The sequence below is a fragment of the Ambystoma mexicanum genome, chromosome 1q, assembly GCF_040938575.1.
Source record: "Ambystoma mexicanum isolate Mex_15411 chromosome 1q, UKY_AmexF1_1, whole genome shotgun sequence".
Lineage (NCBI taxonomy): Eukaryota > Metazoa > Chordata > Amphibia > Caudata > Ambystomatidae > Ambystoma > Ambystoma mexicanum.
In genome coordinates, this window is record NC_090922.1 from 253,044,987 (window position 1) to 254,061,702 (window position 1,016,716).

Genomic DNA, 1,016,716 nt, shown 5'->3' on the forward strand with positions numbered 1-1,016,716 from the left:
ACTAAATGCACTCTTGCCACTGCAATAATACACCTTGACCATTAACCTCATATAATTTCAAGGTCTTTGATAGACCCTGAAAGTATAAAAGGTGCAGTCTAGAGGTGTTCCTCAGATCTCTGTGGTGGGGACTCAACCCACAGAACAACCTTACTGGCTCAACAGATGGCTATTGTCGGCCATGGTCCATAATCGCTGTCCATGATCGGCAAGACTTGACCATGATTGGCGATGCTTGGCAATGGTTAGCTATGATTGGGGATGGTGGGCCATGGTTGGCAATGATTGACTTGGGGATAGGCAACTGTGGTTGGTTTGGATGCTGGCAAATGTCAGCAATGGCCAACTGTGTTTGGCAATGGTCGCCTGCTGTCTGATCCTAAAAAATGTTTGGTAATATGAATAATGCAAAATGCAAAACCTTTTAACTGCAGATAACCAAGACTAAAGACAGTTCAGCCAAACAAAATCCAGACTGTATCTGTCTCTGCCAACCCTTATGTCATGCTTTCGCCTACTTGGCGCTTATCTGATCAGGTTTCATTTTGGAAACGCTTTCAAATTGCGTCCCGATCCAAGATGGCTCCCAGACGCTCTTGTCACGCGGTGACATCATCGCGTTCACGTGCTCGGCAACATCCGATACCCGGAAATAAATAGAGGTTTCAGAAGGATTCTCGCATTGCAATTTGTATTGCGGAACGCTAGTTTGCCTTGCAACCTCGTGTTTTCTACTTGTTCCTGGTTCCTGTAAAGACAAATTCCCAGAATAACAATTGTATCTGGAACGTCTTCTCAGCACCTTGTTTTTTTTCCCCCTCAAGGTTTTTTCCCCCCTGGGACCTGGCTCCCGGGGTAGCCGTAGTGCTTACCTGTTATCCTGTAATCGGGTTGCATGGTGGCTACCTGAAAGGATAGGCCTTACCTCTTCCCAGCAAAGCAGTCCAGAAGCAAAGAGGTAAGGACTGAACCTGACGCCTTATCTCCTAGTAATCATTTAGGGCATTAATTTTGGCTCACATGCAGAGGGAACTAAACCACCACCTTATGGAGCCAAAACTTATAAATTCAAATGTAATCAGTACTCAAATAATTCTACTAAAATAAAACGTCAAATAAAAAATGAATCAAATAAGAGATAAAAGTAAGTTTGAGTCCCTGTAATATAGCCAGGGGTGTTAATGTCTCTGTTACAGAGATATACGTGTATCCTATGGGTCCGAATTTCCCATTCCCAGTTAGATTGCACAAAGGGTTAATATGCCTGCTCTGATTTGTCTGTTACATGCACTGCACATACCTACCATTCCAAACAATGGAAGAGCTGTAGCCCCTGCAGCCCACCCCTGAAAAACAGAAAAATATATTACATTTGCTCCTCATAAAAACAAATTTCCCTTCTTCTGGGTGCTCCAGCACGGGAGCAGGACTTTTTTCATTTCAATAGGGCACTGCTGCTACACCAGAATTGGACAGCCTTTGAAAAACTGCCCATGCTGGTGTGGCAGCGGCGCACTATTTAAGTGATAAGCTCTCCACTCGTACACATCAGCTTGGAGCTTTTCATTTAAATAGGACGTTGCTGCTACATCAGTACAGGGTAGCTTCTGAAAGGCTTCCCTGAGCTAGTGTGGCAGCAGTGCCCTATCACCCACCAGATACAGAGGGACACCCTGCGGCAGACCGGGCTTACAGCCGCCCGTCTGCCTCATGGGGTAGAGCTTGCTGAGGTGGGTCGTAGAAAGGTTCTGGACCGAACAGGGACTTGCCTGTACTTCAGATTCCTATTCTAGAATCAGAAGACGCTGCTCTAGTATTTGTGTGAGTGGGTGGGGGCTGTGCATCGGGGATGTAGCTGCTTCCCTCGTGTGCTGAGGAGGGACACATTGAAACAATCAGTGAGGGATCCTAGCATTCTCAGTGTCCCAAAAACGAGTCTGTTTGGGTTGCAGCTGAAGACTGTGATGGGAGGCAGGCCTAGTTCTCAGTTGTCAAACCCTCAGAGGAAGCCACTCCCCAGGGTTATGATCAAGCTCAGTGGGACAAATTGTCAACTAACTGCCAACTCACCCTAGTTTTGGCAGAGCCCCCATTGTTTGTGATTGCCCAGATACAATTCCCTTTCACACTTTCCCTTCAACATAAAAAACATACAGTAGTCACTCAGTGGCCGATTAAAGCTTGCACCCTATGCCTGTTTAACCGCTGTGAGAAACCTGAAGGTGTCACCCTGGCTAAATCCCAGAGATCTGTCGTCCAGGTGGCCAGGACATGGCCATCGCTATTGGATCCTGTGGGTGGACTAGTGAGGGAGGATCACCTGGATGGGGTGTCCTCGGGGAGTGGGAGTGGGACACTGACGGGTGAGACGTGGTATCCCCCTTCCTTCAACACCTTTTCCCCATCCTCTTCCGTAGGACATTCAAAAACACTGCCCCCCCCCTTTTCCGACACGAACACTTTCGCACAACATGAAAGACAATGGACTAACACCAGAGCCGTTTACCTGACTTGTCCCAATACCAGGGTCAGGCAAAAGTCAGGCAATTTATCAGAATCATACACACCTGACGGCCCTTTCCCTTCCCCAGAGGGATAAAAAGGGGAGCAAGAGAGCATAGAGAGCACAGCACGAGCGAGGCAGACCGCACAATGAGACAGCTATCAAGACCAGGCAGTTCAAGAGGAGGAGAAAGGCGACAAACATCGAGAGGCAGACAAGGAGCGACACAACCTTGCCCTTCTTGACAAAACCCAGCGAAACCTCTGCAAAAGGAATCGTAAGACCGAGGACAATAGACCAAGTGTCCTGCAGCAGATGTCAAAGGTACACCGAGCGTATTGACGCTGATAAACTGGATCGAGGGAGACTCCTGCTACCATGGTACCTGCCTTGACTCCAGTTGTGAAGAAAACCAAGCGGTTCATCACAGCCAGTGAGTCGAAGGAAAAACTGATAAGAACTGGGCTGTGAGGAATGAAAGTAAAAGAAGTTCAAAGAAAAATTGTAAAGGGGAGAACAGCTGGAGAAGGGGACCAGCACCACGTGGGTGCTGCTTCGAGAAACTCTGGTTGACTCTGATTGATCCCTGGGGGAAACTACAGATACCAGAAGGCCGTAGGAGAGCCGTCGAGATAGCTCAAAGTGGTCATACAGGAGGTCAAGCAAAATCCCTGTACAGTCGAAAGCCTTTGACCTAAGAACTATAAGAAAGCAAAGGAAGTAAGGAACAAGTTACTTACCTGTAACTGTTGTTCTCCAGCATGGGTCTGGGATGGATTCGCTGGGAATCCTTGGTAAAGAAAAAATCAGTTTCAGTTTTGTTTCTGAGCTGTCTTTCTATTAGTAACCAATGACTGGTCTCTGGGTCATACTGCCCCCAACCAATGACTGCCCTCTACCTAAGCCCCTCCTCTGGCAGCCATCTTCAGATTTGGTAGCACGTAAAGTGGCAGTATGACCAAGAGAAGAGTCGCTGAGGGTTGGAGGGAGGGTTCACATGTGAATCCATGCCAGAACCATGCTGGAGAACACCAGTTACAGGTAAGTAACGTGTTCCTTCTCCAGCATGTGGTCTGGCATGGATTCACATCACATGCTCATGAATACAAGAATACATAGCAGTACACACATGCAGAACCACGGGAGGTGGCAAGGCTCAACATTAAGCATTTCAACAACTCAACATTAAGCATCTCTTACCTCCTCACCAGGCTCACCTTCAGGCGAACAGGTTGCACAGCACTGCCTGGCCGACTCTGGACTCCTCCCTGGAATCCCGATCGACGCAGTAGAATCTTGTGAAGGTGTGCGTCAACCTCTACGTAGCAGCCCTGCAGATGTCCAGCAGGGACACACCAGACAGGAACGCCATGGTAGCAACAATCGCTCTGGTTGAATGGGCTCTCGGACAGCCAGGTAACGGACAGTTTGCCAACCGGTGACAGAGCATGATGCAGTGCATGATGCAGCCGGAGAGCCATCTGGAAATGGAAGCCTTCGAGAGAGCCTTCCCTTGGTTCATAGGTCCAAAGTTCACAAACAGCTGTGATGTCTTCCAAATACTCTTTGTGCGGTCCACGTAGAACTTCAGCACTCTAGCCACATCCAGCGAGTGCAAAGTCCTCTCAGCCGGCGACGAAGGCAACGGGAAGAAAACAGGTAACACCAAAGGAATGGAAGTCCGACGGCACCTTGGGCTTGAAGGAGGGGTGCATCCTCAGCACTACCCTCATCTTGTGGAATGTCAGGTATGGAGGTTTACAGGAGAGGGCCTGGATTTCTCCCACTCGTCGTGCAGAGGTGATGGTCACAAGAAACACTGTCTTCCACGACAGGAACTTCAACGGTGCCAAATGCAGAGGCTCGAATGGCGGCCCCATGAGCCTGGTCAGCACCACGTTGAGCTCCCACCCCGGGGCCGGGGCCTTCACCGGCAGGAACGACCGAAACAGTCCGTTCATGAACTCCTTCACCAGGCGATGAGACCACAGAGATGACCGCCCGAAGTTCTGGTGTAGCGGGAGATAGCCGCCAGATGGATCTTGATGGAGGCATGTGCCAGCCCCGACTTGGCCAGCGATAGTAGGTACGGCAGCACTTGAGGGGCTGTAATCCGCAGAGGGTTAATCTTCTGTGCACGGCACCAGACAGAGAACCTCTTCCATTTGTGTCCATAGCACTTGAGAGTCGAGGACGCCCTGGCCTTTGGAAGCAAGCACCTCCTTGCAGTCCGCCGGGTTATTGTACCCTCCGAACTCTAGTGCTGCAGGAGCCAGGCCTGCAGGTTCAGCAATCCTGGGTCATGATGGAGGATGGCGCCTCCTTCCCTGGCGAGAAAATCCGCGTCCACCGGAAGTTTGACCAGGGGGACGCTGACATGTCCAGAAAATCCGGGAACCAGATCTGCCTCGTCCACGCCGGTGCGACGAGGATCATCCTGCACCGGGACTGTCTGAGTTGACCGAGTCGCAGCAGCAACGGCAGCAACGGCAACGAAGGGAACGCATACAGGAACAGGCCGTCCCAGGGGAATGAGAAGGCATCGCCCATGCTCCCCGGCTGGGGAAACCTGCTGGCGAACCTCTGGCACTTGGCATTCGTCACCGTTGCGAATAGGTCGATCTGGGGATTGCCCCATCGTCGGAATAGGAGATCCACTTGATCCTGCCGAAGCTCCCACTAGTGGCACGAGCGCAGCTCCCTGCTGAGTGAGTCGGCAGTGGTTTTCTTTATTCCTGCCAGATGGAAAGGTACCAGGAACATCCCTTGGGCAATGGACCAGTGCTACAGATCCTGCTTCCTGATGTAGAACATTGTGGTGGTGTTGTCGGTGAAGACCCTTACCACCTTGCCCTTGAGGGACGGAAGGAACGACCTGAGGGCCCAGAACATGGCTTGGAGCTCCAGGACGTTGATTTGTAATGACCTCTCCTCCGGGAGCCAAAGGCCTCTTGCGTGGAGATCTCCGGTGTGCGCTCCCCATCCTTCCAGGGAGGCGTCCATCGTCACCGTTTCCTGATGTGCTGGGTCTGGAAGTCCACCTCTAGATGCGCGCAGGTGCCCCACCACCGGATCGCTTGGCGGAAAGTCTCGCTGAGTGAGATCCTGTCTTTGAAGCTGCCTGCCACTTGCATCCAAAAGGCGTCGAGGAACTCCTGCAGTGGTCGCATCAGCAACCTGCATAGGCGCATGCAGTAAATGCACGATGACATCATGCCGAGTAGGGACTTGATGGACCTCACCCTAGCCACGTCCATGGTCAACAGCCGTTGTACCTTGCCGAAGATGGCCTTCGTCCTTTCCTCCGACCGCAAAGCCAATCGTGCCACTGTGTTGAGTCTGGCTCCCAGGAACAGGGCGTCTTGCGACAGTAACAAGTGGGGTTTTGCGAAGTTGATTGAGAATTCCAGATCCGTGAGCAGTTGGACGGTCTTCGCTGTGTGATCGACGGCTTCAGATGAGCCAATCGTCCAGGTAGGGGTAAATGTGGATCCCCTGCAGGCGCAGCCGCGCCACCACCACCGGTGCCAGGCACTTCGTGAAGACCCTGAGTGCTGACTTCAATCCGAAGGGAAGGGCCTTGCACTGATAGTGTCGTCCTTAGACCACGAATCGTAGGAACTTTCGATGTCCTTTGAGAATGGGGATGTGGAAGTAGGCATCCTCCATGTCCAGCGACGATAGGAAGTCGCCTTCCTCCAGCTGTCCCAACACGTGCTGGAGGGTGACCATCCGGAATTTCTGGGACTTGATGCATTTGTTAAGAAGACGAAGGTCCAGGAGGGGTCGCCAACCGCTGGTCTTCTTTCGGGCGAGGATGTACCGCGAGTACACTCCGGAGCCCCTGGAGCCTCTTCGGGACAAGTTCTATCGCGCCCTTTTTCAGCATTGCTTGTACCTCCAAAGTAGCTGTGGGATGTGGTTTTCCTTCCTGGCCACAGGTGGTAGACGGGGACACTTTCTTTGGAATTCCAGAGTGTGCCCGCGGCCCAGCACGTCCAGCACCCAACGGTCGGTGGAGATGGACTCCCATACGCTGACGAATTTCACCAGCCGGCCTCCCATCGGGGTGCTTCGGTGGGGGCCCGATGCCGTGGCCGGTTCAATCCTGCTTCGCCAAGGCCTTGGCGTCTTGGCCTCCCTGGCGACGACGATGTCCTCTGGCCTTGCCACGGCCTCTGTAGGCCTCCTGTGACGATGAATGGGCCGCTTGGCACCTTGAGACTTGCCTCCGGAGGTCCGAAAGGGTGGCCGTCGTTGTTGGAGAGAACCCAAGGCCCGGGCCGTCTCGGTGTCCGCCTTGATGGCCTGCAGTAACTCGTCCACTGCCTTGCTGAACAGGTTGTTCCCGTCGAAGGCCATGTCCAGTACCCTGGTCTGCATGTTCTGACGGAAATCGGTGGCCTTAAGCCAACCGCGCAGACGAAGGCAAACGCTGTTGCCTATTTGGCGAAAGCCGGTGTCGGTGATGTTCGTGGCCACCGGGATGCCGTTGTCCGAAGCCACCTCACCTTTCTGCAGGATTTCAAGGTCTTCTGCCCTCTTGTCGTCTGGGAGGAAGTTCAGGAGGGAAGCGATCTTGAACCACAGCTCCCTGTTGTAGCGCACCGCGATCACGAGGGCGTTGGCCGCTTTGATGGTCGTTGCCGCCGACGAGATGACTCGTCGCCCCATGGCGTCCAGCTTCTTCCCCTCACCGTCCGGTGGGAAAGTGGAAGCTGATCCCGTCGCCCCTGCCGATTTCTTCTTGGCCGCTGCGCAGACCACCGAATACGGGGATGGCTGAGCTCTGAGGCACATCGGGTGCAATCTGGGACTCGGTACTTCTTCTCATAACGGTCCCTCTTCGCAGGAGCCGTGGACGGGTTCTTGAGTAGCGACAGTCCTTCGTCCCAGATGTCGTCTAGTAACGGTACTGAGAGGACGGTCTTCCTCTTGGCCTCCCGTCGCTGGAAGAGGAAGCCCTCCTTCTTCTGTTCTTCGGTACAAAGTTGGAAGAGCTCCGAAGGCCTGGCGATCATGGCGTGGAAATAGCCAATTTCGTCGGGAGGGGAGGCCCGGGCAGGAGGTGATGGGAGATCCGTCCCGTCGTCACCACCGTCGTCGTCCGTCCCCGTCGTCACTGTCTCCGTTCCAGTCTCATCCCTCGGTGGAGGGGAAGGAGGTGAAGGCTGGAAAGGAGGGGGAGGATGGATTCACCTTTGCTTGTTCAGCGGGCTTCCCGACGGTCCAGGTGCTGCTGGATCATCCGCTGGGGTTAAGGGCATTCTTGTCCTTATCTCCGTACACAGGGCCTGGATAGCCATCAAGATTGCTCCTGAATTGTCCTGTGGCATAGGCACCAGTTGCGACGGGAGCGACGGCTGGGGAGTAGGGTCCTCCATCTCCTCCACAGTCCGCGGCTCCTCGTCGGCTCCACCGTCGCTTTCTACGTCTGCCTCGTCGGGATCCCTCCCGTAGGACTGGACTTCCTCGAACCTCTTGTCCAGGATCTTTGCGATGCCAGCCAGCTCACCTTCAGAGGTGGTATCTGTGTCCGTTATGGCTACCGTGCCCCCCCCCCTCTTTCTCCACCCGGGGTTTCACGGGGTTTTATTGATAGGCTGAAAAGAGGATTCCCTCCGGGGTGGCAGGGAAACTCTAGGCCTGGATGTCATCTCTACTGGGTTAGCCTCCACAGGCTCCGCCATGGTCGCCACGACTCCTTCGATCGAGGCCTTAGCCGGGTGAATCAGGGCCTTCGTGACTTTGGAAGCGCCTGAGGCCTTCACCTTGTGGGGAGGATCACTGCCTCGCTCCCCCTCGGCTGTCGCCGTCTGGTTCGACCGGGGCTTTCCCCTCCAGCCAGTTGGCAAGTCGGGTACGACGATCCCTCATTGTCCGTTCCGACATGTTCTTACAAAACGCACAGTCCTTCTCCATGTGCGATTTGTGGTTGTGAAGGCAGTAGACGCACCGGGAGTGCTCATCTTCCTTGAAGACATTCTGTAGTCCGCATCCAGGGCAGCTTCTGAACAGCTTGGGTCCTGGAGTCGTGTTTCCCTTGTCCTGGGCCATGACCACGCGGCGTAGGCCTCAAAGGTCTTCCGGAATCCTCAGAGAAGTGAAAACTCAACGAAAATTCGCCCTTGAGGGGCGTAGAAAATTCCGAAACGGGTCCCCGTTGATCGGAAGTAAACTCTTTGAAAAATCGCAAAATGCAGTAAAAGCTCGAGAGCTATAGCACGAGGACTCTTGAACGTGCGGTAAAAATCTGAAGATGGCTGCCAGAGGAGGGGCTTAGGTAGAGGGCAGTCATTGGTTGGGGGCAGTATGACCCAGAGACCAGTGATTGGTTACTAGTAGAAAGACAGTTCAGAAACGAAACTGAAACTGATTTTTTCTTTACCGAGGATTTACAGCCTGACAACGGGGAATATTCATGAGCATGTGAATCCATGCCAGACCCCATGCTGGGGAAATCCTGCAAACATTGAAAGTAAATGTGAATGTGAAGTTGGACAGAGTGAACCCAGAAGAGTGATGCTGACTAAGAGGGGACAAAGTCTAAAGTCCCAAAAAACAATGCTTTGACAAACGTGAACCTGGTAGAGAGATGTCCACTATGAACTGTTAGAAAAGACATTAAGATTTGGGAACCAAGAGACAGCCATAGTGAACCCGGTGGAGGGAGGCTGAAAGCAAAGAGAGGTCTGCGCCCGGAAGAGCGGGACCCAGGGGTGAAGCCATCACCCGAAAAATAAGCCATAGTGAACCCAGTGGAGGGAGACGGAAAGCAACGAGGGGTCTGCGCCCGGAAGAGGGGGACCCATGGATGAAGTCATCGCCTGAGGAATACGTAGAACAGAATTTTGTGTTTGTTGGTCATTTTTGTAAACCTATCAGGCCCTCGGAAACAGGAGACTCAACCACTGAAGGCCTTGATATCGATAGGAACTGTTTTAGGATCCAAGCCCAGAAGAGGGGGTTTCCGGGGTGGAAGTCATCACCCAAGACCCACTGAAAGGGGACTGTATATATGATTTGTGGAATGCGATTGGTACCTGAAAAGGAACTTTGTGTTTGTTATTTTACTCACCCTAGAAGGCAAGAGACTTTTTGAAGATAAAAGAGACTTGGCCAACGAGGCTCCTGATAAGCTAAAACAGAACTGTCGTCTCATGCTGGGAGAGCTCGAGACTGTGCTGTGCTCCAAGACCCCACCTTAACCCGTGCTCAAAACGTGGGCAAGGAAGACCCAGGCTACCATATCCTGACATATTATTTGTGAACACTTCTTTCTTTTTTTGAAAACTATCCCACACCCTTTTTTGATTAGTTGGAAGGCTTGGCAATAGGTTTCTTGGTATAGGCCCTTTTTCATTTGACACAATGCCACTAGGACTGCCTTATTTTCGTTTGATGGTCGACGCTTGCTCCTACCTTAGATTTAGGTTTAGATTAGGCGTTTTTCCAACCTGCATACAGTCTAATAAACACCCTTGAACTGTGATCACTTGTGTCTGTCTTTACTGTTGCCACCAGGAGTTCCTTACACCGCCCTCCCCCTTTTTCTATCTGCCCCCTCATCCACAGAACTTCCTGACAAGAGTTCATATCTGCCAACTAGATATATGCCACCACACGTAGTGCTATAGGCGTTAGGAGGTACAATTAGTGGGGTCTTTCCTGGGCTTCAGGATTAGCGTAATCATGGCTTCACTATAGAAGGAGGGAGGGAGCCTTGCTGGAAAGCTTCTTGCCAGACTTTCAACAAGTGCATGGACACTTTAGGACTAAATTTGTTAAAAAAATACAGCCGTTAAACCATCCGACACCAGGACTTTTGAGGTGGGTAGCGCTGCAATGGCATTCATTATATCCTTTTCCGTGATTGGGGCATATAAGAGTATAGGGTGCTCTGATTTAACTTACGCATTGGCATATCGCATAGGTTTGCTTTGAGTTCCATAGGGAATTGTGTATGCTTCCTAGCATACAGTGTCTTGCTAGAAGTATGAACATATACACTAAGTCACTCAGATCTGACATAAGTGTCCCTTCATCGTTCAATATGGTCGCTATGTTTGTAGGCCCCCGTTCAGAATGCAAAACAAAAGAGGTGATGGCTGGACGGTTTAGAATTAATCTTAACTACTGGCATTGCTCTGGGCAACCCTCCAGGCCATTGTTCTTTGGCTGCCAAGCCATTACAAAAGGGGAACGACCATATGCAAATCAGGCTTGGTCCCACCCCAAAAGGGGCAGTCTAGCCTGAACTACTAGGTCACATCCCTTCTGCACGAGACCACAAGCATCCACAAACATGTTTTGGTCTTGTTAGGCCTCATCAGTGAGGAGTAGCTTGGGTCTCTCGGCCCAGCAGTCATGGGACCCATGTCTGGGCATACCCGTCCCACTCGGGGCGACTACAGCAAAACAATAGAGGTGATGGCTCTTTCAGAACACAACAGTAAGGCTAGTAAGCGGCAGGTCTTCCGCCCTCTCCATATTTCGGGTCTGTGTCTGGGCAGAAACTAATTTCACCTCCTGATCTGCCAGTGAGCGGAATTGGTCCAGTTGAACTTTTATGGATGGAAGCAGGATTGTATTGCTGGACCTGATCCATTTCAATCTCAAGTTGTCTGATATCTACCTTGAGTTCCGTCAAACTCTTCCTTATGGCCTTATGGATTCCATTCTCTATGCCTATGCAGCATGAAGATAAACCTTGACTGTGTCCCAGATAGTAAATATTCAGGGGGACCAAGCCGATATTAGTTTAAAAAAAGGCGTTAATGACCACGTTGATGTCACTTTTAAATGCTACATCCGACAGTGCATGCAATTTAAAATGCCAGAGACGTTGCTCAATCGCATTCTCCTCAAGAAGAAATGCCCACAATAAGCGGGGGTGTTCTGATAGAGTCCTGAGGAGCAGAATGCACTCTCAAGACCTATTTAACAGCCCTGTCCCGATTAAGATACATTCAATCCGTGACTGCATTTCATGGACTGAAGAGTAATATGAATATTCCCTATCACTTGGATGGAGTGTCCTCCACAGGTCTAAAAGCTCAAAATCATACATGCCCTTGTGAATTTCCTGTGCAGAGAATGAAAGAGCTCTAGCAACTCTGCTGGATCTACCTAGGGAGGTGCTTAAAATAGTGTTGAAATCTCCAGCCTTTATAAACTGGGTATGAAGATGATTAGCACATTTACTGCTGTTTTTGCTGCCTATGCTCACGTGAGGTGGAGGAGGAGGAGCATTTAACCCTAACACAAGTGCGGAGCGTGGCGCGGAGGTGAAGTCAAGTCAAGGAACAAGTGATTATTGGTGGGGGACTGCCAGCCTTTCCAGTCTGTTTTTGCTGCTTATGCTCATGTGAGGTGGAAGAGGAGGAGCATTTAACCCTAACACGAGTGCGGAGTGCTGCACAGAGGTGAAGTGGAGGCACAAGTGGTTGTTCGTGGTTCGTGGTGGAGCGGCATGGAGGGGGTTACTCCAGTCACTAAGGTCTGCAAGTAAGTCATTGGCCGACCTCCGTTGGTAACCCAGGTTTCCTCACCCCTCTACACTTTGGTACTTCCGCATGATAGTGGAGTGCGGAAAACCTGTAACCCGAAAGTGGGAAAGTGAAAGCTAGACTGTTGAAAAACTGTACGTGAATATATTTGTACTGCCCTCCACTTTTGCCTGCTACTCTACGTCCAGACAACTGAGTGGCTATTTACTTATTCCGGCAATTGGATAAGGAGGAGTGTGCCAAGCTAGAATCCCTCCCGTGCTACTGGTTGACTATTGATTTGCCTCTGAAATCTATCACTCTCCAATGCCTCTGACTGTTTCAAGTTTTGTGTTTATGAGAGTGGGGTTAGGGGGAGACAGACAGACTAAGGCTGCTCCTTGAGCCATCGGGCGTTCCCTGTCCCCCCTCTCTGGGTCTCTGGAGGTTTTTCCTGAGGGCTGGATGCCGGTGGCCATCTGTGACCGTGGGTGTTGTGGCTGCCTTTGGAGCCGAACAGTCCTTAGTAAGCTATCAATCCAGGGTGGCGGGTGGCTGTATTTGTCCCGCAGATGGTTGTGGTCCTCTGTGGCCAACAACCAATTACCATTTGTTTCTTATGCTCTGGCGCATGCCAGAAGGTCCCACTGCATAGTCACCATTTAGACATTGACGTTTTAGCGGTCTGTTTACTCTTTTTAACCAATTTTATAATGGCTCAATTTTACTGTTCTTAGGTGCATTTCCACCATAAGCAAGGGATGATCAGAGACCGGGGGCACTGACTGAAAGGGCAAAAAAACAAAACAAATTAAAACAGCCCAGGAGCTTGCCAAGGTTAAGCCCCATCTTTTGCAACACTCCCTTGATTCGTATTTGGGAGACATGGCCAGCAAAATAGTGAATCGCGTTACTGTTACTGGAAAAGCAACATGGGATGCCATTTCAGGTTCAGGAGGGAATCCCAAAGGTTGCACCACTGAAAAAATAGTTGTATTGAGGGGATGGGGGCCTTAGGGGGCACAGTGGTTCAGGCAATGGCTCTACAGGAGCAGTTGCTTGGGGTGTGTATGCCTCAGGACCCTCTGCACCCTGGTATGGAGGCAGATAAGAAAGTAGAAGTGGAAGGGGAGGGGGTGAGACTAGGAATGGGGCACCGGATGGTGAGTGTTAGAGGTTACAGTTTGTCATATTAGAAGTTATTATATTTAAATGTCTATGTATTGATGGGCTTGTGTGTGCAATACATCTCATCCATAACTTGGTTACTGTTGTCATAATATGTTCACTGACATCACCTCCTGGAATGTGGAGTCTCAGGATCTGGGGGACTCCACATTCCACTAGGTCAGTTGCGAAGATTTCCCCTGGCTGGGGGTCGCTGCTGTTACTAACTCAATAAAGAGTTAATTATAACTTTTGCACAGTGTGGACCCATCATTACGTGTCTTAACAGTGAGGGTGTGTAGTAACGGATCAATTGGTGAATAGCCATATGGGTGGGAGCCTGGAGAGGGAACTGAGACAGGATCTAAATTCCTCCTACAGGGGGGAGGAGGATAAGCTTTGGCTGGAATCACTTCTAGATGTAAAGCTCAAGCCCCTTTAGACCATCCTAGAGTCATTGCAGATGTTTAAGTCTGGGGTAATGAACACACTGGCTATCCTGGATGACTCAGAGTTCTAACAAAAAGAGTGGCAGAAATAAGTACGGTTGGGGTTGGGGCAAAGTCGGTAAGATACTATTGGGGGTGGGGGGGTTGAGGGGTGACCGTCCTGGCCCGGTCACTGAGGTTGGCGGGCTGGTGATGCCGGCAAAGGATAAGGCAGTAACCACACAGTTAAGCTCGGTAACTGTTAATACAAATTTTACGGGTACTGGGAGGTCCGACTTAAGCTTTAGGACTTTCATAGGGGACACTGGGGCTAACATGCATATAGAAGGGCTGTAGAAGAGCATTTTGAATTTACTGCCTGCAGCAGCCCCTCTTATGGGGATTATCATGGGTGTACCGGGGCTCCCTAAGTGTGGATTTGAATTAACTATTTCACTAATGAATAAAACAACCTATTGGATCAACACCAACCTGAATGGACCGAGCATTGACCCAAGCCTTATATTAATTGCAAGAAGGGTAGGGAGGGTAGGCCAAAAACCCAAATGTATGAAGGGGCACTGCATAGTGGTTTCCTTCTTGGATGCAACGATGGTTTGTTATTTGGTCAACTCTAATTTATCCAGAGGCCTAAAACCAAACAGCTACAGTCTCCATAGTAGGCCTGTCTCTCAGGATTTGTTTTACGATTGTACAGGGAGGGTGGCTGATTCAGGGAACCGCTTGAGCAAATTTGTTAGGAGGAGGGAAGCACAGAGTTACCCCACGCACAGGGGCCTTTGTATCCACCTCTTGGCCACAGATTAACCTTGGGTTGGAGGTCCAACCCTAATTTAGAAAGATTGACCCCACAGAAGGGAGAGGCGCATACTATTGGGGTTGAGCTAGCTAATCGGTATGAGGCCCTAACCTCCTGTGAAGATCTGGACTGACGTACGGCTGACCGGCCCAGCCCAGTCGACTGGGAGCTTTGTGAGGGGGGGCGGGTCCTGAGATTGGGGGGTACACATGTTATCTAAAGCAGCCCCTTTGGTAGCTAGCTTGTTATCCTGGAATATAGCCAGGCCAGGGGAAAATTCATAGGGGAAGTCACTGTGGAGATTTAAAAAACCCACAACTAGAAGACCCAAGAGTGGAACAGGGTACCCCGCGGGCTCCATCGTAGCCCAGAGGCCTTCCGCTGACCCTCGGAGGCGCACGTAGCCCGGTGCCTGGAGGAGAAGTAAACCACGAGAGCGAGACCCGACTACAGGAGAAAGAGTTCCCCCTGAACAGAGGCAAAGGAGGTGCCCCCCATGCTTCGTTGGTGAGAGAGGCCTTCCCGGGGTACCCCTCGGTGCCGTGGGGCAGAGAGAGGGCTTGAAACCATCTTGTTGCGGAGTGGGGAGGCAGACGACGGGAGGTGGCTGGGGGGCCTCAAAGCACACAGGGGCCTCGCAGCACACGGCCCAATGCCACCTTGCCTCGGAAGGATCCAGAAGAAGAGGTGAGGAGGTCACAGGGGAATGAGGAGGCCCAGAGGAAGCCAAATCACGAGCCAGGCTCCTCCCCCACACCTGGCATATATAAACGCTCCGAGACACGCTGGAGGGAGCGGGGGCCCGAGAACTCTCCCAGACCCTCTTTTTCGGTGTGCACGGGCCGCAACGTTGGAGGGGAGGGCAGCTCGTGGACTCCGGGGGCATGGAGGGGGATAAAATAGCGACCCTCTGAGGCTTCCACATCGAACCCCGGGGTGCCAATAAACGGGACCCCGACCCATTCCAGCACAGAGCCCGGGAACCCCTCTCGAGACTGAAGCAGGCGCAGAAAATAAGCAGGCAGCAGGTGCCTCGCCATCCCAGTCCTCGGTGGATCTCCGAGCCATGCATTCCAGCCCACCCACGCCAGGGAGAGACAGAGAACACGGAGGGAGCCTAAGGCCAGAAGCAGAAGGCTCAACACGGGAGGCCCCACCAGAAACTGGGCCCCAGACCTCATCTGAGGAATCTCTAAAGAACTCTGGGCTTGCAGTGTGGCCCCTCCAGGGCAAAACAAAACAAAGGAGTCTGGAACGAGGTCCCAGGGGTACAGACAGGGAAGCCTGGAAGTCTGCACCAAACTATTGGAACCCAGGGGACCGGAAACCTGGAGCAACCATTGATAGGCACCCCTGAGCAACAAGCACTTACCCACGCAATCCTATCCCTCCAGCGTTTCTGTAGGCCTCAACCAACACTAGGAGCTGTGCCTGGCGACACGCACTACAATATGGCCACCGGAAGTGCCCCCCCCCCCGCACCACTTACCAGGGATGATCTTAAAGACATTCTGCAGGAAATCAAGGCCATAAGGACAGATACACAGGCCTCGATAGTGGCTCTTAAAGGGAGAGTTGACACTCTTGAAGAGAAAATGGAAGGTATGGAGAATAACCACCTCCAGACTGATCTGCTGGACATGAAATATGAAGCGAGGCTGTCAAACCTGGAAATGAGAGAAGAGGACATGCTTTTGAAGATGGACGACCTTCAAAACAGGGAACTCCGATATAACCTGCGTATTCTAGGGGTGACCCAACAAAAGGGGGAAGACAGCGGCGGACGTTGGGAGGATAGTCCTAGGCTTAATAAAGCAACTCTGCACCCTGGAGTTGGGCAAGGAAGTCCAACTGGAAAGAACTCATATGGGTGGTGGAGGCAGAGGGAAAGGCCCAAGATCCATCGTGGTGCGTTTCCTCCGCTACAGAGAAAAGATGGAGGTCCTAGAAAAGGCGAAGAGACTGGGGTGCTTCTCCTTTGAGGGGGACACAATCAGGATTTATCAAGATCTCTCCGCCCTCACACTTACCTGCAGAAGGGAATGCCGTCCCCTCACACAATGGCTCACTAACAGGCTATACGATATAGATGGTCCTACCCATTTGCCCTCGAATTTGAATGGGATGGAGTGGACTATCAAGTCACGGGGGAAGGAGGCTTTACGAAGGGACCCTGACGCCCCAGGAGCATAGACGAGAACTACAGGGCCCCTGGGCCAAAAAGAAGATGAAGGGCAAGAGAAAATATTTAAAAAAACAACACCCCGACGCATGATCTAGAGGAGGATTAAAAGATTGGGGCTGCATCAGAGGTGCAGGAGTCGGGAAAAGTTAAAGGACCCCAGCCGGGGGTGGCGAGGAGATAAGGACAGCGAGGGAGGGACGGACCTCTTCCCCGAGTGGCTTGCCAACTGGCAAGCGTTGCAGACAAGGATGGGAGGGGGGTCGAGGGGAGGGAAAGGGTTGGGAATGTATGGGGTCAGGCACAACATAGATCAGACTCAAGAAGTGAGCTGAGCGGCTTCCATATGGCCGGAAGAGGTGTGAATCCAAAAATGTCAATCGATGACAGACAATGAGAAAAGGGGCCGGGTCGAAACTTTACGGCTAGGATCGCTTAATGTAAAGGGCCTTAACTCACCAACAAAGTGCTCACTCCTGGTGAGGGAAACAAAGAATGCAGGTCTGGGTGTACTCCTAGTACAAGAAACTAGAACAATGAAAGGGGAAGAAAGGCGCACTCCAGGTTCACATGTGGGCCAGATATTCTGGGCATCAGGCCCCACCAAAAAGGGAGGTGTTGGGATCCTACTCTGCAGAAACCTTAGGCTAGAGTCGTCAGTTTGGGGCAGAGCAGATGGAAGAGCGGTGGTGGTCTCGGGAAACCTGGAAAACTCCAGAATTACCATAGCAGCCATTTATGGCCCAAATATGGGTCCGATGCAATTCATCAAGGAGGTACTGAGGGAGGTATTGGATAGGGCTGAGGGGCTCATCCTCTTGGGAGGCGATTTTAACATGTGGGTGGACCGGGGATTGGATCATAGTGGGAAGCCGATCCCCACAGGTAGTGGGGGGGGGCAGCCATACAGAGGCTTCTTGGACTTAATGGGGAACCACAGGTTGGTAGATCTTTGGAGGGAGACTCACCCAATTATGAAAGGCTATACATTTTACTCCGCAGTCCATGGCTCCAGAACCAGGATTGATTATATATTTCTGGAACACCAGCATATGAGCAGAACTGATGCTTGTAACCATCACCGGGTTAGCTGGTCAGATCATGACCTGGTTTGGGCAGACATTATTATATCGGGTTTAAAACCGAGGGAATCATTGTGGAGGTGCAACAACCTCCTATTGAGGGATGCGGTTTTTAGAGAGCAGATGATGTTTTCAGCCATTAGAGAGTACTTTTAGTTAAACAACACTGGTGAGGTTCACTTGGAGACGGTATGGGAGGTGGCTAAAGCTACATGGCGGGGTAGATTGATTAGTGAAGGGGTGGCCAAGAAGAGAACTAGAACGCTCTTGGCCCACAAACTAAGATCTGAGATACGCCTATTGGAGAGAGTCGAGGGGAAGAAAGAGGAAGAGAAGGAGAGAGACCTGGGGATCACCAAAACCAAGAGACAGGAACTTAGAGAAATGGAGATGGGTAAAATTGTAGCAGGCCTCCAACACCTGAGACAGAAATATTACAAAAAAGGGGATAAGGCGGGTGCCAGGCTGGTGGCGAAGCTCCGTGCCCAGCGGCCAGATAGATGGGTGGCAAAGATCAAGAATGGGAAAGAGGGGGAAAGATTGGACCCAGAGGCGATAGCGGGAGAATTTTCCAGTTTTTATGAGATATTGTATGAGAAGGAAGGAGTTATAGGAGGGAAAACATTAGAATCCTATTTGCAGGGAGTGACCCTCCCGACCTTTAGACCTGGAGAAGTCTTCACCCTAGTGGCCCCAATAAAAGATGAGGAAGTCCTCCGGGCAATATCAGGTTTGAAGCTGGGGAAGGCCCCGGGAAAGGACGGGTTCACGGCAGGCTTCTATAAGGCATTTGCAGGCCAACTGGCGGATTCCTGGCGGATCTGTTCACGAATATTATGTCCACAGGGAGGGCCCCTCCGTCGTTTGGGAAAGCATTCATCACGGTCATCCCCAAAGAAGGAAAAGACCCTGTAGACTGCCAATGTTATAGACCAATCTCCCTCCTGAACGTGGATGCAAAGTTGTTCACCAGAATAATTGCAACAAGACTAGAGGACCTCCTTCCAGGGCTCATCCATTCTGATAAGGTGGACTTCATACAGGGGAGGCAGGGAGCAGACACCCTCAAGAAGACTCTCCATTTTATGAGGGAGGCAGCACCCAGGGGGGGCAACCCAGTCTTGGTGGCCAGAGATGCCGAAAAGGCCTTTGACTGAGTCAACTGGGAGTTTCTACATGGGGTACTAGAGAAATTTGATTTCGGTGAAGGTGCCCGACGAGCGATCAAGGCTCTGTACGCAGAACCGTTAGCCAGAGTTACGGTAAATGGGTGGCTATCATGTAGATTTAATCTTCAGTGAGGGACCCGACAGGGCTGCCCCCTCTCGCCCCTATTTTTTGCAATGACCATGGAGATTTTGGTGGAATATCTGAGGGGGTCCCCTGATGAGATGGGTATAGATGTGGGAGACAGAACCTTTAAACTCGGTTTCTATGCAGATGATATAATGCTCCACGTGAGGCAGCCAGCCCAATCTGTCCCAGCTGCCTTGCGGGTGATAGAGGAGTTTGGCCATTTTTCAGGATTGAAGGTGAATGTGGGCACATTTGGTCCCCACCAGTGAGCGACGCGATTCCTGGCCACAAACATTATCAGTCCTGGTTTGAAGCGGGGCTTTGCAGGGTGGGTCAGTTGGTGAAAGAAAATACATTCATAAGCATCCAGGAACTGGAGGAAGCATTGGGCATTGTCAGGCTGTCCCCACTCCTCTATCTAAGATTGAAGGGGTATTCATGGCAGGGAAATGGAAGCACCATATACAGAGGCCACTCACCCCAGTAGAGAAGGTCTTGCACACGCATGTAGATATGAAAGGTCTCATCTGCCTCCTGTATACGGCGCTTTTGTCCCGCCGTTAGGAGCAATCATGGGTTTAAGAATGAGATGGGAGAGGGACTTAGGCTGTGAAATTGGGGACGGTTTATGGGTGCGACTCTGTAGTAGGCCATTTAAGACCTCAATTTCGTGTCAATATAAGATGCACACCATAAAACTGCTTCACAGGTGGAAATATGACCGGGTAGTACTCTCCAAGATGTTTCCAGTGGTGAGTCCCCGTTGCTGGCATGGATGCAGGGAAAAAGCCAATTATTGGCATATGTGGTGGACATGTCACAAAGTGCGCACATATTGGACAGGAGTGTTGAGCTGGATCAAAGAGGCGGACTGAGGATCCCACCCACTAGACCCAATCTTAGTATTATTTGGACTTGAAAGAAGGGATGAGCGGTTGGACAATCTTCCACACCTGTCACATTGTTTACTTTTAGCGGCCAGAGCCTGTCGAGCTAGAACTTGCAAAAGGACCTGCCTCCCCATGAAGAAAGAATGGGTGGCAGTGGCCAGGAATATTTATCTTATGGAAAAGATCACAGAAGCTATACAGGGGTCCAGCGTTCTAATAGAGACTGAATGGCTCGGGTTCTTTAGTGCTTTTAGTAACATGGAAAGTACTGGTTGAAATTCCCAGAGAACAGTCACTCGGCCCCACCAAATAGTTAACTTGGAAAATACAGACTTTAATTCAGAGGAATCGGCCCATTTCCGACGATCTAGTGCCCGGTCGGGACTGCCGACAATGGATTGAACAGTATAAGTGAAAGCAGCGATCAGAGACTGTGCCTTGAAAGGGGGTTGGTGGAGGAGGGAGTGGAGGGTGTATACACCAGGGAATTATCTAATTTGTTTTTGTATAAGGTTTATAGGGACACAAGTCCCTTTCATGTTTGCTCCGAAGGTTCTCTGTTGTTTCATAAAACCAATAAAAATAAATAAAATTTAAAAAAACACAATGTCATTCTCCTGCAAGAGACCTGAGCCTTGGAGACCACACTGTTAGATGGCTACACATCGTAGGGGATCTCAGCAAAAAAAATGCTAGAGTAAGATGTTATGGGGGTCTGGCGATTTTGATTGAAGCCTCCCTAACCTGTAGGTTTAGGGTAGTGGAGACTAACATGGACTACCTACAGGTGCTCCGTATTTTACCCTCTCGGGGGGACACGTTAATCATTTTGAACCTCTATAACAACCCCCATAAGGCTGAGGCAGACAGGTTAGCCAAAGTCAAGGCGTTTATTGATGAGTTATTTCTAAACAGGAGGAATCCTAATGAGCAATGCATATGGGGAGGAGATTTTACCTCAAAATGGGTGTAGATCTGCCAAAGGATCTGTCAGATCCGCTGGAGGACTGGTCACTGAACATCCCCTTGCCCACAATGAAATATGGACGAGTGTGTGCAAATGGTCTCCAAATGTGTTTATGGCTCATCGAATAGGGGCTGCGCATGGTAAACGGATGCAAAGCACCCGATATACCGGGTAACCTCACCTTCAATAATCACCAAGGTTGGAGGGGGGTGTGGCCAGCAAGCGGGCAATGAGGACGTGATTCCTCACTGCTCCCAGTCCGCCAGCTAGATCCTGCCTTTATCCTGACAGTTCATGTTGTTAAACTCACAAAAATAGCTTCCAAAAGCGGAACCCTTCTGCAACGGGTCGCTGCACTATGGACCTGAACCAACGTGTGGTACCGGAGATGCGAGCTGGGGAATCCAGAAGCGGCTGACTGCGTATGCCAGACAAGATGGCCGCCGGGACTGCAAGCTAAGAGGAAGGTGCGCATTACGTTAAAGGCTCCACTGAACCAAGCGCCCCGCGACAGCAACTACCATCACACCGCTGAGGCCGAAATCAGGAAGACTAAACAGTGATCCCGACCCCAAACAACACTGTGAGTAGGCGGCGAGCGCGCCCATGAAAGCAGGCGGGCACTGGCATCCCCTGCTCCGATACGAGGTGGAGCAACCATGCTTGAGGACGACAGAAAGGACCAGCCGACGTTACGATCCTGATCACTGCAGCAACAAGGTGAGCCGCGCTATGGGTCCTCCCCCTGATGGGATCTCCAAGTGCCAGCGAGGCTCGGCTCCTACCTGCTGCCCCGGCGGTCGATGGGGCGGTCCCATCTGAGGCTGCCAGAAGCTGCTGTGGGCCCTTGGGAACGACGCGACCCGAGCTAGCAGGCAAACCGAGGAAGGCTGCCTGAAGGCGCTCCGGTTGCAGGAGAGCCAGGCCGACAGCAAAGCGAGCAGCGCCTGCGACAAGGAGTGAGCGGGGGCAACCAAATCAAACACGTCTCCTACCCAGAGACGGTGCGAAAAAGCTAAACTGCCTACCAACAACGATACGCAGCAGAATTATCCCTGGACCCCAACCGCTCACAGTGGGACCCTGAAAGCGGAACGCGACTCGTGGATTCCAACACACGTTCCACAAAGCAACCGAGAATGGAAGGTAAGCTGCCTACGCTGAGGGCATGGCTGTTATAAGGTGAATGAGAACTGCGCACTGAATCTACAATGCTCCGAGCTCCCAATAAAGTAGTGATGTGGCTGAGCGCTGAGTGTCCAAGATGAACCCAATAAGACTAATATCCTGTGAATACATCACCTAGCTGCCATAACACGCAGAAATAAACGTGGTTTACACACTTAAAATCGCTTGTGAGCCCAGGCCGTTATCAAAAGCGACCACCTGCTGGGAGGCGAGCTTGTACACAACCGGTGCGCCGACCTGAGTGGCAGCACGCACTTCAGAAGCTGAAGGGATTTGAGAGAGCAAAACAACATTCTGATATCATGGGCCCCGATCAAAGACTACTACTGAGGACAACTGAAACAAGCACGTCTCCCAGGAAAGGAGGCAACTGGAGTACTGGCCTGCTTGTCCGTGGCGTGAAGCGGCAACAGGGCCCCTAATCCTGCACTGTACGAGTCTAAGACACACGTTTGAACTGAGACTAATGGAAACACCTCCTTCCCGAAAGATAGGGTGCCGACCAAGCCAATCCTCAGGCCAACAAAACAAAGGAGGGAGAGGCCATAGGTGATTACGCAGCGGACTTCTGGGAAGAAAACCACGAAGTGGACAGTGCATATAAACCGTAAGAGAAACCAAAAGGAGGGAAGAGGTGTTAGAGATTACAACAGCACCTCCCTAGCGAGATAGAAGCCAAGGCTTGTGGCTGTGCCGTCTTCGGTGTACCGCAGCCGGGTGGTCACGGACAGCACCATTTGGTAATAAACGCTGGACAGTGCACCTGCAAAGGCGGAACAAGTGTCTCTGGTGAACCACTTGACCAGTATCCAAAAGATCCTGAACCAACAGCAACAACTGGATGGTGCCTTGCCGAATCGTTGCGCCCGAAGCGAGCACCCCACTGACCTAAACAGCTACACAAACATCGGCTGAGAGGGAAGGGAGCAACTGCAACTTAACACTGGCTTGGCCACCATGGGGAAAGACAGGGCAAAAACGCGACAACGCAGAGCAAAATGGAGCAGTACACAATCACTACCCAACTGCCCCCGCAGGAGCAGGGCACCATGGCGATGCATTGGGACCGAAGGATGACAATATGTCCCTTAAAGACATCATGAATGCTATTACCAACTCAAGGACCTCCATGGAAATAAAGATGGATGGCATAAGTACTGAGGTGTCGCTATTGCGCCATAAACTGCAAAAATTCATGGCTCGTACCGGGGAAGCAGAGGGCCGCATGTCGGAAACAGAGGACAGCCTGAGGACTGTAAATCACCAAATGACCGGAGCATTGGCACGCCTCAAGGCACTGGAAGAATGAGTGGAAGAGAGTGAGGGCAGAGCAAGACGGAACAACATCTGGATCCTTGGATTGCCTGAAAACTCTGAAGGCCCGAGCATGGAGCTATTCCTAGAGCAATGGCTTGCGGATCTATTCACTCCCAAGACCCTATCAAAATTCTTCTCAGTTGAACGTGCTCACCAACGGGCAGACAAATACCCAGAGCTCCCCCGCGTACGGTAATAGCAAATCTCCTGAACTATAGGGATCGGGACGCCATACAGCAGATGGCCAGAACTAAGGGCTCCATAACATTTAATGGCCCCAGAATCGCCTTTTTCCCAGACTTCACCAGGGAGGTTCAGAAAGCGAGGCAGTCCTTCGACCCACTCAAGAAACGCCTTCAAGCTCTTCACATAAAATACGGACTTCTGTTCCCAGCACAACTGAAAATGTACCACAACCGTACGATATTGCATTTCACGGATCCCAGAGAAGCGTGGAGCTGGGTGGAAAGAAACCTAGAGGGTGACTGGAGGCCGAATCAGAGGCAAGACATCGACAGGAGTTGCCCACAACCAGAGAGAGCACCACCTGAGCTCCCACAACAGGAGATGGAAGCACTGCCAACGGAAGGCAATGACTTCTGGAAGCAATCTCATCCTTTTTTTAAAGGGGATACCAAATATTACAGCTAATATAGTGTTGTAATATTTGGTATCCCCTTGATTTTGAGGGGTAACATTTAACAAAGCACTGCTTGAACTATCCCTTGCATTGGGGAGGGGAGTACATCATAAGCCTACACTGTGACAGCTTCTGGAAGCCATCTCATCCTTTTTATGAATGGGATACCAAATATTACAGCTAATATGGTGCTGTAATATTTGGTATCCCGTTGATGTTGAGGGGTAACATTTAACAACGCACTGCTTGAACTATCTCTTGCATTGGGGAGAGGAGTACATCAGAAGCCTACATTGTGACAGCTTTTGGAAGCCATCGCATCCTTTTTTTGAAGGGGATACCAAATATTACAGCTAATATAGTTTTGCAATATTTGGTATCCCCTTGATTTTGAGGGGTAACATTTAACAAAGCACTGCTTGAACTATCCCTTGCATTGGGGAGGGGGGTACATCATAAGCCTACACTGCGACAGCTTCTGGAAGCCATCCCATCCTTTTTTTGAAGGGGATACCAAATATAATGGCTAATATAGGGTTGTAATATTTGGTATCCCCTTGATGTTGAGGGGCAACATTTAACAAAGCACTGCTTAAACTATCCCTTGCATTGGGGAGGGCAGTACAACATAAGCCTACACTTGGACAGCTTCTGGAAGCCATCTCATCCTTTTTTTGAAGGGGATACCAAATATTACAGCTAATATAGTGTTGTAATATTTGGTATCCCCTTGAATTTGAGGGGTAACATTTAACAAAGCACTGCTTGAACTATCCCTTGCATTGGGGAGGGGAGTACATCATAAGCCTACACTGTGATAGCTTCTGGAAACCATCTCATCCTTTTTATGAAGGGGATACCAAATATTACAGCTAATATAGTGTTGTAATATTTGGTATCCCCTTGATTTTGAGGGGTAACATTTAACAACGCACTGTTTGAACTATCCCTTGCATTGGGGAGGGGAGCACATCATAAGCCTTCAATGTGACAGCTTCTGGAAGCCATCCCATCCTTTTTTTGAAGGGGATACCAAATATTACAGCTAATATAGGGTTGTAATATTTGGTATCCCCTTAATTTTGAGGGGTAACATTTAACAACGCACTGCTTGAACTATCCCTTGCATTGGGGAGGGAAGTACACCATAAGCCTACACTATGACAACTTCTGGAAGCTATCCCATCCTTTTTCTAAAGGGGATACCAAATATTACAGCTAATATAGGGTTGTAATATTTGGTATCCCCTTGATTTTGAGGGGTAACATTTAACAACTCACTGCTTGAAATATCCCTTGCATTGGGGAGGGAAGTACACCATACGCCTACACTATGACAGCTTCTGGAAGCTATCCCATCCTTTTTCTGAAGGGGATACCAAATATTACAGCTGATATAGGGTTGTAATATTTGGTATCCCCTTGATGTTGAGGGGTAACATTTAACAAAGCGCTGCTTGAACCATCCCTTGCATTTCAGGGGGGAGTACATTGTTTGTCTACACCATGCCACCTTCGGGAAGCTATCCCACCTGTTTTTTGAAGGGGATACCAAATATTACAGCTAATATAGGGTTGTAATATTTGGTATCCTCTTGATTCTGAGGGGTAACATTTAACAACGCACTGCTTGAACTATCCCTTGCATTGGGGAGGGAAGTACACCATAAGCCTACACTATGACAGCTTCTGGAAGTTACCCCATCCTTTTTCTAAAGGGGATACCAAATATTACAGCTAATATAGGGTTGTAATATTTGGTATCCCCTTGATTTTGAGGGGTAACATTTAACAATGCACTGCTTGAAATATCCCTTGCATTGGGGAGGGAAGTACACCATACGCCTACACTATGACAGCTTCTGGAAGCTATCCCATCCTTTTTCTGAAGGGGATACCAAATATTACAGCTAATATAGGGTTGTAATATTTGGTACCCCCTTGATGTTGAGGGGTAACATTTAACAAAGCACTGCTTGAACTATCCCTTGCATTGGGAGGGGAGTACATCATAAGCCTACACTGTGACAGCTTCTGGAAGCCATCCATTCTTTTTTTGAAGGGGATACCAAATATAATGGCTAATATAGGGTTGTAATATTTGGTATCCCCTTGATGTTGAGGGGCAACATATAACAAAGCACTGCTTGAACTATCCCTTGCATTGGGGAGGACAGTACATCATAAGCCTACACTTGGACAGCTTCTGGAAGCAATCTCATCCTTTTTTGAAGGGGATACCAAATATTACAGCTAATATAGTGTTGTAATATTTGGTATCCCCTTGATTTTGAGGGGTAGCATTTAACAAAGCACTGCTTGAACTATCCCTTGCATTGGGGAGGGGAGTACATCATAAGCCTACACTGTGATAGCTTCTGGAAGCCATCTCATCCTTTTTATGAAGGGGATACCAAATATTACAGCTAATATAGTGTTGTAATATTTGGTATCCCCTTGATTTTGAGGGGTAACATTTAACAACGGACTGTTTGAACTATCCCTTGCATTGGGGAGGGGAGCACATCATAAGCCTTCAATGTGACAGCTTCTGGAAGCCATCCCATCCTTTGTTTGAAAGGGATACCAAATATACTGGCTAATATAGGGTTGTAATATTTGGTATCCCCTTGATGTTGAGGGGTAACATTTAACAACGCACTGCTTGAACTATCCCTTGCATTGGGGAGGGGAGTACACCATAAGCCTACACTATGACAGCTTCTGGAAGCCATCTCATCCTTTTTTTGAAGGGGATACCAAATATTACAGCTAATATAGGGTTGTAATATTTGGTATCCCCTTGATTTTGAGGGGTAACATTTAACAACGCACTGCTTGAACTATCCCTTGCATTGGGGAGGGAAGTACATCATAAGCCTACACTATGACAGCTTCTGGAAGCTATCCCATCCTTTTTCTGAAGGGGATACCAAATATTACAGCTAATATAGGGTTGTAATATTTTGTACCCCCTTGATTTTGAGGGGTAACATTTAACAAAGCGCTGCTTGAACTATCCCTTGCATTGCAGGGGGGGAGTACATTGTTTGTCTACACTATGCCTCCTTCTGGAAGCTATCCCACCTGTTTTTTGAAGGGGATACCAAATATTACAGCTAATATAGGGTTGTAATATTTGGTATCCCCTTGATTTTGAGGGGTAATATTTAACAACGCACTGCTTGAACTATCCCTTGCATTGGGGAGGGAAGTACACCATAAGCCTACACTATGACAGCTTCTGGAAGCTATCCCATCCTTTTTCTGAAGGGGATACCAAATATTACAGCTAATATAGGGTTGCAATATTTGGTATCCCCTTGATTTTGAGGGGTAACATTTAACAACGCACTGCTTGAACTATCCCTTGCATTGGGGAGGGAAGTACATCATAAGCCTACCCTATGACAGCTTCTGGAAGCAATCTCATCCTTTTTTGAAGGGGATACCAAATATTACAGCTAATATAGTGTTGTAATATTTGGTATCCCCTTGATTTTGAGGGGTAGCATTTAACAAAGCACTGCTTGAACTATCCCTTGCATTGGGGAGGGGAGTACATCATAAGCCTACACTGTGATAGCTTCTGGAAGCCATCTCATCCTTTTTATGAAGGGGATACCAAATATTACAGCTAATATAGTGTTGTAATATTTGGTATCCCCTTGATTTTGAGGGGTAACATTTAACAACGCACTGTTTGAACTATCCCTTGCATTGGGGAGGGGAGCACATCATAAGCCTTCAATGTGACAGCTTCTGGAAGCCATCCCATCCTTTGTTTGAAAGGGATACCAAATATAATGGCTAATATAGGGTTGTAATATTTGGTATCCCCTTGATGTTGAGGGGTAACATTTAACAACGCACTGCTTGAACTATCCCTTGCATTGGGGAGGGGAGTACACCATAAGCCTACACTATGACAGCTTCTGGAAGCCATCTCATCCTTTTTTTGAAGGGGATACCAAATATTACAGCTAATATAGGGTTGTAATATTTGGTATCCCCTTGATTTTGAGGGGTAACATTTAACAACGCACTGCTTGAACTATCCCTTGCATTGGGGAGGGAAGTACATCATAAGCCTACACTATGACAGCTTCTGGAAGCTATCCCATCCTTTTTCTGAAGGGGATACCAAATATTACAGCTAATATAGGGTTGTAATATTTTGTACCCCCTTGATTTTGAGGGGTAACATTTAACAAAGCGCTGCTTGAACTATCCCTTGCATTGCAGGGGGGGGGAGTACATTGTTTGTCTACACTATGCCTCCTTCTGGAAGCTATCCCACCTGTTTTTTGAAGGGGATACCAAATATTACAGCTAATATAGGGTTGTAATATTTGGTATCCCCTTGATTTTGAGGGGTAATATTTAACAACGCACTGCTTGAACTATCCCTTGCATTGGGGAGGGAAGTACACCATAAGCCTACACTATGACAGCTTCTGGAAGTTACCCCATCCTTTTTCTGAAGGGGATACCAAATATTACAGCTAATATAGGGTTGTAATATTTGGTATCCCCTTGATTTTGAGGGGTAACATTTAACAACGCACTGCTTGAAATATCCCTTGCATTGGGGAGAGAAGTACACCGTAAGCCTACACTATGACAGCTTCTGGAAGTTACCTCATCCTTCTTCTGAAGGGGATACCAAATATTACAGCTAATATAGGGTTGTAATATTTGGTATGCCCTTGATTTTGAGGGGTAACATTTAACAACGCACTGCTTGAACTATCCCTTGCATTGGGGAGGGAAGTACACCATAAGCCTACACTATGACAGCTTCTGGAAGCTATCCCATCCTTTTTCTGAAGGGGATACCAAATATTACAGCTAATATAGGGTTGCAATATTTGGTATCCCCTTGATTTTGAGGGGTAACATTTAACAACGCACTGCTTGAACTATCCCTTGCATTGGGGAGGGAAGTACATCATAAGCCTACCCTATGACAGCTTCTGGGAGCTATCCCATCCTTTTTCTGAAGGGGATACCAAATATTACAGCTAATATAGGGTTGTAATATTTGGTATCCACTTGATTTTGAGAGGTAACATTTAACAACGCACTGCTTGAAATATCCGTTGCATTGGGGAGGGAAGTACACCATAAGCCTACACTATGACAGCTTCTGGAAGCTATCCCATCCTTTTTCTGAAGGGGATACCAAATATTACAGCTAATATAGGGTTGTAATATCTGGTATCCCCTTGATTTTGAGGGGTAACATTTAACAACGCACTGCTTGAACTATCCCTTGCATTGGGGAGGGGAGTACATCATAAGCCTTCACTGTGTCAGCTTTTGGAAGCCATCCCATCCTTTTTTTGAAGGGGATACCAAATATTACAGCTAATATAGTGTTGTAATATTTGGTATCCCCTTGGTGTTGAGGAGTAACATTTAACAAAGCGCTGCTTGAACTATCCCTTGCATTGCAGGGGGGAGTACATTGTTTGTCTACACTATGCCTCCTTCTGGAAGCTATCCCATCTGTTTTTTTGAAGGGGATACCAAATATTACAGCTAATATAGGGTTGTAATATTTGGTATCCCCTTGATGTTGAGGGGTAACATGTAACAATGCACTGCTTGAACTATCCCTTGCATTGGGGAGGGGAGTATATCATAAGCCTACACTGTGACAGCTTCTTGAAGCCATCCCATTCTTTTTCTGAAGGGGATACCAAATATAATGACTAATATAGGGTTGTAATATTTGGTATCCCCTTGATGTTGAAGGGTAACATTTAACAACGCACTGCTTGAACTATCCCTTGCATTGGGGAGGGGAGTACATCATAAACCTACACTGTGACAGCTTCTGGAAGCCATCTCATCCTTTTTTGAAAGGGATACCAAATATTACAGCTAATATAGGGTTGTAATATTTGGTATCCCCTTAATTTTGAGGGTTAACATTTAACAAAATACTGATTGAACTATCCCTTGAATTGGGTAGTGGAGTACACAAATTCTTTCTGTGCACTGTGACTCTGGGCCAGCCCAAGGAGTGCTAGGGGCACCGACACACAATTAATGTGGCAGGGATTACCCTGATCGCCGTGGTCACACGACAAGACCGCAGCTGCCGTGGGCTCCCGGACAAGCCGCTGCTCTGCGATCACACAGCGGCCCTGTGGCCTGGAGACACCCAGGTTACACATGCTTGTCTGGGGGCACCCAAACTGCACCCAGACTAGCAGGGCCGGAGGCCTGTGATCACACAGGGTAGGCTTGCAGGCCCAACACAATGAGACACAGAGACAGAGTGCCGTTACATTTAGTCTACCGCCGTGGTATTGCACGTGCGTGCGCAGGCTCCTTCTTTTCCCAGTCAGGTATGAGGCTGTCATGACACATCCTTAGAGGGACAATACATGTTCTTAAAAGGGAAACAGCACAAATACTCCCACTATGCTATGAGATGTGTAATATATATATATTGTCAGTCTGGTTTATTGTGTGATTTATCTGCATTTCATGTCAACCCTGTAAAATGAGATATTATTTGTATGTGTTTTACTTGCCTGCCATGATGACTGCACCGCTACGCCACACCCTCTACAGTGAACCCATCTATCGGGTCAATTTCCCTAAGGAGGTAGTATTCCGGAGTATTTTTTCAATTTCCAGCCATAGTTTGTGTAGTCATTTCCATCAATGTTGGCAGCTGTGATTTATTAAGCTACTAACTATATAACCCACTAAGTGTTGGCAGCTATGATTTTCTAAGCTACAAATAACCATATAACCAACTAAGTTTCATTCAACTCAAAGCAGTTCGGCTGACTCATCAAGTAACAGTGGCATACCGAGCCGCGGGAGTGGGGGGGCCAAGCTGCCACCCCACAGGCTCTTTTTAGAGCCTGACCGGGACTTTCGTCAGTGGGCCACCCGTCCCGTTCGGCACCTCAATGAGGGTACCCAATGAGAAAGATGTCCCGCTGGCAGGACAATGTGTGCTGAGTAATTCCTGCTCAGCACAGTAATTGTCCTGGCAGCAGGACACCTTACCCTTTCCGAAACCTCTGGCAGGACAATGTCCCAAGGAGCTCAGGGCAGCAGCAGAGGGGCTCTCAAGTTGCTCTGTGTCAACAGAGCATTTCAATGTGAGCCATTAGGAACTGATGGGAGGGAGGGGGGACTATTAGCAGGGACTTTTGTCCCTTTAGAAATGTACACGGCAGGAAGTGATCAGGTGTGAGAAGTTTGCATAATGCTGCATGCTTTATGAAATAATGACTGTAAAGATGTGCTCAGTTGCTTAAATTGTCCACATCCCGGTTTCACTATTTTAACCAGTGTGTGATCCTGGGCAGATCATTTAATTAGACTGTCTTATCTGCAGCTCTGTAAGTGATTCACTTCAAAGCTTATGTGTTAATATATGATATATTATTTTTTTTAAAAGCCTTACTTGCTCCATATATAACAGTGCATTTTAGGTATTTTGCCTCACAAAATTATTTGCCTCTTGGCTTACTTATGACAACTTATTCTAAAGTCACTTCCATGGTGCCTCCAAGTATCAAAGACTGATGATGCTCCTTGCAATGTGCTTTCTGTGAAGTCATTTCTGTTGATGCAATCCATATGCAAATCAGGAGATGTGCATGTATTTTGCCCCAGAGCGCCTGGATAGAGCTCTAAAAGATGAGTTCCCTGCATCTGTAATGATTCTGACGTTTTTATTGTGTTAAAATGCGATATGATGAGACAACCTGGAATTGCATGCACTCCATTTGAGAAGGGGAAAGTAGCGAGTTTCACCGTGGCTGTATAGAACTCGGGCGTTATGCCGGTGTTAGGCAACATTTGGTATCCCATACCGAGGCTCAAAACTTACCGAAGCTCGGAACTCTCCTACTTTGGTCTGCGATCTACGAAGACAGCCGAAGACAGGGGATACCGGATCGGTATGGGATACCAAATATTACAGAACACCAGGACCCCTGCTGCTAAGTCTCATTAGCAGCAGGTGTCACTATCGGACTCGGTGCCACAGCGGGTCAAATGAAGAAACAATAAGCCATGGGGAAGTTAACTCCTATTTCAATCAGGTTAGGAGTTAACTTACCTGTGGCTTATAGGCAGCGCAGAGCACGGCTCGGCGCTGCAGCATGGCCAGAGCCCCCTTCCTTTTGCACTTGCTTCAGACATACCACAGCAGACACTACTACTCCAGTTCCTACTGCTGGTACTGTCTAGGATGATTACACATATATTCCATGCTTGTCTTAAATTACTATCCATGTGTCTGGTCTTTAGATTTGTATGTTTTGCTAAGAAACTCATTCTGCAATGTCCACTCCCAATAATATCATGTAGAGGTAATGTGAGCATGTTTTTATACAAATGCATGCATATTCATGGTGTGTAAGTTCAGGTCATTTCGTTTGTGGTTTTAGTGGGGGCAAAAGTTTCATAAGTGTGCGCAAATAAACAATGCCATACAAATAACAGGAAATGCTGTATTTAAGAAATGAAATACTTTTTCCACGGAACGTGTAAATGACACATTTCTATGAAATAAAGAAACCGGAATAAAGATGATTATACTTGGTGTGTCTTGCACAGAAGTATTGATCAACTGTGGAATGATTATGGCATACCCACTATGAATCACTAGGCAGAACAGTCTTCCTTTAAAGGAAGAAAAGGAAAGGGAACTGAGGAAATTGCAGAAAAGCATGTCCATTACTACTTTTTATGACCTGGGCATCTATTAGCAGTACGTGGCAAATGCCTAAAACGTATACACAAGCCAAAAACTGTTCACTTTGCCAGTGTTTTTTTTAACAGGACTTCACTGATGGACACGCACAGTGCTTATGAATTGATTGGCTGAAGGCAGACCTGGTTAAGACATTTTTACTACACCAGTAGTGTTTACAGCTGAAATGAAGTCATGCACTCTCAGAAGAGTGCTTTGAAAAAACACTGGCATGCACTTTGAGTGCAAAGTTTGATGTTAAGGCTTGATTAAAGAGAGCTGAAAGAGCTTCCTTCTTGCTCAGTACATTGACAGGCCAACTCTAGTGTGAACCAGACGACTGAGTCCTTTCGCCAGTACTGCCATAGCACCTGGTTTTTTCACTTGGGGGAGTACAAGTGGACGCTTTGTAAACACTTTATTCTTTCCTTATTTCGCCAAAAATTATCCTCGGTAACAACCCAGATATTTTATGATTACATCAAAATCTGAGGAGTGATGAACTAGAGGATCAACTCATGAGGGAGACAACGACCAGAGGGGTGATGGGCCATATGAACCAAGGACCAGGAGTGATGCACCAGAGGGGTGATGGACCATATGAACCAATGACCAGATGCGAGCAATCAACCCGGTTGCCCAAGACCAGAAGGGCGACTGAGAAGAGAAGAGTGACTCACAAGGGAGTGAAGGACCAGAGGGGTAACAGAAAAGCGGAGCAAATCACAAGGGCCTTGCTGCCAAGTGGGGGCCTATGACCTGCATGACGCCATCAGCCAGTCCTGGATTTTCACTTTGCAGGGTGGTCCTTCTAGGCCCACAATTATAATGGGAAGAACACAAATACCAGTCCTAGCATTTAACAGAGGAAATGCCTGTTCTGGTGCAGTGTCACGAAGGACATGGGAATACCTGGCAGGTATGCAAGGGATCCAAGGACCAGAGGAGAGTGACGAATCAAGGAGCAGTTGGGCGATGGACCAGAAAGGATACAAAAAGCCATTGATGTACTTTTATAAGTCACACATACTAGAAAGTAAAATAGACACTAATTGTTAGAAAAATAAAAAGCCATTTTAATAAATGCTTTTGGTTCTGTGTTCTCTCTATGTATATTTGTGTTATTGTTATTTTTCTTACTTTTGAGACCTATCCACAGTGTTTTAGAGGTGCGCTTGTTTTATCAGCTTATTTGGTTGGGAGTCCGTTTGTTTTGGGCTTGTTTTGAAGGGGCAGTTAGCATATTTTTTCCTTGTGCCGGGCAATACTGCCCCTGGAGGGTCACTCAGTCGGGCGACGATTCCTGTCCTCTGGGAGTGTGTTCCTGGTTTTTCCTGTGTGGTTGGAGCTCAAGTTGGCCCTCTTGTTTTTCCACACGGGTTCTCTGCGGGTCGAGGGTGCTTGTGGGCAGATGTGGCTGCACTGTGCCCCAGGTCCTCTGGTTCCCAGGTGAGTGACGGCATATCTGTGCCGGGTGGTGCCCGCATGTGGTTTTGGTGCCGGTCCCCCTCCAGGGAGCGGTAGTGGTGGGCTGGGCTGGCACCAGCTGTCAATGGCCCCAGAGCCCTTGCCTCCCTGGCTGCAGTCTTCGGGCTGCCCGATGTCCAAGTATGCCACCCCTCTTGGGGAGCAGCATTCGTTGGGTGGGCCTGAGACGGCCATTGGACGCCTCGCCCTTACCTTTCTGCTGGCTCTTCCTCTGCACTTTCTGGGTGGCTGGGCCGGAGCGCTCCCATCTGCTCCGCCTTCTTGGCGGGCTGAAGTGGGCTGGTGCTTGACCTACTCTGTTGCCGGTGGGTGTGCTGCCCACTGTTCTTTGTCTTGCCTTCCTGCTGGCAGCCTGGTGGTTTTTCCGGCATGGCAGGTGGCCTGTCAGCTGTGCTGTGTGCCTTTGACTGTGTTGCATGTTCCTTTCTCTGCGGTGGAAGATCGGGACTCGCCCTTGCTTGGTTGAACCCTGCGATTGGTATGTGGGTTCTGTTTTTCTGCTTTGCTTGGCTGGTCTCCTGTTCTTCTTTGCCTTGGTGTATGCTGAGGCTTGGCTGCCTTTTTGGGGTTGTCTAACGCTTCCACGGCTCTAGCGTTGCAGTTGTGCTTTTCTGTCTTTTTGGCTGCCTCCTCATCAGGCTCTCCCTCCACGGCTACTGTGGCCGGGGGTCGTGCCTACACAGGGTGGATTTAGCTGCTGTCCCTCTTCATGCCCCTCTGGGGTGATCTGGTGTGGCTTCTCTGCACCCCTCATCCGGGGTGGCTGTTAGGCTCCTGCTGCTTCCTGGCCTGCCCCTCGGGTGGGCTGCCCCATGGGTTGTTCTGCTGCTGCCGTGGCGTGGCACCTCGGATCGCCATGCCTTGCCGGGTTGGTGTTACTTGTGGTGCCTCCCCGTCCCGGGGTCCGGAGCTGGTGGGCAGGGCTGGCTCCAGCCTGCGGCGACTTCAATGCCCATGTCATCCTGCTGCTCCTGCTCCTCTTTGCTGGCAGCCTGGTAGGGTGCGGCTGGTGTGGCCTTGCTTGGGCCATCTTTCCCGGCTGGCCGCTCGCCTGGGTTGCCTGGGGTGCTTTCTACGGTCCGGTGGTCTTTTGGGGTCTTGTGTCTCTTCTGCTTCTCCGACTGCTGTGTAGAGGAGGAGCCAAGTACATCGACTGGAAGTTCCGCCCCTATTCGGCCTATATGTTGGCAACCGGAAATTGCAACATGCGCAAAGCCAATAATGGTGCCTATATCACGAAAAGTCCTTTAAACAAGGTATCCTTTGAAAAAACCCTATATGTATCCGCAGAGAAATAAAGGTCTTCTGATGGAAATTCCGGAAGTGTGAAAACGAATGAAAGAGAAGACTGGCAACGTCACATAAAGCAGATGTGATGCACCCAGAAGAGATGTGAATGAAGAAAGAATATAGACCTTATAGAACCTGATGATGAAGTAGTGAATTGAGCAACATTTTGGGAGCAAAATGAAGATTGCGCATGCGGAGAAGCACTGAAAAAAATGCTAAACCATTTAACAAATGTACAGACGCATTAGCGCAAGTAGACAAAGTAATCATAAGGCTGGCTACGTAGTGAATATATTGCAGGCGATGCGCCAATGTATATTTATATAGGAATGTATAGAATCTGGATGCTCCACAACACATTTTAGCAAACTTGGACCGTGTGAATGAAAAGGCTGGAAGTGTTGCGCAGCAGAACAAGAATAGCTGACGGTGAAGGAAGATTCAAGAAAGGCTTGTCTAGCCCAGTGTCAAGAGTTGGGGCCGCCGAGAGCCTTGCCATGTACTCGAGAAGATACAATAACGTGAGAAGCAAGCTGAGCTCCTGTTTGAGGTGTAATGAAAACCACTGAAGGTGCCAAGATTTCTTCATTTAATAGTATTAAATACAACGAAGGAGCTCAAAAATGTGGGCTCCAGTCACATGTTCAGATGAAAATAGACTTTGGGGCGAGCTACACCGAGACCAGAAGATAAGGCCATGCCACACTCCCTTTTATTCTCAGGCACAGTGAGCCTCTGCAAGGTCGAGTTCAAAGAACGAATTGAATGGCAGACCGCAGGAATGATGATGGATTTTGGGCTATTTGGGTGGGGAGGCATGACCAGGCCAACGCCCCAGGACCTGGGCTACCAGCTTGCATGCTGCTAGCGAGTGGAATATTCCAGAAGGGTACAAGCGTGCCAACCAATTGTGAAGGGCCACGTATTAAGGAGCCCTATAGTTTGATAAGCCAATAGCATGTTGTGTATTAGTCTGACACAGAAGATGACTTGCACTTGGGGTGGGCTTAGTTGTCCACCTGATCTTAGAGACCCAATCACGTCCCTGTATCCCATAGAAAATATATGTAGATGTTCACCGCAAACCAACTACAACCCCTAGTATATTTTCTTATTTGCCACGTAATATGACGTCACTTATGGTACATGCTATAAAAGTATTTTTTTTAATTAAATGGGTTGAGATCGTGCTGCGCGACGTCCATTGTACTCCCCGTTTTAAAGTTATTAAAACTGCCTTGATTTTGCCAACTTCCTGAGTCGGTCTGATTATTGATGTATGAGTAAGATCTGCATCCCCATTCATCTCTGATACGGTTACCTCGTCTTAAAGGACCCGTTCTTCAGGTTCACTTGGTAGCAGAGAGATGAGGGTTACAGAAAGACCCATCAACCCAGTAGGCTTTTAGAAGTTTGGATTATCGGGTGTCCTCTGCCATTTAGCTGGAGGATCGCAAAGCTTCCTGTGGAGAACGGCCGATATAGAAAACTTGCAAGTAAAGAAGATACGGGTTGGACGGGCGCCTCTTTCACAAAATCCCTCTTGTTTTCCACAGGCGCTGAACAGACTGAAGACAAAGGTGGCCGCTTGGAGGAGGAGACAATCCTGAGTGTCAGGAGCCAAAAAGCGAATGTTGAGTGGATCGAGGGGAATGGCAAATAATGTGCGAACAGGGGATTGTGGTAATAGTAAAGAGTAACAGGGGGTTGGTTGAGTAAATAATATATGACAAAGAGCATCTAGATAAGCCGAGAGGAGTTCTTTCAAAACCCAAAGTGGGTACTTAAGCGGCACACAGACAAGGTCTGTGAGAGGGAATAACTCAAACTCTTAACAGAGTAGTTTAGGGGCAAGTAATAGCAGCAAAGAACGCTGAGGAGATCCATGTTTTGTCTGTTTGTGTATTTTATGTATCAAAGAAAATTGAAGTGTGGAAGAGCGACAAGGATAGGTTGTGTTGAGTAGAGATCAAAAGTTATCTATCTGTTTAGTTATCGGTGCCGGCTGAACTAGGTAGATTGGAGTAAATTGTAAAGTAGAGGCTTTGAGCGGCGACTGTTGATTTACACAAAATACGTTTCAGAAAAATAACAAATATGAGCGTGCACCAACGGTAAGTATCGACAGTGAATTAAGACTTGTCACAATGGGGGATGTTACTCCACTGATGCATCTTTGCAAGCAACTGCCAAAATGCGCACCTAAGCTCAAACAGTATAGTGCGGAATGGGATGAAGATCAACATGCTTTGTATACAGGCAAAGTGGAGGAGGCTTTCAACCAGCCTAAGGAACTCTTTTCTCTGGTTCATTCTCTCTTTTCACCTGATAAATCTGCATCTGGTGTGGTTCCCTCCCAGGCTTTATGTAATTAGCTCTCCAAGATTTGTATTCAGAAGATAGAGGATATTCTTTTGAAGATCTCTACCAGTGATGTTAATTCAATTAATTTTTCTTCTGCGGTTTTGCCTTTCACCTCCCCTCACTCTTGGTCTTCTCCTTTCCTTACCTCTAAAGACATTATAGTTCTACTGATGGGGACATTTAAAAACCTGAGGCTATGCCTGTAACCCAGATTGCAGGGCACAGACTTACAGATTTCTTTCCTGCCTCAAGTAGTAGTACTGTGATACGGCCCCTTACATCACAGCCTATACACGCTGTTCTTGACCTTACAAGTATGAACGACAAGTATGAACGACTCAAGCATGTTGGAGTTAAATGAGGGGAAAGATAACCGCTCCCCCAATCTCCAATTAGAATGGAATGGGAGGTGCAAATGAACATCTATTGCAGGATGAATCTGTAATTATCAAGCAAGGGGATTTACGCTCAATCACCCCTTCTATGCCGAATTGTTGTCTGCCAATAGCTCAAGCTCTTCCTCGGATGAGGAAGGCTGCACTCCTCTGCATCATACTCTCTTAGAAGCAGATGAGACAATAAAACTGAAAATCCCCACATGGCTCTCTACACGAAGACACCACCGACATCGATGTATCACAGGTGTGAAAATCAGTATTCTCTATGACAACCGTTCAGACCATACCCAATTGATGATTTTGGATATGATTTAGATTGATCTGGTTGACTGGAGAACCAGAAATCAACAACGTCATTACTGACATCACAACGTAGCGGTGCTTATACATGAAGTACATATCCATCTATTCATGAAGCTACACAGACCTGCAGTAGTTTATTGCATACAGACAAGAAGCACATGCTTATGACCCACTTAGGCAGAGGATGAACACACATACATGTTTTTATATTCATATCTGTTGCCAAAGCTGAAACTGCGAGACACAACACAATTCGTATATATAGCTTGCATATGCTTAAATGACTACTAACATGGTGAAGCTGTAAGGGATGCTATAGAAGTTATAGACATCAGACCAAGCAAGAAAGGAGACAAGTTCAGAAACACAGACAAGCTGACATGATTGCTGCAGCTCGAGGTGATGTCATGACCATTGTGAGGGGGCACAAGTTGTGCCACAAGCAGGCTCCCACCAGAACCCTGAGGGCCTTAAAACCACTGCAAAAGGGCTCCTGGAGCTAGTCCTGGCACCTTTGACACCAGACTCATTTGTAAAAAGGAAGGGCTGTTCAAACTAGGCCCCATTTATGTACATGGGCCTTTAAATCCAACATGGAAGCACCCACACAGTCTAGTTCTAGGAACCAAGCCATGCGGTCTAGTGTTTTGGGTGTGGCAGGACTGGAACTACTTTCCCTGGTACTACTTTACCTGGGCTATATAAACCACACCCTGACTGCAGAACACGCTTTGTGGTATTCTGCAACCAGCAGCGTGCCGCTCACCGTGTCCAGCTCCTGGTTTTCAGAATCTTCCTGTAACCCAGCAAGAACAAGATTATTCTGTCTTACCCGAGAAAACACCATCCAGCACTCAGCATCTCAACTGGGCTGCAATCTGTGGAAACTGAGAGAAGAAGAAACATCACTCCCCTGTGAGTACCAGCTTAAGGACTTCCGGCGAACCGCTACCACAGCTGCTGTTCGAACATTGCGACCTGCAATAACGAGAAAGGGAAAAACAATATTAGAACGTGCGCTTCCAAAACATAGAATTCCATCAGTCTTACCTGAATTTCATCGCGCTACGCCAAGCTTCCATCCGGAGCACCACAGCAACATCTGCAAAGGTAGAGAGACATATTCAGGTTCACTTTCAATATTAAACAACCGCACAGTGCTGTACTTACCTTAACGGATTCCGGGGGCTTGTTTTTCATCGCGCTCTCATCCACTCGCAGCACCACAGCGGCCTGTAAGGAGAAGAAGTAAACACAGGTTAGCTTTAAAAGACAATAAAGGCGATGCATTTCGTGATTTCTCTTACCTAGAAACGTGCCTCTCCATCCGGCACACCAGCATCAAGACCTTCGCACCTGAAAAGAAGGAGATAAAGACATTAACAAATTCCCACCATAAACAGATCAAAGACTTACAATTAACAAACCTACCTGCCTACCAGCAGATTCGGGGTCACAGCAGGCCTGGGCCCAAGGAAGGCGTACTGCACCAGTGAAGCAACTCAGGCAGCTCGCCAACAAACATCAAGCGCCCCTGCACAAGAAACACAGGATAGATAGCTTACCCTACAAATAACTAAGGTGAGAAAAGAACCCAGTGGGAAGGGAATCGGTGAGAGGGAGGTGGGAGATTCACCCATTAGAGACAGTTATCACAAATCCTCCCTTCTGTATTTGCAAATATATTATTCAGCACTGGGCAACTACACATCCAGGGTTACAGATCTCAGAGCCTTCCAGATGCCCCCGGGAATATCACGTGAGTGTAACAGGCAAGCAGAAAACAGGACACCCAGCCAAGGATGAAGACGGAGCAGGAAAATTCCAGCTACCGAGATATTGACCCACTGGTAGAAATTCAAGCCAAAATCCTCATGATTACAGATAAGAGAGCTTCATTTCGTGGTCTCGACACACGTGACCCAGACAGAGAAGCTCGTTCCCAGAGATCCAGAGGAAAGAAGATACAAGAACTGCCTATGTTTCGTTAACTGACTGCACTGTCACAGGCTTGGGCAATCAGAGAATAGCAACATTAAGGAACGCTTTGCACCTCCAGGTTCTTTCCCATCACCTTAAAGAGATACATTCAGTCTGAGACCTGTCTGGGCTCCCAGGGTTGGGTACACACACTCTGTCCAATCCAAATTCACCATAAGCATGGGGATATAATTTGTTGCAAGGGCCAATGGCCTTTCTGCGACCCTGCAACATTGTAGATGGATGCTTTCAGGGGTGGTCTTAGGAGGGACCACTGCACCTGGCCAGCCAGTCTCTAAACTAACCAATGTATTCTATATGTATCTTGCCCAGACCGACAAATACACATAGTCCATAGGTTTCTAGGAGGGAACCTGTGTTTTTGTGACATCACACTGGAACAAAAGCGGGTGACAAATGCTTAGAAGCTGAGAGCTCTGGACAAACTTTGTTTTTCTGGTGTAATCCCTGTTTGTTTGCTAATAAACAGTAACTTTGTCCGATGGCTGAGTCTTCCATTCTTGTGGTTGGGAGTTTCTGATGAGCTCAAGTGTGCTCTGCTTTTATCTGGGGTGACTGCTAGAGGAGCCTGGCCATGCTGCACAATATCTGCCCTGAACTCTGTCGTGAGTGCTTTTGTGGATTTGTATGACAATATTCGAGACAAAGTCAGGGCACACACAATAACTTTGAGTGAAATTAATCTGAAGCTGAAATGGATGAACACCTCAGCCAGGTGGGAAAAACCTATCCCCAACTCTAAAACATCCCATGATATGATAATTAAGGATGTCACAGCTCCACTTGTAAAAGGACAACAGCAGGGGGCCAAGGATGGCCCTAAGAAAACTGTGACCAAAGCTATTGCTCATCCCATTAGGACCATGAGCACTCATTGCGAGCCAATTTAGGACCAGCAAGCATGTGGAATGCCATCTAAAAAGAAATAAAAAAAATGGAAAAAAGCATGGTGCTAACAAGAAAAATTCACGTACGTTTCTCTGGTCTTTGCACCTCACAGAAGTTGCAGGGGAGGAAACCCTAGCAAAAAGAGCAGATTTGGGCATTCATAGTTCCCAAATGGAAGAAACTGCTGTGCAAAACAATGATTCAACTCGTGTAAGCACTACTAATGCCTTAGCACTGAATACACATGGCAGTAAGCAGAATGGCCATGATCAAATAACGCAAACCGCACCAGTGATCAGGGTAGGCAGCGGCCTCCAAGAAGATTGTACACTGGGAGTGCATTTTATTGCCACTTCTTTGTTGCTGGCTGGGCCTTCTGTTCCTTCTTGGCAGGGCATGTTAGTGGCATATGAGCATGGTACACTTGATCAATGTGGAGAAAACCTGGGCAAGTTTGCATGGAAGGGTTTGAATGCGTTGGGTAAATCTAACATGTCTACTCAATGTTCACGTGATTGTGAATCTTGGAATTCTGCATGTACATCTAATTGTCTTAAACCGGAACTACCTCCTCCTCACCAATGAGATAACTGTCTATCTTCTACTTGTGGCTGTATGAAATCGGCCTTTGAGCAGAAATTATCGCAAGTCAGCAATCGGCTGGATACTCAACCTATCTGATTGTAAAATTTGTAATATGCGTGCGGAATCAAATTTTGTTGAATCGCTCTCACATGCTAGTTCTGTTCAGTGAAATTCTCCACTTAAGACTCATATCTACTAAGTGTAAGTGATTTTAACCCAGCACTCCACCTAAGTCAATGCCCAGTGTGTGATGCACAGCTGGAACCTTTAATCATTTATTTATGTCTATAAGTTCTTTTATTTCGGAATGATATAACCTAATATCACGCCCCTCTCTTTGAATCCCCCCGGTCACGCTGAACCAGGAAGCAGGCTGTTTTGCAAAGTTAAAAGGATTCATTTTATGGTTTCACAATATATATATATATATATATATATATATATATATCACACTATTTAATATTTATACAAGGATCACCAATGGGGTGATGTCACAACTACTCTCTTTAATCACACGGAGTAATAATAGGAAAAATAATGCAGCATAGAAATAATACTTTGTGTGGGTTCAATCAAAATTGTAATGTGATACACTTTCCCCCTTGCACACTACTCAATCCCCCCCAATATGCAATATAAAGAGATGGAAGGAGAGAAAACAGGTTTCAGGAATACATACTCAACAAATACAGTATCAATCCCAATTTCCCCCCAGCAAGCATAGAGAGAAACAGGAATGATTGCAAACTTGTCAAAACGGTTATAAAATTGGCTTTGCATGAATGGTAAAAACACTGAAAAATTGATTTAATTCACTAAAATGATTTCTATACTAGTGGGAGCCGCTTTGTATGGGATCAGACAAACATTAGCAATGATTATTGAGTAACTAGCAGGTTGAAAACTGAATTCTGAGGTCGGATGCAATGTACAGCTGTTTCACATGTGATAGATTTGAGCCAAAGGAAAAATTTGCGGCAAACTAAGCGCGATTGTGGGAAAACTATGGAATGCGGTTTTAGGGTCGTTGGAGAGCTGAGGGTGTTATCTTCAATTTGACACTTAAATTTAATTTCTAGCATACACGGTAACGAAGTTATGAAGGTTTTTGTGGAGGTCGATTTCTTTCAGAAAGTCAAAATTTGTAAAACAAGGTTGCGCTTTTAAAAAAAATTACAAACAAGTTTCTTATACTAGGGAGTCTATGAAGCCACAAACTACACGACAACACAGCCACCAACCCAGCGACGCCTCTGGATGGTTTCTACCTGCCGAGACGCTTGTCTTTCTTCAGCAAATGTATTAGCGCAAAGATGATTTTAACACTACTATTATCAAAGAACTATAAGGATGAGAGAAAGATTCAGGTAAGACAAAACATTTTCTACAATGCAGTTCTGGATATAAGAGAGTGTGTTTGGATAAGATTACTTATTGATAAGATATTTGCTAGCTACAATCCTATGCTAAGGATACTCACTAGCACTGTTTGGAATGGACCCGTCAGAGATATGGTCAGGGAAATTTTCTTGACTGGAATTCTGCTAACACCCCGGACTGGACTCAAGGCACTCTCGTTCTGCAATCAGCACGGCACTCTGGACACTGCACGGCAAAATTGGACTGGATCTGACGGGTTGGTTCTGTTTCGCAGCTATCTGGTTACAGCTCTGCTCTACTGTGTTGGATCTCTGGATTTCTGGCAATAGTTTGGAGCAAGAAAGCAGCACAGCTCAGCCAGGCTGTTCTTTTTCTGTTCTCCTTGGAGGTCTGGGGTAAAATCTGGTTTCAGGATGTTAAAAGGCCAATCTGAGAAGAGTTCAGCTTTGGAAGTGGGCCTTTCTACTTTTAAAATTCTGGAGTCAGGAGGCTGGAGTCTTGGATCGGGATTTCTCTTGCAAAGTGCTCCGCCAGCAATCAGTTGATCGGTGAATCTGTCTCTCTAGGTCCTAAGCTGTCTCTATGTATGTATTTTCTAAAGGAGTGTATAGGCTGAATTATACTAGGCACACCCCTAGGGATTCTATTTGTTAGAATATTTCCTCTCTCCTGATTCGAGAAGAAAACATGGTGTCATGATGACGCTGTATTTGATGATCGAGGGAGAACCTCCCCTTTGTTTCTGCACATGAAATCTATTTTTCATACAAGACATATTTACAATTTTGCAACGTTAATACCAATAGCATATTTATATCAGATACTTGTTGGAGCAAGTATTAATCCGAGCCCCATCACAGTGAGAGCTTGCATCTAGATTTGGCAATTTTTTGCACTTTTGGTCTAGTACCCAATGTCAGATTTGTCCACATTTTTATACATATGTGCGCATGACATATGGGCATAATCATGTGCAGTTTCATGTTTCTGCCATCACCACAATCGCTACAAAACCACAAATTCTGTAGTCTTGTCCCTGAACATAGCAGAGTTTTGAGTAGTTTCAAAGCGTGACCAGGATTTTCATGTTAACAACACTATATTTTACAGATTTTTACAATTTTGCACAGTCCTCTGTCAGTCCTTTTCAAAAATATACTTTCTTGTGCCTTACAGATACAGATAACTGTCTGTCCCGCCCCCAAAGTTTTGGTGAGTCAAGATCAATCTCTGCTTCTCTTCCTCTGGCAGGAGTTTTCTGTTGACACTTGAATTCGCATATTCTTTTCAGCCAAGGAAACCCTTTGTCTCTCTCAGGGGCAGCAGAGAAAAATCCCCTCCCCTTTTCATTAGCATCTGACTGAGAGTTCCTGGGGCAGAGAGCAAAAGGAAGGTACCTTTTGTTTGGGGCATGCTGTGAAATTTGCCTTTGAAGTTCTGTGGCTGGATTGAATAGTGGCAACCTATATTGCTTTTGATGGCAAGTCACTTCTTTTCCACAATTTGATTTTAATGCACAAGTTTAACTTCTAATGCACTTAACTGACAGCTTTCATACAGGCGGCCGATGGTACTGCGCCCATATTTTACAGATTTTTGACAGACAAGCACACTTTTTAATGTGGATATTCTATGATGAATTCTGCTTCTCCTGACATTGTGTACTTATGTGGATTCTTTAAATAAAGTGACGGGTAACACCCAGCAATGATGTTGGATATTTCCTGTGTCATGACCCTGCGAAATTGCCCCTTCTGGACCTCATGGTCATTGTCACGAAGGGCTTGTACTCCTTCTTCCTCCCAACATGGCCGTACCAAGCTCTGTGTTACGCACTAGCTTTCACGTCGTGGCACGTACTATAAATTGGTCACGCCCCTGCGGGTCCGCGCGTCTCAACGCTATCTTCGGTAGTGACCCGACGTGTGCTTACTCTCTACATTGATTTCCTTGATCCTCTTGCTTCCTTCCTTGCCTTTATCCTGTTCCCGGATTTCCCCCCCTACTCACTCGTTCTACGCTAATCCTGGATATCCTGGAACCACGAACTTCCCGGAACTCTGAACGCGTCCGTCAACCTGACGAGGCTCGGGCGAGCCTATTCAAGACCCGAACCATCCACAGGAAGAGTCCTGCGGCCGAACAAGGGAGATCCCGATCACAGGTGAGACGGGGGAAGATTTACGACAGTTTGAGATGCCAAACGATCAATACGGATTCTACCATGGAGAATGCTATTCAGGACCTGATGCGCGGAATGCAAGAACTTTCCACAGAGATGCAGAATTTAAAAGCCGAGAATGCAGCGCTAAAACAGCTTGTCTTGTCACGTGACTCCGCGAACAAGGACAGCGTACTATTGGGAGGAGTGGTTGATAAATACGACGGTTCAACAAAGACCTTATGTGGATTCCTGGATTCTTGTTTGGTACATTTTACCTTCAAGCCCTACTATTTCTCAACACCTAGGGTTAAGGTGGGCTTCATAATATCGCATCTTTCCGGTAATGCCCTTACATGGGCCACTCCTTTACTCAATTCAGGGGATGCTCTCCTGGATGATTATGAAGGCTTCATCGCGGAACTCAAGACCATGTTCGAACGTCCAGAGCTGGTCCACGGTGCTCAAGAGAAGTTACTCGACTTCCAACAAGGATCCCAAGACATGTTGACCTATGTTACCAGATTCAAACAGCTAGCCAAAAAGGCGGACTGGCCCCTGGAAGCCAGTTTTATCTTATTTCGCAGAGGTCTAAATGAAGAGATTAAGGACGAATTAGCCAGAGTGGCACGTCCTAGCTCATTCCAGGCCCTCCTGGACTTGTCTATGCAAATAGACTTCAGAATCCAAGAAAGAAAGGCCGAAAAGAAAAAGAATAAAGTCTCAATTCAAAGAAACTCCCCAGAGAATACTACAAGGACCGAATCTGCCAAGAATCCGAGCACTGATTCTGAACCCATGCAACTCGGAGCCTTTCGTGAACCAATTTCCCCGCAGGAAAGGTTAAGAAGGATACACACAGGCTTATGTATGTATTGTGCCTCAGATAAACATCTAGTTAAAGAGTGTCCTCTGGCTCCTCCCCGACGCTCGGGGAAACGCCAGCTCCCGATCCTAAATGGAGCAAGGTTTCGGGAGAGCGATGTTTGCTCCACATCAATTCCATCCTTGAACTCTCCTGGACAAAACAAATTGGTGATTTTACAGGCCTTTTTATCGCCATCCAAGGACAAGGTCTACCCCATACTGGCCTTGGTGGATTGCGGAGCAATGGGAGTCTTCATTGATCAAGATTGGGTAAGAAGCCATAACATTCCATATGAAGCAAGAAGTTTTTCACAGCCAGTGGAAGCAATTGACGGAAGACCTCTTTCCTCAGGACCCATAAGTCTGCAAACAAGGGAGATCCATCTTTCCATAAATCATCATCAAGAAAGGATTGTGTTTGACATTATAAAATCAGCCCATTATCCCTTGGTTCTGGGCATGCCCTGGTTACAAAGGCACAATCCATATATTAACTGGACGGCTGGATCCTTATTCCTGGGCTCGGAGTTCTGTATGAACCATTGTTTAAACCTGGATACCTCAGTCACAGCTCCTATAAGTCTACCAAGGTGTCCAGAGACACCACTCATGGTTTCTAATATTGTACAATTTCCAGAGATCTATCAAGGGTATGCTGATGTATTCTCTACTGCCATTGTTCAAGCCTTACCTCCGCATAGACCCGAAGACTGTGCCATAGATACAGAGCCCTCAGCAGTGATTCCTTTTGGCAGGATGTTTATCCTTTCAGAACCCGAAAAGAGAGCCCTCCGGGAATACCTAGACACTAATCTTGAGAACGGCACCATAAGACCTTCAAAATCACCAGCTGGTGCTTCATTGTTCTTTGTTCCGAAAAAAGATACTAAAGAGCTCAGACCTTGCCTGGACTATCAGGGCCTAAATCAATACACCCTGAAAGACAGATACCCTCTACCCCTGATCTCGGATATCCTTGAAGCTGTGAGAGGTGCAGCGATATTCACGAAACTGGATCTCCGAGGTGCTTGCCATTTGATCCGTATCCAGGAAGGAGACGAATGGAAAACAGCCTTTAGAACACCCTTTGGTCACTTTGAATACCTAGTCATGCCCTTTGGTCTGACTAATGCTCCCGCAGTCTTCCAGCGTTTTATGGATAGGGTGTTCTCTGACATGTTATTTCTCAATGTTATCGTCTACTTGGATGACATATTGATCTTCTCCAAGGACTCCTTGAAACATGAAGAACATGTAAAAGCAGTACTTCAATGTCTCCGTGAAAATCAACTCTTAGCCAAACCAGAAAAATGTTTGTTTCATGTCACATCAGTTCACTATCTGGGATTTGTCCTCAGTCCAGAAGGAATTAGTATGGACCCTTCAAAGGTGAAGGCCATACTGGCTTGGCCCGCCCCAACATCTGTTAAGCAAATACAATCCTTCCTGGGGCTTGCCAACTTCTACCGGAAATTTATTCCCACCTTTTCCGAGATTGTTCAACACATTGTTAATCTCCTGAAGAAAGACGTTCCATTTAACTGGTCTATACCACAAGACAAGGCATTCCAACGCTTGAAAGAAGAATTGACTCAGGCCCCCATCCTGGCCCAACCTGACATAAATCGTCCTTTTCGAGTGGAAACTGATGCCTCCAATTACGCCATAGGAGCAGTTTTAAAACAAGAATCCGATGATAAGTTGGAACATCCCATTGCTTATCTCTCACGGACCCTGACCACCAGCGAGACTCACTACTCAGTTCTGGAGAAGGAGTTATTGGCTATTTGTCATGCCTTCACTGAATGGAGACATTTACTCCTGGGTGATAAATATCCAGTTCAAGTCCATACTGATCACCGAAATCTTCAGGTCCTACAATCCATGGAGTGCAGGAATAGTAGACAAGCTCGATGGGCCTACTTCTTTGCTCAATATCAATTTCAAATTTCACATGTCCCTGGATCGCAAAACTTGATTGCCGATGCCCTTTCTCGGCGTCCCGACTATGTTCCCTTGGAGGATAAGATCTATCCAAAAATGTTTCCACCCACAATCTTTGTAGCTCAAGCGATCAATCTCCTGGAAGAAATCAGAGCACAGACTCAATTATCTGAACTCTGGAAGGACATATCGAAGAAAAATCCCTGGCCTCTGACAATCAAGGAAGGATATTTATTCAAGAACAATTCAGTGGTCATTCCGACAAAGGAACTTCAACAGAAGGTAATGAATCTATGCCATGATACTCTTCACTCCGGCCATCGAGGAGTAACCAACACCTTCTGTCTTATACAAAGACAATTCTGGTGGCCAGGGATGAAATCCAGTGTAGTTCAATACATCAAGACATGTGCTATTTGTAGTCAGAACAAGTACGATAATCAGAGGCCGGCGGGTCTGCTTCTACAACCTACATTGCCAACCCGACCCTGGGAAGTTATTGCCACTGACTTTATTGTTGAATTACCACCTTCCCGAGGATATACAACCATTATGGTAACCATTGACTTGTTCACTCATCTAGCTCATTTTACACCATTGTATAAACCACCATCTTCCTCGGAACTTGCTGGAATTTTCCTGGAACATATTTTTCGTCTTCCTGGCCTTCCTTCCAAGATTATTTCGGATCGGGGACCCCAGTATATTTCACAATTCTGGAAACATCTCTGTCGTGTTCTAGGAATCCAACGTGCCATTTCTTCAGGCTATCATCCACAAACCAATAGGGCAACGGAACGAGTAAATCAAACCCTGGAACAATATCTTCGTTGTTTTGCCACCAAGGTTCAAGACGATTGGTCTCTCCTTATACCCTTAGCTGAATTCTCCTACAATAACTCAGATCATTCAGCTCTCAAGATCAGCCCTTTCTATTGCAGTCAAGGTTATCACCCGTCTGTTTTACCATCAGTTCTTCCCGAATCTACTCCGGTACCTACCCTTGACTCTTGGATTCAGACGCTGATCGACTTACAAAAAGAGGCAAAGGATCCATTAGAACAGGCCCAGACTCGAACCAAAAGATATGCGGATTCTAAGAGAAGACCATCACCTTCCTATTCAGTTGGCGATCAAGTCTGGTTAGCCTCGAAAATGTTACCTCGACATCTACGACCAAACAAATTAGCTCCTCGCTATTATGGTCCATTTTCTATAAAGGAGGTCATCAATCCTGTCTCCTTCCGACTTAAGCTTCCGGATTCCTGGAAAAAGATACATCCAGTCTTCCATACTTCCCTGTTGAAACCCTACATTAGTTCTACTCGAAAACCCTTCAAACCCACACCTGTGGTTGTGGACGACCAGTTGGAATATGAGGTGTCCAGGATATGTGATTCCAGGTATAGGAGGGGTCGACTACAATATCTGGTCGAGTGGAAAGGCTACCCCCCTAGCGAGAGAACATGGGAACCAGTTTCTAATTTAAAGACCCCTCGTTTGCTCAGAAGATTCCATCTTATTCACCCAGGCAAGCCTGGAGGAACCAGTCTTCGGAGGGGGCATGCTGTCATGACCCGGCGAAATTGCCCCTTCTGGACCTCATGGTCATTGTCACGAAGGGCTTGTACTCCTTCTTCCTCCCAACATGGCCGTACCAAGCTCTGTGTTACGCACTAGCTTTCACGTCGTGGCACGTACTATAAATCGGTCACGCCCCTGCGGGTCTGCGCGTCTCAACGCTATCTTCCGTAGTGACCCGATGTGTGCTTACTCTCTACATTGATTTCCTTGATCCTCTTGCTTCCTTCCTTGCCTTTATCCTGTTCCCGGATTTCCCCCCCCCTACTCACTCGTTCTACGCTAATCCTGGATATCCTGGAACCATGAACTTCCCGGAACTCTGAACGCGTCCTGCAACCTGACGAGGCTTGGGCGAGCCTATTCAAGACACGAACCATCCACAGGAAGAGTCCTGCGGCCGAACAAGGGAGATCCCGATCACAGGTGAGACGGGGAGAGATTTACGACATCCTGATGTTTTGAACCATGGTTTTGCAATTTCAGCAGCCAAGGGAAAATAAAAGGATTTCAGAGCACCTTTGGGTTTCCTGGCAATGAAGCACTGCCTCTCATGAAGTTTCCATATGCACTCTGTGGGCAGCCCAATGACAGGTTTTGGCAGTGTGGTCTCCTGTTCCCCACTGACACAGGCAAAGTAGATTAGCAGCCATCTTTTCTGGTTCCACTGCGCAATTCTCAGAGGTTTAGCGCGCATAGGGCTTTAGGCGGCCATTTTGTTGGTTCTGGTGCCACCAGCACACAGTGATGTCGCAGGACAGAGCCTAGTGGGTTAATACATCCCATAAGCCCCCCTCGCGATTTGGCTTTGACCGTCTGTCAAGGGAAGTCGCGAGATTGGGATGATCAGTTTCTTTTCTTTATATTCCAAATGTCAAAATTCACCAGCTTCTCCCATCGGTGGTGGATCGACAGGTTCTCCTCGCCAAATCCTGATGAGAGTATGGAGCGATACCCCGGACCCCTTGGATCTTTCCTTTCGGTCCCTGGGTGGTCCTCCTTGGTTTTAGTCTCCATGGTTTCCAATTCTAGGATGACAAGCAAAAGCATATTTGTAGACTTTTCCCCACCACTATTTATGTAGTGGGGCGGACATACATTTTGACAAATCAGGACAATTTTTTTCTATTGGCAATTTATTGATTTTATAGATGGAATCATTTTTCTAGTTAGAATTCTAGGGAGCTGGAGTGACCCCTTCTGGGGTTCCAAGAAATCCTCTAGTTGATGCAGAGTGTGACTAGGATGGCAACACTTTAGTTGGTTGATATGGACCCACTTATCTTCCCCCTCTGCCAAACTGCCTTTGGGGATACGGATTTTATAGGCGACTGGTGAGATTTTGTCTACAATTTCAAAGGGACCCCTCCAGCTAGGCAAAAATGTGCGCTGTTTGGCCTGGTTCCTTTGGAAATTGTAGAAGTAGACCCGGTCTCCTAAATGGTATTCTTTTCTAGTAGTCTTTAAGTCATAGTGGGTCTTCATGCTGTCTGCAGACCTTTCTAGATTTTGCTGAGTATAGGAAAAAACATGTTGAAGGTGTTTTCTCAGATTTTCAACATACTCATGAGTTGTGGGGGCATTGATCAATGTCTGCTCTTGGGTCCTGTAGAGCAGATGCTGGGGAAGCACCATCCTTCGTCCAGTCATCAGCTCAAACGGTGACATTTTAGTTGCAGATGAAGGGGTAGATCTGATGGCCATCAGGACAAGAGGTAATGAAATATCCCAACTTGGCCCAGAATCTGCCGTAAACCTTTTTAATATGCTCACAATTGTCTTGGTGTATCTCTCCACTGCACCACTATAGGCTTGCCGGTAGACGATGTGTAATTTCCTTTTGATCCCAAGTATCTCCTACATCTTTGTCATTACTTCGCTAGTGAAGTGGCTACCTCAGTCTGACACGATCCTTTGGGGTAGTCCAAAACGCGAGAAGATGTGGTTGGTCATCAGGGCAGCTGCTGTTTCTGCCTTGCAATTTGGGGCCGGGAGACATTCCACCCACTTAGTAAACAAGCATGTCACGGTCAACATGTACTTATTTCGCATGTCACGGTCAACATGTACTTATTTCCCCTAGAGGAGCGAATCACGGGCCCGATAAAATCGACTTGCAAATCTGACCATGGCAGTGTCATCCCTCTCTTTTGGAGAGGCGCACGGTGTGTGAGGGATTTCGGCTGAAATTGTTCACACACAAGACACCCCTTCAAGTGTTGGTCGAGGTCCTGCCCCATGTGTGGCCAGTATGCAAGCTTTCTTAAGATTTCAAGTGTTGTATGAAACCCCCTATGACCGGCTGTGGCCGCATCATGGGCGTGACTTAGCATCAGGCTTCAGAATGAGGTAGGGACCACCCACTGATCATGGCCAGCTAGGGATCTCCTTATCAATAAACCGTCTTGGATTCAGAACATTTTTTGGACATTTCATCAACACTCTGAGGTCCTCTTTCCCAATATAATCAGTATCCGTCAGGGGAAAGTTCTCAGGGTCCTCAATGTGTTGATAAAACTTACCAATTATTGGATCCCCTTTTTGAGACGTAATCAAATCAACATCTGGGGTCCCCTTACTCCATTGTGCAATTGAGAGTTTATTGTGAGCATTTGTCTGGCACCTAGTGATAGCAGTGACCTGGATTTCCCCGAACAGGGACTCGATCTCAAGTAGATCCCTTTGGATGGCTCTGGTTTTGGCCAGCTATCAGCTAGGTCATTTCCAGTTTTGTCTGGTCCCTCTACTTTAGAATGTCCCTTGATCTTTTTCCAGTAGATGGTCATCCCATTCGAGGTGACCAGATCATCAATATTCTGAATTAACTTCCCATGTTTCAATGGTTTGTTATTGGCACATAACATGCCTCTGGTTTTCCAGTTAACCAGGTGCTCCACGAACCCGTTCCGTACATAATCTGAATCTGTGATTATGACCAGTTTGTGGAGTTGATGTTGGACAGCAGTGAGGATGGCTTGATGCATAGCCATCAACTCTGCTACTTGACTACTTCGGGGACCAATCTTGTACCCAGCGGAAAGTTCTGGGGCGTCATTCACCCAGGCATTCCCTACGCCGGCCACAAGTTCTTTTTCCCCGTTATTGTCAACATGGTAAGAGCATCCATCCACATAGACAGTGGGCATTCCCTCACACTTGTCTTCTTCAAAGGCTTTGTGTGGGGAATTAAGGTATGCCTCCATGTTGTCCTTGATTTTTAGACTTTCGTCCTCGAGACAGTTTTCTCTGGCACAATCATGCAAGTCAGCCAGACCTTGCGCGAGGGGACTCTTCTTGTTTTGGCCATATCTGACCTCCACAGGAAAGCCTTGCATTGACAGAATCCAGGTAGTCATTCGGGAATTACTCACGTTTCTGGCCTGGATTCTGTCACTTTGACGAAATTGCAGAGGCTGTTGTTGAGTCTCCACTATGATGTGTTCCCCCTGGATAAACGGGTGGTAATTCTTCAATGCCCACACCGTTGCCAGGAGTGCCGTCTCACAATCGTTGAATTTTTCATCCACAGAGGATAACGTTTTACTTGCATAGGAGATTACTTTATTGACCTTGTCATGCTTTTGGTACAATACTGTAGTCAAGCATGTATTTGAGAACCCTGTCTCCAAGAAGAACTCCTTGTTTTTGACAGGGTAAGCTAAGCAAGGCGCTTGTGAGAGGCTTCTTTTGAGTTGTCTTACTGCCTCGGCTTGTTCTGGATCCCACTCCCACTTGACCCCCCCCTTCAAAAGATGGATCAGGGGTCTTGTGATCTCTGCTAGTCCTCAATGAACTTTCTGCTATAATTAGTCAGTCCAATGAGGCTCCTTAGTTCCCGCAGAGTTGTGGGATCTTTCAATTTCTGGTGTGCTTCCACTTTCTTTTCCTGGGGACAGAGACCCTGAGGAGTAATCTCATGCCCCAAGAAATGGACACAGGCTTCTGCACCACTGTGCCTTTTGAAAGGAAAGTGTTGCTCCGGTGGCCCTCATCTGTCTCAGAACATAACGGATCTCCGCTATGTGTTCCTCCACAGTTGAGCTTTTGATAAGAACATCATCTACATAGGCAAGGTTACCCCTTTCACCCAGGTCGGGCATGGCCTTTTGTAGAAAAATGTTAAATTCATTACCTTTGTCGATGTATCCGAAGGGAGTCCGGGTCCATGTGTACTGCTGCCCCTCAAAGGTAAAGGCCAGCTTGTATTGGTCCTCCCTACTAACAGGTACAGTCCAGTTCCCACTGGCCAGGTCTATTGAAGTGAATACCTGTGACCCCTGGATCTGGGCCAGCCCTTTTTCAATGTAGGGAAGTATGGACCTGTTTGTTGAGCTCCCTAAGGTCGGCGCAGAGTCTCCACTGGCCGTTTGGCTTCAAAATTCCCAGCACCAGATTATTGAAGGTTCTGTGGACTGGACGGATTATCCCACGGGACTCAAGGTTCTTAATTATTTCAGTAAGGGACTCCATTGATGTGAGAGGCAAGCGATAGTGCTTCACAAACACTGGAGTCATGCCAGGGTCCGTGGGAATGGTTGTTGTGTGGATGTCGGTGCGACCACAGTCATATGAGTCCACCGCAAAGAGATCTTGAAAATCTCACAGGCATCAGCTAGGTTGACTCTCTCTTCAACCATCTGCATGAAGCCTGGAAAGACTTCCGGTTTTGCTATCTCAGTGGCCTCCTCCAGCTGGGTGGAGAAGTCCCTGGTCAAAGTGCTGATTTGTACTGGTGGCTTCAGGTGGGGAAGGCAGTCCTCGTGGACTTGGAAAATCCCTCCTGAAGTCACAGGTCACATCTTCTTTGTCATAAGGGCAGGAAGTGTACACCAGGAAGTTCCCCCCATGCCGGGTAAAGACCATGTCAGGTGTTGTGTTGTCATCACTATCACTGTCAAAACAGTCCTTAGGGATTGGTCCTAACAGTTCATTACCTAAATCTATGGAAAAATGTCAGTCATCAACCGCCATTCCAATAACGGTGCCTGCAGCTAGAGTGATACTCTTTAAATCGCTGTTATCCACCTCCATTGGAATGGTGTCATGTTCTATGTTAACTAGTGGTGTTGGGATTTACCCCCAACCCTTGCTGTTGGAAATAAGCATTAAGATGAATATAGGCGTCAGGGTTTTTTAATTTCTGTCCTCTTTTAACTTTCACTTCCAGGGAGAATTGTCGGGTCCTTTCTGGGATGGTGACTTCCTCTCCAAACTGAATTTCAACTGCATAAGGCAGCAATTGAGCTGACCTAAATGCTTTCTATGGGTCAACAAAGCCCATGGGATTATCTGCTAATCGAGACCAAGCTTTGAAGTTTATTAGGTCCAAACTAATGGCAAAGCGATTGAGAATGTCACTGCCTAAGTAAAAGGCGGCAGTGACGTCTCGTACGACCCAACAATTATGGACTATGCTCTTGTTGCCTATGGAGATTTTGAGCATACACCTGCTTGACAGGAGATGTTTGCAATTGGGTGTTTGCAGATCCATTTCCCATTTGTCTATCAGTTTTAATGTGGGAATGGCTGGATCTTTTGGGAGTTTGCGGAACATGGCTTCGCTGATGAAGCTCTTACCGTTGTTAACACATACTCGGACGAGAACAGAGTCCTTCCCTTCATTTAACTGAATAGGGATGAACAACTGCTCTCCAATTTTCTGATTATCAGCCAGGCTTTGAGCGGATTTCTCACCTTTCTGGACTATAGGAGTGGGATTTTCTGATTGTGAATTTGTAAAGAATCTCAGAGTGTTTGCTTCCAGTGTGGAATGCCACCTTCGACTGGAAGGAAGGTTGATTTTCAGAAATAGAGAGGACCCCCCATCACCAGTTTGTTGTCCTACTGCTATTACTGTCACGTCTGGATTTGTTTGTTCTGGAAGTGAAATTCTACTTGGTCAGATTTTTGTTCAACCATGTGGCATGTGCCGTTTAAACTAACATGGTTGACACTCTGTTTTAATTTTATCGGTCGGGTAGTCTGGGTCAGAAGGACCTTGTTTACACAATCTATTAGGGGTGACAACCTTCGCAGGAGGTCAGTCCCTAGTAAACAAGGGTTGCCCTCTGGAGTTACAACAATGCCCGGGTGCTTCACATTGTGTCGCCCAATTTTAATGTCCAAATCCACAGTCCGCTCAACGGGAATTTCCTTCCCGTCAAAGTTCTGAAGTTGTCCAGGAAGAGTGGTGAGAGGAATTTGGTATTTCTCCCCCATTCACAAATTCAGTTTATCAAAGACGCTTTCTGACAGAAAGGTAGCTTGGGATCCAGTGTCCACCAGTGCCAAAATTGTACACTGCCCCTGTATCTGGACCGGGGCATAGAATCTTCCCTCCTTCTTCTCAAGGGGGCACAGATAATGTAAATTTTTGGACAACTGGTGGGTTAATTTCTTGGTTTTGGACACTGATAGAGAAGAGAGTTGGGCAGAATTCTGTTGGGAGTCTTGGGAAACAGCTAGATATGGGGGAAGTTTTGGGTTCCCCCTGGTTCTGGTTCTGGGCTACCCCCCCTTTTGGAGGCAGTCACCAGGGTGGGTTTGAACCAGGGGATTTTCCTGCTGTTGGTTCTGGGATTGGATGATGGGTGGCGCTAGCTCAGCCCCCACATCTACCCAGTCTGGATTTGGATCATTTGGGACCCATTTTTCTTTGGGAGGAGTTCCCACATCTCTGAAGGAGAAGATCCTTTTCCCAGGATCCTCTGAGGACCCCTCTCCTTCGAATTGGAAGATTTGTACCTCCTCCTCAAAATGGGTCTTTTTGGGCTCTTTATTTCTCCTACCCCCCTCTGCTCCTTGGGCGCAGGCTTTCAGGGGCAGGAGATTTTGGTTCCGGTTCCTGGGTTGCCAGGGGCTTTTTACAAATGGGCAAGGAAGCTTCCTCCAAGGCTTTACACCCCCTTCCCCTTGTGCCTCCTCCCTGGGAACAGGTGGGTTGTCGGGGTTCTTCCCCCGTCATTGCTCTGGAGCACCAGCTCCAGAGTTTGAGGCATTCTGCACCGGCATGCTCATCTGAGGGTTCTGTTGAGCCCTCAGCATGCGACCCAGATCCTGTGCCATGTTTTTGACCTGGCGCTCTAGTTGTGACACCCGCCCAGGCTGATACAGGGTTCTCATTTCCCCCCTATGCTGATCCCGGGAAGGGTAGCTATCCCTTCTCCCCAAATACCCCGGGTTAGGGAAGTTTGGCTACCCCTCCACCCTTGGCCTCCCCTCTCCCGGATTGGGTTGTCTGGGCTCAGGAAAGTGGGGAAAGAAGGATGGATTGTTTTGCGGTTGAAAGTTTTGCGGATACCTGGGGAAGAAGTTCTGTCCAGGATTTGGGGAATTACTGCCCCCCTGGGGGAAGTGAGGAGGGAGGTTCCCTGGGTTAGCTGCTGTTTGATTGGATCCCCCCCTTGGGCTGGAGGAGTCCACACATAACCCAGGATGGGTCTATTCCCCTTGTAGCGGGGGCTGATGTAGTCTGGGGAGTTAGGGGTCCCATTTGTGGGACTACCTCCCTGGCTCCCTGTTTGTGAATGGCCCGGGGGCCTTCTGGGCTTGGGATTATTCTGATTCTGTGCAGGCAGGTTTTTAGGCCCCCCCATATCCAAATCTAAAATGGGGGCAACCTTCACCTCTGCCACCTTAGCAGCAGCAGGGGTGTTGGTTGGTTTGGGGCTTTTTGGAGTATTTTTGTTTTCTATGGGCTTTTGCACCTCATACATTTGTGTGGTTTGTTCAAGGACCCAGTCTAGTGATCTTTTCTCGTGGAAATCTCTCACTAGCTGGGTCATGATGTACTTGGGGAGAGCGTGGAAAAATGTATTCACAAATTCTTTGCTGTCAGTGCGCACCCTTCTGCTGGTCTGCGCAAAGGCACGCTTTAATTCCTGAACACATTCTTGTGGGGCCTGTTCTTCCCCACATTGCAAGTTGTAGACTGCCTTGCAAGCCTCCTGAGGATTTCTGTGCACAGAAAAATGTTTCAAGATGGCTGCCCTATAGGTGGACCATCTAGAATGATTTTGGTCCTCCACCCCCGCAAAGAAGCTGGAGTATTCTGGAGAGAAGGTCTATTTCACATACTGAATACAGCTTTTGCTGTCCTTCAAATGGAAAGTTTCCATCATCTGTTCAAAGAGCTCTAGGTGCTCCCAAACAGAATATTTTGTGTTCTTATGATAGGGCGTGATGATGCTCCTTATCGCTTTGATTTGCTTTAGGGGATCCTTGAGCAAGGCCCTTCTGACCTTGTTTGCTTTTTTGGTTCGGGTAACCCTGGTCCACTCCTCCGCTGATTCAGAGGCTCTGCTCCCAGAGGTGCCTGTCTGGTCTTCTAGGCTCTCCCGGATTCTGCGAGCCTGGGAATGGCTGGCAGAATGTGGGGGCCTAGTTTGCTGTGCCCTGGGCGCTCAGAGGAGTCTTCTGAATCCTCCTTACTCCCAGGATTTGATGAGTACCCCCCCCCCCACTGTCCTAGTTGGGCAGAGGGTTTCAGGATGCCCTTAGTGGGCCTACTCTCATGAAGTTCCCCGCTAAATTTTACAGTACTTGGGAACCCATACCCAGATGCCCACCCATCGATTCCTGGGAGGTGCTGGTCTATGAGCCCCATATTCCTTATCGGATTGAAGTCTGCCATCCCCGTGGCCCTTGGCTCATGTGTGCCAGTGGACATGGGGGTGGCAGAGTCCATGGATTGGAAGAGATGAAGGCCTCTGGTAGTAGGTTTCCTGAGGTTATGCTCAGGCGTTTCCCTTTCCCAGCGAACCTCACCTCTCTCAGCCCCTGCTCCCTTTTGCCATGCAAGAACCAGAGCTTTCTGTTCCTCTATCAAGGCCCTGCCTCATTGTCTCTCTGTGCTTCCTGTGTCAATTTAGAGTACTGGGCCAGTTACCTCCCGAGACCTGTCCATACTGGCCGGGTCCTTCCTTGCTAGAGCATCTTCCACCCGCCTGGTGTGCTCTAACAATTTTCCATGGTCTTTTTGGAGGTCACCCAGTTCCTGAAGGGTCAGGTGATTTTCTTCTATCTTCTCTTTTAAATAACAGACTTCCTGAACTAAGGTGTCCCTTTCCTGAACAAGAGACTGCCTCTGTGCAGCCAGGTCGTCCCTCTGTCTTTGGAGCGTACCAGCTTTCTGGCGCTTCTCATCAAATTCTGCCTGGGTGTCCAGGTCTTTCAGAATTAGTTTACTATTCTCTTCTTTTTCTTTGTCTAGGCAGCCTTGCAGGGTGACTTCCTGCTCTGCACATGCCCTGTTAAAATGTATTTGCTGTTCCAGCTTTGTCTGGCTCTGCAGTAGAGAGTCCAAACTTTCTTGGTACTCCTTCTGCACGGCCAGCATTCTGGTATCCTGTTCTACCTTCTCCTGCTACCGGATACCCATGTCTTCCTTTATTTTGGTTAGGTACTGCCTAATTTCATTTTCTGATTCATGGCTCCTCTGTAGCCTTTGTTCTACAGAGTCCAGATCAGTTTGGGCTTTTTCTAATGCCTGCAGTTGCTTGTTTGCCAGATCTTGGCCCTCTGTATATTTGTCCTGTATTACTCCAATATGGAGGTACAAATATGCCGCTATTTTGGCAATCTTGCTTTGCACTTCCTTTACCTTAGGGGCCATATATAGTTCACACAGGCCCACATGTAATGGACCCTGATCTTGCCATATGTCTACTCCTGTTGCAGTGGTCTGTTCTGTGATTGCCTGATCCTGCTCTGTCCATTCACCCCTTACAAATAATTTATGCAGTAGGTGTCCTTTAGCCATATTAATCTCTACCAAGGCCGCCATTCTGGAAATATTGATTTCCTTTCTGACTTACAGGAGTTTATTTTATTTTTGCAAAACCGACCAATTCCTATTGAGTGGTGCTTTTCACAATGTAACACAGCGTGGTAGCCCAACAGGAAATATGTACCCCGTTAGTTAGCACACTGTATTAGACTGTCACAAGTGGTATGTCTAATTCAGAAATTCCGGCACACGAGCTCCCAATCTTGTAAGTGATTTCAACCCCGCACTCCACCTAAGTCAATGCCCAGAGTGTGATGCTCAGCTGGAACCCTTAATTATTTATTTATGTCTATAAGTTATTTTATTTCTGAATGATATACCCTTATATCACGCCCCACTCTTTGAATCCCCTGGTCACACTGAACCAGGAAGCAGACTGTTTAGCAAAGTTAAAAGGATTTACTTTATGATTTCACAATATATATATATCAGACTATTTAATATTTATAGAAGGATCACCAATGGGGTGATGTCACAACAACTCTCTTTAATCACATGGAGTAATAATAGGAATAATAATGCAGCATAGAAATAATACTTTGTGTGGGTTCAATCAAAATTGCAATGTGATACTCTTTTCCCCTTGCACACTACTCAATCCCCCCAATATGCAATATAAAGAGATGGAGGGAGAGAAAACAGGTTTCAGGAATACACACTCAACAAATACAGTATCAATCCCAATTTCCCCCAGCAAGCATAGAGAGAGAAACAGGACTAATTGCAAGCTTGTCAAAACGGTTTTAAAATTGACTTTGCATGAATAGTAAAAACACTAAAAAATGGATTTAATTCACTAAAATGATTTCAATACTAGTAGGAGCCACTTTGTATGGAATCAGACAAACATTAGCAATGATTATTGAGTAACTAGCAGGTTGACAACTGAATTCGGAGGTCGGATGCAATGTACAGCTGTTTCACACGTGATAGATTTGAGCCAAATGAAAAATTTGCGGCAAACCTTTCCGCGCACGGTAAGCGCGATTGTGGAAAAACTATGGAATGCGGTTTTAGGGTCGTTGGAGAGCTGAGGATGTTAGCTTCAATTTGACACTTAAATTTCGTTTCTAGCATACACGGTATCAAAAGTTATGAAGGTTTTTGTGGAGGTCGATTTTTTTCAGAAAGAGTCAAAATTTGTAAAACAAGGTTGCGCTTTTTTAAAGATTACAAACAAGTTTCTTATACTAGGGAGTCTATGAAGCCACAAACTACACGACAACACAGCCACCAACCCAGCGACGCCTCTGGATGGTTTCTACCTGCCGAGACGCTTGTCTTTCTTCAGCAAATATATTAGCGCAAAGATGATTTTAACACTACTATTATCAAAGGACTATAAGGATGATAGAAAGATTCAGGTAAGACAACAGATTTTCTACAATGCAGTTCTGGATATAAGAGACTGCGTTTGGATAGGATTACGTATTGATAAGCTATTTGCTAGTTACAATCCTATGCTAAGGATACTCACTACCACTGTTTGGAATGGACCCGCCAGAGATCTGGTCAGGGATATTTTCTGGACTGGAATTCTGCTAACACCCCGGATTGGACTCAAGGCGCTCTGGTTCTGCAATCAGCATGGCACTCTAGACACTGCATGGCGAAATTGGACTGGATCCGACGGGTTGGTTCTGGTTCGCAGCTATCTGGTTACAGCACTGCTCTACTGGGTTGGATCTCTGGATTTCTGGCAATAGCTTGGAGTAAGAAGGCAGCACAGCTCAGCCAGGCTGTTCTTTCTGTTCCCCTTGGAGGTCTGGGGTAAAATCTGGTTTCAGGATGTTAAAAGGCCAAGCTGAGAAGGGTTCAGCTTTGGAAGTGGGCCTTTCTGCTTTTAAAATTCTGGAGTCAGGAATCTGGAGTCTTGGATATGGATTTCTCTTGCAAAGTGCTCCGCCAGCAATCAGTTTATGGGTGAATCTGTCTCTCTACGTCCTAAGCTGTCTCTATTTATGTATTTTCTAAAGGGGTGGGTAGGCTGAATTATACTAGGCACACCCCTAGGGATTCTTTTGGTTAGAATATTTCCTCTCTCCTGATTCGAGAAGAAAACATGGTATCATGATGACGCTGTATTTGATGATCCAGGGAGAACCTCCCCTTTGTTTCTGCACATGAAATCTATTTTTCATACAAGACATATTTACAATTTTGCAACGTTAATACCAATAGCATATTTATATCAGATAGTTGTTGGAGCAAGTATTCATCCGAGCCCCATCACAGTGAGAGCTTGGATCTAGATTTGGCAATTTTTCACACTTTTGGTCTAGTACCCAATGTCAGATTTGTCCACATTTTTATACATATGTGCGCATGACATATGGGTATAATCATGTGAAGGTTCATGTTTCTGGCATCACCACAATTGCTACAAAACCACAAATTCTGTAGTCTTGTCCCTGAATATAGCACAGAGTTCTGAGTAGTTTCAAAACGTGACCAGGATTTTCATGTTAACAACTCTATATTTTACAGATTTTTACAATTTTGCACAGTCCTCTGTCAGTCCTTTTCAAAAATATACTTTCTTGTGCCTTACGGATACACATAACTGTCTGTCCTGCCCCCAAAGTTTTTGTGAGTCAAGATCAATCTCCGCCTCTCTTCCTCTGGCAGGAGTTTTCTGTTGACACTTGAATTTGCATATTCTTTTTAGCCAAGGAAACCCTTTGTCTCTATCAGGGGAAGCAGAGCAAAATCCCCTCCACTTTTCATTAGCATCTGACTGAGAGTTCCTGTGGCAGAGAGCAAAAGGAAGTTACCTTTTGTTTGGTGCACGCTGTGGAATTTGCTTTTGCAGTTCTGTGGCTGGCATCAGTTCACTTTAAAACCCAACTTGTTTAAATTTATCTTTGATAAAATAAACTTACATTTTCAAAAATAGACACACATATCTCTAATTTCAGTCTTTTTACAACATAGAGCATGAATAGTGGCAACCTATATTGCTTTTGATGGCAAGTCACTTCTTTTCGACAATTTGATTTTAATGTACAAGTTTAACTTCTAGTGCACTTAACTGAGAGCTTTCATACAGGCAGCTGACGGTACTGTGCCCATATTTTACAGATCTTTCACAGACAAGCACACTTTTTAATGTGGATATTCTATGATGAATTCTGCTTCTCCTGACATTGTGTGCTTATGTGGATTCTTTAAATAAAGTGACGGGTAACACCCAGCAATGATGTTGCATATTTTCTGATGTTTTGAACCATGATTTTGCAATTTCAGCAGCCAAGGGAAAAAAAGGATTTCAGAGCACCTTTGGGTTTCCTGGCAATGAAGCACTGCCTCTCATGAAGTTTCCAAATGCACTCTGTGGGCAGCCCAATGACAGGTTTTGGCAGTGTGGTCTCGTGTTCCCCACTGACACAGGCAAAGTAGATTGGCAGCCATCCTTTCTGGTTTCACTGCGCAATTCTCAGAGGTTCAGCGCACATAGGGCTTTTTGGCTGCCATTTTGTTGGTTCTGGTGCCACCAGCACACAGTGATGTCGCAGGGCAGAGCCTAGTGGATAAATACATCCCACATAAGGATATTGAAGCAGTTGACTTTTTTGACAATTCAAAAACTGATATTTTAAGCCATCAACATCCCATCTCGAGCAGTATATGCACTGTTCATACAAAAAGTTGAGGCACTGAGAACCTTGGACTATGATATGCAGCCTAGCTCTCTGAATCCAGGGCCCATACTCCATATAGGCAAATAAAGTTTGCCCAAGTTAAAGGGCATAATCATTTTATGAATCCTGGCACTGAGATGAAAATGTTATGTGTTAAATGGAATAGTACTAGAAGGGGTTTGCTTTTCAGATACACTGATGCCACAGGTTCAGAAGAAGGCAGACTGGTCATGGCTGCCGGCAGTTCTGTCAACAAAAAATGAATTTAAAGGTGGGAGGAAGGCAGTGCCTTTGTACTGAAATAACCTTTCTATCATGGAATATGAGAGGCTACCACAAACTGTCTTGTGACTGTAAGCTTACTTCCAAATTATGTAAGCACCCAATTATCTGTCTACAGCAGACCTGTACCCTGAAACACCTAATATGGATGGCTTCCAGATTTTTCAGCAGAAAGCCTCAATCTTCAGGGTGGTAGATCATTTGGAGGTCTTATAGCAATTAATCATAATCTCAGGATATACTAGTAACATCGTTTTGGACAGTATTAAAATTATTCTAGCAGTGGGAATGCCTATTACTGATGGGTGAAAGCTGGGTGTATGGTTGTTGGTCAATATCTGTTGGTATCCATCGTATTCCATGATAGATTAGTTCACTGATTAATTGAGGAAATTGCTGGATGTGTTTAAGGTCGACTAACCCAAGGAGGAGATTATTTTAGCAGGTGACTTGAACTCCATTTGTATTCCCGATCAGAAGTGTGTAAAGGTGGATTCAGTTAGGGGATTGGAGCACAACAGACAGCAACAAGAATTTGGGAGAAATTGGTTAGATCTATTTGGTGAATGGGACCTGTGTATTCTCAATGGTAATGTCGTTGGGAATATTTGCAGCAAGCCGGCCTGGCACAAAGAAGAATTATGCTCCTGGATCGATTATGTATGTTTCACTGATCATCTTTTTCATAGATGAATACAATTGGAAATTATGACCCACCCCGAAAGTGACCATTGCATGCTGGTAGCTACCATTAGAGGGACTACAAGGTCCTGTTACTCTAACTCCTGTAGAAACCTGGAGGTTAGCCAAAGCAAGGCTTGCATTGTCTGGAATCCTAGGAGAGTTGAGGTCTTTAACACAGAAGTTTATAGATTTTGGCATCCAACTACATCAATGCAAAAGCTAAATGTTTTCTCCCCTGAGACATTGGCCACCTTTATCTACAACAGTGTTGTAGAAATGAATAGGCAGGGCTGAGTAATAACCCAAGTATTCGTACTCACAGTTATGATGAGGCTTTCCAGTGTCAGAAAAAGTTACATAGGTAGCAGATCAAACAAATTAATAGCAGGCGTATTGACCCTGGGTGAAATGAGTCTAAAATCAGGAAATTGAAACAAAGTTACAAAAATGGATTCAAGGCAAATAAATACTTGTTTAATGCGGAAAGATGCAGAGTGGATGTTAGGGGCTATTTTTACTAACAATACAAGGAATATTTGGACATTGTAGTTGACGTGCAAACTAACCCTATTGCGGGAGAGTTATGGATGAGGTTCTTTACTCAGCTTTATAAAGGGAATTAGTCGAATCCCCTTGAGGGCTCTAGTCTTGAGTATTGGGCTCTATCCATCTCTGAAGATCTGATCTTGGAAGCCATTAAGACTATTTCCAATTCACGGGTGATGAAGGCTACCCCCAAAATGTGGGCACTAGCACTATCTATAATCTTTAAAAACATATTGAACTCTAAAACAAAACACCTGCAACATGGAAAATATCTACTATCATCCCTATTTACATAATGGGAGACAGCAGTAGTTCAGCAAAAAATCATCCCATTGCCCTCTTGTGTACGGATATTAAAATCTCCTCTGTCCTTATTTTAAGAGAGATAGAAATCTGGCTATCGAAAACAAATGGTCTTTTTCGAAGTTTCAGACTGGCTTCAGGAGAGGCATGGGCCCTCGCCCAGTGTTACTGTCCTACTAGCCTAGGAAGACTGCACCGTGAGGAGCGCTGTGGGAGCAACCCCTCTCCCTCCTCATCCAGATCCCTTCATGGAGGTAAGACCTGTGGGCTAATTTATACAACGTTGAGTACCGTTAATCTGAGCCCTGATCTGCATTCCTGTGTTAAGTGGTAACTAAGCAACATATGGAACCCACCTTCCTAAAATGGCTGCCTGATTTTGTCCTGCCCATGACAAACCTGCATCACCAACCGAGCCCCTTATTTGGATTGGCCACCTTTCTCGCCTTTAGCCAATCGGGTGGACCGGCAGGCGAAAGGCAGCACCCATACGAAGGCGCCACTCAAAAGGCACCTGTCTGAGCCTGTCTATGCCGGTCGTGCCATCGGCCTGCCCCTCTGCCCTCCGACACTCTGAGTGAACTGTAAGTACTTTTACCATCATCGTACCTGCTCCTTCTCTCGCCACCGGTCCTAAGGGTCCTGACAACCTCACTACCCTACTGCCTGAGACCGTTACAGGTGTCTTGCCCACCGGCAGCATTCCGATCACCGCACAAAAGATTGTTGTAACCCCACAGCCACCTACTCTGACTATAAGCCGACCCATCACATGGCCCATGTAAAGAGGCCCTGCATCCTACCTGCCAAGCACCTCTCCCATGCTGCCACATAGTCGCATGCATAGCAAGCTCCTGCAAAGGACCCATCCTATCTTTACTGTTCACCCAGGTGTATCCGGCCACCCGGCGAACCAGTGTGCGCACCACCTTTGTCTGCTCAGCACTGTACATTGTTATTGCAATGATTAACGTGCAACTAGCTGTGTCTCAACAATCACTCTGCTCCTCCACAACCTGCCTATACCTTCTATGCTGTGCTGTGTACCGCCCACGCATTCCCACTTGCTTCGATATCCACTCACTGCATTGTACCACATAATAATTGAACCTATGACAAAGCTATGTATCACTGCAGAAGTATCTCTATAACATTGTCCGGCTGTAATTTGCTCTGATGGCAGCCATCCATGTGCTTGTTTTAAACGCTGTTGTTGCTCTGCAAGGCTGAATGTACTGCACACTTAGCGCAATTCTCCCTCTAGCCCTGCAACCTGGCTCTTCTCTGTACTTGAACTAGATCCTCACTGCCAGTATCCCCCATTCTCACTGCCCTAGCCATTTGCTAGCCAAATGCACAGGCCAGCAGTCTCATCGAACTAGATACGACCTACTGCTCTTCCGCCCACTTTTGGTCACTGTGGCACCCAGGTGCCACACACCACACCATGCTCACCTCAACTGCACCACGCTCTCATAGCCATCACAGCTGCCCAGCCAGCCCTCCACCTCTCCCCAGGTTGGACCACATGCTTCCCCATGCAGAAAACATTCCCCCCACGCCTTTCCTGCCATCTGCCCCACACAGCCTGACACCAACTGACTGACAACCACACCCACCCACCCAGTATTATACTAGCTAAGGCGCAGGGCTGCTCAGAACCCCCCCGGCCCAGTTCACACCCGAGGCCCACCCACGTGAGAAACCAACTCATAGGAGCCCGCTCGGGTCATAGGGCAGCCACTGCTAAACCCATGCTACAAACTCCTATACCCCTGCTCACTATGCCTAGGCCCAATGCTCCACTCAATGCCAAAAATAATACCCTCTTACCATGCCTGATCAAGAGCTCAATCACACCCTCAGAGCCTCCCACCCAACTAAAATGTGCCCTTATATACATGCGCTCACTCCCAGCTCATGCCACCGAGATTCATGACCTGCTCACCGATCTGGACCTTGATGTCCTCGCCCTCACCGAAACATAGCTGCATGAAGCTTCTGGCCCTGCCATCGGTCTAGCCATCCCACTGGACTTTACCATGTTCCGTAAGGACAGAACCACAAACAAAGGAGGGGGTGTGGTCCTCATTGCCAATGACTCACTCACCATTAGACAAACCAATTCCTCAAACTCTCCCTATCACCTAACTATATTATCAGCATCCACACCATCTATCGCCCCCGGCCCGCTATTAGATTTCCAAGCTAATCTCCTCCACCAGTTAGGGGACAATCTAAAAAACAACACCAAAGCCATCCTCTTGGGCGACTTTAACCTCGGCCTCAATGATCCTAAAGACAGACAAAGCAAAGCCCTTGCTATAGAACCCCATGAATGGGCTTCATCCAAAGAGTCACTGACCCAACTCACGAGAAAGGCAGCACATTGGACTGGATAGCCGACCACAACTGCGCTGTTGATATCAGTTCTAACACTCCCTCCCATGGACCGACCACCACCTCCTACACTTCCCCATCCCCACCAGAATCGTTTCCAAACCCAATCAACCTGTACCCCCGGCTCTGGCCAGATCCTCTGAGCTCCTCACCAAAGAAAGGATCCTTCTGCTCCTCGAGGCCTTCTCAGCCCTGAAGCCCCCTTTCTCCAAAGACCCGTGGCTCTGGTAGATCTATACAACACCACCATCAGGACAGCAGTAGACGCCATTGCACCACTAGAGAGGAAAAAAGCTAAATCAAAGAAACACTCCAACTCTTGGTTTACGCAAGAGCTACTAGAACTAAGGTCCTTGAAGCGATCTGTGCTCACCAAATGGCAAACCTGCCCTACAGACTCTGCTCTAGAGGCCTACAAAACACTCGCAAAACAATATAAAAAGGAAATTACCTTAGCTAAATTCTCATCCTACAACTCTAGAATCTTCAATGCGAAATCTGAGACAAAAGAACTGTTCGCAATATTCAAGAAGCTTGCTGCAACAACCAACTAACACTCAAGAAACCGTGAAAGATGAAACTTCGTGCAACAATATCCAAACTGCCATGATACAAAAAATAAAACCCTCCAGGAAAAAATAAATTCCCACTTTAACGCCCTGCCTAAAGCCAACCTGCCCTCTGCCTCAGATCCTCACCCGGACAACAAAGATAGGAAGTCCTTCTCCTTCAGAGAAGTAACCAAGACAGAAGTTCTAGCCATTATGAAACATGTGAAGCCTTCTTCTTGCAAGGGTGATATTTGCCCTGCTGCCCTTATAAAAGACTGCGCAGATCCACTATCCCTGTTTCTCACAGCTTTTATCAATGCTTCACTCTCCTCAGGTATCGTCCCCCCCCTCCTTCAAGGAGTCATGGGTTTGCCTGTTGCTGAAAAAAAACCTCACTTGATCCAAACCTACCAAACAACTACAGACCCATAACCACAGTTCCATTTTTGCTAAAGATATTAGACAAAGCGGCCTACTTACAAATCCAACACTTTCTGAAAGATAACAACATCCTGGGTAAGAAGCAATCTGGTTTCCGAGCACGCCACGGTACCGAGACTGCCCTACCTGACCTGAACATCCAATTAGAGCAAACAATGCACAAAGGGAAGTCAGCACTGCTCCTAGACCTATCTGCAGCTTTCAATCTTGTAGATCACAAGACCTTCTGCAGACACCCTCCGGGATGCTGCCCACTTCTCCCAGCAAGCCACATCCTGGATCACCTATTTCCTCAAAGGAAGACTTATGAGAGTATTCTCCGACCAGGCTTGTGCATCCCCCACTCCTATCCACTGCAGAGTACCCCAGGGTTCCTGTACCGTGCCTACTCTGTACAGCATCTTTACCCTACCACTCTTCAATGACCTGGACAATCACAGCATAGCATATACCAACTACACTGATGATACTCAAGTTCTACTCCCCCTTTCCGGTTCCTACGAACAGGACGCTGCCACACTCAACAAAACCTATGCCCTGACCCAGGCCTGGATGGCGGCCAATGGTCTGTGTCTCAATGGAGACAAAACCAAAATCCTATTAGTAGGTCACAAAGAAATCCTCAACAAACTCTACAGCCAATACAGATCCTTCAACATTGACAATACTATAATCACCGCCTTGATGGCTGCCAAAACACTCAGTGTATACCTAGATTCCACCCTTTCTATGACATGGCAAGTCAACCCCATCTCCTCATCAGCTGCACTTACGACCAAGATCATAAATGCTGTCAAACCATACCTCTCCTCCAAAAATGGCCTGTCCCAAAAAGGGAGCACATCTCCCAGGCTAGAAGGGGCGCCCACTGGCTCCCAGTTAAAGAGTGTATTCTCTTTAAAACCCTCTCCATCACACACACATGCCTCTCACACACAGCTCCCCCTACCTATCAGAAACAATTCCCTGTGCTACATCAAACAGACCCAAGCGAGCCCATCACTGTAATCAGCATGCTGCCCCAATTTTTAAAAGATCCAAAGCAGGAGGCACTAGTTTTCCCTTCCTAGCACCCAAGAACTGGAATGCGTTACCGCCTTCTCTCAGGAAAGAGACCTCCCTCACAGTGTTCCGCAGAGCGCTCAAAACCAAGCTTGTTAACTAGCTCTGCCCTAAGCACAGTCAGCCTCCCAAGTAACTTTTGAACCTAAGACCAGGGAGATGTGTCTAGCAACTGTATTCACTTTCATTGCCATGTAACTGTTATTACTACTATACTTTACTAATGCCTAACTGTATTATATCACTGTACCATGTCTCCTAAGCAAGTCATTCTGTAACAGCGCCATGATGTCCGAGGGCCGTTTGTGGGCTATATAAATTCCAATAAATAAATAAAATGGGTATGGGGGTTACTGGCCTTTCTATTAATGAGCTTATCGAAAGTGCTTGCAAGAAGGAAACACTTGTGTACAGGTGCGTTATAAATGCCATATCATATCAAGGATGCCCCACCTTTGTATCTTGCCTGTGTAGATTTAACACAGGCTTTCAATATGGTTGACAGATCTCGATTATGGGACAAGTTGAAACAATTGGAGATCCTGGAAACCCTATTGGCTATTCTGATCCACCTCCATGCTAATCCATCTCTGGAAGTTAGGTTGGACATGAATGGCAACATCACTGGGGACATTCCAACAAGCAGGGGGCTTAGGCAGGGATGCGTACTGGCCCCCCCCTGAATGTTTAACTTGTATCTTTCAGATCTGGGGGACAGCTTGAATCCCGTTGCTTTTGTTCCACCTAAAATAGCATGGGAACACATAGCATAGTAAAGCTATGCAGATGAATTCCTTTTATTAGATTAGACCCACATAGGGCTGCAGAAGGAAATCTCTCGCTTTAACAATTACACAAGTATGAATATTTTGAAGATTAACTCCTCCAAAATGAATGTTACATGCTTCAAGGGCCCTAGGGCTACATCAGCAAATCTTTGTTGGAAGCTCAGGGATGTCAAGCTGGAGGTTGTTCAGACTTTGAGGTACTTGGGCTTTGTTTTGGTAAATGTGTCTCAACATGCTGCTGCGTATGCTAATCTATATGGGAAAGGTGTCCAATTAGGGGTCCAAATGCAACTTGTTGCTCGAAAGTATTCCCAGCTGTCTTGTATGGTTTAGAGGTCAGTTCCCTCTCTGAAGATTTTGACTTTACTAAATTGGAGAGAAAAATTTGGCAAAAGGCGCTACACCTCCGTAATTATGCTCCAGCTGTGATAAAAAAGGTTTGAGTTTGGATTACTTTCTATGTACATTATACTATGGTTATTTAGAAATAAATTAGTATGTATAGAAGCATACCTATGGTGACGGGAAACAGCCTATACTATACTCTACTCTCACAGCTGGGAAAATCTGACTTTGGCTGTCTCTCAAATATTAAAGACAAATGCCTCAAAGTTTTGCTAAGGCTAAACATCAGGAGCCAGGACCTAGTAACAAACCTGGAGGGGGTGAAACAGAAGTTATTTGAGCAAGATTGGATTAAAACTTGTGACAGCAGGGGTTCTGTTAAGTTGTATTATGACCTAGGGTTAGAAAATGAGCGACATGGGACTTCTCCTTTTTACATTAATACATGTCGAGATAGTCGTTATTTAAGATTTTTCTGAGACTCAGGTTCAATTTGTTACACACACGTGAAATATTGCACTATAGGAAACATAGTGCTGAGAACAACTGTAGGTTCTGCCACTCAAATATAGAATCTCTGAAGCACATTTGTATCCAATGCCCGATGTTGCAACTGAAAGGTAGCCCATACATACAGGGGTACCTCTTAAATATAATGGGGTACCCCTAATCATGCTCACACCAGATTAATAATTCACCCCTCTAGGGAATTAAGGCCAAGAGTCCTGTCTTGCAAGGATAATAATTTAATCTGAACAAAAATGAGGATGGTGAGGGGAAGGACTCTGCCCCCCCAACCAGCATTCTTTCCTTCTTCCATGGCCAGCTCTTCCAGACTGGTGCCTTACATACTGTTTGACTTGGTAACTGGATACTGGCATAGCTCATCCAAAACTGTCCTTCTTCCCATACAAGGATTTTGCAGGCTTCCTTCTCGCATGGCCGGGTTTCCATTTAGAGCAAACTACTTGGCATACTGCTGCCTATGGAGGAATAGGATGTAGCTCCTGTTTATCATCATTTGCTATATTATAAACATTTATATATAAACACACCTTCCGCCATACTCTCCACACTTCACTCAATATACTTATATTGTATCTGGTTCAGTAATTCCGCATAAAACCCTGTTTTCCATAATACTCTGTATGTTGTGCATTGAGTTTTTTAGTCTGCATGGGTTTTTGATGGACAGGAACAGCTGCTCAGCCACTTTATTTGTTCTGCCAGAGCTAGCCGAGCCCAGGCAATGCCTGTACTCTATTTTTAGCATGGGCTGCATTAACCGTGCATTGAGATTTTAAAACTACAAAATAACAGAATAACATTTAGAAGTGTATTGAACTAATGGTTATTTGCACCTTATATTTAAATACTAACTATCTTTATTTAGTGCCTGGCCACGCCTGTGTGTGATTATTTTTGCATGAAAAAAAGCTTTCTCAGTGCTATAGTGCTTTGAGAAGTCTTGCCTAATTGTAAAGCTATAGGGCGGTGCAGGAAGGCGCTAGCTCCTCCCCAACACAACCTATGAGGGAATTCATGTTTTCAAAATGTGTACATGATGAAGGTTGGCTTAATAAAGATAAATTTTAGCATATCATTTTTAGTGGGAACAACACGGCGCTCTTGATTGCAACAGTGAACATTTTAGCTAAGTTTAAATGAATTGATTCTTGCCATTTTGTAATTAATTTATTGTGATTTGAAGTATTATCTAATTTGGCTTTTTTTGTGTTTTGTATATTTTATAATTATGTTTTTTATGCCAAAGTTTTGTATAACGTTTTAATAAACCAATACAATAAAAAAAAATACATGCCAATGTAAATCACATCAGTTACATATCAAAGGGTTTGTATGACCTGCATCTCATGCTGCAGTTTGAATTCAAATTGTGTGTAATATGCTCACAATTTGAGTTTTTCATGTAAGGTATTAATTGTATTTGTTTATTTTTACACGCCAGGGACCCGCAAGCATCAGGCGAAATAGTAATCAGACAGCAGGAGAGTTAAAGACTACCCAAAAAGTAGGGTTTTCAAGGATGTCCGAAAGGTTTGCATATTTTCTTCATTGCATAAAGTACTTGGCAGGGAGTTCCAGTACTGTGCTGCTAGACATGGAAAAGCTCTACCCAAACATTTGGCCCTTCTGACCTTGTGAGAGTTAATCAGTCCAGTATTTGTGCAACGTAAGGTACGTTTAGTCTCATGTAAGGTAATGCAAGCCTTTGGGTAGGCAGAAGCCTTCCCATACAGGCATTTAAGCACAAGTGTAGCTGTCTTGAATTGGATCCTAGCATGGACCAGGAGCCAGTGCAGCGATTGCCTGGCAGCTGTGTGTGGTCATGTCATGGAATTCCTTTAACAATGCGGACAGCATCCTTTTGAAGGGTCTGGAGACAATGCAGGGATTTTTTTACCCTCCCTGATCAGTAAAGCATTGCAATAATTGAGACGAGAACTCATTAATGCTCATGCCCCGATCCACAATTTGCCTCAGAAATATAAGGTTTGATGTTCTTTAGGCGTTTCGGGTGATAGTGACAGTTTCTGGATATGTAGTTGGACTGGGTTTCCGCACTGACCGATGAGTCAAGGAATACGCCCAGGGTTTTCACTTTCCCAGCCACAGGAATGTCACAATTCTTAATAGTAAAAGAGGAATACTCCGTCCCTTATTTTGCTCTAGCCTGGGCACTTAACCTTGTTAAGCATATTTTTTTATTTCGGAATGCACAATTAATTATGTCCAGCAAGATTGACATAAACACCTGAAGTAACGTGAGATGGTATTGTATTAATAATTGAAGATTCATCTTTGTTTCAGATATTGAATGATTTTCAGGTATGGCTACTCCGGTCAGCCTGTCAGCGTCAGAATAGCCTTTATTTTCCAACTTCCAAGTCCCAGTTTTTCTGTGTTGCCTTGAAAAATCACTTGCTTCATAACTCTCTGACAGGACTTATGATACTACCCAATTGCATAACTAGTGCTAGGGGACAATTGATATGATAAATCATTTTATAACACGCCTGTACACAAGTGTTTCTAGGCGCGCGAAGACAAGGAAGCGAAGACAGAAGGAGAACAAAACAGCAATCTTAATAGGCCTTGTGTCATTCAGATCGTGCAAGTGCGGGGGGTGAGGGAGAGGGAGAAGTGCCAGGGAGGGGAGTGGGGATGGGAGAGTGCAAAGGAACTCTAAAGTGCTGCCAGGGAGGTGGCTCATAAGTACAGAGAGGAAGGGGACTGTAGGATTGCAGAAACAGTCCATAAGTTGTTGGGAGGCTCATAGGCAGTGCAAGGGTCGTGCAGGAGCCTGGTCGCGAAGTTCAGTGGGTGGCCAGGTAACAAGTATGCGCAGCAGACCGAGACATCAGCAAGGGAGCGAGTAAGTGGAAGTGAAAAGGAAGGGCATGAATTGCTTCTGGAACCTTAGGTGGTCCTGCTCAAGTTTGAGAGAGGCAGGGAGGCTGTTCCAGAGGGAGGCCCCAGCCGAGAAGAGAGATCTGCCCCCCATTCTATGCCTGGAGATGCGTCTGATCCTCAGAAAGTTGGAGGTGGATGAGCGGAGGGCTCGAGAAGGAAGATGCTTAGGAAGAGAACGTTGGATGTAGTGTGGTACCCAGCCCCAGAATGCCTTGTGGAGGATGCTGATGGTCTTGAACTTGATCCTTGCACCCACAGGGAGCCAGTGGAGAGATTTCAGGGCTGGAGGAATACGATCCCTGGGATTGAGGCCATGGACAAGTCTCGCAGTCCTGTTCTGGATTAGTTTTAAAGGGCAAAGAGTAAGAGGCAGGTAGATTTAGAAAGAGGCTGTTGCAGTAGTCCAGCCTCGAGAGGACCAGGGCTCTGGAGACAATCAGCTTCTGGGGGAAAGTGGGAAAAGGAAGAATACCTCTGAGGAGGTGCAGCTGAAAGTGTGACTTCTTAGAGACATCCGAGATGTGAGGAGAGAAGGAGAGGGTGGAGTCGACGATGACACCAAGGTTCCTAGCCTCACAGGAAGGTGCAGGTAGAGGACCAAAGGGGGAAGGCCAGAGAGAGAGGGAATGCAGGAGCAGGTGTCCCAATGAGGAGGATCTCAGTCTTACTGGCATTAAGGCAGAGCTAGTTGGAGGCACATCATTCCTGAATTGTAGACAGTCCTGTATGAGAGAAGGAGCAGAAGAGGCTGAGGGGAACGTGAAGGAGAGCTGGGTGTCATCCACATAACACTGACATTTCAAACAGACGGTAGAGATGCAGTGGGCCAGAGAAGCCAGGTAGTGGGTAAAGAGCCAGAGAGAGAGTCTAGACCCCTGGGGGACACTGCATGTAGAGAGAGAGAGATAAAAGAGAGGAAAGACCCAGGTTGGACCTGGAAGGGTCGATCTGAGAGAAAGGAGGTCAAACCAGGCTAGGTCCTGACCAGAGATACCCAGGATGTCACAGAGACGATTGAACAGGATGGCGTGGTTGACCGTGTCAAAAGCAGTGGATAGATCCAGGAGAATGAGGAAAGAAGGAAGGTTAGTGTCTAGATTAGAGTGAAAGTCTTCACAGGTGTTCAAGGGAGCAGTTTCTGTGCATCTGGCTGCTCTGAAGCCTGACTGGTGGTCACAGAGACAACCAACAGATTCCGTGTTTAGATCGAGCAGGGAGATTGCCAGCTTTTCCAGGAGTTTGCCCAGGAAAGGAGTGATAGAGATTGGACCATAGTTTGCAGAGGAAGGAGGATTGGCAGAGGGCTTCTTAAGGAGGGGGTGCACAAGGGAGTGCTTAAGGGGTGAGGGGAAGGTTCCAGTGGCAAAAGAGTGATTGCAGAAATTGGCCAAGGCTGGAGCAAGGGTGTCAATGCGGTCCTTAATGGTTCTGGAGGAGCAGAGGAGAACCTGCTTTGACAAGACTATATAGATCTGATGTGTCTAGAAACATCATCAGGAGTGAACAGGGTGGAGGAGGAGAAAGGAACAGGAGATACGACAGCAGAGGAGCCTGGAATGGTAGAGGGAGAGGAAGAGGAGGTAGAGGAAGCGGAGAGAGTGGGCAGGATGTCCTAATGTTTTAGTGGCAAAATGAGATGACAGAGCCATGCAAAGGGCCTGGGAGTGAACAGGAGAGGGGGAGACCGCAGCAGGATTGGCCAGCTCCTTGAAGATTTTGAACAATTCGGCCGAGATGTTAGAGGCCGCTGAGACGCAGGCTTTGATGTAGGCTCTCTCTTAGAAAGCACAGAGAGTCTGTATTGCCTTTGGAGCAGGCGGCAGGCCAGTTTGTCAGAGGATGATCCTGATGCCCTCCACTTCCTCTCAGCCACCCTACACTTTTGCTTAAGGGTGGCGAGGTCAGAATCATATCAAGAGTTGCACTTGGATGTGGGTTTCGAACGGATCCTCATGACAGGGGCAAGAACATCCAGAGAGTTAGAGATTTTGAGAGGAAGGTTGGAAAGGGCTGTGTTAGAGTGTGAGTCAGCCAAAGGTGTAGGAGGAGGAGAGAAAGTAGCAGCGAAAGCCTCCAACGACACACACTTCATGGGCCGGATGACTGAGAAGGTGGGTGGCAGTGCTGCGGTCAGCTTAACCTGAGGGGCAGAGAGCGACAGGTGAGAGGAGAGAAGAAAGGGGTCAGTCCAAGAGAGAGGAGTGGTGAGAGGGTTGGAGAGGGGGAGGTCTGATGAGATCAGAACATCCAGGATGTGCCCTGCAGAATGAGTCGGGCCATAGGGAAGAATAGAGAGAGAGAGAGTCGCAGAAATTGTGAAAGAGCCTTGAGGAGGGGCTAGAAGACTCCAAGTTGTTTGAAATGCAGCAATGCTTCTCTTCCTTCCTGCACCTTCTTACCTTGTGGATGCAGATGGAGGGTGAAATCATCTACTGCCACAATCTGCGCCGCTACTGTGAGAAAACCTAAGGTGTCTCACTTACTAATACCCGGGGATTTGTCACCCAGGTGGCCAGGACCCGGCCATCACTATTGAATCCAGTTGCTGGGGGTGGACCGGTGGGAGAGGATCACCTGGATGAGGGGTCTTTGGGGAGTGGAAGTGGGATGCCGAAGGGTGAGGCACGGTACTCCCTTCCTTATGATACCTTTTCCCTATCCTACCCCTTAGGAGATCTAGAAACTCCACCCCCTGCCCCTTTTCCATCACAAACACTTTCCTACACCATGACAAACAACGGACTTACACCATAGCCGTTTACCTGACATGTCACAACACAAGGGTCAGGCAGAGTCAGGCAATTGACGATAATTAAACACACATATCTACCCTTTCCCTTAAACCAGAGGGATAAAAGGCAGAGCACAAGAGCATACTTTGAGCAAGGCTGAACACACGAAGAGTGAGCTATTCCGGACCGGCAGTTCAAACGGAGGAGAAAGGTGGTGAGACCTGAAAGGATGACGAGGAGGAAATTTCCCTTGCCCTTTTCAACTCAGACCCGCAAAGCCTCCAAAAGGGTAACCATAAGACCGGGAAGTACAGCTGAAGTGTGGTTGACAGGTGTCAACGGTCCACGGGCCCCTCCTGTACCGATAGCCAAAGCGGGGAGAATCACTTGGTGTCATCTTTGACTCCCAAAGCAAGAAACTCCAACAGTTCAGCACAGCCAGTGAGTTGGAGAGAACTGATAGTAAACTGAACTGTGCTGGGCCCAAGGTTGCAAGTGGCAACATTGTTTGGACAAAGAACTTTAAAGAAACCCTAGTAAAGGTCCAGGTACAGAGTGGCCCGGTGCCATGCTATTTTCTGTAGCATAGCGGTAAGGATTGGCAATAGTTTTATTTTTAGTATAGACCCTTTTTGAGTTGGCTAGACTTTACTTCAACAGTGTTATTATTATTTGATGGTCGTAGCTTGCGCCCATCTTAGATTTAGGGTTAGAATAGGCAGTTATCTCACCCATTAGACAGTTAAATTAAGACCCTTTAACTATAATCACTTGTGTAAGTCTTTACTGTTGCCACCATGAGTTCCTTATATATGATGTCAGGGTGGGATGTGTTTCAACTCATAAAAATTGAAACCCATGCTAATAATTGTGGTACCACCAGAAGGGGAAAATAAAATAGTTTATCTCCTCGACTCTGATCACATATCCACACTGAAAGAGGTGTTGTTCTCTCAACTGCGGGTCTCACCTGGTCAACAGGATCTGTTCTTTAAAACTTATGTGTTACTAGACATCCTTTCTTTCTCCCATTACAACATACAACCGTGGGACCGAATAATCCTAAACCTTCGGCCTGTCTTTTCTTTTATTAGACCTAATGCTCTGAACCAGCCCCCCTCAGAGCCTTTTTTTTCATTGTACCCAGTCGTCATCTGTTGTGGGACCATCAGAGTTAAATATTAATTTACCAAAGTCTACTCCTTTGACAGAATCCGAAGACTCTGAAGATTATGAAACCTTATTAGAGGGAGCCGAGAGTTGTTTCTGTTCTGATTCGGACACCACTGAAGGAACCCTTACACCACCAGAAGAAATGGCCGACCTAGCCAATTTCATTGCCCAATTGGTGGCCCATCACATACAGGCCAAAAATAGACTCCAAGAAAATGTAACTAGATGAACTGAATTGCAAGCGAGACCCTTACTACCACAGGGCGTACTTCAACCATATCTTGAAGGCGAAGATTAAGGATTTATTTTCTTCTAAACTTCGAACGCCTGGCCGAACAACTGGGATGGGAAGAGGACCTTAAAAGATGCTATTTCGGTCCTTTGTTGAAAGGCGAACTACAAACTTCCTACGAACTACTTAACCTTGCACACAGAGCTGCCTTTCTATCCATCAAAGAAGGGTTGTGAAAAAGAGTGGGGCAGAAATGCATTATTTATCGGCAAAAATTACGAGCCATTAGGTTAAACCCGGGAGAAACTCCTTTAGAACTGCGTGAACGGGTCAAAAACACAGTGGTACTATGGAATAATATCACATCCTTAGAAGAACTGACAGAGATGATTACCCTAGAACAATTTACTAGTTCCTTACCCCTTTTTTGCAACAATCCATCCTTCAGTTAAATCAATCTACCGTATCCATGGCCATCGAGGCTGCACAAAACCACTCGGATGCCGCTAAACACTTCCAGTAGGCCCATCGATGGGAAGAAAGGAAGCATCATAAACCCGTTCATCGACCTCAACCTCAGGGCATAGATTAACAAGGGGGATTGCATAGTATCAAGGGAGCAATCAAAAGGAAGCAGACCACCTCCTCCAGTCTGTTTTTCCTGTAGAGAAACAGGACATTTTGCTAGGCACTGTCCAAAGAATATAAAGGACGAACCTATGGAAATAGGCTGTTTGAAGAGTGAAGAGTAGGAAAAACCAGAGGATGAGCTAGAGACCTTCAGCATCTGTTTATCTCAAACACCTACTGATTTCACATATGAAAAGGCTTCTGTGAATGGGAGGCAAATAAGGGTCTTGATCGGTAGTAAGCAAACCGCTATACGGGCCAATTTAGTTACAACAAAAAACCTAGACAACGCGGCCCTAGTTAGAGTGACATGTGTACATGGAGACAATGAGGTATACCCTAAAATAACTGTACAGATTGAAATACAAGGCGAATCCTGTGAAATATCATCAGCCATAATTCCCGGGCTCCCCGAAGAAGTTATTATGGGGTGGGACTTCTCCACCTTCTCTACTCTCTTACAGGAATCTCCACTTCCCTTTGGAGATTTCCTACCCCAGAGATCCTGGCAGGCAAACTACTACTCCGAAAACTCTCAAATATGGGACTGGGAAAATTCTGAGCCTATGAAACCCTAAACAGCCCTTGAAACCCAATTCATAGGTTAATATAGAAAGACCGGTAAAACCACTCCACCTCTGCCTACACCAGCCAAAACCAATCAATGGACTTTGTGAGAGTTCCTGGACATCTCTTGTCCCTGTTTTATTTTAGGTCTCTACAACGGGAAACCTGGACAAAGAAGGCGTCTCACTTACTAATCCCCAGGGATCTGTCATCCAGGCGTCCAGGACTCAGCAATCGCTATTGGATCCAGTTCCTGGGGGGGCACTAGTGGGGGAGGATCACCTGGATGAGGGGTCTTCGGGGAGTGAAAGTGAGACGCCGAAGGGTGAGATGCGGTACCCCCTTCCTTATGACACCTTTTCCCCATCCTGCCCTGTTGGATATCTAGAAATTCTGCACCCCTCCCCCTTCTCCAACACAAACACGCTCCTACACTGTGACAAACAACGGACTAACACCAGAGCTGTTTACTTGACATGTCCCAACACAAGGGTCAGGCAATTGACAATAATAACACACACCTGACTACCTTTTCCCTTCCCCACAGGGATAAAAGGCGGAGCACGAGAGCATACTTTGAGCAAGAACGAACACACGAGGAGGCAGCTATTCCAGTCCGGCAGTTCAAACGGAGGAGAAAGGCGGAGAGACCTGAAACGATGATGAGGAGGGAATTGCCCTTGCCCTTTTCAACCCAGATCCCCAAAGCCTACGTAAAGGAAATCATAAGACCGGGAAGTACAGCCGGCGTGTGGTGTGACAGGTGTCAACGGCACACAGGTCTCACCCGTGCTGATAGCCAAAGCAGAGATAAGCGCTTGACGCTTTTGTGCCGCCTTGACTCCCGAGGCAAGAAACTCCAACAGTTCAGCACAGCCGGTGAGTGGGAGAGAACTGATAGTAAACCGAACTGTGCTGGGCCCAAGGTTGCAAGTGGCAACATTGTTTGAACAAAACTTGTGTAATTGAACTTTAAAGAAACCCTAGTAAAGGTCCAGATACAGAGTGGTCCGGCGCCATCTGGGCGCTCATTTTAAGGACTCTGGCTGGAACCTTTTGTTGAAACTACGAGAAACAAAACGCCTTAGAGAAGGCCGACGTGAAGTGTCAAGGTGGTCATACGAGGGTCAAGCAAAACCCCTTGTACAGTTAAAAGTCTTTGGCACGTTGAGGAAATCAGGATAACCAATACCAACGACACACCCAATAACATTGTATTAATAGAATTGTGTGAAGCTTGGCTTGGGGATTTAAGGGAAGCCTGGCTGGGACCTTTAAGAAAAGCCTGATGGGGGCTGAGACCCGAACAAGGGAAGAACCTAAGGGGTCTTGTGAACTGTGGCAAGTATGAACCTGACGGAGGGATGCCAGGAGAAAGCTATAGGAGGGGAACCCCCACTTTCTGATGAGATTGTGAAATTGCGAACTAAGGCAAGTGTGAACCCGATGGAGGGATGCCAAGGGAAAAGCTAAAAGAAGTAAATCCTGCATTGTGATAAAGCATAATACACCCGAGAACATTGTGGTGAGAAGAGTGAACCTGACCAAGGGATGTCCACAGTGAATGATTGTTTAAAAAGACATTAAGACTCTTGAATGTTACAAGCTGCTGATCTTGTGAATGAAAGACCATAGTGAAACCAACTGAGGGAGGCCCACTTTGCAAGAAGGGTCAGAGCCCGGCTGAGTGCGATCCAAGGGGCGAAGAGCAATCACCCAACGTTAAAGATTACCAAAGGAACCTTTTGTTTGTTTATTGTTTATGGCCCATTAGGCCTTGTAAGGCAAGAGAATTTGCAGAATAGAGACTTGGCCCCAGAAGGTCCTGGTATCATTGAAAAGAACGGTAACCTCATGCTGGAGAGGCCCAGGAGTGTGCTGTGCTCAGGAGTACCGCCTTGTCCCCTGTTTAAACTTGGGGAAGGGAGACCCCAGCAATACCATCTTGACTTATCATTTCATGAACACTTCTTTCTTTTCTTGTGAACATTATCCCACACTATTCTTTGTAGCATAGTGGTAAGGATTGGCAATCGTTTTTTTAGTATAGGCCCTATTTAATTTGACTAGACTGTACTTGGATGGTGTTATTATTATTTGATGGTCGTAGCTTGCTCCCGTCTTAGATTTAGATTAGGTGTTTATCTCACCCATTATACAGTTTAATAAACACCCTTGATCACTTGTTTCTGTCTTTACTGTTGCCACCATGAGTTCCTTACACTACCCCATCGCCGCCTAACACCTGTGTCACACAACACTGCAGCCTTGTGCTGCCAGGGCTTTGCCACAGAGGGTCTGATCCTCGGTTCTTAAAGGCTCGGCAGCGTGGAATGTTGTGTAGCTTGCTAAGTGTCATCGGGCAGTGTCTCCTGCTTATTTAAATTGCACAACACAGCGGCATTGTCCTGCAAGGGCTTTGCCGCAGAATGTCCGATCCTTGGTTCTTAAAGGCTTGGGAGCGTGGAAAGTTGCGTTGCGTGCTAAGTGTCGTCAGGCAGCATCTCTTGTGTATCTGCGTTGCACAACACCGCAGCCTTGTCCTGCAAGGACTTTGCAGCAGAGGGTCTGTTCCTCGGTTCTTAAAGGCTTGGGAGCCTGGAAAGTTGCGTTGCGTGCTACATGTCGTCAGGCAGCGTCTCCTACATACCTGCATCGCACAACACTGCAGCCTGCAAGGGCTTTTGATTGATCCCATTATAGCTTCACTAAAGAGTTACTTCACTTTGACACTGAGTTAAGATGGTCATCACTTCACACACCCACTGAATTTCAAGGGATTTGTTGCAATAAATCATCTCTCCTTAACTTTCTCTTAACTACATGTTTTTCAGTAAATTTCAAGGGTTTTGTTATGCTATATTTTATTCGGGTCCAAAACACATGGCCCCTTGCCACTGTACATGCTGCACCAACAATTTTAAAAGCGGGAACGCCACTGGCCATGGTCAGTGGCCTGTGCCTACCAGCCAAGGCCAATAACCCACTAGCAATCTCAAGGTCTACTGCCCATTTACCATTTCTAGTGGCCCATTAGCCATGGTCGCCCCTGACGAACATGTTACACCAATCATTTTAAATGAGGGAACGCCACATGCCTCATAGCCCACTGGCCTTCAGCCATGCCAACTATCCATGTTGCCCCAAATATTAAAAACGTAGCCGATGGGCTTAGTGTCCATTGGCCTTGGCCTACTGTATTATTTGTTATTATTATTGTTATTTATTTCTATAGCACCTTACGCCAAAGCGCTTTACAAAAATTAATGAATTGGTACAATAAGTGAAATGGTTACAATCATACAACAAAGAGCACAAAACACAAAGAAAAAGAACAAAGAACACCAATATAGGAAGCAACATGATGTGATAGTCCAAAGGTCAGTAAAGGTGAGAGTCTGGTAACCAAATGCAGCTTGCAGAACCAAAAGAAGCCCCCCTTCCAACCAAAAACATAAACCTAGAAGGAACCAGATCTAAAAAAGTAAAATAGTCATTGCTGAGCTAGTGTGCAAAGATGTAATTGATACATGGCTGCAGACACTAGGTATCAAACTCCAAACTCAGTGATGTGGCCAAACTGCTACCAGTCACGCGCCTGCACCAAACAGCAGTCTAAGTTCACCCCCATGGGATCACAGCCACCGGAGCGTCCTCCAAAGCACATCCAATGGACGATGCCACCTCCGTCGACGGGCCACAGAGTGCAATGGGAGACATTGGCTGCTCCCGCTACCCTGCTTCCCGACAGCTCCCCACACTCAGGCTGCACAAGCACAGGCAAAAAGACTGTCAAAGGATCGCCTGCTGTTACAGCCATCAACAGCGCCAGCTGGGGCATGCCGAGCTGCCTGCAAGCCAGAAATTGGCAGAGTGACAACACCTGAATGGCAGAAGGCTCCAAGGCTCCGCCACCTGACCCATCCGCAACTGTCACGGAAACAGCGATTCCCTCAGGCTGTGAATCCACGCCAGATCCACTGAGTACACCAGGCAGTCCGCCAACAGCGCCCAGCAACAGCCCTTGTGTCTGCCATCTTGCTTTGGGAAACCAATGGTGAAACACTTGCATGGGGGCGGCCCATGTCTCGAACATCCGCTCCATGGCGGCAATGTACATTGTGCACCAATGTTTCCAAAAGACCAATTGCCCCCTGCCTGTTTTTCCACTTCCTATTTCTGTGATAATTTCCAAGGAATCAATTTCAATTATGCAGATTACCACAGTAGCATAGCGTTGTGCCAATCCCTGTGATAATGGGAAAGGTCTTCCATGTCTTCACAGCCACTCAGCAGGTGCCCCCCACCTCTTTTATTGGTCACCCCCCCAATTGTCTTTTCCTCCCTGACCCTCTCCCATTAACTCCTCTCACTCTTCAGTTCATGTGAAGCAGTTTCTTTTCCGAGCGTGTCTTTTGCCGTTACCGCAGTAAACCTGTGAGATTCCCCCGGGGTTAAGCCGAAAATGTTCCACTCATAATTAACTCCCCAGCCTGGCCCCATTTCCCCACTGCACATGCTGTCCACTTTACCCCTCTTTACCACTTTACCCCTCCCCATCTCTGCCCTGTCGTGATTGCATCCATTGTACCCCTCTAAATAGCATTTTGAGCACTTTTCAAAGTCTTTGCAAAAGAAATTGCAGGTTTTAATTTCTGACAAGCCTTTGAGCATATCTCTGCTGCAAAGCACTATGGGAAATATATAAAGCTTTATTGTGACAGTGGGCACCCCCTGTCGAATATTTTTAAAACTACTGGACAGATTTACCCTAAACCAGCAAAAGAAATATCTGTGACGCTAACAGCCTTTTAAAAAATGTCTTAATAACTTTTTCATCTTTTGACAAATGTTTCCCAAAATTAAAAATTTGGGGCGGGCCTAGGACAAACCTTTTTTGGAAGGTTTCATCCATATTGCTCCAGCAACATAAGTTATTGGCAATAGAATTTTTGGGAACGTCTATGTCATATATATATATCTAGGAGAACATGTCTAGGAGAAGGATAAGGACCTTACATGTGTAATCATAGTTTTCATTCACTGATCTGTGTCAGTCCCATGTGCTGTCCCCCTTCTGGAACAAAGGAAGGAATTGGGGGCCCAGAAGGCCCACTGGTTGAGGAAGGGCTACCTAGAGGTGGCATAAGGGTAACTCTGCCTTCTCCTTCCTTATGTTGCAGGTTGACATGCATTTTAAGATCAGGAGAACACATTTAACAAACTCTTACCTGCTGCCTTGAGTCTTGGGTCTAGGAGGAGAGGAAATAATGCACATTTGCAGTCTGCACTAGTTGATCCCATAATAGAGAAGGTACAAAAGAAACCAAGGCTACTGCACATCCAGAGTGGCTCCACAGGAAATACCCAACAGACTAAAAGAGTGTAGGGCTGTCCAACTGCAGAGCAATCTGGAAGAAGTTATGACCAGGCACATTAGTGTTTATTCCAGCGCCCTCATCTGTGTGATCAAATCTTACCAGCTACAGTGAATTACAGACTATCGGCTACGTACAGACACAGGTAATGCTCTGGCTTCTGTGGCGCATCCACACACCTGCTTCTGCCTCATACTCAAATGGCAGGATGGGTTATTAAATCCTTGATCACTGCTAGTAAGGACATAATTGAAATTACTAAGCACACACAACTGGGACAATTTAAAGGAAAAGCAAATAAACCTGTGAATGTCCAGGGAGAACCAAAGAAAACCGGAGTGTAGCCAATCAGGGGACAAGATGGGTAACAGAATAGAGATAATACACATCATGAATATCATTCGGTAAACAAAATATTCATGTACCTTATAGAAACACTCAGAGTGATGCAGGTTAATGGCACAGTTTGGGTTACTGATAAGGAGATAGGAAAGAGAGAGGAGGACCATAACGTGTGCTGGTGGCTAAATCTAAGACACTTCCTCAGAACAGGCCCAGAAAAAGAGAATGATAAGGAAGCCTACCCAGTTCTATATCTCAGACACTGGCTGATACTAGAGATAGAACAAGAGAATGAGAAGGAAGCCTACCCAGTGCTATATCTCAGACACTGGCGGATACTAGAGATAGAACAAGAGAATGAGAAGGAAGCCTCCCCAGTGCTATATCTTAGAAACTGGCTGATACTAGAGATAGAACAAGAGAATGAGAAGGAAGCCTACCCAGTTCTATATCTCAGACACTGGCTGATACTAGAGATAGAATAAGAGAATGAGAAGGAAGCCTACCCAGTGCTATATCTCAGACACTGGCTGATACTAGAGATAGAACAAGAGAATGAGAAGGAAGCCTACCCAGTTCTATATCTCAGACACTGGCTGATACTAGAGATAGAACAAGAGAATGAGAAGGAAGCCTACCCAGTGCTATATGTCAGACACTGGATAAGAAAGCCTGGAGAGGGCTATAGCAGGCACACTGGCTGAGACTAGACTCAGAGAAACAACGGGAGAACCCATGGTGAGGGCTACAGCTCAGACACTGGCCGAGACCAGACTCGAAGAAAGAAATGAGGAGAAAGCCTGGTGAGGGCCACATCTCAGGTCCTGGCGAAAGACCAGAGCCAAACGTGAGGAAAGAGCCATTAAGGATATTGGTGCAGGAGGATGACCAGTGTCTGGTAATTGAACTACGTGCATATTCAACACTCATACAGCATTTATATTGTGTTTCCTCTACAGGTTTTCTGAGCCTGATAGGAACTCAAGAAAAGTAAGATACATCTCATATTTCGCCCACTAAATAATAGGGAATTGAGAACCCAATACTGCTTAAATTAGCTGCCCCTTGTGGGTGAGTAATCCCCATAACAGCACAGGTTAACCCTGCAATTAATCGCTCCAGCTACTAGATACGCATCTAAAAGCAAATCTGGCCCTAGCTTGACGTAACCAACATGAGAACGATAGATAGGCCCTTGTTGGAGCCAAATCAGACTACTGTAACACAATATGGAGAAACATTAGCAAAACTGAAAAAACAGTTTAGCCAGATTGCCAAAAGTATTGCAATTTAATGTATTTAAAAAAAAGGTTTTAAATCTATTGTTAAAATAGTACAGAGATGTGCATGATGTTATTCAGGATTTATGAATAGCAATGAAGATCATCCCATGATGGTGAACTTGCTTTGCACATTGAGCACATTTCCAGGTCCAAAAGGATACCTAACAAGTTTCCATGAAACATTTGAGACCTTAACTTCTCTACATGAGAGAGAATAATAAATCCAATGACCAACCCATGAAATCAAATGGACAATCTAACATTACTAACTAACAATCTAAATGGTGGTAACAGTAAACATGTATTATTTTAAATATAATTTGTTTTTAATATACCATGTAGTTATCAGTTGTAAGCATATATGTTTATTGAACTGGACACATAGAAAGTACTGCATGGGTTAAATAGGAGTTATTCGTCCAATCCAACAATATCCCATGGAATCCCAACTCAAAACTAGGTGTTATTATAAAAATAGGTGGTATTTAAAATGCCACTTGTTTTTGCCATTACCACCATACTCATAATGTGGGCTGTTAGGTAGATTTTAATTTGTATGTGAAATTCCCTTCACATGCGAGGCCCCCAGCACTTTTTGCTGGACTACTGGATTTTCTGGTCAGTTGCCCTGGTTGAGTGGCACACTTTTTCCACACTCACACATTCTACTATACCTATGGGAACCTTTTATATTTCTTTTAAGACCTTTTTCTTGGAGTAATGCTACATGTTTTGTGGCATCTGTCGTTGACTTTTGCAGCAGACAGCAATCTTTGTGCAATGTTTTGCTGGGGGCCCTTTGGGCCTCCCATTTTACTTTCTGTTATTTTCCTTGTGAGAACACATGTTTCCAAGGGCAAGGGGATATCTGGTATCCTCTCTATCCTTTATTTTGTGAGATCAGCACACCTCACCGTAAGTGGAGTGCTGAGGGATTACATAGTACCCCCTTTCTCATGGCTCCTCTAACATTTTGGTTACAGTGACAAGCTAATCGGAATGGCTGATGGCATTGGTTATATCCTGCCAACCTTTGTGTCATTTTTACTCACAGGTTGTGCTCACAGCCACAGTAATACACAGAAGGATCACCATTGACCAATGGCGACAATGTTCTTTTTTTCACCAATTCAAGATGGCTTGTCCTTTCTTGGAAAATCTTCTGCCATGCAGGGTGAGGGAAACGTTTGTTTGGCTTTTGTCTTCGGCGTGTTTCCATGAGTAAGCTTGACAAGGGGAAACAGGGGACGACTCCGAAACTCTGCTGGTCTTTGTCTTCTACTGTGCCTGCCTGTAACCAGTTCCAACCCATAGGTTGAATGGTATATGTGTGCTGATTGGCTGGGTTCCTTCATAAGAGGCATGGATCCTGCGTCTTAAGGGAAGACACTGGAACTAAGAATCCTGATAAGGAAGATGGCAAGGGACATCTGCAGCAACATCTATCGACCACTGGAACCTGCTAAGTGACCGCTGCTGTCCTGACACCGTCGTCCATACGATAGAGAAGCTCCGAAGAGAGCGATTCCTTCCCGTGGACTGGTGGGACCAATCAGTCTCAAGACGACCTGCATCTATATGCTATGCAAACAGTCCTGCATTCGCAAACAGTTAGGGTGGTAGGATTATCTAATGGTGGTATTGACTACTGTCCTGCGAATCATAAGGACAACTAATTAAAACGTGTTTTTATCTTGGTGTTCCCTTATAGAGAAAAGTATAACACTTCTCATGTCATCAGTTTGGTCCATCTGTCATGCAGGCTGTCTCATACACGGGTCCCCACCACTCCAGCACCAATGTCCCTTCAGGCGCCCATCTCTCCAATCCCCCTACTGCCCACTTACCATCACGTACTCAGACAGGGCGGCAGCAGCAATATGGTATTCATGGGGGTCGCATGTGGAGGACAACGGGCACGTATGGTCACCCGTGGTCCTTGCAATCGTTTTTCCATTGGCAGCTACCTTGGTGTTTTTCCACGGCCCGCCGTAGCCTCTGGCACAGTTTTGTTCCACGTCACGTGACGAAGAAGAGTCAACCGACTGTTAACAACACGGAACACCAGATGCGGAAGCATTCAGAGGGACGTTCGTCATGTGTCACCAAGGCGTGTATCACCTGACGGCCCGGCGCAGTTATAAACAGAAAGTACACGCTTACACGGTGCTTCACAGCTGTTTCTCCTCAGTACTGTTTGGCGTTTCCTTGTCGTTGTGTTCTTGGTATCGGACTACGGACTGTTCAACGGATTCCTTGTGTCTCACCCTTGGATTACATTCTGCTTCGTGTTGCTTTGGTCCTCCGACTCCTGGCTCTGCTAACTGATTCTCTTTGGATTTTCCCTCAGATTTGGTTGTACTCTTTGGTTATCGACCTCGGAATACTCTTGGACTGCTTATGGATTGCCCACTCCAGTTATTGAACTCATACAACCACAACTTGCACAGGTGTTAACGTGTACTTCCATCCGGAGTGCCGATCCTCATTAATCCACCACTTGCTGCTGCCTGCCGCTCACTGCAGGTGTGGGAACGCATCCTGCCTCGTTCATCCAAACACAGAGTATGATTTGTCACTCCACCCCTCTTCCTCCTAGGTAAGCTTTGTAGTAATACACCTAGACCTTTTTATGTATTGCCCGCCTTTATCTTGTTGTACTTAACCCTTGCTTGCCTTACAGCAGTCGGGGGGTTTCCGGCGTTCCTGATTCCTGCTCCTCCAGCACTCAACACCTGTGGCCTCAAAAGTTGCACAGGGAGTTATTTTATTATCTCCCTGTGTGGCACTTGGGGACGGAGGTTTCTCATAGTCTTCACGACCATCAAGATATAACAGACTGTGAAGCCTGATTGGTTGTCCGGATTATGGAAGCCTCAGCCGGGGACCCCGTGGCCGCTTTGGTGCAAGCTATCACTGTCCTAAGTGCGGACATGGCTGCCGCCACAACGGCTATCCATCATCTCCTTGATACTCTACAAAGTACACGCCACCCCCTACCAGTTCACTCCGAAATTCGGGGATACAACACCCCAAGCCCCGGGTCCCTCTAGTACTTCACCTGCCCCAATACCAGTAGTGGTTCCTACCCCGTTCCCATTAGCAGCCCCCGAAAGATACCACGGTGACCCCAGGAAGTTCTGCACTTTCCTGAACCAATGTAAACTCCACTTCCTCTGCCGACCTCAGGCGTTCCCTGACTCTACCGCCAAGCCCGCCTTCCTGTTGTCCCACTTGTCTGGTGTCGTAGCTACCTGGGCGAATCCATTGCTAGAAAACGACCACCCAGCCCTTTACGACTTTGAACTGTTGGTAACTGAGATGTCCAAGGTGTTTGTCACTAGGCATAAGGCTCAGTCCCGGGATCTGGAACTATTTGACCTTGCTCAGGGCAAGCAAACACTCATTGAATATATAACTCGCTTCAATCAGCTGTCTGCAGAAACCTCTTGGCCTGAAAACAAGAAGGCTGTGGTATTCTATAGGGGATTAAGTAGTTCCTTGAAAGACGCCCTCTCAGTAGTTCCGTCACTCCCGGCATTGTACCACAATCTGGTCGATCTAACTTTGCAGGTTGATGCTCGAAGAACCGAGTGGAAAGCAGAAGCCGGTCTTTCTGGCACTCATTCCTCTCCTCTAACTGACGCACCCAGTGAACCCATGCAGGTCGGTGGGATACGTAGTCCCATAACCTTCTCGGAACGGGAACGTTGGAGGACGGACAATGCCTGTTTTTATTGTGGCCTCAACAGACACTACGTCAAAGATTGTCCCTGTCGCCCAAAAAACAAGAACCAGGGTTTTCAGAAAGCTCGCCCTTGAGATTGGGGGCCAGGGCGAGCACCTATGACTCATCCCCTGCATTTGGTTCCATAAAACCTATTATAGCCCATGCCCTATTGAGGCCAAACCCTGACACCACACACCCTGTACAGATTGTAATCGACTTCGGGCCCACAGGCTGCATTATTGATATTAAGTTAGCCAATACACTTAACTTATCAAAAAGTGCCCAGAGCCAGTGCAACCTGTCGATGGGACTTCCCTTGGTTCCGGCCCGATCAGACAGCAGACCGCCCCTCTTAAAGTACTCATTCAGGACACCCACAGGGAAACACTCACTTTCAACCTCATATCTACACCCCAGTTTGGGTTCATACTGGGCATACCTTGGTTACGGCAGCATAACCCGTATATCAACTGGGGTACTGGTCGGGTTCTCTTTGAATCTGAGGTATGTCAACATTATTGTCTTGTAGACAACTAAGGGGTGCAAACGCCGGCACAAGCTATTGCCCTCCTTGCTGTAGCCGAGAACAACGACTCACTCGTACAAGCCCCACATACTATAGACACAGTCTTGGCTGGCATCCCCACGGCTTATCAAGATTTCCAGGTGGTGTTTGACGAAGGGCCAGCAGAGGGTTTACCCCCGCACAGACCATACGACTGTCCCATAGATCTGGTCCCTGATGCCCCAATACCCAAAGGTCCGGTTTACTTCCTCTCCCCTTCCGAAGAGCTATCATTAAATGACTATATAAAAAAGGCTCTACGTTTAGTTCACATACGACCTTCAACCTCACCTGCAGTGAGCCCAATTTTTTTTTTCCGAAGAAGGAGGGTGACCTTCGTCCTTGCGTTGACTACAGGCGTCTAAACGCCATCATGGTCAAGTACCGTTACCCGATTCCCCTCATTTCTCCGCTCCTGGAAAGGTTGACTCATGCTTCCATCTATACCAAATTAGACCTCAGGGGGGCATACAACCTGATCCGTATCCGTGAGGGGGATGAGTGGAAGATGGCATTTTCCACCCGACAGGGCCTATATAAATATACAGTTATGCCCTTCAGGTTGTGCAATGCCCCGGCCACATTCCAGCGGTTTATGGACAACGTGTTCAGTGACATTTTGGACGTTTACGTCGTGATATATCTGGATGACATCCTTGTGTTTTCCCCTTCGCTGGAGGAACATGTCGTTCATGTCAGATAAGCGTTATCCAGACTTCGCAAGAATGCCCTCTTTGCGAAGCCAGAAAAATGTCAGTTCCATACCAAAGAGGTAGAATTTTTGGGATTCCATATCTCCCTATGTGGACTAACCATGAACCAGTCCAAAATCCGTGCGGTTGTGGACTGGCCAGTTCCGGTAAATCTCAAAGCCCTGCAGTCCTTTCTTGGCTTCGCCAACTTCTATCGGCGATTCATCCCAGGGTTCTCCTCCATAGTAGCACCACTGATGACCTTGACCAGCCCTCACGTTACCTTCACGTGGTCCGCTGAGCAACAGTCGGCCTTTGAGTCACTCAAGTCATCCTTCTCCACGGCCCCTATCCCCCAACACCCAGACCCAGAACTCCCCTTTTGTTGTAGAAGCAGACGCTTCATCCTTTGCATTAGGGGCCATACTTTCCCAACCATGCCCGGCATCTGGCCGTCTTCACCCGGTGGCATATCATTCACAGAAGTTTATCTCTACAGTCTCACACTACACGGTCACTGAAAAGGAGCTCATTGCCGTCAAAGACGCATTTCAAGTGTGGAGACATCACCTTCGGGGGGCTAAGCACCAGACCATTGTATAACCTGACCACAGAAATCTACAAGACCTCGCTTCTCTCAAGTGTGTCAACAGCCGTCAAGTACGATGGCACCTGTTTTTTGCGGCATATGATTTTTTGATCAAACACAGGTCGGGGGTGTCCCACGGGAAGGCAGACGCACTATCTCGTTCTCCTGGGGGGTTGTCCCTTCCGGTCTTTCCGGATACAGTACTAGAGCAGGGTCACGTAGTCTGCATCTGCACACCCTCACAGCCCATGTTGTCCGCCATATGCCTCTGGGTCTCCCAACATCCCCATCTATTATCCGAGTGGGATCCTGTTTATCACGATGGACTGCCTTTCGTACAGCGGAGACTGGTATTTCCCACTTGTGACACCCGAAACTTAGCTTTAGAGTGGTGTCACGACGCGGCCGTCAACAAGCACCCTTGCCAACAGCGTACTCTAGACCTGTTAAAGCGATGGTGTTGGTGGCCGTCAATGAGACACGACGTAGAGAACTATGTGAACACTTGCTCAGTGTGTGCCCAATGCAAGTCACGAAGAGGTTGCCCGTTGGGTATGTTACAGGCTTTGCCTGTGCCCCTGAAACCCTGGCACACCCTCACGATGGATTTCATTACCGATTTACCCTGAATCCAAGGTCATGACACAGTGTGGGTGGTGGTAGACTCTTATACTAAGATGGCCCGCTTCATCCCCTATGCAGGCATCCCTTCTGCCCCTGTTTTGGCCAACCTATTCTTCAAGTCTATTTTTTGTCTGTTCGGGCTACCCACGATCCTGGTGTCTGATAGGGGATCACAGTTCACGTCCCGATTCTGGCAGGCCCTCACCAAAATGCTTGGAATTGATGCCGGTACTCCTCCTATCACCCAGAGACTGATGGGCAGACGGGGAGGGTAAATCAGGCCTTGGAGCAATACTTGCGTTGTTTGTCTCTGCAATATCAGAAAACCTGGCTCATTATGATCCACCTTGCTGAGTTCGCGTACAACAATGCCTTGCATTCCTACACAGGCGTCTCCCAATTTTATTCACTCTATGGCCAGCATCCCAGGACCCTTCCTTTTCCTGATCTGTCATTGTCTGATACCCCTGCTGCAACTGCTTGTGCCCGTGATCTTGCCACAGTCCATGCCCACACCACTGCCCACGTGCGAGAGGTTCAGTTATCCATGAAGATGGAGGCTGACAGGAAGCGGGTTGAGGCCCCCAGATACCATGTGGGGGGCCGCGTCTGGTTGTCTACCCGTCATCTACGCATTCCTGGTTGCCGCAAACTCCTTCCACAGTTTGTTGGTCCTTACCGGGTGCCTAGGGTCTTGAATCCGGTGGCTTACCGTCTATCTGTCCCTCCTGCCTGGCGCATTCATTCGGTATTTCACACCTCATTGCTCAAGCCCTGCCCCGACCCTACCCGCATTGACACGTCTCCTGCCCCTGTGTCCGTTGCGTCCCCTGATGTGTATGAGGTTAGTGCCATATTGGGTTCTCGCTTCCTTAGAGGACGGTTGAGTATCTGGTGGATTGGTTGGGGTAGGCCCTGAAGGGTGTCCAGTCATTTGGTTGAAAGTAAAAGATCGAATGACCATTTGGTCGAATACCAATTGGTCGAAAAAAAAAAGTCAAATTTTTTTATTTATTTATTTATTTATTTTTTCCGTTTTGGTTGGTAAAAAAATAAAATAAAGCAAAAGGGGGGTTGGGAGGGAACCCCCCCCCCCCATAAAAAAATTAAAAAAAAATTCGACCATTTTTTCGACCATTTGGCATTCGACCAAATGGCATTCGATCATTTGGTTTTTGACCAAATGACTGGTAACTGCCCTGAAGACCGCTCATGGGTTCCCGCTCAGGATGTTCATGCCCCTCGCTTGGTTGCCCAGTTCCATCGGGATTTCCCTTCCAGCCCACGGGGTCGTGGGCCTTTGGGGGGGGGGTCTGTCATGCAGGCTGTCTCATTCACGGGTCCCCACCACTCCAGCACCAATGTCCCTTCAGGCGCCCATCTCTCCAACCCCGTTAATGCCCACTTACCATCACGTACCCAGACAGGGCGGCAGCAGCAATATGGTATTCATGGGGGTCGCATGCTGAGGAAAACGGGCACGAATGGTCACCCATGGTCCTTGCGATCGTTTTTCCATTGGCAGCTAACTTGGTGTTTTTCCATGGCCCGCCGTAGCCTCTGGCACAGTTTTGTTCCGCATCACGTGACAACACGGAACACGTGACGCGGAAGCATTCGGAGGGACGTTCGTCATGTGGCACTGTGGCGTGTATCACCTGACGGCCCGGCGCAGTTATAAACAGTGAGTGCAGGCTTACATGGTGCTTCACAGCTGTTTCTCCTCAGTACTGTTTGGCGTTTCCTTGTCGTCTTGTTCTTGGTATCGGACTACGGACTGTTAACGGATTCCTTTTGTCTCACCCTTGGATTATGTTCTGCTTCGTGTTGCTTTGGTCCTCCGACTCCTGGCTCTGCTAACTGATTGTCTTTAGATTTTCCCTTGGATTTGGTTGTACTCTTTGGTTATCGACCTAAGAATACTCTTGGACTGCTTACGGATTGCCCACTCCAGTTATTGAACTCATACAACCACAACTTGCACAGGTGTTAACGTGTACTTCGATCCGGAGTGCCGATCCTCATTATTCCACCACTTGCTGCTGCCTGCCGCTCACTGCAGGTGTGGGAACGCATCCTGCCTTGTTCATCCAAACACAGGGTATGGATTGTCACTCCACCACTCTTCCTCCTAGGTAAGCTCTGTAGTAATACACCTAGACCTTTTTATGTATTGCCCGCCTTTATCTTGTTGTACTTAACCCTTGCTTGCGTTACAGTGGTCGGGGGTTTCCGGCGTTCCTGGTTCCTGCTCCTTCGGCACTCAACACCTGTGGCCTCAAGAGTTGCACAGGGAGTCATTTTATCATCTCCCTGTGTGGCACCTGGGGACGGAGGTTTCTCATAGTCTTCACGACCATCAAGATATAACACCATCCTTATCAGCTCATTTGCTGCGCCGCATTTTGGACAAAGCAGAGTAGGAACCTGCAAGCTTTTAAGACTTCAGCTATTAATGGTAAGTGTTTCTTACTGTTAAGGGATTTATTGGTCCCCGAGTTCACTATAAAGTGCCCACCAGTTTTATGCAAACTAGTCCATCCCAGATGTTGAGAGTCGTAAATGAAATGTTGTCTGTAGATACCAGTTATCTGATTATATGTGTCACCCTATTGTTATGATTGTGGTGACAAATAACCACAATATGTAGAAAAGGTCATTTGTAATCCCTTCTTTCAAGATATACATAAAAATATGTAGGATGGTTTTGTACATGTCCATGAGTGTTCTGAGCCTGACACTGAGAATGTGATATGCTCTTTTTATCCTTAGAGACCGTGCTTTCTACTTATAAGTTCCATCGACCACACTCTTCAATAATTAAAGATTGGAGTGTGGTAAGCCTCACCTTACAGAATTAAACACTCAGGGTGAGAAGACAGCTCTTGTATTTTTCAGAGCCGTACAACTCATATTAGTGTTGTTCTTTTCCCCTAGGTTACTGTTATATTCTAACAGAAGGAAACGCCATGAGGTCTGAAATACCAGTTGAACCCAGTGCTGAAAAGTACATGTTAGAAAAATCTCTTTGTTGTTGAAACATGTATCGTTCACTGAAAGAAGTCCCCTGAAGAATTTCCCTGCAAATGGTTTATAGAAATTGGGAATTAAACATGTTGGGACCAAGATACTGTGGGATTGATCACACAGTGAAAACAGAGCAATAAAAGCTTTAAATGAGTAAGTGACATTAAGGAATCCTGCAAATGAATTAACAGATTCAATACTAGACATAAGAATGATACACTTGTCATAAAATGCTAGTAATGTGGATTGTGTCTTTAGAATTTTGCTATGGTGTATTTATGAACTCGTTTTTTTCTTCTCTTTTAGATTGATTTACACTTTTTTTCTTTCTTTCTCCTTCCCCTTTTTCTCACATATAAATAATCTTTTTGAAATATTTTTTTCCCTCTATCTTCTCTAGAGGTGTTTTTTATTCTGTCGTATTGATTAAGTATTGTTGTTTATCTCCCTGTTTCTTACATATAAAGGTGTTTTTTTTTTTAAATGCTGCATATCTATATTACTTGATATGTATTTTAGGGTTTTAAATGATATGTTGTAATAAAGTGATATTTTTTCTAAGGAAAAACTAAGAGTGAGGTTTTGAATATTAACGCTCACTAGATGAAACAGCAATTTGGTTGGAATTGGGTTTTCGACATGGTTTAACAGTCCTCATGGTGTCTAACTAAGATGTTTTCAATACTAAGGGAAGACGTTTAGAGGTGACAGGATCTCTTCCTAGAGTCTAGGTTTGTGTAAGTGACATGGTCCTGTCCTCTAATTGTGTTTTTATTTTTAAAACAGTCCTTTAAAGTTTTTCAGGGACCTGCATTTTGAGCCATCACATGACAAGCTGTGATTTTCTCTGGCTGCAATTCGCCAATTCTTGGGAGCTGCAACCATTGTGCAGTGCATCATCTTCTAAAGATCTAATCCTCCCAAAACTTTAGTGGACTCCTTCTGGACCTCCAGAGACAAGATTCCCCTCTGTGAGTTCCCCTCACCTGGGTGCTGGACCGATAAAACGAGGCAAATCGACTGGGCGGTAACCTTTCTTCAATGGTGCTTTGAAAAGGGTGCCAAAATGACAGATCCAAGAAGAATCCTTTGCTGGACAGCCCGCCACTCGACTGCTGATGCAAGATCCATGCTAGCGTTCTTTCTTTTGTCACCACGATCAAGAATCCGACAACCGAGTGTGCTGCTGCTTCACCAAGAGGGCATCCTGCTGCATCGTCTTCTTTACTCCTAAGTTACTGTGAGACTCTGGGTAGAACTCACCTAGAGTTGTTCTGCAGCTCCTGTGTTGTTGGAGTAGTGATTCGTGCATTTGGGTGCTCGCCTAGGCCGATGTGCATTCAGGGGACCATTCCGGAATTCTCTGAACCCATTTCCAAAAAATAGCTTTACTTACTTGTTAGGAGAAGTCTCCTTTGGAACTCCCGACTTTCTACAGCTTGTGCCTAGCTTGTTCTGCACTCCAATGTGACTCTGAGACATTTATAATCAGATAGGGATGGACTGCTAAAGCCTAAGGCCACTAAGAAAGTATACAAGTCTTGAAAAGTACTTACATGCTTATTGTTGGTTTCATTCATTCTTTCCTGAAAAAGAGATTCTGAAAGTTATTACCAAAGTGATTTACTCACTGTGAATATTGCATTGGTTCTTATATTGTTCTGATTTTATGTTACAGTACTTACCTTTCTAAAGAATCATCTTTAGCTTAGTGTATATATAAAATAGACTAATATGTTTATATAACTTTCTAGGGTGTTAGTGTTTCTTTGGACTATGTGTATGCTCTGGGGTCCTCAGGGTCAGACTGGGGCAAGAAATAGGCCTGGACACCCAAAGAAAAGTAGCCCACCCCTCGCCTCACGACCCGTGACCTCTGATGACATCACCGGAAGGGATGTCATTTGACCCCACCCAAAATGTACATCCCGGGAAGCGATGAAACATGACCTTTCACCCCTTGACAAAACAAAAAAGTGGCATCAAATAGCATTGTTCCTAAGTACACTACGAAAAATATGGTTGTGATTTCACTAATGTGATATACATTTCATACAAGAATGGATCACCTTATGCATCATTAATATCTGTGTGTATAGATCCATGGTGTCAAATTACTGTGAATGCAAGCAGACGTCCAAGGCTGAATGATAATATGTTATTCTATAGCACTTATGCTTAAGCTCTTTTTTATAGAACAAATATGCATACAATATCACCCAACCTGTGTTGGTACTCATTTGTCGACCTAAGAAGGATGAAAGGCTTTTTGAAAAAAAAAATAGAAAAAATAAAATATATTTTTTTCATTTTTTTTCCAAACTGGCCTAGGCATCACAGAAACCGACCCCCAATCCCCAGGGACGATTTCGGCCCGGGCACGGGCTAAAAGGCTGAGGGGCCAATCCGACCCTGGGGGTCCTTGTACCTTCCTGCTGCCCTTCCTCCTTCCTAAAATAAGCCTGGCTGCTCAGCCATTGCTACCAACATACTTGTGTGGTCCAGGCCTATATTAAGAGTTGGAGCCCTGTGCCCCAAGTGTGAGTCTTCTAAAGTCCTACCTTTGGTGGACTTCTGAAAAACTCCCTAACAAGTGGTGTTACAGCGGTGGGATTGGTAGAGTTGGATACCCTGACTCCTGGAGATACTCATGCTCAGAAAAATCATCCAATGAGGCTGGTTTACCAAGTCTGTGTAGACTTAAACAATCAGCTATAACATGGAAAACTATAGGCAAGAGGCTCTTGTATCTCTTAAAGTGAACATACTTAAAGAACTGTGTAAAGCAAAGAACATCAACTGTAAAGGTAATAAGAATGATTTTATTCAAACCGTTGTCCATTTTCTTCCAATGGCTGTCCAATTTTCTTCCAATGGTTGTCCTAAACGTTATGTATATACCTCTTTTTAGCAAGCTTCTATATGCCTTTTCAACCTTGATTTTCAGCATATTTACAGTTATTGGTCGGCAAGTTACTTCATCTTTTTATATTCACGATTACTTCATTGTTAGGTACATGTTTCTCTTAATGCTGCAGTTACATTGTCAGTCTTAAGTATTTTTATATCGTTTTGACATAGGTTCATACATCTTCTTTAGAAAACCCTTCTGTTGTCGTCAGACTTTACTTAGAGTTTGTCCATTGGCAGTGGACATCCTTCCTGGTAGCATCCTTCCTCTGCCTCAATGTGAGGATGTATTCTGAATGGCTGCCTGAGTGCATATAGTCTTTCAAACACTCGACGCGGTACAGGAATGTTGCATGCATTCATGCATGGGTTCCCAATTGTAGCTCTTCGTCTGCTACTCCAATAGGTTGGTGGTGAGGGAGCGTGGACCAGAGGAGAGGCATCCACCTGCTACTTTACATTCCGACAGAATGGTTGTGATGTGATTCTGGAGATGGATGCTACTGATAGGAAAAACTACAATCTGATGAGACAAGCTGTCGTAGCTAGATATGGGAAGATTCCTTCCCTAGATCTAAAAACCTTTACAGAACAAAAGAAGAAAGATGGTGTGTTGTGGACAACCGAGGTGGGGGAATGCCTGCAAATCCTAGATGGGTGGCTTGGGGGCCATGTGAGCACCTTTGATGGCATGAGGAATCTATTCATGCTAGAAAGCATGTTTTATGCCTGTATTCAGGACTTGAGACATAATCTGGCTGACTCAAAGCAACTAGGCCCCAAGAAGCTAGCACTAGCTGTTGACTTGTGGGTGGCCAACAGGGTCAAATGTACCAGAAAACATTTGGTAAATGTGTGGTTTGTGGGTCTGGAGACCATGTGAAAGGAGATTCCAAGTGTAGACATAAACCCTCAGGAATCCCCTCTGTTGTCTTAGCCTTTCCACAGAATGAGGAAGATACAAGGGCAGAGGCTTTCTTTCACTCTCTGGCCCAAGAACCCTATAGAGTTCAAGCAAGAGAAGTTTCAGTACCCTAGATTGCCAAAACCAAAACCAGGAACCTCACCACTCTATCCCAGAAAACAATAGAGTATATAAAAGAAGATGTCTCCCTTAATGGTCAGGAAAACTGTGTCATTAGAGACACTGTGGCTAGCATCCCAATGGTGAATGAGCCTCTACGCAACCCAGAGGATGTAGGTAAGGCACCTCTGAGCCCCATTACGTTGGCTGGAGGCCCTGTCCAGATGCTTCCTAAGATATGATATATGATATGATGTGGCATTTTTAATGCGCCTGCACACAAGTGTTTCTAGGTGCAACAAGATAAGGAGGCAGAAACAAGGGATGACAAAATAACGATCTTACTAGGCCTTGTGTCATTCAGATCACTCAAGTGCGGGGAAGGGGAGAAGTGCCAGGGGAAGGGGAAGTGCAGTTAACTCACAAGTGCAGCCAGCGGGTGGCACATAAGTGCAGAGAGAAGGGACTGTAAAATTGCAGATAAAGACCCTTAAGTGCTGGGGAGCCCGGAGACAGTGCAAGGGCAACTGGACATGCAGGAGCCTAGGGCCGAGTTCAGAGGATGACCAGGTGACCAGTGCGTGGAGCAGTCAGGTGCATCAGCAGGAGACAGCAAGAGAAAAATCGGAAGCAAAAAGGAAGTTCTTGAGATGCTTCCAGATGTGGTTCTGCTGAAGTTTGAGAAAGGCAGGGAGGCTGTTCCAGTGGGAGGCCCAAGCCGAGGGGATAGGTCTGCCCCCAACTCTCTGCTTGGAGAAGCGTCTGACCCTCAGAGAGTTGGAGGTGGATGAGCGGAGAGCTTAAGAAGGAAGATGTTTTGGAAGGGAAAGTTGGAGGTAGAGCGGTCCCAGGCCCCAGAAGGCCTTGTGTGCAATGCAGAAGCCACTAGGGGCCAGTGAAGAGATTTCAGAGCTGGTAAGATACAATTCATGGGCTTGAGGCCAAGAACAAGTCTCACAGTCCTGTTCTGGATATGTTGTAAAGGTTGAAGAGTAGAGTATCATGCCTGTTACCATACAATGTAAAATTATCGCTGTCAGAATACCTGTCATTGTCCAGGCAGGAGTGCCTGGTGCTGTGCTGTAAGGCAATGACCGTACAACTTTAGGTATTGTCTCCCACACAGCTGAGCCCCCTAGTCAAAGGATAAGAGCTCTTACCAAGGAACCCAGAGAGGCCACCTTAAGGGACCTCTCCCCAGGTACTAAGAGTAAACTCTGCTCCTCTGGAGGGCAGCAGGGCCTTAAGCCCACAGCTTTCACTAGGGAGCAAGCCCCATAGCTCAAAAAGCTTCAGGTCACTCCAGTGACCCTACCTGTAGCACACGCTGAGGTGATTGAATCCCCAGAAGTCCCATTGACACCAGTGGAGGCGGTTCAGAAAGATGGCAAGAAGCTGGATCTTCCTATCAAATACAAACCCAGATCCAAGAGGAAAAGGGAGCCTAAACCAAGCCTCTCCACTAGACCTCTAGTGCTAAAACCTGTAACCCAGCTTGCTCAAGCCGGGGAAGTGGATAAGAATCATGTGAGGCCTAGGGTCCCCAATTCTGGAGACCCCTCTGGATCATTAGGGCTTTCTACAGAGGGTCCTGTCAAAAAGCCTAACTTAGGTTCAGGAGAAGAAACACCTCATGAGGGTCTGTTAGTTCAGACCGCCTCTTATAAAAGGAAGCAAATTCCCAGTAATTGTTGTAGGTCTTGTAGCTTGCAGAGGCTTAGACTTAAACATGAAAGCATAGGCCAGGGTCGTCATAAAAAGAATGCAGATGGTCTCCACAGTAGGTTAGATGACTGGAACAAGAGATCCACCCAGGACTAGATTAGATCCTCCTGTCCCTTAGTTTGAGGGGAGGGGGGGGTGTTAGGTAGACTTTCATTTTTTATGTGAATTCCCCTTCACATGTGAGTTCCCCAGCACTTTTTGCTGGACTACTGGATTGTTTAACAGATCTCCTGAGTCAGTGGGAACCTTTTTCCACACTCACTCATTCTTTTACTCTACCTATGGGAAACTTTCATATTTCTTTGTAGACCTTTGTCTTGGAGTCATGCTTTCCTGCACGTTTTGTGGCATCTGTCACTGACTTTTGCAGCACACAGCACTCGCTGTGCAGTGTTGCTAGGGGCCCTTTGGCCTCCCTTTTTATTTTCTGTTATTTTCCTTGTGAGAACACATGTTCCCAAGGGCAGGAGGATATTTGGTATCCTTCCTATCTTTTCTATTGTGAGATCAACACACCCCACCTTATGTGGAGTGCTGAGGGGTTACACAGCATTGCCTTTCTCACTGCTCCTATAACTTTTTAGTTACAGTGACAAGCTAATCCGAATGGCTGGTGGCAGCGGTTATATCCTATCAACTTTTGTATCATTTTTACTCACAGGCTGTGCTCACAGCCATGCTAATACACATAAGGGTCACCATTGACCCAAAAAGGTAACAATGTTCTTTTTTCACCATTTCAAGATGGCTTGTCCTTCCATGGTCCTTCTTCTGCCATGCAGGGTGGGGGCGGCCTTTGTTTGAGTTCAGTCTTCGGCATGTTTCCATGGGAAAGCCGCCAAGGTGCCAGAGTGTCTGTGAGGACAGGAAACAGTGACTGCCTGAAACCGGTTCCAACTGGGAGGCTGGCTGTTCTGAAAGGACTGCACCCACCCATAGTTTGAATGGTGCATGTGTGCTGATTGGCTGGGTTCCTGCAAAAGAGGCATGGATCCTGAGGCTGAAGGCAAGGCGACCACTGGAAGGAAGAATCCTGATTAAAAAGATTGCCAGACGTCTGCAGCAACTTCTAGCAAACTCTAGAGCCTGCTAAGTGGCTGCTGCTCTACTGACCAGGTCTTCTATGCGATAGAGGAGCTCCCAAGAAGATGACTCATTCCCTTGGACTAGTGGACCCATCAGTCTCGAGACACCCTGCATTTGGAGCCATCTCACGACGAGATGTGACCTTGTCCGGCTGCAATTCACCAATACCCTGTGACCTGTGACCATTGTGCAGTGCATCATCTTCTGAAGATCGAGTCCTCCTGAAATTTTGTTGGACTCCTTCCAGACCTCCTGAGGCAAGGTTCCACTCCTTGATGTCCCCTCACATGGGTGATGGACCGAGAAAGCGAGGCGAATCAACCAGACCGTAACCGCTCTTCACTGGTGCTTTGAAAAGGGTGCCAAAATCACAGAGCCACAAAGAATCCTTTGCTGGACATCCCTCCGCTCGACTGCTGCTGCAAGATTCATTCCAGTGTCCCTTTTTTTCACCACAACCAAGAATCCGGTGACTGTGTCTGCTACTGCTTCACCGAGAGGGCATCCTGCTGCATCATCTTCTTTACTCCTAAGGTACTGTGAGACTCTGGGTAGAACTTGTCTAGAATTGTTCTGCTGCTCCTGTGTTCCTGGAGTAGTGATTTGTGTGTTTTGGGTGTTCGCCCAGCCGTGTTTGCCCAGGCCAAATGACTGTGTGCATTTAGGGGACCATTTCTGAATTCCCTAAACCAGTACCATATCATAAAATGTGCAGGCCCACCTGCAAGCCATGCTGAGGGCCTCCCCCCCACCTCAGCAACAAATCACGGGTTGCGCCACATTCTGTGCCGGCCTAGACTACACGCTTGCACAATACACACCACGATCATGCTGCTGCAGGGGCATGCCGCAAAATGCACTAGAAGAACGATATGAATATATGTTTTAATGCATTATACAGCACACTTTCTGAGAAAAACTGGCTAAAAACCAGAGCGTATGCAATTCTTTTGCAAAGTAACACCAATCCAAAAATCCAATACATGAAAGTCACCAACAGTGCACAGGAACATACATGCTTTAATTAATATAATGCTTTGCTATTAAAAATGCCATGCCACAAGGAAAACGTGTCCAACTGGCTGTACAATGTAGACCAGTCTAGACAAGTAATAAACATACTACAGTAAAACATGCCATGCCACATTAAGACATACGTAGGCTGGCAGCACCCAAATGCCATTCTACCCAAGTAATTACACTTAGCAGGACTGCTTTATCAGAGATGCCCAGTTAAAAAAGTCAAGCCAAAGTAAAACATGATTAGACTAGCTGCACCAAAATGCCTGTCAAGCCCCTAATAGCACATATCATCCCTGCTTAGCCTGGACATGGCTGGCCATTGTGATTTAGTGCATAGCCCCACTCCACCCCATCCCCCACACATACCCTCTCTTTCCCTCCCCCTACCACAACCTCCAAAATCAGCTCCTCGTCTCAGAATTACCTCCATGTCCCCCTTCCTCGTCCCAGTGCTTAAGCATGAGGCACGTTGCCCCATAAGTAAGTACTGGGACCAGGATGAGTGGGTCTAGGAGTAATGAAGACTACAGGTAACTAAGCCAGGCATTACTGTGGGATGTATTGACCCACTTTTGCTCTGCTATGCTGCATCACTGTGTTGTGGTGGTGCCAGAAACAGCAAAATGGACACGAAACCCTTGTGCGTGCCAAAACCCCAGAAAATCGCTCTTTTCCACGCACAAAAAGATGGCGGCCCAATCTGCCACGCATGTTGTCAGTGGTGGAACAGAGCTCTCACTACTGAAATGTGTCACTGGGCTCCACAAAAATTGAAAGTGGAGTGCAGAAGGAAAAAGCAGTGCTTTGCTAAATGAAACTCCAAATATTGCTTTAAATCACCTTTTCTTTGCTGCTGAAACTTCAGAATGCCGGTACAGAACACCTTCCAAATAGTCAAAATTCTCGCTGGGTGTTACAATTCACTTAGTTTAAGGAATCACTGTGAATTTACAAGGTCCTGAAAGGCTAAGAGCACAAAGTGATCTCCACAGCAAAAGTGTCCTGCCTGTGGATTTGTAAAAAAAACTCTGTGCAGCAGAGGGCTACCTGTGATGACAGCTCTCAGGGGCCTTCCTGATTAAACTTTAACATGTTATAAATTGAAAGTCAAATGTTTGCAATATAAGAGGCCTGTTACTGATAGTAATCCATATTGTAGTTGTTTTTGATCCCATAGATTTTAAATCTTGAATGAGAATTCTATCTGGTATTTGATACAAGTTTGTTTTGTGCTAAAAAAAAAAAAGCCAACATTATTTTACAATTAAATTAAACCTGGCTGAGCTGCAAAAACTGGAAAAGCAGGTTTTCTTCCTCCTGGAAGGAGGGCCTTCCTCTCAGCTGAAACTCACTGGGAGGTGCTAATTGCTGGTTAGCCCAGGACTAAACAATGAACATCCTCCGACCCAGAAAACTGGAAGTGAAAAGGGGGTCGTAAATGGCCTCCAGAAGGAAGAAAGGCTTTTTGAAAAAAAAGCATGCTCCTGGACTGCAGGGAGACAAAAAGAGGCGGACCCCAGCAACCATCTTTTGGTGGACATGAACAAAGAACACTTTTTAAAAGACTTATAACTTGCTAGTCAAAATGGTGAAAAATACAAAAATGACAGAGTTGTTCATTTAATTTCCGGCGGCACGGGTGAAGAGGCGCCAGAACTGTGTGACATGTTCTGGACAGCAATGGCAAGATATGTGATTTTACACAAAATGTATTACTGTTAGAATTGTGAAAATGTACATGTATATTCCTATGTTAAACCCGCACATTTGTGGAACTTTGCTTAAAAAGTGAAAAGTGCAAAATTCTGTACAATGAAGAGATCAAGATCCCACAGCTACTGGGTTTTGAGGAATAGCTGATGCGTAAAATATGCAATCTGTGTATGTGATCTTTATAGAGGTTGCACATGTGTAAATATGTATTTTGCCAAAATTAGACTTTGTGTTCCAGTAGCTAGGGGTGGATGCTCAGCATCATAAAATTACACAATAAAGATGACACTCTGTTTCTCTCCTCCTATCAAGGCAGAGAGTAGACTCTGATCCAATCACCTTTCACAGGGGCAAGCTTAGCTAAGCCAGCCCATACACCCCTTTGTGATGTCATTTTTGAGACATAAATAGAGACAGCTGACAGCACAGAGGGACAGACAGATCCACTCACTCTCCTGATGCTGGCAGAGCACCCTGCTGCTGAAATCTACATCTTCCTTGTTCCAAACTCCAGATACCTGGCAAAGCAAAGGCCTATTGCATAGCGGAACCATTCTCAGCTAGGCCTCAAATTCTAGAACAGAACCCAAAAAGCCTAAGGGAAGCATAATACAGCCGGGCTTTGCTGTTACTGCTTGCCTGCTGAATTGAAAGACCCTCAGAGCCAAGAAGGGTAGATTCTGGGCTGTGCTGTGCCCTGCTGTGACCAGAGCGCCTTGCTGACCCTGTCCAGTCCGATGTGCCCAGCTGTCAGTCCCTCATATATCCGATTCAATGGTCCAGAATCCTGACAGTCCAAAATCTTAAATCCATTTTGTTTTTTGAGTATTCACAGCAAGCTAGAAACTGTTTTATCCCGTGCATTATCTTGCCCCCCCCTAACCTTTGAACTATCCTTACTTCCATAATCAGTAACAATGTCTAAATCTGTAGTGGAATCTTATTCTGTCTATCTGTAAAAGCATCATTTTCCTAGTCATTTGTCAACTTTGATCTATTAATTTAATTCGAGGGACTAGCCTAGCGCTCCAAGGTGGACAGCGAGGAACCAGGACTGAGTCTCGAATCACTCCTGACTCTTACCTGTGCTGGCCTGGTGGCTTAGCTTGGATGGTCTAGTCCATAGTCAATATTTTTCTGAATTTAAAACTGAACCCTCTTTCCATTCTCGCGCCTATCTCGCAAAAATGACCTTTACTAAAACCACTATAACTCCCTCAGTTTTTGCGATAGAAACACAATTTCAACTCCTACTTGCATTTCAAAACAGTGTGGTTCGCCCGTTATCGTGACTATAGCGCACAGAAAGGTTTGTTACGAATTTTCATTTTGAGAAATGTTTACACGTGGGAAATAGCTTCCATTTGTTTCCGACTTGGATTTTAAGATTGCAAATGTTTTCTGCTGACTAAATCATTGCTTATGCTTGTGTGCAACTGTTCAAAGTGGCTCCCATAGGAATTTTCAACAATTTAAGCATTTTCCACACATTTAGAGTTCTTGCTCAGCCACTTTAAAAGTCATTCCAATAGTTGAAAAGCCCACTTCATTTTTCTCTTTCTGTGTAAGGAGGGAAGGGTGAGTGAGACACTGTTTTATCTGTACTAGTCCTGATTACCTGCTCTCTCCTTCCATCTCTTTGCATTGCCTATTGGAGGGGGGGTGGGGGTTGAGAGGTGTTGCAGAAGGAATTTCTAACCATTGTGTTATCTGATCTAAAACTAACACAAAAGTATTACATTCTGTGCTGCATTGCTTTGCTCATCACTTAGTCCTAGTGTATTAAAGATATAATTCTGTGTTCTGTCACCCCATTGGTTGTTTACCTATTAATATATATACTGTGATTTTGATCTTAAATAAGTAAATAAATAATACCTTTTACAAACCAGCCTGATTTCTGGTCCAGTGTGACCCGGGGTATTCTTAAAGTAAGGGGTGTGATACGAGTGGTACATCTTTCAAATAATTGAATCTATATATCAAATACGTTTTTCCATTGCGCTGTACACTAGGCCGGGAGCAGAGTCTATCGCCTGATTGAAATCCTTAAAAAATCTGGGGGCTTGAGTCCGGGGTTTGATTGATTGCCACCTGTGACAGTCTAACACAGCAGTCTAACCCGTAGAGTAATAATACTTTGTGTGGTGTGAGTACTGTGCTACACTGTAGAAGCGCCCCTAAAATAAATACTCTAGAAATCAGGCTTGTTTGCAAAAGTAAATTTACCCTGAAGTAAGCCAGAAGAAAATTAATATTTCCAGAATGGCGACCCCAGTGGAAATCAATATTGCAAGGGAACACCTACTGCACAAATTGTTTGGTAGTGAATGGGTAGAACAGGACAAACAGGTAGGGCTGTATGGAATAAAACAAGAAGTCACTGAAACCAACCTTAATACCTGGCAGGACAAGGGGCGATTACATCAAGCACTCAGTGAGCTGTACATGACCCTTAAAATAAAAGAGGAACAATGCAAAATTGCCAAAATAGCGGCCTACCTGTACCGCCACATAGGAGTTATACAGGAAAAGTATGCAGACCATGTAGACTTCACAAAGAGGCAAGGGGAAGCAATGCGGAAAATCCAGACTAATCTGGACTCTGCAGAGCAAAGGCTCCAGAGTAGCCAAGAAACTGAAACAGGCTAGGCAGTATGCCACCAAACTGCAAGAAGAACTGACGCTCTTACTGCAAAAGAATGCAGAGCAAGATGCCCAGGTACGGACACTGCAAAAAGAGTGTCAGGAAAGATTGGACTCTCTACAACAGAGCCAAGAAAAGCATGAGCAGCAACTGAATTGTAATAGAATCTGTGTAGAACAGATGGTCGTCTTACAAGACCAGATAGACAAATTAAAAGGGGAAAATAATAAATGAATCATTAAAGATCTAGAATCCCAAGCAGAGTTTGATGAGGGGCGCCAGAAATCTGATGCGTTCAAAAAACAGAGGGATGACCTGGCTGCACAGAGGGGCACTCTAACTCAGGAAAGGGACACCGTAGGCCAGGAAGTCAGCCATTTAAAAAAAGAAAATCACCTGGCCCTTCAGGGACTTGGTGAACTCAAAATGGATTATGAAAAGCCGTTAGAGCACACCAGGCGGGTGGAGGAGGCTCTGGCAAAGAATAATCAAACCAGTAAGGACCAAGTTCACGAGGGGAGTCTCCTGCAGCAAAAATTGGCCCAATACTCCCAATCTCGACAGGAAGCACAGAGAGACAGTGAGGCTCTCTGTGAAAAGAATGACAAGCTACATAGACAGATTGCCATGCAAGAACAACTAATAGAAACCAGTAAGGCCTTAATAGAGGAAAAAAAGAGTCAGATTCTGGCATGTCATTAGGGAGTAGGGGCTGAAAGAGATGAGGTAAGATGGGAGAGAGAAACCCCTGAGCATAACCTCAGGAACTTTAATCCCTTCAATTCCATGGACTCTGCCACCCCCATGTCTACTGGCTCATACGAACCAAGGGCCACGGGATGGTAGACTTCAAAATAATGGGAAACATGGGACTGATAGATCAATGCCTCCCAGAAATGGATGGACGGGCCTCTATGTACAGGTTCCCAAATATTAGGACCAGCCTCTCTGATCAGGGAGTCTCCAGTGAGGGGAGGATCAGAGAACTGGATCCTCAGAAATATCACCTACCTAGAGATCAGTCAGTGAAACTTGGTGGGGAATTCCATGAGACTAGGACAACTAAGAGCATTTTAAAAACCTCTTCCCAGCTAGGAAAGTGCGGGGTGGGGGGTTACTCAGCCAATCCTGGGTGCAAGGGAGAGTCCGAAGACTCTGAGTGCCGCAGGTCTCAAGAGACTAGGCCCCCACATTCTGCCAGCCATTCCCAAGCTCACAGAATCAGGGAGAGCCTAGAGGAGCAGACAGCCACCTCTGGTAGCAGTGCCTCTGAGTCAGAGGATGAGTGGACCAGGGAGACCAGAACTAAAAAGGCCAACAAAGTTAAGAGAGCTTTACTCAAAGATCCCCTGAAGCAAATAAAGGCTATTAGGCGCGTCATCACGCCCTACCACAAAAATGCCAAATATTCAGTTTGGGAGCACCTTGAATTGTTTGAGCAAATGATGGAGACTTTTCACCTGAAGGACAGCCAAAGCTGTATTCAGTATGTAAAGTGGACATTTTCACCTGAGTACTCCAGCTTCTTTGCAGGACTGGAGGATCAGAACCATTCAAGATGGTCCACCTATAGGCAGCCATCCTGAAGCATTTTTCTATTCATGGAAACCCTCAAGAGGCCCGCAAGGCAGCCTACAACCTACAAGGTGGGGAAGATCAGGCCCCACAAGAATTTGTCCAAGAATTTAAACGTGCCTTTGCACAGACCACCAGAAGGGTGCGCACTGACAGTAGGGAATTTGTCAACACCTTCTTTCATGCTCTCCCGAAATACATAATGACCCAGCTAGTGAGGGATTTTCATGAGAAAAGATCACTAGCCTGGGTCATTGAACAAGCAACTCGCATCTACGAAGTGCAGAAGCCACTAGAAAGAAAAAATACTAACAAAAGCCCAAAACCAACCAACACCCCTGCTGCTGCTAAGGTGGCAGAGGTGAAGGTTGCCCCCATCTTAGATCTGGAGATGGGGGGGGGGCCTAAAAACATTACCGCACAGAACCCTACCAACCCCAGACCCAGAAGGCCCTCGGGCCAATCCCAAACAGGGAGTCAGGGAGGTAGCCCCACAAATGGGACCCCCAACTCCCCTGACTACATCAGCCCCTGTTACAAGGGCAACAGACCCATCCTGGGCTATGTGTGGACTCCTCCAGCCCAAGGGGGGGCATCCAACCAGACAGCTAGCCAACCCAGGGAACATCCCTCCTGACTTTTCCCCAGGAGGGCCGTAATCCTTCAAATGCCAGGCCAAGTTTCTTTCCCCGGTACCCGCCAAACCTCAACCCCCAAAACAACCCTTCTTTCTTTTCCCACTTTCCTGAGCCCAGACAGCCCAATCCGGGAGAGGGGAGGCCAAGGGTGGAGGAGTACCAAAACAATCCTAACCAGGGGTATTATGCGAGAAGGGATAGTTACCCTTCCAGTGATCAACTAGGGGTAGACCAGAGGACACTGTACCAGCCAGAGCGGGTGTCCCAACTGGAGCGCCAGATCCAGAACATGGCACAGGATCTGGGTCGCATGCTGAGGGCATGAACCCTCAGATGAGCATGGCGACTCAAAACACCTCAAATCAAGGGTCTGGTGCTCCACAACAATGACGGGGGAAGAACCCTGACAACCCACCGGTTCCCAGGGAGGAGGCACAGGGCGAAGGGGATGTAAAGCCTTAGAGGGAGCTTCCTTCCCTACTTGTGGAAAGCCCCTGGAAACCCAGGAACCAGAACCAAAATCTCCTGCCCCCGAAAGTCTGCAACCTAAGCAACAGAGGGTGGGTAGGAGAAATAAAGAGCCTAAAAAGGCCCATTTTGTGGAGGAGGTGTGAATCTTCCAATTTGAAGGAGAGGGGTACTCAGAGGATTCTGGGAAAAGGATCTTCTCCTTCAGGGGTGGGGGAACTCCTCCCAAAGAAAAATGGATCCCAAGAGATCCTGATCAGGACTGGGTAGATGTGGGGACCGAGTTAAAACCACCCATCATCAAACCCCAGAATGACCAGCAAGAAAATCCCCTTGTGCAAAACACTTCTGTTGACTGGGGGGGGGGGGGGCAGCCCAGAAACAGAACAAGGGGAGCCCGAGACTTCCCAAATAGTGTGCCAAAATTCTGTGCCAGATTCTGCAACTCCGACACCTTCTCTTGACCCAACTATCCCGGTGTCAGAGTCAGAAATAAGCAAATTGACCATCAAGCTTGCCCAGAGCACCCATTACCTTTGCCCCTTGAAGGAGAAGGAGGGTAGATTCTACACCTCCATCCAGGTGCAAGGGCAATGTGCAATTCCAGCATTGGTGGGCACTGGATCCCAAGCCACCTTGCTCTCAAAGAGGGTCTTTGAGCAGCTAAATTCGGGAAGGGGGGAGAGATACCAAATCCCTCTCATCCCTCTTCCTGGACAGCTCCAGAACTTTGACGGGAAGGAAATTCCTGTTGAAGGGACTGCAAAGCTGGAAATTAAAATTGGGTGACACAAAATGAAGCACCCGGTCTTGGTTGTGGTGCCAGAGGGAACACCCTGTCTATTAGCGAATGACATCCTCCGCAGGCTGTCTCCCCTCATAGATTGTGTCAACAAGGTCCTCTGGACCCAAACCCACAGCCCAATTAAATTAAAGCAAAGCGTCAACCATGTGAGTCTAAATGGCACATGCCTCATGGTGGAGCAAAAACCGGACCTAGTTAGGTTCTACTTTCAGAACAATGATACCCCCCACGTCACCGTCATAGCTATGGGACCACCAAACGGTGAGGTGAACTCTTCTCCATTTCTGCAAATCAGTCTCCCTTCCAGCCTCAAGTGGCATTCCACCCTGGAGAGAGATACATTGAAATGTTATACTAATGTACAATTTGAAAATCCCAAGTCCAAAGCCAGAATTGACATCAAACCAGCACATAACTTAGATGGCATTTTGAAAAGGGGTGAACAGCTATTCCTCCCGATTCAGTTAAATGACAGGAAGGAGTCTGTCCTCGCCCGAGTCGACTTGAAGAGCGAAGAAAGCTTCATCAGTGAAGCACTATTCAAAAAACTCCCAGAAGACCAGACCCTGCCCGTCGTAGAGTCAGTGCAGGAATCGGTAAGGGATCTGGAACCACCCCGCTACAAACCTCCTCTGCTTAGCAGTTGTATGATCAAAATTTCTAGGAATAACAAAAGCATAATAGATACTTGTTGGGTTGTGCGAGGTGTTCCTTCTGTCTTTTATATGAGCCGGGACCTCCTCAACGAACTTGATATTAATTTGGACCCTAGTTAGTAATGGAATTTCAGAAATGGAGGAGAGGTGACTATCCCAGGACCCACCTACAGAATCCGCATCCCCAAGGGCAGTTTGGCAGAAGGGGAAGATATGTGGGTCCACATAAACCAGCTGAAGAGTTGCCATCCCAGGCATACTTTTCGGCAAATAGATGAACCAACCGGAAAACCCAGATGGGGAATAGTGCCAATTACAATTAGAACCAATACAAGTGTCCTTCCCACTGCTGACATCCCCAATTGAAGTGTGGACACAGTAGTGGGAAAATATCCATAACCATGCTCAATTGTATCTTCTAGCATCTGGACTAAGAATTATCCAAAGGAGTACCAAGGAGGACCACTCGGGTACCGGGAGGAACGACCCAAGGAGCCTGGAGTGCCGCTCCATACTCCCAACTAGAACCAGCAATACTCCTGACCAGAATCAGCGAGGAGAGCGGGTTGCCTCCAGCACTGACAGGAGAAGCAGCTGACTTTCTCCACATGGACAAAAGAAAAGAACATCCCAATCTCCCAACTTCCCCTTGACGGGCAGTCAAAAACAAGTCGGGTGGTGGGGCTCTGTGGAATGCACTGACCCACTTTTGCTCTGCTATGCTGCATCACTCTGTTATGGTGGTGCCAGAAGCAGCAAAATGGCCGCAAAACCCTTGTGCATGCCAAAACCCCTGAAAATCACACTTTTCCACGCACAAAAAGATGGCTGCCCAATCTGCCACGCACGTTGTCAGTGGTGGAACAGAGCTCTCAACACTGAAATGTGTCACTGGGCTCCACAACAATTGAAAGTGGAGTGCAGAAGGAAAAAGCAGTGCTTTGCTAAATGAAACTCCAAATATTGCTTTAAATCACCTTTTCTTTGCTGCTGAAACTTCAGAATGCCGGTACAGAACACCTTCCAAATATTCAAAATTCTCGCTGGGTGTTACAATTCACTTAGGTTAATGAATCACTGTGAACTTACAAGGTCCTGAAAGGCTAAGAGCACAAAGAGATCTCCACAGCAAAAGTGGCCTGCCTGTGGATTTGTAAAAAAAATCTCTGTGCAGCACAGGGCTACCTGTGATGACAGCTCTCAGGGGCCTTCCTGATTAAACTTTAACATGTTATAAACTGAAAGTCAAATGTTTGCAATATAAGAGGCCTGTTACTGATAGTAATCCATATTGTAGTCGTTTTTGATCCCATAGGTTTAAAATCTTGAATGAGAATTCTATCTGTTATTTGATACAACAAGTTTGTTTTGTGCTAAAGAAAAGCCAAAAGAATTTAACAACTAAAATAAACCTGGCTGAGCTGCAAAAACTGGAAAAGCAGTTTTTTTTCCTCCTGGAAGGAGGTCCTTCCTCTCAGCTGAAACTCACGGGGAGGTGCTAATTGCTGGTTAGCGCAGGACTAAACAATGGACATCCTCCGACCCAGGAAACTGGAAGTGAGAAGGGGGTCGTAAATGGCCTCCAGAAGGAAGAAGTCAAGAGGAGCATGCTCCTGGACTGCAGGGAGACAAAAAGAGGCGGACCCAAGCAACCATCTGGATATGAACAAAGAACACTTTTTAAAAGACTTATAACTTGCTAGTCAAAATGGTGAAAAATACAGAAATGACTGAGTTGTTCACTTAATTTCCAGCTGCACGGGTGAAGAGGCGCCAGAACTGTGTGACACGTTCTGGATAGCAATGGCAAGATATGTGATTTTACGCAAAATATATTACTGTTAGAATTGTGAAAATGTACATGCATATTCCTATGTTAAACACGCACCTTTGTGGAAATTTGCTTAAAAATTGGACATTGTGTTCATAGTGAAAAGGGCAAAATTCTGTAGAAAGCGGGGACAAGATCCCACATCTATGGGGTTTTGAGGAATAGCTGCTACGTAAAATATGCAACCTGTGTAAATATGTATTTTGCCAAAATCAGACTTTGTGTTCCAGTGGCTAAGGGTGGATGCTCAGCATCATAAAATTACACCATAAAAATGACACTCTGTTTCTCTCCTCCTATCAAGGCAGAGAATAGACTCTGACCCAATCACCTTTTACAGGGGCAAGCTTAGCTAAGCCAGCCCATACACCCCTTTGTGATGTCATTTTTAAGGCATAAATAGAGACAGCTGACAGCGCAGAGGGACAGACAGATCTACTCACTCTCCTGATGCTGGCGGAGTGCCTTGCTGCTGAAATCTACATCTTCCTTGTTCCAAACTCCAGAAACTTGGCAAAGCAAAGGCCTATTGTATAGCTGAACCATTCTCAGCTAGGCCTTAAATTCTAGAACAGAACCCAAAAAGCCTAAGGGAAGCATCATAATACAGCCGGGCTGTGCTGTTACTGCTTACCTGCTGAATTGAAAGACCCTCAGAACCAGGAAGGGCAGATCCCGTGCTGTGCCCTGCTGTGATCAGAGCGCCTTGCTGACCCTGTCCAGTCCGATGTGCCCAGCTGTCAGTCCCTGAAAGATGCGATTCAATGGTCCAGAATCCCGACGGTCCAAAATCTTAAATCCATTTTGTTTTGTGAGTATTCACAGGAAGCTAGAAACTGTTGATTCCCGTGCATTATCTTGCCCCCCCTAACCTTTGAACTATCCTTACTTCCATAATCAGTAACCATGTCTAAATCTGCAGTGGAATCTTATTCTGTCTATCTGTAAAAGCATCATTTTCCTAGTCATTTGTCAACTTTGATCTATTAATTTCATTTGAGTGACCAGCCTAGTGCTCCAAGGTGGACAGCGAGGAACCAGGACTGAGTTGCGAATCACTCCTGACTCTTGAACTGTGCCAGCCTGGTGGCTTAGCTTGGATGCTCTAGTCCATAGTCAATATTTTCAGACTTAAAAACTGAAGCCTCTTTCCATTCTCGAGCCTATCTCGCAAAAACAAACTTTACTAAAACCACTATAACTCCTCAGTTTTTGTGATAGAAATGAAATTTCAATTTCTACTTGCATTTCAAAACAGTGCGATTCTCCCGTTATCGTGAAAATAGCACACAGAAAAGTTTGTCATGAATTTTCATTTAGAAAAATGTTTACACGTGGGAAATAGCTTCCATTTGTTTCCGACTTGGATTTTAAGATTGCAAATGTTTTCTGCTGACTAAATCATTGCTTATGCTTGTGTGCAACTGTTCAAAGCGACTCCCATAGGAATTTACAACAATTTAAGCATTTTTCCACACATTTAGAGTTCTTGCTCAGCCACTGTAAAAGTCATTCCGACTGTTGAAAAGCCCACTTCGATTTTCTCTTTCTGTTTAAGAGGGTAACGGTGAATGAGACACTGTTTGATCTGTACTAGTCCTGATTACCTGCTCTCTCCTTCCATCTCTTTGCTTTGCCTATTGGGGGAGAGGAGTTGCAGGGGGGATTTCTAACCATTGTGTTATCTGATCTAAAACCAACACGAAAGTATTATTTTCTGTGCTGCATTGTTTTGCTCATCACTTAGTCCTAGTGTATTAAAGATATCCTTCTGTGTTCTGTCACCCTATTGGTGATGGTTGTTTACCAATAAATATATATACTGTGATTTTGATCTTAAATAAGTAAATAAATAATACCTTTTACAAACCAGCCTGATTTCTGGTGCAGTGTGACCCGGGTATTCTTAAAGTAAGGGGTGTGATACGAGTGGTACATCTTTCAAATAATTGAATCTATATATCAAATACGTTTTTCCATTGCGCTGTACACTAGGCCGGGAGCAGAGTCTATCGCCTGATTGAAATACTTAACATTACCTCCCTGTCCCTCTTCCTCGCCCCAGTACTTGTGTATGGGTCCTCATACACAAGTACTGGGACAAGAAAATGTAGGGATAGGAGTAATGAAGATTACCAATAATTAATCAACCTGGAAAAATAATCCAGAGAGGAGAATGCAATAAATATGCTGGCAAAGTATAAAAGAAGCCCTCCTTTTAAACCCAGCAAATTATTATGAAATATTTCAAGGAATACAGACTCCAAACAGGAAACGTGTGCTTTAAGTACACTTTTATGTGGTCTTGTGGGTAAACAGCTGCATTGAAACATGGCAACCTGGGGTGAAATCTTACTAACTGAATACTTGAGCAAGCATAGTTTTTTTTATGCAGGCCTCAAAAACACCCAACAGGGGCTGCGTCCTCCCTCTGAAAAAGGTGGGCGGACGCTGTCCACACAAATGTATCCGAGACTTGTGCCCTGAAAAGCAGCACAGGGCCAGAACCAAAGAAAATAACCCCTCCAGTCTCCAAAACTGTAACTGCTTACGCCACATCCTGGGCAAATATTCATGACTCACTTGCTCTCTCTTCCTTCCCACTTTCACCCCCCACATTTGTTGTTCAACAATATTGTTCAACAATACTCTCATTTATAAAGATAAGTTTAAAAGTACACAAACCATAGTCAAACAAATATATAAACAAAGAATATAGGTTAGTGGGACCGATATAGATTCCTCTGCGCTCTTTACCACCCTCAAAATTGGAGATAATGAAATTCTGTATCGGCAGCAAGTGACCCACTCCCCACAAATCACCCACTATGATTTGAAATAAAATCCACAAAAGAATTGAAGATCAGGGAGGGCAACTCGTGCTCTGATTATGAGTTAATTAGTGACCAACATATAGTAACACACAGTTCTATAGTATCAGAAGTGTGGTTTATTCCACGTATTAGTACAGCAGTACAGCTGTAGCATAGCCGACACGTGTTTCAACCTTCTGGTCGTTTTTAAGGCCTATTCAGTAGTATCAGTGAATTTCACCTTATTAGAGTGCTCTGTCACTAGACAGTGAATATAATGCTGTGTTACGTTGTCTTGCGGTTCGGGTTCAAATAACATTCTCACCTGAGAATAGTTTCAAACAATGTAAATCGTCAGAATCGACTCCTGGAAATAGTTTGCTGCTGTTGCTACTAAAGTATTCCTTTCCCAATCTTGGCTTGGAGTATCCCGGGTTCAATCCTGAACGCGAATCTGACGGCCGAATCTTGAACCCGGGATACTCCAAACTATTTCCAGGAGTCGACTGTGATATAAAGGTAAAGCACAAGCTCTTGGTGTGCCAAGTCTATCCTTAAATCACATAAAACCCTATAAGGAAAGTGTGCAGGAATTGATATTCCTTACCTCAGGATGTGTCCAAATATTTCTTCCCTCTAGTGTTCAATTCAGACAAACACAAGCTGGTAAGATGTGTCAGAGAGTAAAGTGCTTCAGAGATATCGGTGTAACCTTCATTTACAAATTCAACACTGGCAGGCACCTTCCTGTCTTGATACATTCAGTAACATTAAGACAGTTGAAGATAACACCTAACGGAGGAATCCAGCATGAAGCATTATATAATAAATAATATAAATGGTAGTATTGTCTCTGCTAAGAAATTCTCATCCACCGTCTCTTCCCACACTATCACCTTCTCTTCTCCAACTATAAATCAACCCTCACTTCCAATGATGCTCACGTTAATTGAAAGTCATAGTTTCCAACAAAGGCGGAGGTTGATGGAAACAGAATGGCAGCAAGCTGGTGCTGAAAACGGAGAAAGCTGTAAAGCCAAACAAAAACAACTTGTTTGACGTCAGTGGGGGCAAAGAGGGAGGTGTCAATCCTATGCTCATTCCTCCAAACCTGTGTCCAAGGTTGTTTTTGGAAAAATGCAGCATTTAGGAATTATATTTTCATGTACACATATCTTCTAAATGTTTGCCACTACAAAATCGTTGGAAAAATACAGCATGTAAGCATTATTGTTGCCTGTACAAATGTCTTCTAAATATATGTCACTGCCAAAATGGTCAGATGCTCTTGTAAGCCCAGAGCTAGAACACGGTCATTGGAGTGTCAGAAAATGGAAACCTTTCCTACATTAGATGCCGCAGAGCAGGGGTTTTCCAGGGTTAGCATGTGTTCGTAAGTGCCTTGTAAGACCTTCCCTAAAACCAAAACACTTTTCACATTGTGTGCACTGATAAGGCTTCTCCCCAGTATGTGTTCTCTGGTGCCGTATTAGGCTGCCCTTTTGGCTGAAACGCTTTCTGCACTGGGCACACTGGTAAGGTCTCTCGCCTGTGTGAGTCCTCTGGTGGCCCATGAGATGCCCCTTTTGGCTGAAGCTTTTTGCACATAAGGTACACTGATAAGGTCTTTCACCTGTGTGTATTCTCTCGTGTCTGATAAAGTGATCTTTCACTTTGAAGTTTTTTTCACATTGTGTACATTGAAATAATGTATTCCCTCTGCGTCTTCTCGGTCGAAAACCTTCCTTGAGCCCAAAACCTCTCTCCGAACAGTTGGATTTGAAGGACACATTTCCATGCTGGGTTTTTGAGTTTCTGTTGAGACTAGCATTTTGTCTGAAACCTTTCTCAAACTGAGTACTTGAAAATGTTTGGCACTTTTGCTGGATATTTGTTTTAAAATTTGAAAGCTTTGAATTCTTCAGATTACTTTCAAAGTAATATGCTGTATCGGATTTCTTCAAGTTGGTAGGTGCCAGACGTAAACTGGAATGTGATGGATTAGTAAAACCTCTGTCACAAGGAGAGGTTTGAATACTTTCTGGACACAGGTGACATCTTGATGATGTTGCTGTCTCAAAGTTCTGTATCTTTTTTGCTTTGGTTGAGCCCGGAGACTCTTTACATGGTTCTGTTTTGCCAATAAATGTTTTAGACCTTCCACTTTTCTTGTCTTCAGAAGTTGTGCCATCACCTGTTTGTGATTAAAACATGAATCAATTAATTTGTTTTAAGAACAGTTTTAAGTAAAGTGTCAATTATTTAATAGAAATTCCGAGAGCAGTTACCAGTAAAGTTATAGGAACTTGCATGTTTGCCTGTTCGACATGCGTGCCCTACAAAACCGCCTGCAGAAACAATCATGTATGGTAGTAAGAATTGGGAGCACAGCCAGTGCTGGACATTTCAAATTGTGCCACTACTTTATTATTACCATTTAGATTCACCATTGTGCTGAGTCCCTCTGCCATAAGAATTTCACAATTGCCTTAAATCTTATTGCGCTCAGAAGTTTCCCACTGTGTTGAATTTAGCTTCCCTGTGAAGTTTGCCACTGCTTTAAATCCCGCTCTGCTCTGAAGTTTACCACTGTGTTGTATCCAGCTGCCCTGTGAAGTTTACCAATCTTTTAAATCCTGCTGCCTTTAGAATTGTGCCATTATTTTAAACCCTGCTTCCGTTCAAAGCTTGCCAATGTTGAATCTAGCCGCCCTGTGACGTTTGCCACGGTTTTAAATCTCGCTGCGCTCTGAAGTTTACCACTGTATTTAACTTAGCTACCTTGTGAAGCCTGCCATTGTGTTGAAACTAGTTACCCTGTGAAAGTTTACCAATGTTTTGAATCCTGCTGTCTTTTGCGTTCTGACACCATTTAAAACTGGCTACCCTTCAAAGATTACCATTATGTTGAATCTTGATGTCCTGCTAACCACCCCTGCTCCTACCTGAATACCTCTCGTGTGAAGCCCGGCTGCAGTGGAAAGGGCGGTTGTGCTCGTACTGGCAAGCTGTTTGTCTGCTGTGGCTCTGGCAGTCTTTCTACATACCTTTTTGCACATTGGAACTTTGGGAAACTTGGAGCGTATTCCAACACGCACTCTGCGCTCCCTGAATTGAACTGTGTACTGCAAGCGCTATTTCATTAATTCATTTAATTGCTCTATTCTACTCCATTTAGTGAAGGAGTTGCCTATTCATTTAAGGCACTTGGAGTGGGGCGCCCCGCCCGGAGCAATCAGGAGGCTAAGACCCGAACACCCAGCCCTTGCAGCGTGAAGCCTGGCTGCGGTGGAAAGGGCGGTTGTGTTGGTACTGGCAAGCTGCTTGTCTGCTGTTTGGCTCTGGTGGCTCGGATCTGTTGCAGAGTTAAGGCAGAGCCCGTCAGCCCACTGTCCCGTTCACTGGCATGCTGCAGAGGTAGGCGCTGTATGTTATTTCCACCTCGCAGAAGGAAAGTACTGAAAGATACGAGGCATTTTGGGTGCAAGATCCCACTTAAAATAACAAAGAGAAAATATTCCATCTTGGTTGGCTACGCTACCTGCTGGGAGACTGCAGGGTTGTACTCTTTGATCCTAGCTATTGCTTCATTTCTACTTTTAGGGACAAGCAGGAATTTGCTGTTTTCTCTTTGACTCATTGGGACATTTATGTTCCCCCCTAACCTTCTGATAGGAGGAAACATTTTATTTAAATTTCGTGGCTTGTCACTGGGAAGGAGAGACAGGCTAAGGCTGCTCCTCAAGCTATCGGGCGTTCCCAGGACAGCTAATACATTATACGGATATATCTGATTACTTTTATATTGTATTTTGACTATTTTTTAATATGGAATTAATTTTTTTAACCTACAATTGCATTTTATCCCAACCATTTTAGTCAAATATTTACCCTAGGGGCTGCGAGGAAGTCTCTTCCCTGGTGGCTCTATTTTTAGAATTAGCCCTTTGATTGTTTTATTCTTATCCTGAAACCTTCAAGAAATCCTGCATTTCGATCCTGCCTTACATTTGCAGGTACTCCAAATGACGATTTTTAAGATATTTTAACTTTAGTCCTTTTTTTCTGTGGTGTTTCTTACAGCGGCCTACACTTTTACTAAAATACCACCCCAGGGGTTGTGAGCCATGCTCTCCCCTGGTGGGTATTATTTCAGGTGTGGGTCATTGATACTGTTAACCTACCTGGTATTGTTCTATAATCCACATATATCTATTAATTTAAACTATAGGTGCTCTAAATAAGGATTTTAAGGCACGTTAACGTTAGCTCTCTTTCTTATTGTTGAGTTCTTATGACCATTTTTGTACTCTCTAGCACCTCCTTAATTAAGTATGCCAGCGCTTAGAAGTGGCTTTGGATCGGTAAAGATTCAAGAGAACAAGATGACAGAAGTACAACAGGTGCCTATATGGAGTGTGTAGGAGGGGGGAACTAAATCCCCTATGGAAGATAATCTGACAGGTGATACGCCGGCTGAATTAATCTATGATAAGGGGGAGAATCCTACATCTATAGAGCCTACTAAGGGGAATGAGAGGCCTATCGGCAGTAATATATTAGTCCCTTTGGACCAATTAAAAGATATAGAAAAATTGAGTTTTACACCACACTTAGTTAATATGGACATGTCGGCCAGTAGGTACGAACTTCGTGCTGCAGAATGTCTACAGGAAAGTATGTTTGGCACTAAAAGGGTGTTTCGCTTTCATGCATCTACCCCACTTCAGGAGACATAGATTAGGAAAAAAATGAAAACAAAATGGTCCGATTTCAGACTCCTTTAGTGGGCGTATGATAGAAAATATTAAGGGTAAACATTTATCTGGTAAGAATCGCACCACTCATATTTCCCCGGCGGTGTTTATATTTGGGAAACCCAAACAAGATAGTGTGCAGTGTTCTAATGTGTTGACTCCTACTAACTATTTTAGTTGGGGGGATCGGTCTAAGGGGATCCCTACTCCACCCCATCAAAACCTTAATCAGGCAGGTGGGGATGAAGATATGGACGATTCCTTTATGCAAATGGCAGATGCTACGGGGGATCTCCTTAAGGAAATTATTGATTTAGAGATGCCGCCAGGGCCCTCACTTTCTAATCGTAAGGGGGTGAGGAGTTTGTCTGAGGGGGCTCCAGCTCAGGGATTTTCCAAAAACACAGGAAATAACACCATCGGGGAACAACTAAAGGGCAGGGAAAATGACCCTATAATAGCGGATCATAAGGTGGCAAAACCTTTTATTAATGTGAAAGATGGGAATACCCAAACTGAAGAAAGAGTGGGCCTGAATGACCAGTCGGGTACCGTAGATAGATCCTCTGAACCAGAACAGGAGATATTGGAAACGCGTCCCACATGTAGGGGAAGGAAAATTACTTATCCAGTGAGGGAGGTAGAGGAGACTATTTATTTCCTCTTCTATCTAACCTGCACATTAGTTTGAACTTGGCTCGGGAAACCTTGGGTGAATCTCAGGAAACGCTTGGTGGAACTCTGGGGGGTCAACAATCTGCTTTTAATCAACTAATAACGCGATTGGCTTTTTTAGAAGGTCTTGTGGAAGGTAAGACTAAGAATGACCACAATTCCAAACAGAATAGCCAATATGATAAATTGAGGGAGGAACAAATTATTAGGCTTGCTACTATGGACGCTAAAATCACCACATTTCTGGAATGTATGCTGCTAGGGGACCGCCCAGCTCCTTCCCAAAGAGGGGTAAGAGACCAAGAATCCCCATTGTCTGGGAGGGAAGACATTGCAAAATAATGAGCATCAAGATGGACAGAGGCGTCCTGATAGTCCATCCGCCCTTTTGGATGCTAGGGAGACAGTAAGGGGTGGGGGTTGACCAGGAGCTCATCATCGAACCTTCCAATGAGGGGGAGTGTCTGAATATTAGTAGTGAAGACGCTAGTATTGCTCATCAGTCTCTGCCGAAAAGTGGGGTAAAATGTAAACAAAAATCCAAGCATATGAAGAAAAAAACAATGGAACTGGAAGAGGAAACCTCAGTTTCCCCCAGACTCCTACTACCCGGAGAATTTCCTGTAAATACATCCAATTATGACATCAATGAGGTACCCAAGTCGCCATTTTGCAGGTGGAAAAAAACCAAAAAAGCAGGCTATGATGTCGAAAAAAAACAAAAAATATGCCTAATATTAAAATCAGGGGTAGGAATTCCAATCTTAAAGCAATTAGAAATATACCAGCACAAGAAGATCTACCAAGTGGTAGTAGTAGAGATAACGTTCCCAGTATGGGAGAGGGGCAGGATCGGGGGGAAGGTAATAAGGAATACTCACTGGCAGGCAGTGATAAAAATACAATTCCCGAGACCACAGAAGGTAATCAATTTAGAGCAGGACAAGACTGCCCCCAAACGAAGCAAACAAAGATGACAGCCTTTGGTAAAATAGTTAGCACCAAACATGCTAGAATTTCAACAGGCTTTCAACAAATGAACATACCGCCGAGTTCGCAAGTATTGGCGCCCCTTATACCATCGGACATCTTTTTGATTAGTGGGTTACCTATTATGTCTGATAATCAGAGCGATTTAACATCTAATAATATATGTAAAAGTCCCATAAATATATGGGCCCTAAATACTCGGGAGATACTGAAAAATCCACTAGTAAAACTACCCTTATCAAACGCTAAGAAGCAGCCTATACATTAACAGCCTGTCTTGATAATTAAAACAGGGAAGATTATTGGCTCAATTAATAATAACAAGGCAGATTCACTGGTCAATTTGAACAGAGCACATTTATTAAATATGTTTAAAAAATACCTTTACTTCGCTCTATAACAACAGACGATATAGATGCTATAGCCCTTCCTAGACCTAATAATCACCATATGGTAAGCAGTTTCCATTCGGAGATGGCGGCCGATATGGTCCGTGCCCAAGAAAAAACCTTGAGTCCTTGGGTTTTGGTCTGTTAACCCTAGCCAATGCTAAAGAGGCTGATCGTTTCCTGCAATGTAAGGAACCTAGTAATATTCAAACGGAACAAATCATACACGCAGGCTCTAATTCGCTTACAAATGCTGAACCTGTATTGACTTTGATTTCTAGCCTACGCAATAATGGTCAGGATTGGTCTTGGTTAAAGCCAGCTCTTAAGACCCTTGAGACCCTTACACAGGGATCAGGCTGTCCCTAACAATATTAATATTGATATTGTTTCATGGAATTCATGTGGGGGCATAAACTTGAATACATTCCTGAGTAAGTGTGTGATCTAAACTCGCCCCCGCATTTATCTATTTCAAGAAACCATGATGCTTAGTTAAATCCATATGGATGGTTTCTATACTTTTTCCTATTTAGCGTCTAGGGATGTAGCAGGGAGGCCTAGTGGTGGTTCGACTATTGCTGTTGATCGGAATTTGGGCCTCCAAGGTAGAGTGATTTATAATAGTGAATGGCTTTTGGGTGTTGCTTTATTATCGGGAAATGGATTAGATCCTATTCTCTTGCTGAACATATACTGGAATCCTCTGAGAGTTCCTTTCAAACTAGTAGAAGACACCCTCAGAAAGATTCTGGGAGATTGGTATGAGAAGGGTCTTGGTAACCGTATTGTGATGGGAGGAGATTTTAACTACTTCTGTGCAGAGGGATTTATGTGGAATGACACTGGGGCTATCCCCAAAGCGATCCATCCAAATCTTAGGAGAGGAAAACTATGGGATACATTTTTGGAGACCTGGGATTTGGGACTATTGGATCATTCCCCTGATTGGAATATATCCAAAGATACCTGGAAGCGGGGAACCAATAGTTCAAGGATTGATTTTTTCTATGTTATTAATGGTTGGAAGCAAGACTGTGGTAAGTTGACACACATAGATGTAGATTTGGGTGACCATATTCACCTACTCTTTACTTTGACCGTGGCGGTTCCGGACCTTCATATTAGGCCAGCGCATATGGGTCTCAATGTGGCGAATGAAGGGAGAACGATCATTTGGAATAAGAATACGATTAGGAAATGTAACTCTCTTATTCTAGAGAAGTTGACCTTAGTCCCTTACCAAAACCCAGGGGTGGGGTTTTTGTTGACCGGGGGGAATTATTGCAACAATATTATGATATCCTGTGCCTATAAAATTAGTAAGGCGGGTGGGTCGGACTTACATAGACCTGAACACATCAGCTGGGACTCTAGAATTTATAAGTCCAAGTTAAATAAATGCAGGGATTTGCGTAGTCTTAAGAAATCTTCCCTTACATTCAATGAACTACAGGTAAGGAATAAAAGATCATTCAGAAACATAAAAACATGGTAAAGTCGTTGAAAATTGACCAATATCTTAGAGCCTATCAACAGATGATGGAAAATGTATGTAAGGGTAGGGATGTTAAATTTTGGGCGACTGTTAACATCACCCTTACCCCCGTTACAGATAAACTGGAGTGTCCGATTCAAGCGGAGGCTTGGTGTACTTATTACAAGAACAAATTTGCATTGCCCTCTAAATTTGTCACAGGATCAGACATTGATCTGGGCTCTCCGGTTAAGGGAGAATGCTCTTGGGACCCTGGGGACATCACTTGGGCTATTAATAAACTTAAGCCGTCCAGAGCGCCCAACCCGGATGGCATACCGCCTTTTGTAATAAAGGCGGCTCCGGAATTATGGGCAAACTTACTTAAACCCCTATTTGACTACATCTTTGAGATCCATACTATTCCCGATTCCTGGGTCCAATGTATCATAGTCCCCATATTTAAAAAGGGTGATGTTCTCAATCCCAGTAACTATAGACCCATAGCGCTCCTAGATGCGGCTAGCAAGGTCTTTGGCATTTTGCTTTTAAGAGATCTTAATAAAGCGATAAGGGTGAACTCTTGTCTCAGTAAATTTCAGGTCGGCTTCAGAGAAGGTTTGTGAACTAATTTAAATGGTAATATCTTGGCCCACATAAGAGACGAGGTTCATCAGTCTAACATAGGAGAGGTCTTTCTGGCTTCGTTAAACCTCTCGAATGCCTTTGACAGAGTTGTTAGAACTAGATTATGGTAAAAAATGTTTGGCCATGAGGATTCCTCGTAAGATTGTTCAGCTCTTGGCCCTTCTACATATGAATACCTCTGTTAGGGTCCGATTGACCAAGGAAGGTGCTCTTTCTGAGGCCATTGCTACTTACATGGGGGTCAAGCAAGGTTGTTCGCTCGCGCCAACTCTCTTCAACCTATAGGTATGAGATGTGGAGGGCATGTGGCAGGGCCCTTCTTTTGCACCAGCTAAATTGGGGAATTTGGCTATCGAGTGGATGGCGTTTGCAGATGATTTTATTTTAATTGACCGCACCCCCCGTGGCCTACGAAGAAAGATGGACCTTTTTATCAATATGCTATTGTCAATAATCTTTCTCCTAATGCATCCAAATCTCGGACGTTGGTGTTAACAAAAAAAATAACTATTCAAGCCTACAGCTGGAGGATGTGAGATGACTCAGTGGAACAGGTACAGGCTATCACATATTTGGGCTATAATTTTACAAATAGGACCAGCCTAAAAATGTGGAAACAGAGCCTGTATGAGAAGGCGGTCAAACTTAAAGTACAAATGAAATTCCTGAAAGTCAGGGTGTGTAAATTCTCATTGTTACCCGTAAGGCGATTTTATCTTGCTAAATGTGAGCCTGTTGTCTTGTATGGCCTAGATTTCTGTACCCATGATATGAGTTTGAGTCTCAACATTATCCAGGGAAAAATGTGGAAAGAACTTCTTGGTTTATCAATGTATATCCCCAATGTAGTTATCCGTCACAAGTTATGCCTTCTATCTCTTAAAGTAAAATACCTTTGGAAACAATTATCTCTGTTTAGGAAAATAAGTGATCCACCAACTAACACTTTGTACAAAACTTTAATTTTTTTCATAAATATTTTTATTGGCGTTTGTAAATAAACTTACATCAATGAACACAGGTTATTACTTTCGTGGCATCCAATGATGCCCTTCTTCTGCCATATTACTAAATACATAAACGTTAAACAACAGTTAACTGTGTCTGTCGTCCAGTCTTGATGTTGCTCTCATTGTCTCTTGGGTAGTGAGTTGTGGTAAGGTACAGGGTCGTTGTACTAGGGGACCATTGCTAGGGGGGATATAGTCTCTGTGGCAATGATTCAATTATGTATTAAGCGGGGGACATTGGCTCAGGGGGGCCTATAGTTTGTTGAGAAAATCATGTCTCTGATTAAGGCTTTCCACGATTCGAACGTGGCGTTTGAGTCTCCCCCCCTTGGGTGTTCCCAGTTTCCCAGGCGTTGGTTTCTGCTGCTGTCCACCTCTCCATTTCCTTAATCCAGATTTCGTATCTGTATCCTCCAGGTGATTTCCATGCCATTGCGATCGTTATCTTTGCAAGTATACATGCCACGTCCATTAGCTTTACGATATGTTTGAGTTTGCTCAATCTGGGATATGTGCCCAGTAGGCACTCTTTCGGGGTCCATTCATATCTGTTCACTCCCGTTTTTCTGCAGGTTTGCTCTATTTTGGCCCAGAATCCTAGCACTCTGCGCGGCAGGTCCAGAACATATGGATCATGTTGGCGTCTTCACTGCTGTACCAGGGGCATTGCGATCGGGTTTGTTTGTTGAATTTGGCTACCCTTTGCGGGGTCAAGTAGGTTCTGTATAGAACATTCAACTGGATGAGTCTGAATCTGGTGTTCCTGGACACCTCCTTGGGGAATTGTAGAGCCCTTCCCATTCATTCTCGGTAATGGTGATTCCCAGGTTTTTCTCCCATGTTTCTTTCAGAGGCGTGCTGCGGGGATTAGGCCTGTTTATTAGCTGGGAGTACAGCGTGGTAACGGGCTCAATCCATCACTCAGATTGCACATTTCTAGTAGCAAGTGGTTTGGTTCTGGTTCCTCAGATCATGTGTTCCACTTCTTTTTTGCTGTGTTTTTTACCCTCTGGTACCATAGGAACTGGCCAGTTGCCAGTCCGTCTTGTGCTTGTAGTGAGCCAAAGTCCCTGAAGGCTCTGTCTTCGAACATGTCTCTCCAGGTGTATAGTCCTGCCCTTTCCCAGCTTCTCATCGCTGGTAAGTCAGTTGGGGTTTTGCAGACATCTGTCAGTATAGGAAGTTCGGGTGAGTATGGGTGGTATGTCCCAAGCAGCGAGATGGTCTTGTTCCAGGCCTGCCGCCCTATCTTTACTATCATGGGTGGATTCGGGGGACCGATCTGTGGGTTCCATAGTACTTCTTTGGGATGTGTGGTAGCTGTTAGCTGTTGCAGCAGGCCTGTTTCAGCTGTCGGGTCATCCGACAGCCACCTCGCTGCATGGCTAAGTTGTGCCGCTAGGTCGGGGAGCTGTATCCCTCCTTCTTTGTGTGGGAGTGAGAGTATATGTAGAGGTAGTTTGTGTAGAGACGCACCCCACAGAAATTCTCTGAGCAGGGTCTCCAGCTTTCTGAAGAAGGGTGGGCGTATGTAGTAGCTTATGTTCACGAAGTAGTATAGGAATCTCAGAAGAATAATAATTTTGGTGATAGATGCCCTGCCCATCATGGAGAGTGGTCATTTGGACCAGAACTTTATGGATTTGTGTAGTCCTCTCATTACAGCCTCTGTGTTGCATTCATGCGTGAGCTCTGGTGTGTGCTTTATGTTGACTCCCAGATACCGGAAAGCTTCTGGTTGCCACTTGATCCCGACCTCCGGTAGGTCGTCTGCTTTTACCCCTCTTAGCCCTGCCAGTGGGAATGCGCATGATTTCTGTTTGCTGAATTGTATTCCGGAGTAGTGTGCATAGTTGTCTAGCACTTCCAGTGCTATTGGAGCATTTACTTGTGGGTTCTTTAAGTACAGAAGGACGTCGTCCGTGTATAGTGAGATTATATTGTATTTCCCGCTCACTCTGATCCCTGCGTCGAAGAGCTGCTTCCTGAAGTAGATGGCTATTGGTTCCAACCCCAGGATATACAACATTGGCGACAATTGGCAACCCTGTCTGGTTCCTCTTTGTATTGCCCAGGCTTTCGACACCGTGCTCCCGGTCTTCACTCTTGCCATGGGGGCATTGTATAGTACTTTGACCCACCTCACGAAGCGCTCTCCGAATCCGAATTCCTTCAAGACCTTGGTGAGCCACTCCCAGAATATGGAATCAAACGCCTTAATGGCACCCAGCGATAGTGCTGCCATATCTTCCTTGCATTCTGTGGTTTGCCCTATTACATGTTGTAGCCTTTGTAAATTAGCAGTGTTGTTGCGGTCCGGCACAAATCCGTTTTGGTCTTCTTGTACCAGGGATCCCACCACTCTTGCCAGTCTCTTGGCCAGTATGGTAGTTAGTATTTTGCTATCGTAATTTAACATTGCCAATGGGTGGTAAGAGTCACATTCGTTCATGGGTTTTTTAGGCTTGAGCATCAGTATTATGAGCGTGTAATGCTGGAAATGCATTGAAGGGACAGGGCCTCCCTGTCCTTGTCCTGTAGTCCTTTTTCACTGTGTTCTGTATTGTTTTCTGCCCAGGAGTCCATGTGGGACTCTTGGCAGTGCAGCTCTTCCTGGTTTTGGTTTGGTGTTCAGACCCATGGGATACCCTTATGGCATCCATGGGTGGGGGTACAATCCTATGCCCCTAGTGTATGTTTTTGGGCACCTGTGTGTGGCCCACAGAGCAGGGTATGGGCTGGCGGCAGCTCCATGCTGAATTTGACAGGTGCTCTGAGTATCCTCCATTTTGGGATACCCAGACCCTGCCATTGGAATCAGTTGATTCCTGATAGGAAACAAGATGGCCCCTGTGGCCTCTTGCTTTCTATTGCCTCTTACCTTGTTTTCCCAAAGTCCTGGGAAGCCCTGACTCTGTCCCTTCCTCCTGACTGACTGACTGTTGGGTGGAAGTCCCATATATGGTGTTGTTGTGAAGTCCAAGCCAGACTGGCTGGAGCCTTCCCAGTGACTGTATATTGTGGGTACACCCTGTGGTGAATGGAGTGTGTGACCAATATGCACTCCTTGTTGTGGCTGTCTAGTTCCTGGTATGAGAGACAAAGACTGAGACAGCCCTGCCCGAAACTGGCCTGAATGCAGTGTGTAGTGTTGAATGGCTGGGTACTTGTCCCAATCCACATTCCTTGTTGTGAGTGTCTGAGAGGGAGGAGGATGGCCTGAATGCAATGTGTGCCTGATTGGCTGACTGACTGCATGAATGCCCTTCTGTATGATTGGCTGCTGAGTGTGACCCAGCAGTGTGGGAGGCAGAATAGTATATCTGGGGACCTTTCACCACTGGAAATTGTTCAGAAGCTGTGTCTACACTTGAAGAGTAACTGGAACTGCTGATCCTCGACGCCCAGCTGGAAGAAGAAGACTTGCTGTTGCATTTGCTTCGACCCGATCTGAAAGCTGCCGAATTCGTCAAAGACTGATCTGAGAGAGGACCTGGTGAGGTGCCCTCTTCCCATGCTCCGAGGGACCATCGAGCACCACTAACCTTCGCTGAAGCTCCCTGGAGGTCAGACCCTTGAAAGGCTGCCGACTGGAGGCAGGGACCTCCGAGGAGAACGAAGTGAAGCACCCGGACATCGCCGCCGTCGAAGTCCATTGCTGTCGCCCAGGGTTCTGAGTACCGCCGTAACCGCTGGAGGCCCGTCAAAGCTGTGTTGCCCCAGAAGAGGGGACCGCTTGACACCGTGCCGCTGACGACCGGAGCCGCTCGCTCCTTTGCCTAAGACTGTTGAATCGAAGGACTCCCTTGTACGCACCGTTGACCACTTTGTCCTGCCGCAGAAAGTCGAGGCTGCTGACGCGCAGAGGAGAATCCGCCGGTGGTTTTCCCGCCACCTGAAGACCACAAAGACTTTGACGATTCGACACCCTTGTCGGTCCACAGTTCTTCCGAAACTCTTTGCGGTCCAGAACTATCAAACGCTGAGGTGCCCCGCACACCTCATCCTTGCAGGACGTCGCCGATGAGCACCGCCTGGATCGACGCCATGGTCTCGGCACCCACGAACTTCTCATTGACGCCGTCGACACCAAGTTCCCCTTCTTCGACGCCTCTCGACAATCCATGGCTCCTGCTTTAAAGGGAGTCACTCAAGAAGGATCCATCAACGCTTCTTCAAAGAACTCTGCTCCACCAGGTACATTGGGAGGGTAAAAACATTATAGGGGAGAATAAGACTATTGATCAATATATGGACTCGGCTTGCGCTATATCTTTATCTTACAGGTTGCCCAGGTGGGGGGATTGCCACACAGAACTGTGTCTAGGTAACAGGGCCAGTATTTTGCCAATTGTGTCAACCATCTTGCTTTGGTTTCCTTGTTATTGATCATCTGTGTGACATTCTGACAGTATAGTTGATGCACTTTAATGAGATCTGATACTATTGGTTTCTACCACTTTAGAATTGTATATATTTACCATTGTTGATTTCTGAGTACAAAGTGAGTTATTGTGATAGTGTACATACTTTTGAATATTAATTATATAAAGACTGTGTTTTCAGTAATACAGTGTGTAGACATTCCTTTGTGGGGGGTTTGGGGACTACACTGTACTTAAGAACCAGCCTGCATCACCTCCTGAGAAGCTAGGCCTTGATTGCTCAACCATAGCTACCGAATAGAGAAGCTGTCATGATGCCCACTCCCGGGGAGCCGGTTCAAGCCCTGCGTCCCCGAAAGCGGACATCCAGTCCCCAAGGAAGGACCCAGCAACCCCATATACGGGCCCTTTGGACAGTGTCCTGGCGCCTATGGCGCCAGGCTCATAAAAGACATCAGTCCTGGCGCCATAGGCGCCAGGCTCATTATGGAAGTGCTTGGGTGCACTTACCTGATGCAGACCATGCTGCAGGATCCCGGCCTCCTTGAGGCCTGAAAGGAACTACTTTACCTGTGGGACTAATTTACCATCCGGGCGTGGTCGGGGAAGGATACATACCTGATTGGAGGAAGGATACATACCTGGAACTTCTTCCAAGGCTATTTAAACCCCACCCGAACAGCCACACGTGTTTCGCGTTGTTCTGCATCTAGCAGCTGGACGCTCACCGTGTCTGCTCCTGCATCCTGACTTCTGCCACACGTGCCAGCATCCTGGATCACCTGCAAAGGAAGAGAAGAAGAGAACAGAAGAAGGAAAAGTCCTTACCTGCTAAATCCGCATCCCGGAGACATCTCGCCGACAATCCTGAAAAGGAATACTTTTATTTAAAAGCTCATCGCGTCGATCGCTGCAGCGCCGCATTCCACTCACCTTTACAGGGCGCCTCCATGTTCAGCAGCGATCATCCGGATTCGCAGTCACGCCCCAGCGCCTGGGGAGAAAAAGACCAGAACAAAAGGTGAGAGAGAGAAGGGAACAAGGAAAGCTAAATCTCCATGTTAAGACTTACCTGTTGATTCATTCCCTCTTCATTTCGGGTCCGCGCCGCATCCTGGCATTTCCGGACCCCGGCCCCTAAGGGGAAAAAAAGACATCAGCGTTAATGAGCGAATGAAAAGACATTACCAAAAAACGCTCATTAAAGACTTACCTGATTTCTACAAGGATTTCACCTCTCATCTCGGGTCGGTGCCTGTTCCCCGGCATTCCGTACCCCGGCCCCTATGGGGAAAAAGACACTAGCATTAGTACATTAATGCATGGACACAAGGGGAACCTCTTATCAAAAAAACTTACCTGGAAGCCAAGCAAGTTTGGTTCTCACCAATCCGAAAATCCAGTGAAGTAACTGGATACCAACGCGCCCCTGCATCAGAAGCAGGATGGAGAGCTTGTCCTTCCAGACCCTAAGGTGAGACGCTACGAGGAATCACAGAAGGGTTTCGAGGAGGGTGAGAGGGGAAAGTGGGAGGCTGATTGCATTACCCCGCAGACAGTTAATCCCCTATTTTCGCCTACAGAAGGATACTTTTGCGAGCCAGACAAGCCAGATTTGGGGGCCCGGTCCAGTCCGTCTTTCGAACCCTGCGCATCACCTTAGAAGAGGTCACAGCAGCGCGAACCAGGCCAGCGCCTCAGTGGGAGTCAGGTGAGCAATACAGAACGCGAAGCCTTCCTACAAATTCCCACCCAGGCGCTATGGAAAGTTCTGAGACTGATCAGTTGGCCCAATTACTGGGGGAATTACGGGCTGAAGTACATGCCGCTCGTCAAGAGACTAATGCCCTCAGGAGGGAATTAATAATATCAAAGGAAAGAACTGATGACCTGGCCAGACAGCTTTTGCAAGGTCAAGCTGGGCAAACTCCTCTACCCGGTTCCGGAGGGAACCCTGCTCCTGTGGTTTCCAGTAACCCTGTGCAGATTAATCTACCTGGAAACATGCCGCTGGCCCCACCCGAACGCTTTGCTGGGGACCCCAAACGATTCGCCGTATTCATGAATCAGTGTCGTTTGCACTTCCTATGCAGACCTGGGGCCTTCCCTAATGATCAGACCAAGGTAGCCTTTGTATTGTCATATCTCAGCGGCTGCGCTGCCGATTGGTCAGTTCCACTGGTTACTCAAGATGACCCAATTCTCTGTGATTTTCAAAGGTTTCAAGCAAGCATTGAAAGGTTATTTGCTCAACACTCTCAGGGGCAGGCTCTGGATGACGAACTTCTATCCCTGCGACAGGGCAATCAGGACCTCCTATCCTATATTGCAACCTTTAATAGACTAATTGTGGAAACGGGATGGCCAGAGGATAAAAGAGTCACGTTGTTTTATCGAGGCCTACGCAGAGAACTTAAAGATGTCTTGGCCCAAGTTGTAAATCCGCCCCAAGAATGCACAGAGTATATAGGCTTAGTGGTCCAATTGGATCACAGACTTCAAAACAGAAAAGCAGATCGGTCCAGGTTTGAGACCCGGGTGTTGGTCAAGACCCATGCTAATCCCAAGGGAGTTGATGTCTCTGAGCCTATGCAAATTGGAGGGGTTAAAGGACCCTTAACTCAAAAGGAACGTGAAAGGAGGCGGCAGTTAAAATTATGTCTTTATTGTGGGAATTCTGGACACTTTCTACGAGATTGCCCGGCAAAACCGCCCCGAAAGGCGGTAGGAGCCGCTGATAAAAACCATGAAGACTCTGTTTCGGGAAACGACTCCGCCCGACAAGTGTAGGGGTCCGCTTGCCGAGCTTGAAAACTAACTCTCAGACCTCGCATTTCATTGTGCCAATGGTTCTCGTAGATCCAGAACAGCCTAAGCGGTTGCATGCAATAAAGGCATACATCGATAGTGGGGCTATTGGAAACTATGTGGATCGTGAATTGGTCTCTAGGATTAACCTCCCTCTCCGTCCTAAAACCAGCAAAGATGTCATCACCACAGTCGATGGAACTGAAATTGCCTCTGGACCGGTAACACCTTCCACTACTGAGGTGACTCTTATTGGTCCCGACGGCCATCGGGAGGGTGTTGTGTTTGATGTAATCAAGGCTCCACAGTTTCAGGTTATTCTTGGAATCCCTTGGTTAGAGACACAATAACCTTCCCGGATTGTACACAAACCTGCTACCCAGAAAACCTGAACATTAATCTAGCATCTGTAACCTCTGCCTCCATGCAACTACCTCCGGAATACCAAGACTTTCAGGACGTCTTCCAAAAGGAACAGGCCAACACGTTACCTCCTTACAGATCGTACGATTGGCAAATCGATCTGGTGCCTGGTGCACAACCCCCTTGTAGCAGGATTTATGCCCTTACTGAACCTGAGAATCTGCATTTGAGACAATATTTGGATCAATACCTAGCTAATGGTTTTATTCGCCCGTCAAAGTCCCCGGCATCCTCGGCTTTGTTCTTCGTGCCCAAAAAAGAAGGCGACCTTAGAACTTGTATCGATTACCGCGCATTGAACCAGATAACGGTTAAAAACCGTTATCCTCTGCCTCTGATCCCTGAACTCCTTGACCAGGTGAAGGACGCTTGCATATACACCAAGTTAGATCTCCGGGGGGCTTATCATCTGGTACGAGTTAAAGAAGGCGACGAATGGAAAACTGCCTTCCATACTAAATACGGATTATTCGAGTACCAGGTGATGCCTTTCGGATTGTGTAACGCGCCGGCTGCCTTCCAATACTTCATGAATGATGTCCTTCGGGAACTCATCGATGTTTGTGTTGTCGTATATATCGATGACATTCTGGTGTACTCCTCTTCGGAATCTGATCACAGAAAACACGTCAGGGCAGTACTTGAAAAACTGCGCCAACACAAACTATTTGCTAAATTGGAGAAATGTGTTTTCCATACCACAGAAGTCAAGTTTCTAGGTTTCATCCTGACACCCAAAGGAGTCCGAATGGACCCATCCTCAAATGGCCATCACCTAGCTCTGTAAAAGGGGTTCAAAGCATGCTCGGCTTAGCCAATTTCTATCGCAGGTTTATCCCGGAATTTTCACGCGTGGTACAACCCATTACTGCACTCTTGAGGAAAAATAAACGTTTTGAATGGTCTGAAGAAGCCGAGCAGGCCTTTTAGGATTTAAAAGCTAAGTTTACCTCCGCACCTATATTGAAACACCCGCGTCCAGATCTCCCTTATGTCGTCGAGACTGACGCATCCAGCCTAGCCATGGGAGCTGTCCTGTCCCAAAGAGATCCCGAAACCAACCAACTGCATCCCGTAGCATTTTGGTCCAGAAAATTCTCGGCACCCGAGGTTAATTATGCAATCACGGACAAAGAACTGTTAGCCATTAAGTCCGCTTTTAAAACCTGGCGGCATTATCTGCTTGGCGCTCGACATACCATCACAGTGATCACTGATCACCGGAATTTACAGTATTTGAAAACAGAATCTGTGCCTCTCCTCTACCATATTCTCAGGCTTTGCTGGTAATTTAGCTGACACTGTATTCTTAACCCCCACCTCCTCCTCATCTGTAGACAGATCCTCAGAAGAGCCTTCGGTCGTTATTTCCCTTCGCTCTCTCCAGGCTGAGTCAGGCTTCGTTCTGTAGTTTTTGGGATTAGCCCTTCTGGAGGCCACCTTGCCTAAAAGCTGTTTGCCCGGCAGCGGGGACCCCCAGTGGGCCAACCCCACGATCAGGGAAAAAGCCTTGCTGAAAAAACCCTGATTTGGATGAGGAGATCCGTGGAGTCAAAATATTGCGTGGTGTAAGCTGCGTGTGACTACGATTCCCAGAATGCAGCAGTTTGGGCTGGATCAGAGAGAATGCAGAAGCGCTGAATCCAGGTAATGCCCACTGCATACGCCGAAGTATCCAAGCAGAAACTGGAGAACCTAAGCAAGAGACCAGGAAGGAGGAAGGTAAGCGAACAAACCTTTGTTTCAAAAGTGGAGGAGCAGAAAGGAAGGAACTGGGAAACAAAACGAAGGAGAGAAGGTAAGGAAGCTCTGTGTACCAAACGGAGCGAAACGAGCAAAGGGAAGGCAAAAACACAGAGAGGAAAAGGAGTAACAGGTAACTGCAGACGTCAGAAACACTCAGCTAGCGTGTAAACCCATAGAACGCTGGGTTGCAACGCGACGAGCGTTACCTGACGGCAGGTATTTCAATACGTCAGGTTGAAGAAAAAACACTAGACCGCTGCATGCACTTCTCCTCATCGACTCAATGCTTCCTCCATTGAGTCCATAACTTGCAGGGATGATGGATCATGACACATATAGATAGCAGAAGTACAGACACCCCCCCTCCAGTCTTTACAGAGCGTTTCTCTCATACTTCCTGGCAGGGTCCCTATCTCATTCGCCTCGAGGTACACTTTGTGTATTATCGCGGTTTTGTACGAAACTTTAAGTGAGGTTGCAAAATGTGACTCTGTCGTATCTATCAGAAAGTTTTGGTTCCAAAATGAGCTCTTTATTAGGCTCACTAGGTTTATGTACAGATGATCTTATCCATTGTCCAGGGTTGGTTAAGAGGTTTTTATTTAAGGCAGACTGGGTTGATAAGGTAAACTGTGTGGACTTATAAGGAGTACGCAACCTATGCTCATGCCAGGGAATGTGTGCCCTTGGATCTGCAAAGGTTCCCATGTGATAGGGCCAGATCTTTATATATGCATTTTAGGCTCAATCAGATACCTACTTTAGAATGGACACGGCACTGGTTGCATTCAGAGGCGGACCCTATTCTGGATAATTTGGATGTCCAATGTCGCTTTTGTGGAGAACCAGGATTGCCAGTGACACTTAAACATCTAGTATTATTTTGTGCGTACTTTGAGCCTAAACGCGCGGTTTATCTTAAAGATAGATTTAATAAAGATCTAGAAATGTCTAGGCATCTGTTGTGGAGCCGCTGTATGTGGGGCCTAAACATTTCTCTAATTTTAGCATTGAATTTGTTATTGCAGGGTATTACGGAGGAACTGGAAATTATGAATTTGATAAGGAAGGATTTTTAAAGTATTTGATGGTTGGGATATAGGAAAAACATTTTTTTACGATCAATTGTTTTGGGGATTTAAGATTTATTCATAGGAATGTGGATGTTAGGTACAATCTGTTTCTTAATGTAGTGTCTTTTCTTCTATATGTATTATGTTGTGTAAGGTTTCCTTTAAACTAAAAATGCAACAATAAAAAAAAAAAAGAAAATACCTCTTGTACCACACATGTCCGTATAGGCTAGCCTTACTACACACAAGCCACACATCCACCACAAGGACAAACTGCTGCAAATAACAAACAACCTGGACATTGGAGGTTGCCCCTCCGGGCACAATAAGTCCAGTGCACACAAAGAACACTCAAAAAGCTGACACGCACAGATGCTAGTTTCTCTTGGCTCTGCAAGCACCAACAAAAGACCACAACCACTATCCTATCCCTCTTCCCTCACTAACATACCTCACCCACTTATTTAAAGAGCCGTATGAGCGCCATGAGAATGGTAGCGGTGAGTGGTATAAATCAACATAACATAACATAACTATGTAAGGCTGTAATGTATTTAGTGATGCATGTTGGATGCCTTTGAATTTAGCTGAAAACAGCCAAATCACTTTCTCCAAAGATTCAGGAATTATTGCTTGGCTTTAGGATTCATTCATTTGAAGTATGGCAGTGTGTTGGCTGTCAGAGCCCTGACACCCAAGCAGGAGAAACACAGACAAGCAGACAATCGACTTGCTAAAAGGATGGTTTTCATGTATTTTCAGAATTTCCAAGACATCCAGTAAATGCATGGTAGTGAGACAATTACATAAACCAGTCCGCAATACTGAGAATGCGTAGTTATCATCAAGGTCAGGTAGCAAATGTTGTGGCCCAAGAAGTGTTATATGGCCTTTGGGCCGAACACCAAATCCCCTTCCAAACTCATTGTTGCCTTTAACAGGAATCTCTTAGGCCTCTATGGCACTGCATTCTCTTGACTTTTCTCCTAAACTGCTCCAACCCAGTGTCCCCGTGGTCCGACAGTCCAACTAACTACTGGTGGGTGCCTCCACATTTCTATCATATACACATTACTCTGTGACATCATTTCATGGTGTGGCTTTCCACACCGCAACTTTAGGAAAAGATGCACTGAAGTATCAATCCCCTCACTTGTTGCTTTTGAGGACCTCTCCACCACCCTGCACTTTTGGACTGTGCACTGTCTAATGCTCATTCACACAAAGACTAACATCCCCCTTTTCCTCTATGCCACAGTATCGAGCAACTTTCCATATGTGCTCTCTTTCCCTTCTCCATCTACTGACCACACATGGGTCAGTTGGGTAGCAAAATGCCCATCTACACAAACATAGTCAGCTGGATCCCCACCTCCGGCCACTACCACCTGCTCAACATATGCAAAAACTGCCCTGGATGCGTTTCTATTAGTGGAACTCTGGATGGCCCAAAGGTACACATAGAAAGTGCTGAGGAAAAGGCGGTTGCATTTGAAGGGTTGCTGGGAAGGGAAAGCTTTGAGGGGAGGTTTAGAATGAGAATGAAAAGGAGGGGTGGGGGATAAGGAAGGCAGCAACATTCTGGACAAGCCTCGCCCATTTAAGTTGGACCCATGGCAGACTAAATAGCATTTACCACAGAGTAAGGGCACATGTTTAAGGTAGGACAACAATGACCAAGGCACCCCTACATGGAAAGGCTAAGATCCTGTGAATATTCACTCGATGAAAAAGGCAGACACTCGCTGTAGAACTGTTTAGACCAACTAAAGATACTGCCTGGTCCAGCAGTTATGAACGCTCTCTAACAGGCAATGAAGAAGAAGAGCAGGCCAAAGGCTAGAACATTATGTATCTAGCGCTGTGTGCCACGATGTGGTATAGAACGTAACAAAATGGAGGAGGTGGAAGAATCAGTTAAGCAGCCAGAAGAAAGTTTAGAGTGGGCAGGCTGATATAAGTTCAGGTGACACGTTGTGGTTATGAGGGGGTAGGTTCATGTCGGGAAACGTGTGAGGCGGGGTGCTGGAGGATCAATGTAATAGGCCGAGCATTGTAATAAGGGGCAGCTGGATAAGAGAGGCAGCTCGATAGGTGGTAGTGGTCAGGGTTCACATCAAGGAAGATGTTATGCGGTGTGACAACAGGGGCTTCGACACCTGATGGGCGGTGCGATAAGAGATGGTGTGAGAGGCATTGCAGTGTGGCAGGAAAGGCAGTAGTAAGGAGCACCAGTGAAAAAGGAGTGGCAGTCACAAAAGAAGAGCAGTTTGATAGGAGAGGCAAAGTGATCGGGAAACATTGTGACAGGGAGACAGTCTGATAGGGGTATGCAGTAATAAAATTGCAGCAAAAATATAGCCGCAAAAATCCCGTGGTTTGACCCGGTAAAGGTGTACCCATTATAACATTTAAGGGGAGCGGGGATTGTGGGGGTGTCCCCGCTCCCCTTAAATGGTACAATAGGTCTGGGGTTTGTGGGGGTGTCCCCTGCATCCTTTACATGGATAGCGGCGGCAAAACCACAGCCTTTTGCCATGATTTGTGTTGTAAACAGCCATTATTGCTGCGATTTTAACACATGGAAGCCTCATAGGGGGGCCGTGTGATACGAGAGGCATTGTGATAACGCACCCCCTTTTTTCTATACCCTAACTGAATTAATGTATGATCCCAGACGAGTGTAATTGGCAACAACCCTTGAGGTATCAGGATATAGGGCACTCCAAGTACTTGAGGTTTTAATACCTTACAGTATTCTTATGTGCTGTGTAAATATGATTTTCTTTGTTGTATGTATATTTAGTTGTGTGCCCCCACCTGTTTCAATTTAGGATGAGGCTGGTGGGTACCCCAGGCAATAATAGGTCTGCATGAATATTCAATCACCGACTCAAACGTACACACTGTTCAGGGACAGGAAAACTAATCAAACCAGAACACTAATTGTGGAAAAACGCTCCAGGTATGTAATTTAAAAGTGCACTGCAACTTCATACATGAATCCATAATCGCTCAGAAGGAGCGCTGATAAATTACAAAAACGTGGTAATCGTTTTTTGAAACACATACAGCTGGACTCCCGATCCATGCTGCATTAATTCCCTGAGACACAGATGAAAGGGAAACCGAGGACAACGTAATGAGCTCCATAGCAGCGAGGGACCCTTTGCTTACATATAACGGGACTACGTGACGCTGTGCCATCCCAATTCCTGGACCCATACTACCAAGACGACCAGCAAAGATATGGCACATCGGAGCAAAGATTGAAGAGCAAGGGTGGACTGGCCTATGGGGAACTCTGGAGATTTCCTGGTAGGCCGCTGTATCCTGGGCCTCATTTCTCTGGTATTTCCAAATGTTCCCATGAGAAAAGGGTCGGCCTTGCTGAAAATGTATAATATGGAGCCACTCAGAAAATGATTTCCTAGGCCCCTTTACCCTTTAAAGTCCACCCATGTTGAAGAGTCTCACACCAAAACCGTAGTGCAGGCAGTGGATTAAACACCTAAGCAAGCTTGTATTCCAGGAAGATAAAGGGTTGGAAAAACACCTACGAAGGCGCCCCCGAAACAGCCTGATGAACAAACAGGAGTTGGATATCATAATATTGTCCAAACACATCTGGGGTACTCACTTTGACAACAGAAAAACATTTCGGAACAGGAAGAGCCTGTGCTGTATGCGGTAAAAATAAACATAACAGCACTGAAAACACCACTCCTGGAGGGCACAATACTGGCCTCATAACTACACCGTCCTGAATTCCCAAGCACCCAAGGAGCTCTCACAAGGCAACCTCCCCAAGGAGAAACTGCGCGTCGGGGGGCAAGAGCCACATAGTACTGACAGCACACACACATCGGAGCAAAGATTGGATGAAACCAGGGATGAAATGTATAAAGTAACTTCAGGGTTCAACAGTGAGGCAAATCACTAGACACCAAACGCCACTGACTTCTCACGAACTAAACAATCTCAAACAGTCCTCTGCTTGTCAGTGTAGTCTGTCCAACTAACCACCAGGACCAAAACTAGCTATTCGTGGCGCACTCGCTCTCCCACTCCAAACGGCATCCAGCCAGACATCTACCTTTGTATGTGGTGGGGCTACCTCCACGTGAATGAGAGGCGTGATCCCGAGAAATGTAGTAATAAACACTCCAAGCATGGAGCCATTTTATGTGACACAAATTCTTACCAGAACAAATGCTTCCTCAGCCTCCTCTGCATAACTACCACAGAAGAAATACTGTCAGCCTCGACTCTCATTGGACACGGAAGGCGTCCATCCTTAAAGGGCCTCCAAAGTTGCAGAATCAACACTGCTTTCTCTCTGTTAAATCCTCCTCTCCAATTCTCCCTCTTCCTATCTCCTCCCCTCCTCCCCTTACATTATTCTATGCACTTACTCTATCAGAATTGTCCCTGGCCCTAGTATGATAGCAACCTCATCTGTCTCCTCCCTCTTCCCCCTCCCCTTACTTGTTTCCCGCCCCCAGCACTATCTGAAATATCGTCAGGCCTAGTACAATAGTCGCTTGCTTTGTTCCTCCCCTCCCTTTCTGCAGCCCTCTCCCTCACCTTTTGTTTTTCTCCAGCTGTACCAGAAAAGTCACCTAGTATGGTAGTCGACTGTTTCCATTTCCTTCCCACTGTACCCCTCCCTTCCTTATCTATGTCTTAGCTCTTGCACTATCTGAAATGTCGCCAGGCCGAGTACGATAGTTAATTTCACATCCTGACTGTTCATGGCCTGTAAGAATGTGGTTGTATTTTCCCTTGTTCCCTCCCTTGCCTTGAAGCGCTTTGCAACACATTGTGTATAGGCGCTACATAAATAAACTATCATATCATAGTTGAAGCTGAAAAATTGAAAAGAGGATGGGTAGGGGATACTTACTTCTCGAATTACTCATCTATCAGAAGAGGGGTTTCTATTCTTATCCGAAAGAATCTGCCTATATCAGTCATCACAAGCAAAGGAGACAAAGAAGGACGGATTATTTGTGTTCTGGTGAGGGTTCAAGGTGTGGACATTCTGCTATGCAATCTATATGCACCAAATTTGGATGATCCGATCTTTTTTCATGAAGTGGCTCAAATGCTTCAAGGTTTTAATATGGACTCGATCGTAGTTGGAGGTGATTTTAATCAGGTCTTGGACTCTGCTTTAGATCGATCAAATGGGGATTGTACTAGAACCCCGCACAGGTGTAGACGTTCCTTGGAGAATTTAATGAGGGAGTTCAACTTGGCTGACATCTGGAGGCTGGAACACCCGTCGGACAGAGATTATAGCTTTCATTCACAGTGTCATGACACATATTCTAGAATTGACTTCTTTCTGACCTCTGGTCGGGTGACTTCAAGTTGCTATAATTCATCTATTGGACTTATTGCCCTGTCGGATCACGCACCTGTTTCGTTGCAATTGTCCTTACAGTACTCTCTGATTAAATCACCGAGGTGGAGAATGAACTCTTATATACTGAAAAATGACCAGATTAGGCAAGAGGTGGCAGAGGAAATTGACAGCTTCATCCAAATTAATAGAACTGCCGATGTTCGAATATCAACAGTCTGGGAAGCACTGAAATGTTTTGTTAGGGGGGTGCTGATTTCTAAAACTGGCAAGGACAAAAAATTGAGAACTAAAGAAATTCAGAGACTCTCTTCTGAAGCGAAGTGCCTAGATGTTCTGTTTGCAGCAAGCAAAGATGAAAATACAAAAAATGAACTGCGAAAAACTAAATATGAACTAAATAAGCTCATTTCAAGCCAGGTTGAATGTGCACTGTTTAGACAAAAGATTAACTATTTTGAGAATGGTGAGAAAGCAGGGAAGTTACTGGCACATCGGCTGAAGGTGGCTGACAGCGATCGCTTCATTGCCGCAATCAGAGGTCTTGATAACTCATCGGAGACACAGCAAAAGTCTATTAACAATTAATTCCGTGGCTTCTATGAAAAACTTTACACCTCTGAACTATCCTGTGCAGATGGAGATATTGACAGCTTCCTTGATTCTCATGTTCTCTCTCGTCTGACGGCGGATGAGGCGGCAGGTTTGGAAGGGAAAGTGGAAATGGATGATGTTCAACATGCAATTTCAAGAATGTCAGTGGGTAAATCACCTGGCACTGATGGTCTCCCTAATGAATTTTATAAAGCCCTCCCTGATTCCGCACTACAGCTTCTGTGTGATGTTCTTAATGATGCCTTTGAGTCTGGTTCCCTACCAGATACAATGAGACATGCATTGATTACGGTGCTGAGAAAGAAAGACAGATCTGCTACAAGGTGCGAGAATTATCGGCCGATCAGTCTGATCAACTGTGACTGCAAAATATTGGCCAAAATCCTGGCTGTTCGCCTGAATAAGGTCATTTCGACTCTGGTGCATGAGAACCAGGTAGGTTTTGTCTCTGGTAGGGCAGTGGCGGATAACATGAGACGCCTGCTATTGACAATTGAGAAGGGCCATAGTCAACCAGTTGCCAGTGCGGTCATCTCCCTAGATGCTGAAAAGGCATTTGATTGTGTTGAATGGAACTTTTTGTTCGCATGCTTGGGGAAAATGAACTTTGGACACGACTTCCAGCGTTGGGTTACACTGTTATACAATAATACCTCTGCAAGTGAGCTGACGAATGGACTTATCTCTGATCCATTTGAGCTTCATCGTGGTACAAGGCAGGGTTGCCCTCTTTCACCTCTCTTATTTATTTTATCTATGGAACCACTTGCAGTGAGCTTGCGGGCAGACGTACGTCTTCTACCTGTTATTGGAAATGGTCGGGATAATTTGGTTTGGTTGTATGCTGACGATTTGCTGATTGCCCTGCAAGACCCAGCTGTTGGCATTTCGTATTTAATGCAAGATATTCAATCCTTTTCCTTGGTGTCAGGATATAAGATTAATTGGAGCAAATCAGATATCCTGCCTGTCAATGGGTTGTGTCAAAGACATACATGTGTTCAGTTTCAATTCAGGTGGTGTGCTGAAAAGTTGAAGTATCTTGGAATATGGATTGGAGCGGATATAGTGAAGTTGCCAGCCATTAATTTTTCTTGGATCCTTCCGATTCTTAGATCGGATTTGGTAAGGTGGAGTCTTTTGAAATTGTCGACCTGGGGCAGAATCAACTGTTTGAAAATGAACCTGGCACCTCGGATAAATTATTTGTTAAGCATGCTCCCAATTAAGATACCTGAAAACATCTTTAAAGAGATCAATAGGATTATGCAGAACTTTATTTGGAATGGGAAACCTCCGAGGCTCGCAATTTGGAAGCTTCAACTCCCATTGAAATTGGGTGGAATGAACTTGCCTAATTTCTCAGACTACCATTTGTCGTTTTCCACTCGTCATTTGTGCAGAGTTATTGACTCTGGAGATGTACAGTCTGAACATTCTGACCTCTTATCCTGGGAATGCAGTGCTGTTTCCCAATTGGACCCGAAAGCGTTGCTGACTACTCAGAAGAACAAATCAAAAAATGTCAGCTCTCTTACTTCATTCTTGCGAGACTGCTGGTGTGAGCTCTCGAATCGTGTGAGTGCTGACCCATATTTACACCCAGATGCCTCCATATGGAATAATCCAGCCTTGAAATATCAGGGTAAACCTCTGTTTTGGGTGGAATGGTTTGTGGCTGGCATCAAATATATTGGAGATTTGTTTGAGGGGGACAACTGGTTGACGTACGCTCAGCTTGGCCAGATGTATGACATGTCAGAATGCTCGTTTGCTGAATATAGGAAACTGAAGATTATTATTTCAGCTTGTGTTGAGATGCCACAATTGACTGGTCAAAGTCCTGCTTGGACAGCTCTATCTGTATGCTTGAGTGCCTCACACCCTGCTTCTACCATGTATAGAATTATAAAAGCTACTCGGAAGGGTGATCCGAGATTGCCTGCAATTTGGGCGGAGGAATTGGGGGAAGATGTTAACTTCAGATGTTGGTGGAGGTGCTGTGAAAGCACTCGTTTGGTAAGTTTGGATTGGTCCCTCAGAGCTTCTCAAACTAAGTTGTTGTTCAGGGCCTATTGGACGCCGGAGAAACTATTCAGGAGACGACTTTTAGACAACAATCTTTGCTGGAAGTGTAAATGTTTGAGAGGATCTCTGAGTCATTTGATTTGGTCCTGTCCCAAGACGATGCAATTCTGGGATAAGGTTCGGGAGAGGTTGAGTCTGGTCTTAGATGTCACAATCCCCATGAATGCTTCATTACTGATTTTGGGTGATGACTCTTCTCTGGAGGAAATTGACTTTGGTAAGAGAGTTTGGTTGCTTCGTGCATGCATGGTTGCTAAAAAATTCATATTGAGGTCATGGAAATCAAGTACTTCATTTAACATTGATGACTGGGTGGAGGAGCTACTTACTGTTTCAACATATGAAAAAGCCATTTACAAACTCACTGGTGACATTGAAAAATTTTGGGGCATTTGGAGCTGCTTTCTTGATGCATATGGATAAACCTGATCTTTGATCTGGGGTATTATGTACTTACCCTTGAACACTCATAATCTGTATAATACCTATAGTTTGTGTGATGGTTTTTGTAATGCCCTTTTGTCTGAGGTATAGTATTTTGCATTGAAATTTTTGGTTTATGTCTTCTACTCCTACGCTCTTATTCTCTTTCTTCCTTTTCTTTTTCTTTTTCTTCTTTTCCTTTCTTCCTTCTTCTATTTTTGATGTATATATGTTTGTATTGTTTATGGCGAATTGATTACTTTGCTTTCACTTGGTTGATATGTGTGAATTTCATGGACTGCTGTTCATTTATTTATGTTTGCTTACTGTGAAAATAAAAATTTAAATTTCATAAACTATCATATCATATCAGAAGGAAACACCATCCTCTGCAAAGGAAAAGCAACAATGCAGTGACCACAGCTGTCCAATAACTTATTAGAACACTAAACTAAGGTCACTACTCAGTCAGGAGAAGGGAAACTAATAATCCTCTGTCTGCCAGTAGCAGCAGCTCAAAGGGAAAACTACAGACAGAAAACAACCGCGAGTTCATGTGGGATGAACCGGCAAATAGGTTTGGCGTGGTGGAAAGGCCAGACATTAGATTTGCAGTCACCGTGCTCTGTATTACAGATAAAAAGAAGTGCCCAGGGCGAAACTGTATCTGGCAAGTGGTGAACAACCTTGGGGAAGCCCTACTACACCTTACCTGTGTCTGATCAATCGTTGTAGCGTGTTGCCACTATGCAGAGGTGTATACAGGGTGGGGCCAGAGTGGGCAAGGCCCACCCAAAATCTGTAAATGCCCACTCTGCAGCACTGTGTGGGCATTTACAGATGTTCATGTCACTGTGGTGGGCCCGACTACATTGCCTTCAGGCCCCACTTGTTTGACCATCCTGGCTACTCCTCTACCAGTATGTAACATTCTAATTGAGTCCAATGTGAAAGTCCACAAATCTAACAGCGCCATGGAACATGGCGTCGGTATTGGTAGGATGATCTCAGCTGTGTCCCAGTTACTCTTAGTGATAATACCCAGCAAGGTTATGGCTTTCAGGTATTTACAACGAACTGCATATAGACAACTTTGCTTCAAGCTGCGCACGCACCTTCGTGACCGGCGAGGCTTTCTCCTTGCTCGAATACCAGAGGGTCCATGCAGAAGGCCTCATCCTCCTCTTTAATGGCGAAGGTCACCACTGATGATGCGTCTACGGGAAACTCTATTATAAAGAGACACCTTTTAATACAAGGCGACTACTAGACCGAGGAGGCAGTATTCCTTTAACAGAGGGAGTTCCCTGAAAGCACACTGATGTGTGGAGCTCCAGGTCTTGTGAACCCCCTGCAGGGAGTCCTGTTCATTCTAGACACACACTCCTTACATTCTCTGGCAACTTTGCATTCGGATTATTGGCCTGAACATTTCAGAACAGAAAGTGCTTTTGGTTAATTAAAAAAGAGGCGGCCTGAAGATGTGACACATGACATGGGGCCATTTAGGAACTACGAAAGCAGAATGACTTGTGAACTTTATGGTCTTTTCACTGTTAATTTGGGGAACTCCCATTTTAAGACTGAAGACTAGTATTGAAAAGTTCCTGTTTGGGGGCGTAGGGGGGATAATTGTAAACATGTGTGTAGATAAACTGCATTGAGCTGAATAATCGAGTGGATGGTGACGTTGACTGCCGCCTTTAAAACATATACAAATGGGACATTTATATTCAGGGCCCTTGTCTAGAGATTCACGTTCAAAAGCACAATGCATTGAGACTGCCCCTTACATTAAACGCTGCAGGCCATTGGGCAAAACTTTTCATTGTATGGGCGGCCACGTGTGACTCCTTGCCAGAGGAAATCTGGCATATAGGTGAACTCAACTGGATAAAAATGCAGTGTTGAAATGAGCTGCACCGCACGCAACACATAACCAGCATTGACAAAACCAACAGTTTGGGCTTTTGTGTAGGCATGGGATAGACATTTGTCAGGCACTGCCATAATGGCACTACCTGGCCTTAAGACGGGAAAAGCTGGAAAATGGTCTGATTGTTTGGCATGTATTAGCAGTGCCTGGCAAAGGCCTGTCTAATATGTACCGTATATTCTGGCGTATAACACGACTTTTTAACCCAGGAAAATCTTCTCAAAAGTCAGGGGTCGACTTATACGCCGGGTGTAATTTTTTTATAGGGCGGGTATATCCCAAACTCTATATTTTAACTGGAAAAGTTGGGGGTCGTCTTATACGCCAGAATATACGAGTATACATAAACCAAAACTATTGGCTTTGTCAATGTTGGTTATTAACAGGATTTCTGTGCAAGGAACAGATCGAAATCAATTGGCTGAAGGCACACTTCGTTACGACACTTTTGTTACTCTAGTAGCACAGCTGCAATTAAGCCATTAGCTCTCAGCAGACTGCTTAAAAATAACACTTGCAGGCCAAAGTATGAGGTTATGGCTTCATAGGGCTTGTTCAAAGAGATCCCTGGAGGTGAGGCATGTGGAGGGGCAGGTAGTGGTTTAGAATGGCCACAAGGATTAGCATGAGCATGTGCAGTCAATGTGTGAATACATTGCTAAAACTAACATCCACAAGCTGTGTGTCTCTCCTCACATGTCTTCTCCGTCCTAGCTCTACTCCAATCCAATAGTTTTGGCTTGGAGGTGGCGTGAAACCACGTAATAGCCAGATAAAACCTGAATCCATAGAGATGCAGCCCCTCAACGTTTGATCCTTGGACGGCAATCTGTGGCCAGTCAATGTCACCTACTGGGAAAGCTGTCCCCTGCAATTAAAACCTACCTAAACTGGAACTTGCGCTGATGTCTTCCCCACTCTGCTGAGCCACCAAACTTGCGTTCGACTCTTCAGATGTTCTCAACAAACTGTCAGCATCAAGAAACGGAAATTCTGCTGGAGAGGGTACAATTTGTATTTAATTAAACATCAATGTGTTGCAAATGTGAAGACAAACAAAATGGTTATCTAACATTAGGCTTTCCTGAAAGGGGACATTTTAAAATTAGAGACCAGACGTTTGGTTACACCATTCTCGAGCTACATACAGTGGATGTATAAGATTTGTTCGTTTCAATTTGCCTGTGGCAGATTTGGCCTTTTTTTTTGTTACCGTTTTGAACGGAAATAAATGCGGGGCGTACCCGCCCAAATTCCCCACCCAAATCCCCCTATATTATTTACTACCCCAAACCCACCTACCCACCCCCCACATATTTTTGCGGTCAAAACGGCAGCAAAAAATTCGGACAAATCGGTCGCAGGCAAATCAGCCCAGGTCAACTTGGGTAATATTCATACAGCAACTCAAGGAGGCTTACATTTTGTCACTGAAAGGGATGGTCCTCATCGGCAATCCACTATTGTAGACCCATCTCAATGGCCCGCTGTTGTCTCACAGGCCAACTGACTCCAGCGCAGAGCACCCTTTCAACTGGTTTTTCAATTATGTTTTTTTCAATGGTTTTTTTGTGGTATAGTTTATTGCAAACATTTTTACACTTAAAAATAATCACTTAAAAGAACAAGTTACTTTCTTACCTGGTAACGTTCTTTCGATGGGATGTTCCGACGACGTATTCCACATCTATGAACGGTAATCACCACAGCTGTGCTGCTTCGGAAAACTTTCGGCCTCTGCGTCCTGCGTCGATGACGTCCATATGCTGTCCTCGAGGGCCTCCGTCAAGCCGATGTCACTGGATGTTATAAGTAGGACGCACGACGCCCGTAGCCTCAGTTGTAGTTTTTTCCCAGAACGTGTGGCACCAATTTTCTGCCAGAATGACTACAGAAAGCCTTGCGGAAACGAAAGCTGCAATCGCATAAGAAATTCTGTAGAGGGGCAGGTAGGGAGGGAGCGATGTGGAATACGTCGTTGGCACATCCCATCGAAAGAACGTCACCAGGTAAAAAAGTAACTTCTTCTTCAAAGGGATTGGTTCCTCCTACGTATTCCACATCTATGACAGACTCCCGAAGCAGTACCAACGTATGGAAGTGGGAAAAGAATTTAGCATTTTAGAATGCCCAATCAAATTGCAGAATAGAGGACTGCCTTACCAAAGGCTAAATCTTGCCCATGGACAGTATCCAGGGAGTAGTGTTTGACAAAAGTATGGACAGAGGCTCATGTGGCTGCTTCACAAATGTTACAAATGGGACACCCCTATGTAGAGCAGTGGAGGCAGCCACACCCCTAGTAGAATGTGCCCGCAAGCCTACCAGAGGGTCCTTACCCGCCAGACGGTAGCATTCCGAGATGGTCAAGATAATCCATCTGGACAAGGTCTGCTTAGTAACAGCTTGACCCAAACGCCTTCCAGCGTATCCTACAAGGAGCTGATCGTCCACTCTGACCCGGGACATGCGTGAGAGGTAGAACCTTAACGCTCTCCTAGGATCCAATCTATGGAGACTCTCCTCTTCCTTACTAGGATGCAGAGGAGGATAGAACGCCGGAAGAATGACCTTCTGGCTAAAATGAAATTCTGACACAACCTTCGGAAGAAAAGAAGGACGAACCCTAAGGACAACCCTGTCCTTATGGAACACCGTGAAGGGTGGTTTAGCAGATAGTACCTGCAACTCACTCACTCTGCGAGCAGAAGTAACCGCAACAAAAAATACAGTTTTAAAGGTCAACAGTCTCAAAGGGCAAGAATGTAAAGGCTCAAACCGAGCTCCCATGAGGAATTTTAGAACCAGGTTCAAATCCCAACCGGGCACCTGGAAAGGTGACAGTGGTTACACATTAGTGAGCCCTTTGAGAAACTGGGAAATCAAAGGAATCTTAAAATAAGAACACTCCTCCAACGAGCGCTTAAATATGGACAGCGCCGCCAGGTAACCTTTAATGGTACCTACTTGCAGGCCCTTGTGGGCTAATGAAAGCAAAAAAGATAGAACCACAGGAATGGTACATGAAAAAGGATCCACATTCTTAACCTTGCACCAGTCACAGAACTGTACAGGGACTTTGTTGCGGGCCTTCTGGCCGAAAGCAACACCTCCATCACGTCTTCAGGGAGGTCCCAATCCTTATACCTCAACCTTTCAGACGCCAAGCATGAAGGTTGAGGGACTTGACCTCTGGATGGAGAACCTGACCCCCCCCCCATGAGAGCAGATCGTCTCGGTAGGGAAGACGGCGTGGAGGGCAGATGGACATGTCGAGACGGTCCGGGTACCACGTTCTCCTGGCCCATGCCGGAGCAATGAGGATAATTCAGGACCCGAACCTCCGTAACCTCCGCAGCACTTGCGGAATGACGGGGACTGGAGGAAATGCGTACAGTGGTGGGAAGGACCACTCCACTATGAATGCGTCCCCTAAGGCTCCTCTTGGAGGAAATTCCCGCTAGCAGAACCTTTCTCACTTCCAGTTGACACTGGTGGCGAAGAGATCCACTTGTGGGGTCCCCCAAAGGGCGAAGATCTCCAGGAGAATCTCCTGAGCCAGCTCCCACTCGTGAGAGACTGTGCTTTGCCTGCTCAGAGCATCCGCCGCCACGTTTTCGTCTCCGGCCAGATGAGCGGCTGAGTTCGAAATTTCCTGCTGGATGGCCCAGAACCAGAGCTGCATCACCTCTCTGCACAGAGGGAGAGATCCTGCACCCCCTTTGTGTTGAGCTAGTGCATGGACACTGTATTGTCTGTCAGAATCAGGACATTCTTCCCCCGCACAGATGGCAGAAAAGCCTTCAGGGCTAGCCTGATGGCCCTCAGCTCCAACAGATTGATATGAGACCAACTACAATGACAGACCAACTTCTTTAGATCACCAGTCTTATATTCTGCCTCACTGTATTTACTGCAGTCCTACTTTACCATTATTGACTTATTTGCCATTCCTCTATCTCAGTGTAAATGGGGACAATTAGAGTCTTCCGCATTGTTTAACTGCATCCTCTTGTGCTACTGTATGTAATTGTAACGACCTGTAACATGTATGTAAGATGATGCGCCCTGTTGCCCAAAAGGCCTGGCTGCGCTTTACAAATATAACAAATACAAAATAAATAAAAAAACAAATACAAATGAAGTCTGAACTCCAATGGAGACCAACGACCGCTGACTGTCAACTCGTTGGCATGAGCTCCCCATCCCGTGACAATCGTTACCTCTGGCCAGTGTAGCCAAAATGGAGCCCCCCTTCATCCGATTGCCTTCGACGGCCTACCACAGAAGATCATGGCCGACCGAGGGCGGCACCTGAACGGGGTCTGACATCCTGCCGAAGGGCTGCGACCACTGCAGCTTGAGAGCCCATTGCAGAGATCTCACCCGCAACCTGGCCTCTGGCACCAGAAGAATGCAGGATGCCATAAGGCCCAGCAACCTCAAGAACTCGAACGCCAGGAGACTCTGGGCATGTTGAAACCTGTGCACCATCTGCAGAATGTGATGAGCCCTCACCTGGGGAGGCGAACACTGCCCCAGGGATGTGTCGAGCACTGATCCGATTTACTGGAGCCGCTGGGTAGGTGTCAAGTGGGACTTCTTTAAGTTGAGGGAGAAGCCCAGCCTGTGAAGGGAGTGGCAGGTGACTGACAGATGATCCAGGACTTGCTCGGGAGAGCACGCCCTGATCAACCAATCGTCCAGGTAGGGGTAGACGTCAATCCCCCCTTTCCTGAGATACGCTGCCACCACCACCGTGAGCTTGGTGAAGACCCTCAGGGGCGGAGGTCAATCCGAACGGCAGGACCCAAAACTGAAAATGCGAGTCACCAACCGCGAACCTCAGGTACTTCTTGTGCTTGGGATGAATCGGCACATGAAAGTAAGCGTCCTTGAGGTCGAGAGACACCAACCAGTTCTGAAGTTGAAGGGCCTGGAGGACTTGAGAAAGAGTAACCATCTTGAACTTGTCCTTCCTGAGGAGCTTGTTCAAACCACGCAAGTCCATGATGGGTCTCAATCCTCCGTCTTTTTTCGGGATCAAAAAATATGGGGAATACCATCCCTTGTTCCTCTACACTACAGGCACCAGCTCTATGGCGCCTTTCTCCAGCAGGGATTTGATTTCCTGCGCAAGGAGCGGACCCAGACTCTTCAAAGATAGATTCCCTGGTGGATTGTCGTGAGTCCTCTGCCGGAAAGGAAGACAGTAGCCGTGGGCTATGATCTCCAGAACCCACATATCTGAATTAATGGCACGCCATTCTACAAGATGCTGAGCCAGCCTTCCCCCAACCGGCAAACCATGGGACATGGCCTCATGACTGAGCTGAAGCGGCTGCGGCAGTGCCTGAGGGCAAAGAGTCAACTGCCCGAGCGGCCTTGGCACCTCGAGTACCTTGTTTTCCAACTCTGGTACTCCTACGGTGGTCCCTTTGACTTGCAGCTCCCCTCGATCTACCAAAGGAAGAGTAGTATCGAAAGGAACCTCCCCTCCATTGCTGTCCCCTAAGACGAAAAGGCGGAGGTTGGCGAACGGCAGCGCTCAACGATTTTGCTGCAGCTTTGGAGTTCTGCAACCTCTCAAGGCTCTCGTCAGCCTTGCTGCCAAAAGGATGTACACCATCAAAGGGCATGTTGAGAAGCCGGGCTTGTACATCAGGAGCAAAACCCGACTTCCGCAACCACGCAAATCTGCGCATCATGGTGCTCGCCGCCATGGACCGGCTGACACAGTCTGCCATGCCCAGACCCGACTGAACGGATTCACACATGGCATCCTTGCCATCCTGAACGAGGGCAAGAAAACCATCCAGTTCCTCCCCTTCAGGAATATGTTCAGCCACCAAAGACACACAATTCCACAGAGTGTGAGTGAAACGTGCTAAGGCACACACAGAGTTGGCTGCCTGTAAAGCCATAGCCCCTGAAAAAAACACTTTTTTCGCCCAGCCATCAAAACGTTTCTCGTCCCTATCTGGAGGGATGGTAGGGTACGACGCCTGCTTTGCTGGGGCCAAAGCCACCTGCACCACCAAACTCTCCGGAGTGGGGTGCGTAGTCAAGTAACAGGTGTCGCTACTGGCTGGACGTTATTTTTTTGGCAACGACTTGCTCACTGCCAGATGACTCTGCGGAGCAGTCCAAGCCGCCACCGACCTTCTCTGTAAAGCCCTATGAAATGGCAGCACCGGGTCAGTGGGTGGACCTTGGTCAAGGATATCCATCAGGTCATCCTGCAGAAAATCCACTTCTGGCGCAGACCAGCCCAAGTACTCCGTCACCCTCGACATGAGACGCCAGTATGAAGACTCTGCGTGCGTGCCAGGCTCAGGCCTACCGTACTCAACCTCCGGAGAGGTGTCCAGACCACTGGCATCATGCAAAGACTGATGCAGGTCTTCCAACTGGCTATGACCAGACAAGAGTTTGTCAGGAACCTATTCAGTAACCATACCTTCATCAGGATCTTCATCCACCTCAGAGTTGTAATCCAGAGGCTGGAATAAATCCCTGGATGAGGGCACAGAAAAAAGGTTCAAAGAGAGGCTTACTGACTTCTTCAGGGCCTTCCTCAGAGTATCCACCGATGCACGGGGTACCTCCGGTAAAGCCTCCACAAAAGGCATCGACGGAATCGGCGTCGACGTTGAGCGCGGCTCCGATGGCTTCGACAAAGGCCTCGATGGCGGTGCCCCGAGCGTGTCCTTCGACGGCCTCGGCACCCATGGTGTCGATGACTTCCTCAGAGGCAGAGCCTCGAGAGAGAGTCCCTCGACGGACATGGCGCCGATGGCGTCGACGTCTTCTTAGAAGACCTCACAGGCTCCGACGGTCTCGAGGGTGTCGAGGACCGGGACCTGGAGCGGGCATGACTACAGTGATCCACCTTGTCCGTCCGGGACCTCGAAGGTTCCCGGTGATCGCGCCGACTGCCCAAGCCCAAAGGCATGCAAACGGTGGCCCTAGCGCGTTCCTTGCCGGCTTCTCTCGAAGGCGTGGACGGAACAGAGCCCTGCGACTCGAAAATCGACATAATTTCCTTACGAAATGCATCCCATTCCGCAGGAGAGGAATGCTTGGTAGGACAAGCTACCCGCCGTCTGGTCAAGTCCTCGGTTGAGGACGGGGAAGGCGACCGGTGACGGCACTTACCCAAGTGCCTAGTAGAGGCAGAGGAATGGCGGGAACCACTCCGGGACCGAGACCCCCTGGACTTATGCCGACGATGCAGAGAGTCGCCCTTTCGAATCGTCGGTCGAAAGCCCAGAGGATTTCAACTTTCAGGGCTTGGAAACCCTACCTTCCGACAGCTTCTTCTTTCGCTCCCGTAAGGCCATTTGACGTCAAAGACTGGCATTCGTCATAGTCCTCGGTGGCGTGGTCCTCGCCGAGCCACCTGAGGCAGACGTCGTGCGGGTCAGTAAGTGACATCTTGGAACCGCAGTCCCGACACTTCTTGAATCCCGACCGCGGGGTAGAAGAATACGAAGACATGATAACTTCACAAACCAAGTTCGAAGAACCGATAGAATCAGAAGAACCGAGGCGCGCCGAGATCTCCGAAGTGAACACGTCCGTGGAAAAAAAGGAATTGAGGCTATGGGCGTTGTGCGTCCTACTTATAAGATCCGGTGACGTCGGCTCGACGGAGGCCCTCGAGGACAGCGGATCGACGTTGTTAGGGAGAATTCTCTCTTTAGGCTGAATGTCCTAACCTAGTGAGGTCCCCAGCAGCTTTGCTGGGTTTCTGGAGGTTTTTTTTTCACCTGCCAAGAGTGAGACTCTTTTCTCCCACTCTTGGACATGATTTATGGTGTTCCTTTGACTGTTAATGTGTTTTATGGGCTATGGGGTCCTTTACTCCATAGGGTCTAATGTGTTTTTACGATGTGTGTTACACAGCACCCTCCGTGCAGTAACACAGGGGTGTCATAGTGACACCCCACCATAGACTCCATACCCTGGGACTGACTACTGTCTCCAGGGCATGTAAAGTCACCATTGGCTTTACTAGTTCCAAATTATTAACAGAAACCAGTGCAAACCATCATATTGTGGACGTACTGGTCGGGGCAATTGGATTGCCCCGGGGTCTGTTAGTCGAGGGGGCACGTCTCCGTCCCCCCTGATCGAGTTTTGGCTGGTGGCAGTGGAAACTACTTTTTATATTCGACCGTGAATATTTCCCTATGGGATTTTCCCATTGTTCGAGGCTACCAACTTTAATTATTTAATTCTCATAGCCTCGAACATACCGCCGGTTTAGTTATTTAATATTAATTCGCCGGTTGGTATTTTTTGCCAGGACTCGATTCTAAAATGGCGTTTGTGTTCTCTTCTGTGACTCCAACCCAAGTCGAGCCCTTTGTTCCACTTTTTGTCGGGCTTCTCCACAGGGGGTGTTGGAGGGGGTTTAGGCACCCTGGACTGAGTTACCTTGGTAACTCAAGTCGCACTCTTGTGTGATTGGCCCAAGTGGTGAGCCGGCCGGCTCACCACTTAGCATGTTTGATTGACAGCTAGGCTGAGTGAATGGGGGTATGCTGCATAAAAGCAGGGCTTTGGGGACTGGAACTTCAGAAGTCACCACAGGACCTGAGAATCCGACGAGGGAGAAGCTGAGCCGACCTACCATGACGACACCACCGGTGGAGCCCTGCGGAACCGACTCACCACTTCCCGGCGACAGAGAAGATCTCCCGGCTGGAGAGGCTTCTTCCCCTGACTGGTGAGCACAACCAGTTTACCTTCTTTTCTTCGCACCCCAGACCGGTTTGTGGTCGAATTGCCCGTGTCAAGCACCCCAGCAACCGGATAGCCACTTAACACTGGACCGCGAATCCACGGAACGCTCCTTGTACCTGAGAAACTCCGCGGCTCGTTTCTTCCCTGGCAGTGCAACGGACTCCTGTCTTCCTCCCCGACGAGATGCTCTCTTCCCCCGGACGAAGCACTGACTTGCATCTGCTGCCAGAAACAACTGCCCCCGCTGGAGTGTTCTCACCTCTTTAAGGTACCGTGTCCGCAAGGCCTCCCTTTCTAAAGATTTCTACAAGGTAATAATAACCCCTTAACCTTCTGGACTGGGCTGGCCGCCTTGACCCCCTAACTGGTCTCTTTCTTTGGTCCAACTCTTTTTGAACCTTTTCAATACTTTTGTGCACTGCAACCGTGTGACCTTGGACACATTTCGTTTCGATCCTCTTAAAGCAGATCCAGCCCACTGACTCAAAAACTCACGGTGTTACTTTGCCTTCCTCTCTTGTTGTGTTCGTGAAAAAGTGTTGGGATCTGGTTCAATTTATTCTCTGCTTTTCTCTCCCTTTTTTAAAAAAAATTATTAGAGTGCCATCTACGTTAAGCGCTCACCGCTGTCTGAAAATAAGTGGGGGCTTTACTTAAGTTTTGTCTAATATTCTTTTAAGGGAGTGTATATCTTTTAGTGACCGTGTTTTTGGATTGCTTACTATTAGTGCCTGTGTGTTTTTCTAGATGTGGTTTTAAATAAATAATTATATCTCTTTTACACCAATCCCTGGTCAGTGTTTACTTGTTCTATTGTGGTCTCGTGACCTATTGTGAATACTCTGTATACTGCCTAACTCTTCTTGAGGGAAGTCTGACTGCTCAGCCACAGCTACCAAGTGAATCTGTGTGGTACAGACTGCTACCAAGTTGGTTTACTGCCAAACACCTGTAGTCCTAAATCTTTTGCAGTGGTCCCAGAGGGAACTGCACAGGTTTCTGCCTAACACTGGTGTACAGCGGTGGGATTTGTATTGAGTATACACTTTAGAGTGCTTGTTGAACACTTTAGGACAACTAACCACAGAGCTTAGCACTAAGAAGCTGATTTCTAACTATGTCTGCTACGGAGAGTTATACCCTAGAATCATTGTCTGCCAAAACTGCTGATTGCTTAAAAGTATTGTGTAGACATACGAATCTCTCTGAGAAGGGCAAGAAAATGGAACTTATAGAAAGATTGTTAGAAAACCAAAGTCTGGGTGGTACAGAGGAATCTACCCCCCCAGCAAATGTAGAAAAAAGTGATGGTATTGATCTGAATCAAAGTCTTGATAATGAGTCAGAAGAGGAAAGTGAACCTAATGAAGTTAGCCACTCTGAGCCTCTGTCTGCCTTACCTACTGTACCTACTGGGCCTATACCAGGTCCCACATGTAACCCTGCTTATTTTGAACTTGAAAAAATGAAGCTTGAATTAGAGTACAAACGTTTTATTTCTCAATCTGAAAGAAACCAAGAGCTAGAGTTCAGAAGAATGAATGCCCAGGCTGAGCAGAAGCAAGCTGAGTTAAGACTCAGAGAAATAGAGCTTAATCATGAACTAGAAATGAAAATGTTGTCTGTGGAAAATGCTTCTCTCTCCTCTGGTTCTTCTAGGAGTTCCAGTCCCAAAAGACCCCGGATGCCTAAGGAATTAGTGGGTATGTATGAACCTAGGTTGGATGTGTTGGATTGGTTAAACATGTTTGAGTATAATCATGGGCTCCAGGACATCACAGGGAATGAGTTACTTCCCTGGTTGTTCTCTAGGCTTCCCCCTGTTGCAACTGATGTGGTAATGGAGTTGGGGGAGGTGGATAAGAAGGATTATGAATGTGTGAAACTAGCTTTCATAGCTAGATTTGGGAAGACCCCTTCCCAGTACCTTAAGAGGTTTAGGACCCTCAAAAGGCATGATGGTACGCCTTGGGCTACCTGGGTGAGTGAAAGTTTGAAAAACGTAGAGGGATAGATTAAGGGTTACAGAGTTAACACTTATGAAGGAATGAATAATCTTGTAATGTTGGAGTCAATTTATGATGCCTGCTCTCCTGAGCTCAGACAGCACTTGGCTGATTCAAAGGAATTAGATTCCAGGAAGTTAGCTAGGGCTGCTGACTTGTGGGTTGCCAACAGGGCCACTCACAAGGATTCTGGGGCTACTCAGAAAAAGGATGAGGGAAAATAGCCAAAGAAGGACTCCAAAGAGAATTCTAATAATTCAAATTCCAAAGAGGGCCCCAAACAGAACCAAAAGGATAAGCCACCAGGGAAACCAAATCAGGCTAGTGCACCTCCTGGTGCCAAACCAGAAGAAGGTCGGAACAAGCCACCATCCCAGAAAGCATTTGGTAAATGCTTTGTTTGTGGCTCTACTGACCATGTGAAAGGAGATCCCAGATGTAAGGGTAAACCTTCAGGGCTCCAGCTTGTCTCCTTAGCCTTCGCTCCACAGGAGGAAGTACAAATGGCAAGTGTAAACTTTCTATTACTGGCTGATGAACCCATTGGAGTCTCAGCCAGTGTTTCTTTAGTATCTCTGGGTTTGTGGGAACAACAGAACTTATATGTCTATAATTCTATCCCAGATAATACTAAAGAGTATTATAAGGACAGTGTCCAGGTGAATGGTCAGGAGACTCCTACCATTAGGGACACTGGGGCCAGCATAACTGTGATGGACAAATAGTTTTTTCACGCTGAGGATGTTGCTAAGGCACCCAAACGCCTCACCAAGTTAGCTGGAGGGCCTGTGCAGATGCTTCCCAATTACCAGTTCTCCTCCAATGTAATGACATGACTGTGAAGATACCTGTCAGCATACAAAGTGAGGTGCCAGGAAGGGTTCTGCTGGGTAATGACTTGAAAACTCTTGGGGTATTGTCACATACCCCCAGACCTCCTAGTAAAAGGTTACAGGAGCTCACCAGACATGCAAGGGAGAGAACCATGAGAGGTACTCCCAAGGAGATGATGAAGTAAGAGATCACTCCTGCTCCACTGGAAATGTCAGCTGCTGTCTCTAAGAAACTAGAAGAAAAAGGGAAACCTAAAACTTCTAAGAAGAACCTCACAGCCAGCACTCCGGTGCAGCCAACAAGGACTATCCCCAGGTTGTCCAAAGGTACACCAGTAACTCCCCCTCCAGCTGAGGCTAAGAGGGAGGTACAACCCTGTGTGGTTGAACTAGACTCTGAAGAAGAGCTAGTGGAAGGCCAGGAACTCATTGGAGATCTGGATCCTGTTGACCATCCTGAGCTGCAGTCTTTACTGGCAGAATGTGGACCCAACAGGGCAGACTTCAGTAAGGGACAGAGAAAATGTCCAACTCTGGAAGGTCTTCGCCGCCAGGCAGATGCTCAGGCTGAAGGGCAAGAGCCTGGGAAATATAGGTTACACTGGGAAGATGGCCTCTTCTACAGTGAAGCAACCGAGTCTGCACCTGGGGACAACAAACGACTTGTAGTACCACAAGAGAACAGACCACAGTTCTTGCAGTTAGCCCATGAGATTCCTTTGGCTGGTCACTTGAGTTTCAAGTAGACTAAGGAAAGGCTCTCACTCTACTTCTATTGGCCAAAGATGGGGGCTGAAGTAGATAAATACTGCAGGAGCTGCCACACCTGCCAGACTTCTGGTAAGGTTGGCTCCAAGAATGTGGCACCTTTAGTGCCTCTCCCAGTTGTGGAAGTCCCATTTGAGAGAGTAGGGATTGACATTGTTGGTCCCCTTGATCCTCCAACCTCCTCAGGCAACAGGTTTTTACTTGTTGTAGTAGACCATGCTACTAGGTACCCTGAGGCAATTCCTATGAGGACTGTTACAGCTCCGGCTGTGGCTAAGACCCTCCTTGGTATTTATACCAGGGTTGGGTTTCCTAAGGAAGTAATCTCTGACAGGGGGTCAAATTTTATGTCCCACTACATGAAAGCCATGTGGAAAACCTGCGGAGTTACTTACAAGTTCTCAACCGCATACCACCCTCAGACAAATGGACTGGTTGAAAGGTTCAACAGAACCATGAAGAGCATGATAGGTGCTTTAGAGGACCCCCTTAAAAGAAAGTGGGACCTTCTACTGCCATGCCTTCTCTTTGCTTATAGAGAAGTCACCTAGGAGGGAGTAGGTTATTCTCCCTTTGAACTTCTTTATGGCCATCCGGTCAGGGGTACGTTGGCCCTGATCAAGGAGGGGTTGGAGAGTGCTCCTTCCCCCAAGCCAGTCAGAGTGACTGACTATGTGATAGGTCTCCGTAGGAGAATGTCACAAATGATGGAAGAAGCAGGTGATAACTTGAAAGCTGGACAAGCATTGGTCAAGCACTGGCATGATCAAAAGGCTCACATGGTTGAGTTTACTCAAGACCAGCTAGTTCTCGTTATGATTCCAACAAGGCAGAGGGCCTTGCAAGACAAATGGATGGCGCCCTTCAAAGTTGTGGGTAAACCTGGAGAGGTCAACTATCTGGTGGACTTGGGCAACCCCAAGGAGGCTCCCACAGTCTTCCACACCAACAGACTAAAAGCGTATGTCTCCAGACCTGATGTAGGAGCTTTGCTTCTTGCACCATCAGAGGAAGAAGAAGAGAGTGAAGCTCTTCCTGATCTCCTCAGAGGCTTACCTTTAGACAAAAAGATTGAAGGAGTAAATCTCTCTTCAAATCTGACACCTGAGCAACAGGAAGAGTGCAAATCTATGTTGAATCAGTTTGCCTCTCTGTTCTCACTTTCACCAGGCTTGACCCCTTGGGGACAGCATGACATACTCACTGGTGACTGTCTGCCAGTCAAAAGCAGAGGATATCGAATGTCAGAAAATGTAAGAACCCACATCAAAGGTGAGGTCAACAAGATGCTTGATCTTGGGGTAATAAAGCCCTCTACTAGTCCATGGTCTAGCCCTGTTGTTTTAGTACCAAAGGCAGGATCTAAAGAACTTAGATTCTGTGTGGATTACAGAGCTCTTAATGCAGTCACTAAGACTGATGCCCACCCTTTGCCAAGGACAGATGAGTTGGTGGATAGACTTGGTGCAGCCAAGTTCCTCTGCACATTTGACTTCATGTCAGGCTATTGGCAAATAGCTCTGACAGACCATGCCAAGGAGAAAACTGCATTTTCTACCCCAGTTGGCTTATACCAGTTTAAGGTTATGCCTTTTGGATTAAAAAATGCACCTGCTACGTTTCAAAGGATGGTAAACCAGGTTCTGAATGGGATGGAGGACTTCTGCATGGCATACTTGGATGACATAGCAGTGTTCAGCAATTCCTGGGAAGAACATGTGGACCACCTGAGATATGTTTTGCAGGCTCTTGGAAAGGCCAATCTGACCATAAAGGCAAGTAAATGCCAGATTGGACAGAGTAAAGTGGTCTACCTTGGACATGAGGTAGGAGGTGGAGAAATAAGGCCTTTGCCCAGTAAGATTGAAGCTGTGCAAAATTGGACAACACCTACTGCTCAGACCGAGGTGAGAGCCTTCTTAGGTCTCACTGGGTATTACAGGAATTTCATTGAGAACTATGGGTCCATAGCTTCTCCACTGAATGTCATCTCCTCTCCTAAATTCCCTAAAAAGGTTAGGTGGAATGAGGAATGCAATCAGGCCTTTGAAACCCTGAAAAAGGCTCTTTGCCAAGCCCCAGTACTCAGAGCTCCTGACTACCACCAAACTTTAATTGTGCAAACAGATGCTTCAAATGTAGGAATAGGTGCAGTCCTCAGTCAACTGGATGGGAAAGGTAGGGAGCACCCCGTTTGCCTCATCAGTAGAAAACTGAAGGATCCTGAAACAAGGTGGGCAACCATTGAACGAGAGTGTTTTGCTATTGCGTGGGCTCTGAAGAAGTTTAGGCCATACTTGTATGGTTCTACTTGTGTCATTCAGACTGACCACCAACCCTTGAGATGGTTAATGCAAACAAAAGGGGAAAACCCAAAACTATTGAGATGGTCAATCTGCCTGCAAGGGTTTGATTTCACCATTGAACACAGGCCAGGGTGTCACCACCAAAATGCTGATGGTCTCTCTAGGATGTATGTCATCGACTAGAGGTATGAGATTCATCCAGGAGTGGATTAAATCCTCCTGTCCCTTAGTCTGGGGGGGCGAGTGTTAGGGAGAATTCTCTCTTTAGGCTGAATTTCCTAACCTAGTGAGTCCCCCCTGGAGTTTGTTTTTTTTCTCCTGCCAAGAGTGAGACTCTTTTCTCCCACTCTTGGACATGATTCATGGTGTTCCTTTGACCATTAATGTGTTTTATGGGCTATGGGGTCCTTTACTCCATAGGGTCTCATGTGTTTTTACGATTTGTGTTACACAGCACCCTCCGTGCAGTAACACAGGGGTGTCATAGTGACATCCCACCATAGACTCCATACCCTGGGACTAACTACTGTCTCCCAGGGCATGTAAAGTCACCATTGGCTTTACTAGTCCCAAATTATTAACAGAAACCAGTACAAACTATATTGTGGACGTACTGGTCGGGGCAATTCGATTGCCCCGGGGTCTGTTAGTCGAGGGGGCACGTCTCCATCCCCCCTGATCGAGTTTTGGCTGGTGGCAGTGGAAACTACTTTTTATATTCGACCGCGAATATTTCCCTATGGGATTTTTCCATTTTTAGAGGCTACAAATTTTAATTATTTAATTCTCATAGCCTCAAACATACCGCCGGTTTATTTATTTAATATTAATTCGCTGGTTGGTATTTATTGCCAGGACTTGATTCTAAAATGGCGTTTGTGTTCTCTTCTGTGACTCCAACCCAAGTCGAGCCCTTTGTTCCACTTTTTGGCGGGCTTCTCCACAGAAGCCTCCAAAAGTGGTGCCACTCTGTCTGGGTACCACAGGGGGTGTGGGAGGGGGTTTAGGCACCCTGGACTGAGTTACCTTGGTAACTCAAGTCGCACTCTTGTGTGATTGGCCCAAGTGGTGAGCCGGCCGGCTCACCACTTAGCATGTTTGATTGACAGCTAGGCTGAGTGAATGGGGGTATGCTGCAAAAAAGCAGGGCTTTGGGGACTGGAACTTCAGAAGTCGCCACAGGACCTGAGAATCCGACGAGGGAGAAGCTGAGCCGACCAACTACGACGACACCACTGGTGGAGCCCTGCGGAACCGACTCACCACTTCCCGACGACAGAGAAGATCTCCCGGCTGGAGAGGCTTCTTCCCCTGATTGGTGGGCACAACCAGTTTACCTTCTTCTCTTCGCACCCCAGACCGGTTTGTGGTCGAATTGCCCATGTCAAGCACCCCGGCAACCGGATAGCCACTTACCACTGGACCGCGAATCCACGGAACGCTCCTTGTACCTGAGAAACTCCGCGGCTGGTTTCTTGCCTGGCAGTGCAACAGAATCCTGTCTTCCTCCCCGACGAGATCCTCTCTTCCCCCGGACGAAGCACCGACTTGCATCCGCTGTCAGGAACAACTGCCCCCGCTGGAGTGTTCTCACCACTTTAAGGTACTGTGTCCGCAAGGCCTCCCTTTCTAAAGATTGCTACAAGGTAATAATAACCCCTTAACCTTCTGGACTTGGCTGGCCGCCTTCACCCCCTAACTGGTCTCTTTCTTTGGTCCAACTCTTTTTGAACCTTTTCAAGACTTTTGTGCACTGCAACCGTGTGACCTTGGTGTTACTCACCAACCAGGATGAGGATAAAGAGGTGACCAGGACCGGGATTCGCAGGGTTTGATTGAAGAGCTCGGATGGGGCCTCCAACCGAGCCTCCTCTCTGTGAGGGAATAGATCTTTAAAATGATATGACCCCCTACTGATTAAAACAGTACAAGAGCCCGATCACCCAAAAGAGCGGGGAGAACACACCGCCACGGTTTACCAGCTGTAAAAATAAAGAAGAAGAAATGAGTTCTATAATTGCAGACCGGGGATGGATTATTTCTACCTCAAGATAATATCCCTGTCAAGACTATTCAAGGAACTATGACAATAGGTTGGAATAGGAAAGAAACACTCCTTACCACTAGTAGTGTTGGGATCAATCCAAGGTGAAACAAACGGCAGTGTAAAATAATAAATGGGAATGTTAGTGAGGGTTCTAACCCGAACGGCACGAGGAGCGCACTAGTTCCGGGTTGGTGCACACTCTGCGCAGCGTCCCCCTGTGCACTTGTTGAAGAAAGGTAAACACAATTCCCAATGTCCGATATCAGACTTGATAGAAATGTCAATGAATCCCAGACGGTAATCCTGTTAGAAGTGCAGTTCGGGGCTAGGAGCAAGACTTGAAAGGGTCCTGTTAACGTGCGGGCAGCAGAAGTACAAAATCGATTTGGCAAGGCAGTCCGTGAAAACAAGAAATAGGTCCTGGTACACCAACCTGGCAGTAAAGTACAAAGCAGCAGACAAGACGGTCCGTTAGGCAGGCAAAGGTCAAGAATTCCAGATATTCAAGAAAGGACGAAGACGAAACTTCAAAGGCATCAGCAACTTCAATCAGAAGCAGCGAGCTGAATGAAAAGACTGCATTTATCCGAAAGAGAAAGCAAAACGTCAGAGCATGGTGATTGGAGGCACAGGGCACATGATAGTGCAGTGGAGGATCATGGTACTCGTAGTTTGTTCAACCCCTGCCGCAATCTCCATTGTGAAAGGAATGGGGGAATGAAGCGCCGCATACCATAAGGAAGGAAAACATGTTTGTGCGTACCTTTTAAAGAACAAGCCCGTCTTCTGGAGTGATGTGCACGGCGGGGTGTAACAGTATCCACCCACAAAAACAGTGCCAACCCCCTACGGGCATGGAAACGGCGCAAAAGGGCAGGCGCATGTATATTGCACAAAGGCTCCCAAGACCGGTCCTCGGGACCATAGCCCTTCCAATCAACAAGGTAGAAGGGACGACCCCTGCGCAGACGATAATCCAGTATGCCAGCCACTTCATATTCCAGGTCACCATCCACGTGCACTGGAGAAGGACGAGCCGGCAGTCTGGTGGAGGCAATACATGGTTTCAGCAGACTCACATGAAACACGGGATGCACTTTCCACGAAGAAGGCAAAGAAAGACGCACCACTGCCGGGTTGATCACGGCCGTCACCGAATATGGACCCACAAATTTCGGAAGGAGCGCACGTTTGCCAGGTATGTTCAGATTGCGCGTGGAGAGCCATACCTTCATGCCTACCGTATAATCGGGTGCAGGGATCCGATGCTTATCGGCATAGAATTTGGCCCGTCTCTGAGCCTTCAATAGGTGTCCAAGAACTTAGTCATGCACCGTCTGCATGTTCCGGACGCAATCCAGAGCTGCCGGGTTATCAATTGGAAGAGCCGGATCCAGAGGCAAGAAACGAGGGTGTTGCCCGTATAAAGCAAAGAAGGGAGAAACACCAGAAGAGGAGTGTAAGGAATTATTGTATGCGAATTCAGCCGGTGGGAGCATCACCATCCAATCCGACTGGAACTGAAGACAGAGACACCTGAGATACTGTTCCATGGTGGCATTAACCCTCTCTGTCTGGCCATCCGTTTGTGGATGAAAGGCCGAACTGAAACTGTCCTCGATCTGGAGCGACGCCGTTAAGGCTCTCCAGAAGCGTGAAGTAAATTGGGACCCACGGTCTGAAACGATGATAGAGGGAAGGCCAAAGAACCTAAAAACGTTCTTAAGAAAGAGGGACGCCAATGCTGGGGCAGACGGGAGACCGATACAGGGAACAAATAAGGCCATTTTAGTGAAATATTCAACCACAACCCAGATGGTGTTAAAGCCGTTCACAGGAGGTAAGTCCACAACAAAGTCCATGGATACCATATACCACGGCTTATGTGGCACAGGGAGCGGTTGTAGGAGGCCCATGGGCTTGGACCGAGTAGTTTTGCATTGGGAGCAGACTGAATAGGAGGCAAAGTAGTCAATGACATCTTTAGACATCGAGGGCCACCAAGCCCAACGACGAATAGCCTCCAAAGTCTTCTGTTGACCGGGATGAGCTGCCGAAATCGAGTCGTGTGACCAGGTAAAAGCACGAAGACGTGCTTCTCCGGGAGGTAAGTATAGCCGACCCTGGATGTAAGGCAACCCCTGAACAATGTCAAGATTGAGGTCGAGGCATTCCTTTGCATGAGTGGCAACCCATTCCGTAACTATGGAACGCAAAGACGAATGTGGGGTGCATCCGCAGACCACCCTGTAGGGTAAAACCAAAGGTCGGTCAAGAATGGTACTCTGAGGATCTTGAGGCAGGCGAGACAAGGCGTCAGCACATGTATTGAGACGTGCCGGACGATAGGTGATAGTGAAGTTGAACTGTGAAAAGAAGAGATGCCAGCGGGCCTGACGAGCAGTGAGACATTTCATGGATTTGAAAGCCAACAGACTGCGATGATCTGAGAAAACCGTAACAGGATGCTGTGCACCCAGCAAATGATGTCTCCATTCTGAAAAAGCCTCCTTGATGGCCAGCAATTCCCTTTCCGTAATGGGGTAATTCTTTTCATAGGGAGTGAGTTTCCTAGAGAAATAAGCTATAGGGTGTATTTCACCAGAATCAGGACAACGCTGAGACAAGACGGCCCCAACAGCGGATCCCGAAGCATCCGCTTCCACCAAGTATGGTAACAGTGGATTAGGGTGCTGTAGTACCGGGGCAGAGGAGAAGGCCTCTTTTAGAGCATCAAAGGCCTCTTGTGCCTCAGGAGTCCAATGGAAGGGTTGCTTGGAACTAGTCAATGCTGTCAAAGGAGCTGAGATGGAGGAGAAGGAGTGTATGAAACGTCTATAGAAATTTGAGAAGCCCAAGAACGACTGAATTGTTTTGACTGAGGTGGGAATAGGCCATTCTAAGACTGCCTTAACTTTCGAACGGCTCATTCTGATACCCTGATTAGTGAGATCATAACCAAGGAATTCGACCTCAGTGGTATTGAAGACACATTTCTCGGCTTTAATGAATAAATGGTTCTCTCGCAGTCTCTGCAGAACAAAAAGCACATGTTCCGTATGTGCCTGCCTAGATGAAGAGTATATAAGGATATCATCCAGGTAGACTACTACGAACTGGTCCAAACAGTCACGCAAGATATTGTTCATAAAGGCCTGAAACGTGGCCGGAGCATTGCATAGCCCAAAGGGCATGACAAGGTACGCAAATAATCCGTACCGGGTTTTGAACGCCGTCTTCAATTCGTCCCCCTTGCGTATACGTACAAGATTGTACGCTCCCCTCAGATCCAGTTTGGTAAATATAACAGAAATACCTAATTGATCCAGAAGAACAGAGATTAACGGAAGAGGGTACTGGTTTTTTACTGTGACCGAATTTAAGGCCCTATAGTCAATGCAAGGACGAAGATCACCCCCCTTCTTAGGAACGAAGAAGAGCGGAGAGGCTGCAGGGGACCTGGACGGCCTGATGAACCCGTTGCTCAAGGCTTTCTCAATATAGTCTTTTAATATCTTATCCTCTGGTAACGTAAGGGAGTACACTCTGCCAGTTGAAATTTTGGCCCCAGGTGTTAAATCAATAGGACAATCGTATGGACGATGTGGTGGTAAGTGGTCGGCTCCACCCTTGTCAAAGACATCACGGTAGGCCTGATATTCCAATGGAATAGTTATATCGGGAGCAGTGGTAACGGCCCCGATAAGGGCTGTGGAGGTGACTAATGCCTGACAGGAAGAATCGGGTGACACATTAGTGCTTAGAAAGCATTGTTCATTGCAGAGCGGGGATGGAAACTGAACGACCCCCTTAGCCCAGTCAATGGCAGGGTTATGTTGTTGAAGCCAGGGAACCCCTAAAATGACCCGGAACTGGGGGGCCTTGATCAAGTCGAATGTTATGTTCTCAGTATGCCCTTCTTTGGTTTGCATTCGAACCAGAGAAGTGTTTTGGGTGACCAACCCAGATACCAAGGAGGTACCGTCCACTGCATGAACGGTTTCTGGACGTACCTTAGATACCATAGGCACATTATGAGAACTAGCATAGTCATAGTCCATGTAGTTTCCTGTGGCGCCGGAGTCAATAATGGCTAAAGAAGAAAAAGAGATGTCAGGAGTCGCTGTAAAGACCACAGGTAAACTAACAAGGGCAGAGGTGACCCCGTGTGAGTCCAAAGAATGTATCCCCGGCGTAGGGACTCTTACTAGCGCCGGGTTTTGGTGTTTCCCGCCTTCCCAACAGGTTTCTTTGGACAGTCCCTAAGTAGATGGTCCGCCGAACCGCAATACATACAAAGATTGTTAGATCTGCGGTGTTCCCTTTGGGCTGGAGTAAGGGGTCCCCGTATAGCCCCCACTTGCATGGGTTCAGGGGCGGACAAGGAAGAACTGGTGGATTCCAGCAGTGGAGGGGTCATACCTGCTGGTTTGCGTTCCCCTTTTCTTTCTGCTCTTCGGGCGTTGATCTGCAAAACCAAATCCAGGAGTTCACCAAAAGCCGTGGGAACTGTAGGTACGGTTGCTAATACATCTTTTAATTCCTCTGATAGCCCTTTGTAAAAGACTGCCGATTTTTTCTCTTCTGGCCAGTCCGTTTCGGCTGCCAGTTGATTAAACCTAGTAAGATAGGTAAACAGAGAGGATGTCCCTTGGCGTAAGTTCAGGAACTCAAGGTCCGTAGCCTGGGATTTGTAACGAGTGTCAAAAACCCGGTTCATAGCTGCGATGAGGGCATCGCAGTCATATAGCAGGTAGCTGTTTCACTCGAGTAGAGGGTTAGCCCAGGCTGCAGCGGTTCCACCAAAATTGGAAAGGATAAAGGCAGCTTTTGTCGTTGAATTAAGAAAGGCCGTAGGGCGACAAAGAAAGTGCAGCTTGCACTGATTAATAAAGGTCCTATAATTTTTTGGGTCTCCAAGAAATCTCTCAGGAGGAGCTAACGGGAATTGGGAAGCCACCAGTACTGGGGCCGCAGCAAACCCCGATGTTGAGGGAGTAGAGACCCCTGAAGTCGATGCAGAAGCGTTTGAGACGTCTATCCCCAAAGACTGCGGCTGCGGAAATCTTTGTAGATTATCAATCCTGTGACTCAGAGCATCATGAGCTACTGAAATCTCAGCCCGGAATTCTGCCACCAGACGTACCATGGCGGCTAAGGGGTCCTCTCCTTCCATATTAATAAGGCTTCTGATTCTGTTACTCACCAACCAGGATGAGGATAAGGAGGTGACCAGGACCGGGATTCGCAGGGTTTGATTGAAGAGCCCGGATGGGGCCTCCAACCGAGCCTCCTCTCTGTGAGGGAATAGATCTTTAAAATGATATGACCCCCTACTGATTAAAACAGTACAAGAGCCCGATCACCCAAAAGAGCGGGGAGAACACACCACCACGGTTTACCAGCTGTAAAAATAAAGAAGAAGAGATGAGTTCTATAATTGCAGACCGGGGATGGATTATTTCTACCTCAAGATAATATCCCTGTCAAGACTATTCAAGGAACTATGACAATAGGTTGGAATAGGAAAGAAACACTCCTTACCACTAGTAGTGTTGGGATCAATCCAAGGTGAAACAAACGGCAGTGTAAAATAATAAATGGGAATGTTAGTGAGGGTTCTAACCCGAACGGCTCGAGGAGCGCACTAGTTCCGGGTTGGTGCACACTCTGCGCAGCGTCCCCCTGTGCACTTGTTGAAGAAAGGTAAACACAATTCCCAATGTCCGATATCAGACTTGATAGAAATGTCAATGAATCCCAGACGGTAATCCTGTTAGAAGTGCAGTTCGGGGCTAGGAGCAAGACTTGAAAGGGTCCTGTTAACGTGCGGGCAGCAGAAGTACAAAATCGATTTGGCAAGGCAGTCCGTGAAAACAAGAAATAGGTCCTGGTACACCAACCTGGCAGTAAAGTACAAAGCAGCAGACAAGACGGTCCGTTAGGCAGGCAAAGGTCAAGAATTCCAGATATTCAAGAAAGGACGAAGACGAAACTTCAAAGGCGTCAGCAACTTCAATCAGAAGCAGCGAGCTGAATGAAAAGACTGCATTTATCCGAAAGAGAAAGCAAAACGTCAGAGCATGGTGATTGGAGGCGCAGGGCACATGATAGTGCAGTGGAGGATCATGGTACTCGTAGTTTGTTCAACCCCTGCCGCAATCTCCATTGTGAAAGGAATGGGGGAATGAAGCGCCGCATACCATAAGGAAGGAAAACATGTTTGTGCGTACCTTTTAAAGAACAAGCCCGTCTTCTGGAGTGATGTGCACGGCGGGGTGTAACACTTGGACACATTTCGTTTCGATCCTCTTAAAGCGGATCCGGCCTACTGACTCAAAAACTCACAGTGCTACTTTGCCTTCCTCTCTTGTTGTGTTCGTGAAAAAGTGTTGGGATCTGTTTCAATTTATTCTCTGCTTTTCTCTCCCTTTTTAAAAACGAATTATTAGAGTGCCATCTACGTTAAGCGCTCACACCTGTCTGAAAATAAGTGGGGGCTTTACTTAAGACTTGTCTAATATTCTTTTAAGGAAGTGTATATCTTTTAGTGACCGTGTTTTTGGATTGCTTACTATTAGTGCCTGTGTGTTTTCTAGATGTGGTTTTAAATAAATAATTATATCTCTTTTACACCAAGCCCTGGTCAGTGTTTACTTGTTCTATTGTGGTCTCTTGACCTATTGTGAATACTCTGTATACTGCCTAACTCTTCTTGAGGGAAGTCTGACTGCTCAGCCACAGCTGCCAAGTGAATCTGTGTGGTACAGACTGCTACCAAGTGGGTTTACTGCCAAACACCTGTAGTCCTAAATCTTTTGCAGTGGTCCCAGAGGGAACTGCACAGGTTTCTGCCTAACAGACGTCATCGACGCAGGAGCCAAAAATGTTCCGAAGCAGCACAGCTGTGGTGATTACCTGTCATAGATGTGGAATACGTTGGAGGAACCAATCCCTTCGAAATAATCAATTACTGTTGGTCACTCATTGTGATTACACTCTTGTCATCATCATCTTTACATTCAATCATTGATCTAAAGTGTCATCCCTACATCGTGGGGCATTTGGGTCTTTATATCACTTTGTCAGTCTCTAGTATCTTGTCAAGGACATCTATCCCCGCACAGACATAAACCGTGTTCTCACCTAACAAAAATAGGCTCCACCATTCATCCAATGACAGGGTGTTCACATCGCTGACATATGCTTTCCGATAGCGTGTCCTCTCTGATGTTACAGCCTGGAAAGGTGTTAGCAGATGTTTGATCGATTTTATAGTGTCTGGTTGTTTACAGAAGTGACATTGGTTATCTGAACACTCCTCTTGTTTCCAAACATACATTATCTCTTTGGTGGGATATAAGTTTAACCTTAGCCGCAAGAATTGATTACGGTGATACCGACTAGGAAACTTCGTTAAATATTTCAGCATGGTGTTGACTGCACGAGGTTCATTTGGCAATGTAGACAGTGATTTATATTGTGCTCTGAGCTGTTGAGTTTCAATCCAAGCCCTTTATTCCATTATTATTATTATGGCAAATATTGAGCACTGACTAAGCTTCGGGAAGCAACACAGCGTTTTACAATCATAAGGCGATGAACACAGTGAGGGAAGTAGAGAAAAAGGCAGTGGGGAGCTAACAACAGGGGAGGGCGGGCAATTGGGAGCAAGGGATCTACATGTAACCAGGGGAAGAAACAGTGAGGAGCAGATCACAGAGTCTCGGGTAGGTTGGGGAGTGGAGGGTGTGTGGTCCTGGGTGTTCTGCAGGAGCTATTCCTTAAAGAGGAAACATACTTGAGCTCTTTCCTGAACTGCAGGAGCAATGCAACAAGTCGGATGGGGAGGAGGTTCCAGAGCCTTCCATCAGTTCCTGTGCTAAAGAATCTTTGAGTTCTACCATGGGGATCCCAGAGGCTTGGCCTGTAAGTAGTTTTCCATTGTTAAAGACAGCAGGTACCATATGTAAGATTAGAGCCATCTGTGTGATGGGTGTGGCCAATTCGGAAATATCCAAGATTGCAGTATAGTTTGAGATAAAAGCGGAGCGACTTCCACCTACATGCAGGAAATCTCTGTTCTTGTACAAGACATTTGATCACATACGTCGTCTAGTAGTGGTGTAACCCACACTTGCACAGTTCACCCAGTTACGCCTGCCTTGCATAACCCCAAGACTCGTCTCTATCATTCCACCTAATTTGACATCAACCTTGCCATATGCATGATTCCAAGACTCTGGCTCCACTACTGGACTTGCTACTTATTTTATCATGGATTCGTGTCCTGCATATGAAGAAGCCACTGTTATTTTTGGCATAGTTATTGAACTTGCTGCAAGATTTGAAAGTGTTTTGTTAGGGGTAATACAATACACATTATTTGAACATATATATACGTCCATGGGGCACTGAAAGGTGACAATCACTTTACAACTAGCTGAGGAATTTAGTGTAATAAGCCTTTTTTTAAAACCTTTATTTAATCCGGTCCACATCAGACGGTAACGATAATACAATCATCAAAATGTGATTTCAAAGACCATATACATACATTCAGATTGAGATATTCCAAGTTGATATTGAAGAGTTTACAATGATACCAAAGTTTCCTGGATCTCCACATTCTCAGCTCCCCACCATTAATCATTGCATAAGCAGTTGCCATCTCATAGGTAACTAGTTACCTGTCCCCTTGACAAACAACTGAAGATCACATATCGTCTTCCTCCTCATCGATCAATTTATACCCATCTATCTGACACCTTCTCACGCCACACATCGACGCGACCCACCAGAATATCACAACCGCACTGTGTTGTCATCCCACGATTCAACCAACAATGTGCAGGCAGAGCTATTTTCCCTGTCCTCGCCGCTAAGAAATTGAATAATTTACCCATCTCCATAAGAGAGGAACCCTCCTTTACACTATTCAGTAGCAAGGTCAAAGCCTGGTTTTCTGAGCAGGACCACAACCCATCGGCAACATAAAATAACACAACTTTCCATATTAGTCAGTTGCCACTGCCTGTTTATCTGTATATAACTGTATTGAATAATTCTTGTATTGTTAATCTCCGAAGGTTAGCATACTGCATTGTTACTTCTATGTATGTGTTAGTGTTTTACTTCCTAATTTTCTGCATATCTTTGCCTGTGTAATATGTAAGTTCTAGCGCCCAGTTGCCTCAGGGCTCGGCTTGCGCTTTACAAATAAAATAAATACAAATACCCACCGCATCCTCCTCCCAGTGGCAATCTACGTCTCAGTAAGTCTCCAAATGGCTCCCATATATCAATAGGGCCAGTCAGCAGCATTAGGTTTCTGTATTACATTACACCAAGTCAAATCCGACAGCCACTTATTCACTACAGGCGGTGCTCAACTGTTGCAGGACATTAAAATGAACCTTTTAACCCACAATAAGCTAATAGAAAGGAGCTTCCTGGCGCTCTTACCCCGGCCTGGAAATCATCCAAACTTGCAGCACACTATCTCTCTAGGGATTACAGCTTGTAACATCTGTCCTGTTATGTCTAGCACTTTATTCTAAAACTCTGAGAGCCTGGGACACAACCACATCATATGTAAAAATCCTGCCTCCTGCTCTTTGCATCTGGGACATGTACCATCCACAGACTCATCAAACCTGCTCTGGCGAGACCACAATGCAATACTTTATACTGGATACATTTAAATCTAGAATTCAAGGCAACTTTGTGGGTATACCTACACATATACGCCCACATCTGATCATCCAACTCCGGACCCACTTCATCTGCCCATTTCTTTCTGCAATGAAGATCCTCCCTTGGGGTTGCCTCTTGCACTTGATGATATAAACTGGACACTATGCACCTTGCCTCAGCTGAGTTCACTACATATTTCAGAAGTGAGGTAGTAACAGGTTCCAATGGGAAATTCAGAGTCCACCACCTAAATGCAGCCCCCATACCGAAGTACTGGTGGAAGGCGAGCCTGAAGTCATTGCCCATCTTTTCTTGGACCAGTTCCCTGGTTACAAACTCTCCCTCCAGGTAAAAGCCATACATGTAATTCATACCTTTTCCAGACAAGGAGGACTTAATAGTTGCGTCGCAGGAAGGCCCACATCTTGATTATTGCAAACCCGCAACTCAGGCGTATATGGAAACTAGACCTGCAACCTTTTCATCGGCCGCCCTCAAGCCCCAACAGTACATGCTACTGGATCAAACTGGCAACTGTCATCCACCGTCATCCTCACCAATGCCCCTGGTACATGAGTGTATAAAGGAGAGCCCAGTCTCCAATACGATGCAAGCGATACCTGAGAAAAATCAAAGCTTCACACTTAATCTTGGGTTGTTTCGGATGCCAGGTGAGTTTTATCAACAAAGATCTGACCGTCTTAAAGAAGGTTCCAGGCCAAACTGGGACATTCAGAAAAAATACAGGAATTTGGGCAAAGTAACTGTCTTCATTACAGCAATCTGATCTAATAACATAAGCAGGAGGGTTACCCATTGATTAATTTTCCAGGCCAGGATGTCCAAGTATGCTTTATGGTAATTTTTCAGTAATGACAAATGATCCCTACTTACCATCACCCCCAAATATCGAACTGTCGACTGCTCCCATCTATATTCTTCCAGACCATTGGGTCTGCAGGTACTCTATATCAACAGAAATAGTACAGATTTCTTCAGATTGATTCTGAACCTGGAGACTTTTCCAAAATGTTCAATCTCTTTCATAAGGTAAGGTAAATTGATCGCCGGGTCCTTGACGTAAAAAATATCGTCAGCATACAATGAGATCAGCTCACGTGTTCCCTCCCAACGCAATACCCCTCTGTCAATATAGTAGCCTCAGTCAAGCCACCAGTGGTTCCATTGCAAGCGCAAAAGGAAGTAGTGACTAAGGGCACCCCTGCCTCATTCCCCACCCCAGGTTAAATGCTGCTGATCGGACCAACAATCCAATCCAAGCTGTGGCATCCGTATACAGTAACCATAAACACTGTAAAAAAGTATTGTGGATGGCCCACTATTTCCAATACCACATACAAATAGTCCCACGAATCAAAGGCCTTCTCTATATCTATTAGAGCCCCCACTGCCTCGCATCTATTTGTGCCAGGATTGCAAAAGATCATCATAAATTAAGCGCAGTATAACACCCTGGAATAAAGCAAGACTGGTTCAGATGAACCAGAGATGACAAAATGGTAAGAAGCCTATCCGAAAGAATTATAGAAAAAATCTTGGTATCCAAATGTATTAATGACATTGGCCTGTACGATGCACATTCCGAAGTGTCCTTGTTTAAGATTAACGTTGTCATACCTTCTCTCATAGTTGAGGGAGGCCTACTCATCGCCATTGACTCCTGCCACACTTTCAGCGAATAGTTTGCCACATTCTGGCCGAATTCCTTATAAAATGAGTCTGTAATCCCATCTGAACCAGGAACCTTAGAAGAGGGCGAGTCCTTCACAGCGGCCATATCATCAATTGTAATTTACTTGAGAAAAGCATGGAGGGTTGCATGGTCCTTCTCGCCCCTTTCCCCATATAAAGATTTGTAAAACTTGCCAAATACCCCCAGGATAAGCTCTGGGTCAAATACGAATTGCCCCTTATCATCTTTAAAGACAGCAATGTCAATCGAGTTCCGTTCACCTCTTAAATAGAGTTGCTAAATGACACCCAGACCACCCCCCCTGCCCACATCGTCGAGCCCTTCTGGGAAACACCAAGTACCACATTCCTTATCCGCCTCTACCTTAAATGAGTTCCCAACCTCCTCCTGACTCACCTGACTCACACAATCTGTACTCGCTTACAAATCTTTCAACTCCCTTTCAAGCACATCCAGCCTGTCCCTGATTGCCTTTCACATGCCATTTTCAAGGGCCATTCACCAGCCTTGTAGATAGACCTTGAAAGTATCCCAAACAGTATATACAGACGAGACAGATTCTAAATTCATCTTAAAGAACTCATTCATCATGTCCAAAACTGCCCCCTTGAACGCAACGTCATACAATGCTTGTGCCTTAAAATGCCAGAGTGGTCACTGCAAAGTCTTGCTTCACAAAGACCACTGCCATACCAGCAGGGAATGACCTGAAAGGGTCCTTGGCAACAGATAACAATCCATTGTCGTGTGTATTAACAAGGATTTGGCCAGAATATAGTCCATACGCAATCTCACATCGTGCACAGAGCCGTCAAAAGTGTAATCTAGTGTTTCTGGATGTAACGTACACCAAACGTCATGCAGGCCCAATTCAGACATACCATTCATTATTTGGCGAGCAGCCAGAGAGTGTTGGCCCCACACAATGGCCAGCTTTAGCCAACACCGGGTCCAGAATTGTGTTCAAGTCTCCAGCCAGTATCAACTAAGTATGGAAGTACTGGTGAAACGTATCAATATTGATCTGGGAGAACTCCGGATCATCCACATTTGGGCCATAAATATTAATCAAAGGTCAGACTTCTGTGCCCCAATACCCCAGAGACAATAACATAACGCCCTGTACCATCACTCTCCTGCTTCAACATCCTCAATCCAAGGGATCTATGAAAAAGAATGAACACCCCTCTAGAGAATCTGGAATAAGATGTGTGAGAAACCTGATGGTGTCTCACCCGCTGGTCCCCAGAGATCTGCTGTCCAGGTGGCCAGGACACGGCCATCACTATTGGATCCAGTTCCTGGGGGTGGGCCAGTGGGGGAGCACCACCTGGGCGAGGGTTCTTCGGGGAGTGGAAGTGGGACACTGAGGGTTGAGACGCGGTATCCCCTTTCGTGTAACACCTTTTCCCCATCCTACCCTGTAGGATATTTAGAAGCTCTACCCACCCCCGCGTTTTCCCGCACAAACACTTTCTTACACAGTAGCAAACAACGGACTAACACCAGAGCCGTTTACCTGACATGTCCCAATACATGGGTCAGGGAGAGTCAAGCAATTGACAATAACCACGCACACCTGACAGCCCTTTACCTTTCCCACAGGAATAAAAGGCAGAGCATCAAAGCACACTTAAAGCAAGGCTGAACGCAGGAGGAGACAGCTACACCAAACTGGCAGTTCAAATGGAGGAGAAAGGCGGTGGGACCTTGAAGGTCGATGAAGGGGAAATTGCCCTTGCCCTTTTCAACTCAGACCCATAAAGCCTCCGAAAGGGAAATCATAAAACCAGGAGTTATAGCTGGCATGCGGAACAGCAGATGTCAATGGTACACGGGTGCGTCTGCATTGATAATGCAGGCAGAGAGGCAAGCTGGCTACCGTGGTACTATCTTTGACTCCAAAGAACAGAGACGCCAAAGGGTTCAGCACAGCCGGTGAGTCGGAGGAAGCTGATAGCAAAAAATCCACTGTTTATCAGAAAGTTCACACCCCATATCTTAATTTTTTGATTAGCAATCCAGTTACTAATGTCTCCAAATTCTATGCTTTCCTGAGAGATCATCCTTCTGCTACCCCACTTAATCCTAATAACATAAGGCAAGGGGAAACTCATTGGGGCCTACAACCTACTCCTGAGCATTGGAACAAAATTTAGAATTCATGTCACTCAATTTCTGTTGCTGCCAATGTTACCCAAACCCGTTTTTTTATCTTTCATCGTGCTTTCCTCACTCCAACCCGCATTGACAAAGTGGTCGACAATGCAACTGATAGGTGCTGGTCTTGTTCACAACCCAATGCTGCTTTCATACATTTAATTTTTCATTGTAAATATGTACATGCCTTTTGGACTTTGATTTGGTCTCAATTACAAACTATTTCTCATTTTTCAGGACCCTTAACACTTGCCAACCTAATGATTGGAACTATTGTTAATCCTGACATCAGTTGCATTGAATGTCCCCCGCTATTTAATTTGTTCATTAGTATTGCTTTTAAGAATATTTCTTTTAACTGGAAAAATACAGCTAATTTATCGTATAATGTTTGGTGGAACTCCATTTGCATCATCCACCGGATGGAAAAATGCTATGCCTCTTCTTTTGATGTTATGCACAAGTTCAACAACAAATTGAATTTATTTCATCAATATCTTAATTTAAATTACATATTGATATTATATCGTTATTTTCTCTCCTTCCCTCATGTGTCCTGTCATGTCCTTTTTGTCTTTGATTTTCCCCTGTATTTGTGTCCCATTTACACAATTCTAATATGAATATTGACTTAGATTTAAATAATGCTTATTGACTCTCTGTTTTACTCTGTTCTGACATGTTCTTTGAATATTTGATGTACTTTTCTTAGTTCACCAATTTGTTGTTCATCATTATGTTCTTATTTAAAATTAATAAAAATTATTAAACTAAAAAAAAGAATTAATAAAAATAATATACATGAACCATGTTAAAGAAAGTCCCTAGTGAACCGACAGAGGGAGGCCCAAACTGTGAGGAAGATCTGAGCCCTACGGAGGGAGATCCTGGGGGCAAAGAATTATCACCCAAGGTGCAAGATCACTGAGAGAACTTTTGTTTGTTTGTCATTGTGAAACAGCAGGCCTTCTAAGGCAAGAGACTTTTGCAGGAACGTGACTTGGCCTCTGAAGGTTTCTGATATCATTGAATTGGAACTGTGAACCTCGTGCTGTCAAGGCCCAGGAGTGTGCTGTGCTCAGAAGACCCGCCTTGTCGCGTGCTTAAAACGTGGGGAAGGGAGACCCAGCTTTACCATCCTGACTTATTGTTGAACACTTCTTTCTATTCTGGTGAACATTATCCCACACTCTTTTTGTAATTTAGTAGTAAGGATTTGCAATATTTTTTTTAGTATAGGCCCTTTTTATCTGACAAGATGCCACTAAGACTGCCTTATTATTTGATGGTCGTAGCTTGCTCCCATTTTAGATTTAGGTTTAGATTAGGCGTTTACTTCACCCATTACAACGTTCAATAAACACCCTTGAACTATGATCACTTGTGTCTGTCTTTACTGTTGCCACCATGAGTTTTGGTATAAGCCCGCACAGCCCCCCAAGATCTTGTCAATGCTTCATTTGCTGCCCCAACAAGGTGTGTTTTCTGGAGAATAAGTACATTTGCCCTATGTCACTCACAGTATCTAACTACTCTGCACATCTTAGCAGGGTTATTTAGACCTTGTACATTCCAGCTAATAATTGTGCAAGTAGTCATCCTCTTTACTTCTTTCTTGTATCCCGCCATGTCAAAATCAGAAAGATTGTCTCCCAAACATATTCTGCACTACTCGACACACTGTTCACACACCTCACCATATGTGAACCGATTTTAACAATTAACCTCCCAACCGAACGCCCTCCAACCCACCCACCCACTGCCATCGCCAAACTCACAGTGAAATCCCCATTCAATAACCCACACCCGCCGCAAACCAACTGAGAAATATCCCAAGGATGCCAGATCCTACAGTCCACCCATCCATACTGTGCAAATGAAGGGGGCCGGGCCGCTTCTGATCAACTTAAACACAAGGATTTTACAAGGATTTTACCAATTTGTCACATACTTGTGGGCTTTGGAACCTGCGAAGACACTTATGCCTTTTCGACCAGGAATTGTCCAGAAAGGGGCGGGTCAACCAGGACCTCCTTAATAAGGGTTTTGACAAACTCCTCCATGTTTTACGGCTTGACGGATTCCAGGATCCCCAATATTTAAACATTGTTGTGATGGGATTCGGCCTCTAGATCATCATGTTCGGCCTTCACTCCAGCTACCTCTTTTTGCAAGGAACGAATGGCCTGGCACATCTCTGAGCTTCTGTCCTCCAGTGTCCCAATCCTATTTACAGCATCCGAGATCCTCTCACTCTCCTTCTCAATGCTCTGCTGCATCCGAGCCACCTTGAAGAGCAGCTTATCTAGCTTCCCAGTCACTGATTCAAACCCTGACTACATCTGTTCTAGGAGGACAGTCATGTCAACATGAGCCTGCGGAGCAGCACTACTCAGACCCGACATGACCAAACCTGCCACCTCTTCCCTATGTTCATCCTGGAGGGTGGGGGCACTCAAAGTCCTGAGTCTGGCTTTACTTGGCGCCTCCATATTTATAAAAAGAGAGCTTCACCTTTTTTTTGGCCCCCTTCACCATTGGCACTATACCACCATCCAATCGGTCCAGCCACCCAATGTCCACAACTGTCCACTTAAGCTGCTCCACAGGAGGAATGCACAACGAGTCACTGCAAGTCTGTGCCAGCTCCTACTGTCTCCAGAGCAACGCAGCTGTGACTTCACCAAATGGCAACAGTAGGTCTCCACTCACTGGAACTCTCAACTTCAGACTAGGATATCTATCAGCTGCCCTTGCCCCGTTCATTCTCGGCGCACCAAATTCAAACCTTCACACTTTCTATTTAATGCCTGTAATTGATCCGCTATATTTTGAGCATGCAGGATACTGTGCACCTCCCGTGTTTTGGACTCAGGCAGCACCAGGCTATCCTGGGCACACAGCGGTGTCCTTGCTGCCAATCACCCACAGCTCCTCTAACGATTTCCACAGGGAGCATCCCCGGTGGTCCTCGCCACCGGACTCCGGCTCTCCGTGGATGAGCTGCAAGCCACACTCGTTCACTCCCGCAGCACTCCTCGTTCCAGGCCCCGAGCCTTCGTCTCACACAGATGACCCCAGGGCACCACAACAAAGCACCCAACGCCTACTCACTGCAAATCTCTCTGCAGGATCCAGCATCCACAGCAGCAGCATCCTGCTCTGAGGCTATCTCGGCAAATTCGTGGGCCCAGAACTCAAAATTACCAGGTCACCAATCGTCGTTCACAGGCGGCAAACCACCATCAAACTTCACACAGCGATGCTGTCCACACTCTGGTTCAAAGTCTGAGATACGTGGGGAGTATAATCCAATCAGAACACCAATGGCCGACCCGGCACCACCCCATCACACAGAGCTCAAGATGGTGCATCCATCTTGGTGAAGCGCCACCTAGCGTCCCCCAGTTTAAGAAGCCTTAACACATACAATTGTTTCTATAAGTCACCCCGTCTGTTTAGATGCTCTGCAGTCTGCTAGATAATAGTGGGCGCTCTATGCTTCCTTAAACAGATGTTGAACCCACTGTTCTGTCTTTGTCTTATCTCTAAACGTCCACACCACAATGCGCTTGCTTTATGAGGAAACGGCTACTTCGCAAGACTTGACTGATTTTTCTATTAAGAACAGAAGTCTGGTCAGAACACCATTGACATCCACAAGACCATTTGGGTAGGTGCAATGTCGACCTCAAAATGTATTCATGCAGTTTGTAAGGGAAAATGTATGGTGGCATTTTGGGGTTTTCACATTTTGTGCTGCTCGATTGCTAAATCCCTAAATGGTGAGAGATGAGTTGCTGGCAGTACCGGACACTGGCTGCCAGTAGAATAATGAAATATTGGTCCAATAACCTTACAGTGCTCCAAAACCCCATGCACTTATATTTTGTCATGTCTTGTTGGAAAAAATATTTATATTCTGAAACACTAACCTTCTATGCGTGGTTGACTGTTAAAATGGTAATGCTATTGAAATCAATACCTTTCAATAAGGCCTTAAATAAGTTCCTGGAAAGTTTGTTAATTTTAGGCATTGTTATGAAATCGCATGCTTAAGGGCAAGGCATGGAACCGGGGTGACCATGGGGGCAAGGGACCATCGCCTGCACCGTGATGCAAGCCTCGGAAGAGATGAATTGTGGCTTCCCAGGCTCCCTGTCCATCCTTTACCTCATGTGTATAGCAAACCCTGTTACATAGAAGACTCTTGGGGTGGGGGAGGGGTGGTTAGGAATTCTGAGTGACAATCTTTAAAAATCTGATTCTGAAAAGCTGTGTGGAGTGGTGGAAAGGCCTTAGTTTCTACTTATTGCCATGAGGAGAGTGAGCCTAAACTTGATGTGTTTTATCGTTTGTACCTTTGTAATGCCTGAGCCAGTCAGAATACTTAAGCATACCAGGTGGGAGTACCTGGAAGAAGAGTCCAGGTGAATCGACGCCAAATCTAGACACCAGCCAAGGAAGAAGTGTGCAACACTATAAATTCCAAGGACTGAGTACATTTCCCCCCAAGGAGGAGTCAAAGCATAATCCATAGTCTGTTGGTGTGTTCACAAATTATAAAGAGGAGTGGTAAAGACATATTTGCGTTTGAGTGGTCTGTTTATTACTCAATGATGACTGCTTCCAAACTTAAGTAAGGGGGCTCAAAACATGTTTCACAAGTAAATTAATCTTCTGGACTAAAAAAAATAACAGTTGTCCTTATTTTTCACTGTAATTAGCTGTTGCGTTTCTCATCGTGGCCATCTTGTTCATTTCCTTGCATTGTCTTCTTACTTCCTACTCAGTAAGTGAAAGTGGTACTTACAACATTTAAAGACACCTTTGAAAATGCTGCATCGGTTGTTTTTGCCCTTATAAAGATAAAAACCAATTGGCAAATACCTTGAATTTCCACTTTTTTTTTTTACATCACTTGTTATATATCGTTATTTATCCCAAAACGAAACAATAGTATCTTTTTGTCAGTAATTCAATCAAATAACTGCGATTCATTCCTCTGTTTACAGCAAGTGTTCACTTGTTTTAGGCCGAATAGTATGTAATATGCCATCCAATAACCCTGACCTGTGTTGAGGCAATCGCGTTTGCTCTCTTCAGGGTCCTCGAGATAAACGTGTTCCTCTTTTTTCATCCCGAGCAGTACATCTGAATTGGCAATTGTTCCACCTGTTAAAAAAGTTAGAGATACATTTTTCTATGACGTGCATGTGTTTGTTTACCCTGCACTTGTTTTTTAGGATCTACGACTTTTCTTTGTGAGTATGCAGGACTCCATAGACAGACACAAAAGAAACACAGTGGTTCTGTTTCCCCCTGAAAGAGACCCTTTGTGCGCGAGAATGAACACTGATGTAGGAACACAGCACTTGTAGATTCTGTGAGCTGGGGCTAACAAAAACAGGGCTAAGACCACACATTGATATACTTAGGATTTTTATTATCAATTTTTCTCAAAATACAATTGACTTCATTGTACTCTTCTTCATTCTCCACTCAATTCCAACATCTAATCCAGGGCCGCACTTGAGTCTCTACTCCCCTCTTGTGCTGTTCTTCTGCTTAATACGCCCAGGTAAAGTGCTGCTGGTCTGGCAAAACCGCCTCCTTCAAAGGCTGCAAAATGAATGACCCTCCATTAGTCTCAGCCTGTTCCTTTAAATCCCACACCCAACCCTGAATGGCTGGAGGTCCAGGTAGATGCCACCCCCATTGGAGGTTAAATAGGGCTGTCTCTGAGGTTGTTTCACCCTTTTAGACCACCCGTATGGTTCTGCTACTCCTTGCCAAGGTGAGCTCTTGGATGTCCCCCATTTTACTATTAGCTGTTTGCTTTCTCTTGAGGCTGTCATTTGTTTCTTAGAGGATGTACACCCCTGTTGTTTTACTCTTGAGACATCTTTTTTGTGTTTTTCGCTCCTTAAGACCTCACTCCCTCTTTTACTGGCCTGCGAGCGATGGGACTGAGTTTCAGTACCCCGCCATTGCTCGCCCCCCCTCCCTGGCCTCTTGTATGTGGTGTAACCCCTGCTGCATACTGGGTTTGCCCTGTCCCTCCATAGGCCGTATGTGCTGGCCGTATGACTTCAGCATGTCTGCCTCCCGTCTCGCCCCTTCCCGGGGCTCTGACAGCTCTTCACTGAAGCTGCAGAGCACCTGCTGCAGTGCTTTCATATTGGGGCACAGCAGTGCGGGCTCCAGCTCTCATCCACAGCTGTCCTGGGCCCAACTTTCTCCTCTGAAGCGACGGTGGCCCGCCGCCAGGTAACGTTACCCTGGTCTCGGGCCCAGGGCTGCGGGAATGAATCTGTAGAAAGATTTGGAAATAAAAAAAGCGAACTGACAAAAATGCAGAATCCAGCATTGGAAAAAATAACTGTCACAATTAATTAGGCGGCCACTCAACTCAGGGAGTCCCACCCTACCCGCAAGCATGGTGGCGCGCACCCAAAGTGCTTATACAGATTCAGATTTAGTGAGGACTCCAACCCGACTCGCACCAGTCCAACAAATACCCTCAGTACCACTAATGAGCTAGAAACCAGGCCGGTGTACAGTAAGAATGTATATTTATTTAAATATTGGCAAAGAATCATAAGCAATCACAAAAACATCAACCACCGATGTTGTGGTATTACACACTATCACACATTCACATTTCTTGCACCAATTGACTAACATAGGTTTAAAGGACTTTCATTTGCTATAAGACACAGGTTTGCAGTCACAATTTACATCAGATTACTTGCAAATAAAACAATAGGAAAAATACAAAACACACTGTAATTGCTTAGTTTGGCACAATACTCCTTTCTCCCAGCAACCCCCGCCCTCCAGCCATCAATTAGATATGACCCCTCTGATCTGAAGGTAAGGTACAGGGAGTGGGAACACAATGGAAACACGTTTTGGGCTTTTTATTTAGGTAAAATGCAATGTGTTGGACTTCTGATTTAGGAAGCAAGGGAATATATGGGGAATCTCGTTTTGCACCTCTCCTACAATGCAAATGCAAGGCTTTGTGATTCTGGTTTGGAATGAAAGGGAAAATTCATTTTACACAATTTGTTTTCAAAGGGAATGCAAGGTGTTGGAATTTCGTTTTGGGGACACTGGCACATTCAATTGAACAGCATGGTTACCCAATTATATTACAGACTAGAGTCATTTAAAGTGAACTGGGATAATCCTTTGTCAATTTCGAATTTTGCCAAAAACATCACCCCGTGATAAATGACCCTATGGGAATTAATGACATTATATTTTTAGTTAATTGTGCTAAGGGTATACATGCATTCACCCCCTCCCACTAATGGAGAGCCCCCACCAATGCAAAGGTAAGGGTTAAACAGACAGATACCAACACGATTCAAGGTTACTGGATAGGGTGTTCTTCTATAGAGGATTCATTGAGTTAACTTTTTAGTTCAATATGGACAGGGCCTACCCAGTTTTGCCCCCCTTTCACCCACTAAGGGAAATGTATTAAGGCAGGTAGCTCCCCACACAATTGATAGCTTTGGGATATTTCTACTTATATGGGAGATCTCTGTTCTTAGGTCAGGAGGCCTGCCAGATCCTAGGACCCTCTTTCAGGCAGGCAGCTCACACCTCAAGCCTCTATCCACCAGACAGGTCTCTCCAGCCACAGGCCTCTCTCAGATAGGGCTCCCAGATTTCCAAGCAGAGTCCCTGGGTCTCCTTTTCTCCCTCCTTCTAGGTAGGCCTTGGTTTAGCTTTGCTCCCCTGGCAATGTGGTGCCCCGATGGATTAGGCACTTCTCCTGGTCTCTCTCCCTAGTTGTTTTCTTGCAAGTCCCCTCTTAGATTGGAACTTGCCAAGATATAAGGCTGAAACCTACATATTATCATAATTCCCACAATACGGATTGGCTAGATCTCTCCCTTCACCTTCCACCAAGACACCCATTGGCTGCTGATAGGACCAGAAGTTGGGAGGTATGGGTTATGGAAGCTGAGGGATGAGGAAAAATACATCATTTCAAAGTGACAGGTATTTTTACAATTTTGGGTTCTGAAAATCTAACAACAGGGCAGCTACCTTAATCTTTCAGATAACTATATGAACTATATATTTTTTAATTCTACATATTATGGCAAGTCAGAAAATACAAATTTTATTTTGGCACGCCCTTCCTGGGAGGAGCTACCCTTTTTATTGATTTACACCTGAGCCGAAATAGTCACAAATCTGCCCGTTCCTGATTCAAGCCTTACTTCCATAACCTATCATCACAAAAAGTTTATATTCTCTCGGGATTATGAGAAGGCCAGAATCATAATTGTCTTCATAACTCAAGTTATATTCATCACACACAATTTGTTTTACAGGGTCCCGACGGGCTTCTGACCCCCTTTAATATGAACCTGGGATGAGCTCAAAATGCGCGTTTTATTCAAGAATATTTATTCAATGTTAGTCAATGGCAAGGCACCGCAAGTCCCTCAGTTTCACATCAGCTCCCACCAATACTTAGGTTACATTTCTCTTCTATGACCTGAGTCCAGGTCATCTGGCTGGCCAATGTGATCATGCCCTCTCCTCCTGGGCTTCAAAGGTTTTTGTTTGAAGCTAATATACAGTTAATGGGAAGACCTGACCTTAAAGGTCATTTCTGCTGGCTGTGTTATCTGCAAATTCCACAATTCTGATCTAATTCTCTGTATATCTTAGTATTTAACTGAAAACCAGACCTTCTTCTCCTAGAGGTCCTCAGCCAAAGGTCTTGAGGTCAACATTTCAGAGGCACAGACCTTTCAGTTCAGTTGGGAAAACACCAGCTGCATCCACACTTCAGAAAATACAGCTTTAAATCAACAAGCTGTGCTTTAGCATTATATCTGGACATGTGGTTTAAAATACAATCTTTCTTGACATACAGTTTGGACAGATATAAGTTCACTTTAGATATTATTCACACATATGCCATATTACATAGAAATCCAACAAGTGTGCCTTTCCACTTGAATGTCACTGTATTTGTAAAAAAAAGTAAGTGTCTTTCTCTAAAATATGTCACTTGGCTCCAGTTTTTAAATGTAAGGCACAATTCTTCCTTGGTATTTTTCACATGACTATACTTTCAAAGTATATTTTCACATGTGTACTGCTGCAGTTTGTAATCTGTCAAAAGGTGTCTTTTCCCAGTTTACACAAAGTCTGTATCTGCATCACCACATGTTATTACCCATTCATTGGGTATATCCATCAGTTTTAAGCTCTCAGGTAGATTCCCTTTCACATGCGCACCTGTCCATTTTAGTGGAGTTGACTAGATCCAATTATTTAAATGTTACTAGGCCTTATGTCGAAAATCACTGTTTTGTACTGGCTTTTATATTTCAAGGGAACTCCACATTAGCTAGCTTTACTCTCACAATGGGGGCCTAGCATGGCCTCTCCATCTCTGTCACTCTGTCTTTTCACCCCACATAGCCTAAGACGCATAATGTCGATCCAAGGTGAGCAGAGGTAGCAGAGTTGTCCCCTGCTTCCCTTGATCGATATAATGGGACTTCAGCGGTTGCAGGGGTGTCCCCTGTTTCCATACAAAGGAAAGTGTGGGGACAAAGAACGTTTTTTTACTTTGAAGAAAAGCACCCTGCGGCAGAAGTCCCACCTCTAGATGGAGAGGCGGAACTCGTGTTGCATGGTGAGCGCTGTGGTGAAGGTGAAAAGGTAAGTTGGGCACCGGAGGTAAGTATGTAAGTATGTATGTAAGTATTAGGCTTAGGGAGCTGGAGGAGGGGGGATAGCGGTTTCGGCCAAAATTACCGAATCCAAATGACCTACCCAACCAAAAGTCTGAAAGAAGGTACCACCAAATGTTTGACCTTCGTTTGGACTTTTGGCTGGGTAGGCCAGTTGGATTCGGTTTAGGGCTGTGGGGGCTGCTGCGGGGGCTGCTGTGGGGGTGTCCCCCCAAATCCTGCTTACTATACTGTGAGCAGGGGCTGCAGGGGTGTCCCCCACAGCTGTCCCACAGCCCAAAAAACGAAAGGCTGCAGGGGTGTCCCCCGCAACATCCCACTCACTATACTATTTAGTATAGTGAGTGGGGTTTGCGGGGGATCCTTCCCGCAGCTGACACTACCAAAAAAAAAGAAAACCTCCGGGATTCTCCCCCGCAATCCCTGCTCACTATACTATACAGTTTAGTGAGCGGAGGTTGCGCGGGACACGGTTGCAGCTGACCCGAACAAAAAAAAGAATTAAAAAAAAAAAGGAAAGGACCCTGCTGCGCCGGTACCCACTCACGGAAGTGAAAGGGAACTGGCATCGCTGGGACCAGCGAGACGGATGGTAAGTAAGGGGGTGGGGGTGTGTTGGCAGAGTGAGTAGGGGTTTGGGCACATCTCAAATGTTCTGGGAAGAAACGACGGAAGAATATTTCGAAGAAATTATGTTCGATCGTTTCTCCTTCGAACATTTCCTGTGCGGTAAAACAACCCCAAATCGGGACAGTGGGTGGGGATGATGTTCATGATTATTGCCTTTTTGAAAATTTCGAATTCGTAATTTTCGGATTAAACATTTTTGGAAATAAAATAATCATGTACATCCCTGTGGGAACGCGAACCAGTGTTCCACGTGTCATCCTGGAAAGTGTTGTTGGTGCTCCGTTCGGGGTCTATGGCTAGAGGTGCTTAACAGAGCCCTACACATGATTAACATTACACAATGGCCGGATTAGCACAGCGGAGCAGAACATTCGCTGCGTCCCCTGCCATCTGTGGGTATTTCACAAAGATAACTACAGTCCGTACCAATAAAAAAACAAGCATCTCCATAAGCATGTTCATGCTTCTCCTTGGACCCTGAGCGATATTCTTTGGAGAAACTGAACCCCAATTACCCCATAAGCTCATCAAAGCCTTAAAGACTTTAAGCACAGTGAGGGAGGATGTAACACCTGTATGGGATGCACAGTGCCTCTGAGAAAAACGTTCTTTCCTCATTCGTACATCAATGAAGTCCACTAGGGAGAACAACGGGAGGCCACACCTTTTATTTGCCGGGAGAAGGTGTAGAGAAGGGATCTGCAACCTCTGACACGCTAGATATGTTGGACTGCAACTCCCATCAGTCATAGCCAGAATAGTTAATGGTAAGGGACCATGGGACTTGTAGTAGTCCAAAACACGAGAGCAGTCGTAGGTTGCAGATCCCTGGCGTAGAGGGAGAAGGATGAGACGGGACAGGCAACAAGATAAATATGGAGCTTTGCAAAAGAGGCATTTCTACTTTTTTAATTTGTCACACTATCTAATTAAATCCAACAATTAGTGGCATACAATTCATAAATGATGCTTTCTAAATAACAGATTGGACGCCATAATATCTATACATCTTTTCATACCTGCACCCATATTAATTCTGGATGGTACAAACAAACAAAACACTACAAACTATACCGGTCCCCCACGCCAAAACCTTTAAACCCGGAACCCTATATTTTGTTTGCACATTTCCAAAAATTGACCTCATATTTTCTAAAATTCTCTTTTGTTTCAGCCTCTCAATTGAAAAGAAATTAATTTTGACAGAGCAATGTTTTACATGTCGGATATATGCCCGATCTTTAATTTTAGCCCCTGAATTCCAATTTCTAAAAGTGACTTTTTGTCCGCAGACGTGCTTTTTCAGGGCCTGGCATTTCAGGCGTATGCCTCAAAGGACTGACAACAAGGGTAGCGAAGAGTACAAGGTTAACACTAAATATGTCATTTGTGCCATTTAAATCAATGCTAACTTGAATCTCAACCAACACATCTCAGACCTTTGCACTAGCCAAAATCGTGTGGCTATATAAACCATTGTCATTTTAGAATTTTAGCAGTCGCCTGACTGCTGGTGACCCAGTATGTAGATCTTTGCAGGATACCAAAGATACAGACAACAGCTTTATGCAATATATCCCTGCCTTGTAGTCAATGGCCCACCTAACAGAACTGGCTCGCACCCATGCAATCACAATACTTCCTTCCCAGCGCTTCATCTCACACCCTTTTGTCTGTGGCACGTATGCCCTCTTTCCCATCCTCCTAGCTTTTCCTTCTGTAGACTAAGATCTAGATTACCCTGGCAGGGGCACAATGTTCCAACACTAAGGCAAGCCTAGGCGATCAGAGGCTAATGCTGGTGATTTGGTGCAACATAAATAAAACGATTAACATTATACAACACCAATGTAAGCCTTGCGTATTCCAGTAGGACATCTTCACTGCAGTAGATTTTGTTTTTAGTTTCTGAATTCCACCCTGGAATGAGGCATCATATAAATCCAAATGATCAGGAAGAATAGCCCTGTATAGACTGTAAGATTTCACTTTAGCTAAACCCCCCCACCGGTGACCAGATCAAGCAGACTAGATTCTGCCTTCCCGGGACAGCTCTTTGGGCAAGATATAGGCTCGGCGACCGTACCAAACTATGATCTATGCAAGGGAACATGGGCTACCTGTTTCTTGAGCTTGGCCTTTTCATTGTTGCAAAACACATGCATCTTTCTGAAAGCTGTTGCAAAATGGCATTTATTTTGAACTGCGCCCCAGCAGGGAATAGTGAATGTAAACTTAGTGCAGAGCAAAATGCAGAAGGGCCCATTTGCAGCACACATGACCTCGAATCCAGACATAGTATTTAGGGATTTTTTGGAAACAAATAAAAAATATATATATACTTAACTTTTATAGAACATGCCCATTATTCATCTTTTCATAGTTAAAACTTCGCTCATAAACAACTCATTTGGGGCCGACATAAAATCTAGCTTTTGGAAAGTGCAGAGATCATCTTTGGCAAAGCCATTTTATTTCATTTTCAAGCCTGGGCCAATGACAATAATATTAGCGATCTTCAAGTCGGGTTCCGGACACGGAAGAGTACAGTGGAACAAAGTTTCCGACTGTTCTTGTTGGTCCAGAAATACACTGTGCTATTAAGGATAAGATTGTACACTGTGTTGGTGGACTTTAGGACAGCCTTCAATGGGGTCGCGCAAGATACTCTCTGGCAAGTTTTAAAGAAAAGAAGCTCCCCTCCTCATTTGATTTCGATTATACAGGCATTGGGCCTAATTACGACCCTGGCGCTAAGTGTTTAACGGCTCTGTAAAAGGCTCCAGCGCCGTTAAACACTTTGCACCTTACTACGAGGTCCCTTTGCGGTACCCGACCTGAACGGCTGGTCTAGGGACCCGCAAAGGGACCTTGGTGCTAAGTACGTTACCGCAATTTGCGATACAGTACTTAGTGCCTTCCCCATTCCCATAGAGCCCTATGGGGCGAAAATGGGAATGGGGAAGGGCCATGGTTCAATGGGGAATTACCACCCCGCCAACCTTGGAATGGGGTTGTAATTCCCCATTGAACCATGGCGGACTTGTTACAACACCAGCACCAACCATTGTGCTAATAGCACCATGGTTTAGCGCCGGTGTTGTAATGAGGGCCATTGTATCTTAATAATGAAGCAGTGGTGTGTTATGGCCTGGCCGGTAAAGTTATAGCTCCATTCAATATATCAAAAGGTGTAAGGTAAGGTTGCGTGTTAATCCCATTACTATTCGGTGTGTATGTAGAAAATATAATTGATTCATTAATGTGGGAGTGCATGGATTGTCCTAAAATGGGCTCTGACAAATACCCAGCACTTTTTTATGCTGACAATGCTATACTTTTGTCTACAACACCACCAGGCCTAAAAACCACCCTGCCCATATTCCTGACGAAATGTGAAGACCTTGGACTTGATCTGAACACTAAAAATAGGAAGTCCATTGTCTTCATACCTCAGTTTGTTAAACAATATGTACTTAATATCAACGTGGCTGGCGAAAATTACAACAGGTTCCACTGTATGATTATCTAGGAATTAGATGCCATAAGAGTGGTCACTGGTCTGTCCAAACAGAATATATTGGCTTGTACTAATCTGGGTAAGCAAAGTGCAGCAACTAGATCCTTCTTTAATAGAAATGGAAGAGGCGATGTTTCCCCGGTGTTAGATACCTGAAGGTGTCTCACCCGATAGTGCCCAGAGAGCTGTCATCCAGGTGGCCAGGACACAGCCATCGCTATTGGATCCAGTTCCTCTGGGTGGACCAGTGGGGGATGATCACCTGGGCATGGGGTCTTCGGGGAGTCGAAGTGGGACACCAAGGGTTGAGACGCGGTATCCCCTTCTCTGTTACGCCTTTTGCCCATCCTACCCTGTGGGATATTTAGAAGCTCTAACCCTGCCTTTTCCCACACAAACACTTTCTTACATGGCAACAGACAATGGACCGTCAGGTGTGCGTGGGTATTGTTAATTGCCTGACATGTCCCAACACACAGGTCAGGCAGAGTCGGGCAATTAACAATAACCATGCTCACCTGACGGCCCTTTATCTTCCCCAAAGGGATAAAAGACAGAGCATGAAAGCATACTTGGAGCAAGGCCGAACGCACGAGGAGACAGATACACCAAACCGGCAGTTCAAACGGGGAAGAAAGGCGGTGAGACCTGGAAGGACGACAAAGGGGGAGATGCCCTTGCACTTTTCACCTCAGACACGCAGTCTCCAAAAGGGAAATCATAAAACCGGGAGCTACAGCTGGCATGCAAAGCAGTAGATGTCAATGGTACACGGGGGACTCCCGCCTTGATAACACAGGCAAAGAGGCAAGCTGGCTACCGTGGTACTATCCTTAACTCCAGAGAACAAAGAAGCCAATGAGTTCAGCACAGCCGGTGAGTCGGAGGAAAATGATAGTAAATTGAACTGTGTTGAGCCCAAGGTTGCAAGTGGCAGCATTTTGAACTCAAGGAAACCTAAGAGAAAGAATTTGTGTATATGTTTGAACTTTAAAGAAAGCCCAGTTGAGGTCCAGGAGCAGAGGGGTCAGGCGCCAGATGGGAGCTCATTCGAAAGACTCTGGCCAGGACCTGTTAAAGAAACTACAAGAACCAGAAGGCCCTAGGAAAGGGTGGCGTGAGGCATCAGAGTGGTCCTATAGGGGTTATGTCAAATCTTTTATACAATCGAAAGTCTCTGACCCGTTGCCAAAGGAAAGCTAGGGGAAGTGAACCCTGCTTTCTGGTAAGATTGTCAACTGTGGAATATGGCAAGTGTGAACCCGACAGAGGGATGCCGAAAGAAAGCTAGGAGAAGGAAAACCCTGCTTTCTGATGGAAAATGAGCAACTCATGAACTGTGTTAAAAAAGCCATAGTGAACCTGTCGGCGGGAGGCCCAAGTTGCAAGGAGGATCCAAGCCCGGAGGAGGGAGATCCTAGGGGCGAAGAGCAATAGCTGAGGTGCAAAACCACCAAAGGAACTTTTGTTTGTTTGTCGTTGTGAATCAGCAGGCCTTCTAAGGCAGGAGACTTTTTCAAGAAGAAGACTTAGCCCCTGAAGGTTTGATATCATTGAACTTGCCTGTGAACCTTGCGCTGATGAGGCCAAGAAGTGTGCTGTGTTCGAGAGTCCCGCCTTGTCCCGTGCTTCAAATGTGGGGAAAGGACACCCAGCCATACCATCCTGACTTTTCATTTTTGAACACTTCTTTCTTTTCTGGTGAACATTATCCCACACTCTTTTTATAATTTAGCAATAAGGATTGGCAATATTTCTTTTCTTTTTGGTATAGGCCCTTTTTATTTGACAAGACACCACTAGGACTGCCTTATTATTATTTGATGGTCGTAGCTCGCTCCCATCTTAGATTTTAGGTTTAGATTAGGCGTTTATCTCACCCATTATAAAGTTCAATAAACACCCTTGAACTGTGATCACTTGTGTCTGTCTTTACTGTTGCCAGCATGAGATCCTTACACCGGCCATTGAGTTATATATCGAAAATAAGCCATACCATCATCTCTCTTTGGTGCAGAATTCTGCGGTTATGCCAATACAACAAACCTAGAGAGGGAGAAAATACAGTTTTGAAACACCTATTACAGATTCCCCAAAGCTCTCCCAATGTGTTATTGCACCTCAAGCTCGATGTGTGCCCCATTGGAGAACTGGTCTCCTTTAAACTCTAATATATCGGGTTAGAATGTGGAGCACCGAGGGATTAGAGCGATATCGAGAAGCCTTGAAGCACCTTTTGAGCCTTGAGAGGGGAAAAAGTATACCGTGGGTAGCACGCATATAAAAATCCTTGCTCGCTATGAATGAGATCGGGTTGTGGAAGAATCCATATGGTGCAGATAAAGCAGCCCTACCCAGAGTTAAAAGATCAGCAATTGTCATGGCCAGGAAATATTTGGTGGAAGCGACCAATAGGCTAAAATTGGTGCCACAATACCTCTCATGTAAACACGAGTTTTGCTGTGAAAGATGTTTTGACTATATAAATCCACCTTATCAAAGAACTCTTAATTAAAAAAAACAAAAACATGTAAAAAATGCCCTACTTTCCACCTATATTTCCTACATCCACCCCCGCCCCTTCGATCTTTTCCTTAACTCTACAACAGTTCTTTTCAGAGCCACCCTAAAGGTTTAAACAAAAATCTAAACTGGGGGCAGGTGGGTTTAACATTAAGCACCATGGCAATAGGCTAACCCTACTGGTAACCGCCCACTGCCCAAGTGAAAGGCCCTAATGAAACAAGGGTCCCTTAATGCATGTAGCTGTACCGCTACCGGCAGTCTCAGACCACCGCTGCAGATCCACACCCTAGGTCCTAAAATCTATTTTCTCCGTTGATGACCGTAACACCATCAACAGAGAAACAGACTTCGGAAAGTACGGCATGGCACAATAGTGCCACACCGCAAGGTCATATTTGTTTTTTTCTTTCAATTAAAGTCCCTTAGCACCACGCAGTTCCCAAGGGTGTTCAATTGAAAAAGTAAGACACGCTTCCTTGCGGTGCACCTCAGTGCCATGCCTTAATTCCCGAAAAACCATTTTCTCTGTTGATGGCCGTGATATCATCAACATTGAAATGGACCTATGAAGGTACGGCAAAGTGCCACACCCCAAGGTCATATATATATTTTTTTAATTAAGCACCCATAGCACCGCTGAGGTGCTAAGGCTGTTTAACTGAAGGAAAAATAAAACACAGGTAGAGACAACACAGACTCGAGAAGCGTTCTTTTAGATCACATGAAACCCTTCTCCAATCAAAACAAAACACAATGTGACCATGGCCTGGTCATGAACGCCATTCAGTGACACACTTTATATTCACAAAGTTCAACAAAACATTTCTCTATCTGAATACATAAACACGGAATGTTCAATAACCACAATAGAAGCCCCTGCACATTTTAAGTTAATTTAGAAATCTTGTTTAATATATATTTTAAAAATAGAAATAAAATTCCTATATTAACTTAAAATACTCTTCTCCTAACTAGTGACCACACAGATTGCCACATCGTAATGCATCATAGTTTTTGAGTATTTACTCTTTCCTTTTGTCATTTGCGCTGCTTCTAGATCTCGGCAAAACGCTTGGGTAAAAAAAAAAAAACGATGCCATCCCCAAACCTTCACCAATCATCCTTCCTTACCCTGCCCACATGCTCCCTGTCCTCAAAACTCCCTAATTAACACAACTTATATCATCATTTTAGAGCACTTTGCAATGTCGATTTGGAAATTGATTCTCGAATCGCATAATGGTGGAGTTTCAGAACTGAAAAAGCTTGCCAATAGCATTGCTTCATGGGAGATATGACTAACTTTTTGGCTAGAAGGGCACACCAATCTGCAACAAATAAAAAACCTGGATGGATTAGCACCAAAACAAGAAAGGATTTCCTTGGAGCGCTTTGTGCCCGAGTTGTTTCTTATTTGGCGCAAATCCGTCCAGTGGTTTGAGCTGTGTGCACGAGCTGAAACTTGACATTTTCCATATCGGAAAATGAATGGAAAAGTGAACAATCAACACCCTTTTTGACCCTTTATGCCTTTTGAACCATAACACGGATTTGCACGACGCGTTCCATTCCTGGGGGGCCAGAGCCCTAATATAGGAATGTCAAACGCTGTGCTGATCTGTCCTATGGTTCAACCATAGAATCTTCTCTTTTCCTATGGATGGTAGGTTTCACCTCCTCATTCATATACATATGTTTTAAACAACACTTAATGTTGGTAACTCACCTATGTGTAAATTTTCCTTGATTCTGCAGGTAGTGGAACAAAAGTGCAGTTTTTACCCAATAGCAAACTCTTTCTAATGGATTCCTTCTTTCCACAGAATACTCATCTTTGATATTCCATCTCCAGCGCCAGCTGCCTTCGCAAACTATTTCACCACCAGGAGGGGAGTCGGGGGGGAGGAAGGGGGAGGACAGTGCAGTTCTCTGTCGGCTCCACTCAGTGGCGTTCCGAGTCCCACCCCGGAGGTGACGTCAGACTGAGTGTATATGGAGCTGCCACGTCCTGTGATTTCAGTTCCTTTTTTCCACATACTCTGTACGCTTTGGTAACAATGCTTACAACTTGAGCTAAATTGTGACTGTGTGATGCCTACCCATAAGAAGGCTTCGGACTTCAAGCCCTGGGAGGACTGCAGGACCAAGATGTATGTCTCAAACACCACAGGATCTGCCTGTATTTGTATGTGAGCATGCCACAAAGTTTTTCATTTTTTGCCACACAATTAGCAAGAGAACCCTGTGCAGTAGCACCTGGAGCATTCTAAAGTCTGGATGGGACTATCAGAAAAATTATCACAGGCCCAAATACCCGGTTAGACTAAAAGAATATGGCAAAACACTACTTTCTTATCAGTTCCATAAAGTAGGGAAACCTGGCGAACAAACAGATTGTAGCCAGACACTCTCAATGCATTTCAATTACGCAAAAGGCTTTATATCTCGATGTACGTCAGCTATGACGTCATCCTATGAGTCAAACGGTAAAAATCTACCGGACGGAGGGATTGGTTAAGGGAACATATATACGTATAGTTCATATGAGTGTTAGTATCATCATTGGCGGACCCTTATCTGGTAGGCACGCCTTGAGCAACCTTCAACTGTGTAAAATACTGATAATAGCATAACAGCAGCAGTGGTAGGGTTCTACAACAACGTATAGTCGACCATTACATAGGCCCTCATGATTGGTTGGAACTCTCCTCCAACCTTGGACATTCAGCTCGTTAGCAGCACGTAAGCAACAAAACCCAGGTGCAGGGGAACAACGTCAGATAACTGACCTCCTTAGCTAATTAGCATACCATCACTCACCAGTTAGGCCCAAAACCAAGACCTCTTCTCTGTAGTTGACCTTGCTGACTGTTCTCTTCCTCAGAACTGTAAAGGGAGTGAAGGTACATTGCTATCTTCGTCTGAAGCTTTATTAATAGGCCTCGTTTTATGGTCTTGTACCACGTGTGAGGGGACCATGATTTTGTCCATTCTGTCTTTTTATCTAGTGCTAATTGATTCAATTATATTGGGTGCTATTACTCTCCTTAGCCTCTGGAGACTTGGTTGCTCTATCTTGCACGTGCTTTCTGCATCTTTGATTGTTCAATACTTGGCACCCACGATTATTCGCTCCTTTACTTATGTTCTGCGTATGTAGCTTATCATCCTCTTCGGCTCCTTTCGTGCCTTGCAGTTGCTTCTTGCTGCGGCATCCTTGATTCTAAGCCAAGCAAATATTCTTTGTTCTTGCTCAAATCTGTATTCCAATGCCTGTCAGCTCTGCAGCCTTGATCTTTCTCCTCGAGGCTTCTTGCTTACTATTATATGAAGCTGACGTCCATTTTCTCAACATGGCTGCTTTACTTGCGTTATCTCCCCTACTTTAGCAATCTTGTACATTGTTTTATCTATCTTGCGTTTCTGCCTATATACATCTACTGCATCTCTTGTTACTTATATTCCAAGTGTTTTTGGTTTTCTTCATATTTGCATATATGTTTACTTTGTCACTTTAGTCACATCTTTATTCTCTAGATATCCATACATCAGGTTTAGTGCGCCCACATATCTTCTCTTCTTCATGACATCACTTCACACCTGTCAGACTTTACTTTAGTTCTTCTGTGTCCAGTGGTGTTTGCAGATTCATGTCTACCGCATCAGTTCGAGGGTACATTCAGTAAGGTTGTCTCAGTGCATAACGTCTCTCCTATGTTCGATGTGATATTGGGATGATACCAGGTGTCATGTTCAGTGTTCTCTTACGGTTCTTCCAATATGACATAGGTGAGGGGGGTGGGCTCTATAGATGAGGTGTACATCTGCCTCTCTAGAACCCCTTCAAAAGTCGCAGGGCACAGAGTAGAGAAAAGAAAACTACTCTCTGGTCCAGAAGGACAAGAAGAGGAAGCACCAAAAAGAGTTCCTGCTCCCTAAGCGGCTCCTCAAAGGCATCCTTCTTCTTTGTTGAAGAAGAGGAGACAACCTTCAAGAGACTCCTCCGAGGAATCCACTCCAGAGGTACCATTCCAAGCACAATTCTCCACTCCAGAAGAATGAGGAGAATTCCAACTCAAGATGCTAGACAATTTCTCCCAGGCCCCGGCGCAGATGGTTTAGACCTTGTCGCTGATGGCACACGCAGGGCCCACTGCGCTTTGAAAAGCCATCAGGGAATACTCACAAGACGACGACTGAATGCCTATGGGCTCGGTCCCAGCTCTAACAGCATGCATCCGACCTGATGATCTTCTGATCAGTCCTTGGGCATCAAGCTCTCGGTACCAGCTTTCATCTATTGTGCCATTGACGTCACTTGGTGTTGCCGGCACTGGCATCCCTCCCAGCACTATGCCCGCTTCGTATGGCCAGATTTATGTAATTAATAATGTCTGACATTATTACCCTTCAACCGGGCGTTGGAGGCCCTAGTATTGGATCCCCGGGAGAAGTTGGCATAAATCCCTGTGACGCACTGTGACCTTTCCAAAATGCATCGCCAAGCAACCTTGAATCCGGCTTTTCTCTCTACCCATGGATTCCTTGGAAAATGTGGTGGTGCAATCTGTACCAGTTAGCCTCCCTATTTGCCTCGTCTCTGGGAGATCAATAGAATGGATGCTTGTGGACATGTGGTATTCGCTAGAGGCGCTCTTTCCCTGAGAGCAATATGCCTTAGCAAAGTTTTCATTTGGCCTCTGCTGGACTCTGGCGTCTGAAACAGCAGATGGAATGATGTAGGAGGGATTCAATGTCCTAGTTAAGGATGGGAATAGACCTGAGGAGGTATTCTTGGATAGGAGCAACAGGGTTTGTTCCAGCTCTCCTGGTGAATGTCCTGGATATGCCTTTTGATTGACATAGGGCATCATTACGAGTTTGGTGGTATTTGGGCAGTAAATCCGCCCAGATACCACCAAACTGTATTACTGTTACCTCCACTTGGTCTGGCGGTATTACCGCCGGATTACAATTGTCATGGTGGTGTAAATCCCCATTTTATTTTAGTCCATATGATTCAATGGGGCATTTTCTGCAGAATTATTGCAGCAGTATTTCCGCTGCAGTAATGCCACCGAAATTTGGCAGAGAGCTGGCGGATTTACCTCCAGCTCATTGCTGGAGGTGAATCCTCCAACTTTCCGCCAAACCTATAGATGTGCAGTAATGCGGCAGTATACAGTAATACCACCACATTTAGCCCTCACCATCCAACTTGTAATGAGGCCCTATCTTTTTGGGGCCAATGCTGAGGAATCCCTTCAAAAGTTCCAGACACCGAAAGCCACAGCAAAGTTTTTGGGCTTTGCTGTCCAACAAACCCCCCAGTCCTTCAGCAAAAGGGCAGGGTTTTTGTGGCAAGAGGCGGGCACCCACGGGCAATCGACTACTGCACCGTCCTTCCTGCCGCAGGGCACAGGCTGCAAAGAACAAAGCGGTGGTATCACTGTCCCAGTGGTCTCCACATCAGCCACAGGGGTAAATACTCTTTGAAGAGGATTTCACACATCCCACTAAAGTGGTAGGGAGAATTAACCTGTTCAGTGAGGAGTGGCATCATACCACCTCTGACGCTTGGGACTGGCAGGTCGTGACTCAGGGCTACTGTTTCCCTTTTGCTCAACTCCTTTCAGACCCATCTATTCCTCTGGCCCCTCTAAGGAAGAGATTTGTCAGCTTCTGGCAAAGGGTGCTACTGAACTCGTACCCCATTCTGAGTGAGGCATGGAATGGTAATCCGATTATTTTCTGGATCTGAGGCTCTTGAATCTGTACCTGTGCAAAGATATGTACAGGATGGTCTATATGGCCTAGATTCTCCAGGCCCTCGAGCTAAAGGATTGGTTGCTGTCCCTGGATCTTCAGGACGCCTACTTCCATGTGCCACTCCATCGCAACCAGTTACCAATTTAGGGTCCTACCATTAGGCTTTCTGCTGTACCCAGTGTCTTCACCAAACTGCTGGCAGTGGTTGTGGCTCACATTAGGAGGGAAGGCATATGTGTTTGCCTACCTGGAACTCCAGACTAGGAGTTGGCACATCTGTACCTCAAGTGCAGTCTATTGCACAACTTGGGTTTTTATGTGAGCTTCAAGAAGTCCCATGTTTCACTATCTCACTCCTTACGATTCATCAGTGCAGTCCTGGACGCTTGCCTCGGCAGGGCCTTCCCTCCTAAGGATCGAGTAGCAAACATCTTCCTGATGGTTCATGCCTTTCAGTTCCCAAAGCTGGTACTAGCCTTTGCCTTCCTTTGCCTACTGGATCTAATGTCCTCATGCAATCTAGTGGTGCTTGAGGCCGATTATGCATAGTCTCTACAGTGTCTACAATGTCAATGGTGTCAGATCTAGAGCAACATGCCAGACTTTTTGAGTCTCAGACAGTGTTTCTCAGGACACTGTATGGTGGTCCCTGTGAGACAACTAACTGAGAGGGGCGATGCTTTGGCAAACCTCACCCCAACTGATGGTGGTCGGGAGACGTCCCTGAACCCCAAGTCCCTCACCTGTTAGACCTAATAATGAGCGGACATTGGTCTCCTGCAAAAACCTGGGAATGCATCAACTTGCTAGAGCTGTAGGCGATCCGGCTCGCCCTGGTTTCCCTCCTCGCCTCTGTGAGAAGCAAAACTGTACTGATCTTAATGAACATTACAGAAGCCATGCACTACCTCAACAAATGGGGTCATTGCTTCTATGGAGAGAAGAAATGATACTGTAGTTCTGGGTGGTGGAGAACAACGTTTCTCTGATGGTGGTCCACCTCGCTGTTACAGAGAACGCCATAGCGGACAAGTGGTCCTCTTTGCTTCCAGTGTGTGCAAAAAGTATGAGTTGTTCTGCTCCATAGAGTAATCTCAACAGGGAGCTCTAGGGGATGCATTAGCGATTGATTGGAATTTCGATCTCCTCTATGCGTTCCTGACGATCCCCGTTATTCCAGTAGTGGTCAGGACACTACGACTGGGTCCAAGTTGATTGTAATCGCTATGGACTGGGCCCAGAGAATGTGGCACAAGGAGCTTCTGGACATGTCCATCTGCCCTCCTTGGCGTTTCCTGTCAAGAGTACACCTGCTCTCCCACATGAGGAAGCAGCTCTTCCATCGGAACCTGAGCAGTCTGAGCCTTCATGCTCAGCTGCTGAGAGGCTGAGATATAAGGACTGGGATTTGTCAGACGACATCCTGGATGTACTCCTTTCAGCTGGGAGGCCAGCCACTAAATCCATGTATGCCCACAGGTAGTGAAAATTCTTAACTTGTAGTCTGGAGAGGCGTCCAGACCTTTTTGTCTGCCCTACCTCCTCTGTTTTGGATTTTTTGCTTTGTTTGGCCCAGGCGGGCATGCAGAGTGGCACACTGAAGGGGTTTCTGGCACCATCTAATTCTTCAAAAGGACGAAGGATAAGGCTCTTGCTTCACAACCCGCACTGTTATGCAGTTTTTGTGGGATTTGTACAATCTGTTTCCACAAGCCAGTTTGTTGCTCATGCATGGGATTTGAATTTAGTGTTGACTTTCCTCATTGGAACTCTGTTTGAACTCCAACATTCATCTTCATTAAGCTTGCACACCCTTAAGGTTAGGGGTGGGTGAAATGACCACCGGCAGAAAAGAATTGAGGAAACTCAACAAAAATTCAGTTCCGCCAGCTAGGAGGTTTTCTATCTTTTCTTCCACATATTTTGGCAGTTTACTTTTTGCACAGATATTTTGTTTTCCCCTGAAATATAATTTTTGTTGTGGTCCGAAACACACACAAAAATGAAATGTTTACAAAAAATGTAATTTAAGGGGGCAAAACACCCAATATTTAGTTTTTCAAAAAACGAAAATTTGAAAAACTAAATTTTGGGTGGGAAAAGACCACAAACTGCCAAGTTCACCCCATTGGTGAAATTGGAAGATTGGGTGAATTTTGCCTGCAATCCGCTAATTTTCCTGCAGAACGAAATTAGGCCATTGCACCCACCCTTACTTCAATTGATTTTCCTGATGGACATCACTTCCATGAGACGTGTGAACGAGCTCTAGGCATTGGGCCTCATTTCGACCCAGGCGGTAAGTTACCGTCTGGGTCGTACCTTTACCACCATGGCGTAAACTATGTTTACGCCATGGTGGTTGGCGGACTTACCGCCCCATTCCGAGGTTGGCGGGGCGGTAAGTCCCCAATCCCCATTTACCCTTCCCCATTCCCATTTTTGCCCCATAGGGCATAATGGGAGTGGGGAAGGCGTTAATTACGCCACTGTAAATTACGGTGGCGTAATTAACAAGGTCCCTTAGCACCATGGATTTTAACACCTGCTAAAAGCAGGTGTTAAATCCTCCATGGCGCTAAGGGACCTCGGAATCAGGCGGTAAGGGTCGGCGCTGTTTACGCTGCCGTAAACCCCTTACCGCCTGGGTCGGAATGAGGCCCATTGTCTCTTAAGCCTATCTATTTGGTGTTTTCCAAGGAGAAGGTGACTTTGATAGCGAGACAGTCACTATCAGAAGGTCCATCTTCCTGTGTTTTTTCCTTTGCATCAACCTTTCAATACGGTGGAGCGATTTCATTGGTTGGACCCAATGCGGGACCGCAGCTACTACCTCTCACACAGGGAGGATGTCAGGAAAGATGCTGGTCTTAGTGGTAGCAGAGATGTGACGAAAAAGACCCTCTCCGGGTGGATCATCCTCTGCATCTTGGAATGCTATGATCTGGATGGGAAGGATGGGCCAGAGGGTTTCAGGGCTCATTCAGCCAGAGGCTTGGCTGTAACCATTGCCCTGCAGAGCGGCCACATGGGCCTCGCTGCACGTGATTGTCAAACAATACTTTTTGGATTCCATGTTGGGGCAGGATGCTCACTCTGATAGAGCAGTCCTTCAGAGGTTTCTGGTTTCAGTGGTGTCCTTGTGCTCTTCTCCCTCCTACCGATTTACATACTGCTATGGGTTTCTATTATAGATGAGGAATCTGTGGGAGGAAGGAATCCATTAGAAGAACAATTTACTTACTTCTCTGTTATGTTCTTTATGATGGATGCTCCTCCCAAAGATGCCTTATCTCCCTCCCGGCCTGCCCGTCTTGGTGTTTCACCCATACACCTCATCTGTTGGGTGGTCCCTCAGCGACTGAGTGCTACGGAAAACAGGCAGAACTGAGATCCTTAGGAGCAGTGGCTCCATATATACTGGCCTTGACGTCATGTCTGGTGTGGGGCACATTACTGTGCCGAGCGGTGCTGATATGACCAGCAATGCGCCCCCCCTGATAGTGAAAATGTTTCCAAAAGCAGCTGGCGCTGGAGATAAAGAACATTACTGAGATGTAAGACGTTTGCTCCTCTCACCCCAAAGCCTTCCTGACAGGTAAAGAAGCATAGCTTTCACCCCCATAGTAGACCAGACGAGGACCAAAGCCCCAGCCTCCCTAGCCCGGCAACTGCTCCAATGGTCACTCTCAGTCAAATTTCAGAGTAATGCCACAGCCGCTGATCAGACAATTAGAGTGTCTAATCAACATGATGCTTGAACTTCCACCTTGTCCCAGACCTCAAGAAGGGCAAGCGCTTTGAAGTTGCAGCAAGGCGATATGTAACACTCTAAAATATTGGATTCATTCAAATGAACGGTTCTAAATGACCCTCTATCCTAAACTGCACCATGCACTGCTATTCCAAAGCTGGGGCGCCCAGAGATTTCTTTACAGTGCACCCCGTTCTGACTTTCTGACTGATCGCTTGGTACTGAAACACCCACAGAGGCCTTACAATGCACTTCTACCCTAATTTGCAGCGCGCACTAGCATCTCGCTATAAAGATATTCACGGGACTCTAAGACTACTTTTTGATCAACGTGTTAGCACATATTATTTTTGTTACGACAGCACAAGGGCGAATGCACCTATTGCAAAGTAACCTGCATGTCCAACATCACGAATCCTGAATGGACTGATTCAGCGATTTCTTGTTACTGAGTCAAAAAATGGGTAGTATTAGATTGCATGATAATAGCACCACTCACAAAATGCTATAGTGTGACCATGTCAAGTTGCATACACGCCATTCACCGCTGAACACTTAACCCCATTTCTTAATAGCCAAGAAGGAATTATCACTCGCCAATGCCTAATAGATTGCGCCCATTTTCGGTTCGACAATAAGGTAATTCATTTGAAATTACGTATACAAATGATGTCCATTTCATGTTCATAATTAGTGTTTATATTAAAAACCGTATAGCAGAGAGTAAAAGCACCAGCTCTCCCTAAACTCCTTTGTGCCTTATGAAAATATAAGGGTAAAGGGTAGGTACATCCCCGTGCAAGCGCTCCAAGTAAAACAGAGTATTTAGTTGTGTATACAGTACGATGTCTAGTTTATTAAACAGCATAAACTAAGATAAGGACTACATAGACAGTGAGGGGGGTATATGAGGGTAAATTGCATTGCCCTCAACTGGAGTCAACAAACGCCTTGCTTTAATATCACTGTATATCTATCACTTACTAACACAGACCTCACTGGTTACTTTCTATGCGGTCCTTATCTTAGTTTATGCTGTTTAATAAACTGGAGATCGTACTGTATACACAACTCACAGGCTAATTCATAGAATCCAGCGCACAAGTAGCGCACGCGGCTGGCGCACAGCGTGCGCCTGCGATAGTCTGCGCCAGGCACGTGCGCTAAAACAGATTTCCGCGCACAGCGTATTCATGGATTTCAAGCTCCCAAACCAGCCGTGGCGCAGAGAATCGCAGCGAGCCTGCAGCAGCGCCAGTAACGCCCCCAAGAACGCCCTCGCGCAAGGAAAAGCCATCAAAATCGCTAAATCATCGCTAAGGGCTGCGCTAACCCTGGACCACTTCACAGGGCAGGCAAACAAGGAAAGAAAAGCGGGCAATCTTCAAATCAGGAGTACGCGGGAAGTACTACACGCGACTAGGCAGGGAACGTGAATTACAGGGGTACGCGGGAATCATCACACGCGAACAGCCAGGGTGCGTGTATTACAGGGGTAGCGGGAAGTTCAGCACGCGATTGGCCAGGGTACGTGTATTACAGGGGTACGCGTGAAGTAGAACACGCGATAGGCCAGGGAACGTGTATTACAGGGGTACGCGGGAATTATCACACGCGAACAGCCAGGGTGCGTGTATTACAGGGGTAGCGGGAAGTTCAACACGCGATTGGCCAGGGAACGTGTATTACAGGGGGACGCGTGAAGTAGAACACGCGATAGGCCAGGGAACGTGTATTACAGGGGTACGCGGGAATTATCACACGCGAACAGCCAGGGTGCGTGTATTACAGGGGTAGCGGGAAGTTCAACACGCGATTGGCCAGGGAACGTGTATTACAGGGGGACGCGTGAAGTAGAACACGCGATAGGCCAGGGAACGTGTATCACAGGGGTACACGGCAATTATCACACGCGAACAGCCAGGGTGCGTGTATTACAGGGGTAGCGGGAAGTTCAACACGCGATTGGCCAGGGTACGTGTATCACAGGGGTGCGTGGGAATTATCACATGCGAATAGGCTGGGTGGGCCCTCACAGGTGTACCCTGTACACCCTCCACGGCCCCTGCAGGCAGCCCACAAAACAGTGGACTACCCTGCACACCTGATCATGTCCCCCTGCACCCCCATCCACCAGGGGCACCTTCCACCAGGCCCCCACCCATGTCTCCCACCACCCCCACCCCCAGCAGTGCAGGGGCACCTGCCATCAGGCCCCCATCCATGTCTCCCACCACCCCCACCCCCCATCCACCAGGGGCACCCTCCACCAGGCCCCCACCCATGTCTCCCACCACCCCCACCCACCAGCACTGTGGGGCACGTGGCCAGCAGGCAGTCAGGCAGCAGCCGATGGCAGGTGGGAGCGTGCTCAGGGCTCTGGGGGACTTAAATTTGGCCTCCTGGCCAGGAGCGTGGTCTTTCGTGTTTGAACGCGTGGACAGCCTGATAGGGAGTGATTTTGCACGTGAAAACCCCACACTCAGCGAATCGCGCGAAAACCCGTCACCAGCATATGTGCGTCAATAGTTACCTGCAAGTGCAGTGTCAAAGCGTGTGATTGGTGAACATGGATCTACACGCAGGAGTGACAAAGCGTGTGATTGGTGAAAAGTGAGCTACACGCAGGAGTGTCAAAGCGTGTGATTGGTGAAAAAGGATCCACACGCAGGAGTGACAAAGCGTGTGATTGGTGAAAAGTGAGCTACACGCAGGAGTGTCAAAGCGTGTGATTGGTGAACATGGGCCAAGCACGTACACGCCGTAAGTGACGCTGTACGTGTGGGCCTGTATAAAAGGTAGTGTTGAACACCATTTCCTTGTACGTGCTTTTCGTGGAGAGCGAGTGGGTGAATTCTGTACTTCTTGTCGTTTCACACGCGATTTACTTCACGGCGTTTCCAGTTCGTACTCCCTGTTACCTCTGACAGCTTTTTCTCTTTTTCCTCTTGTACTGGTTTACCTGGGCCTGTTCCCTCAAACAGTGTCCCCTTCTACTGTTGTCCTGTCTCCTCAGACAGCGTACACATCTTCTTTTGGCGGGGGTGTTGCCAACCAAAAGCGCTCATTTTTCACGCTCTTTTACCTGGCAGACGGTGAGTCACGCACGTATCTAACATCTGTGCTTGCCCCGTGTGTAGCCTACCCCTTCAGAGGTCAATCTAGGCTGCGTGTGACACGCATACGTTCATTGTGTTACTGGATGCCACAGCGTAGTGCAGGGTTTTCCATCAGCACACGTGGTCTAGGAGGGGTATTGTGCACGTTCCTTAACTTTTTTGGGGTGCCTGTGCGTTGCGTGACCCGTCATCTTTCCCCAGGGGTGTCATATAGCCTTGCCACTGCACTAGGGTACGAATACCATCTGGTACCCAACCCCTTTGACACCCAATTGCCCAGGACAATTGTGCACACCGACTCCCATACGCACAATACCATCAGTGCCATGGTTGGGAGGCGTGCAAGCCGTAAGGGTGGCAAAGGTGGCCGAGCCACACGTGGTGGCCGTGGAGGATCCACTAGGGGACGTGGTTGTGACTTGCAGGGTGCCCCTGTCCCCCCCAGTCTGGAGGAACAGTCAGGGACACCCATGCCCCCCCCCCTCCCCAGTTGAGAGTCATGTGGCTGATACCAACCCTGATCAGCCCTTGTCGGACCAGGCCATTGTGGCACCAGACCTGTCCGAGGGTGATCCCATCGCTGACATCCAGGTCAGCAGGTCCACTGCACGTGCACCGGTGCACATTGGTGTCATCAGGGCACGCGCATCTATGCCAGATAGGTCATCTGCTGGCCCCCGTAGCCAGGGTGTGGCTCCATCCACCCCACCTCTCATACACCCTGCCAAGACTGTGTCGGTCCTAGTTCATGCACCTCAGATCAGGCCTGACCCCATCCCACTACCCCCAATGCCTGCACCTACTCCCATGCTGAGTGGGCAATCCCACACACCCAGTACTGAGTCCACCACGACTCCTGCCCCTAGTGTCCACAGCGGCGTAGGACACTCTGGATCCCCACCCCCTTCCAAGCGCAAGAGGAAGAGTGCACGTCCGGCACAGGCTGATGCCCCAGGCACGGCTGCACAGTCCGGCCCATCAAGGAAGCCAAGCTTCACAGACGCCGAACTGAATGCACTTGTTCAGTATGTGTCAGATCATGATAGGGAAATGGTCATCGTTGCAGGGTCCAAGACCACACATGCCAGACGCCAGGCACACTGGCAGACCATTGCTGACAGAATAAGTGCCCTTGGAGTAGTGAGGCGCACAGCTAGTGATTGCCAGAAGCGCTGGAATGACCTTAAGCGCAGGGCAAAGGATAAGCTGGCCTCAAGTCATGCCGCAACCTTGGTGACTGGAGGTGGGTCCCCAGCACAGGAAATAGAACTCACACCACACGAGTCCGTAGCTGGATCCTACGTCACCGAGGGACAACTCCAAGGTGTGGGAGACCTCCCTGATTACGAGGCATCATCCGGTGAGTGCACATGCATGTGTGTATTATCCATGTGCATGGTGTGTGTGTGAAGCATTCATGTTGGGTGCCTGTCAAGGGGGTGTGTGGCAGAGTTGATAGTGGCACCCATGTGCCTCATCCAGTATGTTCAGTGCAACACCATCTGGCCACAGCACTATCCCTACTGGCAACAGTGCACATATGGGCCGACACCATGGAAGTTGCCCTTGAATTGTCATTTTGTCACTACATTGTTGCTCATACTCCCCTGTCTATTCATCTGATGTCTTACATACCATTCCTATCCTTTCCCCCAGCCATTCAAGTTTCATCTTCACATGCCTGACATGCAATGATACCACATGCTAATGCGTCCTCTGTATATAAATGCCAACCAACATGCTGTCATACTGTGGATGTTGCCTTGACATCCACCTCCTACCTGTGGACTTTGGTACCGTCTGGTTTCGAGCCCCATTCCCTCACACTCCATGCTGCTCTTCATGGTCTATCTTCCATGACTTCTACAGTTCAGACCATCGTGCCCTACTCACGACACCTGCTTGCCAAAAGTCAAATGAGGGCACCCTGCCCTCCAATGCGACCCACCCTATTGCTGACCAGTGCATCTGAGCCTACTCTAAGCTAACTCTCACTGACATCTGCTCATACATGCCTTTGCCTGTCCCATAGACCCTTCACATGGTCCCTGTCCTCTCTCCTTGCTCCTCTTCCACCATCATTGGTGGGACCCGTTGGGGTGTACTCCTGGCCTCCTTCCAATCCTCAGAGGCCACTATTGATGTGCATGGTAATGGGAGCGTCTCAGTCCAAGGCCCTTAGGCCAACCTCAATCTCCTTGAGAAATGCTACCCACATCTCATCAACTTCCTTACCTCTCCTGCTGTCCCCCCTCCTCTCTCCTCATCAATCCTGCACTGCCTCCCTGCACCCTCCCATGAACCTTCTCCGCCTCCCACTCCAACTCCTACACATGCTGCACCTCTGATCTCTAGCACTCCCCGTAAGTCCTACAAGGCTGTCAACCTCCTCCACAATTACACTCCTTTCACTGCGGCTGCATCAGGCATTCCTCCGATATCTGTCACTTACATGAGGTTATGCACCTTGACATCCTTGGTCTCATGGAAACATGTCTGACGGCCAGCTCTGTCTGCATCCTTGACCCTCTCCTTGGCCCGCCACTACTGTGCAGGGGGGGTGTGCCCTTGGCTTCCCTGAGGGTATTCCTGCCACTGTCACTCCTACTTAGACCTACTCCACTCTGGAATGGCTTGTGTGAGGTCTCTCTCCACCACACCTTGACATTCTCAAACAGTGCGTACTGTGTCTGGGAAAACTGGTCAAATGTACTACTTCCTTTCTGAGTGTCCTCACCTCTCCTCCTCACTCATGTCCCCAGACACAGAAATCCTCATCCTTGGTGCTGTACGCATCCACCTGCATGCTTGTTGACGCCCCCACGTGACCTTTCTGTGACCTCAGCAACTCCCTCTCACCCTCTAGACTCCCGTCTGTCCCTACTCATTCTGCAGGGCACACTCTTGATGCTCTGATCTCATCTGACTTTCCCCTCTCCGTCCATCTCTGCACTCCTCTCTCCTGGAGTGATCACATTCTCCTCTCCTCCCAGCTCACCCTCACCACCCCACAGGCAAAGCCACCCTCACCACTGTCACACACCTTCTTGGTATTCCGACCCATGAAGTGTGTGTCAGTCGAGGCTCATGCTGCCAAAATCTCCCCCCCATCCAGCTCCCCCTTAGGCTCACTCCCATCCTGACAGGGCCCACTCCATGCTCCACTCCATGTCAGGTACACTGGATGTCTTTGCCACGGTCATGACCACCTGTCTGAAGCCCCATGCCAATGCAGAGTCCTGGCATGACTCGGATCTTGTGAACCCAAACCACAGGTGCCGGGTGGCAGAGAGGGAATGTCCTGCATCATGGCCATCCTCTGGCAAACTGGCCTGCCACATGCTCCAAAGGCAATAGCGCCTCACCCTTTTCACCAAGATGAGATCCCCAATCCAAGGGCACATATCTGCAGCATGTGACAACTCTGCAGGACACATAGAAATCTGAAAGGACCTTGCCGAGCCAGAAGCAGTGTGTACCTCCCCTGTCCCCTCCGAGCCCACAGCACTGCATGAATGTCTCTGTACCCCTATAGGCCACCCCCCCAGCACTTGTCTGCGCCTAACACCATCTGCCCTTGACGTCAAGTCCTACTTACCTTGTACAGCACTTCCAGCCGCCACTTCCCCTTGCACTTCATTGTGCCACCCACCCCTGCACTTGCGTGACATGAATGACACCAGCACCAGTAGGATTGTTGACTGGCATCCCCTTCTGCCCCACCACCCCTCAGTGCTCCGCTGTACCTTCATACATTACTTGACCGTTGCTTCACGAATGCAATATGAATCCTTTACAGGTGATGGGGAGGTGGAATCACATTGTTTACTGCATTTTGTTGATGTAGACAAGGCACTGTGCATCGTTGCCAATTTGGACTAGCAGATCCATGTACAACATGTATACTTATTGATGTGACGATGCAATGTCAGGACCAGAGTGGTTGAAATCCAAAAAAGTAGCCCTCCTCTCCCTCTTCACTTGGTGGCTATGTCACATGCCATGTGTGTGATGGCATGTGCCTTTGACATGGCAATCAACGGCCAATGTGTGATGGCAGTGCTAGGCAGCAAGGTGAGCAGGCGTTGCTCTCCAATCTGTACATTGTATGCCCTGAGCCTCCCCTACAGACCCAGTGATGGTGAATGCATAGGAGGTCTCCCAGTCATGTTGGACATGTGTCGTAGAACTACTGCCTCTGTAGTTCATCAGCCCTTGTTGCATGCCATGGTGCTAATGCCTGTTTCCATTTTTCTCTTTCATGTCTTTGCAGGGGACGAAGCACTTGTTGATGCTGGGGATGTGGTGGTGGAGCCGTCCCAGGAGGGCAACCCGGGCCGACCTACCACAAGTGAGGGACGTGGTGTGTTTGTGGGTGAAAACCCACAAGTGCTGCAGGCCGTGCTGTCGAGGGGTGTCTCTGGGGGTTCCTCCCCCGAGCAGTATTCAGGTGTAGACTCGGAGGATGACACCTATGTGCAGTCGCAGGTGAGTGTTCTTGGGAGAGAATCTCCTCTGTCCGACCCACCTGCAGCCGGGCCATTGCCCTCAATGGGGATGTCAGTGTCGGCAGATCAGCCTCCGGTGGTTACGGATGCAGGGCCACACCACCCAATCTCTGATCCTGTTCCTGGGGCTGCAGATCAGAGAGGGAATGCAGTCCTGCAGCCTGAGGCCTTGCCGGCACAGCAAGGCGCAGTCCGCCTTGCCCCAGGCAGGTGTGGTGCCCGTCAACGTGGTGGCCGTATGCCACCTGGCAATACCGTTTGGGAGCAATCCATCTACGGTATGGCCACCCAACAGGCAGCATCATCCGAGATGATTGCACAGGCCATGGATAGGGTGGCCACTTCCATTGTCCCCCCAGAAAGGCTGATGGAGCGACTGGAGCAGGCTACAGAGTCCATCTGCCAGGCACACAGGGAGGATATGTTGGCGTCCAACATGGACAGGCGGGCGGCACTGGCGACTCTGCGGGAATCACTTTCCATGGAGTCCCAGCGCCACAGGGAAGGCCTGAGGGAAGAACTCCGTCACCTCAGGTCGACCCTGTTAGAGCTTGAGGCTTCATCCCATAGAAGGACAGAGGAGCAGCTGGAGCGTCTGACACGGACGCTCTCGGCCGAGATGCAGGCAACTCGTGCGGAGGTCAGGTCATCCCGGGAGTTACTGCATGGGGACCTCCGCATGATAATAACCCAGAACCAGAACTACCAGACCCGCCTGCTTGCAGCCATGGAGGAGCAAACTCGTGCTTTGCGTGGGCTGCCTCCCATTGTCACACCATCTTCTGAGGCAGCTCCCCCACCTCCAGAGTCAGCTGCAGGGTCTGGCCAGAGCCATAGCGACTCATCTCCCACAACAGAGTAGCCGTGTGGGCCACGAGCCTATGGGGTGTTTTCCTTTCCCATGATCCACACAGGTGGATTGTGGCGTGCATCCTGTCCTCGGACTTCATAGGTGCCCCCCCCCCCCCCGCCGGCCCTTTCATGGCCATTTTTTCTCATTTTTATTTTTATTTTGCAAGAGTGTTGCCTTGTGTGGGTACCTGGGCATACACTGTATTGTGGCTGGGCACATGCAGGCTTGTCCTGAGTTTGGTTTCGATGCTTGGGTAGCAGACATCCACACCCCTCCTGCTTCCGTTTCCATGGGCTTGCAAAGGGTGTGCCCAAGTGACAGCAAATTACACGGTGACATTGGACTCCCATGAGCTGTTGGCCAGTCCATAGTCAATACTGTGTAGACATTCATAGTGTTCATTGTTGTTGCACCTAACTATGCATGATGGTTTGATATGTGCCTCTACTTACATATGTTGCTCATGTTTTGCAGGTATTTCACACAGATCTTCACAAGGGCATACTCTCTGGAGTCAGACTACATGTCGGTAGATGTGCACTGACACTTTTGCATGGCGCCATCACTGTACATCTGGACGGTGAGGACATACCAGCAGAATCAGATAATGACACTACCATTGATTACATGCAATGTGTCTTGTTTGGGTGGGCTTCAGGGTGGGTTGGTGTGTAATTTGATTGAAAATACTCTTACACAGGTGTGTAGTAGTGGCTCCAGGGCGGTTAGCTGCTCAAGTGCGGCTATGTTCCATTTGGGGCACTGCTATTTGTGACACTGGTGTCATGTTGTGATGGCCAGTTTGTTTGCTGTCACATACCATGACATGGTGTCCTCAGTGGCGGGACTGTGAAGGGAATGGGTGACATGGCAATGTTGTCATGTAGTGAATTGGCTGTGGCAATGCATATTAGATTGATGGAGTTGTGTCTTTGCGTTGTGATGCATTGCTGGTGTATGTGTAGCTAGGGGTGCACACATATTGACACTTCCATGTTAACAATCTCAGGCTGATGTGTATCTGACTGTTTATTGTCAAGTAATTTTCAGACATTGTCAGGTAGTGTCATCATTGATTGTCAGATGGTATGTGCCAGAGCAGTGTGCACTAGCCAGCACTGTGATTCCTAGGTGAAGAAGTTGGCCACCAGTTGCGTACGGGCTGCCTCCCCCCGTGCCCTTTCCCCTCCCATGCGCAGCGGGCGTGCATGTGGTTGTGGATGTGGGGGCACCACCATGTCCACGGGCAGGCCCCGGCGTGTTGCAACGTTGTGCAGGACACATGCTGCCACTATGATCCTGCACACTATTCGGGGAGCATATAACAGCTGCCCGCCAGAACGGTCAAGGGAGCGAAAGCGTGACTTGAGCACTCCGAATGTGCGCTCCACTATGCCCCGTGTTGCAATGTGGGCTGTGTTGTACCTTACCTGGGGTGGCGTGGTGGGGTTCCGGATTGGGGTCATCATGTGGGGGCTGATAGGGTAGGCACTGTCCCCTGCGGAGGTGGTGATGGGTATCATTAGTGGTGTTGTGTCATGACCCAGTATCTGACATGCATGCATGTGCAGTGGCATTCATGCTCACCAAGCAGCCATGTATCTCCATGCTGGCCAGCCTCTAGGTCCCGGCATAGGGTAGACATTCTGTAGATGAAGCTGTCGTGGGTGGACCCTGGATAGTTGGCATATACTGATGTGATTATTCCCTTGGCATTGCATACAACTTGCACGTTGATGGAATGCCAGTGCTTGCGGTTTCTATAGATGTGCTCTGTTGCCCTGGGTGGACGTAGAGCCACATGTGTGCAGTCAATTGCACCAAGCACTTTGGGGAATTGAGCCACACCATAGAATTCCTGGATGCACGTCCGCCTTTCTGCATGAGTCCTGGGGAGATATATGTGCCTGCGGACTGATGGCCGTGCAGTGATGATGTTCAAGACCTGGTGTAGGCAGCGTGACTGCGTGGCCTGTGACACACCACCCACTATGGCACTTGTCCGCTGAAAGGATCCAGTGGCCAAGAAGTGCAGTACATTCAGGACCTTCTGCAGGGGGCTGAGTGCTTGGGAGCACAGGGTGGGTGATGTGAGGTCATCCTCCCACTCACTGACCAGGTCCAGTATGATGTGTGCTGGAAACCTGTACCTCCCATACACCTGGTCATCAGGCATCCCGAATAGGCTGGTTCTGGGTGTGAATATTCTGGCCCTGACTCTCCTCCTCCTCCTCCTTTGGTAGCCCACTGCCACTGCTGCTAGGAACGGTATGTTCATCCTGCCATCTGGCTTGTTTATTGAAAAGTGCGCTAATTAATGCCTTGCGCGTGTTGTAGGCGAGCGTGTGAGCCTCGCACCCCTGGAATCGAGTTCCCACTCCAATCGCGTGTGGAAATTCCCACGCAGCAGGCATACAGGTGCGCTGACGTACTTGCTTGTGTAAGTGGCCGCGCGCCCCTGAAATACACGTACTTAGGCCAATGGCGCGTACGCGCACTTTTGGCCAATTACACGCGATGACACTCTGACGTGCAGTATTTCCACGTGTGCTCCGTCTTCACGTGCTGAGTGGGGAACGCCCGTGCGGATCACGTCAGACGCGCTTACGCGATGAGGGACTCTGGTCCAATAGAATCGCGTATGCGTGCTGACGCACTTACGCGCTAAGGGCCTTTCCTCGGATTTCACGCTGACGTGCAGGAATTTCACGTGCCAAATCACTCCGTATCAAGCTGGCCACCCGAAAACACACGGAACACCACGCTCCTGCCCCGAAGGCCGAGTTACTGCCCCCCCAGTGCCCTGAGCAGCCTCCCACGTGCTATCTGCTGCTGCATGCCTGCCTGCCTGCTGCCACCGTGCCCTGCCATTTGGTGCCTGCACATCAGCCATCTGCAGGGGTCCACTTGCTGTGTCCACCCCTGCTGGAACTGAAGACTCCCAACTGGGATTACATCGCTCCACAACCCAGCCCCAGGACCCAGTTGCCCACCCACACCTGCCTCTGGGGTTGCCATGTCGGGCACTTCTACATCTGGCACCAGTGGCAACCCCAGGCCAGAGGGGCAGAGGGGCACCAGCTTCACTGCCACCGAAGTTGGTGTCCTGGTGGAGCATGTCCTGGGGCAGTATGATGCCCTCTTTGGATCGTCCCGCGCCAGCAAGGAAGGACGGGAGAGGATCTGGGCCGACTGTGTGGTTGCCATCAACGCGGAGGGGGTGGCAACCCGCAACGTCTTGAAGATCAAGAAGCGCTGGGAGGACTTGAGGTCCAGGACCCTTGTGAAGGCCCGGCGCCTCGTGGAGGGGGGCCGGGGCCACATGAGTTCCATCCAGAAGAGGGTCCTGGAACGCGTACGCCCAGCGCTCCACGTCCAGATCCTTGAGAGGGAGACCCGTCTGGAGTTGAGCGGTAAGTGTCCAAGCATCACTGTGTGAGACAGGGCATGTTGCGGTGTGCTGGTTCTATGATACTTGCCTGTATGTGTGCCATGGGCCATGTATGCATGTATGTGTGCTGGGACATCATGGTAATGCATGTGCGACCAGTGATGTGTGACCCACATGGTTGTTGCATGTGTTGAAATGCGGCATGGGGAGCACTATGCAGATTTGGGACATGAGAGCATGCCAGTCTCTGTACCTGGACATGGATGGGGGTGAAGGATGGGTGCTGATGCCAGGTACATATATGGTAGCCATGTCTGTGTGCCTGACCTGCATGTCTGTGACTTGTGCATGCCATGGATGCATGACTCATGTGTGTGACAATGCACAGATTCAGTGACGCACCCAACTTACCCTTGTTTTGCCTGTGTTCGGTGTGATTGGGGCCAGATGGATGTGACTGAGGTGAAGTGTGTGCATGTGATATGCATGAGCCATGATGCATGTGAGTTACATATCATTGAATGTTTCAAGAGTCAATTGGACATGCATGGAAATGTGCATGGCATGCACCATGCCTGTTACTGTGTGTGTTTTGCCTGGACTGACCCATGTGTTGTGGAGGGACATGATGGAAGTGTACTTTGACAGGGGTGCTCATCTGCTATTGCTTCCTGTCTAGGGGACCATTGTACAGTAGCCTGATGCTTGTGTCCTTTGTCTCCCTCTACGCAGCGGCTAGTGAAGAAGAGGGCGGAGACGGCGCTGTGGAGCAAGGCGGCGGGGATGCCCCCACGGCTGCAGCGGAAGGGGTGGGTGAGCCCCCACAGGGGCCTGCTACGGCGGGAGACGGTGAGGAGCCATCCAGGTTGGTGGTTTGCACAGAGGAGGAGGAGGCCGACACTGGTGCACACATGGGGCCTGGTGGGAGCATCCCTGCTGGTGCAAGTGGTGCAGTCCAGGGCCAGGGGCAGGAGGCAGCACAGGTCACCGTGGAGGTGCCTGTGCATGTCGCTGTCCCTGACCCTGTGAGTGCACCACCATGCACCAGCAGGGATGCCCCGTCCCAGGCCCGTCCGCAGGTAGAGGGGATGTCCATGTCAACTGACTCCCCTCCACCTGCGGCCGTGGGAACCCCTGGCCGCGTGGAGCAGGTCCTGATTGGGGTCGCGATGCGCACGGCTGTGATTCGTGATGCCGTGCGTGCTTCCCGGGAGGAGCACGCACGTCATCACGAAGTGCACCGTGCCGACGTGGCCCAATTGGGATCGGCCATGTTCGGGGGGTTCCTGCATGTGTTGGCCAATCTGACGGCCCTCTCCTCCTCTGTGCAGGCTATCCACCGGTCGTTCTCCTTGCCGTCTTCCGGCCCAGATGCCACCATGGCCCCCTGTGGACCTGCCCCGACCAATGCAGCGAGCTCGGTGGGGATCCCATCCCTGCCGCAGTTGGGAGTCGGAGGTCCAGCAGGGGTGGACGACACAGCAAGTGGACCCCAGCAGATGGAAGATGTGCCGGCATCATCGGGCAGGGCACGTGCACGACGGCGTCGGTGGTTACCATCAGCCTGGATGCCGTCGTGCTGGCAGAGGCAGTGGCGTCGGAGGCAGCAGCGGGCTCGACGTGGGAGGCATCATGGCTCAGGGCCATCAAGATCGGAGGGGCAGGCATCGGCCGGAGGGCAGGGCAACCCTGGCATGGCAGTGTGTTCCGTGTGGGAGGAGTTTGGCCAGCGGATAGGTGCGGAGCGGCAGCGGGCGGAAGAGGAGCGGCTCGCCATGGCCAGGGCGGAGATCTCCATGCATCAGGCATTGAGGCGGGCTGAGTGCCTCGAGGAGGCTCGCAGGGAATTTGGTGAGCACATGGGGTTGTCCCTGCGAGACCTCGGGGCCAGGACTGAGTCCCGCCTCCAGGACATTGACATGGAGTTCGAGGATGCCCTGGCCAGCATCACCAAGTGAGCCGCAGGACTAGCCCGCTGCCTTTGTATATAGTTTTTTAGTTAGTTAGTGCTAGGTTTCCTTTATTTCTTTTTATTATTTTGGACCGCTTGGACAATGGCCACTTCTTTGTACATATTTTTTTAATTAGTTAGTATTAGGTTTCATTAGTGGTGTTGGGCTCATGGACCCTTGAACAATCCTGTATATATTGTTATTTTTTGGGAGGTACATTTTTTTACTTTCATATTGTTTACACCATGTCGTAATGGTTTTTCTTTCATTTCATACTACATGTGTTTACTTTGGACAAAATCTATTGATTTTTCTATCCTTTGTTTTTTGGTTTCTCATTTTTGTTCCCGGACATGGACCTTTTATTTGCTTTGCCAGATAGTTGTATTAGTTTACTTGATTTTTTTTTTAATACATTTTTATATTATCTTACACTTGTGTCATTTTTTCTTTGGTTTCTTACATGTCATGATATGGGTTTTGACATTCACTTGCACCCATTGTGTATGTGTGTGTGGCGGACATGTGTTCTTTTGCATACTTGCCTTTGGGGTTGTGTCATGTGATTGCAATCACTATGTGGGTGCATGCAATCCTTGCCTGGGTGTTTGTGCTGGGTATGCTGGCCATTACTGCCATTATTGTGTATCGTCAGGACCAGGGGCCAGGGGGACATGGGTGGGGGCCTGGTGGAGGGTGCCCCTGGTGGATGGGGGGTTGGGGGTGGTGGGAGACATGGGTTGGACATGGGTGGGGGCGTGCTGGCAGGTTCCCCACAGTGCTGGGGGTGGGGGTGGTGGGAGACATGGGTGGGGGCCTGGTGGAGGGTGTCTCTGGTGGATGGGGGGTTGGGGGTGGTGGGAGACATGGGTGGGGGCCTGGTGGAGGGTGTCCCTGGTGGATGGGGGGTGGGGGTGGTGGGAGACATGGGTTGGACATGGGTGGGGGCCTGCTGGCAGGTTCCCCACAGTGCTGGGGGTGGGGGTGGTGGGAGACATGGGGGGGGGCCTGGTGGAGGGTGTCCCTGGTGGATGGGGGGTGGGGGTGGTGGGAGACATGGGTTGGACATGGGTGGGGGCCTGCTGGCAGGTTCCCCACAGTGCTGGGGGTGGGGGTGGTGGGAGACATGGGTGGGGGCCTGGTGGAGGGTGTCCCTGGTGGATGGGGGGTGGGGGGTGGTGGGAGACATGGGTGGGGGCCTGGTGGAGGGTGTCCCTGGTGGATGGGGGTTGGGGGTGGTGGGAGACATGGGTTGGACATGGGTGGGGGCCTGCTGGCAGGTTCCCCACAGTGCTGGGGGTGGGGGTGGTGGGAGACATGGGTGGGGGCCTGGTGGAGGGTGCCCCTGGTGGATGGGGGGTTGGGGGTGGTGGGAGACATGGGTTGGACATGGGTGGGGGCCTGCTGGCAGGTTCCCCACAGTGCTGGGGGTGGGGGTGGTGGGAGACATGGGTGGGGGCCTGGTGGAGGGTGTCCCTGGTGGATGGGGGGTTGGGGGTGGTGGGAGACATGGGTGGGGGCCTGGTGGAGGGTGTCCCTGGTGGATGGGGGGTGGGGGTGGTGGGAGACATGGGTGGGGGCCTGGTGGAGGGTGTCCCTGGTGGATGGGGGGTTGGGGGTGGTGGGAGACATGGGTGGGGGCCTGGCGGAGGGTGCCCCTGGTGGATGGGGGGTTGGGGGTGGTGGGAGACATGGGTTGGACATGGGTGGGGGCCTGCTGGCAGGTTCCCCACAGTGCTGGGGGTGGGGGTGGTGGGAGACATGGGTGGGGGCCTGGTGGAGGGTGCCCCTGGTGGATGGGGGGTTGGGGGTGGTGGGAGACATGGGTTGGACATGGGTGGGGGCGTGCTGGCAGGTTCCCCACAGTGCTGGGGGTGGGGGTGGTGGGAGACATGGGTGGGGGCCTGGTGGAGGGTGTCCCTGGTGGATGGGGGTTGGGGGTGGTGGGAGACATGGGTGGGGGCCTGGTGGAGGGTGTCCCTGGTGGATGGGGGGTGGGGGTGGTGGGAGACATGGGTGGGGGCCTGGTGGAGGGTGTCCCTGGTGGATGGGGGGTTGGGGGTGGTGGGAGACATGGGTGGGGGCCTGGTGGAGGGTGTCCCTGGTGGATGGGGGGTGGGGGTGGTGGGAGACATGGGTGGGGGCCTGGTGGAGGGTGTCCCTGGTGGATGGGGGGTTGGGGGTGGTGGGAGACATGGGTGGGGGCCTGGTGGAGGGTGCCCCTGGTGGATGGGGGGTTGGGGGTGGTGGGAGACATGGGTTGGACATGGGTGGGGGCGTGCTGGCAGGTTCCCCACAGTGCTGGGGGTGGGGGTGGTGGGAGACATGGGTGGGGGCCTGGTGGAGGGTGTCCCTGGTGGATGGGGGGTTGGGGGTGGTGGGAGACATGGGTGGGGGCCTGGTGGAGGGTGTCCCTGGTGGATGGGGGGTTGGGGGTGGTGGGAGACATGGGTTGGACATGGGTGGGGGCCTGCTGGCAGGTTCCCCACAGTGCTGGGGGTGGGGGTGGTGGGAGACATGGGTGGGGGCCTGGTGGAGGGTGTCCCTGGTGGATGGGGGGTTGGGGGTGGTGGGAGACATGGGTTGGACATGGGTGGGGGCCTGCTGGCAGGTTCCCCACAGTGCTGGGGGTGGGGGTGGTGGGAGACATGGGTGGGGGCCTGGTGGAGGGTGTCCCTGGTGGATGGGGGGTGGGGGTGGTGGGAGACATGAGCAGGTGTGCAGGGTAGTTCCCTGTGGTGTGTGCTGCCTGCAGGGGCCGTGGAGGGTGTACAGGTAATGCCTGGGAGCACACAGCCAATTCGCGTGTGGAACTTCACGCGCACCCCTGGAATCCACGTAGCCGGCCATATCGCGTGTGGAACTTCCCGCGCACCCCTGGAATCCACGTACCCGGCCATATCGCGTGTGGAACTTCCCGCGCACCCCTGCAATCCACGTACCCGGCCATATCGCGTGTGGAACTTCCCGCGCACCCCTGGAATCCACGTAGCCGGCCATATCGCGTGTGGAACTTCCCGCGCACCCCTGGAATCCACGTAGCCGGCCATATCGCGTGTGCAACTTCCCGCGCACCCCTGAAATCCACGTACCCTGCCATATCGTGTGTGGAACTTCACGCGCACCCCTGCAATCCACGTAGCCGGCCATATCGCGTGTGGAACTTCCCGCGCACCCCTGATATCCACGTAGCCGGCCATTTCGCGTGTGGAACTTCCCGCGCACCCCTGAAATCCACGTAGCCGGCCTTTTCGCGTGTGCAACTTCCCGCGCACCCCTGAAATCCACGTACCCTGCCATATCGCGTGTGGAACTTCACGCGCACCCCTGGAATCCACGTAGCCGGCCATATCGCGTGTGGAACTTCCCGCGCACCCCTGCAATCCACGTACCCTGCCATATCGCGTGTGGAACTTCCCGCGCACCCCTGAAATCCACGTAGCCGGCCTTTTCGCGTGTGCAACTTCCCACGCACCCCTGAAATCCACGTACCCTGCCATATCGCGTGTGGAACTTCCCGCGCACCCCTGGAATCCACGTAGCCGGCCATATCGCGTGTGGAACTTCCCGCGCACCCCTGGAATCCACGTAGCCGGCCATATCGCGTGTGCAACTTCCCGCGCACCCCTGGAATCCACGTAGCCGGCCATTTCGCGTGTGGAACTTCCCGCGCACCCCTGAAATCCACGTACCCTGCCATATCGCGTGTGGAACTTCCCGCGCACCCCTGGAATCCACGTAGCCGGCCATATCGCGTGTGCAACTTCCCGCGCACCCCTGAAATCCACGTAGCCGGCCTTTTCGCGTGTGCAACTTCCCGCGCACCCCTGGAATCCACGTACCCTGCCATATCGCGTGTGGAACTTCCCGCGCACCCCTGCAATCCACGTAGCCGGCCATTTCGCGTGTGGAACTTCCCGCGCACCCCTGTAATCCACGTACCCTGCCATATCGCGTGTGGAACTTCCCGCGCACCCCTGAAATCCACGTACCCGGCCATATCGCGTGTGCAACTTACCGCGCACCCCGGTATGCACGCACACGTTTATTTTTTCTCTCTGCGCGTGTCTGTGTTTGTGGGTACCCCTTTGTACGTCTTTTGTCCTGGAGGGCCACAGTATTGGACATTGATCATGTCTGTATATAGGTGCTATTTGTTGGCGCACCTTTTAGCGCACATTTCTTGCAGGCGCAGAGACGCTACCGCCTGCTTTCTTGTGGCGGTCGTGTTTGTGCCTGTTTGTGCCTGCGCGCTGCTTTGAGCGTGCGCTTTTTTGCCCTATTCTATTCCATGAATACGTGTTGTATGCGAGCGTGTGGGCGTTCCGCGCACTTGCCTCCTAAACTTTCCCCGTGCCGCCCACATTCTTCCCCATTCCGAGTGTTGTGCCCCATTTTATTCCCCATTCCGAGTGTCCCGCCCTGTGTCCCGCCTACTTTAGAGCTGTGCGCTGCGCTCGGAGTGATGGCGCAGTGGCCGTGGCGCACGACGTTGGTTGACCTGTGCGCCGGCCTGCGCCGCGCGTTTTTTCCGCGCACGTCCTCTGCTTTTCTTGCGCAGGGACTTCCATGAATCGACGTGCGCTGGTTTCCCTGCGCTTTGCGCTGATTTTCGGCGCAGCGCACGTATTGGCCCCTCTGCGCCGGGATTTTCGGCGCACATTTATTCCATGAATCGGCCTGTCACTCTGTTTTACTTGGAGCGCTTGCACGGGGATGTACCTACGCTTTACCCTTACATTTGCAATGGTGGCACAAGGTTAAGTGCCACCCATCCCTGTAATCGGCAGCATCAAGTACCCGCACAAATATTATAAGTCAATAAGCAATTACCCTCTATAGGATCAGCGCGGCTATACGGTCTGTCAACCAATCGCACGTGCTCACCCAAATGCCTTATGAAAATAGCCTTAGATAAGATGATACAATAGCTCAGTCAATTTAAAATATGCAGCGGAGTAACCTGCAAGTCGCGCATTTTAATTTCAATAATCTGGTGGGTTAATGAACCTGCTGCAAAGATCAGTGTAGAACCTGCAGGTTACAGGTTCAAATGGCAGTTAGTCCGGAAGTATGTGTGCCCGCTTCAGAGCTATTTACGTAACCTGCAAATTGTACATTTCAATCCCAGTAAAGTGTCTCAGATGCAGAGCTGTGTGCGGAAATTGCAGGTCACAGGTTCCAACTACACAGATCACAATCCTATTTTAATGAGTCCTTTGGGTTATGTGCCTACTGTAAAGATCAATTTCCTTCCAGCAGGACACTGGTCCCTACCCAAGAATATTAACTACTCATGGACTTGTCTGCTACTGAGATCAATGTGTGATATGCAGATCACAGATCAAAATCCCACCAGGCTCAACCTCAACGTTCATGCTGCTACGGTGGTCAAAGTAAGTTCCTTTGAAAAGGGTAACAGTAAAACCTGTCGCAGTATTTGGAAACCCAAGAGTTTGAGCACTTTATAAAAAAAAAAAATGAATATTTGAGTTTGACCTAAAATAGTCTTTTTTTGGAGTTTCCCCAACTTGGGAGCGTAACAAAGTCCCATGCCTAACGGGGGCAGCGTTCGGAGGTCCTCTTATAGCTACTGCTAACATGCCATGTGCGGGAGGCAGGAGCTCTTCACACTGCCACCTCAGACGCTCCTGGCCCTTTTTTAGTATTCCATGGGATGACAAAATATGAGCAACAGATGCCAAGGTGAAGGTTTATCACTGCCACAGGACAGAGTGAAAGAGATGTGTAAATGGTGAGAAGGATGAATACATTAAGGCGGAGTCCTATCTAGTCCCTAGATGCTAGGTTCTGCACAAGCTATTGTTATAGCAATAACATCTCCGGGAGCAGGCGTAAAGTGCCCAAGTTATAGGCCCAGGTTAAGCAAAGGTCTTAACCCTGGACCCCAGTGACATTACCAGGTAGATCCAGCCCCCGTGGGTGTTATTGCTATTAGCACCCTGGGGCTGAGATCCGAGGTGCTAAAAGCAAGTTCATTAAATAAAAAAAAACTGCTATGCAGCATGTATGCAGATCGCAGTGGAGCCATCAAAGAAATGGAAGACGGGCTCTGCGCAGTTCTAGGACTGGCTGGAGGCAGAGCGTGATGGAGCCGGTGAGCAAATGACAGCGGTGAAGGAAAGTGCAGGGCAGGGGAAGGGTTAGGAGAGAAGATTTAGGAGGGAGTGGGTTGGCAGTAGGAGATTTCGGAGAGAGCAGGTAGTGGGGGAACCTGCAATCGCACCACGACATGGCAGAGTGGAGGGCACTTGAGTTGAAAAGTAACAGCCACAGGATAGAACGTGGGCTTGGATCATAAGATTCAGCCAACGTTCAATGTGACCTGATTGGCTGGCCCCTTCTCCCCAGGTGCTAATAAGTAATCCGTTGATCTAAGATAAGACCAAGGTTTAACATTAAAGGAAGCACATTTATGGACCCTGAAGAAAAGGGCTTCCTACACCATCTTAAGTACAGAATAACAAAGACCCGGATACATAACGCCTTGAAATGATCGCCAATGAAGAAAAAACTACAGAAGTAGTAAGAAGGCTTAAAGAGCCCCCATGCCCAGATTTTTCTTTTGAAAGATCTCCTTACATTTTCCAGATATCGGTGCCACGGATTTAACAGACATCAATTGTGTGGACAGTTTTTTAGAGGCGCCTCGCCTAGCTATCCTGGAAGTGCAAGGGTCTTGTTTAGGGCAAGTTGTGGACACAATAGATTTATCCCACCAAAGCCCATTGCGATAAAGGTGAGCAAAGGTCCATTATTATGCAACTTAGCAGGACATCAGAGGGTTATGTTAGCAAACACAGCTTTAAGACATCGTCAGTGAAGTATAGCTCTATGATCTGATCTTTTTTTGTAGTCAACTCTTTATTAACTTTGTACAGAACATCATGGTTACAATAAGAAAAGCAACAGAGGTGCTCCAATAGAAGATAATCACAATTAGAGCAGAAAATAAACACAGCAAATTAAGTTACCAGTTCGAACAGGGCTAGGCTGTGTCCTTGACCCAACAGAGATTCTCTAGGTTTCCAACATTTCTTGAATGATTTGTTACCGTGATAATTTGCTGCCACAGAAGAAGGCCGCGCTCAGTGCAACGCGCCACTAGGGTGTATCATGAAGTTGAGTTGTGGCATGCTAATAGGTACTGATGTTGTCCAAGGAATTTTGATAATATCTCGAAAACGAGTCTTTCCTTGCCCTTCTGTTTCAGTACCACCATCTTGATTATAGAGTTTGTGAGTGGGCGGTTACATGAAGAGTGATTGCAGATTATTACCTGCAAAGTTATGACAAGTTCTCACCTTAGCATAACACTAGAACTCATAACATGCAAGATTAATGGTGTAAAACACCTTTTCAGATGATCAGCAATATCATAAGCACCTTCAGAACATCTAACTCACCTTTGCTGGAGCAGATTTCAGCTTCCTTCAAGGCATATTTATCTTCACAAGGCAAATGGTCCTCTTGCTTAATTCGAAATACAAGGTCAGGATGAACAGACGGATCACAAGCTGTGCAGAAAACAGACATGGGTTACACAAATGTCTTCTGCTAAAGGTGTGCTCATACACAGAAGTAGGATTTTAATGGGCTTTAATTGATATAAATGGTGAAATGTGTATTTTTTTAATGTGTCAGTTAAACATTTTCCAAAGAGCTCCGGTAATGGTACTGGAGAGTATTTTCAGGTTATTGGTCTGGCTAATACCCTTCTAAACTATCGCTTGTTAATTGTCCAAGACACCCGATAAAGAAAATAAAATTCCTGCTCCACTACGGGCCGCGTAATAAGCCGGTAGCACTGGCACTTCGAGGTCCATATTCCCTGCGATTAAGCGGTCACATTGCTTTTGAATTAATAAAAGTTACTTCCATACATAATGAGTGACTTACTTAGTAAGCAATTATTAGAAAGACTCTGTGGGGCTCCTGCTGCTCCAGTACAGAATTTGACGGAGGGGACCTGGTATGTCTGCACTTAGATGTAGCCAGGTCTCTGCCGCCAAAATGTCATCATTGCATGGTGGAGTGCAAATGTGCAGGGCCAAAGGCGGTGTACATGCATGCGTACCTCCTTTTACCCTGCACTTTTGCCCTCTGCCCTGAAAAGTGAGTAAACGCTGACTGGCATGATTGCATGTGAAGCAGCGTTTACTTTTAATTGTGAATCCTGCTTACAATTCAAGCGTGTTGGATAGTGTTTAATTGTAAATGCTCGCACGGCAGGCAGCGTCTACAATGTATCCCTATCGGGGCGACTGCTTTCTGCTGTGCATAAAGCAAGTGGTCCCCACAGGGATCTCCAGCATTGGCCCCTGCATGACAATCCATGCTGGCGCAAATGCTAGAGCTTTTGTTCGCAAGTTGCGTTCCGCCCCACCTCTCCACCATATAAATGACTGAAAATGAGCGTGCAATGGAAGGCCTGAAAACCTTACAAAAGGCTTTTATGGCTTCCATCTACATTACGGGTCATTGGAACATGTGATCCTGTATGTTTATTGATTAGATTGCGCACTCGTTCCCCTCTAAAGAGCCATCTTGGTGCAGGAATGAAGTTGTACAAGCAATGACATATTACTCAGTAAAGGTCAATGAAAGAGACAGAAAACCGAATCAAAGTAAATGTCCAAGGCAGCAGGAAGTGGGAGCCCTGTAATCATAGCTGGAAAAATGACAAATGTGCACAAAGAAATCCATATTTATGATCTTAAAAGGATCGATGTGAAAATCTTGAATGGAAAATGTTAAATGTCAAAATGCTGAATATCTTTTACATGGAAAATACTACACTTTTGAAACATATGGAATAGTAAAGAAAATAGACATGTACATTTTTTTTTTAAAATAAAGGTAAATAATAAAACAAACTGCTATATAACTAGAGAGGGGGACGCTTTTTGATGAATCAATATGTTTCTTTCTACATTTAAGTCTGTACAAACAAAACAGTTTTTGCTTAAGACTATCCACAGGACCCCAAGACATTCAAAGAACATTTCTTCTTACATGAGGTGGTATCATTAGGGACTGGCTTTGCTGGCTCGGCTGAATCCCAGATGCAAGCATCTTCTTTTCTGGTAATCCGGAGTAAAACCTTAGTGTTGAGAATTGGATAACCTGCACAAATCAAATGGAGTTACTAATTATATACATGTATACAGTCTACATTTGGCCAGTGGGGCACTGAGACGCTATAAAAAAAGTACTCAAAAATACCTACAAACATTTAGGAGCTCATTTGTACGAGCCGTAAACAGAATGTGTAATAGCCTTGCATAAGGCTATTATGCATTTTCTTTACGTCACAGCCCATTTTCAGTAATTTGTATGGCGGAGAGGAGGGGTGAATCGTAATTTACGATTCCGCCACCACTTTCTCTCTTCCATACAAACACTACAGCATTTGCGCTGGCTTGGATTTTCATGCCAGTGCAAATGCTGTGGATTCCTATGGAGTCTGCCTGCTTTTTACACCAGCAAAAAGCCGACGGACGCCATAGGAATCCAGTGTAAACATTGCCTGCCATGTAGACAAGGCAGGCAGCGTTTCCTTCATTTTCAGGGCAGAGTGCAAAAGGGCAGTGCACAATAGTGCATGCTGCCTTTTTCCGCTCCCCTTTTGCACTCTGCAGTGAAAATTAGCAACATTTGACGGTGGGAACCTGGCTTTGCTAAAGTGCAAACATAACACGTTCCCGCTGCTAAATTACATGAAGACGTGAACATGAGCTCCTTGGAGTTTAGTAAAATGTATAACACAATGGTACAAAATATTATTTTGAAAAAATATGAGAAAACATACATATTCTATAGGAGCAGTACAAGACGCATGACTGGTCAAAAAGCCTTGCATTTGAATAGATGTAGTGCCTTATATAATAGAACATCTAAAATGGCCACTCTTTGCCTGTTGGTATATCATGGTATGCAGTTTAGTTGTTTTTTTGATTGCATGACTAACCAAACATATATTATACTTCATGTTACTGCTCGTAGTTCACTTTCTGCTACACCATATATACTTTTTGAGCGATTACCTGGGGCATGGCTCGTATACGTGTGGGGTGGGGAGGCTTTCTCCAGTGTAGTGAATCTTTGTATGATTTAATCATTGTGTAACTATTTTCACGATGCACAAAAATGAATTTAAAAGAAATGTAATGAAATAATGGAAGATCGATAAAGGCTGCTACTTTATTCTGGCAGAACGCACAATAGAACAGCACCTCTTTTTTTCTATGCACCTACAGGTCAATAATATCAATTTGGAAAATCCATTTAGCTGTATATGTCAGTAGATTGGGGCTAAGCGTAGAGAACGATTCATGACCTTACTAAAAGTTCATGACTTAGCTAGGAAAAGTTACGTTGGCCAAAAGATTTGCTATGCATAGCACACTGTCCATCTGTGATATGCAACTTTTCTTTCCTCCAAATAATGTTATATAAAGCATACCTTACTAAATAATACATTTTACAAACGTCTCACCAGAAAAGCTTTCTGAACGGTCTTTGTCTGTTCCCTTAAATCAAGAACACCATACCAATTTATGGAGTGATAGTAGGATCGGATTTCTGAATTCAAATAGTTCAATGAGTAAGTAGTAGCTGTCTGGGCAGACCCAAAACACAGGATTCTAAACCAGCACCAATTCCTGTGGAGACCAACGCATTTAAAACTGTGCTTCTTTCATTCTTGCCCTTGATCTTTTCCACAATTTTTCCGAATACAATTTGATGACTTATATGTACGCTTAAGGAAAGAGAATGTAGATAAGTGTTTACCTGTCCTCTACACACACAGGATCACAATGAAGGGGATTTTATTCTAATATTAGGACATTTTTGTCTAGTGCTCAGATTATCCGACAAGGCCAGTTGATAGAACAAAGTGGGTTTAGTAGATTAAGAATGAGATGTAGAGAAGCAGAAGGGTACGTCATTGATAGAACCTGCCCTCTCACCTCTGACATATTGGATGAAGAGCAAGAGGACACTGTGCGTGACACCAGGTATCATTCCAAGACATCATTGAGTATATGAGAGACGTTATGCACTCAGACAACCGTACCGAATGTACCCACGAACTGAAGTGGTATCAGGAAATCTGCAGACATCACTGCATATCAAAGAGCTGCAAAGGAAATCTGGGATCTATGTGATTTTAATAAATTAAAAAAGAAAGAATGACATGTTAACGAAAGAAAAACAATGCTTCCTGTTTCCCCATGTTTAAAACCTTACCGCATCCCCCTCCCTACCAAATGTAACCTCTTACCCCAACCCCACATATATACATTTTAAAGATTTGTTAAAATGTAATTCTTTATTTTTCATTCATTAAAATTACTGGATACTAAAATCTGACAGGTGCAAAGTGATGTCATAAGGAGAAGACACGATGAGGCACTGAAACGATAGATGGATACTTAAAGAATGAAGATGTAACTAAAGACACAAGAGTAAGCCTACATACACATGCGAAGAAACCCTATATACACAGAAGATAAGTAACCAGATGTGTAGTAAATGTATATATGCAGAAACGCAAAGTAGATGAGTCGCATAGAAGCTTGCTGCTGTAGAAAATATAAAACGGGTAAAGCGGCCGTGTTGAAAAGATGGACGTCGGCTCTGAATAATAGTAAGCAAAAAGCTCGAAGGAGAGAGACCAAGGCTACAGAGCTGACAGACACTCAAAGTGAATTTATGCATGAACAAAGAATAGCTGTTGGCCAGAGATCAAGGAAGCCACCACAAGAAGCAATTGCAGAGTACAAAGGGAGTCAACGAGGATAAGCAAAATGTGCAGGACATATTTCTCTTAGATTAAGTAAATGAGCGAACATTTGTGAATGCCAAGTATTGAACAATTAAAGAAGCAGAAAACATATGTGAGACGGAGCAACCAAGTCTCATGACACCTAGGATAATTGAATCACATAGCACTAAATAGAAAGGCGAGATGGACAAAATCATGGTCTGTTCACGCGTGTTATAGACCAGAAAACAAGATCTATTCAAAGAAGCTAACGATGTACCTTAACTCCCCTTAAAGTTCCAGAGAAGAGAACCAGCAAGGTCAAGTACAAAGAAGAAGACTTGGCTGATGAGAGTTGCAGTTGTCTGACACTATTCTCTGCACCGTGGGTTCGTTTTGCTTACATGCTGCTAACAAGTCGAATGTCCAAGGTTGGGAGAGAATGTCAACTAATCATGAGAGACTATGCAATGGTGAACATACAGTGTTGCAGGGGCCAATCCGCTGCTGTAATTCTGCTATACTCTGTATTATACGCAGATAGAGGGAAGTTCAAGGCATGCCTACCATAAGAGGCATCCAATGATGTTACTAACACTTATAGAAACTATAACCAGATATGTTCCCCTAACCAATCCCTACGTCTGATAGGTTTTATTATTTGCCATGTTGGGTGACGTCATAACTGATGCACATCGAGGTATAACGCCTTTGTGTAACTGAAATGCAATCAAGAGTGGGTGAACTACGATTTGTTGTTCGCCAGGTTTCCCTACTTATATTGAACTAATAACAAAGTAGTATGTTGCCATAGTCTTTGAGTTTGTCCGGTTATTTGGGTCCGAGAGCATTTATTATGGTAATCCCATTCTGCACAGAGAGGTGGTGGAGAGTGAAGGTAAAGAGGTTTCAGTGAAGGAGGATCAGAAATCAACCTACTGCATTACATATCAGTCACCACTTTAATACAGGTTCCGTAGGGAGGATGGAATTGGCACATTTTAAATAATCTGAAAAATGTCCTCCAGTCAGATTTATGTAAAAAGGGAATGAAACAGAGCTCCATGGGGAGACACCCACCAAAAAGTACTCTGGGCTGCAGATGCCCAACATTTCCTTTAGAGGCAGTACTTAGGCATCTCGTTTGTGTGCTAGTAGCATGGTAACACGTTAGTAAGGTAACCAGGTTCCAGGTCAAGCCCCGCCGAAAGGGAAAGGAGACTGAAGTGAATTAAAGCATCGGAAGCAGGCAGTACAAGTGCTTCCTAGATGCAGATGTACAGTTGCAGCATTTTAGACCAAATATGTTATGTTACATGTCTTATACTACATCCATTACCACTGTTACTTATTATTTATTTATTAATAAAAATCACAGGCAAAGCAGTTCATTTTTGGCACACAAACGCTTACAGAATTTGCCACTGATAACGGAGAGCGGAAAACATGGGTCCTTTACAATGGGGTAAGAGAATGTGACTTGAAGACCAGATGTTGCAGGGAAAAGTGGAAATATAAACCAGGGACGAGGACAGGACAGAATGACATGGGAACGGGATGGTGGAGAAAGTCCTGAATTAAGGATGGACGGGTTATGGAAAAGTGCTGTAGGGTTGCCCGTGAAAGGTAGGGAGAGAGGAAAACAAGGTGATGCAGTAGTGTAGAGTGCTAGGAAGCAGGCTCTTTAGCAAGAAGGATTGGTCTTATGGTGCCGGGGCTTGTCTGGACAATGGCATATTCTGCCTGTGCCCGGGGTAACCAAACCTTGGCCTGTGGAAGAATGGAAAAGGGAAAGGAAGGGAAAAGTGGGAGTAAGGATAGGAAAACAAGCTAACAATTGTAAAGATACAAAAGGGTGAGGGAGAGGCAATGTGATTGTTCTAGTAGGGGTACATATGTAATCATTGGCAGTGGACGAGATGGAATGCTGATCAGAAAGAAAGGAAATGGAACTTCTTGTGATACCAGTTAGCAGTTTTCAGTACTTGGAAGGTGGTACCAGAATCAGTCTAACAGTGGTTGTGTGATGGACCCGAGACGTTCTCAGGCTTGCCCCTTGAGGTATGTATGCTTGATTCCCAATTAAACTTTTTAAGTGACAACTGCCAATCCCCAGGGAATTAGTCGGGGACTGCCATGCCAACTGTCAGATGTGATAGAGACAAGAGTTAGCTTTGTAAGTGTAAATGAGGGGAGCACACCCTCAGCCTCACACAGAACATGAAAGGCCCAATGCACGAGAAAGGTAACATCCTGTTAAGAAAGGAAGAAGGCATACTATGGCAAAAGGGAAAATGCACACAGTTGCACTGTGAACAACTCTGAATCTAACAACGTGTATATAATACCCAAGTCTTGTGTATATATGTAAAACCCAGGAACGTCAATAAGGTAAAACAGTATTACCAATATAGGAAAAGGGATGTGGGGTAAACACTTAGGACCTCCTTATGACTGAAAGGAAAGTCGGCAAACTCTTTACCCACTATGCTCTTACAGATACTGACAGCGCTAAACCCACGTAGCGGGCAAGCAAGGACAGATTCTGTGAACTGACAATCTGTAGAATACTGAATAAGGAAATTATAAACAGTACTCACGAGGACCGGAAAGACCACTTGAATGTCAGTAATTTCACGAACCCTGTAGATCAAACAGGGACCCAGAAGGCTGTAAAAGCAAAGGGTTAAAGATAACAAAATACATAAACCCTAGTAAAAGGCAAGTCTGAATTGTGATAATAAATCGTGAGGAAAACTAAAAGGGGAGCACTCTGGAACTTGTAACAACAAACCCACACCTAATAATCAATGGAAAATGAATGCAGAAGTGCAATGGATAAATCGTGAGGAAAACTAAAAGGGGAACACTCTGGAACTTGTAACAACAAACCCACACCTAATAATCAATGGAAAATGAATGCAGAAGTGCAATGGAAAAATCGTGAGGAAAACTAAAAGGGGAACACTCTGGAACTTGTAACAACAAACCCACACCTAATAATCAATGGAAAATGAATGCAGAAGTGCAATGGAAAACATGGAGTGGAATCTCAATAAGTTGGATCAGGAGCAGGGAAAATGATATCACAAAAGGAAACCTTTCCCACCCAATCCAAGGAGAAAAGGCAGTAACTAATTCTACGAAAGTAAATAATAATACATCATGCTTTTCAGTAACCAGGACAGCATAAAGGGACAGAAAACACCGGCAAACTGGGCTGCATCAAATAGTAAAGTACAGAGAAAGGCTGTCTGCAGACAGAGGAAGACAGAAAGGGAAATTCAGAAAGCATAAATCAAATAAGCGCATAAATCCGAAATCCAGGACAGAGGAACAAGATACAGGAACTAGTAACTGGGCACAAAGCTAGGAACAGGAACTAGGTACAAGGCATGGAACTAGGAACAAGGAACTGGAACTAGATACTTGGCACAATATCTATGAACAAGGAACTGGAACTAGGTACAAGGCACAGAAACTAGGAACAAGGAACTGGAAATAGATACTTGGCTCAATATCTATGAACAGGGAACTGGAACTAGGTACAAGGCACAGAAACTAAGTACAGGAAACAGGGACTAGTCACAACAGGAACACTGCTACAATGACCAGCGCCGGACTGAAGCAAACTGAGGCTTTTAAAGCTGCTTAACGAGCACACCCCTCAGGCGTGCCGCCTGCTGCACCTGCAGCCACAGGTGTTGCCTATCCTCCTCCCAGCGTTGTGCTGCAAGGGAGGAGATGATGCAGTGAGCCAGGCATTCTGGGAAGCAGGAGGTGAAGCAGTGAGCCAAGGCATTCTGGGAAGCATAGTCATTTGATTTAAGTAGCATGCCGGATGCCAGGGAGGAGATGAAGCAGTGAGCCAGGCATTCTGGGAAGCAGGAGGTGAAACAGTGAGCCAAGGCATTCTGGGAAACATAGTCATTTGATTTAAATAGCATGCTGGCTGCCAAAAACCAGGAATGGATCCGGAAGGGAAGTAACTGGGAAAATAAGGTTTTAACGCTCCCAATTCATCAGAACACTGTAGCATAGGGTTCGAAGGAAATGTCCAGTAAGGAATAAACCCCAGAACATGCCCCCAAGTGGCGGGGACGGGAACGAAGGGAGCGAGAACGGGAGCGAAGAGAGCGAGCCGTGACACTATACCCCCTCCCACGGCCGACTCCAGGCGGCCGTTACTCGCACAAAACATCTTCCTTCCATGACTGGAGCGCTTTGTCTTTGGAGGTGGCACTGACGAAAACAATGATCCACGGGCAGAAGCAGAAGGACTGGAATGAATAGAATCAGGCTGCAGTCTATAAGAGTCATAGGCAGGTTTTCGGTGAGGAAAGGACTCATGGGTTGAAGAAAGGCATGAAGGACTTGCAGGACCCGAAGCAGAGTTGGAAAGTCCAGGAAGCTCAGTCTCTGGGAGCGAACACTCATACATCATTGAGGAGGGAGGCTGGCTGGTGCATGCTTTGGACAATGATAGATGCTCTGGTAGCCCCCCTGCTGAGAGCGAACACACAGGAGGTGAGAAAACAGCGGATTTCAGACAATGTTCATGTTCAGACAAAGAAGGTGGTGACTGGTTCAAGGCCTGTGGTTGAGGGTGACCAAGGTTTGATTGCATTTGTTCCACACCTTGGGGGCCTGGAAGTCCAATGGGTTGTACAAGGCTGGCATTCCTGATGTCAGTCATATGGCCACCTTGTTGCACGTGGGATACAACCGCAGGGACGTTTGGCATACCGATAGGAGTGATAGACGCAGTACTTGGTACATCAGGCACACTCGCAGCTGGAGCAATAACAGGTACATCTTGAACTGCAGCAGTCATATCCTCCCTTTGGCTACTAGCACCCGAATGGTGCAGCAGTTGGGGAACCGTGCCCGTCCCTTCCTTCAGGCTCATGTGAGATCCGGCAACAAAAGGGCTGTCAAGCGGCTTATCCAAACCGGCCCCCAAATGTGAACCGTCCGGCCCGTTATCCTGGTTGGCTGCTTGTTCGATGTCTAGGCCATGGCTGATGGTACCCGTCACCCTCTTGTAACACTCCAGGCAAGTCCAACGGCCTTGCATGTAAGGCTCTCCCAAGTCGTGAACCAGCTTGATGTTTTTGGCAGAAGTCTCAGACTCAGATGTAGCATATGCGGGAGGTGCTAATTCTACAGACAAGCAGTTGGGGGAATTAGCTTGTGTAAAAGGCAGGCCTTCTGGTGATCCTCCTGAAGCATTGGATGGGCAGATTGGATGTTCATCCGTAATAAATGGCTGGGATTTAGAAGGTAGCTCTGAAGTAGATGAATCTGCAACATGATCAAACAGAGCAGACAGGTTCACCTCCGATATTGGCAGCGAGGCTGAGCAGGATACAGGTCTTTCATGAACTGAAGCCAAACTAGCAGTAGGCTCTGGGACCGGAGACAGGCACTCAGGACGTGCTACCGGAGGCTTCATGGCTGAAGGATAAACTGCTGGATGAGTCACTGTATCTGAAAACTGGCATGCCAGAGGAAATTCAGAGGCTGAGGGCATGCAAGCTGGAGCCGTCTCGTTAGCTGAAGACAAATTTGTCAAGGTCTTTGGCTCTGACCACGTACATGGTGAAGGCTCTTGAGTGACTGGCAGACATAGCAATTGTTCATTGATTGAAGACACGTTTGACAATGATGACTGCAGAGCCGTGGACTGGGTAGTCGAAGAGTCAATAGTTGTAGAAGGACAGACTGAAGTCCCAGAAGTCGACAGACATATTTGTGGCTCAGGAATGGAAAGCACCTTTAGGGCGGTTGACTCCATGACACCATTAACCAAAGACTGAGCTGGACCCATGCCGTACCTTTCCTTAGTGGATGACACAGAGTCATTTCCAAAGTCTCTGTTAATCAGGATTTCGTCAAGTGTCCATTCCTTTGTCTTAACTTCTGAAGGTGGCAGATTATCAATCAACAGTTCAGGAATCGCTTGCCTGGTCCTTGTTTTAGTATACTGTGGAATGAGTCCATCAAAACAAGAATTATGTACTGTCTTTGATTGTTCATTGTGACAAAAATTGGCAGAAGGAGGAGTGAACACAGAGGTAGCATCGTTTTCCACATCAGCTTGAATGTTTACTTCAGTCTCAGCAGCTGGATCAAGGGCTGAACCTAAGCCTACAGTAATGACTGATTCTGTGTACGCAACCATTGTGGATTGTGTTTGGAATACAGAAGCATGTATGTGTTCAAACTCTGAATTATGACTGACTGCTACAGAGGAATTCTTAGGCAAAGGAGTGACTTGTAAATCTTCTACTAACAGCAATTCCTGACAAACGGTAGAACAATTGTCAGAATCTGTGCTCTGAATAAGTGCTGTGCAAGAAAGAGGACTTTCACTCCCAATAGGTTTTTCATATTGACAAGTATCATGACCTACTAAAACCTCCTCACTCAGAGATTGAACAGTATTCACTTCATCAACGGATAAAGTTTGAGGTGTAGTCAGAAAAAATCGTAAAGTTTTATTCTCCTCTAGTAAACTGATGTATTCTCGTCTTAATTCCTCAAATTCAACTCTTAACATGCCCAGGCTTAACTGTACATCCCTATCAGTAGTCACAAGGGAAGGCATGGTGGCATCGGGGCTGGAACCTGCCCTAGTCATCTGGACGTGTACTGATTGTACATCGTCATTTACTGCTTGCAGGTCTTGTGATCTATACTCTCGCTTACCGACTTGGTCTGTGTTACCCTTAAGTAAACTACTGACATCAGACCTCTTGACATTAGGGACTACAGTAAGTACTTGTGCAGAGGAGTAAGCAGTTGGCTGAGGGCTGAAAACAGAAGTTATGTAATGAACCCCTTCATTCTTTATGTTTGAATCATGAAACTGTTCAATCTGAGGTAAAGCACAACCGGAATCATGGGGTTCAACAACAGATGTACTCATATTTAGTAAATCTAACAGTGTTTTATTTTCCGCTGCTAAGGCTTGTGCGGACATATCTGGATCAAAATTAAAAACAGAATTAGGATCAGGCAATGTATGATGGGCCAGGCGATGGGTATAATATTTTGCACGTAAATACCCATTTGTGTCAAGGAGTTCATTTAAGTCTGGATCAGTGTTTTGATTATCACAGGCAAACGTAGTCAAAACTTTCTGTACACATTTTTTAGTAGCCTTGCTACCCTTCTTTCTTGATCTGGCCGTATACAAACGGGAAGAATGGCTGGTCATTCTGTTAAGAAAGGAAGAAGGCATACTATGGCAAAAGGGAAAATGCACACAGTTGCACTGTGAACAACTCTGAATCTAACAACGTGTATATAATACCCAAGTCTTGTGTATATATGTAAAACCAAGGAACGTCAATAAGGTAAAACAGTATTACCAATATAGGAAAAGGGATGTGGGGTAAACACTTAGGACCTCCTTATGACTGAAAGGAAAGTCGGCAAACTCTTTACCCACTATGCTCTTACAGATACTGACAGCGCTAAACCCACGTAGCGGGCAAGCAAGGACAGATTCTGTGAACTGACAATCTGTAGAATACTGAATAAGGAAATTATAAACAGTACTCACGAGGACCGGAAAGACCACTTGAATGTCAGTAATTTCACGAACCCTGTAGATCAAACAGGGACCCAGAAGGCTGTAAAAGCAAAGGGTTAAAGATAACAAAATACATAAACCCTAGTAAAAGGCAAGTCTGAATTGTGATAATAAATCGTGAGGAAAACTAAAAGGGAAACACTCTGGAACTTGTAACAACAAACCCACACCTAATAATCAATGCAAAATGAATGCAGAAGTGCAATGGAAAACATGGAGTGGAATCTCAATAAAGTAGGATCAGGAGCAGGGAAAATGATATCACAAAAGGAAACCTTTCCCACCCAATCCAAGGAGAAAAGGCAGTAACTAATTCTACGAAAGTAAATATTAATACATCATGCTTTTCAGTAACCAGGACAGCATAAAGGGACAGAAAACACCGGCAAACTGGGCTGCATCAAATAGTAAAGTACAGAGAAAGGCTGTCTGCAGACAGAGGAAGACAGAAAGGGAAATTCAGAAAGCATAAATCAAATAAGCGCATACATCCGAAATCCAGGACAGAGGAACAAGATACAGGAACTAGTAACTGGGCAGAAAGCTAGGAACAGGAACTAGGTACAAGGCATGGAACTAGGAACAAGGAACTGGAACTAGATACTTGGCACAATATCTATGAACAAGGAACTGGAACTAGGTACAAGGCACAGAAACTAGGAACAAGGAACTGGAAATAGATACTTGGCTCAATATCTATGAACAGGGAACTGGAACTAGGTACAAGGCACAGAAACTAAGTACAGGAAACAGGGACTAGTCACAACAGGAACACTGCTACAATGACCAGCGCCGGACTGAAGCAAACTGAGGCTTTTAAAGCTGCTTAACGAGCACACCCCTCAGGCGTGCCGCCTGCTGCACCTGCAGCCACAGGTGTTGCCTATCCTCCTCCCAGCGTTGTGCTGCAAGGGAGGAGATGATGCAGTGAGCCAGGCATTCTGGGAAGCAGGAGGTGAAACAGTGAGCCAAGGCATTCTGGGAAACATAGTCATTTGATTTAAATAGCATGCTGGCTGCCAAAAACCAGGAATGGATCCGGAAGGGAAGTAACTGGGAAAATAAGGTTTTAACGCTCCCAATTCATCAGAACACTGTAGCATAGGGTTCGAAGGAAATGTCCAGTAAGGAATAAACCCCAGAACATGCCCCCAAGTGGCGGGGACGGGAACGAAGGGAGCGAGAACGGGAGCGAAGAGAGCGAGCCGTGACACATCCTCAACCTAATCATCAGTGCATTGCCTTCTCTCCACTAGAGCTCTCGACTCCCACTTGACTGGTCTGGCCACCTGGCCATGCCTTTCAATATCCTGCACGCCACCCCAGTCAAGCGCTGCTAGCAGAAACCATCAGACAAACCACCAGGTCCTTCAAGAACTTTCCAGTGTAAGCCCTCATGGAAGACCTCGCCAACCTCCACCTCACATGGACCAAACACCCCTAACCAAACTGTTACCTTCTATTGGGAGCACTCAATGCCACCCTCTCAGCCGCTATCGACCGACACACGCCTCTGAAACAGCGCACCTGCAAACTGAAACCCTCAGCCACCTGGTACACGCAGGAACTCAACCTCAGCAAAAGAGTGATCAAGAAACAAGAGAAAACCTGGTGCTGCTCCAGAACCGGATCCGACCAGGCGCTCCGAAAAGGATCTCCGAGCAACCCACCAACAACGAATCAACACAGCCAAGGCCTCCTACTATCAGAATACCATAGCAGAAGCTGACAACAAAAGCAGAGCCCTCTCCAAAGCAGTGAAGCACTGCGTCAACCCGCTACCTGACCCTGCCATACCACACTCCATCGAAAAATCCACCACCATCAACAACGTCTTCATCGACAAAATCAGCAAGATTTGCCAGCACATAGACACCAGCTCTGCATCCACAGACCCACCTCACGCCCCTCATTACAAAATCTCCACACCCTTGAGAACATTTAAGACACTGTCTACAGAGGACCTGGTAGGAACCCTGGCTGCCCTCAAAGCCACATTGCATAGTGATGACATTCTCCCAGCATCCATCCTCAAGACCCTCCCCGCAGAAGCTCTCCTTCCCTATATGGAGATCATCAATAGATCCCTAACTCAAGGCACCTTCCTATCGACCCTAAAGACAGAAAAAATCCTTCCTCTACTAAAGAAACCCACTCTGGATCCTGAAAACCTAGGTCACTATTGCCCCATCAGCCACCTTCCCTTCCTATGTAAGATCATTGAGAAGTAGCCGTGCAACTGGAGCAACACATCAACGCCAGCAATCTCCTCCAACAGGGGCGTTGCTAGGGGGGGCTAAGGGGGCTATAGCCCCTGATCTTTTGGTTGTAGCCCCGGATAGAATCTCAGGAGCTACAGCCAAAAGACTAGCTAGCCCCCAGTCCCAACATTTCCGACATCAGCGTAGCCCCAGGTCTTTTCCAGAGCTAGCAACTCCCCTGTCCTCCAAACATATCAATCCACATTCAGACCCAGATGAAGCACAGACACGGCAACGTTACAGGTGGTCGACGATGCCCTCAACATCCTTGACGATGGCACCCCTGCCTCCTGGTTCTACTCGACCTCGGCCGCTTTCAACACAGTAGACCACCAGGTGCTCATGGACACCCTACATCGGCCCAGTGACCTTGTCCTACGCTGGTTCAGATCCTACCTCGCCAACTGCCAGCAGTTTGTCCAGATGCACTCCTCTAGATCACCAATGCTACCTGTCACCTGTGGAGTCCTGCAGGGTTCCACCCTCTCCCCAGTGATCTTCAATCCATACATGGAGCCACTGAGAACCCTCCTAGCCACACACAGCATCCACCAAAATGCTAACGACACACAGCTATACCTCAAGATTGACTCCATCAAGGGGATCCACAGGCTCAAAACCTGGCTCTCACTGATCCAGACTTGGATGTCAAGTGCATACTTGAAGCTCATCCCCCCCAAGAGCGAATTCCTACTCCTCTCCAACAATACAGAACACCCAAACATAGAGACCTGGCTATCAACACTTCACACCTGAGGTCACCTTCGGCACCAAGTCCCTCAGGTTCCACAGAGACAAACACCTCTCCTTCAAGACACACATAGTTTAGAAAACTCAGATAGCTTGGAATCAGCCCTCTATCCTGCAGAAAGTCAAGCCCTTCCTGCCTCCAGACAGCTTTATATCCACTGTTCAAGCACCGGTCATATCCCAGCTGGATTGCTGCAATGACTCCCATGAAAGCCTCCCGTTGTCCTCCCTTGTGCCCCTGAGAAGTTTCCTACACACAGCCACACGTGTCCATCAAGAGTGTACGCAGATACGACCACATCACCACGGCCCTCATCAACCTTCATTGACTCCCACTGCATGCAATAATCACCTTCAAGTCTTGCTGCATCATTTATAAGGAAGTTGCCCTCAAGTCACCCAGATATCTTGTGGAGAAACTCAGCATCTCTGGTGGACAGCGCACCACCAGAAGCCAGGACACATGCAGACTTGAAATCCGCCACTGCAAAAAGGAAAGGATCAGAAAACAAGCCTTCCCTGCCCAAATACTATGGAATCTCCTCCCTGTCAGCATCAGGCTCGCCCCCATGCTCCTACAATTCAGAAAATAAATCAAGAACCACCATAAATCAAGAGTCTCTCCTCCACAACAGCTAGGCCATCACGGCGCCCGCGTGCCTCCTGCCTTGCTAGATGCTGTCCTCCCCACTATCCTGTACAGCTGTACCCTTTCTTTGTGCCCCTCTGTATCCTAGTCCCTGCTGTATATCTGTTCTGTTGTTACCTCTGAAAAGCACTCCATTGTGCAACAGCACTGCTGTATACCTCTGTAAAGCGCTCTGTTGTGTATCTGTATTGTTGTATACATCTGTAAAGCACTCTGCTGCTTCTTGATGCTAGGTCCACACTCAATAAATACCATAATAATCATAACCACACAGGGAAAACGGAAGAAGGTAAGAGAGGGTGAACGGCATTTAGCCTTTAGGTAAGATGGTTGGAGGCTACAAGCACACAAAGTGGTGCGTCCTGCAGACAGTGGGAGATGTAAGGTCTTCAGTCATACCCAGTAAGCTTCAAGATACAAAGTAAAGTGGTATCTCCAAGAAAGGGAAAATAACAATTACTTGACAAAACCGTAATTCCACCAGAGTGCCCCTGCAAATCACAACATCAGTCTGACAAATCTAGAGGGCAAATCCCAACGTGGACCAAACCAAGCACGGATTCAGGATGAATGAAGCCAACAACATCAAATAGTGGAATTTTCAGATAATGCATTGTGATATAGGCCCCAATTCATGGAATTTTTTGCACGGTTCAAAGTGACTTTGCACTGCTGAAAAGTGACTTTGCACTGCCGACACAATGATTCATGGAACTGTGCAAAGTGTATTTCTGCAGTACAAAGTCAGTGTTAAGTCTTTGCACTGACTGTGCACTGCAAAAATACACTTTGTACAGTTCCATGAATCATGGTTTGTGCCGGTAGTGCAAAGTCACTTTGAACCAGTGCAAAGAATGTTATGATGAATCGGGCCCATATTGTGTGTCAGTGCAGTCGCTGCACAGCTCAGTCTATTTGTGCAAGGGGCTATATGTGTTAAATTACGGTCCTCGCACAGGTTATAGCACACTTGTTGCTTGAATGGCATTTTGGGATACAGTAAGGCTACCTCACAGCCCTGTGGGTGGGGAGGGAGTCTTTGAGGCTGCAGGACAATAGAGTACTCAAAGGTCTGCACTGGAATCCCACAAATGGCTATTATGTGGATGCCCGGTAAACACTTCCGCGTTAGAATGGCCTTTAAGATGTAGGCTACATGTTGAGAAAACACCCCAATCGCTGCTGTCCGAGTAGTCATTGGGTGCTGCAAGCACACCAGTGGCGATTCCTGGGATGTTTTGGAGACGGGGCCCCTCGTAGGCAGTTGCTGTACTCCTCTGGGAGTCATATGCAGGTATGACACCACTTTCCACCTGCTTTCCTAGTTGGATTAACAGGTGGCAATAGGTTAAACTCAGGTAATTGTGGGAAAGCAGAAGTTTACTGGAGCACCTGATCTTAGCAGACCACAGAACTTACCTTAAATAAGGGGAGAGGAAGAAGGAAGGAAAAGTACATGAGGTGGTGGAGTGGGACCGAAATCCACATGTCAAGATTACTTGGCTACCATTAGAAAACAGAATGACCCGTGGGAATGGTTTGGGTATATTCCACTGCATCACCAGGGAGGGAATGCTCTTTGTGCCGTGGGATTGCTAAGTAGACTGAGAACGGGCAAGAATCAGGGCAGTGTTTAGGCCAAAGCAGAGGAAAAAGGGGTTGAAAGACAAATGAATGTGCTCCAAAACAGATTCACCATCAAGACAAATGGTTAACTTGGGCTGTTGCTAGACCTAGAACACCTGTCAATAGACTGCAATAATGGCAATCACAAGGTCAACAAATAGAAGGATGTATTTACATGATATTAATCCTAGTGCAGGATAACTATCATGTAACTGAGGATGCTACTTTTGAAGAGACAATGCCAGCAGTTTGGCCATTGGGTGAGACCAGCTAAAAATTATCTGGGCGACATCCTCAAAGCCTTGTGAAGCAAAACGAGGTTGTTAGGACACAGGGAAGCCAATCCCATCTTAATTCGATCACATAGCCAGATAAGTTTCTAGTCTAAAGATTACTGGCTAACCCCGATCACATCCTCAGGCCCACTCAGGGCCCTCAATGGGCTTTCGGAGTATCGAGTTTGGTGGTGTTTTGTAAACCTTGGAATGCAAGCGGCCCATGGTTTAGAGTCTGTCAAGGGTCAATGCAATGAGGGTAGAAACATCCGTAAAATGTGAGAGGAAATTGAAAGAGCCAAGGGGATTGATACGTTGTGGGTTTCTGAGAAATGTGGGTATGGGCAACCTAAAAAGTCTAGCAGAGTGAGAAACAATTTAATATCCCCATTTTAAATCATGTCCCCCTATCGTCTCGCTCATACTGCAGATCCAGTCATCCAACGCACGGCTCCTCTGTTTTGTTATTATATTATTCCCATTACCCCACAGTGATGCACTCACATACTGAGAAATAGCATTAGCCTTGCACTGGGAATCATCACTTACTGGCAAATGTTTAGTCGAAAATGGGCACAGAGAGGGTTCTTGTGTGGTGGTCGTCTTCCGTCCACACATGGTGTCAATCAAAAATGCAGACCAACTCTACGAACATTCTGTCTGCGGAGCAACCGAAACCCGGGAACGAGTCACCTTAGTCACGGTTAGACCATGCCTTACTGGAAAGCAACCAATTCCATTCCCAAATGGGAAAAGACTCACACTTGTATACGTCTGATTTCTGGTGTGGAGCTGGCTCCTTATAAGTGGGTGGCGAGGATGCTTAAGGACTGAGGGAGTAAAAATTACAGAGGGGAATATGAAGAAGGTGGAGACAGTGAAGAGTGCAGAGCAACATCGAAGGAAGGAGGGTGAACAAAATAATACCCAAGTAAGGCTTAGCGTAGGGACAATTCCAAGATACATCACACATCTGGAAGATCAGATTAGGGAGGAGGAATGATCATGTGGAGAACCATATAGAAAGCGACAGGAGACGAGAGTGAGGACCAATGTGTAAGGCGCTGAAAAGAAAAACCACAGAAGGGTCCCCAAGGCGGAAGACCACTGCCAAGTAGCATGGAGGATGGGGGAGAGGAGGAATTCGGAACCACCAAAAGGTTCCCTAGATCAGGAGTAGGCAAACCTCTATCTAGCCGGCCTGAGCAGCACACAACTCGCTGGAAATTTGGGGCCGAGCTTGGTGGCTCCCAACCTCCTCCCAATCGCTGCCAATGGGTAGATGACAGTGACTGGAAAACTGCAGAAGATGATCCCTACAGCCAGTGCAAACAAGTAGACAAGAGTCGATACTGAAAACCAAGGAAAGAAGCGTGAGCGACAGTCAATCTTCACTTCTTTCTTTATGAGTGATTGAAGCTCTCAGGTATTTGCTGAGAAAGAACCTGAATTGAAATCTGTTTGATACCAAAGACTTTTTTATTTTGATAAACTTTCGGGAGGCTGGGAGGATACCTTGGGTGCAACGCGCTTGTCTTGGAAGCAAGACAACAAAGAACAAGACAGGTTTAAATCCCGGTCTGCGCATATAGACTGGTCTCCCATATTAAGCGTGCAATAAAAGATTAATTACATTTCAAGGATTCTGCTACTTGCTTTTAAGTTGTTGACTTTTTATGTTAACCCAAAAAAGGTTTGGCGTAACTGGCTCTTTTGGTGTATGCTTCTCATTGATTGCCACTTGGCTTGGATACAGCATCCTGACAGAACATGGCCGACGTATTATTAAACCCTGATGAACAAGGCATAGCTGTAAGGACTGGCATTAACCTACTGCCTTTATGCATATCTGTGAAAAGGCAGATCCCCTGCTCAGAGCTGTGGGTTTTGGCAACAGTGGTAGACTTCTCTAATTTGGGCATACTTCCTCTGCTACAACCGAAGGTGGCTGAAAACCACCTAGACAAACCCAACCCACCTCTGCTGGGAATAACACAACTGAATGCCAAGCACTGTGGTGCAAGAGAAGACAGTTTTAAAATGAGCAGCAGTGAAGGGGAATTCAGCTGCGGAAGCAGATCCATGCAACTGAAATGGCCACAGCAAGCTGAGGTTAAAAGCCGAGTAATTTCAGCATGAGGCCATTGAAAAAGCCAGGAATTCTGTCTAATGGCTGGCAGGCCTTTTAATGGCTTGGAGCAAAGCAGACCCGCAGCAGGAAGGAACAAAACGTCCATCACAGAAGGTAGCCAATGTAAAGGCCTCCTCCCAAAAGGCTACATAGGAAAACCAATCAGATAAGCCAACAGGATAAGTACTGTTGGCTGAGGCTGTGTCCGCTGTGTCCGCTGTGTCCGCTGTTCTCATTTCAACAAAGTCCGTTTTTCGTATGGAGGAAGTCTGAGGCTGCAACACCTCAACACTGCCTGACCTCGCAGGAAGAAGGCAGATTTTCCTCATTGGAAACCCCACCTTCTGTGTGGGCTACGCCTCTTCCTGACCCATAAAATCCTACCCACCAGCGCACCGCGCGCGCACCGCCAAGTACAGGATAAGTACTGTTGGCTGAGGCTGTGTCCGCTGTGCTCATTTCAACAAAGTCCGTTTTTCGTATGGAGGAAGTCTGAGGCTACAACACCTCAACACTGCCTGACCTCGCAGGAAGAAGGTGACTGTTTTGTTTAAACCTCCGTAGCGCTGTGCTACGGGCTGTGATGCAAACGTGGATTTACACGCTCACGCATGCCAGGATCTCAATGGCGTGTGCTTTAATTTTATCAGTGTGCCTATCTCTGTATCAATATGCCTAATTCCTTATCAACATAGGTCTATCTAAAATAGCGTGTGCTTTTTTTAGTGCTGTTGTTTGTTTCTATCAGCAGTTCGCCTTTACTCAGCATTCAGCTGGAAGTAAATTCACCATTTCTTTGTTTTTTGTCTAGGCAGATTTTCCTCATTGGAAACCCCACCTTCTGTGTGGGCTACGCCTCTTCTTGACCCATACAATCCTACCCACCAGCGCACCGCGCCCGCACCGCCAAGTACAGGATAAGTACTGTTGGCTGAGGCTGTGACCGCTGTGTCCACTGTGCTCATTTCAACAAAGTCCGTTTTTCGTATGGAGGAAGTCTGAGGCTGCAACACCTCAACACTGCCTGACCTCGCAAGAAGAAGGTGACTGTTTTGTTTAAACCTCTGCCGTGCTATGGGCTGTGATGCAAACGTGGACTTACACGCTCACGCATGCCAGGATCTCAATAGCGTGCGCTTTAACTTTATTATTGTGCCTATCTCCGTATCAGTGTGCCTAATTCCTTATCAACATAGGTCTATCTAAAATAGCGGGTGCTTTTTTTAGTGCTGTTGTTTGTTTCTATCAGTAGTTCGCCTTTACTCAGCATTCAGCTGGAAGTAAATTCACCATTTCTTTGTTTTTTGTCTAGGCAGATTTTCCTCATTGGAAACCCCGCCTTCTGTGTGGGCTACGCCTATTCCTGACCCATAAAATCCTACCCACCAGCGCACCACACGCGCACCGCCAAGTACAGGATAAGTACTGTTGGCTGTTCGCTGATCGCGGTGTGCGGTGTGCGGGTTGCGGGGCTTTTTGATTTTTGCTCTACTATTTACAGAGGAGTTTAAAGGTACTGTTATACTATCGATTTAAAAATGGTGGTTAGTCTGCGCAGAAGCAAAAGTCTTGCAGAAGGTAACTCACATGTAGGGATGAATGCCACAAATCCGGTGTTACTACATGACTCTGATATAGAGCCAAATCTCAATACATTAAATGTGGCGGTATGTGAAGATGGTATAAATGACACAAAAAACATCCCATATAGTTTGCAATCATTAGCAGTAGAACCGAATGATGACAAATCTAATCAGCCGTTTTCCTGTACTTCTAATGTTTCTTTGGCGGGTGGTGAACCATTTAAAACACCCACAAACAAACACATTTCTGTTGTAGCAACTTCAAAAGAGCTAGCAGGTAATTTGGCAGTTGTAAAACAAGATGTCAAAAGTTTTGTGGGATCTAATGTCATATCTGATGTCTCATTTTTGGGCCCTGCATTGATTGGTGAATGGGAGAAATGTTGTCGAATCTCACTCACCCCCAACTCACCGGTTGTATTTTTGCCCTCTGAGGTTGAACGCATTTGTTTGCATAACCTACAAGAAGGGCCCTCTATGCATGCTCTTATTGGTAAAGAATCTTACCATCCTGAACGCGCAAAGAGACCTTCTTGCAGATGTCAAATATCCAATGCTCAAGGGCCTCTTTTAATGCCTACTCAAATGGTGAATGAATATTTTGATGAAGATATGTGCTATGAGGCAGGGCCACACTCCCTTCCAGTTTAGCATCTACAATCAATCTCCAAGGGTCCGAACAATGATGATGATTTAGGTAATTTTCCTGTGATTTGATCTCTTCTAAGTTTATTGGATAAGGGCCATGACCTAACCCACATGCACATTAACTCTCTAAAAGAAATGGTAATAACTCTGACCATTAAGGTATCTAAAATTGAGGGTATGTTGAATTCTCACTCTGCTGTAAATGCAGAGAAACAGGCACTTGTAGATGCATGCCTATTGAAAGCTTTGTCAACCAATAGCCAGTCGTGCAGGCATCAATTTACTCAAACGACTGACTTTTCTGAAAATGTGACAACTGATTCATGTACCTATGCAAGAGCCGTTGTGGAGGGCCCTAAGGAGGTATGCTCACCTACTGCTTTTGTTGGGTCATCTACCTTATTGGAAGAAGTTAAGCAGAACTCTAAGAGATTGGATGAGTTAGTCTGCTTAATAACAAGACAACACTTAGAATCAAAATTTGGTGGGGGACGACTTGAGGAGATTGTTGACGCAATTGGCTCTATGCCAATTCCTCAAGAGAATTTGCCTAATAGCCCCTCTCCCCTGGTAGAAGTCATCATTGAAGCCGAAGAAGAAAAATTGAGAAGCAACTCTATCATCGCTGAAAATCAGGCGAAATTCAGCGAAAATGGAGATATAGCGAGCAATGATGTTGAGGATAATGATTCTGAAGAGACACAATTGCCTTTTATGTCACGAAAAATGAAGCGTGCTCATATCAAGGCAATTAAAAAAGAAAACAAACTGAAAAAAGCTATCAATTCTGGATGCAAAAAAATCAGGCCAGATGATTAGCAAAAAAAATAAGAAAAATAAAAAGAGGGAGTTTGTTGTTGATGATTCGGATGAATTGCAGTCCTCTAATCCACATCTAGGCTCTGCAAACAAATCAAAAATTGACCTGACACAATTGAATGATGAATCAAAGGTAGTGTTAAATGTGGTTCCTGTAGTTGATACAAACTCCCAAACAAAAAAAACCGGAACCAATAAGAAGAAAACTCTGGTTGAATTGGGATTGGGCAGCTCGGGACAGATGGCACAAGGCCGTCTTTCGACCTTTTATCCTATCATTGAAAAACAAATCACAGTGAAGGGGCGAATGAAGGTTCAGGATCCGGGTAAGATTATGGGTGCAGTCTCTAAACAAAAAAAGGGCATGACTATGACAAATAACAATAGCTCTGCCGGAAACACTAACAATTCCCAATCTGACGAAGAGTATGAAAATAACAATTCTCATCCAATGAGCCAAATTGAACTAAATAAATGTGAGGAGGCACCCAACAATGTAGAAATGGAAGTTACTGATACTAGAGAATCTGATGAGAACAAGCCACCTTTACAAGGTAGCTCTGAAAAAGAAGAAACTAAATATGTCTTTGATAGAGATGTAAGGTACTTTTTGGGCTGGTCTAGTGATCAGGCAATAAATGGCTAACAAAGGTTGAACAGATCGTTCTTGTTTAACATCTTTAAAGAGAGTCCTCAGCTGAGAACCCTCCATATGGATGACATCGAGTGGTTAAGGTTGGCAAACCACACCAATCTTAGAATGATCTGTGCCCCACACTCAGCGATGATACTTAGGCTATTATCGGACCATAGAGAGGATTTCTACTCTCGTGGGCTAATATTACATCTCTTTAGGACGATTGAAGAAGCTGATGTATTTCTAAATGAAATGCTAAAACCAGAGGTAGTCACTGGATCCACACAAGGAAATTCACTAGCTGGATCTGAACAAACTGCTGAACTAATTTCAAAAATATCTGAGCTGGTGGGAGCCTCCTCGAATATTTCATGGTTAGCTCCCTTAATGTCCTCTATTCTTGATTTCTCTACCAAGCAAAACAAACAATAGACAAATAATGTCATAGTTCAAAATGTACAGAATCTTAAATTACTATCCTGGAATTGTTGTGGGAAAAGGAATTTAGGGAACTGGTCCACCCACCATGCATCAATGGTTTCTCACTCAATTATATTCCTACAGGAAACTATGTGTATGAATGATTTGAATATTGAAGGTTTTTCCAACTTTAGTGCACCAGCCGTGAAAGGTGTAACTGGTCGTCCGCTTGGAGGCATTGGTATACTTATCAATAATGCCCTGAATCATAAATCAAAGGTTATGTATGCGAAACATGGATTGTTGGCAGTAGAGTCCATCTTTTCAGGTGTATTGTCCTGTGTATTGCTACGTGTATGTGTGTATCATAATCCTGCTAATTTATCGATTGAAGCTGCACTGGATAATATGGATGTGTTACTTGAGGAGGCTATGGTTAGAAATCCCAATTACACGATTGTTATTGGGGGTGATTTTAACGGAGTATGTCTATCTCCATCATCTAAGCTACTGCACAAATGTAAGCCCTCTTCTGGTGTCTCAGAAAGTATGGGGAAGTGTTGGGTCTCCTATTTTAAAGATTGGAATATTTAAGTGTTGGAATACCAGACTGGCGACCATAAAGGAACTTGGAAGAGGGGGATGCACTACTCATATATTGATTATTTTTTTATTTCATCGATATGTACACCTTTGGTAAACAACGTACTAATCCATAATTTAACAACGAGCGACCACTTTCCAATAAGCACAAGTATAAGATGCGATTTGCCATCTTTAAATAAAGATGGAGCATTGGGATTGGTGACCCCCCCCATCGCACACAGAATTCTGTTGGATGGTCTCCCAAAATGTGTAGAGAGCTTACCTATTTAGATCATAGAGATGTGATTTGCGTGGATAATAATGTCAATTTGCTTCTTAATGCACGAAGAAGAGAAGAATGGAATTCTCTTATAATTAAAAAACATATTGAATACCTAATCCAAAAAACTAAATCTTTTAATTCAACTAAACAAAATTGATATAATCTGGAAATAGCAGTGGCTAAGAGGGACAAAAGTCGATCTCTTCGTGCTTTAAAGCAAATCCACCTGCAATTTGCTTCTTATTATCTCACAAAAAAAGGATCACAAATGACTATAGGCAAAAAATAAAATCAATAAAGTTTCATGTGAAGCTATCAGCTAATCAGAAAATGATTAAGTACCTTATCACTCATGACACCTGGAACATTTGGTTAATACTAAACAATAAAAAAATGGGCACAGCTACATGACTTTGCCTCTCCAAATGCCTCAAGTACTTGGATTGACTTTTTTTTAAAGTAAATACAGTTTGCCCGCGCAATTTAACAAGTACAACTCTGGAATACTTGAGTATAACTGCAAGGATCATCTTTTTTTCTCCTTGAATGAAATTGTGGATGCCATTAATTCGCTCAATTATTCCAAAGCTGCTGGGCCTGATGGTCTGCCTGCATGTTTTTTAAAAGATGATTTTTGGGATGCTATTCTTTACACTAAATTTGCATCTATTCTTTCTACTAACAGTATTCCCGAAATCCTGGCTTAATGCCATAATCATTCCTTTATATAAGAAAGGTAATCCCAAACTACCTTCGAACTTTCGGCCAATTGCATTAATGGATGCCTCTGAAAAAGTCTTTTCAATTATTCTACCTAAACGTCTCCAAAACTTTATTGATACCAATAATATTTTTTCAAAGTTTCAAACGGGGTTTCGCAAGTATATGGGGACCTCACTAAATGCTCTCATAATCTCACACATCTTTGCTCAAACCAAAACATCAGATTCTGGTGCCGTCTATATGGCAGCACTTGATATGAGTTGCGCGTTCGATTCAGTAATAAAAGAGGTATTATGGTCTAAACTCCTAAAACTTGGCTTCCCCAAAAGAATGATTCAATTGGTTGCAGTGCTACATAATCACACGTCATATCAAATAAGGGTAAACAGAGATGGCTTTCTTACAGCTCCCATTTTGACAATGACAGGAGTTAAGCAGGGATGCAATATGGCCGCCACACTGTTTAACCTATATCTTTGTGATATGGACATGTTATGGAATGAATCTGGCATGTTTCCTGTAAAATTAGGGGAACTGAAAATATCTTGGTTATGTTTCGCAGACGATATCTTACTATTTGATCGCACTTCTAGTGGACTACAACTAAAACTGGACCGATTTGCTAAATATGCAGCATCCCACAATTTATCACCAAACTCTTCTAAATCTCAAATTGTGGTATTCCGAAATTTTAGAAGAATTAAATCGTATAAGTGGCAATTAAATGGAATTGTTATAGAATGTGAAAATTCAATTCGTTATCTGGGGTATCCCTAAATGTCCAAAACTCTCTTAAATTTTGGCAAACATATTTAAAGATGAAGGTCCGTCCTCTAGTCTCGATGATGAAAATCATGCTAAGAACACTCTGCAAATTCTCATTGCAACCATTGATTGAATTCTACCTGCTGAAAGTGGAACCAATCCTTTTATACGGGTTGGATATGTGTCTTCTTGATGTAGGGGTTATATTAAATCAAATCCAAGACAATGTTTGGAAAAGTGTATTGGGGCTATCAATATCTGTTCCAAATTCTATATTTAGACACGAACTGGGTCTATTTTCCCTAGCAGCCAGATGGGTTTGGAGAAAACTATCTCGTTATGCTGATATTATGGCCCCTTACAAGAATTCATTGTATGAGGATTTACATGGGCTTGCTGTATCGTCTAAATTAAAATCCATGTGTGTATTTGTTAATCAAATGAATCACACTCTGGACGATTGTGACTGCACAATTTCAGACTAAACTTTGAAGCTTCCCAAAGTCAAAAGGAATCTTTTTGATAGGGATTGGTCAACCACTCTAGATTGTAATAATTCCTATTATCTATATGTGGAATATGCAAGAAGGCCACGTAGAAGGGAACTAAGATCTTCATATCCGGTGTTATGTCCATCAAGTAAAATACGTAGAGCATATTTAAGGTTCAAGCTAAATCAATATCACACCCTCGAAAGGATTTACCAGTGGTTTTTTTTTTTTGTTTATTCTAATCAAGGATGTAGGTTTTGTGATTATGACACCATTGAAACTCTGAAACAACTTGTAGTTGATTGTATATATTTTGAACAAGACAGAAAAAATTACTTGGGGAAACTTGCTCCTAAAGATACCGATATTTCAAAAACTTCTTTATGGGACAGTTGTATGTATGGGGGGAGTATGGCACTTGTCATCTCGTTAACTCACTTGTTGGGTAAAATCGAAAAGGTGTTGGAAAGTGTAAATGTTATTCCTACAACTTCAAGCTAAATCTATGGCTCTTAAGGTAATTTCTACTGAATTTTTATGGTATCTTTGGGTCAGGCCAATTATGTCGTTGGTGATGAAAAAGTATGTTCAAAGGAACAAATTATAAGGAAATTATGAAATTTTTTCTCCCTTTTTTACTAGCATTGCAAAATTTCATTTTGTATAAGGGAATGGTTGATGAATTGAACTGAAATCAAAATTCTAATCTTCAAAATTTCTTTTTCTCTGTTAAATGGAAATTTTAAAGAACAATGTTCGAATTTGCGAAGTAAGGTTTTTTATAAATCATGTTTGTAAAAGTTTTCCTTTTTGTAAAACTATATATAAAATGATATTCTTTTAAATAAAAAAACCTTCCCAAAAAAAAACAATCAGAAATGGAGAGAAAAAGGGAGTTTTGGGTTTTAAAAAATGCACGACGAGAGCCACAGAGAGGAGGCGAAGGAGAGAGCAACGGCAGGATTAGCGAGGATGCAGGAGGTGGACACATATCAAGAGGAGAGAATTAGGCCTGGAGAAGAGCACCGGAAACCACTGTGAACGCTGTTATAGGGGAGGCTTAGCCCACATCAGCGCCCAGGCATACCAAGAAAGCACGGAGCCACCATTGAGGTCAACCTCTCTTTATTCTTCCAGAACGTAACTGCCCCTTTTCCTCCATTGTCCCCACCCCTTCCTCCCACCTCCCAGTGTGTGCCCGTTCTTAAAGGGGCTGTGTCCCTTTTCAGTCACGTACAACACCTCCCCCGTGCTTAACATGGAAGTCCAGTTACATCTGTTCGATGAGTCTCACTGGCTTCTTTATCGTTCTGAGCGGTCTCCCTGGAGATTATCTGCTTTCACCAGTCGCTTCTAGTGGAGGCTCTATTTCCTCTTCTCCACTCGAACCTTCCACTATCGTTTCCTGTGCCTCTGGTTCTTCCAGGTATAACCTCTTGAAGAATGAGGAGTTTCGGGTAATGGCCCCAGGTTCTCCCGTCGCTGTGATCATGTGTCCCTTGATGGCTGTGATGACCCGAGGCTCCGGGCTGTAGCGTGTGTCTGTCTTCTTGCGTTGAGTTTGCCGGACTAGGACGGTTTGCCCTACCTCTAGTTGATGTTCTGTCAAGGTTGTCAGCTATGTCTTGTGAATCCTCAGAACCAGAACTGTCTCTTTCCTGAACCCACTCCTCCTCACCTGATTCTTCTGTAGACAGTTCGTGTTTTAGCCCCTTTCTCCTTGATGTTTTCCTTTTTGTGAAGAGGAATGGCCTTCTGCGGTTAGAAGCCACCCTGTCCCCCTGATGGAACAGGGGTGCAAGGGGCCCCCGTCCGAAGAAGCCGCAAAGAGAGGAAAAAAGCAGGTGCTTAAAAAAACCTCTCTTTGAGTGATAGAGTCTTGTTGCAGGTTAGCAGGTTTCCAGACAAGTGTTGATACCAGGTAAGCTGTTGATTTCAGGATCGAGTGGCTCCAGGTAAGTGATGAAACACGTGACCACTGGATCACGTGGGAAGGCACTGGATACGGCGGAAAAGGGCACTGCACGATCGGGGTGCTGAAGAAAAGCAGAACCCTGAAACAAAGGAAAGGAAAAAACAAGGAAGCAAGGAGAGAAAAGGGAAATAGGAGGTAGACCCAAGGGTAGGTTGAAGAACCGGACAGGTAAACAAAGGAAGGAGGGGTGGAGCAGCCGCAGCGAGTGGAAGATTAGCAGGCAGAAACGGAGAGCAAGGTAGGAGAACTACGGTAGTAACGGAGGACGCCAGAACGTCAAGCCGTTACAGCAACGGAAAAATGAAACGAAGAAGGATAGGGAAGAATGGTACCGGGCTGCACCCGTAAGGCTACAGGGAGAGCAAAGGCAAAAAGGGCACAGAGCGGTATATGGAGTGTACATGCAAGAAGTTGTAACACGCCAAACTAACCAAGGAGCCGTGGTTAAGTACAGACACAAGGAAGAAGAAAGGGATAAAGAATAGGGCGGTGAAACAGGAAGTAGAAATGCACAATGGAACACTTCAATGGCGGTGTAGTTGCCATTGAATCCCTAGCCGCCAGGGAGATCTCGTAAACGGCATGACATGTTCCTTCCCTTTCCTCTTCTTGTCAGCCCACTGATTGGCCTTTCCTTTCTTTTCGGCATCTCGTTCTCTGATGGTTGCGTCTTCTTCTGGTGTATAATCTTCCCATCGGGGAATGCGTGTCCGGGGTTGGTAGCTCACCATGAGTTCGGCGGGTGGCTTTCCTGTCTCCACATGTTGAGTGTTTCGATAACTTCTGAGCATGCTGCTGTCATGATGCCTACCCCCGGGCATCAGGACCAAGCCCATCAGCTCCGGGAGCAGGCATCCAGATACTTATTAAAACCCCAACAGCCCCGGCTGGAGGCTGTTTGGGTTCAGTCCTGGTGCCTTAGGCGCCAGGCTCATTACGGAAATCAGTCCTGGCGCCAGGCGCCAGGCTCATAGACTTTACTTACCTGATGTAGACCATGCTGCTAGTGAGTCCAAGCCAACGTGAGGCCTGGATGGGACTATTTTTCTACAGGGACTATTTTTTACTCGGCCGTGGTTCTAGGGAACTTCTTACCTGGAACTACATTGGAGGCTATTTAAACCACTCCCAAACAACAGCACACGCTTCACGTTATTCTGCATCCAGCAGCGTAACGCTCACCGTGCCTGCAGTCTGCATCCAGTCATCTGCCACGCCCGCCTCGGATCTGGAGCTCCTAAAACCAAGAGGAAAGAAAAGGACAAGATTAGAAAACTAACTATTTCAAATTCCTCACCTGATTTCGTATCCATCCCGCCTCCGCACCTGGAAAGAATATAATTTCTGTAAGCGTTACATCTCCAGCTGCAGCGCCGCGCCATACTCACCAGTCCTCGCAGCATCTTTCGATTCAGCGCTGCCTCCATCATTTCTTCGCCGAACTCCGGCACCCGAGGGACAAAAGAAAACAACAAGGTGAGCCGAGAAAACCAACAAATAAAACACTTATCATCATAGACTTACCTGATTACCACCGGAGGCATTATTCTATAACTCTCCACATCTTCATGTGCCGCACCTGCAAAGGGAAAGAAAACAACACGTTAAACACCGGCACATTTACCGGACAGCGTCGGGTAATACAGACTGTTACCTGAGCACCACCAACTGCCACAAGGGGTATCTTCTCACGATCTAGTTGCAAGACAAGGAAGGAAGGGGGGACAAGAGTGAATCATCGGACATATTGAACTCTATGAACTTGATACTTACCGAACCTTGCCAGGAACCTCAGAGTCAATACTCTCCGGAACTCTCCCACGCCTTCAAACCAGTGAAGTAACTGGCATCAACGCGCCCCTGCAATCCACGCAGGATGGAGAGCTCATCATTTAAAAACATAAGGTGAGGTTCCTAAAAGGGGATATCGGAGGTGACAAGAAGGGAGAACGAGAACAGTGGGAGGGGGCTATCACTCATATACACGGGTGGCTAATTCCCTTTCTCCACTTGCAGGAGAATACTTCTATGGATCAAGCAGACGAGATTAGGCGGGCAAGTCCAGACAGTCATCTCAGCACTACGCATCATGTTGGTGGAGACCGCAGCTGTCTGGGTCCGATCGACCCCCCTGTGGGAACCAGGTGAGCGTAACAGCTGCAGATAGCCTGCACGTGTGGTGTTTGTTCTGCTATAGCCTTCTGACTGGTCAGCTTGATGGTGGCCATAAACCGTTCCACCATCCCGTTGGCTTGGGGCCAGAGTGGTGTGACCTTTTGGTGGTGAAACTCTAGGTGGTCCGCGAGCCTCGCAAACTCTCGTCCTTGGAACGGGGATCCGTTATCTGTCTTGACAGTGTTTGGGATGCCCCACTCACTGAATAGATTGTCTATGATGGGTGCTGTTTCCATGAATGACGTTGACGGTGTTTGCTTGAAGAATGGGAACCTGGAGTATTCGTCTATTATGACTAGCAGGTATCACCCTTCTTCCAGGGGTCCATAGAAGTCCATCGCGACTTTCTGCCAAGGCCTTGTTGGGAGCGTGGTTAGTTGGAGGGGGTTTGGGGTTGGGCCCTTCACTGCCAGTTGGCACGGTCTGCAGTGCATCAGCATGTCCTCGACTATCACGTCCATGTAGGGAAACCAGACGTAATTTCGGAGAATTCGTTTTGTGTTGTCTATTCCCCTGTGACCCTCATGGGCTAGTGTTACCAGGGTCTTCCTGAGGTCTCTTGGGGCTACTAATCTGTCTCTGTGTAGCAATATGCCTTGGTCTGTGGCAATTAGTTCTTCGTGCACTTTGGCTATCCGCTCGAGCTCCTTCTTGTCTGCTTCCTCCCCTCTGTTTCTTGCGCTTTGGCGCTCCCTCCATTTGTTAGAGTGGGTGAGTGCGACCGCGGTTTTGATCGTCAGGTCGGCCTTGCTTCTTTCTTCAAACGTTGCCATTGAGATCGTCGGTGGCATGGCATTTGAGGACAGGTAGAAGATGTAGTCGGCGGCCTCATGTGCTAGGGTGTCGTCTTTGCTCATGGTGGGGTGCCTGGACAGGTAGTCCACTGGGTTGGCTTCTCCCCCGGGTTGGTGAATGATGACATAGTCGTACTCCTGCAATCTTATTCCCCAGCGTTCTATTCGGGGTGGCATTTTGGTTTTGGGGTTGCCAAATATTGAGAGGAGTGCCTGAAGGGCCGTTACGAGGGTGGATCTTCGGCTGATGATGAAATGGTGATACTTCTCGCAGGCCCATACTGCGGCTAAACTTTCCCTCTCTGCTTGTGAGTAGGCTCTTTCTGTGTGTGATAGGGCACGGCTGGCGTATGCCACCACGGTATGCTTGGTGTTGTCTGTGGCATCGGTTTGGGCAAGGATGGCCCCAAGTCCTACTGGGCTGGCATCTACCGTAATGATGGTGTGCCATTCTGGGTGAAAGTAAGCTAGCTGGCGGTTGTTGGTGAGGCTTTCCTTTATGGTCATGAACGCCGCCTGGCAGGGTGGGTCCTAGGCAAAGAGTTGGTCCTTCTTCAGGAGAGTGCGGAGCGGGTCAGGTATTGTGGCATAGTTCGGGAGGTAGCTTGCACAATATCCCGGCATACCCAGGAAAGAGCGCAATTCTGCTGTTGTCGTGGGGGCTTGGAGGTCAGTAATGGCCTTGATCTTGTCTGGGTCAGCTGTAACTCCTCTGTCAGAGAATATGTGCCCAAAAAACTTGAGGCTGGTCTTATTGATGTCACATTTGTGTTCATTTAGTGATAGTGCTGCTTCTTGGAGGATCTTGCAGATGGTCATAATGGCACTGTCGTGTTGTTCCTGGTCCTTCCCAAAAATCAGAATATCATCACTGTAGTTTAGGGCATTCATTTCAGATGCTTTCAGGCGTGTGATTGTCTCCTGAAAAATCTCTGCAGCGGACAATATGCTGAAGATTAGTCTCTTGTATCTAAAGAGTCCTTCGTGAGTTGCGAACGTGGTAATGGATCTTGAGTCCGGATCCAGGGTGAGCTGGTGGTAGCCCTGGTTGAGATCCAATTTTGAAAAATGCCTCGCCTGATCAGCATGTCTTCCAGGCTTGGACCTGGGTGCCTTTCTCTCTGGATGGCGGTATTTGGGATGCTCATATCGACGCATATGCGTAGACGTCCGTTCTCTTTGGGCACTATCACTATTGGAGACACCCATGGCGTTGGTCCTTCTGCCTTCTCTATGATGTCGTTGAGGAGGAGGAGCTGGCTCTCCTTTGATACTTGTTCCTGAAAGTGGAAACCCACTTTCCGGGGGTGCTGTGGTACTGGCGTGACATTGTGGTTGATGTGTAATTTGATGAGTACGTTTTTGAGCATCCCCACTCCCTCAAAGAGTTTGGGGAACTGATGCTTGAGGTCCCCTTTCGTGAGGGGTCGACCTGATATTGCCATGATGGTTTCCTGCGGAGAGGGGTGTCCCTTTATAATTTCTGATCGGTCGTAGTGTAGGTCAATCAGTGCCAGGGCACTGGCGGTCTGGTAGTTGAGAAGGCAGCGCCCTATGGATGGGCTCTTGACGACGTGGATCGTGGATGTTACTGTAAGATTGCGGTGAGTGAGGTTGCATTGGAATTGCCCTTTGGATGTCATGGGTAGGGCTGCTCCCCATTGGAAGATGTGTGTTTTGGATTCTGGAAGGGGGTACAGAGTGGCGATGTCACGGTACAGATCCTCGTTCATGATGTTTACAGTCGCTCCCGTGTCGACCACAAATTTGTTCATGGTGTTCCCCATTTGGACTGTCACTTTGGGGGCTGAGGCGTCTTCAACATCAACACTGAGGAGTCGGACGTACTTCCTGTCATAGCCACCTTGTAAGTATTAGGTTTGTTCTTCTACCCCTGGCTGATGTCTCGGTGGGGAATTGGTGTATGGATCCGTGTCCTGTGCATGGGGCGGCAGGGGACCCCCCATGTATGTTGTTCCTTGTTCTAGCGTTATCATTGTTTCCCTCTGGCGCATGTCGTACAGTTTGTGGTCTCTCCTGTCTGGTTCAATCTGGAGTCCTTCCAGTGCTCTCACTGTGTTTGGGCATTGATAGAAGGTCGTGGGGTATTTCGGACTCTTTTCAATGGGGCGTTGTTGTTCTATGTGTGTCTCTGCGGTGCGGATGGCAGTTCGTTGGCGAGTTGAGCTACCTTCGGGAAGTTGTTCCTTGCATATCACTTGGAAGTGGTTTTCCATTTCGCATCTTAGGCAGCGTTGGCCGATGGCAGGGCACGGTCCTCTGTGTGGGTACTAAAATCCACAGCGGTAGCATTGACGGTCGCTCGGGGTCCGTTGAGTGGGGTATCTGGGAGTGGCCCTGTACTGTGATGCTGGGTATCGGGTGTAAGGGCTGACGGCGGCGATGATGTCTCCTTTTTTGGGGGTTCTCAATCGCTGCGGCCTGGATATCTACTCTTTCATAAACTCTTTCCAGGTCCAGTACCTCATTTAGCGACAGGGGCTTTTTTAAGAGGTGTTTCCTGAACATGGAGGAAATGCAACCTTCTATTATGTGGAGGCGGATAGCTTTGTCATCGTTAAAGTTGGTGAAATCACACTTCGTTATTTTTCTCTGAAGGCGGATGACAAATTCTCCTATGGATTAGTGAGGGAGTTGACCACATTGATTGAAAGTGTATCGCTCATAGTCACGATTGGGTGAGATGACAATTTTCTCATTGATGGCTTGCAGGAGTCTCGCGTACGTGGTGCGGTCTTGTAGGGGAATCGTGCGTATGATGTTTTTAATTTCTCTCCCTGCGACATTGGCGAAGATACGGAGGATGTTGGGGGGTTCTTGTGTGCCGATGGCACCTACGAAGTCCTCAAATTCTTCCACTCATTCTTCCCATCGCTGGCTCTGATCATGGTGGGGGTATAGTGCGAATGGGCTCGGACGTTTCATGAGGCTGGCATGGGAGGTGAGACTGGCGTTGGCAACTGGTGGTGTCCCAGCACCTGCTATGGCCTGTGCCTGGTCAGTCATGGTGATGCTCTGATGGTTTGTGCTGCGGGTTTAGGGGTTTGTGACCCTTCTGTTTGTGGTGTGGATATTAGGCGTGAGCCTGTTGTGTTTTGGAGTGGTGGTGGGGTTGGCGCAGCTGGGCGTGGGCACTACTGCATTTGCGTGTCCCTCTTGTTGCTTACCCCGTCTTGTTTTTCTTTGGTCGGTGTGGCTGGGTGTTGGCAGGGTGAGTGCACCTTTGTGCTGGCACTGGTAGTGGTGCTGCCCTTGTTATGCTAGTGCTAGGTGGGACAGTTGGCACTTTATTAGGCTTCTGTGTGTTCCAAAAGTGTCCAATGTCAATTTGGGCGCTGTGGTCGCTTGATGGGTGTGCCAGGATGTGGCTCTCCTTCTGGGCAGCTGCAGCTGGTTAGTTTGGTAGGGTGGGATACCTGCAGTGTTGGTCGTGGCCTTTATCAGTGGCGTTTTCCTGCAGTGGGTGTCACTGATGGGAGCCACGAGTTCTATTCTGGTGGGCTCATGAGTTGTTACTTGTGTAATGTCACTTTGTGGGAGACACAGGGTTTCCCTCCCTTTTTGTTTGAGTGTCACTGGGAGACGCGGGGTTAACCTCGTTCGGTTTTATTACTTTAATATGGATTGTCACGCTGGAGACACAGGGTTTCCTTACTTGGGATGTTGTGACCACGGTGGCAGGTGATTCCTCTTGTCCTCCGCGAGTAGGCGTGGTGGATCAGCTGGGCTGCCGGGTCTGCTGAGCGTTCACAGGCGTTGTAGACGCAGTCTTCTCCTGTCTTCCTGCGATGCTCCGCGGCTGTTGGGGCTTCACAGGCGTTGCAGACACGGTGCTCTCCTCTCTTCCTGCGATGCTCCGCAGCTGTTGGGGCTTCCTTCGCGGAAACACAGGCCGCCCACGGGCACACGGGTGGTCCACTTCCAGTCGCTGGTGCAGGGCACACGGGCCACTCCTGGTGTGCGGGTTGCACGGGCCTTCCGGAAGGGGCGCTCGAACCTCTGCTGAAATCCAGGGCATACGTAGGGCCACCTGGGTTGCTGGGCACACGTGCCCGCTGACACTGGGCGCGCAGGCCCACTGCAGGGCTCACAGGACCACTTTGGATTGCCGGGGACACGGGCCCACCACAAGGGCACACAGGCCCTATTGCTCAGGGCACGCAGGCCCACTGCAGGGCTCACAGGCCCACCTTGGATTGCCGGGTACACGGGCCCACCACAAGGGCATACAGGCCCTATTGCTCAGGGCGCTCGGCCCGCTGCAGGGCTCACAAGCCCACCTCGGATTGCCGGGCACACAGGCCCACCACGAGGGCACACAGGCCCTATTACTCTGGGCGCTTGGCCTGCTGCAGGGCTCACGGGTCCACCTCCGATTGTCGGGCGCGCTGGCCCACCGTTGTTCAGAGCACACGGGCTCACTGCAGGGCACACGGGCCCTCCGTTCACGCCAGGCGTGTCAGCCCTCCTTACGAGCTGGTCACGTCAGAATGGTGCGTGCGAGGCATGGGAACTCATCCTTGTATCATCGCCAGTTGTTATAGGGGAGGCTTAGCCCACATCAGCGCCCAGGCATACCAAGAAAGCACAGAGCCACCATTGAGGTCAACCTCTCTTTATTCTTCCAGAACGTAACTGCCCCTTTTCCTCCCTTGTCCCCTCCCCTTCCGCCTCCCAGTGTGTGCCTGTTCTCAAAGGGGCTGTGTCCCTTTTCAGTCACGTACAACAAATGCGAGCAGGAGAGTGGCGCCAAAAGTGCAGGCGCGAAGGGAGCAGCCTAGGCAGTAGCTGTAAACCAGAAGCTCTCAAAGAGGAACTGAGGCTGTGCACGCGGCAAGTACTGCAAGTCGTGCGTTCCCAGGATACGCTGGCCTCTTAGTTGTGACGAAACCTGAGACGGAGTCTCTGTAACTCCACCCCCTGAAGGACACCCTGTTCCATACAGTTCAGAAGGGTATGCTGTACCTTATAGCAAGGAGGGAATTATATCCCTTATGATAGAGGGAAGGGCAAAGATATCCCTGAAGGATGAATAGGCATCATAACCCTTATAAGGAAGAGAAGGGGCAAGACATCCATTATAAAGGGATGGGCACTATATCGCTTATGAACAAGCGAGTGAGGAAAGGAAACCCTCTGTGTCAGAAGATCTCCCTGTTTCTTAAAGTTAAAAGAGGGTGCCATAACCACAGACCCACAAGCAGTGAGATAGACACCATCCCCATGGTGTAGATTACAAACAGGGGGCAAGGCACTATAGCCCTGTGTACAGGATTTATGGCATAGAAGCAGCGAGGCGACGTACTCCTGGGACAGAGCTGAGGCAAGAAATGGATAAGTGCTGTAGCCCTGAGACTGTGCTGTGCTTTAAAGAATCTGGGGGAGGCCATCATCCCCACATTAGGAATAACCCTAACACGTTGCGGTTGTCTGTTGGGGTTTATGCATTGTAAGCCTTGGGTGCGGAAGGGGGTTATATTCAAGTCCATGTTCTCATTGTGCACCTTGTTAGGGAACATTGTTTCTTGCTAATTTCAGTGGCATATTGTATAGATTTGGAACGGTAATCTTTGCCTAATACACAGAAATTAAAGAAAATAACGTTCTCCGTGTAAAAAATATAATACTGTGCCTTACTTGGACAAATATTTTACAACTTAACTCTTTATGTCAGAACTTTACGAATCAATAATGAAAGCAGCAAAGAAACAGTAATTAATTGATTTAAATATCTCTAGTTTCTCCACTGACAATGACTATGTGCACAAAGCTACAATTAAAGATGTAAATGTGTATTGAACTTTATAGCCAGGGCTGTGGCTCAGTGAACTAACGCATCCACTACAGGGGCCTGTGGTTTGAACTTGTGGTCACAGGTTCGAATCCCGGAAGGTCCACTCAGCCCTTCATCCTTTCGAGCTCTATGAAATGAGTAACATCGGCTCTCTTTATCTGGCAATAGCGCCAAGATAAACCTCTGGGGGCGAACGTGTGCCCTGCAACCTGTTATGTGATGCATGTCTGTGTTTCCAACCTATTTATTTTCCCAAACTTCCTCCCACTTTTACTTCGATCTAGAATTATTGTTTTTCACTACACCTCTTTTCAAGAACTTATCTGGGAAAAGGGGTGTTAGGAATTCACGTCTAAGAAGGCTCCAGTGCAGCACACCACATCCAACTATGGGCTGGCCTTCCTCGTGAAGCAAGAGAAACCGTCAACAGGAGAAGATAAGCACACTAAGGCAGTGGAAGCTCCATTGAGGTATTGAGGTATGAGCCGATAAAATATGTTCAAACACTGGGTTTTGTCAACTGGATTTTTAGTGGGCAGATAAATTGGCACATATGCAGGAAAACACACAGAGACAAACTCTTGGTGTGTTTTTTCCACAACATAGCCATTTTGGAAAGGATTGCCTGCAAGGAGCAGGAAATTTGCTCCGTGCATTCCCCCCTCTGTGCAGAGAATCTGCTGGCAACACAATTTCGACCCAGGAGAATGAATGGGACACCAAGACTACAACGAGAAGCAAGGGCAAAGCGTATGATGCTCTGACGGCCGAGTAAAGTGCCTGATAGGAGTTGTGGGTCCATCACTCCCAATGAGTGGAAAGGAGCATAAAGACACCAAAGAAAACCAAGACTGCTGCATGTTGTGCCCTGGAAACCGAAGAGCACTGTCTGATGGGAGTTTGTTGGCCTGGATAATTATTGTACCATGCTGCTTAATGCTATCATGCCTCTGTCCTTTGCAGAAGTGACCATGGGGGCAGTAGCACGGCATGCCTGGATGGAATGGGCAGCATTGCCTCTGAGCTGTGGTCGAAGCGTACGAAAAGAAGTAGTGGAACTATGTTCCCTGCTGGCCTGCCCGGCTCCCACAAACCCCATTGCCACGCCCCCAACCCTGCAGCGCAAACCAAATCCCCAAACACACCTGGAATATTGAGTGCATTGTATTGAGATGCACGTTTCAAATTCTTCCTACACTTTTATTTTAAAACGAAACCATTCCGGAAAGGTTTCTTTTTAAAATGAAAGTATATGAACAGCATCACTTTTCTTTTAAATTAGAGGAGCTACGCTGCCAACCGCTTCCGCCCACTTCGACCATTACCTCTAAGACTACGGCAAGATTCCCAGGGTCTCCGAGAAGTACACACAGACCAAGGCCTGTACTGTTCTCTGAAAAAAGAAGGAGCTAGCTCATTCCTGTAATAACGGCTACATCTGAACAAACAAGTCTGAACGTATCGCTGACTCATCCTAAATCTCTCGCTCACAGAATGTAATTTTCTCCACAGAATATGCTTGCCCTCAGATTGGACGTAGACCTTCCCATGCTGCAAGACAAGCTCCGGTTTCCTCAATCTCTATGTCCTGGTGTCTGAGCGGTCTGGCCCTCGGACTGGAGCTTTTCAAACCCTAACCCATGGTGCATTGACAGGGAAGCCTCACGCACAAGTTAAAATGTGTTTCATGTCATTCACCACCAGTATACACACAAGGGCACATCACCGAACCCTTCAACGAGGCACGACTGCTACTACGGATGGTAGCCTCAGAGTGCCAACGTGTGCAGCATATGGTCAATGGTTTCACAGAATTGTTACCAGTCAGAACAGGGGTTGTTCAGAGCACTTAAGGCGTGGAGTCGATCCATAAAAGTCTGGGTTCTAAACTGGTAATAGTGGGCCCGGAATTAGGGACAGAACATTGGAGCCGTCTTTCCATTGACTGGGCGGGAGGAAGAGGTAAAGAAGATAATAGAGAATTAGCTCAAACAAAAGGGCAAACCGTGTGTCGATGGAAGGATATTGACAAGCCTCCCCAGGACACAGATGAGATTATTTTTACCTCCTCACCCCAGTATTCTAACAAAGAGAAAACACACCTTATGATAACAGCTATTTGTAAAGGATACCTATGGGCAAAAACTGATGCACCAAGCAAGTACCACAAGTACCTCTTTGCCTCGGGATGCCGTTTTGAATCCAGGACCAGCCGCAATCTTTGTTTCCTGCAGCGTCCTATGTGCGCTTCTCTATTGGACTGACGTGTGTGAAGCCACGCCCCCACATACGCTGCCTTCAAAAACAGACTTGCGCGTGCACCAAGCAAGTACCACAAGTACCTCTCTGCCTCGGGACGCCGTTTTGAATCCAGGACCAGCCGCAATCTTTGTTTCCTGCAGCGTCCTATGTGCGCTTCTCTATTGGACTGACGGTAAAACACCGTATTTGAGAAGGACTATAGACTTTAAAAACGTTTAATCTAATTCAGCTGCATTACAATATTGCTTATTTGTATTTGTGCAGTGTGTGAAGCCACGCCCCCACATACACCGCCATCAAAAACAGACGTGCGCGCACCAAGCAAGTACCACAAGTACCTCTTTGCCTCTTCGCTTCGTCGCTGAGGCGGGAGGCGCTTCTTGTGGACTTTGCTTCCCTAGCGTGACCCGTTGTGAACGGGCGTGGGTGGCGTGGTTCAGTAAACTGTTGATGCGCTTTCAGCATGAGAGTACTTACTTTAAAAACTGGAATGCCGCCGTCCCTCAGCACAACTACTGCCACAGAAAATCCTGCATGTCCACTGCAAGCTCCTATGCGGTATTACCCAAATTGGTCGTTTACAATTGTTCGAATGAACAATTGACCGAATTTAAAGGGTCACAATTGACCGAATATATATATATATATATATGGGTTTTTGGGGGGTTTGGCGTTGGGTGGGGGGTTTCCCCCCACATATATGGTACAATTGACCTTCACAATTCGGTCAATTGTGAAAAGGTCAATTGTCATTCGAGCAGTTGTAAAACGATCAATTCGTATACAACCTCCTATGCACTTAAATTCAATGCCCATCATAACCAAAGGTATCAAAGGGGGGGGGACGTCCAAAATGGACATACGGTTGTTTTGCAGCAGTTCGCTCTCAGCGCATAGGGCGAAATCCAGGCTGGAGAAAGATCAGCCCGCAGAGGAGAAAATGAGATGCCTAATGCTGCATCTTCTGGCCCTACGCCCAAAAAAGTATTTATATTCCCAGATGCTCTGGAAGGCATGCAACAGGAGCAGCCTTTGAAACCCCTGTCTTGCCAATCCATTTCTGATACGGCTTTACTTGAAAACATACCCGCCACTGCTCAGCCAATTGCATTTATTTATTTAACTCTGCCTGCAAAAGATGAAGCCGTAATTGATTTGGACCTTAATGATTCTGTATTCTCTAATAAGATGTTGTCTGAAAACCTGTCCAAGTCCCCCATGATGTTCTCTGAGGTTACTTATACCTCAATAGAAATGTCTCTTCTATTTCTATATCTGAGACTAGTGGCATACAGACTAACTCACAGGGAATAAACACATCATTCTGTACACAAAAAATTGAGTCACCACTAAACATCATACTACAAGCCATGAACCTGGCCATTCAGGCATTAGGGAAAATATATCAAACCATAGATAATCGATTGGTAATGCAAGAAACACTCATGCAGAAAATGCTGACACTACATGAGCTACCAAAGTGTGAAACTCAACATCACTTGGCCCATAACACCACAACCTTGTCACTGAAGGCAGCTGCTAACTCCATAGCGTGCCAGACTGACCTTGCCCCTGAGCAAGAAAATCCCAGTGTTGCCTCTATAGAGAATGGAGAAAGTGGAGGAATATCTAGTACCTTACCATACATTGCCTCAATCATATATGATCCATTAGCAAACATTCTAAATCCATCTAAAGAGACAAATGTAGCTCCATCAATGAAAGCAACTGTGATTCCTCAAGGTGCATTGTACCCCATGTTCATTCCGGTGATTCCCGGTGCATGCAAACAAAAAAGCACAAAAACAATCACTCTTAGCGACGAGATACCACACCAATTACTGAGTAAGGGAATCAAGAAAACCAAGAAACCAAACCCAAAATTTCCAAAACATGAAGCCTCTATAAAACACATGGGAGGCTCCGCAACTAAAGAATTTTTTAAAGCAATTTCGCTCCCTAAAAAGAACCATATACTTGTTTCTCAGGCCATTAAGAAAAAGTATGTCCAGCAAATGTACATCAAGAAAAAAATGGATGTACCTAACTTCCAAACTGTTCAAGCACTAAATTACCCCCCCCCCGCCCCCGAATGAGCTTTTACAGGCATTATGGTCACAAAGCACAATCTGCCCCCCTTCATCATGTGACTCAGTAGATTCTAATAGTCAAAAATCAAATGCGAGTAAGAATTGTAAAAGAAAGAATGCATTGAGTGTTGACCATGATAGAACTGAAATAAGAAAGCCGGTCGATGCTTATATGTCTGATCGCATTCATCCTCAAATAGAGATGCCCAAGAGAGCTTGTGAATGCACTCAGAATAAAACAGCCACCCAAGAACTGGTTAATTCGGATTCAATACATGAACAGGTTTCACTTTCAATGACAGACAAGATGAATACATCCTCACATCTCCTTAAAGTAGTTCATGAGAATTCCAAAATAGGAAATGGTGAACCCTGTCCGGATGAATACTCTTCAGTTGACGCACGAGTGAATGATTCATCCTCCACGAATGACCTGTCTAGTGCCATCATATGGCTAATTGAGGGTGCACTGGGGAATTTGCAATCCACCCCACATTGGTGAAAGAGGCAGTTGAAACTAAAAAATCTAGTAAAAAGGCTTTGGCAGAAAAAAACATCCCCATTAAGGTGAAACCAGCTCCCCACTCCCTAATCCTAGCTTGTAAACCCCGCCACCCCCATCTAGCCAATATGATCTAAATCGGAGGGCTGTGATGCCGATATTTTCTGATATCCAACAGCTTGAAGATATTGTATCTGCCGATTTAGCATTGGTGGAATTTGTGGAAAATAGGAACCTAAACGCAGCGACACTCTGGATACAGTCCAGGGTTGTGCAAAACCTTATTTGGCAGTCGAATGACTCTCTGGCCGCACTGGGCTTTGACCTCAGTATTGATCACTCTGCCCCTCAAGTGGCCTTATCCAAGCACAGTCAGCCTCCTCAAGTGCCCCTATCTCAGATACATCAAGCTCATTTGGTCCAGTCAAAACCTCCAATGTCCAATAAAACAAAAGGTAATGTCACTTTCAATATACCTTGTACCTGTTTGCATTACACTGAGCGAAAATAGCTAAGCCAAAAAACAAATTCACAAATGCTTACTTTGATCAGTTGGAATACCAGGGGGCATAAGCATCTTGTAAATAATGATCAAAATCACTTAAACAGCTATGATCTGGTGCTTTTACAAGAGACTTGGCTGACATCACCCCCAATCTGGGACAGCTATGAGGTGTTCTTGAACCCAGCTATCAGAACCACAATGGGTAGGCCAATGTCAGGACTTCTCACAGCCGTTAAGAAGGGCAATGATCTCACTTCACAGCTGTGGGCCATACCTAATGAATTCATGATACTGGTCAAAGTTAGCACCTCTGTTGATGTCTATGCTGTGTTAAACCTATATTGGAACCCTGCTGCAATAAGCAAGACTTGAATAGCCTGTTGGACATGGTGATTAATGATCGACAAACTAGATTCCTTATTCTCACTGGCGTTTTAAACCTAAGGTGCATGGAAAGTGTGAATAGGCAAACTAGTCAAAGAAATCTGTGTTGGAGAGCCCTAGTCCAACACAGAGGTCTATATGTCTTGGATGGAGCATTTGCATCTGACATACCACCGGCTCCGACTTGGCATAAAGGCACTGTGTCCTCAGTTATTGATTATATCTATGTAAATGCAGCACTTTGGCCAACTGTACAAAAATTCACTGTTATAACTTCTGAAGCCAGTGATCATAAAATGCTGTTCACTGAACTTGGTGTCCAAATGCAATGTGATCTTGTTGGAGGGGAACCAGCTAAGGGTTGTTTGGTAGCAAACTCAGGCAAGTGCCGTCTCTGATGGTCGGAGGATGCTCTAATACATTTCAGCGAACTCCTTAAAGAGTCAAATTTGAGCAATGGTAATATGCCGGATAATGCTGGCATTATATACAGCAATATGCTGCAAACATTTCAGCAAACAAAAACAATTACTAATACACAGCAACGACATTTGCACACATTTGACAATTCAGTACGCTTAAGAAAAACTGCCTATCGGGCGGAATTAAGGAAACTCGCTATGCATCCCCCCGCAGTTAGAATGACTCTGTCAAGGAAGCTAAGTAACAACTATAGAAACTGGGTTAAGCGTTATCGAGGACTGCTCTATCAGAAAGATGGAGCTGAAATGCTAAATACACTTGCTAGCAAGAATATTTCCAAGATGTGGGCTGTACTGAACCAAGCCCTGGGGCAACATCAGGTTTGCGTTCAGTCCTCCTCTGTTGACACACACACTTGGGTTACACATTTTAGTGAACTTTATGTAATACCAGCAAGTTGTTCTATCTCGCATATATCTGACACTCTAACTCCCTTCAACTTGGCATTCGATGAGGCCGAGATATTTCAACTTATAAAAACTGCCAGCAAGTCAAAAGCAGTTGGCCCGGATGGCTTGTCCAATTTCGCTATGCAAAGGCACCCAGAACTATGGACCTCCATTTTGTTCCACATCTTTACCACAGTCAATCATACTCAAAGACTTCCACCAACATGGACTCAAGCAATAACAGTCCCAATCTATAAAAAGGGCGATCGCCTGTCTCCAGATAGCTATCGTCCAATTTCGCTACTGGACGCCCCAGGGAACATTTTCTGTAGAATCTTACTGAAAGAACTGAATGATTGGGTTGAAAAGAAATCATTACTAGACCCTTTCCAGTCGGGCTTTGTCAGGGGATTGGGTACCATTCCCAATATTTTTGCCCTCGCTATGGTGCAAGCTCAGAGGTTAATGCAAGGACAACCATTATATCTGGGATTTATTGATTTCAGAGCCGCTTTCGACTCAATAGATCGAAAGCTGCTCTTACTCAAACTCAGAAAATACGACTGTCCTCCTACTTTGCTATCCCTAATAACACTGCTTCACACAAATACATCAATGCGAGTACGCATAACCCTTGATGGGATGCTGTCGCCAATAATAATCACTCAGAGGGGCCTAAAGCAGGGATGCGCCTTGGCTTCCTTTCTGTTCAATTTCTACATATTAGAAATGGGCAAGTTTTTGACCAATTGTGTGGGAGATCCCCCGAAAATAGGAACACAACAAGTCCCGTATTTATTATACGCAGACGTTTTAGTCCTATTATCACAGACACCGAGGGGACTACAAAACATGCTAGAACAACTTGGCATATATGCCCAGGCTTACAATTTAAATATCAATACTCACAAATCTCAAATAGTCATTTGCAATCCAAAGAGGAAACCTAAAGTATACAATCATAAATGGCAATTGCAGCAGTGTTGAATTGATAATGTAAACCAATATAGATACCTAGGTGTAGTTATACAACACAAAACGTCACTAGCACAATACAAGTGCGAAGTAAGAAATAAGCTACAATCCCTGGTGTCTCAATCTAGAGTTCTTCTCAGAAAGTTTGGGAAATTCTCAATGAAATACATCATGTTCTATAAGATGAAAGTAACACCCATCTTATTATATGGTGTCGAAGCCTGCCTTCCTAAAGATCGTACATTTTGGGATGGCGTAGACTCCTCTTATTGGAAGCAAGTAATACAACTCCCAAACGGCACACCTGCAGCGCTGATTCACTTTGAGCTGGACCTCACATCACTCCATTCACAGGTGGTGTGGAAACAGTGTGCTTTTCTCCGAAAAGCGCTAACTGGCCTAGAGAAACCATCCATTCTGAAGGTTGTCGCGCATAACTTACTTACGTCAAATAACACCTTTCCACGGAAATGGTGCGAGCATACCTTAGATGCACTCAGCGATGCAGCTATAACCATAGATTTATTCGGGCTAAAGCAAAACATTTTCAGCCTGATTGGGCGGAAAACATAGCAAAATGTTCAACGCATAAAGACTTTGATGTCCTCTTGATTGGGTTGAGGAAGCATGGGACAATAGCAACTTATCTTGTAAAACATCCATGCCCTTTTATTAGGAGGAAGTACTTGAGGTTCAGGTTAAATCTATATATTACCCGTGACATACTACACAGGAGGAAGATCATCTCAAGCGAGCAAAATTATTGTCGGTACTGCAAGAACATAAACCAAATTGAAACTGTACAACACCTGTTGGTAGCTTGGGAAGCAGTAAGTGGGGCAAGAAGCAGGTGCTTCAAAGACAAACTGATGTTTCAGAACCACCTAACCCAATTCCAAAAATGGCAAATACTTTTCTCCAACCCAAGAATCTCTATGCAAATAGCAATTATCCAATTTTTAGATATGGTGTTGCGGACTCCCTCCCAAATGAACAAGAGATATAGTTATCCCTGGTAACTATAAAATAAAAATAGTTGGGGTATTACTTACCATCATGGGCAAAGAGCCCAATCTTTGCTGTTACCTCCACATTTTAGTCAAGTTGTTGTACAAGAAAACATTTTCATTACTGTATTTTTTTTTATTGATAATCATTACCATCATCATTGTATGATCATATGCAATCACATCTTTATGTTTTGTTCTAATTTTGCTTGATGAAATGACATGTAAGATGAATTCAATGGTTTTAACTGTAAAAAAAAAATTGTTTTGTGTAAAAAATTTGAAAAGTTGATCTCACAACTGAACAAATTAATTAAAAAAAAACTGAGGTTGAGATATTGAAAAAAAGACAATAGATTTCTTATGCAGGCAACAGAGAAATAAGTACAACTGAAGTTAGCCGCACACCACACATGCATGAAAATGTCAGAAACAGGCATAAAAATAATGGGGAAAACGATGAGGTAAATGAACAGATAAGAAAGATGGAGGACGGTTTATGTCTTTTACAGAATGTGTTCTATCAGTGCAGAGCAGAATACCCCAACATTGCAACGGCACCTTTGTGTCCCCCTGTATTCGGTACAATATGATAAAGACCCCAAGTAGAACATTCCAATCATGGCCCCACTCAAAAGAGGAGTTAGTTCCTGCTTTCCCAATTCGCATATAACACACACAACTTCAGCGGAATTATTTGAAGGCGATGGCCTAACAAAGGTCCCACAGAAAGAGCAAGTTGTGATAAAAAAGGTTACGAGAGTTCTAAGAACAAATGATGTGGGTAGGTATGATATGATATGATTGGTTATTTATAACGCGCTTAATACCCAGAGGTTTCTAAGCGCGGACCGAACCAGTGTTGCTCCGTGTCGTCTTGCTTCCAAGGCGAGCACGTTGCCACTGAGCTATCCTCCCAAGACATTCATCGATGCCTCTCCATATCTGGTGGCCTCCCGCATCAATGCCTGGACCAACTCGCTCAGCTGGGGGATAGATTCCAGTGTCGAGATAGCCCCTAATAACCTGCAACTTGTCAGCCAATTGGAGAAGGGTTTGGGAACCCTAAAGTATGCAACTAGTCAGCCTACTAAAGAACGGTTTGGGAATCCTGAATCCCACAATGTCCAGAAAGCAAACAAGTGGTAACATAACACCTCTTGTACTCTACAGGAACTGGGAAGGATGTCTCCTGTGGACTGTGAAGGCTGGTGAGGCTCACTCAAGACTGGAAGATTTGATTATCCTGAAAATGTCATTAACTCCTTTTACCTTAAGTTGACCCATCCTATAAATATAACCCTTACTAAAAACGAGATAAAATGTAAGCACATTGTGTTGGCAGATTTCTTGGTCCCAAGTCCATTGTGGCACGGGCAACTCACTTTGTGAAGGCTGGGCAAGAACAGGTCAGACCGGGAGGATCTTTTTTTATAAAAAAGACCTGCTGAAAGAGGAATTACTTCAGCTTCTTTCTGAATATTAAGGAGCCTCTCTGCACCGTTAGCTCAAGACCTCAGCTATTCCAGTACTCGTGGCCCTTCAATTGTAGGTGTCTGCTTCTATACTCGTCTAGTCATAGTTTCTGATAATGTGCTCGTTTGTGTTCACGGTTGTGCATATGTTTTGGGATACACTGGATAGGCCTTTATGGGGCAGTGCTTAGGTGTGCTTCAGTACGTGACAGACACATCGTGAGTGTTGGCGCAGTGATACCTGGCAGATAGATGAAATATGCCCAAACTCTTAGTAAAAAAGTGAAATGTTACCCATAGAGATCAAGGCTTGATGAATTTCCGTCATCACGTTTTTATAAAGTTCCTTCTGCCATTCCTGTAGAAGCTTCCACTCCTCTTCAGAGAAACAAGCTGCGACATCACGAAACATGAGCCATGCCTGCAACAGCAAGTTCACAGTACAGGTAAGTACCTTCATACCAAGACTGAACGCCGTGAAGACCAGCTAACTAACCCTGTGCATGACTCCCCCCCGCCTCTTTGCTTTCTTCTTTCCCGTCATTCTTTTCTTCACTGTTCACACAAGTTCTGCCTGCCCCACAACACACTGACACACAGCAAGGTCACATTAAATCACAAAGTTACGCTGTCCATTTGTTTCTTCAAAAATATGAACCCTTCTAAAGTAGGGCTAGTAGAATTTGTCAACAAATGAAAAAGGTAACATTTTAAAAACACTGGGCGTAGTGAACTAAACAAAATGGCTTCCAGAGAAAAAAGTCGGCCGCCAAGATATTTTTCAAAAAAATGTAGACAGCGTAGAAAACAGTGCTGTCACCGTTCTTTCAAAACAGGACACACTTCAGAAAGTCAAATGTGAAAGGGCTAGGCTGTCCCCTGCCAATAGAAGTAGATAACATTGTGCAGGACTACTGCTATAGATTAGTGGGCAGGCCCGTAAGAAGTCCCCGTAGACGTGGGAGTGACATTTGGACATGTCGCTCTATTTTATCACTCAAATGTCTGTTTCATCAACACAAATTGCCCCTATTGTGTCTACAGAATGTTCCGGACATACGGACACTCTTTCTCCCTCTCTACCCCCACTTCCTCCTTTCGCTCCCTGCCCCTCCCATCCCCTTATCCTGTCCCCTTCTTCATCCTCCACTTTCCTCGCTCTTCTCCTCGGTCTCACTCTATCCACCCCACTCTCCCCAACTCCCTTTCTGGCTTCCCCACTTTTCTCCCAGCAGCAGAACGCACCTCGGAGTCCACTTCCAATCTATATGTATTTCTTCCTTCGGTGCCCTCCCCCTGCCTCAAAACTAATGTTTGTCCACAGCAAAGCAGCCGCCAATGATTCCGAACTGGATAATGCTCTAAGGGGAACAGTGCGAGCTTGTAGGAGGGATGGTTAATGACCACAAATACTCTTTGGTGCTTAAAGGCTCACCATTAAGTTTTAATCATCATCTATTATTTGGCAAAACAGGTCATAAGAATTAAACGTCCCCGATTGGAATGCATTCATGGGTGGGGCCTTTTTCAGATAGCCAATTGTCCCGCAATAGCAAATGACTTTGGAAAACACCTCTGGCAAAACGGTGTGATCCTGTCCAACAACCCACCCTTGAATATCGTTTTATGGGCAACCTTCAAATAACCGTGAGCTGTGCCCAAACAATTTCCAGCAGATTTTAGATATGGCGATCATGTTGGAAGAGTCAAGTGTGATGGGTTTCTCATCAGGGAAGAGCCTGCCTGTGGAATCTGGGTCTTCCTTTATCCAGTGCTTTGTGCACAACACCCTATTCACGTCACAGGTGAGAGCCTAGAACATATCAAAACACATGTTTACTGTACAGGACATATATAACTAGTGTATATAAACACTGCACAAAAAGTAAAGTTGCCCCCCCCACCCACCCGCTGAGGTCACATCCTCGATGATGAGAGGGGGTAGAAAGTGGGGGTGTGGTGGGTGGGTTGTAGAGAGAGTGGGGGTGGGGTGGGTGGATTGTAGAGAGAGTGGCGGTAGTGTGGGCGAGTGAGGGTAGAAAGAGTGGAGGTAGGGCAGGCGGGGGTAGAATGAGTGGGTGGGGGTAGACAGAGTTGGGGTAGGGTGGGGTTAAGGTTGTTGAGTGGGGGTAGGGTGGGTGGATGTAGAAAGAGTGGCGGTAGGGTAGGTGGGTGCTGGTAGAGAGTGGGGGCTTGGTGGATCGGGGTAGAGAGAGTGCAGATAGGATAGGTCGGTGGGAGTAGAACCAGTGCAGGTAGAGTGGGTGGGGTTAGAGAGAGTGGGGCTTGGGTGAGTGGGGGTAGAGAGTGTAGCGGTAGCATGGATGAGGTTAGAGAGAGCGTGGGGGTAGGGTGCGTGGTTTCAGGATGGAAAGACCAGCGATTGGGTGGGTGGCAGTAGAGAGACTGGGGGTCGGGGAGAGAGACTGGGGGTGGGTGTGGGTAGGGTTGGTGGGGTAGAGAATGGGTGGGGGTACAGAGAGTGTGGTTAGAGTCGGTGAGGGAAGAGGCTGTGGTAGTAGGCTGGGTGGGGGTAGAGAGATTGGGTAGGGTGGCTGGGTGAGGGAAGAGGCAGTGGTGGTAGGCTGGGTGGGGGTACAGAGATTGGGTAGGGTGGCTGGGTGGGGGTAGAGAGAGTGGCATTAGCGTGGGTGGGTTATGGTAGAGAGAGTGTGGGTAGGGTGGGGGTAGGGTTGAGGAATGGAGGTAGGGTGGGTAGGGGTAGAAGGAGTGGATGTAGGGTGGGTGGGGGTAGAGAGTGGGGATTGGGTGTGTGGGGGTAGGGAGAGTGCATGTAGGATAGGTGGGTGGGGGTAGAAAGAGTGCAGGTAGAGTGGGTGGGGTAGAGAGAGTGGGGGTTGGGTGAGTGGGGTAGAAAGTGAAGGGGGTAGCATGGGTGAGAATAGAGAGTAGGGGTAGTATGGGAGAGGATAGAGAGAGTGGGGGTAGGGTGCGTGATTTCGGGATAGAGAGAGCAGCGATTGGGTGGGGGGCAGTAGAGAGATGGGGTCAGGTGGGTGGGGGTAAAGAGTGTGGCTAGGGTCGGTGGGGTAGAGACAGTGTGGGTAGAGAGAGTGGGATTATGGTGGGTGGGGGTACGGAGGGGTGAGGTAGAGAGAGTCGGGGTCGGGTGGGTGGGGGTAGAGAATTGAGTGTAGGTAGGGTTGGTGGGGGAAGAGACAGCTATGGTAGGCTGAGTTGGAGTAGAGAGAGGGGCAGTACGGTGGGTGAGTTATAGTAGAGAGTGTGGGGCTAGGGTGGGTGACTGGTGGTAGGGTGGGTGGGGGTTAGAGAGAGTGCAGGTAGGGCGGGTGCGGGTAGAAAGAGTGTAGGTAGAGTAAGTGGGTGGGGGTAGGGTGGGTGGGGTAGAGAGTGGGGTTAGGCTTGGGGGATCAGAGGGGGTGTGGGTTGGGTGGGTGGGGGTACAGAGGGAGTGGGGGTTGGGTGTAGAGAGGGAGTGGCGGTTGGGTGTGTGGGGGTAGAGAGGGAGTGGTGGTTGGGTGGGGATAGAGAGAGAGAGAGAGAGAGAGAGAGAGAGAGGGAGTGGCTGTTGGGTGGGTGGGGGTACAGAGGGAGTGGGGGTTGGGTGTAGAGAGGGAGTGGCTGTTGGGTGGGTGGGGTAGAGAGGGAGTGGGAGTTAGGTGGGTAGATTATGGTAGAGAGACTGCAGGTAGGGTGGGTGAGTGGGGTAGGGTGGGTGAATGCAGGTGAGGTGGGTGGGGGTAGAAGGAGTGGAGGTAGGGCGGGTGGGGATAGAGACAGTGGGGATCGGGTGGATGAGGGTAGAAAGAGTGAGTGGGATAGAGAGCGTGGGGGTTAGGTGAGTGGGGCTAGAGAGTGTAGGCGGTAGCATAGGTGAGGATAGAGAGCAGGGGTAGGGTGGGTGGTTTGGGGATAGAGAGAGTGGGGATTGGGTGGGTGGGGGACGGGGTAGAGAGAGTGGTGATTGGGTGGGTGGGGGTAGAGAGAGTAAGGGTCGGTGGGTGGGGGTACAGGTAGTGTGGATAGAGAAGACCATAACAGGTATTCCGTAAACCTGTAGCCAATCTGCAAATCCAATATATGCCATCTGCTTTCGAGGCATCTTTGTGCATTTTTAAAGCAGCCAAGTATGGACGAAATCCAATAATCCGTCGTGCCCATCCATACTGACTCTATAGCTAATGCATTGAATTATTCTAGTCATTCAATCAGAACGTTTGTGCAAGTGTCTATAATATAGCACTGCAATGTGCTCTGAAAGCGAGAGCGAGACACTCCTGCATTGGCGCCAGTTTCCGTATTGTGAGAGAAAAACGCCTTCACTCGTAGCTACTTCCCTGCAGATCATATGGGATTACCACGAAACTAAAAGCAAACCAGCCCAAAAGAATGGGAAATTAAATTAAGGTAAACAACGCATTGTCAAGAAAAATGTATAACCATTCAAATAAATATATTAAAAAAACAGTCAGTCCTCCATTAAAGAGCTATTTTCTTTCAAGCAAAAGCCAGATGGTATTTGCTGCTGAGTTTACTCCGTAAGAATGTGGGGCCACTTATAAAGAGGGACCATTATTCTGCGCTCAACAACGAACACAAAAAGGCCCAAAAAAACATCACTGAAGCCTGGGACTTATCAATAAATGTGAGCCAGTTATGAATCCTGTTCAATATCTGAATCAAGAAAGAAGCTACAATCATTTTTAAACTACAAGTAGCAGACGTAACGTTGCAGCTGCAGCCTTTTTCACCCTTATTTCCAAATCAGCTCTTAACAAGGTCACCTTGCATTAAAAAACTCAACTCCCAAACAAACACCACACAATTAAATTAAAGCTGTAGTTTGAATTGCATCTCTTCTAAACACTTTAATATTTCAAGATTGTGTAATGTCTATTGTCATTTCCCTTAGTGTCGTGATATGCACAAATATAGATTTGTGCTGTACAATGCACTATTTAAGCAATAAGCCGAATTCACACTACGAGTAAAGCCCCGGGCCCATACCTTGAAGATAGCTCCAGCTATACCTGAAGTGCTAATGCCCCCCGCCCTTGCATATTGCTATTACTACCCTGGTCTGTAAAACCAGGGTACCAAAAACATTGTTTTCTGCTGTGAAACGCTCTCCAGCGTTTCACAACAGAAAAAAAGTGACACAAATGGCTGCCGGGAAAGGGAAAACAAAGTCTGTTTTCCCTCTCCATGGCGGCCATTGAAAACAATAAAAAAAGTCAACAAACAAAATGGCCACCATGGAACGGGAGAAGGGACTACATGTAGCACCTTCTCCCTTTCCATGGCACCCATTTAAGAAATTGGAAAAAAGTAAACCAAAAAAATGTCTGCCATGGAAACAAGACCTTCTTCCTTTCGCTGGCTGCCTGCCGCAGATGGGGAGCAGACACTCTGGAGACAGAATGGTTTCCAGCGCGTCCGCTTCCGAATAGGAGAAAAAAAAGCAGGTAAGTGGAGGGGAGGGAAATCTGTGAAGGGGGAGGGGCAAGAGGAGAGGAGCAAAGCACTTACCTGAATCCCCAGAGGGGGAAGATGGCGGCCTCCAGCCATGAGGAGGCTCAGAGCGGGGGGATTACCATGTGGTAATTCCCCCAATCCGAGCCTTCTCATTGGCTGGGAGGCTGCAACTGCCCCACCCTCCGCTGGTTACTAATTTAAAAAAAATCACAGGAAGGCAATCCCTGATGAACCGTCCTGAGCAGTTTCATATCTGTTCACTTCATTTGCACAACTGCTTACACTAACCACTTTAAAACTCCACCAGCCACCACTTAAGCAATAGGCCCCGAGCAGGAGGCACATTATCACTTCTGGTAATGCCCAGGGGCCCATAGTTACAGGCCCAAGGCATCTACTCTTGGTCCCAAAGGTTGGCATCTCTCTTCTGCTACTTTGTCTCGCCTCCTCATCGTGGCGCTTCAGACTCTTGTGGTCTGGTAGGGTTTCTTCCCTAGTCTTTGCTCCTGCTAAGTGATTCCATGTCTGACATCCTTCAACTTCCAAAGTCTCAGCCCATCTTGCTGGACTATCCACAGACTTTCTGCTCACTTCCTTATATGACAGCATTATTTAGTCGCCCTTGGCACTCGCTGGCCATACTGCAGATGGTGACCACTTTCTCATTGTTCAATGGCCTCATTGTTTGGTAGCTGTCCCACAGCCATGCTCCCAGACTACAGTCAGGTTAAAAAAATAAGATACTCGCCACTTCTCCTTCATTAAAGGGTCTTGGCCATTTTTTCCCTCTCCTGCCTTTGGCATATGCTGTCAATCCTCACTCCCATTGTGGTTATGGGCTTCGGCTCCTCCTCTTTGCTTGGACTGCTCTCGTGTAACTCCTCTTGTCCAGACTCGTGGCTCAGTCCCAGCATCTGGCATCTCTTTTGCTGCACGTGCACGCCTCCTGTTAGGGATAATTCTCAGAAATGTGCTAATTCCCTTCCACCTTAGAGACCCCCAGCACTTTTGCTGGACTTAAGGACTTTTAATTTTGAACCTGGAGAGAGTGAGACTCGTTTTTCCCACTCATGTTTTTTTTCTGTGATTTGAACTCTGTTTCATTTTGGTTGTGGAGTCTGACAAACTCCATAGGCATCTTCTTTACATTGTGGCACACAGCACCTTCAGTTTAGTGACACAGGGAAGTCTTCCAGATTTCCCAAAGGTTTAAATACCTTCTCTTTGTGAAACTACTGTTTCCAAGAGCCATGAAGTGAAATTGACTTTACTTACATTTTGTAACTTTCTAGACCAAGCACACACTATCTTACAATAGGGTGCTGAAGGGGTTACTTAGTATCCCTTTTGTCTAGTTTCTCATGTAACAATTTTATGTTACGCTTTCTACAGTTAATGGGTGGTGGCAATGGTTTACTTTTAACTACCATTGTGTGTTTTTACTGCAGGCATTCACAGCTGCAGTAAGGCACCCATTTTGTCTTCCGGTCTTCTTTTTTCACCATTTATTGCTGGAAAGGTCCTTCTTGAGATTTACTCTGTGCACCAAACCAGGTTTGGTCCCTTTGATCATTGTGCCTTTGGCGGGTTTCACGAGTGAAGCCCACCTCTGGCTCCAGAGTGTCTGGCAGGGGCAGGAAGTGAGGGAGGTGCCCAAAACTCCCTGTGCTTAATCCCCATGGTTACAGGATTGTACCCATAGATGATTGGCCGGCTGGCTCTCCAGCAAGGACAGCCACCCTGCTGTGTGATTGACAGCTAGGCTGGAATGAATGGGAGAAACCTGCATAAAAGGCGAGTCTTTTTGGTTTGGAAGGCAGAGTCGACCACTGGACGAAGGAATCCGAAGAAGAACTTGGAAGAGACACCTGCTGCAACTCCTGGACCGTTGGGTTGCCCGGTGAAGCCTTGCTGCTGTGCTGAAGCTCCAAATTTGTTTCGATTAGAGAAGCCCTGCAAGGACGACTTCTCCCCTTGAGTTGGTGGGACCAATCAACTCCAAAGTGAACTAGTTTGGACATCCTCTCGGAGCTGGCTGTACTTCCACTGCTGCTGCTGCTGGAACCGAAGTGCCAGGGAGAGGAACACCAAACAGAGTGCAACACTTTTACGCTGGACTAGAGCTTGTGGAAGATCCTCCAGACTACCAGGAAGCAGGACTGACCAAGCCTGAGCCACCTCAACAGACTGCTGGACCCCAGATGCAAGGAAAGTCCAGAGTGGTATCCAAGAGACCGCAGTGGTGCTATTTGCTGAGACGGGAGGAGCTGAAACTGCCAAGTGCCGCTGAAGTGAAGTTTGCCCTTTGCTGCTGCTCACCGTCCCATTGCAGTGCAGTAGTCCCCAGAAGTCCTCCCTCTTGTCCCCACGACTGAGGCACAGGAACAACAGGATCTGCAGAGCTGCACAGGAACAGAAGCCAGCTGGAACCATTTCTTCTAACCAAAGGTACTGTAAAGGTTGAGAGGACGTACCTCTTGTGGTGTAGCCTTACTTGTTCTCAGTTGAGACTTGTCTTGGTTAACCTTGCAGAGTTGCTTACAGCTTTGCCCCTCACAAGCCTCCGAGCTTGTGGCCCTACATTGATTCTACTTTTTCTACAAAGACTTCTAAAACAGTGTGCAAGACTTTTACTTACCTACAAGAAGTGCTTCAGCTCACCTAGACTTTTGCTAATTTAACATTGGCTGGCCTGGCTCCTTGAAAGACTCTTCTTACCTCTGACTTTGTGCTTTACCTTTTCTCCAGGAAAGGGTTAATTTACTTTGCATTGCAGGGTTAAAAAGTACTTACCTGCTTTCAGAATATTTGTGTAACCTTTGTCTTATTCTGAAACCCTTTTCTTTGACACCAAACTCAGTATTGCTCTAAATGTACCAATGATATATTAATGCCCACAGTGTCCTAGTTATTTAAGTCACCTGAGGGTGTAGGAATAATCTGTGTGCCATCCCAAATGGGAACTTGCTGATTTAGAGAAACTAAGAGTATGTATTTTGGAGTGTATTTGTGTGTTACTGTTATATTGCTCCCTTCTGAAGAAGGCTTATTCAACTGACTGTTAAATAAGTGAATAATTATTTAATCAAGAAACCTTGAGTGTAAGAGTTTATTTGAACACTGGTCACTGTAAACCTCTGTGTAACCACTCCACTGCTCACATTGACCCCTTTTGAGATAAGCCTGGCTGCTCAGCCACACTACCAACCTGTGTAGTACAGACTTATACCAAAGGTTGAGTTCCTATTGCCAGGAGGTCAAGGTTGCTGTAGGGCACCCAAAGGGTACTGCACACAATCTGGCTTAACACCTGCCTTACTTTTGGCTCCTGAGGTCTGGCAAAGATTTGCCTCTTGTCCTCACTGCTCCTGAGCGGCTATTTGTCTAACATTTCCAGAATCCACTGACCCCCACAATACTTGCTGATAATACTGCTTCTGATAATCTTTGTTCCATGTGCCGTGGTTCTGAGTCTTGTAACTTTCAAGGGTACTTATCATCCTCACAGATACTATCCAAATGACTTCTTGAGACTGGTCAGACCATGGCTGCATCAGTTGCTCCGAACTTTAGAAAATATTTATAGCACGATTTACTGAGCTGATATTCCCCTAGGCAACGGACCGACCCGGGCAGTAATGGCCGTGTGCCCAAGTTAAGGGCAAAAGCACGGCTAGGACCCCTTATCAGGGGTGGTAGAGCCATTTCCGCCAGTCACCGAGGGGAATATCATGAACCAGAAGCACTGGTGCTAAAGGACTGTCAGAAAAAAAAGGAAAAGCCAATTTATCTTAAATCTTGTGATGTCGCTTTGGTGACAGGGAGTCCCTTTTCAGTGTTGACCTCAGACACGTAATCAACACTGAAAAGGGTTTGCTTCTTACCAAAGCAGTGCGCCACAGGATCCAAACTAAGTTAATTTGTCGATTTCTTTTGAAAAATTGTGCAAGCCTTTAGCATTTGCACTGCAGGGTCATGGATGGTAAAGGTGGCTTGGGTGCTCTTGGGAACATGTGGGAGAAAGTGAGTCACAGGGCGCATGGCAAGCAGCACTCAGGAATCTCGGAACTTGGGTTTATTACATTTATATATGTCAGCTACTCCAGAAGTTCTGTCAAAGCCAAATTTATTTCCTCTCCGAATTGCCTAACAGTGGGCTGGTTAGCCTATGCCGATGATATCATCCTATTGTACTCCACCCCAATAGGACTTCAATGAAGTTTACATTACTTTGGCCAGTTTGCAGTTGCCAATAACTTGGAGATAAATCCAACAAAATCAAAGATGATCATGTGCTCAAACCCCTTGAAGCGTCTCATGTGCTTGATGGAATTACCAGTAATGATCTCGGACCCAAATAACCTGACAGACTCAAAGATTATGGTAAAGTACTAATTTATTATTAGCATAAAAATAAAGTAGGGCAATCTGGTAAACAACAAGCAGTAATTCAGGCACTCACACTCAAATTTGATTAGACAAAGGTTTTATACCTCGATATGCGTCATCTATGATGTCATCCTAAGTGGCAAACTGTAAAACCTGTTTAAGGGAAGGATAGGTCAAGGGGACATGTGTACCTATAGTATGAATTAGTGTTAATAATTATTGGCCGCCCCCTATCTGGTGGGCACGCCTTGAACCACATCTAAATACGTATAATACTGATTATAGTGGAGAAATGGCAGCAGGTTGGTCTTTGCAACATTCTATAGCTTGTTGCCACATACACCCTCTGATTGGTTTGCATGCTTTCCCAACCTTGGACTTTTGGCTCGTTAGCAGCACGTAAGCAAAACGAAACTCAGGTGCTGGGAGTAACGTCAGACTACTCCCCACTTTCCCAATTAGTCCATCATCTCTCATCGGTCAGGCCCCAAGCCAAAGCTTCTCCTTTGAAGTTGACCTCGAAGACAGTTCTCTGTTCTGGGACATTCAAGGAAGTGTAGGCACACCATTATCTTCATTTGGGCTTAATGAATAGCCCTTAATTTCGACTTCTGAATCACGTGTGAGGAGAGCACAAATTTGTCCATCTCAACCTTTCTATTTACTGCTATTTGATTCAATTGAGCTGGGTGTCATTACCCTTCTTAGCCTTTGGAGACTTGCTCACTCCATCTTGCATAGGTTTTCCACATCTTTGATTGTCCAATACCTGGCTCTTGCAGATGTTTTTGTCAGAGCCCAGCAGGGGCCTAGTGTGGCAGCCACCAGTGTGGGGACTATTTATCCAGTAGATGCCATCTCTGTCCCTCTTGTAGGAATATCAGATGGGGAAGAGTGGCATCTGCTGGACCAAAACGGCATCAGGAGCAAACAAAGACCCGAAGACTACAACTCCCAGCAGCCCCGGGAGCAGCACACTCAGGGACTGGCACGCGAGGCCTGCAACCCGTGCGGACAATGCCCCAGCTATCGCGCATGCGCGAGATGGGTTCGCGCATGCGCAGGCCCTGAAACTCTGTTCGCGCTCGACTTCCTCACTGGCGGACGCATCCTGCAGAGCTCGGAGAGTGCTCAACTCCTACGCAGAGCTCCGAAAGGGCACAACTCCTACGCGGGGCCATCCCTCACCCTGACTACATTGCCGCGGCCATGCGGCATCAAAGATAAGTACTTTATCAGATTTCTCGAATGGAACATAGACTTATGAGCACAGTTCCGAACCACTAACTGCATGAAGGCACGGGGGGAATTGAGGCCCGGGAGGCACCAGTTCACTGCAGGAGACTTAAATGGCATTTTTGGGCATCAGGCGCATGATGTTACTAACCGCATGTAGAATTGTGTGCGAGCCAATCTGTGGTAGAAACAAGCTACGTGAACACACGTACTAATTACTTTTCATTTGGCAGACGCAGCTCACGGTTTCCAAGGCACTGCTGGGGGGGCCCGCAGACAAAACCGGACATCAGACAAGTACCGAAGCTAAGTCTTTTACAGTTTCTTTGAGAAATACGTTTTGTATCACTAACTGCCTGGTACTGGACCAGTACAAACCCAGACTGTGCTGCACATGTGTTCCTAATGTGTAAAGGTTTCTAAGCTGTGGGTGAGCTGAGAACAAACTCATGTAATTCAGTGCGATTGACACTGAAGTAAGTGTCAACTAACAGAGTCATTGCTGGAGTAAGCAATGCTTGGCGCTAGCTTATGAATCAGTGTTAATAAGCTAAGCAACATCGCCCTACGCAGTGCAGTAAGACTGTGTATGATTGTTGAGATTCTCATGTGTGCATGCAAGAATGTATTGATCTAAGGTGTTTAGAGTGTCAAATCAAGCATCAAGAGATCAGGAGCATGTCTTTCCCCTAACCCCTACCTGACCATAACATCTCCCTTAACCTCTACCCGGTGATCCTACAACCCCACACCTATCCAACCCGTGGACCCTAACCCTCTTTCCCCGTGGTGGTTGCGGTTTCCTGTGTGCATTAAGTCCCAGGCGCCAAAACTGCTAAGGGGAGGAAGGAGTTCGTGCTACTTCTGCGCTGGATCAAGAGCCTACGACAGTTTTCTTCTTTGCTTAATCGAAGAGAAATATGTCTTATGTACATGGCATATCCTTTTGACTCCCCTTGTGCCTTGCAATTATTCCTTGAAGTAGCATCCTTGATCCCAGGTCAATATACCCCTTTTTAATCCTCAAACAAAGCTGTTTTTCCAGCATCTCCTGACTCTGCAGCACTGGTCTGTCTGTGAGGTAGGTTGATTGGTTTCAATACGAGTCCGGCGTCCATCTTCCCATCATGGCCGCTATAGTCATGTCATGTTTTCCTCTGCAGTAAGCTTCTATATATTTCATCTACCGTGCGTGTCTGCATATATACACTTATTAGTCAGCAGGGTACTTTATCTTCTTTGCATATATGATTTTTTCATATTCGATTACATGTTTCTCTTGTTACTTCAGTTACATGTTTATTCTTTGAGTATTTGCACATCGTTTCACTGAGTCTCAGTATCTTTCCTCTATGATGTCACTCTGCTCTTGTCAGATTTTGCTTATTGCTCTATGGTGTCCAAGGGTGTGTGCGGACATCCTTCCACCCTCTCAGTGCGAGGGTACATTCGATGCAGTTGTCTGAGTGCATATCGTCTCTCATACACTCAATGCAGCATTGGGATGATACCTGGTGTTCCACATAGGGCTCTTCCCCTGCTGTTCCAGTTTGATGGAGGTGATGGGCCAGGTGCTAGGGATGACGTGTCTACCTGCTCTTCTACAATCACATTTAAGAGGGGACAGAAATATAAAAAATGTCAAATGGTACATTAATAACAATAAATTGGAGGATCTCGACGAACTTGTGCACTTGGGGATTGTTATATCGAAAAGGAAATAACAGCATTTGATTACAGAGAGTCTCCTTAAAATCCAAAGTATCCTTAATGCAGATGAAAATCTGAATGGCCACACATTGTTGTTTTTCTCTTCAACCTCACATTAAGTTTAATAAAACCAAAATCTCTCTGAGCATAATTTCTGGCCTAGAATTAGTGGAAATAACTAACAGAAATTAGTTTAATATTTTTAAGGTAAACTTTGGCGATCTGTGTTTGGTCTTCCTCCTTCTCTTCCAATCTCAATGATACATATAGAATTGGGCCAAAGATCACAGTTGTAGATGATTAAATGGAATAATATCAATGTGTACATAAAACTGAGAGGGAGAGAAGGCCAGAATCGTTTATCTGCTCTTGGTGCGATAGTACTTTGGGAAAGTGATACTTTTCTGGATGAATTCATGCATAGCTCTAAGATCTACTTGAAAGAAGAAAACATAAATCCGAGAGTTGCTGCAGAGAAGTGAGCACCATTAAAAAAAACTGAAATAATGGAACACTATAGAAAATAGGGAGAGTTTACGGAAATAGAGTCATGTCAACTGCTTCCCAGTTACAAGATTACCAATCCCACTGTCATATGGTTAGGTTCTTGTTCCTAATATTCCAATTTAACATCTTACATATATCAGAAGTCACAGGTCCCAGGACAGCACCAGCATTTTTTCCAAACAGGGGAAACACTAGTTTGCCGGTAGGGGCAGTTATCTACCGGCAGGCCTGACGTGCCAGGAGTTCAGGCCCCTACCAGCAAATATATGCCGGAATCACCATCACCGGTACTACCGGTGCTGGTAATTCCGGCAACCCCATGCCATGGAGTCCCATGGAATGGGAATTTACTGGCGTCTCTGCCACCCATACTACCCCAGTAATACCGGGCGGTGGAAAGATGTAAAGCAGTTTTGCCGGTATCCCGCCAGAATTGCTGGGGGAATACCCGCAAAACTGTAATGAGGGCCAAAGTCTTGCTTGCATCAAAATGTTACCACTTAATAGTGCTTTTCCTAAATACATAGTTTTTAGTGGTTCAATCCACCATGGGCCTCATTCCAAGTTTGCCGGTATGCCAGTGGTAATACCGCACGAATATCGGCAAATGGTGAACCTTGCCGGTATTACCAGTAGATTACAAGTGCCGGTTTCAACGGTAAATCCCCATCTGATAGGACTCCATGGGGGAATTTTGCCTCTATTACCAGCAATGATATTACTGTGCTGGTAATACTGGCAGTTTTTTGCCAGAACGGGTCAGATTGACCTTGTTACTGGCACTTTTACTGTGTACCGGCCAACTTGTACTGAGCCCTAAAGTCGTTGAGGTGTCATTCATGTGGCATGTTGTTTCTGTTTCTCATTAGTGTCATTAGGATTTCCTCCCACTGTGTCAGTGTCTCTTGTCTGGCCTGGGTATATTTATCAATATCTTTTTCATAGCATAGATAGTTCTACCCTTGTACAATGTTCTAGGCCAGACATCCAAATCTCCACACCGGGACGCTTTTTAACTTCCATGCTATAGTTATCCTCCTAACAGCCAATATATTGCCCAAGTTTACAAGTTTCCGCAATCCCTTTGTTCATTGCTATTGGGTATAGGCAGAGCAGGCAGGCCCCTGGTTCGACAGGAACTTGCTCCACTCTTGCTCTCATCAATGTTTGTAGTATCATTTCCCAGTAAGATGCAATGTTTGGGTATCTCCTAAACATATGCATGAAGTCTGCATCTTGTAGTAGGCATTTATTTAATTCATTTATTTCACACTTGTAAAGCGCAAAGTTCACGCGAGGGCATCTTGGCGACACCTAAGCAAGTAGAAAGAAGAGAGCTAAAATAGATAAGTCTTCAGGGATCTCCTGAATGGCATGTAATCATCCATCCTCCGGAGGGCTAGAGGGAGAGAATTCCAAAGGATGCTAGTTGCGACCAAAAAAGACTGCCCACCAACCCTAGACAGCCTGAAGAAGGGGACCTCCACCGCGATAGCCTTATGCTGAGTGTAGGGACCGGCGAGGCACATAGAACCGAAACATAGCCTGCAGATGAACCGCCCCTATCCCATGTAGGGCGTGGAAAACTGGACAGAGTGCCCTGAACTGCACTTGTTTCGCCACCGGTAGCCAGTAAAGACTTTGTTGAACCGGGGAAATATAGCTAAAACGAGGAGTAGACGTGGCCACACAGGCGGCAGAATTTTGTAAAATGTTTAAACGTCGGATCAAATAGGCAGGCTGCACAAGAAACAACGCATTGCAGTAATCTAACAAAGACAGAACTAGGGAGGAGACCGCTGGTGACCAAAGATGAAGAGGTAAAAAAGGTAGAACCTTGCGCAGTATCTTTAATTTGAGATGCCCTGTCTGACAGATAGCGCCAACCTGGGCAGCCATCGATAGATTAGGCGATTTTTACTCCAGATCCTTTACCATTAAGACTGGATAGGACAAGGACCCAGCGACAAAGGCCAAAAGAGAGGTGACATCAGAGAGCAGACGATTCAGATTAAACCACCACCATAATCTGTTTTTTCCCTGTTCAGTTTCAGCCAGTTGGTTGACATCCACTCTCCCACGGCCTCCATGCACGCCCTGAGCCTGACAGCCATCTCTGGTAACGTCAAATCCAGATGAACCAGGATCTGTGTGTCGTCACCATAGGCATAGCAAGAGAAGCTGTGGGAAGCGATAAGGCCAGTAAGTGGCTGAACATAGACATTAAACAGAATGGGGGAAATGCCAGAGCCTTGGGGGACACCACAAGAGAGTACAGTACGAGTAGAGCAGAAAGAAGGGAGAGAGAGAGACTGAGAGCAATCAGATAAGAAAGAAGTGAACCATGCTAGCACAGCCCCCTAGATGCCGGACCCAGCGAGGCAGACCAGAAGGCCTGCATGATCAATGCTATCAAAGGCAGCTAACAGGTCAAGCAGAATTACTGCCCCTGTGTCACCTTGCTCATGCAGTCAAGCAAGATCATCTACCACTGAGACCAGAACCCCCTCAATCCCATGACCTGGCCAAAACCCAGTTTGAGATGAGTGAAAAAAAGAAGATTTCTCCAAGAACGCGGTGAGAAGAGGGCAGACCAACTATTCAAGCACCTTTATCAGAAATGGCAGTAAGGAAATAGGCCGATAGTTGGCATGCACCGAGGGATCAAGTGTGGCTTTTTTCAAAAGGGAAATCACCAAAGCGTGCTAAAGAAAGGCTGGAATAAAGCCCGGTTTTAGAGATTCATTAACTGCTAATGCAACAATAGGGGCAATCGGAAACTATCACCTCCTTTAAAACCCAAAAAGGCATTTAGAGCAATAGTGCAGTGTAATAGGGAATAATCGAGATAACTTTTCCATGGTTAAATATACTCTATGTAGGAGATTATATTAGATCAGTTGCATGATACCATCCAAGGGTGTAACGGTATAGTACACCACTGCATTTCTTCTAATGGGTTTCCTAAGTCATTCTTCCATGCATTTCTCCCTTGCATTTCAGATCTTTACGTCTGTGTGTGTAGCCTCATCCCGTATGACATCATACATTGCTGTCATTATTCGGCGACCCTCTCCTCTTTCATATGATAGGTGTAAAACAGAATGCTGTGGGTGTTCCTCGGGTAATCCGTTCCAGTGATGTTTAGCAGCTCTGTTTATGGTGAAGTAGGTTTGGAATTGTCCTGAGGTTATATTATACCTATGTCAGTTCCCCAATAGTTTGTAGGTGACCTTCCAAGACTATTTCTCCCCACGTAACAATGCCTTGTGGTTACCATATCGTATGTATATAGTGTAGGAAGGTGCGTGATGCATACAAGTTTCCAGTGGCAAATCAGGGGTGTAGAGAGTTACCATTCCCAGCTTCTTGCATACTACCTACCAAATTTGGATACCCAATCATATTTATGTGGAGGTATCTTTATCGTTTAGTTGCATCCAGAATGCTTCTTTCATCGTATAAGGTGCAACAGAGTCCCTCAATAGTCAGGCTTCGGACACCTCCCAGTCAAGCCATGTAATACTTTTCAAAGCCAGGGAGCCAGAGTCTGCCTTTAATTACAAGTCTTAGTAGAGTCTGTAAAGCCATCTTGCCATTTGACCGGAATAGTAATTGCAACTTGATGTCCAGTACTTTAAAACAAACCTTGCCAGTATTAGATCCAGTATATTAGTGAAGTGATAGAAAAAGCACGGCAGGTTTAACATTTTAGATATAGCTATCTTTCTCATTAGTGAGAGCGGGAAGTTTATTCCAAAATTGCAAAGATTTGTCTAGCATCTGTAAAGCCTTATGTGTGTTATTAATATAGATATCATGTGTGTTATGACATATATTAATACCCAGGTATCTAAAAGAATCAGGACACCACTTCAGCGGTTTTTCCAAGTTCTTCTAACTGTTGGTGGCTCATTTCATAACAGAGAGGGAATATACAGGATTTATCCCTTGCACATACCAAGATTTCCAAAATGTTAAAAAATCTCCAGCATGCAAGGGAGATTAGTGCATGGGTCCCGAAGGTAAAGCAGAAAGTCGTCTGCATATTATGATATCAGATGGCGCTCCCATCTCACTATTATACCCAGGTGGTCATCATTTTCTCTAAATCGGTATGCTAATGGCTCCATAGTGAGTGCAGATAGTTAAAGAGCGAGAGGATAGCTCTGTTTCATCCTGCGTTTAACCTATCATGCATTCGGCACAACCCCACCCATCCTCATATTTAGTATGGGACTCCTATGTAGAAGTTCAATCCATCATATGAGGCCATCAAAACCAAAACACAGCAAGCATCCAGTTCCAGTTCACTTTATCAAATGCCTTGGCTGCATCTAGGGACACCACTATTTGCTTGGCATTCATATTAGAGGTTTCACCAATAATGTGGTGAATCCTACGTAATTTATGTGTAGTTTCCCTGGCTGATATGAAACAAGCTTGGTCGAGTGTACAAGATACAGAAGCAGTAGTTTCAATCTGTTATCAAACTACCCAAAATCTTAGTGTCAGTGTTTATAATACAGAGTGGTCTATATGGACTGTGATCGCAAGAAACCCTTCGCCGTTTTAAAATTAGGACTATTAATGCACCTCTCATGGAATTGGGCAATTCCTCCTCATTGTAAACATAATGATATGGTTGCAGCAGTGGGTTCAGTACATTGTTTCCAAAAATCGTAGAATGCTCGACGGGCAAACCATCAGTGCCTGGAGTTTTACCACCATTAATGAGGCCAGTATGTCTTGTATTTCTCATATCATTATTGGTTTGTTAAGATCCTCAGCCTGTTCTATTCTAACAAATGGCAAATTTATCAAATTTAAAGTGTTATCTATCTCACCAAGTGGGGTCTTGTTTAGTTGATCATATAATAGTCTATTATAGGATTCAGAAGCACTATTTATGTCCTGTTCTGCATAGCTTGTTTGTCCCATATCTGTGTGGAGGGAATAGATAATTGTGTGAGTTTTTCCTTTATTCAATAACCATGACAGTCATTTACAGGATCTTCCCCTGTTTTTATGTTTCTTTTCTCCGTGAACCGCTCTAGCAGGTTTGCCTTGTGTTTTGCATATTTCCATGCATCTCATTCTAAGTTCCCCCAGGGCACATTCATGTCTTGAGGGGTAACTGAATAGTCTAGTTAGGTTATTGGCTGTTCCCATTGCGATAAGTGTTGCGTTAAAGTTTTAAGAACACCGACTGTATTAGAGATACATATTCCTCATTAAGTAACTTTAAATGCATCCCATAAGAGTAGGGGTCTGGTGCAGTTGGTTTGTTCTTACTTAAGAATTTCATTGTAGCCTCCTCTAACGTGGAGCATTATGCTATATCTTTCAGTTCCTTGAGGTCCACTTTCCAAGCTGAAATGAGGCATCTAAATGGTGTGTCCTAATCCTAATCTCTGGCAGGGAATGGTCAGATAATATTCTTCCTAGATAGCACACTTCTATTTAAAAAAAATGCATGTGGTCGCATCCAGCAATAAAATAATACAATACGAGTGTGGATACCATGAGGGTGAGAATAGAACTAGAGTAGAACCAGTAGGTTTCAGCCTGCGGGGGAATTGTTCTCCACATGTCATTCAAATCAATATTGGTTATCTGTTGAATTGCTTTGGTGGCAGTTGAAGGGTGTGTGCTACTTCATGCAGGTCTATCTTGTGGGAGGATTTAGAATGCAATTAAAATCCCCCCAAAATCCATAATGCCTCTCTATGTATATTAAATTTAGCCACCAATTGCATACGAAAAGTCGCAGTTTTAGCGTTCAGAGCGTAGGAGTTAATTATGCACAGTCTTCTGTTTTCAAGGTTTCCGGTCACTATAACTACTCTCCCCTCTCTATCGTGTATTATGAATGGAACATTTCTAGGTATCCATGCAGTACTCCTCTAATGATGTGGAGTAAGAAGAACTATATGTCTGACCACAACATCTGATCAATAGTTCAGTTTGTCTTCCCAAAGTTAAATACATCGCTTCTGAGCATCTCGATGAAAAACTGCTTTCTAGTAATGTATTATTTAACTCTATAACATGTTACAAAATCGTTTCGCAAGCAAACCGTGTGTCATATCCTACTTAGACATTGTGCAAGTGGCATCTTCTCTCAAATATACTAGTCTCATCCACATGTCGCGATATACTCGGTGCAAAGGACGGGTGGTATAACCATCATTTAACATTCTAACAGTGAGAACAGTGTTCAAACAATAAAGATAATAGAGTCTCAATGACGAAAGCTAGTTGCCAGCTCAACCTGCTGTGGCATACATGATCTACCAAAGGAGCAACAATCCGCTCGCCCATGGTGGGTCGCAATTTTCACATGTGGAATGAGAAAGAAAAAAATCAGAGGGGGGCCTCCTTAGAACACTGGCTTATTGAGGCAATACCAAACGAGTGTCCTGCAAGATCGGAGCAAATAGTAAGGGTTTTATAGAATTTCCAAAGCATCAGGGATTATTTAATCCAGTGACTAATCACAGAACCTTCACTATAGATTACTCTTTGGCCTTATTTCAGTTGAATCAGTGAGGCTCGTGTCAATATTCATTTGACACTACAGGTTTTCTTGTAAAGTGTCTGGTCATGTCTAAATGCGTACCCCTCAATTTCTCAAGTGCCTTGTGTCTTGTCTTCATGTTCATTTCATGGCTCCTATTATTGTAACTTCTTGCACAGTCCAAACAAACGTCCTTCTGTCCAATCTTGTCCTACCGTGGAGATGCAGATATTGGAGGCTTCCAACCATCTTTGAACTTCCTCTGTCGGCTTCAAAGAAGCGTGCTGTTCCATTTTGAATCATTACCATTTTGGCACAAAATATTAGTATGTATTTTAGTAGCAGTTGTCCGAGTTGAAGTTTGGCAAGTTCAAAAGAGCATCTCTTCTTCTGCACTTAAGATGTATAGTCAGGGTAAATGGTGTAAAGGTGGAGATGTTGCAAAACGTCCCAAAATTAGAAAGGAAAATGCTCAAAAATAGAGTAAACAAACTGCAGAAAGAACACAGCTTTAATTCCGGAACAGCTAGGAGAGAGCACACAGCATAAAACTAGACACTGGGCCTCATTACGAGTCTGGCGTTAAAAATATGGTGTTACCGTGATGGTGGTCCTACCGGGTCTGCCACCACGTGGTGCCGGAAACAAGGTAGATTACGGCTTGTCGGCCATGCGCATCCCTTATCCGCGGAACCAGTGACACAGTCATCACGGTAACACCGGTGTAGACGGATGTACCTTCACCAATGTTGGCGGTGCATCCGCCTCCGCTCCGTGTATGCCAGATATAGCAGCACCGCGAACGCGGAGCCGGAAACACCGGAACCGGAAATAACGTGATTGCCGGAAACAGAAAGAGGCCGGCGGCCATTACAAAAGTCACAATCCACTGCAATCCCCCTGTACCAGAAGCCAGCCAGCCTTAGTGAGTGGCCCAACACATACAGGGACATGACATCAAGGATTACACAAACTCGCCAGCGGAAGCCACGCTTCAGTGAGGCAGAACTCACCATGCTGATGGAGCACATAGTGGGCAATGCAGGGGAACTTTTCTCCGCAAACCAGCGGTGCAACATGCAGCTCTGGTGCAAGGCTATATGGGCAGAAGCAGCCCGGAAGGTGACATCTGTGGGTGTGACAGCACTGAGCGTAAAACACTGCCACAAGCGGAGGGAGGACCTCCGGCTAAGGGTGCAGAACTTCTGGCTGCACACCGGTGCAAATGCACATCCACAGGTGGCGGACCACCCTCACCCCTGAAGTTGCTTCCATGGGAGGACAAGTGCAGCAGTGTGCTGCATCTGGAGGGCATTGAAGGAGTCGGTGCAGCACAGGCAGGAGCTGGGACACCTGTTGAGGCTGGTGAGTACAGAAAGTGCACAAATATAAAGCTGACTCAAGCAAATCCTGCCCCCCTACCATCAATGCACATAAATGCCCATAGCACTGTCAACATCACCCGACCACATCCAGTACTACCATGCCCCCTCACTGAATACAGTGCAAAGCAAATCACATGCCCTGCCCCCAACTATGACCCATACACAACCACATGACAACGCACCACACATGACATCATGGGAACTGACACTATGGTTCATGTAAGTAGACCGCCACACATGTGACGGGTCCAGCAAACACATGAGGATGGCCTATTACAGTGGCTGCCAGTGCTACAGCGGCCAACATGCCTGTCTGTGGTGGTTGCTGTGGTCCTGTCATGCTGAGTTGCCATGTAATCACTGCCACCGTCAACAACGTTGACACTGCATATGCCTGCCTACCCACCCACATGCGAATGTGAATCAAGAACATCCTGCCACCTGACTTCCTGGTCCCTGGACTTAGATCATCCAAGTTGCACTGTTACCTGCACACTGCAGCACACACACCCATGCAGGGACACCCATATACAGCTGCATGTACAGCATGGCTATGGCATAGGCCATGCACCCAGGCCGGCCCCGCCATAACCCGCACATGCGAACACCGAAGAACAACTCTTCAGCAGGCCCAAATAACAATATCATAAAACATAACCCATGAAGGCGACAATGTGCATCCTGGTCACGAGTATTGCATGTGACTACTGGCAGCACATCACAACACTTGTACGCCCTCACCTGCACGGACACATGGGCACACACTGATTGTGGAATGCATGTTACTCATATGAACCTGGCAGCCCTACCATGAAGACACCACACACATCCTGGCCAGGCAACCAGGTCACACATTGACTCCAGGCCGCCCCCTCAACCTTTGCAACACTTCCCAAACATCTGCACACGGGCAGACACACATGGCACTACCCACAGCCCAATGTGGGTGTACATGTGAGCATAACCAGCACAGCTGTGTCCGATGTGCCATCTGTCGAGTGCCTGCAACTGAGTCAATGCAACCCATGCATGAGATAGACATATTATGCATCAATGCCTGCACCCACAATGTAATATAGCTTGATGACCATTTTGCATGTAATTGTAAAATACTCATCCAGTCAGTCCCCTAACAGCATGCCTTTCATTCACCCACAGGAACATCATCTGACACAGATGGGGGTCAAGCAGGAACATCAAGGGAGAGCAGACGTGCAAGGCCCACAGCACAGCGTCCCTCAACCTCTGCTGCAAGCACCTCGGCCATGAGGACAGTTACAACTGCAATGGTACACCACGCAGAGGCGGCTGACACCCCTGCTCCCCCATGACACCGGCAGCCCCTCTGGGTGTCCCACCTGCTCCACCGTGACAAAGGCAGCCCTCTGGTTGTCTCACCTGCTGCCTCTGTGATGCAGGCAGCCCCTCCGACTGTCCCACCTGCTGCCCCTCGTGACACAGGCAGCCCCTCTGGCTGTCCCACCTGCTGCCCCAGTGTCACAAGCAGCCCCTCTGGCTGTCCCACCTACTGCCCCCGTGACACATGCAGCCCCTCTGGCTGTCTCACCTGCTGGCCCCGTGACACACGCAGCCACATGTGCATTCCCACTGGGACGTGCAGCACCACCACCCCACCAGGCTGAGTCACATGGCATAGACAGCAGTGTTGAGGATGTGGCTGTTGAGGCAGGCGGAAACAGAGGCGAGGACACTGAGCACACCTCAGATGTACTAGGCACATTCAACCCCATGAGCCCCAGAGGTCTCAGGCGCTCGCCCAACCCATCACTCCAGGAGCTCAATGCATCTCCAATGGATGGAGGAGCGCCACGACACACTGTGCAGCAGCACTTAAAAGGAGTCACGGCTACAGAGGGAGAAAAACCAGGCTATTGGGCACTAGGTTGCCCGTACCATTGGGCGTTCGGCCTGTGCCACTGCCCTCATATCACGGAGGGTGCGTGAGGGCAATAGTGTCCAATCTAACATTGCCGAAACAATAGCACGGGCCCTACAGGCCATCATGTCACGCCTACCGCCTCAAAACACCCCAATGCCTTCCACTAGCACCATGCCAGCTAGCTCCCAGGCAGGCAGCCCCAGGAGAAGGTTAATGCGCCTGTCTGGGTCAGCTCAGAGGAACAAACATGCCGCCAAGCATGGCAGGAAGTAGTGCTGATTCATTGACACTTGTTCCACATGTTGCTATTTTGGGTTTGAGAGGTGGGAGGGTACATTTGGGAGGGGGGTCCATAGTTGGGATAGGTAGTTGAGGCCTGGGAGGGGGGAGGGAGGGTATGTTTGGGATGGGCATGGAGGTCCATAGTTGGGATGGGTAGTTGGGGCCTGGGAGATGGGAGGGTACGTTTGGGAGGGTATTGTTATTGCACCTGTTTTCTTTTGTCTTGATCATAATACACTGGGTTGTGCATCTGAATAACGAGTGGACATTCTTCTTCTGTGTGTGTATTAATTATGTAATGAAAGGGTTACAAATTACGTGTGTGAAAATGTGCTTCATGTGCTTGTGAGGATTGTTCAGAAAGAATTGTGAATAAGTGCTTCCCATGCATGTTGATCATCCATGGCATCCCGCCGGGGTCGCTCTCCCATTCCATCATCATCGTCGTCATCCCCATCCTCCTCATCTGCTGGGTCCATGTCTGGGGCCAGTGCAATGTTCCGTCGAATACACATATTGTGCAGCATGGCACATGACAGGACAATTTTGCTAAGCTTTATGGGGCTATCCATTAGTGCCCTGCAAGATCTGCTGAGGCAGCGGAGCCTGACCTTGAGCAGTCCAAAGGTCTGTTCTATGATGCCCCTTGTACAGATAATGTGCCCGGTTGTAGGCCTCCTCATGTCTGTTCCGCGGTCGTCTAATGGGTGTCATCAGCCATGGCGTGAGGGGGCATCCGGCATCACCTGCATGGGAGTGATAGAAAGGTGATTGGATATTTGTGCTGGAAATTTGTTGTCAGGGATGATAGCATGTACACATTCTCAGGATTTTGTTAGCACAAAACATAGTACATGCCACAGATGACCCAATGCATTTTGCTACATTTGATTGTCACAACTTTTCTATATTCCAAACTTTGGTCACTCATTCCTACTGAGACTGTTTGGCCTGCTCAATGTCTGCAGTCATGATATGTCCTTCAATGCTACTATATGTCTTATTCCTTTCGATGTACACAATGGTGTGTGTCTGCCTACTAGGAGCCTCATGTCTTGTATGGTGCTAACAATCTGTGTTATGCACCTGCAGCGCACAACAGTCAAGACACTGCTGTGCGCAACAGGACAAATAGACATTGCTCACATGGGAGCACCTGCTATTTTCTCAACTGTGGCAATTCTCCCATGTACATGTCACCATTGCATAGTGTGCCACTCCATGGTTAGGGCGTATTTCCATTAGCCAGTACATGGATTCCTGTAACATGGAAAACTGCCATGGACCTCATGCAGCAGTAAGTTGGGTGCACTCTGGTGAGTGCCTATTTACCCCCCCACTACACAGGGCTCAAGCATTGGTCATTCTACTCACCCAACAGCCAGGTGCAATCTGGTGAGTGCCTATTTACTCCCCCCCCTACTACACAGGGGTAAAGCTTTGGTCATTCTACTCACCCAACAGTCAGGTGCAATCTGGTGAGTGCCTATTTACCCCCCCACTACACAGGGGTCAAGCATTGGTCATTCTACTCACCTAACAGCCAAGTGCTCTCTCTCGCAAATTTGACGGGCCATGTACCCTGGCAACGTGGAGTTCCACAATACCATTGAGTCGTGTGTCTATCCAGGAAAATGTGCACAGCAATGGGTGATGAGGTGTTCAGAATCAGGGACCATCTGCACATTGAGGGAGTGGAGATGTTTGCGATTTCTACACACTGCCTCAATGACATGTCTGGCAACCAACACCACATGGGTCCAATCTAACGCACCAATGCAATTGTGCATGCCTGCAAGGGCATGGAAGGCCACTTTGGTGGCATTAACCCGGGCAGGGTTTCAGGGTATGGCAATGTGGGCTGCCACATGGCACAGCAGTGCATCCAGTACCTGGAACAAAATTCTGGAAAAACAGGGTTGTGACAGCCCGTGCAGCTCACCCACAGTGTGCTGCTATGTGCCGGATGCAAGAAAGTGCAGTACCAATGCTACCTTCAGCAAGGGTGGAATTGCAGTCCGTATGTTTATCATGCTGCTGATGTAGTCATTAATGAGGGTGACTATTGATATTATGGTCTCCATGTCAAGCCGGTACAAGGTGTGGATTTGGCGTGAGGGTCAGGTTCCAGGGTGAGGCCCTGATGCGGGGTATTGGTGGCTGCTTGCGGGGTGCTACCTGCTGCACATTGATGTTAGGCATGGTCAACTGGTTCCTCATTCGCCTCCTGTGCCTACGCCATCTCCTCTGCATCTCTGCTGCTTCATCCTCAATAACTCCTTGCAGGTTACCCAGCCCAATAGCTCCTTGCAGGTTACCCAGCCCAATTGCTGCTACAGTGACTGCCAGGATGGTTGTGTGGGGAGGTGGGTTGGGTGTGGGTGTGGTCCTTTTGTACATTCCCAGTTTTAAATGGTGTGCAGCTGGCCTAATTTACTACACCTGGGGCCTGTTGCTGCTCACCTGGTACTGTTTAATGCCTGGTCCGCAGTGCTGGTAATACAGGCACGGTGGTCACTGTGCCACCACCATTTTTATAGCAGTGTTTCCGTGTAGGCGGAACTGCGAATGTGCCCGTACTACCGCTGTGCTGGTAATTCAGGGACATCCGGTGACTTGTTCTGCTGTTTACAGTCACGGTGCTACCGGGTGCGGTAGCACCGTGGAGGTCACTTTGCAGTGACAGTGTTTCCGCACTTGTGACTCGGAATGTGTCGGTACGGAAAACGGTGCTGGTATGGTGCTACTTTTTCTGGACCGGCATGCTTGTAATGAGGCCCAGTGTCTCGCACACCCATTTAGGGCCAGGCCAAACATTTTAAAGCTGAAAACCACAATGTTTGCATATTTATTAAGTATTACAATAATTCAAAACTTAATATAATTGCCTAAGCGTCACAAATCCTCTGTAGAACTCTGTGCACCTGCTCACTTGTTGGTAGATCCACCCTTGCCTCCCAAAGAAAACTCCACCCTCAAACCATGACCTCATTTAGATGCAGACCATGTTCCTGTTGGTTGGCCCATATGAGGTATTCGTGACAAAGAAGCTCTGTACTAATTGGATTATAAAACTTTTTAGATAACTTTGAGCCTTAGCGTCTCACCGAGATCTCGGGAGGATAGCTCAGGGGCAACGTGCTCATCTTGCAAGCACGACCACACGAAGCAACACAGGTTCAGTCCGCGCTTAGAAACCTCAGGGTATTAAGCGAGTTATAAATAACCCATTAAAATTACAAGCTGGGCAACGGGAAGGTGGGAAATAATAGGGAGGACAGGTATGTTGCCAAGCCCCGAACATTATAATTGGGTGTCTTTGTTCTCCACACCCTGCAACTCCCATCTTGACACACACCACAAACCAGTACACCATGACCTTCCCGCTATCTCTTTAATGAACTGCGAAGCTGAGGTACTGCTGTTCGAATTTCAGCTATTTTCTCCAAATTATCAAGGCAGTTACTTCACAAAACAAGGATTTTCATGGCAAAGGGGGGCGCTGTGTTCACGCTCTAACTTTGTAAATTGGCACTGATGCCATGTCATGTCCTTTGTGTATTCATTTGCATTTCACCTTGGACAGCACCTGCTCGTCTGGAATTTAGTTTCAAGTTATGGGGGCTGCGTCTTTTGCAGCAATAAATCAACATCTGCTTTTCCTACCAAAACCTCATGACCTTGAGGCACTTACACTCACCACAAAATAAAATTCATTTAAAAGGGACCCTAGTTCTGGGGAGCAATTTAGCAGGATAACGTGGTGAAATTTGCGGCCTGTAATTCTGATGTTATACTCACAATGGCCAGTGGCAGCTCACACTGTCAAAACACAAACTCCATAATGGGGCATGTCTGAACTCTACGACTTAATATAACACTATGCTTTATGAAGCGAAACTATGTAAATAAAATGCATGCAAAAAGAAGCAGTTTTACTTCAAAAAGAAGAAAGCCCTGCCGTAATATGTTTAAATGCTTTTGCTACATGTGTTTTCTAATTCTTTACTGCATACCTTTCTGCATGTATATTTTTGCTGAGTACATGTTGCTGCGTGTATATTTAACTATCATATTATAATGCAGCAACTTACATGTGTCTACACAACAGCAACTTTACTATTAAAGGCCTAATATCTAGTTAGCAGTGGCTTTCTCAACTTGTATCTGCGCACGTGCTTGGAACGCTGGATCTGCATATTAACACTCCCCCTTTCATTAATTTATTAACAACCAACTGTGACCCCTCCTCTTTGGCCCTATCATAATTATTTTTGGGGACTCAAACTTTACAAACACCACATAAGCTTTCCCCACTTGCTCCATATGCATCTAGGGTGCATGACAAAAAGTTACAATCTCCATCGGCACCAAATCTACCCATGTCGCAATATGCCTGGTAGGGTCAAGAGGTGGGGGGAAAAGTGTACCTGGGGGACCAATCTGACTCTACAAGCTAACAATCCGATGTTCTATTTGTCAATTTTTCTGCCACATTGGTATGTGCACGTATTTTGAGGTAGGAGTGGCGACATCATCAGTACTTGTCAGTGTTAATGACATCATGTTGTTCCCCTTAGTCCCATCCCTTCTACACCACCCTACCACTAATTGACACTCACATACGGCAACCAACAGTACTAGGAGGATGGGAAGCAACATTTTAAAAATGTTGCTAAGCCACCTAGGCATCCAGGAAAAAAGTGCTCTGTACTGATCATCGTTGCTCACCCTGCTAGTCTCTTTCACCATGGCCACATTGAGGGTGTGCATCTCAGTAATGGCATCAGTCAAGCTGCCATTATCGGCATCATTTGCTGGGATCGTAGTGCAACAATGTATCTCTGTTTTTGTACACACTCTACCCTCCATGGCCCTTAACATGTCCAGGACATATCTATTTTGAAGGGTGGTCAAGCGCAATGCGCAAAGCTCCTCTTTGATGGCATTCAAACCTCTTTCAGTGCCATTTGCCAATCGCATCAGCTCCCACTGGGAAATGTGGAGCCATTTTGCATTGGCCACAGTCTGCACCCTTGGAGCATGTAAGGAAGTTGTGGAGAGGAGGTGGAATTCCTTTGCCATTTTCACTGAGCCTTTCTGACAATGTTTTCAAAAAATAGTTATGTCTCTTAGTCCTTCACAGATTGACACTTCTGTTTCTCCTTGAGAAGGTCACTTTTTCCGTATTGCTGTATCTTTTCAGCAACCTCCTAGTTTGTGTACGGTAGTTTGTTGATAGCTGGTTGTTCATTTAATGGGATAAGATGCAATTTTGCCACCCAATATGGTGGTGTTTGAGCATAGGCGAAGGCCCTGCCGGCCCAAATATAGTCCATCATTATGGCAGTCCCACTTCTTAAGCCTGGGAGTTCAAGCATCACCTCACAATCCGTATTCTCCCCTATGACATAGGACCCCCTCACTCTGATACTGAAACAAAGAAGGCTTGGTAAGTGCATGTATTGGTACTGGTTTCTTCTTTTCCTCATGTCATATCAATAAATTAATATTATCGTCCCATATTTCATAACATTTCTTGTTAACTCGAAGCACCTTTTGCCTTTCCTTCCCTATCATTCCCATTGCCCTACATCCGATCAACCCATCTACCCACTCATGTTGTTAATATATTGAACCACTTATTTCCATGCGTGCCTATTCACATCCCGAGGTATCACCCGACATGTGTCCTTATCTATGCAATAATTGTAGTGTGTTGGTGAAAGCCTGTTATTGTGAAAACACTATCCCTCGTGTCTCACCCCTTTTGTTCTCCTTCGGGGTGTGGCTGGCGTTTTTTTCACTCGGACGTCTGTAAGGTGTAGCCAAGTCTTTCTGCTAATCAACTTCACTGTGGATCGAGTGGGATAAATTACTGTAAAAGGGCTGACGAACCTCGGATCTCGCCATTTCCGGGTAAAGTTGCAAATATATATATCTTATCCCCTTGATACAGCTGGGGTGGCCACAGGCCCTCATTACAAGTCCGGCGCTGGACCATGGTGCTATTAGCACCATGGTCCATGCCGGAGTTCGGCATGGTGGATGGCGGAATTACCGCCCCATTCCAAGGTGAGTGGGGTGGTAATTCCCCATTCACCATTTGCCCTTCCCAATTCCCATTTTTGCCCCATAGGGCATAATGGGGATGGGGAAGGCGCTAATTACGGCACCGTAAATTACGGTGCCGTAATTAGCACCAAGGTCGCTTAGCGCCTTGGACTTTAATGCCTGCAAAAAGCAGGCGTTAAAGTGTGAATCAGGCGTTAAGGGTTAACGGCGCCGACGGGAAACTCTGATGTTCAAACCTACGTTTCCCGCTTCCAGAGACTAGCAGCCAAGGCGGACTGGCCAGATTCGGCCCAACATACCATTTTCAGACGAGGTCTTCATGATGAAATTAAGGATGAGCTTGCTAGAGTTGCCAGACCACCGTCCTTCTGAGATTTGGTAACATTATCTCTCCAGATAGAATTCCGTCTACAGGAAAGGCGACAAGAAAGAAGACGACCCAGAGGAACTCCTCAGACTATAAGTCTCCCTTCCCCTTCTCCTCAAGCAAGACTCTCAGCCTTAGCAGAAGAACCCATGCAGATAGGAGCCACTCGAGGTCCCCTGACTCCAGAAGAGCGAAGAAGACGACGGGACACAGGATTGTGTATGTACTGTGGTTCTTCCAAACACTTACTGAGAGACTGCCCGGAGGTACCCCCTCGGTGGAAGGAAAACGTCAGCCCCCGCTCTGCTGCAAGGGAAGTGTCGGGGGACTCGACAAATACCCTTGCAACAACTCAAGAACCTTAGACAACACGGAAGAAAACAGTCTGATGGTGTTCAAAGTTAAACTGTGGCTGTCTGACTCTGCTCCCACCGAGGTATTAGCCATGTAGGACTGCAGAGCAGCGGGCAATTTCATGGACCTTAGATGGGCCACGGAACACCAGGTGGCTACCAGACTCAAGTCAGCTCCTATACCAGTAGAAGGGGTTGACGGCAGGCCTTTATCATCTGGACCCATCACCTCAGGGACTTTTCCGCTGAAGATGGAGATGGGCCACCATGAAGAGATTATGGTATTTGATCAGATCAGAGCAGCTCATTTTCCTGTGGTTATAGGGATCCCGTGGTTAAGAAAACATAACCCGCACATTAACTGGACAGACAACAAGGTGAGCTTTGATGCACTATTTTGTAAGACCAACTGTATGGACCTCTCCACTACCCAAACCACCAATGCTAGATTGGAAGAAGGAAGATCAGTCCACAATTCCATGATCATTTATTCTGTCCCTCTTCAATATCAGGCATTTTCTGAAGTGTTCCTGGATACTATACCCAAGATGCTGCCTCCGCATAGGGCAGAGGACTGCGGCATTGACTTGATACCAGAAGCCGTAGTTCCCTTCGGACGCATGTATCCTTTATCGCTTCTAGAACGGAATGCCCTTCGGGAATACTTGAATGCAAATCTACAGAATGGCCTTATCCGAGAATCAAAGTCTTCCTGTGGAGCTTTGTTATTTTTTATCCCCAAAAAGGATTCAGCAGAGTTATGTCCTTGTATAGACTATCGAGGCTTGAATAAAGTTACCATCCGTGACAGATATCCCATGCCACTGATACGGGATATATTAGAAGCCGTACAAGGAGCGGTCTACTTCACGAAGCTCGACCTAAGAGGTGCCTATCACCTATTGCGTATAAGACAAGGAGACGAGTGGAAGACGGCATTCCGCACCCCATTTGGTCTATATGAATATAGAGTCATGCCATTTGGCCTTGTAAACGCTCCAGCAGTATTCCAAAGATACATGGATAAGGTGTTTTCCGATATGTTGTTCATAACGGTGGTGGTTTACATTGATGACATCTTGATATTTTCCAAGACGTTTTCAGAGCACAGAAGACTTGTCGTGCAGGTGTTGCAGCGCCTTAAGTCCCATCAGCTGCTGATCAAACCGGAAAAGTGTCAATTTGAAGCTACATCAGTATTCTACTTAGGATTCATCCTATCCAAGGAGGGTATAGAGATGGATCCGATCAAGATCAAGGCTATCAGAAGCTGGAAGGAACCTACCAATATAAGGGAGTTACAGAGTTTCCTGGGTTTAGCAAACTTTTATCGAAGATTCATACCCAATTTTTCTAATACTGTGCTTCCGCTTACTTCCCTGTTGAAGAAGGGTGTAAGGTTCGTCTTTGATGAGGAACCCAGAAGAGCCTTTATAACCCTCAAGGAATGCTTTTCTAAGGCACCCATACTGGTCCAGCCGGATCCGACTAAACCGTACATTTTGGAAACGGATGCTTCCTTTGGTGCAGTCGGGGCTATCCTACTACAGAAGTCAGAGAACGAGGTGGAACATCCTGTGGCCTATTATTCCAAGACCCTTACTACTAGTGAGCGCAACTATTCAGTACTGGAAAGGGAACTTTTGGCAATCAAGTTAGCATGTCAAGAGTGGCGTCATCTATTGCAAGGGGCCGCTCACAGCTTTGACATCAGAACAGACCATCGTAACCTTCGGGTCTTACAACAAATGGAATGCACTAATGCACGCCACGCCAGGTGGGCCTATTTCTTCCTGCAATATGACTTTAACATCACCTACATTCCGGGTACAAAAAATATGAAGGCGGATGCCTTGTCTCGCAGTCTAGGGGAAAGCTCCGGAACCTACATGGGACACGAATTGGTCTTCCCAGGGCTCAGGATTGTTGCATCCACTCTCTCCTTTCTTCAAGATTTGATACCTCAATATCAAACAGGCTTAGATCTCCCTTCCTCTATCATCCAAGGCAAGGATGGGTTATATTATCATGGAAATGCTTTGTTCATTCCCACCAAAACACTTCAGACTCTAGTCCTGTCCTGGTGCCACGACTCCCCTTTAACAGGACACCCAGGAGTCAGGAAGACTTACAACCTGCTATGCAGGGGCTTTTAGTGGCCTGCCCTTCGGAACGATGTTTGCCGGTATGTTTCTACCTGTTCGGTTTGTGCCTCCAACAAACATCGAACGGGAAGACCGCTACGACTACTACAGCAAAACTCCTTATCTGAACGCCCCTGGGAACATATTTCCACTGATTTTATCGTGGATCTTCCTCCTTCGGATGACATGACTGTGATCATGGTAACCGTCGATTCTTTCAGTAAGTTAGCTCACTTCTCCGCTTTCAAGCATGTTCCATCAGAGACAGCGGCTGTATTCCTCCGGGATATAGTCCGCTTACATGGTTTGCCTCGGACAGTGGTTTCAGATCGAGGACCTCAATTTACTTGGACATTTTGGGCTTCTCTTTGCCAGTCACTGGGGATTCACAGGGCTCTTTCTTCGGGTTACCATCCTCAGAGTAATGGACAAACCAAGAGATTGAATGCCAGTCTGGAACAGTATCTAATGTGTTTTTGTAGCCCTCAGCAGGGGAATTGGTATCGCTTCCTTCCGCAAGCAGAGTTCGCCTACAACAATGCCCTTCATACATCTATCCAGCTGAGTCTTTTTTTTGTACCTATGGGTATAATCCCCAACATTTGCCGTGGCTCAGTGCTCCTTCCACCAAGATTCCTGCTGTGGACGGAGTTCTGAAGGACTTACATGAGGTACATGAACTTGCGCAGAAAGCGCACCTGGTCAGCCAACAAGCACAAAAGAAATGGGCAGACAAGAGTAGAACCACCAACCCTACGTGGCAGGTGGGACAATTGGTCTGGTTGTCTACCCATTTCCTGCCCAGGTGGGTCCATTCTGGTAAGTTCTCCCCACGGTTCCTCGGACCTTTCCCCATTGTGCAACGGATCAATCCAGTAGCTTTTAAGCTCAGACTCCCAGACTACCTCAAGAAGGTGCATCCGGTCTTCTATGTCTCCTTACTCAAGGAATACAAGGAGGATCCTTTCCAAAGACCTGTCCACAGGGTACGTGCTCAAGTTAACCCAGTGCCTGAAGAATACGAAGTGGCCTATTTGGTTGATTCCCGGTACCGCCGGGGTAGGTTACAATACCTAGTACATTGGAAGGGTTATCCATTGGATGAGAGGTCCTGGGAACCAGTGAGCCATATTCATGCACCCCAATTGATAAAGAGATTTCACCACTTCCACCCGAGCAAACCTGGGGGACCCCCGAGGAGAAGGGGGTATACTGTCAGGACCGGCGGGTGGAAATTATGGAATTGCTGGCGGCATTAATTCTATTCAGGATAGCGCTCTAGTCCTCAACTAACATGGCAGCCTGCACTATGACTTCCGGCTCCACCCCTTCTGCCGGTGCGTTGTATCTGTTTTCCTCTTGCTACTTCGCTCGCACTCCTACGCCATTTCTTGCGCATTTTTCTTGTGATTACTCCCGTTCTCTGTATCCCGGCCTCCGGGATCCATCTCTTCCAGTATCTGTGTTTTCTGTTGTTTCTTTCTTGTACGGTATCCTGCTGTTAAACCGCTACCCAGTTTCTGTTTGCTTTCTATCGCTATCTACTCTTTCATCCTCCTCGCTTGCATTCACGGCGCCTTGCCAGATAAACCCTGCCGCTTTAATTTTACACGCGAGCGGCAGTGTTTCTTTTCTGTACGCGAGCAGCTCTCGCGACTTCCATTTCCATACTTACTTGCACCGGGCGCTTGGCCATTCCTACTTGACTTTAGCTTCCAATTCTTTCGGTGTTAGGGGTTTCTTTACCACAGGTTATTTTTTTTATTACATTTCCTGTCAGCTCCAGTGCCTTTTCCCCTGAATTTCTGTTCATACTATCCTTTCCGATTCCTTCATCGCTATTGAGCCCTTCTCATCTTGCAGTACTCTAATCATTGCTGGATATTGGTCTTTGGAAGCAACTTTTCCTTACCTCCGCAACACTCCTGAACCAGGGTTTTTTCTGCCTTCCGGCTTTTTCCCTGGGGCGAGGCTGGCCCCCCTGGAGGTCTCCCTGGGCAGTTTCTCATCTCTATCACGGTGGCCTCTGGAGGGGCCAGACCTTATTTACACGAAAGAAAAGGTCGGAAACTAAAGGACAACCAACCCAAGGAAAGGGAGAAGGACAATAAGAAGCCTGAAGCTGCACTTAAGGATCGCACCTCCGAGGATTCAGGTGAGGAGAAGGGGGAGTTTGAACCTGACCCTGACACTAAGTCTCTTCCTTTTGTGCTGTTGGCCAGTTGAGGATGTTGGCTGTATTTAATGGGGCCCTGTCTGCATAGATATAAACATGAGAGTGTTGGTAAACTCGTTAAGATAGCTTTGAAATTCACTTCCCAAATACCTCGGCCGAACTATGCGCATCCGTGTTAGCAGGCCTCCAGATAAGGTTCTTTCTATGCATGAAAATCTTGTAAATATGACAGCTTTATTATTTTCCTGTGTACATTTACGCACAAGTTTAGAGCAGAGGGCACTGCAAAGGTCAGGTTACTTGACAGAAACCAGAACGCTTCTTTTGATGTTTACCTACATGGATGTAATTGCAAGCCATGGAGAAAAGCCTCTGAAACAGAATTTATTTCTCTGAAGTTTTCAAAAAAAGAAACTGCACACTGTGATAAAAGGAATGGTTTACTTCCATTCAGCTTCTGCTGTGTTTTGTGTAGATGCTCATGGAGCAAACAGAAACACTGTCATATTTATTTTTCTAGCATGCTAGGATTGTATAATTAATAAGATGGAAAACTAAGTTGCAATTGACAATTAATCTTTTGTAACAAATTATGCTTTTTTTACATTGAAAGCAAACCAGTGTTCTACAATTATATTTTTCAGAGTTCCTGTGTTGTGTGCATAATAATGCAGAGGCAGATCATTTTTACACTTATAATTTAATTTACATTCTAATTATAAAAACACTGTTTAAAATGATGAGTATTCACGGTCTAGTTTACACCCATTCAACCTTCCAGTCAATGGGGTACATTATTATAAATGGTCGGTGGCAGCAGAGTCTTTGCTCAAGGGTGAGTGATTGTCATTACACCAATCACAGGTGTTATAGCCTCTTAAATCTTCAATACTACAATTAAAAAATCTACAACCTGACTCTCCAGAAAGTACAAGCGCTGTTCAAAAACAAACAAAAAGTTACATTTGTAATTGAAATAGAAACTCAGCAAAACCTGTCCCTGTGATAATCCAGATGGGTATTTAACTTTATGTAGCGCTTCATACATGGTTTGTCCAACATCTAGACACTGTGATTATTAAAGCTCAGTCGATACTCAGTTTACCGACCTCTGAAGGATGTTAGTCAATAAGATAGCTCAGCCGGTTGAGTGCTTGTTGTTGCGATCTGTGCGTGATATGTAGGTTGCAGGTTCAAATCCTGGCATGGCCAACTTAGCCTTTCATCCTTTCGAGGTCAATAAAGGAGTACCAACTTTGATTTTGTGCACTGTCGTATCATAACATTGGTGTACCATTAGGTAGTAATAGCTCCAGGAAATTAGGACTTTCATTAAACATCAAAAGACAATTCTGCTATCGAACCTCAAAACACATAATACATTTCAAGTTTGCTTTACTATGTAATTGACTAGGTTTTTGTCTTTTCCACATTTAAATATATACAGGAGAGATCAAATGGCCAGACCTTAGAGAAATAATGAAAACTATATTGAATCACAATGCAGAAAGCTGGTGCATGGTAATGATTGCCATACAGTTATTGTACACGAAAGCTGGATGTCACATACATTTTACTCTCTTGCAAAAGAGAAAAGTAATTATTACTCTCTTGAAATCACATTTACTCTCAAAGTTTAAAACTCCTATCTGGAGCACTGAGTGTTAGTACGAGCAGCAACAAGTGGCGTTAACATTCTTCTGCCCATCACCACCTCACGCAGGGAAAGGTGATGGTCAGAACCAGGCAGGTTTCGCAAAAAAAGAAAAAAGTGCCAATAGCAAGCAATAATGCCTGTTTTTATTAAGCATGCAACAAAGCCTTGCAATGCATTATTTAAGCAGCCCATTGAGTTGTTCCACCATACAGTTGGTTTGTAGATGATAAGCTGAGCAAAATGTATGTTTAAAGTCCAGTATGGAAGTTATTTCTTTATAGAGGTCATTGTAAAAATGTGGTCCATTGTCAGACCTCAACACCTCACAAACACCTCATCATGGGAACACCTCTCTAACAAGGAATTTTGCTGCAGATTTAGCATCAGGATGGGTACATAGGTCAGTCTCAACCCAATGGGAGAACGGACATACCACAATGATCAAATAACTCAATATTTTACACATTTCAGCCATATCCACATAATCAATATGGAAATGCCTGAGCGAACCTGAAGGGCGAGGCAAGGTCACCTTAATTTCTTTCCAAGTATGTACTGCTGTGTATTATTGGCATGTCAGATAATTTGTAATAAATGCTGCAACGTGCTTCTGCAAATTTGGAAAGAGCCAATCAGCCTGTATCTCTGCAGCAATGCTTTCTTTGGTAATGTGTGCAGGGTAATGCAGTTGTTCAAGAGCAATTGCAATTCTTTTGGCATAACAGGCTTTCCTGAAAAGTTTTGTCTCCATATTAAATCTGCGGGGGACAAGGAGCATTGTTATTTCATTTGCGGGTTGACCCACACTGCGGTGATAATCCCTCCTACCAAGTGGGGATATAATATCTATTTAATCAAAAGTAGGGACATATACATACTAATTAACACAATATGTTACCCTAAGGAATCTGAAAACTGATCCAACAGCCACTCGGCAAATGTGGGCTGTATGCAGTCTAATAATTGACATGTATCCAACATTTAAAATATCATATTTTAATTCATTTGCTAAACAGCACAAGTATCAAAAAACATTTTTCTAAAAAATGCATTTACACCACATAAAAAATATACAATGATTAAAAGTGGTGATTTCACCACACAAACTAAAGTTATACAAATACTTGAAATCACTACACAGTAGCAACTCAATTCCTCTTGCTTACTACTGTGTACAACAAATTAGCCCGACTTATATAAGTTTCTGTCCTTGATGTTACTATTAACTGAACATTCTTCAGGGGCAGAAAATTGTCTTGTGCTTCCTGTAGACTTTTCTTTATGGTCCCGGTTCCTATAACTGAGGGTACATACAACACATCAACATATTACTACATGGGCATAATTGGTTGATTTACTTAACCTAGCCAACCCTAATCACCATTAGGATGCATCAAGTATATAATGTATACAATACTAGTGCTTCAAACTTGTAGCAACTAAATGTCATTCAAGTTTATTAGACAATCACAATTTTTTGTCCTTCACTTTAACAGTGGTTTAAAGAGATAGCCACAGTATCCTACCACATTCTCTAATGTCATTATAAAATTCATCATGCTTACTTGTGTATACTATAACCATAAGTCACGCAACCCATTTTTGAATACCTGGGGAGGACAACATTCTTACAGAAACGGGCCTCACCTCGGTCCCAATAGTGGTTTCTCTCTCTCTTGGGAAAGGTTTAATGGATCTTCTCAGACCCACCCAGGGGCAATGTATTCACAATGCAGGTTGGGTATGGACTCTAGTAGAAACAAAACAATCAGAAAGAAGGAGAAAACACCAAAACAGGGGGATAGAAGAGTATAACTACTTTTAAAATCCTACCTTTGTATCCCTAGGCTGTACAATGTTTGTACTCTCTAGGATCTGTAGTCTTACAAATAGGCTCCCAAACCCTGGTTTCTGATCCACTCAATGGAAAGGAAGGTGTCTTCCCTACATTAAAAACGAAAAAACACTCTGTCCATCTATTCAAAGGAAGAATGATAGAACTGCCAAGTGTCCATCCTCTAAAGGCACCCTAGCTTACCTCTCTCACTGATTTCTCTGTGTCCCGTCCACAGTCTGCTGTTTCGTGCTACTCACCCGCTCGAAATGCGGGCTTTTAGATTCCTCTAGCACGTAGCAGTCGTGCGCCGACCGATGACATCATCGCGTATAGCGTAACGCGATGACGTCACAGAAAAATGCGTCATTGCCTCTGCAACCCGCGATGCATCACTACCACTACATTACCCTCGCCCATCTAGCGGCAGGTAAGAAAAATGAATTTTTAATTTCTTATTCATTTGACCACTCAGCATTGAAAGTCTATACCTCCCTCTCCTAGGTAAAACTCAGAGGACTTATAACTGGTTAGGGATGTATATCTCACTAGCAAAAAAAGGGGGATATAGAACCCACATCATGTCCCGCCGTTGGATAACAAATGTGAATGCTTTTTAACAGTAACTCCACATTGATAGGAAATGTCAACAGAAGATGCATGACTCGCCCAGAAACATTTGTCAAATATACAACAATAATTCATTTGATATTGTGCCATTCAATATTTTCATTCAGCCCAGTTATATGGCTATTAGTTAGAAAAATGAGTTTATGTTCTAAATTAATCAATTTTCTATTAATATCTTCCTGTGTTTTCCCTTTGACTTTTCTTCAGGATGCACCACTCAAACTCCATAAATGAATGCCCCCTTTCCTCATAATGTTTCACCAGAGGGGCTTTCTCAACATGGTTTTTAAGGCAGCTCCTGTGCTCTATCATGCGTGTCTTGCATTTTCTGTTGGTCTTTCCTATGTACAATAAAGCACACGGGCATCTAATCATGTAAATCACGTTATCCTTTTGACAGTTAGTGTGTTCTTTCATTTGCCAATCTGATTTCAAACCCAAATTCACCTAGGTCATTTTTCGTGTGAGAGGGCACATAACACAATCCCCACAAGGATGATATCCTGCAAACCTAGGTAATCCCCATAATGTACCCTGTCTCACTTCAGTGCTACGTGTCTTCTGTACATCATTTCTCATCACTAAGTTGCGGATATTAGTGCTCTTCTTAAATGCCACTAGAGGAGGCGGAATGGTCATAGTCTTCTTCCAATTCTTATAAATGATGTTCTTAACTTAATAAGATATATTACTGAAAGTATTCACAAATACCAAGGGACTCTCTACATTGTCTCTCTTTTTCTTTTCGAAAAGAGCTTCTTGATGATTATTAAAAGCTTGTTTGGCTGATTGTTTGACAATCTTGGCTGGGTATCCTCTCTCTGCAAGTTTATTAATCAAGATATTGGCCCCTTCTTTGTAATCCAACCTAGTGCTGCTATTACGTTTAAGGTGCAGAAATTGCCCAAAGGGTAAATTATCCCACACATGTTTCGCATGATGACTGCCATAGTGCAAGAGTGCATTTTTATCGGTATTTTTTACAAATGGTTTTACCCACAGTTGGTTGTCTCTATGATAGATAGTCAAATCTAAATAATTGACTTCATTGGGACTCATAGATGCTGTAAATTTAAGATACCTGTTCTGATTATTCAACCAGATCACAAAATTGTTAGCTTCTTCTAACGATCCGTGCCACACCATAAAGACATCGTCAATATATCGCAGCCACTGCGATATTTGGTGTCTGAAAGGTTTAACCCCAGAGTAAATAACAGTTTGTTCCACCATATCTACATATAGGTTTGCTAAATTAGGGGCCATCGCTGCACCCATGGCAGTGCCTTCCACCTGAATGTAAAACTGACCCATAAATTGAAAAAAGTTATTGGTAAGGGCCATTTCGGCACACCAAAATTTCCTTTTTGTCCATAGCTTTTTCTCTTCCTGGGGATCCTGCCCTTGCAGTTGTACCATCTGGGCCGCAGGTAGAGCATTGTATGAGTCAGTGAGTTGTACCTGTTGGCGTGCAATATTGGTAAATGTGGAAGCCTGTTTGGTAGCATATGGTAAATACGCTGATTCTTTGGCTGCTATCTATGCTACATCATTACCCCGAAAAACTAAATGTGTACTGTTGGTATGGGCGGCACACTTCAAAACCACTAATGTAGAAGGAAGTGGCAATTCGTCAATCAATATGGAAAGTAATTCTGCACGTTTGACCAGTGATCCATTAAACTTCTGAAAGCTTCTCCTTTTCCATTTTGCTAATCCAGAATGCACCGTCAATGTGACATATGCAGAATCTGAATAAATAGTGACACAACACCCTTTCGACATCTCTACAGCTGTTATTAATGCCAACATTTCTGCAGCCTGCGCAGAGCAATGAGGGGACAATATTTTTTTTAACATTCCTTATTGCCATTTTAAGAGACAAAACACAGGTCCACGTCCCACAGAGGAGAGTACGCCAAAATGGGCAAAGAACCCAGCGTCACTCACAAAACCAACATGCCCCCCAACTACTGATCCCCCCTACCCATGCTCATCTACCCACCCCCTCCATTCATGGTCAGTGATGTGTCCGCCATACTACCCCGCTTCTATGCCGTTGGTTAAAGGACAGTGGGCCTCATTATAAACCTGGCGGTCCGGAAATAAGAGTACCAGTAGCAGCGTACCGGCACACTTTCCGGACCACCAAACTATGAATATGCCTGCAGGAGCCGTTGCTCTCGGCAGGTCCGACCTGCTGGGGGCACCAGCTCCTGCAGGCATGGTTTTCACGGAAGCACTGGCACCGTTAGCAATGGTACCTGTGCTTCCATGTCCCCATTCCCGTAGAGTCCTATCGGACTCCACTGGAATCGGGACTTACACTTTCGGCTGCCTGATATCCCAGGCCGCCAGGACTTGTAATGTCCCAGTGGCACCAGGATGTCAGGCGGCAGTACGGTGTTACTAGGTCAGTAGCACCAGCGGGATACCGCCAAACTCGTAATGAGGCCCAGTGTCCAGTTGCGAGACCCAGGTGACCAGCAGGATTTGTAAAGTCTGATATCCTTTTGTAATGAACTCATGGTGGTGACAGTAAAGACAGACACAAGTGATCACAGTTCAAAGGTGTTTATTAAACTGTTTAAATGGGTGAGAAAAATGCCTAATCTAAACCTAAATGTAAGATGGGAGCAAGCTATGACCATCAAATAATAATAAGTCAGTCCTAGTGGCGCCTTGACAAATAAAAAGGGCCTATACTAAAAAAACTATTGCCAATCCTCATCGCTAAGTTACAAAAAAGACAGAAAGAAGTGTTCACAAAATGATAAGTCAGGATAGTATGGCTGGGATCTCCCGTCCCCACCTTTTCAGCACGGGACAAGGCGGGACTACTGAGCACAGCACACTCCTGGGCCTCACCAGCATGAGGTTCACAATTACATTCAAAGATATTGGGACATTCAGGTGCCAAGTCTCTTTTCTACAATGTCTCTTGCCTGAGAAGGCCTGCTGGACCAGAACAACAAACAAAGGTTCCTTCGGTGATCTTGCACTTTGGGCGATTGTTCTTCGCCCCTTGGATCTCCCTTTGCTGGGCTCCGATCCTTCTTGCAACATGGGCCTCACTCCGTCGGGTTCTCAGGTGTATCAGGCTTCACCCCCATCCCTCAACTGGGTTCACATTTGCCAATTTTACAGTTCACTTTGCTTCATTACGATGCAGGATTTACTTCGCTTAGAAGCGGGGTAGTATGGCATCCCTCCGTGGGGTTCAAATAGCCATCTTTAACACAGTTCATGATTTGCTCATCTCATCAGAAAGCATGGTTTCCCTTCCCCTAGCTTTCTTTCGGCAATGGGTCAGAGACATTCGATTGTACCAGGGATTTGATGAGACCCTTTGTAGGACCACTCCGACACCTGATGCCGCCCTCTCCTAGGGCCTGCTGGTTCTTGTAGTTTCAACAAAGAAAAGGGGGCCAGCCAGAGTTCTTCAAATGAGCACTCCTGCGGCACCCGACCACTCTGCAGCTGGCCCTTCTCTAGGCTTTCCCCAAATATTCAAACACACATAGATTCTATGTTCACAAGTTCCTTGGTTTCATATAATGTTGCCAATTGCAACCTTGGGCTCAACACAGTTCGGTTTGGTATCAGCTTTCCCCTGTGCTGAACACGCCGACTTGTCTTGCTTCTGGAGTCAAGCGCGGTACCACGGTAGCCAGCGTGCCACCCCACCTGGGTTATCAATAGGGGACGCCCTTGTGCACCGATGACATCTGTTACTCCACATGCCAGCTATAAATCCCGGTCTTATGTTTCCTTTTGCGTAGGCTTTGTGGGTCTGGGCCGAAAAGGGCAAGGGCACTTACATCCTTGTCATCCTTTCGGGTGTCGCCGCCTTTCTTCTCTGTTTGAACTGCCGGTCCAGAATAGCTGCTGCCTCATGCGGTTGGCCTTGCTCATACTGTGCTCTCGTGCTCTGCCTTTTATTCCTGTGGGCAAGGTAAAGGGTTGCCAGGTGTGTGTGTTTTTATTGTCAATGGCCTGACTCTGCCTGACCCTTGTGTTGGGACATGTCAGGTAAATGGCTCTGGTGTTAGTCTGTTGTCTGCCACAGTGTAAGCAAGTGTTCATGTCGGAAAAGGGGGGGTAGAGCTTCTAAACATCCTGCAGGCTAGGATGGGGACAAGGTGTTACAAGGAAGGTGGTACCGCGTCTCAACCTTCGGTGTCCCACTTCTGCTCCCCTTAGACCCCTCATCCAGGTGATCCTCCCTCAATGGTCCACCCCGAGGAACTGGATCCAATAGCGATGGTCGTGTCCTGCCCACCTGGATGACAGATCTCCAGGGACTAGCCGGTTAGACGCCTTCAGGTTGCTCACACTTGGCACTGGGGCCCATGCAGTTGTCCCCCAGGGGAGAGGAGCACATAGAATGTCCAGTGTCTATTCCCCAGAGTGCGACACTACCGCCCCTTTGTTCAAGACAGATCTTACTCTGCCTGTATGCCACCCCTGCACTGTGTAAGCATTCAGCCAAAGATCCAGCCAATGTGCATGGTTTCAGCCATAGGCCTACGGGGGAAATATGTCAGATGGGGGGTAACATCGCCAGAACCAGTGTGTCCCAAGCAGCTGCAGCCACGCTTCTCTCACTCAACCCCTAATGCGCAGCGCTATGCCAGGCAGCAGATTCAGCCAGAGCCCATCTCTCTAAATCTGCCCGCCATGCTTTAATCCTGGGTCCCTCAGGCAACCTCCAATCCATAGCTATCCTCTGCTTAGCTAATCTGCAAATAGGATCTTTCATGCGGGTGAGGTGTCTCATGCACTTCCCACCCTTTGGATAGAGACCTAACAAACAGGCCTCTGCAGGCCAGGCCTGCATCAGCATCCCCCACTAGCAACTCAATCCATCACCTCCTGCCAGAACCTACCGATAACCGGGCAGGAACAGAACATATGGAAAAAGTCAGCAACCTCATACATGCATCTAGGACAGTTCATGACTCCCACACCCTCAAACCTCGAAATCCTGTGGGGGGGTGGAGGAGGGGCAGGGTCAGACAAGCCCTATGCAGAACATACACCTGGATAAGCTTAAATCTAGAATTTATTGGCACTGTTTTGGTGTATACCAGTGTTCGCTCCCATTCCACATCCGTGAACAATCTACCCACATCCGCCTCCAACTTCCCGCGCACCCTAAGGGCCGGTGCACAATGTGCAGTCAATAGCAATTCATACAGCCTGGAGACCACGTGTCCACCCTCCGCCACATCATACAGACTCTCCAACACCTGATCGCCCTCGGTACCCCTGGAAAGTCAGCCATCTGTCTTGGATGCTTCTCACCAAGCTCTAATACATTTTAAATTGTCCCCCGTGTATGCTGGTAGGCCGCATCAATGTTTCAAAATCCACCAGTTCCCCGTCTACCTGCAGGTCTCTCAGTGTAGCTAATCCATGGCTCTCCCAATTTCTCCTGATCTATGATGCAGTTCTGCCCCCCCCCCACCCCGGCAAGTGCCACCAACGGGATATTCGGGGAGTATGGGTCTCTAGTGCCCATCAACTTCCATACCCTGTGCCACAGTGTCCTACCCAACTGCAGAAGCCAGGGCTCAGCTGATACGCTAGTATCAGCTACCCATAGGTTCTCATTCAAATAATACTGCTCTGCTGCCGGCTGCAGGAGTGTTGAGTCCAGAGTAACTTCATCTGCTAGCCAACTTGTCACAAACTGTCATTGACCAGATAAATAATACAGCTCAAAGTGAGGCAGCCGTATTTCGCCCCCACTGTAGTCCCTCTGCAGGGTGCCAAGCGCAATCCTGCACCTGCCTCTCCCCCACAAGAATGTTCTTACCTCAGAATCCAGGTTGACAAAGAACCTCTTCGGAATGCCGTAGGAGATATTGATGAAGTGATATAGCAGGCAGGGCAGCACCACTTTCTTGACTCCTACATAACGAAAGGTCTGCGTATACCATCTCAGCCCTAAGTCAGGCAAATGGTCTTGACTCAGAACAACAAGATCCGCCAGTGGGAACAGGTAGGGCTTATCCTGGTTTGTATGGATACCGGAGAGCTCCCCAAACCAATCTATTACATCCAAAATATGTGGTAAATTCTCAGCCAGCGAATGTACATAGAGCAGCATATTGTACATGTATATTGAAATCAGGTGCCGGACCCCATCCACCGTTACCCCTGCCTCAGCATACTCTTTCCTCAAGAACACCACTAGGGGTTCCAGGGCCAGAATAAAGAAAATCAGGGACAGCGGGCAGCCGTGTTTAGTACCATTGTGCAGTTCTCACTCCTCAGATATCTGTCTCCCCGTCCGCACTCTAGCCCGAGATTGTGTGTACAGCAGCTCTAGCCACCTATGGAACCCCGTCCCCACTCCGAATTGCTGCAACGTCTTGCACAGCCAATCTCATCTAACAGAATCGAAGGCTTTAATTGCATCCAGGGAGGCCACTGCGCAGTCTATCCCGAGACGCTTAGCGCCGTCTATCACATGATGGAGTCGAAGCAGGTTCCAAACGATGCTCCTATTCGACACATAAGCTATCTGATCAGCATGTATCAGCTCGCTGATCACTCCCTTTAATCTATTTGCTAATAGGGCTGCAAGGATCTTATAACCCTGGTTAATCATGGAAATAAGCCTATAGAAACCGCAATCAAATGGGGCTTTCCAGGTTTAAGTACTGGGACAATCAATGACTCCCTCAAACTCTGAGGAAGCCAGCCAGGCTCCCACGCATCCTCATACATTTCGAGGAGTTTTGGTGCGAGCATCCCTGCATATGTCTTTTAGAATTCCCGGACAGACCATTCGGCCTTGGGGTCTTCCATGTTGGCAGGGACCATATAACCGACAGAAGTTCATCTACTGTGAACAAAGCATCCAGTATGCCTCTCTTGTCTCATCTTGTTTAGACAACCCTATCGCGGTTAGAGCCTCCAGGATCTCACCCTTGTTTCCTCCATAGCCGCAGAGTATAGAGTCTCATAGTATTTAAGAAACACTTCATTTATTTTACTTTGAGTTTTCACAACGTCTCCATCCCTGTTCCATATAGCACATATACTTTCTCTTGGTTCCTCTCTGTGACACAGCGACGCCAGCAGTCTGCCAGGTGTGTCACAATCCGCATGCGCCTTCTGGGTATATTTACCATAATCAAATTTGCAGAGGCACTTCCACTCCCTGATATGCCTTTGGTGCAAGGATATTAAATGCCCCTCAGCCTCCCCCGACCCCTCCCTTTCCCGTTCCTACAATTCGATTTCCACCTCCGTGTCTGCGTGGGCCTCTAGTATCTCCTTTCTAAGCCTACCCATCTTGCCAATAGCTGCTCCCCTCATTACCATCTTAAAGGCATCCCACAGAGTGTTGGTTACAAAATATTCCTCTATTCTATCGTCGAGGTAGACCCTAAAGACGCCATCTAGTAGAGCTTCCAGGTCGGGATTGGTCGCCTGGTGGAGGACCTTTGCCAGGTGATGATCAGCAGGGCATGGTCAGAGAGGACCCTGGCTCTGTGCTCAACCTCCCGGAACTCTCTGACAGTATCCTGCCCAATACAAACAGTCTAGACAAGTATGAATCCCAGATGGTGCCACATAATGTGAGTGTGGGAAACTAGTTTTCAGCATATGCGCCTGTGTTCACAAATAACATAAAATAAATAAAGCACCAGCACAGGGGATTGTTCAAAGTTTGAGAGAGACAGGTTTATTCCACTTTATGCATGCCCAGCATGGTTTACAAGCGACCATCTGGGTCCCCTACTCTCTGTCGCACTGACAAGAAGAAAACAGCTTTAGACATTTCAGCACACAAACCTTTATATATACTGCTATAATTATGCTGTTGCTCATTATTCTCTTTCGGTTGTCCCAGTAATTGTTACAATACTGTTCCCAGCCTCAGTTCTGAAAATAAAGTTCCCCTTGTCATTCCTCGCCCATAAGAACATCATCGCCCTCTGCGGCGCAACGGACACTCCCTTATCCAATGGTCTTCTGCCTTACAAAAATGACACTCAGTGCCTATCATACCTTCTCCATTACTTGGCGGGGCTCTACCACTTTTTATTCCTCTATAAATTCTTCTTGTTCTATAAATATTACCTCTGCCTCTTCTATGCAAAAGCCTGTTGCATTAGTGCTCTGGTTTTTAATTCCTTAATTTTCCTCTCCTTCTCCCCCTTTATCATTAGCATGGCGATTGGCATAATATCTAGCCATAGTCAAAACCTGGGCAGCAGTTTGAGTCGGCCATGTAGACTCATAAGTTTGCATATCATTCTTTAGGTGAGGCAACAATCCCTCTACAAAATGTGAACAAAAGGCTTTCTGTCCCCCTGACATAGCCATGTCCATTCCATTAAACGAGGTAAACGCTTCTTCCTTGCATGCAAAATATTTGTCAACTGACTCCCCTTCTTCCTGTCTGCAAGCCTTCAATGTATCCCAATTAATTTGATTGTGGAGAACCACTTCCTAGATAAACAGTATCAGTAGTGCTGCAGAGCTATTATTTCTTTCGACAATTCCCCAGTCTTCCCCCATTCATTCTTTGCCTCTGTCAGCTCATCCCACTTTATGGCAGGATGTAAAATGTCTTGCATTCTGCATTGGCACCATATATCTGGTGGCAGAATGCATGAAAACAACTGATCTATATCTCCTAATGTAAGCGGACCTATTTTAAGTACCCGGTCTGTCTGGGTATACCACTGTTCTGTTTTCTGTCTAATATCTGGATAATCTTTAGTAAAAGACAATAATGCTATCCGATTCCACAGAACATGAACCTGGTGTGTCGTATTATCAGTGTTGAACCCAGGCACTTCTCTCATTGGAAATGCATGAGTTACAATAGACGTTCATGGGGCATTTAAGATCCACAGTAAAAATGTTGACTCTATTGCAGGACAGAAGTTTGAATCAAGCGTATACTCTTGGATTGCTTGGTCTATGCCCTTATAGTCATCTAACAGGGGTTACACTACATCGTTCTCATTCACCTTTTTATGTTACAGCCACATTTGTTTGCATAACCTTTGTACTACTATTGCAAATATAAGCGTATCTCATTGCTGGGGCATGTACACTTTAGCCTGTTATACTCCTTCTACCCCATTTTTAATCCATGCCAGCACTACCTTTTCTGCGGTTTCTGTGCTGTGAACTGTAATCCTGTGGGTATGAGGTGGTGAGGAGACCACCTTATCACCAAGTACCCGATAGGGGGGGTTGGTGAGGGCTTTTAATTAGTAAACATTCTAACAACAGATCTGTCTCATTCTCTGAGGTCACTTTTGATTTGAGTGTCGGGCTGAGGTGTAAGCCTTGCCTACATACACACCCTTAATCCTTATTGTAACTTCGCGGTCTCCCTCATCCCAATCTTTTTTCATCTCTTTCTGATCATATGCACCCACTTTCTCTTTCTCGGATTGTGACTTATGTTTTTCAATCTGTGCCTCCCTTGTAGATTTTTGTCAAGCATAATCTTCCCATTGTTTACACATTTCCCATTGCACGGGTCTAATGGCCTGATCACACTTAGCGGCTAATATTTCCCTTGACTATCGATTCTTTCTAGGTCAAAAGACCCATGCACTCGGAATTGTAAATCAGGGTTGTTGGCAATGTATTCATGCCATTTTTGCAAAAGCACCACTGACCCATGGCCTCTCCTGATCATTAATTCCCATCCTGGCATACCTTCCATGTGAACAGGTACATATTTTTCTAATTCTGGTCGACTCTTACAACATTGCAATCCCATTTCTTTCCTTCTTTTTTTTCTTTGTGATCACAAAACTGTTTTGATAATGTTCCACCCAAGTGCAGTGCACCCACAATCAATGCAATGTACATGCTTATTTCATGATTTATCCCTACCATGGTTTCAATGTGTGTACACCAAGTGTATTTCCCAATGGTTCATTAACAGTATGCTCCCTATAGAAAACACATTATATTTTCAAGTGTATTTCTCTATGGTTCATTAACAGTATGTTCCCATGGAGAATACGACATTATATTTTCATCACATCAGACAGATCAACATCATTAAATCATCACACTTTGTTCATGAAAAGGTCTCTAATCAGAAATCATACAAGCATTTATATATGTTTTAATGCAATTCTTAACAAAAGCTTCCTCATATGTTGTTTGCAGTGATTAATGGAATCAGACCCATGACGTACCATCATAGGAATTTGTAGTGACAACTAAAGAAATATGGTAAACAATCATGAATCGAATAAGTTATCAATAATGGAAATCATGTTACTTTGTACAGAATAACATTCATATCTCGGGTGCACATGACTCACATTGAACATCCTCTCAGATGGTTTTATCCTAAGTAAGGTCCCAACCAAAATAAAATTACACATAACGCGCATGTAAAATCGCCTGTTCATAATACTTTTGATCCAAAATAATACAGCTCTAAAACTCCTATGGATTCCAAATCCCATACAAGCTCCAGTACTGGGACGACGAAGAGGAGAAAGGAGTTAATGTGGATGGAAGAAACACTAAGCTAATTGTGGTGACTAGTTGTTCTAATGCCAATCAGCTGTGCGGGACATTTAAAAATGGTGTGCCTTTTTGAATTGAAGAGAGAGGAAGGAGAAGAGAGATGCAGATCGGGCAAAGCGGGAGCAGAATTGGAGGCAGACACTCGAGAGTGGGCTGTGTGGACAGAGGCAGGCACTTCATACCAGCAAGGCAAGAGAATGGGAGAAGCACAGCGGCAGCTACAGGTCAACCGCTGAAGAGCTAGCAGCAGTGGGGAGGCTGTCGGTGGCGCGGTCACCGTGAAGAGCAGCAGTTCCACCGGCGGAAGCAGGAGAAGCCGGCGGAAGTACTGCAAGAGGGTCTGCAGAATGTGAAAAACTTTCCGAAGTACAGAGTTCACCGGAGCTGTACGCCACGGGTCAGAAACGCCAGCAAACATTGGTGAGTCTACCCAGAAGCATTGGGAGTCCTGGGGCATATCAAAAGACGTACAATCAATTGGGAACTTTTTTTTAATATAAACAAAATGAAATGAAAAGACAGAATTTACACAAATCTCCATATATGAGATGTCGATATGAGGGAAGCTGGAGTAAATGTTGTCAAAAGCAAGTGAACATTAAGGCAGTAATTGAAAGGCAAGATCTGTACAATTCTTCATATATGAAACATCAATATGGGGAATAGTGGAACAAGGATTGCCACAAGCCAATGAACACTAATAATGAAGTTAACAAACAAAGCTTGAACAAGTCTCCATATATGAGATGCCTATATGAGGAAAGATGGAACAAGTAATAACTGTAGCAAATAAAGCAGAAACAGTGAATAAGTAAAACTGTATTACACTTAAAGAGAAATAGACTGAAAGATAAAGAGAACATTATAAGACCTGGTGAAAGAATTACTTCAGGCTGTGAGCCTTTGGGGGGAAGGATTCCTGGCAGAAGAGCACACCAGGGGATCTGCAAAGCCCAGGGGGGATTCCCGGCAGGGGAGTACACCAGGTTATCCGTCTACAGTATGTGAAAAGAAAAGACATTGTGAAAATGTTCCTGGCATGAGAGTATACCACAAGACCATCTTTTGTGAGTTGATGTGTAGAAGAAGCACTTTTGCCATCCTTAACACCACTTATGGGAAAATACACTTTTGCCATCCTTACCAATACCATTGCTTGGAAAAAAACTTAACATCATTCTTAAGAAAGTGTTATATGAAAGAGACATTTCCACTAATCTTAGTTTAGTTAGCTTAGTGTATTATTTGTAACGCGCACCTAACCCTGAGGTAACTGGGTGCTTGAACTTGTGACATAGTTACAGAAGCAAACATACAGAGTAGGTTGGACAGCAGTGCTAGCCAACCATTGGTTACAGGTTGGTCAGCTTGCGTATAAATACAAGTAAGAGCATATAACTGTCGCCGGTGGTTACAGATTGGTCAACAGTGTAAGAAATAAGTAGATACAGGGCCTCATTACACGGTAGGCGGTGGACCAAGGTGCTATTAGCACCTTGGTCCATGCCGGTAAAATACCGGCACCGCCTTGAAGGAAAGGGGAATTACCGCCCTATTCCAAGGTTGGCGGGGCGGTAATTCCCCCTTACCCCATTGCCCTTCCCCATTCCCATTTTTGCCCCATAGGGCATAATGGGAATGGGGAAGATGCTAATTACGGTACCGCAAATTGCGGTACCGTAATTAGCACCCTAGTCCCTTTGCAAGTTGGTAAGTACCAACCCGCAAAGGGACCTCGTAGTAAGGCGGTAGGGTTAATGGTCACTGGTACCATTACCGGTGACCGTTAACCCTTACCGCCTTCCGTGTAATGAGGCCCACAGTGTGAGATGTATTAGGGTGCATAGGTTTCAGCAGGAGAGTATTGTATGATGGCCCTAGGGCCTGTTAGTGTTTCTTATTAGAAAGCCAGTTCTTCACTTTGGCTCTGAAGGACCAGAAGAACGGTTCGGTTCTAATCGCAAGAGGGAGAGAGTTCCAGCATTTGGCGGCCAGAACTGGGAAGCTGGCGCCTCCTGCTGTTTTCAGTTTGAACCTTGGGATATTGAGGCAATGCGGCAGGGGCGCTGCTGGGGGGGGGCTAAGGGGGCTATAGCCCCTGATCTTTTGGTTGTAGCCCCGGATAGAATCTCAGGAGCTACAGCCAAAAGACTAGCTAGCCCCCAGTCCCAACAGTTCCGACATCAGCTTAGCCCCAGGTCTTTTCCAGACCTAGCAACTCCCTGCAATGCAGGTAGAAAGATCTAGTGGGTCTGGCTGGTTGGTTTCTAGAGAATTTGTCCGACAGATATTTAGGGGCGGAGTTTGACACACATTTATGGGTGATAACTAGAGTGCGGAGCGAAATTGTATCGCGCACTGGGAGCCAGTGGGCATCTCGTCTAATTCTTGATATATGGTTTTACCTGGGGATATTTAAAGCTGATTTTGTGGAGTTATTCTGTTGCACCTGTAGCCTATAAAGATTCCGTTCTGAGGAACCTAAGAAAAGAGTATTACAATAGTCCAACTTAGATAGGACTAGAGCCCTGGCTAACATGATGCAGCTGTTGGGGGATAGGTAAGATTTGCAGGCAATAATTAGTTTATTAGTATAGGCAGTGGTTGAAGCAGTGGTACTCACTTATTTCATAAGTAAGAGAATAGAGTCTCGATATACTCCTAGGGTTTTGACCTCCTTTGCCACTTTGATAGTGTTCCCGTCAATGTTGAAGGACGTGTGCCGAGGGTCAACTTTATTAAGACGTGCTTGGGATCCAATGATCAGGAGCTCTGTCTTCTCAGCATTGAGATACAGGCTGTGGGCCGCCATCCATGCCTGCATTTCAAGGTAAATTACATTAATCGATTTGGAGTAATTTTCATAGCAGCCAGTGAGCGTAATGAGAACCTGGGTGTCATCTGCGTAATTCGTATAGGTAACACCCATGTTATCAAGACGATCAAACAGGAGCTTTGTGAAGATGTTGTAAAGCGTCGGAGAGACGCATGAACCCTGTGGTACTCCGCAGTAGATAGGGACTGGAGCAGCAGAAGCTGAAGGTGCGAAGACCCTGGCAGTTCAGTTATACAGAAATGATTGGATCCACTTTGAGGCGTTTGTGGAAAAGGCAGCAGCTGTGGTTAGGTGTTCGGTAAGGATCTGGTGATCGACAAGATCAAATGCTGCAGAAAGGTCCAACAGCAGAAGGATGGCCAGATTGCCTTTGTCTTTGGCTTCATCCATTTGTATTTTTAAATCCAAGAGGGCCGTTTCTGTCCCGTGTCTCAGTCTGAAGCCAGATTGGCAGAGGCCTAGTAGATTATTATCTTCCAGGTGTTTTTGGATTTGGAGATAGGCCACTCTATCCAGTAATTTTAAAAGGAATGGGACAGTGGTGATAGGCCTATAATTGGTCGGGATGTTGGGGTCTAAATTTGTTTGTTTTCTTAGGAGGGGCATGACCCAAGCCTCCTTGAGGTTGTTGAGAACTGAACTGGCATTGAACGCGGAGTTAATTACAGCTGCAATGAATGGGGCTAAGTCTCTGGCGCCTTCCTTAATGACTGGAGCAGGAGAGATATCTCCCTGGCACCTTGATGGTTTCAGGCCTAAGATCATATTTTCCACTTCATTTGGTGTGACTGAGGAGAAGAAGAAGGGAGGGCAGGAAGGGGGTGCGGGTCCAATGGATTGTTAGTGTTAGAGCTATTGGCCAGACTGTTTTTTTGGTCTCTAATTTAATTTGGAGCATTGTGATTTTGTCAGATAAGGCCTTCTGAATTTCGGCACACCAGTCCGTATCCTTGACACATGCTTCTGTCGGTGGAGCTGGAGTTTCCAGTTCCCTCAGAATGCTGAAGAGCTCCTTGGTACCAGATTTTGCATTTAGGATTCTGTTATTATAGTCTCTTGTTTGGTGTTGCAGATGGCCGATTTATAGGAGGCGGCAGCAGCAGTGAACACTGCCTTGTTGGGAGTGGTAGGCAGTTTTCTCCATGTGGCTTCAGCTGCTCTTTTGGCGTTGCAGAGGGTTTGTAGTTCAGTTGTGAACCATTTATTAAGGTGGGCTGCTCGCTTAGCCTTTTTTAATTTGATGAGGGTGATGTTGTTTATGGTTAGTTCTAGGGGGTCATTGTGTAGGTCAACCAATTTATCTGAGTCAAGGTTGTGGTAGTTAGGTGGGTCCAGGATAGCCTGGAGCAGAGGTAGTTGGTTTTGAAGCGTTATGTTCCGGTTATTTCTGGATAGAGTTTGAGGGGCAATGGTGGAACTGGGATTAGGGGATGCATTCTCCTGGATGGAGAAGGAGATGCAATAATGGTCTGACCATGCAGTGGGTTCATTCTTGAGGATTGTGATAGAGCAACTGAGATCTTCCAGCCAGTCCAGCGTTCTGCCCTTATTATGCGTGGGCCCCTGGATACGATGCTTAAAGCCCAACTGAGATAAAGCGTTTTCCACAGAGCTGGCATTAATGTTGTTAGGGTCGTGCAGGCCTAAATTGAGGTCTCCAAACAAGATCATTCGAGAGCCTGGTTGGGTATTTTGAGTTAGAAGGTCTGTGATGTCTTCCTCAAAGGAGGAGATGGACTCCGGGGGTCGGTAGATAAGATGCAATAAGATTGTTCGGGTTGCTGAGAGAGGGAGTATAGCTGACAGGATTTCTGCTGACTGGAGGCTGACATGGGAGACGGCTCTTAGACCAAGGTGGGCTTTGGCTATGAACGCTACACCCCCTCCTTTGCCAGTGTCTCTGTCAGACCTGATGATGGTGTAACCCTCGGGGGGAGAGCTAGAGGGAGGGCAGGGCCTGCTGCCTGGTTCAGCCAGGTTTCGGTGATGGCGAAGAAGTCTAGGCAATTAGTTGAGAATAGATCAGCAATATCGAGGGCATGTGCAATCAGTGACCGAGCATTCAAGAGGGATCCTTTCATGGAAGGAACGGCTTGGTGGGGAGCTACCAAATGTTGGGAGGTAGGTGAGCATGGGCTGGAGTTTTCATTAGGCTCCGATGTCTCTGCCAGAAGGATGGTGGGCAGAGGGGAGGTGGTTTTGGTTGAGGCAGGCCGACCAGAAGGCCTGGTGAGGGACTTGCAATTTAAGAAGCGAGATCCTAGTCTCTTGTCTCTTAAAGGAACATTGTTTCAACATTCTGCCTGAGACAGTTAAAGGGAAGGGAATCAACCCCTGGCTCCAAGAATTGTTTTGTTGGATTTACATATTTGGTTTTTGCACACTTTTTGCTGAAGTTAAAGCCCAGACATTTACCTTGCACCGTTTTGATGGTATGTTTTAGTGTGAGGGTCAGCTACATTTTGGACACAAGGTCAGCTTGCATTAGTAGTTGTATTCTAGGCAGGCAAACTCTCTTTAGGAAAGGGACAGATAGGCCTTTATCTAAACCCTTTTTATTTTTTTTAGAAAATTACTAATGTTGAAACATTACACTTTGTGTCCGCCTCTCATTTCTGACCCCTCACAAAAAGATCCTCGACAGATTGTATCACTGTGTTTTGTGTTTGTAAATTTCCCAAGTCCATCTGCAACACTCTATTAACAATGCTTGGGGATTCACAATACCCATGTGGTAAACAAGTGTGTTTGAACTTCGTACCGCTATAAGTAAACGGAGTGAGTTATCGAGAGCTTGGGTGCAAAGGAATAGAAAAAAATGCATTCGGTCCGGTACCACCAGAAACTCCACCTCTACGATATTGTTCAAAGGGGGGAAATCCTGCACCATCCTCCAAGACCCCCGTTTTGCTTTTTACACAGGGTACACAACCGTATTGCATGGGGGTTCAGATGGCTGAATAACACCCTGCTGCCATAAAGCCAAAATTGTGTAATAAATTCCCTGGTCAGCTTCCCTTGACAGGGGGTGCTGCTTTACCCGGGGCAACATGGCCCCTGGTTTCAGCTTAATGTGGACCACTCCAATCCCCTTCAAAAAACCCACATAGTGGAGGTCAGTCATCCATAACTCTTTGGGCACCCCATCCAGAGCTGGCTGGCTGTAAATATCCTGGTGTTGTCTTTGAAGAAGAAACTTCTGGGGAACCTCTATGTGCTCTATGGGTACCTGACAAGGTATGTTTATCTGAAACTCAAGTTCCCCATGTCACCATTATATGCTGTTCATCTATCAAATCAGTTGAACGCAGTGTCAGGTCAATGCACACAACAGTGCGCCATTCATTGCCATCCTCCTCTACACCATGTATAATAATCTTGTCCTTTTTTGTAATAGCAGCTTCTAAGTGTATGGTGATCATGGTGTCATGGGGTACTTACTTATGAGCTGCTGGTCGAATGTGGATAGTTGAAACGTGTGATGCTTTATTCTCGGTACCCAACCGAACAGCACCTGTACCACATAGAGAAATAACTCTGGGTTGGAAGGTGTTCCTCGCAAAACACAGTGAGCGCAAACCAACTGTATAATTGCCCAAGCCCACACAGAGTACATGCCTGGGATGGAACACACTATGCCCTTGTCAGAGAATGATATGCTCATGTTTAATTTGCTTATTGTATCTCTACCCAAAATGTTTATTGGGGTCTCTTTTGAAAATAATAAGGGCACTGCCACTTTATGTGGAACTATAACAAGGGGTAGGTCTTCTGTAAAAGGAATCGTCATAACAGCCCCAGAAAAACCCTGTATGTCCATTACTTTGTCTGACAATGGAAGCCTTCCTTCCTTAATACAAGATTTGGTAGCTCTCGTGTCAACCAAAAATGAAAATATTGGACGTCGCTTAGGTTCCTTGCCACTTGTGGTTCCTCTTACGGGTCTACAGTTACTAAAGGGATTGGGCATGTCCGAGCTGTCTGTGGGCTGTTCTATTGTGAATATGTGTCAGGGCCTGGAAATGGGAAAGCACTGCCCTCTAGTTCAGTTGCCCCCGTGCAATGTGGCACTGTGCCCTGTGGTAACAAATTATCATTCCATTGCAGAGCGGGTACCTGTCCATTTGTTTCTACCTGTGTTCAGAAGGGATTTGATTGTGAAAGTGGAGGAATCTGTTGCAGTGTGGTGGTCTGCGCCATCTGAACAAATTGAGGCTGTTGGGGGAATAGAGCTGTCATTTGCGTGTGCTGCTGTGGAACACTTTGTGTGTTCTGATAATATACACGTTGAACTTGTTGGGGCTGTACCTGAGGCTGTGAATACTAGCGCAGTTTCATCTGTGGTTGTAGTTGTGGGTGTATTTGTTGTGGTGTCTGTGGTTGTGTGGGGTAAACTATCAGCTGGGGTTGTGCCTGATACACTGGGATACTGGCAGGGCCATATACTACTTGATTCCTGCTTCTGCATTCTTTTGTAAAGTGTCCTATCTTCCCACAAGCCCAACACTGTCCACCAAATCGTGGTCTCATTACCCCATATCCAAATCCAACTCCCCTCCCCTTTGGAAACCTCCTCTACCCTGCTGAAAATATACTCCCTTGTTGAAAGTATCCTCCATGCTGAACCTTTGGTGCAGCAACCCCTCCCTGTGGCATCTGTGGGATAGGACGTCTTGTGCCTGCAGGGAAAACTCTGCCTTTGGTTGTGGTGGAGCTGCCCCAACCTGTGAGCTGTTGATAATGTGTTGTCCATCAGTCACACGTGTTATCACTGCACCCTCCAAACTATATATAGCCAGCTTTTGCATTAACTTAGCCTCTGCCTTTTGGGCATCATCTATCTTATTCTTTTCCTTGTCTTGTTTTGGTCTGCAATGGTGTACTATGTCTGCCTGCATCTCTGCCCACACCTTCATATCTATTCTCACCACCTTTCCCAGCTCCTTCTGAATATCTGTGGGGAGACACCTGGACAAAATGTGATAAAAACAGGGATATTCATCATATCCTACGGCTGTCCTGTTCCCAAGCACCATATTTCCTGTATTTGTTGAATGTATTGTGCAGGGTGCTCATCTGGCCTCATGGAACGAGATAAAATAGATTGCATGTCAGATGTATCTGGGTATAGCTCCCTTAGTGCCTTCCATGCATGTGCTTGACAGTTATTGAGTGGAGCTCCATCATGAATATTTCTGTTCAGTATTACCCATCAAAATCCTGCCTTCTGCCAAAGGGCATCCATCTGTTCCCCCAATAAGGAGGCAAACAAGCTCTTCATGTCTCCTACAGCTAAAGACGTCCCTGCGGTTCTTTTCTCCAGGGGATAAATCCACTTGCCACCTCCGGCAGTGAGTGATGGCAAGCTATTCATTAAATTCTCCTTATCCATATTTGGCCTGGGGAAATACTGAGCTCCTCCTCTGCTTTTTTGTAACAATGGAAACTGCATCCCCTGCTTTTGGGGTTGCTACATTTTACTTTCTTTGTTTGTCACCACGGCTATTTTGCCAGAAACATTTCTAAGCCTCCTCCTACACAGCGTTGCACCCGTTTACAAAGAAGATCGCCCATCACTCAAAAGGGAGTTCACTTAAGAAGGATCTGTTGACCACTCATCGAAGAAATATGCTATACCAGGTACATTGGGGTGGTAGAACAATTTGTAGAAGGAAATAAGACTCTGCTAAACAATATGTGGACTGGGCTTGCAATATCCTATTTTATTTACATGTTGCCCAGGTGGGGGGATCCTCACACAGAACTGTGTCTAGGTAAACGGGAAAATGTATTCTGCAAATTGTTTAACCAACGTGTTTTCCTCCTCAGGTCTATTGTTGGCTCACTTTATTAATTGATTTGTATGCCATTTGAAAATGTCTGCAGTTGATGGATTTTAATGGAATCAAAGAAGTAATTGTGGTACCACACAGAGACTGCATTTATCATTATAGATTATAGGGTATTAAGCGCGTTATAAATAACCTATCATATCATACATAATCAAAACATTATTTATATAAAGAACTGTGTTATCACTAACTTAGTGTGTAGACATTCCTTTGCAGGGGTTTGGGGACTACATTGTACTTAAGAACCAGCCTGCATCACCTCCTGAGAGCTTAAGCCTTGATTGCTCGACCTTCGCTACCGCATAAAGAATCTTGGTTGGGGTGCTCTGTGCTTCTACTCTGCCATATAGAGGGCAGGAGTACAGAAACCCCCCTCCAGTCTTTACAAAAATGCCTGTTTCCCTATATCAGATAATACTATGTTACTGAGGGCACTTGTCGATTGCTTTCTGAGCATTGTTATCAAATTCTTGGTCGGCCCCATTTTCCATTCTGCCGTGGGTATATGTCGGGGGTTAGTATAGCCCACTGCGAGCTGCAGGGTATTTGTTCCCTAAAGGGGTGGGGCTGCTGTAAGTGAAGCAAGGGACGGCAATGGTGTTTTCTTCTCGCTCAGAGATGGAGGAACAGGTGCCTGAGCCGCTGGGACAGAAGGCTGTGCCTGTGCCTCTTTTTCCTCCCTCACTCTATCTGCTTAAATTTAGGGGCATTGGTATTTGCTTGTCCTTTCCCTTTCTTCTCATCATGGGGATCTACTTCTTCTTCAAACATCTGCCAGAGTTCCAAAATACTCGGGGCCTCATTACGGGTCTGGTGGTAACCCTGCCGGTGATACCGGCAGGTTGCTGCCAGACCCGAAAGAAATAGCCGGTGCCTTGCTTGCCGGTAACCCCAGGGTATTCCAAACCCTGGCGGCCGGGAAGTCAGGCGCCGGTTATTCTGTTAATCCCCATTAATAACGGTGCCAGTGCTTCTGCGAAACTCTGAGGGCGGGTGCTGTTCCGCCTGGCAAGTCAGGCCTGCCGGGCAGGAGGGAACCCGTCCAGCAGACTTGTACTTTCCCGGTCCGGTAACAACGGTGCCGGTAAGCTTACCAGCACCGTTGTTTCTAGACCGGCAACATTATAATGAGGTCCTCTGTCTTTTTTTGTCATTTCTAACCTTTGTATTTTGCCACTAAGTGCGTGTACATGTTTTCAAGGAAGGCCCTGTCATGCGTGCCTTCTCTTCACCAAGGTGTAAACATGTTGCCTACTCTCACGGACCCAATCAGCATGATATTTTAATATTTTTGCCGTACACTTTCGAAGTGTGTCACACATATGCTCCACTGAGGTCACCATGGTGCCCTCAATGTGTATCTAGATTGTTCCGACAATATCTTATAGTCAAACCTCTACTCTCCCCCCAAAACCAAATTTTGCACAAATTCAAAGACCACCCCAATTTACACATGTTCAATTGTCACCCCGTTTTAGACAGTTTTAAATTAATAAACGGTTCAGTTTTTCAAAACGCTTTAAAATCGCACACCACCCCATGGGGGGCGCTGTTGCACGCATTGAAAATGGCCACCTGAGTGGAGAGCTCTGGCTTGAGAGAAATCCTTTTTAAAATATATCCTTCCAGAACCAACACAGACACACCTAAACTACAAAATACTGCGGCGGAATGTTCATGGAATAAACCCTGAAGAAACGGGACACTTGGACTTCGAGACAACAAATAAATCCTTACTGGAAACTGCAGTGGCTGGAGGACTGCGGCACAGCTGCCCGAGGGCTCCACGCGTTGTCTACGTTGGCCCGGGGTGTGAGCGACTACAGCCGGGCTGAGGGGGGGAGGGGCATCACGTCCGTAGCAAGGAGCTGCGGAGCGGCAACAACACACTGCGCCGCTGCCCTCTCCCTCTGAGAAACACCTATAACGGCTGTCCCCTCACAAGAGAGGGAGGCTGCAGGGGCCGCAGCGGACGGCTGCTCTTGCTGGATCATGGAGCCTGCATCGGAGAAGGCGGCCCAGAGACGCGGGCTGGCGGCGACGCTCCGTGCCTGCTGGGGGCATGACTGGAACACAGTGGACACCCTGTGAGCCTGGCCTCCCTGGCCCCGGGCGGCCTTGCACGCAATCAGGCCCGGTGATCAGGTGCACCCCAATGGCGGGAAGGCGTCAGAGGCAACGCTGGTGAAGTAAGTGCAACACAGCCAGGCTGCACCTAACAGAGAAATCCTTGGTAATGCTAGATATGTGAAAGCGGAGGGGAGCAGCTGGGAGGCAGGCAACCAACGGACAATAGAAGCCCTTAGCCCCAGTGAAAGTGAGGATGAAATAAGTTTATACCACCGGCGCGGCCCAGATATAGACACATGAGCTGGATGCGGCTGTCTTCAACGTTGCGCTCCCATTACAATCAAGAGGAGCTGGGGGGCACCCTCCGGTACAGTGGCCCAACGGTATATCTTGCAGCCCCAACCAACGTGCCTCTAGGGGTCACGGGAGTCCCTTTGCAGTGGGGGCTGCACGCAGGAGGTGAAGTAGGGGCCAACCCCCCCATCCGAGGTACAATACATCCTGAACTGAGTGGAAGGGTAGGGGCGGCAACACCACCCCCCTCTGTGTTTACCCAACTCTCTTACCAGGCACCAGTGTACTAGATATATATACGTGGGAGAGCACAGTCCACCCTAAAGTGGTAGCTGTGACACATGGGCGCACCGAGAAAAAGGGTGCAGGAGGGAAAAAGACCGGCTCAATGGACTCCTTTGCCAGTTGCTAGCCACACACTGCGGCCAGGGGGAAGCCACAAGCACCCGACAGTCAGGAGACAGATCCTTTAGATCGCTTGGCAACAATAGTACAGAATAGATTCCTGGCTGTCAACGTCAAGCTGGATGACATAGTGGCGGCAATTGGATCCTTGAAAGCGCGAGTGGAAAAGGAGAGTACGCGCATTACGGAAGCAGGGAACAGAATAAGCACGAGCGAAGACACGATGTCGCAACATGGCCGTGACATAGCCCAACTTAAAACAGAACTACGTAAAACTCAGAGCAAGTGTGAGGATCTTGAATCTAGATGACAGAGAAATAACATTCGAATAGTCGGGGTCTCGGAAACGTTTGGCAAGGGCTCCATGGAAAGGCAGGTGGAAAATTTGCTGAAGACTGTTCTGGGGGTGGAATCCCTCTCAGACCACTTCCTCGTCGAAAGAGCCCACCGCACCCTCGCACCCCCCCCAAAGCCAGGTGCTCCACCCTGTACCATAATAGCTCAGCTCCTAAATTATAGGGACAGGGACACAATACTCTGACTGTCTAGAGAAAAAGGATTGCTGCAATACGAAGAAAATAGAATACACATATATCCGGACTTCTCAGCAAATGTACAAACACAGAGAAGGTCCTATGAGATGGTCAAGAAACAGCTACGGATGCGTAACATGCCCTATACCTTAATTTTCCCTGCAAAAATGAGGATCCAACATGGAGGAAGGGCCCACTTTTTCGAGAACCCAGCGGAAGCCATGACATATGTGGAGGCCTTCATCCCGCTTCCTCCCGGAGACAGGAGGGGAGATCAAAATGCGAGACCAAGACCAGGTGAAGAGAGAAGGGACCCGGCAGACTGATGAAGAAACCCCATTCCCGTACAGTGAGAAGGTTTGAGGAACCTTAATTCCATTAGTCTGGACCGAACTTCATTGTCTATCGAGCCGTGGAGCCTCCGACGAGGGCAGCCAGATGGCTACAGCAGTTGTCCCTATGGAAAGGTCCACCAGCTCAAAGGAAAGCCCACTGGGTGAGTTATGAGTGTTATGGGGCAGCATCGTCAAGTTTGGGGAGATATGCAGGTGGGGGGGTCAAGTCACAAGGACATGTTTAGCTATGTTGAGCTATGTGGCGAAAGGGGGAGGGGGAAAGGAGAAAAGTTTGTAAAGTTGGCCCGCGGTTGATGAAGCGAGGCAACTCAGGTTTTGGTTTTAAAGGTTATGTGGTCTTGCAGATGCGGTTGCTGTTCCCACCATACAAATACGGGAAACGGTGGACACGATGGTTGGTAACAATACACGTGTGTGTGGTGCCGCAGATGGATTGACAATACCACTGTTATCCTGGAATGTGCAAGGGCTAAACAACCTGATGAAGGCCAGAAAGGTCGGGAATTATGTTACCAGGCATTGCCCTCAGATTGTGATGTTACAAGAAACTCATGCAATGGGAGCTCTAAACATGAATATAATGTACAAACGGGGGAAGCTACGATATTATAAAAATTATTCGTCTCTGTCCAGGGGAGTTATCACTCTCATACACCCCTCGCTGGGGTTCCAGACTGCAGGGCACAAGATAGACCCACTGGGAAGATATGTTCTGGTATGGGGGAAATAGCTGGTAAACAAATAACACCGGTTAACACATATGGCCCCAACATCGATGACCCGGACTTTTACTTAAACATATATGAAACCCTCAATAAACTCAATGTGTCGACCATAATATGGGGTGGGGACTTTAACATGGCCCAATATGTTTTGACACAGCCCGGGCAAGCCGACCAAAGGACATATGGGGCCCCTTCCGCATATATTTGTGTGAAATGTTCTCCGACGATGAAGGTTCCATGAGTGTATTTAAGAGATTTATCTGATTGTTGACTTGAATATATTATGGGAATGAAGCTGCTGTAACTGTTGAGACCACTGTTGTTCAATAAAAAGTTTTTTTTTTTTTTAAACGCACACCACCCTATGTTCTTTTCATTCACACATTCTTCACAACAAAATATGCTTGCCTCACAACAACCCACGCCAACAAAACATAAAACACCCAATCTCACAACATAAGCCTCTCAACACTATATTTTACCAAATACAAAAAACACTTCTTTATTATAATTACTCCCTCACGTACCCTGCCGGGACAAACCAAAGATGCCATCCCCTACATACAAAATATAATCAAAAATAAGCAAAACACTGCCTTCCTTACTGGGACCCAATAACACTTCTTCTATTTCTAGACTGCACCATCCTTCCCCTTATAAGAGGAGATATCCCACATCAATGCACATATTATGATGTCGTCATCTCCCTCAGCGGGGGAGGGTCACCTCAATACCTTTTTAAACACATATAATACTGCTACTACGCAACGTTGCCTTTCCCTTTCCTAAAAGAGAGATCCCTTTTCTCCTCAAACTACAAAATATTCAACAAACATATACACAATACCGCTTCTTTATGCAGTGTATACTCATGTCGTTCAGGATCCTCCGAGTGCCCTTGATGCCGAGACGCCTCTCCACTGCCTGCATCAGCTTCTCGCCCCAATGGATCAGGTAGGCCTTTTATACTGCACCAATCACCACCATAGTGGTCTTACAGCATTAGGTCTTGTCCAAAGTGTGGAGTATTGTGCCCCCTCCCCCAGAGGGTGACCAAACCATGGTCAGTGAGGAATAGAAAAGGGCAAAGGGAAGTGGATGGGTGGTGTGGAAGTAGAACTGAACAAGCAAACAACTTTGGAAGACAGGAAGTGGTTGAGGAGGCGGCTTAGTTATATTACAAATACTTGTATACTGAGCCAAATCACCATTTTAGTATCACCAAAGTGATGAGACTTGTATGGAAGTTGGGATATGGTGGCCCTGCCCGGTGTATCTAGACCATAGTATGCAGAGGAAAGGAAAGAGAAGGAGAAGGGAATATGTGTGTGAGGGCAGCTTAAGAGATCCAAAAAGGTATTACCAAAAGTAGTGTGTGGCTGTGTGATGGATGCGAGATGTGCTCAATGCTAACCCTCCCCTCTAACAATCATGGATGAAGATGCACAACGTTCACACGAATGCCTGACGTGCTGCTCACGAAGCACAGCAAAGGTCTCCTAATGGGAAAACAGGGAGATTTCACAACAGGTTGGTGGTAACATTGCTTTGGTAGCAGTGGTGCAACAAAACCTAAATTTGTTTTGTGGTGGAGGGGGGCTAACTGGTGATGCGAGGGCCCACTTCCAAAACTGAGTAGGAAAACTTGGAGGCCCCTCCCCCTCTGCACAATGCCAAGGGTTGTCTGGCTTGGGGCCCAAATAATCGCAATATGACAGTGAGAATGACGAAGTGATTGTATTTAAAGGTAACATACGCATTTAGTTGCTTCGATAATTGTATATCTAAAGCCCAAGTATCCGATCAGGCATCTCCCTTTAAGCAAAAGCGACCACCAGGGGACCAGGTGGTAATACAGTGTGCCAAAAATCTAACTTCCACATGAGATACAAACAGTATGTTTCTGATCAATACACCGTTATGTGCCAGTGTAAAAACATTTTCACGTTGGCTGTGCCCATACATTTCCATTCTGGCTTCACCAAAATATTGCAATATTCCCCTATATGAACACATGTTTGCACTATGCATAATGACAGTAATTATACTATAGGAAAACCTGGCAATGCAGGCTCTGCCAATATATGGCAGTATCCCCACACAAGGACATACTTCTGGTGGCTTTGCCATTAAAAATACCATATCACAATAAGAAAACATGTCCAAAGTGGCTGCACAATATTTGCCAGTCTAGACACTTAATAACACGTGTCATGCTTACTTTATACAAGATGCCCAGTAACAAATGTCAAGCCACAGAAAGAAATGGCTAGACTGACTGCACCAAAATGGCAGTCAAGCAACGTAATCAAACATGTCATGCCTACTTTATTATAGATGCCCAGTAAAACAAAAGTCATGCCACAGTAATAAATGACTAGACCGACTGCACCAAAATGCCATTCTAGGCACATAACACGTCATGCTTACTTTATCAAGGATGCCCACTAAAATGGCATTTTTAGAGAAAGCCCCTGTTCCCCACCTTGCCCACCCATAGCCACACCACCAACTCCTGTCCTCTACCCACCAAAATCACCTTCTCTGCCCATCATTACACATAGGCATGCACTAACACACACACAAATTTACACAACATTCACTCACTCATATAAACATATCATTCACTCTCAACAAACAACTAACCCCTGACGCCTTTGACTCATGGCTCAACGCATCTTTGATCCGGCTCACACCCCCTTGCAAACCATCAACCCGCCGTGGCCTCTTCCCCAGATGGTTCACTCCTGATTTGAAGATCACTAAACAACTATATAAATACCTAGAACGCAAATGGCAGAAAGACAAAACCCAGGCGAGCAGGGCCACCTTGGCCCGACACCTTTACCAGTACAAGGCCGAAATCCGGAAAGCAAAAAAAGCCCACTACAACTCCCGAATCCTAAACTGCAAAAACCCAAGCAAAGAACTCCACAAAGTCATCTCCGAATTCACGAATCCGGTTTGCACCACGACTGCCCCGACCCCCTCACAATCGCTGCGCGACTCACTCTCCCTCCACTTTTACACCACGGCTCTCGAAAGAACAAATACTCTAACCACCAAACTGGCTCTCTTACATCCACCAGGCAATTCTCTGCCCGTACCGGCCAGCCCACCAGCTGCGACCACTACGCAACCAACGTTCAAATCCTTTAGTCCAATATCACCAGAGCAATTTCTCAAACTTCTATCTGCCCGCAAACCATCTGGCTCGCCGCTGTACCCTTGCCCAGCCACAACCCTCAAAGACATTTTCGCTTCCACCTGCGCAGGAGAACACGCAAGATCCATCATAAATGCCTCCCTCTCCTCTGGTATCTTTCCTGACGCATTCAAACCGGTTCATGTCAAACCTCTAATTAAAAAACCTTCGCTAGACCCGCTCAAACCCAAAAACTACTGCCCCATCTCAAACACCAGGTTCCTTGCCAAACTCATTGACCGAACCGCCTACTCCCAACTAAATGCCTTTGTTGAAGCCAACAATCTCCTAGACCCCGCCCAATCGGGTTTCAGAGCCCATCACGGAAGTGAAACCACCCTAACCAAAATCTGGGATGACCTTAAAATGACAGCAGACTCCGCGGGATGCGCCGCACTAATCCTTCTCGACCTATCCCCCGCCTTTAACACGATTAATCACTCAATCCTCCTAGACCGCCTCCACTCCCTAGGAATTCGTGGAACCGCTCTTAAGCTTCATTCCTCAAAGATAGGTACCAAATAACAATACTCTCCACCTATACCTCCCAAGCCCGACCAGTCGACATGGGAGTCCCACAAGGAGCATGCCTATCTGCCCTCCTGTTCAATCTCTACTTGATCACCCTCCCACCAATAATTCGTTCACACAACATCCTGTGCTACAACTATGCCGACGGCGCTCAACTAATTCTAAAACTCCTAAACTCAAAACCAAACTCCCGACCTGACCGCGCCTCCTGCCTCCTTGACATAGAACTCTGGATGACCCAAAGCCACCTCCTGTTAAACCCCTCCAAAACAGAAATCATGGTATGTGGCAACTCCGAACTTCTTCCGCACCCACTACCATGGCCATCCGCCATGGGCAACTCACCGACCCCCCCCAAACTGTTGAAAAATCTTGGATGCACCCTTGATTCTGATCTAACACTCTCGCGCCAAGTCAACAACGTCTCAAAATCCTGCCACTACCACCTTAAAACCCTTAAGCGCATCTTTCCATATCTCTCCTTTCCCAACAGACTCTCCGCGGTCCAATCAATCATTATATCAAGACTGGACTACGCAAACCCCCTATACTTCGGAGTCCATGCGTACCAACTGAATAAACTGCAAAGGGCACAAAGCGCGGCAGCCAAATTGCTACTTGCGCTTGGCCCAAGAGACCACATCTCCCCAGCCCTTAAGACGCTGCACTGGCTTCCAGTAGCTCGAAGGGTGACTTTCAAAACCTTATGCATCTCCCATCGAGCACTGCATAAAACAGGACCTCAATATCTTCAAGACAAGCTAAAACCCTATCCCCCCCATGCACCCTAAGATCAAGCCCAGCTGGCCTCCTAGTCATACCAAAGACAAACTCAGTCAGGTTAGGCGGATCATCATTCTCGGCCTTGGCCCCCACGCTATGGAACTCACTCCCACCCCACATCCGCCTAACTGATTATTTAACGTCTTTCCACAAACTGCTGAAAACCTGGCTCTTCCCCTAAAACCAACCCGTACTAAACTAACCCAAACAGACTAACAGCAACTCAATGACACCAATCCAACAAACTACCTGATGCGAGAAATTGGCAGCCCTAATATAAACTAGAAGGACAATCAGAATTAAACAAATAAAGTAGATCAAAGCAGTGAAATGGTTAATAAGAAGTAAATCATACAGAAACAGTAAAGAGAGTTAAACTGCTGAAATGTACAGAATGCATGAGGAGTGAACGAAGTGAATGACGCGGATGAAATAGAATGGATGAAGCAGGTGGAACAGACGAATGCGCTGAGTGGAAGAATGCATGAGTGGAAGAACAGATAACTATATAGCTCGAATGAGTGTGGAATTCGAATTAATAAGTAGATCGTATAGTGTATAGAATTGATGAACATGCTGAGCGGATGAGTGTGTAGAGCGGCTGGGTGTGTAGAGCGGACAAGCAAGTAGCATGGATGAGTGCGTAAATACAGAAAAGCGAGTAGAACGCAGGAGTGCATAAAACAGATGAATGTGCAGGACGGATGAGCGTAAACCGGATGAGTGTGTAGAACAGATGAGTATCTGGAGCGGATGAGTATGTAGAGCATGTGACAGCTCCAGGTCCGCAGGAGAAGCAAGTAGAGCGCATGAGTGTGGATAGCGGATGATTACCGAAGTACGGTGAGTGTGTAGATCGCTGGAGCAGATGAATGTATAGAATGGATGGGTGTATAGAACAGATGAGTGTATAGAGCCGATGAGTGTATAGAGCGGATGAGTGTGTAGAGGGGATGAGTGCGTAGAGGGGGTGAGTGCGTAGAGGGGGTGAGTGCGTAGAGGGGGTGAGTGCGTAGAGGGGGTGAGTGCGTAGAGGGGATGAGTGCATAGAGGAGGTGAATGCATAGTACTTGTGAGAGCATAAAGCGGATGAGTGCCTGGAGCGAACGAGTGCCTGGAGCGAACGGACGTGGTGTGTAGAGTGGTTGAGCGCGTAGAACGAACGAGCACAGATTGCATCCAGTACTGATGAGTGCGTAGAATAGATGAGTGCGTAGAATAGATGAGTACGTAGAAGTGCTGAATGCGTAGAGCATGGGGCAGACAGGAGTGCAGGCGTGGGGCAGACAAGAGTGCATGCGTGGGGCAGACAAGAGTGCCTGCGTGGGGCAGACAAGAGTGCATGCGTGGGGCAGACAAGAGTACATGCATGTAGCAGACAAGAATACATGCGTGGGGCAGACTGGAATATGCAGGACAGACTAGAGCGCGTGGGGCGGGCTGGAACGCATGAATGCGTGGAGCGGACCGGAGTGTATAGAGCAGACTGGGGTGCATGAAGGGGATAGGAGTGCATGGAACAGGCTGGAGCGCATAGAATTGCGTGACAGACATAATATGGTTTAGAATACAGAGAACGTTTGAAAGAGCATATAACCCATCACATCACACCACCACGCTTACTCTCTCCTTTACATCACCACTCAACTAGAACACAGAGATACTATGACACCATTCGGTATAACTGTTCTCATACCAACATCTGCCGCTCACTTAACATCATTCTAAGTAAACACTGCTGGTTACACACACCCCAGCCAGGCGTTCTCCTCAGGCCTAACGCAGCCACATCCGGTCTGGATAAATCCTGCCAGAACTAACACACACTCCTGATCTCTCAACCACCACACCTACCGCTAAGAAGCAGCTATTACACGAATACCGCACGAGCTGCACACATACCCGGTGCTCACACGCACCTTTTGACTCCCTCTACTCTCTCTACTGATCTGAACTTCGGTTCCCAAGGGCGTTCAACCTACCAACGCCTTCAGACCATACCAATGGTATATAAGGCGCTATATAAATGCAAAATAACATAACATAACTCCCGCCCCCATTCAGCGTACTCTCGCTCATTCACACGTGCACCCAGTCCCCCATTCATCATGCGCTCCTTCACACATACATTACATAAAACCTATTGACACTCTTCACACACATACATCATGAGCTAACATGCAACAATGCTTCCCTCACCTCTCTGCTTAACAAAAAGCAGGTGCGCACATCAGCACCCTTCCCTCGGATGTGAAAGAGTACATAACGTTTATATATGTTGACTCGTATTCGCGGGGAGGCGGCTGATGCGTGCATTTGCTTTTTGTTAGGCAGAGAGGTGAGGGAAGCCTTTCCCGAAACTTGCAGCTTTCAAGTTGTGCTGCGTTTCATCAAATACATTTTTCTGCACAAACCCAGTAAAACTTGAGCGCCACAAGTTTTCCCTCCCCTCTCTAATTAACAAAAATCAGGTGCGCACATCAGCCCTCTCCAGGGGGCCACCTAGGCTAACGTTTCAGGGGGTTTACCCCTCAAATGTTGGAAGAGACACTAACTTCAGAGATTGCAGGGAGGAGCAAACTTAGTTGTGTGAGGGCATATAACTTCTTTACGCGTTCCAATGAGACTAGTCTAGTGTAGTTTCAATGTTACAAGCAGTTAACGCTCTCCTTCACATCTAAAACCACAAACTGAGGACAGCTGTGATAATGAGTTGTTTCCTGTCCCCCCTACCTTTACAATCTCTCCCCTGGCATGCAAGTACTAACTATTTTATCAAAAGAAGGTACATATACATACTAATTAACACAACATGTTACCCTCAGGAGTCTGAACACTGATCCATCAGCCACTCAGCAAATGTGGGCTGTATGCAGTCTAATAATTGACATGTATCCAAAATTTAAAATACCATATTTTAATTAATTTGCTAAACAGCACAAGTATCAAAAAACATTTTTCTAAAAAATGCATTTACACCACATAAAAAATATACAATGATTAAAAGTGGTGATTTCACCACACAAACTCAAGTTATACAAATACTTGAAAACACTACACAGTAGCAACTCAATTCCTCTTGCTTACTACTGTGTACAACAAATTAGCCCGACTTATATAAGTTTCTGTCCTTGATGTTACTATTAACTGGACATTCTTCAGGGGCAGAAAATTGTCTTGTGCTTCCTGTAGACTTTTCTTTATGGTCCTGGTTCCTATAACTGAGGGTACATACATCACATCAACATATTACTACATGGGCATAATTGGTTGATTTACTTAACCGAGCCAACCCTAATCACCATTAGGATGCATCAAGTATATAATGTATACAATACTAGTGCTTCAAACTTGCAGCAACTAAATGTCATTCAAGTTTATTAGACAATCACAATGGTTTGTCCTTCACTTTAACAGTGGTTTGAAGAGGTAGCCAGTTTCTTACCACATTCTCTAATGTCATTATAAAATTCATCATGCTTACTTGTGTATACTATAACCATAAGTCACGCACCCCATTTTTGATAACCTGGGGAGGACAACATTCTTACAGAAACAGGCCTCACCTCAGTCCCAATAGTGGTTTCTCTCTCTCTTGGGAAAGGTTTAATGGATCTTCTCAGACCCACCCAGGGGCAATGTATTCACAATGCAGGTTGGGTATGGACTCTAGTAGAAACAGAACAATCTATAAGTTTCTAGTGATTCAGAAAGAAGGAGAAAACACCACAACAGGGCGATAGAAGAGTATAACTACTTTTAAAATCCTACCTTCGTGTCCCTAGGCTGTATGATGTTTGTACTCTCCAGGATCTGTAGTCTTACAAATAGGCTCCCAAACCCTGGTTTCTGATCCACTCAATGGAAAGGAAGGCGTCTTCCCTACATTAAAAACGAAAAAACACCCTGTCCATATTTTCAAAGGGAGAATGATAGAACTGCCAAGAGTCCATCCTCTAAAATGCCTGAATAAAGGTCTTAATTTTGTAGTGTCCAAATATCACAATCCTTTCGAGTTTAGATTAGAATTCAACGCTTTCATGCGGAAGGTGCATTTGAAAGAGTTTTTTGAAGACCAACCTCCTAGTATCCATACTAACTTTAGTGGGTTGAGAAATCCTTCCACTTTTTGCCCTCCACAGCATACTCATTCCCTGGAATCCTTGGTTTTTGAAAAAAAGGTGCTCTGGGATATACAGGAACTAGAAAAGAAAGGGACGTCTAAAAATTCCAACCTAAGTTAATCAGAAATCACGAAGTTGCGTTGCCTAGGTAAAAATGAGAAAATAGTTATTCGACAGGCTGACAAGGGTGGTGCTATCGTCATTCTGAATAAAAAAGATTATATAGACGAATGCAATAGATTATTAGCAGATAATAACAGCTATCGTAAAATTGAGCAAGATCCCAGTCCTGGCCTTATCAAACAGATAAGAGAAAAGGTTGATAAAGCCGTTGATCTACAGCTCATCAGTAGACAGGAAGGGGACTACCTCACCAGGGAAACAGCCAGAATCCCGATATTCTACATTTTGCCCAAAATCCATAAAAACAAGGAAAAACCTCCGGGCAGGCCCATTGTGTCGGGTGTGAACTCCATTTTGGAACCTTTGTCCAAATATGTAGATTTTTACCTACGCCCCTTTGTAAACAAAATGAAGAGCTATGTACAGGATACTAGGGATGTCATTGTAAAAATTTAAGGGCTAATTTTTGATCCACCCATAGATATTTTGATCTGTTTGGACATACAATCGTTATATACCAACATCCCCCAAAGAGCCACCTTAGAAGTAGTTGAGGAAACCCTGTTAAAACGTGAAGATAACCATCCGGTCCGTAATGCCTTCATTGTATGGTGTGCCGAAATGGCCCTTACCAATAACTTTTTTCAATTTATGGGTCAGTTTTACATTCAGGTGGAAGGCACTGCCATGGGTGCAGCGATGGCCCCTAATTTAGCAAACCTATATGTAGATATGGTGGAACAAACAGTTATTTACTCTGGGGTTAATCCTTTCAGACACCAAATATCGCAGTGGCTGCGATATATTGACAATGTCTTTATGGTTTGGCACGGATCGTCAGAAGAAGCTAACAATTTTGTGATCTGGTTGAACAATCAGAACAGGTATCTTAAATTTACAGCATCTATGAGTCCCAATGAAGTCAATTATTTAGATTTGACTATCTATCATAGAGACAACCAACTGTGGGTAAAACCATTTGTAAAAAATACCGATAAAAATGCACTCTTGCACTATGGCAGTCATCATGCGAAACATGTGCGGGATATTTTACCCTTTGGGCAATTTCTGCGCCTTAAACGTAATAGCAGCACTAGGTTGGATTACGAGGAAGGGGCCAATATCTTTATTAATAAACTTACAGAGAGAGGATACCCAGCCAAGATTGTGAAACAATCAGCCAAACGAGCTTTTTTAATAATCACCGAGAAGCTCTTTTCTAAAAGAAAAAGAGAGACAATGTAGAGAGCCCCTTGGTATTTGTGAATACTTTCAGTAATATATCTTATAAAGTTAAGAACATCATTTATAAGAATTGGAAGAAGACTATGACCATTCCGCCTCCTCTAGTGGCATTTAAGAAGAGCACTAATATCCGCAACTTAGTGATGAGAAATGATGTACAGAAGACACGCAGCACTGAAGTGAGATAAAGTACATTATGGGGATTAACTAGGGTTGCAGGACATCATCCTTGTGGGGATTGTGTCATGTGCCCTCTCACACGAAAAATGACCTCGGTGAATTTGGGTTTGAGATCAGATTGGCAAATGAAAGAACACACTAACTGTCAAACGGATAACGTGATTTGCATGATTAGATGCCCGTGTGCTTTATTGTACATAGGAAAGACCAACAGAAAATGCAAGACACGCATGATAGAGCACAGGAGCTGCCTTAAAAACCATGTTGAGAAAGCCCCTCTGGTGAAACATTATGAGGAAAGGGGTCATTCATTTATGGAGTTTGAGTGGTGCATCCTGAAGAAAGTCAAAGGGAGAACAGAGGAAGATATTAATAGAAAATTGATTAATTTAGAACAGAAACTCATTTTTCTAACTAATAGCCATATAATTGGGCTTAATGAAAATATTGAATGGCACAATATCAAATGAATTATTGTTGTATATTTGACAATGTTTCTGGGAGAGTCATGCATCTTCTGTTGACATTTCCTATCGATGTGGAGTTACTGTTAAAAAGCATTTACATTTGTTAACCAACGGCGGGACATGATGTGGGTTCCATATCCCCCTTTTTTTGCTAGTGAGAATATACATCCCCAACCAGTTATAAATCCTCTGAGTTTTACCTAGGAGAGGGAGGTATAAACTTATTAATACTGATTGGTCAAATGAATAAGAAATTAAAAATTAATTTCCTTTACCTGCCGCTAGATGGGCGAGGGTAATGTAGTGGTAGTGATGCATCGCGGGTTGCAGAGGCAACAACGCATTTTTCCGTGACGTCATCGCATTACGCTATACGTGATGACGTCATCGGTCCGCGCTCGACCGCTACACGCTAGAGGAATTTAAAGGCTTGCATTTCGAGCGGGTGAGTTGTACGAAACAGCAGACTGTAGACGGGACACAGAGAAATCAGTGAGAGAGGTAAGCTAGGGTGCTTTTAGAGGATGGACTCTTGGCAGTTCTATCATTCGCCATTTGAATATATGGACAGGGTGTTTTTTCGTTTTTAATGTAGGGAAGACGCCTTCCTTTCCATTGAGTGGATCAGAAACCAGGGTTTGGGAGCCTATTTGTAAGACTACAGATCCTGGAGAGTACAAACATCGGACAGCCTAGGGACACGAAGGTAGGATTTTAAAAGTAGTTATACTCTTCTATCGCCCTGTTGTGGTGTTTTCTCCTTCTTTCTGAATCACTAGAAACTTATAGATTGTTCTGTTTCTACTAGAGTCCATACCCAACCTGCATTGTGAATACATTGCCCACGGGTGGGTCTGAAAAGATCCATTAAACCTTTCCCAAGAGAGAGAGAAACCACTATTGGGACTGAGGTGAGGCCTGTTTCTGTAAGAATGTTGTCCTCCCCGGGTTATCAAAAATGCGGTGCGTAACTTATGGTTATAGTATACACAAGTAAGCATGATGAATTTTATAATGACATTAGAGAATGTGGTAAGAAACTGGCTATCTCTTCAAACCACTGTTAAAGTGAAAGACAAAAAATTGTGATTGTCTAATAAACTTGAATTACATTTAGTTGCTACAAGTTTGAAGCACTAGTATTGTATACATTATATACTTGATGCATCCTAATGGTGATTAGGGTTGGCTAGGTTAAGTAAATCAACCAATTATGCCCATGTAGTAATATGTTGATGTGTTGTATGTACCCTCAGTTATAGGAACCAGGACCATAAAGAAAAGTCTACAGGAAGCACAAGACAATTTTCTGCCCCTGAAGAATGTTCAGTTAATAGTAACATCAAGGACAGAAACTTATATAAATCGGGCTAATTTGTTGTACACAGTAGTAAGCAAGAGGAATTGAGTTGCTACTGTGTAGTGTTTTCAAGTATTTGTATAACCTGAGTTTGTGTGGTGAAATCACCACTTTTAATCATTGTATATTTTTTATGTGGTGTTTTTTGATACTTGTGCTGTTTAGCAAATAAATTAAAATATGGTATTTTAAATTTTGGATACATGTCAATTATTAGACTGCATACAGCCCACATTTGCTGAGTGGCTGATGGATCAGTGTTCAGACTCCTGAGGGTAACATGTTGTGTTAATTAGTATGTATATGTCCCTTCTTTTGATAAAATAGATATTATATCCCCACTTGGTAGGAGGGATTATCACGGTAGTGTGGGGCAACACGCGAATTAAATAATGCAAGTACTAACCCCACATCACAATTTCAAGTGCCTAAAAATATATGCCTATGAATGCAGGTGCGAATAATGAAATGCTTTACATCAGTAATTGCAGGGCCTTTGTTAACAGTGAAGCACAGGTGGTGTTTAATGTCTGTGTTCTGTTCTGTCTGGCCACAGCTCTGTAGACCAGCCAGGTCGAGTCAACATAACCCAAATTTCAAGGCGGGGGGGCTAGAACCCAATCTTCTCAATGGTATTGCACCACTGTTTGCCAGGTTAATGCCCGATAAGACATGGGCTCTGTCCCAAACATGCCAACCTAACATAGGAGACCACAATTAATGAAATCTCGCACTCATTAGAAATGCGTAAATACATTTTCAAACCAGTGCCCATGAAATCTTTGCAATTAAATAAATAATATTGGCAAAGCCAACAGTTGTGTTTGTGATGGCCCCAAGATAGACATTTGTCCTAAACTGCCATAAAAGTACTACCAGGCCATAACATTGCAACAGATGGAAATGGTGTGAGTCCTTGGGCTTACGGTGTCAGCATCTGGTACCTTTACGCAAACCAAAACTGTTGGCTTTACAAATTCATGTTTTTAACAAGACAGTGTGCAGATGCGAGGACACACATATTGCTAATAAAACAAGCGGCTGCAGGCACACTTAGTTAAGATATTTTTATTTCACCTGAACCACATTTACACCTGCAATGAAGCCATTAACTCTCAGAATACTGTTTATAAATAGCAACGGCAGGCCTTAGTTTGCACAAAGTTTGATGTTATTGCATGTTTGAGCTAGCCCAAAGGCATCCCAGGAGGGAGTTTTATGGGCACGAAGAAGCAGGTAGCGGGTGGGAACAGCCATACGGATAAGCCTGGTCATGGGTGTTCAGAGGGTGGATAACCTAGTGGTAGCGCTTAAGGACATTGTGGTGTATACATCCTTGTCCATCAAAACACGTAAAAGGGTGCTATTTTGAAGTCTCCTAATAAAATGGTTTGTCTTTTGTTTGGTGAAGGCTGAAACTTATCAAGGTATCTGACATAATGGTATAGGATTTACGCTCCACCTCAGGTTATTTCCCCAAGTCTGTTTCTTTGGGGGCTTATCTTTTTTACTGGGTTTGGGCAGAAACAAGTGTGAAATGGAGGGTGCCATCAGCCCCTTTCTCTGTCAAGTCACAGCTCAATGGGAAGAGGTTGTTGGCATACGAAAGTCCCTCTTTTCTTGTATATACTCCACAGTAAATACCTGCACCACCATGGACGGTGCCAGGCATGGGCTTGGGAGGGCTAAAGCCCCCCACTTTGACACAGTAGACACCACTCTGCTGTGACGCCCAGCCCTGGCTAAGAATGCAAGAACCTGTGGCATTTCTCACCTCGGAGAGTGGTGTATCTACTTAGTTTTAAGTAAGCAAATACACGCTTACTTTTAAGTAAGCAAATACACCACTCTCCGAGGTGAGAAAACAGTAATTGAAGTGAGCGGTGATGCAAAGGAAAGACAACTGAATGTTATGTGATGATAGGAGGGGGGGAAGGGTACTACAGTAGGGCTGGCCTGGCTGGGTCTTACTGTGGCATGGACATGTTGTACTCGAATTAAGGGCAAAGCCAACATGAGTATGCTTACATGGGGGAGGGCATGTTTCCTTATTTTGACTTGTTTTTACTGGCGTTAAGGTCAAAGGCAGCATGAATATTCTTACATGGGGGAATGTAACATGATGAGTGCAACAGATTTACCATTAATTGTTCAAATTCGAAAATGTCTGAGGGAGAAAAAAAATGAAAGCTATTTTACCGAAAATAACTTTTGGTTTTGTCTCCGGTGGACATTTCTTGCAACCCGCCCCCACACTCTTACTTTCCTTTGGGCGGCACACTTTGCTGTGTGCCGCCGACTCTGTCATTCCTCTGTGACGCCGGTTACCTTCACTTACGTACACGGGAACCAGCACGGCAGGGTCCTTTTTTTTCCCCCCGCAACTTTATCATTAGGTCGCGGGGGACACCCACGCAACCCCTGATGCGGTTGTAGTAAACAAAAGTGCAGGGGACCCACTCGCTCCCCTTGTTCACTATAATTGCATCAAATGGCAGATTTGATCGAAATTTCCAGCTGTTTGAAATTTTCCTTTCCGCTGAAATGCCATCAATATTAATCTACCATTCTTTTGTTTTCCAAATTTTTATACGGATTCCGTGCAACATAAGTGGTTTTATATGGAGGGGATTTGTGTAATGATAATATGCTATTTATATAACGCTTTCGCCAAAGCATTGTACAGAGAACATATATACATTAAATGTATCACCCAACTGAAGTTTGCACTCATTTATCAACCTTTGAAGTATGAAACCCTGAGTTGGCCTTTCCGGGATTTGAACCTGAGTATCACACTCAGATTGCTGAGCTATCTTACTGTCTAGCCCGTAGGAGCATGTTTTTTTACTGTGGCATTGCAGTTTATCACCGGTGTTAAGGCCAAAGGGAAGTGGGGGATTTGTGTAACCAGCAAGGATATGTTTTCTTGCTGTGGCATGTTTTCTTTACTGGCATTAAGGCAAAGCCAACAGGAGTATATTCTCACATGAGGATGCTGGCATGTAGTGGCAGAGCCAGCATAAACATGTTTTGTTCTAGCATCATTACTGGCGTTATGGATAAAGCAAACATGGGTATTTTCCTATGTGGGAATAGTAGCAAATATAGGTGCACCGGAATGGACATGTGTGGGCACAATCGATATGAAAATGTGTTTTATACTTGCAGTGTACTGGCATGTAGTGGGCAAAGGCATTATGAAAATGTGTTTGAAAATGCTCCAGTGCATTGTTGATAACTTGGCATCTAATGGACTTTTTATGTCTTACCCTACAAAACCTATTGTAAACTGGGGGGCTTTTGACCTAATTTATTACAGAAAGTGTACTGTAATATGCACTATTTTAACCCATTATTTATAATCTTTTCTCAAGCAGACAACCCCTTCACCCCCTTGATTGGTTCTCCCTCACTAGGCTCTGTCACTCCTGTGCATTTGGCTGGGGGGCAGAACAAGTGCTCTTCCTTCTGCAGGCTCTTCTTAGTGTGGCCCTACTACATTAGTTCCAGGCCCCATTTGTTACACAATCGTGGCTGTGCCTCTGGGGAGTTTGGGTGAAAGATGCATCTAATGGGCCTAAAGGGTGGCGTAATATCTACTCAGCCTCCTGGGCTTGGGCAGTGGAGTGAGGGGGATGGATCAATAGCACAATAGGTGTAATGCAACGTCTCACTAACAGTTTTTTCCAAAACTGCCATCCAGCACCCCCAAAATGTTGAGGTTGGCTGCGCCCTCTGTGCACCACATAAACCTGTTTTTGTAACTCATCAATGCTGACTGCTCTGTAGTCTGTCTTACTTGTTGAGATGGAAATGAACGTTTTATGCCAAACTTACACTGGAACTAGCACAGCATCTACTGAGTAGACAGTCCTTTTGAATATATATAGCATCAGTAATGAATGGGTCATTCGTTACCTATGGTGTCTTTTTGTGTCGTTTTACAAAATTGTCTCTACTTTTGTTTCCGAAAATCTAAACACATTACTTCCGCTGAACTCGCGATGCCACAGATCACAATGAGCGCGCGCCAGCGCTGGGACACGCACCTGACGCTGCTCCAGCTGAGACATGTCTGCTACGCACTGTCCGATACGCGTTCAAGGCTGCTCGGTGGACGATGCAAGACTTCGGAAACAAGGCCCCGGACAGACGCACATCGCTCACGCAATAACCATTCCCAGGTTACAACCACAACTAAGGCAGCCCAGGCAATAAGTGAAACACTGCGCATGCCTAAAGTGGGGGGTGGGGGTCGTAATGGATTCATACATGTATTACTTGTACAGGGGAGTGCTTGGGAGAAATAAAACTGCACAATCTTTGAATAACGATATGATCCACTGTTATGCGCCTAAACAAATGAAATGCGCACTCTCAGAACATCAACACATCCAAGTTCATCCTGCGCATGCGCAAACTGGCACCGCACCTTTTTATCCTACCGTTTAGCAATTAGCTAATAGCGAGGTAGAGGGAATGAGTGTTTGACTCATAACAGAGAAATAGTGGGGCTTTTGGGGGTAGGGGACAAACAAACGCATGGAACGAAAAAAGGCATACGATGCATTTGCCAAAGGAGAAAAAAAGATGTTGTATGTGTGAAATGCGATTGTAAATATGACATATTACGGGAATACTGGGCAACCACAATTAATAGTTTATATGAAGTGTAACAGGCGCGTCGCGCTCGTGTCCTGATCATAAGTTCAAACACTAAAAAAAAATCACTGCAAAATCAAAGTCCATATGCAAATTAAGTGAAAGATATATCATCAATATCTTTATTCAACAGGATGTCAGCCGACACGTGTTTCGACCTTCGTCGTTATCAAGACTGGCATTATCATCCAGATTCAAATACAAAATAAACCATAGCCCATTGTATCCAATACATAGCACAAAAAGGGAGACGATACATAATCAATTTAAACGATTAATCCACAAAAATATTCAGAACATTCACATGGCCAAAAGGTAAAAACAAATTATTAACATACCCCATTGATAAGCAGCTGACATATGTGCAGCGTTGGGGGCGGGGGGTGGGCGGAGGGACAGAACGAGCAGAAATGAAAACAAAAAGCGTTTGTAAATTACAATCACTCACTGGTGTATTATAACATTGTGAGCATGGTAACATCGGTGTGCAGCAGTGCAGCCCATAGGGAATATAAAGTGCCCGGTTGACCATATTTAGATATCCCGGCGGTGTGTATCGTGATGGAGAGATAAAAGGTTGTGGAGTTAAACATTATGCAAATTAATATGCCAAAGAACCAATTGGCTGCTTAAAGGTTATATGTCAATAATCGCATGCAGGATTTGAATCAAAGTTTTATGCTGGCGTTCATGCACTTGCTCAAGTTGCTAATGAGCATGAAATGTTATAAATCTCACCAGTCGTCATAAATGCAAAGCCCAATTCGGGAAATGAATCTTGCTTGCTAACTTGACTAGATGTTAACTGCAGAGAGTATGTCCAAGGTATGGAATTCCTGTAAAATGTTATACAGGTCTAAGAATTGCACGGCCCAAAACTGCAACAATAACCATCTTGTTTAGGGGATGATTCCAAGTAACTGGAGGCCAGTGGCAGCCTCGAGAAGGGGGCAAGGCCTACTATCACATAGGCCTGCAGCGATGATTAAAGTGAAGATCAACGAAACGGTCCGTGTCACGTGAGGGGCCTGCATCCCTGGTATACGGGCAGGCAGCACGTGAGGCCTAAAGGTGGCATGAGGGGGGGGGTTTGAAAGAAAGTATCACAGATTGTCAGCTGTCTTCACCCTTAGTGAAGGGGACAGCGCTACCAGACCCCGCCTAGGGACTCCATCAGCCCGGAAGGACCATCATGTAGGAAACACATCTGGGGACCATCACCCCTCGGAGTAGCTCCCCGTGTTCACCAAGGAAAGGAACCTGGATGGGTAGCGCTCCTCAAGGAGTGCTCGTGCGCCCTCAGTAACTTTCGGAGTGATCAGGCAGCTCCCCGTGTTCACCAAGGACCCTGGATGGGTAGCGGCTCAACAAGGAGTGCTCGTGTGCCCTCAGTAACTTTCGGAGTGGTCAATTAAGCCAGTGCCCCATCTCCAGTGAACATAAGCTGCTGCGCGCCCAGCAGATGACGACAAAGAAGGGGCATACAGCCAGAATGTGCAGCTGGCGCCTTTGTATCCGTTTGACGTGGTGGGGGCTCTGGCCAGTCTAGGACCCCGGTGGATGGCGTGGGTAGAAAACCTACAACTTTATTTCGAAGCTGTGGAGATCAAGGACAGAGCTAAACGCCCAACGCTTCTGTATTCAGCCGGCCCGGCCATCCAGAGACTGTTCAAAACGTTGCGGCCCAGGGATCAATCGTATGACGCAGCCATTGCAGCACGGAACGAGTACTTCATGCCCATGGTCAACCGGGGCTATGAATGGTTCAGGATGAGATGCGCGAGGCAAGAGGAAGGGGGGAGCCTCGACGTATTTCATGGCAAGATTTGCAGAATCGCGTTGTCTTGCGCCCTGGGCAACTTCGAGGATGATCAGATCAGGACTCAGATAATCTACTGCTGTAGCTCGGGGAAGTTGCCAAAGCAAGTCCTCAGGGAGCCAGGACTGGGCCTTGACCGACTCCTAGAACTGGGCCACGCCCAGGAGTTGGCTGAGGTGCGTGCCTCAGCTATGGACCTCTCCAGGCAGCAGCTCAAGCTGGAAGCCCCCATGCAACGGGTAAAGTTGGAAGAGGTGTCTGTCATCAGCACATGGTAAGGAGGTAGGCCAACGAGAAGAGGGGATTGGCCATGGAGGGAGCCAGGTGCCACAATATGCCATGAGTGTGGATGGGACCTCCTGCACGCGCAGGACTGCCAGGCCAAAGGACACATGTGTGGGCGGTGTGGAAAAGTGGATCATTTTGCATGATTGTGTCCAGCCCAAATGCTGGCCAGCATGGCTGGGCCATCAGCAGGAAGTGTGTAAAAGGAGGTCGCAAGGGGGAAACTCCCCAGGGTGGCGGCGGTCCAGGTGGCAGAGGAGCAAAGAGAGGGACTGTACGACTATGCCGAGGAGGAAGATGAGGAGAATGTATTCTTTCTGCCATGCAGCAGCGCAAGCGGGCAGTTTGATCCAGGCATTTTATGATTCCCAACGCCGCCCATGGGGGACCCGGTGGCTGTGTGAACTGGAAGGCACCATACTTTGCAGTGATTTGAACAGTTCATCTGAGTGGTGTGCGGACTGGAATGCACCACTGTTTGCAGTGAGTTGGTAGTTGACGGGTGGTGCGTGGACTGGATTACACCACAGTAGTTTAATGTGTCATGTGTTTTTTAGTTATAATAAAGGAGGGATGTGGTGTGTGGCCCATTTAAGTGTGGGCATGTTGCCCCTTCAAGGAAAAGCATCATAACGTCATGACGCTCCTCAAATAAAAGGGGCTCTGGATTGGGGCAACCTGGTGGCACAATGGTCCAAATGTGGCCCCGGTTCTCTTAACATGACATCATTCTTGTCTTTGGGGGTTCAACAACATCAAGTCGGACTTCTCAGAGCTTCCTGAGGCAACGATTCAGCATCGGTTTGGTAAGTTAGTCGACTGGGTCCAACACATGGTGTGGTCTAAGCAGCAATGGCACGTGGCATGAAGAAGAGTGGGCCAGGCAAGCGATGTCTAGGCCGGTGTAGCTCACAGGCAGAAACCCAATGCAGGTATTGGGGTACAGAGTTGTTCCTTGACTTCTGCATTGCTGGGGCTTAATACATGATCTCCAGAACAAGTCCTTCTGAGAACATTTGTTGCACATCCACTCCAGGGAGCTTGGCTGACACCCACAGGACTTTCTTCACCTTTAGTGACCAACAGGAGTCTGGTTTAAGTGCGGATATCAGATGGTGGCCTTGATTCAGCAAGTCACCCCACTGTGCCCTGCAAATGGTTAGGGGACATAACTCTCCTCTATCTTCACCTTTATGCCAGAGGCCTTTGGAATAGATTGTCTTCCCAACAGAGGTTCAAAAGTGTATCCTTCTGCTGATGGTCTAAGGATTGTTTCTAGTGGGCAGAAAATTGTGAAAACCCATAACGCACAAGCATGCCAGTGTTCACATGTTTTTATTTCATGGTTAAGGGTCTCATAACAAATAAATGCAACATCAAGTAGACTCAACTTTTCCCAATCCTCACCACCCCACCGGATGGTGCTTGGACCTGCTGACAAGGGACATAACTTCAGTCTACCAGCACGTACACTTGCACTGATGCAGACTCATTAATCAGGTTGTCTGGTAACATGAACAGACTGCAGATGCTAGGTTTGACTCCTTAACTTAGCTGTAAATAAATTCCTTCAAGGTATAACCTGTCAGGAAGATTTCATTACATCAACTGTTTTGGACTATTGGGATTTGGGACACAGACCTCTGTCTAGTGAGAATTGGAGATGGGCTGCATTGACGCTCCCTCACAATATGTAAGAACGTGTGCTGGAAAGCGATGAATCGAGCAAGGGCAGTCAGAAAGGAGTGGCTAGCAGCAGAGAGAAGGCACACAATTGAGAACTCCTAATATGTGTAGAACTGCAAGGAAGGGAGATATCTTGTCACATGTCCTGACTTGATAAAGTAATCAATCTGCTTTTCAGTTGTCCTGTGATCAGTGATAAGTAAGAGGCAAGCTAGTGGAGTGTATGGATGGAGGTTTATGCGAGGTAGGAAAGCAGGATTTAATGATCTATGTTATCTAGAGCAATGAGAGAAAATTGGAATCGCCATACTGGCATGAAACATAATCATATGGCCTAATGAGGTTGATAATATTAGATAGGTTGAGTTATTTTTGCACTACAAGTGTTAAGATAGAATTCCATATTTGGGAGTTCTGCTGGTCCATTTTTAGGGGCCCTAAACATTTTACCTTTTCCATTTGATTTCTTAGGAGCGCTGACCTTATTTTTGTGATCAGAGGAACTTGTACTGAAGAACCCATGCCACTGCAACCCTTTTCTTCCATACTGTCCTATGGTACTGCATGTTGCTGCTCGGCGAGGGGTGCTTTTGAAGCACCCCATGTTGACCTTTGGGTGATCACAGTACCCATGTGCTACAGAGTAGACTGGTGGCAGCTGTCATTTAGTTTTAGTTTTACTGCATTAGTAACCAAATGTACCTTTATGTTAGCCATTGTGCTATGTGACAAATCCAGGTAATTCGTCCCTTCTCCCCAAGGGAGCCTGCTACGCTTAGCCCCTATGGGACAAGGCAAGTGGGATGGCACTGGTGGCGACTCCCCCTTAGTGAACATAAAAGCAACAGAAAGGGATTTTATTAATCCTTTCTCAGATGAAAGCACCCCGATGTGTTTTGGCTATATGGGGAAGGAGCAGTGTAATGGTGGGACTTGTGAACCTTTAGAGATGGCTGGGGTGGTTTCTGACCCTTGTATTGAACACCTAGTGTGAGATACATAGAATCAATGGAACAACCAATCTTGTTTCAGCTTAAATTATAAAGACGATGGGGGAAGAACATCAAAGAGAGGAACTGAAGAGAAAGTCCAGTGGAGTGAGTCAAGAGAGGGGCCAGCCTCCTGGAGGGTGGAGCTTAGCAGCAGACAGATGCGGAAGGCATCTGGTGATGAGCAGCGAGGGAGCATATGGATTGCGGCTAATGGCAGATTGGTCTGGAGCCAGTCAGGCTCGACCGAGCAGACAGAGAAACACCACCCGAGTGAGAGACAGGTATCTGGCTCCCGTAGACCACAGAGCAGATGAACCCAAGACCCTTCAGCTGAAGAGGAGGCTGATACAGAGAACAGGGGAACACAGAGAGAGGCCAACCCGTGGTCCTGCATTAGCCAAAGAGACAGCCTCCTTCTAGCAATGCTGCCACTAAATAGAAGGTATATAGCTGTTCCTGGGTGCATTGAGGAGGGCGGGAAGACCTGGCAAAACCCCAATGACTGTGTATGAAACTAGAAAGTCCTTGGCAGAGTGACCACCAAGCGACCCCAAGAAGGGATGAGAGACCCAATACCCCATGGCAGGGTGAAAGATCCAATAACCCCCCCCCCCCAATCCAGTCAGGCGCAAGGCTTGTAAATCTATAGAAGGACAATTTGGTGGTAGTCATGTAGAGGAGCAGAAAAGTACACCACTGCTAAACTCCGCCCCCTCACCTCTTTCATGTTGGAACAATAGTGAAAGAGTCGTATGTATGACACCAAGCATTCTACCAATGGTGAAACACGTGTATGAGAGACGTTATGCACTCAGACAACCTTTTTGAATGTATCTTTGTACTGAGACAGTGGACAGATGTCGACATATCGCAATTAACATTGAAGAACTGTAAAGAAAATCTAACAGCTGCAGAGCGACATTTTGAAGTAAAGACACATGGATGCACTGAAACTATCTAGGAATAATATGCCAGCAGAACAAACCACTCCTCACACTCCCTCTGAATATATCAAATTACCAGAGCCCCCCCTAAACTACCAACAGGAAACAATGTCCCACACCTCAAAGGTGCCCTAATAAACGCCAGCTCCTTAGTGGCACACGCCACAGAGATAGCCGACCTCTTACAGGTAGAAAGGTTTGACTTCCTTGCCATCACAGAGTCTTGGCTTCATGTCGCAGCTGGCCCCGCCATCATGCTGGCAGTCCCAGAGGGGTACCCAATACTCTACTAGGACTACCAGGACAAGATCGCCAATAAAAAAGAAAACCTTCACATCTCAACCTCACAACCTAGCATGACCACGCTCTCACTCAAACCTTCACATCTCTTCACCTTCTCCAAGGTATCTATTCTAGAGGTTGAAAAAGTCATCCTTACGCTCAAACCATCCAACTGCCAAGGAGACCCATGCCCAGCCCAAATTATTAAAGATACTACTAGAGATCTATCACCCTTCATCTCAAAGCTTATCAACGCATCCTTTTCCACTGGTACCATCCCCAGCAACCTCAAGGAGTCTTGGGTACTCCCACTCCTCAAAAAGCAGTCCCTAGACCCCTCCATTCCCACTTACTACAGACCTATCACCACAGTTCTCTCCCTGTTCAGAATCCTAGACAGGATAGGATACCTTCAAATACAGCAGTATTTAGATCAAAACCATCTCTTAGGAGTCCGTCAGTCTGGCTTCAGCCCCCTACATGGGACCGAAACAGTGCTGATAGACCTTAAGGTCCAAATTGACGGCCTCTTCGACAATGGAAAAACATCCCTGTTACTTTTACTGGACCTTTCAGCAGCGTTCGAACTAGTAGACCATAAAGTCCTCTGCAACCACCTGGATTCGGCTGCGCACTTCTCACAAGAAGCAATAGGCTGGATACAATCCTTCCTGAATAATAGGACCATGCGTGTCTTCTCACCCTCAGCATCTGCCGACCCCATCCCTATTACCTTTGGGGTGCCACAGGGCTCATGTGTCTCCCCTACCATGTACAATATATTCACTAAGCCCCCTTTTGATGATCTCAACAATCTTGGTATCACCACCACTAACTATGCAGATGATACCCAGATCCTCATACCGTTGATGGGAGATTATGATAAGGATTTGGCCTTGGTGAACAAAGTGTACCCCATCATCCAGGCATGAATGGCCACCCATGGTCTATGGCTGAATGATGACACAACTGAGCTCATAATCCTCAGCACCACCTTCAACCTTAATAAACTCGGCCATAAATACACAAGCTTTGACATCAATGGCATCACCATCAAAGTTGTCAAAGAAGTTAAAACTTTAGGCTTCTACTTAAACTCCACCTTATCCTTCACCAAACAGGTCAACTCCATGGCCGCAGCCACCGCTTACACCTGTAAGCTAATTAGAGCTGCCAAGCCTTTCCTTTCCACACACAGTTGCATCACCTTGGCCAGAGCCCTAATTCTATCGAAACTGGACTATTGCAACACCATATATCTGGGAGCCAACAAGTATACCACCAATAAAATACAGATCCTCCAAAACAACGCCTTAGAGCAGCGTTGGGGATAGCAAAAAAAAGATCATATCTCAGAGACAAGGAGAATGAATAACTGGCTCACCACAAAGGACAAAATCCTACTAAAAACGGCTTCACTTACACACAAGTGCTTAAACAATGCCGCCGCACGTTATCTGATAGATAGATTTAAGAGACAATCTTCCAACCGTCCAACAAGAACGGCTAACTCTAACACCCTTACGGTACCCAGGTTTAAACTTTCTAAAACTGGAGGATGCAGCTTCCCAGTTAAAGCTACTCAGCTTTGGAATTCCCTACCCCCTGCCATAAGGACAGACCAAACTTACCCTCATTTTAGATGCAACATCATTAACTGGATCAAAGAAAATGATCTCTAAAACTGGGCGCCACCAGCGGCTCCACTCCACGTTTCCTTTACTGTATATTCTGGCGCATCTTCGCAACATACTGCCTGATAGTTCTTCCCTACCCCATATTCCGCCACTTGTGCTGGTCGCCCTCTGTATATGACATCTATTGCTCTCTCTGATTAATCTCCTGATTCATTAACTATATCCTATTGTATATACTTATACAGCACTGTAATCTTAGCCTCATTGTATATATTTGTACAGCATTGTAACCTAAGCTGAAAATATTCTTGTATTTCTCTGCGCCCTGCTACCCTAGGGTCTGGTGCGCATTATAAATAATAAAACAAACAAACAAACAATATTCAAAAGAATAAAACATGTAACTGAAGCAACAAGAGAAACATGTAATCAAGTCTGAAGAACTCACGATTATCAAAGAAACAAGCGACAAGAGGTGAAATAAATGTATATACATGGAATTCAAGGTAGAGGAGACTTGGGACCAGAGTAAATATAAAACAGGAATGTAAATTACCATAGGTGCGTTCAGGCCATGATATCTTGCACCCCCCACAATCATATAGTATGGTGGGGTCCAGGGAGGGGCTAGATGGTGCCCTCACATCATTTGGGACCAGAGTAAATATAAAACAGGATGACCACTTGTGTTAAAGTAAGTTACCCCCATAAAAACAGGGGAGGCAAATTACCATAGGTGTCACACCAGCTGGGGAGAGAGTATCAACACTCTCCCCCGAACCACAGAAGCCGAATGGATTCGACCCTCCCACGTGGTTGGCGCAGGTGCCTAATGTCAGAATCACAGGTAGCCACATGACAGCCAATGGTGGGAAGAGGGATTAGGGAGAGGTTGTGTATAGGGAGGGGGAAGTTAGGGAAACCGGAAAGAGGTGAAGGAATAACATAGTTCGATGGGTATGGTGAAGTATAGGGAAAGAACATGCAAATATACATATTGAACACTATAGGAACCGACCTGACTCAACCTGGAACCAGACTGTAGTCCTAACCTCCTTCAACATGCTTCCATATCAGATAATGTACTAAACACCCTTCTCCCCCTGTGCCCTTGCTTATACACATACCATTTAGCATGAAACATAAGGTTGCACTGGGGAAACAAAAAACATTAGCAAGCAGTATGGAACATACAAGGGATTTCTCCCAGATGAATATACAAACTCGTGGCCTCTTAGGCAAAGCAAAGCAGAACATAAAACATACATAAATCAACATAATAGCGCACTTGTATGTGGAGGCCCTAGAGAATCTTCTGTGGAATGGTGCATGTTTGAATCTGCACACGTACCCCACCTAAACCATGCAAAACCCACGCTTATGATAGCGAGATTCGCTGCCCCATAATTCATGTCCTAACAAGTGTTTAGAGTTTGAACCAACAGAAAACCAGTATGGTATTTCTACATATCATCAGTTTCAAGATGCAACAACACTGCCTACAAGACGCACAGAACGTTCAGTAATTGCGAGCGTGCCACTTATCTGTAGCTCCGGGAGCCCGGCGGGACTGCCCGGACATGAAGGAATAAGGTGAGGAAAGCAGAGGTTTCAAACAAACCTCTGCATCCGCCCGTACCAACTCTCAATAATCTGCACTGGGCACGGGCAGGCGGCGCCTGCTAACACAGTGGCAATTACGCGCAGCTGCACCGGTGCTGAAAGGCTCCCCAGACCTGCTGGAAAATGTAGTGTCTTCCTACTCCAGGCTGCTATTAACACCTTCTGCCCCCGAAGCGTTCCCGTCCGCCCCAACCACCTTTCCTAACAACAGGTGTGTTCAGGCCATGAAATCGTGCATCCCCACAATCAAAAGGTATGGGGATATCCCGGGAGGGGCTAGATGGTACCTCTACATTGATTGGGACCAGAGTAAATCTGAAACAGGATGACCACTTCTGTTAGTGTGAATTAACCTCAGAGAAACAGGGGATGTGGATTACTATAGGTGCGTTCAGGCCACGATACTGTGGACCCCCACAATCAAAAGGTATGGGAGTGTCCAGGGAGGAGCTAGATGGTGCCCCTATATTGGTTGGAACCCGAGTAAATATAATACAGAATGGCCACTTGTGTTAGTGTGAATTAACCCCAGACAGGAAGGGGATGAAAATTAACATAGGCGCGTTCAGGCCATGATATATTGCACCACCACAATTAAAACATACAGGGGTGTCCAGGGAGGGGCTAGATGATGCCCTTACATCAGTTAGGACCACGGTAAATATAAAACAGGATGATGAATTGTGTCAGTGTGAGTTAACCCCAGAAAAACAGGGTTTGTGAATTACCATACGTGTGTTTAGGCCATGATATATTGCACTCCCACAGCCAAAAGGTATGGGGGTGTCCAGGGAGGAGGTAGATGGTACCCATTAGGAAAGATTTGCATTAATGTGAAGTTTTCCCTCCAGTTGTGTACCCTCCAACTTTTTGCTGCTGTTTTAACACCATAGTCTGACTTTGCCAGTGAAGCACAGCCTTCAGCTGCACTCCCCTGGGCTTTTCGTTCACTTTGTTATGGGGATTCTGACATGCCCTTAAAGACAGTCAGTACTGGGAGACTTTGTTTCCCTTAGTCCTTTTCAATGTTGCAACTTTTCTGCAACATGTTACAAATTTACAATGTACCTTACAGTACAGTGTGCTTGGGTCTTCATGTCATTTTCAAAGGCCCTAGACACTCTCAAATGATTTTTATGGAGAAGTGCAGATGAACATTGGACAGGGCTGGTGGCAGCTTATCTTTTCATATATGTTTACCCTTTCTTGCCATGCAAACCACATTTACCGCATTTGGCACAGAAAGGTGGCCTGGCTCGAGAATGGCCATGCCACGAGGTTCTTTGTCCTGTCCTTTAGCCATCTTGCCCCTTCACCTTCCCCATGTCGAGCTTACCCGGGTCAGTCCTTATTTGGGCATGCATTCTCCCACAAAACGCCAAGCTTTCGCAGGCTTCTGCATGCCTTGTGTGTGTGTTTCCAGGATGTGGGTTGGACTGTCCGGTTCCAATACACATCCTGGGTGCCAGAGAGTCTGGTGTGCTATGAATGCCTGGGACCACCGTGGTCCGTGATTGGTCCACATCTGGTGTGCCTGTATGTGAGCAGATCTCCCATTGGGTCCTCTTGGTTTTGGCACAAAGGAGATTCTGGATAAGAGAAGGCTCCAAACACCCATACCAGGTCAATCTCTTGAGTTCTCACTGAACCTATGATAGGATCCAAGCATCATGAAACTAAGAAGCCGAGTTGAGGAACGGCTGGTGACCCGCTGGAAGGTTTAGCACCCTGAGCCCGCTGTTGTCCCGCTGGACCCTTCTGCATCTGATCGAACTAGAAGGTCTGCAAAGATGCTTCGACCCATTGGAATAGGGGGACTAAGTATTCTTGGCACCTACATCAATCCCTGCAAGTAAGCCTTCTCGGAAGTGTCTCTAGGCCAACCAGTGGGCTTACCAGCTTGTGCAGGACCTTTGCTCTGACAAAACCACCGTTTCGAGGAGCCCCTTGAAACTTGGTACATCGCAAGCTCTGTGTTCACGGCACTCTCATACCGAATTTCGTACACTTGCCACTCCCAGGTCTGGAGTAGAGCGAGAGAGAGCCCGAACCAGAGTACACACGGTTACCATGTCTCCCAGCCATGGTGACGAACTTCGCAGGTGCCTTGCTGCTGTGCCCCCCTGCCCTGAAGCCTGCTACAGTGAAACTGGCCCGATCCATCCACCAGGAGCGGAGAAATCACCACTGTCCCGTTTGGGAATCAACGCTGTAACTTTGCTGCTGAAAGCCGCAGAACCGCACAATTGCCGCATTTGAACCTCCCACTGAAGTGCTCTCGACTGCTGAAGTTTGGTCCGGAGTGCGCCAGGGGTCAGTGAGTACTTGCAACCCTTACCGGTGGCCACTAGCGCACTACTGTGTTTTTACGCACGAGTGTCCCCTGAGGGCCACTCTCCTTTTCATAGATAGGGCTATCAAACCATTCCCAACTCCTGGAGCCTGTTCTGCCTTCTTGGGGAAACCGTCCATGAATTGTGGGGACTTATTCTGCATCACCTCACCCACCTTCCTGTGCTGCTACAGACCCTACAAGAGACCCCATTTTTACCCTTCTGCACCATCGTGTGCACCAGCACCTGAAAGTACATTTGAGCACTAGGCTTCTCTCATCGTAGGGACTGGACTGCCTTTCAGTTAGGTACTGAACTTTGCAGAACTGCTTAAGTTAATTTGTACTGCTTGCTTCCTTCCCTTGCAGGTTGTGGACGCACTCTGTGCTTTTGACCCTTTAGGCCACTTGGAATTGTATATATGTATTGTATATATGTATTGTAGTAGGACTGTATTGGTTTAAAGGTATTACTGTTCATAATTGCTATATGTTGTAACTCAAAGGCCGTGAATAAATGTATTTGTATTTTTAATATATATACACCTGACCGGGAGTGATTTGTAAGTGTCCTATACTCTGTGTGCTCATTGAGGTCTTTCAGTGACCTTCACCCCTCCTGAGACCTACGGGGCCATCACGAGTTTGACAGTAACCCTTAAAAGCGGCGGCAACGCTATTACCGCCCCATTTAAGGGTCTGCCAAATCACAGGTTAGGCAGGATTTACCCCAGCTGTATGCTGTGGGTAAATCCGCCACGAATTTGCTCATTTCAGCGCATTTACTGCACGGTAATACCGCCGACGGTAGTCACGCTGAAAATTCCCCATTTGGCCCAATGGGGAATGGGGAATTCCCGAATGGGCCCAATGGGGAATGGGAAATTCCTTTTTCCGTCAAACCCATGATCCAGCGCAAATAGAGCTGGACCTATTGGCGGTTGCGCTATTAGCGTGGACGGTATCCTGGCAGGAATACTGCTGGGATACCGCCCAACTCGTGATGAGGCCCTTAGTCTTGACCGCCGCCAATGCTACCTTGATTGGTCTGGCTTATCCAGAAGGTTACTGTTACGCTCACCTGGTATCCACAGGGACGCCACCCAGCCGGTAAGTAAGCGCTATGCGCAGCGCTGCGATGGCTTGCCTTTGCTAACCTGTTTTGTCTTCTTTCCTTGCAGGTCGCAGTGTTCTTCAGCGCGTATGGAATTTCCGGAGTGGTGCCAGCCGAGAGGCGACCAGCCAGGTAAGCCTTTTGAGCAGTTCGTAATTTGCAATGTCTCTTCTGCTTTCTTAATGTTGCGTCTATCTTCCTCTTTTAGGTCATGCAGTCCGGGAGGAACCAAGCTATGTGGATGCCTCCATGTTGGCTGACAACACAATAAAGTAGTTCCCAAGCACATTGTTTTCATGGTGTATGAGACTGGCGCCATAGGCGCCAGGACTGGCCCCAAGAGGATTTTGGAAGAGGATACCAGGCTCTAAAGGCCCGAGTCCTGACTCCACCTGGCCAATGGGTTTTCCAGAGGGGGTTTTCCGATGGAATTTCCTGATTAGACGTGGTGCGTGGATATTCTCACTGGGCTCCCAGGATCTATCTTGTGGTCCAAATCCTTTCCAATCGACGAGATAATATAGCTTGGTCCTAGAGTACTTAGAGTCCAAGATATCTTTGACTTCGAATTCTGGTTCTCCGTCAAGAAGTATGGGCTTAGGTGGTGTCCCAATCCGTGTGCCGGGTTGCATTGGTTTCAAGAGGGACACATGAAATACCGGGTGGATTTGTCGATTAGGTGGTAAATCCAGTTTCACGGCTACTGGGTTGATAATTGCCATAATGGTATAGGGTCCTAACCTCTGTTTAAGTTCCTGAAAGGCTTCTTCTGCTTCTTCGGTCCAAGCAAACTTTGTATTGTTTTTTCGTAATAATACTGTGATTGGGTGCACAACCTGAGAGAAGTCTGGGATGAGCCGGCGGTAGAAGTTTGCAAGGCCCAGCATGCTTTGTACCCCTTTCAGAGACGTCGGTGAAGGCCATTTCACGATGGCATCTACCTTGTGCACGTCCATTCTGATGCCTCCTGGAGTAACTCTACTTCCGTGATGTGAAAAAAGCATTTTTCAAGCTTTGCAAAAAAGCGATGTTGACGGAGCTGGGTGAGGACTGAACGAACGTGCCTGACGTGATCTTGTTTCGAGGCTGAGTATACTAAGATGTCGTCTATGTACACTAAGGCGCACACATCAATTAACTCCCTTAAGACGTCATTCATGAAATATAAGAATGCCGCAGGAGCGTTGCATAACCCGAAGGGCATGACCTGATATTCAAACAAGCCGTACTTAGTACGGAAGGCGGTTTTCCATTCATCTCCTTTTCTGACTAGGACCAGGTGGTACGTTCCACGAAGGACCAATTTGGTATAAATCTGGGCATCTTTAACTTGGTCTAGCATCTCAGGGATAAGTGGCAAGGGGTAACGGTTCTTCACGGTGATCTGGTTCAATGCACGGTAGTCAATACAGGTTCTCAAGTCCCCTTCCTTTTTTGGTACGGAGAACAAAGGACTGGTTGCGGGGGACTTCGAAGGACGGATAAATCCATTTGCAAGGTACTGGTCTAAATAGGATTTCAAATGAAGGTTTTCCGGTTCTGTGAGAGCGTAGATCCTGCCGCAAGGGATTTGTGCACCAGGAACAAGGTCGATCTGACAGTCATAGGACCTGTGCGGTGGCAATGAATTGGCTTGGTCCTTTTGGAATACATCCTGGAAATCATGGTATTCACTTGGCAAGGTATTAGTTGCTCCCAGGGTTGATACTGTCACTGCGGGAGTCATGGGGATACAGACGTCAGGTTTCTCCTCTTGGTAATTGCAGGCAGCGGAGCAGTCACCGGGAAGGTTAATTTTCGTGCCCGCCAGTCTATCAAAGGGTTGTGAGCAACCAACCATGGCATCCCTAGTATTAGCCTGAACAGAGGTGCCCTCATGAGATCAAATGAAATAGACTCCCGATGTCCGTCCTGGCAGAGCAAGGTTACCCTGGCTGTGCACTGGGTTACTGGCCCGGAAGTGATTTCTGTCCCATCCACGGTGGTTACATTGTCCATAGTTGGTTTAGAACACAAAGGAAGCCCCATCTCTGCTGCCAGTTCTTGATCAATATCATTTCCAACTGCTCCGCTATCGATGTATGCTTCAACGGCATGCATTCTTGACGACTGTTGGTGGTTAATTAAGATCACTGGTATTGCAAAGTGCGAGGTCAGCAACTCTTTCTTCTCACTCGACAAACTGACCTCTGCGTTCGTCGAGCTTGGTAGTTTTCCGATTCCTTAGCTTCATCCTTCTCTGTGGCCCCGACTGTTCTTCTTGGGGGTTTTACTGGACAGTCCTTCAGGAAATGTCCTGGTTTCCCACAAAACAAACAAAGTTGTTGTTGTCTTCTTTTGTCCCGCTCTTGTTTTGTTAATGGGGGCCGTATCCCTCCAATCTGCATGGGTTCTACAGCATTTTCAGGTACACAGAGTGTGTTTTCCCTTGGTCAAACATACAAGGTCTGAGGGTCTGTCTTAGACCGGTCTGCTTTTCGGTCCTGCAACCGGTGGTCTAGCTGCACAACCAGATTTATGAATTCGGCACAGTCTCTGGGTGGATCAACCACCTGGGCTAAGACGTCCTTTAACTCGCCTCGTAAGCCTCGATGGAATAACATGGTTCTTGTGTTTTCTGGCCACCTAGCTTCGGCAACCAGTCTGTTGAAGGTAGCAATGTACGTTAACAAGTCCTGGTTCCCCTGTAGGAAGGACAAGAGTTCATTGTCTACTGCTTGTTCCTGGGTATGGCGAGCAAAACGTTTTTCCATTTCTCTCTCGAACCCCCCGAAGTCATGTAATAGAGGATCGTCATGGGTCACCAACGGCACCAACCAATCTGCTGCACTACCACTCAGGTATGATAAGGCAAAAGCTACCCGAGCTTGGTCGTTTGGAAATGCTCCAGGCCTACAAAGAAAATGAAGGCGACACTGATTGATGAATGCCGCATACTTCCGTGGGTCGCCTGAGAACCATTCCGGTGGTGCCAGGGGAACTGTTCCAGGTAACGTGATCTGTACAGGAGTGGGGGTAGTAGATGGTAAGGTGGGGTTTTGCATCAGTGGTTTGCTCCCAGGCAGAGAAGTCTGCCCTGCCTGTGATTGCAGGATCTGCCTACTGATCTCCTCCGTACGATCTTTGGTCAGTAGCAAGTCCCTCCGGAGAGCATTAGTCTCTTGTTGGGCAGAATGAACCTCAGCATGAAGCTCTCCTAGTAATTGGGCCAATTGGTCCATTTCTGATGTTTCCGTGGCGCCCATGTGGATTTGTTACGGTAGGCTTTGCGTTCTGTTACGCTCACCTGGGACGCCACCCAGCCGGGTTACTCGCTGGTATGCTTCTCAGTTTTGCCCAGATGTGGTCTGAGGGGAAGGTTCTGCCTGAAAATACAGGAGGACTGTGTTCAGGACTGGCCGACCGGGGTAAGTATCCTCCCCTCCACCCCCGTATGATTTCAGCCCCTCAGGGGCCCTCTCCTCACCTTGTGGTAGAGTTAGGCGTGCTCTCCGTCCTGCCTTCTTTGCAGGGGCGTGTTGTCTTTCGTGGGTGTGTGCGGTCCAGTTACTTCACTGACGCCGGCCCGTTTGATATCATTCAGGTAGGTCTTATTGCTGTTCTTTAGTATTGTTGCTATCCTGCATGCCTTTCTTTGTTTGATAATGTCTCTTTTTCTCCCTTAGGTATGCGGAGCTTCAGCGTGGCGAACTGGCTTGGTTGAGCCCCGCTGGTAAATGATGGCGCTTTAAGAGCGCTATGATGCAGTAAGTAAGCGCTATGCGCAGCACTGCGATGGCTTGCCTTTGCTAACCTGTTTTGTCTTCTTTCCTTGCAGGTCCCGGTGTTCTTCAGCGTGTATGGAATTTCCGGAGTGGTGCCAGCCGAGAAGCGACCAGCCAGGTAAGCCTTTTGAGCAGTTCGTAATTTGCAATGTCTCTTCTGCTTTCTTAATGTTTCCTCCATCTTCCTCTTTTAGGTCGTGCAGTCCGGGAGGCGTGCAGATCCAAGGAAAGCTGTTCTCAGGAGCTGCGAGTAACTAAAGATGAAGACTGCAGGTAAGATGCTGCTGCTAATGATATTCCTTTTGTCTCCATGCAGGTTCTGCTTCTCCAAGGTTCGGGGGTATAGCTGGACACGGTGAGCATCACGTTGCAAGCTGCAAAGTAACGCAAAGCGTGTTGTCTTGCTCGGGTGTGGTTTAAATAGCCCCAACAAAATAGTCCAGGTAAAGTAGTCCCTAGGCTACCACACCCAAAACACTACACCGCATAGCTTGGTTCGGAGGAACCAAGCTATGTGGATGCCTCCATGTTGGCTGACAACACAATAAAGTAGTTCCCAAGCACATTGTTTTCATGGTGTATGAGACTGGCGCCATAGGCATCAGGACTGGCCCCAAGAGGGTTTTGGAAGAGGATGCCAGACTCTAGAGGCCCGAGTCCTGACTCCACCTGGCCAATGGGTTTGCCAGAGGGGGTTTTGGGCGAGGGTAGTGACAGTTACCCTGTTCCAAGAAAATAGGATGGCCTTCTGAACCTCTGTCCACCAGGTCAGAAATCCATTTAAACAGTACCTCTACTATGGTTGGGACCAGATTAAACACAAAACAGGATGACCACTTGTGTCAGTACAAATTACCCCAGGGAGGTAGGGGACACAAGTATGTTCAGGCCATGATATCTTGCACTCCCACAATCAAAAGGTATGGGTGTTGCCAGGGAGGGGCTAGATGGTGCCTTTACTTTGGTTGTTACCAGATTAAACATAAAACAGGATGACCACTTGTGTTAGTGTAAATTAACCCCAAGGAGGCAGGGATGTGAATTACCATAGGGTTCCATGTGTTAAAATTTGCGGCATAAATGGCCATGGACACAAAATATCACGGCAAAAAGGCAGTGGTTTTGCCGCCGCAATCCATACAAAGGATGCGGGGGACACCCCCGCTACCCATGGACTCATTATACCATTTAAAGGGAGCGGGGACACCCACATGACCCCCGCTCCCTTTAAATGGTGTAATGGGGTAACACCTTTAACAGGTCAAACCACAGCAATTTTTTGTCCGGCAACATATTTACCGCAATTTTCTCACTACATACCACATAGGTGTGTTCGGGGCACGATATCTTGCACCCCCACAATCAGAAGGTATATAGGTATCCAGGGAGGTGCTAGATTGTGCCTCTGCTTCGGTTGGGGCCATATTAAACATAAAACAGGATGACCACTTGTGCTAGTGTGAGTTAACACCAGGGAGGTAGGGGATGCAAATTACCATAGGTGCGTTCAGGCCATGATATCTTGCACCCCCACAATCAAAATATATGGTGGTGTCCAGGGAGGGGCTAGATGGTGCCCTTACATCGGTTAGGACCAGAGTAAACATAAAGCAGGATGACCACTTGTGTCAGTGTGAGCTAACCCCAGAAAGACAGGGTATGTGAATTACCATAGGTGCATTCAGGCCATGATATCTTGCACTCCCACAATCAAAAGATGTGTGTGTGTCCAGGGAGGGGCTAGATGGTGCCTCTACATTGGTTGGGACGAGAGTAAACACAAAACAGGATGACCACTTGTGTCAGTGTAAATGCGCCCCAGGGGGGGTGGCGGATGTGAATTACCATAGGTGCGTTCAGGCCATGATATCTTACATCCCCACAATCAAAAGGTATGGGGTGTCCAGGGAGGGGCTAGATGGTGCCTCTCCTTCGGTTGGGACCAGATTAAACATAAAACAGGGGAAACGGACAGTGGCTCCTCTTTCTAGGTGCGCTACTTTTCAAAGGGTTTTTTCAGAGGAACACAAATATTGTACACCCAAATTAGGTAGATAGCAGGTGTGGGGTGTCGTCGTTAGCAAATAAGCATGAAGACAAAATCAAAATACCTGAAGATCAAAGATGAAGTCGAAATTGAAAACTGCCGATGGCCATGACGAAAATGTTCCAAAAGTGATACCATGCGAGCATCGAGATTAGGTTCTCATGTGTGAGTGGCAGGCAGTGTGGAAATGATCTGATTATTTGGAAAGATATTGGATGCTTGTTGAACAGGTCCAATGCACATGTTCAAATAACGACCTTATGGTGGAGCCTACAGAAATCAAAAAAGAAAAGTATATGTATGTGTGTCTAACAGGACCAATACACAGTTAACCTTGCATATAAACAAATATATTTCATACAAGAAGTGGAAACGGGGAAACTGAAGGAATGGTATGTCATACCTGGGTCAAGGGGTTCGTTCCCAGGATTACTGTTGCTGGTGGTGTGAGAGGACGCTGGTTTCTGGCCCTGGGCGCCGTCTGATCGGTCCGATAAAAAACGCTTCCTAGTGTCGCGCAAGGTTGACGTATTCGCGTGATACACTAAAGTCACGTGATTACGTGCATATGGAATAAGGAAGAGACCCGCGTGAAAGCAACTGATATGTTCTAGGCGTTTATTATTAGAGAGACATTGCCCAATAGACTGAGTAATTAATAACAATATATGATGGCAACAGAATTCCTTTAATGCCAAATAGATTTTAGTAGTTGAATGTGAAAAAAAGAGAAGAGGAATTCCCTCTTGGCTGGGGGATGCCAAAAAACTGAGTAGTAAGTATGGCAGCGTGTGAACTCTTGCCCAATGTGGGAGATGATCCATGGGCGCCAATATGGCTAAGGGGTATTATAAGTAGTATACAAGGGGGGACAGGGAACAGGAGGGTGGACACCAATACACAATTTGAATGATAAGTTGTAATGTCATCCGTTTATGTCGCCTAATATAAAAGCAAATAGGAGGAGACTGAATGTTGGGCAGAAAGATAAAGAACCATGAGATAAGCCAACATTGGGAACACTGTACCAGTGTTGTGCATGTTACATATGTTATAGTTACAGAAAGACATTCAGTTCTGAGTCCTTATTTAAGCCCAGTCTGGTACAACTAAGTTCCGCAATGGTCCGTGCCTTGAGTTGGCGAAGTAGTAATTGCCGGTTGCCTCCTCTCGGGTGAGCATGAGCCTGGAGTAGTCCAATAAAACGTAGGTCCTTCACAGAGTCCAGTTGGTGTTAGGTTTGCCAATGTATTGCAAGAGGTAGTTTTGGGTCTTGGCTTTAAGGTGAGCAAAGTGTTCACGGATGCGAACCCGTAATTCTCTAATCGTAGAACCAACATAGACTTTCTGGCAAATGCACTGGATTGCGTAAACTATATATTTGGACTTGCAATTGATAAAATCATGGATCTGTATTTTCAGACCGTGATGGCAAATGAAAACATTCTTACTGAGTGTAAATTGGCAAAACTACACATGCCGCATTTGAAAAACCCAATAGGTTTGGGCTTGAGCCATGTTTGTGGCTGTTTATGAGCAGGCTTAGGTTCAAGGAACGAGGGACAAAGGAGATTTCTCAAAGTTTTATTTCTAGTGAAAACTAGTTTGGGTCGTTTGGAAATGTAAGTTTGCAGATCCGGGTCTAGGCATAATAAATGCCAATGTTTATTAAGTACTTGATACATATTGTCACTATACTGAAATTTGGTGATGAACTGAACTTCAGTATGGTTTGGAATGTTTTTAGATTTATGATTGGTCAAGATGGAGTTTCTTGTGAATGTGAGAACCGCTGCCTGATCAATGCGCATTCTTGTTCATAGGCAGACTGGGAGCTACAGTTGCGACGAGCACAGTAAAATTCACCAAAGGGAATGTTATTAATAACCAAATGTCTGTGGCAGCTTGAAGCATGTAGAATGGCATTCACAGCAGTCATTTTTCTAAAGGTTTGTGCGTGTATAGCCCCATTGATGATTTGAATCTTCAAGTCTAGGAATTCCAAAGCATTACTGTTTCTCATTTATCCATGTTTTCTGTTCTTATCATGATGTTATATCCAATGGTAATATCATTTTTGTTCAATTAATGTACAGTTTTGCCTTAAAAAGGACCTGGTGTTGGGTCGAAACACGTGTCGGCAGACCTGTTTTCAAATCACTTTACCATAAACACTATCTTGTTAACACAAGTTGTTGCAGCCTTAATATCTTTTCTGTGAAATATTACATTGTGAAACTATCCCTACCTAATTTAGGTGTACAATATTTGTGTTCCTCTGAAAAAACCCTTTGAAAAGCAGCGCACCCAGAAAGAGAAGCCACTCTCTGTTTTCCTTTGTCATTTGTGAGTAGGCTAGAGGTACCTACTAGCCCCTCTAGGGCGCAGCAGCTTTCTCATAGAACCAAACTCAATGTTTTACTAAAGCATTTGTGCTCCTGTATGCTTCTTAGTCCGAGCGTGTTAGGGAGAATTCTCTGTTTAGGCTGAATTTCCTAACCTAGTGAGTCCCCCAGCAGCTTTGCTGGATTTCTGGAGTTTGTTTTTTTCCATCCTGCCAAGAGTGGGACTCTTTTCCTCCCACTCTTGGACATGAATGTGTGTAATTCCTTTGAAGGTCAATGTGTTCTATGGTGCTATGGGGTCTTTTACTCCATAGGGTCTCATATGTTTTGCTATGTGTGTTACACCGCACCCTCCGTGCCGTAGCACTGGGGCATCCTAGCGGACCTCCATCATAGACTCCATACCCGGGGACTGACTACTGTCTCCTCGGGCATGTAAAGTCACCATTGGCTTTACTAGACCTAAATTTACTAACAGAACTAGTACAAACCATCCTATTGTGGACGTACAAGTAGGGGTAATTCGATTACTCCTAGGTCTGTTATTCGAGGGGGCGCTGTCCCGTCCCCCCTCGTCGAGTTTTGGCTGGTGGCAGTGGAAATTACTTGTTATATTTGACCCCGAATGTAACCCTATGGGATTCTTCCCATTGTTGGAGATTGATACTTTTTCTCGTTAATCTCTAACGTACCACCGGTCTACTTATCTTAAATAAGTCTATCGGATGGTATTTTCTGCCAGAACTCGGCTTTTTAAAATGGCGTCTGTGTTTGTCTCTGTGACTCCTAAACCAAAGGTTGAGCCCTTTGTTCCACTTTTGGCGGGCTTCTGTACAGAGACCCTCCAAAGTGGTGCCATTCTGTCTGGGTTACCACAGGGGTGTGGGAGGGGGTTTAGGCACCCTGGACCGAGTTGCCTTGCCAACTCCGGTCACACTCTGGTGTGATTGGCCCAAGTGGTGAGCCTCCCCGCTCACCACTTAGCGTGTTTGAGTGACAGCTAGGCTGAATGAATGGGGGTTTTCTGCATAAAAGCAGGGCTTTTGGGACTGGATCTTCAGAAGTTGCCACAGGACCTAAAGAATCCGCCGAGGGTAAAGCTGAGACGACCTGCAACGACGACACCTCCGGTGGAGCCCTGCTGAACCGACTCACCACTTCCCGACGACAGAGGAGATCTCCCTGCCGGAGAGTCTCTTCCCCTGACTGATGGGAACAACCAGTCCCCTTTGCTTTTTTTCACCTCAGGATGCAGTGGTCGAATTGCCCGTGCAGAGCACCTCGGCGACCGGATAGCCACTACCCCTGTACCGCGACCAAAAGGTGGTGCCTTGTGACGGAGCACTCCGCGGCTGGTCTTTTCCCTGGTGGAGCAACGATCTTCAACTTTCCTTCGACGACGAGATCACCTCTTCTCTTAGCAAAGACCGGACGTGCATCCACCATCAGGAACAACTGCCCCCGCCGTCTATCCACAATCAAGGTACTTTGTCCGCCTGGCTTCCCTTGTTGCCGGATAGAGTGAGGTGTCTTAATCCTCGCCTCTCCATAGGGTCGCCTCCAAGCTTTCTCTAGCGTGTTGTTCTGAACTGGTCCAATCTGCCGATAAAAATTTGCTACAAAGACTCGAACGCATTTCCACTAAGATACTTTTTGGGACATATCGCCTTGCCTCTCTCCGAGTGGGCCTGGCCTCTGAACTTTGGAATCTACAGTGGTCCTTGTCTTCTTGCCTTGCATCTTTGTTCTTACACGTATTGGTATCGAGTTGATTTCTTAACCCGCCTTTTTCTATCCCATCCTAACGAATACTAGAGTGCCATCTAGGTTAAAGCATACACCCCTGTCTGCAAATAAGTGATGCCGTTGAACCTAGACTTGTCGAACTATTGTTAGAGGGATTGATCTTTTTCTTATAGTAATTGCGATTGAAGTTGTTTGCCGTAATAGTGCCAGAGTGTTTTTATATAGATGTGTCGTTAGAAATAAATACCTTTATATCTTTACACCGAAGCCTTGTTGCGTGTTTGCTTGTCTTACTGTGTAGAATTGCCCTATTTTGTATACTCCACATACTGCCTAACTCTTCTTGAGGGAAGTCTGACTGCTCAGCCACAGCTACCAAGTGAATCTGTGTGGTACAGACTGCTACCAAGTGGGTTTACTGCCAAACACCTGTGGTCCTAAATCTTTTGCAGTGGTCCCAGAGGGAACTGCACAGGTTTCCGCCTAACAGAGCACTTCATTTACCCGGCACACCTCGAAATTCCTTTGTGTTAAACATAAAACTGGATGGCCACTTGTGTTAGTGTGAGTTAACCCCAGGGAGGGAGGGGGTGCTAGTTACCATAGGTGCGTTCAGGCCATAAAATCTTGCACCCCCACAATCAAAAAGGTATAGGGATGTCCCGGGAGGGGCTAGGTGGTGCCTCTGCATCAGTTGGGACCTCAGTAAATATAAAACAGGATGACCACTTGTGTTAGTGTGAATAAACCTCAGAGAGGCAGGGGATGCAAATTACAATAAATGCGTTCAGGACATGATATCTTGCTCCCCTACTTTCAAAATGGTTTGTACTGTTCTTGGAAGTGTATAAATGCTGCACCTCTGGTACATGTGCATAGTATTCAATGCTGTGATGTGCGATATGGCCGCGATTTGCCAGGGCACCATTGTTTCGAGGTAGTGGTGCATGTAGGTCTGATAAAACCCCCTCTCTAAACATAATGGAATATTTTCTGAAGGACAGGACGAAGATGTGTGGGGGCCCATTTCAACATGAGTTTGGGGGCTCCCCTTGCTTAGAGTGGAAAGCAGTTTGAGGCACCTATGGGGTGGAGGGAATACATTATAATGGAGATAAAGATAAGGTTAATAGCCGCCAAATGTCATGAGCCAGCAGGGAGCTGAAACACTAAATGCCCACTGAATAGTTGTAAATGATCTTTCTTTATAAGAAAGTGGCTGACGTGGAGGAACCAGTGTTGAAAGTAGGTGATACTACTTCTGTTTTCCTCAATGGAAGTGACGGCAGGACGGGCTCCCGCAGCAGCTTTTACGGCGAGCACTACAAAGCGCACACTGTAAGACCCAGAAAGTAAGAAATACATAACAGCATATATTGCTGTGTTATTAAAATGCTGAGTGGCTATGCGGGGGCTATTGTGGGGAGGGGCCTGAGGCTCGAGGCAGCCTTTCATTTGAAAGAGTTGAAAGGCACTGCCGCCATCCCTGAATCGCTGCTAATGTGGTGTCCTTATTGCTTACTAGCAAAGTATACAGCAAAAATTGCTGGGAAGACCCATTGCAGCTAAGCACCAGGGCTATACAGCCGTAGAGTCCTGTTAACATAAAATGTTAAGTTCATAACTGGTTTATTAATACACATGTACAAACTGAGCTAAACACAACTCTTCCATTGTCCTGGATGTGGATGTTTGGCAGTAGATTGTGCTGTTGCAGAGCTTGCTTGGTGCCCCCATCTTTCCTCCAAGACAAGCTTGCAGAGTTATGTGAAAGGTATGACGTGAAGACGTAACGTTCTAATTTCCGCACACTGGTTTTGGAAGGGTTATTCCTGGAACCTTTGCTCCCAATGTCTGGTCCAACTCTTAGAGGCAATTCTTGATTTAAAAAGTTTCACAGTAAACAGACTCAGATCCGTGTGCAATATGCAGTTAAATGTTCACGTCGGCAGAGCAACGGGTTTGCAGTTAAGAGGTAGTGCAGCCGTCTCCATGTAGAGTGCCACCCGCTCGCCTTTAGCTCTGGGACAAGACCTGTACACATTGTGTGGTTCTGAAACATACAACTGCAATGTATAACGGCGATGCATAGAAAAAGCAGTCACCGATTCCCTCACTCTAACATGGGAAGCCGTATATTATGCCACATAGTATGATATTTGGCGTCCCATGACAGAGTGAAAGCCCTGAAGCCAAGCCCACCTGGTAGCTCCTACGGCAGTCTACTGGGTGGTTGTGAGTCCGAAGATAGCTGAACGCCTCTTCATCATTCTGCCATGGGGATGCAGAATAACATACAACACCAGTGTTTGAGACACAAAAAAGCCCCTCACCGCTCCTACACAGGGGCCATCAATGCACCAACGTCGCTATGAAGTGGGGGGGAGGGATGGTGGGAGCCAGAACTCAGCTTCAGACGGCCATCTTCACCCGCGCTACCTATCGGTCTCAGGAAAACTTTTTTAACAAGGCCCTAGACATTTGCAGGCAGGAACACACCCCGCAAGCTAGAAAATCTACCCACTGTCTCCCGGTCAAGGACAGAGTTAGGTTTAAGATCTTGTCCATCACCCACCGATGCCTATCTAACGAGGCTCCTCCTTATCTCACACAGAAAATCAAGAAGCATTCTTCAGCAAGGCCAATAAGATCAGCCTACACTCAATCGCCTCACCACACCTAGACTCCACTGGAAAAAATTGGGGGGTTCTAGCTTCCCAGTTCAGGCCATCGTCCTTTGGAACACGCTACCCTCCCACCCTCCCCCACCCCACCAGCGAGATGGACCGTCGTACAACTGTTTTAGGAAGAACCTTAACACCTACCTCTTTCACTGACATTCCTCCGTCTGTGTACTCCCCTCCCCTGTATCCTGGCTACTACTGTCCTCCCCCATTTCGGTAACCAGCGACTAAATGCCCCTGGGCTTTGCACGCTTCCTTAAAGATGTACAACTAAATAAAATAAATAAATAAGGTCAGCCTTCAGGCACTCGATTTATAAGCACTATGCGTGTCCTTCACTGAAGTCCTGTTAAAAGCAAGTATTGCTAAAGCCAACAGTTTTGGCTTGTGTAGAAGTATTAAGCATTTTCTAGGCACTGCTATTTATATGCCCAGGTACTCACACCATTTTGCATCCGTTACCGTTGATGTCCAGTTAATACCACTGTGGCAGTGCCTGGCATGTGCCTTTCCCATGCCTACACAAAAGCCAAAACTTTTGGCATTGCCAATGCTTGTTCTTACTTGTCTCAAGGGATGGGAGGGGGAGGGGGTGTAGCGGGATGCACTGCCTTCCATTTTTTACACATCTTTTCTGCCCCTTCTTTGTTTCTTGTCCTCGCTTTCGCTTTATCCCTGCTTTTTCAGCCTGATTTACTATTTCTTTCCTGCTTTTTTTCCTCCTTGTCTTCCCCTTTATTGCTTAATTCGTATCAAAACATCTTTCCTAGTGCCCCCATTCCTGGCGTTTTAACTTTCTTGTGCTTTTCTTTCACTTTGTTGGTCAACTCTGTTTTACCTATCTTTTATTTAGACATATTGGTTTGATGAAAACGATACTCATCAGAATTCAGGATAGAGGCAATTAGGCAGAGATGGCGTATAATATTAGGCAAAATGGCCGTAATAGCCTTTAATGAGTTCAAATTGAATTGTTGTGCTTCCAGTGGGGTGGGTGTTGCCATTTCCCCCCATTGGTGTCAGTCACCTGCACTTCTGTTCATTTAGCCCTCCCCTAGCGGCATTCGTGAATGTAACTTGATTGAGGATGCAGGTGGTAATTTCTGGCCTCTTTTAAATGCACGTAACTGAAGTGCAGCAGAGTTCCAGCAGCATGCCCAGGGCTGGAACAAATGCTTCCACATGCCCAGGACTGTCTGCCCCTCAGTACCTGCCCTTCTAAGATTTAACTAGGGGGGCCTGGCAGTGCATCACTTTTCCAAACTTCGGGTTTCCATTTGAAAACTCATTCGCATCAGATAATGCTTAAATCCATGTTTTTCAATTGAAGAATTGAACTTAACAAAAACTACAATTCCCAGAATGCATTAACGTGTTAAATGAAAGCAACGTGCTGGTAAACGAATGACCCGGTGACCTGTTATCATGTAGTCACTAAATTTTAGCCATTTTGACAACCATCCCTTAATGGCAAGTCACACAATTTGCAATACTTCTTGGCGACATGACAAATGAGTAGCAGTACACCTTGATGGCAAGTCACACAACAGCACTTTGTGACGGCATGTGTTATGGTCAATAGTAGAGCGACCGTACACTACCGAGGTGATTCCGTTAAACCGAGCATCTGTAAGGTAAGAAAGAGGAGAGGGGATTTATCTGAGCTGGTTGACGACCTAGGTTTTGAGATGAGGCAGAAAGATATGACTCGAAATAGAGAGCAGAGAGAGCGGGAGAATGTTCTAAGCTGAGGCAGCAAGTTATGAGAAAGAGGGCCACCTTAGTAATGCAAAAGCAGTAAACCATTCATTAAAGATAACCTGGGCATTTGTCCATAATTATACCAACATATTTGCTTATTCCATTCGCTACCCTTACCACCCTCTTTTGGAAAAAGGTGCAGAAGGAGAAGTTTTTCTTTTGTTGGCATTAAAAGGTCGCAGATTTATTTAAACAACATTGCTAACCGCTAAATGCTTCAAATCACTGCAAACCAAACTTTGTGAAAATAGTTCTCATGGTGCGGCGACCAGCCGACTGTTCCGTGTCCAAACCTTGCTTCCCCCCTTTCCAACCAAGTCCACTCTAGGCCAAAGCTCCGCCAACCATTCTTGTCTGCGCCCCACCTGCCCTTGCAGGTGTTCCTGGGCTGGAGGAGTGTCGTTTTGCCAGGGGAAGCCGAGCCCTCATCAATACCTCCAGCACCCTTGCCGCTAGGCCTCAAAGGGGAGCTCATCGCGAGAAGAGCGAAAACCCTTCCCGCTTTCCCACGGCTCGTTAGTAGTCTCTATAGTGACACTGGTCACAAAAACACTGTCCCACTGTTTTGCGACTGCTACGGCAAAGCCTTGCACTTCAAAATTCCTTATGTAGGGTGGGTGGGAGGAAAAACAGCTTGCTACTTCGCATCTTCCGGGGTCTTCTGGCTGCAAAGATAATGCTGCCAGTCTCCATGCTGTATTTATCCCCCCAGGCAAGCCCACCTCCTTATGTTATCTTTCGTGGGCTCTACGTCACGTTTGGCAGACTTTCCGCCCCTTCGAGCCTTTTCTAGGCTCATCCTCCAGCTTCCCAGGCTTTTGCCCCAAACTCCTCCCCCTTAACCAGGGGGGAGGAAGGAGGACGCTGCCCTGTTATCTGGGCGCCTCTTCGAGGGTTCCACCCCATAAACACCTCCATAACCTGGGCATTTGTCCATAATTATACCCACATAATTGCTTATTCCATTTGCTACCCTTACCACCCTCTTTTGGAAAAAGGTGCAGAAGGAGACATTTTTCTTTTGTTGGCATAAAAGGCTGCATATTTATTTTCACAACATTGCTAACTACATTCTTCAAATCACTGCAAACCAAACTTTGTGAAAATAGTTCTCAAGATGCGGCGGCCAGCCGACTGTTCTGTGTCCAAACCTTGCTTCCCCCTTTTCCAACCAAGTCCACTCTAGGCCAAAACTCGCCCAACCATTCTTGTCTGCGCCCCACTTGCCCTGAGCTGGAGGAGTTCCTTTTTGCTGGGGGAAGCCGAGCCCTCATCGATACCCCCAGCACGCTTGCCGCTAGGCCTCAAAGGGGCACTGATTGCGAGAAGAGCAAAAACCCTTTCCGCTTTCCTACGGGTCGTTAGTAGTTTCCACAGTGCCACTGGTCGCAAAAACACTGCCACTCCACGCCACCGTGGCTCCCCCCATCCTTGCTCATAACTCCAGCAGCTTTGTGCACAAGTTCTAGAAGAACAGATCCATGCCTGCTGGCGACAAATGCACACTGTCCCTCTCGTAGTAGTCGCGTGACTTTAGGTTGATCAGACCATGCCTGACCTGAGTGAAACCTCTGCCCCTGCAAAACTTGGCCATAGCCCCATTTAACTTTCTCCTTGATTTCTCCACCGCCGAATGACTTTCTGCTCCCCTCTATTTTTGCCTTGGAATAATCTCAGACCAGATGATCTCCGTATCTCCCAAACAAGAGGCCAATTCCTGTTAGATGCTCATTATTTCCCTCATTAATGACCCTCTGCCCAAGCTTGTCAGGCAATTTCTGCCTACATGAATGATCAACACGTCAGCCCTGTGATGCCTGCCTAACAATTTATCCACGTGCTCTTGTAGCTGTGCCCATCTCATCCTGGGCACCCCGTGCCACCAGATCCAATACTCGCCAGTGGTCATCCTCTCTCTTTCCATCATCCATTTAGCCTTGGCCCTTGTCACAAAAGAATGACCCACCACCCAAATGGACAGTCTCCTCCTTTGAGCTGCTGTTATTTGGGAGATGAGAACGTGGTATATTAACATTACATCTTGTCCGGCCTTATATACCTCTTGAAACAGCCAGCCTTCCAACCCCCGATTCTGATAATTGCCTCAGGTCCCATGCCCAGCTCTACCGCTGATGTGGCTGCCCCGATTCTAAATGAGTGGGTTCCAAAAACCCCCTCTGTCTCTCTCATGTCTTTCAAAGCTCTTGAATTGGAACCTGCCCAGGGCCGACCCATCCCTGTGCAAAAATAAAGGTGACCCAGCCCCGCCGGCTGTCTCTCTTGAAGGTAAGCTGTTAGCCCAGCGACCAGACAAACTGTGCTTCCTTGAATGCTATTGAGGGGGATCACTCTCCCTTTCCCCTTTTGATCCGTCTTAGACCTCCTTAGGTTAATGTGCACTCAATCCCCTGTCAACTCCACATCTTGAAGCCTCAAAAACCCCGAACCCTGGCGCTCCCCCGTCTCTGGGACCAGCTTGCTCACTCTGAAAGCTACAAAGAAGGCCAAGGTGAATTCTGCTGTGAACAGAACCCTCTCTCCATCACTCCGGCAGGTTTTAGGCAGTGTTCTTATTAAACTGTGTAGTTTTACCCGATCTATGGGACACCTAGGGTCAGGCTTCCTCTCAGTGCGTTTCATCCAACCTTTCATTACCATTGTGACGTAATGCTTTCAGTGGGGACGGGCTTCCCTCGGTTTGTGGTAGTGTGCTATAGCCGCCAAGTGATAAGCTATCCAGGATCTGTTTTCCCGGTCTGCCATCCCCATCCAACAAAGGCACGTACTGGCGATCCCCCTTGATGCTCCGTCAAGAACTGCTACTTAAAAGTCAGGAATCGCTCCCAACACATTTTGTATCTCCTTACCGTGCCTGGTGCCAATGCTGTGTCGATCAGTGAGCTCAGATTTTCCCAATCATGCCCCACCACAGGCCCTTGAATGGGGTCATCCTCTCATTTGCCTCTGGTCTGTTCCCCCGAAACCTTTCCCACTGTAAACGAGAGAGAGGGTCAGCTGTCACGTTCTTCACTCCTGGTATGTGTCGTGCTCTTACTTCGGAGTTTAACTTGAGCAGGCTTGTTGTCAGCTCCCCGAGCAACCTCAGTACCCTCAAGTTGCGGGATGTCCCCCGATTTTTTATTTGTACTACTGCAAGGTTATCTGACCAAAGAATCACCCTTTTATTAGCCAGTGACTCCTCCCATAACTTAAAAGCCACTACATAGGGAAAAATACCAGCAAAGTGATGTCTCTGGTAATGCCCGCCTGATGCCGTGCCGTAGGGCAAGCCTGCCCACACCACTCATTCCCTAGAATTGCCCCAAATCCGTGGAAGCCTGAAGAGTCTGTGAAAAGTCTCAGATTCTCGCTTCTGACCCACTGCTCCTGCCAAATTAGTACCCCATTGAAATCATCCAGGAAGCCATCCCACATCTTGAGATCCTCTTTTACTTCCGCACCCAGCTGCACATGCTGGGATGCATGTTGCAGCCCTACAGTCTTTAGCTCAATGCTCCTGGCAAACACCTTTTCTGCTGGAATTACCTTACCGGTGAAATTCAAATTCCCTGCCAATGATTGAAGCTTCCTCAATGTGGCCTTACTTTTGCCCCTCAACCTCTTGATAGTTTCCTTAAGTTTCTCCACTTTGTCCCTTGGCAGCCTTGACTTCCCTTGTACAGAATCTATCTCGATTCCCAGGAATGTCAACCTTGTGAGTGGACCCACTGTCTTTCCTTTAGCCAGATGAACCCCCATCTCCTGCATCAATGACTTCAACCTGCCCATTAGTGAGCCACATTTGTCTGTACCTTCCCTACCGATGAACAGGAAGTCATCCACGTAATACATTACTACATCATGCCCGGTCATCTGTTTTAGTGCATACTCCAAAAATGTGCTACATTTTTCAAAATATGCACATGAAATTGCGCAACCCATCTGCAAGCATTTGTCATAATGGCATGAGCCCTGGACCTTGAAACCGAGCAAATGGTAGCTTTCCTTGTTGATTGACAGAAGCCTGAAGGCTGGCTCAATATCTGCTTTCCCCATCAGTGCTCCTCTCCCAGTGGCCTTCACTAGCTCAACTGCAACATCAAATGAGGCATAATTCATCCTACAGCTCTCCTCTGCTATGCCATCATTTACCGATAAACCTTAGGGGAAGGACAGGTGTTGGATGAGGCGAAACTGCCCTGCTTCTTTCTTGGGAACCAGACCCAAGGGGGATACCAAAATGTTCTTCAAGGGGGGGTGCGAGGGGTTAGTGAAAGGACCGGCCACCCTACCCAGCTTAATCTCTTTAGCAATTTTGTGTTCTACTACCTCCGGCATTTTCAATGCTGACCTTAGATTGTCTGCTTCCCTGCTTCCCGTTGTAAGGGATTACAAACCCCCATCTGAAACCTTCCCAAAGCAGCTTTGCATCTGCGTTATTGAGGTACATATTTAGCAATGGGATAATTTTGGCAAGGAGTATGGGTGTGGGTAAAGGGGTGTCAATTATGTTTAGCATTCTCTTTCGGTTTTGCGCTACTGCTCTTCTTTCCCCATCGCAAGAAGCCGTGCTGTTACTCCCCGAACATTTGACACATGCATGCTTGAATTTGCAGATTTTGCCAAAGAGGCAATAGCCTTGCTCAAATTTCCACCATGTCGCTTGCTCCCCCTGTTGGTAACTGGGTCTACAATTGCAGGAGGAGCGCCCGCGAAAGGATCCCCTCTTCCTGTCCCCATAACACCACTTCCATTTGCTATAGTATGACTTCTCCCCTTGTGTCTTTTCCCCGTTTTCCTTTGCTGCCACCATTTTCTTGATCTAACCGGTCACATCCACTTCATCCCATGACATAGCTGACCAAATCTGTATCTTTAACCTAAAGCCCCTGTCATATTTCAGCCATGCTTTGCCGCCATAGGTCAGATAAGCATTATGGATGTATTGCTCATATGCGAATAGCGCCCTGGCATCCTGAGGGAACTTATCTATCCCAATGGATGCCAACAATCTGAAAGCCACTAACCAATTGTGAATGCTCTCTTCTTTCTTAACCCTCTCTCGATCCTTCTTCTCCCTTTCTTTTTCTGAGATCTGTCGCAAGTCAAGCCCCACTGGTTCTATATCGAGCAAGCTAAAAATATCAATGTATTCCTTCTGTCAAATCCTCTCCTTGTATGCCATAGGGATATGCCACACTAATGCGTTCACTGCCACCCGCACTGGTGCAAAGCCTGGCATCCCTCTCCCATACTGTGCACCATTACCCAAAACGGTAACTTGCCCCTGACTGCCGGCCGGCGTTGTGGTCGCCTGCTGCAGCTGGCTGACCACCCCTAGAGAAATTTCCCTAGGCAAAGCGCCAGATTGACCCTGCGTTTCGGGGCTCGTGGCCCCACCCAGACCACTCAGCACCCACCTCTGAACTTCCCCCTGCTGGTGTACTGCTTCAGCATTCCTTAACCTATTGATTAAATGCATTGACATTCCCCCCACACAACAATTGACCATCCCACCATTGCCCATGCTTGCAAGCACTGCATAACTATACCTTTGACTTGCTCCAAGGATGCAAGTCCCTCTGATGCCACTGCTGCCGTGCAAGCCGCATGCATGCTGGGTCCACTGCCACTACTCCTTGGAGCCTCTGCAGTCAAAGGTGCTGGATTGGCAACAGGCCCCTGCTTTTTCCCTCTGCCTTTGTCTCCCCCAGCTGCTTTCTGTGTTTTGGCTGCTTCAGTCTGCTGCCTATTCGCCTTTGCTTTTGCAGTCAATGTCGTTCTCCTTTTGGATACCGACTCCTCGTCCTCGATGATCCCAGTTTCCTCCTCCTCAATGGCCACTAGCTCCTGCATAGCCTCCTCTTCTGAGTACGTGGGAAACAACAAAGGGGACTGTGACCTATTGCTTGGCCCAGCCACTTCCCCATCAAGCTCTGTCGCCACCTTCTGTAGCCAATTCGCCCGTGCCTGCCAGCTGCCATCCGTGCCCTCTGTATACATTTTTGCATGTCTTTCTCCGGGCAGCTTGCTCCTGTTGTGCTCCCACCTTGTGTGGACATCCTGTACTCCTGCAGCGGCCTTTGTGGCACTCGCACTGTGTAGGTTTGATAACAGTTCTATCTTCTACTTCAAGTGCACTTCTGCGTTGTCCCGGCAGCGGCCCTTAAGGCACACGCACTGCGTATTTTTTATTACAATCCTTTCCTTTCTTTCCAATCCGCTTCTTACTCCACTGTTGCCTATAATTAGTAGCACCCGAAATATCAAAATGAACGGTAACCTGCTTGCTGACGTTCCAAATCTGAAGCTTTGTCAACATGAGCGAATCGATCACCGCCGCAGCCCTACGGCGTTAAAAAGTTACAATTACAGTCTTTCAGCAGCGCGGACCAGACTGTCCTTTGATGGGGGAAGTGAGGCTTGCACCGCCCGAGCTGCACGCCTTATCGCGTTGCAGAGGTGCTGTGCTGAATGGGATGAGCGGTTATTTGCTCTGGCTCGGCCCCCCACTCTCTCACTCACCTCCACTTCCTGTCATCTCGCTCTTGCTATCTGCTGCTGGCAGGGGCCCGAGATGGCACACGCACTGCCCCCCGGAGCTGCTGCTTCTTGTTGCCCTTTAACCGCACGCCGGTCCGCGTTGATATAGAAAAGCCAGCCGTCCTCTTCTCACTCTCGCCACCGTTGCGCTCCTGCCGAGGTGATGTAGGTCCTTGCAGCGGCTTACTGGCACACGCACTGTGTGCAAGTTGAGAAGGCAAACTGCTCCGACAAAAAAACTGCTTGCTACTTATCTTCTGGTGTCTTCTGGCTGCAACGATGATGCCGGACTTAAGGAAGAGCTCAGGATTCGGGACCTAGACGTTGTGCAGAGCAATTTTCTTTACGATCAATCGCAAATCTACTATTAGGATACCGACTACCGCGGGGGTGGGCAAATGTGCTCGTTCCACTCTGGCCTGGTGCTGCATACCTAGGAAACTCCACATCCTGATTTATGGAGCTACTTTTAGCACACAAACCCTAAAGTGACCCCTCACTAAGGGACCAACGTGAGGTGTATACTATTTTCAGACCGAACACAACTGCCAATGAGCTCAGACCCTATCAACATACTAAGCCATCGCTTCCGCGACCAGCAATTGTCGACGCTTGCCCCATCATCTTAGATCATTCTTCATGGGACCACCAAAGGTAGCTAAGGCGGTCGCTTACTTCATTGTGATACAAGTATCAACCACTGATGACACCATACCACGAGGATGACAGAACAATGGATGGGTTACCCCTTCCTCGCTGACAGAGGGGAAGCAACAGACAATATTTAAACAGGAGTCATGGTTTCAGCAGTTATGTCAGGGTGTTAGGCGGCCGCACAGGTTTTCTCGCTTCACTAGATTTAGACTGGAGAGTCCTTAGCCATGATTTTTCACGGCTATATAACATATATGTTTATCCTTGCTTCATAGATCTAATTTATTGAGATCTCTTTCCAGCACGGCCTTACTACATATTTCTGGATTTATACACAGGAGCTGGGACCAGCCTATAGGGTTGAGAATACAGTAAATAACCTTTTCTCCCTCGTAATGTCTCATGAATTATCTGAATTTAGAGAGAGGGAGAAGTGCCCCAGTTTTCACTCACAGATCACCAATGTTTTAACCTGTTATTGATTGTCTCATGTTTCTTTTCTTCTCCCTTCTTTTCTCTTTGTTGTATCTGTTTTAGGTGTGATTATTGTTTTTAACATATAAACCGGTATTGTTAGTTTTAACATTTTATGTGCAACAAAGACACAGATGAAATATCAGGAACCATGAAGTTTACGGGAATGCTACGTCCTGAAGAAGATGGGCATCATCTGTATTGAAGTAAGATGCGCTTTTACCATCGAAACTACTAAATGCCATTAGTGCCAGGCTTACTTTATTGTATGTAACCTATTTGCCTTGACACCTTAGTAGTTGACACACGGCATCACATGGTTAGCATTAGTGTGTGTTTGAGTATGGTGTGACTATTTCATTATTTGATCATTTGTTTCACCATCTAATACTGTTCAGGTGATTGACATTTTTCCCCTTTGAGTGATCCCCTTCACACATCTGAGGCATTCGACACTCACCTATGAATCAGTGAGTAGGACTAATTAGATGGTCCTTTTCTTCTTGCTTTTGATAATTAACTAATATAAAAAATAAAATATAATATATTTTCTTCATAAGAACTTTATATTATGCACTTTACTGTTTGTGTGTAGGTGTATATCTAGACAGTTTAATATGTATTTTAACATGGAAAGTTTTTAATAAATACTGTTTTTTAAATGATTATTTGTTTCATGTAAGGTTGATCTGTGGTGCTGACTTGGGGGGTTCTCGTCTTCTTTTCTCTTGTCGGATTATGTCTTTTTGATTGAATATTACTACATTCCGCTGGCATGACTCCTGTTTAAACATACCACAAGGATGACCTACTAATTATCGACTCAACCGAGTGACCAAGATACCCACCACTGGTGATGCCTCTCACTGCTGGTAGATAAGAGAAGACTGACGGGTCCTGTGCAATACTTCTTTAACAGGATATTTGGTGCCCATCTGTACTGGCACAGTGATTGTAGAGTTCATTTGAAGTTCTCTCATGTGTTAAAATGTTTCTTTTTTAAATTAGATAACAGTGCATGCCGCTGTTTTCAGACATCCTCTGAAGAATTTCCTATGACCCTGATCACATCTGAATGGAAAGAAACATGTCGGTTTGAGGAAGAAAGAATGAGTATGAGTGAGAGACGAGTAGCATGAATGGAGTGCTTGATGTGGTATATTGCTTGAATTTGCACAGCACGAGACACTTTTTTTTATAAACTATTACAGGGCTGGAAACTACAAGCCCTGAATACGATAAACTGTCTGTTACGTCTTTGCACTGTTTAAATGACCAAGTATTGAGGGATGGTCATATATTAACTTGTGCATTTTTATTGTGTTTTTAAGATTGTTTTGATATTAATAAAATTTTTATATTTCTTAACATTTGTCTCAGGAGTTTGGTTGAGGCACCCGGCTCTCTTAACCAACGTTGGTTGGTAATCACCTCTATGCAATAGAGTGGCTCGCCCCCTGGCGCTGTTTTGTTTGTTGTTAAAGGCTTCTTAGCCTACCTGAGGGATCGCTAATGTGGGCTCATTTCCCTTATACCACCCCCTTGTTTTGTTGGTGCAACGATGATGCTGCCAGTCTTCTCGATGTATTTATGCTCCCAGGCACACCCACCACCTTTTGCTATCTTTTGCGGGCTTCCCGCCCCTTCAAGCCTTTCCTGGGCTCACCCTCTGGCTTCCCGGGCTTTTCCCCCAAACACCTCCCCCTTAACCAGGGGGGAGGAAGGAGGACGCTGCCCTGTTATCTGGGCACCTCCTCAAGGGTTCCACCCCGTCGACACCTCCAAAGTAAGAACTGGGTACTTTTGGTCTGGGGGCAAACACAGCCTACTGGCCTTTGCAGATCAGTTCTAGTCCACGCTGCAGTGGCCCCAAACTACCATTAAAATTGTATATTTGGCATTAAAAAAATACTTGAAAGATAGAGCACATAGGGAACAATAATTTAGTGTTGTTCGACATAGCAATGTTTAAGGGCAGCACAAAAGAGAAGTGACAAAACCCACCAGCTCCTGCAGGCGTGTGGGACAATCATTGAATCCCATGACCCATGCCACTTGATGCATAGAAATAGCAGTCACCAGTTCCCTCACCCTAACATGGGAAGCCGTATATTACACAATATAGTGTGATATTCGGCTTCCCATAACAGAGTGAAGGCCCTGATGCCACGCCCACCTGGTAGCACCCGGGCTGGCTACTGGGTGGGCGTGACTCCGAAGATTACCGAACGCCCCTCCATCACTCTGCCACGGGGATGCAGAATATCATACAACACCGGCCTCCTCCAGCCCTGCACAAACCGCTCTGTCACCAGCATGCACCTCTGCACTCGTGGACGGTCGTTTCGGGGTTGAGGCTCAGCCACCTCCTTCCCCCATGGTCCTGTTGTCACCCGGAAGTCAGCTCACCATGGAGATCTGAACTGGCCTTCAAGACTGAAAGGCATGGGGGAGGGGGGGAGGTTCCCCCTCACATCGTTCCCGGAGCTAGGCCCTCATGCAGACATTTTCAGTCACGCATCCTGGTGGTTGCTGTTAATTCACTTTTAAGGAAAATTATACATTTTGCTTACATATAGTTTTCAAACTATTCAAAGGCCCCAACACAGACTCCAAAGTGTTCTGCTAAACGTAAAGCTTGCTCGATGCGCTTTTCCTCATGATCTGTCCCTAAGTACAGAGCGCATGGCTGCAGAAAATATGTATACCCTTATTCTGTTGGGTACAGATTTGGGGTAAACAGTCATTTTCCTTTTTGATTTGTATCCTCACATCTGCATATTCTGATCTCCAATACCATCGGGAGGCAGCACGATACCTTACACTGAAGGTCCAGTGCTACGTGTCCTATGCCACAGGGAATCACCATTTCAAAGAGTAGAGAATTCATTTTTTGCATGAACTGTATCCAGTTATCTAGCACAATCCAGGCACATTAATGCAGCAACGCTGGCTGCTAAATTTGCTATGACAGCTGCCATTGCAGATATCTATAGTGTACATGCGTGGCCTTCTCCAAAGTTAAATAGTGACATCATCATCATCAATAATATCCCAGATCAGACAGTTTGACTGCAGTGGACCCCCGTGCTCTTTGGCCCATGGGAATTAGGTTTGCACCCGTTAGGGGGGTATTTACTGTCGTGTACCCCAAGCGGCCATCATCTACTTGTTGGCAGTACTGGCTGGAAGAGATCCCACCCTGAGTCCTCCCACCATCCCACCCTGTTCTTTCTAAAATCCCCTTGGCTACTCTGCCATCCCAAAGGATCAGCTTCACAATGTCTTGGGAATCACTGTCCTTGGCACAAATTCTAAAACATCCCACCGTGCAATCTCTTGAGACAAACGTGCAGCATCTCACGGACCGCAACCAGTGCAAGCACTTGTTCATTAAATCATCACTAGGTTCCAACCTTGGCTCTAAATGTTTTGGCACCCCATGTAGATAGATTGTGGTAGGGCCGAGCCCACCCGTGACATATCGCCCAGATGTATTCCCTCTATGAAATCGGGTGTGTGGCCCAGCGACATTTGGATTTTGACCTAATACAGGTTGAGAGGCTTGCTTCGCAACAGGGGGGGGAGGGGGGGCGATGGCTTAGCGGCGGTTGCAATAATACAGTTCAGAGACTTAGATCTGGAGTCCAGAGAAGCAGGAGTGGAAGACAATCTATTGTGTGCCTTGCAATGAGGGGCAAGCTGAGCTTTAGTGGGTACTGGCTTTCTGATGACTAGAGCCTTGATACACTCCAGGAGAGGGTTAGTTGGACCCTTAACCACAGGGGGAGTTGTGACAGGGTCCTCCTGAACCCTTTTTCCTCCATTCCCCTGACTGTTTGCTAGAACCAAAAGTAATTTCCTAATGGCCGTCAGCTCAGCCAGCACCTCAACGAGCACCAAATTACACTTGCACCCCAACACCTCCCACCCACCCCCCCCCATAGAGCCGGCATCCTCAGCTGACAGATCAGGACATATTTTAGTATATGGTTTTTGTACTGCAGTGTTGTATGAACTGGTGGTATATATTGTAGTGTACTAAAGTGTTCATAATTAAAATGCAGTAATTTTTAGTCGACTACTACATGGAGTGGGTCTCCGATTTACTGCTATATATATATATATATATATATATATATATATATTCTGCAGTATATAGAAGTGTACTGCAGAATATTACACAACTACACAATGGTTTGTAGTAAATACTGTAATACATTATTCCAGAGCTGCAGTATTTGCACACATTGATCATGTGTATTACAGTGTAATACAGTATTCACATTTAAACTACAGTAATTTCTAATAGAGACTGTAGTGTCTGTATTGCATCTCTAGTATGGTGCATTATATTTTGCACTATGGGCCGTATTCCAAGTTTGGTGGTGTGGGAAAAAAAAGTGGTGGTAGCTCCTTTACATCCACTTTTTTTGGCAGTTTTGGAATGACTGCCGTTTTCCCACACTGACGAATCATCATTTTTGCCGGATTTACCGCCCACAGAATTCCTGCACAGTAAATATGCCGATTTTTTGAGAATAGGAGGCGGATTCACCTCCAGCTTGTTGCTGCAGGTAAATCCTTCACTTTACCTCTAAAATTTGGCAGATTTATTGAGCGCAATTCCACCAACATTAATTTGCCAAAAATCCCCACTGAGCCCAATGGACTCCGAAATGGGGGATTACAACGCCCTACGACAAGTGCTGGTAAATTACTGCCAAACTCGGAATGAGGCCCACTATGTTAGTGTACTGCAGAACTTTACAGAAATATCCAATAATTTTTTTAAATAAATACTCTAGTTAAGGGTTACCAAGGTGTGTCATGCGACAAGTTCACAACCTCTGCCAATAGGGCATGCCTAAAGGGCACGTGTGGCAAACGTGCCGCTTCAAAGTGTCTGGTGCCAAAGGGCCGTGTAAATTGTGCTGCTCTGGAGCACAGCACCTCTGTTTGGTCAGGGATGTAGCCTTTGGCTAATTTCTACAGCGCTCTCGACTGGCCCGCTATTCGTGATTCATGCACAAAGGTTTCCGCGCGAGGACCGCATATTTAAAATCAGAGTCCATCCCACTGCAAGATCCTCACAAGTGAGGATTACACTAAGATCCTTCCCACGCCTGGCGTAATACTAGAAATTCGTGCCAGTGGAAATAATTATCCACAGCACCTATTCCACCCCGTGCAGCACTTCGTCCTGATGAAGGCCGTACATATGCTGGGACATAATTGGTCCACCTAAACAGCCGAAACACCTTGGTGTAGACGCACCCCGAACAACAGTGCATTGTCACTGTCCACTACCAATTGTCAATTCACGAACCCCTTTTTTTTTTCTGTTGTTGCTTACTTTGTCTAATTGTGTTGTTTTATACTGAAGTATATGAATCACCATAACAAACTATGTATTTTGATTGAGTTTGCGTTACTTACACGACTGTTGTGTCAAACTATGTGACCCCATGTGTTTGTAAATATATCCTATAAGCCTGTACGGTTGGTTTCATTAAACCGTGTGATGTTATGTTGTTTGGAGAACTGTTCACTCTATGTTGATTTTTTCAACTGCATAGATAAACAAACTATTATTTTCTCCAAACAACAAAAAAAGTGAGTTTCTTTCTTTTTCTCCTTTAATGCAGAGGGTAATAAGGGATAAACAGTGTGTTTTCATTAGAGCACTCTTCTTTGTACCTATTCAATTGTAATTTTTGTCTATTATAACTGCAGTATACTTTGTCCAAAAGACTACAGTTGTTTACCTACAGTGTACTTGCAGTAATAATTTAAAATCTGCCTGAGGGAATGTCACACAACTAACCCTGGGAAGGGGTTTTCATACAGCACAAGTACAGAGACTGGGATGTAGTTCAAAGGGGCAGCAGTCCTTCATCAAAGTACACTGTCCCCTGTGTCTGAACTGCACCCAGATAGGCAGAGTACTTACGTGGAAAATGTGGTTTTGTGTCTAAACCCATAATGGTAGAAGCAGTAAACATGTGTTTGTATCCCGACTTCCCCCTTGACCAATCATGGGATTATGACTCATATCACTGATACTTATCACTTGTCTATTCTATATGGGCTTAAAAACAGTCCCAAGAAAAATGTTAAGAACAAACGTGATTTAAAAAGATCTGTGAATTAGTTATGCCGTATGTTTTGAGAGGACGCACCTTAAAGTCCCATTACTTCCACTACAGTGGCAAGAGTGTACTCCCCTTAAAGACATACCCTCAGTTGCACTCAGACCAGGACCGTCACTCCCCAACACCCCCCGGCTACCTCACATCCTGCCCCTATCCACCCCCCACCTTACTTTTTAATTGAATTTGTAACTGCAATTCCACATTTGGAAGAAGACCTGAAGTCCAATCCCAGCATCCTCACTTCACTAGCTTGTGACCTTGGTCAAAGCAATGATAGTTCTCTGCCCAATTGTCATTGTGTGTTCATTTATAATCAGGCCAAACACCCTCAATTAACTTTCATAGAGTTCCTACTTAACTATTTAAAGTGATACTAGCCCAGTGATTCTCATTTTAAGTATAATCATCTCACTGATTGAGAGACAGGTGCAAGTATTCACAAATATTGCAATTGTGTGCCCATTTGTTAATCTTCATCACATTTCCACATCAAAAAGACTAGAGCGAGTATGAGAGAAGACACATGTATCAGTGCCCCCTCCATGATAGCTACAGGATATCAATCGATTATTTCCCCAAAGGTATTCACTCTTACAACGATGGTACAATATTTTTTAGCTAGTACATAATAAAGTAAAAGTCTTCATCATTGCAGAAGTGACATATGGGCATAAAACCAACAATGTGAGCAGGTATAGTATTGGTGTATTCATAATATGATCACTAAGATTTATTTTTTGTTGTAAAAGAAAGAAACTGGATTTTTGTCAAACTTTTTTCTCCTTCTACATGATCCCATGGAGTGAACTAATTACATTGTGTGACGTGTCTAAACAGTTAGAATGTGGCCAACAAGGTTTTTTCCCCAAATTAGTAGCCTGCTGAGTCGAGTGACATCTGGAGACAAGGCCGGACCAAGCAACACAATGAGAGGAATACAGGACAGATGACAACAGCTGGTTGGAGACTGGCAACAAAGTTGTATTGAGACATTGGGCAGAAGTGCCATGAGTTGACCTCTTACCATTAGGTAAAATATGAAACTTGAGAATTACATTGTAAACCCAGAATAGAGAAAGCCTGTTTCACCATTCTGCATCAATGTTCAAATACAGACTATTTGGTTTTCCACTTTGAAAGACTCCACTAGTACATACGGCAACTGCCCCCCGGTCTTCATCGATCCCTGCGCGTTCCAGCAGTGCCATCACAGACCCTCCCTGAGGACCCCTACCCCGCCGGTTCCATTAGCTTAGCCTTCTACCCCTCTCCTCGCTCCGGCCACCTGGAGCTGCCTCTCTAAACTTCCTTCCCTGCCCACCCCTAGAGCCCCCACCTCAAAGACCCCCCGACGCTCACAGCTTCTTTCCTGGAGGGGGTCCCCATGTGCAGCTTCCTCTCACACAATTAGCACGGAATCCACTGCTCCTACAGCACGGGCACCCCCTTTGCCCCATGGGCATCCCTGCCCCCTGGGATGAGGTGCCCATCCTGCCCTTTCCAGAACTGGTGCCATAGTCACTGCTTCTAAAGGACTGTCACCCACTCCCCAAACACACACACCCAGTCACCACCTACATCCCCTCCAGGACAGCACCTGCACAGACCACTGATAAATATCCCCCCCCCACTCTGCCACCCCCCAGCCCTTGAGCTACCATGCCCATCCTGTCCTTTCCAGAACTGGTGCCATAGTCACTGTTTCTAAAGAACTGTCACCCCCCCCTCCCACCAACACACAGTCGCCACCTACATCTTCTCCAGGACACCACCTGCACAGACCACTGAACACCCCCCCCCCCCCCAGCTATTGAGCTACCATGCACATTCTGCCCTTTCCAGAACTGGTGCCATAGTCACTGCTTCTAAAGAACGTTCCCCCACCCCCCAGTCACCACCTTCATCCCCTCCAGGACAGCACCGGCACAGACCACTGACAAGTATCCCTCCCAACCCCCAACCCCTTCAGCTACCACGTCCATCCTGCCCTTCACTCCCCCTATAGCGAAGTGGCTCCTTGGTTGAAAGAAGGGAGGAGGCAGTAAACAGGCGGGCCTTGGAAGGCAGGAAGAGAAGTGGAGTGAGAAAGCGGTCAAAAGTCTGGTGAAGAAGCTGAAGAAATCCGGCCAACTGGAGGAGCTGGAGCGGGCCATCACCAGCCAAAGCCCGGGCACCAAGTGCATCACCATTCCCAGGTACTGGAGGCATGCCGGGGCATTGTCACTAGCCATATCCCAAGCCAAAGTGTGCCATGGTCCCCATGTTTCTTGAACTGCAGGTTCCATTCAAAGAATTCTTAACTTTAGCCCGCGTTGCATCTAGATAGAAACGTGAATATTAGCATGTACCACACTTAAATGAAACTGTGAATGTTACCAAGTACCACACTAAAATGGAATTCTTAACTTTAGCCTGTGTCATATTTATACATGTAGAACAATGTTAGCTTGTGCCACACTTAGATAGAATTCTTAACTTTGGCCTACGTCGCATCTAGATAAGATTGTGAATGTAAGCATGTGCCACACTGAGATGGAATCCTGAACTTTGGCCAGCGTCGCATATAGATAGAAATGGGAGTGTTAGCATGTGCCACACTTAGATGGAGCTCTTCACTTTGGCATGCATCGCATCTAGATAGAGGTGTGAATGTTAGTGTGCGCCACACTTAAAGTGCCACACTTAGATGGAAACGTGATCACTAGCCTGCCTCACATCTAGATAGGATATTGAGGATTAGCAAGTGCCACACCTAGATGGAATAGTGAATGATAGCAAGCATCACACCTAGACATAATTGCAAGGACAGCAGTGCCAATTAACCAATCCACTAACAATTTCACCCCTCTGCATACACCTCTCAAGCTCTAACCAAACACAACCAGAAGCCTAAAACACAACAAGCCGCACAAACTTCACTACATTGCAACAACAAAACAAACCACACATAGACTTGCACAACAGCACACAACAACTACCGACCGTAAAACACCCCAAGCCCGGCCAACGGACCCACCGGGCTGAGGCTGCCAACACATCACTGCTCTCTTGCACTTTTCCAGCTTATTCCCACTAGCTCACCCCCCCCTCCCTTTTTCCAGAGCCGCCAGAGCGCCAGGGGACCACTCCGGTGGTGAAAGTGCGCGGTACAAATATCCTTTAACATTAACATAGAAGATGGGGTGGACGCCACTCTCAAAAACAGTTTATGCAGGTTACACATGTGCTCTGCGATTTATAAAGCACACACCTCTCTGGGAAGCAACAGATCACTGTACACAAATGATGCACACAGAGAGGGTTTCAGTTAGGTTGCAAGAATAGCAGGGAAGGGGTGTGGATGCAGGACAGGGAGAAGTGGGGTTGAGCGCAGCGATCTGCGTTACAATCCACGGATGGGTTTCCCATATAAACACTATTAACAAAATCTTAAGCGTGCCAGAAATTCGACCAATTTTATATGCACCGGGTACTTTGCGAAGAAACCTTGCTCTTACAATCAAGCAATAGGTTGCATATAGTCCACTTATACTCGGACACAGCAAAAACAAGAATATTTACTGCTTCCCTATGTACAAACATGTGGGGGAAAGGGTGTGGATTCGACACACTTCACAAATGTGCATGAATGGGATCTGTGATTTTGGGCATACAAGAACACATAGGAACATGTCGTGCCTTGTGTACAGACAGGTTTTTAAAAGTAGAACTGGAGGAAAATAAGTAAAAGTGGCAATTTCCAATAACTTTACAAAACAAACCTACAACTAATTACACTAATACTGAACCTTCACGTTACTTGTCCTGTAACGATAGGCCTTGTATATGGTCAAATACAATTTATAATAATCGGAAAGCAAAACATACCTGTGCTCAATGCCTATCATAAAACAATATATGAAATAGGAAAGAATGAAAATATGCACATTTTAAAAAAAAAAAAAACCTATGCCATTTCTCTTAAACGTTTTATGCCGCCCTACTTCAATTAAGTGCTTGTGTCTATAGAATTAGGCAAAGTCGATGGAATTGCACCATTTATTAAGATTAATGTTCTTGCTGTATAGTTTTCTGCGAAGAGAGTACTGTGAAACATGGTGTGGTGTGTGGCATAACGTGCGATAAGTTTAAGCAAAATCAACTTTCAAATTGTGATTTTGACATTTAATGTAAACATCCAGTAGTAGTTGCTCCTTTAGGCAGATGAGAAAGCGGAACAAGGGGCTCTCTCCTAAATCCATTTGCGACAACCTCTTATAGCGTAGTAGGGCAGCATTGCTTTAGAATCAGGTGTACCATCAGAAATCATATTCCTGCATATGCAAAACTCTATGGTTTGCTAGATGTATCAAATGGCTGCATTACGATTTAGTGAAGAGTGTTTTACTGAAAGGATAGGTAAGACAATGTAACCACTGAGATACAGTGGGCTGTTTTTACTTGGGAGGGGGATCAGGGGCTCCTGGTGTAACTAGGCGTATGTGTGATTGAGACAGCAGAAGGCTCAGGAGTGTAGTCAGACCAGCTGGTTTATTGGCAGCCTTAGGTAGGCTGAGGTAGACAAAAACACTGGTACATTCTAAAAACAGCTGAGCAGGATCTTAAGTGACAAACGGAACACTCATGCTCTCACTCTCCCCACATTCGAAATTACACTACAGACCCCCATATGGCTGCAGCAAATGAAGTCTTCTATAGCACAGCATTGCCGGAACAGGATTACAAAGTCGTTTTGGTTATTTAATATGTACAGCGCTTAACCCTAGTGTTGGGTCAGTTTATAATCGCTCAGAATTGGACGAAATTGAGGCACAGAATCTAGGGGATGTGACCATGGTCCCATGCTAGTGATTTTGGTGAAGCTGTGATTCCTGATTTCAGATGTTGACACTTAACCATAAATAGCCATTAAATCCCATGGTGTTTCAACGTATATGTGCTGTGGGAGGCGGGAACACGAGGAGCATAATGTCATCAAGTGGCTCTTCCCATGTTGAAGATGACATGTCTGAGGGTTAGACACCCTTTGTGATAGCGCCATTGTTTGAGTGATGCAGAGGGTATTTCTTGGAGGCGAGTACACGGTTATCACTGTAACGGATTTCAGGGGACTGAAAAATCAACACCACTAAACACATCTATGCGGAAAAAAGGAGGGGGTCCCTCATCCGTTTTTGTGTCGTTACATCGCTATGCATTCACACCTACTGCATTTGCATTTACGAGTTTGATTTTTTCCCCTTTTTCTTTAAAGAAAAATCCCACAGGGGGCTATCTTTTTTCCCCTTATCGCGTTTCCGGCTGCTACGTTTGCTCCCTGAAAAATAAGCAACATTGATGTAGATGCAACTACATAGAGATGAACACGCTGGAGATGTAGAGAGATGTCACCCTTCTGCCCATTTGTAGTACCCCCCTGCCTGGGCTATGCCATGGGAAGTTTACTTAAAGGTGCGTTTTGGAGAGGTGTCAGGCGGTAACGCTCACTAGTTGCTTTCCTGCTCTGACTGCGAAAGTGTGGGGCCAAACAGCTGCAGTATCCACAAAGACAACACAGCGTACATTGTTTTCACCAACTGATTTTCTCGAGGGGGTGTGGGGAGGGGCAGTGGGGGGGGGGGCTAGAAAGGAAGAAGCAATAAATAAATCGCACAAAGTCAAAATCATATTAACACCTTTAAAAAGTCTTAAATGAGCTAGACGCATTAGTAGAGGAAAAAATATAACATTTTGCCATTTAAAAAAAAAAAGCACTAGACATTCCTTCCATTTATGTGTGCAGTCAATTCATACATAAATGCATATTATTCCACAAGTATTATACCCCCCTCTCCCTTCAACTGCTTTGAAGAACGAACTTTTTAAATATTCTTGTTTTTTATGGTGTATTGTTGACACTGTAGGGGCGAGTGCATGTCTTTACATTACACATTCTGCAAACCCCCACTTGTCTTGGAGAATGTATGGACCAGGCTCATCTCCCCCTTCCCCCCGCGCTACTATTGCCTAGATTCTAACTGTGGTGTCCGTTTTGCGCCAGTGAAAGGAGGTTTAGTGAGAAAGGATCGTAAATTAGGTAGAAAAAGGACGGAAGAAGACAATGCAACAATGTCAAAGCGAGAAAATAAAGTGATACAGGAAGAGAGATACTCCTGTGTTTTGTTAGCGAACGTAGTGTATGAGAAAACAATAAGTTGTAGATGTTAACCAATTATACCAATTAAAGCATTCAAATCACTTCTGGCAAATGGATTTATTTATAAATACTTCTGATACAAAAATACGTTTTGACTCCTAAACATGGCATTGGTTTAAGAACGATGGCATTTATTTGTTGTTTTCCTTTCCTAAGGCACATGACATGGAAATACTGAGGTACAAAATGTACATTACTGCATATGACATTTACCACATCCCATGCTTTGAAATGGATGTAACATTAATCCTTACAAAGGATGGTTCAGCTTTTAGCCTGCTTCTTCTTTTGCACCAATTCAACCAACATCTTGTATCGGACCATACACTCTTCCTTGCATTTTCCTGGGACACATTTAGCAATCTTTTCCCAGCGCTCCACTGTTCCTTTTGGATACTGCTGTAATGCCAATTCAAGGAGCTTTTGTTGATTTTGAGTCCATAGTTCCTCCAAAACATGTCCTTTCTCCCTTTTCCTGGTCTCATCATCACTGTCAAAATCCTCACCATCGACCTGATTGGTGCTATCAAAATCCTTTTGCCGTTTTCCTCTGCTCTTGTCCACTACATCGTCTTTAACAGCCAAAGTTGCTTCTGGGTTTCTCATTGGCTTACGCTTCCGATGCCTGGTTTCAGTTGCTTGGAACTCACTGCGGTTGCTTGGATTGTCTGTCTCTTCCAAGTCCTCTTCTTCTTCTTCCCTTTGTGTAATAATATTATCAGGCATGCTCACGTTGGTCTTTGCACTCTTTAAAATCTGAGCTGTGGACTTTAATTCAGAAAGTCGAACAGTGCCAGAACAAACAGTCACTGAATCTTTCATTTGCTTGGCTTTTGTTGTTACATCTGACACGGATCGACCCAATTCATGAGCAATCTTTTCCCAGCGACCTGGCGTCCCCCCTGGAAATTTCACCATATTTCTTGCTAGCTGACAAATGTCCTCTTCTGTCCAGCCAGGGTTCTTCTTTTTCTGCATTTTATTTTCCAACCAATTGTCAATCTGTTCTTCAATGTCTTCAATGCTGCCCCCTTGATCGTAGGAGGGGACATAAGCACTGGAGTCTGCAACGGCATACACTGGAAATTCAGATTTGGGTTTCTTAACTTTGGGTTTCTTTTCTTTCTGAAGTGTTTCTAACTGAGACTGGGCCAGGGCCTCTTCCTTTTCTTTCGCTCTCTTTTCATGGTACTCTGAATAAAACTGTCTGGCCTCTTGCAATACCTGTGGTATAGATTTCACAGCAAGGTAAATCCAAATGCTCACCTTGCAAGGAAGCAGATCATGCCACTGAGGTTTCTCGAGCAGCCTTTCATTTTTTTCTGGCTGCCCCGCTCGCGTTTCATCGATGCCTTTGCCTGCAGCTTTCTTCCTCTTCTCCTTCTTTTTGCGACTCAGCAACTCGTCAAGCTGCTTTTCGAGGTAGATAGACCAAACCACAGCATAGTGACCCACGGTAAGAATTATGAAGAGAAGCAGTCCCAGCTCTGCATTGCTCATCCTTCGCACACGCCTGTAGTAGAAGACAGGCTGACGCCAGTCGGGCAAGCCATTAACAAGGATGTCATCATATCGCTGCCGCCGCTCTTCATCTTTTAAAACCTCGTAGATGGACACCAGCTGTCGGAACTGAGTTTCTGCGTCTTCGTCCTTGTTCTTGTCTGGATGCAGCAAGAGCGATAGCCTCCGATAGGCCTTCCTAATGTCCACTGAGGAAGCATCCTGTTCGACCCCAAGAAACTCATAGAAGTTGCGCTGGATCTCTTCAACCAAGTCAAAGAGCTCTAGGTCTCCACTATCCCAGGCCAGGGAAAGTGGCATCAGCCCACACAGCAGCAGAACAGGATGAAAGGGGCTCCACATGTCTGTGGTGTGGGTGCCCAGAGTCAGGCAGCAGAGCTAACCTCTTACTAGTCTCTCCTAGGCGTCCTGAGCCATGAAAAAGGATGGAATGACCACACAAATGGACCAGACCGGAGCTGCAAAAGTACACCGTCATAAAAGAAGGACGAAACTGGGAAGTCCTGAAAAAACCGTTATATGAAACAGAAACAGGACGGCCATTTTAACAATGAGAGCTTTAGCAAGGTATGCAGCCAAAAAATATCTACCAGTAGATGAAAACATACTCTCAACCATACAAGTAGAGAAATACATGCCAGTGTACCTTCATTACGCAATCCATTTAATTAAAACGGATCGCTGGAAATTAAAATTACAATTATAGATCAAGAGAAAAATATCGATAAAAGCACACAAGGCAAGTTATGTTTACGAGTTTTCTATTAGCAAAGTATCATATATCTGAAATGAAAATTAACAGTAAACGTGGACACAGCACGTACGAGCCAGTATCATTCCCCCATGGCAGTCCCGTTTACCGAAATTCAAAGCAATATATACATAGTCTGCTCTTTCTCTCTACCGTTAGCAAATCCATAGAAAGAGAAAGCTGTCTGACCAGAAAATGTTACCGTTTATAGCACGTCACCATAACGGACATGCTGGAATGATTACACTTAAACGGCGTTGTTTGGGAAAATGACATTATTTTAAGATGTTTCAGACGTGTCAAGAGTTGGTGTTAGTTACAAAAATTCACAATACGTTTCTATTTTACTTCTGTAGCAAGAATACATTTACATTTCATTCTCGCAATGTGTTATTTACCTAACAATGATGGCAAAATATCTTGAATTGTCAACCTTGCTGCAGCGTTTTTAAAAGAGCCATATGGAATATGTTTGCCGATCTGTACCGATACACACACGGGATCACTCTAAGATGGCCGATCCGTGTTCTCAGCGCACATTGCATTCTGCATTGGGCACTTTTCGACACGTACTTGATTCGTGTTTACGTTGACAGTTTAAGATCTTTCTATTTCTTTTCGTCGCGCTACGATGTGTCAGGACTACTGATGACCAGCTTACAGCTTCATGATCTCGATATAAACTAGAGTGCGGCGATTTCCATGAACGAGTCAGCGGCTCGGCGCCATATTTGGATGTGTACTATTCTATCCAAGCAATGACCCAAATAGTTCATGAGTTGAACCCTAGGGCGGCCGAGGGGGACTTTTTATGCGCGCATGCGGCATCGTGCAGTAAGTAAAGAAGTTAATGCGCATGTGAGATAGTGTTCTTTTATCCGGATGGCGCATGTCACAATGTGAGACGCGCCAGTAGGTGTCGCTGCTGCTGCGCTTATCATTGCTTCTCTTGATTTCCTTTGGTGGTAGATGAATCGTGCAGTCGTAGTTTCGGGGATAGGATCCAGACAAAGGTGCAATTGAGGAGGAAGGCACTGACAGCTGTGGCTCGCCTGTCAGTCTTGGGAGGTCCTCCCAGGGGCAGAACCGCAGAAGGAAGTGTTGAGCACACAGGAAGCAGGTACGCTGGCAATTCAGGTGATGGCTTGTAATGCGAGTGAAGCTTGGAACTTCAAGTTGAACTATTATATCCATATCACCATCATCCATCCTCGCATAATTCACTGTGAACCCGCATAGAATCGGATACCTAGAAGTTTTACTAGAGCAATTATTTCATTCCAGTCAAAGCAAGCTACGGTAAATCGCAGTCCAAGGTGTTCTAGCTCTGGTTAGGACTGAAATGCCCTCACCTTAATAATAATACAGGACTGCCATGTACGTCTTCAGTCCTTTAATATCATATTACAACGAACTCTCCCCACAGCCCCCACGTTCCAAGTACCCCAGCATCATTATATCATTTTACGTTCCTTCAAGCTACTATTATATTACACTACAACACAAGGGCAAACATAAAAGTGCTTCATGGGTTTTCAGCAGCAACCGAATAACGATTAAATTATCAGCATCAGTCTCACTTATACCTTTTGAGGATGGTCACTTTCAGTTCTTCCCAGTGCTTTAAGTGGGATGAGAAATCGTGGGGAGGGAGCTCTAACAAGGGGGTTTGGCATGCGTGCTTGCCTTGGTCTAAAGGGGGCGTGGTCTCCTTAAAGACCTCGAGTCAGACTTCCAATCAAAACTTTAGAAATGTGTATGTATACGACACGTTTTAGGATCTATGGGAAAATATGTTTGGGTGATATGTATTATTGTTCATGTTTAGTTTACCTTAAAACATTCAATTTTGCACAAGATGCTCTGTATATAGTACCATTCCCCAGTCCTGTTTTTTTCCTTTGCATCCTCGGATTGAAGTCAGGGCAGTTTCTAGCCAACTTGGTGCCCAGGGCGAAACACCACAATGCAATCCCCCCTCCCCTAAGCCCCTGACTGGCACACGTCACTCCCAAACTACAGATTTTGTGTCGTGCAACAAAACCCCTCCTCAATATTAATAAATAATTGCTATATAAGTGAAGCTGGTTTCATTACATTGTAATGCAAGTACTTTACAGAAGAATTCTAATATGAAAACGCAGCTGTTGCTGTCCAGGTAAATGTTTTTTCTGTCACCTGGTCTTAGGGAAGGCCTTGCCTGAATGCAGTTTCAAACTGTCCGTACTGGCAAACTGCAGTGTGACCAGCCTAGACAGGTTTGAGGGCCCGCTGACCATTGGCCCCGTGTTGCAGGTTTTCTGTTCATACCAAATCACTTGTATTTCGCAAGGGGCAATACTAGACTAACCATATGAATTATTTTCTGATGGAAGGTTATCATTTCAAGATGGACAGTCTGGTACACTTATTCTACTCTTTGAAAATACTGTTGAGAGTGGGAAAGGGGACACGTGGCACCAATGAGGATTCCTGTATGCTTTGCATTAAATCACAGCATGTTTCACGACTATTACAGTGATCAGAGATCTCTATATTACATTAAAAAAAAGTCTGATAAAAGGATTGTATGTGTGAATCTCTAAATTTATAACGATGCATGGCTTGGTGCTCACATCACTGTTCACAACACTCACCCCAAGTTTAAAATGTTTGTAACCATACATACTCATTTGGACAGCTTAAGTTTTTGGATAAAATGGCTGCAACATCAGACACTCATATGTGGTACAAGGGCCCTTTTGCTTCTTGTTTCTGAAGAATTTTAGATGAGGAAGGGCTGTGTCTCGGTGTGAGCATGCCCAACTCCCAATACAGAAACATCTTTTGGGAATTACATCTATAGATAGGACAGGATACTGTAGAAGAGAGACCCAATAAACAATGCACAGAAAGGCTACACAGAAAGGATTGTACCTCTTACAAACTTTAGCCTTTCCAGAAATAAGTTGATGAAGCGTTTTAAACAAAACTGGTTTCTAATGCATGGTGAAGGGTCCACAGTTTCTCGGCCACTACCTCCTCACCATTATGCAGGGCTTATTGCTGCGAAAACTAGCAGGACCATGTTTTATCTAAAAATCAGCAACATCAGAGGCAAAACCTTACCAATGGAGAACGGCGAGCACTCAAAAATCTGGTGAATAATGACACACTGGTCATAAAATCAGCAGACAAAGGAGGAGGAATAGTAATACAAAGCACAGAGCAATACAACCACATGGTATTGACTTTGTTGGACGATGAAAATAACTACAAAAAACTGAAAAAAGATCCAACCAACAACATTAGAGCTAAGATACAAGAAATAACTAAATTTGCCCAAGAAAGGAATTGGATTTCAGAGAAAGAGGAAGCGTTCCTCAACACCACAGAGGGACGCACCCCTGCTTTCTATGCTTTACCCAAAATTCACAAAAATAGTCGCATGCCCCCAGGTAGACCTATAGTCTCCGGATGCGGCTCCATACTGGAACCCACCTGTAAATTTATAGACCACTTCCTTAAGCCACTATGCCAAAAAACAGCCTCATACCTGAAGGATACGATGATGACTATCACTACCTTTGAACATGAACCTTTTGACAACACCAGGAATCAACTTGTCACAATGGATATTAAGAGTCTCTATACGAGCATCCCGCAAGACCAAGCCATTGAAAGCATTCGACACCATCTTACCAGACATATGACACAAAGAAGAGTGCCCATCAACTTCATCGTGGAACTATTAGAACTAGCACTCACCAACAACTTTTTTTGTTTTAACGAGTCATTCTATCTACAAATCAGCGGAACCGCTATGGGTGCAGCATTTGCCCCCAGCATGGCGATTATCTTTATGGCTGAATACGAGCAAAGCTTCATTCTGAACATAAACAATCCATTTAAAGAGAACATCCATCTTTGGCGTAGGTACATTGACGACATCATTTTTATTTGGGAAGGAGAGAACACCAAGCTACAAAGTTTCTTCACATGGCTTAATGGTAGATCAGAAGATATCCAATTTACCATGGAACACAGCAACATAAAAGTCAACTTCCTGGACCTCAAAATTGAAGCAGATTTGCTCTATCTACAAAAAAGAAACAGATAGAAATACCATCCTACACTACAACAGCCACCATCCCAGAAACCTACGCGACAACTTGCCATACGGACAATTCCTCAGAATACGTAGAAATTGCACCGAAACAGGAGAGTTCAAGATACACGCGAACTCGCTTCAACAGAAATTGGCGACTAGGGGTTACCCCAAGAAATTGCTTAAAAACACAATGAAGAGGGCTCTCTATACTCCGAGAGAAACATTGCTCACTGCAAAAACTCAGGATTCTGAACCCGACACAGACAATATACTGGCATGTATCTCCACATTCGGTGCCAACACATCGAAATTTAGGCACATAATTAAAAAATACTGGCCTACGTCCAACTTAATTTACCAGATGAACCACTACCAAGGAAGGCCCTGAAGAGGAATAAGAACCTGAAGGATCTATTGACCCATGCTAGGTCCCGTAGAAAATCACCAAGGTCCTCTTTATGGAACATGCGAGAAATCAGGGGGCATTACCCATGTGGCTCATGTATGGCTTGCAGACAGACGCTAAAAATGAAATCCTTCCCCATAGGAAACAAGGAATGGGAGCTCAGACAATTCACTAATTGTAAAACAACTAATGTGATTTATCTCATTGAGTGCGCATGTAGACTCAGATACGTGGGCCAAACGTCCAGACCTGTACACAAAAGAATAAGTGAACACAAATCAAGAATAAGGTGCAGGGTACATAATGCACCTTTAGTCTCACACTTCATGGAACTACAACATGCCTATGATTCATTCAAATGGTGGGTGATTGATCGAGTCATAGGCACCACCAACATATCCAACTCTCTTAAACACAAGGAATCTTGGTGGATATTCAAGTTGCAGACCCTGACAAATGGCCTTAATGAAGCAACCCCCTTGGACTACCAGACCACTATCTGAAAAATGCCCTCTAGACAACCACAGGTGCCCTCGATGACCTAGCACTGTTCCAGGAATTAGGACCAGTTCTTCACCAACTAATGCCAACACCAGGTAGGGCTCCAAACACCACGCAGCAGGCACCCTCACTGGTGTCAGCCAACAGGGGCCTCACTGCAGTACATACACCCTTATCGGCCACACAGCCCTACATGTAGCGAGTACCCACAGATCTTCTAATGTTGGTGTGGACTCCCCCTGACACGTGTACATGTGATGCAGCAACTACTTGAATCCGGGCCGGGTGGCACAGTCCCACTGCCGTCCGAGTCGTTGATTCTGTGTTGCAGGTCAGTGGCTGCAGCGCTAGGGCACACAGGTATGCCCTGCCCCTTGCACCACAGTGCGCGTGCGCACTCCACAGACACAGCGTGGACCAGCCGTGCACATGCGCACCGGCCGGGACACTAGTCGGCAAGCGCGCGTGCGCACATTTCGGACACGGGACTGCCATGTCTCGTGCATGCGCGGCAGCGGAGACACTACACAGTCGCGCCGGCTGTATTTAGATGCATGACGAACAGCGCCCTCCTGCATTCAAAAACCACTCCTCTTCGGATTACTAACACACGGAGGAGTTGCTCGAGCCGCATTCAATACCCAAACTGATACAGGTGAGCCTAGACTGCAAATCCCACTTCAGTCTCCCTGATACTCCGGTTATAGACTGGAAGCCTCTTCTCCTTAAAGGCACCCTTTTGTCGCAGTAACCACTAGACATAGGGCTCAGCCACATATTGACACAACTCTACCTTGCCTCTTGGTCCACTTTCACCTACAGGGCCGCTTCAATGGACTCATATCCCAAGGCCAGGGGTTGAACTGCATTTCCTGCCTGTGCAGACAGTGACACCTCTGCACAGCCGACATATTACCACCTCCACAGAACCGGGGAACCACAGAAGGTTCCAGGGAGCTCCTAGGAAAGGTCAGTCACTGAACTTTAAGGGCTCTAAGCCCTTCACTTTTATTATAGCAACATTAAGATGTAGCTTTTTTATCCTTTCACTTGAATTTTATACAGAAACACTCGGTACCCTCTCCTAAGTGGACACCTTTTTCTTTGTTTACCTATAGGGAGACCTACATATATAAGGCCCCAGAAGAAGATTGTGAATATAAACAATCGAAACGTCAGTGATCCTTGTGGAAATTGATTGCAGACCACCGTGTTAGGACCACACTAAATTTCCTCTACTCTTTAATAGACGTCGGACCAGTCTCTCTAGACATCCTGATTTTCTAAATACGGTTATATGAGTAAATATAATTGTTTGAATTCTGTGCTTTTCTAAAAAATTTTTATTCTGTTTGAATGTATTCAGAAAAACAGTAATTGAATCCAATATGTTACAGCCTTGAACCCATGGAACGGTGGACTTTTATGAAGTAATACTGTGTCCACCTCCAGAGAACTGCATTTGTTTTCAAGTTTGTCCTTTTTTCTTTGCCTTTACCTTTTTTCACACATGCACAGTTGTCGATCTGTAATTGACTAAGTTGTGTCAAGCTAAAACTAAGGTGACCCCCTGTACTACCTTGTTTTATTTGAACATTTGTTCTGTTCTTGTTTTAAGAATATAATTAAAAAGACTAGCCACGAAAACAATAAAGAGGCTACCATAATAAACCAAACACTGTTTATGGTTGTTTCACCACCATGTGATTAGGATTCAACACTATTGCATGGTTCTTCTCGGAAGGTTTAAAACATACACTGCTCTAAAATATCGCAGTATGGAATTATAGAGGACAGGAACAATCATTGTATATATATCTTGCTTTTCCAGCCCATCAGTTCCTGCCCGATATCAGGGCTGTCCCTCCAGTTACATTTATCTAACAGAGCTGGCATGCTGGCCGGCAGCTAGTGAAAACCATTGTGTGGCATTGTAGAAAGGGTGTTTGGCCTAGTGGATGTACAATTTGAGGCAACTTCTTTGATTTGCTTTATATGTTTAAGCGTGAGCACAGTATGGCATGGTCGTCTGAGCCACATACACACAACGTTCCAGTATGCTAATGTATGGACTTTGGACATATCAGACAAAAAATGTGCTGTTACATAACGGAACGCCACATAAATGCCATTAACCAACAGGGTGGCGGCTTGTGCAGCGCACAAAACATTGCTGCACACAAATCACTACATTGATCTGACATGGACTACTGTCTGCATGGTGACCCACAATGAACTCTACTTTCCTAATCAAGGTGCCAAGTGGCATTGAGTTGCCACCTGGTGTGTGTGCTAGGCAGTGGCTTGCTTGTTTAGAAAATTAAAAGACCTTTGATGCTGTGCGCATGCATTTAGCCCATGTCCCAAAGCAGCCACTAGAATACTAAAGCAAGAAAATGACTGTTAACCTTCCAAGGGATGCGCCTTATATGTAACTAAAAATTAATAGACAAAAAGTGTTGGTGTTTCAAATAGAGACATGAAAATAGTTTAAATCTTTTTCTGTGTGCCATTTTAATTCTTTTTGAAGAATGCATAGGTTTGGTCAGCTAACTGATACTTGTGCTGGCCTGGTGACTAACAATGCCACACTGAAATCTTAAGCACATACTGTGTAAAACAATGGCTTGCTAAGTGAGCCATCACTTATATATTGCCCCACTTCAAAGGCTGTCAGCACAAAGAATGAGGGGCACAGGGTGTGTGACTCCAGAGCAGCTCATACGCAGAGAGCAGCCAGCCGCTCATTGCAGAGGGGTGCTCACTAGTACAGCAGGCTGCTTAATCTTTTGTGCTGCCAGATCAGAGTCAGCTTTCTGGGTGGGCCCCTTACTGCGACCCCACCCCACTCCTCCTGAGCTGTTTAGCTCTGCTCCCCAGGCCGTCACCCGCTCTGCCCAAGCCAAGGAACAGGGCTGCTTGTAGTCCTAGAGTCTCCATTTTAAATCCCAAAGGACAAATCTTAGAGAATAACCAGAGCTAGCCATCATCTGTCGAATGGAACGTTCCATGTAGGAAGTGCCAGGGCACTAGCAGCCTTTTAAGCGATCCTCTGCTTTGCATCCTTGAGACGTTTTCCACTGATCCCAGTTAATCAATCCCTGCATTCCTGAGATTCTAAAAAAAAAAAGGAAGCATTTTAATATTCTTACTGCAAACATATGAGCATAAATGTCATAAGACATGTTATTGGAAAGCTTTCCTGGCATGCACAGAGCAGACAGTTGATAAGCTCTGCTAGTAGTCACCGTTGCGTCACAAACGGACACATCAATTTGCTTTTTGCAGAAGCCATGGGCAGCGTGGCCCTAGATTGCCAAAATAACTTTTCCCCAAAACGAAACTATTCCTGTTAGGTGTGACCCTCCCATGTGTATTGCCCCTTTAAGATGGGCCATGATGCTGTGTCATTGTGAGAGCGGTGTCTCTTGTCTTTCTCTGTCATTTGCTGTAAAAAGCAGAGTGTTTCAGAGCGCTGAGCCCAGAGCGGCCAACAAGCACAACCCACAAGCATAGTGCCTAGCGGGCTAGAAAAGTGGCATGGGGCGCTGGGGCTGAGTCCTGTGGGTTAGGTTACAGCGAGTACATCTGAACCTCGTATTCTTAGTTCGTTTTTTGTGTCGGGGAATTGAGGGTACTGAGGATGACTGTACTTTACATTGAACCCAGGTTGGAGGATGAGGAGGTGTCCAAGCCTGTGAACTTTGCCTAATAGGTGAGAGTGCGTGCCACTAGGACCTTATTGCAGCTAAAAGAGGCTTCAATCTACCGTGTATTGCTGGTAAAAAGCCCACAGTCCGTGACTGCGGGCAAAAATCCTTTGAACCGACTCTGGTAAAATAAAAACCTCAAAAAAAGTTCTCTTCATTTAACATCCAAATTATACACCCATTCAACAGGAACGAAGCTGTGCTGTAAATAGTATTGGAAAATAGCAGCTTGTGGGGCTTGGCCCTACCTAGGATTACAGATTGCGTTTCTGAAACCTGGGCACCGTACGGTGACGCTATGCCGGAGGAAAATGAAAGCAAGAAATAACAACTAGAACTTCAGGAATGACGTTCCCTATCAAAAGAAGGAAAGGCCCAAATCACAAACACTGAAGGGGCTCACCTTTCCTGTCCAGTTGGGCTAACCTTTCCTGTCCAGTTACGAGCTCGCTGCGAAAACCGCAGCCTGTAAACAAACCTAGCAACATCAAGTTTTTTCCGGTGGGAACAAGGCTATGCTCATTGATAAGCAAACTGAGAGTGGCTGCACTCTGGCTACGATACCTGGCGAGTTGAATAACTCGAATGGTAAGGATTCATCCGATTCACAGCTGGAGGCTATCAACAATAACCATTCCTTGTTTGAACTGTTGCACGCTCCAAAAAACCTGAAGCGCAACAAAACCAAACACCAGATACAAGAGTATTGGAGCAGGCAGCACCTAGTAGGCCCAACTCTACGAATTCACAGAGACTCTCCGCCTCACCTTAGTCTCGGAAGGATAGCTCGGCGGCAACGTGCTCGCCTTGGAAGCAAGACGACACAGAGCACCACAGGTTCGATCCCCGGGCCCACGCTTAGAAATATGTGGGTATTAAGCGCATTATAAACAACCTATTATATCATACCTATTGTACACAAGCAGATTAGGTGCTCTAGGGACCCTGAAGAACTGAATGGTGCATATAATGAAACGCAAGTCCAACTAGCATCCATCCAATTTGCATTGAAAGTTCTCCTAAAAATGTGTGGTATAATCTTGGAGGTAATTCCCTTTAGCATAAATCGCCAGGTCATGGAAGATAACTGTGAACTAGATGCTCTGATAGCAGCAGCAGCAGCGCAAGAAGATGCGCATGCACCACTGGATCAGAAAGGAGAAATTGACGAAGAGCCGGAGGAAGTTGATCAGAACCTGCCAATGGAGGAAGTCAGTATTGTTGTACATGACGACTCTACGATAAACCTCAGTAGGAAACAAAGAAGGCTAATGAAACGCCAAGGAACCGAAACCAAAATAAGATCAACACTAAAAACAAAGTGACAAAAGCTGTGGTTATCATTGGTTCATAGGAAAGCCAAAACGGCCGACTAAGAAAAAATCTACCAAGACAACTGGGAAACTCACAAGCTGGCTGCTAAATGGGGGAAAAAAACAAACAGCACAAGAAGAATAAACTATAGCTACGTGTTACAGTTGAGTACCAAGACTTCGGTTTGGTAGCCCAGTCATTCTCTAGAGCACAGATCTCCTTGGTCTCGGATCCAGTGATAGGAATGGAAACAAAAAAAGAAAGACAACCTAATGCCCCAACGACACACAGAGCTCAATTAATGTTCACTATTAAGAAGTTCAAGCAAAACTATGCATAATAACCACATTAATGGATCTAATCTTCTTCTTGATCTATTACACTCAATATTTCATTAAGACTAGTTGACACAAAGGACTTTCAATTCATAGAACCTATCAAGAATGTGAAATATGCAATGAGTAGAGTTCATTGTAAACGTATAGAAGTGGTGGACATGATTCGTAAATGCAGTACAAATTTTATGGGCATGTGATACGAGTTGGATGCTAAGGAAGATATTGAGCTGACTAGCAATCAGCCTTTGCAAGTTCTTGCAAAAATGCCTGATGCAAACAAGGGCTTGAACACCTTACAATTAACCAACCCCGTTACCAACCCAACACATGAGAACATATTGGGTACCTTGATATGGTTGGTCTTGCTGCTCAAAATCAACCACGTAAGGATTGAAGACGGACTTAACTGCGCGTGGCATACCAGAGGGTTTAACCACCTACTAAGAGACAATCGTTTGTTAATGGCCTTACAAGAGAATTACATTTTCCTTTTACATGAAACTTGGTTGACGATGGAATTGCATGTTGATGAATATCAAGTATTCCAAACATATGCATTAAAGGGAAAGAAGGGCAGAACATTTAATGGGCTGGTGAATGGGGTGAAAAATTATGTGAAAGCAGAAACAATTAACCTTTGCCCTGAAAATCCTTAACTATTGGCAGTGAAAGTTAGTAAGTCTAATGCCGGATTTGACTGCCTGATACTTAATGTTCATGACCTGTCTGGGAATAATTACACAGTAAAAATAATGGAATCAATAGCAGCAGCCATTAGTACCTCCACATTTGGAAGGAGCTTGACTGGCTTGATTATAGGTGTTGATTTGAATGCCCATTGTAGATGTGAAAATGAATGTTAGTTCAATGAGTACCATGGTAAATCTGTTTTTAACCAAAAAGGTGTGAATTGGGTAGATTACCTAGGAGATTGGGACTCCCACATGCTGAATGGGCGGGTATGTGGGGACCAACGTGCAGGCCATACATGGAGAAATGGGTTTAAATCATCTACCCTTGATTACCTTTTCATAAATGATGAAATAATCCCAAGTGTTATGCAATTAACGATTGCTTAAAGTGTACACAGCGATCATGCCATGCTACAACTGGTGGTTAATGGCAAGTCTACTGTAGAGACCCTACCACGTCTGGGATACCTGGAAGTCAGCCCTGGTGGCAACAAAATTAGTTGGTCCTCAGCGAATATTGACAACATGCTGAAGTACATGCAAGTTCAGTACAAGGCAGAGAGCGAGTAGTTCTCAGCATTATCAACTGTTGAATTTGAGGCCTGGATCTGTACTACTATTACATGCTTTGCATCCACTCCGGCCTCTTATGCAATCAACTCTAGAGAGAACCATTGTCATGCTTATGATAGAGAAATTAGAAATGCCAAGAGGGACATGAGAAGGAAAATACAGAGGATAATTAACTTGCTCTTGCCTCTGAATAAATCACGTAAACTAGTAACCGCCATAAAAATAAATACCATAGGTGGGTAAAATGGTGCCGCAGCTCGCACAAGAATGCACAATGGCAGCGTTTAATTGCAGTTGCCACAACAAAAAACATGAGTAAGATGTAGCCACTTTTGAACGAATGCAAAACTAAGAAAGCAGAGCAAGTTATTAACCTGGTTGGTGCACACGAGTGGACACAATACATCAGTTGTGTATTTGAAACCAACCAACGGGTGGTGAAACCAGAACTTAGTTCCAAGTTATAAGATGCACTTTGAAAAGACAGATATTGAGTTTCTAATACGGAAGCTAAAAAAATCGATAACGCCAGGACCCAATTGTCTAGCAAATATTGTTCTAATAAACGACCCAGAGTATTGGACTCAATTATTATACAACCTATTTACTAAAGTATCAGAGGAAGGGAAAATTCCAATCTCATGGAAAAAATCATACTTGGTTCCAATTTATAAAAAAGGGTAAACGGTCAGACCCAGCAAATTACTGCTTGCTGGCCATGTTAGATGTCTCTGGGGAAGGTCTTTGCGTCCCTGTTGCTACAGCAGCTAACTAAGTGGGTAGACCAAAATCGCATACTAGACAATTTTCAGATGGGCTTCCGACCAGGGTCAAGTTACCACTCACTGCTTAAAAATAATGGACAGGGATTCCAAGATGGCCACCGAAGAGTGAAGGTGCACTCCAGCAAGCTCACAGCTGGACTCTAGCAAGGAGAATAATTAAGTAATAATGGATTTGTGGAACACTGATTGATAAAGTGAAGCAGTAACGGGAAGAAGTACGCTCCCAGCGAGTGCCCCAGGCATGCAGTAGAGTGTGAGAGTCCGGAATGAGGAGCCGAGAAAGAAGAGTCCCCACGGGAGGCAGGGCGCTTGCAGGGACGCCGCAATTGGCAAATGAAAGCTGCAGGCAAGAAAGGCGACTGGAGTAGCAGTTGGCAGCAAGGGCTAAGGGGAACAGGCAGACAGAGGAAACAGTTGGTCCACTGAGCGAGGAATAGAGCAGCTGCCGTACGGAGCAGCGGCTGCGGGGGAGTGTGGGAGAAGAGGAGCCCAGAGGGAGACGCAGACAAAGGGGGAAGAACCCCCCCCCACCCTTACACTGAGCGAGCATCCCACAATACGGTTGGCAAGACCAATAAGTAAAGCGTATGCTGCATGACATTATGCGTCATACTTATTAACCAAACGGGCACCCACCGGCACCATACGCGGATCGGCCATGAAGCCTGAAAAGATATACTTCAAGCGTAGGCTGACACCCGCCGGTATAACACTTGGCAGAGCCTCGGAGCAATCCAGCAATGGAACCTAGATTTGGGGGAAGCCGAGGGTGTGCAGGACACCCGTCTGCAGACCACGCAGCACGGCCGCCCAAGCAGGAAAGGACTCCACAGACGTGAGACTTTGGAGGAGTCTGGGACACCCACCAGAGCTACACGGGGCACAGCAGTATCTACAGCATAGGAAAGCTGGATACACACCTATGCAAGCCTGCAGAGATTGGCACACGGCAGCAAACAGATGGTGAAGGTAGGAAGACAGCCCATACTACCCCTTAATAATAAGCAAAAACAGAGAGCACTCGGGGGAGAAGGAGAAAATATGAAAGGCTGCAAGGGGGCAAGAATCGTAACAATTAACACTTCAGAGGTGAGCCTATTTCAGGACTTGGCAGCATATACCCTGCAAAAGAGAAGAGCAATGGGCCCAGTAACAAGGAAACTGCAAGACAAGAAGGTCCCATACAAATGGACATTCCACTTTCCCCTTCTTGGAGAGGCACAGCTCCACCTCACTGATGAGGCCCGACTAGGCCGAAACACATGTCTGGGGTTGCTCTTGGTACTCTTGTTCAGAGTAGAATTGCCTAGCATTTCGGTGCTGGACTGCCCCTGTGCAGGACAAAGACTGATTGCTGGGATATTTCTCCTCTGTGAAAGGGACAGTGAGCTAAAGACTTGGTTGAAACTCTCCCAGGGGCCATCCACCCAAGAACACGTCAATGGGCTGTGTTTGTGCTGGTAGAGAGACTCCCAGACCCCCCTTTGTCTTGCAGTCTATTAAGGGGATGCCATTCGAGGGGCAAATACATAAGACAGCCGCATACGCGGACGACATGCTAGTAAAAGTGATAGACCCAGAAAGGTCTATATCCACGCTAATTGACACCCTCCAAGAACAAGAAGGGATATCTGGTCTGAAAATAAATATGGGAAAATCGGAGATGTTAGTGGTAGGACTCTCGGAAGAAGTGGCAGAGTGGATAAGGAACATTTCCCCATTCAAAACAGCAAAGGGGCACATAGCATATCTGGGCATAAAACTGACAAGCACATTGGGAACACTCTATAAGGCAAACTTCCCGGAATTAATTAAACCAACACAATCAGACTTTGCAAAATGGTCCCTGATGCGCATCTCATGGTTAGGGCGGATAAACACAGTGAAGATGGGGACTCTCCCGAGGGTTCTCTGTAGGTTCCACACCCTCCCGATAGTAATCCCGAAATCTTTTTTCACATCACTGAATACGCTACTCTCCAAATTCATCTGGCAGAATAAGCGTCTGAGAGTTGCAATGGATATGCTTATGCTTAGGTCGCCCAGGCACAGGTCCTTTTTAATATGCATCGATACCATGAGGAGGCCCAACTCAGAGTGGTTAAGGAGTGGTTCTTGGGATGCATGGACAAAATATGGGCCCGCATGGATAGAGCAGTGGCGGGATGCCCTTGTCAAGCCTGCTTTGGTTGAGTGGGAATAAGAGACCGCCACCCGCTAGACGCAGTAGGGTTCTACGCACGACATGCAATATCTGGGATAGGAGGATTAAGAAAGGGCACTTGTCTTCTATACCCTCCCCCTTCACCCTAATGTTCAATAATCCCAACTTTACCCCGGGCCTGATAAAGGGAACATTTAAAAGGTGGAAGGAAAAGGGTTGCGTAAAGATCAGGGATATGACTTGGAAGGGGACGTAATGTCATTCGGAGAATGCAAAACACAGGTGGGAGTGTGGGAGGGGACATATTCGAATATACACAATTGAGACATTGGCTGCGTCAGAAATCTATCAAGCAGCAATCGGACCATTGACCCAATTAGTGGCGTACATCATGTCCCACATGGGAGACAAGCACCTAGTGGCCGACATATATAAACTACTCCAAGAATGCCCTGCCCCAACGCGATGGCCATACCAGGAGTCATGGGAGGGCCTAATAGGTGGAGAAATAACTCTGGAACGTTGGCTGGAGCTATGGAAGAACATAATGAAATTGACCAGGTTACTGCAACTCCGTGAAGCATGGTATAAAATGATGGTACAGTTGCACTACACTCCAGTAAACTGCACAATATGTTTAGAATCGCAACAGAAGAATGCTGGAGGGGAGGTAAGGAAACTGGGGACTGTGCACATAATCTGGTGGGCCTGTCCTAGAATAAAATGGTTTTGGGAGGAGATCATGAAAAACCTACAGGAATTCCTCCCAGAAGCTCTACCCCTTACTTTAGCGGAGATCATGGGAGGAATGCTGAGACCAGAGTTTCATTTAATTTCAAAATCCCAGAAAAGAGCATTGATTACGGCACTAGCAGCCGCTTGGATGGTTATCGCCAAAGACTGGAAACAAAGCTCCCCTCCATCCATAATCAACTGGCACTGCAAACTCTGGGACATAGTGGTGATGGAATGGATGACATATAAGATTCAAGTTTAAGCGGACAAGTTCCAGAAGGAATGGGGAGAATTGTTAAGGTCCCTAAAAAGTGACTTTGTGCAACAATGGCGCCCCGAGAACATTCGGGTGCTAGATCTGAACTGACTTCAAGATGAAAGGTGGAGAGCAAGGAGGGAGAGATGGGAGAGTCCAAAAGATGTAGAAGCTGAACAGTGGTTCCTGGAAGGGGAGGGATGGGGAAAGGGGGGGAGAATGTTTAACATTTTTAAGAAATGCAAATAAAAATATAAATAGACTAATAAATGAGACAGAAGGGAAAACTGGCCTGTACTTATATGCTGCTATGATAGACTTCAGTGCTGCATTCAATACAGTTGATCGGAATATCTTATGGACCAAGCTCGACAAGTTAGGCTGCCCAACTAACATACTAAATGGGGTATGGGAACTGTACGAAAATACCCAGGACCAGGTGCGTTTGGACAGCAGGGGCACACTATCAGAACCTGTCTACAATAGTAAGGGAGTGAGGTAAGGCTGTGTATTGCACAGCTGCTGTTCAACATCTACCTCTCAGACTTGGCAAAACTGAATAATTGTCCACCAAAATTTAAAAATGCCAAGATTAGTTGTATTATCTACGCGGACGACTTGATTATATGTGATTGCAGTTGCATGGGCATTAAGAGATCTCTGTTGGAGCTGCATAATTATGCTGATGCACTTATAAACCTTAAAAAACTTAAAATCCTGCATTTTGCGCATAAACAAGAGTGCCAAAGATAGTAATTGGAGAACCGCTCATAGGTCAGGTACAGAGTTGCAAATATCTCGGTATTACCCTGTCTACAAAAGGTGATTACGCAGAGCTTATCCATGAGTATCCAGGAGAAAAGCAGGAAGGCTATACTACTAACTGGCATGATTTCAAAGATTGTTAGTGAGAGCTCCAGATTTAGTTATCATGGGGTCCTCCTTCTGTATGAACAGTGTTTTTGTTTCACAATATTATATGGTATAGATGCTTTATACGTATGCAACCTGTCTTGGCTGAAGGTATTGGAAGGTAAATTCTAGCGAGCAATACTTTGCCTCGGCCTGAGTGTGTCAATTGAACTGTTAAGGCTCGAGCTTGGGCTAATTTCATTGCCTGCTCAGACGATTAAAAGCAGATTTTTGATCAACAGTTTAATATGACAGCACATGTGGGGAGCCTTGTTTCAGCGGCAGCTTAATACATTAAGCTTTTGGCCCACCTCAGGCCAACGCCGAGACAATTGCTAGAGCAATTATTGGATCAAAAATGGATGACTGCAGTAGTCTTTTGGTTGGGCTTAGTAAAGCTGATCCTAATAGACTACCGGTGGTTCAGAACGGCGCTGTTAGGGCTTTGTTATGTTTGCCTCGAACCCTGATGCCAAGGGTCCATGGTTTGCACATTATAAATGTCTTAAAAAGTAAAGGTGCCTACTGTACATCATATGTAAGTAAAACTTCGCCAGTATGCCCAAATTAATGGGTGAAACCCATTATATTGATGAGCATGATAATTACACAAAGTTGGTGAACCCAACCTATGGGATATTCGAATGGGTCCTGGATTGGGGAAAACATTATTATAGTTTACAAACATTGTTTGTCAACACATTGGAAAAATGGGACTGGTTCTCTAATTACACCCATTTAGGAAATGTTGTTTATTTTATTTTTTATCCAAAAGCTAACCCACGTATCGGTCCACTCAGGGCTACCTAAGGTTGTGCTCATCAGCTGAGTTGAAGATTTGTGTTGCTACTTTGAATAATAAGTTGCCTGTATTGGGTCAGAAGTAGGAATGCTTGTTAAGGACAGGACTTGTTGCATGTGTGCCAATAAACCTATACAAGAAAAGGCAAAACACGTGCTAACTGAATGTCAAGTAAACTGACCAATTTACATGAATATGCTGGGCAGATTTGTAAGTGACTATGACAGCATTAAGAGTGAAACATTTTGGGCATATTGTTGAAACATGGCTAATAAAACACTACACATTGCGCTATTAAATGTTTAGATTAGAGTTAAGTCTCGATTAAAATCGAAATGCACTGCTGAATCCACATCATAATCTTTTTGGTCTATGTTGATTAAACATTATAGTATGAACAATTTCTGTATTGATTTGATATGGTGCTAGTAAGAAACTTACTATGATATTTTAGTGTATTGTCTGTTTATTTATATAGCGCTCCAAACCGTCAGGTATCTAGTATTATATGTATATATGCTATATTCGTTTTAAATATATATTGTGTATTATATTTAAATGTTATGTGTGTTTCTTGTATGATAAGTGAAAAGTTCAACAGAACTGTAAACATTAAAATACAGAAGTTGAGCTGCTTACCACCCCCTCCTGATTTCTACGGTGTTGCAACAGACAAAGCAGGTTAATCATTGGTGATAGAGTGCCTTTAACGCACCAGCATGTAATCCCCACTACCTGATTTCCACAATGTTTGTTAACTGACAGAATTATACCCTGGTGTGTTCATGACACTGTGAAACCTGAAGGTGTCTCACCCGCTAGTCCCCGGGGATCTGTCATCCACGTGGCCAGGACACTGCCATCGCTGTTGGATCCAGTTCCTGGGGGTGGACCAGTGCGGGAGGATCACCTAGTTGAGGGGGGGGGGATTGGATCTTTGGGGAGTGGAAGTGGGACACCGGATTGTGTGATACGGTATTCCCTTCCCAATAAGACCTTTTATCCATCTTACCAGGTAGGAATTTACCCCCGCCCCCTTTCCTGAGACAAACACTTTCTCACGGATAGGTCACTGTGAACAACAATGGACTAACACCCGAGCCGTATACCTAAAATGTCCCAACACCAGGGTCAGGCAGAGTCAGGCAATTACTGATAATTACACACACCTGACTTCCATCACACTCCCCCCCCCCCCGCCCCCCCACATGGATACAAGGCTGAGCACAGAACACACTCTGAGCCTGTCAAAACACACGAGGAAACAGCAGTTCCGAGATGGCGGTTTAATATGAGGAGAAAGACGGCGAGACCAGAGCGGGTTACAAGGAGGGAATTGCCCCTGGCCTTTTCAGGGGAAAGAAACTGCTACTTTAATTGCAAGCGGCAACATTGTAGGAAGAAACTGACAGGGAACAAAATACAAGGCGTGCATGGAAAGCGACACAAGTGTAATTGAGAATCCACGGAATACTTGAAGTTTGTAAACCAAGGCAGATACCATATACAGAGTGGTCCGGTGCAATGTGGGTGCCCATTCGAAAGCCTCTGCACGTATCCAACAATGAGTACGAATTGTGAAATCTAAGTGGTCCTGCAACGGGTCAAGCCAAACCCTGTGCACATTCGAAAGTCTTCCATAACTGACGTGAACTGTAATTTGTCTGAGCCCGGCTGAGGGAGTCTAATTGTGAGAAGGGGATTTGAGCTCGACTTAGGAAGATCCGGAGTGAACCGTGAGTCATCAGCCTATGTGAATATTTGGAAAACAACTTTGTTTGTTCGACACATCAGGCCCTCTGAATCAAGAAACCTTGATTACGTAAGAGACTTGGGCATAGAAGGCCCTGATGCTTGTAACAGAACTGTGTGCTTTTGTCGAAGAAGCCCAAGAGTGTGCTATGCTTGAGTGAACCACCTTGTCCCGTCCTGAAAACGTGGTGAGGGATGCCAGCGGCCTACGCATCCTGACTTATCAACACTTCTTTCTTTTTCATTCATATTTTCCCACACTATTTGTAAATTAGCTGTAAGGATTGGCAATAGATTTATTTTAGTATAGGCCCTTTTATTTTGATGAGAGTCCACTAGGACTGCATTATTATTATTTGATGGTCGTAGCTTGCTATTATCTTAGATTCAGGTTTAGATAGGCATTTATCACACCCTTAGAAAAAGGTTCAATAAAGACCCTTGAACTGTGGTCACTGTCTGTCTTACTTTGATACCATGCCTTCCTTACAACACTCATACTCCAGTGCACCCTGATTTGTCTGTTTAATCTCTGCACACACAGAGGAAACAAAGCAGTGGGTGCTAAGCTGCTCAAATCCTGCATTATGGGCTACAAATGAATACCCCAGGAGAGGGCTAAGAAGACCAGAAGGGAGGAATTAGTCATGGGGGGGATGGGGGTGGCCGTGGAAGAGGCCCAGTTCAAACGCACATATAGGAGACTGCCTGGGCTTTGTCCCGGCCCACTTAACCCCCAGGCTCTTCCTTTTTTTTTTTTTTTTTTAATGTTAGCAAGCAGTACTATGTTTGTTTATTGAGTTTATATAGCGCTTTACAGAATAACCGATACAGTAATGAATGAAGCATAATTTACAAACATGAAACAAACCAGTGGTATTCAAGGTGTGGTGAAGAGCTATCTGAAACACATTTGGGGCCCGGGGCAAGGACAACATTGTAGGGGAGGGAGGCCCTTCACTGAACCCAAGGAATTGAGGAATCCTGGTCGCATCCTCCGACCCCCCCCCAACGCGCTGTGATCAGCCTACATGGCTTGATATGCTGCCTCGCAGGGATCAAAATAAGCATGGGTAGGTACTCTCTTTCAGTCCTTTTACCCTCTCCATTCTTGCTGCAATCAGAATGATAAGCAAGTAGCATTTTAAGGCCAACATTAGCAGTCCACGACTTGTGTTGTAGCATAGCTAAAGGACACTTCAGTAGCAACCACAAGGAAGATACACCTGCTGTAGTATAAATGTAGATAAGGAAAATACACCTGCTGTAGTATAAATGCAGATGCAGGATACAGATCGTATGTAAAAGGTACACATAATCCAGAATAGACAGAGGACTCAGATTAGCTGCCTCGCTGAATATGAAAATGCTCATGAATAGATGCAGGAGACCAATTGGAAGCAAGGAGAAAGCTACACATACCATACCATAGCATAGACATTAGACGAAGATTAGAAACTACCAGGAAGGTGTCCATATCTAGACAGTGTGAGATTAGAAGAGGGACATGGTTTTCAAGTGTTGCCATTACAAAGCAAAGAAACAAGTGGTTGTTGTGCGCAATATATCTACACCATATTATAGTGAAACCACGAGTGAGGCAAAATCAGTCTGAAGGGTGACAATTTTGAAACCTTTAGCGACTGGCAATTTTGACAAGTTAGACAATACAAGATTAAATGAGATGCCCGAGATCGGACATTAGTTGTGCAGTGAAGCTGGGATTTCTTCCAACTAAGTAATTGTTGCACTTTACCACTTTTTTCCTATTCTTACTAAAAACTTAAATAATCCAATTTTCTAGAACTAACTTGGAAAGTACACAAATCACATAACCCAACATGACACTTTCTAAAAACAAAACATTATAGGAGCATCAAAATGGGAATGATTCTAGCTTTGTTGCCTTCATCATCAAGGGAAGCATGTAAGTACCAGCATACTCATCTGGGTTTCTCTTTTGTCTTTTAAAGCTTTAAATATGCCCACAACACAGGCTTGGTAACTATTATTTACAAACATGCAGAAAAAACTTTCACTGGTACAAAATAGAAATATGGTTTTTGTGTCAAATGAGCAGATCTTGAAATATGCTTGCCAGAGGCCTGTGATATCTGGTCTGCTCTCTTCTGACTAGAACCCCTTCCACTCAAATAGCCTGCATAAAAGAAAGATCAGGTAACAGGCTAAAGTATGCCACCAGCATGTGAGAAGGCAAACCTTTCCACAGAAGATGGCATTGTAATGTCAGTGATATCATATTTGTCCTACATCACTGTACTGTCTGCTGGCAAAGCCAGGATAGAATGAAGGCTTTGGTTCCACATTCATCAATTTGACTACCCAATCACTACTCGGACAAACACTTATGCTCATTATTAGAGGTGGCTGCCTGGGTTTTACAACTCCCTATCTGAACAAACCAATTTCTAGACCTTCACCATACTGATGCTTTTTGTTTAATAATATTATTAATTTTCTTTTTAATAGCAACCGCTATTTGATGCAGGCACATTGCTGACAATAATGCCCGTTGTGTTAGAAAACAAAGTACACATACATGCAGGTTTATCAACTTCATACATGGGAAATACTCGTCGGCCTTGTCAGAAGTTGATCATAATCTTGCATATGTGAGGGCCTCTTGAAGTAACACACAGACAACAGATTGAAAGTTCAAAGCAAACAATTTTATTAACTTAAATGGCAGGATGGAAAAACGCCCATCTTGCCCTATACTATGGTGGGATTTCCCTACCAAACCAAAACTAAGGAAAGTCAACAAGTTCAACTTGGCAATCTCTCTGTGTCCAAAACCTATACTTGCCCTCACAACTAATCTTATACAATGTGTAGGGATGTCAGTAACCAACAACATAGTGTTCATTATAAGGTTTGGAGCTCGGTTCAGCTTGCAGGTTTCTTTCATTCCCTTCCCCAAGCATAAAGCAGTTCCTATAAAAATTCTTAGAATTACCTTGAGTTCCAAAGTAATCTAGGTGTGTCAAATACTCGGGGTTTCGTTCCCCAAGTTCCAAAACACAGTTCAAACACAAAATCTCCTGAGGCACTGTCCTCAGGACAAATAAGCAGTTCCAATCTCAGGGATCCCTTCCCCCAAGACACAATTTCAATGATGTATTGTTAAGAGGGCGTTTCCTTAATGTTCTGTTATACACTTGCACCCTTTGCCTACTACTGGTCTTTGTACCACAAATGGTTTTGTTTGAAAGTGTCAGTTCAGTTAAATTCAATTCACTTTCCAAGTTCCATTCACTTTGTGAAATAATGCATATCGGGTTCGCTGGTTTGGCTTAAAGTTGCGCTCACTTTATAGTACATTATTCACTGTCTTTTCTGTAATCATATTTGAAAGTTCTTTCACTTTAGAAGTTAGCACACAGTGTATTTAGTTATATGGAAAAAGATTAATTTCTCATTTTTTTCATAAGAAAGGATTTTCCTTCAGTGTCGTATTCAAAATGGTGCAGATTTATGGTTTCAGTATTATTTTTCTTTCTGCATTTCAGTAAGGTATATAGGTTGCAAGGTAAGTAACTTTGTTGTCCTTGTTCAATTTGTTACGTATTGTAATCTGTCTTTATAATTGGTCTTTATATGTGCCTAGCGTTCAGAGACCTTCGATAACGTGCCTTCATTCACACGACCACTCGATGCAAAATATCCTTACTCGTAGCATCAAACACGCGAATAGCGAGTTTTTTTGTCTAGAAACTCATTGGTTGCTTTGATGCGAGTTCCTGCAGCATAGATCTTCTGGCCTTCGGGTATTTGCTTAAGGGCTCCACCTACTGCACCTCAGGCACTCCTGGGTCGGCTTCTGGCCCCAGGAGAACAAGCACCTTGAGCAATAAAATGGGCAGCCTTCCAGCACGGCTCCCCTTTCACACTTCCGTTGGTTCCACAGAGCCCCAGCTCCCGGGCCTGTCTTCCCTAAACCATAAGCGTGATGCAAATGGACAGCGCCTCGCTGTTCTTCATGGTCTCTCTGCTGCAAATTCATTGCCACTGCACCTGTCATGATTCCCTCCTTTACACTCATTTGGTGCAGTTTTGTATACACCTGCAGCTCTTTAACAGGCTGCAGGTGTGAGTTCGCAATTAGCCCTTCATTCAGGGGACATGCCTGACTTCTACTACTTCTTTGTCCCAGTACCTAAGTGGTGACAACAACTAGTATTCACTGCTCTTAGTTGCCTCTTACTCTTCTCAGTACTTTTTGTAGTCATGTATGAAGAATTCAGGGGAGTTGGTTTCTAATACCCCATAAAAACAGATAATGGGCTGGTCATCATTGGAGAAAGGGAGGTACCAGGTCTCTCCCAAGTGTATCCTACTCCCAGTCCCCACAGACCCTGTACCCAAGTGATCCTCCCTCGATTGTCCAACCCTAGGGTCGGGATCCAAGAGCTATGGCCTTTCCCTGGCCACCTGCAAAGAGGATCCATGGGGAATAGAAGTGAGAACACCCTCAGGTTTCTCACAATATGAACACAGATCTCTGCAATGAGTGCTTAACACACTGAGTTATTTTCTGAACCATTGTAGCACTCTAATCAATATGCATTTCAACTGTGGCTATTGCACATGCAAGGTGAGACTGATACAGTAGCAAATGCGCAAAATATGTTTACCTCAGTCAACACAAAAAGCCTTACAGGACGAAATTGGTCAGAGCCGAATGTACTTGTCAACAACAGAGAGGCAATAGGATTAGTCTTTAGAGCCTCGGCAACACACCATAAAAGATTCTGATATGTGCTACTAAGTTTGTTAAACAATGGGAACTGACTTCTTTAGATCAGGCACCCTTGTTTGGCCACCCTTCAAGTAGGTGCCTGGGTCAAGTACCCCTTTTGTTCTCCCATAAAAACGTCTCTGGTGTGGTGTCCAGGCCCTCCTCATGCCAAGATGGACAAGGCAACGGGGACTGCACGTTTAGTAGAGGTAAGTATACTTCTATAACAGGCTTTGGACATGTATTACAAACTATACAATGCATGAAGCTATGTAATGAGTGACCAGAGACTGCACCATGTCTCGTCCCGCTAAATACTTCTCCTTGATGTGCCTCTAATTTACAAGCACTCTCCCTCCATCGTTCCTCGTGTGCATGCATCTCGTCACGCCACGTGGATGCATGCCCTGACACAAGTGTTCGGTTACCACATACCTCTCCTCCTCTAAACAAATGTCTCTTTCTGAAGACACACAGTTCAGTGCAAAGTCATGGTACTTCCCTGGCCATCTTCTCTCTCGTATGGACCGTCTACTTGTGACAACTTCTACAACTATGTCTTCTCCTGCAATCAAGCTGTACCTCTGGGAAACCTCATCAGAAAACGGTTACCCCTGAGGTGGCTCTGGGGAGCAGGCCAAGTGCTTCATACCCAGTGCTGCTGGGCCATGCCTCTTGCAGTGAAATCAGGGGAACGCCAATGAGACATTGTATCGCGATTGAATGTTTCATCACAGGGATTCAATTCTTGGCTGGTCTTCTTCTCCTGGGCAATTCTTCCTCTCCTGTAGAAGGCCACCTTCTACAAGTTCCTTATTGTACTGTTATCACAGAGTATGTCATATTCACCTCTCCTCACAACTCGTTAGGGTGAGCTAAACTTAGACAATGGGGCTCATTATGAGTTTGCCGGTATACGATAAAAGTGGCGGTAAATCCAGTAACTGGCACTTTTACCATTCCGGTGAATTACGAGTTGGCAGCAATAACAGTGCTGATAATATCGGCAATGGAATATTCAACAGCAGAAACAACCAGCGCTGGTATTACCGGCACACCAGTATTACCAGCCTATTACGAGTTTGGAAATGGCAGTAAAACCGACAAAATCAAGACACCCACACCTAAAAGCAGGCAGTAAATGCATACAGGTAATGGAAATGAGGCCACAGGCGCACCCAATGAACACAGGAAAAGAACAAAAGGGCTACACATTTCCCAAACCCACTTCTCTACATCACCATGCTGCCACTGGTCTCTGTCCGCATTGACATGCTGCTGCTCCAGGCCAACATAGAGTTTCTGGGGCTGGAAGACCCCCACAGAGAACCTAAGGAGGAGGAGGAGGAGGATGGCGGCAGCGATTATGGCAGTGAGGAGGAGACGCCACACAAGGCATGCACTGATACCCCTGGTAAGGGCCTCCCCATGGACCCTCACTGACAGCCATATCCTCACTGTGTACTGCCTCAACAGGGAGACTATTGCAGATCTGCTGAACCAGATCCAGGACGACATAGGGAGCAGGATCGGCATCAGGACAGCCATATCACCTCTGGTAAAGCTGGTGTCGGTCCTGCCCTTTCTTGCCACGGGCATGTTCCAGCACATTGTGAGCCAACTGAATGGCATCTCGCAGCCTGCTTTCACCAAAGTGCTGTGCCAGGTGCTGGATGCACTCCTGCAACATGTGGAAGAGCACATTTCACTTCCTACCACTTTGCCACAGGGAAATGCCAAGAAGGCAAGATTGTATTCCACGGCACACATGTGCAGGCATTGGACAGCACCGACGGGAACCAGAAGTAGTTCAATTCACTGAATATCCAGATCACCTGTGATGCAGACCTCACCATCGCCCACTGCTGTGCTCTATTCCCAGGATCAACCCATGATGACGTGGACCTGTGGAACAGCACGCTGCCGGCATACATGGAGAGGCACCGGGGCCAACGGACCTGGATATTGGGTGAGTACATGTTGCATCACACTAAACTTGCTGTACAAGGGACATGCAATGGTGAGGGGGGCACGCATAGAGATTTCATGCTGCACACCCCCCCCCCCTGTTGCGAGTTCAGTGGGAGGAACAACAAGGTGTAGGGCCCACAAACACCAAGCGAGCTCCTGGGGTGTCCGTTATGTAAAGGCCTGAAGAACAATGGACTCACATTCTGCTAAACTGCAACTGAGGGACATGGCATGTACTTGGGGCACCAAGTATAAGAATCAATCATGAAATCTGCACAGACAACCTGCATGTTTAGCCCAGACTTCCATCAGGAACCATGCATGGGAACGCACAGGACCAGACCAACCATCAAGGCATGCTGCCCTGTCACTCATCGAACATGATAGCAATGAGTGTTGGTTGTGAACCATATGCAAGATGTACCATGAGAGACTGACCCCCTCCCCAGCCCCCCTGCTGAGTAGTTGACTCCACATGCAAGGATGTGAATCTGAAATAGTGTTGTGCGACGACATATGGGACACACATGCACATATTGTCTATCCAGATGCTGCTGTTAAAGGCAACGCTTCACAGATCATCATGGTTTACACCTATGTCTTTTCCCCTTGCAGGTGACTCTGGATACCCGCAGCTTCTGTGGCTAATAACTCCTCGGAGGAATCCTCAGATGCCACAGGTGGCGGCATACAACCATGCACGTGTCCGGACTAGTGTGTGAATGCAACATTGGTCTGTGGAAGGCTTGCTTCCGATGTTTGCACCGGTCTGGGGGTGGCACAAGTATAGGTGGGACAGATTTTGCTTGCATCTGCAATGTTGCACAACATCTGCATTTGGCGGAACGCTCCCTTGCCCCCAGATTTGGACATGCCACCCCCTTCGGAGGATGACGCAGTGCCTGCGGGTACCATGCATGCACACACTGTGCTGGTAGAGGCCATGAATGGACGCCTGGCTTGCTAGGAACCGACTGACATTTCTTTGGGAAAAAGCCATCACTTTGCACTCCCCTTGCACCTTTTGTAAAGATTTTTCTCTTGCATTAAACACTTGTACACAATAAGTAATGTCCTGCCATTGCTTCAAGTGAAAATGATTTTTACGTAGCAGAGTGTAACGACCTTCACCAGAACAGCATTGTCTCCCCGCCACCCCACCCTCAAAAACACCCCAGCAGTGTCCACCTGTCCTTTTCTGTGCCTCTTGGGCATGGAGCTCTACACTGGTTCCTTACCAGTGAGGTGGCGCTGTGAGCGGCACCTTGTGGTACTAGTTACCAAGCCCTCTGTGGCTGTCACAGAGGTGGAGGCCTTTGACCCCCTGGGCCTGCATGAATTGCAGGGTAAGCTACAAGCATTGGTGCAGGGTCTTGGTGGAGGTGGAGGTAGCCTCTCTGTGCTCCCACACCCGCTGTCCTATTGCAGTAATAGCGGCAGGGTCGAATGAGCGAGCCATCCTACGACTGCAACTCTGCAAGCCCTCATGCATTGCCTGCATCTTCTTTAGCTGCGGGCCTGCCAGATCCTCAATGGAAACCTGACGCTCCTCAATCGCACGCAGGCGTGTACTCCTGGCTGACATATTGGGCACCGGCAGAGGTGTGGGTTGTGTAGAGAAACGAGGTTGAAGCATGGGGATGCACCTTCCATCAGCTGCCACGATGGGCCAGTGGCTGCACTGCCCATGATGGTGAGGAGGGTGTGCTGGAACCCCGGCGTCTTCTGGACACAGCATGGATGGCAGCACTGTCCCCCATGATGGGTGCTGGCTGTGGCATAGCAGCGGCGGTTTTAGTGACTGTCGTGTCACCTGCCTGGCCGGTGGAGGGGCCACTGAGCGCTGCCATGGGGATTGTGTCATCCTCAGGGCTTGCTGGTGTATCCATGGCGGTGGCAGATGGAGGTGTTGGCAGTGGTTGGCGGTGGTGACCCTGATCTGTGCAGGGGTGGGGGCAGATGCTGTGCCTGTAGTGTAGGGTCCGGCCTCATCACTGTCCGTGGACTGTGTTCCTGTTGGTAATGGAATGACATGCTATTAGTCATCTAGCAGACCTGTCTGCAGGCTTACATTACGCTTTGTGTGTGTCCCAAAACATTTCCCATGATTGTGAGGTGGAGGGGTGCCACGGTGCCTCCTCCTGTGCCAGCCCTCTCCCTCCTGTGTCCTGTGTCTGTGAGGCTGCGTTCTCCCAGCGCTTCTAAAAATCCATGATGCTATGGGGTACAGTTCCCACTGCCGTCATCCTTGCCTTAAGGTCAGCCCATCTGGCTGTCTTAATCTGGGAAGAGGTCTTACTTTCTGTGCCTACAGCCAAATAGGGCATTGGCATGCTCCACCACTGTATCTGCCAGTGCAGTTAGCTCAGCCTCTGTACATTTTCGCTTCCATGAGCCAAAGATCTGAGAGAAGGCCTTTTTTTTTCTGTGCCATTATTTTGCCACAACTTTGGGGACTGGATGCCAGCAGGAAATGTGTGGATTGAGCTTCCCATTCCGGTTGTGATGCTATCTGGTGGTATGGTGGGGGAAACAGTATTATCCACATTCTTTTGCCAATATTACCGGCCAATGGCCGTTGACGCTGGTAATTCCGCCAGTCTGTATTACCGTTTCTGGCAGGGGTGTGTGATGACTCTGGCTGGACACCGGTAATGGTAATGCAGCTGGACTGGTATTACTGCTGTTTTACCAGCAAACTCCTAATGAGCCCCAGTGTTCCATCCCTATATGGTTCTGCTTTATCTTATGTCATAAATGTGTTGCTTTCTGTTTGTATGTTCTTTTCTGGCTTTCTGCTTCCCTTTTATCCACCATATTATGTCCTCAACAGATACTTTTCTCTGATATCTTGAAGCCATGGAGGAATGATGGCGAAGTTGGCTTGGTGGCCTTGCATCAATTGAAATAGATACCCCAGTGATGGAGTAGCGAGTGAGTCGGTGTGCCTTGACCACTTCTATTGTGGCATAGGAATCTTTGTGTGCTGCATTAGCTAGTTGTGTCCTACCCTTTCTGAATCTGTCCGCCCTTTCAATCTGCCCATTGGCCTGAGGATAGTTTGCACTGTGATACTGTTCTTTCCCAAAAAGTCTTGTATTTCACTCTACACCAGTAGAACTCCACTGTCTTTACCATGTACTAGGGCAACCTTTCTCTGTCAAATATCTTGTTGACTGTCCCTATTACTATGCTCATAGAGATACTCAGTAAGAAGTGCACATTAATCCACTTCGTTAAATAGTCTACCAGCACAATGTCATACTGATGGTCTGGATCCACGTGATGAAGCACCTGTGAAATTGAAGCACCTGTGAAATTGAGCCCCATGTTCCCCAATGTTTTCAGGTGTCTCCATGTTATGGAGTGTCGCTTGCCTCATTTTCAGTCTCTTGTCAATGCCCAAGCAATCAGCGCATAAGTTTACTAATCTCTTGATCGCATTATCCATGTCAGGCAGCAGCATAGGCTCTTACCCCCAGTTCACACAGGATACAGGCGCTGGCTTCTTCCCAGCAATGGTTTTCGCAGACACTTAGGATGGCCTGATTGGACCGAAGACAAGCGGAACACAAGTGGCACTTGTCTTGTGGCCCGAATGAAAAGGCTACTTTTGGCGCTCTTTCTAAGAAGTATACACCTATTCAACTGGCCAAGCGGAAGTCTTTTACGCATATGCTCTCAACCGCTCTAAAGAGCTATTTGCAGTAGTTAAATCTTTTTCATCCACAGCACGGTTCATGCCAGTAGCAGCCCCTTCTCGTCGCGTTGACCCCAGGCTAATTTCTTTCACACTAAGATAGAGGTCATACGTCATTGTATCCTATTGGACCAGGCTACTACTCCGCAGGCCATAGATCACCCTGGTCAGCAGGCTGTTTCCATTAGTTCTAGTTTTCCAGTTTTTTCTAACGAGGCCGTTCTCGCGGCCATATGTCAGCTGAAATCTGTGGCTCCTTCTGACCCTGTTCTGTGTAGTGTCATGAAGGACATTCTGCTGGAAATTATTTGTTGGGTCACACAAACCGTTAATTTATTTTGCCATCAGGATGTATCCCTGAAGAGCTCAAACAAGCGATGTGGTTTCCCTTTTAGAAAAAGCTGTCACTGGATGTGTCTGATTTGGCTAACATTCATCCCATTTCTTTGCTCCCCTTTCTTTATAAAACTTCTTGAAACTTTGGTATCCCCTCTTCTTCTTTTAATGAGTCTTCTTCTTTGCTTGACCCATTTCAGTCGGGTTCCCGGCCAAGAAGAGGCACAGAGTCTTCTGGTATCAGTTGTGGCTGTTCTGGCCAGGCTGGTTGATGGAGGTGTGGGTACACTGATATTGCTAGATCTGTCAGCAACTTTTGACAACTCCATTCTCCTGTCCCACCTGGCCTCAGCTAGCCTCTCTGGAGCCGTGCTGGCGTGATTTGCCTATTTTCTGACTGGCAGCAGCCAATCACTATCTTTATCTCCCTTTCTCTCCTCTTCTTTCCTGTGGTGTTCCTCAGGGATCCGCCTTGTCCCCAATGTTATTTAACTTCTATGTTCAGCCCCTGGTTGGGCTCATCCGCTCTCACGGCGTCACGTGATACCCGTACGCAGGCGAGACGCAGATCCTGGTTCGTTTAGATCTTGACCAGATTAAAGTGTTGTCCCGTTTGAGTGAGTGCCTGGGGGCCATGAAGTGCTGGATGAGCAACAACTGGCTTAAACTAAACGGGGATAAGACTGAGGTTCTGGTGGTGGCCGCTTTTTTTCTGTCTCTGGTTCTTTGTCTCCCTCCTTTTGGCCAACTGAACTTGGTGATTTTCCTATTCTAGTGACGGTTGTGAAAAAGCTGGGGGATTATCGGTCATCTTTTCTCTTTTCATGGCCTCTCAGGTTAGGACAGTTTGCAAAACTGCCCATTTTTTATTGAAGGTGCTTCGTAGGGTTTTGCCATTTCTGCCCGCCCACCTTTATCCGGATGTGGTTGCCTCTTTTTACCAGTCGCCTAGACTACTGCAACGCCTGTTTCCAGCTCAGTCTAGTGGTCTGATCCATCGCCTTTGGCTGTTGCAGAACCTGGTGGCTCGTGTGGCCACGGCAACTCCTTCTAGTTGTCGCATCAGTCCAATCCTTAGACTTCTTCACTGGCTCCCAGTGGAAAAAAGGATAGTTTTAAAATCTTTATGCCTGGCTCATCGGGCTTATTATAAGGTAGGTGCAGATTTTCTTTTAGGATACGTTCCTGCCATACATGCCAGGTAGCCAGGCAAAAGCCGACCATCATGGAAACTTTCACGGCCGAGGGGCTACTGAGAGCTGAAGCCGTCCCTGCGAGTGCTGAGATGGCGGAACTACAGAGCCAGCGGTGTAACCAGGAAACACACAGATACTAGAGGCCATTAAAACGCTGCAGACAACCACGGGGAACAAAATAGACGCAGTGGCCATAGACTTGGGCCTATTGCGACAAGATGTCCGCAATGTTTCTGGAAGGACGGACGAGCTTGAAACCCAGGTTTGTGAAAACACCAAGGCTAAAACTCAGCTCTTGAAAGACGTAGACGAACTGGCACAGAAAGTGAAGCAACTAGAAGATGGGGCTGAAGAAGCTGAAGGAAGGGCACTCCGAAATAACATTAGGATCCTGGGCCTGCCGGAGGGCATTGAGGGAACGGATCCCACTAACTATGTGGAGAACCTACTGATACAAGACATTGGTGCGCAGAAACATTCGCAGGGTTTTACCATTGAAAGAGCTCACCGTTCCCTCACTAAACGACCGCCACCAGGAGCACCACCTAGACCAGTGATAGCCAAAGTGCTTCATTTCAAGGGCAGAGAAATAATCTTGGCTTTTCCGAGAATTGGAGGTCAGATCCAAAGAGACTCTGTGAAGATTGCCATATATCCTGATTACACCTTCCAAGTGCAAATGAAGAGGGTGCAATTTATTTACACGAAAGCTAGGTTAAAAAAGGCCGGTCTACGCTATATGCTTCTATATCGAGCGAAACTAAAAGTACTGCACAATAACAGGGCGCTACTCTTCAAGACGCCAGCTGAAGCCAGAGAATGGATGGATGGATGGACGGTGAACAGATCCAGGACCTTGAAACAAAAGGATGCGGTGTACGTTCAGGGCAGCCCAGCGAGGACACAGGCAAGTCTAGTCCAATTACCACACAAGATGGACTAAGTTTACACATGTATTAGATGGAACATATACCTACACACAGCAAGATCGATCAACCACAGGAGCAAGTCGGAGATAGTCTGCTCCCCACAAACGAGCAGACTACGGCGAATCTTCTAAACCCCGAAAGTTATTTGGGTATAGTTAACCCGCCCGTAGGGCACCAGGAGACAAGGACAAGGTCGAATGGAGCAGAAACTGGATAGTCGTAACGGGGGAAAACCCGCTGAACAATGTTTGTTACAAAGGAGTTCAAAGTTGGGGGAGGAAGGGCAAATGGGAGTTGGCAAAACCACAGATGAGACCATCCAGAGCTTCGCAGATAGTCGAGACCAGAAGGGCTGGCGCTGGATGTGCCACTCACAAGAACAAACAGACCTTCAAACACCACGGCTGACAAGATAGGATTATGACGTGGAACGTCGGAGGTATGAACAGTTTTGTCAAACGACGCCAAATCCATGCACACATTAAGCGGAATACGGTCGAATCGCCCTGCTACAGGAGACCCACCTGGCCGCAAGTAAGCAAGCCGTATTAGCCAGAAGCTGGAGAGGTGCATTGATAGGCTCCGCATATTCTTCTTATGCCAGGGGGTCCTGATATGGGTAGACCCAACCATCCCTCTTAAAACTATCACCACGAAAATTGATGACGAAGGGAGGATGGCCTTGTTACATGGCACAATAGAAGGGAAGGAGGTCTGTGTAATCAACACTTACACCCCTAATCACAACGCCACCGTTTTATTCCACTCACTATATAAATGGCTGAGTCCATTCGGAGATAGTACCTTGATATGAGGAGGAGCTCACAACTGCACAATGGACCCCCGAAAAGATAGATCAGACAACAAACATACACGCCCATCCCCACCTGCTTAAATCTTAGCGACACTAGCTCAACAATTCAGGCTAAAAGACCTATGGAGGGAACAGCAACCGGAGACCAGAGAGTACTCATTTTGTTCACCCCCGTATGCTGTCTACACTAGGTTAGACTATATATTCGTCAGTGAAGAACAACAAGCTATGTTTGGGGATACATATTACTTGGCTAGAGTGTTATCAGATCACACCCCATTCCTGACCATCTGGATGGTGTTTGCAACTTGACACCCCTGTACCAGCATGGAGGCTTAGAAGTGAGGCCTTGCTAGACCAAGCCTTTCGAGAACAGATCAAAAGATGCACACAGGAATACTGGCAGATAAATGAAAACGGTGTGCGACACGTTGGCACAGTGTGGGAAGCATATAAGGTTGTTGTAAGGGGGGGAAATGATTGCCGCAATAGGGGGAGTCCAGAGATCTATTGAAACCACTTTAGCGCGTATTGAAGGGGAATTAAGAGAATTAGAAACAAAGGCCGAATCAAACTGAGAACACCTGGAAAAGGAAGTTGATCTCAGACAAGCTTGCTTAACGTATTGGGAAAAACTGAGCAAACTTAGTTACACAAAACATTTGAAAGGAGCCATGCCCTTGGTGACAAACCAGGTAAACTATTAGCTTGGCTGTACAAGCGAGAAGCCCCTAGAACGCCCATATGCCAAGTCCGTAACTCGGATGGCAAGGTAGCGCATATACAAATCGGAATAAACTCTACTTTCTCTGCTTTTTACCAGGACCTCTATGCTAACACTCCCTCGGCCACAGATGCTGAAATAGAAGATGTCCTAGATATCATTAAACTACCCAAATTAGATGCACAAATGGCGGAAGCCCTAAATGAACCTGTAACCCCGGAGGAGGTCCTCGTCACTATCGGATATCTACCATCCTGGAAAGCCCCCTGAATTGATGGACTCCCAGGAGAATTTTACAAAGCGTACGATGAAGTATTGGCACCATTCTTAGCTGAAGTATATAATGCAGTGTATGAGGTGGGGGCATGAAAGTAAGCGTCCCCCCAATAAGGCAGAAAACCCCCCTTACTGAGAGGCAATAAAGGACACACCCCAGGAGGCAATGAGACCACGACCAAGTGCGGGTGAAGTTAAAACGTTTTTATCTAAATCAAATAGGGCATGCAAAGGACTCTGCAAACTCTGAGAGCGCTCTGTCTGACAATAGCAAAGACAGTCAGTTATATTACAAATACACGTCATGCATGAGGTAATCTATAGGTGCCATACGGTCTTGGGGATTGGATGGCGATGTCTAGCTACTATGTAGAATATAGGTTCGGTGCTCCATGATTGGCGGAGATCCACGTGGTGGCATCACGATGTGCTTGGGTCAGCTGGGCTCATCGGGGTGGAGCTCTTGGCCGCTGGCTGTCAATGGAGATTCACCACGCGTGGTTCTAGAAAGTTGCCCTTGTGGCCTTTCATACCCATTCATCACACTCATCTATACCAAGTTGTTATTTAAAACTTCTAACACGTTAATCTAATACCTGGGTAGGGACACAGGGAAACAATATGCAATACGAGGCTGTTTCCATACATCATCATAAAGTTGTCAGTAGCAAGGGGTCCAGTCTTGTGGGTCCAGGTGTCTTATCGGGGGCATGGGTCAGGCTATCTTCATCATTTTACTCTGTTTGATGCAGTAAATGATGACTGGGGGATGCTTGCACAAGGACGGATAACTGCCTTTGTGATCTGTTGGATTTGGGGCGAACTGGGATCCCATTGGGTCAGAGGGGGCGCCTAGCCGGCACCTCAAAGGCGGTGGGATATAGGACCAGGTAGCTCATAATTCATTTGGCCTGGCCATGGCGGTCTCTGCCATGGGGGAGGTAAATACCTGAAGCGGGTCAAGCAGGAATGTGGGGAGGTGAAGCTGTGCTGCTCGAACACCAGCGAGCCCCTGCGGGCCTGGGCGGGAGGAGGGGGAGATGGCCTTGTAACTGAGCAACTCTCTATTCACGGGGCTGCACAATATACCATTTGAGGGGACGAATGCTAAAGCTACACACGTGTGCCGTTTACATATGTTTACATTACTAAGTTCATGACAATGGACATTTTTCGAGATCACATGTAGTACATAACGTTAGGCGGTCTAATACTTGCAATTCATGAGAAAGGCGAACAAATAACAAACATAAGGTAGTGTCAGGTTGGGTCATATACTCAGGAGCATGAAAGCAACATGTTAATCTAACATTTCGTATATTACAAACTGATTCAATACCTTATGTAGCTTACATGCAATACGACATATTTCGTTACATCATAGACGAGCATTTTATATATTGCTTTTTCAATTATCCTTTTTACAATAGCAGCAAACATTGGTTGGCACAGAGTGGATATTAGTGTAGTTATACACTGGGCCTAGGAACATGAAGACATCTTGAGGGTGTGCGGGGTCACTTCGCTTTAATATAAGTGGTTTGTATTATACATTTAACCTTAATTACTACACATTCTTTAGCAATAGGAATAAGGCTGAGAGACTTGAGGGTTTAGTATGTATGGTCAGTGCTCCAGATAAGATTTTGAGGTGGGAGTATTTTACGCATGCTTTTTCAAATTAGAGAGTAAATGCAACATCAAGAGAGTAAAAATGAGTTTTCTCCTCTGCAAGAGAGTAAAACGTATCCAACACATACTATCGAATAGTATATTTAAAAGCGCAATATGCATAGAGGTGATAGAAGTCTTTCTTGAAAGTAACAGCTTTAAAGTTTTACTGTGTTAGTTCCAAGTACATTTTTCTGAACAAATACAGTAAAACTTTAACACTGCCAGTTTCGGGGAAAGGCTTCCCCCGCCTCTCTGCCTAACAAAATGCAAGTGCGCACATCCAGGGGTGCACCTAGGCTAAAATTTAGGCTGGGGCTAACCCTTCAAATGTTGGGAGGGGCCACAACTTCAGAGACGTGGAGGAGTGGCAAACTTACTTGTGTAGGGGCATCTAACTACATTACTCATTCTAATGAGACTATTCCAGTACAGCTTCAATGTTACAATCAGTTAACTCTCTCAATTTAAATCTGAAACACCCACTTCTTGCAGATCCTGAAGGTCCTAGAAAGTGTGAAAATGGCTGATGGAGTGCAATGAAAGATTCAATATCATATCATAGCATAACGGGACATTGCAGAGTGTGGGGCAGTCTCTGGACGGCCCAAGCAACTTCAGTGGCTGGGAGCAACAGGGGAGAAAATGTAATGTTGTTTCTACCACAGTCCGCTATACTAGAATCTCTGGTGCACTGACTGGCTGGTGAGACTGTCTGCCTGTCAAATCCAGTGTTATGAGACTGGGGGAGGGCCAGTGCAGCAACAATGCAATTCTATACGCCCCATATAGAATTGCATTATTGCTGCACTGTGATGTGCCTGTGTTTAAAAGTTAACTGCTCACACACGTTTACTGGAAGATTCTCTTCCTATAGGAAGGAGGGGCTTAGGGAGAAACTGTCACACAGTGGCTGAATCCACCTGTTTTTGATGTTCAAGCATCTGCATCACCTGGACGATTTGCAGAATCCACTTGTGAGGCTGCTAGGTCAGACTCTTTGTAATTGCCCGACCTTTGAAGAGATTTACTGCACTGCTAAAGTCAGCTGTAAATGCACAGGATTGTGTGACTAATTGTGCTGCGCAGTGTTGCAGAGCTATGAATGGGTTTTCTAGGGTCACAGTTAGCTGTCTGGTTAAAGGCCCTGTTTCTATCACTGAAGATGGATAAATCATATTCAACTGAATTTTAATGTTAAAGGCTATTTATACTTTGCACTATCGCCACTGGAGTGTTCCCCTGGTGCTCTGGTGGATCTGAATGGAAAAAGGGTAGGATGGGTTAGTAGGCTTCAGTGTGAAAAGTGCAAGAGAGCTGTGATGTGCTGTTGGGAGCTTCAGTTCGGTTAATACCGTTCGCTGTGCTATGTAGACGTCACACAGGTCCCACCACCCAGAGGCTGTATTTCCACAGTCTGCTAGAGACAGCACTAATATGTGAGGGACATGGACAATTGCGCAGGCTACATAGCCGCTGCAGAGCCCTGTCATTTATTCCATAGCTCTAAACATGCTTAGTGTTCTCCTTAAACAGAAGATGGTCCATGAAGGACACTTTTTAGAGAGTTATGTCTGCTTGAGGGATGATCCCGTTAAAGAGTACCCGAAAGATTGGGCTTTTGTCGAGGCAAAATTAACATACCACATCTAAAATAAAAACATGTTATGTCCCTTCTCCATGGATCGAACATGAGTGGTCGCAATTAACCCCGTTCAGATTCAGCCAAATAAATCAAGGGACATGCATGACATTGTTGGTACTTCCGTTTCAGGCCGGTCCCCGCCCCCAATCAAACTCACCAGACAGAGCCCTGTGCGTTTTGAAGAATTGATTTTAAAAAAGCAACCACTTGCAGCGATTCCTGTGCTAAGCACATGCCCTTTCCACCATGCCCAAAAGTGTGCGTCCTACTCCTATTACAGTAATATGGCACAGCAGTTCACACAAAGCTAGCATTTGGTAAATATGTGTTCCAGCGCCATCTACTGGAAAGAAAGAATAGGGGAATTCTCAAAAAAGTACTGTGGCCAGCCTGCGTAAATGGTACGAAAATAAAAATAAAATGTGGTGTTTTTACATTATTTTACTGCGTAAAAAGCCCCAATGCACTCCTTATCAGGAGGGCTGGATACACTACAGCCCTCCACCTCCCAGGAAGCCTAAAGGGGCCGCACCCAGGCCTATGGCAGTGGAGGCCAACGTAGTCATTCACCATCCAGGAGAGACATCTAAGCAGACCTGAACTGGCCATGGACTCGCACCCCCACTTTTGCACCCCAGTGGGAGGAGGCCTATCGAACTTTGTCAAGCAGTGGAGACACATCACCACGGACGAATGGGTGCTGAACATTCTTCAGCAAGGGCACGCTTTAGAATTTCAAGAAAGGTACCCCTGCATTCCTCCTGTCGTGCGTCAAGAACATCACATGGCACAACTGCTACAGTAGGTTCAGGCCATGTTTTGAAAAGGGACAATGGAACTTGTCCCTCAGCGGCTCCGGAGTGTACTCCAGATAGTTTCTGGTAAGGAAGAAGTCGGGAGTGTGGCGACTGATCCTAGACTTACGACGCCTAAACAAGTACCTAAAGACCCTAAATTTCAGGATTGTCACATTGCAGCACGTGCTCGACCAGCTGAAGGGGATTTTCTGTCAATTCTCAACCTGGAGTATACATACTTCCACAGTCCCGTTCATCGCAAACACGGGAAGATCCTATGTTTTGTCGACCACGGGTGGCACTACCAATTCAAGACCCTGCCCTTCGGCCTGAAATAGTCTGAGGGAATTCACAAAATGCTTGGCCCCAGTTGCAGCGCACCTATGCTGCAAGGGAAAACGGGTCTACCTTTATCTGGACAACTGGCTCATCTGGTTCCGCTCTCATGCACTGGCAACCCAGCACACAGAGGAGACCCTACACCTTCTAACTTTGCTTGGATTCTCCAACAATTTTCCGAAGTCCTGCGTGGTGCCATTACAGAATGCTCTGACACTGGTTGCCTGGCTCAACACTATCCTGTGTCTAGCGACCCCCGCCCCTTGGAGGAGAGGGTAAAAGCCATCCTAGGGAATGTTCAGTGGCAGTCGTCCCCACGCATCGCAACAGTCCGATTCATCAAATCCCTGTTGGGCATGATGTCCTCTTGCATCCATCTGGTTCCCTTTTGCAGGCTCCAGATGTGGCCCCTCCAGGAATTCATAGATGCCAGGTGGCAGCAAGTCACAGGCACATGGACAGAGAAAATCTGATGAAGTCTGATGAAATCAGAGAAATGCTGATGAAGTCACTAGTGCAGATGCTTGCCCAGAAGCCTGACACTGTAGTACAGCATGCTAGTGAGAATAGAGTTTTACAGTTATGACTGCAATCTGCAGGGTAGATTTACGAGTCACTGTAGAAGCGAGTGAAAGACAGTCGACTTTATTGCTGTGTGTTGGTGAAATTCTTAATAGCATCTCTCTAGTTGGAGCCACCCTTAGGCAAGAGTTTCTTGAGATAATCCTTCACTTGCATCAGAATGGATTAGGACAATGAGGCATTGATTACAGTTGCTCTTTCTCATACACACGCTTTTAAACAGCTATGTACTCTGATCACAGACCTGAGTCAGGAACGTTTTCACAAAGAAAGTATGACTTTACCATAGGTTGATTTAGTATTAAGGGTAATTGTTCAGTTCAGAATTTTCTAGCGCGCATTAAAATTGGGGCCTGTTCATGGAAATCGTGGTCACCTTGTGCCATCGATTATTCACACACTAATTCTTGTCTTGCAGCAGCGTCTCGGCTCATCAAAGCAACAGCTTCTTCACCTCATCTTTTGAAGGCTTGCAGGACCACTACGGTCCTGCACTAGGAGAAACCTTAAAGAGGCAGTCCAAGTCTTCTCACGCTGAGAGGCAGGCCCTGGGGGCACACTTGGAAACAATAGAACAGGTTTCATACCCTCTTGGAAGCTGCAAGAAAGGCATTGTTTTCTCTGATTTTGACAGTCCCTGCAGCACGATGGGAACTTTTCATGAAAGCTATAGTGACTGGTCCTGCGGTTGAACTGGAAAAAGTGTGTCCTTTGCCCACCCCTGGACACTGCTATGTCTGCTGTGAAAACTGATGCACAGCTTTTTTTGCTACCGGGCACTCCAGGAAGTTGTGCTTTGCCTTGGCTGTCCCCGTCAGTCTACAACCCAGGGATAGATCCCCAGTGGACAATATAGGAAAGTGAAAAATGGTGCTCACTTTCCTTTGGGGAAATTAACAAAACAGTGCTGCCATTAGCACTCTGTGTGAAGCTAGGTGCAACTGGGGGAGAGGGAGACGTTAACAGTAGTACTTGCTACAGCTTCGTACCTTTTTGAAGGCTGACTTGTGACCTATACCACTGCTGTAGTGCAAATTATGCTGCCTTCTCTGTATCCCCGACTCCCCCCAGATCACTCGGCTTAGTTGTAGTGTTGCTGTCTGCAAACAGCATTCTAACTGTTTCTTGCTAAGCTGCAGTGGCACAGGGCCACCTACTGGACAAAAGGGGTAACTTCACAAGCAACTGCTTTGTGTTGCTGCGTAAATGAAACACAAGAAAAAAATAAATGTCGCTTATGCACATGATTTAATTGTGTAAAATAGCCCAGTACGCACCTTATCTGGAGGGCTTCTGGAGGGCTGTGTATGGTTAACACTTCATCTGGGGAACAGGGCAGGGGGGGTCAGGGGCACTATATATTACTCGTGCAGAGGTTGTCGGGGTATGTTTGAGAGGGAAGGTTTTTGTTCTTTTCCAGACTCCAACTACAAGTCTGGTCACTCCTAGGGCAATGATGTACTGCGGAAGGTAAATGATACAGTGTTTGTTCTGTTACTTGTTCGTGTCTAGTTGCTCATGAGAACGGGCTTTCAGCGGATCTGCCATGGGGTGGAGGCTGGGGGAAGTGCAGGCCTCTCCATGTGCGGTCAAGTAGGGGCCAAGCTGCAGCTTTGTATGCCGGCTATTCTGCATGGTCTGGGCTCAGCACACTTAAAATGGAGTCTTGCTTATTACAAAATGTTGTCTGTTATGCCAGGCTACTAGCCGTGCAGCCTCGGGTGTCGATCCGCAGCCGCCCTGCCTCCCGGGCCCAAGTGCATGGGGGGCTGCCGACGAGTCATGAGCCTCACAGAGGTGGGCAATGCAGGGGAGGGGGGGTCATACAGACCTATCCTCCCATACAGGCAGTCATAGAATCCATGAGGGAAGCTGTCATCATCTCGCTATTAAAACCAGGAAGGGATGGGGAGGATTGCGGCTCATACCGACCCTTGCCTATGTTAAATCAAGACAACTAAAATATTGACGGCACTCCTGGCGAGGAGACTGTGTAAAAGTAATCCCTCTACTGATCCATCAAGACCAGGCGGGTTATGTGCCTGGGCAGACCATCTCCGAAAACCTGCGTAGACTACACCACATATACAGCACTAGCGGCAGGCCCGACAAATGTGCCGTGGCGTCTCTAGATGCCACTAAAGCCTTTGAATTGGTTAGATGGAACTGGCTGTATGCTACCATGACGGAAATGGGGATTGGACTTGTTTTCTTAAAATGGACTAAACTCATATACACGGGCCCTATGGCCAGGGTGCGTACGGGCAAAACCTACTCTGACGAATGGCAGCTATACAGGGGCATTCCACAGGGCTGCCCACTATTCCCAATGTTGTATATCGTAGCCACCGAACCGGTGGCTGCGTATCTAAAATGGGAATATGGAGATGGGGGGCATAGTAATAGACGGGGTAGCCCATTTGGTGTCAATGTATGCAGATGACACATTGCTATACCTGAACAAACCTGAACACATACTGCCATATATATTGGAAACACTAGATGGGTTCCATAGATATACAGGGATCCAAATTAATAAGGAAAAATCATGTCTCTTTCCCCTAGCTGCCCTGGGCGAGGTCAAAATCGAGAGTCTCCCAATCATGGCCTTTCAGTGGAAGACCACCTCCTTCAAATACGTAGGAATCGCCATCCACTGTAACCCCGAAACTGAACACGCATTCAACACGATTAAAGCCAGAGAGGGCCTGGAGAAATCAATGGTATTCTGGGGCAAATTACCACTGTCAGTGGCGGGAAGGGCTGGACTCCTCAAAATGGTGGCATTGCAAACGACTGCTACATTGCTTTAGCAATGTTCCATATAACGTTCCTCCACAGTTCTTTAGGGACCTAGACAAGCTCTGCAGGTGATTCCTCTGGCAGGGAGGTAGGCACAGAGTCGCACTACAAGTGTTGCAGAGAACCTATGAAAAAGGAGGCCTGAAAATTCCCAATTTCGAACTGTATTACTTGGCAGGACAATTGTGACATGTAGTATGTTGGATGGCAGACGAGATCACAATGGACATCCGACTCCTACAACCAGCCATCCCACAAATGCTCCTTAGGGACCTACTCTGGACCCCGCAAAAACGAACACAAAACTACCCCTATTTGGCGAAACTGAGTTCAGCTCTGGAGACGGACATGTAAGACTGTGAAGGTAACGGACCCAATCTCCCCCCAGATCCCTGTCGCAGCGACCATGGTGGGTACACCCTGGGGACAGAAGGAAGTAAGAACTAGGTGGGAACCCTGCAGAGTAGCCACATTGGAGGATCTGGTGAACGACCAGGGGATCCTGACATTCTCCAAATTGCATGAAACCATGGGGCTGCCCGCCGGTCAGTTCCTGCTTCACAGAGCAGTGATAGGGGGGCTCATGAAAAGATGGCCTGATATCAGTAATCAAGTAACAGAACACGCAACTATTGAAAGCTTATTAAATGTTGCTGAAGGGGGCACGAAATCTCGAGGCTTTATGAAACATTACTGAACAGCACAACCAACGAAGAGTTTAAAAGTAAGGTGAAATGGGACTCAGAATTTGAGGATGAGACATGGGGAACCATAATCCACTACCACAAAAAAGGTATCCAGGAATGCCAGATTGCTGCTCATACAGTTCTACATCACCAATCGAGCGTACCTACACCTGAGGTGATCTCCAAGTTCAAAGGGGTGGGAATTAAGGAATGCCCTAAATGTAATGAACCAAGTGCAGGAATGACTTCCATGTTTTGGGGAGGTCCGGTAATACAATCCTTCTGGACACAGATAGCTGTAAAGGTGGCAGTGGCGGACATTGTCCTGGACATACAAGCCCCGGTAGCATGCATCTTGGGTAGGTATAAGAAAAGCCGAAAGAACAAACCATTGAACAAACTAAAAGATTTGATGTACATACTAGCAAAGAGACGCATTGCCATGGGGGTGAAAAACACCAAGAGTCCAAGTGTGGCACAGTGGTGGGAGGACCTTCTAAAGTGGGTGGCGGCGGCGGAAACAGGGGCATGGGAGAATTCACATCGAGAACAGAATCTAGACGTAAGCGAAGACTTTCAACAGTGGGTGGCACTCACGGTGTCGTTACATACCCCGACTATTGACAATACTGCTACAGATGAAGCAGGGAGTCCACAACCGGCGTTGTATTGGCGGATCCCTCGAACAGAAGGTGGTCTGGGGTGGGGGGGAGGGAAGAGAGTTGGGGTTACACGTGATAGTGACAGATAATGTATTGATGATCATAACCAGTTTGGCTTATGTTGGTTGTAAAATCTCAAAAATCAATAAAAAAGTAAACAAAAAAATAAAACATGCCAGCTAGGGCTCTCCGTTCTAGCCACGATTGCTTGGTTGTGGTTCCTGTTAGAAAAGATTTCATCATTGTGTAATTTTCCCTCCATTTGTGGACACCCCCAAACCTTTTGCTTTTGTGTGTCTATCCTATCCTGACTTTTTGCCAGTGGAGCCCAGCCTTCAGCTGAACTCCCTCGGGCTTTTGCTCACTTGTTATGGCGAAACTCGCACGCCCTCCAGAGTTTCAGTACTGGGAAACTATGTTGCCATTTCTTAGTAACTTTTTGACAGTGCACAATGTACCTTCCAGTGCCGTTAGCTGGGGTCCTTTTTGTTTTATGGCCCTAGACGCCCTCAAAAGATTTTTTTGGTGATTATACAAGAGTGCCCTGGACAAACCGGTGGCAGCAGTTAGTGTCTGTCTTCTTTTTATGAAATCGAATCACGTTTACCACGTTTGGTTCAAGACTGCGGCCAGGTCTGAAAATGGCCGAACCACAAAGTCTTTTGTTCTGTCCTTTGGCCATTTTGTCCCTTGCCTTCATCCAGGTTGAGTAGCCTGTCTTTTTCTTATTTGGGCATGCAGCCTCCCGCGACTGGGATGTCTGCATGAGAGCAGATCTTCGATTGGAAGTCCTTGATTTTGGCGCAAAGCTAATCTTGGATAAGAGTCCTCCCAAACTACAGAAGGAGCCAAGTATCCTGCAATGAAGAAACAGACTTGTGAACCCGCCGGAGACACTTTGGGTGGTTTGGCACCCTTCTCCCTCTGTCCTGTCGGACCCTGTTTTCTTCTTCTATCAAGAAGGCCTGCCAAGACACTCTGCCCCTTTGGAATAGTGGGAACAACTATCCTTGGCGCCACCTGCTTAGCCACCAAACTAGCCTGTTCGGAAGTGTTCCTGGGCCATCCAATGAACTGTGCAGCTCTACCTCGAGGTATCCTGCAGAACTGCTGCTGTCTCGAGTTGAAACCCGAGACTTGGGACATTGCTTGCTTGTGGTCCCGTGCCCTCCCGTACCCTCTCCTGCCAAATTTCAAAGGCGTAGCTCCTCTGGGTCGTGAATTAGGAGAGTGCGGAACGCCGCCCACATCTGATTCCTGCTTCACTCCCCGTTGGTGACTGTCGCTGTAGGTGCCTTGCTGACCTGCTCTCCTGTGCCCTGAAGCCTGCTGCATCAGAATTTCTGTGGTATCTCCTTTGGGAGCTGACGACAGTTCTATCCCGCAGCTGCTGAGAGCCGGACAGCTGCGAAATTGCAGGACTCAAACCTACTAACAGCCTCGACTAAACTGGCAAAGTTGAGGACAGTGCCAATGATCGGTGAGTACTTTCATCACTTACCGGTGGCCCCCTGGCAAAACCAATCCCTTTTACGCACAAATATCCATTAAAGGTATTTGCTTTTGAGTGGGCTAGCTTGTGCTCCCCAGCTATTCCCACCTTTTGGAAACTCGAATAGTGGGAACCAATTCTTCATCACCTCAAGCCCCTTCCTGACTCGTTACAGCTCCCTAAAGAAGGCTTGCTTTTTGATCCAGCTGCGCGATTGTGCGTTTTTACACACAACTGTACTGTTGAGTACAAGGCTGCCCACTTCTTGGGGCTGGACTCAAAAGTAAGGGAACGACTGAAGAATTGTCTAATGCTCCTACTGTGTTAACCAACCCTTTCACTTACAGGTTGTGGCTGTGTTTTGTAAATATATTACTTAGTATAGGAATTTTGTGGTAACTGTTTTTATATAACTGAAGTTTACTCTTGTCAATTGGTCCGGCCGACAATACATTTATAGATATTTTTGTATATAGACTTATCTTAAGAGTAATTTGTGGTTCGTTACTGCGTGTGCTCATTGTGGGCTTCTGACCACTCTTAACCCTTCCTGATGTTTAGGACCTCATTAGAAGTTTGCCGGTCCGGTAACTATAGTACCGGTAAGCTTGCCGGTACCGTAGTTACCGGACTGGCAAACTACAAGTTCTGCTTGCGGGTGCCTATGCGCCCCCCAGGTCGGACCTTGCGGGCGTACCAGCACCCGCGAGCAGACACTGCCGGCAGCACCGGCACCATTCTGAATGGTGCCGGTGCTACCGGCCTGCCCATTCCCATTGAGCCCTATGGGGCTCAAATGGAAACGGGGAGTAAGTTTCCAGCGCCTAGCAATGGGGAAATACAGGGTCCGCCGTCACCTCAAAACTCTGCTATTTTAACTTCGGGTGGTTATTGTTTTCTTTGCTATCCTCGCACCAAGTTGCCTTTCGGTGTATGTGCGTGCTATAAATGTTCCTAGCATAACATAACTGACAAGACAAGAGGCTGCTTCCAACTCCACAAATATGTGGTTCTTGAAACTGAGTCACAAACAAGACGAAAAGTAACTGCAAACTCAGCTAATTGCGTGGTTTAGAAAATTAGAAAACAAACTGTGTTAAAAAGCTGGTACTTAAACCATGGACAGAAGTCTAGTAAGTAAAGCATGAACCTTGGAAGTAAGTAAAGCATGAACCTTGGATTGCAGAAGATGGGGAATAAGGGCTTTGCCACAAACAAGTTGAGTCTGTGAGGCAGAGGGAAGGGGTAGTGTGCGGGGAGAGATAGGTTGCATGCAGTAAAACAAGGTTTTAAGGAAATGCAGCACAAGTACTGTCAGAAACATTATTAGCTTTAACAGCAAACGGGACAGAAGCTGGAACACGGCTACAGCAGGCAGGTTTCGGTAGCCAAAAGCAAGATAGCCTGGAAAGGTTCACAACCCATAGAAAGCAGGAACTCCCAGTAATGGCACATCCTACTCCTCAAAGTGAGCCTATGAAAGCCCTTCCAGTCCTCAGTCCAACAGGTTGGAGCTGATTGCAGTCTGAGGCAGCTGTGTCCAATTGAGCCCAGACCAGACTTCAGTAGCTTGCACCAGTGGATTGTAATTCAGGCATCTCCAGCTCTTGGCAGCCTAGCCTTCAGTAGCTTGCAACTGATTAATGTAATTGGGGTCCCTCCATCTCGTAGCAGCTTGTTGCAAGGCAATGCATTTAGTATCCCTCCTCCAGCCCTCTGTCTCTTGGGCAGCATACATCTACCAGAATGCATCAGCTGGTTTAACCCCAACTCCAGAATAGAACATGAAATTAGTTTGGTCCAAAACTCCAGCAGTACAGCAGGTAAATAAATGCCATGGTAGTTCGTGGGTTTTAACATGGTAGTTATGCTATGAACAAAGTTAATTAAGGGGTCCATACAGCGGTGCTGGGTAGCAGACGGGTGGACTCCTAACAGTATCCCTCTCTCAATGGGCACCTTTGGTCTCCAAAAATAAATCCAAGTGTACGAAATGTGGGGTTGAACTATTAAAGTCATGAACAATGCCCAGGGAAAATGTAGTACTTTGAACAAGAAATGATGGGGATGATTGAGTGGACTGTAAAAATCAATCCACTCACAAGACTGGCAGGTGCAGTGGAAAACAGAACTGTAGACTGTGGTTTCTCCGTGAATACTGTCATAGATGCTGGCGCAGACAAAGCAAACGTTGGATTCAGGTTGTTCTTATGATATTGGTGTTATGAAGATGTAGAGGATAAGGTACCTGTCTCCCCCCCCTTGCCACCATCATATTGCGATGACAGATGAAGAGCATGATGGGGAACCCATGCTTGGATTCCTAGTGATCCTGTACCACGTATAGTATATGAGCAACGATATGCACTCGGGCAACCCTTCAGAGTGTACCCACAAGCTGACACAATGGAGGAAGGCTACCAAGAAGGATGTATTTTGCTTTCGAAATGCAGCCATGAACAGAATGGATGTATGTTAAAACCAAGCCCGACGACAGCTAAAGAATGTCATAAAGAAGATATGAGACCCTATGCTGAAATGATATGAAAGTACATAAGAATGACGATGTAACTAAAGCACTAAGAGAAACATGTACTTGCGAACACAAAAAAGAATGAAGTGACTCGCTGGTCAATAACTGTAAATACACTGAAACTCAAGGTAGAAAGACTACATAGAAGCTTGCTTATGAGAGGTATATATTCAACGTTTAGGACGACCATTAGAAGAAGATGGATGTCAATCGGCCCATCTACCTCAAAATACGAGCCCAGGATGTTCAAGTGGAAAAGATGAAGTTGTTTTCCCTTGCAAAATAGTGCAGTACGTTGGCTTGGAACCAAGGATGCTATTTCGAGAGATGGAGGAAGAGCACAAAGGAAGTCTTAACGCGCAAGACCATGTGCAAGGACATATTTCCCCAAGATTAGGAGGAACAAGAACATTTACGGGTGCCAAATATTGGACAATTAAAAGGGCATGAAGGTTATATGGGATAGAGTGAGCAAGTCTCTAAAGGCCAAGATAAGCCACTTCACCCAGCATAATTGAATCAAATGGTGTTAAATGCACTCCGATACAATTTCATGGTCTCTTAACACGTGACGGAGAGCTTGCAAAACAGGACTATTCAGTAAGTCTGATGCTAAGATAATGGTGTGCCTACACTCCCTCGAATGTCCCGAAACAGTGCAGACTGGTGAGGTCAGCCTTCAAACAGAAGACACTGCATGAGGTCTATCGATGAGAGAGGGTAGACTAATTGGGAAAAGAAAGCTGAGGTATCTCCAAGCACCTGGGTTTCGTTTCTATGTACATGTGGCTAGTGAGCCGAATGTCCGAAGTAGGATTTGGGTTGCCAACCAATCAGAAAAGACTGCCATGCACTTAACATACAATGTTGCAAAGTATTATTCTGTTGCCATATTCTCTGCTATAACAAGTATATTACACCACGTGTAGAAGTAGCTCACGGTGTGTCTCACAGACAAGAAACCACCAATGAGGGACTGACGCATGTTTTATCTCTATGTAGACCTGTTCCCCTAATCCAATTCCACCCCTCGATAGGTTTTACAGTTTGCCTCGTAGGATGACGTCATAGATGACGCATCTAACATTACATAAACTGAGTATAATCGAGAAGACATTGCAATTCTGCATGAATAGATTTGGTGATCTTGCATGAATCGATTTGATGAGTGTTTATTCACCCTGCTTTAATTCTTTGAGATTAATGCAGTATTTGACCATCTTCTTTGAATCTGTCCGGTTATTTGGTTTGAGAAATTTTATTGGTAATTCTATCCAGCACACAGATGCTTCAAGGTTCTAGAGCACATTTCGTAGCAGTGTGGATGGTTCAGGTGTAATCGACCTAGAGCCAGACCTAGAACCCAGACCTAGATCTCCACACGCTCTATGGCTCCCACCATAATCCAGATGAGCGCAGAGTTTCTTGCGGTGAGCGGTGTGCAAGAGTATCTCGTGATCAGCATATGGTCGCCAGGTCCCCCTTTGAAGAAATTCCTGTCCGATTCCCTGCAGGTGCCCCATAGACAAAATGCGTACTGGTCGATTGTTGGAGAGTCTATGCTGGGGCCTTGAGCTGAGTGTCAGATGTAACTAGACCCTCGCAGTTGGAAAACACATGGTGGGGGTGATTGTAATTATGTCATGTTGTAAATAAAAGAGAAATGGATTTTTGGGGATTATAAATGGAAGAGAGATGAGAATACCTCAGATTCACGGGCTCAAGACTTACAGAAAGGGTACACGCTATACTTCCATATCTGAGCATTAAGGACTCCTAAGGGCAGAGCTTATTAAAAAAAGCGTGCATATATTTCTGAGGCTTGTGGCTCTGCTTAGTCGCATGCTATGCCTAGGATGACGTCTGGTGGTAGCCGAACAGTATTCAATTTTTTTGTTTTCGAAACTCGAAAAGTAACTTCTATAGGGCTTGCCAGTAATACTATCCCTAGTGTGATGTCCACTGTACCAACGGTCCTTCATGCGTTGAGGTCCCTCAGATTGTTTTTTTCTGGCATCATAGTCGGATGAGAGTTGGGAAGTTCCCTCTTCTGGCTAACACCTTTACTTATAAAAAGTTTAAAGTTAGACTTGCTTTCGGTCCTTTTGAGCACCGTACATTGCAAGATCTCCGGTAACGGCTTTTGAGGACAAGACCATTTGACAACAAGAACTCCCGTCTCGACAAACTTTGACTGCGGCTTACTTAGGCCCCAACGGCCTCGCCCCTGTACAGTAGGGAGAGTGCGGGAAGGTCATAATACAGCTCATTCAAAAAATGCCTATTCACCTTTAATTCCCTTTATTACGCCAGGCTGCCATTTTTCCATTCTATGGAAAATGCACCATTTAAATTCTGTTCTCCTTGTAACAGGAAGTTTCCCTGGAAGGATTTATAGTGTGTGTAACCTTTGCCTCCCTAGGGATCCTTCCGAAAAACAGTGCAAGTCCTGCAGACTGTTTCGGCCAAAACCTTTAAAGGACCGGAAAACTAAATGCTGGGCCCATCATGCCATACAGGCCGAGGCTGCCATGGACGTCAAGGGAGCCTCCAGCGATGGCAGCATCAGCGTCCTAAGTGACGCCGAGGGCGATCAGGACCCAATGGATTACTGCGTGCGAGCCCCCGACTCCAGCATGCATGCTGGCAGTTCTGCTACAGAGACGATACCTGGCGGGTCATGAACTCTCCCTGCACGCCACAATAAACACACCCCTCATGGCTGACAGTCAACTGCATCGCCGATCGATGAGCCATATACGGTGTGGCTCATCGGTCCTCTGGGCCATCGCGTTTGCCACATGACCAGCCCCTGAAACAGATGCCAAAGTCAGTTTCCGACACCGTAAGCAAATCAGGAAAGTCCTCGGGTACCAGCGAACATGCGTCGAAAGATGCGTAACAGCGCCTGAAAAAGTAAAAAAGGAGTGCACTCATTAAAAAACACGTCTAAAAATGTTCCTGGTGCCTCAACCCGTTCCAGGGGAACTCCATTCTCTGGCAGACTCGCTAAGCAGAGATCTCCTACCTGAAGAGCATGAGTGGCAGCTCAGCAGTGAAATCTTGAACAATATCCTTTACCTCTGGGGCTATCCTCCTTTGGACTTGTTCATCACAAGCCTAAACACACAATGGCCAGACTTCGTATCCAGGTTTCCCCAACCCAGATCCAAGGGGAGCGCCCTGTGGATGAGCTGGTCTGGGAAATTTGATTACACTTTTCCCCCAACACCGCTCCTGAGCAGGATAGTGCACAAGATACACCAGGAACCAGTAACTCTAATCCTGGTTGCTCCTATGTAGTCGAGACAACCTTGGTTTATGTATCTGCGCAAACTGGCGATGTGCGATCCAATCAAGCTCCTGTGCCCCTTCAACACGCTCGCCCAGCACGGGGACAACATTACACCCACATCCTCAATCTATGTCCTTGGCAGCTTGGCTCCTGAAATCAGAAGAGTTTAGTTATTTAAAGCTACCTCAAAGGTGTATGGGTTCTGTGCCTCTTTGAAGATTTCCAAACACTAGACACAGTTACTTTAACAAATGGAAAAGATTTGTAATATGGTGCCAGTCAAAAAATGTAAACCCAACTGAATGTACCCCATCACACATTCCTCATTACATGCTCCTCTTACTAGACTCTGGCCTAGTATTCAACTCCATCAAATTTCACCTACTTCTCAAAACAAGGTGTCCTGGTGTAAAGTCCCTTTTAAGGAATTCATGGAGGGAGTAAAAAGGCTTTATGCCCCCCCCCACTTCAAACCAACCTCCAGGGTGAGATCTCAATGTGATACTCGCAAAGCTCATATGTCCTCCCTTTTGAACCTATGCGCAAAACCATCCTTCAACACTTATCCAAAACTGCTTTTCTGGTGGCCATCACCTCCATAAGAAGAGTTGGTGAACTAAAAGCTTAGTCAGTGCAAGACCCTTTATATGTTATCCACAAAGACAAGTTGGTACTAAGAACATATCATAGGTGTTCACCTAAATTCATATCCAAGTTCCATGTTAACCAGTCCATTGAACTACCCGCTTTCTTTCAAAACCCTTCAAACGCGGCTGAGAAAAACCTCATACACTATATGTAAGGAGGGCAGTCCTTTACTAAGTAAATAAGAAAAAAACGCTAAGAAAAACAAACCAACTGTTTGTCTCCATAGCAACTGGCAGGGAAGGAGATCACGTTTAAAAAAAAAAAAACACCATCTCCAGATGGATAGTGAAATGCATACAGCTCTTCTACTCCCTATTTAGCAAAACTCTGCCTTTCACACCAAGTGCTTACTCTACCGGGGGTACAGGAGCTACTTTTGCCTTTATTGCAAACGTCCCGCTGGATGCCATTTGTGAAGCAGATAAAGAGTTCCATACCTACTTTTACTCTGCATTACTGCATTGACACACATTATAAAGCGGATTCACAGGTGGGGCAAGCAGTGCTAAATCATCTTTTTGCTGCTGTACCTTCTCACAACCCACCACCTTCCCCAGACACTGCTTGCTAATCTATGCATAGCATGTGATCTAAGCAGACCCACAAGCTTATGAAGGGATACTTTACTCACCATAATTGTATTTCTGATGCTTGTATCTACTTAGATTCACATGCGCCCACCCTTCCTCCCCCGTGGTGTAGAGATGCATAGATGTTTTCTGGCTTTATCTACCCTCATCGGCTTTATTACATCTGTACTCACACTACACTTCATGCTACCTCATGTCAGAAACAAAATGATCTGTAGGACCTCAACGCGTGAATGACCATGGGTGCAGTGGACGTCACACTAGGGATAGTATTACTGACGCGCCCTGTCGACGTCCTTTCGAGTTTTAAAAACAAAAAATGTAATACTCTGCGGCTACCACTAGATGTCAGCCTATGCATAGCATGTAAATCTAAGCATTTGCAAGAATCAGAAATATGATTATAGTGAGTAATGTATCCCATATTGGAAGTGCACATATGTAAAGGGTATAATATGATTGTATGAAAGATGATGACGTGTTTAAATACCAAAAAGAAAGAGACAATAGCGCAAATAAATAAAACTATTTTTTCCTTACACTTTTTTGATAAAGGATAAACGTTAACCAAGAAGCTGGAATTAAACGATGTCCTCAGTGACATTTGTGATGTCATCTTTGATGTCCTGGGTGTTAGTCTTAGCAGTGCACGGTGGTGGCACGAGTTATGGTTGCTTAGCTTACCATAACTGGCGAATTTCAGGGGTTTTTCATTTTTACTTGGAACCATAATGTCTGTTTAACAAAGTTTTTTTTTCTTTGAATTTCATAGGTTTTTATTAGTCCAACTTAACCATAACGTCCCTTTTTAACAAAGTTTTTTCAATGAATATATATATTATATGGGGGTGGAGTAAGGGGTTAAAACTGGTGGGGAGGAGGTTGATGTTGGTTTATAAACAAAGGAAAACAGGGTTTGGGGTGGTGGCCCCCCACCCCCAATTATCTTTTTTTCAGTAACACAATGTTTTCATTATTTTTTAATATCACATGGAACCTATAACAATGCACCTGTTTTGACATAAAAGAGAGTGTGGAGGATCATGAAACTATAAACTCTTATTTAGATAATGCGGTACACTTAAAGAACAACCTAAGGTACCAGTACATGAAAGAAGTAGGAAGGAGAACGTCGGATGAAAACTGCTATGCATGTTCCTTGATCCCGTAGGCCACAAGTGTGACAGGGACTTTTATTGTAAGATAAATATCACCATATGATGCCAAATGCCTCATTCATCTAGCGCCATGTACAACCAGAGGACAATTTGAAGGAAAATGGGCAATGTTGCAATTGCAAACAAAAGCGGCATTCCCACATGAAGATACCTATGTGAAGACAAGACTAATGGACAATGGTTTAGGATGGATAACCAACAAACTCATGTATGAATCCCAGATAGGAAAACAAATAAGGATTGTCCAGATGGAAAAGTTGAATTTCTCAGACACCATTGAAAAACCAGGAGAGCCAAGATATGGAGAAAGACCTCAGGTGGTGGTACGTGGAAAAGTACTAACTAGTACTGGATGGGAAGAAGGGCCATTGGCCTGCCCTGCATATCTATTGAAGGAGGAATCGTCCAGTATAGTGAGGATAGTGAGTGACAAATGTCTGGGTTCACTGGCCAAGTACTACAAATTACTCGCGTGGGTCAAGGATGAACAGGACCATTTTCTAGATTACTGCTAAAAAATAACATGCTTCAGGTCTGTTCCTGTTTGGGACAAATAAGGGATGTAAACATATAATTGAGGTCCCAGGAATGAGTGGAGGAACTGCAGTGTTAATAGATTGATATTGGGCCTGTGGATCCAGAGCCTTCATGCAGTTGCGGAAGAACTGGGGAGGAATATGCTCCATGGTGATTACATATACCCCGCATCGGTAATCCCACCAATCGATCTCCATATTGATGAATTTCCAAAATTGATGATCATTTAAGAAAGAGGCGATCACCTGAATTTCGCCGATTGAGGAAAGGCGATTACTTTTCAGCTAAATCAATGGAGTCTTATGACAATTTCCCAGATGATCATACATTGTTAAGCAGGACGGCAGTGATAATTTCATGTATATTCAAACTGCAGTAAATGCTAAATGGCTCCAGATTACTAGATGGGAGCTGTTGCAGACAATCAACTCAACAATAAAAGGATTCAATGCAATTGGAGAAGAATTGAGAGCCATTCGGGTGATGACTCTCCAGAATTGGTATGTCCTGGATTTGATTACAGCAATGGAAAGAGACATGTGCACCAAGGTCGGACCTTCTTGCTGTACGTACACTCCTTCTCATGATGCCGAAAATGGAACCTTAACTGAAGCGATACCTACATTAACGGACGTGCACACGAAGATGGTGGAGAAAGTAGACGAAATAGAAGATGATTGGTTTACATATCTGTTTTCAAGGATGGCTAGCAAATGCTTTCAAGATGCTTAGAGAAATATTAATAATTCATATTGCTAGGATTCTGTCTCATAAGGGTTCTCGTGGGACAATGCAAGAAGACAGCTAAGAAAGCAATTGGAATGAAGATAATGGTTGATATTAACGCTGGAACAATTGAGCAAACTGAAAACAACACCTGAGAGCACATAAATAAAAGTACCCTTGCACCTCCATGAAGTATCATTATCCCAAGGGCTGGAAGAAGTATGTGGGACGAAGAATATTCTGTTCACCAGCAGGAGATTGCCTTTCATGACCTGTAGTGTGGATGAACATATAAGAAATGCTGGTAACCTGAGGAGGTGACGAAGATATAGGTTCTGAAGAAAAGAAAATATGATGAAATGGCAGGAGAAGACCGAGCAGGAGTGGCAGAAGAAGAAGCAAAGAGTTTGGTTGAGTACTCGACCAGAGGGTGGAATGTAACTGAGGAGGCACCTTTCTTCTCCCTGGTCCCCCTCCGTTGCCACCATCCTATTGGGATGACCGACGAACAGCCATGATGGGGAACCCATGCCCGAATCCTTGCAATGATCATGTACCATGTCCAGTATATGAGAGACGATATGCACTCGGACAACCCTTCAGAGTGTACCAGCAAGCTGACATAGTGGAGGAAAGTTACCAAGAAAGAACTTTGCCAAGCTGTCAAAATGCAGCCATGAGCAGAATCGATGTGCGTTAAAACAAAGTCGGACAACAGCAAAAGAATGTCATAAAGAAGATATGAGAACCTATGCTGATACAATATGAAAATACTTAAGAATGACAATGTAACTAAAGCACTAAGAGAAACCTGTATTCGCGAACACAAAGAAGAATGAAGTAACTCACTGGTCAATAACTGTAAATACGCTAAAACGCATGGTAGAAAGAATACATAGAAGCCTACTTATGAGAGGTATATATTCAGCGTTTAGGACAACCATTAGAAGAAGATGGACGACGGCTTATGTCAATCAACCCAGCTACCTCATAATACGAGCCCAGGATCTTCAAGTGGAAAAGATGAAGTTGTTTTCCCTTGCGAAATAGAGGAGTACATTGGCTTGGAACCAAGGATGCTATTTCGAGAGATGGAGGAAAAGCACAAATGGAGTCTAACGAGCAGACCGTGTGCGAGGACATATTTCCCTAAGATTAGGAGGAAAGAGAACATTTACAGATTCCAAATATTGGACAATTAAAAGGGCATGAAGTTTATATGGGATAGAGTGTCTCTACAGGCCAAGAGAAGCAACTGGTGTAAATTATATTGCGGATATGGCCAATTTCATGGTCTCTTGACACGTGATGGAGAGCTCGCAAACAAGGGCTATTCACGAAGTCTGAAGCTAAGATAATGGTTTGCCTTCACTCCCTCGAATGTCCTGAAACAGTGCAGACTGGCAAGATAAGTCTTCAAACGGAAGACACTGGAATAAGGCCTACCGCTGAGAGAGGGTAGACTAATTGGGAAAACAAGAGGGGAGATAACGTATCTCCAAGCTCCTGAGTTTCATTTCTATGTACGTGCTGCTAGCGAGCCGAATGTCCAAGGTTGGATTTGGATTGCCAACCAATCCGAAAAGCCTGCCATGCACTTTTACATAAAATATTGCAAAGTATTATTCTGCTGCCATATTCTCTGCTATGACGAGTATATTACACCACGTGCATAGAAGTAGCTCAGGGTGTGTCTCACAGACAAGAAACCACCAATGAGGGACTGACGCATGTTTTATCTCTATGTAGACATGTTCCCCTAATCCAAGCCCACCCTTCGATAGGTTTTACAGTTTGCCATGTAGGATGACGTCCTAGATGACGCATCTAGCATTACATAAACTGAGTATAATCGAGAAGACATTGTGATCTTGCATGAATCGATTTTGATGAGTGTTTATTAGCCTTGCTTTACTTCTTTGAGATTAAAGCAGTATTTTACCATATCCTTTATCTGTCCGGTTATTTGGTCTGAGATATTGTATTGGTAATTCCGTTTAGCACATAGACGCTTCAAGGTGCTAGATACAAAGACAACTCCAAATGCAAAGCAATAGATTTAATTTCAGATGGCTGTAGCAAACCGTTGATGTCTTCATGGATTTCAGGAAGTATATTTAATTTCGTTGCAACTAAAATATGAAGTTTGGATGCTATGACTGTAGCTGGGATGGGGATTTCAGTAGGCAGAATGTGGTGTTGCACTTCGGATACCATACTCGTGCAGGCTCACAGTCTTCATGTACCGAGACAGGTGTTACAGCAGAATGCAAGCATAGTGGAAGATCAGCAAAAGTTGTTTCACAGGCAAGGATTATTCAGATGGTAAAACAAAATAATACTAAACAGTAGAGATCATAAGGCCTTCAAACACAGAATCTGCAACAAAGCCTTCTTTCTTGTTGAAGGGTATGGTTTTTGCATTCAGGTCAATCTTCAGTCATTACTTGGGGTTTTACTTCAATCATGGGTATGGGGAATACTTCAGATCTTAAAGGGGGATCATCTGTGCCCCTCCTGATGATTTTCCCTCTCCAGGAGGAGGCTGATGCTGCACTTTTCATACTAAACTCTGAGCACAAGCTACTTTTTGAAGATGGCCGCCGCCCTGGGCTCCAAACATCATCAGGATGTGGCCTGCAACCTTCTCCCGACCGACGCCGACTATATGGCTGCTTTGAGCCACTCTGATTGGCTGGAAGCCATAGAAATGCTGTTCATGCTGGCAGGCTGAGCCGGTGACCCCCACCCCCCCCCACACCCCCCCAACAGAAGGCCCACATAAAAGGCATCTGCCTGTCTGGGCCTTTCGGGCCATGGCAGACCTGGAGGGCCTCTCGCATGCTGAGTTACAAACCTGCTTCGCTACACACTGACTGCATCTCCACTGGATACCCAAGCTACTGCCTATCCATAGGTAAGAGTATGTCCGTGACATCAGACACCCCTACCTTACTGCCGCAACCCAGGTCTCCCTTTCCTTCATCTATTGGCATACTGCTTAACCTATCACTGCCCCATCCGTCACCTTTACCAGCCCCTGACTGATTCCCCTACCACTTGTCACTGCCTGCGACTACACTAGTTCATCCTCACGTAAATGACTTTAAGGCCCACTATTGACACTCTGTCTCGCCAAAAGGACTCTAATGCTGCTATAACCTTCCCCCACCCTCCCATGGTCTGACTAAATGTATTCACATGCCAACAACTGCGCGCCTGTATACCAAAAGTATATTGTCACGAAAACTGTAAAATGTTTGCACTCGCATGAGAACCTATCTGCTGATGGCGTTCCCACAGCCCATTGTATTGCCCACATGCCCCATTACACCAGATGCTACCTGTGCAAAGCGCATGCATGCTGTTTCTATCAGTAATCACATGCCTAGTTACCCAAATGCTGTGATGTCTACCCGTACACCAACTCGCCCCCAATGCTGACCCTGGTCAGCATCCTAACTCTCACCGTATTGTATCTAACGCTTCCTCCAGTAACCACATGCCACGTGTCCCAGCACCTTCAGTATTCTCAGAGACCATATGCCCACCTGCTTACTGTAGTAAGGTTGTCACACTACCGGATGCTTGCCTCATTGCATACCTAGATCACCTGGTATACCACCACTCCTACAGTTCGGCCCATCTTAATGCCACTCCTCCCTTGGCCTACCCCATTCCTGCCACCTCTCCAACCCTTCCCACTCAGCCACCCCACCCATCAGCATTCCACTCACCCAGGAACCAAATCCTGTCTAGGGATCTCCTGCCTTGCAAGGCTTGGGAATAGATTAGCCTGTCAACCTCACAGCCTTCTCTCCTTCCGCTCTAGAATCTAGGTGCAACCTGACCCTGCTTGGGTGAACCTCAACTGTTAAGACTTAGAATCAGAACAACCCCACATCCACTCCTCTGCACCCTCAAAAGACAAACCGGGCACCCAAGCCCCTCCACACATCCCTCGCACACGCAGGATCCACAACCAGCTCTCAAACAACTATCAACTGAGCAACTAAATGATCTCAAAGGTGCCCTGCTGAATGTCTGATCTTTGGGAGCCCACCATTGACATCCACAACCTCATACTTGAACACCAACCTGACTTCTTTGCCATCACAGAATCATGACTCCATGAGGTCTCGGGCCCACTCCTCTCCTTCGCCATCCTGCCCAACTACCCCATCCTCAGGGCTGATTGCCTTGCAGCCACCGGTGATGGAGTGGCTCTCATCACTAGATCCTCACTCTAGTTTAGAGCTTGCCCCATCCCCATCACACCGGGCTATGAAATACTCCTAACCAAACTGGCTATCAATCCTAAGACCACCATCAATATATTCCTTATCTATCGTCAACCTAATAACTCCAGCCATCCAGACCTAGACATACCCTGTGAGAAGCCTAGAGGTGTTCTCCCTATGATGCCCTGGGGGTTCCAACACCCAGGTGGCCAGGGGCGGACCATTGATGTTGGATTCCAACACTGGGGGAGGACAAGTGAAGGAGGATCACCTGGGTGGAGGACCTCTGGGGACATGGCTCTACAGTTACAGAAAGCAGGGGTCAGCGACTTCCCTGTTTTATCAGCTAAACTATGGACCTCTCTACCTGTTGACCTAATGTACATAATTGTATGCCCGGCCTACAGTTAAGTTCATCCAGGAGAAGCATAGGTCCTACCAATACAAAACAGCAGGGAAAATGTAAATGTTTCTGTGTATGTTCAAACCTTTTATGTATGCTTGTATGGAATTTATAAAGCATAAACCTAGTTTGGAAGCAACAGAGCTCTCTACGTAGCAGAATCACCCAGGGTGTACAAGCAAGGGTGCTAGGGGAGGAGATAAACTCTACAGGGTATTATTTGGGTAGAGTAGAGCAAGCAACAATTTGTGAGATACTCTCTAATGAGTAGGGTACCTCGGTTCTTTCTGAAGTGTGTAGCATCAATCTTCAATCTACATTGGTAACTTGTTCCAGAGGTAGGGTGCGTGGGAGTGATAGTGCCATTTTTTATTTTTTTTTAAATGTTTTAACCCTCTTCCAGTGTTTTGTTTCCAACCTTTATCTGCTGTGGCCTCTTGTGCAGGTTATCTAGAGTAATGCATACTTGAAGTGGTAGTCAGTGCAGCTCTTTGGGATTGGGGGTAATGTGGCCACTTTTTCTCAGTCCGCTGAGGAATGCTGCATCATGGTGGACACCTTTCTAAAAGGGGCCAAGGTGGCCAAGTGGAGGATGACAAGGGCATGGACAGCTGTTTGAAAGGCGGTGCAGGTATGAAAGACTTGTCTTCTCTGAAGAACACAGTCTGGTACCTTGCTACTTGGATGTTCTTGAAGATGTGTGTTTTGAGTGAACAGTCAGTCTATGGTAAAGCCAAGATGTTTTGTATTGGCTTAGAGTTGAGGCATGAATCCGTTGAGCTTCATGGAAGTTAGCCGATTCTGGGCATGGCCAAGCTTGGTGAGATTTCCTAGGAGAATTAATTTGGCTTTTGGTGAGTTGAGGTTCAGGTAGCCACTTGGCATCCAGGATTGGCTGATATATAGATGGTGCTTCAGCCAATGGATGCAGCTGATCGTTCGGTAAAGCTGATTGTTATCTACATCTATATGTATCTTGGTGTCAGTGTTGGTGAGGAGTTCCCCCAAAGGTTCCATGAACAGTGATGCAAAGCAGTGAGGGTATGCAAATAATTTCTTATGAAATGGAAACGCATCTGATGGATATAACACTTGGTTGATCAATAACACTGGTTTATTGTTGAATTCCTTGTTGGCATTTATTAAATCAAACCGCTTTTGAAGTAGGGCTGAACACTCTACCTGGACCTTTCCAGGTATGTCTTCATTTCCTGAGTTCACCCACAATGTGGATTTATCTGTAAAATGCAAAACAAAAGAATGAGTATTCTGTATACTCTTTTGAGGAGGCAATGAAATTGCCATTGTGACCAGTTATACCTCGATTACTTACTAGTAATCTTCATTTACTGCTAGTTCTTTGTCACAGTACTTACCCATGAGGTACATACCTCTGGGTCAGGGCCATTTTCAGTTTGGTCTGACCCCCCCCTCCTTATACCTAAATTACCCCCAATCCAACAGTTAATATTTCTCTTTGGATTACATGCCCTTCATCCGTGTATAGGTGGATGAAGTGAGAAGCCAGTGCTGTGACAAGGAAGAGTTGGTCTATGACTAATGACATTTCCAGTAAGTGATCGAGGGATGACCTCCACATCCCTCTTACTTCTCCCAGTACTTTCCTATTGGGTATACCTATGCCATTTGATGGAACAAGCCTATATCCAATCTTCAGGACCCACTATCATCTTTATGTTCATCCAGCCTCACCTGCACCCTACTTTCTGCACTGAATGTCTGTCCTGGGAATGGCCGTGTCTCACCCGCTAGACCCCAGGGATCTGTTATCCAGGTGGCAAGGACACAGCCATTGCTTTTGGATCCAGTTCCTGGGTTTGGACCAGTGCTGGAGGATCACCTGGGTAAGGGGTCTTGTGGGGGTGGGACACCAGATGGCGAGACCCAGTATTCCCCCCCCCCCCCGTAACACCTTTACCGCATCCTACCAGGTAGGATACGTGGGAACTTTATCCCCCTTCCCTTAGCAAACACTTCCACACAAACACTTCCACACAGACCGCCCGCTCTGGGAGAAAACATTCACACCCGAGCAGTGTACCTGACATGTCCCGCTACTATGGTCAGGCGAAGTCCGGCAATTACTGACAATCACTTTGGAACTTTGGTGCTTATTTGTTGGGACAGACCCTCTGCAGTAAACAATTGTTATTGGAAAAGAAGCTTTGGCAAAAGTCCCTGATACCTTTTTGCTTTGAACTGTCTCCTTGAGGCAGAGAAACCAGAGTGTGTGCGTGGCTCAAACATACCGCCTTGCTTCATGCTGAAAATGCGGGGAAGGGAAGCCAACTGCCCAACTATACGGACATATTATTTCTTGAACACTTTTATTTTTGCTTACACTATTTTCTCACACCATTTTGTATTTAGAAGTAAGGATTGGCAATAGGTTTATTAGTATATGCCCTCTTATTTTGACAGACTTGACTAGGACTGGGTTATTTTTATTTGATGGTCGTAGCCTGCTCCCATCTTTAGATTTAGGTTTAGATAAGCATTCAACCAACCCATTGATGTTCATTAAACATCCTTAAACACCTGAAAGGAAGTTGGCAGCACAATCTCTTGTGCCTGAGGAAAGCTTGACAGCTTTGGGCCGGAAAGTCTGATAACACCTCGCTACCAGTGGCTCTGGCAATCCCTCCGCCTATGGGCTGAAGTGATCACAACCACAAATACTGTTTTCAGGGTCAGACTTAAATCAACCGATTTATGGGTTTGAAAGGGTGGGACTGCAGAGCCTGAGGACAAATGAATCCCAGACAGTGCATTAGGGTGAGCTAACGAGAAACCTTGAAGGAATCTAGCCATTAGGATCGTCCCTTGGGTTCTATCCTCCCATCAAGGACAAAATGTTTTTTATGGTGTACCGCTGATCCTTGGGGGTAGAAACTGCCAACCCTCCTGCGAACCCATCCTGAAGAAACTGCATAATGGAAGGAACCTCACTGGAAAGGGGGATGAATGTTCATTTACATGCCAGAGACTTTTTCCAGTTATGGCAATCTGTTGTCATGGTGTGGAAGGGCATCTTGAATTTTGTACTGACGTGGCTAACTGGGCTGAGAGCTCAAAAGACTGCAACTCCCCCTTTCAGGCTTGTTAGCGCCCATTTCCAGGACCAGGAGCTCTCTGCTGGCCTCTGATTGATTGAAGCAGGAAAAGAAAGGAGAACCCAATCCCTGTTTATTGCCATTTCTATTGGGAAAGGAAACAACGGTCTCCTCCCCCAAGAGTTGCCAGGATGACATCTGGCCACAATCCCTGATTGAGTTCAACCCTGGGAATCAAGGACTTGGGTGCAGAGCATATAGGAGGGATGCCGGCCTTTAAAGTAACATTGCATTCACCATTAGGCGGCCTTGCATTGGAGCCTCATGCAGAGCTTCTGCAGGACCGACGTTTCCTTTGGTGGAAACAGATCCATTGATGGAACCCCGAACCTTACACAGAACTTTTGAATAGCCACATCTGTATTGTGATCTTCCTGGATAATGGGATAATCTGACTTGGATGATCCGTGGCAGCATTGTCCACCCTCTTTATGTGGACTGCCCATGGGTACTGCAGGTATTCTTCTGCCCAGAAGCCAAGCTAGAAAGCAAACCTGGCCACCCGATGGGATCTGGTTCCCCCATAGCCATTGGCTGTTAATATGACAGAGTTGTGGTGTTTTCTTTCCTGACTAGTACCACTCTCTCCCCTCACCTTCTTCTTGCAACCACTCGAGGGATCAGTAAAACGCCACTCTTTCCTACTAAATTGGTGGCTGGTCCTGAATTGACCCCTTTTCTTGATGATCTTCATTCTCCAGATGGGCCCTCCAGCCCAGGCCAATGGCTTCAGTTTTAAGCATAATCTCGGAGGGCAAGCCTAGCGAAGAACCCTTCTCCAGGTTTGTGTTGGTCTAGCCACTGTTGCAATGCTTCCTATTAAAGTTGTGGGTGTCGGATGAACCATCCACCCAAATTCCTGTGAAGCAAGTTCCTAGTATACAGGTGAACTATGGGAGGTCTTGTGTGCAGTTTCACCAATGAGACAACAGTAAAGGCCACCACATGCCCCTGAATATAGAACAGATGCCTTGCTGTGGCTGAATTCAACATGAGAGTGCTGCATAATCAAGGCTGTACCATTCTTCCCCTGTCTCTGGGAAGAAGTACCCTGTCCAACCCCTAATCTATATGCAAGTGAGCTTCTATGTACTGCAAGTCCCGAGTGGGCATCAGTTGTGTTCAAGCCATTTAGATACAGCATAAGATCAAACTTCACCAAGGGAATAGGAACCAAGAATATAATCAAATCCTTCTCCTGCCATGCCATTTGGCATGTTACGTTAGACATAATGTATAGAGTGCACATTCACCAAAGGCATGCTGGTGCTAACACAACCAGAACCAAACATGGCAACTAAAATAACAGCATGTTCAAAGAGCGTCTAAACTCGTAATGATTCTCAATACATCGAAGCGCAAATGGCCGAGCATTCCACAATTTATCAGCAACAATTGAAAATGCACGACCTCCTTTCCTGGATAGCCAAAAACAAGGAACGGTAATCAAGGAAGCATTACCAGAACAGAGGCTGCACCCAGGAAGATAAGGAATGCATTTATCTGTAGATAATAAGTCCGATTTCCCCCAGGCAAAGAGACTTAAATTCAACACTCGTAGTCACATGCAGCCAGTGCAGAGATGGAAGCACAGGTGTGATCTGAGCCCAATAAGGAGTGTCGGTGGCAACCCGAGCTGCCAAATGTTGAAGTAGCTGCTGCTGGTGCAGTAGATAATGAGAAGGCGCTAGAAACAAGGCATTACAATAATCAATGCGACTAAGAACTAAAGCAACATTGACCAAAGGCTGCAGATGTCTAAATAAAGGCAGCACCTTTCAGAGAACCTTTAGGTGGTAGTAGTGGCTTTGCAAACAGAGCTAACCTGAGCAGACATTCAGAGCGGCACAGACAAATAGACACCCAAGTTCTTCACCACCGTCACCGGATTGGGAGGAACACCCAGGACAGGTGGCCAAAGAAAAGAAATCCAAAGAGTAGAAATGGATGGGGAGCCCACCACCAGAACCTGTCTTGTTCCCATTATGCTTAAGCCAATTGCTGTTCATCAACCTATTTATAGCCGCCAAGCACAGGCACAACAACACCACAGATTGGTTGAGATCAAGTCGGTCAATGAGTTTCGTCGGCATAAGAGTAGCACCAGAGGCCGTAAGAGCGGATTTGACAGACTGCATATAGAAGTTAAATAATACAGGGGACAAGGCGGAGGAGAGCGGACCTCAACATGAACGCAAGTAAGTAGAGGAATAGAATGGAGTACAGAAAGAATTTGGCCCCTCAGTCAAAAAATGATTAGAACCAGGACAATACTTGCCCAGAGAGACCCTTCAGAGCCAGGCGAGACAACAGAAGGCAGTGGTCCAAGGTGTCAAAAGCTACCAAAAGATCTAATAAGATCAAGGCTTCCACTCCCCTGTGGTCAAACAACCTGGCAAGATCATCCACCACGGAAACCAGGACACTCTCCAAAATCCAGACTGAAAGGGGTCCAGAAAATTAGAAGATTCTAGAAAAGAACAGAGAAGAGGGTAGATCAAAGGCTCCAGTAATTTCATTTAAAAATTAAGTAGAGAGAGGACGAAAATAATCCACAGTACAAGAGTCTAGCGTCGGTTTCTTAAGGGGAATGACCATGGCCTGTTTTAATTCAGCTATAATAGAGCCAGATTGGCAGGACAGATTAACTGCCTGCATAACCCAAGTGACTCTATTCGGCATAATATCGTTGAATATACCCAAAGTGATTGGATCCGAGGGGGGCTGCTTACGGCTATCTATACTGCCTCACTGGAAAACTCAGGAAAGTCGGACCACGAATGGGATGAAGTTGCTACATGTGCATCTAGCACTAAGTTATCAGCATCCCGCTTCATCGAGCAGATGTTACGTATTCGTACAATGTTTGTGACAAAAAAGTCAGACCATGAGTTGCAGAGTGTTTGAGCATGAACCACTCTCGGAGATGAATGAGCAGTAGATGAAAGCAACCTAACCACCGAGAATAGTTATTTGGGTTGGTTCAGAGCAGTTTCAACTTTATTCGTATAAGTATAGCCAAATGATATTGTTTGGTAAGCTGACGAAATGGCAGCTTCTCATTCGATCCATAAAACAGGTGCCATTTGCGTTGCATTGGTATAATTTTAAGGCGCAAGGCTTTAAGATAGTCAGTAAACCACGGCTCTGAAAGCCACCCACGAAGTCGAACTAATTGGAAAGGTGCAAAATGATCAGCTGCAAGGCTAAGTGTCTGGGATAAAAATGACAAATCCACAATAGAAGCACTGTCACATTTGTCATTAATGAAAGATGCAATAGATCCAGGCTCAACTGAGCACTAGGTACGCCTAGTTACAGCTTGTGTACACAAGAGTTAATAAATGGTACTGGGGACAGCATCCGAAAAGGCACTATCCGATGATCAGACCAAGGAACTTGCATAACAGGAGCAACAGAAACAAACGACCCAACAGAAAAAATAAGATCTAAAATATTGCCCAATTAATGGGTAGGCCCTGAACAAACTGATGTAAGCCTAGATCCAGCATAGATTAAAAAAACTGAGCTGCTGATGGAGAATTGGGCAAATTAAACCTAATATTATAAATCGCCCAAAACTAACATGTTAGCAAATTTAACTTGCAGCATCGCCACAAAATCCCCAAAAGATTTGAAAAAAACATAAACCTGAGCCTGGAGGCGATCGACAATAAGAAAATGTGTTGCGAAGGAGGCAGAAATGTCAAAACTCATTAAAAGACCCTCCATTTTAATGTCGTGGGACAAGGGAAAAACTGATAATGAGAGAAGATTGAAAAATAATTGCCTCTCTGCCTCTTGTCTAATCTGACACTCGCACCCCTTGGATGATCTGACACTCAGCGTAGATGAAGAATGTCATAGCTGTCCAAGAGGACCTGCACCAATGCAGGGCCCGAAGAATCTCTCGGGCATGTTTCAGTTGGACATAAAACGTCCGGGCTCTGTTTAGTTATGAACTCCTGGACTAACGAAGAATGTGCGACCACGGAGCGAACATTGACTAGAAATGCACAATACAATTTCATTGCACTTTTCTCATGGATTATGCTAGCAGATAAAAACCTATTGGGCAGTACTGTACATGAAGGTGCAAGGTTTAAAATATCAGATTGTGACAGGTTATGTATAGTAGATGAGGCATAACCATCCCGCCCAGACGGGCACAGATGGGCTTGCCTTTAGGGCGCCTTTGGTGTATTGCTAGCGTGGCCGCTCGCTCCTGCACTTAAGTGCAGTGAGTCGCAAGTGGGCGAGCCGAGAGAATGAATAGAGACAGAAGAAATACCGAGTCCGACGCACCAGTCAATACAAACAGTGGAGTTTAAAATCAGTAATGAAAACCCAATATTCCAACAATAAAATTCTTCTCGGAATGGCAAAGTCGATGGAGCAAGAAAACCACAGAAAAACTGAAACCACTACCATCAGAGTATTTCAATCGGGTACATTTGGTGCACACCAGAATCCATCCTTAAAACAAACCAAACAAAAAAGCCAGAGGAAAACCTTCTTTGGAACTGGATACATCCAGTTGCTGTAAATACTACTATGAATTACTAATTCCCTTCACATAAATTATATCATAGAAAATCTATACCAGAAGGTCACTGAAATGTGAGCGAATTTCTGAACCATTTAATAAAAACATATAATATTTTATTCCAATTGCGTAGAGACAAACTTGTAGTTCCAATGTAATTCACAACACATCCTTTGTCAGGGGAAGTGTCTTTAAATATACAGAATAATGTCTAATGTAGACCTAATTTACATATGTTTGATAAAGCCATTTAGACAAAGCTTACCTGTCCCAGGTAACTTGGAGAATACTTCACTCTTTATTTTGTAGGCTCATCTGTTGAAAAGAACCAATCTAAAATAAATACCAAAAACATTGATATGCCCATCATATATATTAACCAAAATGATCAAAACGTTTTATACAAATAACATCGTGTCCTACCTGTGGGAATATTAGGTCAGAAAGTCTAAAAAGACTGGGCATCACATTCACTGCACCTGATCTACTACTCAAGGATCATGCAGTTACGTCATGGCGCTAACGTGTAACATAATGCAATGACTTCACAAAGATGTACACACGTGAACAGGCCATAAAATAACTTTGTCTAATCTAGTATAATCCCAACCAGTTGCACTAGAATACACCAAAATGAAAAATAGTTACAAAAATATAACCAAGTATGATCATTAACCTAACACAAACCAGAAATATGTACATGAATCCCTATATAAAAAGTCACTCAATACAGCGAATTTCCAAAATAGTGAATCAACATATCTTCAAAGATGCTGACAAATAGAATATATGCTCACTAATTCATAATTATATATACAGCAGCAATGATTAGGACCATTCAAGTCATACACCATGCCGACAGTCAGGAATCTCTCCTCCCTAATAAAGCTACATGTTACTGAAGAAACCCATTATTTTGTCTAACAAATTACTGAACTGCAATTGCTAAAAACACCTCCTCCCAAATTATAAGGAAAAAATTGAAGTTAAAATCCTCGTTTATTCTTGTAGGGATAACGTGGTCCAACCTATCAATTGAATAGGCCGCCTTTTGATTCACAGTATGTGTTCTATGTCCGTTATGTGGTGATCTAGTCACGACTTCTAAAACTTTGAACCACACCTGCAAAACGTGATGCTTTGCTTCAATGAAGTAGCGTTCCACAGATGGTCTCAAGTGGTCTGTCAGGATGATGGAGCGATGGTCATTCCATCTCGTTTTCACTTTTCTCATCACCTAGTCTATGTAGTGCATACCACATGGGCACCCTATACTACATATATTATTAGATATATCTCAGGTAGCAAAATACTGTAACATAATCTTCTCCCCAATGTATGGATGATATGTACTATCTCCTTTGACAATGTTTTTTTATTTTTTATTATTACTTGATTTTAACCTAAAAGGTTTTTACAAGAGTGTTTCATGAGGCTATGTCATAAACAACATATTGTTACGGTTTGGGTCTGTAGGCTATGTTGTAGGTGACGTTGCGTTAGAGTTTAAAATGAGGTCCAAGATATTTGCCGTAGCAGTCACCCAGGTGGTCTTCTCTCCTCCAATCAACCGGGACCACCATAGGTCTTCTTCGTGTAAATGAGATGATGCAAAAATGTTTTCCAGGTAAGGTTTTCTGATGTGGTCCACCGCTGGGCACATGAGTAAAAGGTGCCGAATCATTTCCACCGCTTCCTGGTTGTTGCAAAATCTACATATATTAGATGTTGACTGGTTTCTGAACCTTAGGATTTCATTCTTGGGTAAAAGGTTCAGACGTGCTCTCAAAAATAAGTTTCCTGTTTGGATATTTTACCAGGAAGGCTTGTAGCTCATGAAGCTTCCTAGCCTGTGGTGGAAGATGGGCCGCAAGTTTATAGTTTGCCGCAGAGTCCAATGTGGCAATCCAGTTTTTCTCATAGTCTTTTTTGCTAAAAAAAAAAAAAGAAAAAATATATATGTTATAATGTATTATTTATGCAAAGGTTATTAGTAACATGAATTTGTATTTACCTCAAGAGACTACCAAGGAATGTTCAGAGTGCAGCTGCTGTCGCCCCAACGCACAAAGATGTCGTGAAATTCCATCCTGTGCATCATTTTGAGCAGTCATCACACCCAAACATCTGGTATCGCTCATGCCACGGCATCTGTGAAACTTCAGGTGAGCTCCAATAAGGTATTGAACAACAGGACTTTGCAGCTAACAAGACAGGAATTGGGATGGCTGTTTTGTTTGTTTGTTTGTTTATTATTTGTAATGCGCCGGAATACCCTAGGGTAACAAGGCGCAGCAGATACAGGAATTTGCGAAGCTTAGTTGCAGACAATAAAATATATACATGGCATATACACAGTAATAATGGAAGAAAAGCAGGAATATATACAGTTAACAATTGTGTGTCCGGTATGTCCAAGTGACAAGAGGGAGGAGCAGTCTTGGGACTATAACCATGCTTGTTTTTAGACTTGGAGGGTTGCTTGACCTATACTGATTCTCGTGGTCTGCAGTCTTAGATTTATAAACTGATATGGGTTTTTCTTAGCTTGTTGGCATGCTTATATTTCCGAACTTCTTTATGCACCTTTTCTTCCAGGGTATCCCCAAACAGTTTGACACTAAAGGCATTTTCATGGCAGTTGTAATCTGTGATACCTCCGTATGCCAGTCTCCAATGTGGATGTGATATCTTCCAGATCACGAGGCCCCCCATTGCCATCGCCTAAGACCTGTCATCCTTATACGCTACATCTGAGAGGAATATCACCTACTGTTGCGTATCTGCCAGGACAGGGGCACAATCAGTTCCTTGGTCTATTGCTTTGTTTAGCATTTGGAAGCCATTCGAGACCACTCGAGCCGTGTATGACACTTACGTATTTGATCCCAGTGCAAGGTGTGCCTGTTGTACATGTTTTTTTTAGCCACATCAATCTCTTTTTCCCCCATTATTTCTAATCATCTTTCTCTGTATCCATTGAAGATCTCCAACCGGACTCTGCAAAATTGCATCTCTCTCGATATTTTCTGGTAATGATGCTTCCTCATCTCACAGAGGGAACAGTTTTGCCACAAAGCGGGAATGTAAATCTTCTGAGGTGGCATGCTTTCTGAAGTGGTATGCTTTCTGAGGATTTTCTCTTTTTATGTCGGAGGTGACTGGCAGCCCATTCATTGGAGTATACTTAAAGTGCCTCATTTTGGGGTCATTGAAGCGGTGGGTTTAAGGGACCTTAGTGTTTAAAACCCATGCTTCTAGCCACTGTCTCCAGGACCTCTCAGTCCAGGAATGTCCTTCCTGGTTCGTTGTCCTGAACTGAATCGCTCCTTTGATGTAGACATTTAATGGAAAGAAGATGATGATAAATAAGCTCCATTTTTATTTTTATTTTTTTCCTTAGTCAGAACTGTTTTCACCAACTCCAGAATTGTTTCAGATACAGAGATTTGTGTCAGATGTATCAATTGCCTTTAACGTTATGTGCCTTTTTTTTTTCTCCCCTTTTTGGCCTTCCTGGAGCCTCCCACTGGCCTACACTGATTGTCCTCGAAACAATATAGATACTACATTTTCTATGTTCCTCCATACTAGGAGCCACAGGAAATTATGAACGTGCTCAAACTTCCTTCCAGCTATTCCCCAATCTCAAGCAACCTGGCCTCCTGCTCCAGTGCCTAACTGATTCATACAGCATGCCGAGTATGTGTGAGTGGTCACTCCCCATTTTTATTTTACTTATTTATTGGTCATTTGTATGGCGTCTATAGACGGGTGTTTACAGGCGCCACAACTCAAGATGCGAGGGCGGGAAGGGGTGGCATGGGAATCCAAAAAGTAGAACAACAAAAAATGGTTACATTGGCCTTGTGACAATCCTACTGTGTAAGTGCATGACAAGGTGGTAAGTGCAAGCGGGAAAGGGGTAGAGGGAGAAGTGCAGGAGTGGGGTAGAGCAAGTGCTGGGCGAGCCAAAGCGGCAAGCGCCAGGGGAAGGGGAAGGGGAGGATGAGTGCGGTGGGCAGGGAGGACCAAGTTGGGCTAGTCGAGGGAAGGGAGCCCAAGGGCTAGGGCTGGCAAAGTATGCTGGGGGACTGGTATGGGGGGGTCTGGCCCCTGTATGACTCTGAAGGGACCAGGCCCCAGTCGCAGCGACAGATGGAGAGTTAGCAAGGAAGGGGAAGAGGGAATGAAGAGGAGAAAAGGAAAGTCTTGAGACTTAAGAAAATCCGGCTCAAGTCTGAGGGGAGAGGGAGGCTGTTCTAGAGGCAGGAGCCAGCCGAGGAAAGGGATCTACCTCACACTCTCTGCTTGGAGAAGCGTTGACCTGCAGAGAGTTGGAGTCAGAAGACCGAAGGACTCTGGCCAGGAGCTATTTAGGGAGGGAAAGCTGGATCGAGGCCCCAGACCCCAGAAAGACTTTTGGATGATGCAAAAGTCTTGAATTTGATCCTTACGGTCACCGGGAGCAAGTGGATAGGTTTTAGGGCTGGAGAGATGTGGTCCCAGGGCTTGAGGCCAAGGATAAGTCTTGCAGTCTTATTCTGGATTAGTTGGAGGGGGCGAAGGGAGGCCTGAAGGCCAGGTAAATGTTGAAGAGCCATGGTAGTGGAATGGAGCCCTGAGGGATGCCACAGGTAGAGAGTGTGGTGGAGGAGAGAAAATGACCCATTTGCACTTGGGAGGGTATATTTGAAAGGAAGGAGGTAAGCCACGCCAGTTCCCTGTCTGTGATGCCTAGGGTATCACATAGACGGTTTATGAGGATGCAGTGGTTGACTGTGTCAATGGCAGAAGAGAGATCGAGGAGGATCAGAACAGAGGGGGAGTCGGAATCCAGACTGGAGAGTAGGTCTTAACAGGTGTTCAGGAGAGCAGTTTGGGTGCCTCCGGCAGCCCTAAAACCAGACTGGTGATCGTGGAGGCAGCTGACCATTTCGGTGTGGAGGGTCGGTTGGTGGATGTCAAGTTTTCTCCATGCGTTTGCCCAAGAAAGAGGTGAAGGCGATGTGGCAATAGGTAGCCGGGCAAGAAGTGTCAGCAGACAGCCCTTTTTAGGAGAGGGTGCACAAGAGTGCTTGAAGGGTTGGGGGAAGGAGCCAGTGGCAAATGAGTGGTTGCAGAGGTCAGCCAAGGCTGGAGCGAGAGAGGCTATGTTGTCCTTGATGGTTCTGGAGGTGCAAGGGAGCACCTGTTTAGAGGAGACTTTCATAGAGCGGACAACTCTAGAGCTCTCATGTGGTGCAATGGGAGAGAAAGAGGAGAGTATGGTGGAATGGGAGGCAAGGCAGGAGAGAGGTAAGGTGAGTGGGTGGAGTGGGGATGCAGAAGACAGGACAGAATGTCCAGAGGTTCGGAGAAGTGGGAGGCCAATGCAGAGCAGAGGGTCTGGGATGGTGGAGGGGAAGAGGAGACTGTGGTAGGGTTGGCAAGTTCCTTGCAGATTTTAAGAGTTCAGTTTTGTTGTTGGTGGCTCCAGATATACAGGCTTGGCCATGAGCCTTCTTCTTGGAGCAGATGGAGAGGCGATATTGCCTTTGAAGTAGGCAGCAGGCCAGTTTGTCAGAGGATGAGCTAGATGCCAGCCACTTCCACTCTGCAGCTTTGCACTTGCGTTTCAAAGCAGCCAAGTCGGAGTCATACCAAGAGTTGCATTTGGAGGCAGGTTTCATGCGGATCCTCATGACAGGGGCACAGATGTCCAGGGTGTCTGAGATAGAGAGGTGGAGTTTAGCTACAACCGAGTCGGCGGGAGAGTCAAGTGTGGGGGGCAGAGGAGGGATGAAGGATGAGGCAAATGCAGCGACTGACACACGCTTCATCATTCTAATGACGGAGGAAGAGACTGCCAGTGCTGGTTGAGTCGAGGGGAAGGTCAAGGTGAGACGAGAGGAGAGAGTGGTCAGACCAGGAGAGAGGGGTAATGAGAGGTTTAAAGAGAGGGATGTCTGTGGGGATGAGCCTAAACAACGGTTGCATATGTCACACATAACACCCCTATAAAGTGCAAAGGCATTCTCATCTTCTATATGTGACATTAGCTGGTGATGACTCTTTCAGGAGGAGGAAGATGTATGACCTGCCCCTTCACTTTTATTTAATGCCTTACGCTGTCAGTGAAAGGCTTTTTGTGTCTCTGAATTATGCAAAACGGTTTGCTGCACCAACATTTGTGTAGTGTATACTTCTGGAATGCTAAATTCAGTGTTGGTCACACAACACTATATTCGAGGAGTTACGCCAACAATCGCGTTGATAGTGAACCCTCTAATGACTTGCCTGATCTGTTGTTTTTTTTGCTTTTTCATAGGGGTATCCTAATTTTCTGAAAGCTGTTTATTTTGCACTAGATTTTCGAGTGACTATACAGAGCCTGATTTACGTGTTTTTCAATGGGATTTTCCCATTGAAATACACTTTTGTAAATCAGCCCCACAGTATTCTAATAGCCCGACCGACACCACCAAGCAGTTGTACATGGACACCAGAGGAATGTAGTCCTTCAGCACTTTTTTCTTCAAAGCACATACAATTTAGGAAGGTAAATTAGATGGGTCAGAGAAAGAATGATACATGAGCAACACCATATCTTTCACTTTACCAAGTGGTTCTACTAGCTTGACACACTTATGGGTTACTCAGAGGATACATTTGCCATAATTGCAGAGAAGTGCATATACCTTAGCATGGCCACCCAATGCACCTGTCATCTGTTTGCACAAGAGCTGCCAATGAGGGCTTGGTTGCCTATTGGCGACTGGATCAGAAAGGTATGAATAGCCCTGCTCAACATACATATAAAGAAGGAATAGAGCAGGTTGCAAAGTATTACATACTCGGGGGAGGGGGGGGGGGGTTCCTTTTTTTAAATAAACAAGACTAGAGGTAGCTGGGCATTATAATGTAGTAGAACACCATGGACACCACTGTACCCAAGATTCTGCATTCATATGTATACACACTCTTCACAGAATTGTATTAAAACATTTTTTTTAAATTACAAGTTTCAAAATGTGAGTTTTTTTCAATATTTAATTTTGTTTTGCACACAACCAAATACATTCCATCACACGTGATCACAAAAAAAGATCAGCTATAAATCCTCTATCTCCCTTTTTTTCAAGGTACGTCCCATGCCAGGTTTCTGGTCCCTGTGGCGATTCATGGGATCACTTCACTTCTCCACAAGGGATAGCCCTTCCCTGTGAGGCTAGCGAGCTGAGACCGCTTCCCGATAGTCCCCGTAGGGGTGGTAAAAAGCAGGAGGACCTTACAGGGAGAGACTTCCCCTATAGGGATAAGGACTTCCGTTCCAAGGTGGAACTCCCTAATCCTCTTTCCCTAAAAACTATGAAAGCCTAAACATCTGTTGAGGTTCTGCAGACAGTACTTGCGAAGAAGAACATTCACAGAGTCGTACAGAAAACTCCTGCGAAAGATACAGGGACGAGATGGCGCCAAGAAGGCAAGAGGAGTGCTCAATTAAGCCAAAATACAGACTATGGCATTCTGCAGGGGAGGTCACAGCCATACAAGATGAAAAAGTAAAGGACTCGCTAAAGAGAGCAACAGGTGCGAAGCTTGGTCAGTGCAGGAGATTCAAACCGGGAGAATAGACGACACGCTGCAGGAGCAACCAAGACGTTGGGAGGATGACAGATGCAGACCAGAAGAGTCCTTCTATGGCCGAGTGAGAGCAAGCTGAGATGGAAGCTGGTATCCGGGAGACGGTGGCGTGACCTCTGCGAGGTGGACTGATTGGTCCTGCAACTACACTGATATCGCCTGCTGAAAACGTCGGCAGAGACACAGCAGGACCACAGAGAGAGGAGTGAAGCCGAACAAACGTTGGCTGGAAAAGCAGAAGCATAACACTCCAGGAAGGACCCGTGACATGCTGCGACCAAAGTAAAGGTAACTGGAGACCCGCTAGGGGAGTGGGCGCATGTGAAGAAAGCCTCTGGAGTGATTTCCTTCATCTCAGTAAGCATACTGAGAGTAAGAATTGTGAAGCAGGCCTCTGGAGTAATCTCGTTGTCTCAGTAAACACATTGAAAAAAAGATTTGTAAAAACATCGGGAGTGATCTCCCTCACCCCAGTAATTGCATTAAGGATAAAAACAGTTGGGAAGAACGCCTTGGAAGGAATCGCCTTAATTTCAGGGACGGTTACAACAGTAACCAAAGTGAACCAAGCCTCAGGAGCAGAATCGCTCATCTCAGTAAGTGGGATAAGATTGTCAAAGTCGGAGCTAAAGAGTGCAGTACATTCAAAAGAGCCTTCAGAGAAGCCTGGAGGGAACTAGAAGGGCTCATAAGAACTATTGTGAAAAACCGATAGAAGAGCACTTTGAGTCACGAAAGCAGGAGAACAGTGTCATTCTCCTGGGTTGCATTTGTTGAATAAGAAGCTAAAGTCACAGGTTGTCAAGAGAAGGTTGAACTTGTGGAGACAGGAGATTGGAGTCATTCCCTTGGTATATATACAGACTTTTTAACATTGCTTTTAGGGCTCATCTCTGTAGAACCAGGAGAAGGAAGTCATTTTCTGGGTACCATTTGGGTTTCTTTCTGTTGTGTAACGGTTTATTGAAAAGCCACCCTAAACACAGGTAGTTCATTCCCTGCCCACTGAAGTGGTTATGCAACAAACTATTTAACAGATTATTTTTTAAAATCCTATTTCAGACACACATCATGAAGAAACAGGCCGGTGTATGGGAAATATATTGGTGTTTATTTAAATTAATTGTAATAGAAGTTAGCACGAAAATATCGAAAACACCACATTATCCGTGGCACAGCACAATCAACTTATCTCAGCATAAGTAAATCACAAAACTGAGTTAAAAAGAACACAGACCCAATTATTTCCTTTCTTTAAATTGCACTTCACAAAATAATTACACTGATCAATAAAGAAGGCACTTGGGTAATGTTGTCAATTTTGATTTCCCTCCAGGCTTAAAAGGGTAGCAGTAGGATTTCAAGAATGGTCAAAATACATATGGCAATTATAATTTTACCCACACTTTTGGTTTAAAATAAACACAGGGTGATGTATTGCTTCATTTTTGAGACCCCGTCCCCCTTGCTTTGGTCGAAGTTGGGAAGTCGGACAGAAAAATCTGAATTATTTGGGGAATTTTGGATTGCACACTTCCCCTTACAGAAAAGGCCTTGGTTGGGAAGCTGGATAAAAAGGTTGGCCCGATATAAGAACAAAGACACTCCTCTTCATTAAAGAAGTCGGGGTCAGCCGGACAACAAGGATTACCTAATTAAATTATAGGCTATAGTTTTCAGCGCACACTGCTCAGTGAGCTTTAATTTCGAATTTTAACAAAATTCACACCGTAGTGTTCTGCCAAATGGGAAATTAATGAAATTAATATTTTTGGTTACATAGGCTAAGGATCTGCACAGGTTTGCCCCCCCCACTATAAAGGGAAAGGATTCGAGGCAAGCAGATTTCCCCCCCCCCCCACTTTTTGGTTTTCCAGGGCTTAGTTCTACTTACATAGCAAGCCTCTGTTTATGGTTCAGGAAATCCAGGTGCTTCTCTGGACACTCTGGAAAGATAGGGCATGGGTCGGGTCACTCCTCTCTCCAAGATGGCCTCCAGCTCTCCACCACAGGATCCAGTCAGCTTTGGGGCCTTCCTAGAAATAGACAGCTTCACGCAGATGCACTCTCAGCAATCTCCTCTGGTGTCTCCTTACAGCTGTCAGATGGTAAGTTTCAAAAACCTTCCTGAGGGTCTGTCTCTTCTCTCTGTCCTCCTGTCTTTCTCCTTTTTCTGTCTCCCCATTCTTTTGTGTGCAAGTCCCCCTTATATAGCAATAATGACATCACCAATTTGAAATTATTTTGGGGAGGTACCCTGCAATAATTCCTGCCACTAGGATTGGACAGTTAACCTCTCTCTCCTCCCAACCCCAGCCTCCAAGTCAGGATTGGTTTAGGGGTCTGGAACAACATATGGCAATTGCTATTTGTAATCGCCCCTTTGTTCTCCCTTCACCTTTTTGGCAAAAACTAGTTAAGTATCACAACTTCAAAATTTTACTAGCAACTGCCATACTAAACATATTTTCTGATTTAGCTAATCATGGAGAATTAGATAAGCCGACCACCAAATCCGTACGATGTAGAATGGCCATGTGGCACAACATTGTGCCATTTTCATAGAAAAGCACAACGGTTATGAAGATGTACGTTATTAAGCATAATCCCTAATTTCATTTTTCACCCGCTCACCAACTCTCCCATTTGGAACATGTTCAGATCAGCCAGAAACCTAGTCTAACTGGCCATTACAATTCCCAGAGTCACAGGTATATGCATTTTATATCCCCAAAATTGCCTGGAAGTTGTCTAGAAAATTTTTACAAAAAATGAAATCAATCCACATTAGGGTTTCGGAGAAAAAGGCCTAAATGATGATGGTCCTTTTAAATTAGTTGTGAATGTTCATGTTGGACAAATGGCAGTTTCTTCCTTCCGGCCATTTATTTTCACTGGGTCCGCCTGTGACCAGAGGTTTTTTTGAGTCTCTCTGAAGTTGGTAGTTTGCTCTTTGAAGTTGCAGCCCCCATTCTTCACGTCTTTTAGTCATGCTCCATCCCAGGATGACTTTCCTTGAAGACCTGCTTTGAGAGCCAACAGGTCTGGAGAACACTGGGCTTTTGAGACCTTCAGCAGGAAATGTTATTTTAAGTAGACCGGAGATGGGAGATGTGACATCCAGGCTGGAAGTGGGAGATTTCCTTTGTGAAGTTTTGACCACAGCCAGAAACCGGGTCTGCCTTGGGCTGACATTTTCCATGAAGACAAAATGGCTCATCAAATGTCACTGGAGTTTTGTAGGTGAAACATAATGTACATTGCTTTTGTCAACCCACACATCATGTTTTCTTTTCCTGATATTTTTTCCACTTTTGCTTTTTGAAAGGCGTTTTTATTTGCACACACCTGTGCAGGCTGTCTTTGTTTTCAATGTTTAAAAACATGTGACCGGGATCTTTGATTCCTCCTTCATTTGTAAATTAAAATGCAGCGTGTCCATTGGTAATGACAGGTATTCCCCTTTCCACATGGCTCTTTAACTTTAGTTGAAAAACAAAAGCCAGGCCGTTTTTGTTTGTATTTAAATGCCTGCCATTCATGCTAAAGGGACTTCTGTTTGGGCCTTTAAATGCACCCTATATGCCCCCCCACCTGTTCTTCCATGACTCTTTGTTGGGGAAGAGTAGGGCAGAGTGGGGTTTCCTTAGGCGTAATTTCCTTCATTGGGAGTGGGCACTCCAGTCTTACCTTCCATCTTTGGGTTGGATGGCGTGGCACGGCACCCCCTTTCTTCCTTCCTTTCCAGGTCCCTGGGGTCCGCACCGGACTCAGCTCTCACCTGCAGGCTGGAAGTTAAGGAGGTTAGTTCTCTAATAAAAGATAGAAAAAGTACTTTTTACACACATTTTTCCCTGTGAAGATTTACATAGAATTTACAACAACATAGTTATAACATGACATTTCCATTTCACAAACACATGTTATATGTTTTCTTAATTTGTACAATAACAAATTACTCCCTGATAGATGTATCCGATTTGTCATCCTTCCTTTTCATTATTCAGATGGTTACTTTGCTCGACTTTCATTTGACTCATCAATCAGTCATAAAGTGTGTTTGGGATGACTGGTTTTCAACTGATTGATGTGGACCCATTTTTCTCCTGTCAGTTCTCCTTTTGGGATGTGGATCTTGTAAGCAACAGGTGATTATTTTATCTACAATTTCAAAGGCACACCACCAAGATGGGATGAATTTCCGCTCCTTGGCCCGATTCCTTTGAAAATTGTACAGGTAAACCTTGTCACCTATTTCGTACTCTTTCTTGGTGGTCTTTAGTTCATAGTAGGTCTTCATTCCTTCAGCCAACTTTTCTAAATTGCACTGAGCATGTTGGAGGTACTTCTTTAAATTTTCAATGTACTCATGAGTGGTGGACGCATTTATCAGTGTCTACTTCTGAGTCCTATAGAGCAGATGCTGTGGTAACACAATTTTTCATCCGGATATGAGCTCAAATGGAGACCTCTTTGTTGCAGAAGATGGTGTAGACCGAATAGCCATCAGGACAAGCGGCAATCGGATGTCCCAACTGGGTCCAGAGTCTGCCACAAACTTCTTTTAGATACTCACAATTGTTTTGTTGCATTTCTCCACTCCCTTGCTTGTGGCCAGGTGGTAGGCAATGTGGAGGTTTCTTTTCACCCCTAGAATCTCTCACATCTTTGCAATCACCTCACTGGTAAAATGGCTTCCTTGGTCCGACTCAATCGTTTGCGGGAGGCCGAAGCGAGGGAAGATGTGGTTGATCATTAGTGCAGAAGCTGTCTCTGCCTTGCAATTTGGGGCTGGTAGACATTCTACCCACTTTCTGAACAAGTATGTCACAGTCAACATATACTTGTTTCTTTTAGAGGAGTGAATCACTGGCCCGATTAAATCGACTTGCAAATCTGACCAAGGCAGTGTCATTCCCCTTTTTTGTAGGGGAGCTCAGTGTGTGAGTGAACTGGGTTCGAATTGAGCACACACAAGACACCCCTTTGGGTAAGTGTTGAGGTCCTGGCCCATGTGTGGCCAGGAGGCGACCTCCTGCAATATTTCCAATGTCGTATGAAACACCCTATGGCCGTGGCCGTGTCATGGGCATGGTTCAACATCAGGCTTTGGAATGAGATAGGTACCACCTAGGGGTGTCATGGTATTAGTTTTTTGACGGTACGATAACCTTCTTGCCAAATGACGGTATATCATGGTTATCGCGGTATAGCAGGTGGAGTTAACCAATCTTAACAAATATTTTCTAAAAATGTCATGAATTGTCAGATTTATCATCACAAACAAAACCAGGCACCCAGGGCCAGAATTGGGCTTTTCAGCATACTTTCCACTGAAATGCCACCCCTTGCTTCCACCAAACACAAGTGTGGAGAGGAGGAGGAGGGGGGCGGGGGAGCCCTGTTGCGACTGGCAAAGCAAACTGAATAGCTTTTCTTAAGTGGTCATTTAAGCTTTTAGCTCCCCCACTGGCTAATGGTGAAGATGAACATGTTGCCATCTTTATAACCTGCATGCCACAGATCAATGGAGGCTGATGGTAGTATACGCTTGTGCGCATACACACGCACGCTCTCTTTACGTTACAGCCTTTAGTTTACTTGAGGGCCAAAAGGTGTTCAGTAATCACGGACATCTTACCCTTTGGTATGGCAGCAGGGAATACCACAGATGAGTGAATTTCTCAGTGTGACTTATTATATGTAAATTCAATGATTGGACCACGGAAATCCCCCATTGTCATATGTTTAGCAAACATTATCCATTATAAATATATAAACCCCAAAGCCGCCAACCCAAAGTAACCCTTTTCCTTCTTGGCACCGTATTTATTCTTCCTATTGCTAACATACTGATTTTGTGTCAGGCACGTGTGGTTTATTGAATGGCATTAAAAACTGCTCCAATCGATACTGCTTGGCAGATGGCACATCCAACAGTGCAAGACAAAGACTGTGCAGCACTTGCTTACTGCAGCCTTTCCAAATCAGATTGGAAAGCACACTTAACGGTATAAACGGTATACCGGTATAAACAATGTGACTGTTATTATTGTTCAATTAAGTGGTTCACGGTATCTTTAACGGTATACCGTTATACCGTTACATCCCTAGTACCACCCACTGGTCACAGCCGGATAGGGCTCTCCTTACCAACAGACCATCTTGGATCCGGAACATTTTGGAAAACTTCATCAACACCCAGAGATCCTCTTTACCGGCATAATCCGACTCTTTTAGAAGAAAGCTTATGGGGTCTTCATTGTGTCGATGAAATTTCCCAATGATCGAGTCCTCTTTCTGTGCAGTGATCAAATCTTCATCTGGGGTATCTTTACTCCACTGGGCTGTTGAGAGTTTGCTGTTAGCCCAAGTTTGTGACCTTGTGACAGCTGCCATTTGGATTTCACATATGTAGGGATTCCATTCTATGAAATCCCCCTGCAGAGCTCCATTTTAGCCAGCTGGTAGCCAGGTCATTCCCAGTCTTATCTGGCCCCTCTATCTTGGAATGACCGTATCATCTTCCAATAGATGGTCATCTCCTTGGAAGTCACCAAATCATCAATTGGCTGGGTTAGTTTGGCATACTTTAGGGGTTTGTTGTTGGCACAAAGCATGCCTCGATTCTTCCAGTCTATCAGGTGCTCCACAAACCCATTCCTGACATAATCGGGAGTCAGTGATTATGACCAGTTCATTGAGTTGGTGGTGCACTGCAGTGAGGATGGCTGGATAAACAGCCATCAACTCTGCCACCTGACTACTTCGGGGTCCTATTTTATAACCAGCAGAGGGTTCCAGGGTATCATTCACCCAGGCATTCCCAATGCCAGCCACCAGTTATTTTTCCCCGTTGCTATCAACATGGTATAAATACCCATCCACATAAACTGTGGGTATCCCTTGAAACGTGTCTTCATAGACCTTGTGTGGGGAAGTTAAGTACGCCTCCATGTTGTTGTTGGTCATTAGACTTTCATCCTCGACAGTTTTCTTGAGCACAATCATGAAAGTCCGCCAAACCTTGTTCTAGGGTACGTTTCTTGTTTTGGCCATATCTGACCTCCACAGGAAAGCCTTGCATGGACAGAATCCAGGAAGTAATCCCTGATTCTGTCACTTTGTAGGTAATGCAAGGGTTGGTGGGGAGTCTGGACAATGATGTGCTCCCCCTGTATGAATGGGTGGTAATTTGTCAGTGCCCACACCGTTGCCAGGAGTGCCTTCTTGCAGTCATTGAATTTTTCCTCCACAAAGGACAAAGTCTTGCTTGCGTATGAGATTACTTTGTTGACCTTGTCATGCTTTTGGTACAATACTGCTGTTAGGCAAGTATCTGAGAACCATGTCTCCAAGAAGAACTCCTTTATGGGGTAAGTGTGATGCTGGAAATGCATTGGAGGGACTGGGCCTCCCTGTCCTTGTTCTGTAGTCCTTTGTCATGTATGTTCTGTGTTATTTTCTGCCCAGGAGCCCATGTGGGACTCCTGGCAGTGCAGCACTTCCTCGTTTTAGTTTGGTGTACAGACCCTTGGGATACCCTTATGGCACCCATGGTTGGGAGTACAACCCTGTACCCCTAGTGTATGTTTTTGGGCATCTGTGTGTGGTGGCAGCTCCATGCTCAATTTGACAGATGCTCTGAATATCCTCCATTTTTGGATACCCAGGTCCTGCCATTGGAATCAGTTGATTCCGGATAGGAGACAAGATGGCCCTGTGGCCTCTTACTTTTTATTGCCTGTTACTTTGTTTTTCCCAAAGTCCAGGGAAGCCCTGACTCTGTCCCTTCCCCCTGACTGGCTGCTGGTTGGAAGTTCCATATATGGTAGTGTGGGGAAGTCCAGGCCAGAAAGGCTGGAGCCTTCCCAATGACTATGTTATGGGTACGCCCGTGGCGTGGGACCTGGGTGAATGGAGTGTGTGACGAATACGCATTTCATGTTATGGGTGTCTAGTATCTGGTGGTTGACACAATGACTGACTGAGACAGCCCTGCCCAAAACTGGTATGAATGCAGTGTGGAGTGCTGAATGGCAGAGTGCTTGTCCGAATCCACATTCCGTGTTGCGAGTGTCTGGATGGAGAAGAATGGCCTGAATGCACTGTGAGCCTGATTAGCTGCATGACTGCATGAATGCCCTTCTGAAAGATTGGTTGCCTGAGTGTGACCCAGCAGAGTGAATGAGAGATTAACAGTATATCTGGGGGCCTCTCACTGATGGAAATCATTCAGAAGCTGAAGTTGATACTTGATGCTTAACCTTGAAGTCTGCTGGAAGAAGAAGAATTGCTGCTGCTGTCCTTGGCCAATCTGAAAGCTGCTCGACTGTCAAGGAACTGATCCAAGAGAGGACCTGGCTAGGAGACCTCTTCCCGAGCTACGAGGGACCATCGTGTACCAGCTGATCTTTGCCAAAGCTCCCTGGATGTCAGACCCTCGAAAGGCTGCCGACTGGAGACTGGGACCGTTGCGGAATCACGAAGCAAAGCTCCCGGACATTGAAGTCCCTCACCGTCGACGACAGCCGACCAGAGCCGCAGTGCTCCTTTGCTTAAGACCTTTGATCCAAGGACACCCTGGCTCATCACTGTCGACTGCTTTCATCCTGCCAGAGAAAGTCAAGGCCGCCGAGAACCATGGAGAATCCGCCGGTGGGTTTCCCGCCACCCGAAGACCAAAGAGATGGTGACGACCCAACGCCCTTGCTGGGCCAAAGTTCTTCGACTCTTTGCAGCAACGAACACTCATCGTCGAGGTGCACTGCACGCCTCAGCTTGCAGGATGTTTTTGACCGATCGTCAACTAGCACCGCAAGAACCGAAGCTGCTGCCGCAACAACATTGTTCTCCCTTTTTCTTCACCGACTCTCGACGACCCGTGGCTCCTGCCTTAAAGGGAGTGCACTCAAGAAGGGCCCGTCGATGACTCACCAAAGAACTCTACGAAACCAGGTACTTTGGGGTCATAGAAACTTTAAAAGGAATCGAGACTATATTGAGCATAATTGGACTGGGCTTGTCAATGCGCTTTTATTTACAGGTTGCCCAGGTGGGTGATCCTCACACAGAACTGTCTCTAGATAGTCAGGGACCGTTCTGCCATTGCTTGATTTAACTTGCTTTCTTTTTGTGTCTATCGTTGACTCATCTTGCAATCTGATTCGTATGCTATTTGGGGCTGTTAGCCGTGGTCGCGTTTCAAAGGAATCTATAGAAAGAGTGGTACCACATAGACCTGTATATATTTGCCTTATATAAATAAGCATCAAGTTATACACACAATCACAATAACACACTTTGTACTCTGGCAATACTATAAAGACTGTTTTCACTGGCATAGTGTGTGTACATTCCTTTGTGGGTGCTTGGGGACTACACTGTACTTAAGAACCAGCCTGCGTCACCTCCTGAGAGCTAAGCCTTGATTGCTCGTCTACTGCTACCAACAATAGAGAATCTTGGCTGGGATGCTCTGTGCCTCTCTTCTGCAATATATAGAGAGCAGGAGTACAGATACCCCCCTCCGGTGCTTTACAGTAAGCCAAACAAGGAGCCTCAGAAAGGCTTATTTTCAGTTGTTTTACTGCCTCGGATTGTTCTGGACCCCACTCCCACTTGACTCCGGCCTTAAATAAATGTGGCAAGGGTTGAGTGACCTCTGCGTAGTCTTCAATGAACTTTTGACTTCAGTTAGTAAGTCCATGAATTAATCCTCGCAGAGTGGTAGGGTCTTTTACTTTTAATAAGGCTTCCACCTTCTTTGCCTGGGGATTAAGACCCTCAGGTGTGATCTCATGCCCTAAGAAGTTCACTCTGGTCTTACACCCCTGTCCCTTCTGCAAGGACAGTTTTGCCCAGCCTTCTGCAATTGGGAAAGAACATAGTAGGTTTCTGCTATGTGTTCCTCCACAGTTGAGCTCTTGATCAAAACATCATCCACATAGACCAGGTTTCTACTTTCGCCCAAATCAGGCACGGCCTTATGTAGGAAGATGTTGAACTCGTTGCCAGAGTTTATGTATCCAAAGGGGGTCCCGGTCCACATGTAATGCTGCCCCCCCTGAAGGTAAAGGCAAGCTTGTACTGGTCTTCTACTCATGGGTACTGTCCAGTAACCGTTGGTCAGGTCATCCTTGGGTCTGGGCCAGTCGCTGATCACTGTAGGGAAGGGGCCATCTTGACATGTGGACCATTTTGTTTAACCCCCTCAGGTCTGCACATAGTCTCCATTGGCCGTTTGGTTTGAGCATCCCAATTACCGTGTTGTTGAAGGTACTGTGGACCGGCTGAATTACCCCACACGATTCTAAATTCTTAATCTCTGTGAGTGACTCAATGGATGCGAGAGGTAACCGGTAAGTTGTTTCACAAATATGGGAGCTATCTCTGGGTCCGTGGGAATGATGGCTGAATGAATGTTTGTGCATCCACAGTCGTATGAGTCCACAGAAAAAATATCTTGGAATTCCAGGAAGACCTGTTTTAGCTTTTGTCTTTGCTCCACGGTCTCACAGGCATCAGCCAGATTGATATTTTCCTCGACCATCTGCCTGAAACCTGGAACGACCTCAGGCTTGGCAATTTCGGCTGTATCCTCCAGTTGGGGGGAGAGATCTCTTTTGATGGTGTTGACCTGGACAGGGGATTCGAGGTAGTGGTCCTTGACTCTGAATACTACATCCTCCTGCCTAATATCACAGGTCACCTCTTCCACACCGTAGGGGCAGGAAGAGAACACCAGGAAATTCCCCCCCATGCCTAGTAAAAATGTTTTCTGGAGGAATACAGTTGCTGATGTCGAAACAATCGTTTGGGATTGGTCCCATGATTTCATTACCTAAATCAATAGAATAATTTTGGGCATCAACCGCCATTCCAATAAAGGTGTCTGCGCTCAAAGTGATACTTCGAGGGTCGCTGTTATCCACCAATATTCGAATGGTGTTGTGGTCTAGGTCTACTAGGTCTAGTAGAGGTATCGGATTTAAATATAAACCTTGTTGTTGGAGATGGGAATTTAGATTTATATATGTGTATTTTGAGGGGGTAGAGTACATTGTCGCACCTGTCCGGGGTAACGCAGCAATTGAGCTGACCCAAATGTTTATTCAATGTTGTCAAAGCCCATTACTCACCAGTTGGGACCAGGCTTTATTATTAATTGGGTCCAAATTGATTGCAAATCAGTTGAGAATGTCACTTCCCAGATATAAGGCGGAAGGGACATCTCTCACGACCCAACAATTATGGGCTATACTTTTGTTGCCAATGGCAATCTTTAGCATACACCTGCTAGGCAGGAGATGTTTGTAATTTGGGGTTTTCAGACCTACTTCCCATTTGTCAATTTAAATGTGGGAATGGTCTGATCTTTTGGGAGTTTCCTGAATAATTCTTTGCTGATGAAGCTCCTTCCATTATTCAGGCATACGCTGGTGAGCACTGGTTCCTCCCTCTCATTTAACTGAATGGGAAAAACAACTGTTCACCCTTTTTCTGAATGTCCGTCAGACTTTGAGCGGACTCTTCCTTGTCTTGTTTCACAGGACTCGAGGTTTCTTCTGATTTTGGAGCGTAAAATGTTAGCGTGTTCCCTTCCACTGTGGATTGCCACTTAAAACTGTGAGGATGGTTTATTTTTAAGACTGGAGAAGGGTTCCCATCACCAGTTGGTTCTCCTACAGAAATGACTGTGATGTCTGGGACTTGGTTGTTTTTAAAACGGAATGCTACATTCTCACAGCGTTGATCAATTACGTGACCGGTACCATTCAGGCTTACATAATTGGTACTCAAATTAATAGGGTGGTTAGTCTGAGTCCAGAGGACCTTTGGTTTGCGCAGTCGATCAGAGGTGATAACCTCCTCAGGAGATCGTTCCCCAGTAAACAAGGTGTGCCCTCTGGAGTCACAACGATCACTGGATGTTTCAACCGATGCCGTACAATTTTTGTGTCCAGATCCGCAGTCCCTTCGACGGAAATATTCCCGTCAAACTTTTGGAGTTGTCCGGGAAGTGGTGTGAATGGAATTTGGTGGCCCTCCCCCAGTCCTGAGTTTAATTGGTCAGAGGCCCTTTTTGACAGGAGGGTGGCTTGGGATCCTGTATCCACCAGAGCCGATAATTCACACTGACCTTGCACCTTAACCGGTGCATAAAGCAGCCTTGTTTCTCCTCCAAGGTGCAAAGAAAGTGTGAGTTATTTGACAGCCCGGTGGTCATTTTTTTAATATTGAACTCCGACACTGTGTGATCTTGGGCAGTTTTCTGTGCCAGAGTTCGGGAATCTGTAAAAATAACTTGGCAACTCGCAATGGGAGTTGTTGGGGAATCCTCCTTTCCCCCAGCTCCTTGGCTGTCCCCCGTTACCTGGCAACAGTTCTCAGAACCTATTTGGAGAAAGGACACTCCCTCCGTTTCACTTCTGTGTGGCTCACATGTTTAGGGTGGAATAGTGTCTAGTTCTGGGTCAGTCTCCATACTTGCCCTGTCCCAATCAGGGTCCTTTGGGACCCATTTTTCTTTGGGAGGTCTTCCCCCCCCCCTCCCTGTTTTTTAAAGAGAAGGTCTGCTTACCTGAATCTTCCAGTGATTCTTCTCTTTCAAAGGGGATAATTCGGATTTCCTCCACAATGTGGGTTCTTCTTTGGCCTCTCCTACTTACCCTTTGCTTTTTGGGTTATAACATTTTGGGGGTAAAAGACTCTTTCAGGCTGAGAGGTTTTTAGCGGTTCTGTTTGGGTGAGAAAGGAAGCTTCCTCAAGGACTTGACATCTCCCCTCCACCCGGACCCCCTCCTCCGGAACCTGTGGTTTGTCGGAGGTTTCCTCCTGTCATTTCCCCCCTAGGTCATCGGACCTGGGTGTTGGGGAATTGGGAAGCAGGGTTAGGTTGAGAAGTGAACTGAGCCCTCAGCATGCACCCCAGATCATTGGTCAGTTGCTCTACCTGTTGCTCCAGTTGCAAGACCTTGTCTGGGTGGTAGGGAGGTCTCAAGTCATACCTCTGTTGCTCCTGAAAGGGTAACTGTCCCTTCTCCCAGAGTAGCTTGGGTACTGGATATTCCCCCCATAACTTTCCATCCTGAATCTCCCCTCTCCCAGGTTCAAGGATCTAGTGTCCTAGAACCAGGGAGAGAGAGGTTTGTTTAGGAGGTTCTGGTTTGGGGGATATCTGGGGGAAAAAATTCAGATTGGGAGGTGGAGTAATACTTCTCTCTCGAGGGAGGTTTGGAGGGAGGTTTCCTGGGGCAGTACTTACCTGATTAGTTCCCGCCCTTGGGCCGGGGAGAGTATACATACCCAGGATTGGTTTACTACCCTTGAACCTAGGACTTATATAGGTGGCATGGTCCGAGGGATCATTGTTCTGGGGCCCCATCTGACAACCAACTCGATTGGGCTGGGTTGGAGGGGGGGTCCCTTCTGCTTTCCATTTTGCTTGTTGGCAGGAGGGTTACTTTTAGCCCCCCCCCTGTCTCCAGATCCAATGGAGGGGTCGTTTCTATCTCCGGCACCTTTGCAGCAGCAGGGGTGTTAGATGGTTTGGGGGCTTTGACAGTAATTTTACTCTCAGCAGGCTTTTGGCCCGCATTAATCCTGGTGGCCTGTTTAATTGCTCAATCCAGGGTCCTATGCTCGTGAAAGTCAAGCACCAACTGAGTCATTATGTATTTGGGTAGAGCATGGAAATATGTAGTTATGAGCTCCCTACTAGGGGTGTTCACCCGCCAGGAAGTCTGAGCAAATGTGCACTTTAGCTCCTGCATAAACTTCCTCGGCGCCTGATCTTGCCCACACTGCAAGTTATATGCAGCCTTACGGGCCTGTTGTGGTTTCCTATGTGTGGAAAAATGTTTCAATATGGGTGCCTTATAAGTGGACCATTTATGATGATCCTGGTCCTGCAGTCCTGCAAAGAAACTGGAGTACTCGGATGAGAATGTCCATTTAGCAGCTATACAATTCACATCATTCCTGATCTGGAATGATGCCATCATTTGTTCTAAAGTTACAGGTGTTCCCATACCGAATACTTGGCTACTTGGCATTCTTGTGGTATGGGGGTCAGGAAGCTCCTTATGGCCTTGATTTGTCTTATTGGGTCTTTCACAAATACCTTGCTCTGCTTTGCTGTCTTTTTCTTCCTCTGCACCTGAGTCCATTCACATTCTGACTCAGAACTGCTACCGGTACTCCCTTCCCTGTCTTCTAGGCATTCCCCATCTCTGTGACTGTAAATATCTCCCAGAACCACAGTGTCTGGACTCCTCTCACCTGGACCAAAGTGAACTCTCAGGGTCACTCTCCCTGGAGTTCCTTTCAGGCCCAGGATAGAACCCAGTTTCCTCATCCCTCCTACCAGGGAGGAATACCAACAATTCCCCCCCCTTTCCCCTCAAAATACCAAGGTTTTTAGAACCTAGGCTGATGGTCTGGCTTTTCTCCTTCAGCGAAGTGTGCAAGGTGGTCACTTTGCAGTTGCATCTTTGGCCAATCTAACTTCCTGACTTTCTCCTCAGATGAGTTTTCATGGTCTGAAGTACTTACCATATTATTTCTTACTTCCCAGGACACACTGGCCCGGCCACTTTCCCTTTTGTGTGGAAGAGATGAGTACTCATTAATATCAGACAGGGACTGGCCTTCTTGATCAGTTGGGCTAGGCCTGGGTAAGTCGAACGGCCTCATTTCACCCTGTTCATGATAGATTGCATGCATAAGGTCAGTTCCCATTTGTGCATGAGCGGATATAAATGACTGGCATGGGGCCCCTGCTCAGCAGGGTGCCTCACCTTGATCAGTGGGCCTTGTTCCGTATCCTGATTGGTCAGGGTGCCTCAGGTCCTGTTTATAATTTTCGATTTCCTTAGTGAGGCTCTCACAGCTGTCTCTATTTATTTGCTGTTGGTCGTCAGAGAGCTGACTTTTTAATTCTGACACTAAGGCCTGGTTAATCCCATTTACCCTGCTCTGAGCTACCAACCGATCCTTAGTTTGCTGCACCTCCTGTGCGGGGTACATTTAATGCCCTTGCAGAAATCCCCTTCAAACAAAAACCGCATGGAAATAATGCGGAAAAACGGCTGAACTTTTCTTTCCATGGTGCATGTTTGGCAAGCACAAAACACAAGAATGCCACCAAAAGAAGTGCTCTGCATTGTTTTGCCTCCATTTGAAATCATCTGAAAATGACCTGCATAGAGAACGGCACCATATTTGCTGTTCTGTTTTTCTGAATACTAAAGCTGCACACATGACATCCAAGACGGCTTTGTAATTTGCTCTGGAGTTCATTTTAAAACATCACAAAGTTGTGCCTTTCATGGAAACCCACCCTGGCATGCTTTAGTGCTGCCGAGTACCAAGATGTGAGACCATACATTTCCAGAACAGCTGATGTACTGGGAAATCATTTGAAAGGCAAAGAGTTTGGTTTTCTACTTAAATACGACTTGTGTTTTCTTTTCTATAAACCATTGCGCACCAGCTGCAGTAAATGAAAGAAATAATTTTGTGTTTCTTTTTCTCATATCAATTTCAAAGAAATGCCTGGCAGTACATCTGTGTCCAGAAACTGACCATATCTGTAAAAACACTCCAGAAGGTTAATTAACAAGGAACTGTGTGCTGCGGAAACTGCATTGATAAACTCATAATGAACTGAAATAAACACGTGTGAATTTGCTTGTCTGAAAATCAGGAAAATTCTGTTTAAAAGTGCAAATGGCAAATGAATGTGTTGCTCGCATAGAAACAGTATTGTATTTATGGGGGGGGTGGTTTGCAAGGACATGGCTACCTAAAATGTACATTATATTTATTCCCAAAAAGACTTGGTTTCTGTTGAAAGAAAGAAAAATATTAACGTTGAAACCAGCAGAAGAGGGTTGGCCCAAGCACTTACTTCAATGGTGCCCTGCCTTCCATGGGAAAATAATTATCTCCACAAGAGAACCAGCCCCCATGGGCATATGAAAGGGCCAAAGTGTGGGAGTTCGCAGCCTCGTCAGACTGGCCGGCATTTCTACAAAAAGGAACAAAGGGCAACTAGCATTTTCACCAGGAGGTGCTATTTCCTTTGACACCCCTCCACAGCCCAACTGCCTGGCTTCAAAGGGCGTCATGGACACCGTTTGTTCAAACTGACCCAGGGGAAGACAATTTGGCTGCGGGGGTTGGAAAGACCGCCCACACTTGTGACTAATCTAGCCCATGGATTTTAAAGAACTTTTTACATTAAGACATTTCTCTCAATGCCCTGAATCAGCAGTAATGTTATATTATGCAAGTATTTTTTGGGATTTTTAAACAAGCAAAGTAAGACCCAGTGCATGTTGCCCAGTGCATGTTGCTAGCACCTGGGGAACGGGAATGGCAGGTAAAATGCATTTCTGGGTGAAGTATAAATGGTAACGATCTAAAACTGGGTGACAATATGCTGAATAGTTGTGGGCATATGTGTAGCCATTTGCAGAATTGTAACTATTATGTTTCTCCTAAAAATTGGGAAATTGTGCCCAAAAGCGATGCTACCTCGCACAGAGTTGCCGATCGGACTGTCCGATTCCCTGTGAAATATGGAATCTGCTGTTTTTTTAAGATCGTGACTACTACAGATTTGAGGTTTTGCTCCATAAATTATTTTTGTAAAAAGTAACTGGGGAAACAAAGAAAGGTTTTAAATGCACGCACATAAAAATTATGTCATTTCCCCTGAACCAATCAGCCCGGAGGGAGGAGGGGACACCAGTAGCCTGGCCTATCCCAATAGAGGGTAAGTCCTGAGTACCCCCCCCCCACAGGTTGTAAAATTCGATGAGGTCACTCTGGCTATATAAGCGGGAGACAGTGAGACACATGGGATTCAAGACTCCAAAACCAGATCCGGAGGCAGCTGACTCCATCCAGGTAAGACCATCAGGATCCAGGCACAACCACCCATCCAGACCCAGACATACCCAATAATCTAGGGAGGAGAGGCAGCTGATCCCATTTAGGAGAGCATAGCGACCAGACCCCTTGCCCAGCTGATCCATCCTGCTGTCCACAGTGGCCAGACCTTGCCCAGCTGATCCCATTCCGGTGAGCCCAGCTTCCCCAGTGACAAGATCTCTTGACCCTGCTGCCCAGTGACAAGATCCTTGGCCCGCTGGCCAGAGACCTTGCTGGCTGCCCAAATTACCAAACGCAAGCGTACCTTGAAAGTATCACATCACCCAGTACCCAAAAACTGCATATCCCGCTCTTTTATCTTTGCATCCTATTGCAATCCTATTAAAATACCACTCATATCCCAAGTTTCCAGTATGCTCTCTTCACCCTTTGCCTAGAAGAATCTGTGTTAGCCTATATCTGTTAGCATATTTCTTTTCTAATTCTTTCAGTTATCTGTGTATGCCCCTGGTATCATTTGAAATAAATCAATTAATTCCCCTACAAATAGATTCATGGTGAGCTGGTTGCAATTGGAACTGAACCATCTCATGACCAGTGCCTTTCTTTAACAATTATAATCCTTAAAATATAGTCTCAATAGATCTAGTCATTGTGCTAACCAAACCGAATTTGCCCGTGTATTTTGCTTTTCAATAAAATCCGACTTGCATTTCCGATAGAAAAACCCATACCATCATCCTATAAAGAGTCAGCCCATCCCCTCAGTATCTTATCTGTTCTGTGCCTTTGTTTCCCATCCCAAAAACTATCTATTTCCGGTTTTGCCAGCTAAGCCCATTTTCTTAGCTGTTTGTCATTCTAAAGCCTGTGTAAAATAAGACATTGCAATTCTGCCACGTGTTTTCCTGAGCATGGTCTTCCTCCCAAAATCGATTATTTTTTTCTCACCTGTGTTCACGTTGCTTTGGTGCCCTGCTCAGTAGCCTGTAATTTTCCTTGTCTCTTAAGTTCAGCCACACGAATTTCAGTTCTAACTATCCTATCGCAACTGTAACTATGCCATTTTGCTCGTTTTGATGGTTTTCATTCTGGGGTGGTGGGCTGAATCTTAAATCTGATTTTTCCCTCTTCTTTCTGACAGCTTGCCACTGAGAATTTAGTCAGTGGGTGTTGGGGGGTGGGGGATTGTTGCAGGGGGCGTGCTTAAGCTATGTGCCATCTGTGATTGTGAAGAAAAGTGATTGTTTCTATTTCTATTAAAGGTGTATGTATCTTATGTTAGAAGTTGAATTAACTTAGTTATAAGATTTTACATTTGTATTTCCACACCGTGGTGGCTGTTGGCCCAAATTGTTTTGCTCTGATTTTTCCATTAAATTCTAAAAATAAATAATTATTTCATTCTTACACACCGGCCTGGTTCATGGTCCATTGTGACACGGGGTATTTGTCGAGGTGGGTGCGAGGCGGGTTGGGGCCTTCTCAAGCCAAGAATCCAGGAATCAAATAACATTTTTTTTAAAAAAACGTTTTTATAGTGTGCCACCTTCAGTGTCAGTAGAAGTCCCTGGTTGGAGCGTGCTGTGTTCTAAAATCTGTTACACCTGCTGAAGTGATTCATTTTCCCTCTGTGAGCCTTGTATGCTGTGTGCATATTAAAAGCGATTTTCCTTTAGGATACTAATCTTTCTCTTGTTCAACCCTACATTTTATTGCCTAGCTTACTCGCTCTAGAAGCTCATTCCTTTCTTCTTTCATTCTGGTCAGTTTCTGAGAACCTGGCTGTCCCTTCTCTACCTCCATTTCCAACTGATTTATCCTCTGTAATAGGACTCTGTTATCCAGTTTCAAGGGGTCTTTTTCCTCGATCAGCTGTGTCCTCTGTTGTTTCAGAGTGCTTACCTGCTGATATATCTGATCAAAGTCACTTTGGGAATCAACCCCTTTGATAATTGACTATTTTCACCCTGTTCCTGCTTGACATCCTCACTCAAATACATTCTTACACACTCTTTAATTTTCCACCTATACACAGTCCTAGCGGCACTTTAACAAAACAAATGTGACTTTCCCTCTACCTTAATACAATTGCATCAAAATGAATAGACATTCACAATGTACTTCTCATGGGTCAGGAATAGGAAGCTAAATCCTGGCCACAAGCCCCCACTTTGTAATGGTGTATTGAGAAGCCACACTCAACACGGGAAGTTCTTTCCCTTCCCACTAAAGTGGTTATGCAACAAACTATTTAACAGATAATTGTTTTTAGCCCTATCTCAGACACATATCATGCCCCTTGGATCCCTCTCCCCTGAGTGAACAATGAGCCAAGAACAAGGCTGGTGTACGGGAAATATATGGGTGTTTATTTAAATTAATAGTAATAGAAATTAGCACGAAAATATTGAAAACACCACTTATCCGTGGCACAGCACAATCAACTTCTCTCATCATAAATAACAAAAATGAGATAAAAAGAACACAGACCCAATTCTTTCCTTTCTGTAAATTGCACTTCACAAAATAATTACACTGGTGAATAAAAAAGGCACTTAGGTAATGTTGTGCAATTTCTATTTTTCTGCAGGCTTAAAAGGGTAGCAGTAGGATTTCAAGATTGGTCAAAATACATATGGCAATTATAATTTCGCCCACACTTTTGGTTTAAAATAAACACACAGTGATTTATCGCTTTGTTTTTCAGACCTCCCCCCCCCCCCCTTTGCTTTGGTCTAGGTTGGGAAGTTGGACATAAAAATTAGAATGCTTTGGGGAATTTTGGATTTCAGACCCTCCTTACTGAAAGGCCTGGGTTGGGGAAACTGGATAAAAAGGTTGGACCGAACAAAGACGCCCCTCTTCCGTAAAGAAGTCTGGGTCAGCCGGACAACAAGGATTACCTAATTACATTATAGACTATAGTTTTCAGCGCACACTGAGAAGTGAGCTTTGTTCATTTCGAATTTTAACAAAATTCACACGTAGTGTTCTGCAAAATTGGAAATTAATTGAATTCATATTTTTTGGTTACATAGGCTAAGGATCTACACAGTTTTAACAACCCCCCCCCACGTCACCCACTATAAAGGGAAAGGATTCAAGGTCAAGCAAACTCCTTTCTCCACCTTTTGGTTTTCTAGGACTTAGTTCTACTTACATAGCAAGCCCCTGTTTGAGGTTCAGGAAAGCCAGCTGCATCTCAGGACACTCTGGACAGATAGGGCAGGGGTCTGGTCACTCCTCTCTCCAAGATGGCCTCCCGCTCTCCAAGATGGCCTCCCGCTCTTCACCACAGGATCCAGTCAGCTTTGGGGGCCTTCCTAGAAATAGACAGCTCCAACCAGATGCACTCTCAGCAATCTCCTCTGGTGTCTCCTTATAGCTGTCAGATGGTAAGTTTCAGCAGCCTTTCTGATGGTCTGTCTCTTCTCTCTGTCCTCCTGTCTTTCTCCTTTTTCTGTCTCCCCGTTTTTTGGGTGTCCCCTGTCCTAGTGCAGTCCCCCTTATATAGCAGCAATGACATCACCAATTTTACCATCTTGGGGAGGTACCCTGCAATCATTCCTACCCCTAGGATTGGACAGTTACCCTTTCTCTCTCCTTCCAACCCCGCCTCCAAGTCAGGATTGGTTTAGGGGTTGAACAACATATGGCAATTGCTATTTGTAATCACCCCTTTGTTCTCCTTTCAACTTTTTGGCAAAACCTAGTTATCTATCACAACTTCATAATTTTACTAGCAACTGCCATACTAAACATGTTTTCGGATTTAGCTAGTCATGGAAAATTAGAGAAGCTGACCACCGAATCCGTACGATGTAGCATGGCCATAAAAAGCACAACCGTTATGAAGATGTAAGTTACTAAGCATATCTCTAATTTCATTTTCCCCCACTCCCAGACTCACATTTGGAACATGTTCAGATCAGCCAGAAACCTAGTTTAACTGTCCATTACAGTTCCCAGAGTCACAGGTAGATGCATTGTATATCCCGAAAATTGTCTGGAAATTACATACAAAAATGGTACTAAAAGGGAAATCAATCCACATTATGGTTGCTGAGAAAAAGGCCTAAATGATGATCGTCCTTTTAAATTAATTGTGAATGTTCATGTGGGCCAAATGGCAGTTTCTTCTATTCCGGCCATTTGTTTTCACTGGGTCAGCCTGTGACAGAGGTTTTTTTATGAGTCTCTCTGAAGTTGTTAGTTTGCTCTTTGAAGTTGCAGCCCCCATTCTTAACACCTTTTGGTCATGCTCCAACCAAGGATGACTTTCTTTGAAGTCCCTGCTTTCAGAGCCAGCAAGTCTGGAGAACACTGGGCTTTCGACACCTTCAGCAGGAAATGTTATTGTGAGTGGTCAATAGTTGAGTGATGTGACATCCATGTGGAAGTGGGAGATTTCCTTTGTGAAGTTTTGACCACAGTCAGAAACCGGGTCTGCCTTGGGCTGACATTTTCCATGAAGACAAAGTGGCTCTTCAAATGTCACTGCAGTTTGGTAGGTGAAACATAATATACATTGTTTTTGTGAACCCACACATCATGTTTTGTTTTCCTGACATTTTTCTGTGAGCAGTGATATTTTTTTCCACTTTTGCTTTTTGAAAGGCGTTTTTATCTGCACACACCTGTGCAGGCCGTTTTTTATTTTGAATGTTTAAAAATCAGGTTTTCCATGTGACGGGTGATCTTTGACTCCTCCTTCTTTTGTAAATTAAAATGCTGCTTGTCCATTGGTAATGACAGGTAGGCCTCTACATGGCTCTTTAACTTTACTTGAAAAACAAAAACCAGGCCATTTTTTCTTTCAGTGTTTAAATGCCTGCCATGCATGTGAAAGGGACTTCTGTTTGGGGCCTTTAAATGCACCCCACAGTTGTTCGTGGTAGGGCTAAGGTAGAGGAGATTTTTGGACAGAGGACAGATATTAATTTGGCTTCCACTGTGCTGGCAAACACTGCAGTTAAGCAGGGACTACCCCTTTAGAACTAATGAAAGGTAGGAGTTTTCTTCTTTCTTTGACTAAAATCATATTGAAATGCCACCTCTGTCTCTGCCTCCTCACTCCAGCACGTTGCATCCCCTGCACTGGTCCTGGGACTTTCACCAGGTTGGTAATACAAGTGTAACTTGCTTGAAATTGGACACAAGCTTAAGTCCTGCTGTTTTAATAAAAGAACAGACAATTGGGTCTTGTTACGAATTAAAAAAAAAAGGTTTTGGCGGGAACAGAATCACTGCCACTTCTACAGCACCGCCGAATTTTGAGTTTGGAGGTAAAGTGGAGGATTCACCTACAGGACAATGCTAGAGGGAAATCCTTTGCTTTAACTCCCAAAATCAACAGGATTATCACAAATAATGGGGATTTACATAACCTTGCCACCTCTCGTAATCCAATGAGAAGTCCACTATACAAAGAGGCTGTAACAATTTTGGAGGCAATTCCACATTTTTGCTGCCAACCGCTTAATGAGGGCAGTGTCAGCACAACAGCTCATACAGCACATGCCGGCATCTTACGTTTGTGTGTTTTTGCTATCTGATTAGCTTTGTTCCACAGGATTTTAATAAATTAATTATTTTGGGCAGATGAGGGCCAATCATTTTAAGGCATGATTACCTGCAGTGGGAACATCGTCATGTGCCATGGTTCATCATTCACCATCCTTCCTACCAGCCTACCAATCTTTAAAGTATTTTTTTTCCTTTTGCATAATTATCACTATTCATGAACGTTCCGTTTTTCCTCTCTAAGCCCCTTAGTGTTATCCAGTTGAAGACTCCTTTACATTCCAAGAACACCCACTCCTTTTATGGCCTGTTATTTTAACCACATTCCACTTGTCTCGATCATTATTAAACCGCTCTGCAAAGCACCTATATTTGGAGCCCCCTTTAGTTGCACCTGGCCATAGCGAGTGCTTACTGGCCTTCCGATTCTTCTTTAAACTAGAAGCGTATACACACACCTTGAAGGTCCTGTTCTTCTCTACGCTGGTAGTTTTTTTGTGCAGTGCTTGCAAACTCCCTCCTCTCTCACTTCAATTCTAGGCACATGACTCACTATTGTACCTTCTTTCTCTGAATCGTACGCTCCCTATCCCTAAAAGAGTCAAACAGCGTTTCAAAGAAGAAATGGACCGTGCTCACAAAGCATAGAGAGGGCACAATTTGTTAACAATTGGAAGTAAACCGTTAGGGCCTGATGCGGAGCTCCGTGAAAAACGTGCGATTTCCGCCATGGAACAGCATTTTGCTCCATATTCTGTTCCTATATTTATAAAGATAATTAATATGGAGAAAATAAGTGTCCTTCCATGACGGAACAACACTTTGCTTATTTATTGCATTTATATAGCGCACCTAACCCTTGGGCATCTAGGCGCGTGTGCTTTCGAATACGGTTACATTGCATACTTACAGCCTGATTCATGGAATTATTTGCGCGTAAAATGCACATTTGCGTGCCTTTCTGCCTGAAAATCCCTGTTTGAGGTATGGGGATTTTCGGGAAGAATGGAGCGCAAATGTGCGTTTTACGCGCAAATAATTCCATGAATCAGGGTGTTAGTCTGTTACATTAAATTCTTTTCATGTGCAGTGGATGTACAGGAAATGCATACATGGGTTTGAATGTGAATACCTTACATACAGAGTATGAGCATATTCCTAGGGTGGTATCTTATGCTCCATGATCAGCTCTGGTTCACGTCTCAATATCTTGGTTGAAGAGCTAAGTTTTTAGTCTTCTATGGAAGGACCATAGTGAAGGGTTTGTCCTTAGGCAAATAAAGGTTTGTTTACATGGAGTTTAGAATATGGCCCGTTATCTGATTCTGACGATGTGGGAAAAGCCACAACTAAACTCTAAATTCCCCCTTCAAATTAACGTAAAATGTGGGCGGAAGTGCTGCAATGTTACCACACGCAAAGCGCCTCTTCAGCAAACGGGTCACTGAGCATCCAGACCTTCAGCGACATTTGCGGTTAAGTAGAACTGTGGCCTTGTTATAGACCACTGCACCTTTAAGAATTAAGTCCGCCCACAAAGGGGCAGGGCCGGTGATGTAAGTTGGGGGGGAGTTGAAAGGGGAAGGCGCGTTTGCCGCCTGTTAGCAAATGTAGAGGAATAAAGAAGGTTGTGTTTCGATCCTCCGGCTGTGCGTCCTCGTTTATACAGACACCCGGCCCAGTCTGGGGTAACACTGGCAACGAGGTGTTTCTCCCGCACGCCGGAGTCCTACTTGCCGGCAGTCTGCCGTGCGTCCTGCTTCCTGGCAGTCCGACAGGTCCCATCCTCCTTATGTGGCCGGTGATCCCAGCGCTCCTGCTTCCTGGCAGTTCGTCAGGCCTCCAGCGCCCCTACTTCCTGGCAGTCCGCCAGGCCGCCTCCTCCCAACGCAGCCGGTGTTTCCCATCACGCACGCATTCCGCCTCCTCCTGCATCCCTCACCAGCTGAATCCAGCAGCCCAACGCGGCCCACACGGAGCTGCTGCGCCACACTGCCTGAGGGAAAGGCACCCCGCTCCCTCAAGCTTCCACAAGGCCCAAAGTCTCCATCTATGAAAAGGATCTGCCGTACGCCGCAGAACAAGTGTACATGCTACGGTGAGCAGCCCCTCCCAGAACACGCTGCGCTTCACCATCTCTCCTGAAATAAATGTGCCACAAGCAAGCCCCGGCATTTCAGCCCCCAGGGAACGCTGCCTCCCAAGGGTGATCCACAGTCTGACAGCCCCCAGATCCTGAGACATTGTACCACGCGGCATAGCCTCACAGTCCACGGGTTAACACCCACCGGATGCGCAGAGCCTGCCAAGCCAGCAACCCAAGGGTGACACTATCTTCAGTTCCTGACAGTAACAAGAGGCCTCCAAAGCCTGAACCCCTGGCAGGCACATCCTACCGCCAACATGAGCAACCCCAGCAATCCACCGTCTCCCCAACCAGTCCACGCCACAAAATCCATTCAACTGCGGATGCCGCTGCCGTTCACCATGACCCCGCAAGCCACGAAAGGCCCACGATGGACCGAGTGGATGGAGGCTTTTCACCATTTTGTAAGGGGACAAGGGTACGGCGACTCTCCCCACATAAGGGACATTTTCCTCAACCTGGCAGGAGGGAGATAAAGACAATTGTCAAAACCATCCCTGCAGCTGAACAAAATGACTTTGCAGCACTAATCAAAGCTCTTGACAAACTACTCCTAATCGAACCCAACCGCGACTATGAGAGATAGCTTTTCAACCAGTGCTCGCAAAAACCACAAGAGACTGTAGATGAGTACATCACTCGTCTAAGATTGAAAGGTGCCCACTGTCAATTTGACGGCTTCTCCTTTGACGAAGCCATACGCCTGAGAATCATCGAAGGCTGTCTCTCACCAACGCTCGAGAAGCAACTCCTGAAGAAGCCCTTCACAATACCGGAGGTCAGTGAACTCGCTCGAACTTTTGAGAGGGTAGACGCCCAAGCCGCGTCCATGACAGGCAACAACGCACCGAAACATGATACCACCAAACTCATCGCAGTTGTCCAGCCACCCCCACCTCGCCAGGGTGACAAAGGAACCTAACCATACAGGCCACAAGCCCTGCAGGTACCACTACAACAGAGACAATGCTACCGGTGCGGCATGGCTTTTCCGCACTCGGGGTCCTGCCCAGCCCTATCACAAAGGTGCACAAACTGCGGGAGGGAAGGACATTTCCAATGGGTGTGCAGAGAGGGGAAACCATTTCCCACCATGAGGTCGCGAGCACCCACCAGGACACCCTTCCGGCCGCCATTTCCCCAATATGGTCCACAAAGATACTACCAACCAAATCAATGGCGATACGTGCAAGCCGTCGACGAATACCAGTTCCAAGAATATCCACAAACACATGAATATGGGGAACAACCAGCCTACCTCACGGATGGGTATGACAACCGACCAGAAGGATAGGCACAGGAGGTGTACTACCATGACCCCACAACAAGGTCAGGTACTATGACCAAAACCCCCACGATGAGTTTGTCAATCTCGTCCTCAACAGCGAAGAAGCCAGAGAAGCCCCAAAAATACCAATCAAAATGGGCAACTGCCTATTCCATTTTATGGTGGACTTGGGCACCACCGTAAATATCATGGGCGAACAGGAGTACCTGAAAATCCCAAATCCTCCGACGCTTGTACCGGCACAATCCAGAATCTTCCAGTGGGGAGCAGCCACTCCCTTACAGACCATTGGACACTTCACTCGCCGTCTCCTCCTCAAAGGACGACAGGTAGACACCACCATCCACGTCATCCGATCCCTTACCAAGGGTCGGTGCCTTCTCAGCTACTACACCGCCTCACGCCTAGGGCTGATTGACATCCATGTGGGGGTTGGTGACATAATCTTCTCAACCACGATTCAGCAGGACCCAAAGGAACATGTTGGGTCCATCCTCCACGGGACATCCTAAAGTCTCCTCTCCAAAGCAGACATTGTGCATACATTTCCGCAGCTGTGCATGGGTCTGGGAAAACTTAAAGGTCCCCCAATCAAACTACACATAGACCCAACAGTGAGACCCGTTTCACAACACCCAAGGAGGGTTGGATTCCACCTCCAAGAAGCGGTCTCCAGAGAGCTCAAGCAACTACTCTCCGACGGCATCATCAAGCCTGCAACGGGGCCAACACCATGGGTCTCACCCCTAGTCATCGTACCAAAAGAAGGCGGCAGACTACGCTTATGTGTCGACATGCGAGTGGCCAACACCGCCATTCAATGCGAAAGACATCCTAGCCCATGCATTTAGGACATGATAGTGCAGTTAAACAACGCCCGCATGTTCTCCAAACTTGACTTGATACAGGGCTACCACCAATTGGAACTGCACCCCGACTCCAGATACCTTTTCAGATACCGGAGGTTGAACTTTGGCATCTCGTCCCCCGCCGAAATCTTCCAGGAGGATGTGAGACAGATCATCAGACCAATCTGGGGAGCTTTAAACTATAGCAATGACATCCTCATTTTTGGCTCGTCCAAAGAGACTCATGACTCCGCTATCCTCGCCATATGCGAAGAAATACAAGCTGCTGGCCTCACGCTTAACATCGACAAATGTCGGTTGAGCAAATCAAAACTAACATTTTTTTGGTCACATCATCTCGAGCGAGGGGGTGACGCCCGACCCCAAAAAAGTGGACACCATCACCAAATTGAAAGAACCACTGCAAGTAGATGCCGTCCGCTCTTTCCTCTGCATGGCCGGATATTGCGCAAGGTACATACCTCATTATGCTTCACTCACAGAACCACTTCGGAAACTCCTACAGAAAGATGCAATGTTTGACTGGTCCCCAGCATGGCAACGCGCGTTTAGCGCGATCAAACAAGCACTCATGGAAGCCCACCGCTTAGCCTACTTCAACCCGTCATGGCACACAGAAGTCATAGTAGGCGCCAGCCCAGTGGGCCCAGGAGCCATTCTAGCACAGACGAGTGGTCCTGATGTCAACCCCAGACATGTGGTACCTTACGCAAGTAGGGCATTGTCCCCCCCAGAGGCGACCTACTCACAGGCCGAGAAGGAAAGCCTGGCGGCGGTCTGGGACTGCGAACACTTTCATAACTTCCTGATTAGAAAAAAATTCACCCTAATAACCGACCATCAGGCATTGCTCTCACTGTTTGGCAACCCACACATGAAAATGCCTCCAAAGATAGAACGCTGGGGCATTCGCCTTCATGAATGACTATGGCATAGTACACCGCCCAGGAGGCAACCTGAACCCTGCTGACTATTTGTCGAGACATCCGGTGGGGCCCCCACTGACCCGAGGAAGGGATGTTGCATACATCAACTGTGGTGACGAACCTGCTGCCACCCGCACTAATGATGGAAACGGTCGCCGCAGCCTCTGCAGCGGACCCCACGACCTCACTCGCCATCAGTCCTCACCTCAGCCAACAAGTGGAGAGACTACCGACGTGCAATGTTGGTGCACCTGGGGGTGTGTAAGGAAGAAATAGAAAGGCTTGCCAGAGTGCACAACGAGATGGCTTTGAAAGACCACAACATACTTCTCAGAGGCTGCCGTATTGTCATCCCTGCCGCCCTTAAACCAGACGTTGTCCGCACTGCACACAAAGGACACTGAGGGGCTGAGAACACGAAAAAGCAACTACGATGCCACATATGGTTCCCCTTTCTGGACGCAGCAGGGGACAAATGGATAAAGAACTGCCACGCCTGCCAGTGCACGTCGCCTGCTGACCCTCCTGCCCCACTGCAACACACACAAATACCAGAACGACCCAGGGAAAGGGTAGCCGCTGATTTCTATGGGCCAATGGAATCAGGGGAATACTTCCTCCTCCTGATTGACAAGTACTCGCAGTTCCCCTTTGTCAAACTAACCACCACAACATTTTCCCAGGTAGCCGCTGTGTTAGACGAAGTACTCAGTGAATGGGGCATTCCCAGGGTAATCAAGTCTGACAATGGGACACCTTTCAATGGATGCGAGTTTGCAGCGTTAGCAAGACACCTAGGATTCAAACACATGAAAATAACACCTCGGTGGCCACAGGCGAACGGCATGGCGGAACAATTTATGGCATCAATAAAGAGCCTGCATCGAAGCAGTGAATGCACATCAAGCTCTATGCCGGCTCCTCAGAGACTATCTAAATACTCCCCACGAGGCCACAAACAAAACTCCAGCAGAGCTAATGGTCCAGTACGACGTACACGCCCGAAACTTACGAAGTTCTTTGACCCTAGACGACACCGATGCTGAAGTAGCTCACAGAGATGCAGAAGTGAAAGAGAAAGCTAAACAAGACATTGACACAAGGCGCAGGGCGATGCTAAAAGACTTTCAAATTGCCGACGAGATCCTAGTGCAACAGCCCATGATCTGAAAGACTGATTCGCGGTTCGCCCCTAGCCCCATGAGGGTTACGGCCCGTAAAGGGCATGATGGTGACAGCGCAGGACCAAGACAAAGCTGTCACGAGGAACTGCTCACAGTTCAAACACTATCTCAAAAGAGAAGAGAGCGAATCTCCCACTCTGACCTGTAGCCTGGTGCTACGGGAGCTGAGGGATGGCCTATGGATTCCACCCGGGGGAACCGCCGACGGGACAGAACCGGGTGAGGACACCGCAGCTGGCAAAATAGAGACTCGACACGAGAGGTCGCAGCGAGTGATCAAGAGACCAGTGCGACTGGTCGAGTGTGCTAAGCCCAACGTTTGAACATTTGCCCTGGGGTGGTGTTATAGACCACTGCACCTTTAAGAATTAGGTCTGCCCACAAAGGGGCGGGTCCAATGACGTAAGTTGGGGGCAGGTGAAAGGGGAAGGCGCGTTTGGTGCCAGTTAGCAAATTTAGAAGAATAAAGAAAGTTGTGAAGTCAACTGGAGAGGGTGAGGTGACATTGATGCATTGGAGCTGGTCGAACGGCCATCTTGTGACGGTTTTCGGCACTCGGCTGTGCGCAGACGCGAGAGGGCGAGAGCAGTGTTTCATCAGATGAGGAGGCGGACCCAGGCAGGGCGGAGAGGTGTCTGGGTGGAGGGTGCTGGACGAGGAGGCGGAGCGGACCCTCGAGGCGGATGCAGGGGGTGCGTGTGCTTGGAGGAGGTGGTAAGGATGGCAAAGGGGAATGGGAAGGTTGAAAAGAAGGGGGGGTGGAGGAGAGGGCGAAGAGGGGGAGGACGCTGACTGCAAAATCTACATCTGTGGAGTGGGGAAGTAGGGAAGTGAGGGGCGGCATCTCAGCAGGTCTCCACAGAGGGATGATGGAGGGAGGCTGGACGGGGGCAATTCTGGGTGGGGACCCAGGAAAAGTGCGCTTTGGAGGGGTTAGGGGCCACAGGGAGCGGTGTGCCTGGGGTGGAGCAGATGCAGTGTGACAGTGTGTGGAAGGTGGTGTTGAAGCCTGATAGTCGTGAGAAGACGTTCCTGGGGGAAAATCCGATGGAGATTGCTGGATGGGTGAAGGCGGCTGTGGGGGATGTCACTCGGGTGCTAGTGGTGGCTAGGGGCCGGTTGTTGGTGGAAGGGTCGGATGCTGGTAGTAAGGCTAAGATTCTGGAGGTGCGATGTCTGGGTAGACATGCGGTGCGAGTGTTTGATCAAAGTGGTGTGTCGTGTAAGGGGGTGCTGTATGGAGTGCCAGTGTCTGTGAATATGTCTGAGGTGGAGGAGCAGCTGGCAGATGTGGGGGTGGTGGAGGCGTGGAGGTTGGGGAGGAGAGATGCACAGGGGAATGTGGTGTCTACGACTGTGGACAGAGGTTCTGTGTGAAAGTTTATGTAGCGTTGCCTTTGAGGTGTTATAAGAGTCAGCAGTTTGGACATGTAGCGAGAGTATGCAGGAATGAGAGGCACTGTGGGAGGTGTGGTGGAGATCACGATATTAAGGAATGCAAGGTGGAGACCCGGAGAAGTGTGAATTGTGGGGGGGCACTCTACTGCGTTTAGGGGGTGTGAGAGCCACAGGGTGGCGAGAGAGGTGGTGCAGGTGAGGGCGCCGGAAGGTTTGTCTTATGCGGAGGCTGGGGCAAAGGTGAAACCGGGACGGGTAGTGAGTGAGGTGTGTGGGAGAGAGCCGGTGATGGATGAGGCTGTGGGAAGGAAGAGAGTGGTGGGTGAGGTGAAAGGCGTAGAAATGGTGGTTGTCCCTAAAACTGAGTTTGTGCTTTATAGTGAGTGTGCTGGAGCTGGTTCAAGGGAATTTGCCTGTCAGTGTGTCGGATCTTACGAAAGGAGTGGTGGAAGCGGAGAGGAGGTTTTTGAGTGTTGTGGATGTGTTGGAACAGGATGTGTTTAGGAAGGTTGCTAAAGTGCGGAAGCAGAGTGGGGTGTCGGCCTGAGAATTTTGCAGTGGAACGCGAGGAGTTTGAGGAATGGGCAGGAGTTGAAAGCAGTGTTGTGTGGGGAATTGAATGTTGATGTGGTTTGTATTCAGGAGATGTGGTTAAGGGGTGATCTGAGGTTTGTGATTCCGGGTTTTGAGTTCTTTCGTAAGGATAGGCTGGGGGGGACAGGGGGTGTGTGGCTCTGGCAGTTCGGAAAGGGTTGGTTGCAAGGGAGATTGTGGTAGATGGAGCAGTGAAGGCCATCGGAGCGGGGATTCGTGTAGGGGGATTGGAAGTATTGGTGCTGAATTATTATAATCCGTGTGAGGTTGTGGAGGTGGGTGTGCTGTCTGGAGTGATAAGGGGACATATGGGACCTTGCGTTTTGTGTGGTGATTTCAACAGTTCCAATACGCTGTGGGGTAGTGATCGGACGGATGTGAATGGGGAACTGTTGGAGGGCATGGCGGATGAATTGTGTCTGTTTTTGCTGAATGATGGTTCGGGCACGCGGTTGGATGTGAGGACTGGGAAGTTGTCGTGTTTGGATCTGACCTGGGTGTCTGCTGCAATTGCGGGTGAATGTGATTGGGAGGTGCGTGAGGATGGGGATATGGGGAGCGATCATTCTGGCATTTTGGTGACTGTGAGGGCTGAGGTGGGGGCCAGGTCCCCGATGCATGGGAGTCGGTTGAATTTTAGGAAGGCTGTTTGGGAGTTGTATAAGGGATTATGTCAGGAACTGATTGTTTCTCGGGATAGGGATGGGGGGGTGGATGAATGGAATGAGCATCTGGTGCAGGGAATGAGAGCGGCGTCACTGCCGGCAGTTCCGGAGGTTGTGAAGGGGAAGGGTGGGAAGGTGAGGTTCCTTGGTGGTCGGTGGAATGTTCACGGGCTGTGGTGGCGTGTAAGAAGGCTAGGGCCAGGGCGGTGAGATCGGGAATGTTGGAGGATTTGTTGGCATATAAGAAGGCTAAGGCGGTGGTGCAGAGAGTGATTAGGGAAATGAAGCATGGATATTGGAGGGGCTATTGTGGGTCTCTGAGGAGTAATTCTGGTGTGGGTGAGGTTTGGAAGCAGTTTAAGCAGATGTCCGGGTTGATGAGGCCACAGGGTGGTATATCTGTGCTGTTGAAAGGGGTGGAGGTGGTCAGTGAGGATGGGGAGAAGGCAAATTTGTTGGGGAAGTATTTTGCGGGAGTGCACAGTTCAGGGAACTTCCCGGAGGCAGTGAGGCTAGGTATGGGTGTGGTTGAGGAGGAGACACGGGAGTTGTTGGCGGATGTTGGGCCTTGGGAAGAGCAGTATGAGGTTCCGTTTTCTATGGTGAAGTTGGATGGGGCGATTCGGAAGGGAACGTGGTCTAGTCCAGGGGTGGATGGGATCATGTATGTATTTTTGGAAAAGTTGCCAGTGGAATGTAAGTTGGAGGTGTTGGCTCTGTTCAATGAGATCTGGAAGAGTGGAGTTTTGCCGAGGTTGTAGAAATGAGCGATTGTGGCGATTTGGAAGGGTGGCAAGGTCCCTACAGAGTGTAAGTCATATAGGCCGATCGCGCTGACTGTTGTGCTGTGTAAGGTTATGGAACGGATGGTGGTTGAGCGATTGGGGTTTTACTTGGAGTCGAATGGGTGTTTGAGTGATTTTCAGAGTGGGTTCAGGAGGAATCGGTTGGTGGCAGATCCGTTAGTGAGGATGGTGACTGCTGTGGAGGAGGCGTTGTGCGATGGGGAGCTCGTGGGGGCGTTCTTTTTGGATTTGGAGAAGGCGTATGATATGGTGTGGAGGAGTGGGTTGTTGGTGAGACTGTTGGAGATGGGTGTGAAGGGGAGGATGTGTCGGTGGATTATGGCGTTTTTGGCTGATAGGACCTTTCAGGTGAGAGTGAGGGGGGTGATTTCTGAGGTTTGGAAGATGGAGAATGGGACGCCGCAGGGGAGTGTGATTAGTGCAATGCTATTTAATGTGATGGTGGATGGGTTGATTCGGGCTTTGGCGGGTATCTGGTGTCAGGTGGATTTCTTCGCAGATGATGGTGTGGTATGGGTAAGAGGGCGGAGTTTGTTGTTGGTGCAGAGTCTGCTGCAAGCTGCGATAGTGCGTATGGAGGAGTGGTGTGGGAAATGGGGCTTTTCGGTGTCTGTGGATAAAAGTGCGAGTATGGTTTTCTCGAGGAGAAGAGTGCAGCATGAGTTGGACTTGGTTTTGAAAGGTGTGAGGGTGAAGAGCGTGGAAGAGTTTCAGTACTTGGGGGTGATTTTGGATAGGAAGTTGAACTGGAATTTGCAGGTTGATGGTATGGTGGAGAAGTGTAAACGTAGGTTGAATTTGTTGCGGGCGGTGACTGGGAAAGAGTGGGGTGCGCAGCAGAAGTGTTTACGAATGTTGCATAAGGGGTTGATTCTGAGTGTGATGGATTTTTGATGTCAGGTGGCAGTGGGTTTCACGGCGAGTCAGAAGCTGCGGTTGGATAGGGTGCAGGCGAGGGCATTGAGGGTGTGTTCGGGTGTGATGAGGTCCTCTCCAGTGAATGCAGTGCAGGTGCTTGTGGGGGAGATGCCGTTGGGGTTGAGGAGGGATGCGTTGAATATGAGGTGGTGGGTGAAGTGCAGTGCGAAGAGTGTGGCTCACCCGGTGCATGAATGTTTGCTGTATAATTGGAGGTTTGACTATTATAGGGACCGGTGGAGGAGGAAGGGGGGCACTTTGGGGTTTCACATGTGGAGAAGGGGGTGGAGAAGGGGGTGCAGTGGGGTGTGGGCGAGTTGTTGGCTGTGACGGGTACGGATTTGGTGAGCTGGCCGATGAGGATGATGGGGTCTCCAAAGGTGTGTTTGGAGTTGGCGAGTGTGGTGTCAAAGAAGTGGGGTTTGCGGGGTTAGATCAAGGCTTTTGGTCAGGCGTATGTGGCAGGGAAGGAAGGGTGTAAGGTGTTCACGGATGGTTCGAAGTATCCTGTGTCTGGGAGAGTGGGTATGGCGTATTATCTGGAAAGCACTGTGGAGTATAAAGTGGGGCGACTGACGAATGACTTATCTATTTGTATGGCTGAGTTGGTGGCGATTGCATTGGCGATTGATGGGGTGTGCGAGTTGGGGTTTGAGAAGGTGGTGGTGTTTTTGGATTCATTGAGTGGGTTGCAGGCAATTATGGCAGGGGATGGTGATAGGAAGGATGTGATTTTGGACATCAGGAGGAAGATTGATCGGTGTGCGCGTGGGGGGATGGATCTGGAGTTGGCGTGGGTTCCCAGTCACAGTGGCATTTTGGCTAATGAGTTGTTGGGTTTGGCGGTGGGTGCGGGTATGAGGAAAGGAACGGTTGATGTGAGGATACCTTTGAGTGTGGATGAGGTGAAGGCTGTGGTGGTGAAGCGGGATATGGATGAGTGGCAGGAGAGGTGGGAGAGTGGGGTGAAGGGCAGGTGGATGTTTGGTGTCCGTGAGAAAGTGTCTGTGAAGGTGGATGTAGGGAAACTGGAATGGAGGAGGAGGGAGGAGGTGATGATGAATCGGTTGAGGATCTGTTTCGAGTGGGGAAGCGTGAGTCGAGGGACTGTGTGGTGTGTGGGGTGCCTGAGACTGTGGGACATTTTCTGCTAGCATGTGAGAGGCATGTCGAGGAGAGAGAGTTGATGAAGGTTCAGATGTCTGTGCTGGGAGTGGCTGAACTGAGTGGGAAGGCTTTGCTGGGAGGAGTCGGGTGAGAGGCAGAGAAAGGAGCAGTGTGCTGTTAGATTTTGTGGGGCAGAGGGGGCGGTGGGAGGAGTTATGAGAAAGTGAGGGTTGTGTGTAAGATTGGTGGGGAGGTGCACATCATCCTTTTGGATGGGGAAGCGCCTGCGTGGGTCCGCCAACGCTGTCGATAATTAGAAGAAGAAAGAACGTTGTGTTACGAACCTCCGGCTGTGCGTCCTCCTTTATACAGAAACCCGGCCCAGTCTGGGGTAACGGGCCTGGATATCAGTTTGTATTTTACTTGCTATAAATTGTAACCCTTTGGACCGGTTTTTATCGCACAGGAAGTGCCACAAAAAGTAAAGTAATAAGCTTTTCTTTGCTTCATGGTGTCCTCGCCCTGCCCTCTTGTGGCCTGTGTATGCGTGCATTTTTCAGGGACGGTTTAGCCTCTTTAATGGGTTTTATTTTTTAACATGGAAGCTGATTATCCGCATTAACGACACCTCGAGGGGGCCATCATTTAGTCCCGTTTTTAAGGGTGCAGATTTGGTGCTGAGCGTTCAAAATCTGCTAACACTAACAGCTCTGAATTATGTTATGGTCACTGGTACCGTTGAGACGATATGGAGCAAGGTACTTAAGTGGCCGATTCCATGTCATCCTGCCTCTTTAGTGTTGCTGCAGAATATGGTGCTATTTAGAAAAGGGCGGTTCTGCATTAGGACACTTTTCTTAATGTTCACCATCTTCGGAAACGAGCTGCTGCAGCGAAAACTGGAGTGGAAACCCGACATTCTCGGGTGGGTACAAAGATTGAAGGGGCGCTCGTGTGCTTTCCAGCTCCAAAAGCTCGTCCAATCTTTCGTTGTGGAAGCAACGTGCACCAGTATATTAAAGGCTCGAGCCTTGAGTAAACTAGACGCATGATGTTGCCATCCAAGGAAAAGCCTAGCTTTTAAAGAAATGTTAATGCACCCCACAGGTGACATTTTAACTCCTTTTTCTAACGTGCAACCGAAGGGATCTGCAACAGAGGATGCTCTTGCCCTATCTGACCTGAATTAATGATGGTCACTCGGGCGGCTGTTGGGGCTTAAATCAGACACATACAAAAGCTGAGGCTTTGATGTTTGGCCGCCACATTTTTAGTTTAACAGTATATGGTGCTTTTAGGAAAAGTGTTGCTCCTCCATGGAACAGCTCTTTTCATTTATTGCATGCACCTCGGAATTGGCCCCTTATTGTCTTTTGCCCGTGTTCTATACCGTGTTTTCTCAACACCAGTAGTGGAAGCCGAAAACGCGATTTACTATTCGTATTATATGATCAACTCGGCCCTTATTTTATTGTAATGTTGGTTGCCATTTACACATTGCTCTATACTGTAGGCCGAAACATGTCTGGGGGTGCTTGTGGTCTAGTGCAGAAGGTATCTGACCTAGTAGTTTGGGGTGCACTGCCCACTTTGGGGTGGCACCAAGCCTGATTTGCATATAGGTCTTTCCCCTTCTGTAATGGCTTGGCAGGTGAAGAACGATGGGCTGGAGTCATCACCTCTTGTGTTTTGCCATGTACAGTTGTACCAATTGTGTGATAATAGTAACCATACATGGAATGCCATATTAAGGTGGTGTAATCACGTCGTCATGAGGTGTACGGACACCATTTCTCCATCAAATGGCAGACATTTCACTATTCCTATCTTACCGCCCCCTGTCTCTTCTACAGTGGCACATGCCATTTTTCGTTGTTCCCTATTCCCAGTGTTTTTCTTACAGGGCTGCGCAGTTCAAATCACCACATAGCGATATTAAACTAGCAGGATATTTTATCAATGTGGTATGTTAATTGCATTGCATGATATGTTATTCAAACATACAGGAATCCGCTTTCTTTTTGAAAGTTTTGCATTTGCATTCACAGCCCGCATTTTTAAAATGTCCTCACTCTTATATAAATATATTCAATACGGCCATACTTCGATCGTGTATTCAGATGGTTTATTCACTACAACCGTATATAGTGTTTAGACTTGGTGCCAAACACTAGTTATAGACCGTTAATGGAATATGATACCATGTATACGCAGTGAATGAGGCCAAACAGGCATGCGCGCCATCGGTGTCTGTGTAAAAGATTGTCTTTTGATAGGACATGATTAATGGTCTTAATCCCTCAGTCTTTAATGCAAGGGGTTGTTAAAAATACCAGACCGAGAAAAGTGAGGCTGGGTGGGGCACAGATCACTGAGATGCCTACCAAAGATGGCGTAGAGGGATAATGCCATCTATTGCCCATGACACTCAAAGTGATGTCAATCCATTTTGATCCTTGTTATACCACTATGTGTCCGTTGTATGTCCCATCGCCGTTTTCCTTTGTTTATAACGCAGGCATTTGTTTGTTTCAGGTTAGAGGAAGGTTTCTGAGCAGGCGGCCCTTCTCTCTTCACATGTGACGTCTGCCTAGGATGCCTCGAGGGAAAATATGGCTTCAGGAGGAAATCAAGAGCCTTCTGAATGGGGTCCAGAAGTCTGGAAACCTGGATATCCTCATGTCCTCCCGCCATGCCAAAGTCATTGTGTGGGGCCCCATCGCACAGCATTTAGTGAGAGACGGGTACCAGCGCACCTGGAAGCAGTGCCGGGCAAAGTGGAAGGTTTTACGGCGGGCTTTCCACTTGGAGCATGAATATAAACTTCTCTATGGGACGCATTCCAGCAAAAGAACGCCTCGCTACCGCATCATGCTCCGGATGTGGCAGCAGGCGGGCCGCCCCGTCTTCAGAGAGCAACACGAGAAAAGCAGTGAGTGGAGCAGGGCTTGCGCTCATATTTATTTAAAATGATTGCATTGTTTTAAAAATCGACTTTTAGATCATTTATTTTTTGTATATTTGGTAATTTAATTGCTGTCACAGCTGAAACGTTGTGCCTCAATATTTCTTATATTTTCTTTCAGTCCAAGTTCTTTTCTGCTGTAGACCCTATAGCACTTTTCGCTGCTAGGTGATTACTCTTAGCCAGCCTTCATGTTTTTTGCTATAATACATATTTTCACCTATAATAAAGTTCTCATTTTGTAGTGCTTAAAAGAATGCTTCAGTTATGCTTTTATTTTTCTTACTTTTGATTTGTATTTGTCATTACATACACCCTTTTTGTTTAGATCTTCATTTTGCTCACACTGTTAGAAAGCAGTTTCACCTTTGTTTTAATGATTTTACAATAGTTGTTTCCATTATTCGACTGAAGTGATTTCATTTTGTGCATCCATTTTCATTTCTCCTTTAAATCATTTCTAATTATTTTAGTAGGCTACTCAGAAGTCACGCAAAGGAGTAGAGCATGCCTTTAACCGCAAATAGAACTCTATTTTATAGTGGGTAATTGTTTCTTTATTTATAATCCTTAACAGGTTCTGGTCCATAGTTTCTCATTGTTTGGGGTTGTTACTGGGAGTAGTATTGTTGAGGGGGGGGGGGGGGCAACGCCATGATTGACCCCCTCCTCCATCCCAAATCGTCCCTTGCAGCTATTATTGTGAGAATTGGAGCGGAGCATGCATTGTCACTTTTTCAACAGTGCCAGTAATTGTATAATAATGTAGCCTCTTCCCCCCCACCCCCTAATTTCTCCCAATTTTCCACTTGAGAAAAGGAACTTCCATATCTATTTTCTTGGCTGAAAGGCCAGAAGTTTGTTTTTCTTGTATCTATCGACAAATCTCACTTAACTCAGTTGATTTTTCCCTAAACTGTCTGTGTGTAAGACGGGAGTGGGGTAGCTCGATGGGCAAGGGTAGCATTGACTAGCACACAATAAGCGAATGTTAACACAATATAGTTAAGTTATGAAGCTTTTATGCTGTGCAAAATCACCACTGCATGATCTCAAAGCATCAAGACTTGCCTCAGAGTCAGGGTATCGTGGCTTCCGCCAGCGGTTTCCAGACCATAGTCTACGGAAATGGGACAGAGTTGTTGGGGTAGGGCAAAAGAAGGGAACCCTAAAACATACAGGCATTGAAGCAAATGTGAGGCAGCTTAAAAGGTGAGTGAGGTTTGTGATAGTATGGGTACATGTTCATTCTGCCAAACATAGACAGAGTGCAGAAACGTTAGAGGGTAAATTCAAAGGTGTCTATAAGGAGCAGGCCATGTTAACTTGAAGACAATTTTAAGATCGACCATAAGGGCAAACTAAAACTGTGGGCCGAGTTCCCACACAGGAAAAGTCCTCCTGTTTTAGTTGGTTGTACGTTATGGAAAGTCCCTCTGTGGGCCCCTGTTTCAACTCTGCTGTATGTTCGAAGTTAAGATCGTTCACCCTTTTATTTTCGTAAGCCATTTTAAGTGCGTATGATCACTTTCAATTGTAAAGCTAGACCCTGTAAGGTAGGGTCTGAATAAAACCTTCACAACCAAACTAGTGAATATCATTCTTTGTTTAACAGTTGTCCAGTGGAGTTCACATGCCTTCACTTGATAACTGAAGAAGATGATGGGCTATTCTTGCCTGTGTTATGCACCTCTGACAGGCCTGCTCTTATTTATGCTTCCGAGGTGTCGTCTGTGCAATGAAGGGCTTTGAGTAGTCTGGTGCCTGCAGGACTGAATCAGAGGACATGGCTTTCGTAAGTCCCTGAAATGTTTTCTGGCATTAATCGGGCAACAGAACCTTTTAAAGAAACTTGTTGGACGTGATTAAAGAGAAATGTGCAATTATTGTCTCAATAGTAGATAGTGAGCAAAACAACTCTTGCTTGGGTTTGACAAGTGGGGCTCCTAGTCGAGGATATCTTTGACCGTGCTCTATAGTGGCTATATCTTCTCCCCACCTATGTTGTGTCCATGGTGTACCACTTTCAAGGGCGTTTTGGTGCAAAGTGTTCAGACACTCCACGCTGTCTCAAATAATTTAAATTAACCAGTCAGACATATGTCTCCGAGCCAGTTTGCTTATAATCAATTGGGCAGCAATAGCCCTTTCATTTATATTGCACATATAATGTAATATTCTGTCTGTCAATGTTATGCTTATACTTTTTCAAAGAAAGTATTCACCATAATTAAATTCCATAAAACATCATTTTTGTAAAAGATCAACAATTTCAATCAATCACAAATTGGTAGGTCCCGTAACAATTTACCTTAAATTATATTCAGTTAACAAACTAATTTGGTGATGTATCCTTTTACGAAACAAATATAACATTGAAACTAAAATGTCAATGTTTATAGGTAACTCTGTAATGGCCATCTGTCAATGAATAATCTCAACACATTTCTTGAATAGGGGAATCACGTGCCATCCTCTAGGAGACAATATATCAGATGCTTTTTTAATAATTGCACAAAAGTAGCTACTATGAACTGAATATTTTAATTGAAAACTCCAGAGTAAACTGAATAGGTGGAACTCAATACTAAACTTAATTTCTTTCTATTAAGGGTATCTTCTAGTGAATTAAGAATTAACCTTGCAGAGGCTGGACCAATCCTAAAAAGAATGCTAAATGTATATTAGTCACAAAAATTGTAACGTATCAGAATTCATTTCAAAATGTGTAGTCCTTACTAAGGCATACCTTGACATATCAAGTTATGAAGACTTCAAGATTTTGTAAGCTTTTGATGTTTATTGGTGATTTGTATTGTTATCTACCATCTTCTCAAAGATGTATTGTGATAATTATAACTGGTAACAATTTACGGCATGCGTCTGTCTGATCTATATACATTACACTTATTGATATAAGTTCACATCAACATTTTAGTGAAATTAATAAAGTTGTTTGCAGTAATATCACAGTATTATACGTCTCCTGTAAACCATCAGTTTAAAACAGTTTGAGTTGTTGTCCTTATACGTTGTTTCCAAATTCGGTATGTCAGCGTCTCAATGAGGAGGCTATTCACACAGATTGAACACAGTCTCTGATGCCTATATTCCTTTGGCTGCTCTATTGAAGTTTGCGGTCTCTCGAATGTGGAAACACTTTAAAAAAAAAAAAAAAAAAGGCCAATACGAAGAAAATCAACATGGTAGTGTGTCGCAGCGGAAGTGATGCAATAGAAAGTTTCCTGTAATTGGTCTCTTCCATGTTAAGATGGTGTTATTGTTTTCATTATAAGTCAACCTCATTAACACAATTCAACCAAAGGACTAAAATAATAAACAGAATGTTATTTATATAGCCAAAGACATTAGGAATTAATACAAATGTCAAGTTCTGTCGATACTAAAATGATAGAGTGCTAGCTTCTCCTTAACTATACATTCAAGCAAATCGTTCACTGTGTAATAAGTGCATGCACATTGTTAAAAAGATGTGTATTAATTCTACCATATTTCCAATATGATGTAATGTATTTTGAAAGGAGTAATATGAAGACTATCTGGCTATGCTATCATCTAGACAACATCCATTAATAGAAGTACCTATTCAAACTACATTAATTGAGTTTAAAAAGTCTGGTGTAATTGTGTAGAAAACAGAATAGGTCTAGTTCTGAATTGATCCCTCTGGGTCAGAGTGCTGACAGTCTATCAGTCCAGTAGACTTGTTTCTGAGCTATTAAGTGATTGATATAGTCACACCTAGGTGGAAGATCAACTTTTTCCAAACATACACATTTTATTTGAGAAAGAAGATGTTTTTTATGAGCAAAGTTTACTGCAAATGGAGAAGTCCCATTTTATTGTTCATACATGTAGATTTGTATTCAGTTTAACTTGTTTCAGTTTTGAAGTTGCCAATTCTACATAGAAAATGCTTGGCATTTGATTGCATAGACTATATTAATTGAATCACCAGTATTAGTCGGAGGTATTTAGATCGCTTTCCCAGTATAGGGATCCTAAATAATATTACAGAGGATCATATTATTGCATTGTTGACAATTTCTGCATGGAATTGTTCCTTTAGGTTTCCCTTGTATTGCTGTTGAAATGCCCTTTTCTGCTCTCATGATTTTGTTTCTAATACAAACGCTATTTCTCAAGTCAAACATTGGAGGCTTCGGGAAGAGGATATTAAGTAAAGTGCCATTTTTAAATTTCTCCCTCTTCTTATCGATTATTGTTGTCAATTCTTTAGTGGCGGTTGAATAAGTGGTAACAAACTAACTGCAGCTTTCTTAGTTGTTCCAATGTTAAGTCAGTTCTGGATACAGAGAATGTACACTTCAAAGCTGAATGAAATGCCTCCCCCGAGTAGGATCTTGCCTTGAATTTATTCATGAGTGCGAAGGTTTGCTGATCAAGATCATCCTTCTTCGATAGAATTCTTTTATAAGGTAACATTTGACTAGACTGTAATCCTTACATTGTGTTATGTGGGTGAAGACGTGTGGCTAATAGAAGCAGCAATGACCCGTAGGTTTAGTGTAGATAGATGTTTCTAATTTCCTATTATCAACATAAATCTTCATATGAAGAAAATTGATCAAACTGTGGTCATATTCACCTGTGAATTTTGTCCTGTTGTGGATACAATTTAAACATCAGAAAAAATGATTGCATTTGTTATAAAATTCATGTCCCTATTCCTTTGATATTGTCAGTGTATTGTGAGACACCTGAAGGTGTCTCACTCGCTAGTCCCCGGGGATCTGTCATCCAGGTGGCCAGGGCATGCCCATTGCTATTGGATCCAGTTCCTGCGGTGGACCAGTGAGGGAGGATCCCCTGGATGAGGGGTCTTCGGGAAGTGAAAGTGGGAGACCAAAGGGTGAAATGCGGTATCCCCTTTCTTATGACACCCTTTCCCCATCCTAACTCGTAGGATATTTAAAAACACTCCCCCGCACCCTTTTCCAACACAAACACTTTCTCACACCGTGAGCAACAACGGACCAATACCGGAGTTGTTTACCTGACATGCCCCAACACAAGGGTAATGTAGAGTCAGGCAGTTGCCGACAACTGCATTCACACACCAGACACCCGACTGGCCTTTTCCTTCCCCATAGGGGGAGACCACACTCTGAGCAAGGCCGAATGCCTGATCAAGCAGCTATTCCAGGACGGCATTTCAAGTGGAGGAAAAAGGTGGCGAGACCTGAAAGGACATCAAGGAGGGAATTGCCTTTGCCCTTTTCAACCCAGACCGGCAAAGCCTCCGACGAAGGAAACCAGACCGGGAATCGGAGCTGGCGAATGGTGTAACGGATGTCAGCGGTACAGGGAACCCTCCTGCACTGATAGCCAGGGCGGGGAGTTGCGGTTGCCATCATGGTACCGTCCTGGACTCCAATCTGCAAAAGAAACGCCAACGAGTTCAGCACCGCTGGTGAGTCAGAAGAACCTGATAGAGGGCAGTACTGTTAGGTTGCAGTGGCAACATTCTACATGAAGGAAGAAGATAAAGACAGAGGTATTTTTTGTGAACCGACTTGGTACCAGAGATAGTGGTCTGGTGCCACGTGGGCGATCATTGAAGGTCTCTGGCTGGTACCTCTCTTCTGAACTAAGAGAATGTATTGAACTAAGGGTTGGAACTACAAGTACCAACAGGCCCTAGGCGAGGCCGGTGTGAGGTGTTAAGGTGGTCATACAAGGGTCAAGCAAAAACCCTTGTACAATTGAGAGTCCTTGACTGGTTGGCGAAGTTTTGTCGAATGTGAAATTTTGAACCGGACTGAGGGAATTGTGAAACTGGTGTCTGCGCCAAGCTGAGGGGAATGCTGACGTGATCGTCCTTAACAAGTCTCTGTTTAAAATTGGCAAGTGCGTTGGAAGGTTCGAGTACGGATGAGGGGGATCCAATGGTGAAGGGTAATCACCCGATGTGAAGATTAGCAGAAGAAATGTTTTGTTGTTTTTGGCATATCGGGCTCTCTGAAGAAAGAGACTTTGCATTAGAAGAGAAAAGGAACTGTAACCTCATGCTGGAGAAGCCCAGGAGTTTGCTGTGCTCAAGTGCCCCGCCTTGTCACGTGCTAAAAACGTGGGGAAAGGAGACACCCGGCCATCCTGATTCATCATTTTGTAAACACTTCTTTCTTTTCTTGTGAACATTGCCCTTGATCCCGGCCCCACTTCGTCCCCTGGTAGTTGCCGCCTTGGTACTATCGCGGATAGACTATTGTAATTCTCTATATCTGGCCCAACCTAAGAAGCTGATAAAACGACTTCAGCACTTACAGAACTTGGCTGTTCGGGTTGGCACTGATGCTCCTTACGAAGTTCACATCTCGCCGGTGCTCCAGACACTGCACTGGCTCCGATTGGCCCAACAGGTGGAGTTTAAGGCCCTGTGTATTGTTCATCGTGCTCTTCATAATCGGGGAGCGGAATATCTCCAAGCAAAATTTTCTCGCTATTATCCTACTCGCAATCTTTGTTCTGCCGCTGTGGAAATGCTTCTGGTACCTAGATACAAGCGTGAGCGTGTAGGCGGGCGAGCCTTCTCGATTGCCGCAGCATCCCTGTGGAATAAACTTCCACTGGCCATCAAATTACCTCTAATTACCTTCGGTTCAGAAAGAGGATCAAAACCCACTTTTTCTAACTCTCCTAGTTGCCTGCTCTCTCCCTCCTTAAGCGCCATGATGCCTTTGGGCGACCGTGCGCTATATAAGTAGTGATAACATAACATAACTATTTTGTAGCATAACAGTAAGGACTGGCAATAGTTTTTTTTTTTTAGTATAGGCCTTTTTATTTGACTGGACTCTTTTAGGACTGTATTATTATTATTTGATGGTCGTAGCTTGCTCCCATCTTAGATTTAGGTTTAGATTAGGTGATTAGGTAACACCCTTGAACTGTGATCATGTGTCTGTCTTACTTTGATACCATGCTTTCCTTACAGTTGACAATAAATAACCTTTTTAGATATTGTTCCATTCTTGGTTTTCGTGTATACGTGTTGTTTCTAAATAATGCATAAAGGTATTAGTATAGACGGGTGCCATAAAGTTCCAGAAATGTGTAATAAATACTGATCTTAATTTCTAAATAGTTAAAAAGTGTGTCGGAGCACCTCTACTGAGAACGAACATGGATCAAATACCCTCAGGCCTTGAAACATCTTTAAAAACCTACTGTACCTGCAGTCTAGTAACTTAATTTATCTACTTGACCTTGTAGAAATGTACTCGACCAATGAGGATGACCATTTTCTTTTTCATTAGAATCATGTATGTTGCGTAAAGAAACCTCTGCGGCGATGTAATTGTGCCTTTTTAAGTTAAGAAGAAAATGTACACAGCAATCCTCTCAGGAGGATAGCTTAGGGGCAACGTGCTCGCCTTGGAAGCAAGACGACCCGTAGCAACACATGTTTGATCCCCGGGTCCGCGCTTAGAAACCTCTGGGTATTAGGCACGTTATAAATAACCTATCATATAATCCTACAAACTAAAATTAAAAGAAAGTAGTGTTATTTAATTGCGCTCTCCTGACACAACTTGGTTTTCTTGCACCTTGATGATTATGGCCCAGAATTTAGGAACAGAGTTGTCAGCATGCAGGTGTCGCTAATGTGTATGGTTGACTGTTTCCAGGGGCATTGAATTTGCAGATCTACTAATGTGCACGAATACCAGCTTGCATGGTCTGCTAATATGGACATATGCATGTCCTTGTGGAGTCCCAATGTGTCTTAATGTGGACTAATGTGGACAGTCAATTTGTAGGGCTGCCATTTTACATGTGCGAAGATAGATAGTTGCCAGTTTGCATGGTGTTCTAATGGGCTGGTACCCTGTTTTAGGGACTGCTAATGCACACATCCAGTTTATCGGAGCTGCTTATGTCCTTGGCAGCCAATTCACCAAGGTTAATATCCTCAGCTACCTGTTTGTGGGGGGGTTGGTTCTATTGTCAGGGCTACCAGTTAGGTAAGGGGCAAATGCATATGACTGTGTCTGAAGCAGCAGCAAAGCTCTAAACTCTGAGGTGCAAGTTTACAGGGGCTCTCAATGTGCAGCAATGCATATAGGGTCTGGTAGTTTGCGGCAATGTGAATTTATCAGGGCATATCTTGTTCAAGGCTACCTGCTTGCAGGGGCTGCTAATAAGCAATGCTGCCAGTCCATATCGATACGTGCATAGATATATCTTTGTGCAGAGGAACTTAAAGTAAAGCAGAGGAGAGATGAGTACAGAGAACAAGGACCGTGAATTGACAGAAAGGTGATGAGGGGAGGTAGGCACTGAAGGAGAATGAGTGAACAGAGAGGGAGAAGAGAGTGGGTGTGGACAAAGGGAAAGTGGATGGAGCGGGAAAGGAAGCATAGAGTAAGTGGAAGCAGTCCACTCTAACGCTATCCCCTCTTTCAGGATCTATCCGTGCTAGATAAGGGTGAAGGGGCATGGGATAAAAAGTACATAGAGGGGTGTAGTTGGGAAGGGAAAGTGAAGACAGTCTGATTGGTGGGAGAGGGGCGATGGAGTAACGGCTAGAGCAATAGAGAGATAAGAGATAAGAGATTGAGAATATACGTGTAGGAGAGAGAGCGAGGAGGAGAGAGCACAAGGAAAGAGCGTAACTGGGATTAGACAGAGGGGATACAGTGAGCATGGGAAGCTAGCGTCCGAGCAAGGACAGAGGGGACAGTTGTATTCTGGGAATAGACGGTAGAGCAGGAGTCAAACTGTAAACAAGAAGGGGTGGGGAAAAGAGAAATAGTATCCAACTATAGATGGTGGCAAATATTTTGGACACTTGTGAATGGGGATATGCTATCTGCTTTGAAGTGGCCTGCAGCCACATCCAGCCAATGCTGATGTTGGCATGCCATCCATCACTGTATGAAAGGGGACCTTAAAATGCAGATGCCTGCACTGTACCAACAGTATAAGATAAAGTTGCTTTGCTGACACTTGAGCAGCATGAGTGTGTATGCTCTTAAGAAGCAAAGCTTCCATTTATGAGAACTGCTAGTCTAGTTCTCTGTGAAAGAAGCTGATAAAAGGTAACATCTGAGCTTCTAGTCCACTTCACCCTCAAAACAGTTTTTGAGAGTCTGAACTTGCACAAATACTTTATTCAACTCCAAAAATATAATTACACAGGCAGTGTAGACATTCAGTAGCCCCCTAAATACCTGACCCCTCTCACTCTCTATTCCTCTCCTTCAGCTGAAAACCGTCACAAGGCAAAACGGTCAATAGTGCTCAGCTGATTTTGATCCATTGCTTCACAGGCATTTAACTCTGTCCAGGGCAAGAAGCATTCTGTGTACCAGAGTTTTTTTTAAATCCCACCCTCAAGTCACTGCTCAAATAAAGATTTGGGGTCTACCTAATATGATTTTGCATTTGTCTTTGTACTGAATTCGGAGCAGGACATTTCGGCGCGGCCGGTTCGGCGCAGGAGCCGGTTGTCCTGCTCCGGGATTGATGAAAGAAGCAGTAGCTTGACGCCTGCGCTATTCGAGCCACCAATTACTTATTCTTTCTACGTTCACTCGTCCGTCACTCATTCTCGCGCTTCTTTATGAAATCTTTCTGTTCAGTCTCTTCGAATGGATTGTGTCGTCCCACGTATTCCTCATCTTGTGATAATTTGTTTCGCCAGCTTCGCTGCATCGGAATTTTTTTTCCGGCAGAGGGCGCTGTGCTCAAGGTCGTGGCGTCGAATGTCCCTCGACGGGCTCCATACCGTGTCGACGTCACCGCTGGTATAAATGGCTCGAGCCACGCCCGTTGCCTTCAGTTCCATTTTTCCGATTGCTTCGCAACTCGTGAATGGCGCGCTTCAGTATTTTCTATGGAATAAATGTCTGCTTCGACTCCTAAGACGGGTTTTAAGAAGTGTAGTGATTGTGGATCGAAGATGTCCATCACCAATGACCATCGGATTTGTTTATGGTGTCTGGGCTCAGACCACCGAACGGGCGACTGTGGTTCTTGTCAATCGATGACTGAAAAGGCCCTCCGTGAGGAAAAGTAAGTTGGCGGTGGGGCGGGAGGCGTCGAAGGGCTCTTCGAAAGCCTTGTCAAAAAAATCCAACTCTAATGAATCGGAACGCCGTAAAAGGCATTCGAAGAGATCCCGATCGTCTTCCTCAAAAAAGCACAAGAGGAGACGTAGATCTCTGTCGTCATCATCCGATTCGTCATCTGAATTGGTTCGATACCCGACTGGATCAGATTCCCCATCTAAATGGGAGAGCTTTAGGAAGAAAATGTTGCAGGTCTTTGAAAATGCGGCCTCGACTCCCTCGAAGAAACCGCAGAAAAGTCAGACCCCGTTTCCTCTTTTAGACGACGCAGGGAAGTCGGGAACTACAACGGCCAAACCGAGTAGTACCCATAAGTCTTGAGTTGACAAATCGTCGAGAGACCCTCGAGGATCGAGTATCTCGCTGATCCCTCATAAAAAATTAAAATTATCGAAGTCGGTCACAACTTTATCAACGCCTTCGGCGCCGACGACTTCGACGTCAAAGCCTACTTCATCTTCGACGCCTTTGTCGAAGACTTCCTCGAATGTGTCGAAGATTCCTTCGACTCCTTTGATGACCACCTCGAAGAAAACTCTGATTCCAACGACAACTTATGAGGAGGAAGAGAGAAGGTTTACACCTTTACCAAGATCTTACTTTTTTTAATCCATGTCCTCCATTTTTGAGGAATCTTGTTCAGAGGAAGAGGAAATCTCTCCCCATGGAGTAAAATATGGAACTAGACAAGTTGCAGAAAAACTGGTAGATCCTCAGTCTAAAATGAGAGACCTGTCTGAAACTCTACATTCTGCCAGTGGTGTGGACACATCACCTGAATTGGAGTTTGCTGCACCTGATCCTGCAGACCATGCAGACTCGGTGTACAGGAATCTGATGAGTAGGGTGATTGAGTATATGGGTTGGGGAAGAGCTTCCCCTACATTTGAACAGGATGACATGACCGATATTATAGTCAGAGGCCCTCGGAAAGATCCAATTCTTCCTTTTCATAAGGTATTACAGAGAACAGTAGAGAGAAACTGGGAGAAACCAGATAGCATTGCTGCAATAGATGACAATCTCCCAAAATAGTACAGAACTTCGTCTTCTGATCCAGAATACCTGAGTAGACACCCTACTCCAGAAAGCTTGGTAGTTCAGACAGCTAAAACATCCAGGCAGACAGCATACCCAACCATACCTCCAGACAGGGAGGATAAAAAGGTTGATGCCTGGGCTCGTAAGGTTTTTACTTCGGGTAGCATGGCCTTAAAATCTACCAATGTAACCTGTACCCTGGCCAGGTTCACACATACCCTGTGGGAATGTATTTCGGCGGCGGCTGCTGAACATATTCCGGAAGGCAAGGAAAGGGAAGGCTTCCTGAATATAGTCAATGACGGTAAGGAGGCAATGGGGGAATGTCTCCAGTCTGAACTGGATACTGCTGATAGTATCAGTAGATCCATGGCTTCAAGCACGGTACTACGCAGGTTTGCGTGGTTGAGGAAGTCGGGTTTCGCACCGGATGTGCAGAACAGGCTCCTCAACATGCCCTTTGATGGCTCGAGGCTGTTTGGTAGTAAGGCTGATGAGAGCCTAGAAAAACTACAGACCTCGAAAGCAGCAGCAAAGTCCCTTAGTGCCTCTATGCGACAGCCCCAGAGACCCTATTTGTGCACATCTTCCTGGAGGGGGTCATCCTTTTCGATACTACTCCTCTGTTAGTAGAGGAAGAGGGCAAGCCTTTCAAAGGGGCAGAAGAAATGTCACTCGTGGTGGATGACGAAAGACGACAAAGCCATCTTCAGGAACGGCATCCATGCCCTCAGCCGCTCCTGCAGCCTCATCCAAATCTCTCTGAGGTCTTATCTTACAAAACACCAGTGGGAGGCAGGTTCTCTCAGCATCTGAAAGAATGGCGGGCACTGGAAACAGTAGCTCAGGGTTACTGCCTTCCTTTCCTAAAAAGACCTCACGATCATCCACCAGGAGCCAGTTCGACCAAGATTCCAGACCCGCTCCTTTGGCAGGAAGTTATAACCCTGCTAGAGAAAGGTGCAATAGAACATGTACCTGTAGCGGAGAGGAACAAAGGCTGGTACTCTCCCCCTCCCCCCCTACTTTCTCATCCCCAAAAAGGACGGAGGATTGAGACCCATCTTGGACTTGAGAAAATTAAACCAATTCCTCAGGAAGGACAAGTTCAAGATGGTAACCCTTTCTCAGATCCTTCAGGCTCTCCAGCTTCAAGACTGGTTGGTATCATTGGACTTTCAGGATGCTTTCTTTCATGTGCCGATCCATCCCAAGCACAGAAAATACCTGAGGTTCGCAGTTGGCGGTTCTCACTTTCAGTTTCGAGTTCTGCCATTCGGGCTGACCTCCGCTCCGAGGGTTTTCACCAAGTTGATGGCAGTGGTGGCAGCGAGTCTCAGGAGAGGGGGGATTCACGTCTACCCCTATCTGGACGATTGACTAATAAGTCCACGTTCCCCAGAACAAGCTCAGGAACACCTGTTGATCACCTGCCACTTCCTCCAAAACCTGGGCTTCTCCCTCAATTTCAAGAAGTCCCACATGATACCATCCCAAAAACCCCAGTTTATCGGAGCAGTCTTGGACACTTCCTCGGGCAAAGCCTCGCCGCCCGAAGTGAGAGCTCTCCACATCCAGCAGATGGTAAGAAAATTCTAGAAAGCCCAGCACCTGTCGGCCTTCGATTTTCTGAGGTTGCTTGGCCTCATGGCATCCTGCATTTTTCTGGTGCCAGAAGCCAGATTGAGAATGAGATCTCTCCAATGGGCCCTCAGAACTCAGTGGTCCCAGTTCTCAGGGAATATGTCAGATCTTCTGCGAGTCCCGAGCGCAGTTGCTCAGGATCTATCATGGTGGGCTTGCAAAGACAACATTCTCAAGGGAGAATCCTTTTGGCAACCATGGCCGGAGATAACAGTAGTGACGGACGCCTCACTCGCGGGGTGGGGAGCACACACCAACGATCATGACAATCAGCGGACGTTTGTCTCCATCGGAGTCCAAACTACACATCAACCTTTTGGAGCTGAGGGCAATCAGGCTAGCTCTGAAAGCCTTCCTGCCCTCCGTATAGGGAAAGAACGTCCTGATAATGACGGACAATACAGAGGCAATGTACTACCTCAACAAAAGAGGAGGCGTAGGATCACTACCTCTGTGCAGAGAGGCAATGCAGCTCTAGTTCTGGGCAATACAAGAAGGAATCACTCTATCGGCAGTTCACCTAGCCGGAGAGCAGAATGCGGCGGCGGACGCTCTGAGCAGGCAGAGTACAGTCTCCCACGAGTGTGAGTTAGCTCAGGAAGTCCTTCTGGAGATCTTCGCCCTTTGGGGAACCCCTCGGGTGGATCTGTTTGCAACCTCAGTGAACCATAAGTGCGATCAGTACTGCTCAAGGGAATTTCCTCCGAGAGGAGCTCTGGGATACGCGTTCGTAGTGGATTGGGATTTTCCTCTGCTGTACGCGTTTCCTCCAGTCCCCGTGATTCCTCAAGTAATCAGGAGGTTGAGAAAGTTCAGGAAAACCATGATCTTAATTGCCCCGGATTGGGCCAGGTGAACGTGGTACCCCGACCTTCTGGACATGTCCATCTGCCCTCCAGTACGTCTTCCACAAAGAGAGGATCTTCTCTCGCAAGAGCAAGGTCGGGTTCTCCATCCAGAGGTCAACACGCTCAACCTTCATGCATGGTTTCTGAGAGGTTGAGATATAAGGATTGGGATCTTCCGGATGACTTTATGGAGATTTTGCTTTCGACCAGAAGGCCAGCAACAAAATCCTTGTACCGGTGTTGTTGGAATAAGTTCAGTAACTGGTGCAAAGATAGAGATGTGGACCCTTTTCAATGTGGCACACCAGTGGTGCTTTCTTTCCTATTTCATCTATCCAATCTGGGGCTCCAGATGGGAACAATTAAAGGATACCTGGCTGCGCTTTCCATTTTTAAGCGTACCTCGGAAGAGGTTTCTTATTTTAAAATACAATTAATAATACAATTCCTGAAAAGACTTACAAATGTATATCCACCAATACCATTCCATGTTCCAACTTGGGATTTGAATCTAGTTCTTAAATTCTTGACATGTATACCATTTGAGCCTCTGCACTCATGCCCATTGAGGCTTCTGACATTAAAAACTGTCCTTCTGGTGGCATTAACATCAGCCCGTAGGGTTAGTGAACTACAGGCTCTCTCGTAAACCTCCATATACCACTTTTTATAAGGACAAAGTAATTCTGAAAGTTTAACCATCTTTCTTACCGAAAGTAGTTTCCGACTTCCATTTGTCGCAGAAAATTGTTTTACCAACATTTTATCCTCCTCCTCATTTGGGAAAAGAAGAGGAGAGATTACATAGGCTGGACCCCAAAAGGGCCCTCAGCTTTTACATTTCAAGACTGACAAAATTACGCCAAGACGACCAGCTTTTTGTGGGATACACAGGTCGTAAATTGGGTTTATTGGTGACCAAACAAACCATATCCCGCTGGATTATTCTTGCTATATTGGAATGCTACAGAGTAGCGGGGAAAGACTAGCGGGGAAAGACCCACCGGATGAGCTACGTGCTCACTCCAAAAGGGGAATGGACACTTCTGCGGCTTTGAAGAGGGGAGTTCCGGCAAAAGATATTTGCTCAGCTGCAATATGCAAATTAACAAGGGGGGTCCTGGGAGTCTCTCTGCCAGACATTAGTCCTGGTTACGAGAGACTTGCCCAGATCTTTATCTCACTATCTTTCACAAAGAAGAAATATCCCAAACATATCAGTCTTTGTCCTGCCCTGGGGCAGTCCAGCACCGAAATGCCAGGCAATTCTCCTCTGAACAAGAGTACCAACAGCATCTCCAGACACGTGTTTCGGTCTGGTTGGACCTCATCAGTAGGGAGGAGCGGTGCCTCTCTAAGAGTAGTGAGCAAGGGGTCCACGTCTGGATTCCCCTATGCAAGCATATTCAAGTATCTTTGGGTCTCACCCTAAGTTACTAGGGGAATCCAGACGTGGACCCCTTGCTCACTATTCTTAGAGAGGCACAGATCCACCCTACTGATGAGGTCCAACCAGACCGAAACACATGTCTGGGGTTTCTGTTGGTACTCTTGTTCAGAGGAGAATTGCCTAGCATTTCGGTGCTGGACTGCCCCAGGGCAGGACAAAGACTGATATGTTTGGGATATTTCTTCTCTGTGAAAGATAGTGCGCTAAAGACTCTGGGTAAGTCTCTCGTAACCAGGACTAATGTCTGGCAGAGGGACTCCCAGGACCCCCCTTGTTAATCAGCTGCAACATGGGCATCAATACATACTTTTACCAAACATTACTGTTTGGATACCGCATCCTCAAATGAGGGTTTATTTGCCAGGGCAGTACTTCACTCTGTACATGAAAACAAAAACTAGTACTCCCGCCTCCAGGTTGATCACTGCTATGGGAGTCTATCACAAGATGAGGAATACGTGGGAGGACACAATCCATTCGAAGAACAAGTTACTTACCAACTGTAACGTTCTTTCGACTCGATGTTTATACTTTGTTGCAATTTCCTCTCACGATGGGCCTATCAGTCACAGCATACGCCTATATGTTCCACGAGTATTCCCTCGAAAAAACAGAACTGAAGTCAACGGGCGCGGCGCGGCTCGAGCCATTTATACCAGCGGTGACGTCGACATGGTACGGAGCCCGTCGAGGGAAATTCGACGCCACGACCTCGAGCACAGCGCCCTCTGACGAAATTTTTTTCCGATGCAGCGAAGCTGGCGAAACGAATTCTCACAAGATGAGGAATGCGTGGGAGGACCATCCAGTTGAAAGAACGTTACAGTTGGTAAGTAACTTGTTCTTCTAGCTGGTTGCTACAGAGGGAAGGAAGGGCAAACACTTTGCCCCTGCGCCCCTCGCCTCTCTGCATGCCTAGCTGGGTGCTACAGCGGGGAGGAAGGGCAAACACTTTGCCCCTGCGCCCCTCGCCTCTCTGCAGGTCTACCTGGGTGCTACAGAGGGGAAGAAGGGCAAACACTTTAGATTTGTATTTCTAACTCCCACACACTCATTCACACGTTTGCATGGATGGGCAGGCATATACTGCCGCGCCAAAACATCCCAGCGCTGAACCGGCGGTGCCGAAAGGGAGTGTACCGTACTGAATGATCTTCTATGTCAATCCAGTCTGTCTTCTGCAATCAAGTGGACATTTAAAAAAGTGAAACCGCAATCGTGCTCAGAGAACGTTCGCCAACAAGGTTGAACAGACTCTAAATGCTACATGCCCCTCCTAAAAATAGGTGACTATGTGAGTGGCGAGTGGGCGAGTGAATTTAGTGAGCCCTGACCCTGTTCTATGTAATTCCTCCCACTCAGGAGGGTCTACAACCACGGTTTAATTCACTGCACCCTTACCAAAGGAGAACTATCCATTTGCTTGTCAGTCTGGTCCCACCCACAAGGGCAGTCCAGAACCGAAATGCTATTTAGTTTCGAAAAAGGTTGCTGAAAATCTTTTTCAATAATGTCAATAGAAAGGTTTTATTTTCTCCCTTATTTTCCTTCTGCGAGAGTAGCCACTCCATCACTTCTAGGCTTTGTGGTGGGTCAAAAGGAGTCGGACATGTTAGGGACTTTCTAGATTAAGAATTAAGATATTAGAATAAGGCCTGTCTTTACCTATTGCTAGAGGGAAATACCCTACCTATTGTGAAGGATCAGAAGGAGACGGACTAGATTTTTCCATTCTCAAGTTGGTTATATTTAAATAATATGACAACCACCTCACTTTCCCTAAACTATGGGTTTTTCTATATAACAAAACGAACTGGGGTGCACGTCAATGAGTTGTATAGTTCAAAAGTAATAGTCTGTCCTCCATCCAAATCTTACCTACTCTGACCCTGCTACTAATACAAAACAACTAAAGTCCAGGAGAATGACTCCCTTCTCCTGGTGCTGCTTTCTCAGCAAGTTTCCATCAATATAGAATCTTTAGATGGTTCTTGGCTATCATTTGTATCAGTTTAATTCCCTTAGCAGATTGTTCCAATTCTCTTGACCTCTCTTCTCTTGGCTTTTCAAAATCCCTTTTAAAGACATTTCTTTTCCTAGAGGTTCTTTCACTCTGACTTTATTACATAACCTTGAAAGCCTCTTTATCTGACTTCCAACTTGTATCGTGAGTACTTCAAGTAGTCTTGTTCTTCTGAGAGTTCTCAATCCTCATATCATTTGGCATTTCACTTGGACGAGTATGATGAACCTAGTGATGATTCTCTCTTTTTATTACTCTGCTTCTTAGTGGCGCGGGTATGAGGAACCCATTAATGACTCTTTTTGCATCTCACTGGGATGAGTATGATTGGCCAGTGCTGATTGCCAATCTTCTGGTTACTTGGCGTCTCGCTGGGACGAGTATGATGGACCCAGAAATGGCTCTCACTCCTGGTTACTTTACATCTTACTGACATGAGTATAGTATTCATTATACTTGCTGCCCATCCCCGGGTCTCCCTTTTTAAACTTTGTGGTGTTGGGACTCCATCGCCGGGTCAGTAGTTCGCCTCTTGGAGTCTTCTCCATGGGTCAGGATGGCAACTTCAGATGAGTTTCTCCGACGCCCTCTCCGGTGTCGATTCGTGTGTGGTTTTGTTGCATGGGAAGTGTTTCCCAGTACTCCCTCTTCGGTCGTCGGGGCTGGATGTCTCTTCCTAGAGACCTGCATACGTTTGCTCTGCTCTCCAGTGATTTTCTGTTTCCTGGTGCGATTTGGGCACCACAGTGTCCAGGTTTCCTCCCTGCATGGGAAACTGCACCTTCTCTTTGTCTCCTCTTCCTGCCACAGCAGCTTTGAACTTCCCAGGTTTCTCTCTCACTGGCGTCTCCGCCTCCAATACTTAAGACGCTATGGAGGGGCTTCCCCTGCGTTGCGCTACTATCTGTCTTTTGTGTTGGACTGGTGTTTATTATTGTTCCATTGGATTTCTTCGTCTCAGTATCAGTCTCAAGTGAAGTATCACAGTAGTAAGTGTATAGTGATTCGTCCTGTTTTCGTTCATCAGGTTTCACTAACTTTGGTTGTTGAGATATTTGGGCAGTCCTCATCTGAACGGGAGTACTTGTCCGCCCGGTGACATCCCGCTTGCCCACCCCTAGGGAAGATAGCAGACTCACCTCCATAGCCTCACAGGGAACGCCCCCCCTCACCCCCTGAGGAGAAGTGACAGAATCCTGCAATTCGTTCCACTATCTAAAGGTGTTCGTCAGATGTCAGGAAGCCCAAGTAAAAATGTCCTCCGTTCAAACTAACTGTACCTGACCGTATCACTAGATATAAATAAATTAAATAGGCCATTAGAATGTGTTTTCGTCCCCTGGTCTTCTCTTGTCTTCTGATAGTCTCTTCATATATAGGTTTCTTTTTGGTCTAGATATTTCTTAACCTAATCTCCTTTGATATTCTCTGTTATCAATTCTTGTAGTTCTTAAAAAATACTCTTGGGTTTCGTGCTTTCTGTGGTCCTATTCTTAGAATTTCTTACTTTCACATAGTTCCTCACACTCTTATCGTCACTTGTGTACTCTTCCCAGTCTGTTAATTCAGGTTTTCTTAAGTTGGGTTTATCTTGATCCCTTTTGGGGCTTTCTTTGACAAAGATTCTCTTAGGCTGTCTCCTCTTTTATCTTGTTCACGTACCAATTTTATTTCTTCTCTTTCGTTATGTGTTTCTAGGTTGGACTTTCTCCAGTCCTCAACTCTGAAGACATTGGGTGTTTTCCCTTCCTCCCAGTGTTTGTTTCCAGTCGCTGTTGGCTTCCCACCTGGGTTGGTTAAATCTCTCTTCTATATGTTTTTCTCATTTCTTGTTAACCAGTTTCTTCAGTGAGATCTCATCCTCCGTACTGGTACGAATATCTCTTTTCACATGAAACCCGTCTTTCCCCACCAGGTTATTTGTTAATTGCTTTCTCTGGTTTTTACAGTTCCAATTAGTGTCTTTATATTTACTTAGGACTCTGGGGAGTTTCTTCACACATGTAATGGTACCCCGTCCGCCTCCTGCTTTTCCTGGTTTCTCCAGTACCTCTCACTATGCAGGGGAAGGTTGCAGTACTCGACTCTGGCTCGGGTAAGCTTTCTCTCTCTTCTCGCTTGTCAGTTTCCTGTTCTCGGTTCCTTGTCAGGTTTGTGCCCTAACACAGGACTGCAGCTCTGAACCTATTCATGCTTCTCGCCATGGTAGCGACCACCACTACCACCACGTACAGTTCTTCATCCTCTTAAATCTTCGCTTGCGGCTTTACACATCGGCCCTACAGTGTCTCGCACTGGCCTTCTGCGTCTCATTGAAATTCACAGGCTCCGACCTGCTTTGGCTCCACCTCCACAAGGCGTGATGTCAGGCGGCCTCCCCTGTGCATAGCAGTCTTTCTCTTCCCTTGCTCTGACTCGACCCAGTTAAATATACGTCTCTCGTTAGAGACATCTTCCTTTCTTTTTCCATATCAGTTTCTTTTTCCATTGCCTTCAGCCAAATGTAAAGATGCCACAATACTCTTTATAGCAGACAGTCCCAGGTATGCGACTATGGTAGGTGGTTTAGGGAGTTCCTCGTAGGAACAGTAGTACTTGTCCCCAAAGGGGGAGTCTCTCCCGTTGACGTCCCACTTGCCTCAACTCCCTAGGGAGGTTCTTGCGGAGTGGGCTCCCCTCCCTAGCCTCACGGGGGAAGGCTTCCCCTTGTAGAGAAGGGACGAATACCTGTTTAGTCACTGCCCTCTCAGTGGGAAATCATTTTGTAAAAACTCGCATCAAGTGGGAAGAGGATATCTTGTATATTGTCGACGTGGCAATTTGATAATTGTAAATACATGAGTAGTACATTTTAGATGTTTAAGTGGATTGTATGAGAAGTTGTATAAGATTGTCTATGTATTCTGCAAGTGGTTCTGTGGGCAATACATTTCACCCTTACTCGCCTGTGTCCATCATAAGGAAAACACCAGCACAGAATATATTTCAACTGCCACATAGTCGGTTTATTTTTTTAAATGCTCTTCAAGCTGACAGTGAACGACAGCTGCCTGCTTCGGTCTACATCTGAAGTTCTTCTCAAAACAAGCAGCTTATATACATTGCTTCATGACAGGTTATTAAATCACGGGTTAATTGTGGACAAAAGCTAGAGTCTCGGCTTCGGTTGGTGCAGTTGTTAACTGATTATTTCTACTCCTGGAGCCTGTTCCAAGAATACACGTTTACCAGCAAACCGCAAAAGGGCTTTCCTTTTCTTGCAAGGCAAGCAGTCTTCAAATGTGTGCATAGCCAGCTAATTAGAGAATCTATGTTCATTCATTTTACAAAAGACATGCAATTATTCATAATTTCCACAATCAGTCCTTTCAACAGAGTTCTATAATCACAATATATGTCAGTAAGTAAGTCTTTTTTGGCCAGTATATATCTAATAACATTCTCTTGCATAATAAAATGTGTGTTGTGGATTTTGAAGTTGCCTGTGATCTGTGACAGGGTGGCATTGGGGGCAGTGATTACTATACTAAACAATTATAGTGCAACATAACATTCCAGTGATAACCTACCTAACACATAAACACTCAATCCTAACAGTGCTGCATATACAAACCCCTTGGCACAATGCCTCTTGTTTTGTTTTTTCTCTCAGATAGAAGCATAAATATGCATGCATCCACTTTGGGATGAAATAGCCATACACGTGGTTTGGCATAGCTTGTGTATGGAGCAAAGCAAAACAGCAAAAAGAAATTGCATTAGGACCGGTTTCATGGAGATTAATCGCTCCTTGGAATGTCGCTTTTACTACCTCACCCCCTCAAGTAGTCCATTAAAGATGGTGGGCGTGCCCACCTGGAAGCTGTCCCTTACAGAAAGGGATTCTTCTTCATAGTTTGTAGTTCAGTTAAAAATTTCCTGGATCTCAGTTGTATCGCAGTTCCTCTGTTGGTCCTGCAATGTCCTTAGGAACCCGATAATAATGGTACAAATGTCCAATGTCTCAGCAGAAGGTGTGATTTTAGTACCATACACTGCAGGCAATGGTGTGGGTCACAAAGACAATTATACTTGCTTTACGCGTGAAGCCTGCACCAAAAACTAGCAGCCACAATATTTTTGCAGCTGTCTGAGTGGTAAGCATATCTGCGATGGCCTTTTTCATCTGGGCTGCAGGCCTGATACTCGATAGGTACCCAGTCTCTTGCCTGGATACCATGTCCTAGCCCAATGGTGTTTGTAAAACAATCCAATCAGCAACCTGTTTCCAGAGAATATACAGGTGTTTTAGCTAACTCTTTACAGTAGTCGGTTAACAGTGGATATGACACATGTCTTGAAATTTGTCACACCCCATACGTTTGCTGGGCGGCCCATGACTACTTTGTAAGGAAACAATCTAACACCTGAGTGCACTAGTTTCCATTGCAGTTTTTAACAATATGCACATTCCTGTTGCTTCAAACAGTGTATGGCAGTCCAAATTGGGGTAAAGACTCCTTTTTACAAATATTTTAGCAATGCTTAATGCAGTAATGTCTTCTAAGGGGAATGCTTCTACCTATTTGCTAACCATACACACTATCATTAACATATAATTTTTCCATGACAGGGAGTCAATTGAATAAACTCTAGCTGTAATGCTTCAAAGGAAATTCAGTTGGCCAAAATGTCTTTTCAAATGAATTGTGTCCTCCAACGTATTCCACATCTTTGACGTATTCCACATCTTTGACGTGTAATGTCCACAGCTGTGCACTTTCGGCAGAGGGCGTCCTGCAACAATGGCGTTGGGTCAATCTCCCTCGAGGGCCCCCGTCGAGGGCGATGTCACAGGATTTTATATATAGGACGCACAGTGCCCGTAGCCTCAGTTCTGTTTTTTTCGCGAATGTGTTAACTTTGTGAGACTCGGCATGCCTAGTGTGTTCATCATTACGATGTCTTTCTCTGTGACCCCTCCGACTCAGCGGTCTGGCTTCAAGACCTGCCGGGACTGCAAGTCGAATGTGTCGCTCACCGACCCCCCACCGCATTTGTTTGTGGTACCTGGGCGAGTCGCACAACACCGACGACTTCTCAAAATGCCAGTCGCTGACTACCAAGACCTTGCGGGAGCAGAAGGGGAAGCTCCAGGTTAGGTAGGGGCTCTGAGCCTGTTAAGTCCCAGTCTTCCAAGTCCAAGTTGAAGGGGGTTTCCACCGACGACTCGAGGGGCGACTCTCCGTGTCGGAAGGAGTCCCGGGGATCTCGGTCTCGGAGTGCTTCCCGCCACTTGTCCTCTTCGTCCCAGCACTCTAGGAATCGCTGTCACCGGTCAGCTTCCACATCCTCCTATGAGGATGGTGCCTCGACGAAGATTACGTGACCTACGAATTCCTCGACTCCAGAGGAATAGGCGGCATTCAAACAATTCATGTTACCATTTTTTTTTTTTTTCTCCAGTCGCAGGACATTGGTCCGGCGGTCGCGCCTTCTGACAGAGCCGGCCAGTATCGGTCTCGTACCGTGGCTTGCACGCCTTCGGGCTCGAGTCCACGACGCGACTCGCATCGGGAGCCTTCGATATCGCGTACAGACAAGGATTTGAAGAGTCGAAAAAGACATGTCTCTAGGTCACGGTCCTCGTCTCCATTGAGACCGCAGCAACCTTTTGAGGGCTCGGGGACGGCGTCGACTCGTTCGTTGCCGTGTTCGTCCGATTCGGACGTCAACGGTTTGCCGTCGTATCAGCCCATGGTGCCATCGATGCCGAAGCCTTCGGCGATCTCAACGTCAAGGTTGTCGACGCTCTCGACGTCGAAGCCTTCAGCGCTATCGGCGCCTTTTGGGGATTTTTTTCTCAAAATCTGCCTTTGGAGTACCCGTATATCGTGGATCCTCCAAGGAAGTCTAAGTCTGTGAGGCCAGTTTTGGACTTCAGGCCCTCTTCTGTCACCAGACCCGGGTTTCACCTCCCTCTGGCTGATATTTATGAAGAGGAGGAAAGGTCTGAGTTTGAGGACCCTGGTGAACTTGATGAAGCGCCACATTTTTCTGGAGATAGTTAGTTGGAGGAGTTGAGGCAGACTCTCCCTGATGCCAGTGGGTTGGACACTTCCAAGAAAGTGGAATTTGGTAGACCTGAGCCTGGGGCTCATGCAGAGTCATTTTATCGGAGGCTCATGGTGCGAGCCTCGGAGTATCTGGGCTGGTCCAGTCCGCCTGAAGACTTTGTGCAGGATGATCTAACGGACATCTTTGATCAAGGTCCCTCCTCTGACCCTGTTTTGCCATTTCATCGTACCTTGCAGGAAAGGGTGGCAACTGCTTCCGGCTGTTAATAAGTCTTTGACCAAGAAATACAGCCATTCCGATAGTGACCCCAGCTGTTTATCTACACGCCCCACTCCCGAGAGTTTGGTGGTTCACGCGGCTACTTCGAGGCAGGCCGGCATACCCTACCATCCCTCCGGATAAGGACGATAAGCGCTTCGACGGTTGGGCCCGGGAAGTATTTTCTGCTGGGAGCATGGCCTTGAAATCGGCCAACTCCAAGTGTGGCTTGGCAAGGTTGTCTTACACTCTGTGGAATTGTTTCTTTGGCGGCTGAGCATATTCCCGAGGGGGAAGAAAGGGATGGGTTCCTTGCTCTCATGCAGGACGGCAAGGATGCCATTTGTCAATCCCTTCGGTTGGGTTTGGATATGGCCAACAGTGTTAGCCGGTCCATGGCTGCAAGCACCGTTATATGCAGATTTGGGTGGTTGCGGAAGTCGGGGTTTGCTCCGGATGTACAGGCCCGTCTTCTCAACATGCCCTTTGATGGCGCACAATTGTTTGGCAGCAAGGCTGACGAGAGCCTTGAGAGGTTGCAGACCTCAAAAGCTGCAGCGAAATTGCGCCACGGTGCGTCAACCTCTTCCTTTTCGTCCTAGGGGACAGCAGTGGAGGGGAGGTTCCTTTCGTTACTACTCCTCCTTTGGTAGAACGAGAGGGGCTGCCAGTCAAAGGGGCCAGCGAAAGAGTACCCGTGGTGGTCGGGGACATCGTGGTGCCAAAGCCGCTCAGGCAGCTGCCTCTTTGCCTTCAGGCACTGCCACAGCCGCTTCCAAACAGTCATGAGGCCATGTCCCATGGTTCGCCGTTTGGGGGCAGACTGTCTCAGCATCTCGAAGAATGGCGTGCTATTACTATAGATGTGTGGGTTCTGGATACCATAGTCCACAGCTACTGCCTTCCCTTCCTTCAGCAGCCTCACAACAATCCACCAGGGGTAACTCTCTTTGAAGCTTCCGGATCCGCTCCTTGCGCAGAGGATCCTGAGCCTGCTGGAGAAAGGCACTATAGAACTGGTGCCTGTAGCCGTGAGGAATAAGGGATTGTATTCCCCTTATTTTTTGATCTTTAAAGACTGGGGATTGAGACCCATCATGGACTTGCGTTGGTTGAACAAACTTCTCAAGAAGGACAAGTTCAGGATGGTCCCTCTTTCTCAAGTCCTCTAGGCCCTTCAACTTCAGGATTGGTTGGTGTCTCTGGACCTCAAGGATGCTTACTTTCATGTGCCGAAATCCCGTGCACAGGAAGTACCTGAGGTCTGCGGCTGGCGACTTGCATTTTCAGTTTCGGGTCCTGCCGTTCGGATTGACCTCCGCCTGAGGGTCTTCATCAAGTTAATGGTGGTGGTGGCAGCATACCTCGGGTGAGGGGGGATTCAGGTCTACCCCTACCTGGATGACTGGCTGATCCGGGCGCGCTCTCCCGAGCTGGTGTTGGATCATCTGTGTCACCTGGCATACCCTCCACAAGCTGGGCTTCTCCCTGAATTTCAAGAAGTTGCTTCTGACACCTTCCCAACAGCTCCAGTACATCAGGGCTGTTTTGCGTCCTTGGGGGTGCTAGCCTCCCAAGGTAAGGGCTCATCACATTGTGCAGATGGTGGACAAGTTTCACCATGCCCAGAGTCTTCCGGCATTCGAATTCTTAAGGTTGCTCGGCCTCATGGCATCCTGCATTTTTCTGGTGCCAGAGGCCCGGCTGCGGATGAGATCCCTGCAGTGGGCTTTCAAGATGCAGTGGTCGCAGTTCTCCGGCAAGATGTCGGATCCGCTCAGATTCCACTCTCGGGCCTCTCAGGATCTTCTGTGGTGGGCTAACAAGTGGAACCTGATGAGGGGGGAACAGTTTTGGCAACCGTGGCCGGAGGTGATGGTAGTAACCGATACTTCCGTCACAGGATGGGGTGCTCATGCCAATGACTTGACCGCCAGCGGTCGTTGGTCTCCGTCGGAGTCCAGACTACACATCAATTTGTTAGAGCTGAGGGCCATCAGGCTAGCCCTGAAGGCTTTTCTGACCCCTGTACGTGGGAAGAGTGTCCTGATCAGGACGGACAACACAGTAGCCATGCATTACCTCAACAAAAAAGGAGGGTGAGGGGGGTAGGGTCACTTCCGTTGTGCAGAGAGGCAATGCAGCTCTGGTTCTGGGCCATCCAGCAGGAAATTTCAATCTCGGCAGTTTATCTGGCAGGAGACGAGAATGCAGCGGCGGACGCTATGAGCAAGCAGAGCACGGTCTCCCACGAGTGGGAGTTGGCTCAGGAAGTCCCTCCGGAGATCTTCGCCCTTTGGGGAACCCTGCAAGTGGATCTCTGCCACCAGTGTCAACCGGAAGTGCAAGAGAGTCTGCTCAAAGGAATTTCCTCCAAGAGGAGACTTAAGAGACGCGTTCGTGGTGGATTGGGCCTTCCCACTGCTGTACGCGTTTCCTCCAGTCCCCGTCATTCCTCAAGTGTTGCGGGGGTTCGGTTCCCACATGATCCTCACTGCTCCGGATTGGGCCAGGAGAGCGTGGTACCCGGACCTTCTAGAAATGTCCATTTTCTCTTTCTCTCTCCTTCTTTCTCTTTCTCTCTCTCTTTCTCTCTCTCTTTCTCTCTCTTTCTCTTTCTCCATCCAGAGGTCAAGACTCTCAACCTTCACGCTTGGTATCTGAATGGTTGAGGTATAAGGATTGTGTCCTCCCGGATGACGTGATGGAGGTGTTGCTTTTGGCCAGGCGGCCTACAACAAAATCCCTGTACCGTTGGCGTAAGTTCTGCGACTGGTGCAGAGATCACAATGTTGATCCTTTTCAGTGCTCCATTCCTGTGGTTTTATCTTTCTTACTTTCTTTGGCCCACAGGGGCCTTCAGGCCCTCCTTAAGGGTTGAGAGCTCATTCCAGTAGGGGCGTGGCTACTTCCACCGCCCTCCAGCGGGGTGTTCCTATTAGGAATATTTGTGATGCTGCTACATGGGCTTCCATCCACACCTTTGTAAAACATCATTCCCTGGATACAATCCATGGTCAGGATATGGCTTTTGGGAAGGCCGTTCTTTATTCTGCAATCTAATTGGGTACTCTAAATTCCTTTCCCTCCTCCATTTACTGGTACTGCTTTGGGAGTCTGTCAAATATGTGGAATACGTTGGAGGACACAATCCATTCGAAGAACAAATTACTTACCAACCTGTAACGTTCCTTTGTGTGGCCTCAGCCTGAATGATTTGCACTGGTTCAAGGGTATTGTCAAATATGATATTATCTGGCTGCATCAGGTGTGTAATATACATAAGAGATACAGAGGACTGCACAGTGGCCTTAGCAATTTGGTCAGCAAAAGCATTCCCTTTTCCCATATCATTTATAATGGCCTTGTGTGCGCTTCTTTTAATGACAGCCAGTTTCTTTGGCAGGGTCCGTGCAAATACTAATTTCAAAATCAAGGTACCATGCTTTATTTTTGTCCCAAGTGAAGTTAAAAATTCTCTCTCAGCCCATGATCGGCCAAAGTTGTGAGCTACTCCAAATGCATATTGGCTGTCAGTAAAAATATTAACTACAAGCCCGGAGCGTAACTCACAAGCATGTGGAAGGGCAATAATTTCAGCTGCTTGTGCTGAATGCTGTGATATCCTACAAGCCTCAACAATGGTTTTCAATGTTGTAATAGCATATGCTGTCATTGTAGTACCATTTTGCAATTTAAAACACAAATCATCTACAAACAATGTACCATCAGGTTTAAAAATTGGATTTTCCGCCAAATCTACCCGTCCCTTCGTTTCATTATGTTATTAATACACAATCGTACATTACTTTTGATTCATCCAATGGTGGTGGTAGCAAGGTGGCAGGATTCAAGGTGTTGCAACTTTGTACTGCAATATTTGGAGACAATGTCCGCTCATATCTAGTTAATCTGGCATTTTTCAGGTGCTGTGTTTTAGTTTTATCCAATAAAATATCAATCGCTTGTGGCACAGACAATGTAACTTGGTGTCCCAATAGTATGGCATCGGCTTGCTTCATGCAAATGGCTGCAGCCGCTACACCCCTTAAACAATTTGGTAGTGCTTTTGCCACTGGGCCCAATGTAGAAGAAAAATATGCACATGGTCTGTTTTTACCCCCTGGCTGTTGAGTTAGTACAGATAGGGCACAGCCTTGCTTTTCATGCACAAACAACATAAATGGTTTAGTATAATCAGGCATGCCATTTAGAAGGTGAATTACATAAAACAGATTTTAAAACATAAAAACTATCTTGCTGAGGGGCAGTCCAATCCAAGGGGACTGGAGTGCAACTCCGTGTTAGTTCTAACAGTGGTTTTGTTAAATGCAAAACATTGGCAATCCAATGCCTGCAAAATGAAATCATCCCTAAAAACCCTTTGACATTTTTCTGTATGATGGGGACAGGTATTTTCATGATAGCCGCCATGCGCTGAGGATGTAATCTACGCTCTCCTTTTGCGCTGAGATCAATAATCTGTCTCCATTGTGCTGGAACATGAGGCTTACCATCAATTTGTTTTTGTACAGGAATAATTGGGCTGCAGGGACTCCCCACAAGTTCCTTTTTTAAATCCCTTGAAATAGAAAATCTTGCATTACAGGCTTAATTCCTTCCAACCTTTCCTTTGGTATTTTATACTGAGGAATTTGTGGTAATACGGCACCAGGCTTAACCCTTCTTTCCCTGGAACAACTACCATACATCCTACATTATTCGCTTCCATAGCCCATATCATAGGGTCAATTCCCTTAAGTTCAGGTGACAATTTATTAGTATTAGCGACAAAACATTTTGAAAAAAAATCAGCATTACATGTTAAGTGCACTCCATCAGGCGAACAATCTAGATTTGCATGCAAATGTTTCAGCAAATCCATTCCCAACATATTTTATGCATATTTATCAGTGACAACAAGCTGAGCCATGCAAGATCTAGGACCTATACTAAAATGTACAGGATCAGATATTGGACTATTAGAGAATCCCACTGATGTGTTTACTTTCCTGGAGAAGGGAATATGGGGCACTAGCTTGTGGGAAATTGATGTATTGGACATAACTGTGTCAAGGAGGAATGTCGCCTGTGCCTTGCACTGTAGCTTTTACAAATGGCCCCTTTGAATCTACAGGAATACTTGTGCACCCTTTTCCCCTTTCAATGGCATCCCAATGCTGTGTAGTCTATTGTGCTGCAGTCATCATCATAATAATTCCTAGCTGAATATTGCTGGTCTGGCCTAGGGTCAAAATAATGATGCTGTTGCTCATTATTCTCTTCTAGTGTCCCAGTTCCCAGGCTCGGTCCTTTTTTAAAAGTTCCTCTTGTCACTCCTCGTCTGTAGGAGTGTCCACGCCCTCTCTGGTGCAAAGGACACTCCCTTATCCAGTGCGGGTCTGCCTTACAAAAATGACACTCAGTGTCTATCATACCTGCTCCATTACATGGCGTGGACACTACCAGTTCTTCCTCTATATGTTCCTCTTTGTCCACGCATATGACCTCTGCCTCTTTCTGGAAAAGCCTGTTGCATTTTTAATTCTCTCGTCTTTTTTTTCCCTTTTCCGCTTTGTCTTTAGCATGGCGGTTTGCATAATACCTAGCCATGGTTAATATTTGTGCAGCACTTTGAGTCAGCCATGTAGACTCATAGGTCTGTATATCATTCTTTAGGCGAGGCAACAATCCCTCTACAAATGTAAACGAAACATTTTCTGTCCCCCTGGCATAGCCAAGTCCGTTCCACTAAACAAGGTAAAATCTTCTTCCTTTCATGCAAATATTTTTCAACTGGCCCCCCCCTTCTTCCTGCCTGCAAGCAGTCAATGTATCCCAATTTATTGTTTGCGTGGAACCACTTGCAGGATATGTGTTATCAATAGTGCTGGAAGAGATCTTATTTCCTCTGACTATTTCCCAGTCTTCCCCCCTTTTATTTGCTGCGTCTGTCAACTCATCCCACTTTATCACAGGATCTAAACTGTCTTGCATTCTACATTGGCGCCATATATCTGCTGGCTGAATGCATGAAAACAACTGATCTATATCTCTCCCAAAATGAGTGGACCCGTTTTAAGAACACAGTCTGTCTGGCTATACCACTGTGCTTGATTTTGTCTAATATCTGGAGAATCTTTAGTAAAAGAAAGTAACTCCATCCTATTTCAGGGGACATGGACCTGGTGTGTTGGATTAGGAGTATCAAACTCAGGCACTTCTGTCATGGGAAACGCTTGAGTTACCATAGACTTTGATGGGACACTATTGCAGGACAAAAGTTTGAATCGAGCTTACACTCTTGGATTGTTTGCTCTATGTCCTTATAATCGCTAAGGAGGGGGTACACTTTGTTGTTCTCCTTCACCTTTTTATGTAACAACCACATTTGTTGGCATAGCTTTTGTACTATAAACACATCTCGTTGCTGGGGCATGTACACTTTGGCTTGTTCTATTCCTTCTAGCCCATTTTCGATCCATGCTAACACTACTTTTTCTGCAGTTTCTGTGTCCTGGGCTGTAATCCTGTGGTCACGAGGTGGCGAGGAGAACGCCTTATTAGGTACCCGATAGAGGGGTGGCGGAGGCCTTTTAACCATTAAACATTTTAACAATGGGTCTGTCTCATCCTCTAAGGTCACTTTTGATTTGGGTACTGGGGCTGAGGGGATACGCTTTGGCTGCATACACACCCTTAATTCTCATTGTATCTTCAGTCTTCCATCTATGAGTGTCCATCTATGTTTAAATCTACCGCTTGGTATCTATCATACGTTACTGTTACAAGCCGGCTTTCACTGACCATCTTGAGGTAAGATTGCCTCCCGACAATCACATTCAATACTTTCATCCTTTTGAATTGTATGTATAGCTCTGAAGATCCATTCTGTTTCCAACAGGGACTCTGTTGTATTCTTGGTATTATACGGCTTAGTAAAGATGAGCATATGATGCTGCAAGGAAAACGTCATCCTTTGATACGCTACAACAGTTGCTTTAATCCGGCAGCCACTGGATTTTTATCCAAGCTGCTACTAGTCCTCGGGAAAGATTATCACTGTTTTTTGAGAGATTTCACTGATCTGATTTTTATGGGTACAATAAGAACTTTGCATAGACTCTACTCACCTGAGAGACCCTAGAGAAACCAATAAGCCCATAGGTCTAGCTAGTTGATTATTACCAGCTCATTTCACTGGTCCACTAACATGTCTTCTGTAGAATATCTGTATCTTAAAGTGTTGAGGACTTGCAAATACAGGTTGTGGTGAGACCACAGTTTTGAAAGTAGATTTGAAGATAGAGTTACCACGAATGGTACATTTGCTACTCTTCTAACATTAATGTTTTTGTACTCTAAACACACAGACAACCTAGGTAGCTAGGTTCCTTTAAAATGGGACATTTTACAAACAAATTGAAATGTTTAGATTTGTATATTCTATGCCATTTAGAAGTTCTACTTGAATAATGTATAAATGTGGTTTATGCTTATACTATAGTATAAAAACACTAACAGGCTCTCAACAATTATCTTTTCCTTATAGAAAGTGTCGAAACGCGTTGGGCCTTGTTACTTTTGGAATTGTGTAATAAATATTTTGTTGTTCATTGATAAACATATTTGTCACATCTTGAATGATACTGTCAAACATCAATTACACTAACAATTGAATGTATACTTTAATTACTAAGTCCTTTAGTCTGAGCCATAATCACACCAAGAGGGTTGGCATCAGTCTTTGAAAATACCCAGAGGCTTTGGCCAATGATAGTGTGCAGGGGACGTGGGTTACCTAATTAGGGAACCTTTCTCATTTGGACTACCCCTGACCACTCATTGCACGCATTATGAATTATTGAGACTGCAACCTGATTCTGCGTGCTGCAAGGGATAAGCAGGAGCTGAAGCTGGGATCGAATGTTATCTGCATCTTTCTGGATTATACAGTTGCGGTGCAACAGGAGCGCTGCACATTTCTTGGGGTGTAGACATACGCCCTATGCTATGTTATACCCTGCTCACCTCAAGATTCAGCCCAGCAACAAACATTTTTTTTTCACAGTTCCAGAAGAGGCAATTTCCTTTAGACTCATACCCCGCTCCCCTTGTCTAAGGCTGGGGGCCCCACCAAGTGATCCCGGAAGGAAATTGACATGGTCAGGGATCCTATGGTGGATGGGTATATGGTATCTTGCATTGATGTGAGTCAGCAGAAGTAGTACATTTTTGAGCCCTTACAGGCATGGTTGTTGGCCTACTCTGCGCAGAACTGTTGTCCCCTTGCAGGTGCAAATGGTTTGGTTTTGTTTGGGGAAGGGAGGGAGGGGACAGGCATGGCTGATGTTTGGGGGCTGTGAGGGTGGGAAGGGAGGCTGGGGGGATTGTTTGTTGGGTTACAGATGATATAAGGCACTTGAAAGTAGTGTGCAGTAGACGGAAGAAGGCAGAAGCTAATTTGGAGCTAGTTATGGGTACTATATATTGGGCATGGCGCAGTCCGGTGGGCTGAGTTCTAAAGTTCAATTGCTCAGCTGGACTGTTCGGGGGATGGGGAACCCAATAAAAGCATGAAACATAATTGCCTATGTGAATGGGAAAGGAACTAATATTGTTTTTTTTGCAAGAAACGCACATGGTACCCAAACAGGCCGAGTTGTTCGCACAGTGGTGGGGGAAGAACAAATACTACACATCCGATTCGACCAGGGCTGGGGGTGGGCGGGGGTATGATCCTAATACATCAAAATATGCAGTTCGTGCACATGGTTGATGAGGTTGGCCTCTATTTATTGGTACACAGTAATTAGTCTGTGTGGGTGCGAGGTATTATTGGCTAATGTATATGGCCCTAACATTGATGACCCCACATTTTTTGACAATATATTTCCGATGTGTGCACAACACCCGATGACATTGTTGATTTGGGTTGGGGGAGGGGGGGGTCCGAATACTATTTTAAACAAAACATTGGCCGGCACTTCAGAAGCACCTAGAAGCTTCACAGGAGAGGCACAGACTATTTTGGCACACATGGCTGAGAAGGACCTATTAGATGTGTGTCGCACGTTGAATGGAGCGGGTAGAAAATATATACGTATTACTCCACGTTTCATGATATGCACTCGAGAATTGATGTGTGGTTGGTGGCTAGTGCACTATTGCCAATGGTGGAAGGGTGTTCTATATTTCCCCGCACATATTCGTACCGTTCCCCCATCATGCTGTCTCTGCTTTTAAGTGAGGAGGGCCGAGCGTGCTCACCTTGGTGTTTTAAGCTGGCTGTGTTACGAGACCCAGTGTTCGTTACTAATGTGTGGGAGCACATCGCCACTTATTTTGAGCTGAATTAAGGTTCAGTGAGTTTGTGGGCCATGTTATGGCAGGCGTTTAAGGCGTACATGCAGGGTATAGTGATCTCCTCGGAGTTTGGGGTTTTGAGGGCGATAAGGAACGAGATGTGGCTCCATGAGCCTGAGCTATCAACACTACAGGCTCAATATGCCCAGAATCCCACTCCTGCCACACATGACTAGAAGGTTAGGCTGGATGCATTCCAGAATGCTGCTGACAGAGAAGTGCTCTATTTCGTTAGATCTATGTCAAGGCGCTATGGGGGGGGGCTGACAGGCCAGGCACCATGCTTTCATGGACCATTAGGGAGGAATTTGGGAATAGACACATCCCATGTATTGCACGGCCAGACTGCACCACAGCACATGCGGACCAGGATATTAATACAGTATTTTACCAATTCTACTCTGTGCTTTATGCAGCAAAATATATTGTGACCACCCCCCCCCACCGCCCCAGGAGATGGAGTTCTCTGAAAAGTCCAGGGAGACTCTTGAAGCCCTGTTCATCACTGTTGATGTTGTAGGAATTTTTTAAAGAGTTCTGCAACGATCTGGCTCGCTACCCGCGGCAGGTGTGGACTGAGGCAATGAGGGATGGTGCCCTCCCAGAGATAACCTGCAAGGCAATCATTATTCTGTTAGTCAAGCCAGATAAAAAGCGAGTGACTGTTGGTCGTACAGACTATTGTCGCTTATAAATACAGACCAAGATATTCGCAAAAGTCATAGCACAGCACTATCCCTATTAATGCCGCACATGGTGCATGTTGATCAATCCGAAATTCATACAGGGTTGGTCGATGGCCTCCAATATTGGGCGTTTTTACAATGTTTTAGCTCAGGTCCCACATGCATCCTCTGCTGTAGCAGTCTCTCTTGACATGCAGAAAGCATTTGACACAGTCTCCTGGTCCTTTCTGTTTTGAGTTCTTTCAAATTATGGGTTCGGTTTTAACTTTATTAGGGTTCGGCTGCTCTATACGCAACCATCAGTGCAGGTGTGTACGAATGGCAAGTTATCACCAGCTATTGAATTAGGAAGTGGTACAAGGCACTGATGCCCCCTCTCCTACCTAATGTTCGCTCTGGTTATCGAGCCACTGGCTGATCTGATCTGCGATAGATCCCCCCAAGGGCTGGTATTCCACTGGGCGGGAGGCCTGAAGTAATTTCACTATATGCTGATGATATTTTGTTGTATACAGGAGACCCAGAGACCCACCAGGGATCGATGATTACAGCCGTAAAAGACTTTGGCCATTACTCAGGATTGCTGTTGTATAATAACAAGTCAGAAATGTTCCTGTTATCACAGTACTCACATGGTGCAATTGCAACACTGTGTCTCAGGTTGGCTATGAGTGATTTCCGGTACCTGGGTGTCGGGGTGGCCCGCACAGCCTCTGCGACATTTGATCGAAATTATGGCAAATATTTGGAGGGGTTGAGTATTATACTATTATCTTATGGCCGGGAGACTGGCGCTGTGCAAAATTATTATTTTACCAAAGCTTGAAACTGGTCAGGCTGTGTTCTATCTTTGTGTGGTCTGGGGGACGGATTCAGATGGGATGGGACCGATTGGCTAGGCCTTATGAGGCGGGAGGTCTTTCTGGTGCAAACTTTGAGCTATACTATTTAGTGGCGCAGATACAATATGCTTTATATTGGAATGTGGATACTCCAGAGGAACCACATATGAACCTGGAGCAATTGCGGGCAGGATCCACATTGGTTTTTCAGTTACTCGCTGGGAGCGTTTGCAATGGCAGTTGTAGATTGGACCCAGTAAGGGTGACGCGGGACGCATTGATTCGATTGAATAAATGGACGGGGGCCTGACCCCTTACGACAAAAGGCTCCCTCTACAGGGTATGGGGATGGTGGAGATCTTCACTGATAAGGTATTGGAGAGAGACTGGGGAGGGGCAGGAATTCAGATGGTAGGCAACTTGTATATTGATGGGAAATGTATTGGGTGGGATGTAATTGGAGATCATGTCAGTGATACGGCTCTCCAAATGCTCCCATATTACTGTATGAGGGCTGCGGTTGGGAAGCACTGGATGTGGTACCTGTGGGAGCCTGTGTCTTATCCGTGACTGTCCTATATTTTTTCACCTTCCACACATAAGAAAACGGTCTCAGTACTCTATAAGCTGGCACATTCCTTATTGACTGACTGTAAAAGGTCCATACAGTAGGCTGAAGTGGGAGAGGGATCTGGGCACGATGATTGCGGATACGAAGTGGAAATTAATTTCTCGATTAATCAAGGAAGTGTCAATCAACTATAAATGCTGACTCATACAATTCAAGGTTGTAAATAGATTGTACTACACACCAGCAATATCATCTAGGTTGCAGGAAGCCACCACTCAAGTATGCTTGAGTTGTCGGGGCGTTGATGCCCATCTACTACACATGCAATGAGGGTGTCCCAAACTGGCAGAGTACTGGGAGGAAGTATGCCAGGTACTGGATGTTACACTAGCGACGCAATTGAAACTGACACCTGTTGATTTTATACTGAGATACACAGTGGAAATGTTAAATGTCCAGCCAAAGTTCTTAAACTTGAGTTCACTGTTAGCAAAAAGAGCTATTCTGATGAGATGGACACAGACTTAAGGTGTCAGATTGGTTGCATGATTTGATTTAGGCCAATACCAATGAAGAACTATTCGTGCAAACTATGCCGGACAAAGACCGACCCAAGGACATTTGGCTTGACTTTGGCCTGTATCTTGCTAATACCTCGGGTTGAAGTTGCAAATATTACTTTTGTTAACTTATCTGTTCACTCTATTATTGCTTTGTATCTTCAGCTCTGCCATTATGTTGGTGATTGAGATTGTATTATGCTGTACAAATGTAACCTGTAACCAAGTGCCTAATAAACAATAAACAATGTTTTTTTTTAAAAAAAATGTATTTTCGATAAAATGTAAAAAAGCTAGCACTTTAGGAAAATGTTTCTAGGAAATCTTTTAGTGTTGTGAGAAATTCATTCTTTGTCACTAGCTTCAGTTAACACGTCTGGCGTTAATTCCTTCATAGCTCAGGTCTTTTTTCGAATTGTATATAAGTAGAGTGGTGCTTCAATTGCCAACAACATTTTTTCTTGATAGTCATGTGTATTTAAAATTGCAATTGTTCCTTCTTTAACGGCAGTTTTCATAGTAATTTCAATATTATTGTACAGTTTCTCTGAAGTCAGGCTTTTGTTAAAAGTTGCATTCTTTGTCAATGCGGTCTTCCTCAGAGTCGAAAGAATCGGAAATAAAGTTCCCTTCCTCTGCGCACCTGCCGAGCTGGACTCTGGAGATGGAACCTTCTTCTTTCCTCTTGTTCGAAAGTACTTTTTTTTTAATGGAGATACGACCTGCCACGGAAGGAAGCCACTGTGGCCACAAGAGGTCAGCAGGCCAGTGACCTTGCTTCCGGAGCAGCCAAGAAGTCGGGGGTGGGGGGCCAGCTTCCAAGCACAAAAAAACCTATAGTTGTTGCAGAACAGAACCGTGGTGGTGTGGTGGTGTGGTTTGTAGCGAAGGTTGGTTCCAGCGGAAGTGTCCCTGATTGAGCCAATGGATCCAGGTCTGTAGAATGGATGAATAGTGGGACAGGTGAAATAGGAAAGCAGTCCAGGTAAGGATATGGTTCCAGTAAACGAATGTAGCAGAGAGCGGAAGGAAAGGGGTAATGGTTAACTGAGCCGAGAGGAAGAATCCCAGGAGAGGGCCTCGGCAGGATGCAAGGACCAGACTGGAAGCAGCTGAGAGGGCGCTCAGGACGGGATCTGAACATATGGGAGTCCCCAGAAGAAGAGGAGCAGAGAGACCGCAAGAGCAGGAAAGACACAGGAGCAAGAAAGAGGATCCGTGGGCGGGATAGCCACCGCGGAGAACAGAGGAAGAATGGAGGGAGAGAGAGCTCTGGCGGGAGAGAGCCACTGAAGCAAACCGGAGATAACCGAGAGAGCGAGGAAACCGCCACAGGGAAAATGAGCAAATCGGCGAGATGCAGGCAAAAAGGTCAGAGGACCTAGGATAGCAATGCGGAGCACCGCAAAGGGAAAAACACAAGCGTGGCTACTCGAAAGGGAGGAAAAATGCTACGAGTTGCAACGCATCGGCCCCCCGGGAGGAGGAGGCTTAAGAACCTCCCAGCGTCAGCCATGCGTTGCAACAACTAGACTGCGTAGGGAACGTAGACAAGAACTTAGTGGCAAAGATCAATGGAGAGGTCTCCATTGCTTCCACAAGCGCCGAGCCCCCGGGAGTGTGACATTCTTTTAGTATTTTTTTTATTGAAACTTTAGAACACATCTAATAAGTTATTTTTAAAAATCGCATTAAATTACTCTTTTGGTTTAAATTCTTTGTATTCTGAATCATGTGTATAAATTATTCCGGCTTCAGATAAGGTAGCGTAAAGTAACATTATCCTAATTTTTCTTATTAACCAAAAAACCAATGTGTTCTTTTTGAATAGTTGTATTATTAAAGGGTAGATAGGATTGCCCTTTTTGTAAAGTTTGTACCGGAAATGTCATTGGTGATCGAATAGATTCATGATTATATTTTCCACAATATTACTGGAGTCTTTCTGGGTGGTTGTTTTCTTCTCCTCTCTTCTGGCCGTCTTTGACCCTTTTCTAAAGAAGATGCTTGAGGATTTTCAGAACCAGATGGTTTTTGATTATCTTGTGTATGTGTAATATTTTTAATAGGTGCAGATTTGCTTTGTTTTTGTTGCAAGATTGTTAGAAATTGCGTGATCATTTAAACCTGTGCTTGAAATGTCAGATTAACAGGCCGATTCATGGAATAATTAGCGCGGCGCAAGTGGGCATAAACGTGCGAATCGCAGTGGAATAGCGAAAATCGCAGTGAACGTGCGAAAATCGCACGAAAAGCAGCGCACGTCGATTCATGGAAGGCCGTGCGCGAGAAAACCAGCGGATGTGCGATAAAAAGTGCGCGGCGCACGTTAGCGCACAGGCCATCTAACAGCGTGCGCCAGGTCACAGCGAAAATCGCACAGGCCACAGCGAAAATCGCACATAGCGCGGCGCACGCAATAAAAGTAGGCGGAACACGGGCGTAACACTCGGAATGGGGAACAACTTGCCAAAACGTGGGCGTCACGGGGGAAGTACAGGGCACAAGTGCGCGGAACGCCCACAGGCTCGCCTACAACACGTATTCATGGAATAGAATAGGGGAAAAAAGCGCACGCTCAAACCAGCGCACAGGCACAAACACGACCGCCACAAGAAAGGAGGCGGTAGCGTCTCTGCGGCTGTAAGAAATGTGCGCCAAAAGGTGCGCCAACAAATAGCACCTATATACTGCCATGATGAATGTCCCATACTGTGGCCCTCCAGGAAAAATGACGTGCAAAGGGGTACCCACAAACACGGACACCCGCTGACAAAAAATACGTGTGCATGTATACCGGGGTGCGCGGGAAGTGTCACACGCGATTTGCAGGGTACGTGCATCACAGGGGTTCGCGTGAAGTCATTCACGCGATCGGGCCTGGGGGAGCGGGCTACGTGTATTACAGGGGTTCGCGTGAAGTTCCACACGCGATCGGGCCTGGGGGAGCGGGCTTCGTGTATTACAGGGGTTCGCGTGAAGTTCCTCACGCGATCGGGCCTGGGGGAGCGGGCTACGTGTATAACAGGGGTTCGCGTGAAGTTCCTCACGCGATCGGGCCTGGGGGAGCGGGCTACGTGTATTACAGGGGTTCGCGTGAAGTTCCTCACGCGATCGGGCCTGGGGGAGCGGGCTTCGTGTATTACAGGGGTTCGCGTGAAGTTCCACACGCGATCGGGCCTGGGGGAGCGTGCTACGTATATTTCAGGGGTTCGCGTGAAGTTTCACACGCGAATAGCCTGGGCGCGTGAATTTGAGGGGTGCGCGGGAAGTTCCTCACGCGATCGGGCCTGGGGGAGCGGGCTACGTGTATTACAGGGGTTCGCGGGAAGTTCCACACGCGAATAGCCTGGGCGCGTGTATTTCAGGGGTGCGCGGGAAGTTCCACACGCGAACAGCCTGGGCGCGTGAATTTGAGGGGTGCGCGGGAAGTTCCACACGCGAATAGCCTGGGCGCGTGTATTTCAGGGGTGCGCGGGAAGTTCCACACGCGAATAGCCTGGGCGCGTGAATTTGAGGGGTGCGCGGGAAGTTCCACACGCGAATAGCCTGGGCGCGTGTATTTCAGGGGTTCGCGGGAAGTTCCACACGCGAATAGCCTGGGCGCGTGTATTTCAGGGGTTCGCGGGAAGTTCCACACGCGAATAGCCTGGGCGCGTGTATTTCAGGGGTGCGCGGGAAGTTCCACACGCGAATAGCCTGGGCGCGTGAATTTGAGGGGTGCGCGGGAAGTTCCACACGCGAATAGCCTGGGCGCGTGTATTTCAGGGGTTCGCGGGAAGTTCCACACGCGAATAGCCTGGGCGCGTGTATTTCAGGGGTTCGCGGGAAGTTCCACACGCGAATAGCCTGGGCGCGTGTATTTCAGGGGTGCGCGGGAAGTTCCACACGCGAATAGCCTGGGCGCGTGTATTTCAGGGGTGCGCGGGAAGTTCCACACGCGAATAGCCTGGGCGCGTGTATTTCAGGGGTGCGCGGGAAGTTCCACACGCGAATAGCCTGGGCGCGTGAATTTGAGGGGTGCGCGGGAAGTTCCACACGCGAATAGCCTGGGCGCGTGTATTTCAGGGGTGCGCGGGAAGTTCCACATGTGATTTGACAGTGTGGCTCCTCCCAGGTGTACCCTGTACACCCTCCACGGCCCCTGCAGGCAGCCCACACCACAGGGGACTACCCTGCATCCCTGGTCATGTCCCGCAGGCAGCCCACCCAACATGGGCATGCCCCCCAGCAAAGGCACATGTCTCCTTGAACTAATGAACACCAACACATGTCCCCTTGCACCCCCACCCCCCAGCACTGTGGGGCACCTGCCAGCAGGCCCCCACCCATGTCCAACTCATGTCTCCCACCACCCCCAAACCCCAGCCACCAGGGTCACCCTCCACCAGGGCCCCACTCATGTCTCCCACCACCCCCACCCCCCAGCACTGTGGGGCACCTGCCAGCAGGCCCCCACCCATGTCCAACTCATGTCTCCCACCACCCCCAAACCCCAGCCACCAGGGTCACCCTCCACCAGGGCCCCACTCATGTCTCCCACCACCCCCACCCCCCAGCACTGTGGGGCACCTGCCAGCAGGCCCCCACCCATGTCCAACTCATGTCTCCCACCACCCCCAAACCCCAGCCACCAGGGTCACCCTCCACCAGGGCCCCACTCATGTCTCCCACCACCCCCACCCCCCAGCACTGTGGGGCACCTGCCAGCAGGCCCCCACCCATGTCCAACTCATGTCTCCCACCACCCCCAAACCCCAGCCACCAGGGTCACCCTCCACCAGGGCCCCACTCATGTCTCCCACCACCCCCACCCCCCAGCACTGTGGGGCACCTGCCAGCAGGCCCCCACCCATGTCCAACTCATGTTCCCCACCCCCCCACCCCCCAGCAGTGCAGGGGCACCCTCCACCAGGCCCCCACCCATGTCTCCCACCCCACAGCAGTGCAGGGGCACCCTCCACCAGGCCCCCACCCATGTCTGCCACCCTCCCACCCCCCAGCAGTGCAGGGGCACCCTCCACCAGGCCCCACCCATGTCTCCCACCACCCCCACCCCCCAGCAGTGCAGGGGCACCTGCCAGCAGGCCCCCACCCATGTTCCCCACCGCCCCACCCCCCAGCACTGTGGGGCACCTGCTAGCAGGCCCCCACCCATGTCTCCCACCCCCCCACCCCCCAGCACTGTGGGGCACCTGCCAGCAGGCTCCCACCCATGTCCAACTCATGTTCCCCACCCCCCCAACCCCCCAGCACTGTGGGGCACCTGCCAGCAGGCCCCCACCCATGTCTCCCACCCCCCAGCAGTGCAGGGGCACCCACCACCAGGCCCCCACCCATGTCCAACTCATGTTCCCCACCCCTCCCACCCCCCAGCACTGTGGGGCACCTGCCAGCAGGCCCCCACCCATGTCTCCCACCCCCCCCCACCCCCCAGCAGTGCAGGGGCACCCACCACCAGGCCCCCACCCATGTCCAACTCATGTTCCTCACCCCCCCACCCCCCAGCACTGTGGGGCACCTGCCAGCAGGCCCCCACCCATGTCCAACTCATGTTCCCCACCCCCCACACCCCCCAGCACTGTGGGGCACCTGCCAGCAGGCCCCCACCCATGTCTCCCACCCCCCGACCCCCCAGCACTCTGGGGCACCTGCCAGCAGGCCCCCACCCATGTTTCCCACCCCCCCCACCCCCCAGCAGTGCAGGGGCACCCTCCCCCAGGCCCCCATCCATGTCTCCCACCCCCCAACCCCCCAGCAGTGCAGGGGCACCCTCCACCAGGCTCCCACCCATGTCTCCCACCCCCCCTCACCCCTCAGCACTGTGGGGCACCTGCCAGCAGGCCCCCACCCATGTCCAACTCATGTTCCCCACCCCCCCACCCCCCAGCAGTGCAGGGGCACCCTCCACCAGGCCCCCACCCATGTCTCCCACCCCACAGCAGTGCAGGGGCACCCTCCACCAGGCCCCCACCCATGTCTGCCACCCTCCCACCCCCCAGCAGTGCAGGGGCACCCTCCACCAGGCCCCACCCATGTCTCCCACCACCCCCACCCCCCAGCAGTGCAGGGGCACCTGCCAGCAGGCCCCCACCCATGTTCCCCACCCCCCCATCCCCCAGCACTGTGGGGCACCTGCTAGCAGGCCCCCACCCATGTCTCCCACCCCCCCACCCCCCAGCACTGTGGGGCACCTGCCAGCAGGCTCCCACCCATGTCCAACTCATGTTCCCCACCCCCCCAACCCCCCAGCACTGTGGGGCACCTGCCAGCAGGCCCCCACCCATGTCTCCCACCCCCCACCCCCCAGCAGTGCAGGGGCACCCACCACCAGGCCCCCACCCATGTCCAACTCATGTTCCCCACCCCTCCCACCCCCCAGCACTGTGGGGCACCTGCCAGCAGGCCCCCACCCATGTCTCCCACCCCCCCACCCCCCAGCAGTGCAGGGGCACCCACCACCAGGCCCCCACCCATGTCCAACTCATGTTCCCCACCCCTCCCACCCCCCAGCACTGTGGGGCACCTGCCAGCAGGCCCCCACCCATGTCTCCCACCCCCCCACCCCCCAGCAGTGCAGGGGCACCCACCACCAGGCCCCCACCCATGTCCAACTCATGTTCCTCACCCCCCCACCCCCCAGCACTGTGGGGCACCTGCCAGCAGGCCCCCACCCATGTCCAATCCATGCCCCCCTGCACCTGGGTCCCAACATTCCCCAATCATGTCCGTAATGCCCATCCTCCCCTGCCAAAAGGCCCAACCAACTATCACACCCACCCACATATCAAAGCCAATTACATGTTACACCCCCAATGTAAATAATGCAATTTAACACATGTCTGTCACACACAATGGCTGCAAGTGAATGACAAAACACCCAACATGACATGCCTGAAAGCAATGAGATGATACGACACATTGAAGATTAAAAAAATAATATGTATTGAACAGCAAATAAGAAAAAACACAAAGCAAATCAAACAAAACAAGATGAATGTCCAAGAAAAAATTATGAAAAATTAAAATAAGCCAATCAAGAAGATAATCCTGGGTCCATGAGCCCTACCAAATTAAACCTAACTGACTACTAACTAAAAAGGGAACTATATACAAAAAAGTGGTGCATTGTCCAATCGCAACCCAAAAAAAATTCTAAAAAACAAAGGAAACCTAACCCTAACTATACAACTATATACAAAGGCAGCGGGCTATTCGGACGGCTCACTGGTTGTCGTCATGGGCCAGGGCATCCTCGAACTCCTGGTCAATGGCTTGGAGGCGGGCATGTTCCCTGGCCCCGAGGTCCCGCAGGGATAACGCAGTGTCAAGCTCAAACTCCCTGCGAAGACCCTCGAGGCACTCAGCCCGCCTCAGCGCCCTCCGCATGGAGTCCTCCGCCCTGACCATCGTGAGCCGTTCCTCCTCTGCCCGCTGCCGCTCCGCACCTATCCGCTGGCACAACCTCTCCCACACGGAAGCCACTCCCATTCCAGGGTTCTCCTGCCCTCCGGCCGATGCCTGCACCCCTGATGTTGATGGCCCCGAGCCATGATGCCTCCCACGTTGAGCCTGCTGCTGCCTCCGACGCAACTGCCTGTGCCAGCACGACGGCATCCAGGCTGATGGAAACCACCGACGCCGTCGTGCACGTGCCCTGCCCGATGATGCCGTCACATCCTCCATCTGCTGGGGTCCAGTTGCTCTGGTGTCCACCCCTGCTGGATCTCTGACTCCCGACTGTGGCAGGGATGGGATCCCCACCGAGCTGGCTGCATTGGTCGGGGCAGGTCCACAGGGGGCCCTGGTGGCATCTGGGCTGGAAGACGGCAAGGAGAACGACTGGTGGATAGCCTGCACAGAGGAGGAGAGGGCCGCCACATTGGCCAACACATGCAGGAAACCCCCGAACATGGCCGATCCCAATTGGGCCACGTCGGCACGGTGCACTTCGTGATGACGTGCGTGCTCCTCCCGGGAAGCACGCACGGCATCACGAATCGCAGCCGTGCGCAACGCGACCCCAATCAGGACCTTCTCCGCACGGCCAGGGGTTCCCACGTCCGCAGGTGGAGGGGAGTCAGGTGACATGGACATCCCCTCTACCTGCGGACAGGCCTGGGACGGGGCATCCCTGCTGGTGCATGGTGGTGCACTCACAGGGTCAGGGACAGCGACATGCACAGGCCCCTCCACGGTGACCTGTGCTGCCTCCTGCCCCTGGCCCTGGACTGCACCACTTGCACCAGCAGGGATGCCCCCACCAGGCCCCATGTGTGCCCCAGTGGCGGCCTCCTCCTCCTCTGTGCAAACCACCAACCTGGATGGCTCCTCACCGTCTCCCACCGTAGCAGGCCCCTGTGGGGGCTCACCCACCCCTTCCGCTGCAGCCGTGGGGGCATCCCCGCCGCCTTGCTCCACAGCGCCGTCTCCGCCCTCTTCTTCACTAGCCGCTGCGTAGAGGGAGACAAAGAACACAAGCATCAGGGCACTGTACAATGGTCCCCTAGACAGGAAGCAATAGCAGATGAGCACCACTGTCAAAGTACACTTCCATCATGTCCCTCCACAACACATGGGCCAGTCCAGGCAAAACACACACAGTAACAGGCATGGTGCATGCCATGGACATTTCCATGCATGTCCAATGGACTCTTGAAACATTCAATGATATGTAACTCACATGCATCATGCCTCATGCCCATCACATGCACACACATCACCTCAGTCACATCCATCTGGCCCCAAACACACCAAACACAGCGGATACAAGGGTAATTTTGCTGCTTTACTGAATCTCTGCATTGTCACACACATGTGTCATGCATCCATGGCATGCACAAGTCACAGACACGCAGGTCAGGCACACAGACATGGCTACCATATATGTACCTGGCATCAGCACCCATCCCTCACCCCCACCCATGTTCAGGTACAGAGACTGGCATGCTCTCATGTTCATAATCTGATTAGGGCTCCCCATGCGGCATATCAACACATGCAACAACCATGTGCATCACACATCACTGGTCGCACATGCATTACCATGATGTCCCTGCACACATACATGCATACATGGGCTATGGCACACATACAGGCAAGTATCATAGAACCAGCACACCGCAACATGCCCTGTCTCACACAGTAATGCATGGACACTTACCGCTCAACTCCAGACGGGCCTCCCTCTCAAGGATCTGGGCGTGGAGCGCTGGGCGTACGCGTTCCAGGACCCTCATCTGGATGGTACTCATGCGGCCCCGGCCCCCCTCCACGAGGCGCCGGGCCTTCACAAGGGTCCTGGACCTCAAGTCCTCCCAGCGCTTCTTGATCTTCAGGACGTCGCGGGTTGCCACCCCCTCCGCGTTGATGGCAACCACACAGTCGGCCCAGATCCTCTGCCGTCCTTCCTTGCTGGCGCGGGACGATCCAAAGAGGGCATCATACTGCCCCAGGACATGCTCCACCAGGACACCAACTTCGGTGACAGTGAAGCTGGTGCCCCTCTGCCCCTCTGGCCTGGGGTTGCCACTGGTGCCAGATGTGGAAGTGCCCGACATGGCAACCCCAGAGGCAGGTGTGGGTGGGCAACTGGGTCCTGGGGCTGGGCTGTGGAGCGATGTAATACCAGTCGGGAGTCTTGAGTTCCAGCAGGGGTGGACACAGCAACTGGACCCCTGCAGATGGCTGATGTGCAGGCACCAAATGGCAGGGCACGGTGGCAGCAGGCAGGCAGGCAGCAGCAGATGGCACGTGGGAGGCTGCTCGGGGCACTGGGGGGCAGTAACTCGGCCTTCTGGGCAGGAGCGTGGGCTTCCGTGTGTTTTCGCGTGGCCAGCTTGATACGGAGTGATTTGGCACGTGAAAATCCTGCACGTCAGCGTGAAATCCGAGGAAAGGCCCTTAGCGCGTAAGCGCGTCAGCACGCATACGCGATTCTATTGGACCAGAGTCCCTCAGCGCGTAAGCGCGTCTGTGACGTGACCCGCACGGGTGTTCCCCACTCAGGACGTGATGACGGGGCACACGTGGAGATACTGCACGTCAGAGTGTCATCGCGTGTAATTGGACAAAAGTGCGCGTACACGCGATTGGCCTATGTACGTGTATTTAATGGGTGCGCGGCCACTTACACACGCAAGTACGTCAGCGAACCTGTATCCCGTGGTGCGTGTGAATTTCCACACGCTATTGGACTGGGAACAGGATTCCAGGGCTGCGCGGGTCACACGCTGTATCCCGTGGTGCGTGTGAATTTCCACACGCTATTGGACTGGGAACAGGATTCCAGGGCTGCGCGGGTCACACGCTGTATCCCGTGGTGCGTGTGAATTTCCACACGCTATTGGACTGGGAACAGGATTCCAGGGCTGCGCGGGTCACACGCTCGCCTAGAACACGCGCTAAGCATAAATTGCGGACTTTAACAATAACAAGCTCAGACGCCAGGATGAACATACCGTTCCTAGCAGCAGTGGCAGTGGGCTACCAAAGGAGGAGGAGGAGGATAGTCAGGGCCAGAATATTCACACCCAGAACCAGCCTTTTCGGGATGCCTGATGACCAGGTGTATGGGAGGTACAGGTTTCCACCACACATCATACTGGACCTGGTGACTGAGTGGGAGGATGACCTCACATCACCCACCCTGTGCTCCCAAGCACTCAGCCCCCTGGAGAAGGTCCTCAATGTACTGCACTTCTTAGCCACTGGATCATTTCAGCGGACAAGTGCCATAGTGGGTGGGGTGTCACAGGCCACCCAGTCACGCTGCCTACACCAGGTCTTGAACATCATGACTGCACGCCCATCAGTCCGCAGGCACATATACCTGCCCAGAACACCTGCAGAAAGGCATGCTGCCGCCCTGGATTTTTACGCAGTGGCACGATTCCCCAAAGTGCTAGGTGCCATCGACTGCACCCATGTGGCTCTACGTCCCCCCAGGGCATCTGAGCACATCTATAGGAACCGCAAGCACTGGCATTCCATCAACGTGCAGGTAGCATGTAATGCCAAGGGAATCATCACCTCAGTATATGCCAACTATCCCGGCTCCACCCACGACAGCTTCATTTACCGAATGTCCACCCTAAGCCGGGACCTAGAAGCTGGGCGGCATGGCGATACATGGCTGCTTGGTGAGTATGTATGCCACTGCACATGCATGCATGTTGGATACTGAGCAAGGTCACAACCTCACCAATGATACCAATCCCCACCTCCACAGGGGACAGTGCCTACCCTCTCAGCCCCCACATGATGACGCCAATTCGGAACCCCACCACGCCACCCCAGGTAAGATTTAACACAGCCCACATTACAACCAGGGGCATAGTGGAGCGCACATTCGGAGTGCTGAAGTCACGCTTTCGCTCCCTTGACCGTTCTGGCGGGCAGCTGTTATACGCTCCCCCAGTAGTGTGCAGGATCATAGTGGCAGCATGTGTCCTGCACAACGTTGCAACACGCCGGGGCCTGGCCGTGGACATGGTGGCGGCTCCACATCCCCAACCACATGCACAGCCGCTGCGCATGGGAGGGGAAAGGGCACGGGGGGAGGCAGCCCGTACACAGCTAGTGGCTAATTACTTCACATAGAAATCACACCCCTGTGGAGTGCACACTGCCCTGGCACATTCCATCTGACAATCAATGATGACTCAACCTGACACTGATCCTGAATGTGTGGAGAATGAACCGGGAATTCCATGTCAGCCTGAGATTGTTCACCTGGAAGTGTCACAATGTGTGCATCCCTACCCACACAGACACCACCAATGCAGTTTTGTGAAGTTACACATTGAAGCAGCTAAAATGAATACCCACTTGCAAAATGCAACAAGAGGACAGTGCCATGTCAGCCAACCCAACCCCAGCACTGCCACACGACACACCGTGCCATGTCATGCTAATTGCAGGTAAACAAAGTAATCCCCACAACATGACATCACTCTCACTATGTACAGTGGCACTATTAGAAACCTGCAACACCTGAAATGCTCACTGCAATGCCGGACCAACAACATACTTGAGCACGTAGTACCATTAACATGACATCAAAAATGTAACATATTAGTAGTCTCACCACCTGGAAATGCCTGCACTCCCACCACTACCAACTGTGCAGTGTTGGCGCCATGTAGAGTTGTAGGTGCACTGCTGCCAACATGGTCCCCATTGCCAGACTAGAGGTCCTTGTGTGGACTTGAGGAAGGGACCTGCAAATTGGGAGGTAGACACAGAAGAAGAGTTACACATCAATGCAACATGCAGTGTACAACACAACAGCAATATGCACTAGGAATGTATACACAGTATTGACTACAGACTGGCCACACAGCTCATGGGAGTCCAACGTCACTGTGTAATTCACTGTCACTTGGGCACACCCTTTGCAAGCCCATGGAAACGGGAAGCAGGAGGGGTGTGTGTGACTCAAACCCAAGCATCTGAACCAAATACATTACAAGCCTGCATGTGCCCAGCCACAATGCAGCGTATGCCCACAGGAACCACGGAAGCCAACAGATCGGAGCCAACAGATCGGAGCCAACAGATCGGAGCCAACAGATCGGAGCCAACAGATCGGAGCCAACAGATCGGAGCCAACAGATCGGAGCCAACAGATCCTCCCAAAAAAATTGGGAATAAAAGAAATCAAAATCAAAATAAGAATAAGAAACAATCAAAAATGGCCATTGATGGGCCCGGGGGGGTTGGGGAGGCCACCCAGGAGGTCCGAGGACAGGATGCACACCAGAACCCACCTGCGTGGATCCTGGGAAAATAAAACACCTCCATGGGCTCATGGCCCACACGGCTACCCTATTGTGGGAGTGTCACTGCTGTCGCTATTATCACCCTGTGCAGCTGCATCTGGAGGTGGTTGCACTATGGGAGGCAGCCCACGCAAGGCCCTAGTCTGCTCCTCCATGGCTGCAAGCATGCGGGTGTGGTAGGTCTGGTTCTGGAGGATGAGTGTGCGGAGGTCCCCATGCAACAACTCACGGGATGCCCGGACCTCCGCCCTCGTTGCCTGCATCTCAGCTGAGAGCGTACGGGTGAGACGCTCCAGCTGCTGTTCTGTCCTTTGGTGTGTTGAAGCCTCAAGCTCAACAAGAGTCGTCCTGAGGTGTAGGAGCTCCTGCCTCAGGGCTTCCCTGTGGCCCTGGGACTCAATGGAGATGGCCTCCTGCAGAGTCGCCAGTGCCGCCCGCCTGTCCCTGTTGGACCCCAACATGTCCTCCCTGTGTGACTGGCAGATGGAGTCAGTTGCCTGCTCTAGTCGCTCCATCAGCCTTTCTGGGGGGACAATGGAAGTGGCCACCCTATCCATGGCCTGAGCCATCATCTCGGATGATGCAGCCTGTTGGGTAGCCATACCGTAAATGGATTGCTCCCATGCGGTATTGCCAGGTGGCGTACGGCCACCACGTCGGCGGGCACCACACCTGTCTGGGGCAAGGCGAACTGCGCCTTGCTGTGCCGGCACTGCCTGAGGCTGCAGGACTGCATTCCCCCTCTGATCTGCTGGCCCAGGAACAGGATCAGATGTCGCGGAGTGTGACCCTGCATCCGTAACCACCGAAGGCGTAGCTGCCAACACTGACATCCCCATGGAGGGTACTGACCCTGGTGCAGGTGGGTGAGACAGAACAGAATCCCTCCCTGGAACACTCACCTGCGACGGCACGTAGGTCTCATCCGAATCAACACCTGAGTACAGCTCGGGGGAGGTGCAGCCAGAGACACCCCTTGAGAGCACGACCTGCAGCACTTGTGGGTTCTCCCCCACCACCACACCACGTCCCTCACTGGTGGTTGGTCGGCCCTGGGACACCTCCTGGGTCTGCACCATCTCCACAACCCCAGCAGTATCAGGTGCGTCTTCCCCTGCAAAGACATGAAAACAAAGTAATGGAAACAGGCATTAGCACCATGGCACACATTGAGGGCTGAGAAGCAAGAGAACCAGTACTTGATTGACATGTCCCACATGACTAAAACCCTCCCATGCATGCACCCACACTGCGTATGAAGTGCAGGCAAACGGCACACACTGATGACACCAAGATGGAAGATGAACACATTTTCTGCATGCTGCCTGGCAGTGGCATCACACATTGGCCTGTGATTGGCAGGTGAAACACACATGCCATCACACAGATGGCATGTACCATTGCTATTGAGTGAAGATGGAGAGGAGGGCAGCACCTATTCATTCAGTCCAGTTCCCGCATGTAATAGCTTTTCTGATTCTAACAGGTCAGATTTTTCACCTGGAGCTGCCAGTCTGTAATGGTCAAATTGCACAGGGACATGTGTGTACAAATGATATCCAGGTAACAAAGTCACTCCCCTTTACCATACCCATGTCAGACATGTGACTAGTGGACAGCGACATGCCTAGTGAAAGTGGTGGAATGCAAACAAACTGACTGAATGAACAGTGAAAAATAAGCAAATCTGTTGTGTCAAGGTGACACTTCAAGGGCAACTGGCGTGCAGTTGTGCTAGATGTCTACTGTTGGCAGAAGGGATACTGCTATGGCCAAATGCAGCTGCGCAGGAAGTATTGCATGAAGCACATGGCTGACCCATACGACTGAGGCGCACACACTCTCTCCTGCCACCCAAACAGAAGCCCTCACACACACACCATGCACATGTATGACACACACATGCATGTGCACTCACCGGACAATGCCTCGTAATCAGCCAGATCTCCCACGCCTTGGATCTGTTCCTCCGTGACGTAGGTCCCAGCGACTGACTCATGTGGAGTGAGTTCCATGTCTACTACTGGAGACCCACCTCCAGTCACTAGAGTTGCGGCATGACTTGAGGCCAGCTTACTCTTTGCCCTGCGCTTTAGGTCATTCCAGCGCTTATAGCAATCATTGGCTGTGCGCCTCACGATTCCAAGGGCACTTACGATGTCCGCAACGGTCTGCCAGTGTGCCTGGCGTTGTGCAGGTGTGGTCTTGGATCCTGCAACAATGACCATCTCGTTGTCATGTCCGGACACATACTCGACAAGTGCATTCAGTTCGTCATCCGTGAAGCTGGGCTTCCTGGACGGGCCGGACTGTGTAGCCGTGTCTGGGGCATCAGCCTGTGCCGGACGAGCACTCATCCTCTTCCGCTTGGAAGGTGGTGGTGATCCTGAGTGTCCTGCGCCGCTCTGGACACTAGGGGCAGGAGCCCTGGTGGACTCTGTATCAGGAGTGTGGGATTGCACACTCAGCATGGGAGTTGGTGCAGGCATTGGCTCTAGTGTGATGGTGTCAGGGGGAATGTCAGCAGCATGGACTAGGACCGACACTGTCCTGGCTGGGTGTGTGAGGGCTGGGGTGGATGGAGCCGCAGCTGCCCCTGCAGCCACTCCGCCCTGCCTCCTTGGTGCAGCAGATGACCTTGCTGCCCCAGATCCACGTGGCATGATGGCATCAACGTGCACCAGCGCACGTGTCGTAGCCCTGCTGACCTGGAAGTCAGCCATGGAGTCAGCCAGGTCTGGTGCCACAATGGGCTGGTCCAACAAGGGCTGAGCATGGATGGTGTCAGCCACTTCAGCCTCAACGGGAGGGGGCGAGGGGGGGGAGGGGGGGGGATGATGGGTGCCCTTGACTGGTCCTCCACACATGGGGGGACAGGCTCACCCTGCAAGTTACGACCACGTCCCCTACCGGATCCACCACGGCCACCACTTGTGGCTCTTCCACCTTTGCCACCCTTACGGAATCCTCGCCTCCCAGCCATGGCACTGATATTAATGTGCGTATGGGAGTGGCTGTAGACAATTGTCCTGGGCAATTGGGGGTCAAAGGGGTTGGGTACCAGATGGTAATTGTACCCTAGTGCTCTAGCACGGCTGATTGTAACCCCTGGGGAAAGATGACGGGTCACGCAACGCACAGGAGGCCCAAAAAAGGGAGATGACGTGCACGCAACCCCTCCTAGACCACGTGTGCAGAAAGAAAAACCTGCACTACGCTGTGGCACCCAGTAACACAAGAATGAACGTATGCGTGTCACACGCAGCCTAGAATGACCTCTGAAGGGGTAGGCAACACACGGGGCAAGCACAGAAGTTGGATACGTGCGTGACTCACCGTCTGCCAGGTAAAAGAGCGTGAAGAATGAGCGCGTTTGGCTGGCTAAACCCCCGCCAAAAGAAGATGTGTACGCTGTCTGAGAAGACAGGACAACAGTAGAAGGGGACACTGTTTGAGGGAACAGGCCCAGGTAAACCAGTAATAGAGAAAAAAGAGAAAAAGCTGTCAGAGGTAACAGGGAATACGAACTGGAAACGCCGTGAAGTAAATCGCGTGTGAAACGACAAGGAGTACAGATTTCACCCACTCGCTCTCCACGAAAAGCACGTACAAGGAAATGGTGTTCTACATGTACCTTATATACAGGCCCACACGTACAGCGTCACTTACGCGGCGTGTACGTTCACCAATCACTCGCTTTGTCACTCCTGCGTGTAGATCCATTTTCACCAATCACACGCTTTGTCACTTCTACGTGTACATCCATTTTCACCAATCACACGCTTTGACACTGGGACGTGTCACGCAACAATTTCCTGCACGTGCAGGTGACTATAGGCGCGCATATGCTGTTGACGGGTTTACGCGCTAAGGGCCTTTGCTGACGTGTGGGATTTCACTACCTATCAGGCTGTCCACGCGTTCACACACGAGAGACCACGCTCCTGGCCAGGAGGCGAAATTACTGCCCCCCCAGAGCCCTGAGCACGCTCCCACCTGCCATCTGCTGCTGCCTGACTGCCTGCTGGCCACGTGCCCCACAGTGCTGGTGGGTGGGGGTGTTGGGAGACATGGGTGGGGGCCTGGTGGAGGGTGCCCCTGCACTGGTGGGGGTGGTGGGAGACATGGGTGGGGGCTTGGTGGAGAGTGCCCCTGGTGGCGGGGGGTGGTGGGAGACATGGGTGGGGGCCTGGTGGAGGCTGCCCCTGGTGGCGGGAGGGTGGGGGTGGTGGGAGACATGAGTGGGGGCCTGGTGGAGGCTGCCCCTGCACTGCTGGGGGGGTGGGGGTGCAGGGGGACATGAGCAGGTGTGCAGGGTAGTCCCCTGTTTTGTAGGCTGCCTGCAGGGGCCGTGGAGGGTGTACAGGGAACACCTGTGAGGACCCACCCAGCCTAATCGCGTGTTAAACTTCCCGCGTACCCCTGTAATACACGTACCCTGGCTAATCGCGTGTATAACTTCCCGCGTACCCCTGTAATACACGTACCCTGGCCAATCGCGTGTTAAACTTCCCGCGTACCCCTGTAATACACGTACCCTGGCTAATCGCGTGTATAACTTCCCGCGTACCCCTGTAATACACGTACCCTGGCCAATCGCGTGTTAAACTTCCCGCGTACCCCTGTAATACACGTACCCTGGCCAATCGCGTGTTAAACTTCCCGCGTACCCCTGTAATACACGTACCCTGGCTAATTGCGTGTTGAACTTCCCGCGTACCCCTGTAATACACTTACCCTGGCTAATCGCGTGTTAAACTTCCCGCGTACCCCTGTAATACACGTACCCTGGCTAATTGCGTGTTGATCTTCCCGCGTACCCCTGTAATACACTTACCCTGGCTAATCGCGTGTTAAACTTCCCGCGTACCCCTGTAATACACGTACCCTGGCCAATCGCGTGTTAAACTTCCCGCGTACCCATGTAATACACGTACCCTGGCTAATCGCGTGTATGACTTCACATGTACCCCTGTAATACACTTACCCTGGCTAATCGCGTGTTAAACTTCCCGCGTACCCCTGTAATACACGTACCCTGGCTAATCGCGTGTTAAACTTCCCGCGTACCCCTGTAATACACGTACCCTGGCCAATCGCGTGTTAAACTTCCCGCGTACCCCTGTAATACACGTACCCTGGCCAATCGCGTGTTAAACTTCCCGCGTACCCCTGTAATACACGTACCCTGGCTAATTGCGTGTTGAACTTCCCGCGTACCCCTGTAATACACTTACCCTGGCTAATCGCGTGTTGAACTTCCCGCGTACCCCTGTAATACACGTACCCTGGCCAATCGCGTGTTAAACTTCCCGCGTACCCATGTAATACACGTACCCTGGCTAATCGCGTGTATGACTTCCCGCGTACCCCTGTAATGCACGTACCCTGGCCAATCGCGTGTTAAACTTCCCGCGTACCCCTGTAATACACGTACCCTGGCTAATCGCGTGTATGACTTCACGTGTACCCCTGATATGCACGTTACCCGCTTTGCGTTCCTTGTTTGGCTGCCCTGTAAACTGGTCCAGAGTTAGCGCAGCCCTTTGCGATGATTTAGCGATTTTGCTGGCTTTTCCTTGCGCGAGGGCGTTCTTGGGGGCGTTACTGGCGCTGCTGCAGGGTCGCTGCGATACTCTGCGCCACGGCTGGTTTGGGAGCATGAAATCCATGAATACGCTGTGCGCGGAAATCGGTTTTATCGCACGTGCCTGGCGCTGTCAATCGCACGCGGACACTCTGCGCCAGCCGCTTGCGACACTTTTCTGCAAAATTCTATGAATTACCCTGTAAGTGTGGCTGCTCTGTTCAATAGAGGACAGCTTTTAGAGATTTCTGAGGTTTTCTGATAAAACTCTCACCAAGTATATGCCGGTCATAATCAAGGGTGTTGCTACTAACATTTTCATATTTATTTTTTTGTTTCAAGTTCTTTTTTTGTACATATCTAATTGGACATTTTTTTCTAGAGTATATTGAAGTACTTGTTCGCTAATTTCTTCAAACTATTAGTTTATATACCAATTTCATGTATGTAGTTGGAGAGTTCTTTTATAATAAAAAAGATAAATCTAGAGTATATTTACTCAAAATTTGATTCCATCCTTTTAATGAAATTCAGACTATCCTTGCAAAGAGTTTGTATAAATGAAACTCTTAGGACTCCTTGGAATGCCTTCTGCTTTATGATACTGTACTAGGTGCTTTATGATACTGTACTAGTTTTGAAGCATAACCTTTTGGGTTAATTTCTCACCAGATAAAGTACTCAATGTTTAATTATATCTTCTGTTTTTTCTTTGAGACAAGTTTTGTTTCATAGGTTTAATAAGTTTCAAATATGGGTAGCTTCTTCTGTAATCCTTTGGTATCTGCTCTTTTATCAATAAGGGCATCCATTTTGGATAAAGACATTCTTAATCACTTATGCAGGGTGCAAAATGTGCACGCTTCACTAGGCATGCCTAGTGATATTTAACTATTTGCGTGTAAGAAATGGTGTGCTGTGTGCATTGAGAATGCATCATGTAGCAAGACACAGACAACAGATTCAAAGTTCCAACACAATTGCTTTATTAAATCAATTGTCGGGATGGATGAAGACTAACTTGCCCTATACTAAGGTGGTATTTCCCTACATTGAAGAAACTAAGGAAAGTCTGAGTCAAAAGGTTCAACATAAGTCTGAGTCCAAAACCTATCCTAGCCCACACAGGTTATGATATGACATGATATGATTTGGTATTTATAAAGTACCTTTACACAAGTGTTTCTAGGCCCCATAAGACAAAGGAGGGTAGACAGAGGGATGACAGCACAAACAAGCTTACTAGGCCTTGCCACATTCAGATCGTGCAAGTGCAACGAGAAGTCCAGGGGAGAAGTGCAGGGAAGGGGTAGGGGAAGTGCAGTCGGGGCAGCAGGGTTCTGAGTAAGTGTGAGGACGGCAGTGGACTACACGGGTCTATTCCCAGACCCGTATGTGCTGGGTAGGCCAGAAGGCAGTGCAGGGTGACTGGTCAAGGGGCAGGGGGCTTAGCCCCCTGTGTGAATCTGGTGGCCACCACGTCACCAGTCAGAACGAGCAGACAGATAGATTATCAGAGGAGAGAGACGGAAGAGAAGAGGAAGTCTTCAGCAGCTTCCGGAACTTCAGGTGATCCGGCTCAAGCCTGAGAGGGGCACGGCGGCTATCCCATAGGGAGGCACCTGCAGAGGAGAGAGATCTACCCCCCACTCTCTGTTTGACGTGTCGGACCAGCATAGAGTTTGAGGTAGCTCAGCGGAGGCCTCTAGAAGGAAGGTATTTAGGATACAGAGAGGACCACGGCCCCAGAAAGCCTTGTCGATGATGCAGAGCGTCTTGAACTTGATCCTCGCGGCCACCGGGAGCCAGTAGAGAGATTCCAGAGCTTGAGAGATGCGGTCCCTGGGCTTGCAGTCCTGTTCTGGATTAGTTGAAGAGGGCGAAGATTAGAGTTAGGAAGATTGAGAAAGAGGCTGTTGCAGTAGTCCAACCTGGAGAGAACCAGAGCTCTGCAGACAGTGAGCTTCTGGGGGAAGGTGAGAAAAGGTAGGATTCCTCTGAGGAGGTGCAGCTGGAAGTGGGCCTTCTTGGCAAGGTCTGTGATGTGTGAAGAGAGTGGAGTCGAAGATGACACCAAGGTTTTTTGCCTTATAGGAGGGTGAGGGAAGGGGGCCCAAGTAGGTTGGCCAGAGGAAGAGAGGAATGACAGGAGCAGGGTTCCCAATGAGAAGGATCTGTGTTACTGGCGTTTAAAGCAGAGGTTGTTGGAGGCGCACCATTCCTGAATAGCGGATAGACAGCCCAGAATGAGCGAGGAGGAAGAGAAGGCTGAGGGTAGCCTGAAAGAGCGCTGTGTGCCATCTGCATAACACTGAAAGTTAGAGGAGAAAGTAGAGATCAGGTGGGCCAGGGGGGCCAAATAGACATTTAACCGCCTGGGTGAGAGGATAGAGCCTGGGGAACACCACATGTGGAAAGAGAGGTGGTGGAGAGAAAGGATCCAAGTTAGACCTGCAAGGGTCGGTGCAGGAGGAAGGTCAGCCGCACCAGAGCCTGACCAGTGATGCCAAGGTTCACGGTTGATCAGGGTGGCGTGATGGACCGTGTCAAAGGCAGAGGAGAGGTCAAGGTGGATGAGGACAGAATGAGAGCTGGAGACAAGGTTGAAGAGCAGATCCTCACCAGAGAATTGGAGAGCAGTTTCCATGCCTCTGGCTGACCTGAAACCAGACTGATGGTCATGGAGATAACCAGTGCAGATTCAGTGTGGAGGTTTATCTGAGATAGCTAGTTTCCCCAGAAGTTAGCCCACAAAAGGAGTGATACAGATCGGGCGATAGTTAGCCGGGCAGGCAGGATCAGCAGAAGGCTTTTTCAGGAGGGGGTGCACAAGGAAGTGCTTGAGAAGAGAGGGGAAGGAGTTCTTCTGTACATGCCCCTGTGTGACTGTTCACACTCACTTGACTTCTCCACAATGTGTCACATCTCCTTTGCCAGTCTTTGGCTTTGCCACACTGTATTAATGCATATAGTTTAGTTTGGTGGTGCTGTTCCTTCACCACCTTGCTGTCATGCCGTCTCACAATCTTTCATACTTGCTTTCTTGTCTCTTACTTTGCTTTCACTTAGGCAATATCTGAATTTCACACTCATTTTTCATCAGGTCATAGCTTTACCAAAATGTTCTCGTTCAGTTCGATATTCAATATTTGCAATTGTTTACGTTGCTGCTTGCAAATTATATTATCCTTAATTTCTCCAGCATGGGGTCTGGCATGGATTCACATGCTCATGAATATTCCCCGTCGTCAGGCTGGGAATCCTCGGTAAAGAAAAAACCAGTATCAGTTTCGTTTCTGATCTGTCTTTCATAGTAATAACCAATCACTGGTCTCTGCGTCATACTGACCACAGCCAATGACTGCCCTCTACCTAAGCACCGCCTCTGGCAGCCATCTTCAGATTTTTACTGCACGTTTATGTGTTGGGATCCTCGTGCTATTGCTCTCGAGCGTTAGTGCTATTTTTTCACGTTTTTTCTCAAAAACTTCGTTTTTTTCGGTCAAAAGAGCCTCAAGCTCCACCGACTCTCCATCCGATCAACGGGGACCCGTGTCGGATTCGTCTGCGCCCCTCAAGGTCGAGCTTCTCAGGCCCGGACATGGCCCAGGAGAAGGGAAGCTCGACGCCCGGAAAGCTGTTCAGGGTCTGCCCTGGATGCTAGCTGCAGAACGTCTTTAAGGAGGACGAACACTCCTTTTGTCTCTACTGCTTACATGAGGACAAGACGCACATGGAGAAGGACTGTGCGTTTTGCGGCAATATGTCGGAGCGGACCATGAAGGACCGCCATCAACGTCTCGCCAACTGGCTGGAAGGGAAGAGCCCGTCAGGCGAGAAGAAGAGGAAGAAATCCGAGCAGTCTTCTAAGACCTTTGAGGACGCCCCGGCGACGGGGGTCCAACACAAGGCCAAGCACCGCGAGTCCGCTGGCACCGGGAGCGCCGAACGGTCGGGCTCTACGGGCGCCAGGCAGGGCGCACCCTCCCCGGCACCTTCAGCCACGAGCCAATGCTCTGGGTCGGGTAAGAGGAAGGGCGAGCACCCGGCGAAGCTCCTGGAGAGGCCCCGGTCGAGCTCGAAGGCCCCATCGGAGGGGGAGCGAGGCAGTGTCCCCCCCCTCAAGGATAAGGCGGTGAGCGCACCTAAGGTGGTGAAGGCCTTAATACATCTGGCCAAGCCCTCTATCGATACTGTCGCGGCGGCCCTGGCTCAGCCTGTGGAGGCTACACCAGTGGTGGCGACCTCGGGGCTCAGAGTCTCCCTGCCACCTCGGAGGGAGTCCTCTTTTGTGCCCATCGATAGGACCCCGTGAAATCCCCGGCGGGGAAGAAAAAGGGGGGGCAGGGCGTCGTCGTAGATTCGGCTTCAACCTCGGAGGAAGAGCTGATCAAGGTCTTAAGCCACGGCCTTGGCGTGGAAGAAGATCGGCCCGTCGGGATGGATCCCGACGCAGGTGACGACGACATCGTCGAGGGTGCCGACGGGGCCCCTGATCGCCCGTCGGATTCCCCTCTGCCAGCGCCGCAAGACAACTCGGCGGCCATTTTGTTGGCTATACAGTCCTTATGCTCAGAGATAAGGACGAGACTACCGTTGCTGACGGAGGAACCTCTCCCGTCGGGGGATCCTGAACCGGGACCTTCTGGTGTTCCCCCGCCCACGAAAAGAAGGATTCACCCTCCACCTCCTTTTCAGCCGTCGCGCCCCGTCCAGCCCTCCTCCCCGTCCACCCGAGGGGATGATACGGGGACTGACACGGCAGCGACGGGTACGGACGACGAGGATCTACCGTCGTCACCTCCCACCAGGGCTTCTCCGCCCGACGAGATTGGATCGTTCCACTCCATGATCGCCAGGGCATCCGAGCTTTTCCAACTCTGCCCTGAGGAGAAGAAAAAGGAAGGATTCCTTTATCAACGGCGCGAGGCCAAGAGGAAGACGGTCCTCGCGGTGCCTCTACTGGACGACATTTGGGATGAGGGCCTCGCCCTCCTCAAGAACCCTTCCACGACGCCAGCTAGAAGAGACCGGTACGAGAAGAAGTACTGGGTCCCGGACGCGGCCCCCCTGTGCCTCCGGGCGCAGCCTACCCCGGACTCCGTCGTCTCTGCGGCGGCCAGGAAGAAAGCGGGGGGGTGCGGCCTCCACATCGACTTCCCCACCGGAGGGCGAGGGAAAGAAATTAGACACTATGGGACGCAGGGTCATCTCGTCTGCAGCGACGACGATTAAAGCGGCCAACGCCTTGGCTATCGTGGCCCGCTACGACAGGGAGCTATGGTACAAACTGGCTCCCCTGCTGGACTTCCTACCGGACGACAAGAGGGCGGATGCCCTGGAGATCCTACAGGAAGGTGAGGTGGCGTCGGACCACGCCATCACTATTGCGACGGACATCGCCGACACTGGGTTTCGCCAGTTGGGCAACAGCGTGTGCCTTAGGCGGCGTGGATGGCTCAAGGCTACGGACTTCCGTCAAGACGTACAGACCAGAGTCCTGGACATGCCGTTCGATGGGAACAACCTGTTTGGGAAAACAGTGGACGATTCCCTTCAGGCCATTAAAGCGGACACTGAGACGGCCCGGGCCCTTGGGGTTCTGCAGCAACGACGGACGCCCTTTCGGAGCAGCGGAGGCAAGGGCGCCTCCAAAGGTTCCGGCAGCGGTTTCTCCACCTACCGTCAAGCGGCCCGCTCGTCGTCTCAGGAGGCCTACAGAGGACGAGGCAAGCCTGGCGGACCCCGCCGTCGTCGCCAAGGAGGTCAAGGCGGCAAAGCCTCGTCGAAACAGGATTGAACCGGCCGTGGGGTCGGGCCCCCACCGAAGCACCCCGGTGGGAGGCCGGCTGGCGAGCTTCGTCAGCGTGTGGGAGTCCATCTCCACCGACCGTTGGGTGCTGGACGCCTTAGCCCGGGGCCACGCGCTCGAGTTTCAAAGAAGGTGCCCGCGCGTCCCCCCCGTTGCCAGGAAAGAGCTTCACGTCCCTCAGCTTCTCCTGGAGGTAAAGGCGATGCTCAGGAAGGGCGCCATCGAACTCGTCCCAAAGAGGCTTCGGGGCTCCGGAGTTTACTCGAGATACTTCCTCGTGAAGAAGAAGACGGGAGGATGGCGCCCCATCCTGGACATGCGACGTCTGAACAAGTTCATCAAGGCGCAGAAGTTCCGGATGGTCACCCTCCAGCACGTCCTGGGTCAGCTGGAGGAAGGAGACTTCCTGTCGTCGTTGGATTTGGAGGATGCCTACTTCCATATTCCCATCCTAAAGGGGCACCGAAAATTCCTCAGGTTTGTGGTCCAAGGGCGTCACTACCAGTTCAAAGCCCTCCCCTTCGGACTACGGTCGGCACCCAGGGTATTCACCAAGTGCCTTGCACCGGTGGCGGCGCAGCTGCGCCGCGAGGGGATCCACGTCTACCCCTACCTGGACGACTGGCTCATCCGAGCCAAGACGAGGGAGCTCGCCGTGGAGCACACGGCAAGGACCGTCCAACTTCTCACGGACCTGGGATTCTCCGTGAACTACGCCAAGTCCCACCTGGTACCCGCGCAAAACGCACTGTTTCTGGGAGCGAAGCTCCACACAGTGTCCCTTCTGGCCTCCCCGTCGGAGGAAAGGACCAGGTCCATCCTGGGCAAGGTACAGCGGATGTTGGTTTCCGACGCGGCCAAGGTGAGGTCCATCAAGTCCCTCCTCGGAATGATGTCTTCTTGCATCTACCTCATTCCCATGTGCAGGCTCCGGATGCGCCCGTTGCAGGAGTTCCTGGACGCGCGCTGGATCCAAACGACGGGCGGCTTCGAGGAGAGGATCACACTCGACGAGAGTTTCCGCTGAGCGGTCCGGTGGTGGGGCACCCGCGCGCATCTGACGGCGGGCATGGACTTCCAGACCCCAGACCACCAGGAGACAGTGACCACGGATGCCTCCCTGGAAGGGTGGGGAGCGCACACTGAAAATCTGCACGCGAGAGGCCTTTGGCTCCCGATGGAGAAGTCCCTCCATATCAACGTCCTGGAGCTCCGTGCAGTGTTCTGGGCCCTCAGGTCCTTCCTTCCGTCCCTCAAGGGCAAGGTGGTGAGGATCTTCACCGACAACACCACCACCATGTTTTACATCAGGAAACAGGGCAGAACCAGGTCCCCAGCACTGTCCAAGGAGGCGCAGGACCTGTGGCATTGGGCCGTCGCCCAAAGGATGTTTCTGGTGCCGTTTCATCTGGCAGGGATAAAAAACACCATCGCCGACTCACTCAGCAGGGAGCTGCGCTCGTGCCACGAGTGGGAACTACGGCAGGATCTAGTGGATCGCCTCTTCCGACGGTGGGGCACACCCCAGATCGACCTGTTCGCGACGGCGATGAACTCCAAGTGCCGGAGGTTCGCCAGCAGGTTTCCCCAGGCGAGGAGCATGGGCGATGCTTTCTCGTTCCCCTGGGAGGGCCTGTTCCTCTACGCGTTCCCTCCTTTGCCACTGCTAATCCGGCTCGTCAACCAGCTCAAGAGGTCACGGTGCAGGATGATCCTCGTCGCACCTGCGTGGCCGAGGCAGATATGGTTCCCGGACCTTCTGGACTTGTCAGCGTCCCCGCCAATCAAGCTACCGGTGGACGCGGATCTACTCTCCAGGGAAGGAGGCGCCATCCTCCACCACGACCCGAAATCGCTGAACTTGCAGGCCTGGCTCCTGCAGCGCTAGAGTTTGGAGGATACGACATACCGGCCGACTGCAGAGAGGTTCTTGCAAAGGCCAGGGCGTCCTCGACTCTTAAATGCTACGGACACAAATGGAAGAGGTTCTCTGTCTGGTGCCACGCACAGAAGAATAACCCTCTACGGATTACGGCTCCCCAGGTACTGCCGTACCTGCTGACGCTGGCCAAAGCTGGACTGGCACACGCGTCCATCAAGATTCATCTTGCTGCGATCTCCCGATACACCAGAACCACGGGCCGGACGTCCTTGTGGTCTCATTGTCTGGTGAAAGAGTTCATGAAGGGACTGTTCAGATCGTTCCCGCCGGTGAAGGCTCCGGCCCCGGCGTGGGAGCTCAACGTGGTGCTGACCAAGCTCATGGGACCTCCGTTCGAGCCTCTGCACTCGGCCCCGTTGAAGTTTCTGTCGTGGAAAACAGCGTTTCTTGTGGCCATCACCTCCGCACGACGGGTGGGAGAGATCCAGGCCCTTTCCTGCAAGGCCCCGTACTTGACTTTTCACGACACGAGGGTAGTGCTCAGGACGCACCCCTCCTTCATGCCCAAGGTACCGTCGGACTTCCATCTAAACGAACCCTTGGTGTTGCCTGTGTTCTTCCCGTCGCCTTTGTCGCCGGCTGAGAGGACTTTGCACTCGCTGAATGTGGCTAGAGCGCTGAAGTTCTACGTGGACCGCACGAAGTGTTTTCGGAAGACGTCACAACTCTTTGTGAACTTTGGACTTGTCAATCAGGGGAAGGCTCTCTCGAAGGCTTCCATTTCCAGATGGCTCTCCGGCTGTATCATGTACTATCATGTACTGTCATCGGTTGGCAAACCGACCGCTGCCTGGCCGTCCGAGAGCCCATTCCACCAGAACGATCGCAGCTACCACGGCGTTCCTTTCTGGTGTGCCCCTGCTGGACATATGCAGGGCTGCTACGTGGAGGTCGACGCACACCTTCACGAAATTCTACTGCGTCGATCGGGATTCCAGGGAGGAGTCCAGGGTCGGCCAAGCAGTGCTGCGCAACCTGTTCGCCTGAGGTAAGCCTGGTGAGGAGGTAAGATGCTTAATGTTGAGTTTGATGTAATGCTTAATGTTGAGCCTTTGCCACCTCCCGTGGTTGTGCATGTGTGTACTGCTATGTATTCTTTATTCATGAGCATGTGAATCCATGCCAGACCCCATGCTGGAGAAGGAACAAGTTACTTACCTGTAACTGTTGTTCTCCAGCATGGGTCTGGCATGGATTCACATGCGAACCCTCCCGCCTACCCCTCTGCGGCTCTTCACTTGGTCATACTGCCACTTCACGTGCTTCCAAATCTGAAGATGGCTGCCAGAGGCGGTGCTTAGGTAGAGGGCAGTCATTGGCTGTGGTCAGTATGACGCAGAGACCAGTGATTGGTTATTACTACGAAAGACAGATCAGAAACGAAACTGATACTGGTTTTTTCTTTACCGAGGATTCCCAGCCTGACGACGGGGAATATTCATGAGCATGTGAATCCATGCCAGACCCATGCTGGAGAACAACAGTTACAGGTAAGTAACTTGTTCCTTGCTCCCAACCCATGGCTTCAGGCTTGTTTCATTGTGTGCATGCTGTTTCATTCATTCAGCATTCGCCTTGCTTCCCCAAAGCCCCCAGTAGTGCCCCGGCTCGAGTGACTTTCCCTCTTCACTCACCGGTCCCTGCCGTTCCCTCCGGCAGCTGTACTTTTCGCTTTTCAGCTGCATCGGCTGGCTTTCCTTTACCAACGAGCCCTGCTTGCACTTCAGTTTCTCTACCGTTCTCACCGGCAGCTCTGCTTCTTCTCCGCGGACACTGTGCATCACTTTGTTTCCTTTTCCTTTACTGCAGCTCTGGCTGCGTATCTCCGACCATGAAGGCTCCCACACCTGTGGTCTTCTCGTTGCCCACCTGGCCCTGAGCTCCACAGTTCCTTCGGTTCATCTGCCGGCATCCTGGCTCTAATGCAGGACCCACCACGGCTGCCTCCTCGCAATCTGGGATTTGCTGCTGGTCTCCTCCCTCCTTATACACCTGCAAACACTTGACAGGTTGCGGGTGTGAGTTCCAAATTGTAATTTCCTGGTTGCAATTAGAGGAGAATTTGGGACATGCCTGACCTTTAAAACACACTGCAGGCCTCTTCCTCGTCTCAGTACTAGAGTGGTGAAATTACTTACTAGTGTTCATTACGGTTTATAAAGCTTCGACATGCTATTTTTAACATGCAAAAGTGCATTTTTATTGAAACCAATCCGTCGACAATAGACATGTACTGGTTTCAATAGAAATGCACTTTTACATGTTAAAAGTAGCATTTCAATGCTTTTTTGTAACTTTAAAACGTTACATGGAGCTGTCCAGTGCTGATATTTCAGCACTTGCCAGCCCCTTGTTATCGTTTAAAGTTTTTGTGTATATTTGGGGGGGGTTCCCCTAAACCCTAGCCCTGACCCTAACCCCAATGTAACCCTTAAACTAACCCTAACCATAAGACATAACCCTAATATAACCCTTAAACTAACCCAAGCCCCAACCCTAACCCTATTTTAAAACCTAAACTAACCCTAAACCCAACCCTATGCCCTAACCCTAATGTAACCCCCCAATGAAAGCCTTAAACTAACCCAAGCCCCAACCCTGCACCAATACTTACCTGCATTTAGATACCATATTCGAATTTCTTTCAGAAGAATGACTAGTCGAAAAAATGACCATTAGAATAAATGTATTCTCAGAAATTGCATTCGAAAGTTTAGCTTTCGAAAAAAGTATGGGACACCGTTCATTACTCAGTCACCTCTTCCTCATCCCAGTACTATAGTAGGTTGAATGAGGGGAAATGTTTTGCAATAGCCCATGAAGGCCGGGGAAGGGTTAGGTTGTCTCTCATAAGGGAAATGGGGATACTATGTCTCGCCTATGGATACCCTCTTCCCAATCCCCAAGGGCCCTCCACCCAGGTGACCCTCCCTTGCTTCTTCACCCCCAGGGTCAGGATCCAAAAGCGATGGCCTTTCCCTGGCCACCTGAAAAGGGAATCCCGGGGGAGTAGGTGTGAGGATACCCTTGGGTTTCTCACAGTATGTATATAGCATTGGGGTGAGGAGTGACCTTTATGGCTGGCTAGTAGCTTGCACATTTACATGTTGCCACCTTACTTATAGGTGCTGTGCTGGTCTCAGTTGTGGAGGATTATAAAATCAGAGATGAAAGCGAGACCCCACTTGGAATACATTTCGAGTCTGTTAGCAGTGAGATTTGGTGCAAAGTGTTGGTAAACGCCATGCTGGTGCCTCAAAGAATTTTAATTAACCAGACACATCTGTGTTTGAGTCACTTTGCACACCATTTCTAGCTAGGACAGTAATAGCCCTTCCATGTATTTTGCAAATATCATTTAACTGATACAGACCATCAGTTGTGGAGAACGCAGTTTTCACCATGGTACAGTCAATTGGGGCTATTTGCAAACAGTCTGATATGAGGTCCAAGGTGCTTAATAACTTGGTAATGGCAATTTTGTTTAGAAGCTCGTAAGCCTGAGGCAATTTGTGGATATTTGTTGTGGTGACAGCATTCAAATCCTGGTTCAGAGTGCAAAATGTGCACTTGCTAATAGCCATTGGCTAGTGATAAATTACTCTTGGCGAGTAAAACATGATGTGCTGTCTGTTTGTATGGTATGGAGTTGGCGAGTAACTTTTTATGGATGGCTAGTAGCTTGCAATTTGAAATGTTTACCGCTGATGGTAGTAATTGCAGAACCTGAGGTCCTTGCATCTTCATTTAGGAGGTTTGATGACCAGGCTGGACCATGACTAGTGGAGGCTTCCATGAACCCTGGGTCACACATCTTGCTGACGTTGGCCATGATGTGGTCCTGTATCAGACATCCGAAAACTCCTGCTAACGGTCTATGCTGGTAAGGTAGCTCAGTGGGTTGACCACTCGCTGCTGCAATTTCTGTGTGATCTGGAGGTCACAAGTTCAAATCCCGGATAGACAAACTCAGCCTTTCATCCTTTCGAGGCCAGTAAATGGACACCAACTTTGGTTTGGTGATATTGTATGTAAATGTGTTATATGTAAAGCGCTTAGACTTAAGTGCTATACAAACAACACATCATTATCATACTGTCCAGTCTGTTCTGTTTTCACTACACTGATGGACCTGGGTTCAGGGAGAACATAGAAGTGTACTACGGCAGCAAAGCTTTTCAATGTGTTGCCTGGGAGTTCGTTGCTAAGAGAGAGCTACTCTCTCCATTGAACCGCCTGCGTCCTTGCCATGTTGAGATCTAAGAGAAGCTCACTCCCACCTTCCTGTTAGAGACTAAGATCAGTGCAGGTTACTCTCACACCTGAGGTAGGGTCTGAGCCTTTTATGATGAGGCTCCTTGGGGGTGGTACCCATGTGATTTGTGTAGGTGACCTCTAGGCTCCAGTCCACTTGTCTTCCAATGATCTGCACTTGGTATGCTCTTGCCGCTCTTGTAATCCAGTCTGATAGGACTTTTGGTCATACCAATTTTGACTTGCCCTCTGATGTTCCTTAGCCTTAAGCATCACCCATGTCATTCTCCTGATGTGCCCTTACACATAGTACCCACATTAAGGCGGGTAAGTGGCTTGCAGAACTGTTTCTTTCAGCTGGTAGTTCAATTTAGCAGACTTTTACATTCTGTCCATGTCATCGCAGGGCCTTGAATGACGCTGCAAAGCTGCAGATAACTGGATTGCAGTCGCTATAGTCTGTGCAGGCTGGGAAGGAAAAAGGATTTAAGAATGCTCGCCTGACCACGTATGTTTGCTTTCCAGATAACTTGTTGCTGGAGGGTAGATATCCAAATGCATCACGCAAACTGGGTGGGTGGGGGGCTATAACTTGCAGAGCAAAATAGTGCGGAGTGATATAACTCAATGCTCGGATTCTGTGTCAGGCTCTGGTTCTCTTCAATCTAAAGGACCACACGTGATTATGAGGGCTATACCATTGGAGGAGTGCATTGGGGAGGAAGGATAGCTCAGGTGCAACACGTTTGTCTTGGAAGCAAGACAAAGCTGTGCAACCCAGGATCGAATCCCGATCCCGCCTGGTATTAAGTGAGTCATAAAAGAATAATTAAAATTGCAAAAATACCAGTACAACTTAAGTCCTTCCTCTAAAATAACTAGCTAATCATTACAAATCGTTTGTCTCGCATTTTGCATAGTGCATCATAATATGCAAGAGTAAAATTCGTACAATTACAACATTTGATGCAATCTAGAATAAAGCAAATGAAGCTTTGGAAACATTCCCTTCTATGCAGAGAGAACCTATAAAGCGCAAAAAAGCCATTGTTACGGTGTTAAAAGTTGCATTCTGCGTTTCCAAACTATCTTAACATAACAGCGAGAGCGAAGGACATCTTTACATCTTGGAGAAATAATAACACACGCTAGTCTCCATTGCCTTAAAATACCCAGTAAAAATGGATTTAATAAATCATTATACAGAGAACAGAACAATAAAAAGTGGGCAAGGTTTTCATAGACAGCGGGAATCCTCGTGTAATAAAGCTGAAACTTCCCCCATACAAGCGGAAGAAGATGGGATGCAAACTCCCGGGCCTTAGTGAAAAGTATTTGGTGATTTATATTTGTAACCGTTCAGAGGTAAACCGGCTGCTCCCATACTTGGGAAATAATAAAAAAAAACGGCGGTTGTACTAGCTATATTATGTCTTCCTTTTTCCCTAGTATGGGAGCAGCCGGTTTACCTCACAATGGTTACAAATAAATAGCACAAAATGCTTTTGACTAAGGCCTAGCAGTTTGCAACCTGTCCTCTTCCGCGTGTATGGGTGAAATTTCAGCTTTATAACATACCTGGTTTAACTTCAAGAGTGAAATTCGATGTATTGCAGATGCCTCTAATGAATAAGCAAATATGCTGGTGATATCTTCACTAGATGGAAAGTTTGTTGGTGATATTACTCGGGTAGAAAATGAGGCCCAGAGCCCAGCTCTGGTTCATCACTGACAAACTATGATCCTTGCGGCAATATCTCAGCCCAGAGTATTGGACCGGATCTATGTGATTTCACTAACTAAAATGTTAGTGAATACTTTTTACCGAACATTTTTTACCCCAAAAATATCATTTAAATTTGTATTTCTTTTATTTATTTGGGGGGGTTCCTTCCCCCCCAACCACCTGTTTCCCTGTGCTTCTCAACCCTCCCAACCCTTTTTATACCTTTACCCCACCCCCATGTACATTTTAATCAAAAATTCGGTATTTGTTTGGTATTTTCATTTCGGTAAAAAAGTAATTCTGTTTTTTATTCGTTAACGTCACTGGATAGCTATTGTACCAAATTAATTTTATACGATACGATGTTGAACATGAATATAGGGCCAAGAAAAGAGGCAGCACTTAATTTGTGAACTGATGGAAACTTCTACCTATTGTTGAATGACATTCCTTGTTAGATTGAGGTTAAGGCACAGTTAGTCTTTGCCAGCTCTGATCATCTGTTACAATCTAGATACAACATTGCTTTAGCCTGTATAGAAAGGGTATTGGATTTTGAAAGCAGAACCAGCTGATTATGGCCGCTGAGTCTGTGCACTCTGGCTGTCACAGGGCCCGTGCACCCTCTGGCGACCAGGAGAAAGACTCCTGGATCATTTGGGGGTTGGCATGGGTCGCACTTTTGCAAAAAATTGTTTTACATTTTTTTAAATACCATAATCTATTATCCCTGAAAGTTAACTGATTATCAAGAGAGGGCCACAGGGCATGGCCAGGAGCGCCAGCGATGTGGCAGCTCCGTTGATGGCCTCTGTGCGATGCCCGCAGCAAATTGTAAATGAATGACGCTCCTGCTGTCCTTTCGAAGCGGATAAAGCAGCTGTGGCTGTTGGAAGCTCTGGGGAACCCAGTGATGATCAGATGAGCCCTCGACGCGGCCTGGAGCCCCGAAACGCAGCCTGGAGCCCCGAAACGGAGCCGGCACCCCCGTCTGCTACACCTAATCCAAGATGGCGGACAGGCCAGGAAGATGCAATCTCTGTGCCTCATCTGACGCCCACAAGTGAGGCCAACGCCAGCGACCTCCAGGAAACGGGACCTTGCGTCTCAGTCCCGTCCCACACGAAGACGCCTCAGTGCTGTCAGCCAGTCACAGGCACAATTTCAGAGTGCTTCCGCCTTTTCATCCACGGGGCCCCTGGTCCCTGGTGGGGAGTGAGCCCGGCCTTGGCGGCGCTGCAGCAAAGGAGGAGCCTGCCCACGAACATCACCGGTCCCCGCCGCCACACCGAGGTGGCCCCCAGTGCTCCAATCGTCCACACAACCCAAAGCACCTTGGGCATTCTCTGCTTCCCTGGCTGGTCCCCCGTAGGGGTGACGCAGGATCCCATTGCATCTAGCACTGGCCTTCGGGAGCGGGCGCCTGCAGTGCCAGCTGTGCTGCCACGGCTTTGTCTCTCTTGGTTCCTGTGATCATTGCATAGCCTGCAAAGAAAAAGTGGCGGAAATCCTCTGCATACCCTCTGGCACTATTCGCGGCATTGACTGCCCCCGGATGTGGCCTCCTAATTGCCGAGGATCTCTTGATCTCCCACCCCCCACTTGAGAGCTTCAGCTGCCTCGCCTCATGGGGCCCCAAGTCAGCAGAACACTCAGCAAACAGCACAACAGCCTTTAGGGGGTTCTCCACCCCCCCCTAACCTGACGGCCTTCTCCCACCAGGCTCCATCTCCTTCAGCCTGTTCTCGGCTGCACCCGCTTCGCCAGCTGCTTCCTGGGGCACCCCGGCCCCCTCCCCTATCTTCCGCCTGAAGTCACAGGCCCTGCTGCTGCCTGCTGAAGGAGGCCTCAATTCCCTCATTCCTTGATAGCTAGCAGTGGGAAGCGGCCCCTCCTGAATAGCCAGCAGCTAACTTGTGTGCCTATTGCGATTCTGAAACCAGACGCCTGACACCACAGACCCCAACAATATATAATAAAGTGCGTCAAGACCTACCTTCAACGATCCACGAGCACCAGCCTCAGATTCCTCTCACCTTCTGCCTTATCCTACGAAGACCCAGCCAAGGCCCCTACTAACCGCCCAAGCTCCAATCTCACCCACGGCTCCGCTCTCCTAATACCAACCTTTCACGTCTGTGGGGCTCGCTCCTCTACATAGTGTTGGACAGAAATAGCAGATCTCGCTCTGCCGCCTCCAACCGCAGTCTTCCTTGGGTCCATCTCATCTCCACCATTTTGTGCCCTGGTTGGCATGAGTGTCCCTGGAATTGAGACCTGGAGCAATGGCTAAACATCTGAAACCTCCTAGAAGCTCAGATATTTCTGCGATGTTGCTCTCGGCGGATAAAGGAAAGAAGTCTGACGCCCCCAAACTCAAGCATCAGACGATCCCAGAACACGGGGGGGATGCTGGCGACCAAGGAGGACATCCAGTCCTTCATGTTAGACATTAAAGCGGAATTCAGATTGTGCATGTCAGAGCTCACCACTAAGCTGGAGCGGACAGACCAGAGGGTCATGAAATCTGAACAAAGACTAGGAGAGGTCGAAGACTTGACCCAGGGACATGCTGCAACTGTTCTGGAAATGCAGCGTTCGATCCAGGTCCTGCGTGACAGGAGCGAGGTTCTTGAATTTAAGCAGGAGAAACTCGAAAATATGACCCGCCGCAACAACTTGCGGATAAATGGGGTGCCCTCTTCAATGCCAGACAAAGACTTAGCTGAATATGTGGGCGATTTCTTCCAATCGCTGCTCCCTCACGTGGATAAGGCACAACTCATTCTGGACAGCACCCACAGGCTGTGCCTGAGAAGGGGGGTTGATTCCGACTCACACACCCCCCCGCCCACAGATGTAATAACAAGGGTCCACTTCTATACCATCAAGGAAGCCATCTCGGCAATAGGGCTCTCCCGAGATGAGTTAACCTTCCAATGTGCCTGCTCCAGATCTATCAGGACCTCTCCCTCCTAACGTTGCAGAAGAGAAGAGCCCTTAGACCTCCAACGCTTTTCCTTCAAGATCACCAAGTCCGATACCGATGGCTATTCCCAACGGCTCTACAGTTTTCCTACCAGGGGACTCTACGCAAGATCAGCCATCTTGAGGATGCTGCAACGATCCCACGTCCTGATTCTCCTGGGGGCGCAAAAACCCCCGCTCCTGACCACCCTCCGGACGAGCTGAACATGTCCCCCCTCTGCCCCTCCCCCCAAACCAAGACACCCATCCTGGTCAAAGGTGCAGAGGCGCCGAAACGTGAAATGAATCTGCCACAATCCGTTCTCTGAGATGGTCGGCATTGGAGCACAGCGCAACGAGAGCAACGCTGCGGGTCTCGTGCGGCCCATGCCCTCCTCCAAGGCGTATTATGCCATAAAACTCCACTTGGAGGTGAATTTTTGTTCACTGTCCTAGCCCTGTTGGCTACCTGGACATGTTTGGCCCCGTTGGCCATGGGACCCGCCGAGCCAGAAGAATTGGCCTCCCAAACTTTTATAATCTCAGCCTCCCATTGTAGATGGTTAAAACCCCAGCCACATGACGGCCACAACTTAACTAAGCCTCCAGATGACAACTGAACTCCATCCTGCTCAATCCCCGCCCCAAGATTCGATGGAGGCTCAGGACGCGCCTCCACCGCACCGAAAACTGAAATTTCTCTTGCTGAATGTCAGGTGTCTGGACTACCCCCCGCCCCCCTGTACCCTCTTAACAGGAAATCCACGCTGCAACGCTTACAGAACAAGGAATCCTCTGTGGTTTTCCTGCAAGAGACTCATCTGATTCCAGCAGACTTCACCCGTCTTTGCAGCAGATTCTTTGCATTTCAATTCCTGGCCTCCAATGGCACTAAGAATGGGGGCACTGCTATTCATTTTGCAAAAGGCCTCAGACCTTAAATTCTGGACACCTTGTGCTGCCCTGTGGGCCGCTTTATGGTGGTCAAATTCTTGATCTATGGACAACTTTACTCCCTCATCTCGGTCTACGCTCCAAATGACAAGTGCACTCCTATAGTGACTTGGAAGAATCTCTCCTTCAGTTCATCGAGGGTCAGACTATTATTGGAGGTGACTTCAATGGGGTCCCTGACCCACTTAAGGACGAATCGCATCTCCCCGGCCCACAAAGACTCCAGGCTGGCGGCAGGCCTTCTCCATCTGTTCAAGACCCTCGATGTAGTGGACACATGGAGAGTCCTCTGCCCCAAAGAAGGAGACTATTCTTTCTATTCATACGTCCACAGAACCTACTCTCAAATCTACCTTCTGCTGGCCTCCCCTCAAGTTTTGGCCTTCGCTGATGTCATCATTGGTCCCAGGGTGCTTTCCGATCATGCCCCAGTTCCCTTGACACTCCGGGCCCATGATCTTGACTCTCCCCCCATACCCCACGGCGCTGATGAAACTTGTTACCCCGCCTTGAATGACATGTCACTAAGGGACTCCATAGCGAAGACGATCAAGAACTTCTTTAGGGAAAATTGGAACGAAGAAATGGCCCCAGCTAACACCTGGGATGCAATGAAAGCAGCGGTGCCAGGTGCACTAATTGCCCAGGGAGCAGCCTTTCACAAACGCAAGCGACAAACCCGCATGGCCCTGCAGAATGAGGTCTGCAAAGCGGAAGAAGTCTGCAACTGCAAAAACTGAACCCCGAGATCCCATCGGGCCCTACAGGCTGCACGAAAGAAGCTGGAGGCACTCTTCGCCGAAGACACAGCTCAAAACCAAACAAGGATACTATGCCAAAAGCAATAGGGCGAACAAACTTTTGGTGGACAAACTTGCCAAGGCAAAGATGCGGAACACCATCCTGGGCCTGCGTAACCCCCAAGGCAGAGTTCAATTTGCAGATCCAGACAAGCTACGACTTGCGGTCGCCCACCTCTCAGACATCATGTCTGTGTAACCAAGGACTCTCGAACAACAGGACTACCTACGGGGTGCCGCTCACCCGCGCCTTAAGGACACGGCGAGAGAGAGCCTTAAGGCTCCTATCACAGGTGAGGAGATCGACGCAGCTATTAAGAGCCTCAAACCCAGGGCCCCAGGTCCAGAAGGATTCACAACCCGGTGCTACAAAATATTTCGCCCCCTAACTTATAGGGCCTTTGACAACTCAATTCAATTCCTTCGCCACCTCGGGAACTATAACCCCTGCTGTGCAGAAATCATTCACAGCCCTCATTCTTAAGCCAGGGAAAGACCCCAGGGAAAATACTTCATATAGACCCATTTCACTACTGAACTTCGGCGCCAACATATATTCAAAAATCCTGGCAAATCGCTTGGCAGGCGTCCTTCCTGATCTCATAGACCCGGATCAAACGGGATTCATAATGCACAGATCAACGGAGGACAATATCCGCAGAGTCCTGAATCTGATAGACGTTGCGAACAAGGATTCGCAGAGGCTGGCTCTACTGGCCCTCGATGCAACCAAGGCATTTGAAAGTGTACTGGGCATTCCTGCGACTCTCCCTTGAGTCCTTCCACTTTGGACCCGCCTTCCAAAACCTTGTATTAGCTACCTACCAATCCCCAAAAACCCTCCTCGAGTCAATGGCTTCCTACCCGACCTGATTCCTCTGACCTGCGGAACCAGACAGGGGTGCCCCTTTCTCCGCTACTTTTTGCCCTAGCCCTGGAACCCCTCACCCAACAAATCCGTCTAAATGCCCAGATTAAAGTTCTCCATGTGGGCCCCTCCCAACACAAGATCGCACTTTATGCTGACGATGTGTTGCTATCTATAACGGATATTTCTGCCTCATTGGAGCCAGCGCTTGCCGAGATTCATAAGTTTGCAAGGTATCAGGCCTTACCGTTAACTTGGGAAAATTGGTGGCACTGGGGATTTGGTTGGAGCCGGGGGACAGAGACATTTAGATCCTTATGCCCAATTCGATTGAGTGAAAAGACTATTCCCTATCTAGGGGTCCAGATTCCTGCCTCCCGGGAGACGTTTATCAGGTGAACTTCCCTTCACTTTTCAAAGAGCTGGAGCGGAACCTCGACCGATGGCTTCTGCAGGAAATCTCGCTCCTTGGCCGTATCACTGCCTTCAAAATGAATCTCCTTCCAGGGTTTCTCTATGCTTGTGCATCTTTCCCCACTACAATCCCGCGGCCCCCGCTCCAACGCCTACAAAGAAAAATATTCTGCTTCATTTGAAGGGGTAAGTAATCGCGAATCCCCCGAAGAACCATGATGAGCAGTTCCAGGCTCTGAGGTTTGTGGTTCCCCGACCTCTGGAAGTATCAGGTAGCGGCACAGTTAGCCCACACTCAGGCTTGGGCTATCGCCTCGGGGTGCCCGAAATGGGTAGACCTAGAGCAGACTCGCCTGCCCCTCCCCTTACGCTTCCTTCCACACACACACACCCCCTACTCCTCTGCGCCGGTCTTAGCTAGGCATTCTGTCCTCTAAACACACCTTGAAAACATGGGATTGGGCTCTGAAACATAAAGGTATCCCGAGGGGCCTAGGCCACTCTTCCCCAGTTTTCCTAACCTGGCCTTCTCGCCAGGATCCTGCCCCTCGAACTTTAGGAACTGGGTTGCGGATGGCCTCAAATCCCTGGGTCAACTTTTTGAGGGGAACCAGCTGCGCTCCTTTGAGCAATGCAAGATAGCCTTCCAACTTGCAGAAACTGATAGGTTCACCTATCCGCAGCTTCGCCACTGGTGCTCCCATCCACTGACCCGCTCGGCAGCACGACGTACCCCTAGCCCCAGGGTCGGATTGGCCTTTCGGCCGTGGGGAGTGGGTGGCCGGTTTCTGGCCATGCCTGTGCCGGTTTGGAGAAAAGAAAATGTCATGTTTTTTGTTTTTTCAATTTTTTTTTCTTTTTTTCAAAGTCTTCTTATGTTGATAAATGAGTACCAACACAGGTTGGGTGATATTGTATGTATATTTGTTCTATAAAAAAGTGTAAGTGCCATCCACTAACATTTTATCATTTGGCCTTGGACATCTGCATGGATACACAGTAATTTAGTGTACTTGGGTACAATGCTATTTGATGACACTTCCTGTTTTGTCAAGGGGTGAAAGGTCATGTTTCATCGCTTCCCGGGATGTCACTTTGGGGTGGGGTCAAATGACATCACTTCCGGTGATGTCATCAGAGGTCAAGGGTCGTAAGGCGAGGGGTGGGCCACTTTTCTGAGGCGATGGGTGGGCCACCTTTTTTTGGGTGACCGGGCCTATTTCTTGTCCCAGTCCGACCCTGCCTAGCCCCCTTGAACGGTCCATCGAAGACCTACCAGCTCGGAGGAAATTCTCGACTCTTTACAAGTTATTGCAAGTGGACTTTCTTGCTGCTAAGGCCTTCTATATGTCACAGTGGGAAGCAGACCTGGGGCACCTTATAAACGACCAGACTTGGGTAGACATCTGGTCGAGGACACACTCTTCCTCTTTTTGTATCACCAACCGGGAGTGCGCTCATAAGCTACTCCTACGATGGTACTACCCCCCGCTCCGCCTGCACCAACCGGGTCTTAGATCCCCTATGCTGGCGTTGCTGTGGCCTTCCAGCGTCCTACTTACATATGTGATGTTCTTGCCCAGTAGTAAAGGAGTTTTGGTCCCAATGCATTACTACAATTACAGACATCACTCGGGTGGCGATCCCATTGGAGCCGGAACCTATGCTACTGGGAGTCCCAATTCCGAGCATCTACCCGAGAACCGGCAGGAGAGCTACCCGCTTAACACAACTTTTGCTCGCGCAAAGATCATGGTGGCGCGTACTTGGAAGTCCGCTGAGGGCCCGCTGATGACCCTATGGTGGCTAAAACATTGGGACATTCTGATAGAGAAAATCACTGTGGCCAACGCTGGCCTGCTTCACCGATTTGCAAACATCTGGGCCCTGTATTAGACTATGACCAGAACTTCACAGCATTAACTTACAAACGTGTCTGGTTGCAAGAGCCCTTCAACCGGTTTGCGTAGGGCTGGCACCAGCTCATGCCCCGCCGGGCCCCGACGACAGCTGGGGGGGGCGAGGAGGTAGAAGCCATGTGCATGCTCATGTATTGAACGGGAGGCAACCTGTGGCTTGATTGCTAATTTATGTGTCATATGTGTGCTTGTTTAAAATAAACATGTTTAAAAAAAAAAATAGGGCTACTTCCCTGCCCTGAAAACAGCTAACGATTTCCTGCCTGGGCAGCAGGCACACTGTGCCAGCGCCACTGTCTCTTGCTTTTGAAGGTGAGTTGCAGGGTGGAGGAAGTGTAAGTGTTTGAGCATGATAGGTGCGACTGGGCTACCCGGTGACCCTCTGCACCAGAGCCAGCCTTAGGGGGGGGCCAGCCGGCCGACCGCCCGGGGCGCCACGCCCCCCCATGGCACCTTTTGCTCCTGCCACACCAGCTCGGGGGAGTCTTTCAAGGGCTCCCCCGAGCTGGCGTTGTGGGTCAAGGCGCAGCAGGCGGCCTTTTACTGTAAAAGGTGCCCGCGGCGGTGGGTGCATTTAAATGCGCCCCTCCGCCATGGACACTTTTCACAAGAAAAGGCGCCATTAGCCCCCCCACCACGCCAGCTCTGGGGAGTCTTTCAAACGCTTCCCCGAGCTGGCGTGGTGGCAGAAGGTGTGGCAGGCGCCACGTTGTCATTGAATGAACCCGCGATGGCGGGCTTATTCAATGACAATGGGGTGCTAACAGCACCTATTTAACTTCGCTGGAGCGAGGAGGTTAAAAAAAAAAAAGTTAACCATCCTGGCCCCGCCCCCTGTTAGCCTGGGGGGTGAGGGGGGGGCGCCAGTTCGCCCAGGGCGCTGCTGGCCTTGAGGTCGGCCCTGCTCTGCACTGGAGGAGTGGCTCATGGCAGCAGGCAACCATGCCCGGGTGCCTGGTAAGCCCTCTGCTGCTAGCCTGTCTCATCACAGGTATGTCGCCTCGGCGTGCGTCTTCACCCCTTCTAGTGTGGCGCATGTTTTTGTATGAACATTCTTTTTGTGTGTTAATTATCGGTAACAGTACAACTGAGTGCTAAAGCTGTTTTTTGTCTTCAAGTGCACTGACCCAAGCTGCTGCTTAGCGCCGACACTGACACCCTCAGTGGGGCGGCACGGTGGCAGCCCATGCCGCTCCCAATAACCCCCCCTCCCCCCAGCTCTCATTCCACATTCCGACTCACTCCTGCCCAGCTACCCTCCTCCCAAAGCAACCCAACCCCCATCCACCCAAAGGATAGGCAGAGACCAGTAGGATGAGTGGGAGAAAAAATTGCCACAGCAAACTTTATTACACATAAAGTCAGGAGTTAGCTTACAGGTGTTCCGTTCACGCTCAGGATTTTCTGCTCTGAGAGCAAGCAACTTTCCCCCCCCACCCCCTCGGGTCCTTGGGGGACCCGACGCGGGCGCCCAGTCCCTTCCTCAGCAGTCCCTCTCTACCCTTTGGCCATTTCTTTATTTTGCAATTTTTCTTTTCATTTTCTTTCCCCAACGCTATTTAAGTGCAATTTTTTATTTCGTGCTTTCTTTCCATTCTCCATTTCCGCTTAGGCTCCTTCTAAAGGATGCGTCCCGGTCTCCTTTTCCCCTTCTTGTTCCCTTTCCCTGGATTCCCTCTTCGCGTTTCCCCGGGTTGGCTTATTAATCATAGTTCTTTCTCTCCCCAAACAGGTCTTCCTACAGCCTATCCTGCCAGGGAGCCCCTCTTCCCCTTTCAGCCAAGACCCGATCAGCCCTAGCTCTCCCCGCCGCCTTCGTTGTCCCATCCCCTCCGGCCCCCATCGCGCCCTCCTGTTCTAGAGAGCCCCATCCATCAAGCGCATACCTATCCCCCAGAGCCCCAGCGTCCTTCTTATCCCCCTCCTCTTCCCCTGCGTTTCGCTGAGGGGGGGGTCCACCCCAAATAACCCCCCTGCTCCTCCTGGCCCCTAGCCCCCGCACTCCAAGGCCCCCCAGGTTTCTTTTTGATCTCCTTAAGCTGCCAATCCCAAAGGGCCCCCTTCTCTTGAGCCCCCCCTATCATCCCCCAATCTCCCAGGGGCCCCCCTTCCCCTCAGTTACCAACGTACTTGCCGGAGCCCCGATTACGGTGCAAACTTTTCAATTCACCCCCCCCCCTTGCTGACTTCATTGTTGCTTTGCAATTTCCAGTTTCCAACGATGCACTTCCCATTTCCCCCACCCACTTTTGGAGTTGGACAGGTCTTCCAAGCCCCCTAACCCTCCCCATTAACGTGGGCCTCCCCTGAGTCTAATACTCCTGGGCGCCGTTCTTAATAAACTGATGGCTGTGCAGTTTCCCTTGTGGTATCCGCCAGTACTTTCTAACGGGAACACCAGGTAACATCCGCTGGGCTTGTCTGCAAGAAAAACAACACACATCAGTGCAACATTGTAAAGAGGGAGGGCGGGAGGGCAACGTAGAAGGGAAGCCGGCAAAGAGAGACCCTGCGTCTTCTGACCGGGTGTATTTAAGCGCCAAATGGGCGCGCGGGTGATGACGTCACCCGCCCCTCCACTCCCTCTCCAGGGTGGAGTGATGCCGGGCACACCCCCCCCTGTCCCCCCCCCTGACTCCTCGCGCCACCGTGCCTTGTGAGGCAGTCGTCACTAAGGGGGGCCCCTGCCGAGGGGCCCTCCTTCGTAGGGCGCGGGAGCCTGTCGTAGCGCCGACACCCTCAGTGGGGCGGCACGGTGGCAGCCCATGCTGCTCCCAATAACCCCCCCGCCCCCCAGCTCTCATTCCACATTCCGACTCTCACTCCTGCCCAGCTACCCTCCTCCCAAAGCAAACCAACCCCCATCCACCCAAAGGATAGGCAGAGACCAGTAGGATGAGTGGGAGAAAAAATTGCCACAGCAAACTTTATTACACATAAAGTCAGGAGTTAGCTTACAGGTGTTCCGTTCACGCTCAGGATTTTCTGCTCTGAGAGCAAGCAACTTCCCCCCCCCCCGCCCCCTCGGGTCCTTGGGGGACCCGACGCGGGCGCCCAGTCCCTTCCTCAGCAGTCCCTCTCTACCCTTTGGCCATTTCTTTATTTTGCAATTTTTCTTTTCATTTTCTTTCCCCAACGCTATTTAAGTGCAATTTTTATTTCGTGCTTACTTTCTTTCCATTCTCCATTTCCGCTTAGGCTCCTTCTAAAGGATGCGTCCCGGTCTCCTTTTCCCCTTCTTGCTCCCTTTCCCTGGATTCCCTCTTCCCGTTTCCCGGGTTGGCTTATTAATCATAGTTCTTTCTCTCCCCAAACAGGTCTTCCTACAGCCCATCCTGCCAGGGAGCCCCTCTCCCCCTTTCAGCCAAGACCCCGATCAGCCCTAGCTCTCCCCGCCGCCTTTGTTGTCTTACGTCCCGTCCCCTTTCCTCCATAGTGCAGGGGCGTCCCTTCCAAGTGACGGGAGACCGAACCTTTTTCACCAGAAAAAACCTTCTTCCCATTTATATTTAGAGGCGCTCGAGGGTGCGCCCGTAGGAGCATGCGCTGCCGTGACTCCGCCCTCCGGTACCACACCTCAGTCCCCTTTTCTGCATCGACGGGAACGGGCCGAATTCACCAGTGGCCCTGGGCTTGGCTTCGGCAGTGTAATTCCATGCGCAGATACTTGTTCGCTTGTCTTTTTTTTTGTCTTTTATCATTCAGGTACTCGGTCCTCGGGCAACACCCTCCTCCCTGGTGCATGTCGACTTGAACAGGGTTCAGCAGGTGTCTATCCTGCGATGGGCTCTTCCCGATTAAAGACCCCCATGCCCTTTGCCTACGGTGCCTTCTCCAAGACCACGGCTGGCAAGCTTGTTCCGCGTGCAATGTCCTTTCCGCGAGGTCTCTGAAGAACAGGCTAGCCAGGTGGAGGGAGCTCTTCCAGAGATCGCCTCCAAAGGACCTAAAGGACTTTGTCTATCATCAACCAGGCTGAAGGTAGGGCTGCTCTTTTCCAGTGCACCCCGCAAGGGAGACGCTGTCCCAAGCACTCACCCGCGCGGGAGAGACCGCTCAGGCAAGTACCGAGGCTGAATCAGCTACCGGCCGCCAGGCCGAGGGGTCAGTAGATCCTCCCAGTGACAGTGCTGAGGGACCAGAAGGTTCTTTTACCTGGTCTTCACCCGAGGGGCTACGCCCTAGTACCGGCAACATGCCCAGTGAGCCGAGCAACACGACGCAGGCACGTGGAAGGCAGCTTGACAAAATGGGCACATGCCAGAAAATCCAGACATCCGGCCGACACCGTCCAGGGAAGGCAGCAGGTGGAGGATCGTGTGTCAAGGTGGGACTGATGTCAACCAGGTATGTGACCTACAGCTGACCCTTCCTTAGCGCAAGGCAGGTTCCCACTGCATACATATGGACAGGGCACGCAACGGCTCCAGCAGCCCCTCGCTACACTGTCAATATCGCCTACCACCAATCCGGCATGTAAGGACAGGTTCTTTGAACAGTTTCTAGGGCTCATAAAATCTCCTTGGATGGGGAACATCCTCAGGGACGTGCTCCCGCCAATGGCTCCGGCGCCGCAGGCTCTGGTGCAGACGTTCCTGGTCCCTGCTCAGCCTCCTGTCCAGGCGGTTCCGCAAAAGCCTCTGCCTCAACCTCCGGTTTCCACAACGCATCCCCGGCTCCAAACTCCCCTCGTCCAGTCCCTGACCAACAGGATCCGTATGCGGACAGAGATGAGGAAGAGGACCCCGACACGCCATCTTCACCCAAGGCCTTCCACGAATGACTGGCAGGGCTGGTAGAGTACTTAGGCCTTCCTCAACCCGAGATCGAGCAACCAGCAGAGGGGGTCCTCGCCGAAGTCCTCACGCTACATCCTGTGACCAGAAGGACATAGTTGCCTTGGCCAAGAAGGGTTGGCTGAAGCCCCACTCAGTCCAGCAGGTGAACAAATGCCTGGATGCCAAGTACAGGCAGATGGCGCGGGATACTCTCTTGCTGTCAGCCCGTCCTCCGCCATACTCCTCGGTGATCGCTGCAGCATCACTATACTCCAAGCCTCAGTCGTCCTCAGCCTCCTCTTCTGCGGCGCTGCGAGGCCAGGAGGAGAAGATCTTGGACGCGTACGGGATGAAGTTGTATTCCAACACGTCCTTGCACCTTCGTCAAGCCAACGTAGATGCCATGCTGGCTGCCGTTAACCAGAGGCTCTGGTGGGAAATTGCGGATTTCCTCCCAGAGCTTCCGGCACAGAACCAATCGCGATTCAAGGCGGGATTGGCAGAGGCCAAAATGGTGGCGCAAGACATCATGGAGTCCACCGTGGTCTCAAATTGACACCTCTGGCCGTGCCATCTGCCTTGTCATGGACATAAGAACGGCCTGGCTCTGTGCTATGAAATTCAACCGGGAGGTCCAGGATCGCATCTTAGATCTTCTGTTCGAAGGGGGTGACCTCTTATACTCCACAACGGATGAGGATCTGGACAAAAAGAAAAACAGCTCACAAACAGCCATGTCTTTATCCATCTTGACAAAGACCACACCCAAAATGTACACCCAGTCACAGCAGCGCTCGGACATACATAAAGAGGGTTCCGCGGCTTCCAAGAGCGGAGGTCCAGGCAGCCTGACCGTTCACCGACTCAGCATCGGCGCAAACAACAAAAGGGGAAAGGGCGGAGTAAGGGCTTTTTCCAGTCCCCCTACTCTGCAGCAGCTTCAGAGCAAAAGAAGGCATGACACGCCCCTCCGGGTCCACGTGTCTCCAGTGAGGGGCAGGCTTGCTCTCCATGCACATTTCTGGTGCCAGAATTTCGTGGCCCCCTGGATCCTCTCTGTGGTCTCCACAGGGTACCGCCTCCCTATCCCAGCCTCTCCTCCCTCCTCCCCTCCACTCCCACAGGGTGGGACAGCAACTCTTTTGGCAGAGATCCGGTCGCTCGTACAGAGCCAGGCAGTGGAGGAAGTCCCAGCCTCCCCACGAGGCTTGGGCTTTTACTCCAGGATTTTCACCATTCAGAAGAAGAACCGGGCGGGCCTGAGAGTTGTGCTGGACCTTTCCACCCTCATCCTCTCCCTACCACTACAAAAGTTCAAGATGGTTATGTCAGCTTTGATAGCGGAGACATTGTGCAAGGGGGACTGGATGTGCTCCCTGGATCTGAAGGACGCGTACCTCCACGTCCCGATCTGGCCGCCTCATCATTCCTTTCTATGATTCAGGATCATGGGCTACCGTTTCCTATACAAGGTGCTTCCTTTCGACCTCAACTCGGCCCCCAGGGTCTTTACCAGGATGATGAACACTGTGGCGGCCCTCTTCAGGTCGCATGGCCACCACATCTACCTGTACTGGCTCGTCAGGGCGACATCTCCGGAAGCAGTGCACCATACTTCCACACTCTTATAAACACACTGCACTAGCTGGATTTTTCACTCAACCTCAAGAAGTCGCAGCTGCATCCCACGCAGAGACTGGCCTGGTGTCCAGTCAATTGGTCGACAGCAAACTGGTCGACTGCAATTTGGTCGACACCATTTGGTCGAATGCCAAATGGTCGAATTTTTTTTTTTTTATATATATATGTGTTTTGTGGGTTTTCGTGTGGGGAAAAAAAATAAAAAAGGAAAAAAAAGGGGGTTGGGGGGGGACCCCCCCAAAAAAAACCAAAAAAGGGGTAAAAAAAAAAAAAAAAAGACCATTTGGCATTCGACCAAATGGTGTCGTCCAGTTGTCCTGTCGACCAAATGTTTTCGACCAATTGACTGGGAACCGACTGGCCTTCTTGGGTCTCATTTGGGACACAGGCTCCGAGAGAGTTTTTCCCTCGGAGGACAAGATCACGGTCCTCAGCAAAGAAGTGACCTCGGCCTGGTGGTACCAACACCTACTGGATCTCATGGCAGCAGTCCTGTTGGCCGTCCCCCACACGAGACTCAGGATGAGGAGAATACAGCTGCACTTTGCAGCCTCTTGGAACCACATGCAAGGCTCTCAGTCAGAGATGATCAACGTTCCTCCATCACTTCACCCGGACCTCACATGGTGGTCCAAGGATTGCAACCTTCGGCTGGGCAAGCCCTTTCGGCAACCTACCCTGCCGGTCACCATCACCACGGACTCCTCTCTCAAGGGTTGGGGGCCACCCTGGATAACCACTGCGTCCATGGCACCTGGACCCAGCAGGAGTACCACATCAATTGGTTGGAACTGAAGGTCATCTGGCTGGTGCTTGGAGCCTTCCCTCTGGTTATCTAGGGCAAAGTCGTCCTCATTCAGACAGACAACTCGACCAGCATGTTCTATGTCAACAAGCAGGGAGGTACCAGATTTCCCCCGCCCCCCCACTGTGCAGGCTCGCAGTCAGCATGTGGAAATGGGCCCTGGAGAACATCTACCTCACGGCTGTCTACCTGCCTGGGGAATCCAACCTGAAGGCAGACAGGCTCAGCAGATTGGGGGCGGACAACTACGAGTGGCAGTTGAACGACCTAGTACTGCAGGAAAACATCTAAAAATGAGGACACCCCAGGTGGACCTCTTTGCTTCATGGGACAACAGGAAGTGCCAACTGTTGGCGTCCTGGCAGGGTCAGGGAACTGGTTCCTGGACGATGCATTCCAGATTCAGTGAGATGGAATGACAGCATACGCCTTCTCGCCCACACTACTGAAACACAGGAGGATATGCAAGATCAAAGAATCTCGCCACCTCAGCATCATTCTAATAGCACTGTGGTGGCTGGCCAGGCCATGGTTCTCGGAGCTGTTCAGTCTCTCGGAGAGGCCGGCCATTTGCCTCCCGATGGGCCCAGCACATCTTCTAGCGCAGCAGGGTGGCAGGGTCATCCACCCCGTGGCACAGAAACTAGCCCTCACAGCATGGTTCCTGAACTGGTAACGCTAGGTCACCTCAGCCTCTCCCAGGCTAACCTAGAGAGCATTCAGGGTGACGGGAGTGTCTACCAGGGCCCAGTATAAGAGCAAGTGGACCAGGTTCTGCCACTGGGCAGACTCTAAGGGTGTCAACACCCTTGCATGTACCTTGGATGACGTGCTCTCCTTCTCGGTGCACCTCGCCCATTCTGGCGTGCAGTTGGACACTTGTCGCACGCACTTGGTAGCCATTGGGGCTTACAGAAACTCTGAGGAGGAGATCTTTTCCTCTTCTAACCCGATTGTCGGGAAACATTTGACGGGACTTGCCAGGCTCTACCCGGCCATCAAGAGGCCTCACCCCGTGTGGGACCTCAACATAGTTCTGGGTGCCTTGGCGCACAAACCATTTGAACCAATGGCATCCGCGGACATCAGGCTGGTCATCATTAAGACGGCCTTGCTAGTCGGCCTCACCTCGGCTTGCAGAATCAACAAAATCCAGGCGCTGGTCGCCCCCGAGCCGTTTACTACGTTTCACAGGGATAAAGTAATCCTGCGGACACACCCAGCATTCTTGCCCAAGGTGCCTTGCGCATTTCATCTGAACGAAGAAATAGTGCTACCTATGTTTTTTGCCGAGCCCAAAGACGAGGCACAGAGAGTTCTGCACTGCCTTGATGTCAGGCGTGCCCTGAAATTCTACTTGGACAGGACCAAGGGCTTCCGCAAGTCAGATGCACTTTTTGTCACCTTCGGCGGATCAAAACCAGGGTATCAGTCCTCTAAGGCCTCCATAGCCCGTAGGATGGTCTCGGCCATCAAAAAAGCTTACGAGGGACAGCATAAGCCACTGCCGCCCAACATGCATGCCCACGCGGTCAGGGCCAAGGCAACGGTCAAAGCTTTCCAGTGGCATGTCCCCTGGCAAGTCATAAGCAGGGCGGACACATGGGCCACCCCTTCGGCTTTCTGCAAGCACTACTGTTTGGATGCCGGTTCTAGATCAGACGAGGCTTTCGGACAGGTGGTTCTTAGAAACCTCTTTGCTTAAGGAGGGTTTCCTATCCACCCTGGGGCTACACTCAGTTGTAATCGCCCATGCTGTATGGAGGAAAGGGGACGGGACGTAAGAGTAATTATAAGTTACTCACCGTAGTGACTAACATACTCTTAGTCCCAGTGCTCCAGATAAGATTTTGAGGTGGGAGTATTTTGCTCTCCATTTTTTAAACTTTTGAGAGTAAATGCGATTTTAAGAGCGTAAAAATGACTTTTCTCCTTCGCAAGAGAGTAAAATGTATAAGACATCCAGCCGACGTGTGAAAAAACTGTATGGAAATCATTACTATGCGGCAGCTTTCTGCATTGTGACCCAATACACCTTTCATTATTTCTGGCCATTTGATCTTTGCTGTATATATTTAAATGTTGAAATCACAAAAACCTAGCCACTTATATAGTAAAGCATACATGAATTTGTATTGTGTGTTTTGAGATTCGATAGCAGAATTGTCTTTTGATGTTTAATGAAAGACCTAATTTCCTGGAGCTATTACTACCTAATGGTATGCCAATGTTATGATACAACAGCGCAGAGAGGTAAGGACTCCATGCTAAATTCTATATCTAATCTAGTGGTGAAATGGTTATTTATATAGCTCTTTTGGCAAAGTGCTGTACATAGAACATATTTATCACAATTACCACCAAACCAAAGTCGGTACTCCTTTATCGACCTCGTAAGGATGAAAGGCTGAGTTGGACTTGCCAGGATTCGAACCCGCAACCCACATATCACGCAGAGATTGCAGCAACGAGTGCTCAACCGGCTGAGCGATCTTATTGGCTAACATCCTTCAGAGGTTGTTTAACTGAGTATCGACTGAGGTATAATGATCTCAGTACCTAGATGTATGGCAAACCATTTATGAAGCGCTACATAAAGTTAAATACTTCTCTGGATTATCAGAGGGACAGGTTTTGCTGAGTTTCTATTTCAATTGCCAATGTAACTTTCATTTGTGTGATTTTGAACAGCAGCGCTTGCACTTTCTTGAGAGTCAGGTTTTGGATGTTTTATTTGTAGTCTTGAAGATTTGAGAGGCTAGAACACCTGTGATCAGTGTAATGACAATTACTCACCCTTGAGCAAAGACTCTGCTGCCACTGGCCATGTATAGTAATGTACCCCATTGACTGCAAGGTTGAATGGATGTAAACTAGACTGTGCATAGTCATCATTTTACACACTGTTTTTATAATTAGACTGTAAATTAAATTAGAAGTGTAAAAATGATCTGCCTCTGAAGGATTATGCACACAGCACCAGAACTCTGAAAAATACAATTGTGCAATACTGGTTTGCTTTCACTGGAAAAAAAAGCATTACTTGTTAAAAAAAAATACTAATTCTCAATTGCAACTTAGTTTTCCATCTTATTAATTATACAATCCTAAAATTCTAGGAAAACATGCACAGTGCTTCTGAAGCTGAATGGAAAGAAACCATTCCTTTTATCAGTGTGCAGTTTATTTTTTTGAAAGGCTTCAGAGAAATACATTCTGTTTCAGAGGTGGCTTGCAACTACATCCATGTAGATACAAATCACAAGAAGCCTTCTGGTTTCTGTCAAGTAACCTGACCTTTGCACTGCCCTCTGCTCTAAACCTGTGTGTAAATGTACGCAGGAAAATAATAAAGCTGGTGTATTTACAAGATTTTCATGCGTAAAAGGGCCTGGTACTCGCCTTATCTGGAGCCTTGCTTAGTCCTTAGTCCCCTTTCCTCCATACGTCCCACCAACCTCCCCCTAATAAAACTGGTGTCATTAGGCAATGTTAATCTATTGTCGACGCGTCTATGGAGACTGAGGTGTGGCACCAGAGGGTGGAGTCGGGGCAGTGCATGCTCCCAGGGCCGCACCCCCACTTGCCTCTAGATTTAAAGGGGAAGAAGGTTTTTTTCTGGTGAAAAAGGTTCTGTCTCCCGTCCCTTGGAAGGGACGCCCCTGCAGTTTGGAGGAAAGGGGACTAACTCATACAGCTGTCTGTGCCTGCTTGGTTTTGGCAGAGTCCACCAGTTAGTCTGGTGTTCTAAGAGTGCTCCTGTGACCCTTGTGTATTTGCTTGCTCAGTTTAAATACATTTTTCGAGATAACTAAGTCAAGACCGTTGGCTTAAAGAGCTGGGTTGACCCGCTGCAGCACATTATGGTTTTAATTAACATTGGTTCTGAATTAGTGTTATTTATTTGATCTCTGTGTGACACATGGTAGCTGGGGCAGATTTGAACCTTTCTTAAAGTGTTTTCGTCCTACTTAGTGACCACCTCCGCCCTTGAACATGTCATCTGCTGCTGCACCTCTTCTCGACTGCCAAGTTGTGATCGGAAAGCCTGCTCTAAGACCTCATGTTTTGGATTCATGTGCCTCTGGTGTCATTCGTTCATCAGTACACATGCGTTTGAGTGATCCCAACCTGGGTTTGTGAACTGCTGTTATTGCGGGAACATGATGGTGCCGCACGATAAGAGTGTCGCAACCTTGCGATGCTTGCTGAGTTACAAGACATCCATTCATGACTTCTATGTAGGTCTGCCCCTTTAGGGTAAGATATTGTAAATTGTACCAAGTAATGCCCTGCCACACATTGGTAAAGTGCATCGAGTGCAGGGTGATGAACACAAAGGAAATGACATTTTGCCCATTTTATACACTATTTCTCAAAGGCACAGCTACAGAAGAAACATCAGAATTGAGGGTACAACATCCTGACCACGTGGATGCACTACTTTGTCAAAGAGAATAATGCCATTAGTGTCCACTGGGAATAATGGAAGGCGGTGACGTTGGTTTTGAGAGAACCTGTGAATTTGTGGGATATATTTCATCCAATGAAACCTAACGCACATTTCCTATTGTTTTGTTCCAATTATCTGATTTTCAGGGTCACCCTATTAGGAAATATTGCACTTGCAGGGAGAGCAGGGTAGGAATGGCACTGGAGTAGGCTCGATCTGGGGCCGGATCATCTGGCTAGTGTATGGCCACATGTGTGGAGCAGGTTTGGGTTAATTTACTGTGCAGCTGGTAGTTTTGATCAATGTTATTGACCCACACAGGGCATTAAAAAACAAGATGACGATCATTGCGGCTGTTTACAGTCTTAACAGTGGTACAAATGTGTTCCTACGAAGAGGGTGTTGAACGGCAGCCATGCTAAATAAAATGGACTCCATAATGTTTTTTTCTGAGGAAGTATATTCAAATTCTTCACAGGAAACAGAGCTGAAGAATGCACCGACATATTCTGAAGTGAACTTTAAAGTTCATTTGCGTGAAAGAAGAAAACGCATTTAAATCCATGATGCCACGCTGGTGTCCTCTGCAGAGATTTATCAATGACAGCCATATTGCTTCCCTAGTAACCTGTTGTTTGGAACTGCTCAGGACTTTGACTTAAGGGCCGATTTCATTCACAAGTCCTCTCCTTTCAGTGCTCTCAGTAATCTGGACCTTCGAACAGATGTTTGTGAGTAGTTAAGGGGGGGGGGCCCCCTTTTTCCAATGTAACATTTTTGACAGGTGGGAACGCTCCCTGGCTGTTCTTAGTCCCGCCCCCTTTTGATATGGGTTTGATTTTCTTTTTTATATGGCATTTGATGTCAATTTTCTATATCAAAATGCTTCGATATCACATTTTATATCGATTTGATATCTGTTTTATATAAACAGCTATATAAAGTGTGTTTGAGTACTTTGGTTTGATATACAGTTTATGATTTTTTTTTTTTAATATAGCTTTATAGACCTGCAGTGAGGGCCGTACCAGGCGTTATGGGACCTGAGGACCGAGTTAATACCTTTAACAAAGTATGAGGGACCATAATGCCCGGTACGGTCCTCACTTTAGGTTTATAAAGCTTATTGAACACCCTCAATATTTAATTAAAGTACAATAAATGAGACCTGTTTATTGAAGTAGAAACAATTGCCAAATGATACATAAATGTTGCAGCCACATTGACTTGGTTGTGTTATTTTTTTAATAGGGGGTGGAAGGTGATTGGGTGGGAGGAGTATGCCATTAAAGAAAAATCAGGTGTGGGTATGCCAACCCAGTGTGCCAGTCCAGTGCTTCAATTAAGGTAATTTCAGGGGTTTTTTTCCACTACTGAAACGTACGCTTCTAATTATTGCACACTTAAAATACAGTAACAAAACATTAGTAAGGTTATTCTGCATACACATTAACATTTAATTTCAGGCCCAGACTTTCCATATAAATAGTACAGTGGTCCAGGAGCATATGCAGTAATAGTGGGGTATACTATCAAGGGAAACAGTACCATCTGCATAGGCTAACATTGGAATTTGAATACACTCTGTTTGGGTATCCACCAGATAGGTACATAAAATATCATATAGATTATTGGTAAATCGTTAAAATAAAATAGGAGACAAAACAGAACCCTCTCTCACTCCACGACAACAAGTAAGAGTCGTGACACCATCAGGACGGCATTGCAACGCTGCAGAACTATTTCCATGCAATACCATTCTATATACTATTTGTGTCCACTGAATTGAAGAGTGTCGCCAAATGCATGTAGGGCACATAGTCATATTCGTGTTTAACACACATGGACTTGGCAACTAGCAAGTAGAAACTCAGACACTGACAGTGAGTACCACATTTTCGTGTTTAAAACTTTATTCTCCTGTGCCAATTCTATTATTCTTTTGATAAGCACTCACTTAAACAATTTAAATGAGCAGTTGAGCAAATAAATTAGACAATAACTAAATATAAAATGTTACCGATACCAAAATAATACCTTTTTATATAAACTTTATGTATTGTTAATATAACATTTTATTGAAAGGGCCGGCTTAAGACCGTGAAGGTGACACAGGGGAGGGTCAGAGAACCCAGATATATACCGCCTTGCGATGGACTGGAGAAAACAGCGCTTTTTGAGCTTTTTAGGAACTATTCCTGAAGCAGCTAATTGCTAATCTGGAATGGCGAGCTGGAATGGCGATGAGGTGATCATGGAGCAACCAGCCACAGGAGATGCGTGGTCTGGAGACAGTGGATATGAATCTATGGTTCTGCAGGCGGACGCGGGAATTACTCTGGTGCTGGACCACCCTTGATTGCTGCGGCAGAGAAATCGGGGAGCCAAGCACTCGTGTATCAGACTATGTGCTACCTCTGTAGGTATGTTCTACAAGGCATAAGAAGTAGCCGTAGTTAAAACTATGCATATTTGTTTTGTTAACAGTCTTTAACTGATAAAGTGGACGGCGTGAGAAGAACCAGGCTGAAGCAGAAACCATCAATATTTATAGTGTTTGCTGTTCGAGCCAAATCGAAAATGCAGAGGTTTCTGAAAATATTTTGTGTAAGACCTGTGTTTCACTAATGGAAATCGATAGTGTTAAGGGTGACATGCCCACGACAGCTGTAACATGGATCGATATTATGGCCATCGATGGTATTATGGTCATTGTTGTGTGAACGTGTATCAAACACTTTCACAGATGGTGCTCGGGGCACACAATTGATGATCCTCGACAGGATGCTCTTGAGTGTTTGGAAAAAGCTTACGTGGATAATTTGATATCTAAAACATGTCACATGCTGAGCTCTAATAGCATTGTCGAAATTCTGCGGTTGACACAGTCGTTAACAACACATCTAAGGGTCGGCATAGCGTCTGAGCAATGCGTATCTAAAACATTGTGGGCTATACAAACGAAAATGAAGCAATTTAGACAGGGTGTCCGCTGTGTGTTAAAAGCATTATCGAGAAAACAGTTTGTAGGTGGTGGGACAACATATATCAAAAACAGTATGGTAGAGCAATGTGCATGGAGCCCCGTAAACTTACCTATGAGGACTGAGCCTATAGATGTTTTTATATATATTTACGCTTGTTTATAGGAAATAAAAAATCAACAGCTGCTGAAAAGTGATCCATTTAATGTGAAACCAGCCGCTGGCTGTGTACAGCGATTTTATTGTTGGATCTTCAAGCGCGCCTGGCTACTATTTGTTCAAGGCTGCTGTGTTATCTGGAACCACCAAAGGTGATATACAGAAGGAAATGTAACAATCTTTCATGCGTCACAAACATCTGCGTCAACATTCTTCACCCACTAATGGAGAGCCTCTGGCAAAAGCATCACAAAGGTCATCAAGCTGATTTAAGATCGCCGATGGAACACACGTTGCGAGTAAATATAGCCAACCTGCAACAGAGCTTTCGATACATCAAAGGACAATGGCTGTTTGACAGGGAGTTTTATGAATTTTTATCCACCGCCTCTCTTTTATGTATGAAAGACAAGCTGTTTGAGGTAATTGATGATATATCGAAATTTGTATCAGAGAGGAACGTTGTGCAACAGTTGTGAACCCAAGTTATTTCATATTGTATTGTATTTGGTTATTTATATAGCACTTTTTCCCCATTTGTATGGCCTCAATGCGCTTTGTGGTTAGAACGCACTCAGCGACCGTAGTTAATGTGCTGGAGGTTCTAAGAGTTTTAGATTGGGAGATGCATGTGTGCCTTTTCGCCGGTCTAGAACCTAGGTGGCTGGCTACGCTCGATTAAGTATCCCAAATAGGTCGGGCATGTGGGTGGGCGCTGTTGGTGGTTTGCTGGTTTGCGATAGTGCTATTGCTGAAAAGAGTCGATGTGAAGCCAGCTATAACACATTTATTTTTGTTGGTAGCCACTGTATGCTAGTGGCAGGGGTGTTCAGGTACGTCGGGTCTTTCAGTGTAGACTGCTAAATGCACTGCTAGACCGGATGAGCATAGCCATAGCTGCATTCTACAATGCATGGACGCTTGGCCGTGCCTGCGGCCTGTGTCCACAGACGTGGTGTGATATGCTGAAATGCTGAATTAAATTGTCATTCTAAATGCGATTAAAAATCTGTTGTTTTATAAAACATGACTGTCTTTGTTGACCGGTTACTGGGGCCAATCACACCCTACGTAAAATGTGTAGAAATATACAATGAAATAAAAGGTTTCAACAGTTTGCAACAATATCTGCAAAAATAATAAAGACATTTGATAACAGAATTCTATAGTGTGAATAAAAACAGACCCTTTAAAAGTTGATGCATAATACAGTCAGGTCATTTTATGATTTGTAAAAATAATGTATTTATAAAAAAGATATACGTAATCCAGAAAGGAAAAATACAAGTGTAAAAATTATGTAAGGCAGTTATTTAAAGCGGTTATCAAAATATTTCATAGCCATAGGGATGTGTCAACCCATCTGCCGCCATGGTTCTTTTATCAAACACAACATTGTGTGTCTTTTGTGGTGATGGTGCAAATTTCCCACCGTTTTTTATCGCGCACTATATCCGGATGTGTAACCACGATGGACTGTGGGTCCTTACAGGCAGTGCCATGTATAAAAGACTGCACCAGATCTTTTAAACTGTAAACATGTATTTGGGTCGTGTTGTCAACATTTAACGTTATACCATTTACTTTCATGTTGACGGTTCCTAGAGATGTGTGATAGGTGTATGTTTTGGGCCCCGCAGATATGGACTCCACAATATATTCGTCAGGAGTTGGCTCAGAAGTTAGATCCCCTAGATAATTGCAGGTGGATGGGTTGAGATACCCTGGGCAACTGACAAAATGTTGTCTGTGTCGTGATACAGAACCCGTTATTGTAACTGCTCCATTACAGCAAACAGTTAAGCGGGCGTGAGCGGTTGTGAATGCTGCTATGGATATGTTGGTGTTGTCTGAAGTTGTGGGATAGTCTCCGGCATAGCACCAACACAGACAAGCTGTCTCATCTGTGCCCATGCAGCTGCTCACGTCGTAAGAATTATCAAATAGATAGGCATGAAGCACATCGGGGTCTGTAATGATTGTTGTGTTGGACTTTGCGCAAACTTACCCCATAGTGAATTAAGGCATAATTTTGCCAACAGCCACCGAGCAGTGTTGTCCTCAATGCACTCCATACGCAAGCATATGCCCTCGTGTTTATAATAATCATCAATGTAGGCCAGTTTAGAGGCATCGTCCACACATTTGGCAGGAAACCCAGAGGCCTCCTGTTTCTGCTGTAGGAACATGGAAACATATTCACAGAAGTGTTTGAGTGTAACTGTTTTAAAATGTTATATTTCATGTATGCGCCCTAGGTGATATCCCTGTTTTAGAGCCGCCTGTAACTCGATTGTACACCAAGTGCCGGTCAGGCGTCTCTCCGCATCCGTGTGTTCACAGTGGGGCTGTTTTGTCGTGACGCCTGTGCGGAAGAGTGGAATCATTAGTTTACCGTTGCACCTATAGGGCAACACGGGTATGTAGAGACCGCTGGGTGGATAGACCTTGCACCTGATTAGACCAAAATATTGGTCTATATTACTAAAATTGTTACAGATGATCTCTGGGTGTCCCACCAGGTGGGGTTTGTCATTATTTATAGAGGGATACAGACTGGTAAAATCCAGGTAGTGTATCTGCTCCATCTCTGAGACGCTATTGTGTAACTTTAAAGCATTTGTACGACTCCTGTATAGTGCATCTCAGGTGGTCAGGGGCTCGGCTAGATTCATTTCTTTAAGAAAACGGCACACATCGGGATTGTCTTGCTCCCTAGCGTGCCACTCGTGTTCCCAGTTGGTGACTTGGTGAAAAGTTTATTTCAGCAGTGCGTCTATACAACTGTACTTAAGTAGTACCTGTTAAAGTGTTGAAGCCACCGGCGGGGTAGCAATCAGGACAGCCGTGATAAAAGCAGCTGTTAAACTCCTAGGCTGTTTCCACCCCTTGAACCACTGCATAACCGTCTAGCCAGTATTGTCCGTAGCGTTTTTCACAACCACCAGTTAGGGCGTGTTCTATAGAGATGTTCTCTGTTCTTGAGATGTGTAAGAGCCACTGAATAGCCGGTGTGGGATAATGTTTTTGTCAACCGTGATATAAATCTAGGTTTTAGATAGTTGTCTGTAGCTCTGCATACAACTAGCCAGGGTGATGCTTTGAAAAGGGTCTATGTATGACACGTGCAGCTCTCCCTTGATAGGTCTTTCACGACGCGTCATTTGAATGATGACGTCCCTAAAAAAATTACAAGCAAGTTTTAAAATGTTGACATCTTCTTCACAGTAGGCCCGTAACTCCTAGCGAAAGTCAAACACGCTCCGTCTATTCGCCTTGTACCAGGCCATACCTTTCTTTTTTTTCAATGGGCACCATGTATTGATCCGGGGGTGGGAATGGGCTGATGTAACTGAGAAAACTAAAAGCATTTGGATGTTTGCTTAGTTTCATGGGCCAAAAGTTCAGGGAGTCAAAAAAGCTTCAAAAAAGCGTATCTGTAGAGCTACCACAAAGATGGCCAGAAGCTTGGTACCCTGGGTGATAAGTTTCACTTTAATTTTTTCCCGAATCGATTGTCTCAACACAAAGTAACCATCGTAGGATTTGGAGTTATGGGCTGGAAAGGTTTAACCCTTGAATTTACTAGTTATAAAAGTGCTCACAAAGGCAGCCACAAAGGTGTCCTCTGTAAACTCTCAATAGCTATCCCTGGTTAAATTTTGGGCATAGATATAGTTTGGTTGGTGGGTTATATTTTCCTGGCGGGCCTCCATGTCATATATTATGTAGCACTTGGTTTTATTCTACAGTCTACCAAACGTCATGTAGCACAGGTATTCAGCCGTATTGCCAATGGAAGCTTTGCACACGCTGCAACGAAAGCCATGTACAGCTGTGATTCTCTGGAAGAAATGTTTGGCACGCTGGACAATCAACGCGCGGTTCACACACGACGGCCCCTAATGCCGCCTTCTGAATGTGTGTGTATAGATAGACCTGAGACCTTGCGAATGCGCAACCCCGAGGGCATCTTGTAGGTTCTTCCTTATTTGTTTGCTATTCGTTTCTCACACACAACCGACAGTGGTATTGGCAACTGTGCCTATGTTTGCGATTGGAAATGTGGCGACAATGATGACCAAGATATTTAGCCCCCAAAAAACTTTTATATTCAATACACTGAAGAAATGGTTGTCGTGGTGTAAAACATATAAAGTGTTTTTGAGTGTTTTATATCGCCACACACCGTTTTTGAGAGTATCTTGATTGGTCTATTAAAATATTCCTCAGAGATTCAGTTGTCCAAACCCTATTGGTGTGTCTGTTGGTAGTTTTAACTATTTATGCACTTGCAAAGTTTTTTGCCATGATCACCTCAAGAATCAAGGGTTCATTATGAAGACCTGCATGGACCAGATGGTTGGCAGCATGGTGTGTCAGACATTTCTCTGTTACCAGAGTTAGAATCCACAGTGAGCCCCCATAGAGCTTAATGGTAGAGGGTTTCCCCGAAGATGGCCTCCTAGTGGGCTACGGACAGAAGTACTTGTAAGAACTAGTAACTAGCATTGGAAGACTACATAAGCCCCGCCCACGCTTTGACTCACGCTTCACGTTGGTTCAGCTGACAGCGGTGCAGCGCTTACCGGCACTCTGTTCACAGACCTGTCAAAAACAAAAGAAAAAGCATGTTATAAGTTATCGAAGTACCAAGGAAGATTCACAGACCAAAGACTCGTACCGGACTAGAGGTTTCCTCTGCAGCAGTTCTCCAAGTAAGAAGAGCCTTTTCTCCGAACTCTGTACCTCAGACTTCTACATTCTTCTTTGACCTCTGACATTCCATTATCCTGCAATAAAAGGTATTTTGGTTAAAAGACATAATATACAGAGCACGCTCAGATATTAGTTACATGCTCACTTACTGCATTCCTGATGAAGGCAGCTTCGAGTTCTCCAAGACTAAGCCCCGCAGTGAAGTTCTGCAGCAGTCCACAACGCCTAATCCTACCGCGCCTTTGCTCACTACACCCGCACCTTACCACAGGACAGCCAGACTTCGTGGCATTAGTTTTAAAACGCCCATCAATCTCCACGTGTGAATATTTTCTCTCTTCAAAACCTGCAAATAAAGAGAGACGGAATAAGATTACTGTGTCAAGAGAAATCCTCCCTCAGAGCATAGTTGTCCTCAGAGACTACTACTCAAAGCAAGATTACAGCCAAATCAGAATTGTCAAGATACTTACCAAATTACAGGTCAGATGGGAAACGGGCATCCAAGACAATTTCCAAGAGCACACAGCAGGGGTATGGGAGCCCACCTTAGAGTGTAGAGTCCATATTAAAATCATTCCTATTTCTTATCCCTCATTTATCACAGGGGGAACCTTTTGACCAGCAACAGCAGCTCAAAGAGATTTTCAGGTCATTTACACTCCTGCAGAGACAAGGTAGCGTTACACTTTTCCACGTATATCGGCATCTGTTCTGCTGCTCGGTTCGGTTAAACCTATAAGACTAGACACCAGGCAGAGATTTAGGAGCCTGTGATCAAATTGTAAAAACCACCAGGCTTTAGATTGTATGATGTTGCTGTGCAGAACCTGGCGCAAAGGCTTATAAGCACTGCTGGAGAGTGGTCTGACAACTAGCGCCACGATTTTCAGCGGGGCAAAGCACAAAATCTCAGTCTTACCCTGGAGAAGTCTCTGCAAATTCTCCAAAAACTGAAAAACGCAGAAAGTATCACAATGTGATTGCCTTGAAGGGTCCGTTTAAAACCTCGGCCTCCATTCTTATTTGAACGAAATCAGTGGGGCTGACAGTTTCCAATATTTGGTGAACTAGAATTTCCACCGCCTCCATTGTTACCGTTATTCTGTGTCCTAGGGATCATTGGTGGTTCAGGTTTATGAATCGAAATTCCTTGTAAAAACTTTTTTGATAAGCCTGCACCCTTTCCAAATACACCTGTTGATCGAGTGTCTGGGGCGGTGACAGCAACAGTGTCGTAGTTTGATCACGTTGAGCTATAACCAATCGAGCCTTTTCAAGATTTTAAATAGTCGACGTCTCTGCGCTCGAGATGTGGCCCATTTTAAGTTTTGGGTTCTGTTTTTTGGATTCTGTTGAAACAGATGGCCGCCACCACTCTGAACAACTACCCCATATGTGCCAATGCCGCTGCCATTGTCTGTGTTTTTATCGATCTCTCAGAGCAGATCTCTGTGCGGGGTTTGTGAGTATTTTATTGTTTTTTATTAAGGGGGGGCTTTGCCGGATGTTAGTTGCTAGTCATAACATTTGGGTGCGCTTGACACGTTTGATATTTGGGGTTTTTCAGGGGCAGGTGCTGGCAAAGCCGCGTATACGCTAGCTCCCACACATTTTTTACAAGCTGCATTGCTAGACCCTTCCCCGACTAATGCGGTGTGTTGAACAACCGGGCCATCATCCGGCGTAATGCTGATCTGCAGCTCGGTGACTGCCCCACACGACGGCGCTGTCGAGACCTTAATATCACCCGCCAGGTGTTTTACTAGCATCAAAACAGTCACCTCTGCATTTCAAAAGTGCTCCGAATCATAGACTGCACAACCTGCTTTTTACAGTGGGGTTTTAAACTTTTGACGATGTTCAGTCATTTTTTATAATTCTTTTTAAAGTGGATTTTTTTTTTTTGCTTGTTCTTTTGAATAGCCGATGGACGCTCACACGGTGCCGGCGAAGTATTATCAGTGTTGGCAGAGCTTGAAACTTTCATTATCCTACAACCATCCCCCACACCCTGATCAACCTAGAGTGTCTGTATCACTATCCAGAATTAGAATGGGATTGTTGCTCGATGTTTCAATAGGTGTATTGGTGTTGGTGTATGATGATGGACACTCTGGGGGTATAGCGAGCCGTGTTTGAACACACTTAACCTGAACATTTTAAATATTAACAACATCTGCAATGTAGACCCCTTCATCATTGTGTACACCATCCACTTGTTCATCATCAGAAATATTAACAATGTCCTCATCATTATTCACACATCCCTCCTGAACACAGACACAAGTTCCAGCCCCCACCCTGTGCACACTCCCCGCTTGAGCGTCAACAGGAATATTAAAAACACCCATGCCCTGAACATCATCAGCGACACTACTGGAAATATAAACATTATGCAATACCCCTCCATGAACATCAACAGAAATATTATCAGGGCCAACACTGTATTCGCTTCCATCCCAATATACACAGGCATCTTGACTATCAAGGGGGGGTGTATTCATACCCCCAATATTTTGACTCATAACCACATTGGTATGTATACAAGATTCCTCTGCATTTCTAATATTTGCGCTTCCAATTCAGATATCGTGGCATCGAAAATAGCGGCTGAAGCGCCATCCGGCATATATGCCATATTGCCCGTACTCGCCAACAGCACCATGTTTTTATGTATGAACCTTAGAAGTACTATCGGTACATCGGATGAAAGCCCCGAAACTGACATCTCGTTGGGAGCTACTACTGCATTAGATTGGGCATCTACATTTTGAATGCCATCCATGCTAGTTGTGTTATTTACCTCTAACAACATCTACATTCTGCAGTGCATATTCTGATACATTTGTCTCATCGTGGCCATCATAAGCATATCCATTGTGTCAACCCCCAGTGGTGCAGATCTGTTTACACACCCCACCCTCTTGACATTATTTCTCTTTAGTCGCCGATTACCCCCGCAGCCTGTGGTTGTCTCACCCATCCAGATCGTTCTCAACATTATGCTTTTCATTTTGCAGCTTAAAACATGCAGAATTTACACCATCAACCCCACAAATTCGTTTCGCACCGGTGCTGTCTTGTGATTGTACACTTTTAAAGGAGGCTTGTAGCCTGTGGCTGGCGTGTGATCTGTCTGAAAATGTATGAATGCCCACTGTCGCACCGCAACCAGGTGTTTGAATATTTAAATGGCCGGTAATATCCGTCAGAGCCCTCAACCCTCCCTGCGCGGAGGGATTAACTCCATAATCAGGGTTTAGAACCGGAGCATTCCCTATTGTACTTGAGGGGTGCCGCCGTGTTAAACGCCGGCTTGAGCCGGTAGACCCCTTTGGGATAGCTGCCGTGACTGGCCCCCTGGTTGTAGAATCATGTGTCTGCCCATTTTCAAGTTATTCGTTCATAAGCTCCGTGTTGAAACAGCGCAATAGTCATAAACAACTGTCAGGGCCTTAGAAACTTTACAGCTCTATAGCCCTACAGACACTCCATCGGGCGTAGCAAACGCACCAGACCCAAGAGGGCCCAATGTTGATTTTACAAAAGAACTCTATAGCGTTGGGAGCCCCAAATCCCCCAACCCTTGCTGATGCTGTAACAAAAGAGGGTACCCCATTACGGTGTCGTTGAAACATTCCAAGTTTGTTGATCCGTGCAAAACAAACCCTGTCCCAGCGCCGTCAAAAGCACCAGTAGAAGCAGGTTGCACCATTCCATTCACCTCGGGACATCCAAGATTTGTTGAACCGGCTGCCAAAAGCACCATCACCTGCTCCATCCTGCCATCTGTAATTTGCTGAATCAATCGCTCTACAATTCACTTCCAGAGATTTCAACGCCTGTGACAACCGGGTGTTGTAGGCCATTTCTATAAAAACAGAGAAATATAGAATCGGCGGCTTATAATACTAATGTTTGTACCCAGAGTCAGAATACAAGATCCTGAACTCGGCGGCTTAAAATAATGTCAACTGCTTCTGTGATCTGTGACATATTTACAAAACGGACATTCATTTATAGAATGCGCCATTCTATTTTAAAATCATGACATACAGTAAAGAAAACACAATAGCGACTATGTAACCATCAGACACAGTGCAGCCATTTGGACCGTTAGGGACAGATGCAGGATCGCTGCTGAAATTCCACAGCTGTCCCTAACGGTCCAAAGGCTGCACTGTCCCTGCTGGTCCATATGGTTGCACTGTCCCTGCTGGTCAACTGTGCTCTCCAGCAAATTTGGAAGAGCTTGCAGTGAATATATTTGGTATAAACGCTACTTCAGAATACATGTATGCATCACTATATAAAAGGTGATGCCTGTTCCCTTTGTCAATGTCTTTTTCTTGTAAGCGTGTGCATACAGGTTCAGGCCCTAAGTGCATATGTATTATTTTCATTTTGTCACTGTGGTTACTTTAATCAGAGCTCACCACACCTATTTGCTTTGTCACTGGTTCACAATTAAAAGCCACACCACACAAAGCACCTATATCGTGTGTGCAGAGCTGTTTTCCTAGAACCAAAAGTGGTGTGCACTTTCTAAATACTTATACAGGTCTAATACCCTCTCCAACCAAAACAAATATTTGTTTTAAAACAACAAATGTGTTATAAACTAAAACCGTGGCTGCTTTAAGCAATTTTCCCTGTCTCTATATAAATGCCCTGTCTGTTGGGTTTGTCAATGGCTTTTTTTTCTTCTAAAAATGTGCTCATTTGCACCTTTTGTGTAAAGCAGCATTGTTATTTTTGGGCTATGTCATAAAAAAGTGGGATTTCCTTCAAAGAGAAGCTGATTCAGACAGGGTCTGTGCGCCAATTCACAATGCCTTGTGTCGCTTGTTTGCATAGTCCGAGATCGGCATTTAAAAAGTTTAATTGTATAAAACCACACAGCTTATCATATTATTGTGCACACTGTATGTAGCGATAGAACCTAGCCCCAAGGCTTTCATTGTACACAAAAAATGTCCCTGCTGCTGGAAACTTCGTAAACCAGCTCGACATTTAAAAACGTTTAATGACCTAAAAGCCAATGTGTCAAAGACCCTCTCCAGTAAAATAACATAAAATGCAGATTACAAAATGACCTTATCGCGCCAGGAAGATTCGAGAGACAGTTTTTCCATTTCCAGGTGCGCTTACACTTAAATATATAAACATGCAGGCTGGCAGTTAATCCTTCCTGAAGCTAAAGAATACGCACATTTTGTTTTAAAAGCTCTGTTTGCACCGTTAAATAAAAATACACAGGCCTAGATTCTAGAACATACACTTTTAAAATGGTTTTCACATCCTGTTTAAAATATTGTAGCATTTTAAAACACCACTATTTATTTACAAGCTTGCAGTAAATACATAGAATCAACTCACTTTTAAAAGTAGAATGACTTTCGTCACAAGACTTTAGATGTCTTGGGGTCTTCAGGTCCAGCCGGGGCTTACAATTGTCCCGCAATCCGCAGCAATGTTCTGGCCGGTTTCCAAAGCATGGGTTTTGAAGACATCACACCCCACCCCCTTGCCCCCAGCAGAACACCCCCCCCCCCAAAATCTGGCCTATTCCCTGTGCAGGCTGCTGGTGTCCTTTGAAAAGTCATGGGGTGTTTAGAATACAATGGGTCATTCACCTGGTCTTTGAGGCACAGCAGTCACATGTCGGCTGAAGATTACAGGCGCCTGGAGGCTACGCTTCCTTTACAATTAATGGGGCCATGCAAATACAGTTTAGTCACCCCAGGCACATGGCAGAGCGCGATTACAATAGCCTCAGGGTTTCATTGCAAGGTTGGATCATTCTGATGTGGCTTCATATCATTAGTAATAAACAGAGAAACCAAAATAGTTGAGTCAGAGCTCCGGGCCTCATGTGTGTTGTCATCTGTGAATTCTCTGCCCTGTCGCAGTATTTTCATAAAGGCAAGCTGCCGCTGTGTTGCTGGAACACTGCTTTCTGCACAACAGGGAGAGTGGAAGAATCCAGTGTCCCAGCATGTTGCATGCGTTTGCCTGTGTGTTTTTTTTTGTAGCCCTGGAATTAGATCTTCACTTTTTATTTTGTTATATATTATAATATATTCACAGGCCCTGTAACTCGGCTGTTTAAAAAACATAATGCAGCTTTTGGCATAATAGTTCCACAATGCTGGTGTGTCAGGGCATGCCCTCCGATATCATTTTTGATATAAAATGTTTGAATTTTGATGTACATTTTTTTCTTTTGTGTACATTTTCTAAAACATGTTTATATAAATGTTCTGATATAATTTATCAAAAAAAGTTAATAGAAAATGTAGTCACATTTTAATATAAAAATTGTTTTTAATTTTGATATAAAAAATGTTCATATCAATTTTTTAACATTTTATCAAAAAAATGTATGTTGATATCATACTTTCATTTTGATACAAAAAATCCAATATAATTTTGATATAAAAAATGTTTGAGATCAAAAATACATTTTTGATATCAAATATTTTTAAATTTTTATATAAAAACATTTTTTACATCAAATATTTTTTATATGAAACCATATTTTTTGATGGCACATTTTTTTTGTTAAATTGAAATAATATAAAGTTTCTATGAAATTATTCAAAGGCTTATCAAAGGCCAGCTTTATATAACATGATGTCATATGTTAAAGGCCACAACCCACTCACGTGTCACCACACTCACCGTCTAACTCATCACAACTCACTTTGCCCTCGACCAAGCAACAGCGCGCGCACGCTCTCCCATATTAAACATTTTTTATGAACTTTATATCATTTTGATATACATTTGATATCAAACCGTATCAAAGTACACACACACATTATATAACCATTTATATAAAGCGGATATCAAATCGATGTACAATTTGATATCGATATTTTGATATCCAAAGTTAATTGACATCAAATTCCATATGAAAAAAAAATCCAACCCATATCAAAAGGGGGCAGGACTAAGAACAACCAGGGGGCGTTCCCACCTGTCAAAAAATGTTACATTGGAAAAAAGGGGGCCCCCCTTAACTACCTTTGTGGCTGAATTCATGCAGGGCCTGGTTTGTACCCACCTCCCTGCACCTTTTGTTTCTCCCAGCCTTTGTTCCTGATGTCATGCTATCGGAGGGGCAGCGTGTTTCCCTGTGTGAAGTTGTCGGAGGCATAAAGACCCAGGAGCAGGGTCCGGGGCAGCGTCACATCTAGAGGGATGGGCATGAAAATTGCCATGATGTAGCTTGAAGCCCACCCACCAGTCTGATGTGTGCAAGGAAGCGGGAGCCCACAGTGTTGTGAGCTGTGCGCTTCAGAAAGAATCATGGTAAAGTGTATAAACTCTGCAGAGAAGCTGTGGTAATCAGCCCAGTTTTGTTCTACTGCTGCTGGATTGTTCATTTTTGTCTGGCAACCTGTAAACCTTTTTTATTAAACCTTTTTTTAAGCAACGTAAACATCGCCTTGTTGCTGGCTTGAACGTGAAAGTGCAACACTCGCGCTTATCTGTTGCTTTTGTTAGCAGCACTCTTGAGTGCCATTGGTCCGGTGACATCTTTGTGAGGGTGCAGACACAGGCTATTTTTTTTCCTTTTGATGTGTGGCATTCCTCAAAGGTCTTTTCTTCAAGAATTTGGTGTTACTACTGGGGATAGAAATGCTTTATCCGAAAGCGAGCTTTATATGAATTCTAGTTATTTTTTCCCCGGTTTAGATTTAGAACCGGGCAAAAAATAACGAATTGAAGTCTCAATCCTCTAAGCTTTGCAGCTTGGTAATGAGACAGAGGAGCCACTTTACACAATCACCACCATTTTATAAACTTCACGCCTGGCTCAAAATATGGCTCAGTCCGACAATGATATATGAAATTACTTCCTGTGATGGCACTTGGGGGTGGGTTCAAATTACATCACTTTCTGTGATGTTATTGGGAGGTCAAGGGTCGTGTGATGTCACTTCCGCTACCCCTCCCTGGAAAGCGCATATGAAGGCGAGGCGGCATCCCCCTCTCTATATGACTGACAGGTGTATGGAGCAGTGAGGAAGCAAGCTGAAGGGATTTGGTGGGCACTGCAAGGCAAGGAGGGGGTTGGTTCTGAGCCCTGTGGCATCAGGGACATTTAGTGGGAGACAGGGGTCAGGTTTAGTCTGCCCACCAGCTTGTTTAAGTCCGAAGCACCCCATAATTCCCAGGATTGAGCACATTCTTTGTGGCTGCGGTTCCTGACCCCTTCATCTTTCACGGCTAATAAGTGAAGCTGACGCATCTAGGTTCCTGTGGGGGGGGGGTATTGGATAAGCATCTTGCTTGGTAGGGGGATGGGTGTCCTGTCTTCTCCAGCCTTCTTTATGACCCCCGTTCCCTAAACCCACCAACACCCTCCTCTTTCGGCAGGGCTGGTCAAAATGAAGTAATCTGAAGAGAGCAGCAGTGTGATGCAACTTTTGGTGAGTTGAAGTGTATTTAGATAGGTATGTCCCTCTGCAGAGGTGTCCGTCCCATTGTCCTGTTCAGCCACTGTTCTCCTGTGCCTTATTTCATTAAGCAAGAACACAAATCTTATGTTGCGTGATTTAGGGAAATTATTCTTTCGTGGCTGTTGTGTGGAACATGCATGAAGGAAAAAATGGATAAAGCTTGGAAGTGCATGAGGAACTGGCTTCCGCCCTTAGACACCCCTGACTCAATGACTGGACACCATTCAGCAAGAAGGATGAGCACACTTGAAGCCCTTTGATCTAAGCCAAGAAACCTACAGAGAACCATGGAAAAGGGTGGTAAAACACAGCAGTGTATGTTAACCTGGGGAGATCAGACATGTGACTAGCTCATCTGACTGCCCTCTAACAAAAGCTGATCCCTTGGACAGCTTAACCATTTTGAAATGCAAAGGCTCACTGCTGACATATATAAATCTATCGCAGATATAATGTACCTAGGGAGTACGGTAGATGAGAATAAGTATCCACTTGATACTGTTCAGTGGGACCTCTCAGCCACTTTTAGGGAGTTGGGAGTTGGACGCTATCAGACTTGCACTGGAAGCTCCTATAGGTAGTTTTGTAGAATTGGAAAATCATCACAGGCAAGAAAATCTGAGAGTTTATGGTTGAATCAAAGACACAGAGGGTTCCCGTTTGAAGAATTGAATACATTTAATTTTTGAAACCATATTCCCTGAAACTTACAAGGATGGCATCAGCTGGACAGGTTGTTTTGGGTTGGTTACCTGAGTAGAGGAATGCAAAACTCTCCAAGAGATGTCGTCGTAAAGTTCCACCCCTATAAAATGAAACGGTGTAGCTTAAGAGCTGTCAGAGAGTTACAAACCATCACATATCAAAGCCAGAGTCTTATGAATAGCTGGAAACCAAAATAAACAATGTTGTGTGAAAATACATGGGAAGGAGTACAATGCAGTGATTTATCACTAAAGTCCCTAATAAATCACTGCTACCAGTTACAAATCCAGACTTTGGTGTACAATTATGTGGACCTAAGGGAGACTAAAGAAAAATGTTCAAGCTTGTAAAACATTTTTAGTCGCTTAAAATAATTCTAGAACATTTTAGAAATGTTCCCCATAGTAAATAACAGTCCACAGGCAAGCTACTGTAGTTAGGGTAGTGTAAGCTAAGTACCAGATCAAACCCACAAGGGCAGCCAAAGGAGCAACCAACCCTAAAGCACACTAGATCAACTCCCCCAAGAAGAGCTTCAGCTGCGAGACCCTAGCTTTGAGGGGGATGGCAGCAGAGCCATAAGGTCACCAATGCAATTTAGAGCTAATACGTGGTGGTGGGAGGGAAGGGGGAGCTGTGATAAATCCTATGGAGTCCTCACAAAAACCCTACCTAACGTCTCCTCTGAGGTGGCCAGGGAAAGGCAGATGCTTTCCGATCCTGACCTTAGGGGTGGTGTTCTGCGGGAGGAGAAAGGGCCCAGGGGAATACGAGGACTTAGTTGGGTGAGACAGGTATTTGGCTTCCTCTAAGGAATGCCTCTCCTCAATGCCAAAGTATATAAGGACTTGTTGTCAGAAAAATCTTTCTGCTCACAAAGTTGAACATCTTCTTATGGGTGGAAACATTCATAAACCCTTAGACATTGGGAGAAGTGAAAATCCTTCTAAATCCATGGAGACCTATAGAGCTAAAAGCTCCCTTAACTTCCAAAGGTACAATGAAAAGGAGTCTGTAAGTAATAACTTAAACTCTAACCTATAAACCTTTATTTCTCTATAAAATCAAATATTTTGGTTATTCCTTATGATATTCCTTTAGACAATATTAGTGGCAGCAGAAATAGGCTTCAGGTTAAAAATCAAGCTATACATTTTATTTTGCATTAGGGACATCCAAGTCCCATAATTCCCGAAGTACTGGGATGAAGAAAAGGGCTGAAGAGGAACCAAACTGCAAAGTGCAGTTTGTTAATGGGAATGACACAAACCTGGGGGAAACTGGGGAGGCTTAAAAGGCCCACTTAAGTGCAGGCCATAGAAGAGAAGGAGGAGCAGAGTAGCAGTCGTAGGTGAAGGAGTTATGTACTCTCCACGTTGCAACAGAAGCATATACTGGAGGAGGAAGCAGACGCCGGTACCACTGCCGAGAAGCGAGCAGTAGCTGGTCCCGAGAGGGTTTTAGCCTCCAGAAGTCTTAATTGCAGAGGTCGCGCAGTGGGAAGCATGAGAGGGAAGCTTGCCCCCTGGCGACCTGTTTTGCAGAGGCTGTGCAGCGGAAAGTGAAAGTTTTGTAAGCTTTCCTTTCCCCAAGGCTGTCTCTGGTGGCAGGTGAGCACCGGAGAGCCTCCGGAGCAAAGGAAGGTCCATGTGCAAGTGACGATGGTGACGGCAGACTGAAGCTAGCAGATTGCCGGGTCGCAAGGAACAGCTGAAGAGACAGACCTGTGAGCAGCAAGGGAAATGGATGCGCAAGCCTTACCCGGTGAGTTCATCAAGTGATTGTAACACCGGAGCGCTCCGTGACCACTAGCATGCTCAACGCAGGTGTTTTCAGAGTGAAAATCACTTGTGTATGAGTAAACATAACTCTGACTGAAAGCAATTTTGAATTCTGAACTGGCAGAAAACAGAGAAACCATCATTACATATGATCAAATGAAAGTGACTTTAGGAATTTGAGCGTATTTAAAACCCAGCAACAAGATAGGGCAATATGCAAACAGCCATTACCCAAGCCAAAAGACAATAAAACCAAGGCAATTTAAAACCAGCAAAGATTGCCAAAGTCAGAAGGGGACAAATGAAAGTTCCAAAGGTTGCAAAGTTTGTTGCCCATGTTTGAAAAAATCCATAACAAAAGCCGATATAGACTCCTGTTACGAAGTCAAGGAAGAAGCAGAATCAAACCATCTCTTTGTCCCTGGTTGGTTAATGAAGAAGTGAAGAAATAAGTGTCAAGAAGGTTGCCCTTCTGGTACGGGCTTTTACGAAGGAGATGTGCATGACTTGGAGGTTTTGGAAATTACTAAAGTGTATTAAAGAGCACCAATGTTAATCTTTCCTTCCCTGAAGAATTGCGTAAAGTTTGATGTTGTTAAGAATTAAGAATCACTACGAAGTTGTGGCAAGCTGAATTTAACCAAAGGCACTTGTTAGTAAATTACTGTTTGGGCAGGGGATTATACCCGAACAGCGAACTTTGAAGTAGTAGGCCTGGCTTTGAAGTACTCCAGGTGTGATTGTATTAGTAGGCCTGGCATGGGGGTAAACCAGGTGAAAATTGAGGAGTGCTGTGAAGTGTTGTTGACATACTGTGACAAATGTTTATTGCTGAAGCAAGAACTTTATATAAAGTTGCTACAGAAGTGTTCTATATCCTTAAAGCTAAAAGGTTGTTGCAGAAGCATCCTGACAAAGCCAATTCATGTTAATGATGATGAGCTAAGGAAATATTCTTGGTTTCTGCAAAGAAGATTGTTTTGAGACTTATTATTTTAAGAGGAAGAGCTTTTGCTGAACATTTCCGAAGTGTTGGAACTTTGTGTTGTCAAATTTGAGTCACAAAGAACTTTGTTGAAACTTTGATTACAGAACAGGATTTCCTTATTTCATTTGGAACTGTGGAACAAAACCATGTTTGAATCTGGGGAAGGGAAATTCACGCAGATCACAATGAGATATTGTTATATTGTGAACCTAATTGTTATATTTTGTTGCTTTTGAACTGCAATGCATTACCTTGTTGGATTACTGTATGTATAAGTGTGAGGGACAGATAACTTTTGTTAGTGTTTCCTTTAGTTTATTTTAGCCAGGGAAATCCTTGTCGGGTAAGCAATAGTGAGGTGTTTATTCAACCTTTTGAGTTAATAAAATGGCATTTTTAGATAAACCTTCACAAAGTTGTCTGCCTCACATTTCTGACCGCTCACAGAGCTCTGCACCAGCCTGCTACTCCCAGACCCAGGGGATACCTAATCATGATGCAAGGAATATTTCAGGTCGAAGGGACTAGCACTGACTGTGCCAGTCACTGTGGATTTGGCTCAGAAACAGCAAGTGCAAGCATTCTTTACAGGTCTGGGAAAGGGATCCGGTAAACAGGGGCTTGAACTCTCGACCAGTGACGACCTAGACGGATGCAAATAGAAATAATCTGTGACACAAAAGGATGATGCACCAGGGAGAAATGGCATCTGTGACGGAGAAGGCGCCAGGGAGGCCGAGCGGCCCAACTATATGGGGATCGGGTCAACTTGTCGGGCAAGCGAGGGCAGCCAGCCAGCAAATAATTCTCTGACAGTAGCAATGGATGGAGGCAACCCAAGATGGCCTAAGATGGAGCTGTGGTGAAGTAATAGCCACCAACCACTTTTCCAAGGCTCTCCGCCCCCACACCTCGAGGCGCTTGGTCTAGGAGGGTTTCACAGTGAGGCACCACAGCAATGGCCACAAAATGGCTCCAAGATGTGACAGCCAGTACAATCAGCAAGGGGGACTTGGAGGGTTGGGGAGAGGGGTAGGGGGGGCGAGGAAGAACCCACGATTGAATTCCAGAAGCTTTTGAATAAACCAGGAGCTTGGACAAACAAGCCAGTGTCCTGTCAATATGTCCAAACCAGATCCACAGCAACCCATCTTCCCAGCAGCCCTCCAGCAACTTGGGTAGGAATCAGAAGAATGTACAGGCTATCCCATAGACAAAAACATTTACTCAGTGGATGGTCTAAGCCAACTCTCCAATCACACATAAGACGGGCACACAGAGGTTTTGCCTTGCACTGGCACAAATCACCCTGGCCCTAAAAAACACCAAGCACACCCCGCCCTCAACAAATGTTTTGTATTGGGCATGTCTTGGCAAAAAACCAGAATAGGCAAGTTTACACCCCTCTAAATGGTGCAGGGCTTGGCTTCAGACTAAGTCCCTGTCAGCACAAGGGCCATTTCTGGGCTGCCTCGTGGTCAACAGAAAGGGATGGCTCAGAGCGAAATGTCCAAGAATAGAGTTAAAAAAATAAATTAGTACTCCAATGCCTACACCATGCACTTGTAGGGTGATGGAATCTTCCTATGACCAATAAGCGGTGCCATTTGGAATACCAACACAGCACCTGCCAAAACGTATTTCAGTTGTAAGTGGAGTTCAGTAGAAGTCCCTCTGGCCGTAAAAGTAAAGTAAAATCATCAACAAAAAAGCAACATGTTTAAGGGATGATGTTTGAAAATATGAAGTTTAAAAAAATGTTTAGGGGACCCATAAAGTGGGTGTAGAGAATGCCAAAAGAATTGAATTCTGCTCCAACACCCCCACTAATCCATAGATGCAAACACACATGTACAATCTGGTGTCAACTTATCTAAAGGCTATGCACATTTGTATTTTGCAGCTCTGTTTGTTCGGAGTCTGCTTAGAACTCTGCCACAGTGCTTGACGAGAGTTATACCATATGGCAAATGAGCCCAAAGCATTATAGATGCCGCCATAGCTACATGCATATTATGTGGTGCTTGCATAGTGGATCATTCAAAATTCCTCTTTATTGGAAAAGTGTTGGTGTTGAGTCTGGATAAGTAAATGAATTGGAAGTAATCTGTGGCAACTATGAAGTGAGATGGTCCTAAACTAAAGATTCCATAGTGGACTCTTCAGTCCGGGCACTTGGCCACTGGCACAAGACAATATGTCAATATATTAATTGCTCACAACAAAGGAACTGATGTTCAAGCACAAATCCCATTTGGAAATGTTACCAAAAACAAAGGTTTTCTCCAGAAAGTATGAACCGCTGATCCTTCACCAAGAAGAGCAACTGGGCAGAGCTGCTGGAGCAATTTTTGAAAAGAGATTCTGTGGTCCCCTTATGTGTGCCATCATTTTAAATTCTCTGCACTCCTTCCCTTCAAACCTCACTCCTGTCCCTTTCTGAGGCTAGGCAAGCTCCTGGTGAGGCCGGGTAAGCTTGCAGGGAGAGTATTGCAGAGGCCAGGGCGATTTTCAAATGTAGATCAGAGGTGTCATCTCCCACTGCATTATGCAGGAGCTCCCATGCTCTTTTCTTGCATCACCATGTTTGCCTACCCTACCATTCACCTTTTCAGGCCTGTCTTTGTCAGCAAGTGAATCGGGCAGCCAAGGTTGCTCAGCCAGTAGTGATTCGCTGAATGCATAAAGAAAAAGGCGAGCCAAAGCATTGTACCCCTAAACAAAAGCAAAATGTTCCCTTGCAGCATCATTCTGCCACCAACGTAGGGGATAAGCACCATCACTCAGCGAAAACTGAAAAAGGATCATAACTATACATTAGAAAGGACAAAAGTACCAAAATCCAAAATGATTTATAAGCACAGTCTCGAGCCTTGGTGATTAGGCTGGGTTTGTGCTTTGATCAGAACCAAATCAAATTGGACCAATTTGCAATTCGGTATGTTTGCTAATTTAAATTATTTAGAATACCTTGTTCAATGAATTCACAGCTCACCCAGCATTCCTTTCTTGCCCTTAGGACTGCCACACACCTTGTTTGTGTGGAAATGCAAACCAGAAGTAATCAGGATGATACTTTTATTAAGTCAAATATATTCTGCCTGGCAAAAACCGATATGTGTTAAACTTCCTTAAACAGTCCTGCAATTCCCTTCTTAAAAATGTAAGTTGTTACATAATGCTTAATTGCAGTATTGCAACTGTAAAACACTGCATTGTCTCCATGTTTTTCAGTAAAGTGTTAGTGTATCTAAATCCCATAGTGTAAACTATATTTCATTTTGTTGGGGAAAGCGTATCATATTGATGAGTGAACACTTTTGAAAATATACATGGTCATACAAACACATTTGTTTGATGGCAAACCTAGTTCTGTGGCCTGCTGGTTGGATACATCTGTGCAAATGATGCTCAGCCCATGAGCTGTTTCCAAACTCCATGACAATCTAGCTTGCCACCCTGTTGCTTTATATCGGCTTCCCTGAAAGTGAGATGGCCACACAATTTCAGTATTCCACCTAGTTTGCAGAGTTATCTGCCTGCTATGACATCCACTCTGCTTAGTTTCTTACTTTCTTTCCCCTTACATAATGAATACACAAAGCTAACTATATGTTTATGCAAAGTATTTATCAATAGTACAATCCAGTCTGTATATCTACAAATGTACTGCAATACCATACACTGTAGCTAGCCTCCAGAGATCGCTTTGCTCTATGGTTATGATTGCATTTTATATTGGCACCTGTGAGAGACAGCTGTCCAATCTAGAGGCTGGGAATTGTGAGGGGTCAGAATTGTGAGGATGGGCCAAGTTGTAAAGGTTTCTCAACAAATGCCATTATATTATATTGAAAGGTTGGATGAACGCCTCACTATCCCTACCCTGATGAGGATTTCCCTGCTTAAAATACACCAAAGGAAACAATGTAACAAAATATATCTATCCCTCACACTTAAGCATATAACAAATAAATAAGGGAACACATGGCATTTCAAAGCAACAATGATTGAATTCACAATGTAACCAGTCTCTCTTCACAACCTGAGCGAATTCCCCTTGCCCATGTTTAAATGTGTTACAACTTCCCAGTTCAACAAAAGAACACATGGAAATCCTGGTTTTCAACAAAAGTTCCAACACCGTCTTATGCCACTTCAACTTGTCAGCAGAAAGTTCCAACAAAGAAAGTATAAAGCGTCTCTTCCTTATTGAAGAAGTTCGCAGTTCATCAATAGCAAAAATAATTGTCTTGGTAAGGATCATTTGCCACAACAAATACCTTCCAAAGAAGTATAGTTCCTTGGCAACAGCTTTACTCAGCTTTAGTCTTGGCACCATAAACAACATAAATTGTCTCTGCCAAAACCACTTTGTAGCACTTCTACCTGGTTTACTTCCATGCCAGGCCTGTTGCTGCAAAGGTTTGTTATCCCTTTGGCGATGTGAGTTTACAGCAGCTTTCACCCATATCTAGGTCAAAGTGTGAGCAACAAGTCTCCCAGCCTGTGGGCCTTTCATTAGCCCCCTTCTGCTGATGGCAATGTTGACTAAATTGTGCTTGCCTAAATTTTAGTCTCTTTTGGTTGGGCAATGCTTGTTGGTTTTAGCTTTTATCAATATCGCCCCCTTGATTTGCTGGGCTTCCCACAAACTCACACTTTTACATTCATTTGCCTTGGTTACAATGTGTTGCCTTTTGTTAGCTAAAGATTCAAAATCACTTTGGGAATCACTTTCTCTTCGATGCGAGTGTAGCGTTTGCTGCTATTAAATAGTTCAGTATTCAAAACTACTTTGAACTTCTTTCACTCCTACGTGAGCGTTGCTTGCTCACCGGACGCCTACCTGAGCCAGGCAAGCGCTCCGGGGTCACTACAAACTTGTGAACTCACCGGGTAAGACATGCGCCTCCATTCTCCTCACCGCCTGCAGGACTTCTGATACTGTGGCTTCTCGTTTCTCAGAAAACTGCTCCCTTTAGTCGTCAAGAAAAAACCACAAGTACTCCACTATTGTGCTTCAAATTGTAAATATATTGTTTTTGTTTTTCACATTATTTTCTCATTAGTGCCAATGTTGGTAAATTATTCTTCATTTACGTTCACATTTATTCAAACTGTGAATTGTTAATGATTCAAACTGTAAGTAGTTCAGAAATTCATTACATTGTTGTTCACATCATTTTCTGGTTGGTTTCAATGTTAGAACATTCTCTTCATTTTCCTTCACATCCAAAATGTGTCCCTTTTTAAATACCTTAATGTATTTATCTCATGTAGATGCTTGAAGTGTGACCCTCTACACGTTTTTCCCCATACTTAGGTTTGTATGGTTCCTCAGGAGGGATTAAGTTGCTGATACCTTCAATGTGATAGTGCTAGAGGAAAGGTAACGAGGGTGATGCTCAAATCATTAGTATGCCCAAATTACTTAACTTATAATACCCTGATGTCATTAGATAATTGTGTTATTTCTCTTACTTACTTGCGTTATGATTGGATTTGGTGTGCACTTCCTAAGTTCATTGTGTGTTGGTAGTATGGCTGGATATAGCCAGTGTTTTGTCTTGCCACAGATTCTCTGTAAGTTAAATGATAAAGGAAATTCTGTTTTAAATATCCCTTTGCTGTGGCAGAGACTCGTTACTTTCTACGGGGCACTGGGCGTTAAGGTGCTTACCTTAGTCTTTTGTTGTTGACGATCCGCGTTGTAGCAGCTCGATTTTGAGGAAGTCCATCGGATACGATTGTCCGATGTACTTCTCAAAATGGCTGCTCTAAATATTGCGTCGGGATGTGACGTGATGTCACTACGCTCCAGACACTACATTTCGTTCCAATCGCCATTTTTGATGGGATTTGATGCTATGGTGAATCCTATGGAAGAGTCCTGTTTGTATTTTTTACTTGACATTTGTATGCTACAGTAGTGTATATTCTGTTTTATGAGCATTAATGGCGTATGGGAAATGTGCAAATATAGGTGGTAAATAATTAATTCTTCATCCAGAGGTGATACATTGGATTGCTCCCTTTAATCGGCCTTTGCCCGCGCCACCAGCATTTGGAGTTTCTCTTGTTCCTGAGGTCTTCTGATGCTTGGCAGCCATCACAAACCTCCTCGAGGCACTCTGGTGCATGCAAACCACCTGAGTCGGCCTCCCGGGAAGGAAATCTTCCCTTGCCTTCGCTTCCTGCTGCGCAGCCTCTGAAAAACTGGTTTCCAATGGCCAGGCTTCTCTCCTGCACGTTTCCCGCTGCGCAGCCTTTGCCCTTCCGACTCTGCGATGTACAGACCCTCTCAGGACCGTCAGCTGTAATCTGCCACATAGATGTCCCGCCGTCTAGCTTCAGCCTGGGCTATCTGCACGAGTCACACTGCTGCTTCTTCTTACTGCTACTACTCCTCTCCTGCTCCCTCTTGGTCTAGACCTCAGGGGGATTTTTAAGCCTCTGTCTCCCTCAGGTGTAGGTCATTTACATCAGTGATTTCACTACTGCTGCAACATTGCACCTCTTCATCATCCCAATACCTAGGGAATTAAGGGACTTGAAGTCTCTAATGAAAAAGTTAGGTTTCTGCGCTTGATTTTCACTTTTAAACACAAGTTTGTTCCTTACAACATTCTTTAAAGGAATTTCATAAGAATCGGTCACCAAGCTCGATTGACAAGGTATAGGCAATTCTTTTAAGCTATTATTATTCGTAGACTTTCGTTCACTGTACCTTTGAATGTCATAGAGGTCTTTAGTTTGATAAGTTTGCTGCATTTCAAAAGGGTTTTGATTTCTCCCTATACCTACGAGTTTGTGATTGTCATTACTCCTATCTATATGTGTATCACGTGGAATAGCAAGATGGTTATTGCAACAAGCCATTACATACTTTGGCATTGTGGCGTTACCCTCCCTAAAGGAAGACACATATTGTGTCTCATCCCACAGATTTTTCTCATTCCCCTGGGCCTTTTCTCCTCCTAGGTGATCCTCCCGTAGAACACCACCCCCAAGGTCAGGATCAGAAAGCGTCTGCCTTTCCTTGGCCATCTGCGAGGAGACTTTAGGCAGGGAATTGGTGAATGCAAGCAGAATCTGCAAGTAGCTGCCTGCATTTCATGCTGGGCTGCTGCGCCTATGCCCAGCCTTCTCCCGGTCTTTGGAGGCGGTGCCCCAGGCCTAGTCTCCACCGAGTACCACACCTCGAAACCCCCTGCCCACTCACCTGGACATTTCCTTGCATGCAGGTCCTGGAAACACTTTTTTCCATTCGTAGACAGATAGGTAAATTATTTTTAAAGGAAGCATGAATTGTGCAAGCCTAGTTCCCTTACAAAGAAGCCATTATTAGTATCAGCACCCTAGATGGCAGCTTTGGGTTTTTATAATGATAAATACTGCTTTAATGGCTGTGCAGGGCTGGAATGCTGCTTATCTTACTCAGGGCTTGAGGACCGTTAGTGGCACTACCCTTACCCCGAAAGTGGTATTAAACGTTATATTGAAAACTGTTGATGTCAATGACAGTTAAGGGTCATCTTGTCCACCCAAAGTTGACAACTACCCTGAATGCCACAAAGCCATACTGCGTACTTTGTCACAGCTATGACTTTCCGTTAAAGTTGTGAACTTTTTGGTGTTATAACATTTCTCCTTACACAGCGTTTGAAGGGTGAAGCATATAATATAAAGGACACTGACTGCACCCAGCTGCAAGAACATTTTTTTCATAGCTCTTTCGTAATATCTATTTATTTGTGTCATTCATGCAGCTAGCCTTTTACATTTTGTAGACACTTCTCTCACTAATGTCTTACTTCAGCGGTACACAAAAATGTTGTGTTGTTGCAAATTGTATGTCTTGGCTGCAAATAACTTCTGGTGACATTTACAATATTAGTACAACATTGCTAATCCAAGAAGTTTGTTTGCTGGTCAAGAACATTTTAATGAGCACATTCTGCTAATCATTAAAAAAAAAAAATGGATGACTGAACAGTTTACCTATTTCCCACTTTTTGAGTGTGTTCCTAAGAGTAGTATGATTCATTAAAACAACTTTCAGGTGCTCTTTGTATCTTGTTGTGGTATTCCAGATTTTTTTTCCTTCATGCAAGGTGCTAGTGAGCTTGACGTTTATTACACCTACTTTTATCAGTGTAGCTTTAAAGCAGGAGCCAATAGCCAAATATAAGGTACATTGTTTTGGACAGAGGCTGCTGGTGTATATACAACATGGCTTATGCTTAGTAGGTGGTGGGGCACAAGCAAAGCCATGCAAATGAGTTGTTTAATTTCCTTTGCATTTTGGTTCTTGTACCTGATATTACCCTACATTCACATACCGATACAATAGTTTGCCACCCAAGTGGTGTTGGAAGTCAGTCCTGAAATAAAGTGATTTAATGAATGTCATATGCATTCATGGTTGTGAACGTTTACTTTGTGTAATAGAACAAAGATTGTGTGCAAAGCAAGCTTGTCACAGTTTTAATCCATCAAAAAATCACAAAAGTTTGAGTTGTTATACCTTTTATTGGACTAAATGAAAATATGCTGAGATTGAATGATGCATTTGCTTTCAAAGTTACAAGAAATTCTTCATCAGTTGGTAAAAAGCAAAACCTTTTTGCTTTTTTTACATCTCATCAAAAAGTTGCTTGTGTCTTCGAAAGCTAATGCAACATTCAAACTAAAACAAAGATTACAATGCTTTATGTTGCTATTTGTTTTTTTGTTTGTTAGTTATTGCATTTTTTTTATACAGTTATTCGACAAGGCCAGTGCACAGTTTTGACAAATCCACAAGTGACTTTTTGGACATGAATAATATAACCAAAGCTCTGTTGATTTGCTTCTCTTTTTTACTCAAGCTTCCTTTCAACATTCGCAGTCTGATGACGAGGGGATGAAAGCATTCATGCTCCCACACTCCAGTCACATTCCAGGCTCCCGATTTAGAACTATGGTCAATGGCTGTTCAGGTACGCGTGTCTGTATTTAGTCTTCATTTTTGTCTAGCGTAAAGCCAGGGCTCAACATGTGCACATGCCAGTAGCCATTGGTTAGTGATAATTGAAGCTTGCCAAGTAAGAAATAGTGTGCCCTATATATTAGTAAAATTGAGGTGGTGAGTGAGTTTTCAGGGTTGGGCAGTAGCTTGCAACTTGAAATGTGCACCCCTGGTAAAGCACTGTTCTTCATTGGTGCAAATCATACTACAATGTGAGGATATTGAAATAGGTTTTTAATCTGTTAACTGTCTTGAAATTAATGATGGAGTTACCTTAACCATGTATAGGTGTGTGTGATTACTGTATTGTTATGCATTTACCTTGTATCAATTGATTAGCAGTTCCCATTCTGCTCAAACATATGCTACTCAATATGATTTAATCATATTGCTCAAAAGGACGTTTTGATATATTTATTTGATAAATGCTCAAGGGCAGGATTCTGAAATACATCATTTAATTAGTTAAGATTCATGGCCTGCCAACCCAAGGGTGACAAAACTGTAGTAGATACAGAACTAATTTGAGAACATATCCTTTACCAAAAAAGAATTGCCTACAAATGCTACTTGAAATACCAGAAAATTAGTCATTTTAATATAAGCAATTCTGGCCTTGGAAAGCTGGGCCTAGATTGATGGCATAGTAGTAAAATTAGTGTTCTGTTGCTGTCAGATCCCCATGTTGTGCCATGTCGCTCACCACGCTTTTCCCTTCCTACCTCCTTGATGTTTATTGGCATGGTGGGTGGAGGTAAAGGCTGAACGTTTCTTTAGATTCTGAATGTTAACACTGAAATAGAAGAATGGCTTTGCAGCAAACATGTTTTCCTACTTGGAAATTAATAGCAGAGACATCTGGGGGCTTCGGACCCTGGGGAGGATACGGCAAGAGCAAACAAAGCCAGTTAGGCCATGAAAATTCCGACCTCTACCCACACAGTTCCAGGGATAAGTGGAAATAATAACCAGGATGGTGGCATGAGGTTGTATAACTTCCTTCTTAATGTGAGATATTGTTCACAAGGAGACTGTAAAAGGTTGAGGCGGTTCAGAGGCTAGCAGACCACTGAGTACAGGTCACTGGATCCTCCACTAATGGAGTGGAGCATAGGAAGAATGAAAAGGGGAAGTCGCACAGCATAAATTCGGAAGAGTAGGAACAAGCAGTAGCTACAAATGCTTGTAGGAGATCTGGTCAAAGGGGTGTGGTGAGGGGGCAGCGCTCTGACTTTTCTGGGAATGGAACCAGGTGAAGGACCGCACCAGGGAGCTTATATTGTTGGCAGGGGTCTGAGTGAGACCTGGATCCAGTGGTAGAAGGTCCAGAGGAGAGCATTGCCTCAGGAGCATGATGTTATAGACTCCACACCAGGAGCCAGGTGAGCTCATGTGAGTGTTGGAAAGATATGAGTGATATCTGGTGAGCAGAGCAGTATAGTATGATAAGCCATAGAAACCAATGAATTGGGAGGTCTAGGGGAAACCCAAGACTGAACGTGAAGTAATGCGAGGACAAGGCCACGTGGAAGAGGAATTCTGGGAGACATAGTACCAAAACATCCAAAGGATATTTTGAGATGGAGAGCCCTGATGCAGCATTATGGACAACGTAGTAAAAATATTATAGCCTTCAAAAGACATTGTAAGAGAAACAGCGATATGGTACTGCATTCTGGTACATGGAGTGAATGTCCCAAAGAATCGGCAAGGCACCTTTTTTTAATCTCGAGATATGCCATTGTGACCATTTCAGTAAAGAAATTACACTCTGACAACATAAAAATAAAACTTGCAAATTAAATTTACACAAGCTTATATGAACAACATTTGCCGGTTTGCCATACACCTCTTTTATGGCAGAACAGAAAACTAAACCAAGGAGAAGGAGAGCGAATATAATAAGGTGGTAGTTGCTGCCCTATAGGTCAGGTGGGGTCAAACTCCCATAGAAAACCCGAAAAAATAAATTGCTAATAACGTTTGACTCGTGCAATGGATTTGGTTGAAATTTATAAAACAATTGGGGACGCGCACCCCACAATCCCCTCCTCCCCACTCCACCCCAAACTGCAAAGTTTGGCCAAGATTCATTCAAAAAGAAAAAAGTTATTAAGAAACTAAAAAAGACAACATTGCAGCCTAATTCCAATTAATTTTCCCGTAGACAAAAAGGTCACAGTCCAAACAGCTGGATGGATTTGGACCATATCTGATAAACAACTTGGGCATCAAGTGTTGACTTAAGGCCTTTTTGTGGTTTGGGGTAATTCTGTGCAGTCGTTTTTAAAATGTTTATAAATTAAACAGCCATCCTTTTTTTTCCTTGATGCGACAAATAGCTACAGCCATAGCTGAGGATATCAGAAAAAAAGCCATTTGCAGGTCCAAAAAACAAGCAAATGCCATAAGGCTAGAAGTGGGGGAAGGAGGTTGGCAGGAGGACACCAAGTGAAATTGGAGGACTGAGTTTGCAACATCTAGCTTTTCTGTAGCCTCGGCTACAGCTGCAAATAGCTGACATTTCATAGAAAACTGGGTCACGGGGACCACGTTTGTTGTGGGGGTAATGGGAGAGGGCAGGGGAGATGTGGAGGCCTTCATGGGTGTGTGGGGAGCAGGCAGAGAGGAGAGGATGCTTGGTGAGGGCCTGGGGGACAGGGAACCTTTTTGTTTCAGCCATTTTTCTGATATTTGCAGGTACAAGGAGGACTACAGATAGCTGAGGGTATCTTTAGTTCTGTAACCCGTGGCTATAGAATAATGTTTACATTTTATTAAAAAAAATATATTTTTACATTGACGTTGGGGGTCAAAACGATAGGCATATGGAACTCCCATCCATGCAGAAACCGGGACTGATGCTGCCTACCATCAAAGCGAGGAAGCGCTCAACCCCCTCAGGCCATGTTGCCTAATAAATTAGCACTAGTTACAAGACCACCTAGAACAATATGGCCTCAGGGGACTGGCCCCTTCCATGCTTTGAAGGTAAGTAAGGTCTGCCCTGTTTACTGCACGGATGGGAGACCATCCACAGTCCTGGATGCTGTGTGTTTTCTTAGTTTTAGAATAACCTGTTATGTCTATAAAAGGGAAAATGTGTGTGTGTCTGTTCAAAATGTTCAACATATTTCCCAATATTCTACAAACCTGACATTTGGCATGTGGGTAGGTTCCATGGCACAGCTAATATGAAAAGTATAAGAGATATAATTTTCAAATATTCTTTTTTTCAGCAGTCTGCAATGCTTACCCTTGTCATATGGCCCTTCGCACCGTAGTTCTATGTAAACTTCAGCAGTTCATTGTTCCTAAACTTTCCACACTATCGGCATTCTAGCTGACATTAGCAACACTCACTTTTAAACGTATGTGGGTGATACAAAACAGTGCTTTTGTAGTAATGCGGGTGACCGGAAATGGTGCATGTCTCTTCAACAATGTCCGCAATGGTGGTGTCCGTCACATCGTGGCAAATGTCTGATAATTAGGGGAACTTCATTTCTCACCGAAGTTGGCGAATGTATGCCATCTCAACAATACAAAGCTTACATGCTTTAGCCGTACGCGTACGGGTGCAGCACTTCAAGCATACACGCTTCAGCCCTATATGTATGGCATTTATGTTGAGGTTGCTGCTGCATCAGCTGTAGATCGGGACACCAGTAATGTTGCTGTGTAATCTGAACGCTCCAACTCAAAGTAGTCGGAATCGATTTACGGTATTCATGCATTTCTCATGGTCAGCTTTATGTGGCTTGCTCCAGAGTTAGAAACCAAGACAATGTGTTCACACTAGTTCCTACAGAAAAGACTAGCAATATTGTCTATAAAGGACTGAAGTAGGCAATATATTTGCCCCAATATGATTAGATTTTCTATGTTCCCGGTGCTCACTGAGAGAACATTTGTTTTGCAGTTTTTCCCGATCGCTGTGGCTACGAAATAAACAACTCCCTTGGGTATGGGTATACCTGTGGGCATACAGCATGCAGCAATGCGTATGTAGGCACGTTAACCTATTGCGTCAGTTGATTGGTTGCTGTTATAGACATTGCTATGTAAATAGTCGCAGGTATTAAGTCATACATTTCTGTGCAAGAATCATATTCTGTGGATGTTAGATCACACAATTCTACATGTGTTTCTGATTTCATGTCCTCAACGCTACCCTTGTCTCATTTTAACTTTTAAAGGTTAGCAAGGTCTGTTTTTGTGTTAGTAAAACATTTGGTGTATCCGCGGCTACAAGAGTGCTCATTGTCGTGGGTTCAATAGCCACAGCTATAAACGATGGTAGAAAAAAATGTCGTATGTGTTTTGGTGTTTGTAATCGGTTGATGTTACTGTTGTAATTGTGTACTTCTCTGTGATAGGTTTCAGTAAAAATGTCAGCTATTTTAATACTTTGCTTACTATAGTCCTCTTTTTGTGCTATTGATTTTGGAAAGTATAAAAACCACCATTTTGTACACATTTGTCATTCTGACTGCTGAACTGCTGATGTGATAGTAAGTGGCAGTAAATATTTACATATTTAAAGGTTTATTTGCAGTGTTGTGTGTCAGCTATATTAACCACTGCTATCAGATGGCATATATTGCCAATATTTTCCACCTGCTCACATCGGGTGGCAGTTAATTGTACTATAAGTGTTTAGAAAGTGAATTCTTACCTTTTTATAGAATTATTTAAAAAAAAGTTACTGCTGCTCATACATATATGCATTGTCGTTGTTTTACTGAGATGCCATTAAATATAGCCATCCTTGTTCATACTTATGCATTAAGTGCTTTACTCAAATGCTATTCAAAATAGCTATCCCTAAAATATATCATGTTTCCCTACATATGAAGCTACACTATTTAATAAGCACTATATTACTGTGTCCATGGCTGAGACAACCCAATTGTGGCATATAGTGCATTGGATTTTCCTCAGTCAAACATTGAGTGCCGGTAGAATGGCAGCAAGTGGATTTGAGGTACCACTAGGAGAAGTTGTGGCTTGGATCTTAGTTGGCGGTGGTGCGATGGTGGACAGAGGTGGTGATGAAGGAGGTGCAGATACTCGCCGATGTAATGAACGGGGCCCGTGCATCCTCACCTTATGGTGCTCATGGGCCTTCTTGTATGTATCATTATCATTCCAGTGGACATGTACTAGATGATTGATAAGAACAGATGTGCCCAAGCTCTGTGATGGAACAGTTTAAGGGCCATGTTGTAGCAGTGCAAAATGTGACAATCACTGTGGACATATTACTGTGGCCATGGGTAGTGTCTCTACCTGCGTGCATGTATTTTATCCCATCTTCTCTACATTTACTCAACCTGCCCCACTCTCTACTGCTACCACTGCCATACACCCCCCGTTTACCTTCACCCAGTTTATCTAACCCTTAGTACCCCCCACCCTCTCATCCTACTGACACTTTTCTTATTTTCACTGTACCCCTACTGTCTCTTCCCTTATCAATGTAGTTTTGCCACACCCTCTATACCCCTCCACGGTCAATCTCTGTCTAGACAAGTCTTCATTCCAGTAGTCCTCTTCTGCTGGGAATGGTGGTCCTTCACATGGAGCTCCCAGAAACTTTTCAATCTACCTTGGATTTTTTCCCAATGATTATTAAATGTGAAGACAACGCACAAATTCTGTATGAAGGATAGTGCATACAGTGTACTACATATGAGGGTCAAAATGATTAAACGTATGTGTACAACTGTAACTCATTGTTTTTCATAAAGTATGTTCTCAAACTAATTATATTTTCTTTTTTGTACGTGCAGAAAAGTGCAAAATTTTCTCTGACTGTGGACATATTGCTGTGCCATGGTAGTGTGTCTCCCTATGTGCACATATTGTATCCCTTCTTTTCTACGTTCCCTGAACATACTCCACCCTCTTTACTAAAACCATCCATCAATCCACTGATGGCTGGAATTGTAGAAAGTGTACTTTCTACACTTCAAATGATAAACACAATGCATTTAAAAGATTATGTATATGCAGATGAAACACTTTCAGGAAGTGGAAATGATGATCCTGTGCTATCAAAGGATCTGATTTTTGAACAGTATAAAAAAAAGTATTGCAATGTTTGAGTTGTCATAGCGAAATACCTAATATTGTTTGTGTGTCTTGTCGAAACACTTTCGATAAATCCCAAGAACAAATAGTGTACATTGAGGAGAAAGTTAAACACAACATAGAAGATGTTTGGAAAGACCTTTACCTGTGTGTGTTTGTTGTAGAAGAACCATTTGACACAAGTGAGGCACTATATGTTTGTAGACACTGCATTTGGTTTTATAACAGAAAATACATTTGTTTTGAATGACATGGCAGTGCCTTATATCCCTGTTGTGCTTCGAAAAGTGAACATGCTTGAAGTGATTGCATTTCAAACTGTCCATTTGTTGATCAAACTAAAAACAACGGTTTGAAATAAAAAAACAAATACAAAAAACTGTCCATCCTTTCCGAGTTATTGTTCGACTGCAAACAATGATGTCAAAACTGCCTAAAAATTGTTAGTGCAAGGTGTGAGAGGCAAAGTTTTGTATCTACCTCTCAGTTTGCAAGAAAATGTCAACACTCTAGGAGTGAAGCGTGACATTGCAGATTGTTTTAGTTAATAGTGTTGCCACAAAAGATAAGATAGTTTGGCAACAGCTTATAGATATCGGAAAAGTGGCAAATGCTTTAGAGTTTCTGCTGAAGCACAATGATTTGTACAACAGAAGTCTGACTGTACCAGACTTGTGTATGCTAAATGAGTCAACCAGCAAGAGCAGCGAAGGTCAGTTCCAATGTCTGTTGCAGAAGGTAATAGTTTGTATGAACACGACACTATTCATCCCCTATACCCACATGAAGTCATGGATGACAGTTGATCAGATGAAAGCAACACAAGGGACACCAATCAGTGTCTGGGGGAAAACTTTAGAAGTTTGTTGTTTCCCTATGCTTTTTCCTACTGGAGAAGGAGGCAGATTAGATGATTGGAAGGTTCCGATTTCTGCTTCAGAATATCATTGTACACAAATGTATTATGAAGATTCCTGATTCTGCACAAATGTGGAATATATTTTTCACTTACTGTAGGAAAGTGAATTTTCAACATTGTTATGCTGTTGCTCATACACTTCAGACAGGAACTCGATTTCACAATGTTTCTGCATGTGAGATGCTGTGACTGGTAAAAGAAAAAAATGAAATTTTAGAAAGAGAAATTACCAATATCCTTGCCACAATGAGAGGAACAAAGGAATATTGCTATAGAAGACATTCAGAGGTTAGATGCATGATCAGAAATATGGGCCCTGCAACTTGGTTTGTGACTTTAAGTTGTGCTGAGTATGGTGGGGATGATCTTGCAGAGTGGATTTGTGAAAGTAACCACAGAAAGAAGACATAGAACACATGATAGCAGGTGAATTGTGTTATATGCACCCTGTACGTGTATCACGATTCTTCCATTGATTTTTAGCCATGTTACACTTTATATGAAATAAAGAAAATGGTCCACTATGCACTTTGAAAATTTATTTTCGAGGAAAGTGTACCATGCACGTGGGGCTCCACTATACATATGCTGTTGTGGACTAAAGATGCTCTTCAGTTTGGTAAAAAAAAAGTAATGGCTTTGTGATGGAGTTTATATGCTGATGTACAGAACAAGGTGGAAAGGTTTCAAAGGAAATTGTGTGGGAAGTACTGTCAGAAAAAATATAAAATTAAAGATAAGTACTACACTCAGTGCAGATTTGGCTTTCGTAGGCCTGTGATATAGAAAAGAGTATGAGTCCAAGCTACCTCACCCTTAGGGTGCTATGTTAAGTGTTGACACACATTGGCTGGAGGGTTAATGTAGCATAATTAGACTTTACTAATATAAGCACACATATAGATAAAACAAAGTTTATTCTAAAACAAAGTAAAAAATGGTGACAGCAAGCATAATAACAAGATAGTATATGTATAGGTGTTTACAGTTCGTATTTTGGTCACAGTATTTAATTCACAACGTAGGTTATGAGCCATGGATTAATAACATAGCCCATCTCGAAAGGAGGAGTGTAAACACCTATGCACATACTATCTTGTTATTATTATGCTTGCTGTCACAATTTTTTACTTTCTGTTTTAGAATAAACTTTGTTTTAACTATGTGTTCCTATAGTTGTCTAATTATGCTACATTAACCCTCCTGCCGGTGGGTGTCAACACTTACCATAGCGCCCTAACGGTGAGGTAGCTTGGACTTGTACTCTTTTCTATATCTCTGCTATACCCTCATGAGCCAGGCCCCCCGAAACCAAAAAAGAGGGACAACCGCCTATTGTTTGCTGACAATTTCCCAGGCCTGTGATACCAGTTGGTTGAGCAAATATTCTAATGTCATCTGTTCGACATCATGTTACTGGTAAATCGCTGAGGAATACATATCATTTAAAAGAGATAAAGCATGCCCATTCGTTAATGATTACACTCCTGTCATTGCTCAGCTTTGGAATGCAAATACTGATGTACAGTACATTGCAGATGATACTACAGCTGTTGCTCGTTGTGTTACAGCATACATGACAAAAGCTTAAAAGAGCAATGCAGCTGAAATAAGGGTATTTATCAGCGGACAAAAGTCTAAGTCAGAAACGTCTAAGCTCTGGTCTCAAGATGCCCTCTCATAGTGAGTGTGGAAGCAGAGAAGCTGCAGATCGGCTAACTAGTTTGTCTCTGTATGGACATAGCATTAATGTACTATGGTTAAGTCTTGCACAACTACTAAAATAAATCGGGTACTGAAACCTTTGAGTGAAATTCAGCAATTAGCTGAAAGAGTACCTTTATAGTACAGAGATTCTCAAAACCCATTTGATTGATACCCATTATCCAAATAGGTCTGCAGAGTTGGAAGATTATTCTTTGTATGAAGTAGCAGAACGCTACTCAAATCAAAATATTGAAGCAAACAATGACAGAGGACAGTTTAAAGCACATGGATGTTCTGGTTGTCTAATGAGACATGAGATGCAAAGCAATATCAACCACATGAAACTGTCTTGGCAAACTGCAGAGAAAAAGGAATATCTATTTTTGGCTTTTGCAGTTGTTCTTCCCATGGTGTGCAGAGAGTGATTTGCTTGGAACTTTTGATTTAAATAGATATCCAAAATGTGAACAGTACTTGGTTATACTGGAAAAAGAACTACGTGAAGAACTACTTTTGGCAGCTGAATTGGCAAAAGAGACTCCTGAGGGTAGTCAAGAATCAGCATTAGGAAGTCGAACTGTCTTGGGCGAGCCCATTATTCAAACTGATGTTAAGCTCGCCATGGAAGAAATGCAAAGGGCAATACCACAAACTAAAGTTGCAGATACAAATTATGATACATTAGTAAGTAAACTTAAGGTAGAGCAGAAGGAAGTTTATTGGAAAAATCAAAGACAGTTTCTTACACAGTTTACAATATGACCAGCATGAATGTTCTTGTGTCCAATATAAACCTCTATTGATGTATGTTAGTGGGCAAGAGGAAACCGGAAATCTTTTTTAACTCGTGTATTGAGAGCAGTTATACAAAATGTAACCGATTGCTCTTTGTTGTGTATCGTAACTCCTCTAACAGGTTTAGCAGCATTCAACATAGAAGGTGTTACTTTACATCGATTGTTGATGCTACCAGTGGAGCATGACAATAAACTTGAGTATAAAAACTTATATCAAGTGTATGAAAAGTTCTAAGAAATTAAATACCTTGATTGTAGATGAAGTAAGCTTGGTGTCAAACTTGATGCTAGCTTTCATTCACCTGCGAATGCAAGAGGTCTTGAAGACCTGATGTTTTGTTTGGAGCTGAACATGTCCTTGTTTTCTGAGATTTATTACAATTAACTCCTGTGAAAGGTCAACTAGTTTTCAAGATGCTGCAATCTAAGGATAGTCAAAACTATAGGTAGCATTGGTGATTTCAACCTTTGGAATAGTTTTGAACTCCAGGAACTACTTAATATGAGGCAATCTGTAGACCTAGAGTATGCAGAAATGCTTAATAAGATTTTTATCGGTATCCTTGAGGAGAATATGAAAACAGTCTTAAAAGGGAGACTCATTTCTAATATGTTTAATGCCGGTTGCACTACGCCTTATGTCATGCTGACTCTTCAAGAAAAGGGCATTTTTTTGTGTTGCTTTGATGTGTACACTTGGAAAGTGTGACAAGTTCAACTCTTCAATGCTGCTCTCTGAGAAGCAAGACATTGTAGAGATATAAAATTGTGCAATGTTTTTGATGGCCATCTTATGCCATTAGCGTTAGATAAAAGAGCAAAGGTTTGATTAATTCAATTAGTTAAATTTCTAAAACAGCAGGTCTAGAAACAGTTTTAAAACTGTGCACCAATGCATAAGTAATGTTAAAGAGGAACTTGAATGTAGAAATTGGTCTAGTCAATGGAGCAATGGGAACAGTGGTTGCATTTCACACTTTTCCTCACAGTACAAATATTGAACGTATTCTTGTATCGTATGGCCATGTAAAGGAACCTCATTTGATTTCTCTGACCTCTGCTCGCTTCATGCTTTTGAAGGATAAAGGGCACAATTTACATTGTGCTCTGCATATGCAATTACCCTTCATAAACACAATGGTTGACTTTAGAAGCAATACTAAGTGGCATTGGTCATGTAGTGTTCAAAGAAGGAATGTCCTATGTGGCCATGTCACGTGTAGAAAATATTGAGGGTTTATTTTTAATAAACTTTGATTACTCTAAAGTGACAGCTGACATTTTCTGCATTGAAGAATATAAAAGATTACGTGTACTTTATGCTCCTCAACTTGACCTTCCGCCTCTTCATGCTAAGCACTTAGCAAGAAAAATAAGGAACTAGTAAAGCTACATTAAAATAAAGTGGTTCCTCTTAAATGTACAACACAAGAGAATCTAGCAGTGTTGGAAAGTCAAAAAAAGATGACATACTACCATTGTAGATTTAGTAATCGAACAGGAGTTGAATGCTATTCAAATGCAGCTTTGTACATGCTATTTCAAATGACACCACTGATGCAAGAAATAGCTTCAACATTGGACAAAGAACTGTGTGGAATGTTTCAACATTAAAGTATCTGTAGATGAAATGTTTCAACATTAAAGTATCTGTAGATGAAAGACCACACATTGAGCCATGTCAATCAAAAATGCAGTAGCTGTTGCAAGTGGATGAGAACATTTCTCTCAAAATACACAGGACGATAGTCGAGAATATTTAATGACTATTTCTGGCACAGGAAACAGTGTAGATAGATATGCAAGTATGTCTTATGAGTGGAAGCATGAGTGTGATTCTGGAAATGCATTGGAGGGATAGGGCCTACCTGTCCTTGTTCTCTAGTCCTTTTTCATATGTGTTCTGTAATGTTTTCTGCCCAGGTGTCCATGTGGGACTCCTGGCATTGCAGCCCTTCCTCTTTTTGGTTTGGTGTACAGACCATTGGGGTACCCTTATGGCACCCATGGGTGGAGTTACAACCCTGTGCCCCTAGTGTATGTTTTTGGGCACCTGTCTGTGACCCACAGAGCAGGGTATGGGCTGGTGGCAGCTCCATGCTGATCTTGGCAGGCACTCTGAGTATCCTCCATTTTAGGGATACCCAGACCCTGCCATTGGAATCAGTTGATTCCTGATAGGAGACAAGATGGCCCCTGTGGCCTCTTGCTTTTTATTTCCTGTTACCTTGTTTTCCCAAAGTCCTGGGAAGCCCTGACTCTGTCCCTTCCCCCGACTGGCTGTTGCGTGGAAGTTCCATATATGGTATTGTGGGGGAGTCCAGGCCAGAATGGCTGGAGCCTTTCCAGTCACTGTATGTTGTGGGTACACCCTTGGGGTGAGACCTGGGTGAATGGAGCGTGTGACCAATATACAGTTCTTGATATGGGTGTCTTGGTTCTGGTATTAAATACAATGAATGAGACAGCCCTGCCCAAAACTGGTTTGAATGCAGTGTGGAGTGTTGAATGTCTGGGTACTTGTCCCAATACACATTCCTTGTTGTGAGCGTCTGAGAGGGAGGAGAATGACCTTACTCCTATGTCCCTTCTCCTTTCCTCCATACTTGTGGGACATCTCTCCGTCCTGTGGGACGGGACCGGAGCACTTTGTAAAAAGCATTTTCAAGTTAGACTTTCCAGATTGTTCGTGTCACCGTCGCTTCGCGAGGGCGGTTCCCCATCCTCTTTGTTTAGAGTGTTTGGGTCCGGAACACCATTGGGACTCCTGTTTTTACTGTGACTCCCTTTCGGTCCGGGCACTTCCGACGAACTCCTCCTTTGCATTTTCAGGCGTTCGACGAGAAGAAGAAACGCCCGCTAAATTCTTTACTTTTCAGAGCACCCCGGCCGGGGGATACCTTTCCGGGTTCCTCTCGGGCCGGGAGGGGCGTTGATCGCTCTGCACCGGGGTTCGCCCTGAGGTGCCCGTTGGGCCTAATAATTGTACCAGAGTTTTCTCCGAGGGTCTCTGTAAGGGGTCTGTGGATACCGGAGTACACTCCGAGGCCCCTCCTGTGAGGGCTGTTTGTAGACCCAGTTCTACAGAGTCGTGGGGTACCGGAGCTCGCTCTGAGGCCTCTTTGTCGGCTTCCCTCAAAAATAAGACCGGGGTGAAGACCGGGGTGTGCCCCAAGGCCTTGGTGGGGCTTGCTGTTACCAAACGTATGTTCGAGGCCCGCGCAGTTAAGGTTGTCACCGGACATGGGTCCGAGGTCCCTCTTTCAGAGGCTAAAGTTACCAACATTTCTCAGAGGCCTGGCAAGGCCTTATCGGTGAAGACTGTTTCTCACCGTTCCCGCTCTTGTGGCGACACCAGATCTGTTGAGGGGGCAAAGAAGCAAAGTTGTTCTTTTACCGGCAGTGCCGAGGTCCTTCCTTCGAAGGCTCAGTTGGCGGTTGGTATGTCACAAAAACATTCCAGGCCTCATAGTACCGGCTCTGCAGAGGTTCCTTATGTTAAGGCTAAAATTAAGACCCCAGATCCATCGACGGGGACCCCTGCCTCACTTCCTCACGTGCCGCAGTTCCCCTCAGATGAGGACAAAATGGCGTCCCATTCCCGCCACGACCGCGGCGGCCATTTTAGGGGCTACCTCTAAAACTACGCCATCGGCCTCTGGTGTAGGGCTTGGTCCCTTGGGTGAACCTAAGGTCCCTTGTGCGCATCCTTACTGGCCGGTTTATGATTGGAACGCCCGGTTGCCTCTTCCGCACAATGTTTCGTTGCCCACGGGGGCGGCTTCTTTGATTTATGTGGATACGTCGGTGGAGGGGCCGGTGTGGCACCCTTCCCCGTTACGTCCCTGGATTTTTCCACCTCATGAGAGGCCTCCTCAGGTCCCGAAACAATCTCCTGAGGATGCCTTTTTCGGTAAATTTCAAGCGCTTATGCGCACCGACCCCATGAGGGAATATTTCAAAGGGCTTTTCAAGGAGATATGCCCACCTGCGCCTCCGGCTCCACCCGTTCCTTCGGTGGTTCCGCCGTTGCCTCCCTTGCCCGTGGTGCCTCCCCCTGCTCTTCCGCCTTTGCCTCCATTGTCCCCAGTGGACAAGGCAGTGCCTGACACGGCTCAGCAGGATCCTGACCTGTCAGATGACCCTCAAGGCGATCAGGACAATGAGGACCTTCCCCGCTCTATCGGAGCCTTTCATGACCGGGTACTGGACATGATGAGTTTCTTAGATGTTCCGGTGCCCGAGGCACCCGCTCCGCAGGAGGGCGTGCTTTCTGGGGCGTTCACCCTGTCTCCCTTGGAGCGTACTGGCCTGTTCCTGCAGAAGGACGTTCTGGCCCAGGTCCGAAGAGTCTGGGACAAGCCACACTCTGGACATTTTGTCAATAAAAAGATTGACGCGAGGTACAGGCTGCATTCTTCGGAAGAGGTGGCCCTGCCGTCTTGTCTGCCTCCCTCCTCCACAGTGGTGACTGCGGCTATGTTGCAATCCAGACCTGCAGCATTCTCTTCCACGACGGCTACTCAGGTCTTGGGAAAGGAGGACAAGCTCCTGGACTCCCTAGGGAGGAAAATCATTGCCAACTCAGCCTTGCAGCTCAGGCAGGCCAACGCTGAGTTGATATTGGCGGGAGCTAACATGCGGATGTGGAAAGTTCTGTCGGAGTTTGAGGAGCACATCCCGGTCGAGAAGTTGGAAGACTTCAAAGGGGGCCTTTCCGATGCCTGGGTCTTGGCTCAGGATATCCTGGAGGCTGCGGCTCATCACGTAGACACCTCGGCTCAGGGCCTGATGGGGTTGATACCTCACGGCAGGCGTGGCTGCATGCCACTAAATTTTCGAAGGAAGTGCAAGACAAGGTGTTGGACCTTCCTTTTTCATTCTTCTACTGATGTAGAGCTCACCAAGACCAAGGATAACATTCAGACGGCTAAATCATTGTCTGTTCTGGTCAAAGCTCCTTTCAAATCCCAGAGACCGTTGTCGTAAAGTTGACCCTCCTCTGGTTTTAGGGGCTTCCTCGACCGCAAATCTCGCAGAGTGGATATTCCTGCGGGGAATAACCGCCGTAGACAACAATGCATGCAGTCTTTCTCCAGCTCCTCAGCCTCCTCATCAGGTTCAGGTGGCACCGCCACCGATAAGCCTGCCAAATGAGGGTTTTCCACGCTCGCACAAGACCCCGGTGGGAGGACGCATTGCGTCTCATTGGGAGGCGTGGCAGACCATCACAGAAGACAGATGGGTCTTGTCAGTCGCTCGAGCGGGCTTCCGCTTACCTTTACCCCCTACCCCACCCCTCAACCCTCCTTTTCAGCTGTCGGGCACACCCTCCCTCAAGGCCGAAGTTCAGAATCTTCTGGACCTCAGAGCTGTGGAACCCGTTCCCCTTGGGGAGCGAGGGGAGGGCTTCTACTCCCGGCTGTTTACGGTGCCCAAACCCAACCAGGCTGGCCTGCGCACCATCCTAGACCTTTCCCAGTTCAATCTTTTCCTACCCCAAGAGAAATTCAAGATGATCACGCCCGGCCAGATACGCTCCTCCTTGCAGATGGGAGATTGGCTCAGCGTTGGGGATCTTCAGGATGCGTACATGCATATCCTGATTTGGAATCCACACAGGAGATATCTCCGCTTCTCTTTGGGAGAGGAGCACTTCCAGTTTCGGTTGCTTCCTTTTAGCCTCAGCTCGGCGCCGCGTGTCTTCACGAAGATGTTGGTGATTGCGGCCTATCTTCGTCTCCAGGGTATCCATGTGTATCCTTATTTGGACGACTGGCTCTTACGCAGCCCTTGTCCGCTGGCAGCAGCGGGCAACCTCCATTCTCTCCTTCAGCTCCTGTTCCATCTTGGGCTGTCGGTGAACTGGCGGAAATCCTCCTTGACGGTTTCATAGGACCCGATCTTCCCGGGTTTTTGTTGGAACACGATCGACTGCAGAGTGTATCTGACCAGGGACAGAATGGCGGATCTGTTAGCCACGTGTCAGATATTTGCGCAGTCGGAGAGCATGTCGGCCTGGTGGTTCCAGAGGCTTCTGGGCCTCATGGCCTCGTGTGTATTGATTCTTCCTCTTGCTTGTCTCAAAATGAGACGGACCCAGATGGTTCTTCGGAGTGCATGGCGTCAAGCAGTGGATTCGGATTCCATGCGGATTATGATTCCGGATTCCATGAGAGTGGACTTCAATTGGTGGTCATCTCTCAGCAATCTGTCTGGAGGTGGAGGGTTTCAGGACCCGGTCCCCGCGGTGACGATCACGATAGACTCCTCCCTTCTAAGGTGGGGTGCGACGTTGGATCTCCTTCAGGTCTCGGACCTCTGGTCGCCTCAGGACACGCTCCTGTACATAAATAATTTGCAGCTTCTGGCGATCTTCCTAGCGCTCAGGGCATTCAGACCGCTCATTGTCAACAAGGTGGTCCGCATAAGAATGGACAATGTGGTGTCAATGTATTACATAAACAAGCAAGGGGGAATGAAGTCTTCCCCCCCCCCCTCGTGGACCTTCCACATTTGGGACTGGGCCGTGCTTCATGGTGTCTGGCTGCTTGCAGTGCACATCCCGGGCCAGCTGAATGTCACAGCGGATGTCCTCAGCCGGCGGACAGTGGTCAGCTACGAGTGGGAATTGAAGGCGGAGGTCCTCTCATGGATTTTCTCGTGTTGGGGCCCACCGGAGGTGGGCCTTTTCGCTACGGCAGTGAACAAGAAGCTTCCTCAGTATGCCTCCAGAGGGGGGCTGGGAGCCTCCTCTCTGGGGGATGCTCTTGAGATTCCTTGGCACAACATGAGAGCTTATGCCTCTAGTTCACCGTGCAATTTGGAAGTTGAAGAACTCGGTGAACTGTTCCCTGCTACTCATAGCCCCGTGGTGGCCGGCTAAGTTTTGGTTCTCAGAACTTCAACACCTGTCGGTGCGTCCGCCGATCAGGTTACCAGTAACTCACGATCTTCTTCACCAAGGGGAACAGATGTGGCTCCCTCCCCACAATCGCTCAGCTTGGCGGCATGGTGCCTGAGTTCAAGTCCTTAGAGCATCGGAGTTTGTCAGCGGATAACATGCAAATTATCCAGGCAGCCGGGAAACCCTCGCCCAGACCTCAATACAAGAGTAAATGGCTCAGTTTCTGTCATTGGTGTTTGGAGAAGAAGTTGGATCCGAGGGTGGCCACGATTGACACGGTGCTGTCCTTTGTGTCCTCCCTAGCAGAGTCAGGGGTTCATGTTCTGTCATGCAGGACTTATATCTCAGCGGTTTCTGCTTACCTTTCTACTAACCCAGTGGTGAAGAGGCATTTTGCTGGCTTGACACGCCTCTACCCTCCGGTTCGTAATCTGCATCCACCATGGGACCTAAATGTAGTCCTGACGGTGCTGTGCCATAAACCCTTTGAACCAATGGCTACGGTGGACCTCAAGTACTTGTCTTGGAAAGTGTCCTTTCTGGTCGCTGTTACGTCTGTGAGGAGAGTGAGTGAGCTCCAGGCATTGTCGGTGGAGCATCCTTTCTTGGTCTTTCACAAGGACAAGGTAGTCCTTCGGACAAACCCGGCCCTTTTACCAAAGGTGGTGACCGAATTCCATCTGAATCAGTCGATCTCCCTTCCGGTCTTTTTTCCGAACCCTGCCTCAGAGGCTGAAAGGGTTCTACACTGTCTTGATGTCCGAAGAGCTCTTAGGTTCTACTTGGACAGGACTTCCGAGCTTAGGAGTTCTTCTCAACTTTTTGTGACCTTTGGTAACCCTCAGGGCAAGCCGGTGTCTAAGGCAACTATTTCTAGGTGGATCGCCGCCTGCATCACGGAGTCTTTCACCGTCCAAGGGCTGAAACCTCCTAAGGGTATCCATGCACACCTGCTGCGGGGCAAGGCTGCTGCGGTTGCTTTTCAGAAGTATGTCCCCTGGGAGTCTATCGCTAGGGCAGCTACTTGGGCCTCCCCATTTGCTTTCTGTAAGCATTACTGTCTCAACATGTGCTCAAGAGCTGACGTTCAGTTTGGTCAGGCTGTGCTGAAGAACCTTTTTCAGTAAGGGGTATTTCCATCCACCCGTGGTTCCTGTAAGGAGTGCTTGGGAATGCCCTTCTGAGCGATTGGTTGTCTGAGTGTGACCTAGCATAACGTATGAGCGACAGAACAGTATATCTGGGGGCCTCTCACATCTAGAAATCGTTCAGAAGCTGAAGTCGAAACTGATGCTTGATCTCGACCGCCAAGCCCGAAGAAAAAGGTTGACTGCTGTTACCTTCACCGCAATCTGAAAGCTGCTGTGCCGTCGAAACTGATCAAAGACAGGCCCTGGCTAGGAGACCTCTTTCCGAGCTACGAGAGACCATCGTGCACCGCTAACGTTCGGCGAAGCTCCCTGGAAGTCAGACCCTCGACAGGCTGCCAACCGGATACGGTACCGCCGAGGAGAACAAAGAGAAGCACCGGACAGTTGTCCACCGTCGTGGACCAGGGTTCACAGGTTTGCTATAACCGCTGGAGGCACGTCAAAGCTGTGTTGCTCAGAAGCGGGAACCGCTTGGTGCCGGGCCACCTACAACCGGAGCTGCAAAGGATGCTCTCACCTGCACCGTCGACCGATTTGTCCCGCTGGAGAATGCTGAGGAGCATCCGCCGGTGTATTTCCTGCCACCCGAAGACCGCAGAGATGCCGGACGACTCGACACCCTTACTGGGCCAAAGTTCTTCATAGATTCTTTGCGGCAACCAACTACCGTCGTCAAGGTGCACAGCATGGCTCCCCCCTACAGGATGTCCCCGATTGATCGTCGACTAGCACCGCCAGGGCCGAAGCGGCTGCCTCAACGCCGTTGTTCACCATTTCTTCGAGGGATCTCGACATTCCATGGCTCCTGCCTTAAAGGGATCTGCTCAAGAAGGATCCCTCGACGACCAGATGTCGAAATCTACTATTCCATGTACATTGGTGTGGTAGAAGTACTTAGAAGAAAATAACCCATATTGAACAATATATGGACTGGGCTTGTATTATATCTTTATTTACAGGTTGCCCAGGCGAGGGGATCCTCACACAGAACTGTGTCTAGGTAACGGGGCCAGTATTCTGCCAATTGTTTGAACCAACCTACTTTCCTCCTATGTCTATTGTTGGTTCACTTTATTAACTGATTTGTATGACATTTCAACTGAGGACAGTAAATGCATTTTAATGGAATCAAAGAGTAATTGTGGTACCACATAGAATCTGGATATATTTACCATTTTAGATTAACCTGAGCACAAAGTGTGTTATTGTGTACATAACTTGAGCCCTTTTTATATAAAGAACTGTGTTTTAACTAACATAGTGTGCGGACATTGCTTTGTAGGTGCTTGGTGACTACACTGTACTTAAGAACCAGCCTGCATCACCTCTTGAGAGCTTAAGCCTTGGTTGCTCGTCCATAGCTACCAAATAGAGAACCTTGGCTCGGGTGCTCTGTGCTTCCCCTCTGCCATATAGAGAGCAGGAGTACAAATACCCCCCCTCCAGTCTTTACAATGGGGGTCATTACGACCCAGGCATTAACCAATGGCGCCATTAGCGCCATGATTGATGCCGGAATCCGCCATGGTGAATGGCGGAATTACCGCCCCATTCCAAGGTTGGAGGGGCGGTAATTCGCCATTCACCATTGGCCCCTCCCCATTCCCATTTTTGCCCCATAGGGCTCAATGGGAATGGGGAAGGTGGTAATTACAGTACTGCTAATTGCGGTACCGTAATTACCTCCAAGGACCCTTTGCGGGTCCCTTCCTTAACGGCTGGTGAAACCAGCCGTTATGGTAGGGACCCGCAAAGGGACCTCGTAATTGGGCGGTAAGGGATTACCGGCACCAGTACCCTTACCGGTACCAGTAATCCCTTACCGCCTGGGTCGTAATGAGGCCCAATGAGTGTTCACAATGTAAGAAAGACCATATTACTTGTGATGTTTCAGAAAGGTTTACCGCCGAGTACGGTCTTCCTGTCCCTTATCAAAAAAGTTAACACTTTTCTTATCTTGTAACAAAAGCTTTGCATGATCTGCAATGCAGTGACTGTGGTTGTAGTGTACAGTCTACACTGCAAAATCTACTTTTGAAACATAATTAAGAGGTACCTATTAAAAGATAGTGTAGATGGTAGAAACATTGACACATTGGTAGTTAATTGTGTAAATAGTCAAGTTTCTATTAGTAAGAACACTTAAGACGTGCAATTATTTTTCATGAGGGAGCATCCATTCACTGTGGACATTTCACAGCATAGGTGCACACAGAAGTAGATTGGCTTGTCTGTATTGACTCTAGAGTCACACACTAAGCTAGATTGCCAACAGGCTTAAAGAATGCTTACTTAATGTTGCTTGAACCAAATTTTTTAAATATGTTGTATATTCTTTCAGAATATAAACATACAAGAAATGATGCTTAATAGGGCAACATAAGTAATAATTGTTGAATGTAAACTGAAGCATAGCTATTGACTGTTAGAATATAAAATGATATAAAATAAAAGTATATATTACTTTGACATTTTATAAATGATTTAAAAAATAAACATTCTGCAATCTTCTACTTCGAATGGATTGTGTCCTCCAACGTATTCCTCATCTTTGACATGTAATGTCCAGCTTCAGCTGCTATGGAAAACTTTTTCGGCAGAGGGCGCTGTGTGTTGATGGTGTTGAGTCGATGTCCCTCGAAGGCCTCTGTCAAGGGTGATGTCATCAGGGATGATATATAGCTCGCGCTCAGTTCTGTTTTTCTGCAACAGCACTAGCTTTGACTACAAAATTTGGCACGCCTCATTGTTCTACGCATTTCTTTCGAGAAATTATTTGATTTCAATCGTCATGTCATCATCTTCAACGACATCTATGCCGCAGACCAGCTTTAAAAAATGCAGAGACTGCGGGTCCAAGACGTTTCTCACCGACCCGCACCATGTCTGCCTCTGGCGCCTCGGGATGCCCACGATATGTCCAATTGTGTCAATCCATGACAGGAAAGGCTTGAGGGAGCGGAAGGGGAAACTCCAGGTAGGAAGAATATCCAAGTCCCGACTTACTAGGCCTTTGACCGACGAGTCGAGAGGAGACTCTCCTCGAAGGAAGAAGCCTAAGCGCTCCAGGTCCAGGAGTGGCTCCCACCATGCATCGTCTTCCTCGAAGAAGCTGAAGAGAAGGCACCGGAGGTCGCCTTCGTCGACTTCTTCGTCCGACGCCTCACCCGAAAGGGCACCTGTCCCTCCAAAAAAATCGACCCCAGCAGAATGGGAAGCTTTCCAAAAGGAAATGTTAAAATATTTTGAGCCCCCTACCGAGTCTTCAGAGCAAGCCGCTAAGGAGAGGTCTAGCCCAAAATCCTACGCACCCTCGATCCCGGGAAAACGGCCTGATAAACCTCAGGAGCCATCGAGGCCCTCTTCCCACGTCAAGCACAGCGAAAATTCGAGGTCGAGCTCCTCGACACCTTTGAGACCTTCGATGCCAGCAGTGTCTTCGACACCTGCTAGGCCCTCGACAAAGAAGGAGTCTTCGACGTCCGTCAGGTTTTCCACATTGACCTCGAAGATTTCAAAGCCAACTGCGCGCCACATACGTCAGTGGTCCAATTGAAACCCAGTGTCCCTCCTCTGTTGACGCCAGTGACATTGTCAAAGCCTGTTTCTTTAATTCCTGAAAAAAGTCACTCCTCTTCCTAGAAAGGACTTTTTCAAGGCGCTATCTTCACTTTAGGAAGTTGAGCAGCGTTCAGAGGAGGAAGATGCCCCGTTTGGGTTGCAGTATGGGACACCCAATGTTCCTGAGTGTCTAATATCTGAAGAGTCCAGGATTAAGGACTTATACGACACCTTACAGTCTGCAAGTAGAGTAGACACTTCACCTGAGCTGGAATTTGTGCGACCTGAGCCGGGTGAACATGCAGACACTCCATACAGGCAACTAATGTCCAAAGTTGTTGAGTAGATGGGAAGGAGCAGACCACCACTCCCTTATGAACAGGACGACCTAACCGATATATTGTATCAGGGTCTGCAGACTGACCCTGTTTTGCCATTCCATGTGGCAATGCAAAGAAGGGTGGCTAAAAATTGGGGAAACTCTGGAGACCCATCCGGCAGTTAATAAAAAAATCAGACAAAAAAATACCGCCCTTCCTTTAGTCACCCCGACTACCTGTTGAAACCCCCACTCCGCAGAGTTTAGTGTTGCAGGCAGCTACATCCATTTCAAAACAGAGTACCCTACCATCCCTCCTGATAGGGACGACAAGCGTGTAGAGGGATGGGCAAGAAAGGTATTTTCAGCAGGGAGCATGGCACTGAAGTCGGCCAACTCCACTTGTGCACTGTGGGATTGCATATCCATGCCGGCAGAGCATATTCCCGAAGGGGAAGAAAGGGATTGCTTCTTAGCTAAAATTAAGAACGGCAAAGAGGCTAGTTGTGAATCCCTTCAGTCAGGATTGGATACTGCGTATAGTGTCAGCAGATCCATGGCTACAAGCACCGCAGAACGCAGAAATGCGTGGTTGAGGATGTCAGGTTTTGCACCAGATGTGCAATCTAGACTCCAACATACCTTTTGACAGGTCTCATCTTTTTGGCAGCAAGGCTGACGAGAGCCTTGAGAAGTTGCAGATCTCGAAAGCAGCGGCCAAATCTTTAGGCACTGCCGTTAGGCAACCTCAGCTCTTTCGTCCTGGGACTAACCTTAGAGGGGGTAGATCTTTTCGCTACTACTCCTCAATTCTCAATTGGAAGGGCGAGAGGAATGGCTAGTCAAAGGGGGCCAAAGAAGGTTTTCTCGTGGTGGACGAGGTAGAGGTGCCAAGCCAGCTCAAGCAGCAACCTCCTTACCACCGGCCTCGGCAGCAGCCGCCACAAAACCACTCTGAAGTCTTGAGTCACAATACACCAGTGGGGGGCAGACTGTCTCAACATCTGCAAGAATGGGAAGACATTACTTCAGATGCTTGGGCCCTGGAAACAGTAGCCCACGGTTGCTGCCATCCTTTCATAAGAAGACCTCAGAACAATCCACCGGGAAGCCACTCTTTGATGATTCCGGATCCGCTCCTTGTGGGGGAAGTTTTAAGCTTGCTGGAGAAAGGTGCCATAGAACCGGTACCTGTAGCGCAGAGGGACAAGGGATGGTACTCCCCATATTTTTTGATCCCCAAAAAGGTCATTGGTCTGAGACCCATCTTGGACTTAAGATACTTGAAAAAGTTCCTCAGGAAGGACAAGTTCAAGATGGTCACACTATCTTAGATTCTTCAGCCCCTCCAACTTCAGGATTGGTTTGTGTCATTGGACCTCCAGGATGCTTATTTTCACGTGCCAATCCATCTCGAGCAATACCTGAGGTTTGCAGTTGGCAGTTCTTACTATCAATTTCGAGTTCTGCCTTTAGGGCTGACCTCAGCCCCAAGGGTTTTCACCAAACTGATGGCGGTAGTAAAAGTGAATCTCAGGAGAGGCGGGATTCACGTCTACCCCTATTTGGACGATTGGTTGATCAAAGCGCCTTCTCCCGAACAAGCCCTGTATCATCTGTCACCTGCCATTCCCTTCCCAGATTGGGCTTCTCCCTCAATGTCCTATATGACACCTTCTCAACAGCTCAGTACATCAGGGCTGTTTTAGACACTTCCTTGGGAAAGAGCTCGCCACCCAAGTTGAGGGCTCAAGACATTCTTCAGATGGTTACCAAGTTTCAGAATGCCCAGAATATTCCAGCCTTCGATTTCTTGAGGTTGCTCAGTCTCATGGCATCCTGCATTTTTCTGGTGCTAGAAGCCTGCCTGAGAATGAGATCCCTTCAATGGGCTTTAAGAACACGATGGTGGGGCGTGGCCTGGAGCACCAGCGATGTGGCAGCTTCTCTGATGGCCTCTGTGTGAAGCCTGCAAACAACTTCCATAATCTGTGGTTCCTGCAGTCGTTTTGAGTCAGACTAAGCACTACCCACAAACAGAACATTGGAGCAACGACTGAACTCAAGCTGGGCCCCTAACGCTGTCCAGGACCGGAGCTTGCAGCCCCTGAAGGCCAGAGGCACCCACATCCGAAAGATCCAAAATGGCGGACGGGTCTGGGTATTGCATCTATGGCAATCTACCCAAACTGTCAGCGACTCATGGCCGGAGCATCCGAATAGCTGGAAGGCGCTAACCTGCAATACGGCCCCCGCCTCGCCAGCGCTGCTGGCCTGGAGGCGGCTCCCAGCCCCCCCCCCAACCTCTTGTTCGCAACACAGTGTGGGAGCTGAGAATATCACGGCGCATGGAGGCGGCCCCTGGGGGGAACAACAGAACCAACAGGTGAATGATAGCCAAGCTCGTCTTGACAAGCTGCCGGCCCGCTGCTGTGGGGGATAACTGGAGCCATCGGATCTGTGGCCTCCAACCTCCCGCCCGACACTGCAAGCTACTCAGCCAGCTCAAGGGTGCGGTAGGCATCGTAGCCTCGCCCCGCCCCATCGCTTATCACTGCTGGAGACAGTACCCAGGGATGAGCCCCCACCACACTGCTGCGGAACGGGCCACTGTGTCAACGGCCACCCGTCGCGGATGCCCGAGGCAATCCTCCCTACCATAGAGGTTTGATCACCATCAGCTGTCGCCCCAGGGGTACCATTGTCCGCCTCCACAACTCCACCGCTCCCCGGGCTCTACAACACTGATCTGGACCCTACATGAAGGACATCCGTAGGTGAGCCGCCCTGCAGCCTCCACCGCTCTGCTGCCTTCCCCCAGAGTGGCAGGTAACGGTGGAGAACAAGCCTGGGACACAGATACGCCGTGGGGGCCTTGCGTGGACCGGCTCCTGCACAAAGCGCTTCCCACCCCAGCTGCTCCTGGAACCTACTGCTGGGGCTGAGGTAGGCTAACCCCTCGTGTGCCTCTCCAGCCTGAATCCTCAAGAACTGACTTTGCTCTCCAAGGCGCCGCTCTAACTACAACCTCAATGAGGTAATCAGCTGGCTTCACAGAATCGGTCTGGCAGGCGCACACCACCAACTGAGTCCACGAGGTAGGAGCCCCTCCATGCTGCAGGAAGCATTGGGCAGCGTCTCAGGACCCAACACTGCTCCTATCACCCCATCAGCGTAAACCAATTGGGGGAGGAGCACCTGGAGCATCAATCCTCTATTGGCAAGCTTATCCCCCATCTTCTTGGCGCCTTACCTTGACAGGCACCCAATGTGGGGCCCTCGACTTCTGCCCAAGTCCCAGCCCAGATACAGGCATCGCACTCAGACCTCAAATCCGCGCTCTGCCCGTCAGAACTCTGTAGGTTCCTATATTTTTCTCCTGCCAGCGAAAGAGATTTCACCGAAGCCCCCCCGCCCCATTTCACTCTTACAACTCCTGAGGTCACTCGGGGGACCCGGAGGGGAGGTTGCAGAGATGTCCAAGCAGCTGAAACCCGCAAAAAATGCAGACATTACCACCATGCTCCTTCCTACCGATAAGGGGAAAAAATCGGAAGCCCCAGAGGACAGGGTACAGCTGGCAACAAAGAAGGACATTCAAGCCTTCATGTCTGATATCAAGGCTGTATTCCGGTCCTGTATGTCCTTGCTCAAGAGTGAGCTCACTCAAACAGACCAGAGGGTCACGGACGCAGAACAAAGGCTGAGTGAGGTGGAGGACTTAGCCCAACAACACTCTGCAACTCTGGTGGAAATACAACACTCTTTACAAGCATTACACAATAAGAATAAAATTCTTGAATACAAGCAGGAAGGCCTAAAAAAACAGGAGCCGATGTAACAACCTGCGCATTTGGGGGGTTCCCCTCCTCGATCATAGACAAAGATTTGGCTGAATAGGTGGGTGATTTCTTCCCGTCGCTGCTCCCACACCTAAGCAAAACACAACTCACCTTGAATCGCACCCACAGACTGTGCCCTCGTCGGGGCTCAGAAACGGACCCCCCTCCGCTCCACCCCCGGATGTAATGACAAGGGTGCACTTCTATACCACCAAGGAAGCAATCCTGGCAATTGGGAGAACCATAGACAAGCTGTCATTTCAGGTCCCCCCCTGCAAATTTACCAAGACTCTTCTCTCGTGACGATACAAAAGTAGTGGGCCCTCCAACCCCCACGCTCTTCCTCCAAGATCACCAAATTCGGTACTGTACTGATGGCTGTTCCCAATGACACTATAATTCACCTATGATGGAACCTTCCGGTGAATTAACCACCTAGAAGACGCAGAAACAATCCTCTGCCCTGACTCTCCCAGAGGGGCAAGAGACGTCCCGACAAATCCCATTGCATACGAATCGGATGGCTCCCCTGTCAAACCAAAACGCCCCGCCTGGACTAGGGTGCAGAGAAACCGGAACACAAAATGACCAACTGCGATTCTGGTGGAAAATGGACGGTGCCGGAACAAGGAACTGCGACAACATAACTGCGGGCTTCACACGGCCCATGCCCGACGCCAAGGTGCATGCCACCATTATTCCCTTGGAGTGGAATTCAAGAAACCCTGATACAGACTGGTTTAGCCATGTTGGTTTTGGGACATGCCGGATGAAAAGAATCAGCTTCCCAAGTTTTTCTAGGGTCGGCCTCCCGTTGGAGGTCAAGGTTAAAATCCCAGCCACAAGATGACATCCTGTTAACGAAACCCCCAGGAGATGGCTGACCCGCAAATGCCCCAGACTCTCCCCCTCCTCATCTAGTACTGAACTTTGTCTCGCTTAACATCAGAGGACTGAACTCCCCCCACCAAGCGCAAATCTGTGCTGCAGCAACTACACAATGGGGAAAGCGCAGTGGTTTTTCTTCTGGAGACAGACCTCCTCTCAGCAGACTTTGCACGTCTCCGCAATAGGTACTTTCCGCTCCAATTCCTGGTGTCCAGCGGCACTAAGAAAGGGGGTACAGCGATCCTCTTCGTAAAAGGACTGAACCCACAAATTCTAGAGATGCTGCAATGCCCCGAGGGTTATGTGGTGGTCAAATGCCTCACTCACTCACTCGTATCAGTGTATGCCCCGAATGGGGGTCAGGACACTTTCTATGAGGCTCTGGACAAGACCCTCCTGTCATTTGCTGAGGGCTAGATAATCATAGCAGGAGACTTTAACGGGGTCCCAGACCCAGCTAAGGACAGATCACACCCCCCTACGCCCGGAGACTTCAAACTCGCCAGCAGCCTCCTTTGTTTCTTGCGGACCTTAGATGTAGTGGATACATGGAGAGTGCTTCACCCCGCCGAGAGGGATTTCTCTTTTTACTCCTGGTGCTGACCTTCGCCTACATTGATGAGGTGTCAATCGGATCCAGGATACTATCAGACCATGCTCCAATAACCTTAACCCTTCGGGCGCACGATCCAGACCCTCCCACAACACAGATGGAATCTCTATGATCCCATCCTTAATGAGATGCTGCTGAGAGACTCAATAGCAAAAACGATCAGAAACTTCTTCAAGGAAAACCCAAATGCCGATACTTCCCCAGCAATCACATGGGACGCCATGAAAGTAGTGGTGCGAGGAGAATTAATCACGCATGGGGCAGCGTTCCAAAAATGCAAACAAATCCAACTGAACCTCGAGGAGGAGGTCCAGAGGGCCGAAATGGAACATAAGCGTAAAGGCTGGTCCCCTAAGTCTCAGCCGGCCTTATAGGCTACCCGGAAAAAACTGGAAGCCCACTACGTGGAGAATACAGCACTCCTTTTAGTCGAATCGAAACAAAGTTATTATTCCAGGAACAACAAGGCAAATAAATTACTGGTTGAAAAGCTAGCCAAAGCAAGGAGGAGAAACGCAATCATTGTCTTTGCGACCAACAAGGCAGGGTCCAATATGGGGACCAAGAAAAACTGCGGCTTGCCGCCACCCACCTTGCCGAGGTAATGTCTGCCTCACCGCGGGACCAGGAAGAACAACTAGAATACCTGCAAAGTGCAGCGCTTCCCTGGCTTAAAGACTCTGCCCGAGAAAGCCTCGATGCCCCGATCTCAGGTGAGGAAATTGAAGCTGCTATCAAATCCCTCAAACTCAGAGCCCCGGGCCCGGACGGGTATTTAACAAAATACTATAAAGTTTTCCACCCTCAATTGATTGCCCCTCTGGTCACCCTCTTTAACTCATTCGGCGAGTCAGGAGCTGTTACCCCCTCTGTGCAGGAATCTATCACAATCCTCATTCTTAAACCGGTCAAAGATCCCAGGGACAACAGCTCATATAAGCCCATCTCCCTCCTAAACATAGACGCTAGCATATACTCAAAGATTCTGGTGAGCCGCCTAGCAGGGGTCATGCCCGACATAATAAACGCGGATCAGACAGGCTTCATAAAAAACAGATCAACTGGGGATAATATCTGTAGAGCCCTTAACTTAATTGATATCACGACCCAGGTCTCACTGAAGCTAGCACTCTTGGCTCTGGACGCAACCTAAGCGTTCGACAAAGTGGACTGGGCTTTCATGCGCTTCACCTTAGAGACGTTCTGCTTCGGTCCAGCCTTCAAAAAACTCGTTTTAGCTAACTATCAATCCCCAAGGACCCTGCTTAGGGTCAGTGCCTCCTTATCCAACCCGATCCCCTTAACCTGCGGAACCAGACATGGTTTTTTTTAAAAAACAATTTTATTGCATTTTCAACAAACAAAACCAATACAAACCAAATACGCAGTGCAAATATCAATAGTACAATTTTCCCATTGTTCATTACACAGTTTTGGTCACTGCTCCCCTTGTCCCACCCCCCCTACAAGCCTATTAATCCTATTCACTCTGTATCCGCACCGCGTGGCGGGGTTTGATTTCCAACCAGACAGAGTTGCCCTCTATTCCTGCTTCTGTTTGCGCTAGTTATGGAGCCCTTTGCCCAAAGGATTCGGTTAAACCCCGAAATCGGGGGCCTCCAGGCAGGCCCCTCCCAGCACAAGATTGCGCTCTATGCAGATGATGTGCGGTTAGCTGTCACGAATATTAGCACCTCGTTGAAACCCGCTCTCGCCGAGATCGATAGATTTGGGAAAGTAGCGGCCTCCTCTATCAACTTTGGTAAGTCTGTAGCCCTTGGGATAGGCTTAGAGCTGGGGAAACGGGAACCCTCTGTCCGATCCGATGGAGTGAAAAAGCCATTCCTTACTTGGAAATCCTGATTCCCGCATGCCCGGGAGAGGACTATCCAGCGAATTTCCCTAGGGTCTTCAAAGAGCTGGAGAATGACCTCGACCACTGGCAATCCCAAGAAATCTCACTCATTGGGCGCATTGCGGGCAGTAAAATGAACCTCCTTCCGAGGTTCCTGTATGCCTGCTCCTCCTTATCCACCACAATCCCTTTACCTCCTCTCCACCGGCTGCAAAAGAAAATGTCCCAGTTCATTTGGAAGGGGAGAAAGGCGAGGATTCTCCAAAGAGTGATGATCGGCAATGCTAGAGTAGGTGGGCTGGGGGTCACGGACCTGCGTAAATATCAGGTAGCAGCACAGCTGGCGCACGTACGGGCATGGTCACATCCTCTGAACGCGAGATGGGTGGAAACGGAGCAATGCCGCTTGTCACTACCCCTGCACTTTCTCCCACACATCCCGCCCCCACAGCGCCAGCACTGGAAGAAGTTGCTGTCTTCCACCAAACATGCTCTCAAAACTTGGGACAGGGCCGCAAGGCACAGAGGCATCCCAAAGGGGCTGGGTCCCTGCTCCCCAATATTCCATAACCGACTTTCTCACTAGAGTTCCATCTACCGAACTTCCAGAATTGGACTGCGGGGGGTCTCGAATCCCTGGGACAACGTTTCGAGGGAGACCAGCCTCGCACATTCGATCAATGCAAAACAGCATTCAATTGACAGAGGCGGCCAGGTTCCCCTACATTCAATTGCGGCATTGGTGCTCTCACCCTCTAACCCGTCAAGCAGAGGTGCGCACCCCTAACCCCCTTGAACTTAACTTAAAAGATCTCCCGCCACGGTGGAAAATGTCCACCCTGTATAAACTATTGCAGGAAGACATTCTGACCTTCTGATCCCAAGGGCTCCATATATGTTGCAATGGGAGGCAGACCTGGGGCACCCCTTGGAAGATCAGACGTGGGTGGACATTTGGGCAAGGACACATTCCTCATCCCTTTGCATCACCAGCAGAGAGTGCGCCCACAAGTTACTCCACGCTGGTACTACCCTCCCCTCAGACTATGTCACATTTACCGGCCCTTGGACCGCTGCTGCTGGCACCTGTGTGGTCAACAGGGGTCATACTTCCAGATGTAGTGGTCATGTCCAACTGTGCAAGCCTTGTGGGCACAATGAATCGCCACTATTAAGGACATCTGTCATGATCTCTGCTTCCAAAAGGTCAGGGTTTTCCCAACTCCCTTGGAAGCAGATCCATAACCCAGGTTCTGAGTGCCAACCAGTCCCAATTGGGACCTTTTGGACCCAGTCCTGGCGCCAGTGGCACCAGGCTCATAAATATGCCCAGTCCCAGCGCTGGAAGCGCCGGGCTCATAATGCTTGGGTGGACTTACCTTCAGCAGACCATGCTGCTTACTTGCCTGCCAGTTGAGCCTCTGATCCTCTTCTGTTTGGAACTACTTTTCCTGTTGGGTGGGGCTGGAGCCACTCCCTAGATTCAGAACACTGGAACTCTTCTGGAAGGCAGGAACTCTTTTCTTACCAGGAACTCTTTTCTTACTTAGGCGTGGCTGTGGAAGGAGACACCTAAGCACTACAGGAGGCTATTTAAACCACACCCGGTGGATGAATCTTGCTTTGCGTTATTCTGCAACCTCTGCAGCAGAACGCTCATCGTGTCTTCTGCATCCGGTCCTGGGCCTAAGGAAAAAGGCTTACCATCCTGAATCCAGTCTTCAGCAACACCTATAAAGACAAGAAAGAACAGGTTAGCATTCCGGCATCTGAAAGGCAAAGGCTTACCATCCTGAATCCAGTCTTCAGCAACACCTATAAAGACAAGAAAGAACAGGTTAGCATTCCGGCATCTGAAAGGCAAGTTTACCAACTCTTTGCACGCTCCGGAGGCCTTCGGCGCTGCATCCCGCATCTGAAAGACAAAACAAGGTGCGTTTAAAGACATTGGGGAACTTTAATACTCACGTGCCATTACTCCTTTCCACATCTAATCCAGTGGGTATTCCGGCACCCTGCAGCCGCTCCGAACTCGTACCTGCAAAATAAAAAGACAGTTAGAGCGCATAGTGAAGCAGGCAACAAGCGCTTACTTACGTGCTTCCAGGCGCTTCTATTCATCACACGGGCTCCATCTTCAACTCACTTCAGCCCGTCATCCGCCATCGCCGGAACCCTGCAAAACAAGAGACATCATTACTAAAGACTTTAAAGACATTTGAATGACTCGAAACTTACCGTTTGTGCAGTAAACGACGGACAGCAGTCCTCTGAAGTCAAGAGGCCTGCGCTACCTATCCAGTGAAGAATCTGGTTACAGCACCCTGCCCCGAGGCAGATGGAGAGTTCGGCATTCACTTACCTAAGGTGAGAGCGTTGACCTTTGGGGGTCTACAGGAGAGGAGAAGAGGAAAGAGATAGGGACACCCCAATAACCCCAGTTCATTAACCCCATATTTTCTATCTGCAGACATCTTACTCTACACGTCAGGCATACAGTGCACAGAGGTCCAGCCCAAAGAGCCAACCGGGTGCTACACATCACCTTTGAAGATACGGTAGTCGCCCAGTCAAGACCGGCGCCTCTGCGAGAATCAGGTGAGCGTTACAACATCACCCAAGTGGCACTCCCCATGGAGCCGGAACTCATCCTACTCGGAGCCTCAGCCCCAGGACTTTACCCGAGAGAGGGAAAACGTGCCAAATTGCTGACGCAACTCCTCATGGCCGCGAAAATCACAGTTGCCCGGACTTGGAAAACAGCCGAGGGTCCCTACATATCTCTCTGCTGGATTAAAATATGGGATATACTGGTTGCGGAGTAAGTGACTGCAGCTAAAGCAGGCCTCCTACATTGTTTCACAGACACCTGGGAGCCACTCCTAGACTATGACCAAACTTTCCGGCTCAGACCAACAAACCCCCTCAGACCAGGATGGGGAACAAGAGGGAGAGCGGGGGCGGGAGGGGAGTTGTAAGTTCTTGGGACTTCTGCCTGCTTTTTGTTAATCTCCAGACAGGGGATGTAAGATGTATTTGTCATTTACCGGTAATGCTGTCATCGTTGTGCTGGTTTAAAAATAAACTTGTTTAAAAAAAAGAACACCATGGTCACCATGGTGCCAGTTCTCAGGAAAGATGTCGGACTGACTTCATATTCCAACCAGTGTCTCACAGGATCTTCTGTGGTGGGCTTGTGAGGGTAGCATTCTGAAGGGAGTAACCTTTTGGCAGCCATGGCCGGATATTACAGTAGTGACGGACGCCTCACTCATGGGGTGGGGAGCCCATGCCAATGATCTGACAGTCAGCGTTCTTTGGTCTCCATCGGAGTCCAAACTACACATCACTCTTTTGGAACTGAAGGCAATCAGACTAACACTGAAGGCCTTCCTGCCCTCTGTACGGGGAAAGAATGTCCAGATAATGACGGACAACACAGTGGCCATGTACTACCTCAACAAGAGCATAGGTGTAGGGACACTACCCCTGTGCAGAGAGGCAATGCAGCTCTGGTACTGGGAAATTCAAGAAGGAATCTCCCTGTCAGTAGTTCACCTAGCCAGAGAGAAGAACAGGCGGGCGGACGCTCTGAGCAGGCAGGGCACAGTCTCTCACGAGTGGGAACTAGCTCAGGAAGTCCTTCAGGAGATCTTCACCCTTTGGGGAACCCTTCAAGTGGATCTGTTCATGACCAGTGTCAACCGAAAGTGCGAACTGTACTGCTCCTGGGAATTTCTGTCAAGATGAGCTCTAGGTGACGTGTTTCTGGTGGACTGGCAGTTTCCAGTCAGTCCCCGTCATTCCTCACGTAATCAGGAGGTTGAGAAAGTTCAGGAAACACATAATCCTAATTGCCCCGGATTGGGCCAGGAGGACGTGGTACCCGTACCTTCTAGACATGTCCATCTGTCCTCCGATACATCTTCCACAGAGAGGGGGATCTTCTCTCGCAGGAGGAAGGTCGGGTTCTCCATCCAGAGGTCAACACGCTCAACCTTCATGCATGGTTTCTGAGAGGTTGAGATATAAGGATTGGGATCTTCCGGATGACGTTATGGAGATTTTGCTTTCAACCAGAAGGTCAGCAACAAAATCTTTGTACCGTTGCAACAAGTTTTGCAACTAGTGCAAAAATAAGAATGTAGATCCTTTTCTATGTAAAAAACCAGATGGGTTGTCATTTCTTCTATCTTTAGCCAATTTGGGGCTCTAGATTGGCACTATCAAAGGCTATCTGGCGGCACTGTCCATTTTTAAGCGCTCATCAGAGGAATGTTCCTATTTCCAAATCCCTCTGGTGACTCAATTCCTAAAAGAACTCAATAATGTATACCTTCCGTCTTCTTTCCAGGTTCCAGTTTGGGACCTTAATTTGGTTTTGAAATTCTTGATGTGTGCACCCTTTGAAACCCTGCACACGTGCCCTTTAAGGTTGTTAATCTTGAAAACCATTTTATTGGTTGCTCTCACATCAACATGCAGAGTGAGTGAGTTGCAGGCTTGGTGAGCAAAGGCACCCTTTACAGTCTTTTACAAGGACAAGGTTGTCTTGAAGGTCGAACCTTAATTTCTACCGAAAATCCTTTTGGATTTTCATTTAAACCAAAATATTGTCCTACCTTCCTTCTACCCTCCACCTCATCCTAGTAAGGAGGAGGAAAGGTGTCATAGGTTAGATCCTAGAAGAGCTTTACGCTTTTACATTACAAGAACATCCAAAAACTGGTTAGATGATCAGTTGTTCATAAGGTATACAGGACACAAACTAGATCAGGCTGTTGACCAAACAGACCTTATCTAGGTGGGTAATTTTGGCAATTTCTGAGTGCTACAGGTTAGCAGGAAAAGACCCTCCCGAGGGTTTGCAGGCTCATTCCACCAGGGGCATTGCCACATTGACAGCCATGCAAAGGGGAGTTCCTATTAGCAATATATGTTATGCGGCAACGTGGTCATCAGTACACACGTTCACAAAACATTATGCTCTGGATGATTCCCAGTTTCAAGATCTTGCTTTTGGCAAGGCAGTACTTTACTCTACCCTTGACAATCTGTAATATTTAAAATTCTTCTCCCTCCTCCAATCGTAAACACTGCTTTGGGAGTCTGTCAAAGATGAGGAATAGGTTAGAGGACACAATCCATTCGAAGAACAAGTTACTTACCCCAAGTAACTTTCTTTCGACTGGATGTTCCTCTAATGTATTCCTCATCGCCCTCCCAGTTTACACCTCTGTAGAATTTCCCATGCTGTTACAGTGTCCGCTCCAACAAGGTTGATTACTATCATGTCCGTATTTATGGGCATCTGGGCTACCTGAGGAGGAGGAAAAACAGAACTGAGGCCAACGGGTGCAGCGCGAGCTATATATCATCCCCATTGACGTCACTGTCGACAAAGGCCTTCGAGGGACATCAACTCGACGCACAGCGCCCTCTGCCGAAAACTTTTTCAGAAGCAGCTGAAGTTGGACATTACATGTAAAAGATGTGGAATACGTTGGAGGAACATTCAGTTGAAAGAACGTTGCTAGGGGTAAGTAACTTGTTCTTCTGTTTTATTATTTAAAACACTGTATATGTTAATATGAACAAGTGTTCCCTATCAGTACTGGGTTACATAAGTGGTTCCATGCACATTATTGTGACTACCAGGGGGTGCAGATGTTGATAACTGTCTACATCTGAAACAAGTAAACAGTAGTAAGTAGAGCAAAAAAAATAAGTATAGTAATTAAAAAGAAATGAGTTGTGAACAGGAATTATTATATTAAGGAACAATTTACTTAGATTGTCATTTATTTCTTGTTTGTAGGTGGCCAAAATAAAGACACAAAGTTTAAAAAAGTATTAGAATGAAAATAAAAAGGACATTTGTTTAGTTTAACTACTAGTTAGGGGATTCTCTGAAGTACCTCTATTTTACGGCTCGTAATCTTTGTCTCTACTTTGACTCAAATCTCCCTTTCTCTCATCACATTTCTCTAACCTCTCGCTCTTGTTGTTTTTATCTTCACAACATCCGTAAGGCTCGCCCGTTTCTCACATTTTAAGCATCTACACTCTTAATCTCCTCTTTAATCTTTTCTTGACTTTTCTACTGTTCTACTGCTCTGTTTGGGTTCTCTAATTCTCGTCCTGCTCCTCTTGGATCAGTATTTAGTTCTTCTATTCGTCTACTATGTCATTTCACTTATCGGGATTCTATTTCTTCCTCTCTTGCAACACTCTGCTGGCTGCCCTTTTACTCTCAAATAAAATACAATTTTCTCTGTCTTGTTTTGAAGTCTCTCCATCATCTTGCCCCCAGCTATCTTGCTGCACTAATGTCTTTTTTATATTCCCTCTCACGCTCTTAGGTCTTCTCCACAGTTCTGACTTTTGGCACCTTATCCTCCCAAGTGCTCAGTCTTGTTTTTGATCTTTTGAACTTTTGCACCCCTTCACTGGAATGCTCATTTTCCATGGTTCTTTAAAATCTCATTTACTTCAACATTCTTGAGTGATCATTTCCTGCACTTAACTGTTTATTCATTTTTATTGTACTGTTTTTTTTCTTTATGTTCAGGGCTTTAGTTTAAGGCGCTTAATAAAAGACACAATACATATAAAATACAAATATTTCAAGTGTGGTATATTTTTTCAAAGTCCATGAATGTTTTTTTGTGGTTATACTCTGGACTTATTAAATTAAATATGAAAAAATATTTTTGGCAGGATTCATTACAGAAAACTATTAACTTGTGTTTGTAAGTGGGCAAGAAAGGTCGCACACAGTTTTGAAAAGCAGTATTTTAAGGACAATTTAGAGATAATTTGCCTATTTTGAAGTAAACTTGTAGCTAATAGATAAAAGGAATCCATACTTTGTTAGGTCCCTACTGTTGTAGAAATACATATCTAAACTTTGTATGTGTTTTCTTTTTTACCCGAACAATACAACAAAGTGGAAGTTAAGATTAATTCTAAGGAAGTCCATTTTACATGGCTCTTTGTGCTACCTCACTTGTAGAAGACTGCATTGTTTAAATATCAATTGGTGGTGTTTCTGAGGTGACAACTTCAAGATGGTATTCTACACGTACAATGAAACTTCTGAGTAAATAGAAGTATTAAATAACAATAGAATTATAAAGAAAAACATTGAAAGTTGAAGTTTAGATTATGAAATGTCATTATTGACTTCTTATGTGTTTAGGTGGCCAAGTATTGAAATTACATTTCAAGGATTCCTAGTGTAGCTTGTAGTAAGTGTTGTTGTATTTACATACAGGGAACTTTTTATTACCTACTGTTTCAAATAATGGTACGTCTAGACATTAAAAAGATTTATACTCAAAATAGTGGTACAATGTTGACATGTATTCATATTTTTATTTGTAAAACTGAAGACCTAGTTAGGTTATATGTCTTGGTTTCCTGGTTAAGGTTGCATAAACTACTCTGCAAATTTCATATAATTTAAAATTAAACCAAGTTTGTACAGAAATGAAATATTGGTTTTGTGTACATAGCTATTTATTTTTATGATATTGAAAATGTATAGAAGTACCTTTGGATGTGCACGAACCACTGACGTTGCGGGCAATTGTATTTAGAATTTGCTGATGAAAAACCGGGTTTGTACTTACTGAAGTGCTTAGTGTAGTTGTTGTACCCATGCAGTGATTCTTGTCCTCTACACACTCCTTCCTTTTCCAAGTATAACTATTTTAATCTCAACTATTATTAAATATAGGGTGCATAGTTTTCTTCAATGTTTAAGAAATGGAACTGGAGTTATTATGAAATGTTTGTGAAGAGACAAGATCAAACTATTCCCCCATCTCGGAAGACACCCCAACCAAAAGAAGGACAAAAGAGAACATGGCTGCCGATCGCACAAGCTCACGCCAACCCCCACTGCACCCGCAATGGATAAGTACCATGAGAAGTACCCTCTCAGCCGTCCTTACAACCCCGGAGCGGTATGAACCTTACCCTGAGCGGATGAAGATGCACAAAATGGAACAAGAGATAGCTATATGGAAAGACTCTACTGAAGCTGAGAAGCCATAACAAGTCGTTAGAGACTACACGACTTAGCAGTGTTATACATGAAGCACACGTGCCATCCGCACATCCAAGACACACACACACCCAAACAAAACAGGTGTACAGTCCTATGAGATGGAGGACGGTGACATATACATACTGTCTGCACGTTTGTTATTTTGCCACTAGCTTATTGCAGCAACATAGAAAATGCCAGAAACAAGATCACATTGTACATGCTTGCAGATACTTAAATGCAAATAACCCCATGCAATGGCAGGAGCACTCAAGGGACCTGACAAGCCATACACACTAACTTATGGATGCCATAAGGAAGGCACATGCAGGAGAAAACCAGACCGTGGCTCAAAACTCATAATCGGCCCTAACCGTCTCAGAAAAGCTGAAGCCTGCTGAGTACTGTGCCGGTAGAACTGCCGCCGGCGGAGAACAAGACACCTGCCAAGGTCACATTATTGCAAAGTGACATTCTTTACTCTGAACTGAAGTAACACTGGCAGTGAAGAGGCATAATTCCTCTTAAATGCAGAATAATTCAGAGCTCCAGACCTCACGAACACGTTCTCGAAACACGTGACCCAGCCGAGCTGAGAGGGAGCCAAGAATTGATGGCTGAGAAGCGCTGCCGTCTCACGGACCAGATGTGTCAAAAGCCTCTTTCTTTCTCACCTTCTTCTCCTTGCTTGTGTTCTTCCGGGATGAGGCTTCTTTCTTTTTCACCGACAATGACTTGTACAGGCAGGAACGCGAGTCCTCGGGTTCCAGCGTGAAAGCCGGCTGCCAAGCCGGTAGCATTCGAATTCCAGGAACAAATGTCAATGAATCCAGTTAGGAAGGTATAGGAAGGTAAGGATTGGAAAGGAGAGGGTTCCAGGAACAAAGAAGGAAGATAGAAATGCACAGCAACGCAGAGAGTGAGCTTGAACAACGTCTAGTAACTCGTAGGGGTAGAGTTGAGATGCGCGGAGCCGCAGGGGCGTGCCGGTTTTCTAGGAAGCTGGCAAAAGGCTAGACCTGTGCATGCAGACCGCAATGGTTCTGACTTGTCGGCCATCTTGGATGAATTGCAATGTTTATGCCGCGGTGCATCATGGACCATGAAGTCCAGAAGGGTCGAATCCGGCTACTCATGACAAGATGATGGTTGCAACAAAATGGTTACAAGCAAACTCCAGTTATGCAATGGGAAAGGAGCACTCTCACAGCAATGATGGGTTACACAGTTACATCGCAGACACATAGCTGCATATGGCACCATGAACACGTGCAGTCCGAACTGGGAATTGATTTTTGTCCCAGGCTTGGGGGCTCACAGCTCAGCCAATCACAGCTCATGGTCCTACGAGTGGGTAGTTGGGGCCATCGACCTATCAGTGGGTCCACATACTGTAACTATTAGTAAGTAACAGTTTTCGGGGATGGTCCAGGCCTGACATAGTAAAATTCAATCCTATAACCTCTATAGGGGCTGCTATAGCACTACCCCTCAGCATCATATCCGGAGTGGCGATAGGTTTTTGGAGAGAAACCCAGGGTGTAGCACACTCATGACGCAATATGCTAACAAAACTGGCCTGCAAGCCAGAGTTCTTCAACTGTGCCTGGAGTTGCCTCTGTGTATTCGATCCCTGTGGTTTGTTGGCTGTAATAAACCCCAGTGAATTTGCTACTTATCTGGACTTATGTTCCTTTTGGGATTGGGAAGGAGTTAGGCCTTCCATGAGTTTGGTGTCTGCGAACTCCTAGCAAACCACCCTGCTTGCCTGGGAGTGCCTCCTAACAAGTTGGTAGCAGAGGCGATGGTTGTGGTTCAGCCCGGCCAGAAGCTGCCTGCTTCGCCGCCGGACCTGGAAGTCTGTGGGACCTTCACGGGAATTGCGAGTAAACCAGAACAGCGCTAACCGGATAAAGGCCATCGGGAGCAGTTTCAAATCTATTCCGCCCACGATTGGTGAAGAGTCCAAGGGAGATTAGAAGGGCGATGTGAGGTGTTAACGGGGAGCAAGCGGCCAAGCAGCGCCCACAAACACGGAACGTAAGTATTGGTCCAACCAATTAGCAAAAGCAGATGTGAGGGTTGGAATTACATGTGCGGGAGGTATTGTTGTAATGTATAGTATTGTGTAGCACTTAAAGAATAGTGGTAGCAGGTGCGTGTTGACTAGGGAATTGGAGTGGAGGTAGAAGTCCCTTTTCTATCTCTAGGGATTGTTCGGTCTTTGAGGTAAAAGGTTCCGGTGAACAACCAGGGCTATAGACTTGATAGGATTGGACTTTAGGCGTATGTATATATGGTATTCCTATGAATTAGGCGTTTTAGCTTGAAGCATATGTGTGGTATTCCCATGAGGGTTAGCTGGAGCTATGCTAGATTGCGGAAGGTGTACTGTCTGGTTAAGTCTCCTGGAGAGAGAGAGGCATTTCACACATTGGGCTACGCAACGGGTGCAATTAGTCACAAGAGAAGAGAATAGAAGTATACTCTACCCTAGAGAGGTAGGAAGACAGCTGTGGGATTTTGTGGGGTCTCTGTGGAACCAAAACAGCGGGTCATTGTCTGTGTGTACAACTTATCTATTCATCAGTTCGAACATTAGCTTGGTGACGTCACCCATAGGTCGGTGCACAGGACAGAGTGTTGTGACGGTGAGGAGCTAGCATTGTGGACTTCCGATTGGTAGGGAGGTGAACGAGTGGCGGTGCGCAGAAAGTGCATGCGCAGTATTGACGTTGTGTGCCGGAGAGCTGGTGAAGGAGGGTCTGTACGCGGAGTACGCTGCGTAAGGTGCTGAGCCGCAGGGGCTCGTAGCATTTCCAAGTGATAACCATTGCCTTTTACTTTCCCCCATCTGACAGCAGAATATCAGAACCTAGATTAGAGGTCAGGTAAAAGAGTAATACTGTACCCGATGTATCATGGAATGGTGGGGGAGTAACACTGATACAACACAAGTGCAAGACATTGTCCCCTTATAAGAACGCAATTGTAAAGTATAGCATACAGTGGTCAAAGGACACTGAGGGAAAAAGCCTAAATCCATGGCCGCCTAATGGCAGTTTCTCCAAAGACGTGCTGCAATCGCTACTGACCCACTTACAGAGCAGATACAAAGGGAAGAAATTGGCAAACGGCATGGCCATATTCGAGCTGTGGCGGATGTTCCAGGAGGGAAAGGGGGAAAGGGTATGGATGATGATCCAGCAGGAGGCAAAAGAGGAGGGTCTCGACCCTTCCGCACCTCCTCCAGCCCCCCTAGTTTAATATCAGATGATGAACAGGGAATGTACCCATTGAGAGAATTAAGAGCAGCAGAGGGGTATTCAAACCTAACGTATAAACCACCACCATATGCCAAAGATGAACGGCAACGGCAGTGCTGACCCATACGAGGAAACGCTGCGGCACGCGAAAGCAAAATTCGAGTGAATAGGGACGGAAGAATGGATCGCAGCACCTATACTCCTGAAATTAAGGGGGACGATGACATGGGCAGCAGAAAGGGCAACACACACGATAGAGGGCTTGGAAGCAGAACATGGGAGGCATGACTGGACAACACAGGTAGAGGAGGAGGAGGAGGAGGAGGAGGAGGCGCAACAACAGAGGGACAAGGCAGCAAGGTTGGAACGTGAAGAGATGGAACAGAGAAGAGAGAAGGAAGTAGAGTTAATGGAGAAGGAGAAGATGGAGAAGGAACGGGAGGAAAAGGAGAAGGAAGAGTGGGAGAAGGGGAGAGAAGAGGAGGAAGCTCAGATGAGAGTGGAGGAGGAAAATAGCACAGGAGACACTGAGGAAGTAGCAATTAGAGAAACTGGTAAGGGAACGAGAGCAGGAAAATGAGCATGCAAGTGCAATAAGGGCGGTAAGTGAACAGATCGCACTCGAATTAGGCAGGAAAAGGTGGGATGATTACAGGAAAAAGGCGGGATGATTACAGGAGGACGGAAACAATTTGCACAGACATACATAGAGACAGTTCAGTAGAAAGAGGTACCACACGCCTGAGAACACAAGAGGAGGAGAACACATGTAAATGTGTAAATATCGACCTCAATGTCGAGCGCGACTGCAACCTTACCACAAAAAAGCTACATTCATCAGAATGGTTCTGTAATGACATCGATAAAGGATCTGACGATAACATTGAACACAGTGACGGTGAGAGAGGAGGGCACAGCAAACTTTACCTCACTAGTACAGGGGAAGGGACATCAATGGAGTGCAAGTCCCAAAGCGAGAGGACAGGAAGATCAGAACGCATCCCCAGACCACTGACGAGGGCACTAGACAGACTCCATACATCAATAGATTAAAGGATCTCCCAGGGCTTAGGATGGAGGATACGACGCTGGCCCAATCCAGAGGGCGACTTTATAGAGCATATGACCGAACCAACTGCGTACCCAGGCTAGAACCCACAGACATTGAGGACAATCGGGGACCCATCCAAAATAGACAATACAGAAGGACACCAGAGGAGAGGGAAGCCTACTCACAGATGCCCCTATTGGAGAGGGCGGGACACAACCTCAGTATGTACCATGGAAACACACAGACAAAGAGAGCGTCAAATACAGGCTACCCTTGTTAAGTGCGGGAGCAGGGAAATGGAAATACGAGATGGAAAAATTGACAGCGGGGCACAGGCTAGCAGTGGGAGACGTCAAGGGGCTACTGGTGTCCATATTGGGTGACACCGCTGACGACATTTGGATGAGGGCAGGGTTCCCAGGGGTGACTGTCCACAACACTGCTCATGACGGAGCACCATTTGTAAATTGCAGAGCAGCAGTATGGCAAGCTTTGCTGACCCAATACCCTGACACGTCAGGCATAGGTGCTATTATGTCACGTAAGATGCGTGATGCCGAAGATCCTGTTAACTATATCCAAGAGATTTAAGAGCTTTGGCGCCTTGAAACTCGAGTGCAGTGGGACAAAACGATAGCAATCTTTTATCATATCTTGGTGCAGGGACTGCAAAAACCCATGCAGAAAAGTTTGAAGAAATTGGTAGGAATGGAAGCAAAGGGCTGGGCAGAAATACAGCTCACCATTGTACATCACTGCAGGGTATGGCAGGAGAAAGTTGAACAAAAGGCAGAAGAGAGAAAGGCTGATGAGGCCAAGTTGGTACAAATGAAATTGGCAAAATATGCAATGGAAGGGGCAGTAATAACGAGTCCCACACCACTGACAGAAGCACCAACACCACAGCCACAATACCAACCACAACTGCCATACCAACCCATGCAACAATATGCCCCGACCATTGGAGGAGGGTATATGGGTAGGGGTGGATACCAACAGGGTTACCCTGGAAAGGGAGGTTTCCGACGAGGGCGTGGCTTTGGACCCCAGTCACATCAAAACACAGGAGGGTTTCTGGGTTACAAGCAGCAGATGTCACGGGGTCCAGGAGACTTTACAGGAGGGTTCCCAGGGCAGGGGAGGGAACCACCCCAATGCTGGACCTGTGGGCAGCTAGAACATATTTCCAGAGGATGCAGAATAAAAGTAGATCAAGGCCAGCAGGGCTACCATGCAGGACAGGATGACTATTATGCCCAAGACATACAGCAACAAGGGCAGACACAGAACATGCAGTCACAGGCACCGCCTCCAGTACAGACCACGCCCCCAGGTCACGCAAATGCCACCACCACAAATGACAGCACCATTACCCCAATATTTGCAAGCAGCACAATTACCGCAGATAGAAGACCGCTACTCCCTTGAACCCACAACGGTACCAGTGAGACTGGTGGGAGGGGTCACCATGGTTGGGAACAACCCCTTCACTGGGAACTGACTGTGCCCTCAATAGGACAGTCCACAGACAAACTTGTTGTGCCCTTCCTGTCGGTCACACCTAATCCTGCGGAGGAACCTCACATAAGGGTGGCAATGGGTGACAAAATCTTTTCCTTTCTTGTTGACACTGGGGCGACTAGGTCATGCATCCGGGAAGGGACATTTGCGTTGTCAGGCGATGCCATGAACACGCAAGGATTCTCTGGGGCTCGAGAAGTGGTTCCATTTACTGATAACATCTCCTTATCTTTCGAAGATCACAACTATCTTTACCCTTACTCTATTCCCGACAAGCGCCTGTAAACATTCTGGGGAGGACATAATGAGCAGACTAAACATGACCATCTCATTCACCGACAAGGGCATAATATGTTCTACGCCAGGAATGCACATGCTCACAGCCAGGCAGATTGTCCAGAGGGGGGGGTGCCATCTGACCCAGAAATGTTCCAGTATGAGACAGACATGGCCCTTGCGTGGATGCCAGGTATAGCAGGGAAGGTGTGGAGGATGCCAGGTGAGTACCTGTTCAGACCCGAGACACAACTAGATGAGAAGGAGGGAACAATTGTGTCTATAGACATCGAGGCAGCGGTGGCAAGAGAAGATTGGGTTGCAGTACACGCCACAGATGACAAAGGGAGAGCATGGAGTGCAATAATTGCAGTAGCAGAGGGATGCAGGCTGACACAAGTAACAGACGAGGAACTGTTCTCAGAAGACAGAGACAGAGATGGTATTGGAAATGAGTGTGAGGTTCTGGCTGCAGATTACACAGGGTTGCACAGAAAATGGCAATGGCCCTGGAAGTGCCACCCCCTTTCTGGGAGGAAGATCTGGCAAAGGTACCCGGCAGCTTATGGACTAGGAGTCCCTATGATGTAGGGTGCATAAAGAGCATAGGGGGAGTGAAGATTAAACTGAAGCCTGGAGCAATACTGCCGCTGCTGAAACAATACCCCCTGACCAAGGAAGCAGATGAAGGCATCTATTATACAATTAGTGCACTAAATGATAGATGCATCCTGGTACCTTCAGAATCCCCATCCAACACTGTGGTGTACCCTGTGCGCAAGGTGAACATGGGATTGTGGCGTTTCATACAAGATTTACACCCTCTTAACCACATTGTTGAGGCTGAGTACCCCATAGCAGCAAACCCAGCCACGATTTTGTGTGGCATTCCAGCGGAAGCTATTTGCTTTACTGTGATTCATCTGAAGAACACCACCTTCTCAGTACCACTACACCCAGACTCACAAGATTTTACCAGCTTTATGTACCGCAATGAAACGCTCAGAGCTGGCGGTAATTCCGGCACCCCAACATCAAAAACTGCTGGTATTATCGGCACCAGTAAATACTGGCAAATCCCCCTAATGGACTCCATGGAATGGGGAGTAACTTCCCTTACTGGCACTTGGAATCTGCGTCCAAGTGCTGGTAACAGTATTACCATCTGGTGGTATCCCGCCAGATTTACCTGCTCGAAACCGACTGGATACCGCCAAACTTATGAGGCCCCATATTTTTGGAATCTATGTGATCACTGCGTGGCCCGTAACTGTGTCAACGAAAATGGCGACTCCAATTACGACGTGGCGCAGTGATAAAATGGATCACTTTGCTTTCGTCCCCCGGCCCGCATTCCCCTTCCCGACCACCTTACCCCAATTATTATGGCTAGTGGTCTGGTAGTGTTCTAAAATATATAGTGGGCACGGCCAAAGGCTGTGGCTACTGGCCATGGATGAGGGCCATGTCTAGTGTTGAGGAAAACCTCTATGGAATAACAAAACACTTGAAAATCAAGGAAAAAACCTTAGTTGCAGGGACATTAAGGTGAAAACTTAATGCAACAAAACCCCTGAAATTCAGCTCAAGCCACCTTAACTTTGCGCTGCTCAGTTGCGCAGCTTATAACCACAATGAGGAAATCAGAGATGGCATCACTAATTACATAACAGTAACCGGCGCCAAGCATGGCCTTTAACCATGGTCGGTATATTTTAACACATTAATGGGCCACTCGTCATGGCCTTCGGCCATGGACACTGGCCATGGCCGTGCACACTGTGTATTTGAAAACACTAACAGGCCACCGACCATAGCTTTTGTCCTCACCTTTGACTACGGCCTGCAGCCGTGTGCACTAACATTATATACCCTAATCAGCCACTAGCCATCGCCTTCAGCACCGTACTGGCCAGTGGCCATGGGCCTTCGGCAATGCCCACTGTATTTTGTAACATATACATGGGCCACTTTGATCATGGCAGTGGCTAAAACCTTCCACCATGCCCACTGTATATCATATAACAGTAACCAGGCACTAACCATGACCTTTGGCCATGCAGTGGCCACAGTCTTCGGCCATGCCCACCGTATATTTTAAAAGGGCCACTCACCATGGCTTTCGGGCGTGGCCAGTGGGCATTGACTTTTGTAATGCCCACTGTATTTTTTACAACATTAACCAGCAATTAGCCAGTGCCTTTGGCAATGCCATCTGTATATTGTAACATATTAATGGGCCACTAGCTATGGCCTCTTGACATGGCGCTACGGCTTTTGACCATTCCACTCAAAACATTAACTCCCCACTAGGCATGGCTTTCAGCCATACCCACTGTATATTTTACAACGCTAACCGATCACTAGCTATGGCCTTTGGTGATGGCCACTGACCACAACCTTCGTTGTGGCAAGTCCATGGCTTAAATTGTTAAGATAATCAAAGTTTTCATGAGGTAACTTATAAATGAGTTTATATCTAATGCCATTATTGATTCAACCTGTTATATGCAATGTAATTAGTGTTGTCATCATTGATGGCATCATTGTGGTCATAGGCTGCACAACAAGGGGCACGAAGTTAAGTTAAGGTGGCTTTAGCTGAATTTCAGGGGTTTTGTTGCGTTAAGTTCTCACCTTCACGTCCCTGCAACTAAAGTTTTTTTCCTTGAATAAATATATATATTCTGTGAAAAAACTTTAGTTAAGAGAGATTTAAGGTGCTCCGATTTAACATTAAAAAGAGGAAAACAACAAAACTTTTGAAATTCAGCACTCGCTTTTGAAGCAAGTCCACCTTAACTTTGTGCTCTCTGTTGCGCAGCATTTGACCACAATAATGGCATCACAGGATTTCAAGGGTTGTGTCATACTATAGTTTCTTTGGTGCCCACTAGCCATGGCCTTCGACGCCATGGCCACTGTACATGTTGCACCAATAGGTTTCTTTGGGGCCCACTAGCCCTGGCCTTTGGTCATGGGCAGTGGCCACGGTCTTCGGCCATGCCCACTGTACATGTTGCACCAATAGGTTTCTTTGGGGCCCACTATTTTGTACATTTGTAGGAGCGCAAAAAACACATGGGCATCTAGGCACTGGTTACAGAGGCGGAAAGAGTGTTCATAGGAGGGTTTGGAGCGTAGTTGAAGAGGAGGGTTTTGAGGCAATTCCTGAAGGCATAATACAAAGGTTCATTACGCTGATGTGGATGGAGATCATTCTAGAGAGCTGGGGCGCAGGCTAAGAAGCTTGCCCCTCCCACTCTTTTCCGGTTGAAGCACAGTGTGATAAAACAGTGTTTGTAGGCAGATCTGATCGGTCTGGACGCAGAGTGTTTTTTGATAGTGTCAGTGGGGTATGGGGGTCCTCGTTGGTGATGCATTTATAGGTGATTGATAGCGTCTTGAATTTGATTATATCCTTAACTGGTAAGCATTGGCCAGACTTTCTGGCCTTCGAAATGTGGGCATGTCCATCAATGTCAAGGGCAGCTCGGGGAGCATTGTTTTGAATAGTTTGGAGTTTGTGTACTTTTTTTCTGATGTTCTGCAGAGTAAGATGTTGCAGTAGTCCAGTTTGGACCCCATGAGGCCTCGGGCAATTGCAAGACGTTTCTGAGCTGAGAGGAAGCGTTTGCTAGCGTTGATGGGTTTGGTTGCATATCCCGCAGCGGAGGCAATGTGGTTGACCTGGCGGGTCATGGTGAGTGTGGCATCAAGGTAAACGCTGTAAGAAACCTGACTGTATTCTCCTAAACAGACCTCAAGAATCCCTTATTCAGGTGGCCAGGAAGGGCTGACGCACTCAGATCCCAAACTCGGGGGTGGACTAGTGAGGGAGGATCATCTGGGTAGAGGAGCCCGGGGTTATGTTCTGTGAAATGCCCCAGATGAGAAGCAGTATTCTACCATGGACAAAGTCCCTGAGGCCTTTTTTGGTTATTCCACATCTACCTCCCTTCCACCCAGAAAAGCTTCTTTCATAAAATATAATAACCCCTATACCTCTGGTAAACCAACTAGAAGCCCAAACGTTACCCTCAAAAACCACAACTCTTCTCCACGTCCCTCTGATTATTCTTTTCCGAACACCCATTCTACTCTAACAACATGCTACCATTCCCACGAACCCCCCTGTTCAGGTCACGATAAAAACTCTGGTAATTTTCGTTCATTACACCACCCCTACCAAACCCCTGGGATGAGAGCTATAATCCAATACGGCACCCTTTTCGAGGGGATTGGTTCCTCTGACATATTCCATATCTATGACAGGTAATCACCACAGCTGTGCTGCTTCGGAACATTTTTGGCTCCTGCGTCGATGACGTCGATACGCTGTCGGAGCCTGTGAGGTCTTTGAGGAAGACGTCGATGCCATCGGCACCATTTCCGTCGAGGGACTCTCTCGATGCTCCGACTCCGAGGAAGTCATCGGCGCCAGGCTGTCGAAGGACATGCTCGGGGCTCCGCCCTTGAGGCCTGTATCAAAGCCATCGGCTCCATGCTCGACGCCGATTCTGTCGACGCCCTGAACGCCTTTCGAGGAGGCTTTATCGGAGGTGCCCCGTAGAAACTTTGAGGAAGGCTTTGGCCAAGTCCAAACACGTGCCTTTTTCTGTGCCCTCATCCAGGGATTTATTCCAGCGTCTTGATTATATATCTGAGCTGGATGAAGGGTCTGATGAGGGTCTGGTTCCTGATGACCTATTATCTGGTCATAGCCAGTTGGAAGACCTGCGTCAGCCTTTGCACGACGCCAGTGGTCTGGACACCTCCCCGGAGGTTGAGTTTGGCAGGCCGGGGGGGCGTGGCTAACCGCCATGTAGAGTGGACGCGTCTCTGGTGAGCTCCGCTCGAAGGACATCGATAAGCTGCTTTACGGGACACTTAAGCAACACTTGAGCCCGCAGAAACATCGAAGGAGTGGTGGAAGCCTGCAGGAGGCCCTTGGACTTCTCATACAAGGAAATCGCGGCCCTAAAAGACCTAAACGCGGCTTGTGAACAACGGCGTAATCTGAGACCAAGATGGCGGCCGCATCCTACTAAGCCCGTGGAGCCCCGCGCTGGCCTGGAGATCCGCGCCCCCATCGCAAGTGAGAGAGAAGAGGCTCCGGAGGAAGATCGAAGGAGGCCTCACCGGGTTCGAGACGGCCCCTGCGAGGGCATATATAGTGGCCCCGCGGTGGGGTCCGACGGGGACTGGAGAGTGAACCGGGCCCGCCCGCTGAGACGAGGGAAAAACACAGGCGCGCGGCCCTCCCGCCGGGGACCTGTAAACATGGCCAGCCTGGACAGATCTACGGGCAGGGGAGCCAAATCTAAACAGCGACAGACCACCCTGGATGTGTATGCGGCTAACGACCACCCAGCCCCTGGGTGCCCCGAAGCAACAACGGCTAATAAGGACCCGGGCCCCGCCGCGGCGCCGACCGAACCCAGCAATACCCAACTCATGGAGGCCATCGCTTCATTCCAAGCAACGATAGTGAACAAGATAGATGCCGTGGCCATCGACCTGGGGCTCCTGCGCCAAGACGTCCGTGCGCTAGCGGACAGGACCGAGACGTTGGAGACCCAGGTACGAGAAAATACTGAAGCAAAGGCCCAACTCCTACACGATGTAGACGGCCTACGGCAGAGAGTTAAGAATCTGGAAGACAGAGCGGAGGAGGCCGAAGGGAGGGCCCGCCGAAATAACATCCGGCTGCTAGGCCTACCTGAAGGCATAGAGGGCTCAGACCCCACCGACTACGTAGAAAATCTCCTGCTACAAGAGATCGGAGCGGGGAAACTTTCACAGGGATTCACCATAGAGAGGGCCCACAGATCACTCGCTAAGAAACCGCCACCGGGCGCCCCACCCAGGCCCATGATAGCGAAGGTGCTAAATTACAGAGACCGCGAGGTCATCCTGGCCTTCTCGCGCTCGGGAGGACAGATCCAGAGGAACTCGGCCAAGATTGCGATCTACCCGGATTACACGTTCCAAGTACAGATGAACAGGGCCCAGTTCATATACACTAAGGCTAGATTGAAAGCGGCCGGGGTGAAATACATGCTCCTGTACCCCTCCAGGCTAAAGGTACTACACAACAACAGGGCCCTCCTGTTCGACACCCCGGCACTCGCTCGTGACTGGATGGACGAGCAACAACTGCCAGACATCGAAGATAAGAGACGTAAGCAGAACTGAACCACCCATCGTAACTATAACGAAAAGAGCTCTTCCACAGATGCACAACGACACGGAATCGCGCCCTACAAGCAACTGAACGGATCATACCACGCGGAACACCGAAGCACCAGCTCCCTCAACCCCCTGGAGTTCTATTCCTCTTTTAGGGTACGTTTACCCGCCCGTAGGGCACCCGACGACCATGTTTGGTCCTAAGGAGCGGAAACGGGACAGTCATGACGGGGTTCCCTCCGTTAGACCAGTTTTTTGTTTGGGAAGTTTATTGGGGGGGAGGGAATTGCGGAGGAGTTGCACCCACGTTGGGACTTTGAAAGGGAAACGCCGAGACCCCAGGACATCCTTATCACAGATACATTGCCAACTAAACCCCCCGCCCGAGACAGTGGGGGAACATTGGACCCAACCATGCTCATGGCCGGAACGATTAAAATAATGACGTGGAACGTCAGAGGCATGAACAGTTACGTGAAACAACGCAGAATACACACATACTTAAGGCGCTGTAAAGTCAGGATTGCCATGATCCAGGAAACACATTTAACAGAGGAGAAACTAAAAGCCCTGGCCAAGACATGGCGAGGGACCCTGATTGGATCCTCCTACTCTTCATACGCAAGGGGGGTTTTGATATGGATAGACCCGACCGTCCCCTTCAGGATAACGGACACCAAGACGGATGATGAAGGTAGGATGGCCCTGGTGCGGGGTACGGTGGAGGGGAGGGAGCTGTGCCTGGTTAGCACCTATGCCCCAAACCATGATGCCACCCCCTTCTTCCACTCCCTATACACCAGACTAGGCCCTCATGCAAACTCCACGGTGATCTGGGGTGGGGACCACAACTGCACCCTCGACCCGCTCAGGGACAGATCTGATGCCAAACACTCCCGCCCGTCCCCCCCAGCCAAAGTGTTGCTTAAGCTAATGACTCAACTCTCGCTCTGCGACCTGTGGAGGGAGCTGGGCCCGGAGAAGCGTGAGTACTCTTTCTACTCCCCACCACACAAAGTCTACACTAGGCTGGACTACATGATGGTAAGTTGCGAGTGGCAGGCCACTTTCAGCGATGCACAGTACCTGCCTAGGGTCCTGTCGGACCACTCCCCCTTAATGGTCACATGGGAGATGCACCCGCCTAGACCCCCGGTTCCCACGTGGAGACTACGAGCTGAGGCCCTGCTAGATGTAGCCTTCCGGGACCATATACAGAACAGCACAGATGAATACTGGCGGGTTAACCTGGGTAGCGTAGACAGCATTGGTACCGCGTGGGAGGCATATAAGGTGGTCATGAGAGGGGACATGCTGATGGCAGTGGGGGGAGCCCAGAGAACTGTCGCGAACTCCCTGGCGGAGGCAGAGGGGAAACTGGGCGAGCTAGAAAGCAAAGCGGACGTAACCCCCGAGAGCCTGCGAGAAATGATTCAACTGCGACAGGCCTGTCTGACCCACTGGGAGACACTCGGGAAACTGAGCTACACTAAGCACGTTGAAAGGTCACACGCCCTAGGAGACAAACCTGGCAAACTCCTTGCCTGGCTATATAAAAGAGAGACCCCCAGCGCCCCTATCTGTCACGTGCGGAAACCTGATGGCGGCACTGCGCACACACAGGTAGAGATCAATGAGGTTTTCTCCGAGTTTTATCGTGACCTCTACTCCCAGACCCCCCTTTCGTCGGCCACCGGAATCGAAGACGCCCTAGACTGCATACAATTGCCCAGATTAGATCCACAGATGACGGAAGCCCTAGACGACCCCATTACACCTGACGAGGTGAAGGCTATAATCAGAACACTACCCTCGGGTAAAACGCCGGGTATGGACGGCCTTCCCGGGGAATTTTATAAGACATACGAGGAGACCATCGCCCCCTTGCTCGCACAGGTATACAACGAGGCCTTTGAGCGGGGCTCCCTCCCGGATTCTATGAGCGAGGCAATAATAATTCCTATACTAAAGCCTGGCAAAGATGGGACGGAGTGTGGAGCGTATAGACCGCTCTCTATGCTAAATGTCGATAGCAAAATACTCGCGGCACTATTAGCAAGCAGATTGCGCAGAGCACTCCCCCTCCTGATCCACCAGGACCAGACGGGATACGTGCCAGGACGCTCCATCACCGAAAATTTACGTAGATTGCACCACATCATACATGGCACCGAAGGGAAGCCCCAGAAGTACGCTGTGGCATCACTCGACGCCACTAAGGCCTTTGATTCGATCAGATGGGATTGGTTGTACGCCACCATGGTCAAGATGGGGGTTGGACCTGCCTTCCTTAAATGGACCCAATTGCTCTACACTCGCCCCACTGCCAGGGTCCGTACTAACAGGACCTACTCCGGTAAATGGCCCCTTCACAGAGGTACACGGCAAGGATGCCCCCTGTCCCCCATGCTCTACATCATAGCCGCAGAACCGGTGGCCGCGTACCTCCGCCAGGAGTACGGGGACGGAGGCATCAAGCTAGATGGGGTATCACACCTTATTTCTATGTACGCAGATGATATGCTGCTCTACCTGCATGATCCCGAGCTCCGCCTGCCCTACATCCTAGAGACACTAGACTGCTTCCACACACTTACGGGCATACAGATAAATAAAGACAAGTCCTGTCTCTACCCCCTAGCTGCTCTCCACAGTGAGGGGTACGGCTCCCTGCCTCCGCTAGCCCTCCAATGGCAAGCCACGTCCTTTAGATACCTGGGGATCACCATCCATCGCCACCCAAACACTGAACACATTCTTAATACGGTTAGGGCAAAGGACGCGCTAGAGAAATCCATGGGGTTCTGGGGGAAGCTCCCACTTTCAATGGCCGGGCGAGCGGGCCTCCTCAAGATGGTGGCGCTCCCACGCCTACTGCACTGCTTTACCAATGTACCCTTTAACATCCCCTCTACCTTCTTTAGAGATCTGTCCAAGCTCTGCAGGGGATTTCTGTGGCAGGGCGGCAGGCACAGGGTGGCACTAGACATTCTCCAGAGGCCTTACGAGAAGGGGGGACTAAAAATCCCCAACTTTGAGCTGTACTTCCTGGCTAGCCAACTAAGGCACGTAATGCACTGGATGGCAGATGAGACCACTGCTGACACTAGACTCCTCCAGCCAGCCCTGCCGAGACTGCTACTCAGGGACCTACTCTGGGTTAGATGGGGAAACACGCAACGCCTCCCTTACCTGATCAAACTTGGGACTCAGCTTTGGAGAAGGGCCTGCAAGGCAATAGGGGCAGCGGACCCGTATTCCCCACAGATCCCCATCGCAGCTGTCATGGCGAAATCCTCATGGGGTCACGTGGACACACGCACGCTGTGGGAACCATATGGTGTAGCAGTGCTTGGGGACCTCATCCAAGAGCAAGAATTTGTGGCTTTCGGCGACCTCTGCGAATCCACTGGCCTGCCACCGGGCCAGTTCCTGCTATATGGAGCAGTAATGACAGCCCTGAAGGAAAGATGGCCGGAGGCCGCCAATCGGTTTCAGGAAAACGAGGCTATCGAACTGTTGCTAAACGCTGCTGAAGGAGGCCATGAAACCTCCAGAATATACGAAACTCTCCTGCAGAGCACGACAAATGACGTATTGAAAAGCAAGAGTAGATGGGAGAGCGAATTGGGGATCGAATTTGAGGACAAATCATGGGGGAAAATAACACACTACCACAAGGCAATCTCTAGGAATGCCCGCCTCCAACTCATACAACTATATGTCACCAACAGAGCCTACCTCACGCCCGAAGTTATATCGAACTTCAAGGGAGCCACAATTCAAACATGCCCCAAATGCCATGAGCCTAGGGCGGGAATGACCCACATGTTCTGGAGCTGCCCGATAGTTCAGCAGTTCTGGAGCGGCGTAAGGGAAAAAATGGGGACCGCTGAGATCGAGCTGGTGACCGATGAGCCGGCAGCCTGCATATTGGGAAGCTACCGACGGACCAGCAAGAACAAGCCCCTAAATAAACTCAAGGACTTGGCATATATAACAGCGAAAAGACGTATCGCCATGAGCTGGAAGAGTGCAAGGGGACCGAACAGGGCCCTCTGGTGGAATGACCTCAAAAAATGGATAGCTGCTGAGACGGCGGCTTGGGAAACGGCAATCCAAACACAGAGACTGGACTCTAGCGCAGATTTGAACCGATGGGTGGCTTTAACGATGCCATTACTCCACCCAGTGTCACTGGATAGCACCCCGAACAGTCCAAGTGGCCCTGACGAGATATGAGCCTGAGACGCTTTCCTCTTGAGAGTTCCAATGGGGTCTCGGTGGGGGGGGGGAGGGACGGGATAGTTGGGATAGTTAAGACCTGCTGTTCAGGCCTACGAATATTGCACTGATTAATGATTGATTGTTCTGATGTTGTAAAACCAATAAAGAAATTTAAAAAAAAAAAAAAAAGAGTTTGGCAGGCCGGAGCCGGGTATGCATGCTGAATCCTCGTACCGGTGACTTATGTCGAGGGTGACGGAGTACTTGGGGTGGTCTGCGCCACCAGGGGATTTTCTGCAGGATGACCTGACAGATATCTTTGACCACGGTCCACCAACTGACCAGGTACTGCCATTCCATATGGCCTTGCAAAGAAGGGTGGCAGCGGCTTCGACTGCTCCAGAGAGTCTCCCGGCTGTAGGCAAGTCTTTGCCGAAAAAATACCGTCAAGCTGGTAGCGACCCCAGCTACTTGACTACGCACCCCACTCCGGAGAGTATGGTGGTGCAGGCGGCTACGGCCCCGGCAAAACAGGCGTCGTACCCTACCATCCCTCCTGATAGGGACGACAAGCGTTTTGATGGTTGGGCGAGGAAAGTGTTTTCTTCAGGGGGTATGGCGTTGCAGGCAGCCAACTCTGTGTGTGCCTTAGCACGTTTCACTCATACTCTGTAGAATTGTCTCTTTGGCGGCTGAACATATTCCCGAAGGGGGGGAACGGGATGATTTTCTTGCTCTTGTTCAGGATGGCAAGGATGCCATGTGTGAATCCGTTCAGTCGGGTCTGGACATGGCAGATTGAGTCAGCCGGTCCATGGCGGCGAGCACCGTAATTCACAGAGTTGCGTGGTTGCGGAAGTCGGGGTTTGCTCCTGATGTGCAAACCCGGCTTCTCAACATGCCCTTTGATGGGGAACACATTTTTGGCAGCAAGGCTGATGGGAGCCTTGAGAGGTTGCAGATCTCCAAAGCTGCAACAAAGTCATTGAGCGCTGCAGTTCGCCAACCTCTGCCTTTTCGTCCTAGGGGACAGAGATGGAGGGGAGGCTCCTTTCGACACTACTCTTCCTTTGGTAGATCGAGAGGGGCTGCGATTCAAAGGAGCCACCGTAGGAGTGCCAGAGGTGGAAAACAAGGTACTCGAGGTGCCAAGGCCGCCCGTCTAGTTGCCTCTTTACCCTCAGGCATTGCCATAGCCGCTTCAGCTCAGTCATGAGGCCAAGTCCCATGGTTCGCCGGTTGGGGTAAGGTTGCGCAGCATCTTGTAGAATAGCCTGCCATTACTTCAGATGTGTGGGTTCTGGAGATCACAGCCCATGGCTACTGTCTTCCTTTCCGGCAGAGGCCTCATGTCAATCCACCAGGGAATGTCTCTTTGAAGAGTCCGGATCCGCTCCTTGCGCAGGAAATCAAATCCCTGCTGGGGAAAGGTGCCAGAGAACTGGTGCCTTTAGTGGAGAGGAACAAGGGATGGTATTCCCCTTATTTTTTGATCCCAAAGAAATACGGGGGATTGAGACCCATCATGGACTTGCGCGGTTTGAACAAGCTCCTCAGGAAGGACAAGTTCAAGATGGTTACTCTCTCTTAAGTCCTCCAGGCCTTTCAACTTCAGGACTGGTTGGTGTCTCTCGACCTCAAGGACGCTTATTTTCATGTGCCGATTCATCCCAAGCACAAGAAGTACCTTAGGTTCGCGACTCGCATTTTCAAGTCCTGCCGTTCGGATTGACCTCCACCCCCGGGGTCTTCACCAAGCTCATGGTGGTGGTGGCAGCTTATCTCAGGAAAGGAGGGATTAACGTGTACCCCTACCTGGACGATTGGTTGATCAGGGCACGCTCTTCCGAGCAAGTCTTGGATCATCTGTCAGTCACCTTCCATTCCCTTCACAGGCTGGGCTTCTCCCTCAACTTAAAGAAGTCCCATTTGATGCCAACACAGCGGCTCCAGTACATCGGAGCAGTGCTCGACACATCTCTCGGGCTGTGTTCGCCTCCCCAGCTGAGGGCTCATCACATTCTGCAGATGGTGCACAAGTTTCAACATGCCCAGGACCTGCCGGCTTTCGAGTTCTTGAGGTTGCTCGGCCTCATGGCATCCTGCATTTTTCTGGTGCCAGAGGCACGGCTCCGGATGAGATCTCTGCAGTGGGCTCTCAAGATGCAGTGGTCACAGTCCTCCGGCAGGATGTCGGATCCCTTTTAGGTGCCGCCCTCGGTTGCCTAGGACCTTCTGTGGTGGGCCATCGAAGGCAAGCTGATGAAAGGGGGTCCGTTTTGGCTACTCTGGCCGGAGGTGACGATCGTGACAGACGCATCCCTCAAGGGATGGGGAGCTCATGCCAACGAGTTGACAGTCAGCGGTCGTTGGTCTTCGTCGGAGTCCAGACTCCATATCAATCTGTTGGAGCTGCGGGCCGTCAGGCTTGCCCTGAAGGCTTTTCTGCTGACTGTGAGAGGGAAGAATGTCCTGATTCTGACAGACAACACAGTGGCCATGCACTACCTCAACACAAAGGCGGGGCAGCATCACTTCCTCTGTGCAGAGAGGCGATGCAGCTCTGGTTCTAGGCCATCCAGCAGGAAATTTCGATCTCGGCGGTTAATCTGGCCGGAGTCGAAAATGAGACGGCGCACGCTCTGAGCAGGCAGAGCACAATATCTCACGAGTGGGAGCTGGCTCAGGAGACTCTCCTGGAGATCTTCGCCCTTTGGGGGACCCCACAAGTGGATCTCTTCACTACCAGTGTCAACCGGAAGTGCAAAAAGTTTCTGCTTGCGGGAATTTCCTCCAAGAGGAGCCTTAGGGGATGCGTTCGTGGTGGCGTGGTCCTACCCACTGCTGTACGCGTTTCCTCCAGTCCCCGTCATCCCGCAAGTGCTGCGGAGGTTAAGGCGGTTCGGTTCCCGGATGATCCTCATTGCTCTGGCATGGGCCCGGAGAATGTGGTACCCGGACCTTCTCGACTTGTTAATCTGACCTCCACGCTGTCTTCCCTACCGAGACGATCTGCTCTCACGGGAGGGGGGGGGTCAGGTTCTCCATCCAGAGGTCAGATCCCTCAACCCTCACGCTTGGCTTTTGAAAGGTTGAGGTTGTTAGGGAGAATTCTCTGTAAAGGCTAATTTCCCAAACCTAGTGAGTCCCCCAGCAGCTTTGCTGGATTTTTGGGGTTTAATTTTTTCTCCTGCTAAGAGCGAGTCTCTTTTTCTCCCACTCTTAGGCATGATTTGAGAATGTCCTTTGATTATGTAAAGTGTTTTATGGGCTATGGGGTCTTTTACTCCATAGGGCTTCATGTGTTTTTGGTATATGTGTTACACAGCACCCTCAGTGCAGTAACACAGGGGTGTCATAGTGACCTCCAAACATAGACTCCATACCCTGGGACTGACTACTGTCTCCCAGGGCATGTAAAGTCACTATTGACTTTATAAGTCTTAAATTGTGAACAGAACCAGTACAAACCATCATATTGTGGAAGTACTGGTAGGGGTAATTCGATTGCCCCTGGGTCTGTTTTCCAAGGGGTCACTGTCCGGTCCCCCCTTGTCGAGTTTCTGGCTGGTAGCAGTGGTTCCACGCAAAATATTCCCCCGGAATATTTCCTATGGGATTTTCCCATTCATTTTAAATGCACCACTTGGTGCAATGTTAAAAATACCGCCGGGTTATTTATTTAATATCTATTCCCCGGTTGGGTCTTTTTGCCAGGACTCGGTTTTAAAATGGCGTTTGTTTTCGCCTCTGTAACTCCAACGCAAGTCGAGCCCTTTGTTCCACTTTTGGCGGGCTTCTGCACAGAAGCCTCCAAAAGTGGTGCCACTCTGTCTGGGTGTACAGGATGTGTGGGATGGGGGAATAGACACCCTGGACTGAGTTGCCTTGGCAACTCAAGTCGCACTCTTGTGTGATTGGCCCAGTGGTGAGCCGCCCGGCTCACCACTTAGCATGTTTGACAGCTAGGCTGATGAATGGGGGTTTTCTGCATAAAAGCAGGGCTTTGGGGACTGGAACTTCAGAAGTCGCCACAGGACCTAAAGAATCCGAAGAGGGGAGAAGCTGAGCCATCTACAACGAAGACACTACTGGTTGAGCCCTGCTGTACGAAACTCGCCACTTTCCCGACGACAGAGAAGATCTTCTTCCAGGAGGGTCTTCTTCCCTTTGAGCTGGTCGGACCAACCAGTTCGCCTTTTTCCCCTTCCTGGATCGTCTCGTGGTCGAATCGCCCGTGCCAAGCACCCCGGCGGCCGGATAGCCACGCTTCACCACTACCACGAATAAAAGGGTAGTACCTTTTAACCGGGAAACTCCGCGGCTGGTTTCTTCCCTGGCAGTGCAACGACCTCCAGCTTTCCTCCACGTCAAGATCTTCTCTTCCCTTGGTCGAATCCCCGACTTGCACCCGCTGCCAGGAACAACTGCCCCCAATGGAGCTTTCTCACCATTTCAGGTACTGTGTCCCGCCTGGTCTCCCTTGCAACAGACTGTCCAAGGTGTCCCGTAAATCCGTGACTCTCTATCCTGGGGTGACCTCGGACCCGTTAACATTACCTTTCTAACTTGATCCAACCTCTTTTTGACTTTCCTGCAAAGACTTTTAGTGCATTTCCACTGTGTGATCTTGGGCACATTCCGCCTTGCTCTCTCCAAGAGTGGGCCTGGCCTATGAACTTTTTGCTCTACAGTAGACCCTGCCTTTCTTGACTTGCTGTGGTTCTTTAAAAGTGTTGGTAGTGTGTGTTTTTCCTATTTCTGCCTTTTCTCTCCCTTTTTAAATAATATTGGAGTGCCATCTATGGTTACGCGCTCACCTCTGTTTTGATAAATAAGTGGTGTATTAACCTAGACTTGTCAAATAATTAATTAGGGAGGTGTATATATTTCTAGTGACTGTGTTTGAACTTGCTTGACATATTAGTGCCAGTGTATTTTTACAAGTGTGTTTTTAAATAAATAATTATATACTTTTATACCAAAGCTCTGGTCAGTGTTTGCTTGTACTACTGTATTTCTAGCCCTATTGTGTATACTCTATATACTGCCAAACTGTTCTTGAGAGAAGTCTGACTGCTCAGCCACAGCTACCAGGTAAATCTGGGTGGTGCAGACTGCTACCAATTGGGTTTACTGCTAACACCTGTAGTCTTAAACTTTTTGCAGTGGTCCCTAAGGGAACTGCACATGTTTCTGCCTAACAGAGGTATAACGATTGGGACCTCCCTGAAGACATGATGGAGGTGTTGCTTTCGGCCAGATGGCCTGCGACAAAGTCCCTGTACTGTTGTTGTTGGAGAAAGTTCTGCGACTGGTGCAGGGTTCAGAATGTGGATCCTTTTTCATGTGACATGCCTGTGGTTCTGTCTTTTTTGCTTTCCTTAGCCCACAAGGGCCTGCAAGTGGGTACCATTAAAGTTTGCCTGGCAGCGCTGTCCATATTTAAGCGCTCGTCTGAGGAGTGTTCTTATTTTAAGATTCCTTTAATTTCTCAGTTTCTGGAAGGGCTCACTAATGTGTTTCCACCGTCACCTTTCCAGGTGCCCAGTTGGGATTTGAACCTGGTTCGAAAATTCCTAATGGGTGCCCCATTCGAGCCTGTATATTCTTGTCCTTTAAGACTGTTAACCCTTAAGGCTGTATTTTTAGTTGCAGTTACTTCTGCTCGCAGAGTGAGTGAGTTGCAGGCACTTTCTGTTAAGCCACCCTCCAGTGTTTCATAAGGACAGGGTTGTCCTTAGGGCCCGTCCTTCCTTTTTTCTGAAAGTTGTGTCGGAATTTAATTTAAGCCAGAAGGTCATTCTTCTGGCTTTCTATCCTCCTCCGCATCCTGGTAAGGTAGAGGAACGGCTCCATAGGTTGGATCCTAGGTGAGCTTTAAGTTTGTACATTTCACGCATGTCCCGGTTCAGAGTGGACTATCGGCTCTTTATAGGATACGCGGAAAGGCGCTTGGGATGCGCTGTTACTAAGCAGACTTTGTCTAGATGGATTATCTTGGCAATTTCTGAATGTTACCGCTTGGCGGGTAAGGACCCTCCGGTAGGCTTACGGGCCCATTCTACTAGGGGTGTGGCTGCCTCTACTGCTCTGCAGAGGGGTGTTCCCATTCGTAACATTTGTGAAGCAGCCACATGGGCTTTGGTCCATACTTTTGTAAGACACTACTCCCTAGATTCTATCCATGGGCAGGATCTGGCCTTTGGCAAGGCGGTCCTTTATTCTGCAATTTCATTGGGCATTCTAAATTTCTAAATTCTTTTCCCTCCTCCATACGTTGGTGCTGCTTTGGGAGTCTGTCATAGATATGGAATACGTCGGAGGAACCAATCCCCTCGAAGAACAAATTACTTTCTTACCGGGTAACGTTCTTTCGATGGGATGTTCTGACGACGTATTCCATATCGTACCCTCCCTGCCTGCCCCCCTACAGAATTTCTTATGCGATTGCAGCTTACGTTTCCGCAAGGCTTTCTGTGGTCATACTGGCAGAAGATTGGTGCCACACGTTCTGGGAAAAAACTACAACTGAGGTTACGGGGGTCGTGCGTCCTACTTATAACATCCGGTAACGTCGGCTCGACGGAGGCCCTCAAGGACAGAGTATCGACGTCATCGACGCAGGACGCAGACGCCGAATATTTTCCGAAGCAGCACAGCTGTGGTGATTACCTGTCATGACATGGAATACATCGTCGGAACATCCCATCAAAAGAACGTTACCAGGTAAGAAAGTAACTTGTTCTTCCCATCCTACCCCATAGGATACTAGGAAACGCCAACTGCCTCCTTTTCCGCACAACATGAAAGACAACAGACTAACACCGGAGCCATTTACCTGACATGCCGGAATAAAAGAATCAGGCAAAGTCAGGCCAATTGATCAGAATCCCACACACCCGATGGCCCTTTCTCTTCCCCACAGGGATAAAAGGTGGAGCACGACAGCACACTATGAGCAAGACTGACCGCATGACGTGAGAGCTAACTTAGCACGACAGTTCAAGAGGAGGAGAAAGACTGCATGAGTCGAGAGGATACCAAGGGTAGATGCGACATTGCCCTGATTGACAGAGACCCGTAAAGCCTCAAGAGAAGGAATCGTAAGACCACGAACAATAGCTAGCGTGTGGTGCAGCAGATGTCAATCGTGCACGGGCGCCTCCTCCGCTGACAGTCAAGCGTGGAGAGATGCATGGCCCAATGGTACCAGCCTTCACTTTACAGACAAGAAAGCAAAGCATTTCATCACAGCTGGTGAGTCGAGGGGAGAGTCGGTTAAGAAGCCGAATTGTGTTGTATGAAAGTAGTAACCGGCTAATTGAACTTTTAATAAACAAAGACTTGTTGGTAAAAGAATTGGGGAAATCCAGCATAACCGAATAAAACACCATGTGGGTAGTGACTCGAGAAACGCTAGGCGATTACCCCGTTATTGAACTACAGTTACCAGGAGGCCTTTGGAGAAAGGTGAGAAGGGTCAAAGAGTTCATACAGGGGTCTTGTAAAATCCTCTGTACAGTTGAAAGTCTTTGGCCAATGGATGATTGTGAAGCGAAGGGAAATGAGTCCTGCATGTTGAAAAGACATTAAGACTAGTGAGTGTAAGAGTTTAAAGTTCCATGAACAATGTGTTGACAGGAGTGAACCCGGCCGAGGGATGTCCACAGTGAACTGTTTTGCAAAAGTCGACAAGAGTGAACCCTGCAGAGGAAAGGCAGCAAAAAGGGGCAAGGCTTCAAAGAACTGTTAAGAGACTTTTAGTTTTCTTGAATACAAAAGTATTGTATGGCCAGCAGAAGTAGATTGTCCCCCTTGGCATTGGGATCCGAGCCCGCCAGAGGGAGAACCCGAAAGAAAAGCCATTGTGACCCTGAAGGAGGGAGGCTGAGAATTGAAAAGGGGTCCGAACCCCGAAAGAGGGAGATCCGTGGGTAGAATATCGCCACCCAAAGTTTGTTGCAAAAGGAACTGTTAAATTCACTTGTTGAGTACGACTGAAAGAGGTCTGCGCCTGTAAGAGGGGGACCCAGGGGTGAGACTGTCACCCAAAGCCATACGTGGAATTGAACCTTTGTGTTTGTTTGAAAAATATCAGGCCCTCTAAGGAAAGAGACTTTTTTTTTTTAAAGACTTTTCCATCGAAGAACCTGATAGCTGGAACTGAACTGTCGCTCTTGTTTGGAAAGCTCGAGTGTGTGCTTTGCTCAGGAGACCCAACTTGTCCTGTGCTGAAAACGTGGGCAAGGGAACCCCCTGACAATCGCATCCTAACTTAATATTTGTTAACACTTTTTTTCCTTTATTGAAATCCCTATCCAACACTCTTTCTATAATAAGTTGTAAGGATTTGGCAATATTTTTTTATTTTTATTATAGACCTTTTTACTTTGACAAAACGCCTGGAGGACTGTATTATTTTCATTTGATGGCCGAAGCTTGCTCCGATCGTAGATTCAGGTTAGGCGTTTTTCCAACCTGCATATTTTTTAAATAAACACCCTTGAATCGTGATCACTTGTCTGTCTTTACTGTTAACACTATGAGTTCCTTACAACGCAGAGGGCTTTGACGAATACTGTTACTGGGATCTTGTGACAGTCTATAGTGAAGGATTTGTAGGCATCCTGCTTTTTGGCTAGGTGTGCTGGTGGGCCAGTGATGAGAAGCTTGAGGAGCTCGGTTTTGTCATCGTTGAGGCATAGGCTGTGTGCTGATATCCAGGCTTGGATGGTTTCGTAGATAGTGTTGAGGCTGCGTGAGTCTGTGGGGTAGTCACCGAAAGGACCAAGATGGTCGAATAGGAGTTTGGTAAACACATTGTATACACAAGAGCCTTGAGGGACACCACAGGAGTTGGTTGTGGGTGTGGCAGTGGCGTCTCAAGCGAAAACACAGCAAGATTTCTTGGCCAAGAAGGAGGAAATCCATTTGGTTACTTCTGGTGAGAAGTGGGCAGCGGTGTATAATACTTGGCATTAAATCTCATGATCCACAAGGTCAAATGCAGCGGAGAGGTCGAGCAGCAGCAGTAGGAGGAGTGAGAGCGAGCCATCGTCATTAGCTGTTTCAAGCTGGTTTTTGAGGTTCAGAGGGCAGTTTCTGTACCGTGTTTAGGACGGAAGCCTGATTGTCGGGTTCCTAAGACGTGGTGAAGTTCCAGGAAGAACTGGATTTGCAGGTAGGTGACTCTGTCCATGATTTTGATAATGAACGGAACTGTGGTGATTGGGCAGTAGTTGGTAGGAATGCCTGGGTGAAAGGTAGTTTTTTCTTTTTTAACCGCAGGGAGATCCAGGATTATTTGAGCGAGACAGGGAACGGTGCAGGATGTAAAGGATGTGTTGATAATGGCATCAATGAGCGGGATTAGTGGTTCTGCGCATTCCTTGACAAGAGGGGCTGGGCAGGCTCCCCCTTACATCGGGAGTGCTTGAGGCCATTGATGATGTGGACGAGGCTGGATGCGTTAAGAGGTTGCAAGTGAAAGGGAGGGATGCTAGGTGAGTGGTTGGGTGGGGGCTGGTTAGTAAAGGCTGGGAGTGCCTTCTGCTTGAGTTTTATTTTTTCTTGTTGTGGCATGATTTTTCCCATGAGCGTGTCCTGGATGCTGTCATCAGGCATTGTCTTTGAGGATGGACAGAGGGAGTGAGATGGCGGTCTCTAACTACTTGATGATGAAGAAGAGGTTGCAGGAGCTGGATGTGGCTTTGGACATTCTCTCATTGTGGTTGCAGCTTTGGAAGTTAGGATGGCCTGTTTGTAGTGGAAGTGAGTTGGTGGAGAGGCGGGATTTATTGGATAAGGTGGGATCCTTGCACCAGGCTGCTTCTGCTGCTCTTTTGGATGCTCTGATGGAGCGGCGGTTGGAGGTAAACAAAGAGTTGAGGTGAGCAGTGTTTTCGGCTTTCTTGGCTTTGAGGGGAGCTATGTGGTCGATGGATGTACCTAGCATAGAGTTGTAGTTCTCTACCACGGTGGTGGTGTCTGACGTAGGAGGGATTAGTTGGTTCAGGAGTGGCACCAGGCCGTCATAGGTGAGGTTGCGAGAGCTGCCAGTCATAATGGTGGCAGTGTTAGCTGCCGGTTTGTTGGGTGACACAGGGGTTGGTATGGAAAAGGTGATGGTGTGGTGGTCAGACCAAGGGCATGGGTGGTTGGACAGGACAACAATATTGCTGTTATGCTCAACAATCCAGTCAAGGGTGCGGCCATGGGTATTGTGAGGAACTCATGGTGACAGCAAGTAAAACATACACAAGTGGTCACAGTTCAGGGGTATTTATTGAACAATGAATGCTGTATGCACGTTGGAAAAATGCCTAATCTAAACGTAAATCTAAAATGGGAGCAAGCGTTGCCCATAAAATGAAAATAAGGCATTCCTAGTGGTGTTTGTGTCAAATTAAAAGGCCTATACTAAGAAACCTATTGCCAAACATCATAACTAATACAAAAAGGGGTGTGGGATAGTTCTCAAGAAAAGAGAGAAGTGTTCTCAAATAATATGTCAGGATGCAGTAGCCTGGGTCTCTCTTCCCCACGTTTTGGACACAGGTAAAATGGGAGATGTCCCGCACGAGACAACAGTTCCAATGGCGGTTCTCAAAAACAAAGTTCCTTTAACCAAATGAAAGTTTGTTCCTAATGTTCACTGGGTGATGGTCTCACCCCTGGGTCCCCCTCTACTAGGCGCTGACCCTTTCCAGATCTTATTCCAAAATATAGCACAGTTTCTTTATCAAACAACTTTGGGTGATAGCTTCACCCGTGGATCTCCCTCGGTCGGGCTCGGAACCCTCTTGACTTTAACGGGATTCAATTCCCTTGGTTTCTCAATGTTTCCTTTCACTGTGGGATTCAATTCCTCTGGATGCTGCTTGTAGATCAGTCTTTCGATTGTGCAGGGATTTAGCTTGACCCTCTGTATGACCACTTTGACCTATTTCTCTGGCCTTCCCACAGCCTTCTGGTACTTGTAGTTTCTCTGATATGGGGTTCGACCAGAGTCTCTCGAGTTACTGCTTTCCCTCTGCAGTTGGTCTCCCCTTCACACTTTTAACAGTTCATTCAAAGTTCATTAGCTTTGGTTCAAAACTTGCCACTTTGCGATTCTCACTCATCACAGCCCGGTTTTTATCGGTTCTCCCCTTGACTCACTGGATGCTTTGAACCGCTTGGCCTTTGGCTTCTCTGGCGTCAAGGCCAGTACCACGGGCGTAGGAACTTCCCTCACTCCTGCTTATTGGCATAAGCTTGCCCCGTGTACCGCTGACATCTGCTGCAGGACACTTGTGCTATTGTTCGCGGTCTTAGGCTTTCTTCCACGAAGGTTCAGTGGGCCTGGGACGAAAAGGGCAAGGTCACTTCTCTTCTCGATCCTGTCCCTCTGATTATCATTTTCCAAACTCCAGTACAAGGATTTTTTCTCCATCTAATGCACCTTTTATCCCTGTGGGGAACAGGAAGGGCCGTCAGGTGTGTGTGGTTCAAGCGAATTGCCAGACTTGGCCTGACTCTTGTATTAGGACATGTCAGGTAAATGGTCCTGGTGTTCTGTCAAGAAAAATGATTTGTGTCAGAATAAAAAGGTAATAGAGTTTCCGGGTATCCTACAGGGTCGGAAGGGAAAGTGGTGTTACATGGAGAAAGAATCCTCGTACTGGAGTTTGTGGGAATCTCAAAAGGGTTGTGTAGGCTTTGTGAGAATGGTAGCTGTTGCTAACATTTGACAGGGAGTTTGGAAAATGATAATCAGTGGGACAGGATTGTTGTGGTTTGTCAGGCATACAGGAATAACTGATCGTGAAAGGAACACAGGGGATTCTTGTCAGGGTAGACTGGGTGTTTGGAAAAGAATAATCGTATGGATGTGAAAAATAATGGTTGAGAGTTTTCGGGTAGAGAGCGGGAAAGCAGGGTTTCTGGGAGATGTGGTTTTCAACTCTAGTGGGGTTCCTGTTCTTGGGGGATTTCCCAGATCGGGTTTGTTTGGTAGATTTTAATACAGGAAATTTCATAGGAGAAAGGGGCCCAACTGTGGTACAGTCCACAAAGGTCTCAGGGATCTCTCCCTCCTTGTCTTCTTCCACGGTAACATACCGCGTCTCACCTAGTGTACTCCCCTGAGCCCAATCCTGGGTTCCCTAACCCAGGTGACCCTCCCTCACTGATGCTCCTCCAGGTACTGGATCCACTAGCAATGACTGTGTCCTGGCCACCTGAATAAGGGATTCTCGAGGTTTAACAGGAGAATACCCTCAGGTTTGTCACAGTAAGAGTGGGCTGTGTAATGGTTTGGGTGCCGCCTAGGGCTTGCACTGAGCTTGAGAGAGAGGTAGCGTCATGGTTGGTAGGGTCACTGAAACCCAGGTTAAGGCCCCCTACGAGTAAGAGTTGTGTAGAGGGCTTGAGATTGAATGAGACAAGCTGGATGAGAACCTCATCGAAGGAGAGGGTTGGGCCGAGCAGGCGGTAGAGGAGGTGAATGATGATGGTGGCGGCTGTGTGTGAGCAGGTGAGTTTGGCTGAGAGCAGTTCGCAGTTGGGGGTAGCGGTGGAATTGATAACGTGTAACGGGAGAGAGTCCTTAAAAATAAGGGCGGCTCCCCTGCCTTTTTTGGAATATCTGTCATTGTGAAGCATGGAATAGCCATGAGGGATAGCTATGGATAGGATGCGGACAGATGTGGGGTTGAGCCATGTTTGAGAGCGCTAGGAGGTCGAGGTTTTGGTCTGTGATGAGGTCAAGGATTTCATGTGCGTGAGTTGGCAGGGATCTAGTGTTCAGCAGGGCGCTGTAAGGACAGGCGGGACAGGGGTGGTGTGGGATCTGTAGGTGAGTGCATGGGGGATGCTGGGGTGAGGAGTGGGTCGGGGTGCGAGGAGATGCAGACAACAGGGGTGGGAATGTGTTCAGTGCTGATGTGCAGTTTGAGGCAGTGGTTGCGTGTGGCGGTATTATGAGGGATGTCACAGTAGGTCGTGGGGGAGTGAGAGGATCGGGTGTCTAGGTGGGACAACCTTTCAGACAGTGATTGAGGGTGTGTAAGCCTTTGGGGCGAGCTGGTATGGCAGGTATGGGTAGTTATGTGCGCTTGTGCTAGAATGTCTGGGGGGGGGGTGGCTGTCACTGTGAGCTGGGGGGAGTTTAACTGCGAGTGCAACCAGAGTGCATTGAAGTCATTGAGCAAAAGGGAAGTAAAGTGCCGGTGCTGTGGGCCCTGCCTGGGGTGAGCTGGACTGGGTAGGAGAGGTGTAGGTGGACGCGAGCAGGAGGGGGTGTTGAGCTGAGGAGCAACGCTATGAGCTTTGCTCGGTGAACTTGCTCTTGTCCTCGAGGCATCATGCGTGGAGAATGCTGGTAGACTGATATGATAGGTTATTTATAAGGCGCTTAATAGCCAGAGGTTTCTAAGCGCCTACCCAGGGATCGAACCTGTGGTGCTCTGTGTCGTCTTGCGACCCAGGCGAGCACGTAGCCCCTGAGATTTCATCCCGAGATGCTGACCAAGGGGGTTATGAGGTGCTCGTAGGGTGGGGAGGAATGGAGTGGTTGGTGGGAGGGACGTCCGAGATGTGACTGGCCAGTCAGTTCGGTGAGGTGCTGGACAATGGTATGCAGACATGGCAAGAGAGTGGTTGGGGGAGGTCTGCTAATGACCCTGGGGGGGGGGGGGGCCTGGTTGCAGCGTTCAGCAGCAGCTCATATATTCGGCTGGAAGTTACGGGCGGGAGCTTGAAAGGGTAGGGCAGTACTGGCTGTTGCGGGCATCAGGGCGTTTGGGAGACATGCCGAAATGGTTGGTGGGGGTTAGGCGGAGGGGATGGAGTAAAAGGGGTGGGTCTAGGGAGGAGTTCTGGCCATACGGGCATGGAGCAGGGCGTATTGTAGTAGGCCTTACCCTACAATGTTGAGCATACGGTTGGCTTACCTTCTGATGTGAGACAGACTCAGACTAGGCAGAGGGTCAGGGCAGCATCTATGCATCGCTGGGGGAGACCGGCAGAGACACGACACCATCAGTGGGCCTTAGCTTTGTGCCTTGAAAGGCTTCATGCCTTGGAGGCTTCCACTAGCCTTGCCTTCATCAGTGATGTCAATTCTTTGCTCTCCCCTTTGAGGCTGTGGATACGTCACACTTGTCCATTGATGAGGCATTATTAAGGAAAAAGACTTGATCCAAACTGCAAAGTCCCTTGCAGCCCCTGGCCAGTCACCATTTTCCTTTTCCCACAGGCACTCTTACAGTTGGTCATGCCTCTTCGGCCGTATCAAGGGTTTCCAGAGGGAAAGGGCAAGGCAAGCCACTAAATCTGTCATGAACCGCCAAATTCATCCATTCTGGACTTCATGGTCCATGATGCACCGCTGCGTGAACTCCACGGTTCTACCAACATGGCCGACGGTTCCGAAAAGCTGCACACCAGCCCTTCCACGCTACGTTCGGCTTCCTAGAAAAGGGCCATGCCTCTGCGGCGCAGCGTGTCTCAATGCTACTGCTTGGTGAAGTTAGACGTGCGTTTCCAAAGTTCGCTTCGTGCTCCTTTTTTGATTCCTTGTTTCCTTCCTTGCTGGTACTCCTTCGTTCCCTTTCCCTTTCTTTTAGTGGTTCTATTCCTGCAACTACCTTGTGCTCGGAGTCGGCGCTTCGGCTCCTTCCGAGCCGGCTCATCTTCTTCCTGGTTCCTCGTCCTGGATACTGAACGCTTCCTAGTGGAAAGCAACAAACCTCATGCTTGACTCCGAAGACCCGCATCCAGGCCTATACAAGTCCCAGACAGTAAGAAAGAAGGAAGCCACTTCCAAGAAGGTCACAAGTAAGGAGAAACAGGTGAGAAGGGGAGAGACTTGTGACAGATTGAGACGCCTCAAACCTGATACAAGGACAGACCTGGAAGCCGCAGTCCAGGACCTCATGAGAGGTATGCAAGAATTAACAACTGAAGTTCAAAACCTTAAGGCTGAGAATGCTGCATTAAAGCAGTTGGTTTTGTCTCGAGACTCTGCTGCCAAGGAAAGTGTCCTGTTAGGGGGAGTAGTGGACAAATACAACGGATCATCAAAAAAATCTACGTGCCTTCCTAGATTCTTGTTTGGTACATTTCACTTTAAAACCATACTATTTTTCCACCCCACGAGCAAAGGTTGGATTCATGATATCTCATCTCACGGGCAATGCCTTAACCTGAGCAACTCCCTTAGTCACTGCTGGTGATGCTCTCCAGGATGATTACGATGGGTTTGTGGAAGCCCTTAAGGCCATGTTTGATCACCCTGAGCTCATTTATAGTGCTCAGGAAAGATTGTTTGAATTCCAACAAGGGACCCAGGATATGCTTACTTATGTGACTTGCTTTAAACAGCTAGTTAAAGAAGCTGATTGGTCCCCGAAAGCCATCTTTACCCTCTTTCGAAGAGGTTTAAATGATGCGATAAAGGATGAATTAGCTAGAGTAGCTCACCCAAGCTCCTTTCAAGCCCTCATGGACCTCTGCCTACAGATTGATTTCTGGATCCAGGAAAGAAAGGCGGAAAAGAGGAAATCTAAATCAACATCTCCCAAGTGAGCCACAAGCTATCCCTGCCCAAAAGAAGCAACTGCTACGCAAGCCTCAGACCCTGAACCTATGCAACCAGGAGCCTTCCGAGGACCTATTTCTCCCCAGGAAAGGATCCGTAGGATTAATACAGGACTGCATGTATTGTGCTTCTGATAAACACCTTGTAAGAGAAAGTCCTATAGCGCCGCCTCGGCATTCGGGAAACGCCAGCTCCCGATCCTAGGCGGAGCACAGCTTCGGGAGAATGATGTTTGCTCCTCATCTATTCCCTCCTTGAAATCTCCAGGACAGAACACTCTTGTGATTCTACAAACAGTCAGATCCTCTTCCAAAAAAGAATCCTACCCCATCCTGGCTTTAGTGGACTGTGGTGACATGGGCCTTTTCATAGACCATGATTGGGTTGTCAAACATTACATCCCACGAGAAACCAAAGGGATAATACAACCTGTTGAAGCCATTGACAGCAGACCCTTGTCTTCTGGACCCATAACCCACCAAACCAAGGACGTACTGCTGTCAATAAACAATCATCAGGAGATACTCAAATTTGACAACATTAAATCGGCTCATTACCCCTTGGTTTTGGGCATGCCTTGGTTACAGAAGCACAATCCATGCATCAATTGGGCAGTGGTATCCTTGTTTCTCGGTTCAGAACATTGCATGTCCCATTGTTTCTCTTGCCACATTGCCAAGTCCTTCACAAGACCTCCAGGAACCCAAGCAACCATCCGTAACTGCCCCCAACATCATCCAAATTCCTCAGGCTTACCAAACATACTCAGATCTGTTTTCAGCAGCCATTGTTCAATCTCTTCCACCTCACAGACCTGAGGATTATGCCATTGATACAGAACCATCAGCGGAGATTCCCTTTGGAAGAATGTTCATTTTGTCTGAACCGGATAAGAAAGCCCTCAGAGAATATTTGGATACCAATTTGACAAACTGAACTATTCTGGATTACTGTGGCCTCAACCAATGCACCCTCAAGGACCGCTATCCATTACATCTTATTTCTGACATTATGGAGGCAGTGAGGGGTGCTGTCAACTTCACTAAACTCGATCTCAAGGGTGCCTACCATCTCATTCGCATAAAGGAAGGAGATGAGTGGAAAACAGCCTTCAGAACTCCTTTTGGCCACTTTGAGTATCTGGTAATGCCCTTTGGTCTCGCTAATGCCCCCGCAGTATTCCAACGTTTCATGGATCGGGTTTTTTCTGACATGCTGTTCCTTTTCATCATTGTATATCTAGATGATATACTGATTTACTCCAAGGAACCTTGAAACCATCAAGAACACGTTAAAGCATTTTTACAACGTTTATCTGAACATAAGCTCCTGGCCAAACCTGAAAAATGTCTTTTCCATGTATCAACCGTTCATTATCTTGGGTTCGTCCTTAGTTCCAAGGGTATCGGAATGGATCCCTCCAAGGTTGATTCCATCCTGTCCTGGCTTGTTCCCACTACTGTGAAACACATTCAATCCTTCCTGGGACTTCTACAGAAAATTCATACCCGCGTTTTCTGACATTGTACACCGTATTGTAACACTCTTAAAGAAAGACACTCCGTTTCAATGGTCCTCGGCTCAAGAGTCGGAGTTTCAACAACTGAAACTGGAATTCACTCGAGCTCCAATCCTAGCTCAACCTGATATAGATCGACCCTTCTTGGTTGAGACTGATGCATCCGACTCTGCCATCGAAGCAATCTTAAAACAAGAACTTGAGGACAAGTCGGAACATCCCATTGCTTATTTATCCCGCACCTTGACTCCCAGTGAAACACATTATTCCATCCTGGAGAAGGAGTTGTTAGCCATCCGACAAGCCTTCACTGACTGGCGTCATCTTCTTTTGGGTGCTAAAAACCCAGTACAAGTTCGCACAGACCATCGGAACTTACAAGTGTTACAATCCCTGGAGTGCAGAAACAGCCGTCAGGCCCATTGGGCCTTCTTTTTTGCCCAATATCAATTTCAAATTCTTCGTTTCCATGGAACACAACATCATAGCTGATGCCTTGTCCAGACATCCTGACTACGAGCCTCTCGAAGCATGAACCTTTCCCAAGATGTTTCCTAACTCTGTATTTGTAGCTCGAGCTATTTCTCTCTTGGAGGACATTCGTGCAAAAACACTTTCTTCCGAACTCTGGAAGGAATCAATCCTAGGAACCTCCAGCTGAAAGACGGATATCTTTTCAAGGAAACCCGGCTGGCAGTACCCACACAAGAACTGAGAGGTAAGATTACAAAACTATGCCATGATACCCTCCATTCAGGACATCGAGTCATCACCACCACCCTCCATATTTTACAGAGACAGTTCTGGTGGCCATGGATGAAAGACGACGTAAGAACCTATGTCCAATCCTGTGCAATCTGTAACCAGAATAAACATAACAGAAGACCAGCTGGTCTCTTACACCAACCAGCAATGCCAACACGACCTTGGGAGATCATCTCCACAGATTTTATCGTGGAATTACCCCCATCCAGAGGATACACAACCATAATGGTTACCATCGATCTGTTTACACATATGGCTCACTTTACACCCTTGTTCAAGCTACCATCCTCATCTGAATTGGCTGGTATTTTCCTGGAACACATATTCAGGCTTCATGGACTACCTTCCAAAATCATCTCTGACGGAGGATCCCAGTGCATATCCCAATTTTGGAAACAACTATGTCAGATATTGGGGATCCACGGCGCGTTGTCCTCAGGATACCACCCACAAACCAATGGAGCAACAGAACGAGTCAACCAGACCCTAAAGCAGTATCTACGCTGTTTCTCCACCAAATGCCAGGATGATTGGTCGCTTTTGATCCCTGTAGCTGAATTCGCTTACAACAATTCAGATCATTCAGCCATCAAAACCAGCCCGTTGTTTTGTAGCCAGGGATTTCATCCTTCAGTTCTACCGTCTGTTCTGCCTCATCCAACCCCAGTCCCCGCGGTTGATTCCTGGATCGAAACATTAATCAACGTCCACAAAGGCGCCAAAGAACGACTGGAAAAGGCCAGGAAAGATGTCAAATGTTATGCAGACACCAAAAGAAGACCAAGCCCTTCTTACGCGGTGGGAGACAAGGTTTGGCTGTCCTCAAAACTTCTTCCTTGACATCTACGGCCAAATAAACTGGCCCCCAAGTATTATAGACCCTTCTCCATAAAATAATCATTAATCCAATAGCCTACCGACTCCAGCTTCCAGATTCTTGGAAAAGGATTCATCCAGTCTTCCACACTTCTTTGCTAAACCATTTGTACAATCCACCCGAACTGCTCCAAGACCCCCTCCAGTGCTCATCAATAACCAACTTGAATTCGAGGTCTCCAGGATATGTGATTTCAGATACAGACGAGGCCAACTCCAGTATCTGGTTGAATGGAAAGGATACCCTCCCAGTGAGCGCACCTGGGAATCTGTCTCAAACATTAATGCCCCCCGTTTATTACAAAGATATCATCGGATCCACCCAGGCAAACCCGGAGGTGCAGGGCTTAGGAGGAGGCATGCTGTCATGAACTGTCGAATTCGTCCATTCTGGACTTCATGGTCCATGATGCACCGCAGTGTGAACTCCGCGGTTCTACCAACATGGCCGAAGGTTCCGAAACGCTGCACACCAGCCCTTCCACGCTACGTTTGGCTTCCTAGAAAAGGGCCACGCCTCCCCGGCACCGCGCGTCTCAACGCTACTGCTTGGTGTAGTTAGACGTGCGTTTCCGAAGTTCGCTTCACGCTCCTTTTTTGATTCCTTGTTTCCTTCCTTCCTGGTACTCCTTTGTTCCCTTTCCCTTTCTCTTTCTTTTTGTGGTTCTATTCCTGGAACTACCTCGTGCTCGGAGTCGGCGCTTCGGCTCCTTCCGAGCCGGCTCATCTTCTTCCTGGTTCCTCGTCCTGGAAACTGAACGCTTCCTAGTGGAAAGCAACAAACCTCACGTTGGACTCTGAAGACCCGCGTCCAGGACTATACAAGTCCCGGACAGTAAGAAAGAAGGAAGCCACTTCCAAGAAGGTCACAAGTAAGGAGAAACAGGTGGGAAGGGGAGAGACTTGTGACAAAATCTCCCTCTAGGCAAAGAAAGAAGACTACCCCCCAGGGGCCTTTCCACCTCTTCCTTCGCAGACGCCAAATAAAAACAATGATGGGTGGTTCACCCTCATTCTGCTCTGGTGGCAGCGGAAGAATCTTTCTATCTGAATGGAATTAAGGGAAATATCCTCTGACCCGTGGTTTCAGTTGGTAGCTTGTTTGGGGTTTCGACTTCCATATGCTCCCCTTTTCCAGAAATCTGCTGCTGCAACTGAAGACCCCCACTTTGTTATCCCAGGTTCAGATGCTGCTGGACATCAGTAGGTCTCTACTTTCCAGAAGGGGACAGGGTTGTATTCCACACTGTTAACGGTGCTGAGAACAACAAGGTAGGCATGTGCAACATTCTGGGCCTGTCCTCCTTCAACTCTTTCCATTCTCTGTAACGATTCAAGGTGATCTCACTGGCGCAGATTCGATTTGTCCTCTGTCTTGGAGAATGGATCTGTGTGGTGGAGCCGAAAGATGCCTACCTACCTGTCCCTATCTGCAAGCCGCACTGCTGCTTCCTGCGTTTCTTGCCTGGAAACCACCAGCTCCAGTTTGGGTGCTCCCTTTTCGACTTCAACTCAGCAGCCAGTGTCTTAAAAAATAAATGATTGGCAGTGGCAGCCTTCCTCAGGCAGGGAAGCATTCATGTTTACCCTTACCTGGAGGACTGGCTGGTTCGGGCGGGCAGTCCCCAGCATCGGGTCTTTTTCCCGCAATCTTTTTATATTGTCTCTTCATGTTTACCCTTACCTGGACGACTGGCTGGTTCGGGCGGCCAGTCCCCAGCATCAGGTCTTTTGCCCGTAATCTTTTTTGATACTGTCTCTTCAGGAGGCAATGTAATCTCTTCATGTTCTTCCGGACTTTCTTTTCCATCTTGCCTGTCCATCAGTGCAGAGAAGTCATTGTTGATGCCTTCCCCAAAGCTAACCTTCATAGGCTTTGACTGGGTCACTCGTAAGGCGAAGGTTTTCCCGATAGAGGGCACGGTGCATGATTTAATCAGTGCACGTACATTTTTCCTGAACAGTGCTACTGTAGCCTGGTGGTTATTGCATCCTGTGTGCTCTGTCGCGCAAGCCAGGCTCAAAATAACAACACAATTTTAGCTGGCACAGTCTGGAGTCAGGCTCTACACCTCCAATCTGCCGTACTACCAGTTCTTTCATTCCGAAAACCAAATCTTTCTTGGTAGATTGACAGCTTCAACTTGACGAGAGGATTGGAGTTGAGCATCCTCCACTTACTTGACAGTGACCATTACCACAGCCTCTTCACTTCTAGGGTTGGGTGCAATACTTGATGCTATTCAGGTTTATGGCCTGTGGATGCCATACAAATTACTTTTCCATATCAATATCCTTGAAAGCCTTCTTCTTGCTCATTAGGGGCCGCTGTGTTCAGGTGCGTAATGGGCAATGTTTAACCTGAACCAGCAGGGTTATACCAGGTCTCCCTCGCAGATGACGTTACAAACACACCAACTACCAAATGAGGTTCAAGGGCCTTTACTTTTTCAGCTGGCCTACTGGCGGTCCCTCTATCTAACCTAGGAATGGGTAGCATGCCCTAACCCAGACTTCCCTGAACCCTGGATTGGTTCTAGTGATCGACACCTAGGAGGTGTCCCGATCGGGCAAATACTTAAATAGGGGGCTAAGCCTCTGCCCTTTTTCTCACGTGGCTTTTGACAGTGGCAGCCCGCTCTGAAAAATGTCAGTTTTTGTGAGCAATATTGGATTTCCAGCGTTCCGCAGGGAGCTGCTCCCCGGCTGGTTCACAGGTGAGCAAGACCTTGAGCGTGAATGGTATATAGCTGTCCCTGCTGATGCTCATTGTGTACACCAGTGCTAGGTCGCGTAGTGGTTCTCTCTCTGTTGCCAGTGGAGAAGTGCTGGCAGGAAATTCTCTGCCGACGGTGCTGGCCTGCTCTGTTTTTGCTGATCTGCAGGAATGCTGGTACATGTAGTTTTCTGAAACAAAAAGAAAGACTGGCCAGCATTTTCATGCAGAGGTATGCAGTGATCAGGATTGGGTACTTCAATCAACCATATGGGCCAAAAGGGAAGGAATGGAGACTTGGCTCTCCCAACTACCACCATGCCCCTCTGGGCTAGCAATGGCTCCATTTTCACAATAGTGGGCCTCCCACCCCAGGCTGAGAGGGGTCCCCATCCCTTCTTGACAAGGTTAGACCGCAGACCCTGTCACAACACATTCAGCAGATTGGAGATCATGGTTCACAAGTGAGAACTCCACCCTGCGGTGGTTCCAAATCTGTTTGCGTGCTATCTTTATACTCTGGTGGATGTGTTCGCTTCCCCATAGAACACTAAATACTCTGTTTGTTTCATGGCTCGGCAGGCACCAGAACTCATTGGGGGATGGTCTGACCATTTATTGTAAGGGTCTGACCCTTTATGCATTTCCACCTTTCCCCCTAATTCACAGTATGATTGCGGTAGTCCCACATTGGCTAGTCGTGCTTTGGCTCTCATGCTTGAAGAGGTTGGCACACCCCCTTCCCATCTTCCTTTCCCTGCAGCCAGGCCTGTTGTCGGAGGATGGCGAGGGGATATTTCGCCTCCTCACCCGTCAGTCTCTTCTGTCGACAGCTTGATACCTGAGCAGCGAACTCTTGATCATTTGGGCTTACCCAAAGAAAATATTGACATACTTATGACTGCCTGCGGGCCTTCTACTAGGGCCCCGTACAAAAGTAAATGGTCTTAATTTAGTTACTGGTGCCTCAACAGGCAGGTAAATACTTTGCCCTGCAGCTTACACTTGGATCTTATATTCATGTCTGATTTGCTCAATTCCGGCCTATCGATCGAATCTTCTCACACGTACGTTTCAGTGGTGGCAGCATACATAAATATGGATGGTGATTTTTTTCTCCCTTTCCAAGTCATTCATGAAACCGCATTTAAGCGTGGCTCAGGCATCTGTTCCCTCCAGTCGGAGGGCCACAGGCTGCCGGGCTCCTAAATGTTGTCCTCACCACTCTGGCTCGAATGCCATTTGACCCCATGCCCACGGTGGACATTCATTTTGTGGCCCGAAAATTTGCATTATTGGTTGCAGTTACTTCAGTTCCTTGGACCAGTGAGTTTCAGACCCTTTCGGTCTTTGAGACTTGTATTATGTTCCATAAGGAAAAGGTGGTGCTTTTGAACCCATACTTTTTTCTTGCTCAAGAGAGTTTCTGATTTCTATATAACTAGGCAACCTCTCTAGCACTGTTCTTTGCTAACCTATCTTCAGAGAGAGAAAATGGCTTTACAAACTTAATTGTCCATCAAGCGCTTCATTTTAATCTGGACAGGATATGTGAATTCAGGTCCACTGAGAGGCTCTTCATCCTTAACAGAGTCTGTTCTTGTGGTCAGCTGGTTTTCAAGGCCACCAAAGCCAGGTGGATAGTTTCTTGCATTAGTGAAAGCAACAGATGTCAAGCGATTTCACCTCTCAGAGGCCACCTTTCGTATACAGTTAGAGCAAATTCGGAGTCTGTAACCTTCCAGAGACATATTCCTTGTGAGGTCATTGTCATGGCCTCAACGTGGGCTTTGCCCTCTTAATTTTGCAGGCCCTTCTTCTAGTTCTCAGGCTGATGCCAAGTTTGGACAGGCCATACTGCATAATGTTTTCGGTTATTTTTATATCCACCTTCATCCGCTGGGGATGCATGTTGTGTAATTTCCCACATATATGGAGGAAAGCTGGTGGGCCACTGGGGTAAGTAAAAGTTACTTGCGTAGTGACTACTGTAATCCTACTCCATAGCCCACCTTCCTCCACACACTCCCACATTCGCCGATAAACTAGACATTGGGCAGGAACGTCCTAGGTGATGGAAAAGGACTGCCAGGGTGTTGGCTGCATGTGCGCATGGCTGCGCTATTCATTCAAATTGAGGGATTATTTTCTGCATGCTGACAAATGGCTCTGGTCCTGTTGGTTGAATGCGGGAACTGCCACAAGTATGGAGGAAAGGGGCCTATGAGATAGGAGTACAGTAATCAATACAGTAGCTTTTACTAATGTATCGGAGGCAGGTGGTAGGGATACTCGCCTTACATTTTTAGATGCAGAGGATTGTTTGGGACTAGTTTGAACTGGTTAGAGAATTGCAAAACCCCCAATACACATCCAAGCCAGAGTGATGTCATAAATGCATTTGAGCTTGCTATCCAGGACCGGATAGCCGTTCAAAGATTGGATGTTGCAGGTCTACCTGGGTTGAGGGTCCCCCACCCAGATAATGTTTTCATATATCAACGAGGGGATCTGGAGCCATTTGCAAGTCAACCATTGGAACCTGACAAACAAAGCATGAGAGGCTACAGGACGACGCTGGAAGTTGCTTCGTTGACAAATCATTGCCAATACAACTCCTGTAAGTCAAAGCCCTGTCCTCTTTCGACCAGAGGAGGCCTTCCAAGGTGTTGTCGTCTTTTGATCTGATGGGCGCAACCAGTTCTCAGCCCTACGCTTTGTTGGATGTCTACCTGAACTTGTGGTAGCCGTGGGCATTTAGCTGGTCTACGTGACCTGGAAGGGGCACTCCTCTGTGCCTGAACATCATATAGGCTTCAGTGATGTGCAGCCTCTTTAAGGTACTCTGACTTTGGGACTCTGCTGCTCTCCACCAGGTAGAGGGGCCCTGCTATAAATGAAATCCTTTGTCTTACTTACCTTTTTGCCTTCCGACCCTTGCTGGCTAACCAAAAGTGCCCCACCTGGCTAGCGCATCTTCGTGTTCCTTCCTTGTCATCAGTGCCAAGTAGCGGTCAATTTAACGTTTCAAGTTTGAAGTCAAGTACCTGTTGATGGCCAGAACCGGGAGGTCTGAAGCGAGACTAGCACTGATGCCTCAACGCACCTGAAACTGAAACACATCCTCTGGACCCATGATCCTGGGAGCTCCACAACTGCAACCATTGTTGGGAGCAGTTGTTCCCAATGCCCTAGGCTTACATGGAGTCATTGATCTTAAAGGTCAGGGTTCGAGGGGCTTGGTTGCATTGCTCTTTGGTTGCGTGCTCCTTTTTTTCCCCTCTTTTCCCCACCCCGATGAAGTGCTCTCTTGCAGCCGCCTTTGACTTACCTTTGATGGTGGAACCTGGGTACAGGGATTTCATCTAGGGTCCCACAAGACATCCTGAATGTGTGGCGACCTTCTTTCGCCAAACTTGAAAGTATCATCTTACAAATTGTATGGCTATAACTGCTCCTGATTATTGTAGTGACACCGCTAAATCCTTTGGGAGAACTTTAGTAAAATGTTTAAACTGCAAGTACCCAGGACTGGTAACTTACCTCAGACTGTTGATGCATAATTGTTCCTAGAATATGGTTCCACTCCTTAAGGCAGTAATGCAGTGTGTTGATGTGCCTTATAACGAGACGGTATAACAAGTGCAATATGCCTTATTTCCCCACCCTTAGCCCATGGCACAGTGTTTGGAATATTATAATTATGTTGTGTGTATAGAATTGTTTTTACTTAGCTTGCAGTTTTCTGAACTTAATGCAACTGTCTTGTTATAATAAATAAGTATTTCTAATGGATTGTGTCCTCCCACCTATTCCTTATCCTTGATACATTCCATCCAGCGTCAGCTGCTTCAGAGTTTTTTCTTCACAGCAAAGGGCTCATGTGCATTGTTGCGTCAATGAACTTGTGTCCCTCAGCGGCCTCTGTCTGCTCTTGAGTATAACATCAACATCAGTATATATAACACGCACCATGCCCGTTAATTCAGTTCCGTTTCTCCGAATACACAGCTCGCTTCGACGTAGTAACGGTTTCTTTAAAAAATGTCTGCTCCGAAAATGGGCTTCAAACGGTGTACGAATTGTCGGTCGAAGATGTAAATTTCTGACCCAGACCGTATTTGTCTTTGGTGCCTCGGTGTTGACTACAAAGTCGATGACTACGGTTCTTATCAGTCTATGACGGAAAATCCCTTAAAGGAGAGGAAGGCGAAACACTCGTCCTGGGTAGGCCCCCTTCGAAATTCCCTTTGAGCATTCCTTCCAAGAGGAGGTCTTCAAATGAGATGTCAGAGATGCGTTTTGCCGCTTAGTAAGCTCTGGAAACATTCCAAACATTCTTGTTCCAGGAGCAGCTCCCACCATTCGTTGTTTTCGGCCTCCCGCAACAGATCGAAGAAGAGGCACATCGTTCGCGCTCTTCATCTTCAGACTCCTCATCCGACCGCAGAGTGAGATTTCCAGGTAAGTCAGCTACCAAAGCCAAATGGGAGGACTTTCGCCTCCAAATGGTCTTTGAGAAGGTGGCTTCTTCTGCCCCTTCAAAAATGTTAAAAGGAGACTTACGACCCTATCATGTCTTCTAAGGCTGATAAAGAGTCTAAAATGGTTGCTGCTCACGTGCCCTCAAGAAACCTTTGAAGCTCATTTGTGGCACTTCAGAGCCACCGGTTAAGCCTCATACCTCCCCTGGTTCGACGGAACTCTAGTCGAGTTCCTCGACATTGAGACCATCGACAGAGTTGTTCAAGGTTTTCATACCTCTGCCTAGAACAGATTTTTCCGAGTCTGTCTACCATTTTTTGAAGAGGAAGAGGTAACTGATCAGGATACTCATCCCTTTGGCCTAAAATGTAGTACTCCCAATGTTCCTGAGGCTTAAATTTCTGAGTCCAGAATGCAACATCAGGTAGACTCATTGACAGATGCTAGCAAGCTAGATACCCCTCTCGAGGTGGGTTTTGCCAGCCCCAGAGCCTTCTGCACATGCAGATGCTTCCTATAGGGCAGTCATGAACAAGGTTACTGAGTATCTGGGCTGGGGAGGCTGGCTGCTGTCTATGCACAGGATGACCTCCCAGATATTCTTGACAAGGCCCCTCCCCTAAAAACCCTGTTCTCCCTTTACAATCCGCTCTTAAGAGCAGGGTCATGGCAAATTGGGAAAATCCTGATTCAAATCCTGCATTTAATAAGGATTTCACCAGGAAATACAGGCCTTCAAGTATTGACTTGGAGTTCTAATCAAAACATCCGCACCCCCCCCGGAGAGACTAGTGGTGCAGGCTGCCACTTATAAAGGGCAGCCCTCAATAATACAATCCCCCCTGATAGGGACGATAAGAGTTTTGACACTCTAGCAAAGAGATTTTTTCTCAGCCAGCAGTACGGCACTCTTGCACTTTCTTTTACTTTCTTATTGTGCCTCTTGCGCACCTTATGCGTTCTCTTCTCTTGCACCTGTACGTTTGTTTCTCGTGCTTTCCGTACGCTTGACACACTGTCCTCTCTTTATAATGCAGGCTTTGCACTCTTCAAATGCCTTTCTTTCACTTTACTTTTCTTCTGCGCCACTAGCACAACTTCCTTCCTTATATTTCTCTTCTTGCTTATTTCTTACACTTTCTGTCTTTCATACACTTTATCTTACTTTCCGCTCTGTGCTGCTTTAAAACAGTGCCTTTCTTCTGCTGCTCTTCAGTCAAATGCACACTCCTGAGTTTCTCTAACTCACCGGGCAGCGTCGCGTTGACAAGCAGTCCCTCTGGATACACAGGGTTGAGGTCGGGGTCTCAGCACCTGCACCTCTGGCACCCTTGGGACTAGCACACATCTGAAGGGAACAAACATTTTACCGAGCTCCTTGGAGTCACTCTGCAGCCCCTCCCAAACACCAGGTCAGCGTCTCAGCATGCTGTTCTCCTCCAGACATTAACTCCTGCTGCTTTCTGCTCCTCTGGTCTGGACAGCATGCCCAGCTCGCTCTCCTCCTTGTGAAAAACTACAACTTTTATAGTTAAAAAAAACAGTCAAGTGGAGTTGTGTGTGAATGGTCATGTTTAAGTGCCTGACCCTGGCTGACTCTATTAGTGGGACGACGGATCTGCTTCTTCTGCAGGAGATTTGCATTCTGCTGGAGAAAGGTGCTATAGGGTCAGTGCCTGTAGCGAAGATGAACCAGGGATGGTACTGCCCTTATTTCTTAATACCAAAGAAGGACAGAGGATTGAGTCCCATCTTGGACTTGCGATGCTTAGCAATTTCCTAAGGAAGGACAAGTTCAAGATTGTCCCTCTTCTTCAGATCATCCAGGCCCTCCTCAACTCCGGGATTGGATGGTCTCATTGGACCTTCAGGATGCTTACTTCCATGTTCCTATCCATCACAAGCACAGGAGTACCTGAGGTTCGCCATTGACAGTTCTCATTTTCAATTTTGGGGTTTACCATTCGGCTCACCTGTGCCCTGAGGGGTTTCACCAAATTGATGGCGGTAGTTGTAGCAAGTCTAAGGATGAGCGGGATTCACATCTACCCCCATCTGGACGATTAGCTGATCAAAGCCCATTCCCCGAACAGGTCCTGGAACATCTCAGCATCAACTGCCACTCCCTCCACAAGCTGGGCTCAATTTCAAGAAGTCCCCATGATACCTTCTCAGAAGTTTCAATTCATTGGAGCTGTCCTGGATACTTCCTCTGGGAAAGCCTTGCCACCCGTGGTGAGGGTTCAACATATTCAACTGATGGTCATGAAGTTTCAAGATACCCAACATATACTGGCATTCAACTTCTTAAAGTTGCTCGGTCTCATGGTATCCTGCACTTTTCTGGTGGCAGAAGCCCATCTGAGAATGAGGCCTCTTCAGTGGGCCCTCAGATCCCAGTGGTCAGTTATTGGGCAGAATGCTCACGTCCCGAGCAAGGTCGCCCAGGATCTCCTGTAGGGCCTGTGAGGAAAACGTGTTAAAGGGGGAAACCTTCCGGCAACCATAGCCAGAGATAAAGGTAGTTACGGATGCCTCCCTTACAGGTAGGGAAGCTCATGCCAACGATCTGGCAATCAGCATTCTGTGGTCTCCATCTGAGTCAACCTTTTGAAGCTGAGGGCAATTAGACTAGCGCTGATGCCCTTTCTGCCCTTTCTGCCCTCTCTATGGGGGAAAGAATGTCCTGCTAATGACAGACAACACAGTGGCCATGCATTACCTCAGCAAGAGAGGAGGTGTAGGGTCTCTACCACTGTGCAGATAGGCAACGCAACTCTGGTTTTGGACACTGCCAGAAGGAATCTCTCTTTCGGCCATTTCCCTCGCCAGAGAGAAGAACTCAGTGGCATGCACTGCAGAGTCTACCACGAGTGGGAGCTAGCTCATGACGTCTTTCAAGAGATTTTCACCCTTTGGGGAACCTCTCCTAGATCTGTTTGTGAACAGTGTCAACATAAAGTGCGACCTGTTCTGCTCTAGGGAATTTCCTTAGAGAAGAGCTGTGGGAGATATGTTCGTAGTGGACTGGGAATTTCCACTTCTCTACGCGTTCCTTCCAGTCCCTGTCATTGCTCAGGTCATCACGAGGTTGAGGAAGTTTGGGAAGCCCATAATCCTCATTGCCCCGGGTTGGGCGAGGAGAACATGGTACTCAGACCTTCTGGATATGTCCATCTTCCCTCCAATTCGTCTTCCCCAAAGAGAGGATCTGCTGTCTCAAGAGGGAGGTTGCATTCTCCATCCAGAAATCGGGACCCTGAACCTTCATGCCTGGTTTCTGAGAGGTTAAAATACAAAGATTGGAACCTTCCAGAACACGTAATGGAGATGTTGCTTTCGGCCAGAAGACCAGCAACAAAGTCTCTGTATCACAGATGTTGGAAAAAGTTTTGTAGCTGGTGCAGAGCTAAGAATATTGACCTCTTCTCTTGTGATAAACCATTGGTGCTGTCCTTTTGCCTTCATTTAGCCCATCAGGGGCTGCAAGTTACGACTGCAAAAGGATATTTGGCAGCATTGACTCACCAGAGCAGGGATCATATTTAAGGTCCCTATCGGCCCAGTTTCTAAAGGGGTTAATCAACTTCCCCCCTGTCCCATTCATTTTACCAGGCTGGGATCTAAACCTAGTGCTAAAGTTTCTTATGGGAGCTCCATTTGAGCCTCTCCGTTCATGTCCTTTAAGGATGCTGACCCTTAAAACTGTCTTTTTAACGGATATTACCTTGGCTCGTAGAGTCAGTGAGTTGCAATCTTATCTTATAATCTTCTGTTTACCACCTTTTTATAGGGAGACAGTTATGTTGAGGGTCCGTCCTTCCTTTCAACCGAAAGTGGTCTCCGAATTTCAATTTGCACAGAAGATTGTGCTGCCTACTTTTTATCCGCCTCCATATTCTTCTCAAGAGAAGAGGCTTCATCGACAAGGTCCAAACAGGGCATTGCGTTTTTACATCAATAGACTAGCAAAGCTCAGACAGGACGATCAGCTTTTTGTGGGATATGCTGGTCACAAGCTGCGTCAAGCTGCAACCAAGCAAACTTTATCCTGTTGGATTGTTTTAAGCATTTCTAAATAATACAACATGGCGGGCAAAGATGTCCCTACTGGCATACAAGCTCATTCTACCAGAGGTATGACTACTTCTTCGGCTTTGCAATGGGGGGGGGGGTGGTACCAGTTCAGGACATCAGTTGTGCTGCAACTTGGTCTTCTCTTCATACCTTTACAAGGCATTGTTGTCTGGATTCTGCATCTGGTCAGGAGGCGAATTTGGGAAAGCTGTTTTGCACTGCATTCATGAAACGGTTAATTCTCGGTTCCCACCTCCTACAGCACATGGCTGTGGTAGTCTATCCAGATGAGGAATATGTGGGAGGACACAATCCATTTGAAGAAAGAATTGCTTGCCCCTGATAATGTTCCTTGGACTGGATGTTCCTCCTACGTATTCCACATCGCCCTTCCAACCTGCCCCCCTACCTTCAGGAGAATTTTCGTGTTTTACACCTTCCTCTCTTCCAACGTCAGGTCATCTTGTAGCCTTAGAGACGTCTGTGCATTTGAGAGGAGAAAAAGTAAGAACTTAAGTAACCGGTGCGGTGCGTGCTATATATACTGAGGTCGACATCATGCTCTAGAGCGGACGGATGCCGCCGATGGACACATGATGGATGACGCACAGTGCCCTCTGCTGTGAAGAAAACATTTCGAAAGCAGCTGGCACTGGATGGAATATATCAAAGATGAGGAATACGTGGGAGGAACATACAGAAGAAAGAACATTACCAGGGTAAGTAATTTGTTCATCTTTGATACTTGCCTATGTGGACAATCTATTGCTTGATGGCCATTGTGTATGTCCTCTGTACATCACACCATTCTCTTACCCTCTGTAATTTTAGTCTTACTCCTCACTCAAAGTTACATGTCATGAGTATGGTCGTGCTTGACGGAAACCCTGTAGGGCCACTAAAGTGGGATCTCTAAACCTTATACTAATAGTGGTCCTGAAAATCCTTCCTAACATTTTTCCCATTTGTCTCCATTTCTAAAAACATGAAAATGACTTCTCTTGCAATGAGTAATTATTGTTGCTAGGGTGCTGTAGAGAGACAGACATACATGTCATTTATAGAGCCCACCCCCTCAACTCCATCATACTGCAAGAATAACAAGAAAGTAATGTGCTTGATACCTGCTTTAATCCCAATACCACATTGGAGATATGAGAGACGTTATGCACTCAGACAACCATATTGAATTTATCCCCGAACTGATGCGGTAGACATGAGGCTGCAGACACCACTGGACATAGAAGAACTAGTAAAGTCTGACAGATGTGAAGTGACGTCATGAAGAGAAGAAGATACATGGACGTACTGAAACCAACATATGAATATCTAAAGAATGAAGATGTGACTGAAGTGACAAAGTAAACGTATATGCGAATTTGAAGAAAACCATATGCACTTAGAAGATAAGTAACAAGAGATTTAGTAGATGTATATGCGCAGAAACGCAAGGTAGATAAGACAACGTAGAAGCTTGCTACTGTAGGAAATAGAACGCAGATAAAGCAGCCATGTTGAGAAAATGAGACATCTGCATTGTGTAAAAGTAAGCGAGAAGCCTTGAGAAGGGAAACCAAGGCTGCAGAGCTCACAGGCACTGGAGTGCAGATTCGTGCAAGAGCAAAGGGTATTTGTTTGACTCTGAATCAAGGATGCCATAGCAAGAAGCAACTGCCAGGCTTGAAAGGAGTCGAAGAGGATAAGCTACATACTGTGAGAAACCTGAGGGTGTTCTCACTGGGAGACGCCAGGGATCCTTTGCTCAGGTGGCCCGGTGAGAGCCATCGTGCTTGGGTCCTGACCCTGGGTGCGGACAAGCAAGGGAGGATCACCTGGGCAAGGGGTCTTTGGGGCCTGCGGAAGGAGTGCCCTCGGACGAGACGCGATATCCCCTTTTTTACAATACACCCCTACTCAACAATCCCTCAGTCTTTATGGGATGTTGCTACCACAGTCCCATCCTACCCCAGTACTTTCCTTTAAGAAAAGGCAGGAGAAAATGCATTCATCCACAAAGATACAGCTATTCTCCCCTTTCTGACAATAACCTGCCCTCCTCTTCGGTGAAACACTACAAGCCCCATAATCCCTGTTTTCTGTTGGCAAACCTTGTTTATAATTATTGAACTGACTTTCCCCCAAGATCTGCAACTCTCTACATTTCCCAGAATCCCCTTCTTTCAAGCTGTCCTCCAAATACTGCGAAGAAGAAGAAGCAACAAGGAGGAATGAGGATTACCAATGGGAATCCCTGGGCCATTGACTCATATGGACGACTGCCATTTTGTCACACTAACGAGGCCATCCAGAGTCAGGCAGGCCCAACCCCTAATCACACACCTGCAGGCTGTTAATATAGGGGCTTAAAAGTGGCCTGCAAAGAGAAAGAAGGAAGCTGCTTTTAGGAGCAGAGTAGGGAGGTTGCAAGGCAGAGTCCGGCAGAGGATCCCTGACACAGACCCAAGCACACCAAGAAGCAGGAGGGAGCAGAGGAAGCTGTGGAGAGTGCTTAGAGGAGAAGGAGGAGGAGGAGGAGGAGGAAGAGGAGGAGGAGGAAGAGGAAGGGTGAGGTGCTGAGCCAGTACCTGTGTGGGGCTACAGCACAGCTAAGAAACCTTACTTTCCTAGGGCTAAAGAAGACAGACTGCAGCCTGCTGGTCGTGTTTACTGCAAAGCTTGCTTCCCCTGGGCATGTGAAAAGAAGGCCAGGTACAGGAGGGGACTGGTGGTGAGACCCTGACCTCCTACCAGAACCCCCCCCCAAGAGACTTGGATACAGAAGACAGAAAAGGAAAAGGAAATGTAACCTTGTGCCGGAGAAGCCCAGGAGTGTGCTGTGCTAAAGAGTCTCGCCTTGTTCCGTGCTAAAAACGTGGAGAAGGGAAACCCAGTCTTAACATCCTGATTTATCATTTTGTGAACACTTCTTTCTTTTCTTGTGAACATTACCCCACACTATTGGGATTGGCAATCGTTTTTTTAATTTTTTATTATTTAGTATAAGACCTTTTTATTTGACTAGACTCCACTAGGACTGTATTATTATGAGTTGATGGTCGTAGCTTCCTCCCATCTTAGATTTAGGTTTAGATTAGGCATTTATCTCACCCATTTTACAGTTTAATAAACACCCTTGAACTATGATCACTTGTGTCTGCCTTACTTTGAAACCATGCCTTCCGTACAATGCGCAGGACATATTTCTATTAGATTAAGTAAAGGAGTGAACAATTGCAAATGACAAGTACTGTTCAATTAAAGATGCAGAAAGCCCATGCAGAATGGAGCAACCAAGTCTCCGGTGGCCAAGGAGAGTAATGCACCTAATACATTTGAATCAAATAACATTTAATGGGACAAAATGGACAAAATCATGGTCTCCTCACACACGATTCAGGACTAGAAAACAAAGCCTATTTATAAGGCTCGAGACGACGATAGTAATGCACCTTCACCCCCTTTACAGTTCTGAGGAAGAGAACAGTCTGCAAGGTCAACTACAAAGAAGAAGCATTGGCTTAGGCCCCAACTAATGAGAGATGGTAGGCTAATCTAGCTAAGAAAGGCAGTTGTCTGACGTTGTTCTCTTGCACCCACCTGGTTTTGTTGCTTGCATTCTGCTAACGAGCCGAATGTCCAAGGTTGGTAAGAGAGTACAAACCAATTATGCGGGCCTATGTAATGGTGGACCGTACATTGTGGCAGAAGCCTATCCGCTGCTGGTATTACGTTATCTGTATTTTACATAGAGGTGGGTCAAGGAGTGCCTGCCAGATAAGAGGCACCCAATGATGATATTAATAGCTATACAAACTGTATGTAGATGTTTCCCTTAACCAATCCCTCAACTCAGTAGGATTTTGCTGTCCGCTACGTAGGGTGACATAGCTGACCTATACTGAGGTATTAAACCTTTTGTGTAAATGAAATGTCTTGAGAGCGTGTGAACTACAATCTGTTTGTTCACCAGGTTTTCCTACTTTATTGAATTAATAATAAAGTAGTATTTCCATTTTCTTTGTCTGTCCAGTTATTTGTGCCTCAGATCATTTTTTTGTGGTAATCCCATTTGGCACTTGGAACACTCCAGGTGCTTCTCCACAGTACTAACATTTTAGCCACTGACAAGGATAGAGCATTTGTGGTGCCATCTGGCTTTTCTCCTTTGGATCCATATTGATTTTAATCGCCCTTTTGATTAGTTGTATGCGATGCAGCCTTTGGGATGTTGAGGGGTTGATTTAATGTTTGGTTTGTGCCTAAATGCTTGCCCAAATAGGTGGCCCATATAACATCCGTTATCAGATCTTTCCCTTTTTTATTTTTGCATGGAATTATTTGATTTGCCTTTGTGTTCTGTTATTATCAGTTTATATGACTTCCATAGAATTTCTTGGACCTCCTTTTTTTTCTCATTCATCTTTTTCTTGTAGATACACTTGCTAGAAAAACTTTGTCGGGGTTACATCAGTTCTTCACTCTTTTGACATAATTCCTCAGTTCCCTTTTAGCTGAACAAAATAAATCATCGCACTAATCACAACTCCTATTTATGTTATGCTGGTACATTCCAGCAATAATATAAGCCTTCAACCGCACATTAATTCCAGTGCTTGCAATTCTCCAACGAAGTTCATTGCATGGCAAGCAAATGGCATAAGTTCACCACTGTCTAGTTTAGTTGAGTTGATGAATTCACACAGCGAGATCCCCACTTAGCAAGGGCCCGTAGTGAGGGAAAATCCATATATGATTCGGAGATGATTATTCAGTCGCTTTCGTTAATATCCAATGAGAGATGATCACTGAACAGATACCAGTGTTAAGTAATTATAATGGTTGGTTAATGGTAATTCAAAAAATATAGTGCAAGTTCTTACCTCAATATCCTACACTTTGTCCATTGACCTTTACTAATGCAATGGATCCTGTGGGGGACCTAATTTCCTTTCCGTTATCTATACACGTCTCCCCTTGGCACGCCCATACAGGAAGAGTGTTTCCGGTGTCTTTGCTCTATTTACAGCAAGTTTCCATAGGTACCATTTCTGGCAATGATAGCTCCATCACCACCAAAATGACTTATGAACACTTACATTGCACTTGTTCAGCCAACCTCTTTAGGTGGAAGCTAAAAATTGATCGTCATTATTCCCTGTCCTTTTATGTGTTCTACTGTGTCTGCCTATTAAGCATTATTCTTTCACAACCAGTAATCTTAAGCATGTCATGAGTTCCGGGTGGATGGCTCACTTTTTAAGCGCTCAGATATTTTGCAAGTCTGCACTTTGCAAGTTTGAATTCTTGCAGTGCCCACTCAATTCTTCATCCTTTAGATGTTGTTAAATTGAAAACCATTAAATTGGGTATTGACAGCTGCTATTACTGTGCTTTGAAGTGGGTGGCATGCGCCACAAAAAGTTATATGAAACATAATCCTATGATCTGGGATCCCTGTCCTCCGGCCTCCCCTGTGCCTTTGGGATCCTCTGAGGTCGTTGCTTTTTTTGGTTGCTTTTTTAAATAATGATGAACCATGAAGTGACAACCATGTAAATGCCGTATTCGTTGAAGTGACCAGAAGTATGGATCTTTAACGTGTCTCATGAAAACTGTGCCACAAGAGAACATTTTGGATTTGGGGGAAATCCTGCCGTAGTTTTTCATTTCCACTATAGTTTATTATTTTGGGGATTTGAGAACTCTGCTATGGCCGTGCCAGCTCTTGAACGGAATTAACAAGTCTGTTCCTAGTCTCAGTCCCTCTGTAAAGGCTACTTCTGCTTTCCGGGAACGTGCTGTCAGTGTTGATGTTGTCAGGGCAACAGCCTTTCATTCAGACTGCATCCCTCCACACACAGTCACTGCCTGTATGCTCCATGTCCTATGTGTCCTACGTATTGGGTGGGGACCACTATCTGCTCAGGCTCCTTCACTGCTACTAGGCTCAGACACCTTCATGCAGTACTCTCTACAGGAGGCTGCTTAGGGGATGGCTATTTGCGTGTGTGTATACATACACATACATGGGTGGTTGTATGATGGCATATGGTAAGAGAGACTGTCTATGTGCTAGCTGATTTAGCCCTATTGTGTGAGTGCATGGCTTTGAGTCAATGCCTGATGGAGGATAGCGATGACTGGTATGTGGTTCTACTACCGAGGTATATTATGGCAGCACCTGTCGTTTTCCTGCTTTGCCTCTGTTACTTCATCATCGATCATGCTATTCTTCTTAGCAGACTAATGTCTGGTGGCACCAGGAGGGGTACATTACGCCCTGGGAAAGCATTCAGCACTTTGAAACTACTACAGTGGTAATTCAGTGCAGTAGAAAAGCATAGTAACATAACATTAAGGGAGTACCAGGGCGCGGCAGGACGCAAGCACCCTAACCCCCCCCCCCGAGTAAATAGTAGTAGTTGTAGCAGGTTAGCCACTAGGGTGGCCTCACCCTGCGGAGCTTCGAGTACAGGCGGGAGCCAGAAAGAGCTAGATGCGGGGTTGCCTGAGATCCAGGGATGGAGCTGGGCAACAGTTGGGAGGGGGGATGTTGGGGACGAGAGGGGGGGTGGAGGGGGGCAACGGGGAGTTGAGTGAGTTAGGGAAGGGAAGGGTGTTGGGAAGGAGGGGTGTTTGAAGTGTTTGTAGATAGGGGAAGTTTGAACCGGGGTACGAGCCTATATAAACAGAAACGGGAACTAGACTGCACTGATGGGGGGGGGGGAACTAGATCAAGCCATGGGGGACCTTAAGATACTCACATGGAATGTCAGGGGCCTCAACAGCTAATTAAAAAGAAATAAGGTCATGTTATACCTACGCAGAAAAAAGATAGATATTGCGCTGCTACAGGAGACTCATTTGACACGGGAAAAACTAGGAACGGTTGTGAAAAAATGGAAAAGGGTTGTGGCGGGCTCTACATACTCTGCCTATGCTAGAGGTGTGCTCACCTGGGTGGCACGGCATGTCCCTTCCACATGTTGCAGGAAACTGCTGAAGCGGATGGAAGAATGGTCATACTGAGGGGAATGGTGGAGAACAGAGAGATAAGTATAGTGAATACATACGCACCCAATCAGAATACGGCAACATATTTCAGAACCTTGAATACTAACCTTAGCATGTGTATGGGAAGTGCAGTGATTTGGGGGGGAGATTTTAACTGTGTACTAAACCCCAGGATGGATAGATCAGATCGGAAATTGGATAGACCTGCCCCGGCGGCAAGAGCGCTGCAAACACTGCTAGACGACTTTTGGCTGGCGGATGTGTGGAGAACGAAGCACCCCCATGAAAGACAGTACTCGCACTATTCTGCCCCACAACAGTTGTATATGAGGCTGGACTATGTCTTTGCCATGTTGGACATAATGATGGAAACGGTGCAGGCAGAATATAAAGCGAGGGTCTTGTCAGACCACTCGCCTCTAGTTGTTGGCTGGCAATACCACCCCCCCCAAGAGCGAGGATCCCAACGTGGCGGCACCGGGCAGAGGTGCTTAAAGATCCCTTTTTTAGGAAAGATATAAGGGAGGAGATCATAAACTACTTCGAGGTGAATACTGGCAGCGTGGACTCACCAAGCACGCTATGGGAAGCTTTTAAAGTGGTATTGAGGGGCGTAGCCATAGCAAAATCTAAAAGCCTGCCAGGAGGAATCCTGACCGATCTACATGATGCTGAAAGGGAGCTGGAAAAAGCGCAGAGGGAGAATAATGATACCGGAATAGATACAGAGCTGATACTCAAATTGCAACAGACATGTGCGGAGCATTGGGATAGGCTGTGTAACCTAAATTATAAGAAATATATAGACAGCATGCGGGAGGAGATAAAACGGGAAGGCTTCTGGCATGGTTATACAAGAGCGAAACCCCTAGACCCACCATTAGGACAATAACAAGAGCAGATGGCAGTGTAGACGACACCCAAGAGGGAGTTAATCAGGAGTTTGCAAATTACTACAGGGAAATACTAGAAGACATAGGTCTGCCTACAATAAGTGCTGAAGAAAGAGAGGAACTGGCTGCACCGATTACCCTAGAGGAGTTAGAAGAAGTGGTGAGACAGCTGCCTACTAGTAAGGCCCCGGGGGCGGACGGGTTTCCAAGTGAGTTTTATAAAGTGTATAAAGCAGAAGTGCTCCCCCGATGTTAGATATGCTAAACGAAGCGTTTGAGACGGGACGGCTGCCAGAGTCGCTTAGAGAGGCAATTATAATACTGCTTCCTAAGCCCAACAAGCCTGGACATAACTGTGGCTCCTACAGACCACTATCAATGCTGAATCAGGACAGCAAGATACTGACAGCTGTCTTGGCAAGCAGACTGCGACGAGTCATAGGCAAATTAATACACCCCGATAAGACGGACTATGTTCTGAACAGGAACAGAACTCATAACCACAGGCGACTCCATTGGATTGTCGAATGGGCAAGCAATCATGAGGGCGAAATGGCAATAGTGTCTCTAGACGCGGTAAAGGCCTTCGATTCTGTCAAGTGGCCATGGCTGCTTGCAGCCTTGGCGGGCTATGGGATGGGGCCTAGATACATAAGATGGGCAGAGATACTATATAGTGAGCCATTGGCCAGAGTCAAAACAGGAGCCGTGATTTCTGAGAGATGGCGCCTAGGCAGAGGTACTAGACAGGGGTGCCCATGGTCCCCCATGTTATACATACTAGCTCTAGAGCCTTTGGCCATTTACCTCGGACAACAGTATGATACTATAGGCATCGAGGTGGGAGGGGAGCGTCACTTGATCTCCTTGTATGCAGATGACTTGCTGCTGTACCTGCAGCACCCGGAAGAGAATCTCCAGTACATCCTGGAGGTTATGGATGGCTATGCTGGGCTGTCTGAGATAGCAGTAAACCCTCAGAAGTCTATCATCTTCCCACTAGGTAGCTATATGGGGACCACTGTCAGGCAGCTGCCGGTGTTGCAAGCCCCTTGGGCTGTTGAAACTTTTCAGTACCTGTGGATAGATGTGTACCATACTTTTGAAAAAGAACATAGGAATAACACTGAGGAAGCTACAGCTAAAATTGAAAGGAGTATGAAATTTTGGGTGAAGCTGCCACTAGCGATGATGGGGCGTAGTGCAATGCTCAAGATGGTGGTCTTACCCAGGCTTCTGCATTATTTTGGAAACATCCCATACCTCATACCTAGGAAGGTTTTCAGTAGACTGAATGGCATGTGCAGGGATTTCCTGTGGCAGGGCACCAGAAATAGGGTGGCACTATGGAAGTTGCAGAACTTTTACGAAAAAGGAGGGATAAGGCTCCCCAACTATGAGGTCTATTATATAGTGAGCCAGCTGCAATACATTGCTAAATGGCTCTCGGACGAAGTGACCCCTGAATCCAGGTTGTTTAGAGCAGATTGTGCCCCATTTTATTTAAAAGAAGGGATTTGGTTGCTCAAGTCAGAAATGAAAGCGAGCCCTGAGATGATGCTTGGGTGGAGGGTCTGGTGCTGAGCATGCCGGATTATGGGGAACCTAGCCCCATGCTCCCCGCAGATACCGCTTGGTGCGCTAGCTGGAGGACATTTGCAGCTGCGAATGATAATCAGGAACCACTCGGAATCGGTAGGGTTGGTGACTATGGGAGATATCTGGCGGGAGGGGACCATCATAAATTTTGAAGAGCAGGGTGAGGAAGTAGGATCACGCGTCAGTATATTACATACCACAGATTGGTGTGAGAAATCAAGAAAACTTGGCCTGAAACGGTATTAGATGAAGAGCCAGATGGTACTGTAGACACGATATATGATATAACTGATGGAGGGCATGAGATTTCTAGACTGTACAAAATGATAATGTCCAAGGTTGGGAAAGAACCAACGCAACTAAGATTAGACTGGCAAACCAAGGTGGGAGCCCCGATAGAGGATGGGATGTGGGAACGTGCCCTGTGGTATCATAAAAAGGTGTCAAACGCCAAGTTGAAACAGATACAATTATATATTATGCACAGGGCTTATATGACACCACTGAAGATATCAAGGTTTGAAAATGCTGGTAGACAAGCATGCCCCAAATGCGATGAAGAGCAGGCAGATATGGTACATATGTTTTGGTCCTGCCCGGTGATTGAGCGCTTCTGGAGCAAAGTAGTGGGGAAACTACAAGAAAAAGGGGTCACTATTGTTATAAACTCAGCCTGGGCCTGCTTACTGGGGGGGTTCCCCAGATCGCAGAAACTGAAGCATGTCAACAAACTGAAAGATTTAGCATATGTGCTTGCGAAAAGGAGGATAGCCATGGGATGGAAGACTTGTCACAGGCCACGGGTGGAGATGTGGTGGAAGGAGTTGCAGAAGTGGGTGGAGGCAGAGACTATGGTGTGGCAGGAGGCAAGTAACATAGGGGGAGAAGAAGAGGTGGGAACCCTGATGGCATGGAAATTGCTGGTAGCAGAACTGTTTGGAACGATATCAGATCTGTTGGAAACCACTGAAAATCAGTGCACCACTCGGTGCGGACACAGAGCGAATAGGATCAATAGGCTCGTAAGGGGGGTGGGATAAGGGGAGCAGTGATCAAATTGTGTAATGAACAATGAGAAATTGTATTATCGATATTTGCACTGCCTATTTGGTTTGTATTTGTTTTGTTAGTTGAAAATGCAATAAAATTGTTAAAAAAAAAAAAAAAAAGGGGAGTACCAGGGCATATGAGACTACCTGACCTATGATGAGATAAAATGTGCCTATGACTGGAAAATTGTGTTAGTAACGGAACATGTTCTAATATCTGTCATGATTTGGTTGTACCCGGGGCATTTAGTAGTAGCAGGGCCCATGCTGGTAATCCTGAAGTGGAATTCATAGGCATCTGATGTATGTAGTTGGACAGGATTCCACACCATAGTACATGATGGAAGTATGCAGCATTGTGAGGCTGCTCCTTGGCTTAGGTGCCCATAGCTGGGCATGTGGCCTAACTTCGGTACATAGCCATTTGGGCCACCACTGACTCTGAATTGATCTTCCACCCTGTCCTTGCACTCTGCTTTTCTGGCTGTAGCCATCCCCATTCTTAGCAACTCCTACCACCTATGTTTCTATCCATCTGCACAACTTACACATTTCCCCAACACAGTGAAGCTGCACAATAAAGCAAAGTCCAGACTGTTGGCTTTGTAAATGCGTACCCTTTGCAGGAAAGGCACTGTTACGTCTCTTAGCTTGCAAGTTTGCATACCTTTCCACACTCATACTCTGATGTGGGTTCGTCTTATGCACGGCATTTAGTTACATCTGTATGTAAAACTTATTTTTAAAAACGTGCTGAATTGCGACTATCATGCTCGAAAAACCTAGATTTTATTTAAAAAGCGCAGTAAAAATGAGTGTGAAATGTTGCACCTTGAAAGTGTTCGAAGTCATAGATCAAAATACAACTTCACTGACTTGTTTGACTATGTTTATTTTCAAGACGTTTCCTCCATATCTTTAAAATAAATGCTCTCAGAAATAGTAGTAGGAACCTCTTTTCTTCTATACATACTACACCGTGGCTTCTGCAGAATCGGTTGTCAATCTTGCAAATAAGCTCCTAGATAGACATTGACGTCATTCGGGGGTTGCCAAGTGCAACCCATGTGACCGCCTTGCGACCCCTATATAAAAGAAAATTGTGAGGGGGAAAAGATTTTTACATTTTCTTTTTAAATACCATAATCTATTAGCCTGGAAAGTTAGTTTATTATTAAGAAAGGCCTACTTCCCTGCCCTTTGTGACCCCTGCTCTCAAAACAGCTAACTATTTCCTGCCTGGGTGCAGGCAAGCTGTTCCAGCACCAATGTCTCTTTTGAATGTAGGTTGCAGGGCGTAGGAAGTGCAAGTGCTTGAGCCTGGTAGGTGTGACTGGGTTGCCCGGTGATCCTCTGCACCGAAGACCGGAGGAGTGACTCATGGCAGCTGGCGACCATGTCCCGGTGCCTGGGGAGAACTCTGCTGATGGCCTGTCTCATCACAAGTACGTCGCTGTTGTGGGGCCGGCGGCGGTCACACGACTGGCCTCACAGGTGCTGGGGGCCGGTCCCCCGGTCTTACTGGATGTTGCAGGGCAGGGCCCTGAGAGGCTGTGGGACACAGCCTGGGTGCCGGAGAACCGGGGATGCCTGGAGCATCCAGGATGGTGGGTGCCTGGGCCCAGACCAGCTAGGACCTGCAGGGCTGTGGTCACACAGCGTGGGGCCTGCAGGCCAGGGCCGCAGGACCGCGATCACACAGTGTAAGCCTGCGGGCCCACAATGAGAGACGGACACAAATGTTCCATGGTTGGAGTCTGCAGCCGTTCTACTGCACGTGCCTGCAGGGGCTCCTTTTTATTAGCTTGGGCCATGACACAGTCATGGCCCATCTTAAAGGGGCAATACACGTGGGAGGGTCCTACATAACACTCCTCCTTTTTCATAAGGAACAAAACAAACGTTGCTGAGACATACATGAATCTCCCCCGTTACAGAATGACAAGGACTTCTCACTTTAGAACTTGCAGGGTAGACAGATAATAGGATATGCCACTGACACAAATAGCTAACTCAGGTAGTTACAGACATAGCACATACTAATCCATTCCAAACATACTCAGCGGGTGACAGTCGTAGTCGGTGAGCTGCCGGTGGAATCTAGGCAGTTTTACCACAGTTTACAAAACCCTTTATTAACCTGGGGTTCGGCACCGCAACCACTGAAAAAGATGGCATGGTTGGCGGCTGGCACAAAATTCACACCTAGTAACTGCGGGATCACAGCTTCACATTATTGTTCTTTTCTGAGACCACTTTAAGCATGTAGCTACTATGCAGGTTCACAGCATCAAAACGCACATGTTTATGGAGTCCTCTTTAAGCAATTGCAGGACTGCAGGAGACCAGTTCGTTTTCCATCAGTGTCCGTTCAGGTGTCGCTTCCTGGGTCCAGGTCCATTGATGGTACAGTTCACGGCCGGCAAAGCCGCACCTGGCGGGTACCAGGGGCCACATCGGCATGGTCCCTTGATGTTATGGGCAGGGTAGCGAGACGCAGATCACAGGGCGTCCCGGCTGCTCCACGTAAACTTTGACAGGGCACGGGGTGACTGGACATCACTTACCCCCTTCTTCAGCAATGTTCCCCCAGTCAGGAGTGTCTTTCCTCCAGGGGTGCAGGAGGGGCGCACAAGTATTTGTGATGAGCTGCAACTGATTGCTTGCCCGATGCACTGGTCCTTGGGGTTGTGGGCCAGGGCTACATGTTTCGTTGGTCAGACACAAGTTGTCAGCTGAACTCAGGGTGGGCCGGCAGGTACCTCCCCCAAACCCACATTGGCCTGGTCCTTCAATAGCGTGGCATGCAGGATGACATTGGTGGCAGGCCGACAGGGCCACTTGTAGGGCATATTGGGTGTTTGTAGTGGCTCAGTGTTGGGGCCACTTATAGGACAGGCAGGGTGACGCTGCAGTGGCACGCATGGTGTTGAGGCCACTCGTAGGGCAGGCTGGGCGACTGCAGTGGCTTGGTGTTGGGGCCACTTACAGGGCAAAGTGCTGAGGCCACTGCTCCTTGCGGTTATTGGGTTGGGCAGGATCCGTGTGGTGGTGGGGGCACTGTTGACACCACAATGAGGCCATCTAGACATCTCCCCCCCCCCAGGCAGGGGAGGGCACACCTCTTCCCTTCTGTTCTGGCAGCAACCGCTCTTCCTCCTTTCTTCCTCATCTCTCCCATGCAGCAGAGACTGAAAACCCATGATGGACAGGGAACAGAGCGGGGATGTTGCGTGGTCACCAGACCACAGAGCTGATTTCTTCCGCAAGGGGCAGCGTGACTTCTTTCACTGCTCCCGACTGGAGCACGTCCTTCTATGTCCTGACTTTTGGAGGGCCATCTGCTTCATCAGCTCCGGCAGGGAGCACGCATTTTCTTCTGCTGGCCGCGTGCTTGCTCCCTCTTTGCTGCTACATCTGCACCATTTTCCTCCCCCCTACGGCTGATGATGCTGCAGGGGTTTGCAGGCTGACTGCCTCCCTGGCCGCACAAGCACCCTCATTGCAGAGGGCCGCAGCCAGGGCGGGTCGTCGTCTTCTTCTTAATTATCAGATGCGTGGGTGGACCCACGCAGGCGCTTCCCCATCCTAAAGGATGATGTGCACCAGACCCACCAATCAGCACTTAGCTCCCATAAACTCACAACTCCTCCCACCGCCCAGTCTGCCTCACAAAATCCAACATCACACTGTTCCTTCTCCTGCCTCTCACCCCGTCACCTCCCAGCAAAGCCTTCCCACTCAGCTCAGCCACACCCAGCGCAGACAACCGAACCCTCATCGTGGGGTTGAGGAGGGATGAGTTGAATATGAGATGGTGGGTGAAAAGCAGTGCGAAGAGTGTGGCTCATCCGGTGCGTGAATGTTTGAAGTATAATTGGAGGTTTGACTATTATAAGGACCGGTGGAGGAGGAAGGGGGGCACTTTTGGGTTTCACATGTGAGAGAAAGGGGTGCAGTGGGGTGTGGGCGATTTGATGACTGTGACGGGTACAGATTTGGAGAGATGGCCGAGGTGGATGATGGGGTCTCCAAAGGTGTGTTTGGAGTTGGCGAAGGTGGTGTCGAAGAAGAGAGGATTGCGGGGTGAGATCAAAGCTTTGGGTCAGGCGTATGTGGCAGGAAAGGAAGGAAGCAAGGTGTTCACGGATGATTCGAAGGATCCTGTGTCTGGGAGAGTGAGTATGGCGTATTATCTGGAAAGCCAGGGAGGGTCACAGGCAGGGCTCCTCTTATGCCCTGGCTGTCCCTTCCTTTCTGGGGGTGAGGCAGCACCACTCTTCCTTTTGATTGCGGCCGCTCCAGTTCTTCACGTGGGGGGGCAGCACGGCCTATCTCCTCTCGGCGGATGCCGCTCATTACACCTCCACTGGGGTGTACAAGGGGGCCCACAGTTCTTTACTTTGCTGCGGGGGTGCCACTGGGGGGAAAACATTGCATCTCACCCCTGGCAAGACGTGTGACTTCTTGACTTCTTCCGCAGCTGCAGCCGCTCTTCTCATCTCCCCCTGGGGGCGGGGCACAGTACTTTTTCTTATGGTGGAATACCGTCGGTTGGGGGGGGCCTGCAGGCATACTCCAATCCCGGCCGCACGAGCACCCTCCTTACGGCCGGGGCGAAGACATGCAGGGCATACCCACTCTCTGCGGCGGTGGCCTGCTTCGCCTCCTCCCTTCTCCCACCAAGAGGGGGAAAAAAAACAATGGAGGGACGGAGCAGAGGCAGCACAGGGGCTCTTCTCTCCTCATCGCCATTGTTGTGGGGCCGGTAGCAGTCACACGGCCAGCCTCGTTGAAGCTGGGGGCCCAGCACCATGCTGGTTTGCCGGAGTCACTTGGTCTTACTAGATGTTGCAGGGCACGGCTCAGAGGCTGTGGGGCACAGCCTGGGTGCCGGAGCACCGGGGATGCCTGGAGCATCCAGGATGGTGGGTGCCTGGGCTGGACCCAGGGCACCAGGCTGGTCTGGGTGGCCCAGACCAGCTAGGACCTGCAGGGCTGTGGTCACACGGCGTGGGGCCTGCAGGCCAGGGCCCCAGGACTGTGATCACACAGTGTAGGCCTGAGGGCCCACAATGAAAGATGGACACAGATGTTCCATGGTTGGAGTCTGCAGCCGTTCTACTGCAAGTGCCTGCAGGGGCTCCTTTTATTAGGTTGGGCCATGACACATCTTAAAGGGGCAATACACCTGGGGGGACACATCCCCTTAAAGGGGCAATACACATGGGAGGGTCATACATACCAGTCGCTTCAGCGTGTGTCTTCACCCCTTCTAGTGTGGCGCATGTTTTTATATTAACATTCTTTTTGTGTGTTAAATACCAGTAACAGTACAACTGAGTCCTAAAGTTGTTTTATGTAAAACTCTTCAAGTGCGCTGGCCCAAGTTGCTGGGGCTTTCTCGTGATTCGTGTTCTCTTTCCAGTGTTTTCTTGGAATGAATTGGAATTGGGGATTGATAGTAGAGTAGAGCGAGCCTTATCCTTCGCCAGGCCGAGCTGTGCAAGGGGGTGCAATAATGGCCGGTTCCGAATGATTTAGTTACTAGCAATGCTGACGGGAAACTACCTTGCAAAAAAACAACAAAAGCCACTGGTTGATGTCCGCGTATATGACAGTAACAGAAAAACGGGTTATGACAGCCCAGTTGGAACAGTTCGGTTCGTTAATATAAATGCTAAATAATAATGTTCAAGCCAACGGTGAGGTATGGCGTCATTCAACCATGCGTGTGATTCTGTTATTAACTCTATTTTCCTGCTAGACAAGGCATTTTTGTAAACAAACCACTTTTGATATACAAAGAATGTATGCTGCGCTCCAAAAGATATAATGCTTTATATTTGTGCCAAGGGAGAAAGCATTCCAAAAAGTAGTTTGCTTTTCCCCCTAGGTCATTCCCTGGTACATGGGCTCCGATTATAACACTCATTGTTACACCAGTTTATATGCCTGCTACATCATGTCAGCATTATATTACTAAATACACAGTAATACACCTAATTGCATCAGCAGCCATTGGAGAGCAATGTTTATTTTCTTTTAAGAGGAATTTACTAAGTCGATAATTCACCATGGCCTCATTTCAATATACTGCCGGCTTCTCAGAACGTCTTCCTTTGCAACTGTCACTTTCTCTAAACTAAGATTCTGCAGAAGCATTTTTCGGTTCGAGTCCAGCAGAAAACTGCTGATTCCGCGCATGTTGCACAAACCAAAATGTGCTTCGATGCAAATGCGTTCTTGACACACATGCCCATTTATGAGCAAAATTATCCAAAAATAAATGTATTTATTTATTTGTTCATTTATAATGCGCCAGAGCCCGCAGGCATCAAGGTGCAGAAGAAAGATAGAAGCGAGGCAGAAAAGGGGAGGACCAAAGGATAGGACAAGAAGAATATACTTGTATCACTGATTACTCAAAGAGGGAGGTTTTCAACTTTTTCCTGAAGCTCAACAGATTTTCATCCACACGCACGTTTTTCCGGAGTTTATTCCATCGATTGGCGGCCTGGACACCAAACGACCTGCCCATACCTCTTGCTTTTTTGCTCATGGGAACCAACAGGTAGGCCCCGTTGCAAGATAACTGAGACTTAATAGAACCTTTCAGGTAACCAGGTGCCTGGCCATAAAGGCATTTATGAACTAATGTCATCGCCTTAAAATGGATGCATGCTTCCACCAGTAGCCAGTGCAGACTCTGTGGGCGGGGAAGCATTTTTGACAATCCATACATCTTCCTTTGAAGTACCTGCAGGCGTTTTAATACGTTTTTACTAATCCCGACCATCAGCGCATTGCAGTAATCAATCCTAAGTGTTCTCAGGGCACGTACCGAGGTGGCACAGTTAGCCTCGGAGACGTAGGGCTTTACTAATCTCAGAAGCCTGAGAAAGTATTGGGCTTTGTTTGTGACATTTATAATATGGGCATCTAGACTCAAGGAAGATTCAAATGTGACGCCCAATGTCTTGATTTTGCCAACTGCCTTACTGAAATATTTTTCAATGATAAAACCTGCATAATGGTTGTCAGGTTTTGCTCTAGCTTGGGACGAACCAAATGGCATAAGCTCAGGTTTGGTGGTATGCAGGCACATGGCATTATTGGTCATCCAATTCTGTATCATGGTGTAGACCTTTTTTATGCTCTTCACATCTTCTGTATAGTTGCCACTCAGCTCAAAAACAAGCGGAGTATCATCGGCATAATTAGTGAAATGCACCCCTAGCCCTTCCAGAAGATCACAGAGAGGGCGGCAGAAAATGTTAAAAAGAGAGGGGGATAAACAGGCACCTTCTGGCACACATTTAAGTAACTTATTAGGTGAGTAGGCATTGCCCCAGACAATCCTGGATACGCGTCAGGGTAAAAAAAAAAAATGGATCCAGGCAATTGCCTCTGTGGAATAAATACCTGCCCTTGTCAGGCCCCCTAGTAGTTTATCTGTGCAAAAGCAGGCTCTAAAACCTGACTCTCGTGGGTGTAAGGCTCCAGATACTTCCAAAAACTCCTGGAATTGGGTGGTGGCCACTTTATCCAGCACCTTTAGCAAGAAGGGGGCATTGGAGATGGGTCTGAAGTTAGAATAGGCTTTATGATCCAACCCTGTCTTTGCTTTGGACTGCCGCCAGTATCAAAGGCAGAGAGATAGTAACTCTGGGCAGCATTGCCAGTGTGAAAAGCTGGGTTTTCCTCTCTTCAGACAGCAGCTGCTTTTTTCACCGGGCACACCTTTGTTTCACTTTCCTCAGGCTTGCAGGAGTCTGGGGGGGTTGAGGCTCATGGGGAAGAAGTCCCAGGGAGCGAGAGGTGAGGGAACACAATTGCACACAATTTTGGCCTGATGGGCTTTATCTGCTGAGAGATATTCACTTGCCCAGACCCATGGCATACTTGCAGCCATGCTCGATTGGCCTGCAGCAACGGTAAAACAAATATATTAAAATGTGATAAAGGGATTCTACTGCCATATCTTCTCATACAGCAGTCTGTGCCTGCTTGGTTTTAGCAGTCCACCAGTTAGGCTGGTGTCCTAAGAGTGCTCCTGTGACCCTCATGTGATTGCTTGCTCAGTGTTAATACATTATTGAGATAATTAAGCTAAGACAGTTGTTTTAAAGAGCTGGGTTGGCCACATCATGATTTTAATTAACATTGGTTCTGAATGAGTGTTATTTGATCTCTGTGTGACACATGGTAGCTGGGGCAGTTTTGAACCTTTCTTAAAGTGATTACGTCCTACTTAGTGACCACCCCCGCCCTTGAACATGTTGTCATCTGCTGCTGCACCTCTTCTCGACTGCCAAGTTGTGATCGGAGAGCCTGCTCTAAGACCCCAGTTTTGGATTCATGTGCCTCTGGTGTAATACGCTCATCAGTACATATGTGTGTGAGTGATCCCAATCTGGGTTTGTGAACTGCTGTTGTTATTGCGGGAACATGATAGTGCAGCACGATAAGAGTGTTGCAACCTTGCAAGGCTTGTTGAGGAGTTAAGATATCCCTTTATGCCATCTATATAGGTCTTACCCACTCAGGGTAAGATATTGTGTAGTGTAGCAGGTAATGCCCTGCCACACATTGGAAAAGTGCATCGAGTCCAGGGCGACGGGCAAAAAGGAGATTACATTTTACCCATTTTATACACTAGTTCTCAGAGACAGCTACAGACGAAACATCAGAATGAGGCTAAAATATCCTGACCACGTGATGCTCTACTCTGTCAAAGAGAATAAGTCCATTAGTGTCCACTGGGATGAATAGAAGGAGATAACGTTGGTTTTGAGAAAACCTGTGAATTTGTAGGATATATTTCACCCATGGAAACATAACGCACAGTTCCTATTTTGTTCCAATTATCTGGTTTTCAGCGTCGTCCTATTAGGAAATATTGCGCTTCCAGGCAGAGCAGGGTAGGAATGGCACTGGAGTAGGCTCGGTCTAGGGTCGGCTCATCTGGCTAGTGTGTGGCCACATGTGTGGAGCAAGTGTGATTTAATTTACTGTGCAGCTGGTAGTTTTGATCAATGTTATTGACCCACACCAGGGGCATTAAAAAAACAAGATGACTATCATTGCGGCTGTTTACAGTCTTAAAGCTGCCCCAAGCAACAGTGGTACAAATGTGTTCCTACGAAGAGGGTGTTGAACGGCAGCCATGCTAAATAAAATGAACTCCATAATGTTTTTTTTCTGGGGAGGTATATTCAAATTCTTCACAGGAAACACAGAGCTGAAGAATTCTCCTACGTTTTCTGAAGTGAACTTTAAAGTTCATTTGCGGAAACATAAACACATTAAAAGTCATGATACCAAGTTGGTGTCGTCTACATTGATTTATCAATTTATTTGGAACTGCGGAGGGCGTTGACTTAAGGGCTCGTTTCTTTTACAAGTCCTCTCCTTTCAGCGCGCTCAGTAATCGGGCCTTTCGAACAGGTGTTTGTGGCTGAATTCAGGCACGGCCCTGTCTTGTATCCTGCCTCCCTGCACCTTTTGTTTCTCCCAGCCTTTGTTCCCGATGTCGTGCTATTAGAGGGGCAGCGGGTTTCCCTGCATGAAGTTGTCAGAAGCATAAAGGCCCAGCAGCAGGTCCAGGGCAGGATCACATCTAGAGGGATGGACATGAAAAATTAGTAAAATGTATCTCAAAGCCCACCCACCAGTCTGATGTGTGCAAAGAAATGGGAGCCCCCAGTGTTAGGTGGGCTGCGCACTTTAGAAAGAATCGCGGTAAGGTGTAGAAACTCTGCAGAGGAGCTGTGGTAATCGGCCCAGTTTTGTTCTACTGCTACTGCACTTTTCATTTTTGTCTGGCAACATGTAAGCGCTTTTTGAAAACCTTTTAAGCAACGTAATCACCACCTACTTATCTGTTGCTTTTGTTAGCAGCACTCTTGAGTGCCATTGGTCTGTGACATCTTTGTGAGGGTGCAGGGGCATGCTATTTTTTTTCCCATTTCTGTGTTCGATTCCTCAAAGGTCTTTTGTTCAAGAATTTGGTGTTGATGCTGGGGGATAGAAATGCTTTATCCGAAAGCGAACTTTATATGAATTCAAGTAATTTCTTCCCCGGTTTAGATTTAGAACCAGGGGAAAAATAACTAATTGAAGACTCATACGTTTTGCAACTTGGTTATGAGACAAAGTAGCTACCATTTTATACGCTTCACATTTGGCTCAAAGGATGGCGCTGAGTCTGGCAATCTATATGACATCACTTCCTGTGATGTTACCTGGGGTGGGGCCAAATATCATCGGGAGGTCAAGGGTCGTGTGATGTCACTTCCGCTACCCCAGGCATTTTGGTGAAATAACATCCCTGCTCCTAGACCTTAGCATCTTTAGGCTGGGTATAATGAATCCATATGGGCCTACAATGCTGCTGTTAATTCTAATAATAGATGTGGGCAAAGAAGTGGTGGTCTGCGGTGGGAGAGACTCCTCCTCCATTGTCATCCTGTGTTATCCCTCAATTTGCAGAACATACAAAACAGACTCTGCTGGAGGTAAATGAGCATTGTCCCTTTAAGCAAAGCAGAGACACGAGGATTAGTGCCAGAGGAACGATGAACCACAGCACTTCAATTGAACGTTGGAAATCTACAACTGAGGATGCTACTAAGCAGATGGTGAGACATAATTGCTGTAATTGATCCACCGGGAAGTGGAATTGCGGTGGCCTGTTGGTGTTGCCCCTTGCCCCCATGGTGTATGTGAACTTGTGGTATTGCGGTACTGCGGTATTACCCGTGGCATTGTTCTTGGTCCACCAGCTTTGCATTTCTTGATTGGCTTCTAGTAAGGTATGACTGATCTGAGCTTATGCTGCAGTGGCTCTGTTGAGGTTATTGACAGAAGGCCACGCTCCACTAAACATCCGTATTATTGCATCGTTATTGCACCATTGCCAGGAAGGTGTTTTCTGCTCCCCTGCTTATTTCATCTTTTATCTTTACTGCAAAGGTACTGGTCCTCACGTGATTGGGGCTGTGTAGTAAAAATAAAATTACTTTTTATCCATACAAGAGAAAGGAAGCAAGTATAAACTGAGGGATCTCGGACAGTATACAAACGGAGTGGTGGGGGTGGGACCTCGGAGTAAGCCTGCTCCTTAAGCGGTCGGACGTGCCTCCCCTGCCCCGACTACATCCTGCCCCATCCTGCTAAATGTGTGTGCTGTTATTTTTAGGTAAACAGGAGGCAGAACTTGTTTGATTTCAGAAGAAAGGCAGAATCGAACAAACAGGCTGATCATTTTGCGAGCCCGGGTTGATTACGGCCCCTGTATACCTTTTTTATATTGAGTGTGCATTTTCATGTATTTATTCTTTTAAATGTTTTAGAATGACATTTTGACAGTTTTATATGTATTGACAACTGTGGGCCTGTGCTTCTTTTAGAGTGTATTGAATATCTTTAACAAGTTGCTAAAATGACAAAAAAGAAAGCTGCTCAAGCCATCTCCCAAAAGAGGATGTGGGGGGCAAGAGAGCTTACAAATTATTTGAACCTAAAAGGGATGTTAATTACCTTTTCATAATTGATTTTAAAAACCTTTTGCATGATATTGAAGGTCCTAGAGTGAACAAAAATGTTTTCCCAAACACCCGAAAGTCGACAGCGGCGGTAAACTGTGTGTTGGAAATAGAAGATGTTGAAATTCTCCAAGAGAGTGTAGCACCCGTTTTAAAACCAACATTACCATGCATAAATAGCCGTCGTGAGAAGCAAAAAGACCCTATGGACACATATGAGATAGGGACGTTTGAAGGACAAGAGGGCGGGCATAATTATGCCCTACCCACCACATCCAAGGGAAATAATGGGGTCCAGATTATCGAATTAAACACAAGTGGTGGACCTCCTAATAATCGTAAATCCCATTAGATATCCAAGATAGTCAACAATCACAGAAGGAGAGAATGGGGGGGAACCTCGCCATGGCCCCAAATTAGTGTGAGAGGCCCATAGAAATTCTGGTTCCAACAACCAACAGGTACCAGATTCTGGGAGATGAATCAGTCATGGACAGTGGTATAACTGTGCAAAAGGGGACAGATGTATTTGTGGGGGGGTCTGAAGGAGCCAACATGATTGCCTAAAGGGGTCAGTAAAGGCACACAGACCGATTATGGAATGTGAAATAAGTCAACCATAGATGGCGATAGGTGGAGAACCCCTGGGGTTATTATGGGGCGATCTCCAATCCATGTGTGGGTCAATAGAAAAAACCATTGGGGATCATTTTCACCATTTTGGAATCGAACTGGCATATATTAAGGAGAGGTTGATGAGGGTGCCTACAAACAGAGGCTTGTAGTTCCCAAGGTAATAGAATACATGGCAGCAAAATGCCTGATGTAATACTCAGAGTTGCCCCACCACCAACAGATCATACTATGGATAAGCCAATTTCTTGTCTCTAGAGTAAGGTGCCTAATAATGCGACTGCCCAAGTAAATGGAGGGACCATGATTGAGCAAAGATCTTTTTTCAATTTCTCTGGTGGGACAGAATTCACATAAACCTAAAACCATCTTGCCTTGGATTAGTTAACCCAATTCAATCCCACTGGCCCCAGGAGCAGCAGATGATGGAAGAGCGTGCCCCCTATGGGTAATCGAAACCAACCAAATGGAAAGAATGGGGGAGGACAGAAAAACGCATCTGTGACATTACACAATGTAGCAAAAATAGCAAAAATAGAAAATGGCTGTTGGGAAACACATGAGTCTTTGATCAATAGTTGTATCTTGTAATGAACTCCTGGTGGCAACAGTAAAGACAGACACAAGTGATCACAGTTCAAGGCTGTTTATTAAACTGTATAAATGGGTGAGAAAAACACCTAATCTAAACCTAAATCTAATATGGGAGCAAGCTACGACCATCAAATAATAAGGCAGTCCTAGTGGCATCTTGTCAAATAAAGTGTCTATACTAAAAAAAAGAACTGTTGCCCGTTAAATTACAAAATCGTGTGGGATAATGTTCATCAGAAAAGAAAGAAATGGTCACAAAATGATGGTATAACTGGGGTCTCCCTTCCCCACGTTTCTGTCATGGGACAAGGCTAGATTATCGAGTACAGCACACTCCTGGGATTCTCCTGCACAAGCTTGGAGTTTGTTTCCAAATTATCAGGGCCTTCTGTGGACAAGTCTCTTTTACACCAAGTCTCTTGCCACAGATGTACTATTAACAGACAAAAAGATCCTTTCAGTAATCTTCTCGTCAGGTGATTTCTTGTCACCCATGGATCCCCCTCAACCGGGCTCTGATCCATTTGTAACCTTGGCTTCCCTCAGTTGGGTTCACTGCAGCCTTCAGTTCAAGATATCAGCAACTTGTACCATTCAAGAGTCTTAATGTCTTTTTAAACAGGTCATTGTGGACCTCCTTCAGCCGGGTTCGCGCTTGTTGACGCAATGTTTACGGGGTGCTACATTTTGCTCTCATTCACAGGCATCCCTCAGCCGGGTTCACATTTTCCAGTTTAACACAGTTCACTCAGTTGCAAACCTTGCAGAATTCACTTCCCTTAGCTTTTTCTAGCCCCCAGTCAGGTTTTCTCTCAAGCCCCCAGTCCGGCTTTCCACATTTATCGTTCATACAGCGTTTTCCCTCAGCTGGGCGCACATGCCTGTTTCACAATGTCACAACTTTGGTAATGGGTTAAGGACTTTCGATTGTACAAGGGATTTTGGCTTGACCCTTCACCTTAACTTTGTATGCTGGCCTTTCCTGCGGCCTCTTGTTATTATATTATTCACAAGAAAAGGGGACCAGCCAGACTCTTGAATGGACGCCCACGTGGCGACGGACCACTCTGCAGCTTGTCTTTGCCTGCGTTTTAAAAATTCAGTAGTACACAAGTTCTTTGTTCAAAACAAGTTGTCGTTTGTGACATTCGCTCAACATCGTCCGGTTTACTATCGGTTCTCCCTCCGACTCACCAGCTGTGCTGACCTCCTTGTCGTTTCTTGTCTCTGAGGTCAAGGACGGTACCATGTTAGCAAGCGCGCCTCCCCACCTCTGTTATCAGTGCAGAAGGGTCCTGTGCACCGTTGACATCTGTTACACCACACGTCCACTGTAGTTCCCGGTCTTAGAATTCCTTTCACTGAGGTTTTGCGGGTTTGGGTCGAAAAAGGCAAGGACGCTTCCCTCCCTGTTGTCCTTTCCGGTCTCGCCACCTTTCTTGTCGTTTGAACTGCCGTCCTGGAATAGCTGCTTCCTTGTGCGTTTTTCCTTGCTGAAATTGTGCTCTCGTGTTCCGCCTTTTATACCTGGGGGAAGGGTAAAGGCCGTTAGGTGTGTGTAGTTATTGTCAATTGCCTGAATCTGCCTGATCCTTGTGTTTGGGCACGTCAGGTAAACTGCTCTGGTGTTAGTCCGTTGTCTTTCACGGTGTAAGAAAATGTTTGTGTTGGAAAGGGGGGAGGGTAGAGCTTCTAAGTATCCTACAAGGTAGGATGGGGCAAAGGTGTTAGAAGGAAGGGGGTACCATGTCTCACCCGTCAGTGTCCCACTTCCACTCCTCAAAGACCCCTCATCCAGGTGATCCTACCCCACTGGCCCACCCCCAGGAACTGGATCCAGTAGCAACGGCGTGTCCTGGCCACCTGGATGACAGATCTTCAGGGACTGGCGGGTGAGACACCTTCAGGTTTCTCACAATCTCCTATTTTAGGCATAAAGGAGAGTGTAAATCCATCATTAGGAGTGACCTAACAGACTGGGTGAGACAGCACATGCCTAATACTTGTTAAGGATTTCAATCAGGCACACACCCGGGTCTCGCCTAGCGTATAATGCACACATGAAATACTTATTTATTATGTCTATAGGTTCTCAATATTCTGAGTTGATATACCACTCATATCACGCCCGTCTCAAAATCCCCCACCCCCAGGTCACAGTGAACCAGGAATCAGGCTGGTTGGTCAAAGTAAATATTTATTCTCCAGCATGGGGTCTGGCATGGATTCACATGCTCATGAATATTCCCCGTCGTCAGGCTGGGAATCCTCGGTAAAGAAAAAACCAGTATCAGTTTCGTTTCTGATCTGTCTTTCGTAGTAACAACCAATCACTTGTCTCTGCGTCATACTGACCACAGCCAATGACTGCCCTCTACCTAAGCACCGCCTCTGGCAGCCATCTTCAGATTTTTACCGCACGTTCATGTGTTGGGATCCTCGTGCTATTGCTCTCGAGCGTTAGTGCTATTTTTTCACGTTTTTTCTCAAAAACTTCGTTTTTTTCGGTCAAAAGAGCCTCAAGCTCCACCGACTCTCCATCCGATCAACGGGGACCCGTGTCGGATTCGTCTGCGCCCCTCAAGGGTGAAGATTTCGTCGAGCTACGCTTTTGGAGGACTCCAGAAGCTTCTCAGGCCCGGACATGGCCCAGGAGAAGGGAAGCTCAACGCCCGGAAAGCTGTTCAGGATCTGCCCTGGATGCCAGCTGCAGAACGTCTTTAAGGAGGACGAACACTCCTTTTGTCTCTACTGCTTACATGAGGACAAGACGCACGTGGAGAAGGACTGTGCGTTTTGCGGCAATATGTCGGAGCGGACCATGAAGGACCGCCATCAACGTCTCGCCAACTGGCTGGAAGGGAAGAGCCCGTCAGGCGAGAAGAAGAGGAAGAAATCCGAGCGGTCTTCTAAGACCTTTGAGGACGCCCCGGCGACGGGGGTCCAACACAAGGCCAAGCACCGCGAGTCCGCTGGCACCGGGAGCGCCGAACGGTCGGGCTCTACGGGCGCCAGGCAGGGCGCATCCTCCCCGGCACCTTCAGCCACGAGCCAACGCTCTGGGTCGGGTAAGAGGAAGGGCGAGCACCCGGCGAAGCTCCTGGAGAGGCCCCGGTCGAGCTCGAAGGCCCCATCGGAGGGGGAGCGAGGCAGTGTCCCCCCCCTCAAGGATAAGGCGGTGAGCGCACCTAAGGTGGTGAAGGCCTTAATCCATCCGGCCAAGCCCTCTATCGATACTGTCGCGGCGGCCCTGGCTCAGCCTGTGGAGGCTACACCAGTGGTGGCGACCTCGGGGCTCAGAGTCTCCCTGCCACCTCAGAGGGAGTCCTCTTTTGTGCCCATCGATAGGACCCCCGTGAAATCCCCGGCGGGGAAGAAAAAGGGGGGGCAGGGCGTCGTCGTAGATTCGGCTTCAACCTCGGAGGAAGAGCTGATCGAGGTCTTAAGCCACGGCCTTGGCGTGGAAGAAGACCGGCCCGTCGGGATGGATCCCGACGCAGGTGACGACGACATCGTCGAGGGTGCCGACGGGGCCCCTGATCGCCCGTCGGATTCCCCTCTGCCAGCGCCGCAAGACAACTCGGCGGCCATTTTGTTGGCTATGCAGTCCTTATGCTCAGCGATAAGGACGAGACTACCGTTGCCGACGGAGGAACCTCTCCCGTCGGGGGATCCCGAACCGGGACCTTCTGGTGTTCCACCGCCCAAGAAAAGAAGGATTCACCCTCCACCTCCTCTTCAGCCGTCGCGCCCCGTCCAGCCCTCCTCCCCGTCCACCCGAGGGGATGATACGGGGACTGACACGGCAGCGACGGGTACGGACGACGAGGTATACGACGAGGATCTACCGTCGTCACCTCCCACCAGGGCTTCTCCGCCCGACGAGATTGGATCGTTCCACTCCATGATCGCCAGGGCATCCGAGCTTTTCCAACTCTGCCCTGAGGAGAAGAAAAAGGAAGGATTCCTTTATCAATGGCGCGAGGCCAAGAGGAAGACGGTCCTCGCGGTGCCTCTACTGGACGACATTTGGGATGAGGGCCTCGCCCTCCTCAAGAACCCTTTCACGACGCCAGCTAGAAGAGACCGGTACGAGAAGAAGTACCGGGTCCCGGACGCGGCCCCCCTGTGCCTCCGGGCGCAACCTACCCCGGACTCCGTCGTCTCCGCGGCGGCCAGGAAGAAAGCGGGGGGGGTGCAGCCTCCACATCGACTTCCCCACCGGACGGCGAGGGAAAGAAATTGGACGCTATGGGACGCAGGGTCATCTCGTCTGCAGCGACGACGATTAAAGCGGCCAACGCCTTGGCTATCGTGGCCCGCTACGACAGGGAGCTATGGTACAAACTGGCTCCCCTGCTGGACTTCCTACCGGACGACAAGAGGGCGGATGCCCTGGAGATCCTACAGGAAGGTGAGGTGGCGTCGGACCACGCCATCACTATTGCGACGGACATCGCCGACACTGGGTTTCGCCAGTTGGGCAACGGCGTGTGCCTTAGGCGGCGTGGATGGCTCAAGGCTACGGACTTCCGTCAAGACGTACAGACCAGAGTCCTGGACATGCCGTTCGATGGGAACAACCTGTTTGGGAAAACAGTGGACGATTCCCTTCAGGCCATTAAAGCGGACACTGAGACGGCCCGGGCCCTTGGGGTTCTGCAGCAACGACGGACGCCCTTTCGGAGCAGCGGAGGCAAGGGGGCCTCCAAAGGTTCCGGCGGCGGTTTCTCCGCCTACCGTCAAGTGGCCCGCTCGTCGTCTCAGGAGGCCTACAGAGGACGAGGCAAGTCTGGCGGACCCCGCCGTCGTCGCCAAGGAGGTCAAGGCGGCAAAGCCTCGTCGAAACAGGATTGAACCGGCCATGGGGTCGGGCCCCCACCGAAGCACCCCGGTGGGAGGCCGGCTGGCGAGCTTCGTCAGCGTGTGGGAGTCCATCTCCACCGACCGTTGGGTGCTGGACGCCTTAGCCCGGGGCCACGCGCTCGAGTTTCAAAGAAGGTGCCCGCGCGTCCCCCCCGTGGCCAGGAAAGAGCTTCACGTCCCTCAGCTTCTCCTGGAGGTAAAGGCGATGCTCAAGAAGGGCGCCATCGAACTCGTCCCAAAGAGGCTTCGGGGCTCCGGAGTTTACTCGAGATACTTCCTCGTGAAGAAGAAGACGGGAGGATGGCGCCCCATCCTAGACTTGCGACGTCTGAACAAGTTCATCAAGGCGCAGAAGTTCTGGATGGTCACCCTCCAGCACGTCCTGGGTCAGCTGGAGGAAGGAGACTTCCTGTCGTCGTTCGATTTGGAGGATGCCTACTTCCATATTCCCATCCTAAAGGGGCATCGAAAATTCCTCAGGTTTGTGGTCCAAGGGCGTCACTACCAGTTCAAAGCCCTCCCCTTCGGACTTTGGTCGGCACCCAGGGTATTCACCAAGTGCCTTGCACCGGTGGCGGCGCAGCTGCGCCGCGAGGGGATCCACGTTTACCCCTACCTGGACGACTGGCTCATCCGAGCCAAGACGAGGGAGCTCGCCGTGGAGCACACGGCAAGGACCGTCCAACTTCTCACGGACCTGGGATTCTCCGTGAACTAAGCCAAGTCCCACCTGGTACCCGCGCAAAACGCACTGTTTCTGGAAGCGAAGCTCGACACAGTGTCCCTTCTGGCCTCCCCGTCGGAGGAAAGGACCAGGTCCATCCTGGGCAAGGTACAGCAGATGTTGGTTGCCGACGCGGCCAAGGTGAGGTCCATCAAGTCCCTCCTCGGAATGATGTCTTCTTGCATCTACCTCATTCCCATGTGCAGGCTCCGGATGCGCCCGTTGCAGGAGTTACTGGACGCGCGCTGGATCCAAACGACAGGCGGCTTCGAGGAGAGGATCACACTCGACGAGAGTTTCCGCCGAGCGGTCCGGTGGTGGGGCACCCGCGCGCATCTGACGGCAGGCATGGACTTCCAGACCACCAGGAGACAGTGACCACGGATGCCTCCCTGGAAGGGTGGGGAGCGCACACCGAAAATCTGCACGCGAGAGGCCTTTGGCTCCCGACGGAGAAATCCCTCCATATCAACGTCCTGGAGCTCCGTGCAGTGTTCTGGGCCCTCAGGTCCTTCCTTCCGTCCCTCAAGGGCAAGGTGGTGAGGATCTTCACCGACAACACCACCACCATGTTTTACATCAGGAAACAGGGCGGAACCAGGTCCCCAGCACTGTCCAAGGAGGCGCAGGACCTGTGGCATTGGGCCGTCGCCCAAAGGATGTTTCTGGTGCCGTTTCATCTGGCAGGGATAAAAAACACCATCGCCGACTCACTCAGCAGGGAGCTGCGCTCGTGCCACGAGTGGGAACTACGGCAGGATCTAGTGGATCGCCTCTTCCGACGGTGGGGCACACCCCAGATCGACCTGTTCGCGACGGCGACGAACTCCAAGTGCCGGAGGTTCGCCAGCAGGTTTCCCCAGGCGAGGAGCATGGGCAATGCTTTCTCGTTCCCCTGGGAGGGCCTGTTCCTCTACGCGTTCCCTCCTTTGCCACTGCTAATCCGGCTCGTCAACCAGCTCAAGAGGTCACGGTGCAGGATGATCCTCGTCGCACCTGCGTGGCCGAGGCAGATATGGTTCCCGGACCTTCTGGACTTGTCAGCGTCCCCGCCAATCAAGCTGCCGGTGGACGCGGATCTACTCTCCAGGGAAGGAGGCGCCATCCTCCACCACGACCCGAAATCGCTGAACTTGCAGGCCTGGCTCCTGCAGCGCTAGAGTTTGGAGGATACGACATACCGGCCGACTGCAGAGAGGTTCTTGCAAAGGCCAGGGCGTCCTCGACTCTTAAATGCTACGGACACAAATGGAAGAGGTTCTCTGTCTGGTGCCATGCACAGAAGATTAACCCTCTACGGATTACGGCTCCCCAGGTACTGCCGTACCTGCTGACGCTGGCCAAAGCTGGACTGGCACACGCGTCCATCAAGATTCATCTTGCTGCGATCTCCCGATACACCAGAACCACGGGCCGGACGTCCTTGTGGTCTCATCGTCTGGTGAAAGAGTTCATGAAGGGACTGTTCAGATCGTTCCCGCCGGTGAAGGCTCCGGCCCCGGCGTGGGAGCTCAACGTGGTGCTGACCAAGCTCATGGGACCTCCGTTCGAGCCTCTGCACTCGGCCCCGTTGAAGTTTCTGTCGTGGAAAACAGCGTTTCTTGTGGCCATCACCTCCGCACGACGGGTGGGTGAGATCCAGGCCCTTTCCTGCAAGGCCCCGTACTTGACTTTTCACGACACGAGGGTAGTGCTCAGGACGCACCCCTCCTTCATGCCCAAGGTACCGTCGGACTTCCATCTCAACGAACCCTTGGTGTTGCCTGTGTTCTTCCCGTCGCCTTCGTCGCCGGCTGAGAGGACTTTGCACTCGCTGGATGTGGCTAGAGCGCTGAAGTTCTACGTGGACCGCACGAAGTGTTTTCGGAAGACGCCACAACTCTTTGACTTTGGACCTGTCAATCAGGGGAAGGCTCTCTCGAAGGCTTCCATTTCCAGATGGCTCTCCGGCTGTATCATGTACTGTCATCGGTTGGCAAACCGACCGCTGCCTGGCCGTCCGAGAGCCCATTCCACCAGAGCGATCGCAGCTACCACGGCGTTCCTTTCTGGTGTGCCCCTGCTGGACATATGCAGGGCTGCTACGTGGAGGTCGACGCACACCTTCACGAAATTCTACTGCGTCGATCGGGATTCCAGGGAGGAGTCCAGGGTCGGCCAAGCAGTGCTGCGCAACCTGTTCGCCTGAGGTGAGCCTGGTGAGGAGGTAAGATGCTTAATGTTGAGTTTGATGTAATGCTTAATGTTGAGCCTTTGCCACCTCCCGTGGTTGTGCATGTGTGTACTGCTATGTATTCTTTATTCATGAGCATGTGAATCCATGCCAGACCCCATGCTGGAGAAGGAACAAAGGAACAAGTTACTTACCTGTAACTGTTGTTCTCCAGCATGGGTCTGGCATGGATTCACATGCAAACCCTCCCGCCTACCCCTCTGCGGCTCTTCACTTGGTCATACTGCCACTCCACGTGCTTCCAAATCTGAAGATGGCTGCCAGAGGCGGTGCTTAGGTAGAGGGCAGTCATTGGCTGTGGTCAGTATGACGCAGAGACCAGTGATTGGTTGTTACTACGAAAGACAGATCAGAAACGAAACTGATACTGGTTTTTTCTTTACCGAGGATTCCCAGCCTGACGACGGGGAATATTCATGAGCATTTGAATCCATGCCAGACCCATGCTGGAGAACAACAGTTACAGGTAAGTAACTTGTTCCTTCATTTAAATTCAAATCAAACACAAATTTGAATATATATATATATATATATATATATATACAGCAATCACCAAGTGGTGACGATACAATTGAGAAAATAAGTAAAGCAATTGAATTCACTTATAGTAATGCAGAATATAAAACACAGGAAGAAGAACAGTTTTGGTTTGTGAACAGATAGCGCTTAGGTTAAGGTACCCCCCTGCAAAGATCTTAATTTACAATTGAGCAATTCTACACAGATGTAAGTAAGCAGCAGGTATTTAGGAATGAAGAACAGAATACAGTGTTGGAATGCAGTCTTCCGTCCCCAAACGAGAGAGAAAAGCGCTTTTGGAAATTGACACTTTTTAAAATGACAGGTGAAAATGGCTTTGTGAAACAATGCAAAGGGTGCAAAAATGCTTAAATTAATAGAAATTCTTATGAGAGCAACACTAAACAGGTCCTAACACACATGAGCTACAAGATGAGCAACAGTCCACACTTTAGATCGGAATGGAAGTTAAGAAACACTTTGGATGGGAAAAACACATGTAAAACTTTTGTAAATTTGCAGCAAAATTTCACGATGCGATTCTTTTAATAAAAAGTACACTGTTCCGCGATGCGGTTTTTAGTTGCGGATGTAGCTAAGGGTCTTAGGTTTAACTGAGAGTTGAAATTAAGTTTCTATCTATACAATTGAAGTTATGCAAGTTTGAATGAGGCGTTTTTTTGAAAATAAAGACGCGAGAATGAAAACAGAAATCAGTTCTTACAATGACAATTATGCTCTAAACTAGGGTATTAAGGCTAGTTACCAGTTTGAAACACAGTAAGCCCCCGAGTGGTCCGCAGAAACCAACCCCAGCACCTCTGTGTCCGCCTTGGAGGACTTGGTCGGATTACCTGTGGGATGATATTAAGGTTTCGGGATTTTCAAAAGACAGAAGGATTTTCAAGAAATTATTACTATAACAAGAAATCAAAGCAAGGTTTCAGACTGGTGTGACGCTACTATAAGTTCTTAAATTAAACAGAGGATGGGTTGAGATTGGGATAGGACAAGGCAATATACTATGGGTTACTATTCTTCGAGTTGATGCTTACAGTCCACTGTAATTAAGATTGGACCGTCAGGGTTTTGGTCATCGGATCGGGTCTACCGGCAGCAGGGCACCTCTGTGTGGTTCTGGTCCATTTGGACTGCACCTCAGACTGGATTTGGATTGGCCCTTCTGGTCACTGGACACGGTAGATTAGCGGGATGGCGAGTTCAGTAGGCAAACATTAATGGTAGCAATACAGACTGGATCAAAACTAAATTCCCTTAAGTTTGGGATGGTTGGATCTGGGCCTAACTGAAAACAGTTCAGCAAATGCTGAGGCCTGGATTTTGCAAAGAAGTCTGGAATCAGCTGCAAGATGAAGAGTTTCTAAAACAAAGCGCTGCGCGGAAATCAGGACGTGGTCAGGAAGCAGTGTGTGTCTGTGTGGTGAAGTTCCTATATTTATCCTACCAAGTGGCATCACAAAGTTTATGGTAGGAATTTCAAACCACACCTTTATGGCTATGATTGGTCAAAGGCACTTGCCTTGTTCTGGTTGGAGGTCAGAAAAGAGCTGTCATCTTTATGATGGGATTTGGGAACTCCCACATTGATTTGAACCACAATTGAACTTTGGCACAAATGTACATTTCTAAAATTATGTCCCCTAATAAAATCGGACACATGCATTACATATTTGATGGGTTATCTTTACATTCAATTACCATCTCTGTGAGAGCTGTCTTTGTCATTCTGTGGAATTTTATCAATTTTAGCCACAACAGTTTGGCCTAATAATTTCTAATTCAGTACATATCTGGGCGATTATCACTAGAGCATGGCTATACAGTATTAGACTTGCAGCATTAATAGTTTTGCTACAATTAGGGTTTTCCTGTAACTTTGGTTTCTTATGTAGTACAGAGTTCATTAACGTCTTCAAAGCAAGGGCCTAAAATCAGACTGACTACCAATTTTTAGATTTGTCCTCCTTAATGTTGCAAAGTTAAAGAGCTTCAAACTTAATCACAAATAGGCATTTAAACACCAAACGTTCTGGGCATTTTTTTTCTTTGTAACTTTCCTTTCAACAGGCAACAGCTGTCGCATTCCTTTGATCAGGGAGGGGTGTCCTCTTCCTTGAGAGGGAAGCTCCCCTGTAGAGATCAGTAGGCAGCCTGCCATTGTCCTTGGCTGGCCAGAGACGAAAGTCTGAGCTCATTGTTGTCAATATGCGAGAACCTCCAGCATGCATTAAGCCTTCCTGTAGCATGGGAGTGTCAATCTGATGTGTCATCTTTCCCAGGCTGGGCACTGTCAAATCAGAATTAAATAGTTAACTTCAAACTGGGTTTTTGACTTTAAGATTCACTTTAAGGTCTTTCATTTAAAACATATAAAAATAAACACAGTTTATAAGGGATTTGGACTTTTAAGGGATCAGGCCTTTCACAAAACATGCTTTTAAATAGGCGAATTTTGCAATTTCCTTACGGAGAAAGCACAGCTAAACTGAGTCTTTTACATCAGAGTTTCCTTTGCAGCATGCACATCTAGTCAGCACCATTTCTGCCCTTGAGTGCTGGAATTTGTTTGCAGCCTGGAAGTAAGTATTCAGCCTATGCTTGGAGTTTTCTCTGCACAGCTGAAATTGTTGTATGTTGCCACTTTTATCCGCATTTTTCCTGTGTAACTGAAAACAAACTGTGGCTGGACTGGTTTTCCATAAAATAGATTTCTTAGCTGCTGTCAGTCAGTGAGGCCCGGTTGCTCTGAGCCACCTGGAGGATCTGTGATTTCAGTACACTTTTAATTTCAATGGTTCACTTGGAAAATGACTGAACTTAGCGCCAAAACAGCAATTTGAAGGTTGCGTTTGATTGGGGAAGCTGCATTTTAAAGAGCATTTTCGGTTATTAGCCCACTTCTGTGGCCTTGCTTCTTGTTACATGTACAGCACCCACTGGCATTCTTCTGCAGTTAGTTCTGTTTTTACACCAACTTTGACTGTGTGTGGCAGGGGTGTGCAGCTTTTGGTGATGGTGGACCATGCGCAGTTTTGCAGCTTTTCTGCGTGTACATGGGTTAGCGTGTCAATTTTCGGCTGTTTCTTTCCCCATTGGCAAAGGGGTGCAGTGGGGCGCATCAGCATGGGTAAAAATATCCCACATACTAAGGATGATATGGTTAAAGCTTTTCTGAAAAGTGATTTCTTGATGGAAGGCCTGTTGTCTATTGATCATTAGGCGTACGCCCTCCATTCCTCGGCTCAAGAATAACAATTAGGCAAACTAGCAGCAACCAAATAGGGGTATCCCTAGTGTACACTAATGCGCCATGTGGAACAGCGAATAGGTGGCCAATGTATACCAGACATGGGACACGTTCTAGGCAGGCAGACATCAGTCTGGATGGAGCTGATTGACAATCCTCTATCCCTGCTGTGGAGCAGCGGCCTACCTGGAGAGAAATTAAATTAATTTAATTTAGCTGGCCTAAGAAAACATTTGACAGATCCCAATTGGTGCAGCTTCATTCAGGATGTGATGTAGTGTTTTTTCAAGAAACCTGGGAAATGGGGTTAATCGCATTCAGGCATGCAAGGTGTTCCAAGTCCCGGCAATTAAGGGGAAAAAAGGTAGACCTTTTGGTTGCCTGGCAACATGGATCAATACTGATCTTGACTGGCAAATGACAAATATTGAATCTGGTTCTCCAGATGTCAAGTACTTGGTGTGTGACTCCCCGGGTAGCCAATCAATTTCCATGATTAATGTATATAATTGAGTAATGGAAAAACACTTGTCCAATGCAATACAATTGGCAAGGAGACTCATAGAAACCAGGGATGCTAAAGGGGTTATGGGTTCCCGGATTATATTGTTCAGTGATTTGTATCTGCAGATAGAACCCTTGATTGCTATGGAGGGAGTTTGGGCTGATTGTGATGAGGTGTGGGACATCCCTCCATTGGAATCTCCCATGACCAGGAGGTTGCACCTGCGAGCCCTTGGCTGTGCTGCTTCCCTCCTTGGCCTGGATTTAAGGGCTTTCAATGGGCACTTTGTGGAAGACCAGCCAGCCAAGCCCACTTACCAGGACAATAATGGTGTATCGCATATTGACGACATCCTCCTGTCTGTGAGGATGTTGACGTTAGGCAGAATCCTGTGCAGTGCCCTTAGGGACCAGTACACACAATTACGACTATAGGTGGCAATACAAGTTTTACCTTTGGTACAAGCCTGTACTACTATGTTAAAGTGGTAGCAGTAGCGGAGCAGCCAGGCTTATCTCAAGAGCATATGAGCAGTAGCAGAGATTGCACAAAGGGACCACAATTACTGTGACTCAAGCAAACACTGACTCAAGGTGTCAGGTAAAAAATATAAGTACATTTATTTTTAAACCATTTGTTATAAACACAACACTTCTATTAATTCCAAATCACATGTAAAATACACTACAACCAACCAATTCTCTTTGGTACACTCTAACTCAAGGTAAGTACCCTATGTTTTAATGGACCGGTGTTGTGAAACAAAAGACGTTACCAGGAATACACTTGTGATCACTTTTTGACAGTAATGACAGTTCGGTCTTACTAAAGAAACGCATAGTAAGACCGCGGCAAGAAATGTTACCGGGGCAAAAACACACTTAGCACCTGAGTTAAGCAGAGAGAGGTGGGGGCAAAAATCATAGGCAATACTTTTGTCGAGGCAGACCGCATCAGAGAACACTCATAGACGGAAATTAAAGAGTCAATAGGCCGGAGCCAGTGTCAAGTGCAACCGGGTTCTTGTTGTCGAGGATCACACAGTCGGACAGTTTGAGATTCAACGTTGCCAGGAGTACTTAGATATTGTCAACAGAGGAAGCAAAAGTTATAAGGAGTGAAAACAAGGGCAAGCCTTGGAGGCGAAGAAAAGGGGTTCACCCTAATTCTTCAAGCAGAACACAGTACCTTATTCAATGAAGAAGCTGGTGCCACTGCAGTTGTTCCTGGTAGTTTCCTGCAGGCCCACGGTTCCTGGAGCTTCGGTGCAAAGGAGGACGTCTGGAGGGGTCTGCACCACACAGGGATGAGGCCGGCAGCAACGACGGTGAATGAAAAGTACGCTCCTTAAAAAAAGGAGAGGCTCTTCAGATGGCTATCCGGACCACTACAGCTGTGTGCAGCGATTTCGACCAAGAAGAGGGTCCTCTGGCTGTGGAAGATGAGCTGGTTATCCCCACCATGCTCAAGGGAAGAAGACTCCGGACTGGATCTTCTCTGGTCGTCGAAGGGTAGATAGCTCAGGACTGCAGCAGGGCTTCACCAGGACGGGGTAGTTGCAGCAGCCGTCTTCTTCTCCGTTTCTCTTTGGTTCCTTGTAGTTCCAGTAGCGACTCTGACTTCTAGCCCAAGAGACCTGCCTTTTATGCGAAAATCCCTCATTCACACAGCCTGGCTGTCAATCACGCAGCAGGGGGGTTGTCCAACCCGGACAACCTCCTCAGCCAATCATGGCAAAGTGCGATTTGGGTTTCCTAGGATACCCTGTGCAGGGGGTGACTACACCCCTCCCTCAGTCAGCCCACCTAGACACCCAGGCGCCTGGAGGAGGGCTTCTTGGCAGAAACCCGCCAAAAAACAGTGAACAAAGGAGGCAAACCTGGTTTGCCACGCAAAGTAAAACACAAGAAGGACTTTAACAAAAAGAAATGGCGAATAAACCCAACCGGAGCCAAAAGAAAAAGTATTTGGTTAAGTGGGTATAAGTTCGAGGCTAATATAATAGCCTAAAACAATACCACGTTTACATAGTATAATCGTGGTAGAGAAGTTAGGGTAGATACCGCTGCCACCAGCCAAGTCTAAATGTTAAAAGAGCGAAACAATGCTCTAGGAGGTATAGATAAAAAGGGCTAAGGATTAACCCTTTCTAGTACTCCATGTAAGATGGGTTGTACTGGATCTGTGGTTAATGTCTAAGTAAAGTTAATGGCAACTTTACCCTTTTCTGGGGGACAGTAGTCGGCCTCAGAAATGGAGTTGGTGGGAAGTCTAAAAGACAATCCTGTGTCACTGCACTGAATGTGCTGTGTAACACACAAAAGAAGGGGGGTACTGAAGTGGTGTACTCCAGAGTCCACAATCACAAAAGCAGATGAAATACACATGGCAAAAACACAGGTAAGAGTGGGAAAAAGAGGCACACTCTTACAAGTGAAAGAAATAACTCCAGAAATCCAGCAAAGCTGCTGGGGGACTCACTAGGAGAGGAAAATTAGCCTTAAAATGAGAATTCTCCCTAACAGTGGACATGTGCAAAGGCTTCAAAGTTTTAGACAAACAGGGAAATGATCACTGGCCACTGTCCCTAATGTTGGTACAAATGGGCACACAAGAGGGCCTACTAGAGTAATCTTAGCAACACAGTTCAAATACAAGGGCAATTTATGCAAAGGATTAAGTGGTTTGATCTTGACCGAGGATTCATGAGACCGTGTATTTATGCGTTGATCTTTCTTAAATTGGAGTGGCTATTGTCTACGCAACCCTCTGATTTTGAACTTCATCTTGCATACGACTGGTACACAACCATTTGTCACAAAGTCCTGCAAGAGTGTGAAAAGACTTGCAATCAAAAGCACCTGTTGGTATGATGAAGATTTTAAATTAGCAAACATTGATATCCTAATCTGCCTGAATAATGGCTTGGACATTTATCAGGCCCAGCTGAGGCGTAAGAGGCCAGCATAGACGACTAAGTCTAAAAAGGATAGTCATGTACAGGAAAAATGGCAAAGGTTACAGGAGGCCTCCAAAAATGGGGATTCCAGATCATTTTGGGAACTTGTTAATGGAAACCAAGACGGTGGTGGCAATAATCCGGTTGATAACATCACCCCGAGTATGTGGAGGGAACACTTCCGGAATCTCTTTGGGTTAGCAACCCCAGCAGAGATCCAGGGAACCATACCAGGGACGTTAGGTTGTGGGAATCAAGATGGAGTTGGAAACATAGGCCCCATCCAGGTAGAATTACAGGAAGTTACTTATGCTATCCAATCACAGAGGTGGGACAAAGTGCCTGGTCCGGACCTTATTCCTATTGAGCTTATCAAGGACGAACCAGGTGTATGGGCACCAATAATGTGGCAACTGTTCAATGCATTGCTTAGGCTTAATAAAGTGCCCCAGTCTTGGCGAAATGCCACCATCATCCCAATTTATAAAAAAGGAGCGAGAGAGGACCTGGCGAATTTCAGGCTGATATCCCTATTGGATGGGGTGGGAAAAGTATTGTCAAGAATCATTTATGAAGACCTCAAATCATGGGTAATACAGGAGGAAATACTGGACCATCTTCAAGCAGGGTTCAAGCTAAAGAGGAGTACTATGGACCAGGTGTTCCGTTTACAACTAGTCATATAGAAGTACACAGTGCTGAGAAACATGAACCTATATGCAGTGTTTGTGGTTCTCGGGACTACTTTCGAAGTGTCACGGGAAACACCGTGGTCTGTTTTGGCTAGAAAAGCGGGGCGGGGGGGGGGGGTAACAGCAAACCGCCTACAGTTTATTGAATAACTTTATTCACACAATAAAGCTGCAGTGCGATGGGGTCTAGGGGGCGAGTTGACAGATCCATTTATGGTGACTAGAGGGGTGAGGCAGGAATGTGTGCATGGCCCACTGTTTTTAATTTACATCAATGAGGTCACACGCCCTTTTCGCGGATGATGCTATGTTATCAACATCAGCAAGGGGTTTGGAGACCAAACTTGGAGCCTTTGTCGAAAAATGCACTGAGCTCCAACTTTAGGTAAATATAGGGAGGACAACATCCCATATTTTTGGGGCAAAATTCAGAAAGTACACTTAAATTAAATTGAACATCAATGGTACTGCATTAAAACTAGTTAGATGTTTTGATTACCTGGGGGTAAGACTCAATGACCAAAGTAGTTGGATATCCCAACTTGTTAAATCTCGTTCACTCCTAGAAAAATATGGTGGGGCAATTTGGAGATTCACGGCCAGGGTGCTATTTCACCTGCACTTAATCTGCATAATTTGCAGCACTATATGGGGCGGAGACATGGGGACATGTAGAAAGTAGTAAACTGCGTCTGGTGGGAAAGGTTTCCTCAAGTGGTTGCTTGGTATGGCATCTGCATGCCCAGGTAGTCCCATCTATTTAGAGTTGGACCTTGGGCCGATTAAGGGCCCTTAGGTTGGTTCTTTGCTGGTTTACAGTTTGGGCCATCCCCCAAACTCAAAATGTATTGCGAGGCAATCATTTACAGGCAATCAGTTACATGCTAGTGTTAAACTAGGTGGTAAACTGTTGCCATGGTTTGTCCATGTCAAAAAATATCTGTCGAAATTAAATCTAGACAGATATTGGCATAATCCCCTGGGCATCATGAAAGGACTCGCAGAACATAAATGTAAAGTGTGCCTCGGGAAGGTGGGCGAATTGGATTTGATAAATGAATGTAGTAGGTTGGCAACGGGGTATTCCTATCTGGCTAGTAAATTGTGCCTGGGTCTTGAAAAATATTTAGATGTTATTAATCCCCCCCTATGCAAGGAACTTGTATATGAAATGCAGGCTAGGCCAATTGATACTAGCATACCGTACATGGGATTCGACTGGAAATGATTCATGCCCGGTCTGTGGTTGAGCCATGGAATACCTAAACCACTTCTTATTTTTTTGCCCGGGATATTGTATAGCCAGGAACAAGTATCTAAAGACTATTTGCAAAGCACATGGCAGACAAGCAAAGTCTAATGTTATTCCGCCAGTGTAATGACATCAATATAGTACATTTTGTGGCAATTACCTCCACCAGACGTGGTGAATAAGAGCAAGAATTTTAAAAGTTGGGGGAAATACTAGCCAGAGCATTAATCTAAACTAGGGAGTTCATTACCCTGTATTGTAATGTGGGCTAAACCTATAAATGCATTCCCTCCCCATTGCTGCTACTAACTCATAAATGTACTTTACTGCTCCTTGCATACTCCTATTGCCAAAGGGAAATGTATTTTATTTGCAATGATGCTGCTGTGAAACCTATAAATCCACCTGGTTCTGCATACTTTTAATAGTGCTGAACGATGGTGGGAAAAGTAGGTTGAACTTGTGTTGGAATCCAGTGGATTTATCACTGCATCGTAATGTGGTCCACAGGAAATGTAATCTCACTTCTAATGACGCTGCTTACCTTCACATGCACCTCATTGTTAAGAAAAAAGCACCCAGTTTGCTTGATGCTGTTATCAAATCTGCAAATGGTGGTGCTAACCTTAATATACACTTTATTGCTGTTTTGCATACCCCCATGGCTTAAGAAATGAGCACCCTGCGTGCATGGTGTTGCTATAAAATCTATAAATGCACTTTTATTGTTTTGTTTTTTGCACATATGTCTAAGGACTTTTTAATCATCGATACCCGATTAGGTAGATTGCAAACCAAAGGGACTTAAATTGATGAATTCATAGTGTGTGATTTGAGATGATTTGGCCCAACTGTATTACATAACGTTTTATATATAGTTTTGGGTTTTTATTAATTGATGTGTTTTATATCTTAATATTGTAATATGTTGAAATGTTTGTGTGTTTTGTGGCAAATGACAATGTCGAATAAAAGCAATATGATGATGATGAATTCTAATAACACCTCCTTAAAGCAATTCAGTGAACATTTTCTGAGACACCTACTAGCTACAGATGTGGTGAACCTTATGTGGGTGAAATCACTCTGCAAAATGATTACCTTTATGGAATGTTGACTTTAAATTGGGGACAGCAAATTAATACTAAGTAGCACTTTCTGGTCAAAACAGAACAATTGTAGCGACAGTCCTTACTTTGTGTCCACAGCCAGGGCATAATGTATATAAGGGGCATAGGAAAGCGTGCAAGAGAGGGTAATTGGCAAGCAGTGAGAGGAATGGGATGCCACCAGCCGGAGAGTCTAATGTCACCTGAATACAAATAAAGGAATCCAGGTTTATTTAAATCTTTATTTGGCTCATGTCATTGTATGCCTATAATCAATATTGGGACAAGTCCTGAACATCTAATTAGATGTCAGTTCCAAATAGCAAGTTTTAACCAGCAAGAACATAATCGAACTAGTAGATAAGCACACAAGTGTTTTCAAGTCAACTATTCAAACTTTTACTGTGTAGTCCACAAGATCAGACTCGAGCAGGGTATGGAATGCCTATAGCCCCGCTCACAGGACAAGTTCTTTGTTGTCAGGGACAAAAAGATTTCATAAACCTATTGGGCCTCATTACAAGTGCGCCATTGCAGCAAAAAAGTAGTGGTAATCACATTGCCACCACTTTTGTTGGTGCTAACAAAATTACTGCTGTTTGTCCCGCACCAATGAATTATACATTTGGAGGTAAAGAGCAGGATTGACCTTTAGCAAAAAGCTGAAGGTGAATCCACCACTTTACCACAACAAAAAATGGCAGATTTACCACAGAGTAATTCCACTATCGCTAAATCATCCATGGAGTCCAATGGACATGGAATTACCACTACTTGTAATCCTGTGGTAACTCCACAGGATCAAATGGTGGTTCCAGTAAACAGATTTACTACAGAATTACTGTCAAACTTGTAATGAGGCCCATTGTCCCCTGTGCAAGTAGTCATTAGGTAGAGCCTTTATAGCCTTTTCGGACTTTCAAAATGCTCTCGTTTAACTATTGTGTACACATGGGTACCAAGTGTGTATTGGTGACTTGGCTGCATGACTCCAGCAACTGCGTGTTGGTTGCATTGTGGTGAGAGAGCGCTATTGCCAGAGTGGGTGTGATTGTCAAATGTGTCCATGTTTCCAAATTGCAATCGGTCTCCTTTAACATTAAAATGTTTTTTCAACTGCTGTTGCCCATTAAAATGCCTTGGGCTGAAATATGATCTTGGACAGCCATAGCAAGAAAAGGCCTATTTTGCACTAAGAAAGAGTGTAAAGTGCTGCTCAATGTAAAGGACTTTCAGTGGGGGAATTTTTTAATGGAAGTCTCTGGCACGTACTGGGAGAAGACTTTTTAGGTCAGCGAGCTAATGAGGAAGGAGGAACCTAGCTTTGGTCCGGAGTGACAAATCATGAGAATTATTCTATACTGGTTGGTCACAGTTTATTGGCAGTGAGTAGATAATTTAGGTGGCGACAATTACGCAATTCTATTTCTGTGCATGTAAATGTGCTGCCGTTTGCTTGGAGAATTCATGCACCACCTCAGTTTTGCAGTTAATTGTACATCATCTGAAGTAGTGTTCATGTTAAAACATTGTGACAGAATTCTGGTTATAATCGGCAGCTTCTTTTATCTTTGTGCAGACCCCATCCTGCTGCAAGTCCAGAGTACCACATTCTCAATTTTTGCGCTACATGTCAAACCAACCAACTTGTCCTTGAAGCGCATTGCGCCTCTTCCTCACTCCTCCCACACTACCAAAAGAGTAGCGAGAAAGAAACTGTCGTATGTATCCTACAACAGCCAACGATTGCTTGAATGTTCTAGAAAGTGTGATCTGGAAACCTAGTTTTGTTATTTTGATAGTTTTGGTAGAAAAACATGGATGCATTGTTGCTATTTTCCTCAGCACAGCATAACTATTTAATTGTGCTGTCCAAGTCTTGTATGAATTTATTTTTCCCATGGTATGCCTACCTTTTTATTTTTAGGCATGAAGTCACACATATCTATATACCAAATTCTAGATACACCTGAACATGTTGAGTTAAATTAATTTCTAAGCATGTATCTGTCTAGTACATTTCTGCCATATTTAATCAACTTGTGCCACATAGTGACAGGTAGATTATTTTACAGTACAAGTAGATTTGTCTAACATTTTATCCCTCGGGCAAGTTGTTTTTAAGAATATTCCAAACCTCTGCTCAAGATGGGTGCCATGCCTGTGAAACATTAAGTGGGGACCATTCCTCTTATTGTTTGTGATGAACTCAAATTTCTGGAGGACCTATTCCTCCATAAGGTTATAGAACCATTAGAAGCTACTGCATACCTTGGGCCCCTCAGAGATCATAAGGTAAGGCGAATAGATAAAGGCTGAGGCTATGGAAGGACCTCCATAGCCTAAATAATGAGGTGGTAGGTTATCATTTCCCCCCTGAGCTTGTCCCTTCCTTGAATGCAGCGAAGATATTCTTGAAGCTAGACATTACCAGTGTGGTATTGTCAAGATGTCAGATCCATTGAGGTGCTCCAGTATGCAAACATTCCTTTTGGATTATGTTACTCAGCCTCATGTTTTAAAAATAAAATGAAAATCATACTGAAAGACATTTGGGGAGTTAAATAGTTCCAGGACAACATATTCATAAACAGATAAATAAAAGTTAATTCCGAAGCAATGGAGCTTTATAGTTTATTCAATACCCTTCTTGGAAGTAGAGCAAAAAGTAAGTCTGGTAAAAGGAATAGTAGTAGCTCATTCCAACTCAGAAGAGGAACTACAACCATGTATGGGAAAGGCATAGAACTATGTTTTTTGTACTTGTGAGACATTTCAATGGAAACAGAAAGCCACTAACAGGTTATCTCAAATGATGAAAGAATAAACTCATAAACACACTTTAAGAGTATCAACCGTTTTGCTTTTCCGTGATCTCTGAACTGTTATGGCAGCACACAGTGTTCTCTTTTTGCCATGTCACATTGCCCTCATAGATGAGCAGTGTAACTGGCTACGCATGCTGGAGGGTTCTAAATGTAGATCTGGATTTACATTTTCCTTGCTGCTCTGAATAATGAGCAAAACTTTAATTTTATAATGGCTCGTCTGTGTGCCATGTTCATGGGGGACAAGTGAGGAAATTTGCCTTTAGTGCAAATAAAAATCATTTAATGTGTATATTTAACTAAACATATAATAAAAGTCGGGCAATAAATGCTTTAATATCAAAAAAGAAAATTGAAAGCCTTTGAGCGTGGTTGAAATAGCAGCACATTACCAGTTGTTTGATCAATGCTTTGAGGCCTTGAAAACCACCTAAATTGAGATCTCTACAGAAACAATCAAAGCCGTAGACACAAGTGCCTTTGACATATCATCATGTTTACATTCGAAGTTCTCACCAAGACTGAGCAACACTACTCTCTAATCGAGAAGGGCATGTTGACAAGCGCCCAGTCAGTCATGCACTTGCGTTCAGACCTCAATATTTAGACTGCAGATGTATCCCAAACTGTTGGTGAACATCTTGGGACCAAATAGCACTGGAAGCCAAACACCAAGACTTGCCTGACTGTCATCCAAGATGCAGTAAGAATACTTTCATAGAGCACCTACCCGAATCGAAAAAACTGCCACGATGACTGACTACTTGTTGAATACTCAGGGCTGACGATTAGACTGCTTTGCAAGATACATGTGTAGTATCAACAGTCACAGACCTACAGTCGCACACTGGGAAGGCATCATAGCCCAAGAGCAAAGTGATTGCTCATGAAATGGACTATACAGGTAGCGTTCACAGGATGCCTGAATCGTGTTAAGTGGATAAGGATGTGGTGTCTCATAGAACTATGCCTAACAGCGGGGTGTGACTATTCCAGCTGATGCGAGGTAGATTTGTGCAAATTCATCTAGCTACACCCCTAGATATTACAAAAACTAAACTAAAGAAGCACAAATGTAGTAGTGGAGCCAGTCAATAAAGAGAAAATGGTCAAGAAGCTGAGAATATGGGCTTGAAAGAGGGCTTCAAACCTCCAATGTGCTTAATATGGGACTGGGTGAAAATCCAGCCTCCACCCAAGAGGCTGAAACTCTAAAGTTCACCCATGTAATTATCAGAGGTAGATCCCAACTATGTGAGAAAACCAAATGATACGGCATGGGACATTGAGACCCCTGCTAAGAAGTAAGCATAATCGGCAGTGGTAAAGGGAGTAGAGACACCAAACAAACAAGTGCAGGTCAAGAGCAGACCAGGGAGAGCAGAAAGTGGAAGCAAAGGTAAAGTAAATGAAAACCATACAATCCTCAAAAGCACTATGGGAGACAAAGGTGAACAAGGTACAGAGGAAGCAGGAAAAAGCAATCTAACAAGACCAGAACAGATAAGAAAGGGAAACTTCAACTTTGTCATGTATTGGTTTCACACATTTTTCATACAGGAGGGAAGTGATCTGAAGGATGTCTTTCCAGTGTGTGTCATAGGAGTATGGCATGGAAGTTGATGATGGAAAATGGTGGGGAAGAAACTGGTGAGCAGGGAACCGTGGCGCAGTGTCTGAGAAATCGGACACTAGTTGCTGAAGCATTTATGGCCACCCAAATGCAAATAAAGGACACGTTTCATCCAAGTCTTTACTTGCCTCTTAAGAAAAGAGTGACTTGACCAGAAGTATTTTCTTGTTGACATTCTTGAGATTGTCACAATTGTTAACTGTTTTTGATTTCTTTATGCTGACTTAGTTCTAGATGGAAAAATGTTTCTCAAATGTTGTCTTTGCACTGTAGAACATTGCATCTAATGACTCTTGTCTTCTGAAACAGCTGCCTCGCAGCAGAATCTACAACTTGAGGATGAAGAAGTTCGAACGTTTATCATCCCTAACTCAAGCCGTTCTCCTCAGACAAGCTACAGGAATGTCATCAATGGATGTTCAGGTAGTTTATTTACAATTTATATCCTTATTTTGTTCCACAAATTCAGTTATTATAACTTACATCCAATGGCAGAAATCAAATGATACTATTGGTAAAACAGAGAAAATAACATTCACAAAAGGTCACCAAACCATTGTGTGGTCTCCTGATTTCACTGGCATTCCCTCAAATATGTCAGGCTTCATACTTGTGTTGATGTGCTGACTTGTATAGCTGCTATGTATACATTCTGTCGTGGCTGACTGAAGTGTTGAATTTTGAGCATGATGTGTGAGAGGTGGATATGAGTGCTGTGTGACTTTTGAAGGTGTGCTGGCATAAATACTGCATGTATTGCTAGGTGTACACTTCTGAACATGTACTTTCCTGAAACAGATGAGGAATAAGGAGGAATGCCTTTTGCACACATCTTAGTCTGGTGCCTTGACTGTTGGTCTGTAACTGTGATACAAACATTTACTGACTAGGTAGCGCAAGGCACGCTGTTGTGTAAGGGGACAGCTGCGAACATCGACCATCCTCAACAAAAATGAATCCATTGGTAAAATGTCTGATGTGCTTGGCTAACTGGCCAGCATGATGTTCTTCAACTGTCTAGTGGAGTGAAAGAGGCAAGCTGTGCAGATTTGACTGGTGATGCTGGAGAGCACCTGCCACTGTGCCAGAGATTGCTGCAAGTACAGTCCTAGAAGGCCAGAAGTGATCTGAAATGTTTGGATTTAGTGCCCAGGTGAGTGCTATCACTGCCATGGTGGCAGGTATAGGTGGTGTTCAATCTGATGAAGCGGTTGGTTGGTGGCAGTCTGTCTAGTGCCCAGAGGGAGGTAAGCCTTTGCAGAGATTGTGTCTGGCCTTTTGTTTGTAGCGTCATGCTCAAGCAGATTAGAGGAGAGGTGTACCATCATCTGTTGTGTGGGGCTCCATGGCGTAGTGGTGCTGTGATGTTCTTAGGTAGGGTGGTGTGAGAAACCAGAAGGTCTCTGATCTGCTAGTCCCTGTGGATCTCTCAGGTGGGCAGGCAACTGCCATTGCCTTTGGTCCAGACCCTGGGGTGGACCAGTGCGGGAGGATCGCCTGGGTGAGGTGTCTTCTGGGAGTGGGACATTGGATGGCAAGATGCAGTATCCCCCCCCCCCGTAACACCTTTACCCCATCCTACCAGGTAGAATACGTGGGAACTTTATCCCCTCCATCCCCCTTTCCCTTCACAAACACTTTCACACGGACAGCCCGCTCTGGGAGAAAACAGACTCACACCCGAGCAGTGTACCTGACATGTCCTGCTACTATGGTCAGGCGAGTCAGGCAATAACTGACAGTCACTTACACCTGACTTCCATTAAACTTCCCCAAACGGATAAAAGGTGGAGCACGAGAGCACTCTCTGAGCGAGGCAAAGCACACGAAGGAACAGCAGTTTTGAGTTGCTAGCTGAACGTGGGGAGAAAGATTGCAAACCAAGAAGGGTTCGCAAGGAGGGAAATACCCTTGACCTTTTCGGCATGAAAAGGTTACTTTCAGGAAACCTTTGAGTCAGGAACCGTAAGGCCAGGAAACCAGACTTAAGAATCCTGCATTGTGTGTCGGGGATACCGGAGGCCCTCGTGCGTAGCCGACCAAGGCAGGGAGGAGGAGCAGCAGCAGCTGCCGTGGTATCGTCTTTGGCTCCAAGAAAAAAAAAGCGCCAGAAATATCAACACAGCCGGTGAGTTGGGGAGACCGATGCAAGACCGGTCTGTGTTGAAGTTAAGGTTGCAAGCGGCAAAATTGTATAACGGGCGCTGGAACGAACATTGTTAAACACGTGATGAAAGACATTAAACTTGAGAAGGAAAGATACAGTACCATTGACAGTGGTCTGGCACCGTGATAGTGCTCAGTCGAAGGTCTCTGTAAAGTATCCTGCCAAGAAGTGGTAGAAACAAAAGTAGAAGATTGATCAGAACACTGTGTGAAGAGAATCAAAGTGGTCCTGCGACTTTTTAAACAAAACCCATTGCACATTTTGACATCAAGAGGAAACCGTAGAAAGTGAGATTACATGGTCCGAGCCGAACAAGGGAGACGAAATATGAATGTTGTGCTATAAGGGATCTGAGCCCGAACAAGGGAGTTCCATGGTCCGCACCCGAACGAGGGAGACCAAGTGTAAACATTATGGTAAAAAGGGTGTCTAAGTCTGAAGAAAAGAGACCTTGTGCATGTGAAGATCCTGATAAGTGTGTGTGTGTGTGTGTCCGTGTCCGTCCCTGTGTCCCGTGCTGGAAACATGGGGCAGGGAAGCCAACTGCTCAACCAACCTGACATTATTTCTTGAACACTTTTTTTTTACATACATAATTGTCCCACACTCTTTGGTATTTAGAAGTAAGGATTGGAAATTGGTTCATTACCATAGGCCCTTTTATTTTGGCAGAGGCTCGACTAGGACTGCGTTCTTCTTATTATTTAATGGTCGTAGCTTGCTCCCATCCTTAGATTTAGGTTAGATAGGCATTCAACCAACCCATTGAAGTTCAATAAACACCCTTGAACTGTGATCACTTGTGTCTGTCTTCAATGTTTGATACCATGCCTTCCTTACAGTGGGGGATAGAGATGCAGAGGGAAGATTAGCCCGAAGTTATGTTGCCATGTGCATTCTAACTAGGGGTGTACCGAACTTCAGCTTAGAGTGAGTATTCGCCCGAAGTTCGGCTAATATCCAGCTATTCGGCATTGGTCAATTTCTTCCTTGGATCACTCACTCAAAGCTGAAGCTAACTTTCTGTGATTGACAATCATCCCTCTGTTTGAGAAATGAAAGCCAATCACAGAGAGTGAAACTGCTGGGGGAAGGCTGAAGCATCCAAAAAGCAAGTAGCTTATTGGCTGCTGCAGCCTTCCCCCGGCAGCACTTGCTCACAGAGAGTTTCTGATGATTACATTTGGAGATGCTCCCTGAGGAAAGAACTGCTGGTGGAAGGTTGCACAATCCAATAAGCAACTTGCTTGTTGGATACTTGAAGCCTTCGCAGGCAGTATTTTGACGATGTTGTATTTGCTCACAGAGCATCTCCAAAGGTAATCCTTGGAGACTCTCTGTGAGCAAAATACATTCTGCACACCAAGGGAGGTCGCATAAACATAACACTACTTCACTGGTGTGCAGAATGTAGTTCCATAGCGTGCCTCCAGCAGTATCTAGTATGCTGCTGTAGAAACTTTATGGGAATGGCGCAGCATTTTGATATATGAAAATTTTCTGATTGGTTTAATTATCAAACCGATCAGAAAATGTTCATGCATTCATAAGAAAGTGCTACATCATTTCTGTAACATGCCTCCAGCAGTATATTCAAGTTTCATATACTGCTGGAGGCAACATACTTCTAGCAATATATAATATAATATACTCCTGGGGGCACATTATGGAAATGAACTATTCGGGTCAAGTGTTCGGCTGTGGCCGAATACTTGGGTCAACTATTCAATATTTGGCCAAATAGGAATTTTACTATTCAGTACACCTCTAATTCTAACCAAGGTGAAATGGGGCTTTGGTGGTTGACATTTGAGGACATGGAGGTAGACTACGCCAGAACTACGCTTGGAGATGTGATATCAGCCTTTGGATCAGGTCTGAAGTGTTGTGGGACCTGTGTGCAGAGTCTTGTGGTGTGTGTATTCCGCTGTTGCTGGAGTATACATGCAGAAATGGGTGAATGCAATGGTGTAAGCAATAAAATAAAAAATAAAACAGACTAGCTGTCATGAATTGGAATGCTTACCACAACTCTGGCATGGCGTTTACCTCACAACGAGGCTGATTGCCTTGCAAGTCAAAAGGAACGTTGTTCTCCCATGCAAGTAGGATCATGTCATGGCAGTGCCATTGGCAACAGAGATTGGGATGCTTTACCACTCCTACTTGTCTGGTGCAAGAGGAAAAGAGTATGGGTGTGTTTGTTTTCTCTTCAGTTGTATCGGGCATGCCCTGAGGGCTTGCAAGGGATAGTGCTTGGAGGGCTCCAAGAGTGGAATGGCCAGGCATGTTTTGGTCTATTATAGGCAGCATACCTGCAAGTTGTTACTTTGATTATTTGTTGTTTTTTTCTTTTTACTGCTTTTAGCCTAGCTTTGTGAGACCCCCAGGATTTCATCTGTTGTTATGTTATGCTATTTTATTTACAAGGCGCCAATGCCCGAAGGCGTCCAGGCGCCATAGAAGAAAGAAAGGACACTATCTAAGCCAGATGGCAGATCAAAATCTAAATAAACAGAAATGTCTTCATCTGTTACCGAAAGGCTAGGAGATTTGCTGTGTTCCCTAGAGGAGCCGTATTTGGTATCTGGGCTTTGTACTGGGGTAAGTGTGATTCTTTTTCAACCTCTCAAACTCACTTACCACTGTAACTCATTTTTTTTAATGGGATGCCCTGTGCGGCCCTATGACTATCAGGGCATGGGCTCCTTCTTATCCTGTTTTTTTGTTTGAGTTATCTGTTTCCCTCACCTAGCAGTGCATTTGGTGTAGGTTGGTGGGTGTCCCTACGTTTGACACCGTTACATTTTTGTAACCATGAATGGCTAGCTTGTTGTTGTTAAGGACTGCAATCCAAACCCACTGGCTTTATCGGTCTACTTCCTAGTGTTTGACAGGGATGCCCATATAAGGTCATTATCTTTAGCAAATTCTACAGAGAACACAAAGGAAGACTCTATGAATGGGATCTGTTTTGTGCTAGGTCATTTTCTGCAGAGCAACCTAATCCACATCCTAGTGTGTGTGATAAAATGAGTGGTAGTTGGCTGGCCACCAAATATCCACAGCTTGGTGGAAGGGATTTCCCCTAATATCCTGGAACGGAGTGCTGCTCGCCCTGACAGGGGGCTATTGTTGTGCCTGGAATGAGATTGTGTTGTCTGCTGCTCACCAAAATGGGGGACCCTTTTTAGGACCCTCTGAACTAGGGGCATGCAAAAGCCCCAATTACAATAGCAAGAGGTCCACTTCGGGGGGAAATCCCTGCGCCCAAGCAATGGAGAAAGTGCAAAAAATGTGACAACAGCAACTGTTTTTTATGAGATGTTGTGAACGGGGACAGAAATGGTTACCCCACGATTTACAATATTCTCTCGACTCGTTACAGGCTTATGTCTTTTAATGGGTTGTCATGTCATAAGTGACGCAGTATTCTACGAAACCGAAGGTAGCCTGGCGCTGGTTAGTGGGGCAAACTATACATAGAAGCTATATGGGGTTAGTGTTTTCATTGGCTACACCTTATCTGATGCCTCCACCTGTGACCACCTCCTAAATGTTGCAAATACAAGCATGTCAGGTTACTGCATTAAGATTGGACAGTGCAACAAAGTGTGAACTGGTGCCGAAGGTGGGTTGGGATTGGTCGGTGAGGACCTTCTCAGCCTTGGCATCTTGGACGGTTACCAGCCCATGAGCAACAATTTAAGGTGATGGGAACCGCCCCAAAGGTGCTGTCTGCACCAATAAGGCTGCCATCCCTGATCCTCTATGCCTTGAGCTTAGTACTTTTAGCTTTCATCCTGGTATTATTTTGCATCGTCTGTCCTGAGCTGGGTGGGAACGAAGGTCTGTCTGGCTCGAAGGAATGGGTTTTTTGCCCCAGTCTCAGATCATGTGTGTGGAGACCACTGGTTTGATTTTCTTGCTCCACATTTACAAGGATTTTCTAGCATTTTTGCATGCAGGTGTCTAACTTAGCAAACTGTTTCTAATGGCAGATCTCTCAAATCAGCACAGCATACTTGACAGACAGCGGCAGCAACCATGAATTATAACAAGACCCGACCACGACCAGTTTCGCCATACAGCACCTACTGAACTACCTGGGGCAACAAACCCTTTGAGCATCTATAGCCAACCTGCCTTGAGAAGGACCCTCCGGGGTCGAAACACATGTCAGTTGACCACTTTTTAGACTGTGTCTGCACTACGGACAATAAAGAAACACAATTTGAAACACTGCATCCAGCGTGAGAATCTTTTATTGACAAGATTCAACACAAAAACTTTCCTTTGCACTGTAACCAGAACTTTTCCACGATCCCACTATAAGAGGTGTTGGGTACACCTCTTCCCACCTGTGACCTTGCACAGAACTATAAAAACCAACAAACTTTAAACAGAGGTCAGCACAGGAGTGTTCAATTCTAGAGCCCACCTATCCCCCTCTTCTCTTGTTTCTAATGTCTGCCTTTGTCTGTGTCCTTGGGTATCAAAGTGAGACTCTCTCGCTTGATAACTTTGGCTGGAACACATCCAGCGGCTGCACAGCTAATCTGGTCTGCCTTTCCCTATTAAATCAGCGAGTCAGGCCTCTGCCTGGGTGCTCGAGCCTGCTCCGTGCTTTCTATTCACTTCAATGTGGCTGCATCTTCGATTTTGGTTTTCATGGCTTTCTATGTTAACTGCATTCAGCATTAAGCAAGCTCTATGTCTTATTCTTGTGCGTCTTGTGTTACTGCATAGCAAATAATTTGTCCTCTAAGTGGGTCAAAAGCATGTTCAAGAAAAGTTTAATCTAAGTCTCTGTGTAGCTTTGTGCAGGGATGCATATGTGCTTCATGTCGAACCATCTACGTCTTGGCCTTAGTCAGGATGTCATCGGCTCTCTGCGCGGTCACAGTTGGTCCATTTGCTCCATCGTCTGCAAGTTTATCTCCTCTATGATGCCATCAGGATAGGGTCTAAATGGTTGCCTGAGTGAATAGCGTTCCTCACATCTGCGGTAAAGTGGTGATGGAGAGGAGGGGACCAGGAATGATGTACACCTTTCATTTCTGTATCGTCTGGATGAGGGAGGGACCGCAGCGCCGAGGGCCACATTAATCTGTACCTCTTCAATTCATTCTCGGGGACTGATGCCACTCTTTGTAGTGGGACCGAGTCTGAAGGTGTCGATGTGAGACTGTATCCCTTGATGGATTTGGCTGGAGCACGTCCACCGACTGCACAACCAGTCTGGTCTGCATTTCCATATTAAATCAGCAAGTCAGGCTTCCCCCTGCATGCTTGAGCCTTCTCCGTGCTTTCCATTCACTCCATTGTGGCTGCATCTTTTTTTGGTTTTCATGGCTACCTATGTTAACTGCATTCAGCGTTAAGCAAGCTCCATGTCTTATTCTTGTGCATCTTGTATTACTGCATAGCAAAGAGTATATGTCCTCTAAGTGGGTCAAAAGCATGTTCAAGAAAAGTTTAATCGAAGTGTCTGTGTAGCTTCGTGCAGGGATGCATATGTGCTTCATGTCAAACGCATCTACGTCTTTGCCTTACTCATGTTCGCATCGGCTTTCTGCGTGGTCATAGTCGGTCCACTTGCTCCATCGTCTGCAATTTTATCTCCCTCTCTGGAGCGACGAGGGCCACATTAATCTGTCCCTCTTAAATTCTTTCTCGGGGCCTGATGCCACTCTTTGTAGTGGGATTGAGTCTGCTGCCCTTTGTCACCACCAAAGTCACTGGTGACCTATTGCCAGGGCTCCCCAAGACGACCTGCCTGCTGCCTCTGTGTCCTCTTCTTTGTGTGTTACCTGACGAAGGCCTTGGATCCTATTGTACTGGCCCTATTGGGTTTGTCCAGTTTAAACCTATGATGAACTGATTCAAATGTATATAGTGCCTAGCTGTGTATGTAAACATTACTGACTGGTGAACAGTTGCTAAATCCCTGTCTAGGTATTTGTGGGCCTTTAAACTGAATGGCAACTCTTCTCCTTTTATTTTTAAAGGTTGTGTTTATTTTAAAATTCATTTGAAATGCATTTCTCCACTTAAAACCTGTAACTATGTAGCTATTATTGGCTGAATATTACAACAGTTAACTGTGGTTTAAAGTGTATGTGGTGTCCCTTTTGTGTAAGTTTACTCTTTTTTTTTTTTGTGTTTTTTTTTGTGTTTTGTTTGTAGGCTATTACATAGCACTCGCCTCCTGTAGAGTTGACTTAATGCACAAACAGTTTTATAATAACTAGAGTTATTTAGATATTTTAAAATGTCCTGCGACGGACAGACGCATCATTGCTCAAGCGTGTACTGACTATCGCAGGACAATTGAGAAAAGGAAACTAGAGTTGGAAGTCATGGCCTCGGAGCAATTTTTAGAGGCAATCCGGGTGAATGACGCACAGGGCTTCTGGGAATTTGTATTTGTGACAAGTGAATCCTCCAACAAGGGAAAACAAGTTCCACAGGGCACTCATGTAGGGGCTGCAGATTGGACCTCCTATTTTGGGACTTTGTACCATGATGGTTGTGCAAGAAGGGAAAATGTGTCTGCGGCCGTATATTTATGCTTAACCTTGGAGGAGGTGGTCAACGCTATAGGGGCCCAGTCACAAAATCGAGCACCTGGCCCTGATGCTGCACCAGCAGATCTCTTTATGAGCCAAATTGATTTATGGGCTCTGGTGTTGACTTTGGCCTTTAATGCTTGCTTGAGTTCAGGGCGTTATCCACCATCCTGGAAGACGGCAACCATCTTTTCCATTTTCAAAAAGGGGATATAACTAAACCCTCTTCGTATCAGCCGATCTCTCTTTTGGATACTTCTTTTAAGATTTTTGCCCAGGTTCTGTTGGGCCACATAGAGCGGTACTAAATCTGTATCATTTGGTTTCGAATTTTGTCTTCTGCAAGGGCGAGGTAGTTTACCTCGCGTTCATGGACTTAAGCACGGCTTTCGACAAAGTCGACCGTGCAAAGTTGTGGGCTGTGCTTGGGTCTATGGGTTGCCCTGTGGACATCCTGGGAGTGCGGCAGGAGATTCACTCGGACAATAAAGCAAATGTCTGGTTTGGCCCCAGGAGCAGTTGTACTGAATGGTTCGACTTTGTATTCGGTGTTCGCCAGGGGTGTGTCTTTGCCCCCATACTTCTCCAGCATTGGATCTTTCATAGATTCAGATGCTTGAATATTCCCCGTCGTCAGACTGGGAATCCTCGGTGATAAATTTAATAATAAAATTGTTTTTTTTTTTTTTTTTTAAATATTCACACATTGCTACCTAGCAGTGCATGTACATAGCCCATTATGGCCTATGAGCCATTTCATTGTGTAGTCCCTCCACCTCACTTTGGTCCTTTATGGCCCCAGCCAATGAGGTGGCAGGGCTTAAGCTCCGCCCCCGGCAGCCATCTTCAGATTTTTCACCGCAGTCTAACAGACACAGGGAATCCTCAAGCTCTCTGAGCTTTTTTCAAATTCTTTCTACTTTTGTGTGGAATATATTTAGTAAATATATTCCATTTTGTTCCCCTTCTCAGGGGCTTTTGTTTCCAATTAACCTGGGAGACAAAACTTGTTGTTTTCCTCTCAAAATCGTCGACTGAACTTCTCTTCGGAAATGGAGGCACCTCAGGCTGTCAGGAAGCCTTCCCTGTTCAGGGACTGCACGAGGTGCAAAAAGAAATTGGTTTACAAAAAAACCCCCACGAGCATTGCATTTATTGTCTGTACCCACATGACATTAAAAAATGCGAGATTTGTAGAACTTTTTCCACCAAGACCCTTCATGACAGGCATAGAAGACTCCTTTCTTACCTGGAATCCAGGGATCAATCTTCGGACGAAGAGTCTGTCAGAACAGCTCCTGTCCAATCCAGCACTCCATCTGAGAGACAAACTTCAAAGAGAAGGGCCTCTTCAGTGGAAAGGAGTTCCTCTCCCAAGTACAAAAAGAGGAAGCTGGAATTGATACCCTTTCTGCCTCCAGTTGACTTACCAAGCCAGAAGAAGTCTGCAAAATCTGCCTCCAGAGGTAAGGAGGAGTTTGCAAAAAACGGGGGGGGGGACAGTCGTCGGCGGGGAAACCGCCCACGAATGAAGGGAACGGTAAAGGCCCGTCATCGGCCATACCGTCGACGAAACCAGCAACGACGACGACCACGCTTAAGACATCGTCGACAATAAGATCTTCGTCATCGGACACGTCGACCGCGAAGCAATCGTCGACGAGCAAACACCACTCGTCCACGAAGCATTCATCCATGACGCAGTCGTCCACGAAACGCATTCCACATTCGTCAACGAAGCTCTCGTCGACGGAAAACCCTCAGTCGTCGACGAAATCTCATACGGGATGTTTGTTGACGAAGATAGCACCGCAAATTACGGAGGAATTGCGGCCTTCCACATTTGAAACTCCTGTCATTGAAAGCAATGTCATTGAGAAGAATACTGAAACTGAACCACTGGTACAGCAATTTTCACCTTTGGGTCACATGACAGAACTTCCGGATGTAATTCTTCAGGAAGAATTCTCTGATGCGGAAGTGATGGAAGAGTCCACCGGTCCCTTACCTAAACAATACAGCCCTCCTTGGCAACCGTCCACGGGAGAATCCGAATACCCTCATGACCCGATACTCATGTTATCCGTGCAGAGGATTGTAGAAGAATTTTACAGGCGGCAGAAGGAGAAGCAAATTCCGATTGATCCCATAGAATCAGGAATTATTCCTAGAGTCATCTCCGATTCCAGGCACATCTGGTTGTTCTCCTCACAGGAGTAGACTGCAAAAACGGATGGGATCACCGGAACCTGCTCGAAGACCAAGGAGCAGCACCCACAGTGCTTCACCTACAAGAGTCCCGTCGCCACAGTCATCGCGCAGACCGCGATCTCCGGATGTGGACCCCACTATGGTACCGTCCACCATTTCGGTATCAGACTGGCAGGAGGATCCTTTTAGAGAATTCTCGGAACCAGAAGAAGGAGAAATAACACAGGAGCCAGACGCATCCAGTGAGTGGGATGACTACGTAGTCGAGAAACCAAGGAGGAGAGACTCGCCGGGCAAGGCCTCACCGCCGGATGATCTCGTCTCTTTCCACACCATTATAGGTAAAGCCGCAGAATTGTTTAAAATTCAGGTTTCTTCTGAGGAAAGGAAATCAGTGCTCTATGAGCACAGGGATAAACGAAGGAGGACAGTGACCACAATTCCTCTACTCGATACCATCTGGGATTCCGGATCCAAGATCCTATCCACACCCTTATCGACTCCGGCGCTGGTGTCCAGGCCAGAAAAGAAATATAAAGCTCCGGATTCGGCACCTCTTTGTTTGAGAGGTCATACGAAACCAGACTCGGTTGTCACAGTGGCGGCCAGAAAGAAACTCGCCAACCCCTCCTCACCGTTGTCGGCACCACCGGATAAGGACGGACGTAAACTGGAAGCCATGGGCAGGAAAGTATCATCTTCTGCATCGCTTACAATCAGAGCGGGCAATGCGCTGGCCATGACCGCAAGGTTCGATCGCGAGCTTTGGCTCCGCATGTCTAAATTGGCGACACAATTACCACCAAAGCTCCAGGAGGAGGCAAAATCGATAATCGCGGATGGTGAAGCAACATCGGATCACATGATCGACGCAGCGGTTGATGTGGCCAAATCAGGCTTCAGGCAGATGGCGCACGGCACAGTGCTCCGAAGGCAAGCCTGGATGAAGGCTACTAACTTTAGACCTGAAGTCCAGGCGCAGATATTAGACATGCCGTTTGATGGACAAGATCTCTTTGGAAAGAAGATAGACGATCATTTGAAGGGAATCAAGACAGACACGGACACAGCCAGAGCCATCAGTTCTTTAAAGGACAAAAGTAAGGACCATCGGTCTTTTCGTCCCTTTAGAGGCTCATCTTCCAAGTTCAGAGGATACGGTCGTTCCTCGTATGGTCAAAAAGCACAAGGCGGCACGTACCAAGACAATAAATATCAGTCATCCAACAGATACGCCCATAGAGGCAGACGTGGCTCCGCCCAAGGGAAGTCACAAGGCAAGCAAAACTGACGACCAATGTTTTTCCCCTCTTCACCACACCCCGGTGGGGGGAAGGGTGAGCCAGTTATTCCAGCGCTGGCAATCAATTACATCGGACAAATGGGTGTTACAGGTGATCCAAAAGGGTCACACCTTAGAATTTCTGGACCAACCTCCTTCCCTGCCTCCAACATTTCGCAGAGTGCATATGCTAAGACAGGTCATGTCCGAAGTGCAAAAACTGCTCCAGAAGGAAGCAGTAGAACCAGTCCCTTATTCTCAGAGGGGAAAAGGTTTCTACTCCCGATTCTTCCTCGTCAGAAAGAAAAACGGTCAATGGAGACCCATCTTGGACCTGAGGGCACTCAACAAATTTATCAAGCGCATAACATTCAAGATGGTAGCTTTACAAGGGGTGCTACCTTGGTTAAACAAGCACGACTTCTTAGCCACTTTAGACTTGGAGGACGCATACTTCCATATACCGATCCATCCAGCGCACAGGCAGTTCCTCAGGTTCACGGTGGGAGAGCTTCACTTTCAGTTTCGAGTGCTCCCGTTCGGGCTAAAATCGGCTCCCGAGAGTTTTCACAAAATGCTTGGCGCCGGTAGCAGCAAGTCTCAGGAGGGCAGGAACGGACGTTTTTCCATACCTGGACGATTGGCTGATAAAGGCAAGTTCCGCTGCAAAGGCTCGCTCGGCAGTGTCGAGGACTCTCAACCTCCTAAAAGAGTTAGGTTTCTCCATAAACCAGACAAAATCCTGCCCTATTCCCAGCAAGGTAGCTCTCTTCCTGGGAGCCGAACTCGATACCAGCATTCCCAGAGTGAGGCCATCAGCAGAAAGAATAGCAGCGATTCTACGCTCAACTTCAAACTTCCTACAGAAAGAGACAACATCCGTACGCTCTTACAAATCCCTATTGGGCATGATGTCATCATGCATATTCCTCATACCGAACTGCAGGCTTCGCATGAGACCTGTGCAGGAAGCTCTGGACCACCAATGGAAACAAGCTTTCGGAGGCTGGGAAGACATTGTCCAGATTCCATCGACGTTGCACAAGGCCCTTCGATGGTGGAATGTTCCGAGGAATCTGCTGCAGGGGATGCCGTTTCAAGCACCGACATCGACCCTTCTGCTGAGGACGGACGCTTCTTTATCAGGTTGGGGCGCTCATCTTGCGGACCTCCAAACCAAGGGCTCTTGGTCGACACAAGAGTCCCAGCTCCACATCAACGTGTTAGAGCTCAGGGCCGTAAGGTTGGCGCTGAAAGCCTTCCTACCGGTTATAGCTGGTCAAGTTCTTACAGTCCAGACAGACAACACGACCTCCATGCACTATACAAACAAGCAGGGAGGCACGAGGTCACAGATCCTGTCGCAAGAAGCCCAACAGCTTTGGGCATGGGCCTTGCACTACGGGGTGCAGATCAGGGCAGAGCATCTTCCAGGAGTGGACAATGTCCTAGCGGACAGGCTAAGCAGAGAATACTCAGTGTCCCACGAGTGGGAGCTGGACGAAAAAGAAACCCAACGGATATTTGCCTTATGGGGCCATCCGCAGATCGACCTTTTTGCCACCAGGAACAACAAAAAATGCAAGAGATTTGCTTCAAGATACCCGGAGCACCAATCACTGGGAGACGCGTTCTCAGTGAATTGGTCGGGGAAGTTCCTCTATGCCTTCCCACCCATTCCCCTCATGTCTAGGGTACTTCGCAGGGTAAAAGAACAGGATTGTTCTTTGATTCTAATTGCACCGGATTGGGCACGGCAAGTCTGGTACCCGACGCTGAGGCACCTATCCTGTCAACCCCGATTCGTCTCAAGACGCATCAATATCTACTGACGCAACAGAACCGCAAGGTCCTCCACCACGACCCGAGGAGCCTGTCTCTCAAAGCATGGTTCCTGAGCAGCGCAAACTGATGCACCTAAAGTTACCATCGGAATGATGGGATATCATCAGGGCCGCTAGAGCCCCGTCCACGCAAGTCACCTACACCAGGAAATGGACCAGGTTTTCCAAATGGTGCGAGACCTCTGCAATCGATCCCCTCACGGCCTCGGTTAATCAGATTCTGCCCTACTTGTTGCACCTGGCTAAGTCAGGGCTCTCACTGTCCTCTATCAAGGTCCATCTGTCAGCCATAGCGGCTTACACAGTAACCGCGGAGACGCAAGCCTTACTTTCCTTACCAGCGGTTAAAATCTTCCTGAAAGGACTGATGCGTACTTATCCGCCTACACCTACACCAGTTCCGGAATGGAGCCTCAACACCGTCTTAACAGCCCTCATGCAACCTCCCTTCGAACCCATACACAGATGCGAAATGAAATTCTTGTCCTGGAAGACATCTTTCCTGATAGCCATCACATCAGCCAGAAGGATCAGTGAGTTACAAGCTTTGTCTTCTGAACCCCCGTTTACTTTGTTCCAGAAGGACCGCGTCATCTCAAGGCCTCACCCGAAGTTCCTCCCCAAGGTACTTTCGGAGATGTCGTTCACTGAGCGCATTGTTTTACCAACCTTTTTCCAGAATCACGCTTCTGAAGCGGAAAGAACATTACATTCTCTAGACGTTGCTAGAGTGTTGAAGTTTTACTTGCAAAGAACCAAGGAGTTCCGCTCCTCAAACCGGCTATTCATTTCTTTCTCTGGCCGTACCAAGGGTCAGCATATATCTAAACAAAGTCTGGCACGCTGGGTATCGTCCTGCATCACCCACTGCCATCAGTTGAAAGGCGACCCTTTAACTAGACCGCCGTCTGCGCACTCCACCAGAGGAAGGGCGGCGTCAACAGCATTCCACGCAGGGGTGGCATTGAAGGACATATGCAGAGCCGCCACGTGGAGCACTCTGCATACTTTCGCCAAACACTACTGCCTGGCTGAAGATGACAACAAAGAAGCTGCAGTTGGACAGGCAGTGCTCCGCCATCTCTTTGTATAAGGTAGGACCAGCCTCCTTTCCCACCTTTCCCGGAGTATGTAACCGTTGTGTTGCTGCATGGTAAAGGTTTAATCAGAAATATGTTTTTTCTGTATTTATGCATATATATATATATATATATATATATATAATGGTGGCATGTTTTAACTGCTTGGTATTCTATTCAAGCATCTGAATCTATGAAAGATCCAATGCTGGAGAAGTCTTAGTTACTTACCTGTAACTGTATTTCTCCAGCATTGGTATCTTTCATAGATTCACATGCGCCCGCCCGCCTCCCCTGAGAGGCTGCTTCTATGCTCGGCATCCATCATACTGTAATCTCTACGGTTCAAAATCTGAAGATGGCTGCCGGGGGCGGAGCTTAAGCCCTGCCACCTCATTGGCTGGGGCCATAAAGGACCAAAGTGAGGTGGAGGGACTACACAATGAAATGGCTCATAGGCCATAATGGGCTATGTACATGCACTGCTAGGTAGCAATGTGTGAATATTTAAAAAAAATAAAATAAAAATTATTATTAAATTTATCACCGAGGATTCCCAGTCTGACGACGGGGAATATTCAAGCATGTGAATCTATGAAAGATACCAATGCTGGAGAAATACAGTTACAGGTAAGTAACTAAGACTTTTTACCTTATATTTAAACAGGCTGCTACATGCTTTACTGAATACCGGTGTGGATTACTTGAGATTGGGGGGTAGGCCATTCCTGGTTCTGGCATACGCCGATGATACGGTACTTATGGCCAGAACTCCAAGAGCTCTGCAGGCCCTGGTTGATGCTTATGCCTCATTCATGACCAGTCTAGATCTTAAAATCAATTCTACTAAATCAGCGGTGATGAGCTGCAGTGGAGGTAGAAAGCTTATTAAAGTGCAAGGGAGAAGTTTTTCCAAGGGTGGCTGAGTATTATTTGGGGGTCAGATTTTCAGAGACCCTAACAGGAACGGCGCATGTACGAAAAAAACAGTCCCTGAAAATGTGCCAATACTTGGGGGTGGGAGGGCTTTCCCGTTTTTCAGCCAGTTGCAAGGGGCAACATATGGAATCGACCCTCAAGGTATACTACATTGAAGTAAAACCAGCTACACAATATGGAGCAGCTCTATGGGGGTATTGTAAGCCTGGTGACATGCAGGCAAAGGAAAATCGCTATTTCAAGAGACTTTTGGGACTTCCTGGCTCTTATTCCTGTGCCTTGGTGCATAGGGAATTGGGGATGGCCTTTCTGGAGGATGACTGGGCGGTTGCCCCAAGTATCCTATGGCTGAGAATTTGGGGAACAAAAATACACGTTATGTCACTTTATAATGAAAGCGATATTGAGCAGGGAACCATGGTATAAAATACCCTGGTTGAGGTGCGTAAAAGAGTTAATGTGCAAGGCGAATGTGCCGGCTGTGCCACCTTCTACTATGATGTTACTTCCGCTGGAAGTGAGATCATTCAAGGAAGCGGTTACCAGGGAAACCAGCGCCAAACGCATGAATGTAGTATCCGGGCACAAGCGGCTAGTCTTCATCAGTTTTTAAGTGGGACACTAACTCTGCAGCCGCATCTTGGCTGTGCCAGGGAAAAACATCAAAGCTGGCTCATTACAAGGGCACATTTCTATTGCTTATGGCTGAGAGGTAATAAAGTGAACTGGGTGGGTTATCCAGATGATCCAAGCTGCCCTGTATGTGGCACCCCGAACGAAAATCTGAGCCAATTCATTTTGTTTTGCCCAGGCTATGAGAACATGAGAAAACAGACCATACTGCAAGCTCTAAAGGGTACAGATGTGCGCCAATATAGGCCAGCATTATTTGTTTTATTGAGGGCAGAAACGAAATTGACGGCCTGGACCCTGCTGTTGTATTTGAAGGCTGCCAGATTTCATAGAAGGGGAGTTTTAAGAGGATAAGTTGTTTTTAGAATTATCTTAAATGTTTGTTTTATTGCTATCTTTCTTTTTTAATTGACTTAATATGTAATGGCGATTGATTTACTTAATTTGCACCAATGAACTATTTTATCTCTGATGTTGTATGTATGTGTTTGAATATTTTTGTTCGAATAAACATTTACAAAAACTACAGTATTTCTTTTAGTATACTGTGACGAAGTCCCATGTTTGAAGTTACGAGCTGGGGCTTTGGAGACCATTGGGCATCGCTCCAGATGTAGGGCCTGAAGTCGGGAAAGGGAATGCCATGCTCCTGACTAATAGTTACGGAAGGGGGAATCCGTGGTTGCGACTGCCGGGTGGATATGAAATCCAACATGGCGGATCACTGTCTTGGATGGTTCGGTAAGCAAAGCGTCTTGGACCACCTGTGAAGCAGTATTCAAACTCTGCCAAATGTTTGGTTAATCAGCAGCAGCTGGAGATGGAGTAACAAAGCTATGGGGGGACTAGTTGAAGGAAAGCGGGAAGACCCTATGATGGGGGAAAACAATTGGAGGTGGACGGTTGAGCGTGATATAAGGGGGTGAGGAGGAAAGGAAGTGCATAAGTATGCAAGAAGAGGAGAGTGCGAGAGAGTGTTAAGACTGGTGGGGAATCCGAACCACCCCAGAGAAGCCTGATTCAGAGAGCAGGGCTGAAGGGTGTGGAGAAAGGAGAATCAGACAGTGAAAGAGGCCAGAGAGGCCAAGATACCAGAGGACTACAGAGCCGAAGAGGCAGAGATGAAATTAGAAAAGAAAAGAACAGGGTGCGGCTAGGCAATCCATCGGTACCGATGGCTTCCTAAGTGCCTCTGATGCAGTAAGGGCGATAAAGCACATGGTGCCCCTCTCCCAGCGATCTACCGCTGCAAAGAAGCATGGCTCTAAGTAAAGCTGATTCCCGGGTTGCAGATGCACGTTTTTCTGACAATGGTGGCAGTGATGGGAAGATCGGCCTAGATGGTGTGTGGGCTGCCCGGCTGCTAAATTGTGCTTCGTAGACTGGCCTCTGAGCGGAGGTGTGTAGCGCAGCCTTGGGACTGCTGTGGCGGGTATGGTGCCTGCCGAAAGTAGAAAGGTGCTATTGGCGAGTGACCGCTACCTAACCTGAGGTGGCTGACACCTATGGAGGCCAAGGAGCTGGTGGAGGGGAGCGCCACTGGAGGAAACGGAGCAGTGAGCCGGCTCAAGGTCTGAGCTGCAGGCAGGGCTGTGGGGAGAGGCTCTGCCCCGGGTGAACTGCTGAGGACTGAGGAGTCCCCCTGCTGGTCTGCCGATTCAGTTAGGAGTGCATGGCGGTGCCGGCCGAGGCCTAGAGAGGAGCGGTTAAACGAGGGGCTGCCGGTCGAGTCTGCCGGCATAATGAAGGAAACGAGGAGGAGCCGGTGTGTGAACCGGGCTGCCACCTTGCGGGGGTGCTGTGAAACAAACGTGGGCAAGCAGACTTCACAGGAGTGGCATGCTCCGACCCCGGGACGGGGGTGCTGCCGGCTTCTTGGAGGTGAGGTGGAGCAGTAAAAACACACTGGGGCTGCATCAAAACAGTGAATAAATGACGATTACTGCTGAGCTGACGGGTGAGAGGGTCCAGGGAATTAAGTCTCATGGTCACTCCTGAGGATCTCAAATGCAAATGGCAGGCAGAGGAGCTACTCCTATCTGGAAAAAACCCTGCAGGCAGAGCACTAGCAAGGTCACAATAGCCGTCTGTAAAACCCTGGAACGTCCCTATGCCTGCATCCAGTGCTGCATTCAAAGCACGCTAGTTGAGGTGGCTGGAGCCTGTGACTGCTCTAGAACAGGTGGGTAGCATCTTGTCTTGTGCCCCTCCGTTACCCCGGATGGCCTGGTGGCAATGACCTAATGGTGGGGTGCCGGTAAACCAGTCACAGATGGGACACAGCCCCCGGAAGGAGTACCTCGCACTGGAGTGTCGTACATTGCTAACACCCTGTGTGACTCACCGGCCCCTGGCGCTTCCCCTATCTCTTCCGCGGGTTGAGTGTGCGGGAAAGCTGAGCTTGGCTGGTGGTGATCTTTTTGCTCTGACATGGTTAAAAATCCTAAGGTAGGGAAGCAGGGGGACATCTCTACAATACTACAGTCCACAGCTAAGAACGGCGGACTGAGTTATTGATGTCCCAGGTTTATGGGGTCGATCCTCTCCCGGCTATGCTTACACAGATGTCTACCAAGTCTGACCTGCAGCACCTGTTGGCTGAAATTCGCAAAGAGATCTGCAAAAGCACAGAGGAACTCTCCCACAAGATCCTGGCATTGGATAAGAGTTTCAAAAGCTGAGCACAGGGTGTCAGAGGGGGAGGACACCCTCGGTGTCCTATGAAGTGGGTGAGTGCTCCAGTCGACTTGAGGCCTTGGAGGCCAGCTGTGAGGCTCTGGAATACAAGCAGGAGGTTAGAGAAAATCGTTCCTGCAGAAAACATCCGGATCTGGGGTGTTTCTTGAACGGTGCGAGATGAAGACCTATCCAACTTTGTGGCTGGCCTCTTTCGCTCCATTCTTTTTTTTTAAAAAAAAACCTTTATTTTTGGTATATTCAACTGATTATACAGTAGTCGAGGAAATTGCAACTTAAAGAAACATGGAAGTAACATGTGCCTCGTTTACCGCAACTCCCCCCCCACCCCCCCCCCCACAAAGACCTGTGCATGAGTTTAATAGTTATTATCAGTTCGACGCCGATCATTGGCTGGCCAAAGTGTCTGGGTTATTTTGATGGGGTTCTGGGGATGCTTCCCTTGAAGAGTCATCGTTCTCGGTGGACAACAAGTAGGTGATGTATTGGCCCCAGATGTCGGGGGCCGAGCGTGTAGGGGTAGAAGCTTGATAAAGTTTGATTCTGTGTCTTGACAGTAGGATATGTCTTTCAACCATTGCTGTGGGGTCGGTGTGGGTCTCTTTCCCCATGACATTGCAATTCTCCTGCGCGCCAACAGCAGCAGCAACCCTCCAAGCTTGCGTGTGGGGGGGTGAGGGGGAGTTTTTAGTGAGTTGCAAGAGTGTGAACTTGGGGTCAGTTCTATGGGTACGCTTATGATTGCGGCTGTCTTCAAGTAGTTTCACAGAATTGTTGAATGGCTGGACAGGACCATGCGAGGTGGAGAAAGTCCGCCGACGGGGCGCCGCAGCGACCGCATGTCGGGGGGGGGGGGGGTGTGGGTGGGTTGGGGGTGGTAGTGATGGATTCTGACGGGTTATGGTACGCTTGGTGGATGAATTTTAGGTGTATTAGTTTATATCTTGTGTTTAGCGATACCTTCTGGGTTTGTGCTAGGATATATTCCCATTCTCCGTCTGGAATTACCACCTGGAGGGCCTTTTCCCATCTCACCTTGGATGTTATCGGGTTCGAGGATGTTTCCGTTAGCAGTGATTTGTACAGCACTGACACTAGTTTACCCTCCCTCTGTGACTGGATGACCCCATGCAGTAGCTGCCATGTTGCGGGCTGTCGTGGGAACGAGGTTAGTATAGCTTGAGGGATCATCTGAGACGGAAATAGATAAACGTATCAAGGGCGGTGGTAGCTCCGCAGGTTTTGGCCTGTTGGGGAGTGAGAAAGTTCCCCTCGAGGAATAGGTCTCGCATGGTTTTTAATTTTAGTTTGTCGACCCAGTTTAGATGAACTTTCTCTGTAGTTAGGGGGATTCCAGGAATGAATTTTATCGGTAGGAGAGTAGAGAACCTGGTCTGAATGTCACCTTTTTGCGCAATTTTTTTCCATATTGTTATGGTAGATGAACAAGTTACTTCTCACCTTGTAACGTTCTTTCGACGGGATGTTCCTCCGACGTATTCCTCATCTTAGATATCTTCTTCCAGCTCTGCTGGCCTCGGAAAATTTTTTCTCTCTAGAGGGCACTGCGCGTCGACGTCCTCCGAGTCGATGTCCCTCGACAGCCGCCGTATCGACGTCATCCTGCCTATAAAGGCCGCGCGCAGCGTCCGTTGCTCAGTTCCGTTTTGTAGCCCACAATAATACTTTCTGGACTAGACTAATCACCCTGAAGGAGCGTAGGCTGCAACAACACGGGAAGTAGAACTGCGGGGATGAATGGGAGGGCCGATGAGGAATACGTCGGAGGAACATCCCGTCGAAAGAACGTTACAAGGTAAGAAGTAACTTGTTCTTCGAAGGGATTGTGTCCTCCGACGTATTCCTCATCTTAGATAGGCTCCCATAGCAGTATTCTATTATTGGAGGAGGGAGTACTGACTTCACGCTGTCTTCTATTGATGAATAGAATGCAGTACAGCCCTTCCAAACCTAGTCTCTTGACTGGAGGAGGAATCCAAATTGTAAAAACGTGTAAAGGTATGGACAGACGACCATGTAGCGGCCGCACAGATGTCTTTAACCGGCACGCCTCTTTTGAGGGCCGATGAAGCTGCAATACCTCTGGTCGAATGAGCCCTAAGGTTTTGAGGGGGCTCTTTCCCTGCCAGTTTATAACATTCCAGAATGGCTAGAATGATCCATCTGGAAATGGTCTGCTTAGTTATTGGTAACCCCAGCTTGTGACCTGTGTAACCTACAAACAGCTGGTCTGCCTGTCTTATCCTGGCTAGTCTACTGATGTAAAAACTTAAAGCCCTTTTAGGGTCTAGCCTGTGTAACCTCTCTTCCTCTTTCCCCGGGTGAGGAGGAGGATAGAAAGATGGTAGGGTAATCTTCTGAGTGATATGGAATTCAGAAACCACCTTTGGGAGGAAATTAGGCTTCACTTGCAGGACAACTTTGTCTTTGTGAAATATTGTGTGAGGGGGTTTACAAGAAAGAGCTTGTAATTCGCTCACCCTTCTAGCAGATGTAAGTGCTATTAATAAAACAGTTTTAAGGGTAAGGAATCTTAACGAACAAGAATGGAGTGGTTCGAAAGGTGTGCCCATCAGGAAAGTTAGTACTAAGTTTAAATCCCATAGGGGAACTTGGAATGGTCTTGGGGGATAAACATTGGTTAACCCCTTTAGAAACTGTATTACCAAGGGTAATTTGAAATAGGATGGTTCTTCCGCAGTGCGCTTAAAGATGGATAGCGCTGCGAGATAGCCCTTAATGGTGCCAACTTGAAGGCCTGAATTCGCCAAATATAGAAGGAAGGACAAAAGCATTGGTGTACCACATGAAAAAGGGTCGATATTCTGTTCTCTACACCAGCTGCAAAATCTGTTCCAGCGGCAGCGGTATAAAGACTTTGTTGCTGGCCTCCTTGCCGAAAGCAACACCTCCATAACATCATCAGGGAGGTCCCAATCCTTGTACCTCAACCTTTAAAAAGCCAAGCGTGAAGGTTGAGGGTTTTGATGTCTGGATGGAGAACCTGACCTCCCTTCTGTGAGAGTAGGTTCTCTGAGTGGAAGTCGAATTGGAGGGCAGATGGACAAGTCTAGAAGGTCCGGGTACCACGTTCTCCTGGCCCAATCCGGGGCAATTAGGATCATGGTTCTCCGGAATCTTCTCAACCTCCTGATCATTTCAGGAATGACAGGGACCGGTGGGAACGCGTACAGAAGCGGAAACTCCCAGTCCACTATGAACGCGTCTCCCAGAGCTCCTCTCGGGGGAAATTCCCTTGAGCAGAACAGATCGCATTTCCTGTTGACGCTGGTGGCGAACAGATCCACCTGAGGGGTTCCCCAAAGGGCGAAGATCTCTTGAAGGACTTCCTGAGCTAGTTCCCACTCGTGGGAGACTGTGCTCTGCCTGCTCAGAGCGTCCGCTGTCAAGTTCTTCTCTCCGGCTAGGTGAACTGCCGATAGAGAGATTCCTTCTTGGATTGCCCAAAACCAGAGCTGCATCGCCTCTCTGCACAGGGGTAGTGATCCTACGCCTCCTCTTTTGTTGAGGTAATGCATGGCCACTGTGTTGTCCGTCATTATGAGGACGTTTTTCCCTTGTACAGCTGGCAGGAACGCCTTCAGCGCACGTCTGATGGCTCTCAGCTCTAACAGGTTGATATGTAGTCTGGACTCCGATGGAGACCAACGACCGCTGATGGTCAAGTCGTTGGCGTGGGCTCCCCACCCCGTGAGTGAGGCATCCGTAACTACTGTTATCTCCGGCCAGGGTTGCCAAAAATGTTCTCCTTTCAGAATGTTCTCCTGACAGGCCCACCACTGAAGGTCTCGAGCCACCCTGTCGGGAACCTGAAGAAGATCTGTCATTCTCCCTGAGAATTGTGACCACTGAGTCCTCAGTGCCCACTGGAGGGATCTCATTCTCAGGCGAGCCTCTGGAACTAGGAAAATGCAGGATGCCATGAGGCCTAGCAACCTCAAAAAGTCGAAGGCTGGGAGGCGTTGGGCATCTTGGAACTTGGTAACCATCTGTAGAATATCTTGAGCCCTCACCTCTGGTGGCGAGGCTTTTCCCAGGGAAGTGTCCAGGATCGCTCCTATGAACTGGAGTCTCTGCGATGGTATCATTTGTGACTTCTTTAAATTGAGGGAGAAGCCCAGTCTGTGAAGGGAGTGGCACACGTGATTTAGCTGGATCTGAGCTTGTTCCGAAGAGACAGCCCTGATCAACCAATCGTCCAGGTAGGGGTAGACATGAATCCCTTCCCTCCTTAGACTTGCCGCCACTACCGACATTAACTTGGTGAAGACCCTTGGGGCGGAGGTCAGCCCAAATGGCAGCACTCGAAATTGATAGTGAGAGTTGCCAATTGCGAACCTCAGGTATTTCCTGTGCTTGAGATGGATAGGCACATGGAAATAAGCGTCCTGAAGGTCCAGAGATACCAACCAGTCCTGGAACTGAAGGGCCTGGAGGATCTGAGAAAGAGTGACCATCTTGAATTTGTCTTTTCTGAGGAATTTGTTCAATTCTCGCAAGTCAAAGATGGGTCTCAGTCCTCCGTCTTTCTTTGGAATGAGAAAGTAAGGGGAGTACCAGCCCTTGTTCCTCTCCGCTACAGGTACCGGTTCTATGGCACCTTTCTCTAGCAGGTCCAAATTTCCTGCAAGAGGAGCGGATCTGGAGCTTTCTGAGAGCTGATCCCCGGTGGATGACTCTGAGGTATGCGTAGGAGAGGCAGGCAGTAACCTTGGGCAACTGTTTCCAATGCCCAAGCATCTGACGTGATAGCCTGCCATTCCGCCAGATGTTGAGTCAACCTGCCTCCTACAGGTGTCCTGTGAGGGAAGTCCTCAGAGTGGTTTTGGGGCGGCTGATGCAGATGCCGATGGTAAAGAGGCACCTGCTGTTGCTGCGGCTTTTGAATATCTACCCCGTCCACCTCGGGTAGTTCTTCTTTGCCCCCTTTGAGCCGGTCGTCCTCTACCTCTTCCGAATGCGGAGTAGAAGCGAAAGGACTTGCCTCTCGCAGAGGTTTCTGTGGGACGAAAAGGTGTCTGACGGATTGCAGCGCCTAGGGATTTTGCTGCTGCTTTTGAAGTTTGCAGTTTTTCTAAACTGTCATCCGCCTTTTTCCCAAACAAAGAAGAGCCATCGAATGGCATGTTCAAGAGCCTGGCTTGCACATCTGGGGCAAAACCAGACTTTCTCAACCAAGCAAATCTCCTGGTTGTTGTACTTGCCGCCATTGCTCTGCTGATACTGTCAGCCGAATCAATGCCCGTCTGGAGGGATTCGCACATAGCGTCTTTACCGTCCTGTATGATATTCAGGAACGCTTCCCTTTCTTCTCCCTCCGGGATGCAGTCAGCCGCTGTAGAAGCACTCCCAAAGTGTATGGCTGAATCGAGCAAGGGTGCAAGTAGCATTCACAGATTCTAACGCCATGCTACATGCCGAAAAAACTTTCTTTGCCATAGCATCATATTTTTTATCGTCCCTGTCCTGTGGGACGGTAGGATAAGCCGTCTTGACATCGGTAGAAGATGCTGCCTGTACCACCAGACTTTCTGGGGATGGGTGTTTTGACAAAAACTCCGGGTCTGTAGAAGATACCCTGTATTTTGTAGACAGTTTTTTATTTACTCCCGGGACGACATCTGGGGTTTCCCAGTTCGTCATAATCTTCCTCTGAAGAGCTTTATGAAAAGGCACCACAGGATCCTCCTGTGGGCCTTTATCAAGAATATCCGTGAGGTCATCTTGTTGGAAAGATTGTGAAGGTGCAGACCACCCCATAAACTCTGTGATCCTGGCCATTAAGGCTCTAAAGGGGGTTTCAGCATGCTCCCCCGGGTCTGGCCTAGCAAACTCCACCTCAGGGGAAGTGTCTAACCCACTTGCCTCATGTAAGGAATCATGAAGATCCTTTAACCTGCGTTCTTCAGAGGAAAATTCCTCTCTAATTGGGGTTACAGGTCCCTGCAACTCAAATGTGTCTTCCTGTTCAGACAATTCACCCTCTTCCAAAATTGAGGACATAGTTCTCAATTGTTCTGGACTCATAAAGGGTGTAAATCCCATTTCCAAGGCAGAGGGTGCCGAACTTGTCATTATCGGCCTTGAAAACGTTGATGTTGTCGACACCGACGTCGAAGGCTTCGAGCTTGGCGTCGAAAACAAAGGTGGAGGCCTCGATGACCTCGACAGAATTGGGATTCTACTCGACAATCTCGAAGCCATCGTCATCGAGGACCTGGGTATAGTCACTGGGTGTGTCGTGACCGTGACTTTTCTTGGCGTCGACGCCGGTGTCGAAGCTGGCGTCGAGTCGACAGACCCGTGTGTCGAAGGTCCCTTCGACAACGGCGTCGAAGACACCGACCTCGGCGTCGACGGAACCTTCGAGGAAGGTTTGGAGGTCATAGTCCTGCTCGAGGGTTCGAGACGCGCTCGAGAGGTTTCCTTCGCCGGGTACTGCGACTCGCGGCGTTTTTGACCTTCGGGTCTTTCGACCAGAGCATCGCTCTCGGCAGTCTTCGAGGGGGTCGAGGCCGCTTTCTCGAAGACGCTCATCATATTTTTGCGGAATTCCTCCCATTCAGCCCGGGAACTATGTTTCGTGGGGCAAGGGATTCTTTTTGGCGAAACAGAGGAAGACGGAGAAGGGGATCTTTGACGTCTCCTCTTCGAGTGCTTCGATCTCGAGGAGTGATGGGACCCACTCCGAGACCTGGAGCGCGAATGGTGACGAGGAGACGAATGTCTCGACTTCGTCGACGAAGAAGAAGCTTTGAAAGTCTTACCTTTCTCCAGCTTCCCCCTACGCTCCTTCAGGGCCTTAGCTGTCATGGACATACAGTCCTCGCACTCCGAACAATGGTGTTCAGCTCCCAAACACCACAGACAAACTCTGTGAGGGTCAGTCAGTGACATCTTTTTTCCACAATCTCGGCATTTTTTGAAGCCGGATCGAGGAGTTGTCGGTTCCGACGAGGAAGCCATCGAGTACGGATTGAATAACTCGAGGTAAATAGGTTTAATCTGACAAAAACTGAGCAACGGTATTCCGAGGCACTGAGTAAGCGCGGAAAAACGGAACTGAGCAACGGACGCTGCGCGCGGCCTTTATAGGCAGGATGACGTCGACGTCGATACGGCGGCTGTCGAGGGACATCGACTCGGAGGGCGTCGACGAGCAGCGCCCTCTAGAGAAAACATTTTTTCAGAGGCCAGCAGAGCTGGAAGGAGATATCTAAGATGAGGAATACGTCGGAGGACACAATCCCTTCGAAGGGGCCATTCTATGGAGTCAAAAGCCTTTTCAGCGTCTAGGAGGACTGCTACCGCTTGTTGCGAGGGATCTAGTGCTTCCATTACACCAAACATGCGCCTGATGCCAAATGTTTTATTGCGGCCTGGTACAAATCCGGCCTGGTCTGCGAGCATCAGGGGAATGAGTCTGGAGGCCAGGCTCTTGGCCAATATTTTATTGTCAAGGTTGATCAATGAGAATGGTCTGTACGAGTCGCACTCTTCGGGGGGTTTATTGGCTTTGTGTATTAGGATCACATTCGCCTCGCGGAGAGTCGGGGTCTCGAGTGCCTCCTCAAAAACCTGCAGCAGGAGTGGGGTGAGGATTGGTGCAAATGATTTATAGAACTCACTGATTAGCCCGTCGGGGCCAGGTGCTTTGGTGCTTGGTAGGTCTTTCATGGCCTGGAGGATTTCCTCTAGTGTGATGGGTAGGTTTAGGGGTTCTCTCAGCATGGCGTCCACCCAGTACAGTTCTATATCTGTCAGGTATTGCTTTAGCTCCTCTTGAGTGGTGGTGAAGTTGGCCTTCTATAAGTTTTGATAGAAGGCATGGAATATTTCGGCTATTTCCTTGTCTGTATGTTCTAGGGTGCCCTGAGGGTTTCTGATTTGCTCTCTGTGTTGGTTTCCAGTCTGCTGCTATCAATCTCGCGAGGATGGCACCCGGTTTCTGCCCTTCTCCATATTGGCGGATGCGATGGCCATTTGATAGACATTTTAGTTCACGGTCCGCTGTCGCTCTGAACTTATCTAGCTCTTCCTTCAGTGATGCTAGCACGTGCGGTTCCGGTGCTGTGGTCTGCAAGTGCTCGAGCTCCTTTAGTCGGGTCTCGCTAAGGGCCAGCTCGCGTCTTAAGAGTTTGAGAATACCCTGTTCTTTGGTTAAAGGGATAGTCTAGTAAAATATTTTATTTTAAAAATAGATAGGCAACATTAAAAAAAATAATACTAGCACTTTTTTTTTAAAACGTCCTATGTAAAATTTTGAGCTATTCAAGCTCAAAATTTGCAAAAGCAAGCACATGGGCGCATCCATTTTGTGAAATGGATGCCCGCCTGTGCTGGCTTTTGCTTTTGCGGCACTAATGAAGGAAAAGCCAGCCAGCTGTAGTAAACAAAAGCTACCGCTGGGTGGATTTTCCTTCATTGGTGCTGTACGCGGAGGACGGGGACCGGAGACCAGAGCAGGAAAGCTGCAGCTGAATCTCGATAAGTGCTATTTATTTTTTTTTTTAAATAAGCAGTAGCTGCGTTTTTTTTTCTAAGTTTTCCTGGCTGGAGGAGCCCGGAAAACTTAGAAATAAAACCGCAGCTTTAAAAACGTTGAAAGCCAAGGCAGGCAGAAACGCAACACGGTTGTGTTTACATGCCGCAGTGTTTCTGCCTACAGCTGATTTCCCATTTTGGGCTCTCGGGCTCCCCATGGGGGGCCCGAGAGCCCCAAATGGGAAATGCTAAATGCTGCAGTGTTTCTGCCTAAATCTGATTTCCCATTTGGGGCTCTCGGGCTCCCCACGGGGGGCCCGAGAGCCCCAAGTGGGAAATGCTAAATGCTGCAGTGTTTCGCCCCAAATGAGAAAGCAGATTTAGTCAGAAACACAACGTGGTTGTGTTTGAAAACGCTGCGGTTTTTCTTTCCGAGTTTCTCAGGCTCCTCCGAGCCGGAGGAGCCTGAGAAACTTGGAAAGAAAAACCGCAGCGTTTTCAAACACAACGTTGTATTTATGTTGGCGGTCGCTTCTAAAGCGACCGCAAACATAAATACAACGTTTTTAAAGCTGCGGTTTTATTTCTAAGTTTTCCGTGCTCCTCCAGCCCGGAAAACTTAGAAAAAAACCTGCAGCTAGTGCTTATTTTTTTTTTTTAAATAAATAGCACTTACCGAGATTCAGCTGCAGCTTTCCTGCTCTGGTCTCCGGTCCCAGTCCTCCGCGTACAGCACCAATGAAGGAAAAGCCACCCAGCGGTAGCTTTTGTTTACTACAGCTGGCTGGCTTTTCCTTCATTAGTGCCGCAAAAGCAAAAGCCAGCACAGGCGGGCATCCATTTCACAAAATGGATGCGCCCATGTGCTTGCTTTTGCGAACTTTGAGCTTGAATAGCTCAAAATTTTACATAGGAAGTTTAAAAAAAAAGTGCTAGTATTATTTTTTCAATGTTGCCTATCTATTTTTAAAATATTTTTTTTTACTGGACTATCCCTTTAAGCAAATCCTCGGACGTAACATTTTAGGGATTCCCACAGGGTACCGGCGGATGTCACCGAGCCCTGGTTGAGTTCGAGGAAGGAGATAATCTCTGTGCGGAGTTCGTCGGCGAACACCTGGTCCTGTAGGGATACGGGTTTGAATCTCCAGTGTCTTCTCCCCTCTGATGGGTCTGGTGGGGCACATACGACTGTGACTGCCGAGTGGTCTGACATAGATCTGGGCAGAATTTGGCTGTCTAACCATTGGACTTGGCTGTGTGCGGAGACCATTATATAGTCAAGGCGGGAGCTGGTCTTGTGGACCCAGGAGTGGAAGGACTATTCTCGGGTCTCGCCGTGTTGGTGTCTCCAGATGTCTACCAAGTCGAATGCTTTGCAGATTTCGAGCACCTGGAGGGCTGCTTTAGGGACGGTTGTGGACGGCAAGTGGGACCTGTGACAGTGAGGGTTTATTGCAGTATTCATGTCACCTGCCCATATGATTGTTGCGGACCTCGCTTCTCCCAGGTGCGTCATTACCCAGTCGAAGTTGTTGTATCCGTCTGTGTTTGGCCCGTATGAGTTTATAATGATGAATTCTGTGTTTTCCAGGATCGCATGTATCAGGAGCGTCCTTCCTTCCTCGTCATTTCTGACTGAGAGTAGTTTCAATTTTAGGGATCTGTGTATTAGGATTGCCACCCCTCGAGCGTATGAGGAGTATGAGGCGAAGTATCTATGACAGCCCCAGTCTCGGGCCCAACGGTTCTCTGTTCCGGGGAGGAGGTGGGTTTCCTGAATCAGAGCAATGTCCACTTTGTGCCTCCGGAGGTACTGTCATCTTTCTCGTTTTGATCGGATTATTGCCCCCTTTAATGTTCCAGGTAGCTAACTTGAATGTTGTTGGTGGTAAGCTGTTTGGTTACCTTTGGGGGAAGGTGATGGTTGATTGTGTGGGGGCAGATTGCTGTGGTGTTGTGCCCAGATATCTGCTTTCCTGGTCGAGGTCTAGTTTCAGTGCATCCACTGGGTGATCCTGGGTGCAGGCGGGGGGGGTGCGGACCCCAGGTAGGCACACTTCCATAACATTAAACAGATTCCCTCCCAGTCACGGGCAACCCCCAACTTGCCCATCAAATTTCCCCACCCAATTTTCCAAAACATAACTGAGCTGCACTTGGGGCGCTAGGGAACTTCCAAAGTTGGGCGCACCTTGAAATTCAACATAGTTGTGAAGTCCAGGGGTTCTTTTGGTTGACGTCAGGTGGCCTAGAGATGAGCAAGAGTGGGTATCATGGCTGATCTCTTTCAGCCCGGTCTCTTCTTTGGGGTCTCGGATTGCCGATGGCTTGTTTGCATCCCAGCTTGTCGAGGAATAAATGCGCCTCTTCTGTCTGTTAAAGAATTGAGATTTGCCATCATGTTGGATTCGCAACTTGGCAGGATATAGCATGGAATATAGCAGTTTGTTGTCCTGCAGCCGACGCTTCTCTCCGGTGAAAGTTCTGCGTAGCGCTTGGACTGACAGGGAGAAGTCGGGGAAGAACTGGATGTCGTCTCGGCCGTGATGTAGATTCCCATTCTCCCTTGCAAGGCGGAGGATCAGATCCCCGTCCTTGAAGTTGAGTAGTTCAGCTATTATTGGGCGAGGAGTTGTCCCGGGGATTGGTCGGCTGGTCGGGACCCTGTGGGCTATTTCCACTACAAATATGTTGGAGAGCGCGGGGCTTCCAAATAACTCTTTACATAAGGTCTCCACAAAGTCTTCCATTTTCCTCGTGTTTTGTTGCTCTCTTACCCCTAGGATCCCAATGTTATTCTGGCAGGATCGCCCTTCGAGGTCCTCGTTTTTAGCCATGACGGCTTTCATATGGGTTACCAATATTGTCACCTTGGTGGCCATGGAGGCCGCGTTATCTTCGATGCCGGAGATTCGTTGTTCTGCGGTGTCTAGTCTATCTCCATGCTTATCTAAGCAATGTTGTAGCTGGTCAACTTTTGTAGATGGGGAATCAAGTTAACTGTCGATATTGCCAATGCCGGCCTTTAATTCAAGGAGGATCTCTCTGATGTCAAGTTTTAGCTGGGTCGTCGTCTTGAGGCACGGACCCCTCTGGGCTCTCCAGTCGATCTCTCGCTTTTGGGGTTTTGACTATGGCTCCTGGCTCGAATGTCAGCTTCCTTTGTGATTTATCGGATTTCCCCATCTTGGCGGCTTTGTTGTTCCCAGAATGAGTGTGGTGCACTGTCTGTGAGTTGCCCCCTTATTTCTTTCACCTCTAGATGGTGACTGGTGGTAGTCGCAGTTTGTGGGTTCGCAGAGATTCTCTAGCCGAGTGGGATGTCCCCGATAGGGGCAGTTATAGTGGGGGGGGCCCTTCGTTGTTCAGCGGGAACTTGCCACCTTGTGGTGTTCTGAGGTCGGAGGGGGGTTTCCGTTGGTAGCTGCCTTGTGCCTCGTTCCGGTGGGGGTTTGCTGGGTGTCGGTCGCCTGGCATATGGTTGTGACCCCCGGGCTGGTGAGTCCACTAAACATCAGGTGGGCCTAATGTTCACCCCGTTGATTTCCCCCGCTGTGGGGCCTATGTGACCAGGGTGGGGTGGGGGGAACCCCCTGATGGTGGACCCAGGCTGTGGTGTTATGGTCTGCCCCGTGCCCGTAGCTCTTGTGCCCTCTTTTGGAGTTTGTTGGGGGGAGGGCTGGCTCACCTGAAGTGGCAGCTGCCACCACCGCCTCAACACCACGATGTTTGGGCCCCCATGCTGCTGGGTGAGTCTGGGGGTCGGAAGAAGGCTCCAGGGCGGGTTCTCGATCGGTGTGCTCCAAGGTCTGCTGTTCGGCGTGCCGCGCCAAAGCTCCGCCAGCTGGATTGCCCCATGGGGCTTCCTGAATGCAGGGGGCCGCTTGCCGCCGGGTCCGCCCCCGGTCCCGCGTGCGGTGCTTCTGGGTGGCCGCGCGGCAGCCGCGACTCCCACAGGGAGCCCAGGGACGCTGCAGGTCCTCGCGGCCAGGAGTCTGGGTGCCGCCTCTCGTGGCACGGGCAGCACCCGCGCACCACTCTGTCGCGCCGCCGCTCCCTGGATGCCACCGCGGAGATCCGCTCCGGCGGGCCCCGCTCCTCACAGGCCTCGAGTTAGCCAGACGGTCGCAAGAGATTCCACCGCCGCTGCTGGGCAACAGGTCAATGCGCCTCGTTCAGGGAAGTCAGCCCTGTCTCTGGGGGGGGGGGGTCTGATGGCCCCCTGGACGCATTATTTTTAAGGATTTATTTGGTGCGCTCCAGAGTTCACACAAAAGCCGCCATCTTGGTCGCGCTCTAGCGCCCTCTATTTCGCTCCATTCTTGAACTGCCTGAAGATTATGACATTGAACTTGACAGAACTCACCAGGCCAGATCTTGTGCTACCCTGAACCAGGAAAGGCCTGCCGATGTGCTGTCCCGGGTTCACTTCTTTAAACTCCAGGAATGCATTATGGCTGTAGCTAGATCCTTGCCGTCTATCTCATTCGCAACATGTCACTCTCCCTGTATTAGTATTTGGCATCAACAACTTTGGTAAAGCAAAAGTCACTTTGCCCACTGACTGAGTGGCTATGGGGAAGGGAAGTTCAGGATTTGAGTCCATGTGCTCATCTGGTCTAATAAAATGGTCTAATACGTCATATTTACCACACAAACAGTACTAACACGCCATTGATGTAGACGTTGGATTTGTGATGAAGTACTGTAATGTTATATACATTCTGTTCATTTGTTGAGTCATGAATATGAGAGATGTCTGCCCAGCTATAGGGAATGATCTGCTAAATAAAGCAGCTTCTTTGAGCATAAAATTGTTGTCTCGAGATACGTGCATGATCTAAAATCCATATTAAACTATTTGACTATGGAATACCTAGCTTACTCATCAAGCTTGTGGATAAAATTATACTGATACAGCACAGTAGACACCCAAACTGAATGGTAGTGTCAACCAGTTTGATATGTGATTGGAGCCCCCCTACCCCTTTGTTCTTCAATCTATTTTGAGCTCTATTTCCTTCCACATTAACAGGGCTATCCCTTTTGTTACACATCATAAAGGTGTCCTAGCATTTCTCAATAGTGAGGGGAATCCCGTGGATATAAATGACCGATAATTTTGGGGAATAGATGATCACTGGATTTGTGTTCAATTCGGGCCCATTCCCTACAGGTCACTTCCACCATATTATTTACTCTGGATACCCTATTCGGTGCTGTCAAGATGATGGACCATAGGAGAAACGGTGATGCTAGTGCTCTTTCCACCTCTACATGTTCTCTGTCCCTCCAGTCCCCAAAGCAGTATAGGAGGAACCCTGCCTGAGCCACGTTATAGTAGGTCTCAAAATCTGGTAGTGCCAGCCCCACCATGCAGCGGTGCCACCAGCTTGGCCCACGATACTCTAGATTGTTTCCCAGCCCAGATGAACCGCAGTGTCGCAGACCTTAGGTCTAGGATGTATTCTCCAGATACTGCCAGCGGGACATTCAGGAACACGTATAGAAACCTGGGTGGTAGCACCATTTTGACCAGGGAAGCCCTCCCATAGAGATTGAGAGGTAAGTTCATCCACTTGTCTATCGCAACGGTTTTGCCCTGGTCAACATGGGTATATTTATGTAAAACAGTTGGGTTGCGGGCTATGGTAATCCCTAAGTATCGAGTGTCGTCGATGTGAACTGAAACCACCACCCGCCTGTTCCACACTGTATGTCATTGGGAAGAGAACTGACTTAGGATTGATTTTGAGTCCCGAAAAGTCACCAAACATCAGTACATCACGCATAATCGGGTCGAGATTGTGCCTGGGATCAGATATGAAAAGCACCCTGTCATCTACACAACTGAACCCCTCTGTGTAGATGTCTCTTCCTGATTGCCTCTGCCAGCGGCTCTATCGCCAGTGCAAAAATGAACAGTGACAGGGGGCACCTTGCTGTCTTACTCTTTCCAGCATTGTATCTGGAGTGAGCTGACCATTCATCTTAATCTTAGCTTTAGGCAGTGTGTACAGTAACGGCACCAATGAGCTGAACTGCTCCCCCAGCCCCATCTTACGTAGTACCGCAAACAGGAAGGCCATTCCACCGAATCAAATGACTTTGTGGCATCTAAGAGTGCTGCTATTATTGATTTGTCCTGCTCAACCGCGAACATCAACCCAAACATCCTGCGAAGGCCATGGGAAGTGGAGCGACAAGGAATAAACCCAGACTGGTCTGCCTTTACCATTCTCTGCATCAGTGGGGACAATCTGGATGCTAGTATTTTGGCTAGGATTTTATTGTCGAAGTTGAAGGATATGGGTCAGAGTAAGAGGAGCAATCATTCAGATCCTTATCCGATTTGAGCAGTACCACCACCAGTCCCCTCTCTCGGCCCTCCCTCAAGCTGTGATGGAACATTTGCAGCAGATAGGGGGCAAGTTTCCCTGCATATTGCTTGTAAAATTCCGCTGTGAACCCATCTGGTCTGGGAGATTTCCCAGATGGGAGAGATCGGATAGCCCCTCTCACCTCCTCCAGAGACAGTGGACAACTCAGCCACTCCCGTTCCCCATCTGTGTACCAATACATAGCCAACTGTTCCAGATACTCCCTGACTGCGCTTTGAGAGACCTGGACCTGAGAGAGGAGTATGATCGATATAATTGGCAGAATTCTCGAGCTAACTCTAGGTCTGCAAACCTTTCTGTTCCTTGTGTGTCTACTATTGACAGCACTCAATCCCTGGAATTATCCAATTTGGCAGCTCTAAACAGTAGCCTACCTAGCCTCTGTTCCTCCCGCTATTGTCGCACTGCAGCTTTTCCCCCAAAGGAATTTTACCTCTCTCAGCTAGTTCGCTAAACAACTGCAGGTGCTTCCTAATCTCTGCTTGTTCCGAGGGTGCTGGTGTTGGTGTTCCCATTGGTAGCCTCTGTGTATGGGCCTCAGCATTTACCATTTCCCTTCTTATTTGCTTTAATACCCCAGATTCTTTTGAGATACACTCCCCCCTATTACACATTTAAAACTCTCCCAGGTGACTCTACCGATCCAGCATTAATTTCAAAGAACTTGTCTATTACCGGAACACCACATCCATCAACCCCTCACCTTTAAATACCCAGGGCGCTCTGCCCAACCCCGATCTGTCTGTTCAATAGCCAATAGTACTGGGGCATGGTCCGACAATGTATGCGCGAGGATAGTTGCTTCAGTCGCTTAACACATTAATGTGTCGGAGACCAGGAAGTAATCTAGGTGGGATGCTGAGTTGTGTACAGAGGAGTGGTATGTGTACTCCAATGCCCCATGGTGTCTAGTTCTCCAGACATTGGAGAGTTCCCCTATTGAGCACTTGCCTTGAAGTTTACCAGTCGCCTTGGGTGTCGGGCGGTGAGTTCCTCCACAAGATCCTGGCCCTGCTCCATGACTGCATTAAAATCTCCAGCCCAGATTATCTCCCCGGGTGACAACTTCCCCAGTTGGTGGTCAATCCACTCTAATGCTTCTGTGTCTTGGTTTGGACTGTAATAGTTGATCAGAGTGTACAGTCGGCCCTGTATAATTCCTTACACCACCAGACCCCTTCCCTCTTGATCCTTGACCATTTGTAGCTAGACGGAACCCATCAGAATTATGGATGAGAATGCACAATTATGGATGGGAATACACACCCCTCTAGAGTATGAGGAGTATGAAGAGAAGTAACAGTGGCATCCCCAGCATTCGATTCTGTGTCCAATGTCAAGTGCGTCTGTTGTAGAAATGCTATTCCCACTTGGTGTCTTTGCATATATAATAGTACCTTACACCCCTTGGATGGACAGTTCAGGCCCCTCACATTCCTTGTGATATTTCTAAGTGACCCAGTCATTGCATGCCCACATCAACATTTCAACTATGTATTGCTCCTTTTGCAGTGTGCACACCAATGTGATACTTCACAATCCATTGAAGCACATTAGTCTCCAGTTCCTTTGTACAACTGAACCCCTAACCTCTACAGTAAACCCCCCTCCCCACCCACTCCAGTCTCCCTGACCCTCCTGTTCCCCCCCTCCTCCCAGATTGAAAGTTAGCCACCTAGATAGTAGCATTTCAACCATTCAATGCTCAAAGAGGAGACTTGGCTTGAGACCCCCCTGCACAGTCCAACTTAAAGCCCCAACTGTACCCTCCTCTGACCCCCACCAGCAACCCCAATCTGCCAGTCCCCCCCCTAATAACACACATGTGCTCACTCTTCGGGGGCTTAACAGGACCCAGTCATCCCGGCAACCCAGTCCATGAATAAAGTCTCAGTTGCCATTAGATATCAAAGGCTACTATGTTTCTTTCTCTAATGCCCACATGGACCCTCTGGAGAGACTTCCTTTCATTCATTGTTGCCTCTTTCGCATGGGGCCCTTGGCAGAGCCTCTAGGAAGGAGCTTGCCTCTTCCAGAGTGTGGAAACACTGCACCCTTCCTCCATGTTCAATTTTGAGTTTAGATGAGAACAGCATCACATATTTAATGACTCTCTCCCTTAGTCTTCTTTTCACATCAATAAATGTCTACTTGGATATTTGTGCCTTGACCGAAAAGTTGGATCTGCGCGTCTTGTTATCTCAGGGAGCCCTTTTCTCTGGCCCTTCGGAGTGCCACGTCTCTGTCACGATAGTTCAACAGTCGAGCTATCAGCGGGCAAGCAGGTTACCCCGGTACAGGTCTCCTGCCACTAGGTATACAGTGGGCTCCCTCCACAATAAACACTGGTGAAAAATGTTCATCGGCCAGGACCTCCTTCAGCAAGTTATCCACCATTATCTCCATGTTGCGCTGGTCCGCTACCTGCAGTACTCCTACTATCCTCAGGTTGTTTTGTCGGGACCGGGATTGAAGATAGCCTTGTTTGTCCATCATTCACCTGAGTACTGCTAGGTCCCTTACTGCAGCGTTAGTCCCATCTTCAACCATGGATATTCTGCCCTCTGCCTCATCCAACCGTTCACCATGCCTATCCAGGCGGACTTGCATGGGGTCTACCTTAAATGGCAAGGTGTCCGTTTTGCTGTACAACGATTGGATACTCGCTTGTACCTTGGCAAGCATCACTTTAATTTCGCAGTGCACGATATCTAAGCCTGTGAGGATCCCTCCTGGGTCCCTCCTCGCCTCTGGAAGATCTGGGCAGTACTGTGGCTTCAAAATGCAGTTTAGATTGCTGCTTGTTTGATTTCTGTTTTTTTACATGGTGCAGCCTGTGGGCCCCAAGCAGGCCAGTGTGCTAGGATATGGCACTGTTCTCTCGGCTCCAAGCTTCCAGTGAGTGACTCCGCCACCCCACCCCAGCCGGATAATTGTGGGCAGGAGGCTCTCAGCACCCCAAAAGGTCTTGCTGGGTTCGATGTAAGGTATGACTGATTCCTGGACCTTATTACTGGTCCCACTGGTATTCCCTAGTCAGCGGTATGGACTGTGCCCTGCATTGCCTCCAGCCAAGTAGTTGTTCAAAAGTGCCGTCCTTGATTGAGCCGTTAGTAGTAACCACTGGTTACGCAATGGAGGTCAGTTCCCTTCCTCAGGTTATATTCTTCCAGCTCGCCTTTCCTTATTCCTCCCTTCCACCGCGTCTGCAGAGTCCATACAACATGCGACCCCCCATCTCCTCACTCCCTTGGTAGGCCCTGGATCCCAGGAGCCACAGGTCGAGTCACCTATGCCCCCCTCCACTCTGTATTGTGGGGTGCCAGCACTGGGTACCCACTCCTGCAGGAGATCTGTGGTATTGCATCTGGGTGGATGCCGTACCGCAGGTGGAACGAATGCGACTTGTCTGGTTGCCCCCTAGAGCTCTACCTCTTTCCCACTGAATTGTTACCTACAGCTCACAGATCGGCATCTATTTTCCCCCAGGGTAAGTCCCGTCACAACAGTCTCCTAATGGCAGCAACAGCCGCTCGCTTCTGGCTACTTTGGGGAGCCTCTTTGGGCTTCTTATATGTTGCTGGCAAGCGTGATGTGTGCAGCCAGCACTACCTGACCACAGATCTCACAGGCACTGGCCCCAGCACTCTCACTGTACAGCGCAGGAGGCCCGCAAGCACCCAGCCTCCATGTGATTCTGGCTCCTGCGGCCTCGTTCTTTCCCGCTTCACCGTCTCGCTGTCCCTCACCGCAGGTTGTTTCCTGCACCTCAAACTCTGCTTCCCAAGCACCGTGGGCGTTCAGATTTCTTCCGAATGTGCGCTTGTTCTTCATATGGCTTCCAGAGCGTTCCTCAACGTCAGGCAGTTCGTCTGAGACGGGATACAGACCAGATGGGTTAGGGCTGGACGGCAGCCAAAAACCAAGCAGTATTACGCTAATGGGAATCGAGCCAATCGCCTTCTAGTGGCCAAGCTGCGCAAGCTCCAAAACCGGAATTCTCTCTTAGCCTTACGTGATGAGCAAGGGTTGGTGCAGCGGGAGGAGGCAGATAAATTGGGGATTATTTAGGCCCATTTTAAATCGGTGTTCAGAGGTGAGCCCCCCTGACAGATGCCCAGGCCCAGTATTTTGGTGGTGTGCATCGGCCCAGTCTATCTTGTGAGGATAGGGAATCCCTGGAGGTGGCAATCTTGCCGGGGTAAGTGGAATGGGCAATCAAGACCCTGAAGAAGGCGGCTCCGGGTCCAGACTGATTCACGGCTCCCTTTTACAAGACATTTCGCAAACTCCGGGTTCCCCCCGTGCAGATCTCTTTAATTCCTTTATGTCCTCTGGAAAGGTAGCTCCTTCGATGGGGGTCTCTACGACTGTCCTGATTCCCAAGCCAGGTAAGGATCTGCTACTGTGTGACTCATATCGTCCCATTACCCTCACTATCGTGGACTCCAAGCTTTTCTCCAACAGTTTTGTCCGTCTTATGATGGAGGTCCTTCCCGGTCTCATAGACACTAATCAGACGGGTTTCATTGTGGGCCGAAGCACCCGTGATAATGTACAGCGAGTTCTGAGCCTATTGGAAGTGGAGAGGCGCTCGGGCATAGATTTGGGCATTATTGTACTGGATGCCCTTGAGGCCTTTGACAGGGTGGATTGGGGGTATCTTCGTAAGGTTTTGGTGCGGTATGGGTTTTGGGCCGGGGTTTATCAGCTGCGTAATGGCTATCTACCAACACCAATTTACATGCCTTACGGTTAACGGGGCATTGTCGTTCAGACTGTCAATTACCAGGGGCATGAGGCTGGACTGCCCTCTATCTCTGTTGATTTTTGCCTTTTGTATGGAGCCGCTTACGAGACGAATTAGAGCTAATTGGGCAATAGAGGGCATCTGGGTTGGGGAGACGGACTATAAGGTGCCCCTTTACACGGATGATGTCTTGCTCACCCTGGGTAATTCCCGTTCCTCTCTAGCCGAGGTGCTGCTGCAGTTGGGTGGTTTTGGCCGGGGCTCTGGGTTGAAGGTAAACTGACAAATCGCACAGGCTGGATGCGTGATTGGAGCTCTTTCCCAATACAATGGAGTCTATCCCCTATCTGGGGGGATGGATCTCTAGGGGGATCTCAGAGGTCTTTCGGGCTAATTTCCAGGGGAAGATCTTCAAGTTTATCTGGGGGAGCAAGCATGCCAGGATATCTAGGAAAGTGCTGTTGAGGCCAGTGGGCGTGGGTCACCTGGGGGTACCCAATGTCTTCTGCTATAACCTAGCCGCACAGCTTTCTCATGTTCTCATCCAGTTTGCAACCAAAGTGGAAACTAATTGAGCAAGCCCAGTTGGTGGTCAGCCTGACTCAGCTACCTTATATGGATAAGAGATATCTGGGCCAGGAGTGGGGATTCTCTCTGCTAGCAACAACCAAATGTACACTGTACTATATGGGGAGGGCTCTCCACAGATGGAGTGTGTCAGTGGGAATAAGGCCTCTTACACCCATATGGGACAATTAAGGTTTTCAGCCCAGCCACGACGAGGTGGGCTTTGGGAAGGGGGTAGCGGGTGGCTTGTCTAGCCTACATCAGCTTTACAAAGATAGTCGCCCAATAACGTTTGATGAATGTAAATGCGCCTTTACTCTGCGGGAAACTAAATGCTTCCCCTATGCACAGCTGCGGCATTGGGCTTCTCACCCACTCACAAAGAAGGGGGCTAATAGGCCACTGTCCGCCCTTGAGTTATCATTACAGGAGGGTTTGTCACGAGGTCAGATCTCAAAGCTATACAAATTATTGGACAGAGGGGACCCTGTTGTGCGCCTATCGTATATGGCTTAATGGGAAGTTGACCTGGGTGGGCGCATTGAGGATGAGGAAGGACTGAGAATATGGGGCAGGATGCTTAAGTCTTCCAGATGTGTCACAGACAGGGAATGTTCCTATACATTTTGTTACAGGTGGTATCTCACTCCGGAAAGGTTGCACCACATTGTTGGAGATTATTCTGCTGCTTTTTGGCAGGGTTGTGACACTGCGAGTTCTCTTCTTCATATGGTGTGGTCTTGTCCAAAGGTAGGCCTTTTTTGGAAGGAGGTGCTCTCTAAAATAAAGGATATTACTGCACTGTCACTGCCTGTGGACCCACGGGTGGTAATCCTGGGTGATATGGGTGCTGGACTGTTCCCCCTTACTGGCCCAATGACCACTCATTGGGCATTTTCTCTTGGCAGCGAATCTGACCATCGCTTGAAAATTGAAATCTGTTGATGGCCCGGTCCAGATGTGGTGGTCCAGATGTAATGGGTTAAGATTTGGGACATTTTGGTTGTTGACAAAATTAGTGTGCTGTGTGAAGGACGCTATGCCAAATATGTCTATATCCGGTGATTGTTACCAAGCCCCCCTTGTTGTGGAACTTTTCATCACTGTAAGACCCCCTGATCTTTTGGGGAGGGGGGTGAATGGGTTGACATTGGGTGCAGGGGGTTGGGGGGGAGTGATGGAAGCTGGGTCTTGTTTTATTATTTTACCACATTCGTTTTGCATAGTACTTTGTTGCCAGAAGTGTCTGAACTGTCTGTCATAAATTTTCTTTTCTTTAGCCACAGTATGTTAAATAAAAGTTTTTTAAAGAAAAGAAAAAGAACTAAGAGTGGAGAGGAAGAGGGCTCACCCATTGTGGGGCGTTGATGAGGGAATTGAGAGGCAAAGGAGAGAGTAGACAAGGACAGGAGGTATTTTGGGAAAAAGGCTGCTGACACCCAAGTTCTGGCAATGACTGTAGCAGGATCAATGATCAATGTCTTTGGACTCACCCCTGAAGCACCCCAGGCCCGGATGGATGTGACATGAAGGCCCGCTTTGTCATGTATGGTGTTTGTTTTTGGGTTGCGTGGATGTGCACGCACGGGTGCATGATCCCGCTGGGATTTACATGTCCATGTGAGTGTGCAAAATCCTTTCGAACTAGTGCACTGTATTGGATGGCTGTGCATGTTATTGTGCATGGTCTTTTGCAGCAAGTGTCTGGAGTTTCCATGATCTTTACACACAAAAAATAACATGCCTTATTTTTGTGACAAGAAGGGCGTAACTGCTGGCACCTGCAGAGGATTATGCGTTTTTCAAACTTGGGCACAAAATATATCAGACTAATCAGCACAACTGAAGCCCAATCCTTTCAGTTCCATTGAGAGACTGTATGACTCTGAGCATGGGAAGGCTAAGACCGTGAAACAAGCCTGGCTTTCAAAACTTTCTTTTATGTATTTGGATGCAGAATACTGTCGGAAGAATGAATTGTTAAAATGATCACATTGGGGAGTATCCAAATTAAGGATTAGCCGATATTCATTATACCGGTAATAGATGAAACAACACAGGGATGAAAAAGTGAAGAAACTGAAATGGAGAGAATGGACAGCAATGAAAGAGGCTGTGATCGAGAATTCAACTTATAACATTGAGAGGCGAAACTAATAATTATCTTGCAGACCATGTAGGAAAGGCTCAATAAAGAACATGAACTGAGAAAGCAGAGGGTCTCTTGGGAAAGCTGTGTTTAAATTATCTAGAGTTGCACTACTAATGAAAATGTACTATCATGCAACGTTCAATTGTATTTACCAATGTTTCTTACTAATTTGCTAAAGTGGACACACTACCAAAATCCCTAATTACAGAGATTAATATCAATAAATATGAGGCTCAATAAATCTGCTTAATTTCATAACAATATGCTATACGCCATGTAGAGTGTTGATGTCTAAAAACATTTCCATCAGGATCAACCTTTGGCTGTAGTCGCTTGTGTTACACCCAAAGGAACACCATTAACAGAACTGTACTAAGCCATTTCAAGGTGGTGCTGTCGGAAATATGTTAGGCGTGCTACCCTCAGACTAAATTATGATATGATAAGTCATTTAAAGCGTCTGCACAAATTAGTCACGCAAAATATCTTACAGAGACCACTTTAAAAGATTTAACTAATATCAATTTCATAAGCAATTTACAAAACAATACAAGTAAATAAAATATATGTTTAAAGCAATATTCTTTTAATTTAAGTATTGCATTTTTTCCATTTTAACGTTAATGTACCATGCCAATATGACTTCATCTAAAACCTATTAGTAGTCCTACCTTTAATGTGCCTTTGTTTGATATGACAACCATACAATCCTAACATGGAGCCGCTAGAAAGTATAGTAACAGTCCTTTTTTGATTTTCATCAGTAATTCAGTAAATAAACAAGTACATCGATTTAATGATGCCAGGTCAATTATAGCGTTAATATGAAGTGCAGCAATTGCTTCATGCCAATGATATGTAAAAGGTATGTAAAACCATTTCATTTTTGTAATTAAGGGATTCATTTTTTGCAGTAGTATACATGCAAGATATTTTAATATAGCATGATTATGCTTTTCCGGCTACATTGACATTGTGTATATCCATGTAATAAATTGTTCATTGATGTCACTTCCTAATTGCTTCCCTATTAACAAACCTAGTTCTACCATTATTTCTACCAGTCTCGCTTCAAATATACATGCGATTATGATGTCTTTTAGTCCTAGCAGAACCCAATTTCTGTGGGAGGGACTACCATACTGCACTCAGCTGTACTTGAGCAAGGGCAACTTTATTTTGTTTTTGAAATACAATCGGACTGCAAAATAAAGTGTTTATTGCACATGTTTTAAGGCAACTCACAGAATAGGATTGCATGAGTTATCAAGCATTTTATTTATTTTGTGAGAGGTGTTATCATCTAAAAATGTATTTGAACCTTAAGTAATTTCTTACATGAGCAAGTGATCTCTGAGAGGGTTGTCGAGTTAAAAGACTCAACATGGAGGGTTTTTGTCTTAATTTAGCAACTTCAACAACAATTCGACAGTTATTAAACAAGGATATTGGCTGTGATGATTATGCATCTTCGAGCACCTGAAAAATGATCCATCGAGGATGCTGTAGTAGTCGGTGACCTTGATGCGCAGACAAACCTGAAACTGCATATAGCCGAACATAACATAGGCTTGCAAAAAGGCACGAAAGTTATTGAAACATCATTCGAAGTTATAGAAACGTGTAGAAAAGGCCTTACAACCGGGTGTCCTCTCTTGCTCCTACCACTAACTCTTGCAGACATGTCCCATTTTGCTTTCTTACATTGCCACCGTCAGACCCTACCCCTGCCCTCCTTTTCTCTTCCTCTCCTTCATTCCCTCTTTCTGCCTTTCTCTCTCTCTAAGATACATTTTACCCAACAAGGATCTGGGAATTGGCAGATGTGAGAAGGGTGCAGTCTGCAAAATCCACTCATTACCATGTGTTAGGTGCTAAAGGTTAAGTGAGGCAAGAACTTCAGTTCAGAGAAACAACTTGTTGAGATAGCACACAGCCACAGGCCAAACTGAAATCCAATCCTCCCCTGCCTTCATCCACCAATCTTCATTTTGCATCTTTTCTAGAACTGTCAGGGGTTCCTCATGAGGAAATGAGGAGTAGAAAAGGTGAAAGGTGGGTTCTGGGTTCCTTCTAATGCCCTGTGAAGTTGATTGCACCATCTTTTAGGCCTAGAGAGGTGCTGCAGCTCCAGGAAGGTGAAAAGCAACCTCACAAAGAGGGGTTGAGGCAGGGGGATAGGGTGGGCTGTACAGTAACACTGAAATCTCGTCTCCTGGCCCTTACTAGGTGCTATTCAATACTCAAGCTCCTTGCAAATCAGGGGGTCTCCTAGAACCAGGAAGGTACTGCCTCAACCGCCAACAGCTATTTGCACTACAAAATGGATATTGAGCGGGGGAGGCTGCCTTTCTAGAACAAGGTGAATTTGATTTGTAGCCCAATATTTACACTTTTACACAAGTTGGTAGGATTTCCAAAAGCTATGCAAAGACATATGTTTTAACCACGTGTACACCTTTTGGTTGCCGGGTACTGTTTTGTCTTTTTGCGACACCTGTGCCCTCCATGGGTCCCAGCTTGCCCTTGCCTGAATATTTCTGGGCTGTCCAGTCTGCAGATTTCCTGCCTCCTCTTGACACACTCGCCCAAAGAGCTCTCCAGCTTGACCCTCCTCTCTACAGTACATTTGTCCCCTTTTGTGTGTACATGCACTGCTTCCTTTCGACACATATGCCCTTCATGGTCTCTTACTTTGCCCAAGCCTCCTCAAAAATCTATTGAGCAAATCAAGTCTATGGCAAGCAGTTTTGAACACTTATAACATATGCTATAGAACCATCGAAAGATGGGCAAACCAGAAAATCGGGGCAGACTAATCATCTCTGGTTGTGGATACATTTCCCAAGACCCAACTCTAGCTATATTAAGTTCACGGCTAAAACCTCAGTTGAATGACACAATGTTTCATACAGGATGAAACACTTCATTGACAAGATTCAAGAGGTAGAGCATATAACACAGAATGCCCTGCTTGCCATATTTTATGTTGCCTCATTGTATTCAATCATTCCAAATGTAGATGAAATAACTTCATGTTGGAGATTCCTGTAAAATACGACCATAAAGATAGATACCCCAATTGAGGCCATCAGAGATGTTATGAGATTCATACTCTTAACCAGTTTTTGCTTCAATGTAAGATTGTAATTTTGACTAAATGGCCCTCTGGTAAGTGCAGGGACAGCCTGAGCTTTTTATAATATTTGTATTAACATACAATGATGGGGCAATTCTGTTTCTGAAATGGAGGTCTGATAAGCATACCCCCCTTTCATAAATGCTCCATGCCTAAATTATGTTTTTCCCATGTTTCTTTGCTGAGCCAGCCTCCTGGTTCCCTCCTCACCAGATGTGCAGTATCAAAGGGCAGGTTCAAAAGTCACATGTGCCTACTTGACATCTGCTGGGACATAATGTTTCTGCAGACAAAGGTGTATTTTTAATCTTCTGTTCCTCTGTTTCCAGATTTAATAATCAGTCTGTTGGCACAAATCTTTAAATATGAGCCATGCCTGGCTGGTGCAGAGTAACTACTAAGAGGACACAATTATATAGCCATCGAATTTTTATATCACATTAGTGTTAACTCTGTGAGAAGTGCCCAGCTATGACAGATATGATGTGTATTAGTGTCTGGCGTGACTGTCTCCACAGCTGCCATGTGGAACAATGGCTAGGTTGTTGCCTTCCGATCCTTTTGCTGGAAGGCAACACCTTCCTCTCAAGTTTGAAACCCTCTGCATTGTCCACAAGGCCATCTGGGGCCTAAATATCTCCAACTCGCTCTTACTAAATATCTTCCTTCTCGAGCTCTTCACTCATCCACCTCCATCTCCCTCAAGGTCAGTCGCTTCTCCAAGCAACGAGTTTGTGGTAGATCTCTTTCTTCGGCTGGGGCCGCCCTGAAACTTGAGGAGAAACATCTCCGGTTCTGGAAGCACCTCAAGACCTTCCTCTTTGCTTCTGCTTTCTCTCCTCCTCTCCCTTGCTGAACTCCGGACTGAAACTGCACTGGTCACCTGGCTACCCTCTGATCACCAGCTGCAGTGCGTCCCGGGGAAATCCTGCACTTGGGGGCTGTTTCGGTATCCCTACAGTCCCCACCAGCTCTCGACACTTGATATCTGCACTTACTCCTACACTTACCACTAGCTGGCCGCACTTTTACCTTTTGTTCTATTTATTTTATTTATTCTTTACTGTTGATCCTATGCATTGCACTGCCCCCACCCCCTTACCCCCGCACTTACCCTCTCCTCCTCCCCTGCAGTTGCGGGATCGCAATGTTTCCTGGCCTAGTACGATCGTTGTCTTTGTCTTCCCTCTGTTCCCCCTCCCTTGCCTCGTCGCGCCTTGAAACACTTGTGTATGGGTGCATTATAAATGCCATATCATATCATGAAACAAGAAACCTCACCAGGTGGGATCGATATAGTTTGATCAAATTTAATTGCTTGAATCTCATTTTGATCCATTTGTTTTACCAAATGTGTTGCTGCAAAATGCAAGGGGAGACACCAACCCCCCCTCTCGCCTACTTCCATGCCCCCACTTTCGAATGGATTGTCCTCCAACGTATTCCTCATCTTTGACATTTAATGGCCAGCTTCAGCTGCCTCTGAAATGTTTTTTTCGGCAGAGGGCGCTGTGCGTCGATGGCGTTGAGTCGAGGTCCCACGAAGGCTGTCCGTTGGCCTCAGTTCAGTTTTTCCACAACAGCATCTGCTTCGACAACGAAACTCGGCGCGCCTCGTTTGTGACAGTTTCTTTCGAGAAATAATTTGATATGCCTTCATCTTCGACACCGAAGACCAGCTTTAAAAAATGCAGGGATGGGGGGGTCCAAGATGTCTCTTAGTGACCTGCATTGTGTCTGATTGTTGTTCCTCAGGGAGGACCACGACACGTCCAGTTGTTCAAAGTGCCAGTCCATGACGGGAAAGGCCTTGAGGGAGCGGAAGGGGAAACTCCAGGTAGGGAAAATACCCAAATCCCCTAAACCCGACCCGCTAGGCCTTTGAGCAACGAAGGCTCCCACCACCCTTCATCATCTTCGAAGAAGTCAGAAAGAAGGCACCTCTCTCCCGAAGGGGTTGCTTGTGATGTGATATGATAGGTTATTTATAACGCGCTTAATACCCAGCGGTTTCTAAGCATAGACCCGGGGATCGAACCCCATTTGCTCTGTCTCATCTTTCTTCCAAGGCAAGCACGTTGGCCCTGAGCTATCCCCCCGAGACTGTCCCACAAAAAAAATCGACCCCAGCTGAATGGGAAGCTTTCCGAAAGGAAATGTTGAAAATAATCTAAAACGGTCACGCTCGAGAGGCCACCAGGGTGCGTGCTGATGAGCAGTCAGCAGTAGCATGAGCTCCGGACCCGGGCTCGAGAAAGCAGATATGGCCACCACTTCTTGCCCCCCCCACCCCACCGGCATCAACCTTGTTCAGGTGTAAGATGAATGCCCCTGATGCGTGTCACCAACACTCCGAAGGAGAACGCTGCTGGGAACTTGATGAAAGGCTTTGTTGACGATACAGGACATTTGGGCCCTCCCCCTAGCCGGGAACTTGGAGCATCCGAGAACACAGCGTAGCAGCGCTCCGGCGCCCCCTGACCACCTGGCGGAGGTACTAGGAGACCCGGGGCGGGTTCAACCCGAGACCGTGGAATAGCAGGAGGACCGCCTAAGAAACCTGCAGTGCAGCCGAGGAGGTGTAGTCCCCACAGGAGTCTGGTCCCGGAAGGCTTCCCGGGGTCACTCCCAGGGCACTGCCGGTGGCCCCCAGGGGCTGGGAGGCCCACAAGAGGGCTCTGGCCGTACCGAGGCATTGAAGAGGATTTACCACAACGGAGGGATATGTTCACCTCCCGCTGACGATACGAGGCGGGATCCGACTTGCTAAAAGATAGAGACCGCCAGGGAAGGCCCCTGGAGGCTGTAGTCGACCTGGAAGATGGCAGATGGAAGAAATAGAGGTACGTGAGGAACAAACCCTGGGCCTGCCATCACCCCCCCTTCTCTTGACGTCTGGCTCATTGGCCTCCTGTAGGGCCACGGGAGGTGCGCTAAAGTTGGGGCCATGAGGAGTGCCGGAGGTGGGGCCGATCCCCCCCCATAAGTAACAACTCAGTTTACCTTTCTGTCCGTGGGCACGGGGGTCAACCACGCTAGCTGGAGGCCTGGCAATGCCCCTGGTGGAGGGCCCAGGCTGCTGGGCCTGTTTTTTCATCACAGCCCCCGGAAGTATTAGCCCCTTTGACCACGATGGGGGCTTTGTGACGTGGAGATCTTGGTCCGGAGATCTGGGCCTTGGGGGCAACCTAGCCTGAAGACTACTGTGGATGGACTGGGTGCCCTGGGATCAACTCGATCAATGGAGGTATGGTGATGGAGTAGGGAGGTGTGGGCCCCCTTGATTGGGGTGTGTGCGGGGAGGTGTGGGCCCCCTTGATTGGGGTGTGTGCCCGCCTCCCTTATTGCCAGTGCTCTGGTATAAGCCACTACAGGCAAGGAGAAGATCTACTGTGCTGGACTGCAGATGGCCCCTGAGGCACCCCCCAACTCTGCCCACAGATACCGTCGGGAGAGGGGTCTTGTTTTGTCCATGGACCGAAGTGGACCTTCCCCAATCACAATATCACTGGGCAGAGCCCAGTTATCTGCAGGAGAGACCACTGGACACCAGAGGAGTATGCCTCGATCACTGGCCAAAGGGATCTAGGAGATTGTACACCTGGTAGAGGAATAGTAGGCTGTCCTTGGAGGTGCGACGTAGGCTTGAAGGCTGTACATGGACCCAAGGACCAAATTGCTGACCTTCAGATGCCCACCAAGAGGGGGTGCAAAGGGACCAGACAATACTGGCAACATGGCACAGAGTAGTGAGGAGTCAGTGGTGACAAAGGACGTTGCAGCCCTGATGGAGGAGATTAGAAATATGAGAGCGGACATCGCGGGACGCATGGACAAAATCATGAAAAGGCTGGACAAGATGGAGGAACGTCTCGAGGAAGTGGAACACAATCAGACCTCCCTCGACACTCTGGAGTCCCGGATCGGCGTTCGCCTCTGAGGTGGGGAGGCAGGAGGAGGAGATGCTGCTCAAAATGGATGATCTCAAAAATCTAAAGAGATGTAACATCCTCTGAATTTTCGGGATTCCAGAGAGAGAGGGGGGAGTCCGACAACCTGCAGAGGACTCTTCACAAAATCACTAAGCTCATCTTTGATAGTGACGCGGTGGATGACGCCAAAATACAATAAATCCACAGAGCAGGTGGTACGGCGGGCGGCCCTAGATCGGACCTTGTCCGCTTACATAATTACATTGACAGGCTTAAGATCCTCGAAAGGGCACAAGCGAAGGGTGTGGTGACAGCTCGGCACGTGTTAGTTTTTCAAGATCTCTCCTCACTTGCCCTGTCAAAGAGGCACCTTTCCTCCCCCCTCACCAAGTGTCTCAATGAGAAGGGGGTATGATATAGGTGGGGGTTCCCATTCGCCCTTTCTTTCAAGGTAGAGGGGCACAAATATCTGATCTCCTCAGCAGGAGAGATACACAGGACAACCAGAGAGCTTACATATATGGAGGAGAACCTGGATACTTCGTGTGGAAGGTTGCTGGGAGGTGAAAGGACAACCGAGACGGCGTATCCCAAGCTCACAGAACCATAGGAAATTGGTCACCCTGCCTTAAAAAGACTTGGAACTATGCGATGACACCTGCTTAGGTGTTTGGCAGGTGGGGTGGTGGTTCACATTTGAAACGGCCATGGTGGGTGAGTGTCATGATCTCTGCTTCCAAAAGGTCAGGGTTTTCCCAACTCCCTTGGAAGCAGATCCATAACCCAGGTTCCGAGTGCCAACCAGTCCCAATTGGGACCTTTTGGACCCAGTCCTGGCGCCAGTGGCACCAGGCTCATAAATATGCCCAGTCCCAGCGCTGGAAGCGCCGGGCTCATAATGCTTGGGTGGATTTACCTGCAGCAGACCATGCTGCTTACTTGCCTGCCAGTTGAGCCTCTGATCCTCTTCTGTTTGGAACTACTTTTCCTGTTGGGTGGGTCAGGAGCCACTCCCTAGATTCAGAACACTGGAACTCTTCTGGAAAGCAGGAACTCTTTTCTTACCTAGGCGTGGCTGTGGAAGGAGACACCTAAGCACTACAGGAGGCTATTTAAACCACACCCGATGGATGAATCTTGCTTTGCGTTATTCTGCAGCAGAACGCTCATCGTGTCTTCTGCATCTGATCCTGGGCCTAAGGAAAAAGGCTTACCATCCTGAATCCAGTCTTCAGCAACACCTATAAAGACAAGAAAGAACAGGTTAGCATTACGGTCTTCAGTGACAGCTCTTCACTTACCTGGTCCATCGGCTGTCACCAACGCTTACCTACTCTTCGTGCGCTCCGGAGGTCTTCACACTGCATTCCGGCATCTGAAAGACAAAAGCTTACCAACTCTTCGCACGCTCCGGAGGCCTTCGGCGCTGCATCCCGCATCTGAAACACAAAACAAGGTGCGTTTAAAGACATTGGGGAACTTTAATACTCACGTGCCATTACTCCTTTCCACATCTAACCCAGTAGGTATTCCGGCACCCTGCAGCCGCTCCGAACTTGTACCTGCAAAATAAAAAGACAGTTAGAGCGCATCGTGAAGCAGGCAACAAGCGCTTACTTACGTGCTTCCAGGCGCTTCTATTCATCACACGGGCTCCATCTTCAACTCACTTCAGCCCGTCATCCGCCATCGCCGGAACCCTGCAAAACAAGAGACATCATTACTAAAGACTTTAAAGACATTAGAATTACTCGAAACTTACCGTTCGTGCAGTAAACGACGGACAGCAGTCCTCTGAAGTCAAGAGGCCTGCTCCCCTTATCCAGTGAAGAAACTGGTTACAGCACCCTGCCCCGAGGCAGATGGAGAGCACAGCGTTCACTTACCTAAGGTGAGAGCGTTAACCTTTGGGGTTCTACAGGAGAAGAGAAAGGGAAGAAGAGAGAGACATTCAATAACCCAGTTCCTTAATCCCATATTTTCTATCTGCAGACATTTTACCCTTCGAGTCAGACATACAGTGCACAGAGGTCCAGCCCAAAGAGCCAGCCGTGTGTTACACATCACCTTTGAAGATACGGTATATGCCCAGTCAAGACCGGCGCCTCTACGGGAATCAGGTGAGCGTTACAGTGAGCCAGGATCTATGGAGGGGGAGGAGGAGGGGGAGGACATTGCTGGTACTGGTCCTGCCCAATATTATGGCGCTTCAAGGTGCAGCTCACTACGGGGCCCGTGCCCCACGCACGAGTAAAGAATTGAGACCCACCACAGGGATAACGTGATGTCTCACACCCAAGGAGCCTTTGGGGCAACAAGTTGAAAGTGGGTACCTTCAATGTCAAGGGGCTCAACTCTCCAACAAAAATGTCGCCAGGTTCTCCAAAGGGGAGGAGAGGAGGATTCCAGGTGCTAGATACCCCCATACTGGGGCTCGGGTCTGTTGAGGAAGACAGGGTGGGGACCTGGTAAGCAGATCGTTAAGGATGGAAATTATGAAGACCTGGTCTGACGTAGAGGGTCAGACCATGGTGGTCACGGATGCCATAAGGGGGGGGATTGGTTTTGATTTGCAACGGTTTATGCCGCGAACCAGGGAGGGGTGAGATTTCTGGGGAATACGATGGCAAAGATTCTGGTTGAGAGCATGGGCCACTCATCACGGGAGGGGCCTTTAACATCTGGGCCGACAAGGAGCTAAAAGACGTATGGAGACCCTTTCACCCCGAGGAGAAGGGATACACTTTCTCCCCACCACATGGTACATGTACAAGGATAGACTATTTGTATTTATCAAGGGAACTGTGGCAAGAGGTGGTAAACTCAGATATTACTCCCATATCATGATTGGACCATGACATGGTCACGGTCGAACTCCTAGGGGAGGGATTGATACCCAAACGGACGAAGTGGAGGTGTAATCAATCACTCTGGAAGGACCCCGTATTTCTCAAAGAGCCGAGTGAGGAAATCAAGGAATACTTTACACTAATGGGTTAGGACACTGGTGCACACCTTTAGTTAATCAATAGTTAAAGTAGTCAGTTTAAATATGTTAAGTATTATTTTAGGTGTGGGGGAGGAACTGGGATCATGGCACAAAACCCCAACAAAGGACAAAAAAAGTGATGAAGATTCAACCTAGGAATCCTCCCGACCCTGCACACTATCAGTTGTTGGACAGACGCCAATTGCTAGAACATCTATAGAAATATAATCGGTGCATTAAACATTCTATAAATTCTGTATATGAAATAATGATTTAGTCACGTATAAAGACTGTTTTTGAAAAAAAAAGATCTATTTTTAGAAAAGAATGGTTTTGCAAAACAGGCAAACAATCCAGCATTAGTAAATATGCACAGAAATAATGGAAAGAAAAGCCTGTTTTTCAAAGGCGACGCGTTTCTGGCCAATAGGGACTATTGGAAAAAATATGTATATATCAAATTTTTGACATAAACCCAATGGCACAATGGTCTACTCACTGGCCGTGTTAACCTTGAGCATGGTTTTTGGTTTCTGGTATACAAGATCTGTACAGTGTATTCAAATCACATTTATTTAATGCTTATTCAACATTATACACAATTTTTCTCAGGTTGACTGATACTGCTCAATGAGTCACCAGAGTTGGCACTGTATTAAAGATAGATCATACAAAGATAGTTTAAAGAAAATAAACCCATTTAGGGATTCTAAGCAAGGCAAGAAAAATTGAAGGGCACCAGGTTGCAACATACCTAAGGGAATGGGGTGACTAACCGGCCACCCAAATTGGAGTTGATTTCGTGTGTATCTTAATAAAGCGCACACGGCCTGTATTAACTTCAAACTTCAGTCCTGTTGCAGGTAGATAAAATGACTCATGGATGATGCCAAACCTGGGGAGGTAATGGAGCAGAAGTCCATAGATGAACACTGTTGCCTTCATTTGATATGCAGGTAGTGTACATAAATCTCCTAATCTTAGAAACCACCTTGATAAGTTTCAATTCTCTAACTTGGAACTGGATGTCAAAAACCTACCCACAAAAAAACTAACGTGCCAGGAGCCTCAGTATGCAGCATCCGGGAGTTATGTTTCGGGGTATGCGAATCAATAACAATGTGAGCTGTTCCCTCGGTTCACGGAAAATAGAGCTGACTAGACTGGAAGGTAATCGGGCAGAAAAATATAGGTATATAAGTATAGCTAAGAACAGTAAAAGACGGAACATCGAGTATCAAACAGCTGTTATCAAGAAACACGTAAGAAACAAGTATGTCTGCACACCTATATTAAAGGTCAGTTAGCTGCACAAAGGCAAGTGCAGAGTCTGCCGCTGTCAGCCTCTCAAATTCGAATGCACATTTCAAGTATTTAGTCACGGCACCAGCTTGCAGGTTCTACAATAAGAAAGAGCAGGGTGTGTGTCAAAACCTGATAATTTGTTGAAAGTCCCTAATCTGAACGCGGTTACAGGCTTCAGAACTTAACTTCCTGGATGTGGACGCGATGCGAATGGCAGGCGTCAGTAATTGGCGTCTGGATCCGTGGTCGCGGAAACAGTAATCGCCATGTTGCTAGAGGCTTTATCAAGGAGAATAATAAGAATAGAAAATGGACTAGTTACATGGGGAGGCAGAGTCCTGCATGATAAGAGTACAAGAGTAATAGACATAGAGAGGGGACTGATTACATGGGGGTGCATGGTCCTGCATGATGGGAAGGTCGAGTACTGTTAATATAGTATTGAAATATAAATACAGTTTAAAAGCGGATATATTATCGGCTGGATGGATAAGTAATCCAGGCATAGTGTCTGAATTAACTGGAGCAAGATCCAATATTGCAAGATCCAATATTTCACTGATGGTGAAGAAAGATCAAATTTTAAACATCACGCTATATATCGACTAGAAATAAATCCACTTTATTGAAAAAAAAATCTAAGAGTAGAGGAGTCGTGAATACAATACCAATGTATAGAATTAGAAAACTATAGAAAAATACAGGACAACACTGGATATTCAGAGTGTATGAGTCCACATCTGGGAAATCATAAACACATATAGATATCAATAACTTCACATGTTAAACAGACCGTAGTCATAAATAGTTTGTGCACTTCCAGAATCATGTAGTTCTACCATTTATGTAAACATTAGATTCAATATTCACAGGGTTCCATGTTGGAACAAAAAAGTCCCAGTTGATATGCACATTCAACAAATTGTATCATTCTAACAAATACATTTTAAGTCAAGTATGATTAACATAATTTACGTAATTTGTAATCTCTCACACGGTGTATAGAAACAAGAAAACAAGACATAGCTTACATTACTCATTAAAATCAGCACATAACCATAGCAAAAAAAATGTTTTTATATATATACAAAAGCATAAGGCAGCATTGTATGGCCTTACAGAAAACAGTTCAATGAGAAGTCTTCATTCAGACCTTGTGGATGGATCGAGTCCATCATGTCAATCCAGTAGGATTCCCTTTGTAGTAAAAGAGATTGATAGTCGCCCCCTCTAGGCGGACGTTTAACCACCTCTAGGATCTGAAATTTCAGTTGGGCGACGGTGTGTTTATGCAGATTAAAGTGTCTTGCCACAGGTGAGTGTTGATTGTTACAACGTATATTAGATTTGTGTTCAGTCAATCTCAATTTCACTGTTCTTTTTGTCTTACCAACATATACTTTCCTACGTGGGCATTTGATCATGTAGCTACCCCAGAGGACAAGCAAGTCGAGTAGTTTGATTTTTTGTTACCCGTTCTTGGGTGGGTCACTATATTACCTTTGATAACATTATTACAATGTGTACATCCCAAGCAAGGGAAAGTTCCAAGTTTCCTAGTCATTAACAACTGTTGCTTTTCTTTAGGTATCCTCTCAGCCTTTACCAATTTATCTCTAATGTTCTTGCCCCTTTTGAAGCGCATCATAGGGGCTGTAGGGAATAGCCTTAGGAGAGTTGAGTCATTTTGTAAAATGTTCCACTATTTCTTCATAATTTTGAAGATTTGGAAACTTTGCCTTGAGAATTTGGATATGAAAAGGAGGGGAGTCTCCTTAACTTGTGTTTTTGGTTTTAGAAGGTCCATTTGTGTTACATTAGAGGTTCTAGTTTTAGCATCCTCTAGAATGTTAGGGGGATATCCTCTGTCTTGAAATTTTGTTAAGTAGTCCAGGACATTCTTTATCAAGTTCTTCTGGATTAGAGGTAATTCTCTTAAGCCGCAGGATCTGACTGTACGGCAAGCTCTGGAGCATTGCTCTTGGATGAAAACTTGAATAGTGCAGTAAATTATTTGCATCCGTTGTTTTATGGTACACTAAGGTAATGATATTACCCTCAGCAATCATTAGACTTGCATCAAGAAAATGTAAAGAGGGGTTACCAATCTCCGTAGTAAATTTAATTCTCGGGTGTATTAAATTGAGATATTCAAAGAATGATTGCAAATCTTCCCTCGTACCGCACCAAATACCAAAAATATCATCAATTCATCTTTTCCAAGTGAGGATATATGATGCCCATACCAGATGTTCTAGAACATGTCAACTTTCGAATTGAAACATGAATGTGTTGGCATAGACAGGAGCCATCGATGAGCCCATCAGTGTGCCCGAGATCTGGAGGTTGTACCTTCCTTGAAATCTAAAGTAGCTGTTGTATAAAATTAGATTTAGCAATTCTAGTACAAATTGTGCATTACCTTTTACCCCTGACAATTCAAGAGAAGCCATTCGATTGAGTCAATACCCTCATTGTGGGGAATTGAGGTGTAAAAACTGCACACATCCAGACTAAATAGTATACAGTCTGAGCTTAGTACCCTGAAGTCTTTCAGGCCATTCAAAAAGTCAGTGGTGTCTTTTAAATAGGTTGGTGTTGCTTGAATAAGTGGTTGGACAAGCCTATCAATGTACACTGCCAAGGGATCAAATACACTTTCAGTTCCTGCCACGATGGGCCTTAACGGTGGGTTTTGTCTATTCTCGTAAAATACGGCTGTGACAGGGTGGTTGTTAATTAGGAACTGATGGGTCTTGTCACTAATACTTTACACTAAACAACTCGGGGGAAGTGGCATGGGATATGGTGTAGGAGGCGGGGAAGGCCGTGTGGAGAGGCCTCCTAATCAGAGAAGGGGTGAGGAAAAAATGGGAACGGTCGCTAATTGAAGGAAGTCTGCGGGAGGAAATATGTAGGAATGAGCGAATAGCTCACAAGCCACCTGGTAGGAGGGAGGAACATATAGCGATAGCAAGGGCTAAGAAGGAGGAACTTTGCCTATTGGAAGAAGGGAAGATACTCTGAAACCTCCAGTACTTAAAGCAGAAGTTCTATGAGAAGGGGACAGAGTGGACGCACTGTTGGCAGCCAGGCTGAGGGGACAGAGGGCTGCAAGATGGGTGAATGAAATAGACAGGATAGAGGGGGGCGGCAACTCAACAGAGCAGGGGATAGCAGAAACTTTTGCAACCTTTTATGAATCTCTATATACTTCAGAGGTGAGTCAGGAAGTAGAGGATCCAAATCAATATCTGGAAGAGGATCACCTACCCACACTTTCCCAAATTGATGCCGAGGCATTGAGAGCCCCCATTACGGAGGAAGAGGTGAGGGCGGCGGTCGCAAGACTACCACTGGGTAGGGCTCTGGGGGAGGACGGATACACGGCAGGATTTTACAAGTCCTTTCTCCCTGTCCGGTCACCATTCATGACAGAACTGTTCAATGAGATTCTGGACACTGGGAAGGCACTGGATTCATTTGGGAAGGCACTGATTACGGTAAAACATAAGGAGGGGAAGTACCCCTGGGGATGTGCTTCATACCGCCCGATCTCCCTATTAAATATTGACGCGAAAATATACACGTGGATCGTGGCGGCCAGTTTATAGGGGTTTATGCCTACATTGGTCCATGCGGACCAAGTGGGATTCATTAAGGGGAGACGGGGGCGGACTCAATGTGAAAGACCCTGCATATGATCCATGCAGCCAGAGACATGACAGGGGACCCGACCCTCTTATCAATAGACGCAGAAAAGGCGTTTGACCGGGTGGAGAGGGGTTTCCTCAAAGCGGTCCTCCTCAAATTGGGTATCATGGGGAGCTTCCTCTGGGGTATATTGGCCCTTTATTCTACCCCCACAGCGAGTGTAATTGGGAACGGCGGGTACTCCTGATGTTTTAAATTGGGGAGAGGAACAAGACAGGGCTGCCCTCTATTCCCAATTTTGTTTGCGCTCTCTCTGGAGCCCTTAGCCAGGAGTATTAAGAACGACCGGGGGTGGCTGGATTCCAAGTCGGGGGGTGGAATATAAAATTGCATTATATGCAGATGACATGCTCCTGTACGTCACAAATCCAACGCAGTCCATACCAGCGGTGCTCACTGATCGAGAAGTACGGTCGAGGGGCAGGATTGAAAATTAATAGGCCTAAATCAGTGCTTTTCTCCTTAGATGTCAAGAGGGAAGGCGAAATGGATAGGTTTGCATGCAGATATGTCAGACCCAGATGAAGTACCTGGGCATAAAGGTGACTGGAACATGCAAGGACCGATTTGAAGCAAACTCCCCCCCCCCCCCGATACAGAAAATAAATTAGGATCTCACGAAGTGGGGCAAGCTAACGATCTCGTGGCTGGGTCGGCTTAATGCCCTCAAAATGGTGGTGCTCCCCAGGGTTCTTTACCTGTTTCAGCTGTTACCCATTCACATTCCAGGGGGATTCTTTAGGGAGATTTGGGGCGCCATGTTTAGGTTCCTCTGACAGAGCAAAAAGGCGCAGATTCCCAGGGAGACACTGGTCTTACCCACAGACAAATGGGGTGGTTGGCCTCACAGATATGAAGTTATATTATCAAGCGGCCCAGCTTTGAGTCCTTGTACCACATCTTCGATCTCAGAGAGACCTCCAGTGGATTGTGTTGGACAATCTATTGCTTCACTCGGTGACCATTGGAGAATGGCTTTGGGTTCCTAAAAACACTAAAGCCAAATGGGATCAGGATTTGGGCTGGATAGATAATCAGGCGGGTTGCAATGCTATATACTGGGCAGTCTGGAAGTCCTCGATCTCGATGCAGTATATTGACCCAGTGGCACCTAACACCACAACACTTAGCAAAAATGTATGAGGGCATCTCCCCTTACTGTTGGAGGGGGTGTACTCAAGTGTGCACATACTGGCTTCAGTGGTGGAGCTGTCCACAGATTCAGCTGTTTTGGAAGGAGATATTGGGGTGGATCTATGAGATTGAAGGAATTCAGAGAGATTTATCTCCTCTCTTGGTTCTTTTTGGAATCGAAAAGAGTGAAGACAGAGATCTGCTTCTCCTGCACATGCCAAGAAACCTGCTTCTAGCTGCCCACGTCTGTGTCACGAAAAGGTGGAAGGCATCCTCCCTCCCTACGAAATCGGACTGGCTGAACAAAGCGAAAGAAATATATGACATGGAATCCATAACTGCCCTCTTAATGGAGTCCCACAACACCTCCATAACGTCATCCGGGAGGTCCCAATCCTTATATATCAACCTTTCAGAAACCAAGCGTGAAGGTTGAGAATGTTGACCTCTAGATGGAGAACACAACCCTCCTCTCGCGAGAGAAGATCCTCTCTTTGTGGAAGACGTATCGGAGGACAGATGGACATGTCTAGAAGGTCCAGGTACCAAGTCCTCCTGGCCCAATCCGGGGCAATTAGGATCATGTGCTTCCTCAACTTTCTCAACCTTCTGATCACATGAGGAATGACGGGGACTGGAGGAAACGCATACAGGAGTGGAAACTCCCAGTCCACCACTAACGCATCTCCTAGAGCTCCTCTTGGGGGAAATTCCCAGGAGCAATACAGTTCACACTTCCGGTTGACACCGGTCGCGAACAGATCCACTTGAGGGGTTCCCCAAAGGGTGAAGATCTCCTGAAGGACTTCCTGAGCTAGTTCCCACTCGTGAGAGACTGTGCTCTGCCTGCTCAGAGCGTTTGCCGCCGTGTTCTCCTCTTCGGGTAGGTGAACTGTCGACGGGGAGATTCCTTCTTGAACTGCCCAGTAGCAGAGCTGCATTGCCTCTCTGCACAGTGGTAGTGACCCTACACCTCCTCTCTTGTTGAGGTAGTACATGGCCACTGTGTTGTGCATCATTATCAGGACATTCTTTCCCCATACAGAGGACAGGAAGGCCTTCAGTGCTAGTCTGATTTCCCTCCGCTCCAAAAGATTGATGTGTAGTTTGGACTCCAATGGAGACGAATGACCGCTGACTGTCAGATCATTGGCGTGGGCTTCCCACCCCATGAGTGAGGCATCAGTGACTACTTTAATCTCCGGCCATGGCTGCAAAAAGGTTTCTCCCTTCAGAATGTTGTCCTCGCAGGCCCATTACAGAACATGCTGTGAGACACTGGTTGGAATCTGAAGTCGGTCTGGCATCTTTCCTGAGAACTGGCACCATTGTGTTCTCAGAGCCCATTGAAGGGATCTCATTCTCAGGCGGGCTTCTAGCACCAGAAAAATGCAGGATGCCATGAGACAGAGCAACCACAAGAAATCGAAGGCTGGAAGATTCTGGGCACTCTGAAATTGGGTAACCATCTGAAGAATGTCTTGAGCCCTCACATTGGGTGGCGAGCTCTTTCCCAAGGAAGTATCTAAATTAGACCTGATGTACTGGAGCTGTTGAGAAGGAGCCATATGGGACTTCTTGTTATTGAGGGAGAAGCCCAATCTGTGAAGGGAGTGGCAGGTGACAGATGATCCAGGGCTTGTTCTGGAGAAGGCGCCCTGATCAACCAATCATCCAGATAGGGGTAGACGTGAATACCCCCTCTCCTGAGATTCGTTGCTACTACCGCCATCAGTTTGGTGAAAACCCTTGTGGCCGAGGTCAGACTGAATGGCAGAACTCGAAATTGATATTGAGAACTGCCAACTGCAAACCTCAGGTATTTTCTGTGCTTCAAATGGATTGGCACATGAAAATAAGCATCCTGGAGGTCCAATAACACCAACCAATCCTGAAGTTGAAGGGCCTGAAGAATCTGAGAAAGCGTGACCATCTTGAGCTTGTCCTTCCTGAGGAACTTGTATCTGAAGTCGAGTGGGTCTCAGTCCTTTGTCCTTTTTGGGGATCAAAAAATATGGGGAGTATCATCCCTTGTTCCTCTCTGCTACAGGTACCGGTTCTATAGCACCTTTCTCTAGCAGGGTTAAAACTTCCTGCACAAGGAGCGGGTCTGGAACCATCAAAGAGAAGTTCCCCGGTGGATTGTTCTGAGGTCTTCTTATAAAAGGAAGGTGGTAACCGTGGGCTACAGTTTTCAGAGTACAAGCATCCGAAGTAATGTCTCGCCATTCTTCTAAATGCAGAAACAGCCTGCCCCTCACTGGTGAACTGTGACTCGAGTGGTTTTGTGGTGGCTGCTGCAGAAGCCGATGGTAAGGAGGCTGCTGCTTGAGCTGGCTTAGCACCTCTCCCTGGTCCTCCACAACAACATTTTCACTGGCCTCTTTGACATGCCATTCCTTTCACCCTCCCAACAGAGGAGTAGTAGCGCAAAGATCTACCCCTCCAAGGTTGTCCACTAGTTAGTGTTTGGGAGAGAGAGATGACCCCAGTCCATGAGCGTCCTATACATGGCAGCTATAAGCCCCTTGGGGCCAGAATGCGTTCTCAATATGTTTTCAAATGGTGTTAGAGGACGCTGCAACAAACCCTTCCGCTTACGGTCTGTAAGAACACCCTTCAATGGCAGATATGGCAAGGGGTTAATAGTAAGGCCCTGTTGTGCCTCTTTGAGCTCTCCCTTAGACAAGAAAATGCCGTCCCTCCACATTTGCCCTGCCCTCACCAGACCCTGTTCATATTGGGGCAGAAACCGGAGGGGCTCCTGAATAGCATCTCTAATTGGTGGGGCCCAAATACAGCTAAGCGGAGACGGCCATGTTGTTACCCCCTTCATACCCAGGTTTTTCCTGTCCCATAGCGCCCAGAGTGCTTGGAGGACAGGATGTTCACCTCCCGCTGACGATACGAGGCGGGATCCGACTTGCTAAAAGATAGAGACCGCCAGGGAAGGCCCCTGGAGGCTGTAGTCGACCTGGAAGATGGCAGATGGAAGAAATAGAGGTACGTGATGAACAAACCCTGGGCCTGCCATCACCCCCCCCTTCTCTTGACGTCTGGCTCATTGGCCTCCTGTAGGGCCACGGGAGGTGCGCTAAAGTTGGGGCCATGAGGAGTGCCGGAGGTGGGGCCGATTCCCCCCCCCCCCATAAGTAACAACTCAGTTTACCTTTCTGTCCGTGGGCACGGGGGTCAACCACGCTAGCTGGAGCCCTGGCAATGCCCCTGGTGGAGGGCCCAGGCTGCTGGGCCTGTTTTTTCGTCACAGCCCCCGGAAGTATTAGCCCCTTTGACCACGATGGGGGCTTTGTGACGTGGAGATCTTGGTCCGGAGATCTGGGCCTTGGGGGCAACCTAGCCTGAAGACTACTGTGGATGGACTGGGTGCCCTAGGATCAACTCGATCAATGGAGGTATGGTGATGGAGTAGGGAGGTGTGGGCCCCCTTGATTGGGGTGTGTGCGGGGAGGTGTGGGCCCCCTTGATTGGGGTGTGTGCCTGCCTCCCTTATTGCCAGTGCTCTGGTATAAGCCACTACAGGCAAGGAGAAGATCTACTGTGCTGGACTGCAGATGGCCCCTGAGGCACCCCCCAACTCTGCCCACAGATACCGTCGGGAGAGGGGTCTTGTTTTGTCCATGGACCGAAGTGGACCTTCCCCAATCACAATATCACTGGGCAGAGCCCAGTTATCTGCAGGAGAGACCACTGGACACCAGAGCAGTATGCCTCGATCACTGGCCAAAGGGATCTAGGAGATTGTACACCTGGTAGAGGAATAGTAGGCTGTCCTTGGAGGTGCGACGTAGGCTTGAAGGCTGTACATGGACCCAAGGACCAAATTGCTGACCTTCAGATGCCCACCAAGAGGGGGTGCAAAGGGACCAGACAATACTGGCAACATGGCACAGAGTAATGAGGAGTCAGTGGTGACAAAGGACGTTGCAGCCCTGATGGAGGAGATTAGAAATATGAGAGCGGACATCGCGGGATGCATGGACAAAATCATGAAAAGGCTGGACAAGATGGAGGAACGTCTCGAGGAAGTGGAACACAATCAGACCTCCCTCGACACTCTGGAGACCCAGATCGGCGTTCGCCTCTGAGGTGGGGAGGAGGAGATGCAGCTCAAAATGGACGATCTCAAAAATCTAAAGAGATGTAACATCCTCTGCATTTTCGGGATTCCAGAGAGAGAGGGGGGAGTCCGACAACCTGCGGAGGACTCTTCACAAAATCACTAAGCTCATCTTTGATAGTGACGCGGTGGATGACGCCAAAATACAATAAATCCACAGAGCAGGTGGTACAGCGGGCGGCCCTAGATCGGACCTTGTCCGCTTACATAATTACATTGACAGGCTTAAGATCCTCGAAAGGGCACAAGCGAAGGGTGTGGTGACAGCTCGGCACGTGTTAGTTTTTCAAGATCTCTCCTCACTTGCCCTGTCAAAGAGGCACCTTTCCTCCCCCCTCACCAAGTGTCTCAATGAGAAGGGGGTATGATATAGGTGGGGGTTCCCATTCGCCCTTTCTTTCAAGGTAGAGGGGCACAAATATCTGATCTCCTCAGCAGGAGAGATACACAGGACAACCAGAGAGCTTACATATATGGAGGAGAACCTGGATACTTCGTGTGGAAGGTTGCTGGGAGGTGAAAGGACAACCGAGACCGCGTATCCCAAGCTCACAGAAACATAGGAAATTGGTCACCCTGCCTAAAAAAGACTTGGAACTATGCGATGACACCTGCTTAGGTGTTTGGCAGGTGGGGTGGTGGTTCACATTTGAAACGGCCATGGTGGGTGAGCCAGGATCTATGGAGGGGGAGGAGGAGGGGGAGGACATTGCTGGTACTGGTCCTACCCAATATTATGGCGCTTCAAGGTGCAGCTCACTACGGGGCCCGTACCCCACGCACGAGTAAAGAATTGAGACCCACCACAGGGATAACGTGATGTCTCACACCCAAGGGGCCTTTGGGGCAACAAGTTGAAAGTGGGTACCTTCAATGTCAAGGGGCTCAACTCTCCAACAAAAATGTCGCCAGGTTCTCCAAAGGGGAGGAGAGGAGGATTCCAGGTGCTAGATACCCCCATACTGGGGCTCGGGTCTGTTGAGGAAGACAGGGTGGAGACCTGGTAAGCAGATCGTTAAGGATGGAAATTATGAAGACCTGGTCTGACGTAGAGGGTCAGACCATGGTGGTCACGGATGCCATAAGGGGGGGGGGTTGGTTTTCATTTGCAACGGTTTATGCCCCGAACCAGGGAGGGGTGAGATTTCTGGGGAATACGATGGCAAAGATTCTGGTTGAGAGCATGGGCCACTCATCACGGGAGGGGCCTTTAACATCTGGGCCGACAAGGAGCTAAGAGACGTATGGAGACCCTTTCACCCCGAGGAGAAGGGATACACTTTCTCCCCACCACATGGTACATGTACAAGGATAGACTATTTGTATTTATCAAGGGAACTGTGGCAAGAGGTGGTAAACTCAGATATTACTCCCATATCATGATTGGACCATGACATGGTCACGGTCGAACTCCTAGGGGGAGGGATTGATACCCAAACGGACGAAGTGGAGGTGTAATCAATCACTCTGGAAGGACCCCGTATTTCTCAAAGAGCCGAGTGAGGAAATCAAGGAATACTTTACACTAATGGGTTAGGACACTGGTGCACACCTTTAGTTAATCAATAGTTAAAGTAGTCAGTTTAAATATGTTAAGTATTATTTTAGGTGTGGGGGAGGAACTGGGATCATGGCACAAAACCCCAACAAAGGACAAAAAAAGTGATGAAGATTCAACCTAGGAATCCTCCCGACCCTGCACACTATCAGTTGTTGGACAGACGCCAATTGCTAGAACATCTATAGAAATATAATCGGTGCATTAAACATTCTATAAATTCTGTATATGAAATAATGATTTAGTCATGTATAAAGACTGTTTTTGAAAAAAAAAGATCTATTTTTAGAAAAGAATGGTTTTGCAAAACAGGCAAACAATCCAGCATTAGTAAATATGCACAAAAATAATGGAAAGAAAAGCCTGTTTTTCAAAGGCGACGCGTTTCTGGCCAATACGGACTATTGGAAAAAATATATGTGTATATATATATATATATATATATCAAATTTTTGACATAAACCCAATGGCACAATGGTCTAATGACTGGTCGTGTTAACCTTGAGCATGGTTTTTGGTTTCTGGTATACAAGATCTGTACAGTGTATTCAAATCACATTTATTTAATGCTTATTCAACATTATACACAATTTTTCTCAGGTTGACTGATACTGCTCAATGAGTCACCAGAGTTGGCACTGTATTAAAGATAGATCATACAAAGATAGTTTAAAGAAAATAAACCCATTTAGGGATTCTAAGCAAGGCAAGAAAAATTGAAGGGCACCAGGTTGCAACATACCTAAGGGAATGGGGTGACTAACCGGCCACCCAAATTGGAGTTGATTTCGTGTGTATCTTAAAGCGCACACGGCCTGTATTAACTTCAAACTTCAGTCCTGTTGCAGGTAGATAAAATGACTCATGGATGATGCCAAACCTGGGGAGGTAATGGAGCAGAGGTCCATAGATGAACACTGTTGCCTTCATTTGATATGCAGGTAGTGTACATAAATCTCCTAATCTTAGAAACCACCTTGATAAGTTTCAATTCTCTAACTTGGAACTGGATGTCAAAAACCTACCCACAAAAAAACTAACGTGCCAGGAGCCTCAGTATGCAGCATCCGGGAGTTATGTTTCGGGGTATGCGAATCAATAACAATGTGAGCTGTTCCCTCGGTTCACGGAAAATAGAGCTGACTAGACTGGAAGGTAATCGGGCAGAAAAATATAGGTATATAAGTATAGCTAAGAACAGTAAAAGACGGAACATCGAGTATCAAACAGCTTTTATCAAGAAACACGTAAGAAACAAGTATGTCTGCACACCTATATTAAAGGTCAGTTAGCTGCACAAAGGCAAGTGCAGAGTCTGCCGCTGTCAGCCTCTCAAATTCGAATGCACATTTCAAGTATTTAGTCACGGCACCAGCTTGCAGGTTCTACAATAAGAAAGAGCAGGGTGTGTGTCAAAACCTGATAATTTGTTGAAAGTCCCTAATCTGAACGCGGTTACAGGCTTCAGAACTTAACTTCCTGGATGTGGACGCGATGCGAATGGCAGGCGTCAGTAATTGGCGTCTGGATCCGTGGTCACGGAAACAGTAATCGCCATGTTGCTAGAGGCTTTATCAAGGAGAATAATAAGAATAGAAAATGGACTAGTTACATGGGGAGGCAGAGTCCTGCATGATAAGAGTACAAGAGTAATAGACATAGAGAGGGGACTGATTACATGGGGGTGCATGGTCCTGCATGATGGGAAGGTCGAGTACTGTTAATATAGTATTGAAATATAAATACAGTTTAAAAGCGGATATATTATCGGCTGGATGGATAAGTAATCCAGGCATAGTGTCTGAATTAACTGGAGCAAGATCCAATATTGCAAGATCCAATATTTCACTGATGGTGAAGAAAGATCAAATTATAAACATCACGCTATATATAGACTAGAAATAAATCCACTTTATTGAAAAAAAAATCTAAGAGTAGATTAGTGGTGAATACAATACCAATGTATAGAATTAGAAAACTATAGAAAAATACAGGACAACACTGGATATTCAGAGTGTATGAGTCCACATCTGGGAAATCATAAACACATATAGATATCAATAACTTCACATGTTAAACAGACCATAGTCATAAATAGTTTGTGCACTTCCAGAATCGTGTAGTTCTACCATTTATGTAAACATTAGATTCAATATTCACAGGGTTCCATGTTGGAACAAAAAAGTCCCAGTTGATATGCACATTCAACAAATTGTATCATTCTAACAAATACATTTTAAGTCAAGTATGATTAACATAATTTACGTAATTTGTAATCTCTCATACGGTGTATAGAAACAAGAAAACAAGACATAGCTTACATTACTCATTAAAATCAGCACATAACCATAGCAAAAAAATTGTTTTTATATATATACAAAAGCATAAGGCAGCATTGTATGGCCTTACAGAAAACAGTTCAATGAGAAGTCTTCATTCAGACCTTGTGGATGGATCGAGTCCATCACGTCAATCCAGTAGGATTCCCTTTGTAGTAAAAGAGATTGATAGTCGCCCCCTCTAGGCGGACGTTTAACCACCTCTAGGATCTGAAATTTCAGTTGGGCGACGGTGTGTTTATGCAGATTAAAGTGTCTTGCCACAGGTGAGTGTTGATTGTTACAACGTATATTAGATTTGTGTTCAGTCAATCTCAATTTCACTGTTCTTTTTGTCTTACCAACATATACTTTCCTACGTGGGCATTTGATCATGTAGCTACCCCAGAGGACAAGCAAGTCGAGTAGTTTGATTTTTTGTTACCCGTTCTTGGGTGGGTCACTATATTACCTTTGATAACATTATTACAATGTGTACATCCCAAGCAAGGGAAAGTTCCAAGTTTCCTAGTCATTAACAACTGTTGCTTTTCTTTAGGTATCCTCTCAGCCTTTACCAATTTTTCTCTAATGTTCTTGCCCCTTTTGAAGCGCTTCATAGGGGCTGTAGGGAATAGCCTTAGGAGAGTTGAGTCATTATGTAAAATGTTCCACTATTTCTTCATAATTTTGAAGATTTGGAAACTTTGCCTTGAGAATTTGGATATGAAAAGGAGGGGAGTCTCCTTAACTTGTGTTTTTGGTTTTAGAAGGTCCATTTGTGTTACATTAGAGGTTCTAGTTTTAGCATCCTCTAGAATGTTAGGGGGATATCCTCTGTCTTGAAATTTTGTTAAGTAGTCCAGGACATTCTTTATCAAGTTCTTATGGATTAGAGGTAATTCTCTTAAGCCGCAGGATCTGACTGTACGGCAAGCTCTGGAGCATTGCTCTTGGATGAAAACTTGAATAGTGCAGTAAATTATTTGCATCCGTTGTTTTATGGTACACTAAGGTAATGATATTACCCTCAGCAATCATTAGACTTGCATCAAGAAAATGTAAAGAGGGGTTACCAATCTCCGTAGTAAATTTAATTCTCGGGTGTATTAAATTGAGATATTCAAAGAATGATTGCAAATCTTCCCTCGTACCGCACCAAATACCAAAAATATCATCAATTCATCTTTTCCAAGTGAGGATATATGATGCCCATACCAGATGTTCTAGAACATGTCAACTTTCGAATTGAAACATGAATGTGTTGGCATAGACAGGAGCCATCGATGAGCCCATCAGTGTGCCCGAGATCTGGAGGTTGTACCTTCCTTGAAATCTAAAGTAGATGTTGTATAAATTTAGATTTAGCAATTCTAGTACAAATTGTGCATTACCTTTTACCCCTGACAATTCAAGAGAAGCCATTCGATTGAGTCAATACCCTCATTGTGGGGAATTGAGGTGTAAAAACTGCACACATCCAGACTAAATAGTATACAGTCTGAGCTTAGTACCCTGAAGTCTTTCAGGCCATTCAAAAAGTCAGTTTTGTCTTTTAAATAGGTTGGTGTTGCTTGAATAAGTGGTTGGACAAGCCTATCAATGTACACTGCCAAGGGATCAAATACACTTTCAGTTCCTGCCACGATGGGCCTTAACGGTGGGTTTTGTCTATTCTCGTAAAATACGGCTGTGACAGGGTGGTTGTTAATTAGGAACTGATGGGTCTTGTCACTAATACTTTACACTAAACAACTCGGGGGAAGTGGCATGGGATATGGTGTAGGAGGCGGGGAAGGCCGTGTGGAGAGGCCTCCTAATCAGAGAAGGGGTGAGGAAAAAATGGGAACGGTCGCTAATTGAAGGAAGTCTGCGGGAGGAAATATGTAGGAATGAGCGAATAGCTCACAAGCCACCTGGTAGGAGGGAGGAACATATAGCGATAGCAAGGGCTAAGAAGGAGGAACTTTGCCTATTGGAAGAAGGGAAGATACTCTGAAACCTCCAGTACTTAAAGCAGAAGTTCTATGAGAAGGGGGACAGAGCGGACGCACTGTTGGCAGCCAGGCTGAGGGGACAGAGGGCTGCAAGATGGGTGAATGAAATAGACAGGATAGAGGGGGGCGGCAACTCAACAGAGCAGGGGATAGCAGAAACTTTTGCAACCTTTTATGAATCTCTATATACTTCAGAGGTGAGTCAGGAAGTAGAGGATCCAAATCAATATCTGGAAGAGGATCACCTACCCACACTTTCCCAAATTGATGCCGAGGCATTGAGAGCCCCCATTACGGAGGAAGAGGTGAGGGCGGCGGTCGCAAGACTACCACTGGGTAGAGCTCTGGGGGAGGACGGATACACGGCAGGATTTTACAATTCCTTTCTCCCTGTCCGGTCACCATTCATGACAGAACTGTTCAATGAGATTCTGGACACTGGGAAGGCACTGGATTCATTTGGGAAGGCACTGATTACGGTAAAACATAATAAGGGGAAGTACCCCTGGGGATGTGCTTCATACCGCCCGATCTCCCTATTAAATATTGACGCGAAAATATACACGTGGATCGTGGCGGCCAGTTTATAGGGGTTTATGCCTACACTGGTCCATGTGGACCAAGTGGGATTCATTAAGGGGAGACGGGGCGGACTCAATGTGAAAGACCCTGCATATGATCCATGCAGCCAGAGACATGACAGGGGACCCGACCCTGTTATCAATAGACGCAGAAAAGGCGTTTGACCGGGTGGAGAGGGGTTTCCTCAAAGCGGTCCTCCTCAAATTGGGTATCATGGGGAGCTTCCTCTGGGGTATATTGGCCCTTTATTCTACCCCCACAGCGAGTGTAATTGGGAACGGCGGGTACTCCTGATGTTTTAAATTGGGGAGAGGAACAAGACAGGGCTGCCCTCTATCCCCAATTTTGTTTGCGCTCTCTCTGGAGCCCTTAGCCAGGAGTATTAAGAACGACCGGGGGGGGCTGGATTCCAAGTCGGGTGGTGGAATATAAAATTGCATTATATGCAGATGACATGCTCCTGTACGTCACAAATCCAACGCAGTCCATACCAGCGGTGCTCACTGATCGAGAAGTACGGTCGAGGGGCAGGATTGAAAATTAATAGGCCTAAATCAGTGCTTTTCTCCTTAGATGTCAAGAGGGAAGGCGAAATGGATAGGTTTGCATGCAGATATGTCAGACCCAGATGAAGTACCTGGGCATAAAGGTGACTGGAACATGCGAGGACCGATTTGTAGCAAACTCCCCCCCCCCCCGATACAGAAAATAAATTAGGATCTCACGAAGTGGGGCAAGCTAACGATCTCGTGGCTGGGTCGGCTTAATGCCCTCAAAATTGTGGTGCTCCCCAGGGTTCTTTACCTGTTTCAGCTGTTACCCATTCACATTCCAGGGGGATTCTTTAGGGAGATTTGGGGCGCCATGTTTAGGTTCCTCTGACAGAGGAAAAAGGTGCAGATTCCCAGGAAGACACTGGTCTTACCCACAGACAAATGGGGTGGTTGGCCTCACAGATATGAAGTTATATTATCAAGCGGCCCAGCTTTGAGTCCTTGTACCCCATCTTCGATCTCAGAGAGACCTCCAGTGGATTGTGTTGGACAATCTATTGCTTCACTCGGTGACCATTGGAGAATGGCTTTGGGTTCCTAAAAACACTAAAGCCAAATGGGATCAGGATTTGGGCTGGATAGATAATCAGGCGGGTTGCAATGCTATATACTGGGCAGTCTGGAAGTCCTCGATCTCGATGCAGTATATTGACCCAGTGGCACCTAACACCACAACACTTAGCAAAAATGTATGAGGGCATCTCCCCTTACTGTTGGAGGGGGTGTACTCAAGTGTGCACATACTGCCTTCAGTGGTGGAGCTGTCCACAGATTCAGCTGTTTTGGAAGGAGATATTGGAGTGGATCTATGAGATTGAAGGAATTCAGAGAGATTTATCTCCTCTCTTGGTTCTTTTTGGAATCGAAAAGAGTGAAGACAGAGATCTGCTTCTCCTGCACATGCCAAGAAACCTGTTTCTAGCTGCCCACGTCTGTGTCACGAAAAGGTGGAAGGCATCCTCCCTCCCTACGAAATCGGACTGGCTGAACAAAGCGAAAGAAATATATGACATGGAATCCATAACTGCCCTCTTAATGGAGTCCCACAACACCTCCATAACGTCATCCGGGAGGTCCCAATCCTTATATATCAACCTTTCAGAAACCAAGCGTGAAGGTTGAGAATGTTGACCTCTAAATGGAGAACACAACCCTCCTCTCGCGAGAGAAGATCCTCTCTTTGTGGAAGACGTATCGGAGGACAGATGGACATGTCTAGAAGGTCCAGGTACCAAGTCCTCCTGGCCCAATCCGGGGCAATTAGGATCATGTGCTTCCTCAACTTTCTCAACCTTCTGATCACATGAGGAATGACGGGGACTGGAGGAAACGCATACAGGAGTGGAAACTCCCAGTCCACCACTAACGCATCTCCTAGAGCTCCTCTTGGGGGAAATTCCCAGCAGCAATACAGTTCACACTGTCGCGAACAGATCCACTTGAGGGGTTCCCCAAAGGGTGAAGATCTCCTGAAGGACTTCCTGAGCTAGTTCCCACTCGTGAGAGACTGTGCTCTGCCTGCTCAGAGCGTTTGCCGCCGTGTTCTCCTCTTCGGGTAGGTGAACTGTCGACGGGGAGATTCCTTCTTGAACTGCCCAGTAGCAGAGCTGCATTGCCTCTCTGCACAGTGGTAGTGACCCTACACCTCCTCTCTTGTTGAGGTAGTACATGGCCACTGTGTTGTGCATCATTATCAGGACATTCTTTCCCCATACAGAGGACAGGAAGGCCTTCAGTGCTAGTCTGATTTCCCTCCGCTCCAAAAGATTGATGTGTAGTTTGGACTCCAATGGAGACGAATGACCGCTGACTGTCAGATCATTGGCGTGGGCTTCCCACCCCATGAGTGAGGCATCAGTGACTACTTTAATCTCCGGCCATGGCTGCAAAAAGGTTTCTCCCTTCAGAATGTTGTCCTCGCAGGCCCATTACAGAACATGCTGTGAGACACTGGTTGGAATCTGAAGTCGGTCTGGCATCTTTCCTGAGAACTGGCACCATTGTGTTCTCAGAGCCCATTGAAGGGATCTCATTCTCAGGCGGGCTTCTAGCACCAGAAAAATGCAGGATGCCATGAGACAGAGCAACCACAAGAAATCGAAGGCTGGAAGATTCTGGGCACTCTGAAATTGGGTAACCATCTGAAGAATGTCTTGAGCCCTCACATTGGGTGGCGAGCTCTTTCCCAAGGAAGTATCTAAATTAGACCTGATGTACTGGAGCTGTTGAGAAGGAGCCATATGGGACTTCTTGTTATTGAGGGAGAAGCCCAATCTGTGAAGGGAGTGGCAGGTGACAGATGATCCAGGGCTTGTTCTGGAGAAGGCGCCCTGATCAACCAATCATCCAGATAGGGGTAGACGTGAATACCCCCTCTCCTGAGATTCGTTGCTACTACCGCCATCAGTTTGGTGAAAACCCTTGTGGCCGAGGTCAGACTGCATGGCAGAACTCGAAATTGATATTGAGAACTGCCAACTGCGAACCTCAGGTATTTTCTGTGCTTCAAATGGATTGGCACATGAAAATAAGCATCCTGGAGGTCCAATAACACCAACCAATCCTGAAGTTGAAGGGCCTGAAGAATCTGAGAAAGCGTGACCATCTTGAGCTTGTCCTTCCTGAGGAACTTGTATCTGAAGTCCAGTGGGTCTCAGTCCTTTGTCCTTTTTGGGGATCAAAAAATATGGGGAGTATCATCCCTTGTTCCTCTCTGCTACAGGTAACGGTTCTATAGCACCTTTCTCTAGCAGGGTTAAAACTTCCTGCACAAGGAGCGGGTCTGGAACCATCAAAGAGCAGTTCCCCGGTGGATTGTTCTGAGGTCTTCTTATAAAAGGAAGGTGGTAACCGTGGGCTACAGTTTTCAGAGTACAAGCATCCGAAGTAATGTCTCGCCATTCTTCTAAATGCAGAGACAGCCTGCACCTCACTGGTGAACTGTGACTCGAGTGGTTTTGTGGTGGCTGCTGCAGAAGCCGATGGTAAGGAGGCTGCTGCTTGAGCTGGCTTAGCACCTCTCCCTGGTCCACCACAACAACATTTTCACTGGCCTCTTTGACATGCCATTCCTTTCACCCTCCCAACAGAGGAGTAGTAGCGCAAAGATCTACCCCTCCAAGGTTGTCCACTAGTTAGTGTTTGGGAGAGAGAGATGACCCCAGTCCATGAGCGTCCTATACATGGCAGCTATAAGCCCCTTGGGGCCAGAATGCGTTCTCAATATGTTTTCAAATGGTGTTAGAGGACGCTGCAACAAACCCTTCCGCTTACGGTCTGTAAGAACACCCTTCAATGGCAGATATGGCAAGGGGTTATAATAGTAAGGCCCTGTTGTGCCTCTTTGAGCTCTCCCTTAGACAAGAAAATGCCGTCCCTCCACATTTGCCCTGCCCTCACCAGACCCTGTTCATATTGGGGCAGAAACCGGAGGGGCTCCTGAATAGCATCTCTAATTGGTGGGGCCCAAATACAGCTAAGCGGAGACGGCCATGTTGTTACCGCCTTCATACCCAGGTTTTTCCTGTCCCATAGCACCCAGAGTGCTTGGAGGACAGGATGCTCCCTTGCCCAGCGCGGAATGGCATCTCGAGGAGCCCATAACCATTCCCCCAGAGTGACTGGGGCAAAGAGACCATTTTCCAGAGAGTCCCAGTGTTTGCCTGTCGATTTGGGAATGTGATCTACAAGTACACGTAACTGAGCAGCAGCATAGTATGTGTGAATGTCTGGGTATGCAAGACCCCCCTTTTCCTTAGGTAAGATCAGAGTGTTGTATGCGATACGCAGTTGTTTGTTATCCCAAAGGAATGCCAGCAGAGTCCTTTGAACCGTACTCAAAAAAGCTTTAGGGAGTACTATTGGAAGAGATTGGAACAAGAAAAGGAGCCGAGGCAGGACGTTCATTTTGATTGCAGTGTATTTACCTGCCCAAGAAAGGTTTAGTTTCATTTAGCTCATTGGGTTTTCTCGTGATTTGCATATCTAAATATTTAATGCCTCTTTGTGCTACTCGGAGGCCCCATGTCTGTGAGGGCTGATAACCCGATGGGCCAGGATCTCTAAGGGGGGAGAATCATTGTTTTGTTCTTATTTATGCGGAACCCCGATTGCTACCCATAATCCTCTATGTCCTGGAGGAGTGCAGGAATTGAATGTTTAGGGTGGGAGACGTAGGCCAGAACATCATCCGCAAACAACGCCAATTTATATTCTACCCCGTATCGGAGGAGCCCTCTAACCTTCCAGTTGTGCCTAATGCTTTGAGCTAGCGGCTCCATAACTAGAATGTATACCAGTGGGGAAAGGGGGCACCCCTGCCTTGTACCTCTAGTTAGCATAAACTGTTGAGGCGATTCCATTTACCACCACCTTGGCTCGAGTATTACGATATAAAGCCAGTGCTCCCCTAATCCACCTTGGACCCAGACCAGCTCTGCCTAGGACCTCCGACATGAACCTCCACTCCACTCGGTCGAAGGCCTTTTCGGCGTCGACCGATATCAGAGTGGGCTCTTCATCCGTGTCTGGGATGGAAGCCATGAGATCCAGAGTTTTGCGGACGTTGTCTGACTCTTGCCTACCAGCGACGTAGCCGGTTTGGTCGCTGTGTACCAACTGGGGGAGAACAGTACCTAACCTTTTAGCTAGGATGCTAGCGTAGACCTTTGCATCCACATTTAACAGGGAAATAGGTCTATAAGAGCTACAGTCTATCCTGTCTTTCCCCTCCTTGGGTATCACTATAATTCTAGCCTCCGTGAAGGAGGGGGGGGGCTAACCCAGACTCCAAAACACTGTTAAAGAGCAAGGTAAGAAACGGTGTTGGGGCACCCTTGAATCTCTTATGATAGGCTGGAGTAAAACCATCTGGACCCGGCGCCGAGCCTGCCTTGAGAGCTGACATGGCATGCTCAACCTCGTCTGTAGTAATTGGTTTGTTCAACCCGGCCCTATCCTCATCAGTCAGCGCGGGGAAGACTACTTTGCACAGGGATGCCTCACTACTTGCAGGGGTGGGTGCGGTGTCAGATGTGTAGAGCTGCTCGTAAAATTGAGCAAATCTTCCGGTGATGTCAGCCGGGTTTGTGAGCATCACCCTCGAGGAAGTCTTGACCTTAAAGACCGCTCTATCTGCTCTCTCCCGCTTAAGTCTAGCTGCCAGGAGTGTACGTGCTTTATCTCCCTTCTCAAAATATTTTTCCTCGACAAAGCGCAGGCCGGACAACGCCTTGCTCTCCCAGATCTCTCTCAATTCCTGCCTAAGGGCTCTAATATCACCCATCGTCTCTGCAAGGTCGCCTTCCGTCCCGGCAAGGACCGTCTCTTTTTCTGTTATTAAAATCTTGACTTGGGTCTCTCTTTGCAGCTTTAATCTTTTGACATAAGAGCCCTGTGCTATGATTAAGCCCCTTATTGTGGCCTTCGTTGCTTCCCAAACAGTATGGATGGAGGTCTCCCCGGTGTTATTTCTCTCAAAGAAGCTGCACAATTCTAAATCTAGAGTCTTACGGAAAAGCTTATCCTTAAATAGAGTGTCATTGCATATCCATCTTCTATCCACCAAAGCACACCTACCCAGGTCTATGCCTACCGTGACCATATCATTGTCCGACCAGGCCACCACTTTAATAGTCGCCTCTGAAATCAAATGTCCTAGACCCCCATCTAGGAATATGTAATCAATGCGCGTACATGGTATGGCGGTGAATAAAATGTATAGGCCTTCCTCTGTGGGTGTATGATCCTCCATGCATCCACCAGATGGTGCGCTGCAACTAGCTGCTGAAAGGCTCCACTGTCCCGGGGGTTAAAGCGTCCACGCGGTAAAACTGCCAGTCTAAATTCGGATTCATGATATGATTAAAATCGCTGCCACAGATGACGGGGCCTCCCCCCCTCCCTCTCCAGGGCCATCAGAAAGTCTTTGCAAAACGATAGTTGCTGAACATTAAGGGCATACACTGAACAAAGCGTGACCGCCGCAGAACCGATGGACCCTTGTTCAATGAGGAAAGCACCCTTTGAATTCCTGCGCAGACGTGTTATTTGGAGCCCCAGGGAGGCTCGATACAACATGCCCACCCCTCCTTTCTTCTGAGGCCCAGATGCCCATAACGATCCCCCTATACATCCCCCTCTTACTTCAAATTCTCCCAATTGCTTGTATTTTGTTTCTTGGACAAATAGAATGTCAAGATTGGCTAATCTAAAAGTGTGTCTAAGCATGGCTCTCTTCTGCGGTGAATTCAGTCCTTTGACATTGAGGGACCCCACTCTAATTGCATTAACCCCCATTATCTCTCTGATGCAGGCTTGCCACTAGCTTTGCACCCAACTTCATTGATGGTCGTGCTCTCTGCATTATCACTCTTCTTGAAACTTGCCACATAAAATGCCAGATGCAGCCCCCCCAAATTCTCCCCAGAAAAAGTAGAATAGATAGAAATAAGGAGAAACAAGAAAACATTCAACTGCATTCTCATCAACTGCGGAGACGCCCTTGGTTTTAACATGGGGCCACACGACAGGTATTGTCCTCAGGAACTTCTGGTTGCTTCACACTTTGGTACACAAGTTTTAAGCGGACACTCTACGCCAACTGTCAATGATGCCCAACCCGGCTTCAGATTGAGCTAACTGCAGATATCATGATCTGCCCCTCTCGGTACCATCAGGGGGTGTTTAACCTTTGGAACTTCTTGCCCCCTCTGGACTTGCTCTTTTGCCGCCAGGGACCTGAGGGAGTTCTTGCATGCTCCGGGGATGACGTGGCCTCCTCTCCTTGACTCGCACTGGGTCCAGCTTGCAAACTACGAAGGAGTCACTCCGCCTCCTCCCTTGAGGTGACCCTATACTCCTCATTGCCATAGGAGAATGTGAAAGCAAACAGGTGATTCCACCTATATCTCGTTTTCTTTTCTTGCAGCCATAAAGTGAGAGGGCGACATGCTCTCCTGCGCGCCACCTTAGCTGCAGAAAGATCTTGGTATATCCTTACTTTAGAATCCTCAAAATCAATAGTCTCTAATTCTCGCGCCTTCTGGAGGATATCGACCTTGTGCTTGTAATGGTGACATCGCGCCAAAACCGACCTCGGCCCGCCAGGAGGGCCACCTGCCCTGTGGACTCTTTCAAATTCCAGTTGCGGGGATATTGGAGAAGGAAGTATGGAGGTCACGAGAGCTTTAATTCGTCTTTCTAGAGAAGCCAGGGTCTCGTTCGGGGCTTCCCTAAGACCTTGAACACTTATGTTTGCCCTCCTCTCACGATTTTCCAAATCGTCAACTTTTGCTTCTAGGTTCCGATTCTTCTGCTCGTGTTCTTGAAAGCGGGCCTCCGTCCTCATTTCACTTATATCTGCTGACTGCTGGTAGCTCTCCAACGCCTCAACCTTATCCTCTATCTTGTGAATCTTGTCCTGTAACATGCTGACCGTTGTGATCATGCTGGTCCTGAACGCACACATTTCTCCCTGCAGGAGGCGAATGTCAGCCTTTGTCGACAGTTCTGGGTCCCTTCCCGGAATTGCAATCTCATCTTGGGGCGAAGGGGAGGCCATGTTCGAAGGCTCCCTGCAGAACTGCTGCAGCTTCTGAACCGTGGAGGGGTCCGCGGCCTGCTGCATAGGGAGTGTGTGTTGTGCGATACTGCAGTGTCTTTGCGAGTACCTTTTACATGAAGGAATGCACCCCTGTTGGGCGCTAATCTCACAGAGACAAATGAGTAAAAATTGCGAGCAGAATTAAGGGGGCGCTCGGTGTAAGTTTTAACTTGCAGCTGATCTTGCTGTTCCTGACCGTCACTCCACTTACTTCCTTCTAGCCTTGACTTTCTTGATCACCGATCACCACTGGAGGGGGGAGAGCAGTGCTGTCAACTCCAGTACCCAGCTGCACCATTGCCCTCTAGCCCCAATACGGCACACTCATTCAAAGGGGAGCTGCCCAGTCCTCCTCCTGCAGCCCAGAGCAAGTTCCTACCGTCAAATAATGCAGGGCTCACAACCCCTTTCCTGGTCGATGAATCCAGTAGACTGTGGCAACTCACAGGGGAAGGCCCGTGATGTGACAAAGCGACTCCATGAAAGTTTCCAGACGTGGACTCAGTCCTGGCCTGCTGCTTCTGTTCTCTGAGCGTGGGGCCTTAATCCCGCGGAGTACCTTTCCCCGGGGTGCAGAGCAGGTGGGAGGAAAGGCGGAAGAACTACGCCCCCGTTCCTCCACCCGCAAAGTCCAGAGCCGGCCTGCCCGCTCACCTTACCTCTTTGCCGGGCCTAGAATGGTATGCCCAGCAGGACTTCTTCGCCGGAGCACACGGCGTGCACCAGTGCTACCAGCAAGCCACTTTCCGGCACCCAGCTGCGTCCGCTCTGCTTCCCACAACCGACAGGGACCAGTCCAAATGGTGGGGCGCGGGCGCACACACACAAGGCCAGAGGGTGAGGACAGCACACGCTGCTCCACACCCGGGAGACCCGAGGAGGCCAGAGGCCGGCCGCTCCGGCGCCCCTCCCCCCAGTACTCCAATAGTGCGCACCGCCACAAAAAAGTCCCCTCAGGGCCAAGACACAGTCCGGGGGCACCACGCGCCCGTCTCCACAGGTCTCTCTAGCCGCAGGCTTCAGGCTAGCTGGTCCGCTCTGCCGCCGCACTGTCCAGCACCCCAGGTGACTCGGAGAACGCACCGCGCTTCACTTCAGCAGGCCTCCGTGCGCGGGCAGGGGAGGGACGACTTCACAGTTAGCGTTTGCTAGGAGGAGCTGTCCGATTTTCTTCAGGCTCACCACCAGCTATACAGGATCCCTTTCACCACCGAGATTTCAAAAAAAGTGCAGTTTGCGGGCTTGGCAAACTTCTACAATCCGCTCCGCGCCGTCAGTTACTCTGGAGCCGGGCTTTCAGGCTTCCATATTGCCTGTGCCCCCTGGTGGTCTCCAGCGCTGTCCATTGTTAAGCACTCGTCAGAGGCATGCTTTTGTTTCAAAATCCCACCGGTGACTCAATTCCTGTAGGGACTCACTAATGTGTATCCTCCATCTCCTTTCCAGGTTCCGGTTTTGTACCTAAATTTGGTTATACAGTTCTTAATGTGTGCACCCTTTGAACCCCTGCACACATGTTCCCTAAGGTTATTAACCTTTAAAACCATTTTATTGGTTGCTCTCCCATCAGGCTGCAAAGTGAGCGAGTTGCAGGCACTGTCCGTGAAGCCACCCTTTACAGTTTTCTATTGTTAGGATTCCATCCGCCGCTATACCCAGGCCATACAAGCAGCTTCTGTCTGCCTCATCAAAAGTGCCCATGACATCACATTTCTTTGTTAAAAACATGGGCACATTGCACTCTTAGTCACAACCCCGGTTTCTCTCCATCCACAAGAACTTACGCCAATTCATTCCATTGCACATTCCAAACTACAATCCCCAGAGGGCTATGCGCCCTGGACGTTGCAGCCCTAATTGGAAATTGCCATGGAAGCTATGGCGGCCGTGATTGGCGTGCCTCGGTATGTCCTGGCGCTGGTACTGTCATGTGACCTATTCACTGCCTTTTAGCGTTGCCTTCCCATGGTTACGATGCTTCTGAATTTGCAGAAGTTTGCTACGTTTTGTTATTCCTCTTATTGCTCTTGAATCCTGTGGTTTCTTTTGACTTCGGAATTACACACATAGAATTGTCCTTGCCTACTCCTCGCCTGTTAAGTCGTTTGGCTGCTTTGTTTCCACAGTTATCGGACCCGGATCTGTCTCATGGAACTCTTTTGCCCAATCCTTGCCTGCTACGTCTTCAATTTCCATGCTCTCAAGTCCTCGTAAAACCCACATACTAGCAGTTTGCTTCTACGAAGCTCATGTTCATCTGACTTGATTTGTGCCTTTGTCACCTTGCTCGCTGTCTGGGACGCAACTCCTAACCACCTTTTAGCTCCCTACCAGCTCGGTCTCCCCTGCAGCACCTGGACTAGAGACTGCCTGGCCTTATCTAGGTGGATCATTTTGGCAATTTGAGTGCTACAGGCTGGCAGGGAAAGACCCTCCTGAAGGTTTGCACGCTCATTCCACCAGGGGCATGGCTACATCTACAGCCCTTCAAAGGGGTGTTCCCATTAGAAACATCTGTGAAGCAGCAACATGGTCTTCCATCCACACATTTACAAAACATTACTGTTTGGATTCTTCCCATAGTCAGGATGGGGTCTTTGGCAAGGCAGTTCTCTTCTCTGCCCATTAAAACGGATGTGTAATTCTACTCCCTCCTCCAAATTTTAATACAACTTTGGGAGTATGTCAAAGATGAGGAATACGTTGGAGGACACAATCCATTAGAAGAACAAGTTATTTAGCCATGGTAACGTTCTTTTGACTGGATGTTCCTCTCACCCTCCCATCCTACTCCTGTGTAGAATTTCCCATGCTATTACAGCTTCCGCTCCACCAAGGCGGAGTACGGTCACGCCTATATTTATGGCCATCTCTGCTGCATGAGGAGGAGGAAAAACAGAACTGAGGCCAACAGATGCCGCATGTGCTATATATGCTCTCCGGTGAAGTCACCCTCGACGGAGGCCTTCGAGGGACATCGACTCAACGCACGGCGCCCTCTGCCAAAAAAGTTTTCTGAGGCAGCTGATGCTGGACATTACGTTCAAAGATGAGGAATACGTTGGAGGAACATCCAGTCGAAAGAATGTTACATGGGGTAAGTAACTTGCTCTTCTATATACCTAACCCCAACCCATAATCTTACTTTTTTGTGGTAACAAAATGTAAAACAAATGTGGAAAATGGAATTCGACCAGTTTGCTATTGGATCAAAGTGGGGAATACTACCAGGAGATCTCCTGGATAGCTGTGCTTCAAAGGCAGCACTGACATAACAAAGCCACACTCGCTGCAGGACCACTGGAATCCCTTTAGAAGTCATCCTTCATAGGAAGTGGCAGAGTTGGAGTAGACAGGAAGGAGTAGCCAGGACAGAGAAGTGGGCTGAAAGAGGGGTTCTACCATCTTGATTTCTGTTAGGGCTCTCTACAACTCCCTGTCTATTTCCTGCGGGACCAGGAATTCTGGGTATGTCACTTGCAGCCCCAGCCGGGCAGACCAGTAGTCTCGGGGAAAGGATCTATCCTAGAACCACTGTCACAATTTGTGGACTACTTTTTGAAACCAGAAGTAACACAGATGAGGTCCATTTGAAGGACACGAAAGCAGTCCTCTGCCTCACCAAGGATCTGTCCTATGACCCGACCACCCAAATCCTGGTAACTCTTGACCTAGTCTTTATATACCAGGATTCCACAGGAAGCAACACTAACTGTGAATGATAAAATCATGAGGGAAAAACAGCCGGGTGTAGATATCCTGGTAATTGTTATTATGCAGCTATCAGAAATTGCACTGACCAAGAAATGTTCCATTTATGAAAATGATTTTTACGAACAAACATCAGGGACCGTTATGGGGGCAACTTTTACCCCTAGTTTAGCTAATTTGCACATCTCGGAATTTGAGAAAAACATCTATGCCCCTGGCAACCCAATCAAAAGACAAATCAATCTATGGATGTGGTGCATAGACTACATTCTGATGATTTGTTTGAAGGCACAGAAGAAGAACCCATTTCCTTCATGTCATGGCTTAATATCCAGAATGATTTTTTGGAGTTTGGAATTCACCAAGACAAGCAGCCATTCTGAGGTCCGTTTACTTGATCTGGTCCTTACAGGTGAGGACGGTGGAATTACAAGCACTGTATATCATAAAACCCACTGACAAGAACTTGCTATTGCTTTTTCAGAGTTATCACCCCAGAAGCCTTAGTGAAAACCGTCCCTTTGGGCAGTTTCTATGCTACAGAAGGAACTGCACAGCCCTGAGGGACTTGGCACAGAAACAGAGTTATCAGGGTTAACCTTCAAACAATAGTTCATCATGCCTGAAAGAGGGCAAGATACATCCCCATAGACATCACTTTAGAACAACATTAGAGAAGAGATAACAATCAAGACAACATCACTGCACTATTCAGTTGCTCGCCGCTAATTATTCATCTAAAGAAGGAAGGGATGAAACTTTGGCACATATTGAATGTGGGTCCCTCTAATATTAGGCCCCTGAGGTTCACCATGAAACGGAGGCAGAGCCTTCAGGACTCTCTAGTACACACTTATAAGGAAGTAGAAGAAAAGCCTCCCAACACACTATGGGACAATTCCAGTCTGACTGGCCATGCCCCTTGCATCCAATGCATAGTGTGACCATGGACCCAGAAAAGCAAATCCATTGATATAGGCTGGCACTACCCATTGCATCAGAAGTATTTCACAAACTGTAATAGTTGTAATGTAATCTACATCATTACGTGCCCATGAGGTCTGAGATATGTGGAGATGGCAACTCGTCCAATCAAAACTTGCATTGGAGGGCACTGCTCATGCATCAGAATTAAGAAGATCAGTGCACCCATGGTAGAACACTTCCTACAAAAAGGACATGGCTACTCTACCTTTACCCGGATCATACTGGAGAAAATCCCCGTCCCTAAAAGTGGAGGTCAATCTACACACCTTCCTATTCAAAAGCGAACAACTCTGGATCTACCGCCTACATACAGACAAAAGAGGCCTGAATGAACGTACAAGTTGGCAGGTGCTAGCCACTATGTAAAGCAACCAGATGAGTTTAGAGGTTATAACAGGCTGCATTTACATCCCCTACACCTTTCTTGCTGTTTAATGTGGAAGGCACATGGAGACAGATGGCCTCAGCTTACACCTGCACAATATGTTTCTTCTATCGTAGTGGTAGCTGACTCATAGATACATTTATAACCAGGGAATTTTGTTGATACTAAATCCAGGTCACCGATTTAATTTTCAGGCCTTGTTCGCACAGCATTTTGCTGCTGGAAAACAGACAGTGGCTTGTTTAACATATCAATCCCACAGATAATGAGTACCTATGTGTCCATTGATTTATAGATGTTGCATACACTCGCTGTAGCCTGCGTTAGAAATGTTGGTTACCCTGTTAAAAGTCCTGCATTATGTATATTTTACATATAGGCCCCACGTTGAATCTGGAAAATGACATTCCCCAAATGTGTGATCGTTGACAAATCCTGCCTCTCTCTGTGCCTCGGTTCTTATATCTTGCTGAAATGAGTGCCTGGAAACACGGGTTTTAGATGCATCTGAAGGTTGTGTGCCATCACTTCCCGTGATGTCACTGGGGGTGTTAGTGGGGTGGGGTGAAATGGCATAACGTCCTGTGATGTCATCAGAGGTCAAGGGTCATGTGAGGTCACTTCCGCTATCCCTGGTATTTTGGTGAAATTACATCCCTGACCTTTGGTTCCTGTTTGCCAGGGCAAGACTGGTATTGGGGTCTCCAGGTGCCATAAGTTGAAGTATTGGCTGAATGTCTTCCATGTAATGACTGCGCTCATTGTCAAAGCTTGTGGGTCAGGCTTTTGGCTTTGCTACCTCTATACACATGCATACATGTATATAATGTCCTGATATTAACAGGTTTACAGGCTCTTTAGGGATAGGCATGCTGTCCTTTAGATCCAGGCATATACCCTGGGAAGGAGACAGACTACCACATTTCACATATACCGCCTCCAAGAAGCCCACAGCTCTGGCAGAGTAACCCTGGTAGGCTGGCCACCCTGAGCAGAAGAGACCCCACCAGAGTTAGTGATGATATTGATTGTATTGTAGCAGGGGTTCATTAGATGGCTCATTGCCCTTATTTCGCATATGCTCTAATGAAAATATATGCATCTTCTGGAAAATGGATAGTGCACACCACAGAAGGGAAGATTCAAACTTGGAAACTTCTCCATGTTTTCCCAGTACCTGAATGTTCCCAGTAGAAGAGAAGCTAGATTAGGGCAAGTGATTCTGCATAGCCGTTTCTAGTAAGATGAGCCTCTTTCCAGCCTTCCCTTTTTAAAAATGCATGTGTTGTATTGGGTGTGGAACTCAATTTAACACTCAGACCACCTGGATTCAAATGCACCTCTTGCTGGCCACACAATTAGATCCATGAAAATCATAATATACAGAGCTGGTTTATAGATTTTTAAAGCAGTTGGAGGCAAATATTTTCCCCCAAATTAGTGCAAGCAAAGTGAACCAGGATTTGAACCAGGCTTAAACTACTTAGGAGGGTTCGAAGGGGATTTTACTCTTGAAAAATGTTTAAGAATAAGTCATTATAAGGCATGTAACAGCACACATCTCAGGGGAAATTGGATAAGAAGCCCTACGATTTTAAAAGATTTCTGTATGGGACCATGTGAAATCTTGCAGTGATTATCAGTACACAGCAGCATTTCACTGCAGCAAATCTTGGATGTGCACATAAGAACATTGTTTGCCCCATAGAAGCAATGGATGTACAGCAGACAAATCGATATTCTCCCACGCCCTGTCCTCTGTCCCCAATACTCTTGAGACATGCGGCTAGAGGGATAAGACAGACATTTTGTCTATCAGAAAGAGCTTTCCCTCGAAAAGATTGACATGAGCAGCTGTAATTGTAAGCCAAGCGTACACGCCTCACCAGGAACCGCCTCCTACCAGTCTTCTTGGCTTCAGGGCAGAAATGAGCCTGTAGCAGGTCGCTTCTTTTTCGTGCCGCCTTTTTTGTCTGTTCCACTTTTCTTTTTCCTTCCGGTTCCCTTTGAAGGGACTAAATCCGGGGTGCAAGCCTGAGAAGCCCCATCCAGAAGCTAAATTCGGGTGCAAGTGTCCCTTTTTAAAGGGGCTAAATCCAGCTGTAAACCAGGGGATACCAACCAGGTGACTAAATTGGGGACTTGTCCACAGGATACCCGTCTTTGGGGTAAAACTAGGCAGCTTTGTCCCCATGGCTACCGCAGCCTTCCCTGCCCAGGGCCCACCTCATCCTATTCCTCCTGCCCTTGGGAGATGCTTCTCACGGAAACTAGCGTAGTGTACTCTGATGGGGGAAATGACCTGGATGACAATGAGGTGGAGATACAGTTGTTTGTTTGTCTCTCTCAGGGGAGCGTTTCCGGGCTCCTTGAGTTTTTGGAGATTTCAGCCCCTTAAGTTCTTCAGGCTGAAAATGGAGTATGTTCAGCGGTTTTAGCCTTGAGGGGCAATGAGATGTCTGACGTCCTCATCTTACCCGAAGCGACAAAGATGTGGCAGAAGCACATAGGCTATGGGCTTATTTTGCCTGTTGATAGGTTTTTCAGTGTAGGGCTTTGAGAAACCAACCTTTGTGGAACCACAAAGGTTAGACTTAAAAGTCTTAACTCTCTTTTGGCAACAAGGGCAAGCAGACTGACTCAGGAGTTCACGGGTTTGGTGTTAAGTACAATTAATAATACAAGTGATTGGCAAGCACTAGATTATCCACACTGAGGTAGATGAAAAATATACTATTTATTAAGAACACGCTAGTATTAAGATGATGATGCTAGATGGTAAGTAAAGTAATAGATGCACTTTGACAGCTCATTGACCCAGAATAGGAAACACGCCATAGGCATAAGTTAGTTTTCCAAAATTGATTAGCAGTTTGCTAATTAAAATGTTTTTGATTAGCAAACAAACCCATTTTTTAGCAATGTTGTACTAATATTGTTATTGTCACCATAAGTTATTTGTACCAAAGACATAAAATAAGCAACTATACAGCAGTCTTGTGTACCGCTGAAGTAGTGAGAGCAGTCGGGCCTTGCAAATTCTTTAAATTCTGCTATACCTGCAGGTTGAGTGCCTTAGTTTACCTAATCAACTTAAGATACATGCACTCTACCCAGGGTATCGGATGACAACAAATTTAAATGCGCTTTCTGTAAAATGATGCATGTTACCATAAACCCATTTTATATTTGGCACACTGCCGCCCCCCAGAGGCCAGCCATGCACAGTGAAACTTGTATTTGACATTTACTGCAAACAAAGTAAATGTTAAATAAAAGTTTCAAACAAACATCCCTTGCAAATGTTACTCACCCATTATAAAATTCGAGTGGGCGAAAAGACTTTGCGAGCTCTGACTGAGTGTCTATCTGTAAAATGTAAAAGGTTAGCTGCATGAACGGAAACAAATAGATACAAGAAGGCTCTGAAAACGGTTTGGCCAGCTCTCTCCTGAAGGTACTTGTATATAATGCAATCATAATTATAGAGCAAAGCGAGCTTGGGAGGCTGTATGGTAGTGCAGTAGATCTGTCGATGTACAGACTGGATGGAACTATTGATCACTATTTTGCATAAACATCTAGTTAGCTTTCTGTATTCATTATGTAAGAGTAAAAATGGAAGATTATAAGCAGAGTGGGTGGCTTAGGATGCAGAGAACTGGGCGAACTAGAGGAAATAGTGTAGTTTGTGTCCATCTCGCTTTCAGGGTGGCTGGTATAAAGAAACAGGTTGATAAAATGGTGTGCCAAGCAGTATGGGATCAGCTCATTGGTTGAGCACCAAATGCACAGATGTATGCAACCAGCAAGTTACAGAACTAGGTTTGCCATCAAAGGCACATGTGATCATGTACATTTTCAAAATTGTTCACTTGTTAATATGATTCATCTTCCCCAACAAAATGAAATATAGTTTGACACTGCGATTTAGATACACTAACCTAACTGTAAAGCACAGAGATGATGCAGTGTTTTGCAGTATCAATACTGTAATTATGCATTATGTAACAACTTAATTTTTTGGGATTGGAATTGTATGACTGTCTTTAAAAATAAATACAAAAAATAATAATAATAAAGACAACACATACTGGTCTCTGCCGGACAGGATTTAGTTGGATCTACGTGATAATGTTGCAACACAAAAATGGTTGTGGCCGAATACTGCAAAGACGAAAGCTTTGCGTTCTGAAAATGTCGACTGGCTGCCTTTTGGGATGCATGTATGCGGGGGATACCCCTGCAACACCACTGTCCCCATATCCCTCTCCCTGCTTACCCTATTTAATGAGCAGCCCTCAGGCAGACCACTGTCTGTCTACTTCTCTCGCTGCACTCACACAGGCTTCCAGGGTTTGCTTTTAGTGGCCACTTCTGTGTTTATGCACTGAAACGGGCCAACTAAAAGTGAACGAAGGAAACAAGAGAGCCAGCTTGAATAGTGTGCTGTGTTACCCCAAATGAAAGCACATTTAATTGAATCTCAACGAAATGGAAACGCAGCATTAGATGCAGGATTAACACGGCAACTAAAGCTATCCACATATTTGGCATTTTAGTAAATGCAACATTTTCTTACGGGCTGCCATTCGCAATAATGGCAATTTGATAATTTGCATTCAGTATGTTCGGGTAAAACTGATATAGTTAGCTTAATAAAACTATCATCCCAATTACTTCTGGTTTGCAATTAGTTAAAAAATACATTCTTGCCTAGCACTCCCATGTAGGCCTTTAGTTCTTGAGTGGATGTGATGATTACTGCTTCTTTCTCTCTTCACTCTTCTCTCTTCTCTCTCTCAATTAGCCCCTTTACACTTGCAGCAAACAAACAAAATACGGTGAAGAGAGGCCCAGGGACAAGAGAGGATTGCAGGGAGAGCTGTGCTTTCATTGAACATGGTACCTTAAATAGCTGGCTTTGCTACACAAGTGTCAATTTGATTAACAAACCTTACAGAATTGCATAGCAAATTGCTATGCGACACTGCATATTTTATGCCCTGACATCCTTGATGCCACACTTTAGTATTCACACAGCTCAAATGACAATACTGGAATAGTGCCTAAAGTAGGGGGAAAAGAGTCTAAAACAGTATAGCATCGGTCTTATATGGCTGTAAGGTAGTACCAACATCTAGGATGAAGCTTCAAGGGCCCAGCTGTACCCTAGCAACACAGATAGATAACCAGGTTTTGACTATTTAGGGGCAGTTTAGAAAGTATTGTGTTCTCTGGTTGCATTTATTTCCTTAATTTTGGAGTTAACCAGATCTGGCTTGTTCACAGATTCCAGCAATGTGCTTTTCTATTTAAAAAGGTGGAATTCTGTTTCTAACCCAGTCATTAAACGCTATTTCTAGGTACTTATTCAACTCTTACATCCATGTGGGCGTCCTCATCTGCCATGGGACCTCAATGTGGTCTTGGAAGCCTTGACTCGCAAGCCCTTTGAGCTGATCACCTCTGTCAACTTTAGCTTGTTTGCATGGAAGACAGCCGTTCTCGTTCCAGTGACACCAGCTTGTCGAACTAGTGAGTTTTAAGCCTTTTGGCTTTATAACATTACACGTTTTTTCATCAAGACGAGGTGGACCTCTGGATTCAACATGTATTCATTCCTCAGGTGGTTTCAGACTTCCCTATTGATTAGGTGGTATCATTACCTGCCTTTCTTGCAAATCCTTAATCTGAAGCAGACGGGATACTCTCCAACTTCAACATACTTTGGGGGCTTAAATTCTGTCTAAATAGGACTAAGGAGTTTCATGCTTCAAACCACCTTCCTCCTCTACAAAGGTGCTTCTTAAGGAGACAAACTGGCTTCAAGGGCCCAATATAGCCCGATGATAGTTTATTGCCTATTGGAGAGCTACAACTGTCAGAAGTTACCTCTTCCCGAAGGCTGATATGGCCCCTCGTAAAGGGCTAATACTGCTTCTATTGCCTTTCAGAGACATGTTCCCTTGGACACCATTGCCATGGCCACACTTAGGCCTCAGCTTCTGCTTTCTGCAATCATTATTGCATGAAATGCCAATTCTCTAGCCAATGCCCGATTTGCCATGCAGTGCTAGCTAAAGAATATATTTGGTTAGCTTAGCCTAGGCCCTCCAAACCTCTAGGTTTGATAGCGTGGTAGTCTCCCAAGGGCATGGAGCAAGGACTCCGGGCAATAGCAGTAAGTTAGTAATCATAGTAACTACTGTACTCTGAATCCACGTCCACCTTTCTCTAAATACCCTTCCACCTTCTCGTTTAACTTAGAAAATCAGCGAGGCACAGCCTAGACGGAGGGAGGATGACTGGTCGGGCAGCACCTGGCCACTTAAACATGTGTGCTTGACTGTGCATGTCAATCACTTAGCAGGTAAACCTGTCTGCTTGAAAAATGTTTCGGATTGCTTTCCTTGTGGGCAGAACTCTCAGGAGTATAGAGTATAGGGTTTAGTAGTTCCTAAGGTGCGTAACTTTCACTTTGTGCATTATCATCACTGAAACCCTGCCTGATACAGTTGTCACTATATTACTGGGCAAAATGCCAGTAGAAATTACAGCATCTTAAAATATTGAAGGGTCTGGAAGAGCTATATAATACACCAAAAAGTTAAAGGTGCAGTTTTTGTTTACGATTTGAATTTTCCCTGGAAGTTTGCCTCGTTGAGCACTTTAAAAAAAGCAAAATAATAAAAACCTCGTGATTTGACTTTAGACAATTAACACCACTAACAAGACTATGATTAAAAGGACGGGGCGATGCAGCTTTCCCCCTCTTTCCCCCCTCTTTAAAACGATTTAATTTTCAACAGATTAATGGCATATGTTAAGCACTTTTAAGTAAGGTTGAAAAATCACACTGCACCAGCAACGTTAACATAGACAGCCTGAAGAACAGTGAGCTGGTAGTTTTATAATGATTGTAGATTGATTTTCGTTTCAGATATTGAACAGGTTTGAGGCCTGACTTCTAGTAATGGTAAGTGCCAGGAACGGTGATGTTTTATTGGGCATTTGTGTGCATTTTGTTGAGATCAGAATAATTGCTTTTTCTGTATATAAATGGTGTCAAATTCTTAGGAGGTGACTGCAGAAACAATTATAAATATTAATTGTGAGATGACTGTTTCTGTGTATTTGTTTTGTTGGTTACATTTTCGCTCATCACTGCATTCTTTGCCTTATCTTTAATATGCCATCATTTAAGAAAATGTTGCCTTTACTCTAGTGTGGTTCCCAGGAATGTATTGTAATATTATTTATTTATTTGTACATGGTTATATACATAACCTTTACAAAACTTTAAAACAGATTAAACAAAGCAGATTGAAATAATCATGTAAAAACAAACATATACCAATTACAGACTTCACAGATTGAATTTATCTCTAAAACAACGAAATCCACTTACTAAAAGGGAAAAAAAGTACATTATCTAAAAAACCAATTGGCACATTATCTAAAAACAGCATTTACAGATTACATATATACGGGAAGTTCATCATTTTAAATTACCTGAGTTATCCAAGACCGCATCCGTTCCCAATTCCATCATATGTGCATTTATCAATTTGCATATATTTTCTAAATACCTGACTACTGCCAATTGCAATGACACTCGTTTACCATGCATCATTTCCCAGCAGAGTTGGTCCATGTTGACTAATTCAATACAATTTACAAATTTCCCAAAGTGCTGGATACGTTCACTCCTAAGCATGACAGTCAACCATTAAATGCTCCAAATTTTCTATTACATCTTCCGCACAACAGTATCTACAAGACATTGAGTGTACATTCCCAATGTTGCGTATATGAAGAATTTCACCTGTGGATTGGACATTGAATTTAAATCTCATATATTTCTGTCATACAGCTTTGTCAGGCAATAATGTTAGATAAGATTCTAATGTTCCGAGTTGTTTGAACTGACAGACCAAATTAATATACAGACGACTGGTAGCTACAGTTTGTGAGGTAATAGACCAGTCCCACCATTCAAACAATTTTTTTATTTTCAGGGCGTTAAATATTGGGAGATCCACTGATATACCCAGATGATTCAGATATACTAAGCAATCATACTTCATGTGTAGTAGATATACTGATGTTGTGGATTCAGACCCCTGTCCCCTTGAGCCTTCCCCCGAACCCGGGATTTCTGGGCTTTCCAACTGTCTAGTCCGGCCTGGCCCATTCAATTGCAGATTATCTCCCGAATCTAGCACAGCCGGAAAGGCCCCCCCGGGTGCTGGGGTTCGCAGACACTCTTCCTCACCCCCAAGCCACACTGATTTTCCTCCTATACGTTATTATTATTTATTTATTTATTCACATTTGTTAAGCGCACAGCAGCCCGTGGGCATTGTGGCGCTGGTTACAGTAGATATACAAGTCTTAGTTACATAGGTCGTGTGAACACATACAAGCATGGAGCACGCAGCAGCCCGTGGGCATTATGGCGCTGGTTACAGTATCTGTTCATATCTCAGTTACAGTAGTTGTGTAAATACATACAACATGAGGTAGCATTGGGGCTAGGGCAGTAGATGCGTGGGCAGCTGTGTGAATTACCTGCAGTGTACTAGTGGCTAATTGAAGAGTTTTTTTAGCTTTTTGCGAAAGGCATGGAGAGAGGTTTCAGCTCTGAGAACTGTGGGTAAGGTGTTCCAAAGCTTAGATGCCAGGTAGGGGAATCCGATTCCTCCTGCCTTGGCCCTGGTAATTCGTGGTACTGTGAGTTGATTGGTGTACTCTAGTCGAGTGGGTCTAGTGGATTGTGTTCTGATTAGTGTGTCCGATAAGTAGGAGGGTGCGGTTAGGTTGATGCATTTGTGTGCGGTGTATAGAATCTTGAATGTGATTCGGTCTTTAACTGGTAGCCAGTGAGTGTTTTTTCTTGCGTTCCCTTTTAGGTACGCTGAGAGCTGCTCTGAGAGAGTTGTTTTGAGTGGTTTGGAGTCTGGTTAGATTTTTTTTTTGATGTGCCCGCTAAGAGGGAATTGCAATAGTCCAATTTGGCTCCTATTGTAGCTCTTGCAATGGAGAGGCAGTTAGCTTTTGTTAGAAACGGGTTTATTGCATTGACCAGTTTGGTACTCCGAGCGGAGGCCGATACAATGGCGCTAACTTGTTTATCCATAGATAGTGTAGCATCAGTGTAGACTCTGAGCGTTTTAACTGAAGATAGGACTGGTATGATGCAGTTGTCTATGCACAAGCTTTGATAAGTCGGGCCCAATTTGGCTAGCATGGGTTTTTGGCCAAGGATGAGGATTTCAGTTTTATCGCCGTTGAGGCATAAGCCATTGGTGGCCATCCATGCTTGGATTGTGGAGTAAGTTTGTTGAAGGGTAGAGGCGTCTTGGAGATAGTTCCCAGTGAGTGGAAGGAGCACTTGGGTATCATCCGCATAGTTTGTGTATGTGATCCCAAGTGCATCCAGTTTATCAAAGAGGGGCTTTGTAAATAGATTGTACAGCGTTGGTGCCGTACAAGATCCCTGGGGAACACCACAGTGTATGGCAGTGGGTTCAGCATTTTCTATATTGGAGAACACCTTCATGGCTCTGCCTTCTAGGAAGGAGGTGATCCATGTTGCAGTGTGCTTGGAGAAGTGCGCTGCATTCGTGAGGTGGTTGGTGAGGGTGTTATGGTCCATGAGATCAAACGCTGCTGAGAGATCTAGGAGAAGGAGTAAGGCAGACTTACCCATGTCGAGGATGGAGGTGATTTGATTTTTCAAATCTAGTAAGGCGGTTTCCATTCCGTGTCCTTTGCGGAACCCTGATTGTCTCTTTCCAAGGATAGAGTTGGTTTCAAGGTACAGTTGGATTTGCCTATGGGCGGCCTTTTCTAATATTTTAAGAAGAAATGGGACAGTTGTAATTGGTCTGTAGTTATTAGGTTGAGAGGGGTCTAAAGTAGTTTTTTTTAGGAGTGGACGTGCCCATGCCTCTTTGAGGCACTTGGGAAATATACCTGTTTTGAATGAGGCGTTTATGAATGCGGTAATTAGAGGAGCGAGTTGCTCTGCGCATTCTTTAATGATTTTGGGGGGGCATACATCGCCCTTACATAACATAGTGATGGTTTGAGATGTTTTAGGATGTCTCGGACCTCTACCTCAGATATTTCCTTGAAGGAGAATTTAGGAGGGTTGTTACCTGAACGGTTGTGGTGGGTTTGCTTCTGGTGCTTCTGTTTAGGTAAGGCTTTGTAATGGTCAGCGATTTTGTTTTGGAGGAGGTTTTATTTATTTTTTTAGCATGGCAGCTTGTATGCTGGAGCACCAGGCTTCATCTTTAACGATTTTGTCAGTGCAGGTGGGGGGTATTGTTAGTTCTTTAAAGATGGTAAAGAGTTCCTTAGATTGTGAGTTGGCCGAGGATATTCTGTTGTTGTATGATTCTGATTTAGCTTTGAATATGGAATCTTTGTATTTTTTTTTAGATGGTTCGAAAGATGTCTTTAGTGGGGTCACAGGGGTTGGCCTGCCAAGTTTTTAGCACCTGTCGTTTGGAGTTGCGCAGATTTAGGAGCTCTTCTGTGAACCATGAATTGGAATGGAATGATAATTTTTTCTTTTTTGTTTTCTAATGGGGCGACTGTATTGATGGCGCTAGTCAATGTGTCTTTGAATAATTCCGCTAGTGTGACGGGGTCAGGTGAGAATGGTGGTGCTAGGCATGGGAGATTGAGATAGGCACTGATGTTTTCTGCAGTGAGTTTTTTAGCGCTTCTGGCTGCTGTCGCTGGTGTAGTGGGCTTGGCGCATGGGGATATGGGGATATAGGGATGGTAAATTGCAGACAGTTGTGGTCTGTCCATGGGAGGGCTGTATTGGAAACCATGTTTGTGTCACAGTTGTGGTCTATAATCCAATCTAGGATGCGACCTTTTGTGTGTGTGTGTGTGTGTGTGAGGTGACTTTCTGTGAGAAGCCAAGGTCATTAAGGTCCTTCGTGAAGGATATGGCCGTTTTGTCGTTGGCATCATTGAAGCCTAGAATGATGTCACCTAAGAGTAACGTTTTAGTAGATTTTTTGAGGTTATTTCCTAGAAGGTGTATAACTTGTTCTGTGAAGTCTGATGGAGTTCCTGGTAGGCGGTAGACCACATGTAAATTTACAGTACTTTTTGGTGATAGGGCTATTTTGGCAGATAGAATGTCTACCTTTCCTTCACCCTGGTGGGGTATAAGTCTGATCAATATGCTTTCTTTGAATATTAGGGCAACTCCTCCTCCTGTTTTTGCTATCCTGTCCTGTCTGAGGATAGAGTAACCTTTGGGGAGTGCGATAGTGATGGTTGGGCCGGAGGCCTCGTGAAGCCATGTTTCAGTGATGGCAATTATGTCTAAGTATTGGTTTGTGATGAGATCATTTACCTCTAGCGCATGGGCATTAAGTGAGCGGGCATTGAGTAGGGCGCAGTTGTAGAGGAGGGATTGGTTGTTCCTTTTAGTAGGCTTAGTGGTTTCTGATTTAAGAGACGGTGAAGATTGTTTGGTGTTCTTATGGGTGGGAGCCAGGTGGCTCACATTCGTGCTGCTAATGTTAATGTTAGTTTGGCAGAGGTGACTGGAGTTGGCACTAGGGATGGTCCTGGAACCTAAGTGCTTGTTTCTGAGTGAGATGGATGAGGGTATGGAGGCAAGGTTCATGGGGTGAGTGCGGTTTCTGAGTCACTGTAGTCTAGAGTGCAGCATAGTGGGGTTCATGGCTGCTAGCGTGGTGATTGGACTAGGCATGTAGTCCAAGGTGTAAGAGTTGCGGCTGTTGTATGCGTGGCTGTCTGGACCTGGCCTGCGTGTGAGCAAGGTGCCTAACATGCATATGAGTAGAGGCAGGGTGTACATGTTGAATGGGAGTGGAATATGGACTGCACAGTCTAACTGGCATTAATGCCCTGGGTCAGTAATAACCTGAGGATGCTGATAAACTAAGAGTGCAGTATACAGTATCTGAGTACAGTTCCAACAGTGAGGGATCACCTAGATTTCACAAAATGACCTAGAAATGCATATTGACTAGTATAGATTCAGTATCACAGTATAGGCTTAAAGCAGCATACAGGTATCAGAATACGGCTGCAACACTGAGGGATCACCTAGATGCAACTTTCACAAAATGACCTAGAAATGCAAATTGACTAGTATAGATTCAGTATCACAGTATAGGCTTAAAAGCAGCATACAGGTATCAGAATACGGCTGCAACACTGAGGGATCACCTAGATTCAACTTTCACAGAACGTCCTAGAAATGCATATTGACTAGTATAGATTCAGTATCACAGTATAGGCTTAAAAGCAGCATAAAGGTATCAGAATACGGCTGCAACACTGAGGGATCACCTAGATGCAACTTTCACAAAATGACCTAGAATTCACGGTCTAAATCCCCCCTCTCCACATTCCGAGTTGATTGCAAACTCAGAATTATCTCCAGAGCCAAAGGAATGGAATCGATGCAAACCCCCTTCTCATCATAAATAGCTGTTGTCACTGGCGGGCCCCCAATGGTAGACCCTTTTTTTTTTTTTTTTTTTTTTTTTTTTACTTTATTGGGAAAGAAATCAAATAAACTTCCTTTCACTAGTTTATCTTGGGGCAAGAACACAGATACTTTATTGCCCTTTTGATTTCTAAATCCCTTATTCTTAAGATTCCCCTGTATAGTGTCATGTGCCAGTACTCCCTCTGTGGCCATACACAAAATTAGATCCTCCCCCTCAACCTCGGCTAGTGGGTCGGAGACTACCTCGTCTCTCACTAGATTGCGCCAGTTGTTCTTAGCTACTTTGTTGTATTTACGCTTATTGCCGAGATTTTTCTGCCCAAGCACTTTCTTTCCTTTTTTTTTTTTAACTAGGAGCATCAATGTGTGGCAGCATACCTCCGGGATCCCCTGTTTCTGATGTAGCCTGGATACCGACAGGTGCAGAACAATATACTGCCCCCATATTTACCACCCCCGTATTGGCCTGAATGTTGAGAAGGTCCAGTGAGCCTGTCTCGGCATTACAACGGTTAGTGTCCTTAATGTTTCTATTTTCCACTGCCTGAATAAGCCTTTTTAGCAGTAGAGTATGCAGAATTAATTTGCCTAGAATTTTTTTATTGGTGTCCCCCTCATGAGCGCTGTCTCCTAAAGATTCCAGTACAATAGGTTGGGCAGAGGAGAGTTCCCATTCAGGCTCTTTACTCATGTGATAGGGCCAGGAGAGAATTTTCCATCTCAGTTTGACAATAATTATTCCCTAACACCCCCTCCTGTTGTATTCCCTGACTTTCATTCCCACCCTCATAAGTAGTCTCTCCTTCTCCTGAATCAATTAGTAGAATCGAGTCATTGCAGGTTTCTTCTACCTCGTCAATGTTCCGCATAGCTAAGTCCATTGACGAGGGAGGCAAAGGCATGGCCATAGCAAGTATCATAGAACCTCTTAAAGGAGTAAATACAGGGGGAGCTGATGGGATATCATCAAATGGTCGTGCCTCAGCCATTGTTTCTCTTCTAGTCAAAGTTACTGTCCTTTGGAACGTGTCAAGCTCACGTTTACTCTTTTTCATTGCCGGCACCATTCATACAGCCTAATCTTGTATTGACACACCTCCCAACGTATACACGATATTTGTCATACATGCACAAGCCCCCTAGAGATTAAAACACACACAACCGTTTTTCAATATATAAGAACGTAATGCTTGATCATACCAAAGGCTACTGTTCAATCGGTATCTTTTGCTCCCTCTATATCAAACAGCCACACTTCCTAATGCACTTCGGCATGCGGGCGCGGGATGCGCGTGCACCAGTGCTTAAACTGGAAGTGGTTGGCTGTGATTGGTGGGAAGAGGGGAGGAGCTGAGGGAAAGAAATGAAACGTCAGCGGGAGACCAGAGAGTTGAATCTGCAGTAATTACTTGAGAAAACAAGAAGCCCAGGTTATTTAGGTAGAGTGCAAGTCCCAACAAAGAAAAAGTCCAATTACTTGAATTAGAAGCAACACCTTCACTGTTACGGACACTACGGGGCTTCCTCTCACTGACGTGTTCCGAATACTGCAGACATCAGTCACGGCAGTCACAAGTAAACAACGTGGGGACAGCCAAACATCCACACTTCCTAATGCACTTTGGCATGCGCGTGCACCGGTGCTTAAATCAGAAGTGGCTGGCTGTGATGGGCGGGCAGAGGGAAGGAGTTGAATTAGCAGCAACACCTTCACTGTTACGGACACTGAGGCGCTACCTATCGCTGACGGCGTATTCCGAATACAGCAGACATCAGTCACAGCAGTCCCAAGTAAACAACGTGGGGACAGCCAAACAGCCACACTTCCTAATGCACTTCGGCATGCAATATTTGATTTGGCCAAACCTTCATGCATACAATTAAAATCCTCATAACTGACAAAGCACATATCATTTACTGTTGTCAAAATATATAGACTGCTCTGTGCGCATCACCTCATAATCTATGATGAGATGATACAGGCTCCCTATCACAGATTTGTCTTTGCATAAGCCGCAATATTGTTTTACCTTTGGCAGTGTCTCCCAAATCCAAGTTTTTAAATCAAGTAGCATAAATGTCCAACTTTTGTTTTTGGACACAATTTGATGTAACGGGCGGATATATAATCTTTTCCAAATATTGTACAATGCTTTTCAAAAACTAAAATCAAAATAGGCACAGTGGGCTTACAGTAGGCGAAAATCAAAATGGGCACAGTGGGCTGCAATAGCGCAGTTCAAAATAGGCACAGTGGGCAGCAATAGTGCAGTTCAAAATAGGCACAGTGGGCTTACAGTAGGCTAAAATCAAAATAGGCACAATGGGCTTACAGTAGTCTAAAATCAAAATGGGCAAAGTGGGCTGCAATAGCGCAGTTCAAAATAGGCATGTTGTCACGCATATTGGGCAGTTTCACTGAGGGAGCAATTGGCTCATACAGTGGAGGCATACAAATTTATCGCAGACAGGGCATCCAGTGGTGCGCAGGGTAGTATGGTGAGAGACAGGGGGTGGGTTTACAAGTGCACGGAGGGCAGCAGAAGCGGTACGTGCATACAATGCCGATTACTTACAGTGTGTCCATACTTCCATACTTGCGTAGAAGGCTGCTTGAGTGCGCTTAGATGAGATTCTAGGATTTTGGTAGTTCCTGGCCGAGCAGCGGCAAGAGATCATGGGCAGCGGTGGTGCATACGGCGAACAGGGACAAACGGGGAAAGTGGCCTTATAATGGCCTTAGTTGTAGTTTGTGATGTTGTATAGGTGGCTCCTGCAGTTAGCCTCCTGTTCCTCAGGGCTCATGGATTGTGGCTGGTAGCAAAAGTCAAAAGTGGTTGTTGCTGGCAACAGTGTAGCGAGTGGGCATGGCGGGACTTGTAGGGCTAGGAACAGTCGCTAGGGGGGTGGTGTAGGTCGGTGGCGATGGTCGCACAGAGATAGTTCCTGTAGTAAAGTCTTAGAGGGTGGGTTCCTGGCGCCCTGTGGCGAAAAGGGCCTTATCTTAGAGGGCCTTCTCTGTTGCAGGGAATGTTATGGGTGGATGTTTTGGGCAGATATGCAAAATGAGTTGCTTAGCAACACATCGAGTGCCTAGAACGGGCGGCCACCTTAGAGGCAGGCAGCCTCAGAAGAAATGCAGGAAGAATGAACAACGTGGTTTTCCCCGGCTTATGTGAGCGTAGAGCAGCAGTGTACTCCTCATACGAGCTCGGTATACACGCATTTCATCCAATGATTTTACATCGTGGGACTTTTCATCGCCAACCTTTTCATCGCCAAAAACATTTATTTTTTTAACTTTTTTATGGGGGGGGTGTTTGGTGCAGTTTGGGGTATGATTATTTAAGTAAGAGGGGATTTGGGGGGCAAAGCCCCCCATAAATAAAAAAAAAGAGTTTTTGGCGATGAAAGGGTAGCGATGAAAAGTCCCACGATGTAAAATCATTTGGCGAAATAACGTTGAACCACGAGCTCACCTCAATGAAGGAGGATTGTGGATCAGGAGAAAGCAGCACGGCAGCTGAGTCGAGCGTCGCGGGAAGGTGGATCCGCACAGCTGCTCCTGCAGCGAGGTGGATACGATTCTTCGTCGGGTACTCGGATGATCAGGTGGTGGGAGAGGGCTCCTGCCCTTTCTGATGTCCGGAGGGAGTGGGGCTCATTAGGACAGTCCCATTATAAATAAACAAGTCCTATTTGAAATAGAGACTCTTTATGATGACAATACTTATTATGATTAAGGGATCTACCTCAGACAGTGTTTGGTAAATACCTCAAGCAGTTAATGCCATCTAGAAATACCCCATGTTTAACACCACTCAAAAACTGGAGATACAAATATTTTAGGGGAAAAATGGAGGATCTCCAAAATCATTTTCCTCCAAAGTACAGGAATGCTGTCCTGCAGCCCTTCACTTGCACGAGAAATGTGGAATCCAAAGGACAGGGGCACAATCTGATGGCCAGTTCGCAATCTGTGCAATGTGCATACATGTGATTACCAAGCCTTCTGTGCATTTCTTTACCCCCTGCAGTGCTGCTGTCTCACATGCATTTCCATTCTTCAAACAATAATAGAAATGCATTTTTAAAAGTTTAAAACAAACGTTTCCTTTTTCAGAACGTCTGTATGTGGAGATTTGAGTTACTACTAAGATAACTGTAAGCCCACAGATGGAACCACTAGGTTACTTCATGCGATGTTCCTGACCGGGATACCGCCAATTGTGTAAATAATCCTTAAATGTGCATTGATCCTCAAACTTGCTGTACAGTTCACTCTTCTGCCCCACAGAAACAGCCTTAAATTGCCTCCTTCCTCCAGTGCGAATCCATCCCATGCTTTGAAGACCACTGCATGCAACAATTCTTGACTGACATTTGAGTATTTATTTTAACCATCCGAAATTGATTATCGATTCAAATATTTAATCACAGCATTAGAAACTTAATCAAATTTGTGCTGTGTGTTAGGCTGGATTTGCTCATCAGAGACTGTGTATGTATTTCTCATAATCTGACCTGCAGGTAGCACATTTGTAAACAAACTTTCATCTTAAAACAGTTTCTCCCACCCTTTTTTATTTTGTAAATCTGACATCGAAACTAATCCCTACATTCCAATATTGTAGAATAGTTTAGCAACGTCATGACCAAGTAGGCATTTTATATTCTTATATATACCTATTCATGTAGAAAAACTGTTTTCCTTAGATGTCTGCGTCTTTTTTTAATTAAAAGATGTGCATTTTAGTTTTAAAAAATAAACTTTTTACACATTACATACAAATTAATTTTCCAATACAGTTTACAAAACAAGTTTCAAACAAGTTTACGAGATGAACAAAGCCATAATTTACAACAAATGATATAGTATAAATTCATTGCCCAAAAGAAATACACACAGACAAAACAGTAAATCCAAATAATTCTAATCACATGAGTCAACATCACCAGGGTTCAAGGCCATTAAACGCTGTAATTCATTTTGAATTAATGAAATGAATCCATAGGAGTTTGATCATAAAATAGTTATTAGGATTGGTCATACACTTTTGCCATAGAGATTCCCTTGCCAAACAAGTTGGACCAACATTATTTAAACCCAGATGGACAATCCTCAAATTTTCAAAAAAGTAACAATATATGACTAGGTGTTTTAAAGTTTCAGGCTGTTGTTCATTTAAACAAAATCTGCACGAGACAGACCGAATGAGCGCCCAATGTTGAACACGTTCTAAGGCATGAAACTGATTCAATCTAAACCTCATGTACGTGTCTCGGATCTTGTCACATGGAAAACAAAGAATATATCTTAATCTGGGCATACATTTATGGGCATGTCTCGCATATTCTGTATAAAGACGATAAGTACCAATGTCGTTCATTGTTAAGCACCAATCGTAATAATACTGTTTCCTTTTCGAGTAGGCCGGACGTTGCCAGAGATCATCCCTGGTTATACCAATTTTTACCAGAATCTCTTCCATCTTTTCTTGAAACTTGAACAACGAGCTAGGGCTGGCATTCTTAATCATTTGGGCAAATTCTGAGTATAAAGAATTAAGGGGTGGATTTAGCATCTTGGAGTAGGAATTAAGCTGTCTCCATTAAAAACGGGCCGCAAGACTAGATATCCCCAGCTCAGACCGAACAAGAGTTGGGAATGGAGTTAGCTAGACCCAATACCTGTTTCCATATCACACCCTGTAGACAATTCAGGTGCGATGCAATGTCAAGAAGACAAAGGTCCAGACCATACAGTAGCACTGCTTCCACCTTATACAAATAGAACTGCAGTAGTGGAGCAAGGGAGAACTTACAAAATGTCTTACGAATGATCTTCAATTGAGAAGTTAATGGGCATGCCTTAGCTCAGATCAAAGTTTGCCAGTTGACAATTGAGAGACAGAAACGTTGTAGCCTCGATATTTCAGAGCAGATACACGTGACTGCTGGAGACCCTTGGATCCCTTGGATCCCTTGGACTGTAATCCTTCTCAACTGAACAAAGCATTTCAGCGTTTCTTCAGCGTGACTGCAGTGATTGACACTGAAACTTTTTGAGCCCGCCCCAGTCTCACGGGGATTGGCTCTAACCTCAACCTATTGTTGCTTGCTCAATTACAAATTGCTTGTGCACGCGCATAGCTCACGCACACGGGCAAGTACCGGTAAAAGTACCGCTTTCCCGCTTGCCACGCTGCGACTGCTGGAGACCCTTGGATCCCTTGGACTGTGATCCTTCTCAACTGAACAAAGGTGACTTTTGTGACCTCCAGTCACCGTGCTTTGACACGAACTTGCTTTCGTTCACTGACGCTGGTCATTGTTTTCTTTCAGCTTTACTTCAGCGTGACTGCAGTGATTGACACTGAAACTTTTTGAGCCTGCCCCAGTCTCACGGGGATTGGCTCTAACCCCAACCTATCGTTGCTTGCTCAATTACAAATTGCTTGTGCATGCGCACAGTGTGAAGACTGGAGGGGGGTGTCTGTACTTCTTTTCTCTATATGGTAGAGGAGAGGCACAGAAGACCCCAGCCAAGATTCTCTATTATGGTAGCAATTAACAAGCAATCAAGGCCTAGCTTCTCAGGAGGTGATGCAGGCTGGTTCTTAAGTACAGTGTAGTCCCCGAACCCCCACAAAGGAATGTACACACACTGTATTACTGAAAACACAAGCTTTATATAATCAATATTCAAAGGTATGTACACGATCACAATAACGCACTTTGTACTCGGAAATCAACATTGATAAATATATACAATTCTAAAGTGGTACCACCAATGTTATCAAATCTCATTAAAGTGCATCAACTGTACGGTTAAAATGTCACACAGATCAATAACAAGGAAACCAGCAATAGAGATAGGAGGGAAAGCAAGATGGTTGACACAATTGGCAGAATACTGGCCCCATTACCTAGACATAGTTCTGTGTGGAGATCACCCCACCTAGGCAACCTGTAAAATAAAGATATATAGCACAAGCCCAGTCCATATACTGTTCAATAGCCTTATTTCCTCCTATTAAGGTTCTACCCCCCCCAATGTACCTGGTGGAGTAGAGTTCTTCGAAGACACGTCGAAGGGTCCTTCTTGAGTGACTCCCTTTAAAGCAGGAGCCACGGATCGTCGAGAGGCGTTGAAGATGTTGAACGTGTCGTCGACGGCGGCGATGAGAAGTTCAAGGGTGCCGAGACCCCGATGTCGATCTAGGCGGTGCTCGTCGGCGACGTCCTGCGAGGATGAGGTGTGCGGGGCACCTCGGCGATGGATTGTTCAGGACCGCAAAGAGTTTCAGAAGAACTGTGGCCCAACAAGGGCGTCGAGTCGTCGAAGTCTTTGTGGCCTTCAGGTGGCGAGAAACCCACCGGCGGATTCTCATTGGCGCATTAGTCGTCCTCGACTTTCTCCTGCAGGACAAAGCGGTCGACATTGCGGACAAGGGAGTCCTTGGATTCAAATGTTCTCATGCAAAGGAGCGGGCGGCTCCGGTCGTCAGCAGCACGGCGTCAAGTGGTCCCCACGGCTGGGCAACACAACTTCGACGGGCCTCCAGCGGTTACACAAACCTGCGAACCCTGGTCGACGGCAGTAGACTTCGGCAGCGACAAGTCCGGGTGCTTTGCTTTGTTCCCCTCAGCGGTCCCGTCTCGGGTCGGCAGCCTTTCGAGGGTCTGACTTCCAGGGAGCTTCGGCGAAGGTTAGCGGTGCTCGATGGTCCCTCGAGCACGGGAAGAGGGTGCCTTACCAGGTCCTCTCTCTGATCAGTCCTTGACGAGTTTGGCAGCCTTCAGATCAGGTTGAACCAAATGCAACAGCAAGTCTTTCGTCTTCCAGCTGGGCGTCGAGGATCAGCAGTTCCAGTTACTCTTCAAGTGTAGACACAGCTTCTGAACGCTTCTGAACAATTTCCAGTGGTGAGAGGTCCCCAGATATACTATCTTGTCTTTCATCCACACTGCTGGGTCACTCTCAGCAGCCAATCATACAGAAGGGCATTCATGCAGTCAGTCAGCCAATCAGGCACACAGTGCATTCAGGCCATTCTCCTCCCTCTCAGACACTCGCAACAAGGAATGTGGATTGGGACAAGTACCCAGCCATTCAACACTACACACTGCATTCAGGCCAGTTTTGGGCAGTGCTGTCTCAGTCTTTGTCTCTCATACCAGAAACCAGACAGCCACAAGACGAAGTGCATTTTGGTCACACACTCCATTCACCCAGGTCCCACCCACAGGAGGTACCCACAACATACATTCACTGGGAAGGCTCCAGCCAGTCTGGACTGGACTTCTCAACAACACCATATATGGACTTCCACCCAACAGCCAGTCAGGTCGAAGGGACAGAGTCAGGGCTTCCCAGGACTTTGGGAAAACAAGGTAATAGAAAGCACAAGGCCACAGGGGCCATCTTGTTTTCCATTGGGAATCAACTGATTCCAATGGCAGGGTCTGGGTATCCCAAAATGGAGTATACTCGGCGCACCTGTCAATTTCAGCATGGAGCTGCCACCAGCCCATACCCTGCTCTGCGGGCCACCCACAGGTGCCCAAAAACATACACTAGGGGCACAGGGTTCTACCCCCCACCCAGGGGTGCCGTAAGGGTATCCCACGAGTCTGTTCACCAAACCAAAAGAGAGAGAGCTGCACCACCAGGAGTCCCACATGAACTCCTGCCTAGAAAATATGACAGAACACACAATAAAAAGGCAGTAAAGGACAAGGATATGGAGGCCCTGTCCCTCCGATGCATTTCCAGCATCACACACAGCGCGCGCACACGGGCAAGTACCGGTATTAGTACCGCTTTCCCCCTTACCCGCGTTACCCGCGGTCTGCGGCAATTATTTTTATTGATTATTTGTTTGCTTCGTGATTGTTAATATATGTTAGTACATGCTTTTATCTTGTCTGATTTATCTGCATTTGCTTATTTAGTGTTTATTCTTCACTTTTTCTTTTTTCTCCCCTTTTGAGAAAATAAGTTGGCTACTAAAATTTAAGCTTCCTGGTGAGTCCAGATTACCATTTTGTGACGTTCTGATACATTTTTGATTGATGGTATTTCATACCTATAAACTTACTTCAAATATGCCTGATACTGCATGTGCTCTTCTAAGCCTGGCCGCTTGTGGTCAGGTGGCAGTTCAATCCCTCAGATTTATTTCTGCCATTGCGTTAACTCCTCTTCTACCGCCACGTCCCTGTGGCTCAATATTACCATCTAAATTTCCCTTCCCACTTGTACCTAGTGTAGCCTGCCAACTGCCATGCCTGAATTACCCCTTAAGGCCACAGACCCCTGGACCCAATGTCCTTTCTTCCACCATTAATCAACCATCTTCTGGCTGCAAAACACTGCAGGCTTTCACGAACACACACCCATTATCTGATGTCACCATGCTCAACTCGGTGCATCCTCATTCTTTGGCCCCATGTAAAGCGTTCATCCCTTCGCCAATACAATTTCCCTCCTTGCAACCTGACGCATCTGACATCTCCATCCATGCGTCCTCGAGTGCCAGACCCATTTCTGTGGAGTCTGACGAAGCCCTTGCAGGAGTCTCCATCCACTCCTCAGCCATTCGGTCTTCGTCATTCATTCATTCATTCATTCTCCATGCCTACTCCAAGAGTGCCACAAGTAATGCCTCCAGCTGCACTATCCTAGCAACTTGCATTCATTCAAGCTGCTCTTTGCTCTATCAATCTTGCAATCTCTACCATGAGCAAACTGTATGACACCATTGATCATAAACTTGCAAATCAGTCCTCTCTCTTCGAAGAACTCGCCAAATGGTTGCATGCTCACGGCTCCCCTACCACTGCCATACCGTGTACTAATTTCTCTGTGGCTCATTCACAGATTTCGCCGCCAAACTGTCCAGAGGTTTGTCGACAATGTACGACAACCAAACAACCCTTCTTCAGATTGCTTCATTGTTCCTCTGACCACTCGCCTCCCTTCCATCCCAGGAGTCATCAGACCCATCGCCGCGACCCATCCTTCCCCATTGCTTTCTGTCTTACAGAGTGTCCCTGCTGTTACTGCTTCCCCAGCTCCTCTTTGCCCTGACAACATTTCCGAGCCTCCCCCCAGCTCACCGCATTCACCTGCTCCTGAACAGTCCCCACTTGAGCCTGTGACTGTCCCCCCTACCTTGTGAGCCAGTCTCCATCCCTCACTCCGTCCCAACTCCAGATGCTTCCTCTCACATCCCAATCTTGCCTTCATCCTCAATCCACCCTTTGCCAACTCTGTTTCCTGAGGCCCCTACGGCTTCTAAACCCATCCCCATTGCCAAACCAGCAAACCGTAGGTGTTGCCCTGCAACGAAGAAAACAAAAAACTTGACCGGCCTAAAACATTCCAAACACACCCTCACAGCTTTTTTTAAAGCTCTAGGCCAATCCTCCAAATTTTCCACGGCCTCTACGGTTTAGGTGACACCTCCTCAACCCCAAATCCCTTCCAGTTCCAACATCATGATGCTCCCGGCTTCATCTCCAAGGCCTCAACCCCTGTTCTCTGATGTTACTCACCCAGTCTCTCTTTCCCCATTAAGTCAACCAGTCCAATCCCTTGATCAGCAGGAGCTTCCTCACCAATCCATTGCTCACCCAGCTTGTCCTCAATTGCCACCGACAACTCTTCAAATTCCTTCCATTCCTCTAATCTTTCCCACAAATCCTATTATCTTTGATGCTCAATTTGATTACAAAGCTAGTATTGATGCTTACCTAGCCGCGCGTTTGTGCCATCTGCAGATGCCGGCAGGTCCCCCAATCTCTTCGGCCTCCCGGCCGCTCAAACTAGCTCCTATTACTCAAGCTGATGCTCAAACTGTACAGATTGCTTCTCACCCAACAAAGCATGTTACCTTTTCACAACCTCCTGCACCTCAAACGCAAACTTCTTCTGGGTCTGCTCTGTTTTAAAAGCTAGTGTTGATGCCTATCTAGCATCGCGATTGGGTGCTTCCAAGGTACACCTTGTTGACCCTGAGCTTCCATTACACGTTTCCTCAGCTCAAGCAATCCATGATGAGGAGAATGCCTTGCGCTCGTGCCTCAGAGTGACCTCTTCTAAAAAGCCCACTTCAAGCTCACTTGCTAAACCCTTTCCCAAAGCTTCAGTGTCCACTCGCATCCCTTCTCACTCTTTTATAAGTGTAGAGAGGGACATTTTCCCAAATATGACCTAAATCGTGCGAGTGTCCTGAACATCTTTGGAGACATTGGGGATTTGCACAACATCACCACTCATGACATAGACCGGATTGAATTTGTATCAGACACTTGCTTCTCTGTGGTCAGACTTCGCATTCCATCTGGCGTAGTCTGGAACTCAATTTGGCGCTGTAAAATGCAACTTTTTGAACTAGGCTTTCTCCTCGCTTTAGATCTGGAATCTACCTTTCATCTGATACAACCTTCCAAGACTAAAGCTAACATTTATCAGGGTATCACTAACAAATCTACGAACTGCTCTACATTACCCTCTTATTGCCCTTCTTAACCACCAAATGTCTCAATTAAATCACCCTTGAAACTTGCTAGCTGGAATACTCGAGGCCATGCACATCTACATATCTCCATGTCCCACTCCTACCATATTGTAGCCCTTCAAGAAACTTGGCTACTTACTCCCCCAGTATGGGATGGTTTCGACCTGACTTTACCTCCAGCTTTACTTCCAGATCCCAGCAAGGGCAGACCCTCTTCGGGTCTATTAGTCGCGGTTTACTTTCAGATGGGCCTCTGTCTCACCCTGGGCTTCAGTGCAGGCCCACATTCAATTGGTGAAGATCATTCATCGTACCTTTACAATTGCACTGGTAAACATATATCGCAACCCTCTTGGACAAACCGATGACACCTTTTTCGATGGCCTGGCTTCCATACTTGACACAGTCTTAATAACTCCTCACATTTCACAAACAATTGTTTTGGGTGACATAAATCTTGACTGCTGGAATCAAGTTCGTTCCACTCAATCAACCTCTATTTGGTCTTCTTTTATGATGCAACGTAACTTCCATATGGTCAACGGTGCGGTCCCAGGCGACGTCCCGCCTCGATGCACTTGGCTGTTATTATCATTGACTACATCTATGTCGATGCTACCTTGTTCCAACATATAGACAGTCTCACCATCATGGATCAAACTTATAGTGATCACAAACTACTTTCCATGAACATTCAGTGGTCTCATTTTCATGAGAAAAATAACTACCTTTTGTCAGAACTTCTTATCAATCCAGCTAGATCACAAGCGTGCTGGAATCATTCTACTTTGTCATCCTTCAAACAAAGTCTTGAACATCATGCCCAATCGCGTTATCCCACTCACTATTCTGAGCTACTGAGCCCCTTTGTCAACACCCTCACTACTCTGAGACAGTTGAATGTCAAACATCGACATTCTTTCGATTCGGCCATTCAATCAACTAAGGCCGATTATCGAAGAGCGCGGAAAGCCATCTTACGACTAAACTCTCTCTCATGTAGTCGTGATCTCTCCAACCTCAAATCCAGATATAAGAATTGGCTTAGAAGCAAAAGGGCTTCTCTCCTTCAACATGACAGTGAAGTCATGCTAAGGTCAATGTAGAAAAAGAACTCTAGTTCTATGTGGCAATTACTTCACGCTCAGACATCCCACTCACAGGGTGGTTTACAGATCAATGGAGTCTCAGATTTGGCTTGGCTAACTCACTTCTCAACTTTGTATGCTGACTCGAAATTCTCCAATCACAAGTTCCATCCAAATACCTGCATTCCCTGGAAGGTTGATTTCTCAATTCCTGCTATTCAAGACCAAATCATGAAAGCAAGCTCGTCCCGAGCACTGGCCCAGATGGCCTTTCTAACATGATTTCCAAGGCCCATCCTCATGAATGGGCTCATATCTTACACATTATATTTTGTAATATTTTGAAGCATCAGCTAATTCCCCTCTCGTGGAAGACATCATTAATCATTCCGATTTTCAAAAAGGGTGATTGTAGTTTACCATCCAACTATCGTCCTATTGCACTTCTTGACGCGCCGGGGTAAACTTTTCTGCAAATTCATCCTTCGTGATTTCAATACATGGACCACAGATTTTAATTTCCGTGATCCTCAGCAATCAGGTTTTGTTTCAGGTTTAGGCACTACTATTAATTTAATTTGTCTCAATGCACTCAAAGCACAATGTCATTCCACCAAACAACAAATTTCCTTTGCTTTTGTGGACCTTCACGCGGCGTTTGACTCTGTTAGCCGACCATTACTTTTCGCAAAACTCTCTCGTGATCATTGCCCACCCACTCTATTTGATATAATTTCTGCGCTACACACTGACATTTCTATTCAAATCCGTCTTTCCTTAGACGGGCGTTTATCCCCAAGTATCCCTACAGTACGTGGCCTCAAACAAGGTTGTCTGCTGGCCTCGGCCGTTTTCAATTATTTTATTCAAGACCTGAGACTTGCCTTCGATAATATCATCTCAGAGTCCCCCAAATTTAATAAATCATCCAGTTAAAGCATTACTATATGCCGATGATCTGGTCCTTATCTCTAAAACCCATTCTTGTCTACAGATGCTACTAAATGCATTCCATAATTACATTTGTTGCAATGAATTGAGAGTAAACACGACAAAAACCCAAATTGTATCATTTTGCCCGAGACAGCACAAACCACTAACACACTTGTGGCATATAAATCAGATTCCTTTGACTGTGGTCTCACAATATACCTATCTTGGAATGATTTTGGAGGGCAAGTCTCTGGTCATATTCTACACTTGACCTCCAAATTGAAAACTGCCACTTCTCAGGGTTCCATTATAATGTCCAAGTATGGCAAATTCTCAGTGATGCCTGCATTACAATTTTGGAATTTAAAAGTCACTCCTATTCTACTCTGTGGCCTCGAAACTACTAATGAAGATTTGTCATTGCTTCTTACCTTATGGGAAGCTAAATTTTGGAGACAGGTGTTACACTTACCACAATGCACACCTTGTGCATGGATCAGGTTTGAATTAGGCTTGGTTTCATTACAAGCCCTGCATAATTGGCGAATTTGTGCTCTCTTTCGAAAGTGCCTGATCTCAACCTCTCAAACTTCTATCTTACAATTGCTTTCTAAATATATGTTTTCTGTTAAACATGTTTTCATAAACACTTGGCTGACAAAGGTATATAATATCTTGACAAATGCAGAAGTTTCAATCGACATCCTGCTAACGAACCCAGACAGAGCCAAACTCAAAATCTATCAAACTGATTGGCTCTTGACCAGAGATCTCTGCCTACAATACAAAGACGTAGATGGGTTGAGACTCCCTCACAAAAAACTTCGCACTTTGGCACCATATCTGACTCTCTCACCCACCCCGCAATATCGTTTGGGTATTCTGTTCTTCGTTTGAGGTTTAATCTTTGGATTACTAGGGACATTCAAGTCAGGCGCAAGCTCCTATCTCCATCAGAGAATATTTGTCGCTTTTGTATGTCACCTGACACTCACAAAACACTTGTCCACCTGATCACTGAATGTGCATCTCTCTGGAGTAAACAAGAAATTCATTTCTCAAAATTTTGTAAATATCTAGGTCTTTTAGACCCTCAAAACTGCTGGGCAGCAATTCTACATTCATCTTGCTTAGCCATACAAATAGCCACTGTAAATTATTTGGAGTGTTTGATGCTTGAACCTGTTGTTTGCTAACCTATTCTGCCCAAATTTATTGTTTGGACTTTAGAATGATGCATCTGATATTGTTTTTGTTTTGCTTTGTTGGTCTTTTCTTTGTTTTTGTTTTTCTTCTTTTGCATTTCTTGTTAAATTTTTCTCTTCTTTTGTTTTTTTCCACATTGTAGTTTTGTTATATTTTGTTGTTGTTTTAATGTCTGATATTTGAAACTTTGTGAATTGAATTGTTTTATATTTGAAAGGTTGATTAAATTCAGCTAACCAAATTAAAAAGAAAAAATACACGTTCAATTGCATCTCCATTTAACTTCCAAGTATAATGGACAGGCTTCCTTTTTCCAGTAAAGACCAGGATCTTAGACTTGGTAACATTTGCACTAAGATTGTTAGCAACGGCATAAGAGGCAAACGCTTGAAGCTTGTTTTGGAGGCCAAAAGGGGTTTTGTCAAAAAGCAAAATATCGTCTGCATAGGCAAGCCAATCAACCTTGAAATGACCGATTTTGATGGGAAAGCTAACAATTTGAGGCCAAATGTATTGTATATCAGCCAAATACAAGTTAAAGAGAGTGGCTGCAAGATTGCAGCCCTGTTTTACTCCTGTATAGGTGAAAATGTCCAGAGTGAGCGAACCCTGCTGGTTGATTCTCACACGATAACAGGTGTTAGAATGTAGAAGAGCGATTGTTTGAACAATAAATTCGGGAAAACCCAAAACAGCCATTTTGTTCCAAAGTATGTTCCGGATAATACTGTCGAATGCAGAGCTGAGATCTAAGAAAGCCATATAAACTGGGCCATTAACAGTTTTCTTCACATTTGACAGTACATGAGCCAAGACCGTGGTGTTAAGGGCAGTGTCCATATATTTTCTAAAGCCAGTTTGATAAATGGATAGAAGATGCTTTTCCCGAATGAATAGTTCCACCTTATTAAGTATGAGAATGGTGAATACTTTATACACTGAGTCCATAAGCGCAATCAGGCGATAATTGCACAGCTCTATGGGATTGCCCTTCTTGAAAATCGGGATAATCTGCAAGGTAAGCCACGAGCTAGGAATACAACCTGAAAACAGAATATTTACAAATTTAAGTTGAAGTATTCCAACCCAAAACAATGGATCAGCCTTGAGAACACAGGCAGGAATCCCATCTGGTCCAGGTGCCCTAGTATATTTCAAATGGTCAATTGCAGAAATAATCTTATCAATTGGCCAAATAGTGAAGGAAAAAGATTGCAACTTAATACTTTTAAATCCATATGACTGAAATTTGGATGACAACGCATAGGATGTTGCAATAAATTGACACCACTTCTCTGAGGATATAGAAGAAGTCATACATTTAGTCCAGGATTAAGTCTCTCATTAAACATACGCCAGATGTTTCTGGTATCATGCTTACATAAACGCATGATCACTGCTTGATTCAGGGCTAAGTGGGTCTGATGGCGAGCAATCTTGGTGGCATTTCTATAACGCATCAAAAGTTTTTTTTAGGAGAGAAAAAGCCTGAACTAGAAGAGCACGCCCTTTTAGGAGTCTTAAATCACGATTCGTCTCCCTCTTAAGTATGGCAACACGTACAGAATACGGATGAGGATGATCTGTGAGATCAGTCACTCTACTGGAGGTGAGGTTATCCAATTCCTCTCGGATAATAAAAGAATTGTAAGCTTCAAACCAAGTGATGTAAGTCGAAGAACATGTTAGATTAGATTTATAGCGTAAAGATAAACGTAAGACATTATCCAAATGAACACACAAACTTCTATTACACTTAATTGAGTGCACAGGGTGCCATATTTCCAACAGGGCAAGTTCCAGACTCACAATAACTAGTGCTACAACTACAGGGGTCGATAAAGATGCCACAATGATCACTAATCCCTATGTCAGTGATAGCACAGATTAAACCAGGCTTCAGAGTATTAGAGGTGACAAAAAAGAAATCCATAGTCGAAAAGGCGTTCATCATGTGCCAGGTGTACCCAATGGCATCCGTTTTAAAGTTTACCAAACCCAGGCCCCAAGAGGCAAAGGATTGCACCCATCTCTGACCATTAGGGTCATTGGAGTGAGACTTACAAAGACGGACGTTAGGAAGGCCGCTTACATTAAAATCACCACCTACTATCAAAGTACAATTAGGATTGGAAATACAGATAGTTTCAAAAATGTTATCAAGAACATTCATAATAGCATCCTGATTGGTAGAATGGTAAGTTGCATAAATGCAAACCACCAACAAAGACACAAATAGAGAATCAGGAAAAACAACTTCTACCACTAAGACAGAGGAAGAACAATGTAATAAGGTGGATGAAAAGTTCAAGGTGTTATTTACCATGATAGCCAGCCCCCCACTCGGCCGGCCAGCACTCAGGGTTGCAGCAGCACAATATACTGTATAACCATCAACAAATAAAGCCCTTGTGAGCATAGTTTCCTGAAGTAGGATAATCGATGTCGCGTCAAAGATTTTAAGAGATATTAGAGCTGCATTCAAATTCTTATAACCACACACATTCCAGCTATGAATACTTAGATCATTCAAGCTATGATTGTGGTTTTGGAGGATGACCTTCTAGTATGGATTTCACTAGAGTGCCAATCCAAGACCAATCTTTGATGTTTGCAGCAATGGAAGACAACTGTGCAATCATCTCAGGTGGACTGGCTACCCCTAATGTGTTACCCGAAATCTGCAAGGGAATGGACGATGGTATAGGAGCCTGGTACTCCAGAAATGCATAAGCTTGGTCAGTGTTTTCAAATAGGATCATCTGAATACCCAAGATCTCAAGATCATTCCTGTAGTCCCAGATTTGTCTCAGAACAATTAAAGAGTTGGATTGGGCAATCATCCTAAAGTTATTTTCAGGAAAGAGCTTAACCCACTCAATGTCGTCAGAGTGCAAACTTCGCAGCATTGGAATCCTATTAAAGGTTTTAAATATGAAGGAACGATTAAGACGACCCTTTCCATTTAATTCTGAATTACTAAACCAGCCAAAAATAGGTTAGGTGTGTTCTCCCAGCATCGTCTTTTCGGGAGACTGATGTTTGCAAGACAGTTATCGCCTCACAAAGGTCCCCTGGACATGGCTCAGAATATACAGGCCCAGGCAGCTCTTGATCGTCTTCCAGAGCATCTCCTTCATTAGACAAAATGGGTTGTGGTAATTTGGAAGCATTCCCTTTCAAAAGAGGAGATTTATTCACCGGCACCACAGGCTTGACAGCAGTCTTAGCAGAACCAGTCTTCCCAAGAATTAATGGGTAGAATGATGACAGCTGTGACTGCTTACAAGATCTGGCTTCATCAGCCTCCTATTTATTTAAACCCTTACAGGAATCCCGATTAGATTGAGAATCAACGGGTGGAGGGAGAGTCATTTTTACCCTTGCTGCAACTTTTTTAGGTGCAGGTTGGATAGATTGGTTGATGGTCAATGGAACCCTTAGCCAGATGCACCGCTGATTCATCAGAATGAATAGCTTCTACTTGAAGTGCTGATTTACTTTCAGCGTTTAATTCAGCTAAGTCAAGACTAGGATCCTCTAGGACTATAATACTTTAATATTCAATGGTGTCCACTAAGGGTGATAATTCAGTCACAGGATCCAGTGTCTTTTTAGATTTTTGTAGGGCTAGTTTAGCACTAGCTTTCTTTTTAGCCAATTTATTCAGTGCTCTAGTGTGCAAGCGCCGTTGCTTACGTGAAAGAAACACCCCACTGAATTCTCTTCAGGCGATCCCTCTGTCATCTGATTGGAAGTTTGACAGGAAGATTCCAGGATAGGATCAACTACCATTACAGCCTGCTGTTCCTCTATTATATTGGTAAGGACAGTTTGAGTAGGTGCCATCTCAAAAAGGGAGACAAAATCGTCTCCTTCAGATTTTAGACCTATGTGAGTGGCCAATCGGCCAACTACAGAGGAGAGATGCAACAACATAGACTCCAATTTCCCCAAACCAGTACATTTCTCACATGAGGCTTCACTCGAGGCCAATGTGGCCTCCTCATAGCTCACTAACTCAGATGATCCAGGCGGCAGAAGAGAATGAGCATACGAGCGCCGTCCTATTACTGCTATATTCCCTGACAAATGTGTTTGAGCAGTTTTAGATACACAGCTTGAATCAACAGTTTGAACATACATGTTTGTAGAAGTAGTTGCCGATTTACCCTCCCCAACACCTTTATCGCCACTTTCTTGTTCATTAGGGAACCCAAGAGGAGGCCCTCCATTTTGTTAAGCTTTGAAAGTATTTCAATATTTACATTTTGCTGAGCTCTGAGTTCAGCATGTGTCAAGTCATGGCCCTTGTCTAGAAGGTTTAATATTCGAAACATTACCAGAAATTGCTGATCATTATAATCAAGCTCTTGGGCTACAGAGGAGGCGGCCATAGAATTAATATGGACAGCCTCTTGCGAGCCAGGCAAAAGATCACCTAGGTCTTTTGGGCTAGAGCAGATATTAGACAAGTGAACAGGTTCATCATTGTAAATTGCAGACAGAATTTCAACTGTTTGAGGAAGGGCCATATCCCTGGAATGCGGGACAGAAGCCAAGACATCCTCCATAGATGGTCTTTGCTTAAAGTGGCTCTTACTATGATGTAAGTGAACCTCAGCAATGACACCGGCCCTTCCAGAGGCAGGAGTAGAGGGACCAAGCAACAGCCTGGTACGTCTACCAAGCTCATCAAAAACAACTGGTGCCATCATAATGAAGTCCAAAGCATCTGTGCCCGCAAAAGGTGTGTTACCAGAGCATATCTTGGCATCATTGTCAGGTTCATGCATACTCAAAAAACTGTGTTGTACTGAGTAATTGCCATCCTGCGCATCTTTTAAAGGAATAAGCACAGAGGTAATTGCCGCCAAAGTGTGTGGAGAGCCAGATGAAATCATCCCCAAGACAGGAAGCACACTGATTCACAGAACCTGTATCAGTAATACTAGGCAATAGAGGCAACTGCAGAAGACCATCACCTACAGTGGGAGTGTCTGGCCCAGGTTTACCAGAGATCACAGAGCCAGATGGAAAAACAAAATTAGGCTTGGCACATACTAACGTGTTCTGTGAAAGTTTACCACTGCGGAGCCCTGCAGACATTTTGTCAAGCCTATTAAAATAGCTGCCGTTCTGAATCAGTCCTTTATTTTTGTTGCTATCCGGGGTCATCGTTCTGTTCAGATATGGTAGGTCGTCACTTTCAGAACCGGCCACTTTATTCATCATTCTCAAGAACAGTCAAGACGACACGTGCACAAGCCTTACCTGTTGACCTTTGCCTGTGGCATAGGTTAGGTATACATTGCTTACACATTCCATTGAACTGGGTGAGATACACTGCATGCTTAGCAAGTTCATTTGTATCTGCTTTGGTCCGAAAGTTTACACGGAAAAATTGATACAAAGCTCACAAATCCTGGAAAGTTACGAATCCTGCAAGATTAAAGTAATGAAACGAACAGCTCCTCCCCCCAGTAACAAACCCTTTTGTATATTCAGCTGCCGCTTGCAGTTGGTTAAAGTGTTCAACCCCAAAGGGAGCCACGAGTGCTACTGCGGATTTTTCAATTAATTCTCCTCCCCCCCCCCCCTAACGGTAAAGCCTAGTGTTGCTAACATTGTTCATAAATACTTTCATTAGCAATGCAAAATGATTATAAATCCTGCAGTTTTTCAATTCAAAACATTGTCTTTTCAGAGCAGCCACAGATACCGTCGTGGATTCCTGAGGATGAGGATGTCCAGGAACAGGACAAGGTCGTAAAAGAAGGTAGTTGATATTCTGCATATTTCCTAGAACCCTTGTCAGTTAATTTCCATTCAGCCATCCAGGCTTGCGGATGAGTAACACCTAGAGTGTATTAATTCCACCAAAACGGCATCAGGATGCTGAAGATCTTCAGCTGATACTCATGGCAATTAATTGATGGAAACACCTGGTTTGGCCTTTGCTCGATTCTGCAACATCTGATCGTCCGTTTCATGGATTGTGGAAGAGAGTCTGTGTGAGTAGTGAATAAGGTCTGTCACTGATTTGATGCTGTTAAAATGATGATGAGCTGAATGGACCCCTAGTATGCCGGGGAGTGTTCTTCACTTAATCATATTGCTCATGGCTATATATAGCTTGACGAGAGTGGGTGAAAGTATCTAACACCAAAGTGAGCCAAGGATGCTGCTGTTTTTTTCCATAATGTTCGATTTTCCCCTATAAAGGTAAAGCCTAATCTTACCTCATTCTAGTTGATATTATTAATAAATCCTTTCATTGAGAATGCTCTTACAATGAGGATGATCTGAATGGGTGCCAATGAAAATACTCTGTCAGCTGCTTATGAGCATGTGGTAACACGCTGCCCCGCATATGGACTCCCTGTGAACCCTGTAGTACATGTTCGTTCTATATCTGGCGGTTGCCAAAATCAGACTATGCTCCGTGTCCATGACCCTAAGAAATCTGCATATTTGACAATTCTCGCCATAAAACCTCACGTGGTTAACAAGGAATAAAAAAAAAAGTTTGAACATTACATTTGTTGCCATGTGTTCTATGAGGTTAGCATGGCGAGCATGCTGCCTGAATGCTGAAAACAAACTCCCTGACTATTTTCTTCAAATATAATATTGGGGCTTGTAACATTAAATCATCCATATATTATTGGAAGCATAAAGCTAGTAAAATATTATTCTTGGCAATTGCAGTAGTACATTTGCTGAGCTTTGACAGGTGAAATCAGTTGACCGTCCACCCACATTTTTCAGATTACTTGTGCCCCCCTCTCTACCGTGATTGAATTATACTGTGAAATTCCAAATGTATTTTTTAATGAGAATTTCATGAGTTGATACAGAATTTCTTTTTAATCTCCCTCAGTTTTTCCCTTGATCACGCGTTTTGAGTTTGAAAATTTCATCTGTCAGAAATGCAATAATTCCAGAAAGGGAATCTTCTGAGTCCTCTTTACAAGTATCTCTGTATTTTTCAATTATGGGCAGACCATATGCATCAGTAGTTAACAAAAAAAGCTTAGAAGCATCATCCCATCTAAAAATAACTGTTATCCCATTTAGAAGCTATGATCAAATCGAGTTGTGGTGTGCAATGGTCCTGTGTGCTTCAAAGATAAAAAAAAGGCCTTGCCAACCAGAACTCAACTTCTAGTTCACATTGAAAGAATAAAACTGGTTCTGTATTATTTTTAGGATATATGCTCTACTTTTCGAATAACTGACAGTATGTGCACTTTACCTAAATACTTTCAAATTGGAATTATTAGGCTGTGATATTCCAAACATAATCACCTTCTGCATTGCTCTTTTTGTTATGTATCCAGAGATATCAACTGTCAGATTTAGATCAAAATGATCATAAATGGTTTAGTTATGCCTTTTCTATGTGCTATAAGAAATAGCAAGATGAATTTCAATCTATTCATGTGTTATTCATGAATCGGCAGCGTGTAACATACTTGACAATGTTTGTGAACCTTTTATTTTCGGTTTTCCACAGAAAGGTTGTGGGCCCATACTCCCCTGCCTGCACAGGCCAGTGAGAGACTTCCAGCTCCAACATCTTCAAGTAAGCCTTTGTTGCCTGTTTCGGAATGCACTACCTTAAGCAATTCTAGCATATTTTTGACACCTTCAGGTATGAAAAATACTGTTATTCGACGCTAGCCTAATACAATATACAAGCGATGGGCAACAAGTCACAGAAGGCACTCATACCCTTGAGTCAAAAAAGCAATCTTGTGTTGGATGCAAGGACATCATTTCACCAAAATGCCAGGGGTTGCGGAAGTGACATCACATGACCCTTGATCTCTGAGATCACAGGAAGTGATGCCATTCGACCCCGCCCCCAAGTGATATCACGGGAAGGGATGGAGCACGATCTTTCACTCCTTGACAAAACAGGAAGTGGCATCACATAGCATTGTTCCTAAGTACTCTACGGAAAAAATGCTTACGATATAACTATAATGTGATATACATTTCATACAAGAATAGATCGCCATATGTATCGTTAAGATCAGTGTCTATAGGCCCATATTACCAAATTACTGTGAATGGAAGCAGACGTCCATGGCCAAATGATAATGATGTGCTATTATATATCACTTACGCTTAAGCGCTTTATATAGAACAAGTATACATACAATATCACCCAACCTGTGTTTGGACTCATTTATCGACCTCAGAAGGATGAACGGCTGAGTTGAGGTGTTTAAGAACAGACTAAATCAGTGACTCACCCCTAAAGTGTGCCTGAAATAAACCTTTAATGAGTATAGCAATTATTGTATAGAATTCCAGAAAGACGCATTATTTGGTATTCCTATTCTTTCTTATTTAGCGTCACTGCTGAAAGTGTTACACTTGTGGAACCCCTGTTCTTTGGGGGGGGGGGTTCTTTCTTTTTTAAGAGGCTTGAACGAGAAAGCCAGCCACTCCAGAAGCAAAGAGTCACATGACACTGACCACAGCCCAGGAGCTTGCATTGAAAAAAAAGAAAAGAAAAACAAGATTCATTTTTTCTTTTTTAGGGGTAGCAAGGGAAACCACAGGGGTAGCAAGGGAGACCTCAGCAATTGCGACCCCTAAATGATGTCCCTGGTTGGATGTGGTGGTTACTCAATGCACTAACACTTCTTGGTAATACTATGATTTCAGTAATTCATCCAGTGAAGTCCATATATGAGTGAACAAACCCATAGAAGTTGAATTGTTTTCATGTTTTTTAAAACGTGGAAAGGTTCTAATAATGAGCCTCTGTTATGTAAGTTTATATATTTTAGTGATGCAAACTTGTAACATCTGAAAATGCAATTGGTGAAGCTTAGTAAAACGTTAGCAGACTTTTAAGGCCTACATGTTTTTCATTATAAGTGTAGCTTCCTCAGGGCCTAAAATGACGGAGACATACATAATGTTGTGCATCTTAAAAAAAGAAAAACAATGTTTTAAAAAATTGACATTTTAATTTGTGCATTAATAGATAACATGTATATTAGTGTACACACCAGAAGTTGGAATGAAACAAAAATGAGGAAAACATAACAAGAAATAGCTGTGAGGAATCTGAGGGCATCCTCATTTCTTCCCCTATATAGCCTTCCCGCAGGTGGCCATGGGAAGGATGTTGCTAAACGACTCTAGAACCTACAATGTGCGTTCTAGCTGTAAAAGAACCAATCATTTTGGCGGGATGTTTAAATACCTGCAATACAGGAAGAAGAGGGACGGTGTCGGTTATGGCTGTGGACGCAAACAGACCAAATCTCCCTTGGAAGCTTTGCAGAGGGAAGAGCGAGTGCTGGTTTGGTGGAGGCTCGCTGACTAACTGCGGCAACAAAGCAGCAGGCTGCAGGGATGCTGAGAGCAGAGGAGAAGCACTGGGGCATTCACAGGTGTGGGAAAGTCATACAAGGCTTATCAGAGCTCTTATACGAGACGCTGGTCCGAGTGGCGACCGCAGAAGCCAAAGGAAGCAAAAGCAAGACAGGCTTCACTGTAGCTGGTGCTACGGTACACTGCAAGAGAAACCAAAGGCGCCAGAGGAGACCGGTGAGTCCTGTGGGATGGGGAAAGGACACAAGGGCATATTGAAGGGGGGCTGTTTAAAGAAATAGCAGAAAGTGGAAAAGCCCTAACCTGACAGGGAAAGAAACCGATAAGATGAAGCAAAGTAAGGGTGCAAATGACATTTTACATAGAAACAAGCACTTTTGAATACAGAACTGAATGAAAGTAAGCATTTTGAATACTGATCTGAATGAAAGCAGTTTTGTGTGAAAACATATGACTATTCAGGAACTGGGAATTTTGCATTGGCCAGAGTCATAAAAAATTTTCCAGGAGCTGTGTGCTTTGAAAGAATACGCATTGGCCAGAGCCACATGTACTACATCACAGAATTGTGTAACTTTGAGAGAAACTAGCATTGCCACGAGCCACAAGAGTATGGGAAAGTGTTCCATTTGCATAATGGCTAACAAGTCAAAGTAAAGCATCAAGAGGATGTGAAATGAGCCGGAACCAAATTCCACTGTGAAACTGAAATGGTGACAACGTGCAAGTGGAGCAGAAACCAGTTGGGTGTATCGGTTGCGTGACGTGTAATGGGTGGATTGTTTGGTCCAACAACTGTGTCTAGACCGAGACACCCACCAATGGACAGCCAGTAGAAATACCTGCAATAGACCTTGTAGGTGAATCTGAAGAAAACTCATTGGGAACTGGAATTAAGGATTTGAACTTTGTGAACTTTGTGAAATCGTTCAAAGACTTGAAGCTTTGGGGAAGGGAGACTCCTATGGGATTTGTCAACTATCCTGAAGCCTTGGGGCAGGGAAACACCTTGGTGTCTTGTGAACTAGGTTGAATCGTGTGGAAGGGAGATCCTTTCCAACCCACAGCTGGAAGCCTCTTGGAACTGTTATTTGAACATTAAGCTGACAACCCTACACATTGTATACAAATAGATGTGAGGGCAAGTATAGGGTTTTGACACACAGACATTTACTTTGGATATCCTGACATAGACTATCCTTGGTTTCATTTAGGTAGGGAAATCCTACATTGGTACAGGGCAAGTTAGGCCTTTTTCCAACTCTCTTTTAATTTAATAAAAATATAAAGAGAAAACCTGGATTCAGTTGTCTGTATCTGCTTCATGATGCCTTCACATGGCATAATTACACTGAAAATTAATGCAAAACACGAATAAATGTGAACATGAAAGACACAAAATACAGAAAAAGAGAGTGCAAAGGGGAACATATGTAAATGGAAATCGGTGCAAATGTATTGTTATATTTGTTATGGCTATTTCCTAAGTTGCAAAAATCCTTAGGTTATCATAGTAGTCTAGTATCCATCATACATCGCCAACTGTGTTTATACTAATTAAGTCATTTAAAAAAGTTATTTTACTGAATTTTATGTAAGGTTATATTATTTGCCGTCATAGCTATTGACTAGTGGTGATTCTTTCGGAGTGAAACTAATCTGGTATCCCTGGTATCACTATATAGGAGTAAATTGTAGAAAGGTCATCTGTTGTGTTTAATAGAAGGTGGTCAAACCCTATGATGGTATTATTCCCTTAGAAATGTTTTACATAAAAAATGGTTTCTTGAAAGGCATTATAACAAAGCACATATCAATTGTGACAAATCTGGGCAATTTGTCCCTTTTACCCAAGGGGGACCACCCCTTTTGTAGCTAGAGAGGTGAGCCCGCAAACAAGAGCCTCCCAAGAGATCTGTGAAAGCGTGACATCACTGGTAGTGACTCCCCTCTAGGGGACAAGGACTTGTATTCCTACAAGGAGCTCCCTGCAAAAAACACTGTGTCTGCTGATTTGGGAATAGAAAAGACCCATATTTCTGTGGATTGGCATACCCAACATACTAACATTGCTCTCAGACATGTGGCGGAAGGCAATGGTGGGATCCATGTGAAGTCAACAGCTAATGGAGATCAACATGCCCTGTAGAAAGACAGGGGCAAGAATAAAGAGATGAGGAAGAAGAATCCTACACAGAGGCGAGCATCTGATGTGAGATCGTCCTGGGGGGGCAGAGCCAGCCTACAATGTGGAGCCAGCGGTAGCGTGAAGAGAGAAAAACCCAAACCAAGCAGCAGCCGTGGTGGCACTGGGTCCCGTTAACTGATGCAGAGTACAGGCCACAACGGAGAGACCAAATCAACGATCTCCGTACGAGAAGCATGACAACTGCTGAGCCAGGCAGGCAAAGGAAGGTGAGCACCCCAGCAAAGGTAAAGCTGGGAAGAGGGACGGACAGTTACATCCATGAGTTAAGCAAATCCGAAAGCAAATGGGACTGCATTAAAGAGAATGACAAGAAGCTGGATAAGCAAAAAGGGTTACGGGAGCCTGAGAAACCCGATCACTGGACCTGGGCAGATGCCAGAAGAGACCCTGCTGAGTTTAGCAAATCAGAGGGCCATTTTTCAACACTTGGAAAAGGGAGAACCTGGAGGGTTCAATTACTCAATTTTAAAGACAATGTCCAAGTTGGTTTGATCGCACTAAGAGAATAAGTTCTCCTTTTAAGGGACTGAAAACAGTGGATTGTGTGAAGACTTAAAACGTGTTATAAGGAACCTGAAGAGAGGACTGAAACCTTACTTTGAAAAACTAGTGAAAACCCACATTAGAAGTAATCTAACATGGTTTTTCACTAGTTTATCAAAGTGAAAGAGAGAACAGTATTTGGGAGCTACCTAAGTAGCATTGGCCAGAAGAATCCTGAATGGAAAGGCTACTGCTCTGACACATGTTTATCTTGAATTCTTTTCTAAAAAATGGTAGTGCCAGATAGGGGTTATGTTTCAGACTGAAAACTATTTTTGATTTGGACAATTGACAAGCACCCTTAGTTTAGTTTTTATGCAGAGAAAATCTATCATGGCAATAGGGGCAGGTAGGCATTTTCTTTTTATTTAAATAAGCACCTTTGAAATGTTAAGCTTTAGTCCAACTCTTTCCAGTGCACCACACAGTTCAGATGTACTTGCACATAATTCATCCCATTGGATTCTTCATTAAAGTTTATGTAAATTCCTTAGACTAGTCTTTTGAAAAGGTTTCAGAGATGTATCTATATGGGGAAGAAACAGGCTAGAAAATGTCTGGCTGAGATGAGAATGAAATGATATGGAAGATGAATTTCTATTCTGAATATTAGGGGCATAATTTAACTAAATGGATAATGTACTGTTCCAATATAAGGAGCAAGTTTGTTCCTTAAAGGTATGCAGATAGCAAATTGGAGGCTCGTTGGGGTCTGCCACTGTGAATGCCCATACATTTGAAACGTCCATGCCTGCATTAATGCCAGCACATATCTGCACACCCAAACAATACACAGTTTGCATTAAACAAGTGCCATGGTGGAATGTATTATTGATAATTTAAATTGTATGTTTAACAAGAATTATAACATGACTGAGTAGAAAGGGGTTTAGTTTAAAAATATATCGAAATTCTCTTGAAGTCAGCACTTACATGTGCACTTTACGTCCAATAAATGGATTGGGAGTTGGAAGCCCATGGCTGAAATGTTCGACAGAAAAAAGACCGAAAGTTATTTTTCCAGAAATAACTTTGTCTTCTCTCCCCTGAATATTTCAGCCTTTGCCCTTGCCCCCATTCCCGCGGCACACTTCGCTGTGTGCTGCCGACTCGCTGTGACGCCTGTTCCCTTTCACTTCTGTGATTGGGAACCGGCGCCGCAGGGTCCTTTCCTTTTTCTTTTCTTTTTTACTTTTTAGGGGTCTGCTGCGGGGGACTCTCCCACAGCCCCCACTCACATTATAGTGAACAAGGGCACCCCTGCAGCCATTGCCACGGAATGGAGGGTTTAGTCTAACTTTTCGGCTGTTCGGAAATTGTCAAAATGACAAATGTCGCCCAAATCTCCCATTTGGGATTTTAAACCCTGTCCTCTTTGACATTTCCCAATAAATTACCTAGCACCATGGCCATCTAGGAATATGTTATTGATAATTTAAATGGTATGTATATCGTGATAGAGTAAAAAGGGGTTTCCTTAAAAGTATATAGAAATTCTCTTGAAGGTAGGCCAATCTTTAGCGACTAAGTTAACAATTTTGAGTTTTAATGTAGTAATTAGCACAACGTTGCAGTTCTCCCCTTCAACTATCAAGTTTAGATTTATAATTTAGATTGGTAATTGGTAATTTTTCTATTTGATCTTTAAAGAAAAACATTAAGTGTGTGATCAGTGTTCAGACCTCTGATGTTATTCATGCAAATAGTTAATTTTGTATTTATTTTGGCTCAATTTCAATCCCAGAAGCCCTCTTCTGGTGTTTGGGCTGAGCATTTCGCGTCCAGGGAAACAGATGTCCTCAAACTTTGCTTGAGGGTGTGTGGTATACAAATGTTCAGTAAAAGGTTGTCTGATGTTTTTGATTATTGATCCCTCAAAGATGTTCCATAATTCTGACTCGTGTCTTTTCGTGCTACCTATATTTTTCTTTTTTCATGCACATTTAATGACATAGCAGCTTTTAAAATTGATTGATTGATCTTCACATTAAAGCTATTTACAGTAACTTCTTTAGACTTATCATTGGTTTAACGGCAGGCCTTACAGGTGCCACATTTGTAGAAACCAGTGACATCCTGATGTAACCACGTTGGCATCTTATCCTTTCTACCTTCAAAGTGACTGGGACTTAACAGATTCTATATTGTTGGTGCTTTCCTATAAATCAAAATTGAGAATCTATCAAGGTGCAATGGAAGGATTGGATCAGATACTAGCAAGTGCCAGGTGCTAAGTTTAACATCATTAATTGTTTTTGCATAATGGATTGTTTGTTGATTGACTAATGCTCTCATTTGATGTTGTGAACTTCTTTTATTGCTGTATTATTTATCTCAGCATTATAGCCTTGTTCAGGAAATCTATCACATATTTCCTTTTTCTTAAGAAAATTGTGGGATGTCTGGCTACATATTCTCTTCGCCCGAATTAACTATCCCTTGGGGGAACATTCTTTACGATGGTCAAATGGTGACAGCAATGTGCATGTAAAATTGAATTGACTTTTGGGGGTGTCCTATAAAGCATTGTCATTAGAGTATCATTTTCAATGAAAATAACTAGTTCCAAGAACACAACCTCTTTTTTGCTAAGTGTTGGGTCAGAGGCCAAAGTTATCATTTAAAAATGTAATAAAGATTGTAAGTAGAGTTTCATTTCCTCACCATATCAGGAGGATATCGGCTTTGTACCTACTTCATTGTACGATTTATTGTATAGATAATCCTCCTTTATGGCATTCTGACTTTCTAAACATCCCATAAAGTTATTCGCCAAGGAGGGGCATATATCATTCTTCAATTGCCATCCCCAAATGCTTCATGGCTATATTTTCCTGTGTTTTATGAACAGGATATTTCTGGAGCCATTCATGGCCTCAAATTGGCCTCTCCTGCCAATGCCATTCCACTGGCAGTGCTTAAAGATCTCTCTGGAGACTTGATCTCTTATTACATCGGCAGTGAATTTGTCATTTCAAGAGGGGTCTATACCTAATCCTCTGAAGCACGCTTGTGTGCTCCCCCTCCTGAAGAAGCCCTCTGGATCTGGCTGTGCTTGCTAATTTTCGACCCATCTCTCGTCTCCCGTCCCTGATGAATGTTTTGGAGACTCTTGTTTCTCCTTTTCTTTCTTCCTTTTTTGAGACGTCTGGCCTTTTGGATATTTTCCAATCTGGCTTTTGACCAGGGAGAGGAACTGAATCGGTCCTTAACTCTGTATTTGACGATCTGACAAGTCTAGTCGACCAGGGCGGGGTCAGAGCTCTTCTCCTGTTGGATCTCTCGGCGGCGTTCAACACAGTAGATCACTCTGTTTTGATCTCACGGTTGGCAGGCGCTGGCCTAGGGGGACAGGTGTTAGACTGGTTCACTGCCTTTTTGGCAGATCGGTCCCACTCTCTCTTTTTGCCTCCTTTCTGTTCTGAATCTGTCTTATTGTCCTGCAGAGTTCTGCAGGGATCAGCACTTTCGCCAATCCTGTTTAACGTCTATATTCGTCCTCTTTTACTTCTCATCATGTCACACGGTTTCGGCTTCTATTCCTATGTGGACGATACGCAAATCTTGGTCCAGCTGGATCTATCTCGTCCTGAAACTGCGGTGCGGCTCAGGAGTTGCCTGGAGGACTTAGGTGCCTGGATGGGAAAAAATTCACTTAAACGTAATGGCAGTAAGGTCTTAGTGGTTGGCACGACCTGCCCTCTCGCCTTCTGGACATTTGATTTCTGGCCTGTCTCTCTTGGACCTTTCCCTAGTCCTTCTTCCTCAGTGAGAAATCTGGGGCTAAGAGTCTCATCTTCTCTTTCTATGGCAGAGCAGGTTGGTGCTGTCTGTAAATCAGCCACTTTATATTACGCACCCTGCGCAAGGTCCTCCACTTCATACCTTGTCATTTTCATACCCCTGTGGTTGGGGCTCTGGTCCTTAGTACAGTTGATTACTGTTATTCACTGTACTATGCAAACCTCGCTATCTGCTAAACTGCACTCAAATGCTCCAAAATGCGGTGGCTAGAGAGATTTTACGTCCCCCAGCACGAACACATATTTCTCTACTCTTGAAACAGTTGCACTGGCTCCCCATTGAAAAACAGATTCACTTTAAATCCATGTGCCTGGTTCATCGAGCTTTTTATAAGGAAGGAGCTGAATATCAGCAGAAGTTTGTTCACTATGTTCCCACCTGCCCTCTCCGTTCTCAGTCTGCCCTTCTCCTCTCTGTACACCGTATTAGATGGTTATGGATAGGAGGTAGGGCCTTTTCGATGGTGGCTGCCAAAGCGTGGAATCAGCTACCCCTGGCACTCCGTGCAACTTCCAATCATTTTGCTTTTCGCAGGTCCCTTAAAACCTTTCTTTTCTGAATGCGTTGTTTGCTTTGCATCCCTCATCCTACTGCTCAGCGCCAAGATGCCTTCAGGCATATGTGCGCTCTTATAAATTCATATAACATAACATATATTGATCCCATGGCCACTCCTCTGTTTTTGTATAGTTAATTGTTGAAAATTGTTTTGCATAGTAAACTCTAACATCTCTATGAAAGCATTGCACTGTTTTGTTGTTTAAGAAATACTTGAAGGCTTCAAAAGCATTGTGGGGATCTAGGGAAGTATATGATACATAGGGCCTCATTACGACCCTTGCGGAAATGGAAAAATGATGGCGGAAATGCAATACCGCCATCGAACACCGCTCGTTGCGATCATGACCCGTCACCGTAAAGTACGATGCCATTAGCGACACCGCAGTGAACGGCAACGCTAACTGCACCAAGTACGCGCACGCGCGCCTTGCAAAACCGGAATCACCGCCATGGCGCAACGGTACGCGAATTCTGACCCTCGCGGACATGTACTGAACGCCATCAAGCACGTCGTAAAGTACCATTCCGCCATGGCGAGAAATACGGCAACGCGAACCAACCGTAAATGGCCCACTGAGTGCCTGTACTCCACTCCCTGGCCTCATTGCACAACTCCTGGCAGGCGCAATGTACTCACACTATGCAACCAGTGAAATCCACTATTCACCCATGCATGCCAACGTAGAAAAGCATGCAGGGGCTCAAAGCGCCCCGTGAGTGGGCATCCATGTACGGCATGTCACCATAGCCGTACTGACGCAGCACAGGCATGTGAAGGTACAACACATCAAAATGAAAATCAAGAACACATGACACAAAACAACAGTAGTCCCCCATCGCTTGCCACCAGCGCAAGGCAACATCCACAACAGCATCCTGAGGGGGATTGCACCAGCCCTGTACTCATGCCAGTAAACAAACCAACCATCAGCAGAAGCATGTACCACACAAGTCGGCAGAGTGACTGAGCAGCCAGGCCCATCCCAAGAGGGGCCGATGGGAGCTGCAGGGCACAGATGGCATCAATACAGAAGCCATTCCAATGGACATGACCCCAGTCCCCCTCCAACAAACGCACGCAAACACAGTCACCTGTGACCAGCCACATTCTGAACAACCCATCATTCCACCAATCGACCTGGCTGACAGGCACCAGTCGGCCAAAAGCCAATCCCCCGCCCCTGAACAGCACATCATGTAAACAGACACAATGGCAGCCTCTATCCGTGACCATACTGTGCTACGTAGGCAAACGCGGCCAGTACTGTACCACACAACTCAACTCAGAAGGCGGAACACAAAGCAGATCATCACGCAATACATACCGCCACAAAGCGAAAATCGCCACATCACCTGCAAAGAACAACGCAACACGACAAATATCGGAATACAATTTAAATGCACATCCAAATGACAAAGGCCCCACATCAATTTGCAAAATCCCACCAAAACAACCATCATCACCGAGGGCTGCATCTGCAATAATTGACCGGCTTCCACTTGTGTGACGCCCTGTACCATCATGGCACACAGGGCTTACATCAACGTTCCAAAAGGCAACATGGAAGCGGCAAGAACCGCAGGTCCGTCCCATGAGGCAGGCACTAGTCGAGCTGAAAGGCCGAAATGTTGCACCTAGCCACCAGTACAGCGTAAGGGCATGTGGCCCATTGGCGATCGTCCCATATGATCGAAATGGTGCTCCACTGATTCACCCGAAGCTGCAGGAGTCGAGAGTAAAAACCATCTGGAGGAGTGGCGTAGAGATGGCATCTGCAATAGGGCAGGAGATACCTGTCACCCAAAAGAAACACAAATCAACCGATTGCATTACGGGACTCATGATGCATTACAATCTTCATTCAACACACCAAATCCACACCCATATGCATGCTAGCCCACTCCAAAGGAATATACACACCCCTAATCCAGTATCGAATCACAACGAAACCAATCGAGCTAAATACACCATTGGCAACGTCGGTTACTGTGCATGCGTCCGTCAAGATAGAACCCATGACATGGGATTAGTAACGTGCCTAGACACAAGTGTATGAAGGCGCGTCGAGACAGGGAGGATCCGACAAGGGCAGAGAGACGTATGTCCCACTATGGCAGCCTTGCATCACATAACGCAGGGGAAGGGGAGTGAACCAAGAAACCCATGTACATGGCAGACCCTAAACGGATTCATCAGTCCATGCATCCACACATCATTCCCTCATCCCGCAATGAAAACGCATGAATATTCACTCACATAATATGTGAAACTTCCATCGCGTCTGTGCGTAATGCAGTCCGCAAAAACCACTGTGCCCCTGGCCGGATCTGTAGTGTTGTGAAGCAAGATGGATTTGGGAACGTCCTGCCTCATCGTCCACTACGCTATTGCGCATCCCATTCAATTCATATCATTCATTGCCTGCTCGTTATGGGCCATGTCCCAAGGACATTCTTCAATAGAACGTTACATTTCCAGCCAGACCTGTGGGCGTATCCTCGCCGCTACTTCAAAACCAAAAATGCTGGCCTTCGAATTCCTCACTTGCAACATTACGTCGAAAAGGCTTCTGTGAACGCTTGCATTCACAATTACATCAATGTAGTGCGGCTGTGTGTCATGATGCTAACTGGCTGCAATCACAAATGGGACGCCACGCCCGTCGGTGAAGTACGTTACTGTGCTGCATGAGGGTCGGCCATCGATCGAGCCCTACATACCACTGACTCTTCACAGGTATGTAAGCGGCTGCAATCATAGCATGTGTAACAATGGGAGCATAGCATGAAAATCAGTCAAAGTACATCACACTGCCATCGGGATTTGATACATGATTCCAATCCCAAGATGCCATGCGGCCAAATGCAGCCTTACGTGCGGGCCGTGCTCGACCAGAAGGGATTGCATCTGCCACAGATTCATTCAATCAGCACAGGTGGAGGCCATACAGGCCGACAGCACATATATTGCAGACCCAAACCCCTCCCACAACCACTCCCACTCCAAAATGCTACCGGCAGGACTAGCGATGTTGGGCCTGGGGTACCAGATAGCACTGCAAGTGCTACAACTACAAGAAGACGACGAACAACAACAGGTACAACAACCGGGCGCACAGGGGAGACGGAGGAGGAGGAGGAGGAGGAGGGCAAGGCAGGGTCAGCAAGGCCCACAAGCACCGCCACCACCACCACGCAGGCGGCCCGCAATCCCACGCCTCCGAGCCGATCCGTTCAACCTCACTGCTGAGCAGATCCACACCCTCTACCGTTTGGACCGGGACACCATAATCGCCATTGTGGACATGACACATGCTGACCTCGTGAGCATGATAGATAGCCCAACCGCCATCCCACCCCTACTGAAGGTGGTGTCTGCACTCCACTTCCTGGCCACAGGCACCTACCAGCACACAGTGGGACAGTTGCATGGCATTTCACAGCCACTGTTCTCACGGACACTCTTCCAAGTGCACGATGCCCTCCTGAAGCACGCCGACGACCACATCACACTACCACGCACGTACCAGGAGATTACCAACGCTAAAGTGGGATTCCATGCACTTGGCGGCATCCCGGGTTGCATTGGTGCCATCGACTGCACCCATGTTGAATTGGTTGTCCCACATGCCATGGAGGTCCAGTACCGCAACCGGAAACAATTTCATTCAATCAATGTGCAAATGGTGTGTGACTCCAACAAGATATTTACGCATTGTTGTGCCAGATTTCCAGGATCTACCCATGATTCTATGGTCCTGAGGAACACAAGAATACCACGCTACATGGAGCGACACGCAGGGCACAGATCCTGGCTACTCGGTGAGTCTCATTTCATGCATGACATCGTGGCCCATTTGATGCGTCAATGACCTTGCAGGGGGGGGGGGGGCTACTTAGCACTATCATTCCACTGACACCCTTTATTCGTCTCATACAGGTGATGCCGGGTATCCACTGAAGAGATGGCTCCTTACACCAATCCGGAACCCACAGAACGAGCATGAGGAGGACTACAACCATGCCCACTCACGTACCCGTGTGGTCATTGAACAGGCATTCGGCCTACTGAAGGCTCGTTTCCGCAGCCTCAGCAGGTCTGGCGGGGCACTCATATACAGCCATGAGAAGGTTTCTAAGATGGTCATGGCATGTGTCATGCTGCACAACATGTGCATACGTAGGAATGTGCCCATGCCCCCTGACGCTGTACTGCATGCACCTGAAGATGATGATGATGATGAGGGTGGGGATGTGGAGGCACCTCAAGGAGTCCATGAGGCACAGGATGCACGTGCAATCCGACAGAGCATCATAGATGCATGCTTCTAGCAACCACGCATGGTGCCTATTACACGGAAAGGGGACCTGTGGCACTGTGTGTGTGTAGTACAGGCACATTGTGGACTGTACGCCTATGAAGGCCTCGTACGCAAATATCAATGTCCACACATGTCATTGGATGATAATGAGGTGCTGTATTGTTGATGTGATTTGATTTATACACCCTATGGACCCGCCACCCAGTGAAGCCCAACACACCCCCTCCACCCTACTACCTCCCCCCCCAACACCAGTGTCCAAATATGCATGCTGTCCGTGGGTAGACGCTATTGCAAGCCCCCTCTACGGGTATCAGGAGCACCCCTGCCCGTGGAGCGCAGGTTCCTGCCAGATCTGCGTTGGGGGCTGCCCTGGACGGAACTTGCCACGGATGAGGTCTCTGCCTGCTCGCGTCCATGCATGTCTCTGAGGGTTTGTGAGAGCTCCGAGAGCACACGGCGCACAGCAGCAAGTTCAGCACAGACGTCTTTGGACGTCGCATGCAGTTCCCCCCTCAGGCTCTCGGTGCTTTTCTCCATTTGTGCTCTCAGGCTCTCGGTGCTTCTCTCCATTTCTCCCCTGAGGCTCTCACTACTTTTCTCTATTTGTGCCCTGAGTGTCTCGGTGGATGTTTCCATGGCTGCCCTGGAACCCCCGCATTCATTTGCATGGTCCTTGAGTAGCGTGGACGCTTCCTGCTGTTGCTCGATCAGCAGGTCGAGGGACTGTTGCCTCTGCTGGGCCATGGACATTTGCGGTGGTGTGACAGGGGGGCTGCTCAACACATGTTGCCTTGGCACAGGACTTGTGGGGGTTGGCAAGTCGTCGTCTTCAGGGTGCCCCTGCGTGGTTTCGTCATGGTGTAGGGGATGGAACATGCAGGGGGATTGGGAAAGGTCATGGATGGTACCTACGTCGCCAGCACTGTTTTCCGTGTCGGAGCATGCTGGCATGACAGCTGTGTCACCTATGGTGCTGCTACCACCAGAGGCAGTGCCATCAGATACGTTCTTTGGGGGGACCTGTGGTGCTGGGGTTGTGGACTTGCTGGCTGCTGGGGTGCCTGTTGCAGTCCCCTCCAGTGTGCTGCCACTTGATTCCTGCTGCTGCCGTGTCTTGATCCTTGCACCTGAGGTGGAGGCTCTTGGGACGTTGGTCCTGGCCCTCTTTGCAGGCGTGCTGGTAGGGGTGTCCTGCAGCTCGTCGTTGGTATCGGACCCTGTGGTGGAGTAAAGAGGGGCGAGCGTTAGTTATGGGTCTGTCGGATTTGGAATGGCAACGTATCAAATGCATTGGGGTGGTACATGAGGCTGATTTGGGACTGGGCCTTGGAGGTGGTCTCATTTTCGTGTGGATTGAGGATGCATTCATTTGGCTGCCTGCAGTTAGGGGGTGCATGCTGCACATGTAGGGGTTGTTTATGGCTTCTTGATTGATTTGTTTGTTCATTCTGACTTTTAGAGGGCGCTGTCAGGGCTAAGTATGTATTGCACTATGGGGTCACATGGTACTGCACATGTTCGTGGTTTGTGGATTTCGCATTGTTTCTCTTGGCCAACCTACCTGATTCTCCGGATGTCGGCACTCCTTTCTCCATCCCTCCGACTCCCTCTATGCTCTCCATTCCTATGGTGGAGGCGCAGATTTCCTCCCAGGGGGTCAACTTGATGGGCGACTCTGAACCCCCCCCGGTAGCTGTGGCGATGTTCCTGTTCGCAGAAAGTATGCTGCGTACGCGGATCCGCAGGTCGTCCCACCGCTTGCGACATTGCTGTGGCGTGCGGGGTGTTGTCCCCACCGCACTTACGCGCTGTGCCACCAGGACCCATATGGCCTTCTTGTTGGCAAGGGCCGTCCTGGTCATTTGACTGGAGAAGACGACGGCGGAATTTTCCTGTAGGGTCTCGGTGAGCACGGTCAGTTCCTCTCGGGAGAAGTGTACCTGCCGCTTGCGGTCACACGCTTTCTTGGCTACCTTTCCCATATTTATTTTTTTAACTGGGGTTGCTAACGGGTTGGGATGTGTGTCAGGGTCGGATTTTTTATGGTTGTGTTGGGATTCGGATTTTATAGTTGTGCGGCGTGCTGTTTCCCGTTCCGGCCACATGCTTTTACTTCCGTTTCCGTATATTTACGGTGGCCGTAATTTGCGGTGCACGCTCGTTACGGTGACCGCTCATTACGGTGACCGCTAAGATGGGTGGCGGTATTGCACCTGGTGCAGCGTACGGCGGCGGTAAGGGCCGTTTTGGGGTCATTTCCGCCATCGCAGCCTTTCGGATTCCGCCATGGCGTAATGCTCGTGCCCGATGGGTCGTGATTGGCCGCACTTTGCTCCTTCGTGCAATGGCGGAAACGCTATTTACGCTGTTGCGGTCCGGTCAGTCAATTTCCGCCAGGGTCGTAATGAGGGCCATAGTCCTCTAGAGATACCGAATAGTAGTCCACTTTCCAAATGATTGTTTCTAATATTTTCAATATGTTTGTTGTATCTCTAATGTATGATTTTAGTGTGATCACTATCGGTTATAAGAATTGGTCAATGCATTGTGATATGGGCTATGTGAGCCCCCCCTATGCCATGTATGATAGGTCTCATCTTTGGTAACATACACATCAAATGATTTGTGGATTTTGGGTACAAAATATTTAGTAGGAATTATAGGATGTTTTACTTAAAGAAATATTTTCACATCCTTAATATCTTTTTCCTCCAGTTAGGTTAATTGATAAGTTTCCCTATATTGATCACATATAACAGAACTTTGTCACATCAACGTGTCAATCCACATGTTGTAAAGCTAGCTCTATATAATCCGCTTTGTTTGAAACAACAATATTAACACAACGTCTGTTATTTTGATAATTATATTGTCTCACATTTGTAATATATTTAAGGCTGTCCTTTCTTAGCAATTTGCATTCGTTTTTGTGTTGCCATATATAAGTTGAGTTGAGCCATAGCTTTCCTCATATCCCTGGTTACCATCTAAAAAAATATATCAATATGGTTCCCTGGTGGGTAAACGGGCATGAAGCTAGAACCATGTTTAAAGTCTGTGTCTTTGGGTGTATCTAGTGAAATATCTAATAGCTGTGGTACTTCAAACATTTGTTAGACTAATCTGAACAGGAAGAGGCAGCCATCTAATTTTCAACATTGGCTCAAGTGCTAGCTTATTTTGCAAAATAATAACTGATTGTATTGATTGGTGATATATGGCACATGCTGCCATGTCCCTTTCCTACAAGACGTCATGCATACATTTGCCTTTGGCCTCAATGCATCCCTGTATGTCTTCACCAAAACCTTAGCACCAGTTGTGGGTTTTCTGAGGCTGCAGAAAGTCAATTGTAGTCTTTATTTGGAGGACATTTTGGTAACAGTTATTCTGCTGAATCATGCTCCATTAACCCTACACCTGGCCTTTCATATGGGTTTCAACCTTGACCTCTTGGTGACCACCGTTCATTTGACCGGGATGCTGTCAATTTCTTGAATGCATGTTAATTACTTGCATTTTAAGGACTCATGTTCCAGAAAAAAATGGTTAAATTAACAAACAAACGATAAGGGTGTCAGGAAAAGGTGTAGGGAAGACGAGGGGAAAGCAGGGGGTTCTAATTGGACCTCCCATTCCTAAAAAGGGCACATGAAACAAATTAGGGATTTGAGATTATTCATTTGTCAACATGCATATTTGGAGCCTGCACGTGGAGTGTCAGTCATAAATCTGTTTGACCTAGTTTGCATGCTCCATCCAGGTGTCTCTCCATCTAATCCCCGCCCCACATCCTTTCCAAAGAGCGTGAAAGCAATAAAGGAGAGACAGAATCTAGTCCTCTCCCTGTTACAAATGTTAGCTTGAAAGAGGTTTCTGGGCCTCAAGTGTGCTGCATAGTACTGGTCATTACCGTCCTATGATATGTGTATAGCAAAGCTTCACAATATACCAAGAATCAATACACATTTAAGATGGAAAACATTAAAACCACTATATAAGATAAAAGCATTAGGCAACTAAATGAATAAAGCTTAGCTTAAAACCAACATAACAAGAGAAATCCCTAATAAAAACCTTTCTCTCTTCTCATTGGCTAATGGATGAAATAGCTTGAATAAACACCAGTAGCCAGGGCTAAAGTGGTACCAAGTCTACTTCTCAATTTCTAAATTTGCCTGTGGATCCTCCACGCCTTCAACAGGCGTGTCTAGGAGCAGCCTGAGTCTCTGGACAATAGAAGAAAAGACAGGCCTACAACCAGCAAAGCCTGCTGCAGTCATTTCTGTTGACAGGTCCCATAAATTGGACATAAAAAATATCACAAATGATACCTGTGCAGGCAGATACCCTGGCCATCTTTCTTCCAGCTACAGGTAAAGGTGCTACTTTGGCAGGACCTAATCTCAACTGGTGGTAAAGAACCTTTGAGGAAAATGTCAACGCTGCACTCAAATGAACCTCCCATCCTGAGACCAACTTTCTTGTAATATACATACATACATACAATGAAGTCCTCGATTAATCCGTAGACCCCTGCAAAAAGGAAAAAATAGCCTCTTTCACTATGCTCGTAGCTCATCGAATCATTCTCTCCAAGCTATTCCATAAATAGGAAATCTCTAGATGTTGGCCAGTCCTTGATATGCATGCCTGATCCAGGAAATGGAATCCACCCTTTGGAATTAAAGAATCTCTTGAACATGGAGTTAATAAACGGGGCTCATGCCACAAACTAATCCAATTTAATAGAGGTTTCAGGATTGTCGGCTCAGTTACCCAGGGGATACCAAGCCTCAACCTCAGCAGGAGCAATGTTGTTCCTTGTCCGAGCCTCAAAGATCTGAGCGAGGCCTTTTTGCCATGAACCAGCTTGGGATTAGAAGCAAACCCACACAATCCTTTCCCATACAGTGCTGCATATAAGTGGTTTCTCAGAGCATGTGATCTTCAGCCATATCTAATTCTATCTTGTGGTGTATTGGGATCAAACCCTTAGCGGTGATTCAGACTCCACCTACTTCTGCCAGCTTCTTCTAGTTCATGCAATGCTCATGGGCCAAAGTCCAAATCCTTCCCTTGGACTGTCCTGTTCACTGCCCCCTTCTCCATACCCAAAGTTCTCCACTGTTTGGATCAGTGCCAGTTGAAGAAGCCTCTGCATAAGTCCTTTGCAGGAGATTTGAGAATGGTGCTGGCAAATACATCTATAAGAGTTTAGAACAGTCTTCTGGCGAACCAATACAAAGTGGCAGTACAGTAGATGTATGACATGCGAAGAACCGCGTGGAACTGACTGGCTTTCTCTGTGCTGGGTGGCAGTGGATCTTGCTTTTTGTGTTCTTTGTTACAGGGAGTCTCTCTGAATAGGCACCTTTCTTCTCCACTAAACCGGAACGGAGCCAGAGAGTTCTTAAGACCATCTTCAAGATTGTTGATAACCCTATTTTAAACCACAGCAGAGTCTACAGACTACACTTGTTGTCCTCCTCGTATGCCACTTCCTCTTTAATCGCTTGAAACCACCTCACAAAATAGTGGACAACCATATAACGAAAAATGGTTACTAAAATGTTGAAAATTAGAAAGATGGGGAAGGGGATTTCGCAGGAGAATTGACAGAAAATAAAACAAACACTTTAGGGGGTCATTTTGTACTAAGGTGGAGCATAAAAGGAAAGCAGTTTACAGTCATTCTGAGACGTAGGTGGGCACCAGAACAGAGATATCCTCTCTGCTTTGCTTTCCTCCTCTGTTGTGGGAGATAATTTGGTGTTATGCCTGCATGAAACTCTTCGGCATAAAACCAAAGGATTCCAATGGAATACACTTCTCGTTAGCAACCGGGGCGGGGGGTGAAGCCAATTAGGTGCTGTGGATCGCAGGCTGAAATCTCTGATCTCTGCATTCCACAGAACCCGCAAGCTGCCTCACCCGCCACGTGTTGCTATCTTTCCTCCCACCCTCCTGTTTCTTTCTTTGCATTTCCCAACCCCCCACCCCTGCCCCACATACCTTATTGCTGCGGTGGCGGCGGCCGAAGTTACTACTTTGGTAACCCACTGTGCTAATGGCGTTAACCACCTCTTCCAAGGGCTGGAACAGCAGGTAGCGGGCCAGAGCCCTCTTTAACCACCCTCGCTTCTCTCGGGCCATTGACTTGGGCTTCCGGGGCGTTCCTCCCCGTTCCAGCCCTTGGAACGGGGTGTTAACGCCAAATCAGCACCTGCTAAAGAGCAGGCAGAATCCATTGTAATCCATTATAAGCCACTGTCTGCAACAGAGCAAGCAGTGTTTTATTTCTCCCAGAGCAGAGAGTAAAAGTGAAGAGTAAAGGAAATTTCGCCTTAATTTGCTCTTACATTTTACACTCTCTTTGAGAGTTTTTAAAATTACATGCAGAAGACCAGCAACAAGTAAGTGCAAGTTACTGTGGTCCCCTGGATTATTAAATTCAAAATGACCCTCTTACTGTTTTTGCGAAAACTATTTTCCCCTTTAAACCGTGGCGAGGAGCTGTTTGCAACTGTCACTCATTTTGAATATGGAAGAACCATAGTCTAATATTTAAAATTACCTTCTGTGGGAATCCTTTATCTTTCTTTTATATTGCATCTTTTTAGATTTTCTCTATACCAATATAGTTAGTTCATGGTCTCATTATGTTGCAAATATTACCATGCCAAGTTCCTTGAAATAGTAATGCGTGCTATGTTTTTTAAAATAATTTTGTTTACACAGATCCACTTTGGACCCAGACCGCTCTACCGGCACAGGATAAAGAGAGGTCTCCGACAACAACATCATTGCGTAAGATTTCATTTCAATTATGGACGGTTATTGGCAAATCTCTATTTTACATATTCATTGTATTCCATTACTGATGTTGGAACTGCATTTTCTGGAAACCTGAAGTCGGTATAGTCCTCTGATCTGCAAAGTCGGGAATGCTGAAGCAAACTTACCTCACTGCTTGGGCAGCCACAAAAGTCTTTTTCAGGTAGACTGTTCATGTATGAACAAGCTGTATACAAAAGTACTACCCAGTGGTCTGTCCCAAAGATTGACATGTGCTCTTTTTAAGATTTGTGACGTTTCATTGATTACCATTTATTGGAATGTCCAACTCAATGTAACCAGCAATTTCGATGAAATGTTTTTTGTGGGACATCTAAAGCCATCTCACCAAATTCCTATGAGTGGTTGCACAGCCCTCTATCAGTGTACGATCCACCATTTCACCTCCACCCCGTGGCAGGGCAGATATGATATTTCAGCTTCTGCAGACGGGACAGCTGCTTTGATGCAGTTTTTTCACTTTAGTAGATTACTTTCAACTATTTGAAAAAGAAATACCAGACCTTTCTTCTCTAAATGTTCGATCTCCTATTCCTTTAGTTTTGTATGTCTTTGCCATTTGGTTTTAAAAAGATGTCCTTAATGAAATAGCCCGTGTTCTATCACTCATCAACGGTTTTACTCCATCTGGCCTGAAGGTGCTTTTTTACGCTCCCCTAGGGGAAAGAAATCCATAAAAGCACATTTAAGAAATTGCAATAATTATTTCTAGAATTTGTAGGCGTGGTTCTGTTTTTTCCCCACTTCTATGTGTTACTGTACTGCTTTGAAATAAAATATCACAAGCACGTTGGCAGACATTCGGTGCATTGTTAACTAGAGGTGCATGTTCAAAATGTAGTACATGTTAGATGAGTTCATGGGCATGGCTAAAAAAACACACAGCAACAGCATGAGAAACTACAAGTACATCTTTAACACAATTCAATTGTTAATTTTACATTGGGCCTCATTACAAGTTTGCCGGTCCAGTAGTAACGGCGCTGGTAAGCTACCGGCACTGTTACTACCGGACCGGCAAACTACGAGTTCTGCTTGCGGGTGCCTTTCCATGAATGGTGCTGGTGCATTCGACCTCCCCATTCCAGCCCTATGGGGCTGAAATGGGAATGGGGAGTAATTATTACCGGCACCCGGCAATGGGGATATATACGGGTCCGCTGGGGCTGGAAAGCCCTGGTACATCCCCATTGCCGGGTGCCGGTAAAAAAAATAAAAATAGGCTCCGGCTGCAGCTACCCGCACGGCTACCGGCAACATCGTATTGATATGATATGATATTTTATTTATATCGCGCCCATACACAGGTGTTTCAGAGCGCGACCAGTCAAAGGGAGGGGGAGTAGTGGAGAAAAACAAAAACAAACGATCTTACTAGGCCCAGTGACATTGAGAACGTGCAAGTGCATGAGAAAGGGAAAGGGAGAAAGTGCAACAGAAAAAGGGAGAGGGGGCAAAGAAGTGCAAGGCATAGGATAATAATAAGTTAGTGGATATAAGTGAATAAATAAGGTGATAAGAGCAGTGATAAGGGCAGCCAGTGAAGGGTGCAGTGCATGTCAAGTCAGATTCGGTAGCATCTGATAAGTGCAGGAGAGGAGTGGGGGGGACCTGTGAGGGTACAGATAACAGGCCCCAGTGCAGGGGTGGCCGGGAGGCAGTGCCGGAGGATAGATGACTGGGCCAAGGGGGCCCCGTTGGCAGGTGAGGCAGTGCTGAGAAGAGAAGGCAGATCAGCAGGGGAGGAGAGTGTCAAAGGCAGTTGCGAAGAGGAACGTCTTAAGGAGCTTCCGGAATCGTAGATGGTTTTCCTCCAGTTTGAAGCCCATTGTGTAAAGGGGATGTAGTAGACTTAGAACCAGCTTCCATGTCGAGCAGGTACGCTCAGAGAGGTCCATATATCCTTAGGCCATCTGTTTTAATGGTAACTGCCCATAACTGGTCCCTGGAACCACAAAAGATCCTCAAACCATTTCAAAATAGGCAATGAGTATTTTCCATTCCACGTGATAATTATTCGCTGCTTAGTCAGGAGTAGTGCATGAGAGAGGTACAATGTAAGTCTCCTCTGATTAAACCTTTAAAAAAACATGAACACACAGGAGCTCATGTTCTAATGAGCTGTAATGTAAATGGAAGTGGTAAAAGCCCAGAGTAAGGCTTCAACACTTCAATTCACGCCACGGTTCGTTTTCCATCATTTGTATGGCGCATGGATTTTCATGCCGGCACAAATGCTTTGGATTCCTATGGAGTCTGCCTGTTTTATGCACCAGCATGCAAGCATGGGAAGTGGCGCTCACAATTAAAAGTAAACGCAGCTTTCTGCTATGCACTTTTGCACCCCACAGTGCAAACGACGGCATTTTTGCGGCGGGGAGACGTATAAGTTACAGTGCAAATTTAACAGCTCGCCGCCACCAAATTACACTTTATTATAAAAGAAGCTCCACAGTGGATCGAGAGCAGGAAATCGTTCAATTTTAATATATTTTTATTGATTGTGGTCAGCAGACTTCTTGGGGGAAGCGCAGTGCTCATAAGAGTGCTGGAAAATGGTGCACAATAGTGCAATGCTCTTCCTCAGAGCGGAATGTGGAGACAGTGGGTGGGAAACTAGACAGAGTGAAACAGGTAAGTGTTGTTGGTGGTGAGGGAAGAGGCAGGGAGCCAAATGGAAGAAGGCGTGGGGTGTACTTTGGGGGCTGTGATACAGTGATACGCAGGACCCATCTGAAAGGGTAGAGGCATAGTGTGGCGACAGAGTCTTGGGGAAGGTGGCCCTCTACAATGTCCATCTTATGTGAGATATTTTCACTCCTAGATCCATTTTTTGGTAACAATTAAGGACGACAGCAGGGCGGTCAACTGTGTTCAAGGTTGCTGAGGTCTAGGTGAATGAGGATGCAGGAGTGTTTAAAGTATAGTGCCATGATATGAAAGTTTGAGACATAGGTCACTGCCATTTAAGTGGATCATAGAGATTGATAAAGTAGTGAGGGAATAAAAAAGTCTTGGAAAGATAGATTGCTGAATTGCCTTGGTCAGCCAAGGACTACTTAATGAAGGGTAGTACAGTACCATTCTTGAATGAAGTCTAGAAGATTCAAGGTTCGAGGGAGAGATTGTGGCGGGGCTGAAAAGTTGCCTTGCAAGAAGAGCCTAGTTAAATTGTGCTATTGGTTCAGTAGCTGTTTGGTTCCCCATACCAATGAAATGTGAACCCCAATCATATTGTAGCTAGAAACTACATACAAATCTATTGCTCAAATTGATGATCTTTTATAGTAAAGTGCTATTGCATCACTATTGTAATAAAACCTTAACCAGGACAGAAAAGTATGGATTCAAATCTTGGAATTATCGGCATAACATCACAGTAATGTAAATAAAGTGTAAGTGCTATAGGTAATTGGGTGTGCCCAGCATTATTTCTTAGTATGTCCTTTCAACCCCAAAGCTCTAATAGTAAATTGAAATGATTAGAGTATGATGCCAGCTTGTTGGAATCCATCCCTTTGACCGCAGATCCCATGGAATAGAGATCGGCACTGGACTCTTATTAAAAGTCTGCATTGTCAGGGCTTTTGATACTTGTGTTAGTGAGAACTCCATGTTATCATTTACATGCTTATAGGCCAATCTCTGCGCAATGAGAGGTTAGTCTGGATCCAATGTTGGTATCTGTTGATAGATGCCCAAAATATTGCATCAAGGCAGAAGGTGTGATACAGATTTTTTACCTTCCATTTGTATTAAGTCTTCGCCCAAGAGAAATCACTTTCTAGAATTCCCGAATATCTTTCATGTAAATGGGGTTCTTCAAATTGGACCATGCTTTTGTAAGACCAGTCACGTTTTGCCTTGTTGCAGGCGCTTTATATGCACACCTAGCATTCTCAATTTAGGCACTGGCTTTACCTCTACGTTTGAGGATTTAAAAAATTGTTTACTTTGTTAATTTGCATTCTTGCACAAACCACCATTGTTTTAGATTATTTCTCACTTGTATGGTGGAGCCCTGGGTGATGGTCAAAAAAGCGTGGTCTTGACCAACATTTCCAAAAAGGCCTAAAGCAAATTGACTGAAAGAATTGCAATGTCCTGGTATTCATCAAGCTCTGCAGGCATTCCACATAGTCTTGTGCTGAATTTCAGCATGATTGTTCATTTCAATTTTCTCCCATTATTACCGATTTCATTCAAGTATGGAGTACCTTCAACCACTGTAATTTTAATATTGGAATTGGGGCAACATTGAAGAGTTAAATTCAGTGGTAAATGGTTGCTCTCAGATCTTCCCAGGATTTCTATGCCCTTTTCAAGTTGCTAATTCATGCCCTTTAAGATAAAATAATCAATAGCTGCTGACTCTTACTCGTCTGTAAAGGAGGATTTACCTGATGCTGTCCCAGGGTTGGACTGGCGGCATCGGCCCATCGGCCACTGGCCGATGACCTTTGAAGACCTTTTTTTTTTCTTTTTTTTTTTCTGGTAAAATGTTTAGTAAAAAACATATTTGCAGCGACTCATGTCTGCTGTGGGCCACGCAGCCCAAGCTGGGCCATTTATATATTTTTAAATTAACTTGTTGATGTCTCAACTCATGTGAAATTTTGTAGATGACAGTGTGTGTGTGCCGTCACTGCCGTGGCGGCCTGGGTGCGGCCTGAGCAGCAGCTCGCCTGAGGCTCAGGGTGCCAGAAAGGAAACTGACACTCTCTCTCTGGAGGGTGGGGGGGGCTGGGATGTGCAGCATAATTATTCATCAAAGCAAGGTAACAACACACACATTATCTTGCTTTGATGATTTGATTTGCATGCAGACATAATTAATTATGAATGCACGCATGCATCAGAGCAGAGGGCCGCCGCGGCGGCCATGCAGCCACTGTGCAGCCACTTGACTCGAATGGTGCTCCGTGCTCGCCTCGGGCCCGCCCCGGCTCACTCTGTGAAGTGCTAATATATTATAACACCTACTGAGGCTGGCCTGGCTGCCTCCTGCCTGCAGGGCTGGGCCCTGGCCGCGGCACATCTCCCCCCAGTTCACTCTCATAACAAGTTGCTTTCAACTTTGCTGGAAGTAACAACAACAAATGTGTTACAGTTCGCAAAGTTGAAAGCAATTTGTGCCTGGGAGCTGGGGATGACACAGACTCTGTACCACTAATTCATGATGATTAGCATCACGTGACTCTCTTTTGCTGAAGAGAGAGGATATTAGTTGGGCCTCCCTGGCCCTGTTGGGTGTGATGATTTTGGCCATGGGACGGCAGCCAGCCCACGACTGACCCCATGCAGGACAGCAGCAGACTGTCATCAGTCGTCACGTCACACCAGACTACAGTGCTTGGCCCGAAGTCGAAGACCGAAGTTCTGAGAGAGACTCTGTGTAGGAGGCTCTGAGAGCCAGTCCTGCTGAGGTAAGAAACAAGTCCATAGGATAGCTGTGGCAGTTGTAGCCGTGACATGTATACAAACATGTCTGCACCACACAAAGACTCACACAAACACACACACACTTGGTGGTACATTGGCGCACACGTTGGCGTTGCCCCCTGCCATCCCGGTCACTCTTGAATCGCTCATGAAGCAGCAAGATGAAGGTCTTAAGACCCCCTCCCACCACCTGGCAGTTCTTTCACCTAGGGCTAGCGGACGCATAGCGTTGTGGACAACCCGGAGGTTGCTTTGCATAATACTCATGGGAAGATGCCCGTGCAAAGGGCTGCTGTCTGAATTTTCCAGCAGTTCCTTAGTGGTGGGAACAATGGTTGAACTAGTGAGTATGACCTGGACCCTCTTTAACTTCCCAGCGAGTAGCGTGCAGAGACTGAGCGAGCCAGTGTTTAAACAGCATGGACCGACTCACTTGTCGATGAAGGCATGGTGTATAAGGAAGATGGGGTCGTTACTGACAGCGGCACCTGGCTCATGGTCCCGATCATGAACATGTGGAAGAGATTGTGCATGCTTCTCCACCTCACCACACCATTGGCTGGATCCATGAAGCCTGGGCATTGGGAGGAGGAAACACAATGACCAACTGTTAATGTCTGGTCTGTGGTCTTCAATCACATTTGAGACTGTACCAAACGGACCCGGCACAAGAAAAAGGGGAAGAAAATCTCAAGCAATTACAAGGATAATGGATGTCGGCGTTGCACTTTCCCCTTCTCTGAGTGAAAACCATCTTGCAAATGGCAGAAAGAGATGCACAGAAGGAGTTACATTAATCATAACCACTGTAGGTTCCTCTGGGCAGCTTTCATTTCTCATTTTCTATCTCCACTCTTCCCTTACTTGAGGGGTCTAGCCATATGCATATGAGTCTTTATTCTGCCACCTACGGGAGCAACCCAGCCGCAAATGCTTTGCCATATTCCTTCAGCAAGTGAACAAAAGATACCTCAGGCATGTTTTTTCATCCAGGTTGGAGCTTCATCATGAGAAGCCATCATCATGGATACCCAAGGCACATAGAGCAAGGAAACAGGCTTGGAAGATAGACCAGGGCAGGACAAACCAAAAACGAAAAAAAAGAAACCGTGACTTACAAATATCACATTCATCTTGCGGAGCAAATGCAACTAACTCAAGAGGGGTACCCTACATATATAGAAAATGACATGAGGCGTAAGCAGTTAATGCTGCCTTGTGTGTTTATTTGCTTTGCATCACACACACTTTGTTTATGCCAAACGAAGTACACAACTACAGGTGCCAAAATGCAAGAAAATTAAGGTGTACACTGCTAGTGCGTGACGTTGCCCAGCTTGAGTTGTCTATAATATATGCAGAGGAAGTTTCAGAGCACAATGAAAGCTGTGCCGTGTGCCACAGCTAGAAGCCCCAAGAGATCTGACTATGCGCTATGCTAGGTGCGAGTCCTGCTTCATGTACTCTTTGTGTCTGTGCATTCTTGCATGTTATTCACATTGAAATGCAGTGCTGCGAGTCACGGGGTGCAAGGAAAGGAATCATGGCAGGATGTGCTGTTCACAGTGGCGAGGAACAGTCTGGGGGGTTATTCACTGTTGTGTCTCTCAAGACCTCAACCTGCTGACAGCCACGGGCCCACGCCAGCCCCGCCGCCCACCAAGTCCTGAGTGAGCTGTGTGATGTGACCCCTCCATGTCGGGATTAAGAGGCACACATTGGTATTTCCATAATTTTGTGTCAGCCCAGAGTCCCCCAGACAGCCACAGCACTGGAATAGTCGAAGGCCTCTTTCCAGATCTAAACCTGCCACAATGCTATAGGGCAGGGCGGGGAAGGGGAGCTTTACTGCTGTTCGATAACCTGGTTCATAGGTTAAAGAATTGTTCAGTTCAGTGAAACGGTGTAAGAACAGATAAGCCATATAGCGGGTCTATGGCATAGACACTACAGTGACATTTCAATGGTAATCAGCAAACTGTAGTGAGCTAGATGGTATAAAAGTTTGCAAACATTAAGTTCTAGGGCATTCTAAATAGTTGGGTGGGTGGCCTGAGTGCTGTGCAGGTGGGTAGGGAGGCAGGGCGTTGGGGCTCTTGGGAAAGCTCCAGGGAAGACATCTGGATTCTGTGGGCATGATGCATCGTCTGCTGAAATCGTTCTCTATTGTAGATAATTGGACCATGTTGACTTTGTGTTTAGTAGGCCCTGAATGGCATGGAACATTTCGTTAGCTTTTGGGGTCTTTCTTTTCACACTCATGGAAACATTGAAGTGAGAGTAAAGCTTGAGACTATAAAGGGTATATGTGTAATGTGTCGAGTGTGCAGGGAAGGAACATATTAATAGTGGTTCACCTCACAAGGTGAAGTAACTGCTGAGACTAGGCTCATTTGCATAACTCATTCCCGCGCTCTCTGCTTGGTGCCTGTGCTGTAACTTTTGTTCGAGGGGATTGGGTCCTCCGACGTATTCCATATCTATGACATGTAATCACCACAGCTGTGCTGCGGTGATTACATGTCATAGATATGGAATACGTTGTCGGACCATCCCATCGAAAGAACGTTACCAGGTAAGAAAGTAACTTGTTCTTTTCATGTAGCCTGGCTGTCTTGCTCTGGGTGAAACTGTGCAAAAGCCTCGAGGCTTCTAGGCACATGCACAGGCAAGAACATGGTACCGCAGGTCAGGAATGAGTTGTATTGGTGGAGCTGTGTGTCCTCCAGTATTGGAATTTCAGGGGGATCTGTAGGTCAGGACTGAGGTTTATTGTTGGAGCTGTGTGCGAGTCCCAGCTATGGCACAGCACGGGGTGCTGTAGTAGGTCAAAATCGGGTGCATTGGTAGAGCTGCGTGTCCTCCTAGTGCTGGATTGGCGTGCACTGTTGGAGCATGGTTTGGTGCTGCAGGTCAAGATTGTGATGGATTGATGGAACTGAGGGGGGCATAGTTCTGTAAATGAGGGCGGTTGTGTAGAGCAGTCTGTGGGTCCTTGGCTTGCACTCTGATGGCCATACTCCCCCCATTAACTCTTCTGGACATAGACACAGAGAAAAGCTTACCATATTTATTAATAGGAGTATGCATTTCAGCATCATTTGCCTACTGCATATATGATATGATAGGTTATTTATAACACACTTAATACCAAGAGGTTTCTAAGCGCGGACACGGGGATCGAACCTGAGTTGCTTCGTGTCATCTTGCTTCCAAGGCGAGTAAGTTGCAGCTGAGCTATCCTCCCTACAAAATGCTCACATTTTCATCTCTGCTGTGAATGTCCTGCAATGCTTGCTGGCGCAAGTGACGAGGGTGTGCAAGGGTGTCCTGTCACTTGTTCCAGGAAAGGTTTCTGTCTCTAGCTCCAAGTCTCCCAGTTAACTTATCTCCCAAAGTTAGGGGCGTGTTGGAAAATACCAAATGTTGGTTTACTACTCAATGCGTTCATGTGCCACAATGAATGCTTTGTTGTAATGTGTCTTTCTTTTCCATCTCCCTGGCATGCTGTTCAGGATGTTTGTTTGCATGTATGAGGTAACGAGTGCTCAGAGTATGTGAAGTCCTGTGAGTGTTCTGCTTTCCCTATTTTGCCAACCTCTGAAGCCTGAAAAGTAGATGCACGCAGGCTTGAAATGCAGCCAAATTTGTACCAGACCTGCAGATGAACTTAACTGATATGCTGTTAAATCTCAGTTACTAGTTTAATCGTATGCACTACATAATAATTGCTCATTTTACTATAGCTGATATGATAGCTCAGTGGGTTGAGCGCTCGCTGCTGCGGCCAGCAAGGCCATCTCTGCCTTTCATCCTTCTGAGGTCAATTAATGAGTACCAACACAGGCTGGGTGATATTGTATGCATATTTGTTCTATAAAAAAGAGCTTAAGCGTAAGTGCTATACAATAACATATTATCATTTGGCCTTGGACGTCTGCTTGCATTCACAGTAATTTGACAATATGGATCTATACACACAGATATTAATGATACATATGGTGATCCATTCTTATATGAAATGTACATCACATCTAAAGAAACATCAGTGTTTGCGCAGTGAGAAGTGTGGTAAACACTGCATTCCTTTCTATAGCGTGGCGCTTTGCTGGGCACAGATTCCTCAGTCAGTGTTCACTCTGTATCGAGTCTCACACACATTGTTCTTTACAAGCCCTTGCCGTTGCTGTCTATTTGAAAGTTTATATTCAAATGACCTTTACCTGTTTACTGCAGTCCTAGTTCCCTGCACTAGCAAGTTACCATCTGGAATTTTTTTAGCAATTCTCATCCTCCAAATGAATCAACGAATCAGGGAATGCATCAACACGTCACAAATCATCCTTTATTGTTAAGCATCAACTTGCAGCAGGTCCCAAAACCGCAGTGGGGTCTTTGGTTCATGCCACTCCTGCGCCTCGGAGCTGTGGACCCTGTCACAGAACTATATGCAAAGTTATGTTATTTTATGAGTTGTGTTGTAATGTAACAGTCACATGAACCCTCCATAAGTAGAATTTTCTGTAAAGTCGTGAATTGATACGATTCACAGATGATGGTTTGAGGGCCACTTTTTTGGAGGCGTGAGGTGGGCCACTTTTTTGAGGCGAGGGGTGGGCCCATTTCTTGTCCCAATCCGACACTGCGCTGTCCTACTTCTAACTGATCTTGGAAAGTGCACTATCAGAAAGTAATTTAAAGTTCTCTCTCTGGGATGCAACAATCATTCAGCACATCATTTTCTGGAACTCGCCAAATATTACCTTTTCAGGGTCATAAAAAGCCTTCAGGTGGACCATAACTCAACTTCAGATGAAAATCACATCCTAGTACAAAGATGTTACTATAACAAGCAACCTTGTGCACTAACCCTTACATAGTGGTGGAGAAAGGTACCAGCTTTCCTGTAACAGGATAATTCCATGATAAGACAGATATTCATTGCAATCTTCGTCCATTGCCATGTTGGTTGTGGCTGAATGGGAGTTTACAATAATATCAGTCATGTTGCTTTCTGAGTAAGGAGTAAGACATTGAACTCATCACCTGATGTCAATCTATCTTCAGAAGAAGTAAGGTCAGGCAAACCTCAATTCAGGTATGTTTGCATTTAATATTCGAAAGAATTCCAAAATAACAGTAAACAAAAAGTAAGAAAGAAGTGTTGGTTCAAGTACTGCTTGATGTAGAACCCCAGCCAATCCACCCTCCCATCTAAAACAATACCTTTTGGTTTAAAATTACTTTGATTACAAAGGGTGGTCAGACAGTGTGCTGATTACCTTAACAATGAATTAAAATCTTAACTATGAGGATGATTTTTCATGGGCATTAACTTAGACTAATATGAGGGCAGTTGGATTGATTCAGCTGATAAAATAAATCTGACCTCTGTTCCTTTTCGCCCCGCATCCTGTCCCCCAAGCAAGCAAGAGGGTAATCCAATGTGAGAACTTAAACTAAATGCCTTTTATGTAGATTATTTGATGGTTGTTGCTGGTTCGAATTTAAGGAAGACAGTAAAGATTGATTTTCAGCTGCTCTGAAGTCTTATCTGGAGTTCTTTAGTGGATCATGTGCTGATTTTATGTCTTAAAGTCACTAGCAGGTCCCAAGCAGGGGCCATGGTCATGATTTAAAAAGGCCAGTGAGTGCTTAGTCTTTGACTCTGTAATTCCTTGAGGGGAAGGTTGATTACGTGTTTCAGTAGTCTGTACATTTGTAGTTTACCTTTTCTCAGTTCCGGTTTTAATTGTATCATTTTTGACTGAAGAATTTCCTTTTTTTCATAGTTGTAACTTCCTTTTGGTGTGTTTTTTAATTATTTGTATTATGTTGTTTGTCGCGCAAACCTAGCATAAGAGCAGTGGGGTGCTTTACAATGGGGGGTGCTAGCGCAGTACGGTTGGTGGAGGAGGGATTTTTATTCATCCGGCAGGTATTATTGAAATATTGAATCTTTAGGGTTTTGCACATTTAGGCAATGGTAGGGGAATTGCAAGCCTCTGACAGAAATCAGTTCCAGGTACCATAGCTTGGCAGAAAGTAAGGTTGCAAGTCTTCTCTTTAAGGGCTCACTTAGACTGCAACCTTTGGATAATTCTGTTACATGAGTTGCGAGCGCCTTGGGAGGTGGGGAATTTAGCCGCCAAGTATGTTTGTGTCCGTTCAAGACTGCTTTTTTATTTGACACCTGAGGTTTTGAATATGGTCCTCTTAGGGAGGGGAGCATGTGAAGCTCAATACGGTCAGATTTCTGAACACCTGTAATAATGCAGGTAGTGTATGGTGGGCTGCCTTGAGGGGAGGCCAGGTGAGTTGCTGAAGACAAGTAAGGAGGGCATTCCCACCGTCGATGTCTGAGATCATGAGGGCTTGGACTACTGGAATTTTGCAGACTGTGGACCTTTCAGCCACGCAGTCGGCACCTTTCTAGCTATGTGCTATTGGAAGGAAAGGCTACTGTCAACAATGACGCCCAGGGATTTGTTTGAATCTGACAGCTACAGGGTAAATTGTTCCAGGTGCATGTAGGTCATTGTTTCATGAGTTGTTGTTTGACCTATGAGGACATCTTGTGTCTTAGTTGGGTTCAGTTTGAGGTTGGTATTAAACAGCCCTATTTGGATGGTAGCCAGGCATTTGCGGAAGTGAGCAAAGTCATTGTGGCCACTGGCCGTAAGGTACAGCTGAGTATTGTCAGTTTACTGATGTGTGGCTAAATTGGGGTTGTTTAGGAGAGTTCTATGTATAGATTGAAGATGATTGGAGAGTGGATGGTACCTTGGTGGGCCCCATCACATGACTGGGAGTTGGTTGGATATGAATGAGCCCATCTGTATGACCTCTTGTCTGCTGGATAGGTAGGGCATTAACCATTTTAGGAACATTATGTAGCAGTCCCTTCTGTTTACGAAGAACCAAAATGTTCAGTGGTTTGACAGTGCCGGAGGTAGCAGAGGACTAAGAGGGCTAGCCGGTTACTAGTCCCCTGTGTTGGTGATTTGCAGCACATCATACCACCACTTGGATGTTTGCAGTCTTGGTGCTGTATTTGGGATGGAAGCCAGATTGGTAATCACAGACGATGCCAAACTGGTTCATTTTGGAAAGTAGTTGGGTTGCAACTACTTTATCAATCAGCTTCTCAATGTAGTTGGACAGGTTCCCTAGGGTCAAGTAGGTTTTTTTTTTTTAGAAGGGGTCAGTGTAATGCAGCAGGTTTAAGGAAAGTAAGTGTGTTTGAGAGATCTTTAGGAAAGAGCAGGGTGAGGTCGGTCCAGGATGCCAGTGCCTAGGGAATGCATAGGTGTGCTCTGTCTGGTTTTGACCTGTCGATGAGACCTCTGATTGTCTCGATTTTGTTATTGAAGAAGGTATTGATTCTGTCACATTTCCCTTCAGAATCTGGTGCCTTGGGGACAGGTGCAGGCTTGGCACAGTGCTGGACTCCTCTGAATAAGACTTTACACCTGTTAGAGGCTGCCTCAATAAATCGACTTGGCCTTGAAAATCATTTACTTGAATTGGGTGCGCAAGGATTTGAGGGATGACTTGTTGGCAGTAAGCTCTAGTGTGTTTCAGGCCATATACAATTTGATTTTCGCGTGACTAGACCAAAGGGGCACCCACTAGTTCTTTGGCAAAGTGTTTTAATGTATCCAAAAGGGCTGCAGTGGGGAAGATTGCAAAGCTTGTCTCTAGCACTGGTGGCTGCAAAGATTGGCTCTCCAGATGTTTCAGACTGCAATTGCCATGATATTGGACTATTGACAATGCTGGTTCGGGATGATGGACGTTGAGTCCAAAACATCTGGCGAGCCTAACGTTGCAGACCCCTGCTCTAGTGTATCTATTGGGAAATCGTTAAAGAAGCAGTGTTTAATCACACAATGTGTAGCCTGGCCTTTGTGGGGCTGCTTTATGTGCGGTATGATAAGGGGGGTGTGGCCTCTCGATACAATCGAGGGGGAGGGGGTTAGGGCTTGGGAGGGGAGTGGAGGAGATGAAGACCAGGCCAGACGTTTGGCCTTGAACATGCTTAGGGGAGGGTATGATCTGTTTAAGGGATGTGTGTCGGTCAGGAAGAATAACAAAGATGTTTTTCTGGTTGAGACTGGGATGTTGAAGTCTCAGAGGAGGAGGATGTTAAATTATGAGACCGTTGCTGGGGAGAGAAAGTTGGAAAGATCATTGATGAAGTTGACAATGCCCTGGGGTTGCCTTAAAATAAGGTGTAATGCAATTGTGTTGCAAGCCCGCTCTTATGAATGTACCTCCATTCTACAGTTGCAATCACAAGCATCTCTGTCAGAGCGAATGATATGGGATTTCTAGTGTCTGGGAAGTGGTCTCTTTGTAGTAAAGAATCGTCATCCTGTGGGATAGGTAAAATCTGCACCACATAACCCATGCCCCCAACTTTACTGTTCATTAATTATTGAAGCCAGTGATAGCTGTGCGGTCTTCAGGAGCATTTTACATTGTCTGAAGTGTAATTAAACATTGCAGTCTGTTATTTAAATCGGGGACAAGTGTTATGGTGTCAGTCGTACAGAGAACTCTCTATACTTGAGATTTTCAGTTGACTATATGCACACATTGTTAGAGAGTGATGAGTTGAGAACCATTGAAGAACCAACATTCAGCTTGGACTGTTTCAAAGAACCCTTCTCAAAATTGTCAGTAGTACATATTGCGCTCCCTCTACATTTAGAACTATTTATTTTTTTAAAACCTTTATTTATTAGAACAGGCAGACCCATTGCACTTGACATTTCACAATATACATTTTACGACCAGTTTAAATACATCACATCTGTATGGCTCCAGTACTACAACTCAGTAGCTCCCTGGGAGGCAATATGTCTTCCGGTGCCAGACCCACCAGGCTCACCACCCAATGTAACACTTCACTCTACAGTCTCTCGTGTCCGTAGGAGATAGTCTCAGAAAGGTTCCCAAATGTCCTTTGGTCGACCTGAGAATACGACCATCATCACGTAGACCTCCTCCTCATTAACAGTATACATTGGTTGGCTACAACACAATCAAGATTATGCTCACAATTATGGAAACTTTTCCAATATCTCCCAAGACATCGTTGGGGGGACTTCCACAATCTTGTTTAACACACCAGCAACCTCCTGCCAGAACCGTCTCACACGCTGGCAATCCCAGAGCACATGGTAAGAGTCTGCCCCAGCACTCCCACACTTTGGACATTGCTCAGTTGATGCTGGCAACAACCTAGTGATATTTTGGGGTGAGTAATACAATTGGTTAAGTACTTTAAACTGTATCGAAAATCACGCATTTAGCGAGACTTCTTTTGTAAGGAGACAGTATTTCTGCCATTGTGCATACTGTATTTTTTACCCGCAGGTCGCATTCCCATTTCATGCGCGCCATGTTACCTGGGTATACACGCATTTCGTCGACCACTTTTTCATCGTGGGACTTTTCATCGCCAACCCTTTCATCGCCAACATTTAAAAAAAAAAAAAAGTTTTGGGGGGGGTGTTTGTGCGGGTTGGGGTATGATTATTTAAGTAAGGAGGGTTCGGGGGATGCAGTCCCCCCATAAACAAATTAAAAAAAATAAAAAATGTTGGCGATGAAAGGGTCGGCGATGAAAAAGTGGTCGACGAAATAACGTAGAACCGTTACCTGAAGGTTGACTGGTTTGAACCAACATGTTTAATTTTGATATCAATATGCCAGAACTTCCACTGGACATCGATACCTATATACAGTTCTGGAGATCTGGTTCTTGCAGAAACGAAGGCCATCTACGGCAGACAGCTCCCCCCATTCTGAAGTATTGTAACGTTTTGATGGGATTATTACCCAATTTCTCTGTGAACACCTCCATTGACGCAAATCTCCCACCCGGAAATAGATCCCCTAGAACCATTTGTCTGTCACAATACCAGGACATTTGGATATCTGAGTCAAACGTTGGAGGAAGCCCAGGCCAGTTGCACAGATGTATCACGCCATTATATGGTGCACTAACACCCAACCTTTTAAATAACCGTGCCCACCCAATAACGGTTGTGCGAACCACGTCGAAGGTGCAGAAATCTGCAGGTCGGTCGCTAAGTATAACCGACTTCGGTTCTGAAGGTGCCACTCTATAGCGCTCCAATGCACTGTGTACCCAACCTGGGGCTGGAGCATACCAGTAACCAGCAAATTGGGCCTGCAATACCTCATAGTATAATTCAAAATCTGGTGTGGATAAACCCCCCACCCGATCGTACGGTTCCACCATTTCATCCCAGCTCATTTGAGCCGCTCCCAATCCCCAGACAAAGCTGACCAACAATGAATGCAGTCTTATGAAGGAAGCACTCCCAGGCCAAATTGGAATGGTATTAAAATAGTATATCCGCTTATGGCCACTATAATTTTGAGTAGCGACAGTCTTGAATTCAAGGCGATAGGAAGATTAGCCCAAAGAAGCAGCTTAATCGCAAGAGTGGTCAAATATGCCTTGTGGTTGTCTCTGAACAGTGAGTGCTGTGATCGGGACTAAGATCCCCAGATACTTAACCTGCTGGGGAGACCAATGAAACCTCATCAGATCTTAGAGGCACAACATTCCCTCTGTAAGAGGGGATTAGCTTTGATTTGGCCCTGTTGATCTGATAACCAGAAAAATGTGTAAACATGTGTACTTCTTGCATTATGGGGCTCAGGTGACGATCCGGATTTCGAATATTCTATAGAGAATAGTCTGCATATAAGGATATAATCTGCACTGCCCCTGCTATTCTGATCCCCTTTTGGCCATGTTTAATCTCATCAGGCAGGGCAGAGGCTCTATCGTAAGGGCAAACAGCAGATGGGACAAGGGACATCCCTGTCTCGTCCCCTGGCCTAGATGATAGATGCGCAAAAGGACTCCGTTGGTGCAGACCCTGGCCGTTGGTGCTGCATACATCAGCCGTACACAGTTTAGAAAGTAGTCCCCAAACTTAAAATGGCATAATACTGCAAAAAGGAATTTCCATGAACTAGAATCAACCGCTTTCTCTGCGTCGAGTGACACAGCAATCGCCTGAGCCTGTGGATTAATTTGCGCTATTATACAAAACAACCAACGTAATTGTAATGCTGTGGATCGGCTGGGAATGAATGAAGCCTGATTGATCCGGATGTATCAACTCTTATATGTATGGGAGGAACCGGGAAGCTAACACTTTCGCAGAAATGTTAACATCTGCGTTTATGATCAAGAGCGTTCTGTACGATCCCATTTCATGTGGAGGCCTACCTGGCTTTGCCAAAACAGTTCTGATGGCTTCAGAAATCGTTGGCGTGAGCCTCCCTCGCTCCAATGATTCCTTCCATAACTTAAGCAGTCTCTGTGTGAGAGCCTGCCCAAATTTCATATACAGCTCAATGCCCAAGTCGTTCGAACCAGGGGCTTTCCCCGACGCTAGCACAGAAATAGCTGTCGTAACCTCCTCCCCTGTTATTGGCTGATCTAAGGACATTCAGGCCCCTGCGGTCAGGGCTAGGAGTTCTATATCGCCCATATCTATTCAGCTTGTCGTCCATACAGGTATCCGCGTTGCCATACAGGGACTAATAATCATGTAGGAATTTGTCATTAATCTCCTCCACAGTGTTCAACACCTACCCCGACTGCCCTTCAATCCTGGCAATGGAATGTATCCCCTCTCAGCCCTCACCACCCCAGCAAGGAACCGCCCAGGTTTATCAGCGTCCTGTATCTACTTGCCAATATTATGGATTTTGACATACACTGTACCCCCTTATTGGCCAACTCCCGGAATTTCAGCATGTTCCCCTTAATCATGCCTAACAATGCCCTGTCATTGATCACCCCATATTCATTCTCTAGGTTCCTCAGCTGCCCTTCGACCTCCTGCAGCTCTCTACGGGTGTCCTTCAGTATCACAGTTGTTGAGGACATCAGCTCCCTCCACAGCCATACCTTAAACGTCTCCCAAAAAAAGGAGGAGCACTGTGCCACTGACCCTTCATTCCTAACAAAAAAGTCGTCAATCTTGTCCTGCAGGGGAGCCGCCATACCAACGTCCTGCAGTAGCGCCGGAGACATTCTCCACAGTTGCCCAGGCTTTAGGGGCTAACTCCAGCCGTAGGGAGAGTCTAACAGGGGATTGACCCGACAAGGTCCTCGGCGTGTCGTGCAGTTGCACACCCATGGCACCCAATTAGAGAATACCAACCAGTAGTCGATTCTAGACAGTGTCATGGACCGTCAAATAATAAGTATATTCCACCTTCCCTGGATGTTCGTTCCTCCAAACGTCTGAGGTTCAGTTGGGACATAACCTGCCTGATCATCTGCGCTGCCCCCGAGAGGGTACGCTGGGTAGATCTAGAGCGGTTCAACATAGCATCTAGCACTGTGTTAAAATTGCCCCCCCCCCCACACAATAGGGACGTCTGATGTGTTCAATAACAATTCTGACATGCAACAGTAAAAATCTGGGACAGCTATATTTGGACCATACTTGTTGACCAAAGCAAGTTTCAATCCCATAATGTTCTGCCACACAATTACATAACGCCCATCAGGGTCTATAAGTTCTTATCAACCTGAAAACACGAAGACTGATGTATCAAAGTGATAACCCCTCTAGCTTGGCATGAGTAATTTATATAAAAGCGCTGTTGCCCCATCCAGGTGCAAATTCCTTGTGCAGAGGTTCCAGCGCGCGCGTTTCATGCAGAAACGCAATCTTGGACCGATCAGGGTCCATATACGCTCATGCTCTCCTGGCTTTAACAGGATTATTGAGGCGACAAATGTTCCAGGTGATTCGCTTGAGCGAATCCCCCATTTACCGTCAAGACCATGAGCCATACCCCCCCATGCCATCTTGCATATAATGTCTTGGTACAATCCTCAGTCAAGATAGAACATGTCTGCCAGCTTTTATAACCGAACATCCACAACTCCCTCTCCACCCACATCCTGCCCCGCTTCCAGCTCCCCTCCCTCTTGCATCTCCCCAACTGCCCCCCTTCAACCAACCCCATCTCCCCTCACCCACCATCTCCCCCAACTTGATGATATAGCCCCATCTCTTAAGTGGGACCCTCCTGGGAAGCACTGTGAACAGGTGTGATGTCTCAGATGCGACTCAGAGTCCCGGCAATAGTAATGAAAAGGCTTCTATATTCCCTGTCCAGTTGTTCATGCTTTGCCTCCCGACTGTGTATCCCTTTGTTTCTGAGTTCAGGCGCTCCTGTAGCAACGGCAGGGTGCAGGTCGAAATACAAATGATGTGCCCCATCATTGATTCCGATTAATATCAGTCAGGGCAACTCACATTAAGTGTATGGTCCGGTATTGTGACTTCAGCCCATGAGTGCTGTACGCCTCACTGCTTTGTCAGCAAGCTCATGGGCCCAGCCAACGGCATGTCCAGTCAATCCCCCACCTCAATCTGAGCACCCTCAGCAGGCGGATTCTGGACAGGATTATTATTCTTGCACTCTCTTGGTGGAAGCGGGATTGGTGCCTCGACATATGCGGTAGCGTCACCAGGAGTCTCAAAAAAGTGTGCCCGCCTCCATACTGGATTCGCAACTTAGCAGGGAACATGAGACCATATGGAATTTGGCGGGCTCGCAGTAGCCTCTTAACTGGGTCATATGATCTGCGCAGGGCCTGGACTCCAGCAGCAAAGTCAGGGTAGATGTGTAGATTATTAGCTTCATATCACAGCGTCCCTTGCTCTCTGGACATTTTCAGGATGAGATCCCTATCCCAGTAGTTAAGCAGTTTTGGTGTGTGTGGCGGGGCTCCCAGTCTGGGCAGCGGGGCCAGGGTGCGATGGGCGCGCTCAACCAGGAAGTGGGCAGAAACGGTTGTCGTCCCAATCAGTCTGCAGCAAGACCGCAACAAATGGTTCCATAGGCCCCTTATTAGCTGCCTCCGGGTTGCAGACTATGCACAAATTGTTTTGCCGGGATCACGATTCCAGATCGTCTCATTGTACACAGATTGTGGCCAATTCGGTTTTCATGTCACCGATAGCACGATCATGCTGGCCCACCCTGTCTTCGACGTACACAATCCTGATTTTGGCTTTGTTAATACGACCACTTTCCTTGTCCAGTTCAGATTTGAATGAACTGATAGTTGCCACTATATCGTCCAGTTTAACGTTGACTGACATGAAACCGTTCTGCATTGCTGCCAACAACTGGTCATCCCAGGAGTTAATGGGCATTGCACTTGGGCCACTGTCTTGCTCCGGAGCATCAGCAATAAGGGTCCTCGCAGGGGTGTTGGTGAAAGAGTCCATGGGGTCCGCTTCTGGCCAGCCCCCTTGTTATGTTGCTTCCCCTAACTTTGAGTGCCATGGGCCACACCACTCCACTCTCGGTCCTTAGGGCAACACTTGTGGTGTTGCGATGCTCGGCACGGTTGGGGCTACTGTGCCGTCCGACCCTTATCTGCCTAACCACTTCCCGGCTCAGTAACTTCAATAGCCTACTCAGGAACCACCTTCAGCCAGGAGACCAATGGGTCCTGACCCGGAACTACCGCCTCGAACCCTCCGGCAGAGCAGGACCGAGGTGTAATAAATGTTGTTGCGCAGGCTCTTGCTTGGCCCCCTCCTCACACACTGCTTACTGTGTCACAGTAACAACCTGTTAGGTCTGATTGACCGGGCTCTTTAAGGATGTAAGCGAGGCACGGCAGACCAGGTCCGCACCTGATGTCAAATCACTCACCCCTGCGCTGTGGATGCCTTCATCCTCACTTGTTTAGTGTCACTTAAGCCCAACAAATGTATGGTGTGGGACAACACTGCCAGACTGTCATTCAGGGCTGTACCTCACTGACAATCACCAGCTCCAATTCAGCTGGTCAGCCCTCTGTGCTCTGGGGGCAGATCGCCTCCCTGCCTGGCAGACGCTTTTCCTCCACTGTGCCGCTGCTCACTGCTATCCAAGTCGGGCCCAGACAAACCTGCGCCAAGCATGTGCACTGGCCTTTGAGCCTTCCAGCACCACAGGAGCCGCCGCTCTGCTCGGGTGCCATCTGTCTGGGTGCCCATGGCAGGAAGGGGGCTGCTCCTGCACACCACCGACACCCACTAAGTAGGCGGGTTCCTGGTACTCTTCGCCCACCGCTGGACTAAGAAGCGGGCTCGTGGGTCGGCCCTGCCCCGGCTAAAGCCGCCGGCCTGGGTAGCCAACCACAATCCCTCTGGTCCCTCTCAGCTTCGGGATAGCAGATGAGAACAGCTCACATTGCCACCACTTCCGAGGCGGTCGGCTCTTCCACACCTTGCCGGCCCAGCTCGCAGTCTCCACAGGACCATATGATTGTAGATACAGGGTTCCAGTAGTCCTGGGCGTCACACCAGCGCTACAAACAGCATTGGCGGCCTGCTCCCCCGCCTCTACTCCACAGATCAACGTGGGATTGAGTGGCCACCTACCCAGCACCCTCTGGAGCCGGCACGGTTACAGGCTTTGCTGGAGTCTGGCACGATATAGGATTATTTTTTAAACAGGTTGATGCCAGACCAGAGGTCACAATCGGGCATCCATCTTGCTAGCTGCTCAGCAGCGCCCCCAGAAATATTTCTTGAATGCACGCTTAGGCCAAACTTTTAAACGGGTCTATTGTCCAGCACACCCTAGAGAAGAGCTTCTCTTTTGTTAAATAATTGATTTGCTTCAATAATAGGAAGTTGGGGGGTCACAACTTTTCTGACCTTGTAGGTGCAAGAGAGGAAACTGTGCCTTATGTTCACCCATCATCTAAGTAAGTAAAAGATACACAGATCCTTATGAAAATTAAATCCCAGTGCTACCTTGAGAGCGTTTGTACCAACATGCTTTCTTCACATGGAGAAGCTTTAACAAGGCATAAAGCAATATGTAGAGCAGGTTGCTGAAAAGCTGTTGGTATTTAAATAACTTCAACAACAACATTGAGTGCTTCAAGCATCTTACTAGGTCCTTTGTCACCTTCAATGGCATACATGTTTGAAATAAATTTGAACTGCGTTGAGGGGTGCCAGCTGTGTTCAACTACATGAAAACACTTGAGTTTTCCATCTTCACACAGTTTTACTTTACACCAGTATAAACTTAATCTAAAAAGGTAAGATAGTTAAATAATTGCACTCAGTTTATAGACTATTGATTGCAATGGTTTCCCAAATCTGAATTGGGGATCACAGACCATATGATTTATGGCTGTGAAGAAAATCCAGTAATCCCAAATGTGTGATGCAGGTAATAAGTTGTACCAGAACCCTGCTGTCACTCCATTGTAGTTTATAATAGTGTCCAACGGCGAGATGCTGAATGAAATACTCTTTACTCAACAGATCTTGCAGAGTGAGTGGTATTAAACTCTGAATTTTCAAGGTATGAAGGTCCACAGATGATAAAAGGCTCAAAGGAAACCCAGACATGTGTATAAATGCACCATTTCCCATGGGCTTCGGCGCAGGATTTCAGATAACTTCTTTTATGTCATGTCTGTAGGGCTAGTAAAAGAGAATGGCACCTCCTGGGTCCTAGAACCAGGCTCCACTCTACAGTGACTACAGACAACAGCAGAACCGAACCCTTTCCACAAAGAATACATACTTTTGCAGAAATTAATTTAACAAAATTGTAAAAAGGGCAAGTTTTGCATGGCAGATCAATGTTAAATCTTGGTTTCTGGCATCACCAGATACAATAGATACAATAAACGATGTAAGGAAGGCATGGTATCAACAGTTAGACGGACACAAGGGTGTTTATTGAAATTTCGCATGGGTGTGATAAACACCTATCTAAACCTAAATCTACAGATGGGAGCAAGCTACGACCACCAAATAATAATAATGTAGTCGTAGTGGAATCCTGTCAAAATAAAAGGGCCTATACAAAAAAACCTATTGCCAATCCTTACCGCTAATTTACAGATAGTGTGGGGTAGTGTTGATGAAAAAGAAGTGTTTACAAAATTATATGTCAGGATGTTCGGGTCGTTGACCTCCCTTCCCCACGTTTTGACCATGGGGCAAGGCGGTTCACTTGAGCAAAGCACACACTCTGGCTTCTGCGGCACGAGTATACAGTTCCATTACCAGCATCAGGACCGTCTGTGTCCAAGTCTCTTTACTTCTTAAAAAGTGTCTTGATTCAGAGGGCCTGATGTACAAAAAACAAGATGCAAAAGTTATTTTCCTTTTACAAGTATACATTTTGGGTGTTCACCCGGGATCTCCTTCAGTCAGGCTTAGATCCCTTTAAAAAACAAAAGTTCAACGTTGGATCCACGCGTATCTCCAATGCCAAATCACACTCCAAAGAGATCTTCGCCATCTTTAATGAGCTTATCTCCCCCCCTAATACACCGGACAAAATAATCAAAGACGAAGCTTGGTGTACCAGCATTCAAACTGCCATGCTACACAAAATTGACCTTCTCCAAAAAAAAATCAAAGACCACTGCAAAGCACTTCCCCAACAGACTGAAACTAAACCCACCAGCACCACACCCACCTCGCCCAAGCCCACCATACCCGTCTTCTCCTTCAGAGACGTCACTGAATCAGAAGTTATTAACCTACTAAAAAATCTCAAACCCTCCCCCTGTAAAGGAGACATTTGCCCACCAAAACTTGTCAAAGACTGCGCAGACTGCTTTGCGCCGCTCTTCACGGCATTCATCAACACGTCTTTTAAAACAGGCATCATCCCAGCCAACCTCAAAGAGGCCTGGGTCCGGCCTCTTTTAAAAAAACCCACTCTCGACCCATTACAACCAAACAACTACAGACCCATAACCACGGTGCCATTTCTGCTGAAACTACTGGACAAGGCTGCACACTGCCAAATCCAACACTTTCTGGAAACCCATTCCATCCTCGGGACTAGGCAATCAGGCTTCCGGAAAGGACATGGCACGGAAACAGCCCTGGTAGATCTGAAGAATCAGATCACCCAAATCATGGACAAAGGCAAGCCTGCTCTTTTGCTCCTTTTAGATCTCTCAGCCGCGTTTGATCTGGTTGATCACAAGACTCTCACTTCACACCTCACACACTCAGCCAACTTCTCCAAAGAAGCAGCCCTCTGGATCACTTCCTTCCTCGAGGGAAGAGCCATGAAAGTCTTCTCAGACATCGCCAACGCCACTCCCACGACAATCCACTGCGGGGTCCCTCAAGGATCTTGCACTGCACCCACACTCTACAACTTGTTCACCAAGCCCCTCTTTGACAAACTTGACTCATACGGCATCACATACACAAACTACGCGGACGACACACAAGTACTTCTACCCCTTTCAGGATCATACAACAAAGACGCCAAGGCACTCCACACAATCTACTCCGTCATCAAGGCCTGGATGGCTGTCAATGGCCTCTGCCTCAATGGTGACAAAACGGAAATCATGATATTAGGTCAACAGAACACCCTAGACAAACTTGACAAACTGTACGCCAACTTCTCCATTGACAACTCCATCATCCCTGTTTCCACAGCCGTAAAGACTCTGGGAGTATACCTTGACTCCTCACTATCCATGACTAGACAAGTCAGCGCAATCACATCCGCATCCGCACACACCACCAAACTCATAAACGCCATCAAGCCCTACCTCTCTAAACCAAATTGCCTCTCTATAGCAAGGGCAACCATTGGAGCCAAACTGGACTACTGCAATGCACTCCTAGCAGGCACATCAGCCAAAAACATAAACAGACTACAAATCACCCAGAACAATGCTCTCCGGGCCGCTCTTAGTATCCCAAGAAGAGAGCATATCACCCAGGCCAGGCACTCAGCCCAATGGCTCCCGGTCAAAGAACGGATCACTCTCAAAATCCTCACCCTCACTCACAAATGCCTCTCTCTCTCCGCCCCGTCCTATCTATCAGAAACCATCCTCAAACCCTCCTCCTCCCGTCCCACCAGGACGCAATACTCCAACCTAATCTGCATCCCACGCATCAAAAGAGCCAAAGCCGGAGGTCTAAGTTTCCCCTACATTGCAGCCAAGACCTGGAACGCTCTCCCTGCTGACGATAGAGCGGAAAACGCACTCCCCACTTTTCGCAGGAAACTGAAAACCTCATTCCTTGCGAAATATCCGTGAAACTCTCAGGAATCCATGTAAATATACTGCATTGCTAATGTATACATATCCACTGTAAATTCTGTATTTTATGTAATTACTGTATCCTATGTAACTAAGATATTGTCTGTAACAAGCGCCACGATGCCTCCGGGCTGACGTGCGCTCTATAAATCTGAATAAATAATAATAATGATCCCCCTCAGCCGGGCTCAGATCTTTCAATTTCCCGATAAGTCTCCCTCAGCCGGGCTCGTACCAATTGCAGTAATCATTAAACCATTGAAGACTTTTGAATGTGCACAGGGTTTAGCTTAACCTGTCCTGGACCACTTTGATCGCAAGATACCCTTTTTATCACACTTGGCATCAGTTGAGTACCCACGTGGCGATGGACCACTCTGTCTACGGTATCTTTTATTGGCCTCCCAAAGTTCAGTCACTCTTTTGGTTTCCAATTACATTTGTGTTGCTTGTCACATACGTCTCACACACTGTTCTCTTAGATATCTTCATACAATGTTGCCGCTTGCAACCTTGATTCATCCCATAGGCTGGTTTGGTATCAGTTTCTCCGACTCACCAGCTGTACTGTCTTTTCTGACACTGCTTTGTTGTAGGAGCCAAGGACAGTACCACAAGCAGCATTCGCTCCTCCCCGCCTTGGTTATCGACACTGGAGAGCCCTGAGTGATCAGCTTTAGTTCCTGGTCTTAGGTTTCTTACTTTCCAAGGTTCACGAAAGTAACGGTCTTTAAAGGTCAGGGCACTTCCCTCCTTGCAACCCTCTCTGGTCTCGCCGTCTTTCTCCTCGTATTAAACTGCCATCTTGGAACTGCTGTTTCCTCATATGTTTTGCCTCGCTCAGAGTGTGCTTTCGTGCTCCACCTTTTATCCGTGTGGGGAAGTATGATAGAAGTTAAGTGTGTGTAATGATCAGTAATTGCCTGACCATTGTATTGGGACATGTCAGTTAAACGGCTCTGGTGTTAGTCCGTTGTCGCTCACGGTGAGCTGTCTGTGCGAAAGTGTTTGTGTCGGGAAAGGGGGGGTGGTTGAGTTCCTAGGTATCATACCTTCATACTTGGTAGGATGGGGAACAGGTGTTACAGGGAAGGGGATACCACGTCTCACCATCCGGTGTCCCACTTCCACTCCTCAAAGACCCCTCATCTAGATGAACTTCCCGCACTAGTCCACCCCCGGGAACTAGATCCAAAAGCAATGGCTGTGTCCTGGCCACCTGGATGACAGATCCCCGGGGACTAGCGGGTGAGTCACCTTCAGGTTTCTCACAGAGGGGCACCTGGAAATGTTGATAGTCAGAAAGGTGACTTCATCCTGTACCCATCAGTATCTTTCAATCTCTGAAGATAGGCAGTTAGTGCATACTCTAGTACATGTATCCTGGTGGGTCTGTCTGTCTGTCTGTCATTATTTCCCATTAGCGAGTCAAAAGCTTTTTCAGCAGCCTGGTTGGGTCAGTAAACGGATTAGGTAGTGGAGGTTGAGGGCCAAGGACTTAGTCAGCCTGGTCTACGTGTATAAGAACCTTTTATGGGGCATCGGTCATATGGTGGCAATGATTTGTAACAAACCTTTTAACTTCCAATTGCCATTTCCTTTCTCTGGATTGTCATTGAGAAAACTAATTCTTGAAAAACTCTGTATCTTTGGAATATGTGCAGAGTATTTTTGATGCAGCTTGTATTGCCGTCCTAATCCATCTCTTCTAATTAAGCCGAGGTTCAACCTTGAGGCATACTCCTTGTATTTTCTCTTTATATTTGCGTGAAAACATAACCTTTTTGGCTGCTGGTAGGCTGAGTGGGTTTAGTCTGGATTTAAATGCATGTAGTTGTCTGATTGCCTCTGGTGATTTAATAATAGCCAACCCCATTTTCAGAACTTGTACAAACTCCCCCAATGTTCACCTTCAATGTTACCATAATGTGAAAGTCAGTGTGACAGAACCATTGTTGAGCTCAAAATAAGATTGTATGTTGGATCATTCTTCATGTCCAAGGCAATATCAGTAATAGCAATTTAAATCAACAGGAGGACGCTCCAATTTAAGACAATTTAGTTTTCACTTCCTTTAAAGAAACTTTCATATGATGATGTGCAAGGTGAAATAGTGCTTGCACTTGCAGCAAGGCACAATTCATTCAGGACCAAAAAGCAATCTATTTTTTCCTTGGAGCAAGTTCTGTCAAAGGAGGTGTCAAGGATTGTAGTGAAGTCCCCAGCCCATGTTATGTGGGTTTCAAGAAATATGACATTAGTTGCAACAGATGTAAATACTTTGGGTTATCCGTGTTGGGGACATACATGCTCACAAATGTTAAGGTAACTTCACTTATAGTGACTTTAAAATATAACATAGCATATCTATAGCAGTTGCTGAAGTGGAAGAGAGTGAGAACATCTGTGGCACTTAAGGAAGGAGGAGTATGGTATCTAGTAAAAACTCCTACCCGCCACCCACCAGGTTCTAGCAAGGTTCTATCAAATTTAGTTTTGGGTAGCACCACCCAATACAGTTCTTGTAAGAGAGTAAACTTAACTTACCACCAAACATTTTCAGGTAGGCAGACACTTTTCTGATTTTAACTTACTTGATAAGCACTTTCCAACTCAACAAGGTTGTAGTCAGTGATGCCTTTACCCAGTCTGATACCGGTATTCTTCATCTCTAATTGTAATACACCATGTTCTGTACCACCCTTCTTTTAGTGTTCTGTGCACAAAATTTGCCACAATACTTTATAACCCGTAACCCAATCTCTTTCCCACCCTCTCATGCTGAGTGCACAATCCCAGAATGCTAACCCAATATTACCAACAATGAACACAACAAAAGCATTGTATTTAAATGCAGGCAACTGCCATTGGCGGACAGCGATAGTAATGTGTTCAAGCTTCAGTCGCAGCACTCAACCGACACACATAAATATTGTGGAGTAATTGGGATATAGAACGTCTTCTTTATGAATAGAAACTTGGCTTGTGTACTTATTAACAAAATTGGAAAACAACTCTGCATCACAAATACCCGATAGCAACATACTATGGGTGTGGTTTCTGTCGTTTAAAGATTTGTATTAGTTTAACGAAAAACAAAATGGTGTACAGAAATCCGGTAAAGCATTATTGAAGAACAGATATTTGAGAAATCACAAAACCGAATAAGACAGTTGATCAGGAACATGTTATCTAAGTTAGGAATAAAATCTTATTGATAATGTATGATAAATGACATTGACAGGGAAGGACAAAGACACAGGGACATGGCGGAAACAAAAGGAGAGGATGAGGATAAAACATCTGAATGCTGATAACATTATTAATCATGAGAATTAAGATATTGAACAAAAGTATTACATTTTTTATTAAACTTCTGCATAACATCAAAAGGAAAAGCATGCCATTTTTCTATTCGATGAATGGAGCAAATGGATTTCCACCACATATTGTATGATAAATTGGTTGAATTTTTCCAATTATAAACAATATTTTGAAAAGCAATACGTATGAACAAATTAAACAGAGCTGGGGAGTCAATTTGACTAATAGCTGGATTAACAGTAGATCCAACCATTAGATTGGCAAGAGTTAGGGGTTCTATTAATTGAAAAATTATTTGTAAACAAGACCAAATCGAAGACCAAAAAGCATGCAGATGTTTACACTTGAAGATTCAGTGAATAAAGTCTGTTAAGTTCATTACATGACCAGCAATTATTAGATACAATGTCTACAGCTTTGGCAATGTGTAGTGGAGTGAGAAAAGCACAATAAAAAATGAAAAACTGGGTTTGGGCAACATTGGCGGCAATTGAAGTTGAGTGACAGATTTTCCATATCTTAGTCCATTAGTCCTGGGACGGTTGTAGATACCAATCGATTTCCCATTGTCTGACCGTATTAATATTAAGTGAGTTGGGAGAATGAGGATCATTTAGAAAAGCATATAGTTTGGAAGCATTAGTTGAAGGATTGCTAATCAAGAAGTTCAAGAATGGGGAGGGACATTTTTGGTTAAAAGTGGCCATGAATTTAGTGATAGATTTGATGAGGGAAGCGTGAAAGGGAAGATCTGAAGAAGGGACTTTGAATTGTGACCATATCTGTGAAAAGGGAATTAATTTGGAGTTATGATATAGTTGTTTAACACATTTGATGCCAGCTGAGTACCATCTATAGATAGTAGTGAGGTTGGACTTGGTAGAATTTTGATGATTGAACCAAAGAAAAAGATCAGGATTGATTCTAGTGAAGGAATTAGATGGAAGCTTATGCCAGATAATTTTAAGGAAATGTAATGATGGGAAGGAAGTAATGTTAGGCCATGATGAAGTTATTAGAGGGAAAGTGGAGAAATAAGACTAGCTTCAATATTAACCCAGGGAGGCGCGCTATCTAAGATATATTCATACAATTTGAAAATAGCTAGTTGTTTTAGAACAAAAGCTTTGTGATATAGTTGAAAATTAGGGAATTTGACTCCTCCTGAGGCTTTGGGGAGTCTTAATTTATTAATGGCAATATGCAGTACTTTGTGGTTGCATATGAATTTACGAAAAAGGGAATCACGTTTTAAGAAAAAGGAGGTAGCAGTAGGAATCATGGATAATGTATATAGAACTATAGGACTGATCATCATTTTAATAGTATAAAGATGTCCCCACCAGGATAGGAAGAGAGGAGACCATTTTGAAGTCATTTCTGTAACTTTATCAATTAGAAGATTAGTATTTTGGTTAATAGTGGAGTAAATATCTTTAGTGATTAAAAGCCCTAAATAAGCAGCATGCGATAGCGGAGGACGTGAGCCTTGTGTGCTCCGTTGGCCGCCGATGAAATCCTAGAAAAATATCCTGGCTGGCAGTATGATTTGAGACGAATGTTGGCACACAGTAATGTGTTTGCCTCCTGTTGCCCTGACCGAAGGCACATAACTGCAATCTCATCCCCTCCGCAATTATTTGCCGAACAGAATCCTATGCGGCCGCAAGGACAGATCCTCACAAGATGGCCGCCGGAGAAGGCGGTGACTGGTCGAGGGCTCCCCACCGTGGGATATGACTGAGAGGAGCCACCCGAGGTGAAACCCGGGCTGGTGCAACTGTGGCGGCTGTGATCCGGCTCTGAACCGCACTGCTGGGGGACGGGAAGCAGTCCCCACAAGCCGGGTCTCCTGCGGTGTACCTAGACCGCAGCAACTCAGAGATCCCACCTCTCCGACTGGCTGCAGGACCGTGGCAGTGCAAACCTCTCCGACCACGGACGCGGACAAACCCGGCGCACACAACACAAATGGCAGTGAGAGGAGACAAGGAAAGATCCCGGACATCAGACTACTGAGCAGAGGGGACCGCGGGAACCTCGCCGCCGAGCGTCCAGATGGGAAACTGCTCGAGGGAAAGCCCGCCCCGTACACTGGGAAGACCTACTGTGAAACGAAGCCTGCCTGCAACGCCGAACAGTCGGCGCAGCTGTCCCGAGGTCCTTGGGCACGCTACTGAATCGTGCCGGGACTCGAGGAGGGGACAGAGTGACGTCCCCAAGCTGTGCCTCAGCTTTGTCGGCTCCCACACCGGAGAATCCAGCCTCCCCCTGAGAGGACGGTGACCGCACCAGATTGTGCCCGAAACCAGGGTAACTGCCGGGCCGGATCGCCAACCAGCATCCGCCAATTGGCCGGCGAGGAGGTGACGGTGCTCCCAGCCGCCGAGACTAACAGAGCGCCGGTGTGCAGGTACGTGCTACAACAGAATAGGCCCCTAGATTGGCTTGTGACGGGTGCAGAGGCGCACAGAGCGAATCCTGGAGGGGCAGGACTCCAATAACAGGCTGAACCCCTCCCGGAGGGGACTCGAAATAAACCCCCCCTCCCTCAAAACAATGCTGACTCTATTCCTGTAAGACATACAGGTCGGTCACTGAGTACCCACTACCATGCTCAGAGATGGACTAAACACTTTCCACAGCACTGAAAGGCGGCGATCGGGGGGATCTTACAGAGTAGTGCCCCCACCTCATAGAATCGCCGGAAAAGGGCACGCATGTAAACTGACACCGCTGCACTTGGTATCTCTTCCGGAAGCCCGGTCCCGCGGGGACACCGTTGGCAACCGCAGGACCCACAAGACTCCTGGAACAAATCTGCAAAGGCGAGAAGCGGACCTGCCGAGGGGTTGACCTGGGCCCCTGCAGCCCTGTGGGAAGGCGCTACTTCGGCCTGCTCCTGGGGGGGCCCCCCTGGATGTTCAAAGGAGCTTCTATACTCCACCTCAACACAGAAGCGGCGGTGGGCCACCCTGACCAGCAACCGGACCGCCCGATTGGTGCACTGACCAACCACTGTGACAGACCTGCACCACAGTGTTGTGCCTACATGCTGCAGCTGGTGCCCCGCCAGAGTGCTTGCCTGCCTCCCCTCCAACATACCCAAAAGACACTAGAAGGAGGATAGTAACTCTGCGACCAGCCACTGGCGAGGACATACCCCCCCCCCCCCAGTGAGACCCACTGACACCATAAAGGTGATAAGGATACCTGGGACTGGAAGATGACACCCCAGGGCCGCCAGGAGAATAGGACAACCTGTATCTGATATGCCCAGCGGGGACCTCTCGGAGCACACCTGTAACGCTCACCTGATTCCCGTAGAGGCGCCGGTCTTGACTGGGCGGATACCGTATCTGCAAAGGTGATGTGTAACACACGGCTGGCTCTTTGGGCTGGACCTCTGTGCACTGTATGTCTGACTTGAAGGGTAAGATGTCTGCAGATAGAAAATATGGGATTAAGGAACTGGGTTATTGAATGTCTCTCTCTTCTTCCCTTTCTCTTCTCCTGTAGAACCCCAAAGGTTAACGCTCTCACCTTAGGTAAGTGAACGCCGTGCTCTCCATCTGCCTCGGGGCAGGGTGCTGTAACCAGTTTCTTCACTGGATAAGGGGAGCAGGCCTCTTGACTTCAGAGGACTGCTGTCCGTCGTTTACTGCACGAACGGTAAGTTTCGAGTAATTCTAATGGCGTTAAAGTCTTTAGTAATGATGTTTCTTGTTTTGCAGGGTTCCGGCGATGGCGGATGACGGGCTGAAGTTGGAGCCCGTGTGATGAATAGAAGCGCCTGGAAGCACGTAAGTAAGGGCTTGTTGCCTGCTTCACGATGCGCTCTAACTGTCTTTTTATTTTGCAGGTACAAGTTCGGAGCGGCTGCAGGGTGCCGGAATACCCACTGGGTTAGATGTGGAAAGGAGTAATGGCACGTGAGTATTAAAGTTCCCCAATGTCTTTAAACGCACCTTGTTTTGTCTTTCAGATGCGGGATGCAGCGCCGAAGGCCTCCGGAGCGTGCGAAGAGTTGGTAAGCTTTTGTCTTTCAGATGCCGGAATGCAGTGTGAAGACCTCCGGAGCGCACGAAGAGTAGGTAAGCCTTTGTCTTTCAGATGCCGGAATGCAGCGCGAGGCGTTGGTGACAGCCGATGGACCAGGTAAGTGAAGAGCTGTCACTGAAGACCGTAATGCTAACCTGTTCTTTCTTGTCTTTATAGGTGTTGCTGAAGACTGGATTCAGGATGGTAAGCCTTTTTCCTTAGGCCCAGGATCAGATGCAGAAGACACGATGAGCGTTCTGCTGCAGAGGATGCAGAATAACGCAAAGCAAGATTCATCCATCGGGTGTGGTTTAAATAGCCTCCTGTAGTGCTTAGGTGTCTCCTTCCACAGCCACGCCTAGGTAAGAAAAGAGTTCCTGCTTTCCAGAAGAGTTCCAGTGTTCTGAATCTAGGGAGTGGCTCCTGCCCCACCCAACAGGAAAAGTAGTTCCAAACAGAAGAGGATCAGAGGCTCAACTGGCAGGCAAGTAAGCAGCATGGTCTGCTGCAGGTAAGTCCACCCAAGCATTATGAGCCCGGCGCTTCCAGCGCTGGGACTGGGCATATTTATGAGCCTGGTGCCACTGGCGCCAGGACTGGGTCCAAAAGGTCCCAATTGGGACTGGTTGGCACTCGGAACCTGGGTTATGGATCTGCTTCCAAGGGAGTTGGGAAAACCCTGACCTTTTGGAAGCAGAGATCATGACAACACCTGGGTGTCCCGGTGGCGGGGAGGCACGGGGCACCCCGGGTCACCACTGCCCTCATTCCATCAGGGGATGACACTGCGGATGACATTGTGACCGGACAAGATACAGACAGCTGGGGGTTTTTCTCCCCCCCCCGGCGCTCATCAGTGGAGGGTCCGGAAGACCCATAACTGCCCTGGGACAGCACCCCCATAAGGTAACCGACGCTGGGCATCTAACCACTGTGAAAGGTCCACTGAGATACTCGAACCTGTGGGTGGCCCGGAGACGAAGAAGTCACACATCCTGTGCCCCCTTGTCTCGACTTGTCGTGCCGGACTGGGTACACCACCGGAGGCAGAGATGGGTAAGGACAAAAGCAAGAAGACCACAACACAGAGCACTCCGGACCAGTATGCCACGAGCTCCTCTGCCACACCTTCGGATACAGGAACACCACAGACCTCGACACCACCAGAGGACTCCCTGACATTGAAGGACGTGATGGCAGCCATCGCCAACTCCTGCTCCTCGATGGAGAAAAAGATGGACGGCATCTCGGCGGAGGTGTCCTTTCTCCACCATGATCTTCAAAAACACTTGCCCCGCACGGTAGAGTTGGTGAATCGAGTGTCCGGTGTGGAGGACGGACTCTGCAGGGTACGACAGCAACTATCACAGGCGCTAACACGCCTTAAAATGCTGGAAGCATGTGTGGACGAGAGCAAAGGCCAATAGCGCATAAGTAACATACGCATACTGGGCCTTCCAGAAAATTCAGAGGGACCCAGTATGGAGCTCTTCTTGGAACAATGGCTGCCTGACCCGTTTGCACCTAAGATTCTCTCAAAGTTCTTCACCATTGAGCGGGCGCACAGGATCCCAGCGGGCAGACGATCCCTGGATCGTCCCCAAGAACGGTTATAGCCAAGCTACTGAATTGCCGTGATCGTGATGCAATACTGCAGATGGCCCGAACAAAGGGGTTGATCACGTACAACGGCAGCAAGATCTTTTACCCGGACTACACTCGGGAGGTTCAACAAGCCAGAAAGCCATTTGAAAACCTTAAAAGGAGGCTACAATCAATGAACGTGAAGAATGGGCTGCTGTCACCCGGCCCACCTCAGGATACAACACCAGGGCATCACCGTCCACTTCACTGATCCGCAGGAGGCATGGAAATGGGCTGAGACTCAAAACGCAGAATAACGAGGACAGTCATACACCAGAAGTTAACGAGGCATGGCAGCTACTTACTAGCTGAGCTTGGGCAGATCACCATGCCGCCTGGCATGGCCTCACCAACACCGTAGCTGCCACTGCACTTCGACATTGGCGGCCAAGCTGGCTAACGAACCCCCCTGGCAACTATACGAGACAGTAAGTACTGGAGACGACTGAGTTAGAAAGAAGAGTTTATTTAGTTAACCAACGCTGTAGCGCCAGTTCCCCAGCGCCAGAAGGTTCGGGCGAACGATACTTCAGGTTGTGGTGGACTACAGGGTGGGGGCAAGGGGAGTTGTTTATGGGTACATTAAGAGGGTAGCTATGTTAGTTTTACCGCCACTCACAAGACCGACAAACACCTATGTCCGGGTCCAATCACTTCTGCCCCGACTGAGCGCTGTTTTCAGATGGCAAACACACCAAACAATCACCTCACATGACACCACACCTGTCAGAACAAATTCCTCAAAACAGAATACCACTGACCATATAATGGACGAACAAAACCCACCAACAACTGCAGAGGCCTTAAATCCCTGATGTTCCTCACATGGAATGTCAATGGCATGGGATCAAGCATTAAACGACGCCTTGTAGTCCAATTCCTGAATAGACGTTCCCCTGACGTGGCCCTCCTCACTGAAACCCATCTAGCGGGCCCCATGGAACCGGAGGACTGGATCCAGGTGCTCATGCACCCAGTGAGATTGCTATAGACTCCAAAATCAGACTGGTGCAACTTAAGATACTACACCGAGTCTATTATCCTCGTGTTGCCCTGTTCGGATAGGGACGAGCCTCGGACCCCAACTGTTTGAGATGCCCGGAAGAGGAGGGCACCTTCTTCCATTTGATCTGGGAAGATCCTCAGTTACAAACCTTCTGGACGCAGTGCTGTCGTAGACTGTCGGGGGGCGGGGGGGATTCTGGGACCCACAATAGCATTGGTACCTGCGAAACTGCTGCTAGGGGACCCGGATGAAAATGATCTGAACAAGTGGGAAAGAACCTTTTTATCTAATGCTCTGGGTTTAATTAAGAGAGACATTGCGCAAAAATGGGGCGCCCCGGATGCTCCGACCCTGGCCCAGTGGGCTGCCGAAATGGACGTCTGTGTAGCGAAAGAACATAGAATTTACGCTGCATGGGGATGCCCAGCTAAAGCTGCCAAGATATGGGGGAAATGGGAGGAGGTAATGAACTGAGAGACAATGGGCTGAAACAGATGGGAATAAATGTGGTGCGCACAATGATGCAATGTTTGACCACACAATTGTGGACGCAAGAAGCGACAAAACTAACTATATAGTCCGAACAGAGCAGCGGGAGGGACAGGGGTGAGTGTGTGGGGGGGAAAGGGCTTGTATTTTGTATGTTGTATATTGTTATTGGGAAAATAATAAAACGTGTTATTAAAAAAAAAAAGCCCTAAATAAGTACTATGAGAAGGTTGCCATGATAATCCATCCAGATAAAGGGGTATTAAAGAGGTTACACAAGTTAGTTAGAGGCATCATTTCAGGAAATGCTGGACGAATGGTTTTGAGCGCTACCGGTGAGTGAACTATGAGACCGGCTGGCATTATCGAGTGAAAGATACCAAAGCGCTTGAGGCTCGCAGGGTTTCATGAAATCGCAAGCGAAAATACACTGTAACCAGAACGATGAATGCAGAAGCTGCATGTGTCATAGAAAACCGTGAGGGAAGCCTGCAACATTGCAAATGTGTTTAAGACTGAAATATGCTAAGAATAACGGAGTGGTCCGGTAATAGAATATTACCTTCTCGAAAGGCTCTGCATCCAGAGTGAAATTGTTCGATTGAAAGTAAGATAATTTGAAAGACTGCGAATACCAGTGGTCATACGAAGGTGCAAGCAAAATCCTTGTACAAGAGAGGGAGAGAGAGAGAGAGATGAACCCGATGGAGAGATGCTAAATGAAAGCAAGGGAAAGTGAATCCCGCATTCCGGCTTGCCCCGTGATGTAATGTCGGGAAGGGAGTACACTAGTTCAGCAGTCCTGGACTATCAAAACCCCTTTGGACATTCTAGTTTGTATTACACTCTTTTGTTCCAGATATCATTGTCCCACACCCTTTTGTTATATAGAGTATGGATTTGGCAATAGATTTTGTTTTGGCACAACACCACAAGGATTGTGTTTTCTGTATTTTGATGGTTGCAGCTTGCTTCCATCTTAGATTTAGGCTAGGATTAGGTGTTTTTCTCACCCTTGAACTGTTTAATAAACACCCTTAGATTATACTCCTTGTCTGTCGTGCTTCTGATTACCATGCCTGCCTTACAAAATGTAGCACAACTTGTGCAGCCCCACTCATACAGCTGGGATTAAATAGTTTTGTAGAAACCCACATAAAATAAGGAAGTTCAATAAAAAGCAGAGTCAAATATATGCACAGAGAGGAGGTCTCCAACGATAGAACAGATTGTATAAAAATGGGAAGAACAGTACAGTTTGCAAATGCAGTAAATGCAATTCTACAGTGTTCTAGAAAAGGTTGGTATTCTAAAGGTTTTTATTCCGCACACTGTCCCCACTTGCATGGTTTCTTGGCGCTCTGGTGGTTCTGTAAAGCTAGAGGGTAGCAGGACTCGGCAGGAAAAATTAGCAAGAGAGCTGTGATGTGCTGTTGGCAGCTTCAGTTCGTTTGACACTATGCTGAGCGTAGGTGTGTTTTTCGGTTGGTAGCCGTCATGTGCTGTTGTGCATGCCTATGTGTGGTTTGTTTCGTTGTTTTGGTGTAGTGAAGTGCATGCAGTGTGTTGTGCTGTAGAGTTAGAGTTGTGTTTAGTTTGGAGTTTGATATTTGAATGCAGAAGCATGATTTGTTTTAGTACGGTTGGTTAGTGGCAGTGCTTTATCCTACACTGTCTGTTTTGATTGACTGTTGCACGTATCCCTTCCCCTGTCGTGTCTTCTGGTGTGCTACACTTGCCCCTCTTATGTTGTGTGCAGAATAGTGGGTCCTCGGTGGGCTATATCTTCCCCTCAAGTATATTTTGGTGTCCCGCAATTACAACCACCACGGTTTCCTCAATGTTTGGATGTTTTCCTTGTGCCTTGTGGTCCATCAGTCCCGATCTGGGTACCTCTCTCTCCCTTTTTCTTATGTAAGGCGCTCTATCAGTTGTCCTAACGTAATTGAATAGGTCCAGCACATAGAGACAGGCTGATCTGCGTATTAAGTGCTTGTTGCTGTGATCTGTGGTGATCCTGCAGGTCCCAGGTTTGAATCCTGTTGGGCCCACTGAGCCGTTCATCCTTACATGGTTGTTTAATTGAATATAGGTAAAGGTTGTATGTGTATTGATCATTTTTAATTTCTTGGTTGAATCATTTTTTTTCGCATTATTTTGCTCAGATCTTTTTTGATAGAAAGTTGGGTGTGACCCCCTGCATGCACCAACTGCCCCAGGACTAGCCACACATATTGCCTTACCCCAGCTCACCACCTATATTTTCTGGGGAGTATACTAGAGCAGAGGAAAATCGGGATTCAGTGATTCGACCAAAAATAATATGATCAATACACTTGCTTCCCAGTTCAATTGGTAAAGGTGGCACCCATTATTTGCAGTCCTAAGAAATGTTGAGTAGTGTGAGCAAGCACTATATAAAATCAAGATGTTATGATTGTGATATTGCTACTTACAGCCTCATCACCAGTATGAAAGCTAGTAGGTGTGTGCCTTTCTCATGATAGGGTAAAGTTTCCACTTGATCAATGCCCTCCTTTGCCCCTTCCTCCTTCTCCTCACCTGTACTGGTTTCTTCAGAGGAACTATCCGTGTATATTGCCCTTCTTTCTCTCCAAACTGTGTCCGGCCTTTTTTTTGTGAGTTTAGGACGAGCTCCACTGGAGGCCACCTTGCCCTCTAGCTATCTGCCCGGCAAAGGAACCCTCAGGGAGCCTGCCCCCAAAATCAGGGAAAAGCGTGGCTAAAAAACCCTGGAGTGCTGGGATGTAGGTAGCACTGTTGATAACTTGGCTGGAAGGCTTGCCGATGTAGGTAGGACTGCAACTACCAGAAAGCCCTTCTGGAAACAGATGGAAAGAGCTATTACTAGAGGATTGGAGCAGGGCACTATAGAGGAGTCAGGATCAGAGAGCAGCAGGGCGCTGCTAAGGAGAACGGGGACGAGACTCCGGGAGGAGGGTAAGCAGGAAGGAATCTCCCGAACCGAGCAGAAGGAGGGAGGAGGCTCGGGAAACACCGGAAGGGAAAGTGCCGAGCCGGAGGTAGACAAGGCTTGAAGCGCGTGGGAGCAAACACAGCTAAAGCAGGTGAAAGGGAGTATAAACAAGGAAGGGAACGGATACACAGCATGTTAACCCGAAGGGAACAACAGGGTTGCAACGCATCGGCTTACTTGTCTGATGCTTATTTAAATGCGTCCAGACGTAACGTGCGTGCGTGGAAAGACTAGACCGCTAACAGCACGGAACTAGTTCAGCCCCTCTTCCATTGCCTCCACAGTTTCCATGGCGAACGCGTCATGACAGTATAACCCCGTCGCCAAGGTCCTCCTCCTGGCTTCCCTGGATGGTGTCTGTGGAATAAGCGCAGGAGTCTGGAAGCGTGTAAGTTCCTGGCTGGTTCCTATGACCTTTCCGTCCAAGGATAACCCTTCCATAGTATGAGGTATTGCAGGACTCCGTGCTTGTATCGAGAATCTAGGATGCGGGATACCTCAAACTCTTGGGTGTCGATCAAACTGGGAATCTTTCTTTTAATCGGTCTTGAATAAGGATCTGGTTTGTAATCCTTCAGGAGGGAGGTATGGAATACTGGGTGTATTCGTCATAGGGAGTGTGGGAGATTCAATCTAAAGGCCACAGGATTGATTTGTTGTTCTATGGAAAAATGACCTATATATCTAGGAGTGAATTTGCCTGTATGTATTCTTCTGGGTAGATATCTAGTGGAGAGCCAAAATGTATCACTGGTTCTCCAATTTGGATTAGGTCTTCTGTTCTTGTCAGCCCATCTTTTATACGTCTGATGACTGGCTGATAAAGTTTCTTGAGCAATCTTGTGAGTGTGTTTCAATGTGTCCAATACTTGGTCAATAGTAGGCACATTGGTGGACTGAACTGTGGAGAATGGTATATGTCTAGGGTCGTATCCATAGGTACACCTAAAGGGACTTATCCCTATAGCAGAATGTTTGGTGTTATTGTAAGAAAATTCTGCCACGGATAAGAGATGATACCAATTGTCTTGTGTCTGATTGCAATAACATCTCAGATACTGTTCAAGTGTTGCATTCAGACGTTCGGTTTGTCCGTTTGTTTCTGGGTGAAACCCTGATGATAACGCCCTCTGAATATGTAATTGTTTACACAAGTTTGTCCAAAACTTAGAGGTGAATTGTGTTCCTCTATCAGACACTACAGAGGATGGTAGTCCATGGAGACGGACAATCTTCTTCAAGAATACCTCTGCTGTGGTTGTTGCGGATGGCGTGCCTTTGGGGGGGATAAAGTGAGCCAATTTACTGAACGAGTCAACCACTACCATGATTACTGTACATCCTGTTCGATTACTGAATAGTTCTTTTCACTGGAAGTGAGTGTCCTAGAGTAATAGGCTGTGGGATGTCCGAGTTGGTCTTCCTTCCGTTGTAGAAGTGCTGCCCCGATCGCCCCTTGAGATGCATCTGCTTCCACGATAAAGGGCAGTGTTTGATCTGGCTGACTGAGGATTGGTGCAGATGTGAATGCTTGTTTGAGCCGATGAAAGGCGGTATCCGCTTCAGATGTCCAGTTGAATTTAGTCCCTTTTTTAAGCAAGGTCGTGATGGGCAGGACTATGTTGGAGAATCCAGTAATGAACTTCCGATTAGAAATTTGTCAGGCCCAGGAACCTCTGGATGTCTTTGACTGAGTTAGGCACAGTCCAATTGTTGATGGCCGCAGTCTTGTTAGGATCCATCGCTATCCGGTTTTCAGACAGAATAAAGCCCAGATACGGAACCATGGAGACTTCAAAAAGCCATTTTTCGGGTTTGGCGAACAAATGGTTATCGCAGAGTCTTTTAAACACCTCCCATACATGTATACGATGTTGTTCTATGGTGGCAGAGTAAATCAAGATGTCATCTAAATAGACCACGGTCGATTTGAACAAGAGATCACTAAACACCTTGTCCATGAATCTTTGAAACTGGGCTGGTGCATTAACTAACCCCAAGGGCATCACCTTGTACTCATAATGACCTAAGGGAGTACGAAAGGCGGTGTTCCATTCCTCCCCTTCTTTTATTCGTAGAAGATGGTAGGCTCCTCTAAGGTCTAGTTTAGTGAACCATTTTGCCCCTTGTACTGCTTCCATGATCTCTTTTATCAAAGGCATAGGGTATCTGTCTCTAATGGTTTGACTATTCAGACCCCTAAAATCGATACAAGGTCTGAGTTCTTTGGTTCCTCTTTTTGGAATAAAGAACAAGGAGGCTCCCGCCGAAGATGTAGATTCTTGTATCAAACCGTTCTGTAGGTTTATTGCTAGGTATTCCCTTAATGCTTCCTTCTCCGGAAGGGACAAGGGGTACATTCTCCCGAATGGAACTACAGCATCAGGCACAAGGTCAATCTTGCAATCTTCAGCTCGGTGTGGTGGAAGTGGCCTAGGTTGAGTATCCTTAAAGACATCAATAAACTCCTGATAAACCATAGGGATGGAGTTGATGCTTCTTATAGGTACTGTACTTCCGTGATGGGATCGTTGCCCTTCTTCTAATAGGCATGACTGCAAGCACAGGTCTGATCGGAATTCTACTGTTTTGGTCTTCCAATCAATGCCAGGATTGTGCCTCCTTAACCAAGGGATACCTAATATAACCGGGAAGTGGGCTGCTTTTATCAGATCAAACACCAGTGCTTCATGATGGGTCTTCATCTTTACCCTGACTTCCTTGGTTTCTTGTCGGATAAGACCTGAAGACAGTGGAGTGCCATCCACTCCCTCTACGGGAATGGGTTGTGGTTTTTCTCTTCTGGGAATGGCGTGTGTACTAGCCCAAAGATCGTCCATGAAGTTCCCGGCTGCACCACAGTCAAGCATGGCGAGACATTCAACAGCTTGATTTGGTGTACATTCCAGAACTATCTTAAAGACCATAAGCTGATGTGAGGGAGCAATAGCTATGGGTGGATTTGTAACACAGGGAGTAGCTAGTGAAACCCCTTCCGTGTCCCTGTTCAGGGTCGGAGTTTTTTGTTTCCCGATCTTCTAGGGGGTACCTCTGGACAATCCCTCAGAAGATACCTTTCAGAACCGCAGTACATACACAAACTCGGGTCTTTTCGTCTTTTTCTTTCTGCAGCAATCAAGGGACCCCTGGCTGTGCCTATTTGCATCGGTTCTTCAGTTTGTGGAGACCTCTCCTGAGAGACAGGTGGGTAGGAGGAGGGGGTTGACGACATGCTGGGTTTGGTCTTTCTGCCCGTCGTTGAGACATCCGGTATTCTATCTGCAGAGCTAGGGCTACCAACTCTTGGAAGGAAGAAGGTCTGGCTATCCGGGAAAGTTTGTCCTTTAAATCTTCATGTAATCCTCTTCTGAAGAGTGTTTGCTTGCAGAGTCAGGCCAACCGGTCTCCAGAGCAATCTTCTGGAAGTTTGAGGCATATGTTTGTACATCAGAAAGACCTTGTTTGATGTCCAGAATATTCTCATATGAGGTGTATAATGCTTCAGACCTTTCGAATCTTTCTCGGAATTGTTGTACAAAGGCGTTGTAGTTATTCAACACGGGTTCCGATTCAGTAACCCAACGGGGTAGCCCATGCTAGAGCGTTACCTCCAAAATTCGAAATGAGGAAGCCAACCCTTGCCCCGTCCAACTCATACATCTTAGGGCGGAAAGTGAAGTAAACCCTACATGCATCGAGGAATTCCTTAATTCTTTTGGGATTACCATCATACTTCCCACAGGGTAACGGCATAGGCGGAAGGTCACCCCGAACATCTTCTCTCTGAGTCACCTGTTGCCTTAAGGCTGCATTGTCAGCCTTGAGAGCCGTGTTTTCAGCCTTCATAGTTTGGAGCTCAGCGGTTATCCCTTGTATGGCATTGACCAATTCCTGGTACTGTTCTAAACTAGCCATATTTTGGCGTTGCAATCTCTCATGATAGGGTAAAGTTTCCACTTGATCAATGCCCTCCTTTGCCCCCTCCTCCTCACCTGTACTGGTTTCTTCAGAGGAACTATCCGTGGATATTGCTCTTCTTTCTCTCCAAACTGTGTCCGGCCTTTTTTTTGTGAGTTTAGGACAAGCTCCACTGGAGGCCACCTTGCCCTCTAGCTATCTGCGCGGCAAAGGGACCCTCAGGGAGCCTGCCCCCAAAACCAGCGAAAAGCGTGGCTAAAAAACCCTAGAGTGCTGGGATGTAGGTAGCACTGTTGATAACTTGGCTGGAAGGCTTGCCGATATAGGTAGGACTGCAACTCCCAGCAAGCCCTTCTGGAAACAGATGGAAAGAGCTATGACTAGAGGATTGGAGCAGGGCACTATAGAGGAGTCAGGATCAGAGAGCAGCAGGGCGCTGCTAAGGAGAACAGAGGAGGGTAAGCAGGAAGGAATCTCCCGAACCGAGAAGAAGGAAGGAGGAGGCTTGGGAAACACGGGAAGGGAAAGTGCAGAGCCGGAGGTAGAAAAGGCTTGAAGCACGCGGGAGCAAACACAGCTAAAGCAGGTGGAAGGGAGCATAAACAAGGAAGGGAAAGGATACACAGCGTGTTAACCCGAAGGGAACAACAGGGTTGCAACGCATCGGCTTACTTGTCGGACACTTATTTAAATGCGTCCAGACGTAACATGCATGCGTGGAAAGACTAGACCGCTAACAGCACGGAACTAGTTCAGCCCCTCTTCCATTGCCTCCACAGTTTCCATGGCGTACGCGTCATGACAGCCTTGAGTAGTCCTGTGCATTCTAGACAGACCCCTAACTATTCATTGCCTGCAATAACACTTTTGGGAAGTTCGGAAGTGTCAACGCAGCTCTGCTTTTGTCACCCTGGTATAACGTTTATAATTAATCCACAGTGACCTATTATATATATATATATATATATATATATCTATATCTATCTATCCTACCATGGGGCATGTACTTGCTCAGTCCTAATGCAAGGAACATCCTTGAATGCATTCCGATCCCAGCTGTGCTAATCATGCTCTCCAAAGAACATCCCCCTTCAGAGGCTTGCTACTTTCACCATTGATGCTGTTTGGTCTCTTTAAGCCTTGGAGCAGAGTTTTCCAAACGTTTCATTGACTTGACCCTCATTTTGCTATAGTAACCCATGTTGAACAATGCTTTATCACAGCAACTCCCAATTTAAAAAATACAGTGCTGTGTGATATATTCTTAATTGAATGTCTGGCCCCTCTTACCCATCAAAGCACTATTCCAACTTCTGTGGGGTTTTGGGCCCACAGGTTTCAAAATCCCTTAGCAAGCCATGTTGAATTATGTCTTAATTCTTTCATTTTGAGTATAAACACGCTTGGGCAATATTTGAGTATGTGACCTTTTTCATTTATGATCTTTTCAGCATACATTCTTGTGAACCCGGGTGAAAGCTTTGCTCTGAGATTTTTATCACCTTAAAGTGTATATATAACACGTCTTCTTTCTCTTGCAGAGCAATCCGAAATGATCCGTCTCCTAAGTGCGATCCAGATGCAACAGCAGGAGATAATCAGCCGTCTGGATTATCTGAACCACAATTTGGTGCAAGCCGCCCTGTTGAACGATAGACCAATGGCAGCTACCACTTCTCAGAGGACTGAGAGCAAATCCCCCCTCTTTTACATTCCTTCTCCTTTACCAACAGGCCCCCTGTCCCAATTCGTGAAGCCTACCACGTACATTCCTGCTTCCCAGTCTCTTACAACTCCGTCTGTATTAATCTCAAGACCTGCCCCTTCTGCAACCTATTCATTCACTGCAAGACCTGCGGATCGTCCCAGAAACGTTCCCTGAACTCTCTTTCCCGTTATATGCTCCATTTTAAATTTTGCTGTACATAGTTATTAATTTCTTATTTTTTATATGCTGGGATTTTAATGTATTTTTTTAAGATGTTGTTCCTGCCCCCCAATCTGTTCAAACCATGACAAGTTCGTAGTCATCTTTTGCACTAGGGAGCTGTTAAGAAATCATACAAAGCCTTGTGTCAGCATTTCCAAGATGACTTCACATGCCTGTTTGTGTGTTTGGAAGCAATAACGTGAATTTCCGAGCACACAGTAAAAGAAAAAACACTGAATAATACCGTTTTGCTGTTCACTTCATGCATCTGCAGTCAGTGTTGTGTGAGTGAGGGCACTGATGGTTTTTCCCACACCAATATGCCGCCAGAGTTTATTGGAGCACTTAAGGTTCCTGTAGTATCGGGGATGGTAAGAAGACATCTGGATTCAGGTAAGGCACAGGAGACCAGTATATGTAAAAGGAGTACGTTTATTTATAAGTTAGAGAGTTACAGGGCTAGTTATATAGAAAGGGGCAGGGAGCTAAACAGATGACATCCTTTCAGTAAGGTTCTCCCATCCTGTGTTCCCAACTGTAGTTCTTGGAACCCTCAGGTCCCATCACATTCCATATGACATAGCTGTATTCTACTAGCAGCACTGTGTGCACCCAGTGCAAATAGATAGGTACAATACTACACATCTCCCTCTCTTCAATTGAACACCAAACAAAGTATCACAAACCAAGCATTAAAAGAGGCTCTCAAAATTACACACTCCTGCAAATCCGTAAAACCTATACAACATTCACAACCAAGAAAGCGTATCCACATTCACGTAACTAACAATCAGAACAATCAAGTACACAATTCACCACCTGCCCGGAACTGCCACTCCCTGGCCTCACAGCTGCCACCTGCAAGCACATACGCTCCTTGCCACACTCTCAACCATCAAAGCGTATCTCCTCCCACTCCACCTGCCACATGGAGACAAGGGTCTGCCACACCCAGCACAACCGCATACTCACGCAACCATCAGGAACTATCTAACATTCATATGAACCATATATTTTATCTTTATCAACATTTTCCTCACAACCCTAACTGCATAACTACATACACCACCATTCCTCTCCGAAACACCTGTGGTTTGCGCCATCACATATTCACATACACACCCTGCCATAAGAAACAATGAAAAGTGGGAAAATGCAGAAAAGAAAACTCACAAAACAAAAATCACATTTAAACAACGCAGCTGGAAAAGAACAGCGCGAGAAGAGAATACACCGCGACAGAGACTGATCAGATCTGAGTCCAAGTGCAAAAGATCTTTGAAAACAAAATTGTTTTGAATGCAGCCAAAAAAATGAAAGCATCCAAGGTTTAAAAACATGTTAGGCCAAGAAATCTAAACCGGTAAAATATTCATATGCATGCCATAAGTAATATGCCCAAAAAATTGTATACATACCACGCAACATCTGTGTCACATTTAACCATAGGGCTCACTCACCCAGACCAAAACTGTACCACCTCATCCGTCATACCACCTACTTAAAGGAGGACTAATAAATGCAAGATCCCTGATAGCACATGCCACAGATATCTGCGATCTGATAGTGCTTGACAATCTGGACTTCATCGCCATCACCGAGTCCTGGCTGCACAACGCAGCAGGACCCCTACTCTCCTTAGCCATCCCAGAAGACTTTACTATATTCAGGCAAGATAGAACCAACACGCGCGGCGGTGGCATTGCCATCATCGCAAAGACCAGCTTAGATATGAGAATCTCACCTACAATAGCAGCTGACTCATGTGAATCACTCACTATCAAACTTCCACTAGCTAGCTCCCAAACCTTGACGATCCACCTCATCTACAGACCACCTGGTCCCTTAGGGACCTTCGAGGAGGATCTACATAATTCACTCTCCAACAACCTTAAAACCTCTTCACAACTACTTGTCCTAGGAGACTTCAATCTGGGTTTCAATGACCCTTCAGATAAAAATGCCACCATTATTGCCAATTCCCTTTCAAATCTGGGCATGACGCAAAAAACTCTTGAACCTACACATAATAAGGGAAGAATCCTTGATTGGCTAGTAGACTACAATTGCACGGCCAATATCAAAGCTATTATCCCTCAACCTTGGACAGACCACTTCTTCCTGTCATTTGAACTATCTACCTCCAGACCACCCTCACCAGCCTCCATCATGGCCCCGCCTTGCCCAACAAGAAACAAAAAGAGCATCACCAGAGACAAAGTGATCCCGGCCATTCTACCTACACTTAACGGATTAGCAGATCATTTAGACCCAGAAACACTAGTCAACGAGTACAACAAAATTATGCTAACTACCCTCGACAACATCGCACCCTTGAAACTTAGAAAAAGTAAACCCAAATCTCACCTAAATAAATGGTTTACCCCCGAACTAAAGGATTTGCGACTACTTAAGAGGAGCTGCGAAACAGCTTGGAGGCTCACCCCTTCAGTAGACCATAAAATGAAACTAACAGAAATCTCCTCCCAATATAAAAAAGAAATCCATCTGGCCAAACAGAACTCCTTTAATAAGCGGATCTCCAACGCCAATTCAAGCATGAGGGAACTTTTCACCATCCTCAAAGAACTAGAGTCACCCATCCCCATTCCGGACACTTGCATCAAAGACAAAACTTGGTGCTCCAACATTCAGCTAGCCTTATGCAATAAAATCTCCCTACTCCAAACAAAAATAACCAAAAAGAAAGCCTCCCTTACTCATCATCCCAAGGCTAGCAACCTCATTACAGACCATACCCCAAAGACCCAGGACACAGCCACACGGTTTATGTTTTCCAAAACATCGATTCTCGAGGTGGAGAAAGTCATCCTCTCTCTTAAGCCGTCTAACTGCCAGGGCGATTCTTGCCCTGCCCAGCTTATAAAAGACGCAGCTAGAGACCTCTCCCCGTTTATTGCCAAACTCGTCAACTCCTCATTCACGTCCGGCACGGTACCCACCAACTTAAAACAAGCCTGGGTACTACCATTGCTTAAAAAGCAAACGTTAGACCCTCTTATACCCACAAACTACCGCCCCATTACAACAGTCCCCTTCCTGCTCAAAATCCTGGATAAAATCGCCTACAATCAAATCCAAAGTTTCCTGGAACAACATAAACTTTTAGGAGAGCGCCAATCAGGATTCCGTCCACAACATGGTACAGAGACTGCCCTTATTGACCTAAAGGCACAAATAGATGAAATAAGAGATAAAGGTAAAATGGCTCTCCTCTTGCTGCTGGACCTCTCGGCGGCATTCGACCTTGTAGACCATGGAGTACTTTGTAGCCATTTAGACTCAGCCGCACATTTTTCCAAGGAGGCCATATCTTGGATTGAATCCTTCCTCAGTGATAGGACCATGAGGGTGTTCTCCCCTTCGGCAGCGGCGGACCCAATCCCCATCCGTTGTGGAGTCCCTCAGGGCTCATGCGTCTCCCCGACTCTCTACAACATATTCACTAAGCCCCTTTCTGATGTTCTGGACCATCTTGGTATCACCTACACCAACTATGCAGATGACACCCAGATTCTCCTCCCACTTTCCGGGGACTACAACAAGGATTTGGCCTTGGTGAATAGGGTGTATATCATCGTCCAGGCATGGATGGCAACCCACGGTCTATGCCTGAACGATGACAAAACAGAGTTGCTCATCCTAGGGACACATTCTAACATACAGAAACTCAGTCAGGACTATACCTCATTTGAAATTGACGGGAACATCATCAAGGTTTCCAAAGATGTGAAGACACTTGGCTTCTATCTGGATGCCACCCTCTCTTTTGACAAGCAGGTGAAGTCATTGGCATCTGCCACCGCCTAAACATGCAAGCTCATTAGAGCAAGCAAGCACTTTCTCTCCGATAACAACTGCCTTATCCTAGCGAGAGCATTAATCCTTTCGAGGCTTGATTATTGTAATGCCCTCTACATTGGAGCAAATAAATCCATTACCCACCGACTGCAAATTCTTCAAAACAATGCCCTACGAGCCGCCCTTGGTGTACCTAAAAGATCACATATTTCAAACATCAGGCGTCAAAACAACTGGTTGTCCTCCCAAAACAAAATCCACCTTAAAGTTGCATCCCTAGTTCATAAAGCCCTGAACAATGCAGCACCAAGCTATCTACGCAATAAACTCACAATAAGACATCACTCGCGCCCTGCCAGAACTGCAAATGCCAACAGCCTCATCATTCCGAGATTCAGGTTATCTAAGGCGGGGGGTAGTAGCTTCCCGGTGCAAGCAGCTCAATTATGGAACTCATTGCCTAATCCTCTACGCGAGGCACAGCCCTTCCCTAAATTCAGAAATAACTACATCAATCTGCTAAGGACTGCCAATGAATAGCCTACTGGCGCCCACTTATCCTTCACCCCACCCTAGAACATACATTTCATCATGATCTTATGGTCCCACCCACTTTGCCCACCTGACCGTTGAGCTTTCGCCCACACAGTACCTGTACATAGACTGTCTTGATCATATTTTGTATTTATTCTGCATGTAAACCGCAATTGCTGCCTTACCGTGATATTTTGCATTCTATATTTGTATTTTGTATTTGTACAGTGTATGTATCCCATTACCCCACCCTGCAACCTAAGCTTCGCATTTTCTGTACTGCTGCGCCCGGTTACCTTCGGGTCTGGTGCGCATTATAAGTGAATAAAACAAACAAACAAACAAACTCATTTAACATGACAATCACTCAATATTTTCACTCTTGTATTACATGGCATCAGAACGATGCTGTGCCACTTAAATTATACTATTACAATCCACATCATGGATAATATATCATTAATGAACATATTTCCCCTTTGGATTGATACACATTTAAAATATCAATATGCATTGCAAATATATATGAAATGCAGCATTTGGGGACCTGAAAATCCTATAATATTGTTAAACACTACATGCAGGAAAAAAAATCATTTTTTTCTTTGTGTTGTTTGTTGGTTAGGTTGTTGGTGTGATATAGTGTTATGCATAAACCCACACAACCACTCTCCCTCATAAAGTAAATGCAATCACCAATTGCACTCTGTCACCCTTTTAAATATTAGGATTTACCATTCCATACAATCATGGCACAATCCACGTCCTAAAGTACATCAGCTTAAACCATAAATAATAATAATACATTGCTTCAGAAATAAACGTGCATTTAAATTCCATTAAGAGAGGGAGAACATAACTTATATCAAAACAGCAAAAATGTCCATGAATTTCACGAAGGAATATGTCAGCAGTAAACCAAAAGAATTTCCCAAATTTTCTTTATGCAGCAAAAATGGGGCATAACAAATTCAAATGGCATTCTCACTGAAAAGTTATAATGTGCACATATTGTCCATAAATTGCACGTAGATACAATGCTTGTCACGGGAGACATTGTTGTTACTTCCACGTTCTATAAAATCCACATTAAACACACCAGCGAGCGAAAATAAAATGATAAACAGTACCTTATATCCAACAGAACGAGAAACGCTCGCTGGTGCTCCCACTCTCCAGTTGATTCAGCAGTACCGGAGACAATACTTGTTTAAATAAATGAAACATTAACAAACAGTACCTCACGTTTCGCTATAACGGAACGGGTAACATTGCTGGTGCTCCCCTGCTCCATTAATTGACTGCTGCTGGAGGGTTATTTCTCTATAACAAGTACCAAAAGTATCTCCTTGTGGGCTGCTCCCATAATGGAACACTGCCACATAATAAATAGTTTATAGAGTTCTGCAGCAGTCACGTTCACATATTCGCGCATATGTGGCATGGTTTCTTCATATCATTCCGTGTGTTAGGTCACACAGTCACTGACGGAATACGTATGCAGCACATCACCATCACAGCAATGGAAACTGCGGACAGAGAAAGCAATCCTCTTCCTGCATGCGTCATCACGCTGGCCCACAACGCTAGGGCCGCTTTTCTAATTGCCGTTTATCCTTCCTCATTCACAGGACAACAGGCAACGGCTCTCCTGGAATGGAGACGAACACTTAGGAACACAGCATTCGAACTTTCGCCATACTCCACAGCTCGGGCAATACGTCATCATTTGTCTGAGATCAGCTGTGGTGTGCGGAACACCGGCACCTCCATATCAACGAAGTTGAGGTCGCCGTTGCACATAATATACCAGTGACTCTGCAGCCCCATTTTGCACTTCTGTTGAGTGGCGCTCGGAAATCTCATTCATACCAGCCCTGTAACTCAGCAGCCTGGCCCTTACTTAAACACCGCCAACATGCCTCAGCAAATTCTGCACCTTACCTTAGTTAGTAGAAAATTCAGGATACTCCAGGAGACAATCGCGCGCTGGCTGCCTGCCAGATACAGTAGCAGGACTCATGCCTTGAGCATGTTATAATGAAATCCTGTTAGGAAGCTGGCGCTGGGCTTCATCGCTGCTGGGCTCATCATGGCAGGGATTAATAGCACCTTCAGCAGAACTCTCCATAGCGCTTTTAAGTAGATTTATGGACCATCAGTAAACTCCATTGGGGTCCTTTAATCTTGAGATGAACAGGCAAATATACATCAAATAAACTGGAACCAGCAAACACCTGTTCATCCCATCCTCATCGCCATTTGTAGTATCGGGGATAGTAAGAAGACATCTGGATTCAGGTAAGGCACAGGAGACCAGTATATATAAAAGGAGTACGTTTATTTATAAGTTAGAGAGTTACAGGGCTAGTTATATAGAAAGGGGCAGGGAGCTAAACAGATGACATCCTTTCAGTAAGGTTCTCCCATCCTGTGTTCCCAACTGTAGTTCTTGGAACCCTCAGGTCCCATCACATTCCATATGACATAGCTGTATTCTACTAGCAGCACTGTGTGCACCCAGTGCAAATAGATGGGTACAATACTACAGTTCCTAATGAAAGCTAGATTGGTTAGAGGTTTTGCTGAAGATTACATTTTATTTTGCGAGTGGAATCCTACACCCATACCTTAAAGCATAGCTTCTTTTTTATACGTGCTGTAAAATAAAACAATCAGAGTATGGTGATGCTTCAAGGGGAAACGTACCCCAAGCCTGGAGTTTCCTCTGCTTTTATTATTTAGGCAATATGACCCGAAGAGGGGGGGGGGCATTACCGGTCGGGTAATGCCCCCGGGACCGTGACAAAAACACCCAGGGTTAGGGCCTTCCTAATGATGTTAGACTGCGCTTTATCCAAAGCTGTGAAGATGTGCACAAAAGAGTTTCTTGACAAACCTCTCTCCTAAAAGCAATCCCTGTGCCTTAGGGCATGCTTCTGCAGCAGTCATGTCCGCCAATTTTGGGTCTAAGCGCATCAATAAAGCTTTATGCCTCTCTCCGATAACAGAACTGAGTTGGCATTGCTGAGCAAACACACAGAACGTTTGACCCAACTGAGTATATTAACATCAAGTGGAGTGTCATATAACGCCCTCTCGTCTAACGTATTGAAAATACTGAGCAAGGGGGCCTAAAACGTCTAAAAGCTTATCCTGACAGGATCTCAGAGCTTTGTCTATTCCCTTCATAGGGTCTTTACCCTTCTTTGACAGAAAAAGGACCATGAATTGGTCAATCTCGGGGGTCGCTGCCACCTTATTAGGGAGGGAAGGGCAAGGGCACTCTGCCCTCAGTTTATTGCGCACCTACTTCCCCATGGGTTGCCTCACCCAATGTTCCGTGAACGAGGACACAGCCTGATGATCTCTACACAGACGAGCGAGGATGCGGAATGTCATCAGGATAAAGAAAGACTCCCCCAATGTGTTCCGGAGCACTTTCTTCCCTTCCTGGGAGGTCTCCTTCACTTTTTCCCTCAGAAGACTAGGAGGGTGTGGAAGAAGAAGCCATTGGGGAACCCCTATCACTGCGTCACTGCACCCACGCCTTTTCGCGGCCCGAGATCTTTTCTGTAAATGCTTAGATTTTTGGGAACATTTGCAAGGTTTAAGCCCCTCTGCTGGTACATCAGAGGGCCCGGCTGGAGCCTTACTATGAAAATCTGCTATGCCCTTAACCAAGTGATCAAAGACACCTGCCAGGGTATTGTACAGGTCCCATAAGGCATTAGTAACTGTCTCCTGCACCACCCTCTGAAGGCGTTTATCGTCCGCTTCTAACCTGCGACCTGAAGACCTCTGCTTAACTGTGACAGTATGCCCCTCAGAGGAACTACCCTGAATAATAACAATACCCCCTTCATTCAACCCTGCTTGCAACGCTTCTCTTAAAACTGAAATGGTTTACTTCAAAGTGTATCTAACTCTAATATAATTGACGGAGGACTAAAGGGCGGGTGTGGGGGGAGGGGTTAATAAGCAGGGTAAAAGAACGTGGAAGTACCCCAAGTAATGTAAACCTCGAGGAGAGGTTACTCTTCACCTCAGCTGACAGCAAGCAGCACACTCTTGCGAGAGTGTAAGGGCCGATCAGGCCACAGGAACAATGCCCCATCACGAGGCTATGACAGGCTGAAAGCCGAGCAGGCTGCAGTCCGACAGCGTCGAAAGTAAAATGTGCATATAAAGAAACAGTCTCTCCCTCACAGTGCTCGTGCTGAGACAATGCTCTGAGAGAGGAGTGGTCACAAGATGGCGCTCCTGCACCAGCGACGTGCTCCTTATGCGAGCCCCTTACCACTCACATAAATAAAGTTTCCTTGCCGAACGAGTGCCGTCCTAGCCGCGCATGAAATAGAGAACAGTCGACAGGCCTGCCAGCTGACAAAAGGAAAAACCGAGCTGCATGAGACGCACCTAGTTAAGCGTTGCAATAAGGATAAATAAAACAAACGCTACAAAGCTATACTGCCTTCATTTACGTAAACATGTAACAGCAAGCGACACAAAAGCACCACATTATAAGCTCAACATTATAACACTTGACAGTAGAAAAGGATCACTTATCTGCTGGTCGAGTGTTACAATGCAAGTTGAGGGGTTGAAATGATGAGCCAGGAGACCAGGTTTAGTTAGGAGATTTTAGTGGGTTCGTAGTATATAAGTCACAGGTAATAAGTTACAGGCAGGATAAGTACATAAGGGAGGGAAACATCCACCGGTCCCCCTCTGCCCAGTTCATTTTCTAACTGCCAGAGTGAGAACCTTGGCACTCATACTATAACATTCTACATGGAATGCACCACACAAAACATTCTAGACTCAACTTCACACATACATAGGGAATGGCCACAGACCCAGGATAGGTTAAAACATAACACATATCCCCCCTTTCATGACAAAACAATAAAGGAGACACGCAGGGGAAGAGGTGAATGAACCATAAATATCAAACAACTATTCTTCCAAAACCCATCCTGCAAACCACAGAAAGCAAAATGCTATTCCCTACCAATACCATTATATAGCTGTGAATAGCTGATAAACTACAAAAACACTCCCCAGCACCATAATGGCCAATTATGGAACTCATCTACAGGGGGCCAGCCCACAATCATATAAACAATCCTAACCACCTGCATCATCTCATTAACCCTGTATCAACCTTCACCAACATCAAAGCTTCCTGAACGAAACCACAGGGTTAAACCCTCTATCTGCCTGAAGCATACACCTATTGAGACACAATGAGCCTCAACCAAACATACTGCTGGGCACCAACACCAACCACACAATCGGTGAAGTGGATCACCAAAATGGATACCCAACCAATAGATCAACATTTACTTACCAACAAATTTACACAAGCAGTGTGCCAACACAACACCAGCTCTGTAACCTGGCCACAGACCTCGAACAACCAATGCTCACCACTGACCATCTAACCATGAAACCACTGAAGGTTTACTATCGGAACCACTAAATGCTCGCCACAGCTGATCACATAGCATCGGCACCCTTGAGGTTCAATGCCTAACACCATAATAGCTAATGATCACACCATGCTCTCACAACTGACACCAGACGTCCACACAACCACAATCACACAGGTGGTCTGCATTAATAACCCACACAGTTACCAACCAATTAATGAACTAATTCAGCTTGACATTTGGAGAATATAAAACGTTTTAAGTAACATCACCAGAGTGAGTCCCAAAAATCATGCTTGCAGAGTTCATTTGTTTAAAATACCTGTGGAAAAATGTAGGTGATAAAAACATTGTCAAGTGAACACATCAAAGAAATGCAGTAGTTCTATAGCACTCACAATATCCACACAAAAACAAGACGAATTCAGCATTAAACATTTTGAAAATCCGAAATTCAGGTGCGCCACAAAAAAATTTCAAAATGTTATGCCTGCAGAGTCTTTGTAGAGATGTAACTGTGGAAAAAATGTGGGTTAGTGCAAAGAAAAACACTTTACCATTTCATAGAGTAACGTTTCTATTGGTTGCCTACATTCCATACAATTCCATAAACCACTTACCAAAACGACTTTGGCACCATGAAACACTTTAACAAACTGGCACTAACTACTTTAACAAACTGGCACTAACTAAACACCACTTGCAGTAGCACCCTACCACAAACACCACTAGCAGTGGCACTCTGCCACTAAATGGCCCCATTTGTGACTTGCCAATGCCACACTGTGACCATAATAAAGCATTGCCTTGAATCGCTAATTGCCACGTAAAATACAATTTCCCACTCTTGGGCAACAACAATGCCTACACTATTGGCACCCACCAATAACTATACTGGCAGCAATCATGAGCACCAAAACACATAACCGCTATAGAGCAACACACATGCCCACAACTATGGCACAACAACCGGAAATTCTTTTCCCAAAAATGCCAACACCAAATTGGTACCGTGATGCACCAACACTAATTGACACCACCAAACATTGGCTATAACCTCTGCATGTTGTAATTCAAAACCTGTGAAAAGAAACGTTAAGGCAGTATCACATGCATCGTAAATACCAAAAACGTGCATCATATGCCTTTAACAGTTGCAGTAATGTGTTACTTGAAAATGAATAAAGCGTAACCGCATACGCATATAAACATTTCAGCAATTTGGATCACGTCACAGTCTTATACCACTGGAATCACATTTAACACAGCTGAAAGCAAGCTCTTTCTACTGTCATTCCCGAAGCTCCGACACTTGAAACACGTTGACCAGTACTTCCACATTGTCACCAAATATTAGATATAAACTTGTATGCAGTGTGCATTCCGCAGCGTAGATCGCTTTCCATATCCAAAAAGAAACGGTACCTCATGCCTCCAGCACGGCCACAGCCGAAATTGTATTCAGCACAAGGAAAACGAACACTTCCACGTTGACGGCATGATCGATTGATCCATATGTTTGCATTTGTTGCAGTCCATTTCCTTGATGGATCGTTCATGCTACGCAGATGAACCGATGCCGCAGACCCGGAAGTACAGCACATTACAGGCACGTTGGAGGGTGCACTTTTCGAAACTGCCATCGCTTTCTTTTGACAAAATGCTCTATGTTGCAAAGACTCGGAACGTTGGAATAAACATTCTGCACTCGCAATTGTCACCAACACCTTCAGCCACGCAGTGACGTCACCACAATAAAGATGAGAAGAGCCACGAACAGAGCTCTCCAGGCCAACCGTCGCACACAGGACTGATGCCCAACTTGATAGACCACAGCAGCAATATGCCAGCGCAGCTGCACCTTGACTACATTCCAGGACGGTAATAGTTTTGAGACACTTCTTAATTGATTAATGTCTCCCCGACTGCCAACTGAGCTCCATATATGAGGTGCTATGTACTTTTTCCACCATTTATCCCCAGCCCCATGCACGCTGTAATTGTTGACTGAACTACTTTCCCGAAGTCATTTACCAACGAACTACAGCCGCGCAGCGCAGCCCCTGCAGGCACTGATGAGCCTGCTTCTATGGCAGGTACAGAGCGCGCTTACCTTGGGGCTGGGGGGGAGGGGGGCGGTGGATGCTTCAAAGTGCCTTCTTCTTACTGCTGCTCATTAAATGCCGCTTTTGTCTTTGTTGACCTTTTTGGTCCTGCATGTTCTGCGTTTTCCTTGCTTTCTTTCTTGATCCCTGCTCCTTGGAAACAATGATCCTCGTCACCAGTGTTGCAACGCAAGTTGAGGGGTTGAAATGATGAGCCAGGAGACCAGGTTTAGTTAGGAGATTTTAGTGGGTTCGTAGTATATAAGTCACAGGTAATAAGTTACAGGCAGGATAAGTACATAAGGGAGGGAAGCATCCACCGGTCCCCCTCTGCCCAGTTCATTTTCTAACTGCCAGAGGGAGAACCTTGGCACTCATACTATAACATTCTACATGGAATGCACCACACAAAACATTCTAGACTCAACTTCACACATACATAGGGAATGGCCACAGACCCAGGATAGGTTAAAACATAACATCGAGCAGCAAAGAAGAGGATGGATGGTCTAGGGCTATGGACCCTGATTGGCTGACATGCCAGAACTGCCATCTTGGGTTGGGTCCTATGTGTTTTCTTTTGTTCATGATATTGTTGTTTTAAAATGTTACTAGTGTTAACATTTTTAATCATTGCTGCTGGTTGAAGTAAAAAAGTTATAATGCATCATAGGAAGCCTCCGGTCTTTCAGTGCACTGCTCCGTGCACCTTCAGCCAACAGGGAATGTGCTTCTCCACTGCACCCCAGTGCTCTTTATCAATGGCTTTCAACTGCAACATTGGTACACGGCTCCATCCAGCTGGCACCTCCTAGGCTTGCCCCTCGCCCACTGGCGCTTACTTTTGGGTTTCAATGGATCCTTGGGGGCAGTGGTCATCCTGGTCTTCGCTGGTCCCGCACCACAGCACCTCACCACAGTCCGTCCAGTTCTCTCGTGTAATTTAAGACCTCATCTTTGCCATGTTGCAAAGAGGGTCTGTTGGGTTGCAGAGGACACCAGTTCCAGGCATCAATGCACAGGCCTGATTTATTGTCCAACTGGTACCCTATAAGTTAAGTTCAATAGATAAGTAGAAAATCGGCCATGCTATTAATCTTTGGACACTCACTCTATGTGTGTGTGTGTATATATATATATATATATATATATATATATATATATTTTCTCTCTCTCTCTCTCGGTTCCACTGTATCACAAGCCACATACATTCTCATGCAGGTTAAGTATAGCACCCACTACTACATACTCGTCTCCTACATAAGTGTTAAAATGACGAGAAGATCTCGCATCCATATTAACATATAAAGTAAAGTACAATTGATAATATTTTGTGCCATCAATATGAAACTCCTGAACTATTGTTGGGACTTTATTTGCCACAGCATTTAGAGAGTCAATATTACATGATCAGACTTTGATCTGCTTCCATGCATTTTCTTCTCTGGCAACTGATAGTCTGTCACTGACTCTGCACCTTTAGACATACAGCAGAAGGACCTTTTTTACACTAAGGGTCACCGGAATTGCAGAAGTCGCAGTATAAATGACATGTAACATTATGTTGCATTACATTTGAATGACTTTTTGGGCATTTTCACTTGAGGAGATGAAGAGTCCATGCCACCAGTGTAAAGTATTTCAGTGGGTGGCTAATGTTTGGACACCTGCACTTAATCCTTTCATGTTACTTGTGACTTTGTGTGTTTGGAATGTTTAAATAATTGTCATTGCCACCAAGTCTTTATGCCTCCTAGTTGGAGTCTGTGTGGGTGGCTTTTTCTACTGAATTGATCGCCACTGAGGATTGCAGGGATTAGATGCTGATTCAGAGGCAATACATGTGTCTCCATTCTCCTGCATTTGCTTCACCCACTACTACATTTGACCTTTTCCTGTCTCACTCTGATGGTTTAACCTTTTTCATGCCCCGTCATGAGACAGATTTGATGAAGTAATCCATGCCTGATTGTATAGTTGGAGTTTAAAGAACTTCTATCCTTGCATACAGATGTCTGGTACTCTTTGATGGAATGCCTAGATTAGTAGATGAAACTATTACTTGCTTGTAAGTGTGGTTTGCTTGTAAGTGTGGTCTCCAGCACCATTTGTCACAGAATCTAATATTTTATTTTTTTAATAACTATTCTCTGTCATCAGGCTTTGTGCACTCCCCAGCCGCAACAAAATGTTTGCAAAAGCACTTCATAGTATTTCAGTCAAGGCTACAGATACAAATTTGAGGGTAAAGTATTATAAAAGGATCCTTCCTCCCACAGATTCATAATTTTAGAAATATCCTCCAAGCAGAAGTCTGGCTACAGTACCTTTTTGTGCCAACAGAGGGCTCACTGCGGGTCCACATCTACTTTGCTCTGCGTTGATGGTGCCCATTACTCTGTATGAGATGGTACGGTTGGTACATATGGAGCCGTCTGCACCACATGACCTTTTTTCTGAGCACTCAAAATGTTGATTTGCTTTTAGCAATTTTGATATGTTGATTCTGGTTTCAAATCTTGCAAAGTCTGCAGGAAGCCATATCAGTGTCAGACCAGCACAGGCTCTGTGTCTGGTGCTTGGGTCTGGATCAGGATACCAAAGAATGTGGCTCCTGCCAGTCGATGCACTCTAAGACCTGGCATTGCAGAGGCATAAAATGCTCTCCTCAAAAGCAGGGAAACGGTAGCCGAGGACCCAGCTCGATTGGAGTCTTTGACCTCCAAGGGAAAGTCTTGGTCTGCTAAAATCTAAAGCCAGGAGCTGGGGCAAGGGAGGGTCAGAGCCTTGTGATGAAGCAAAGAAAATATTTTTTAAAAAAAGAAACCATGGAGAAAGCAATCCCACTCACCTAATGGATTCTTCTTCTTCAAAGAAGCATAACCTCACTCGGCCTCTGACTCTGAGGTGTCACCAGCTACACCTGTATAGGTTTTGTTCCCCACCAGCTCCTCCTCCCTAGATGAGTGTGAGATATTCTGCCAGAAGATGTTGGACATTTCTGCTAAGACCCTGGTGGCTTCGGATCCACTGCTGGTGGTGAAGCAAAAGCTGCTGTACCTTCACTCGTTGGCCTTCCACCCCGCACCTGGTAGTTAAGTCCAGGCCTTGCATGTGGATTTGGCTCCACCTTCCATTGTGCTAGCCCCAGCAGTTACTCTTCCCTTTCCCTGGAGGAATAGAAAGGCCTGAAATCTGCCTCAAGATCAGAGCATTTGTCCAAATTTGTTCAGATCTTTGAAGAGCGTGACACCCTGCCTTTTGGGCTGCTTGAGACCTCAGGAAGGCAAGCTGGGTTAATTCCTGGGAGAGTTCTTCGCGCAAGATGACACCCTATGGTGTAATGATTTTGCCTCTGTAGCCTGGCTTTGGGGACAGTTCATGTTTCTTGCACCCTTGCTAAATACTGCCACACGTTATGCGATGTAGTGAGGAGGGCTGCTGGCAACTTTCCCCTCCCTCCCCCCTGAGATCAGTTCTGGTTTTACCAAACGTTGACTCATGAAGGCTACTGGGCTAATTTGCCATGCATAGCTGGCACGGCATACTGTGACCTGCTTGATGGGCTCTGGTGCTGCGATCAGGAGTCAATCCAAGATTTGCACCTCCAGGCTTGTGCCAGTGTGCAGGTCAAGTTCCTGAACATACCCTTAGATGGGACAAGCTCTTTGGCTCTAATCCCTTAAAGTTCAAGGCATCCGCAGCTATTGCACAGTCCCTTGGTTTGGAAATACAACAGTCCTCCACCTGATTCGCTAGGGGATGTTCTTTTTGTTTGCTCTTCTGTCCACAGAGGGGGGTTCAGATGCCCTATGGCAAACAGCATGAGAGGCTTTATATCAGACCAGGAAGGGAAAGAGGTGCATTTGTATGAAGCCGTTGCACCGCAAAGATCCCCTTCTTCACCCCCTTTATTTAAATCGTCTTTAATTTGTCCTACACACACTCCTATTTGGGGGAGGCTTTCCAGAGTGAATGATCACCACTTCCAACACCTGGGCATTGCAGGTCACTTCTCAGGGTAGCTGTCTTCCTTTCCGCCACTACCTCTGGAGGAGCCCCAATCCCTGCCATGCCCTTCTCTGGATTCCCTTCTGTTGGCAGCTGCTAGCAAAGGCTGTGATAGAACTTTTGCCAACTTTGGAGATGGGCAAGAGAGGGTACTACCAATATTGTTTGGTTCCAAAGCAAGATGAGGCACTGAGACCCATTGTTGATCTGTGGCTACTAAATCTGCACTGCAAAAAACGTGAGGATGTTCTCACTCCTATTACCAATGGATCCTCTTCGCAGGTGGCCAGGGAAAGGCCATCGCTCTTGGATACCGACCTTGGGGGTGGACAAGTGACAGAGATCACCTGGGTGGAGAGTCTGTGGGGACTGGGAGTGGGGTGCCATTGGGAGGGACATGGTATCCCCCATCCCCTAATAAAGATCAAACCAACTCATCCCCTGTCTTTATGGGGTATTCTAAAACCACTCCCCTGACTAATTCACACATGACCACAACAAGTACTGAGTCGAGGAATAAGCAACTGAGAGCAGTGAAGACTAGTTGCTTTCAATACTTGGGTACTGGGACGAAGAGGCCTGCTGAGAGCAGTAAAGGTCAGGCATGTCCCTTTAATGATGGGCAGGAAGGGCTAATTGTGAAGTCGCACCTGCAGCCTGTTACAAGACTACAGGTGTATAAAAAGCCCCACCTTCCTTGTGTAAGGGAGGAAACGGTGACAGGAACGGAGGCAGTGAATTTGCAGCAGCAGAGAGGCCAAGAAGTACAGCGAGTTGCTGTTCGTGTGCAACACACTTATGGTTAAGGGAAGAGAGGCCCGCGAGCATGGGCTCTGTGGAACTGACAGAAGTGTGAAAGGGGAGCCGTGCTGCCCCTTTTTCCATTGTGCAAGGTGCTCGTTCCCCTGGGTCCAGAAGCTCACCCAGGAGTGCCTGAGGGGCAGAAGGTGGAGCCCTGAAACGAAGAAGAGAAGGCTGGAAGATCTGTGCTGCAGGAACGTGCATCAAAGCAACCAGTAAGTTCCTAGATAGAAAGAAACCCAGTAAGCGACTGTTTGGTGCTGCACATAAGGATACTTTGTTACAGAGTGGTTGCAGGCAAATGAAAGCCTGTTCTTGAAAGTCTCAAAGGCCCATGAGAATTACAATACTTAATTAATTTAATGAGCATAACCAAGTTTCTTATACTTAAAACAAATACATATTAAAGAGGTGCCGAACGGCAGAGAATATTCAAATTATAAAACTGCATCATTTTGAATACTGCATTGAAGGAACACTTTTTCTTATGAAGAAACCGAGACGGGAAGCTTTCTCAATAAAACCACATAAATCGAATTTAAACAACTAAAGTGAAAGAAACTGTATATTGCAACCAACTTTCAACCATCTTATATCTACAAAAGATTTATCAGTGTCAACCAAAACCTTTTTGTGATACAAAGACCAGCAATATACAGAGGGCTCCAGAGTGACACAGAACATAAAGAAATTGGGAAACACCCTCAAATGAATACATCACTGAAATTTTGTCTTGGGGAAGGGATCCCTGAGTTTGGAATTGTTTTTTTGTCTTGAGGACGGAGCCTCAGGATATGTTGTGTTTCAAACTGTGTTTTTGAAACTTGGGGAAGGGAGTCCAGAGTATTGCTCAACTTCATATCACTTTGAAACTCCAGGCAATCTTCAGACTTTTTATAAGAACTGCTTTATACTTGGGGAAGGGCGCTGAAAGAAAGCAGTAAGTTGAACCAAGCTCTGAACTTTATATTGAACACCATTTATTTGGGTACTGACATCCCTATACATTTTTGTCATGATCACATCCAGGGTTTCTAGTCCAGATTCAGGGGTTCAGGCCAGGCGGGATTCTTTGTATAGATCCATAGGCTTTAGGTGGGTGTTGGCCTGGCACACATGGCATTCTCACAATTCACAGCACTAAGTAACTATAGCCTTCCATAGAGATTCATAGCATGGATAGATTTGAGCAGAGAACTAGACCTAGGGCATTGTGGGCTACCTAAGCCCCACCTCTGCAGTAAAACGCGCTTCGCGTTAGGTCCGCTGACAGCGGTGTAACGCTACCGGCGCTTCTGCTCACAGAACCTGTGGATTCAAAGAAAAGTCACATTAATAACTAGAAAAGTTCACTGAATATCTTCCGACTAGAGATGATTATTACCTGACCGAAGTTTTCCGCTGCTGCAGTCTTCCAGCAGAAGTATTTTCTTCTGTCACAGTTCCTCTTCAGTTATCAGCCTTCGTCCGCAGCGCAGCAACATTCCGAGGGTTATCTCTGCTTCCGAAGACCTGCAATACAAAGGTACCTTAGTTAAAAAATGAACATTACAGAATTAAGAGTCAAGATAAATTCCTACGCGCATACGTACCCTAAGCTCCCATTGAGTTTTTCCTCACAGTAGAAAACCGCGATTCACAGTGGGAGGCTGTAGTTCAGACAAAACGAACTTACGCTGTGCAACGTTTATTATTCCTGATTACGTGCACATACTTACCACAGAGAAAACACCTTGTCAGGATACCGAAGACCCCACTAAATACTGTGTGCCTCATCTATAGCAAGTGGGCCAACTTACCTCAAGAAAAGGTTTGCATATTTGTTCCTTGCAATCCCGAATTCATCAGTTAAAGCTTTTTCCTCAGAGAACCTATAAAAGGAAAGAAGAATAGTCAGTAATAGAGTTCTCTCCAACTTGGAAAGCGTTTATTCCTCAGAGACGTCCGTTATTTCTCCTTGGTTCTGTCAAGAGACTCATCTACATTTTAAGAAACTTGCCTTCAGAGGCTTCCAGAGTTCAACAGCACCTTAGTGTTCAGAACCTCAACATCTACGTGCCCCTGTGTGATAGCAGGATGGAGAGCTCCCTAAATACAAAACACAGGTGAGGAGAGTGTTGACTTAGAAATAAAAGGGGAGTTATTTCTGGGTGAGGACAGAATAGAGTCCTAGTAGTATTCACAGTCCTTATCAATTACAGCACCTCCCTTCTTTTTTCTCTTTCATGACCGGGAAAAACCCTTAAGGCATCAGTTTAGCAGATAACAGGCTCAGGGATCATTACGCTCCTGTGGAGTCCAGGTAAGCGTTAGTTTTATAAGATTAGTTGTGAGGGCAAGTATAGGTTTTGGGCACAGACAGATTCCTAAGTTGAACTTACTGACTTTGACTTTCCTTAGTTTTGGTTTGGTAGGGAGGGAAATCCTACCATAGTATAGGGCAAGATAAGTGATTTTCCATCCTGACACATAAGGTAATAAAAGTTTTTGTTTTGGACTTTGAATCTGTTGTCTGTGTCTTACTGCAAGATATCCTCACGGTACCTGCACAAGGACGTGTTCTAGAAGGAGGCCTGTGCCCGATCCTTCAGTCTCTGGATCTTCAGGATATCTACTTTCATGTGCCGATCGAGCCAAAACACAAAAAGTACATGAGCTGTTAAATTGTCAGCATTCACTATCAGTGTGTGGTCATGTCCTTTTGGATTTTTATCGACCAGCAAGTTTTTCACCAAGAGGTTTGCTATGATGGCCTCTCATCAGGGCAAAGAACAAATATGTGTTTAACATGCACGTCCTCCACAGTAAGTGTCAGCTCTCCTGTATCACACTTTTCATCTCCTCCACAGTGTGGGCCTTTCCCTCAAATTCAAAAAGTCCCAAGTCATCCCACATGTACAGGCTGGGCTTTTCTGCTGCCGGGGACTCTGTTGTCAACATTGCCCAGATGGCACATCGTTTCAGTTCCCAGAGGCAGGTCATTGCCTCTGTCTTTCTTGGTCTTCTGGATCTCATGGCCAAATACATCTTTCTGGTTTTAGAGGTTCAGTTGCATTTGTGGTTGCTCCAGTAGCTGTTCCACTGCCATTGGCCTCAGTGTGAGGGCAACATTAATGAAATTATGAAGGTCTTAAACAATGTCACTTCATTTCCTGTGGTGACCCCTCCCCCCAAGACACCATAATAAGTGGGGGGCTTTTTTGGCAATCTTCGCCTTAGTTGACAGTAGTCGTGGACACCTCTTTGAAGGAAGGACTGTGATTGTGTCATTGAAAGATCTGATGGTTAACTGCCATGCAGAGGCGAAGGAGCACATCAACTCGCTGGAGCTGTGGGCTATCAGGCTGGCCTTGATTAGTTTTCTTCCATCCGTGTCGGTCAGGTGTGCCTAGATACTGACAAATAACATTGTGGCTATGCATTGGTGTGGGGGTCACTGACTCTGTGCTGGGAGGCAATGCAGCTGTGATTCTGGAAAATGAGGTCACCTGTTGGAAGCCCATCAGGCCAGGATGGGGAAAATTGTGGACGCCAGAGCAGGGCTTCATTGGTCTCACACAGGTGGGAACTGTTGTCAGGAAGTTATGGACAATATCTTTGCTGCTTGGGGACCCCTCAAGTAGACCTCCTCACCACACATGTTAACCAGTTGTGTTACTTGTTCTGTTCCAGGGACATTCCCAAACATAACGGCTCTGCCATTGCAGAATGGAACTTTGATCTACTCTGTATTTCCTGTTGTCCCAGATTTGTGTGAACCCACTGGTAGTCTGGAGACTTTGGAGGTTGGCGTCAATCCTCCTCCCAATAGCTGCAGGTTGGGCCTACAGGAATTGGCACCTAGAAATGTTGTCCTCTGTGTATTTTTGGGAGGGTGGACCTTTCTCTGAGTTGCAAGATATGGACAGTGAAGAGAAGGTCCCTGGAATGCCCCTCCTCACCCCCATGAACATGATGGCCCAAATAGTCAAAAACGCATGAAGTCGCCCACTATTCGACCAGCTCCCAGGCGGATCATTGATTGACACGTACGTGGAAAGATGTTCTCTCAGACGGCCATTCAAAACGTATCCAGTGAATGTCTTTATGGATACAGGTGCCTCAACATTGGTTGTGGACCCAAATACCTCGATGAATGATGTTGACTAATGCCGGGAAGCTACTGTGCTGACGTCATTAGCGACACCACAGCATGCAAAATGTAACACAAACATACACTTGTATAAACGAAGAACTTGCTTACACAGTTCCGTAGATAGAGGACAGATACATATATACATAATGTCAAAAACCTTTATTATTTTCCTCATTAGCTAAGTGCAAAAACGCAGAACGCAGGGCAATGAAGAGATACAGAGCAAGCTTGCAGATGCTTATGGCAACTAACCTTATGGAACTACAGGATCACATAAGGAACCTGTTAGGACCAAATACGATTAAGCTTGGGAAATTATAGCATGGTATAGATATGTAGAAATCACAATATAAGTATGAGGATGCTTGTTCGTGATTTTGGCTGGAGGAGAGCAGGGCTAGGAGCTTGAAGGTGAACTTGGGGAAGGTTGGAATGTGGAGACGCTGCAAGGAATTGAGGAACAGGAGGCGGCACCCGCTAATCTTCCTCGCGGTGTGAGAAACGAGCGCAGTTCAGAACGCGGGTTCTCCCGTTTCACTGCTTGTTCTAACAGTGCCTGTGGAGGAGCCATCCGGCCCCCCAGGCCTCAGTTAAATGGCACTTTTGTTTTACAGAGAACAAGTGAATTAGAGGGGGGTGGGCCGAAGGAGGTGAATTGCTAGGAGCATGAACACCGCTGATGAGGAACGTTTCTCCTGGCATATGAAACCTTCATAGGAATACCCAGCTAAAGGTGTATGAATGCTACTGAGGAGTCGTGTTAGAGAACATGTGTCATGAGGCACGCAATGTTTGTTTGTTGCTGCTTTTTAAGGCACCCATACGTGGAACAGGCAGGCAGAGTGCTGTGTTGTCAGAGGGGTATTGAACACTGGAAATAACTTCCCTGGCAAACGCATTCACGAGGTCATGTATTCATGTTGGTCAGCAAACACCCATGTGCTAAAAGTTACGCTCATGTGTCTTATATCTGTTTTGTGTTATTGCTTGTCCAAGTTTCCCTGGGTGCTAAGTGCTTTTGTTAGTCGCTTACAAGCTAAGATATGCTTTACTGAACGTATGCATTCCATGAGAGAATATTCCTAAATAAGGAGTGTGCCATGTTGAATAAGAGTGTGTGTCTAGGAGCTAGGAAACCAGGGAAGCAGTAGGCTATTGTGGTTTTTAATAATAATAATAATAATTTTACATTTTATATAGCGCTACAAACCCTCAGGTATCTGAGCGCTGCTTATTATTACCCACGATGTGTGGTGCTCATTTATCGACCTCGGAAGGATGAAAGGCTGAGTTTGCCCCGCCGGGATTAGAACCTGCGTTGGCAAGCTCTGCACGGATGTCAAAGCGAGCGCTCTACTCGCTGTGCCACTTGACCGGCTGATTAATGTTGTATGTGTCTTTCCTTTACTCCTCGCTACCCATCCATTATGCAAACCCTAAACCTCTATCCGGTTACCCTAACACCCCCTTCCCTATCCACAACTTCTCCCTAACCCTCTTCCCCCCCATTGGCTGCCTCGAGGTTAGCTGTTAACTAGAATCAGGAGCCTGTACCAACCAAAGTGGGAGGGGTCAACTACATTTGGCTTCCGTGGTTTGGAAGGATTTGTGGGATAGTCCAGGGGTGTGACACTGCACAGAACAAGAAGGCCAGGGCTTGCAGCCAAGGTCAGAGACACGCTGCACATTCCGAACTTAAAACGACAAGGGGCCATCTTCAGAAAAACTGAATAAATCCTCATAAATTGCAGACCAGAAGAGCTCGATTTCATGGACCTCAACCATGTGATGTGGCAGAGCTAGACAATGGTTATTCACCCTCCGTGGGAAGACGAACAGTTTGAAGCAACACAGACATGAAGTGACACATGAACTTGTCAACAACCGTGCAACACAGAGAGCACTCTCACAGACAAAAGTGATATTGCTAACATACATTCGGAAGACATAGTCATTCTCATCACCTTGAAGAGCTGCACAGAGCGCTGAGAACAGAGCTGCGCCCAGGCCTGGGTAGACCAGTTCCAGCCAATCAGGGGACATAAATCCAGGGATGGATGGCAGGGGCAAGGGCCAATGGTAATCCTGTGACCCTGCAACAATGTAATAGTTTCTTGGGGAAGGGGCAGGCCAGCAACCTGACATGAGGGGGCCAATTAACTAAGATCCATAGGGACAATCTATATGGTATACCACTCCGATCACCCAATCAGAAAGTGGAATAGGTTTTTCGGAGAAAGGCCCATGTTGTGACGTTACTTTTCAACAAAAAGGTTTGATACGGGTTTGGTAGCGGTGACTTTGAAGATTTTTGAATGTCCTCTATGATTGCTGTTGGTTTTTGTAATAAAGGACAGTCTAACTTGCCCTTGGCTGGGTCCTCTGTTTGTTCTGGGGGAAGGGTTGGGCCCTGGGAGCTGAACGGGTAAGCTCTTAGTAACCCCCAGACCTTTGGCATACCATACCACACCAACAAGTTGGTAGCAAAGGGATAGTTTACTACTCCCATTCGGCATAAGCTGCCTCTTCCGCCGCAGCGCTTGGAGGGCTGTGGGGTACCTCGCTGAAATAGAGTCCGGGGTGTGCACACGAAATACCAAGGCCATCAGGAGCCAGCTTGGAAATATCCTGCCCGCCGTCCGTGAAGAGTCTAGCAGACCAGAAGGGTGGCATGGCAGCTTTAGGGGAGCCTGTAGCCGAACAGCGTCAGTGGATCGCAGAGTGTACGTATTGACTCAGCCACATGGCAACTAAGGGGAGTGGGAAAGTAATGGTAGGGGCGGGGTGGTAACGAGTATTGCTGAGTATCTTTGGAGTATTGTTGAGTATTGTCTAGTAGTGTTGAGTATTGTGACGCATAGTAGGGAAAGGAGCCAGGGTAGATGTCATTTTTGTGGTTAGGGCACATTCGGTCTTGAGGGAAAAGGTTCTGGTGAATAACTTAGAGTATTGATTAAGGGCTCATATGACAGAAGTTATGTGCGAGCCGGCCTAGATTGCGGACAGTGTTGTTCTGGTTAAGTCTCGAGGAGGCATTTTATCTGCAAGGCAACGCTGTAGGTACACATTGAACATGAGAAATATTGGTATCCCCTGTTAGGAGACAAGAAGACAGCTGCGGGTTCATGTTGGGGTTGTGTAAATGTTTGTGTAACAACACATTAGCATTGTGAGCATTGTAAGCGATCTCTAGCACTCCCTTGTTTAGTGAAGTGGTGACGGCACCCATCAGGTCTGTGCATAAGACTTGGAGAGCATGCAGAGTTATAGAAGTTGGTGTTGAGAAACTTAAAATTGACAGAGGAGGCTGTTCGGTGCGCGATTGGTGGCCGTGCCATAGGAGTCGGAGGGTTGCAGAAAGGAGCGTTGCGTGGAGCACGCCTGACAGGTTGTTCGGGAGCCAGTGAGGCTCGAAAGATTGTTGAGAACTGCTATTTGTGACATTCATAAATCTGAGTTGAAAATATTCATTGTGCTTGTGTAATAACTGAGTGTCGTAAGCCTCGACTTGAGTCAAAGTAAGTATAAAAGCAATGTATCAAGGGAAGTGCAGGGGGGTATATACCCCTACAGCACATATGTAAGGCCCTTCTGCGATATAAGGACAAGATTTGTAAATATAGCGCAGAATGGACGGCAAGCACATAGGGTAAATTGCCATGACCACAAGGCGGAAGTTTCTCCAAAAATGTGCAGCAACCATTACAGACACACATACAAGACACATATAAGGGGACAAAGTTGGGCAATCTTATGGCGATGTTTGAGCTCTGGAAAATGTTCCAGGAGGATGAGGGGGAAGTAGCGAGGCGTCGATGGATGCTGAGCCAGCCAGGAGCAGTGCTCTCGGCCCCCGCTGCCCCACCTCCTCCTGAGAACGAGAAAGAAGGGGCTGCAGCAGAAGCACAGGGGTTAGGGCTGCAGCAGAAGCACAGGGGTTATACCCCAAATTAGAGCTAAAGGCAGCAGAGGGGTACACAAATCCAATATTTCAACCGCCACCATAAACTGAGGAGGGGCAGATAGAGGACAGACAGATGATGGGAGAGGAGTATGCAGCGAGATCCAGACGAGCACCAAGCAGGGGCTAGAGGGCATATTGGGCAGGTACTTCTGAAATTTGATGGGAAGACAACAGGAGTATCAGCAGGGGTGACTAAAGAAATAGCGGATCATAAGGGGAGCAGCGAAGCATGAGACTAGGCAAAGATAATGGAAGAAGTGGAAAGAAGGGAGAAAGAAGACGAGAAGGGATGTGAGAGAGCACAAAGCCACCAGCAAAGGGAAGAGGAGATGAACGGGAGCAGCGAGAAATGAGGAGGAGGAAGGAGCTCAAGGAGTTAAAGGCAAAGGGAGGAAGATGAGAAGGAACGGCAAGTTTTAGTGAGAAGGGAACAGAGAAGAGTGACTCGTAAGAGAGCACAAATGCAAGGAAGAGCAGCACGCAGTGAGAGACATAAGGACAAAGTGGGGAATGGGCACAGTACACAACAAAGTGGGAGGAGGTAGGCGAACAGAGCAAGACAGCGGTACCACACAGGACAGGACTGCCACTCCATCGGACAGAACAGGCGTGGGGTCCTCAGGGAGAATGGGTAGTGGGGACTTGATCGACTTTGAAGGGAAGCTCAGCGAAGACATGACCTCCAGATGTCTGCGCTTCATGGACGATTTTGACAGTACTGTCATGATCTCTGCTTCCAAAAGGTCAGGGTTTTCCCAACTCCCTTGGAAGCAGATCCATAACCCAGGTTCCGAGTGCCAACCAGTCCCAATTGGGACCTTTTGGACCCAGTCCTGGCGCCAGTGGCACCAGGCTCATAAATATGCCCAGTCCCAGCGCTGGAAGCGCCGGGCTCATAATGCTTGGGTGGACTTACCTGCAGCAGACCATGCTGCTTACTTGCCTGCCAGTTGAGCCTCTGATCCTCTTCTGTTTGGAACTACTTTTCCTGTTGGGTGGGGCTGGAGCCACTCCCTAGATTTAGAACACTGGAACTCTTCTGGAAGGCAGGAACTCTTTTCTTACCAGGAACTCTTTTCTTACTTAGGCGTGGCTGTGGAAGGAGACACCTAAGCACTACAGGAGGCTATTTAAACCACACCCGGTGGATGAATCTTGCTTTGCGTTATTCTGCACCCTCTGCAGCAGGACGCTCATCGTGTCTTCTGCATCCAGTCCTGGGCCTAAGGAAAAAGGCTTACCATCCTGAATCCAGTCTTCAGCAACACCTATAAAGACAAGAAAGAACAGGTTAGCATTCCGGCATCTGAAAGGCAAAGGCTTACCTACTCTTCGTGCGCTCCGGAGGTCTTCACACTGCATTCCGGCATCTGAAAGGCAAAAGCTTACCAACTCTTCGCACGCTCCGGAGGCCTTCGGCGCTGCATCCACATCTGAAAGACAAAACAAGGTGCGTTTAAAGACATTGGGGAACTTTAATACTCACGTGCCATTACTCCTTTCCACATCTAATCCAGTGGGTATTCCGGCACCCTGCAGCCGCTCCGAACTCGTACCTGCAAAATAAAAAGACAGTTGGAGCGCATCGTGAAGCAGGCATCAAGCGCTTACTCACGTGCTTCCAGGCGCTTCTATTCATCACACGGGCTCCATCTTCAACTCACTTCAGCCCGTCATCCGCCATCGCCGGAACCCTGCAAAACAAGAGACATCATTACTAAAGACTTTAAAAAGACATTTGAATGACTCGAAACTTACCGTTCGTGCAGTAAACAACGGACAGCAGTCCTCTGAAGTCAAGAGGCCTGCGCTACCTATCCAGTGAAGAAACTGGCTACAGCACCCTGCCCCGAGGCAGATGGAGAGCTCGGCATTCACTTACCTAAGGTGAGAGCGTTAACCTTTGGGGGTCTACAGGAGAGGAGAAGAGGAAAGAGATAGGGACACCCCAATAACCCCAGTTCATTAACCCCATATTTTCTATCTGCAGACATCCTACTCTACACGTCAGGCATACAGTGCACAGAGGTCCAGCCCAAAGAGCCAACCGGGTGCTACACATCACCTTTGAAGATACGGTAGTCGCCCAGTCAAGACCGGCGCCTCTGCGAGAATCAGGTGAGCGTTACAGAACGCAAAGCCTACCGCAAAACTCTCGCCCAGGCGCTATGGAAACCTCGGATACTGACCCCCTAGCCCGGTTACTTGGGGAACTAAGGGCAGAAGTGCATGCAACTCGTCAGGAAACGAATGCTCTAAGAAGGGAACTAATTATTTCCAAGGAGAGAACAGACAATCTTGCTAGACAAGTGCTACAGTCACAAGCCGGACAGACCCCGTTACCCGCATCAGGGGCAAATCTTCCTTCAACATCCTCTATGAATCCAGTGCAGATCAACCTACCTGGGAATGTACCTCTGGCTCCGCCCGAGCGATTTTCTGGTGACCCAAAGAGGTTTGCAGTATTTATCAATCAGTGCCGGTTGCACTTCTTATGCCGGCCAGCAGCCTTTCCAACTGATCAAGCTAAAGTAGCTTTTGTACTTTCGTACCTTAGTGGCAATGCGGCAGACTGGTCGATCCCTCTAGTTCATCAAGATGATCCGGTTCTCCATGATTTTCAAGCCTTTCAGCTTAGTATGGAAAAACTGTTCGCAAGACATTCACAGGGGCAGGCCTTGGACAATGAGCTTCTTTCGTTGCGACAGGGTAATCAAGACCTTTTGGCTTATATTGCATCTTTCAATAGACTAATAGTGGAAACTCAATGGCCTGAGGACAAAAGGATTACGCTGTTTTATAGAGGTCTACGTGGAGAGCTCAAAGACGTTTTAGCCCAAGAAGTGAATCCCCCACAAGACTGTTCGGATTACATAGACTTGGTCGTTCAAATAGATCACAGGCTGCAGAACAGGAAGGCCGATCGTTCCAAGTTTGATGCTCGAGTATTTTCCAAACCGCCAACTCCTTCCAAAGGAGTATACTCCGGGGAACCCATGCAAATAGGGGGTCTGAAAGGTCCTCTAACACAACGGGAGCGGGAAAGGAGGAAACAGTTGCAATTATGCCTATATTGCGGAAACTCGGGGCACTTTCTTCGAGTCTGTCCGGTGAAACCTGCCAAGAAGGCAGTAGGAGCTGCAGTTACCAAAGTTACAAACTCTGAGCAGGGAAACGACCTCGCCCGACAAGAATAGAGGTCCTCTTGCTGAGCGTAAAAACCAGTTCCGTGACCTCGCATTTCGTGATACCTATGGTCCTCATTAGCCCTGATAATCCGGATCGATTACATGCAATTGAAGCTTACGTCGACAGCGGTGCCATCGGCAATTATGTGGATCATGAAATGGTTTTTAGGATGAATCTAACTCTTTGTCCCAAGGCTGTAAAGGACGTCATTACTACGGTGGATGGTACGGAGATAGCCTCCGGGCCAGTAACGCATACCACTCAAGAAGTGACGCTAGTAAGTCAAGATGGACACCATGAGAAGATCGTGTTCGATGTGATCAAGGCCCCTCAGTTTCAGATTATTCTAGGAATACCTTGGTTAGAGAAACACAATCCTCTGATCGATTGGCGAGCAAGAACGGTCCAGTTTCCAGAATGTGTCTCTACTTGTCACCCTCCACCTGGTGTTGCACTGGCCGCAATTTCTTCAGAGACTCCCCAGTTACCTCCCGAATACCAAGATGTTTTCCGGAAGGATCAGGCTAACTCTCTACCTCCTCATAGGTCTTATGACTGCCAGATAGACCTGATACCTGGATCTACTCCTCCTTGTAGTAGAATTTATGCCCTCACCGAGCCTGAGAACCTTCACCTTCGACAATACCTGGATCAATACCTGGCAAATGGGTTTATTCGTCCTTCCAAGTCCCCTGCTTCTTCAGCTTTGTTCTTCGTTCCAAAAAAGGAAGGAGACCTTAGAACTTGTATCGATTATCGCTCCCTGAACCAGATCACTGTTAAGAATAGATATCCGTTACCTTTGATCCCTGAACTCCTGGACCAAGTCAGAAAAGCATGCATATATACAAAGCTGGATCTTAGAGGAGCTTACCACTTGGTACGAGTAAAAGAGGGCGATGAATGGAAGACGGCCTTCCGCACCAAGTATGGGCTATTTGAATATCAGGTCATGCCCTTCGGACTTTGCAATGCCCCGGCCGCCTTTCAATATTTTATGAACGATGTCCTCAGAGAGCTCATAGATGTATGTGTTGTTGTTTACATTGACGACATCCTCGTTTATTCTTCATCGGAATCTGAACATCGGAAACACGTGAAAATGGTCCTCGAAAGATTGCGTCAACACAAACTTTTCGCTAAGTTGGAAAAATGTGTTTTCAACGTGACTGAAGTTGAATTCTTGGGATTCATATTATCACCTGGCGGAGTGCGTATGGATTCAAAGAAGGTCGATGCAGTTCTCAAATGGCCATCACCATCCTCCGTAAAAGGTGTGCAAAGCATGTTAGGCTTCGCTAACTTTTACCGCAGGTTCATCCCCGAGTTCTCTCGAATAGTCCAGCCCATCACTGCCTTGTTAAAGAAAAACAAATGTTTTGAATGGTCTACCGAGGCGGAACAAGCTTTCCAGGATTTGAAGAGTAAATTTATCTCTGCACCAATCTTAAAACACCCTCGCCCCGAACTCCCCTACATCGTGGAAACTGATGCTTCAAGCCTTGCCATGGGGGCAGTTCTATCACAAAAGGACTCGGTAACCAATCAGTTGCATCCCGTGGCATTTTGGTCCCGCAAATTCTCACCTCCTGAAGTCAATTACACGATTACTGACAAGGAACTTCTGGCTATCAAGTCTGCCTTTAAGGCTTGGCGGCATTATCTGCTGGGGGCCCGACACACCGTTACTGTGATTACGGATCACCGAAACCTGCAATATTTGAAAACCGCAAAAGCCCAATCCTCTAGACAACTCCGTTGGGCATTATTCTTTGCCGAGTTTGACTTCATAATTACCTATCGACCTGGTACAAAGAACGGTAAAGCCGATGCCCTTTCTCGGATGGGAGTGGAAGAACACTTGATCAACCCTAAACCTGTACCAATCATTCCCGAACAAAGAATTCTGGGTGTAATCGTCACAGAATCCATAGAGGAAGTTAAGGATAAAGCCAGGCAACTTGTAACTCCAGCAGATATACAGAATTGGCATCTGCAGGGAAAGGACTTTGCAGTAAAGGACAACTTATTGTATTTCCAAGAATGATTATACCTACCCAGCACAGATTTACAGAAAAAAGTAATCTCTTGTTATCACGACTCTTTAATGGAAGGTCATCCCGGTATAGCCAAGACCTCAGAAAAGATCAAGCGCTACTTCTGGTGGCCGTCTTGGAAAAAAGATATCAGAGACTTTATAATGTCCTGTGGAGTATGCGCCCAAAACAAGAGTCAAAAGGAAAGACCAGCAGGCCTCTTACGCCCTATTGACATCCCACCTCGCCCTTGGCATACGCTTTCTATGGACTTCATCACCGATCTACCTCCATGCTCCGGATACAATACGATTCTAGTAATCGTGGACTTATTCTCCAAGATGGCGCATTTCATTCCGCTCAAAGGCTTGCCAACAGCAGCAACTCTGGCCCGAGAATTTCTCGAAAACATCGTCCGACTGCACGGTTTTCCTTCGGTTCTAATTTCGGATCGAGGTAGTCAATTTATTTCTCATTTTTGGCTAAGTTGCTGTCGGTCGGCTCAAATTGATGTGAGACTATCGACCAGTCACCACCCTCAGACCAACGGACAAACCGAGAGGACCAATCAAACTCTGGAACAGTATTTACGCTGCATGCTGCAACAAACTGAAAAAACTTGGAAAGATATCCTTTGGATAGCCGAGTATGCCTACAATAACTCTGTCCATTCGGGAACTGGGAAAACCCCGTTTTTTCTTTTGTACGGCAGTCACCCTCGAACCTCGGAGTTGGATCCCCTCCAAGATCTTGAAACACCAGCAGTAGACTACCTGCATTCTACAATCACCCAAGCCTTTAAGGAAGCTGTTTCTCACCTTCAAAGGGCTAAAGAACAATACAAGAAAGGAGCAGATCAACATCGGAAGGAAGCCCCTCACTATAAAGTAGGGGATCAAGTCTGGTTATCCACCAAATATCTATCTCTAAAAGGGCCACGCACATTCAACCCAAGATACCTTGGTCCCTATTCCATCACTACCATAGTAAACCCAGTAGCGGTCAAGTTGGACTTGCCCCCGCACATGAAGATACATCCGGTCTTCCACGTCTCTCTATTAAAACCCGTGCAACCTCAAACCCGACTAACCAAATCTCCAAAACCTATCCTAGTGGATGGAGAACTCGAGTTTGAAGTCAAAAGCATTCTGGACTCCAAGATCTCCAAATCTAAACTATTCTACCTAATTGACTGGAAAGGCTACGGCCCCCAAGAGAGATCCTGGGAACCTGCTGAATATGTCCACGCTCCTCGCCTAATCAAAAGATTTCACCGAACATTTCCTGACAAGCCAAAACCCCCGGAGAAGCCCGGTTTGGGAGGGGCCTTGAGGGGGGGTACTGTCATGATCTCTGCTTCCAAAAGGTCAGGGTTTTCCCAACTCCCTTGGAAGCAGATCCATAACCCAGGTTCCGAGTGCCAACCAGTCCCAATTGGGACCTTTTGGACCCAGTCCTGGCGCCAGTGGCACCAGGCTCATAAATATGCCCAGTCCCAGCGCTGGAAGCGCCGGGCTCATAATGCTTGGGTGGACTTACCTGCAGCAGACCATGCTGCTTACTTGCCTGCCAGTTGAGCCTCTGATCCTCTTCTGTTTGGAACTACTTTTCCTGTTGGGTGGGGCTGGAGCCACTCCCTAGATTTAGAACACTGGAACTCTTCTGGAAGGCAGGAACTCTTTTCTTACCAGGAACTCTTTTCTTACTTAGGCGTGGCTGTGGAAGGAGACACCTAAGCACTACAGGAGGCTATTTAAACCACACCCGGTGGATGAATCTTGCTTTGCGTTATTCTGCACCCTCTGCAGCAGGACGCTCATCGTGTCTTCTGCATCCAGTCCTGGGCCTAAGGAAAAAGGCTTACCATCCTGAATCCAGTCTTCAGCAACACCTATAAAGACAAGAAAGAACAGGTTAGCATTCCGGCATCTGAAAGGCAAAGGCTTACCTACTCTTCGTGCGCTCCGGAGGTCTTCACACTGCATTCCGGCATCTGAAAGGCAAAAGCTTACCAACTCTTTGCACGCTCCGGAGGCCTTCGGCGCTGCATCCGCATCTGAAAGACAAAACAAGGTGCGTTTAAAGACATTGGGGAACTTTAATACTCACGTGCCATTACTCCTTTCCACATCTAATCCAGTGGGTATTCCGGCACCCTGCAGCCGCTCCGAACTCGTACCTGCAAAATAAAAAGACAGTTAGAGCGCATCGTGAAGCAGGCATCAAGCGCTTACTCACGTGCTTCCAGGCGCTTCTATTCATCACACGGGCTCCATCTTCAACTCACTTCAGCCCGTCATCCGCCATCGCCGGAACCCTGCAAAACAAGAGACATCATTACTAAAGACTTTAAAAAGACATTTGAATGACTCGAAACTTACCGTTCGTGCAGTAAACAACGGACAGCAGTCCTCTGAAGTCAAGAGGCCTGCGCTACCTATCCAGTGAAGAAACTGGCTACAGCACCCTGCCCCGAGGCAGATGGAGAGCTCGGCATTCACTTACCTAAGGTGAGAGCGTTAACCTTTGGGGGTCTACAGGAGAGGAGAAGAGGAAAGAGATAGGGACACCCCAATAACCCCAGTTCATTAACCCCATATTTTCTATCTGCAGACATCCTACTCTACACGTCAGGCATACAGTGCACAGAGGTCCAGCCCAAAGAGCCAACCGGGTGCTACACATCACCTTTGAAGATACGGTAGTCGCCCAGTCAAGACCGGCGCCTCTGCGAGAATCAGGTGAGCGTTACAAGTACTGAGATTGGCATGCAGAGGGAAGTGAGGACGAGGGAAGAGGGTGACCCAGGCGTCAATCGACTGGGAGAAGCGCAGAGAGAAGCATGACATGGGAAGCAGGAAAAGACACAGGGGGACTTAGGGTGACGAGGACGATCCATCACAACAGTCCAGAGATGCATCACGCAGTATGGGCGACCTGATCCCATACGTGCAGAGCCTTAGAGATCTTCAGGGTCAAAAGAAAGGTGAGTCGGCAAAGGCATGTACTGACATTAAAGATGCTGAGAGACCAGATAGGCAGACCAGGCTCACACAAGGGGTGAATTGGGAGATCGGTTTCACACAGTCACCCTTACTGGAAAAGGAGGGGGCGACCTCAATACATACCATGGAAGCACATAGACAAGGAAAACTTGGAGGTGTAGGCTACCCTCGTTAACCGTGGGTGCAGGGAAATGGCTATATGAATTGGAAAGAATGACAGTGGGACAAAAATTAGCAGTGGGGGACATAAAGGGGCTACTAGTGGCGATCCTGGGGAAGCCGCTGATGGCGTATGGAGAAGGGTGGGGTGCCCAGGAGTAACCACCCAGGACACAGCACGCCATTGTGTGCCATGTGCTAACTGCTGAGCAGCCATATGGCAAGGTCTGCGGACACAGTAGCCAGACATGTCGGACATTAATGCGATTATGCACACAAAATGGGGGAAGACGAAAACCCCTTACACTACAATCAGACGATTCAAGAGCTTTGACGCCTTGAAACCCGGGTACCATGGGACAAAACAGTAGCATTATTCTACCACATATTATGCCAATGGTTGCCAGAGCAGGTGCAAAGGCAACTGAAGAAATTGGTGGGGATGGAGGCAAAGCCTTGGTCAGAAATATAGCTCACAATAGTACATAGGTGTAGGTTAATGCAAGAGAATGCGGGGGGAAAAGCATAAAGGAAGAAAGCAGGAGAATGTGAAGTTAGTGCAGAAGAAGCTATCTACATAAGCCATGGAAGGGGCAGTATTGACAAACACGGGAGGACAAGGGGCACCACAGACGCAGTATGCACCACCGCCCATGGGAGGTAGATTCATGGGACTGGGGATGTGCAGCATGTGTTTGGTGGAAGAGAAGGGCTACCTAGAGGACGTGGGTACGGGCATCAGATGTAGCAGAACCACAGGGGATTCCCGGGGGTGTTCCGAAGATATGGGCAGCAAACGCAACAGGGCACAGAGAGGTTTTCTGGTGGTTCTAAAAGCAGGTGAGAGCCACCCCAATGTTGGTGTGTGGTCAGATGGGGCATATCTCGAGGGCATGCAGAAGCAGGGGAGGGGTGCAACAGAATGGGGGAATGCAATACCAATCAGCATACCAGGGGAACAGAATGAGTACTATATTCAGGATCAGACACCACAACAAGGACAGATACTGAATGCATACCCACAGACACACCAGCCCATGGCACAGGCACAGCAAATGCAAGCACCTATGTATCAGTATTCATAGACACCACAGATGCCAAAGATGCAGTGTAACACGCATACACAGCACAGCAAATACCACAGATGTAGACCAGCACACAACCAAACAAAGCGACGGTGGCACGCACAGACTCTATGACGACTCCTCCCATTAGGAAACTGGGGGGCAAGGGGTCACTGTATTGGGGGCAACCCATTCCTGGGGAATGGAATGAATTTATACCCTCAATAGGATAGCCCACAGACGGACTTGATGTGTTCCATCCTAACGATTACACCCAAACTGCGGAGAAACCACGTATAGGGATAAAGATAGGTGACAAGACATTTTCCTTTCTTGTATACACATGAACAACCAAATCCTGCATCAGAGAAGGAAAATATAGTATGTCGGGCAATGCCATGCATGCTCAAGGATTCTCTGGGGCAACGGAAGTGGTTCCTTTTACAGAAGATATTGCACTTTCAATAGGGGAACACAATCTATCTTTGCCCCTACTCTATTCTCGACAGACACTGTAAATATACTAGTGAGAGACACCATGAGCAGACTTAACATGACCATTTCATTCACTGACAAGGGGACAGTGTGCTTCACACCAGGGATACACCTTCTAAATGTTAGGGAAATCATTCAAGCTTATTGTGGGCAGAGGGTATCGAGGGTGGTGCCAGTGGATGAGGAGCTGTTCCTATATGGGACTGAAATAATAGCATCAGGGATTCAGGTGAAATGTGGTGCCTTCCAAATGAGTACTTATGCAGGCCAGAAATAACATTAGATGAGAAAGAAGGGACGATAGTGCAACTAGAATTAGAGGCAGTGATCGTGCTGGACGACTGGATAGCAGTGCATGGGACAGATGACACAGGGCAACCATGGCGAGCAGTGATCGCCATAGCTGGAGGGTACAGGTTGACTACAGTCACAGACAAAGAACTATTCAAAGACAACAGATCAGATCACGAGATGGTGGTCAAAATGAGTATCACATATTGAGTGAGGATACATTACAGAGAGGTACCACAGAGAATGGCAATGGTGCTGAAAGCACCGCCAACCCTTCTCGAGGAGGATTTGGCAAAGGTCCCGAGCATCTTACGGACCACAGGTCCCTATGATGTGGGGCTGCTGAAAGGAATAGGAGCAGTGAAGATAAAACAGTCCTTATTTGGTCATGCACTTTCCCGCGAAACACAACGCTTTTGCGGGCTTCTGCATACCTTGTGTGTGCCTCCAGGATGTGGGCTGGGATGTTACTGTTCCCAATACACATCATGGGTGCCAGAGAGTCTAGAGTGTCCTGAATGCCTTGGACCACCGTGGTCCGTGATAGGTCCACGTATGGTGTGAGTGTGTGTGAGCAGATCTCCCATTGGGCCCTCTCCATTTTGGCGTGAAGGGAACTTTGGATAAGAGGAGGCTGAAAACACCACTACCATGTCGATCTCCTGAGTTCACACCGAACAAGGGATAAGGAGCCAAGTATCCTGCAACAAGAAGCTGAGTCGAGGAACCGCTGGTGACCCGCTGAAGGTTTGGCACCCTGAACTGCTGTCGTCCTGCGAGACCCCTCTGCATCTGATCGTCCTAGAAGGTCTGCGAAGGCGCTTTAACCCATTGGAAAAGTGGGATCAACTATTCCCAGCATCTTCATCAAACCCTGCAAGTAAGCCTCTTCGGAAGTGTCCCTGGCTCAACCAGTGGGCTGACCATCTTACGCAGGACGCTTTGCTCTGTCACCGCTGCCGTTTCGGGGAAGCCCTCGAAACTTGGTCTACTGCTTTCGCTGCGTCCACGGCACCCTCACACCGAATTTCGTACACTTGGCATTCCCAGGTCTTAAGTGAGACGAGTGCGCCCGGACCAGAGTAAACGCGGTTGCCGTGTTGCCCTGCTGTGGTAACAAACTGTGCAAGTCCGCTGCATTTGGGACACCCTCTACCCTGCATCCTGCTATGCAGAATCTACATGGCGTCGAGACGTCCTGATCATCGCAGCTGAACCTGCCAGCAACGTGAACTGAACTGGAGAAGTCTGGGTCTGCCTGTGTGGGGACCGGTGAGTAGTCCATACCCCAACCGGTGGCTCCTCGCGCAGGAGCCCGTTTTTTTTCTACCGCTGTTACGAAATAGTGACTCTATCCCGCACTCTCACCCTGCCGCTGCCCACAAGTGGAGGCCTGGCTTGAGTAGTGGGGACTTGTTCTGCATCGCTTCATTCACCTTCCTGAACTGCCTGATATCCTTGAAGAGGCCTTCTTTTGCCCATTGGCAACAGCGTGTGCAGGTACTTTTGAGCATAAGGCTCCTCTCTTTGTAGGGCTCGGACTTCCTCCTAGTTAGGTGTATTTCAGATGTCGAACTGGGTCTAATGATTACTTGCACTGCCTGTTTTCCTCCCCATCTAGGTGGTCTACATATTACGTGCTCCTAACTCCTTAGACCCCTCGGTATTGTATATATATTGTATTGATTGTGATGTGTTGGTTTACTTTAGTATTATTGTGATCCTTTGCTATGGTCCATGTTACAAAGGCCTTGTAATAAATGTGTCTATATTTTTAATATAACACCTGTCTGGAGTAATTTGTAAGTGTCCTTGCTTTGTGTGCTCATTGCAGGCTTTCAGTCACCCTCACCCCTCTTGAGACTTATTCTTTACCGCCGCCATAGCTACCCTGATTGGTCTGGCTTGTCCAGAGGTTACCCTGTTCCAAGAAACTAGGCTGGCCTTCTGAACCTCTGCCCCTCCAGGTCAGAGTTCAGAAATCCATCTTAACAGGGGTCATGATGTTTAATACAGGACTTGCGCCCTCTTAACCATATTGTAGAAGCACAATGTCCTTTAGTTCCGAACCCGGTGACAGTTTTGTATAGCATCCCCATGGAAGTTGCCTACTTCAGTCATAGATTTGAAGAATGCATTCTTCTCTATACCATTATAACCAGACTCACAAGACTTAACTTTATTTCTAACCCCCTTCCATCTTCAACGGGTTACTCCAAACGGACTTAGACAACATACAGATGGAAAGCATGGTTATACAGTACGTAGATGTCATATTGATTTGCAGCAAGACAGAAGAACAGTGTAGAAATGACTCAGTACTATGCTGACAGTACTAGCAGAAAAGGGATACAAGGTGGACAAGACCAAACTACAATACTGCCGGACAGAAGTGCTATATTTTGGACAGATGATATCCAAAAATGGCCGACGAGTGACACCAGAGAGGGATGAGGCAATACATAGGACAGCGAAACCCACAACAGTTAGAGAGATGCAGCAGTTCTTGCGACCATGTAATTACTGCAGCGCATGGGTATTCGATTACAGCACTTATACTAGGCCCTTATTATGTGCACTAAAGGAAGCACAAAGAGAGTAGAAATGCAATGGACAACAGAGGTGGCTGAGGCATTTAACAAGCTGAAGGAAGCAATATGCACAGCTCCAATGTTTGGGATTGCAGATTATCTAAAGGAATTATTTCTATTCTCACACTCTGACAGAGTAGTTATGACCGCAGTACTGACGCAGAAGACCAGCTTGAGGCACAAGCCACTAGCCTATTACAGAGCGGGAAATTAGACCCAGTAATGAGAGGACACTATGCATGCGAACAAGCATTGGCTGTAGCCGCATTCATAGTAGACAAATCAGCGAGTATTACCATAGGATGCAGCACCACTCGCTACGTGGAGCATGCTCTCTTTGCAATACTGGAAAGACCAAAGAGCACACTAACAACACGGAGGGCATCGAGGTATGAGGTGTTACTGTCTAACCCAGCTCTCAAGGTAGTGAGATGCAGACTTGTCAACCCGGTGACCTTTCTCTCTGATGTTTTACATAAGGGTGAGTCTGCACACGACTGCATAACAAACCTAGAAGAATTTAGTGACACTCACAAGGTACAGGAGGACACCCTTGAGAGGGGAGATGTTCTCTATATTGATGCGTCTTCAACAATTGACCAAACGACTGGGGAAAGACATACTGGGACAGCAGTTGTGAGACTGAGAGAGGACGGGAAAAGCAAGGTTGTGATGAGTGCATGCCTGCCATCACATTACTCAGCACAAGCAGCAGAATTAGTGGCCCTAATATTGCCATTACAGCGCAGCAGGGAGAAGGAAGTGACGATTTATTCAGATTCAGCATACATGACATACACAGTGCATTCTGGGCTGTCACGTTAGATTAGCAGGGGCTTCAGACATACTGATGGGTCACTGGTGCAGCACGCACTCCTTTTGGGCAGATTGGTAGAGGTCATAGATCTCCCAGAGCGAATACCAATAGTGAAATGCCAAGCACACACAAAAGGGAGGATCCTATCACCAGGGATAACGATACAACAGACGTGGATGCAAAATGTGCCACCTATTTTGTCACGATTATGCAAGAACTATGATACTAAAAGAGGGGTACAACATATTACCAGTGACCCAGATTATGGAGCTGAGGGAGCTGCACCCAGGGAAGAAAGGGAACTGTGGCTAAGGAGGGGATGTACAGTGTCTCCAACAGACGCCCTATGGCGGCAAAACACAGGGAAGATGGTCATGCCACTTGCATTATTGCACAAAGCGCTGACACAACTACACAATCCAACCCATACAGGGAAGGAGGTGCTTGCTGTTCATATTGGAGAAACATGGTTCTGTCCTAACTTGGCCGGACACATGGCCGAATTCATGATTAATTGTTTATTGTGTAAATAATATACTGCAAGTCAAAAATTAAGGGTAGTGAAAGGAGCCATACCTCGGCAAGTGGTTCCATTCCAACACCTACACGTCGACATGATCCAAGTCTGTCAAGGGTACCGCTACATGATAGTGGTCATGTGTCATATTTCCCGTTGGATCGAGGCTGATCCTTGTTACCATCCTGACGCATCCTGACTGGGGTGTGTGAGGTCCTGCGGTCTGATAATGGCCCTCACTTCGCAAATGAGACGTCCCAGCATATTACAACCTTGCTTAGAATCAAACACAAATTCTCCTGTGCCTATCACCCAAAAGCAAATGGGGTGTGTGTACGCATCAATGGCTTTCTTAAAGAAGTTATAGCCAAAATTAGAGTTTGAACAGAAGCTGGCTGCATGTCCTCCCTCTAGCCTTGTTCGCACTGCGCAATAAGCCCGGGTGCAACCACCATTTAACCCCACATGAGGTGGTGACAGGACAGCGCATGCATCTTCCCTTGCTTCCTCCCACTAGGGCAATAGAGGATCCTGAGAATGTGGCTGGTGTATTGAGTCAGGAAATGTACGAGTATATGACTTCCTTGATTGCTAGTGCCTCTTTTATTTCTCGCCAGCTGCAGAGACACCAGAAGAGGCCTGAAGCTGAAGAAGAAACGAGGACTTGCGTAAGCAGCCACCCTTGTTCCCAGGAGACAGGTTCTCCTGAGGAACCTTTCCTGCAAGTGGGATGCTCCGCGGTTCACAGGGCCACCACACAGTAGAACTAATAACTGAGAGAGCCGTCAAACTGGTTGGGAAGCACGTACGAATCAGCTCTTTGACATCAAGCCCTACAAAGCGGTGGCGTCACCTGTCAACGACATCGACAGGGCCAACGATCCTCAGCAAGAAGAGCAAAGAAGTAATTCTGAATCCGCACTGCCGAGCAGAGGACATCCATTGGTTACTCGCTCACAGGCAGCAGAGTTAGGGCAAGGACTTCCTACACATCCAGAGTGAGAGTACACTGTTATTTTTCTTTCTGCACACATTAATCGTGAAAGAGCGACTGTTTTTATTGCATTTCTTCCATGCTTCCCACTGATACCCAACCTGACATCCACAGCCAATTTGTCAAATTTATTAGACTGTCCAACAGGTCTCGGGCACACCATCCTAATATCTATTTCCATATCTTCATAGCATACCTAGCCCATGTTTACCCACAAATAGAAAGAGGAAACCCATCCGTCCTTGCAGTCCTCACAGACCCCAAGATTAAAGCTGTGTGGGAACAACTATTAATTTTTGCCATGACAGACTACATGGTCTACCAGGCTTGAACTAATATAATACTAATACATTAACACACAGTTTTGCGCATTTCAGGCGGACAACTGATCTCTTCAAGCTGCATCAGGATCCAAGCAGTACAGGTAATGGATACGGTTATAAAAGAAAAATGCTCATCTTGTCTCTTATTTCCAAGTGGTGTTTTTGCTTTCCTTTTTTGGCAAATATCCCTTGTATCTAGTGCTACCGCTGTATCCTCTACTAACATTACCCCAACCTCGGCAGGTGGAACGACCATGTCAGGTGGACAGGGGAGCACTGTAAGCACAGTAAGGAGAGGTAAGCGCAGTGCTGATACAGACATGGGTGGGGTGGACCTACACTGCTCGAGTGCCTAACAATATGTGGTACAAGCACATGACCAAAGTAGGTAAAGAAACCACTAGGGAGAGCTGCTATGTCTGCTCACTAATCCCCTATGCCATGAGTGCCTCCAGAACGTTTATAGCAACTGAAATACCAGCAGCAAGAGCACAAGGCCTTATGGACCTATCTATGGGTGCAACCCGAGGAAGATTCCAAAGGATAGATAACTGATGGCCCACAGAAAGGAGAGACAAAAACAATAGCGCTGAAGGAGTTACCCTGCCTGAAGAGGGGAGTCAAGGAAATGGGAGGAGAACAAGGATGTTGGGAAAGACCACAAATGCTTGTGTATGGCAAAGTATACACAACAGAAGGATGGAAAGAGGGATTAGTAGGAAGCAAAGCACACACTCTAGTACAAGCACTGGTTAACACAGTTCAAGGAGGAAATGACAAGATCCTGAAAGAATGGCATGCGAGCACCAACTTGCTCACCTGGATGGACAATGAAGCTGGACCAATGCCCATAATACCACTGAAGAAAACCAGCATTATGTTACCAGGATGGCGGTGCAGTAAAGGTTGGCAAAAATACAGAGTGTAGATACAAAGAAAATCATACAGCAATGAAGGTTGGCATGGCAGTAATAATGGATCACTATTGGGCGTGTGGATACAAGGCATACGAGAAGCTGCCACCCAACTGGAGAGGAGTTTGTTTTTGGTGCACATCAATATGCCAGAACTGGTAGTGCCACAGAAGGATGTGAAGATAGACAACTTCCCTAAAATGGATACCAACAAGAGAAAGAAGAGCTCAATAGATTTGGAAGAAAAGGGAAGAAAGAAACGGTCAGTTGAAGGGAGTAGAGTGAAAAGAGACCACTATGTCTCATCAGAATCAAAAGCAATACTAGACTATGTACCACCTGAACACTGGTTGTTCAGCAGGACAGAGATGTTTTTCATGTCAGTAGTTCCAGCTGTCCAGACATATACAAACACAAAATGGTTGCAGATAACAAGATGGGAGCTGATGCAAACAATAAACTATTCAGTGAATGGCTTCAATGCGATAAAAGAAGAGCTTCGAGCAGTAAGGTTAACTGCACTCCAGAAAAGATATGTTCTAAACCTTCTCAAAGCAATGAAAGGTGGGGTCTACACTAAGATTGGGAGTTCCTGTTGCACGGTCATGCCTACAAATGACGCAGAGAATGGTACACTGAAAGAAGCGGTCATAAGATTATCGAAGATGCACGATCAGATGGAGGAGGAAGCCAAAGGAACAGAAAAGGGACCAGAGTTGGCTGTCATGTGGTTGTCATGTGTGTGGTCAAAATCTGCATTACATAATGTCGCAAAACTACTGAGAAGACAATAGGGATAAAGGTGTTAGTGGATGTGAACATGGTAGAAGAAAAAGACAAAATAGTGAAAGAAATAGCCTGAGAGTAAGGATAAAGAAGTGCCCACTGTTCCCGACTGAGATGATCACATTTAACAATCCATTAGACAACAACAGATACTGGGGGAAATTGGTATGGTGCAACCTGGAGGGAGACTGTAGCTATATGACCTGGAGTTTTGATGACCACGCAAAAAACTATGGACATCTTGGAGGAGTAACAAAGATATGGCTACTGAAAGCAAGAGTGACAAAGTATGGAGGTTTGGGCGACAGATCGACCAGAGGGGGGACGGAAGAGAGGGTCCCAGGAATGTCCCTCCTCACCCTTATGAACTTGACGGCCCGAAGAGTCAAAAACGCAGTCACTCACTCAACATTGGTCATGGACCCAAATGCCTTGATGGATGACGTTGACTAATGCTGAGAAACCACTGTGCTGACGACATAAGTGACACCACGACATAGCCACGTTAGTCACGAAGTACACTTGCAGCCATGTACAATGTTACTTACACAAACATACACTCGAATACATGAAGAACATGCTTACACAGTTCTGTAGATGGAGGACAGATACATTTACATACTGTTAAAAGCTTTTTTTCCTTCATTAGCTAAGTGCAGAAACGTTGAACACAAGGCAACAAAGAAATGCAGCGCAAGCTTGCAGATGCTTATGGCAACTAACCTTATGGAACTACAGGATCACAAAAGGAACCTGGATGGACCAAATACAAATAACCTAGGGAAAACGGAGCCTGGTATAGATATGTAGAAATCAAAGTATAAATAAAACAAGGATCACATAAGGCCAGAAGCCGCAGGACGAGAGATGAGGGAAAGCAGAACCAGGCTGCACAGAACAAGAAGGCCAGGGCTCGCAGCCAAGGTCGGAGACTAGCAGCACATTCCAAACTTAAAATGACAAGAGGCCATCTGCAGAAAAACAGAACAAATCCTCATAAATTGCAGAACAGAAGAGCTCGATTTCGTGGTCCTCAACCACATGATGCGGCTAAGCTAGACAATGGTTACTCACCCGGGGTGGGAAGACAAACAGTTCAAAGCAACACAAACCTGAAGTGACACATGAACTTGTCAACAATGTGGCAATGTGGAGGGCCCTCTCACAGGCAAAGTGGTACTGCTAACAGATACGTTTGGAACACAGTCTGTCTCGTCACTTTGAAGAGGTGCACAGAGCGCTGAGAAAAGAGCTGGGTCCCAGGGCTGGGGAGACAAGTTCCAGCCAATCAGGAGACAGAAATCCAGGGGTGGATGGCAGGCGACAAGGGCCAACGGTAATCATGCGACCCTGCAACAATGTAATAGATTGTTTCTTGGGGAAGGGGCAGGACAGCCAACTGACATGAGAGGGCCAATTAACAAAGATCCATAGGGGCAATTTATATGGTATACCACTCTGACCACCCAATCAGAAAGTGGGATAGGTTTTTCGGGGAAGGGCTCTTGTTGTGACGTTACTTTGCAACAAAAAGGTTTGACACAGGTTTGGGAGCGGTGATTCTAGAGATTTTAGAATGACCTGTATGAGCCCTCTCGGTTTTTGTAATAAACTACAGTTTAACCTGCCCTTGGCTGAGTCCTCTGTTTGTTCTGAGGGAAGGGTTGTTGGGCCCTGTGAGCTGAAGGGGTAAGATTGTAGTAACCCCCAGACCTCTGGCATACCATACCACACCGACAACAGTCTTATTGATGTCCCTGTCTGACAAAGTTCTGGATGTGCTTGTTTCAGCCAGGAGGTTGTCTACCAAGTGTACGTGCACCTACAGTTGTACTTTGTCTGGCTGGGGCAAAGGGAAGAATCTGAATGTCCTGAATAATCTATTCCATTCTTTATTTTCTGCTTTTCTTTGCCAAAGGCTACCTTAGTAGTTGGCTTCCATTTTATTCACTCATGAACAGTTCACATTCTTCACCAAGGGGTAAACTAACTAATTTCCACCACACCAGTTTGTTTCTTTGTGGGATTTGAGCCTCGTTCTGACATTGTGGCTGTGGTCGAGCCTATGTGTCTGTGTAATTTGACTTTTGTATTTGCTCATCCTTAAGATTGTCCTTGTTGTCTAAGGGTGAGACTGTACTTACATCGGAAGATCATACCATAGACATTCACCATTACGAGAAGACTTTCCTGTGTTCTACTTACTGCTTTATCAGTGGGTGCCCGCCACTATGGGCAGGAGGGGGCTTCCCCCGCTCCTCCGTGACGGGCAGCACAGTCTGTGATGGATTGCCATTTGGCAATGGTGTAGAACACTGGTTTATTTTTATTTGTATTGATGTAATAAAATAATGTTGGTAATTCCATCTCTGGAAGGTTAATCTGCTGATCAGATTCTACTTTCATAAGAACCATGCCAAAAATATATAGTGTACTTGTGCCCTGCTGCATATCAGGTTCTGGACTGCCTTCTCTGCGGAAACTGCTGATCTCACATACCCTCTCCAGGGGCTTCCAACCCAACCTCAATTTAACTTAACAGTTGAGTCAGTAACCCCAGGGAAGGGAAATGGGTAGTGTATGACATAATAGACAGATGCTTCACTGGCTGGCTCTGCTCTGGTCTCAGTGATCTGCAGCAGGACAACAAATGACAATCATATTACTCCCTTACCAGAAAGCATACTTTTAACTTTAATTAATTTCATATGACCTCTCTTACTTGACCTCCACTTATTGCCTGAAGGTAATTGATTAAATGAAGAAAATAACTTTTTATTTCTTTTATTAAAATTCACCAACAACTTCTATGTCTTGTTTAGTCTCAAATAACTTTTTATAGAATCCCAAACTAAGCTAACCCAAACTACTCTTGTCTTAAATTGCACTGTCCAATCTTTAATTTTGCTTGGTGATGCTTCAGAAGGAACGTAGAGTCTTTCCTCTTTATCCTTTTTACATTTGTTGGAGTTACTGTGGTCCAGTTTAAACTGTTGCTAACTGCTGCTGCCAAAGAAGCAACTTGGAGTCTTTTCTCTTTTTTCTTTTTTTTTCAATTACTGGGACAAGGAGGCTGCTGCCTGTGTTTCCTTAGTTTCCAAAGTGCGCGCATGCACTTTGTGAAGCTTGTCTGGTTTTGTGGCAACTGTTTCTTTCTGAAAATGAAATCCAAGCTGAAGCATACATGCCTGAAAACAGACTGCACTCTTCTCTTCCCTCTTGGGTAAATGTTTTAAAAAACCGTGTCCGCCTGCACTCTCCTTCTCCGCACACAACGAAGCGAATGAACCACAGGGGCCCACGCACCTACCTTATGTGGATTCTAACTCTGCTCCTCTGCTTCCCCAAACCATTTGCCCTGCATGAGACTGCCGCACACGAGATTGAACAGCATATACACAAAAATTTTGTGCACACAGTATGTGGAACCTTAATTGCACCCGTTCACATGTTTACTGCCTTCACACGGTATGCAGTGATAAAATTGCGGAAAACATATCGCCTGTAAAAAGAAATTGCGGCAAAATTGCTGTGGATTATCCCATTACTCCATTTAAGGGGAGTAGGCGTTGCAGGGCTGTCCCCCGCTCCCTTTAAATGGTATAATGGGTCCGGGGGTTGTGGGGGTGTCCCCCGCATCCTTTACATGGATTGCAGCATCAAAACCACTGCATTTTTGATGCGATATTTTGTGTTCACGGCCATTTTTGCTGCGATTTTAACACATGGAACCCTTCACACGGCTGCTGTTGAATTCTACAAGCTGAATTCAAGTTTTTCTCAAAACAGTTTGTGGTCAAATTGACAAAATATTTACAAATCACTTTTTTCTCCTTGAATCGGTCTCTCCACTCCCTAAAAGCTGGTATGTTCTTGTTGCTACTGACTCTGCCTTTGCCTTCAGTAGCTTGGAATATTTATTTTCTTCTGCTGCTTGTTTTTAGTTTTCCTGCTTCATAGGGCCTAGGGGAGCACCAAAATACACAACATGACTCTTTAGAATATCTGATGACAGGCAGTTGAGAATTGTTCTGTACATTCCAAAGTGACTGTCCTTGAACTCTCAACCAGCTTCCCTTTCAAGTTTCTGCCATCTTGGCTTGGGAGACATGTATAGCTGGGTTAAGGAAAAAAACAAGAAACAAACTCCCTGCCCGTCTCTCCTTCCTTCTAACATCTAATCTTAGCAAAGCATCCTCCCACTTTGTGGACAATTACTGATCTTTTGCCCCTGTTTTCTAGCCTCTTGCCCCTGCAGACCCTGACACTGCATCAGTAGTCTCCATAACACCTGCTCAGCCAGTGGCACAGAGCAGGCTCGGAGCTCACAGGTGCCCATTTGACAACTGCAGGGACAGCCAAGTCTCTGCAGCGCAGGGGCTGAATTTCAGGTTTGCACCTTGTTAAGATGGATTTCTAAACTCTGACCTAGTGGGCAGAGGTTTCGGAGGCCACCCTAGATTACCGGAAAAGGGGAACCTTCTGAACAAGCCAGACCAATCATGGTAGCTTGGCAGGTGGTCAAGAGTAAGTCTCAGAAAGGGTGAGCTTGATCAGAAGCCCACAATGAGAAACACACAGTAAAACTGCACAGAATATGCTTAGACAAGTGTATATAAAAAATACATATACATTTATTATAGGCCTCATAATAAAACATGAATAAACCACAGTAATATAAAACAGTTATCACACATGCCTTTCACTATTTAACATATATACAGTTAAGTTTCGCCTAATGCGGTAAACAGGAAAACACAGCCACAACCTGCAACAGAAGGGTAGGTTAACATAAATATAGCATTAGGCAGTTCTTCAGAATCGATCCCTAACTTAAGCAGTCCAGCCCTACGAAGTGGGAAGCCTTATGATCAAAAGTTCAGTAGTTCGTTGAAAACGCGCAGTCGTGCATAGTGAGTGAAAGCGGGTCCTCTTCAGAGAGCTGTAGCAGTACAAGAAGGTGCTTGAGATGGTGAAGAACAGTGTGCCGCTATTCGAGGAGGGTCTACCCTTGTAGGCAGAGCAACTTTGGAGTTTCCGAATAGCTATTGAGCACAGGCTAACCCAGCTAAGGTGATTAGGTGTTCTCGTGCGTAAAGAACAATGGCTGTGCCAGGGGGCCACCTGTAATTGATGCAAGTACTCACCAACCCTTGACACAGTCCGGGTCAAACTTTGCCAGTCTAGGCCAGGTCGCTTGTAGGTTCAACCCCTGCAGTTGCACATCACTCCGGCTCTCAGTGACTGCATGACGGGATGATCGTCTGTGGCGGGACAGTAGCCTTTTCTCAGCTCTCGATGAAGAAAAGAGGACAGTTCAGTGCAGCATGTCTCGGGGCACAGGGGGGCAGGCAGGCAAGGCTCCTACAATGACCGTCACCACAGTAGGGCTGCACAGGGGCTGCAAATGCTCACGTTGTGGTGCAGTCTTAAATCGCGACCCAGAGGAGCTAGGACTCTGGACTTTGGCAGGAGAGGGCCCAGGACCACAGGCTGGCGATTCCTTAAGTCTGAGTGTCAACTCGGGATGGCAGCGCTCCCATACGATACCCCCGGTTTGAGCTAGTCAGCTGGTTGGCCTAGGAACACTTCTGATAAGTCTCTTTGGGAGGGCAAGCAGTAGGTGCCGAGAGTAGTTGTTACCACTACTCCACGGGTCGTAGCACCCTTCGAGGCCTTAAGTGATCAATGCAAAAACAGGGGTCTGACAGGACAACAGCGGGCTCAGGGTGCCAAACCTTCCACCATGTCTCCAGCGGTTCCCCGGGTCTGCTTTAGCATCTCAGGATACTTGGCTCCTTCTGTAATTCGGAGTGAACTTCAGGTGATCGACCTGGAATGGACACAGAGCCCCTTCTCTTATCCAACATTTGTTTCGTGCTCAAATCTGGGATAGCCAATTGAAAATCTGCTCTCTTGCATGCACGGCAGGCGTGGACCAATCCTGGTCCACGGTGGTCCCAGTCATTCAGACATACCAGACATACTGGCACCAGTAGTATGGATTGGGACCAGATAGTCCCAATCCTTTTCCTGGGTACCAGCACACGTGACATGCAGGAGCCCGTGAAAGTTGAGGTATTCGTGGGATGCTGCATGCCCAAATATTGAATTACGGGTCAGCTCGACCTGGGTTTAGGTAAAGGGACAAAATGGTCAAAGGACAGAACAAAAGACTTAGTGGCACAGCCATTTTCGGCACTGGCTACAGTCTTGAGGCAAACCCGGTAAACGTGATGTGGCTAATTAAAAAGAAGTGCCACCAGTTTGTCCTAGGCACACTTGTACAGTCACCAAATAATCCTCAGAGGGTGTCTAGCGCCATAAAACAAAAGACCCCTATGCATGGTCCTGTAAGGTACTTGGCACATAGATAAAATGTTACCAAGGAATGGCAACATAAAGACTAAGGGAAACGTTTCCCAGTAGTGACAGTCTGGAGGACGTGTCTGTTTCCCCATAACAGATGAGCAAAAGCCCAGAAAAGTGGAGCTGAAGGCTGGGCTCCACTGGAAAAAGTCAGGTTAGGTTAGCCAAATGTCATGAACTTCAGATCACGCCCCTTTTGGACCTCCTGGTCCTTGTCTCAACGGGGCTTACATTCCGTACTACTTCCAACATGGCCATCCAGAGCTGAAGCCCTTGCTCGCTCCATGCGCTGAACGCGGCGTGATCTATTTATAGACCACGCCTTCTGCAGCTCCGCGTGTCTCAATGCTATTGCAGAGTAGTCCAGACGTGTGTTCGTAGCTTGCGGTATTGTTTCCTTTGTCCCAGTGCTATTACCCGCTCCTGTCCCTTTCTCCCTTCCTGGCTCTGAGCATTTCTAGCCTTTCCCAGACTCCCGGATTCCTGGACTACGTGCTCCCGGAACTAAACGCAACCTGGAACCAGACGAGACTCGAGCAGCGCTGTTCAAGACCAGGAGCGTTCGCAAGAAGGCAGCGATCGAAGACACCGGCAAACTCCGGACCCAGGTGAGAACGGGGAAACTCCTTGACACCAAACAAAAGCAAAACGTTTGGGTGGGGATCCATAAATGGAGGGAGAATTGCACCTAAGGGACATTTTTCCTAACACACCTCTGTGCCAAAACCCTATAATTCTCCAGCATTGGATCTTTTATAGATTCACATGCTTGAATGTTCCCCGTCGTCACACTGGGAATCCTCGGGAATTTGAAAATAAATATATATTTTAACTTTTCTCTTAGGAAAAGGCAATACAGATTGCCCATTGTGCCTGAAAAGGCACTTACTTTTGTAGTCCCTCCACCTCATTTTGATCCTTGTGACCCTAGCCAATGAGGCGGCAGGGTTTAAGCTCCACCACAGGCAGCCATGTTCAGATTTTTCACTGCAGTCTATGGACTAGGGGAATCCTCATCAGCTCTCTGAGCTTTCTTCAATTTAATCCAGTCTTCCAAGTCTTTTATCATTTAGAAAACATGCGAGAGTTTCTCCTGCTTTGTACAGCCTGTGTTTTCTGAGCACAGGGACTCCTTGCTGGGTCTAAATTTATCGAAGGAAATATCAGCACAAGGTACCTCATGTCCATGGCAGGCCAATGCTTTGAAGGTACTTCCAAGGGAAAGACCTCCTTGTTTAAGAACTGCAATAAATGCAGAAAGAGGCTTATTTTTGTCAGGATCCACTTACTGAGTGCATCTACTGCCTCTATCCACATCACTGTCTTAAATGTCAGATTTGTCCAACTTTTTCTCAGAAGACTCTTCACGACAGGCACAGACGACTCCATCTTGAGAGGAACTGCCCTTTTTCACACGAGGAATCTGTGAAGACAGCCCCTGTTTTCTCACACAGGGCCAGTGTGAAGCAAGATCCTAAAAGGAGAGCTTCTTCAGTTGATAGAGGGTCTCCACCTCCCATTAAGGCCAAGGAAAACATTCTTAAAGAGGCAGAGGCAAGCTCCCATGCATGTAAAGAATAGTTGACGAGTAGCTCCTCTGCAGCCCAACTGATGGAAAAACGCACCCGTTCTACGGGCCAATCATCGACGAAAGGATATTCGTCCACAAACTGAGTTGCTAACAACCACGAGACACCCTTGACACCTAAGCCGTCCACGGGGAAATGCTCTGATTTGTCCAAAATATCCTCGTCCATGGGGAAGGCCCCATTCATGACAACGTTCCCGTCGATGGAAAGATCTCCTTCCATGTCGTCGATGAAAAAGCCTTGTCGAAGGAGAAAAAGTTATCGTCAACGTGGCACAGCTAGTCCACAATTAACCTCTCGCCTATGGCTACCCCATCGACGGGCAAAGCCCCATTAACGACCGGATCAAAACACTGCTTGTCCAGGACTACCCTCTCGTCCACGGCTACCTTGTCTATGAGCAATGTCCCGTCATTGAAAACATCTTCGCTGGACCACCATTTGCAATTTCGTCTAGAGCAACCATTGAACCCACTGCCAAGAGTACATTTATCATGCTGGTGGCCCCTAGCACAGCAGGACCCAGCATCAGCTTCTCTCCAATTAAGGAAATGGTAGAACTACTGGATGTCATCCTCCAGGAAGAATTCTCTGATGTGGAGGATATTCTTGAGGTGCCACAGTTGTCCCCCAAAGAACACAGCCCACCCTGCAGGACACCAATCCTTTCCACCCAGAGCTCATGCAGTCCATGAAAAACATCATAGATGAGTTCCAGCAAAGGCAAAAAATCATGTTTGGCAGCATGAGATGGCCCCGGCCCACATACCACAGGACAGGAAATATCAACCAAAAGGCAGTGGAATATCTCACCCCCCCCACCCCACCCTCACCGGGACCAAGCACTTCACCCAGGAGCATGTCCCCATGGTGGAAACGCAGCATCTCACCCAGAAGCACGTTTTCATTGAGATGGCTTGCACCTTCCACTTTGTCCTTGTCAGATTGGTAGGATGACCCCTACAGGCAGGATCCTGAAGACGATCCACACAGGGAGTTCTCCGACCCGGACACCCAAGACGATGTGCCTGAGGAGAGTGAACTTCCTCAGGACTTACTAACACGTCAGGTGGATGAATGAACAAGTGCGTTATTTAGAAGCAGAGTCCTGGGGGTGCCTCACCACTGGACGATGTAGCTTCTTTTCACACAATCATGGCTAAAGTGGCTAAATTGTTCAACCTGTTGGTAGTAGTGCGGCTTATCTGCTCACTTGCCACTCTGGATGGTGCAGACGTCCTTTAAATGTCCGACACGCAGATGGTTTGGTAAAACAACCAGTCTGCACATTGGGTTTTAGGCTTCTGTTACCGGGAAACCAACACAGGGACTTGGAAGAACGTAATTAATAGACTGACAGATCCAAGTAAAAACACCAGACATAAACAATTGTTTATGTACAACAGGGCTGTGGGACAATTCTACAGAGTGAGGAGCCCATACTTATAATGGGTTCAGACTGGGTGCGATAAAGCAACTTCCATAGACATCAGTGGGAACCAAAAGTATACTTTACTGAAGACCAAGGAACGACCAGGGATGCGCTTTGTCCCCCTGGCATATTAAAAATCCACTTCAAAAGGTAAGAAAGACACTTCCTTAATAGTGGATGAAATAGGAGAAGACTCTCTTATCACGTTGGGATTTAAGATTGAAGCACTACAATTCCTTATAGCAAAAAGAACAGGAAGGACCAGTGATGTGGATTGTACCCTTTGAATTATGGAAGGGCGGTGGTACTTTGATTTCTCTTAGAAGTAGTTGGTTAACCACAATTGTAGCCGGAAAGCAAGACTGCAGGAAAGCAGCCAACCATACATTATTTTTTGCGATAATAGTTGGTGGTATTTGATTGTGAGGGTTATAATAGGTTTTGGACACAGGACTGTGGACATTTATTTTGACATCCTGATGATGGTAACATTAGTTAGTTTTGTTGAGGCAGAGAAACCCCTCATAGAGTTAGGCTAGTGAGGCGTTTTCCCTCCCCTGTTATTATTTATATAATGTGTCAGTGTCTCCTTACTCCAGGCCCGTCCCGCTTTTTCCAACTCCTGCATCCTCCTCCTCTCAGTACTTGGATGGTTATGGCAGTTGGAGTCCATAGTTGCCATTAGACATACAGTTTTTGGATAATCTTTCTCAGTGGTTTTTAATATAACGGTTTCACAAAAAGGTGTTCCAGAAGCAAAAGGGGTCTTGTTGGAGCTTTGATTCTTTAGGCAAAAGAACCTCAAGACTATTGAGAAGTTTCTCTACTTCCTTTACCAGGGGGAACAAACACATGGCAATAGGCCATCAAGGTCTTGGGCATTAGAGGGTCTTCCTCATGGAAAAGGGCGGGGGATACCGCGTCTCACCCATCTCCCTGGTAGTTGTCTCCTCCGATGTGATCCTCATTGCATAGCCGCCCCCGGGTCAGGATCAGGTAGCGGCTGCGGTCCCATGGCCACATGGGAGGAGACCCAAGAACCGCCAGGGAATCCGTGATGACTCCACTGGATTCATCACAATGGACAGGCACTTTTTTGGCAGATGCCAATGTGGGAGAGAAGTTTAAACAAGCATTACCGAAGATAATTAAACCAAGCACCTCATGGTATATGCTATTTTGATATAACTAAAGAACTCTGAAGCATTTAAAACGTCCTGGCACGCGAGTATACCAGGCAATTGAAGTTAAATCAGGATTCCTGGAAGGGGAGCATACCAGGCAATCTACAAAGCTATGAGAAGTTTCACCTAAAGATTTATACTGAACTTTATTGCTTGAATAAGAACTTTGCGAGTACAAAGCAGGATTAAATGAACTGTTACTTAAAGGAACACTTTTACAATCAAACTTGTTTGAATACTCTAGGGGAAGGGAGACATTTGCCCAAGTCCAAGGATCTTTTACCTTGGAGAACATTTTCATTGGAGTTATTAATTTTGGTTTTGAACACTTTTGCCTTCATCAAGTTAAAGACATTTCCTTGCACCCTTTGTTATTTTGTTTTTAGTGCGAGGACCAGAATAGGGTGTTTTGGACACAAGAACCGATTTATTATTTATAGATTTTCCTGAAAGACAGAGCCTTAGTTTTGTTTTCTAGATAGGGAAACTCCTCTTAATAATAGGGCTAGAAAAGCATTTACCCAACTTTGTTTCCTTGAATAAAAGTCTTTGTTTAAAAATATGAACACCTTGTGTCCGCATTGCATTGCTAACTCCTCACATGTAGGGCTCAAGGTTAGGGTCTGGTGTCCTTTCCCCTAGACTCCTCTGTTGTGGTATTCTTTATAAATCTAAGTAACAAAAAGTTTAACCAGTCTCTTGGGTAATCACAAGTAACAAAGGTTCAAAACTGTAGGATTCCAAAGTTCGGGTTGTGGTCCTTTCCCCCTAGAATCCATCTTAGTGTTTCTTTCCTTTTGGGGCCTCTCAGGCCTGTATAAACATCAATAGGCAGTTTACAGGAATATCCTCTTTGTTTCTCCCATTTATCCTACCAACTTGGCACACTACCTTTGCCAGATGTAGTATTTGTTGCACTGTGTTTTCTTCCCTTATTTTGGGTGTGGGTCCCAGACTTACGATATAACTGCTTGGTTCACTTTCCTGCCAAGTAGTTAACCTTTCATGAATTTTCTCGTTTATGTGCGGGTCACTGACTCGCAATATTCGGTTTGGCTTCGTTTCAGTTTCTCATGGGTGTGGGTCCCAGACTTGCGATGTTTGGATTGACTTTTGCTTCTGGTTTTGAAATGAGTGCGTATCCAAGACTTGCAATCTGTCCCAGGGTCCCAGACCCCCCTTCTGCGGCATCAGACTTCACCCCTCCGATCCCTGAACCTCCTGCACCACTCGGGTAACCTGTTTGCTTCCCACTGGAAGGTACCAGGTTTTAAAGAGCGGCTGCAGCTGCCACGTTTGGGGCTTTGTTGCGGCTGATAGCGGCTTTCCGGATGTCTGCTTCTTCCCGGCAGTGCGTCCTCTCTGCTGGGCACTTCGCAGATGCTCCTGGTGCCCAGAGGTTTCAGTCGGAACTAACATGACCCGTCCTGGCTTTTAGGACCTTGCTCGCGTTCTCCTCTTTCCTCACTCTCAGCTTCCCTCCAGCTGGCTCTTGTCCTTCTCACCGCAGCACAGCTTGCTGGTTTCCCCCTTGGAGGATCGTCTATCCATTACATCTCAGCTGTCTGATATTTAAACTCCTGCATTGGGCCAATTACATTCTTTGGGAAACTAGAGCGCTCAATCTGCTTTTTGATAGTGATCCTTGGACTCCTGTTCATCATCTTCTCAGTCCTTGAAAAGCTAGAATGCTCATTCTGTTTCTCCCTAGTGATCCTTTGGCTCCTGATCATGTTCTTCTCAGTATATGTGCTAGAGTCCGATGTAAAATACTTTGCATTTTTTAAGGTTTGAACTTTGTCAAGTATATTAGCTTAACTAACCTGGCTATTACAAATATTGGCATTATCAAACCAAGGGCGGGGAGGATTGAACACTGGAGCGGGGTTTAGGGGTACTAATTCGGGAGCATCCTGTGTTATCTGAACATAGTCGTCCCTAATCCCATAAGGGGGTTCCTCCCCCATGTGATTCTCCCTCGGTGCACCACCCTCAGGGGGACCATTGCACTGTGGATACACCACTCAGGCCCCATGGGAGGAGTCTCCCCCTAGAGGAGATGGGACAAAATCCTCATATTTGTCACAGTAAGTACTAGGATGTGGAGGTATTGCATGTATAGTCTCAGTGGTGTGCAGTGCATGTGAATGTTGTGTGCGTCTGGTGGATGAGCTTTGTTTTCGTGTTTTTTTGTTTTTTTTCTTTTCAATCCTCTTTCTTTCCTCTTCGCTCTGCGTGATGGTACATGTGATAGTTTGAGCCTGTTTTTGGTGCATGTTAAGCACCTGATCTGTTGTCTACCCTGTATGCCTTGTGTGTGGTTATTCTCTTGCTTGCTTCCTTTTTACCTGTCATCCTGGGTGGTTACAGTACTTGGCTAGAGACCGTGTACGCAATCTCCTTGTAGTGCCTATGTTGTAATGGACTTTCTTCCTGCCTTGTCTTCTTGGCATGAATGTGATGTCATGAGTGTTCTGAGAGTGGAATGCGGTGTCAGTGTTGCCTGCTGTTCTTGGATGACAGCGGAAGAGAGGCTAGCTGAGAGAAAAGGTGTTCCGGTGGATGTTCCCCAAAGCACTGCAGTCCTTTGCCCTGTGGGCTTGCCTATATTATACTGTAACTTTTAAAGATGATTTCCTTTTCTACCTGGTGGCTCCTGGTCATCTGTGGGAAAGGCCACATCGCAACTACAGCGACAAGTTGAACCTACTGCCTTACCCGCTGCAGAAGGACCTGAGTTGTACTAGGGGGGGGGCAGCCTGCGGCCATCGACGCCCCTCACTCCCCCAAACTCGAAAAAGAAGATAATACCCTCTACACTCTAGAGTATATGGTGATATGGTGACAGCCTCCTGTGAGGGCAATTATCATTCATAATACAGGTGATATGACCTGTGCTAACGGCACTGTCTGCTGAATTGCTACATGAATTGCTACTGCTATGGGTGGCTAAAGCTAATTTAAGTACCTGGAAACTGCACTTGATTATACCAATTGGATGTGGACTGTTGGAGTGTTTATCTTTCAAAATATTTGGTTGTGATAGTGATTGCAGCTTTGGACATGGTGTCTGCGATGAGAGGGTTATACTCTGTGTGGTGCCCCCAATACTGTTGTGGTGGATGCAAGACCGCAGCCACCTCTTGTGCGGGAGGATGCGGGAACATTGTGAGGAGGAGGGAGCCTAGGCTCAGCTCCATCTGGTGCAGTGCCTGAAGCTTGACTGATGACGTGACCGAACGGCAGGTGCGTTCTAAGACAACCGAACAAGAAGAACTATGCGTGCCAACGCAGTAAGGTCCTGTTTTCTACAAAAGAACAGTGCCACAGACACGCTGGGAGTGCAATCATGTTTCGGTTTCAGAGCCGGGAGTTCAGCCTCCCATGGACATGAAGTTGGATGGGCCTAGTAACCGGAGTTATGTGGTGGTTGGATGGAGAAGGATTTGTCATTGTTTCACTCAGACGTTTGTCACTTAGCAAGATCAAATTTGCTTTGGAAAGACTTGCAGCCTGGCAGTAAAGTACTTTGGGGGTGGTGAGCAGATAATCTTTTTGTCCACTGCCATAGTGGAGAAAGAAGTAATGTCATTGTTAACTGTTGTGGTCTTGTGGAATAGTTTGTGTTTATCGTAGGCCTGTGATGGTAAACACTATGTGTGGTGTCTGATTCGAGTGAAATACAATAGGGTACATATCGTGGCCTCTGTTTTGAGGGAAGTGTGAAACAAGTGTTTCTGCAGTTTGGCAGCCATGTTCAGTGCTGGTGCTCTCAGGATTCTGCTGTTTGACTTCGCTTTTACAAGTGCTTGCAGGGCTGACACTCAGCCATCCATTTTCTTACTCTGGGAGCTCTGCTAAATACACCCGAGGTCTACCACACCAGAAGAACCCCTCTGACCGCGAAGCATGCACAAGGCTAGTGTTTCTGCAGTTTGGCAGGGAGGAAGCTGTAACGTTTAGAAGTCCAGCATTGTGTTATTTCATCCAGACAACTGGTTCTGTGAGTAGTTGCATGTATTTCCATCTCTGGCTGGCAGTAGCACTTACTTTGTATATTTAAAGGATGGCTAGTTGCTCATCCTGTGCATTGTTTTGTGTATTTATTTTTTGCATTTATAAAGTGTGGAAGCAGCACGGAGGCATTGTGGCGCTGTTACATACTTGAACGACTTACAAGAGCTAACATTTTGTGATATAGATGGAGATACATAACATTATAGTACAGGTTACATTACAGATTGACAGAGTAGGCTGTTTGACGTGTGGATTCAAGCGAGAAGAGTGCTGGTTGAAGCAAATAGTGTTTTGATGGATTTGCAGAAGGCAATGTGGAAAGGTTCAGCTCTCAGGGAGGTTGGCAAGGAATGAAAGCAAGAATCAAAAAATAGGGCTCCTGGTGTGGAACCTATTCTACCCAGGAGGGTTAACTAGGAAAACAAAAGATACAAAAGAATAGGTCCAAGGATGCTAGGCTCAGAACAACACCTCCACATGTATTATCAAACTCTGCATTGCTAAGGAAGGAATCACTCTTCAATATTATGTTGTAGAGATAAATCTCATTTTTTTATATTAAAGTTGTGTGCAAAAAGACATAAATCCAACATTTAGAGAAATTAAGACATCAAAATGGTTTGCTAAAACAGAACAATCGGACAAAAAAATATATTTACAACACACAGTGCCAAAAAAACATTTTTTGGGACAATCTCCAAATTGTGTGTGTGTAACAAACCCGACTCCTATTAGGATTTGCCAAGAAATTCACATATTGCAGTGTACATATTCAAGTCAACATTTGTGGAAACAATGGTAGGTACACAAAATTATTTTTCTTGCGTAAACAGCATTAATGTGCTGTAGTTTTGAGGGGAGTAGTGCGTCTACACCAGGTGTTTCAGCCGTTTCTAGGTGGGCTAGGTGTGCCTCATCTTTAACACGGCCTTCATCAGGACGGAGTTCTGTGTAGATTGACGTCTGTGCTGCAGGGGAAGGAGACTACAGTCAGGGGGGTGTCTGAGCCAAAATTATTTAGTTTGAGTGAATCACGTGTGGTTGATGTAAAATCAAAAAGCACATAGCTTACCTATGGGTTAATAGATTTCACAGGCGCTAAATTTGAGATCTGCTAGCCGCATGGGCTGGTCTCTGTATGGTCCTGTTGCAAATAACAGAGAACGAGAGAAGCAAAGGGAGGTTGAAGCTAAACATGTCCCCGTTTAAAAAGGCATGAAAAAAAGTTTTTTATTATATGCAGGGAAAAAAATCTTACCTCTCGCTGGAGGTCGAAAAATGCTGATCCAGGGTGGTATCAGTGGGAAACAGACACGGCTTGCACAGCTAAAAAAATATATATGGCTCAAGGTGAGTGTAGTTACCTAGTAACAACTGTCTCATATATATATAGCAGTAAGTGCAGGGTTTATTTTAAAGTACCTGTGAGGGTTGCAGCATGGGCACCCTGTCTGCCAAAAAAGTACGAGCTGGAGCTCCTCAGGCTGCTGTGTCACAGTTGAGACTGCAGGGGCCTGACTGCAAAGCGTTGTTAACGCTGTTGCTAGGTCCCTGTAGGTATTTATATGTCAGCTATCTTGGAATGGCCCTAGGATCGAGTGAGAAACAAAATGATGGATTCTGCTCCATCCGGGGGGCACAAAAAAAGCTCAATCAATTATGGGTGTGATTAGTGTCAACGCGTGTCTAAAAAGTTAATTTAGACAATATTGTTGACAAATGGTTGTCATGGCAACCGTAAGCATTGCGGGGTGGCATTGGTTTTTATACTCTGAGACAACATAGCTAATGGCCCCATGAGGTTGTGATTACCGAAAATACTTAATTTCAATATGTTGTGGCATGGATCACAAAATGTTTGTGTCTCAGGAATCTCAGCAGAGAAAAACCATAATTAAGTAGGTGGACAGTTTGTATTGTATTACTAACAGCCCGAGAGGGTGAGAATTAGGGCGTGTCGCCTGGAAACTTAATACATAGTTTCATAATGACAGAAAACATTTGGAATTAACAAAGAAAGTATGTATGTAGGTGATTTCATACATTGACCAAAAAAAAAAAAAAATTAAAAATAAATAAAAAAAATAAATAAAAAACACACTCTTTTCACTTTTTGGAGGACAAACCATCTTAGATCAGTATCACTATCAGGAACAAGGTAGCAGACAAGCCCCTAGTAGAGCATTTTATCAGTAAGAACCATAGTGTTACTGATCTAAGATGGTTTGTCCTCCAAAAAGTGAAACCAGCAAAGCGTGGGGGGGATCTGAACAAAACGCTGACCCAATTAGAACAACGGTGGGTCCACAGACTTAACTCCGTTCAGGCTGGTCTAAATGTGTCAGTTGAATGGAAGTCTTTCCTGTAATGACATGTGCCCAATGATTGAGTATGAGCTATGAACTTCTTAACACTATGATCATTTTTCATTTCATGAAATGCAGAAGTCAGTAGACATTATGACACTGTGTTTTTTATTTATTTTTATTTATTTATTTTTATTTATTTATTTATTATTATTATTTTTGTCAATGTATGAAATCACCTACATGAAAAACTATACTTTCTTTGTTAATTCCAAATGTTTTCTGTCATTATGAAACTATGTATTAAGTTTCCAGACGACACGCCCTAATTCTCACCCTCTCGGGCTGTTAGTAATACAATACAAACTGTCCACCTACTTAATTATGGTTTTTCTCTGCTGAGATTCCTGAGACACATAAACATTTTGTGATCCATGCCACAACATATTGAAATTAAGTATTTTCGGTAATCACAACCTCATGGGGCCATTAGCTATGTTGTCTCAGAGTATAAAAAACCAATGCCACCCCGCAATGCTTACGGTTGCCATGACAACCGTTTGTCAACAATATTGTCTAAATTAACTTTTTAGACACGCGTTGACACTTATCACACCCATAATTGATTGAGCTTTTTTTGTGCCCCCCGGATGGAGCAGAATCCATCATTTTGTTTCTCACTCGATCCTAGGGCCATTCCAAGATGGCTGACATATAAATACCTACAGGGACCTAGCAACAGCGTTACCAACGCTTTGCAGTCAGGCCCCTGCAGTCTCAACTGTGACACAGCAGCCTGAGGAGCTCCAGCTCGTACTTTTTTGGCAGACAGGCTGCCCATGCTGCAACCCTCACAGGTACTTTAAAATAAACCCTGCACTTACTGCTATATATATGAGACAGTTGTTACTAGGTAACTACACTCAACTTGAGCCATATATATTTTTTTAGCTGTGCAAGCCGTGTCTGTTTCCCACTGATACCACCCTGGATCAGCATTTTTCGACCTCCAGCGAGAGGTAAGATTTTTTTCCCTGCATATAATAAAAAACTTTTTTTCATGCCTTTTTAAACGGGGACATGTTTAGCTTCAACCTCCCTTTGCTTCTCTCGTTCTCTGTTATTTGCAACAGGACCATACAGAGACCAGCCCATGCGGCTAGCAGATCTCAAATTTAGCACCTGTGAAATCTATTAACCCATAGGTAAGCTATGTGCTTTTTGATTTTACATCAACCACACGTGATTCACTCAAACTAAATAATTTTGGCTCAGACACCCCCCTGACTGTAGTCTCCTTCCCCTGCAGCACAGACGTCAATCTACACAGAACTCCGTCCTGATGAAGGCCGTGTTAAAGATGAGGCACACCTAGCCCACCTAGAAACGGCTGAAACACCTGGTGTAGACGCACTACTCCCCCCAAAACTACAGCACATTAATGCTGTTTACGCAAGAAAAATAATTTTGTGTACCTACCATTGTTCTATGTGTTTTCCACAAATGTTGACTTGAATATGTACACTGCAATATGTGAATTTCTTGGCAAATCCTAATAGGAGTCGGGTTTGTTACACACACACAATTTGGAGATTGGCCCAAAAAATGTTTTTTTGGCACTGTGTGTTGTAAATATATTTTTTTGTCTGATTGTTCTGTTTTAGCAAACCATTTTGATGTCTTAATTTCTCTAAATGTTGGATTTATGTCTTTTTGCACACAACTTTAATATAAAAAAATGAGATTTATCTCTTCAACATAATATTGAAGAGTGATTCCTTCCTTAGCAATGCAGAGTTTGATAATACATGTGGAGGTGTTGTTCTGAGCCTAGCATCCTTGGACCTATTCATTTGTATCTTTTGTTTTCCAAGGAATGAAAGCAGCAATGAAAGGGAAGCTGGTGCTACCACCTCTGGCTAGCTTCACTTTGGGTACTGTGAGGCGTTTAGCGTAAGGTGTTCTGATTGGTCTCAAGGGCAAGGATCTGTTTACTCTTTGCGAGAGGTAGAGTGGGGCTGTGTGGTTGATGCTTTTGTGCGTTAAGACAAGTGTTTTGAAGAGGATATGTTCTCTTATGGACAGCCAGCGGGCTTGCCTTCTGGCTGCGGATATGTGTTCCCTTTTGGGGATGCCTATGGCAGCAAAGAGAGCATTATTTTGGATGGTTTGGAGTTTCTCAAGGTTTGTTGCTAATGTGCCTATGAAGAGGGCATTGCAATAGTCTAGTCAGACCTAACTATGGCTCTAGCGATGGTGAGGCAATTATCGGTGGTCAGGAAAGGTCTGGCTGCATTTAGGAGTTTGGTGTGGTAGGCTGCAGAGGATGCAATGGCACTGACTTGCCTGGACATGGACAGGTTGGAGTCTAAGTAGACCCGAGAGTTTTTATGGCCTTGGAGATGGGGATAAGGGTGTTCTCGATATTGAAGGATGATTATTGATTCTTTAGAGCACCGGTCCTATCATTAGTATTTCTGTTTTATCTTCGTTCAGGCATAACCAGTTCTCTGCCATCCAGATTTGAATGGTGGAGTAAGTGGAGTTGAGGGTTTTAGCATCTGACTCGTAGTCACTTGATACAGGGAGGAGGACTTGTGTATCGTCCGCGTAATTGGTGTAGGCGATGCCAATTGAGTCCAGTATGTTGAATAGTGGTCGGGTGAAAATGTTGTAGAATGTGGGGGGTATGCAGGAGCCGTGCGGTACTCCGCAGTGGATGATGTCAGGTTTAGGGCAGGAATGGTCAGAGAATACTCTCATGGTTCTGCCTTGGAGAAATGAGGTGATCCAGATAGTTGCATGAGGGAGAAATATGCTGAGGCAGAGAGATGGTTGCAGAGTATTGTGGTCTACAAGGTCAAAGGCAGTGGATAGGTCTAGGAGTAGATGTAGGGCAGGTTTGTCTGTGCCCTTGATGTCGTCCATCTGGTTTTTAAGGTCGAGCAGGGCTGTTTCATTTCCGTGGCCAGGGCTGAAACCGGTCTGTCGTAATCCAAGGAGGTTGTTGGATTCGAGGAATTGTTGGACTTGTAGATAGGCTGCCTTATCTAGGATGTTTAGTAAGAAGGGGACTGTGGCTATTGGTCTGTAGTTGTTGGGGAAGGTGGGCTCTAGTGATGGTTTTCTTAGGAGTGAGCGTACCCAAGCTTCCTTGAGGCTAGCAGGAATGGATCTGTAGGCGAAGGAGGCACTTATGAAAGCGGTGAGCAATGGTGTAAGAGTGCCTGCACAGTCTTTGATGAGTGAGGCCGGGCATATCTCACCTTTACAGATGGAGGGTTTAATCTTTTTCATGAGGGAAATTACTTCAAGTTTGTTAACATCTTTGAAGGCAAAGCGAGGTGAGTCAGCAGCCCTGTGGTTAGGAGTGGTAGGGAGAGGCTGTTTGGGTGAGTTCAGCGTGTGTCGATTGGTAAGGATTTTGTTGTGGAGGGTGTCTAGCATGTTGAGCATGGTTGATTGTATGTCAGTGCACCATGGTCAACTTTGGTGATGGTTTGGGGGGATGGGGGAGAGTTTCTAGTCCTTGAAGATGGTGGAAATGTCTTTGGAGTCTGACTTTGCATTAGTGATCCTTGTGTTGAATGACATGACTTTTTTGTAGTTTTCTGTGAGGTCAATGTTGTATGTTGAGATCAGGTCATTTATGTCTAAGGCGTGAGCTGAAGGATTGTGTGTTGATAGGGGTGCAGTTGAATTTGAATCTACCAGGTAGAGAGGGGTGGGGTGGCTGGATGTGTGACTTTAGTGGGGGTGGTGATTGTGGTGAAGGTGGGGGTGGTGGTGTTGGATGCGTTATTGCTGGCGCACTTCAGGGGCCATGGGTGGGGTGGCCTGTGTCAGCGTGTGGCTGGGTTGTTCGCCTTGTTGGACAGAGGGTGGTAGGCATAATGGCATCACTGAGCGTAGTAACATCATTGATCAGTGAGGTGGCAGTGGGCAGGGCAACAGTATTAAGCATAGTAACATCATTAGGCATAACGTTGATCAGTGAAGTGGCAGTGGGTAAGGCAACAGCATTAGGCATAGCAGCAACATTAAACATAACATCATCATTGCTCAGTAAGGTGGCAGTGGGCAGGGCAACAGTATTAAGCATAGCAACATCATTAGGCATAACATCTTTGATCAGTGAAGTGGCAGTGGGTAAGGCAACAGCATTAGGCCTAGCAGCAACATTAAACGTACCATCATCGTTGACAGGTAAAGTTGCCATGGGCATGGTAACATTAGGCATAGCAGCTATAGGCTGTGTGATGGCACTGGGCCTGGCAGCGCCATTAGGTGTACCAACAGCAGTGGGCCGACTGGTAGTACTGGGCATGGTGATCTCAATATGCATAGAGTCATTGTCAGGTGGTGTGGTAGCAGTGAGGCGGGCATCAAATGTGCCAGAGTGCATAGCGCATCCAATCAGCCTCTCATTGTGATAACAATCCTGCAGGGTTACTGACAAATGCAGTATCCCTGAGAATTCGGCCATTGCAGTGAGAGGACATAGGCAAGTTGAGAGGCCAAGGGGTGGTATTAGAGCTGCGTTCCAACGTGGGCAATCCACTAGTGTTGGAGAGTGCTGCATCTAGTACATTTCAGCAGTCACGACTGTGAGGGGTCAGCAATGCGAGGCGGACAACTTTTTCAGGATTGTTCAAAACATGCCATTTTATTAAAGTATGAATGATATGAAATGCCTCACTGTCCCTACTCTGCTGAGGATTTTCCTACCTAACAAAACTAAAGGGAAACACTCTAACACAGGATGTCTGGCTATCACACTTAAACATCAAATACACAAAGAAAATATATGGCAATTCAAATAACATCAACAATAGTATTCACAGTTTCTTGACAACTTCTCAATAACCTGAGCGAGTTCCCTTCACCAGGATTCAATGTGAATTCAGCTCAATATTCAACAAAAGAAAACCAGGAAATCCATGTAGGTATGATAGTCTCAGATCAGTTCTGGATATCTTAATGTTAAAGTAAAGTTTTGTTAAGCAAAGTTCAAACAATAGAAAATCTGTTCTCCTTGGTGAAATAAGGACTTTCCACTTCATTAGTTACAAGATTAGGATTTACAGTAGATATCTGTTTTACGATGACTTTACAGTGCTGCTGCTTCTACTTCAACAAGTTCACTTCTACTAAAGGTTACCATGAGGACCTTCTCCTTTGTCTCCTAGTTCTCCACTACTGAAGTGTTCCATCTACTGACAAACAGATATACCACCACAGCTTCAGTGCTTAGTGATTCAAAACTGGTTTATGTTCAAACAAGAATTATTCTAAGGCACTTTAACCTCGTCAAATAGGCAAAGCACTCTTCCTCTGAATATCTTTCTTCAAAAGGGGCAGTCCTTTGCCTCTTTTCTCCATCTGCTACAACGACTCGTTTGTCTTTGACCCACTTCTCTCTGTTGCTTACAGTCTTTTGCAATATAGATTGTGTCAACTTAACATAATACATATGAGAAGCAGGTTTCCCTTCCCCAACGTTGCCTTCCTCTGTCTGCCAACTGTTGGCCAACATAATTATCCAGAAACCTTGGTGCCACTGTCTTGGCTTCATGTAATGCTTGCACACTTGTATCTTGGACAAGGTTGGACTTCTATTAGGCTCACAGTATTGTTTAGATTGTTTTCTGGCCTTTAAGAAAGGCTGCTTTCAGTCTTAATAGAGAATACTCTTGGCTTCGGCAATGCTTGCTCTCTCTTCAACTGTAGATATATTGTTTAAACACTTTACTTCTTTTATGGACAATTAATGTTTACGTGAATAAAGATGCAAAGTTCACTCTTCCCCTGGAAATCAGAATTACGCACACACAACCACTTCTTTATAAGGTATGCACTGTTTAAAGTGTTTGACAATAGTTTTCTGCAGCGTTTGCTCTTCACACGAGTGAAAAGAGAAATTACCATCCACATGCTAGTGGTACTTTTCCATTGTCCCATTGTTAAGAGTTCAAGGAATAACTTCAGCTTGCTTCTCCTTATACGAGAATGTATATTAAACTGGATACTGTTGCCAGCAGTGCTCGTGCAAGGAATCGGAACGCCAGGTGCTTCTGGCTTTACAGAGACCCACAACCTTTCTCGCTGAAGGTTTCTTCGGTCCGGCCACTCGATTAAGGAGCCCCTCTCGCTCCTGCGACTCATGGCTTCATGACAGCTGCTCGCCTCGGTCTCCAACGCTCTTCTTGCTGCGCAATCTTTGAAATTAGGTTCACATTGGGAAAAGCAGCATTTCTGCACAACTTCTTATGAGCACCCTCTACAACTCAGAGTTTGGGAAACAGGGCCCTCAGAATAAGCATGTGAAATCTGCTGCATCAATGTTCCGTCATCCCTTTGGTTCTCCCACTTCTGCCTGGATTGCCAACTGTAAGGAACTCATGGTGGCAACAGTAAAGACAGACATAAGTGATCACAGTTCAAGGGTGTTTATTAAACTGAAAATGCAGGGTGGAAAAATGCCTAACCTAAGCCTAAATCTAAGATGGGAGCAAGCTCCGACCAGCAAATTAAAAATAAGGCAGTATTTGTGGCGTCTTGTCAAAGTAAAATGGCCTAAACTAAAAAAACGATTGCCAAATCTTTGCAACTAATTACAGAAAGAGTGTGGGAAAGGAATTCAATAAAGAAAGAAGTGCTCACAAATAAGCCAGGATGTGATTGCCAGGGGTCTCCCTCCCCCACGATTTGAGCACGGGACAAGGTGGATCTCCTGAGCACAGCACACACTCAAGCTTTCCCAGCACGAGCCAACAGTTCCGTACCAGCTATCAGGTTCTTTGATGGGTCAGTCTCGTTTCAATAAAAGTCTATTGCCTTCAAGGGCCTGATGTATTCAACAAAACAAACAAAAGGTTCATTTCCAAATGGACTTTGGGTGCTGACTTTTCACCCCTGGATCTCCCTTGGTCGGGCTCAGACCCCTATGTATGCCTTGATCAGGCTTAGGCCTCTCCTATGGAATCTCCCTCTGACGAGCTCGGATCCCAATGCCAAGAGGGACAATCCAATTCCCCTGGTCTTACTATACTTCTTGCATTCACAAATCTTAATGTCTTTTTAAACAACTCTTTAGGCTTTGCCCCTTTTTGTTGGTCTCCCTCTGCCGGGTTCACTCTTTGTCAACTTTTCCGTAACAGTTCACTGTGGGTCTCCCTTGGTCAGGTTCACTGCAGTCAACACACTGTTCATAGGGACTTCAGGCCTCGCCCCTTTCTGTTAGCATCTCTCTACCGGGTTCACTCTTGCCAACATACTGTATTTCGGGACTTTAGACTTCGCCCCCTTTTGTGGGCATCCCTCCGCTGGATACACTCTTGCCAATCTTTGCAACATACTGTTCATCTGTCGGTCAAAGACTTTCAACAGTACAGAGGATTTTACAAGACCCCTGTATGACCACTTTGACCTCTTTTCACATTTTCCTAAGGCCTTCTGGTTACGGTAGCTTTTACCAGCGGGTAATCGCCCAGAGTTTCTTGCATGAGCACCTACGTGGTGCCAGATTCCTCTGTTGCTGGTTTTCCCCCTTTTCCATCAATAGCTCTTTAAGCCTTTCACAGTTCAAATTAGCTGTTTGCTATTCTTCATTTAACACAGTTTGGTTTCTTATCAACTCTTCCCTCGACTCACCGGCTGTTATGAACTGCTTGCTTTATTTGCTTTTGGAGTCAAGGTTGGTACCACCGAGACCAGCGTCTCTCTGCGGCTTGGTAATCAGCGGAGGAGGGTCTTGTGTACCGTTAACATCTGCTGCAACATACGCTGGCTATCGTTCGTGGTCTTACAATTCCTTCGGCTGAGGTTTCACAGGCCTTGGTTGGAAAGGGCAAGGTCGATTCTCTCCTTGTCACCCTCTCGGTATGCACCGTCTTTCTCCACCTTTTGAACTGCCGTGCTGAGTTAGCTCTCACGTCATGCGGTCTGCCTTGCTCGTACTGTGCTCTCTTGCTCCACCTTTAATCCGTTTGGGAAAGGGAAAGGGCTGTCAGGTGTGTGTGATTCTAGTCAATTGCCTGACTTTATCTGACCCTTGTATTGGGACATGTCAGGTAAACGGCTCTGGTGTTAGTCTGTTGTCTTTCGTGTAGTGCAAGTGTTTGTGTCGGAAAAGGGGGGAGGGCATTGTTTTGCAATATCCTATGTGTAGGATGGGGAAAAGGTGTTGAATGTAGGGGGATACTGCTTCTCACCTGTCACGATCTTGGCCTTGCGCGGAGGTAGCACGTACACCTACCTCCCCGTTGGGTCTTGGGGCCTGGGAGTGTTTACAACACAGGCTTCCGCGACCCTCCGGGGAAAGAGGGTTAGGGTCCGCTGGTTGGTTAGGTTGGGGTGATTAGGAAAACCGGGTAACAAGGTAGGGAAAGGGAAGAGGAGGGATAAGGGAAAGCTGAGTGGTTTGATGTGTTGCCCCTCCGGGGGTTCTGCTTAATCAATTAACACTGCACACACTAAGAAACACGCTATCTAGCAGTTTGCATATTACTCACTGATCTGCAGAACATATGATCACCACACATAGAAATCACAATGCCATAAGGTAACAAGGGAAAGCACTTAGCTTCGGGTGTCAGCAGGAGACTCGGGGTTAATTCACCAGTGTTCTTTCTTGCTGAGCGAACAACGGAACTCCGCTACAAGAACCAGAAAACAGGAGTGAGCGCACATACGCTTAAAATATGGAGCACACTTGACATGACATACCGCCGGAACCTGGCATAAACGTAGCCACTTTACAGTTAGACAAATACAAATAACTTGTGTCTGATAAACGTTAGCCACAGTTAGTTCAAACACGAATGACTAGTGTCTGAGCTCCGGCTCGCAATGTAGCGAATGAGCAGTGCCGGTGCTCCGTTCGTGAATTAGCTGTGCCGGAGTTCCGGCCGTAAGGACTGCAAGGGTTAAAGTCGGAAAGCCCGACTCCGCGCTTCGCTACTTGGCGTGGAGCTGTGCGGCTTCAAATATCACAATGCCGCCGGACTCCGAAACGCCACTGACTGCGAAGCGTAATGCACACGGAACGAGTGTCCGAGCTTGGATAACAATAAGAATTAAATGCACTTATCTGTCGGACTCAGCGGGGCCTGCAGAGTTTGCAGGCGGGGTGTGGCCCCGCTGATAGCTATCTGCAGGAGCCCGCTGGAAACACGTCTTGCCACTTCAGATCCCGTAGCGCAAGCAGCGCTCCACGTGTTTCGGGCGCGCATGCGCGTTTGTCCAGGGCGGGGTCCAGAAGCCTTCCAGTGTCTCTCCTGCACGCGAGGCTGCTGGGAAATGTAGTCCGGTGCCTCTTTTCCTTGTTTTGGAAGGGCTAGGGGGCTGGTTTGCCCACGCCTAGCCCTTTGCCTGCAAAGGACACAAAGCAAGGTCCTAAAATAAAGGGGTTTTAACCTCTTGCCACCACTCACAGTACTTTGGTGCTGCATGCTCCCTCCAACCACCTGGGGTATCCTGACAGTACTCCCCCTCCCAACAGGTCCTGGTTTAGAGGGATTGTTCAGGTGAAAAGTTCGAATCAAACGAGAAGCATGGACATTAGTAGCGGGCTCCCATGAGCGCTCCTCGGGACCATAGCCCAACCAATCTATCAGGTAATGTAAAACTCCTTGCACAACACGAGAATCTAGTATGCATTTCACTTCAAACTCTGGTACACTATTTACCATGATAGGTGGAGGCTTATTAAGGCGTGTTAAGGGTGAGGCTGGCTTTAACAGGGATACATGAAAAACCGGATCTACATGCATTCTGGGTGGTAAGGTCAGGCGAACCGCCACTGGATTTATGATCTTTTCGATGGGAAAAGGGCCCACAAATCGGGGTTGGAACTTCCTAGGGCCTTGCAAGTGTAAGTTTCGTGTGGCCAACCAGACTCGATCCCCAACTTTATATGGTGGACTAATTCGTCTTTTCCGGTCTGCATAAGTCTTATATGCTTGTTTAGCTTTTTCTAGGTTTGTTTTGATGACATGCCATACTTCTGTTAAATGTTGCCTATGGTTCTTGACTGCTGGTACTGAGTCTGTAACATGGGGCACAGGCTGGAACCGCGGATGATACCCATAGGTGCCATAAAACGGTGTCACTTTAGTGGAGGAATGCATGGAATTATTATACGCCAACTCAGCTAACCAAAGGGTTTCTACCCAGGAAGAATCGTTGTCGTAGGTCATACATCGTAGGTATTGTTCTAATGTCTGGTTTACTCGCTCGGTCTGCCCATCGGTTTCGGGGTGGTAACTGGTGGACAATCGCAAGGTAATTCCTAATGATTCGCAGAACGCCTTCCAGAAGCGAGAGGTGAACTGTGCACCCCGATCAGAGATGATGTGCTGTGGAATGCCATGTAGGCGTACAATATTCTGGAGAAAAAGGTCTGCAAGCTCTTTTGCCGTGGGGACCCCCTTGCATGGTATGAAATGTGCTAATTTGCTCAAAGAATCTACTACCACCACTATGGCGGTGAAGTGATGATTTGCCGGTAGGTTCACGATCAGGTCCAAGGAAACAGTATGCCAGGGTACTGGAGGAGTGGGCAGGGGTTGCAACATGCCAGCCGGTTTTTGGTGGTCTGATTTGTTTCTTAAACAGCACTCGCAAGTATGCACATACTCTCGAATGTCTTTCCTCATTTGAGGCCACCAGAAATGACGCATTACCAGTTCCTGGGTTTTGACGATTCCAGGGTGCCCTACAAAGGGTGAGTCATGACACCACTTAATGGCTTGTTTACGCGTTGCAGGTGTTGGTAAGTACAGGGATGATCCAAAGAAGGGTAAACCATTTTTGATTGTTTGTCTTTTCCCTGGATCGTTCCACTGCACTAATTCTTGAGCTGACATGGCTTTCCGTATGTTATTGAACATATCATCTACTACAATACTACCCACAATACGTGTGAGTGGTACCATTGGCTTTGGTTCCTCTTTTTTACCCTGACTAGGGTCGGGTTCCGGGTAACGAGACAGTGTATCAGCCTTTCTGTTCTCCGTACCCGGACGGTATGTTACCACGAAATCATACTCGGCAAAGTGCATCGCCCATCGCAGTTGTCGGGGACTCAAAGCCTTGGCTGATTTTAGGAATTGAAGATTCCTATGGTCCGTCAGTATCGTGATCGTATGCCGAGCACCCATCAAGTAATGACGCCACTCGTCAAATGCTACCTTGATGGCCAGGAGTTCTCTATCGGCAATCACATAATTTCGTTCAGCTGGTAACAGGGAACGTGAATAGAAGGCCACCGGGTGCAATTGCCCGGAGTCGTCTCTTTGGGATAAAATTGCACCAAGAGCATAGCTGGAAGCATCAGTTTCTATGATATAAGGACGCGTGGGATCGGGGTGAAATAGCACAGGAGCAGTTGTGAATGCAGTTTTTAAAGCTACAAAGCTTGTCTCTGCAGCCGCATCCCACTGAAAGGCTACGCCTTTTTTTAGTAAACGGGTGATGGGCTGTACTTTGGCTGCGAATCCTTCAATGAACCGACGATAGAAATTTGCAAACCCCAACACCGTTTGTACTTCCTTTACAGATGTGGGAGACGGCCACTCCGTGATGGCTTGGACTTTTTTCGGATCCATTGTAATGCCTTTGGGTGATAAAATGAACCCTAGGAATTCTATTGAGGTTTGGTGGAACGCACATTTTTCCAATTTTGCATAGAGTTGATGCTCATGCAACCGTAGTAACACTGCTTTTACATGAGCCTGATGTTCCTCGATGTTGCGTGAATAAATTAGGATGTCGTCAATATAGACCATAGTGAACACGTCCAAATATCCACGTAAGACCTCGTCCAGAAAATGCTGAAAGGCGGCGCGCGCGTTGCAGAGGCCGAATGGCATGACTTGGTATTCATATAGACCGAACTTGGTTCGAAAGGCAGTCTTCCATTCGTCCCCCTCACGCACCCGCACCAGTTGATACGCTCCTCTTAAGTCTAGCTTGGTGTAAATCTGGGCGTCCCTCACCTGATCTAATAGAGTTGGTATCAGCGGTAAAGGGTAGCGGTTCTTTATGGTTATCCGGTTAACAGCCCTATAGTCTATACACGTTCTTAGGTCCCCGGTCTTTTTAGGAACGAAGAACAAAGGGGATGACACTGGTGACTTAGAGTGACGTATGAAGCCATTGGCCAGATTCGTCTCAATATAGTTTTTAAGGTGCTCGTTTTCAGATTCTGTCAGTGCATAAATCCTGCTACAGGGCAAGGCCGCTCCTGGTTCCAGATCTATTCTGCAATCGAAAGTCCGATGAGGAGGCAAAGTTTCTGCAGCGGCTTTACTAAAAACGTCCCTAAAGTCTTGATAAACAGATGGGAGACCAGTTTCAACATTCCCAATGACATGTTTTTCGTAGGGCATTACGCCTTTGATCTCCTCAAGGTGGCAATTTGTTTTACAATGGTCTGACACGAAACGCACTGTTCCTTGGGTCCAATTAACTTCGGGGTTATGGGTCCTCAACCATGGCAGACCTAAAATCATGCCAAACTGGGGCGCTGCTATTACGTCAAAGCTGATGTTCTCAGAGTGTTGTGGACTACATTCTAAACTTACCCACTGAGTTTGCTTAGTAATTAGGCCTGAAATCAAGGGTGATCCATCTACAGACTTTACCTCTTCACTCCGTTCCTTGGACAGTAACGGAACCCCTAATTGTGTTGCTAAGGTTTCATCGATAAAATTTCCAGTAGCACCTGAGTCCAGCATCAATGATACTGGTATCCGATGATCCTGCCAGGAGATATGACCTGAAACGGTCACATGTGCTACTTTGCTTTGCAGGGTATTAGCTAAGGAACTAGGGGTGTTCTCAGATTGGCTCGCCGGGGCCACCCTTACTAACGAGCTTTCGCGTTTCCCGACTGCTCACCCTTGGGCTTTGCTAAACATTCTCGAACAAAATGTCCGGCCTTCCCACAGTAAAGACAGAGCTTCTCTCGACGTCGTTTGTCTTTCTCTTCCTGGGTTAAAGGGCCTCGAACCGTCCCTATTTGCATTGGTTCATCTAAGGGTTTTTCGCTCTTACCTGGTTTCGGTTGGTGATCCAGACAGACCATGGGCTTGGGATCCCACTCACGCTTATCTAACCTCCTCTCATACTGTCTTTGATCCAACCGTAGGGCCAGGTCGATCATAGCGGAGCATGTTTCGGGTTGGGGATCTACCTGAGCTATTAAGTCTTTTACCTCGTCCCTTAGTCCTTGGTAGAATAGTGCTAGGCGCTTCTCCTGAGGCCAGTCTGTCTCCACAGCCAACCGATTAAAGGTGGTCACATAGGAAACCAAATCCCTACCCCCTTGACGTAAAGTGAGCAATTCCCTGTCCTTAATTAGAGTTGCAGCCCTTCGATTGAATATTTTCCCAAATTCCTCCAAAAACAAGTCCCACTGATAGAGAAGTGCGTCATCTTTCGTAACCAGCGGAGTGGCCCATGACGCTGCATCACCCCCAAGATACGAAATCATAAAGGCTGTGCGAGACTGAGCCGTGCGAAACACATTTGGTTTGGTGATGAAATGCAATTGGCACTGCATTACAAACTGGTTGAATTTTTGGGGATCCCCATGATAACGTTCTGGAACTGACAAAGGAAGTGTAGGCTCGGCGGACACCTGTACCTGGACTGGGATGGGTGGTGCATGGTCCGCGGGCAATGGGGTGGCCTGTGCATTTGCCTGAACCGTTAACGTATGGACGTGGCCAGCCAAATTTACATAGTCCTGCCTTGTGGCAAGCAAATCAGATTTCAAGTCTCTCAGGGCTTGCAATACCTCCTCCATGGTGACGTGCTACCTGGGCGCTTAATGATACGTGGGCTTGCGCTCCTGTCACGATCTTGGCCTTGCGCGGAGGTAGCACGTACACCTACCTCCCCGTTGGGTCTTGGGGCCTGGGAGTGTTTACAACACAGGCTTCCGCGACCCTCCGGGGAAAGAGGGTTAGGGTCCGCTGGTTGGTTAGGTTGGGGTGATTAGGAAAACCGGGTAACAAGGTAGGGAAAGGGAAGAGGAGGGATAAGGGAAAGCTGAGTGGTTTGATGTGTTGCCCCTCCGGGGGTTCTGCTTAAGCAATTAACACTGCACACACTAAGAAACACGCTATCTAGCAGTTTGCATATTACCCACTGATCTGCAGAACATATGATCACCACACATAGAAATCACAATGCCATAAGGTAACAAGGGAAAGCACTTAGCTTCGGGTGTCAGCAGGAGACTCGGGGTTAATTCACCAGTGTTCTTTCTTGCTGAGCGAACAACGGAACTCCGCTACAAGAACCAGAAAACAGGAGTGAGCGCACATACGCTTAAAATATGGAGCACACTTGACATAACATACCGTAGGAACCCGGCATAAACGTAGCCACTTTACAGTTAGACAAATACAAATAACTTGTGTCTGATAAACGTTAGCCACAGTTAGATCAAACACGAATGACTAGTGTCTGAGCTCCGGCTCGCAATGTAGCGAATGAGCAGTGCCGGTGCTCCGTTCGTGAATTAGCTGTGCCGGAGTTCCGGCCGTAAGGACTGCAAGGGTTAAAGTCGGAAAGCCCGACTCCGCGCTTCGCTACTTGGCGTGGAGCTGTGCGGCTTCAAATATCACAATGCCGCCGGACTCCGAAACGCCACTGACTGCGAAGCGTAATGCACACGGAACGAGTGTCCGAGCTTGGATAACAATAAGAATTAAATGCACTTTTCTGTAGGACTCAGCGGGGCCTGCAGAGTTTGCAGGCGGGGTGTGGCCCCGCTGATAGCTGCCTGCAGGAGCCCGCTGGAAACACGTCTTGCCACTTCAGATCCCGTAGCGCAAGCAGCGCTCCACGTGTTTCGGGCGCGCATGCGCGTTTGTCCAGGGCGGGGTCCAGAAGCCTTCCAGTGTCTCTCCTGCACGCGAGGCTGCTGGGAAATGTAGTCCGGTGCCTCTTTTCCTTGTTTTGGAAGGGCTAGGGGGCTGGTTTGTCCACGCCTAGCCCTTTGCCTGCAAAGGACACAAAGCAAGGTCCTAAAATAAAGGGGTTTTAACCTCTTGCCACCACTCACAGTACTTTGGTGCTGCATGCTCCCTCCAACCACCTGGGGTATCCTGACATCACCCGTCGGTGTCCCACTCACCAAGGATCCCCATCCAAGTGATCCTCCCTCACTGGTCCACCCCCAGGAACTTGATCCAATAGCGATGGCTGTGTCCTGGCCATCTGGATGAAAGATCCCCAGGGACTAGCTAGGGAGACACCTTCAGGTTTCTCGCACAACACTGTCATCTTCTTTCTGCCTCTGCTTCTACAGCACGCACTCCAGTCACAGTTCCAGCTCCTTCTAATTGCCGGCACCTTAGGGGGCCTTTTATGCTTCTCTGATTCCTTCAGGTGTGGGCTGTTAGGCTTAATACTACTACAGCATGAATCTTCAGCCCTCTTTCTCGTCCCAGTACATATGGGATTATGGGACTTGTAGTCCTTAATAACAAAATTAGTTCTTTTAACTTATGTTTGGCAAACAGCCATCAACTGTGTTGGAATACGGGGAAAGTTAAACAGGGGGGTTTCCCAGTCTTCCTAGCCTGTCCCCCCAACCCCATGTGATCCTCCGGCAGTACACCACCCCCAAAGTCGGGATCAGGAACCGTCTGCCTTTCCCTGGTTACATGAGAAGGGTCCCAGGCCATTACTGATTCATCACACAGCCTAGAGCAGTTTGTAACAGTTTTCCACCCTCGCAATCCCCAGGGATAATGACACCCATTGCTGGTCGTAAAATCACGGATTTCTTCCCACGTTCAAGGACCAGCACGTAGATCAGAGTTCTTAAGTCTTCAACATGTGTGAGAATATTGACTGAAAGGTCACATATTAACGACCAGAGCTTGCCAGAGGTAGCAGATGACCTGTTGAGGCCATTGCAAGATAAACATTCATCTGAGTTTCGCCAGAGTTTTAACAACATAATAGGCATATCAGAATCACCCATCCAGGGAGATTATAGCCCCAGATAACCCACAGTCTTAACTGAATTACTGCCCACTAATATGGATGAAGTACCTGGAACGTCAAACATCAGTGAGAATGGTTTGTTGCATCACACACTCATTGAAATGGATGAAAGAATTAGACTCACCTCCCCTACAATTTCTGCCCTAAATACTTTCTCCTTTGTGGAACTGTATGACAATATCGGGGACGAAGTAAGAGCTCATACAATGTTACTCAGTGAGCTAAATATTAAAATTGAATCTCTTGCCAATCCCCCTGCACTGGCGACCAATCCACCGTCCCAGGCTTCAGCACAATTGAGGAATCCTACAAGAAGGGAAGAGGAATTGTGTGTTGCTGATAACATCAGAGGCAATCTCCATACTTCCAACCTTAATCAACACTGTTCATCCCCAGTAGATGAGTAAGGGCAGGAAAAGGTTATGTTTGCCGATGGTCGAACTAACAAAGCTGCATTGCATACTCCCTCCTCAGCAAAAGATAAGTGTCAGGGGCAGGCCCAGACTGGTAACGGCTCTATGCATCTAGCCGTTCAAGGACTGGAAAATCGATCTATAGAGATAGTGGCCATGGAAAAGCCCACAGAAACCTTGAAAACCATTGGGGGAAGGACACTGCAATGGAATTTCATTCTAGCAGAAGGGAGCTGGTAGATCCCCTTGAAGGTCCCTCATGAGCACCAGGTCAAGACATAGGAAGGACAGTGTGGAAAAAGCAAGTCAAGAAAAGTAAAAACATCATGACAAAAAAAAGGAAGGGAAGTCATCAAAAACATGTTTGCGAAAACTCACTATCCATGAATCTCTAAACCAACAGTACGCTTTGGGCACGAAAAATAAAAAGCCAATGGAAAACTTCTTAGCCCAGTTCCCCACAGATCAGAACCTTGAGAAGGATAACTCTGACTTCGGGAACAATTTGTTGCTTTCCGACATCAATGACTCAATACTCTTCGTGGAGAATCATACTGTGAGTACCTCGGTATAAACTGATGGGTTACCAACATCGAACACAGACTGTGTCTAGGCTTCCTGATCAGGGGAAATATGTCATTTTCTGGAATGAAGTCAATAACTGTAAGAGTGGGACCTCAAGACTGATTGGGAATGGAAATAGTTTGTTCAAGGAAGGGGCGAAGCTGTCCCAGAACAATGCTCTGTTTGAAAATGTGTAAAACCACTAGCCATTTCCTAAGCAGGGAGACAGGGCTGTAGACATAGTCTACTAAGGGGCCCAAAAGGCGTGTTAAAGAGTGGATGTCCCAGTGATCAAGCTTTTAACATGTCAGGGACGAGGGAAGACTGGACACAGAAGGGACGAGGAGAATCTGATTTGCCTGGGTATAGTGTCTTGAAAGGAGCCCGTAGCTCTGATAAAACAGAATTTCAAGTTCATAAGGTCCCTCCGTTAAGAAATATGACGTTATGCGGTGAAGCCAATAACTGCCTCCCTCCCTGCTTAATCCGGCCCATTGATTAATAAATTGTTGAACAGTATGTTTTGGTCAGATGGTCCAAGTGTGATTGAGAGGTTTGTGATGGTATCATTTTTCTTAGTTGTAGTGTTGTCATGTCTCTTCTTATCATGTCTAAATTGATGGGTGACCAGGCTTGTTGTTTTGTCCCGCTGTCATGGGTGCGATCGTTTGCATTGCATGCAAGGATGGTTTTAGTGTGTAGTCTCTACGTGGTGTGACGCTCTGTTTTGAAGCGCGTCACCCAGTGACAGAGAGGTTAGGAGTACCTCTGGTGTGGGTGGGGGGCTACCACACGCTGTGTGCGGGTAAGATGGGGACCTAAGGTCCATGTAAGGTGGTGGATTTGATATTGTAGTTTGGAGGGACATATATTATTCCTGGTGCTACTTTTTTTGTATACATTTTTATTGGCATTTTGTTTCAACAAAACATGAAATAAACTCCCCTCCCTTTCCCAGATCTTGATAGCTCCAGTTTCCACTCGGTTGGTTATTGCTCATTCCATATTCTCCATTTGCGTGGAGGCGAGTCCCCTTCTTTCTTCTCTTAAGTTCTGGGACTGGTGTCCTTCCCCCCAACCCCCATTTACCCCTGCGCTTCTCCCTTCATTGGTATGTAGATGTGTCCAACGCCCGGTTGGAGGTGGGGCCTTAGATTACTCCCACCAGTTTCATCCTCCTTGAGCACCATGCCTGTCTAGAGTCCATCATAAGGAATTTTATCACTAGGTCCCAATCCATAAGGAATCTCTGGTGGTCCCCCCAGAGGGAGTATGATACCCACTCCATCACTACCAACTCCCATATCTTTGCCACCCATTCATGTTCTGTGGGTACAACCTTTGATTTCCACTTACGGGCTACTAGTAGAGTGCCGGCCATTACCATAATCACGTACACTTTGCATTGTGCTCTCGAGGGTAGGCTCTCCAGCTCTCCCCCAGGCCCAGAAGGAACAGGCCCAGGTTGCCCTTTTCTTCCAACCCCAATATTTCCTTCACTGCTTCTTGGCTCATTAGCCAGAACGGTTGAACTTTCAGGCTTTGCCACCAAATGTGTCTCCAGTTCCCCTCCTCCCTGCATTCCCTCCAGCAAAGCATGGGTGTAGTTGAGTAGATTGTAGACCGCTTCGAAGGGGTAAGGTGCCATTCCTACATCATCTTTAGCCAGATTTCCTGTATCTGCAATGGCTGTGCTATTTTGGGGATGTTTGACCGCAATCCTAACCATTGACCCCTTCTATTGATTGGTCTGTCTCTTTCACCCTGTTTGCCATGAGGTGCATGTCTACTGCTATTTCGCCTTCTTAATTAGGCCGTTTATTGCCCCCACTATGTGTTTGTCTCCTGCGTTGGTCGTAACTAATTTCTCGAATGGAGTCAGGACACTTGTTGCTGTCTCTTTCACTTTAGGGTCCTGAAGCCAATGCCTCATTTGGGCACAGTGGAATATCTCCCCTTCGCCCACCCCAAAGTCCAGTTTGCACTGGGAGGAAGGATTTGATCTCCCCGTCTTTTAACATATCTTGTACCTTATAGCACCCCCCATCCTGCCATTTACCAAACCCCTTCCCGGTCACATCCGGTGTGAATTGTGGATTCTTGAAGATTGTTGTGAGGGGTGACGGGAAGGTGTACGTCCTGGAGTTCTTCGTAACTGTGTCCCATGAGTTCCCCACCTGGGATTCGATTTAGCTGCAGTACATGTTATGGGGCCTGTCCTCCCTGGGAAGCCAAAGGACCTCTTCTAGATGTGCACCCACCACTGCACTCTCCATTTCTTTCCATTTCCTTTACGGCCGTCCCTAGACCAGTCCCTGAAACTCCGATCTGAGCTGCGTGATAGTAGGCCATCCGGTCTGGCTCTCCCATACAACCCTTGTTTCTGGGCGACTACATTACTTTATTTGAGATTCTTGGGTTTTTGCGGTTCCAGATGCAGGCCCTCGTAATTGAAGTATTGCTTGGGGATTTTTATGGGGAGGGCCATAAATACATATAGCAGCTTTGGTAGGCATACCATTTTCAGATCATTCATTCTGCCCATCCAGGAAATGGTCAGGGGGCTCCAGCTGTGCAGCATGTTTCTTATTGATGCTAGAAAGGGGGGATAATTGGCTGTGAATAATTGGTTTATAGTTTTAGCGATGTGGATTCCCAGGTATTTTATTGCCCAACAGTACGGGAAGCTAGATTTTAACTCCTTTTCCCTTTTCAGTGGTACAACTATGTTAATTATTTCCGATTTGTTTCTGTTTCTGTTTAGGCCAGCCACTTCTCCGAATTGGGCTAAGGCTTCATCTATTGCGTGGAGGGATTTCTCCGGGTTAGTTATCATTAGTAGCATGTCATCGGCGAACACTGCCACCTTGTGTTCCTTACCTCTGAAGGGGATTCCCTCTATATCTTTCCTATCTCTTATCAATAAGGGCTCTAAGTGAATGGCGTATAAGAGTGGGGATGGAGGGCATCCCTGCTTTGTTCCTCTTGTTACTTCTTTTGGGTCTCCATTAATTAACAGGCATAGGGAGGAATTGCAGTAGTTGACAATTATTTTGGCCATGAAGGCTTCCCCAAATCCCA

The 1,016,716-nt window shown here is 46.6% G+C and overlaps 3 protein-coding genes and 1 long non-coding RNA gene across 11 annotated transcripts; 1 reads left to right on the forward strand and 3 right to left on the reverse strand.

Moving 5' to 3' along the window:
- Positions 1–116,159: 116,159 nt before the first annotated feature.
- LOC138527188 (zinc finger protein 567-like) lies at positions 116,160–401,217 on the reverse strand. Of its 4 annotated transcripts, none has more exons than XM_069638297.1 (7): positions 401,077–401,217; positions 272,709–272,835; positions 226,583–226,693; positions 224,974–225,084; positions 182,861–182,962; positions 148,392–148,502; positions 116,160–118,889 (listed from the first exon to the last, which is right to left on the reverse strand). In XM_069638297.1, exons 2-7 carry the CDS (start codon positions 272,824–272,826, stop codon positions 118,045–118,047), a joined length of 1,398 nt encoding a protein of 465 aa, XP_069494398.1. In that variant the 5' UTR covers positions 272,827–272,835; positions 401,077–401,217; the 3' UTR covers positions 116,160–118,044. The 4 variants fall into 4 exon arrangements, with proteins under 4 accessions (XP_069494398.1, XP_069494397.1, XP_069494395.1 ...); XM_069638296.1 differs by lacking the exon at positions 401,077–401,217 and adding an exon at positions 350,711–351,010 and having other exon boundaries at positions 148,392–148,499; XM_069638294.1 differs by lacking the exon at positions 401,077–401,217 and adding an exon at positions 350,711–351,010.
- Positions 398,445–400,418, reverse strand: DNAJC1 (DnaJ heat shock protein family (Hsp40) member C1). Its single transcript, XM_069638292.1, has one exon. It carries the CDS (start codon positions 400,267–400,269, stop codon positions 398,671–398,673), a length of 1,599 nt encoding a protein of 532 aa, XP_069494393.1. The 5' UTR covers positions 400,270–400,418; the 3' UTR covers positions 398,445–398,670.
- A 162-nt stretch (positions 401,218–401,379) lies between the features above and the next one.
- On the forward strand, positions 401,380–937,985 carry LOC138527192 (uncharacterized). 5 transcript variants are annotated; one of them, XM_069638300.1, is made up of 10 exons: positions 401,380–401,512; positions 401,648–401,798; positions 468,941–469,085; positions 511,411–511,807; positions 627,690–627,800; positions 757,323–757,436; positions 871,865–871,936; positions 873,677–873,745; positions 893,701–893,769; positions 937,356–937,985. In XM_069638300.1, exons 4-10 carry the CDS (start codon positions 511,471–511,473, stop codon positions 937,694–937,696), a joined length of 1,113 nt encoding a protein of 370 aa, XP_069494401.1. In that variant the 5' UTR covers positions 401,380–401,512; positions 401,648–401,798; positions 468,941–469,085; positions 511,411–511,470; the 3' UTR covers positions 937,697–937,985. The 5 variants fall into 5 exon arrangements, with proteins under 5 accessions (XP_069494401.1, XP_069494403.1, XP_069494400.1 ...); XM_069638302.1 differs by lacking the exon at positions 401,648–401,798 and having other exon boundaries at positions 401,390–401,512; XM_069638299.1 differs by lacking the exon at positions 401,380–401,512 and having other exon boundaries at positions 401,515–401,798.
- Positions 476,849–852,700, reverse strand: LOC138527194 (uncharacterized). Its single transcript, XR_011283817.1, has 3 exons — positions 852,603–852,700; positions 634,938–635,033; positions 476,849–478,334 (listed from the first exon to the last, which is right to left on the reverse strand). It is a non-coding gene; the product is annotated as an uncharacterized lncRNA (long non-coding RNA).
- Positions 937,986–1,016,716: the final 78,731 nt, after the last annotated feature.

Excerpts from the sequence above, each read along its gene's own strand:
- LOC138527188 (XM_069638294.1), bottom strand. The coding sequence starts at position 350,734 with ATGTCTCAGCTGGAGCAGCGTCAG. Across the intron at positions 226,694-272,708 it reads TCAAGCCTTGATCTCTATGG|GTTATCCAATTCTCAACACT; the intron begins GTAACATTTCAC and ends TGATTTGTGCAG. Across the intron at positions 148,503-182,860 it reads ACGCGATTGCCTCAACACAG|CAGAATTTCCGTTTCTTGAT; the intron begins GTCAGGGTTATT and ends TACCCTCTCCAG.
- DNAJC1 (XM_069638292.1), bottom strand. The coding sequence starts at position 400,269 with ATGTGGAGCCCCTTTCATCCTGTTCTGCTGCTGTGTGGGCTGATGCCA.
- LOC138527192 (XM_069638300.1), top strand. The coding sequence starts at position 511,471 with ATGCCTCGAGGGAAAATATGGCTTCAGGAGGAAATCAAGAGCCTTCTG. Across the intron at positions 873,746-893,700 it reads TCCAGCTCCAACATCTTCAA|ATCCACTTTGGACCCAGACC; the intron begins GTAAGCCTTTGT and ends TTGTTTACACAG. Across the intron at positions 893,770-937,355 it reads TCCGACAACAACATCATTGC|AGCAATCCGAAATGATCCGT; the intron begins GTAAGATTTCAT and ends TTTCTCTTGCAG.